Source organism: Muscardinus avellanarius, assembly GCF_963383645.1.
Source record: "Muscardinus avellanarius genome assembly, chromosome: 6".
NCBI classification, from domain to species: domain Eukaryota; kingdom Metazoa; phylum Chordata; class Mammalia; order Rodentia; family Gliridae; genus Muscardinus; species Muscardinus avellanarius.
Window position 1 is genome coordinate 119,686,888 of NC_137791.1, and position 1,081,163 is coordinate 120,768,050.

The following is a 1,081,163-nucleotide window of genomic DNA, read 5'->3' on the forward strand; positions in this document are numbered from 1 at the left end:
GCCGACAGTATGGCGCTGCTGCCGCGTCCTCGGGCGTGAGGCCGGTTATCTCCTCTGTGGCTCTGAGCTCTGTTCTCAGTTCGCTTTCTCTCTAGAGCCTGGTGATTTTTTTTGTTTCTCTTGTGATGGTGTTTTCTGGCTATGAAAGGCGCTGATTTTGTGGTAATGGAGATTGGTTGTTAGCGGGGCTCTTAAGCCCCTCTTTTCTCGGTCGCCATCTTCCCGGAAGTTCTCGCAATCTAGATTTAAAAGAGAAAGCTTTCTGATTCCTTGGCAGGATGGTTGTTGTGTTGAAATTCTCACTGACTCAGAGGCAATCCTCTGGGCACAGTGCTCCGAGGCCTCTGATGAAGACCTCAGGGGTCTTGGGGGAGCCGAGACTGGCCTTAGGCTAATGGACTAAAGTTTCCACCTGGCATTTACCCACCCTCAGCTCATTACCCCCACATGTAGAAATAGGATGGAAATAAAATTAAATGAAATAATGAGATTGTTGATAATTAAACTATGATAATACATGTATAAAAATCAACAAAGGGCTTGGCATATTGTGAACATCACATTTTTTAATTTTAATCCCTTCTTTTGGGGGAATAATTTCATTTTTTGTATGTGGTACTGGGGATGGAATCCAGGGACATTCTACCTCTGAGAGACACCCCCAGCCCTAATTTTTTTTATTCTTTATTTTTGAAACAGGGTCTCACTGAGTTGTGAAGGGCCTTACAAAGTAGCTGAGGCTGGCCGCAAACTGTGATCCTCCAGTCTCCACCTCCCCAGTGCTGGGATTACAAGCATGCGCCACCACGGCCAGCTGATAATTTTTATAAATTGAGCTAGAGGATGCAAAGCTATCAGACTGCAGGTGGGAGACTGCTGTGAATACGAAATGCATCTCTACATTGTCTCGTCTGTTCTCCTGAGGACTCAGGACACTGGTGCCTTTTGTTTCTGTGTAAGCTAGGTCTGCTTCACTTACAAGCGTCAGAAATGCAACGCATGCCAACTTCAGCAAAAAGGGGGTTCTAATGGTTCCCATAACTGGAAAACTCAAGATACTGTGTTCTAATAGCTCTAAAACTTCTAATGATTCCAACAAAAATCCCATACTGAGTCTCCCAGTACCAACTTGCGTTACAGTTCCACCCACAAGGCATGTATTATTGAGCCACGTGGGGAGAGGGTGAAAGACATCATTCTCCAAAGGAAGAGATTCGATCCACTCTGCTTTGTTCTACTTCTGTGTGTCTGATGGGTTGTTTTAGTCAGCTGTTTTGACCAAATACCTGACAAGCACAACTTAGAGAAAGATTTATTGGCTCATGGTTTTAGAGAATTCAAAGCTTCCAGTCCATGGTTGACTGGCACTAAGGCAGAAACTACTTGGCAGTAGGGCTTTAGGGTATAGCAGAGTAAAATATGTCTCACCTCATGGTAGCCAAGAAGGACAGAGAGAGGGAGGTACGGGTCTGAGACCGATACCACTGTGCCCAAGGTCATGCCTCCGATGACTCTCCTGCTCCAGCATGTCCTGCCTTTAAACCTGGCTGCATTGTGTAACACATGAGCTCCTCTGGAGGACATTCCATATCCAAACCAGAGCACAGGTGATTCCTGGCACTGCAAATCATTCTCCCCTACGTATGCAGTACTGAATATCACAGCAGATTGTGCACAGGCACATTAGTGTTCTGGGAGAAATTCACTCCTGAGCAGCTGCCTACGCACCACATGATCCTGCCCTCGGTTTCCACATCCATTCCCAGAGAAGCTCCAGCTTTGAGCACTCCAAAGAAAGCCAGCCCCATGCTGGGAAGGGCTGGTGTTTCTAATGAGAACCCATAACTGTGTCTGCTTACTAATCAGACATCACAATCATTTTCTTTCCATTTGTAGAGTTTGGGTTCCTTCAGCACCACACTTTGGTACATTGGAAGTGGTTTCATTGTGTAGAAGGAAAGGGAAGCAGGAAAGGTTTGTTTTTTCAAGCATTCCGTCTTCACAAGCAGTTCTTTGGTCACTTGGAACATTTTAATTGCTTCCTGTTCTGAGGCCTGAGTGGATGAATTTAACCATTGAGGTAGAAGCTGTAAATGCTAGCCAAATGGACAAGAAACCAAGACCTCCTTCTCCAAACAGCTGCCAGAAAATGTCCCAGCTGATGTTGACAGACATTATTGTCATCATCATTTAGTATTTGGAGACATTCCACACTTTGCAGCTTATTTATTTAATGTGTGTGTAGAGGACACTTAGTTTCTGATGTTTTTTGGTCTCTGTTTGTCTTTTCTAATAGGTGTTCATTTTGTTCAGGCACCCATGTCTTCTCTACAAAACTCAGAGAGTCACCAAGGAAAGTTCCCAATTAATATAATTTAACAAAAGCTATCTAATTCAACCACGGCCATCCTTGGGCACAATGAGATGCCCAAGGATGGCCATGCAGAGAAATTGTATTATCTAGGTCCTTGAGTCCCCTATGATTCTGCATCTCTCTGCATCTGTTTTTCAATCTCTGGACATCACATTCTTCTTCTACTGGGAGCCCGGTTTAATACAATGTCTTCTTACCCTGTAAGAAACTGGCCATGAGAAAGCCTATGTCCAATAAAGAATCCTTTTTTTCTTTACCCACTCCAGGTACCAGACCCCAGACTGCTGTTAACAATTGGATCCACCCACAAGTATCTGCCAGGAATGCCTTAGGCTGCAAATAATGAAAAATATGACAAAATGTTTCTGAAATGCTTGGGCATTTTTCACATGAAACTGAAAGTCCAGAGCCAGTAGGGGGGCCCCATTACACCAGCAGGGCACAGAGCTTCCCCATTTTTCCTTTCCATCGGCATCAGTGCATGGATTTCTGGCCTCATGCTGGTTACCTCATAGCTGCAGGTGGCTTTTAAACCTCCAGATGTGGTACCTCATTTCAGGCAGAATGAAGAAAGGAGAAGCAGCGGCATTCTATTTCCCAGACAGCTTCAATTTATGTCTCATAGCCAGAAATGTATCACAGGGCATCCCTCAGAAACACAGGAGTCTGGCAGAGTGCGTGCTCTCGGCTGAACATATTGCTCCTCTAACAAAATGGAATTCCCCTTACTAAGAAGGAACTGGGAGTTTTATTAGGTAGGCAGCCAGCAATATCTGCCACACTCATTCCGATATTTCTCTTTAGTATTTTAAAGAATTAAGGGAGTCCTCTCGTGGGGGATTTTATAATGAGAGCAAAAAAAAAAAAAAAAAAAAAAAACTGAGTTCAGGAGGATCAAGCTCATTCCATGAAATTAGCTGCTTCAAGTTATACAGGAACAAAGAGACTCTACACTATAGCCAATAACAACAAGCCTTGTGTATGTGTGATCTAGCGGGAGTGGTTATAATTATAGTGAGAGGCAGCTAAGGGAAGCTGCTGCCTGGGTCTTCCTCTTCCTTGCTATCCTGGTTCCGAGCCATTGAAGGGCTTTCTTTGGGTTTCACAACAATACACTACAGTTGTTTCCCTCCATCAGAGAGCTGGTGAACACATTGCACTATCTCTGCCCAGCACAGTCATCCATCCATCCATCCATCCATCCATCCATCCATCCATCTATATATCCACCCACCCACCCATCCACTTATTCTTTTAATCTAAGCTTTTTATTTTTTAATTTTTTAAATTTATTTTTATTGGTGCAATGTATTCATACATCATAATGGTATAAAGAAAATACTTTTGTAGACATACATGTACACATTGCCCAGTTAGCCCCTACCCGATCCCCACCTCGTTCCCTCCCCATCCCTCCTTCCCATGCTTGGCTTAGTGATTGACATCTAGTTTTATAGCAATTTATCCAATATTAACGATGATAATCTCACATAACAGTTTCATTTGTCTGATACCAAGCTTTTTAAATACTTCCTGAACTTTAGCTTTGCCAGTGCCAAGACTATGACAGAAGCTGTTGTAAATATTCCTTCAGCGCTGTTGTGGTTTGGGTTTGTAATATCCATCCAAAAAGTTCATGTGTTGAAAGTTCATGTCCCCAGTTCAGGGAAGTTCAGAGGTAGGACTTGCCGGAGAAGATGGGTCACTGGTGATGCAGTCTTGAGGACAGTATCTGTCCCTGGATTCCTTCCTTCACTCCGTCTGTGTCCAGCCACTGTGAGGTAAGAGAAGCTTTTGTCCACATGTCCTGCTGCTGTGAGTTTCTGCCTTAGAGCTGGCTGACCATGAACTGAACCTCTGAAACTGTGACCTACATAAACCTTTCCTCCTTAAGTTGCTCTTGTCAGGTATCTTAGTCACAGCGAGAAAAAGCTAACTAAAATAAATGGGCTCTCAAAACACTCTTTGTTTTGCTTTTTTCTCCATCAAGCCTAAATGGATACTTTATGCCTTTCTCTTCTGAGCAACTTCTGATTCTCACTGAAAGGTTCTGTTCTGACTATTGACAGAAATTGCAATGCTTTCAGATTAAGTATTGCTTGAAAAAATTTCTGTACAGAACTATCACTGACCTTCTCAGAGTTGGGGAGGTGCCCAGGGCAGCATAGTTCAGCAGTGACTCTCACCCCTCACTCAACTCGCACCACCAGACCCTGAGCATAGAGTTTGAGCCCATGGGAGCGGGTGGTGTTTCTGTTTTCACACAAGGAAAAAACAAGAAGAAAAATATTGGCATTTGTCTCTTAGCTTTGGCAAAGAAGTCTGAAATCTAATCTCAAAAAGTTCCAGTAGTGTGCTTATTTAAAAAAAAATAGAAGGAAGCTGGGCATAGTGGTACACACCTGTAATCCCAGTACTTGGGAGGCTGAGATAGGAGAATAGCATGTTTGTGGACAGCCTCAGCAACTTAGCAAGACCCTTGGCAACTTAGTGAAACCCTGTTTCAAAATCAAAAAATAAAATGAAACAGGGCTCAGGGCATAGCTCAGAGGTGGAATGCCTCTGGTTTCAATCTCTAGTACCAAATAAATAAATAAACAACAACAACAAACAGATTTTTAAAAAATATTTAAAAGAACTTCCATGGACACACCAGGGGACACAGAAAAGATTTTCCTAAAGGTGCTGAGGGATAGTTTAGAAATACATAGAGAACTGATGTCTTAGAGTGGACTCCTAGGATAAAATACTGAAGACCATGTGGCTTAAACAACAGATGTTGCTTTGTTCATTTCTTTGGGCTACAAGTCCAGGATCTAGACATCAGCATGGCCAGAGTTCCTGGCAAGGGTTTCCCTCCTGGCTTACAAACATTGCCTCTTCCCTGAGTCCTCATGGGGTGAAGAGAGAACTCTTCTTGTGCTTACCCCATCACGGGAGCCCACGTTCAAGCCCTCACCCCCACATTCCATCTTTGGGGGTTAGAGTTTCAATACATGAATTGAGAAGGGGGGAAAATCTTCAGCCCTAAATGCATGGCCAAGGGAGTATAAAAGTGGCTTCCTTAGAGGAAAAGGGCAGAGAAGACATGCTCTGTTCATTTATTGCTTTGCAACGTCTATCCTGAACTTAGTGGCTTTAACAATGACAACCACTTTATCATAACTGGTGATTCTGTGGGTTGGCTGAAGATTGGCTGGCAGTTCTAGCTTGGTTCCTTCTTATAGTTAAGACTGAATATCAAGGGCTCAGGTACCCAGAGGCCACATGGCCTCCCTCATGTGAGGACTTACTCCCAAGGCCTCTCCATGGAACCTCTGTTTACAGAACAGGAAACCAGACTTCTTCCAGGCTCTGGCCATCCTTGGTGCGTGGGCTCAGAAATCGAGAAACATCATTTTCTTCTAATTCTATTGTTCAAAGCAACCACAGGCCAAGGCCAAATTAGGAGCAAAGGAATGGATAAACATATGAGAGGAGTTTGTTTTGGGTTTTTTTTCTGTGGTGTTGGTGATTGAACCCAGGTGCATTCTACAGCTGAGTTACACTCTCAGCCCTATTTTTTATTTAGAAACAGGTTCTCGCTAAAATGCTGAGGCTGGCTTGATGCTTAGAATGTCACAAGGAAGAGAAAATAAAGCCCTGGACAGAATTGGCCTGTTCTGCAGCTTGATGTGTAGCCAGCACAAAGTCCCCAGAGCAGAGATGCTTAGGAGAGGGTTCTGGCTTGGGGGTCTGGGTTGTGAAATAGGGTTGTGTAAGACTTTGGAGCCAAGCTTAGAGCCAGAGAGGTTTTCAATAAAGCATTCATTTCCTCTCTGAAGTCCACATATGTTTTTAGCTTTTTCTCCTGGGGATGAAGATGGAGCCTACCCGAAGGCATTTGAAGTAAACAGAGAAATGGCCTTACTCTGCTCTGGCTAAGAAAGCCATCCTGACCACCTGTGGCAGTGCTTTCTTTAAACAAAATGTGTTGATTATTTTCAGCATAACTTAAGCCCTGGGAGACTAATGAGGTGTTAACAGTGTGTGTTAATTATGCGATTTTCCGTGCCTTCATTAAAGTTAAGATTCTCAATCCTATTTGCCACCTGAAGTCCCGGCGGAGCCACATCACTCTTGTAACCCTGGCATCTCCTAGTTTCCCGCAGTTTACACAATCACATCAACAGATTTTTTGCTTCCCCAGTGGAGAATCAGATGAGCGGGACTCAGACATTCAGGAGACCTTGAAGTCCTCCCGCCCGGCCCCTTGTCATTCTTTTCCATTCTCAAATCCCCATTATTAGTTGCTGGATAAAACAGTAAGTTCCCGGCATGGGAAGCTAGAGACATGAGCTCATTTTGGATCATTGAGAACTGACTGTCCTTCACCCCACAGAAAACTGCCAGGGAAGCTGAAACCCAGGAAGAAGGAAAAGCTCCCGTTGCTTTGCGCAAGCACTCTAATTAAGCAAGGAATTGTGTTGCAAGTGCACGACTCAGATTATTTTAAACTTTTGCAATACATGCTATACCTCCGTCCCGAGCGACAATGCCTTGCATCCAGAATAACCTTTCCTCAGGAAGCACAATCACCTCTCCCAGACTCATTTGAAGTAGCAATCAACACCCCTTTCATGACTGTCTGCATTGCGGATGTTCTGGGGAAGCTTTATTTGGCAGCAGTGGCATCGGGCGGGCCTTATTGCAGGTCCAGGAGGTAATGGAATTCAGAATTTCAGCCGGGGATGTCTTAATGGTGGCCTCATCAGGGTGTATGAAGTTGTAATGAAAATAGCAGGTGAATCTGACTGGCAAATAGCACATTATGAGTCTTCCTAGTAATTAGAGTTGTCTAAAAATGGAAGGGGCCATCACACAATATGGTGAGCTTCCCCATCGAAAAGCCAGGGAGGGCCATTGAAATAGGGGTTCCTAAGCCGGGCGTGATGGCGCACGCTTGTAATCCCAGCACTGGAGAGGCGGAGACTGGAGGATCACAGTTTGTGGACAGCCTCAGCTACTTAGTGAGGCCCTTAGCAACTCAGTGAGACCCTGTTTCAAAATAAAGAATAAAAATTTGGGCAGGGAGTGTAGCTCAGAGGTCAAATGCCTCTTGGTTCCATCCCCAGACCTGCAAAAAAAAAAAAAAAAAAAAAGAAATAGGGGTTCCTTGTCAGGTGGGTGTTTGACTCAATCTTTTGGGGACCCTCTTCCCCTGCCATATTGATCCTAAGATCATTCTAAGACCACACTGACCAGAAGTCTTGGCTTTGGCAATCTGCAAGGTAGGTGCCAATATGGAGTGTGTTAAAAGGTCAGCACCCCTGAGTTCAAATCCCTGCAGCGATGCTGGCCAGAGCTACACAACCATGAGCAGGACACTTCACCTCTCTGAACGCCCATAAGTGAGGATTAAAACACATTGCTTCTGGGGTGGTTGTAAGAGTTACAAACAATGCATTTTTGAGACCGAGGCAAGCACTCCATAAATCACAACTCTAGTGACCCTTCGGACTCTGATTTGCTTATGTTGTTATTCACTCTCCACTTTATGATAGAGTCTTGGTTTGTAAACCGGAGGAAATGGAGCCCTTGTAAGATACAGGGGCAGCGTGCTAGTGCTGCACCAGCAGAATCAAGCAAAGAGTCACCGGGTAGAGCCCTGCACCCTCCCAGGAAAGGCTGCTGCTATTGCTGTGTGCTGGCAATGGGCACATGACCTGGATTCTCTATAGCCTTGTCATAACAACCCTGACTCGAAGGTAGATCATGCCCATTTTACAGAGGCGAAATCGAGGCTCCAAGGGATTATTTGTTTAACCCGAGGACATATGATTATACCCTGGTTCTCCCTCACACACTCTGCCACATTTCCCAAGCATTTTGTGCCACTGTCCTCACACAGGAAAGAGCCAGTCCTGGGGCCCAGTTGCCCCTGGAAAGGAATTCCCACTCAGTGGAATGAGGGATGGAGGACCAAACGGCCTTAGTTTGTAGATTCTTAACCGTAATTTGCCATTAATCCATTCTTCGTCCATTTGCCTTGAGGGGATGTACATCTGTTGAGGCTTCATATCCCTTCTTTTTATTCTTTTTTCTTCTTTCTTTCTTTCTTTCTCTCATATCTCCCTTGTCTTCATAGTTCAAAATATTTAAATGCTGGGATTACAAGTATGCGCCACCATGCCTGGCTCAAAATTCACCATTTTGAACTGTACAATTCAGTGGCATTCAATATATTCACAATGTGGTTCAACTACCACCTCTCTTGTTTCAAAACTTTTCCATCACCCCAGAAGACAGACAGACAGACAGACAGACACACACACACACACACACACACACACACACACACACACACTACCTATTAAATAATGCTTTCTATTTCTCTTTCCTCCCTTTCCCAGTAACCATTAATCTGCTTTTGGTCCCAGTGAGTGTATCTCTTATGAATACGTCAGATGCAGGGAATTTTATAGCATGTGACCTTTTGGTCTGGCCTCTTTCACTTAGCATGTTGCTTCTGAAGTTCATCAAAGTTGTAGCACTCATCAACACTTCATTCTTTTTTATTAATAATGTTTAACTGGCATGTAGTAACTGCATATATTTATAGTCTACGTGTGACATTTCGGTGCACGCATACAAACGTATAATAATCAGATGAAGGTACCTGGCATATCTGTCACCTCACACACATGTCATTTCTTTGGTTGGGAGCATTCAAAATCCTCCCTATTAGCTATTTTGCAATATTCGGTTAATCGCTGTCAACTAAAGTTATTCCTCTGTGCTACAGAACATTAGAAGTTATTCCTCCTCTCCAACCGCACCCCTGTACCCCGTGCCATCCTCTCTCTCCCTCCCTGCCTCTCCCATACCCATCCCAGGTTCTAATGGCCACAATTCTTTTCTGTACTTCTTGGACATAAAATGTAACTTCTACATATAAGTGAGAACACGCACATTTGTCTCCTGTGCTTGGCTTATTTCACCTGACACTTAACTCTTTCATCCGGCTGAATAATATTCTATTACATGTACATACCACAATTTGTTCACTCGTTCATCTGTTGATGGACATTTAGGTTTCTTTCACCAGCCCACTCTTTGAACAATGCGTCTATAGACAGTTGTGCATATGTTTCTGTGTGGACATTTGCTTCTCTTTCTCTTGAGTGTACATCTATAGGTGGAGTTTCTATATCACATAATAATTATATCCTTAACATTTGAGGAATCCCAAATTGGGGGGGGGATGATTTGCTTTTGAAAGAGTTGTTTTATCTTTAACAGTATTGGGAATAGAAACCAGGGCCTCATAAGTACATACTAAGTAAACACTATACCAGTGAACTATATATCCCAGCCCCTAGAGGTATAAAATACATGCAGTTCCCCTATTTTTACATATCTGTTAGCATACTACATGTGTTGTACTGCACTTTATTTTATTTGCCTCACGATGGGCTTTAAAGGTCTTTTCAGTGGTGTGCTAGAAAATGTTTAACAACCAGCCCTCGTGGAGTGTGCAGTGCGGAGCGCCCTAATTCTGCATTTGCAGATTTCTATAGGGTCACTCCCACTGTGGCCAGTTTCAAGCTATGTGAACAAATGATGCTAACTGCAAAGTTAAGAAGAGATACTAAGCATCTGTCCTCATGAGCAGATCCAAGCTGACTCCAGTACATGGCGAGATCATTCCACAGCAGAGCAGGGAGAGCCGCCTCATTCATTTTTATGACTGCATAGCATGCCATTTTAGGTTGTACTATAATTCTTTAACTCATCCCTGATGACAGACACTTAGGTTGTTTCCGGTCTTGTACTTCTACAAACTAGGCTTTAATGGAAAACCTCATGTGCATGTCATTTTGCTCATGTGCAAATATAGCAGTAGACAAGGTTCCATGACTTCATAAGGACCGCCATGGGAAGAAATTCTTTAAAGGCAATTTATTATCTCCTTGGACCGATATGGCTGCCAGAGAAAATTCTGTGCTGAGCAATGATCTGTTTCTGCCCCAGTTTCCTTGTGAGTAAAATGGATGAGAATTAACTAGCCACTTGCCAGCATCAAAGAATTGTCCTAAAACTTTGCAATGGAATTGAAAAAGCTTTCTTCCTGAAGATGGAAATCTGTGTGAATATAAAGTCTCAGTTCACACAAGGTGACCTAAAGAGCATCCATACCATGTTGGTGAGAAAACGATTCATTCCAGAGATATAGGGGCCCTGCTCAAGAGTCTTATAATGGTGATTGTGGCAGCAGAGGGATCCAATGGGTTGACTAGAAAATAGGAGAAAGAGCTGTAGCCCTCTTCTCTTCCCTTTTCTCCCCCTCCTCCTCCTCCTCCTCCTCCTCCTCCTCCTCCTCCTCCTCCTCCTCCTCCTCCTTCTTCTTCTTCTTCTTCTTCTTCTTCTTCTTCTTCTTCTTTTTGGTGGTACTACGGATGGAATCCAGGGGCATTCTACTTCTGAGCTACATCCCAGCCCTTTTTTTTTTTTTTTTTTTTTTTTGCAGTACTGGAGGTGGAACTCAGGGGCATTCTACCTCCAAGCCAAACCCAGACCTATTTTGAAATAGGGTCTCATTGAGTTACAAAGGGACTCACTAAGTAACTGAGGCTGTCCACGAACCTGATCCTCCTGTCCCAGCCTTCCAAATGCTGGGATTACAAGCATGCGCCATCACGCCGGGCTCAGCCCTATTTTTTAATTTTTATTTTTACTTTAAAACAGGATCTCACTAAGTTGTGGAGGGTCTCACCAAGTAGCTGAGGCTGTCTGCAAACTGTGATCCTCCTGTCTCAGCTTCCCAAGTACTGGGATTACAAGACTGTGCCACAATGTCCTGCTTTTTAGCCTCATTCGGATGCAGATTGTTTGCACCAAGGAACCATAGGCAGTGCTTGTCCTTTACAATCATCTGAGAAGCTGTTAATATCTTAATGCCACAGCCCAGGTTCATCAAACAAGACTGTCTAGAAGTGGAGGCCCAGGCACCTGCATTTCTTAATGCACTCATGGTGATTCCACTCTTAAGGCTGAAAAGGGAATACAAGGAACGAATTAAATTGGAAATAGGGAAACACAGTTGTCCAGAGAAACAGAAGCAATGGGACGTGTGTATGCAAATAGAGATCTATTTGAAGTAACTGAGCCAGGTGTGGTGGCGCACACTTGTAATCCCAGCTTTTGGGAGGCTAAGACAGGAGGATCGTGGCTTGCAGACAGCCTCAGATATTAGTGAAGCTGTTTACAACTTAGACCCTGTTTCAAAATAAAAAATAACAAATACGTCTGGGGGTGTAGCTCGGAGTAGAATGCCCCTGGGTTCAATCCCCAGTACTGCAAAAAAATAAAAATAAACGGACTTAAAATTTACTTATTATACATATTTATTTTACTTATGACATTTAACATATTATATTTATTTATTATGCATTTGTCATTATAGATAGTATGTTCTTTATTATATATATTTTTGTTATACATATATAGTTTAAGAAATTGACCTCCACTACTTTGGAAGCTCACAAATCCAAAATCTGCAACATAGGGCTGCCAATGAGAACCAAGGCTGCTGGACTCTCACCCCGGAAAGCCAGTCTTTCTGTTCTCCTGGGACCTTCAAATGATTGAATGAGCCCACCTATCTCATGGGAGGCCACCTGCTCTACTCAAACCCACTGATTTAAATGCGCATCTCATTTCAAAATACTATCGTGTTTGAACACATAACTGGGCACCATGTTCCAGCAGAATGGACACATACAGTTAACTATCACAATCTAACAGTTGTTTGGGAATACTCGGGAACTAATTTTGGGGGAGTAAAGATGGGCATTCAGTAGTTATTGGAAGTGCCATTTCTCTTGTTTGGTTACAAATAGATTCTGAAATTTCTCTGTTGTTACCTCACAAGGAACCATTTACTTGTCATTTGTAAGCCCTATTCCCAGATCCCATAGATTTTATTAAAATTAAGGATTATGAGCAAATTCAGTGTTTTTTATTTCTATTACCTCTGAATAAGATGTTTTTATTAGAAGATTATCAACTTTCTGTGTCAGCAGCAGTGAGTATTGTCAGTTATGCAAGGAGATCCAGAACAGTGGGTAAGAGAAGGCTGGTTTGAAGTCACATGTGTGTTCCTTTAAGAAAATCTGATTCCTACATTCTCTTGAAAGAGCCCTGGTATCAAGACCCAGAACTCAAAAAGATTGGTGGTGAAAGTTTTATTGACCTCAATAGGAAGAAATCTGTGGTTTACTGGGAAAACCAAGTATAATCTAATTACCCTTCTCCCACTGTAAAAGAACTCCTTTAAAGTGACTTTCCATGTCACTAGCAATAGGATTTACTTGTTTCCACAAATGATTGGAAGTTTAGTTTAGAAGCCAGTTTTCCTAAGCAGCTAACCACCGTGTCCGCTGGATTTTCAGAGGTGTTTAATCTCAAGTAGCAGGTGAGGAATAGAAGGCCCTTTCAGCAGACACACTTGAATTCTTCAGCCTAAAAAAGAGATCCAGGCCACGAGGACCACACAGGATGCCTTGATTCTGATGTTTGATTCCCACGGCCCTTGGGTTCTGCCCAGAGCCACGTATAACCCACGGAAGCAGCTGAGTGGTAGAGCAGGGTTGCTCTGAGTCAGCAGGAAACTGAGTCAGCCTCATCGATTTGGAGTAGGAGGCTGTGGGTGGCATTTGTGGGCACCCTGAATGGGTGTTTGTGGTCATGGAAATAGTTTCATTTTGCCAGCTACGAATCAGCTCGCATTCATGAAAGCCCAGAAGCAGAAGAGCTAAAGTTAAAAATAAAGTCAACCTTTTATTTTTAGACAAGGCAAGATCACAGCCCTAAAATCAGGATTGGGGTGTATAGACTTGCCTCACTTAGAAGTCTCCAGGGGAAGGGGCCATGATGCACAGTCTCTCTTGTGTGTCATCTCTGCTCACGCAAGAGAGTGCGTGGGAAGAGCCGTCCAGAGAGGAGGTGGCTTTACCTGAAGATGTGTTAGCCTCCTTTGTGATTCCCAGCTTAAGCTCAGGGATCCCAGAACCTCGGCTTTCTTTCTAAAACTGGCCAGGATTAACTTGGGGGTGAGGACACCTGTGCTGTATTGTATGTAGTGTGGTCAAGAAGGACCAAAGAGAATCAGTACCCAGCTGTTCTGATTTTTAAAACATTGGAATATTTCTGTACTACTTGATCCATAGACATTGACCCAAGGTCTCTCTTTGCCTTCCCACTGCCAGCTAGTCATCCTTCTCTGGAACCTCACAAACATCTCCAGTATCCAGACACGACACAGTTAATTTCTGGCACAGTGGGAACATCCCGATTATTGAACTCACTCTCTTCTCTTCAATAAGCCCTTGTGTCAAACCCAGAATTCAGACAGATTGGTGGTAAGAGTTCTGTTGGATTAAATAGAAAGGAAACCATGGTTTTATGGGAAAATGATGGACAACCAATTACCCTTTTTCTCCTTTAGAAAGGGGCTTTGGGGACTTTCTGTGTCGCCAGCCGTAGGATTTACTTTCTTCCATAAATGATTAGAAGCTTCAGCACCAGGGCCAGTTACAACCTCTTGGATTAGTCCTTGATAATCCAGTAGTGGTTAAATAAAGTGACCATCCCCAATGAGTGTAAACACATATGTTCCATGTAAAAGTGTTGAGCTGGTCACCAGAGAAACTGTGTCCATAGCCCAGCCCACATAGTTAGCAGAAAATCCTCCCCCGCTTCCTCTAGTATTTCAGCTATTTCAGCCCTCTGGAGTTCAGACATAAACGCTGGGTGCTGCCATACAGTGCCTCTGCGATCCATGGTCTTCTTCTGGTGAATTCAGTGCCACTGTCAGTATGACCTCCAAAAAGAGAGTATTACCCTCCTCATGTCCACTCAATCTCAAGCATGGGCAGGCCCATCTACTTGCTTCCCACAGCGGATCAGGGATCAGTCTGTCACTTTTAATGAGATCTATCCTAGGCATGGGGAAAATGACAGGAAAATAATATACAGATATATTCTCATTTCTCTGATGGACCTTAATCTACCCTCTCACCCTTTACAGGTCAGTTCCCCAGACTTGCACCCTGCTGGCCATGTTTGAGCAAGTCTGAGCTTTCATCAGACTTGCCTCAGATGTCCCTAGTCTTACAATCTAAGACAAGCCAATACTGCCAAGCATCATGACAAAGAGGCACTTTTCTCAACAAGGTCCAGGGCCCAAGACTAAGTGCTTGGTTGAGGTGAAATAATATCAAACACAATCAGTCTTTCTTTCTTTCTTTCTTTCTTTCTTTCTTTCTTTCTTTCTTTCTTTCTTCCTTTCTTTCTTTCTTTATTTCCTTCTTCCTTTTTTAAATTGGTGCATTGTAATCATACATCTTGATGAAGTTCAGGGTGATAAAAGCATACACGCCCACAGAACCCATTAAACCCTCCCCTAGGTCCTGCCCTATTCCCTCCCCCACCCTCCTTCCCATGCTCAGCTCGGTGATTTGCTTTGATAAGTTTGTGTATGTACATCATGGCCATTGAGGTGCCTCCCTCTTCCCTCCTCCTATCTCACTCACTTAGGTCCCCTTCTTCACTCAACTAAGGTTTATCCTCTGTTGTCCAGAGTCCCTCCTATGTCCTGATTTCCCCCTAGCTTTCGCATATGAGGGAGAACATCTGACTTTTCACTTGTAGTGACTGACTAACTTCACTTAGCATAATATTCTCCAGTTCCATTCATTTCCCCCCAAGTGACATAATTTTGTTCTTCTTTGTGGCTTAGTAGAATTCCATTGTGTACATATCCCATAGTTTTGTCATCCTTTCTTCTGTTAACGGACATCTCTGCTGGTCTCCTATTTGGGCAATTGTCAATTGTGCAGCTATGAACATAGATATGCAGGCATTGCTCTGGTAGTTTGTTTTCCATTCTTTTGGATAGATACCCAGGATGAGTATAGCTAGGTCATATGGTAGGTTCATTCCCATCCTTCTGAGGATCCTCCACCCTGTTTTCCAAAGTGGTTGCACTAATTTGCAATTCCACCAACAGTGTATCACAGTTCCTACTTCATATTCTCAACAGCATTTATTGTTTGTGTTTTTAATAAGTGCCATTCTAATTGGTGTTAGGTAAAATCTCAGGGTAGTTTTGATTTGCATCTCTCTGATTTCTAATGACGTTGAACATTTGTTCATACATTTACTGGCCATTTGAATTTCTTTTTAGTTTACTTGCCCATTTTTTAATTGGGTAATTTTTTTGGCAGTGAGTTTCTTGAGTTTTCTATATATTCTAGATATTAGTCCTCTATTAGAGAAGAAGCTGGAAAAACTCTTCTATCATTATGTCAGCTCCCTCTGAGGTTCTTAATAGTTTCCTTTGCTTTACAGCAGCTTTTAAGGGTTAGAACTGTCTGCAAATGTGTTGGACCTGGAGCAACTGGTTACAAACTAGTTGATCCTCAGATCCTATCTACCATGATGGTGTTATATTATTTTCTCTATTTTATAGAAGAGGATTGAGACCCAGAAAGGTTTAGTAATTCGACCAAGCTCACACAGCCCATCAAGCTTCCAAGGTCTTGTATTTGAATGATCACACCACACAGGGCGTGGTGGCGCAGGCTTGTAATCCCCGCGCTTGGAAGGCAGAGACAGGAGGATCGCGCTGGTTTGGAGCCAGCCTTGCTGGTTTAAGAGACCCTGTTTCCACATTAAAAAGTAAAAAAAAAAAAAAAAAAAAATAGGTCTGGGAGTGTGGGCCATGGGCGTGTATCCCAGAGGTAGAAGGGCTTCCAGGAACCCCAGTACCACAAAAAAAAAAAAAAAAAAAGAATGATCACACCAAATCCCCAACTTTTAGCCACTGTGCAAAGCACTTTTCTCAGAGACTCTGGGAAGTTCTTGAGCTTCAATCATCAGCACATTGTAAAGGTGCAAGAGGTACATGGAGCTTAGGAATTGAGCACGAAGTTAAGATTGAAGAGCCTTGGTGGTTTGCACAAGAAACAAGCCAACAGCAAGAAGCCTGGAGGAGGACACATGAGCGCAGTGCTTTGGAAACTTCCCAGTTAACGCTTCCTTCATCTTCTGTGTAGTGGCTGCACAGGCAGCTCCAGCCACAGAACCGATGCTCTCGAGTGCTTCGGATGCCCTGCTCCCGGGGACATTCATATGCAGCTATCTAAGATCAACAAACACAGCTATGGTGACCATGAATAGCTCCATGTTTCCAAAGACCTTGATCTTCTACATTCTATTGTTTCTTTTCTGTTAGGCTTCTTTCACCAGTGATAAAGCTTCGTTTAGAATGAGTATCATTTTTCCCCGCTGATCTTTAACAGTCGGACTCATCGTTGCTGGGTCTTCCTGCCTTTCTTTTAAATCTAACTGTGGTACTCACTTTGGCTGCACATATCCTAACATCGGAACAATAGAGATTAGCGTGATCACTTTGCACAATGACTTCCAAATTCATATTAAGTATTCCCCTATTTTTTTTTTTTGCACTACTGGGGATGGAACCCAGGGGCACTCTACCTCTGAGCTTCACCTCAGCCCTATTTTTTATTCTTTATTTTGAAAACAGGTCTCACTGAGTAGCTGAGGCTATCTATGCATGGCGATCCTCCTGTCTCAGACTCCCAAATGCTGGGATTATAAGAGTGTGTCACCTAGCCAGCTAGTATTCCCTATTTTTATGTATATGATTTTTAAATTTTAACTTATTAAAAGTTTGCATCTAGCAGTCAGAAAAATAACTCAGTTTTCTAATTTACTTGCTAGAACCACAGAAATGCTCTTATACATTCTAGGCAATCCTTTGGCTCTCCACATAGGTGAGAAGCAGTCCTACAATTCCTTGAGGATGGGGACCATGTCTTAAGCATCTTTGTCTTTCCCTCATCTCCTAGTGCTTTGCCTGACTGGACACACAGGCATTCCCTAATCACCCACTTCAAGTCCATTCTATGGCAACCCTAATGTTTCCACTAATTCTGCTGTGCAGAGAAAATAAGAAACCAACCATTCTCATCCTAGAAACAGCTCTTGGTTCAATTAAGTTTCTTTCCATATTATTCTCATAGGGCAAAATTACAAATGTGTGCTTTTCCAATTTTTGTTCTTAGTACTGATGAAAGGCAATTTCATATGGGGGCACAAATTGGGTCTGCATACCATTAGTTATCAAATTCATAGGCTCGGAGGATTATGACGTGGACATCTTTGGGGGGAGGATGGTTCTGCTGATCAAAGGCAGGGAACACATTAAATGACATGAAACATCTTGTGCCAGAAAGTCAAGAAATGCACAGTAAATGATGTGGGCGCATCAATAGAACACCAGGAGCCAACTTGAAGGGCCTTGCATGAGTCTTCTCTGGCTGCCATAACAAATTACCACAGGCTGGGTGACTTAAACAACAGAAATTCATTTTGTCACAGCCGTGGAGGATGGAAGTCCAAGATCAAAGTGTCAGCAGGTTTCGTCACTCTTGGGCCTCCTCAGTTGCAGATGGCTGGCTTCTGTTTCAGCCTTGCCTGTGTGTGTGTGCAGAGAGAGAAAGACAGGTTTCTCTTCCTTTCTTTTTTTTTTTCTTCTTGGTATTGGGGACTGGGGGGATTGAACCCAAGGTCTACACTCCCAGCCCTTTTTATTTTGAAACAGGGCTTTGCTGAATTGCTGAGCTGGCCTTGAATCTATGATCCTCCTGTCTCAGTCTCCCAAATACTGGAATTGCAGACATGTATCACTATGCCCAGCTTGCTTGCTCTTTCTTTCTTTCTTTCTTTCTTTGTTTTGGTGGTACTGGGGTTCCTGGAAGCCCTTCTACCTCCGGGCTACACTCCCAGACCTATTTTATATTTTTGAAGCAGGGTCTCTTAAGCCAGCGCAGCTGGCTTTGAACCTGTGTGATCCTCCTATCTCCGCCTCCCAAGCGCGGGGATTACAAGTGTGCGCCACCACGCCCGGCTCTTTATTTTTATTTTTGGACAAAAATGGGATTTATTGGTGGGCATGACTGAGGAGGAGTAGCACAGTGGAAACTCTCATGAGTGCAGGGCCAGCCACTAGTTCAGCAGCCTGTGACTGGTGACGTATTTGATTCCACAGCCATCTGAAATGAGTGACTTCTCAGCAACCACATGTTCAAATTAATCCATGTTAAACTTTGTAAACCTCCTGCTTCTCTGAGATGCAGCTCTTCTGGGAGCCCTGGCGCTCAAAGTTGGCCCTGTGTGGGGCCTCAGTCATGTGTTCCTGGTTCTGCTGCTTGGTGCAGTTGGACCTGCTGACTACTTGGCCAATGTGTCACTGCAAAAGTGACCTCAGATAAGAACTGCTCTGTCGGGCCCTTTGGAAATCACAATGCTCAAATTTATCAGCAAAATAAAATAGTTGTTTTAAGCAATAGTTATAAGAATAGATTTTGTTTCCTGGAAATGAGGGGTTCCTATAATAAAACCCAAAACACATGGCATTGGCTTTGAGATTGGGCAGCAGGCAAGGGCCAAAAGGGCCTAAAGTTCTGAGAAGAAACTCAGTGAGGGCTTAAAAGTGAGTAAAGGAGATGTTGTAAGAAGCAGAAAGGATATCTTTGTTATGTAATGGTGGAAAGGTTAGTGAAACTACCACCTGTAGTCGAGCGTGGTGGCGCACACTTGTAATCCCCGCGCTTGGGAGGCTGAGAGAAGAAGGTCGAGGTTCGAAGACAGCCTGAGCTACTTAGTGAAGCCCTTTGTAACTCAGTGAGACCCTGTTTCAAAATAAAGAATAAAACATAGGGTTGGGTTGCTCAGAGGTAGAATGTCCCTGGGTTCCATCTCCAGTACCGCAAAAACAAACAAACAAACTAACTAACAAACACCAACAATAACAATAAAAACCACCACCCGTAGTTTTGTGGAAGGTAGAAAAGGTACCAAACTCTCTATGATCTAAGTAAGAAAATTTTCAAGTAGTGTTTAAGATGCCACTTGGATTCTTCTATAATAAATAGAGAGCAGCAAGATACAAGCAGATAAATGAAAACAACAACTATCCCGGTTTTTTTAAATTGAAATTGAGAAGAAATATGAATGGACTGAGAGGGCCATCAAAGGGGTCTTTAGTAAGAAAGAGCCTTGGGGAAAGATCCAATCCAGGATCCTTCAGGATAATGAAGCTAAAGGGTGAACATGAAATCAGAGGGGGGACTTAAACCATTTTTTTTTAAGATTTCAGAGGGATGTAAAGTGGTATCTCATAGATCACTGTCAGAGAGATAAAAAAGCATCTGTGGACATTAAGAAGATCCCACGATTGTGCTGGATAGACCATTCCTCTTAAATAATGGACCTTCTAGGCTTTGAAGGATATTGCCCCTCAAAGGCCTTAAAGAGAGGTGAAGATAGTGAAGGGTATGTCTCAAAGACCCTCTATGCTTTCTTGTCTAATGAAGGGAACTCTAGTTAAGATTCATAAAAAATGGACAAAGTTTTCAAGAGAAGTATATTACCAGAAGCAACTCCACTTTGAAAGCTCTGAGAGAAGCAGTGCAAAATGAGGAGGCGCCTTTGCATCCACAGCCTTCTCTGGGGAGGAAGCAGGACGCGAGAGAAACCAGCTGTGCGGTGGGTTATTGATTATGCAGACAGAAGGATAACTCCAAAAGGACAACTAGGAGCCCAGATGTGGGAGCAGGAAGCCATGGCCAATGATCCCTAAATAATAACACGGGGCCCTACTTGGGAACTAGTAACTTGTCCCTAGCTGGATTTCGAATCCTTGTGGTATATCAACTGTTCTGTGCCTCCCAGTCCTTCCTTCTTTGAGCAGGAGGGTCTGTTGGGGTTGCGCCCACCTTCAATCACTTTAGTCCTTGTATCTTTAGATACCTGAGCAGACTCTCATTCACAAGTGGCTCTGATGGAGAGGATGAGGTCCTTTGCCTATGAGAGGTGGTCTTACTAAGGGTGAAGGTGTTTTGCACAGGGGATGAAAACAAAGAAGGCTGTAGCAGCTTTTAAACAGGCCTTTCATTCCTTTGGCATCTTCCCATTAATGGATAGAGTCTGTCCTCCCTTTGAATTTTGGGCCGGCATTTGTAACCAGAAGAATGCAGCAGACGTGGCACTGTGTAGCTTTCAGGACCAGATCAGAAAAGGCTCTAAAACTTCCACCTGGTGCTCTTGGACCATCCGCCTGGGGAGAAACGGGGTAAGAAGTCTGATTGCCCTGTGACTGTGGCCCTGAGTACCAGTGCTCTCATCCACAGCCTCACTACGCCCCCAGCTGACCGCCACACCACCTCCTGTCACCTGAACAGTTCTTCTCGAATGGAAAGCCCAGCGATGCCACAGGAGAACTGCAGCCCCAGCCGAGAGCCGAATCCAATCCATGACAGACGCCAAATAAGGACTTGGAATCTTTTTGAGCTCCTGACCCATAAAACTGTAAGCAAAAGAAAATGGTGGCTTCAAGCTGCTATGTTTTAAGGTAATTTTGTTATGCACCAATAGTAATTGGAACATGTTGCTACATGATCCTCATAAATATTCTTTAAATTACTAGCGCCACTTTCTGAGGTTTTTGTTTTGTTGTTCTTCTTTTTCCCCATCGGAGGCAATAAAAACAATCACCTTCCTCATTTTCCTCCCTTTGGATTATTTCCCTTAGAATAAATTTCCAAAAGAAGAATAACCGAGTAAAAGAGCATGAACATTTTTATAACTTCTAATCCTCACTGCCAAATTACTTTCCTAAAAGATAGTACCAATTTGCCACCAGCAACTTATGGGGATAGCAGTTTTATTACAACGTCACCAGCGTGGGTATTATAATTCTAAACCATATTTAAAAGCATCACAAATTCAGAAGCTGTTCCTGTGTGTCTGTTGTAAAATTCTGTTTCCTCAGTCCTAGGAAGGAATCCATTCTAGTTGTAGCTAGAGCCCTCCAGCTCAGCCCTTTTTAAAAAAAAAAAAAAAAATCTGGTTACTGCTTTTCTTTTTTTAAATTTTTTCATTCTTTCTTTTGTTTTTCTTTCAACAAAATTCTTCTATTGTATTCCCCGGCTTGTTCTGGAAAGTTGGCCAAGGGGAACGTGAACAGCTTGGGCTATATTTAGTCTCGTGCATTGTTCCCATGTCTCCACAAAATAGCCCTGCACTATGCTGGCTTTGTGGTCTACCTCCAGCCTGCCAGGATACCAAGTTACCATTGATGGAGCGTTTACCATGAGTCATGCCTGGATTATTTCACTCCCTCTCTATACCACCTTGCAAGGGAGCTTTTATCCCCTATTTTCAGACAAGGGTAGAAAGCGTGAGACATTAAGGAACTTGCCACAGCCGTTACTTACTGTGTAAGTAACGGGGAGGAATCTTGGCTACTGATCTTCACTGCCTGGCCTGGATTACCAGCCCACTGGGGGTTCCCTTCTCACTCACCCAGACTTCCTGGGGAATCAAGAAGGTGGTGGGAAACTCCCATTGGCTCCCTCCAAATACTGCTTACATCTTCCAACACTGTCCCGACTCATATTTTTAAACCACCTCAAATTTAAAAGCCAATGACCAGGTTATGAACACCTTTCCATCTCCATATGACAATACCATTAAAATGTGTCTTGATGCCAGCGCGGTGGTGCATGCTTGTCATCCCAGCATCTGGGAGGCTTAGACAGGAGGATCGTGGTTTGCAGACAGCCTCAGCTACTTAGTGAGGCCCTTTGCAACTCAGTGAGACCGTTTCGAAATAAAGAATAAAAAAATCTGGGCGGGGGGTATGGCTCAGAGGTATAATGCCCCTCAGTTCCATCCCCAGTACTGAAAAAAAATAAAATAAAATGTCTTGGTGTCTATTTTGTTAGAAATTATTTGAAGAAAGTAAAAGTAAGCGTGCCTATATTCATATTTGAACATCTTTATGAAAAATGCATTCATCTCAGAAATTTTCATACTTCTTAAAAAGAGTATTTGAAATGATTCTACTTTTCTCTAGTTATTTATATTTCTTCTTCCTCAAGATCAGCTGTGATATGAAAAACTGAAGCCAAAAGAAGACTCCTCGGAAAGACCAGTGAGTGCGTTGTACACAGGACTTCGCTTCTCCAGAATGTGGACTCAGGAAAGCAGGGATGCTGCTTGTTCCCTGCTGAGTCTCCAGCACTCCAATGGCACCTGGCGCACAGTAGGCACTCATATTTGTGGAATGAATGACTACGCCACCTGGGCCCCTGCCAACAGTCCTCCAGCCTCTACAGCTATGATAATTTATCTTGCAACTTCAAGCTCAGCATCTGCCAGGGCACCAGTCCTAAGCCCCTGAGCACCTGGGAACTTGTCTGGGGAATGCAGAATCTCAGGCCTCATTCTAGATCCACTGAACCAGAAGCAGCATCTAACAAGATCCCCAAGTGATCTGTGCCCACGTGAAATTTTCCAAATAACAGCCAGGAAGGCCAGTCTTAAAGTGTGGTCCCTGGGCCACATCATCAGTATGACTTGGGAAGCTGTTATAACATCTGCTAAATCAGATATTTGGGGTTTGGGGTCCAGGAATGTGAATGGTGTTCTGATGCATGCTAACATTTGAAAGCTACTTTCCAGAATTCACCCTCACCAAATTTGCTCCTAACTTACTCAGATCTTAGCTCTTGGTTGTAGTGACTGGGCTATGTTCTTGTTTCTTATAACCAAACCTTTTCCTTTCTTTCTTCCTTTCTTTCTTCCTTCCTTTCTTTCTTTCTTTCTTTCTTTCTTTCTTTCTTCCTTCCTTCCTTCCTTCCTTCCTTTCTTTCTTTCTTTCTTTCTTTCTTTCTTTCTTTCTTTCTTTCTTTTTTGTGGTACTGGGGTTCCTGGAAACCCTTCTACCTCTGGGGCTACACTCCCAGACCTGTTTTATATTTTTATTTGGAAACAGGGTCTCAAGCCAGTAAGGCTGACTTCGAACCTGCGCGATCCTCCTGTCTCCGCCTGCCAAGCACGGGGATTACAAGTGTGCGCCACCAGGCCCGGCTCCAAACCTTTACTTGAACCTCCTCAATGATAGGGAATTCACTCCCTTCTAAAGTTTTATATTTCAAGTTTGGATAGTTCTGAAAATTCTTTCCTATTCTTTGTATTTAGTACAATATATTCCATTCCAGCCAATGAATAATCTCATTCTGCTTACCCAGTCAGTAAGGAGTTTAGAGGCAGAATTCTAAATATGGCTTTCATAACATATGAACAGGTCATACCAAAATTATCCAGGGCATGGGTACACTTATCCCTTGCACAAAAAATGCTCAACACCAGGGTTGGAGGAACCTGAAATCCAGCCTAGACTCTGCTTCCCAAGTCATTCACTCACAAGGCTACATTTGTCCAATAGAAAGCCTTTTATTAACTGACTTTAAGATATTGTGTGTGTGTGTGGGGGGTGTTTCACTGGGGATTGAACCTGGGGCATTTGACCTCTAAGCTACACCCTCAGCCCTATTTTCCTTTTATTTTGAAACAGTCTCACTTGGTTGATGAGAGTCTCACAACTTGCTGAGGCTGTCCTTGAGCCTGTGACCCTCCTGTCTCAGCCTCCCAAGTGCTGGGATGACAGGCATGCACCACCATCCCCGATGACCCTAAGAGATTGGACAAGCTAACCTCAGCCCTGCCTCTTGCCCTGCTGAATTGCAAACAATCATTTAAATAGCTAAGTACAACTTGATAGAGGCAGTACTCACTCTATCAAGGTAGAAGGCTGTGTCCTTCTACCTTGATTACGGCCAGTGAGTTATTCCTTCTTTGAACCGACCAACCATCACAGGGCTATCTGCTCTTCTTCTAACTCTTACTCTTTTCTCCAGGCTTGCTGATAGCTACTCAGTTGTCAGTTATTTGATCTCTTAACTAAGGTTTTATTAGCATATTTTCCATTTTTGAGAGCTCTTACACATAGTTGCACAAATTCTGTTAAGCCAGACATGTTGGTGTACGCCTGTAATCCCAGGACTTGGGACGTTGAGAGGAGGATCACAGGTTTGAGCCCAGTCTCAACAAGTTAGTGAGATCCTGTTTCTAAATAAAAAATAAAACAAGGCTGGGAGTCTAGCTCAGAGGTAGAATGCTCCTGGGTTCAATCTCCAGTACCAAAAAAACAGCAAATAAATAAACAAACGTCCTCTTAAATACCCATAAGCAAATGCTCAAATACACATAGAACTTTTATAAATAGGACGTGTAAAAGGATTTGATATTGATATTGTATTAATTTCAAAAATATACTGAGTTTGTTTGTTTGTTTGTGTTGATACTGGGGAGTGAGCCCAGATGCCTTCTACCTCCAAAATATATCTCTAGCCCCTTTTATTTGTTTATTTTGAAACAGATTCTCACTAAGTGGCTGAGGCTGACCTGGAATCTGTGATACTCCTGTCTTAATTTCCCAAGTACTGGGATTATAGCACCATCATGACCAGCAGGGTGAATTTAATTTTGTGTGTGTGTGTGTGGTACGGGGGTTCCTGGAAACTCTTCTACCTCCAGGCTACACTCCCAGACCTATTTTATACTTTTTTTTTTTAATTTGGAAACAGGGTCTCTTAAGCCAGAGCAGCAAGCTTCAAACCTGCGCGATCCTCCTGTCTCCGCCCCCCAAGTGCGGGGATTACAAGCGTGTGCCACCATGCCCGGCTGAATTTAATTTTTTAAATAATAAGTAAACAAATCCTTACAGATATATTCATGTGGTTCTTATAATCATCCCCTGCCTGTAACTTGTGCCAGCATTTATAAATTAAGTGCTTTGGTCTTCACAATTACACATTCCTTAACTGCTATTATAAAGTGAAAACCCATTTCCCAGTGACTATTTTAGGAAACTTACTTGGGTATTTCATGTAGACAGAAATGAAATAAAAAATGCACACACGTGTAGCCTCTGCCTGTCACTGGGAGCAAAAGGAACAAATTTTATTTTTCTCCACATGTCAGTCCTGCAGAATTTTGCAAATAACTTGATTACTCGATTGCATCTCGACTATTTTCACTCTGTTATTTTCCTCTCTGTAAGCTAGGTGTGCCTTTCATTGCCTATGGCATGGTGGTTTTAGTCAATTGGCCACTTTGTTCGCCTCTGAATGTGCTCTTGTTAGTCTATAGCATGAAAAATGTTCAATGCCTAAAGTGAAGGCGTAACTTTGAATGTTCCCAGAAGAATGAAACAGAAACCATCGTTGTCTTTCTGTTCAGATGTGCTTTGAATCAAAGGTTTATATGTTGGAAGTTTGGTCCACAATATGGCAATGATCAAAGGTAGTGGGACCTTTAAGAGAAATGACCTAGGATGAGGTCACTGGGGCCCTGCCTTCAGCAGGAGTAGGTAGTTCTTTGGGGACCCTTGAGCTAGCAGTCATGGAAGCAAGTTGTCATAAACAGAGAGCCTATTTCCCAGAGCAGTCTCTGGCTTCCCCTTTTGCCACATGAGCTCCTTCTCACACATGTTCTTGCCATGGTGATGCCATCTGCCATGAGGTCTTCACCACAGTTGAGCAGAAGCTGGTGCCATGACCTTGAAACTCTAGAACTGTGAGTAAAATATACCTCTTTTCCTTCTAAAGCATTCAGCCCCAGGTATTTCATCTCAGTATCAGAAAAATAAACTAATACATTGCATTCATTTAAGATAATATGCTTCTATTGATGCTACTTTGTTGCACAACTTGCTTACTTGCCTACATCAAACAAAATCCAAAAACTGTTGACATATACAATGTTGATACGGAATTTACCCAATCCTACTTTCACTGGTTATTCTTTTTTTTTTTTTTGGCAATACTGGGGATTGAACCCAAGGACATTCTCCCTCTGAGCTACACCTCAGCCCTAGTTATTATTCTTTATTTGAAACAGGGTCTCGCTAAGTTGCAGAGGACCTCACTAAGTAGCTGAGGCTGGCCATGAATCTGCAATCTTCCTGTCTCAGCCTCCCAAATACTGAGATCTGACTGGATCTTTTTACCATAGCCTTCTGGGGCTTTCCTCCTAATCTCCTGACCTTTGAGAAAAGACCACCAGCAGCCAAGTCTCGCCATTCTTGCATTCCTAGGCCCAGTCTCAGTCCTGTCCCACGAAAGCCCAGGGTAATCTTTGCAACTACTGCTGGCTGCCTATTTACCAACAGACTTGAAAACCTGATTTTAACAAGAGCAACACAAAAAGAAGTGCTATCTATGAGGAAATCTGGTGACAATGATTTGTTATTATTACTGCTATTCCCAGACCAGATGGTTCTCCAGATGAAATGGATAAAAATTGGATCCTCTTTGTGGCTGGTGACAGGTGCAGACTTGGCTCCTCCAGAGGGACTTCATCAGGCACACAGCACAGCGCCGGCACAGGGCCTTCCCACGGGCCTGTGTGTGTTGCAGCGATTCTGTAAACTATCAAGTGAATAATTGGCCTCTTATCTGGAGTCTTTAGAAGATTCCCTTCTGCACGTCCTTTGAAAAGATGCATCAACCAGGTTCTTTGTTTGCAAGCAACAGAAACAGGCTCTTGCTAACTTGAGGAGGAAAGGTGTTTATTAGATGGATATGGAGGTCCTTCCAGAATTGATGAAAGGCCAGGGAGCTGGGCTTTGTATGTAATGAGAACCAGAGAGCCCTAGAAATGTAGATAGTATGAAATAATTTAGAATCTTGTCAGGGTGCTAATAAACATGAATGAGGTACAGCCTTTTTATCTTCTGCTTTTGTTTTATTCCCATTGAGATTTAAGATTTGGAACAAAGGAGTTGATTCTCAGCTTTGTTTGAGGTGCACTTCCTGGCTAAAAAAGGTAATATCTCTGGTCAGCAATCCCAGCAAAGGAGTGAGCAATTGGGTGGAAATGACAAAATTACACTGAAGAGGTGGGACTTCCTGGAATGTAGAGAAAAGCACTCAGCCATTTTCCCCAAAAAACAACTATAAAACTGGGTAGGATTTTCAAAAACAATAACTTTGGGTCAATAAAAATTTACCCAAGCCATGCCAAAGAAATAAAGAAACTTTCCTCTGTGGACAAGGGGCTGAGGACACTGGGCATCTCTGATGTGTTAGCCTGGGGATGACCCCATCATTCTCTCATATCCATCAGTATGGTAGGTCTGCCAGGGTAGGAGGTGTTGTAAAAGGCAATGGCTTTTCTACTAGAGGAGACTAACTTGACTTGGAGTATAGCATGGAAGAAATCCCATGCCCCCAGACATCATGAGGAGTAGCAGATTCACAGCAACGATGGCATTACCAAACACATGGGGAAGACCAATGCTACAGTTGTCCTGAGGCTGTGATATTGTTTGGAATAAGCAATAGACCAGAAGCATGGACTGAAAGTTGGCAGGGAGCTCTGAGTAGCTAGACAGCCATAGTGTGTTTTGTTAAGTCTCAACAAATTCCTAGAAGTATGAAAGGCTGTGATGTGTTCAAGACTGAGCAAATCACTCAGAAGAGGGTGAAGAGGTCTCTAAGCTATCTCCATATCCTAGACTGAACGTATGCATGCAGAGAAGACACGAATGCTCAGTAGAAAGGAAGAACGGGCAGAATTGTAAACTACCTGTACTTTAATGTGTTTCCCCTTTCATATAGCGCTCTCTCTGCAAAGGTAGAAGACTTACTTGTTCAACATGTTCTAGCAGAACATCTGACCAATTAGTTAGCGATGCTAACTAAGGCTTAACAGTACGAAATAAAGTTTAGAAATAAAAACAAAAATGAAAAAGAAAACTCAGCAGAGAAATCAATAGCCATACACTGTAGTAAAGAGGTTCCAATGAGTGTGTCCAGACAAGTTGATATGAAACAAACAAATCCAGTATAACAAATCCCAGAGAGGGTATGAGAATCCCAGAGAAGTTTCTATGAGATATTGCCTTAGACATCTAGCTTTTAGTAAAAAGAAAATCACTAGATATCCAAAGAAACAGGAATAGGTTCAGGTAAATATAGTCAATAGAAATAGAAACTGTATCTGAGAGGTCTTCTAAGATGTTGAACTTAGCAGGAGAAAGTCAAAATATCTAGCAAAAATATGTTTAAAAACTAAAGGAAATTGTATTTTTAAAAATTAAGGGAAAGTATCATAACAGCAACACATCAAATAGAAAATATCAACACAGATGTAGAAATTTTATTTTAAAAAGAACCAGTGGAAAATATGGAGTTGCAAGTGAGTGAAATGGAAACTTTATCAGAGGGGCACAACATCAGATCTGAGATAACATAATAAACAATCAGTGAACTTAAACTAGCCAGGTGGGGTGTGCATGCCTATAATCTACCCGTACTTTGGACTTGGAGACAGGAAGATCTCAAGTCAAAGCCAGCCTCAGCAATTTAGTGAGGTCCTCAGCAACTGAGTGAGATCTTATTTCAAAATAAGAAAGAAGGCTGGAGGTGTACCTCAGAGGTAGAATGCTCCTGGGTTCAATCCTTAGTACCACAAAATAAAAGTAAAGAAATTAATTTAAAAAAAACTATCCAATCTGAAGAACAGATGGGAGAAATGAAGAAAATTGAACACAGCCTCAAAGAATTGTAGAACTCCACTGAACCTGCCAACACATCTGTAATGAGAATTTGGGAAGTATAGAAGAGAGAGAAAGAACATAAAAGTATTTGAAGAAATAGTTGCCAAAAAAAATCCAAACATAGTGAGAAAAAGAAATTTATTATTTAAGAAGCTCTGTGAGCTTTAAGTAGTACAAGTCCAAACAGATCTCCACCTAAACATATAATGTACAAAATTTTAAAAGCTAAAGAGAAGCTTGAAAGCAGCAAAAGGAAAATGACTCATAATGTACACAGAGCCAACAATACAATCAACAGCTGACTCACTATCAAAAACAATGGAGACCAGAAGGCACTGGGAGGGCATATTGAAGGTGCTGCAGGGAAAATATCCAATCACAAAGAAGTAAACTCTATATTATTAGTAGAAAGAACAATGAAAATTTCACAAATAATTGGAAATTGAAATCCACTTCAAAATAACCAGCAAGTCAAAGAAAAAATGAAAAAACAGCTGAAAAATTATTTTACATGAATAAAAATGAGAACACAACACACCAAAAATTTATGGAGTACAAGCAAAAAAAAAAAAGAGCACTAACAGAAAGATTTATGGTTTAAAATGCTTGTATTTAAAAATAAGAAAGATCCCAAATCAGTAACTTCTGCTTCCATCTTAAGAAACTAGAAAAAAGAACAAATTAAACTCAAAGCTAGCAAAGAATAAGGAAAATAATCATGAAAAATGATGAAATAGAAAAATAATTAATACTGAAAAAATCAATGAAACTAGAAACTAAAAATTGAGTCTTTGGAAAATAATCAACAAAATTGGCAAATCATTAGACCAATCAAGAAAAAAGATGACACAGATGGTAACAATCAGGACTAAAAGAGGGTATGTCACTACATATCCATTAGAATTAAAAGAATTACAATGTCATTACAATAAATTAATTTAAATAAAATACACTAATTCCTAGAAGGGTGCAAATTATCCAGAAAGTGTGTGTGTGTGTGTGTGTGTGTGTGTGTGTGTGTGTATCTATAACAAACAAAACATTAATTAAATAGTAATTTAAAATGTTTTCATGGAGAAAATGTCAGAATCGTATGGTCTCACTAATAGTTAATTTTGTCAAATACTTAAATAATAAATGATGTAAACACTTCAGAACCCTCGTAGAAATATCAAGAGTCAAAAAACTTTCCAAATAATTCCATGACACTAGTATTATCCAGATGCCAAAATCAGACAAATATATCACAAAAAAATAAAAACCAAAGACTAATAATTTCATGACATTATTCATGAAATATTAGCAAAATGAACCCAGGAACATATAAAAAGAATTATACACCACAACCAAATGGTATTCATTTCAGTATTGCAAGATTGGTTTAATATCTGGACATTAATTAATGTGATATAACATGTTAACAAAATAAAGGACAAAAGCCACATTATTATCTCAATAAATACAGAAAAAGCATTTAACAACACTCAATACCCTTTCAAATAAAATATTTCCAACAAAGATTAGGAGGGAACTTCTTCAACCTGATAAAGGGCATCTATGGAAAAACTTACAGCTGACACAGTACTTAATGCTCCCCATCATGATCAAGAACAAAGCGAGAATGTCCCCTTTTCTACTTCCTATTGAATACTGTAGCTAGACAGTCTAGCTAGGGAAATAAGGCAAAATTTTACTTGAAGTCCCTCATATGGGAAGAAGATAAATGTTTTTGAGGATTAATAATATATGGAGAAAATCCTAAAGGATACATTCAATTTATTTTAAACTACTAGAATTAACATATTGTCAGGGCAAGCCCGACAGCGGCGGGGCTGGAAGAGATGATGAGTACTGACGGCCCCAACAACAGCACACGGAGCCAGGAGACATGTCAAGCAGGATCTCATTTATTTTTCTTTAGGCAACCCAAATTAAAGCAAAAAACGCAAGGGGGATTTCCAACAGGAAACTATTCTAACCTATCAAGCTAAAGGTCACTCTTACAGCCAATCATTATCCAATGCACGAGGGGTTTACGAGCACAGAAGCATTAGTTGAGCCAATAAGGCTCAACATTACCAAATTGAACTAGCGGGGACAAGGAGAGTAGTTATGCCCTCCGTATCCGCTCAGCGCTATTTGTTGCAGGTTCATTCATCGGAAGTTCCAGTGGTTGTGTAGACCCGCGCTCGCTACATGTAGCTCATTGATCGGAAGTTGTCAGGCAGTTATGCAGATGCCAAAGTGCTTGGCGCTACATGTCATCAGGCGATTGAGCAGACCCCAACAATATATGAGTACCTCTGGTCATAGGGCACAGAATCAGTATAAAAATCAATTGTATTTCTGCAAAGTAAAAACTAATAATCTACAAAATGAAGCAAAGAAAACAATTTTATTCACAATAGCATCAAAACAAATAAAGCACTTAGGAGTAAACTTACCAATAAAGTCCAAGACTTATACACTGAAAATTATAAAACATTGCTGAGAAAAATTAAGAAAGATGCTAGATAGCTCATGTTCATCGATTAGAAGACTTGATATTGTTAAGTCTAATTTCTCCATCTTAATTGATAGACTTAAAATAATCCCTATTAAAATCTCAGATTATCCCCTGGAAATTGACAAGATGATCCTAAAATGTATATGAATAGGCAAAGTTCCCAAAATTAGAGAAAATGATTCTGAAAAGACCGACGTGGGAGAAGTTTCACTTCAAATCTTACTAAGAGCTGTCTCTCTCTTTCCACTCTTCCTCAAATATTCCCTTGCTGTCTGTGACTTCTGAGTGGTTGTCACTGATGCCACCAATCTGAGCACCACCCCATAAAGCTTGCTGTGTGTCTCTGCCTCTCACACTCATCTCCTTTTCCTTGATTGGCCCCCAAATCCTTTTAAATTCCTATAGCATTACAACATGGATGAACCTTAAAAACATGACAAAAAGGAAAAGAAACCAGACACAGAAGACTACAAATGACATGATTCCATTTGTACATAATATTAGGAAAGGTTAATCTGTAGAGTTCTGAAAACAGATTAACATTTGCTCCAGGTTGGGTGCCTGAGCGAGGATTGACTTCAAATACACAGAAAAGATCTTTTAAGGTCAAGGACATCCTTAGTCATGGTGATGATTGCACAACTCTATAAATCTACTAAAAATCACTAGATTATACATTAAAATTTTACACAGGTGAAATTTGTGATTTGTAAATTATATCTGACTGAGTGATTTAAAAATTGCATTTGAGTGCTGATTCCAAAAGAAATAAGAATTAACGTTGGGTATCAAAACACAACCAATGCCCAAAACAACTGGTTCCTCAAACTGTCAGTGACTCCTGCTGTAATCACTGGGAGGTGAGAGTAGCCATGCATGACTATTGAAGCAGTGATGTGCCAATCATTTTTGTGGTTCATCAATGAAAGTTTCCATTTTCTGTGCTCTGGGCACCTGGTGTGATTGTACTTTCTAGACTCCCTGGTTGACAAAAACAACTAGTTCTAACCAATCAATTGAGACCAAAATGACTTGGGAAGGAGTTCCAGAGCATTCTCCTTTACTCTTATAGTGACTGGCAATGTTCCATGTGACTGAAACTCTGACAGCCCCCAACCAACCTGGAATGGACATGTAATGTAGATAAAAAAATAAATCTTTGCTGTGTTTTCCCTCTGAGGTGTGAAGGGTTGTTTGTCAGCACAGTCAAATTTAGCCTATCCTGACTGATAGAAGGCAGCCACATTAGAAGCCAGTATTTTTTTTATCCAAATCTAAGTGATATTGATTGCCACTAACAATTATAGCACCGTTTGTTAATCAACTACCAAGTGCCATTTGCTCTGCAAGGTACATGACTTATTCCAAGTTCTTAAAGCATCACTTCCAAGTAGAAATTACTTTTCTCATTTTACATGTGAGAAAACCAAGCCTCAGGAAGTTTCAGTGACCTGAACATAAGGGGATAGAAGCCTATTTGGTGCTAATATAAAACTCATTTGTTTAACATGTATTTGCTATTGCCTCTTGCTTGCTGATGTTCTATGTTGGGCACCAGGGCTATGCTGGTGACCAAGACAATCATAGTCCCTCCTCCTCCTCAGGGTTTAAATGCTGCTGAGGAATCCACTAATGCCTCAGCCTGACCCCTAGAGATTGACTCTGTTATTTGAGGATGGGGCTCTTAAAAGTGCTCAGCAATGTTCTTGAGCACCTAGGTGTGAATCACTGGTTAGGAGTCCAGCAGGCCAGGGCCTTTTAATGTACAGCCCTAATATCTCTCTCATCCCACAGCCTCTTGCTACTGTCCCAGCTGGGCCAGGGTTGGCTGAGCCCAAGCCACCAGGTCAGGTCACCAGGGTCCCTCCTTTTCTCTTATAAGACCTCACCAGAGTCATGTTTGTTCCCAGTATCTTCCCTTCTTTGTCTGGCAGGGCATCTGTGGTACAACAGAATGCTCGAGCTAATGATACTTTACTTGGAAATATCAGTGATTGTCTAATATTTCTAAGCTCTTAAATCCTCGTCTCTATCAAAGACATTCTTAAGAAAGCACACCATATGACGCAGACATTAATAGAGACCCGAATGGAATTCAAGGTGGGTTCTAAGAGTTGACTTTACCAGTGTGTCCTTATCAGGGCCAGAACCTGTCCCAGCTAATGAGCCCCATGGAATCTCTAAGTGTGCACAAATGGGGAAGTGCCAAAGCCAGATCTTGCCATCTAATATTTATACAAATAAATACATTCCCAAATTTGGAAATGTATTGATATCCAAGTTTTTCCACTGTATCGTTCCCACAACTCATCCTTAGCCTCTAACAGAGCCCAAAGGTGACCCTGCTCTCCAGCAAGTCCTTGGAGCTATAGACACATAATCTGTCTCTGAGATGTCGGCTGTGAACACCCATTATCACAGAAAGGAAAGAAGCCCACCTCCATGTTCTGGATGCTGGGAAGAATCAGAAGCACACAATCTATTTCCTTAAGAAGCTCACTCCCGACTTCTGGGAAGATGGCGACTGAGAAAAGCAGCGTTTACGAGCCCTGCTAAAACTTGATCTCTATTGCCACAATATCAGTGCTTTTCATAGCCAGAAAACACCATCAGCAGAGAAATAAGAAATGTAAACACAAGGGACAGAGAAAAAAAAAGACTAGAAAAACAACCAGAGACCAGAAATCAAGCCCACAATGCAGCAGCAGGGCTGCGCCAGTGCCATCTTCCCTCACAGCACCAGGTTCCAGAGAGGAAAGGTAAACAAGGAGCTGAGGTGAGCAGCTGCGGATCATTTGGCTGTAATTCAGCAGTTCTTTCAGTGCAAAGAACATCTAAAACTCCCAGTGGTCAAGCTCATCACACCTTCCAGGGACTCAGAACACAGCTCAAAACCAGAAAAGAAATACGCCAGCCTCACAGCCAAGGGCGTGGCAGCAGTGCCATATTGCCAGCAGCACCAGCCTCATGGCTGAGGGTGTGGCAGCGGCGCCATATTGCCAGCAGTGGAAGCAAGTTCACCGTGCCCTCAACAGCTCCTGATCAACACACACAATAACCATGAGTGAAATTGTGGCCCCTAAAGGAGAAATCCCTGTACTGCATGCCCAGGGACTTTGATAATCTCCCTGGGTCTGAGATTTTGCAGTCCAACCCAGTGAAGGAGTAGCGGTGGCAGAGATGCCACACCTTAGTCATTGCTCCCCCTGTGAAAACACCCATGGTCTCATGGAGCCTCGATTAACTCCCTGAGTCTGAGACTTTGCAATACAACCCAGTAAAGGAGTAGTGGCAGCTGAGATTACCACAGACTCGAGATACAGAGCACCCTAAGTGAAGTCGTAGTGATCCAGGGAAGGCACAAACTTCTGAAATCATGGGAAAGAGGAACAACAATAGAGCAATGAATGCCCACAACCCCATATTATCAGAACCTGATAACGCAGAAATTCAGAGATCTCCAGAAGATCAAATCAGGAATATAACTGTAGAAATAATACAGGACCTTTGAAAAGAATTTAGAGAGAGTCTAAAAGACATAAAGGATACAATCATTGAGGTAAAGGCCTCAATTCAAAGTAAAAACAATAAATTAGACCACATGGAGAATAGAATCTCGCTCCTAGAAGAGGATCACTCCAAAAATGAACGCATAATTTATAATTTAGAAAAAAATCAGACAGCAGTAATCTGACATTGTAGAAATACGGGCCCATTTTAAGAGAGCTAACCTAAGAATAATCGGAATAGAGGAGGGAAAAGAAGGTGAAACCAAAGGTATCAATAATATCTTCAAAGAAATAATAGCAGAAAAATTTCCAAACATAGAGCAAGAGATCGATACACAGGTCCAGGAAACTTATAGAATTCCCTTTAGACAGGATAAGAGAAAAGGTTCCCCACACCACATAATTGTCAAAATGACCAATGTGGAAGCCAAGCAAAGAATCTTAAAGGCAACAAAAACAAAAGGCCAAGTGACATTCAGATGCAAACCAATTAGAATCACTCCAGACTTTCCAAACCAAGTCATGAAAGCCAGAAGGGCTTGGAGTAACATATTCCAAACTCTGAAAGAAAACAACTTCCAGCCCAAAATCTCCTACCCAGCAAAACTATCTATCAAATTAGATGGGGAAATAAGAAGCTTCCATGACAAACAAAAACTGAAGGAATTTATGTCTTCAAAACCAGTGCTAGACAAAATACTCAAAGAGATTAACTACAAAGAAGAAATAGGTAATACACACCAGAACCAGAGAAACAAGATTTTCCATCCAGCAGATAACTACGCAAAGAAGAATATATTCATGTGTTTATTGGTTAAAATCTTTGGAGATTCATTATTTATTTTAGCCTTTTACCTATTCCTAAATTGCATTGTTTGCTTTTATTGTTGCTAATTTTTAGGATTTCTATTTGGAATATTAATATACCTTCAGATATAGCATTTGAAATATTTTACCCCATTATATCAGTAACTTTTAACTCTGTTTACATTGTATTTGGATGTACAATTTTTTTTATTTTTTAGGAAGTTTGTTTATTCTGTTCTTGCCTGCGCCTTTGAAATCATATCCAAGAAATCACTGCCAGTTTCAATGTTGTGAAGTGTTATGACCCAGGTTTTCTTCTAAAGTTTATAGTCTTAAGGTTTACATTTAGGTCTTTTATCTATTTTGAGTTAATATTTGTATATGGTGTTAGGTATGGGTCCAATTTTACTCTTTTTCATGTAATTATTATTTTTCAACAATATTTAGTGAAAAGATTATTATTTCCTTCACCAAATATTCTTGGAAAGTTTGTCAAAAATAATTTGAACATATATGGAAGAATTTATTTCTAGGCTTTTTATTTTATTCCACTGGTTTATATATCTGCCTTTATGGCAGTACTACACTGTTTCAATCATTGTAGCTCTATAAGGTTTGAAATCAGAAAATGTACATCTTCTAGCTTTGTTCTTTTTTGAGATTGTTTTGGGTGTTTAGAATTCATATTTCATGTTAGGACAGATTTTTTCTGAAAAAAAAATATATGCTAGTTTTACCTTAAAAAAACAAAAGAAAAAATATCCTCTGGTAAGAAAGAAAGCAAAAAGAAATACTGAAATGTTATCTCTAAGTGATCAAAAGTTTGATATCAGAAAATGAATCTGTTATGTGAGATTATCATTTTTAATTTTGGATAAATTGCTATAATATTAGATGTCAACCACTAAGCCAAGCATGAGAAGGAGGGATGGGGAGGGAATGGGGTGGGGATTGGGTAGGGGCTAACTGGGCGATGTGTGCATGTATGTCTACACAAGTTTTATCCCATTATGATGTATGAATACCAATAAATAATTTTAAAAAAGAAGCTCACTCCCTATTCCAGACCCCCAGACACCAGGCTATAACTAGCAACGCATCTCTCTCTGTACATAGAACTTCCTCAATGCAAGGCATTGGCTGATGACCCGACCTGGACTCCATCAATTCCCTCTCACAGCACTGTAATGAGATGTCTACAGTCATTCCCACATTACAGAGGAAGGAATGGAAGGTCAGAAACATTCCCCAACTTGTTCAAGTTAACACGAACTCACACTCATGAGAGTGGAATTCACACTTGGTTATGACACCAAGGTTTGTAGGCAGCAGGGGTGACACCTACTAGAGTTTGTGGATGGAGACCTGGATGTGGGTGGGGTCGAATATTAGAACAAAGATCTCTGGAAAGGAGAGTGGTTCTCAGAAGCTCACCTTGAGCCACAAATAGAATTGATGAATAGAATTGATTATCGGCTTTCTTTTCTTGCTCAGTGTGAGAGAGTGCAGGAGGGGGACAATGAATCTTCCGAGGTCACGCCACAAGTCACTCGCCAAGCCTGGCCTGTCACTCAAGTTCCAAATTCCCAGCTTACTGAGCACCGCGGTGGAAGCCACTGTGGTGGGTCTGTGTCAAAGTCAGTCTGAAATTAAATCCCTACCTTTGGGGCTTCCTGTCCTCCACCTCCCCGCTGTGTGTGTCCCCTGTCCCCTCCACAAACATCCTCCGATCGCCCCTCCTGCCAATCCATAACCTGTCCCAGGAAACACCAGGGTGGGGACATCAGATCAACCAGGAGGGACTCGGTCAACTTCTTTGCCTTCTGGCTGTTCTAAACAAACAAAGGGCAGAGCACAAGTTATTAGTAAATACCAAGGCTTAGTTTATTGTATAAAACTTCAATCCAACAAATAAATGAGCCATCAAGTTTGAATTTATGTAGCATTCAAAACACATTAAAGCCATTTGACCATGACAAAGGCCTTTCCTGCTTTGAATGATGAAGCCAGTGCTGCAAATACCCTTCGGATGAGACATTAAGCGCGGTCCTTGCAGTTTGTCTCTGGGGACTGTCAAGGTGGAAGGCAGAGAGGTTCGGGCACGCTTTCTGAAGAATTCTTTTGGGAAAATCCCATCCTGGCTAATATCTCCTTTCTCTAAATAAATAAATAAAATGGGATCTGTAAGCCTGTAACAGAACAGTTTCAGTCGCAAATCCAGGGGTCACAAAGCCGACCACCACAGCATCCTTAATTACCTTGAGGTAGCCCCGAAAGTCAACACATGCTCTCGCTACTGAAGGGTGACGGGCAGCTTCTTCTGGGGGGTTCTGGCTGCTTTTGTGGCCTGTCCCTGGGCACTTTCTCCATCTGCAAATGGGTTATAATAATACCTCAGAGGGGGTGGTGAGAAATGAAGGAGACAATACAGCAAAGAGCGTTCTACAAATGCTAAAGCCCTGCTCAGATTGAAGGTGGCATTATGAATAATGTGTTGGAGTAAGAGTTCACCCCCACCTTCTCACCCATTTTAGCTTTGCTTTCTTTTGCTACAGGCAGTGGAAAGTTTTTCCTTTCTTTTTGCCCCTCTGCTCTTACAAAGACCTCTGGGGGCCTGCAGCCCCTATTAATGACTTAGGCGGGGAGGGGGTGTCAGGATGTGACTTACTGAAGTCAAGAGCTCCATCCGGTCAAGGCCTGCGCCTCTGCATAAACAAGACACCACACCACCCAAATGAAGATCAAAGGCAACCTTAAAAGTATCCCTCCCCACAGTCTCAGTACTTGAGAGGCTGAGACAGGAGGATTGCAGTTTGGAGGTCAGCCTCAACAACTTAGTGAGACCCTCTGCAATGTAATGAAACCCTGTTTTGAAATAAAAAATAAAATAGGGCTGGGGTTATGGGGGTATAGCTCAGAGGTAGAATGTCTCCTGGGTTCAATTTTCAGGAGAGAGGGGGGGGGGAGGGAGAGGGAGGGGGAGAGGGAGAGGGAGAGGGAGAGGAGAGAAGAAGGAGGAGGAGGAGGAGGAGGAGGAGGAAGAAGAAGAAGAAGAAGAGGAGGAGGAGGAGGAGGAGGAGGAGGAGGAGGAGGAGGAAGGGGAAAAGGAAGGAAGGAAAAGAGTATCTCCTTTCCAAAACACTAATGTAAGCAGAAGTACATGAGTGAGTTCTGGGTGGAAGGGATTGGGAAGAAAATATTCATTCAACAAACAGTGCTTGGGTGCCCACCATGTTCCAGCACTGTGTTGGCTGCTGAGCTAACTCATGTGGGATGGAGATCAGAGCCTTGCAGGATCCACTGAGACGCAGGCTTGCTTTCCAGGGGAGTCAGACATAAATAGGCGTGCTCAGTAAGCACTCTGCTGAACACTGAGCCCAACCACCCCAACCACCTGTCCCTGGTGTAGTCCAGTTCCACTCCCTTTGTTTCAGAGCCTTTTGTGTTAGGACAGATTTGTGCGTCAAAGAGTATCTGGCCATTTTTGAGCACCTCTTTCCTCCACGTACAGGGCTCTGGGTCATTACCTCCTCAATTTCAGCCTGGCATGACTGATCTCAGTAGATTCAGCATAAGAACACCCCGTACAAATCCTCTACTCGAAGGAACACTGGGTGACCCAAGAGAGCTGAAAACAGCGGAGGGTTCAAGGAGGGCAAAGAAGACAAAGAGAGCAAACCTAGCCCTTGATCTCAGGATTCTGAACCTCGGTAGAAGAGCCGGAAATAGTTGCTAATATTTACTAAATGCTTGTTATGTGATACTCTTAATCACATTGAGTCATCAAGACAATCCTGAAAAGCAACGATTCACATTCTTGTTCTGTAACTCAGGAAAAAAAAGGCTCAGGGTGAATAGCTTTTCCAAGATTTTTATCCCATAAAGTCAGGATTCGAACTCGGATCCAGCTGACTTCAAGTCTGGACCCCGAACCGTGTACCCCGAACCGTGTGCTGGGCTGCCCTCAACTCAAGCTTTTACCTTGGATCCCTTGGCAAACAGATGTGTCCAAGAAGCATTTGAAAAAAGATGCTTCAATAGTTAGACTTCAAATGAGAGAGGAGTACCAAGCTTCTAGTACACTGTTTGGAACCTACTAAGTATTTGCTACAAATAGAATATTTGTGTCCCCACAGAATGCATATGTTCAAACATAATCCCCAATGTGATGCTTCTGTGAGGTGGTAGGGCCTGTAGGGGGTGATGAGGTTATGGGGCGGTTAGGCTAGGAGTGGAATTAGTGTCTTTCTAGAAGATTCTCTGGGGAGCTCCCTGGGCCCTCCCACCATGAGCACACAATGAGAAGACAGCCATCTATGAAACAGGAAGTGGACCCTTACCACACACAGTCTGCTGGGGCCTTGACCTTGGACTTCCCAGTCTCCAGAATTGTGAGAAATAAGTTTTGTTGCTTATAAGCCACCCGGTCTATGGTATTCTGTTATAGCAGCTCACAGAGACTAATACAGTGTTGACAAATGACAACTACTTCCCCTTCTATTACTATCATTCCATGGATGGGAGCTCAGAGAACAGAATCCAGCTCTGGCAGAGGGCACTGGGGAAGTCAGGAAAGGTCTCAGGTTTTACAGGAAAGATGGAACTAGGCAAGTCCCTAGGCTACCTATGGAAAATAAGGCAGACCTTTGAACTAAGCAATACGACTCCTGTATGTTTGCAATCCATCCATCCATCCATCCATCCAACCATCCATCCAACCATCCGTGCATGCAACAAAATCTTTCTAAGCACATCTCCTAGACCTGGCACTGAGTATAAGGTGATATACTGTCCCCATAAAGCTACAAGTGGGGAGGATGGAAAAAACTAAGGATGTGAATACACAAGTAACATCATCATGAATTGAAAAAAGCACCTGCGAACGTGATGAATAGGGTCCCATGCCAGAGAACAGTCAGGGCAGGAACCTACTTGAAAGAGAAGGCCAAGGAAGGCCTATGTAAAGAAGTAACATTAAAAACAGACTTGTAAGCCAGGTATGGTGGCGTCCGCTTATAATCCCAGTACTTGGGAGGCTGAGACAGGAAGATCACAGGTTCGTGTCCAGCCTCAGCTACGTAGTGACTTAGTGAGGCCCTCCAAGACTTAAAGAGACCCTGTTTCAGAATAAAGAATAAAAAACATGGCTGGGGTATATCTCAAAGGTAGTATACCCTTGGGTTCAATCTCCAATGCCACACACACACAAAAACAAAACAAAACAAAACAAACAAACAAACAAAAAACAGACTTGTAGATAAGAAGCTAGCCAAAGAAGGATGGGATTGGACAATGAAAAGAGACCTCCTCCTCTCAGGGCTCCCCAGTTTTCTCCTTCATGACAAATCTTGTGGACAGAACAGGTCCCCTCTGAGCCCTCAGCCAGAATTGGAGAGAAAGCTGGTGCCGGGCACTCCTTCTGTCATTGGTTCAGAGACAGGAGCCATCTTGTCCTAAAGATGGCTCCAGAGATGGAATAAAAATGAGGACACCCCAAGGGACAGATGAGCACTGTTCAAATTCTCCCCAAACTCCTCCTGAGATAGGTTGGATGAAGGGTTTGGGATTGAGTCTGGGGAACTGGTGGGAACCGGCTACTCAGTGACCTCTGGTCAGTCTATTTCCCAAAGCCCTAAAAAGAGCACTACTGCTATTTACATTTCCATGTAAATCAAGCTGACTTCAACCAGCAAGGCTGTGTAAACTTGTGTTTAATGTCAGGTTTATATTAATATTTGCATTAACAAGATTGATCGTTTACATAACAATGCATACGTAAAGTCTGGGCTAAGTTTGGGTTTACACACATTTGCATAATGTTTACAGATTGATTGATTGGACAGACTGTGCATAAATCCAAGTAAACTGCTGGTTGTTTGTTTATTTTTTCTATTGGGTCCTGGTAGCCTATATCTTAATAAATGGCTAAACCTAAGCTAAATCCTCTATTATAACCTTCACAGAAGATTTAATAGTTTTGAAAAGTAATTTTCCCTGAAAAAGAGTGAGATGCAATCATTGGGACTATTTTTTTTTTTCTTCTTAATCTTCAACACCGAGTGGTTAAAAAGGAGGACAAGCGCTTAAACTGTGCTCTCAGAGATAAAACCAGGCCGTAGGGGGGATTTGGAGTCAAGACTGCCACCGTAGCGGTTGTTGGAGTTTCTTAGAGAAATTCTGCTTTGGCAGGGACCTTGGCAGGCCCTCTCTGGTCCTCTGTCCCCGGAGGCAGAGAAGCCATGTGGAGACTGCCACTTCCTTCCTTTGACAACCTGAGCCCTTCCATCTGGCTGAAGAATGTTCTGGAACCTTGGCCACCAAGCCCAAGCTGGTGGAGGCTTGGAAAGGGGCTGGAGTAGGAGAGATTTCTGAAGAAAAAGATACAATGAGGAGAAAACTGAAAGTCAACCGATTTTCCAATATTTCGATTTATGTTTTGTGGACCTCCGAGGGTCTGGTGGCTCCTGGTTCATGGCACACAGTCCACGTGGATCCTGCAGGGCTCCGATCTCCATCCCACATCCCAATTCACCCCACCCCATGAAGGGGCTATATGAACAAACACTTTCCAGTCGGGAAGGGGCCAAGTTCGTTACTGGGCGCTCGCTTTAGCAAAGGGGTCAGCCATCTCATTGGCATTTGGCAGAGGCTCAAAGGCAAGCACAGGATGAGGAAATTTGAGAGTGGAATAAAGTCAAGAGCCCAGTTGTGCCCTGGTTGGAGGATGTTGGCGGGGGAGCAGGGGAGTTGTAGGTGGGCTACAGGTAATGGGTTAGATATGCATATTTAGCTTTCTCTAATTGTTCCTACATTGGAACTGGGGACAAAAATTATGGATATTCAGGGTTACTTGTTGTAAAAGTTGTTTAGCTTCTTGGATTGCCCTAGCAATAGTAGTCTAGCTCCCCTAAGTCCAACATATCCGACTAGATTCCTAGGTTGGCTACTATTAACCAGGGATTAATTTTTTTGGCCAGGTTGCTGTAGGTTGTGGGTCATGGTTCTATTGTTTTTATGATCCAATCATTGTCCACATGTATATTGTCTTAAGAAACAAGTGCTTTACAAAATATTCAGTGTTGTTCTCTCTCTCTCTCTCTCTCTCTCTCTCTATATATATATATATATATATATATATATATATATTTTTTTTTTTTTAACTTTTATATGTATTTTGGGGGGGTACTGGGAATAAAACACAGGGGCATTCTACCTCCGAGCTACACCTCCAACCCTACTTTTTATTCTTTATTTTAAAACAGGGTCTCACTGAGTTGCAAGGGACCTCACTAAGTAGCTGAGGCTGGCTGCGAACTGCGATCCTCCTGTCCCAGCCTCCCAAATGCTGAGATTACAAGCATGCACCACCATGCCTGGCTTTATATATTTTTTACATTTATTAAATAGTATTATAATAAAAATATCTTGGTGTTTCCAACTTTTTTTTCTTTTTCAATACTGTAAGTTAAGGCTGCATCTGGGCTGTTTTATATAAACAGTTCATTGCCCCTTATGGCCACCTGTGTCCATGGTGTGTTCTACCAGCATACACCTTCCACAGTTTACATCAAGTCTCCAGTTTCTACTACCACTAACAACACTTTGATCCTGATCCTCATGTTTGTTCAATTAAAAATTGTTTTTCAGAGCTCCTTGTTCATACACTAAGGATAGGAGAGCCCATTCGTAAGATATGTGCTCCTTAATTTCAGTAAGTCCTGCTGAATGGCTTTCAGAATGGATAACCATTCTGAAATGTTTATATTCTAGCAATGAAATGTTTATATTCTAGCAATAGTGCCTGAGAGTTCTCATTTTCCCCACATGCTTTCCAATGGTGAGTAGTATTGAGCTTTCTGTCTATAGAACATGGAATGGTGCATAGTACTGATTTTACGGATACTTTAATTTTTCTGTATTTATTACAAATTTATTTCCTCTTTTTTATTATGGTAAATGAGGCTGAGCATCTCACTACATACTTACTACATATTCCAGGTTTCTCTTCTGTGGACTGTCCATATCCTTTACTGGTTTCCATCTTTCTTTGTTGATTTACCGAAGTTTCTTATATATTCTAGGTGTTAATTCTTAATTAATTGATTTTGGAGGTTACAGATTTTTTTTTAAGTTGGTCTCCTTTCTTCCAATCTGATGAGGTTTGCTGAATAAAACTTCTGAATTTTAAAAGAGATAAATCCATCAATTCTTTATGTGTAGGAAGGCACTATTTTAGAAGTCCTTCCCCAGTGTTAAGAACATTAAAAAAAAAAAAAGGACTCCTCAACTTTATTAGAGGAGATTTTAATCCCTGAATGGGATTAACCTAGAATTTAGAGGGTCAGTGAACTTGGATTGAGGAAAAGTTACATTTTTATTCTCACTAACTCTAATAGATATTTAGTTATTTCTTTTGAATATGAATGTTGAAAACAAATCATGGTAGTACTGGCAGACTATTTGTCACCAAAATAAATTAAGTGTAGTTTCACCATATATTTAGAGTTATTGCAGATATTTTAAATTCTTGTTTGGGATCATCACTATTTTAAATTTGCTATAGTTATTAGACTTGTTGATAAATCTTACAAGTTAATGTTTTAATTAAAAAACACATGCTCCACTTTACAAAATTTCTCGATAATTAATTTATATAGTAACATTTCACTTTTTTTTTTTTTTTTGGTGGTACTGGGGTTCCTGGAAGCCCTTCTACCTCCGGGTTACACTCTCCCAGACCTATTTTATTTTTGGAAACAGGGTCTCTTAAGCCAGCGCGGCTGACTTTGAACCTGCGTGATCCTCCCATCTTCGCCTCCTAAGCGCAAGGATTACAAGCGTGCGCCACCACGCCCGGCTACATTTCACTTTTTACATTTTAATAACTTTATTCTAAGGAATACATAGGTATTATCAGATAATCAAAAATATTTATATTAAGAACACTCCTTTGTACTTGTGCCTTTCACACTTAGGTCTTAATTTGGTGTTCATCTTTGTGAATGATTTAAATCAGATCCCTACCTCACACCGTATGCCAACACCATGAGCAGAATAATCTTTCTCTTCTCCATTGGTTTTTGGTACCCATACATACCTAAGTCTTTCCTTGAGTTTATGTTTATTCTATCATCGTTGATCCAGACTATAATTCTACAATACATAGCCAGAGGGTGGAAGGAATAGAACTGATCACAGACATGAAACTTGCATTTTAAGTTATTTTTGTCTGTTTTATTATTATATGTTATTTTCCCTATATTTACTTTTTACATAAGGAATTCTAAAAAGATATTGCTAATTATCAATGAAACGTGCATAGTTTAAGACTGTTGAGTTTTTAACAAGAAGGCCTGAGCTCTCTTGCATTCCATACCAAGAATTGGCAAGCTTTTGTAAAGGCTAAGAAAGTCAATGTAGCATTTGCAAGCCTAAACCACTCAGTTCTGCCCTTGCGGCATGGAAACAGCCATAGACAATACAGAAGCTAATGAACACAACTGTGTTCCAATAAAACTTTATTTACAAAAACAGGCTGGCAGGATGTGGTCCGCAGGCCATGCATGCCAACTCTTCTGCTATACCACTTGGTGTCTCCTCTTGTACATGTAAGGTAGCAGTGGTCTTTATCAAGAAATTCATCAAAGAAATTATAATCTTTAATGAAAGCCCCAGATATGTGGAGCTAGATATTTTATTTGCCAGCCCAGTATTATGCAAAGTATATAATCTCATAGAAAATTATATGTAGAAGATAGTTAAAATGGCCAGTGGTAAAGAGATCATTAGGAAAATTATGGTAAATCCAAATAATTTAACACAATGTAGCCATTAAAAGTGTTTATTGAAGCCCAGCATGGTGCCACACACCTATAATCCCAGTACTTGGGAGACTGAGATAGCAGTATTGAAGGTTCCAGGCCAGCCTCAGCAGCTTAAAGAGACCCTATTTCAAAACAAAAATTTAAAAAATGGCTGGGGATGTAGCTTGGAAGTAGAGTGCTCCTGGGCTTAATCCCTAGTTAGGAGAAAGAAGAGGAGGAATTCTTGAAATCATTAACATGTGTACATGTTTATAATATAATGCTAACTCAAAAATGGGAATAAAATTAATACACATAATACATAAACTATGTCTTAAAATACACAGAGAAAATCCCAAGAGGAAAAAATGTTAATGACTGATCCGGGTACATGAATATATGTATGTTTTTGTTTTCTTCTGAAAACTTGTATTTTTTTTTTTTACAATTTCTACAGTGGAGCTGTATTAATTAATTTTAACTAAATTTCTTTTTTTAGAAAAAATTTTAAGAGATGGCATTTACAAAACATTTTGCATAAATTCCCTAACTACAATATCACTGAGCAGCTAGACAGTGGAAAGTTTTCTTTAGTAACTTCCCAGTCATTCAGAATATATCACAAGTCAAGCCAAAGCCATTTGTGACTTTAATCTTTGTGCTGAAAAAAGCAAGTGACTGACAATGAAAAATATTCCAGAAAATAATTTATTAACCTCAGGTACTCTTATCAAGGCCACACAAATTTCCCAGGGATTATCCCAGTTACTCTTCCCAGTAGCCCTCTAAAATCAGTGCTGCGGTCATCCTCACTGTCATCACCATCCCCATTTTAAAGATGAGAACATTGAGCCTTGTACCATTTAGTAACCTCACCTCCACTCCCCATATCCAATAAGAAACGGGAATCAGGTGCGAGTCCAAGGAGATGTGATGCCCAGCCAAGCACTGAAGAAACTGAACTCCTTCCTAGTACTGAAAAATAACTATTAGATGCTTGCTGTTCCCATTAGTTGAGGTGCTAGTTTCAAGTGGCTATTAATTATTCACTGAAGCAGTTCCCAGCAGGATCCCTATTAGTCAAGACTTGGTCTTGCTCTTTAGATCGTGATCTCTGGACGAGCGGCCGGCCGACCATTCTCTAGTTCAGACAAGAGCCCCTCTCGCTTCCTCTCAGCCCTGTTGTAATCATGATTCAGAATGACAGAGCTTGGATTTTCCTGCCATGCACTGCCGTGGTTGCAGTGTGAGGGCTTTGACCTTGGAGGGCTTCCTGGGGAAGGCACCTGCTGTCCTTAACTGCCACACACGCCCTCGCTTACACTCAAGCCATGCTGGTTTCTTTTCTGTTGCTACTATTTGTCTGGCATGTTCCCACCCGAGACATCCACGTTGGCTCTTCCTCGGCCTTTAAGAGTTGCCTTGGATCTTCCAATGGCTGACCTCTCCTGCTTTAGATCTCAGCTCTAACGTTGCAACCTCAGAGGGCTTCCATGTGTTAGACACTCATTTCTATTACCCACCAGCTCCAGCATGCACCCAATGAATTTTTTTTCTTCCATACTGCTTCACACTGTCTGTAGCCACAGCATTCATTTTTTACATGCTCGTGTTTATATCCCCCATTAGAATATCAGTTCTCCATGGACAGAAACCCTATTCGTGTTCATCTCTACAGCCTCTATACCTGGAATCTAGCAGGATGAAGGAACCCAGGCTCAGAAAAACTAGAACAATTTGTCCCAGTCACACGACTAAAATCTAGGGAGAGTGGAGTTTGGAACCCAGCTCTGTCTGCCTCTTGTTGTTGGAACTTCTTATTGGTGAGGGAGGGGTTCTCTCCTTAGTGCTTGGGGATGGCTGAACACAAGACCTCTGACCCTGGACAGATATCACAGTGGTGTGCTGGTCACCTGTACCCACAGCCAGAGGAGGAGCCACTGTTCCACATAGGTGAAAGAGGGTTGCACCCCAGAACAGTGAGCCACCAGAGCGGAGAGAGGCTAGCTTTGTGTCATCAAGAGGCTGAGATGCCCCTGGCTCCCGTGAGAGGGCATTGTTGGTTTCTTTAGATAACTCTGCAGGTCAGTAGAGAACTGAAGGTCCCACTGCGGGTCCAGCCAGAATTGTACCTGGCCTGTGTAACCAGAAGGGTTATTTGAGCTGGGTGCAGTGGTGGTACCTGCCTGTCATCCCAGTACTTAGGAGGCTGAGACAGGAGGATCACAGGCTGCAGGCCAGCCTCATCAACTTAATCAGACCCTCAGCAATTTAGTAAGACCTTGTTTCAAAATAAAAATGGCTGGGGATGTGGCTCATAGAAAGAATGTCCTTGGGAAAGAAAGAAAGAAAGAGAGAGAGAGAGAGAGAGAGAGAGAGAAGAAAGAAAGTTGTTTGATTGAAGGGGCTTTATCCATGTGAACAGGGTGGGAAGGAGATTTACAGTTTAGGCCATTTGAGGCCCTCCTGATTTCACCAGAAGTCATAGCAGGCCTCATGCCAGAGCCATATTAAAAACTGTTATAAGAAGCCAGGCGTGGTGGCGCATGCTTGTAATCCCCGTGCTTGGGAGGCTGAAACAGGAGGATCGCATAGGTTTGAAGCCAGCCTCAGCTACTTAGTGAGGCTCTCAGCTACTTAGTGAGACCCTGTTTCCAAATAAAATATAAAATAGGTCTGGGAGTATAGCCTGGAGGTAGAAAGCCCCTGGCTTTCACCCCCAATACCACAAAAAACAATAAGTAAAATAAAATATATATTATAAAAAACTGTTGTAAGTAGGGAATGAAACAAAAACAAAAACAAACAAGAGGCCTCCTAAGGGGAAGACCAGGTAGAAGTTGTCAGAGATTTAAGGCAGGCTGAGATTGAAGAGGGTACACCAGCGCCCCCTAAGGGAAGTGCCTGGTTCTTTCCAAAACGCTTGGCCATCTTCAGAAGGTTCTTTCTTATTCCAAGAGCACTGCAGAAATGGTAAGGCCATCCCTCCGGGAAGAACCTCAAGGGCAATATTTTAGGGCATTTGAGCTCAAGAGGATAATGAATGTTGGCAGACGGTGTCCTGGAGCCAGCTCAACACCTCCCCATAAGACCGCTGTGTTTTGCTAGTATGATTTTAAACGCCCATAAAAAGCAAGCCATATCGATGGAGAGAATATAATATCTTTCTGGAAGTGGGCCCTGTTTTGTGCAAAGTGGGCATGCACAACGTTCCAACCGGAGCCCAGTGACCCAGAGTCCTCTGGGCTGCAGCAGCCCTGAACATCAGCACCTCTGAGGAGCTTCTTACAAACAGTGGGGCTGGCATATCGGTCCTGTCACCCTTGCCTGCATTTCAGGTACTGGGTTGCATCAAATGTCAAATTATTTTCATACATATGGGGTGAAGAGCTGGTTGTAGTTTCTTTACCTTTCACATTGAGCGCCTGGATTGTCCTTGTCAGTGTATAATCTCCATTTCCAGGGGTCAAGTCCTTTCTGTCCTCATGCAGGAAAGAGGAAGTCAAAATTGGCAGTCTCTGTGTTGTTGGGAAGATGTGCAGCCTTTTCTACCTGCATCCCTTAGAGAGCTATCGCCCATATATCTTCCCCCACCTGATGGGTTTTTTTTAAAGATTTTTCTACACCGGTTTTATTTAAAACACAAATAAGTATTTCTCTTTCTATAGTAGCAAATGGTTCAAATAATGCTGAACATGAATCATTGACTAATACATGGGCTTTAAATATGAAACAAATTATTTTATACAAAAGGGACCTGGAATCTATAAGCTGATTTCAAAACTAAAATGAGTTTATAAAATCTGTGCTGAAACCAGAACATGCCACCCCTGCTTTGGAGAAGGGCTTTATCATACAACATTCAGTCAGCTGAAGATGGCTTGGTAGAAGTATGGCTATACACAAATTTCAAGTCATTTTTTGCTTGTGCAGAATCATCCAGATCTTCCCAAGACTGAATTAGTAGCCCTGTGTCTTTCCCTTCCCTTCCCTTCCCTTCCCTTCCCTTCCCTTCCCTTCCCTTCCCTTCCCTTCCCCTCCCCTCCCCTCCTCTCCTCTCCTCTCCTCTCCTCTCCTCTCCTCTCCTCTCCTCTCCTCTCCTCTCCTTTCTTCTTCTTCTTCTCCTTCTTCTTCTTCTTCTTCTTCTTCTTCTTCTTCTTCTTCTTCTTCTTCTTCCTCCTCCTCCTCCTCCTCCTCCTCTTCCTCCCCCTCCTCTTCTTCTTCTTCTTCTTCTTCTTCTTCTTCTTCTTCTTCTTCTTCTTCTTCTTCTTCTTCTTCTTCTTCTTCATTTCTCTTTCTCTCTCTCTCTCTCTCTCTCTCTCTCTCTCTCTCTCTCTCTCCAGTACTAGGGATGCAACCCAGGTGCATTCTACCTCCAGGCTACACCACTAGTCCTATATATTTTAGTCTTTTTTATTTTTGAAACAGGGTCTCACTGAGTTTCAAAGGGCCTTGCTAAGTAGCTGAGGCTGTCCTTGAACCATGATCCTCTGGTCTCCACCTCACACATGCTGGGATTACAAGCGTGAGCCACCACACTGGGCTTTGGCTCTCTTTCTTTTCCATATTCCCAAACAAGGTTACATGAAGTTCAACTCTTTTTTTTATTTATATATATTTTTTATTGGTGCACTGTATTCATACATCATAGTGGGATACAAACTTTTGTAGACATACATGCACACATCGCCCAGTCAGCCCCCACCCAATCCCCACCCCATTCTCTTCCCATCCCTCCCTCCCATGCTTGGCTTAGTGGTTGACATCTAGTATTATAGCAATTTATCCAAAATTAAAAATGATAATCTCACATAACAGTTTCATTTGTCTGATACCAAGCTTTTGATGACTTAAAGATAACATTTCAATATTTCTTTTTACTTTCTTTCTTACCAGAGAATATTTTTTCTATTTTTTTAGGTGAAACTATCATATATTTATATATTTATTTTTCAGAAAAAAACTCTATCCTAATATGGAATATGGACTCTAGATACCCAAAACGATCTTGAAAAAGAACAAAGCTAGCAGATATATATTTTCTGATTTCAAACCATATAAAGCTACAATAATTGAAACAGTGTAGTACTATTCTAAAGGCAGATATATAAACCATTGGAGTTAAATAAAAGCCTAGAGCTAAATTCTTCCCTATATTGTCAAGTTATTTTTGACAAGGTTTCCACGAACATTTGGTGGTGGAAATATTAATCTTTTAACTAAATATTGTTAAAAAATAATAATTACATGGAAAAGAATAAAATTGGACCCTTACCTAATCCCATATACAAATATTAACTCAAAATAGATAAAAGACCTAAATATAAATCTTAAGACTATAAACTTTTAGGAGAAAATCTGGGTCATAAAACCTCACAACACTGAAATTGGCAGTGATTTCTTGGATATGATTTCAATGGCACAGGCAACAGAAGAGTATACAAACTCCCTAAAAAATAAAAAAATATTGTATATCCAAAGACAATGTAAACAGAGTTAACAGTTACTAATAGAATGGGATAAAATATTTCCAAATGCTATATCTGAAGGTATATTAATATTCCAACTAGAAATCCTAAAAATTAACAACAATAAAGGCAAACAATACCATTTAGAGATAGGTAAAAGACTAACATAAATAATGAATCTCCGCCGATAACCAATCTTAGTTGACTGTTGGATGGAAACTCTTGTTTCTCTGGTTCTGGTGTGTGTTACCTATTTCCTCTTTGTAGTTAATCTCTTTGCGTATTTTCTCTAGTGCTGGTTTTGAAGACATAAATTCCTTCAGTTTCTGTTTGTCATGGAAGCTTCTTATTTCTCCATCTAATTTGATAGAAAGTTTTGCTGGGTAGGAAATTTTTGGCTGGAAGTTGTTTTCTTTCAGAGTTTGAAATATGTTACTCCAAGCCCTTCTGGCTCTCGTGACTTGGTTTTGGAAGTCTGGAGTGATTCTAATTGGTTTGACTCTGAATGTCACTTGGCCCTTTGTTTTCGTTGCCTTTAAGATTCTCTGCTTGGCTTCCACATTGGTCATTTTGACAATTATGTGGCGTGGGGATCCTCTTCTCCGATCCTGTCTAAAGGGAGTTCTATAAGTTTCCTGGACCTGTGTATCAACCTCTTGCTCTATGTTTGGAAAATTTTCTGCTATTACTTCCTTGAAGAGATGGTTGATCCCTTTGGTTTCACTTTCTTTTCCCTCCTCTATTCCAATTATTCTTAGGTTAGCTCTCTTAAAATGGGCCCATATTTCTTCAGTATCAGATTCTTGCTGTCGGATATTTTTTCCTAGATTAGAAACTATGCGTTCATTTTTGGAATGATCATCTTCTAAGAGCGAGATTCTGTTCTCCATGTGGTCTAATTGGTTGTTTGTGCTTTGAATTGAGGCCTTTACTTCATTAATTGCATCCTTTATCTCTTTTTGGCTCTCTCTGAGTTCTTTTCGAAGCACCTCTATTATTTCTACAGTTATTTTCCTGATTTGATCTTCTAGAAATCTCTGATTTTCTGTTTTATCGGGTTCTGATGTTGTGGGGTTGTGGGCATTCATTGCTCCAGTATTATTCCTCTTTCCCATGATTTTGGAAGTTTGTGCCTTCTCTGGGTTCTTCCCTTGGGTCACTATGACTTCACTTAAGGTGTTCTGGATCTCGAGTCAGTAGTATCTCAGACCCTACTACTTCTTTACTGGGTTGTATCACAGAGTCTCCGACTCAGAGAGTCGATAGAGGCTGCTTTAGACTATGGGGGGTGCCAGGTTGCACATTCTCCTATGGTGTTATATCTCTGCCACCGCCCCTCCCCCACTGGGTCAAGTCCCAGGGAGTACAGTACTGGGATTTCTCCTCTGTGGCTCGCAATTTGACTCACTGTTCTTGAGTACGCAGATGTAGCTGTACTGGACTCGGTGAATTCTCTGCTGCTGCCACCGGTGGCAATATGGTGCCACTGCCACGCCCTCGGCCGTGAGGCTGACGTATTTCTTCTTGGTTTTGATTTCCACTCTGAATCCCTGCGGCGTGTGCTGAGCTCAGCCACTGGGAGCTTTAGATTTTACCTGCGGCGAGAAATCCCGCCTGGCTGTTCCGCAGCGGCTCACCTCGGCTTGCTGTAGCCGTCTGGTGAATTTGCCGCTGCCGCCGGTAGTATGGCGCTGCTGCCGCGTCCTCGGGCGTGAGGCCGGTTATCTCCTCTGTGGCTCTGAGCTCTGTTCTCAGTCCGCTTTCTCTCTGGAGCCTGGTGATTTTTTTGTTTCTCTGGTGATGGTGTTTTCTGGCTATGAAAGGCGCTGATTTTGTGGTAATGGAGATTGGTTGTTAGCGGGGCTCTTAAGCCCCGCTTTTCTCAGTCGCCATCTTCCCGGAAGTGAAGTTCAATTCTTGATGAGCCGCTTACAACAGCAGTTCCTTAGGAGCCAACATGACAGGTGGTACAGTTTTCACTATGAGAAACACAACTAGCTACCTATGGCAAAGTATCAAAATAAACAAGTGCGTCTTGCTTGCACACATACAGCGCTGTACAGGACTGCAGCAGACTGCAGGCCCTCTTCACCTCGGCAAGCCCTTTCATTTGCATGGTCCCTCCCTCCCTCTTTCCTGGCTCCCTCCCCTCCCCCACCCAAGGGCTCATCCACACTCTCTCTTTGGGTCTCACCTCCTCAAAGAGACGATATATACTTTAAGCTGAACCCTGAGCTTCCTGCCGGTCATCCTCTTCACCGTGTGTATACCAGTGGCCTCCTCAGCCACTGCAATGGACCCCAATCAGACAACAGGGTTAAGCTATAGCACCAAATAGGAAAGTCATACCTGTTCATTTTGCTTCTTGGATTGTTCCTAGATTTTTTCCTCCCAATCCTGTCCACCTTATATCAGACTGCCACAATACCCCTTGGACTACAGTGGCAGCCTTGCAGCTGTGCCCCCTACACACACACTCTCACACACACACAGGCCTCCCCAGTCCCATCAGACAAAAGGCTCCATCCTTGCCTTGGGATGCTTAGGAAGCTTCCAAGAGCCCTCCCGCTCAGCTGAGTTTGGGAATACAGAATAGAGAGCAGATCATCAGCAACAGGGAATACCGGCATGGCAATATAAATCAGAAAAGCCAGGCACGATCGCGCAGGCCTGAGAATCCAGTACTTGGGAGGCTGAGACAGGAGGATCACAGGTTTGAGGCCAGTCTCAGTAATTTAGTTAGGCCCACAGCAACTTAGCAAGACTCTGCTTCAAAATAAAACGATAAGCCAGGTATAGTGGCACACGCTTGTAATGCCAGCATTCGGGAGGAAGAGACTGGAGGATCACGATTTTCCAACAGCCTCAGCTCCTTAGTGAGGCCCTTCGTGACTCAGTGAGACCCTGTTTCAAAAAGACTAATAATAGACTAAAAAGACTACAAAATAGGACTAGGGGTGTAGCTTGGAGGTACAATGACCCTGGGTTACATCCCCTGGAGTGAAAAAAAAAAAAGATAAAAGAAGGCTGGGGATGTAGTTTGGAGTAGAATGTTCCTGAGGTTCAATCCCCAGTACCAACATAAATAGATTAGATAGATAGATAGATAGATAGATGATAGATAGATAAAATAAAAGGAAAACTAGCCTTCATTAGAAGTTCCACTGGAATTGACTCTCTGGATACCATGAGCTTGCAGTGTGATTCTAATTTAGGCTGCTATCCTGGAGTTCCTTATCCTTAAGTTCTTGGTACTGAACACCGTCGTGCCCATGGTGAGTCCTGGGTAAGAAATGAAGAGAAATGTTTTAAGATAGTTAAAGCACAAATAAAAACTTTCAAGGTCATTTTTCATCAGCTGCTACCATTTTTATTTTTGCTTCATTTAGAGAAGGTATGATCCCAGTGTTGCCCTGGGCCAAGGCATTCATGTCATGAACATCGTAAACACTCTTTTGTTCCACCACTTATAACCTCCATCACAGCCCAGCGAACATTTTATGCAGAGGGATAGATGAAAATGGAGGCTTAGACACTGTGTCTCAGAAGGGGTCACAGGTGGCCAGAGGGGTCACAGGTGGTCAGAGACGGAGCTGGTTTCTCATAGAAGTTCCTAAATCCACAATATCAGCCTAAAAATAATTTCAAGTGTAGAGGGGTGTAAAGAACAGAGAAATAGATGAATACATCTATTTGTCCTAAGGTGTACAAACTTCAACCCTGTCTTTGCAGCCCCAAAGCAGCCAAAGCCAGTGTAGGACTGAATTGTCACAGCTGGCGCCCAATAAAACTTTATTTACAAAAACAAACAGTGGGCCAGATCAGTCCTTTGGCCAGTTGCCAGCTCCTGATAACTATCATCTCTAACATATCAAAACCTTCTCTAAAAAAATAAAAAATAAAAAGAAGAAAAAAAACCAGGGATATAGTATCTGTCTAAAAACCTTATCTAAAAAACAAAACAAAACATGAATATAGTATCTGCCTCTACAGCAAATGAAGAAATGTTATATGAACTTATTTGGAAAACTAGAATGAACTGAGTATTAGAGAAGTATACATAGTTAATTGTACTCATTTTGCTAGTCCCCCTTAACACATCACATTTATAAATACCCCAAATGCTAGGTACAGTGTATTCATAATTTCATTCAGTCCTCACAAAGATCTTACAAAACAAGAGAATGTTACTGGCTTACAGATAAGAAAGCTGAGGCTCGGAGGGGTCACAGGTGGTTAGAGGTGGAGCTGATTTCTCACAACAGTTCCTGAATCCACAACAGAGGCCTCAGAAAAGAAATGCAAGCATAAAGGAGTGTAAAGAACAGAAAAACAGATGTCTACGTGGCTGCAAGCAGCGGCACCCCCATTGTGTTTAGAAGGAGGGCACGACCAGTCACGTCTCTCCTGTCAGAAAATGGCCCCACGATGGCCATGGCGTAGGGGGCCGGGCTCTCTTCTCTGGAGGAGGAGAGGAGCTTTTCCTGTGCAGGTTTCCAGATTTACATCCTAAGCCAGGCAAGCTACCTGTGCCAGGCTCTGCCAGCATCCGAAGGCTGGCCTTCTCTGCAAAGGACTGTCTGAGTCACAAGGCAGCCTTCCAGAACTTTCTGAGCCTGCTCGAAGTCAGGCCTGCCTCAGCCCCACAGGGAGGCAGGAGCAGCCGGAGACACTTGAGCCCGAGTCCCCTGCCTCAAGGAGACCAGATTTAGCAATCTGTCACACGCAGCCCGCCTCATCGTGACACGGGGCTCCAAGAGGCAGGCTGCTTGAGCATGCAGAAAAAGCATCTGTCGCATCCACGTGCACAGAGATTAGAGAGGATGGGGAAGGATAATTATGGCGTTTGCGTTCCTATAAAGTGCATGTCAGGAGGAAAGGATTAAGCTAATTGAAGAAATCTCCAGGACTCGCCTGGAAGGTGGCTGCAGAGCGATTGCTTTATCTTGCATCTCACCTGCTCCGGAGCGGCTACGGGAGGCCTCCCCACACCTCCACGGCGTCCCCAGCAACTCTCTCCTCAGAAATAGTTTGAGTTGGCGTTAGCCATTCTGCAAAGGAGAGAGGCTTTGGCTAAAAATAAGAGCCTGGGAAGGAGACACCCAGCTTTTTTTTTTTTTAATTTCCAAAGCTTACCTCAGGTTTCCCAGAGAAAGATGGAAAGCTGATTTTCCTGAGGTTTCCCACCTTTGTGCATGGGTGACAGGTAAAATAGACAGCACCGATCGTGTGAGTACTACACTGAGACAGCCGCTGGCTGCTCCCCAACTCCACTATTTTTAATTTTTTTGTACTGGGGATTGAACCCAGAGGTGTTCTACCCTTTTGATTCTTTATCTTGAAACAGGGTCTTGCTAAGTTGCTGAGGCTGTACTCAAACGTGCGATCCTCCTGTCTCAGCCTTAGCTCCTGATCCCGAAGGCCGCAGTGCAGGCAAAGAGAAAGCACAGGCTTGGGGTCATCTATCATCACTCTCCACCTTGTGCCCCAAACATCTCCAAACCCAGAACTAACCCAAAGGGTTTTGTCTTCTGTCACACACACAAAAGGAGGGTTTTGAGTTTCTATGTGAACCTTGTGGCATAATATGAAAACCAAGTCAATAGTCAGAAAGGTTCTTTCATTCTCTTAGTTCAAGATATAATACTCTATCTTCCCAAATACTATTTGACCAATGGACTTTAGTCACCTCCCCAATAAGATGTCACATCTGAAAAATAGCTGCACTTTTTTTTTTTTTTTTTTTTTTTTGCCACCATGAGCTCTTACCCTGCTTGGATCGACAGCTAAATGCTGGAAATAGTCGTTTGAATCTGTCAGACCATAGACCTTGCAGCTGTTCACTGCCGCTTCCTGGCTTTCTGAGTTTGGGGATCAAATCGCTTTGATTTCCTCATGGGCACAACAGAAGAATGATGCTCACACCACACACGCAGGGGTGTGAGCTCCACACGAGATAGCTCAAAGGCAGCGCACGGCAAATAGCAGGCTCCCCAACACTGTTCACAGCATCATCATCTTTGTCACCCTCTACCAGAGAGGAAGATGGTACCCTATTAGTTAGGGTTCTCCAGAGAAACAAGACCAATACAGAAAGCAGAACGATATGTGCATCTATGCATTTATGAATGATGTAGATACACAGAGAGATTTATTTTAAGGAATTGGCTCACATGACTGTGGGGGCTGGCATGTTTAAAATATACAGGGCTGGCCAGCAGCCTGGAAATGCTGCCAGGAGCCGACGTTACTGTCTTAAGTCCACAGGCAGTTCGCAGGCAGAATTTCTTCATCTTTGGAACATCTCCTTCTCTTTTCCTAAAGCTTCCAACCGATTAAACAAGGCCCACCTGAGATTATGGAAGGTAATCTACCTTACTAAAGTCTGCTGATTCAAACAATAATAACATCTAATAAACACTTCCGTCACAATATTGAGACGGGTATTTGACCAAACAGGTAAGCCCCAACCATAGCCTCACCAAACTGATACATAAAATTAACCATCTCGGGCCTATTATATCTCTTTCTTAGGGAAAACCTGGCTGGTGCGGGACACTGGAAACTCAGACTCAAAGATAACAGGAATGAAGTCAAGTCAGGCAAGCCAACATGCACGCAAGGCTTGTAAGGGCTTGAGTTGAGGAAGGGAGACAGCTCCGTTTTATCGGTTCCTTGCAGAAGTGGGAATGCTACTTGGCTTTAGGTGTGCTGGATGCAAACATTTTGCCCTGTGCAAAAGATAAATTGCTGTAGCTGTTCAAAAGGACACATCTGACCTCAACAATGCAGAACTGACGCTGGTTGATGGTGGCACAAACCAGGCCTCCTGGGGGCACTGTCGGGCTATAAGCCAAGGCCTAGAAGAGCACTTGCCCTTCGTCCCTGTGGTGGTCCCCATCTCATGACAAGCAATGAGCACTAAAGTAATAGTAGACTAGCCATATCCTATTTAAAAATGGGCTGTGCGTAGCGGCACACTCCTGTAATCCCAGTACTTGGGAGGCTGAGATAAGGAGGATCACAGGTTCGCGGCCAGCCTCAGTGACTTAGGGAGGCCCTCTGCAACTTAGTAAAACCTTGTTTAAAAATAAAAATTAGCCGGGTGTGGTGGTGCATGCTTATAATCCCCACACTTGAAAGGCAGAAACAGGAGGATCATGCAGGTTAGAAGCCAGCCTCGCTGGCTTAAGAGACCCTGTTTCCAAATAAAAAGGTATAAAAATAGGTCTGGGAGTATAGCCCAGAGGTAGAAGGGTTTTCAGGAACCCCAGTACCACCACCACCACCACCACTAATAATAATAATAATAATAATAATAATAATAATAATAATAATAAATTTAATAAAAATTAAAATAGGGTTGAGGATGTAGCTCGGAGGTAGAATGCCCTTGAGTTCCATGCCTAGTGCCATTAATTAATCCATATGGAATAACAACACAGAAGGTACAGAAGCCAATCACCTGCTTAGTTCCTCAGAACCCACCAGAGCCACGAGGAAGGAAGACACCCTCATGTGATGGGAATGGTCCAGGATGGGAGCTGGCATCCCAGTTTCAGACCAGCTTGGTGTGTGGTGTGAGGTGTGTCTCAGAGAGTCTCTAAATTCCTCAGCTACAACTGGTAATAAACACATCTGCCCTGCTGATTGCACAGGGAAAATAAAATGCAAGAATCAAATGAAGCAGCTTTAGGGTTGGGCCTTGTAAGAAAACTTTCCCATGTCTTATTATAAGGCATTATCCTACAAGGCACATAGTCCTCTGGATGCATGGAGTCCCATTATTTGTACCAAAGCAAATAGAAGGCAATTCTGCTCTGCCATAAGTTTGACCTAACTCTAATATGTTAGCTAGCATAATCATTAATGTTTTCAATTAGAATTAATTTGCTTGCCTTCTTGGGATTTCGAATGGCTTTTTTTCGTTGTGAATTAAATGACCAAGTTGTCGGAACGCTAACCTTTTCTTTCCCTCTCTCAATAAATTTCCACATAGAAAGCATTTCTCTGCATTTGAGCAGGGCTCGAAGCGGCAGGTCCAGCAAATGTTTGTTGTGGGTAATTCATTCATTACAGAGATATTTATGGCTGGGTCCTATGCCGGGCCCTGGTTGAAGAGGATGGTGACTTTAATTACCAAACCTGGTCGTGAGAGAATGTGCTTGATATATGCCAGCTATTCATTATTTGTTGGTATGTAATTATGTGACCATTAAAAAAAAAGAAAGACAGAATTAATGCTTTGAAATAAAGATCAAGCTTAGTGGACATTGCTCCCAACCTCAGAGTCTTCTTTAAAGTTTCTACCCTGTGGCTCGGCCTCAGTTCAACATCCCGCCACAGCCAGGGCACGCACGGAGTGCCCAGAAGAGCAAGGAAATCATTCTTTGGAAAACTTCCCTATCAAAGGAAATTGTCTTGTGTTGTCTCTTAGAACACTTCACACTTCATTGGGAAGCTATAAAAACAATTACCAGGTCATTAGTAAAGGTTATTACTATTTTTTTAAGATCCAAAGCACCTCTCCCAGAACGACCTTAGTGAGGATTTCGGGGGCAAGCGGTTGCCGCGGTGGATGAGCGAGAGGCTCCGAGAACCCCGGGGACCCACAGCAGCTACTTGGGCCTCAGTTTCCTCAACACTTGAGGGAGTCAGGGGTCCCTGCTTATCTCAGTGAGCTGTTGAGAAGCTAAACACATAAAATGGCTTGGGAATAGTGAGCTTTGGAAGGTGGTCTGGCTTCTTTTCCCAGGCTCCAGGTTCCCTGAATTTGGTTGGAGATATGAGTGGATAAGGCAGGAAGGGGGGAAGTGGGTCCTGTGTCCATCGGGGCAGCTAAGTCACGCTGCAGTAACAACCAGAAGCCTCAGCAGCTGAGAAGAGAATTCATTTCCCACCTGCACCTGTGTCCAGGGTGGGGTGAGAGGTGGGCTCCACCCACCACAGCCACTCAGCAACCCAGGCTGGCAGGACTCCATCTCCAAGTGAGGAGGTGGAGGCCAAGGTCACAGGAAACAGACAGGAGGAACAATAAGCCAGCTCTTGATGTTTCTACATGGAAGCATGGTTACAAACCTCACACTTCACTGACCAAAGAGAGTCACATTGCCACGTGTGAGATGGACAGGGAGGGTGGGGATGTGTCCTCATGGGCCAGAGCTTAGAAACTAGGGCCCACACCAACGTCCCTATGTAATAAAATGTAGGTGGAAATCTAGCCAAAGTTTAGGCTTTGAATCTTGTCTCATCGATTCAAATTCTTTCCTTTCTCTTTTCTTTCTTTTCTTTTTTTGTTTTCTTTGGTTCTAGAGACTGAATCCAGAAACATTCTGCCTCCAACTTACACCCTCAACCCTTTTTATGTTTTGTTTTATTTATTTATTTATTTATTTATTTATTTATTTATTTATTTATTTATTTGGTACTGGGGTTCCTGAAAGCCCTCCTACCTCCGGGCTACACTCCCAGACCTATTTTATATTTTGAAACAGGGTCTCTTAAGCCAGTACGGCTGGCATTGAACCTGCGCCATCCTCCTGTCTCCGCCTCCCAAGGGCGGGGATTACAAGCGTGCGCCACTGCGCCCGGCTATGTTTTGTTTTAAAGCAGGGACTCACTAACTCGCTCGAATTATTTTCTTTAGCCGCCGGGGTTTTCTTTTATACATTTAACCCTGCACTTACTCAGTAACTTGGCTATGTACCTTCAATGTCCAAGGCACTGTTCGAGGCTCTGGGAACATGGTCTAGCTCCTGCCCGCATGCAGCAGAGAAGGAAGCAGACACCACACAGGTAGAATATGGACATTGTTGTTCCAAAGCCAAAGTGCCACGAAGGAAAATGAAACAAGGAAAGAGGCTGAATGCACTGAGCGACTTGAGATGCGTGCTTGTGATTGCTGTATGAGTTGGATGACATTCCCCCCAACTTTATTTTATGCCCCCCATCTTCTTGATACTTTCTGAAAGGAAATGTGACTGCTTCAAAATAATGACAGCAATAAGGACACATTTCCCCTGCATAAGAGCCAACACACTTCTCCCACCATCCACTCCTAACCCGGCCCTTCCTGGCAGCCTGGGCAAGGGGCCCTGGGCTCCTACTGCTGCTCCACGGGCCCCACAGGACGCAGAGCGTGGGTGAGGTTTGGGAATATGATGTAACTACTGGTAAGGCCTTGCCTCCCTGTGCTTCTGTATTGATCTGGAACATCCTAGACCCAGGTGTAGGTTAGGAGCCAAGGAAACTAGGATGGGGACAGATGCTCAGCCTTGAGGACAGGTGTTCTCCATGTCCCCTCTTCTCACTTAACCTTCTCCATGTCCTTGGGAGGCAGATAGATTTATCCCCAATTTGCAGATAAGAACACTGAAGCTCAGAGAATGGAGGTCTAGGCTGCAGGGCAATAAGGGCCGGGGCATCCCATGTTGTTCATTTGTTCATCTGGCTCACTCAGGGACTCTCTGGTCTGGTCCATGTTTGCTTGCTTGCTTGCTTGCTTGCTTGCTTTCTTTGCCTTAGGAGCATTTGTTAGCATCAACACTTCAGCCCTGCAGGTAGCTCAAAGTATCATTTATTATTATTTTCTGAAGTTATGTTTATTATGACTTGGCTCTTGATGTCTCCCAAAAGTGCATGTGTTGAAACAAAGCAGCAGCAAGGTTCAGAAGTGGGGCATGGCCAGAGGAGATGGATCACTGGGGATGTGGCCTTGGAGACTATGTCCATTCTCTCTCTCCCTCTCTCTCTCTCTCTCTCTCTCTCTCTCTCTCTCTCTCTCTCTCTCTTCCCCTGTTTCCCAACAGCCATGAGCTGAGTAGCTTTCTTCAACTGCACCCTGACACCATGAAATTTCTGCCTTGGAGCCAGCAACTATGGACTAACCTCTAAAACCATGAGCCAAAATAAACCTTTCTTCTTTTCAGTTGTTCTTGTCAGGTATATTGGTCACAACAATAAAAAGAAATGACTAACACAATATTATAAAAATATGCAAATGCATTATATACTATAAAGTCATTGATATTTAATAGGTCATATACATAGCACAACAGACTTATGGAGTTATTATAATTCCATTATTTTTTACCTTGGAAAAAGAGGCTCTGACAGATGATGTAAGACTTGAAAAGCTACACTTTCACCTACTATACCCATCATCTCCAGAACCCACACTTCCTTTCTAGTAAAACTGCAATTGCTATTATTTCTTTCCACCATACTGCCTCGGTAGACTCTCCACAAGACTGTATTCTGTCTCTTCTTTTTTTTTGTGTGTGTGGTACTGGGGTTCCTGGAAGCCCTTCTACCTCTGGGCTACACTCTGGGGATTGAACCTAGAAGCATTCTACCTCCCAGCTATACCCTAAGCCCTATTTTATTTTTATTTTGAAATAAGGTCTTGCTAGGTTGATGAGAGTCTCACTACCTGTTGAAGCTGTCTTCAAATCTGTGATCCCCAAGTCTCAGCCTCCCAAGTACTAGGATTACAAGCATGTGACACCACACTTTTCTGTCCTATCTTTGAGGATGTGATAGGAGGCATAAAAAGTTTCTCCCGGCTGGGCGTGGTGCACACAAGGCTGAGACCAGATGATCGTGGTTCGCGGACAGCCTCAGCTACTTAGTGAGGCCCTCCACAACTTAGTGAGACCCGGTTTCAAAATAAAGAATAAAAAATAGGTCAGGGGGTGTAGCTTGGAGATCAAATGCCCCCGGGTTCCATCCCTAGACCCACAAAGAAAAAACAAAGTTTCTCCCAAGAAAAATGCTCATAAAAGCAATAGTAGAAAAAAAGATTATATACAATAATATTTTTACATTAGAAATATTTTTATTTTGCACATGCTCAACTTTTTGTTAAGTCATGTTTCTTTTTTTAAATTTTTTATTGGTGCATTGTAGTCATACATCTTAATGGGATAAAAGACCTCTGAGAAAACATACATGTAACTATCACCCATTTAGCATTTACCCAATCCTTGTTTTTATTTGATGATGCAAAAATCAGGGGCTAGTTCGGGGTATGGGCGATGTCCAATAAAATAAGTCAGTCTTAAATATGCTCAAAAGTTATTCCAATTAAAAATAAAAGATGACAGTGTTTGCCTTGAAATAGAAGTTCAAACTATAGTGTTCATTTTGGCATGGTCCATATATGTCATATTTGATATCTAGTCAGCTTAGTTTTGTTTTGAGATATTAAGTGCTGACTCACAAACAATCAGCTCTCCTGAGGCTCTGAATCCCTTGAGAGAAGACTTGTGCCAAAGAGCACCGACCTTCTCCAGGTGGGGTTTGAGTCATGGTCCTGTCCTCCCTTGTTAAGTTGCATGACTGTGCGAGTAACAAAATATCTAACTGAATTGGTTTTAACCCTAAGAATTTTCTCCAGGTTATAAGTCTGAAGATAGAGTGCTCCCATGTTCATTTAGCAGCTCAGCAATGTGGACATTCGGGCTCAGCTCCTCTGCAATTTTCTTGACCTCTCCCCTCTGGTCACTGGGTGGCTCCAAGCAGCATATTCTTGTAGGATGTCAACAATCCCAGAGGGTTTTTGCCATTCAACAGAGATATTGCTTCAATTTTCTGTACTTCAAGTCCCAAATAAGCTAGGTCAGACTCGTGGAACAAGGATTTCCCCAAAATCTCTCCAACTTTCTATGGCTTCTTTTATTTGAAAGATGAAAGATCAATTGTAGAAGATGTTTCAACAAAAGGATTCTGGATTGGAACAAATACAAGCTTAAAGTTTAAATCTTTTCAAATCAAGCCTTTTCGTAAAAAATATCTGCACTGTCCTGTGTCCGGAGAAACACACATAACCTTGCCTCACAAGAAACACTGGGTCTTTTCAACTCAGGGAGTGCTTAAAGTTCAGAGATATAAATAGAAACAAAGGAAATATGTAAATTTTAACACATTTATTTGTTTTCATTGATATTTTCCCAATTAAGCTGGACCTTAGGTAAACAAAGGCAGGGAAGCCACTCAAGATGAGAGGGAGAGCTGGGCGTGGTGGCACACGCTTTTAATCCCAGCAATGGGGAGGCTGCGACTGGAGGATCGCATTTGCGGACAGCCTCAGCTACTTAGTGAGGCCCTCTGCAACTAAATGAGACACTATTTCAAAAAATAAAGAATACAGAATAGGGAAGGGGGTGTAGCTCAGAGGTTGAATGTCCCTGGGTTTCATCCCCACACCCACAAAATTAAAAAAAAAAAAGGGCGTGGTGTCCCTCGGAGGAAACAAGGTAGCCCCTAGAGTGTCTGTTCTTAACCACACGCCGTGACATTCTTTCCATCCTACTTTAGCTTGCTGTGAAACCACACATCGAAAATATTTCTTTTAATTTAAAAAGTGTGTAGTTTGCACAAAATCAAAATCTGAAATGAAGTATATACTTTTCCATCAGGAGATAATTCTTAAGACAACAAGTTAAGAAACCCCATCTGTGAACTATTCCCCTCTTTTCTTGGTGTGGCAGGAGAGTAAACAGGACATTTCCTGTGACCTCAGAGTCCTATCCCTAAGAACATCACAGTGCAGGAGGGGCAAAGAGAATGGGGTGCCACTGTCCGCAGCCCTCTGCTCCCCACTCGCGCAGGGGTAGGTGTATCAGGTTAGTGAGGACAGAGGGAGAGTCTCCTAGGAGGTCTCTGACAGGGAGGACCAATAGTCTCAGAGAGAGGCAGGCATGGGTTTGAATTCTGGCATCTCTACCTCTGGAACCTTTGCTAAATTGCTTCTTCTGGTTTTGTTTTTGGTGCTGCTGCTGGTGGTTGATTTTGGCTTTTTGGTACTGGGTATTGAACCAGGGGAATTCTAATGCTGAGCTACACCCTCAGCCCAATTTTTAATTTTATTTATTTTGAAACAAGGTCTCACTAATTAGCTGAGGTTCTTGCTAGGTTGTGAAGTCGGGCCTCAAGCTTGCTGTCCTTCAGTCGCAGCCTCCCACATAGTGTTATTCTATCACCTCCACTCTTTAAATTTCTTTTTCATTTTCATTTTTTAAATATTTTTATTGGTGCATTGTATTTATACATCATAATGGGGTAAAAAGAGTTGTGTAGACTTAAATGCACATATACAAGTATTAACTCAAAATAGATAAAAGACCTAAATATAAATCTTAAGACTATAAACTTTTAGAAGAAAATCTGGGTCATAAAACCTCACAACATTGAAATTGGCAGTGATTTCTTGGATATGATTTCTTTTTTTTTTTTTTTTTACTTTTAAAATTTTTATTTTTTTTAAATTTATTTTTATTGGTGCAATGTATTCATACATCATAGTGGTATAAAGAAAATACTTTTGTAGACATACATGCACATCTCGCCCAGTTAGCCCCTACCACGATCCCCACCCCATTCCCTCCCCATCCCTCCTTCCCGCGCTTGGCTTACTGGTTGACATCTAGTATTATAGCAATTTATACAGTATTAACATTGATAATCTCACATAACAGTTTCATTTGTCTGGTACCAAACTTTTGATGACTTAAAGATAACATTTCAATATTTCTTTTTGCTTTCTTTCTTACCAGAGAATATTTTTTTCTTTTTTTTTTTTTAGGTGAAACTATCATACATTTATTTATTTATTTTTCAGAAAAAATCTATCCTGATATGGAATATGGACTCTAGATACCCAAAACAGTCTCAAAGGAGAACAAAGCTAGAAGATGTATATTTTCTGATTTCAAACCATATAAAGCTACAATAATTGAAACAGTGTAGTACTGTTCTAAAGGCAGATATATAAACCATTGGAGCTAAATAAAAGCCTAGAGATAAATTCTTCCATACATTGTCAAGTTATTTTTGACAAGGTTTCCATGAACTTTTGGTGGAGGAAATACTAGTCTTTTAACTAAATATTGTTGAAAAATAATAATAAATGAAAAAGAATAAAATTGGACCCTTACCTAACACATATACAAATATTAACTCAAAATAGATAAAAGACCTAAATATAAATCTTAATACTATAAGCTTTTAGAAGAAAATCTGGGTCATAAAACCTTACAACATTGAAATTGGAAGTGATTTCTTGGATATGATTTCAATGGCACAGGCAACAAAAGAGTAAATAAACTCCCTAAAAAATAAAAAAATATTGTATATCCAAAGACAATGTAAACAGAGTTAAAAGTTACTGATCCTCTTCCAAGAGTTCCTCCTATGACCCATTTCTCCCTAACTCTCACATATTAGGGAAAGCATCTGATTTCTTATTTTTTGTGCCTGACTAATCTCACTTAGCATAATGTCCTCCAGTTCCATCCATTTCCCTGAAAATGATGTAATTGAGTTTTTTTTGATGGCTGAGTAAAATTCCATTGTTTACATATCCCACAGTTTTGTAATCCATTCATCTGTTGATGGACATCTTGGCTGGTTCCATAGTTTGGCTATGGTGAATTGTGCAGCTATGAACATAGATACACATGCATTAGTTTGGTAGTTTGGTTTCTTTTCTTTTGGGTAGATACCCAACAGTGGTATTGCTGGATCAAATGGAAGATTTGTTCCCATTCTTCTGAGGATTCTCCATATTGTTTTCCAAAGTGGTTGCACTAATTTGCAATCCCACCAACAATGTCTTAGAGTTCCCACTTCTCCACATCCTCGCCAGCATCTGTTGTTGTTTGTGTTTTGAATGATGGCCATTCTAGTTGGAGTTAGGTGAAATCTCAGGGTAGTTTTGATTTGCATCTCTCTGATTGCCAGTGATGTTGAGCATTTTTTCATGCATTTATTGGCCATTTGAATTTCTTCTTTTGTGAAGTGTCTATTTAGTTCATTTGCCCATTTTGTTATTGGATGCTTTGTTTTCTTAGTGTTGAGTTTCTTGAGTTCTCTGTATATTCTAGATATTAGTCCTCTATCAGTGGTGTAGGTGGCAAAAATCTTCTCCCATTCTGTTGGCTCTCGATTGAGGTTCTTGATAGTTTCCTTTGCTGAACAGAAGCTCTTCAGTTTCATGCAATCCCATGTATTGATTCTCCTTTTAATTTGTTGTGCCTTTGGGGTCTTGTTGAGGAAATGTTTGTCTGTGCCTATGTGTTGTAGTGTTGGACCTATGCCCTCTTCAAGGAGCTTCAAGGTCTCTGGTTTAATTTCCAAGTCTTTGATCCATCGTGAGTTGACTTTTGTACAGGGTGAAAAAGTGGGATTAACATCCAATTTTCTGCATATGGTTAACCAGTTTTGCCAACACCATTTGTTGAAGAGGCTATCTTTTTTCCAGTGTATGTTTTTGGCCCCTTTGTCAAAAATCAATTGGCTGAAAGTGTGTGGACTTGTTTCTGGGTCTTCTATTCTGCTCCATTGGTCTATATATCTGTTCTTTTGCCAGTACCATGCTGTTTTTATTACAATGGCTTTGTAGTATAGTTTAAAGTCAGGTATTGTGATTCCTCCTGCGTGGTTTTTGTTGCTGAGAACTACCTTGGCTATTCTGGGCTTTTTGTTATTCCAGATAAATTTAAGGACTGATTTTTCTATGTCTATGAGGAATGATCTTGGTAGTTTAATGGGCATTGCATTAAATCTGTAGATCACTTTTGGGAGGATGGCCATTTTAATGATATTAATTCTGCCAATCCATGAACATGGAAGGTCTTTCCATCTTCTAAGATCTTCTTCGATTTCTTTTTTCAGTGTTTTATAATTTTCTTTGTAGAGATCTTTTACTTCCTTGGTCAAGTTTATTCCTAGGTATTTTATTTTTTTGTGGGAGATCCTGAGTGGAAGTGTTTTCTGAATTTCTTTTTCAGTGGATTTATGGTTGGTGTACAGGAAAGCTTCTGATTTTTTAAGATTGATTTTGTATCCAGATACCTTGCTGAATTTGTTGATCAGTTCTATAAGCCTTTTGGTTGAGTTTGTTGGGTTTTCTAAATATAGTATCATGTCATCTGCAAATAGTGAAAGCTTAAGTTCTTCTTTTCCTATTTGTACTCCTTTGATTTCCTTTTCTTGCCTTATTGCTCTGGCTAGAGTCTCTAGTACTATATTGAAGAGAAGTGGTGATAGTGGACATCCTTGCCTCGTTCCAGTTTTTAGGGGAAATTCTTGAAGTTTTTCCCCATTTAATATGATGTTGGCAGTGGGCTTATTGTAGATTGCCTTAATAATATTGAGATATGTTCCTTCTATTCCAATTCTCTGCAGTGTTTTTATCATAAATGGATGTTGAATTTTATCAAATGCTTTTTCAGCATCTATTGAGATGATCATGTGGTTTTTGTCTTTGATTCTGTTTATATGATGAATTACATGGATTGTTTTTCGTATATTGAACCAGCCTTGCATCCCTGGGATGAACCCTACCTGGTCATGGTGAATGATTTTCTTGATGTGGTTTTGAATGCGTGTTGCTAGTATTTTGTTTAATAGTTTTGCATCCAAGTTCATCAGAGATATAGGCCTGTAGTTTTCCTTCCTTGAACTGTCTTTATTCGGTTTGGGTATTAGTGTGATGTTGGCTTCATAGAATGTATTTGGGAGAGTCCCGGTTTTTTCTATTTCCCGAAATAGTTTGAGTAGTATTGGGATTAGTTCTCCTATAAAGGTTTTATAGAATTCACTTGGGAAACCATCTGGTCCTGGGCTTTTCTTTGATGGTAAGCTCTTTATTGCTATTTCAATCTCTTTGATTGTTATTGGTTGGTTTAAGTGTTCTATATCTTCTTGACTCAGTTTAGGAAGGTTGTATTTATCTAGGAAGTTGTCGATTTCCTCCAGATTTTCCATTTTGTTGGAGTATAGTTTTTCAAAGTAGTTTCTGATAATCCTCTGGATTTCTACGCTGTCAGTAGTAATGTCTCCTTTTTCATCCCTTATCTTCATAATTTGGGTTGATTCTCTCTTTTTTTTAGTTAGGTTGGCTAGTGGTTTATCAATCTTGTTAATTTTTTCAAGAAACCAGCTTTTGGTTTTGTTGATTTTCTGTATTGTTTTTTTATTCTCTATTTCGTTAATTTCTGCTCTAATTTTAATAATTTCCCGTCTTCTGCTGGCTTTGGGGTTCAATTGTTCCTGCTTTTCAAGGGCTTTGAGGTGTGTCATAAGGCTATTTATTTGAAGATTTTCTGTTTTTCTTATGTGAGCACTCAGTGCTATAAATTTTCCTCTTAATACTGCCTTCAAAGTGTCCCAGAGGTTTTGATATGTTGTTTCTTTATTTTCATTTGTTTCTAGAAATTTCTTGATTTCACCTCTTACATCTTCTATGACCCATTCTTCATTCAGAAGTGTGGTGTTCATTCTCCACATGTTTATGTTGTTTCTCTGGGTCTTCTTATAGTTGATTTCTAGTTTCATTCCATTATGGTCTGAAATGACACAGGGAAGTATGTAACATTTTTTAAATTTGCTAGTGCTCATTTTGTGTCCCAGGATGTGATCTATTTTGGAGAAGGTTCCATGAGCAGCTGAGAAAAATGTAAACTCTGCTGTAGTTGGGTGAAATATTCTATATGTGTCCAAAAGGTCCATTTGGTTAATGGTGTTCTTTAGTTCTGAGACATCTTTACTGACCCTTTGTCTGGAAGATCGGTCTAGTATTGTGAGAGGTGTGTTGAAGTCTCCCAGTATTATTGTGTTGGGATTTATGTGTGGCTTCATGTCACAAAGAGTTTGATTTATGAAAGTAGCTGCCTCTATGTTTGGGGCATAGATGTTGATTATTGTTATTTCCTCTTGCTGGACTATTCCTTTTACCAGTAAAATGTGACCTTCTTTGTCTCTTCTAATAAGTTTGGGTTTGAAGTCTAACTTGTCTGATATCATAGTTGCTACTCCTGCTTGTCTTCGAGTACCATTAGCATGGATTACCTTGCTCCAGCCCTTTACCTTGAGTTTGTTCCTTTCTTTACTTGTGAGGTGTGTTTCTTGTAAGCAGCAGATGGATGGATTCTGGCTTTTAATCCATTTTGCCACTTTATGTCTTTTTATTGGGGAGTTGAGGCCGTTTACATTTAGTGTGATTATAGAGAGATAATTTTTAATTCCCAACATGTTAAGATCCTATTTCTGTTTGAGATACTGTTTATTCTTCTTTGCTTAGTTGTCTGCTGGATGGGAATTCTTGTTTCTTTGGTTCTGGCGTGAATTACCCATTTCCTCTTTGCAGTTAATCTCCTTGAGTATTTTCTCTAGCGCTGGTTTTGAAGACATAAATTCCTTCAGTTGCTGTTTGTCATGGAAGCTTCTTATTTCCCCATCTAATTTGATGGATAGTTTTGCTGGGTAGGAAATTTTTGGCTGGAAGTTGTTTTCTTTCAGAGTTTGGAATATGTTACTCCAAGCCCTTCTGGCTTTCATAACTTGGTTTGGGAAGTCTGGAGTGATTCTAATTGGTTTGCCTCTGTATGTCACATGGCCTTTTGTTTTTGTTGCCTTTAAGATTCTCTCCTTGGCTTCCACATTAGTCATTTTGACAATTATGTGGCGTGGGGATCCTCTTCTCTGATCCTGTCTAAAGGGAGTTCTATAAGTTTCCTGGACCTGTGTATCGACCTCTTGCTCTATGTTTGGAAAATTTTCTGCTATTACTTCCTTGAAGAGATTGTTGATCCCTTTGGTTTCACCTTCTTTTCCCTCCTCTATTCCAATTATTCTTAGGTTAGCTCTCTTGAAATGGGCCCATATTTCTTCAATGTCAGATTCCTGCTGTCGGGTTTTTTTTTCTAAATTAGAAACTATGCGTTCATTTTTAGAATGATCATCTTCAAGAAGCGAGATTCTATTCTCCATGTGGTCTAATCTGTTGTTTATACTTTGAATTGAGGCCTTTACTTCATTAATTGCATCCTTTATCTCTTTTTGACTCTCTCTAAATTCTTTTCGAAAGTCCTCTATTATTTCTAAAGTTATTTTCCTAATTTGATCTTCTAGAGATCTTTGGGTTTCTGTGTTATCAGATTCTGATGTTGTGGTGTTGTTGGCATCCACTGCTCCATTGTTATTTCTCTTTCCCATGATTTTGGAAGTTTGTGCCTTCTCTGGGTTCTTCCCTGAGTCACTACGAGTTCACTTAAGATGCTCTGGATCTCTAGTCTATGGTATCTCAGTCACCACTACTCCTTTACTGTGTTGTATCACAAAGTCTCAGACCCAGGGAGTCAATCAAGGCTGCTTAGACTGTGGGGGGTGCCAAGTTGGGCGTTCTCCAGTGGGGACTTGTGACTATGGTATGATATCTCTGCCACTGCCACTCCCCCACTGGGCTGCACTGCTAAAATCTCCGACCCAGGGAGACTATCTGCGCAAGTCCCTGGGAGTGCAGTACTGGGATTTCTCCCCTAGGGGGCGCAATTTGACTCACGGTTGTTGAGTGCGCTGATGGAGCTGTAGTGAACTCGGTGGATTCGCTGCTGCCGCCACTGGCAATATGGCACCACTGCCATGCCCTCGGCCGTGATGCGGCGTATTTCTTCTCTGGTTTTGAACTCTGCTCTGAGTCCTTGCCAGTTGTGCTGCGCCCAGCCCTTGGGAGCTTTAGATGTTCCCTGCACCAACAAAACTGCTGACTGCCGCTCAGCTGATCAGCACCTGCTCACCTCGGTTCGCTGTCCACCCCTCCTCTCAGGCGCCTGGTGGCTGGTTGAGTGGGTTGGTCTAGGGCCGTCCGGTGAACTCGCCGCTGCCGCCAGCAGTAAGACGCTGCTTCTGCATCCTAGGCCGCGAGGCCAGAGTACCTCCTCTCTGGATTTGAGCTCTGTTTTGAGTCTCCCTCCTCTCTGGAGCCTGGTGTTGCTAGGGGAGATGTAGGCCGCGCCGCTCCGGCCGCTCTGCGCCGCGGCTCTGGCTGCTCCGCACCACGGTTCTGGCCGCTCCGGCTGCTCCAGCCGCTCTGCACCGCGGCTCTGGCTGCTCTGCACCGTGGGTCTGGCCACTCCGGCCGCTCCGGCCGTTCCGCGACACGGCTCTGGCTGCTCCGGCTGTTCTGGCCGCTCCGCTCCGGCTGCTCTGGCCGCTCCGCTCAGCTGTTCTGGCCACTCTGCTCCGGCTGCTCCGGCCGCTCCACTCCGCGGCTCCGGCCACTCCGCGCCACCGCTCCAGCCAATCCGCGCTGCAGCTCTGACTGCTCCGGCTGTTCTGGCCGCTCCGCTCGGCTGTTCTGGCCGCTCTGCTCAGCTGCTCGGAACCGCGACTCCAGCTGCTCTGTACCGCGGGTCTGGCCACTCTGGCCGCTCCGGCTGTTCCGCGCTGCGGCTCTGGCTGCTCCGGCTGCTCAGGCCACTCTGCTCCGCGGCTCCCCCCAATCCGCGCTGCGGCTCTGGCCGCTCCGGCTGCTCCGGCCGCTCCGCGCCGCGCGGGCGCGGCACTTCGGGCTGGTTTTTTTCCGGTGTCTTGTTTTTCCAGCCCTTTTTCTCTGTCCCTTGTATTTACCGTTTTTATTTCTTTGCTGTGGTGTTTTCTGGCTCTGAAAGGCGCTGGTTTTGAGGTAGTAGAGTTGGATTGTTAGCGGGACTTGTAAGTGCCGCTTTCGGATATGATTTCAATAGGCAACAGAAGAGTATACAAACTTCCTAAAAAATAAAAAAAATATTGTATATCCAAAGACAATGTAAACAGAGTTAAAAGTTACTAATAGAATGGAATAAAATATTTCCAAATGCTATATCTGAAGGTATATTAATATTCCAACTAGAAATCCTAAAAATTAACAACAATAAAGGCAAACAATACCATTTAGAGATAGGTAAAAGACTAACATAAATAATGAATCTCCACAGATAACCAATCTTAATTGTCTGTTGGATGGAAACTCTTGTTTCTCTGGTTCTGGTGTGTGTTACCTATTTCTTCATTGTAGTTAATCTCTTTGAGTATTTTCTCTAGTGCTGGTTTTGAAGACATAAATTCCTTCAGTTTCTGTTTGTCATGGAAGCTTCTTATTTCTCCATCTAATTTGATAGAAAGTTTTGCTGGGTAGGAAATTTTTGGCTGGAAGTTGTTTTCTTTCAGAGTTTGGAATATGTTACTCCAAGCCTTTCTGGCTCTCATGACTTGGTTTGGGAAGTCTGGAGTGATTCTAATTGGTTTGCCTCTGAATGTCACTTGGCCCTTTGTTTTTGTTGCCTTTAAGATTCTCTGCTTGGCTTCCACATTGGTCATTTTGACAATTATGTGGCGTGGGGATCCTCTTCTCCAATCCTGTCTAAAGGGAGTTCTATAAGTTTCCTGGACCTGTGTATCAACCTCTTATCTATGTTTGGAAAATTTTCTGCTATTACTTCCTTGAAGAGATTGTTGATCCCTTTGGTTTCACTTTCTTTTCCCTCCTCTATTCCAATTATTCTTAGGTTAGCTCTCTTAAAATGGGCCCATATTTCTTCAATATCAGATTCCTGCTGTCGGATATTTTTTTCTAGATTAGAAACTATGCGTTCATTTTTGGAATGATCATCTTCTAAGAGCAAGAGTCTGTTCTCCATGTGGTCTAATTGGTTGTTTGTGCTTTGAATTGAGGCCTTTACTTCATTATTTGCATCCTTTATCTCTTTTTGGCTCTCTCTGAGTTCTTTTCGAAGCACCTCTATTATTTCTACAGTTATTTTCCTGACTTGATCTTCTAGAAATCTCTGATTTTCTGTTTTATCAGGTTCTGATGTTGTGGGGTTGTGGGCATTCATTGCTCCAGTATTATTCCTCTTTCCCATGATTTCGGAAGTTTGTGCCTTCTCTGGGTTCTTCCCTTGGGTCACTATGACTTCACTTAAGGTGTTCTGGATCTCGAGTCAGTAGTATCTCAGACCCCACTACTCCTTTACTGAGTTGTATCACAGAGTCTCCAACCCAGAGAGTCGATAGAGGCTGCTTTAGACTGTGGGGGGTGCCAGGTTGCACGTTCTCCTATGGTGTGATATCAGTGCCACCGCCCCTCCCCCACTGGGTCAAGTCCCAGGGAGTACAGTACTGGGATTTCTCCTCTGGGGCCCGCAATTTGACTCACTGTTCTTGAGTACGCAGATGTAGCTGTACTGGCCTTGGTGAATTCGCTGCTGCTGCCGTTGGTGGCAATATGATGCCGCTGCAATGCCCTCGGCCTTGAGGCTGGCATATTTCTTCTTGGTTTTGAGTTCCACTCTGAATCCCTGCAGCGTGTGCTGAGCTCAGCCACTGGGAGCTTTAGATGCTCCCTGCGCCGAGAAATCCTGCCTGGCTCTTCTACAACGGCTCACCTCGGCTTGCTGTAGCCGTCCGGTGAACTTGCCGCTGCCGACGGCAGTATGGCGCTGCTGCCGTGTCCTCGGGCATGAGGCCAGTGTATCTCCTCTGTGGCTCTGAACTCTGTTCTCAGTCTGCTCAGTGTTGAGTTTCTTGAGTCCTCTGTATATTCTAGATATTAGTCTTCTATCAGAGGGATAGGTGGCAAAAATATTTTCCCATTCTATTGGCTCTCGATTGAGGTTCTTGACAGTTTCCTTTGCTGAAAAGAAGCTCTTCAGTTTCATTCAATCCCATGTATTGATTCACCTTTTAATTTGTCGTGCCTTTGGGGTCTTGTTGAGAAAGTTTTTATCTGTGCTTATATGTTGCAGTGTTTGACCTATGATCTTTTAAAGGAGCTTCAACTTCAAGGAGCTTCAAGGAGCTTGGTCTAACTTCCAAGTCTTTGATCCATCTTGAATAGACTCTTGTGCAGGATGAGAAAGTGGGATTAATTTCCAATTTTCTGCATATGGTTAACCAGTTTTGCCAACACCATTTGTTGAAGAGGCTGTCTTTTTTCCAGTGTATGTGTTTGGCCCCATTGTAAAAAAATCAATTGGCTGAAAGTGTGTAGACTTGTTTCTGGGTCTTCTATTCTGCTCCATTGGTCTATGTATCTATTTTTGTGCCAGTACCATGATGTTTTTTATTACAATGGCTTTGTAGTATAGTTGAAAGTCAGTTATTGTGATTCCTCCTGCATGTTTTTTGTTGCTGAGAACTACTTTGGCTATTCTGGGCTTTTTTTTTTATTCCAGATAAATTTAAGGACTGATTTTTCTGTCTGTGAAGAATGATCTTGGTAGTTTAATGGGCATTGCATTGAATCTGTAGATCACTTTTGGAAGGATGGCCATTTTAATGATATTTATTCTGCCTATCCATGAACATGGAAGATCTTTCCATCTTCTAAGATCTTCTTCAATTTCTTTTTTCAATGTTTTATAATTTTCTTTGTAGAGATCTTTTGCCTCCTTGGTTAAGTTTATTCCTAAATATTTTATTTTTGTGTGTGAGATCCTGAGTGGAAGTGTTTTCTGAATTTCTTTTTCAGTGGATTTATGGTTGGTGTATGGGAAAGCTTCTGATTTTTTAAGATTGATTTTGTATCTAGACACTTTGATGAATTTGTTGATTAGTTCTATAAGCCTTTTGGTTGAGTTTGTTGGGTTTTCTAAATATAGTATCATATCATTTGCAAATAGTGAAAGTTTGAGTTCTTCTTTTCCTATTTGTACTCCTTTGATTTCCTTTTCTTGTCTTATTGCTCTTGCTAGAGTCTCAAGTACTATGTTGAAGAGAAGTGGTAATAATGGACATCCTTGTCTTGTTCCCATTTTTAGAGGGAATTCTTGAAATTTTTCACCATTTAATATGATGTTGGTAGTGGGCTTATTGTAGATTGCCTTTATGATGTTGAGATATGTTCCTTCTATTTTGATTCTCTGCAGTGCTTTTATCATAAATGGATGTTGGATTTTATCAAATGCTGTTTCAGCATCTATTGAAATGACCATGTGATTTTTGTCTTTGATTCTGTTTATATGATGAATTACATAGATTGATTTTTGTTGTTGAATCAGCCTTGCATCCCTGGGATGAACCCTACCTGGTCATGATGTATGATTTTCCTTATGTGTTTTTGAATGCGTGTTGCTAGGTTTTGTTAAGCAGTTTTGCATCCAAATTCATCAAAGCCGTGTAGTGCTCCTTCCTTGAACTGTCTTTGTTTAGTTTGGTATTAATTTGATGTTGGCTTCATATAATGTATTTGAGAGAGTTCTGTTTTTTTCCATTTCACAAAATAGATTGAGGAGTATTGGTATTAGCTCTTCTATAAAGGTTTTATAGAATTCACTTGAAAAGTCATCTGGTCCTGGGCTTTTCTTTGATGGTAGGCTCTTTATTGCTGCTTCAGTCTCTTTGATTGTTATTGGTTTGTTTAAGTGTTCAATATCTTCTTGACTCAGTTTAGGAAGGTTGTATTTATCTAGAAAGTTGTCAATTTCCTCCAGATTTTCCATTTTTTGGAGTATAGTTTTTCAAAGTAGTTTCTAATAATCCTCTGGATTTCTACACTGTCAGAAGTAATATCTCCTTTTTCATTCCTTATCTTCATAATTTGGGATGATTATCTCTGATTTTTAGTTAGGTTGGCTAGTGGTTTGTCTATCTTGCTCATTTTTCTGAGAAACCAGCTTTTGGTTTTGTTGATTTTCTGTATTTTTTATTTTATATATTGTTAATTTCTGCTCTGATTTTAATAATTTCCTGTCTTCTACTGGCTTTGGGGTTAGATTGTTCTTGTTTATCAAGGGCTTTGAGATGTGTCATTAGGTTAGTTATTTGATAATTTTTCTGTTTTTCTTATGTGAGCACTCAGTGCTATAAATTTTCCTCTCAAATACTGCCTTCAAAATGTCCCGGAGGTTTTGATATGTTGTATCTTTGTTTTCATTTGTTTCTAGAAATTTCTTGATTTCACCTCTTACATCTTCTATGACCCATTCTTCATTCAGAAGTGTGGTATTCAGCTTCCACATGATCATGTGGCTTCTTTGGGTCTTTTTTTTTTTTTTTTTTTTTGGTGGTACTGGGGTTCCTGGAAGCCCTCCTTCCTCCGGGCTACACTCCCAGACCTATTTTATATTTTTGAAACAGGGTCTCTTACGCCAGCATGGCTGGCTTCGAACCTGCGCGATCCTCCTGTCTCCGCCTCCCAAGCGCGGGGATTACAAGCGTGCGCCACCACGCCCGGCTTCTTTGGGTCTTTTAATAGTTGATTTCTCACTTCATTCCAGTATGGTCTGATAAGACACAGGGAAGTATGACACATTTTTTTAATTTGCTAGTGCTCACTTTGTAGCCTAGGATGTGATCAATTTTGGAGAAGATTCCATGAGCAGCTGAGAAAAATGTGTATTCCTCTGTAGTTGGGTGAAATATTCTATATGTGTCCAATAGGTCCATTTGATTAATGGTGTTCTCTAGTTCTGAGGCATCTTTACTGACCTTTTGTCTAGATGATCTGTCTAATGGTGTGAGAGAGGTGTTGAAGTCTCCCAGTATTATTGTATTGGGATTTATGTGTGGTTTAATGTCACAGAGAGTTTGTTTTATAAAAGTAGCTGCACCCATGTTTGGGGCATAAATGTTTATTATTATTTCCTCTTGTTGTATTGTTCCTTTTACCAGTAAGAAATGACCTTCTTTGTCTCTTCTAATAAGCTTGGGCTTGAAGTCTATCTTGTCTGATATCATAGTTGCTACTTCTGCTTGTTTTCAAGTTCCATTGGCATGGATTACGTTGCTCCAGCCCTTTACCTTCAGTTTGTTTCTATCTTGTAAGATGTGTTTCTTGCAAGCTGCAAATAGATGGGTTCTGTTTTTTAATCCATTTTGCCACTTTATGTCTTTTTATTGGGGAGTTGAGGCCATTTACATTCAGTGTGATTACTGAGAGATTATTTTTAATTCCTAACATGTTGAGGTTTTATTTCCGTTTGAAGTACTGTTTGTTCTTTTTTGCTTAGTTGTCTGCTGGATGGAAGTTCTTGTTTCTCTGGTTCTGGTGTGTATTACTTATTTCTTTTTTGTAGTTAATCTCTTTGAGTATTTTCTCTAGTGCTAGTTTTGAAGACATAAATTCCTTCAGCTTCTGTTTGTCATAGAAGCTTCTTATTTCCCCATCTAATTTGAAGGATAATTTTGCTGGGTAGGAAATTTTTGGCTGGAAGTTGTTTTCTTTCAGAGTTTGGAATGTGTTACTCCAGGCCCTTCTGGCTTTCATGATTTGGTTTGGGAAGTCTGGAGTGATTCTAACTGGTTTTCCTCTGAACGTCACTTGAGCTTTTATTTTTGTTGCCTTTAAAATTCTTTCTTTAGCTTCTACTTTGGTCAAAAGGGAGTTTATACGTTTCTTGGACATGTGTATCAACCTCTTGCTCTATTTTTGGAAAAATTTCCACTATTACTTCTTTGAAGAGATTGTTGATCCCTTTGTTTTCACCTTCTTTCCCCTCCTCTATGCCAATAATTCTTAGGTTAGCTCTCTTAAGATATGTCCATATTTCTTCAATGTCCAATTTCTGTTGACGAATTGTTTTTTCTATGTTATGAACTATGCGTTCATATTTGGAGTGATCATCTTCTAGGAGTGAGATTCTATTCTCCATGTGGTCTAATCAAATGTTTATAGTTTGAATTGATGCCTTTACTTCAATGATTGCATCCTTTATTTCTTCAGACTCTGTAAATTCTTTTCTAAAATCCTGAATTATTTCTACAGTTATATTACTGATTTGATCTTCTGGAAATCTCTGCATTTCTGTGTTATCAGGTGCTGTTATTGTGGGGTTGTGAGGGCTCATTGCTCTGTTGTTTTTCATCTTTCCCATTATTTCAGAAGTTTTTACCTGTTCCTTTTGGTAAATTTCTTTCAGTCTTTAAGTGTCAGCTGGTATAATCAAGGGCAAGTTGTGTTCAATGGTGAAGGTTGAGTAAGGAGGGATGAGAAGGAGTAAGTGACATAATAGGGTGCAGTCAGAAAGGGTCGAATAGTATGAGTATATGCGTTTTTCAAGGCAGTATATACTAGAGATTAGAGATATTACCAATTTAGTAGACTTCTAGTAGCCAATGTATAGTTTCTGGTATAGTGATATGAATTGGCTTCTATACAGAAGTAGGGAGCGATGAAAAGAAGAGGAAATAGGAAGGATAAAGAGGAGAGTGTAGATTTGTACAAGGGAAGAAACTTGGTAAAGGCTTTGGTATGGGGGTTAAAAAAAGAACAAAAACAAACAAAGCAAAACAAAAATCATAAAAACAAAACAAATCAATACAAAAAAACCCCACAAACCCCTTCCAAATAAAGAAAAAGCACAAAAGCAATAAGATACACACACACACACAAAAAAAAAAAAACCTAGCAATCCCAACAATAAATAGATGTGACTCTACAAATAAATTCAGCAGTCTCTTTCTGTGTAGATACCGATTGCTACGGGAACCTTTCCCTCTGTGAGTCTGGTTCTCAGAGTCTTCTCAGTCTATGCAGATGGTCGGTATCAATGGGGTTGGATTTAATATTGAGTGAAGGTCACCCTCCACACTTTCCACAGATTTGGACTCCAGGTCTTTCCCTGCCTCTGTTGACAGCGTATGCCTCTGAGACCGAATGCAATGTAGGGAGTCTCTGTTCTACACAGCTAGGACTGGGCTAGTCTGACTATTCCCTGCTCTCCACAATTGAGATGTTTGTGGGGTTCCCAGCAAACCTACTCATTGGGATTAGAGTTAAGCATAAAATTTCCCCCACACTTTCCACTGATCTGAGCCTGAGTCTGTCTAAGCTTCTGATATGATCAACAGCAGATCCCACTCCCACCTTCACTGGGTTCTTCTGCAGTTCACCACGACTTCACTTATTATGCTCTGGATTTCTGGGGTATGTGGCATCTCTGCCCCCACTGCTCCTTCCCTGAGTTGTATCTCAAAGTCTCAAACCCAGGGAGTTTGTCGCAGCAGCACCAGACTCTGAGGCCGCCAGGCTGAGGGCTTTCCTTCTGAGATCTGCAACTACTAGGGTGTAGTAATTCTGCCACCCCTACTTCTGCATTGTGTTGAATGGCTAGATCTCCGATCCAGAGAGTTTATCAACACTGGTTGAGTCCCTGAGGGTGCAATGCTGGGATTTCTCCTGTAGGGGCCGCAATTACACTTACGATTGAAGTGGCACTGGGGTGGAGCTTCCACTGGAGCTTTCCTGGGCATGGTGAACTCAATGCTGCTAATGGCAATATGGCATCTCTGCCATGCCCTCGGCCATGAGTCTGGCGTCTCTCCCCTCTGGATTGAGCTCCACTCTGAATTCCTGGAGACCGTGATGGGCTTGGCCACTGAAAATGGTGGCTCATCTTCACACTGAAAGGACTGCTGAATCACATCCAACTGGGCAGCAACTGGTCGCTTCAGCTCCTTCGCTTCTTGTTGGAGTTAGGTCTGTGAGGCAAGGTGAACTAAGCACGGCAGCCTCCATGGTGGCAGGCAGGTTTCTTTCCTGCTTCTCTGATTATTCTGGTATCCTTTTTTCTCCTGTCCCTTGTATTTATAGTTTTTATTTCTCTAATGATAGTATTTTCTGACCCTGTAAGGCGTTATTTTTACTGCTATGGAGATCAAGTGTCAGCTGTACTCCTAGAAGCTACTTTACTTGGTTGCCATCTTCCCTCCTCATTTAGTCTTTAAATTTCAACATCCTTACCCAGTCCAATGAGATAATCATTGCCTCCAGTGGGATTGAGCATTGTAAAACTTCCAGAACTGATTCTATTGTTTTTGTTTTGTTTTGTTTTGTTTTTGCAGTAATGGGGATGGAACCCAGGGGCATTCTACCTCTGAGCTACATCCCCAGCCCTATTTTTTAGTTTTGTTTTGAAACAGGGTCTCACTGAGTTGCAAAGGGCCTCACTAAGTAGCTCAGGCTGTCCACGAAGCACAAGCCTCCTGTCTCAGCCTCCCATATGCTGGGATTACAAGTGTGTGCCATCATGCCTGGCTTCTTCTTTCTATGCTTTTGACTAAGAGTGACCAAAGAACATCTTACTCTCCAGGAGTTACCAAGGAGCTATGACAGCAGCCTGGGCTCCTCCTAGGAAGGTGAGAGAGTGACAAAGCTGTTTCTGTAGTTCCACCCTCTGCACCACCTGCAGATATATTTCTCATCACTGTAAACACCAGGGACTGATCAGTAGAGCCCAGCCTGCCACCCTGAGTGTTCACCCCTCTAAGGAGGCAGGAGGGCAAGGGTGCCATGAAGGTTCACATTGGTAGATGATTTATGCCAACCTCCCAAACCTGCCCGGAGCTGTCCCACCACTCAGTGGTCCAGCATCAGTAGGATGGGGAGGAACATGGGAAGCACTTGTGGTTTCCTTACCTTGGTCACCATCAGGCTAGAGCAAGTAGCAATAGCCATGGGAAGTCCAAGCTCAGGACTGAAGGTCTCAACAAAGTCACTCAACCACTCACCTTCTCCTGCCCTTCTCGTTCACTTTATTTGCATGCATGGTTACTCATTATAATATCATTAGCATGCACAGAGAGGTACCATGACCAGGGACACCAGGAGGGGAGCTAGAACCATCCATTTTGAAGAGCAGCCAGTGTATGAGATGGGTCTTCAGGAATGTCCTCAGCTCACTTTGCTTTGGGGGTGGCCAGATTGTGAATTCACACCTTTTTTTCACTACATGCCTCATGTATCTTACTAACCAAACTTCCTCTTCTAGATGCACTTATTTAATATATTCATTTCCTCACTCATTAACACATGGCTCTTTTGTGTGTGGAAATGAGTGTATGTATGCACACCATATGATACATCCCAAACACCTTTCATACGCTTACTGTTTAGCCTAATGGATGTCTTTCCTCCTGGGCGACAGATGAAGTTCTTGACGACAAGCCACCAATCTGCTTATAAGGAAGAGTTCTGATAAACGTTTATCTCCATATAAAAGAATCCCAGTTCTGTGCTTTTTCATAGACCTCCCATCTCCCATTTCTTAGGGGGTAAAAGAAACAGATCATGTTCCTATGTTTCCAGAGCCCATGGAAGTCAACAGTCTCCAGAGCCTCTGTGAACTCCAAGGCAACCTTAGGTTTTCCAGGTCACCTACAGATTACTTGTTCTCTCATGCTCTTGGATCTACTGTCCCCAGTATAACTCGATCCCTTCTTCAGACTCCCCCCTGCAGCCAGTCATGTCAAAATTGACTAAAAAGTATGATCTGAAGGTACAATACAAACCCACAGCTCTTCTCCCACACCTCCTTCTGGGTCAACAGAACACCTTCCAGTGAGGTCTACTCTGCATGTCCCTATCTTATCCCTCTCCCACCTCCGCCCTGGGCCCTTATTTTATTTTATTTTTTAATTTTTTAAAAAAATTTTTATTGAACATAAATGGTATACATTTAAACTATAATTGATACCCTCTCCTCCCTCCCGCTCCTGTTTTCCCTTTCCCCCTCCCAGCAATAAAACAATGATTGTCCCGGGTAACCATGCCAATTCATAATTTTACATATATTCGGATGTGGACCCTCATTAATCAAGTTCAGCCTTCCTTCTCTCCTATCTTTCCATTCAAGCTTTGCTGGTATTTCCCCTCCATTATCTGGAGTACCACTGGTATCCTCTGGATTCCCTAGTTTGGGCATATTAGCGGAAACATATGTACCTTCTCCTTCTGTGCTTGGCTGATCTCACTTAACATAATGCTCTCCAGGACTTTCCATCATCTTGCAAAAGATATGATTTTGTTCTTCTTTATGGCTGAGTAGAATTCCATTGTGTGTATTTCCCAGAGTTTTGCAATCCATTCATCTGTTAATGGGGACCTGGATTGGTTCCATATTTTGGCTATTACAAATTGTGCTGCTATGAGCATAGGTATGCATATGTTGCTATAGTTCTCTATTTTCAACCCCTTTGGAAAAATACCCAGGAGTGGTAAAGCTGGATCGTATGGTGGACCTATTCCTAGCTTTCTTAGGAATCTCCACACAGATCTCCATAGTGGCTGAACTAGTTTGCACACCCACCAACAGTGTAAAAGAGTTCCTCTTTCCCCACATCCTCACCAACATTTGTTGTTATTTGATTTCTTTATGCTTGCCACTCTGACTGGGGTTAGATGGAATCTCAGTGTAGTTTTGATTTGCATCTCCCTGATGGCCAATGATGTAGAACATCTTTTCATGTATCTATTGACCCTTTGTATCTCTTCTTTTGTGAAGTGTCTATTTAGTTCATTTGCCCATTTCTTGATTGAGTTTTTTGCTTTGCTAGTGTAGAGTCTTTTGAGCTCTTTGTATATTCTGGATATTAGTCCCCTATCAGAGTGGTGGCTGGTAAAGATCTTTTCCCATTCTGTAGGCTTCCTCTTTAAGTTGTTGATGGTTTCCTTTGATGAGAAGAAACTTTTAAGTTTGATGTTATCCCACATGTTAATTCTTGCTTTAATTTCCTGAGCTTTGGAGGTTTTGTTGAGAAAGTTACTGCCTGTGCCAATATTTTGTAGTGTTGAACCTATGCTTTCCTCTACTAACTTCACAGTCTCATGTCTAATTTCTAAGTCTTTGATCCATCTTGAGTTGATTCCTGTGCATGGTGAGATATAGGGGTTTAGATTCATCTTTATACAAATGGATAGCCAGTTTTCCCAGCACCATTTGTTGAAAAGGCTGTCTTTGCTCCAGTGTATGAGTTTGGCCCCTTTGTCAAAGATTAATTGACTAAAGGTTTGTTTCTGTATCTTCTATTCAAATCCACTGGTCAGTATATCTGTTATTGTGCCAGTACCATGCTGTTTTTACTACTATTACTCTATAGTATAATTTAAAGTCTGGGATTGTGATGCCTCCTGCATGTTTCTTATTGCTGAGAATTGCTTTGGCTATTCTGGGTCTTTTCTTTCTCCATATAAAGTTCATGATTGATTTTTCTAGGTCTCTGAAGAATGTCGCTGGTTTTTTTTTTTTTTTTTTTTTTTTTTTTTTGGTGGTTCTGGGGTTCCTGGAAGCCCTTCTACCTCTGGGCTACACTCCCAGACCTATTTTATATTTTTGAAACAGGGTCTCTTACGCCAGCGCGGCTGGCTTCGAACCTGCGCGATCCTCCTGTCTCCGCCTCCCAAGCGCGGGGATTACAAGCATGCGCCACCACGCCCGGCGGTCGCTGGTATTTTAATGGGAATTTCATTGAATCTATAGATCAGTTTTGGTAGAATGGCCATTTTGATGATATTTATTCTGCCTATCCATGAGAACGGGAGATCTTTCCATCTTCCAAGGTCTTCTTCAATTTCTTTCTTTAATGTTTTATAGTTTTTGTTGTAGAGGTCTTTTACATCTTGGGTTAGGTTTATTCCTAGATATTTTATTGGTTTTGAGGTTATAGTGAATGGAATTGTTTTCTTTATTTCTTTCATTGTGGATTCGTTGTTGGCATAAAGAAAAGCCATTGATTTCTTTAGGTTGATTTTGTATCCTGCGACTTTGCTGAATTGTCAATCAGCTTCAGAAGTCTGTTGGTTGAGTTCTTTGGGTCTTCCAGATAAAGGATCATGTCATCTGCGAATAAGGGTAATTTTAATTCCTCTCTTCCTATGTGAATTCCTTTGATTTCCTTCTCTTGTCTTATTGCTGCAGCAAGAGTCTCAAGGACTATATTGAAAAGGAGTGGTGAGCTGGGCATGGTGGCACACGCTTGTAATCCCCGCACTTGGGAGGCAGAGACAGGAGGATTGCGCAGGTTTGAAGCCAGCTGTGCTGGCTTAAGAGACCCTGTTTCCAAAAATAAAAAATAGGTCTGGGAATGTAGCCCGGATATAGAAGGGCTTCCAGGAACCCCAGTACCACCAAAAAAAAAAAAAAAGAAAGAAAAAAAAGAAAAGAAAAGAAAAAAAGAAAAAAAGAAAAAAGAAAAGGAGTGGTGATAGTCGGCATCCTTGTCTTGTTCCTGACTTTAGAGGAAATTCTTGCAGTTTTTCCCCATTCAATATAATGTTGTCTTTGGGTTTACAGTATATTGTTTTAATGATGTTGAAGTATGTTCCTTCTATCCCAAATTTCTGCAGTGTTTTTAATATAAATGGGTGTTGGATTTTGTCAAATGCTTTTTCAGCATCTATTGCTATGATGATGTGGTTTTTGTTCTTGGTTTTATTTATGTGGTGGATAACATGTACTGATTTGCATATGTTGAACCAGATTTGTTTTTCTGGGATGAACCCAACTTGATAATGATGTATTATTCTCTTGATATAGTTTTGAATGCATATAGCTAGTATTTTGTTTAGAATTTTTGCATCTATGTTCATTAATGATATTGGTCTGTAATTTTCCTTTCTTGAAGTATCTTTATTTGGTTTGGGGATTAATGTGATACTGGCCTCATAGAAGGAATTTGGGAGAGTTCCATCTCTTTCAATTTCCCGGAACAAGTTATGAAGTATTGGTATTAGTTGTTCACTGAAGGTTTTGTAGAATTCAGCTGTAAACCCATCTGGGCCTGGGCTTTTCTTTGGTTGAAGAATTTTTATTGCTGTTTCTATTTCTTTGGTTGCTATTGGTTGGTTTAGGCTTCCTATATCCTCTTGGCTTAATGTAGGTAGGTTAACTGTGCTTAGAAATCTATCAATTTCTTCCATGTTTTCAAGTCTATTGGAGTATAAATTTTTAAAGTAGTTTCTGATAATCTTTTGAATTTCTTCACTATTTGTGGTGATATCTCCTTTTTCATTTCTAATTTTGATAATTTGAGTTGCTTCTCTTTTTCTTTTGGTTAGGATGGCCAGGGGTTTATCAGTTCTATTGATCTTCTCAAAGAACCAACTTTTTGTTTTATTGATTCTTTGAATTGTTTTTTATTCTCTATTTCATTTATTTCTGCTCTAATTTTAATAATTTCTTGCCTTCTGCTGGCTTTGGGAGTAGACTGTTGCAGACTTTCTAGGTCCTTGAGTTGTGTCATTAGGTTCTTTACTTGGTGGTTCTCTGTCCTTCTTATGTGGGCACTCAATGCAATAAACTTTCCTCTTAATACTGCCTTCATAGTGTCCCATAGATTTTGGTAGGTTGTGTCTCTGTTTTCATTTGTTTCCATAAATTTTTTTATTTCTTCCCTAATTTATGCTCTTACCCATTCATCATTCAATAGTGTATCATTCAATCTCCATGTATTTGAATAATTTCTTTTGAGTTTCCTGTTGTTGATTTCTACTTTTATTCCATTATGGTCTGAAAAGATGCAAGGAATTATATTACATCTTTTGAATTTGCTGGCACTTTCTTTGTGTCCCAGTATGTGGTCTATTTTGGAGAAGGTTCCATGAGCTGCTGAGAAAAATGTGTATTCTGTAACTCCTGGCTGAAATATTCTATAAATGTCTATTAGGTCCATTTGGTTTGTGGTTTTATTTAGTTCTAAAGAGTCTTTACTCATCTTTTGCCTTGAAGATCAATCCAGTGGTGTGAGAGGCATATTAAAGTCTCCCAAAATTATTGTATTTGGGTCTATTTGGGATCTGATGTCCAGAAGGGTTTGTTTTACAAATGTGGTTGCACCCATGTTTGGGGCATAAATATTTACTATCATTATATCTTCTTGGTGTATTGTTCCTTTTAGTAAAAGGAGGTGCCCTGATTTGTCTATTCTGATGTGTTTTAGTTTAAAGTCTGTTTTGTTGGATATCAGGGTTGCTACCCCTGCTCTTTTTTGGTCTCCAGTAGCATGATATATCTTTTTCCATCCTTTCACTTTCAGCCTGTGAATGTCTTTGGCTGTAAGGTGAGTTTCTTGCAGACAACATATCTTTGGATTATGTTTCTTGATCCACATTGCCAGTCTATGTCTTTTGATTGTTAAGTCCTTTGACATTAAGAGATATTATTGAAATATGATTTTTGTTTTCTGCCATTTTATGTTCTGTCTACTATTGGATGGATTGGTCTTTCTTCTTTACTTAAATGGCCCACTTATTGATTTCCTCTCTTATCTGTTTCTGGAGTCTGCTTCTTTTTTCTTCTTTATGGTTTATTTCTTTAAGAATTTTCTAATGTAGGCTTTGAACTCATGAATTTTTAAAGATTCTGTTTATCCTGAAACCCTTTTTTTCCCCTGATGATTTTGAATATTGTTTTGCTGGATAAATAAGCTTTGGTTGGAAGTTATTTTCTTCCAGGGTCTGAATCACGTCATACCAGTCTCTCCTAGCATTCATGACCTGGGTCGTATAGTCTGGGGTGATTCCTATTGTTTTGCCTCTATATGTCACCCATCCTTTTGTTCTCACTGCTTTTAAGATTCCTTCCTTGGCCTCTATGTTGGTCATTTTGGTTATTATGTGGCATGGCATGGTCCTTCTTTGGTCCTGTCTCAATGGAGTTCTGTATGCCTCCTGGACATGAAGATCCAAGTCTCTTTCCATGTTTGGAAAATTCTCTGAGATTATTTCTTTGAAGAGATTACAGATGTCCTTGGTCTGTACCTCTATCCCTTCTTCAGTGCCTATTATCTGTAAGTTAGGGTGCTTCATATTATCCCATATTTGCTGGATGTTTAGGTTTTGTTGCTGTAAAGATTTCTGTATATCGCTGACCGTGTTTTCGGTTTTGGATGTACTGTCTTCTAACAGTGATATTCTGTTTTCCATTTCATCTAATCTTCCAGAATTTCTTTATATTGCTGTCTTCATTTCACTTATTGACTCTTTCATTTCATTCCAGACCTCTTTCTGATTCGTTCTTAGTGTTTCTATCTCATCTTTCATCTCCGCTAGACTTGTTTTAAATTCTTTCATCATATTGTAGATCAAGATCTGGAACTCCCCTTCTTGCATTTCTTGAAGGTCAGTATTCGTGACTTCTGTCGTTTCTCCACTATTCCTGGTTCTCATATTTTCACCATTCTCAGGCCTGTTCTTCTGTTGTCTTCCCATTGACGTGGTATGGACTGGGTGATGGTGGAGTAGCTGGCAGCCCAATCAGAAGCTCTGATGGGCTGGTAGTTCTTCCATATCTGGTTCTCCAGAGGCTGTAGGTCTGACGCAGAGGTGATTCCTGGGTCTCGGTGATTCCTGGATCTCCGAAGGAGCTTTTGGATATTGTTGTCACGTTGGTGTAAGTTAGGTCCTGGGGCTATGGTTTGGGCTGGAGCTCTGCTGGTGCTGGGCAGGGGCTGTGCTGAAGCCTGGTGCTACAGCCTCTGAGAAGCTGCTGGCTGGTGCTGGGCCCTGGCTGGGCTGGGGCTGGGCTTGGGCTGGGCTGGGGCTGGAGATGGTAGAAGCCCAGGGGGCTCTTGAAGGTGCGGAGCCCGAGCCTCGGGGCCCTGGGGCGGCTACTGGCGGCTGTGGGTCCAGCGCAGAGGTGACTCCTGGGTCTCGGTGCTTCCTGGGTTTCCGAAGGAGCTTCTGGATTTTGTTGCCACATTGGTGTAAGTCAGGTCCCGGGGCTATGGTTTGGCCTGGAGCTCCGCTGGTGCTGGGTGGGGGTTGTGCTAGAGCCTGGTGCTGCAGCCTCTGAGAAGCTGCTGGGTGGTGCTGGGCCCTGGCTGGGCTGGAGCTGGGCTTGGGATGGCCTGGGGCCAGAGATGGTGGCAGCCCAGGGGTCTCTGGAAGGAGTGTAGCCTGAGTCTCAAGGGCCCCAGGGCGGCTTACCAGCGGCTGTAGGTCCGGCGCAGAGGTGACTCCTCGGTCTTGGTGCTTCCTGGGTCTCCGAACAAGCTTTTGGATTTTGTTGCCACGTTGGTGTAAGTCAGGTCCCGGGGCTACAGTTTGGGCTGGTAGTCCGCGCAGCGGCAGCCTGCCAGTGGCCCAGCTATGGCTGCAGCTGATCCGAAACGCGAGGTTTCCCCCGCAGGTCAAGGTTCCTGTTTTTCTTTCAGCGAGGTTCCTGGGTCAGTTTTGGTTTCTGAGCTATATTTATTTTGTTGGTTGAGACACTGCTTTCTCGTTAGTTGAACTTTATTTATTTCAACTACTGAGAAGTGCTGTGTCCCTCAGTCGCCATTTTGAATACCCTCCTGGGCCTTTATTTTAGAGATCTGGGTACTTTATGGGTAGGACAGAGCTGAGGAATAAAAGTTGGAAACTGAATTAAAAAATACAGAGGTTTATTTCTCAAAGAGCATAAAGTAAAAAAGTATAAAAGTGATGAGAGAAGACCTAGAAATGCTTCACTTTTCACTGTGAACAAAAGTTGGAAGTTGAATTAGAAAATACAGAGGGTTTTTCCTCTCAAAGAGCATAAAGTAAAAAAGTATAAAAGTGATGAGAAAGAGAAAACCTAGAAATGCCTTTTTGGGTTGAGTGTTAGGGGAAATGTATCTTAAGATGTAGTAGTTACTGTTCAGCAAATATTTATGTAGCTCCTTTTATGTCTCAGGTACCCTGAGGGCTTAAAAAATATTTACTCCTTTAACTCTCATCACCTTGCCATGAAGTAGGTACTATTGGCATGCTTGTTTTATGGAGAAAAGAACTAAAGTTCAGAGAGGCTAGGTAATTTGCCCAAGACTCCACAGCTTGTAAGTGACACAGTCAAACCCAAATTCAGGCTGCCTGGCCCAGAGACCCTACTATTACTCTCTCCCTGTTCTCCTTCCATGGGGTTTATGAATTTTTTCCTCTTAAGATATTCCAGAAACTCAAGCTAACGATGGGATGAGCCATCAGTTTTGGCCACTGAGCTGCATTTACTTTGTCAATAACGGAGACTTGAGACCCAAGACGGTGGCACCCCAGAATGTCCTCGGCTTTCAAGAGTGTACCTGAATTGATAGGCCTGCTGAAGATGGAGTGTCCCTCTTACAGAGGGAAAAATAACAGAACTTTCTGGCCTCTGCCTCCTCATCTACTTCCTCTCTTCCCTCATCTCCTTACAATTTCCTCTAAGACTGCCTTGGAAACTCCAAATCCTCCTCTCTTTATTTTACAGCTTTTAGTGATCTTCTCTCAAACCTCATGCCCAGTCCTATCCTTGAGTCCAGACAGATTTCACAAATATTACAGAATTTTCCTTTACACCATTTTCAACATAAATTGATTTCCTCTTGTTCCTACATTTTCAGAGAAGCTAGATCAGAACTCAGTTTCCCTAGAATGTTGTCCACAGGGTACTGACAGACAAAGAGTGCTCTCCCAGAATCATAAAGCAGCAGCACTCAGAGTCACCTTTAAGATTGCCATGGAAAAAATACTGTTGCCTGTAGCATACCTGGCTTTTCTATATCATCTAGTTCCCTGAGGTCCACTCACTTGATAAGCGGGATCTAGATGTTGGTGCTCCCCAGATAGAATTGTTTAATGCTGAATCTCTGAAAAGCCATGGCAGAGATATTTTTCAAAAATCTGGCCACTCTGATATCAACAATGACTTGGGCCCAGTGGAGAATGTTACTTCTTATTGCCAAATTGCAAAGATGCCTCTCTTGAGTTTCCAAAAATACCTCCTCTCAGAAGAGTTCTTTGCCTCAAAGAAGAAGGGCGACGGGTCGCAACAGCCACCGAGTACACGGCAGCAGGCATTAGTCACGCAGGGGAAAAGTTGCAGATAAATTTTGAGAGCCACTGCAAACAGGGAACCATATGGTGTCCAGGGGCATTTTTGTTTTAGCAGATATATCTTGGGATCTTTGAAGGAATGGTTGCACTGCCAACTCGTCAATTAATCAACCCTCCCAAGGTCGCCAGGGACGAAGTGGATTGAGCTCAGGCAACAGGGGCCTGGAGGAACCAGCTTTAATTAAAGGATTTGTGCAGTAATGGAATCCTCAAATCCTTTGAGCAATGTTGCATGAACTGGGCCTTTCAATCCCTGTGTGCATTTTCCATGGCTGCAAAAAAGCGACAAATATCCTGACCAAGCACTTGGAGGGAGGATGTTGTTGTTAACCCATTTAGAAACCCCACTGAAGGACACACCATTGGGAAACCGGCCCAAGCAAATAAAAGAAAACTGCATTCTGCAGCATTCTGCATTCTTCAAGTTCTTGTCATAAAGTCCTGATATGGTCCTTACTTTTTAAGGAAGAATTGTTTAGTGGGACCTTAAGTGTTTTGACACTATATGCACTTCAAATACTCACCAACTATCTTCCTTTGGCTTGTTACTCATGGTTTGGATGAGATCGTTGATATCTGAGAGTCAATAGTCTTACAGTTCATGAGACTCCAAAATTTGGAGTCCGCTGGCAGGATTCTGTTCTTAGATGTTTTTTCACATGCAAAATATCCTTGTAGGACATCTATCGACTTCTGAAACGGCCAATTACCCACTTTGGATGAGGCATGCACTCTTTGGGCTGACTCTGCACACAGCCTCACCTGGCTGATGCTTGACAGCATTTCTGAGTTTGTGGCTTTAATGAGATATTCCTCGGAGGCCACACTTACCTCATTTCTGTCATTTGGCACATATAAAACACACTCTCTCTCTTACACACACACACACACACACACACACACACACACACACACACACACCTTTCTCATACTCTCATGTTGTCTCAAAGTATAGACTAAAGCATGAGCTGGGAGAAACACCAATCCCTGGCCACTTGCAGGAACCCTTCCTTCCTGCTGATTGCTACACATCATGAAGTCCCATCACCAGAAAGCTCGACCCTTCTACAATATTACTTTGCCCTCCAACTCTTTCCAAACAACTGATTTAACTTCCAGGTATCAACTTTTCATCAGGAGCTGTGATAAGGTCATCTTGTATGTTTTGAGAAACTGATTTCAAATTCAAATGTATTATTCAAAGTTTCTTATCAAAGCAACCTGCAGATTAGGTTATCATTGAAGCTCAGACCTGAGACGACGGCCTGCTTTCTCAATAATCAGATATGTACAGAACACGTGTCTTAACTCAGGGTACTATCACAAAATACCATCCATTTAAGGTTGAAACAACACATTATTCTTTTTCATGGTTCTTGAGTCCAGACCCAGGAAACCAGCATGGTCAGTTTCTGGCGAGGGCTCACTTCTTGTCTTTGAGAAGGCCATCTTCTCTCTATGTCTCTACATGGAGAAAAAGGCAAGAACTTGCAGGTGTTTTTCCTTATAGAGACACTAATCATGTTGTATCAGGACTTCATTCTTATGACTTCCTTCTTGTTTCAATTTTCTATAATGATATTATATGACTTATATTCTTTCTCTTTGTATATCTCTTACAGCCTTTTGCTTTGTGGTTACAAAGGGGCATATACATAAGATATAATAGTTTATTTTAAGCTGATAACTATTTTTACCAAATTTCAAAAAATCTATGTTTTAACTTCTTTTTTCTCTCTCCTCCCCCTTTTGTGTTATTGACATCAAAATTTACATTTCTTATATTATATATAAATACATAATGTAACATCTATATTAATAAGCTATTGTAGCTAGTTTTTTAATACTTTGTCCTTAACTTTTATACTAGAAACATAAATGCTTTGTGTACAACCATAATAATATTATATTCTGTATATTTTGTACAACCATAATAATATTATACAATAATATATTAGATTTGATTATATTTACAGATGCTTTTTCAGCATCTATTGAAATGATCATGTGATTTTTGTCTTTGGTTCTGTTTATATGATAAATTACATGGATTGATTTTTGTATGTTGAACCAGCCTTGCATCCCTGGGATGAACCCTACCTGGCCATGGTGTATGATTTTGTTTATGTGGTTTTGAATGGTGTTGCTAGCATTTTGTTTAGTATTTTTGCATCCAAGTTCATCAAAGATATAGGCCTGTAGTTTTCCTTCCTTGAACTGTCTTTATTCGGTTTTGGTGTTAGTGTGATGCTGGCTTCATAGAATGTATTTGGGAGAGTCCCTTTATTTTTTATTTCATGAAATAGTTTGAGGAGTATTGGGGTTAGCTCTTCCATAAAGGTGTGATAGAATTCACTTGGAAAGCCATCTGGTTCTGGGCTTTTCTTTGATGGTAAGCTTTTTATTACTGTTTCAATGTCTTTGATTGCTATTGGTTGGTTTAAATTTTCTATATCTTCTTGACTCAGTTTAGGAAGGTTGTATTTATCTAGAAAGTTGTCAATTTCCTCCAGATTTTCCATTTTGCTGTAGTATAGATTTTCAAAGTAGTTTCTGATAATCCTCTGGATTTCTATACTGTCAGTAGTAATGTCTCATTTTTCATCTCTTATCTTTGTAATTTGGGTTGATTCTCTCTCTTTTTTTTTAGTTAAGTTGGCTAGTGGTTTATCTATCTTGTTAATTTTTTTTTTTTTGAGAAACCAGCTTTTGGTTTTGTTGATTTTCTGTATTGTTTTTTAATTCTCTATTTCATTAATTTCTGCTCTAATTTTAATAATTTCCTGTCTTCTACTGGCCTTGGGGTTAGATTGATTTTGTTTTTCAAGGGCTTTGAAGTGTGTCATTAGGTTGCTTATTTGATGATTTTCTGTTTTTCTTATGTGAACACTCAGTGCTATAAATTTTTCTCTTAATACTGCCTTCAAAGTGTCCCTGAGGTTTTCATATGTTGTATCTTTGTTTTCATTTGTTTCTAGAAATTTCTTGATTTCACCTCTTACATCTTCTATGACCCATTCTTCATTCAGAAGTGTGGCATCCAGCCTCCACATGTTCATGTGGCTTCTTTGGGTCTTTTTATAGTTGATTTCTCACTTCATTCCAGTATGGTCTGATAAGACACAGGGAAATATGACACATTTTTTGTATTTGCTAGTGCTATAAATTTTCCTCTTAATACTGCCTTCAAAATGTCCCAGATGTTTTGATATGTTATATCTAGTGCAACCACTTTAGAAAACAGTGTGAATGATCCTCAGAAGAATGTGAATGAACTTACCATATGATCTAGAAGGACCACTTCTGGGCCTCTACTGAAAAGAATGGAAACCATACTACCAAACTAATACATGCATATCTATGTTTATAGATGCACAATTCACAATTTCCAAACTATGGAACCATCAACAGATGGTTCAAGATGTCCATCAACAGATAAATGGATTACAAAACTGTGGGATATGTACACAATGGAATTTTACTCAGCCATAAAGAAAAACACAATTATGTAATTTACAGGGAAATGGATAGAACTGGGCAACATTATGCTAAGTGAGATTAGTCAGTCACAAAAAATAAGAAATTGGATGTTCTCCCTAATATGCGAAAGCTAGTGATAAAATGGATCATAGAAGGAACTCTAGATGAAGAAGGAGATTCTATAAATGAGCAAATAAGGCAATCTAACTGAAGGAATGGGAGAGAGGAAGAGGGAAATTCTGTAATGTACATGATGTATATTTAAAAATATATAAAAGTCAATTACTTAGCTAAACATGAGAAGAAGGGAGGAGGAGAGAATGAGGAGAAAATTGGATAAAGGCTAATTGGGTGATGTGTGCAGGTATGCCTTCACCATCTTGTACCCCACCAAGATGTATTGCAATGCACCAATAAAAAAAATTTTTTTAAAAGAATGCATAGAACTCTTAAATGCACATGCACAAAACAATAAAAATGCAAGATATGTGATACTGATATGTTACTAGTTGAACTGAAAAAAGAAATAAACCCATAATTATAATTGGAGATTTCTACTACATCTCTCTCAGCAATCAATAGAAATGGGACAAAATCAGCAAGTTTCTAGAAGAACTCAATAACACCACCCAACCACAGAATATAATTGATATTTATAAAACATTTTACCCCTAAACAGCAGAAAATACATTATGTTCAAGTACTCATGGAACATATTCCATTAAAAACAAGTAAACAAAATGCAAAAGTTAAAAGAATCAAAAGAATACTGCATATGTTGTTCATTAACCACAATTAAGTCAAACTAGAAATCAGTAACAGAAAAATAAAAAGGAAATCTCAAAATTGTGGTGTATGAGGTTGTGAAGGTGGTGTAACAAAGTACTACAGACTGGTGGCTTAAATGAATGATGTACTGAAACAGGACCAAGATTGGCTCCTCCAATACCAGCGGCATCTGGTGATGTTGGGGACATGAGGTGCTGTGGCCTCTCCTTCCTCTCCCCACTAAGCCTGCTGCTGACAATGAGAAAGCTCCCCCCAAAAGGAGCTCCTGCCAACTGCACTGGTGACCAGGGCTGCAGAACAACCTGCTGATGACCCGCAGCCATGAACCTCCTGCTGTCGTCAAATGATCCTCCTCCAGGATTCAAAACATCAGTGCCTCTCCTCCACCTCCATCATTTTAAATTGGCCACCTAAGGAGTGCATTGTGCCGGCTGTTGTTCTGAAGTGGGTAGGCGATGCTCAGAGCTGAGTGCTCTCCATGACTCCTGGCTGCCCCAACAAATGTTAGGATCAAATTTTCATCCCCTGGATGGGAATTGCTGTCAACTCCTGACCTGAGGGATGCAGCCAGAACTGACAGAATACTTATATGAAGGGATACAGAAAAAAAAAGAAAAAAAAAAAATATATATATATATATATATATATATATATATATATATATATATATATCGCAGTGCAGAAATCCCTGCAGATGAGCAAGAAGCCACGCAGGTGATAGGGAAGCCCTACAGACCTGGGAGGAATCACAGACCGACAGTGCTGTTCTGAGAAACAAGGCTGGCTGTGCAGTGATAAGCTGGTACCCAGAGAGCTGGGAGAACACCACACGCATGCATGCACACCTGCCAGTCCTGCAGCCTGGAGAATGCCTGCCTGGAGAATGTGCTGCGCCTCTCACATCACAAGGGGAAATGCTTCTGGGTAGATCTTCCATTCATAGAGCTTTTCTCTTTTTCAAAGTTTGTGTGTGCTTGTATGTATGTGTCTGGGGGTATGTTAGTTACTGGGGATTAAACTTAGGGGCATTGTGCCTCTGAAATACACATTGAACCCCATTTTATTTATTTACTTTTTGAAACAGGGTCTTGCTCAGTCATGCATGCTGGCCGTCGATCTGCGATCTTCCTGTCTTGGCCTCCCAAGCACTGAGGTTACAGGTGTGCATCACCACACCCAGATTCTAAGTGACAGGCTGGCTCCATAGTTTGGCTATTATGAATTGTGCTGCTATAATAATGTATGTGTCAGCCAGGCGTGGTGGCACACTCTTGTACTAGTACTTGGGAGGCTGAGACAGGAGGATATGGGTTTGTAACCAGCCCCAGCTACTTAGGGAGACCTTCTGCAACTAAGTGAGACCCTGTTTCAATATTAAAAAAAAAATAAGTTGGGTGTGGTGGTGCAAACTATTAATTCCAGTACTTGGGAGGCTGAGACAGGAGGATCCGGGTTCACAGCCAGCCTCAGCTACTTAGTGAGGCTCCCACTAAGAGCTCAGCAACTTAGTGAGATCCTGTTTCCAAATAAAGTATAAAATAGGTCTGGGAATGTACCCTGGAGGTAGAAAGTCCCTGAGTTCCATCCCCAGTATCACACACACAAAAAAAAAACTTATAAAAAAATGTATGTCTATATCCCTACAATATTCTGATTTCCTTGGGAAGATCCTCAATGGTGGTCCGGCTGGGTCATACGATGGTTCCATACCCAGTATTTTGAGGAACCTCCTCAGTGGCTATACTAATTTGCAATCCCGCCAATAGTGTATAAGAGTTCCTATTTCCTCACATCCTCATTAGCATTTATTATTGTTTGTATTCTTGATAACTATCATTCTAACTGGAGCTGGATGGAATCTTAAGGCCATTTTGATTTGCATTACCCTATTTGCTAATGATATTGAATTTTTAAATATATGTATTGCTATTTGTATTTCTTTTTTTTTAAGTTGGTGATACTGGGGTTCCTGAAAGCCCTTCTACTTCCGGGCTACACTCCCAGACCTATTTTTATATTTTTATTTGGAAACAGGGTCTCTTAAACCAGCGAGGCTGGCTTCGAACCAGCGCGATCCTCCTGTCTCCGCCTCCCAAGCGCGGGGATTACAAGCGTGCACCACCACGCCCAGCTGTATTTCTTCTTTAAAGAACTGTTTACTCAGATCCATTCCCCATTTTTTGATTGGGATTTTTTTAGTGTTAACTTTTTTATATTAGCACAATTCACAATAGCCAAACTATGGAACTAGTCTAGGTATTCATCAACAGATGAATGGATTAAGACACTATGATTTATACAAATAATGGAAGTTTCCCCAACTGTAAAGAAGAACAAGATTATGTCATTTGCAGGAGAATGGATGGAACTAAAGAACATTATGCTAAGTGAGATTAGCCAGTCCCAGGGAATGAAGAGCCGAATGTTTGCACTCATATGTGGAAGCCAGAGAAACACTGGGAAACAACACAGACTTCAGATAAGTAAACGGGAGAGACTAGATGAATACTGGAAGGAGATTAGGGGAGGAGAGTGGGAAGTGAAAGGGGAGAGTTGATAAAGGAAACAATGCAAATAATCCCATGTACATATAGGAAGCTATCAATGCCATTTGTAATATTATGTTTGGGGATGGGGGAAGGGACCCAGAGGCAAACGCCATCAAGTATGTGTGCATCTGTGTTTCCATCACCAGGAACTCATTATGATGTGTGATCACAATGCATCAATAAAAGAGAGAGAGAAGAAAGGAAGGAAGGAAGGAAGGAAGGAAGGAAGGAAGAAAGAAAGGGAGAAAGAAAGAAAGAAAGAAAGAAAGAAAGAGAGAAAGAAAGAAAGAAAGAAAGAAAGAGAGAAAGAGAGAAAGAGAGAAAGGGAGAAAGAAAGAAAGAAAGAAAGAGAGAGAAAGGAAGGGAGAAAGGGAGAAAGAAAGAAAGAGAGAGAGAAAGAAGAAAGAAAGAAAGAAAGAAAGAAAGAAAGAAAGAGAGAAAGAAAGAAAGAAAGAAAGAAAGGGAGAAAGAAAGAGAGAGAAAGGAAGGGAGAAAGGGGGAAAGAAAGAAAGGAAGGAAGGAAAAAAGAAAGGAAGGAAGAAAGAAAGGGAGAAAGAAAGAAAGGGAGAAAGAAAGAAAGAAAGAAAGGAAGAAAGGAAGGGAGAAAAAGGAAGGAAGGAAGAAAGAAAGGGAGAAAGAAAGAAAGAAAGAAAGGGAGAAAGAAAGAAAAGAAAAGAAAGGAAGGAAGGAAGGAGAAAGGAAGAGAGAAAGGAAGGAAGAAAGGGGGAAAGAAAAGAAAGAAGGAAGAAAGAAAGAAAGAAAGAAAGTGAAGGAAAGGGAGAAAGAGAAGGAAAGGGAGAAAGAGAAGGAAAGGAAGAAAAAAGGAAGGAAGGGAGAAAGAAAGAAAGGAAGGAAGGAAGAGAGAAAGAAAGAAAGAGAGAAAGAAAGAAAGGGAAAAAGAAAGAAAGAAAGAGGGAAAGAAAGAAAGAAAGAGAGGGATAAAGAAAGGGAGAGAGAAAGAAAGAAAGAAAGAAAGAAAGAAAGAAAGAAAGAAAGAAAGAAAAGAAAGGAAGGAGAAAGGAAGAGAGAAAGAAAGGAAGGAAGGAAGAAAGGGAGAAAGAAAGAAAGAAAGAAAGAGAGAAAGGAAGGAAAGAAGGAAGGAGAAAGGAAGAGAGAAAGAAAGAAAGAAAGAAAGAAAGAAAGAAAGAAAGTAGATAGATATTTAACAGTCTGTTATAATTAAGGACACAGCATTAAGTACATGGCTTATGCAGGTCTAGAACTCAAATTTCTTAATTCCTAATTCAGTGCCCATTCTGCCAAATTCATGTTTGGAATTAGATGGAAGTTTGGATAATAATGATGCTGATTGGACTTCCGGGAAGATGGCGACCGAGAAAAGCGGGGCTTAAGAGCCCCACTAACAACCAATCTCCATTACCACAAAATCAGCGCCTTTCATAGCCAGAAAACACCATCACCAGTGAAACAAAAAATCACCAGGCTCCAGAGAGAAAGCAGACTGAGAACAGAGCCACAGAGGAGATAACCGGCCTCACGTCCGAGGACGCGGCAGACGCGGCAGCAGCGCCATACTGCCGGCGGCACTGGCGAATTCACAGGACGGCTACAGCAAGCTGAGGTGAGCCACTGTGGAACAGCCAGGCAGGATTTCTCCGCGCAGAGAGCATCTAAAGCTCCCAGTGGCCGAGCTCAGCACACGCTGCAGGGATTCAGAGTGGAAATCAAAATCAAGAAGAAAAACACCAGCCCCACAGCCGAGGGCGTAGCAGCGGCGCCATATTGCCACCGGCAGCAGCAGCACCAAATTCAGCGAGGCCAGTACAGCTACATCTGCGTACTCAAGAACAGTGAGTCAAATTGCGGGCCACAGAGGAGAAATCCCAGTACTGTACTCCCTGGGACTTGACCCAGTGGGGGAGGGGCGGTGGCAGAGATATCACACCATAGGAGAACATGCAACCTGGCACCCCCCACAGTCTAAAGCAGCCTCTATCGACTCTCTGGGTCGGAGACTCTGTGATAAAACCCAGTAAAGGAGTAGTGGGGTCTGAGATACTACTGACTCGAGATCCAGAACACCTTAAGTGAAGTCATAGTGACCCAAGGGAAGAATCCAGAGAAGGCACAAACTTCCGAAATCATGGGAAAGAGGAATAATACTGGAGCAATAAATGCCCACAACCCCACAACATCAGAACCCGATAAAACTGAAAATCAGAGATTTCTAGAAGATCAAATCAGGAAAATAACTGTAGAAATAATAGAGGTGCTTCGAAAAAAACTCAGAGAGAGCCAAAAAGAGATAAAGGATGCAATTAATGAAGTAAAGGCCTCAATTCAAAACACAAACAACCGATTAGAACACATGGAGAACAGAATCTCACTCTTAGAAGATGATCATTCCAAAAATGAACGCATAGTTTCTAATCTAGAAAAAAATATCCGACAGCAGGAATCTGATACTGAAGAAATATGGGCACATTTTAAGAGAGCTAACCTAAGAATAATTGGAATAGAGGACGGAAAAGAAAGTGAAACCAAAGGGATCAACAATCTCTTCAAGGAAGGAATAGCAGAAAATTTTCCAGACATAGAGCAAGAGGTCGATACACAGGTCCAGGAAACTTATAGAACTCCCTTTAGACAGGATCGGAGAAGAGGATCCCCACGCCACATAATTGTCAAAATGACCAATGTGGAAGCCAAGCAGAGAATCTTAAAGGCAACAAAAGCAAAGGGCCAAGTGTCATTCAGAGGCAAACCAATTAGAATCACTCCAGACTTCCCAAACCAAGTCATGAGAGCCAGAAGGGCTTGGACTAACATATTCCAAACTCTGAAAGAAAACAACTTCCAGCCAAAAATTTCCTACCCAGCAAAACTTTCTATCAAATTAGATGGAGAAATAAGAAGCTTCCATGACAAACAGAAACTGAAGGAATTTATGTCTTCAAAACCAGCACTAGAGAAAATACGCAAAGAGATTAACTACAAAGAGGAAATAGGTAACACACTCCAGAACTAGAGAAACAAGATTTTCCATCCAACAGACAACTAAGATTGGTTATCTGTGGAGATTCATTATTTATGTTAGTCTTTTACCTATCTCTAAAGGGTATTGTTTGCCTTTATTGTTGTTAATTTTTAGGATTTCTAGTTGGAATATTAATATATCTTCAGACATAGCATTTGGAAATATTTTATCCCATTCTATTAGTAACTATTAACTCTGTTTACATTGTCTTTGGATATACAATATTTTTTTTATTTTTTAGGGAGTTTGTATACTCCTCTGTTGCCTGTGCCACTGAAATCATAACCAAGAAATCACTGCCAATTTCAATGTTGTGAGGTTTAATGACCCAGATTTTCTCCTAAAAGTTTATAGTCTTAAGATTTATATTTAGGTCTATTATCTATTTTGAGTTAATATTTGTATATGGGATTAGGTAAGGGTCCAATTTTATTCTTTTCCATGTAATTATTATTTTTTTAACAATATTTAGTTAAAAGATTAATATTTCCACCACCAAATGTTCGTGGAAACCTTGTCAAAAATAACTTGACAATATAGGGAAGAATTTAGCTCTAGGCTTTTATTTAACTCCAATGGTTTATATATTTGCCTTTAGAATAGTACTACACTGTTTCAATTATTGTAGCTTTATATGGTTTGAAATCAGAAAATATATATCTTCTAGCTTTGTTCTTTTTCAAGATCGTTTTGGGTACCTAGAGTCCATATTCCATATTAGGATAGATTTTTTTCTGAAAAATAAATATATGAATATATGATAGTTTCACCTAAAAAATAGAAAAAAAAATTCTCTGGTAAGAAAGAAAGCAAAAAGAAATATTGAAATGTTATCTTTAAGTCATCAAAAGCTTGGTATCAGACAAATGAAACTGTTATGTGAGATTATCATTTTTAATTTTAGATAAATTGCCATAATACTAGATGTCAACTACTAAGCCAAGCATGGGAGGGAGGGATAGGGAGAGAATGGGGTGGGGATTGGGTGGGGGCTGACTGGGAAAAGTGTGCATGTATGTCTACAAAAGTATGTATCCTACTATGATGTATGAATACAGTGCACCAATAAAAAAAATAAATAAATAAAAGAAAAAAAAAGAATGATGCTGATTGTAATAGTAGTGATGACTGACATTTATTGAAAATTTACCATGTGACAAATGCTGCCATTTGGTACTCCAGTATACATTCTTCAACATTTCATAGGTTAAGATAATAAAGCCTAGAGAAATTATGTGAATTGTCTAAAGTCACGCAGCTAGCAAGAGGCAGGACCGAGACTTGAGTCAGGTTAGACCCAAGAGCCAAACCTCGTAACCCTTATACATGAGCTCTTGCCAAGTACTTAACACTAAAGATATAAGTGATGTCATTTATGTATTTTTGAATTTATTCATTTCCTGATTCTAAAAGTAATTTGGTTATGTGGTTTAGAAACTAAAGTATGTTTATGCAGTGGGCTCTTCCAGCAAAATTTGGAATATTGCTGGGCATGGTGGCACACGCTTGTAATCCCAGGATTGGGGGGCCTGAGACAGTAGGATCGAGGTTTTCAAACAGCCTCAGCTACTTATGCCCTTTGCAACTCAGTGAGACCCTGTTTCAAAATAAAGAATAAAAATTAAGGCTGGAGGTATACCTCAGAGGTAGAACACCCCTGGGTTCCATCCTCAGTACCAAAAAAATATTTTTGGAATATTATATAATAAAGAAAGGTGTGCCCAATACACATTTACATATAAAACAGGAACAGAATTATATATAGACTACAACTCTGTAAAACAAGCACACAATAAAAAACTATGAAGAAACATGCCAAGATAATATCAGTTGTGTGAGAGTGTGAGATTATGTAACATTGTGTTTTATTTTTAAACGTTCTCTATTTCAAAATTTCCTGGGACTTTTGGGGGAAAAAAATTAAAGAAATGTGAAAAGCTCGCCCAAAATATTGCTTGGCTTATTGCTTTGAATCTTTGGCATTTCGGGAAGCACAGAGGAAAAAACAATTTTCTCAAAGGCAAAGAATGTGGGGCCAGCTCATATTTTTTCATTTTGTTGGAGCAAAACTTCATGGAATGTGTCTCGATTATACTAATAAAAGCTTGTCTTTATTGCCTCTTCCCTACACAAGGAGGAAGAGAGAGGGGAAGGAAGCAAAGGAGGAAGAAAGGAAGGAAAGAAGGAAGGAGGGAGGGAGGCAGGGAAAGGTGAATTTGTTGTTGGCAGACCATTACATTTCATTGCTCTGTTTGAGAACTACTTAACAAGTCCACAAACACCAATCTTGCTGGGTAATTAAAACAGTGTAAATGTCACTCTTCCAACCTCTGACATTTGGTTTGGATTCTGACAGAGTGGATGAATTAGAGAGAAGGAATCTCCCTGTTGCGAGCACGTGTGTTAATGACCCCAGCATACGGCTTTAATATCTCTCTGGATATGTGGAAGGACCTGCACTGCCAGGCAGGTATACACTGCCTGACAGGCAGCGTCTCTTCCTCTTCCGTCACTGCTGTGTGTGCTGTGTGCTCTAGACAGGCATCTTCCACGAGGACGCAGGTCCTGTCCTGTATCTTAGGAACACGATATCACATGCCCTAAGAAGGTCAACCACATATGAATATTTTCTGACCACATACTTTGCACCTGGCCCTATGCTTCATGCTTACCAGACACTGGCTCATTTAGTAGGAAGCACTGTAGCCGTGGTGGCTCACACCTGTAATCCCAGTACTTGGGAGGCTGAGACAGGAAAACTGCAGGTGTGTAGCCAGCCTCAGCAACGTAGTGAGGCCCTCTACAGCTTAGGAAGACCCTGTTTCAAAATAAAAAATAAAAATAGAGCTGGGAGTGTAGCTCAGAGGTAGGATGGCCCTGGGTTCAATCTCTAGTACCACCAAAAATTAAAAAATAATATTTAAGAAGCAGTATTAGCAGTGATAAGAGCATGAAGCCAGTCAGCCTTCATTTCGAGTCCCCAGTTACTAGCCCCATGACCTCTGACAGATTTCCCAAACTTTCTGTTCTTTAGGTCTAACCTCAGTATCATGAGCAAACCGTGGTACCTGGCTTCTCGAGGTCATTACAAACCTGAATGAGTAGGTAGAAGCAATGACAGGCACTCAGTAAACTTCAGCCCAATTGACACCTGCACGCCCCTGATCCTGTTCATTCACACACGAATGCTCACCTCATCACCACTGTCCATTCCTCCACTGATTGATTCCCATGTCCATTCTTACAATTCCACCCCTTTCTGCCCCGACATCTCTCTTAGACTCCTCTGTTTTAATAGATGCTCCCTTCTAATTGGCCACATCAGAGTTCAAGGTATGATCCTTGAGGGCCCCTCTGCCCTTCTCCAAATCCGATCAGCGAACATCTGGCTGGGCTCCATTGGGAGAAGCAGCTCACAGTGGCCCCTGGGGCAGGGCCTGCTTCTAACACATCGGGCGAGGGGCGAACTTCTCATCTGCTATAATAACAGAGCCCACACCAGAGGGCTATTTTGAGGACAAATTTACATGATCCCTATCGCACGCTTCAAACGACACCGCTTAGGCCGCGTGAGGTATTATTACTGGGTTTTTGTCACTGACCCTGTGCCAGTCCCGGCCACCGTCCTTTCTCACTGAACTCAGGCTATAGTCTCTCGATCAGCCTCCCGGCTTCAGGCTCCCCCTTTCGGTCCCTTCACCACACAGTAGCCACGGGGATTTTAAGATATCAATAAAATTCTCTCTCACTCCACGGCCAAGAATCTTTCAATGGCTTCGCATTATACTTGGAGGAAATTCTAAACCCTTGGCCCTGTATCCGTAGACTGTTACCCTCTCCTCACTCCCTCTAGGAGCACCAGTTAATTTGCGGTTCTTTGAATGAGCCAGAGCTTCAGGACCTTTGCATCTGCTGTTACTGCATCCCCAGAGTGCTCATCCGCCTCCTTTTCATATCCTCAGGGGTCTATAACACTAACAAGCTCTCAGGGTTTAAGAGTCGTCTGTCCCTCCATGCTCCCCAGTCACACTGTCCTACTTGTAGTTATTTGTAGCCATGTATGACAGGATCTTGTTTTTTGTTTGTTAGGTTTTTGTTTGTTTTTGTTCACTAGCCTATCTTTTGTCTGCCAGACTGTCGTATAGCTTGTCCCAGTTATATGGATGGCATAACAATTTCTCCCAAATCTTATGGCATAAAATGACCATTCATTGTGCTTGCAGATTTCATAGGTAAGGAATTGAGATGGGGCACGGCAGAGATGACTTATCTCTCAGTCCTTTGCCAGAAGATTGAAGGCTGGGGACTGGGAGCACTGCGGCTCTTGGAGCATCCCTCTCTGTTGACACGTGCTCTCCCCGGCAGAGTGACTACAGAAGAGGGGATTTCTTATACACAAAAGCCTTAAGCTACACAGGATCAGCTCCACCATGATCACAGGCCTGTCCAATTCAGGGATGGGAGCACACACCTCAGCTCTTCATCGAGGGCACCAGGATCACACTGTAGGGAGGGTGTCTAGATGTGAAATACTGACAAGTTTGTCTTTGAAGACAGTTGCCAGCGAGCTCCGAGCTCCATGACACCAGTGACATCCCTTGTTGACACTTCCCACAGCTCCAGGGCATTGTCTGGCCCACAGTAGGTGTTCAATAAACATGTCTTAACTCAAGGAATGAGATGCCTTAAGCCATAAATATATCATCCTCATTTGCAGATGAAAAACAAATTGAGGCTCAGCAATTAGCCTGGGTAGAAACCCAGGTCTTTCTAACTCCAACACCTGTCTCCTAAATTGTATACGCCATCTCCCATGTTGAACACTGAATAAGCAGAGAAAAGAAAGAAGGACTAAATTACTCTATTTCCTCCCTTCGTGGTGATTATGATTTGGGTTTGAAATAGCCCTTCAAATGCTCATGTGTGGAAAGCATGGAATGCAGGAAGGTTCAGAGAGGGGGCACGCTGAAGGAAATGGATCACTGGGGAACCAGGTGTGTCCCTAGGCCCCTCCTCTTGCTCTTTCTGCTTTTGGCTGCCATGATGAAGAGTGGCTCCCTCCACCCCGCAATGTGCCCTGCACCCACAGTGTCTGCCTTGGAGCCAGCTGACCATGAACTGAACCTCTAACACTATGAGCCAAATAAACCTTCCTCCTCTAAGTTGTGCTTATCAGATATTTGGGCCAGATAACAAAAAAGCTAACTAAAACAGTGGCCTCATGCTAATATTACCGAAAAACCTTCAGATTTTATCAAGTCTTCTAATTGCCTTCCCTGACTTATCCTTTCCAAACTTTTTTTTAGTACTGATTCTTTTTTATAGTATATTTTTATTTTAATGGACTCATAATCATGGGACATATTTTGTGGGGTGTGATGTGACATTTCAACACATGGATACAATGTGTGATGATCAGATCAGGGTATTTAGCATCATCACCTCGGACACCCACCACTGAGTCTCATCACTGATGAGTACCAAGCATCCTTTTCCACCTAGTCTCATAATATTTTGTAGTAGGATATGTAAAATGACTGCTTCTGTGTGAAAATCCCTGGGAAGGGCTAACCCACATGCTCAGTGTCCTCTAGTCAAGGACTGTCTATTAGCCTTCCCAACTAAAAGCACCAGAAAGCTTCTGAACTTGACACTTTCCAAAGCTGGACCTTTCTGTAGGCCGGTTTTTGGTCTTGATCCATGATGGGGCAGGCAGCCTGGTTGTGGTTCAGAAATAGTGCCAACTATGAATGACCTGTTCTACCTCCAGCTCCTGCAACTTGGCCCAGAGGCTATGCTCCCAAGTGTGCACAGAGGTGTAGCCTTGGTCTTGACCTCCAATCCAAGTGTTAGAGTAACACCAAGAATGACAAATCTTGGCACGTTGATTACAGGGTGGGTCAGTATGAGGCAGGGAGGTGACCCAAGGGGAAAGGATTCTTCCTAAAATACCCCTTGCATTTTTCTGGAAAGTATCTTCACTAATGTTACTTCATTAAGGAAAGTAACCCCATAGCATACTTCACCCATTCCAGCAAGCTTTAACTAGATTATTATTTCCAGTGTGGTGCCTTGATTCTATTTTCTGTATTAAGCTCCAATTTATCATGTAAGTGAAGAGAGACCCATTTCAAATGGGTCTTGTTTAAACTAGGAGGTTTGCAGCTATAGATAACGGAAAGCTCACTGCAGTTTGACTAAGCCTTAAGAAAACAGCAGCTCCTATTGGAGAAAGGTTCAAAATAAGATAATCTAATGGCTTAAAGGTGCCACCCAGGATCCAGGTTACTACTCATTGCCAAAAAAAATAATAATAAAGGGGGAGAAAGTTCTGGTACATGCAGTGACTTTTGCTGAGTAAAACAGCTGTCCACAGATAGTTCATACCATCTGATTCCATCTGTACAAATCTATGGTTTGGATCAGGCTCGTGTGTTAATGGCTTAGTCCCCAGTACAGCAATGTTCAGGGTATGACTCTTGAGAGGTGGTTGGATCATGAGGATTCTGACCTCATCAGTTTATTAACACATTGATGAGTTAATAATCAGATGGCATCACTGAGAGGTGGCAGAATCGTTAGAGGGTGGAGCCTCATTGGAGGAAGGTGACTGGGATCATTCCCTTGAAGAACGTATCTCGTCCTGGTCCCTATTCTTCCTTATTTTCTTTCTTCTTTTTCTTCTTTCTTTCTTTCTTTCTTTCTTCTTCTTCTTCTTCTTCTTCTTCTTCTTCTTCTTCTTCTTCTTCTTCTTCTTCTTCTTCTCTCTCTCTCTCTCTCTCTCTCTCTCTCTCTCTCTCTCCTCCTTTATTTTTCCTTGAGAATTGGGACAAAAAAGCTAACACAACAGAATTCTAAAACTGACGAGATTAGTATATAGTGAAAGAACTTAATTATTGTCTGGGGCAAGGGGTGGTGAGGAATTAAGTGCAAAGGGGGCACAAAGGAAGTTTCTGCAGTGTTGGGAATTTTCTATGCATTTTGACAGGAATATGTGTCGCTCTGGGAGATGTGTGAATCAACCCCATAGGATGGTACATTGAAGATGTATGTGTTTCACTTACATAAATTTATCTGATAAAGAAAAATATAAATCAATACTGAGCACTAGTCAATGATGTACATGCTGAATGTTCATGAATAACATACTGATGTCTACAACTCACTTTGAAATATATTAAGAAATAAAATGAATTGAGATTCCAGTACTTAGGAGGCTTAGACAGAAGGATATAGGTTCGAGGCCAGCCTCAACAACTTTGTGAGACCCTCAGTAACTTGGGGAGACCTTTTCAATATTCAAAAAGAGGGCTGGGGGGGGTTAACTCTGAGGTAAAAATGTTCCTGGTTTCAATTTCCCAGTACCGAGAAAGGAAAAAAAAGATGGATTGAAAGAAATCTGATGTGTGATAAAGCAAATAGGACAGAATGTTCACCATTGAGGGATTAAGGTATTATATAAGCATTCACAGTGCAATCCTTTCACATTTTCTAAATGTTTGGAAATTTCCACAACAACAAAAACAAAAAAAAGGGAGCAAAACCTAATGGAAATGATAGAGGAACCCGCTTTGGGGTTGAAATGACGTAAGGAAAATATTCACTTTGGGCTGCTTGGGGACAGAATTATCTCCACATACTAAATTCCTTCATCTTCTTAAGAACAAATTGGAGAGTTACAGATGTCACCAATTAGTTTTTTTAATAAGAGAATTTAAAAATGTGAGGTGCCTCTGAGCTCCCAGGTACATCCCTGTGGTAGAGGTAAATTCCCAATTTAGGCTAATTAAGCCAAGGAGAAGAGACCGCTTTACCAACTCTTTGAACCTTCCCGCAACCCTTTGACTAGCAAGACTGTGTTAATGAATGCCCGGGAGCCTGCCCCTTCCCGAGGCCAACACCTTCTTAGGTCTGTATTTTTTTTTCCCAGTGAGATCCCTTCCTCCTCAGCTTTCTGCCTCTGGAAAGGGGCTGTGCATGTGTGCATGCGCACGCACGCGTGCACACACACCTCATATTTAAGAGAGTCAAGGAGACTGAAGCATCTAGTGAGTTGAGAGGAGATGAACCAGAAGTATATGAATTAAATTTCCCCTCAAGTCCCATAGAAATCCAATAAATAAATTAAGTTCATGTGGATTTAAAAATTAAAGGCCGAGAAGGCTCGAGGCAAAGTGCATTTGACATCTGAGGTAAGAGAAACCTGAGCAGAGGCACGTAGCAAGATGTGTGCTTACCTGGTGTAATGGGCCCCTGGCCGCCGTCTCAGCCGGACTCTGTTTACGGAGCATAATGGCTTTGGGGGGAAATTCATTAAGACTCTCAGGCACAGGTGTGAGCTGAGTGCCATCATTTAGAGGACCATGTCAGTGGGTTTCCTGGGAGGGCTGTGATGAGCACAGTCCTTGGTTCCTTCAAGTTTCTCTCGCCATTTGGAAAGATCTGCAAGCTCCAAAGCTCATCTGTGAAAGGCTTCGCTCGCCCCTGGTGGGGAGCTGCGAGAAGCTAAAAGACTTTACCTCGTGCCGACCTGGTCATTTCTACTCTTAGGAATTTAGCCTTAGCAAGAAATTTTGAGATGCAGCCAAAGCTGTGTATACAAGGATATTCATCGCAGTGTTGTTTTAGACAGCAAAAACTTTAAAGCAATCTTATCTCCAATAGTAGGGGACTGCGTAAGTGATAGTTTCAGAGGTTGTTTAGCACAGCAGTTAAGACAAAGATGTGAGTTGAAGGCCTGGCTTAGCCACTGGCAGTTTCCTTCATACCTCACTGAAGCTCCGTGCTCCGTTTCTTGACCCAGGTAGGGATGGTAACATTTCCTCAGAGCTGCACTAGAAAGACAAAACAAGAAATCAGGAGTGAAACTTTTATGTGGTGTGGACTACACTGTCCGTGATGAACTGCTGCTAACACAATTACGCTTACATATCACACACACACGATTAGGTCACAATTACAAAACACATTGTTTAAAGAAATTTAATGGCATAGAAAAATATTCATGATGTCTTATTAAGTAAAATAAATTGAATGCAAAACTGAACACCAATTATAACTCAATTTTATTAAAACATATTATGTAGATGGAAGAAAACAGACTGGAAGAAATTTTATCAAAACGTTAATAATGATTATTGTGCCTGACAGGGAAAATATGAATGATTTCAATTCTGTTCTTTATGTGTTCCTCTGTTTTCAAAATAATCAACATAGATTGTGTATTCCTTTGTAGGCATTCCTTTTAAGTAACATTTGTTATTTAAAGGAGATGTATATAAAAAAAGAGCAAAAAGAAATCCATTATTTTGCCACTAGAAAAACTCTGCTAGAATCTAAAAAATAAAAAGTAACATATAAACCTGCCTATAAAAATCACAGAGATAAAAATTAATAGTGGAAATTTCCATCGGTTTACATCCCAGTCCATATCCTCAAAGAAAAGCACAGTGAATAGTCTCCTTCAAGGTAGGGGAAAATTCCTTATGCCATTACCTACCAGTGTAAACAGCCTCATCTCATTCTTTTAATTTTTATCAAGTTTTGTTTTCATCGGATCCTAGAAAGATGAAGGGTTTAAAGTCCATTAGCCATCACCCCAACCCATACCACCAACCCCTCCGCTTCCTTCCTCTCTGAAAAGCCATAGTCAGCACCTGGGCAAAGCTTCTTCAATCCCTCCCCTGCGTGTACTTACATAACATCCCTTTCTGTGTAAACGGAATCACCACGCTGTATACATAAGTTGACTCACAGCACACCTTCCTATCAAATGGATATTTCATCGCCTCCTGTTTAGTGTTGATCCTCCAAGTGGCTATTTAGCCTTGCTTCCACTTCGTTTATTATTTTATAACCAGAATGAAATAGTAATTATTTTTTTTTAGTTTCCTCTTCCCTAACTCTAAAAAAATATAAATACAACTTTTAAATGAAATGTTAGATGCTAAGAAACTAAAGCTCACATGGGTCATGAGAGGCTACCAGTTCTACCTCCGTCTCCCTGAAGCTTCCGTCCCCTCCACACCTTTGTTATCTCACCTCCACGGGGCCCCATCTCAGCTCCCACTGGTCTGGCCAGGAGGTGGCCATCCCAGCTCATCACTGCGGACCAGGAAGAAAAAAAGAGTCAGAAAAAGACCCTTATCTGATGTTATACCTTCATGATACAGAAGTTCGTACCTTGGCCAGGGTGCTTCTGGAACAATCCCTGAACTAACACAGAAATGGATGCTTGAAGGAGGGCTGCCATAACACAAAACTAAGAGCTGAGTGGCATGGGCACAGTCGCCTGTCCGCCTGTTCAGCCACTGCAGGGGCTTTGTCACTGTTAATATCTCCAGCCTCTGGGCTCAGTGTCTTTGCTGCCTGCTACCCAGGTGATCAGCAGGAATAGACAAGGGGCAGCCACCATGCCTGGCTCACTATCAACATTTTGGGCCAGATAATACTTGTTTGGGGGCATGTCCTGTGTGTATTGCAGCATGTTCAGCAACATTTCAACCTTTACTTACTATATGCCAGTTGGCTAGGAGCATCTCTACCTCAGTTATGACAATCTATAGACATTTCCATCAGATGGCCTGGAAGGGGCGAAATTGCCCTCAATGGAAAACCACTGGCTTCAGGTTTGAACCAACTCCTGACTCATAAGTTTGTTTGGCAATTTCATCCCCTCAAAATCATAGTGGGCTTCTGATCAACCTGCTTCTGGTTGGTTCCATGAGCATTAACCATGACTGAGTTCTTTCCTAAACAAAAATATTCATATCTGATCTATCTCTATCTCTGCTTCTTGTTTTGCTACTACACAGCACAGTCTTCATCTCTACAGTATCTAAAATCATTCTGCTGCCCCTTTGTGACCTTTGGAGTACAAGGGGTATGGTGGAAATTGTGGTGCCTTGCTTTACTTTGGGAGGCAGCCAGGAAAGGCTTCAGGGTGCCCGAAGAAGGAGTATTATGACTGTTGATTCGAACGAGGCCCACCTTCCTTGTTGTAACCCTAAGGACACGTTTTGATCACAAGTCCAGCTGTGTTACAATCAAAATAACAAAATCAAACACACCTAGAAGGTCGCATCAGGACCAAAGAGGTGACCCAAACACCCTGAATCATCTTGTCACTATCAGGCTGAAGTCACTGTCCTATATCTCTTCCTACCCACCCCTCATGAAGATCCCCTACAAAAAAAGTAGCCATGAACCCCAAAAAGGTTTCTCATTCTGGAGACACACATTCTTCATTGAATGTGCATTTCTTGCTTTTCTAAATAAACCTATCAGTAGCTCTATCCTTTGTCTTGGAAGTTCTTTTCCAATCTATATGTCTATGCCACAACAGAGATACAAGGGTATAAAGGTTATTTGGTGATTAGAAAGACAGGGTGCAATAGAGATCCCTCAACCCTAACCTAGACCACATTTCCTAGCTTCCCTTGCAGCTTGGTGTGGCTGTGAACTAACCTCTGACCTCACCACTGCCTGGCGCAGACCATGAAAACCTCCAACCAACCCTTTTCCCCAACACTATCACCACTGGGCTGAGGCAGAGAAGCATGGGGACTTGGAAGCCCAGTGTTGATGAGGACAGAGCCACAATATGGAGGGAACCTGGGCCCCTGCTCTGCTGCCTGGTGCAGAGCTGCCTGCTGATTAGAAACAACTTTTGAGGGCTTCACCTGAGCAAAACATGAACTCCTCTTGTGTTAATCACTGATAGTTAAGGCTCATTTGTTACAATGGCCCCCATCACCTTAGCTAAGACACCAACAGAAGGGACTCTAGCCCAGCTCACTGAATCCTCACCTCTTTCAGGTAGGACAGTATTTCCAGCCTACTCTGAAGGCAAATCAAGTGATTTCCACAATGTTCCTTCATGTTATACCTGAACAAGGGCCTGATCCAGGAGGTCAGTTCTGCTTGGGCAGAGGGGGTTGGTCTGAGATATAGAGGGACCTTTGGGAAGGGACTAGAAATCTTCTTCCCATGAGGATGCCCCAGAGGATCTGGGGAGTGAGGCTGAATCATTGAGCTCTCTGGCCTACTCCTCCAGGACCCCCCAAATGAGATGCATCCTGGGCTAACCTCAGACCTGAGCCAAGCACAGCCCCACTAATTCCAGATTGAAAGTCATGCTTGATCCTGACCCTGGTGGGGGAAAGAGAAGAAGCGGGTAAGGTTAGCCCAGTGAGGATGATGTCATTTTCCAGAGTGCCAGAGCTTGGTCAGAGAAGAATCTCTTTATGTCAATGCAGATTCTCTGTTCTACAGAATATCCTATCTAACTGGGTATGGTGGTACCTGCCTGTAATCCCAAGTACTTGGAATATGCAGACAGGAGAATCAATTTCATAGCCAGCCTCAGCTACTTAGTGAGGCCCTCCACAACTAGTGAGACCCTGTTTCAAAATAAAGAATTAAAAATAAGGCTGGGACTATAGCTTGGATTTAGAATGTTCTGGGATTCAATCCCCAGTACAAAAAATATATATATTCTATCTGGAATAAACCTTAGAAAGCACCCCAGACACAAAGTCTAATCCAACCCTGGCTATGAGAGTCTTTGGCTATAAGATACCACCAGGCTCCATGAGAAGTCTGAAGGAAGGAAGGAGCCCTAACTCAAATGCTGTGCATCTTGGGAAAATCTTTATTGGCAAAGTTACTCTGTGTCTTATTTTCATTGTGTTCTCTCTGAGCACAGAGAGGACATCCTGACCATCTCTGTATATTCTAGGGACTGGTTACCTGCCTTGTATACAGCTGTTCTCCATTCACTCATTGAGTTGAATCTAATTATCCTAAACATCATCAGGAGAAGAAAGATTTGGGAGGATGGGTGCTCTCCAGAAAGCAAATTTCTTATTCTGCTATGACAAGAATGTGATTTTTACATATAGTAGTACATATCCTCCTTTTTAAAAAAAAAATATGCTTCTCCATTCTTACTCTTTTCTTCTCTTAGTATTGCCAGGGTTTAGATTTTGAGGACCTGCATTCTGCTCTTATTACTCTAAACTGCACAGATACAGCCCCTGATGTGTTGCCAGATCCACAGGCTAATTTTGTGAACAAATTTTATAAACTGTAAAGCCCTGAATAGAAAGCCTCACTCCTCTCCTGCTTCTACTCTCTCTTCTTAATGTTAACTGGACCTTATTTTGTGACAAACCCCATACTTGGCATCTTCCTCCATCTTCCCACTTAACTTCATAAAGATCCTGTTATCTCAGTTTGACACATGAAGAGACTCTGGCGCAGCCAGGCTCGGGGACTAGCCAAGAACACAGAGCTGGGAAGTGGCAAAGCTAGGGAGCAAACCAAAGTCCACTGGATGCCAGAGCACCTCTCCTGCCTTCTCCTCCTCCCTGCTTCCTTCTTTCCCCTTTTCCCCCCCTCCTCCTCTCTAATACTGCCAAGGGAATAGGGGAGAGACAGTGCTCTTTCTGGCAGCCACGTGTTCTGCCCTCCTTCCTTGACTTGCTCAGGTCCAGGGGTTCCTGCACCTCGAGGGGAGGCAGACCCACTTCCTGCCCCAGGGTGGATGTGTCAGGTGTGTCTCTAAGTCAACCAGAGTGACTGTACTCCTTTGTGATTGTCTTAGACGTGGGCATGCCATTTATGTCTAGTGGGACATTAGAGAAGTCTTTTGGGGGGTTATTGAAATGTTTTCTCATTCTGTAAAAGGTGCTCATCATTGAAGCATCGCCGTACACAGATTCGAGGATGGGAACTGTGGCAGCCATTATTATAACGAGGAGCATTGGCCTGATACACAGCCACAAAATGGAAGAGAAATGGGCCCTTGGATGACGTTGATCTACTGACTTAACTATCCATACCACTGCTAGAATAACTCTGGACTTTGCACAGTATTAGCTAATATATCTCTTTATTACTAAATGGGCTTGAGTTACTCACAGCAAAAGTTTGGCTCACAAACACTCTCCCTCCTTCAATCCTTGTTTCCCAAAGGTAGAAAACTGCTGGTCAAGCAACCCAGTGGCATGAGTTTGGCTCTCTTGCACTGTTGGAGTTGTTCTAGAAATGGCAGAGGGGAAAGTAAGGGGCCACCGTGTGAGGCCTAAGTATAAATGCCCCTGTAGGATTAACACACAGCGAAGCCCACTGTGGGCTCACAGGACAGAGGAGACCAGTCATCTCTTCCATCCGCTCAGGGTAGTTTTAGAGGAAACCATGGTCAGGGGCACATCTAGACAGAGGCCAGTAAATCGCCATCCAGGGCCTGCTGCAGGCCTCTGTTTAACAACAGGGCAGGAATGGGCCCCCTCGCCTGCCTGCCGGAGAAGAACCAAGACCCCTGAGTGTTGGTGGTGCTAGAAGGGACCGAAGACACATCCAAGTTCACTCCCTGTTGACAGAGAAGGACTTGAGGCTCGGAGTGTGGGGAGGGGGGCAATGTAGTCAGTTCTGGCTAGAGAAGGCGCCACATCCCCCAGGAATCGGAACACTACTCACACCTGCTGCCTTCAGTTAAATTACCTGGTCTCAGATTGCTAAGTATTTCCCACTTTGTCCCTAAACGTGTGTAAAAAAAACCTTCTTTATTTGGATATAGTTGAGATTGAAAAGCAGAAAACTGAGGCAGGCGTGAGGAAGGAGGTGTGGGTGTGCGTGTGCTTGTACATGTGTATAAACGTGTGTGTGTATATACATGTGTGTGCATGAGTATATTGTGTGCACATATGTGTCCACACGTATGTGTACAAAGACAAGGAAACATGAGCAATGGAGAGAGCCGCCACCAATGGAGAGAGCCGCCGCCGCCGACTCTCCTCCCAGGCTACTGTCACTGGGCTCACTGGTCACACCAGCTGCACTTCTCAGAGCTCTTCCCTTTTCGGCCTGCCACCGACAAATTGCCTTGATTTGCAAAACAGACAACTCTGCAATTGCCTGAGTACATTTAATCTTTTCAAATTAAGCCAACTTCACATTCGGCATAGCATATGGAATTCTTCAGGGTGTTTATAAACACAGTTACACTTAAGCCCTCGTCCACTCTGCTGAAACTGTACCAGAAATAGTACAGGAAGCCAAAACCGTACCCAATAAAGAGACAATTCAGCACCAGGCCCGCTCTTTTCCGAGGTGGAACCAGCTGCTGACATTGTCTGCTGCAGAGGCTACACCGTAGAGGCCCAGGGGCTGAAGTTGGCACAGATGTGTTGTTTGGGGCTTGCTTTGTGTTTCTTAAAAAAAAAAAAAGTTGTGCCAGCATTTAAGACTTGATTTATTTCACAAAAAAAAACCAGACTTCCTGCATCTTTTACAAAAAGCTGTAAACCTGGCCACAGGGATTGCTCCTTCTGGGTATCTCCCTCTGCCAAGGGGCCCCCTTTGCTATTTGCAATTTCCCCGACTCCCTGGTGCCTTACAACACCTGTCTGCATGGTTCCTCAACACTCTCTGGACCCCTGGAGGCATTGGGGTTGCTTTCCTCTTCTCATCAAGACCTCATCTTATGCAGGAAGAACCTACATCTCAGTGTCCAAATCTGACTTGCCCAAAGTCACATAACTGCACACGATGGAACCCACATTTAATTCAGGAGACAGGGGAGTGGCTGGGCAGATGCGGGGCTCAGCTGGCTACAAGAGGTGAAAGCACGAGGCTGACCCCCACCCAGAAGTTTCTGGCTATTCCAGAGAGGGCTTTGGGCTTAGTTCTCAAGACACGGGACTGGGTGTTGGGAGAACTGGAAGTTGGGAGAAGGGGAAGCAAGACAGTTTCACCTGTTTGGAGAGCTGCAGAACCACAGGAGCCTTGAGGATTAGAAGGGAAGGGCCGTTTGATCCTTGGCCTTGGGCTCATTGCTCACATTCATTCATTCATTCATTTGTACATCAAATTTTTATTATGTTGTCTCTCCACAACTACTGTAGGCTCTTATTAAATCTTCTGATTTGTCAGGTATCTTCAGTCCAGCCCAGCAGAGGAAAACAGACATATATGCACCTGAATCTCAGCCCCTTTGCCCTTCTGTCTCCTCTATCAGATCTGTAGGCAAAGGACAGTATGGCACAGTGGTTAAGTCCACAGGCTGACATGCAGGTGTGGATTCAAATGCTGTTCCTGGCCCTTCTGAGCTTGGGGGAAATGCTCCCACACATTCATTGATGCCTACCTACCTCAGAGAGTTCTCCCGAGGAAATATTTAAAAAGCTCTTGAATGAGCACTCAATGCATGGTGGTTCTTCTAGACTGTTTTCCTTCCCTCTTCCACTCTTCAGTTTTCTTTTCTTTTTTCTCCTTTCACTTCTCTCTCCCTCCCCTCTCCTTCTGTTCCTCCATTTTTCCTCTTCCTCTCTTCTCCTCCTACATCTCTTCCTCCTCCACTTATCTTCTCTCCTCTCCTCCTACCTTCCTGACATTGTTTTAAACTTTGAGATTTACAAACATTTTCTGGCCTCACAAGTAATTCCTGGGGGTAATGGGCAGGACTTGGAATGGAAAGTGCCAGCATTTATTAAAATAAGCCCACGCGGCCTCAGTGCTCACGAGTAGTACATTGTTTGCACTACTTCTTTGAAGGACAGAAAATTACTGAGGAATAAATCCTTAATTACTGGGTCTCATTTGCATGGAGAATCTTGGTTGATGGTCCTGCTCTGGGCTTCTCTCACACACAAATTCTTCTGGGCCTTCAGCATTCCAGATTCAAAGGAAAAAACAACAGACCGAGAGCTAGAAAATCTCAGATCTTTAATCCCAGGACAGACGCTTGTTCCCTGGTTGGCCACGAGCAAATTACCTCCCCTCCTCGCTTCCCCACCAGCAATGCAGAAATCAATTATTTCCTTGCCTCACTCGAGGGCTGAGAGACTTAATTAAGCTTTTGGAAGATGGTTGTTAGTTAACCTAATTCTCTCTGTAAACTAACAATCCTTTGCTTTCCTAATCACATCTCTTAAACTTTTCATAAATTAGTCCCCTTTTTCCTGAAGTCAGGATGTGCAATGACTCTTCTTTTTTATGATTTACTTCTATAAGTGTTCTTTCAATGTTACTAGTATCACTTTCCCATAAATAGACACAAGATGAAAAGATTTTAATGAAGAAAGATGATCTCCAGATGACCCAGACTACAGGAATGCTAAAAAGGCACCTTCCTTCTGCAGAGGCAAGGGTTTAACCTTGACTCTGAAGGTGGAGTATGACCCTGGCACCTGGTCATGATGGTAGCTTTCAGGAGAATTGCAGGTTCTGTTTTAATTTTCTCGTTCTGCAGGGCATAGCCCTAGGATGGTTAGAAACCTGGTTCCACCACCTTCTAGCCATGAAACCTTGAACATTTAGCCTTGATATCTCTCCGTCTTTGAAATGGTGATAACCATCTCCCTCCCAAGCTGTCATAAGATGAAGCCAAATGAGTTTTCACATCACATGCAAGAAAGTGTATACATCTGTCTAATTTCTACAACTAGATTATAATAAACCCCTTGAGAGCAGGGTCACACTGAGTATATCCAGCCTTTCTCAACAGGGGTTCCACAAAGAATTGAACTCCATGAAAAACTATGTAAGTGACTTTATTAGCTTTCTATTGCTGTGACAAAATGCCTGAGAAAATCAACTTAAAAGGAGGAAAGGTTTATTTTGGATCATGGCTTTGGAGGTTTCAGTCCATGGTCAGCTGGCTCCATTGCTTTGGGCCTGTAGCAAGGCAGACCATCATGCCAAGGGCCTCATATTAGAGCAAAGTTGCTACCTCATGGCAGCCAGGATACAGAGAGAGAAGAGGAAGCAGCCAGAACCATGGGGTTTGAAAATGGTGGAATCATGTATGAAGTCCCAACAAAACCTCCAAAGGCCTGCCTCCAATGACCCAACTTCCTTTAACTGGGCTCCACCTCCTGAGGTTTCCACCATTTAAATCGCACCATTGGCTGAGGAGCACACCTTCAACACATGAGCTTTGCAGGGATATTAAGATCCATTCCGTAATAATCACTCCTTTCTCGATTCTCCCACAAATCGTGTACAACAACTACCATTATAAATGAAAAAAGAAGATAACTCATTACTTGCAATGAATTCCATAGACCACTAAGCTTTTATTCTTTTCTATAATCTGGTTAAGAAGCCCTGGTAAGATAACACTGATCACTATAAAAGATAAACTGCAAATTTTCACTGGCTTAATATAATAGAAATATATGTCTAAGATACTTAAATGTTCCAAATTGAAAGGAATGATAACTTCAAGCTCCCAAGGTCTCCATGGCCATTGGCCTGGTGGAGAAAGACCTGGGAGGAGAGAGGTTTTGTGTTCATGTTCTATTAGTTAGAAGTCATGCACAGGGAAGCTGGGAAATGTAGTCCATCTGTGGGACCAGGGAAAAGAAGGAAAAGGCTAGCAGGTACCTGGCACACATAAATATTATCCCCTTGGTAGTCAGGCTATTATGTGGTATTCTACTGGAGTAGTGATGGTATTTGATTAATGTTTATTATATGTATGAATAAGTGAGCGAGTCAATCAATCAATTCTCATACTCTTTTTCTGTGTATCCTTAAATCTTTCTGTTATAGTTTGGATTTAAAATGTCCACTGGAAGCCAGGTGTGGTGGTGCACACTTGTAATCCCAGTATTTGGGAGGCTGAGACAGGAGGATCCAGGTTTGTGGCCAGCCTCAGCTACTTAGTGAGGTTCTTTAAAACTCAGTGAGACCCTGTTTCAAAATAAAGAATAAAAAAATAGGGCTGGGGGTGTAGCTCGGAGGTAGAATGCCCTTGGGTTCCATCTCCAGTACCAAAAAATAATAATAATAAATGTCCCCTGGACCTCACTCTCTGGAGGCAGCCATGCTCAGAGGTGAGAGGAGAGGTGAGTCCCCAGGTAGTGTGTGTGTGTGTGTGTGTGTGTGTGTGTGTGTGTGTGTCCCAGTTGCATCCAGCTGCACCATCTGGCTCTTGATCCCCTCTCTCTATTTACTCTTCATCTGCTCCTACCATCCTACCCTAAAGACCTATCACCCAGGATCCTGCAGGACAGATGGCATAAAATGTAATATATATGTTTATAGATAATATACATACAAATGTATATGTTTATAGATAATATACATACAAATGTATATGTATATAGATAATATACATACATATGTATATGTATATAGAGAATATATATAGAGAGAGAGACAGAGACACAGAGAGAGACTGAAATATCCAAATTTATAAGCAACTAAATCTTCCTGTGTGTGTGTGTGTGTGTGTGTGTGTGTGTGTGTGTGTGTGTGTCAGGTGCTTTGGATTCTAGTGGTGGGAATGCTGACTGAAATGCTTTCCTCCAGGCAGCTGCCACTGATATGCAAAAGCCTGGATATGTTGCTCTCAAGAATTAAACTGAATGTTTAAAAGGAGTACCTGGAGCCAGGCGTGGTGGCGCATGCTTGTAATCCCTGCACTTGAGAAGCTGAGACAGAAGGATCGTGGTTCAAGGACAGCCTCAGTTACTTAGTGAGGCCCTTTGCAACTCAGTGACACCCTCTTTCAAAGAAAAGAATAAAAAATCAGGCTGGAGGTGTAACTCAGAGGTAGAATTACCCTGGGTTCCATCCTCAGTACCACACATATACACACAAAGGGAGTGCTCTGCCTCAACTTCCAGAGCCTATTCGGTTTTACTTATTTGTTTTTTATGTTTGTTTTTAGTGTAGGGATCAAAACCAGGGCCTCTGTATGCCGGCCAAGTGCTCTACCACTGAACTATATCCCTACCCCTTCCAGAGCCTTTGAGTCTCAGGCTCTGATCCCTTACCAGCTGAGGGACCTGAATTCAGGTACTTTTTATCTATCATTATATATAGACATTGCACATTTCTTTGTCTATAAGTGAAACAATGGTTTGAGGTCCATCTCATGGTTTTGGAGATGACCACAGAATTTAATATCAATTAGACTATTTTTAGAAGTGCCACACAAAATAGATGCTACTGATATTAATCTTTGCTACAATATTAACTGGAAATACTCATGGTGTTTCTCCTCAATGGGCATCTGTACCATAAGAGAAAACTCTGAACAAATTTCTAGTTGTGCAGCAGCAGATACTTCCTTGCTAAGCCCTACTTTCTGCTCCATGTCCCTGTGTCCTAGTAATTGCATGCCAATAATTTCCATAGGTGCCATCTCAGAGGAACCAGAGAAGATAGTGTTACTTGAATCTGCAGTGATGGCAGTTTCCAGAAGAGGGAATGCGAACATGAGCTGCTTCTGTCAATGAAATTCAAACCAATTCAGAGACAGGGAAGGTGTGGTGAGTCTCTGGCAACACAAGTGAACATAGATTTATCCATCAGGATTATTTCCTCCCAAAGTAAGGATGATGAGGAGTAGAGGGAAGTGAAATTAGAAAAGAAGTGATTCAAGGCCTTGAGACTCTTCCACGAGGCAAGAGAAAAATACTTTTATCATTTGCCTGAAATCTAGGTGAATTCTACACTCAGCTATTTGCCCTCGACAGATCAAAAGTTTGAAGGGCAACCTGTATCACCAAAGAACTCTGAGTTCTTATGAGAGGAAGTGATGTGCTGCTCTGGGAAAGACACCAGTGACAGAGTCAAGTAGAGCCGGGTTCAGAGGTTTGCTCAACACTTATTTCTAGCATGTCTTTAAGAAAACTTGAGCATTTGAGGACATGATAATTCCTATGCCAAAGGTTTGCTGTAAATAGATACAATTATATCGCTGTTAGCTTTCCTAGCACATCTTAGGCATTTATTAAGTATAGGTTATTATTATTAAAACAAGACCAAAGCATCCATCTCCTGTAATGATGTGTAATAATGCCATGAGTCCTCATTTCTGAACAACAAGGAAAGTTTGCAAAGCTCAGATAGAAACAATCGGATCAACCTGTTCATGGCTTTTCTAAACACCTGGTCCTATGCCATCAAAGTCACCAAAAAGAACACTAAGAGCCAGGTGTGATTTGCACATCTGTAATCCCAATATTGGGAGGCTGAGACAGGAAAATGGCAGACTTGAGTCCAGTTTCAGCAATTTAGCAAGACCTTGTTTTTAAAAAAAACAAACAAACAAGTAAAAAGGGGTTGGAGATGTAGCTTAGAGATGAATGCCCTTGGGTTCAATACCCACTACCATACACATACACAAAAAAACACATTAAGAACCTGCTGTCTTGGTCCATTTTCTGCTGCTATACCAGAATACCAAAGACTAGGTATTTATAAACAATAGAAGTTTGTTTGGCTCATGGTCTGAAGGCTGTGAAGTCCAAGAGCAGGGCACTGGGGTCTGGTGAGGTCCTTCTTGATGCTTCTTAACATGGCGAAGGGCAGATGAGGGCAGGAGAGACAGAAAGCAGAAACAGGGCTAAATTCATCCTTCTATCAGGAGCCCAGTCCACATCGGAGGCATTCAAGCCACTAGCATTGACTCAGTGCCCTGGGTTCTCACAAGGCTGACTCCTGTTCTTTAAGGTCGTGGTTTACACGCTGCCTTCTGTTTACCAGGGGAGGTTCTGTCTTGACCATCCTATCCACCTTAAAGGCTCCTGGTAACCTCATTACTGGCTGTGTTTGCATAGTTGGCTTTGGTCTGTCTTGGCGACCAAACCATAAGCTTAGAGAGGGCAGATAGCTCTCTGTCTTGTTGCTAGTGGTTGTGCTGTGTCACCTTCCCAAATGTGATGTGTTGGATAAAATGGCTGTCGGGAGGAGGATAGGGAAGAAAGCGGGGCTGTGGAATAATTAGAAAACATTTGAATACTGACAACCCTTGAGTTCCATGGAGAGAGCTGCGTCCTGAAATGCAGAGGCCCCTGGGACAGGCAGCAGTTGACTAAAATGTGTTCTGGCATGCAAAGGACTCCTAGGAGATGCCGGCACAGGAAAGAGCTTCGGAGAAGAGGGGCTGGGGAACGAGCACAGGGAGGCAGCTCATCCAGCTGCCACCCGGGAAGGCGGGTACAGGTGTGCCCTGTACTGAGGGCTGGAGAGACACCCTCCCCAGACCCACCTGCCCGCGCACAAGCCGACTTGCATGCACGCCATCACAGTGCTCTCAGAGGCTGTGGGGTAACGGAGGACATACCGCTCAAGACCAGACATGAATGTCAACATAAACAAGCTCTACTCTGCCCTGGTGTGTGGGCTTTAACCCTTCCTAACACCCAAAGGGCAGATGGAAAGGCTAGAGTAACATGATGTAAACTGAGGAGATTCTAGCTATGATGTGAACAAGTAAACAGGCAGGAGAAGCCATCAAAAGCCTTTCTCTCTCAAGAAGAGACAGCAAAGCTCCATTCCTTATTTGCTAGACCTCCTCCCCTCTCTTAATATCTCCTCCTTTTTTCTCTTCCCCTCTCTTCCTTTCTCTTCTCTTCCCTTCTTCTCTCTCCCCCTTCCTCTTCCTTCTCACTTTTTCTCTCCCTGTGTCTTTCTCCTCTCTTTCTTCCTCCCTTCGTTTATTTCTCCTCCTCCTCCTCCTCGTTCTCCTCCTCGTCCTGGTCCTCCTCGTCCTCCTCCTTGTCCTCCTTGTCCTCCTTGTCCTCCTCCTCCTCCTCCTCCTCCTCCTCCTCCTCCTCCTCCTCCTCCTCCTCCTTCTTCTTCTTCTTCTTCTTCTTCCTTCTCTCTCTCTCTCTCTCTCTCTCTCCCTCTCTCTCTCTCCCCCCCTCTCTCCCCCTATCCCCCTCTTCTCTTCCTCCTTCCTCTTTCTCTCTGTCTCTCAACAGGATCAGTGAGGGAGGCATAGGCTTCAGAATAGACAGGGATCAAAGAAAGAAGACACCTGGAATATAAAGCACCTAGTGTGTACAAGGCACTGTACCCAGAACGCCTACATATATTATTTCATTTAACTGCTCCAAAAAAGCCACACGCAGTCCTTAACCTCTCCACCGTAAGCTAAATGTGAGATCCAGCAGTAAACCTACTTAAAATCACACATCTGTCAGACTCCAGAACCCATACTATTTAATTATATTGAATTTTATTCAAACAAAGAAATATTTTTTAAAAAGTATATGACATGTTCTTTCACCATTAATATCATTTTCTATGGAAATAATTCAAGATGGATGCAAAGATGCAACAGAAAAGCTGAGTTACAGCACTGATTTTGATGAAAACAAAACTTAACTGTCTGATAGTAAGAACTGGTCAAAATATTATGGCATATGCGTGCAGTGGCTTACCTCATAGACATTAAAAATGATATTGTGATTATTTATCTATTGCCATGGAAACATGATAATTTCTTATTGAAAAAGGTAAAAACAGAATTCAAACAATATGTATAACCCCATATTAACAAATAAATACAAAGGCACACATGTGCATATAAAAATACACAAAGACAATCCAAGTACTTGGGAGGCTGAGACAGAAGGACTGCAGGTTCAAGGCCAGTCTCAACAACTTAGTGACGTCCTCAGCAACTTAGTGAGACCCTCTTTTAAACCATATATATACATCTATGCCGGGTGTAAAGGCCGTTTGCAATTTAGTGAGATATATATATATGGACTTGGGAGATAACCCAGAGTTAGAACACCCCTGGGTTCAATCCCCAGTATCCCACACACAGACAAACAAAATTCGTAGGGATGTAAAAATGTAATTTTATCTTTGAATGGTAGGTAATTTTTATCTTCCTTTGCTTCTTTATATTTTCAAGTATTTTGCTTCAGTAAGCCTGCATCACTTGAGAACATGTTTGCTTTCTTTTTTTTTTTTTCTGAGTCACTTTTAGAATGATTAGAAAGCTTCTTTATATAAAACATTTTACTTGAGGGCCCCGAATTTGGAAACATCTCTATTCTTTTTTAGCCACTACTGAAAGGAGAAATAAAAATCCTAGCCAAAGACTCACACTTCACCGGTATCATCTCTTTTTACAATCACATTGTCAGTCATGGACTAAAATGTAAGTGCCTAAAACAGAAAACACGTCCTTTCCCCCCTCATCCCAACACGGTGCTCAATGAATAGTCACAGTTGTTCCTTTTTTCTTGGTACCCTTTTGGAATTTCTTTTTCTTTTTTCTCTCTCATTTTATATCTATTCCTTTTTGCCATATTAAATTCTAGTTTATGAAAATCTGAAGGATTTAGACAAGACTGAAACTTGCTCTATTTTTTTAAATCAAATTAGAATTTGTTGAGTGAAGTGTTGCGTAGGCAAAATGAGATGGGAGGGTGAATTCACCCTACTGTGGGGAATCCTTCTGAACTCCACACAGTCTTCTGTGCCCAGTTGATTAATGGGCTGATTACAAATGATTATAATTCATTGAGTTGATTTGGAGGAATTTCTTCCTGGCAGCACTCTGTTTTCTGTTAGTGTTACATGTCAGTATTGAAAGAAACACATCTTTTCCTTATAAATAGCATGGATATTCACTCATTTTAAACTTGCTCAATAATTGGAGTGGGATATATATATAATAATTGGAGTGGAATTGAAACCAGGGATATTTACCTCTGAGCCTATTTTATTTCTTAATTTTGGAACAGGGTCTCACTAAGTTGCAGAGGGCCTCTCTAGTTGATGAGGCTGACCTCGAATCTATGATCCTACCGCCTCAGCCTCCCAAGTACTGGGATTACAGGCGTGTGCCACCACACTCACCTTATTTTATACTCTTACTTCTAAATTTTAGATTTTACTATGTTTTAAAGCATAGTGTACCTCTCATTAAGATAAAAATATGCTTTAAAACCCAAAAGTTTTTCTTTCACTAAAAAATAAATATAAAGCTGTAAGTAGGAATGTAGCTCGGTGACAGCGTGTTGGCCTGTTGTGTGCGAGGTCCTAAGTTCCATCCCCAGTGCTGCTATAAAGGAGTGTGTGTGTGTGTGTGTGTGTGTGTGTGTGTGTGTGTGTGTGTGTGTGTGAAACGGACTGTAGCATTAGTAATGTCCGTGCAACTCACCCCTCCCGTGACAGAAGGGGAGGATTTCTGTTTTCACACAGTACTACTAGAGCCACGGCCTCGGGGCCGGGGCTTCTGTCTCATCAGCTTCTAGTGCCCGGATGCTGTCAGACTTTTAATAATACAGCCTCAGAGGCTTCATGGTAAGTTGGTACATAAATGCCAATTTGATAAGTGTTGGTGATTTTCCAGTTTTGCAATGGGTTTTGGGCTTTGGTGAGTTTTGTTTTCTTTTCTTTCCCCAAAAGCAAACTCTGTAATAGTTTTTGATAATACACCTAGTGAGTAATTTTTCCCCTAGGCTAAATAAAATATGTGCATAATAAAGGTGAGAATTTACATACAAGTATGTATGTGGCTTGTGAAACAGTCCCCCCCCCACCATACTGTCCAATAAAGCAAGCAGTGGCGTGCACGGCTATTTGGAGGAGACCGGGATCTCTTAGGGAGGTATGGCCCTGAACTTACATGGTTACTTAACTTAAATGATATTTAAAGCTAGGTATGGTGTCTCAGGCTTGTAATCCCAGTACTTGGGCAGCTGAGACAGAAAAATGGCAGGCTCATGGCCAGCCTCAGCTACTTAGTGTGGCCCTCTGCGACTTAGTGAGATCTTGTTTCAATAAAAAATAAAAAAATAGGGCTGGGGGTATAGCTCAGGAGTAGAATGTCCCTGGATTCAATACCCAGTACTTAAAAAAAAAAATTTGAAACCCAGTCCCTCAGTCACTAAGGGGCATTTCAAGGGCTCTGTCACCACATACAGCTAGGGGTCAATATATATATATAATATATATTTTATATATATTTTAGCCATATATATATATATATATATATATATATAAATATTTTTTATGCGGATCTGGGGGTGGAACTCAGGGGCATTCAATCTCCGAGCTACACCCCCTGCCCTATTTTGTATTCTTTATTTTGAAACCGGGTCTCACTGAATTGCAGAGGGCCTCACTAGGTAGCCAGGGCTGTCCCCAAACCCCGATCCTCCAGTCTCAGCCTCCCGAATGCTGGGATTGCAAGTGTGTGGCACCTCGCCCGGCTAGTGGTCACTATATTGGACAGTGTGGATGGAGGAACATTTTCATTGTTGCAGGGCTTTTATTGGTGGGGAGGGGGGTTGCTGGGGCTGGAACCCAGGGCCTCACACACTCTATCACTGAACTACACCTCCATCCCTCAGTACAGAAATTTTTTATTGGACAGCACCGCTCTAGAGTCTAATAGTGGACAAAAACTACAAAATTATTAGTAAACCTTCACAGTATATAGTTTTAAGTTTGGGCTGCAAATATCTTATACTTTACACAATAGCTATAGTGAAGAAAATATGGTATAGCTGGAAGAACACAATATACTCTGGGCACCTTCTATTATGTTATGATTGTGGAATAAATAGGCCACCCCAGAACTGGGCACCTTTGTCGTGCGCAGTGACGACTCTTACACGATCTTCCTCAAGCAGTTTTATTACCCCAGGTTCTTGTACAGTTCCCGTTCCTCTTTAATGCTCTCTCAACGCCCTCTCAGGTAAAAACAACATCAGTCTTCTATCCTCTCCCTCATCACTCCACCAACCCTCCTTCTGGCACTCTATGTCTCTGCTGCAGCACACACCGGTCACAATGGTGGCTTTGTGAACATGTCCGTCCCAGCTCGGTGCCCAGAGCAGTCCGCCAAGGAACCGCTCTTCCTGCCCACCAACCCTCTTAGCTCCTTCTCCTTTCTCCCGCTAGGGCATGCGCGCTTTTTAACCTTCTCCTGGGCGGGCAGGTGGTAGCACGAGGCGTTGCGTCACTAATTATCCGTAAGGCGCCTGATAGGGCTCACTGCGCAGGCTCAGGGCACCGCCAGCCTCGTGAGCCTCGTGACTTGGCTGCAAGCCCAGGCGCCATCTTGAGTCCACGCTGGCAACAAGCCTGGGTGCCACCTCGGTCCTGCCGAGTGGGCCCCAACATATCTCCCTTTTTGTTTTATTAAAATAAGGCTCGGGATCGTGCCTGTCTTAGGTTGCCGACCCTCAAGGACCATTCTTACCCGTCATTGGGAGAACAATAGCATGATTGTTTCCCTGTCTTAGGTTGAAAGGTCCCGGGGACGATCTTACCCGTCACTGACTACCGATCCAGCATACTGAGCCATACATGGGGAGATAAGCCAGCTTCAAGGGCTGCCATAGCTTGCACCAATATGCGCTGTTGTTGCAGTGTGCGTTGTCGAGTTCGCCTGATATATCCAACCATGAAACATCATGCTACCACCAGCAAGAATGCCCAGAACGCCATGCCACCCCAGTCTTTTAAAAAACCCAATGTTCCGTGTATTAAGTCCATTCATTGTTGTACTGCGGCGACTTCCACGCGGGTAGAATTAATTGCAGCGATGGATGCTCATAGCTCAATCATGGTGTGTTCAAATTCACGGCTCCAAGTTCCTAGAAGCGTCTTGCTTAATTGACGAAACAAATTGCCTGCATGGGAGAAATTCTGATACTGCACATACGTTATACATATAGTCCAGATAATTGAGCTTGCTGAGCCATGCCAGCAGCCACATGTGAGGATAGAGCATTTATAGTGGTTGCAATAACTGCCACGGCCACAGAGGCCACAATTACAGCAATAAGAGCAGAAATTCCAAAGTCTCCAAGGGTGCATAGAAGCATAGCAGAAAGTCAGAAAACAGGTATCAATAAAACAACCTAAACTATCATTAACCAAGGTAAAGGAAGAGGGAAAGTAGAAATAATTCCCCAAAGATCTTAAAGAAAACAACTCATCTCTACAGTACCAAGCAGCAGTTTACAACTCTTACGTTAGGAACTAATCTTCTGACCTATCCTTTACACATTAGGCGCCTTTTCCAACTAACCTCAGGTGTCTTCCATCTATGGTGGCGGATTAGGAGAGGGAGTCGAATCAGGACCAGCCCGATTCTCTAACTTGCTTACACTAAAAAATATCCTCCTTAATGGAGCCCCCTTTGATCGGGGAAAATACAGCGCTGTCCCTCGCTTTTCCGCGAGCCTCGCTTATCCGCGAGCCTTATTTACTAAATATCCTCCTTAATGGAGCCCCCTTTGATCGGGGAAAATACAGCGCTGTCCCTCGCTTTTCCGCGAGCCTCGCTTATCCGCGAGCCTTATTTACTAAATATCCTCCTTAATGGAGCCCCCTTTGATCGGGGAAAATACAGCGCTGTCCCTCGCTTTTCCGCGAGCCTCGCTTATCCGCGAGCCTTATTTACTAAATATCCTCCTTAATGGAGCCCCCTTTGATCGGGGAAAATATCCTCCTTAATGGAGCCCCCTTTGATCGGGGAAAACACTAAAAAATATCCTCCTTAATGGAGCCTCCTCCTCCCTTTTTGGAGTCAAAGGAGTACTTACCAGCCGGCTGCCCGGGACTGCCGAGGTTCTGATCAAAGCGAAGTTCCCCGTACGGGCCACCATTTGTCGTGCGCAGTGACGACTCTTACACGATCTTCCTCAAGCAGTTTTATTACCCCAGGTTCTTGTACAGTTCCCGTTCCTCTTTAATGCTCTCTCAACGCCCTCTCAGGTAAAAACAACATCAGTCTTCTATCCTCTCCCTCATCACTCCACCAACCCTCCTTCTGGCACTCTATGTCTCTGCTGCAGCACACACCGGTCACAATGGTGGCTTTGTGAACATGTCCGTCCCAGCTCGGTGCCCAGAGCAGTCCGCCAAGGAACCGCTCTTCCTGCCCACCAACCCTCTTAGCTCCTTCTCCTTTCTCCCGCTAGGGCATGCGCGCTTTTTAACCTTCTCCTGGGCGGGCAGGTGGTAGCACGAGGCGTTGCGTCACTAATTATCCGTAAGGCGCCTGATAGGGCTCACTGCGCAGGCTCAGGGCACCGCCAGCCTCGTGAGCCTCGTGACTTGGCTGCAAGCCCAGGCGCCATCTTGAGTCCACGCTGGCAACAAGCCTGGGTGCCACCTCGGTCCTGCCGAGTGGGCCCCAACACACCTTAAAGTAACAATAATAATTTCATCATCTCCCCTGGATCTGGGGCCTGAACTGAGTGGGACATTCCCTTTCAAGGGCCTTAGCGTAGTTGCTGGTGGTGGCTGGGGCTCTGGAGTTTGCACAAAGCCTTCCCTACTTCAGTATCTGGTGGCTGAAATGCATCGGCTGGGACCCCAGCTGAGCCTTGTCGTGGAAGAAGCAGCGACACTTTTCACGGCCTGGCCAGGAAGTCACACACATTGTCACAGGCCCGGCCTCTGTAGTTCAAGGAACAGGTGCACAGGTATCTGCTGTCCACTGGGGAGGGCCTGGGCTTGCACACCACCTGCTGTCCCAAGCTGTCAGGGACATCTTCCCTCCTGGTCACAGGCCCTGATGGCAGGTGGAGCCCTCGCTAGGGATTGGTCTCATTAAAGATAACTTGAATAAGCATTCATTTTTCCAGCTAGAGTAGGAGTCTAAATTTTTATCATACCATGGTTCCCTTTGGCAATATGGTAAAATCTACAGATTCCTCAAAGTACCATTTTCTTTTTCTTTTCTTTTTTTTTTTTTTTTTTTTTTTGGTGGTGGTACTGAGGGTAGAACCCAGGGACTTTCTACCTCCAGGCTATACTCCCAGACCTATTTTATATTTTATTTGGAAACAGGGTCTCACTAAGTTGCTGAGAGCCTCACTAAGTAGCTGAGGCCGGCTTCGAACCTGTGCGATCCTCCTGTCTCAGCCTCCCAAGCGCTGGGATTACAAACGTGCGCCACCACACCCAGCTCAAAATATCATTTCCAAATGCAAACAATAAAAATGTAGGATTACAGAGGAAAACAGATGTATAGAAACAGTGTTCAAACCTTTAAGTTATAATTTAGTAATGTCTAGCAAGCTCTAGGAGGAGGTCTTATGAACACTATAATTTCAAAGTTGTAATGAGCAAAAATTGTATTTAGAGGTATCAATTGGAACAACTGTGATGCCAAAGGATTTGAGATTTCAAGTGAGGACAAATTTGCAAAAAGTGCTAACGCTCTCATGGTCATCCTAAAAGGAAAAATTAGTCTCAGTCAAAGGCAAGGGGAAATAAAGATGTGATCTATTCTCATTTGGGTCTGAAGATCCCTGCGTGTCCCTGCTCTGAGCCCAGACACCAGGCCCAATCCCTTCTGGGGGGCTTCAGGGAACTAATTAACTACATCACTCCTCTGTGCCCAAATTCTAAGCCAAATGAGAAAGCTGTAAATGAGAAGACAGATAGCAAAACATCTGCTTTGTTGCAATTAAACTCTGGGTTGGAGGATGTGGCTCAGCTGTGGCTTCCTGCTTCTCCCTGCCTTTGCCACCCCTCGCCCACCTCACTCCGAAGCTGGAGTCTCTGGTGCAGAAAGACTTCTCCAGGCCTGCTGACCTGCGTTGGTCCAGGCAAAGATAGTGGGTGGAGAAGGAGGCAGAGAGAGTAGTGCGCATGCGTGCACACACACACATACACACGCACACACATGCACGCACATTTACCTTAAGTATTCTCGATGGTTTCATTCCTAACGATCTAGAAATGTAGGCTCACAGCTCTAATCCACTGTTATGGTTAGATATAGAGTATCCCCTGAAGAGCTCAGTATTAATGTTCAAAGTTTACATTTAAGTCATGAGGGTTGTAATCTCATCAATAGATAAATCCCTTGTGATGGACTTACTAGGTGGTGACCTAGGTGGGTGGGGTGTGGCTGGAGCAGGTGGGTCCCTGAGAGTGTGGTGGTAGGGACACTGCTTCTGTGCTTGAATCCCCTCGCTTACTCTCTTGTTTCCAGCCTTTGTGCTCTCATTCTCTCCACTTCTGGCCACCATGCCCTGAGCTCTGTAGACCCAGCCCACCATGGACCGAACCCTGACCTTCCCCAACACTGTGAGCAAATAAGTCTCCCTTCCTTTAAGTTGTATAGTCAGTCATTTTAGATTACAGCAGTGAGAATGTTGACCAAGATGCCCACCAGCCAGGTCACTCTCTGTACCTCCCAGAGGCAGAGAAAGGAGTGTGGAAGTGGCCAGAATACTTAAGAAAAACTCCCAGTGGAATCTGAGGGCTGGAGAAATCCTCACCCTCCATCACCCACACTTTAAACTGCCTTACCCAAGCATAAATAGTAATTACTTCTAATTATTATAAGAAGGGGAGGATCAAGAGGGCTTCCTACTTTATGACATAAACTATATTAAATATTTTTGTGTGGTACTGGGGGTGGAACCCAGAGGCTTTCTACCTCTGGGGTATACTCCCAGGCCTATTTTATATTTTATTTGGAAACAGGGTCTCACTAAATTGCTGAGAGCCTCACTCAGTAGCTGAGGCTGGCTTCGAACCTGTGTGATCTTCCTGTCTCAGCCTCCCAAGCACGAGGATTACAAGCGTGCACCACCATGCCCGGCAATACTTTTGTTTTTTGTGGAAATGGGGATGGAACCCAGGGGCTTTCTACCTCCAGGCTACACCCCAGAACTATTTTATATTTTATTTGGAAACAGGGTCTCACTAAGTTGCTGAGAGCCTCACTTAGTAGCTGAGGCTGGCTTCGAACTTGCGTGCTCCTCCTGTCTTAGCCTCCCAAATACTGGGGTTACAAGTGTGTTCCACCACACCTGGCTTTTTATTTTATTTTATTTCAGTATTTTTTGCAGTACTAGAGATAGAACCCAGGGGCATTATACCTTTGACCTACACCCCAACCCTATTTTTTTTAGTCTTTTTATTTTCGAAACAAGGTCTCACTGAGTTGCGAAGGGCCTTGCTAAGTAGCTGAGGCTGTCTGCGAACCAGGATCCTCCCATCTCAGCTTCCAGAGTACTGGGATTACAAGTGTGGGCCACCATGCCCTAAAACTTTAACCTACAATCTCATTTAATCTTCAAAATAACTCTCTATTCTGGGAGGCTGAGCCATGTGAAATTGGTGCCATCTTCAGCCATTTTGACTTGTAAAAAATTATAATTTGGGGCCCCGCCAATGGCTCTCCCCACTTTTTAGGTGAGGTCACTGCAATTTATAACAAGTAAGCAGCTTACCAAGGATCAGAGAGCCAGTAAGTGATGCACCTGAAACTCTAACTCGAGCCTGGCTCCTTAGCCTGTGGTGGGAATTGCCACAGTCAGATGAGAGTGCAGAGACACACCTGGAAAGTCACCTGCGGGGGTTCCGGGCTCATTTTGCAGCACAGAAAACCTTCTCTCCTCCAGGCCTGTTCAAGGATTAAGAATAAAATAGATACATAGCTGGGCATGGTGGCACATGCTTGTAATCCCAATACTTGGGAGGCTGAGACAGGAGTATTGCCTAAGTTTGAAGCCAGCCTCAGCTACTTAGAGAGCCTCTCAGTAACTTAGTGAGACCCTCCCTGTTTCTAAATAAAATATAAAATAGAGCTGAGAGTGTAACCTGGAGATAGAAAGCCACTGGGTTCCATCCCCAGTACCCCCCACACACAAAAAAAGAATAAAAAGATACATAAACTACAGGCTCTGCCTTCAGTGCTGGCTTGCATGTAGTAGATAGTGCTCAATAAATGTGTTTGGGGCCGGTTACCACCCAGCCTTGTCTCCTCCCTCACAACGCACCCAGGCCAGCCTACCACCTTGTGACGTCCAACCCTCCGCTGTTGACTCAGCTCCGTTGCGCACATTCCCAGAGCTGGCCTGCTTCTTGGCTAAGCACCTGATTAAGGGCTGAAACTGATGACTTAGCCTACTTCCCAAAAGCGATGAATCTCTAGCACTCAGAATTAAGTCGGCTTACAATGGAAATCAGGGCCAGAGTGGAATCAGCCTTGGGCCAATTTAGAGCAATGTTAGAGATTAAGAGGCAGGGCAATTTGGGATTCCTTTTTGCATCCTTTCTGAACAAATACATCCTGGGTTCTTATCTCCATCACAAATTGCTCCTGGGAACTAGGCCTTCCATCGGGTGCACTGTGACCCATGGTGGGAGGTCTGGCCGTGAGACCTGGCCCAGGCAGGCAGGCGGTATTTGCAGCATGTCAACTCTTTGCCCCAGTCCTAGTCTGGCAGTTCTGCCTCCAGAGCGCCTTCCACCTTCAGAGTGTGCCCACAGCTATTGGTTCTGCCATGGCCCAAGTTCAGAGAGCAATAACCTCTTCTCTAGATTACTGATCTGTTATAAAAAAAAAAAATCCACATATCAGTGCCAATCACTAAGCCAAACCTGAGAAGGAGGGAGGGGAAGGTGGAGGGAATGGGGTGGGAATTGGGTAAGGACTAACTGGGTAATGTGTGCATGTATGTCTCTACCATCTTGTATGCCATTAAGACGTATGACTACAGTGCACCAATAAAAAACTAAAAAAAAAACTAAAAATCCAATCATATCATTACACATCCAGCTGCACACACTGGATTTCCTTTCCTCTTCGAATAAGTCATTCTCAAAGAAAGCATCCAGGCACACTGCTCATTGGCCTGGAATGTTCTCCCTGTCTCTACGCATCTCAGCCCTTGTTCCCTCTGAGACTTGCCCCAGTCCTTGGTGGGCTCGTGTCCACCACACCCTTTCGCCAGCCTCACACTTTTGGGATCTCTCATGTCTGCCTGTCCCACTAGATGTGAGTTTCAGTAAGCACTTATTGAATGAATACATAAATACCTGAACAAATAACAATGAAATTTAAAGTTCCATGCTTCAGAGGACTGAAAGGTCTTTAAAATGGGTAGCCAACTATGGGCGTAAGAAAATTTCGCTTTTGCTCAGAAGATAAACATACAGACCCCAGGTTTGAATGACATATATACATCTGGGCAGATCCAAGCCCCCGCGCAAGCCTCAGCATCCAAGGCCACAGCTTCCCAAAAGCTTAGTTATATACGCCAGGGGCTATATAAATTAGGATTCACTCTTCATTGTATAGTTTTAATCCTATTCAACAATACCAGGCCCGGGGCCCATCAAAAATGCCAGAGGACTTCATGATTTGCCTTTGTTATTCATCTTAATCATGCTGCCTGAATGATCCGTGGATAGCTTTTGCAAGGACGGTTTTGCTGAGACAATGTCATTGCTGTCGTCTCCTCAAGGGTGGAGACCAGGTGTCTTAATATGTTTTGTATCGCTATATCAAAATTACAGAGGAAGAGTAACTTCTGCAGTGAAGAGGTTTACTTTGTTCTTGAGAACTGGTGGCCAGAGGGTCCAAAGAGCATGGGGCCTCGTGCTAATGAGGGCCCCTGGCCACATCACATGTGATGTAGCAGCAGAGAGGGAACCGGCTGTGTGTGCAAAGAGGCCAAGGCTTTCTAACAACTCATTCTGGAGAGCATCTATCCACTCAGGAGGGTGGAGCCCATCACCTCATCACCTTCCCTGAGGCCCTGCTTCTTGAAGGTCGCACTGATTTTTTTTTTTAAGACTTCTACACGGGTTCAGAGCTTCTTGCATGTGAGTTATTGGAGAAAAAACTATACCCAAACCACAGCAACAGGGTCGCCTGTAAACCTCACAGAGATCAGCACTGTCTACCCAGAGGACACCAGCGGAGGGGACAGTCATGCTGGCTCCCAAGAGTCTGAATGTTGGGAATTTTTTTTCGGTCAGTTCACCAAGAATTATGATTGAAAAGCATTTATGTCTTTAAAGATAGCAGAGGTGCATTTGAGGCCCTTTTTAACATATAACCGAATCTAGGGCATAAAGTTGCATTACGTAGAAATTCACATGACTAGTTCTTACAAGGAATGCCCTCAAGAGCCTCTAGTTTTGCTGACATGAAAATGGAGACTTCCAAGGTGAAGACATTCTGTCTAAGACCCCAGAGTCATGCTGCTTGTCACACCTGTTACCCTCGACATCACAGAATGAGAGAGACAATGTCAGGGAAACCAAGTCCCAAACCACCAATTGGCCAGCATGTATGTATTCATACTCTGCCTTGTTCCTTGAAGCTTAGAAGAACCTACAGTAAACATACAAATTAAAACAGGAAGACATAAAGAAATGCTAGAACCTAAGAATTAGAGAAACTGCACATTAGAATGGGATGTTGAGCTAGACGTGGTGGCGCACGCTTGTAATCCCCGCGCTTGGGAGGCTGAGACAGGAGGATCGCACTGGTTCGAAGCCAGCCTCAGCTACTTAGTGAGGCTCTCAGTAACTTAGTGAGACCCTGTTTCCAAATAAAATATAAAATAGGTTTGGGAGTGCAGCCCGGAGGTAGAAAGCCCCTGGGTTCTACCCCCAGTACCACCCAAAAAAAGAATGGGATGTTGAGTCCCAAAGCCCCATGCACTATGAGATACAGGCTGCAGACTTAGCCCCTTTGCATTTCCCAGTGCCCTAAACAAAAAGGACAGCAACAGGTGGTATTCAACACAGTGCCCTGGGCTATACCTTCTACCTGAGCACCTTAGGGACAGTCCTTACTTAAGAACACATCTCTTGCCTAGGAAATTTGAGAAATTTCAGATGCTATTGAGACACATAGAAAAGGGTTTCCTTTAATCTTGGGTGACAACCTGGTGTGTCGCTTGCAGAGCTTTCCCCAGGCTCTGAATGTGTGCATCCATTCGGCAGACATTCACAGAGGCTCTCTATGTGCCAGGCACTGACCTGCTATGGTGGACACTGGGCCGTGCTGCTCAAGAGGCCTGAAAAGCTTGAAGGACTCTCCTTCCACTGCTGATGGTGCTGTGGCATCTGTGCCTCCAGGTTCAGCCTGGGGTTGGAGCCACCAGGGCAGCAGAGAGCTGCCTCACTTGATATGACTCACATCTAAATGGCCAGTGTAGGGTTATCCACACTCAGACTCTCAGCTGAGCTTGGGACAGTTCCAAAAGGACAGCCTACCTTCTTAACACACCACAGAGTTTGTTGGGTCCCTGGAGACTGCACCACAGCTCTGTTTGCCCTCTACCCACTCCTGTTTCCCTCTCTTTCTTTCTATGGGCAGGGAAACCAAGAGCCCTTTCTAATAACCCCAGGTACACTGTCTGTCTCAGAGCAAACTTAGAAGAAAGAGAGAAGTTCCACCTGGTTAGGGGCTGCATCCTGCTGCCTCTTCAGAAAGTCACGGCAGAGGAAAGGGAGGAAGAATGCTCCCCAACCACCAGTGTTTGGGAGCCTGAGTGGTCCAGCTGACCTGGCCCTCCACCTCTTTCTCCCCATTTTCCCCTTGCCAAGAATTCAGAAATTGCTTCCTCTCTTCTCTCTCATTATCAAAAACTGATCTTGGGCTATTTTCTTATGTTTAAAATGAGGGAGACGAATAGCTTGTAAGCTCTATAATTATGATCCTTTGAACATTTAAAAACATAGTTGTTGTATTCTTTTAAATTTCAATCTACATATTTCAGAGAGCTCCGATTTGCGCCAACACATACTCAAGGCTAACACAATATACTATTTGCCTTTTCAATACTTTATATTTTAGTCCATACATTTACATCACCATCATTGAAGAACACTCAATGAGCGTCCGCCAGATGCATCATACAGCACTTGAAAAATCTGCAGTTGCTGAGATGTTGACATGTTTAAATTTGGCTCATATTACATGAAGCCAACGTGTGTGCATCACTTAGATTAGGAATTACATTCATGCTACATGGCTGCTATTTCTTCTCTCTCTTCTTTTCTTTCAATCTGCCAGATGGTGTGAATGGAATGACTATAGAAGGCAGAAATCCTGGGTTTCTGCAGATGAGCATCTCAGTCAAGTGAAGACGTTTGCCTCTGTCACTGGTACTCGCAGTGCTGTGACATGTCATCAGCCCCTAGCCAGCCAGGCTGCTCAGGGATGAGGGAGAATCCAGCAACATCATTTATTGTTTGTTTGTTTGTGTGTATATGGTACTGGGGACTGAACTCCAGGGGTGTCCTACCTCTGAGCTATACTCCCTAGCCCTATTTTATTTTTTATTCTGAAATAGAGTCTCACTAAGTTTCTGAGATCTTCCCTAAGTTGCTGAGGCTGGCCTTGACCCTGCAATCCTCCTGTCTCAGCATCCCCAGTACTGGGATTATAGGCATATACCACCATTTCTGGCTCCAGCAACATTTTTTTAAGACTACCCTAAGAATTTCTGGAACAAAACTTTGTTTTCTCAAAACTTTGTTTTCTTTAAATCTTAGAAATATATGTTTCATCTTTATTTTGGGATACAGTAAAATATAATTTTGATTAGAGCTCTAACTTGAAGAGTTAGACCATGGTGGACAGCCTGTGTGTGTGTGTGTGTGTGTGTGTGTGTGTGTGTGTGTGTGTTACTAGGGATGGAACCCAGGGCATTCAACTTCTGAGCTACATCCCCAGCTCTATTTTATCTCTCTTTTTTTTTTTTAGTTTGAAACAAGGTCTCACTAAGTTTCAAAGAGCCTCCCAAAGTTGCTAAGACTGGCCAGGAGCCTGTGATCCTCCTGTTTCAGTATCCCAAGTACTGGGATTCCAAGTGTGCACCACCATGCCCGGCTAGGCAGCCCAATTTTACTAGACATTCTGTTCGTTAATGTATTTCATCCTTACAATATTGTCTTCATTTCATAAGAGGAAACTGAAGCACCAAGAGGAAGAGTAAGTTGCCCTAAAGAGAGAGAGAGACAGAGAGACAGAGGATTTTAACCTGGGCGGTTTGGGTTATAGAGACCATGCTTTGAAAGGCTTCCTTCTATGGGTGTGTACTCCGTTAACACTTTTGTCACTCTGTCCCTGTTACAAAGCAGGAATAAGAACATCATCTTGAGCTGGGCGTGGTGGCACATGTTTGTAATCCAAGTACCTGGGAGGCTGAGACGGGAGGATTGCAGATTTGTGACCAGCTGAGGCCCTCTGCAACTTAGTGAGACCCTGTTTAAAAATAAAAAACAATAAAGCCGGGTGTGGTGGCGCACGCTTGTAATCCCTGAGCTTGGGAGGCTGAGACAGGAGGATTGCGCAGGTTCGAAGCCAGCCTCAGCTGGCTTAAGAGACCCTTTATCTAAATAAAATATAAAATAGGTCTGGGAGTGTGGCCCAGAGGTAGAAGGACCCTGGGTTCCATCCCCAGTGCCATCAAAATAAATAAATTAATAATAAAAATTGGGATGGGGTGTAACTCAAAGGTAGAATGCTCTTGGGTTCCAGTACTACATAAAAAAAATCATCTTGAACACCATAGTGCGGTGAGATGCTAAGAGGATGTGAGGAGAGCAGCTGTCTCTCTGCCAGGCACACACTACATACTTAGGATATATCAACTTACAAGGGACTCGCCCAGGAGAGATGTATACATCCCCTCAGTATACATCACCGTTGAATTGATTGGGGCAAGTCACCTTTGAGGAGTTCCCAAGGGTGGTCCTCGTCACACTTAACCAACAGGGAGTCTGACTGCCTGCATGAGCACAGGACTTTGCGTGTGTGTGTGTGTGTGTGTGTGTGTGTGTGTGTGTGTGTGTGTGTGAGAGAGAGAGAGAGAGAGTGAGAGAGAGAGAGAGAGAGAGAGAGCGAGGGTGAGAGCGAGAGCGAGAGCGAGAGAGAGAGAGAGAGAGAGAGAGAGAGAGAGAGAGAGAGAGGACTGAGACCTTCAAGCATACCTGGTGCCTCCGTTTGTAGTAAGTCACCATGGTGCCCAACCCGGGAATCCCTCCCTCACATCCACCCACAAGGTATGGAAAAGCGAGTACACTGAGAGGAGGCCCAGGCAGAGACCAGGGCGGCAAAAACATTTGTCTTCACTTTTCAAGATCAAATTCTTACTTATATTTTGCTGGCATATAATATATAAAAAGATATAGGTTTTATGGAGAATAATTAGGCAATGCCAGTCAACACTTCAAAAGCGTACATACACCTCAAGACTCAGAAATTCCATTAAGAGAAACGAGTAACTTCAGCAACGTTGATAAGCACAGAAGGTAGAAAACGTTCTACATGGATATTCATATATCTATATAATGAAATACAATGCTGAAAATAAAAGAATGAGATAACTATATAGTGGGAAGAAGAAAACTGCCAAAATACATAATTAAGTAAAAGAACAAGATGTAGACCATTATAACCCATGTGAAATACGTATATGCAAATTTACGTACATATATGGGTGTGTGTATACACACATTTGTATATGCATCCTTATGCATGTTTGGATAGGCAGACAGCTACACATAGGCAGCTATAAATAGATAGGCATATGATATTTGTATCTAAGTTTTGATTCTTCTAGGCTCATTATCTGGCTTCCCAAAGTGGGCGATACCGCCCCCCAGGGGCTGCTGGAACAAAATATAGATACAGAAAAGAATGTAAATTTGTCACTGTTTTTCTATTTATTCTCTTACAGAAGGTAATTTCCAGGGGGTACTGAATAATTTTTTTTCCTGAAATGAGGGCAGTAAGCCAAATAGGTCTGGGAATCTGTGCTGCAGATCCACATTCTGAGTGAGAAAAGGAGAGAAATGTGCGCTGTTGGTGTGTGACCCCAGGGAACTCCAACAGGAGAGTGAAGTAAGACAAGGGAGGAGCAGGGGTGAATGGAGGGGCATTTCCCACTGCAGAGTTACCACTGAGCGCAGGCCTGCTGCGGAGACTGTGTGCAACTCTCCTTGGAGCTATTGCATCCTAAAGGTCAGGAAATGGGCCTGTTTTTCTACCAACTTTCCATCCGTCTTTAGTTGTGAGCATTAATTCTCAGGCAATGTCAGCATACTGAAAATGCTCCCAGAACCAGGACACAAGCTCCTAGGAAGGGAGACCCAGGTCTTCACAGACAGCAGCCCTTGGTGTACTGACATGAGTGGAGATGCCGCCCGGCAGGGCACTGACAGGATCTACTCATGTATGCAGAGGATGTCTGCAAGGAGATGTGCAAGGAACTGGTATGGAGGGTAGGGAAGAGAATGGAAACTCAAAGATTGAAGAAGATGGGCATCTCCACTCGGAATGTTCTTGTTTTTTTGGAATTCTGGGATGTCAGCCTATCACCCTTCTCCAAATAAACAAAACAATACATAAACGTTAAATGGAGCCTGTGGAGCTGTGTGCCTCTAGAGCGCTTGTGCACCACCGACATTCAGGTTAGATAATTCCGCCTTGTGCACTGTAGCATGTGTAGAAGCACCCCTGGTCTCTAGACACTAAATGCCAGGAGCAAGCCCTCCCCAAGTTGTAAGCTTCAAAAGTGTCTCCAGACTTGGCTATATTCCCCCTCCCTGTTGGGAATCTCCACTCCAGGGGATTTGGTGAGGTTGGAATAGATCTTTCTAATGAACTGCACCACAGAAGTGTCTAAAGCAACACGTCTGCAACTCTGCACAAAGCTCATGTAATGAGGATAGCAGGGCTCCATGTCCACCCATAGACGGAGTGGAGGGACCCACTCATGGTTCTCTTCCCTGCCCTTCCCTGTGGTCTCTCCCTGTACACACACTGCCGTCACCTCCCACACATATATACCAAAGGAACACCTAGGGCACTGGGGTCAGGAGGTCTTGCTGACATAGATACCATGTACTTCTAGAAGCTGTCAGTCTATCCACTCAAACTATAAGAGAGAGAGACAGAGACAGAGAGAGAGACAGAAGAGCTTTATTTAGGGTCTTAGGGATTGCAACTCAAGAGACACAGGTTCAAATATCTCTTGGTCACTGTTCCCCTGAAGAGAGCAAAGGCCTTTCAGGGCTACTGAAGGCTCAGAAGGAACATTCTACATGACACATAGACAGTGAAGAAAATAACGCACAAACAGAATGGAAATGCTCATTAAAACAAGACGCCAAAGACCTCTTGGCATGTGTCTTGAAGCTTTGGGCACAGAGTAACCTCCAGTACTTCCAGATGTTCCGGACGCCTGTGGTCTGTCTGTCCAACAATGGAGGTGTGCAACTTCATACTCCAGGCAGCAGCTGGAATCATGCCTAAGTCCTTCTCCTCTGCTGGCCTCCTGACTCCACTTTGAAAAGCCTTCCAATATTTTTCATCACAATTTTCCTTTTATTTGCACAGAGTTGTGGTGTATGGTATGAGGCCAAAGCCAGCAGTTCCCTATACCTTAGACACAGTGAATCAAATATGGCCCTGGCCTGCAGTGGCTTGCGGCCTTGGGGAGAATCCCCGTGGAAAAGGTAAGGCATCACAGCTAAGGGAGAGGCAGGCACTAAAGAGCTGGGCGCCCCGCCTTGACTTCTCTTCCCTCTGATAGCTTCCATGCCATTTCTCAGTCTCTGAAATGATTCCTTCATTTTATGTGCTTGATTGTATTAGAAGTGGGCCCAGTGAAAATGGCAATGATTTCAGCCCTGTTCTCATAGTCAAAACAGTGTCAAAAACAGATTACAGCTGGGCCTGGTGGTGTGCACTGTAATCTCAGTACTTGGGAAACTGAGACAGAAGGATCGCAGATTCAAGGCCAGACTCAGCAACTTAGCAACTCCCTTCACAACTTAATGAGGCTCTGTTTCAAAATAAAAAATAAATTTGCCGGGCGTGGTGGTGCAAGCTTGTAATCCCCGCGCTTGGGAGGCGGAGACAGGAGAATCGTGCAGGTTCAAAGCCAGCCGCGCTGGCATAAGAGAACCTGTTTCAAAAATATAAAATAGGTCTGGGAGTGTAGCCCGGAGGAAGAAGGGCTTTCAGGAACCCCGGTACCACCAAAACAAAATAAAAAATAAATTTGGACTGATGTACCAAAACATAATAATAAAATAAGGATTGGCATGGTTGAAGATTGAATGACTAGATGAATAGACATTCCAGGATATTGACGAAGGAAAAGAGAAAACACAGATGATGATAAGGCAGGGGGCAGGGGGGTTGGGACAAGGCCTAGAAGACACCAGGCATGGCTTCTACTGCTTAGAATTAGGATATGATGAAAGCTTTTCCCCCCAAATAAGCTGGGATCCCTTCCGACTTCTCCACCCGATTTCCCATCTGCCCCTACTGCAGACCAGGGCCACATTTGCTCCGGCTGTGTCCAAGGTCTGACACTGCCAGGCAGTAGGAGCTGCCAGTTGCCTCCGGAAGCTGCAGCTGGAGCAGTTTTCAGGGTGTGACCTCATGAGAGGCTGATGGTATCTCTGAAATGAACTGACTTTAGATGGCTTCCGATGGCTTCGCGCCCTGCTTCCTAGGTCCTTGCATCATTTGCCATTTTTGCAAACAGGCAGTGGGTGACAAGAAGCCTTTGTTCCATCACAGCAAAAGCTAGCTTTCCCTGAGACTGTGCAGAATAGCTGCAATTGTTTGGATTTCCGTTGAGCAATCCTGTCCCTCCCACTGTGGGCTAAGCACGCGCATTTCCCTGCTACAGAGCTGCTGGGCTGGGCTCCATCGCTTCAGTTGGCCAATGGAATCCTAGCAGACACCATACAACCAGGGACGTCGAATGCACTAGCTCAGTGGCTTGGTCCTTACACACTGATGCTACCCCAAGGGAAATGCATACCCTGCAAGGCCTCTGCCATTCCAGAATGAACACACATTGAATCAGCTTGAACCTGACTCCCAGCCCAGGTCCTATCCCACAGGACCCACAGCTTGAAGCAGAGTGATCCAACTGAGCCCAGCTTAGATCACTCACTCCACAGTCAATGTACAGACCCCTAAACTTGTTGGCTGTGGCCGCTACATTTTATTAATAATTTGTTGAGTAGCAGTATGTGGCAACAGAGAATGGACTTGGTAGTTCTCAGAAAAGCCCGCTCCACACTCAGGCAATGGGATTTGGTAATGGCTATTTCCCTACTAACTCCATGGCTTTGAGCCTCAATTTCCGCATCTATAAAATAGTAGTAATGCTAACATTAGTAACATTAGTAACATTACTCAGGGCACTGTTGTAAGGATTGAGATAATCTATATAAAGTGCTAACAGCATCTAAGAGGCAACTTTCTACAAATCAGAGGTCACAAATTTGAGTCATATCTAGATAATATGCAATTATCTTGATTGAAGTCAATTCTCCACTAGACTTATCTATATATTTTTTAAGTTAGAAAATATGGTGGACCAATGTAAAGCAGAAAACCTGACCCCAGGTGTTCAAACAAATACAGAGGTCACCTTTCACTTGAGGCCAAAGGTGCAGGGGTGAGGAGTCCAGGGACGAGGCTCCTCTGATGTTGCTCCTGTTGCTACTTGCATGTGGTGTGTGGTCCCAAGAGCTCAAGATGGAGGCTGCACATCCAGCTCTGGCATCTGTGCTTCGGGCAAGAGAAGAAGGTGAGGATGGTAAAGGGATTAAAAACACAAATCCCCTCTGAGCAAGACTTTGCCCTTGTATATGGGAGAGGAAGACACACAGGAAATCCTCACCCGGGACTGTGGCTGCTTCTTCAAGGTCAGAGTGAGCTATAGTGACCACCTCTTGCTGCAAATTGGGCTGAGAAATTTCCTTCTTGCCTCTAGAGCTAAGGAACCAAGGAAATGGAAAGGCATTGACTAACTCAAGCTAGAGCACCTCGGCTTCCACACGTTAGGCTGCTCAGTTGCTCACCCTTCATTTCTAGTCCCCATCTGTGTTTGTATCTGTGTCCTCTGCCTTGTCTGGTACCTCTTTTTATTTGTATTTATTTAATTAAGTATTATTATTTGCGGTACTAGGGTTGGAACCCAGGGGCATTCTACCTCCAAGCTATACTCCCAGCCCTATTTTCTATTCTTTATTTTGAAACGGGGTCTCACTGAGTTGCAGAGGTCCTCACTAAGCAACTGTGGCTGTCCATGAACCGCGATCTTCCTGCCTCAACCTCCTGAATGCTGAGATTACAAGCATGAGCCACCACGCCTGGCTATTAATTAATTAATTAATTAGCTCTATTGGGGATTGAACCCAGGGACACCGAGCTACACCCCTAGCCCTATTTTTTACTCTTTATTTTGAAACAAGGTTTCACTAAGTTGCAGAGGGTCTCACTAAGTAGCTGAGGCTGGCTTCCAACCTGTGATCCTCCTGTCTCAGCCTCCCAAGTACTGGGATTACAAGCATGTGCCACCACGCCCAGCTTCCTGTTTTTATTCTCAGCTGAACTGGACACAGCTATGGACTATGCTCTGGAGTTTGCCCCTTGCAGTGGATGTCTTCCCAGATCACTTGGCAACTGAACCTCCAAGACCCAACACCCCCAAGAAATTTGCCCCATTTATTGTCTCTAGTTTCTGACCCTACCTAGGGCAGGGGCAATTTACAGTATGCTGAAAGAAGCAATGGGAAAGTTTGGGCCACCTCTTAAAAGTAACCAGGACCACACGAGCTGTCTTCACGATGTGGACTTAACAAAAACTAAGAAAATATCCTTTCCCCTCTATTCCATTTGTCCTGTTTTTCTTTTTGATGGACATGAATAGTTTCAGACCATTTTTCAAGGCAGGCTTTTGAAGTTCTAGAAGATGACCTCTATTTACTGCAATAAAATTAGTGACTTATAGGAAGTCAGAATTCTACAATTCCCCGAACGCCCCTTTTATCCTTAACCACTATGTCAACACAACACCCAGCATCCAGGATGGTTCAAAGGTCTGAATCGTGGAGTAAAATAAATCATTTTTAAAATCCCAATAGTAATGTATGGTGTGAGCCTTCTTAGCTTGAATTGGGTAAGAAGGAGGAGGGCAGATGCAGCCAACCCTGGCTCTCCCAAATTGCTCCAGTTGACATGGGCCAGAAGAGATTGGATATTTAATGTCAGTGATACCGTGGGAGCGGGGAAAATTCCAAGTGCCACCAGAAAATAAGAAGGTAAAATGTAGGTCCCATAAGTGCTAGCTAGCCATTTTACCATTTTATTTTCCACTAGCCTTCTTCCTTTTCTCTCTCTCTCTCTCTCTCTCTCTCTGTCTGTCTTTCTTTCTCTTCCCTTTTTTTGGTACTGGGGATTGAACCTAGACTCATTTTATCTCCAAACTATGCCCCCTAGTCCTTTTTATTTTGAAACAGGGTCTCACTAAGTTGCTTAGGGTTTTGCTAAACTGCTGAGGCTAGCCTTGAACCTGCAGTCATCCTGGCTCTGCCTTTTAAGTACTGAGATTATACTCTTCCCCCACTCTCCTTTCCTTTACATTAGTCTACTTTGGAGTCTACTGTTAAGGCCTAGCAGGTCTTTCACATAAAACCTTCATTGAGGTCCAGCCTAGACATTCAAATGTATGCAGGATTTTCTCCCAAACTTGCTTATTCAAACACACTTGATGTTGCACTGTAATGTTCAGAGCTAAATCTCTGGAATGGGCAGACCTGTGCACAGTTTTCCCCCTTTGAGTAAAATTTCACATGCAGGAGGCTCAGGAATCTTGAAGAGAAAAAAATCTGTCCACCAGATAGTGAAGTGAGCTTGAGGGCCTGGCTGCTGAGTTCTACCAGCTCACTGCACTTTTACAAATTTCTTTATTTCTTTCTTCATTTTAATTGTTTTTGCAGTACTGGGGGTGGAACGCAGGGGCATTCTACTATGAGCTATACTCCCAATCCTATTTTTTTATTCTTTATTTTGAAACAGGGTCTCACTGAGTTGCAAAGGGCCTCACTAAGTAGCTGAGGCTGGCCGCGAACCCCGATCCAAAAGCTCCCAAATGCTGGGATCATAAGTGTGCACCACCATGCCTGGCACTCACAAATTTATTTTTAGTTCCTACTGCATTCAGGCACAGTGCTAGGTGCTGGGCATACAATGACCCATGAAATAGGCCCCTACCCTCAAGAGAACATCGCCTAAAAGAGATGACAAATCCCAAAATAAATTATTTGCCCTCTAGAAGAGCTCTAAGTCCCCTAAGACCATACTTTCTTGAATTCATGCACAGATCTCTTGGAGTCCTGGTAAACAACAACAAAACAACCATGTCAACTTGAAGTCAGTGGGCGTGGGAGAGCTCTGAGATTACACATGTCTAACAAGCTCCCAGGTGATGTCATTCTGCCATACCTTGAGTACCGTGGTCCTAGGGTTGAGTGAAAATTAGGAAGAGGAAGCCTAGAAGGGTGCTGAGCAAGCACAGCCCTAGGAAGCGATTAGAGGCTGCTCCTCCAAGCCACAGAAGCAGCGGCTTTACCTCGGGCTCGGTAGTTTAAGACAATCCTTTTCTAGGCTTTACCCAGGACGTCAAGGCCACTTGTCACTGTGTTGACCCAAACCAAGAAAGTGTTTTGCAGTGGTGGACTGCTGTGGCCATTTCAGTAGGTAAGCGTTTGGGAGGGATGCAGCACGCCATTGCTGTAGCCTGGGCGCAGGGCAGTCAGTGCACCCCTGATCCTCTCAGGACAGCCCCAGGGCTGCCAGCTCTGTGCTCTGATTCTTTTCTCCCACCTCCTCCCCTCCTGACCTTAAAGCTTACGGTACTGGTCAGAATTCTTAATGTACTCCACACACAGTAGGTGCTTGATTAATGCTTTAATACTCTTGATCAGAAAACATAGACGTTTAATGCTTTTTGCTTCTCAAAGCCTGATGCCAGATTCTAGTGGCAATCCTGTACTTCTGAAAATCCTATCTCCTTCTGTGTGTGTGTGTGTGTGTGTGTGTGTGTGTGTGTGTGTGTGCGTGCGTGTTGCTGAAGACTGAACTCAGGGCTCTCACATGCCAAGCACATGCTCTACCATTGGACTACATCCCCAGCCAATTTAGAACTTTATTCAATTTTGCTCTTCTGAATTTCTATTTAGAAAACTTCCTTTTATCTCCCTCTCTTTTATTTATTTATTTATTTATTTATGCATTTATTTATGCATTTACTTATTTATTTTATTTTTGCCATACTGGAAATTGAAGTCCTAACATTCTACCTCCGAGCTATACCCTCAGCCCCTTTTTTATTATTTATTTTGAAACAGGATCTCACTAAGTTGCAGAGGGTCTCACTAAGTAGCTGAGACGGGCTATGAACCTGTGATCCTCCTGTGTCAGCCTCCCAAGTACACAAGCATGCAGCACCATGCACAGCTCTATTTTTTTTTTTTAAGTACTGGGGATTTAACTCAGAGCTCTATCACTGAGGCATCTCCAATCCTCCTTTTACTTCCTTATGAAGGATCATGCTGGAGACCCACTATGCAGAAAACTTTTGGGAGGTCAGTGAGTTCCCAGTTCCTGAGGCTCCAAATATGTATTTATATGTGAGCTATCTCCTGCCCTAGCTAATGCTGCATAACAAATAAGGCCTCAGACGTAATATATTTATTGCACATGCATCTGGTGGTTGGCTTGAAGGCTCTGTATCGGGGTCATTTGGTTGTCAGAAGATCTGGAGTGGCCCTGGCTGGGTGACTGCAGATGGCTAGGCTTTCTTCTATTGAGAGCTTTTATTCCAACATGCTGTAGATTGAACCCAGGGGTGTTCTATCTCTGAGCTACCTGGCAATAGTGGAGGGGTGAGACTACAAGAGAGATACAGGAATGCCTCTTTCAAAACCTTTGCTTGCATTATATCTACTCAAATCTCATTTGTCAAAGAAAATTCCATGGTGGGGCCAAAATAGGAGTGGGGGAGCACCGCAAGCTTACACTGTGAAGTCTCTGCATTCAGGGAGGAGAGAAAACATGGCATCTTCCATGCAATCCATCTACTGTGGCTTTTACATGCAACAGAAGAACTTCACGCTCATGGTTACGCTGATCCAAGCAACATCTTTGCATCCAGCAAACATCTCCCCTTCTCTGCTCCCAGAAAGACAGAACAGCTGCAGAAAGTCAAGGGAAAACAAAGGCATCTGAGAGGAAGAGAGCAACAGAGTATTTACTGACAATGCTCTATTCAGAAACCACATTTAATTCAAACTCAAAAGGATGCATTCACAATCTGCCCAGCTTTCAGATGCCTGCCCTTAAGTGGTGGCTCAGCAGCAGGAGAAATATTACGCTTTCTGCCTCTTGGAAAAGCAAGGGCCGGAGCTTGCAAGGTAAACAAAGGGTAATGAGACAGCAAATGGCAGAGTGACCAATTGTTGAGAGGTGTCTAGCTGGATGCCATGGGGACATGGTTTCATTCTAATCTCATTTAACATCTTCATTAATGATCTGGAAGAGGGCGTAAACAGCACATTAATTATAATCACAAGTGATGCTAAATTGGGATTTGTTCCTTGTACCAAAGAAAGGGACTCTGAGGGGACCGGGCTGGAGATGGAGCCAGTTGGAAAAGAGCAACACAGCACCTAAAACCCCACAGCTTGCAGCAGAGAGGCGCCAGGCATTAGGAAGGCTTCAGTTTGAAAGGCAGCCTGAAATGGCATTCTGGAACAAGCTGGGGGCTTACAAGTAACCAAGAGGAGGGGAAGAGTTTATCTCAAGAAGATGGCAGCAAGAAATTAGAGAGAAGCAGGAGGGAGAAGCAAAACGATGGCCTTTAACCAGGAAGTGGGGAGCAGGGGATGGCTGGTAACTTGTCCTTCATACCCTCCTTCTCCCACCAGGATGGAAACTCATGAGGGCAGAATCGGTGTGGATCTGTGTTCTGTCAAGTTGCCAGCCTCCTGGAATTAGGCCCCACCTGTGGAAGCACCTTAACAGATATTTGTTAAGTGAATTCCTGAGTGACTAGATGAGAAATAGAGCTTCTAAAGGAGTGAGCGAAAGAAGCTTTCTCTCCAAAAAGTACACACCAGTGTGAAGATGGATTAAAACAAACCAAAGAAACTAAACAAAAACTGAGGGTAGTGAGGAAACAGGTAAAAACAGTAATGGTTTGAGATGTCAATGTGAGTTCTTGTTCTTAGCTAGTTTAGAAAAAAACAAAGCCAGAACTATACTGCTGCAAGCTTAAGCAAATTTTATTATTACAAATGTAGAAAGAAGGAGCAGAATAATAAAGCACTGCATCAGAGGGATGCAGTGGGGTGCCTTGAAAATAAGACAATAAAGTTTCTAAACATAGAACAGTTTTTATAAGAATTCATTGTCTCCCATCCAGCTTAACCAAGTCTTTCTATCTGCCCCTGATCTGATGCAGGTGTGGGCCCGCCCATTATCTATGGTGCAAGTGGAACAAAAACCAACGAAGCTCTCCAGAGAGTGGGAACCCCAATGGGTTTCAGGGTGCAGGCAGTAGCAAGTAGTAATTGCACTCACAGGTACCTGGCACTCTTCTGAATGCTTTGCACACATCCCTCCCCTTAATCATGACAATAAAATTAGAGGTTGGTTCTATGTTGCTCCTAGGTTTTTTGTTTGTTGTTGTTTGTTTGTGGTAGTGTGAGGGGGGGGACCCAGGGGCATTCTACCTCTGAGCTATACCCCCAGCCCTTTTATAATTATTTATTTTGAAACAAGATCTTACTATGTTGCAGAGGGCCTCACTAAGTAGCTGAGGCTATCCTCCAACCTTCAATCCTCCAGTCTCATCCTCCCAAGAACTGGAATTACAAGTATGTACCACCATGCCCGGCTTGCTCCAGTTTTAAATAGAAGATATACAGATTAAGTAAAGGTTTTCAGATTCCCACAATGACACTGGTAGATCGCATTTGCACATTCCGAGGTTTTTGAGGTTTTTGTTTTGTTCTGTTTACTACTATCTTATTCTGGCTGATACACTGGTTAAGGGAAAGGGTGGAGGTTGAGAGAAAGAGAGAACAAAAAAAGAAAAGTAAACAAACAGTCAAAACAACCAGTCGCTCCTCCCAGCCTGCCCTGCAATGAGCCCTGCCCCAGCAGAGCCAGCCAACTCCACCCAGCCCTTCCCCAGCCTGTAGCTAACGTAAACCATCTGTTGTCATCTTTTTTTCTTATTCCTTCACTTCTCACCCTTCTTTTATGCAAGTAAAAATATGAAGTGTATGTTTTACACGTGTTCTTCATTATTTTCTGTATATTCTCTATACAAATGACTGCGGATGGTTGTCATTTTAGCAAAAGCCAAAGACAGTACATATGTATTGTACTTTAGAGGTGATTGAAGGGACTTCGGTCATTTTTACAGGAGTTATTATTTGTTTCTCCAACACTCTGACTTTAGAACACGACCCCCTTGTCCTGTCCTCCTACTATGAATCTGCTCTAATGTTACTTAGCATTTTTGCTCATGGTACTAATTTTAAAGTTATTGTTTTGTCTGGTGGTTATTATGTGAATTCCTAAAGGTCATGCATTGTTACTTCTGTAATCACCAGAGCGTATGTAGGCAGCATGGGCCTAGGTGAGAAAGACTGAAAATAAAGCAAAGATAAGCTGTGGTTGGAGAGAAATTTCTAGAAGCATCAAGAAACTTGGTTCAATCTTTATGGGTACCCAAAGGTGTTCTGGCTCCTGGAATTTGTCCTCTGATTCTGTAACTTTCTTCCCAAACTCCCCCTTCCTTTTTTTTTTTTTTTTTTTTTTTTTTTGCCTGTTCAAATAGAGTTTCTGTCTCTCACAATAAAACAACTCATTAATAATGCAATGACCTTAGGGTCTGTCCAATTTTAAACAATCTAGGCTTTGATGTGGGGACTCTAATACTAATACTGATGGAGGTCAATACAGAAGTGTTTCAGGGAGATAATGGGAGGCTATTGTTCCAGATGATTCTGTGCTCTTCTAGAGATAGTAAGAACTGACCACCTCCAAATTTATTGCCAAAATAGTGACTATATGCCATCCAACTAGAGAGGAAGTCTTAAGGCTGATTTAAGAGAGTATGCAAGCTGCTCTCCACAAATCAAGATGGCAACAGAAAGGCATCTTCCAAAGTGTGGTCCAGTTAGAATAGAATGATCATGCAAAGTTATCCTCCACTTTGGAGAATGAACAAGGATGCCTTCAGCAATTATTCACGGACAATGGACATAAAGTAGGAATATGTCCATAAATGGACATATTCACCCTGCATGGAGGCCACCTGGACAGAGGAGGTTCTCTAGCCCTATGGATTTGGAAAATCTGTAGATTCAACTTCCCTTGTTGAGGGGCACACAGCCATTCTGTTAAACACTCTAAGTCTTATAGTAAAGAAACCCACTAAATGTCACCTAAGTCATTGTTTCCCCTGCTGATTCAATCATAAAATCTTTACTTTCAAATAATATTTACTCCCATCCAGGAGACTCAGTGTTCCAGAGAACAGACTTTCTAAAATGTTGACTTTAAGTATGTCTTATTCAGATAGAGGGTAACTTGTGCTATGTGCCTGGATGACCTGTGTTTGGAAGGCTCCAAAACAAAAATATCTTCCTACAACACTTCCTTTTGACTACAAGTTCAGTTATTGTTTCTTCCTTTAAGGACATTGTAAAGGATATGCAGTTATAATGGGGTTAGGCATTATTTATCTGGAAGGAATAACTCATTAGCTAGATAAACATTAGTGATAATTAGTTTATCTAAATAGCCACTTACCACCCATTGATTCTGAGTGGAGACCAGGTCCCCCAGGAATTGTCATCATAGGAGGAGTGGGATAAAAAGGTCTGGAGGGTGGGATGCTGGCCTGGCCTGTGATGCTCCAACCTTTATCCCACGAGGAACCACTTGTCTTCACTTGCTCCCTCATATCCCTAATTAAATATTTACATATTTACATAGATTAGCATACACATTTACATCATATATATGTATATGACCTCATCACCCAAGAAATCGCAAACTTAATGGTAAGTAGCATTTGTAACATTACTGTCTTCTGTGCTCTGGAGGCTTTATCCTCCTCGTTCTGAGAATGCTCCCTCTCAATGCCAACCATGATCCTCTGAAACCCCACCTTTTTGTTCATAGTGATTGGTGTTAAGAGTGGATCCCCGACCAGACTGGGCCATCACAGAACTTCCCTGGGATTTCTGACATGTGGATGAGTGTGGACAAGTCTTGGTCCTCACTGGACTACCGAGGCTATTGCATGTGGCCTGGGAGCTGCCAGCGGCTGCATGTCCAGCCATATGGGGGGAACAGATTGCTTTGGTTTGAATGTGTCCCTCAGAGTTTATGTATTGGAACTTTATCCCCAACATGGTGGGATTAGGAGGTGGAATCTATAAGTAGTAATTAGGTCTTGAGGGCTTTGCCCTCGTGACTGGATTTTTGCCATTATTGCTTGAGTGTGTTTCTTATGAAAGGATGCATTCAGCCCGCTTTGCTTTCTCTCTCATCCTTCTGCCAAGGAATTATGAGCCAAGAAGGCCCTTTCCAGATATGGTCCTTCAATATTGGACTTTCTAGCCTTCAGAATCATGTTACACTAAAAATTAGCCAGACTGTAGTTTTCTGTCACAGCAGCACAAAATGAACTAAGGCACTGGTGTGAGGCCGGGGCTTGTCAGCTATGATTGACATTGCAGGTGGGATCACTGTTTGGGGAGGCTTCTCTGTGCAGTGTGGAATATTTATCAGTATCCTTGGACTCTGTGCAGTAGATGCCAGTAGCATCTTCCCCCTCTAGTCCTAATAACACACACACAAAAATGTATCTAGTAATCACCAATTTCCAGGTAAACTCTCTTTCCTGGGTGAAAACCACTAGTCTAGAGCATGAACCTGACTCCTGGAAAAGAGCACAGGTGAGAAACAGGAGAGAGTGTCCCGGTGACATTTCAGCCCTGGCTGCAGCTGTCCCTGGGGCTCAGTACACTTCAGTTCTTCCTGTGGATTGATTTCATGAGCCAATTAACTCCTTTTTTTTTTTTAATCTCCCTAAGCTGGCTCAAGCTGAATTTCTCTAGTTGCACACAAGAGTACTCTGTTAATCTATAACTTCCATTAGGATTTTTTAATGCACTGAAAATAGCTCAGTTCCTTTCTCTCCTCCTCCTATCCACCCCCCTCACCAGCTCCATGGCTACCTTCATAGACCCCGTGAGTCAGTCTGCTGCCTCTGGACGAGACTGAAGAGTGTGTGGCACAAATGAGGACCAGGTGGTAAAAATGAGCCCTACACATTGTCTGACGTGCCCACCAACCCCACTTCCGCTGATGCGATGGACAGACAGCAGCAGAAGTGGGTTTTGAGGCCTGTATGGGGTGATGAGCAAAAAGAAAAGCATGTTTTGCTTTAGTGGTGATAACTGGTGAAGCAGAATAGAGAAAGTCAATGACCCCAAGTCAGAAGCCTTTTCTTGGGTATATATAAAATATGTATTTTTTTTTTTTTGGTGGTACTAGGGATGGAACCCTTCTATCTCCAGGCTACACTCCCAGACCTATTTTTATATTTTTTATTTGGAACCAGGGTCTCTTAAGCCAGCAAGGCTGGCTTCGAACCTGCGGAATCCTCCTATCTCCACCTCCCAAGCTCGGGGATTACAAGTGTGCGCCACCACGCCTGGCAAATATGTATATTTTATATGTTGTGATTTTACCCCCAGAGGAAAACCTAGATTTTATTTAATATATGTGAATATATGGATTATATATTTACACATATGCATATATGTTAAATGATCCATATATCCACATATCATATGATCCACATGCTCATATATATTATATGATATACCCATATAGATTACATATGATATATATGATTACATAAAATACTTATATATTACATAAAATATGGATATGACATAGATATCCACATATAATATAAAATCTATATGTCTACACATATTATATGATCCATATATATGTATTATATGACCAACATATATATATATATGTATATATATGGGATTCCTTAGACATCAAAGCCCATGGCCACACCTGCTGGATCTGAGGAGAGCTGTTACCTCAGAGCTACACCAACATTGCCCTCTTTGCCACCAGGCCCTGGGGCTCTTCAATACCATCCCCACACCTGCCTCAGGATTGAGGCTAGTGACCCCTGCACCCTGCACCCCACACACATACAACACTCAGACCAACACAAGGCAGCCTTCCCAGGCCCAGTGTCACCTCTGCTTTGGAGTCTGGAGCTGAGCGCTTGGAACAGGACACTTGGGTCGGATGCACTGGACATGGTGAGATTGTTAAAATACTGGATTACTTCTACACCTGCGGGCAGAGGCCTTCCTGAGCCCACTGGGTATATTGTCCTTCTAGCTCTTCCCTTGCAACCCCTGGAAGGCTGGATACCCTAAGAACTAACTGGTTAATGTGCTATACAGGAAGTCCCCAAATCCTATTTCCAAGAAAACCTACTTTTCTTGCTGGTACCTTATCAGCAAAAACCTGGAAAGTATTTTGAATATCACACCTGAAAGTGTAGGCAGAGTTCTAGAAAAGGAAGCAGGAGGGTAGTTACGATGGCACTTCTCTCATAATACTGCTTTGCAATCGTCCTGCTTCTACCTCCCGCCATTTGTTTTTTATGAATGTGTTTATTCAGAAAGCACTGTGGACTTGCCCTTGGTAATGAAGTAGCCTTGGCTCCTGATGAAGGTGCTCACAGTCCAACAAACGAGAGAAGACATATGTGCTCCATGCTACAGGTGATGGAGAATGTGCTCCAGCACGGAGGCTGGGACTCAGCTCGTGGATACTGTCATTTCCTTCGAAGGTCAGTCTGTATTTCTACAGATCTCCAAGGACTTAGGTCAGCAATGTGCATCCAGGTTGTTTTTTTGGTCATTCATGATGGCACATGAGGTCAAACCCAATAGTTGGAATGTGGCTTGCTTCCCATCATAAGGAAGGACACCCATCACCCTATCACATTCAGGCTTTGCTGTCTTCCACCAAGCCACCGAAGCCACATGTCTACTACAGGATGGATGCTAGCAAATGCTGCTAAATTTAGAGCATAGTGGAGGCTCCATGGCTATTTATTTGCATTGCTTTTATTCTTCCTAATTTACGCAAAACAAAGAGGCTCCAACATCCTTCCTTAGCCCAATGTATGCTCAGGTCAAAGAGAAACAAACCAACTATTTTAAAACTACTGCTCTTGAGAAGGCAAAGAAGAAGGCTGTGGATAATGGTGAGCAAAGTTCACACTGACCAAAATAGAAGGAGACCCAAAAATGACCCCTTCCATAAATACCCTCTCTCATCTTCACGAATCTATTTCCTTCCACAGTACAGCCCCAGCCCTCTGCCATTCTGTGCCCCATTAAAGCAGGATCTTAGGCTCATTCCACAGCCAACTATTAGCTGATAAGGCTTAACAACTCCCAGTAGGTATTTGCATTTTAATAGAGAATTATTGAAGACCAAAAAGCTTTCAGGATCCACAAGAACAAAGCAGAGAATTGGAGGCTGTGAGGGGATATTTGGGGGAGCAAAAAATTGTTCAGGTTATTCTCAGGTTTGCCATGTTTATTTTATGTCCTCTACAGAGGCTGCCAATTGTCTGAATTCTCTTCTGGCATTCTCCCCGCTGACCCTCACTCCTGTCCCATTTGTGGCAAGAGGCATCCTTGGCTTCTGTGCTTTAGATGCCAGTGGCATCTTGGAACTTGCTTATGAGCTTTCTGAGGGATAGAACTGCCTTTTATTTAGAATAGATTCTGACAGGCCATTCAGTCCATGGACAACTAGCCCTGTGGTTGGAGTCAGTAAAAGGAGGGGTGTGTCATTTGACTTGAGACAATATCATGAGGAAAGGGTGGTTAAGCTGGGCTTAGTCAGCTAAAATGGAGAAGAGAAGATGACCAAAAAAAGAAAAGAATGGAGAATGTGCTGGTAGACTGTTGTTTTATATGCAAGATCGGCCCATAGGAAGCTTGTGGCATAAGAAGGGCCTGCGTGCTTTTAGAACAGGGATGTTTAATGTTTAGTTTTAAGTTTAGGTGTGTGCTGAGCTCAAAGCAACACAATTCTATGTCTTGGCTGTGGTTTATCTGTCATAGGTTCATATGATAGAGGCTTGGTCCCCAGTGTGGTGATATGAAAGAAGGTGTGGGACTTTTAAGAAGTGATGTCTAGTGGAAGGTGATGAGGTCATTACAGATACTGCTATTGGAAAAAACCAATGTGGTTCTCTTGGAACTGGCACCTTCCTGCTCTTTGGCTTTTTGTCTCACTATATGTCTCTTTCTCCTACCATAATTATGTCCACCATTTTGTGACTCAGCCAAGGGGCCTTCACCAAAGACCAGATCTATGAGGCTCCGATCATGGAATTTCAGCCTCCAAATTATAAGCTAAATAAGTCTTTTTTTTCTTTTTAAAGTACTATCTTTGGGTATTTTGTTATAGTAACAGAAAACAGACTGATATACCTGCTTGTGCCCTCAAAGTTTCAGTAATTAAAAATGTCTTCCAAAGGCCAGGCATGGTAGCCCACACTTATAATCCCAGCATTTGGGAGGCAGAGACTGGAGGATCGTGGTTCACAGACAGCCTCAGCTACTTAGTGAGGCCCTTTGCCACTCGGTGAGATTCTGTTTCAAACAATAAAAAGACTAAAATATAGGTCTGAGGTGTAGCTCCAAGGTACAGTGACCCTGGGTTCATCCCTAGTACCACAAAAAAAAGTCAAATCTTCCTGTTCTAAGATCAATATCTGCACTGAGCAAATCCTATATGTTAACATTTAAGATTATTGTTGCCAAGGCTGTGAAATGCTTAAACCCTGTAACCTAACCATTCTATTTCTAGGAACTTATCTTAACATAAATATTATTAAATTAATGTAAAACATTATTACCTAAATTTAGTATATACCTGTGGTCATAGTTTAGATCTAGAATGTTTCCCAAAAGTCTCATGTCCCCCCAAAGCATGGTCCCCAGTGCAGCAAAGCCCAGAGATGGAGCTGCTAGGTAATGGTTGAATTATGAAGATACTGACCTCATCACTGGATAAATCTATTTGATGAATTAATTCATTGAAAGCCAAATAAATTATTGGAAGGTGGGAATTAGTTGGAAGAAGTAGGTCACTGGGGTATGACCTGAAAGAGTTTTTCTTCTGTGTAATCTCTCTTCTGTGTAATCTCTCTCTCTCTCTCTCTCTCTCTCTATCTCTATCTCTATCTCTATCTCTATCTCTCCCCTCACTCTCTCCTTTTCCTAGCTGCCATGGAGCTGAGCAGCTCCTTTCCTCTGCAATACCCTTCCACCATGGTGATCTGCCCTACTTCAAGGCAAGAGCAATGGAGTTGCTTGACCATGGGTTGATATCTCTAAAACTACGAGGCAAAATAAATGTTTCTGTCTCTTAAGTTGTCCTTGTCAGGTACTTTGGTCAGAGCAACACAGGCTGACTAATACATGTGTGCAAAGTAAATTTGGAAACAATGTCCCAAAATAGCCAAAACATCCTCTACCAGGAACACTTCTCCAGTCTCCTTCTCTCTGTCAATATCATATCCATCTTTCAAGGTGTCTTAGTTTGATTCCTACCAAAGCAAACCATGAGACAAGAGCTTGAGTATAAGTGGCTTAATTGAAAGAGGAAGACAGTAAGGTGTAATGTTAATGAGCAGGTTACTACAGAGAGTAACCTGGGAACTAGTCTTTATGGGGATCGATCTCCTAAGGAGCTTCGTAGAATGTTCCACCATGGGCCAGGAAGGTGGGGCACCCACCACACGTACAGCACCCTAGTTGAGGGTTGTCAATGGGGGCATTGAGTCTGTGACTCATAGGTTGCTCTGCAAGGAGGTTAGAAAAGCTGCATGGCACTGGAGAATACCTCAAGCAGAGGAGCAGAGTCCTCCTTTGAGGTGAGAAGCTGTTAGCACTCGGGAATTATCTACTATAGCTAAGGATGAACTCAGGTGGTGTTGTACCATGTGGGGCATCTACTGAAGCGCCTTAGTTCAAATTCATCTCCATTCCAAAATGTTGGAAGTGTGTGTGTGTGTGTGTGTGTGTGTGTGTGTGTGTATTACTAAGAATTGAACCCAGGTTACACCTCTAGCCCTACCCCAGGTTACACCTTTACCCCTACATTTTTTTTTTGAAACAACGTCTCATGAAGTTGCTGAGACTGGCCTCAAACCAGTAATGCTCCTGTCTCAGTCTCCCAAGTACTGGGATTGCAGGTGTGTGCCATCATGCCCGGCTACAAGTCTTTTATACCTTTGTAAATCTCCTCCTTTGCTAATAACTCCATAGCCCTTCTGTCTGTATTGCCATTACTTTCTGTGTGAGCATGGGTATATCTTTATACCTGTTTCCTCATCTGTAAAATAGGGATAAGACTAGACCCCACGGTAAATCTCAAAAATGGCTACAATTCTTTGTCCTTCTGGTACTCACCATGCCCTTTACCATATGGTTTTGCCACTCCTCTCATCAGGGAGCACATCTATTTCCCTATCCCCTGAAGCTGGGTTACTCTTGTAAATTTGCTTTGGCCACATGCAAATGCAGCAGAAATGACAGTGTGCCATTTTCTAGTCCTGGTCCTTAGAGGTTTGTGTACTCCCACACAATCCCTGGAATCCTCCCTCCTGGGAGAATGAGCAGGAGCTAACCTGCTGGAAGAGACACCCTGTAAAAACAGAGGCAAATTGTTTCCTCGGAGACCTTCCTAGAGCAGCCAGCCCCCGGGCGCCCAGATGCACGAGAGCCCAGCTGAGGCATCCCAGCCAACAGGCAGCTGCTGTGAAAGCAGACGCTCCCAGCCAATGCATAGACTCTCAAGCAAAAATGAATGTTGTTGTATGCCACCGAGGTTTTATGGTTGTTACCCAGCATTACGATGATAATAGATAACTGATACAGCACCGATTTCACTGAGGATTTAAAAAGCATATAAACATGTGCAGCATTTGGCACGGTGCCAGGACCATGATCCATTTCCCTTAAATGTTAGTTCTTATTGTTAGAATCGTTATCGCACTATCAGAGTGTGCCATGTGTTCTGATTATTTATCGCTGTGTCAGTCGCTCCTACTAAACTTAGGGCTCTTGGATGCTAGCAAACCAGGTCCACTTCATTCTGGATGACATATATCCCTGCATTCAGCATCCCATCATTCAGCTGGGAGAATGACATGTACATAAAATTTGTAGTGGGGACTGGAGATCATGAACGTCCCAAAGCACTCAACCCTGAGCTAGCACAGAGAAGACGCCCAATAATGATGAAACGGAAACTAAAAACCAAGCATCCTCACATCAGGGAATTTGTATGGAAGGTAAGATTGATAAGAACCGGTCCGGCTTTCACCTCCACCACACGGAAACCTGGTCCAGGCGATGGTGGGCTTCTTTGGAGGTTTTTATAGACATAGCTGCAGCTCCTACTTTCAGGACTCTCTCCCTCCAGAGACCAACCATCACATGATGAAAAAACTAATTAGAGCAAGCATGGTGCCCAGAATAAGCAGCCTATTAAGGAAATTTGAATCAAGTGGATGGGAAAGGACATCTATTGTAAATCTATCCTTAACAAGTATTTATTTTCATTTCCCCCCCAACTTTCCTAGGGGAGTTTATTGTTTGAGAGAAAGCACGGTAAAAATCAGAATATCTTTACAATATACCTCCTAGTCCCCATAGAGTCCCTCTCTAGGGCCAGCGGGCTGCATGGAGCCAGCTCCCGGCAAAACCTCTGCAGCACCTGCTGAGCCTGGGCGGCAAGGTTAACAGAGACCCGGACAAATTCATCTTCATTTCACATCTTCGACAGCCTCTCAGCTTAGGTCGAGTCCAAGGCAAACCAAGTGATTTTATTAGAGGCAGAAAGAAGTGGCAGAGAACATACAAACCAACTTGGATTTCATCCCAACTCCACCACCACTAGCTGGGGGACCTTGACCTAGTTACTTAATTTCTCTGAGTCTCAATTCCCTCATCCATAAAATAGGTATAATAAGAAGCCACCTCGTAAGTCCAGTATCCAGCTAAAGAGATGCCAAAAGTCTGGCTCATAATGGCCAGAATGTTGGGGCAGGATGGCCTAGTGGTGGCGAAATTGGGCTTCCAAGCCAGATGGTCCATGTTTATATTCTAGCTTTGCTACTTGTTAACTGTTCTTAACCTCTCTGTGCCTCTGATTCTGTAAAATCTGTAAAGTGGAGAAAATTATCACTGGCTGTGAGGCTGTCGTGAGGATTAAATGAGTTGGCATCTGTAAAGTCCTCCTAACAGGGTCTGGTATACGGCGAGCATTCCATAAGTGTTAGCTATGATTGTTGCTCAAATAGAATTATTAATAGAAATCTCTGATGACCAGAGACCTCCTAATCATCTCACTTTAGTCCAGATATCAGCTGCAATACATCAGCTCTCACACGCAAATGGCACGAGTAGATTTAAGCAAATCATAACTCAGTGAGTCACGATTCCAGTTTATAAGCAGAGAAGCACAATTCAATTTTATAGGCAGCTGGGCTGCTAATTAAGAAGAAGCCCTTAATTACAGCACCTGACACAGAAGCTGGTCTCGTGCTTGCTTGCCTTATTTTCCCTCCCCCTCCCCCCAGTCTACCACACATCTACTTCTCTGCCTATTATTTGTTCCCTGTCTTCATAGAGGGGATACCAGTTGTCCAGAGACCTAAAAAAAAAAAAAAAAAAATCCAGCTGCTCCTTGGCTCTGGAAGTCACTCATCACACATTTTACACAGGAAAAGCAGAACTCAAGGCCCCGGGGTAGTGACTTCTGAAGATAACAAGGGAGTGGGGGAAGTAAAGAAGATGGCCCATAGAAGTTATTCAAGGGACATGAAAACATTTGTTTACATAAAAATCTGTGTGCCATTTGTTTTTGTAGTGAGGATGGAACCCAGGGGCAGTCTACCTCTGAGCTATATCTCCCTCCCTATTTTTCCTTTTGAAACAAGGTCTCACTAAATCGCAGAGGGCATCACTAAGTAGCTGAGGCTGGCCGTGAGCCTTTGGTCCTCCAATCTCAGACTCCCGAATGCTGAGATTACAAGCGTGAGCCACCATGCCTGGCTCAGTGCAAACATCTTAGTGTATGGTTATACAGATCTAGATGGCCTGGGTCAATCATCCCACATGGTCTCTTATGGCAATGGAGAGATGTAATAATAAACATGAGATAGATGAATCTGTGCTGGTATATCATGCTGTGCTGTTTTACAGTTAACTTTTTCTTTTATAAGTAGAAGAAACACAATCTAAAAAAACAATAAAAGGTATAGTAAATGTATAACCCAGTAACACAGTTGTCCAATGTTATTATCAAATATTATCTACTATACACAATTATATATGGTATACTTTCATTTTTCTGGCAGTGCAATAGGTCTGTCTGCGCTGGAATTACCACAAACACATGCATGGCGAGTCACACTATGACTCTAGGATGAGTCGGATGTCTTTATGTGATAGAAATTTTTCAGCTCTTTTATAATCTTATGAGACTACCATCATATACACAGCCCGTTGTTATCTGAAATGCCATTATGCGGTACATGATTATGTTAATAATATAAGCACAATATGGATGTGTCTCTAATGCATTAGCCAAGTAAAAGAAGCCAGATCAAAAGGCTACATATTGCATGATTCTCATTCCTGGAAATGGCAGCAATCTAGGGATAGGAAATAGGTCAGCAGTTGCCATGGCCTGAGTTTGGGGCAAGGGGTCAGCTACACTGGGCCCTAAGGAATCTAGAGGAAGGAATGGAAATAAATGTCCTGAACCTTGTTTGTGGTGGTGGTTATATAGCACATGTGTTTGTCAAAATTCCTAGAGCTATGATAGGTAAATTTTACTATAGGTAAATAGGTAAATTTTACTGCATGTAAATTATACCTTAGTAAATCTAACTTGAAAATGGGATTATCTGGCCTGGCATGGTGGCACACGCTTGCAATCCCAGTACCTGAGAGGATGAGACAGGAGGATTAAGGGTTTGAGGCCAGCCTCAGCTACTTAGTGAGGCCCTTGCAACTTAGTGAGACCTTGTTTCAAAATAAAGAATAAAAAAATAGCTCAGAGGTGTGTAACTCAGAGGTAGAATGCCCCTGGGTTCAATCCCCAGTGCCAGGGGGGAAAAAAAGAAAAGAAAGAGAAAAGGAAAGAAGAGAAGAAAAGAAAAAAAGGAAAAGAAAGTGGAATGCTGCAAAAGAACTTTGCAGCTGCATAAAAAACATGATCATGGCACTTCCAAAAGTCAAGCAAATAACCTCTAATTTTTTTTACATTATGCACTGTACTTTTACATTATACATTTCTTGAGGTCCTTGTTAACGATTAAAATATGCATTTTTAAAGCAGGGGAAATTTATCTCATCAAATATAATGATGAGATAAGAAAATATTTCCTTTTCCAGGCAAATTCAGCTTTACAGGCAGAATCAGATATGAATTCCATTTAGCAAAACATGTTAACAGCCCTGTTCTATATCAGACGATGCCTAGGATGAGATGTAGCGTGTCCAACTCTGAAGAAGAGAGTATATGGGCTGTAGACATGACTTGCCCAGCCTATTCATAAGTGACCTCAATGCACAATGACCTCAGCACTAGAAAAGCTGGCCCTAAGAAAGGAAGGTAAAATTGAATAGCCATAAACGCCAGGTGGGTACTCCCAGAAGAATAGCTTTGTCCAAGTGAAAGAGGCCAAAATGGATAACAATCCGAGAATTCACATTTGGAATTCTTCCAGAATTCTTAGGGCACAGCATTGCAGAAAGAGACCTGGTTTTCACATTTTATTACAGATATATATGAATGCGGACTGGTTGTAGGAAGCTCCCCTACAACTATTGAAACCATTTCTCTAACTTAAAACATTCTTTGCTGATGAATCATTAGTACCAGCTTTTCAAAGAACGACATCTCCCAAATGTGTCTGTGGACTAGGGAGTAACTCGGGCTGGGTGCAGGCAGAGGAGGATACAAATGGTACCAGATGCGAGCCAACGCGGATGGAGTATTCACTGCGTGTAGACGCGTGACCTCATCTCATCCTTCCACAAGCTACAGGGAAGATGTTGTTATCACCACTTGACAGACAGGAGATGAAGGCTCAGCGAGGTGACACCACTTGCTCTAAACCATTTTTACATTTCCAAATGCAAATGTTCTGTGATTCCATGGTAAGTGGAAACGGTGATTTATGAATCAAATTTAGACAGAGGTTTTTGGAGTCAAGAGGAAAGAAAAATATAATCATAAACAGGTGGGTAGTGGTGTGCTGATAAGTGTTTAAAAACCAGTTCTGGGACAAGGGGCTGGTTTCTACCCTCAATAAATACTTCTGCCGTGACCAAGTTCAAGCTATTCCCCTAAGGCCAACCAGCTTGCAAGATCCTGCCAATTTAACAATTCAGAGTGTTTCTGGGAAGGAAATTTTTGGTGAAAAATATCAGTTTAGAGAAAGTGTAAGAGAACCCGGAGTGAACAGCGTGGTAACAGGAAGAGGAATGAGGACTGAAGGATGTGGGGAAATAAAAGAGAAGACAGAATTCAGGGAACAGGTTTGTGACCTGCCATGCAAGATGGAGGCCCCACTGGAAATAAAGCAGCCAAAGCAACCCCAAGTCACCCTTGGTGCCCCATAGTCCCCCAGCATCGAAGGCTGGGGTCTACCACTGAGCAAAGGAATGTCAAGGAATTTTCAGCCTTCTTTAAAAGCAGCCAGGAGAGCAAAAGTGGGAAAAATCCAAGGAGAAACCGAGTTTATAAGGGGAGGCACTGCATGCCCATCAAGCCCAAGGGGAAGTGAGATTACAAATAGAAGATTGAAAAATAAGGTCAGGTCAGAAACAAAGTGACAGGAGGGACTGTTGGCAGCAGACATTTGGAGGGGAGGTGTGTGACACTGTCCTTTGAAGAAGCTCAAATGGCCACACACTTGCTTCTTATCAGAAACATAAGAGGAACTCCAGGTCAGGGCTTAGAGGAATGACCTAGAGAAGAGAAAAGAGACTGAGTCACTGAGAAGAGGAAGCAGTGATTTATGGTAATCACATTGTCAAACTTGCTCTATGTCCAAGCATTAGGAAGCAAGTGTTCTACCACTGATAAGCATCCCAAGCTTAATTTTTTTTAATAATATTGCCAAGTTGCCCTTCCAAATGGTTTATCTTTTTGTTTGCCTTCCACCAACAGTTTTGGGAACATCTATTTTCCCTCTCCATGGCCAAAGTTATATGTTATTAATTTTTTTAATACAAATGTAGCAGGCTTGGTGGCATACACCTGTTATCCTAGTACTTGGGAGATTGAGACTGGAGGATCGCAGGTGCAAGGCCAGGTTGGCAACTTAGCCACGCTTAGCAATTGAGTGAGACCCTGTTTCAGAATAAAAAGGGCTGGGGATATGGATCCGAGGTAGTATGCCCCTGGGTTCAATTTCCAGTACCAAAAAAGAAAAAGAAGTACCATCTAATAGGTAATTTCACTCTTTTATTTGGATATTCTTACTATCTTCTCATAGGCTCATTAGCCACTAGCTGTTCTCTTTAAAATTTGTGTTCATATCCTCTGCTATCTCGCCTTTGGGTCTTTACCATGTGAATTGTTAGGAATTAAACTCTTTATATTTATATATTAAAGAGATCAGTCTAGCAAGGTGTGATGGTACACACTTGTAATCCCAGTACTTGGGAGGCTGAAACTGGAGGATCCCAGGACAGTCTCTGAAACTTAGACCTTCAGCAACTTGTAAGACGCTGTTTCAAAATAAAAAATAAAAAGGGTTAGAGGTGTAGCTTGGAGGTAGAATGTCCCTGGGTTCAATTCTCAGAAAATATACATATATATATACATATATATTTACACACATATATATTTTAGATTAGGCCTTTGTGTATCCTTTACTGTAAACATTTTCCATTTGTTCCTTTATCTTTAGATTTTGTCTGTAGAGGGCTATTAGTTGGTTTGGGTGGGTGAAATTTTTTCTGCATAAAATTTCATTTTTAAAAAATGTTTCAATAATTATCCTTATTACTAGTGATTTCTCAATTTCATGCTGTATTTAATATGATATTTACCATTCAAACTTAAGAAAAGATCCATGTTTTCTTCTAGGGTGGTTGCTGTTATTATGGCATTTCTTTGAGAATTTGAGCCATTGAATTTTCTTTGGTTGAAAGAAGTGATGTAAAGATTCAAGTGACCTTTGTCAAATGCCTTTCCATTTGTCATGGTATACTTTATTGATGAGATATAAAAAAGTGTGAAAAAGTCATCCTTTCAACAGTATTTAAGAGGCCAACTTTATCCTAAAATAACACTCATATATACTTCAATCTATTTTTTAATTTACCATTCTGCCTATTTAATGGAGTTTTTTTCTGTCTCCGTACCAATCCTCAGAATGTTAACTACTATAAAGTAATGAGAAATTTAAATATTTGATATAAGTATTTCCCCTCATCATCCTTTTTTACCCACATATTTTAAATGGTTCTTCTTCCATGCTTATTTTTCCAAATGAACTCCAGAATAATTTCATTAAGTTTTTAAAAAATTACATTCTGATTGGCATTACCTTGATTTTATGAATTAATTTCAGAAGAGATCTTATTTTTCAATATATTCTTAATAATAGTCATATATTCTCCATTCCTAGAAAAAAGTACATGTCTATCAGTGCAGTAAAGTCTCCTTGAACAAAATAATATTGCATGATGCAGCATATCTTTTACGTAGAGGTTGAGGAGGGAAATCTTTTCTATAATTCTATAATTATAATTTACCTTTGTTTAACACTAATCCCTTTTAGGAGAAATTCTGAAGCCCCTATAGCATGTACTAGGCACCATGTTACACAACAAAGAAAGAACAAAGCAAATAGATGGTCCTTTTTATGCCACTATCTTAGCAGATGGTTACTTTATCTAACTCTAGATATAATGGCAATCATCAAGAATACAAGAAATAACAAATGATGGTGAGGAAAGAGGAACACTGTCGGTAGGATTACAAATTAGTCCACTGCTATAAAGATGAGTGTGGGGATTCCTCAAAAGACTTGGAATAGAACCTCCATACGACACAACTACTCCACCCTTGGGGATCTTCCCAAAGGGTGAAAGTCAGAATATTATAGTGATATACGCATATTCATGTTTATAGAAACACAACTCACAACAGCCACACTATGGAATCAGCTTAGATGTCTGTCAACAGATAAATGGATACAAAACTATGGTATATACACACAACGGAATTTTACTCTCCATAAACAAGAAAATTACATCATTTGAAGGATAATGGATGGAACTAGTGAATACTATGCTAATAATAGTAGTCAGTCCCAGAAAGTGAAGGGCTTATATTTGGAAGCTACAGAGAAATTGGGAAACAAAATGAACTTCAGATATATAAGAGGAGATACTAGAATATTGGTAGGGGATTTGGGAAGGGGAGTGGGGAGGTGAAAGGGGAGGTTTGATGAAGAAAACAGTTCAAATAATCTTCTGTTCATATATGAAGTTATCAAAACTAATTTTAATATTATGTATGGGGAATGGCAGGGAGCAGGGTAGGACCCAAAGGAAAATACACAAAAGTACTGTGTGCATGTATGTTTCTATTACACTGAACCTCATTATGATGTGTGATTATAATGTGCCAAATAAAAACAAAAAATGTTAGAAAAGTGAGTGCTGGCAAATAACACTATTATCTGTTCATATATCTACTGGAATCTTTATGTTCCTTAAATAGACTATTTTAATTAAAATTGGCTTATCTTTTTATTATAAGATTATTCATTAAATAAGAAACTTTTCATATATGTAAGTGAATTCTTTAGATATGTATATATGTATGCATGTATGTGTGAATTTTTACTGTTAACTTTGGTGCAAATACTTTCTCAGCTAGCCTTATTAATTTCCATGGTACAAAAGTTCAAGATTTTTACAGTTAAATCTGGCACTTCCTGTTTAATTTCTCCTATTGTTGCAATATTTCAAAAGCTCCCATCTCTACAAAGATCTAGTAAATGGGGTCCCATTTTGGCTACCACATTTCAACAGTCACATGGAATTTCTGAATAGTGTCCAAAAATTATGAGAAATGAAATGAGGTTTCCATCTTTCACAAGTAAAAATTAAAATAGAACAAATCAAAGAGAGAAGTTGCATATTGTCGCTAATAATACAGAGGATAATGAGCAACAATTTTCCATGTCCACTAATTTTGATTAAGAGAAATGTATTCACAGCAAAGTAAAAAATAAAAAAGTTTTAGATTAACACAAGGAAGAACTTGATACTATCATGGTGCTAGATCAGTGGAATAAACTTCAAAATAAATTGAAGAGATGAAGGTCTTCAGGTCCAATACGTCTTCCCAAGAAAGCAGAAATCCTTCTTTGTGATTTATACCAGTGGTTTATGAACTGGAGTTCTTATTGGAAGAACCTTGCAGGTGGTAAAGAACTTGAGTCTACTAACTAAACATAAAGAGCTGGAAAAACTGGCCTATCTTGTCTTCTGTTGACAGGGGAGGTGCTGACTCAACTGATATCTCTAGATCTCTCTTCAGTATCCAGTGAAAGTAGTAGTCAAAGTGCAAGTCACTTTCTTCAAAATGCTATTTGTGGTCATGGCTGCATGGTTTTATGGTCTGTATTATTAGTTCATTAGGAGTTTTTTCAGCTGCATGAGATTTTCAATGAGTTCCCTGAGCGTGGGTGGATCTCTTTGATTTTAAGATTGAGCCGACTTAGTAGGAAGGAAATGTAGTGTTGGGCATTGGAATCTCATTTTTATTATCTAGCATTTATGCAGTTCATTTCCTCTCTGAATTGAAAACACACTTCATAATATCTTGGTTAATGTGGGCAATAGTACACTTGAAGGGCTGGAGCTGTGGATTTTAGAGGAAGACTAGTGGCCAAGCCGAGCTTCACAAGACCATCTGGTATTGGTGGGGTCACTAAGACCCAAAGTCCAAAATCTTAAACTCATCACATTCACTCAGCTTGGAAGAGACCAACTCACACTAAGAGATTTGCCATTTTCTGAGGTCGAGGTTGGATGGTGATGGGTGAGCGAGACACATATATGCATCCTCACTGCCAATGCCTATGAAATCACCAAAGAATTACTTATAAAAAGAATACATCCATAACACTATAGGGAAAACAACAGAAAGCTCCATCACTGAGCCAGAAATGTGAAATTATTACTAAGAGAAAGAAAGCAGCCGGATCATATTTAAGAGGAAAGAATTACAGCTTAAAATATGTAGGAGCAGGATCGCAGTTCATGGCCAGGCTCAGCAACTTCATAAGGCCCTCTGCAACTGAGTGAGACCCCATTTTAAAATAAAATAAAATAGGAGCCAGACATGGTGACCCACGCTTGTAAGTAATCCCAGCATTTGGGAGGCTGAGACAGAAGGAGAGTGGTTTGAGGACAGCCTCAGCTACTTAGGCCTTTTGCAACTCAGTGAGACCCTGTTTCAAAATAAAGAATAAAAAATAGGGCTGGGGGTGTAACTAGGAGGTAGAGTGCCCCCGGGTTCCCCAGTGCTGCAAAAAATAAATAAATAAATAATAAACAAACAAACAAACAAATAAATAAATAAGGCTGGGGGTGTAGCTCACAGACATAATGCCCTGGGGTCAATCCCCAGTGCCAAACCAAACCAAACCAAACCAAAAACACATTGGAGGACTGGTTTTTCTCAGAAAGAACACATGATATTAATTCATTTTTTGATTCACCAATACCTGTTAAGCATCTTGTACATCCCAGGCACTGTTCTGGGGCTCTGGGTCACATCAGAAAAACGAAGCAAGAGTCTTGCCTCTTGGGGCTTCTATTCTAGTGAGACAAGGCAGACAATAAAAGATAAATTGAACAAATAGGTATGTGAGTATGTCAGAAGAGGATGAGTGCTAAGGAAATTGAATACACCGACCAGGGAAAGGGGGATTTGCCATGTCAGGGTAAGAGGGTAGAGACTGAATAGGTAATAAGGATAGATTTGTGAGAAGAAAGTTAAACACAGCAGTTTAACTTCTTCACCCTTCGGGGTGGGGAGGGTGAGCAAAGCAAAAGGGACTGTGATTGTGATGGCAGCAGGGTGGGAAAGAGTGCCCTGGCATGCTGGAGGGACCTCAGGGGGCCAGAATGGCCATGGCCAGTGGGTTCTGAAGAGAGTGGAAGGGGATGAGGTCAAAAGGTCACAGGGAGTCAGATTAGTAGAGCCTTATAGGGGCTTGGGGCTCACTCTAAATAAAATAGGGCAGTGACAGTGGGGCAGAGGAAGAGAGAAATGCAGATTTTGAGTATAGGAGTGATCTTAGCTCATATACATGTAATATGGGGCTGGACTCTGGGTGCCTTTCGGGGACTGACTACAGGAAGAGTGAGAATAGACAAATAGACCCAGAGAAAGAAGCAATCGGGGTGAGAGGGGATGGTGACTCTGAGCAAGACAGACCAGGGCAAGTGAAGAAAGTGGCCAAAGCTGAGTGAGTGAGTGAGTGAGTGAGTGAGTGAGTGAGTGAGTGTGTGTGTGTGTGTGTGTGTGTGTGTGTGTGTTGCTGGGGATTGAATCTCGGGGTAATCTACCTCCAAGTTACACCCTCAAATATTTTTTTCTTCTTCTTGTGGGTCTGGGGATGGAACTCAGAGGCATTTGACCTCTGAGTTATACCCCCTGCCCAATTTTTTATTCTTTATTTTGAAACAGGGTCTCACTGAGTTGAAGAGGGCCTCACTAAGTAGCTGAGGCCATCCACGAACCGCAATCCTCAGGTCTCAGCCTCCCAAATGCTGGGATTACAAGCGTGCGCCACCACGCCTGGCTTCTATTTTTTAATCTTTATTTTGAAACAGGCTCTCACTGAGTTGCAAAGGACCTCACTCAGTAGCTGAAGCTGTCCTCGAACCACAATCCTTCTGTCTCAGACTCCCAAATACCGAGGTTACAAGCATGCACCACCACACCTCGGCCTTCAGTTCTTTTTATTTCTTGTTTTTGAAACAGGGTCTCACTATGTTGCTGAGGCTGGCTTTAAACCTGCAATCCTCTTCCCTCTCAAGTACCAGGATTATAGGCATGTGCCACTATACCCAGATATTCTAGATATTTTTTGAAAAAAGAAGGAACAGAATTTCTTGATGCTTTGGGTGGAGGATGTGAGAGAAGTTAGGACCAACTGGCTGGATAGGGCTTCCCTTACCTGAGACTAAGCCTACAGGTCCCTAATGAGCTTCCCCCCAAGGTCATCTAAGCTTTGGTGGGATTAAGGAAAGTGATCAAAAGTTCCAGTCGGGATGATATTGAGTTTGTAATGTCAAATATGGCATTCAAGTGGAGATGTCAATAGGTAAGTGTCCAGGGTCTACTGCTTGAGAAGGGAAGTCTGACCTAGAGAGCTCTATTTAGGAATTGTTGGGATATGTATCCTGTTTAAAGTCATGAGACTTGATAAAATAACCATATGGGAGAGTATAGATAAGGAAGGAAAAAAATGACATTAATTGATGCAAGTAGAAAAAACAGATGTCTTCCACAAAAGATGTGATTTACTTCAAACACTCATTCCTGATTTAAAAACAACCAAATTTTTAGCAGACTAGAAAGACACAAAAAAAATTGTGCATGAAGTCTTAGGTGAAAGACTCTATATATAATTTTTCCTTTTTTTCCTTCAAATTACAAAGCAATTCAGAGTCATTGAACAAATAAAACAGTACAATGATTTATAAAGAAAGAGTTCATCATCATTTCGTCCCCACCTAAGTCCCCTCTGAGGCAACAAATATTAACAGCCTGGCGATCCCTCGGCATCGTTTCTGTGGCTCATTCAGTATTACAAGCCATTTTTGCAGGCCACAGATGTAGAGGTTAAAAATCATACCATACATGGTACCAAGATCGTAATCATCCGGTTAAAGGCTATGTGGATTTTTTATTTTAATGGATGCTGCTGATTATTTTTTCTCAAAAGGCAATAACAATTCACAATTTCACAGGCAATGCATGAGATTGCAATAGATAATATCATTCTAATTTTTGCCAGGCTGATGAGTATAGAGTAATGTATCGTTATTTCAATTTACAATCACCTGGATACTGGTAATGTTTAATATGTTTATTCATCATTTGGACTTGCTATTCAGTGAATAACCTGTTTATACTTTTGCCCCTTTAAAAATTGGAATGTTTTATCTTTTGTTTATCAATTTGTAAAAATTTGCTACATGTAGGAAATATTTGCCCTTTCTGTGTTATCAGCATTGCACTTGTTTTTCCAAATGCATTTTTTGACTTGACTTTAGTATCTTCTGTCATTTAAATGTTTTAAATTATTATATAATCAAATATGTCTATCTTTCATACTTCCTGAGTTTCTGGTTCTAGTTTAAAAGATGGTCGCAATCTCCTAGATATACAAAACGTTTTTCGAAGACACTGTTTACAGTTTTTAATCCATTTGAAATTTATTTTTGGATTTGTTGTGAGATTGAGATGCAAGCTCATTTTGTTCTAGATGAATAGCTGGTTATACCAGCACTATTTATTAAATAAACCATTCTTTCCCATGGAATTGAAATACTACCTTTGTCACATATTAAATTATGATATATACTGAGGTCTATTTTTGGATTTACTCTCTGTTCCGCTGGTTTGTCTCCTCTTATGCCAATACTATGGTGATTGTATTACAGTGATTTTTATTACAGTGGCTTTCACTTGAAGGCAAATCTCTCATTATTTATCTTCTACATACTCTTTTCTGCTATTCAAGCATTTATATTTCCGTGTGTATTTTTAAATAATTTTATGTGACTTTCACCCATCAGAAAGAGAGCTATTGAAATAATAAATAGAATTTGGCTCTATTTATTTATTTATTTAGTGGAATCATTTTTAGTCTGTATAAAAAAAACTTCTGTAGTTACTTCTTTTTTAAAAATACTAGTTTTCACATCTTAAAAATTAGCAATTTCTTGGTATTATGGCTACAAACTGCATTTGGTGGTGATTGGTGTTAACATCTACTTTAATCCATAGACTCCCCTTCTGTAAATTTGTGGTTGTAGGCTTGTAATCCCAGTTCTTGGGAAGCTGAGACAGGAAGATCACAGGTTTGAGACAAGCCTCAGAAACTTTGTGAGACCTTGTTTCAAAATAAAAATTAAAATTGAATTAGGAGTGTAACTCAGACATAGAATGCCTCTGAATATTTAATCCCCAGTACTACACACACACACACATAGATGCTATTTGCCCAATATTTCCCTAGCCTGAATTTTGATGATTGTACCTCAGTGGTGTCATTTAATGTACTCCTCTACCCTCTGGAGTTCCCATATATTGGTGGTGGTTTGATCTACAAGTTTAATTGAAGTCTGCCTCAATTTTCTGGTAAATATTCATCACAGAGAGTGACACAGAAGGTCTGATTGTCTAACAGTATTGCTTCACACTCCTCTGCCAGTTGATTAGTTAGGACTTGCATGGTGGTGATATTTTGATTCCATGAAGTTTCTTCTACAAAGGTACAATGTCTCCCTCAATGACCTCATACCTGGAAGTGTAGTAACTGGAAAGGATTGATTTCAGATGGGCCAGATTCTTAAGAGTCCTCTAAAGTGACCTCTATGCTTTGCTTTGTTGTTTCTTTATGAACTACTAAGTATAAACATATTGGATATGTTGTCAATTATTATACTTTTTATTTTTATGTTTCAGCCACCTGTGGGGATGTATTAGATCTATCTATCTGTCTATCTTCTATCTATCTTAATGTGTTAGTGAGAATTGAACCCAGGTACATTCTACCTCTGAGTTACAACCCCATTCATTATTTTTGGAAAGAGGGTACCCCAAAATTACCCTCTTTCAAAAGGTTGCTGCCCTCAACCTTCAATCCTCTTATCTTAGCCTTTCAAGCGCTGGGATTACTGGTATGCACCGCCACTCCTGGTTCTTACATTGACTCTTGAGTCCATTGGACACACTTGGGAGTCTTTGAGGATAAAGTAGAAAAAAAGAAGCTCAGAGGCTTAGGACAGGCATATTTCCTGTTCTAACCTCTGAAGGCTACAATACATAGGGTCCTGCTATCTCATGAGGGAAATGGTATTTGGGATCACTTCTGAGCACTCAGTGCTATTGGCTCCGTCATTGCAGCTGAGATTTTTCAGTGAGCAGAGTAGGAAATGGTGTTTGTTTAAAGATCACATATATTATGAGCTTATACTAATAGTTCCCATTCAACTACAGGATTTTTACTTAACTCACTGATCTCCTTTCTCCATACTTGAAAATTGCAGTCATGTCATTAGCAATACCAACAGAATTTCTCAATTACTTTAGGCCACTCTGTATACACTACTGTCTCCAAATAATGGTCTTCATGCTACCTCTAATACATGAGACTTGTGCGAGTGGCTTAAGATAATTTTGTAGATCTTTCTGCCTATAGGACATGAACTATGGGGATAGACTATCAGATTACTGAGCTTTCAAGTCACTTTAAATAGGTTCACTCTATGTGGCTATGCCACCAAACTAATTCCAGTTGGGATCTTTTTTTTTTAACTTTCCATTTTTAGGAGTTAATTTTTTTAAGTTAAGTTTGTCATATAATTATGTTCTCTACATATGTATATATGCATATATGTGTGCATATATATATATATATATATACACATACAATATATGGTTTCAAAGTAAAATATGTAAGCAATGTATATTCAGAAAAGCCCAGCTTCTGCCTCTGCTATGAGTCATACAGGAAGATTTTAAAAACTGCTTCTAGGGACTGAGTATATAGCTCAGTAGTAGAGCACTTGCCTAGCATATGAGAAGCCCTGGACAATAAGCAACAAGAAAAAAAACTGGTTTTATAGTTAATTAGCTTTCTATCTTCAAACACAAGTTGAGGCAGACTTATACATAATGTGTTTACATACCAAGTATATGTAGAGTTATCTCCTTTTTCTTCCTTTCCTCCTTCCTTCCTTCCTTCCTCCCCCTCCCCTTTTTTTTTTTTTTTTTTTTTCCTTCCAGTACTGGGGATGGAACCTAGGGGCATTGCACCTCCGAGCTATAACCTAGCTCTATTTTTTTTAGTCTTTTCTTTTTTTTTTTTTTTTTTTTTTTTTTTTTTTTTTTGAAGCAGGGTCTCACTGAGTTGCAAATGGCTTCGCTAGTAGCTGAGGCTGTCCGCGAACCAGGATCCTCCAGCTTCTGCCTCTTGAATGCTGGAATTACAAGTGTGCGCCACCACACCTGGTTCCCTTTTTTTAAACTATGTGTCAGAAAACTGTATCCTCCTCTCTCTACCATGTTTAATCCAGAGATCACTCCATGTCTTGTCATTATCTTCTGAAGTCTAATGTTTTCATCCAGTAGAGTTCCCACCCAGGTGGCTTACCACCAGCCTTGAACTGGGCCCCTGTCCTCAGGTGGGTCTTTAAGCACAAACCGACTGTGTGGCGCCTCCCTCCTTCCAGTCTGTCCACAGCATCCACAAGGTGAGAAGTTTTATTTTTCAACATTAACTGCTCCCATTCAAGAACAAGTATATGAAAATAAAAGGATATCAGTCAGGTATTTTTTCTTTTTGGTAGGTGCTGGAGATTGAACACAGGGATATTCTACCTCCAAGCTACAGCCTCAGGTCTTCTAATTTTGTTTATCTCTCCTGCTTTTTAATTTTTTTCCTTTTTAAAACAGGGTCTTGCGCCGGGCGTGGTGGCGCACGCCTGTAATCCCTGCACTTGGGAGGTGGAGACAGGAGGATCGCGCAGGTTCGAAGCCAGCGGCCGGGGTGGCTTAGGAGACCCTGTTTCCAAATAAAAATATGAAATAGGTCTGGGAGTGTAGCCCGGAAGTAGAAGGGCTTCCAGGAACCCCAGTACCACCAAAAAAAAATAAAAAAGGGTCTTGCTAAGTTACTGAGGGTCTTGCTAAGTTGCTTGAGGCCAGCCTCAAGCCTGTGATCCTTTTCTCTCAACCTCCCAAAGTCATAACTTGGATTAGTATATCATGTAATTCAAGCCAAATACAAATCCTAAGAGATTTTTAAGGAAATTTAGTAGGATATTTGGATAATTTATATGAAAGAGAAATTCACTCAAACGGCCATGAACTCTTTAAAATAATAAATGAGGGACGACTTTTCCCTCTCAACTATTTGAGCATGCCTCATGAGTCTATATTATGGATTTACTTTACTAACTACAAGTCTCTTGCTCTTGGCCAAGATAAAGCAATAGAGCCCAGATTTATCTTCCTCCCTAAACAAATATAGTACTAGACATAACAAATAAAATAATAGTTTTCAGGCATTGGACAACAGGCAGCATAGAAATGGAAAACAAATGGGGTGAATGCTAACATTGCCATGGCTTACTTCCAGGAGAGAATTTCTCAGCTGCAGGCAAGAAGGGAACCCACACACACAGCATGTCTTTGACTTGCGGACACAGAGTACAGAGACTAGCAGAGCCAATGGAATTGGGTGGGGGGCAGAGCCAGAGAGTAAAGAGCCTCACAGAGAGGGCTCTCAGGATACAGAGGGCTCCTCTTGAGTATTTAGCTCAGTACCAGTCAGGACACATGTGCTTAGTCAGCTCAGGCTGCTGTAACAAAAATACTATAGACTGCCTGGCTTAAACAACAAGCACTTCTCACCGTTCTGGAGGCTCAAGTCTGACATCTGGGCATCTACAGGGTCAGTATCTTGGTGAGGGCTCTCTTCCCTGTTATCTCATCACATGTGTCCTTATCATTTGAGCAACACACACACACACACACACACACACACACACACACACACACCTTATATGCATCTGCTTTTTATTTATCCCATCATGACCCTCATGACCTAATCTAATCCTAATCACCTCCTGAAGACCATACCTCTATCATCACATTGAGAGTTAGAGTTTAACCTATGAATCAGGGGGCAAGGGCTGGGGGATGGGGGAGACACAAACATCAGTCCAAACAATGGATCAGGCAGAACAATCCCCAGAACTAGCTCGAGGCTGAAGGCTGTTCTTAAGTCAACTAACAAATCATAAAGGCAAACTTTGAAAGAATCAAATTCATCCCAAATAACTATGTTCAAGAACAACAACAACAAAACAAAAAACATTTAAAAGAATAAAAAGTAGCCAGTATTGAACAAGATAAAATTCAAAGTAGTTGGCATCTGGTAAAAGTTAACAGGCATAAAAATGATGCCTGAAAGATGACAGAATAGGTGTTTTCTACTATCTTCTTCACACAGAAGCATTAATTTGACAAGTGCCCACAGATAAGAGTGCCTGTATGGGAAGCTGGGAGTCTAGTGGAGAAGTTTCAGCACCTACTTGGAGAAAAAATTGAAATAGTTATATTGAAAAAAAAAGAAGAATTTTATTTTCCTTGTATCATCCTTCCCCCACAGCAGCATGGCTTAGTGCCAAGAGAAACCCCTTTAGTATGCAAAGTTTTAACAGAAGAAGTGAACGCGTACTGTGTGGATTTCTTAGCAGAAACCCTTTATGTCAGGCAGAGTTGGACGTTGTGGTCAAAGTGTTAAAAAACTGTCCACCAAGAATACTATAACCAGAAAAGCTATCCTTCAAAAGTGAATAGATAAGACAAATAAAAGTAGACAGTTCCTCACAACTGTAGCCTATCCTACAAGGAATGCTAAAGGCAGTCCTTCATGTTGAGATGAAAGGATAAAAACTAGTAACATGAAAGCATGTGAAAAGGTGAAACTCCCTGGTTAGAGTACATAGTCAAATTAGAATATTCTAGTACTACAATGGTGACATGTAAATCACTCATAACTCCAGAATAGAGGTTAAAAGTCAAAAGTATTATAAAAAAAAACTATAGTGATAATAGCTTCCTAATGGGTAAACAATATTTTAAAAAGTAAATTGATGCCAGGCGTGGTGGCGTACGCTTGTAATCCTCGCGCTTGGGAGGTGGAGATAGGAGGATTGCACAGGTTCGAAGTCAGCCTTGCTGGCTTAAGAGATCCTCTTTCCAAATAAAATATAAAATAGGTCTGGGAATATAGCCCAGAGATAGAAGGGTTTCCAGGAACCCCAGTACCTGACTTGTACTTAACACTCATTAATGTTAGGAAAAAAGTGTGTGTGTGTGTGTGTGTGTGTGTGTGTGTGTGTGTGTGTGTAGTTTGTAAAAATTTTTAATGACTTGTCTAATTTCCTTTTTAATTTTTGGTACTGGAGATTGAATTCAGGGTCATTCTATTAAGCTATACCTCTCTCGCTCTTTTTGTTTTTATTTTGAAACAGGGTCTTGATTGGCCTGAAACCTGTAATCCTTCTGTTTCTGTTTCACTTTTTAAGTTATATTACTATAGGCGTTTGGCTGTATTACAGATGTTCACTACTGCCCCCAGCATGGTTTTTGTTTTAGATATTTTTCACCTTTATGTGAATCCTTCTTAGCTTGTGATATTTGAAGGATGTAATATTTTTCTATGCTTTGTTTAGAATTGGTGAGTTGAATGGTGTTGTCAGCTGGCTGGGATGAGAATTGGTTAGCTTGTGGTTACTCTTTTCTGCCTGCTTGTCCCCTTTGCAAAAATACTTGATACTAGCCAGGTGTAGTGGCGTGCACTTGTTATCCCCATGCTTGGGAGGCAGAGACAGGAGGATTGTGTGGGTTCGAAGTCAGACTTGCTGGCTTAAGGGACCCTGTTTCAAAAAAAAAAAGTATAAAAAATGATGTCTAGGAGTGTAGCCTGGAGGTAGAGGGGTTTCCAGGAACCCCAGTACCACCAAAAAGAAAAAAAGTAAATTGGACCTGTAACTTGGCTATTGTGATTGTACTGTTATAAACATGGGTATGCATGTATCACTAGAGTATGCTGACTTTTGTTGATTTGCATAAATACCGAGAAATAGTATAGTTGGATTATATGGTGGTTCCACTCCCGGTCTTTTGAGAAAACTCCATGCAGATTTCCATAGTGGTTGTACTAATTTACAACTCTACCAACAGTTGAATAAGTGTTCCTTCTGCCCCACATCCTTGCCAGCATTTATTATTTTTTATATTCTTGATGATTGCCTTTCTAAATGAAGTGGGGTAAAATGTCAGTTTAGTTTTGGTTTGCATTTCCCTGATTGCTAAAGGGATTGAATATTTTTTCATGTATTTAATGGTTATTTGTATTCTTTTTTTAAATAAATGTCTGTTTAGTTAATTTGCCCATTTATTGATTGAGTTATGTGGGAGGTTGGGTTGATTTTAGTTCTTTTTATATCCAGGATACTAATCCTCTGTGGGAAGAGTAGCTGGCAAAATTTTTCTCCTACTCAATAGGTTCTCTCTTCATGTTCTTGTTTCCTTTGCTGCACAGAAGCTTTTAAATATGATGCCTTTTCTCCCTTCTTTCCTTCTTCCTTCTTTCCTTCCTTCCTTTACTCTCTCTCCTCTCTCCTCTCTCCTCTCTCCTCACTCCTCTTTTTCTCTCCTCTCTCCTCTCTCCTCTCTCCTCTCCCTCTCCCTCTCCCTCTCCCTCTCCCTCTCCCTCTCCCTCTCCCTCCCCCTCTCCCTCTCTCTCTCTCTCTCTCTCTCTCTCTCTCTCTCTCTCTCTCTCTCCTCTCTCTCTCTCTCTCTCTCTCTCTCTCCTTTTGTGTGTGTTGGGTTTTGATCACAGGTTTTGAGTTTTATGCATCCTATTGAAGGAGTCATTACCTGTACCTGTAACTATATGTTGGAGTATTGACTCTATGTTTTCTTCTAGCAGTTGCAAATTTTCTGGCCTAACTTCTAGGCAGTTCTTTCAACCACTTTGAGTTGAGAGAAAAGGATCTAGTTTCATTCTTCTACACATGGATACTCAGTTGTCTCTGTATCATTGTTTTATAAGGTTGTCTATTCTCCAATCTATGTTTTGATTACCTTTGTCAAGGATCAGATAGCTATGTGGGTTTGTCTCTGTTTTCTATTCTATTGCATTGGTCCATGTGTCTGTTTTTATGCTAACATCATGCTGTTTTTGTTAGTATAACTCTGTAGTATAACTTAAAATGGGATATCTGTCATGCCTCCAGCATTGCTGGATATCCTCGTTCCTGATTTTGGAGGAAATATTTTCAGTTTCATACTTTAAGTATGATTTTGGATGTGAGTTTGCTATGTATAGCCATTATGATGTTGAGGTAAATTCCTCTGTCCTTAATTTCTTCAGTGTTTTTTTAAATCATTAATGGGTGCTGAACTTTGTTGAAAACTTTGTCTGTGTCTATTGAGATAATTATGTAATTTTTGTCCTCAATTCAATTCATGTGATGAATTTCATTTATTAATTTACATATATTGAGGAATCCTTGCATCTCTAGAATAAAACCCACTTGATCAGCATGTAAATTTTAATTTGTTGTTGAGTATGATTTACTAATATCTTACTGAGAATTTTTACATCTATGTTCATGAGAGATAGTGGTCTGTAGTTTTCTCTCCTTGATGTGTCCTTACCTGGTTTAAGTATCTGGTGATACTGGCTTCATGGTATGAGTTTGGACTTACTCACTTTCTATTCTATGGAATAATTTGAGGAGCACTGTCATTAACCTTTCTTTTAAAGTCTCATAAAACTCAGCTAAGAATTCATCTAGTCCTGGAATTCTCTTTGTTGGAAGTTATTTTTTAATTACTGATTCAATCTCATTGTTTATCATTGTTCTGTTTAGGTTTTCTATGTTCTCTTGTTTGAATTTTCCTAGGACATTATGTGTCTAAAAATTTAAAAATTTCTTCTCGACTTTCCAATGTACTGTAATATAAATTTTCAAAATAGTTCATAATGATCCTCTAGATTTCAGAGATGTCTGTGGTAATATATCCTTCATTTCTAATTTTATTAAGTTGCATCTTTTCTCTTTGCTTCCACTAGTTTGGCTAAGAATTGATCAATTTTATTTATTTTTGAGAGAACCAACTCTATGTTACGTTGATATTTTGAATTGCCATTTAATTATTCTCTATTTCACTAATTTGTACTCTGATCTTTTATGTAATTAGGTACAGTGACATTTTGGACATATATAGTTATTATCATAATGTTTTCTTGTTGGATTTTCCCCTTTACCATGATGAACTGAATTCTTTGTCTCTTCTGATTAATTTGGGCTTGAAGTTGGCTTTGTCAGATATAAGAATAGTTCCTCCTTCTTGCCTCTAGATTGCATTTGCCTAGAATATAATTTTCTATCCTTTCACTTTTAGCCTGTAGATGAATTTGCCTGAAGGGTACCTCTCTTGCAGGTAACATATAGTTGGCTCTTGACTTAATCCCATCTGCCAGTCTTTTGCTTTTAATTGGATAGTTCAAAACATTTACCTACAGCATAATTATAAAAAGTGTTTATTTCCTACCTTTTTAATTCATTTCTGTTGCTTAATTTGCTCCTAATTCTTATTTACTTCTCTTTTCACCAAATTTATCTCTTCTGTTTTTAAAATCTTCTGTGTATAGAGTTTAAGTGTCTTCTACACTGTTCTCTTTCTAGTCATAAATTCTTTTTGTTTATGCTTATTTAAGATTTTTAGTTCTTCTTCTACTCTGAAGGATAGGTTTTCTGGATGTAGAAATCTTGGTTGGCGGTTCTTTTTTGGTTTGCATTTTAGGGGAGAGGGTATTGGTACTTGGTATTATACCCAGAGGCATTTTCTGTCTGAGCTACACCCTCAGCCCTATTTTATTTTTATTTTGAAACAGAGTCTTGCTAGGTTGATGAGAGTCTCACTACTTGCTGAGGTTTTCCTCAAACCTACAATCCTCTTGCCTCAGCCTCTCAAATACTGAGATTACAGGCATGTACTATCACATCTGGCAACAGTTATTTTCTTTAAAATGTTTCTTTAAAACACTTTGTTTCATGCCTTCCTGAATTTTAGGGTTTCTGTTGAGAAATCAGATGTTATTTTGATTGGTCTACCTGGAAGTGTGATCTGATGTTTTTGAATAGAGGCTTTTAAGTTTTTATCATTTTCTGTATATTTAGTATCTTAATTATAATGTGTCACAGAAAAGATCTTTTTGATCTTGCCTAATTGAGGTTCCCAATGCCTCTTGTTATCTAGATAGATGTACTAGAGGATTCAAATTCCTAAACTATTCTTATTTAGTTTCTTCTTTGGAATATGAGCTTCCCTAAGAATTCTTCCTTAGAGTTTGCATTTTGCAACTGTGTGTGTGTGTGTGTGTGTGTGTGTGTGTGTGTGTGTGCGCGCGCGTGTGTGTGTGTGTTATGGGGATTGAACCCAGGAGCATTCTACCACTGGGCTGTGCCCTCAGACTAATTTTTTTTCCAATTTTGAAACAGGGGTCTCACTAAGTTGCAGAGGGCCTCACTAAATTGCTGAGGCTGGCTGTGAACCTGTGATCCTCCTGTCTCAGCCTCCCAAGTACTAGGATTATAAGCATGTGCTACCATACCCAACATTTGGCAGCTTTTAAAGCTATAATCCACTCTTGTTATTCTAGATCTATGTTAGTGTTTATATGTTGGGAGAAAAACTGTTTTTCAATCTTATAATTAAATCTTAGTCCCTTAATGGGCCTATGTCACAAGTGTTTGTCAGCTTAAAAAAAAATAACTTCCTGAAGTGAAACAATATTAGAGGAAGGTGGTATAGCAGCAATCCACTTTTTCAAGGTAGGATAAGGCTCTGATAAAGTCTTCTCAGGAAAGTAGGCCCTTCAGTATGAAGAGTGTGTGGAGCATATTCCATAAGATTATTCTTCTCTTGTCTCTGCCAGAGACATCATGGCATCTTTCTTAGCTTTTTGATGTGAAAACTTGTTGGGTTCCCTGGAGGAAAGCCCATGAAAGTGTGGCGTCTACCTTAAAATTAAAGCACCCAGTATTTCTCACTATGTAGTCTATACTCAGTGCCTAGCAATTTGACAAAATGACCCTTTTTATTTATTCATTCATTTATTTATTCATTTATTTTGGTGTGGTGCTGGAGGTAGAACCTAGGGACTTTTCGACTTTTCTACCTCTGGGCTATACTCTCAGACCTATTTTATATTTTATTTGGAAACAGGGTCTTGCAATCCTCCTGTCTCAGCCTCCCAAGCGCTGGGATTACAAGCATGCACCACCACGCCCAGCTTAAAATGACCCCTTTTAAATATTCCTATTATGCATACTTGTTACGGGATTTCAGAATCCTTTCTCCTGGAGTCATGGCCTCTCCCTCTATCAATTCCAGGCTCCAAAACTAGTTCAAGTCCAGCAACTAGGCAAGTGATCATGACTTTTTATCTGGGCAACTGCCCAAATCTTGATATCTATCCTTTGTTTATTTTTTGTTGTTTAGACTGAGGACTTCCTCTGATGCTTGCACATCTATTTTGTCCTATACGGTTTGTACTAGTTACCATCTCCCTAACCTTTGTAGGTCGAATCCCTTTAACTACCACTTTATAGCATCCACCTGGCTTCTGGGGTTTAAGCGTCACCGTGTTACAAGATCCTGTCAGTCTTAACTGCTGTTCATGAGCCTACTTCTGAAATCACAACTTCTACCTTAAGCCCTGGATTACAAGGAAAGCTACAACTAAATTTCTGGGTAATGTTGATGCCTCTGCCATTAGATAATTCCTTGTTGATCTATTAAGTGAAGTATCATTTGAACTTTTCTACGATATATATTCATCTATTGGGTTTGGGGGCTTTATTTAAGCATTTTCACTCTAGCTTGCTCCCTTTTTGAGATGTTTTATTTCTTCTTACACTGTCACCATAGCAGTTCTGGTATCTGTACTTAACTTGGAACACTGTGGGTTACTGATTTTCTGTGTCTAGATGACATCATAAGTATGTTAACACCATCATCTGAGATTCTTGCATAGGTGTTAAATCATGTATCCTGGAAAAGTACTCCCAAATTAATAAACTCTCCATTAACTAACATTATATTCCATTTTTTGCCCCATCCATAAACCTGCAGAATTCAGTTCCATCCATATTCTTCTTGCTCCCATTGGTACATCCTGGCTAGGTCCTACAGATTCTTTGAGGTAGAGTTACATTTTAATATTATCAATCCATGCTGGGCATGGTGGCGCATGATTGTAATACCTGCATTTGGGAGGCTGAGACAGGAGGAGTGCAGTTTGCAGACAGCCTCAGTTACTTAGTGAGGTCTTTTGCAACTCAGTGAGACCCTGTTTCAAGTTAAAGAATAAAAAAGAGGGTTAGGGTGTAGCTCGAAGGTAGAAAGCCTTGGGTTCCATCACCGGTGCCACAAAATAAATAAATAAATAAATAAATAAATAAAATTATTAGTCCTGTGATGCCCATGGAATATCATATATAATATTTTTTATGGTACTGGGGTTCCTGGAAACCCTTCTATTTCCGGGCTACTCCCAGACACCTATTTTTATATTTTTATTTGGAAACAGGCTCTCTTAAGCCAGCGAGGCTGGCTTCGAGCCTGCTGGATCCTCCTGTCTCCGCCTCCCAAGCATGTGCCACCACGCCTGGCTATATATAGTGATTTGACCTTAATTGTTCCTAGCTGCCAGAAGGGGGAGAAAAATGTACTCTGGAATTAATTGGTGGTAAAAGTTATTAGGCAAAGAGGAGACCTTTACAGCATCTTGCAAAGAAGGAGGACTAGCTTTTAACAGTAGGAACGAAGGCATTTTAGAATACTAAACAGACTGAGAGTAATCTAGACATTCAGGAATTTTTAGGTATATCAACTCCAAAGTCTCCCACCTCACCTGCCAGAGTTCCCATTCTTTCCCCACCAAAGCACTAACCTTGATCTATTGTTACCAAGATAGCCAATGTGAGCTAAAAAGTAAGTGGTCTAACTTAACAGTTTTAATTTATGTGAGTTCTCTGTAAGCCAATTTTAATAGAATTTTTAAGAGACTTATCATGTAGATACAACATATAACATATAAAAGGTAAAACAAAACATGCATGCAGAAAGATCATATGCTTTTCATGAGTTGTTATTAGCTCAATTAGGTTTTATTTTTTATTTTTATTTTTATTTTTATTTTTTGGTGGTACTGGGGATGAAACCCTTCTCCAGGCTACACTCGCAGACCTATTTTATATTTTTATTTGGAAACAGAGGCTGGCTTCGAACCTGTGTGATCCTCCTGTCTCAGCTTCCCAAGCGCGGGGATTACAAGCTTGCACCACCACGCCCGGCTCAATTAGGTTTTAAAAGTACAGAAGAAACCTGACAGAAAGAGTAGAGTGGCCTTGGGAGCCTCCTGCCAAAGTTGGGAATTAAGGAATCCTTGGGAATCCTTGGGAATTCTAGGAGAGGGATATTACCTTGCTTGAATTAAATTCTGCCCAATGGTATCTGTAGGACTAATTTTCAGGTCATTTCTCTCTTGATTTCAAAGAATACTGGGTACAGGCAGTATTACTAACAAAATCTTTTTTCTTTTCATACATTTGTAGCCAAAGGTTGCTTAGTTTTGGAAAATGCAATCCAATGGACTGCATGTAGAGATAAAATTATCATTTTCTACTGCTTTCAGAATTTAGATAAAGCTGGTCAAAAGTATTTGTCATGCATGCTGCAGCTAGATCCACATCTCAGACCAAACTAGATCAAACCAGAATTTCTGGAAGTCAAATATCAGTGTCCCTTAAACCAGAATCAGGACAAAAGAGTCAAAAGAGAACTTCTGTGGCCAGGTGCACAGTCCTAGCAACTCAGGAGGCTGAGGAAGGAGGACTGCAAAAGGACAGCCTGTACAGGTTAGCAAGACCTTATCTCAAAATAAAAAACAAAAAGGACCAGTGATATAGCTCAGTGATAGGAACGTCCTTGGGTTTCGATCCCCCGTACCAAAAGGAAACAAACTTCTGTAAGCAGAGATTCCCTAATCTTTACCTCAACTGGGACCAGCACAACATGGGCAAACCAGAATTTACTTGTGGAAGTCAAATATTGGGCATCCCAGACATAGTACCCTTGCAATGAAGGACAAAGTAAAGGGAAGGAGAAATAGTATCTGGTCACTTGTACCAAAGTTACTCACCAGAGGAGATGAATTCCAGAACCCAGAAATGATTTCTCTATTGCAAATGTGAAGTTATGCATCAAAGCCAGGTGGTTCCAACATGGGGAAAGTCCCAGGGATGGTCCCTGGAACAAGTAGCCCAGGCAGCTGCTTGGACTTGTCCATGGGCTTTTGATACCAGCAAGGGGCCAACAGACCATGGCAAGATGTCTGTCTGGACTTGCCTGCTGGCTTGTTCAGTAAATCATTTCTGAAACAGGCCCATTTTGCTCACTGTACAGTACAGCAGCAACTGAAATAACTGAAATAATTTTGTACAGTGCAATTTTGCAAAGGAGACTTTACTCAAAAGCAGCCATGTGTGAGGTAATGGGTGACCCAGGACTTGAATCGGGTTTCCTAATATTAGATTTTGGAGATATTTATAAAAAAAAAAAAAAAGGAAGCCAGGTAATATAAGGCACGGAGAAAGGCAACTGAGAGTGATCAGTGGTCTGTGCGTGTGTGATTAATCGTTATGGCTTTTCATGGGACACATGTTCAGAAAATGGCGGCATTGGCATGGTCTAAGAGTGGTGCTCTTGCCACCTTGGTGTCGAAAAGGTCACTCGCTGGGACCTGCTCAGCCCACCCCCCCCAAAAAAAAAAGTTAGTAGTTTCAATAGAAGCAGCCATCAAGTTCCTGAAAAGGAACCTGGGCAACTGTTATCATTATAACCCAAATGTCAGAGGTGTTATATACAGCAAAGCTAATGGAAGACTAATAACATATGACTCGCCTGCATGACCTCCTAAATTAGTGAATTTTAAAGTCAAATGAAAGTAACTAAAAGCAAGTGAAGCTAGAGGGTTTATTCAGGTTCTCTCTCAGTTTTAATTTCACACTAAGTGGAGTATATAGTTTTCTTTGGACATTCCTACTTGGCCTTCTACTACTATTTATTTAAGTTCTGGGACTGGTCCTCTGCCTTTCCAATAAAGAAGAGAACTCCTATTACACAGAAGGACCTCTGGTTTTCATACTTAGCTCTGAATTGCAGATTAGGCACTCTCAACCTTTTCCTCTCTTTCTCTCTCTCCAAAAATTTGATACTTTGCAACAGCATCAAACTCCAGTGTTGGATTTGGAATCCCCCTCCCCTACCTCAACCTCCTGTGTTAGGTAGCTAGGGTTGAAGGTGGAGCACAGCTGGGGGAGACAGGTCACTGGGGGTGTGGCCTTGAGAACCCTGTCTGTCCCTGGGTTTCCTGGGTGCTTCCTGTTGCTTGCTCTTTTGCCCACGAGTGGAACACTTTCCTCCACTCTGCTCTGCTAGTATTGATGTTTCTGCCTTGGAGTCAGCTGGCTATGGACAGAGCCTCTGAAACCATAAACCTAAATAGACCTTTCGTCTTCTGGGTTGTTCTTGTCAGGTATTTTGGTTACGATAAAAGACCTAATACAAGATTACTTATAGTTACTGTTTTCCTTGTCCTTATGTACAACCACATGTACTTCCTTGCATGTAGTTTCTTGTACAATGCATGTTCTTTCTCCTTATACTATGTGCTCTTTCCAGTACACTAGAGACAAAAGTTTTAATAGTTTCCTTGCTTCCTGTGGTAGCTTTGTGCTATCTGACACTACTGATTCATTGCTGGCCTAAAACAGGTGAACAACTCCAAATTCAATCATAATATCTGCTTTCTTGGCCCATTCTTGGTTTCAAATCTTTTAGGTCAGGTTCCATGGAAAGTAGACTTAGTCAAAGATGAGTGTTTAGAACATTTACTAAAGAGTACATGTAGAATCAATATCAGTGCAAAGGGAAGAAAATAGGATCAGACAGGGAAAAGTGGGTGCTGTTGCATAATAGTTTGGCCTTCATAACTGTTTCATGGAGGTAAGTTCTAATTCTTGGAATTCCCAAGTGAGAGTAATACCTTTGTATTGAAGATGGTCCCTTGGACCCCATTTAAATGGTTCAGAGCCAGGCACGGTGGCACACTCTTGTAATCCCTGTACTTGGGAAGCTGAGACAAGAGGATCATAGGTTTGAAGCCAGCCTCAGCAACTTAGTGAGACTCTGTTTCCAAATAAAAAATAAAGTAAGTCTGGGGGTATAGCCCAGAGGTAGAAGGCCCCTGAGTTCTTTCCTCAGCATCACAATAAATAAATAAATGGTTCAGGACAGGGATGGGAGGCTAGTCATGCCAGAAAGACCAACCTTGTGATTAAAGGGTTAGAGTTTTACACTAAATATCAGCCCAACCTCTTGAGATAAGGGGACTGAAAATTGAATTTAACTTTGGGGCAGTATCATTCACTCATTTAACTTGTAATGCAACTCTGAAATTCCAGACACTGAGACTCACTGGAGTGTCTTAGTTTTTGAGATCATTTATAAGCTGGAGAGTCATATGTCCTAACTCCATAAAGAAAGGGCACAGAGACTTTGATTTATATCCTTATAATAAAGCCATAATAATAATTTTAGTGTTTTATGGGTTCTTCAAGTTATTGTAGCAAATTACCAAATATGATGGGAATTGTAGGAAATTCTGAATTTTTAACCAGTTGTATAGAAGTGCAGCTGGCCTGGGGAGCCCTTGATTGGTGGATGATATCTGGGGTAAGGGTATCTGCAGTCTTGCTGGATACTCTTTCTTTGACTTATGGGGTTTGAAGTAACTCTGCGTGGTTAGAGGCCAAAGTGTACTGTGATCCACAGATGCCATTATAATAAGTCAGCTTTTCCCCCAGGGAGTTTGGATGCTCTAAAGTTCATGGCTATCCTGAGTTTGGGAGCAGGGCCAAGACTTCATACCTCTACACTATATCCTGACTGTTTCTGAAGAGAGCTGACAGTTGAGGGCCATCTGTGGGAAGCACTCCTAGCAGCTGAAGGATGTCTTATTCTGGAAGTGGGATTTGGGTGGCAAGTCATAGCACCCACTCCAATTTGTAACTATTTCTATCTCTTAAACAGAAGAGAGGAGAGGGTGATTAAAAATACTCCTGAAAACGACTCCAAATTTGTAAGCCTTTTGTAGCTAAAGATAATTCAAAGAGGGAGATTGGTGGGCTGATCCTGGCAAATCCTCATGAGTGATCATATTGTTTTCCCACTTAAATCTGTTTGCCATCTTCTATTTTTTCGGGGAAGGATCAAGTCTTACATCTCAGTAGGACTCCTCAGGCTCTGCACAACGTGGCCTGTTTTCAAACCTGGAGACTCACGTCTTCCTCATCTCACTGTGCCCATTTTGTTCTGTGGATTGCACATGACTTTTTAATGATCTCAGTACCTTTTCTGGAAGTGCTTTTCTTCCTCTTTGCCTGGCCAATTTCTATTTCTTTCTTAGGTCTTTGTCTAAATGTGTCTTTTCTCCTTCTCTCATCTTCAGTCTTGTTGTATGCTCTAGGCACTCCTCTCCCTGGTAGATGGCATTTTTAGCTCTCACCATAGCTTTACCAATAAAGAGTTTAGCTATTTAATGCCTGTCTCTCTCCCTCCAACAAGTTTCAGGAAGACAGGAGTTGTGGTCATATTGTTTTATCTTCTTTTCCTAGGACTTAACTCAGTGCTTGTTGTTAGGGTTTAAAAATATTTGTCAAATATATAAAGAAAGAAAGAAATTAAAGAACGAGTAAAGTGATCCAGTGTAGTGAGTGGTAAATAGCGTGACTCTAGAATCAGGCTGGATTCAAATATGCCAACTGTGGCTTATCCATGGAAAGACTTGCCCAAATTCTCTATTACGACAATGTAGAAACTCGTCAGTTTGTACTGAAGTTCAGACTGGAAGAATTCCTCCTCATCAACCACGCCCTAGGAGAACGGTGTGGAATGAGAGTATCTGCTTAGCAGCAGCAGTTAAGCATAGCATTTAAGTGTGCATACTGTCTGGGCTGAATCCTAGAACTATCTTCTTGGCCATAAAACTTAGCCTCTGTGTGTACTGGTTTTCTCATCTGTAAACAAGTCTAACTTTTAGCACCTAACTATAAATATGCAAGAAAGAATGTCTGGTTCATTAGGAGATAACTCTGGCCTGAGGTCTGGTGGTTAGGATCATGAGAGATTTCTTCCAGGCGACTAAGTCCATTCCATCGACCAAGTAATAGATTAGAGGGTTGTCTAGTAGACAGAGTCAGAGTAAAGAAAATAGAATATTCTCTAGAAATTTTTCAGCTAACTGTTGGTGTGAAAAGGGACTCTACTCTAGGGACAATTATAACTAAAAATCTAGGCTGGATCATTTTGACCTAGAATTCTGCCCTTCCTCCCAGAAGGTATGAACATCCTGGAAGATTCTGGATTTTGTTCCCTTTATTCTGGATTCTAGAAATGCCACTGTCCTTTGGTAAATATGGCCTTTTCTTCAGTCATTCAGGTTACAATACAGTTGATTGGGTTAGTTTTCTTTCAATGTAGCTTCAGTCCAAGGAAAACATCTTACCATCTTGATTTCAATTCTTCCTGAACCAAGTCTCCTTTGCATACTTATGGGATGCTGATTCTCTTAGATTGAGGCTTTTTTGCAGGTAGAGTTTTTAACTTATATTCTTGAGTGGTTCTTCATATTTTGAGAGCACTTTATAGTAACCCTCAAGCTGGGAACATGAGTCTGGAACTGGAATAGTTGGAGGAAAATCTAGATTTTGATTCTGTCTTTGACATTAACTGGCTGTGTGAACATGGGCATGACCAAGAGGACCAGGTTCCTTATTTGTAAAAATAATAAGCAGAAAAGAGAAAATAAACTGGGAACTCTTTTCCAGGTTTACAATTTAGTGATTATACATCATGATCTCTGATACAAGCCAGTATATTGTTAATGTACATTTAAAGTGGAAAATTATTTATTTTATGAGCTGTATGTATATTTTAAAAAGGGAAATTCACTTCTCATTGTGCTGACTTTGGGATGTGGATTTGTGAAAATCTGAGGGTTTTCTTTATCGTTGTAACATTTGGGTTGTATTTAATTTTACTGCAGTTCTGAGAATTCTCAGAACTAAAGTTTGCTCTTCAGAGTAGCAGCCAAACATCCACTGCATGAAAGGCAAGTTGTGGACTAGGGATGTAGTTCAGTGGCACAGTGCCTGCTCAGCATGCACAAGGCTCTAGGTTGGATCCCCACCACTTCAAAAAATAACAATTAAAGACAGATAGATTGTCCTTTTTGGGTTGATCTATAGATCTTTTACTCAGGCTTTTCATTCCCTTTTTTTTTTTTTTTTTTTTTTTTGCGGGTCTGGGGATGGAACCCAGGGGCATTCGACCTCCGAGCTACACTCCTGCCCTATTTTTTTAATTCATTTTGAAACATGGTCTTACGAAGTTGCGGACGGCCTCACTAAGTAGCTGAGGCTGCCAGCGAACCGCGATCCTCCGGTCTCAGCCTCCCGAATGCTGGGATTACAAGCGTGCACCATCATGTACGGCTTATTATGCATTTCTTGTGGAAAGGAAAACTATTGAGCAAGCAGATAGTTTCTAGGAGGAGATATTCATCAGTCATAAGGGTCGTCTTGTGCCATCAATTCACTATTTCTTTAGGTGAAGCCCTATGGCTGAGCTATTTCTTTTTCTCTGTCTCTTTGTTTTTCCTTTGTGGTACTGTGATTTGAACCCAGGGGAGCTCCACTTCTGGCCTATCCCTCCCCCCAGTCCCATTTTATTTTTACTTTGAAAACAGTGTCTTGCTAAGTTTCTACGCGAATCTGCGTGCGACTCTCCTGTCTCAGCCTCCTAAATAAATACTGTGATTACAGGTGTGGGCCCAGCATGGCTGTATGATTTCTTGATCTAACTTAGCCTTAGCGGTCACTCCTATAAAGTACTTTAGAGGGCTACTCTTAAGACTAAAAATACAGGCGTATGTGATAGCGCACAGACACATCGAAAAAATAAAGATAACTATGGCCTTTCTTGCCAATTTTCTGTACCGTGTCCACTAAAAACATCTACAGCTTAAGGAACAGTTTGTCCGTGCTGGGTTAAAAAAAAAAAGTGCAAATTGGATCATGACAAGTCTTAACAGTCTCTCACCTCCGTTTTCTCACTGCATTTGGGTGCCTGGTGCATTAATGCAAGTTCTAGGACTGGAGTTACTAAATAGTTGTTTCAATACTGACTCTCTTATTTACTTAGTTTATATATATATATATCGATCTTCTTCGGTTTCTCAACCTTTCTGGGTCTCAAAGACTTCTCTAAAGCCAGGGTAACACGCACTGACAGGGTTTCCCAACTAGAAACATACTTTATCAGTTTCCCCAGTCAGAGGGGCAGGGCGAGGCTAAAATGAAGCCTGGCCGCTTTAAGGCGCTTCCCGAACCCAGCAGCGGCTCCGACTGGCTCCAAGCTCCCGAACGAGGGAGGAGGTGGGCGGGGCAAAGAGGGGCCGGACCAATCCGGCGTCGGGCGGCACCTCAGTTCCCGCCTCCGGACGGCGCGCGCGCGCACGACGCAGGCACGTACAGCACGCACGCTGCGGAAGCGCGCGCGCAGGCCCAGCCCTCGTCGCCGCCGCCATTTTAGCTCCTGGTTCCGGCCGCACGGTGTGGGCTGTTGTGGCGGGAGGGGTGGGGGTCCCCGAGAGTTCAGTGGCTGCCCTCGATTGTGCCGACACAGCCGCCGGCTTCTCTCTTTTCCCGTCCTTTTCGCCGCCCGCTCGAAGACTGCGAGGATGTCCAAGCGGCACCGGCTGGACCTGGGGGAGGATTACCCCTCCGGCAAGAAGCGTGCGGGGACCGATGGGTAAGCCAGGCCGGGCGCGAGGCGGCGGCTCGGGCTTTGTTGGGTGCGGGCGGGATCGGAGCGGGCCCGAGGCCCCGGGCCTTTGTCTCCCGGCCCCGGGGAGGCCTGGCGCCCGCTCGCGCCGGCAAGGGCGCGGGCATGTGGCGAGGCCGCGGTGCGCGGGCGGCGCGGCCTGTGGAGGCCTGGAGGGCGCCGCCTCGCCGGCCGGGCCGGGGCCGCACCGGGGCCGCAGCGGGGAGAGGCGCGGGCCTCGGGGAGAGGCTCCCGGGCGGGGGCCTCGGGCTCGGGGGAGGGCGGATGGCCACTGGGGCGCGGGGTACGCGAGGCGGCGGCGCGGGCGGGAGGCGAGCGGCCGGAGTGCGGGGCCCGGGGAAGGGGCGCTCAAGGCCGCGGGAGGATGCGGAGCGTGGGGTCTACCTGATGGCGGCGCGGCCCGTGCCGTGGGCGGCGGAGTTTGGGGTTTGGCGGGAGAGCGTGCGTGCCTCGGTCCATTCAAACACTTCAAAGTCGGTCGGAGGCAAACTTCCGCTCGCCGCCGCCGCCTCCCGCCATCTCCTTTATTTCCCGCTTTGGTTGTAACTGGGTTACCGAGCATCCTCGGGGTAGGAGTCGGGAAGACCTACTCCCCCTCCCGCCCCAAGTTATTTTCTGTCGTTTTCTCTCCTCCCCCCGACAAGTAGCTTTTGAAAGACGGAGATCACTTCTTAGAAAGTGGTTTTAAATATTGATGGCAAACTGCCGCTCATGTGGAGGTTGAGAAATACACAGATCCATGGTGTTTTCAGATTCCTTTTTTCATGAACTTTCCTTAAAGCTAGAGACGAATTTAACAAGTAATTCTACCAATCATTTCTTGTGCGGTGTATGTTTTCACCCCCTGAAGTACAGATCTCGTTTTGAATAATTAAGGCAAAAAGAAAAAAAATAGGCCCACAAAAGTCAGAATACCCAAATACTTGTAAGATTTCATTACTTTATTGTGTGCTTGTGACCCAGAATCAATGTCATCTATATAGCTTTTGTTCACCTAAAGTTTTCTTTTGGGACTGATTTTAGGTCCTCTGTTTAGTATCAGTATGGAGTATAAACCAAGATAGGATGTACTTTTTCATGCCTTGTATGCGTTGGATTTTGAAAGCAGATTTGTCACATTTTAATTTTGTAAGTTTATTAAGATCTTACGTTAGACACTGTAATATAGCATCATCACAAGACAGACTCTTAGGCTGCCCTCCAAAACTAAACCCAAAAATGTTAGCGTATTTGAGTTCTCTGTCACAGATCCTTAGAGCTGGAAATAACTTTCAAGAGTATAATCAGCTCTACTCACGATGAGAATTAAGGTGGCTTGTGCAAGTTTACACAGTTTATAATAGAATCTTGAACCCTGCTCTTTGAAATTTCACTCCTTGGCACAACCTGATAAAGAGTTATTATAGCCCATTTTAATGACATTTACAATAGGTTGGTAACATAGGGAACGCTTGGTTCCTGATTCCTGTGAAGCAAAAAGAAATTTGGCTGAGATGCAACTGATGTTTCTCTTAAGAGGTCAGATTAGCTCAAAGTATTCTAAAATAGAAATAATTCACGCCTTGGTATATGTATACCATTTAAAATGTTTTCCTTGGATTAGTGGTCCCAAGATACCTACCTGCAGTTTTTCTCTTGCAAAACAGATACCCTTGGTAAAAATCAACTGGGTCTGTGAAGGTAGTTTCATGATTTCCTTGGTTATTACTTGATACTTGCCTTTAAGTAAAGGAGAGTTCATTTGTGAAATACTGCTCAAGTTCTGGAGGTAGTTTTATACTAATTTTCCTGTCCTTTCAGTGCTATGTCTCAGGACTGTGTTTTTTGTTGTTGTTGTTATTGTTTTGTTTTTAAGCAGTAACCTCACAATTTTTGTTAGTGCTTAAGGCTCCTCCCCCACCTGATAATTTTAAGTAATTTGTTTTCTGTTGAGATCTATTCGTTTGGTTTGTTTTTAGCTAAGTATTTGTATTGATAACATAGGCAACTCAGTTTTTGAACTCAGCTGTCAGAATGTCTCATTTCTCATATACTAAGAAGGGATAGTAGATCAGTGGGAGTTTTCACCCAGATTCATGCTCCAAAGCTGTCTAAGGGTTTATTTGTTTTAGTTTAGGAGTTAGATGGAGAAGTTACAGGTCTATTACATACTGCCTCCTTAATTTTTCCATAAATGCACAAAATCTTCAATAAAAGTTAAACAAAAAGACAACTTACAGTGAAATACGGAAAAACCTTTGGAGATAGGGACATTTTTCTTTCTCATGATGAAGGGACTTTATTTCATTCTGATGTTGATTTTTTTTTTAACATTACTTCCTGACAAAGTTTTTTTGTTTGTTTGTTTGTTTGTTTGTTTTCCCAGTACTGGGAATTGAGCCCAGGGGCATTCTACTTCTGAGCTACACTGTACCCAGTCCTTTTTTTTTTTTTTTTTTTAATTGAAACAGGGTCTCACTATAAGTTACCGAAGGTCTCATTGAGTAGCTGAGGCTGGCTGTTTTACCTGTCATCCTACTATCTCAACCTCCCAAGTAATCCCAACTGGGATTACAAGCATGTGTCACCATGCCTGACTTCTGATTTTTATTATTTATTTATTTATTTATTTATTTTTGGTGGTACTGGGGGTGGAACTCAGAGGCGTTCTACCTTTGGGCTATACTCCCAGACCAATTTTTTAATATTTTATTTGGAAGCAGGGTCTCACTAAGTTGCTGAGAGCCTCACTAAGTAGCTGAGGCTGGCTTTGAACCTGTGCCATCTTCCAGTCTCAACCTCCCAAGCGGCGGGGATTACAAGCGTACACCCGGCCTTTACTGTTTATTTTAAAAAGTACATTAATACTTGTAGAATACATACTGTGTACCCCATATTATAGATGCTTTATATGTATAAGCACATTTTGACTGCAATCCTATATGGTTAGTGAGGTTAAGTAACTTGCTGTAGTAGAACACAGAAATACCCATACAAAAAAGTATAAAGAAAAGGGAATGAATTCCCCGAAATCTTCCTACCCAACTTTGAAGAACATTTTGTGATAACAATTTTTACCATCTCTGAGTTCTCCTGCACAAATGAAAGCTATAGTGCTCCTATCAGTTGCATCATGTGTATTGGTAGTTTCCACTCAAATGTCATTAACAATGTTGTCTTTTTGTTGGCTGCATAGTACTCTAGTTGTAAAGATGTGTCATAACTGATACCTTGTTTATTGGTGTTGGGGGAGTTTCCCAGTTGTCATTATTTTATAGATGAAAACTATGATGAACATTCTACATATAATTGCCTACTTAATTGCTTAGAAGTTCTGGAAGTAAGATTGCTAGAAAAAAAGGGGTGTGACTTAGTGCAACTTAAAGCACTCTTTTTCTTTTTCTTTTTTTTTTTTTTTTTTTTTTTTTGGCTGCTCTGGGGATGGAACTCAGGGCATTCGACCTCTGAGCTACACCCCCTGCCCTATTTTCTATTCTTTATTTTGAAACCCAGTCTCACTGAGTTGCAAAGGGCCTCACTAAGTAGCTGAGGCTGGCCGAGATCCTCCAGTCTCAGCCTCCCACGCCCAGCTTTTAAAGCACTCTTTTGATGGATTTTTTTGGGGGGGGGATTTATATCTCAATCATTACAGAAAAAACTCTTATTATACACGTACCTGTTTAAAAAAGAAACCTTGAGCCCAGCATGGTGGCGCACGCTTGTAATCCCTGTGCTTGGGAGGCGGAGACAGGAGGATTGCGCAGGTTCGAAGCCAGCTGTGCTGGCTTAAGAGACCCTGTTTCCAAATAAAAAGGTATATAAAGTAGGTCTGGGAGTGTAGCCTGGAGGTAGAAGGGCTTCCAGGAACCCCAGTACCACCAAAAAAAAAGGGGGGGGGGAGAAAGAAACCTTGAATGTGTGTAACTCTGTGCATAGGAAGCAGAGGGTTTGAGGCTCCACGTAACAGACCTTTCCTCTTCCCTTGAAAATAGTTTAAACCATAGACAACATTTCTAGGTGATTAACTGAGTTTTCTACATCTTCCCTGATGCTTTCTTATTTCAGTCTAAGATACTATTTTATTAGTTTCCATTTTTCAGATTAGTAAATCAGGCTTTAATCTCTTGCGTGTGATTAATGCAACTTGTGATCTCCATCCCCCATTTCCTTTTACACTACATTCATGTCAATTTCATGGTCAGTAGCTAACTAATCTCTCTCTCTTTGTGGACATGTGCTGTTCTGGGGATTGAACCCAGGGACATTCTACTTCCAAGTTACACCCCAAACAAAATTCTGCTAGATGAAACTCTCACTTCTTGCTGAGGCTGTCCTTGACCCTGTAATGCTCCATTCTCAACCTCCTAAATGTTGGGCTTACAGGCTTGCCCCACCACACATGGCTAGCAGCCAATCTTTGTGTCTGCAGAATGTTTTCTTTGCTTCCTGTGCTGTAGGTTGTCTGTCTTTCTTTCTTTCTTTCTTTCTTTCTTTCTTTCTTTCTTTCTTTCTTTTTTATTTTTTGGTAATAAGTTTGTGGATGAAGAAAAAATTTCCTAAAAAACAATGTTAGTGTGGGTTTTATTTTACAGAGCAAAGCAGTATGGCAGTATGTTATACATATTTATCATTCCCTCCCCCAAATTTTATACTTCTTGAAAGGTTAGGACTTTAGTGCCTGGTACTATGTTGAAAGTACAATAGTTCATTAAACCCCCCCCCCCATGCCACCCCTATGGTATGAGTACTAGAAACGTGAATCCTTTTTATTTAGACCGGATTTTTTTTTTTAATAGTTTCTCTCTAGCTTTGTGTACCATTTTCTTTAGGATGTTTAGTCTTTGAACCATTTGTGATCACAGTGCTTCTTACCCTGCTGGTCATATTTCTATGTACCTTGTTATAAACTATTCTCCATTCACATTTTGGGCAATATAATTGCTTATTTAATGAATAAGCACCTGAGACCAGGCAGAAAGAGAAGCCAAAAAAAGTAGATAGGGTTTTTTGTTATTTTTTGCGGGTCTGGAGATGGAACCCAGTGTCACTCGACCCCAAGCTACATTCCTGCCCTATTTCTTATTTTGAAACCGGGTCTGAGTTGCAGAGGGCCTCACTAAGTAGTTGAGGCTGTCCGCGAACCGCGATCCTCCAGTCTCAGCCTCCAGAATGCTGGGATTACAGGTGTGTGCTATCACACCCGGGTAAGTAGATAGTTAATAGCTCAGGACTCTCAGAATTTTGAGTTGTGAGACTGTTTTATGTTTTTAAGTTATTTGTTGGCTTTTCTTTTATTTCTTTTGGCTTGGGGTGAGAGGCTTCTTTAATTTTAGTTTATATGCCCTGTAATTCTGTAGTAGGTTAACATTGGGATGAAAGGAGGGGAAGTCACATGCACAAAGTAAGATTTTTCTCCCCTTTAAGTAACTTTGTATGAAATAGAATTGCATACTTTAAGTACAGGATCAGGTGTAATTGGTCAGGTGTAATTTCTGTGATTGAACCATTCTAACTCAGTGCTAACTCTATCTTAGCTGTTGTTTGCCAAGGGGAGTTACTGTTGCCTAGTTGATAAACTCCTTTAAGGAGAATGAATGCTCTTTCCTCCTCTGCTACTGATACTTTGGGCACAGGAAATTTGTGCTTTTTTCATGGAGCAGTGACACATTTAGGAGCTAATGTCATAACTCCCAGTTGGCTCATTATTTTAAATCCGAGTCCCAATACTTTGTGGCAGGTTTTTTTTTTTTGTTTGTTTGTTTTGTTTTGCGCTTTAGGAGTTGGTCTGATGGAAAGCAGAACAGTAGAATGAATGAACATAGATCTTTTTTTTTTTTTTGGCTACCACCAGGCCCTCAGAGGCCAACTTCAGATTTAGCCCTTAGTGATACTACTTGTCAGGTTTCCTAGTATAGATTTAAAATTAGCACTGTATAAGGACTGTCTCTTGTAACTAGAAGTAGATGTAAGTTAATTACATAAACTGGCCTAAGTTTAAGTGCCTAACTGCATAATTTTAACACTTTTCAAGAATTAGTGAAAGTTTTCTCCCTTTTTTTTTTTTTTTTTTGAGGCTATGTTAGGGGCATTCACATTTTTTTGTTTTGTTTTTTGTTTCTAGAGGAGAGCCTGGGAGGGGCATTCTGCCTCAGAGCAACATCTCCAGGCTTTAACTTTTTATTTTGAAACAGGCTTAGTTGCGGAGTCTGTCCTTTAACCTGCTAGCGCCGCCCCCCCCCCCTCAGCCTCTCAAGTATGGGGATTACAGGAAATGCCAGCCACACTTGGGTAAAGCTTATTTTTTAATTTGGCTAAATTCAATTTTATGATTCATCAAGCTACATGGGCTTACAGTGTACTTCCAGTCTTGGTATTGCTTTTAGGCTAAATGCAAGAATAGACAGTGAAAATAGGAATAAAAGTGTTGTTTTTAGTTTGAAGGTTTTTTTTTACAAAGCAATACATGCTTACTGAACAAAATTGAGAGCATTGGAAATTATGAAGACAAACTTACCCACAATCATTTAATTCATATTTGTATTTGCAATGCTGTAACCTTTTTTTTTTTTTCATTTGGCATTACAAGTGCAGCTTGAAGGCGAATCTGGGAAAGATTATGATACAGTCTCGTTTTGCCTAATTTGGCTTTTTCCCTCTCCATCCTCACTCAGTCTTGACTTCTACAGAAAAAATAGGAAGGGATTTTACTGGAGGCTTGATTCTTTATTTCTTTTTCTTCTTTTGTGGCGCTGGGGATTGAGCTCTGGGTCATTTACCACTGAGCTACATTCCCAGTCCTTTCTGTTTTGTGGGGTGGGGGCAGGTTCTGGCTAAGATGCTGAGGCTGGCTTTGAACCTGTGATCCTCATGTCTCAGTCTCTCAAATCCTGGGATTACAGGTGTGTGCTAGTATGCTCAGTGAGACTCAGTTCTTAATGTTACTTCACCTTATGTTAAAGTTTGGAAAGAGAATTTGAGGCCCCATTCAGGAAGAGAAAGATGTTTATAAGCATGGGGATCCTCGGTGATTGTTTCTCATAATTATGTAATCCATTGAGGTTTATATTTTTCGTTCAGTTAGTGGGCATTTATGCTCTTGTGACTGTAGTACTGCCATGAACATTTTGTATAAAAACCAGACTCTAAATTTAAAATTATTTTTATTTCTAGGAAAGAACGAGATCGTGACCGCGATCGTGAAGATCGGTCTAAAGATCGAGACCGGGAACGTGATAGAGGAGATAGAGAGCGGGAGAGAGAGAAGGAAAAAGAGAAGGAATTGAGAGCTTCGACTAATGCTATGCTCATCAGTGCTGGATTACCACCTTTAAAAGCTTCCCATTCAGCTCACTCAACCCACTCGGCTCATTCAGCACATTCGACACATTCTGCTCATTCAACACACACCGGACATGCAGGGCACACATCACTTCCACAGTGCATTAACCCATTCACCAATTTACCCCATACACCTCGATACTATGATATTTTAAAGAAAAGGCTTCAGCTCCCTGTTTGGGAGTACAAGGATAGGTTTACAGATATTCTGGTTAGACATCAGTCATTTGTACTGGTTGGTGAGACCGGATCTGGTAAAACAACACAGGTAAGTTATTGTATAGCATAGTACTTACTTTACTAATTTTTATCCTTACCAGTGTTGCTTATTTGATCCTGGAGGTCATTCCCATTTTGTGTCTGCCTTTCAGAAAATCTTGGGTGACTAGCAACTTTGATGTTTAACATACTTTTAGTGACTGGGAATCGTATAGGGCGTACGTATATGCATAGAGTAAGTAAGAGAGTGGTAATGCTATCTTTTCCAGGTTTATTGCCTTAAATATGGTGGTGATCTCTGGAGCAGTACTGATTAGGAGACACCGTTTCTTTTCCATTGTTTGGGTAGAGGATTCTAAACTATTGGAGTGGTTTTTGATTTTTATGATTATTTGCTCTTTTATATTAATGTTTGAAGTTAATTTTTAAATTATACCTATTGTAATATTTAATTTTAGTTATTTGACTATAATAGTTGTTGACCTTTTTAACAGTGCTGAAAGGCATATTGTGAAGTCTTCACCCATGACTTCCACCTTTCTAGTCTCCTTCATGTACACAGAGCTAAACACTGTTACTGTTTATCATTAGTGAGACATCTAGAATATTTTTCAAATATAGATGAGCCATTATTTAGAAGGCTTCTATAGACAGACATCCTGATTGTTTCTAGTGGTTTTTCTTGGGCAAGTATATTTGTGGAAGTAGAAATAGTTGCATCAGGATATCATTTGTAGTTATAGTCAAATAACCTTTCCTTTCCCATAGATAGCAAGCCTGTCAAGTTACCCTTTCATAGCACGTGTGGCAAACATACAGATTGCACTACTGAACTGGAATTAAAAAGTATTGGTAGATGAAAAATGATATTTGTTAAAAAATAAATAAATAGGGTGGCGCATAGCTTGGAGGTAGAATGCCCTTGGGTTCCATCCCCAGTACCACAAAAAAAGGCCTGTCTTAAAATGTAGAGATAATTATCTTAAGTTGCCAACTGGTTTAGTTTCCATATTAATATACTATGATACATATTTATAACTGAGTATACTGCATATATAATTTTCCCTTTAGTGTTATATGTGTAATTTGAGTATTTCATGGGTACAGTTTGAAAGCAACTAAATAGGAAGTTTTTAATTACAAATTGAGCTTTAATACTATTTTTCTTTTTAAGGGAGAGGAAATAGTGTTAATGTTAGGAATAGAAACTGGGATTTTTTTAACTTTATAAACTTTAAAAGTATGTAAAATGATGTAACTTGAAGTTCCAAGTTTTCACTTCTGCGGATTTTACAACGAAATTGGCCCTAGCACATTAAAAGTTGTATATAATAATTTAGAGCTTGTCGTGCTAGTTGATATTATATAATCAATAACATAAGCCATATTTATTATATGTTAGATATTATATTTAGATTTTTATAGGTGTTCTCCGGTTGGGATAAGGGGCAAATGGGTTGATGTCACAGTATTTTAAGTATATCAAATATTTTGCCAATTTGTAGAGTATCAACATCTCCCAATAACTAACTAGGCACTATGCACCTTATATATGTTAGCTTAAATTTTTATATAATCCTGCTGAGAAGGTAATTTCACTTTACAGATGAGCAAGGTGAAGCTTAGATTTATGAGAAAGCTTGGGTTTACTGGGTTGTCCTGGGTTGCCTAGTTTCTGAAGGCGGATGGCTTAGTGTTCAAAACTTTGTCCCTTTGCCTCTAACCAGAGTTTATTTTGTGGTCTGGTGTGGTCAGCCTTATGTCAGAGAAATGTTTATTAGCAATATGTGTATTAAATCTGATTTACTCAATACAAGAAACATGATTATTTGGATTGCCTTTGACTCTCAGACAATACTTGAGATACATGAATACTTATGATTGCAGAGAATTGGGGATTTGAGGGGAAATTAAACAGTTTAAAAGGCGAATTTTGCTGGGCATTGTGGCGCAAGCTTGTTATTCCAGCGCTTGGGAGGCTGAGACAAGAGGATTGCACAGGTTCGAAGCCAGTCTCGGCTACTTAGTGAGGCTTTCAGCAACTTAGCAGGACCCTGTTTCCAAATAAAGTGTAAAATAGGTCTGGGAGTATAGCGCGGAGGTAGAAAAGTCTCTGGGTTCCATCCCCAGTACCACACAAAATAAAAGGTGAATTTCATGTAAATGCTTGTTGGTATACTGTTAAACTTTGACTCAAACCATTGATAGTGGTCAGCCATTTTTTGGTTATCTCTGTTTCTTTCACAAAATGAAATCATCCAAATAAAATCCAAGTAATGACTTTAACTTAGATCCACAGTAAGATATGGTACATTGTACTTGATGTACACATATTCTACACATGTAAGAGAAACCAAAGCTAGTTCAGCCCAAGGGGAGACAGGAGCAAGGGCACAAGGTTAGTGAAGGGAGAGCGCTGCCTACTAGGTCTGGAGTGCCTAGTGTGTGTGAAGGGTGGGTGGTAGGCAGGTGAGCTTGGAGGTGGGTGTCAGTGAGACTTAATATGTCTTGCTTTAGCTAGGGAAACCATCAGAGGTTTTTGATCAAAGAGCAACAGGGATTGTTACAAAAGTATTAGTCTAGTGAGGCTACTATAGGCCATGTAGGAAGTTGTAACAAAAGTTTGATTTGTATAAAGGATAGTGAGAATGATGGATGGATTAGAGCCAGGATCTTAACTGTCACTGAGTAGAGGACTTGAGAAGAATTTAAAGTACTTGAAGGAAGGTGAGAAGTGGTTTCGCTTTGAACTTACTTAATCTGCGATACCAACAAAATACTCATTCTTCAATGACAGCTAGTCCGGGGATGGAAGGTAGTTAGATTGATACTGTTCTATTGCAGGCACTATCAGAAATTCAGAGAATACAGAAAGCCACTCAGTGAAGTATGAAAAAGGAAGGCCAGAGGGTGAAGATCAGTTTTTAGGAGGATGGCCTAAATTGGAAGGGGGGAAAACTGACAGGAAGGAATAGACTCACTGATGCCTGGATTGAACCAACTGGTAGCCTACATATTTTCAAGACCTGCTTCCCTTCCTAATCTTATTTCTTTAGAAATATCAATAGATGTATTAACTTAGTAGTTCTAGGAACCCTTGGAAGTTCTGAAACCTTTTCAAGAATCTAAGAATTTCTTCATTTACTTCAAACAAAAGACTGCAATATATTAGTTGTAGAAACAGAATTTAGCTGTCTTCCGTTAGGCCAGACATTAGGTTCACAAAATATAAAACAATGTTATTAGCTAATTTTTTTTAAAGTATAGTTGTTTTTTTTTTTAGTAGAAAATGTATGTTAACATCAAACAGGTTTTTAAACTGGGTATGGTGAGATTACACCTGTAATAGCAGTACTTGGGAGGCTGAGACAAGGAGGATCACAAGTTTGAGGACAGCCTCAGCAAATAGTGAGACTCTCATCAACCTAGAGAGACCCTGTTTCAAAAAATAGGCATAAAATAGGGCCGGGGATGTAGCTTGAAGGTAGAGTTCCCCAAGATTACTTGTTTGACATTTTTGATTGTTTTAAGAGTATAAAGAAGTCCTAAAAATTTGAGACCTCTAAATTAACCAAAATTTTAAAAACGAGACTTAAGTTTTCCATTTCACTGGGGTGAATTTAAAAAAAATTAATATTCTTGCCTTAATCTTCTGAATTAATTTTAGGTATCTTTAATCTACTACTTAATGAGTTATATGTTTTGTTTTTGGAGAAGATTGCTGTAATGAGCATAAATATATACAGTCTTAAGAGAAAAATACATAATCATGTGTCTGTTGATTTGCAGAACCAGGAAGACACTTAGTTTAGTTTAGTATTTTTATTCATTTAAAACCCCATAAAGGTATGTATTATTATGTTCTCAGATTAATAGCATAATCATCTCCCCTTTCAGATATATGTAACTGACAACAGTTTCCCCAAATTGCAGAAGTAACCAAACTAAAATGCAGTAGCAGGGTAACCAGTATTCTTCATCAGGTGTTACTGTGCAGGCACTCCCACCCCGTGTTTTCCTATAACATTAGAGTCTGATGGGCTTTTGGGAACTTTGATGGAGACAAATCATGTCCTTGTAGCAGTTGGTTCCTGTTTAATGCAGTGGTCTCTACATTTTCTCTCATAGTTCTTTTCCAGTTAAGTGACTGGGAGAAAAACCATAAAATGAGAGAATCTATTAGTGTCTGGATAATGGAAGAAGGGAGAATTGTATTGTCAGCGTGACAACCAGCTTGAGTTTGAGATTTTCTTTTCTCCTTTCCCCTTGACTGCTCTTGAGTGGAGTGCTGCTGCTCTAGGTCATACTGAGTTTAAGACTAGCAATTACTAAAATTAGCTTTTAAGATAGCACCTAAGGGGTGCCTTTGTGCATACCAGTCCCGTGAGAAAGATAGAAGTGCCAGAGTTCGGTGCTAGTGCCTCGCTTCTTACAGACCATTGCTGAATTGAACTATGAGAGTATGATTTCTGCTTTTACCTGCATTTTTAACTCACTATTTAAGAGTTTCAAAGCTACACTTAGAATATTTTTGGAAACTTTACACTTGTTATAAAATCAGATAATGCTTTAACTTGGTTTTATCCCCCATTGGGTAGAGAAGTAGTTAATCATGGGGCAGCTGATACTGGTGAGTAAACTGAGCAAAGTCCTTGTGGACCTGGCCCGCTCCGGAGTATAATTATGTCATAGCGGTATTATACACGACCCCTTCATGACTTAAAGAGCTCATGTTATTATAAGTTGAGTCATAAATAATTCTCTTTGTCATTTTCCTAATTGAATTTTGTTTTAAATTATTGGAATAAGTAGTGCTTTTTGTTAAATACAGTTGATACGCAGGCAGAGCAGAATTAATTTAAATGAAATTATTTGATAGATTCCGCAGTGGTGTGTGGAGTACATGCGATCACTACCAGGACCCAAGAGAGGAGTTGCCTGTACCCAACCCAGGAGAGTGGCTGCAATGAGTGTGGCTCAGAGAGTTGCTGATGAAATGGATGTGATGTTGGGCCAGGAAGTTGGTTATTCCATTCGATTTGAAGACTGCAGTAGTGCAAAAACCATTCTAAAGTAAGTACTGTATCTTTAAAAATGAATGCTTTTTCTGATTGTGTTTTTTCTGCAATCTATTAAGGAACTTTGCTAGTGGAGGCTCAAGATACATTAATTTGGAATAGAATAGTCCAAAACAGGCCTCCTGACTTGACACATGATTTTTTTTTTAGTATGACTTCTTTTTCATGGGATAACAGCTGTTTAGTAGAAATTGTAGTAAGATGTGTGATTTTAGTGGGCATTCTTTGAGGTTTTACTTTAGAGAGGATGACATAGGATGGAATATAATTTATTTAGGGGCAAGGGGACTTAACACTAATATGTTTTTACAGCTATTACTATGCATATATAATAAGCTAAAAGGAGGGATCTTTTGTTTTTTATTGGTACTGTGTATTGAAACCAGGGGCACTCTACCTCTAAACTGTACCCCAGCCCTTTTTTACATTTATTCATTCATTCATTTGGTGTTTCAAGGGGTTGAACCCAGAGGCATTCTGCCTTTGAGCTATATCCCAGTCCTTTTTTATTTTTGATTTTAGAGTCTCGCTAGGTTATTGAGAGTCTCACAAAGTTGCTGAGGCTGATGTTGAACATGAGATCCTGTTTGAGCCTTCCAAGTACTGTGATTATAGGGTTGTGCCACCATGCCTGGCTTATTTTTTGTTTTGAAACAGGTCTCATTAGGTTGCTGAGACCCTGCTACTATGCTGAGATTGTCCTTGAACCTGTGAACCCTATCTCAGCCTTTCAGATATTGGGATTACACGCATGCCCTACCATGTGCAGTTTCTGGTTTCTTTTTAAGTGCTGTCATACACGTGTCCATGTTAGCTTTTTCCTTAACTTTTTTTTTTTTTTTTTTTTGCAGTACTGGGGTGGAACCCAGGGGCATTCTACCTCTGAGCTACACCCCCAGCCCTATTTTGTTATTATTCTTTATTTTGAAACAGTGTCTCACTGAGTTACTAAGGGCCTCACTTAGTAGTAGCTGAGGTTGTCCACAAATTGCCATTCTCCCGTCTCAGCTTCCTAAATGGTGGGATTATAAGCGTGCACCACTGCGCCTGGCCTTTCTTTTTAAGTTGCCTAATTTTAGGAAGTGATTCTGGAGATTGAACCTAAGGGCTTTATACCTTTCAGCTTCAACCCAGCCCATTTATTTTGAACAGTCTCACTAAGTTGCTGAGACTGTCTTAGATCCACAATCTTCCTGTCTTAGCTTCTCAAGTACTGGGAATACAGATGTGCAGCATTGTGCCTGGCTGGTATTTAAGTCGTGCCGTGGTACATGATAGAATCCTAGCTGCTCTGGAGGCTAAAGCAAGAGGATCACAAGTTCCAGGCCAGCTTGGGCAACATTGCCATACTTTTGTCTCATAATTTTAAAAAGGCTGATGATGTAGTTCATTATTGGTAAGAGTGCTTACCTGTTATCTGTGGGGTCCTGGGTTGATTTCCCAGTACCACCACCAAATATTTGTCATGATGTAATTTCCTGAGGTTTTTTAGACTATTGAACACAATGTTATATTGGCAAGGAAGTGTCTGCTGGTAAGTATATTTGCATATTTATTTATTAGCAACTGAACTTGAAGATACTTAAGTCAGCTTATCTTTATGACTTTATGAGGTCTATTTATATATATATAAAACCATAGCTCATCTTTATATTTCTTTAAAATGCAGATAATGTCAAAGACTTGAAAATAAAGGGTAGATTTTACACATTTATTAGAATATGTGACATTGTAGATTCAATTTTTCCTGATTATAATTAGCAAAAGAGAAAATTAAGTTGTGATAAAGCTACACCACTACTGGTGTTCTTTGTGTGTATGTAGTAGGAAGTAGAGGAAGACTGGCCTTTGAGATGTGTGCATGTGAAAGATTTGGGTTCGATTAATAGGAGTGAAAAGTAAATAGATTTGATAGATCAAAGTAAAAATATTTTGGCATATTTTCTTATGGTGCAATTCCTAGAGGTTATAATCTAAATAGTCTTGCTATGTTGCTGTCAGTCTTGGTATTTTCCTGTCTAGTTTCCCAAGAGCTGGGATTACGAGTGTATGCCACCACATCTGGCTAGTAAATACTTTTTCCGGACAGGTTATCAATATAATTGATATTCCCTCTAGAATCTGCTAAAGAGCTAGTGTTCTTTTTAGGTGATATTAGTAAAAGCATTTATTTTTAACTAAGTTATCTTAAAAGGAAATTTAAAAATTTCAAGTGCAATTCCCATTTAATAGGAAGAGGGCTAGTGACAGTTTTTAACTGATAGGAATGCTTTATTGAGCATGGTGTGTTATGATTTCCTAGGTATATTTTGTATACTCACATAATGAGAATCAAAAATAGCTAAAGCTGCTGTGCATGATGATGCATACCTTAGGTCTCAGTACGTGGGAGGCTGAGATGGGAGGGCCGCAAGTTCAAGACCAGTCTCAGCAACTTAGCAAGACCATCAGCAACCTGGTTCTAAAAAAAAAAAAAAAAAATACAAAGGCCTAGGGGTGTAAATCAATCAGAGACAGAATGTCTCTGGGTTCAGTTTTCATCACCACATACTCATGGAAATAGCTAAAGTGTTGCAGTGCACCTTGGCTATCTATAATCTCAGTACTTGGGAGGCTGAGACAGGAGGATCACAAGTTTGAGGCCAGTCTCAGCAACTAGTGAGACTTTGTTTCAAAATAAAAAATAAGATAGGTCTAGGGCTGTAGCTCAGATATATAATGTCCCTAGGTTAATTTCCACCACCCCTCAAGCCTCAAGAAATTGCTAATGCTTTAACTTACTGAAGATCAGTTATATAATTAATTGTGTAGGAAGAGTGCATAAATCATACAACTGTTAGCCAAGTTCATCTATAGGAAAAAATGCTTGTGTACCTATTGTATAGAATGTAGTAAAGAGGAATAACTTCTTAAGCTTTGGCTTAAAAGACTCTTTAGTTACAGTTTGAGAATACTGTTGCTTATTTAGTATATTTTAAACTGAGTCAGTGCACACTGTTACTGGAATGTTGATGCTAACTAGCTACTCAGTCTCGGGACAAGTTACTTAAATAGTCTTTATTTTTGCTATTTGCTTGTCCCCACATATTTTTTTTCCTGAAACATTCTTTTTACAACTTATTTTCCTATTGCTGTCAAACAGGTAGCTAAAAAAGAACAACCATTGGGATATGATGTTGAATATTTTTGATTAGTCAGTAAATCTTTGGAGTTGTTAATTTGTAGTTAACTGGAGTCTTATTTTTAAGTGTGGTTTTTTAATTTATTCCAAAGTTATTTGGATATTTTGATGTTGAAGGAATATTTTCACAAAATGCACATTTAGTTTGAGTATTTTATTTGTTGGGCAGTGCTAGGTATAGTAATAAATAAGTGGTTCTGGTCCCCATGAAGCAATAAAAACATAGAAAATTTTAAATTGAGATTAGGAGTCTGAAACAGATTATTGGGGTATATATGAAAGAATAATTTGATGATTCAGATCAGTTATGGAAGAGTTATATTGGAATTTCACTCAGGGCCAGTGTTGAAGGTAATCCCCAGAACAAGGATTTTGGGATAGTTGGTGAGCGTTGTTAGGCAGGCAGAACATCAGGGTTTTTCAGCCTTTATTTTCCTGAAGGGAAAAAAAAGACAACTTTCTACTTGAGAATGTTCTGTAGTCTGTATATTCTTTTAAGTGTCTCATATTTGTATGAGTCAGCATTTTCGTGCCAGATCAATTTTAAGATGTAAAAGAACTAGTTTATGTACCTGAGTATAAATGATCAAAGTGGCCATCAATCTCCATCTCTTGTCAGAGTGAGATTACTTTTTAATTTGAGAAAATTAAAGGTGCAGTAGGGTCCTATATTTGTAACTACATTGTAGAATTCGAATCTTTAACATTTGTAACAGGGATAAATTATTCATGGAAAGCCATTTTTCTCTTTGTTAAAACTTGTTTTGGTGAAGGCAGGCTACAGTGAGTGTACATGATTGGTCTTTTGTTTCTAATTCACTTTGTGGGATCAGATTTATTTCACTTTTGGACTCTTACCAGGCCACAGACCCAATTTGTATAATGTTTATTAAACAAAAAATGTAGCTAATAGAGTATATGTTTGTTTGTTTTGCAAGACTATACCTTCCTGAGAAATTAATCTGGTATATAGTTAGAGAGTACCTGCAAGAAAACCAGGTAAAGGCTGGGCATGGTGGTGCATGCTTGTAATCCCAGCATTCGGGAGGCTGAGACAGGAGGATCTGGGTTCACGGCCATCCTCAGCTACTTAGTGTGAGGCCCTTTGCAACTCAGTGAGACCCTGTTTCAAAATAAAGACTAAAAAATAGGGCTGGGGGTGTGGGGCTCGACGGTAGAATGCCCTGTGTTCTATCACCCAGTAAGGCAGTATGGAACCCAGTAAAGGTAAAGACAAGAGGACATAGTTGAAATTTATAATTGAATGGCAGGGAGAAATGAGTCTTGATTTCAGTGATAAACTGCCCCTTATAATACAGGAGGGAGGTAAGTTTTGAACAAACCAGCCAAAGAAATTTAATCTCAAGAAGGTAAAGAATATAGGTAAGAAGATAAAATAGAATCCAAAAGTACTCAGTAAATACAAGCCTAACAAATTCTGCTACAGTAAGGAGATCAGTGATACAGAAGCTTAAAGGTTGACGCTGCAAGGATTATTAGGCATTGCCATAGCAGACTCTTTGGTGACCCTGGAAACAACAGACTGAAGCAGTAATTGCATAAAGACTACGTAGAAATTTGAGAGTGGAAACCTGACAAGGCACCCTCACATTTAAGAGATGAGAACTAAAACACAGTGGATTCCAGATGTCAGCTAGGAAACCTGAGTTACTTCCTAGCTTTGCCACCTAGTAGTGTAATCTTGGCTATCTTAATTAACCTCCACGTGCCTTACTGCTTTTTTGGAAGAGGGAGTTGGCAATAATTACCTTAGGGTTGTTCTGAAATACATATGTTGATTTATGTGCAAATCTTAAAGTAATTCCTGACACGCAGATTAAGCAGCAGCATTTCAGTCAGCAGAACTGACTCTTGTTGGTGCTGTTAGTGGTGGTAGATTTCCACCTTGAGAAATTACTGGATTTTATTAACCAGCTAATCCAACTAGAAAAGGGCTTATAAAAGCAATTTAATAAGTTCCCTTTAACACAATAATTGAATTGCAGTTGAGGAGGGTTAACTTGAATTAAACCTTGACATTATTTGTCACTGTGGAATGAATAAATCCAAATACTTTTAGGGCTGGAGATAAGTGAAAACAGGTGTGGTATACTTTAAAGACCAATTATAAACTAATTTATTGAACATCTGTTACGTGTACACTGTTCTGATCTGAGGGTAGTACTTAAGCTAGACAATTTATTTTTACTCTGGACTTTTAGAAAGAGATGTCCAGTATAATTTAGCTTGTTGCTATTATAAAACTATGTTTGGGTATTTGTTCTTAAGCATTTCAGCTAATCTGTGCATACTACAAATGAGGTTCAGTGTTTTCCTTTTTGCCTAGTTAGTCCTTTTAGAACATTAAAACTATAGATTCCAAGGTATTAAAAATACTGCAGTGACCATTTACACACACTACTGATTGTAACAAATATCAGTCTATACATAGTGTTACTGAGTGTTGGGGATTCACATTTCTACAGTATAGCATTGTTGCTATAAATATATCAGATTGAACTTGAGCCTGTACACATAATCAATAAAGGGGATGTTACATGTAGTGTTGAAATGCTGGACTAGTAGTTACTAGTATGAACTAGTAGTTACTGTAGTGTCCTATATGTTGAACACGGAAAGCTGTGATATAAATTGTTTTAAGTCATTAACATGAAACATACTTGTTCTTCCATAGAAATAAAATATCATTTAACAATTTGAGTTAATTTACCATGCCATATTGAGGGACCTATTCATAAAGCTATGAATACAGACATAGACATTAATTTTTGTTGTTGGGTTTTTTTTTTTGTTTTTTTTTTTGTTTGTTTTTTTTTTTTTTTTTGCATGTCTTGGGGATGGAACCCAGGGGCATTTGACCTCTGCGCTATGCCCCCTGTCCTATTTTTTATTCTTTATTTAGAAACAGGGTCTCACTAAGTTGCAGAGGGTTTCACTAAGTAACTGTTTTCATAAATTGCTCACGAGGATCAGGTTTATTTAAAGTTGTCTTTATATAACATTATATACATCCCAGTAAGCGTGTAATTCTTACAGGTTGAGGTAAAAATAAAGTGGACTTAGTTTCCTGTTAAAATCATTTTGAAATCAAATTCATCCTATCCTAAGTTGAGGCTTGTTAGTGCCAGAGTTCTGGATTCTGATACCGTTTCTGGTAAGTAAGATCTGTTTTAGTTTTGCCAGTCTTCTGTGCCTTACAGTCACAAAGTCAGAAAGTATTCTTTAGCTAAAGGCTTAAAAAGGGGTGGGGTGATAAGGGGTAAGGAAAACAAGTGACTAGCTGCAATTGGCCTTACATAACTGGGTTTTGTATCTATGGATTTAGCCAGTTACAGATTGAAAATATTAGAGAAAATATTTAGCATCTCGACTGAACATGCACATATTTTTCGATTCATTCCTTAAACAATGTAGCATAATTATATAACTTGCATTTAGGTATCAGTTATAAGTAATGTAAATGTCATTTTAAATTATACAGAAAGATTCATGTAATAGGCTATTTTACTTAAGAGACTTGTGCAAAGGCAGAATTTGTATGGGGGTGGTGGAACCTGGGTACTGAGGGATGATCACTTCTTTTGAATATAGTGTGTTTCAGAGGTGTTGATCCATTAGAATACTAGAGAAATTATACATAAACTTGTTTGTGTAGGGATGCTATTGTAGGCAAGCTTTTCCCACAATAGAAGCATTTATATTCAAGTTGATTAGTTTGTAATGTTTGGCCAACATCATTTTGTAAGTATCTTTTTTGGTTTTTGGTTTTGTTTTTTTTTGGGGGGGGGATTGAACCCAGGGACATTCTACTTCCCAGGTATATCTCCAGCTCTGTTATTTTATTTTGGAATAGAGTATCACTAAATTATCTCACACTTGAACTCAAACCTATATTTCTTTTTGTCTTAGCTTCCCAGTACTGGGATTATAGGTGTTTGCTAGCATACCTGGCTTAAAATGGAATTTTAGTTCTTAATGTGGAATCTAAACTTTTTCTCTATTCAAAATAATTGTTTTCAGAATTCTAGAATTTCAGATCCCTTCTAATCTCAAATTGCTTTGCATATTTGATGTATTTTTGGTGTATGGCTTTTTTCCCCACGTTTTTATAAAGCATACAACTTTGGGGACTATTTACAAGTTCTCTTTTCTATACTTGTAGGTTATTATTTCATGTCAAATGTAATTCCTTGACTTGGTGGAAACAGAAATGTACATATATTACTATCATTTTCTTCTCTTCTTCACTCCCGAGTTCCACTCCAGGCGACCTTCCTTTTATTTTAAACAAGGTCTTCATAGGTTGCTGAAAGTCTTGGTAAATTGCTGAGGCTGGCTCTGAACCAGAGATCCTCCTGTCTCAAACTTTCAAGTACTGGGACTTGAGCACTGTGTTACTACATCTAGCTTATAGTATGTTTTATAGGGGGAAAATTTATCCCAAGGAGTTGAGGTTAACAGGGTTGTCGGGCAGTCTTTTTTACTGCATACTTTCCAAGTGCCAGGCAGTTAGAGTACAAAGTGTTTTTAATGCATGGTTTTGTTTAAACATTTTCATGCTGTTATTTAAGTTTTACCAATGGAACATTAGCAAATTCGAACTATTTAAGGATTCGACATTAATAGGAAAACACTTAGCCAGGTTTGTCTTGAAAGGTCCTGTGCCCATGATCACTTCATTGGTTTCTCCTTCATACTCATATTTCATAGCTGTGTAAATTTCTGTATTTGCTAAGGTTTTCCTAGGACACAAGGAGAGTGTAACTCTAAATAGTGGCAGGCATTTGTAATACATAACCATGGAAGCATATTTCAAGAATTTCTTTGGATGATATGCAGTCAAGTTTTAGGTTCTTTGGATACAGTTGTGATTTATTTGCATATTTGCTTATGACAGAATAAAGCCTATATTTAGGCAAACAGATAAACAATGGTAATAGCACAAACTAAGATTTTCTGGACACATTTTTCTACTGTAGCATAAGATTTTCCCTTACCTTTTACCTTGGAAGTTCTAAAACAATATTACATTGTAGTCAAGTTTATTTGACTAATCCAATCTATTGATGGATACTCAGATTTGGAGTTTTTGTTATTAGAAACAGTCCCATGGCTCTTAGAACCATGTTTGCACATTTTTTCACACATTTACATATGTGAAGTGAATCCTCTCAAAATGAAATTGGTTGAGTCTAAGAGTGTGCTTGAATTTTATCAGCTTTTGCCAGATTGCCCTCCATGAAGATTTTATCTCTTCCCACCAATAAAGAATGAGTAGAGGAATGTCTGTTTCCTTGCCTTTGCTGACATGGCATTGTAAAACTTTAATCTTTGTCAATCTTGTGAGTGAAAGTGGAGTCTCCTTATGGTTTAAATTTGCATTTCTTTTGTATGAAATTGAGCATCTTTATGAGAAAGCATTAGCTATTTGTATATCTTTTTAAAATCAGACTGGCTATTCTCGTCTGTTCAGGAGGATTCCTACCTGGTTGACAGCAATTTATAAGGTGGCTATTTTTAAATGCATCTCAGTTTCAGAGAAATTTGACAAAGTGTGCAGTATTACACAGTTGATGAAATTTTGTACCTTTTTATAATCCTTTGCTCATCTTTCTAGGCTGGTTGGCCTGTTTCCTACTGACCTATAGGCACTTTTAACAAAACCAGCACTTTGGATATAAAGTTGGAATTTTTGGCTAGGTTGTCATTTATTTCTTGGTTTGAAGATATTCTGGGTAATGAAGAGAACTGCATTTTGATGCAGTTTTGAATTAATTTTTAAAAATGATGTCCAAGTTTTGTATCATATCCTGCCCGCAGTGGTTATTCCATATATTCTGTCGTGTTCTTATATTAAGCACCTTTGCTCAGCTTGGATATTTGGGGGACAGGGATGAGATTCATAAAATTAAAAGAGGATTCAGTGAACCTCTCTCAACATTTCCTTTGCTCCCTTTGCTGACTTGTACTTAACACTCATTAATGTTAGGAAAAAGTGTGTGTGTGTGTAGTTTGTAAAAACTTTTAATTTCCTTTTTTTTTTTTTGGTACTAGAGATTGAATTCAGGGTCATTCTATTAAGCTATACCTCTGTCTCTTTGTTTTTATTTTGAAACAGGGTCTTGATTGGCCTGAAACCTGTAATCCTCCTGTTTCTGTTTCACTTTTTAAGTTATATTACTATAGGCGTTTGGCTGTATTACAGATGTTCACCACTGCCCCCAGCATGGTTTTTGTTTTAGATATTTTTCACCTTTATGTGAATCCTCCTTAGCTTGTGATATTTGAAGGATGTAATATTTTTCTATGCTTTGTTTAGAATTGGTGAGTTGAATGGTATTGTCAGCTGGCTGGGATGAGAATTAGTTAGCTTGTGGTTACTCTTTTCTGCCTACTTGTCCCCTTTGCAAAAGTACTTGATACTAGGCAAGTGTGGTGGCACACGCTTGTTATCCCCACGCTTGGGAGGCAGAGACAGGAGGATCGTGCAGGTTCGAAGTCAGCCTTGCTGTCTTCCAAATAAAAGTATAAAAAATGATGTCTGGGAGTGTAGCCTGGAGGTAGAGGGGTTTCCAGGAACCCCAGTACCACCCCCCCCCCAAAAAAAAATGCTTGATAGTACTTAGTGCCTTGGGTTTTGTTTATTTTATTATTAAAGTTATGGTTAGAAATCTGAATTATTTCTGACTTCTCTCCAAGGATGCTATTGCTACATTAGACACCTACTTTCCTTAATCTGACTCTTGCTTACCTTGTTTTAATTAGATTAGCTCTTCCTAAACTTAAGACTTGTTAGAGCACAGAGTGGTACATAACCTTCAAACTTTGTGATTAAGGACATTGGGAGAAAAGCCCAAGTTTTGAATTTCAAATTAGTTCTCTGGGTGATAATGACTTAAGTGACTAGGTCACCTAGTAAAATATAGTTTGATTATCCTGTGCCATTATTGTTTACTAATCTATTCTTAAAACTTAAAGACTATGACTTGCCTTTTAGCCTGGATAAGTATTTCATTACTAGTTAAAAAGTTCATGTAGGTAAATTGAAAGGACTATGTTTTTTAGGAACACCAATACCTTGTTCTGCTTTTCTCGTGTTCTGTGTTCCTTCCTCCCTCCCTCTGCTTTTCTTTTGCAACAGGTTTCATAAATTGAGCAGTATAGAAATCATCAGGCCCTCCCCCTTTTTTTTTCATGTTTCAGTGGTTTAAAGTTAATGGGAATTTATGATCTCATAGTTCTAGTGACCAGAGGTTCAAAATCGGTGTATTGTCGGTGTTGGTTCCTTCTGAAGGTTCTGGAGAAAGATCCTTTCATGATTATCCTAGCGTCTGGTGGTGGTGTCCTTTTTATTCCTTGGCCAGCCTGTAATTATGACTTCAGTCTCAGCCTCCATCTTTCATGGCTTCTTTGTGTCTCAGATTCCCCTTTGTTTTCATGAGGAAAACTTTTGTTGGATTTAGGGAGCAACACAGATGCAGGATGTTCCTCAACTGAAGTTAAAGGACATCTGCAACAGTCTTGTTTTTTAATAAGATCATGTTCATGGGCACTGGAGATTAGGACCTGGGACGCATCTTCCACTACCTTTTTGTTCCTATATATGACATACAATTTATTCATTTTTCTGACTCCTTGAAGGAGAGTATACTAGTTTGGGAGGGACCCAAGATTAGAAATCAGTACAGTGTATTATCAAGTTTTAGCTGTTTAATGGGTTTTAAGACTGGAAAAGTTAACTGTTACTATTCAAGTGTTTTCACTGGAGAAGAAACACATTTGACTATAGTAAGAGGCCTAAGTTTTAAACTGTTGTTTTTTAAAAACTCTTGTATAGGCAGCAAACTTCACGTATTAAATGATAATGCCGAGATGTCTTCCTGTAGCATCTCATAGTTTAGATTACTGGTGGTGATCAAATTAATGTTGAGGAAGCATTAAGAGTTGTCTCTGGAATCTGAAAAACGGGCTTGAAGAGCCAGGCATGGTGGCACATGTTTGTAATCCCAGCATTTGGGAGCCTGAGACAGGAGGATAGGTTTGTATACAGCCTCAGCTACTTAGGTCCTTTGCAACTCAGCTGAGACTCTGTTTCAAAATAAAGAAGAAAAAGTAGGGCTGAGGGTGTTGCTCAGAGGTAGAATGCACCTGGGTTCCATCCCCAGTACTGCCGGAGGTGGGAGGTCGGGGGAGAAAACGGGGCTTGAGTTCAGTGACCATTTTACTCATTTCACTTAGTACATATAATAAATAAATTGGGATATATGTTACAATTGTAATTGGTGGCAGTTCAGTGGTTGCCATTGCCTATGAATGCTTGAATATGATCTGAACTCTACATATTGTCATGACAATTCAAATTAGCAGTGAGGATTGTTGGGACTACATATTGTTTGTTCATTAAAATGCCTTCGAAATACTATGCTAGGATTTCTTGTTGAAATGAAGTTATTGCGCATTTAGGAAGGTTGAGAGAAGAGTAGTAAGCTATAAATTTAATAATGTTGAAAGTGTAACTGATCCACTTTTTCTGTCCTGCAAAACCAAAATGAGTTCTGTTGAAGCTAAGAAAGTTGCCCACAAGTAGATTTATATTTTGTTACCGAGATAATATGCAAGAGGATTGCCTATCATGTCAGTAATACATCTGAAGACAGATACTGGTAAATTTCCTCAAATAGATTAAAAAAATTCCAATGCATCTAGAGGGCTATATTTATTGCCACTGATTCATGCACTGCTGGACTGTCCTTAAGGCATTGAGTCATCCTTTAATTGGTAATGTTTTTCTTTCGTGGTCTTACGTAAAATAATGTTGCAGGTGATGCAGTTGTTGATTTTTTTTTAAATAACACCAAAGTAGAAGAAACATAAATGGCAACAAAATGGATTTGTTTGCGTAAAGTTTTATTAAAATTTAGAATTGAGTTTAGGTGAAAGAGATTCACTTCTCTTGTGCACTGTCAATTTGCTCAAATCATTGCTCCAACAGATGGCATTAGCTAAAAATATCAAGTTGGTTCATGAACGATTAGGTTAGACTAATCATGAAAAGAGCCAAAAATGAAGTCATAAAAGTGGTTTCAGATTTTTTTATACTGCTTTCAAATTTGTAAATTAAAATCACAGGCTATTATTTACTGAATGAACTGTGACTTTGACATTTAAAAGCGTACTGTGTTTTCTTCTGGTGCCAAACTAAAGATAGTTTTGTATTACTGGCAGCAGTAGCCAGAGTAGAATGGACCAGAGATGACTGACCCATACATTGTTCTACAAACCACCCCTGATCTTCATGGTTTCTCTACTGTGATGGCTAGATGCCATGTTAACTTCATTTTCTTGAGCCATTTCTAACCTTGTTTTTCTTTATTAGAGTTCATTGCTCATTTTGATGTTATTTGCTCTTTATTTTTTAATTAGTATTTCCATAGTGCTGATGTTTCTGCTGATCAGTCCCAGAGCCTTTATAACTGAATTCTTCTATGCTACTGTAGAGCCTTTTCATTGTTTAAAGTTGGGGGACAAAATAAACACATGGTCTGTCTGCCCTTTGAACCAAGAGCCTATTAGATTACTAAGTTAAAAACTAAGACTGCTCTATTTTAAAATGTACATTGAGATATGGTACTGTTTCAGTGTTGTCATGTCACAGAGCAACTGAAAATAGTTCATTGGTTTCAGTTTGCAGGTTGACTATTAGTATGCTCAAAAATTTCTTTAAAGAAATTTGTTTACTTAAGTATTGAAATTGGCTTTGGCCTTTGATCATTATATTCCATAATCAGAAGTGTATCTTATTTAGTATATACTCTTAAGAAATTTATTGAAGCTTAATTTTATAGTTGATTATGAAACATTTATTTTGGGAAAAAGTTTTAATTCTGTTTAATGTCTTTATAGGTATATGACTGATGGGATGTTACTTCGTGAAGCTATGAATGATCCCCTCCTAGAACGTTACGGTGTGATCATTCTTGATGAGGCTCATGAAAGAACACTAGCTACCGATATTCTCATGGGTGTTCTGAAGGAAGTTGTAAGGCAGAGATCAGATTTAAAGGTAAGGTAATTTTCTTTACCCATTTAGTTCATTGTGTGTGCTTGCATAAAAGTGGGGGATATTTGCTGGTGACGTCTCAGCTATTTAAAAAATAACCAGTATAAGAAGCATCCAAGTACCAATGCTGTGTTTTATCTACTTTGCAATGCTTTGTAGCAATACATTTTTTACTATATTTCTCCTCTTTCTTTGTAATGTATTCTTACCACCCAACTCTTTTGTAGTGTTTAAGAGCATCTTTATTTTTGTGATTATGCTTCTTATCCTACTCTTCATTCAGTATAGAGACCACCTTTATTTAAGGATCAAATCTTTGTCCTTCAGATCAGTGTCCTTGTTCCAGCACAAACACACCCAGGACAGTTGGCTCCTAAAATACTCTCGCTTTCTATCTTGATGTTTTCTACTTTTCTGTATCACTTGCACTATTGATAACCTGTCAAGAGTTTAGGTAGAAACTTTACTTCAAGTAGGAATTAAGCCAGGCATTGTGGTGCATGCCTGTAATCTCAGAACTTGGGAGGCTGAGACAGGATCCCAGGTTCTAGGCCAGTCTCAGTAACTTAGACCTCATGTGAGTCCCTGTTTCAAAAAAAAAAAAAAAAAGGTATAGGGGATTAGCTCAGAGGTAAAATCTCCTTAAATTCAATCCCTGATACCAAAAAATGAGAAGTAGAAATTAATAACTCTAGGAAAAGTCTTATAAAGGAATCGAATCCTAGTAAATTTTAGTGGTTCATATAATACATGGGGGGCGGCTACACAATGATGTGGCCCTGTAGTTGACCAACCTTTTTGCTTTAACTTTGTACAATACCAGTGAAGATCCTTGCTTATTTTAGGAACTTATAAAACAGGTTGTACTCATTAAAAATGATTTGGAAGAAGGAAGAAAATTTACCTCTGGTACAGTGTAATTAATTATACATTTCCTTTTTCTTATCTGGAAAGTTGTTTTAATATCTTTTCACATAGGTAATCTTAAAAACTTTGGTTTGGTGTTGGTTCATGAAGATGGATTTAATTGTTTATTGCTTGGATATTTTTAAGTAATTTTGAATGTAAATTAACTTTGACCTCAGCCTTTGCTTGCATTTTAATAAGTTTGTTTAGATTTTTATAGGGTTTGTTATAGCTATGTGTATAGAACAGTAAATAAGTAAGAACCCATAAAGACAACCTGAATAATTTGCTGTTTTCTTTCAGGTCATAGTTATGAGTGCTACTCTAGATGCAGGAAAATTCCAGATATACTTTGATAATTGTCCTTTATTAACTATTCCTGGCCGTACACATCCTGTTGAGATCTTTTATACTCCAGAACCAGAGAGAGATTATCTGGAAGCAGCAATTCGAACAGTGATCCAGATACATATGTGTGAAGAGGAGGAGGGAGATCTTCTACTCTTCTTAACTGGTCAAGAGGTATAGCCATTATTTGCCTCATGGTTTAACCTTTGTTGTATTTCTAATATATAGCAACTTTTAAAACTCAACAACTTGGCATATATATGAAGGTATTTTTCAACCTGATGTAGCATATAAAGTATGTAGTAAGTCTTTTATCTACATACTCTTAAAAATACCTTTTTAAACCCACTCGTGCTTATGTTTAGTTAATTATTCTAAAATCATTAAGTGCTTTTAGTATTTCAAGATTTAGTTTTAGTATCTTCACTTTGGAGAGGCTCACGCTGTAAGTGGTATTTAACTGATACATAATTTTCCATCACAGCTGCTTTGAAATCAGGCAGTTCTCATCAGTTATTTAGCTTGTGAGTGAATTTGAGTGCCCATCGATAATCGGCACACTGGGATTTTGTTTTGTCTTTATTTGCACACTGAAGATTGAAATATGTTTTTGTTAGAATTTATCCTTGTTTTTAGCTGGATATGGTAGCACATGCCTGTAATCCCAGTCCTTAGGAGGCTGAGACAGAATTGCAGGCTGGAGGCCCGCCTCAACATTTTAGCAAGACCCTGTTTCAAAATAAAAAGGGCTGGAGGTGTATTTCAGAGGTAGAACCCCCTGGGTTCAATTCCTAGTGTGTACACCAAAAGGGGCGAGGGAACCTACCTCATTTTTAAGTTTAAATCATGGGTGTAGTATTTTGTGTTTTTCCAGTTAAGGTGTCTCTAAATATTTTGTGAAATTCTCCAGTGTGGCTAGATAAGTTGAGGATAAACTATTTGGATAAAACAGTTTTAGAGAATGTTTTATGCTGAAGGGTTTCTTAAAGCTTTTCTTTTGTTGTATTGGGCTTTGTGAATTTTCTAGAATATGCTCCTGAAGCTAATATACATGCAAATTACTTAGAAAACATGCAGATTCTGATTGAGTGAATCATTATAATCTACTTTTCTAAAAAGCATCCTGATAGTCCCTTCTTCTCTCCAGGTTGAGTGGTAGGGTTCTAGACCAGTGTAGTCCAGTAGAGTTTTTTGTAATGCTGGAAACATTCTGGTTTGTTTTCTTAACTATAGTAGCCATTAAGAAATGGGGTTTCTGGAGCTGGGCATGGTGGCTTGTAATCCCAGCATTTGGGAGGCTGAGACAGGAGGATCACAGTTTCACGGCCAGCCTCAACTACTCAGGATTGTTGTAACTCAGCGAGACTCTGTTTCAAAATCAATTAAAAAATTAGGGGTGGGGTGTAGCTCAGAGGTAGAGTGCTCCTTAGTTCCATTCCCAGTACCACAAAAAAATAGGGAAAAAAGTAATGGGGGTTTGAGCATTGAAAGGTGACAAGTGGAGGAGGGATTGATTTTTGAATTTTATAGAATACTAATTTAGGTTTAAATAACTGCATTGCTGACCCACCTCCCATTTTTGTGTTTGCATGGCCACCAATTAATAATTATTTTAACATTTTTAAATGGTGGTCTGTGGACAGAAGAATATGTAACTGAGATGGTATGTGAATGCAGGCAGAGCTTAACATGTTTGGGGACATTAGGGAGTAAACGCTTCGTCTCCTGTTCTGGAACTTTTTTTTTTTTTTATCAGGATTGGTGGATTGCCTGCTTGAGAGAGGAATTCTTTCAGACAAAGCAACTTCTTGTCTCTATTCTAAACTTGCTGACATACATGAAATTTGGGGATGAAATACAGGAATTGAGGGAAGAGAGTTCTTTAAAACAAAGCAAGTTCTTGTCTGTTTTAAACTTGCTGAGATACATAAAATTTAGAGATGAAATATAGGAATCTGCATCTTCAGATTATCACTTAGCTTGAGGATTGTCACTCCTTCCTAGAAGTATTTTAGCCTTTGATACATTGATGGCACCCTAAAAATATTGAGGGAAATTTGTTCTAGTCTGTCATGTAACTAAAGGTCTTCCGTGGACTGCCTCGCTGCACTGGAATGTAAACTTTTGTGTTCACATTCAACAAGGATGTTTATAATACTTTAGCACATGCCATTGAAGTTGAAAGCTGTAATTGTTAAATAAGTTTTGTCCTTGGTTTTCTTCTAGATTGTCCTTATGATTTGTAATTTGTTTCCTTTTAGCCATGGTTTTCTTTGTGTAGTGCAGGGTTTGTGTTTTGGGATGCCTTGTGTATCCTAGAGCATTTGTCATCCCTAGCCTCTACCCATCAGATTCAGTAGTACTTCCTTGGTTGTGAAAACCAAAGACATCTTCAGACATTGCCTAATGTCCTGTGGGGGTGGGAAGTGCAAAGTCATTCTCTGTGGAGAATTTAACTTGCTTTTTCAGAAATAAAGTGTGTTAGGAATTCAGTTTTCCAAACAGCCTCTTTTGGTACTGGTCATCCTTTTTTAGGTGTTTTGAATGGAAAGTTTCCGTATACTTTGTAAGGAAGAGTACCAAATTCTTTTTGATGGCATAACATTTATGCCATTTCACATTATCAACGTTATTGAGGTGTTTTGTCCTCTTGTGCCCATTCTCTATATTTTCTCATGTCTACAGAGTGCAAGTATTTTTTTCCTGAACTTATTAAAATAGTCATAATGTTCAGATAACCAAGCATATACATATTCTATTGGAAGTATCAGTTGGCCTCATATTGGCGACCTGAAAGGTTTTTCTCCGCGTCAACTTGGTGCAGTTTGTATACTGACAGTCCTAAGTTATATAGGTGCAAAAGAAGGAAATGTGATCTCATGAAACTTGAAAGTTTACTTTTAAGACATTATTATTTTGACCACTTAAGCAATAGCGTTTCTGTTGTCATCTGAGTTTAATTGTGAGGGAAGAAGTCCAGTTTAAGTTGGTGAAATATTTGAATTCTAGAAGGGCACTACACTATTTTATAAAGCCTTGGACCTAGAGCCGGGTGTGGTGGTGCATGCTTGTAATACCAGCATTTGAGAGGCTGAGACAGGAGGATTCCACTTTGAAAATAGCCTCAGCTACTACTTAGTGAAGCCCTTTGCAACTCATTGAGACTCAATTAAAAATAGGGCTGGTGGGTGTAGCTCAGAGGTAGAATGCCCCTGGGTTCCATCCCAGTACCACAAAAAAACAAAACTGGACTTACCATTAAAATTATGTTGCCAAGTAGAGATGCTTAGGGAAGCTACACTGCTGAATTAGGTAAGAGAATCATAATTGAAATGCCAGTTGTTTATTATAAGTGATTTTTCATTTAGTAAGCAACACATTCTTTTTTCTTTAATCTTGCTTAGTAAAATTCTTTGTCAACATGCATTAAGTTAGTTCATAGGTAAAGTCCAAATTAATTTACTTACATCTGTTGGTGCTTTTGGAAATGAAAGTCTTTCCTCAAACCAGAAACTCCTGAACTTGTCTTAATGAAATTTTCTGTCTTAATTCTCACTGTTGCATTCATCACTAATGACTGAGTAAATGACTGCTGATTGGAAAGAACCTTCCATTTATTTCTGTGTTTATGTTCTGATGAATGTAGATGGGTTTTGTGGCATTCTGAACAGAGAAGATTGACACCAGAAGTTACTGAAACTCAAAAGGAAAATTTTGAAACCATTTAGAATCTTGTTTATATAAAAACATAAGTGATAAGCACTTTTTTTCTTTGTAGTTTAGAGGATGTGTTTATATAACTCTTATCCTCATCAACTTTGTTTTAACCCATACATGCTTAACATTGAGAAGTCTAGTCCCATAGAAAGTTGGAATTATCATCTTAAGTAACTGCAATCTTAAAACAAATGTATGATTTGGGAATGTGTTTTTTAGTATATGAAATCTGGAACTTAGGTGCCTTTGACCACTTATTTTCCATTTTGTATTTGGTAAATTTATCAAATTATAGATAAATATTGGAAACCTGGTTTTGTATTTACATTCAAATTTTTAATCTTAATTTTGTAGAGATCTTAATTTTGTACTTGCATGCCAGCAGGGGGCATTCTCATCTAGAGCTTTTGAAAGCAACTTTTTTAAAAAAAAAAGTACTCCTTTTCTTTGTTAGTGTTTTTTTTATTATTATTTTGATAAATAGCATTTGTTTTCGATTTCTTTTGGAGCCTTGAGATTAAAAGGAAACAGTCCACACCAAATTTTGATAGGGATTTTCTAGTGGCAGTTTTTGAGTCAAATAATAGTTTTCTTAAGTAACAATAAGATTATGTTTAAAAGATTTTTTTTATTGTACCCACGAACTTTGTCTTCAACACAGAAAGCTGTACTTTTAGAATCATTTTAATGAAAATAGCTTTAGCTTAATATAAAATCAATTTACCTCAAAAACCCCCCCCCTTTGATTGGGACATTCAGAGGTATTTGTCCATTGTCCACTCTCCCCTCTGTTTTTAAATCCCATTGCTACCCCCATAGCTGCCATTCTTTTCTCCCTCTCAAAATTTTATGTTTCTTTAAAATTTTGATTTGAATGAAAACATTGCAGTAGTTTTCTGTGCTAGGGGAAATTTTGATGCTACTCTCTAGACATTTGGGTTAGCCTAGTTCTTAAATATCTATGTTGATATTGTAAAGGTGTTTGTTCTCATTAGGCACAATGAAGCAAATCTTCCATATAATTGCATTAGTGATACGTGACATTAAAGCCTAATTGGCTTATTTAAAATATCTAGCACATCAATTCCTGTTAGATTGTGAAAATTGAAAAGGTCATGAGTGTAGTTAAATATTCCTGGGTGAGAAATTTCAATTTTAGTACAATTTGTTGAGAATTAATTAGGAAATCTGACTCTTCAAGAAAATGGGTGTGGAATGCAAATAAGTTAGTTACATAGTCAGTTGAATACAGAAATTAGTTTTTAGGTGACTTTGGAAACCCCATTGAAATTTGCTAAATTGCTTTTGGTTACTAAATTGAAAAGAGGGTATTGATATTGCATACAGAAAATAATGCATAGAGGTGGAATTATGAAAACTCAGTTCTTAAAATGTTACAGTATTTTTTGTTTTTAGGCTCAAAACTTTTCTTTTGTAGGAAATTGATGAAGCCTGTAAAAGAATAAAGCGTGAGGTTGATGACTTGGGTCCTGAAGTTGGCGACATTAAGATCATTCCGTTGTACTCAACACTTCCACCCCAGCAGCAGCAACGCATTTTTGAACCTCCACCTCCAAAAAAACAGAATGGAGCAATTGGAAGAAAGGTAACATTAGAAATGTTTTATTTATTTGTGTTAATTCATTTATTTATCTAGTGGTAATAGGAATTGAACCAGGAGTGTTCTGACTCCCCCAACCCTTTATAACATTTAATATTAAAAGACTTGTGAGATAACCAAAATATGATTGGTTATAAATTAGTTTTGGGCAGTTGTGATTTGAATTGTATACAACAAAATAAGCTGCCTTAGATAAGTAGATTTTATAGAAGTGTAATGGCAGGGGCTTCTGCTTACTTTTGACCTAGGAGATGAAAGTACACAGCTTTCTTCCACATATGCCATTTCTCCTTGCAAATGGAAGATGGATTAGGGTGGAAGAGAAGGGGAAGGTTGCCAGCTGCCTGAGCACTTTCTAGGGTTTGTTAAAATCTTTTGTGCCTTTTACATTGCTTTCTGGACTTTTGGGAGCAAGACTTGATATTTTGAGTGATATCTTTAGTGTACAATTTTATTTTTTTATTTTTATTCTTTTTTTTTTGTGGGTCTGGGGGTGGAACCTCTGAGCTGGGCATTCAACCTCTGAGCTACCCCCCCACACACACACACACACTTTCTGCCCTATTTTTTTATTCTTTATTTTGAAGCAGGGTCTCACTAGTTGTAGAGGGCTTTACTAAGTAGCTGAGGCTGTCTGTGAATCGCTATCCTACCGTCTCAGCCTCCAGAATGCTGGGATTACAAGTGTGCCCCACCACGCCCAGCTCTTTAGTGTACAATTTTGAAGTTGATATATTGGCTGGAAAGAACTTGATGCCTAGGAACCTAGTTACTTTAATATAATGCATTGATGGAGGTTAAATACACACACATATATGCTATTTACTAAGCATTTCTATAGGACAGAGGAATTAATACATCCTCCATGTAGTAATTTCTTTTGAAATTATGTGCACATTTTTCATCTACATTTGTTTTTATTTTAAAAATGTGTTCGGTTTTCATTGTATGAAGTTGGGGTACAGAAAAATTTGCCACTTTTGTCCATTGTTTCATATTGAGCTGCTTTGACATGGATGGTTCCACACATTAACATTTTATGAGAGCTGTTGATTATTGGTACATTGAAAATTAATGTTCAGTTTGGTACCAGTTCAATATGGTACATTTTTTAGCCTCTAAAATTTAACTTATGGACTAGGTTTAAGTAATTTGTTTGGTGGTTTAGTTGATTGGTTGGTTTTTGTTTGTTTTTGCTTCTTTTACTTGGGTTGTAAATCTCAAGGATGGTGAAATTTTTTTCTTACGGAAAAGATTTGGTCAGCAGTGGCTGAGTGCTCAATTTGCGAGTCCATCTTAGGCTTTTAGCTCTAAGCCAAGGGCCACAGTGACACTTCCCCATCCATTGGTGGTGCTTCGTTGAGCAAATCTGAGAATTCTTGCTTACGAGTTTGAGAGGAGGAATGTTATCACCTTCCTGAGTGGTTTCAGGCAGAGTACGGGAGGATTTTTGCTGTTAGTACATCTTTCTCATAATGGGGAGAAACATACTCAGGACTAGCATGTGTAAGCACAAATTAAAGATTTTTGTACAGGGCTTGCTCATAGAAGAGGATCTCAACATCATGTCATGTGTTTTCTTTGTCGGCCAGGATGGCTGCCGGAATGAAAAGGACCATATCAGCTGATACACTGGGCTAGGTTGAATGTGCTTTGTCCAAGCACTGGGTAGCACGCCCAGTGGCTGGCGGGCCTATTTAGAGGTCCCCGGTAAAGAGGACTGGGGACCCTGGGGCCATAGAGAGAAGGGGTGAGAATATAGCACACATAGGTTATTTGGGGGAAAGTGAGTGGGTCCTGGAGAACACACATACAAAGTGCCATTTGACTGCTGGTTTTTTTTTTTTTCCTTTGTTTAAAGGCTACAGATTTTATAATATTCTTACATTTACATTTAGAATGTAAAAGGCAAAGGGCTAAGGCTCGATTCTGCTCGATTACTGGGCCAGTTACTAGAATGAAACTTTCCTGAATATTAGAAAATAATTATGAATATCATCACTAAATCTGATATTCATAATTGTTTTAAAATTACAAAGGAACATTTAGAGATATACTCTGCTTTCTTTAGTTTTGTTTGTATAAAACAACTTGACATCAAGTGTGGTTACCCCAGTACTTGGGAGGCTGAGGTAGGAGGGTTGCACAGGTTTGAAGCCAGCCTCAACTACTTAGGGTCTCAGCAACTTAGTGAGACCCTGTATCCAAATAAAATAGAAAATAGGTCTGGGAGTGTAGCCTGAAGGTAGAAAGCCCCTGGGTTCCATTCCCAGCACCACAAAAAAACAAACAACCCCCCCCCCATAAATTTGCTAAATTATTTTTTTCTAATACAAGGATAATAGCATAGAACTGCTATATAAATGTAAAGTATGGGCTACGTTAAACGTTAAAATTGATAAATGTTTGGCTACTTGATAAGTAGCATCTGTTTTATAAGTAGTTTATTGTTTTACTTTTATGTAGACTTCCAACATAGTACTATTTGTATGGTATTTCAAGTTTTAAACAGTGCAGTACATTATTTATATGAGGATGTTTTTTACCTGCTTTGATACTTTTTTAAGTGTATTCAGGTATTTGGTCTAGCATAAACTACAGTGGGGTTACAGTGACATTCAAGTTTATTCCTTGGTAAATTGTTTCTCCTTGGCCTCTTAACTAAGACTTAAAATTTTTTTTATAGATTTGATGTTACTAACTAAAATCCAAGAGTTATTCTTTGATTTAAAATACTTAATTTTCATTAATTTTGTCTGTGCAGATAGCTGGTTTTTCTGTAGCTTTCTTATACCTTACTAATTAATATGGCTCGAAATGTAGATTGCTCGGGGAAATGGCCCTTGCACAGATGGTTCTATAGTTTTAAAGAGAGACTTAATGATCCATAATTTGAAGATTAGTGTACAAGCAAATAAATTAATTTCTTTAAATTAGAGAAACCCACAGAGTTCTCTAGGGAATAAAAATCCAGACTAGTTTAATCTATAAATGCATTACTGTGTCCAAACAATATTCAAGTAGGATAACGCAAGTGTTCAGTAACCTGTGGTCTAAAAATAGAAAATTCCAGAGATAAATAATTCATACATTTTTAGTTGTGTCCCTTTCTGAGTAGCCTAGTGAATGAATCTTCTATCCACTGTGCTATTTATATGGAACTCATCCATTAACTACTTATTATCTGATTGACTGCCACAGTAATTTCAGTACCTGTGTTCAGGTAACTCAAAGTGCAACAGTAATGATGCTGGCAGTTTTTGTAAGAATTGCTCTTAAATTCATAAATTTTATTGTGAATAGGTATGTACGGAGGTAGCATATATATGAAGACTTGGAGCAAGACATTTCTGAACCAATTGTTTTATTTCATATAGCCCTTTTGTCAGCTAGTCTGGTATGTAAAGGATTGTACAAGGAAATTGAATTTGAGGAATATTAACTATTACCCACTTCGTTTTGATTTTTACCTCTGCCACCTACCACTAAATGCATTGTTTCACTACCAAAAATCTGGCTTTCTAAAATATTAGACTCAGATTATACTTGGTTCTTGTTAACCTTATATGCCTTTTTAAAAATTAAATTGTGTATTGTCTAAATGTCCCTAAGAAGCCGAGCGTGGTGGCGCACGCTTGTAATCCCTGCGCTTGGGAGGCTGAGACACGAGGATCGCACGGGTTTGAAGCCAGCCTCAGCTACTTAGTGAGGCTCTCAGCAACTTAGTGAGACCCTGTTTGCAAATAAAATATAAAATAGGTCTGGGAGTATAGCCCAGAGGTAGAAAAGCCCCTGGGTTCCACCCCTAGTACTATCTAAATAAATAAATAACATAAATAAATGTCCCTAAGAGCCAGAATATCCAAGAGCCGGGCATGGTGGCACATGCTTGAAATTTCAGTACTTGGGAGGCTGAAATGGGAGGATTGTAGGTATGAGGCACAGGTGCAGCAAGTAGTGAGACTCATCAACCTAGCAAGATACTGTTTCAATATTTAAAAACTACATATAGGGCTGAGATACAGCTTGGAGGTAGAATGGCCCTAGGTTCAATTCCCAGTCTCAAAAAAAAAAAAATGTTCCTAAGCATGTGTTTCAGGAACACTGACCTATATGATCTCTTATTTCTTGCTATTTGCTTGTTACTTCTATTAGCTGATGAAATAAGAGTTTTTTTTGGATTTGACATAATGCCTCAGGGCTTGTTAATGTCAAGGTTTTCCTGCATGTGTTTTGAGATATCTCCAACTAAGGTGTAAAAAACTTACTATTAAGTAAAATACTAACGACATTAAAATTTATAAATTTTAAACTTTTATTTACAAAATAAAAAATTTTAAATAAAGGAATGGATGGGAATATTAGCCTTTTTAAAATATATGTTCATTGGCAGTCCTACGCACATGCCCTTAGCTGAGATGACCTCTCTATGGCTAGTGCTTTTCTTCTCTGTGAATAGATACCACCTTACCTTCAAGTACTATCCTAAGTGTCATTTTCTCAGTAACGCCTTCCTGGTCTTCATTGTGGAAAGAAATCCTTTTAAAATCTCATAGCAAATCTTTGGTATCATTTATACTTTATACCCATGTTTAATCTTCCCTTACAGACTGGAAAAACTATAAGAGCAGACTATCTGATTCATTTAAGTGTCAGCTGCTTACATACTTGTTTGTATTGTTTAAACTTTATTCATTGTTAATAAAAACTATGTTTCCTAACCATTGCTTTTTATGCAGTAACATGGTACATGCCATTGTTTTGAGAGTGCACACTTTTGAAAGACACATGCACATTTGATTCTGATGATGGATTCTAAATTGAGGTTTTCCCCCAATGTACCATTTAAGTTCATGAGGTCTTGGAGTTCTTGTGCTATAAATATGAAGTTGTCCTTTATAAATGTTGCCTGAAAAAATATTCTCTAAATTGTGCTTGTTTTGTTTTGCTTTATCAATGTTATCTTTTGATGCTATGCTTTAATCAAAATGTAATGTACTTGAATGATATGAAACAGTGGCCTTCTTGAAAATGGAATTTCTGTTGTGAGCCAAATTGAACTTCAAGTTTTAATTTGTCTTTTAAAGCATAAGTAATTTTTGTTTATTTACTGGTTCAGACAGTGGTACTTAATGTCAGTGACAGTGAAAGTAGTGGCTAATTTCAAATAGCATGTTAATTTTACTTAATGAGTAATATAAATGTATATGTGGCTAATCTCAAATAGTATGCTAATTTTACTTAATGTGTAACTTAATGTGTATGCTATCTTTTAACAGGTGGTTGTGTCAACTAACATTGCAGAGACCTCTTTGACCATAGATGGTGTGGTGTTTGTGATTGATCCTGGATTTGCAAAACAAAAGGTACCTAGTTGAGTGCATAAGTTGGATGTTAAAAAGTAGTGTGAACTGGGCATGGTAGTGCACACTTGTAATTCTAGTACTTAGGAGGCTGAAACAGGAGGATCACATGTTTGAAGCCTACTTTGTTGACTTAGAGGCCCTGTTTCCAAAGAGGAAATAAAATCAGGCTGGGGGGCATAACTTGAAGATAGATTGCCTATGGATTCATTCCACAGTACCACAGAAATAAGTAAATAAAAAATAAGTAGTATAAGCCTGCCATTTTTTAATGCTCATTCATCTGGTGGCTAACATTTCTTAAGATTATTTTTCTATCTTCATTTGTGTCATTTTCAGATTTCTGCCATATGAGACTCTCAGAAATTAAATGATTAATGATTAGTTCTAGGCTTTTCTCTCTTAGGATTGCTTAGGTGTCAGTTTCAGTGTCTTGCTGGTGATGGGTATTTTGTCTTCCATGCTCACTTAAGAATGGTGGTAGTAAGAAAAGTACAGGACCATAATCCTTGCCGATCAGTCACTCACCAGCATTAGTTTCTACTGTATACTGGGCAAACTATTTGAATGATACTAGTTTAAAAGTGATAAGCATTAAACATTTTATCCAAATGAAAAGATACTGTGTATCTTAGCTAAATTAAAAAGATAATGTGTATTATTGAGGAACAGAGAGAGAGAGAGAGAGAGAGAGAGAGAGATTGATTGATTGATTGATTGATTGATTGAGATTGAACCCAAACACAGTCTACTGAACACTAGACCCTTTTTTTGTTTTGAAATAGTCTGGCTGAGTTGCTTAGATTCTCATAGTTACTGAGACTGGTTTGGAATCTAATCCTCCTGTCTCAGCTTCCCAAGTACTGGGTTTACAGGTGTGTGCCATTGCACTTCACTAAAACTGTTTTAGGATAGACTTAACATTTGGGTGTAGAGCTTGTAGGTTTCTTTTAGGAAAAGTCCTTCACTATTTGGCATGGTAGAAAGAAGTTAAGTAAAGGAAGAATAAAAATTATATAAGCCATCTGTGCATTATTTACAAGTCTCTTCCGATTAGCTGAGTCTTTTCAAATAATGGAGTCAGAATGCCTGAAAAGAATGTTGGGCCCAGAGAATAACTGATAATTCTGTGGTAGCTTGTTTATGGTGGTCATAACACTACTTGGGGGTTTTGGGGGTTTTTTTTTGCTTTCATATTAACTGTGTACATGAGGTGTTTCTATCAGACTCATTTTTGTGTTTAGCTGAGGAAAGAATCTTTTTATTTCCATTCTGATAGGTATATAATCCTCGAATCAGAGTTGAATCTCTTTTAGTGACAGCTATTAGTAAAGCTTCAGCTCAACAAAGGGCTGGTCGAGCTGGAAGAACCAGACCTGGGAAATGCTTCAGACTTTACACAGAGAAAGCTTATAAAACAGAAATGCAGGTAAGGAGTATTGCTGTTTTCTCCCTGTTTGGAAGATTAAATCGAATGTGTTACCAGAAAATTACATTGTTCACTGTAGGGCCATAAGCTCCTTAGTTTTGCCCTTAGTGAGATTTGTGGTGTAATCTACCAAAGAAGTTTTTTTTTTTTTTTTTTTTTCTTTTTTCAGTTTTGAGGTTAAACTCTAGGAATATTGTAAAGACAGTTCAAATAAAAGTGCCTGATTTTCTCTACTCTCAATCACAAGAATTTTTCTCCTTTGAGACCGTGGTATACAAGTGATGCCAAAGCAAACAGATGAGGAGGCGGGGGGGGGGCACATGTACAGATTCCCTTCTTCTAGGGAGGGTGAAGGGATATTCAAAGTAACCAATACAATTTTTTGTTTTGTTTTGTTTTGTTGCTAGGATAACACCTATCCTGAGATTTTGCGTTCTAATTTAGGATCAGTTGTGTTACAGTTGAAGAAACTTGGTATTGATGATTTGGTTCATTTTGATTTTATGGATCCACCAGGTATGATTTCTCAAAGTACATTTTAGCAATTCTTTTAACCAAACTTATTTTTTAGCATCCTAGTCACTATATGCATTAAACCTTTTTCTTCCAGTATGCTTCAAGATGAGTTGTAGCATTTGAACTAAAAAGGGATAACAATTACACGAGCAAATCCCCACCCCCAATTCTTCAGATGCTATTCTGGGACTTTAGGTTAATTGAATTATCGTCTTGGCATGAAAATGTGAGAATTGCATTTCCCAATTTTTCTTATGGGAAAGTAGTTTGATAAACACATTGGATTAACGTTTACTTAGTATATTTAAGATAAAGACAGTTTTAACTGTAGGAAAATTTTGTAATTTTGTGTGGTTCATTTTTACTGTATCTGTGTAATTAAGTTTGATGAGTTAAGTTTTAAGTTAAGCCTACTATAAAAAGTGAGATTGTTTATAATGGTTTGGGTTTGCGCTTTGTCACATTTTTGCTTCCTTTAAGGCACTTGTCTAAAATACTGCCTTTTTCTCCCTTAGCTCCTGAAACTCTGATGAGAGCTCTAGAACTTTTGAATTATCTGGCTGCTTTAAATGATGATGGTGATCTGACTGAATTGGGATCCATGATGGCAGAGTTTCCTCTAGATCCACAGCTCGCTAAAATGGTTATTGCAAGTTGTGACTACAACTGTTCTAATGAGGTCCTATCTATTACTGCTATGTTGTCAGGTAATAGAGGGAACGGAACTAAAGAAAGCCCAGCTCTTCAGAGTTTGGGTGGACTTCACTTTTGTTTGTGTTTTTTAATACTTAGTATGATAGTGGATATTATAGATGGTTTTAAGGAACTCATTTTGTTTCCTAAATACCTTGTAAATAACTTCATAATGACATAGTCCTTATAAAACTGAAATAAGTTTTGTGCACAAAAAATAGTAAAACATTGGCTCTCTTGAGTGCAAGTAAAAATTGCAGAAAGAATAAGTTTGAATGCAATTGTAACTGAATTCTTTGGTAGGTCCATTAGTGCTATTTTTGAAGTTATTCTTGAAAGTACAGGAAGAACTTTGTTCTAGCACATGGCACTATTTAGTGAGCCTATGATACATTTAAACTGAGCCTTTCCTACATGTATAAATATAATCCACTGACAAGTCAAACCAATATGAATTTCAATTTAGTATTAGACGAGGTAATGTGTAGTTTTAGGCTTAAAGTCTAAACTGATAATGAATATTCTTTTGCAATGGCAGAAAAAGTTGGTAAAAGAAATAGAGACAAACTTGCTAAATTTTGAAAATTGAAACATTAAGCTGAGGAAATAGTGTTTTTTTAATTAGCAAAACTTAACTACAAACAAATAGTAACTTAGAAATTAGATTCTTCAAAAAATGAAATATTGTTAATGATGATTCTTTTGGCTAAAAGCAGAAGATATGTTCTGAGAATCAAAATATTCTGTTACTAGTTTCAGTATTGGAGAGAACTGACTTCTAATTACAGAGTGGTATATTGGTCTTGATTACTTAATGCCACAAATAACCCAAATCTATGAAATTTTAAAACAAATTGAAAGTTTCTAAGTATAAAATTATGGCTTAGTTTAGATATGTTGTATATTCTACTGGTGTGAAATTTTTATTTAAGAACTAGCTAAAATGTTTTCTTGCAGAGTTATGACTGATCAGACTCAGAGCAGATGGGCAGGGCAGTATTGAATCATTTTAATGAAATTGTAGTTCATTTGCGGAGGTGGTGGTAGGTTGTTGTCTGCCTTTCTTACAGATTTTGTAAGATTTTCACAGTGGTATTTCTCCCGCAATTTTAGTTTTTAGAGGAAGCATGGGACACGAATTAACATGTTATACAGACATACTATATAATAGCGTTGAGTTTAGAATATTAGTCCTTTAAAGCTAGTCAGTGTGATGAGGTTATCATCTTGCAGTTACATCTTAATCTTATTTATAATAGGAATTAAGTAAATATAGAATTTTAGAGTTGGTAGTCTTTGGAATAGCAAGAGAATAAGCATTTATGTTCAGCAGTTTGAAACAGGCCATTTGTGGGGAAAATGTTAAAATAAGGGAGCAAGGAAGAAATCATGGTACAAAAACAGCTTGCTGAGCCTATAACGCTTTGTTTGCCACTTAGGTTTTTTCTGGAAGTTTTGAGGTGCGTTATCAGAGGCCTTAGGGACATGACTTACTCATTCCCACTTAACTTTGGTGGCTAGTTATTAACATTCACAGCTGTGAGAAGTTCTGTACTTTTATGAATTACCTTGCTTCAGTTACATTAAGCAAGACTTTAATATTTACTGTGATCGTGTTCGTTGTCTTTATTTGGCTGCTTTGGCATCTCTCTAAAAGGGGAACTGTATGGGAAAGTAATTTGATACTGTATTTGATCTCGTTGTCAATTATTCCCATTATCATCTTAACTGAACTGATAACTTATGATTTTTTAATTGATAAAGTTTTAAGCCCTTTTAAAATGTGTCGACAAAGTCCCAAGCTTGTTAAGTATTTATTTTATACTGCATTTTATGACTATGGAATTGCTAAAGTGAAATAAGGAAAGTTGTGTTTCAAAAAATGTAGTGCACAATTTGTAATAACTTACAAGTTTTATGTGAATTAATATTGAGGCTCTAAACCAATAATGTGGTTACATAATTTGATGACCCTTGAAATAATGACTGTTTCAGACTCATTGTCAACTTTTTAAATACTGGGTTTTGCTTTTTATTGAGGTTTTGATTCAAATAAGATTATTATTTTTTAACTTGGGGCTTTAATTACTTTTTATTATAATGCTGGAGCACTAGTCTGAATAGCCCAGCCTTTTTGAATTTTCTTAATACTAGGGCGGTTTAACCTTCCACCACTACTGCTATCATCAAACCCAAGATTTCTGGATATTTTTTATGTTTACATATGCTTCTGCTCACCAGTGCTAATAGTGATACCTGCCAGTTGGTAATAGCCAGAGAATTAGGGAGCAAATTTTGATAGAAATGTGGCAGTAGACTAGTTGCAAAGTTGCTTTAGTTCTGCAGTGGGCAAGTGTAGTTTCCTAATTCTCATGGGCATTCAGGGATTGAATGGATGGCCTTTTGAAAAATTATAATTAACAAGGAGGCTATTGGCACCATCATTCTGGTTATCGGTAGAGCTATCAGCACTGGTTTTTGGAATAAGTTGAGCTTTCTAGTATCTTGATGGCCTTCAGAATAGCTGTTTTGATGCCTACTTTTAGACCTAGTTACAATAATCAGGTACTCTGTAGCTTTGCAACCCTCTTGTCTTACAGATGTGGGTAGGTGTTGATGTACCCAGTCCAGGTAGTGCAGTCAAGATGCAGTTGGAGGCCATCCTGCCCTGCCCTATGCTCTGTGAACTGACCTAGCTAGGCCTTGTTCCTCTGTCTGTGAATGCGTGACTCATCGATATGGGCGTTTGTGTTGGGCCCATACCAACCTTGTTTAGTCCCACAGTGTTTTGTTCGCCCCACGGAGGCCAAGAAAGCCGCAGATGAGGCCAAGATGAGATTTGCCCACATAGATGGAGATCATCTGACGCTGCTGAACGTCTACCATGCTTTTAAACAAAGTAAGTAAGAGTTGGGGTGAGGCACTCACGGCACGAAAGGTGTTTCTTCATCTCACTCCTGTAGAAGAGCGCCTGACTAGCATTTAAAATAGAATTTGCAATTTTTTTTTCAGTTTTACAAATGAGGGAAAGCACTGACTATAAAGAAAACTCTGAAAAAATACATGATGATTAAAAACGAAAGACATGTATAAGTTTATTACTGCAATACAAAAGATGATATACTTCCTTTTCTCATATTTTTGTATACTTTATTCTTTTTTGGCGGTTTATATTTATAGTCATTACTCTTTAACATTTCTTCTAATACAAAGCATTTTACCTTAAAATAAAACTAACAAAATAGAGAAATGAGCAACAAATTTGGATGAGAGTTCTTAGTCAGGCTTGGCAGTGGTCTGTAAACATGAAGGGGAAAGTTGCTGCTGCTAACCCACAAGCTGCGTTATTATTGAAAGAGGTACCATTTTCTCACTTCATACAAAATTGTTAAAGGTTAAAGAAAAAATATTCCTAACCTTTGTGGGAATGAGTTTAGTGGAACAGTCACAGACAGGAGGTTAGAATATAGATAAGTCATTATGAAAAGTAGATTTTATGTTTGCTTAAAAGGTCATATCCTTTAACCCAGAAATAATCTAGGAAATTATCTTTATGTATTCTTTGAGCACAAATATAATTAAAGATTTTTATTTCAGAATTTAGTTTTGAAACAGGGTCTCACTAGTTGCTAGAACTAGCCTCAAGCCTGCGATACTCCTGTCTAAGCCTCCCACGTGCCTGGGGTTACAAGTGTGCACCACCATGTCCTGCTTGTTGTTGGGGCTTTGAATTGTTTTATCAGAAGATTTAGTGCTGTCAGAAGTTCTTGCCACTTAATTTAAATGAGGAAACAGTTACAGTGATCAAATTATTGTTAGTATGTTTTATTGAAACATTTACCAAAATTAAGAGAAAAACTTACATGAGGAACAAAATACAGAAATCAATTCATCGAAGAGATAAAAAGGTTTGATTTCTAAGAAATGCTTTCGTCTTCCTAGGGCCAGGGAGATGAAAAGCCCTTGGTTGGATTCTAGGCCTTTTTCTGTATGGCAGAACTCTTCCTCTTGGTCAGAGGTGGACTATTTGGTCGTTAATCACTGTTACTCCTTTAGACAAAGAGTTTTTTAAATTACCAGTCTTTTCCAGTTCATTGTGTATTATTTGAATGCTTCATTACCATTTATTAAACTTGAAATATTTTCTTTTAATTATTAAGCCAAGTGAAACATTAAGTGTAAATGAAATGTAGGTATGTTTCAGACACTGGTCAAAGTGTTCTTTATAAGAGAAGATGATGGTGTTAATTACATGGTTAAGCTAAAACATCAAGTTGATAAAATAGCATCTTAATACACATAAATAACACTTAAAACAATTAAAGTTCAGTTATTTGTGAAACCTTTGATATAGGTGTTGGGAAGAGTTTGATTTTAAAAATTATATAAATGGTTTGGCTTTCAGTTTGAAGAATAGTTTATGGTGATAGTTAGGCATGGATAGACTGTTTTTGTGGGTCTGGGGATGAAACACAGGGGCATTTGACCTCCAAGCCACACCCCTGCCCTATTTTTTATTCTTTTTTTATTTTTGAAACAGGGTCTCACTAAGTTGCAGAGGGCCTCACTAAGTAGCTGAGGCTGTCCACGAACTGCGATACCTCTCACCCCCCTGAATGCTGGGATTACAAGTGTGCGCCACCACGCCCGGCTGGATAGACTTATTTTAATAAAATGTTATTCCAGTTTATTTGAGTTATTTCTTATTTAGAAATACAGTAGATCAGCTATTTAGCAAGGCCCTTTGCAACTCATTGAGCCCCTGTTTCAAAAAAAAAAAATAGGGCTGGGGTGTAGCTTGGAAGTAGAGTGCCCCTGGGTTCCATCCCCAGTACTGCAAAAATTTGAATAAATAAATTAAATAAATAATTAAATACAGTAGAACCGTTGGATACTAGTTTTATCTTGTCTAATGTAATTACCACTTTATTTTTAGTGTTTGTATATTTTAAATTATTTTTAATTCTAGATGTGTTAGTTACTGGACATTTCAATTCATTTTCATATTTTTAATTCAAAGATGCATTTCCTACCCCCACTCACACTTATTTCTGAAATGACCATGCCATTTTTAATGTGTAAGAGTTTATCTGTTAGTTTATAAAACTATTAAGACAAAGTTGTATAATTGGTAGAATCCTAGAACCTAGGAGAAAAAAATATGCTATAAATAAATGTTTATATTATAGTAACTGGAGAAAGATCAACATGGTTCCAATTTTTGTCCTCCCCCCTTCCATTTTAATCATCACTTTTATTTAGCATAACAATATATGAAGTATAAAGATACAATTTCCATAATGACTGTCTTTGGGACATTAAGATATCAGTTTAAAGAGTTTTTTTTTTTTTAACGATACTTAGGTGAATTCTTTCTTTAGGTGAGAAAAACTGGGTTAGTTGGAAACTTATCAAGGATTTATTGATAGAGATATCGGTCAGTAGTACATGTAATAAAATTTTTGAAGTGCATAGACATAGGCCTTTTTTATTAAGCACGAGTGGAAGTTCCCATATCTTTGTAAACGTTTATCACTTCTATTTCAAACTTTGCGTGTAAATTGGTTTAATCATGTTAAGCACATTATAATCAAACTTTTTAAGCTCTTTAGGTTTAAGTCCTCTTCAGCTTAGGCATGGTCATTTGAAAGTTTGTTTTTAAACCTTTTTTTTTTTTTTTAACAATGGGAGTAGCTGAACTACATACCCAGTCCTTTTTTTTTTTTTTTTTTTAATTTCAAATTAGTATCTCCCTAAGTTACTTAGACTGACTTTCAACTTGATATCCTGCCCCAGCCAAGCGGCTGTGTTTTTTTTTTATAATTTTTATGTTGTATTAGTTTATCGTAATCTAAGGGTTTTTTTTTTAATGAGCAAGGTGTGACATTATACTTAATTTCCCTGACCAACCTTTACCTTAAAACCACCCACTAGGTACCACCAGGTGGCTATTAATAGTAAATAGCTTAATTTGCTAAGAAGACTTGATTCAGAAGAATCATTTTTGTTATCCAATAGTAAAACCTTAGTGCTATTTCTCTAATTTTGAACCATAGTAGATATTTTTCTAAAAGTTGGTAACATTGTAGTTCATTAAAGAAAAAGATGTGGTAAATCTCCTTTCTGGATTATTTAGCTTTACTCTTTATAACAAATTTTCCTTTTTAATTAGAAAATATTCCTTTTGTGGATGATTCCTGTTCTCCCTTTTTTCCTACCCCCAACTTTTTTTTTAGATCATGAGTCGGTTCAGTGGTGTTACGACAACTTCATTAACTACCGGTCCCTGATGTCTGCAGACAATGTACGCCAGCAGCTATCACGAATTATGGACAGATTTAATTTGCCTCGTCGAAGTACTGACTTTACAAGCAGGGACTATTATATTAATATAAGAAAAGCTTTGGTTACTGGGTATTTTATGCAGGTATGTAGATAATTCAAGAATGTGATTGTTTACATGGAATTATTTGATTTCTGTTTAAAGTCCTTTGAATTCACTTAAAAGAGTGAGTTTAAGAATGTCTATAAAACTGGCTTTAAATGTTGTTACATCTAGCTTTGATGAATGAATTAATATACTCAAGAATTTTATGTCCAATGCCTTAAATATCAAAGTTACCAGCCCAATTAGCTGACAGCTTTAGAATCACATTTTTGTTACACCAAATGGATAACTTTTGGTCAGTCTTAGGTAAATGTGACGTTCAACCCTTCATATTTTGATAAATGTACTAAGGAAACCAGAATCTTGATCTTAATTGAAAGTATATTGTCAAAACAGAGTTCAAGCAGTTTTCTGGTTGGATCCAGATCTGTAGTTCGTTTTCCTCCCCCATAACCCTTTAGTACTTAGTATCAAATCCTCCAGGAACATTTTACCTCTGAAATATGCCTCTGGCCCTATTTTATTTTTTTGCTTTGAAACACAGGGTGTTGCTCAGGGACTGTTATCAGATTTGTGGTCCTCCTGTTTCACCCTCAAAAGTACTAGGACTTGAGGGATGTGCCATCATTTCTGGCCACGTTTATCTAGGAACTAAGAATACCCAGGTTTTAAGTAGTTAAACAACTAGATTATACTTACAGTCATCGGCCACTTTGTAGACCCTTGAGTATTTCAAAAACCAAAAAATTTCTTTTGAGATAAGCAGTAAATATAAAAAATTATTTAAGGTTTCATTTAGCTTAAAACATGTTATATTGGAGACCCTCCCAATTGGGGAAAAAGAAAAGGTCAGGTAAATATTGCAAGCAGTTATTTTAAGAGATATAAAGGATTTATATTTTAAAAACTGAAAATCCAGTAATGAAATTGAACACGGTCCATTACTTCAGTTAGGAATGATTTTTAATTGTTTCCTCTATCTTGTTTATTCCCTTTTTTCTGTCTTTGTGGCTTTTAAGCAAAATGTGGCCAACCTTAAGTTCAGGTGTATGAAGTAGACAAAACATGAATCTACACATACTGAGTTCTAGAGTCAAAGCAGATCCGTCAGGTGTGTGTGTCTATTTGAATCAGAGTAAGAATATTGTGGCATAAAATATTTTGCTTATTAGTGTTAGTTGAATAATAGTCATGCGTGAAATTTTTCCAGAATCTTGTTTGTATTCTTTATCTGCTCAATAGTAGTATACATTAGCTTATTGTGACAGTTTCTTAAATATCCAAAAAGTTATCATCTTAACTTGAATCCATCTTCTACTATTCATGTACATTCTTTATTCAGAGTTCTAGATTTGAAAGGACAGAATGTCTTTTCATTCCGTGTTTTTTAATTAAGTATTTAGTTCACTGTAACCAGTCAAGTCCATTCATGCTTCTCATTGTCCTTTGTTAGATACCCTTTGCTCTCCTTTTTGTTCTTTTTAGTTTTTACCTTTGACCTGAGATTAATTGTTCATCCACTCCATAGTTGGCACTCAGACCTTAAGAGTCTAGCTCTAGTTTTAAGACAGGAGTGGCCAAATAGTAAATATGAGGATCTGTGGATCCTGTCAGTCACGCAACTCTGCCTGCCCTGCAGCTGCCATAGACAAGTGGGCAGGCATATGATCCATTAGAACGCTGACATTTACATTTCATGTATTTTCATTCTTCTGGATGTGAGGGTTCTTCACCACCATCCTTTTTATAGTCATTAAATATATTGAAATACTCTGGGCTCAGAGCCTTACAGATACAGGCTATAATTTGAATTTGATTTACCAACTGCAGTTTGCTGGTTTCAGCTTTTATCAGGTATAAAAATCCTGATAAACAGAAATACCCATAGAATAAAAAGCAAAACATGAGGTCTACATTCTATTGATGGTATAGGTAGCATTATGCTCCTTTTCTTTTTTTCACTAGAATATCAGAAACCTTGTATTAATTTATTGGGCTTTTGTTTCAGGTGGCACATTTAGAACGAACAGGGCATTACTTAACTGTGAAAGATAACCAGGTGGTTCAGTTGCACCCCTCCACTGTTCTTGACCATAAGCCCGAATGGGTGCTTTATAATGAGTTTGTTCTAACAACAAAGAATTATATCCGGACATGTACAGATATCAAGCCAGAATGGTAAGCACACTTTTTGTTTTAATAGTTTTTGTTAGAATTTTGGTCAGAGTAAAATTTGTTTCTATTGCAGGAGTCATGGCCTTCTCGTTGCTTTTTTTTTTTCCATCACAATTAACTTTATTAATATGGTGATGCTTAAGGAAGCATAAATTACTATTTTATATATTTATGTTTAACAGCCTTACTCTATAACTTAACATCAGAAGTGTCAAGAATCTTGAGACTGATTTAGTTTAGATGGTGTCTATTCAATATTTTGTGGCTTTTTTATACAGATATGTGACGTTTACCAATTAAATTTTATAGAACTTCACCATATTATCTTAAATCTTTGTTGAGAAAAAATTGTAAATCTGAACTTATAGAGAATTTGTTCATGTATTATTTGGGTCATAGAGTTACATATGTAGTTACTAAAATTTTGTAGAGGAGAAGATGCAGTCATTTGAATACCTAAATGTTTTCCTACCAAGAATCTACATTATTATTATAATCTTAGAGAAGCAGGTCAAAGCAGCATGCTAGAGTGAAAAAAAGTTACCTTATGTGTTACTAGCTTCATGTAAATATGAGAAAGGATTTTTAAAAGAATATATCCTGAAGTTCTTCTTAAGTTTATGATAAATTCAACAAAATTTCTATTTCATTAGACTAACACATTCCTATAGTAATAAAGACTCAGCATTTGTATTTTTATTATTTTGTAAAGACTCAGCATTTCTTTTTTATTATTGGATTGGATTTGTAGATTTGCCTTTTGTTCACCTATATTAATGATTAATGCCTGCATAGCTTGATTTTACTGCTTTAGCTCAATGTTAATTTGGTAATTTTTCCCCTCTTCTGGACAGGTTGGTGAAAATTGCCCCTCAATATTATGACATGAGCAATTTCCCACAGTGTGAAGCAAAGAGACAGTTGGACCGCATTATTGCCAAACTTCAATCCAAGGAATATTCACAGTACTGAATGCAATGCTTAGAACTGAAGTTATTCAGAGGACAGCTTTAAAAGATGAATGAACTCAAAAGTTCAAGTTGTGCTCTTCACGTTGGTTCAATAATGGCCTTTATTTGAAAGCTTTTTAATTTTTCTTTACAGTAAATATTCCATTCTGATTTCATAAATTAAACATTTATGCCTCCTTTTTGTGTTGACACTGTAGCTCATACTGGAAGTCGATCAATGTTTTGCAGTTTATTGAAAGTAGTTCTATATATAACAATGTTATAAGCATTTCTTTAGAAATGGTTGAAAATGCTTCTAAAATGTGATTATCGACCATGGTATGCATGATCGTTGTAATTGTTGACATTCCTTTTAGAAGTTGTGAAATGTTACAACTTGTGCTTATGTAGACACAATCTTCTGTCTCAGTACAGAGGCACTGACTTCAATAAAGTCTATTTATACTAATTTTGGTCAAAGCCCTTTGGTATCTTTATTCTAGTCTCTTTAGGTATAGCTGCTTCTCTTCTCAAGTGTGAGGCTTTTCCTTTTTTGTTAAAATTATACTGCTACTACATACTTAGTGTCCACAAGGAGTACTTTCTTAAAGTAGTCAGTACAGCAGTATTTTTAAGAGCACCATGTAGTACTCTGTTAGGTTAATCATTATGCAATCTTATGGGATAAAGTGTGTGTAATATCTTTTGAAATTGGATCCCAATAGACAGTAATGAAAGGATAGCTTTCTCCTTGTCTTTTTTAAAGTTTATAAGACTGATAATTTATTATCTTGTTACCACATTGTCAAATCTGTTTATTATACTGAGATATAAACATTTAAGTACTCTAGCCTCTCAAATATGTTTATTTGTATTAGATAGGAGGGGTGATATTGTATTGTATATATTAATCAATTTTACTAAATTCTCAGTGTTGGGAGTTTTATGCAATATACAGAATAATTTGTACAGTGTTAAAATTAGAATTTGACCTTCCATTTCCTATAACAGGCAGTACACAAATTAAAAACCCTTTTGGAATCAAAAGTAGAATGTTTGTGGCCCATCAGATTTTTGTAATAAATTGGTTGTTTTCACTTGAAGGCTAAATACTGTACTCATTAATGTCTGGACTCCCCCTTCTTCTCTTTTTTCTAAGTGTTAAGAGAAAATAATGTAGGTAGGTAGGTATGTGTTGAGACTTAAATGTACTTGGAAATATTCTTTGAATATGTGACATAGGAAATTAACTCAGGCTATTAAGTATACTTTTTAGTGTGGGTAGCTTTTGTTACTAAATGATGCTTACTGCCTTTTAACCACTAATGTAGGTGCCTAATTTTTCCATGGAATAATTTGCTATAGGATAATAGCAAATTATTTAAATATTGGTGCAAGTTTCCAGGAATTATGAGTGATGTTGCCATTTTGTAAGTGATGAAACCTGCATTAGGAATGGTCACATGAATCAGTAGAGCGAACTGGACTTTATTCCCATCAGAGTGTCCATCCCACTGGACTGATCATGTCTACCCAAACCTGGGAGTTTCTTAAATATTGGCAAAGGGTATGTATGACTTTTAAAACTTGTGATCTCCACTCCTTTTATCTCATAGATTTGTCAACTGAACACCAGGCTTGTTTGAATTTTGTTCATCTAGGGCTATGACTATCATTCTCTTTATGGTATCGAACAAGATAATTAAATTTGAAAATTACCTCCAACACCAGTATTTGGAAGTTCTTTTTGAAGATTCTGAAGCTGTCTCCTTTCTTAGCTCTCTAACAGTAGATAGACATTCTTTCTGTGTGTGTGGTGGGGGAGGCGTACTGGGGATTGAACCCTGGGGCTTTGTACCTCAGAGCTATACCCCCAGCTCTTTTTTTAGTCTTTATTTTGAAGTAGATCTCACTAAATAGCTGAGGCTAGCTGTGATCCTATACTCCTCCTGTCTCTGCCTCCCAAGTACTGGGGTTCCAAGTGTGCATCCTCATGCTCAGCACAGTCCTTCCTTTCTTTCATATGCCAGCAGTGTTCTACCACTGCGATACAGCCCCAGGTGAGCTGCCTCTTGTGAATATCTTGTAAGGAAAGATCATTGGCAAGTAGAACCTACTCCTACAAATGTTGAGGAAATTAAGGGTTAGGAGAAATGAAACAAAATAAATCATGCTTTAAAATGTGCCTCTTTAGCCAGAATGATCTCAAAATTGCAAATATAACCTCAACTTTTTAATAGCATTTTGCTCAGTCCTAGAATTTTAGGTTTATGTAGTACCTAGAAATGCTTAATGACATCCTTTTTATTTGCTGAAGTCCTTCAGGAACCAGTTTATTACCTCTGAAGGCTGCTTAACAGCCTGCCAGAAATGCTAAACCAAAAATCTTTTGTAATGATTTGAATCTGTTTTTTTCTAGAGAATAGTTAAGAGTATTTGGAGTTAATGGCTTCCCATACTCTTATTTTGTCCTAAATAACCTGTTTTCTTTCTCCCACCTTCTTTTTCTAATGGTTTCTAGATAATCCTGAACATTGCTAGTTCACCTCTGCCAGGTGATCTCTGGATTGCAGTCAGTGCTGGTCTCAGCCAATAGAGTGCAATTGAACTTGTGTTCCCCAGAGGATCTGGCCTGCCATCACTTCGATTAATGCAACTTAAGATCACATTAACCTTTCCAACACCAACAGCACACTTTTGGCTCATATTAATCTTACTTTAGATTAAAGGTGCCTAATAGTTACATGAGAGTTATTATTTTGTGGCTCAGGGTTGAGAAAATACCTTCACAGACCTTGAGCAATACTGATCTTGACCACTTCCACATGTTTGAATGTATCCATAACTCATTAGCAAAAAATTAAAGATGAGATAAGACTATCGAAAATATAAGTGTTTAATGGACCCAGAACTATTCTAATAAGAAACCTGTAAGCCGGGCGTGGTGGCGCACGCTTGTAATCCCCGCGCTTGGGAGGCAGAGACACGCAGGTTTGAAGCCAGCCGCGCACGCTGGCTTAGGCGACCCTGTTTCCAAATAAAAATGTAAAAATAGGTCTGGGAGTGTAGCCCGGAGGTAGAAGGGCTTCCAGGAACCCCAGTACCACCAAAAAGAAAAAGAAAAGAAAAACCTGTACATTTTCAAATAAAATTGTCACCAATTTAAATTTAAAAATAAAACTTGGCAGGTCTGGTAGATACTTGGATAAATGTCAATTTGTATCCTGCAGTTTCTATAATGGAAGATGGGGATTCTGTTTTTGAAGGCATAATTTTTAGCTGTCCCTGAGAAAACTCATGCTCTATTACTGTATGAATAAGATGTCTCATAAGTAACCATTGCACAAATGGTCAAGTAGTTCATCTTGCCATCAACAAAGGCAAACATACTTATTGAGAACTAATTTTAGTAACTTAATTGTTGGCATAACTGGCTAGGTTTTCATGAAAAAAACTTATATTTTTATTATTATGAGATCTCTAACTTGTAATAATTGCTCATTTCTAGGACATTTGTACTCAATCTAATAAACATTTCTTGTTAGGCACCTCTGTCATTAGGTATGTTGCTAAGATGAGCTCAAATCTGGGATTTCAAATTTCTTATATTTTAAAAAATTTCCTTAGGAATGTTGTTTATTTCTTAAAAGTTGCCATGTATAGATTCTTCACATGTAATTAAAAGACTAGTAAATAGAAACAAAATCAGTAAAGATGGAAAACTTTATCTTTTTTTTTTAAATTGGGGATTGAATTTAGGGGTGTTATATCTCTACATCTAAGCTATACTCCCAGCCCTTTTTATTTTATTTTGAAGCAAGGTCTTAAGTTGCTGAGGCTGTCCTCAAACCTGCAATCCTCCTGTCTCACTCAGCCTCTCAAATACTGGGATTGCAGGCATGTGCCACTGAACCCTTGATAATTTTTAAAAAGTATTTCTTCTGAGGCAGTTTTATTTGCTAGTGGTATTCCTTTGTAAAATTTATAGTTTAATTAGTGGTGCTGACCATTTTTCATTTTATTAAGCACCAGCTCTGAAAGGCTGCCTATAAAGATAGGGACTGTATCAAAATATGGTCTAGTTCAGTTTAAACACTGCATACAAAAAAACTAATACAATGCAAGATGTGAAAGATAGAGCTATCAAAAGTCAGGAAAAAAAGATGGATCAAGATAAAAGGTTTGAAAATGGACATCCTTGCAGCTGCCCAGGAAAGTGATGTCGAGTAAGTAGCTGCCAAGTAAATTAAATGGCCAAGTGTTAGCCATTGGAAGTAGAGGGGGGAGGTTCAGGTCTGATCAGGGCTCTGATGCTAGCTCTTTGTTGCCCTGTCTGCCTGGTGGTATTTCAAGCAAAGACAGAGCCCCAAATTTATATATAAGATCTCCCTACCAGGAACTTAGGCCTTTTCAAAGCTGGAGTCTGACTTTTATTATTTCTGGGCTTAGCAATGCACTACATTTTATGGAGAAGATAGTATTGGGGTTGGACCTTAAGCAATGCTTAGGATTTTAATAGGCTCTAAGGGTTTCTTAGGTAATTAACCGCATTTCTAGCCAAGAGTTGGGGCAGAGATGATTTTCTAAATTCTGCTTCTGCTTTATTGAGGTATAATTCACATGTTGTAAGCTATACCTTTTTAGACATAGGCTCTGTAAAGCTTGACCATTATACAGTGTATGATTACAGTCAATAGGTAACATTTTTATCACCCAGAAAATCCCCGCATCCCTTTGTGATTAATAACCTCCCCACTCTTAACACCTTGGCCACTGAGCTTGCTATTCTTTCACCTTTTCCCTTTCCAAAAGGTCATAAGTGGAATCGTTTGTGGGATGTATTTTCTCTCACTTGTTTGATTTGACAACGCTTTTAAATCTCATTTTGCATGTATCAGTACCTTTTAAATTTTTTTCTGACTAGTAGTCCATTATGTATCCTGTTTATGCATTTACAGTTTTTAGAGGTAGGCTATTTCTAGCTTTTGGCAGTTTTTGAATCTATTTGCATATAAGTCTTTAGGTAGACATAGGGTTTTATTCTTGGGTAAATAAATGAGTCAGGTTTGCTGGATGATTGTGATTAGCACATGTTTACCTTTATGAAAACTGCCAAGCACTTTTCCAAAATGCTGAACAATTCTCCTTTTCCACCAACAAGGTGTTATAAAGGTTTGGGTTGCTCCATACCCCTGCCAACATTTCATAATTATTTTTATGTCAAGTTGTTGTTTCCGTAGGCATGTAGCTATGTGCCACATTATGGCTCCTGCTTGCATTTTCTAATTTCTGATCAGGAAGTGATGTGGAGTGTGTTTTCATGTGTCTGCCATTCAGACCACTTAGGTTGTCGTGTTTTGACCTTTTAATAATTAGTTTCTTATCGTTGAGTTGAAGACTTTGTATTTTGGGTCCAGGTCCTTTACAAATGTTTTGCAAATGATTTTCCAGGCTGTTGCCTTGTCTTTTTCCCAGGAGTATCTGGAAGAACAGAACTTTTAGATATTGATGAAGTCTAACTTATGTTTGAGGGTTGTTTTCCTAGATGGTTTGAGCTTTTTGTGTCAGGGCCACTTTGGGCCTTGTGTAAAGGCAGCAGGGGGCCAGCTAGACTGCATGCAGCATGATCTGCATCCTTCAAAGAACAAGGACAGATGCAGCTGTGACTTTAGGTTGGTGTTGAGTTATGGAGGACCTTAAAGTTTACGGTTAAGACTGGGTCCAGGTTTGATATTGAGGATGAGCTGCAGGAGGAGAAGACACTGAAGCCACTTAGGGGGAAAAATATATTAAAACAACTGGGGTGGTGAGATTGAACCAAAACAAGAGTTAAGTGTGAGAGGATAAGAGAAAATAGCATAAAGCAAAAGGTATTGTCGAAGACGGCTGGTTTAAAATGCGTATTAATGCACGTTGGGAGGGGGTTGGTCCTTATTGCTGCCTAGAGAGCCTTTTATGAGGGAAGTGGAAGAGATGAGACAGGAAGTAAAGCAAGTGCAGTTTCATGCTGCAGAGAGGCACTGAGTGGGTAAGCGCTGTGGATCCAGAGCCAGTGGGTGTTGCAGTTTGGACTTAAGCCAGCCAGTCCAGTAGGTTCTAGGTAAAGGCTACCGACAGGATGGCCAGAAGAGCCCAGATGTACACCATCCGTGTGTGCTAAGTGACCTGCATGGGATACTTCAAATGAAACAGCCAGCATTTTAAAATGGTGAGAAATCACATCAGGTTTCCAGAATCTGAACGCTTGAGGCCCAGGGAATGTTCCTTGTCACAGCGATCTCTTGCATTGGCTGGGGCTGCTGAAAGCTGGCACGTATCTTCAGCTTACCTGTACCTGTGCATGTCCTCATCCTACGTGGCCCATTGGTGGTGTTGAAAGGGGTGGAAATAGAGAAAGCTTACAGAAGCTGCTGTATACCAAGATCTGCATGGTTAGGATAGAGACCAAGAAGAGGAGGACGTTAAATGGAGGGCCAGCTTGACGTGTTTGTAGGCAGAATTTACACAGATGTCTTCGGATACCTGCGTTTGAGATCACACTTCAGATGAGGTGGAGTTCAAGCCCACAACGCTTGCCTTGGAAGTGAGAAAATGTTCTTAAACCAAGGTGAGGGAGGGAGGTACTAGGAAAGACAGGGTACTGGGTTTCTGGGCCCCCCCCCCATACTGGGGATTGAACCCAGGGGTCTTATACCTCTGAGCTACACTCTCATCCTCTGTGTGTTAGCCTTGAACCTGTGATACTCCTGTCTCAACCTACCAAATACTGGGATTGCAGGCATGTAGTTTAGTGCCTTAGGGGGCCTCAATTCAAGTGAGCTCATTTATGCTGGGAGGGATGGATCTGTAATCTGTGTAAAGTGGATCCAGTTTAGGCTTGAGGTAGGTAATATTGACACTTAGTGGTTTGATTGGTAATAAGAGTATTTCAGGTGTGTCTAGTGGGTTTACTGACTTATTTCTTAGGCAGGGGTCTGTAGCTTAGAAACAAAACAGAAGGGGAGGTCATCAGCTTAATTATGGCAGCAGGCACATGACAAAGACCTTGCCATTGAAAAGAATTACTAAAAGGCTGAGACAGGAGGACCGCAGGTGTGCAGCCAGCCTCAGCTACTTAGTGAGGCCCTTTGCAACTTAAGTGAGACCCTGTTTCAAAATGAAGAATAAAAAAATAGGGCTGGGGGTGTACCTCGGAGGTAGAATGTTCCCAGGTTCAATCCCTAGTCCTGCCAAAAAGAAAAATAAAGCAATCTTTTTCATTCATACTTAGAGCTTGATGCTTTCAGTTTGGTAAATTTGCATGACACCTGATCTCCATCAGCTTATTTGGAACCTGTGGGTTTTCCTGTGCATTCTAAGCATTGGGGAACATGGCACACCCATTAGTGTATTATTTTCTTAGCTGAGAGGCACCACCTTTCAGCTGTTTGTGTAAAAGCTTGTTGAGTAATTTGAAAAAAAAAAAAAAAACTGCCTTAACCAAATCCAAGGAAGGATCAGTGAAATGAAGCATTACTATCAAGGAATGACTTAGAACCATTAGTGAATAGAAGTTTGATGATTACAGAGATGTGTGTTTTGTTTTAGATTCTATAAAGAACTGTAATCACTAAGACAAAACTAGGACTTTTTTTTGGTACTAGGGTAGGGATTGAACCCAGATGTGTTCAGCCTCTGACTACACACCCAGCCCTTTTTGTTTGTTTTTGAAACACAATCTCGTGCTATGTTTCTGCATCTCAAATACTAGAATTACAGGAGTGAGGCATGGTGGAACACACTTATGTAATCCCAGTGTTTGGGAGGCTGAGACAGGAGGATCACAGGTATGAAGCCAGCCTCAGCAACTCAGGCTTGCATCAACTTAGCGAGACCTTGTTTCCAGATAAAGAATAAAATAGAGCTGGGGCTGTTGCTCAGAGGTAAGAGGTAGAATACCTTTGGGTTTAATCCCCAGCACCACAGAAACATAAGGATTATAGGCATTTCAGCTTTGACACTTAATGATTGGTGCCTTAACAAAGAACCTAGTGTTAAATACATGGAGACAAGTCACCATGTGAATTGTTTTTTTTTTTTTCTTCCTTCCTTTGTGAATTCTTTACAAAACATCTTTCTTAACTTCAGATATGATTCTTAAGTAATGATATCTGAATTTCACCTCCAATTTGTGAGTGGAGTGTCTATAATAACTTTAGTGTATTTTTAATAAACCACCTCATGTCTACATAGTGCAAAAACATACGGAAGGTTATTTTGTAAAATGTTTTTAAATTCTTAAAACTATATTTGGCCCTTTTTTTTAACTTCCTGAGGTTAATTAAAAGAATGCTACTTTTTATTACTTGAAATAGTTTATACATTTCATTTTCTTCACCTTAAATTTAGGAAGGGCTGGACTTAGTGACTTCAAAGGAATTTTCTAAACTCTGAATCTGTACTTTGCCTTTCTAGAGAGAATTTGATATATTAATGAAATAGGAGTTCCTACCAAAAGTGCTGAGTGCCTTAGGGTGTCTCCTGAAAGTGATGCCCAACTGCAGAGGGGTCTGCTCATGTCCATTTTGGTAAACGTTAATGTGAGGTAAGGAAAAGTCTCAGGTTCAGACCTCCCCGTTTTTGTTTTTTATACATAGAGAAATCTAAGACTAGGTATATTGGTATAGGGAACAAGTTACAAGTAGCTCTTGGACAAATTACAGTTAGACTTTAACCAAGAAACAGTGCTGAAAGCAAAAGAGAAAATGAGCATGGAGGAGGAAAAGAGGCACCATTGTGATTAGAGGAACCTCGTGGGTAGCCAGCATAGATCTCCTCATTTCGGAAGAACGGAGGCCTGAGTCCCTTGGCCGCAGACCAGCAGCACTGGCTTCCTCACTCTTGGGCTTAGTGCTCCTCACTCAACTCCTCGAGGCTGCTTTCCCTGAACTGGGTGCCGGGGAGCGTGGCTGTACACAGCCTGGCTGCAGGCCTTCATTATCTGCCCAGTTCCAAGATGGTGCTGCCCGGCATCCCAAGTTTAGAAGGTACCCATGTCCTGCAGCCGGCACCATGTGGACAAGGTGGGTGTGGTGTTTTTTCATTCTGTCTTCATGTTCACAGGAAAGTGGGCATGAGGGGATTTTCCTAAGCCCTTGGTCTTCCTCTGCAAGGGTCCCAGGAGGATGTCTGTCTGCTTGTTTGATTGGTGGTTTGTTTCCTTATGGTACAAGTTCAAGGTAATGTGGCTAGTCTGGAGGGAACATAATCCAAAGGTAACTTGCTCATTTTTGTTGACTGGAAATATTTCAAAGTGAGCCACACATTCTGTTTACCCTAAACTGCTTCTCCCAGTGACTTGGAGTCAGCATTGTGATCGATTTGTCTTTTCCATCTCTCTGCTTGGAGTCTATTCAAGTATTCAGGACTATTTTCCTCTGCTAGGCTATGAATTCCTTAAGGACTAACACCAGGCCCGGTATGCAGTAACTTTTCAGCAAGTCTTTCTTAAAATATAACTGCGCTCTGTGTGTGTGTGTGTGTGTGTGTGTGTGTGTGTGTGTGTGTGTGTGTACTGGGGATTGAACCCAGAAGTGTTTGACCTCTGAGCTACACTTCCAGCCCTATTTTATTTTTTATTTTGAGTCAGGGTCTCACTAATTACTGAGGGCCTTGCTAAGATCCTGAGGTTTTCCTGGAATCTGCAGCCCTGTCCCAGCCTTTCAGGTACTGGGATCACCAGTGTGTGCTACTGCACCCAGCTCTGTTTACTTTTTATAGTGCTGGTCCCTTCTCAATGAGAGTGATAAAAGTTACCTTTGTGAACCTCCTGTGCTCTTCTCCCCATTTTATTTTTTCATCCACCAGACTAGAAACTAGATTGTCTCCAGTAGGTAGCAAGGAATAAGAAAGATAAGAAAAGTATATGATATAACAAACATGAACCTTTTTTTTAAATTTGAGGCATGAGGTTTGAACCCAGGGGCATTCTACCTTTGAGCTGTCCCGGTCCTAGTTGTTGTTGTTATTGTTATTATTATTATTTATTTTGAAACAAGATCTCACTAAGTTGTGAAGAGCCTCACTAAGTAACTGAGGCTAGCAGTGAACCTGTGATCCTGTCTCAACCTCCCAAGTACCAGGATTATAAGCATGCGTCACCACACCCAGCTAGAGCATGAACTTTTTAAACAGACTGATCCCTGTTTTAAATCCTAGCTCTTCCTCATCCAGCAGTGAATCATGGATTACTGACTTACCCAAGCTGCCTCCCCATTGAATTGATTGCAATAGTTGCCTAAGTGATTTGGTTCAGTTCACTAGTGAGAACATGTGGGCAACACCTGGCCGACTCGTTGCCCATAATGATGGCTTTTCTTCTGCTACTATAGGTAGGATTAAATAGGTGGCTCTTTGGGCTCACATAAAGCTTATTATTTATGTGGACTTTGAAAACATTTATTGTAACTTTCCAGAGGTCACAGTAATCTCCAGCTCTTAGGATTCTTCATTAAAATCATCTGGAAAGAGGTCCCATGTGTAAATGTCTGTATTGCTGTGGTTGTAGCCAGAGGGTTTAACATGAATGCTTCCCTTTCTAAATATACACCAGGTAATCATTGAAGGGACATGTCCGGAAAGGATGGATTAGATATATTGAAAGGAATCGAGTTTTTATGGCTGACCCACATTTTATTTATGAGTTCTGAGTGTAGTATCTGTCACTGTTCATAGATACTGTAATCTGCTGAAATCAGTGTCTGACTGCAAATAAATGACCAAAGTGCTTGTCTGCAAGGGAAACTCGGGACACCATGTACTTCCTTAGGATTCAGTCTTAAGTTTCCAGGGAATGGCCATATTTGTTCTGACATTCCGTTTTCATCTCCTTAGGGGGCTTTGGCACAGGAGCATGTGCTGAGGCTCACAGAAGATTCCAAATTCTGGCATGCAGTTATTCTACTGTGGTCTTTTCTATTATTCCAGTTCCATGAAGAAAGAAATAATATTAAAATGGTGTAAATAAGATAATTAGGTTTCACATACTTCCTGTTAAGAAGTAACACTAAACTGATAGCTTTTAGATAGGATGGATCTAGGGAGTTGTTTTTGTTTTAATCATCATTATTGTGAAAAGTAGTATGGTTTTTCCAAGGTTTTGTATAGTCTAATTACTTTTGGTTTAATTATTTTGGTATTGGAGATTAAACCCAGGGGCAGCTATCTCCAGGCTACACCTCTGGCCCTATTTTATTTATTTTGAAATAAGGGTTCACTAAAGTGCTGAGACGGGCTTTGAACCTGCAATCCTCTCGCCTTAACCTCCCGAGTGCTGGGATTACAGGCATGTACAACTACACCCAACTTGTCAATGACTAAATGGTATCAGTCTTATTTTTATATTATTGAATTATATTTGAATAATAAAAAAGACTAGTCATAATCGAAAAGTTTTCCATAATCATTTAGGTTTTCTATAGAATCTCTAGATGTATTAGATTTGTTTTAGCAGTTATTTAAATTTTGCTCTTAAACCAGGTGTGGGTCGCATGCCTGTTATCCCAGTACTTGGTAGCTGAGACAGGAGAATGGAAGGTTTGAGACCAGCTGCAGCAATTTAGTGAGACTCATAGCAACCTAGTGAGACCCTATTTCAAAAGGCAAGTAAGCTGGGCATGGTAGCTCACACTTGTAATCTCAGCATTTGGGAGGCTGAGACAGGAGGATCACAGGTCGAGGACAGCCTCAGCTACTACTTAGGCCCTTTGCAACTTAGACCCTGTTTCAAAATAAAGAATAAAGAATAAAAAATAGGGCTGGGGATGTAGCTCAGTGGTAAAATGCCCCTGGGTTCAATCCATGGTACGCACACACAAAAGTAGAGTTTGGGTCTTTATTAGAAAATAGAGAATAGGAGCAGTGGCTGAGTGGTGGGCATCACTGTCCCTGCCCACTCTTATTTCTGGGTTGATCTAGTTTCTGAGTATAACATTGCAACGCTGATTCTTCACTGTTGACATGCTAAAGCGTTTGCGATAAGCCCTTAGAATTGAGGAAATCCCGAGCCTGGTCCTGGGGGCTCAGTGGAATATGGTGACAGGCTATGAAATAGTGTTGTCATAACTTATCAGGGCCAGTAAATAGGGTGGCTGCCTTCCGACACCATTTTGAGTGAAGGCAGTTTAATTGCATTGCTACTGTTTAGATAAGCATTCGGAAGCCACAGTCAAATGTGTGAATGCTGTGCTTACAGTATTTCCATTCCATAAGATTTGATTTCTTAAGTGATTTTAAGTTCCACTTTACACCAAAAGTTATTTGGGAAATATTCCTCACTGCATATATACATGGAGAAATTAAGCCTACCATTGTGTATAGTTCTGGTAATTATAAAATATTAAAAGCTTGCAAACACTTCATTGACAGTTGTTGACATATCCCTCCCCATGTCTTGTTAAGCAGTTAAACTGTTCGTTTTAGGGACTCGTAGTTTTCTGTCCATGTTATTTCAACCTGAAGAAGACTTCCCCCGTTGAATAAAGACGCTGGTTTCTGAGCATATCATGATCATGCTTCCGGCCTCATTGCTTCTTGTGGTATAAACGCTCAAACCACTAAGCATTTACCAGGATGCTCAGAGAGGAGGGTTGCAGCCATTTGAGCTAATTTTTGCATGCTTTGTCAATTCAGATTTTCTACTAGGTTGAAAATCCACTTTGGTTTGCAGTGGTGATGGGTTTTATCCTCTGATGAGTCAACCTTTTCTGGTTGTTGAAAGAGAAGAGTTTTAACCTTTGCCATCATGTAGCACTTTAAAATTCAAAACAAGGATAGGACTGTCTGGCTCTTAAAATGATACTGTATGTTTTGTTTTTGTGGAATGGGAGGGCCAAATGGGTAGTTAGTTTCTCTTGCAATTGGAATAACTGTCATAAAATCAGAGGTAAGTGCTGGAAGGGACCTCAAGAATGATTGATTTCAAACTCTCATTTTCAAAGAAAACCAAGGCCCAGATATAACCAAGCACAAGGTCATTTGGTTTGTTTTTGTCAAATCATTCCGAGTGAGAACTTTTCCTCCTTATGCGGTATAGTCCGTGTGTGTGTGTATGTGTGTGTGTGTGTGTGTGTGCGCACGCGCGCGCGCGTTTTTAAATAATCCCTCTTGATTTTCTCTTTTTCACAAATTAAACTCTTTTTGAGCCATGCCAGTGGCATTAAGATAATGGGGATATAAAACTTAATGGTAGTTACAAAGAACATCTTTTTCTCATTATTTTAATGATTTGACTATGGATGGCATTTTAAACCTTTGCTAATTTCAGACTTTTTTTTCCCTAATCATTTGATTAGTCTCTGATAAGGTCCTAGTTCTTTACAACTAAATATAAAGTTTGTTTTTCATTAAATCTGCACATAATGCATAACCATATCTTGATTTTCTTAAAGGAAATTTTATTAAGCTCTGGGAGGAAATCTCATTTCCAGTTTTGCATTACACCTGCATTTTTTTTTCAACACTTAGCGTTATGTACCAGGTACTATGCTGAGCATTAACATGGCCCGTCAGCTCTCTCCAATAGCACACTAAGGCACATGCGTTGTGAACTTCTATTACCTGCCCAAGGTCTAGACTAAGAAATGGATTACAAATTTTGGTAGCAGTGAGGGGTGGGAAAACTTAATCTCTGCAGCATGTTCTTTTCCTTAGTTTACCCTCCCTTCCAGCCAGTGCCAAGATGAACTTCAGTGTCTTACCCTCTGCCCCTTGGGCCCTGCTCGTTGAAAGCCCAGGCTTTATGTAAAACTCTCAGTTTTACTCCACTTCTACCCTTTCCTCCTGTCCCTGTTCGCCTAAGTATACCTGGTTGCTTCATCCATACTTTCTGAATTTTCAATCCCTTCCTCCCAGCCCTAGCCTGAGAAGCAGTGCTAGGCATTTAAAAAGGTGTTTCAGCCAGGCATGGCGGCGCGCGCTTGTAATCCCTGTGCTTGGGAGGCTGAGACAGGAGGATCATGCAGGTTCAAAGCCAGCCTCAGCTACTTAGTGAGGCTCTCAGCAACTTGGTGAGACCCTGTTTCCAAATAAAATATAAAATAAGTCTGGGAGTATAGCCTGGAGGTAGAAAGCCTCTGGGTTCCACCCCCAGTACCACTAAAATAAATAAAATATAAAATAGGTCTGGGGGTATAGCCCGGAGGTAGAAAGCCTCTAGGTACCACCCCCAGTACCACCAAAATAAATAAATAAATACATAAATAAAATAGGTCTGGGAGTATAGCCCAGAGGTAGAAAGCCTCTAGGCTCTACCCCCAGTACCACCAGAATAAATAAGTTTCTATGTATTCATTTCCTTCTGTACACCTCATGTTTTGTTGCAAAGGAGCTTTCAGGTTGTCTTTGGGATTGGTGGATATAGAAGTTGACCACTCTTAATCTTTAAATCAAGAAAAAGTATTGAGGTCATACCACTGTGGTAACGATTTATTTGTACAGATGTAGAAAAGATATTTATTGATGTATCCAGTTGAGTGAACGTTTTAGTAAGCTTTCCCTGACATATTGACATACTTGGGCCAGCTGATTTTATGTCCTTTAGCAAATCTCACTTGAGTTCTGCTGGCATAATTAAGTGGGATTGATAAACCTCTATTTATTTACCTTTCCCTGTTGCCTGACACCCAGTGGTCAGGCTTTGAAACCAGAACACTCCTATGGCGGTTTACTAAGAGGAGTGAATACAATTTTTTAGCCTCTTGCTTCACACATTTATCTCCATGGCTAAAGAAGGAGCTGATCCACCAAGCCAGGGCCAGCAGGGGAAACCACATGGTTCCTGAGCTGCTTTTCGGCTGCTCTTCACAGGGGACTTGCCTTAAAGACAGGGAGACTGAGCCGCTTGCCGACTGCCAAGACCTCGTCCATTTCCTCACCTTCTGGAGAAGGATGAAGTGTCATCTTATTGATCATCAGCGGTCAGACTGAAGCCAGTCCTAAGGCGGAAGTCAGTAGCCCACGCTCCAGCTCCCTCAGGAGGTGTTAGAGACGCATGCTGGACTAGCCAGAGGAAAATCAGGAAATCAAGGCCACGTTTTCCTCTTCCATTGAAAGATCACAATTTTTTTGAGCTGAGAAACAATAGAGTTGGTCTTCATTCAGATGCTGTGTACAAAAAAAAAGGTTTGTGATAAACAAGAATTCTAGTTGAAAAACGCACAGGCCGAGAGGCAGGCAAGTGTGGCGGTGCCCGACCGTGGAGAAAACCCTATTGCGTGCGTGCTGGAGGCACTTGGACGTGGAAGTGGGTAGAGTTGTAAAAACTGTTTATAGTGGGTTTTCTCTGTTTTGTTGGTGTTTGCTGACACCTTATAATTGAATTATCACATTTAATGAATTAATTGCCGTCTTGGTGCTGTGAGGATTAAGTTGGGTAATCATTGAGACAGAGGCTCTGTAAACTGTGGTATGAGCTCTGTGGTAGACGTTGATGCTGTTACTCTGTTATTTCTGGCTTGGGCATTATGATGGGTTTGCATGTTGCCCATCAAATTTGGCATGGCCAGAAGGCAAGTGTAGGTCCACAGGGCTGAGAAGTGACACAGCTCTCGTCTGGGTGGAAGCCGTGGAAGCACAGTCACTGCGGTTCACCGAGCTCTGTCTGCCGTGGCCCTGTTCCAGAGCAAGATGCCACAGAGCAAAGCTACCAGCTGATTCAAGAGGAAGATAAGCAAATCAACCTAGGGCTGCGTTCAGTGGCACACACCTGTAATCTCTGCTATACAGGAGGTTGAAGCTGGAGGATTGCAAGTTGGAGTTGAAGCTTTAGCAGCCTCAACCCCATCTCAATAAATAAGGGCTGGGGATATAGCTCAATGGTAGAGCACCCCTGTGCTCAGTCCCTCATGCCCCTCAACACACACACACACACACACACACACACACGCGCGCGCGCGCGCACACACACACACGTGCGCGCATCAACCTAGGTTGTAGAACTTGGGAGATGTCATTACTATTTAACTTAGCCCATCCTGACTGATGGAGAACATATACTAGCCTTACAAAGTATTGCGTGATTCTGTTCATAGTCAGCAAGGCTTTTATGGTTAAGATACAGCTGTGAACTTCATATAAATCTCCCTAACTCTTAACAAAAGATAGTGCCAAGATATCTCAAGGGTATGTTTGAGTGGAGTACATTTCCACTGACCTAACCTGAGTAGTAGTAGTGGAAGGTAGAGGTTTGATATTTCGTGAAGCCCTGTCCTCGGTCCTGGTGCTATGTGAGACCTATCTGCAAAGGTAAGATTGTCCCTTCCTAAAGCCAACCTTGGAAAGAATTCTGGGTATGATTCCTATCACGACATAGAAAGGCCGAGTGATAGTAAATGTCGCAGGTCACGTGGCTAGCTAAGAAGCATATGATGACTTTGGAGGCCGCTAAGTGCCATAAATTGCTACTTTAATATATTAGGCTAGTTTCTGCTTAAACCTAGAAATTTGATAGAAGTACCTACTTGCTGAAGTTTAAGGGTTAATTACTCTTATTTTGGATTGGAAGTAGAATATGCAAGTTTGACCTTTCTCTGTTACAGTCTGACCTTTCTCAATGACAATGACCTTGCAATGTGACCTCAGGCTAGAGCCTTACTGGCCCTGGGCTGGTCCTAAGCAATTTAGATAATACTCGGGTCATGCGAGAGTGTTGGCTGGACTCTTTTACCAGAACTCTTTGTTTTATTACTTGATTTATTTTTTTGATTTACATTATTTTGTCTTCTCTCAGAAGAAGCCCTCAGCAACCTAAAATAATGTGAGTTATCAGGATGTTACACCTTTCAAATTCAGATTTTTTAAAAAATTGCAAAGCCAAATGTACTCATTAGCATTTACTACAAGTTAATATAAATTGTGAGAGCAAGCAACATTTAATTGCTTAAGAATATCATTTAGCACACATTATGAATCTATCTTCATTTATTATATAGCTGTATTAATTCACCTTTACACATTTCTGTACATAGACATGGAGTGAGAGATCAGCAGTTTGCTAGTGTTTGGGGGCTCCCTTTTAGGGCTGTGAGAAGGCCTGATTATACTAATTTTGGCATTTCCCAGTTGTGCAACCTGGGGATAATTAACCTTTCATAATTTCAATATTATCATCTGTAAGCTATGCCTATAATCCCAATGCTTGGGAGGCTAAGATAGGAGGATCCCAGGCTCAAGACCAGCCTCAGCAACCTAGTGAGACCCTGTTTCTAAAACAAACAAACAAACAAACAAAAAACATTTAAAAAGGCCAGAGGTGCAGCTCAGAGATAAAACCCCTCTGTGCTGAGTCTCTACTGCCCCGCAACACACACGCAATTATCATCTGTAGAATGACGCTACGTGGTGCCTATAAAGTAGGAGGTGGTGCAATAGAATTATGTCTCTGAAATGGTGAGCTTATGCCTGGGCGCACCGGGCACCCAAGTGAGTGTTGTACTGAAACTGCGGACCTCCTCATCCCCCTACATGAGATGTGATGAGGAAACTTTCCCAAAGCCTGCCCCAGCCACCGACCAGTGCAGAGTGGTCAGAAGCGGCACCTTAGATGTGCCCCTGGCAAGGGTGGGTCCTGTGGTATCTAGTTGAGGGGGGAATGTGTATAAAATTCAAGTAGAATGAAATACTCAGGAGGATACATATGGGCAAGAGCAAGAAAATTCACACAGAACACACAACGCTTAGCACCCTCATGGAGGCCCATCCTGTCTCCCTCCGCTCGCCCTCCTGTGGCTGCTCTCGGTTTGCCCGCTTGCTCCACTTACAGAAGCTCTGGTTTGCAGTTTCCCTTCTCTTTGCCTTCTTCTGGTTACTTCCTTACCATTAGCTTCTCCATGGAGAGTGGGAAAGGAAAATAAGGGTAAGACATAGAGTATGTTAGGAATCGGGGGAGAACTCACTGGCTTAGGGGGGACACAGCTTTGCTATGCCATATTTTTTTTATTTTTGTTTGATTGTTTGTTTTTAGTACTGGGGACGGAACCCAGGGGTATTCTACCTCCAAGCAACACCCTTAGCTCTATTTTTTTGTTTTTAGTCTTTTTAATTTTGAAACAGGGTCTCACTGAGTTGCAAAGGGCCTCGCTAAGTAGCTGAGGCTGTCCACGAACCACGATCCTCTGCTCTCAGCCTCCCGAATGCTGGGATTACAAGCGTGCACCACCACGCCCCACAATCGAAGTTTTGCAGTTGTGAAAACTGACCATCAAACAGAAAAAGTAACTTCCCAGGGACTTAGCCTACATTCTCTTCTTTTTTTTTTAAACCTCAGTTTTAGAGGGTTTAGTTAATCAAACATACCCTTTAATAAATGACACATTATCATCATTTATTCAAATAAAGTTCCTCTGACAATACATAAATGAGTGGGCATGGCAGTGTTCCAATAAAGCCTTGTTTTCAGAAACAGGCTCAGGGCAGATTTGACCTGAGAGCCATAGTTTGCTGCTCTCATTACCATTCTATGTTTTGTGTGAATTTTCTTGTTTGTATGGGTCCTTCCAAGTGAACATTTCATTTTGTGGAGCTATATTTGAGTTTATATTTTACGTATCTTTTTCCCCTCTTCAACTGGATACCATAAGATCCATTCTGCCCACAGGGAACGCGTCGCCTCTGACCACTCCACACATTGGCAAGTACACCTCACCTCCACCGCCCACCCTTCCCATGGTGGACACACAGGTTGTCTCCAGCTCCCCCTGCCATACATGAAGATGCAGTGGACACATTCTTACACATTTTCTGTGTCTTCTGCCAGATCACAGAGTGGGCTTATTCCCACACATGGGTCTTCCAATGGCCTCCCAGTGCTCACACACCACCGACCACCTACATTGCTGCCAGCAATTGGTATTAGTTTGTGTTCTCACTTCCATCGAGTTAATATCTAGTTCTAATTTCTTTTTTTTTTTAACTACTAACACATTAGAACATGTTTTTATTTGCATATAGGTCTTAAGTTTTCTTAAGTTTTTTCAGCCAGGTTCCTTCCCTTAAGCCTCAGATGGTCTTTCCCAAGACTTCAGCTTTTTGTTTTTCTGCCATACTGGGGATAGAACCCAGGGGCATTCTACCTCTGAGCTATCCCCCCACTCACACACATATCTCTATTTTCTATTCGTTATTTTGAAAGCATCTCACTGAGTTGGAAAGGGCCTCACTAAGTAGTAGCAGAGGCTATCCTCGAACCGTGATCCCCCTGTCTCAGCCTCCCAAATGCTGGGATTACAAGCTGCGCCACCACGCCTGGCTGACTTCAGATTTTTTAATGGGGTTTTCAAACATGGACAGAAAGATAGTTACTGCCTAGTGAACTCCCGTAGACCTGCCCCTCTGCCTTAACAGCATTTTACCAGACTTACTACGGCTCTTCTTAGACTTGTTTAGTTTCACAGGAAAGTTTTAACACCGATCCCAGACCACATGCCAGCTTACTCATAAATCAGGTTGCAATTCTGCCTGATCGGGACATTTTAAAATATATGTATGCCATTATCTCCGCCATCACGGTTGACACCTCTCCCTTGAGATCCGTGTACACGCAAACACCTCATGGTGCCGCCAAGCTCCTTCTGCTCATGTCTGGATTCTAGTCTGTGGGCCCCTCTGTGGCCTTTCTGCCCGTGGACTCCGGCTGGGCTCAGGCTGCCTTGCTCTCACTCTGGTTATCAATTATCAGCCTTCCCAGCGCTCTGCCCTGCAGGTACCCACCCAGTCCAGTCAGGCACGAAGACCGAGGCGTGCTAGACACTGGTGTGAGAGGCTGATTAGAGCCCCCCGCCCCCAGTTGCCCACATCCTAATCCTCGGACCTTTGAATATACTATCCTCTATCCCCAAAGGGACTGTGCAGATGTGACTAAATTAAGGATATATTTTTTTTTCCTGTGGTAGTGGGGATGGAACCCAGGGACATTCTACCTCTGAGCGACACCCCCAGACCTATTTTATTTTATTATTTCTTCTTTTTTTTGGTACTGGAGTTCCTTGGAAGCCCTTCTACCTCCGGGCTACACTCCCAGACCTATTTTATATTTTATTTGGAAACAGGGTCTCACTAAGTTGCTGAGAGCCTCACTAAGTAGCTGAGGCTGGCTTCGAACCTGCGCGATTCTCCTGTCTCAGCCTCCCAAGTGCGGGGATTACAAGCGTGTGCCACCACGCCCGGCTATTATTTATTCTTGAAACAGGGTCTCACTGCGTTGCAGAGGGCCTCGCTAAATAGCTGAGGCTGGCCACAAACCGCGATCCTCCTGTCTCAGCCTCCCACATACTGGGATTACAAGCGTGCGCCACCACGCCAGGCTTAAATTAAGGATCTCTTAATGATAAATCATCCTGGAATACTCAGGGGGCCCAATGGAATGGAAAGGGGCCTTAAGAGGGAGCAGGAGGGCTCCAGAGAACGAATAAGATGACAGAAACAGAAGGGGGAGGTGCGTGAGGGAGGGGCCACAAACGGAGGAATGCAGGTGGCTTGGAGGCTGGAAAGGGCTAGAACCCAGGTTCTCCCTTAGAGCTTCAGAAGGAACACAGATCTACTGACATCTTGGTTTTAGCAGACAGAGCCCATTCTGGCCCTCTGACTTCCAGAACTGAATGGTAATACATTTGTATTTTCAGCCCAGGAAGCATGTGGTCATTTGTCCAGCGTTTGTTACAGATAGGAAGTTCATGCAACCTATATTGCATGCTCTGTGCAAAAGCTGTACACGGCAGCGGCAATCCTCTGCTCCTGGTCCTCAAACACTCTTCCCCGGAAGCCCTCAAGTGCTTCAGAATGATCTGTTTCAAATAAAGCATCGCTCATCGCGGAAGTCCCCCCACCCTGCTTTATTTCTCTTCCTGGCACTGATAAACCTATTATTGTATAATAACATTATTGTATAGCACAAGTGTATATTTTTGTTTACATATAAGAGCAGGCAGGGGTTTGGTTTTTCTAATTTTTTCCTGGCATAAAAAGGGCTGCATTAAAAAATTGCAAAGGAAGGAAGGATGTTGCTGGAGGTAAGAATCCTCTGACCTCGGGGCTTCCCAAGTGGCACGCCCACGTCACGTCACCTGCATTCTCGGCGTGGTGGCTTCGGCAGTTCTTCCTCGAATCTTTCAATAGAACAAGGACACTGCTTAATCACAGAATGCTTCAAGCACACTGCAGGCTGCCAACAAGAAATCAGCATTCATTCCACCCTGCAAATGAGAAAAACAAGAGTGCCTGGGCCGAGGCCAACAGCTTTTTAAAACCATAATTGTAGGGATTTGAGCCATTCTGCTGGGCCAAGGGCAAAGGTGAACCCATGTCTCTGAGCAAATGGCTCACCTGGCTTCGCAGGAGGAGCAGAGTCACCGAGGGCACAGGCGGTGAAGATGAATCCCAGCTTACCACCTGAGGTCAGCACAGCCTCCAGGGAGATGATCTGGATTCGCTTCCTTCCTGCCTTTGCAGTGTGACTGTAGAAACCTTCCCCGGGCTCTAGGTTTAAAAATATAGCACCCTAGCGGGACATGGTAGCACATACTTGTAATCCCAGTACTTGGGAGACTGAGACAGAAGGATCACAGGTTTGCAGCCAGCCTCAGCTACTTAGTGAGGCCTTCTGGAACTCAGTGAGACCCTGTTTCAAAGTAAAGAATAAAAAACAGGACTGGGGTGTAGCTTGGAGGTAGAATGCCCCTGGGTTCCATCCTGAGTACTGCAAAAGAAAGAAAGAAAGAAAGAAAGAAAGAAAGAAAGAAAGAAAGAAAGAAAGAAAGAAAGAAAGAAAGAAAGGAAGGAAGAAGAAAAGAAAGAAGAAAGAAAGATGAAAGAAAGAAAAGAAAGAAGAAAGAAAGAAAGAAAGAAAGAAAGAAAGAAAGAAAGAAAATATAGCACCCTGCTCCTGAATTTCTCCTCTTCCATTTCTCTGTCTGGCCCACATTCCCCAAGCTTTAGCCGGATACATGACAGTCTCCCCAAATGGAAAACCACTTGGGAACAGAGAAATCCTGGCTCTCTTGGCTGAGTGCAAAGGCTGCCCAGCACTGAGGATAGAGGAGGAGCCCGTGGGCCTGGCATTTAGCCGGCTGCCTGAGGCTTTTCCCGGTCCCCAGGGAAGGCCTGGAGAGCCACTGGCCCAGAAGCAGGCTTGCGGGGACAGAAGCCTGTGGATAACCCCTCGACTTCCCCAACCGAGCCCCACAGTGTCCCCCAGCAGGCTGGCGCTGCTGAGCTGGTTGCTTCCTTTTGCTTCCCTGTCCACACTTCCCTACCACTGTTTCCAGGGCTCATCTCAAATCAGTACTTGCATGAGTCTGCGTCCAGGGGACACTAAAGCTGGAAATCGAGACGGCTTCTCCTTAAGCAACGAGTTCACGCCATGGAGTCTACCCACACTGTTTCTCAGCACCTGTTACCCAGTTCCTTTCTTCCTGCTAAGCCGCACTCCTCTTTCAGCCGCTCCTTCTAGGCCTCACCCTCCCAGACTGCTCCAGTCCACAGGTGCCTGGGCCCTCTGCCCCTTCCGGGCAAGCCTTTTGTGTTTGGTAGCTATGTGCTGCGTTTGGGGCAATTTCAGTAATATCCAACTTGTGGAGCCAGGGTGGCGGGGTGGGCATTTCACTCTCCATGAGACCATAAATTCATCCAAGGGGTCTTGGCTTTTCCTGGGATTTAAATTAGCAAAACCCACAAAACCAACACTCATGAAGTCTTCGCAAAGTGCTGTGCTCATTCCTGGCTTTGTCCTTTGCACGCACTGTTTTCTCTGCTTGGTCTGTGCTCTAGGAAACCTTCGTGCCAGTCACCACGCCTGCTCCTTGAGCACGGGGGAGAGATGCTCTCCCTGCTTCCCTGCTCCCCACCCCTTCCGTGCAGTGCAAAATGGCTCTTCTGTGGTTCCACTCCACTCCACTCGGTAGACAGCTCTGGTGGAACTCCTGACGCATCAGGAATTGATAGGCTCTGGGTGAGTGGGGGCCATGTGTTTTCCCATGACTTCTCATTTTTAGTACTGGAGGTTGAACCCGGAGGCATTGTACCTACGAGGGACACTCCCATCCCTATTTATTTTATTTTTACTTTGAAGCAGGATCTCACTAAGTTGCTAAGTCGCTGAGGCTGACCTCGAACCTGCAATCCTCCTGAGCCTCCCAAGTACTGGGATTACAGATGTGGGCACCACCACATTTGACCCAAACTTTTTTTTATAGTGATGCACACACAATCAGAATACATTTCTCACAGCGGCTGATCGTACACACCCATGCAGCAGCTATTCTAGAAAACAGAAAGCAACGTTTCAAGGAACACTGAATTCCCTCGCTCACTTTGTGCGGTGCGCTCATTATTTCTACGCTCTTTATCTGAAAACGCTGGGTCTGGCTCATTTACAGCTTATCCCACAGCGATGATGGCTGGATGGGTGCTGATGGGCGGTGGTCATCTTACTGTCTAGCCCTCGGATGGCCTTTTGTCCTTCATCCCTGGGCCTCCTGAAAGTTTTTCATACTTTCAAGAGTATACTATAGATGAACAAATAAGGTGACCTAACTGAGGGGATGGAGGGGGGAAGAGGGAAATTCTCTAATGTTCATGACGTTCATGACAAACATATCAAAGTCAGTCACTAAGCCAAACATGAGAAGGAGGGAGGGGGAGGGGATGGGGTGAGGACTGGGGAAGGGCTAATTGAGTGATGTGTGCATGTGTGTCTCCGCCATCTTCTACTCCATTAAGAGGTATGACTACATACAATGCACCAATAACAAATTTTTAAAAAGAGTAAACAACCCCAAGTTGAGCCAGGTGTGGTGGCTCATGCTTGTAATCCCTGCATTCAGCAGGCTGAGACCGGAGGATCATGGTTCACAGACAGCCTCAGCTTTGTAGCAAGGCCTTTTCCAACTCACTGAGACCCTGTTTCAAAAATAAAAAGACTAAAAAATAGGGCTGGGGGTGTAGCTCGGAGGTACAATGCCCCTGGGTTCCATCCCCAGAAAAAAAAAAAAGTTGACTCCAAACCTCTTATATGTATTGCACAGTAGAAAGATGACTTCTGGGTCCTTGTGCACAATTTCCTTAGAGCGCTCAAGTACCACGCTGGCCCTGCCCTACAAGAGCGCCATGTCTTATAGGACCTGTGAGCTTCCCCACAGCTCCCTGGGGCCTTTGTCTCTGCAGTTGTTGCTAGGCTGTCTTCCCCAGACAGTAATTACATTGCTTGGTGTGATTCCCACAGTGGTTCATTTCATGTGTGAGTTTGGCTAGACCACAACATGTGCCTGGGTACGTAGTGAAACATTGTTCTAAATGTTTTCTGTAGAGGAATATCTTAGATGAGTTTTAACATTTCCTTCAGTGGACTGGGTGAAGCAGATTACTCTCCAAATGGTGGGATGGGCCTTATCCAATCAGGTGAAGGCCTTAAGAGGAAAAGACTGATCTTCAAGGAAAAAGAGAATTCTGCCAGCAGACCATATCTGGACTGGAACTGAAAATTCTCCCTGGGTGTCTGGTCTTTTGGTCTACCCTGCAGATTTTGGATTCCAGCCTCCACAATTAGGTGAGTTAGTTGATTCTTGGGTAAGTCTCTCTTTTAGCCAGGCGTGGCAGCACATGTTTGTAATCCCAGCATTTGGGAGGCTGAGACAGGAGCATCATTGTTCGCAGACAGCCTCAGTTACTTAGCGACGCCCTCCACAACTCAGTGAGATCCTGTTTCAAAATAAAGAATAAAAAAAATAGGGCTGGGGGTGTAGCTCAGAGGTTGAATGCCCCTGGGTTCCATCCCCAGACCCACAAAAAAATTAAATTAAATTTAAAAAAAAGTATCTTTCTCAAAATGGCTTTAGATGGGGCTTCTCTAGTTGACTGAGAAAAATTCTATAGCCCCAGGAATCACCACCAGAGAGGGATAGGAGATGTTTGTGTCCAACTCCGCACAGTACAGGAATCCCTTCTGGAGCATTCGTCTTGGTTGGCCTTCTAAATGGTGCACAGTAGAAGTAGACTTCCACTCATAAGCCGAGGAGAGTTTCTTAAGTGCGTGCAGGGAGCTTGTGGACTCCTTGATGGTGCTGGAGAAGAGTGCTGAAAGCTCAGGAAGTACACTTGAGAACTTAGGTCTGGTCCAAGGAGAAAACTGCCAACGATATTGCCACAGAGCAGCAAGTTTGCTTCTCTCTCTGGAATTTGGTTTCACCAGAGATGCTCCCATCACCAGCATCAACGCAAACTCTGTGCCAGAAAGTCAGCTTTATGTCTGACCACCTTTAAACACCATCATTCTTAGCCAAACAGAGTCTATGCTACTCTCTTCTGAATCAAAATAGGTGAATGCCCTGATTGGTAGATCCTTATCATATGCCCAAATCCTAGCTGCAAGAGAGGCTGGAAAAGCAAGTTTTCAGGCTTCTGGGTTGGGGAGAAGAGTCACATAGTGGAGCAGTTGTGATCCTTTGAGTAGGAAGCATTCACCAGGGGCTGAGCCTTTAGGAAGCACCACAGATGTTCATGGTGCACTCACAAGATTTGCCTCTCACGATGATCACCTCTGCTTGAATTGCTGCAGGGCACGGGGCTGCTTTCTTTGAGGGACAATCTGGTTTAATCATAATCCATCAAGAACTGTTTCTGCTGATCTAGAATCTGGGTCCTTCTGAATTTCAAACTGCACAGGAAATAGGCTTAGTGCAGCATTGTGGCCCCTGTATTGGAGTTGTGCAAGTCGGGGTTCAAGTCCTAGCTGCATCTCCTAGAAGCCACAGGATTTGGGGGCACTCTCCGTGCCTCAGTTTGGTCTTGTCATCTGTAACATGGGGATGATAGTACAGGTAAATGTGGGGTGAACACTGAAGGAGGTGTTCTTAGAGAACCGTGAGATCTTTAGCAGAGTACTGGGCACGCTAATAGTAGCTGTCATCCTGGGAGGAGACTCCCATGACAGCCACTAACAAGCCACCATGCTCACTGCCATCATGCTCTGATGGTCCTCTCATCTGTCTATTCACATGTGAGTCCATTCATCTATCCACCCACTCATCTGTCCATTTACCCATTCACAGCTCATCTATCCATTAACCCACTTATCCACCTATCTATCCATCTACAACTATCCACCCATCTATCCATCCATCCGTCCATCCATCCATTTACCCACCCACCCATTCATTCGTTCGTTTCCCCACTCATCTCTCCATCTATCCATCTACGCACCCATCTACCCACCCATCCATGTCACCAGCCTGACTTGCCATTCTGCCCCAAGCCCTGCTCCAAGGCTCTTGGTATACCAGAGAAGCTTACAGACTGAAGAGGCAAACAGGGAAAAGCCATCAGCATGCAAACTGTTAAGTAAAAGCAGAGAGAAGCACAAGCAAGCCCGTGAGGAGGGGATCCAGGATAGACCGTGTTTCTCACACACCTAGGTGGCGCCTGATAAATATTAATCATTTGTTGATTAATTTGGCTCTCTTTGCTCCCCAGGAAAGGCATCTGCTCTCGTGAGGCAATGAGAGCATGTGGGTAAATGTGCTCTGTAAACCCGAAAGCCCGAGCAAGGGTAGGAAGTGCGCCCGCGGCAGCCGGCCAGGTGGGGCACCTGAAGACATGCTCGGCGCGCAGTAGGTGCTACGCCCACGAGCGCTGTCAGTGCAGACAAATGTCTAGGGCCCAGCCGGCGTGCTAGCCATGTTCATTTAAGACGGAAAAGATCTTAACATGGTGAAAACATGTTCTCTCTTTTCTATGTAGTTCCAGAGCACTGATATAAGTGAACCCAGGGGATGGGATGCTTCCATGAAAACTTACAAACGTCTGGCTTGTGTTTTGTGCCACAATCTGCGGGGCATCCACTTGCACCTACACAAAGTCAAGTCCACTCTACTTTCCTACCACTTATTTTGTAGATTTTTTTTTTTTTTTCCTAAAGAGTTTTCTGGTCACCAAAGATATGGGAAACAGAAAAAAACAGGTGTCACCTGTATGGCTTTGAGTGTGTTTCTTAATTTGTCTAGGTTCTGCATCTTAATTTCCACATTTGCACAATTAAGGACAATTGAAGCTGGGTGTGGTGGCACATGCCTGTAATCCCAGCACTTGGGAGGCTGAGATGGGAAGATCGTAGGTTCATGGCCAGCCTCGGCAACACAGAGAGATTGTCAGAAACTTAGAAGGACTCTGTTAAAAAAAAAAAAAAGGCTGGGGGCTCAGAGATAGAATGCCCCTAAGTTAAGTCCCTAGTACCACACACATACAGACCACACACATACAGAAAGAAAGTACCACACACAGAAAGGAAGAAAGAAAAAAAGAAAGAAAGAAATGAAAGGAAGGAAGGAAGGAAGGGAGGAAGGAAGGAAGGAAGGAAGGAAAGAAGGAAGGAAGAAGACTGAGAATATTATAGGTGATAACATCTACAAACCACCTACTGTTGCCTGACACATAGTAGGTAGCAGCTCAATAAAATCATGTCCCGGTTATCTGTTGCTGTTTTACAAAGGACCTCACATTTAGTGGCTTAAAACAACCCTTTTCTTATATTTCATGAATGTAGGGTCCGGTTCTCACGGGGGCAGGTGGCTTAGTGCCCAGTGGCTGCAACAGCTCACCTGTGCTCTCAGACCCACGTCCAAGACAGCTCACTGACACAGCCGGCAGGAGGGTGCTGGCTGTGCTGGAGGCAGCTGCAGCTCCCTGTGGTCTCAACCCAGGGCCACCTGGTCTTCCTCACTGGTGTGGCTGGACCCAAGAACCTGTGGCAGGGGCTGTGATGCTTCTTATGATCTAGCCTTGAAGATCCCCAAGCAGGGCTTCTCTTGTGTTTTTCTCTGGCCATAAGGGCCCACTCGGATTCAAGGCCTGGAACCGGGAGAGACTTGCGGCCATGTCTGTCTTGCCAGGAGCTGCAGGGTGTGTTCCTTTTCCTTCCATGCCATCCGGAGGCAGGAGGCCAGCATAAGCGCCGGCTCCTAGGCTGACAGAGGGTCCGCTCAAGGGCAGCCCTCCAGCTGCCCCAGGTGTGGAACAGCAACTGGCCCCTCAACTTGTCTCTGCTGATCTCTCGCTGACTTGGAGGACGCAGCCTTGGAAGGCAGCTCTGGGTCTGCGCCTCTCTCTGTAGACCACACTTTCCAAGCCATTCAGTGAAGTCACAGCAAAGCTGTGTTTGATGGTGTGTGTGTGTGTGTGTGTGTGTGTGTGTGTGTGTGTGTACAGCAATTTCACAAGTAAACTCACATTTCACACTAAGATCCAGCTCAGAGCACAGTTTTAACATCAAGAACTCATAAAAATGCCAATTGTGTGCCCCAAAGTAAGACTAGGCTTGGTGGCCACGAGAGCTGGTCTTCTGGGTTCCTCTTGGGAGTCATCCTCGAGGCTGAAATGGTTCCCCATCTCCTCAGCACTCTAGATTCTTTATGGTTTGGGTTCTGGTTTCATTTCATGACTCAGTACTTTGGGTGCCTCTTCCTCTGTCCTTGAGGTTTCTATAGTATGTAAAGTCCCATTTCTTTACTTTCAGTGTGTTCATTATTTTCCAAAACCAGGTGCTTCTTTTTTCTTTTTTTCTTTTGGTACTGGGGATTGAACCCAGAGGCACTCTACCTCTGAGCTATACCCCATAAAAATTTTATTTTTTATGTTTTAAAACAGGGTCTTGCCAAGTTGCTGAGGCTGGCTTTGAACTTATGATCCTCCCTTTTCAACTTCTCAAATACTAGGATTAAAGTCGTGCACCACCAACATAAAAACCAGTCTTTTTTTCTTTCTCTCTCTCTTTCCCTCTCTCTTTCTTTCCCTCTTTCTCTCTTCTTTCTTTCTTTCTTTCTTTCTTTCTTTCTTTCTTTCTTTCATGTGGTACTAGGGATGGAACCCAGGGACATTCTACCTCTGAGCTACACCCCCAGTCCTATTCTCTATTCTTTATTTTGAAACAGGGTCTCACTGAGTTGCAGAGGGCCTCACTAAGTAGCCGAGGCTGGCCGCGGACCTAGATCCTCCTGTCCAAGCCTCCCAAGTACTGGGATTACAGCGTGCACTACCACACCCAAATTCAAAACCAGTGTTTCTTAAGGCGAACCTTAATGGATTTTGTGTGTCCACGACTTCCAGTATGTTAAGAAGGGCAGGGAAACGCTGGCTGCTTAAACATCAAGCCAACAGGTTTCCTTCCTGAGGATTTTCTTGGAACCTCAAACAAACCATCGTGTACCTCGTATTTCAGAGCGAATCGCAGATGCCACATCTTACAGACTCATATAACACCCGACCCTTTTTAGGGAGTATGTACCGGGATATATATTCTGTGGACACATGGAAAAAAAGTCAGGCCTCCATCTGTAGTTTTTTTTTTTTTTTTTTTTTTTTTTTTTTTTTTTTAGGGAAGATTCACGTAACCCCCGCTGGGCCAGCGTCTCCTTTTCTGGTGTCTGCACACCTTCCCTTATTACCCGCACACACGGGTGAGAGCGGCCCTTCCCTGGACACCATCCAGTGGAGCCAGGGAAGCGCCCTTCTCCACTGTAGTTTCTCCTCTTAGCTCTGGGATTCTGGGAAACTAACGAATCCCTTCGCGCCTTGGGTTTGTTAGGTCTAACCTGGAGAGAATGCGACCCCTGAGCTGGGACACTGGAAGGATTCTGCAAACGGGTCCGGAGCATGCTGGGTACCTGTTGGCTTTCCCTGCCCTGCTCTGGGCCTGATCCACCGCCGGGAGCAGCAAGTGAACGCATTCGCCCCCTAGTGGGCACTTCTGCCTCTGCCACCTGAGCAGACATCTTAAGAGACACTGGAGGGCTTGCAGTGTCCCAGCTGGCTTGTTATGAAGCCGGCTAGGTAATTCATCTTAGAATAAAAAGGCAAGTTACATCAGTGGAGGTGAGAGCTCTAAAAGCAGCGATTGTGGCTTTCCTTCCCATTTTACGGATGCTGGTCTTGGGGTCACATCGAAGTGACAGGCTGGTACTGGAATTGATGAAAGACCATCTGCGCCCACCGGAATGCTGGGGTGAGCACCTAGGAACAAGATGTTATTGTCTCCGTATGGGTTGGTTCCTAATTTTGAGGGGACAGGAGAGGTGCGAATCGCCTCATTTTGTCTGTGGCACAAGGGCATCACTAACACCTACACGCCTTGCCTATAGAAAGCGATTGGCAATAACAAACATGTCGCCTCTTGAGAGCTTGCTCGGCTGGGTGCTGGTCCAAGCACTCTACACAGTTAGTCCTCTCGCCAAGGCTGGGGAGATGGCACAAAGGATTCTCACTTGTTACAGGAGAAACCGAAATACAGATCATTTGAGTAACTTGCCTAAGGTCACACAGCTAATGTGGACTAAAAGCAGCGTTTAAACCTATACAGTCTCACCGGCGGTGGTGGCGCATGCTTGTAATCCCCACGCTTGGGAGGCAGAGACAGGAGGATCGCTAGCCTCGCTGGCTTAAGAGACCCCGTTTCCAAAATAAAATTTAAAAAGTATAAAAATAGGTCTGGGAGTGTAGCCCGGAGGTAGAAGGGTTTCCAGGAACCCCAGTACCACCACACACACACACACACACACACACACACACACACACACACACACACACAAATAATAATACAATAAAAGAAATAAACAAATATATATATATATATATATATATATATATATATATATATATATACCTATGCAGTCTGATTTCACACTCATGTGCTTAACCAGGACACCTACCTACCTACCTACCCCTCTCTCTAAAAACCAACCTGCTGACCACTTGGATCAACCAACGAGTATTTCTGACATCCCCGCCTTGTACCCACTTATGTGCCAGCGCTGCATAGGATACAAAAGATTCATGAGACTATTTGGTATCTATGATTGCTCCAAAATTGGTTTTGACTTCTTAATAAAGGGTAAAATCCCCGAGGAAATACTGAATGATGAAATTTAAAAGAGCGAGTTTTTCAAAGTAGGAAGAAACTGGTTAATGGCCGGCTGAAGGGCAAACATGTTTAAAAAAAGAACCAACCCAGGGAAAAATCAACACTGTATTAGTGACACATATGATTTGTATGCCTGAGAGCAGGAAGATGTAAAGGGGGAGAGAGACGTCTCCCTGAGTAAATGAAGCATGGAAGTTCATTAGGGCCATAAAAAAGTGTTAAAAGAGGAAACCCTGCCTTCTGAGCATCCAGGGACTGCAATAGAAACTATGGCAGGTAGGTGCAAATTGGAAACTGGAGATGCAAAGGCGCGGTCAGAGGAATACATTTACAAAAATATCAGATAAATAATAAATTATTAAATATGTTAAAAGCTAAAAGGATCTTTATGTCTGCAAGGCTCTTAAATTCAAGGAAAAAAAATAAAAAAGCTGGGCTGGTCTGGTCTGGGAGAGAGAAGGGAGGGGAATGGAGCCCATCTGGCTGGATTTGTTCTCCTTGGAAGACGCAGGAAAACACCCACGTGGGCTTTCACAGGACATCATTAGGCCTGGGGCAGGTTTGAGGCCCATGAGGAAGTAAAGGGAGAAGCTAAAAAACCAGGACATTTGAGACACAGGGAGGTCTCTGTCCTCATTCTGTGCCCTGGGGACTGAGGCCTGGTGGGAGGTCCCACTGCCCAGGATGGACAGCCCGGCCCGCGAAGGCCCTCTAGTGTGGCTGCACAGGTGCAGGGCCAAAGTGAAGCTCGGCGGGCACAGAAGGTGGGCGGAGGGTGTAGATGGTTATGATTAGTCCTTGAGGCCATCAGCTTTCTGTCACTATAACAAAACACCTGACATAATCAGCTTATAAAGAGGAAAGGTTTATTTTGTCTCCCAGTTTCAGACCTTCCAGTCTATGACCAGTCTATGATCGCTTTGGGCCTGTGGCGGCACGTCATGGTGGGAGTGTGTGACAGAGAAGAACTGCTCGCCTCCTGGCCCTTGCCTTAGTCAGCTTTTCGTCTCGGTGACCAAAATGCCTGATGAGAGCAGCTTCAAGAAGGAAGGGCTTACCTTGCTCACAGTTTTAGAAGTTTCAGTCTGAGGCTGGCTGGCTCAGTTGCTGTGGGCTGAGGGTGGAGGAAAGTTGCTCAGCTCATGGTGGCTGCCAGGAGGAAGACAAACCCTTCCAGGGCAGTGATTTACTTCCTCCAGCTAGGTCCTACCTCCCAGTAGTCCATCCAGCTAATCCATTGAATGAATTAATCAGCTGATGAGTTTAGAGTCCTCCTGATTCAAACATTGCCTAAAAGCCCACCTCTGACCCTTCCTACATTGGATACCATGATTTCAACACATGAGTTTTAGAAGACATTTCAGAACCAAAAAATAACAGCCGTGGAGTAAAAGAAGCAGACCAGGTTCCACAGTCCTTGCCCCCAATGACCTAAAGACCTCCCATCGAGCGCCACCTCTTAAAGGTTCCATCACTTCCCCAGAGTGGCAAGCTGGTGACCAAGTCTGGGACTGAGCCTTTAACACTTAGGACTTTGGGGGACACTTAAGGTCTGTCTTTGTCAACATTTTCACTGCTGTATCCCAGTAAAGCTGACCACACAACTTAGAGGAAGAGAGATTTATTTGCCCACAGTGTTTTGTAGATTCAGGGCTCAGTCCACGTGAGGCCAGTGTCTTTGGATCTCAGGGCCTGGTGGAGGAAAATAGAGAGAGGAAGAGCAAATGGGCTCTGCTTCTCACACCATGGAGGCCAGGAGCAAGAAAGAGCAGCAAGGAGAGAAGGAAGCATATATCATCTCCAAGGCTGCACCGCTGGGGATCCACCTTCAGCCATACCCTACCAGCCTAGGCCACCTCCCAGATAAATCCATTACAATGCTTTATCCATGCTGAGATTACAACCAACCCTGGCTTCCAGCATTGCTACCTTCTTTGAAACCATTACAAGATCTAAACCATGGTGCTCCCAAAGCTGTGGTGACTTCCTGCCACTTCTCCCCCGTGGGCCATGGGCTGTTGCCACCACAGACTAGAAGAAAAGACCCTGTGGCCAGCAGAACAGCTAGTTGAGAATGAAGACAAGATTCAGGGCCAGTCTCTGCTTGACCTCTGAACTAGCTGGGTGACCCTGGACAAGAACATATAAAACAAGAATGATCCTAAAAGAGCTTCACTGAATTCTACAGATACTTCTGCCCTGGAGCCTCAGCCAAGCCCAAGCCAGTCCTTCCCTCCTAGAGGTTGATGTGTGGTCATGGAGACAACCTCCTGGTCCTTTCCACTACGTATCTGCTGTGCTATCTGCTGGGCATTTTCCCTAAGTCCTTCAGTGACATGAGTTTATTTCATCGTAACCATCATCCTATGATTTAGCTATCACTATATTTCTCATTTTATAGGCCAGGAAACTGAAGTGAGCAGAGTTTAAATAACTTGCCTGAAGTCACTTAGCTGAGAAAAAAGGAGGGTTGTTTTGTGTCCACATACCTGATGTCTGGGCCTAAGCTCTTAACCCCGATTTTAGACATGGATCCAGGGATTGCTTAGACATCTATGCCATTGTAACTGCCACAGATGGGATGAAGAAGAATGCGGGGCTTGGTGACTGGTCATATGGGCCTTTCACTGAGGAGGCGACACAAACAGATGCAGAGGAGGTCAGAGTTAACCAGGAAAAACTGGGGGGAGACTGTTGACTGCTGCAGATGGCCACTGTGGGGTCTGAATGTGTGACCGGGACAATAGACCAGGGCAGAGCTGGCTGCATACCTGGCTGCGTATCCCTGGCCAAGCCCTAGAGCCTCTCAGAACAACATTTTTCCTCGTGTGTTCATGGGGGGAACAGGAGGTGAGTGGGATGGATATCTGTGCTTATCCAGTGTCCAGCTCATGGTCTGAGTCATGGTTAATATTACTTATTGCTATAAGCAAGAAAGATTCTTCTCCTAAGGCACCTACCTCAACAATGGCACCAGCTGAGACACAAGAAAGGCCAAAGGTGGTCATGGGGAAGTACTAGTTCCTTCCCTTTATTAGAATAAACATATTAAATGAGAAACAGAAGGATTTTCCAAGCTGCCCCCATGGAGAAATGTAGCAAACAGTGTGCAAAGTGGTCTCTAGGTCTTCACCATGATATGATGAGAACGCCTGGCAGGGTCACAAGTGTGTGTCCTTTGTGTGGTCTCAGGAATCCCTTTATCCCACTACTGATTAATGCTGATGACTTAATACCCCAGGTTTGAGCCTGCAGAAGTTAGGCCAGTAAAACACAGGTATTAGCCAGTTGTCCGTTACTATAATGAAATTCCTGAGGCTGGGAACTTCATAGAGAAATGAGGTTTAGATAGCCCACAGTTCAGGAGGTTCTGGGGCATGGCACTGGCTTATACTCTGCTCTGATGAGGGCCTCAGCCTCATGGAGGTGGCAGTGAGGGATCACGGGGTGAGACTAGGAGGCCAGGGTGATTCGGGGATCACACGGTCATCCTTGTATCTGGTGAGAATTGCACCAATCCCTTCTGAGGGCAGCACCCCCAGAGATCTCATCACTATTCTCTAGGCTCCGCCTCTTAAAGGTCCCACTGCCTCCCACACGTTTACACTGAGGACCCAACTTCCAACACATGAACATTTGGGGCCACACTCACGCTATATCCGATCACAGCACACATGTCGATGGCAGCAAGCCGGCATGAAGCCTTATGTGGTTATTCCATTCCAGGCTCATAGAAGCCCTGCTGAGAGGTGCCATCACAGGCCATTTTACAGGCCAGAGGACTAAGACACTGTTGAAGGCCACCGGAGAACAGAGCCAGGATCCCCCTTCCCTGGATCCTGGCCCTGCTCATTCTATCATTCTCTCTCCTCTCCCTGAGAATTTTTTTTTAAGGTAAAAGATACTTCTGATCACCATTCCCCAGAGTTACCATTAAGCTTTTGTTTTACGTTGAGAGATTTAAATCAATCTGACTCTAGATTACTGTATAATTACCTCCTTCTTGTCACTCGCCCATCACTTTCAACTTCCCTCCTCGGTCTTCCTAAATTATCACTGCCACTCACGCACCTCACGGCACACGGGGGAATCGTTTCTCCAGCGCGCATCAGTGTCTCAAATCAACTTGTCCATGGATTTGCTTACTTATTTTATTGTGCATCTCAACCCACTGGACAGCGAGTTCCACGCCAGTAAGAATTGTATTGATCTTCTGTTCTCCACTGAGGCCGGCAAATGTCCTGCGGGTAGTAGGTGCTCAATGTCTCTTTCTGTGAGAGAGCGTCATTGTTGGGTGCAGAGAGCTGAGGGGTTTGCAGGCAGGTCCTGGTCGTTCCACTTACCCTTCACCAGTTCACGAAGCATCCAAGCCTCTCTTTACTCATCTGTTAAGTGGAGGGAACAGTAGACAACAAATATTATAAGACCACCAAAAATGTGCAAAAATAGGGAATGGCATAGACAAATAAACATGATGTCGTAACTGGTGAAAAGCAGGCTATCAGCAGCATACCAGGGTGGACCCGTGAAGGACTCAGAACACGGAGATTAAAAGCAGGGGCTGTTGGGCGTTGTGGTGCATGCCTGTGATTCTAGTACTTGGGGGGCTGAAATAGGAGGATCGAAGGTTCAAGGCCAGCCTCAGCAATTTAGTGAGACTCAAAGCAACCTAGTGAGATCCTGTTTCAAATTAAAAAATAAAAAAGCTAGAGGTTTAGCTCAGAGGGAGAATGCCCCTGGATTTAATCCCTAGTATCAAAACCAAAGAGACCCCCCCCCCAAAAAAAACAACAACAAAGCAAGGGCTGTGCTTCTAGCCCACCTGGCTTCCAATCTGAACCCCCGAAGCCCTACTTTCTGGTCCTCAATCTACTTTTTTCTTTTTTTCAGTACTGGGGATGGAACCCAGGGGCATTCTACCTTTGAGCTACACCCTCATCCCAATTTTTTAGTTTTTATTTTGAAACAGGTTCTCACTGGGTTGAAAAGGGCTCACTAAATAACAGGCTGGCCATGAATTGTGATCCTCCTGTCTCAGCCTCTCAAATGCTAGGATTATAAGGGTGCGCCACCACACCCGGCTTTCAATCTCCTTGTTTTTAAAATGAGAACACATGTATCAAAGTGCAGTGAATATTAATGAGTTAATGGGATAAAAGAGTGTTGACTCATTTTAATAAAATAATAATAAAGACTACCTGTTATTGTTGTAGTTATTACTGTTGTTCCTCTTGTAACTGTGACATATTCAGCGAAAAGAAAAATTATAAAATGGCATGTACACTATAATTCTATTATTGAGGTGTATGTATATATGACTAGAAAGTGTATAGATCAAAGTGGCAGGGATGTCGGGCATGGTGGTGCACACCTGTAACCCCAGAATTTGGGAGACTGAGACAGGAGGATCACAGGTTTCAGGCCAGCCTTGGCAACTTAGTAAGGCCCTTTGTAACTGAGTGAGACCCTGTTTCAAAATATAAAGAATAAAAAAATAGGGCTGGGGGTATAGATCGGAGGTAGAATGCCCCAGGATTCCATCCCCAGTACCAAAAAAAAAAAAAGTGGCAGTAATGCTTTTTCTTATTTTATTTTATTATTTGTAGTACTAGGGATTGAATTTAGGAGCATTCTACCTCTGAGCTACACCCCTAGTCCTATTTTTTAATTTTTTTAAAAAATTTTGAAACAGGGTCTCACTAAGTTGCAGAGGACCTTGCTAAGATGCCAAGGCTGGCTTGGAACCTGTGATCCTCCTGTCTCAGCTGCTCAAATACTGGGATTACAGGCATGCACCACCATGCCTGGCCCTTCTCTCCATCTTTATCTGCCTTCCCATCTTCCTTTCTTTCTTCAAACATACCTTAATTTGTATGATGAGAAAATGAAACCAAACAAGGTATGAATATTATTAATAACAAAATAACAAAATGGGCGAGGCACACTTCCCAGGGAGAGGGGGAGAGGCTCAGAAAAGCAGAATCATTGCTCACCAAAAGCTTTTCTGACAAGCCAGAAGTTAACGCCGAGCCCCTCACGTGCGTCACCCAATTTAATCCTCGCAGCTGACTTGCACGACAGGTACTATCATTGTCACTGCACAGATAAGGAATCCAGACCCGGGGAGTCCAGTAGTTGACCGGAGCATGCCCAGCTCCGAGGAGGCAATTCCCAGCCTGGTCTGCTTGACTCAGAGCCAGAGTCTAGTCTTCTCATTCAAACCATGGATCTGGTGCAGCAGCAGCAGCAGCAGCAGCAGCAGCAGCAGCAGCAGCAGCAGCAGCAGCAGCAGCAGCACCCAGAGTTTGCTAGAAAATACAGCATCTCAGGCCCCAGCACAGCACCACCAAGTCAGCATCTGCCTGTGGGAAGATGCCCCGGTATCATGTCTGCTCAGTGGAGCTTGAGAAGGCCTGGTCTGAACCACGCAGGTTTTCCCCATCATATCCAAACTGGTTGTCAGCATTCCTGCATCTTCCTTCTCTAGCTGCCCCTGATGCCATCCCGCCAGGTCTTCCCTATAGATCAGCAGAGGGAGGAGGCAGAAGTGTCCAAATCCCTCTCGTCAGTAACCACGCTGCAGCTCTGAGACAAAGGTTTGAAGAAAAAAGATGTCTGAATGCACAGACCTGACACAGGGATTATCTATGGAGTGTCTATATACACATTATCCCTTTCCAAACAGTAGACTGTAAATAGGATATTTTTGCTATTTAGGGAAAATTAAATACGGCAGGATTCCTAACCAGAGGCCTCTGGACTCTGCTCAGATGCGGTTCAGGGTGCCCTGATTTAAGGGTCTGGCGACAGAACAGCAGGGTAAATTCTCCAGGCCGGGGTGTTTATATATGGTGATGGAATGCAAACAGGTGTTGTTCAGCCCAAAAGCAGAAGCAGAGAAAACTTTGTATACAAAAAAACTGGAACTTAGCATTTAGCAGAAGTTTTCTGCATTTCTGGTTATATTCTTTGCCACTAAGGCTGTTGGTGATAAAGCATTCACAGCTGTACCAGGTAAGAAGTGGAATAACATGGTTGTTGTATGGGTGCGTGTACACACACACACACACACGCTTCTGAAGGTATATATATATAAGAAACAAAGACGGCCAAATGTGGTCATTTGGCATTTATTTCTTCCTGGGTAAAAGAAGCCTTGTAATGAATCTCTCTCCTGTATCTGCGCATACATGGGCTAGACAACCAGGTAAGGTCAGGCCACCAGGCCTGAGTACTCGCTTTTGCCGGTGTCTTATGAAATACCAGGGCTCTCTCTCTAGTGTTGGAGCCACGGCAGAGAACTAGAAAGATAAATGATTTAATTCGGCCTGTCAGATTCTGTTTGTTTGAAGCAAGGACTCATGAGAAGCAAAGCACATTAATTGAGGTCTCAAGGTGGTGGTAGAACACATTTTCTTTATTGCTGTTCTCTGTGTCGGGGGATTGCTTTCTCCTTCTTCTTCTTTTAAAGTTTACTCAGTCTTTTGCAGTCAACTTTTATTGAACGGGTTCTGAGTTAGGTGTGGAAAACCACGGTGGGTAAGACTGGCTCGTCCAAGGTGGCATAAACAGCAAGAAGAGAGACCTGAGTGAGGGGTTTCCTCTGGGGCTGTTACACGGGGCTGCTTCCCCCCAGAAGTGATATCTAAGCTAGATTTTGAGAGGTGTGTTCCAGGCAGGAAGGGCAGGAACAGTGTTCCAGGTGGAGGGAACAGCAGAAGCAAAGTCAGGTCTGTGTGGAAGAGCCTGGCATCTCTGAACATTTCAGTATGCCGGCTGTACTGTAGCCAGGTATGGGTAGGGAGACCGGAAAGAAGGGGCAGACAAGAAAGTTCCTGGAGGTGATACTGGAGAGGTCTGCAGTAGGAATTGATCCTGAGGGGTCCTTTAGCTCCTTAGAAGGCTCAGGGAATTCTGGGAAGCCGTGTCAGATCTGAGGTGGAGGAAGGCAGCTCCACTGTAAGGACTGGGCAGGACTCATGTTAAGGACTTGGGTTTTGCCAGGTGTGGTAGCACACACTTCTAATCCCAGCATCTGGGAGGCTGAGACAGGAGGATCGCAGTTTGAGGACAGCCTCAGCTACTTTGTGTGGCCCTTTCAACTCAGTGTGACCCTGTTTCAAAATAAATAATAAAAACTAGGGGTGGGATGTAGCTCAGAGGTAGAATGTCCCTGGGTTCCATCACCAGTATTGCAAAATAAATAAATAAATAGATAAACAAATAAATAAATAAATAAGCACTTGGGTTTTAGTGGAAGCTCCTGAAGAGAAGCCATGCTTAGATTTATGCTTTGAAAAGATCATTCTATTTGCAGGAGGAAGAATGGATGGCAGAGAGAAGGATGGATGCAGAATTCTAGACCTATTAGGAGTTTACGGTATTGTGGCAAAAGAGGAAGGTGCCCTGGTCCAGTGACTGATGGAGAGAGGCGGAGTACTTAAACTCTTGGGTGTAGACGTCGAAGGGCAGAGAGGCGTCAACACTGCTCCAACAACGTGGTGCAGGCATCCTCCTGACTGTCCGCCCACTGTTCATCACAGTTGCCATCATCCCTCTTCAGAGGTCCCCCTGGACTCTCAGGTATGGTCCAGGTGTGGCTTCTGTGATGTCTTACCCCTGGCATCTAGACCCTCTTCATTTTCAGCAAATGTCAGAGTTAAGTCCGATCACCAGTGAGACAGACGATTGGATCTTCAGTCCAGTCTTCAGCCTTTTTCTTCTTTCCACTGAGCTCCTGAAATCTGCTCTATGAGAGATATTACAAATTAATTCATTCAGTACCCATTCCAACACTCTCCTAATTAATCCTTTGGTGCTCAGAGGCCAGAAAGCTAAAAATTACGTTTCCTAGATTCCTTTGCAGGTAAGAAGATCCTGTGAACATGGGGTCTCCAAGCAAATCTACCTTCTCCAGAATTATAAGCAGAAGTAAGCAACATATCCCGGCTGCTAAGTTCAGGGAGATGGAAGGTTCTGGCAGCCGAGGTGGCAAAGCTACTTTTTTTTAGGGGCAGAGGATGGCAGAATTCCTGGTATCAGACAGCTTTATTTTCTGGCAGTTTTGTTTTGTGTTTGTAGCATCCAAAGCCCAATTCTCTGGCCCTTCCGGGATTTATATGACTATCTAAGACTTTCTGCCTAAAATATCTGAAGTGAATTCTGTTGCCTGCAAATGAGAACCTGCAATATACAACAATTCATTTATTATTGCACATTTTTTTTGTTTCTACACTTACTGATACTTTTCTCAGAACAGAGGATGAGCTCCTTAGAGTCAGAAAAGAGCCATATGTTCTCTGTAATGTCAACCACACTGCTGAGCACATAGTAGGTGGACAACTGCTAGTTTTTCCTGCTTGATATCCAGTTATGTTTCTTTTAGAAATACATTAACATATCCTATGCCATTTCCCCTCTGGGGACCCACATCCACTCCAGTCTCAGTTTATTTGCGTTGGTGTGTTGACCCTGCTTCTAGAGCCAGACATGAGCATGTGGCTCAAGTCTGGCCAATCACAGCACTGTATCTCTGGCTTCTGTCATTAGGGTAAACATGGGCAAACCACCCAACCAGAGCCAATGAATTAAAATCTTGGGAAATTTGCCTGGACTGGAGGGAGGGAGGGGAAAGACAAAGAGGAGAAGAAGAAGGAGAAGGAGGAGGAGGAGAAAAGGAGGAGGGAGAAGGAGGAGGAGGAGGAGAAGAAGAAGAGGAGGAGGAGGAGGAGGAGGAGAAAGAGGAAGAGGAGGAGGAGGAGGAGAAGAAGAAGAAGAAGAAGAAGAAGAAGAGGAAGAGGAGGAGGAGGAGGAGGAGGAGGAGGAAGAACAGGAAAAGACAGAGGAAGAGGAAGAGGAAAGAAGAAATCATCGTCGAAGAAGAAGTCATCATCTACTCTTTTTAGACGACTACCAATATAAAGGAAGAGGCGAGCCAGGCATCACTGCTGGATATTCCACGGGAATGAGAATGAGGTCAACCAAAGGCAAGTAAAGCCAAGATACTGTTTGACACGGTTGGGACCAACATTGTCAGAAAATAGTCACACTCTTGGACTCTTCAGTTAAGTGAGCCAATAAAGCTTCTTTTTCTTTAGCCAATAGTGTTAGATTTTTGTCCCTTGCAACCAAGAGTCCTGACTAATACTGGAGTTGTCCATATATATCTCCTGACCGTCTCATCTCCAAAAAGGGCAAGAGTTGAGCTCTTAGTTCCTTATTTATTTATTTTTTAATTGGAGCATTGTAGCCATACATCTTAATGGGGTACAAAATGGTAGAGGCATCCATGCACACATCACTTATTTAGTCCTTCCCCAATTCCCACCCCATTCCCTCCTCCTCCCTCCTTCTCATGTTTGTCTTAGTGATTGACTTTGGTATGTTTGTGAATGTACATAATTCCCTACTTAAAAAACAAAACACTGCTAAATATGGTCTAGCACACTTATAATCCCAGTACTTGGGAGGCTGAGACAGGAGGATCGAGGTTTGCGGACAGCCTCAGCTAGTTAGTGAGGCCCTCTGCAACTTAGTGAGACCCGGTTTCAAAATAAAGAATAAAATATAGGGCTGTGCTGGGGGTGTAGCTCAGAGATAGAATGACCCTGAGCTTAATCCCCAGTACTGCACACACACACACACACACACACACACACACACACACACACACACTGTACTACCTCCATTCTAGCCTTTCTTCAAGGGATCAAGACATACCCACAGTTTAAAAAAATACACACACACACACACACACACACACACACACACACACTGGGGATTGAACCCAGGGGACATTCTATCTCCAAGCTACACTCCTATATCTATTTTTTTTAATTTTTTATTTTGAAACAAGGATCTCACTAAATAGTTGAGGCTGTCTGTGAACCTGAAATCCTCCTGTCTCAGCCTCCCAAGTACTGTGATTACAAGAGTGCGCTACCACACCTGGTATAGCCATAGTTTTAATGATTTGATGGGACAAACAATTGCAATAAAACTGAGATGCTCCCTGATTTGTCATCCTCTTGAACCAATTGGTAACTTCTAGAAGCCAAGAGGCTGCAAGTAGGGGCCAGGCCATGAGTGCGTGATGTGGTTCTGAGCTCTGCCTTGCTGTAGATGGTAATTGCCACCTTAGACCATGGCGGTTCAGAAGCCCTGGGTCCTAGCAAGTATGAAAGTGAGATATTACTCCATATTCATTAGATATGTGATCTTGGCTAAATTGCTTGATTTCTATGAATCAGGTTTAAACTGGCTTATAATGAAAGAGACATGTATTGGCATATGTACCTGGAAAGTCCAGGGTGTCTAGCTTCAGGTTGGGCTGGATCTAGCTGTTCTTAAGCCATGATAGACATCTATGATGCTTCCTCTCAGGCTTTTCCCTCTGGACTGGCTTCATTCTCAATAACTGGGTTCATTCTCAGGGGAGTAACCTGGCTTGGAAGAGTTCCAGGTTCGGATTCTCGTGGTTTTGCTCTCTGGGCAGAAGAAGCACACCACTTGCTCTCCCCAAGGCACCACTGAAAACCGGAGGCAGAGGTATCAGGTCAGCTTGGGTCCTTAGCACATCGCTGGAGCCAGGGGTTAGGTCAGATCCTGGAGGCAGGCGAGGGGATGTTTCTCAGAGAAAGAGCAGGGGCCTCTTCCCAGAAGAGGAAACTACTGCTAGCTCAGTAAACATAGCAGACGCCACTCCCCGCTTTTCCTCTGTGTTCTCCTGGGAAACTGGAAAGGCAATAGTTTCCACTTCATCGGGTTTGTGTAAAATTAAATGAGTTAATGCTTGGGTCCAGATGCTGCCCCGGCCCTACCCGCATCCCCACAGCACTTACTGCTTCCATGGACGTGGCCCCGGAGTCCAGCATTGGCAGCTGCATCCCTTGCCTGAGGACTTTATCTGGCTGCCTGCCATTCCCCGTTTGGCTCATGCTGACCACAGGACCAACGCCGCAGCCCCGCCCCTCCCTAGGGTGCCTCCAGGTGAGCATCCTATCTCTCCTCCCAGAGGCTCCAAGCAGGGCTCCATGGTCCATGCCCACAGCTTCTTTCTCTCTTTCTTTCTCCTTTTCTCTTTCTTTCTTTCTTTCTTTCTTTCTTTCTTTCTTTCTTTCTTTCTTTCTTTCTTTGTTTCTGTACTATGGGTGGAACCCAGGGGCTTTCTACCTCCAGGCTATACTCTCAGACCTATTTTATATTTTATTTGGAAAAAGGGTCTCACTAAGTTACTGAGAGCCTCACTAAGTAGCTGAGGCTGGCTTTGAACCTGTGCAATCCTCCTGTCTCAGCCTCCTAAGCGCGAGGATTCCAAGCATGCACCACCATGCCCGGCTACACAGCTGCATTCTTTACAGGCCTCTTCCCTTCTTTTTCTCACCTCTACTTCTCTCCCTGTGTTTCCTAGAATCGCTTCCCACATGAACACATGCACCGAAGTCGCCATCTCAGGGAAGGCCACAGTAAGAAAGACTTTTATGTGCAGAACATCATGCTTGGCACATGATACTAGTCTGTTCTCCATTGCGAAAAGCACAATAGCACGGATTGGGGAAGTTTGGCTGACAAATGGTTTATTTGGGCTCTTGGATCTGGAGGTCCAAGGGCAGAGGTAGGGGCACTTGGGGATGACCTTCTTGCTGGCAGGGTCCTGAGTCTGTGCAAGAGACAGGAAGTGTGTGTGTGTGTGTGCATGCTCACACGTGTGCCTGTGTATGTGTTTCTTCTGGTCTCTCTCCCTCTTCTTAAAAAGCCTCCAGTATTGATGGCGACTGCGCCTAACACTTATCACTTACCAAAGCTCCACCTCCACGCAGTCACCACCCTCTGAATGCATCATGGTGATTCAACCTCAACTCTGACATGAGACACAGTCTGGATTCAATTTCTACTACTTTATAGTTGGATGTCCTGGCAGGCTTCATAGCATCTCTGAACTATCTGAACTATAGCACCCATTATAAGCATTCAGTAAATGTTTGTGATTATAATTATCATAGCTATTTTGAGGACTCTTCCTCCTCCTCCCCTCCTCCTCCTCCTCCTCTTCCTCCTCCTCCTCTTCCTCCTCCTCCTCTTCCTCCTCCTCCTCCTCCTCCTCCTCTTCTTCCTCCTCCTCCTTCATATTGGACATTGACCCCAGGGTATTCTACCTCTGAGCTACACCCCCAGCCCTTTGTATTTTTCTTTTTTCCCAGCCCTTTTTATTTTTTATTTTTGAGACAGAATCTGACTAAGCTGCTGAAGGTCTCACTAAGTTGCCGAGGCAGGTCTGGGACTTGAAATCCTCCTGTCTTGGCCTCCCTGGTCCTGGGATTGCAGGTGTGCAGCCCCACCCGCGCCTGGATCTGCCTCGTTTCCTCCTGCAGCAGCTGGGGTGCCCTTCTTCCTGTTCTCGTTTATCTGCCCTTTTCACAGGATGTCTTCTTTGCTCACCCAACTCCTCTGCCCACTAGACTTTTCCAAGTCTCGCTACTTCTTAATTTTAATCTTTCCCCAGGGTAATTATAATGTTGATGAGAGGTGCAAACATTTAAACCATTACAAACAAAAATTGGCAGCTAAAAAACAAACAGATAGACCAGATGACATTTGTCAAGATTATAAACTTCTTGAAGGCAGGACTAATATTGGTTTTCACTTTGCCTGGAGTTCACACATGCATTTGTATTTTAGAGCGTTTTTAAAAATAAGATAAATTAGCAGACTTTATTTTAATAAAGAAAGGAGACTGAATGAAATCCACTTCCTCTGTACATTACATCTGCTTCCCATCTGCAGTTTTAGCCCAAGCCATCATTTTTTATCCACATCTACAAGAATTTGGCCTCTTGCATCTGCAGAGTGGAGCATCCAGTCACTAAACGACACCCTAGTGGTTCTAGAGCGCTAATGCACCTCATTTATAAACAAGGAAACCACCCCGGCATCATCTGGACTATTAACCAATTTCCAATATGAGATTAATGCAAAACTTATTTCTTGGGGGGAAAGTGTTTATGAATAAAGATGGATTGCTCACGAATGGGACCAGGGCAATTCAACAAGTCACGCACAGCCAGCATGGCAAATCATCACATGGCGATCCGACACAGGGATGCAAGAGAGAAGAAAGTTTGGTTTGTCTTGGGAGAAGCAACCACAGAGGATCTGAAAATCAGAAGCCTTCTGTTTTGGGTTTGCATCTTCAGAGTTCTGCCTACTGCACAGCGAGGAACTGGCAAGGTGGCTGGAGTGATCTTTTCTCAATGAGCCTGCGGCTCCCTCTGCCTCCCCAGGGGCCCCGCTCCATCTGTTCCTGCCCCAGTGGGGGTAGAGGGGAGGATGGCTTGTTTTTATGTTGCTGGGAACTAGCAAACAAACCTCCATGTTACCGTGCTACTGCCAGGCGAGTAGACCTACTGAGGAAGGCAGAATTCTTTGGGGGTGGCAGAGCTGCCTTGGGAGAGGGGCGAGCAGGGCAGGAGGGTTGTTTTTTATTTTATCAGACACCTACTCCCTGTCTAAAAGAGAAATAGCTGGACATGTGACGGGAGCCAAATGTTTATGGCCAGAGGCCAGACTTCCTTTATACAAATGTTCCCCTGTGTGTGTGGTGGGCAGGTTCTTGTCTCTTCCTCACCATCTCTCTGAAATCTCTGCAGGGCCTGGGCCCATTCAGTGGATCCACACACCCATTTTCCCATGTATCTGTCAGTGGGAAAGACTAACTTTCAAGGGGACAGAGAACTCTCTAGAACCAGAAGTGTTTGCTTCAAGACCCAACTCAGCCTTCTACTAGCTGTAGGTAGAAGGGTATTGGGGTTTTTTCCGTAAGTCTCAACTTCTTCATTTATTAAACAAAAATGATAATAGCTGCCTACCAGGGCCCAGGACAACTGCACATTTGTCATCCATTTGAGCCAAGGAAAGGGGCAGAACCATTGGTCCACTTGTGGATGTGCAGAACAGTCATATAAAAGCAGTGCAGAGATGGGCTTCCTTAGGTGTGGGTGGGAGAGGTAGGTGGGAGCCACACGATGGGAATTCAGTCCTTGTCCCTTCGTAGCTGGGTGACCTGGGGCAGGTTATGTAGCATGTTTGAACCTAGTTGCACATCTGCAGAATGGGTTTACATAGTCCTAAGTCTTCCAGGATTTTCATGATAAATACATCTATTCATTCAACAAGTTGGAGAGGAGATAAAAGACACAAAAGCAACTTGGGTTGGCCCGGAAGGAGGACCTGGGCTGAAATCAGAGACGAAATGAGACTCACTACACGAATAGAAAATTCACTCGGGCTCATACATAGATAAAAAGCACTTTACAAACTGTGAATGTCTATAGTGTTAGATAGGTCATTTAGAGAACATTAGTCCGGAATCCTAAGAAAATTAGGCATTAGGCCTAATTTTATATTATCTCATTCCTTTACTTTTTTTTTTTTTTTTGGTACTGGGATTAAACCCAGGGACATTCTACCCCCAAGCTACACCTTCAGACCTATTTTATTTTATTTTTTTACTTTGGAACAAGTTTCAATAACTTGGTGAAGGTCTCTCTATGATGCTGAGAGTGACTTCAGACCTGTAATCCTCCTGTCTCAGCCTCCCAAGTGCTGGGATTGCAGTCACCACCACACCAGGCCACATTTAATGCCCACAGGGATGGAACTGCAGGAGGTTTAAATAGAAGCAATATAAAAAAATATTTCCCTGCTTTCTCGTAGCCAGGAGACATAAGAAACAATAGGAGGAACAATGGAGGAGAAGACCCTCCATTCCAGACTGGTAGGATCAGCACTAATTTTGATAACTGGATGGAATTTCTGTGGGTCTAATGCTTTTCTAAAAACTATTGTAGTTTTGAGGCCACATCAGTCAGCATTATTTGGGCCTGAAGTTAGTGCAATAAATTTCATCTTTCAATGTTCTCTTCAACTACATCTTTTTTTTTTTTTTAGAAAAAAATTCTTCCCCTCCTTAGCCAAATCTATAGGTGCTAGTACAGCTAGGGACCACTGATTTGAAACATCATTCTTCGCTGGATCTGGAAAACAGGATGGTGGCCTATTCCCGCCCCCCCCACCCCCCAAAAAAGTCATTTGACATATCACTGAAAAATAAGTCAGTCTCCAAAAAAGAAAAAAAAAAAAAAGATATTTAGCCAGAAACCTAATCTGTTTCCCCGAGAAACTCGGAGATTCAGGAGCCCTTCTGTTTGTGAGGGAAAAAGAAGTCGTGTGTCTGGATGGAACCTTTCTTCCTGCTTTATTTCCCTTCTGAAACCAGGAGCCGGTGTTGGTGACATCACTAGGTTGCTGTGGAAATGTTTATTTCACAGAGGATTTCTACCTCAAGTGGGGAATTTACAAGAGGAAGTGTGAACTCTTGGAAAAACAAAATTGGTTTGGGTAAAAATGGGCAGCATTTGAAAGAAAGATTCAGAAAGAAAACAATATATAAACTGCCTATAAGAGATTGCTTCAAGTTTTCCTGCGAGGATTCAAGTGCCTGGAAGAGCATCTTATACAGATACCCCAGGTTTTATTTGAATTTTACTTTCTAAAAATATCTATATAAGGAGTCAGGAGAAGCAAGTAAAGAATTTTTTGCACACACACACACACACACACACACACACACACACACGACTTACTGTTCAGCTAGTCAATTATTAAGACTGAGAGATGGGTTTGGTCCTGAAATACCTCGGGGTGGGGAGGAAATTATATCTATTTTCATTTTATAATATATAATAGAGTTGAGAGAACAGCTCTCTTTAAAGAACTGTGATTCGAGGGGCCCGAGTTTTAGTACAAAAGCTACAAAATCCTTTTTGGTTTTAAACTGTTAAATCAACAGAACGCCAAACTTGAGCCTTTCTTCCTGCTGGGGCAGTATTGTCCCCTAAATGCACTCTCCAGCCCTCTCAGCCTCGCCTAGTTGGATGTAGCATTGACTTAGCCTAACTACAGCAGCCGGCGAAGGGAAGTGGGTTTGCATTTGGGATGCGAGGTGGCGGCCACGGGTCTGTGTGTGTCTGCGTGTGCGCGCGCCGGGGATTAGGGACACCGAGAAAGAAAGAAAACCGAGACCTAGCGACTGCGAAAATAATTTCCCCCTGGCTGGAAGAAGGGTCCCTGCACGGGAAAAGCAATTTTAGGAATTAAAATGAAAAAGCCTTCAGACAGGGTGCGAGGAAGGCTTGCCAAGAGGTGCCAGGCGCAGCGGGGGCCTGTCGTGTCTCCCGGGGTATCCTCCTGTCCCCTTCCGGCGCTAGGGGCTGCCCGCCGCCCGCCCACCTCCCACTTGCCCGAGGCCGCAGCGGCGCCCCCTGCCGTCCCCGGGCGCGCACGGCCGGGCGGGGCTGGAGAGCGGACCCCGCTGGCCGCGGGGGCTGCAAAGGTCTGGCGGCGCGGGCTGATTTAGTGGCCGGGGCTGTAGTACAGGCTGTCCCCGGCAGCCGGCGGAGTCAGGGAGCCCACGTGACGGCCCCGGCTCTCCGGTGAGCTCCCCAAACAGACGCACACCCAGGCACACGCGCGCGCGCGCGCGGACACACACACACACGCACACACACACGCGCACACACGCACCCCCGCGCGCACACGCCGCCCGCTCTCTGCCTCTGCGCCTTCCATCCCCGCTCGCTCATCCTCTCGCCCTCTCGCTTCCCCTGCGGTCTCTCGCTCTGCGCGCACACACCACACACGCACACGCACACACGCGCGCACACACGCAGCCGGCACAGGCGGCGGCGGCGGCGGCGGCTGCCCAAGTCAGGACGAACCTCTCTAGGTACCGGCTGGAGAAGGCGGCGGCGGCGGCGGCGGCGGCGGCAGCCCGAGCATCCCTCCTCGCCCGCCCGGAGAGGGAGCACCGCCGAGAGTTTCCGTTCCCTTGGCCATTCCCTTCCCCCTCCCGGTCTTTATTTGCGAGATAATTTCTTCTCGGCTTATTGGTTTAATTTGATTTTGAACATTTTTGGTTGCTTTCGTGTGTGTGTGTGTGTGTGCTTTTTTTTTTTCTTTCTTCGTTTTATTTGCATCCAGAGCATGGCGGGCTGTGGGCTGTCGGAAGACACCTTCTTCTCTTCCTTCTTTTACAACTACGGCTCCTCCTGGGAAACCCCTTCCAACCAGGTAAGGGGTGGCTCGGTGCCGGGCGGCGTCGCGCCCCGCGCCCCCAGCCGCTCGCTCACTTGGCGCTCGGCGGGGAGGCAGAGGCTCGGGAGGGGGTGGGGAGGACGGGGGGCCAAGTGGGTCGCACTGTCTGGGTCAGCGCCAACCGGCGGGAGGAGGTGCCCCTTCCCCCAGCGCTGCATCTCCAGTCTCCAGGGTCTGTCGCCCCCCCCCCCTTGTGCCCATTCGGCCATCGGCACCTCCCCCCACCTCCCAGCCCAGCGGGAACCCAGAAAGAGGCAGGAGCTGGCGCGTTACCCCAAACAACTCTAGGCAGAACCAGGGAACTCGAGCGCAACCTTCCCCAAGTCGCCGCGGGCGCCGCGCCCCTGTGCGCCCGGCCCGCCCGCCCTCCAGTTGCGCCGAGGGGCTGCGGAGCCGCGAGCCCCCCGCGACTGCTGCCGCCCCCCCACTCCCCCCGGGCCACAAGCCACCTCTTTCCCTAAAATGGCTGCAATCTCAAGTAGAGGCGTCCCCTGACCCGCGGAGGTGGGGGGGCCGAGTGCGGGCTCCACTCCTCCTGACCCCGCGCCTCCCCCGGGCATGCACAAGCACCCACAAACACACACACACACACACACTCACACACACACTTAACTTTGATGACTGTGCAATGCAGTCCAGCTGCATCGTGCCCTAGACGCTCCCCGCCGTCGGCCTGTAGGTGTGCGTGTCGGTGTGACTTGGTGGGGGGGGGCTGGGGGGGTAGGTACGGGGGGGTGGTGGCTGGAAGGAGCTGGATGTTGGCGGGCCGCGGGGAACCTGGAGAGACCGGCATGTGCTCAGGGTCTAGGGGGTGAAAAAGCTATTCTGGGAGCCAGACCGAGAATTAGAGGAAAAATGCCTTTTAATTAAATAACTGTTGTAGTCTGCTGCCCCCACCGCTTGTTTGGGGAAAGTCTACAGGCATCTGTCATCTCCAAACTACACGGGGAAGTGGAGCCAGGGTCGAGGGAGGGGAGGAGGAGTGTGTGTGTGTGTGTGTGTGTGTGTGTGTGTGTGTGTGTGCGCGCGCGCGCGTGTCCAGGCGGGGGAAAGTTGGGGCCAGAGGCCAGGTGCAGGAAGCAGTGCTGGAAGGCGGCGGCGGCGGCAGCAACTCGGTGGGCCGCCCGGGCGCCGGGGACCCGCCGCCCCACGGAGCGCGCGCCGCCGGGGTGGGGAGCGGAGGCGGCGAGCTCTGCCCGGCTCGGCTGGGCCTCGGCCGCCCTCCCCGGAGCCCGCCCGCCCGCCCGCCGGCCGCGGCCGCTCTGGATCTCGGGGCCGCCCGCCCGCTCGCCGGCGCTGGCGCGCTCCCTCCCGGGCCCAGGGCGCAGCGCGCTCTGGCGAGCTCGCGGCGGAAAAAAATTAAAAAATTAAAAAAACAAGAAGCCGAAGCCCCGAAGCCAAACAACCAAAAAATGTGTTCCGCCACCCCCGCATCACCCCAAGTTTCCAAGAAACAAATCGCCAACTAGTAGTCGCCGGGAGACCTCGCCTCTCCGGCGTGGGCTCTCCAGAAAGCGCCGTGGCCACCGACGGAATAAAACATCAGGGCTGCCGGGGAGCCGTGCAGAGGCTCCCGCCGCCGCCGCTGCAGCCGCGGGAGGCGGCGCGGGCTCCGGCCAGACCGCCGGGCGTGGGGGCGTCTGCGCCGCCCCCGGAGTCACGCCGGCCGACCGCGGGCGCACAGCCCGGCATGGGGGCCCGGGGGGCGGGAGGACGGCCCAGGCCGGGGAGGGGGTCCGCGGTGCGGCGGCCGGGAGCGGGACCCCGCTGCGAGTGGAAACTTGCAGGAGCTGCCGAGGGGGTCGGGCCGGCGCTATAGTTGGGGACCCCGGAGAGGCACCAATAGGGCCGAGGGCGCCCTGGCTACCCACGGCCGGCGCCGAGGGCTGTCTCCGGGCTACCCCGCCTCGCCTGGCGGGTCCCGGGTGGGGGCTCTCCACGCCTTCCCGCGCCCGCTCGGGTTCGCGGGGAGCAAACGACCCCTCGGGCTTGGCAGCTCAGGCTCTCCAGGAGCGGGCGTCCGCGCGCCTGTGTGTGTGTGTGTGTGTGTGTGTGTGTGTGTGTGTGTGTGTGTGTGATTGTGTGCGCATGAGTCAGAAACCACCGCCAGCTCGCCTTTGAGGACCGAGGCAGCCCGAAAGGCTGGAACCACACGCCGGGCTCTGGGCACCGGCCTCGCTGGCGTGCGGGATTCCTCGGCGGCGCCGCGCCCCCCACCCGGTGGTCAGACGCGTTAGGATAAGTTTCCAGGCGCGTGCCTCCGACCTGCACCTCCCGGCCGGCGGGGAAACGCCGCCACTTTGTGTTCCCCGGAGGGAAGAGAGAGGGTGTCTCTGTGAAGGAGGCACGCAGCCATTCCTCTTTACGGCGATAGGAGGGTTCGCAGCGTGTTTAATGAGATAGGAAAGAAGTCTTTAAGAGGGAAGGGCCGCGGCCCGATTTCTCAAGACTGGCAATCGCGTGCAAACTCCTAGGAAACCAGAGGAGGTGGGCGAGAGGGAGGGGTGTGGGGCAGGTTTGGAGTAAAGACAGGGCCAATTTTTTGGGGGGGGGCATTGTCAAAAGAGGGAAACTGTTTCTTTGGGTAAAGTTAGTTTAACTTGATATGGAAAAGCACTTCCCCAAAAGGCAACCTTCTTCTTCTAGAAGGGGAGACTCATGTAGCTAAGAAAATCGAAGGAATTTCTGATAAAGCAGCTGGCGCTGCTCTATGGAGGATGATTAGCTCGCAGGCTGGTGGTTTTGGGTAGCATGCTACTCTCAGTGCAGTGGAATTGTAGGGTGGGGAAAGGGAAATGATTTGAAGTATTGATTTCTTCTTCCAGTGGTGCAACATGAACTTTAAGGTAAAGCACAGAAACAAATGGGAGATGTACATCATTAGAGGAAGGTGCCGTCAAATGCTACCAAAGCTTTGATAGTAAATGCAACCCCGCGTGGGTGCCTCTCACCAGGTTTCCTGGTTTTCGCAGCACACAGCATCACCATTTTCTGGGATGGAGACTGCACAGGCTGTGTGCGAGGGCCTTGCCGATCCTCCGTTTGCATTTTCAGCCTTGGAGAAGGCGCAAAGGACTTAGAAAACTGCTCCTAACAGTTCCTAGGCAGAAAGAGGATAAAACAAAGGCAATAGTTTAAATCTCATCTCGGACTCCGGCAGAGCTGTTATGGGGAGGCCTGAGCCAAATTTGCAAGAGTGAGACTTGTTCTTGTTCATGATTTTTTTTTTTTTTTTACCTGAATTGCTGCCAGAAGGCTCACAAATCCTCCATTCCCTAAAAATAGCAGTGTTCTTCAAATATAATTTGTTTATTCTACCCAATTAAAAATAAAATCCTCTTCCTAGTGTTATAAAGTGCTTATGAAGGTAAGGGTTGACCGTACTAAAAAAAAAAAAAAATCAAGCTTTTTACTTCTAGATCAATATGATGTGCTCTCAACATCTAATATCATGTAAAAGGAGCCTTTTTACAACATCAATAGCAGGCAGGCCTGCCTCCCTAAGAAGCCCTTTTCCTGGAACCACAAGGCATTTTGATTACTTTCATTTTCACAAGAAACATGATTATGACACCTCTCCTTATAAACAAGCAGGTGAAAAAAAAATCACGATGATGGATGCTTTTGTTATATGGACCTAGAAATCTGCAAACAACCGGGCCGGGGTATTTGTTTATCACTAAAACATGCAAACAAAAACAAACAACCCAGGCACACGAATCTTTGTTGATTGGAAGGTTTTTAGTGATTCTGTGACATTTTATTATTAAACCTGGGGAGGGGAGTTTGGAGAGAGCCCAATGTGTATTACAGCCAAAACTACATCTGTTACCACTTAAAAACTGAGAAATTCCATCCTATATCTGAGCAGACCATGTTGCGGATATTTTGCGCCCACTTGTCAATGTGCAAAACATCCCATCGCAAGTGTATGCCTGCGAATGGGGTGGGGGGAGCATCTGCTTAGGTGGAAGTTATTTCTTCAATTAGAATGAAACCCCCAATTAAAGTGTGTATGCGAAATGTCTCTGACTTGGCTCAGTGCAGCCGACAGCAGCCCATTTTTTAATTTACAGTTTCACACCTAGGGATGGCAGTAGTGCAAGGTTCTCAAATCGAGCTTCCTCTTTTTATGTTGTGCTTTTCAACCTGGGATTCTCCCCGGTGGTGGTTCAAGCATTCTGCCCGCACCGTGGGGCCGACGGTGGCGTGGTCATTACTGCCTGCATTTTGGACTCAGGTCACCCTATTAGTTGTTACTCTGTAAGCCCAATTTAAAGCAAGCCAGGCCTGTATGATGCAGAATCAATCAATTGAAAGTGAAAAATGGGGCCAATTAGCTGACTGCCTGGGTGTTCAGGAGGCCAGACATCTGACTCTACCCATCTGATCAGCCAGCTCTTGGGTTCCCAGGGAGCTTACCCCGAGATTGTGGGAAAACACGTGACCACCAGACTTGATGACACTTTTGAACTTTTCTTTCTCTACCCTCCGCCCTCACCACTCCATCCCATTTTGCAGACTTGAAATAGAATATGGCATCCTTGTAAGAAAGAGCATGCAGTGTGTAGGTTCTCAGAGTAGGCAGTGCCTGTTTTGAATTCAGCTCTGGACTTTTGTTAGCCGGGACCTGTAATTATTTGCACTCTGTCTTTTCAAGCAGGGTAGAAGTTTCAATGCAGCGTCGTTGATGGAGCGGGGTAAGTTATTGAAAGCTTGTCCTGACTACTTAACATTTATTTTATTTTTTTGGCTCGGTTCTATCTCTGTGAAAATGGAGAGCAAGAGCAGAAAGCAGCCCACGAGGAACCCTGCTTTTCCGACCAGCCCAATTACCAGAAGGAATTCTACATTTTTCTTTCTTTCTGGATATTTAATAATTCTTTTTATTTTTATGGCACCAGGGGTGGAACCCAGGGGAATTTTGCCTTCGAGGTACACCCTCAGCCCTATTTTTTATTCTTTATTTTGAAACAGGGTCTCACTGAGTTGCAAAGGCCCTCACTAAGTAGCTAGAATGTCTGCCAACCATGATCATCCTGTCTCAGCCTTCCGAATGCTGGGATTACAGTGTACGCCACCATCCCTGGCTTTAAAGTTGCAGCACTGAAGCTGGGCCTGTGGCACAGGCTTATAATCCCCGCGTTTGGGAGGCAGAGACAGGAGGATCGCACAGGTTCGAAGCCAGCCTCAGCTACTTAGTGAGGCTCTCAGCAACTTAGTGAGACCCTGTTTCCAAATAAAGTATAAAATAGGTCTGGGAGTATAGCCCAGAGGTAGAAGAGCCTCTGGGTTCCACTCCCAGTAACACACACACACACACACACACACACACACACACACACACAGTTGTAGCAGTATTTGGATTCACGGAGATGAGCCAAGACTTTAGAGTGTCTTCCATTTACAAAGTTGTTAGAAAGCCAGTATCTCAAAGTTAAAAAATAAAGACTGGAATTCTATACATTTTTAAACATCTCGCTTTCCTGAAGATGTAGGTATGAGCCTCAAAATAGTATGTATGTATATATGTACATTTTATTTATTTATTTATTTATTTATTTATTTATTTATTTATTTATTTATTTATTTTTGTCCTTGGAATTGAACCCAGGGCCTCAATTCTCTTCTACTCTTACCACTAAGCTACCCCTCCAGTCTGCAAACTAATTTTTTTCTGTGGTACTAGGGACAGAACCAAGAGGCATTCTACCTTTGAGCCATACCCTCCCCGCCAGCCCTATTTTTTTTTCTTTATTTTGAAACAGGATCTCACTAAGTAGCTGAGGCTGTCTGTGAACCATGATCCTCCTGTCTCAGCTTCCCAAATTCTGGGATTATAAGCGTGCACCACCACACCTCACTGCAAAATAGTTTTTAAGTACATTTCTATATATTTACCCTACATACAAGTTTTAGAAATCTACCTGTAAATTTAGCTCACATAACCCATTTTTTAAAAAAGTTTTCTCCTGGGTAGATAGAAAAGCGAAAGAGACTTGTAATGACTTGGGTTTGATGTAGGCTAGCTTCCTGAAGGCATTGACTTGAACATACTCTTGACTTTTCATAAATTTCGACAACCCTAAGACTTGGGAACCAAAGAGTTTTAATAGTACCACCACTTAGTAATGTTGTTCCGTTACATGTACATGACTCATTTAATTTCCATAACAACATAGAAGGTAGGTCCTTTTGCTACGATTCCGATTTTATGGGTAAGGTCTCAGTGCTACTTGTGGGAAAGCTGGGGTGTCCACCAGGCAGCCTGTTACCAGCTTGCTCTTCATCTTCCTCTCCACTCTCTTTCACAGCATAAAGACATCGTGTGGTCACATGTACATTTCTAGCATGTAGGTGATAATGTCATTGACCAGCCAGCCTCATGATACAGTAGACATCTCCTTTGTTCAAGTCCATCCAGTTTTCTTCTTGTTGTCTAGCCAGACAGAATTCTCTTTGGTGAATGAAGTGAAGTCATCTCTTTTGGTGGAATCAACCATAACTACCTGATGCTTATTTTCCTCCTTTTTGGTAATAGACTAGATGTTTACTATTTTTTCCCCCCATTCCAATGGTTGGTCCAGCTGGAGAGAATGTCAAGGGCTTCAGATTGCCACCTCCCAATGTTGAATTACTGTGAGTTAGTGGGGATTTGAGCTTGCATAATGTCCAAGTGCACATGCGTGTCAGCAAAATAACACTGTACAGAAAAAATATAATTTTAAAATAAATCAATATTTTTATAAAAATTATTCAGGTGCATCAAAAGCCTGTCATAGACATACATGCACGTCTATTTTGGGCATGCATGTATTTTCATTTCACAAACTAACCGTTATCATTTTGGGTTTGCATTATACAGAGAGGATTACGTTTGAGATTGAGTCCAAAATGTACCTTTTTTCTCAGGGCCATGTTATAACAGGTGTCTTCTGTACCAAATCATGCACCTAACATTTATGTCCATCATGAACTAATGCCCTTGAGTGGTTTAGCCCTTATATTGTCATCTTCCACAATATAGTTGTGGGAAGGGGAGGAAAAACATTAAATGTCAGTAGCTCCAGCAAGACAGGCTTCGCGAAGAGGGCAGAGTTTCAGGCTGGCTTCACGTTCCCGAGGCCCTGGCGGAAATGTAAAAGTGCAGGGTTTGCATTGGAATGAGAATGCGGTCACCTCCCCTTTGTAGCCATCATCAAGGAAGCAGAACTTCCTTCCAGAGAAACCATAGGAAATCAATGATCACACTTTGCCAGCGAAGAGGTAAATGTGTACGGCGGATGGCATTAAATAAAAGGGCAGCAGAAAAGTGATTTACTCTGGGAGGCAGTGTGACTTTTTGGTCCCTTCAAAGAATTCACATTTTTGCTCTCACAATTGTATTTTAATATTTCTTTTCATTTGGATGATGCATTAAAAACAAAAAAGAAACGAAAGGAGAAAAATGCCATAAGGCGATGCGACAGTCTTTTCACTTGGAGATCTTTAGGCACTCTATGACTGGGCTTCGGTGTATTTATTTAGTCTTTTCGCGGGAGCAGAGGGGGATCTCAGAGCTGGGGAAGGCTCCCTTTACCTGAATAGGCTGTAGAGGGATCTTAAGTACAGGGGAAGTCTGTGTGGGGCTGGGCGGGGGTGGGGAGGAAGGTGGCTGATGTAAAGAGAAACATAGATGTGGAAACTTCACGAAATGTGAAAACGCAGGTTTGTCGTCTAACGCGCTTCTCCTCTGTAGAACGCACCTCCGGGGACTTTGTGCGCACATCTTCCTGTATATTTGAAATAGAGGACCGCAGGCCATAGCTAAGGGCAAAGGGACCCTGGCTGGCTTTTCTGGAAAAAGAGGAGACATCCAGGTGATCTCTGGGCAGAGTGAGGATTAGAAAGTATTGCTGGTTGTGTAACAAAATGAGCCAAAAAAAAAAAAAAAAAAAAGCAAAGGAAAAGGGAGAAAAGTCTAACCAGCAACCCCAGCCACATTTTCACATTTTACTCCAATTTATTATTTCCAGTAGCAGTTTAGTCCCTAATGTTAACAATGAGTGATTATGATTCTGTAGTTTCGTTTACAGCATAAATTAGCATTTTGTTTTCTGGTACAGCTCTTGAATGAGGAATTATAATGTATAATTTGCTGAAAATAGATGTTATCATCTCTTAGGATGAGAACAACCACATAAACTTGAACAAATGATAAAAATGGAATCAATTACATTTCAAATGGAAGTAGTTTACAAACCTCCAACTACAAAGTGGCGGTGGTAGCTGGTTATTGTAACAAATAATTGGTTTTTTTTAAACAACATTTATTGAATTCCATTGACAATTTGGTAATTGTTTGCAGTTGGCTGTAGCCCTCCCTCTTCCAAAAGGAAATGTGGCACGGAATGACTGGATCTGAGGAGCTGCAGTGTGTCTCATTATTTCGTTTTGCATCCAGAAGTATGCTTATTTGCGTAGGTAACGCTGTCTGAGTACTAGCAAAATATCCAGTGGTGCCAGGCGTGGTGGTTCATGCTTGTGGTCCCCGCGCTTGGGAGGCTGAGACAGGAGGATCGCACGGGTTCGAAGGCAGCTTCAGTACTTAGTGAGGCTCTCAGCAACTTAGTGAGACCCTGTTTCCAAATAAAATACAAAATAGGTCTGGGAGTATAGCCCGGAGGTAGAAAGTCCCTGGGTTTCACCCCTAGTACCACCCCCCAAAATATATATATATATCCAGTGATGTCACCAAGCTGAGGTAACATGAGTAGCCCAGGGGAGGGATAACTTTTTCAAGGATGTCTCTGAGAGGTAAATCACACTTTGGCTTCAGCAGGAAGTGGCTTCTCTGGCTCACTCCCGTCGCTCTCCTCACGACGACCTGTGTCATTCTTTTATTTACTTATTTACTTATTTTTATTTATGTGTCAGTTTTGCCCGTGCTGCCCAGGAAGCTCCTCTGGGGACACAGCCATGCCACTGAACCCTCCTTGGGTCCAGCCCAAAGTAGATGCAACCCGAGCACGGGACGCCTGCCGGGGTTTCGAGAAAAACAACTTTCACGCCATTCCTTGTGCCTCTTTATTTATTGTCATTTGTTTCCTCTCTTGGGATGAGGAGGGCGAGTCTGCAATGTCATATTTGAAAATGGGAATTTGACTTGGAGAATAAATGTATCCTGTTTCTATTTAAGCGTCTCCGGGGAAAGAACATGATTGGGTTACCACGGGCTCACTAAACCTCTTAATTTTTAAACTGAAAAAATTATGAAGTATATACTTAAGTTAATAAATCCAGAAAGGGTAAAGGAGGAGAAGTGGGAATCTGAGGGGCTTATTTTTTCTTTTTCTTTTTTTTTTTTTGTAATGGCTACATGCTGAGCGGATCACTCATTTTTGATTATTTCTAAAAGATTAATCTATTTCTTTAAAGTTAATATGCAAAGAAATATGTTCAACATCACTTTATTTTTAGACCCCACGATTTAGTCTGAAACAAATCAGTGGTGCATTATAAACACACAAGAATGTATCTAATGATGGGAGTCAGGCTGAACAGATGCTAAAAAAGATGCTTCGTGTGAAGTCGAGGAGCTGCAGGAGGGGATGGAAAAAAAAATCTCTGGAAGTTGGAGGGCTTGTGAGGTGAACATTGGGGAACTTTTCACCCACAAATGTGTTCAGTGCAAGTCAGGGCAGGAGGGGCTTGGTTCGCTCCTGTAGGAAGGTAGGAATGAGACCTTCCGTCCCTACAAGGAGTGGAGAGGGTAGAGGAGACTTTGGACCTAGAAGCCAATACAGCAATAGAAGACCTCCAGCTAATACAGGTCTGAGCCAATGTTAGGTCCCAGTCATTAGTCCGTACTCCAGTCTTCTGGAGTACTCACTAGCAGTGCGCCTGGTACAGAGCCGATTCTCAGGAAATTCTGTTGAGTCAATCACAATGAAGTGCATTTTTTGAACACCTACTATTCCATTCCAGAAACTTCTACACGGACCAACTCAACAAAATAACCGGATGGGGTAGATGTTATTAGTATTACATACTATAAATGAGGGAGCTGAGGCACAGAGAGGTGAAGTGATTTAACCAGGATCACACAGCAAGGATGAGGTGGAGCCAGGCTTTATATCGAGTGTGTCTGGCTGCCAGGCCCAAGTTTTAACCATCATTCGAGGCTGCCTTCAGATGGGTGAGTTGATGGGTGACTGGATGGAGGGCATCAAAGAGGAACACAACATCTGCCTTCAGGGTTGGTGGTTGCAAGGGGAGCCTCACCTTGGTACAGAGAAAGAAGAAAGTGGCCGGCGCTCACGGGAAGGAGAGCTGTGGCCACTGGAGAGAGGTCACTTTGGGCTGGGCAATGGCAGAAGGATTTTGGAAGGCAGTAGGATTTGTTCTGGTCTTTGACAAACAGGATCTGGGTGGGTGGGAATGGGGTGAGAGGGGACATTCTCAGGCAGTAGGAAGGAGTGGGAGGAGGTTATCATGGAGGGATTGTCAAGAATTGTTTTGTTTGTTTTGGCCCATTTTTTTTTATTTAATAAGGTTTATCAAGTACCTGAAATCTGCTTGTCCCTGCCCACAAAGAACTACAATTTGGTAGAACAGGTACACAGAGAGACAGACAGACAGACAGACAGACAGACACACACACACACACACACACACACACACACACACACACACAGTGTGTATATAAGAGATAGATAAGCAGATAAAGATATGTATTATATATAATATATAGGTATATATGTATCATATATATCTACTCATATATACTATACACATATTATCTGTCATTTATCCATCCATCCATCCATCCCCTGTCTATTGTCTAACACCTTCCTATTGCCCACCATCAATGTACCAATCGTCTACCTACCTACTTCCTGCCTATCATGTAGCTAGCTATCTTTTTCTCTTTTAAATTGTGGGAAGTACCAAGAAGGAAAAAGGAAAAGAAAATGTGCACAGAGAGAAGAAGGATCATAGTTTTGGCTTTAGGAATGGACCAGTAGGCGAACCTCCAGGTCTCCTTTGATGTTACTGTTTCGCCCACGGCAGCCCTTCCCGACCTTACTTAGCTACAAAGGGCAGGAGCTGGGAGACCTGGAATCCTGCGAGTCCGGGCTGGAGACTGGAGGTTCTTTTCCATCCTGTCGTCCTGTCGTCCTGTCACAAGCAAGCAAGAAAGCTTTCAAACTTGGCTGAAAGGGAAGATCTTTTGCATCATTGAAATCCACTCCGCTGACAATGTCAAAAGGACAGTTTAATTAGTAAATCAAACGTAAAGTTTTATTCTGGATTCTATTGCGCTTCCATAGATGACTAAACTTCGGGATTACAATTAGTCACCCAGGCTGGAAAATGAAATAGCATCAGAAGCTGGGGACACACTCTGCGGCCCAAGCAGCAGCGCTAATGAAATCCTTGACGGCTTCCTCTGCACGATGTCAAGCTAAAAGGGTTACAGAGCTTTGATGAAAAGAGCTGAAAATCCTACAAATGGGAGCGGAATCATCTTTACAATGTTTGTCAAAGGCTTGTTATTTTCAGAAGTAGGACTCCGTTGCTAATTGATTTTTTTGACCCTGATGGTAACAATTGCATTAGAAATAATTTTTAAATCGTTCCTCCTAATTAAACGGGTCCTAAAGAACAAGTCGCCAAGAAACAATAGGTGGATTCACTGTTTACATGTATTACAATAAATGCTAGCTTATTTTTTCAAAAACTCTGGCCACATTTCTTCTTCTTCTTTTTTATTGTACTGGTTTAGTCAAGGATGACGATGGTTTGGGGAGTGTTTGTAAACTGTAAACTGCTCTCTTAGCCATATAATTTTGGTAGGAGGGGAGTTGGGCCTGCTGAAAAGACAGACCGCTGGCGCTGAATACGAATCCAGGGAAAAGTAGTGCTAAATTAATATGCTCGCTTAGGCAGTTGTGTTAAAATGCGTACTATAGTGATACCAAACATTTGTGTTGTGGGATCTCATCCCAGGAATAATGTGCAAATCTGTATTAAATCTCAGCTTTCTCTGTGGATAATTCCGTCAAGCGACCTCTGTGAGCATCGAGAAGCTTTCACTGAGGTCATTTCAGGCAAATGGCTCTTCCCCAAGCACCACCTAGTTGTTTAAATAAAGTAATTAGAAAATGTACTAGAATACAAGTCCTTGAAGATACCTCAATATCCCTCTTCCAGAAAATTTTGGGAAAATGTATCATATCAGAGCAAATATAGTTCTTAAAAATGCTTCATAAATGTTAAGCACTGCTTGTTATTAGTTCTTTTATGCTTATTATATTTAGAATGAATAGCTGCAGGTTTTCCCCTTAATTGATTATAATCCCTTAAGTTTTTCTTTTGTGTGTGTATTTCTCATACCTCCTACAACATTAAATACAGTGCAGGGCACTAAGTAGTTGCTAACTAAAATTCTTATTCATCATTTGACTAGAGAAATAATCTTTAATTCATTCTAGGATTTAAAGGCATCAGTTCCTAATAGCCACATAATTATGAACTACAAAGGACTAGAATTTAGAGTGCCAGAAATAATCTTTGAAGCACATCCCCTGAAGGACATTTGCTAAAAAATAATGGTGTTTTACTTTTGAAAGTAGGATGAATATCTCTTTTGTCCTTCATTGATTTTACTGTTTAATTTGAAAAGTAGATTTAAACTTAGTTTTTTAAGGCAATTTTTTAAAAACCATATATGAGAAACTGACAAAAACATATTCTTGTTTTTTTCTTATGTGATATGTTTTTGTGGTATTTTCTTTGAAAAGTTTAGAAAAAAGAAGAAAATCAAAACCATATGTTTCTGGGCTTGGTGGGTCATGCCTGTAATCCTAGCACTTGGGAGACTGAGACAGGAGGATTGCAGGTTTGCAGACAGTCTCAGCAAGTAGTGAGACTCTCATCAACCTAGTGAGACTTTGTTAAAAAAAAAAAAAAAAGAATCTGGGCATGGTGGCACACGCTTGTAATCCCCGCACTTGGGAGGCAGAGACAGGAGGATTGTGCAGGTTCGAAGCCAGCCTTGCTGGCTTAAGAGACCCTGTTCCAAATAAAATTATAAAAATAGGTCTGGGAGTGTAGCCAGAAGGTAGAAGGGTTTCCAGGAACCACAGTACCACCAAAAAAAAAAAAAAAAAAAAAAAAATTACTAGGGCTATAGCTTGTAGGTAGAATGACCCTGGGTTCAATCCCCTCCAAAAGTAATTCAAATACTTAAAGATAATTACAAAAAATATTTTGACGTGTATTTTTTAATCCTTTTTCTAGGCCTGTGTACTTCATTTCTAAGTTAGCATCACATGTAAATATTTTTGTGATCTGATTTCAGCCTTTTTATGATTCAATATTTCATATCCCTCTATGTCATTTTTAATGGTTCTATAGTATCTCATTGTATAGTTATAGGACTGTTTATTTAATTGTCCTCTAATATTAGGTATTTATGATACCAGCAATTATTACTAAACTTGGTACATATATATGATTATTTCCTTAGAATAATACACCAGTGGTCTTACTGGTTTAAAGGCTATACAAAAAAGTTATAATTTTTTATTTTTGAGACAGTGTCTCACGATGCTGACTAGGTTGGCCTGGACCTCACGCCCTCCTGCTTCAGCCTCCTGGGCAGCTGGAATTGCAGGTCTGCACCACCATGCCTGGCTTAAAGAACATAGACATTTAAGACTTTTGTGTTCATTGCCTGCTACTTGTTAGGGTACCAAATGGTGGCTATTGTGAAATTAATTCTCCTATCACAAAATGTTCTCTGTCCATTTGAAAACTCAAAAATAACCCTTTGTAATTACCATTATCACCCATGCTTAGAACAATAAGGACCTTCCTTCATTTAGGGTTTGCAGATTGTTTCGGCTGCTGGAACAAATCAGGAGTCACACGAGCCAAGAAAAGAGTTTATATCAAGAGTTATGTTAACTCTGGTTATCAGCCGGGAGTTTTTTTTTTTTTTCTTCTTCTTTTTTTCCTCTCCTCCCAGAACAGAGTATCTCTCGGCAAATACCTACTGGCTTATGTTCTGCTGAGATCTACAGAGAAAAATCTTTCTTGTTCTATCCACTGAACCATTTACACTTCAAAACAAGAAATAAGCCTGGACTCGAAATAGTATCTCTTGTCACTCCTGAGATAATTCCAAGGGAAGAGGAATGTTGAGGATATACTAGTGCATCTTTACTGTTGTTCTGGTTGGGGACAGACATGACAAAACTTAGAGATAGTGGTGCAAATCAAATGCTTTTTTTCCTGTCTCTTTTGTATGATTCTGGAAATCAAACCCAGGGCCTGATGCATACTAGCAAGTGGCCCACCACTGAGCAAAGCCCCCCACTCCCAATAAAACCCTCAAGATAAACATGCTTATGTTCCACAGGGACTGTCTCTCTGGATTTTGTCTGGCTTGTGCCTCTTCCTTTTCTTTGGAAGTCTTCACAACTTTTTTTTTCTTTTCTTTTTTTTCTTTTTGGTGGTACTAGGGTTCCTGGAAACCCTTCTACCTCCTGGCTACACTCCTAGACTTGTTTTTATAATTTTATTTGGAAACAGGGTTTCTTAAGCCAGTGAGGCTGGCTTCAAAACTGCGTGATCCTTCTGTCTCCGCCTCCCAAGCACGGGGATTACAAGCGTGCGCCACCACGTCCGGTATCTTCACAACTTTTTAATAATGTTGTCTGTCTGGGCGTGGTGGCGCACGCTTGTAATCCCAGAATTTGGGAGGTTGAGACGGGAGGATTGCAGTTTGTGGACAGCCTCAGCTACTTAGTGAGGCCCTTTGCAACTCAGTGAGACCCTGTTTCAAAGTAAAGAATAAAAAACAGGGCAGGGGGTGTAGCTCAGAGGTGAATGTCCCTGGGGTCCATCCCCAGTACTACAAAAGAAAAAAAATGCAGTTGGAACCCATATTCACTATAAATAAGCTCCCTCTCCCCAAATCTTGTCTTTTTTACAATCTGATTTTTTTCCTGAGAAAGTGAGTGGGTGACTCAGACACAGTGGTGCACACCTGGAAGTCCACTACTTGGGTGGTTGAGATGGGAGGATCACAGTTTCAAGACTATCTTCAGTAACTTAGTGAGACCCTCAACAACTTAGAAAGACTCTGTTTCAACATAAAAAAAAATAAAATAGGGTTGGGGGTATGGCTTGGAAATAAAATGCCCCTGGAGTCAATCTGTAGTAACACACACACACACACACACACACACACACACACACACACAGACACACACACATGCAAATTAAAAAATCAAAAGGAGAGTGCATGGGAGGAGGGTAATGGCTGTCCATTTGTCCATACCCTTTAGGCCCAGAGAAGATGTAGATACTGTTTCTTCTAGAGCATTACTTCCCTATCTGTTCACAAAATCCCAGCCTTGGGTTGGCCAGTCCAACACACTGCCTTGTCTGCTTCTCCATGCAAGCCATTGTTTGCTGCTGGAAAGAGCCAGTCATGCCAAAGAATGCCACTGTCATTTTATTATACTCAAAGTCAGTGCCACTCAGCAAGTCTTCTATGGGATACCAAGTCACATCACTAACCATATACGTACCTCCAGCACCATCCATTGTCCTCAACTCTCCTGCCAAGCACTGGGTCCCTTCCCAGGTAAGGATTCATGGTTGCACAATGTGAATTCCCTTGGCCTTGTATCTGAAAAATCTGTTTTCCTGCTCCCAGGTTTCCTTCCACTTGTGGTGTGAAAATCATCCCTTCCCATCTTCTCCTGGACTTTGACCCATCAGTTACAGCTTCACAACTCAATAGTTAAGAATGAATATACCCAACTCTCCTACATTGAAGGGGCCTGCTGGGAGCTTTCACTCCCCTTTAGGGGTTGTTGGTCTCTTGTTGCATGGCACAAAAGGCCCAGGCAATGTTGACTACTGGGCATCTGAATGGCATGAATCTGTATACCTGAGGTTGGTTGCTCTCAGTAGCTCACAGATTCCTGGAGCAAAGAGACAGATATGTTCAAGGTGGGGTACTCTATGAGTGCAGGGCTCAGCAAAAGAATTGTCTATATACACTGTTTCCAAGTTCTCCCCTCCCATTTCCCTTTTAAATGACCTTTACCAAAGGGTCAGCCTTCAATACTTAGTGGAAACTTTGCTTGCAATGATTTTATAATTCCCAAATGTTAGGACTCTTGTAACCCCATTTTTAAAGATACCCATCTATGACTTTGGCTCTGTCGAGTCATTCTTTTTACTTCTGAGATAATGCTCCTGTCTTTTATCTTGTCTCTTCCACTCCCTAATTGACTTTCTTGCTTGGCCTGATCTTAAATACCGATGTTCCTGGAGTTCCATACTGGATCTTTTCTGCTTTCACTCCATCCTGCTCTTCTGTAGCAATCTACCCATGCATGGAAATCAGTCACATAGCTGTCTCTCTTAGATCTGTGTTCCCAGACAAGACCTCTCTCCTGAGCTTCAGAACTATTTAACCAACAGCCCCAAAGAATTTCCAACACCATATGTCAAAGGCAGAATTTCTCATCCAGATTGCTTTACTCTTGAATTCCTTATCTGGGCAGAAGGCAAGAGTGCTCATCCTACACACCAGTTTACTTTTGCAGTATGCTAACCCGCCAAAAAAAATCAATGGCCTAACCCAGCAACCATGTATAAGTGCACCATCGCATAGGCCGAGGCTGTGGGCTGGGTTCAGCCGGACGGTCCTTCTGCAGGACACAGGAGGCTCACTGGCATCTGCGTCAGGGTCAGCTGGTTGTTGATGGCTCACATCTCTGGCAGATGGTTGGCTACTGGCTGGGCAACTGGACCTAACTGAGCCATGGGCTAAGTTCCCATCACTCAGCAGGTGAGCCCAGACTCATTGTTCTGAGAAGACTAGACACAACCAAAACCCACTCAGTCATTTTAAGAACATTTATTGCAGTCGTGACCAAGATAGGTTTTTTATTCATTAACACTCCACACAAACTTCATACAATTTATGAAATTTTAGAGCAGAGAGAAAAAGGAAGAGGGATTCAGACAGTCTGGAAGGCAGGTTGAGCGGTCCATTGACCATACAGTTCCGTGGGCTGTGTCAGTGTCTCAGGACCAGGGCAGATGTGAGTCCAGTTGGAGTCTTCTGGTGTACACAATCAGAACTGAAGGTGGGAATTTCCCAGCAGCTACCAGTGGCAAATGCTTCCAGTGGAGCCAGCGTTAACCTCATTATCTGCAGGCTCTGGTCTTAAGTGCCCATAGTTACAGCCTTCAGGTTGCTAGGGGCTCACGATGGTTGTCAGGGTGTATCATGGTTACTGCTGGGTGGCTGCAATTCTCCTGCACTTTGCCTATTATGCCCAGGTGTTGTACCCGAGCCAGGTATCTCTGTGGTGCCTGTGACACCCTAGGTGTGTTGTGTTACCCGTGTAGACGGCTAGAGTTACACTTGTAGTTTGCACATTGTGCTGGAGTGCGGTGAGCCACACCCAGCTGGGCTTAGGGAGAAGCTTCCAGGTCTCCTGAGGACTATCCTGGAACTCAGAATGCATTACTTCAGTCTCATTCTATTGGTCAGAGCACATCCCAGGGCTGGCTCATTTTCAGGAAGCAGAGAATACTCTACCTCTCTGTGGGTCTTTAAGGCCACAGTATAATGGTATGCATGTGTGTATGTGGCTACTTTTTATAAGTTATTACACCTGTGATCCAAGTCACCTTTCCTTCTCTTCCCACTTTCAGACAGTCATCAAGTCGCGCTGATGATGCCTTTACGATAACTCATTTGATCCCAACTCTAGCCACCGGTCTACACCATCTTCAAGCTTAAACCCTGTATGAGTTTGTTGTGGCTGCTGTAACAAAGCACCACAGACCTGGTGTCCCGAACAACAGAAATATATTTTAAGACAGTGTTGGAGGCTTCACAAGCGGGAGGTGAGAGGTTCAGGCATCAGCAGGGTTCACTCCTTCTCAATAAGGGAAGGCTCTGTCCTATGTCTCTCTCCTTCACTTTTCTCCTCCTGGCATCTCCATGGTGTCTTCTTTCTCTTTGTTCAATTTCCTTTTCTTATAAGGACACCAGTCACATTGGATTAGGGCACCCTTCGATGGCTTCATTCTAACGCAGTCACCTCAGTAAAGATCATCTTTGAGTACAATCACATTCAGAGGTACTGGGGTTACGCTTGCAGATGAGTTTTTCCGAGGGGACCCAGTTGAGCCGTAACAATCTTCCTCTATCTCATATCCTCTTCCTCATTATAACATGGTTCTGTTACAGCGTTAAGATTGACTGTTAATGTTGAGGAACCTTATATATGAAGATATATTATATATTGAGTCATATTATATGTTTGCCCTGCTCTTTATGTCTCTCTGTTGTGTGTGTGTGTGTGTGTGTGTGTGTGTGTGTGTGTGTGTGTGTGTTGCTGGAAATTGAACTCAGGGGCATTCTACCTCCAAGCTATGCCCCACCCTTTTTATTTGTTGTTTTGAAAGAGGGCCTCCCTAGGTTGCTCAAAGTCTCACTAGCTGCTGAGGCCATTCTCAGACCTGCACAACTCCTGTCTCAACCTCTTTTTATGTCTCTTATTAGACTGCAAGCTCAAGGAAGGCAGAATAGTTATTTGCCCATGTGTCTTCTGCACAGGGAGGACTAGGTCCGTGGAACACAGTGGCCGACTCGAATGAACTATGAAAACGTATGGCTAATGAAAAAGAAGGGGAATGAGCAACCCGGAGGCGACGGCCCTCCAGACACAGTGCTCGCATGAGGGGAGGGGCGAGCGCGGGGTCCAGTGCCTTTGCACTGAAGTGAGATGGGTCTAGCCTTCTAGCCTTCACTCAGTCATGTTCTAATGAGGACAGAGGCGGGAAGGTTGGAGGTCTGGGACTTCCTAGACACACTGGTGCAATTTGAACGTGTTTTGCTGACTGAAGAAACTGAGTCCACCTTGCAAATGACAATGATATTAGACTTTTCTGAAACAGTCTGTATTTGTGAGGGCTCTCCAGAGAAACAACCAAGAGGTGTGTGTGTGTGTGTGTGTGTGTGTGTGTGTGTGTGTTGTATATATGTTTATCCATCTATCTAGAGAGATTTGTTTTAATGGATTGACTTCATGCCATGTAGAGACCAACTAAGTTCCAAATCTGCAGGGTAGGCTGGCAGGCTGGAGACTCAGGGAAGAACTACAGTCAAGGTACAATTATTTGGCTAGACAAATTGTATCTTGTTCAGAGGGATCAGCTTTAGTTCTAGTCAGACCTTCAACTGATTGGATGAGGCTCACCCATGTCAGAGATAGTAATCTACTAAGGTCCATCAATTTAAATGTTAACCATCCCAAAAAACACCATCATAGAAACACTCAGAATAATGTTTGATCAAGTATCTGGGCATCATGGCCCAGACAAGTTGACACATAAAGTTAACCATGACAGTCCCGTCCTGCTGGTTCCATGAGTCACTTTCTGGTATGAAATGGAATGACTGTAATGGAGGCAGAGAAATTAGACTGAAATAAATCAGCCGCTGTTACATGAATGTTTGTAGAAGAGACCATCATTGAAAGGGCCATTAGGGTATTGCCTGATGTAAATGTCAGCCAGAATTTTGACAAGATATTCAGTGGTCTAAAAAGGAATAATCATAGGACTCTAGGTGGCTGGAACAGAGGATATGACAAGCCCTGAGTGCTTAAGAAAACTTTACTATCCCTATTTTAGGGTCAATTCAATTTTAGTCAATAAGACAACACAGATATAGATACAGTATTCATTTTAAAGCAAACCTGAAATCAAAGCTTATGTTGTGCGCTGGGGAAAGCATATTACAGATTAAACAAAACAATGAAAATCAAAGAATTATTTCATTAGGAACCCAAGCTGAAGTGCTGATTATCTCAGCTCAGCTCTCTTCCCTTACTATTATTCTTAGATCTAGTTGTGATTCTCATCAAATTCCCTGTAGTTTCTCATCTTTGAATGGACTCAGAAGAGTTCTGAAAAGAAATAATTGTTTTCATAGACAGCTTTTGGTTTCTGAGAAAGTCTTTGGTAACAGAGGAGGCAGCTGTGGGTGGTCACTGAGGGACAGTGAGACCCAGGGAGCTATGTTTCCATGGGGCTTTGGAAACACTTAGGACGGCAAAAACTCTTAGGTGGGAATTTGGAATAAGAGCTTTTCTTTCCTCCAAATGATCAGATAATCAGATGATGAAATACTGTCTCTCATTAAATGCAATGTTTATATAATCAAGAGGAGAAAGCAGCATTACTTATAGTGATAAATTCAACAAGGTGGTTAGTGGCACTGCCGTCATTTTTACTAGCGAGTACAATCCAGGTTTCAGATTCCTTCTCTTTGACCAAGAAGAATCTTGGAGTATTCATATCTTCTTAGGCAGCTTCGTAGAAGAATTCTACATTGCTTTAAAGTTTCGACTTCTCTAAATTGAAATCCATCTACAAAGAAGTCCTAGAAGGAAACCCTAAGGTCAAAAATATAGTGTGAGGATGAAGGTCTCACTGAGCACGTTATTAATCCCCGGTGTTCACACCTGTGAAATGGACCTACTCTCTGAGGTCATTTTAAGAGCTGAATGAGAAAATACACATGAAAGCATAGGGCCGTGCTTAGGAGGTGGGCACCAGGGAAGAGATCATGATGATGTTAGTATAAAAGGAGAGACAAGGCTCAGCTGTGGCATATGTGAATGATGCTAACCAGGTTTACAGGAGACCACTTTTTGGGAAGCGGTAATCTGGTCCAGTCATTTCTCCATCCCCTTCTGGATTTACTTCCACAGACCATGTTGATGGGAAGGTAAGCTTTAATTAAAATTCTTTGAAGAATACTGACATTTATGCCTTTGTTTGGAAGCCTATGTCCTCATACACACCCACTCGGGGTCATTTCTAGAAGGTCTGTTGTTTGATTTAGATTTTAATATTATTTTCCCCAATTTTTGCACACAAAATGGGAAAAAACTGCCCATTTATTTGCAGAGAATGAAAACATATAATACCAAAGAAAATTAGAAGGTAAAACTCTAGAATAACGTGATTCTTTAGAAAATACAATCCAATTATAGCAGACAGGTAATATCCCGTTCTTTTTTGGTTGACCTGTAATAAATGCAGATTGCTTAGGTATTTAATATAGAATGGTATTTCTAAGCCAAATGGTGGCTATTATTTCCATTATCAGTGGAAAAAGTAGTATTAAGGTAGAAATTAGTGCTTTGGGCTTAGAAATGGGGAGAAAATTCTTACGCGCCAAAGGATGAGAGAATTGGTAACTTTTTAAAGCTCAAGTTGGAAGATGCGTCTAACCTGTGTCTATTAGATACTGACCGAGAACTGGACTGGTGACAGAAGGAATAAAAAATGACCCTGGGCCAGGAGCAGTGGCCCCCATCAGCAATCCCAGTACTTAGGAGGCTGAGACAAACAGAACCGCAGGTTCCAGGCCAGCCTCTGCAACTTAGCAAAACTTTCAAATCAAGACCAAAAAAAAAAAAAGGTTGATGTGGTTTGTAGGTAGAATGCCTGCCCAGAGACTTTTAAACAGAGGAAAGACATGGCCTCGTTTGGGTTATTCAAAGACCATGCTAGCTGCTCTTAAGAGGATGGGGAGACTGTGAATGAGGATGGATGGGGCCCTTGTATAGTGCAGACAAGGAGTGGTGGGACTAAAGATGGACAGTCATTAGCCTGAATCTGGAAGAGTCCAGGCTGCTGCCCCTGTTTCCCAGCATTGTAGGACCTCAGTGTGCTTTATTTTTATTTTAATTTTTTTAAATTTTTTGGTGGTACTGGGGTTCCTGGAAGCCCTTCTATCTCCGGGCTACACTCCCAGACCTATTTTTACATTTTTATTTGGAAACAGGGTCTCCTAAGCCAGCGCGCGCGGCTAGCTTCGAACCTGCGCGATCCTCCTGTCTCTGCCTCCCAAGCGCGGGGATTACAAGCGTGCGCCACCACGCCCGGCTCTCAGTGTGCTTTAAAAGAGCAAATGATAGACTTGAAAGTTGGCCCCTCAGACACTAAACACAGACAAGCCCTTCTGCCAGGGGTGCTCCTGGACATGTTCGTTCATGCAGTTAGATTATTGTAAAGTGCTGAGCAGTGATGCATCCAGTTATTTAGGAAAATGGCTCTTGGTTGGGGAAAGGAGAGAAGACAATGGAGGTGGTCAAGGCAAAGAAGAGTGTCCACTGATCTTTGTTAGGAGGGAATGATTGCCATGGATAGGTTCTGTGTACTCTGAGAAGCCCTCTGTTTTTTTTTTTTGTTGTTGTTTGTTTTTTAGAAATGAACGTTTTAAACATTTAAACAAGCAGACTGCCATTCTGTTGGAGCAGAACACTTGCTCAGTTTGAAGGGCATGGTGAGGAAGTCTCTAGAAGATTCTAGTCATCATCTGCATTGTCTTATGGGAAAGGATGTCTTCTGGGGCTGTTCTGGGCCAATGGGCCAATGAATCATAAATGGGGCAGGAGTTGGCTGGGTGTGCATGTGGGAGAGGACCAGGGACACGAAGGAGCCAGGGATGTGGTCTATCTTCTTTGTTTTGTTCAAGCTCTTTGGTATGCATTGAAGAAAAAACACTCAATAAACAGCCACCCATGCACAAAGGGCTCGGGTGAGCAGCGGATGCACGGTGAGGGTTCAGGCACATCATGGGACACAAGGAAGCGAATGAGGTGGGACCAGTTTGTGCGGTTGGGCTGAAGGATGCCCACTCTTCTCATCTGAGGATCCAGTTCTACGCTGACTTACCTGGCTTCAGATTCAGCCCCCATGGATGCTGGTCCTGGTTCCATATCACCTCTGGGTCCTTTTCTTTATCTCATCTACTGGGTGTGAGAGGGTTAGATCTTTACCTAGTATCATTCTATTTTGTGATATTAAAAGTGTCTTTGTGGCAGGTGTGGTGGTACACACTTGTAATCCCAGTGTTTGAGAGGTTGAGATAGAAGGATTACAGGTTTGCGGCCAGCCTCAGCTAGTTAGTGAGGCTCTCGCAACTTAGTGAGATCCTATTTCAAAATAAAAAATAAAAAATAGAGTTGAGAGTGTAGCTTGAAGCTAGAATGCCCCTGGCTTCAATCCCTAGTTCCCCCTTCCAAAACATGTCTTTGTTTCTTTGTTTTTCTTGAAGGAGTTAAAATATATCTAGCTTCTATACTCAGTAGCAACAACCCACCAACCAAATATACCAATTAAAAATGGGCTGAAGTCTTGAATAGACATTTTCTTTAAGAAGACACATGAGTTAAGCCAGTGTGGTGGTGCGTGCCTATAATTCCTGTACTTGGGAGGCTGAGAAAGGAGGATTGTACGTTCAAGGACAACCTCAGCAACATAGACTTACAGCAACCTAGTGAGCTCTGCGAACAAAAATTAAAAGGATCCAGGAGTGATGCTTGGGAGTAGAATGCCCCTGGGTTTAACTTCAGTATACCCCTCGACAAAGACACACAAATGGCCAATGGGTATGGAAAGATGCTCAAAGTCAGTAATCATTAGGGATATGCAATCAAAACACAATGAGACCAATAAAAGCATACACACACACACACACACACACACACACACACACACACACACACTGAGACCTGGGTGCTGTAATGTAATCCCAGTACTTGGGAGGCTGAGACAGAGTAAAAGCCAGACTCAGCAATTACCAAGACCTCATTTCAAAAATATAAAATAAAAGCCACGTGGTGACGCATGCCTGTAATCCCAGTACTTGGGAGGCAGGGACAGGAGGATGGTAAGTTTGAGGCCAGCCCTAAGCAATATAAAGAAACTCTTTCAAAATTAAAAATAAAAAGGGCTGGGGGTGTGATTCAGAGGTAGAATACCCCTGGGTTCAATCCCCAGTACCACAAAGCAAAGCAAAGCAAAGCAAAAACCCCCAAACAATGAGCTATCCCCTCAGATCCATTAGGATAGCTATAAAAAGAAAAAAAAAAGAGATAGACCAAAACAACAACAACAAAAGACAACATCTGCTGTTGAGGACGTGGAGGAGGTCACCTGTCCCTTGTCCTGGCTTTGGTGTGTCAGGTTCCAGAAGCGCATCTGGGGCGTTGGAGCGTGTGTTCAGGAGGACGTGCCTCACCCGCTCAGCACCTCAGAGATATTGAATGGATAGCTTTTAACCAGCCATGTTCTCTCGGTTGTCACAACACATTTGGCAAAAGTGGGCAAGCCTCTCCTGCCCAAGAAACCCGGAAAGAGGTAACTGTCATCCTCATGTGGCTGATCCTTTTCTGGGTCCTGAAAGGGCCCTCCTTGGATTTGAACACTTCAGAGGAACTATAGATGTACTCTTGACTTGACCTCTAAAATGCCTGAAATTCAAAGCTGAACAAATACCAACACATTGTTTTAAGAGATGTGGACGAATTGAATCCTCAGCACGCAACATCGGTATTATTTTATAATAATAAACTCTGCTGCTGGAATTCTGAACAGGGCCTAAGTAAAGCAGACAAGTCTAGCACTGACACTGTTCGTGTCATCAGAATAGACAAGAAGGAATTGTCAAGGTATTGATTTTGTCTCTACATAGCCTTACCGACACGTGATTTAGGAAAGGTTTAAATGAAAGACCAGGCAGAGAAAGGGGATTAGAGCAGTCTTCAATATAGAAAGGCCATCCGTCTTGAGATCTTATTTAATGTCCACACCTGTGAATGCCACTGGCCACAGACCCTCTGGTGCTGGGTGATGGTGGCAATTGTTTTAGCATAGGTAGGCCTCCTCTTTTGGTTTCTGAAGATTCTGGGATGGAATGTCTTTTTGTTTCTGAAGATTCTGGGATGGAATGTCAGCCGAGGGGTCACACGGTTGATGTGAAGGTGTTTAAGTAGCTACCTTCTTTTTCCTTATAAGTTGATATAGACTGAGTTTCTCACTAAATACTCACCCAGGCCATTTTCCCAGAAGTATGGCTTCACAAGGTTAGGTTAAAGTTGGTCTTCTCTGGGAGGCCAACTGACTTTCTAGTTTACATCTCTTTCCTTCCTTCCTTCCTTCCTTCCTTCCTTCCTTCCTTCCTTTCTTTCATTCTTTCTTTTTCTATCTATCTTTCTTGTACTGCAGCTGGAACCCAGTGACTTTATCCAAGCTATGCCTCCAGCCTTATTTTTTTATTTTATTTTTTATTTTGAAGCAGGGTGTCACTAAGTTGCACAGGGCCTTACAAGTTGCTGAGACTGGCTGAGAATCTGTGATCCTCTTGTCTCAGCTTCTCGGTACTGGATTACAAGTGTGCACCATCATCCCTGACTGCATCTATTTCCTTCCCTTCGTGTCCATACAGTTAGCAATTGATTATGAACACCTTTGTCTTCATTCTTTTTCTATTGTAATAACACAATGTTATAGATGGGATAAGTAATAGGGAACAGAGGATTGTTTTGGTTCACAGATCGGGTCCAAAGTCTAGAGGCCACGTCTGGTGGAGGGATTCTTGCTGAATCTGAGGAGGGTAGAGCAAAGTGAGAGGAGAAACAGCGGGAGATCCAGACAGAGCAACTTGCTTTTCAGCAGGTCCACTCTGGAGATAACTCATTAATTCATGAATCCATGACACCACTAATCCCAGGAGTGGACCCATCCAATTACGAGGGCAAAGCCCTAATCACCTCTTAAAGATCCTCCTCCTCCTCCTCCTCCTCCTCCTCCTCCTCCTCCTCCTCCTCCTCCTCCTCCTTCTCCTTCTTCTTCTTCTTCTTCTCCTCCTTCCCCTTCCCCTTCCCCCTCCCCCTCCCCCTCCCCCTCCCCCTTCCTCCTCCCCTTCCTCCTCCTCTTCTTCCTCTTCTTCTTCTTCTTCTTCTTCTTCTTCTTCTTCTTCTTCTTCTTCTTCTTCTTCTTCTTCTGGTGGCACTGGGGATGGAACCCTTCTCGGGCTCACTCTCAGACCTGTTTTATACTTTTTATTTGGAAACAGGGTTTCTTAAGCTAGCGAGGTTGGCTTCAAACCTGCGCGATCCTCCTGTCTCCACCTCCCAAGCGCGGGGATTGCAAGCGTGCGCCCCCACGCCCGGCTAAAGATCCCACCTCTTAATATCTCACCATGAAACAGAATTTCAACCTGAGCTTTTGAGGGTTCAAGCCATATTCAGAACATAGCCACCTTGCTCTGCTCTGGTTTGTTCTATGTGTTTCGTCTCGGGACAGAACAGTAGGCTCCTTGAGTAGAACCAACTGTCTTTGCTATAATAGTTCACACTGTCATTGCTTTTGCTTGGACAAGTGCAGTAGACTCTTCATTGAACCACCTAAAAACCAAGGCTTGAAAACACAAGCCTGGCTGTGGTAATCCTTTGTTAAAAACCCTTCAGCGGGTCCCCTCGCCTTCTGTGTAATTTCAGAGACTCAGCACAGCACTCAGTGAGCGTGTCGGTGCTACCTGTACTTCCTAGTCTCACCTCCCTACCTTGGCACTTTCTTGTCCTTAGTTTTAGGCCACCGGGAGCTGTGTCTTGTGTGACAGCAACTCTGGTTTTGCTACTCCTTGACTCTCACGGGCCCCAGATCTTCTCCATTCTTGGGCTTCTGTGCTTTTCATCACAGTACAAAAAAAGCAATACACATATATTGAACTAAAGTAGGGATATTAAAAACAAAGGAAGAGAGGTAAAGAATGTGTGTAATAATGAACATTATTTGCCCCTACCAGACAAATATATAATTTGTGCAGGTTAAAAAAGCATATTAATAACTTCATAAGGCTAACCAATTTAGGACTCAATTAGAAATGTGATCCCAGGAACTACATACAAATTATTATAATTATGGTGACAGGAAATGGCGCTCCTAGGAAATGGTAGGAGGCAGAAATTTAAAAGGGGAATATATTATTTAAAAGCCAGGCAGCTTGTCTTTGCGGCCCTAAGAGTTGAATTGGGAAAATTAAAGATCTGAGATCATAAAACTACCAGCAGAATGAAGTACTAAGCTAATCCACTCAGCAGAAAGCCGTTCACCACCATAATTGGAAATACAGGCTTGTGGTTACTTAATAGAAGTGAACATTTAATCATGTCAGGGCCACCGTGTACCATAGATTTAACATACCATCTCTAACATATTTTGCAACTTGGACAATTAATTCCACACCTGTACTGTCCTGTATCCAGCTTTATAAAACATGTCCTCCCCATAAAAATAAATGTATGTGGCAAATAGCCCTCTCTCCTGTTTGCCAAAAAACAGATTATTATCAAGAAGGCCGAATTATCACCTGCTGTCAACAAATGGATTACCCGAGTTAAGGTCATTATTGTTGCTGTCATTATCTTAGATATTAAAGCCGTTATGTATGAACATGGGGACGAGATGGATGATCTTGAATCCATCTGGGGCTTCTATTAGACCTTTTTGAACTTCATTTTGCATGCTTGTAAGATTATGAATTAAAACTACCCATGCAGCCCCACTTTTTTTCTTTTAAAGAAACTGCCTCTTTAAATGAAGGTTTTTTTTTTTTTTCTTCTTCCTGTTAAAGGCTTTAGATTAACTCAGCATCCCATGAATGCTTTCATGTTGTCATCGACTGACATTTTTCTTTCTGGATTTTTAGAAATATAACGCAAGATAAAAATACACTTGGAGGTGAAACAGCAAGAGGTAGAGATAACAAGAATATTTATTTAGTTTACTCCTCTGCTTTTTTTCCTTATTATTTATGGCATTTGTGTTTCTACTCTTTTTTAAACTCTGACGTCTGTTTCCATTAACTCTGATTTCCATGTTTCTATTTTATTTAATTAAACTTTTTGAAGAATTTTTTTCCACTCCATTTATGTGACTGAGGAGGAAATGAATATAAACATCTTTGCATAGCTGATATGTTGAAAAATGCATGACCACTTAAATGTCACAACTCGGCGAAGCATTTCTTTTTCATTCTAGTGCTACTGCGTTTTAAGGATGAGATGCTCCTCGCATTTGTTGCTTTGCCTAAATCAGGTAGCGGCATTTTCCTGGGCTGAGAACTGCTTCTACCAAGAGCATGTTGTTGGGATCCCAGAGTTTCCCCCCTCCTCTCTGTCTCTTCTGCTTCTTTCTTCTTTCCTCCCCACCTCCTTCCTTTTTTGCCTTCTTTCTTGTTTTCTCCTTTTCTCTCTTCCCCCACTTCCTTCCTGTTTCCTTTTTCCTTTTCTTCTGCACATACTCAAGGATGACAGATGTGAGGCCAACCTTGGGCTGAGAATTCAGGGTGCACTTTGGGAGCTGTGGTCCTTCCTCCCCTTCCCTGCCTCCTGGGCCCATTATTGAGTGAGGCTCCCCATTCTGCCAGTCCAGTGAGCCTCAGGAATTAATTTCATCCTGGGTGGCACCTCTCTTCTGCCTCTGGCCCTGCCTGGCCTGATCATTTATTTGCTCTTCAGTAGTCGCACTGCAGTGGCTTAGACTCGGAGAATGAGGTAAGGTCTGATTCAGATGTCCTACCAGCAGGATCCCACAGGCAGAAAGGGGCAGGAGAATACTAATCTGAAACGGAAATAAAAGGACACAGAAACAATTAGGTTATTGCAAGACAAAATAAATCAAAGCTGGAAGAAGAGTGTAAAGGTATGGGAAGTGGGTCAGGAAACTTCTGTCTCCTAAGTACCTGCTCTGGGTGGCATTCTCCCATGAATACAGGAGCTGGGCAGGATGGTATTCTGGCTGGGGTGACTGGAGAATTGCAGGTCCTTGTCACAGTCTCCCACATTCCATGGGGTCTTTCTTCAAATGGTGACTGTTTCTTAAGGAACACAAGTTTTTATGCTATCTCAAACCTTAGCTTAATATTGTGTGCGATTGCTTGGGAATATGGAGAGCCCATGAGCTGGAACATCTATTTTTCTTCGAAGGTCCCTCTCCCCTAACAAAGGGAGAGAGGTCGAAGGCAGCCATTTCTCAGTTAGGCTGCACCAAGGGTGAGCTTGAACTTTTCAGTGGAGGCAGGCATTCCAGGTTGTTTGTTAGTTTTTTTTTTTTTTTTTTTTTTTTTTTTTTGTGTGTGTGTGTGTGTGTGTGTGTGTGTGTGTGAAATCTTCTGATTTTTAAACACTAGCAACCAAAAAAAAAAAAAAGAACCTAAAAAATGAACACTATCAAATAAATACATCAAGGGGGATGAATGTGCTTGGGACTGGTGTTTATGACTTCGCTTGTTACCTGCTATATCCACTCTTCTCCATGAGCGAGGATCTCACTCGGTGGCCTGGCCCCTCAAGATTAGGATTGCTATTCCCTTTTATAAGAGTATAAGAGTTAAGGAAGAAACTAATGAAGAGCTTGGAAGAAAACTTGAAGCCAACAAATGTTGGCAGAACACCTACTGTGTGCCAGATATCAGGTTGTTCTTACAGGAAGATGTAGGAGGGCTCTGGCCATGCAGGTACTTCTGGTCTACCTCAGAGTGCTAGAGGGATGTCTTGAAAGATCACTACTGGCCATACTGTGATAAGAGTTCAGAACAACAACGCAGAGCCTCTCAGGGTTCACTGTGGAGTGAATGGCACAGATCATCCTGTCACAGGAACTCAGAGGGAGAAGGGAGATCTCTCTTTGGGTTTGGGAGGACAAGAGACCTGAACAGGAATCAAAGTATTAGGAATAATCTTCAAAACAGGTTGGAGAAGAGCTGGGTGTGGTGGGCACATGGTTGCATTCCCAGTTCTTTGGAGGCTAAGACAGGAGAATATCAGGTTTGCGGCCAGCCTCAGCAACCTAGTGAGACCCTCGGCATTTTAGTGAGATCCTGTTTCAAAATAAAAAGTAAAATCAGGCTGGGAGTGTAACTTGGAGGTAGAATACTCTTGGGTTTGATTCCCAGTACCACACACACACACACACACACACACCAAACAAACAGTGCATTTTGGATAGGGAGGAGAGAGATTCAGAGCAGGAGGCTGAGGTAGCTTCATTTTTGGAAGAATTCCTTCTGGAGAGAAAGTCTCCTTCTTAGAGATAAGGGAATTGGCCCCGTGGGTTGAATCACTTGCCCATGAATGCACAGTAAATTCATGGCAAATCCAGGCCAAGAAGCCCAAGGCTGTTTGTGTGTAGCCACCCACTGGTCGTTTTATTTGGATTTATTTTGAGTCTTTGATGTACAGAGATCGGAATGTTTACAAAGTCTGCATAGAGCCACCGCAGAGTTCTCATGCCTGCTGGTTAGAAGCTGTTAAGGCTGGCTTGCAATTTCCCCCATTTCTCTGGAAATATTTTTTCATGTGGTAGCAGTTGTCAGTAGTACCCAGATGGTGGCCATGCAGTCCTTAGGTATGAGAGCCAGTCCAGTTGCAGTTGAACATTATAGACACTGGGGACTGCTGAAATGACTTTTAGCCTTGAACCTGGAAGAAGATAATGGAGAAATAATATAGTGAAGACCGAGAAGGGGAGAGAACACACAGATGACTTCTCACGGACTCCTAAGGAGGCCTATTCTCTCCATAGAGCACTGATTTCCAGACTTGATCTTATTAACTGCAAAGCTCTGTGCACTTAGTTGAACTTCTCACTCAAAACTCCTAAGTTTAAAACAGATGAAAATGGTTCTCCCACCTCCTCTCACCTAAGCCTTCCCTTAGGGTGCTGTGTTTATCCCTAGGGCTTAGAAATTCAATACTGCACCAGTTCTTCTCGCAAGGAATAAGAAGGACGGAGGAGAATCCTCCTCAAATTTCTTTTTGGTTTGTGTATGTGTTTTAATGTGCATAATATATTAGTTTAGTAGAAGGAATTTGTAATTAAGTCACATTATAAATTATATTGCAATAAATTATAAACTAAAAAGCACATTTTGGGGGTATGTACTCAAGTTTAATTTTACTAATGAGGTACAGGGTCAAAAATGTTTGGAGACCACAATACTAGACTCTGAATACCTTTTGTATTCAAAATCCTTTCCACTGAAGGACCAGGATTCCACCATGATAGAAATGAGAAGACCAGCTTTCCCAAGAAGAGAGTTTAACTGCTCACAGGGACTCTGTAATTTGTCATTTATGGCAGGTTTTGAGGACATAAACATTGCAGTGGTATTTTTGAGAGGGAATGTTTATCATTATAACTCCAAACACACATCATGAACAGAAACAATAATTTCATTAGTAGCCGAAAATTGTAATAATGCTGTTGAATATAAATTTCACTGCTATGGTAATTCTAAAACACAAGGATGATGAATAAAAAATTGCAGCTGTATTATTGGGAATAAACTTTATTGCTATGAGTAAGACACGAATGGGAGGATTGATGGAGACTAAAATCTGGGGCGACTGTTTTCAGTCCATGGGGTGGGGGTTATCAGTAGGAATGGATGCTTTTCTTTAATACCGTACCCTCACCTCAGGTGGAAAATCCCTCCTCTGGAGAGAATGGGATAAGACTTCCTTCATGTCAATCTTAGATTCCACATCTCTTTCTTACTCAGACTTTCATGATCTCAGCCACTGCAACCTGTTGCATAAGCCCAAACCCAAGGACTTCTTTTCCCCTGTTCTTTCACATCTAACCTATCACCAAGGGCCACCATCACTTCTCCTTCTGGATTGTGTCTTGAGCCAGTCGAGTCCTTCTTCAGCTCCTCTGCCATCCCCTGGGCCAGTCCTGGACTACACCGATGGGCTCTGCCCTCTGTCTGTACACTCTCGTTCAACCGGATCATCCACAGAGTGAACACTGCCATTGCAGTATGGCCAGGGGGCCACCCATCTGCAGCTAAACCCCTACTGGTTTTCCTTTTCTTGTAGAATTAAATCCACACGCACTAGTGTAGTCTTCAGAGCTCTAGGGGTTCCCTAGCTGCATCTCATGTGTCACTATGTCCAGCTTCTCATGTCTCCCTTCTAATTCTGACTCTAGCCCATGTCAGCACAAGGACACTCAGTTTCCCTAAGCTTTTGGCTGGCTCATGTCCATGCCTCAGGGTTTCAGCTGTCTGTCCCTTCCTTGAAGAAGTCCTTCCTGAACACCCCAGCTAAAGTAGCCATTGGGGGCGTTTCCACTGCTGTCCAACTCTGCTTTAGAGCAGAGGCCTCCAAACCTGCAGGGAGCAGTTGTTCATCTTCTTTTCCTTCATACACTTCATTCCAGGCCCACATCACCATGCGGGAATAAACAAAAGATGTCTTTAAAGAACAGGGGAACGTGTGACTTGCAGGTTTGTCGTTTCACATCTGATGAGGAAGACAGACGCCATCATCTTCTGGCAAACAGTATCCATGTGTTCACGATGCCCTGCTGAGTTCTTCACAAAGCAGGCCAGACAGATGTTCCTCGCCTGCCGTGGGCCTGTGCCCTGGGGTGTCCAAGAGACGTCAACTCGTCTGCCACCTCGCTCACCTGTGAGACCTGCGCGGCTCAGAGCAGGGCCGTGCTCAGCCACGCTGGAGCCTGAGGCAGTGGAAAAATCAGTGCGATCCATCCCGTCTTTACTAAACACTTAGACATTTTACTCATCATCAATTTTTTTTTACCCATAGACATTTTATTATTTCATCTACAGCCATGAGAATATACGCATTCCGGTTGAACTCCCTCCCAAGTTTCTTTTATGCAGTCTTCTCACTGGGAAGGAGGGGAGCAGGGAAAATCTGCCTGACTCCACGTGTACAGCGCATGCTCACTGCGGTCACGTGTACAGCGCATGCTCACTGCGGTGCTTAAACAGGGCACACTGACCGCTCAGGTCTGCAGGGTGACCGCCATTTCATGCCACGTGTCAGCCGAGCCGCAGAAAAACACCTTATGCCTAGGACCACCCGATTCACAGACTTGTCTAGTCTGTAGAAGAGCTTTAAATCCCCCAGTGGTGTTTGTGACAGTTTTTAACTCTATAATGATGATGATTGTTCTAGCACAGTCCGGCCCTTTGTGCTCCTTGAAGCACTTCCCTGGATTAGAACCCCTATCTTTCTCCTCCTTGTGGTGTGATCTTCGGCAAACTGCCTAATATTTTGGTGCGTCAGTTTCCTCATTTATAATATGGATATAACAACAGTGTCTTAGAGACTTGACTATTTTTTTTTTTTTTTTTTTTTGGTGGTACTGGGGTTCCTGGAAATCCTTCTACCTCTGGGCTACACTCCCAGACCTATTTTTATATTTTTATTTAGAAACAGGGTCTCTTAAGCTAGCGCGGCTGGCTTCCAACCTGCGCAATCCTCCTGTCTCCGCCTCCCAAGCGCGGGGATTACAAGCGTGCGCCACCACGCCCGGCACAGACTTGACTATTTGATATGTTATTACATTGTAAGAAGTGTTTGAAACTGGTTGTGGTGGTGCAGAACTATAATCCCAGTACTTGGGAGGCTGAGACAGGAGGATTGCAGGTTCGAGACCAGCCTGAACGACTCAGTGAGATCTTGTTTCAAAGCAAAAACAATTAAAAAAGGGCTGGAGTGTGCTCCAAGTAGAATGCCCCTGGGTTCAATCCCTAGTACCAAGAAAAAAAAAACAACCCCAAAAAGTGTTTGAAACAATATTTAGTAAGTGCTTCTTATTTTTTTTTTTTACTAAGAGAAAATATTTGTTATAATATGTGTTTATTTTGGCTGGGATTGTAGCTCAGTGGTAGAGTGTGTGCTTAGCAAGCAAATGTGAGGCCCTGAGTTCAATCCCCAGTACTGAAAAGGAGGGAAAGAAGGAAGGAAGGAGGGAGGGAGGGAAGAAAGGAAGGAAGGAAGAAAGGGAGAAAGGGAGAAAATTCTGTCTGTTGATACCTCTGGCTCAGCTACACTTCTTCCTGGTCAACCAAATCCTACAGCAAGACCCTTGATGGCTCCCACAGCTAGAGCTGGAGCTGAGTTCCGTTCATCTGAGTCTAGTGTGGCAGTCGGAGCGTAGTGGTTGCTCACTGAGCCAACGAGTAGTGAGAAGCATGTGACATTATTTGTTTTGTAACCAAATACGACTGTTTTTTCCTATCTACAAAAGTGCGTACATTTCACACTCCAAATATCCACATAAAAAATCTGACTCCGTCAAAATGAGGTTGAACATGAAACCTCCTAGGAAGGATTTTCCCTGGCATCTAGAACATTATTCATCTGAACGATGCCTTTACATATGCAAAAAGGAATCTGTAAGTACAAAGTCTATATCACATAATAGTTCAAGATCATGAGCTTCGGAATTGAATACGAGGCAGTCAGGAATCTAGGCTCCGCGCTTTCGGAGGCACGGCCTTGGGAAAGTCAGTTTCTTGTGACTCAATATCTGGTTTGGTACACATAGGTGCTTGCCTTCCCATCATGGCGCCTCCTTTGAGGCCACCATGTCCCAGCACTAGCCTCTGTCCTCCTTTCGCCACCTGTCATTTGGCTCCACCCTGTTGGTCTCTGCACCCAAGCATCTCCGGCCCTTGCACTCGCTCTTCCCTCTCATGCAGAAAGCTCTTCCAGTACACAAGGCTGGCTTGTTCTCTTTCACTTAAGTCAGAGCTCTCTGGATGGTCACTGCCTTCTCATCGTCAATTTTTGGTGTCAATTTTTAAACAGCTCGTTAATATATTGCTTATGAAGATTTTGGTGCCCACGTAAGTTTTGCATCCAAGGCAAGTGCCTGGCCTGCTTCACTCTGGCCTGGAAGATTATATTGTTAAGGAATATGTAAAGGAACATGTAAGGATAATATCAGGAACCAGAGGCCTTATTTTGGCTGAGTTGACTAGAATTATCTGAGTAAAATTGGCTATGGTGAGTATCGAGTTGGATGGTTACAGTCTAGTTGCCTGCTTTGCTAAATGGAGAACGGTACACAGGGGCTAGCAATCTTCACAGGGTTCTTTTTTTCAGTATACTTTTATTGATGCATCATAATTTCAAATCATAATATAAGTCATATTGAGTGACATAGGAGCCTACAACACTTGGTGGGCTTTCCTTTGGCTCCCTCCCCAGCCCCCTTCTCCATACAGGGCACTGAGATCGACTCTGGTCTCCTTACATATGTCCATAGAGCCGATGGTAGTGATTCCTTCATTGATCCTCACTCTTCCTCTTTCCCTAGATCACCTCCCTGGCTCCACTGACGTTTCTCCTTCATTATTTGGAGTCCCTCTGGTATCCCAATTGCTCCCTAGATTCTGCATAGTAGAGAAAATATATGAGCCACAGGGTTCTTTTTTAATAGGCTGGTATGGATGGAGACACGGGAAGCAGCAAGGCTGTAATAACATGGTGGGGAGACCAGGGCATGGGTGTCTTGTGGCTGTGAGTTCAAATCTTGCTTTCACAGGCTGATTTGCTTCATGGTTCGAGTCAAGTGATTTATCTTCCTTGAGCGTCAACATCTTTGTTAGTAAAATAGAGATTTAAGAAATCCCCATCTTGGCTGGGCTGTGGTGGTTATTAAGTGAGCTGACTGGCTTGACACCTGTCTACACAGTGCCCATAATGTGCAGGCAGTGTGCGCGGCTCCGGAATCCAGAGGTGAGGAAATGGCAGGCAGGTAGCGTCTCCCAGCTCTCAGAGTTTGCAGGCCACAGGGAGAGGTGGACCTTCATCTGGGTCACATGCTCTAACTGGCCAGGGGAGATCTCCTCGAGGGAGCTGTGATCTAGGTATATGATCTGAATAGAAATCCAGTTCACTGGGCACAGGAGGGATTCCAAGCAGGGGGAACAGCTGGGCAAAGCCCAGTGGAGGGAAGGGCATGGTCTGCTCATAGAAACGAGAAATGCTGCCGGGTGTGGTGGCGCACGCTTGTAATCCCCACGCTTGGGAGACGGAGACAGGAGGATCATGTAGGTTTGAAGCCAGCTGCGCTGGTTTAAGAGACCCTGTTTCCAAATTAAAAAATATTAAAAAAAAAGGTGTCTGGGAGTGTAGCCCGGAAGTAGAAGGGTTTCCAGGAACCCCAGGACCACAAAAATAAAATAAAATAAAATAAAATAAAATAAAATAAAATAAAATGAGAAACGCCAGAGTGGTTGAATGCAGGACACTATGTTGTCACCTTACCATTGTCTGCCTTTCTTCTGGGCTTTGGGTGATACAGGGAGGATGAATTCTAGAAGCTTCTCTGGCTGACTAATGCCACCTTTGGGAAGAAGAGTCCTGCCTTCAAAGGCAGGAACTGAGTTCTGGATGGGAGGCTGTATGTGTACAGAATGTTCCAGAAGGGGACAGGTGCAACCCAATGGAGTGAAGGAAGAGGGGAAGAAAGAGTTAAGCCCGTTAGAGCCAACCTTACAACGGACAGTGAATAAACAAGAAGGGACGTTTCTGTGTCACCTGCCATAGTTCTTGGGAAATAAAAGTTATTTTTCCAGAAATAACTTAAGTATTCAGCAAGAAAAGGTCTCGAGCTATGGAGCGCCAGGGCCGAAAAAAAAAAAAAAATCCCCGGCGAGCTAACATTTCTGAACAAAATGTCCAGACCGCTCTCGGTGACAGCACCCACTCTCCCCATGAGGTAGTCAAGTCTGGGAGAATCTTAAAGGATACAGCCATGAACGTGTTTCTGCGGCTTTCCTCAGCCAGGTGTGACCTCCAAGAGCATTGTCAGCATCCAGGCCCGCCACCCTGAAACCCTGTGCAGTGACTGTCACCCAAGCCCCGTTGTGGCAGCTGGAAACTCTCACTGAACTCACAGAATCCACAACAGGCTCTTCGTGGCCTTCTGCATTTCATCTAGTGACCGAGAGAGGAGCAAGCCTGTATTCCATTACTGAGCTCTCTGGGGAACCCAGATATGGCTGTGATACCCAGGATGTGCTGTGCTCCTGGGCTGGTGGTGAGAGGCTCCACCAGGCTGAAAGCCAAGACTCCACCCAGATCCCATGATGCCAGCTTAGCCATGGACAACCTGCTTTTCCCAAGGGGACTTGTCATAGCCAAACCGCCAGAAATCCCGTGTGCAAGGTGGTGAGTTATAGCAGAGTCCCCCTACCCTTCTTTTTTTTATATATCTCTGATTAATTCCAGTGCTTTCTTCCCAGTTTGAGTAGAGGGGGAAGTTGGAGTGGTGGCTAACTTAGAAGTTAGTCTATAAGGGAGCAGAGGGACCAGGTGTGGTTTCTGGGCACCTCAGAGGTTGCAAGATGTTTTGACAGTAGTGGTAAGAGCAGCAATCAATAGGCTGTCCTTCTTGTTGAGGGCCTTCTGTGGGTAGGAAAGGGCAGCCACTCATGGCAGAGGCCGGCAAGATTGGCACCATCCCTCTGGCAGATGGAAGAGATAGTTTCCTCAGTGGAAACAGGCTATCCAGGGAGCAGAAGGCATACTCAGGAAGGGTCAAGGAGCTAGAGTTCATTTGAAAAGTGAGGGGAAGCCGGGCGTGGTGGCACACACTTGTAATCCCAATACTTGGAAGGCTGAGACAGGAGGATCGCAGTTCACGGACAGCCTCAGCTACTTAGTGAGGCCCTTTGCAACTCAGTGAAACCCTGTTTCAAAATAAAGAATTAAAAAAAAATAGGGCTGGGATGTAGCTCGGAGGTAGAACACCCCTTGGGCTCAATCCTCAGTACCAAAAAAAAAAAAAAAAAAAGCTGGTGGTGGTGGTGCATGCTTATAATCCTAGTACTTAGAAGGCTGAGATAGACCGGGCGTGGTGACGCACGCTTGTAATCCCTGTGCTTGGGAGGCGGAGACAGGAGGATTGCACAGGTTTGAAGCCAGCCATGCTGGCTTAGGAGACCCTGTTTCCAAATAAAAAAGAAGCATAAAATAGGTCTGTGAGTGTAGCCCAGAGGTAGAAGGGCTTCCAGGAACCCCAGTACCACCAACACCAAAAAAAAAAAAAAAAAAAAAAAAAAAAAAAAAAAAAAAAGAAGGCTGAGCTAGGAGGAGTGCAGGTTTGGTTTGGGGCTAGCCTCAGATTCTTAGTGAGGCCCTCTGTAACTTAGTGAGACTCTGTTTCAAAATAAAGAATAAAAAATAGGACTGGGGATGTAACTTGGAGGTAGAATGCTCCTAGGTTCAATCCCTGGTGCTACACACACACACACACACACACACACACACACAAATAAAAAGTGAGGGGAAGCCAGGCGTGGCAGTCCATTTTTATAATACCAGTACTAGGGAGGCTGAGACAGGAGAATCGAAGGTTTGAAGTTAGTCTCAACTTCTTGGTGAGGCCTTCTGCAACTTAGTGAGACCCTGTTTCAAAAAATAAAGAATAAAAAATAGGGTGGGGCTGGGCGTGGTGGCGCACACTTGTAATCCCCGTGCTTGGGAGGCAGAGACAGGAGGATCGTGCAGGTTCGAAGCCAGCCACGCTAGCTTAAGAGACCCTGTTTCCAAATATAAAAAAAAGTATAAAATAGGTCTGGGAGTGTAGCCCGGAGGTAGAAGGGCTTCCAGGAACCCCAGTACCACCAAAAAAAAAAAAAAAGGATGGGGGGGTAGGTCAGAGGTAGAAAGCCCCTGGGTTCAATCCCCACTTCTACACCCCCCCAAAAAAAAAAGCTGAAAAGAAGCCAGGCATGTGGGTGGCCCATGCTTATAATCCTAGTACCTGGAAGGCTGAAACAGAGAAGAATTAGAGATTTGAGACCAGCTTGGGAAATTAGTGAGGTCCTCAGCAACTTAGAAAGACCCTCTTTCAAATTAAGAAAAAAAATAGGGCTGAGGTGTAACTCAGCAGTAGAATGCCCCTGGGTTCAAGTCCCAGTATGTGTAATATATTTATGAGGAGAGGGGCTGGGCTCTAGCTCAGTGGCAGAGCACTCACCCAGCATCCTCTGGGCTCCAGTTCCATCCTCAGCATTGTGTGGGAAGGAGAGGGGAAGGAGAGGGGCTAGAAGTACCCTGGACACTGGCAGAGGAGAGGCAGAACCTGCCCCATAGATATAAAAAAGCGGCCATTCCTTATCATCCCAGGTTACCTGTCGTCTGGAATCTGTGAGCCAACAAGAAGAGGAAAGTTATAATGTAAAAGCCAGTCACATAATCCTTTAACGAAGCTTCTCATTCATAAACTTAAAGCCTAGAGAAAGGAGTGTTTGAAAAGGGAGGGCTTAACTATCCCTTCTATAGATAATGGCAATCAGCATTGGTTAGAAGAGATGTTTTTTTTTTTTTCTAGTTTATGAAACTCGTAGGCCAAACTAAAACCCGGTGACCTATTTCATGAAGTAAACTGCCGAGGAGCTGGCAGTCACCCTCCAGAGACTCGCTTGTCCCCCCAGAGCAAAGTAAGATAATATTTATTCATGGTATTAAAAAATTTAAATGAAGTCTTCCAGGAGCAGCCTCCTGAGAAAGAAATAAAAATGTACAGGGACACTGGTTAGAAATGTTGCTATAGATTAAGACTATGGAGGCAATTAATATTGAGAAAAAGTCAATCTAGCAAGGTAAGAAACTGAAATATTTATACAAAAAGTTAAAAAAATCCCATTAGTTATTACCCAGGTGGACATATCTCCATGTAATTATGGAGTCCACCAACAAAAGCAAATTTTCCTCTCCCTGGCTCCATCTCCAAGGTATTACAGTTGGCAGAAGTTCCTTTCATGGGGAAGTAATTTAAATAGATACAGAATGAGTTTAGGGTACCTGTATGTTTTTCTTATTTCATAGGTCAAAAATGTGACTCCTGCGGGCTGGGCGGGGGGACAAGGAAGACAGATGGAAAGAGGGAGACTGCCAGGTCTCCCTCCGAGGAGCCCCTACTGACCCTCCTAGATGCCCAGTATCTCCTTGAGAAACTGCATCAGGAAGGGTGTTGGAGGGTGCTTGATCAGGGTCATTGCAAAGACGCATTTAGATATAAGCAAAAGGCATATAAATAAACTATCCTATGTGTACCCCATCATAAGCCGGTGAGATAAAATGAGATATACATACATATGTATGTGTGTACGTGTGTGGTGCTGGGGATGGAGACCAGCCAGGGTTCTATGACAGAGCTACACACTCAGGCCTAGAACAACATTCCCGTCCACAGCTGTAGGTGGAGGATTGATGTTACACTCAGGATCGCACAGGCCCCACCTGGTAGGCTAAGACTAGTTTGTTCTTCTTGGCAGAGAAGAAAGGTGGGCTCTGTCCCCGGGCAGATCTCATTGGACCATGATCTGGAGGCCAGGTGTGTTCAATTCCTTTTTCCTCTGATCCTGTTCTGGGGCTGTTTCCCTCACGACAGGGAGATCTAAAACTAGGGAGATCTAAAACAGTGTTGACCACAAGAAGTTATGGTTTCCAGGTTGGACAAGGCTTTTGGTACTTCCTGAAATTATGGCAACCCATCTAGAGTCGGCTTCCCTCATCCCACACAGATTGCACAGAGGGTCTTGCCTTGTCTTTCATAGAGAAATGTTAGAGCCGAGCTGCTGAGGATCGTCGCATTTTCTCTGTGTATATCTAAGTGTTTGATTAGTAGCAAGCATACCCTCCCCTCTCCTTTTCTGTGAAAAAGATGATTAATCTCAACCCTTTGCCTGTACACTACACTCCCCACCCCTCTCACCTTTTGACTCCCTACGCCCTGGCTTTCCTTCCTCTAACTTCAGCTTCTTTCTGGCTTGTTTGTCTAAATCTTTCCACGATCTCTTTCCCCAAATTCAAACTTTTCTTGAAATCATCTTCCATTCCCTTGAACCAATAACCTCCTCCCCACTTTCTCTGAAGCCGTAACAAGTTAGCTTTTATCCCCACATGCTATTGAAATGGCTCTGGCTACGGTCACTACCGACCTAATTTTCAAATCTAATGGCCTATTTTTAGACTTCTTTCTTGATTCTTTAAAAGGAATCACCTGGGTTGACAGTGCCTATGTTGTGAAGTCCTTTCCTGCCTTGGCTTGATTTCACTTTTTTAATCATTCACTTAATAAATATTATTAACCCTACTGTGTGCAGAGGGCCTTATTTGAGGTTCTGGAGAAGCAGCAGTATAACTTATTATAGTGAAAGAAGCAGGCGCCAAATCCTTACGGGAATGCCTATTAAGTATCATGCTGGATAATGGCGAGGCCAAGGAACGCCTTCCATCCCCGTCATCACTCTCTTCCAATGCCTTTGCCAGTCTCGTGGGTTCTTTTTCCTGGCTCTTCAAGGTGTTGGTGGTTCCCAGGGGCAGTCTGTCTTCTTTACTTTTTCTACGTGACCCTCTACATGGCTTTAATAACTAGATCTCTGCTGATTTTAGCACTTACATTTCCATCTCAGATATATCTTCTGACGTTTGGATTCTTTTACCCATTATACCAGACATTCCAGATGGGTTTCTTATAGCTACCTCGCATTTACCCAGTCCCGGCTCACTACCCTCCATCACCCACACCTGCTTTAACTCCTGTGTTCTCTACTGTGGTTAGTGTTGAAATAATCTTACTAGTCCTTTGAGCTAGAAATAGTTCCTCAGCCCTGCTCTAATAAGTTGCCAAGGATAGTTAATTCTGTCTTAAAGGCTCGGGAATGTGCAAGTATCACTATGAATCTTACTATGATGTATAATTACAACCCACCAATCAAAATTTAATTTAGAAAAGGCCCTGGAAATTTGCCCTCCTTTTTAGCTTAGGTTCTGCCCCTCAGTGTGGACTCATGTCATGATATGTCTGTAATCCTGCCTTCTAGCCCGCTTCCTTGACTCCAGGGCTCCCCACCCCACATCCCTTCTCACCCTGCTGCCAGAAGGATCACCCTAAACAGCCCTGTTTTTGTCAGTTCTCAGGTTTAAAAAACTCCCTTGACTCCCTGTGGCCCGTAGCAAGGTTTGAAGACTTACAGGATACACCTGAGCTGGGCTTGTGAGACCACTTTAGGGGCTTTATAGGAAGGAGAAGATGTCTGGGCGAGTTTCACATAGGAAGAGTAAGTTGTTTTGGTACTCCCCCGCCCCCATTATAAATATGTGTGTGGAAGGCACAAGCTTGTGGTTTAGAGTCCACATCTTCCCTGGTCACTATCAGGAAAGTTTTAAAAAGTGCTGGCTTGTAGGAGGTCATCTGAAATCCTTTGTTTGGCGCATACGGCCCTTCTTAGTCCTGCCGCGTCCTCCGAGATAGGTTCCTGCACTGAAAGACATCACAAGAAAGCTCTTCTTGAGTCAGGTGGAGGTAAGTCCTCACTGTCCCCGAGCAAGCCTGGCTATTCTACTACCCGGTGTGTGTGTGTGTGTGTGTGTGTGTGTGTGTGTGTGTGTGTGTGTGTGTGTTACTGGAGTTCTAACCCGGAGTTGTTCTACCTCTGACCAACTCTCCCAGTCACAAAAGAAAACCAGCAGCAGCCGGGTGTGGAGATACATGCTTGTAATCCAGTACTAGGGAGGTTGAGACAGGAGGGTTACAGGTTCAAGAACAGCCTCAGCACTTTGATGGAGGCCATTAGCAAACTAGCAAAACCCTGTGGGTGTTTTCACACTTTGTTTTTAAACCGGTTGAAAAAATACTTGCTGTAAGGATTCCATTTCACCTATTTTCTATGAAGCGCTCAATTTTCTCTGCTGTCCCCCTACTGCTTTGCCAAAAATAACCAGTGAGCTGCTTTGGAGCCTGGGAAGTCTTGATAAAGCAGTGTAAGTCATTTCTCAAGCTTGGATTGAATCTTCTAGGAGGCTTTTGACCAAGCATGGATCCCAGACTGTGGAGTTTCTTCCACCTTGGCCAAAACCCTGTTTTCAAAGGTCATTTCAATTTAAAAATAAAAATTGTTCAGCAGAAAGGTCACAAAAAAGAAAATATATACTTTTTTTGTACATTTGAAAATTATTTTTAATTATTATTAAATACAAATTTAATAATATTTATGTGTAGAGTAATAATATTTATGTGTAATATTTAATAATTATGTGTAGAGCCCAGTAGCCTCCTCAACAGGAAATTATCCTTATTGATGGGGTACCTTGTGATATTTTGATACATGTATACATGGTATAATGTTCAGATCAGTGTAAGTCTACCTACCTCCTCAATCTATACCTTCTTTTGGGGGAAACCATTCAAAATTCTTTCTTTTCCTTCTTTGAAACATCCAGTGTGTTATTATCTGTAGTTACATTGCTGTGCTAGGGTTAGGGTTAGGGGTTAGGAGTTAGGGGTTAGGGGTTAGGGTTAGTATACCAGATCTTCTGTCCCCCATCTAACTTTAACTTCCTGCCTGTGGACCAGGCTCTCTCCATCTCTGCCTGTCCCCTTCCTTCCCCAGCCTCTGGCAACCACCACTCTACCTTCAACTTCTATGAGATCAACTTGAAAAAAATTCTTTTTTTTTTTTTTTTGTGGTACTGGGGTTCCTGGAAGCCCTCCTACTTCCAGGCTACACTTCCAGTACCTATTTTACTTTATATTTTTTTATTTGGAAACAGGGTCTCTTAAGCCGGAGTGGCTGGCTTCGAACCTGCGCGAACCTCCTGTCTCCGCCTCCCAAGCGCGGGGATTACAAGCATGCGCCACCACACCGGGAAATTCTTTTTTTAATGTACAAAATCGCTCAGTTTACAAGGAGGTAGGAAAAATGTACAAATGGATTTGTGATGAGGACATTAGAGAAAACTGTGAAAAGATGAACCTGGTCCTTCCCTCGGAGCAGCGCATTCTCAGCTCCCTTACCTGGCTTCCTTCCTAACAGGCGCCTTGCTGTGTTGACCTGTAAAATGGGAGTATTCATAGATCAGTTCATAGAGGAGAAGAATATATTAGTTAAGCTCCTGGCCGCCTTCCTGACAGCAGAAGCTCGAAAGACCAAAATGTTGTCTTCCAGTCTGTGTTATACAAACGTTTCCTGCCTACAGGAGCCTGCCCTCTGTGTATGTTTTCCATTACCTCCATCTGCGTATTTATCTTCTCAGTATAGCACGATTACCCTAAGGTACATATTTTTTAGATCATTATAAGATTCCTGGTGTGATAACACTGGGGAGGGAAAATCCATGCAAGCAAGTCAGACTTGGAACAGTTTGAGCATTTACAGCAAGATTGTATCGCTTATTTCTAAACGACACATCTGCACTGCATGCTAGACCATACTTAAGCCATAATGCATGGTTTTAAGGTCACTGCCGGTTATTATCTGACGGGTAATGACCACAAAACTATACATTATTGCTATTAGAAGCCATTTTGGTACTATTTTCAGTTTCCCTTCTTATCGAGTAGTGGCTGACCGCCCCCCCCCCCCGAGTTTTGTATGGTTGGATTACAGAAACTGAAATCCTCATCGCTTGCCTGGGTTTTTTTTGTTTCGGGGAGAAGTTGGTACATAGCTGCTGTTTTTGTCTGAATGCTGTCAAGGAGATTGAAGTTTATTTGAAATGTTCCTTTTATTTTTAAATGGCACTTGGGACTTTGCATCCTGAGAAGCCATATTTTTCTTTCCTTTTAAATTAGGGACTAAGGTTGGAAGGAGGAGTCAGGTTTGTTTGTTTGTTTTCTTACCTTTCCCAAATAATTAGTTTTGAGGTCTCAAGGAAATCACAATGTCAATATTATATATTCTGGAATTATAAAACGTCCTTTTGGGGGACTTTGTGCCTCTCCAAGGAGAAATAAGAATGGGGTCCAAAGATAACCAATTGCAAGCATTTCCTCTCAAATGAAATTATAAATCGTATTTCAGATTGATTGCTTTAGTTATCGTACTGAGAAAAAATAGTGCTGGAGTATGAATTAGTAAGATCTTTATTTTTCAAATGAATAAGCATTCCTTTCTGAAATATTTACCATTATATGAAATGCCACAGAGCCTTTTTGGGGGGAGATAAAGCTTACTATTTTATTGATAGCTTCAGTCAACTTCCATTTGGAGGGGGGGGAGTCAAATAATTATTCAGAAAGTAATATGAGAGGAAAAAAATCAGGAATGGGGCATCATGACAATTTGATCCAAGATGTGAATTCTCTCCATGAAAGTTCACGAATGATATGAATGATTTTATGCAGCTTAGCAGTTGGATCTAAAGGTCTTAATAATGGAACCTGATTTTGACAGCTCTTACTGTTGGACAGCAGGCCTCATTATATTTGCCATGTTGATTTATTATTTTTAACTTTTACATATGTATGCATGCTATGTAGCGATTTCTCGTGTATCTTTTCCCCCCATCACTCTGTGGACTTATGAAGGATCATATTAACATTTTTAATGGGAGATTTTTATGTAGGAATAAGAAACAACTCACATTAATTATTATACTTGTCTAAAGTAGAGAAGAATCTCCACCATAGATCTTTGTCTGTTTATGTAACTGTCTAATGGTGAATAAATTATATCCTAGTTGCTGCAGTAAATTAAAAAATAATAATAATCCAAGCTAGAGAAGGGGTTTTATAAATCTTTGGTTCTACAGAAATATATTAGGAAATATATTTGAGCTTCCCCAAGACTCTGTTATTATGTCACACACAAACCTTTGCTACTGTGTGTCTTTGTGGCCCAGTTATTGAGATAATAATTGTGTTCTGTGAGGTCTTAGGGTATTCTGTTATTTATTACCATAGTTTTTTCTTCCTTAAAAGAAATCAGATGGGTGAGGAGTTGTGCTACATCTGATCCTTTGCAAACTGAGAGGCATGGAGTACTTATATGATGACAGAATGATCTTTTATACTCTTAAATACGTAACCCCAAGAAGGCTTAAATCAATGTGTTAATTGGTGAGTGATACTGTAATTATATGCATAATCAGGGAAATTTTGAATCTAGATTATTTACTTGCTCTCAGGAAATTAATCTGCAGAGGTCATATATTAGATTGCTTGTTTATTAAGTGGAACCCCTGTAGTTACAAAGTGCCCACTGGCTCTGCTCCCCATGAGGCATCCTTCTAGATGTTCCCAGCAGGTGTCAACGGTACGAAGCCTCGAGTGCTTATTGATCCAGATTCAAACAGTTCATTAATCTAAGCACACATTATATAGATTTTTCAATGTAATTTTGAAAGGGTTGAAAAACTATATTGAATGATGAGAGATGATACTCAAATTATACTTTTTATAGCACCTCTCCCTTGGGACTGTGGCATTCTAACTGGGATAGATACTGGGAAACACAGTATGTAGTTCCCTCTATTTTCCCATTACTAGAAGGTTATTGAAAACATTTGCCCAGTATTGCTCTACCAGAGTATTTATTTTTCCCATTCTTGTTTGCAATAATTGAACAGCACGCACACGTGCACACACAGACACACAGACACAGACACAGACACACACACACAGACACACACATACACATAGACACAGACACACACAAACACACACACACACACACACACACACACACACACACACTTAGTTATAGACATGTAAGGCCTAGAAAGAAAATTACATAGGAGGCAAAGCATTTTTAGGATGTTTTAATATTTATTATAAATACAGTAAAAGTTTCTCTTACATTTTTCATTTTTCTCAAGACCTTTAGCTTTATACATGTAGCAGAGAGTTTGAAATAAGGCATTATTATGTCCTTAAACCAACCAAATGAGACTCTAAGTTTTGTAAAAGGTGCTAGAAAGATACATTGTACGTATCTCAGTCTGCCATGATGGCTGCCATCTTGGTCATCTCTGGCTGAGCCATGGTAACGCTCCAACAAGTCAGGCTGACTTGTAGCAGAGTGGGGGAGGTTTTTTTTTTTTGTTGTTGTTGGTCTCGTTTTGTTTTTTACTTTTTTTGTGTGTGTTGCATGTGCTATGAGTTTTTTCACTTTGGAATAATGCCTTTACAGCTTCTGAACTGAGGCTAGAATCTTAGTCATACAAATGTGCAAATGACTGCTACTGGCTTGTTTTCTAAGAGAAAAAAAAAAAAAACCAGCAGCAGTAAGAATATAATAATTTGACAGAGAGAAAAAAAACACATAAAAACGGAAAGACTGGGGGTCATTGTGATTCTGCCAACCCCCAGCGTGGTTCACTGTATATCTTGTCTTGACAGTCATAACTTGTCAACAAAGCTGGATTGCAAACAGAATGTTTCCTTGATTAGTGAGAAATATTTACTTAGTTTTGTGTTATTCTTCTAGTTTGAGCGAATCATGTGGTCATATTTTTCTCAGATCTCATTTGGAACAACTTTGGGAGTTTTATCCTTCTTTTAGTAGAGACATAAGTCTGAAGAGACTGAGACATCTGGCAGCCCTACCATGGTCCTGTCGTGTGCTCAGCAGCAGATAGCACAGAGCTGACACGGGCCTGGGTTTAGAGGCCACCGGGTTACTGGTTTGTCACCACATCCATGATTCCGTCAAGGTGGTGAGTCGGCGGAGTTCTGAGAGCATCCAGTTTCTCCAGACCTCTGGCAGGAGTGGCAATGAGGGGTGAGAAGGTTTATTAATAAGGTGACACTGAGCTGGAAGTGAAATACATACACCCAAGGTCTGGGAAAATTCCTAGAACTGTTCAATATCTGTAACAGCATAAGTAGCAGCTATATTTTAATTTAATTTTAAACCTAAGTTGTCTATACCTTCTCATCTTAGTGAATTGGCTTGAGAGGCTAAAAAGTTGCTGAGCTGTGGAGCAGAACGCTAGCATACTGGGTAACATGTTCTTCTGTGGAGTAGATCACCTCTATTGGGGTGCAATTATGCTTACTTGGGCATCTGCGACTGATTAAAGCTTTATTTCTGGAGCTGATCCATTGTTTCAGAAGCAGTTTGTGCATAATTATGGAACTTACAGTGTTACCTATTTATGCTAACTTTTAATATATTCTATACTGAAACTGTTAACTTTGGGGGTTATTAAAAGCAATTTTCCTTAGATGGCCATGGTTCTCTATGAGAATAGACCCCCTGCCAGTTTTAAGGGGAGCATAATAAAAGGCATGTGGGTGCCTTTCATTTACCATTGTGTAGCTGGAGGTGTAGGTGGGTCTGAGTTAATAAGGGAAGGCTTACTAGAAGCAGATTTCATTCTGACTCTTAAAGCATGAGAATGAAAGATGGAAATCTTACAAAGATCCAGGGATGGGAAAGAGGTTAATAAAAAAGAATCTGAAATGGAAATGGAGGACCCTCTCAGCTTCAGACTTTAATGTATTACAAAGGGGTTCTTTTTTTGGTCTTTTTTGGAACCGGGGATCGAACCCAGAGCGCCACACCTGAAAAGCAGGCGCTTTGGCACTGAACAACATCCCGGCCCCTTTAATATATTATATATCTATTTCCGACCCTAAACATCTCCATCATGGCTCCTTTCAAAGTTCTATCTTATACTTGACTATCTTGGATGAGTGATGTTTTCCACCAAAGGTCAGTAAACTTTTCCTTTTCGTCCTTTCTTTCTCCTTTTTATTTCTTTATTTTGTAAAAGACCAGTCAATATCTTGGCCCTTGTGAGGCATATGGTCTCTGTTGAAACTATTCAACTCTGCTGTTGTATGAACACAGCAATTAACAGTACATAAAAGAGGGATTGTGTGGCTGTGACCCAATAAAACTTTATTTGCAACAACAGGCAATGAGCCTGATTTGAACTGTGGGCTAGAGTTTGCTGACTTATTCTTCAGGTCATTGCTTCCTGAACTTTCTTTTGGTACTGCTACTAGGATATTGCTTAATCTAAATAGTAGCTGCATTTTTGTTTCTATTTTTCAACTTAAATTTCTTTTTTTTTTTTTTAAAGAAACTCTGTATCACTGCCATGGAAAAGCAGAACTGTGTGTGTGTGTGTGTGTGTGTGTGTGTGTGTGTGTGTATGGGCATTCTACCTCTGAGGTATATCCTAGACTCTTTTTTTGAAACAGGGTCTTATTTATTTTGTTTGTTTATTGAAACAGAGTCTTGCTACGTTGCTGAGGATTTCACTAAATTGCCTAGGCAAGCCTTGAACTCGTGATCCACCTTGAACCTTTCATCCATCTGTCTCAGCCTCCCAAGTACTGAGATTCTAGGTGTATGTCACCACACCCAATTGTATTAAGTGTTATTAACTAGAAATCATTACAAATTAAATACAATAAAGACAAAATAGCACAGCACATACTGTTAATTGTGTGCACGCTGTGTTTTGAGAATCATTATCTAAAGCTATTGTCAGTCACAAGATGGCTTGAAATTCATCACTTCAGACTTAACACAGTTTCCTTGAATGTCTTAACTGAATGTAGACATCCTCATGGCGGCAGAGGCTGAGGAAGAGCTGGGGCAGGGCCTGCTGCATTGGTGATAACCCATGAGGGCTCCTGAGTTAGGTTGTTGAATCAAATACGGAACATCCATCAACCATCAACCTTAAATTCTGGAAAACGATAAATTATTTTTTAGTATAAAATATGTCTCATGCACTATTTGGGACATATTTCTGCTTCAAAGCATTATCAAACCAGGTACGGTGGCGCACACTTGTAATCCCAGCATTTGGGAGGCTGAGACAGGAGGATCAATTTGTGGACAGCCTCTGCTACTTAGTGAGGCTCTTTGCAACTTAGAGAGACCCTATTTCAAAATAAAGAATAAAAAATAGGGTTGGGGGTGTTGCTTGGAGATAGAATGCCAATGGGTTCCATCCCCAGTACTGCAAAAAAAAAAAAAAAAATCAAAACTCAAATTTAGTTGGGCGTGGTGGCGCACGCTTGTAATACCAGTGCTTGGGAGGCTGAGACAGGAGGATCGCACAGGTTTGAAGCCAGCCTCAGCTACTTAGTGAGGCTCCCAGCAACTTGGTGAGACCCTGTTTCCAAATAAAATATAAAATAGGTCTGGGAGTGTAGGGCAGAGGTAGAAAGCCCCTGGGTTCCACCCCCAGTACCACAAAAAACCCCTTTCTTTTCTTTTCTTTTCTTTCTTTCTTTCTTTCTTTCTTTCTTTCTTTCTTTCTGCCTGCTAATGCTGGTGCTATGGTTTAAATGCGTATGTTGCCTACTTCCAAAAGTTACATGTTGAAATCTAAATTCTCAAGTCTAGTAGTATGAAGAGGTGATGCCTCTAGGAGCTAATTCAGCCCACATAAACAGGATCGGTGCCCTTGCAAAAGAGGCTTGAAGGGGCTAGCCTGTTCTTCCCATCATGCGAGGACCCTGCCAGCAGGTGCCAGCTATGAACCAGAGCAGGCCCTCACCCAGACACCAAGTCTCCAGCAGCTTGATCCTTGACTTGTCAGACTCGAGGGTTGTCAGAAATTCTGGTTGCTCAGAAGTTCCTGGGTCTAAAGTATTTTGCTACAGCTGCCTGAATGGACTAAGACATCTGGCAAGCCTTCCCTGGTCCAACAGCAAGGGGTCATTTTGAGGACGCGCCAAGTGGTGATGATGGGGTTGGTGAATGTAGACAGTGTGAGTGTGGACGTGTCTACTTGGCCTACTTAAAATTGAGTCCAGGCGGGTCTCAGCGGGGAACACTGAGGAAACTGGCCTGATCAACAGGGATGGGTCAGAAATTAAGGCAGATTCGCGTGACTCGGAATCCCAGCCAGAATTTTGTGCATGATCAGTTTCTGCACCAGAAAACCACTAGAGGATTATAAAGAAGGGCCTGTGGCAGGGCAGAAAGTGATCTTTCAAAGAACCTCTGCGTTAGCCTATTTATGTAGTAGCTACATCATGCCTTCAATGCTCCGGAAAAAATAATCAAAGGAGAATTTAGAACCGTTCTCGGATTGTCAGTTTTTCATCTAAAAATGTTAATGTACATTAAACTTTTAATTAAAAAAAGCATATCCCATCCCAAACTATTTTTAATACAGAATATTCAGCGGCAGCGCACGCATTCTGTTCTGAGCTCCATCAGGCTATTAACGGGAATAATTTGGGTTTAAAAAATGAACTGAATTAGGTTGTGTACCCTCAGGTTAAGTCCCAAACAAATCACATTATTTAAACTGCCATCTCTACGAGGCGCGTACATGGTTCTGGTTGTTCTGTGCAGGATGGAGTTGCCACTCAGTCAAGAATATCTGATGGCATCACAAATGTCAGCCACCGACAGGGACACTTACAGGATGGAGAACAGGAATCGCATTACAGACCTTCAGAGCCTATTTTTCATCTTCCTTTTTGAGAGGAAATAATTTTATTTATATGATCGCAGGCCTGGAAAAGCTGAGAGGGCACAAGGGTGTCTGGATTTAGACTAAATATTTGCGCACATTTCTGAGTTTGTGTGAGGATGCATTTGGACATGAAAACCTAAAGTTGGCAGGGATTTTTCTCTCCTCTTTTGTCTCTTCTGGGTGATTTGGCTGTGATTATAATCAGGAAATCGCTCGAATGCGATAGAACCCTGATGATTCCTAATTCTGGCTGTCATGTGCAACAGCCACTTCTGTTCCTCTCTGGAAGGAACTGAAGAGACGGGACAGAAGTTGCTTTACCAGCCGGGTGAGGAGGAGCGCACGCCTAGCTCACCTGGCCGCTAGGTGGCACTGCAGCCGCAAGGACGCGTGGTCCCAGATGCACAGTTCGGCTGTGGCATTAAGGAGGTGCTCCAGGGCTGACGCTGGGAGAGGGCTGTGATGCTGGCTTCTCTGGCTCCTGCGGCACACGTTGTGTAGCTAGGATGCCGTGGGCAGGGAAGAGGATTATTGGGTTAGGCCCGTGTCCGTGTTGTAAGACATTCGTGCGCACTAGCACACGTTGAAGATTTGCTAGGCCTGGTGTGCTTGGGGTGTGGGAAGCGAACGGCAAGGTAACACGTCCTTGGTTTCTGAGCAGGATGGTCGGCTCCAGCAGAGCAGCAGATGATTTCCTGACCCGTAACCTTTTTCTTTGCTGTTTATGTTCTGGAAATGTTCTCTTAGAGACCACCCATTTCTAGAAGATGTCCTGGCATCTCACTGTATGCCAGCTTCCGCTTCTAGTTGTCCTGGCTCCCTCCTTTGTACTTGGGATTAAACCCAGTGTTGTTCTTCATCTGGGCTACACCCCCAGCCTCTTTATTTTTTTTTATGTTTAAACAGAATCCTGCTAAGTTGCTGAGGCTGGCCACAAACCTGGGACCCTCCTGTCAAGACTCCCAAATACTGAGATTACAGGCATGTGTCACCATGGCCAGCTTGTTTTTTCTCTCTCTTTTTTTTTGCAGGTCTGGGGATGGAACCCAGAGGCATTTAACCTCTGAGCTACACTCCCTGGCCAATTTTTTATTCTTTATTTTGAAACAGGGTCTCACTGAGTTGCAGAGGGCCTCACTGAGTAGCTGAGGCTGTCCACGAACCGCGATCCTCTGGTCTCAGCCTCCCAAATGCTGGGATTACAAGCGTGTGCCACCACATCTGGCTTCTTTTCTCTTTTCTCTGCTTTTAATCACAGAGAAAACACATTTATTGTCTGAAGAATGTTTTTGGTTTTCCTTTTCAAACAGAAGCCTTGATATCCCATGATTGCCTCTAAGAAAAAATCTAGAAAAAGAGTCAAAGAATGAAAGCTGGAGAATAGCAATTCAAGTTGTTCTCAAAATACAGGAATTTCAGCAGGGAGTAGGCAAAGATATCTCCTAATTAGTGAAAGGTGGTATATTGAGTGAAATTGAAGTGTGCCTGGTTAAAATAAAAGTTACTTTTAAAATGTTTTGAATTAGCCAGGCGTGGTGGCGCACGCTTGTAATCCCAGCATTCGGGAGGCTTAGACCTGAGGATTGCGGTTTGTGGACAGCCTCAGCTACTTAGTGAGGCTCTCTGCAACTCAGTGAGACCCGGTTTCAAAAAATAAAGAATAAAAAATAGGGCAGGGGGTATAGCTCGGAGGTTGAATGCCCCTGGGTTCCATCCCCAGACCCCCCCCCCCCCACACACACACACAGAAAAAAATGTTTTGAATTAAAATCTGCTTACAGTACTGGTAAATAAACTAGTGAACCATGGGGTTTTTAATGGAACTGGCAATGGCTATATTTGTGGAGGTCCTACTATGTGTTGGGCACTTCTGTATAATCATTTCACTTTTAGCTTGGGGCTATGGGATGAGTACTTTCAACCCATTTGGCATATAAAGACATCATGGTCTTGATAGGTTGGAACCTGGCTTGGGTTCTGACATCTCAGAAAGCTCTGGTTAGAACTAGTCGGTTAGGTTCTGACAGTTAGGTCTCGGTGCTTAGGAAATGACTTGATGAGGGAACAGAAAGCAACATCAGTGACACTGCTTCTAGCTGCACCTCCAGGAATAACATTGTGCCTGGCTGGCTCACAGTGTGGCTTCAGCGGGCAATAGCTAAATTAAGACATGAGTATCAGAGGGGCGAAGTGCTCTGTGGTATTTAATTAGAGAGCTAGTTATCACTGGATGTACAGAATGTATCTCTCTACAGTTTAGAAAGACTTGAAATTTATTTATTTATTTATTTATTTATTTATTTATTTATTTATTTATTTATTGGTACTGGAGATTGAACCCAGGGGTATTCTGCCTCTGAGCTACACCCTCAGTCCTATTATGATTTTATTTTTTTGTGGGTCTGGGGATGGAACTCAGGGGCATTCGACCTCCGATCTATACTCCTGGCTCTATTTTGTATACTTTATTTTGAAACAGGGTCTCACTAAGTTGTGGAGGGCCTCACTATGTAGCTGAGGCTGTCTGCAAACTGTAATCCTCCGGCCTCAGCCTCCCGAATGCTGGGGTTACAAGTGTGCACCACCATGCCTGGCTGTCAGCACTATTTTTTATTTTTGAAACAGGGTCTCACTAAATTGCAGAGGGCCTCACTAAGTAGCCGAGGCTGACCATCAACCTGTGACCCTCCTGTCTCAGCCTCCTGAGTACTGGGATTATAAGGATGCACTACCACACTGGCCAAACTTAATTTTATTTCATTCAGTCCAACCTAAGACCCTAGCTTCCCTGGGTTGAGGACTATCATTGAATTTTACAAGAGGAAGCTGGGGCACTGGAGTTAAGGCTTCCTGAAGCCATGTTGCTTGAGTCTGAGTTTTTTGGCTCTAGACTGAAGGGTCTTTAAGGGGGCCACGTTCCCTGCATGCCAACTTTCTATTTTATAAGTTAAAATGATGAATAATGAATTATATTTTTATTCCTTAGGTACAGATGTTAAACATTCATCCCAAAACACCTGCTCAAATTAGAGAAGGTAGTAGAAGGGACATCCAGAAATCCAGACACCCATTTCACTTAAAATATGTTTTTTATATACTTTTATTAATGCATTTTATTCCTACATCATAATATAAATAATGTTAATAAAATGTTTTTGAAGTTTTACATTATAATGAATGTTCTAGAACACTTAGAAGACACAGATAAGCAAAGTGAAAAGTAAAAATCACTCGTTATTTCCTTTTAGAGTTAGAGATAAACATTTATATAATATGTTGGTTTTTTTTCCTATGCATGTAGGTGTTTTAAAGAAGATCATGTTTATCTGGGCATGGTGGCATAAGTTTGTAATCCCAGTACTTGGGAAGCTGAGAGAGGAGGATGGCAGGTTTTCAGCCAGCCTCAGCTACTTAGTGAGGCCTTTCACAACTTAGTGAGACCCTGTTTCAGAAAAAGAATAAAAAGTAGGGATGGGGGATGTAGCTTGGGGGTAGAATGCCTCTTGGTTCCATCCCTGGTACCGCAAAAAAAAAAAAAAAAAAGAAAAAGAAAAAGAAAAAAAGATCCCGCTTTATAATTTGCTTTTGGTGCTTAATATATCAGGCACATCTTTATGTGTCGATAAGTCATTTCTACGTCATAACTTTTAATGGTTGCAAAGTGATCTGTGAGATGAACATATCATAATTTATTGAACCAATCTCTTATTGTGAGCCATTTGGGTTGTTTCCAAGATTTTACTATAGTAAAGCAATATTACAATGAACATCCTTGAATAAGGCTCTTTGTATCGTTAAGCATGACCCGTGGGTTTATAGATGAATTTATATTGTAGACCTGGGGAGGGTATGGGATTCACCTGAGGGGCAGAGCTCAGACCAGACTTCAGGCCCCTGAGTCACCGAGCAGCTGGAGAGGCTCAGTCACAACCGTCGAGGCCACAGAGCCCACGTGTGGCTGCGGCCCTTCGTCTGGAATTCCGTGGAAAGGAAGGAATTCCTGACCAGTGCAAAGCATCATCAGCACAGAGCTATGCTACCCCCGAGAAGAAGAATAAAATCTGCCAAGCTCAGAACTGGCAGATTTTATTGGGGATTTTATTGCTTTAACACTAAGTCCCCCCTTTTTTTTATCTAGAAAAACATTGTATTTCCTCAGTTTCCCTCCTGATTCTCTTGATCTTCCACTGTCTTCCTTCTTCCTTCCCTCTACTTCCTAATCTACTTCATCCCTTACTTCCCCCACTGATCATTTGTCATTATTACTTGAGTTTCTACCTTCAAATCTCTTTTCTTGTTGCCCTTTCTGTTTTCATGGTTTCTAGATTCCTGACTCCCTAATCTGAAATTTCAGCTCTGAGGTCTCTTTCACAGGCCACTTCTGTACTTCTTAGGGACTGTTAGACGCTTGCATTCCTGAAACCCAGACTCCTCCTCCTCCTCTTCCTCCTCCTCCTTTTTCTCCTCTTCTTTCTCCTCCTCTTCCTCCTCCATTTTCTCCTCCTCTTCCTCCTCCCCCTTCTTCTTCCCCTCCTCTTCCTCCTCTTCTTATACTGGGGTTTGAACCCAGGAGCATTCTGCCTTCAAACTCTACCTTCAGGTCCTTTTTATTTCTTTTGTTTTTGAAACAAAACAAAAGGTTTTGTTTCAAAAACAAATGGTCTCACTAGGTTGCTGAGAGTCTTATTACATTGCTGAGGTTGTCCTTGAACCTGTGATCCTTCAGTCTCAGCCTCCCAAGTACTGAGATTCCAGGTGTGCACCCCACGCCCAGCATCTGGAGCCCAGACCTCTACTTAAACGCCCTCCTGGCCTCGGGGAAGTCTTGAGTCCCGGATCATTCCCTGGCCTTCTTCTGCGCCCCACCTCCTGCCGAGTCCATGGCGCTCAGCCCTTCTCTCCTCTTGCCACCACCTCTTCCCTAGTTCCAGTGCTCATGGCCTCTCTCCTGAGGGACTGCAGTGGCCTCTCATTTGGTCCGGCCGCCTCTCTCATCTTGCACATGCTTGGCACATTCCCCCTCTGAGGTCGCTGCTCTGACCCACACTGTCTACTGATAGTCCAAAGCCATTAGCCTGCCCTTCAAGATGTTGGAATCTGACCTGAAGTCACCTTCGCAGCCTCACCCACTCTCCTCCTCTTGTGTGGACATCACGCTGCAACTGAACGGGACTCCTCCATACTCCCTCGCACCCCTCGCCTGGTCCTCTGAGCCTTGACCAGGCCATTCTGTGGGCCTGAGGCGTCTGTCGTCTGCCTTTAGGATCTTATGACATGGATGCCACGTCGTCATGAAAGCTTCCCTGGTCCCTCAGGCTGGAGGTGCCCCTGTCCTCCTTGGGCTGGTTGCGCCCCTTTGCTTGCAGTCAGTCTACGTTCGCACACCCCCCCGGCAGGTGTGTTACCCCATCTCAGACTTGCGTCGCCCTGCGGACAGGATGGCGCATCTTATCACGAGCCTTCAGTCTCACATCACTGTCCCTTGACACAGTGTGACCCAGGTGCCAGGTTCTCTAAAACAATTGGTTGAGGAAAAATAAACTAATTTGGGATTTAAGAAGTTTTCCATGAGTCTATCAGAAATGCAACCTCACTGTAAAGTAGAATTTAAGAGCTTACGGCTCTTAAAGCCACACGGGCTCTGGAAGCGTTCGTAAGAGCTGCTACTTATCAGACCCTCTTCTTGCTGGGTGTTCTGGCAGCACAAATGAATGGAATTTAAAAATAGCTGCTCAGAAGGTCAGCGGAGTTGGCTAGGAAGTTCTACTTTTGTAAGTGGGAACCCTTTTCTCTGTCCTTAAAATATACTCTGCCCTATCCCTTCCAGCAGAAAGGTCACAGGACTGGATCAAAACATTTGGCCTCTGCTGCTTATAAGCGGTATATCCCGGGCAACTTTCGTCAACATGCAACACAGCGATGTCTGCTGTGCTGTGTTACTTCAGCATTACATTGGGCTGTTGCTAACAGGCATTTAATGGGGTGGCTTGAAAATAAAAAAAAGGGTTTATTTTTCTTTCTTGTAAGAAAAATCTAGATATAACTCAGAATTCCAAAGCAATTCATGACCCCAGCTCTTACTGTCTTGTGTTGCAAGCTTTCATAGTCAAGGCAGCCTCACAGACCAGGATGATTACTTGGGATCCAGCCATCATATCAGCATTCCTAGTAAGAAGAACGAACCCAAGGCTACCACCTCCTTTTTGAGTGATCTGTCTTTTAATGGATTAAAACAGTTTTTCCGGAAGTTCTATCCAACAGCTTTGGTTTAGAGCCGGTGCAGTGCCTAGCCCCAGTGGCTTATTTGAGATGCTGGGGCTAGGCACTGTACCCATATTTGGGCCTCATGCAAAGGAGTTAAATCAGAATTTCTATGGCCAGCCTCAAGATTCAATATTAGTAGAAACCTCAGTGATTCTGTTGCATAGTAGAGATTGAGGATTACTGATCTAGGGTGACCCTAAAATGGATAATCCAAACGAGAATCCTTGAGAATAAAAGGGGACACAGGGCATAAAGTAGCTGAACCCAGAGGGATAGTGACTCTAATTATAGCTCATCCTGTACCCTTCTCTATAGGGTGGAAAGACACATAGGTTTCTATGGCTACTTCTCTGGAAAAAGAAAAAAAAAAGATTGACTAGATATTCAATTTTCCCTTCTGTTCCTGCTCAGGCTTTGGGGCAAGGTTAAATGAGATAAATGTATACAAAACCACTTTGTGAGATGCAAATGCTTTAAAATGTGTTTATAAATATCTTCATAATTTACTATAAATAAGCACACATGATGGCTTAGAAGGAAGGAACCCAGTTTGGATTCACTTAGCTAAGGTTGATTAACTAAGTTTCTTTAGGTCATTTCCTTCCTTCCTTCCTTCCTTCCTTCCTTCCTTCCTTCCTTCCTCCCTTCCTCCCTTCCTCCCTCCTTCCTTTTCTTCCTTCCTTCTGGATTGAACCCAGAGATATTGAAGCTCCAAGCTACACCCCCAGCCCTTTTTATTTTGAAACCGGGTCTTGCTAAGTTGTTGAGGGTCTCACTAAGTTGCTGAGGCTGGCCTCAAACCTGTGATCCTCCTGTCTCAGCCTCTCCAGTACTGGGATCGCAGGTGTGCACCACCACGACTGGCTCAGTTGTGCTTGCTGGGAGACAGTGCCTCATGGTGGTTTCCTAGTGTGAATTTGGAGGCCAGTAGCCATGGGGTTGAATCCTAGTTTTGCTTTCGCTAATCTCCTCATTTGGCTTTTCTTAATCTTTCCAAAGTCTCAAGAACATTACTTGGCTCAAGAGATTATTGCAGGGATTAAAGAAATTAACACGTGGAAAAGATTTAATCTAGGCATATATTAAGCATTCAATAATTATCTGTACATTATTATTAATAAAATCACTTCCGTGTGTGTGTGTGTGTGTGTGTGTGTGTGTGTGTGTGTGTGTGTGTGTGTGATAGTGGAGAGAGTGAACAAAGATGTATCTTTTCTGCCTTTCAAGAGTCTAGCCCTTGTCAGAGGTCTTCTCCTCGGGTGACCTTGGGCTGGGTCCTTTCTCCTCTCCCTGGCTGGTAGGACAGTGGAGGAAAGAAGGAGGTACAGATTCCAGTCCTCCATTCCCCAGACTCCTTGTCCTGACTGACCCCTAACAAGGATGAAGGTTGAGACACCAGTGGGGATCCCAGGCAGCTCAAGAAGCTAATAGCCAGAATTAAATGAATTATTTCTGAGACTTGATCCACACTCGGGGAGATTTGTGCATTTGAAGTCACCTTTGCCTGTGGCGGTTTCGTCTGGGTACTTCTTCCTTCTGGCCACGCGTTGGTGGTGTAATCTCTCTTTCCACCCATTCAGTTGCTAACTTGTAAACTTCCCTCCCTGGGGCTGGCTCCTCTAATCTAGCCTGCTCTGGGGTTTGCTGGAGTCTTGTCTTCCTTTATTCATTCTGCATTACTTTTATCTCCTTACCTTTCCTCCTGCGGAGTGTAAACAAACCTTACAGCCAAAAATCGGAGCCAGGCGGGATGCTGCTTAACTCCTTGCAGGGGGAAACACAGTCTAAATCTTAGAGACAGTGCATTTACGGTTGGCAGAGCCAAAATCTGAAGCTTTCTGCTTGTAGCATCGCTGCCCTTGTGACGCTGAGGCTAGTATATCTGGGAAGAGGAAGAGAGACCATTCTGTGGGGAGAGAAGCCCCATGAGGGGCATGTTCCCATGAAACATATTTTCAGTTTGTTGTTAAAAACATCACTATCGGGCCCCCATGACTCTCTTCATAGAGATGGTACTTCTAGATAGGGCTGATTCTTGTGTTCAGGGGTCAGCAACCTCTTTCTGTAAAGAGTCCAGGTGGTAAGTATTTAAGGCTGAACTGTTTCTCTGGCAACTGCTCAGCCCAGTGGCTTTATGTAAAAGTAGCCAAAGACACTGGGCAAACAATGGGTGCAGCCGTGTTACCAATAAAACTTTATTTATACACACTGACATTTTAATCCTATGTCTTTTTTTTTTTTGCCAGTATAACTTTAGTTGTAGAATCAAAATGTGAATACCTGTGTTTTTCGCAGGCCATCCAATTTATTCTCCAGTTGATTATTTAAAAACAAATTATTGGTTCATTGTAGTCATACATCTTAATGGTCTACAAGATGGTAGAGGCTTACGTACACACATGACTCATTTAGCTTCTTCCTGTTGATTATTTTTTCAACCATTAAAAACTGTGAAAACCATTCAGCACTCCTAGGTTGTAGAACGGATGAGTGGGGTTTGGTTTTTGACTGTAGTCTGCTGACCCTTGGAAGGAAAGGAACAAAACCATTGTCGCTGGGAGGCCATGGCGCTAGTTGCTTGTCGTTTATAGGCTACACTCAGTTTACTCATTTTAAAAATTAACAGGGCATGGTGGTCCACACTCATAATCCCAGCATTTGGGAGGCTAAGACAGGAGGATCGCAGTTCGTGGACAGCCTTAGCTACTTAGAGATGCCCTTTGCAACTCAGTGAGACCCTGTTATTTATTTATTTATTTATTTATTTATTAATTTATTATTTATTTATTATTTATTTATTTATTTTTGGTGGTACTGGGGTTCCTGGAAGCCCTTCTACCTCCAGGCTACACTCCCAGACCTATTTTATATTTGGAAACAGGGTCTCTTAAGTCAGTGAGGCTGGCTCTGAACCAGCGCGATCCTCTGTCTCTGCCTCCCAAGTGCGGGGATTATAAGCGTGCCCCACCACGGCAAGCAGACCCTGTTTTATTTATTTTTTATTTTATTTTATTTTTTTGTGGTACTGGGGGTGGAACGCAGAGGCTTTCTACCTCCAGGCTATACTCCCAGACCTATTTTATATTTTATTTGGAAACAGGGTCTCACTAAGTTGCTGAGAGCCTCACTAAGTAGCTGAGGCTGGCTTCGAACCCGTGCGATCCTCCTGTCTCAGCCTCCCAAGCGCAGGGATTACAAGCGTGTGCCACTACACCCAGCGACCCTGTTTTAAAGAATAAAAAATAGGGCTGGGGGTGTAGCTTAGAGGTAGAATGCCTGTGGGTTCCATCCTCAGTACTGAAAAACAAAAGAAAGAAAGAAAGAAAGAAAGAGAAAAAGAAAGGAAGAAAGAAAGAAAGGAAGGAAGGAAGGAATAAAGGAAGGAAGGAAGGAATAAAGGAAGGAAGGAAGGAAAGAAAAATCAGGTTAGGCCCATGTGGTGGTGCACTGTCATTCTGTAATTCCAGTATTTGGAAGGCAGAGACAGGAGAATTGCAGGTTCAAGGACAGCCTCAGAAACGTAGCAAGATCCCTCAGCAACTTAATGAGAACTTGTTTCAAATTAAAAACCAAAAGGCTAGGGTATAGCTCAGAGGTAGAATGCCCCTGGGTTCCATCCTCAGTACCAAGAAGCAACATAACAGAAACAAAACCACACAACACAACAGGTTAAATGACAATAGGACAGGGATGTAGGACAAATGTCATCCTTTTCTGGAAGGAATGCAGGAAGGTCCGGCCACTTTGAAAGAGTCTGACAGTTTCTACATACACTCTACATATACCCCGACCGTACAACCATGCTTCTTGATAGTTACCCCCCAAAAGCTGAAGACTTGTATCCAGACAAAATCCTGCCTGTTGGATGTCATAACAGTTTTATCCATAATTGTCCTAAACTTGGAGGCAACCAAGATGTGCTTCAGTATATGAATTGAGAAACTAACCATGAGGCAGCCTGGCAATGGCATATTATTCAGTGCTAAAAAGAACTGAGCTATTAAACCAGAAAAAAACACAGGAAACTTAAATGCCTATTACCAAGAAAAAGAAGGCCAAATGCCATGGGATTCCAACCATCCGGCCTCCTGGGAAAGACAAGACCATGAGGACAGTAAAGGATCAGTGGTCATCAGAGCCCGGAAGGGAAGAGGAGGGATGACTAGGTGGAGCACGGAGGATTTCTTTCTTTTTTTTTTTTTTTGGTGGTACTGGGGTTCCTGGAAGCCCTTCTACCTCTGGGCTACACTCCCAGACCTATTTTTATATTTTTATTTAGAAACAGGGTCTCCTAAGCCAGCGCGCGCGGCTGGCTTCGAACCTGCGCGATCCAACACGGAGGATTTCTACAGCAGAAAAGTTGTCCTGTTTGCTACGACAATGGTGGTTTTTGGGTGTCTTTTTACATTTGTCAAAACCCACAAAATGTACAGCAGCAAGAGTGAACCCTCATGCAGAGCAGGACTTTGGGGAACCATGATGCATTAATCTAGGCTCACTGATTGTGATGAATGTACCTCTGTGATGTGGCTGAGGTCCCGGGCGAGGATATGCACCTGTCAGGGCGGAGGGCATCTGGGAAATCTCTGTACCATCTGCACAATTTTTCTGTGACTCTAAAACATCTCTTAAAAATATAACCTATGAAAAATATAATAAGGTCGGTGGTACTTGCTCAATTTAAGTCACAGTGTCCAGCGAGTTGGATGAGTTAGATGTAGAACTCTGAGTAAACAGGAAGTTGCTGGCAAATGTTAGGTCCTCAGGACAGTGAACCTCTTTTCTTTTGCCTGGGGTGTTGCAAGGAACAAGAGTCTGAACAAAAATCTCTTGAATGAAACATTTCTAGCCAGGCGTGGTGGCGCACGCTTGTAATCCCTGCATTTGGGAGCCTGAGACAGGAGGATCTGGGTTCACAGACAGCCTCAGTGAGGCGCTTTGCAATTCAGTGAGACCCAGTTTCAAAATAAAGAATAAAAAATTAGGGCAGGGGGTGTAGCTTGGAGGTAGAATGCCCCTGGGTTCTATTCCATCCCCAGTACTGCAAACAAACAAACAAACAAACACCCCAGAAACAACACATCTGGGTATCAAGGTACACATTAATGTTTTAATGTTTCTGAGATGTCATTACGAACAACCCCCACCAAATGCAAAAACCTCACTGAACGTGTTTGAACCATTATTTCCAAAACATGCACACAACTTCAGACATCACCAGTGACTATACTGCCATTAAGGTTGGGTGGTGCTGGGCATGGTGGTGCACACCTATAATCCCAATATTTGGGAGAAAGAGACAGGAGGGTCACAGGTTTGAGACCAGACTTAGCGACTTAGCAAGGCTCTTATCTTAGTGAGACCCTGTTTCAAAAATAAAGTAAAACAAAACAGGTCTGGGGGTGGGGTGGATGTAGCTCAGAGAAGTTCCTGGATCCGACCCCCACAACCCCCCCCCCCACAGTAAGGTGGCACTGGAACTGGGGCAATCTGGGAAATGCTAGCCTAGGGCATTTCAACTCATGTCATAAAAAAGATGTTCACACTTAAAACCTCTCTTCATGGAGAAGGCAAGGACGAGTCTCATTCTGACATTCGTTCTGTCGCCATTTAAGGTTACCTAACGTATTGCCATACTACTTTAATAGAAAATTATAACGTTGGCAAATGCATGGAGTGAGACTGAGTTATTAGATTGTTTTCTTAAATGCATGGATTTAAACTGGTTTGTTAAATTAGAATATTTCTTAATTTCCCCCCATTTTTTCAATAATAACAGATCATTGAAATGGAAAATCCAGTGAACAGAAGAGTCTGTTTCAGTTACAGATGATTTGGTTGTTTTTTTTTTCCTTTCTCCAAATTCACTACAGAAAGAGATGTACATAGAATTATAGTTCTTGATATAGAAACACACGTATTAGTGGATTAATTTAATTTATTAGTGAAGTTAATGACTTGCTAACCTCTTTGATGTTGTTTGTGAGAATAATCAATTCTTGTAAAGTAGACTCGTTTCTGGGCTTTTCACACTGCAGGCTCCTGTGTGGACTTGCCCAGAGTAAGAAGCGGCTTGGTTGGCCTCTCACTTGGGGCACACCTTCCTTTCTAGTCCAAACTGCATCTCTCTCTGGATGCTTTCTTGTGAAACCTCATCTTTGATCCCCAGTGTGATGAGCAGGTACCAACCCCCTCAAGATGCTCCCAATGCCAAAATGAACTGTACAGCCAGGTGTGGTAGCGCATGCTTGTGATCCCAGCATTTGGGAGGCTGACACAGGAGGATCGCGGTTCATGGACAGCCTCAGCTACTTAGTGAGGCTCTTTGCAACTTAGTGAGACCCTGTTTCAAATTAAAAAATGAAAAATAGGGCCGGGTTGTAGCTCAGAGGTAGAATGTCCCTGGGTTCCATCCCTGGTACCACACACACACACACACACACACACACACACACACACGGTACACATCCCACATGGTGATGTTTTAATCAGCCATCCCAAAGTCATCTTCCCAAGTATAGCAGAATCTGTGTGGTTCCTGAACATGACATGCTTGTTAGAACAGAAATTTAACGTTATTGACACTGGTAGGCAGATGATCTCTAGTGATATAGTATTGGCAGGGCCTCAAGAGCGAAATATTTCTTTTCTCATGACAACTTGCAGCAGTTACGTCTATATTTCTATGGCATTTTTTTTTAGTATACCCTCTCCCTTTAACTCTTTAAGTATTGGACAACGTCATCAGGGATAAAAAAGTTCTTTTCAGGTGCAGCGGGGAAGCCCAGAGACATTGAGAAATATGTCTAAGGACTCCCAGCCAGAAGGAGGCAGAGCTGGAGCTGGGATCTGAATTTCACTCTGGCTCCAGGTACTTTTACTTCTACGCTGAGTCCGCTCAGAGGAGGACATCTTGGCATGGGCAGGCACTCATGAATGTATCAATACTGCACATTTAAATGGTTGCCTACCAGCTGGAATCACCTAAAAGGAACCACTATTCTGTTCCCAGTAAACTTCAAACCTTATCTTGCTAACTTCATAACTCTTACAAAAACCTTCCCATTAGAAAACATTACAAATATATAGGGAGGAGCCTAACTATTCCACATGATCCGGTTTCCTGCGTTGACCAATTAGCAACACATGGCCAGGCTTGTTTGAACTTTTAAATGGACACATTTGAAAATCCCAGATGTTTCTTCTGTAGATATTTCAGAATGCATCTTTCTGAGATCAAGTTATCTGGGGATGCTTTGCTGTATCACAAAGCACCGCCAAACCCAGTGGCCTAAAACAATGGTTTATTGGTATCCCTCATGGTTCTGTGGGCTGACTGTCCTCAGCTGGGCAGAGTTCACCTGGTGTCTCTAATGTGATTATAATCAGCTCTCAGACAGGGCTGAGGATGCCAGTAGGCTGGGTCTCCAGGGGGCTCACTTATATAACGTGCTCAGCTGGAGACGCTGGTGGGGCTGTCATCTCTGGGCCTACAGATGGGCTTCCTGTGTGCACAGGCTTCACCTAGCATGGCTGCTGGGCTCCAGGAGAGACCGTCCCCAGAGCAAGGGTCTTGAGACACTTGCACAGGATCTGACAGGCTCCAGTGATCTAGTCTTGGGGGCTACAGATCCCCATTTCCAGTCACATTCCATTGGGGAATTGAATCATAAAGACAGTCCCAAGTTCCACGGAGGGGAGATTAGACTCTTGACACTCTCTCAATGAGAACAGCAGCTAAAAAGATGAGGCGAATTGGCACACGCATGTAATCCCAGCATTTGGGAGGCTGAGGCAGAAGGATTGAGATTCCTTAATATTACAAATATCCAGTTAGAATTCAAATTGCACCTATTTGAACTGTGGGTATTTTACAGTTTTTTTCCCCCTAAAGTAGAATCGAAGTCAGAGCTACACATTGCATTTGGTAGATAAGACTTTAAAAAAAATATTTTTGCAGTACTGGGGATTGAATACAGGGTCATTCTACCTCTGAGCTATACCCCCAGCCCTAGTTATTCTTTATTTTGAAACAGAGTCTCACTAAGTTGCGGAGGGCCTCACAAGTTGCTGAGGCTGGTGGTGAACCAGTGATCTTCCTGTCTCAGCCTCCCAAGTTCTTGGATTGCAAGTGTGCACCACCATGCCCGGCTACAACTTTTATTTATCTTCTAGGATAATCCCATTTTTTGTTTGACTCTCTTCATTGGGAGAACAGAGTAGTTTGCCCTGTTGAGTTTCAGTCTGAATTTTGCTGCTTGCACCTTCAATGTGCCTCTCTGTCCCTTTCCTTACACTCCTGTAAACTGTCAGATGCCAAAGTTTGATCAAGTCCAGGCCCAAGATTCTGGTGGAAATGCTCCGTGGGTGGTGCTGTGTATTTCTTATTGCATCACACCGGGAGGCACAAAATCAGTTTTCTCTCTCTTTGAGTGATGCTAAATTGACTCGTAGGTCCAAGTGTTGAAACCAGAGCCTCTCACTCCAATGGATCCTCTTGAAGAGAGGCTTTGAAATGGCTGCCTCCCATTTTGCAGGCTCAGGAGAGGAGTTCAGGATGGGCCTGTGTGTAGCGATCTATACCTGCATTTATTCTGTGGGATATGCCAGGCAGTCCTTCAGATACTTTATGTGTATTAATTGATTTCTTTTGTATTAACAACCAACAAAAGAGGTATTTTGATGATCCCCATTTCACAGAGGGGGAGACCGAGGGCTAGATCCCCTGTGGCTCATATTTAGGCCATGGATGCCTTCTGTTTCCTTCTGATGTTCAAGAGGGGTTAACTCTCATCTTCAGGTTCTAAGAGAAAACGTGGGTCTAGGTCCATGGGAAAAAGAACAGTGAGGTCAATGGGTGGGTGAAAGACGAATCCCCACCTTCACTTGGCTTCTTCTGAGACTCTAGTGCCACCAGACTGGACCAAGGTGGGTCCAGAGGCGGGAGATGAATTCTGTCCTGGCCTCCGCTTCGAATGCCTCCCCTTCCTTTGCATCCTGCCCTGTGTCCCGGGTCAGCAGGGTGTGGCCTGGGCTTGCACACAGGATGCAGAGATGAACCCCTATTTTCCATCATTGCTTACTTGTTTTACCCAGACACTGGGCGCTTGCAGGAGGCTCAGAAATGACAATTTTATTTTAAAGAAAATATTTGCAAATGCAATTTGCAGTTTATACATGAAGAGTAATGAGCAAAATGGATGCAGCTGTCTCTTAATGAACCCTGCAGCGCCACCCTGCTCTGCTTTCCTACCCGAGTGAGAACAGAGGCAGCTTTTGTGTCTTTCCCGAGGACGCTGGAGCCCTCTGGAGCTTCAAAGGGAGAGTGGAATGGGGCCAAAACATAAGCCCAGGCTGCGTGTTGCCTGGTATGGCGGAATAGACAGAGAAGGCTCCAGAGGACAGAACCCAGGAAGAGCACAGAGAAATGGTTCCCACCTGTAGCCAGGTGTAGTGGTCCATGCCTGTAATCCCAGTACTTGTGAAGCTGAGACAGGAAGATCACAGGTTCGAGGCCAGCCTCAGCAACCTAACAAGGCCCTCAATAACTTAGCAATACTCTGTTTCAAAAAAAAAAAAAAAAAAAAAAAAGGCTGGGTGTGGTGGTGCACACTTGTAATCTCAGCATTCAGGAGGTGGAGACCGGAGGATCATGGTTCAAAGACAGCCTCAGCTGCTTAGTGAGGCCCTTTGCAACTCAGTGAGATTCTGTTTAAAAAAAGAAGACTAAAAAATAGGACTGACGGTGTAGCTCAGAGGTAGAATGCCCCTGGGTTCCATCCCTAGTACTGCAAAACAAACAAACAAACAAACAAACAAACAAATAAAAAGTAGCTCAGAGGTAGCATTCCTCTGGGTTCAATCCCCAGTACCAAAAAAAGAAAGCAGTGGTTTCTGCCAGAGAGTGCGCAGCAGGGACCATGGTGCTGTATGGTAGCAGGGACAATTTCCTTTCTCCAGGGAAAAGTTTTGAGGGGCGTAGCATCCTCTCCCGCATTTCTGTAGAGCACTGTAGAGCCCTCTTGGTGCTGCGTCTGGTCTCAGCGCAGTCTCTGAGGGAGTCCTGCTCTGTTGGCCTCACGCGGATGCTCTCTGCCTTCTCATGCACTGCTGGAGCCTGGCACAGACAGCTCTTTCCTCTGCAGAAGGCAGTTTGGAAACCCTGATCTTCCCTATGCATGTGTGTGTGTGTGTGTGTGTGTGTGTGTGCGTGTGCGCGCACGCGCATGTGTGTGTGTGCATGTCCACCCAGCTCTGTGGGTCGTCTCTACGATCATGGCCTTTGCATATTGATAGCACCCATTTCTTAACAGTGCTTGAAAGGGGGAGATGTCTAGTTCCAATTTAGACGATGCAATTTCTTGGCATTCTTAGCATTAGCTTATAGTTACTTGAAAGGATAGTGAGTGCTTGAAACCAGGGTCAGTCCAAACCCATATACACAAGGAAAGACCAGGGCTTGAGTGCACACACACCACAGTTTGACTTCGATAGCCATTTCAGCAAGAAGACAAGGATGGGCTCACCACTCAGAGAGAGAGAGAGAGAGAGAGAGAGAGAGAGAGAGAGAGAGAGAGAGAGAGAAAGAAAGAAGGCAGAGACTTGGGGGAAACAGGGGCACAGATTCCCAGGGCCATCCGATCCGTGGTCCAATGAAGTGGATGGGATTCACTTGGGAGTAGGAAACGGCTTCGGTCACTGGTAGTCTAACTTCTTTTAGTGGGACAGTGGCTTTGATGGGCATGTGGATCCTTCAAGCTAATTTGAATATATTAGCCACTCAGCAGAGGGTATTCTTACTGACTAAGCCATCGCGTCACCAAGAATGTGATGACATTTTATGTGCAGAACAGTGGTAGCTGGCCCTCCTCCTCCTCCTCTCCTCCTCCTCCTCCTCTTCCTCCTCCTCTTCCTCCTCCTCTTCCTCCTCCTCTTCCTCCTCTTTTTCTTCCTCCTCTTCCTCCTCCTCCTCTTCCTCTCCCTCCTTTTCTTCCTCCTCTTCCTCCTCTTCCTCCTCCTCCTTCTCTTCTTTTCTGGAGATTGAAGCCAGGAGCATTTTATTTAAAAGCTATACCCCTAGTCCTTTTTTATTTTAATTTTTATTTTGAAATGCTCACCAAGTCGTGGAGGGCCTCACCAAGTTGCTGAGGCTGGCTTTGAACCTGTGATCCTCCTTTCTCAGCCTCCCAAGTACTGGGATTCAGATGTGTACTACTATGTCCAGCTTGCTTACCTTTCTGTAGCATGTGGCTTCCCAGGGACAAAGCCCTCGTGTGTCATTTCCTTCCTGTTGTCTTGTGACTTAAAGGGTCAAACTTCCTATTCTTTATCAAAAGAAAGGAAGGGAAAGAGGTGAACAGATGAAGAGAGGAAGGAAGAAAGGAAAGAAGGAAGACTAAGAGTGGGTTTGGGAGAGAAAATATATGTAAGCTGTATAATATTCCACCACTGGGCATCTTATTGGAGTTGGCTTGAATGGAGTATTAACAAATGTTTTTTTCCTTCTAATATCATCCTACCTAAGTTAAGGGGACTGGCCACCCTGGGAGGTTGGAGGCTGTGGTTGGTTGTGTCTTCACCTTGGAGAGCAGTACCACCTGTGGGTGAGGCCCATCCCTCACCATGATGTAATGGGAGTTTCTACCTCATACTTCTATGTCACTCAAAGGAGTGGAGCATCATGGGAGGCAGGCTAGATTGATGTCCTCTCCAAGAATAGCACTGATTATAGAACAGATTTTCCCATATACAGAGCCATTTTTAATTCACTGCCTACCACAGCTGCCAGCCTGCAGAGATAATTCCTTCTAGCAGAATAGCTTTAGATTATTATAGGGAAATCAAATTTGCATAAAAGCCCTCTCTCTTCTCTCTTCCTCTCTCTCTTTCCTTCACTCTCTCCATTTTTCAGTTACTAAACAGACACTGCCAATTACTTTTGTTGAAAGAACTTTTTTGGAGAGAGGAGAAACACATTGTCTTTTGGAAAAATAAAAAAATGTGCCAGGTGAACCCTTTCTGTATAACTAAGAGGGAATTGGAGGGCTCGCTGTTTGTGGGATCCTTCCAATTTAACGCGTGCTTTACTGCTTCCAAAGTGCTTTTTAGTTCAATCTCCTCTTTATTTTATATTTTCCTATTTTGATTGTGCACAAGCCCCGAGGACATAATGAAAAGATGAACGACCCTTGGGCAGGATAGGGAGAGAAGCACACCGAGTGCCGTGTAGCACTCAGCAGCACCAGGAGCGAGGCCGCCATCCTCCTATGTGCGTGCTTGTATCACTTTTAACCTCACTGTGGTGTATAATTATAATGCACCAATAGAAGTAAATAATATGTGAATGTTTTGCTTTTGTAAAGCTTATTTTTATTTATTTATTTATTTATTTATTTTTGATGGTACTGGGGTTCCTGGAAGCCCTTCCACCTCCGGGCTACACTCCCAGACCTATTTTTTATATTTTTGAAACAGGGTCTCCTAAGCCAGCGCGGCTGTCCTCGAACCTGCGGGATCCTCCTGTCTCCGCCTCCCAAGCGCAGGGATTACAAGCGTGCGCCACCACGCCTGGCAGTAAAGCTTATTTTATTAGAGTTATGCAAGAATCGCGTGAGATGAATACAGTGGGCCTCACTGGGCCCATTTTGCAGATGAGCATGCTGGAGCCCAGGAAAGTCTCAGGGACTTTTGGGAATCCTGCAGAACAGATGGCTGAAGGATTGGGAGCTGGAACCTTGGTCTTCAGAGCTTGGTTTGGGCGTGTGCGGGAGATACATGCTGGCTTTCAGGAGGGAATGATCATGGGTTGGCCGAACCTTCTATTTTAAAAACCAGAAGGTTTTACTTTCTCAATCCTCCCCCCGCCAAAAAAAAGAAAGACTTCTGGCTGCTTTTGAAAAATATAAAATATGGCGGCACCGAGCCTGCACTCTACCAGGTGAGGCTGAGTGGCACCTGGCTGCCACTCCTGCATCGTGTCCCATGGGTCACTCACCTACATTCCCAGCTTTGGCCTCAGAGGTGTTGGGTTTCCCCCATTTGCTGAAGCTGGAAGAAGGAAGGGGTGTCAGTGCTCTGCACCTGGAGCAACGTTCTTGCACAGTTTAAAAAGTAATCTTAGTTTTTCCGTGCCTCGATTAATCAGCTTTAAAAAAAAAGTTGGCAGGACCGTTCCCTGTGGATTCCCAATCCTGGAGACTCAGGGGTTGGAGACTCACTACAGATTTTTCCTTTATGACTGTAGGCTGATATTCTACTTGTGCTTTTGAAAAATCTTTCAGGGCTGTTATTTTATTTAATTGCTTTCTGTTTTGTGATCTGTTTGAAGCCACCTTTGGGGGGATGAAGAGGGAAAAGGTGGACGTCTTTCTAGTCCTTGCTTTTTGTGCTTGGGCCTGGATTTCTTGATTTTGTGGACAGATTTCTAGGCTGTGTCTACGTTCTTTTGACTAGGGAAATGAGGCTAGGGCTATTATAAGAAATAAATAGAGAGATGAGCCTGGTGTTAAAAGCTCCTTAGATGCAAGGTGTTGCTAAGTTCTAATTTGCTGTGCAAGCTTAATTAAATCACTTGATTTAACCATGGAAGTTGCAGGTTAGATGGATCACCCAGGATTCTAAAAACAAAACAAAACAAGCCGAAGGGGCCCTCTGGGTGGGTCCTTACACGGAGTTCATTTTGCCCTGAGCCCCACATTTGTGATACTTCTTCCTTGTGGTATGAGGTCACTTGCATGCAGTTGGAGTGGGCTTGACAATGTGTTGAGGCCCCGCACTGAGCAGAATGTTGTTCCCGTGTCCCTTGCGTATCCTCGCAAACCTGCAGTTCTACATCCGGGGATTCTCTTCTCCATCCGCCTCCTGAACACGGTAGGATTTGATTTCAAAGCTAGGTACAGCCTTCTCGTCCCCAACACTCCTATTTATTCTCAGTGCTTAAAATTCCACTTAAGTTGTGCCGTTTTGGTTTTAGTCTCTGACTTTGTGTTTAAAAAAATATCACAGTTGCCAACCTTTCCAAGTACAGAGTTTGCAAAACACATTCATATACCTTCTCTCTTTCCATCTTCACAGTAGCCCGTTAAGGCAGGAGAGTGGTGTTTTCTTTTAGGAAAAAGAAATACAGAGGGAAGCGTATGATCCAAGCGCTTAGGATGCTGGGTAGAATCCCAGATATACCACTCATTAACAGTGTGACCTTCAAGTTCAGAGGGGTTGGCCCTCTCTGAACTTAATTTCTTTCCTTATATGCAGTGGATTCAAATTTTGCTTTACGGGTTGATTGTAGGATTTGGATGGATATTTTATTTGCTCATTCATTCATTCTAGGAATATGTATTCAGTTCCCACTGAAAGCCAGGCACTGTCTTAGGCTTTGGGGATGCTCTTGCTAAGTTGCAGAGGGTTTCACTAAATAGCCTCCCAAATACTGGAATTACAAGTGTGCACCACCACACCCAGCTCCTTATGGGGTTTATAATCTAGTAACAGGCATGGTGTTGAACACATAATAGTTTCTCAAAAATCTTTGTTTGCTGTGACTGGAAGGCACAAAGTCTCACAGGGAATGTAGCACAGAGTGAGAGGAGTGCTCAGGGTCTGAAGTCTCTTTCCCTCAAGTTTTTGGCTGGTAGGTTTTGTCTTCTGGTCCTCTGAAGAAAAGGAGCTCACTGTTCATGTAAATTGAGCCATTTTTCAGTTATCATCTCTGGTGCGTACATTTGGGGACAAATTTGTTAGATGGATTACGACCCAGTTCTGGGCTGAGTCCGAGATCTGCAGTTAATTGTGTGTCAGGATGCTTACCTGACCTCCCTCATGATCAGTTCCTTCCTCCGCAGAGGGCAAAGAAACAGCCCCAGCCTTGTCAGTCTATTAGGGGAACAGATTCAGAAGCTCCGGGCACATAGTAATGTGCCTGCTAGTTTGTTTGGGGAGGGGTTGCTGTGGGTGGGGTTCTCCAACAGCATGCATACAGGTTGAGAAGAAGCCCTCATCCTTCTCAGTACTGGCTGGCCTCTTAGGTGTCTGGGAAGATAGAACTCTGAGGCAGTTACTGGGTCCCAGAGCCTTGCGGAGGGTTTTTCTCTACCTCTCAGCCATTAGTCCACACTCTGCAACTGAAGCCCTGGATCCAGGCAGGACCCATATGGAGTTGACCAAGCCAGGGGTTTAACATTTCCTTGGTTCTTCCTGAGAGAGAGAGAGAGAGAGAGAGAGAGAGAGAGAGAGAGAGAGAGAGAGGGAGGGAGGAGGAGGAGGAGGAGGAGGAGGAGGAGGAAGAGGAGGAGAAGGAGAAGGAGAAGAGAGAGAGAGAGAAAGGAGAGAGAGAGAAAGGAGAGAGAGAGAGAGAGAGAGAGAGAGAGAGAGAGAGAGAGAGAGAGAGAGAGAGAGAGAGAGGAGAGAGAGTCCTGGCCATGGCTAGGGCAGGAAAGGAAACTTGAGTGTGAGGACAGGCGTTGGGCCCTGTGTGGAGGTCCTGTGTGTCAATCTCTTTCTTATGTTAAGTGTCTGAAACCAGATTATTGGATGGCAGCCCAAGCTCTGCCTCTAACAGCTGAGTAATTTAGCTTCTGCATATTGCAGTATCTTCATCTGAAAAGTGGGATAATAATAGCTAAGGCTTCTCTACTCACTATATTCCAAGGCCCTTCACACCTATCAACCCTTCTACTCTACATCATTCCTGAACTAGCTACTATGGTTACACCCACTAGTAGATTAGGAGACTGAGAGAATTAAATAGCTTTGCTCAAGGTAAATGGAGATTCAGGCCAGGAAGACGGATTCTACGAATTTAATGCTCTTCACGGCTCTACTATTTTCCTTTATTGATAGGGTAGGATGGAAAGAATCTACTTTAAGCCAGGCATCACGGTGGCACATGCTTGTAATCTCAGTACTTGGGAAGCTGAGACAGTAAGATCACAGGTTAAAAGCCAGCCTTGGCGATGTAGCAAGGCTCTCAGAAACCTAGAGAGACCTTGTTTCCAAATAAAGAAATAAAAAAATCAGGCTGGGGGTATAGTTTGGCGGTAGAATGCCTCTAGGTTCAATCCCCAGCGCCAAGAAAGAAAAGAATCTATTTCAGAGGGGTTTTTGTTTTGTGTGAGTATTGAATGAGATAAGTAGGAAAATTGAGTACCAAGCTTGGATCATAGTATATACTCAATAAACACTAACCTTGGCTCTGAGCATCTTTCTGCAACTTTGTTAAGCAAGTACTCTACCACTGAGCCTTGTCCACAGCCCTTCTTTCTGCAACTTTGAACACTAGGTGTGGGGTACCCTTCCAAGACCCCAGGATTATGGGTGCACAAGTCCATGTTGACCTCATCTGGAAGTTTGAGGCCTAAGTGTCATGAGTTGCATCATAATAATACTGTGATTCTCTTGTGGTAATACATTTTCTGTGAATATGAAGTATTTATTGGTGTCTACTTATTTTTGATACGCTGTTAGATACTCCAGACATAGATAAGCATCCCTAGATCTAGCCTTTCTGGAGTCTGAAGTCCAATGCAAGGAAGGCTCTATTTGCTCTGCACTGACTTTTGTTTTCAGTCACTAGGTGCTCCACCGTATATTTTTCATGGATGCTTTAAAAATCCATTACCACCTTCATCATCATCATCATCATCACCATCATCGTCATCATCATCAACATTCTCCCCAGCATCCTCAAAAGTTCTTACTATGTGCTCAGTGCCATGTACTTTACCTGATCCATCTCATTTAATTCCCACATTTGAACATAAAATGAAGGATCCAGTAAATTAGACACTTACAGATTAAGGTAAATGTTGTATAAATAGCATTACAGGCAATAGTTACAGCAGAAGGAAATGGAAAGTCTATCTCAGCTCATTAAATATTTAAGAATTACTCAGAGAATATGAATATTATATACATATATAATTTTTTTCCTTTAGTACTGAGGTTTGAACCCAGATCCAGTTTCTTTTTTGATTTTGAAACAGGATTTTGCTAAGTTGCTGAGGGCCTCATGAAAGTTGCTGAGGCTGGCTTTGAACCTGCAATCCCACTGTCTCAGCCTCCTAAGTACTAGGATTATAGGCAGGTACCGCCATACCTGGCTTGTACTCCATAGATTATTTGAAGGAATTCTGATGTGGATATGTATATAAAGACTTAGAATATTAGAATATGATGAATATGAAAATATTGGCTGGACTCTGCTGGTTCCCTGCTACAGTTGGGCTCTTGAAAGCCTCTCCTTGTGTTGGAGGTGTGGCCCCAGCCCATGGTGCTGTTGGGGGTGATAGAATCTCTTGGAGGTGGGGCCTACTGGAAGGGAGTTAGGTCACTGAGGGCGTGGCTTTGAAGGGGATCTTGGGCCCTCTTTTTTTCCCCTCTGTTTCCTGGATGCTATGAGGTGGGCAGCTTCTTCTGCCACGTCCTTCTTCCATGATGTGCTGCCTCTCCACAGACTCCTACACAGTGGAGCCAACCAACCATAGACTAAGTCCTCCAAAACAGTGAGCCAAAATAAACTTTTCGCCTTTCTAAGAAAGTTCAGTATTTCAGGCGTTTGTTATAGTCACAGAAATCTGACTAACACATCCCAATTTTGTAGTTTAGCCTCCTGTCCCTCATAATCCAGAATTACAAACACAGGAAGAGTTTAGTTGTCATGTAATGAAATCAAGGGAAACAACAAGTAGAAGAATAAGACCCTCAAATACTTCATATGTTTGAGTCATAATGGCACAGAAAAAAAGATACAGAAAGTGAGACAAGTAGGTTTAAAGTGTTCAGTGAAATCAGAGAACCAAAAAACAAGAGCAAAGAAATAGACTAATATCAAATAATCTATGCATCAAAAAGTCTATTAGAAAGAACTAGGAAGATTTGGGAAAAGATTCTATGGGACATCCAGAAATAAAAATAGCATCATCGAAAAGAAAAGTAAACTATGTTCTTTGTAAGAAATTTGAAAAGAATCATGGATTCTCCAAATTAGCCATTATTCTATCAATCAGAGGTAAGCAATGGCAATATTTTCATATAATTCATTCAACTTTCTTTAATGCATTTTACAGGCTAGAATATTCCACACAAATTTAACTTTGTATGCTATCATATTTCTATGCAATAAGCATTTTCCCCTCATGTGCTATAAAATATATATGGAAATAGGTAGAGAATAAAGAAACACCGTAAGTGCATGTCCTTATAAAGTTGGATTTATTTATTTATTTGCTGTTATAAACAATACAAGTGCAAGGAACACTTGACAGAAGCAGCCAGGTCTTCTTAAGTCACACTGTCACTTTCTCCAAATCCCACGGATTTAAATGAGCCATAAGTCTCAAGTTAAGCACAGCAAGGGATTTCATGAGGGTGTGAACACCAGGAGGCATGGTTCGGGAGAAACCCAGCTGCCACACGTTTTGGATATCCTTTTCAAAATACAGAATAGTAGTAGATTACATGTTGTTTTGCGTCTTGCTCTTTGTAGTCAGATATTTTTTTGCCATACATTCGATATTAGGCCATTCATTATCTGGAGTGAGGTTTGGTCGTAAATAAGATAGCAACCTACTGTGTTTTAAACCAAGTAAAAGCTTGTTTTCTGAATCTTTTTATTTCATTGCTCTACCATGTGTGGTTTCCATTTTCAAACTAAGATGGTGGATGGGAATCTGCAGTTATAGGACAACCAGAAGAAAAGGAGAAAGAGAAGGAGGAAAGTGTATCTCTCTTTAAGGGTACTCTCTGGAATTTGCATCCATCTATCATCCTTCCTTGGCATTGCTTAGGATGGAGCATATTTACAAGGGTCATGGCTAAGTACGGGGAGATTAGGAAATATAGTCTTTATTATAATTGGCCATGTATTAGCTTAAAAACACCAGGGCTTTTCTTTTTAAAAACGAATAAGAGAATGGGCATCAGAGAACCACAGTGCATTTTAAAATTCCTTCATATATTGTATATACGAGTCCAAACACAAAAGTTATGATGTATCCTGCCACATCATTTTCAGAATGATTATAGCAACTAAAGTGTGCTCTGTTGCTTCGTGTGTGTCACCCTCATCAGTTCTGGGTATAATGGATTTTATACTATTGTCAGTTAAATTACATCATGATTTAATTTACTCTTTTTTGATTACTCATGTGGATTGACATTTTCTTCTCTTATTTCTTAGCCATTCGTATTTTATCTTTTGGGAACTTTTTGCTCACGTCCCATGTCTGCAGAGTAATTTGGTTTTCTCTACTTAACTGTTTGCTAATAACTTTGTAATAAAGTTATTGACCCTTTGTCATGTTGATTTTAAAGCATAAATAATGTTTTGGAGCATCTTGGGATAAAGAACATCTGTGAGCTCCGTTTTGTGACTGGTACGGAGAGAACTTTCTTCATCACATCATACAGGAACCAGGAGTTTTACAAGTTCTGTGTTTGATTTATAGACTTTTTCTGTAGCACTTAAATTGCAGAAATTAGAAGATCTTTCTTTGAGGAAATCAGAAAGCCCAGAAAGGGCCAGAAGAAGGGGAGCCAAGATAGAGAAAGTTGTAAGGGCGCCACCTGACCACTGGGGGCGCTCTAAAGACAGCCATCTTGGCATGTTTCCAGTGGATAGCACTTGAGCACTTCCTAGACTCTGTCTCATTTAATGTTCAGGACAGGCAGTCCACCCACAAGAAGAATTCTGTCAGCACTTTTGCACTAGACTATGAAGGTCACGAGTCAACAACACTTAAAGACTTTCTCGTAGAGATTATTAGATCAAACCATTTCCTAACACAGGGAAAGCAACTAGCCCAACAACCCCTCCGCCTTGCCAACCCTGGGAGCAGGGCTAGTGCTACACCTGCAAGTCCCTGGATTAGGCTAGCACATCCTCCCAGGCCCGACAGAGCCTTCTAAATCCGTCTGGCACCTGCCCAGCTCACCTCTCTCAGAAACCCACTCATCTCCAGAACACCAGGAAGAGGTGAGGGGGAGACTGAGGACTGATGAGAAGTGAGTTACAACCAAGAAGAAAGGGCATAAAAGAAGAAGAGGAAAATGGAGCCACTTCCTCGCCCTCCTGCACACCACATCTATGAGGTAGAAGCATAGGGTGGGTAGAACAGGTACCACAATTGGAGCTGGGTCTGGGCTTCCTTCCCAGCCCTGTTATTTACAAAGATATGCTTTTGTGTAAGTCCCAGAATGATCTCTTGGAATCTTGGTTTCTTCCACCATGGTGAAACCGTAATGCCCATCTTATTTCACTCCCAGGTGTGGAATGAGGCGTGGATTGTGTTGCAGCTTGAAAGCCCCTGGTAAAACTACTCACACCAAAAAGAGATGTCAGATGTTACACAGGCTAGATCATCTCACATTTTCTCTTCAGGTTGATTCAGACTTAACAGTGTAGAGTGCAGGAGGAGTCTTGGAAGAGAAAATCACAAAGAGTTTGAATCTAAGGTCACACATGGATCAACCCAAATGCATGGAACCCAACTCCATTTCTGACTGACCAGTCCGCTGTTCTATCCTGTTAAGTGCGCAGCAAAAAAGACAAGACTAGTGTGCACTGTGGTTCTTTAAGTCTAATAGAAAAAAGAGGATGAATACTTTTACTATGTTACCACTGATGATATGAACTGCAAATAATAATTAACTTCTATTAAAAACCACTCGTTAAGCCAGGCGTGGTGGCTCAAGCTTGTAATCCCAGCATTTGGGAAGCTGAGACCGGAGGATCGCGGTTTGCGGGCAGCCTCAGCTACTTAGTCAGGCCCTCTGCAACTCAGACCTGGTTTCAAAATAAAGAATAAAAAATAGGGCAGGGGGTATAGCTCGGAGGTCGAATGCCCCTGGGTTCTACCCCCAGACCCGCAAAACAACCAAAAAATCAAAAATCAAAAAAACACTCGTGTCAATTCTGGGCAGAAAAGTACACAGAATCCTTAAGTTTTCCACGAGGGGTGTGTGTGTTTAAAGATCAAAAGACACAGAATGTTTGGCTCATAAACTTGCTGAAGTTTTGAGAGTTCATCCTCCCTAAGGTGCTACATTTAAAGTGGAGGAGGTAGGACTTGAAGCCAGGTCTTTCTGGTCCACTCTGGATCACTGTTCCGTACTGTCTCAAAAGAATGGCAATTTATTGCTCTAGTTCCGCCAAGCAGAACATCGTACCACATATGCTTTTTCATTGTTTTCTGAAAACCAATTAACTTCCGAGCTCTATGTTATTTTCTTTTAAGCAATAGTGATTAATAATGTGTCTTATTGATTTCAAGACAAGCATTTTCCCCCATATTTTAATGCCTCTGAGACTGGATGCTTCTTACAAGTAATGGAGTATCATCTAATTGGCAGCATTTTTCTTTCTTAGTGGCGTGTAAAATAATGGTGCATCTCACAATTGATAGCATCTTAGATGTGATGAAATGCAGGGATGATGACTTGGTTCATGGAAAGGAGAGAGCAGCATGAGGAAGTGTGGAAATAACCAGAGTGCACCGGGGTGGGGTACCACCAGTGGGCTAGCTTCCTAGTTAAGACTCTTGGCTTCTCTCAAATGGGATATTAGCTCATGTTTTCATCTCTTCTCTGTCCATTTATCTGCTGTGCCATAACCAGAGTTTTCTGTTAAAAGAACGACAGGATATACCTGTCATAATTTCCCAGCACCTCCTGCCAAGGACACACACACGTTGGCATGAACTTCTGGGTCCTCACAAGTCCTAGGTCTGTGTTTCACCTACAGTCCCCTTCCAGCTTTCTCTCAACAAGCACACGCTTCATAGGGAGTTGGGTCAGAGCATGGAAGCATGAGTCAACATGACTGCAGATGGACGCCAATGTGTGTCCTTTAACCCGAGGGACCACCTGAGACGCCCGTGCTGTTCAGAATTCCCTCTTGAGAGGACTTCCAGGAGGATGCTTAAGTTTTGATGCTGGGAAGACTTTACCATTTTGTCAGTCTCCTTTACCTTCATAATAGAGAAAGGCTGGCCACAGACAGCAGAATTTAGTAGGCATTTCATTGTTTTTGTTTTATTTTTAATTGTTTAGAGTTGTGCTTGGGACCAAAGACACTGGGACTCCATTTATAACATTGACACAGAACTGACTTAAAAATAATTTATTTGAACAAAGTTGGAACCAATTAAAAGTAATAGGAAGCAGACAGTAGTACAGATGCCGCGTGGATATGGCAGGGGCTGTGGATGTTGAACTCACAAGACAGAAGCAGGGGCAGCAATGATCCATTCCAGAAACTTGTATTTCTCCATGTGCTTGCTTAGATATCCTCCCACCCCTCCCTGGGGCACTGGGGATTGAACCCAGGGGCATTCTACCAGCCCCTTTTTAGTTTATTGCTATTTTTTTAAAGTTTGAAACAGGGTCTCTCTAAGTTGCTGAGACTAGCCTCAAACCCACAATCCTCCTGTCTCAGCCTCCCAAGTACTGGGATTACAGGGGTGGGCCACCAGGTCTTGGCTTCTTGTTGTTCTTAATCCCTCTTCTATAAAATGAAATATATATACATATATATATATATATGAAATATATATACATATATATTTATATGTATATATGTATATATATGAAATATATATATACATATATATTTATATATGAATATATATATATAAATCTATATAATGAAATATAATCTCTCTTCTATATAATGAAAATCCTGTACTTTTTTCTCCATGATCCTTCTACTCAGAATTAATACAGCACACTCCCATGACATTGCATAACATTTGATTCAGTACTTCCATCGTCCTAATTTTATTTATTGATATTCACATGCTCTTCTCTTTTGAGATTGGCGGCCTTCCACAAGCAAGGAACCACTTCTCAAAATGCGCCCGTATGGCTTCCTCGATGCCTCCTCATACGTAGCTTTAAGAAAGAATGAATGGATGGAGTTAAAATTCATTTTAGCAATTGTTTTATGCAGTCTCCCTTCCTCCTGCAGATGCCTAGTCTGGATTTAGACAGCTCATTTGCTTGGCTTATATTTAAGCTTCATCGTAAGTAGTGGTTACAAAGGCATTTGTAGAACCTGCATTGTTCCTCAGCATAAATATTTTGCAAGGAAGGTCATAGAATCACTTAAAACCATTCAAGAGCGAGTGAACCCTAGGGTGAGGCTAAAGAAAGGCCAGGAGGAGATATGCTTGTGTGTGCACATGCGTGTGCCTGCGTGCTGATGAGCAATAATCCATTGGGCTTAGAGTTGTACCTCTAAGGTTGATTTTGTTCCTCATCCGAAGCCCAAAAGACAAAATTCAGTGACCAAAGATAATGGTAATCTAAGCAGAAAGAAAGAGAGATAAATAAAATACTTGCAGTTTTTATACTTGAGCAGTCCTGTTATCCTTTTCAGAGTTTTAGATAAGGAGCTTTGCTCAGCCTGTACAAGCCAAGGCAATGGGGGAAGTGCGCGGAATTACAAAGATAGATGCCGTTTCTGGAAAGAAGTCTGATTCTGCTACCCATGTTGTCTTCTGGAAAGAGAAAGCAGAGAACTCTGGAACCAGTACGCCATCTATTCCATCTGATTAATGGTGTTTAAGCAGCTCCTAATAAAGCCCCCTGTTTACTCATCTTATCTCTGCAGAGGAGGACTGATGTTAGAGTCCACGAGAGAAAGGGAAGTGATAAAAACAGGAGGCAGCTTTATGGGAGCACACCTTTTATCTTCTTATGAGACTTTCAAAGCATCTCTGGCTGCTTTCTATCAAAAGTAGCTCTGCTCAGTTCATTATATATATTTATATACGTGTGTGTGTGTGTGCGCGCGTGTGTGTGTGTATCTGAGCATACACGTGTGTGTGCTTGTACTGAGGATTAAACCTAGGGGCATTCTACCTCTGAGCCACACCTCAAGCCCTATTCTATTTTTTTTATTTTGAAACAGTCTCACTACATCGCTGAGGATCTTGGTAAGGTGCTGAAGCAGGCCTCAAACTGTAATCCTCTTGTCTGGGCCTCCCAAGTACTGGGATTTAGGCATGGACCATCACACCCAGCACATAGTTTCTCTCCCTTTTCCTTCTTTCCTTCCTTCTTTCCTTCCTTCTTTCCTTCCTCCCCTTCCCTTCCCTCTCCTCCGCTCTCCTCCCCTCCTCTCCCCTTCCCTTCCTTTTCCTTCCCTCCTCCTCCTTCTTCTTCTCCTTTACCTTCTCCTTTTTCTTCTTCTCCTCCTCTTCTCCTTTCCCCTTCCTTCCTTCCTTCCTTCCTTCCTTCCTTCCTTCCTTCCTTCCTTCCTCCCTCCCTCCCTCCCTCCCTCTCTCCCTTCCCTTCCCTTCCCTCCTTCTCCTTCTTCTTCTCCTTCACCTTCTACTTTTTCTTCTTCTCCTCCTTCTCTTCTCCTTTCCCCTTCCTTCCTTCCTCCCTCCCTCCCTTCCCTTCCCTCCTTCTCCTTCTTCTTCTCCTTCACCTTCTTCTTCTTCTCCTTCACCTTCTACTTTTTCTTCTCCTCCCCTCCCTCCCTCCCTCCCTCCCTCCCTCCCTCCCTTCCTTCCTTCCTTTTTGCAGTACCTGGGATTGTACCTCCAAGCCACATCCCCGGCCCTACTTTTTTAGCCTTTTTATTATTGAAACAGGGTCTCAATGAGTTGCGAAGGACCTTGCAAAGTAGCTGAGGCTGTCCATGAACCGCAATCCTTCGGTATCAGCTTCCCAAATGCCGGGATGACGAGCGTGCGCCATCACACCTGGCTTAGTTTATTCTGAAAGATACTGAGAGGGGTTGGGGGGAGTAGGGCAAGTGGCATGAGGCCTCTCACTTAGCCATCTGGATTTTCTGTTCTCCTTTTAGGATTCAACTGCTCTGAGGGGCCATCGACATGATAGTTTAATTGTACTCCAAGGAACGCACTAGTACCATCAAGACTGACATTTGATGGTCCATAGAGTGAGGATCTTTTTTCTTTTTCTTTTTCTTTTTTTTACATCTTCATCTGGTTGTCAGTCATTTTAGAGAGAGTGTTGAGTATTAATGATTGATGGTAACTGGACACATCTAACTGTCCTTCCTGCGTTGTCTTTCTCCCTTGGGTTTCAATTGGCAGATCCAGGGAAGAAGATGCTAAGATGCTATCAGGTTTTTCTAGGGTCTCCATAGTGCTCTGACAAACTGAATTGGAATAATAATTAATTTAATCAATTTTACATTAAAAGTGAATTTCTGCTTGTATCTTCCGTATTCTTTGTCGGGGCACAACCCCGTGGTCGACTGATCTTTAAAAGACTATCCAGTGAATCAGTTTCAGAGTTCATTGAAAGTAATTTGCTATTCACATGTTAAATATATGGGACAGTTGGTCTTGCTACAGCAATACAATTATTCTAGAAAAGAATTTTCAATGATGAAAATGAAAAAAATGAAAATAGTCATAATTTACTGCTCCGGAGTGCCGGGCAGCTGTTTTCTGCCTCGATCTGTATTCTAATAAGTCTTTTAAATGAAGAGATTTATGAGATTATTTTAATTTTGATGTCTTTTTAATGTTTCATGCATTTTAAATACAACCTTTTAATAGTTTTTGAGATTGAAGAATTTAATTTTGTTTTATACTGCAGAAATAAATGTATTCTCAGGAGACCACACCATTATTGTAGTTCTTTCTTTCTTTTTTAAAAAATCAGCATATTCACGACATGCAGCTCAATTGCCAACTAGAACCCATAAAGTTCGATTTCTAGCAAAGCCTTTTTTAGATGGGGAGCCAGCAAATTAGGAGAAAGAATACATTGCTGCTTTACAACATAACTGGTACTAAGTAGAACTTTTGTGGGCTTAGATAGAAACTTATCCCAGCCAAGAAAAGATGTCTTGAAGATGACTCAGCTTTATTATGGTCAGAGGTGTTTCGGGCATTGACTATACTGATCATGCAGTACACAGGGCTTCTGACAGAGATGTGGCCAAGTCAAGCTCAAATTTTGGAGAGACATCTATTGTGTGTATAAAACTACAAACTGGTTTCAAAATACATCATGATGGACGATATTCGACTGGAAACATCTACTAGAAAAGTTATAACTGTCTGGTACAGTAAGATTTTTAAAGAGCTTCATAATAATATTTTATTCTTACTTTTACATTCAAGGCAGGCAAACCCTAAAGCTAAGGAAGGCTTTGATAGCCCCCAAATTTCAAGCACTCAAAACAGGCCCTAGTAAAATGCAAACACGAGGACTACCCTTAACTAAAGCTTTGCCCTGAGATTTTCAGGCACAATTAACTACATGCCTGAGTTTCCTTAGACAACTTTGCATGTGCTAATTGGAGTTATCAGTTAGGTCATGAAATTTAGGTTTCTTATCATGTTAGAGAGGTTGGCTTTACAGAAATTCTTAAATTGACTTACTTACTTACTTTTTTTTTTAGTGCTGGGAATTAAACTTGAGGCCTGGCACATGCTAAACTCATGCGTTTCTGCTGAGCTATATCCCTAGCCCTTTACTTTTTTTTTTTTTTTTAAGGTAGAAAGACAAAAATCTAAAGCCTACCAAAAATACTGTTTCAAACACTATCTAGTGCTTTGGAAAATGCTCCTGAAACAAAAACCAGATAAGACAACACAGCTTATACAGTGTCCCGTGATGAAAGGGAGCACTCATTGTTAACAACACTACCAAAATTGTTATGAGAAAAACTACAAGAAGAGAAATACCAATTCGTGTTGGGGCATGTAAGTGAGTTTAAGTACGCACGTTCCTGTCACACATATGCAAACCATCAATATTAGGGGTGTTTATTTAGGGTTATGGAGTTTAGAGTGGTTCTTTTACTTCCTGTTTCAAATTTCCCATGACAAAAATGTTTTTATGTAACACCAAGGCCTGATAATAAATAGTTCTTTAGAGCAATGCTTAAAAGGGGCCAGAATTAATGACAGAAAATGCGAAAAGTCGCCGGGCGTGGTGGCGCACGCTTGTAATCCCCGCGCTTGGGAGGCAGAGACAGGATTGCGCAGGTTCGAAGCCAGCAGCGCTGGCTTAAGAGACCCTGTTTCCAAATAAAAAAGTATAAAATAGGTCTGGGAGTGTAACCCTAAGGTAGAAGGGCTTCCAGGAACCCCAGAACCACCAAAAAAAAAAAAAAAAGTGTGAAAAGTCCTACCTTTTTGTTGTAAGCATGGTATTTTCAAATAATGATCTTTTAATTTGTATTTGAGGGGGAAAGACATGATAACTTCCTGTCTCAGGGCTCTGATTTCCTTTTGCAGCTGGAAACACAGACTTCTCTGAGATTAATCTTATTTCACAAACTCTTAGGTTGTGGCTGTGAGAATACAGTTTTCCTAGTGTTGCTTTTTGAAAGTCTCTCTTTTATTTTCTCTGAAAAAAAAGTTACTTACTGTTCTTGCCCTGATTAATAATTCTTCCAGTTTTACTATACCATTAAAAACCCCAAGCTCACCGAAACCACTTTGTCAGTAACAGAAAAGCTCGTCAGCTCCCAACTGGCCTTTATTCCATGGGTGATACTGTGAGGGTTGAAACTGTTCTACGTTTTCCCCTCATTTGTAGCCTTAGAACAAAACCTCCCTCACCTGGTAATGAACACCTCTGTTTGTGGCAAGCGTGTCAGTCGACTTGCTCTCTTGGGCCTCAGTTTCTACAGCTACCTAATGGGTCCAAGGCCTGTTTTACAGAGCGGTAGTGAAATCACAAGAGTTAATTCATGTAAGTGATGGTATGTCTGCGAAAGGTATAATGATGGTTACCATGATGCTTACTTATGCTAGCATTATTAGTAGTAATAAAGGAGGCTCCCTCAAGGCCAGAGTTCTGATGCTTTCATGATCCCTGTGGCATCTAATAATAATAACAGCTAACATTATCTGTGTGCTTATTATGTTCTAGACATATCTCTCAGTGCTCTGCATACATTAATCTTACTTAATATTTACAAGACCTCATGAGATGGATACTATCATCCCCATTTTGCAAATGAGGGCCGGTGAAGCACAGAGTGTTTCTGTAGCTCATGGAGGGTCTCCGAGCAAATAATGTTGGAGCTCAGATTTGAACTCCACTGATTCTACAGCCCCTGTTCTAATTATTACAGGCCTTTGAAATAGTGAGCAAAATAACTGTTAGATGAGGCATGATGAGAGGTGGTAAGAAGCTCAATTCTTATGGAAATGCTGGGAAACAGTCTTGGTTAGTTAAAACCCCTCAAAATTGAAGCGAGGCCTGTTAGCAAAAGATTGATCAGACTCTACCTTAAGGTTCTTATTTGTGCATCGTTAACATTTTACTGAAGCCGGGTGTGGTGGTGCGTGCTTATAATCCCAGCATTTGGGAGGCTGAGATAGGAGGATCGCAGTTTGAGGCCCTTAGTGAGGCCCTTTGCGACTCAGTGAGACAGTGTTTCAAAATAAAGAAGAGAAAATAGGGCCGCAGGTGTGGCTTGGAGGTAGAATGCCCCTGGGTTACACCCCCAGTACTGCAAAAAAAATTTTCCTGAAAATATTTTTATAAATAAAGTCCATTGTCAGTAGCATTTAGCTAAAGATGCAGAGGAAGTTGGTAATTTAACACTTCACTAAGAGTTTATGCAGGAATTGTCTGCCATCATTATTTCTTTGTTTTCAAGAAAAACGTGTGAAAAAGAATTAAAAAACATATTGACAGACACCGACTATGGATGAAAAGGTGCCCGTCAGTGTCATTTAAATGAGTCATGCTTGCAAATGCATAACTCCAGCTAACCTTGTATCAGTTCTAAACAGGGCTTCAGAGAGTCCACAGATGAGTCACAGTCTACAAATAGTCTACAAACATGTTTAGAGAGATTTTTTAGGATTCTTTTTTCTTATTTAAAACTATTTCCTTGCCATTGATTTTGGTCTTCAGTTACTTCCCCCACCGCCCCCAAATTTCCTTTTTTTCTTTCTCCCTTCCTTTTAAGTTCTGTACATCTTTATAAGAACGTCAAAGAATAATTTGCAAAAAGAAACAAGAATTCTTATTCCTAACAATATAGCTTTTTTATAAAAAAATTTGAGCTTGCACATTATATTATCTTTAAGAAATTTTTGATTTGTATACATACTTTATAGTTATGTGTTTGCAGTCAAAGTAAGGGAAAAAAACTTTATTCAGATTTTTTATGTATGTAATGACTGTGTATTATTTCGTTAAGCTGATGTCCATAATTTATATAGTTTTCTTCCATTGCTGATTTTTTATGTTGTTTTCAAGTTTTTGTTCTTTTAGATATTTCCTAGTGAACATATTTATGCAGATAGCATTTTTTCCTATTATAATGATAAATTCTCAGATTAGAAAAAAGTTGTTGGGTTACAAGTCATAAATCTTCTTATGGATCTATACGCCTATACTGAAATTGATATTTCTAGGTGAATTGAAAAAATGATAGAAACTTTGACCTCACTGTGGGTGGAAGTTCCTAACATCAAATTAAATACCTCGATAAGAACCAAAACAGAAATGAGGGTTCTTAAATTTCTGTCCAAACTTCTTTGACGAATTTAGAGACACAAATGGATTTTTATCTAATCAACCTTAAGTGTACTTCACATTGAGTTATTCATTTAATTTAATCTTCACTACTTTGTAGACAACATAGGCAAAATGAATCTAATCCTGATTCAAATTATTTATAGTTATCAATTATGTTCTTTACATTAGCCACCTCTGTCAATGCCCTGGATAACATAAAAACTTAAGGCGAGCAGGGCATGGTGGTGCACACTTGTAATTCCAGGAGGGATTGTTGTCATTTGGGAGGCTGAAACAGGAGGATCGCGGTTCACAGACAGTCTCAGGTACTTAGTGAGGTCCTTTGCAACTCACTGAGACCCTATTTCAAAAAAAAGAATAAAAAATAAAAAAATAGGGCTGAGAGTGTAGCTCAGAGGTAGAATGCCCCTGGGTTCCATCCCCAGTACTGAAAAAAAAAAATTAAGGTAAGACTTTTAAAAAGGTGAGACTTTTGATCTCAGAATATTTTTATACCAATAAAAACTTGGTGGAAGCTGGGCGTGGTGGTGCATGCTTGTAATCCCAGCATTTGGGAGGCTGAGATGGGAGGATCGTAGTTCTAGTACAGCCTCAGCTACTACTTAATGAGGCCCTTTACAACTCAGTGAGACCCTGTTTCAAAAATAAAGAATAAAAAATTAGGGCTGAGGGTGTTGCTTAGAGGTAGGATGCCCCTGGGTTCCACCCCCAGTACTGCAAAAAACAAACAAACAAACAAACAAACAAACAAACAAACCCAACAACTTGGTGGATGTGAATTTAATCTAGACAATGCTGACATTTTGTGTGCAAACATTGGGCATATATTGCTGTATCTTTGCTTTGTGGCTGTATGACTGTGTTTCCATTAGGTAAGAAATGCCTTATATGAGGCCAGTCATTCTCATGGTCCTGTGTCCACTTCTAATAGTGCTTCTTTCTCAGTTCACTGGTTTGTAGGAGATGTTACATTCCCACTCTCCTTGCATCTGGATCAGCTTCCCATTAACCTCTATTTAAGCAGTTATCCACATCGCCCCCTTGACCTCACTCCAGTCATGGTCAAGGAGGGTTTTACTATGGAACCTAAGTGATGCATTTGGGCCTCATCTTACTTGACCTCTAGCATTTCACAGTTTGGGTCACTCCCTGACTCCTCTGCCTCTTGGTTTCCACGGCCTCACTTCTTGGCACATTCCACCTTGATGGTGTCTGCTGGCTCTCGGTCTCTGTAGCATTCCAAGTGTTGCTGTGTCTCAGATTTCTGGATCCCACCTGTTGCCCAGTCTTCTACTGTGATTCCTTTTCCTTCCTTCCTTCATTTTTTCCTTCCTTCCTTTTTCCTTCCTTCCTTCCTTCCTTCCTTTTTCCTTCCTTCCTTCCTTCTTCCCTTTCTCCTTTCCTCTTCCTCCTCTGTCATTGTCGTCGTCGTCTTCTTCTCCTTCTCCTCCTCCTCCTCCTCCTCCTCCTCCTCCTCCTCCTCCTCCTCCTCCTCCTCCTCCTCCTCCTCCTCCTTCTTCTTCTTCTTCTTCTTCTTCTTCTTCTTCTTCTTCTTCTTCTCCCCCCTTCTCTCAGGCACACAGCTCTGTCTGTGTTCTCAAGTCTGTTTCTCTACCCTTTGAGTCCAGGCAGCTTAGTTTTTATTTTTAGCTGGATATCCAGACTCACTTTTAATTCCACATTCTGCAAGTCAGAGTCCCTGGCTCTTTGACAGACCATTTTGTTTAGGTTATGGTACCATTGTCCACTCAGGTACCCAATCTAGAAAACCAGGGTTTACCTTAGAAATATTTTCTTATTTATCCGTGACTAGTTGGCCACTAAGGCATGTCTAGTCTGTTTCTTAACTCACCCTGGAACTCCTCTCCTTTCTGTTTCCTTTGTGGCTGCCTGGGGTAAACCTGTGTGAATCATCTGACTTGCACCTCTGACTCTGGGCTTGCTTTTCTCCAATTCTCTGCTTGCACCAGGCAGAGTGAGCTGAATCTCTCACCTAATTCCACCACATTCTTGATCTAACCTCTCTCCATGCCTGTCTTCTCAGTGCGTTTTCTGAATTGCCTGGAAAGGATGATGTTGGACCCTCCCACAGTGGTCAGGGTCTTCCACGATCCATCACCGTCTGCTAAGATTCCGGGCCATGCTCTTTGCTCTGATGATGCTCTTGGTTCTTCTTGTGTCTCCTGCCTCTGAGCCTTTGCAAATTATTTTCTCTGTTGGAACTGCTCTCTCTGTAGTGATGTAGTGATGTAGTGATGTGATGTAGTGATATAGTGATGTGATGTAGTGATGTGGTGATGTGGTGATGTAGTGATGTAGTGATGTAGTGATGAAGTGACCTGATTACCTTCCAAGACCCAGTTCATGGTTCTTTTCCTTTTTCTCTGAGCTTCTACCTGAGTTACTCCCAGGTACTCTGAGCTACTTACTTCCAAAGAGATTCTCACAATGACTTTTTCTAATTCTCTGGGAGAATATGAGTTCTTGAGGACAAGGGTTATGATTGTGTTTTCCTTTAAATAGCATTTATGTCCCATGATTTTATTTTTTTAATAATGATGTCCCATGATTTTTAGAAAAGAAATACGTATTTTATTATGAAATATGTATGTATATATGGATGTGTGCATGCATGTATTTTTGTGGTACTGGAGACTGAACCCAGGGGATGTTTATTTCTGAGTTATACCCTCAGCCTACTTTTTAATTTTTTGTTTTGAAACAGAGTCTTGCTATGTTGATAAGCACCTCATTACTTGCCGAGGCTGTTTCTGAACCAGTGACCCTCCTGTCTCAGCCTCCCAAGGACTGAGATTACAGGTGTGTGTCACCCCTCCTAGCTGTATTATGAAGAATTTAAATAATAAAGTCTAAAGAAGGAAGTAAAATCCCACCACTCATATGTAATTCATCCAGTTTTTCTACATAAATTCTTCTTTTACTAAATTGGCATCACGGGGCATAGAAAATCTTGTGATTTTTTTTTCAGTACTAGGGATGTAACCCAGGGTTATTCTACCTCTGAGCTACACCCTCAGCCCTATTTTTATTCTCTATTATTATTATTATTATTATTATTATTATTATTATTAGTGGTACTGAGGGTGGAACCCAGAGACTTTCTACCTCCAGGCTATACTACCAGACCTATTTTATACTTTATTTGGAAACAGGTTCTCACTAAGTTGCTGAGGCTGGTTTCAAACCTGTGCCATCCTCCTGTTTCAGCCTCCCAAGCGCTAGGATTATAAGCATGTGCCACCAAGCCCGGCTTATTCTTTATTTTGAAACAGGTTCTCACTGAGTTGCAAAGGACCTCACTAAGTAGCCGCTGAGGCTGTCCTTGAACCACAATCCTCCTGTCTCAATCTTCCAAATGCTGGGATTACAAGTATGCACCACCATGCCCGGCTGTGATCTTTTTAAAAAACTAGTATGTTTTGAAAAATTTTTGGCATAAATTTTCTTCAAAATTATAATTTTAATGTCTGTATTATATCTGATAATATTACATTATACAGATATACCATGATTTATTTAACAATTTCTCACCAATGCAAGTTTAATTTTTCAATTTTAATATGATGAAACTTCATTGAACAACATTTTTGTTGATATTTAACAGATTTCTTTTTGGTGGTACTGGGGTTCCTGGAAACCCTTCTAACACCGAGCTACACTCCCAGACCCATTTTTTTTTAAAATACTTTTTACTTGAAAACAGGGTCTCTTAAGCCAGTGAGGCTGGCTTCGAACATGCACGATCCTCCTGTCTCCATCTCCCAAGCGCGGGAATTACAAGTGTGGACCACCATGCCTGGCTGATATTTAACAGATTTTATAAAATAGAAGGAGAGTGCAAAGATTTCTCATAATAGCCAGCTTTCGTGGAACATACTTGTAATCCTAGCATTTGGGAGGCTGAGACAAGAGGATGGCGGTTCGTGACATCCTCAGCTACTTAGTGAGGCCCTTTGCAACTCAGTGAGACCCTGTTTCAAAATAAAGAGTAAAACATAGGGGTAGAGGTATAGCTTGGAGGTACAATGCCCCTGGGTTCCATTCCCAGTACCACACACACAAAAAAAAGATTTCTCATAATAAAAGTCCAATTTCTTCAAACTTTACAAATTCAGTCAAAGGGAGATTTTTATGAAAAGTAATAACTGCCTGAAATATTAAAATCTCTATTAACTCTTTGGTTTTTTTTCAGTGTTGATAATTAAACCTGTTTAAAAAGCATAACCTTTGCTGTAGATTAAACATATAGAGTGTGCGAGAGGGAGTGTTGCTAAGAGAACCTCAGCTTTTCCATTTTCTGATTTTGCAGTAATACAGTTTTTTATATAACTAGTTCATATTTGTGAAGTGCTTTGAAGATGAAAGCTATTATGTAAAAGCAAAATCACTTCGTAAAAATGTTACTTATAAAATACAAAAATCCATAGACAGACTCTAAGATTTTCAAAGTAACATCAACTCTTTCATGTAATCATTTATAACCACCATCTTTAGACTACTAATCCAGGATTCATTTATAGATTATTCTAGGAGTATTTTAGCATTATGCATTACAGTGAAATTGTTTTCACAGTAGAAGAAAGTGGTTAGGAATGATGTTATTCTTTTTAACCACAGTTATTGGAGTTGTAGCACAATTTATAAATAGGTAAGGATAAATAAAAATTGGCCATAAATGGACACGCATCTTTTATTTTCTGCCATCCAATGTTAAAACCATACAGAATGGAATTTTTGCAGAGAGAAAAATTTTATCATGTGCTTTTTAGGTTTTAATGTTGCAGCAATTGTAAATTACAGATCATCTTTCTTTCTTTTTAGTTTTCTGCCATATTGGGGATGGAACCTCGGGGTGCTCTACCACTGAGCTTTATCCCTATCCTTGTTAAATTTTTCTTTTGAGACATGGTCTTGCTAAGTTGTCCGGTTGGCCTCCAACTTGTGGTACTTCTGCTCAGCCTCCTGAGTCCTGAGGATTACAGCCGTATGCTGCCAACCCTGGCTAAAATCATCTCATTTCTGAAGCACATTTTTTATTTTTTTTGTTGTTTTGATACTGGGGATTGAACTCAGGCAGTTCTATTCCTGAGCTATATATCCTGGCCCTTTTTTATTTTGATTATTTATATCATTATTTATATCCTTAAGGTTCTGAGGGTCTAAGATGATGAGACTGGCTTTGAACCTGTGATCCTTCTGGCTCAGCCTCTCAGGTACTAGGATTACAGGTGTGTGCCACCATGTCTGGTTTCTGTAGTACAACTAAAGAAAGTAGGAAAGTATCAAACCTGGCATGATAGCTAAAGTGTTCAATAAGGATTCTCTCCTTGTGCAGCTGAGGATAAAGTCCCAACTAGATAACATGTCACTCCCAAACTAAAGGTGTGCCATGTTCATATCTGTCACTTTTATTTACACAATGATTTTCATTTTAAAATACTGCCTTTAAAGTTTCTCTGCATGCCCCCAGGTCTTTTGTACACATTACTAACATGAGACATTACTGCTACTTATTTTCACACTCATCATGCAGACATTTCCTAACTGGCCAACTCCAAGTGCCACCAAACCACCCTGCGGTACATGCCTCATCTGGACATAACTGAAAGTCGGCTTTAGTGAATTAAAAACAGGGACTAGAAGTGCAGCCATGCAAAGAACCAAAAAATCAGACTGAACTTTTGGTACAGCTGGCGTATCATAGTGGAGACTTTTGCTTTGCATTTATGATTCTCTGCTGGGGCTGATGGATATGTATTCAGTATGACTTCCACCTTGGAAAAAAATTAAGATATTCTCTAATCCTTGTTTACTTATTCTTATAGTCTCCTTCATTCCTGGGCTCCTCTTTCCTGTCACCTAGACCTGCATCTTTTCCCCCCTGCCCCAAACTGGGCCTGGTTGACTTCTAGCCGTGTTTAATCGCAGGCGCACATGAAGTTTGACAAAATTAATGTTGTTCTAGAAATCGTTCTCCTTTTTTTCTGGCTTATGACCTTTTTGTGCACTTGAAATTGCATTTAATATTTCATCACTACAGGTCTTTTCATTTAATTTCCTGAATTTTTTTTCACTTGGAAAAAAAATCTACAAATTTGGTTTTTCGGTACAGAATTATGGAGTCTAATAATTCTCCAGTCTGTGACAGTGCAGTAACTGGTATCCTCCAGCCTTTTTATTGCATACAATTTTATTGCTGAAAGGTTAGGCTATTTGACCATTTTATTTTAGACTTATCCATCAAACATTGCCTACAGAGAATTAAAATCATGCACAATTTTTAAAAATTGTAACCAACATTTCATTATTTCTTTGGAAGGAGAATCCTTCAACTCACCACAAGAAAAACTCTCAACCTGGAAGTGTAACACAGAACAGATGGGTTCATGACCATGGAAACGTGAGGTGGTAGCACAGGTATTTGTAGTACTTCCTGAAGCTGGCCACACGGCAGTGCAGGTCATGAATAAATATTTTCCTAGTAATATTCCCCTTTTAGTCACCCATAAATATTGCTAGATCATTGACCTTTAGTCGATGGTGAATTCTTTCTTCCTGACATGACAAAGAACAGATCGGTTTGCTGGTTAGACAAGGACCTTTGCAATCTGTTTTATTTTCCAAATGACTGCAATATTATCAAAAGATATGAAAATGATAGGAATTTCATAAAACCTGTAACTTTTCTGGTGACTGGGAAATGGAAGGGTGTTTTGTACAGTTGGGTACCTTTTTGGATGGCTTGAAAATTGACCTATCTGTGGAGCCAATCGGGTATGTCCCTAAGGTGACAGGCTTTCATGGAGATATGGCTGCTTCTGCAACCCCTCCTCTTCACCCCCTGCAGGGCTGGCATGCCAAAGTGCCATTTGCTCAGAAGGACACGCAGTAAGCATCTGATTGCTGTTGGAGTTAACTGATGCACTGGCAGGGCTCTTGCCTAGCCTGTGGTGGGAAGTTTATATGCTTATGAATGCTAAATGCAGGAACAGGCATGCGCCCCCTAACAAGGCCTCGACCAGTGATGGGCTGCATATACAACAGCGGTCACAGGAGAGTCTACTGTCCGGTGAGTCCTCCGCCTTCTTTGTTTGTGTGGGTACCTCTACGATGCTTGCATCGTGTTAAAAGTCGCCTAAAGATGGGCAGGTCTCAGAACGCATCGGTCATTAAGTGACTCAGGACTCTGTGTACCACACTCACAATGTTCCTTAATGAGGTTGATGATAACACTTTATAACGGTAGTTGCCCGAAGGAATTTAATGTGTGTAGGCTGTTTGGTATTAGTTAATGTGGAACTGGAAAGCCCTTAAAGGAAGCTTTTTAAAGAGGAAGAAGAGCTCTATGTGCACTGTTCGTTCTGGTGTAACGTCTCCCATGTCTTACAGCACCTCAAGTGATTTCTCTAGTGCTACTCACAATCTCTCTAGTCTCCGTGTGCATCGGCAAGCCTCTGCTGGCTTGTCTCCCCTTTCCCCTCTCCCCTCTCCCCTCTCTCCCCTTCCCTCTCTTCTCTCCCTTCTTCCCTCTTCCCTCTTCTCTCTCCCCTCTCCTCTCTCCCCTTTTCCTTCTCCCCTCTCAACTTTATCCTCTCCCCTCTCCCCTTCCCCCTCTCCTCTCTCCCCTTGCCCTCTGTCTGTCTAAGACCATGACAAGTCCTGCCCTTTCTTCTGCCTGGGATGCCCCTGGCTCACTCTTTGGCCTCTTCCTTCCATCCTTTTGTTTCAACTTCAATATCTCTCTGCAGAGAGAGCTCCCCTGCCAACTTCAAGTATGCCCTATTTTTCTCTACCACCTTTTTAATTTTCTTAGTAGCTTCAGTCTGTTTTTAATGATTTTATTTAATTACCTTCCTACCCCCAAAAGGTAAGCTTTATTGTCTGCCTTGCCATTCGTCACACCCCCAGCTCTTAGCGTGTTACGGGGCATATAGTAGGTGCTTAATAATAAATATTTATTGAATGAATTAATCACTGAGACACAAAATGGCACATTTAAGTATAATTCTTGCTTCAGCTGCTTGATGTGGCATTCCCTTTTTTAGCTGTCTTTTTTTGGTCTATCCCTTGTTCAACTGCTGAAGATGCCGACTGATTTTGATAAAATTTGGTACACCACGCAGCGTAAGTCCCATCTTGAATTGGATTTATAACTCAGTCTGTCATCTTGAATCCAAATGGTGGCAGATAAAACTTGACAAATGGGACTTTGAGCAGATTTCAGTACAGTTTGGTACATGGATCGATGTACCATTTAATTGAAATGTGGGGAGTCTAAATTTCACGAACCTTAACCCTAACCCGAACCCACCCCAACCTGATCTTCCTTTTTTAATGATACCATTTTCTTCGAAACCTAACATTTGGGGCTAGATTAAAAGTGTCTTGGGAGGTGAAAATCAACAAGGAGTTTCAATGGTGGGTATTTAGCTATTTTCTCGAAAAGTCCTCACATCCCTCAACCTGACACGGCTGATGATTGATACAAGACTTCTGGCAGCCAGGCCTCCTGGAAAAGTCTCTAAGGATAGAGTGACAGGGTGGGATTGTTCTCTAACTTTCCCTGAGTGTCTAAAGCAGCAGGCCATAGGTAGATACAGATAGATACAAAATATCATTGGCCATGGTGGTACATGCCTGTAATCCCAGTACTGGGAAGGTTGAGACAGAAGGATTGCAGGTTCGAGTATAGCCTCAGCAAGTAGCAAGACTCCTAGCAACATAGCAAGACCCTACTTCAAAATAAAAATAAAAAAGATCTGGGTGTGTGGCTCAGAGGTAGATTTCTCCTGTATTTCAATCCCTGGTAACACACACACACACACACACACACACACATACACACACACACACACAATCAACTTTGGGTCAGTGGAATAGAGACTTTCCTACATGGAACAGCTGTCTCTCCCAGGGGCGTTAAATATCATATTTTGCCACAGGGGGCATTTTGAACATCGTGGGGAGATTTTAACTTGGATATCTGGGATGGCTAGAAATCCACAGAATCCTATTTGAGGTTTCAGAGCTTTTTTTTGGTGTGTGTGCTGCTGGGGGTGGAACCCAGGGGCTTTTCTACCTCCGGGCTATACTCCCAGGCTTATTTTATATTTTATTTGGAAACAGGGTCTCACTAAGTTGCTGAGAGCCTCACTAAGTAGCTGAGGCTGGCTTCGAACCTGCACGATCCTCTGTCTTGGCCTCCCAACCTCAGGGATTAAAGCGTGTGCCACCACGCCCAGCAGAGGTTTCAGAGATTTTTAGATTGGGAAAAATACTGACGAATGATGTTTTTAGCAATGTAGGTGCCTCCTGGGTTTGTTTTGATTTCTGTGTTCTGTGCTCAAAGCTAGGTTCCTTTGCCAGCGCGTTTGCATGGGCATTCCTTCCTGATTTATTTCTGCTTGCTATCACAGCTATTCCCGGCAACTTCCAAAACCCTGGAAAAGCCAGTGTCAACACTGTAAACAACAAAAAAGGGGAAAATTTAGACTGCAGATTATTTTTCTGTTTGTAATGGCAAATTCTGATCCTACTCCCTTAAAAAAATAAGGTCTCATTAATGAGGAACCCACTGAGTTTCATTTGATCTATTCCTAAAACAGACCTCTCTCTTTCAAAATCTTAGTCCCTGTGCCTTCCTTCTCCTCACCCCCAACCAGGTGCCTATTTCATCCCCGGCACTCTCCTCTCACTTATAAACATGCACCACATGCTACATTTCTTCCTTTCAATTTCCTTCTGAGAAAAAAAAAAAGACATTTTCACTTATTATACATTTGCAGTCTGCGGAAATGTGTGTGCAGGAGACTAGAAATGACCCCCAGATTCAGTCCTTGGCAATAAACCCTATTCTCGTGGTGTTGGTACGTTCCTTTTTTCTCTGCCTGTACATGCATTGCCGGGACAGAGCTAACTTGCAGCGGTGATCCTACCACCTCGTCAGTGCTGAACATTTCCCTGGCTGTTTATTCTCAGTGGTCTGAGAAACTCATCCGATGGCCCTGCCAAAGATTAAAAGGGCACACATTTTTTATTTTGCCTGACTTTTTCTTCCTCCATCTGTGCGGACACCTCTCTGCCCTGGTATCAGCAGACCCGGCTGTCTCCTCATTAGCTCCTTTGACCATGTGTGCCTCTTTCCCCAGCTCTTTTGGCTACAGGGGTCCAGGACTGGCCTACTTATCTCATGGCCTGCAGTTCTGTGAGTTCGCACTCGTAGCTTCCTCCTTTCCAGGGTGCAGATCCGGATCGCATTTCTGCCTCTCTGCAGCTGATGGGATGAAGGACGCTGCTGCTCCTGGTAGGGATGCCGAGCTTTGAAGCTCTAAGTGTCTCTCAGGCTGGTATTGATTTGCTCAGTCAAAAATTGGGAATTCTAGAAAAATCCAGCCTGGCTTTCCTCCAGCTCTTTTCTCTGTGCTCACAGGACCTCCTGCCACCACCAAGTTGCAGGAAGGGACTGGTAACGGATGTGTGCTCAGAACTTGTACTTTGCAAATATTCACTCCTGTAATGACCCATAAAATAGGTATTGTCCTCCCCATTTTAGAGCAGAGAAAGCAGAAGCTTAGGGAGATCACTGAGTCCCCCAAATGAGGATTCAAAACCAGGTTTGTGCAGTTCCAAAGCCCATGTTTTACCAAGTCACAAATATCTTCTTGGTAGAAAAATAATCATCTTTTTAATGTTGGCAATTCTCTGAGTAAGACTGAAAACTGCAATTGTGATGAAGGTAAAGGTATTTGCTGATAAAGGCTACTGAGACAAGCAGAAACCAGAAAAGGTCACCAGCCTCCTAATTAGGATTAGGAACTCCAAGATACTAGAGTCAGACGGGACCCAGAGATCACCTCGTTCAGCAGTCCCCAAGCCTGCTGCATAGCACAACCACCACGTGCAGATGCCTGGCACGCCAACCCATTCAACAACTCTAGGTGTGGCCACTTTCCTAAATCTCATCAGATGGTTCTAGCATGGAATCAGCTTTGAGAACCAACCACTAGATTAGGCTCACCTCTTCATTTGGTGTTTAAGTAGACTCAAATACCGAACAGGTCACAAAGTTGGTTAGGAATAGGAAAAGACTTGGGAGTTGATTGCAGCCGAGTCATTAGTTTAGCTGAATGAGCTTGGAACTCTCCACTAAAACTTGATCAAATCAGAAGTGCACATGCTCATTCCAAACTCTGCAGAGAGGGAGAGAGGGAGAAGGAGAGGGGGAGAGAGAGAGCGAGACAGACAGACAGACAGACATAGAGAGAAACATGTTTCATAAGCATCACCAGGAGTTTCAGGAGAGGTGCAGCCTTCCATCCATGTCTGCATATTCCATGGACCACACAGGCTCCCATCTTCACGCCTGATCCATGGGCACCCACCACCCCCACCACCTCCTTTTCCCTGTTGACTTTTGCCTTTCTTTTTCCATAGATACTGTGTCACTTCTCCTTTGGAGAAGGCAGCGTTGGGGGTTGGAGATAGCCCAAGAAAAGGGTACTTACCGCCATTCAGCAGGAAGTGTATCAGGGACAGAAATGTGTGGAAGGTTTGGAGATAGGATGGAATTGTTTCTGATAGATTAAAGAGGGCCTGCATATTTCACTTGTACTATTACAATTTGTGTAACAGAAACGAGAAAAGCCAAGGGGAGGGTGATGGGAGAGAATGAGGCGGGGGCCTGGGCTCTTATTCCTGCTCTCTGGCTCCCCTGTCCGGTGGGCCAAAGCACCTGCTTCCCCTTTGTGGCTGATCCTGAACCAGGATGAGAGCCAATCTAGAGAAATCAGATGAATTCTCCTGGGTTGAGCTGAGAATCAAGTTGATATGATTTAATGATCTTGTTACTGAGGAACAGGATTCAACTTAATAATATGACCATCTTAATAACAAGCCTTCTCATCTACTGTCTTTTTGTGGTCATATCTGTGTAAGACTATATATAGTCCCATCCATATATCTACACACATAAATGTGTATATTTTGTTCTACCTATAAGCCACATTATTATTTACTATCAAGGCCAAACCTTATGAAAGTACCAAATCTGATCTAAAACAAACAAACACCCACTAGTGGTTTTATATGGTTTAATGTAACTTTATTTTACCTTTTTCTGTGGTACTAGGGATGGAACCCAAGGGGTATTCTACCTCCATGCTATGCCTGCATTTTATTCTTTTATTTTAAAACAGGGCCTCACTAAGTTGCTGAGGCTGGCCACGAACCTGCAATCCTCCTGTCTCAGCCTCCCAATTACATGTGTAATGATTACATGTGTGCATCACTATACCTGGCTTTTTTATTTCACTTTTTTTCTACCCCCATAAGTTTATTTATAAAAGAAACTTCATGTTATTTAAAGCGAAAAATCAGTGTCATCTGCTGTAAATAGAAGGCAGCCAAATAAAGTTCAAAGAACACCAGCAACTTGACATATGTTGTTGCCTGCCAAAGGCTCTGAGCCTGAAACCTGTTTCGTTAAAAAGGAGTATGAAGTCCTGGAAGGTGATAGGGTGAGAAAGGCTGGTTATCACCCAGCCAAGACTTTTTCTCTGTTGGAATCCTGGAGATTGGAAACAAGACTTGAAAAGAGATAGCACATCACTGGGCGCTGCTGGGACCTCGGAGCACCGTCCACCCCTTCTGCCGGTGCCCGTCTCTCACCTGGGCCACTGCGACTGTGACTCGCTGGGTCCTGCTCCCTCGGCAGGACGGTGGCCACGGAAGTCTTGGCTGCCCTTTCTTCACTGTGGTGGAGTCAAATGTGTTGATGGGACAGTTGTGCCTTGTTGAATAATTATGCAACGGCGAAGATGCCAGGATTCGTCTTGCCGCATTTATAGCCACAGCTTCGCAGGGTGTTAAAAAGCACGGCACGTTCCCAGCCATTATGCTTTTCAAAACTGAATGAGTCTGGTGTTTTAGATCTATTTCTCTGTGTGACCCCCAGTGCGCCTGCTATCTTCTTGGAGATCTAATTTTCTTGTGTAGGAATTGGGGATCTTCCTGCTTTCTTTATCTGGCTTGTAGGATTCTGAGGACCAAGGACATAGTGATTGGTAAGTGCATTTGGGATGTAAAGTATTGCTGTCATTCTAATTCAGATGTATTTACCTGCAAGTCTCATGGCGCTGTGAAATCTAGAAAGTATAGAAAGTCCTTCCTTTTCCTTCTAATCAGGGAAAACAAACTGTTGGAGGGAAAATGTTCCCTACCCCCGATTGAGCGGCCAGGCTCAGAGTCTGAACATGAGGAGAGGAACTGTTAGATTTTAGTCATTTTTAAAAATAACTTTGGTTTTTATCTGTATAGAGAGTGATGTACCCATGCAATTAAAACACTGGTCAAACGGAAATAAGCCGAAAGCAGGGAGTCGTGATGATCTGTGTTCCCACCTTGTCTTCCGGTCCTTTTCCTCCAGTAATGGGGACGTCTGAGTACCACACATCTTTAAGTTCTGTGGTTTTGGGCAGAGATGATGGGTGTGCCCAGGCTTCCATCCTCTCCTGCAGAGGGGTCAGAGCCAGCTGGGTGGGGGCTGGGGTTTGAAGAGATGGCAGAGCGAGGCCCAGGAATGCCCCAGGCGTCTCCATCCCATTGTCTGGAAGGTCTGCACATATATTTTCAAAGAAGAGAAGAAAATGTCTGGGAAGAAATGGGGTCAATGGGCCACAAGGAAGTTGGATCTCCTGCCCATCCCCCATTTCTTATGTGTCATCTGGTGGGCATTACTTGGGTTTGATTTTTTGTTCCAGGAAGATTCGTTTGTGAGTGTTAGGTTTCAACTACCACCCGCCTGCACAGTGCTTGAGAAATTAATTAAGATATCAATCAGTTTATTGCACAGCCAATCGGGAATAGAACACTTAAAGGTCCTTTTCATATTTTGTATGCTGTAAATTATAGGGTACAAAGGTATAGGAGAGTATATTGATATTTCAAAAGCAGTTTTTCAGGAGATCTGCCTTAAGCATCACAAAGTTACATATTGAAGAGAAACTTCAAAATTCAATTCCATTATTGTAGGGATCCTGGTTATTCAGCTTCAGATAAAAAATAGAAAACTATAAGTGATAGTGATATCAGAGAATGGGGGAGAGAAGGTTGTTTTTATTGCTGCTAGGGGTTGAACACAAGAGCATTCTACCTCCAAATTATACCCCCAATCCCTGCAGTTGAAGAGGGTCTTGCTAAGTTGCTGAGGCTGCCTTAAACCTGTGATCCTCCGGTCTCAGCCTCCCGTGTACTGGGATTGTAGGAGTGCACCTCCGTGCCTGGTTGAAGGAAGTTTTTTTTTTTTTTCTTTCCTTTTTTTAAGTTCTAAATTTGCATGCAAGTTACCATGACTACAAAATATCTTTATCACTTATTGAAAGTATCTGTTAACCTTCTGTGGCGTCCCATCCACAGTGATATTCCAGGATTGCTATACTAAGAATGTACAGTTTTCCAAAATTGCCCCTTTAACAGATTGCAGAGTGTGAGTTGGAGAAGTCCAGCGACGATGCGAATGCAGCTGAGGACGCATTCTTTCTCTGGCTCCTTTCCAGGTCACATTTGACCCAGCTGGTTCGGATCTCTCATGTCTCACATCTCAACATAGAGCAAAGCCTTTAGGTTTCTGTGACTTGCAAGCAAATGAGAAACATCTCAGTCATCTTGGCGAGTGATAGGGAGGTATTTTTAGAAAATCTTATATAATTTTGGTGTCTTTTGCTTTTCTTCTTCTCCGTGTGGAAACCTAGGTGAGTGTGTAGACGTGTGGTACTTTGAGAACTGAAGATATCTCTGTCCCTTGGATAAATCTTGTATGTCCTGGCCGCACTCCGGGAGGGACTGGCGTATGATTGCGGTGATTGTCCCTGTTCATTGGAGTGTTTTACAATTTCTGGTAATGCCGGTTTGTTCCGAAGCACCACCTAGCTCTTCAAGCACAAAAGGAGCCTGAAAGTAGCTAGATTTGCTTTTTATGTTTTTCTCCTGGAACAAAGAAACAACAATAATACCTTCATTAAGGCGGCATAGATATTAATACCTGCCTGCTCACTAAAAATGTTTAGAGAAATTAACTTCTCTTCCTAAGCAGGTAGGAAAGGAAAATATCGCTGTAGGTGTTTTAAGACCTCCCCGACGTCTCTCCATCGTTCCTTCTAAATTACTTATTGTTATTTTCCTTCTCATGACTTGTTCTTGTCTTTCAAAACTGAAGCTCCTGGAGCTGTTTGCCGGTGGAGCTGGCTTAGCTGACCAGATTCCTGACATATCAGAGCCCATTGCTAAGCTCATTTGATCTGGAATTTCCTAGTGTGTGACTCCTTTATACATAAGCTGTTAGGTAAGTGCCTTTTAAGTCACGAGGAGCATTGAGAATCAGACATTTTCTGTGTTTGCTCTCTCAATCCTGGTTCTAAATGAAAAGATTTGATTCTCACGACTAGCTTGGCCCAGTGAGGGCTGTTTGTGTACATTTCTTAGGTGTTCAGAACGCAAGGTGATCCCCTGTGTGACTTTCCTGAGGCCTCCCCACAACTTCTTCCTCCTCTGGTGCCCACGTTTCTTTATACAGTAGTCCTTTGTAACCCTGGGTCTCTTAATAGTGATAACCAACCATTAACCCCAATGCTTCCCTCGGCAGCAATTGCTTTTCGAAAGAACTAAAGCCATATCTGAACAATTTTAGCCATTATGACCTGTTCTGAACCTGCATACCAGAAGAGAGCAGGCATTGGGAAACCGAGTCCTGCCAATTCTCCATAAGCACGCACGTAAAGCAACGATGCATCAGTCACTCATCTCTCCCCTCCAAAAATGTTCCCAGATGGAATCCCAGCACAGGCGTCATCTCACAAGCACCGTCGGGGCGGAAGGTACCACAAAAGGGTGGGAAATACTTCTTCTTCTTTTTTTTTTTTAATTTCAGAGAACAAAAGAAGGCCTATGGCTGGCTGGGATTGGTGGACTTGTTCTGTGAGTGACATCTAAGAAGGGCCAGTCCATGTTGGGATTTTCTGGCTCTTAACTTGTTACAATGAGGGTTTTGGCAAAAATAGCCTAAGTATTTAAATACTGAGGTGGGCAAAGTAGACAACCTTGAACTAGGTGCTGCTTGGGTAGGCACTGATTTTCGAACTTCCAAACACTTGATGCTACTAGTTTAATTGATGTGGGTTTAGTACTACCAAATTCTCCTGAAATAGGACAAAAATATTTGCTGTTGGTTGTGGTTTAGAAAGGCTGAAAATGGACAATAAAAGAAGTGACACAAATAAATTTATTTTCTTAGCTAGCCGTCGAGTCAAATATTATAGAAGAGAACAGTCCCCAAACCCATCCTTGCTGGAATAGAAAGGCTTCAGGTAAATAGCAGCTCTCACATAAATTGTACAGAGTCAATAAAAATTGACCTAATCATTTCAATAAACATGACATGATTTCTCATTAAAGATTTAAGAAGCAGTGCTACCTAAATGATAACTCTCTTCAATGAATGAAACTTAATAAAGTATGTGCAAAGAATATTCTGGCGGGCTCTCAGAGGAAATGCTGGCATTTTGGGTTAAATGCCAAGGAATCATGTTTTTGACTTAATGTTGTGATGGCGTGAATTTCAGCTCTTGGCTAGGAGATTTGTAACAGATGAGTCTTTCAGACTGGTTCAAGCTTAGTGGTTTCCATCAGCAGGTCAGAGAGGAAGGAAAGTTTAGGTCTTTTCTCTGCTTCAGCCCCTCTCCCTCCTGTCGTGCGCAGTGACGACTCTTACACGATCTTCCTCAAGCAGTTTTATTACCCCAGGTTCTTGTACAGTTACCATTCCTCTTTAATGCTCTCTCAACGCCCTCTCAGGTAAAAACAACATCAGTCTTCTATCCTCTCCCTCATCACTCCACCAACCCTCTTCCGTGGCACTCTACGTCTCTGCTGCAGCACACACCGGTCACAGTGGTGGCTTTGTGAACATGTCCGTCCCAGCTCGGAGCCCAGAGCAGTCCGCCAAGAAACTGCTCTTCCTGTCCACCAACCCTCTTAGCTCCCTCTCCTTCCTTAGCTCTCGCCCGCTAGGGCATGCGCGCTTTTTAACCTTCTCCTGGGCGGGCAGGTGGTAGCATGAGGCGCTGCGTCACTAATTATCCGTAAGGCGCCTGATAGGGCTCACTGCGCAGGCTCAGGGCACCGCCAGCCTCGTGAGCCTCGTGACTTGGCTGCAAGCCCAGGCGCCATCTTGAGTCCACGCTGGCAACAAGCCTGGGTGCCACCTCGGTCCTGCCGAGTGGGCCCCAACACCCTCCCAAGATGATAATGAGGGGAGAAGCAACTGGAAAAGTATAGCATACCAAGTGATCTGGCTGTTCTAAAATTTTCATTGTATATTCTCTAATTTTGAACCTGTCAAGTATTATCTGTCAATCATCTGCATATAGCTCTTTAAGATTACAGAGTCGTGAATGTGCATAGGAGATTGACTAAATCCTGTAATTAGCAACAAAATGTATAAGAAAAAAGTTGAAGCATACATTAAAAAAAAAAACAAAACTCTATTACTAATACAGACCTCGATGTTTACTTAGGAAAAAATAGGAAAGATGTGATTGGGGAAGAAGGGATTTTAGAGAATGCAATACCACTTGAATCTATCTGATGTACATTTAATAATATAACGATGATGCCACTGTACTTGTGATGTTGAGGAACAGGGGGATTATTAGATTTGAGAAAGGAAGCTGAAATCATTGCAAAGAGTTACTTTGGGGAATATACAAGATACAGAAAATAAAATAAGCACAGGGGGACGACTGGCTTCTCTAGATTGTTGGGTGGATTTAATTAATTGCTAATATAACAGAGAGCCACAAATGACTCAGTCCCAACCATTGTTCCAGTTTTGAAAATCTCCTCTTAAGGAAAATGGCACAGGAGAAAATGTCACTGGGCAGGGAATCAGTTGATTGTTTTTATATCTACAAAATATTGAGAGATCTTGCGAAGATGTTTTTAAACAATTTGGAAGTCTATTTTTTTATTTTGGTGGGAGCCTTTATTATTGTCCTTAAAAGCTCTATTGGAACCTGAAATAAATCAATTATCTTTTCAGTTTTTCAGTGCCATCTTTGTACTAGTTTCTTATGAAATCAGTGCAGTATAGAGGAAACAGTCAGGGTTTTGGACTCTAAACAGGTCTGGTTCGAATCCTTGATATGGTACCCCAAGTAAGTCACAATACTTCTCTGGGCCTTCTTCGTCTTTATCCATACATATATGGTAAAGGTTAGTAATAATTAATTAATATGCTATTTACTGAGTACTGATAATCTACCAATCACTGTGTGTAGTGCTTTGTATATAATCTTATGATGAAACTAATTGTCACTAGCACTTACTGAGAACTTGTTATTGGATATTGTGCTAATCAGTTCATATACAATATCTAATTGAACACTTACTACAACTCTATAGTACATACATGTATACATACTAATATATAGACTAATATTCATAGATATAGATTCATATATAACTATATAAATGACCAGTTATATAACAGAAATGGAATAATTTGCTCTCAGGAAAGATTAGATTTCTCATTAGAGGTAAGTTTAAAATTTTTAGTCTCCTTGTGGTTCTTGTACTAGGGATGGAACCCTAGGAATTCTAGCTCCTACCTACATTCCCAGTGTTATTTTATTTTGAGAGAAGGTCTCCTTAATTTGCTGATGGTGGCTTTGAATCTGTGATCCTCCTAACTCAGCCTCTCAAGTACTGAAATTTCAGGCCCATTTTTAAAAATTATTAATCTTAGAAAGAAGAAAATGCTCAACTATTTCTTACCTAAGCAACTAGAGAAAAAGACAAGGAAGCAGGATGTCTCGAGAGGAGAGGAAGTGCCCAAGAGCTTCTCATCCTGGTGATCTGGAGGATGGTCTCTTAGGTCAACCTCCAGGAAGCAGCATGACAGGAATCCCTGTTTTTTTCTGGCTACACTCCCAGCCCTATTTTTCATTCTTTATTTTGAAACAGGGTCTCACTATGTTGTGGAGGGCCTCACTAAGTAGCTGAGGCTGGCCACAAACCTGTGATCCTCCTATCTCAGCCTCCCAAGTACTGGGATTACAAGTTTGCGCCCCCACGCCTGGCTGGAATCCCTGGTTTAGCACTTGCAGCTGTAAACATATTGCTGTCTGGACTTCACTTCTGCTATCTGGATGCCACGCCTGCGATCTTGACATCACTTCCGCTAAGTGCTGTGCCATTGGAAATGTCTTGCCAAACCTACATTTGCCACATATTAATACGTAGAGAAAAGGGATGATGTAGTTGCCCACAGTAAATACCTGTATGTAATTCAAATATCTTTATGATAATTAAGCCTCCGGCTCCTTAACGCTTAGCACTGAATTTTCCTCTAACTAGCCTGCTCCCCTTTCTGGCCCTGTAAATTGGGAACACTGGGCCATTCACTATCGATGTCTGCAAGCCATTTGATTTTGCACTGGTGGTGGCTGTTAAAAAGGGTGGACTTATTCGGGAGCTCTTGGGCATCTGAAGCTAATCTCATAAGGAAATCTTCAGCCAAGTCAGGTTTTAATCGCTGTTAGTCATCCTACTGATTACATAAGGAGCACTGTAGGAGCATTTCAAATGCCATCAGCTCTTGGCAGCAGAATGACAATGAGGGTGAAGTATTAGAAACTAGGTACTTATAACGACAGACATGGAGAGGAAGCCTCTAACTCTGCTCCCGAATATGCCTCTACATTAATTCTGCTCCTTTATAAGAGAACTCACTGGAAGAAAAGCATAATTTGAATTAATTATTTGCACATATGGTGTGTTCCTGATGTCAGCTAATGCTACATTAAGGACAGACATGCTGGGCACCCATTAAATAATCAAGTAAATATTTGTATTGTTTATGATAAACTGATTCCTTCTGTGGGTCTTTTCTGTGCCTTTGTAAACATTCCGTTAGGAGGCAGATTTTGTTTGTCGGGGCTTCGTATCAGGCTTAAATCTGACAAAGAGTGCTGTTTAAATTCCAAATCCGACAAAGAAACCTCACACCCACTGTGTTTTTTGGAGCTAAGTGAATATTTAGCAACACTTTAATATAATAGCCGGATCATTATGGCATATTACCGAACTGAATGCTATGTTAATAACATTAATCACATGCACTCATTCTCGTCCTAGCCTGAATATTATAAGTATTTCTATATGATTTCCACTATAATTCAATAGTAATTAGCGAAACAATCACTTCAAGCTGGCACCAAATGTTTGTATTGAACCAACATGAGTGTTGGGTCTCAACATAGAAGTGAGTCCAGCCTTTGAGTAAAAGATCTGGGCGCAGGTGAGGCGGCCTCATTTCTCCATTGTAACTGGAATGTATGCCAGGTTTAGAAGTACCCTGAAGACCCAATCATGGCTGGCTTTTCACACTGTTTACTGAAGGTCACACCACCAGAGGGAAATATTGAAAGGAACAATCTCTGGAGGCATTTTTCTGGAACAAATCCAAAATTTGGGGAAAGCTTGCTACAAGTCTGAGAAGGAATGATCTCACATAGAGGTGGCCTTAGGATCTGTATTCGGAGTCGTCTGCATAGAAATTCCCAATGATAAGGAGGGCCTGTTACAATGGGGTCTTGCTAATGATTCTTTTTCAAGGAGCTTCAGGAAATCTCAAGGTTTGCCGCGTGGTGCATGCGAGGGGCTTCAGCATGTGCTTGGATACCTCTTCCACCTCAGGAAAGGAAGGTTATCATGTGCTCGATGATTCTACTTTATTCAAGAGTGGAAGTGGGTGCTGGTGCTTAGCTGGGGTTTTTGGGAAGTGAGAACAAGCCATGCCCTACTCTGTCAGCTGCGGAGACCAGTGGAGAGGGAGGAATAGACTTTCCCGCAGCCTCTAAACATTTTTTGGAAAGGTGGAGGCCAGGATCTTGTCGATTTGCTGCAGGTGGGGAGGAGGGCCAGTGCGCGCTACCATCTACTTGGTGGCTTGGAGCTGGCTGCTCTCAGCTGTGAAATTCAGCTTGTGGAGGAAAAAAATATCTAACCAGTTGATTTTCCCTTGTGCCTTACTTAAAACAAAACTCTCAAGTGTATTTATTTCTTCTCTAACCCTAAAGACAGATCTCTGCTCTCTTAATAAAGGAATCTATTCATCCATCCATCCATCCAGTCACTTGTTCCTATTGTTCACTTTCTGGTTCTCAGGAATTAGGTTCCATGCAGGAAGGGACACAGGAACCTGGAATATGTGTTTGAAGGCACAAAATCATAGGGTGAAAAGGAAACTGGTAACAGGCAGTACTGGAAGTGGGTGAGGCTCTAAAGGCAGACACTACAAGGGGATCCATGACAGGGTCTTCAGAGTAGGATGCCAACAATAAGAATGTGAAGAACTTTCTAGATCAGTTGCATTACTGAGCGAATATGTTTTCTATGGGGCTTGCTTTGTAAGAGTCACTTCAGTCTCTGCTTCTATAGTCACATGGCTTCTTCCTCTGACTCCAAAGTTTCTTCTTATAAGGATTAGGGCCCATTACAGTCTAGTGTGAATTCATCTTAATTTGATTACATCTGCAAGAACCCTCTTTCTGAATAAGGTCATATGCATAAGCAGTGGGGTTTAGGAGTTGATGTATCTTTCTTTGTGTGTGTGGGTCCCAATTCAACTCACCAAACTGGGAATCAACTATGTGATCTTAGGTTAGGTTTAAAAGGCCACTCAATAGCCAAGGAGAGATGGTGTATGGGCATTGAACTTAGTGTGGAGCATAGGGCCAGGAAGGGGCTAGAGCTGCCACAGTGGGGGCATCCCTGGACAAATGGCAGCTCAAATCAGGACCAGGTAAGGTCTCAGGAGTGTGTGTGTATGTGTCAAAGAGGAGTGTTTAAAGGGCTGAGCCTGGAAAACTCCACTGTTCCAGGGGTTAGGAGAAGGAGAAGGGAAGACAGGGATAGGGGTAAGTAGATTTTGTACATCTTTTTTCTTATTATGCTCTGAGCTCCTGGAGAGCAGCAGCCACTGTTCTTTGCCCAGCACCTAGAACAATGCAGAAATAAAGAGGTTCCTCATAAACGTTTGCTAAGTAAACGTGCAGAAACATTTCTCAGCTTTTAAGACAAAACCTACAGAAATGAGTACTGGCCTGCCTGTGCCATCCACTGTGTTTGTGACCACTCTGGCCGTGCCATGCGCTTTGTCCAGTATGGAAGGGGCATACTTTGTGTGAAATGGGCATGGAGGATGAAGAGAGCATCGCTTCTTTACTGAGTTTCTCTAGGTGACCCAGCTGCTGAACAGGCCAGGCATCCCCATGCACCTCACCTAGGGGAGCTCATCTTCACATTATGCTACAGGACTTGGGCTTGGAAAAATAGGTAACAGGGCACAGATCATAGGGTAAAGGCTTTGGAAAGGAAGGTACTGCTGGAGAAAGAGACCATGTGAGAAGGGCAAGTGATAAGACTAGTTTTATACTCTAGAATGCAAAACTAAGAAGCAACAAGCTCCTTAGCATTTAAGTATAGAGTAAGACTTTGGGTCAATGTCGTGTGTCATGGTGAATGGAGATACCAGTAAGTACTGTTTAAGAGCATGGACTAGAGCCAAAGTGCCTGGACTTGAGGCCGGCCTCTGTTATATGCTGTGTGCCTGAGAAAATTACCCAGCCCTCCATAGTCTCAGTTATCACATCTATAAATAGGGAAAATGACAGTACCTCATCCACCTCATTTAATCACTAAAACGGTTCTTTTTAGTGATTAAATAAGTCAGTATTGACAGATCTTGAAACAGTACCTGGCACACATAAGCATGCTTTGTTACACAGGAAAGGCTTGGATCTGGGTTTCTATTCTGACCCTGCCTCATATTAACTACACGGCCTTGAGCAGAGATTAGCCTCCATTTCCTCACCTATAAAATGGAGGTAATAACACCTGGTTGAAAGTCTTGTGAGGATCAGTGAGATAATATGGATGACATTCCTGGAATGTCACCTAATACATTGTGGGCATTCATAAATGTTAGCTCTCCACTAACAAGTCTGTCTTGGAAGGACTCAACCATTCTAAGAGGTAGGCATGGTACAGGCATGCCTGTCTCATGGAGGATGAATGTTAGGCATAATTGCCATTTGTCAGGGATTTAGGGGATGAAATACTTGCATTAGAAGATTATCAGAGTTAATAACTTTTATGGCCCTCAACCCAGACTGTTTTAGTTATGGGAGCTGCTAAAAGCAAAACGGGCAGAAATAAATTTATCAAAAAATATGGTAAAATAGAATTCTACTTGTTGCTTGAATGCATTGATTAAATATTATGACAGATAAAGAATAGTGAATTCTGGATAAGGATACCAGGCAGCCCAGAATAAAAAGAGACAGTATAACTTAGGGGGCAAGAATATGGCCTTTGGCATCAGCCAGCCTGGGCTTGGGTCCAGCTGTGCCATTTGCTGGTCATCTGACTCAGGCATGTACGTTGGCGAGCCTCCCCTAGAATCGGATGCTGATCCTCAGACTTGGGTTGAAGTTATTTGTTTGGTACAAGTTTATTTGGATGCTCCCAGGGGAGCATCGTGGAGGAGAGAGCAGGGAAGACAGCATCAGGTATGTTAACAAGCAGGTTGCTGCAGTGGGCACCTAGAGCCCAGTCCTCTGGGACCTATGTTAGCATGACACTGTGTCAGCAGTGGTGACCTGTCCCAATATCTCCCATTCAAGGGTAGAGGAAGCTTCAGTATCAGTCACCAACTCCCATTTGTCATTACCCAAGTACCCATTACATAGGACTCGAGTGTCCTTGTGGCCAGAACAAGTCCTCAGGAAGAGGGTTCTGGCTTGAGGGAGGAAGCCAAGTGTGCTGACCTGTGAGTACAGGGGGCAGTGAACAAGTGCCACAATATCTACTAGGACAAGTCATTTGACCTCCTCTAAGTCTCAGTTACCTCCCCTACTGTTCCAGTCAGCATTTCACAGCTATAATGTAAAGATGTGACCATGTAACTTAGAGGAAGGAAGATTTATTAGCTTACAGCATTTTTTTTTTTTTATATATATTGGAATCCAGACCATGTGAGGCCGGGGAATGTGGATCTCAGGCGTGGTGGTAGCAGGAGGTGGAGAAAGGAAGAGCACTGGGCTGTGCTCTTCACATCATGGAGGCCAGAAGCAAGCGAGAGAGTGAGGGGAGACGAACCATATATAATTCCTACACCCCAGGGAGCCACCTTTCCCAGTCATCCAGATAAACCCATTACAATGGATTTTTCCACTGCTGGGATTACAACACTTATGACGCAATCACATCAACTCCGAACACCAATTCATTAGCTCTTCAAGGTGCTATTGTAGCTATAACATCTGAAAATGGGAATATAATAACAGTAGCATACGTCTTCTAGTTCTTTTGGGGGATTAGAGGAGATCATGAAGACATAATGTCAGCCCTACTGCCTGGTCCATGGGAATCCAGTCAGGACGGGTATTATTGCGTTGGAAGAGAACAGTGTGAACGAGGAGACTGCACCTTCCAAAGAGCAGTGTCCGTAGACACTGCTCAGGAAATAAATTACTAGAGAGAGTTTGTGTCCTTTTAATTTGCTTGGAGAAGTGCCCATAATAGACTCTTATACCCTTGGTCACTTAAAAGAATTATGTGTGACCGACACATTGAAGACATTTATCCACTCGGACAGAAAGTTCATCTTGGGTACAGAGCCTGTAATTTACTTACAGGTGTATATAGTGGGATAACTCAGGTTAATGTCCGTGAACAGAGACCAACAATTAGCAAGTTAATTAGGGTGCTGATTTTAGTAGCAAAGGATAATCATTTATTAGCTTAGGTCAGACCCTGGGCCTTCTCAAGAAGTGACTTTTTATGAAAATATTGACTGAATGGGAATCCCTGTACCTTCCCTCGAAGAACTCACACACACTTTGGAAACATGATCTCTTACAGTGACCGTGCTGAGGGCCACAGTGAGGCAGAAGGCTTGGCAACAGCCAGCCTGTTTAAGGTGATGGCCAAAGTGTTCATAGAATCCCAACATGATATGAATATGGGTCCTTATTCACATGTCGTTCCACTGTTTTGTGACTAGTGTGTACTCTTTTTCAGCCAAATCTCAGAAAAATTAACATTATCATTTCAACTGGGCATTTGTTGAAAAACAAAACCAAACATGAACGATACCATCATACTTGGCACTAAAAAGCCTGAGGAAATGGTTAACATTCCCTTTGTTTCTTGTTCTTTATGGTGACGGCCATCGACCCACACCTGGGGTTCTCTACAAGGGGCTGGAGCTTATTAATCCACTTTAGAGAAGGGGAGAGGGCAAGGAGTGAAGAGGCAGCTTGCAGTGGCAGAAGATGCAAGCTCCAGGGGATCAGGAAAAAGGCACAGAGTTTACTGTGCCTGTTTTGAATTCTCTCTTTAGCCTTCCTTGCCTTTTTTTTTTTTTCTGGTAACGTTTAGCAAGGCTGGAAAGTTGGTTAGCATGTCCCTTAACTTATAAGGAAGACACTTGGCCATGCCTCATCAGCTAGAGAAAGAATGATGGACAAGGCTTTTAAAATTGGTTTGGCTCCTGCTTCCCACTCCATCAGTCATGAATTGTAAGAATGAGTTGTTTCTGTTTGTAGAATAGGAGCAGAGATGGGGTCATGACAAACGTTGCTTTGGGAAGACATGTTAGCTTTCTGAAGAAAGTTTGTCTTGGGCTCTGGAAATATCCCCTGGATTTTGTCAGTTAGAGCCAGATTAGCTGCACATACTACCCATCTTGGTTTAAACTGAGTTTGCAAAAAAAAAATTGCTTAATATTAAAAGTCTAAGTGAAGAACAAATGGACGGTTTTAAATCATATGTGACATATTGTTTTTTCTTAATATTGTGTTGGTAAATTTAATTTTAGGTAATAAAAGAAGGCTAAATGGTGAAACTATCCTTAAAATCACTTTTCATGGTTCCAGTCCAAGCATTCTAAGTGTAAATTGGTGAACTTTAATGAATTACTACTCCTTAAAAAATGTACTCTCAGTGAGGGTAGGGGGCACAGGTAGAAGTATAATGCCTTATCCCTTTACCAGGTTTATATCCTGATCCCAGAGACTATCAGTGTTCCTGTACATGCCTGAGAGACTTTGCAAATATGACTAAGGTCTAGAGATGGGAGATTATCTTAAATTATCTGGTTAGGCCTAGTGGAATTACCCAAGTCCTTAAAATCAGAGAATATTTCCTGGCGATAATGAGAGAAAGCTGGGAGCCTGAGAAGGATTCAATGCTACTATGCACAAGAAGCTGGATTCTGTCAACACTGAGAGAAAAAACTATCCCTCCCTAGAGCTCCAGAAAGAAATGTGGCCCTGCAGAGGCTGACGTTTTGATCTGCATATGAAGAGATGCTTGTCAGTCTTCTGACCTATGGAACTGAAAGATGATATAGTCCTGTTAGTTGAAGCCACAAAGTTTGTGGTCATTTGTTATAGCAGCATTGGCCAACCCATACATTGTTGTTGTTGTATTTTTAAGACCTAGAGTTTTCCTCAAGATAGAATGGCTTCTGAATGTGGTGTGTGTACCTTGCAGTCAGGAAGGCTGCTGCATTATTTCCTTGCAAAATGCAAAGCTCTGTCTCTGGTGTGTAGCCAAGATTTCCTACCTGTGGTCCCAGGTGGCTAGAAGGTCAGGAGATGTGGGTGATGGAGAAACAAGTGGGCCCTGTGTTCCTGACCCTGGCTTGGGTATTTATAGCTTTCTCCACCCTTACAACAATCTATGAGGCTGGTATGGGATCTTACACATGGGGCACTGATTCTTAGGACTTAAATGACTCTCCAGAGCTTATGGAAGTGGCAAGTGACACTGATGCCCTGAACCTCCAGAGTTCTTTGTCATGTGCTTGACTCTTGCTTTTTTTTTTTTTTTTCAGCAAGCCATAAGAGCTGGGACATCAGTGTAGTGGGCAACTACAAGTCAAGAAAATAGCATCACCTATTTTCCAGTCTCTCCTTTCTGTATTTTTATCCACTAGAAACTGTAGAAGGGCTTGGGTGTACCTGGGGAGATAGTGCTTGCCTAGTATGCATGAGGTCCTGGGTTTGATCCCCAGCAATGCTGACCACATACACATACACAAAACAACAAAAACAGACAGACAGACAGACAGACAGACAGCCAGCCAGCCAGCCAGCCAGCCAGCCAGCCAGCCACATAAGCAACTGATGAAGATGGAGGCCACTGTGCATGCTTTTCCCCTAAAGTCCCCAGTGGGAGGGTGGGACCCAGACAAAGTGGCTCGGCTCTATCTCCACGTCCATCCCCTCCTGTGCTTGGCTTTCCTGATTACGAATCAGTGATGTTCTGTGGCTTGTGGAATAAGCACTAGTTTGTTAGTAAAGAAATCAGGTTGGTATTTAGGTGACAGATTTTTTTAAAAAAAGATTAATTATTTTAAAGGGTCACTGGAACTAGCTTTGCAGATCTCACTGAATTAAGCCAGATTTGGGTTTGGTTGCTGCCCATTGGATTAGATGTGTGCAACATGCTCCTGAAATCTCAGGGCCCTCTGCCAGCTATTTACTACTCCTACATGTCACCTATGTCACCCAGAGGGAATGTGGGCTACCAGCTAATGAACCCCAGTGTCGGGGGAGATGAGGGTGCCTTTGGATTCTGCTGGAGTACTGGTAGAAACCTGCTGGTTTGATTTGCTAGGCAACTTTAAAGCACAGACTCCCCAGAGAATTCCCTGTTTCTGAGGAGCACCTAGTTTAGAGGCAGAGGGATGGCTGATTAGAAAGATGGGCAGGTTATGGTAAACAAATCATCTTGTGCTCTGGTGGGGAGGAAACTTAGAGGTGTCCCGGTTTGGGAGCAGGAGGGTGGGTGGCTGTTGCTAGCCTATGTTAGCGTATGGGTTGTTTTGGGAGGATGCCCAAAGCAGCCTCAGCATCTTGTGCAGCTTAGAACCCAGTCCTTAAGTGTCCAGGTTTTGATGGCTGGACCTCAGTGTGTTATTTAAAAGCCCCGTGGGTATGGAGACCCCATCCCTGAGATGGAGGGTGAGCTGGATATCCTCTGGGCACTGCACCTACAGAATGTTGAATATTAACTAGCTCATTAGTTCTGACAGATTCCCCTCCCTGGAACTGGACCAGGCTTCTAGAACCTTCTGCTCGAGTTCTACACACTGAAGTTGGCCTGAGTCTAGCTTCCCTCTTACCCAGCTTCTGACTGCCTCCCACAGCCTGGCAACCCTTGTGTGGTTAACATCTTGAAGGCTTCATTCAGGAATCAGAGCGGCAGAGCAGACTCACAGTCAATCCTGTAGAGCCGCCCTTGCCTTAATAACCCTCAGGATTTTTTAAGGTTTCTGAAATTTAGATTAAAGGGAAAAAGAGATTAGGAAACAATTTAAAATTTCTGAGCCAAGAAGTGATATTTTGAAGACAGTTTCTTTGAGGATTTTGCTGTGACTCTAGAACCCAAGGAACATTGTACTTAGCTCTGTATCCTTTCACAGAAACTTCCACACAGGATAGGATTAAAATTCTTACAGAAAAATAAATAAATTAAAAAACCCAAAAAAGCAAAACCTCTTCTTTGTTGGCTACAGGAAGCCATCTCTTAGAAGACAAAACAAAATCAAAACCAAATAACCTGTGATTTTTAGATTAGAATACAGTGTCCGAATACACACTATGCTCCAAATAAGGATGCCAGACATTTTCTGCATCATGAAATCTTTAATTTTTCTTCCAAGTTCAATCCTGAAAATAATTTAAATATTGGATTTTTTTTTAGATCCATGTTTATTTTTTGGGGCAAATGGAATCTTTTGTGTTATAACTTTCTTTTTTGTGGTACTGGGGATTAAACCAATGTTGGGCCTTCTATTTCTGATATACACTCCCAACCCTTTTAATTTTTTGTTTTGAAACAGGATCTTGCTAGGTGGTTGAGAGTCTCACTTCTTTGATGAGGCTGTCCTCAAACTTGTGATCCTTCTTTCTCAGCATTCCAAGTACTGCAGTTACAGGCATGTGCCACCATGCCTGGCATAACTTTTTTTTTTAAATAAGTGCCCCAATTTAAGCAGAACATCTGTTTTAAATACTGTCTTCAAAATATCACTTCTTGGCTCAGAAATTTTGAATTGTTTCCTAATCTCTTTTTCCCTTTAATTTAAATTTCAGAGCCTGACTTCCCAGGTCTGTCAGCATCTAACTCTCTCTGGCATTTTCTTTTTCTAAAGGTGCTTTTATTGTCCTTTCTCAGTGTTCTACTTGTAATGAACGAGAGGCTCTGTTATTGTTAGTAATAAAGACCCTGGCTTGAGAGTCCCTGTCTATTAGCTGTGCAACTTTGACAGTTGTATGCTTAGTTGGTTTTGGTTTTTCAACCTATAAGATGGGATAGTAATATGACCTATGTTCTAGAGCTGAGTATGAGGAAAGTGTGTACTTTTTGAAATGATTTCTGGTACACAGGAAATGTCCAATAGTTGTGAGTGATGATAACATTCCTTCGTGAAGAAATGTCTTTTTTACTTCACTTCTTTATATCCTGGGTGAATATATCCTTGCATCAGGCTTAACTTGAAACTAACATACCATTTGTAATATTTTTCAGATGCTCTTTGAATTAGAATGCCTGACCACAGGCCAGTGTTGCTGGTTCAGAATGTACCAACTAGAGAATTTTACTGAAAGTAGCGCACATACCAATCTTTACCCTCAGTGTTAATAATTTTCATGTGCATACAAGGTATTATCTTTGATCAAGAAAGTCAAACATACTTTAGGTTAAGATCACTTTATTAGTCTGTTTCTGATGCTATAACAAAATACCAGAGACTGTGTAATTTATAAACAATAGAAATGTATCTTTCCCAGTTTGGGAGGCTGGGAAATCTAGATCAAGGTGCCAGCAGGTTCGGTGGCTGGGAGGCTGCTCCGAGCTTCAGGCTGATGCCCCGTTATTACAGGCTCTGGCAGGGCTGGATGCCGCCATTCATCCGCACTGGGTGGGAAGAATGAAAGTGCAGGAGGAATTCACCGCTTTGAGCCCTTTTATGAAGTACTGATCTCACCCATAAATGCAGACCACTCCTGGCCCAGTCATCTCATAGAAACCCCCACTTTTAATACCATTGCATTGAGGATCAAGTTCCAGCACGGATTCTGGAGGGACAACAGTATTTAAACCAGAACAATCACTTTTCCTGAATTTCTCGCTTTGTCATTGATAGGAACTTAGGAGGCGTGGACGTGGGGCAGATAGTTCATCGATGAACGTGGGCTTGAGCCGAATCAGGAAACTGTGGAATCAAGAGCGGTTTAGTGGTGGTTTTGCTATTTTGAAACTTTCTATTCTTGTTCCCTGGTCCCCTCCCTCCAAATAAATCTCATAAGCCAAATGACCTTCACAGCTTAGTCTGCAGCTCATTGAAAATGTTAGAAAATGATGATTCCCCAACGCATCAGATTTCTAGTCTTCAGTGGGGTTTTTTTTTTAATTGCCAATATAAAGGAAAGGGTTTTCTTGTAAGAAAACAATAAGGAAAGGGTTTTCTTGTAGGAAAACATGGCAGAGATCTACCATAAAATTCTCTTTAGGAAGTCAGCTGCCCTACCTACCCCATAAGTTAGCAAGGCAAGGTAATCGGCCAGATGTCCAGGATGAAGCCCGAAGAGGTCAAGGGCTCAAGATTATACACATTGAAACTTTTCAGCTCTTCTAAAACTTAATTTAGTTAAAAAGTTTTGTTTTTAATTTCAGTTTTACTCACTTTCTCTAATGAATAATCTCTTTGATTTTACCAGATCCTTGGGAAGGAAATACATTTCACAAGACAAATTTCAGTCTCAGTCATATAATATAGGAATAATTTTCATATGTGTCATGTGGTAGCCATCATTTAGAATTCTCACTGCAAGATAAGTGAATAGGGGTTCTTATTTTTATATTTTGCTTGAGAGAGGTGGGAGAGCATAATAGATAAACTGTAGTCTAGGGATAAAAGATTTGGTAAATGTCAGCAACATAATCATGGGTAAGTCCTCGACCACTGTAAGCCTCACATCTTTCATTTGTAATTAGAGACAATTTTTTTTTTAGAATTTTTAATTTTTTTGTGGTACTGGCAATGGAACTCGGGGGCATTCTACCTCTGAGCTACACCCCTCAGCCCTATTTTTTATTCTTTATTTTGAAACGGTCCCACTGAGTTGCAAAGGGCCTCACTAAGTATTAGCTGAGGCTGTGAACCTCAATCCTACTGTCTCAGCCTCCCAAATGCTGGATTACAAGCATACATCACCACGCCTGGCCTAGGATTTTTAATTTTTTAAATTTGGTTTTATTTGTGCATTGTAATCATACATCATGATCAAGGTCCTGGTGATAGAGGCATAGGTACACACAGCACTCGGTAAGCTCTTCCTCAGTTCCCACCCCACTCCCTCTCCCTCCCCACCACTCAGTGCAGGACACTGTGACTGGCACTGATAAATTTGTATATGTACATAGAGACGAAATTTTGATAAAAATTACACATACACACACACACACACACACTTTCATTAACTCACACCTGCGTCTATATTTGCTTTTGCAGAGGTTTTTATTTTCAAATGTAAATGAACCAGTGTGTGGAAAGTGCTTAGGACACTGCCTGGCACACCAAAGGCACAATCAATGGAAGGATGGTCGGTCAACACTCATTTCGTGCATTTTTATTCTATGCACATAAAAGACACAGGGGCCACCAAGATGGATAGGAAATGGCTTTCCAGTAAAACTACAAGGAGTGGGAAGTCTGTGAGTTTCAGCAATGGAAGGAGAAGTGAGTCGGGTGTGGGTTTGTTGGGTGCTATGGTGAGATGATGGAGAGGTCTTCCAAAGGCTTGGTAAGGCTCCGGCACTGGCTCCTGCCTGCTCCAGCTGCCCTGTCCCCGGCCTCTCCTCTCCTGGCTCACTCGACTCCGGCAGCACTTGCCGCATCCACTCCCCGGACAGGCATTCGCAGGTGTTCAGTGGTCCCCTTCCGCAAGTGAGACACTGCGGATGGGGTGTGGTGAAGAGGAGGGCCTGGCGTTCTTGGGACCCTCTGTCTGCCAGCACCTCAAACATGTCCTTCTCCTTCCCATTGCAAGACGTCTGATCTGGTGTCACCTTTGTTTCAAACATATTTTTTGATGCTTTTTATTTTACATTAACTTCAATTTATCCTTCAGATCTTAAGTTTCCTGCTTCACAGAAGCCTGGTTGACCCTAGAGCCCAAATCCACGCTAAATTAAATTCCTCCATTGTCTTCTCAAAGGGTCTTTAATTTTGTTTCAAAACATTTTTTATCTCTACCACCATTTGTGTACTACCACATCCATTAGACTGCAAGCTGCATGACGTCACAGAGTGTTTATTTTATTGTCTGAACCACCATATCTAGGACTTAACTGGCTCCCAATAGAATCTTTAAAAAAAAAAAAGATTTTTTTTTTTTTTTTTGGTGGTACTAGGGGTGGAACTCAGGGGCTTTCTGCCTCTGGGATAATATTCCCAGACCTATTTTTTTTTTATATTTTATTTGGAAACAAGGTCTCAATAAGTTGCTGAAAGCTTCACTAAGTATCTGAGGCTGGCTTCGAACCTGTGCGATCCTCCTGTCTCAGCCTCCCAAGCAGTGGGATTACAAGCATGCACCACCACACTCGGCTAAAAAAAAGATTTTATATACATATACACTTAGATACACACATGCACACACACACACATTGATTTAATAAAAGAATTGACTTAGCATTAAAATTATTTTTATTTTTCAAGTACTGAAGAAAAATTTGTGCATATTTTAGCTGCAATAGTACATTTAGATGGGTAGGTTTATTTTTGCTTTGCTGGCTCTAGCTGATTATATATATGTGTGTGTGTGTGTGTGTGTGTGTGTGTGTGTGTATGTGTGTGTGTGTGTGTGTGTGTGTGTGTATTTAATTTTTTAATTGCCAAAGTATGATCCCAGAGAGGTATTCTTTATCTATGGAAAGCTTTTGAATAGTCTTCCTTTTTTCCTACAGGAATAGCTTTTAGGGTAATTTTTTTCCTCTCTTAGGATTCAGGCATGTTCTTTAATCTTCATAATAGTTCAGGTTACTCAGAATGAAAGTTGTTGGGTGTTGCAGGGGCTTAATGTTCAGTAGGAAAATTAAATCTGCTCCCTTGATTGCTCGTGCCACTGGTGGAGGCCGCATCTCTGAAGATCTCGTTTAGAAGTAAATGAAGAAATAAGTGGACTGCACCCTAAACACACGATCCCATGTGTTTGCCTGTAGGGTGGCCATTGGGTTAAGCATGTACAGTTAATAACAGACTGAGCCTGGATCAAACAAAATCCTCTTCTTTTGGCTAAGTTGACTGAGCCAGCCCACTGCAGTTCCATCTTTTGGGAAAGTGTTCATTTCAAGTTTCAGCACTACTAAGGAAAAAAAAAAAAACCTGCCATCATGGCAAATGATAGTGTTGGATGTGGACGGAAACCCCATAAAATTGTATGGGTGATATTAATTTAGTCACCTACGGCTTAATAGTCATTTTATGGATATTAAAAAAAAGTTTTGTAGCCATAATGTTTTATCTATCTTTATGGTCTCTTATGCTGTGTTTAATCAGTGTAATTATGGGAGGAGATAATTAAATATAGTACTATACAGTTCTTAAGATTTTTAATGCTGTTATTACTGACTTAACCACAAAAAGGATATATAAGATCTACGCTGTTGCAAATCTTAAAGAGAAATATTCAGTTGGAATTTTTAGTAAGCAGTTTAAGTGATAGAGAAGAATGAATACCTTCTTTTTTTTAAAGCCAGTTTATGTCATTTATTATATTTTTACTTACAAATAGGAAGGACAATCAGGAGGAGATGAATATCATTTGTAAGCCAAGTGATATCTATTTATAGTTCAAAATAGTTACATTAGAAATAGTTTAGTGCCCCCAGAGGCTATTCATGACTACAATTTACAGCTGAGATTAAACATACAATATATTTTATTGTATATGTATGCTCAGTGCACATTAGCTTTATTATTTTTATCCTAGGCATAAATAAAAGCAATTCTATTTTAAAAAACTGAACGAGGGATTGCCAAGGACTTGGTGTGTTCTGAGCTGTATTGCTTTAGGAAAGGTACCACTAAGCTTCCATTGGCTACTAGGAAAGTACACTGTTTCCACCCAGCCAAACAAACTAAAGGGTGCTCAGGTCTGTGAGCTCCCTGGTGAAGCAGGTGTTTAAGGAGGCTCAGAAAGTAGTAGGACTTATATTAGAGAAAGAAGAGTAGAGGGTGTGCCTGGTGGGGGGGGGCTGTGTGAGCAAGACCTTGAAATCTCTGGGAAAAAGGTGACAGACTTCTGACTCATCCCCTTTGCCCAGGGCAGGTAGACTTAGTACTGGGAAATAAGGCAGGAGATGAAAAAATAAAACCAGGCCATAATGTGGAAGGCTGAAAACATCGTGCAAAAAGTACTGCACTGAATACAGTGGAATAGTATTCAGTCTTAAAAAGCAGTGAAATTCTGATCCATGCACAACGTGATGAACCTGGAAGGCAGTATGCCAAGTGAAATAAGCCAGACCCCAAGGGGCAATTACTGCACCATCCAAAAACAAAAAATAAAGAGAAAAAAAAGGAAGTAGAAAGTGGGGGGGGGGGCTGGGCAAGGGAGGACAGAATAGGAGTTTTTAAAATTTATCTTTTATTGGTGCAATGTAGCTTTATATCTCAGCGAAACCCTGTGACGGGCCCCGCCCATCAGCCAGTAAGTCCGAGAGCTAAGATGGCGCTGAGCGGAAATCTTCCTCAGAGCACTTAGGTGGTAAACAGCTTTCAGGAAGTGACGACAAGAGCATGAGATACACGGGAACACCGCATGCCATAGGGCAACAGCCAATGGACTGGCTGTTGCCATGAGTTGTGCACGTGAACAGTCTGCTGATTGGCTGTTGGGCTCTATATAAGGGGAAGATTTCTGGGGGGAAGAAGAGAGAAGAGAAGATTTACGGGAAGAAGATTTGCGGGAACTGTACAAGAACCTGGGGTAATAAAACTGCTTGAGGAAGATCGTGTAAGAGTCGTCACTGCGCGCGACAAAACCCACCTTGATGTGCTCAGTGCTCGGGATGCCTCTCCTCCTGTTTCCCTCCTGGGAGTTAATTTTCAATGGGTACAGGGTAGCGATGGTGACTGCACAGCAAACATGAATGGATGGAGTCGATGCCACTGAATTGCACACTTAGAAATGGTTAAACGGATCGATTTTATTTTATGTATATTATTTATTTATTTATTTATTTATTTATTTATTTATTTATTTTTACGGCATTAGGGATGGAACCCAGGGGCATTCTACCTCCGAGCTACAACCCTAGCCCTATTTTTTTAATTCTCTTATTTTGAAACAGGGTCTCACTGAGTTGCCAAGGGACTCACTAAGTAGCTGAGGGCGTCTGCGAACCGTGATCCTCCTGTCTCAGCCTCCCAAATGCTGGGATTACAAGCCTGCGCCACCACGCCCCGCTTCTTTTATGTATAATTTAACAAGTAGGAAGTTTTTTTTTAAAGTACTAGATGGACTGAATTTTGCAAACAACGTAGAGGCATTGCAGGTTCTTGTGGGAGGGAGGATGAGACCCAAGCAGGAGTGTTTGGAAGAAAGCCCTCCTCGGTTTCTCTGGATTTGTGCTGCAGGAGGCAAGTCCCGTTAGAGATCTCTTTGTATTTGCCACGTAGGAGGATGATTCTTCAGTCCCTGTAATTGTGTGATGAACTTACCAGTGTTGACAGGTGGAAGTTTCTAGTGGGGCTACTTGGGACTGGAATTGAGGCAGTGAGACTTGACACCAAGGTTGGTATCCTCCGTTTGAAAGACTTCTTGGCAGTGTCAAAGAGATTTTGATTTGTTTATGAGCTTCTAGGAAACCTGAGTTGGATGGAGCACCAAGGCCTAATGTTGAAAGTTATCGGCCTGGAATTAATGAAAGATGTGGGAACAGATCCTTAGGTTTTAGAGTAGTTCTCTGCACGGAATTGATGTTGTGTTCTTTTTTTCATTCTCCAGCAGATATATTCTCATTGTGTGCTCCAAGGAAATGATTAAAAAACATCATTAAAATACTTCTTTCCCTTTCTTCTTTGCCGGAAGAGACCACAAGTGTCTGTGTTTTCAATTTGAACCAAACCTTCGCTTTTGTATTCTAATAGCAACTCTAAATGCTTTCCGTGTGGTTCACTGGCTCGCAGGATTTTAGAGCAGAGGAATCACAAGCGGGTCCACAAATCATCATTTCTGATCTTTTTGCTTTGGAGACAAAGTGGAGGCCCAGAGAGTCATCACGGACCCCTTTTACAATTCCATCAATTTTTCTAGCAATGAAAACAAATCGCAAGGCCAGACAAGGTGAAGAGCTGGGTGCATGGAGCCCAAGAAAAAAGGGGCTTCCCACTAGCTGATTAGAGGAACAGATGGAAGCCACCCTGGCAGGACCAGGGAGGGAGCAGGTCTGAGAGGGAGGTGGCGCTCTGGACCTACTAGTCGCAGCCAAGTCTGTGGAGAGCTTTGTTTGGGCTGATGGAGGCGATGGGGTGGCTCTTGGGTGAGTTGGATGTGAAGCTTTGAATTTAGACCTGGCCATGTGGCGTGACCCTGTAATAACTGTGTGGTTTTTAGACCAGTTCTCTCCTCCTCTAAACCCCAATTCTCTCATTTGTGAAAGAATAACTGAGTTGTTCTGAGAACAAATGAGACCACCCTTGTGGTCACAGAGCAAGTGGCCTAATCACGTCCTGGGGGATGTCCAGGTCCCCACCCCATGGCCACCGGGAGGTTGTTCTGACTCCCCTGCCCTGTAGCTGCCTTTAAGGAGCCCATGGAACATTGCAGGCCTACCTCTGTGGAGCTCTTCCTCCTGGCAGTACATCTGTCTGGTATTCACATGTCTGTCTACTCTACAGTGACATTGCTCTTTAAGCTAGGGCTGTGTTTCTGCTCAGCTTTATAACAGCCCCCAACAACAGGCTTAGAAAATAACTGTTTAGAAGCCAGGCATGGTGGCACATGCTTGTAATCCCAGCATTTGGGAGGCTGAGACAGGAGGATTGTGGTTTTCTTATAAAATCTATAAAAAGGATTCTTTGCTTGATAAAGGAGAGAGATAGAGATAGAGATAGAGAGAACAAATATTTTGGAATGCAATTTAACAATAGGAAGAAACTTAAAAATCTTTATAAGCTTTGGGCTGACAATTTTACTTTTGGAATTATTTTCTAAATAAATTCTTGAAAATTTCAGAAAGAATTTCTTGCACAAAGTCAGATTTCATGGTAGTGTCATGTAATACAAAAAAAAAAAAAAAAAAGGAAAAAATGCACCTATCTCCCCAAAGGCGTATGAATCAGTCAGCCATTTTGGTATTTTTACACATTAGAATAAGATGCAGCTATTAAAATTAATGTTGGTGAAAACTGTAATAAAAGAGAACAATGGTTAGCCAGGTGTGGTGGTGAACACTTGTAATCCCAGCACTTGGGAGGCTGAGGCAGGGGGATCATGGCTCGAGGCCAGCCTCAGCTATTTAGTGAGGCCCTTTGCAATCAGTGAGACTCTGTTTCAAAATAAAGAATAAAACGTAGGGCTGGGTGTGTAGCCTGGAGATAGAATGTCCCTGGGTTCCATTTCTAGTACCACACAAAAAAAGGAAAATGCATGTATTTATGTAAAATTAATGATATATGTGGATTAGTGACATTTATTAAAATATAGGAGTAAACCACTAACACATTTAGTAGTGATTCCTTACTGCATTAAAAATAGGTGAATGCTTTATTTCTTTATTTTTCTGTATTGTTAATAAATATGTATTGCCTTTATAATAAGAAGGAATCCTGAATTAGAAAGAAGATACCTTCCTGAATCCATTTGCAATTAGATACAGATGCCCACTGAGCACCATTTTTGGAAGGAGCTACTCCAGCTCTGGTGGACCTCCCCTTCCGGTCTCTCCCCAAGGCCCAAGACGCTGGGGGGTCAAAGGATGGGAGACAGGACGCTCTTGCCAATGGGGGGAGATACATAATCTTTCTGATGTGTCCAGTGGAACCAGACACAAGGAGAAGGTGCTGGAGGAAAGAGGAAGAGGAAAAAGTCCTTGAAGGAGAGACTGATAAACAAATGGGGAGGAAGGATGTGAAAACAAGATTTAGGGGGAAAGATTCACAGAGGCACAAGACAGGAAAAATGGGAAGAAAAGAAGAGAAAAATGCTGTGTTTTGAGGGGAATGTAAAGAAAACCCCCAGAGAGACCTCTTTGTTAATCTAGGCCTCTGTTGAATTCTGAGTAGTAAATCAAGAGGTGCTTTGCTTTTATTTATTTTACTTAGCAGTGGTGGTAGAAAGCAGTAAATAAATGGGTGTATGCACCTGACTTCTGTCTCTGGGAAGCACTGACCAGTTCTTCTTCCCAAGCACCTCCGTCACCTGGAGCAGCTGGTTGGCACCCCTGGGATGGACTGCGTGTGACTGTTGTCTACACACACATTTTGTTTTCCTAAACAGAGGATCCTCTCCAATCTACCCTCGTGAGCGATGGCTTTTTCCTACGGTGAACTGATCCATAAGATGGAAACACCTTGCTAGCATTTGTCACTGGCTGGCATTTGCAAAGACTTGTGACGTCAAGTTTCTTGCATAGATATATGCAAGGAACCAGAGAGAGAAGACAGAAAGAAAAGAAGAAAAGGATCAAGGGAGAAAAGCAGCTCATCGTAGGGGAAAACTTCCAAGGAAGCTATGTACATATGCAAAAGTATCAACACCAATTTCAACTTTATGTATGGTGAAGGGGAGTGGATTCGTGGGCAAGCTCACCAAGTGCTGTGTGCATGTATGCCCCTAGCATGCCAAATTTCATTATGTTGTATGATTACAGTGCACCAGTAAAAGTATATAATATATTAATATATGTTCATAGATATGCATATACTTTTACTGGTGATATATATGTATGTATATATATATATATATATATATATATATATATATATACATACATGTGTGTGTGTGTGTGTGTGTGTGTGTGTGTGTGTATTGCTTTCGGCATCCAGCACTTCTGGGCTGGCATCCTATCCCCATCCTCTCTCAAGTACCTGGTAAACATCAATTAACTTCCATGAATCTGTCTCCTCATCTGTAAATGAGTATCACATGCCCAATTCAAGACTAAATGATGAACACCCATTATGTACGAGGTGGTCATTCCTGTGAATTCCTCTTCTATTTATTGTCTGCCTATCACATGCCAAGGATGCTAAGTGACTTCCAGCACCCCTCTCTAGTAATTTAGATAGACAACTCCCGTTATTTCCTCCGAATGCAATAAAGTTGTTTTGAGTATATCCTGATAAGTAATTGCTTCCCTTAATGATACTCTAGTGGAATACAATATGGAAACCTCTGAAGGTTTCTATTCTTGAAACTAATTTTTAAGTACAAGTGCTTACAATTAGTTCTGCCTTGGTGTGATTTGTAGCATACCAAAAAGCCCTGGGTTTCTATATATAGAAATCAAAATACTTGGCAACCTCTGAAAGCCGAATCAGAAAACCTTACATGAAAGGAGAATACTCTTACATTATTTTCCAACACAACTATGTGTCGCATCGTAAGGACTGTCGTCTCTCCAGTGAGGAGTGCCTCCAAAGGAAAACATCCAATCTGTTAATAACTACCCCCCTCATATCCTCCTTCCCAGATAAAGCCCAGAAGGGAATTTCTTGGAAAAGGAAACTCAAAAATTAAAACATGAAGCCAACCCTCCCAGAAAACTATGGATGGTGGATAGTGACCAAATAAAGAAAATGACCAAAACCTGAGCCCATGCTAAGTGAGCTTCCTGGAATTCTCCCTTGACAAGAAAGTCAATGTCGCCAGCATGTGGGCCCCTCCAGCACACCGAATCCTGCGATAGAGGAGCTTTCAGTGGCTGCATCTGCTTTGACCATGCTAAACACTTAGACAATGTGTGTTTTCAATCTCACAATATCTCTGCGAGTAGTTTTTCTTTAGATGAAAAAGAAATGGGCCACAGAGAGGTCCATTAATTTTCTGAAGGTTACACTGGTGTGGTTAATCAGCAAGCTGGAATTAAAACCAGGCTTATTCTTTAGGCTCAGTTTCCTCATCTATTAATGGGTATGGTGATACTTACCTCACAGGGTTGTTGGGGAGAACCAAAGGACTTAGTATAGGAGAAAATGAGGTGCTTAGCTTTTCAGGTTTGTACATTTTGAAATCAACATCACCCAGACACTTGTTAGAAACACAGAACAAAGTGCCTATACCCAGACCTCCTGAATCAGGAACTCTGGGTGTGAGTTGCAACAAGCTATGTTTCAGAAGCCCTGCAGGGACTGTGAGGTCCTTTAGCATGAGACCACTGGGCCGCTTTCTTTTTTTTAATATCAAATTATTTTTTATTTTTTAATTTATTTTTAATTGGTGCATTGTAGTCATATATCAGTCACACTGGAGTACAAGACTTGAGAGGATATACAAGCACACATCATCCAATTAGCCCTCCTCCAGCCCCATCCCATTCCCTCCCCCTCCCTCCATCCCATGCTTGTTTGGTGATTAACTTTGACACATTTGTTTATGTACCTCCTGTGTTTTAAAGAGGCTCCATCCTCCCCTATTCCATACCCTCTGATTGGTCACCTTAGTTGCTTCACTATAGGGCCCTTTCTATAGCTCGACCACTTCCTGTTGCCCCTTTTCCTCCTAGTTATTGCTGATTAGGGGAAGCATCTGATTTTTATTTTCTGCGATATTTCTCTGTGCATGCCGCGTTGAAAATACCGATCCCACTCTTGACGGCCCCAGTAGTGGCCTGGCTACCCGGTGGACTGATCCAGACCTTGCTGGCTCAAGCAGTGGCCTTGCCTCATGGGAGGCCCCGATTCTGGTCTTGTTGGCTCCGACACCAGCCTAACCCCTCAGCTGACTCCGATCCTGGCCTCAGAGGCCCCAGTAGCGGCCTTCCTCATGGCAGGCTCCGATGCTAGCCGATGGCCCCGGCACCGAGGGCCGCTTTCTTTTGCACTGACTCTCTCCTGGTGGCTCTTTTGAAGGCTCAGAGGCCCTTGGCTCTATAGTGTGACTCCTAGGTTGGATGTGGAACGTTTGATTTTTATTTTGCTCTTTCTAACTTACTCTCTGTCTCAGGGAGGATCGAGAAGATGTATAGCACAGGATCCTTCCCTACAAAACAGGGAAGATAGAATAAGAATATTGCTAAAGAATTATGAAATGATTAGGAATATTTTTTTTGCAGATTGAACATTTAGAACAAACATGGAATGTGTTGGACATGTCTGAAGTGGAGAGGATCAAAGACTATCACTAACCCTTATTCCTAGCACACCTTTAGTTCTGCAAGGAATTTACCCACCTGTTATTTCTCATGCACTATAGGTATTTTAGGGAAAATCTTCACTGTATTAATGAGAAAACTGAGGCTTAGTCACTTTCTGAGATATGCTCTTCAGAAAATTAATTAATGTTAACAGAATATCAGCATGTGACCATTTCTCTCTGGGCTTCGCTGTGTTTGGGGGAGCATAGATATTCATGTAGATTTTAATTTTGCCTTGGACCAATTAGTTGTAAGATTTATAACTTTTTAGCTTCCATCTTTTGGTAAATTTCACATACACAAAATAAGTGATGTGCTCTGGTTTCTTGTACATCTTGACATCATAAGTGACAAGTCAGAAGACACAAGGCAAAGATGTTTCACTCATTCAACAAATGTTTATTGAGGGTTTACTCTGCTCCACACACTAGAGTGAATCTTTGTGCTCACAGTAGTGAGGAAAATTGGCCTCCATTGGGTTTAATCTTCTCCTTTTATCCCCTCGAACTACGTGGCCTTTATTAATTCTGTTAACTCAGCTCTATCTCCCTCTCTTCTTGGGTGCATCCCAGAAGCTTCTCTTAGGACCAGCTTTAAGGCCACTGATATCCATAAAAATAGTCATTGGTGGTTTAGACAATGATCCAACACAGAGGCTACTTCCCAACATTAAGAACTAGTAAATAAACAGAGTTTGTCTTGGTCATATGTAGGTGCTTTTACATGAGAAATAGAAATAGAAGGTTTTGTATTATCTTAAAGATGCAAATGACATGGTAGGAGACAATGCTATTATGCACATTAGAAAGCCTGTTCTGTGGCAGATGTTCTATGGAGTGAAGATTCAATAAATGGATATTCATCTATTTAAACGATATTTATAGAGAAGCTGCTGTGGGCCAGAAACTGTTCTTGGGACCAGGACTAGAGCACTGAGAGACATGAGCATGTTCTTTGTCCTCCTGGAACTTCTTTTTTGGCTAAGGAAATTGACCAGAAAATAGATAACTAGATTTAAGTAGACACTAACGATGTAATATAAGGAGATGGTGAATGGCTGTCTAGGGGTGGGGATTGGTGGCTCCTTTAGATGGAGTCATTAAGAGGAGGCTTCCTGGAGGAGGAAAGCTATGAGTTCAGATCAGAGTGCTGCAAAGAAGAGGCTCAGGATAAGAGACAGCATTTCAAGAAGGAAATTGCAAATGTAGAGGCTCTGAGAAGAGAAAGAGCTTGGCGAGTGTGGCTGGAGAATGTATTCATTGATTGCACGGCACCAGGCTGGGCAGTGTTGGCGATGGGCAAAGTTTTCTTGGAAGGTCATAGTTGGAAAAAAAAATGGCCCCTACCTTTGAAAAGATGATATACAGACATGAAATAATATCAAGAATAATACTGCAACAAATAATGGTGAAGCCATACACCTATCTTTAAATGTACAAAGAAATTTTAAGGAGAGGGACAACAGTGGAGGAGTCCAGAAGGGACTCCTGATAGAGGTGGGGGTTAGGTAAATGGGCAGAAGAAAGAAGGGGTGCTTTTGAGCAATAGAAATTAAACTGATAAGAACAGGTACTAGAAGGTGCAACAGCAAGAGAGATACTACGAGGCCAAGAGGAAAAGGTGGCTGCCGAGGTGGCCTGGAACCTTGGAAGATGAGTGGTGAGGTTCTGAAGCCAGGCTGCTTGTGTGGTGCTCAGACTTGCACGTTTCAGCTCCTCATTTGTAAAGATCATGATGGTGCCTATGCATTTTGGTTACCTAGGGCTGCTTAACAATCCTCCCCATAATTTTGTGCATCAATTTACTGGGAGCACAAATTTAAAGCATCAACTTGCTGGGAGCCACTGAGTGATCTGGCAAGGGAATCTTTTTGTAGCTGGGCTGGAGTCAACTGAAGTCTTGACTAGGATGGGTGAGCACGATGAAATGTTTGGTGCCTGGACTGGGATGCTGGGAGATGGACAGCCTTTCCTGGGCCCTCTCTGTGTGACTAGCTTGGGTTTCTTGTGTGCACTGTAGTCTCAAACAGACTTCTTACCTGACTTACTTCTTACTCTCACCTGGCTTCTTCCAGGTGAGAGTTCCCACACAGAGAATGGAAAGTGGCTTAACATCATTTTCTGTTTACAGTCACATGGCAGCTCAGATTCAAGGTGAGAGGACACAGGCCCCACTTCTCAATGGGGGGAAATTTAAAGTATCATGCACTTGTAGCCATCTTTAGTCCACGACACTATTTTGTGGATTGTGGTGAGCATTGAAAAGGCTGGTAGACAACACTTATCAATGAACATAGAACAAGGTACAGATGCAGTGATGTTGATGATGATGATGAAGAAGAGGAAGAGAAGGAGGGAGAATGAAGGGTCTGAAGATTTAACAGGATAGGACAACTCTGATGGCATGGTGGCATCTTATGAAAGTCTTGGAATGATTGGAGAGGAAAGAAGAAGGTGAAGAGAAATTTTACTCTCTAATTCATGTACACTTGAAGAATTTTCTGTATTGGGTTTGCTTTGTTAGGTTCTCTCACAGGTAGCCAATATCTCTTGCACACCTATTCATTTATTCCTGCATTTGAGCTATGAAGCACTCAGACCTCGTACCAGGTAGTAGGTCTTTGAGACCAACAGATCTTATCAGTAGGGGAGCAAACTTTTAAGCCAGTGGTTGCCAAGAAGTAGAACTATTTGTGGTTGTGCTAAGACTGTGATGAATGAATAAGCCGCCCCAGGAGATCATAATGGGGACCTAGACTAGTCTCTTCAGGTTATGTTCATCCTGGAAGAAGGATAAGGAGGAGATGCTGGGTCAAGAGGAGAGAGGACCTCAGGAGGAGGGCCCTACACAGGCAAAGGCTGGTGGTGGCGAGGAGTTCAGGAAGCCAGAAAACCGAGAGGCGGCGATCATGAGGAAGAGTGCAGCTTTGTGGGGGCCAGATACAGGAGCTGAAGAGTCAGGTAGGACCCCATCACCTCGAAAGCTCGTTCAGGATTGCAGATTTTATCCTAAGGGTAATGGGTTCATGGGAATGGTGGTATTTGAAGAGTTCCTAAAATTGCTAAGTCTTTTTGCCTGAAGGGGAAGAAGAAGAAGAAGAAGAAGAAGAAGAAAAAAAGTGCTTAAAGAGATGGGAGATGGTGTTGAGGGATGAACTTAGCTGGTTTCACTTGAACAAATAAATCACCAGTTGCCATTTATCCCCAATCAGCAATAATCCCGGCATTCTCACCTAGGGTCAGCCTGGACAAAAGCAGCCCACTCTGCTCCTTTCCACATTTGTCAGCCTGTAATAGCATCCTTATCTCAGGAAATCTCTAGATTTCTCCCCAGCATAAACTGTTTGCTGGGCAGCCGGGGGTCAGCTGTGCCTGCTAAGCTCTCAGACTGACCCAGGTGCCCTGTTTGAACTGCAGAGGGTTCTGCAGAATTGAAGCAGCCGGGTCGAGGCAGTGGGGTTTACTGATCCAGGGTTAGGTCTGGCACTGTAATTCCTCAGCACCGGTGCAAAGCACCTGCACTCACCATTCATGAGCTGAATGGCCAGGAATTGGGTCGTGTAAAGCCAGTTCCAATCATGGAAGAGAGTGATTTCTTATAGATTAAGGGTAGTGTGGGAAGAACTCCTCAAGCTACAAAGAAAAAAAAAAAACAACTAAATGCACATGATAGTCAGTCTTTTTGTGTGTGGCAACACTGAAACAAAAATAGCCTCTCTTGGGAAGGGAGGTGATTTTAGTAGATAAACTCCTTTAACTACCTGCTGGCTAAGCGGTCTGTGCATTAAATCCTTTACATATTTCAAAGGAGCAGTTTGGGCTAAAAAGTCACTCTTACCCAAAGGGGTTAAAACTGTGGACCCTGTTTCTGAGCCTCTTTTCTTTTGTTAATGGGAACTGACATTCCCTACAATCAAATGGGACTGAGCCTAATCATATTCTCCATGACAGAAGAAATTAAGGTCTGTGGTAGAAGACATTATAATCCTGACAGAATTTCCATGCTCTCCAAAAATCCAAATTACTCTGTTTACTGAAATCACATGTTGGCGGATCTTTGTCTTAATGCTCTGATTTGGGGGCCTGCTAATTTCCATCTTGTGGGGAGGGGGCCCTTCAGTGTTATCAGTGCTGTCCCACCATTTATCTCCGATGTGCTGGAGCAGATAAGTGGTTCCCTCCCACAACCCTTTGACTGGAAAATCTCCCCCATGCTGGATGACTTCAGGGTTTGGACAGGGCAAAGGCAGCCCTGAGAACTGACTCATTTTGTTTGTCTCTAAGGCCCAGCATGATGTCTTCCTTCCCAAATGATCTGTTTGGGATCTAGCAGCAGCAGAGATGCCCAGAACTGATACAGCAGAGTACCTGAGGGTCCAACTCCATGCAACCCAAAAAACAAAACAAAAACACCAAAAAACAAGACAAAACAAAATAGAACACCTCACATTTATTAAAATCATAGACAGTAACATCATCTATGCTGCTCTTTTGCTTACACTCATAGGAAAGGTAGACATTGCAGTTACATCTTTTGGTCACACAGGATCAGGATCGTACCCAGTGCATTGTGCAACATTTACAACTGGAGCTTGATCAAGAGGATGCTACAGCCAATCAGGACGGATGCCTGTGTAAACAGCTGGAGTCCCAGTGGCCAGTGGTGGGCTGGCATATGCTTAACAGTGGACTCTCCAAAAAGCCCATAAAGCCTCGAGTTACAGTCCATGCTGATGGCTGATGTCTGTGCTCTGAATACTACCACCAATGCCAGTTTCAAGCCACCAATGTGATATCATTTGGCTGGCAAAATTCCTGCAAATTTAACAATCAGCTCTCCCAAAGCCAATGTAAGCTGGGTTCAACACATTCCTGTCAATAACAAGTAGGTATTGGCTTGATACCACCCTTGCACACACGTGTGCATACACATACACAAATGCATGTGCATCCAAGACATGCTTTTCTTTCTCCCAAAATGTGAACTTATAGATGACCCGTGGGAACAGGCCAGTGGGGACTAGTGTCTGAAGTGTGGCCGGATGGGCCATCAGGGTTGTTGGAGGGGAAAGCCAGAGTCTGATTATTTTTTTTGCTTCCCCATTTTAACTATAAGCTTCATTTTCAAAATGCATTTCTCACCAAATGCTTCTTTTATTTTGTTTGTTTTCTTTTTTTAAAAATACATTTAAACCAAGGGGGGTTGGTGGTGGAAATAATTTTGTACCCTGGCCACCAGTGAAGCCAGCTTGAAAGTCACCAATTTAAAAAAAAATTTTTCAGGTTTGGTATGTGGGCAAAATAAATGGAGGCTATAATCAGGAAATTCTGCTAAGAGCAAATGGCTTTGAGCTGATTTTAACTCGGCGGGTAAGGAACGAATTCTCCAGCACTGTTGTTGGAATAATTCCTGGCAAGGCTTCTTGGGGGCAGCTATGGTCTAAAAATGGTTGATGCTTCTATTAGGTCAGCATTCTCCATTAATCCGTGATCTATTTTGGAAGAAAAAAACAATTCCGTGCAACCCGTGAGATTTTTGATTTGAGCACCTTGGTCAGAGGCCCATTATTTCTCTTTTCGGGACAAGTCCAGAGTTGCTCCTTGCAAGTGAAGTCCTTACAAAGAATTCTAATAGGCATCCTGCTGGGTTGTTGTCTGTTCTTAAGTCTCTTTTCATTTGAATTGGAAAGAAATAGCAGTGAGTGGAAATTCTGGGCTCTCTGGAAGTGGCCTTTGCAGAGCTAAACAATACAACCTAACGTCCATCATCACATATTAGGCCTAAATCATTGCAGTCAACTTGCTTGTAGCAGATCCACGGTGATTTTCACATTTTACAGCCTCTGGCAAATATTGCCCTGTCCAGACATAGACATCTCTATTGGTCCCTCTCTGGGCTCTGGAGAAGCGATTACGTCAGGGCACTGCTGTGAAGAAATTAGTCAGAGAAATCCTTGTATCATCCTTTTTGCTTTGATTTCTTTAAATATCAAAATTAGTTTCTGATTCCCACTTGGGGAAAAAAAATAATACAGTAGCTCCTAGTGGAAAACCTGTCTTCAGTTATATTTAGCAGGGAAATGAGTCAAACTATTGAGAGACTGCCAGCTCCATCATTATAGGATTATGCATATTAATGGGACACAAGTTCGCAGGCCTTTGGGTTAGATAGTTGCGTCACACACATTTTATTTTTCCAGACATCCCGAGGCCTGGAAAGTGCCTGCTTTTTAAAAGCCAGGTGTTGGGTGACCTCTGTTTCTTTTTGCTTCATTTTAATCACTTGATCCTTCTTACACGGTATCGTTGAGGATGAGGGAATCGACACCGGCACATTTAATTCGAAGGGCACCTCTATTTTGGAAGCTTTACATGATGACTTAGCAGAGAAATGAATTTCCTCTCCTTAGGAGCTTGCCTAGATAACTCAGGCTTGCACAGAGAAGAGTCAGGCCCTATATTTTGGAACTCTTCCTTAAAACAGCTGGGATTAGGGAAGAGAAAATGGGAGCCCGCCTAGCTTGGGGGTAAGGATGGAGACTGAGGAATAATTTGATTACTTCAGAGGTCTCCTGAGGTGGCTTTCTGGGAGTCATTTTCTGGATTTTCACCTTGTTTGCACAAGTTCACCTTTTGGCAAAATAACGAATGGGCATCTAGTAGTTTATTGCTTATCTTACTATAGTTGTCTGTGCATATCATCTTGCCTCAAATTTGCAAATCTGAAGGGTTCATCCATGACAGTATGAGAAGTGTTCTTATGTAAAGCTTTGGCACACTTTCTCAGGAGCTTTACTAAGCTTTATACAAGAGAGACACCTGTTTACTGGCTGGGGCATCAAACTCATCTCTCTGTTTTTATATTTACGTTATTTTTGTTTTTAAAGGTCATCTGTTACCTAGTAAAAATACTTTTAAGTTCCCAACACTTACATACGTTTGAGAGATGTCAAAAAGAGTGAAATCCTCTTTAGTATGCCTTTGAATGAAGCCTTCTTGGCACACTGTTCAGTGATAGTCATTCCAGTTGTCTTTATTTTAAATGCATTGCTTTATTGAGAGAAAAGAGGGAGTAAGAAAAGAGGCATATATATATATATAATCTTTTTTTGTGGGTCTAGGGATGGAATCTAGGGGCATATGACCTCTAAGCTACACCCCCTGCCCTATTTTTTATTCTTTATTTTGAAACTGGATCTCACTGAGTTGCAGAAGGCCTCACTAAGTAGCTGAGGCTGTCCACGACCTGTGATCCTCTGGTCTCGGCCTCCCGAATGCTGGGATTACAAGCGTGCACCACCACGCTGGGCTTATTTCTAAGGGTGTTTATTTACCTTTGACCTGGCCCAGTAAATGTAAATCTGGTAGACTAGAGTCTATGAGACATATAACAAATGGTGTGGTATTTATTTTCTGTAAAGAAACCATATTGCTTATTCTAGAATAAAAAAGAGAAATGTTTCTTTATTTTTTACTTCTTTTGGTATGAAACTGAAGATGAATGATAATTTTAGAAAACATTTCTTAGCCAGGCATGGTCGTGCATTCTTGTAATCCCAGCATTTGGGAGGCTGAGACAGGAGGATTGTGGTTCACTGATGGCCTCAGCTACTTAGTGAGGCCCTTTGCAACTCAGTGAGACCCTGTTTCTAAATAAAGAATAAAAAACAGGACTGGGGGTGTAGCTTGGAGATAAAATACCCCTGGCTTCATCCCTAGTATAACACACACACACAAAAAGAAAACATTTTTTGAACCTCCAGGAAAAATATAAGACCCAGGAAGGTTTTAAGAGTGTCATGGTAGCAGTTCACATAAAGTAAAGATTTCCTAAGGAAATCTCATATTTAGAAATGTAAGTTTATACAATAAATGAAAAGAAATCCTCTTTAGTATGCCTGTAAATGAAGCCTTCTCTCTGGCATACTGTTCAGTGATAGTTATTCCAGTTGCCTTTTGTTAGTGCTTTCTGGAGGCAATGTCTTACATAATGGGAGGCACACTTACTGTGACCAGTAAGTAAAACTCTTGGAGAACAATTGTCTTTCTTTGTGATGACCCAGCTTTTTGTGCAACAAACATTAAGAAGGTATATAAAAAAAGAGAAATACCATGAACTCAGAGACATCCCTGTGGATAGAAACAGGTGCTTTAGAGAAAAGCAGCATATCCTTCTTATAGGGCATTCAACTCATTCTGCAAAAATGTAATGGGAGAAAAAAATTTCTCCTGGACCCCAAATGTCCACCTTGAGTTATGAGTATCAATAACATTAGCCATAACTGCAGAAAGAAACATTCCTTATATGAACATATAATTCTATTAAAAAATAAAGCTCACTAAGCTACTTGGCGAAAATAGTACCTACAGCGGTGAATCCCAAAAGCTAATTGTGCTATGGTAAAAGCACTTCTTCAACCATTTCTTTATTTTTTTTCCCTCTCTTTAATTTCATGGAGTGTTTCCTTGGTCTTGCCCTATGGCCCAAGGTAACCAAGAATATCTACCTGGCATAGTCACAAGCTCTCATTCATTAATTACTTTATTCATTTACTTTTTAACTGCTTTTAAACACTTCTCTCTTTTCACAATGAAGTATTCTCATCTTAAGAAAAATGAGGTTCTTCTCAAATGAATGAGTTTATTTCTGATTTCTTCTCTTTCCTTTTCTGCTTTCAATTAATTTGTTTTTTAATCTGGAAGTTCTGCCTGCTCTCCCCATCCACAGGAATAGTATTAATCCTTGAAGGAGATGTGCAGATCTTATTTCGTCTGCTTGTCTGGAAGTTTTTTAGACTTTACTGGCAGGTCATTAATTTGGCATGGCCAGGCATACTTCGATATGTCTTTTGTGCTTGTATAGGTCCACCAATCAGCTTGTAGGCTCTTAGGGGCAGGTTTTCGGGATCCCCAAATAATACCTCCTTGGCTTCATCAGGACTTACACAGACTATTCTGACAAAATCAAGAGACAAAGATAGGACAGAGGAGGGACGACTTAGGCCATAGCCTAATAATACTTTTCCACGCTTTAAAACCCGCTGCATATGGGTTACTGGTACTTTTGATGATGGCAGATAAAGGACAGGCATTCTCACAAACCTGTCTACTGGGATGCTCAGAGCTTTCAAGGGAGAAGTCACTGCTTGTTCTGAACCAATCCAGACACACAATAACCAGTGGGTAAAAATGTTTACTTCATCTTTCTTGATGCTCCTGGAGATAATAGATTCTCAATTTCCTTAGCTCTTTTTAGTCCTTTTATTTCTGCCTTAACTACAAGTCAAGGAGTTTTAACCCTTTTCAGAGGTGATCTGAGAGACCTTAGATCATCTAAGCCCATCATCTCCCTGCGTGTCACTGATAGGGGAAGCTTGAGTGTAAGTTTATCATTTCACAGATAGGGAAGCTGAGGCATGGAGGGGGTAAGAAGTCCAGGCCGGGCTGGGCTCCATCCATGACCCCTCCCAGCTCAATGCTTTCTATGTTCTGCCACGTGGTCTCTTGCCATTAGCTACTTGCATTTTTCTATTTACTGTACTTCATTTGACAAATCATTAAAAATAGATAGCACAACACTGGCCTCAGGACTAATGTTTGAGCAGCCCCATTATTTTTAGCTTCCTATGTGGAGAACTGGCTATTTATTCCTGCACTTCGGTTCCTCTCGGTTAAGAAGGCTTTAATCACGACAGAACTTCACCTTTTACCCCATAGTTACCGGCTGGCCTGCCTGGCTTTAATAGTCTCCTATGAGAGACCTTCTCAACAGCCTTTAGAAAGTCTAAATAAATTATGCCCGCAGATTCCTTTTTATCTGCTGTTTTTAGCACACAATTTTCCCAAACAAAAAACCAGGCCAGAGTGCACGTTTGTCTTGGTAGGTGCTTTGAAATGTTTTTTTTTTGTGTGTGGAATTTCTTCTTTTCTTATGCTTGGGTCAAGATGGATGTTTGGTTAGAACTGGGGCTGGGGAGGGTGGCAGCAGCTCTGAAATGAACAGATCCAGCCATACAACGGGTTTCTTGGTTTCCAAGATGCCAGGTGGCTGTCTCATTGCACAGACGTTAGGCTCGGCCCTTTCTGTGTTCGTTGTCGTCTAGCTCCAGTCCTCCTGATGCTGGTTCCTCAAAGTCACCTTGCTGGACTTCCATCCTTTTATCCCTTTCCCTCCCTCCGCCCTCAAAGCAAGTGGGATCTCTCCTTCCTTGGGGCTTCTTGGTCCCCTTTAGAAAACCTTGCCACAGAGCTATGGAACTTTTGATGCTCTTTTACTTACCTGTAGGTTTTGCCAGATTCGTCAGCCCTTTGGCCCCTCCTACTAGTGGCTGTACCATGACTGGCATACAGTGAGCACTCAGTCAATGGGAACCCACTCAGTGAATGGCTTCCATGGCTCCAGTGCCTAGCAGAGGCCCGAGATACAGCAAGAACTCAATGTTTGTTAATTAGTGTATGAATGAGTGTTGTAGTCCACTTTCTGTTGCTGAAAAAAAAAAAAACACCTGAGATCCAAAGCTTATAAGAAGGCAAGATTCATTTTGGTTCATGGTTTCAGATCATAGTATCATAGTAAGTTGGCTCTGTTGCTTTGGGCCTGCAGAGAGAGGTATGTCATGGCAGAAGTACATGGAGAAGGAAAAAATAGAGAGAGAGAGAGAGAGAGAGAGAGAGAGAGAGAGAGAGAGAAAGAGAGAAAGAGAGAGAGAGGGGAAGGAGCTGGTGAACCAATATCTCTTCTAATGGCACATCTCCAATGGGCCAACTTTCTTCCACTATATCCATCACTCCCCTAGTAATGCCATCAGCTGGGGAACAAGCCTTCAATACGTGAAGACCCAACCCATAACAATGAGCAAATGAATGAGTATCCATGGTGAAGGGCAGTGTGCTTCTCACCACCTGAGAGACCAACAGGAAAACGTATCCCAACTTTTGTATTCTGCAAGGATTGAACCCAGGGCCTTGTATACACTAGGCGAATGCTCTACCACTCAGCTACACCTCCAAGCCCAATTCAAACTTTTTAAGCCTCATCTTTCTCATCTGTATATGGGAATATTATTACTTAGGATGAATCTAAGGATTAAGGCATATAATTCTTCAAGTAATTCTTATGGATGGTATTTTAATTTTTGGTTGATGTTATTTTGAGTCTTATTCCTGAATCAAAATGAGAAAACTTTCTTCTCCCCCACTTAGACACAAAGCAGAAATGAACATGGAATGTGGGTTCTGCTAAAGGGTTGTAGAAATGGTGGGGACATCCATAGCTATAACTGCACTAATTTAGGCCAAATTAGACATGGTGGTTTCAGGAATGTCCTACATTCTTATATGGCTATTAAAAATTAATTGCCAGTTTCATAGTTTTTTTTTTTAATGTGTCAAGCAAGTTACACATGCAATCTCATTTACCCTTCAAAAGAAGTCTTTAGCTGGGTGCAGTGGTACACACCGGTAAAACCAGAACTTGGGAGGCTGAGATGGGAGGATTGTAGATTCTCAGTCAGCCTCAGCAACTTAATAAGGACTCTGCAATTTAGAGAGATCCTGTTTCAAAATAAAGCATAAAATAGGACTGGGGGTGTATCTCAGAGGCAGAATCCCCTTGGGCTCAATCCCTAGTTTCACCAAAAAAAAAAAAATAAAGTAGGAAAGACAATCTTTAAAAGCTGGCATTATTATTTCCATCTTACAGATGGTGAAGAGGAAGTTCACAGGAAGTGGCAGAATCAAGTGTGGAGTTAGCATCTTGCCATTGCTCTTATGGGACCGTATAACCAGCTTCAATTTGAAAGTTGCTATTACCAAAACTCATGAGGAGAGTTTTAGAAAAAGTATTCTTCTATTAGTGTTTGAGGAAAAGCTCACTTGCAAATAAAGCCTCTTGGCGGCACAATCATGCCTCTTCACTTTTGCTTCACAAAGGTGAGAGGCTGCAGATTATTGAGGGACACCCGATTAAGTAAGCATGAAAAGTTAAACCTTCGGTCTCTGTGCTAACTAAAGTCAGAAGGTCTGGTTTGGAGTCTCCACGTAGACTGTGTGGTGACTCAGCGCTGCTGGGATGCCGTCGGTCGTTAGGCCCATGTATCTATCTCTCCTGGCACTGCTGTCTCTGTTCATCTAAGATAGAAGCCTCGGTGGCAGACACATTGGTCTTGACAAATGCAGCGTCTCTTTGGCTGGCCCCTTGCATCAGGAGAAGTCGTGATCGTCCAGCTAGACCAAGACAGATGAGAACATTAATGATCCTGAAAATCATTCTCGAATCTGGGAGAAGGGACAAATTGAGCGGAACCCTGAGCCCATGAAGGTCAGAATAAAGAGCAAGGGGTCTAGAAGCCGCACTCCGGGCTCAGTCTACGTGGGCATTTGGGTGCATGGTGACCTGGGGTTCTTGGTGCAGGTTAGAGTTCTCAGACAGTCATTGTCCTTGATGAAGAGCAGGTCTATACTTGAATTCTGAGATCATTCCATTCTGTATAGTTTGGTCTGATCTAAAGAAGAATTTTCTAATTATTGACATTTGGGGCCAGGTAATTCCTTTCTGTGGGAGGTGTCCTGGCAGAACTGGCAATACCACAAGAGCTGTCAATTACTCTTTATGTATTTCTAGAGAGTAGAAACCAGATAACTCTAGAGACTGAAGACATCTGTCTAATTTGGCAGAAGAGACTTCTTCTGCCACTACTCTGGATTTTTGAGGCAAATCTCTAGTTTGGGTTAATAATATCAGTTTGTTAAACTTTGTGTCCAGATGATGAATAGTACACATTTTCTTTTGCAAATTAAAAACAAATAATAAAATATAATAAATAAAAATAAAATACAATAAATATAATAGAAAATAAAATATAAAATAAAATAAACTTCTAGTGCCACACAGAATAATTGTTTACCTTTTGCCATTTTACCTCAATATGTTTTTAAATATATAAAATAGATTGCCTTAGTCCATTTGTGTTGCTGTAACGAAATACCTCAAACTAGGTAATTTGGAAAAAATATAAATATATTTCTTATGGCTCTGGAGGTTAGGAAGTCCAAGATGGAGGCACCAGAAAATTTGGTCTCTGATAAGGACCTGTTTCTTATGGATGCCCTCACTTTGAAGAAGAGACAGAAGGGCCTAAAGGGCCTGAGCTACCTTATTCCAGCCTCTGAATAAGGCCCCATTCATGAGCACAGAGCCCACGTGACTTCATCACTTACTGTGAGGCCCCACCTCTTAATATCACCCCAGTGGGGATTTCAACATGACTTTTGTAGGGACACAAACATTGAGACTGTAGCATAGAGCTTTACAGATAACCTAAAATACTCAATTCATCCTTAGTCTCACACCTCTATCTTTCCCAAGACATCCCATAATATGAATCTGTTATGTATCTTACTGGTACATTTTTACTCTTTTTTTTTTTTTTTGACATACTGGGGATGGAACCCAGAGGTGTTCTACCTCCAAGCGACAATCCCAGCCTTTTTTTTGTTTTTTTTTTTAAATTTTTTTCATTCTTTGTTTTGAAACCGGGTCTCACTTAGTTGCAAAGAGCCTCACAAAGTAGCTGAGTCTGGCCACAAACCCTGATCCTCAGGTCTCAGCCTCCCAAATGCTGGGATTACAAGCGTGTGCCACCATGCCCGGCTACATTTCTACTCTTATTAAATACATATGAATCTGTGAAAAATGTGTTGGTGTAAAAGCTCTTTTAAAAAGTTAATGTACAATTTGTTAAGCTGTTTTCTCTCAAATGTATTTTCTTCAAAATATTTATAATTCTGAAGCTTATCTACATTGATATGTATATCTAGTTAATATATAAATATGTGTATATATCTAGCTAATCAGAAGTTCCAAACCTTTTGCTTTGCATGGTATGAATTATTTTATTATACATTACCATATTTATGTCATTATCTGTTTTTTACCTCCACAAACAATCTTTCAATGAATAACCTTGTCATGTCTTCTGGCGTTTCTTTAGTGCATGCACTAGCAGTGGAATCGATGGTTCACTGGCATACACATTTCAAACTGTACCAGGTAACGTAAACATTCTCAGAAGCTGGTGGTTCCAGTTTACACTCCCACTAGCAACGTGCTAGAGTTTCCATTTCTGTATGTCCTTGGAGGGTTGGATTAAAGCTCCCGTCTCTTGCTTGACTTCCAATCACCTAGTCAGCTGGGTCATAATATACTGTCTGGAGGTTTTGCAGTGTGAAGACCGTTCTGCCATAGAAATCGAGCAAACTTCCCAACCATGGTGGCAGGTTACTTGCCTCCAGTTCACCACAGTATGAAGCCTTTGAAAAGGCAATTGCCAGGCTCTACGGAATCTGAGCTTACCGGCTCTCTGTGTGCTGGAGTCTCTGGTGACCGCTTCCTGCTTGGGCTGGAACATGGGAAATACCTTCTTTCACTGTTTCATTGACTCTTGGTTTCCTTTGATGTCTCTATTTGAGCTGGGCCTCTCTTTCCCATAATAAGGGTTTTCTTCCCTTTCCTCTATTGCTTTATTCTCCAGTGTGAAAACTGATGCAAATACATTACTTAGTTTTCCTGCAATCTCCTTATCCCTTTGAATATCTCCTTTGTGCACGGCTTGTCTAGCTGATTCACGGATCCCTTTGCAGCAGTCTTATTTCTGATGTACTTAAAGAATTTAATATTATTTGTTGTGTTATCATTGGCTGTTTGTTTTCAAACACCATTTTTAATCCCTTCTAATCTATACTTTACATCTCACCTGCTAAAGTTTATTCTTCTGTAAGCCTCACACTGGAATGGATTTCAGTTTTTTTGAAAGATTCTTTTTCTTTCGTCTCAGTAAGCTTCTGAATCTTTCTGCTTTTTTTGGCCACTGCTTTAAATTTTTGTTCTGATTATGGATTTAAAATTTAAAATCTCTCTTTTTTTCAGGGGATTTTTTTTTTTTTGGTGAGAGAATTACAGGAAGAATATCATACATGGTGTAATTGTGGGATGAGGCAGTTAAACAAATGAAAAAAGCCCCTAGGAAAGTAGATTTCCTTATGTTTAAACAAACTATTGCTCTTTGTGCTTCTGGGTAGATTCTAGTGACAGAGGAGAAAGAACTATTTTGATCAGGGGTCAATAAGTTGCATTCTTTTTGTTTGGTTAGTTTATGAAACTCTTTCCCCTTTCTTTGGGAAATGACTGGAGCCATAGATTTAAGCACAGGGGAAAACAAAAATGAAAGCTGATTTTTCTGATAAATAAGAAAATCAAGAGTTTCTTCTCCATTCTTTTTGTTGATTCTTCTACAGAATCCCCTGACTATTTCAGTGGTCTCCTCCTCTTTTTGGTCCTGCCAGATAATCTCATTTAACATTTCTAACTATATATATAGGTTAGACCTTTTGATACTGTCTTACATGGCTGTGTGGCTGCTGCCGATTTTTCCAGTCTTCATTTTTTGTTTTTAGATAGTCTAATATTTATTGATCTATATACTAAAGCTGATTGAATCATTCTGTTAATTCACCTGTTAATCCCATTTAGTGACTTTAAAAAAAGAATTGTATATGTGTATGTATATACGTATATAATTTCCAGAAATTTGATATGGTACTTTTGAATGGTTTTTTATACTGTAGGATATACTTTGTAGTCGTTCATTACAAACATGTTTTCTTTTACCTCATTGAGCAGAAGATCTAACAGTTGCTCTAAAATAAAAGTGTTATTTTCAACATCTGGGTCATCTTGTCTCCCAGACATTGTGAATTTTATGTTGTGGAGATTCTGAATTTTTTATACTCTTCAAAGAGTATGGACATTTTTTTTTTTTTTTTACTTAGTAGGCAATTAACTTTGTTGAACTAAGACAGAAAACTAGTTCCTAGCAACAGCTGAAATCTCGGTTCACTTACTGAATCCTTAGTTGATCTGCTCAAAATTGGCCCCAGATAGTTATGGTTCAGGGTCACTGGGGATCTATTGTCTTTGCATTCTTCAGTCCCAAAAATCAGTTTTTCCCTCTTAAATCAGCTAAAACCCACAAATATGGGAAGCACCTGTGGCAATATTATGTTCCCAGTATTGATTTCTCTTCAGAATCTTTCCTTCCTAGAGCCTTCATGGAGTTGTTTCTATTATTTTGTCCAGGGTTTATGGTTATTTTCTGCAGGATGCTCAATCCGCTAGGAGTATGCTCAACTACACTGGAAGGTGCTCTTCTCAGCTCCATGCCAGTGCACACCACATTTTCAACTCCAGTCCTAAACACTCTCTTGAGTTTCAGGTGGAGCTAGCCAATGGGCTGCTCACCTCCAGCTGGAGATGTACTAGACACCTCTAACATCATACGCTCATGTATTTCAGTTTGTCTTCGCCAAACATCCTCACCCACCCTTTTTCTCAATGAAAGAAAGGCCATCCTCCTTGACAGTCATCTAGGAGTACCTCTTGAGACACTTCTCTTCACTAACCCTTAATCCATTAGCAAATCTTACCGGCTTTATGTGCAACATCTCTTTGAATTTATCCACTCTCTCCAATGCCCACACTACCACCCTTACCACCATTATCTTTCTCCATGACAAATACTTGAGCAGCATCTCAGTATGGTCTTCCTTGCATCTGTCCCCTTCAAACTGCTCATCATAAAGGAGACATGCGTTTTTTAAATAGAAATCAGGTTAAATGCTGCTCTGGGTGGAAACCTTTGAGTGATTTAGACTCTTTGCTCATAGACTAAAGACCATTTTTTAATTAAAAAATTTTATTGGTGCATTGTAGTCATATGTCATAATGTGATAAAAAACTTATGTAGAAATACATGCATGCATCTTCCAGTTAGCCCCTCCCCAATCCCCACGCCATTCCCTCCCCATCCCTCCTTCCTACGCTTGGCCTAGTGGTTTTATGATGCTCCACATGGCCACGTGTGATCTGGTTGCCATCTGCCTCTCCAACATCGTTTTGGCAATCCTCTCAATCAGGCCTTGCCACACTGACCCCTTGGCTGTGTCTGGAACAAGTCTCCATCTTCCTCATTTCCACATTTTCTTTATTTGGCTTTCTTTTTATCCGGATCATTCTCTTTACTTCTTTTGCATGACTAGTTCCTTCTTTTCCTCCTGCTTAAATTCAGGTATCACCTTCTTAAAGTGACCTTTTCTAATCAATCTATGGGTTATTTTCTATCTCATTACCTTGTTTATTTCATTCATGCTGTGTGTAATATTTGCAATTATTTTGCTTATTTATTAGTTTGTCATTTCCCTCCACACTGGAGCGTGAGCTCCATGAGTGCAGAATCCTTTTCTGTTTTTGTTGTTCTTACTCAGTGCCAGCATTGCATCTGGCATAGAGAAGGTTCTCAGCAATACTTGTTGAGTGAATGAACAAACGAAGTCAGGAGTACCGAGCTGTTTCTTTAATATATTAATCCCTTAACTCATCTAAACTTTCTCTCTTTTCTAACACCTTATGCTCAAAGGTTAACAGAATCACGCTGGGACTGTGATTTCCCCCCTACCCCCATATTTGTATCAATCCCCTTTGAGGTTTTGCCTTCGTCCCATGACTAATTAACCAGATGAAACGGAAGTAAGTCTCCCATCTTCTGGGGGCCGCAATTTTTTATCATGTGGGATGTGATGGAGCACAGTGAAAGTCAGCAGTTTACAATTTTTCAAGCAGCAGGAAACCTTCCTCTCTTTTATTGCAAATAAAGTCTTCGGCTGAACTTCAAATAGCTCCATTCACAGCCAGGTGGGAGGGCCCTTGCCCTTTTCCTCACACCCAGCCTGACCCGGAGACTCCTCTGTGGAGCCCAGCATCTCCCGAGTGCAGCCGGGGAGCTGTGGTCCTCTCAGCCCAAGCAGCCTCTGAGTCTGTGACGTGATCAATTTTCATGAGATGAACTCTAGGCAAATAAAACCCATACTTCCCACTGTGGTAAAAAGCAGAATTAATCCCTCTGTACTATATACATCAAAACAATATTTGCTCGTTAAAAAAATCAAAGTAAGAAAATATGACCCTTGAACTGCAAAGTAAATAAAAGTTAACCTGATTTAAAGGTGCCTCAGAGAAGAGAGGCTCTCCAGACAAGTTTTTTAGAAGTCTCCCGAGGATGGAGTTGTACTGCCTGGTAGTTTCGGCATCACAGCTCTGGAGCAGGGGTCTGTGTTTCTTCCCAGTCTCCAAAGGACAGGCAATGAATAGGTGCTGGGGGACCCTCTTGGGTATTCATTAAAAAACGAGGGCAGGTTAGCGGGAAGAGCCAGGACTAGACAGGAGGGGCTCAGAGTCAGCTGCAACAGGGTCACTGTTAATTAATGGCTCCAACACACCTCATCCTTGGAACCAGTTCATCTCTGCCGCTAAGTCAAGACTTTCTTTTCTTCTTACTACCCGTCCCCTGGAGAACTTGCCTTTCCAGGTGCACACTAGCTTGTTAGGCTTTTAAGTTCTCAAGGACTCTCAGCCTCCTGGTTCTCTTGAGCCATGCCCAGGAGTAAAATCAGAAGGTATTCAGCTTTTTCCTGTTTCCCCTTATTGTAGGGAGAGCTAGGCTCCTTGAGGCCAAGAAAGGGTATTAGAATTGCTTCAAATTTGCAAGAGTACCAGGCCTATGCCATGTACGTTTGACAGTGTGAGGTTCAAACAAATGTTTAGAAAAAGTGTGGTTTAGACAGGTAGGCGGAGACAGGAGGATTGTGGTTTGTGGACAGCCTCAGCTACTTAGTGAGGCCCTTTGCAACTCAGTAAGACCCTGTTTCAAAATAAAGAATTAAAAAAAATTAGGCTGGAGTGTAGCTCGGAAGTAGAATGCCCCTGGGTATTACTAGCCCCAGTACCACCAAACAAACAAACAAACAAACAAACAAACAAAACACACACACACAAAAAAAGAAAAGAAAAGAAAAAGTGTGGTTTTATCTGGGTGTGGTGGCATATACCTGTAATCCCAGTACTTGGGGGCTGAGACAAGAGGATCATAGGTTCAAGGCCAGCCTCATCAATTTAACAAGACCCTCAGCGACTTAGTGAGACTGTTTTAAAATAAACAATAAAATAGGAATGCAGGTCTAGCTCAGAGGTAGAATGCCCCTGGGTTCAATGATGTACTTAAAAAAACATATTAAAGTCAATCACTAAGCCAAGCATAAGAGGGAGGGAGGGAATAGGGCGGGAATAGGGTAAGGGCTAACTGGATGATGTGTACATGTATGTCTCTACCATCTTGTATCCCATTAAGATGTATGACTACAATACACCCATAAAATTTTTTTAAAAAGAGACAAAAAGTATAGTTTTCTTTTTGCAGAAGTTATATATATTGAAGAAAATTTAATATTTAAAAGTAGATTCCTAGCATCAGCTGGGGGAGCTGCCTCAAATGTTTGGGTAGCATGGTGAAATTGCATTATGGAATCTGTGGGAATGATGTTTTTTTTCGTGATGCCACAGTAGAGACAATTATATATCTCAGGACCCCTGTTGGTGACCACAGGGGTATCTCACCGAAAGAGAGCCAGGCCAGAGGATGGAAATTTACAGAAGACTCACATTTTCTAAGAAGAGAAATTAAGTGGATTTTGGAAATCCTACAAACCAACGAGCATTTTATCAGAAAAATCTAGCAAAACCCTGGAGAAGTCAGTAGCTAAGGCATTAAGCGTAGAGAACAAAGACAGAGCTTGGAAGTCAACAAAATGAAATCCTAGCTAGCTTCCCTTCTGCTCTAGTGGACTTTTCTCATGGACCGGCATGTGAGAACATGCTATCATTAGTGTGAATGTTGATTCCATCAGCGTGCTTGAACAAGACTACTGAGGTTATTACTATTCTTGGTTGGGGATGATGGTATTGGAGAACTGGAGAGAGACACTTCAAAGACTACACCTGTTGATATAACAATTATGTACCAAACTCTGATATGTCAAACGACATAGATACCAGGCTGTCAGCCCCCAATCCGTAGGCCTCCTCTATATAACACTTGTTGTCATTCAGGAAGCTAATGCTTAAAATCACAGGCAGAGTTTCAGCCTAAACTTCCTTCTTATTTTCTACACAAAATACTGTCAACTCTAATTCTGAAATGTTTGACTCTCTTTTTTTTTGCGGTACCGGGGCTGGAACCCAGGGGCATTCCACCTCTGAGCTACACTCTGAGCCCTATTTTTATTCTTTATTTTGAAACAGGGTCTCACTGAGTTGCAAAGGACCTCACTAAGTAGCTGAGGCTGTCTGTGAACCATGATTCTCCTGTCTCAGGCTCCCGAATGCTGTTATTACAAGCATGAACCACCATGCCCGGCATGTTTTGATTATCCATACTCTTCACTAGTGCTGCTATTCCTTCCTGTTTAGGTTACTTATTTCCTTGTAGTTCGGCTTATTCCCTTCATATGTTATACCTAAGAGTATCCTTTCTTTAATACTAAACCCATTATGTTGTCTCCTTCCTCGAAAGATTTGCTAGCTCCCCACTTTCTATAGCTTGACTCGTTTTTACTTTTGAAAATGCTTTTATAAGTGGAGTGTAATTATATTTAATAACGAGGTTCCAAGGGACACAAACATTCATGCACACAACACTTGGAATATTTTCCTCTGCACCCTACCCCACCTCCTTCTCTTCCCTTCCTGTACATGGTATTGAGATTGGTAGTGAAGCCTTTATATAGAGACTTAGCATTATTAGAGCTGTTTTCTTCCTCAGTCTTCTCTTTTCCCCTTTTAATCTTCTTTCCCCAGTCTCCTTTGACTATTCTACTGATCTCTCTTAATTCATCTGAAATCCTTTATGTTTCCTATTTTCTCTTTACCTTCCACATATGAGAGAAAACATATGACCCTTTGCTTTCTGAGGTTGGCTGATCTCACTAAGCATAATATTTTCTAGTTCTATCCATTTGCCTGAAAAGGGCATAATTTGTTCTGCTTTATGGTTGAATAAAACTCCATTGTGTAGATATACCACATTTTCTTTATTGATTCATGTATTGATGGACACCTAGGTCCTTCACCTTTTTATTGTTAGTACTAGGTCTTGCTGACTCTTTTCTCCTTCTACCAAACATTAGAGCAGTACTATAGATAGCTACACTCCTTCCCATCCATTCATCCATCCATCCATCCATCCATCCACTCATTCAATGAATTTATTAAACACTTGGATGGGATATAGGAGGCAATGATAATAAGACAAAATTAATAGTTTTTGGAAAGCCTACAGCCAGATCTTTTATATTTTTACTTTTGCTAAGTTGATGAGGTTGGCCTTGAACCTGTAATTCCCCTCTTTCAACCTCCCAAGTACTAGAATTGTAGGCATGTGGCCACCATGCTCAACTCTAGATCTTAAATTCTGTTGCCTTCTTCTAATTCTCTCTTTTTTTGGGGGGGGGGATTGAAACCAGGAACATTCTACTTCTGAGGTACACCCCCAGCCTTATTTTTTATTCTTTGTTTTGAAACAGGGTTTCACTAAGTTGCAGAGGGCCTCACTAAGCAGCTGAGGCTGGCCTCGAACCTACGACCCTTCTGTCCCAGATTCCCAAGTACTGGGATTACAAGCATGTACCACCACACTCAACTTCTCTTTCTTTTCTTTTCTTTTCTTCTTCTTCTTTTTTTTTTTTTTTGGTGGTACTGGGGTTCCTGGAAGCCCTTCTACCTCCGGGCTACACTACACTCCCAGACCTATTTTTACATTTTTATTTGGAAACAGGGTCTCCTAAGCCAGCGCACACGGCTGGCTTCGAACCTGCGCGATCCTCCTGTCTCTGCCTCCCAAGCGTGGGGATTACAAGCGTGAGCCACCACGTCCGGCTTCTTTCTTTTCTTATTGACAGTCTTTCCACAATGATTTTCATGACCCTTGGGGAGAGAATATTTATATATCTTTCTTCTCAAAAGATTCTATCCTTTTTTTTGTAACATAGCACTTTCTTATCTTACTTAACGGGTCTCTGATAGGCAAATCTTGAAGAGATATACTTTGAATTGCAACTTTTGTTAATCAGCTTCATGTTACTGTGACAAAACAACCTGAGATAATAAACTTAAAAAGAAGAAAGGTTTGTTTTGATAGTTTGAGAGATTTCCCTCTGTGTTTGATTTGTCTTGGTGCTTTTGAGACTATGGCCAGGCAGCATCTCATGGTGGGTAACCTGTGGTAGAGTAGAGCTGCTCACCCCGTGGTAGGCAAGTGAAAAAAGAGGAAGAGAAGACTTCAGAGTCCCACAGTCCTCTTCTAGGGTGAACCTCCAATGACCTAAAACCTACCCTCAGTTTCTACTTTCCATCACTTCTCGGTAATGCCAAACTGGGATCAAGCCTTTAGCACATGGGCCTCGGGAGATAGTTCAGATATAAACTATAGCAGAACCGGAGCCTAGAAACTCTCTCCTAGCTTTGAATTTTATAGTAATGTTTGTGTTGGTGAATACCTTCAGAGGGGGAACATGGCCTAGAATCAAAGCTGGAGTGAACCTCATACTCAGACTTCATTGGAAAGCTGATTAATTTTTTCCTATGTGGCTAAATTTAAGAGGCTTTCTTCTAAGGCTGGCATAGGTTCACATTTCTTAGCTGAATGAAGGTGACACTAATATTTATGAAAGTGATTTCTATTCCCTGGATCCCATAAATGTATGTTTAGTGACAGTGATGATATAATATTTGAAATGTAGAAAAGGAGCACACTTTTTAAAAAGACCTTTTTGGCTTCTACATGTTTTGTGTCCAATATTTATCTGTTCGATCTGGCTCCTTCATATCATTACTTTGTAAATGAAGTCTAGACAAAGAGTTGGCAAATTATGACCTGCATGCCACATCTGGCCCACCACCTGTTTTTATAAATAAAGTTTTATTGCCACCCTGCTGTGTCCCTGTGTTTATTGTATCTGACTGTCTCTACTTTTGCACTACAATGACTAATTTGATTAGTTGTAAGCAGTTTGGCCTGAGAAATCTAAAATGTTTTCAGTTCAGTCCTTTGTCATCAAGTTTACCATCCCCTGGCCTAGTCTGTCACTCAGAACTCGCAGATAAGGAAACTAGTACGCTGGGTGTTCATGATGTTGCCCACACTCTTGAGTTAATCTGTGACCCTGTCAATAACTCATCGGGCATACTGACTCTGACCTCTTCTTAGCCATCTGCTTCTATCGATTATGTTCTCTTAACTTATGGGCACTGGCTGTCTCCTTACAGCCTCTGTCTCTGGGGCCATTCACATTTCTTTCATAAAGTGAGGGTATTTCACTGCATTTACTATGTTTGTCTCCTTCACGGCATTCTCAGCTTTTATACAAATTCAGCAAAATAGCCTTTAAATTCCACACACTTGTTGAACTGTGGATCTTCCTAGGATATGAGGACACAGAAGTCCAAGTTTTAGTAATCACCACACCATCTTTTATGCAGTAGCAGACATCAAGCTAGGCATTTAGCATATTTTTCTACACTCCTCACTCCCACATAGCAAGGAAGGCATTCTTACTCACTTTAGGATGGAGCATTTCGACCTAACAGATTATAAGATTATACTGTCTTTATAAGATTATAATATCATTCACACAGATAGTGAATGATAAAGGTCAAAATAGGAATCCAAGTCTGTTTTAATCCCAAAGTCATGTGCTTTCCATTATAACATCTTGCTTCTCATTAATTCAGAATATCTATCAATTGCCTATCACTTATCTTATATCTGATATGTATGTTGTACTTTAGTGTGCCATCAAAAAACTGTTTTTGTTTATATTACTTCCTTTAACTGAGTTTGATCCTCACGACAAATTATTAGAATATAAGATTCAAGAGGGCAGAGACTTTTGACTTGATCTGAGGACCTGGAATGGTGGTTGACAATAGAGAAGCGCTTCATGCTATTTTCTTGAGTGAGTGGGTCAACTTTCCAGCCCTTTCTACCCCTTATTAAAACCAGTAACACTTGACTTTGTCTTAGACCTTCCTTAGTCACTTCAACTCTTTTCGTTGAACTTTCTTTATCTGTATACCTTCCACATCGTTATGGAAGTATGTTTCCCCATTTGCAAAGAACAGTTCTCGCTTGTTTTTAGTGTTTGGGTACAATTTAGTGTTTTGATAAGACCCTTAGCTTCTCTCAATAGAGTCCTAATTTGATCATATGGTCACCTACATGTAACACCGAAAACACTGCTGAGGACAGAAGAGTTGAATTTTGAGGGCTGGTGGAAAGATGGTTATAAGTGCAGATTCAGAAGCCAGACCACCTGGGTTTGAATCCTACTTCCACCATATATATATATATAATATACTCTGTAATTTGGGAGTGTAACTTAACCTCTCTGGGCTTCCATCTTCTCGTGTGTATGTGTGTATGTGTGTGTGTGTGTGTGTGTGTGTGTGTGTGTGTGTGTGTATGTGTGTGCACACGCGCACATGTTTTACCAGAGATTGAACTCAGGGACATTGTACCTCAAAGTTACACCCCTAGCCTTTTTTATTTTTTATTTTTTTATTTTTATTTTTTGTGGTACTTAGGGTGGTACCCAGGGTCTTTCTACCTCCGGGCTATCCTCCCAAAGACCTATTTTATACTTTATTTGGAAACAGGGTCTCACAAAGTTGCTGAGAACCTCACTCAGTAGCTGAAGCTGGCTTCGAACCTGAGCGATCCTCCTGTCTCCACTTCCCAAGCACGGGGATTACAAGCGTGCACCACCACGCCTGGCATCCTTTTTTATTTTTATTTATTTATTTTCAAAACAGTCTCTTTAGGTTGCCGAGAATCTCACTAAATTGCCGAGACTGTCCTTGAACCTGTGATTGATCCTCTTGTATCAGCCTCCCAAGTACCGGGATTATAGGCATGCACTACCATGCCTGGTTCCTCTATCTCCTCTTGGAATCAAGATGACTATCTACCTCAAGGCATTACTGGTGAGGATTAAATGAAATCCTCAAAATTGTGCAAAGTGCTTGTAGGAATTCTTGGGTCACTGTAAGGACTCTAAAAGTTAATGATTAGGAGTATTCCATCCTAACAGATTATAACGTCTTTTAACAAGCTATAAAATTGGGACCCTCTTATCAAAAATATCTATTCTTTAGCACTCATAAAAAGTTAAACCAAGCTAGGCGTGGTGGCACATGCTTGTAATCCCAATACTTGAAAAGCTGAGACAGGAGGATTGCGGGTTTTTGGACAGCTTCAGCTACTTAGTGAGACCCTCTGCAACTTAGTGAGACATTGCTTCAAAATAAAGAATAAAAAATAGGGCTGGGGATATAACTTGGAGCAGAATCCCCCTGGGTTCCATCCCTAGTACAGAAAAACAAACAAACAAACAAACAAACAAACTCAGTAATAGGCTCCTATCAAAGGGCTACACCACAACAACATTAGCATGCAATCAGTAAGGAGTTATGAGGTCAAAATTCTCTAAGTAAGTGTATGACTTCTTCTAAGCTCCCCAGTAGTCCTCTGACACCTGTCCTCTCTGTTTGACAGTATCAAGTGGAAACTTGTCTTTTTTGAGTTCCATTACATTTCTGGGCAGTGGGGTGGGGCTTGCCACCGAAGGTCTGTCTCTAATGGAGATGCACATTTTCTACATACATTTCTTATTGGGACTAACCCACAGCAGAAAGAATTTCTTTTGCACATTTTCCTCCTTTTTCTGGCATTTGTTTTTAAATTGAGCAATACAGAACTCAGTTAAGCTGGACATGAAGAGTCTCTGGCTTAAAAGGCACCAGAAAAGAAAAACAACCAATTTCAGCTTTTTTCTGCCCTCGACTTCTGTACAACACTGTTTATTAGACTGGCTGATGTACTCGACTCCAAAACATTCAAATGGAAAAAAATTGAAGAATTGTGATTAAAATTGATTTTTTCCCTTTGGGAAGTTGGAATCAAAAATGGTTACCTGCTCATTTATGAAACAGATTTATTCTGTTGACATGGAGGCTTGTTTGAAATGTAATTGAATTTCTGTTACCTAATGGAAAGTGACAGTTAACAGTATTTATTTTCCATTTGTGTCTCAGCAGATAACATAACACAATTTTGATTTGTAGTTAGCTTCGGAATCTGAGATTGTTCTATCTCTGTAATTGAAAAGATGAGAGTGTGATGGCCCCAGTACAATCCTTTTTTTGTTTTTATACAACCAGTAAAGGTAGCTTTAATCCAGTAAGCAGCCTCTCTCCCATGCTGCTAATGGCTCTATTCAGATCTACTGCCTGCATCCGGTCTTTCTCATTAGGCTCTGACACATCTTTCTGTGTTGATAATCTCTCCATTTAGACGCACATGTTTTTTCCTCTGCAACTAATTTCTGTAAATAACCTCATCTCTGTTTTCAGCCCCTCCCTTTTGTTAAAAAATAACTTCTATCTTGGAAATAAAGTGAATATTCTTTATAGGATTTAAGCTGTTCCTATCTAGCTATTTCTAAATGCTCCGAGTATAGGAGGTGGAGTTGTGGGCAGGGTGACTTTGGAAGTTCCGTGCAACTGGGGTTTTCATGTCAGGGGAATGGAGGTTCCCTTGCCTCTGTTATTATCCTCTTTCTTTATCTGAGTCTTGACCAAGAAGTCTCTTGCTTCCCTGGACAAGAATATAATGACTTCTAAAGTAGACTGACATTAGGAAAGAAGGTTCGTTAAGATGTTTTTTCTCTTTCATTTAGAGAAGCTGAAATCAGATCGTGAGCCCATCTCTCCTGGCAGTAATTCATTTGTCATTCCTTAACTTTATTGCTTGGACCCTTTGCTTTCCCAGAAACCCCTTTGGATGGGTAATTCCTGACTACCACTTGCACGCATGCGCACGTGTGTGTGTGTGTGTGTGTGTGTGTGTGCGTGTGAGAGAGAGAGAGAGAGAGAGAGAGAGAGAGAGAGAGAGAGAGAGAGAGAGAGAGAAAGAGAAATGGTAGGAATGGAGGTTTCATGGCCACTGGACTTGATTATGGAGCACTCTGCCTGGCCTTCACCTTGCTAAGCGACCGTGGGAGGTTGGCTTCATCCACCTGCTGTAAATGAGGCCTGGGAAGGCCTTCAGCAGCGGTTGGATAAAAGGTCTTCCGCAGAGCTACAGCATTTTGATTCAATCAAACCAGCCCTCTGCCTCAGGGCCACCTCCATCAAACACCCTGTCAAGACACCCTGGTTTAAGACAGGTAGCCACAGTGGCCTGGAGGGCAGGGGCAGAGAGGGGACTGCCAGATGCTGTCCATTCATAACCACAGCACATGAGGGAACAGCAGGTATTTCTGTGCCTACTAATTTTCAAGTTACCCATCAGTCTCTGAGGCCAGTGCAAATCTCTTCTAAAAATATGGTATTCCAGCAAGGACATTGACTTAGGACATTTCAACATTTTTTTTGGTAGGTGGTATTTTGTAAATTCCTTTGCAGCCATGAAAGCAAACCTTTTATACAACATCAGATATCATAACCATCAATTATTGTTCTATGAATCCATTTTTTTGCTCCGGGTAAAAAATGGATAAAGAAGGAAGGTAGAGTTTTGAAGGTGGCTTGAATTCTGAGTGGCCAGGGGCTTTTGAGAAGGTGGTGTTGTTTCATGAGGAGAAATGGAAGGGAAATACAGAGATTGAGAACTAACACACCATTTCTCTCTCTCTCTCTCTCTCTCTCTCTCTCTCTCTCTCTCTCTCTCTCTCCCTCTCTCTCCCTCTCTCTCCCTCTCTCATACTACTTATTGAACCCAGGGGGACATTCTACCTCTGAGTTATGCCCCCAGCCCTATTTTATTTTTTTATTTTGAAATAGAGTCTCTCTAGGTTACCATGTGCTGGATTTGGACCTGCAGTCCTCCTGTCTTAGTCTCCCAAGCACTGGCATTATAGGCATGCACCACCACACCAGGCTAGAAAGTGGCTTTGCTTAACTCAGGAATAGCATTGCTTCCCATAAAACGTTTGGTTTCAGGAGAAGCATCCTGCACCAGGCGAGTCTAGACAGTAGCTCCTCTTTTGATAAACATTTATGGGGCTCCTACCATGTTCTAGTTTTGTGTTAGGTAAAGGGGGTAAATGATAAAATAGCCACAGAAGAAGTCACTGGTTCTAAGAACCAATAAACCTAGGGCTCCTTGCTTCAAAACTCATGTACACACACATTTTCTTTTAAATTGCAGTAGGGGTAGGGGTGTGTTTTAAATGCTGACTCTTAAATAATCCCTTTTGGTGGCCTTCACAGATGACTATAATATCTTGTAAACTGTCTTTTTATTCACAAACAGACCCCCAGCTATTTAATGATTTGATGACTCAGTTTCTCTGTCAAAATTATGTCAGTAATTTTACCTACCCCATAGGGATAGTTGCAATTTGCTACAAATTTTAGGGAAGAAAGGCTCTGGATCTCTATTGGTGTTATTATTTACTGAACAGCGAGTGTTCAGTTCTCATCAACATGAACCTCATTAACCCTGGACTTGGATAGTTTTGTCAGGTAAAATCCTTCCAAGTCATGGGGTCTGAATGATCCTGTGTTTCCTTTTTAAGATGAAGATTAAAAAAACCAAAAAAAAATCCTACTTGTATAAAAGTCAAATCTGATCTGTATTCAATTATTCACTGGTAATGGGCTCTTACATGATTATTTTGACTTTTAATATGGTATCCTTTGTGTATACTGAATTAGATAGCAAATCCATTTTGGCATAAACAAATTTGGGATTTTTTGTTTTTGTTTTTAAGAATGAAGAACAGGTTTAGACTCTGTACTGGTAGCACTGGTAAAATTTGGTAGCTCCAAAAATTTTTTAGGGACCCTGGTCTTTTCTGTTTTTCTTTTCTACCATTTGTAGTATATAAGCTTTCATTTTCAAGAAATGACAGTTACATAACTTCAAGTCATTATTTTTATGTTTCAACAAAAAGAGGAAGGGTAAGGGGCAAAGAAGGGGTGACCTCTAGTTGCCTGTCAACCTTTATGTATTTCCTTGGCCATCCCAGGTAGGGACCTCTGCTTGCTTGCTTGTTTCATTGGGCAGACAGTACTTCTCTGCATCTAGCTGAAAAGGAAGCTGTGAAATGTACAGTCAACTGGGTGCATCCATGTTCCAAATGAAATTGGGGCTTATAAGGAAAGGAGGGTCAGCTTACCTAACAGATATTAGGTAGATATTCTTTGTTGTGGCTAAGCTGCTGGGTCCACTTAATGACAAGCTTTATTTCAGATGTCGGCTTTCTGCCAGACACCAAAGGTAAATAAGTTTATCTCACTGGAGATTGATATATTCCATTTATAGTTATGTATGTGGGTGTCTATACATACTTATTTTTATAAAGCCATGTATTTTGATATATGCTTATGCAATGCTTCATCACACAGACTCATAATATGCCAATATGCCTACATCATGTAAGTTTTTAACTTATGCAAAAAAAAAAATGGTCTACTTTGGAAAAATCCCATTGCTTAAAAGAAGAAAAAGGAACACAGATGCAGCTATAAGGTGGTTTGGTCTTATTTCTAGATTAAAATGTGGAAAATCGAACAGTGGTAGAAAAATATGAGAAAGACACAGATAAAGAATGCAAACTGTTTCTCTAGAGGAAGCTGAGAGTCGACAGAGAAGGCAGGAGTGCCAGGTTCTTGTGTTTTTTCATGTCATTCCTATCTAATCAAGCCTGACCTTTAGAAGGCGCTGATGTGGGGGGCCAGATTGGAAATGAGGAATCCGATTGGAAATGATAAATTAAGTAAAAGCTGAAATTGCAAATATAGAAATGTTTAATTTGTACTCACAAACAAAAATCAGCATGACTTTTTGGCATAAAATATATACATATATATTATATGCATATATTATATATAATTATATATAAATTATATGTATAAGATATACATATAATTTTGACACATGATTCTTACAGATACGGTTGACTAACATACAATTAAAATAAAAGACTTTATATTTCTGAAAGTGGTCCGCTCTAGTCTAAATATTGACTTTAGTGACACTGTTTCTATGTTAGCTGAGATGGGCCTTTCCTGAAGGATGCAAACAGTCTAGCTGTTTCTCTTGTGATAGTCTCCAACACCAGAGCAATTTGTTTTTTAGGGCTGTGATCAATCAGTTTTTCACCTGTCATGTTGTATGCCATTGAGACTTGATAGGACAGCAATGCATGTCCATATAATCTTTGAATGGTTGCATTTTGACTTGTTTAGAGAAGGAGGACTAAATTATAGCTTATACAGTAAACCTACTCTTTAGCCTCAGCATGGCTGAGGCAGGTGGTTAACCATTTAAACCTTCTGAAGATGCTTTGTTCAGAAAATTGCTATTCCAGGTCATTCTGCACCCTTAAAAAGCCCACCTCCTTAATGCTGTGTGTCTGTGTTAGCATTGCTTAGGCACTAATGTTCAGGCACAAGACTTACACTTTTAATATTGTGATGTCAATGTATTTTATATTGCACTGGAAAATAAGACTTTAGAGAATAATTTTATTAGCAAAAGTTCCATTCGTCAACGAGGGTCTGTGGTCATCTGTAGTGATCTGTGCCAGCAAATGAGGAAATCAGTGACTGAATTTCAAATTGAGTCCGTAGAGAAGTTGTGTAATAAAGAGCATAGAATTTTCACTGCAGCTGTTCTTTGTGTTCAATCTGGATATTTGGCTGTGACTTTTGGCAGTGTTTGTGCATTGGTTTTGGTATAGAATATTTTATCCCCTTCTTGGTAATGAGACCTATGGATTTAGTCGACTCAATTCTGTACTTCTTTTTACTGCTCAGTCCACGAGTGGCCTATTAGCAGTTATATTACTGTAGCAAGAGGAGTTGTTTAGGTTCTTATCATTAAACATTTAGTATGCACATTTATTAAACACATATGTGGGATAAATGCTATTTCACAGAAGGGAGGAATAGGTGCTTCTAGATGTTTGCATTCTGAGGAGGAAATTTGTACAACAGATACCAGTAAAACCCGAGAACTTTATAGGAACTATGTCTCTTGGACATCTGTTTCTAGATTTTATTTATTTTTTTGCTGTCAAATTAAACATATTAAAAGACATGTTTTGTGGAACACTATACATTTTCTACTACATTTTAAGCTTGGATGAGGCATTTTTTTTTTAATGGAAACTAGGTAACCTTAATCAAGATACAAAAATGCATTTCATCTTAATGCTGTGTAGGAAGTATAAAAAACACACAACTGGAATTCTGCTACCAACATTATCGACAAATTAAAAACATTATCACCCACAAATCAAAATCTATTACATCGCCTTGAACAATGAAAGAGGCCTTTTTATATGACTCTTCAATGCTTTTCTAAGAACCTATAGGGGCTTAGGATGTATTGGTTAAAATAAACTAGAGTGGCTGGGCGTGGTGGCACACGCTTGTAATCCCCGCTCTTGGGAGGCTGAGACAGGAGGCTCACACAGGTTCGAAGCCAGCCTCAGCTGGCTTAAGAGACCCTGTTACTATAAAATAGGTCTGGGAGTGTAGCCCAGAGGTAGAAGGCCCCTGGCTTACATCCCCAGTACCACTAAATAAATAAATAAATAAATAAATAAATAAATAAATAAAATAAACTAGAGTATTATTGAGGCAAAACACCATAGTCAGGATAAGGTAATAGCTCCAAAATCATGGTGGTCAATGGTGGTCACATATATCAGCAATAAAAATGATGTTCAACATGGAGTCATGACACATTAGTAACACTTCTAAATAGTTTATGTGGATTAAAAATTTTAATCCTCACAAACAAATGAAATTTACACTGTTATCATTTTCATTTAATAGACAAGGAAATTGAGGAAGAGTGGTTCAATAAGACCCAAAGTCACATAGTTAATAAGACACAGAGCTGCAATTAGAAGTCTAGAATTCTGGTTTCAGAATTCAAGACTAAGCACTACATAATATTTTTGTAATTATTGTTTTTGTCTGCCTAAGAATCTATTTTTTTTTATCTCTTTTTCTTTCTTTCGGTAAGAGCACCTGATTCTGCTTTTTCTCCAACCAACTATGTATTTAAGACCAGACCAATCCAAGTTTCTTTCCTAGGAACTATCCTAGGAAATGATTGTGACTATCATTAGAGCTGAAGTGTGCTTCTGTGGAGATGGGTGGTTACAAGGTCTTTTGATTCCTGTTATCTGGGTTTCCTGAACTGCACTTTGCTGCTGTTATCTCAGAGACTGACTTTTCCATTTTTGCTTTTGTCCTCTAGATTTTTGCATCTGAAAGATTATTTGGACATACATCATTCAAAGGTGCTTCTGTAGTTTGCAACCAAAGAATTGTGACTGACCCAGAAGCTAGCTGGGGGCAGCAGTTGTGTCTGAGTAACTATTTTTATTTCCATTTTTCTAGGTATTGAGAAGTAGAGGGTTTGGATACAAGAAAATTAGGCTTTTGTGCTACTTTTTTCCAGTGTACAAATGGGATTCTGATTAAGTAGCTGAATCAAAATAGAGGGATCTCACTTTTTCTTGTCTCAAAGCTCCTATGAGCTCAAGGTGTTAGTTATTTTCTGATCCCTGGGATAGAAGCAAACACTTGAGGTTGACTTTTCTTGACCTTATGGTAATGGTTTTGTTTTCATTGACCTTCCTTCTTTTCTAGATAGATATAGAGAGTATGCGTGAATGAATGTACTCTGTTGGTCTTCATGGAGTGTTCTACATTTCTACTATGGCAAATGAAAGTAAATTGTGTTTGTTTTGAGATAAACTAATGGATGTGAGAAACTCATGGGTATAAATGAATTCTTTTTCAAGTACATTTCTGGAAAGGACATGCATCAAAAAATTGCCACCTAGCTGCTGAGAGTATGGGCTTTGTGGGAGAGGGATGGTGGGATGTAGTTTCAGTTCTTTTAGTACTACTATTCGCATCACCAGGAAAGCTCATTCATCTCCACTCACTTCCTCATTTGTACTGCCATGGGTGTACTGCCCACTTTATGCCTAGTGTATAGTGAGGTTTATTAAATGATATTCATAGCCAGGCATGGTGGCGTATACTTCAGTCCCAGCACTTGAGAGGCTGAGACAGGAGGATCACAGGTTTTTGGACAGCCTCAGCTACTTAGTGAGGCCCTCTGCAACTTAGTGAGACACTGTTTCAAAATAAAGAATAAGAAATAGGGCAGGGGGTGTAGCTTGGAGGTAGAATTCCCCTGGGTTCAATCCCCAGTACTGCAAAAAATGATATTTGTTATTCCTAATAATGATTTGATGCTCAAATCTTCTAATGTACTTGCTCTACTTGAGAGTCACTTTGATATTTCTTCATCATCTTTTCTTTGTTGTGCTTAAATGTGCTTGTCTTTTTTTCTTAACAATACTCAAATCCTTGGTGCTGTGTCTTATTCTTACACCTTTATCTAATCAATTTCCAGTATCTAACACAGTCCTCTACATATGATATATTTGTAATTGCAAAATAAAACAAGAAACAGAGTAAGAAAGAAGAAATACCCTTGGTCATAAGGAAGGCTTTCTTAAGCATCCTGGTACCTCTTCTTACCAGTTGTGTGACATCAGCAGCTTTCTGCAGATCGTCAACTAATAAATAGCACTTTTTTTTTAACAGAGGTGGGAGGATTAAATGAGTTCTAGTTATGAAGGCACAGCAAAAAAGAGTAGGCGCAAAAGAGTTGGGGTACAAATATCATATCTAGGCATCAGATCTTTGGGTGACTGTCATTTTCTATTTGGAATTGTGGGAGGGTTGCCACTTTAATGGATGCATCTCAGGTACACAGAGCTTAGAAATGCTTAAGTGGTAAAATTCACAAGAGTGTTGAATGCCAACCATGATGGAATGAAGGGTCTGCCCTGAACCTCTGAGTAAGTCAAGCAAATCTTCTGCTAACTTAAGTGATATGGGTTGAGTTTGCCAAGAGGAATTAACATCTTGTCTCTTCAGGATTAACCTAAATTCCTCAGGGATAAAATATATAATATTTGTTATAAATTTGTCCCACGTAATATTTGAAACATGTATATAAAATTGAATTTATTTGGCATTCAAATTCAACTGGATTTCCTCGTGTGTGTGTGTGTGTGTGTGTGTGTGTGTGTGTGTGTGTGTGTGTTTTTCCCTGTACCTGGCAATCTTATTTGGGGTGCTTATAGCAACTACCCATTTAGTCTTGCTGCTGAAGTCAAGAACAGGTCTTTTAGGATAAAGTTGGGTTTTCCTTCCTGGTATCCAGTGCCCAGGGTTTTAGTCCAAAGTTCCCTCTGATGCTTTTCCCACAAATGTCAATAGCATCCTGTTTTACCTTAACTTTGTGTTCATCTATTTTAATCCCTTTCATCATATGAGCAGCATTAACTCATCCTATTTATGTCTAATCTATTTATAAGTACTGCGAAAGAGAGGGTATGTTTGGCAGGAGAAGTGACTCCTATTTAGCAACTGGCAAACATCAAGAGAAAATTTGGCTTCAATAAACATCTTTTAAAGTTGTGATGGAGCGAAGGAGATTATTACCATCCTCTTCCATTTGAGGTAAACTAAAAAAAAAAAAAGAAACAAATGAAAACAAACATGCAAAAACATCTTGTGACAGGGACTGGAAAGATTTTGTTCTTATATTCTTTGAGGCTGCCTCTCGGCCCCAATTCTCAGGGCAATAACTATACAGCTTTGTATTAATTGTAGAGGCAGCTGGGGTGGGTTGAGGCAGCAGCTGATGTGTGCTACCGATTGACCCCCTAGGATCAGTCACCCATGAAACTGCCTCCTCAGAAGCCTTCCCACAGGTCTGTAGGAGTCAGGAAGGCTGGGGAGGAAATGGAGAGGGCTCGGCTGTGCCCTGCCCTTGTGCTGGATCCATGGCTAGAGCTACCACCCTCAAAAGCCGGAGGGCCATCACTGCAGGGTCACAGATAGGACTCCTCTGAAAGAACTGGCTTTGTCATTGCTTTTTTTTGTAGTATATGTGTGCACTGGCAGAATAAAAAATTCCTATTCCTGCTTGCATGCATGCTTGCCTTTCTTTCTTTCTTTCTTTCTTTCTTTCTTTCTTTCTTTCTTTCTTTCTTTCTTTCTTTCCTTTCTTCCTCCTCCTCCTCCTCCTCCTCCTCCTCCTCCTCCGCCTCCTCCTCCTCCTCTTCTTCTTCTTCTTCTCCTCCTCCTCCTCCTCCTCCTCCTCCTCCTCCTCCTCCTCCTCCTCCTCCTCCTCTTCTTCTTCTTCTTCTTCTTCTTCTTCTTCTTCTTCTTCTTCTTCTTCTCTCTCTCTCTCTCTCTCTCTCTCTCTCTCAACTTTCTTGTACATACTGGCGATTGAACCCAGGGCATTCTATCTATCTCTGAGACACATTCCATCCATTATTATTACTGTTTTGTTTTGAAACAGGGTTTTGCTAAATTTATGAGGGTCTGTTAAGTTGCTGAGGTTGTACTTGAATCTGCGATCCTCCTATCTCACTCTCAGACTCCCAGGTACTGGAATTACAAGAGTGTGCCACTGCATCTAGCTTGGTTTCTTATCTTTCAAAGGAAGAGATGAAGATTTCACCGCACATATTTGATGTCTGTGGTACCTGTGCAAATGCTGACTACCGTTAGGAATCTCCAAAGGCCGATGATTCTTAACTCATGAAAAACGTCTCTTAGGAGTGGGATTTTGGGGAGACTGCGCAATCCTCACTAGGCTCTCTTGGTAATGAGCAGGCCTGTGTTCATTCTCACTGACTTCTTAAACTGTAACCTAACCCTGCTTTTGAGTCTTTTCTTACTTATTTTAGAAAAGAGAGGATTTGTAGCAATATATATGCAATATTTATTCTGAGAGAGACACTTTAAAAATGAAAGCTCATAAAAATTAAGCCTTCCATGGAGGAGGTATGGTACATTTTTGGGACATTGTCTATATATTAATGGGCATGAAACATCAATCATGTTTTCTGAGCATCAACTATATACAGGGAAGGTTCTGTAGCTATTAAAATAATAATAGTAATTGTTGCAACAACTAGGGCTTCTGTAGGTTTTCCACCTGCCAAATTCGATTCCAAGAAGTTTTATGTTAATTAACCCATGGCACTTACATATTTATCCATCTTTTTATCCATACCATAAAAATAGATTCAGCTTTGGCCTAGGTTTAAGAAAATGCAGTAGGAAAGAGAGCAAGAAGATGCAGTAGGAAAGAGAGCAAGAAGATACAATTTCTATATTCATAGTCCTTGATTTAAGTTCAAATCAGAAGGCATTTGTGTCTAGTCATCACAAGGTGATTTAGGGTGACTTGCAATACCAGAATTCAGAGCTAGAGGAAGGTTCTTGGGAAACGACCACCTAGAAAGCTCTAAGAAAAGCTTTAATGCCCAAGTCAGGCTTGAAAAACAGGCTGGGTTTGGAAGTGATACTGACAACAGAGGAGCCCAGGGAACCCTGGGAGGTGAAGTAAGGGCAGCCACCCTGGGGTGACATTCCTGAAACGTCTCTGGTAAGTGCATATCTAGAGGATGGAACCTTAGAGACTGGCTACCTGCTCACGTACATCTGAAAATTTCCATAGAGCAGTGGAAAACAGTCCTGACCTCTTACCTCTTTGTGGCCCCTCTTTTCCAAAAAGTGATCAGGATGGGCATAATCAATTCATTCAAAGAAGCCCAGATAAGTTCTCTTTCTCTATGCAAGAAGTATTGCTTGAGTGGTATTTGGCACCTGGGGGTGTGTATGTATTTTCCCGGGGTTTGCTTGTACACAGAGATGAGAATAGGGACCATGCTTCATGACAGCACCCAGTTGGGAGCTGAGTCCTGATGAAGCCTGGGTGTGGAGTCTTTCCTCATCCTTCCAGTGATGAATCCTCCTAGTGCTGAGTCCTCCTAGTACTGAGTCTTCCTTTTGGTCTGGAGGATCCTGCCTTTTTTTTTCCTGTCTCTGAGGAAGCACAGCCCTTCTCACGGGCTTCCTCGCTCACTGCTGCCCAGTGTCCAACATGGCAGTGTCCTCTGTACTTGCAGGAGCCTACTTATTTTCTTCCAACTGCCCTAGCTATTTTCTTCTCAAATTTACTTATGTCTTCATTTCTCATGTTCTCCAAAGGATTCTCTTCCTAACTCTTCTACTCTCTAATGGTGCTGTACCAGATGTTTCTTTCTGAAGGACTGGTTTCTTCTTGTTCCTTTTCTCTTCTAATTAATTTACTTGTTCTTCATCTGCAGGTCTCCATCCCAGGTATCCCAACCCCCAAGTTTAGCTTCAGTGTTTAGGCTGCTCAAGATCATGGGATTTGGGATCAGCTAAACTTGAGACAAAGTCAGTTCTACTGCTTCTGTAGCTATGCATTTGGGGTCAAGTTATTGAGCTCTCCGGGCCTCAAAGTTCTCATACTCAGGGACCAAACTTTCAGGATAGTGTGGTACTCGGCACATTGCCTGGCAGAGAGCAGGAGGCCAGTGTGTGGTGGTCATGAGCTATTATCCATCATTCAGTGCCATCCTGCCTCAAGTTCAAGTTCAAGAGGTATCCTGCCTCAAGTTCAAGTTCAAGAGGTACTTTGTAACACTGACATCTTATAAACATTCATATAGAATGGCTGCACATGACCTCATGTCCACTGTGAACCCAAGATGGGCCAGATGGTAGAAAAAGTTCTTTTAGTATGTCATTAAGAGACATTGAGAACAAGAGAGAGTTTTAAATAGGCAGTTTCATTAGGCCCAGGGGTTTGGATTGATATTAAAAAGCAACAAAGACTGGCTTCTTCAACAAAAGGGTAACACTGGACATCGATTTTAGGGGTTCATTTGGTAATTAGATGAAATAGATGTGGGAGATTAGAGATAAGAAAACCACACAGGGGCCACAGTGATAATTTGAGAGGGAGGAAGTGGGATAAAGATCCAGGTGAAAGGGACAGTGGTGCTAAGAAGAGAAGAGGGACAGATTGGGGGGGACAAGAGACAGCAGGGGGTCAATGGAGAGGAGAATGGAAGGTGAACCCAGACTTTGTAGCATATCAAGGAGATGTTTCAAATTAGTAGCAATGGGGACTTCACAAAAAGGAACCAGTAGGAATAGAGACATTGAATTAAATTATAGGCAGATTCTAATGTTGCATCAAATGGATTTCAAAATTAGCGCCTGATAGAATTAGCAATCAGGGACTGTATTTGGGAACCCCTGACATTGAGTCATTTATTGAGAATGAGTTTTCATTTCATTGGTTCAACACATAGCTATTAAGTGCCTACTGTGTGCTAGATGTGATTCTGTGAGCTGGAGGCATAGGAAGGAGTAAAGCAAATGTTCTCCAGGAATTGACAGTTGAGTGAGAGGTTGAGTGGGCACTCAAGGAAATCCTGACCATGAGTAGAAATGCTCTGGGATGGCACCATGCTCAGCACATCACTTGGATTATGTTATTTACTCCTTATGAAAACTCAGGGATATGGAAGTTATTATCTCTTTCTTGTAGAGGAGAACATGGAGGCTTAGGGGAGATACTGCAGGAGGGAAAACAGAAGGCTTAAGACTGAGTTTCATAGGAGCAAAGAAGCTGGAAGGGCGAGATGGGGAGTGGGAAGTAGGAATGGGGAGTAAGAAGAGGCCCGAAGCTGGGCATGGTGGTGCGCCCTTGTAGTCCCAGTTTTTGGGAGGCTGAGACAGGAGGATTGCGGGTTCACAGCCAGCCTCAGTTACTCAGCAGTTAACATATGACCACATGGAGTTCTTTTTAATTATCTCATTAGCACATTGCAATTATACATTATAGTGAAGTTCAATATATTTAGAAGATGCATGCACGCAGCTCTTTACATACTTCTCTACCCATCCCACCATGCTTAGGAAACAACTTCTAAGTGGAGAAACTTCCTGTGAGGCCAAGCACAGAGGGGAGAAGGGGACTGTAGCAGAGTGAAGAGGGGGACGTGGCCTCGATGGCTGGGGGCCACGGGAGGGAGGACCACGGGCAGGAGGAGCCAGGCTTCTGAGTGCAGGTAGAAGGGTGTGAGGGAGGTGGCAGAAGGGCAGGGTTTGTTGAAATGGAGCATTGCAATGCAGACTCTTGCTTCAGACATCTAACTTTTTCACTGAGCAGCCCAATTTTATGTTATCAGATGCAAGCCTTGGTCAGCAGAATGGATTGCCGGCTTGAGGGAATACTCTCTCTGGCAAAATCCATCCAATGAGACTTAACTATTCACCTGGTTATATTGTTCATGTCTATGGCTGTTTATTTTTTTTTTTTTTGGAAAAATTTTTTAAAAATAGCCATTTATCTTATCCTGTTGGTGCATGTCTTGTTCTTATAGAAAAACGCTGGTGATAGTAAAAGGAAATTTGTATTTGCACTTTTGTTAGTCGCTCACATCCTCTTCCTGTCAACTTTATGAGTGTGAAATGCTATTAATCATTTTGGTGTCATAAAACACATTTCACAATGATGTTACTCCCCCCCCCCCTTTCAAGGTTTATTTCTACCATTCTAAGAGATATTTGCATTGGAAATAGCTTTCATTTTGAGCCTTTCATCTTGAATGCCATAGTTATTCCTGGGACTACTGTCCCTTAGTTGATAATTGGTTTCAGATGCCTCTTACAGGCTTGTAATCTCCCAAGGGAGCTCTCTAAAGGGATGGGTTAGGCCACTAAAAAGACCCTTCATTTCTGAACAAAAATCAACATATGGCCTTTTGTAGAACCATGTGTCCAAAGTTTGGTCTGTTCAGAAACCTAGCTAGGGTTATAATAAGGTAGAAAGCAGCTCTTTGCCCCTGGGAGACTGTCAGAAGCAGTCAGATGCTGCAGGATCTTCAGAATGGAGCCCACGGTTGTTGGAAAATCCAGAAGGCTCCTATAGTTCCTATGAGGGGTATAAAGATGAGGCTAGCCAGAGAGCTGGGATGGGTTGAAGCTTGAGGAATGAATGTAAACCTCAAAGAAGAATTTAAGAGTTATTGGGTCCCTAAAGAGTTTTTGGCTCAGAAGTACCCAGAAAAGGTGGGGCGAGGTGTGTGATCAGGAAGGCATACAAGAATCAGCACTGCAGCTTCAGCTGACCATGTTTCTCCTTTTGCACACAGTCAGAATCTAAGTCTTCTGAAGGGTACATTGCTCTTTTTCATTTAAACTCTATACGCAGGCAGATCAGGAACAGTCATTTTCAGAACGCGCGACCTTTACTAAAAGCATAAAGAATTTCAACTTGTGTAGTATAGCCATTCCTTTTGCTTTTGAAGTGGAAGTATTGTTTTTTATGTTTTTAAATTGCTGTCCTTTTTATTTTGACTTTTGTGTCCATCCAGTGAACATGCATAAGATGGAGGCAATGGTCTTTCCTTTAGAAATGTGGTGTGTGTGTGTGTGTGTGTGTGTGTGTGTGTGTGTGCACGCGTGCACATATGTGTGTCCATAGGAGTGAAGTGTTGGTTCTGCACCAGGGTACTAGTGCTGGGTGAGTTACTCACTGTAAAGCATGGCGCTTCACTTGATTTATTTTTTTAAATACTCTTGAAAGATGGGAAAGTAACAGCTTTATTAATAGAAAAACAAGTAACTGGTCACTTTCACTTAGGGGGCTCTTGGCTACAGATAACCGGAGGGCCAATATGATATGGCTTAAACATTAAAGGAGCTGGTTATCTCAGAGCAGGATGACAGAGGCAGCCTGTAAGATGGCACCCAGTGACCCTTGCTTCTTGGTATTCATGCCTTTAAGGATGGGCGGGATTTTGTGACTCTTATAAACCAGTGGTTCTTGCCTAGGGACATTTGAGAATGTCTGGGGCATTTTTGAGGAAGGTCGCAACTGGCAGTGGTGGGAATAACAGTTGCGTTTGATGGGCGGAGTCCAGGGAATGGGGCTAAATATTCTCTTCAGTGCACAGGATGCTCTTGCCAAGCTGAAGTAGCAACAGTACCAAGACGGAGAATCCCTGTGGTAACGGAAGAGAATACAGCAGGAGATAATCAGATGTCCCTTCTGAGATTAAGTCAGAGAGACTGTGTCTTCCATCTCGATATTCCTCCCACCCTCCACGGTTTGCTGACTCTGGGGAAAGCCAGCTGCCATGATGGAATGCAGTCTGTGGAGTGGTAGAGTGGTGTGAGCAGAAGCGGATCTTCTGTCCTGTTGACCACGGGTGAGCCTAGAGAGGGCTGTAGCCCTCGCTGCATCTTGACTGTAGCCATGATGGAGAGCCTGAAACAGATTCCCTCACTTGTGTGAATCCCTCAGATTCCCAATTCACCAAAGCTCTGAAGGGATGTGTTGGGGTTGACATGTTTGCGGCAGTAGGTAACTAGCTCACGAGGAGTCCGGAGGCCAGGTAGTTCCCGCAGTGGATCAGAAATTCATTGATGTCACCCAGGCCCAGGTTCTCTCTGGGCCTTCAATCCACCATCTTCTTATGGTCCTTCAGCGTGCCTCTTGTGGTCATAAGATGGCTGTGTGTAGGCATCAGGTACTGAGGGCCACAGGCAGGAAAGCACATTTCTTCCCTTTGGGCGTTTCTTTTTATTAAGGATGGAAGCTTTTCTCAGGAGCCACCTATGGGACTTCACTTCAGATCCTTTGGGTCATGATTAAGATGTATACAGATGTCTTAGTTGTAAGACAGGCTGGGAACGTAAGAATTAGGCACTTTCAATCTCTATCATGAGAAGTCTTTATTAGTAGGAAAGAAGAGTGAGGCTAATGAAGGGAGCATTCCATCCTTTCCCCTCTGTGAATAGAAGCTGATGTGGCACTGGACATCTTTCCCTGGGTGGCAATAGCCGTATCTTGAATCTAAGACTCTATTAGGTCTCTGGGCTCTTACTGCTTTGGGCGATTGTATGTATCATTCAGCACTTGTTTTCTAAAGCAGATATTTTCCCACTGAGACATTTGTGCATGCAGGGGATTGGGAAAAGAGGGGAAGAAAGCCCGGATGGGCTCAGGTATGTGACTCCTGGCTGCTGGTTGCATCTCTGGGGAGTTTTTCTGTAATCCAGAGCTTGGCTCTTTCTGAAAGTTTGAGCAATATGGCTGAAAAGGAATGACCTGTTGTTTAATAGTTTTGCCTTTTTCTTAAGATTTGGGAAAACTCCCGCTGCTTCTGACTACGAACATGGCCTCCTAGGGAGAAATTATGGAGAAAAACAAAATCATGCATTTTATCCTCCTGGCTGCATTGAGAGTGGTAGGAAGGCAAAGAATATACAAGAGGGAGAAAAGCTTGTGAATGCCAGGACCTGCAAAGTCAAAGTTGAGCACTAACCCAGGCTTACGAATACCCAGGGAGGTACCTGAGTTGCTGCGGTAGGTTGTTTCATGGAGAGAAGCAGAGCGCGGGAGAGTGAGGTCATGGGATTAGGCGATGAAGGTGTTCAACCCTCAGCTCTGCCCTTCATGAGCTGTGTGGTCTTGGGGAGGTCATTTAACTTCCCCCAGGCTCAATTTTATAATCTATAGTACATGAGAACACCTGGCAGAGTAAGTAGACAAAAGTGATTTGATTTTTTTCATGGGAGAGAGAATTTTCAAGTCCGGCTCTTGTCCCCCTTCCTCTAGCCACTTTTCTAGAACTCTCTACCATCCTCTCATTCTTCATTCTTCCCTGAGGATGTTCATTTACTCGGGTGTCTCACCATGTGGAAAGGACTCCTAGGAATATGGGGCGCAACTAGAAGCAAGCACTTAATTTCTTTGTTGTCTCAGGCATATTTGCATTTTGAAAGGGGAGAAATAGATGGAGAGAGGTAAAATGTAAAGCCATAAATCATGACTAGAAAATCCACGAGTGAAGAAATTTTGGGGAAAATACCGTGTCCTTTTCTGGCATCTGAAACCATCCAGTTTTAGGCAACAGGCCCTTACCTTTCTACCCAACACTGATTTTTACAAATGCAAAATCCCTGTTAGAAGGAAAGGGCTGTGTACAGCACCGGCTCTCCTTGCCTCATTGAGTGAGTTGTTAGTTTTCCTCTTTTCTTTCTAAGGGATGGAAATATTCTGTCACATCTCATATCTTCCTTTAGGGCAGGAATAGATCAGGAGGGAGTGTTCCTTCTTTGCACAAGGGTCAGCAAAGAGAGACCAGCGTTGCCCCTACGTGTATAGCATTTTTGGAAACCCCTTCCCCACTTGCATTCTGCAGACCCTGGGACACAGGGTTCCCGATATTCCCATCGTTGCTTTGAGCTGTACTTGTGTCGTGCATTTTCCTCTTCAAAATGTCTATTTTAAATGGATTTTGAAGGCTGGCTAAGGGTCCCAAGAAGAAATGGATGGGGTGACTAAGGACTTGGGCCCTGGAGTCCACTGTGTCCTTCAGTGCCCCGTGCTTCCCATCCATAGTCACCACCTTCAGCATTCACTTTACCTCCCAAAGCCTTGGGTTCCTCACCTGTTGAACTAACTCCATGATGGCAGTTATCGGCAGAGCTTATCTGAGCACCTGCAGCATGCTGAGTCCTGTTCTCACGCCTCATAGGCATGGGCTCATCTTCTGCTTAGACCATCTTAAGAGCTGAGGGTCATTCTCCCCTCCTCTGTGTTCTGAGGCAGGGAAGGTGGAGTGACTTGTCCAAGGTCACAAGGTAGACAGTGGATGGAGCAGGATTTCAGCCCAGTAGGATGGCTCCAGCCCTTGCTCCCCCTGCCCCTGGCCTTCATTTCATAGGATTCTTTGAAGACTCATTGAGGTGACACAGGAAAAATGATACAGTGGCCACTTGGAAGTTATCTTTGTTGTTATTATTTTCTACTAATTGAGCTACTTTCTGAAGAAAATCCAATATTTGTTCTTTCTCTTTTTTTTTCTTTTTTTCTTTTCTTTATATTTTTTTCTGTAGTACTGGGAATGGAACCCAAGGCCCCTCTACCACTGAGCTTTACCCCTCAACCTTATTTTTTTTTTATTATTTTGAGATAGAGTCTTGCTTAGATTCCAAGGCTGGCCTCAAACTTGTGATCCTCTTGCGCTGGCCTCCTGAGTACTGGGATTATAGGTGTGCACCATTACACCTGACTTGTGTCCTTAAGCGTTGATCAGGTTAAGGGATCATGTTTTCTTAACCCTTAGAAGTTTCTAGAAAAAAGACATTTAATTGCAGCCCTTTTATTCTTTTGCTCCCTCTTTTTGGGGGGAAGGGGTGGTACTGGGGTTCCTGGAAGCCCTTCGACCTCCAGGCTACACTCCCAGACCTATTTACCTATTTTTACATTTTTATTCAGAAACAGGGTCTCCTAAGCCAGCGCGCGCATGGCTGGCTTCGAACCTGCATGATCCTCCTGTCTCTGCCTCCCAAGCGCGGGGATTACAAGCGTGCGCCACCACGCCTGGCCTTTTGCTCCCTCTTTGAAGTTCAAATGCTACTAGTGAAAAGGAGAACCCTAATGTGTTAAATGACCAGGGGCAGGTTGTTTGACCCTCTTTGAAGCAGAAGAAAAGGGAAGCCCATGGCTAGAGGTACAGCAAGGACCGCCACCCAGGTAATGCCTGCTAGGCCCCAGTGTGAGGCCAACATGGACTTGGTAGAAAAGTAACTCACTAACAGTGAACCTCCTTGTTTGCAAATAACCAGGTCTGATGTTAGACGCTAATCTTTTTGGATTGCCTACCATCACCACGTCTTTGTCACCATATAACAAGCATTGCAAGACGGTGGCTTGTGGTCAGCCATATGTCTTTGCCTAAAAACTGTTGCAAAGGAGAAGTGAAGGCCAGCGCCTGAGCTGGTTTGTAAGGACCAGAGGATGTAACAGCTGTATTATTGAAGTTGACCTTCTGCTTAAACCTGGAGCCATTTCATCAATCACCTACGTTGGGTCTCCTGAAGGTCAGTCAAATGATTCCGTTAATCGCCCGCTCATTCTCCGGCTCTCGCTTCAGGAGTAATAAATTTTTAAAACTTTTTAAAAAATGAAAAGTTGGGTGACAGGTGTGTATGGAAGAAAAATAATCAGATGAAAGAACAGTCATTTAGGAGTGAGCAGCCGGAGCTAGTCGTGGGGAAGGAAGAAGTTTCTGGTGGCCGAGGAAGACCTCGCAGAACTGGGCCCGGGTGGGGAGGAGGAGGACGTCCTGACATAGCCTGGGGGTATCACTGGCATCACTTCATGCTAGATCACCGGGCGCAGAGTAGTTCTGATACTGAGTACCAATGTGCAGAGGTGCACATTACAGCATTAGCCACATGGCAAGGCCCTCATCAGGGATGGACTCTGGTGGACAGGCTCCTGTGAAATCACAGGAGTGCCTGGTCCATTCTCACTGGCATCTAAAGCATCAGCTTCTCTTTAGTTGGGGAAACATAACCAAAGAATGCTGGACCCATAAAGACCTATTTCTGCCAGCCATAAAGACTATTTCTGCCAGGTGTGGTGGTGCACACCTGTAATCCCAGTACTTGAGAGGCTGAGACAGGAAGATGACAGGTTTAAGGACAGCCTCAGCAAGTAGTGAGACTCCCAACAACCAAGTGAGACCCTGTTTCAAAATTAGAATAGGGCTGAGGGTATAATTTGGAGGTAGAATGCCCCTGGGTTCAATCCCCAGTACCACAGCTTCTCCCCCCCCCCCCGCCCCCAACTATTTCTGCATTACTCTAAACACATGTCTTTGTTTGCAGAAATAGAGATACTGTTGTTGACTGAAAGCACAGGGTGGGAGATGGCTTGATCATATGGGTCTTTTAGGATCATCGGCCTGCATCTCAGAATGACCTGAGTCCAGGACCCACTTAGCTGTGTGACTTTGGGCATTATGTTCCTTTCTTTTCTTTTCTTTTCTTTTCTTTTCTTTTCTTTTCTTTTCTTTTCTTTTCTTTTCTTTTCTTTTCTCTTCTTTTCTCTTCTCTTCTTTTCTCTTTTTTCTTTCTTTCTTTCTTCTCTCTCTCTCTCTCTGTGTGTGTCTGTCTTTCTTTCTTTCTTTCTTTCTTTCTTTCTTTCTTTCTTTCTTTCTTTCTTTCTTTCTTTCTTTTTTTTACAGTACTGGGTATAGAACCCAGGGACATTCTACCTCTGAGCTACACCTTCAGCCCTGTTTTTATTCTTTATTTTGAAACAGGGTCTCACTAAGTTTCAAAGGGCCTCACTAAGTAGTAGCTGAGGCTGTCCTTGAGCTGTGATCCTCCTGTCTCAGCCTCCTAAATGCTGAGATTACAAGCATGTGCCACCATACCGGGCTGAGTCTCAGTTTCTTAACTCGTAGATAAGAATAGTCACATTTGTTCCGTTGGATTTATTCTGACATAGGATCTTTCATCCATTTAAAAAGGTATTTATTGAGGCAATAAACATCTTAAAATAGCATTCAGATCAAAAGCATAGATTCTGGGACCAAAATACCCGTGTGTGAATTCTGCTTTCACCACTTACTTGGCTGGGCAGGCCACAGAAGCCTTCTGAGCATCACTTTTTGCATCTACAAAAATCCAAGGATAATAAGAACATCTACTTTATAGGATTATTGTAAGGATTTAATGACTGTCTATCTGTAAAGCCCCAGGAACCATGCCTGGCACCTAGTTAGCACTCTGTGTTACCCACCATGTGAGAATAACACAAGGACAGACCAAAGGGAGACAAAAGAACATAAACAGCACAGTTCCAGATTGCTGCCTTCCCTGGGACTCCCGGCTTGCCTGGGGCAGACCGTGCACACACAGTGCCACTGCACGGGCCCGGGGTAGAGCGAGTGTTAAATAAATGGAAGCTGTAAGTGTTGTTGTTGTGACTGGATTTACGAGGCTTGAGTCAGTGGAAGCCTGAATCTGAAAAGCAGAGGTGAGCTGTACATCATGAGCAGTCCTCACGTCCTGCCTGGACCGCCTTCACATTCCTCATCTTGCATACGGGATGGATGTGTCCGTTGAGGTAGGCAGAGAAACGCAGGTGGCTGTTTGACAGCTCACTCATAAAGTGTGTTTTTACTCACAGTGAGAAATGTCGGGCTCCCCAGCTTGGGTCGGTTGATTCAGTTGCACGTTACCTGTACCCCAGAGGACGTGGACTGCAACATGCCAGAGTGTCTGGAGTGATGGGCTCCATAAGTCTCTCTAAGAAGTCTGTTGGGAAACACATTCCAGAGGGCCAGAAGGCCAGGCGCAACAAAAGACCCACCCAGTGATTCCTTCACCCTGGACACATACCTGCAAGGCTGAGGTCAATTGAAATGGAATAAGCCTTCTCTTTATGTTTCATTATTCTATTTGAGATTACGTGCATTGAAAAGATTGGTTCCAAAATTTCTAATTTTTTTTTTTTTTTGTGTGTGTGATACTGAGGATGGAGCCCAGGGGCATTCTACCTTCAAGCTACATGCCCAGCCCTATATTTTTTTAAAAAAAATTTAAAATTCTTTATTTTGAAACAAGGTCTCACTAAGTTGCAGAGGGCCTCACTAAGTAGCTGAGGCTATCTGCAAACCCGTGATTCTCCCATCTTAGCCTCCCAAGTACTGGGATTACAAGCATATGCCACCATGACCGGCTTCAAAATCTAATTTTGATTAAAATGTGCATTATAGACATAATATGGCTGCAGAAGGCTTTTTCTTCCCTTTCCGTTTCCTTCTCTTCCTCCTCCTCCCTCCCACCCCCTCTCTCCCTGGCAAAAGAGCATCCAGACCCAAGTCACAGGTGAAAGAACAGAGACACGCGGAGGAGCTGGGATGCGCCTCTGAAGCAGGTCATGGCATATTTCTGAGAACAAAAGCTGTGGTCCCCTGCCCCTCTCGCTTCCTGGGAAGTTGGATTCTTTATTTGGCATTTGCTTAGCATTTATTTACAAAGTTTAGGCAGCAGCTGCGACGTCAGCAGGTACACAGACAGGAGAGCTAGCAGGCTGCCAGATTCCGCGCGTACAAATCAAACGCAGCGCCACGTTTTGTGAGTCCTCGGCATTATGTGAAATTAAACTTTGGACCTTCGAGTTGCTCTGTGAGAGGAGATGTGTCCACTGATCTCTGCAAGCCAGTGGTCAGCATTAAAGATGAGATGCGTGTCTGGCTGGGAGGCCTCCGGGTAGACCTATTTGAAAAGGGGCGGGATATGTGGGGCATCTTCGAGGGAAGAGCGGATGGCTAGATATTGGCTTTCTGGTTGAGTTGGGCTGGGCCTCTCTAATAATAGCTCTCAGAGGGAAAGGCCAATTTGCTCTCCTGCTGTTTTTGAGAATGCTTAAATTCCTTTTTCTCAGTGGCCCAGTTATGTACCTTAAGCATATGGGAACTCCAGCAAGTATCTGCCCCAAATCGTACATCCCGAGCACGTTTCTAACAATGTGCCCTTTTGATGGGGGTAGTGAGAAGGAGAAGGGGGGTAGCAGAGATGCCCAGCCAGGCCACTCCCCGCTGCAGGGTCTGCGGGGAGCTGCATGCCAGAGGGTGCGTGCGTGTCACTGGGACTCTGTCACCATCTGTGGTCGGGCTGGGGAGCAAAGAGACCATGTGTGAATCGACGCAGGAGAGTCTGCCTGGTTCTTACGGGTGAATTCTTTGTTTGATTTTATTTTTTTCCTTTTGGTTTAGAGAGCTAGACACAATGATAACAAATGTTTGGCCTAACCTTGCAGGATTTAGAATGGAAAGTTTATTTTTTTCTCTCTCTCCCTATTACTTCTTTCTTGATCATCTTGAACACGCCCATGCTCTTTTCTCCAGCTCCAGACTTCCCTCCCTGTGATCCAAGAATGGAGTCGTTATGACCACTCAAGATTCACGTTCTTAGTCAGGCGTGGTGGCAGCACATGCCTATAATCCCAGCACTTGGGAGGCTGAAAGAGGAGGATCACAGATTCAAGGCCAGCCTCAGCAACCTAGTGAGGCCCTTAGGAATTTTGTGAGATCCTAAAAAGAAAAAAAAATGGGCTGGGGCTATAGCTTAGAGGTAAAATGCTCCTGAATTCAATCCCCAGTACAAAATGTATAAATAAATACAAAGGTAAAAATATTTCTTCCTTCCTTCTCTCCTCCCTTCTTAGAAGAAAATTAAAATTTGCTTAGTTTTTTTTTGTCCATAATTTAGTCATTAATATGCACCATATGTTTGGGGAAAAATCCAGACCCAACCCAACCAGACCAGACCAGACCAAACAAAATCAAACCAAATCAGAGCAGACCAAGAGACTGTTGGCTGGCATAGACAAAGACCATTTAATTGTTAAGCAAGCCCAGTGGAAAAGCATTGGAGTGTGCGTTTTGCCACTTGGGCAGGTCACAGAAGTGTGGAATTGGAAGGCTGAAAAGGTTAGATGGGACCACAGGTGGCAAATTTTGCTGGCTGGTGGGAACCAGAATGCCATCGCCAACATTTCACCAGCCTCGAGAACTTTTCTTCTTGTTCTCGAAACAGTTTTCATTTGTCTTTTTTTTTTTTTTTTTTTTTTCTGGGGAGAGATGTATTTGGGATTCACCTGCTTGGGCTCCTCCGCAGCTAACTTTCTGACGATGTGGAGGGTTTTAGGGAAGAAGGTGATGTGGTGTCTTTCTGCTGTGGAAGCTGAGGTGCGGAGGCATGGTTTGACCATAATGTGTGAGCGTTCTCCTAACAGAGGGTAGTAAAATCATGAGTGAGGCTTTGTCCCTTCTCTTACAAATCCTATAGTGTAGGAATTTATTAGTTTGTTGAGTCAAGGTAGAAATTCAGAGAATGACCCTGTTTAGGAGCTATGAGTACAAAGAAGAGCTAGGTAGAAGATTCCAAAGAATACAGCATACACACCTTTTCATGTGTCATGAGCTCTGAGCTGGTGCACAGTATTTGAATTTTGGCCAAAAAATTGTTATTTGCCCGCCCATCATTTTCTTGTTTTTGTGTGAAGCCTTAAGGGTGGAAACCATAATCTTTTGTGATGAGAAATCAGACCTAGACAAATTTCCAGTGCCCTAGATGAAACCTGGCCCGTAACTGGTGCTCGATAAACATTAGTCAATGAATGAATGCATCTTATTGGCAGTCACTTGGACTTGTGGAATGTATAGGATTTTTTCCTTTGTGATTGCTAGTAATTTTCCCTTTTTTATTAAAAAGAATTTTAAAGGCAGAGATATGCTACTTAATAGCTTTCATCCTGAGCTTCAAATATGTACTTGGTGTACTATGGTCTATCTGACTTACTATCGCAGTATCTTGCAAGGGAGTTGATTATCACGCTTTTTAAGATTATAGAACTGGCCGGGCGTGGTGACTCACATTTGTAATTCCAGCACTTGGGAGGCTGAGACAGGAGGATCACACAGGTTCAAAGCCAGCCTTAGCTACTTAGTGAGGCTCTCAGCAACTTAGTGAGACCCTGTTTCCAAATAAAATAGAAAATAGGTCTGGGAGTGTACCCTGAAGGTAGAAAGCCTCTGGGTTCCATCCCCAGCACCACAAAACAAACAAACAAAAAACAAACAAACAAACAAAAGATTACAGAACTGAAGCTCAAAGAGAATGCGCTACTTTCTGTTGACATGTGGCCAGCGGGTGGCAAGGGTTGTGTTTTTGCTCCTGTCTATCTGACCCTCAAGCTGATACGTTGTCCCATCTACGTGCAATGTCACATTAATGTTCAAAGTTGATTGGAAAGTCAGTCGTTTAAACAAGGGAATAAACGAAATGAGAGAATTTTATTTCCCATCAGATTTCATCTCCCTTAGAGAGATTTATGTGACTGGATTGTATCTCATGGAACCTTTTTATGAGTTACTAGATTTATAGGTAATAATCAATATAGAGCACAGAGCTGGGTTTCTATTGCACATGCGTACCTTTCACAAAGGGCAGGTAAAATGGTTCAGGGAAGACACAGTCTTCATCATTCCCAAGCATCCTAACTGAGTGATGCTGTTGGAAGGGTCAGAGGAGAGACAGAATATGTGCCCTAGGAAGATGTGGGGGATACAGTAGAGGTTCAGCTCTCTATTTGCAAAAGTCAACCATCAGAGGAGGCCCATCTGTCAGAAGAGAGCACAACTCCCTCACCAAAGTCTTCATATACGTATTTTTAAAAATAGATACCTTTGCAGGAACTTTTGTTTCAGCTGAGACCTCCTAGACCTTAGGGAACTGAGTGGGGTTTCCTTTAGCGATCAGACTGTACGCAGCGATGTTTGTGGATGATGTGGAGATGCCTGGTACAGATCACACATGCATTTTGCTCAGAGGTCACATGTGACTGGTCATGTGTGTTTGCAGGTGCAGGACAGAGTCCACTCCCGTGTCTTTGGTACCTTTCTTTATGAGTTTTTTTCTTGCTTTTTCCATACCTCTTGGAGTTGCCCTACTTAATTTCTGCAGGGCTTCAGTATCAACTGCTAAGAGGACTTAAGCTATTTCTTCTCCCGGGTATATTTGAGTTTAATTTCAGTACCCGTGGAGACCAGAAAACCTTTAACAGGCAAAAAAATGAATTGCTAATTACGAGATTCCAGACTTTTGAGAGAGTAGTGTTATAATAATTTCAGGGGCAAAGGGCTCTTCCCAGATGCCTTTCAAATATGATCACAGAGGCCACCGGTTCCTAAACCTGGAAGTGCATCAGAATAACCTGGGGAGCTTTTTAAAAACACAAGAGGTAGCTGGGATAAAGGCACATGTCTGTAATTCCTGACACTTGGGAGGCTGAGGCAGGAGAATTGCACATTTGAGGATAATCTCAAACTTGGCAATTTAGTAAGACCCCCCTTTTTGGGGGGTACTGGGGATGGAACCCAGGGGCATTCTACCTTTGAGCTATACCCCCAGCCCTATTTTTTATTCTTTATTTTGAAACAGGGTCTTACTGAGTTGCAAAGGGCCTCACTAAGTAGCTGAGGCTGGCTGCTAACCATGATCCTCCTATCTCAGCCTCCCAAATGCTGGAATTACAAGCATGTGCCACCACGCCTGACAGCAAGACCCTTTCTAAAAATAAAACAATTAAAAAAGTTCTGGGGATGTAGTTCAGTGGTAGAGTACCCCTGAGTCCAATCCCTAATACTTGGGGAAGGGGAGAGAGAGCAAGAGAGAGCGAGAGAGAGAGCGAGAGAGAGAGAGAGCGAACGAGAGAGAGAGCGAACGAGAGAGAGAGGGTTCAAAATCAGACATGTAGGTTTGGAACAGAACTCAAGGACTTGAAGGTCTGAGACCTCATGATGCAGGCAGCTGCTTCTTCAGCCTGTTTGTGAGGAATGGAAGTCAAGTGTAAATGCGGCCATGTGTACATTTGTGCGAATGTGTGTTCCTAGGTTGTCCCCGGAGCTCAGAATCCCTCTTTTGGCAAAGCGACTTGGGACTGATTTTTAAGCAGCAACATGGCTTCTCTGTCAAGAGGAAGTGAGCAGTAGACACCTCCCTTATTTGTGAAGTGCTGGCATGCCTGCCCTTTCCTAGTCTTGGGAATGCTGATCCAAAGGAACTGCTGAGTCACTAAACTCCTGTCGGATCACCCCACTCCCTCCTGGATGGCTAAGCAGGGCCAGTGATAGGGCATCTGTATCCTACCCCAGTCTTCTTATCTTTATACTTTCTGTAGCTTTGCTTCCTCCAGTTCTTCCTTCCTTTGACTCTACCCTTCCTCCCTTCCCTCCTTTTATCTTAAGGGAAAGAAATGAGCATCCCACTCAGTATTCCGAGAAGCTGCGCCGTGGTTCCTCCCATTAGCCTATGTGTATTATATATATGCACATCACTGGTGCATTTGGATTGGCAGTGCACGTGTATAAATGCTGCCATAAAGCTCAGCCCCTCATCCGGGATGGGGACGGAGTTGTCAGAGACAGCTGATGAGGTGGCATCTGTTGGCCAACAGCTTTATGCTGCAGTAGCTCTAAGCAGATAACATTAACAGGAATCATATTTTAAAGTTGTAAATTTGATGTAAAATACTAAATTTGACAATAATTGCGTTATAGAGCAAAAATTCTGTTTATTAAAAGGGCTCCCGCCTCTTCTTCGTGCGAGGGGCTCTGAAATGCTTGCTCATACCTGCCCCTAGCAATTATCGTGCCTTCTCTAAAATTCTGTTTTATTTTTCCATTTTCATAACAACTACATTATGATGTGACATATTTTTTCCAGATATTTTGCTTGAATAAATAAATAGGATATTAAATTCAACTGGGGTATTAGATTATAAATTAGTTCTGTAATAGGCGTCATAATGTTATTTAGATTTTCAGTTTACACAGACCTTGTAGCAACTCCCCAGAGCTATGCTACAGAATTAGAAGTAGATAGAAGTTGATGTAAGAAAATTGGTTTTTGTAATATGCTGATGCCAATAGTGTTGTGCTGTATATAAAGGTATTTAAATAGAACGTTCCTACTTATTTCATTGTACAGACAAAAGATTGATAATGATCCTGAATGATTGATTTGTTGGTGCTGATACTGGCCATATGTGTAGCTAAAAGATTTCTTTCCAAAATTAAAACAGTACTTACACAGGAAGGCTAAAAATCCAGGACATAGAAAGCCCATCAGCTGTCATATAGATGGAGCTCTCTCTTGTCTGATTAGTGTAACGGGGACATAATCTCACAACTGCTTTTGGTGAACAAGTTAGTCCCTTAAGTCACATTTCCTGTGGAAGAAACATTTCACCCAGGGACACTGCCTGTGGTTGAAGTGATTAGCAAAAAGGACATCAACTTATGGAACCATTACACCAATGGAAAACATGCATATTTAATAAAAAATGTAGATTTGCTAGATGCATGCTAAAGGCCACTTTCAGTGAGAACAACGGAGTAGCAAATGGAACTCTGCTGTATTGCAGATCCTTCTCTCGCTGTACTCTAAGGGTCTGCAAACCAGAGTAGATGGGGCCGATCAGCCTGCCACTTATTTTCGCAGTTCTTATCAGCTAAGGATGGCTTTTGCATTTTTAATTATTGGATAAAAATTAAGCAAAGAATAATGTACCAGGACACATGAACCAGATAGAGAATTCAATGTCACTGTAGATAAATAAAATTTTATTGGAACACAGCTATATTCATTTTCTTACCTGTCATCTTAGGGCTTACAACCTAACAGGGAGAGTTGAATAGTTATAAGAGTGACCAAGAGGCCTTAAAAGTATAAAACAGTCGCTCTCTGGCCCTTTATAGGAACTGTTGGCTTGCCTCTGCTTTAAAGAACAGCGAGGGCGGATTGTGGTGCGAGGCCGCCGTGAGAGGTCTCAGGCTAGGACTGGGTTGGAGTGTGCACCTCTTGGGACTTCGGACTAGTGAGCAAAATGAATTACCAAACGAAAAGAATTGTTCCTAAGGGTTTGGTTAAAAAGTACGCCAAATGGGAAATCAATCCAACTAATTCCTGTAGCATGACCCCAAACATACTACCGGGAAAAACTGCTTCCATATTTTATGGAACTTTTATCTGAATGCTAGAATGTTGATGCCTGGTGGGACTTAAGTAAAATGTCCCAACAGAACCAACTGTATTTTAGAGCCTCGTCAATGAGGTAGCACTGACGGAAGGCAGCCTTGGGCGGCACAGGGGAGCCTGGGCCTGCTTGACTTTGCCTCTAACCACCCTGACATTTTGGAAGAATCTTCTTTCTCGGGTTGTGGTCCCTTCCCCTGGGAATTAAAGTGGCTGGTCTCTGTGACCTTAGAGACCACACAGGATCTCTGGGTATAGGACCTATCTCTAGCATAAGAGGGTCCCAGTCTCAGAAGAGAGAGCTCTTTCTTTCTGGCATCTTTGTGGCTTCCTCTTGCCTCTACAGTGCTGCATTTCATTAAGGGTTCACAAGTCTTGACATGTTTGTAAAGAAAGACACGGTGGGAATTCATATGCCTCTCTTTATAACAAACATGTTGTGAATAACCTATATTTGGAATACAGTTTGTCATAGGAATGCGGGCAGAGTTTTAAATTCGAGCAGCTTCTGAAGTGTGCGTTATTCTCCACCAGCAGCTCCCAGGGCTCTTCCACGTTGCACTTTGAAGGGAGTCTTTATTGGAGAAGCCGCTCCGCTCTCCATTTCTGAAGAATGGGAACATTTGCATTAAACGACGCATGAGATGCCATTGTAATTTCATGAGAATTACCCTTTCCAATGAATGTTAGATTAAGAACCAAGTAAAATCCCTTGAAAGTGCCTGGAAGATAAATCAGAACTGAGCTGCAGTTAGGTAGAGCTAAATTTTATCCCTTCCCCTTCAAATGGTTTTTAATTGATTTGGCATACTTTTTAAGTTAATAATGAATCCTCTACCTGGGTCTGCATGATCACTCCTGTGAATTAGATCTATTGCGCTTGAAACAGCTTTCCCTTATGGAGGACAGTGATTTTAATGAAGAGTCTTTGCTTATTGCTTCGATGGAAATGTGGTTCATGGTGGTTCCAGACAGCTCTCTAATTAGCAGTCCAGTCTGTTCCCCTGAATATTTTACCTGCAACAGTATGGAAATGGAGAAAGGAAAGGTGCTTTATCATGATGTTCAGAGCCCTATTCTACTTTGCATGGAAATCTTGGAGCTGGGAGAGTCATACAAAGATGTTGCAAGGCCCAGATATCTTTAAAAAGGATGGAAGTAGGCAATTCTGAATAAAGAAATGGTCCTTATATGAGAATGATGAATTTCACAAAGGTGTGTGTGTGTGTGTGTGTGTGTGTGTGTATACATGTTTGTGTATATGTGTGTGTATAAGGGCATTAAATTCCCAAGTCAGAGCCTGCAGATCAGGTATGTCAAGGTATGATGTGGGTGGATACTGGATCCTTCTGGCTCTTGTGCTCACCCGCTAGGGGTGGCATCTCCTCAGTGCTTCTCCAGTGTTTTCTATGGGGCACATAGCACAGTGTGTCTTGGAGACACACTTAAAGGCAAGGTTTGGGCAAATACAGCCGCATCAAGAGAAGATGAGCCAAAGCCAGGCATTCCCATGAGCTGAAAATATAGGACAGAGCATAGTGTCTTCCTATGGCTCACAATTGAGTGAGAGAGAAGAAATGGAGACAATTTAGGAGAAGAGAAGGAAGGAGAAAGATTAAATTTTGAACAACACAGTGACCTGAGAGATAAAAAGTAATATTCAGCAGGTGTGTATGTTAAGTAGAACATTAGGTCACGATTATTGAGATCAGGATCTTGAAAGTTTAGGAAAAGGATGTGAATATTAATGTAAACTAATAGTAACCACCAGTACATATGGAAGGCTTACTATGTTTCTGGTATTAGAATTAGCATCACACACAGAAAACTCTACCTGAATTCTTATTATAGCCCTCTGAGGTAGGTGTTACTATATTTTTTGTTATAAAGAACAGAAAACGGAGGCATTGAAATATGATATCTAGCCAAGTTTTATGGCTAGGAATTGACAGAACGAGGATTTAAATTCTGGAAGAATGACTTCAAATCTCATTCTATATTGATTCTGCAGAAAGAACTGGGTTCACTATTTAAAGGTGGAGAAAAGGCAGGTGTGGTGGCACATGCTTGTAATTCCAGTACTGGGAGACAGAGATGGGAGGATCATGGGTTCAAGGCTAGCCTGGACAATTTAGTGAGGCTTTCAGCAACTAAATGAAACTCTGTTTCAAAATAAAAAATAGAATAAAATAGCTCAGAGGTAGAGTTCCCTGCATTCAGTCTCTAGGACAAAACAAAACAAAACAAAACAAAAAACAGACATGGAGAAAGAGCTGCCCATTTTCCTTTCTTCCTTTCTTCACTAGAGACTGAACCCAGGGGAACAGTACCACTAAGGTATATATTCAGCCCTTTTACTTTATTATTTTTTTAAGATTTGAAACAGGGTCTTTCTAGGTTGCTAAGGCTGGCCTTGAACATGCAATCCTCCTGTCTCAGCTCCAAATACTGCGATTGCAGGTATGTGCCACCATGCCAGGCAGTTTTGCCCATTTCTTGAACTCAAATGACGGCAGTCAGACCTGGGTGGATTGAAGAGCTGCCAGTTCCCATCATGCACTTGGAGCAGTAGACTGCTGCATGCTCTCCTGCTACCAAATTGTAATTAAAATTATCATACAGTATAATGATTTCTAATACATTTCAGAACAAATCACCATCTTATATCTGACATGTTGTTAATGTTTACTACCATAATTACCAATTTGAAATATAAGGCAGCAATTTTTATTAGTGTTTGGTTATGTATAATTATGTCAAATATGAGATTGCAATTTAGATTGAACTGTATTAGCAGTGATCATGCAAAATGATTATACTGTATATTTGACACCCTGGATATTTTATGTATCTATAGATTTTTCCCCTCCAAATCATAAAGAATTACTTAAAGCCTATCCAAAGGTTATTTATAATGCTTTGCAGTTTAGGAATTTTAGAGTTCTAGTTCCATTCTACAAATAGAGTATACTGAATGATGGTTTAACTGAAAGGGATGGAAGCTAGACCCTTTCCTGGGCACTATGCACATCAATTTTCTAGTCCTCATCTTGAGTGTACTCTTCTTCATTTTCTTGACAAGATAACTGAGGCCTGTATTATCTAAAATAATTATATATCTAGTGCACCGTGGAGCTAAAATTCAAGTTCATGATCTTTCTTGCAGTTTTTATCCTGGGTGGTTTAAATAAAAATTTATTTATAGTTGCCTACTGCTAGAGTGTGTATTTCTATTTTGTTACCCAGATTTCCATTACTGTAACAAAATACTTGAGGTAATCTACTTAAAATAAGAAAGGGTAATTTTGGCTCACAGTTCTATAGATTTCAGCCAAAGTTGGTTTGCCTATTGCTTCTGGGTCTAAAAAGAGACAGCATATCTCGCTAGTAATGATGGTCGGTGTAGCTGCTCACCTTGTGGAAACTGGAAGCAAGAAGAGAGAAAGATGAGGATATGGAGTTCTGATGTCCCCTTAATTTCCTAATTTCCTTCTACTAGGCTTCAGCTCTTAAAGGCTCCACCCACTTCCAATAGCACCAATGTTCAATAGGTTGGGGGCCATGCATTTAATACATGGGCCTTTGGAAGATACCTGTCCAAACCATAAAACCTACAATATTAGTAGTGTCTTATATTCAATGAGATAATGTGTTAAAATTGGTAATGGCTTAAATTCAATAAGATAATATATATCCTGGTCCTTTCTTACATATATTGAGTTAAGGTTCTCCAAAGAAAGAGAAAGAGAAGAGAAGGAGAGGGAGAGGGGAGAGAGAAAGGAGAGAGAGAGAGAGAGAGAGAGAGAGAGAGAGAGAGAAACTGGTGTATGTGGTTTATATAATTATGAAGTCTGAGAAGTTCCCTCAAATCTGTCGTCTGAAGGCCTGAGGTCCATGTGAGACCCTATTTCCAAATAAAATATAAAATATAAAATAATATAAAATAGGTCTGGGAGTATAGCTCAGAGGTAGAAAGCCTCTGGGTTCCACCCCCAGTACTACCAAAAGAAAAAAAAGCAGGGGAACCAAGATGATGGTGTAAGTTCCAGTCTGAATTTGAGGGTAGGAGACTGAGGTCCCAGCTTAAAGACCATCAGGCATTCTCTCAGCCTCTTTTAGGCATTCTCTCAGACTCTTGTTCTATTCAGGCTTCCAGTGAACTGGATGAGACTTTCTACACTGGGAAAGACAACCTGCTTCACTCAGTGTGCAGATCCAAACACGAACCTCATCCAGAAACACTCTCACAGGTGCACCCAGAATACTCTTTAACCATATACCTGGGCACCCTGTGGCCCATTCAAGCCAACACATAAAATTAACCATCACATATGTTGTTTTGTAAATCAGTTTCATTAGGTCCATTTTAGAGCTGGGAAAGTGCACACTCAGGAGCTTGAGAGTTCTATTTAAGTTTGCACAAGTTAAGGGGAGAGCTTACACTTGAATGGAAGAATTTTGAATTAAATTCTAATGTTTTCTTAGAACTGATTGTTATCAACTTCCCTTGTGGTTACCACCAGGAGCCTCTAGAGCTGCCCTTTATTATAACAAGGCTTCAGTTCTTTTAAGACATTTACATTTATTATACTCATATATTCTTTGTGATATGCCCCTTTAATGCATAAAGACACAAAGTGTAGAAAGAATTTCACTCAGCAGTGGGAGAGCTAGGACTTGGAAACAGGACTTGTCTGATTCCAGAGTTCATTCTCTTACTTATTCAGTTTCCCCTGGGGTAATAACTGATTACTTCTTCAGATAAATGACACTCATTCCTTATCTTTCCCTATTCTCTATCTATATATGTTTATATATATAATGTTTATTACATTTCCCTGGGTACTTTCTCTTTTATTAATATGTTTCACATGCCTGGCTATCAACATTTATCCAGATGATAACATGTCAGTGACAAAAACCCAAACATATTAACAAACAAACAAATATAATAGTCAAAATTCAGAAAGATGATTTTTTGGTCCTAGTGAATAATAAAATTATTTAAAAATATATACATATACATACATATGTATATGTATATATGTACATATGACACTGAAGATTGAACCCAGAGGGATTCTACCTCTGAGCTATACCTTAGCCCTATTTTATTTCTATTTTGAAACAGGGTCTCACTAGGTTAATGAGAGTCCCACTATTTGCTGAGGCTGTCCTTGAACCTAAAATTCTGTCTTAACCTCCCAAGTACTGGGATTATAAGCAACAAAACTGTATTAGAAGCCAGGCGTAGTGCCTCATGCTTGTAATCCTAGCATTCGGGAGGCTGATACCACAGGATCGCAGTTCATGGACAGCCTCAGCTACTTAGTGAGCCCCTGTTTCAAAATAAAGAATACAAAATAGGGCAGAGGGTGTAGCTTGGAGGTCAAATGCCCCTGGATTCCACCCCTAGAGCCCCCTACACACACACACACACACACACACACACACACACACACACACACACACCTGTATTCGAAAGAGAAGCAACCAGACTACTTATACATCTTAGTTCAATCACTGATATAACTGGTGAATTTATATTCATTGGTCCATCCATATATTCTTCTGTAGGAAAATGGTAAGTTCCAGGAGGCAGGGACTTTGCTTTGCTCAGGGCTACACCTACTGCTTACTATGGTGCTGGCTCCATAGCAGGGACTCCCTGAATATGGGTGAGTAAAAGAATTGATCAGTGAGGAATACAAATTAATTTCTGTTTTGCTTTTTATTTTCTCAGTTTGTCACATGCATTTCTCAAAATCACAATCCTTTTAAATACTGCTTAAAACAAAATTTACAAAGCAATTGATTGTTAGGGGAGGCAATGCATCCCAACAAAGTCTGAGCTTTTTTTTTTTTTTTTTTTTGGTCTTTGATATTTTCAAACTGTATCTCAGTTTTTTTGGGGACTGACTCACAGCTGAAGTAATGTACCTTTGTATAACAGGAGCCTTGTCTCTGAGGTCCTATTTGGTAGTCATGGAAACAATTGCAAGAAATTCCTTCCTGCACTCACCTGGCGTCACCTCTGAAGTCGGTGCCCAACACAAGGCCATCTATGTACTATGAGTTTTTGCTGTCTTTGGTGCAGGGGTCTTCTTTACTTGGTCAGCCATGATTGGACCAGTAACTTGGATTTGCAAGACCAGCATCAGGCACTAGACGAGACAGCTTTGACCATGTGTTGTAACTGAGTTGTTTTTGGTCAATGCTGAGGAAATTCATAGCAGTTAATTTTGGGTTCTATAGTCTGAGCCATTGGGTGCCAAACCAGATCACATTGTCAAAAACCCTGCCCTTTTAGCTAAAATGCATAGGAGAAAACATTTTGCTTATGATTGTCTTGCTGGACTTTATAGAAGACACTCATCATGCTCGATTTAAAAATGTACTGTAAATATGCAATAGGTACACATGAATGAACACGTTAAGGTTTACATTTTAATAAATTAAAATTATATATGTGTATATTTGGTTTGTTTCAAGTGCTCCCAACATCCCAGAGATGTATGAATAAGTCCTTTGAAGGTTCATCATGAAAAAGAGACTTACAAATCCTTTAACCTAATTCTACAATTGATCCCCTAAGAAAAGCTAAATATCACCGTTGTTTGTAGATTGCTAGATCACCGCAAAGATAATTCTTTTATAAATACAGATGGTGCCCTTATGGAAATTACATGACAGCAAGTAGATGCCAATAGGAAAAGAACGACATGCTGATTAGCTAATAACATGGTGTTCAGTAGAATTATTCTTCTTCGTCTAATTTATGGCTTATTTGAAACACACGATGCTTTGCTTTCATTTTGGTTTTTAAGAAGTGTTCCTTTTAAAACATAATAAATATAAAATAATATGAATTTGATTGTCTTGAGCATAAAATGCTCATCATTGATTAGCCATGAGTCATGCCTATAAAGCTTCAACATCCTCACCCTTCACAGCCCGAGCCCTCCTTCCTGGTGTGAATTGATGAAGCCGGAAAAACAGCACTAGACCAACAGCAATGGACTCACCAAAATGGAAGCCAAAGAATATGTATTGACAAATCATTGATGTAAAAATTAACCCTCTGGGTTTTGACATTCAAAAAAAAGGAAAATTGAAAAATACTTGGATTTATCTATGTCAGTTTATAGACGCTATCTCTGCTTTGGCTCCCTGGTGGGGCTTTTTATTTTTTCTGTGGGCTTCATTGTACCAAAATCACCATCCCTCTTCCTTTTTTAAACATCAGTTGAAAAAATAAAAAATAAGTGGAAAGGAATATCACGGTATCAGAATATGGCGGCCGTTTGCATATGGCATCGCATCCTCTGCTTTCACTACTCTGTTTGTTGGTGGGAGGCATGTTGAGCAATGTTGCCCAACCTCTTAGAAATAGCACGTGAATAATCCCGTAATCAGTGTAATGTATTCTGTTATGGGAGTAATCAAGTCATTCAGCTTTGAAGTAAGTTCCAATTTTTAGAAAGTGGCTAATGAATGTAGTTGCAGAGATTCAGAGGAGGCTGATGTACCTGGACTATTTGAGTCTTCTGGTGGAACATGGGAGGGGCACTTGAGGAAACTGAAGTGGACCATTCTAAAAATATCTAAGTTTCAGGATATATTTTCCTAGCGGCATAGTGTGCAATTTGAGATTTTAAAATTAAACATGTCTGTGTGCTCTTGAATTTCATATTGCCGCGAGCCTCGTTGGTTGGAAGCAAGCATGGGGAGGCGGTAGCCTAGGCTGGGTCTGAGGATGGGGCCTCCCTTCTCCTAGGCTGTTCACCTATATCTTTGCAGGGTGGGGTCCTGCTTGTTAGTCAAATCTCAACTTAAAATTTTCTGCTTCAGAAATTCCTTTCTGGAGCACATTTTCCCTTCCCCTGACTCCTCCCCTTCTCCCTCACCACACCCCTTTCTTTTATTATTATTTTAAATTATTGTTTTCTTCCAAGCCCCTTATCACCCATAGATGTTGCTATTTTTACTTGCTTCCTTTTTTCTGGGATATCATAAGTGCCTGGCAAGCAGAGACTTCTAGTTGTGTATCCACAAGCCCCCTCCCCACAGTTTCAGACACCTTGCAGGCACCAGAGAAGAATGTGCATGAAGGAATGTTTGATCCTAAACCCAGAGCCCAGAGGGGTACCCTCCACCCGTCATCAGGTGCACTGTAAAGCACTTCTACAGAGAGAGCAGGGCCATTCTTCCTACCACAATGGTGCAAACCAAGTCCCCAATGGTGCACCCGAGGGGCGAGGCACACCCGGTCCAGCTGGTCCCAGGTGGGTGGCAACTGATTGGTCAGCTCCTGTTCCCAGCTGGGCTGCAGCAGCTGGCAGTCAGTCATGCAAAATGCTGCAGAGTGTCCCTGCTAGTTAAGCCCTGTGTTACTTAAGACATCTATTTCAAAAATAACTTCGGCATCTATGGGTATGTTCTGTACTCGATTCACAGGGCTTTAGCAGCCCAAATCCTATTAATACCAGAGCCCTTGCACAAAGCCTTTGTATTGACTTGGGTCAACTTAATCTGTGAGCTCATGGTCTCCCTCCCCCACTTTAGACTCCCCTTAGCTCTCCTGCTTACCCCCTCATCCATTCTCTCTCTCTTTTTTGTTTATTCCTTCTTTCTTTCATTTCACACTCTTATCATTCCTTTCCTCTCCCACTCTTACTCTCTCACTTTCTTTCTCTTCCTGCTGCTCTTCTGTCCTCTTGTCTTGTCTTCTCTCTCTCTTCTTCCCCCTCTTTCTTTCTCTCTCTCCTCTTGTCTCTGAAAATGTGGACGAGCCATGGATTCTCTTTTCCTGCTGTTGGACTATAAGCATGACTGGCCCTAGTTTTTTCCTTTAGCCTCAGATTTATCTAGTATACTAAGTCAGGGCTTCATGAAAAGTCCATATATACAAATCTTCATGTACAAACTGGTAATTTTTGGACCAATCATTGACATATTGTAGAATTTCTTTTCTTTTTTCCTTTCTATCATTGATTTTCTGTTTATGAAAGTAATGCATGCTCACTGTGAAGCGTTCGGATAATAAAGAAAGCATAGGGTGACTTGAAGCAGAAGGTTTCTCAGCATACCCAGAAGAGGATTTGGCTTTCAAGAGAGTAATTAACGAAACTCGTTTTAAGAGCCTGTTTATTGCAGAAAAGAGGGGAATTACCTGTCCGGGGGAATGAGAAGTGTTTAGACATTGCCGACATTTCCTTCGAATGCACTATGGTCCCAGAATAATGACTTCTTTTATAGGAAAAGGAGGAGATGCTGCTGTGGTTCAGTGGGTAGGAAACACAGTGACTAGACTTTCTTGGTTTGCAGAAAATATGCCCACGTCTGCCTTTTCAAAGAAAGCCAACAGAGCACATCAGAACCAAATAGGTACATATTCCTTATTTTTTGATTCTTTTTTTTTTTTTTAAGCAAACCCACATTTCTCAAAGTCTAGTCCACAGAATAGCTGTCACATGTGATTTTTCCATGCCAAAGAGTTCCATGCTCAAATAAGTTGGGAAAATGTTTGTACTACGGTTGACATTTCTTAGAGGTACATGATACACAAAAAGAGCTATGGTGCCTCATGCCATTGTTGTTTCTAAAACTTATTTGATTATGGAGTTTTATTTAACACACACACACACACACACACACACACACACACACACACACACACCTTCCTTCCTAATATTTTCAACATCTACTTGGCTATAAAACCAAGGAAAACAAGCCAAAGCACTTCTTGGATCCCTGGTCGGGGTGCATAGTCTGCTCTGTCTGGGGCTTTTGTATTTCTGTTGTTATTTCCCTCCTGGATGAGGGAGCCCTGAATCCATCAACCCTTTGGTACCAGGCACTGAGCTGCTCCTCCTCTTGTATGACTATGTTTGAACCATGGCAACCCGTGGCCCTCACTTTACAGATGAGAATTCTAAATCTTAAAGAGGCTCCGTGTGTGACTGGCCCTTGGGGTGGTAGGTGGCAGAGTTGAGTGTGGGACAATGGTTTTAAGATGCCCTGTGGATATTTCAATCCATGGATGCTCATGACCTTGATATAACATGGTCTAGTGCTTGTATTGAACCCAGACACATCTTCCAGTATATCTCAAGTCATCTCTAGATTATTTATAATACCTAATACAATATAAATTTTATGAAAATAGTTGTACTGTACGACTTAGGGAATAATGGCAAGAATATATAAAAGTCTATGCATGTTTATTCCAAAGCATTATTTATTTCTTTATTTTAGATTTGTAAGTGATTGAATATGTGGATTTATAGGTGTGTGTGTGTGTGTGTGTGTGTGTGTGTGTGTATCTGTCAATGGCAATTTCTCCAGAATTTATTCCAGAACATGAAACACAGTAGATGTTGGTGACAACTGCTTATTGCTGTAACTGGGAAATAAACCATATATGAAGTGTGCAAATGTCCCCGCGCTCCATCACCTTCTCATCTTTGACATCTTGGACATGAAGTTACTTGTTTATTTGCTTATAGGTGTCTCCCCACATCTGGATGTGAGATCCTTGTGGGGAAAGGTATTTAGGCCAGTTTTTTCACTTCTGTGAACAGATGTTCAGTAAATATTTAGTGAAAGAATAAGTGGTCCAATACAATTTTTTAACTATCCATTCTTTTTTTTTTTTAAAAAAAAAAAAGCCTCAAATTGCTTTCTTTATTCCTCTACTTCCCTCTCTGGAGTAGTTAAAAATCTACTTCTAGCTATAAAGAAAGGAAGTCTACATTCTGAGCTACTCCATTGTAGCAAGTACTAAAGGGCTCTGGGTTACTGCGCCTGGCACTGTCTGCATGGCAGATTTAGCCTTGAAGCCTCATGTGTGGTCAGGATTACAGCCGCCCGCGGGAATCCTGTGTAAAGTCACCTCTGTGCTGTCTCTCTCAGCTCATCATTTGCACAGCACAACTCTCCTCTGCAGAAATCCAAAGTTGTTTTTTTTTTTTAAATACAGATAGCAGCTACCCTTCCCATCCACTAAAACCTCACCATGCCGTGCTTCTTAGTCTGAAACGAAAAAGTATTTCAATCTAATTAATCTCCTTGGCACTCTTTTGTAGACCATTGTAGGAAAGGGTGCCATGCATTTTATCAGCTAGCCAAAGGGGCTAGAAAAGGTTATGGACCCCTGAAAAAGCCCCAGTAGAAAATTACCTAGGTGGGGTATTTTGGTTGGTGCCAAGGTAAAAGGGCGAAGAGTTGAAAAATGGATTTTCTTTCATCTTTGAGGTTAAAAAAAAATCTATGTGGTTGTTCAATATTTTCTCCTGCCATCCACACTTTCCAGTGTTTGTTTGCCTCTGTCTGTCTGTCTGTCTGTCTGTCTGTCTGTCACACACACACACACACACACACACACACACACACACAAGTGTTCATGCTACATACATGAACACGCACATGCACACACACACCACCCCTCACATGTCACTCCTCAAGGCAGAAGGGCATCCCCTCTCCTGCAGTTCAGGAAAACAGGCCCACCTTCACTGTGCAAAGCCATCAGAAATGAGCCCCAACCCCTTCCCTTCCTGGAATACAGAGTGGAGTTGGAAGGCATTCTGCCAAAATGTTTTCCAACTGGCTGGTAGAAAAGCCCGCCCATTCCTGATTGGATTAGCACAGCCCAGGAGCACTTTAATCTCAGCTGCAGCTCTGTGGAGAGAGAGAGCCCTGGGCGGGGTGGCCAGGAGGTGGAGTGTGTGTGTGTGTGTGTGTGTGTGTGTGTGTGTGTGTGTGTGGTGGAGATTCTTGGAGGACCAGCCCTCCCCTCCGCCCCACTCCCCAGCTTCTTGTCTTGCTGGGAATACCAAACTGTTTGCCCTGGAGAGAAAGTAAGGGATCCTTAGGAATAAGTATTGATAACGTCCCTTTAATTTGGGTCCTGTGGTATAAAATATTTTTCAAAACAGGCTTTCAGCGCACAGCAGCTTGTTGGTGGCAGGTTGCATATCGGGAGCTGATTATATTCAGAGGATAGATAGAAGCTTTGAAAAGGGATGCACTTTCAGTTATGGGTGTGTGTGGAGGGTGGGGTGGAGGGAGAACCATGTAAAAGCTGGATCATAAAGAAAGAAGGGATTCTTCAGCAGCAGGAAAATGGAAGGGGAGAGGCACAGGAGAAAGAGGGAGTGAAAGAGAATAACCAGAAACACGTTCTAATCAAAACAAGTGGCCTTTTTCCAATTACCTCTGTGTCTCTAGATTTAAAATAGTTGAAAGACTTAAAAGTCCTTTCTTGGGACACATTTAATATTTGGGACTTCACAGAATAAAACAAATCCTAATAGTTTTCGATTAAATACAACCAAAGTAAAATAGGGAAATAGACCAGGTTCTCTGCTCACTTGAGACTGAGAATCCATACAGCAAGGGAAGGTGACCCATACGTGGGGGTGAAGGATACTAGCCCCCCAGGAGAAGGGCTAGAGGGGGCCCAGGAGTCAGAGGTGTGTGTGGCCAGGAGAGGTCGGAGGCTCTGAAGGTGAAGCCGTTCGCGCTTTAGGCAGAAAGAAAGAGAAACCAGGGCCAGGATTCAAAGCTGTGGTCCAGGGGGAGGTAAAGATAGATTGCCTGGCGTTGGTACTTTTGATAGATGGGAGTGATGAGGGATGAAGGCTAGAAAATGGAAGGTAAGAAGAACAACAATGAAAACATTCTCTGTTACCCGGAGACTCTCCCAGTAGGGTGAGACGGGGTGGGGGAGTGGCGTGCTGATTTCTGGAGTGATTTTTTTGTAAAAACAGGTCAGGGAAGCTAACAAGGAGGCCGGCACAGAGCTGGCTGGGACAGGAATGCCCCCGTCTCTCTCTGTTCCAGAGATGTACGAACCCACATACAGACAAGAAAGTGGCAAAAGTTACGGGGGAGTGTCAGGTGGAAATTCATAGCTATTATTTTTGTGGCCTCTAGCTACAAAAGCTAACAGGTGAAGATAGTCTAGAGTCCCAAAGTGGGAAAAAATGACATTTTAACATTTTTGTCAGGTAGGCAATTTAAAAATAAACTTGAATTCAATACATACCATTAATGCTAGCGGTTGTGTCATAACGATGTGAAAAATGCCTTCTTTTAGATTGCAGTTTAGAAAAAAAAATGTATGTTGTAGGGGGACGAGGAACCATATATAGAAGAGGCATATGTGATTGTGACAGCAGCCTTACAAAGCCCTCAAAACAGACCACGACTCTGCCCTGCAGAATTAACACCGTAACCTGTGTCAGGGACTCACTATTATCGTAATATCTGCTTTTGGATTCTGTCCAGTCCCATTAGCGATTCCCATGTTGATTGCTCTGTTACTCGTGAATGTTAATTGCTTCTAAATCTCTTTGGATGTTCAGATGCTCAGGGGAAAAAAATTCTGACTGGCAAAGGTGTGAGTTTTATTAATGTGCAAGTAAACAAGAAACCTGTTTAGAGACCCACACGGAGTATTGGTGGCTTGAGATGCCGCACGCAGCCGATGTGGCATCTTTGTGTGTCTGTCGTGCGGTGGTGGGCTGAGGCTGAGGGCAGGGCAGCCCTGTGGTGTGGTCCAAAGCCGGCGTGCTTGTGTATGGGTTCAGATATCCAAGTCCTTCTCTCTGGGATCCCCACTTTGTTTGGTATGAAATGATGATGTCGCTACCTGGGAGATAAATTTGTGCCGAGCATGTGCTATTAAGTCAGAAGATGTAAAAATGTGGATATAAATTGGCCACTTCTTCATTGATCTTTATGGTTTCTGAACTGTGAGGAACCTTGGAATTAAGCATTTTTAAGCTGCATTAGTTTGCTTTTGAGAAAGAGAGAGAGAGAGAGAGAGAGAGAGAGAGAGAGAGAGAGAGAGAGAGAGAAATGCAAAAAGTATGCATTATAGAAAAGTTCACAGTAGAGTTGGCCAGGCTATAAGGTCACCAGACAAACTCTTGCTCCAGCAATGAAAAACAACAACCCCCCCCCCCCGCAAAGAGTTTATTAGTACATGTTTTAGAACCATTCCACTGAGTTCTGGAGAGCCTTTGCTTCTTCCTTTGGGTGGAAACATTTATTACTACCAAGTATTGGAACTTGTTTGCTAGTAATTATTAAAGTATTCACATTAGAGTTAATATAAGCACACCAGGAAGACAGAGACCCCAGCTATGTGCTGTGATTCACTGCCTCCATCAACATTGATGTTACACCTTGATTCTAGAATTTACCAGTGAATAAAAAGGTCCTTGCTTGATGGAGCTTCTATTCTAGGTGTGCATGACCCTAAAATCATGGGTGTTGGGACAACTCTGCAGAGACAGACCTATTCAGTAGTATTTCTATCACTTCACATAGTATGGCTCATAAACAGAACCCAAACCCATCTGTTTTGAGACTATTCCTGGAAAGTGTCATCTTTCGGGAATAGGTGCCTTTGACTTATCAGGAAGGTCCTGGAGCCAGAAGATCTTTCTGGAGGGGTTTTGATCAGAGTGGTTGTCACATTACTAAAATCCGACTGTAGGCTTATAAGTTTCTTGACGGTGAGACCTGTGTCATACAAATTTTGGTGTCTTCCAAGACACACATGTATAAGTGATACACTTATACATAGTAAGAACCCAGTAAATATTGGTTATTTTTTAATGCATGAATATATGGCCCCAGAGTGGTAGAAAGGATGGGATGTCCTAGAAAGGACTGTTAAAAATATACCCTTCTAAAAATGTTGCTAGTGAGATGACTTCTGAAGCATTCTACTTCCCTTGGAATATTTTTTAAAGACAAGTCCATATGCTGAAATGTGAACATAAGCATATAACAAACTGAACAGTAGTAACATTGTTTTCAGGCCAGATTTTAGTTGGACGGTTGCATTTGTCAATCTAATTTTTCTTCCATGTTTTAAAGTGAATGTGGGATGTGTTTCTAACCCCTCATTTGGTTTTAAAGAAATATTGGTGTCTGGGCTCATAAGAACATGGAGTTATGTTCATCACTGTTGATCTGGGTAAAATGCATCTAATAAGTTAAGATTGTGCTAAAAAAAAAAAAAACCCAAACCATGGGAAGTAGCAGCCCCCAAGGGAAAGCTGGGTGCTCAGGATGCGCTGTGATGGGGATGACCAACCTTGTAATTGTTATCCTCCCATTACTGAATTCTCACGATAAAAATCAACAATGTATCCCCCTGTTGTACTTTCATATCCCCATCTGCTAAGTGGGGGTAACACAAACCTACCCTCTGCCTTTCAGGTGTTTTGCGAAAATCAGTGAACTAATATTGGTAAAATTGGAGCCCCATGGATGAAGGGTACTTTGTAAGTATAACACGTTATTATCATGTTATTTTCTATTACTCCAAAGTGCAAAATACCAGATTGTCTTCTCTTGCCATATCAGGATTTCAGTAACACCAAGTTTCACACCCAGATATTGATAAAATGACTACCTTTGAGGAATTTAGTATTTCTGAAATCTCTAATGTTTTGTCACTAAGTTGGATATAAAAAGCCATCTTTACCTGCAAATAATTCATGCCATGTTTACTAGATAATTTGGAAGAACATATGTCTGCATATTTTGTGAAAATGTTGCTATGAACCCTAGATGTAAATGCAAGGTGTTTTTCTCTCCCCCGCCCTCTTTCTAATTTTGAACTGAATTTAACCTGTGTTTTGAGCAGTCAATTTGTGTTGTGGAGAAAGTGCTGGTTTCAGAGAGAAACTGAATGTTTCAATGAGGGTGAGCAATGTCTCGTTAATGGTGAATGCCAATTACACAGTTTGCTAAGTACCGTGTTTCCATACACTGGGAGAGGAGAGGAGGCCACCCAGGGTGGTGATCTCAGGGTGGGTCACCCCTCTGCAGCCAGGTTTCTGTCCAGGTGATTTGGGACTTTCCCCCTGTCCATAGAATAATCAAGGCTGCAAACCACACAGCCAAAGAGCCGGCAGAGATGGTATAATCCCAAAGTGACCGTTGCACTTGATTTTTGCCATTGAGTGGTACATTCTTTATTTTGCTAGGTCAGCCAATGTCCGAGAACTGCATGCACAACATAGACATGTTGGCTATGTGCCCAGTGCTTATGCCATGGTGGTTTTCTTTCTTTTCTTTTTTAAGGTAGGATGACACTCTTTAAAAACTCCTAGAGAAGTTAAAATAAAAACTTACTGAAGTGCATTTTAGTGAGTCACCCTGAAACTCATGGGGTGAAGGATCTATGTCTTTTGGCCAGTTATCAGTGCTCCATCTACCTGGTGTCTGAGAATCTTTGGAGGCAGAAAATCTATCAGTTATAGCATGGCTCCCTGTATGTATCTATACCTAAAATGAACGGGTCATCCTCTTGCAAAGGGACACCCTTTCAAATATTAGGTGGTGATCATAGGGGTCCCCTTATAGTGGTTTCTTTGTTGGTATGGGTCCCATCCAAAAGGAGAGCCCACCACCATGATTCCCAAAGCCTTTACCTTGTGGGAAAGGTTCTCATATGTCTATATCTTTCTTAACAAGCAGCACTGAGCATCTGCCTTCTCCAGGCCAAGAGATCTAATGCCAGGTACTGAAGAGAATGATCTCAGAAGAAGTCGCCGGGAGCTGCGGGCACCCACGGATTGGTTTGAGTAACGAGGCAGCAAAGCCCACAGCCCTCTGTGAGCTGAGGATGATTGACAGGGGGAAAGTTGTTTTGGTTGATAATACAATCTGCTTGCCTCCTGTAGACACAGCAGTAGCCTACTAATTCGTTAGAAGTGAATTAAGGTTGTTTACCGATGTTTTAAAGTAACTGTCAGGGTGGAAAAAAAAAGTTCATACTAAATGAGACCACTCACCTACTTCGGAGTTGCTGTTTATTTTAAGCAGAGTGCATAAATAATATATTGAGATATGAAGGGTGATTTCAAGCATTAGAACACGAAGCCTCCTGTTTACCAACTGTCATTGGGCTGAAGAGAATTTAAACAGCTCTGAACCTTTTTGTCTGTGGATGCAAGGCATGAAATTAACTTTCATTTCATAGTTAGCAGAAATCATGATTATGGCAGTCTTGTTGTCGTGTCTCCTGCCGATCTGAGTCTTTTTTGCTATGCAAGACAAGCTTTGGCAGCAGAGAGATTTCCATGTCTCCTTCAAAACAAGACCTCTTTCCTTCCCCATGAAAATAGGCAGGGACCTGCCTGGATCACCGAGTCCACTTGTGCTGGATAGAAAAAAAAAATGCTGGGAGTAAACTTACTAATCTAGGTTGGGGTTCAATTTCTGATTGATGGAAACCCTATTGGAATCTCATTTTCTTCATCTATAGAAGGAGAATCATAGCATCCTGGTGAGACATCCCCATGAGGTAACGGTTGTCCAATGACTTTAAAGGGTATCAGGTGTCATGGCCGAGCAGGACGAGGTGATAATGATATTAAGACTATATTCTAACTAATTTACCTGTATTCACTTATGTCATCTCAGTGATGGGACGTGGGATAAGACCTATCATGATCCTAATTTTACCACATCTAAAATGGAGGCACAGGATAGCTAATGCCTTGCTTCATCACCTCATAGCTAAAAGGTTGTAAAGTTAAGATTCAAGCACTAGGCGATGGGGGTGCAGGTTGGTGTTCTCTACTGTTACGTATTGGGAGGAGGGCCCAAGCAAATGAAACATCATTTCTAAAAACCTGGACCAAATTCAGGTTTCAAGTGTGGCTTCCCTCTCAGCAAGGGGGATTCCCACTGCGGAGGGGTGTAACGGGCCGTATGGGTTAACGATGCTTTATGTGTAGAGTCTGGTGACTCGTAGATGAAGAGGCCTAAGTGAAAAGACCTATTACTCGTGGTGCTTTCAGAAACAAGAAATTTTATTCACTTTTTTGTTCCCTTAAAATCGAGAGTGTGATAGCCTATTTCGGAGTATAGGGAGAGTGTTAGAGGATGAATAGAAAATGTATGGGATGTTTAATTTTGCATGATTACCTCTCCTATTTGCCAAAGTAACTGAGGCAAATAGAAACGCATAAAAGTACCACAGAATACCTATTTTAGATGTTTTGATGGAATAGTTCGGGTTTTACAGTCTGATACACGAGCCCTTTGGGATAAATCCTTATTAAGCAAATGAACAAGAATGTATTTGTGTTCACATCATTGGAAATATGTAATTTGTACAACTGCTTTTTAAATTTATGTTTACACTATATTTATTTGGATTTCAAAAGAGAAAAGAGCCTAATGTGATTAACAGAAAGTGGAAAAAACATGTGAATTTGCAGACATCTTCCCCTGAAATAGCTCAGTTTGTACTGAGGTCAAACCTAAAATTCGGAGTAGCAAGAATGAGGGGGGTCTGGTTTGCTTTGAATTTCAGAAGGAAGCAGTTAAAAAAATATAGGATCACTTTTAGAATCCCAGAGAAATGGATGGGCTCCTGCGAAGTAATCGGCCGGGGTAAGGAATAAATCCTGCGCTTCCAAATTGCAAAAATCTCAGCAATTGCTGCCGCGCTCTCTCACTTGTTAATACAATAAGATAATTGCATAATTAAATACACTACGGAATTTCAATAATTGGAAACTTTGTTTTCTCATCACAATATGCAACTTGCTGAGGCTGAAAAGCATCTTCAGTATGTTCAGAGGCCGGGATCGTTCTTTCCCATCATGTCCTCTGCGGCACTCTGCAGCTCCTCTTGCGGTTCTGAGACACATCCTTTTCGGGTTATTTTTAGTTGGTTGTATTTAGACAAGGTGAAATTAAGCAGGAAGTCCCTAAACCCTGACTTGGCTGCCCAGGTTGTGAGAGCTGAGGCTTATTATGCTGAAAGTATTTCTGGTGCTATCCATTTTTTAAATTTTGTTTTGTTTTTATATAGTGATGGTTAAAAAGCAAGCTGAGGGTGGGTGCTGTGTCGACCTGGGGAGTGTCACTGGATAATAAAAGTCATGAAATAGCGTAGTACAGTCTCATTGGATTCAAATCTGGTGGCCTTTCTTCTCGACAGTGGAAAAGGTCCTCAATCTCTCCTCTTTGCTCATCTGTAAAAGAAGAATCGTAGTTTGCATCTTAGTGTAGATGCAAAGTTTGAGTTGATATATAGCGAGAGGTTAGAACATATCAGGCAGATTTTGAAAGCGTCTAGCAGATGTCGGCTGCTATTATCAAGCCGTCCAGGGAGAAGTTTCATATTCGTCTGAACTGTGGCAAATCTTTAAATTTTTTTTAATTGATTTTTTTGGTACTGGATATTGAACCCAAGGGCAGTCTATCTCTGAGCTCTTTTTATTTTATTTTGAAACAGGGTCTCACCAAGTTTCTGAGGCTGTTCCTGATCCTGCAATCCTACAGTCTCAATTTCCCAAATACTGGGGTATAGGCACACACCACCGCGCCCAGCTGGACTGTGGCAAATCATTGCATAAGAACAAATCAGTAAATTTATAGTTTTACCCATATAAGAAATATCTATTGAATACTTTACATACCACCATCTTGGATGTCAAAGAAAGAAAGAAAATTAATAATATAAATCCCCAGACCTGGAACAGTTCAACTGAATTGGGAAACAGGCATGGAAATAGATGCTGATGTCACTGGTGATGAGACTGGTGACTAAAATAATATATTAAAATAGTATGTGGCAGATAGTAAACTATTTCTCCAGGAGCTAGCCTGTCATCAGTGTGTCTTGGGCATAACTCCTACAGAATTTGGCTTAAGATGACTTGAAAGTCAAAAGTGCGTGGAGTGGTTTCCTTGCACCAGATAATCACTGGGCCTGTGATAGACTTAGAAGATGCATGGAGAAGAAAGGAGTAAATGAATGCATGAATAAAAGCGGCTTTAGGCTGCTTCTCTTTAGGAGTCACAAGCATGTGCCACAGCCCATTTGAGAACGTAGATGCAGTTGCTGTTGTTGGACAAAGGCACTAGCAAGTGCGGTGCAACAGGTGCCCAATTCGAAGAGGCTGACACTCTCGGGGTGTTGCAAGTACTTTCTGAAATTCTGTGTCTCCCATGTCTCACTTTCCCCACAATGGTCCATTTCTTGTTGAGCACACTAGTCTTACGTGTGTACAGGTATGACTGTGCTTTGTTTGTATATGTGTTGAAATTTTGCTCTCAAATTTTATTTTGCAGCATCTGTCAGGTTTACCGCACCTCTCTCTGTATACAGGACTGTGGACCTGGTGCTGATTACCTGTCAACATCATACTGCACCTTCTATACCACAGTTCCACTGACCAGACATGATGTTAAGTTTCCTTCTTAAATTCTGAGTCTCAGACATTTTGGAAAAAAAGCCAAAAAGAGCATTAGAATAACTTTGCTTACATTTTTTCAAGGTTAAAAACTGATGCTTGAACTTTATTTTTAGACTCTAACATAGTAACATATTTAGAATGTGGCCAGTATAGGATGCCTACAATTTTAAAGGTTAAAAAGTTTTTCTGGATGTTCTGACATTTTCTTCCATGGAAGAGAGACTTTTTCAAAGGCAAATTCCTTTGACCATTATTTTTCTTTCTTTCTTTCTTTTTTTTTTTTTGTGGTACTGGGGTTCCTGGAAGCCCTTCTACCTCCGGGTCACACTCCCAGACCTATTTTTTATTTCTGGAAACAGGGTCTCTTAAGCCAGTGTGGCTGGCTTCAAACCTGCGCGATCCTCCTGTCTCCGCCTCCCAAGCGCGGGGATTACAAGCGTGCGCCACCACGCCTGGCTGACCATTATTTTTCTGAGATCCTTTCAAAAGTGAATGGTAGTCCAATAACTCATATAATGAGATTATCACATTTTATGTTGAGAAGATTCACTGTAAGGAGGGATTTTTTACAAATATAACATAGGAACTATATTATAAATTTGATGATATGTTCTCAGATAGGAAGGACGACAGGCCTGGCAAGGTGGCACACACTTGTAATCCAGGTACTTGAAAGGCTGAGACAGGAAGATCTCATGTTTGCAGCCAGCCTCAGCTACTTAGTGAGGCCCTTCGTAATTTAGTGAGACCCTGTTTCAAAATAAAGAATTAAATAGGGCTAGGGATGTGGCTCAGAGGTAGAATGTCTCTGGATTCTGCCCAGTACATTCTCTCTTGTCCCGTCCCTAAGGCTCCGACCTGCAGAGCCCCAGGAAAGAAGACACAAACGCCGAGTCTGTTGATGATGCTTCCTCTTTAATGCTTCCTCTTCAATGCGCACAGCAGGCAAATATATATCAGTCTCATAACCCCTCCCTCATCACTCCACCAACCCCAAGCTTCCCACAGCTAGGGCATGCACATTTCTAACCCTCTCATAGGTGGGCTGGTGGTAGCATGAGGCGCTGCGTCACTGATCATCCGTAGGGCGCCTGATAGGGCTCACTGCGCAGGCTCAGGGCACTGCCAGCTTCGTGAGCCTCGTGACTTGGCAACATGCCTAAGGTGCCATCCTGAGCCACTGCCCACATCCCGGTCTAGCCGAGTGGGCCCCGACACACACACACACACACACACACACACACACACACACACACACAGGATTACAGGCTTGATTTTGGGCCACATCGACAAACTTACATAAAAAAATTCATCTTTCTTTTTCTGATAATCTTGACTCTTAAAACTAAGGTATCTGCCAAAATAAAAATATGAAGGGACTTGACAGCCATGCTCTCCAATGTTTTGGAACGCTCTCTGTGGACACATAGAATATGAGGAAAGGTCTCTGGGCCACCATAGGTGGTGGTGGGGGTCAAGGGGAGGGAAGAAGACTAACATTGAAAATCTAGGCCACTCTGATCTTAGGTGGTTTATATTGGGCATCTGCCTAAGAATTAGTTTGCAAGAAAATGTTCTAAAGCTAAAGAGAAATATTCTGAAAGTCTTAGCACTAGTGGGTAGAAGAAGAAATAGGAGAAACTCACCCAGGAATGTCAGTTGGCAGTGAGAAGCAAGAGCTGTCAAGTTGAAGGGTGGGAGAGGTCAGAAAACCCATGAAAAGCCGACACGAGAACTAAAACCTGGCTGTACCTGGTAGTGTTAAGTGGGGTCAAATGCTCATACATCCCCTAAGGTAGTGATTCTTAAACTTGAGTCATTCCTGGTCTTTAACCCAGAGATTCTGATTCAGCAGGTCAGGGGAAGGACTTGGGAGTCTGATTTTTTTTTTTTTTTTTTTTTTTTTTTACCCTGTGCTACTCAGAGCAAAATTGCCCTCGGTTCTGTTTACATAAAAGAACATTGCAGAATTTGCTGTTGACTGGAGATGACTGGAGTTGTAAAGAAAATATTTAGTTCAGAATACTGTAGCCCTTTTTCAAATTCAGAGTTTATTTATTTATTTATTTTTTTTAGAATGGCCTGCCTGCCTGTCTGTCTCTATCCCTCCCTTACTTCCTTTTTTTGTGGTACTGGGTATTGAACCCAGGGACATTCTACCTGTGAGCTACCCCTGCACAGACCTTTTTATTTTTTGTTTTTGCAACAAGATCTTCTTTGGTTATCTCGCCGTGTTGCTGAGGCTGTCCTTAAAACTATGACTCTCTTGTCCCAGCCTCCAAAACACTCCCAAGAATTACAGGCCTGCTCCACCATGCCCAGCTTAGATTTGTTTCCAAAGGCTTACAATAGAGTTATCCTGAATAATGGGGAAGATCAGCAACTAAATAATCGTATTACAGGGTGGAATTTATTGAGTCTAGTAGGAGAGGTCCTCCCAATGGGAAATAAAATTAAAGTAAAAAAAAAAAAAACAACAACTCACGTGCAGCTGTATCCTGTGATGAGCTCTGGGCAGGACAGTTTCATGGAGAAGATTCATGGGCTCTGGGGTCAGGTAGGCCTAGGTTCGAATCCTGACTCTCTTAGTCACAAATGGAAGTTTGGGAAAGTTACCTAATCTCTTTAAGCCTGGTCTTCCTCAAAGGCTAAGAATGAAGGTTAAACTAGATGATGCCGGGGGAGTAGTGAGTGCAGGGCCTGCAGACCACAAGATGCTGCACACGTGGCTGAACTTACTATCATCTTGAACACAGACCTTGACATGAGTAGGTATTTAAGGGGGCAGGAATAAGTGTGCTGTTGGAAGTTTTTGTTTGGGCAGGAAAAGGAGGCCGACGCACACCCCCAAGAGTAACAGCAACAGCAAACCCTGAAGTAAGGGATGGCGGATGCTTCTGGGCCTAGCTCAGTGTTTCCAAAGGTGTTGTCCATATAGAAGGTTCTGGATAGGACAAAAGTTTTACAAATATCAATTAATTTAATCCTCATGACAACTCTATGAAGTAGGCATTATTTATTTAATAGACCATGAAACAGAAAAAATTATGCTGCCTAAGATCACACCACAGGTACTGGCAGAATAAGGACTTGAATACATTTAGTATCTTTGCTCCAAATCTCTAAGCTATGTTCCTTTATTTTATTTTTTGGTACTGGGAATTGAGTCCAGGAGCATTTTATTTACAAGCCACACCCTCATCCCCTCATTCTTTAAATATTTTGCTTTGAAAGAGGGCCTTGCTAGGTTGTAGAGAGTCTCTCTACTTTATTGAGGTTGTCCTTGAACCTGTGATCCTCCTGTCTCAGCCTCCCAAGTACTGGCATTACAGGCACGTACCATGCTATTTTAGTAATGGCAATTTGTGTTTATGTGTATTAGGAAAAGATAACTAGCACAGGAAAAGCATGGTGTTATAGATATTGGTGCCTAGGGCAATAGTAGAATTTTACAATGTAACTTCATTTAAAGAAATTGTTTAAGATGAGGGCTAGTAGGGGCAGCATCAGATGTAATGAAAATCCTGCGGGTGGTCCCCAGATGGCTTTGGAAAATTCTGGGATGGAAATAGAGAGGGGTAAGAATAAACTGGAAGTTCAGGGGAGACTATTATCTACAAATCATTGTTATGTAAAACAAAAATAACAAAGCCTTTAAGATATGAGGAAGAAGCAAGTAGGTTCTCCTACCAGGGGAGAGGAGGGAAGGGAAGGTCATGTAGCCTGCAGGCTCCCCCCCATTTCCTCCATTCAGTGGGGGAGGGGCAAAATCCCTCTTTGGTCTGTTGAATGCGCAGACTGAGACATGAGCTCATGTGAGATTTTTTAATCTCACAATTATTCATGGGAGAGTGTTAGTTTCTCCTTCTTTTCCCCCAATCCCAACTCCTTCTACTTCTCTCTTTTACCTTGTCCTCTTCCCCTCTCCCTCTTTTAATTTTGCAGGAGGACAGAATTCAAAGAGGAGGCATCCCAAGTATGCAAATGCCTAGTGCAATTCAGTAGGAAAAAAAAGAGTTTAATGCTCTCGGTTGCATTTTAATTTACCTCCAACTTCTTTGGATGCCACCTGGGTCTGCCCTGTATCTCTCCTTTGGATGTGGTCAGAAAAATCTAAAAGCCCAGATAATCCTAAACCAATCCATGCTTAGGCTTTTATATTTGCAGCAGATTTACCTTCCTAACAACCTGATCAGGACTAATATTGAAATGGGTTTGCATTCCCTGAGCAAATGAGCACAGGTGTTAGCTCAGACATTGCAGGAAAGCAGCGTGTAAGGAGCCTTTCCTGGACAAAGAGTTGTGGGATAATTGCATGGTTCCCCAAACTTGGGTGTGGGATGCCGCCCCTAGGGCTCTGGATCTGCAGTGCCCGACTCTTATGTGGCTGGGTTCTCGAACTGACACGGGAGCGGTCTCCATATATAGTGTTGCTCATTTCCTTTGTCTTATTCCAAGACAGGACGTCATGATCTCTCACCTCCTTATTCCGAGTGCTGAGTGGCATATGGCATGCATTCAATACATGAACTACTGCCCACTGGCTCATGATCAATAGCAACAATTCAGTATTTCTGAATTCACATTACATTTCAACACACAGTTATTCAGCACTTACTATAGACATATAGGGGTTTCACACTAGTGGAATCCTACAACAGACCCCTTTACTGTTGGCCATGGGAAATCCAGGCTCAGTGAGGTATCATGATCTGCCTTAGTCACATGCCCTTGTCTGCATGGTCTAAGTTTAGATATTCTGATGTCCAGCCTCTTCTCTCTCTCTCTCTCCCTCTCTCCTTCTCTCTCTCTCTCTCTCTTCCTTTCTCCCTCTCTCTCTCTCCCTCTCTCCCTTTCTCTCCCTCTCTCCCTCTCTCTCCCTCTCCCTCTCCCTCTCTCTCTCTCTCTCCCTCTCTCTCTCTCTCTCTCTCTCTCTCTCTCTCTCTCTCTCTCTCTCTCCTGTTCTCTGCTTTCCAAATACTAGTGGGTTTCACCTCCTACTATTAAACTGGGGTTTCATTACAGTTGATTCCCCAGGATTCCACTCATTAATCTGCAAGTAGAAGGAATGTTCATCCCTCTCTGAGTATAGAGACTTCCAACCTTGTGGCAGGAGACCCTGAGTGTCATCTAATGCCAGTGTCCCCAGTGAGCCCAGGAACAAGAGCTGGTCTTGGAGTTCTTGGAGGGATTGCTGGGGCCAGAGCCAGGGAGGAGGCCTGTGGACGTGCCCCCAGACACCCCTCACAGATTAGAATAGTCACAGTGACTAGAAAATTGGATCGGCTAAGCCTTCTGGTTTTAGGTTGTTTTTGGAGAGTGATTAACTATGATTTTAACTTGTCACAGGCAAAAGAAAAAAAAAAAAAACAGCAAGAGTGAAACTTCCTAGCTATTTTTCTTCCCGGTATGCTCATAGTAGTTATTTATATCTGGGAAGTTTCCATTGGGAATTAGTTCAGGATGTAGACATGGTAGGATGGCTTCTGCACTCCGTGGTGACATTTGACAGACTGCAGGCAAAGTGAGAGAGATCTCTAATATCTAGATGGATGGGTTTGGGGACCCGAGTGTGGGGATTGGACTGTATTCTGAAATGGATTTATTGATCTGAATCTAAAAGCAGCCCGATGGTTGTCAATGTGAGATCTGTATCAATAACATTTGATAAATTAGGGCTCCCAAACCTTCGCTTCCTTTGCTTCACCGACTCCACTTGGCAATAACAATAAAAGAGTCCAGGTGGTGTATTGTGAATGGCTTATTGCGCTCCTCACATGCGTGACTGACCTTAGGGCTCAGCTCTGCGATCCTGTGCGTGTTCTTGCCACCAGAAGTACACCGCTGTGCCTGACTTCCTCCCCGGAATGAGACATTCCCCCGCTAAGTTGCATTTCAATATCCGCCTCGTGCATTAACCTTGAAACGCTGTGCCTATGATGCAGGCAGCATCTTCATCTCCCTGCAAAAGTAAATTAAGACACCGTGAGGTCAAATGAGCTGCCCAAGGCCACACGGTAAATCTCTAATGCAGCTGGGTTCCGGACAGAGATGTCATGGTTCCTGGGTGAGGATATGGCACTTTCCTTCTCACTGGTTACAGAGTCAAAAGCAGCTGAACTTGCAAAAAGCATTGCTGACAATATACTTTCTCCCTTGTCTGCTGAGACTGCCATCTTACCTCTGAGTCTCCTGAGGAGGAAGCCTATGGCCTCTTGTAGGAATTAGAGGGTTCCCTTGGGCTCTGGTAGAGGATTTGGTCTTGGTAGCGACAGAGCCAGGTTGAGGACTCTCTCAGTCCCATTTCCTGGCAGCCTTCACAGGATGGTTTTTATCACACCCCTGCATCTTGTAGGGGGCAGCTGTGTGCCCAGAGAGATTTGGATGTTAGATCATTTGGGGGGAGAAAGTCCGAGATAGAAAACATGGATTTACCCCTCAAGAGCTTACATTTTAATTGATGGGAATGGTTGAGTGTCAGTCATTTACTTCCACATCCTTCATTGGGAGCTGTGGAATCCATGGAAGAAGAATCAGGACCTGTGACTCCATCTGCAGGAGTACAGCCCCACACACAGCCATGCTGCACTCTTGCAGTGTGCTAACTCAGACGACCCTGCCAGCTACCTGAAACAAGGTTAATGGGGGTCTCTGGGCTGGTGGGCCACGTGGGGTTTAGGCATAATTCTGAGTAGAGAGCTGAACTCTTTGGAGTAAGTTAGGGTACTGTTTTGCTTTTAAGCATCTCCTGAAATTCTGTTCAAATTGAAAACTGAAAGGATTATTATCTGGTGACGTATAGCATAGCCTTCTCTTTAAAAAAAAAAAAAAAACTAGAATGCTTGAGAAGTAAATGAAGTTTTATCAGATTATCTTTGGATTTTTTTTTACAGTTTTGGTAAAAAATTCTAATGTATTTTTATACCCATACCTCTGTCTTTCTGTGTGTGTGTGTGTGTGTGTGTGTGTGTGTGTGTGTGTGTGTGAATGACGTGATGATTCTAACTTAATTTTTTTGTAGAGACTGAGGGAATTATTCTGAACAGTAGGATTTGTGCATGGGTGGGGGTTTGAGAGGATATAGGCATTAGCCAACTGATTATCATTAACTAGGATTGTGTTTTGGGGGGTGATAGTAATGAGGATTAGATCCAGAGGCAGTCTACATTTGCATTACATCCCCCAATCCCTTTTTTAATTGTTTAATTTAAAACAGGGTCTTGCTAAGTTGCCGAAGCTGGCCTCAAACCTACCATCTGCCTGTCTCAGCCTTACAATTACTGAGATTACAGGTGCATGCCACCACACCCAAGTTAGAAATTTCTGGTGATTTTTTTAATACAGTAATTCTGAAAGGGCAGTCTCCATAATCCTACTTGTATTCCTCACCCCAAAAATGTTGTCTTACTTTTATTCCTGAATGTGCCCTCAAAATTTCATGTGTTGGAATCCTATCCCCAGACTGCTATGCTAATAGTGTTAAAAAGGGAGAACTTTCCAGAGGTGACTGGGTCCTGAGGCCTCTGCCCTGATGAATACATGAATCTACTCACAGATAGTGGTTTCGTGGGTTGTAGAGGGTTTGTCTCTGTTAGAATAGCAAGCTGTCTCTGGTGTGCTTGCTCTGTTTTACTGTGTGTGGGCCTGTGCCACCCTGGTATTCTATAGAGAGTCCTTATTAGTGAGAAGTTTATCTCTGAATGCAGCTCCTTAGACTTGGACATCCTAGCCTCTAGAACTGTAAGAAACATATTTCTTTTCTTTATAAACTTCCCAGTTGCTGATATTCATTTATAGCAACAGAAAACAAACTAAGGCAACCTCCAATTCATGTTCTCCAAGATTCTAAGAAGAGAGCCAATGTCACCTGAAAATATGGTCAAAAGGACAGACTCCTCTAGAGATTCAGCTCTAATCAGCTTGCCGTGGTGACTAGGAGTCTTCATTTCTAGTAAGTATCCTGCACTTTTCTACAAAGTGCCCTAGCAAGTGTATTAAGTTCTTTGTTTCTAGCTAAATACCTGTACTTTCTAACAGTACCCTAGAAAGTATTAAGAATTTGTTTATAATACATGCGTGTTCTGTGGCCCACCCTTTGAGAAACAATTGTAGAGGCAGAAGAATTAGCTCCCGTGCAGTTTCCCAACGAAGCAGGAGAACAGGTATTTAGAAGAAACTATCCCCCCCAGGAGACAACTGAAGAGGTAGCTTCAGGGTGGATTTCAGTCAATGACCAACTAGTCCTACAATCTCCTAGGAAACACAGACCGTATGTCTTATCTCAAATTCAAGTTTATAAACATTCATTAAAGAATTTCCCTTTAAATCACAAGTTCTAACTGAGAGATAGTATAATATAGATCTCAGAGAAATATATTTAGTATGGCTGTCCTTTTATAACAAGAAGAACTTATTTCAAGTAAAGAATATATTATTTGATGGAGATCACATTTGTGAGAAAAACTAATAATACCAGCAAATTATCACACTGAAGTTATTCACCCAGCCATTTGGGTACCATACGAACAAAGCGCTCTTTGAAATCCTTAGTTGTTTGGTCAAATGGAGAAATTATTCATAGAGAGCATTTTCATTACTTTGAGAACAGTAACACTACTGTGAGCATGTGTGTGCGTGCACACATGGCTTGTGGGTGCATATCAGCAAACAAGCCACAAACTAATAATAAAACAACAAATTAGCAACAATTTAATTAAGCCCGATTTATGTCAAAGTGTCTGAACAGGATTACGGGTAACTCATTATATGTAAAAATTTGGGGTGGAGAGAGCCTCTGCTTTCTTTGGGTTCAGTGCCACATTACGCCAGTGTCGGGCAGCTGTTTTTCGAACTGCCAAGCTGGGTCACGACTTGGGCCAATTTTTTTTTCTGAGGGAATGGCCTATGCAGGTTGGCAGGCTGTCAAGCTGTGTGTGGTCCTCGTACCAGCAAATGAGTAAATCAGAGTTATAAGTTGCAAATATGCCTCAAATTAACTTCTGCGTAGTAGAGAATGAGCTTGGCGCAAAGTCCAGCTTGGTGACAGCCTTCTTTTGTGGCGCCGAATCAGGGGGCTGATGGCATATTAAGGCAGGGTGGGTGCAGAGCTTCCACGGGATATAAACTCCAAGTACTGCACTTGAAATGTCACATTCCAAGAGCTCCTGGAATTACCAGGCTCAGTGTCATATCACGCTGTGGGCTCTGTTCACATGATGCAAGCCCTTGCTTATCTGGCCAGGCCTAAAATAAGACACTCCGATGCTTTATTTATGAGCTCCGGGCCACCCAGGCCCATGATGTAAGTAACCTTGGGGTACACAGCATCTGATCACTTCCATTCCCATTAACTACCTGTTTCTAAATGGGGGAAAGCATTTACCCAGCACATTGCGTTATTCATGAAGACACAAAGCTGGCTGTGTGCTGTCGCTGGGCGGATTTCCATGTAATGTGATCCAGCTGTCGAAGCCTGTGGATGTTCGGCTTCTAATGCTAGTTTTTTCCTTCTATTTACTTTTTCTTTTCGCTCTCTTTTTCTTCCTCCTTTCCATTCTCCCTCCCGCCTCATGCTTAAAAAGAGCCTTGGTCAATTGCAGACACTGTTCAGCATGTAAGTATATCTCAAGAAGTTGTGAACTGTCGTTCACCTTTTTTCAACATGGAAAATCCCACGTTGGTGGCAGGGGACCCATTTTATATAATGATGAAAACTTTTCAAAGTTTTTCACTTTGGCACTGGTAATACTGGTAATACGAGGATGGAACAGTCCTTGGTTGTGCTGGCTCTCCTGTGAACTCTAGGGCATTTGGGGCATTCGTGGCCTCTGTTCACTAGAAGCTGGTAGCCCTGACCCATTTGTGACAGCTCAAAATACCTGGCTGATTTGGTGTGACAGCTTGGTGGGTCTTTGTTAATGAGAAATTTTACCAGTTCTCATGGAGATGGCGTAGATGTGTCATCTGATCTGGGTTTGGAGGCAGAAATTCTAGATCTGAATCTTGACTCGGGTGCTTCTTGGCTGTGAGACTTCAGGCAAGCTACTTAGCTTATATGCACCTTCATTTCTCAACCAATTAAATAGGGATACTAGCTAAGTGAGATTAGTCAGTTATAAAAAATAAGAAATCAGATGCTTTCCCTAATATGTGAGAGTTAGGGAGAAATGGGTCATAGGAGGAACTCTAGATGAAAAAGGAAATTCTATAGAGGAGCAAACAAGACAACCTAAAGGAGGAGAAAGGAGGGGGGAAGAGGAAAATCTCTAAAACACACAATGTACTTAAACATATCTAAGTCAACCACTAAGTCAAGCAAGGGAAGGAGGGATGGGGAGGGAATGGGGTGGAAATTGGGTAGGGGTTAAATCAGTGATGTGTACATGTATGTCCACACAAGATTTTTACTCCAATATGATGTATGAATATAATGCACCAATAAAAAAAATAAGTAGGGATACTAGTATACAACTTATACAGTAATTGAAAACCAGTGAACTATTATGTGTAAAATAAAATGGCACACAATACTCGCCAATGGATCATCTGATTATGTGACCTGATGTAGGTAATATGATTGTCAACTTAGACATGCAGGGAAATAAAAGGCATTTCTCTGGGATCCTCTGGTCAGGGGCTGCTTAGTTAGCTTTCCTCCTTCTTCGTCCATCTACTTCCACCCCCTAGTCATTATTACCTTCCAGAGATAGATTGGTGATGGCCACAGACTGATGATGGCCACAGACATCACACTATCTGGGAAAACAGAAAAATATGAGGAGAAGTGTGAGGAAGGAAGAGTTTCCTGGTGGGACCCTATGATCAGACAGGTCCATGAAGAGGCCTGGGCAGTTAGTTTCATTTCTTAAATGCAAAAATATGCAAAATTGTAAAAACAAAGCCACCACAGCACACCAGCCTGAACCCCATCCTTCACTCAACATACCAGCCTGAACCCCATCCTTCACTCAACAAGTGCCAAATCTACCTTGTAGCTTTTGCATCGGGAGAAAGTGAAATCGCTTTCCTTATTCAGCAACGAGGGTGACAAATGTTAAATCTGTTTTCTTAGGAAACAGCTGAGAAAACAGTCAAAATGATTCCATGTGACTAGCACAATTTTCTGCCTGGCTCTTCAAAGTCTGAGTCCCTTTTGAGCTGTATCTGAATCTAAAAATAAGGGCCGGGCTCAGGAAAAAGGAGTAGACATCAGACAGCTGGTTGCGACTATCATCTCTGACATCTCTCTTGGTCGTTGTACCTACATCTTACAGAGCCTCGCACGCCTGCTACCTGCCAGCAATTAAGAAAGCCTTGGCAGAACCCCCAGTCTTCTCATTTGTCCTCAACCTCTGCTTTCTGAGGGTGTTGAATTTTCACTCATTTCTGCAGCTTGCTCTGCTTTTTTGCCTACCCCTTTTCTAGCCTTTTCTAGAGGCATCATAGACTAGGAGGGCAGGATGAAATAGGAGAGACCATCAAGCTTTTTGGTTGACTTGCTTCCAGACTCTACCTGACATGTCTCATCTGCCCTCTCCTTGCATGACTGTAGAGACGGGGAACTCACTATTCATACACCATTGCTGAACCATGGCCTCCTGTTAATAGAGCACGGAGATCCAGTCCTAATCGCTGTCTTTATACCCGATAGTCCTTCAACAAGTGCATGCTGCTGAACCACTACATACCAGGATACAAGAAGGAATAAATTATGGCTTCTTCCTCAAAAACAAAGTCTTGGCCATGTATTGAATAAATGTAAATCATTTAGCCATTCACCAAACATTTGCTAGCCATTTTAGAGACACAGTAGAAGAAAACTCTATCTCTGTTTTCATGAAGGTTGAGTCTAATGAAAGAGAAAGACAATCAGTAGTTCACTTGGGTGAATACATAATAAGACTGTAATGAGGAAAAGGCATATAGTTCTGAATGTGTGTAACCATGGAATCTGACTCAAATTGAGTAGGAGGCTGGGACTGGGGAAGGTGTCTACACCAGACAGTTTTCAGAGCTATGAAGGACAAGTGGGCATGAATGAGGTTCTGAGGTCGGAGGGGGAGAGGATAGAATTCTGGGGGGGGGGGCAGTGCTGCAGGAGGAGCAAGCCTGGGGACAGAGAGTGGCGGAGACCAGCTGAACTGGGGTCCAAGAGAGTAGAGGGGAGTGAGTCCCTCAGGACACTGGGGCCTGTATGTTCGAGTCTCTGTGGTAGCATTAAGGCAGCTGAAGGGATTTTTAAAGAGCTGTTTATGGGGTGAAATGGGCAGAAATGAACAAGAACTGATCATTTGAGAGAGAGAGAAAACGCACTGAGACAAATGCCACCCGAGAGAGTGGAGCGATAGAACCTGGTGGTGAGGTCAGATGGGGACACTGGAACCTGCAGAAAGTAAAAGTGACCATCCTCCCAGCCGGTGAGGGAGGAAAGCTAGGAAAACTGCAATGGCAGCAATAGGCAGGTCTGGAGATGCGCAGGAATATTCTAGAACACCTGCAGTTAACTTCATAGGCTGCAACATGGGGCCGGGGTGAGCACCTGGAGCCTGCCAGTTGGGCGTGGCAAGGTGGTGATACCCAGCAGACTATGCCGGGTATCGGGCTGCTTCTGGAAGATGAGGCTTTGCAAGAGTTCTGAGAGCAAGGGTCACAGCTGGCGTTGTAGGATGTCCACCACTGATCCCAGAGTTCAATGGGGCTGCTCCCTTGCACTGGGAGGCACCAAATTTCTCTCTCACCTCACCTTCCCGTGTCCTTCCCGAGGACCCAGCTATACCGAAAAAGGCCCCCTTGCCTCTCCCAGACAGAGAAAGCTGCCCTCGGGCCACACGTGTGTTTCTCTTGCCCGACATTTTACAAGGTGGCTGTACCTTTTCTAAAGTTTATATATAATTCCTAGATTTATTATTGTTTTTTATTTTTTAAATTTTTTATTGGTACACTGTAGTCATACATCTTAATGGAGAACAAGATGGTAGAGGCACACATGCACACAGCGCCCAATTAGCCCTTCCCCAATTCCCACCCCATTCCCTCCACCTCCCTCCTTCTCATGTTTGGCTTAGTGATTGACTTTGTTATGTTTGTTAATATACATCATGAACATTAGAGAATTCCCCTCTTTCCCCCTCTCATCCCCTCAGGTCACCTTATTTGCTCATCTATAGTGTCCCCTTCTTTGTCTAGAGTTCCTTCAATTCCTACATTTAGATGATTACTTAAACCCCTTGTGAATCATTCTTTCATGAAATATGATAATGAGTTAATAAAAATGCCCAGAATATACTTCTATAGCAAGCAAGCAAGCAAGCAAACAAACAAACAAACAAATAAACACAGAAAAGCTATTTAGCAAAAAAAAATGAGGCTTCGAGGTCTTTGATGCTTTGCCTGCCGTCTACGTTAAAGGATGAACTTTAATTCAGTTGGAGTTCCCCTCTGCAAACTTGCCTGACCCCTCACTTCCCATCTGAGACTTTATCCCTTAAAAGCTCAAGTATGCTATTTTATCATCCTTTGGGTCAATTGAAAAAATTCTCCATCTCTTTGGACCCATAATTATTTTGGTTATTTTATGGCACCTTTGGGAAGGGGTTTTCATTCTCACATGTCTCTGAATGAATGCGTCTGAAGCTCAAGCCTTACTGAACACCTAGTTTTATAAAATGGTAGTTCAATGGGATACCAAACAGCTGGGAGAAGAAGCAAAAGTTCAGGCCTAAATCTGTGCACCCCCAAACATCCCAATCTGTGGAGGAGGGGGATTTTATAAATGACCCTCCACTTTTGATAAAGGAAATGAACAGGTGCATGAATGATTCTTTCAAGAGCTGGTAAAGTGTGGGAGGGGGGAACTTGTGACTGCTTCTGTTGGGTGGTTGAACACTGTCACATGTTGTATCACCGTGAAGTTTATTCCTGCGTCACATTTTGTTCAGGGGACAGTTAACGGGAGCCGGCATTTTCCCATCTGTTAGGGAGAGATGGTCAGCATGTTCATGGCATGTGAGAGCCATGACCCTCACTTCTGATGACTCCTTCTCCTTGGTAACCACAGCCTACAACTGTGTTGATAAAGTAACTGAGCTACCCTGGCCACCCTTGGAACCCGGCAGAGGTTAGCTCCCGTCTGCATTTCCCGTCACTCCTCAGCAGCATAGAAAATATCTTGTGTCCTTGATCATTTTTCTCTTTAGATGGATGCAAGGGTGAAATGACCATTGCGGGTCTTGCTACCACTGGTCCCAGAGTTCAGTGGGATGCTCCCTTGATGTGGGAGGCACCGGCTTTCTCTCTCACCATCGCCCAGTGTCCCTCCCAAGGACCCAGCTATACTGAAAAAACAAAACCCAAACCCTTGTCCCTTCAAGACAGAGGACAGCTAGCTTCGAGCCACACGTGTATCTCCTCAGCTACATCCTTCTGCCAGAATTGCCTCCGTTCGAATGACTGTCAAGGCAAAATTGCTTTATTTCCTAATTCTGATGATATTAGCAAATACATGTAAAGGGAAATAAAATTAATCAGTTTGTGCTGGTAAAATTGCCTCCTGTTTACCTCAGCCTTGTAGCAATTTTTCCCCCTCCTACAGGGGTTATTTTAATTAACAGCGTGAATTTTTGGTAGTTTAATTTATTTTATGATTGTGTAAAAATACTCCTTTGTAAGGGTTTATATATAACTAGCCAGCTAATTAGCAGTAATATTTTAACAACAGCTGTACAGGCAGGAAGTCCTGTGAAACATGGCTTCTCCCTTCAGACCGCCGAGATATTTATTAGTGCCTTTTCTTCTCGGCTCTGGCTGAAGGCATCGGAGAGGGCAGTGTGCGCATCAGATAATTAAAAGAGAAGAGAACATTGGCGTCCTCCCCTCACCGGATACTTGCAACCTCCTCAGGACTTCTGGGTCCACGCCTCTGATTTAGGAATCCAGACCCTTGGCCTCTCTACTTCTTTCAGAGTCAATTATGCATTCCTTGTAGACCCCCATGTATAAGATGCACCTTTCTGGAAAATGATAGGTAGTCTTTTAAGGACATTAACTCGAAATAAACACAGTCACTGACATGAGTGCTGCTTTCTGTTTATGCAAAAGCGTTATAACTTACCGTGAGGTCCCCCTCTTTTTCATTTAAATGCATTTGAATTTGTCTATAAAAACTGGGGCCAAGAATTGGAGAGCCGGGGGAGGAAAGAGTACGAGAGATGCGGAGAAACAGGACTGTGGAAAGCCAGAGGAAGAAAGAGAGAAAGGAAGACAGAGAGAAGCCGTGACTCCAGAGTTAACACAACCTGCTTCCCTCCCAGTACCCCCTCTCCTCTTCTGATCCCTCATGTCCATTTAGCCACTTTGGGTTTGGGATGGAGAGGGAGTGCCCTCCTGGGCCACCTTCAGCGAGGCTTTAGAGTTCAAAGGAAAGTGGTTTTTTTTTTTTCATGTCTCATTTTCACCCCAAGTGGCAGCGGACTGCTTACTCTGGGGCTCAGCAGGGCATCTGCCAACCCTCAATCTTCTCTTACCCTGTGGCGTTTAGGTTCTAACTGCCATGTAAGTTTTTGATTCTTGGAATCCTGTGAGAATGAGCATCTTTAGATCTGTTTTTTATTTTTATTTTTATACTTAACCTTATCTTACAGATCAGGACACTCAGGGCTATAATACTGCAAGGACTTGAGCAGGACCACGTGGAAAGGTGGTGGTGACAAGTGGCTGGGACCGTGCCATCCTGGTTTCTTCCTCAGAGCCTGTATCCAAAGCCCTCCTGTTCTTCAGGAGAGAGCAGCCCACCCTGTTTCTGCTTGTCCTGGCTTCGGCTTTGCTGTGCCAGAATCTCAGTTTTTTTGCTGTGTTTCCTTTGCATATGTGTTTTCCTCATTGTAGGGACTGTCTCCAAGACAGTCAGATTCCTGCCTTATCTCCGAACCCACTGCGTGGCCCATAGTAGATACTCCATAAGGAATGACTGGGTGGGAAAAAAATTATAGGAGCTGAACCCAATTTTCTCATGTAAATTTCTTTATAATAAGGAAGCTAAATTTCTGATTAGTTACTTGAGTTTTAACTTATTATGCTAATGGTTCTGTCTAAAAATACTATATAAACTGTAGTGCCTGAAACAGTAATGGCTCAGATGTTAACTATCGTTATTCCCCCAATTTTAGACAAGTATAGAAAATGCAATGTAAAGATTTCCACAAAGTGTCTAAATCAAAACAGTACGGGGAATCAGCGTGCATACTGCCTTGTGTACAATTGCACATTCACTGCCTTGGTTTGATAGGGATCCCTTGACAGAGCTTCTACAGAGGTAAAATGCCCAGTGGAGGTGTGGGGGCAGGTAAAATGTCCCCAAGAAGTGGAAGCCTCCTGGTGGATTTGATCACTCCTGTGCTCAGTACGATAGCTTAGTTTTGCAAAGCATTTTCCACATTCCTGAGCACTGGAGTGCAGGTGTGGCTGGGGTTTTTCTCTGCTTCATGCTGTATACCCCAAACTCTAAAACACAGTGGGTCAGTGCCTGACACTGAGTAGGTGCCCACAGTATACCCAAGGAATGGCTGAATGATCCTATTTGGCTTTAACCATGGCCTGTGAATGGGTGCCAATATTATCTCTATTTGGCAAATGAGGAACTTTCATAGTGGTTATTGACCCTAGGGAAAGTTCCCTGACTAATCAGTGGCAGAGCCAGGAGTCCAGCCCACCAGAGCCTATGCTCTATTCATTGCAAAATGGATCTCTAACAGTGTCCTTATATATCAATAGGTAATAACCAAGTATAAAAGCAGCTCGTGATTATATTGAGGGAATAGGTCTTTGTTTCGTGCTAAGTGGTGAGACTCTTTAATTAGGCCAATGGGCTCTGCCACTTATGAGCTCTGTGACTTTGGATGGGTTACTTAGCATCTCTGTGCATCATTCACATGGGAACAGGATCAGCACCTACCTCATGATGTTATCTTGAGGATTATGGGAAATGACACCATTGAATGAGAGCTGGGCACACTCTCAGGCCCCATGATGGTTCAAAAAAAGTGGGGTCCTGACTTCTGACTCTAACAGCAGTGTGGTCTTCCCAGGTCACACTAGCCTCACTTGGGAAATGACAGGCTGCTGACATGATCTAAAGGTCCTTTAATTATCCTGCCAGGCATGGTTATGCATGCCTGTTATCCCGGTACTTGGGAGACGGGGATAGGAAGGTTGCAGAAACTTAGCAAGGTTCCTCAGCAACTCAGCGAGACCCTGAAACAAAAAATAAAATAGGGCTGGTGGTATAGCTCAGAGGTAAAATGACTCTGGATTCCATCCCCAGTTTCCCCAGCACCCCCCATCCCACCAAATTGGTAGTCGTAGCATAGTTTTGTGATACTTTACATTTTGTGTGACTCTCCTCAGTATTTCTAAAATGTTTTAATTCTCGGACGATCTCTTCATTTTCTCTCTGAAAATAATAATGTGAAGTGGAAAGAGAGAGGAGAGGAGAGGAATTTTAAGAGCATCAGTTAAGGGTGGGTACAGGAGTGAGTATCCTATGACAAGCAGCTAAATTGACCATTATGGGTATCGAACTCCATTTGGTATGTAATAGTAGGTGAGTGCTTGGCCATATGAAACTCATATCTATATATCAGCTTTCCCCAAACACCGTCTCAATTAATGGGCCCTGAAGGAGGGATGAGATTTGGCTGGGCAAAAAAGTAGAGTGGAAAATGTGAGAAATATGAGCGTAATACTATAATTAAAGGAAAACTGATGTAACTTACAGTCTTCATCTCAATTCTTTTTTACTTTTTTTCCCCCCATTAAGCAACATAAAGCAAGAACTATCATGGAAAGTAGGCAGGGATGACATTTCTTTAAAGATCTAAAAAATAAAAAATAAAGTCTAAAGTTGGGATTTCTTTTGATGGGGAAACAATGAAACGTTAGATAATTCTCAGTTTCTTACTGCAAGGAAACAATAATTATATTTCGTATTTTATTATAATAATAGGTTCCCAGCTAAATGCACAAATCTAATAAAACCATAATACCAAGCTACAATGGGCTTTATGAATTGTAAATGGAGTGAATTTAAATGTTTTTGGCATCTGCTACCCATTTCCCCAATAATAAGATCTATAATTTCCTGATAAGCGTGCATACAAGTCTTGCGATTTTAGCTCTCTAGAAGGCCAAGGACTATTTTCAGTGTTCCTGTGAATTTCTTATTGGCTTTGCCAGGCCTACTCCTTCATGTCTAACCCTTTTGCCATTTAAAAGCATTGAAAGTATTGAGGGAGATTTTTGTGACTTTTAAAGGGATTTTGAACATATAATTAGCTGTACGGGACCAGAAAATGGTGATTCATCTCGGGTTTATTTAAGAAGTCTCTGAAGCACTGGGTGTCACTTGTACACATTTAAAGAACACTGTGTGTTTGCAAATGGAGCAGGAAAAGTGAGTATGTGTTTGTCAGGCTTAGGGCACAGCGGGGAAAAGCTGCTGCTTTGATGCCAACGTCTGCTATAAAAGTCTAGTGCCGTTCTCTGTAGCACGGGGGCCAGCTTTAACTAGTGGTCGATGTTGGCGCTGCCAGTGGGGTAGGGAAGATGTGGTTTTATTTTCCTGCTCAGGACCTTAGCACTTGAAAAGGCCTCTGGGCTCAGAGAAGAGCTCTCACTTAGACTCATGCACAGCATTTCATGGACAACTTGGGGTACTGCGCTCATTTCTTGGAAATGTCCTATCTTCCCAAAGCAAAGCAAAGCAAAACAAGACAAAAAACCCCCCAAATCTAACAAAATAGGATGTACCATCACTTGGTGATTAGACTTTAGCTCGGACCCCCCATTTATTATTATTATTATTTTTTGCAGTACTGGGGATGGAACCCACGGGCATTCTACCATTCTACCTCCGAGCTATACCCCCAGCCCTATTTTTTATTCTTTTTTTTTTTTTTTTTTTTTTGCAGTACTTGGAATGGAACCCAAGGGCATTTTTCCTTTGAGCTACATCCCCAGCCCTATTTTTTAGTCTTTTTTAAATTTTTGAAACAGGATCTCACTGAGTTGCAAAGGCCCTCACTAAGTAGCTGAGGATATCTGCAAGCCGTGATCCTTCGTTCTCAGCCTCCTGAATGCTGGGATTACAGGCATGCGCCACCACACCTGGCTTATTCTTTATTTTGAAACAGGGTCTCTTGAAGGTGCGGAGGGCCTCATTAAGTAGCTGAGGCTGTCTGCGAACCTGGATCCTCCTGTCTCAGCCTCCCAAATGCTACGATTACAAGCATGGGCCACCACTCTTGCCCCTGGGTTCTATCCCCAGGCCCTCCAACCCCCCCAAAAAAAGATCCCTTCCCATTTTATGACTAGCCTAGTGCAAAGTCCCAAAGGGAGACATAATAAGCCACCAGGAGTGCCTCTGGTCTTTAAGTAGATCTCGTTCATCAGCCCATCTAAAGAGTCTCATGGCACTGATGGTTGGCAGCGCATGGCAAGACCCAAGAGTCTGGGACTCTAGTTCTAAAGCTTTTAGGTCCAGGGCAGAAGTTTTAAAGCTGCTGCCCCACTTCTATAGACCCATATCAGGTGCAAGCTACCAGTTCCCTCTCCCTCCTGCACTTAGCTGATACCCCACCCCACAGCCAGGACTTTTCTCTTTAGTCTCATGCAGAAGCTATGGCTATTTAGGGTGACTTCATTGGTAGTGGTAGGAATTTGAGATATTTCGTAGGGCAGTCACAGGATGAGGGAAACCACACACCTGGAGAACTTGCAGTATCCCCATGCGCCACACCACCTTCTGCTCTCTTCCTGGGCTTAGAAAAGGCAGTTCAATTGATCTGTGTCACCTGTTCCGATGGCTTCCTTATCAGCCGCAGATGAGTCTACCTTGCCTTCGCCCCCAGTCTCATTTAATTAGATATAAGCTTACCTCAAAGTCAATTCATTCTGTTTCTTAACATTGACCGCAGTTTCTCTTTTGGCTAACCCCTCGCCTTTCCCCGTGATTGAAGCAGTGGAGGTTGATAATTCCTTTTGTTCCGCCATTATTGATTTGGTGGCTCTGATCCAAAATTTGAAAATTTCACTCCAGGTTGTTCTTGCCCTTGGTTTTATCTTTCCTTTTTTTTTTTTTTATAAAGACATTGCATAAAATGAAGGGTATAGGTCAGAAATAGAAACATCTGTGCTACTTTAGGGTATGAGGGTCCACTTTCAATTGTGAGAGTGACTTATTGTTAATTACAGAGATTTCCAAGGGTGCCACACACTTCTCTGGCGGTGGCTGGGAAACATCCTCCTTACAAACGCTTTCTAAACTGAGAATGGATTTGAAAGACCATTGTCTGCCTGGGCTCAGAAATTATTCCCTCATAAAGGACCTGTGTAAAGGTTTTCGAGATACCTTTATGTGAAAGATAAACTATATTAAGGGCCCAAGAGCTTCTGCTCACCACATTTTAACACAGGGTTTCCTTTCTTGATTCTTGTAAATGTCAGTTCTTTAAAATCACTGCCTCTCTTGGATTAGGGATTGTGAACCCCAAAGTGGATGTTTCTCCCAAGTCTTTGCTTTATATCCTGGGTAGCTTGGTGGGTGTTAAGTGGCCAGCAGAGTATTTTTCTTGATAGATCATTACTAAAATGAGATTCTTGGTGGACTCTTATCTTGCCATTAAAAAAAGCCTTCCTAAAATGAATGTTTCAGAAAGCCCAGGGATCAAGAATTTGTGTTATGAGGTTCTTGTAGAGACTAATATTTCTCTATTAATTCTCTAGAATATGCTGCTTTATTTTTATGTTAGAAGTAGTTGAAATACAGGACTACCCTTTTAAAAAAGAAAAGAAAATTTATATTTTTGGGGGGTTTAATTTTTTTTCCCTCCATTGATATGGCTGGCCAAGCCAGTGGCCATTAACTAGGGTCTTTTAATGGATTTTATATAAAAGAAAAGTGGATATGAAGAGAATGTATCTTCTTTTCTCCGGTTCCTTTACTTCTATTTGAAGGTGGATCCTTGGAGTTAACACATAGCCATGGTGGTGCATACGTTTCTTACTTTTTCTCCTCCGATTTTTAAAAAGACAAAGATAGAAGCTGTGACATTGTCGTATATTTTTAGAAAGCTGGTAGTAGATGCCTTCCAGAGACACTTATTCTAAATGAAGCTGAATTCTCTCTCCCTTCCCATCGAGCTTGATATCATTGGTCTCTATAAATAAAACCAGCCTGTGATGCCAGGCTATCATTGGCTTAGACATAAACTCACACATGATCTTGTGCCTGCAATGAACTTGATTTCCTCTGATCCCAAAGTAAACACATAACCAAAAAAACAAAACAAAACAAAACAAAAAGCATCTGAAGTGAAGAAAAAAACCTAAAGACACAGCTACCACCTGAAGGACTTCGAAAAAGATTGCCTTCTCTCATCACGAGGGCTATAAACAGGTCGTGCAAAGGTGTTTATAAGCCTCACTGGCCATCAGCTACTAGAGTATCCAGCCAAAGAGAAGCCTCTTACTGTGTTAAGCATTCTGGCTTCATGCAGCAAAATCCAAATCTATCCATTGTGCTTTCATTTCAATAGACCCTCTAGATTCTTAATTACCACACGGGCTAATTATGCAGTCAAAGTTCTAAACCGCAGTGGGTTCGCACAGCACGCCTCCCTTCCTCGCTGGCATGCCTGTATTGGTTTTCTCCGACCCTGTCAGGCTGAGATTTAAATCCTAAACCTGACATTCATTGTGTTCTGTGTATCAGCTTTCCCTGCCTTTTTGAATTACGTGCCCAATAAAGTTCTCATTTCTGTCATAGGTCAGGACTTGGTCTTTTATAAATTCCTAGGCTGGGGCCATTTAAATTCTGTTTTTGATTTTATCCTGCCTCTTCAAATTATTTGCCTTGTAATCGCTTTAACTTTTTGGCCTTTAGCCCTAGCTTCTTAGACTATTAATATATATATATATATATATATATATATATATATATATATATATATATATATTAACCTATGCAGCCGTTGAAGCAAATTTATAGAAAGGCTCACCGACAATGAGGTAGCACCATTCTGGAGAAAGAAGAGAAATGTTTGGAAGGGCTTCAAGCCGGAGCATTTGCCAAACCTTGTGTGCGTGCATGCGTGTGTGCGTGCATGCGTGTGTGCGCATGTGTCCTCAGTGTGGATCAGCAAGGGAATCTCCAGTTCTCAGAGCTGCATGTGGAGTATGTTCTTTACCTTACATTTCCTTTTTTAAAATAAATTTTTATTGGTGCATTTTAGTCATACATTTCAATGGGATTAAAAAACTTGTGGAGATATACACGCACACATCACCCAATCAGCACCTACCCAGTCTCTAACCCCTTCCCTTCCGCTCCCTCCTACCCACGCTTGGCTTCCTGATTGACTTTGATATGTTTAAGTACACTGTGTGCTTTAAAGAGTTTCCCTTATCCTCCCTCTTATCCCCTCAGATATGTCACCTTCATTGCTCCTCTATCGGGTCCCTTCTTCATCTAGAGTTCCTCCTGTTTCCTATTTCTCCTTAATATTTTGCCCATTAAGAAAAGCATCTGATTTACCTTACATTTCTTCCAGCCACTTCTTTAGTGTTTGATTGCCATGTCAGTGGGGCAACGTTTTAATTTTTTCCAAAGCCAGTTGAGAAAAAGGAGATGGGCTGGGCATGGTGGCACACACTTGTAATCTCAGTATTAGGAGGGGTAGGACAGGAGGATCGCTGATTGGAGGCCAGCCTCAGTAACTTACAATACCAAAATAAAAAACAAAGAGGGCTGGAGCTGACGGTGGTGGCAAATCCTTGTAAACTCAGTACTTGGGGGATTGAGACAGGAGGATCTCATAGGTTCAAAGCCAGCCTCCACAGTTTAGCAAGGGCCTCCTGCAACAATTTAGTGAGACCCTGTTTCCAAATAAGCAATAAAATTGGGCTGGGGGTATAACTTAGAAGTAGAATTCCCCTTCCCCTGGGTTTAATCCCCAATACAAAAAAAAAAAAAAGTAAAGTTAAATGAGACTGATGGGGTAAGGAGGGGCAAGAGCTCATTAGTGTAATGTATATTTTGAAAGGCTTATGATACATGAGCAGGCCAACATATCACATCCTATTCACTTGATTATTGGATAATTTATAAAAAATATTTTTGTTTTGCATTTTAAGTTGGAGAGAAAATCCCCCAAATCTTGTTATTTTTGTATGTCTCAGAGCGAGGTATTTTGAGTTGATTTCTACAAAGACGTATGGGAAACACATTGTTTCTGGCCTTTCCTTAAAAAAAAAGAGGTCCCAAGACAATATGCAAAAGCAAGTGGTGCTGGGTCTCTGTGGTCCAGGGCCCTGAGGAGGACTGGGACACCTTTCCTGGGCACTGCAGCGGATGCTGGTCATCTGTGACCATCTTTGGCCTGCCCTGGACTCCCCTTCTGCATCTCCTCATTTTCTGTGTGGTCTTTGACCCCTTGCACTGAAGGTTCACTTTCTGATGGATAAATCAATAAACATACCCATGAAAATATATGAGAAACTAACTAGCTAATATGCTACTCCTTATAGATAAAATAGTTGGATATTTTTTGGGGGAATTTGAGGTTAGACCTAGGGACATTCTACATCTGAGAAATGTCCTCAGCTTTACTTATTTATTTATTTATTTATTTATTTATTTATTTATTTATATATTTATGTTTGTGGTACTGGGGATTGAACCCAAGGGCATTCTATTTATGAACTATACCCCAGCCCTATTTTTTATTCTTTTGATTTTGAAAAAGGGTCTCACAAAGTTGCAGAGAGCCTCACTAAGTAGCTGAGACTGGCCACAAACCTGGATCCTCCTGTCTCAGCCTCTCAAATACTGGGATGACAAGCATGTGCCACCATGCCTGGCTTATTTTATTTTTTGAAACAGGGTTTCACTAGGTTACTGAGAGTCTCATTACTTGCTAAGGCTGTCCTCAAACGTGCAGTCCTCCCACCTCAGCCTCAAAAGCACTGGGATTATAGGTGTTGCCACCGCATCTGGCTAATATTTGAATTTTAACAGAATCCTTTTAGAGACAACGCACTAAGTCAAAGAATGATGCTCATGGTAAGAATTTTATATGATTCTCGAAATATCCCCTAATCAGACCAGACCGAGAGTGGGCTTCTCAACAACAGCATGAGAACTAAAGCAATTCAACTGATCTCCAGGAGCAGCATGTCTTTGTGATTTAAAACAAAACAAAAAACCCACAGATTTCTGTTTTATGTATACATATTTTTCTGGGTGGGTAGCTTATTGATCCCAGCAGCTGTTGAATTTTTATATGCCATTTATGACTGTTCCCATGATGTAGTAAAATATTCAAGGCAAATTTGATCAGTGTTCCTTAAAAAGGTCAAGTGTTTCTGTATAGCGTTAGTCTGAAGACATTCCAAGATGTCTGTTGCCAGTCCAAAGGGAGCTAGGTGGATGTAGGTGACTAAAAGAGCCAAGATTGGAGGCCAGGGATGGTGATGTTAGAAGACTTTAAGCAAACAGGATTCTGCATCACTGGTTAAAGTGATCGGAGATCTCTTGGAGTAAAAACAATGTAATTCCATGGGGTCACTTCGCTTCTACAAAGAATGAGGTGTGATCTGTTGTGAGGATTTTTCCAGGCGTCCCCCCCAGGAAGTAGAGAAGAGAGTATGATAATGACAGTACTTGGTCAGCGGCGGTCTAATTCAGTCCTGCGGCATGCTGAACTGCCTGGTAATTTCATTGTCATGCTGAAAGACAGATTGAGACATATTTCAAAAAAGTGTTTCATGGTGACCTGAAAGGTTATGTATTTGAAGATGGCCGCTGAAAAGTAGACAGTGTATACCATTTTGTGTGAATTTGAAAAGTTTTTCTCTTAAATTGAAGTAGAAAACAGGAAAAAAAAAAAGACCAAATTCAGGGCTATTTTCTTTGCTAGAATAGTTGTTACTTTTTTTCTCCCCTAGAAAAATAAATAGGTTACTATCTAGGTCTTTGTGTTTCTCTTCCTCAATTTTATCGTATGTCTTGTCAGTTTCACTCTGGAAATATTATACTGGACAAGAAAAGGACTGGATTTTGAGTTGGAAAAAACTGGAGGGAAAAGCATATGTTCCAAATGCCCAAATAAAGTTGAGGGGCATCCTTAGTCTTGTTGTTCCTTTATGAAGCTATACTTTCTTTCTGAGTGGATGTTTCTGATTGTACTTGACTTCCTCTATAAACCGTAGCTGGAGAGCCAATTTGGAGAGAATTGCACTCCCCCAACCCCAGGAAGGGTGTAGCCCCAGTAAATTCTGAAGATATAAACTGCATCTCCCAAGATTCCCCGGATTGAGCCCTTAGGCTGGGCCAGTCTTGGTCTGGTCTCCTCTACCAATGCTCAGGACAGAGGATCTGCCATGAGGCCAAGGCTGGCCCATCCCAAGGGCTCAATCCAAGGCAAGTTCTGAATATCTGAGGGCTCTGAAATGTTTTGGGGTTCATCAGTGGGATTTATAGGTCAAGACTCCTAGAGGTATGATGTACCACGAGATAAAATAGCTATCCTGGTATCACAAAAGGAGTGACTGAGCCCAGAGCTGGATTTTAACCCCAGAGACTCTGGCTTGCTCCACCCCACAGTTCTGCTCATGTTATAATGAGTCCACAGTTGCATAAAGGGTATTCGTTCATTGTGCAATGTCAGAACATGAGACAAGGGGACAGGTGGGGACAGAGTCATACAGGAATTTGTATTTAAGCCTGGAACTTGGCATTTTCTCTTGGAAGCACGACAGGGCCCTTTTTCCTAGCATTTGGTTAGAATCATTCACTGTTTCTCCTTCTTCTTCTTCCACCCCTACTTAGAGTTTTTAGATCATAAAATTATAGTGACATCATTTCTTGTTAAACAAGAAAACCTTTTTTTAAAAAGTAATTTACCATCTCTCTGGCATTCTACCCCACTGAAGAGAGATATAGGCCATTGATCAACAACCCCTCCCCATTTTATATCATAATTTGAAATCAACACTGAGCCAGCCTGTGTGCAGTTGGACATGTATAGTTGGTATTTATTGTTGTTGAGCCTAACAGTATTTGTATCAAAATAATGAAATGCAAGTTGCTCTGTTTACTTCCTTCCACTTTAAGGCCTTTTCTGGTTTGGGTTCCCTTTCTCTATTCACAGAGACATTTCACTTTTTGTTTCCAGACTTTCTCCCTGCCCCTTTTTTGAGGGGGATCTGGGAATTGAACCCAGAGGCATCCTACCTCCGAGCTACACCCCCAGCCCGATTTTTTATTCTTTATTCTGAAACAGGGTTTCACTAAGTTGCAGAGGGCCTCACTAAGTAGCCGAGATTGGCTGTGAACCCGCGTTCCTCTTGTCTCAGCCTCCCAAGTACGGGCATTACAAGTGTGCACCACCATGCCAGGCTTCCTTACTTCTTTTGTTGTATTCATGGTTCAAGTTAAGCGACCAAATCCTGGGACAAAGGAAGGCACAGAATGGACTGGTTTCTAGTTTCTTGATACGGATTAAGGACAAGTATACTCTGTTTACTGCTCTACCAGCCAATAGCTGATACCTTAGGTAAATTAATGCATCTCCTGTCCTTAATCTGATCATCTTTAAAATGAAACAGTCCATCGAAAACGACAATACTAGAGACTAGGGGCATCCAGTGAACAGAAGGCTTTCCCTGCCATCAACAACTGATACTTTAAGAAATGATTTATTTGGGCTGGGTGTGGTGGTATACGATTGTAATTCCAGTACTTGGGAGACTGAGACAGGAGGATCACGGTTCACATTCAGGAATTGAATGAGGTCCTCTGCAACTTAGTGAGACCTTGTTTCAAAATAAAGAATATAAAATAGGGTTGGGGGTGTAGCTCAAAGGTAGAATGCCCCTGGGTTCCAACCCCAGTACAGCAGTAAATAAATAAATAAATAAATAAATAATTTGGAGGGATGTATTAGTAAGTCTCATTTAAACCAAATAGTAGAATTATCTGGAGAAGTTTAAAAAGTCCAAGTACCAAAAGAGTCACCCATAAACAGTTACTTACGAATTTCTGGGAGAGGGGCCCAGACCTCAGCAAAGCTCTTCAGGTTTGCCCAATGTATGACCTAGTTGGAGTACCACTAGTAATAAATCTATGCCTCCCAAATTGTGGTAATCACCTGGGGTGTTGTAAAAGAGACAGTTACTGCCTCTGAATCTAATCCCAGGGTTGGCAGCATGGATATCTGGATTTTGAGCAAATTCCTCAGGAAATCAGAACAACTGAAGGAAAAAATATATTACCAGCAAACAAAAACATAAACATTGACTGATAAATATATCCATATTTTGATAATATAAATAATTTACAGTCTTAATCAATTTGTGATGATTCTTGTAAATCATAATGAGCACAGCAGGACACCATTAGGTCAAAGATCAGGGCTGATCCTTATTGTTGGGGGCTTCTGAGGGACCTTTATTCCTTACCTGGATTGTGAACAAATTGAGAAATTAATGTTCCAGCCCCTGCTTCAAATCAGTACACACACACACACACACACAAAGTTAAAATGAAGACTGAATGTCAATTTCATTTCCACTGAAGCTGATACTAGGTTTAGCCATGAGAAGCAAATGACCCGTTATCAGAATCTAGGATTAGATAGAGCTACTCTTCTTCCCATGGCAAGGTGCTCCCCCTCCCATGGGAGCTTCTGGAATAATCAGGAATACTGGCTTCCTGAGGGTGGCTTGTGCCCAAGGTGAGAAGGATGGAGCTGAGCTACACAGTTCTTCCTGAATTCAGGCAGGCTCCTCATTTCATTCCCCCACTGTGAAGGGGAAAGGCAGCAGGTTTCCAGGGAAATCTTTTCTTCATGGAAATCAGGAGTACGAAAAAGATGTTTTCTAGTCACTAGGTGTCTTGGTCTATTTTCTGTTGCTATAACTGAATACCAAAGGCAGGGTAATTTATAAAGCACAGAGGTTTATCTGACTTGTGGTTCTGGAGGTTGGGAATTCTAAGAGCCTGGCCTGACATCCCCTCCATGCTTGATGAGGGCCTTCTTGCTGCAGCAGAACATAGCTAAAGGCCTTGGATGGTGACATGGAGCAAGTGCACTAGCTCAGGCCTCGCTCCTTCTTAAAGAGCTACTAATGCCCTTGTGGGGCCTCAGCCTCATGACCTCATGCGATCCTAAGTACCTCTCAAAGGCCCTTCCCCCATATACCAATGCAGAAATTTAGGGTTTAAAATTCTAACCCAAGAACTTTTGGGGAACACATGCAAATCGTAGGCAACCTTATCACATTTTGAACCCCTATAGGGAGTGCCTAGTGCCTAGTGCCCTCCTTTCTGGAATCTACCTCAGGGTTTTCATTGATGCCCAATTTTTTAATCCCAGAAAAGGTTGACCCTATAGTCCTAAGCACAGTCTGGGGCTGGGGGGATTTGGAAGACAGGGATCTGAGCTGAGGTTGGGGATACAGAGATGCTGGAGGCTCTTTTACCACCTGAAAAGCCTCTCAGTATTAAATAACCCCTGCTTAAAATGTCTACCCTGGTTTCTGTTTCGATGACCTAGCCATGACTGATAGGGTTGGCCTCTTACATTTATCATGTTATTTGAGGTTCCCAGGCACGTGGATTTCTTTATGTTATTCCATATCCATTTTACAAATGAGTCCACAGAGACACAGACAAGATAGATTATTTGCTCAAGGTTATATTTTGAGGAGAGCTGGAACCAAGGATTGAAACCCATTTTTGGCTGAAAGCCGAGTACATGGCCCCTTCTAGTATTTTATGTTTCCCTACACTGCGCAGAATAAAACTCAAGATAGGAGTTTTCCCTTTGTGCTAAAGATTTCTAAAGAAGTTCCATTTGTTCGTGAGGGAGGGTGGCTGAGATGGGCGCACCTTTCAATGCCTGTCCTTCTGTGTTTTATCATCTCTAAACATCACAGAGCTTAGGCTGGAAGGCACTGAGCTGGACCACTGGGAGGGGCACTCTGCTTTCTGGAAGGCAGCTGCTAATTATCTTAAGTTTTTGGAGTGAGATGGTTGAACCTTGTAAGGTTGTGTAACTGGCTCCAAATAACAGTGAATTAGTGGTAGCGCAGCCACCAGGGCTTTTGGAGAACTTCAGCTCCTCTACCTTGTCATGGAAACACAGGGCCAAAGCAAACACCCCAGAGAAAGGTTCTGAGAGAGGTGCCCCATGAATATTCCAGAGAGGCTCAATCTTTGCCTCAAATCAGCCTTCCCATATGAGTGCTGATGAGAGCCGGAAGCTGCTAGTTGGGGACCCCCCTGCATTTCCTTCCCTATTCTTGTCACCCCAATCCTCTATTAACGGTGCACAGCCATTCCTAATTATGTCTAAGTCAGGAGCACAGAGGAAAGACCTCAGAGCTCTTCTTACTCCACAGCAACAGCTACTGAAGAGGTGGGTCAGTGTGTGTGGTATGCAGGGCTGAGCTTGTCCTGCCACCAAATCCTGATTTCATGGGACAAACATGTAGACACAGCATGGCTCTGGCATTCACAGTGTCAGATGGCACAGTCAGACGCATGCTCTCCATTTTGTAGGAATGGCAAAAGAAGGAACAGGAGAAGGTGAGCCCAGGCCCTTGAAAACCTCTGTTGGCCGCTTCCTTCTCTTCGCCTTCCTCTTTTATGTTTATTATTTCATCTTCCTGACTCTTCCTTTTTTTTTTTTTTTTTGGTCCATTCTCAATTTTTGTTTTCCCTGTTTGATCATTTTTTCAAAGGTTCATTCATCACAAGTTCCTGCCTCCTGGACAACTCGGAGTGTCTGATAATTTCACACTGACCATGTCCTTAGAGAAGTCCTCCCATCCACCTGGACTCCTGCATTTCCTCTACCTCACACCTCGAGCACACGTTTGTTTATTGTGATTAGCCACCCTCCTTGCCCCTCTGGCTCATCCCACCCTGCCCTGGAATGTCAGCTCTGAGGGCATGCATCCTGCCTGCTTCCTTCAGTGCTTTTCCTTTAGCCTCTTCCTGCCTAGTCAATTGCCTCTCACATAAAAAGTGCTCAGCAAATATTTGTCAAATGAATGAATGAATGAAAAATAAGTGATTGGATGAATTATTGAGGTATGGGCAGGCAAGGTGTTAGCATTTGGGCATTATCATGCCTTCCCCTATTTACTCCTTTAACGAATACCTTTTCAGGTCCTAGGTGATGTATCCTTGGAATGTTCCAGCCCATCCTTCCCACCTTTTCTTATGACCTTATTTCTCCTTTCAGGGCTCTCTTTGTTCTCATATCCACACCAGCCTACTGAGTTCTTCCTCATTTTCAAATATCTCACGCATTCCTACCATCTTATTTTCCTTTTCCTTTTCTTTCTATGAACTCCATTTCTCTTTGCTTGGAGGTGGCCATAGATGTGTGGTCCAAAGAGGTCCCATAATCTCCCTTAGGGATTTGCTTTGATTTAGGTTCCTTCCCCATGCACTGGACACTTCAGCATGTGAAGATGGGGCTAGACGTTCTCAGAAACCACATGGCCATGCTCCTCCTTATTTGAGCACCTGCAACCCCTCCTGGGATGCTAGGAGGTACAAAAGACTGAGCCCCTTTGAAGTTTCTGGCTCTGCAATGAGCAGAAATCTTAATTGGCTTTTTACTCCCATCCTATTCATGACATTTCTGCTCATGATTTCATGAGAGTTGACCCTCAGAGAAGACAGATTTGTTCCTTTAAATAAAGACTTATTAATGTGACCATAATATCATAGTAACATTAATGCAGCACTAAGTAAAGATAGAAAATATTACTTGTCAAAATCCACATTTGTATTTCCTTTCTATTCTAACTATACAAAATTTGATATATTTTCATGTTCTCATTTATTTTTTATTTTTTATTTTTATGTGGATCATATTTTTTAAAGTTGTAAAGATTTTTTTTATTTTTATTTATTTTTCTTCTTTTAAAATTTTTATTGGTGCATTATATTCATACATCATATTGGGGAAAAAAACTTGTGTGTACAGACATGCGCACATCACTGATTTAACCCCTACCCAATTCCTACCCCATTCCCTCCCCTTCCCTCCTTTCCTGGCTCGGCTTAGTGGTTGACTTAGATATGTTTAAGTACATTGTGTGTTTTAGAGATTTTCCTCTTCCCCCCTCCTTTCTCCTCCTTTAGGTTGTCTTGTTTGCTCCTCCATAGGATTTTCTTTTTCATCTAGAGTTCCTCCTATGACCCATTTCTCCCTAACTCTCACATATTAGGGAAAGCATCTGATTTCTTATTTTTTGTGACTGACTAATCTTACTTAGCATAATGTCCTCCAGTTCCATCCTTTTCCCTATTTTTATGTTCTCATTTAATCTCCACAATTACTTTTTGTTTTTAAATTTGGAAACAGGGGCTTACTAAATTGCTGAGGCTGGATTCGAACCTGCGATCTTCCTGCCTCAGCCTCCCAAGTATTGGGATTACAGGTGTGCACCACCATGCCAGGCTCACAGTTACTATTTTTTTTTTTTTTTTTGTGTGTGTGTGTGCAGTGGTACTGGGGTTTCTGGAAGTCCTTCTACTTCCAGGCTACACTCCCAGACCTATTTTATACTTTTTTTATTTTTGGAAACAGGGTCTCTTGAGCCAGTGCGCCTGGCTTTGAACCTGCGTGATCCTCCTGTCTCCTCCGCCTCCCAAGCGCAGGGATTACAAACGTGCGCCACCACGCCCAGCCACAGTTACTATTTTTAAGGTGAAGTGCTACTACATTTTCTTTATCACGATTTGTTACTCTTTCTGTGTGGTGGTACTGGGGATGGAATCCAGGGGCTTTCTACCTCCCTGCTACATTCCCAGACCTTTTTTTTTTTTTTTAACTTTTTGCTTGAAAACAAGGTCTCACTAAGTTGCTGAGAGCCTAAGTAGCTGAGATTTGAATCTGTGCAGTCCTCCTGTCTCAGCCTCTCAAATCCTGGGATTACAAGCATGCGCCACCACACCTGGCTGCTACTGATTTAAGCATTATTGCTTTTATAACTAAGCATTCCAAAGAAGAAAAGAAATATCACTTCATTAAATGTATACATTGAATGCACAATGTAGTCTAATTTCTGTGAGGTTGGAAATGTACCCTAAAAATGGTATCTTCAAATTGAGGAAATAAAGTACTTCATAGTACTTACATTTCATAAGAACTTTTACTACAAAAAAAAAAAAATACCTGCTGTGGAAGAAGTCTTTGTGCCTATAGCTTTTATCTTTTGAATGATTTTCTTGGTACAAATTCACAGAGGTATGAACAGTGTTAGGATTTTTTCGAATCATATTGTGATGGTGTTTTTTAAAAAGATAAAAACATTTTACATTACTACTCAAAATATGTGCTTAAGTAGTTATGCTTAATTGCAACCCTGCCAGCCTTCTGTATTACATTTTGTGTTTAGTTTTTTTTTTTTGCTGAGTTTTATGTATATATAGGTGGTTTATATTTGCATTATTTTGACTATTTGAGAAGTGGTGTAAGATACATTAGTAGAAAATTTAGTAATGTGTCTAAACTGCTAGTAAAAGATGTTATTGACAGGGTGACAGAAGATGATTTTATTTAGGTGACAAAGACTGGAATTTGTTCTTTAAAGTTTTGGCCTTTGGCTGAGGTGGAGGAGGAGATTAAATTAAATTAATAGAATTATTGAAAGAGAAAATCAATTTTTGTTTGTGAGAACAAATCTAATTAGATTTTTGCCACTTCCCAAGGACCTTTAAAAGAAGATACTATCATCTAACCTTGGAATTTTCAAGAATTTCGGTTAGGAACTTTGATGCTGCCTGTTTCTGGCTCGGAGTATGTGAGGGAGGGGTTCAGTGTCATCCCTTTGAATACCTAATAATGATAGCCACATTCTCACAATACATTTTTTTTTACTCATATGGGATGTAGTTATATCACTTTGTATACATTTTGTAAGCATTAGCTCATAGGATTATGGCAGCTCCATAGACTAGATGTTATTATTTTTAGTCTCATTGATGGATGAAGAAATTGAGACCCAGAGAAGTTGATGTATCTCCTAAGTTCACAAGAGGGGATACTGAAAGTTGCAGTCTGGCTTTAAGCCCGTTCTTCACCACCTTCTGCTAGGATAACGCACTGCAGTGTGGACAGGCGGGTGATGCGGAGTCCTGGAGGACTTCCTCCTCTATGCTAATGAGCTTCACTTTCCACCTTCAGAATGGGAGGATGAGATTTATTCTCTTGACAACCGAAAGCACAATCTCCAGCCTCCCCTGCCTTTTGACTCAAGTCCAGAGCTAAACCACCCTGATTCTATCCTTTGCCCTTGGAGATGGCCCCTGAATTATGCCCTTCTCTTGTACCCTTTACCTTCCCTCTGTGTTATCAATGGGCATCTCAGGGAGGCAGATGTTTGGAACACTGGGACTTGCTAAAATTAACACAAACATTCAAAATGCTGCAGTATCTGGGGTGTTTCTAGAACATTTTTTTTTATATCCCTACTGGAAAGAACAGTGAACTGAGTGAAGTAAGGTCTTATTGTTGGAATAAACCAAATCATTTCAACTAGATAATGTAATTACAATTATTTCTTTGCTCTTCAAAAACATTATTTTATGCTATTATATCCCATGCAAATGTCTCCTTTGTGTTAGATAGTGAAGAATTAGTAACATGTTTTATTTATAGGAAATTTTATTCTTGTTTGGAAGTCAATTTAGCCCAGTGATTAAGAGTACAGGTTTTAGAGTCAGAAAGTCCTGGATAAAAACCAAATTCTACTATCTCTCATTCTGTGACCTTGGATAAGTTATCTCATTTCTTTGGGTATGAAATAAAGACAATACCATTGTATTTCATAGGCTTTCTGTAAAGAGTAAATAAAATTAATGAGCTAATGCTTATAAAACACACAGATGATATGTGACACATAGTAAGTATTTAATAAACTAGCTAATAATAATATACATCTAATAAAATGCAATAAAACGAAGGTAAGGTCCAAACTCAGAACTCTTCTCGGAGATAAGAGAGATGACAGTTAAGGGCATAATGGAGACAACTCATCGATTGATTGATGGTTAACTTCCCAGGATCTATCTTGATGGTGGCTCTCTGTGGGGTGGGCACGGTGATGCAGGTGGTGACAGAAGACTGACCTGAGAGTTCAGGAGAAGCATGAGCCCTGTGCGATGGAGCAGATAACCTGGTTGCTGTTGTCTGTGAGCTCCCACCTGGGAATGCAGCAAGCCCAGCCTGCATGCATCGATCTGACAGCTGCTCCTGGCCTTGGAGAGACTCAGGGTCAGTCGCTGCCAGATAACAAAAGTTCAGAGCGAGCTGTTGGCCCGGGTGTGACTGCCCCAGTGGTGTACCGGCACTTGCAGCAAGGCGTAGCTGTCTCCTTGTCTCCACATCTAAGGGTCACAGGGCCATGAAATCTCTCCAAGAGGTTTGGCCTGGTCCCAGTAAAGTGCTCACCTTTCTGCCTTAACTACTGCAGAATTGGCTCAAAGTTGGGATTCTGGGGTGAATGGAAGAAACCCCTCTCACATCATCCCAATAACATGACAGTTATTTTAATCGGAAGAGGGTTGTGTGGTCCCGATCTTGGTCTTGGCGATTGCACTGGAAGGGGACTGACCTCAGGCACCACAGGTAAAGTGGAGTCAAGGCCACTAGGACATACATCTCAAAGGAACATTAAAACAGCGCATGGGGTGAAAAAGAGCAATGCCAATCTCCTCCAATCAGAGAAGAGGTGAGATTGGAGAGAATTCTAATTGTTCTTTGGGCTGGGGGACTGATTGTCTCCAGGACCATATTGAAGAGCAGAAATGTTTCCTAAACCAAGGAGGATGGGTGATGTTAGCTGGTTTGCTGCCTAGACGACGTGAACGTCTGGGTCAGAGTCGATTGCTGGGGATAATACAGAAAAGATGGAGAACGGACACCTCCTTCGTTCTTTCTGTCTGAAGCTCTCAGCTTTTCTTAGTAAATATTGATCTAGTGTATGAATGCCTTGTTGAAAAGGTGACTAACTGTCAGTCGGCTTGGGGTATCCACATGACTTGGCCCAGTCCTGTGTGCCTGGCAGCACTAGATGACAGGAAACACCTTTTGCCCTGGTTATCTTAATGACCTGCCAGTTTTTCTTTACCCTCTAAGGGGTGAAGAAACTTGTGTACACAATTTTGTTCAAGGTTCGCTAAACTTATCCTGTAATCTCCTTGTCTTTTGATAATTATGACCATTTTGTCTTTTGTTTACAGGGTTGGTAAGAATCAAGTCTGCTTGTAACTGGTGCTTTCTTAGTTTACAGAGAATATAATGCATACCACTATTTAGTCTTTTAATAAGTGTGTATCTGTGTGTGTGTGTGTGTGTGTGTGTGAGAGAGAGAGAGAGAGAGAGGGGGAGACAGACAGACAGACAGATTAGGGATTGAAACCAAGGCATTCTACTGCTGAGATACCCAGCCTTATTTTATTTTTTTACTTTGAAACAGGATCTCCCTAGTTTTCTGAGAGTATTGCTAAGTTGCTGAGGCTGGTCTTGAACCTCCTGTCTCTACCTCCCAAGCACTGAGATTACAGATGTGCACCCCCACTCCTGGCTTCTTTTGACAAGCATTTATTGAACAATTGTTATATAATAGTTGCTACTGTGTGACCTACCAATATTTTAGGTTCAGCAGGCCGCTGGGCAAACTTATCACCATTGTCTAATACATGCTCTGGAATACTTGTTTATCTCAACTTTCTCAGTCTGGTTGAATGGCATCGAGATTAATGCGTTCTCTTCCAGGCACTTAAGATTAATGCCTCTCTTTTTTTGCATATGCCATTTATTTTGACAATTTTTTACACTGTTGTTGTTTTTGTGCGCAGGTTAGACATTTACTGTCGACACATTAGAAGAAAGCCCATTAGCTCAACATGGGGAAAAACTCACTTTCTGCTTTAAATGAGTTGGCACACATAACATTTCTACCTCTCCATGTTCAAGTGTATCAGGTTTCTTCTCTTACATCCTTAGTCCACCATCCAGTCCCCTCTGTTCTTGTTTGTGCACATGAACAAAGACAGTAGCCTCTGAGTAGACACTCTACTCTCCACATCCTAGTGCCCCCTGGGATCCACTTTTGTGCAACAGTCAGTAAAGACCATACACTCAAGAATAAAAGTTGAGACAGGTGCTCTCAGGCTTGTGGCTAGGCTCAACTATTTAGTGAGACCCTCTGTAATTTAGTGAGACCCTGTTTCAAAATAAAGAATAAGAAATAGGGCTGGGGGTATAACTTGGAGGTAGAATGCCCCTGGGTTCAATCCTTAGTTCTGCAAAAAAAAAAAAAAAAAAAAAAAAAAAAAAAAAAAAAAAAAAGAATAAAAGTCACCTTCCTACATTTTCTAAACCAACTGCGAATTCTGCCTTTGCATCTCTGGTAGTTAAAGCAAGGCTACAGTTTTTCAGTTGCCTTTATGATCTGTTGTTATGAACATGAATGTGGGACAGACCAATTGAAGTTATGCGTGAGATATTTGGGAGAAAATATCCTAAGGGCCAATAAACTTCCTTTCCTTTGGTCTTTAATCAGTGCCTCTCTCTGCTTCTGCACGTAATGTCTACATGTTCACATGCTGAGCTCTACTCAGGGTCTACTGAAGTTAATATCAGAGCCCGTTGTGAGAGGGAAACTTCTCAGGCTGAGGACCTACAATGTGTCAGGTGCTTTGAATATCTCTCATGAGGCCTTCACAACAATGGTAGGTAGACTGTTAAGTTCATTTTTTACATGAAGAATTGGCACAAAGAGTTTTCATAGTGTTCCCAGAGAAGCCAGGTCTAGGTGCTTCTTAAATATTCCTTTTTCTAGGGAGAATCTTGAACAATTAGAAAACTCAAGAGGTGCTTCCAAACATAATCCTTTCTTGTGTAAGGTTTTTTTTTTTTTTTTTTTGCTTTACCTTTTTTTCTAGTTATAAGATTTGTTTATAGGTTGTCAGGAACTTTCCTTTAAAATCCACTACAAATATTTAAATAGAGAAGAGACCGAGACACCTGAGTTCTTGTTTTCTAAGTTCTGTTTCATGGAAGAAATAGTTTGGGCCAGGAGAAAGCCCCCGAGAAGCAAGAATATCTTTTCCACCATGATAATCCTAATTATTGCCTTTGGAAGATGAGTTTTAATTAATCAAGTCCACGAGGCACCATCTTTTATTTATTTATTTATTTATTTTGGTGGTACTGGGGTTCCTGGAAACCCTTCTATCTCTGAGCTTCACTCCCAGACCTATTTTTTAAAAAAATATTTTTATTTGGAAACAAGGTCTCTTAAGCCAGCGAGGCTGGCTTTGAACCTGCGCAGTCCTCCTGTCTCCATGAGGCACCATCTTGCAGGAAGTTAGATGCAAAACAGGAGAGCTTGTGGTGTGAGGTGGGTCCATGTGGTAGGGAGCTCTGGTGAGGTTGGATGAGTAACACCTGTACCAGCTGTACCTCCAAGGTTTACACATAGATTTCAACAGGAGATGGGGAAAGGGGGGTTGAACCTCACTAGACACAGTACCAGTGCCATGCCTGGGGGACTCATTTATCAGTCTTTTGAAGTATGGAGTGAACAAAAGTACAAATAAGTCAGAGGTTTGCCCTCTGCATTTGCGAACACATTTTTCATAGATGTGTCCCAGTGTATAACCAATCCCATCTGTTCAGTTCAGTAAATACTCAATAAATGTTTTTTTGCCATGAACTCAGTGTAGCTATTTCCCCACTGTGGGTTTCTTGGTCATTCTTTCTGGATCTAATAAAGGTAGGAGAACCATGGGCTTCCCATGATGTATTTCATTTTGTCTTCCAGGCTCTCTCTGTCCAACCTCTGCAAATTTGCTTTAAAACTTCATTTATCTCTTCCTTTTCTTCTGTGAGAAGTACAGTATTGCATGTGAGCCCTTTAAAAGCATATCAAAACTATTTAGGGAAAAGAGAAAACTCCAGTTCAACATTGAGCAACTAGTCATTAGCTAGGACAGAACTGTCCAATTTCAGATATGGTTTCTTTTGTTTTCTTTCTCATGGAGGATCTTTAGAAAATTCTCCTAAAAAACACTGAAGCAATAAGCCTTCACTTCAAGCAGTGAAATCCCTAAGCTGGTTCTATCCAGGTGCAGTTCATGTCCTGTGCGGATGTGCACACCCTCTTCCTCCATGTGTGGCTCTCCTTTTGCTGTGTGAAACACGAGTTGACAAGATGCTGAGGGAGTCACAGAGGACCACTTGTTTGTTTGTAGGTCAAGCATATCTTGGGGGGACTAGGCCCCCTCTCTTCCAGATGGGAATCAGGCTGGAGACAGAACCTCCAGGGAGAAGGGCAGGCGTGGGCTTTCCTTCCCCTCAGCTTGATTGGTATTTCTTTCTTTCTTTTTTTTTTTTTCCTGCCGTACCTCTGGGTTGAAGGCACAGCCTCAAAGAACCATGACTGAAAGCCATTTTGTTGCTTACAGCGAACAAGGGCCAGCGCGCTTGGTGGTTCTAGAAATCCCGATACCCTGACTCTTCAGTGTCATTTCTGTCATTTAGATAGTTTGCTTTTTTGCCTTTGTGGGGAAGGGACTGCTTGCTTTGCTTCTTTCAGACTTGTATCTTCTTCAGAGGGAGCATGGCTGGATGTCAGGAGAGCTAGAGGTCAGTTCTAGTGCTCATCGCCCCCTCCCTCCCCGCAACATGCCTGCTTCTTGCACTTTGGCAGATAGACATGGCCTCCGTGGCTGGGGCCATCCCCACAGGACCAACCGCATGGCAGATTTGGCGGGCGCCTGAAGGTGGGCAAGACAGCAGTTGCAGGGGACTCTGGGAATCAGTCTCTACCATGGTGGATATATCAGGTGCACCACCATCTGCCTCTCGGCTCTCACATGATAATATTGCCCATCTATTTGATTTTTATATTCTCTTTCTGCTTTAGCTGCCTTTCTGTCACAATGACCAAAATACCTTACAAGAACAACTTAAAAGAGGGAAGTTTTATACTTACGGTTCAGAGGTTTGGTCCATGGCTGGTGGGCTCCAAGGCAGAAACATCAAGGAGGCCGGGTGTGGGAGAGGGGGAGGGGGAGGGAAGCTGCTCCCCTCAGGGCAGCAACTGATGGGTGGGGGAAGGGACCAGAGAGAGATGTAGCAGCCAAGGCCATGCCCCCGTAAACCACCTGCTCTAGCCACACACGACCTCTCTATGGCTACCACCCAGTAAATCCATCTAAGTTACTCTTCCATAGATTGACTAACTCAGGGATGAGGTTGGCAGACTCATAATTCAATTATTTTATCTCTGAACATTGCCGCATTGCCTAAGAAATGAGGTTTAGGGGGACATTTCAGATCCATACTGTACCATCTCCTCTCTCTTGATCCCCAAATTCCTCTCAAGACCTTTCTAGAAACCCCCAACACTATCATTCTTTCTGTGAAACCTTTGCACACAAGGCGTGGTTTTCAAAGCATGTGCAAAGCCCCTTCTCTTTCAGATTTCCTGAGTCCTTAGGAAGAGAGTGTGAAATGATGCTGGTGTTCTCGGGGAGGCATGTCATTTGTTTTACAGGTCTGTAGTTGATTAATTTGCAAATGATATTCCCAATAAAGTGCTTAGAAGTAGATAATTACGACTCTATTAACAGTCGCTGGCAAAGCAGATGGTATTCCGAGGATCTGCCATGTAGCATTAGCGCTGACGTTCCACTGTGATGTGCCATCTACCCCAGAAAACCACCAACAACAGGCGCAAATCCTGCTGATATTCCAGACTGGGAGGAAATTGTGCTTTTGCCTCACATTTCGGTCATAGTGGAATTTTTATGTGTGTTCTCTCCAGCGCTACGATGCTCGGCGAACTGGTACGTTTTATGTCGAGTCCCATAACTCTCCAACTCTGTAATTCTGAATTAGCCCCATATGAAGCCTGCGTGGAGCCAGTTTTTAAACTGTTCATCAGTGTTCCTCCTACCATGCCAGATATTTTTAAGCATAGATTATCTCTGTACAAACATATAATTTCAATTTCCTAAATTACCTGAGCCAACATGCCATGCTGGATAATTAATGAAGAATTGTTGAAGGCAGAAAAATTTCTTATCTCCCTTTGCTTGTATTATGCAAGGCCAGTGAACATGTATAGACACAGATAGGTGAAAGCACGCATGCACATGTGCAGATATGAAGTACATATATGTGCATGTACACATACATTTGTCTAGTTAGCATCTGTGTTTTATTAAATCCAATCACTGTTGGTCTGAAGAGCTGACGCACAGGCTGTTGCAGTATACCTGAAGGCAACCTCCTTCTTGCCCACATCTCTAGTCATTTCTGTTAGGAAAGTAAAAAGATGGTGATCACTGTTCCCTCACTTTTCTTGGATAAGAAGGAGTGCGGAGAATGTGTGTGGATCACAGCCTGCAGGTGCGTATGTAATGTGATCTCGGCGCACAGGCCAGCCTGGCTTTTCTAGGAGCAGGTCTTGTAGTCCTTCCTGGAGCCTTATTCGTGAGGGGCTTAGTTTGATGTGCAACTTGGCTCTGGAATTTCCAGAAGTGCCCCAGTTATCACCATCAACCTTTTTCCTGTTGATGTTTACTAGGTACTTTTAGTTTTAGCTGCCATTTTTTTGTGAGTATACCAGGCATTGGGCATTGTGAGAAATACTTTGAATACATCACTCCATTTAATTATCACAACATCCTATAAAGTAGACAACATCTGCCTTTTGTAAGTGAAGATACAGAGACCCAAAGGGGTTAAGTAACTTGTTCATGGTTACACAACTAATACATGTCAAAGTTGAGATTGAAACTTGTATCTGCCTGTCACCAAAGACCAGGCTCTTAAGTGTGACATTATGAAATAATCAGTCATGTGATGAAGTGAACTCAGTGAACATTTGTTTTTGAGCACCTGGTATGTTTTCAGGGCTATGTAGGTGCCATGAGAATATACTAGGTGAACAGTGCACGCCATTGATTTGGTGTAGGCTGGGAAAGGCCTGGAAGCCTCAGCCTGAATGGGAAGCTAGAGCTGGTCTGGAAAGGTGTCAATAATCCTGTGTCACAGCTTGTACAGCATCCTACAGGGCTTGCAGAAGCCATGAGTGTTCAGGCCAGTGAGTTGCACGATCTGATGAGAGTTTTAGGAAAGACATAGAAAGAGGATGTTTCAGGGAAAGGCAAGCCAGTAGACAGGCGGTCTTGTTAGGAACGGCCTGGAACAATCCAGATGAGTGACATTAAGATGCTGGCCAGGAGAGGTCATGCAAAAATGGGAAATAAAATTGTAGAAGTAGAGTGTCCCCGTGTGCAGAAAATGGCAGCTCGTATTTATTAGGAAACTCTGACCAGGCACCTGTCGTTTTAAGCAGTTTAAAAATGCATGAACTCATTTGATCCTTATAGTACCCTAGGAGGTAAGCTGTGTTCTTTCCCCAATTTTACAGACGAGGAGATGGTGAGACAAAGAGGCTAGCACCTCGCCCCAGGTGACATGATGGGTGACAGGCAGAACCTGGACCCAGTCCCAGCCTGCTTCATTCTGCCTGGTGTCAGGCTCTAGGTCGAGGCAGACTGTCAGGCTCCAGATTATCTTCTCCTGATGGGGAGCCCTGTGCATGTGCATGGGGGCATCTACACCCGCTACCAAGGTCGAAATGCACTTGGGGGCTTGGGAAGGGAACCGGCATTATTACTCTGATGGTCTTGTCCATGCCTCTTTTGAATCCTGTATTCAGGGGAAATGACATTCAGCTTGTTTTTTATTGACTTACCTTAAGTAAAAATTAGATTCTCTATTGAAGTCTCTGCTGAACTTGAGATCAGAAGATTCAAGTTGAGGACTGTCTCTACCTCTGAGCTACACCTTCAGCTCTATTCTATTTTTATTTTGAAACAGAGTCTTACTAGGCTGATGACAGTCTCATTATTTGCTGAGGCTATCCTCAAACCCGTGAACCTCCTGTTTCAGCCTTACACTACTTCTGAAAGCAGGCTTTGCACTCATGGCTCAAGATCCCTGAGTTTAGGCTTCTCATCACTTGGGACTACTTATTCCTCTAGTCATGAGTTCAAGGAATGAGTGTCGAGCACCTATTGTGGTTTATGCACATGCCAGAGAGGCAGGCACCAGGGATACCCAGATAAGAACATGTCCCTGAAAATGCCCTGAAGCTGATGAGCATATTGTGCTGATACCAGTAAGTAACTAAGTGATTGCAATTCCAAGCATCAGGGAGATAGTATTCATTATCGCTTTTAAAAACCTGAAGTGCTTTAAAATGGGGAGCTATTATTGTTATTAACTCGATTAGGGAGAGTGGGGGGAGAAAGTCAGAAAATGCCCGAGAAATCTAGGTTGGGGCTTGAGCTTTCTGCCTCTCCCAGGCTCCCACTGGGCGAGGTTCCAAGAGTGCAGGCCCCTCTGAGGAGGGCGCCGCGGTTCTCGCTTGCTTTTGACCTTTCGGGAGAGTGCTTGCATGAACACACTTATTTTCAAAAGTTTAAAAATACGCACTCGGAATTGTAGATGATCAAGCACAAATCCCAGGCTGTGAGTGGGTGGGAGGATTGTGCTGATCTGGGAGTGTACGAGGACCATGTGCCCTGCAATTTGACGTCAGACCCGCCCAGGAGTGTGCGGTGTCTGTCTGTGCACCTTTGCGGAGTCAGCCTGTGAGGTAATGTGTTCTCATAGCCCGAGGATCAATTCCCTCCAGGAAAAACCTCCACACGCACCATGCTGATTCACTGGATACACCACTGTTGAAATGCCTGATTTTGCAATATTTAAGCACTTTCTCAGCTGAGAAGGTAAAATGGGGTAAGCAGAAAATAAAAAGCCACATGCATTTATTTGAATCAAACCCTTTCCTTTTTTAATGTTGACCTTTGAGTTTCCAAATTGGGCAAAGGGGTAATTATGAGGAAAACCTTGATAAAAGGTTGTGAGATCACAATTTGGGAAACAACTTCATATTTATAAAGCCTTTGTATTTTTGGTAGCACTTTAAGATCCATCTTGAATTTACTCTTTCATGCCAATGCTGTAAAGTAGGTGGGATATTTATAATAGGTTGTAGATGATGACACTTAGAACAGAATTTTTGACTCAACCAAGGCCCTTAAACTTAGGACAAGGGACAGAGAGAAGACGCTAAGGGAAATGATTATTTATTCAGCAATTACTATGTTCTTGACATTTAATACACAATGCAATGTAATTTGGTACTCAATCCTGTGGAGATCAGTGTCCATCTTCCCATTTTATAGATGATTCAACTAAGGTCATAGAGTTAATTAGGACTGAAGGTGGAGATGGGAGCCTAAATGTCCTTGATCCCAAATCTGTATTCAACATTCAAGTGGGTTATAATGCTAAGTCAATGAACACTTGTTTTCAGCATCTGGAATATTTTTATAGGACTATGAGGGTATAGAAGGTGCAAGATAGATAAAAAATGTACATCCTTGATTTTACATGAATTATGCTCAAGGGTCAAAGAAGTGAAGTCTGGAAAAGATACAGAAGGTGGAGAAAGTTGGAGTTAGATCAAGAAAGGTCCCACTGGGCCTGTGCAGGAGTCTTGACAGCATCTTAGAGGCAGTGAGGAAGCCATGTACATTGAGGAAGTGGGTCACATGGTCAGAGGAAAGTTTTAGAAAGCATTAACACAGAGGATGCTTTCTCTCCATTCAGGTGACTCCTCTGGTTATATACTCCTATACCTTCAAACAATGGGCATTTGCTTACGTGCAGATCACATATGTGCACCATTACCCTGCTACTCCATCAGCATTTTTAAACATACACAGTAAAATACCAAAGAGATGCATGATATTAGTAGAAGACACCCTGATCCTTTCTGCACCCCATCTTGAAGACTACATGCTAGGCTACACTCCTTTCTCAGCACATTAGGGGCATAAAGTTTATGCTCATGCCTCGGTGTCTTGGAAAGATCCACTAGACAGCACAGGCATACGTTGCTGCATGGTTTGTTAGCTGTTGTACAGTTGGCATTTTGTATGCATCATTCTTTGTTGTGAGGGGCTGTGCTGTGCTTTTTGGCATCTCTAGTGGCATTCCTGTCCTCTATCCTTGGATGACAGTGATGCTCCCTCCACAATTGTAACAACTAAAAATGTCTTTAGACACTGCCGAACATCTTCTAGGGAGGGATGGAGAGAAAAAAATTGTCCCCATCTTGAAACCACCACTTTTGGGTCATCAGTAAGAATGTTCTCCTCTGTGCTTATGTCTTAAGAAGAAGATAGCTCAAAGCACATGTTTGGAAGAGGCTTTATCTGATACATTTTAGATCCCTCCAGAGGACCCCTGGGCTCCATTTCAATCTGTATCTGTCAGTTCTTGAGGTTGTCCAGCCAGAACAGAGGTCCAGCTGTTCAGGGATGATATCAGACGAAGGATGCTTCTTTTTCCATACACATCACATCTAATTTTAGCTTGTGTTTTGTTGTGCTGATGGACTTCAGCAAGGCTTGGTACAGAAGACCACACTGGTCCAATGCAAGGTATCCTAAGCACAGTGGCTCAGAGCTCCGGCTCTAGGATTAGGTAGACCTGTGTTCAAATCTGTATTCTGCCATTATGCTCTGTGACTTTGAACAATTTCCTCACTCTCTCTAAGCCACTCTTGGTGTCTAGATGCAATGAAACACATATTTACAGAGGGCTGTGGTATTTAGCACCATGGCTGTTCCTAGCTCTTATTAAATAGTAGTAGCTCTTAGTTTGATTATGTCAATGATTATAGAAGGCAGACTCCTGCCTGGTACATAGTAAGCACACAATGAATCACACATAATTATCATGTAATGTAAATTATATGTATCTGAGTTTGGTGAGTCTGATTATGGATTCCATGAAGTGAGTCCCAGACCTGTATTATTTGTTGCTGGATCCGATCCCATTCTCTAGTTCACCTTGGTATATGATACACTGCTGTGTTTTGGGTGTTAAGTCTCGTCGATGGTTCATGTGTTGGAGGTTTGGTCCTCCAGATGTTGGTACTGAGAGGCAGTAAAGCCTTTGAGAGGTAGGGCCCACGAGAGGCCCTTAGATCATTGGGGCATTGCCCTAAAGAAGGTCGTGGGACCCTGACCTGTCCTCTCCCTTTTCTTTAGCTTTCTGGATCAGGGTGTTAGTAGTTTGCTCTGCTATGATCTCCCACCCTGGTGCACCGTCTTTGCCAGAAGCTCAAAGCAATGTGCCACCTGGTCTTGGACTAGAGCTATAAGCCAAAATAAGCCTTTTTCTTTCATAGGTTGATTGCTTGGGTACTTTGTTATAGTGACAGCAAGTTGACTAATACATAGGTGGGCAATAATTATTTGTGGTGAGCCCATGAAAAGGAACTTCACCTTTACCATGGAGGAAGGGAATATGGAAGCTCAGACTCCTCTCCTTATGACTTGAAGCCCGAGGAGAAGGAATTCTTCATATTTTTATCTAGTCTAAGAAAATTCAGATACTTAAATCAACGGGACTGTCCAATTCCTTCCTCAGATTTGACCGTGATGTTTACTGCCATGGTATTTTCCTGAATTTCATTTCATAATGCAACTTTGCTTATCTGGTTTCAGGTTTTTGATGGATTCTTTTTGCCCTCTGGCTAGTTTTAGAGAAATTAGAACTCTTTTGTGGCTTTACAGAAAGAAAGAAATAAAAAAAATCTTAGAAGGTTGAGGAAGAAATTTTTTTTAATTGGGAACATAAGAAATCATCTACAAATCAGACATAACAACACTTGATAAATTCAGAAGAAAATAGATTGCAGCAGCAGTGGCTGATTTAAACTAATGCCCGGCTGTGTCATTGCTCAAACACAGGAGCAACATCCATTTTAATTTCTGTCTTGTTTAAAAATGAGCAAGTTTCTTTTCAGCAAATGACTGTTGATATTTGCATCTTTTCATTAAAAAGGGAGGGGAAATTTTCCACCATTTTCTGACTCAATGATTATGTGTATTCTTAAAATTTTCAGTGCCTCGAACCCATTTTCAGAATATATTTTATAAAAGTGGAAGTTGCGTCTGGGTTTATTTTGGTGTTGGTACTGGTGCTGGGAGTATATTGAAGAGTTGTGTATATAAGTGCGTGTGTGGTTTTGTCGTTTAATCTAAATGAGATATGCAATTGGAATGTTCCTTTTGTTTGGAAAACATGTATTCAAAAACATATTACCTCTCAACTTCATTGAATAACCTCTCCTTAGGTATTAATGGAATGAGTGAATAGGAGCTACATTTTGCCTTGTCTGGTATCACTCAGACTGATTTTATGTTAAATTATATGTAATTGCCTCTCCACATCAAAATATTAAAAAAAAGTGAGAGTAAGACAAGTCCCATTATTCCCACTGTGTCTAGGAAAGGATGTTGTGACTCAAAGGAAGTAAATAACCAAGAGACTGAGAGTTTCAAGTTTCTTTTTACCCTAATTATAAACATATACTATCCCTCCAAAAGAAGCAGAAAAAGACAAAAGGAAATAAAATTAAAAGTTAAATAAAATTCTACCTCATTGCAACCATGGCTAGCAGTTTTAGCAGAGTCTTGGTCTTTGTCTATAGGTGGGTTGAAAGAAAGGAGTTGAAATAATACTGCACATACATTTCTGTATCCAGAGTATTCTTTTATGTATCCTATAATCATGATTCTGTGTAATTGCAGATTTGCAGCAGTTTCATATCTGCATCGATGAGTCAACCATAATTGACTAAACTATTTTTTTTCTGCACTGGGATGGAACCCAGGGGCATCCTACCTCTAAGTTATACCCCCAGCCCTATTTTTTTATTCTTTGTTTTAAAACAGGGTCTCACTGAATAGCAAAGGGCCTTCCTAAGTAGCTGACGTTGTCCATGAACTGTGATCCTCTTGTCGCAGCCTCTCAAATGCTGGAATTGCAAGCATGTGCCACCACGCCTGGCCTATTTTTTAATATTTTGAAACAGGGTCTCACTAAGTTGCAGTGGGCCTCACTAAACTGAGGCTATCTGCGAAACTTTGATCCTCCTGTCTCAGCCTCCCAAGTACTGGTATTAAAACCATGTACAACTATGCCCAACTTGACTATTTCTTCTTTACCAAAAATCTAGGTTGTTTCCATTTTATTTTTGTTACACAAAACTGCAGACTTTAGACGTAATTGCCCTGGCCCAAGACCTTTTTTTCTAGGTTTTAAAGTTTTGTGGTTTGCCTATACTCACTCCTTGTGGTATTATCTTATTTATTAAACAAAATAGCCTAGACTATTTGGCCTCATATTATTATTAAAATGTTCACATCTTTGTTGGGCCTGGTGCTCACACCTATATTCCCAGTCCAGGAGGATCACAGGTTCAAGGAGAGCTTCAACAACTTTGTGAGATTCTTAGCAACCTAACAAAATCTTGTTAAAAAAAATAAAAACAAAACCCAACCATTCCTAGTACAAAAAAGAAAAAGAAAAAACCCCTCATCTTTAGCAAGGACTGGTTTCAAGTAAAAAGAGGACCTGGGTGATTTACTGCAACTCAACTTCAACTCTTGACCCTGGCATGAAGACATTATTACCCTTGGTTTAAAGAATGGAGATGGCCTTCAGCCAGGAGAGGAATCCTGGCCTTTCCCTTAAGAGTTTAGTTTAAATAATTCCAGATTTGTTTTTCCTTTGCAAACCTACTTTTAATCTTGAGTTATCAGAAGTTTGTTATGTTTGGGCATATATTGCTGTTATTGAGTATGGGTCATTCTTTTATGCAGAAAACATATGGTTTGCCAACTGCAGCCATGAGCTTTCCAATGCAAACCTGTAACAAAATTATTCCAAATACCTGTCTCTAATCTCAGGTTTTGCACATGATCATTATGTTCAGAGTGACACTGTACCTCTTAGTGATCGCATTTTGTGAAGAAAAGCCAGGATTGCTCTCATCCATGTTGTAAGAATAGAATCAGGAAGCAGGCATGTGGAGAAAGGTACAGGGTGCATATCTTGCATATCTGCTTCTTTGAGTTGCATCTTCTCCCATCTACATTGTTATTTTTATGAGAGATGTCATCTTCTAAATGTACTATGTTGTGCTAAACATGACTCTGTATATCTAAAGTCTCTTCTTTTGAATGAGCACTCTGGGTTTCCAGCCAGTGGTCTTATTGGTTATGTCTATTTTCTTCTCTTGACTCGTTATCAGACTTAATTTATCAAAAAATGTGAGAAAAGTAGGGTATCTATCACATGGATTTTTACCTTGTAATACTCAGTTCCAGATGTGTTCAGCTCCTATGTATGTGTCTGTCAGTTCCCATGTCTTTATGGAGGGGCCAAGTAAAAGAACCCCTAAATAGTAGCCGGGCATAGTGGCGCACACTTGTAATCCCAGCATTTGGGAGGGTGAGACAGTAGCCTCAGCTACTCAGTGAGGCCCTTTGAAACTCAGTGAGACCCTGTTTCAAAATAAGGAATAAAAAATAGGGCCGGGGTATAGCTCAGAGGTAGAATGCCCCTGGGTTCCATCCCCAGTACTGCAAAAAAAAAAAAAAAAAAAAAAAACGCCTAAATAAGTAATACAGTCAAGAGCCGTCGAAAAGCTGTGGACAAAACACTGTTGATCCCAGAGAAAGGACACCACAGTTGGCACTCCTCTGATACCCACAGGTCCCTGTCACTCCTAACTGTTTCCATCGTCCAAGATGCTCAGGGATATGTGCATTTGGGCAAGAATTGCTTCCTAGAAAATCATTCTGGGAGGTCCTTCCTACTTCCCCTGGTTACACTGATTACCTAGTTTATCCACTTAGTAAGGCTCTAGATACCATGAGGACAAATACAGAGCCGGTCTATGCCCTCAACGAGCATCTATTCCAGTGGACCAGTTGATTGGCACTGATAAAGGATGGAATTACAAAGTTCCATATACAAATGTTTCAGCTGTGATCTAAGACTTTCTGTCTTCGCAGAAAGTCCCTTTTGGCTCCTTGTAAGTTCTTTAACTCTTTGCTGGCCCAGTGTGAGTTTTATTAACATCCTGCTGAGTTCATAGTAGGCCCTCATTAAGTATTTGTTGATTAGTTGGCTGATTCTGCAAGTTTCCTAAGAGACATTTGAGGTTGCTTTTAAAATTTAGTTTTCTACATCTTTGACTTTTATCTCATTTTCAAGCCGGAGCTCCACAGGAGTAGACTCGATGGTGGTTTCAGTTCTGTATCTGTAATAAGCAAATCCCCTGAACGTTTATTCCTACAGGTTATGCACTATTCCGGCAACTTAATTTCATAGTAACAACGGGTTCATTTTCAAATGAACACTTCAAAGCACCCATAGGCGTAGAGTTGAGCCCGCTGCCTTCAAGTCATCCAGAATCTTAACCACTCGGAGTGAGTCCTTCAGCACATCCCTTTGCTTTCAAAGTGCTCAGAGCAACTTGTGTGTTTTATCTCTGTGATGCTCTGGCTGCCCATCAGACGCTCATGCTGGGATTTCATCTTGGCCTCTCCCCCTCCACATCTGCAGGTGGAAGAATGGATTTTATATTCAGTGATGTTTAAAGACAAGCTCATAAATAGTTTTTTATTCTTTGGCCATTTTCTCCCCGCCCATCTGCCCTTCTCTCTAGTTTTTACTTCCTTCACCTTTGGGGATAGTTCTTTATTTCTGTTATTGAAAGAACAGCTCTCTGGACTGCCCATTTGCAGAAAAGATGCCCAGGTTTCTGTGTTCTTACTCGTGGGTGATCCAGGACCATCCATCAGGGAGTTTTCCTGCCTCCAGCATCCCTTCCCTTCCCATTGGAGGACCACAGGTTGAATTCTAAAAGCCTCACCCTGTTCAGCAGATAATGGCTCATTTTTTTTCAGCCATTTTCCCTCTGGTTATACATTTCTAGTGGCCCCTGGAAGTTTCTTCTGAGGCCACAAGCTTTTCTAGAGAAAGAGTGTCTTGACTGCTAGTCAGCAGCCTCCTGGACCTCTTTTCTGCTGATTAGAGGAATGGCTCTCTTCAAAGGTCCTATGTACTATGGACTCTTTAAAGCCTGTTTAGCCAGGCGTCGTGGCGCACTCTTGTAATCCCCGTACTTGGGAGGCGGAGACAGGAGGATTGCACAGGTTCGAAGCCAGCTGTGCTGGCTTAAGAGACCCTGTTTCCAAATAAAAATATAAAGTAGGTCTGGTAGTGTAGCCCAGAGGTAAAAGGGCTTCCAGGAACTCCAGTACCACCAAAAATAAAATGAAATAAAATATAAAGCCTGTTTATCCAAGAAAGAATTTTAGAAGGAAGATTGGATCCTGGCTCTCAATGAGTATTTTCTAAACAAGGGGCAGACAGATAAGAAGAGTTCATGTTGCTGGGTAATGACCTCTCTTGGACCCACTATTGGGAGGCAGTGGCAAGAAGAGTCTGGCAGGTGTCTTGTTTGAGGGGCCTGGTGGGGTTATGAAGGGGTTGACTCTTTGCCCCAGAGAGATGGGCAGTGCCCTGTCTGTCCCCACAGGGCCAGTAAAATGGGAGTTGACTCACATGGGCAGATTTTTATTTTTTTGGCACAATTCTTAGATCTATTTAAGCTGTTGGGATTAATTAATATTTATTAGTGTGTCAACTGTGTAGGTAAAGCCACATGTCAGCTTTCACGCCAGTACCCTCCACTCATCAGAGGATTAGAGATGATGGGAATATCAGGGTCACAAAGGTGCCTGGCTCATGATCATCTCCTGAACTCGTCGTTGCATGTGTTAGGTTTAGTGGTACCACCACCGCCACAACAACAGATATATGTCTTGGTCACTCCCTTCTAAGTGGTGTTGGAACCATGTAGGAACCCAAAGCAGAGATATAGGATGCAGCTAGAAAAGAGTGCTTGGCTGTGTAGAACTGAGCTTCACTTGGAAATGAATTCGCAACATTACTTAAAGTTGCAATGAAATTAGGAACACTCTTGATGTCCACTAGAATGGGGGTGGTTACAAATGGTGACATAACCAAATGATGAGGTATTTTGCCCCTGTTAAAAAAGAATGCTAGAATGCTATAAATAGGCGGTGACATTGAAAGACCCCCAAGACTCTGCTAAGTGGAAACAAAAGAATCTTAATTATACTGCGAACCCTCTATCCGAAGAATAATTAGATTTGTTCATGGAGGTAGAGAAGGGCATGGAAGAGTGATGCCCATCACTTTTGCACATGTGCTTTTGTTCATCTGTTTGCATTCACCTATTCCCTACATAATCCCAAAAAAGAATACGAAAGTCCGTGTCTGGTTTGCATGGGATCAGAAGAGAGAAGCAACAGAGCTGAGGGGTAGAGTGAGGATTCTCGTTCTCCCCTTCTCTAAAGTGAGCTGCTGCATTTGATGGAAACACCAGGGCTTTGGCTGGAGGTGATTCTCCTGAGCCCAGCCTGGAGAGTAGTCGCAATAATCAATAGGACTTTAAAAATGGCTGACTCTGCTTCTGATCGACACCCAGATGGAGGGACCTGCCATTTGTCTTCATTTTCTCCTTCTATATAAAGCATTTGTGTTAATGGGGGTGAAGACTAGCGAGGTACCTTTTGGCTCCTTGTCCTCAGGACAGTCATAACATGACTGTTTAAGGTCCTTTTCTGTCATTACTTTTTTAGACCTTGACAACTGCTGCTGAGATATGAACGAGCTAATATTGTATTTATGGCTCCAATTTCATTTTACACTGATGCCAGTCATATACTAATAAAAATAAGGTACATTATGGTGATGTAGGTTTAGGGCATATAATGTCTATATACTTAACTGCTAAGGAGCTATTTGAATGTATATGTTCTTTTTTTTCATTCAAGTCAAGGATCCTTCTAGCTTGTAAGTTTTCCCTATAGTTATGTAGATTGGGACCTTGTTACATATTATACACTTAATAAGTGCTTTTTGATTGCATAAATGGTTGAACTAATGAATTCAATAGTTTCTGACTTTCTTTACTAGTGAACATATAAAAAACAGAGTCCACTCAATATAAATGAGGTCCTAGATTGAGAGCCACATAAAACACATGGCTTTTCAGTGAAATTTCTTTTTGAAATATGAAATTTCTCTGAACAGTAAAAAAACAGAGAGAATAATATAATGAATACAAATGTCTAAGAAGCACCTATGTGTTCCATATCCAGTTTTAACAAATCCTAACAGTCTATCATGTTTGCATAAGATTTGTCTTTTTTTTTTTTTGCTTAAGAAATAAAGCATTTCAGTTATGTTAATGCCTGTTTTTTTTTCTTTCCAGTTCCATTTCCCTCTCTCGCCGCTCAGAGGTAGCCACTCCTCTATAGGAAACCATCCATGTTTTTTATACTTTCACTTTTCATTCAAGAATCTACCTTATTATGCCACCTAGGGTCCTGAGTTTGAAAGCTTACATAATGGCATGGTGCATAGACCCCTTCTGCGACTTTCTTTCTTCGCAGTATTAGAAGAGAGATTTTACCACATTCATAATGGAGATTTGGTTCATTCATTTTAATGGCTCAGTGTGACTCCTGGATTTATTTATTGGTTGTTGATACATACCTCTTCCCCTATTGATGGATATACAGATTTCCCTCCTAGTTTTTTATAGTTGCTAACAGTGCTATCAATATCCTGTTGGAGCTCTCCTTTGCTCGTGAGCACATTCCCCTTAGGCATGCACTTGGAGGTGAAATGGCTCAAGTGTGGGGGAATTATATTTTCAACTTTATTAGAGATTAGTAAAATATTCTCCCAAAAGACGTGCCTTCTGATGTTCCCCAGCAGCAGTATAGAAAAGTGCCTGCCTCCGTGTCCTCTCGCTGACGCGTGGTGTCATCAGACTCTTTCTCTTTTGACTTTCCTAATGAAAGTTTATTTCTGGCTGGTCATGGCTGTGTTACAAAGTTCACCTCTGCCAGGGTGCTTTATGATCCAGATTTGGTAATATTGCATGGCCAGCACACCATTGCTAAAGCCATACCCTTTGCCAGGAATGCATTTCTTGCCTTTGAATGGCAAACTACTCATTTTTCAGGTCTCATTTAAAATGTCTTCTGTGTGACTCCTTTGGATTTCCCAACACATCCTGTGCTCCTGCCTCTTGCTCTCATAGATTGCCGGACAGATCTCATTTGTTGTACCTAATGACGTTGAGTTGAATGCATGTTACTTTCTATGGCTGCCTCCATCACTGGGCTGAGATGATTTGGGGCAGCGACCCTATGCACCATATTCATCTGACACTCTTTTACTCCCTTAGGGCATCTCGGTGAATGTCTCATAAATACATGAACAAATAAATCCATCAACCCAAATCTGCCATGTGCTTTTCTGGGTGTTGGGGTGTCGCAGAGAACCAACCTGTACACTCTTGTGTTCTCATGGACCTTGCGCTCATGTGTTTGTTGGGGTTGGAGTCAGGGAGGGAAGAGGGACAGGTGCTACATCATCAACAAACCAATGTATATTATAGCAGGGAATGAAAGCAACAGGGACAGACACCAGAGTAGCATGGAGAGGGCTGGGGATGCTGCTGCTCTCTGGCATCCCTTCCCTCCTACCACCACTGACTTTGGCTGCAGCTGAGGAAGAGGAGATTGCCTGTGACAGTTTCTCACCTCTGGTACTTTCTGCCTCACAGCTTTCTCCAAAGCTGCAGACTGCTCATCCCTGGAGCAGCAGCCTGTAGGTGTTCTGCAGACAGTATGTTGGCTCTTCCCTTTGGTAGGTTGAGTTCTAACAGACCACAGTGATTGCCAGCTCAATCTCTTACCCTTTCTTTGCTTCTTCTCCTCTCATTTTTACTTCCAGACTCTCTCCTCCCATCTTTCCAATAAGCATTCTGCTTCCTTGTTCTCACCTTATGACTGAGGAACTCTAACAGAACGCTGGAGGGGCTGTATATTGATAAAGAGATGGTTAGGAAAAGATCTTTTAATGGGGGACCTGAATAGAAAGAGAATGAGCTTGTCGACACCAGGAAGAAAGGTGTCTTGGATGGAAGGAAGTGTGCTGGAGGGCCAGTTAAGAGAAATACCTGGAGTAGAGGTGGCCAAGGCAGAGAACTGAGAATAAGATTGGAGTAGGAGCTGAGGACCCTGTAAGTCAAGGTAGAGAGTGTGCAACTCATCCTGAAAGAATGAATTGGATGGATCCCAACAGAGGAGAGGCAGGGCGTAGCTGAGTTTCAAAATGAATGAGTGTATGCAGGCATACTTCTGATTGATACAGACCTAACCAAATAATTTGATGATTTAGAGGTTTCAAGTCATGCAGATCTGAAGGGCAATTGTATTTCATGAGACAGTGTTGAGTCATAACCAACTATTCTGATCAGGACTGATTTGATTCCACACTTAGATAACCTCAAAGTTAGCTGTCCTCAAAAGTTGCTTTGGTAAGCCTGTGAGAGAGGGAGGAGTGAGGTGGGGGAGGTGGGCTGTAAGGATTTGATTTGAGGCCAGTTGGAATTTCACCAGATTCTTAGGATTTTGAAAATCATATGTGAGGAAGCAAAGAGGTTACAGATGACTTCTTGCTTTGGGATGGGTAGATTTAAGTCAGCGTGTTCACTGCTTAGCAATGTTTTTGAGCAGGTGGACTGTGAATAAAGGTAAGCCTCCTTCACAAAAACCAAGCCCCACAGCTAAAGGGGATGTGAGCTAACTCATCAGGTTTGCGAGTGAGACACTACTAACTGGCAGCTCAATTACTTTTGTGTTCCCTGTGGCGAAGCGGCACAGGATCATTGGGTTCTGTACCGCTTTCTCCTTTGCAAGGTGCTACCTTCTTCCTTTATTGCTGGCATTTTTAAAAGAGGCATTTATAGTATTTATTTACTGCTTTGTTGGAAAATGAATGCCTTGATCTGTTCACAGGATAGGATGACGCAGAAAAATGGTGTCTCTTCCTCTTTAAGTTGTAGGAGCAAAGGGGCCTCGTGATATAAAAATACAGAGAGTCTGTGTATGAGTACCAGGTTGGGTGGCCAAGGTGTGAGCACAAGGTGGGGCCCAGAGGAGAGGAAATGCTAAAAGCTCAAAGGACAGAAATGCCCCTTTTCTTTTTGGAAAATGGGGAATGAATAATCTAGTGCTGATCTGACTTTCTCTGCACCTCCTGTTCATTTGCTCTGTGTACATTAAATTTTTCATCGCTAGCGTAGCTGGAAAAGAGAGGTCAAATTTCATTTTGGCCTGCAACGTGATAAAAATGACCTGTAAAAGGTAGATGACAGGTTGTTATTTTATGCCCTGGAAAATAGCAAAGATCAGATGGATCCTCCACCGTGTCCTCTTCCTTTCTTCTCCAACCCCCTTCCTTCTTGGATGGCTGATACTAACTTTCCTTAGTAATGCATCATAAATGCACATCCTGATTTGTTAGAAGGGTGGTCAAGGTTTAAAACAAGAACGATCTATTTCTAACAGGCAATTCCCATCAGTCCAGGTTGACTAGGCACCTCTCGCTATGTGAGTTCTTTATGGAACCACTGACAAGTCATAAAAATATCCAGTGCACAAGCGTGACATTCAGACACTGCCTCTTCTGCTTATAGTTCATTGACTCCCAGAAGTCATCTATTTATAGCAATTAATGATTTCTAAGCAATTAGATCCCCCTGTTCCAACAACTATCATGTTGTAGGAGAAAGCCTTCCCCACAGAAATGCGTGTGGCAGGCATTTTCAGATATAGGACCAGCGGCCAAAGTTGCTTTGCAAAGCAAGGGAAGAAATCGTTTCCTCTAGCATGTGAGAGGGGCTAGGGTTCACGGCAAATAAGGACCATCAGAAATTGTTTCTGTGCCAAGAATTGTTGATCTTGGGAAGTGCTTCACCTCCATGCATGTAGGAGAAGTTTGGAGGCTCCGCATGTCTCTTGGCCTTCCCCGGGGACACCTGGATACTGCACTGCAGTCTTCTCCGCTGGAGGTCCTTCCTGAGTCGGGACAAGCCTCTGCTCTGCTCTGCTTTGTAAAGATCATTGCAAGGGCTTATCTCGGGTAATTGTTATTACTACCATCTGCATTACGGTATAATTACCTTTCCAAAACGCTAGATCTCTTTAGCTGATGTTTAAAGATAAGTAATAGTCAAATAATTGCAAAGTTTGGGATACAGAGCAGGCGTACTACCGTAAAAGGTGGGCTGTGTGGAGAACGGGCCTTTCCTCCCCTTGTTTTTACATTTTCTTTCCTCTCTGGGGAGACTGATCTTCCTAGCTCCCCCTTTTCTTTTTACACAGATTGATGACTAAGTTAACATTGTGGAATTTATCCTTATCCCAATCTGTTCTCCATCCTACAGAACCATCAGGATGGGGGTGGCGGCATTCACCAAAGCTGACTTGTGCTAACCAGAAGTCTTGGCTGGTAAATTTTTTCCTCTGTTTCTTGGGACCCAAAGTGAGAAAACAGAAGAGATGGATCAGACAGAATCCCACCACCTCATCCAGAGATGGACAGATTTAGAGTGGTCTCTTCCTTCCTGACTTCTCAACTTTTAAATAGGCTGCTGATTGAAATGTTATTTTTGGTGGTGCTTATACTCTGAGGTTTGATCAACAGTTTGATGATTAATGCTTGAGTGTCTTCCTTCCTTCCTTCCTTCCTTCCTTCCTTCCTTCCTTCCTTCCTTCCTTCCTTCCTTTTTCTTTCCCTCTCTTCTTTCTACCCTCTTCTCTTTCTCTCTCTCTCTCTCTCTCCCTTCCCCTCTCTGTTGCACTGGTATTGAAACCAGGGGCATTCTACCTCTGAGCTATACTTCTTAATTTTAAAAAAATCTTTTTGAAACAGAGTCTCACTAGATGTCTGAGAGTCTCACTAAACTTCTGAGGCTGGTCTTGAACTTGTGATCTTGCTGTCTCAGCTTCCCAGGGACTGGATTACAGGTATGCATCGCCATGCTCAGTTGAGTGTGTGTCATTATCAGAACCTTACCTACATGTGAATCTGAAGCTTTTGCTATAAATTCTAGAGTATGGACAACTTGTATGATGAGGCATAAAAATGAAGAAAATGGGATCACAGAGAAAATAGGAAGAAATATATGGATTCATTGATAATGCAGAGAAAAATAAGCATTCCAATATCATGGTTGTCTGCATAAAATGTGTTAAATTTATGGTTTTAAAAGTGCTATTTAAATTCCTGTTTGCTGTTCAATGTCCTAATTTTTCTGGAAATTCACTTGTCTAAGCAATTCTGGCCCAGGTATTTACCTTCTCAAATTTTTAAACGAGTAAGGCAGATGAATTACTCTGAGTCATGTGAACTACAGGAGTAATTATAGTAAGCCTATGAAACACCAAGGTAAGTACTACCTTATAAAATACCACTGGTCCCCATACTCTGCACTACAATGAAACTATTGGCAGGCATAATAGTATAATAGAGATACTTAAAAATTACAACCATTCCAAGGTTTTATGCCACCAACCATACTATGCTTTTTATTATATTATCTTATTTAATCCTCATAAGAGCCCCATGGGTAAGATTGTAATCATTCTTATTTTACAAATAAGGAAACCAAACCTTAGAGAATTTAAATAAGTTATCCATAATCATTAGTCATAGATCCAGGCTTAGGTAATGCAGATCTGAGACTGTTTAATAAACTATTAAAATATAACATATGTATTATATTCATCCAGCAGAGTAGATGAGACATCCATCTATCATCTATCTATCTATCTTCTATTGATCTACTTTCATATACATACAAACACAGACATGCAACTTATATGTGTGTGGACGTGCGTGTGCATATGTTTATTTGTGATTGTATGTCATGATCACTGAATACTGAATTAGTTAGCTTTTCATCGCTGTGGCTAAAATACCTGACATGGACAATTTAAAGGAGAAAATATTTATTTTCGTTCCTGAATTCAGAAGTTTCTGTCTATGGTTGGCTGTCTTCAAGCCACAGACATCCTAGTGGAAGCGTGTGGCAGAGAAAAGCTACGCAGCTCATGACCGCCAAGAAGCAGCAGTAGAGAGAGGGAAAGAGGCACATCCTAGTGACTAACATCCTCCAACCATGCTCCACCTGCCTACGGTTTCCATATCTTCCCAGTAGTCTATTCAGATCACGAATCCAACAAATGGATTAATCTACTGATGAGGTTAGAGCTCTCATATTCTAATCATTCCCCCAAAGCCCCACCTCTGGACACTGCTGCATCAGGGACCAGGCCTCCAACACATGAGCACTGGGAGGACATTGCAGATCCAAGCCACAACCGATACCTTAGCTGTTAGTCTCTAATATGCTAGAAGTTACAGTGAACAGAATAGGAAGGATACTACTTTTTAAAATGTCAATAATCATTTTTGTACTTCAGGAGAGAAAGTATGCTGGAAAGGATAATGGTTGGTTAATATTTATTTTCAAGGCTGCGTCTTAGCCTCTTCCCAGCTGAAAGCATCCCGTCTTTCTGCATTCCCACCATGAATGAAACAATGGGGTTAAAAACATTTCATACAGCCTCATTTTAAGAAATGTCTGTGCCCATCTGAGCCAAATTTCAAAGAGGCAAAATGAGTAGCTCTGTGTGTGTGTGTGTGTGTGTGTGTGTGTGTGTGTGTGTGTGTTGTGTTTGCAGAGGGAGAAGAATTATGTCTCGCTGCCTAGGATACATTCCTGGGCCACTGATTTCTCAATTCTTCTCTTAGATCTTCGTTCTTTGGGCATATCATTTTATTTCATGTTCAATGCCTAACATCTTGCAAGGTGTGTGATGGGTAAGTCTGGGTACCTGTTATAAACAATTTTGTATCATGCTTTCTGGAGACATGGGCTCTGATGACAGTAGTTAGACCATGAGGAGAAGTCAAGACTCATGGGAATCAAAGAGGACAGTGAGGTTGAAAAATAGGAAGGCATTGCCAAGGAGTCAGGGAGGTGAACACTCTCTTCCCTTTCTGTCATTAAACCAGCTCTCACTCTGATTGCTTTCACAGAAGTCCCCCCACTCAGCACTAGAAAATAGGTTCTTCCTGGTAGAGAGTTGCTTATTTACACTAGCTGCTTCTTCTTCCTTCCTTTTTACTTTTTGGTGGATTCTTGATGGAATCTCTGCTTTGTGGGAGGCACTGTATTGAACCCCAGAACATCAACAGTGAAAAGGCTCAGTGCCTTCTCTCCCGGTGCAACCACACTGGGGGAGTCACTGGCATAGGTATTATTAAAGGTGATTGTAAATACTCTTGGTCCTGAAAGATGAATGGCATTCCCAGTGTGTGGAAATGGGACAAAAACAGAAAACTTCTCAGAAAAAGTATCTTTCTAGAGCCAGAATGTTCAGGTTCTGATGGAGACTCACACAGCTTGCAATGAAGGTACACTAGGTCAGCCTCCTGCTGCTCTCACCGTGAGATGCTCTTTGCCATGATGTGCTCCTGAAAGGCTGGGGAGATGTGAGGTGTTGCTTGCTGATCCCCGGTCTCTCCCTTGCATTCTTATGGCATCTCTAGAATGGATGCAAACTGAATTTCAAAGCAAAGATGGCGAGGATCTGAGTCATTGAGAACTGGAATCACCTTATGCATTCCTTGCCTTGACTCCTGTTATTTGCTCTGGGAGTCACAGCCAGGAAACAGCCTAGGTATAAGCAAATACATCCCAAACAGGTAGATTAATACATTTTAAACAAAGAAGACCAGAAGTCCACTCAAAAATTGAAACACCAAGTAGTGTGGTATTTGTGAGAAAAGTTACTAAACATCTTTGAATTTGCATTACAACTTAAATCCGCTAGAGCGTTTGCATTTATAGACTCAGTCATTGATCTAGACCTCTTTTCTTATTCCTCTTTTTTAATGTTCCGGTGCTGAGAAAAAAAAAAAAAAGCATTTCTCATTTACATGGCCAAATTGGTTTCAACTTACTTATATTGAATGATAATAGATTTATTTTTCTTATAATTAATGTTGTCTGAAAACATAATACAGATCTAACTTATCATTGTAAAGATCTTAAGATTTTAATATTTTGCAGAGGCATAAATACAGTGTAGCTATAATTATTTCATTATGTATGTATAAAAATAGGATACAGCAAAAAGTACATGCTTTCCCTCACTGATTACTCTTAATGTCTCCCAAATTTCCTGATTTACAGTATTCTCTAAGGATGTAGATTTTTTCTAATTGAAGTACAGTAATTTGCATATTTTTAGACCTTGTTGACACAGTTAATTGATATGTCATTACTTATATCATGCTGAATATAATTTGAGTTCTTTATTCATGGCAGGCTCACAATGCTGCCCTTTTGGGGGAGAATTCACACAGCAGTGTTCTTTGTCTTGTTTTTCCTTCCTGCTTAGCCAGCCTTTGCCCAGAGAAGACCAAAAAGGGGTAAAGGTCCATTGGCAGGATTTCCTGTTAGATAAATATTAACCATTAACATCATAATTGGAGAACTCTTAGCACTGGCAGTAAATACATATTTTTTTCCCTAGCCACTTCTTATTTTTAAAGCACTTTCACATGTTAACATCTTCATGTATCCCTATGTAGCCCTAGAGACAGGGATCCTTATACTTTTACCCATGACTCCTGGGAGGCTCAAGGGACTACAAACTGGCCTGAGACCACAGGGCTGGAGATTTGTAGAGCTGAGCTGAGACACAATTTTTTTCATCTTTAGGATAATGGTTCTCTCACTCATAATCCAGCAGAGAGGTAAGGATATAGGACTAGAGGCATGTATAAAAAAAGATCAAAGAAATAAGAACAAACACCAGCGAAGCCAGAAATCAAGCACGTGAAGGTAGAGACAGGGATGAAGGTTCTTGCCTGGGGTGTCCATCTAGGTGTGTTTGAATAATACCATGGTCGAGGATAAGCCTGTGGCCTTCCTTCAGGGCTGTGAATGGGAAACTGTGTGCTCCCTAAGGGTGAGGCCTAAGTGTTTGACCACTCCCACAGTGCTCTTCCGTGTTCAAATAGGTACTCCACAGTAATTGTCCGGTGAGGAAATGAGTGGCATTCTGCAGACCTTGCAGTCCTGGCCTTACAGCTCTCAGGATGGGTTGTGATTACATCCTTGCCAGCTGTGGCTACCCACACGTCCTCATCCCACGGGTCTCCCCTGCCAGGGAAGATGACGTTTTTTGGCTTTCTCCTTTTCTTCTTCTTCTTTTTTTAAGCCCCATTACTCAGGCTAGAAACTTCTCTCGTTAAAAAAGATGGCTGGAATTTGGCCTAGCATTTCCGTGGTTTGCTAAAAGACGTAGGATCTGCTTTTGGTGGATTTCCAAGCATGCAATCCATCCAAGCAGCTGAAAATCACAACACACGGAGTCCAGAAAGCGTGCAAAGGCGAGACATTATCGTATAATGGAAAAAGCATTGGCCTGTGAGGGAGCCAGATCCGGGCCTGGCTCCAAACTCTGCTGTTTGCTAGCCATGTAACACCTTACAAATCACCCCTTTGGGCCTCAGTTTACCTTTTCTGCACAACAGGGCTCTAGTTAATGCATCCCTCTAAAAGCAGTTCAGAGATAAGGTGCATCAGATGCCCAGCCTGGCACCGGCACCTACTAGATGTTGTTTCTCCTTCCTCCTTCACGTCCAAGCGGACACTCAGTCCATTGAGATGCGTTGTATTGCTGGCTTGGAGAACACACACAGCTCACTTCTTCACTGTTGGTGAGGGACTGTATACCATTCTTCCATGACATTGGAGGTGTGAACACAGGTGAAGGGGGCTGCTGTCTTTACCTAGCACCTGAGACCTGGGGAACTTTGGGCCTTCCTGGATTCATAGAAGGGGGAAATGTTTGGGGAAGTCTCCTTCCACTTTCTTCTTTGAGCCCTTTTTCTTTTATTTTCTTTTTTTTGCAGTACTGGGAATTGAACCCAGGGGCATTCTACCTCTGATCAATACTCCCAGCCCTATTTTTTGTTCTTTCTTTCTTTCTTTTATTTTATTTTATTTTTGGTGCTACTGGGATTCCTGGAAACCCTTTCTCCAGGCTATACTCCCAGACCTATTATTTTTATCTTTTTTATTTGGAAACAGGGTCTCTTTAAACCAGCAAGGCTGACTTCGAACCTGTGCGATCCTCCTGTCTCCACCTCCCAAGTGCGGGGATTACAAGCATGCGCCACCACGCCTGACTTATTCTTTATTTTTTGAAGCAGAGTCTCACTAAGTTGTGGAGGGTCTCATTACATAGCTGAGGCTGGCTGCGAACCTGTAATCCTCCTGTCTCAGCCTCCCAAATGCTGGAATTACAAGCATGTGCCACCACACCGGCTTCTTTTTGTGATGAGGACAGACTGTACTTCCTCTGGAGGAGGGTGGGCTGTTGATCACTCACCACCAGCATGGGAAATATCATGAGTTTGAGTGCAGGTTGAACACTGGTGGGAGTTTGCCTTTGACAGACCCAGGCTATGGAGACCGGTGGCTGTATCTGCCTGTGGCACTAAGCGTATGCCTGGGGAAGAAGGTCACGTAATCTCTTTGAAACCAAGTTTATCTCTTCATAAAATGGAGCTTATGGGCTCTTGACAGGATTAGAACCTGGAAGTTTTTGGAGGTTCAGGAATAATAGAGATAATTATTTTCTTTAGATGACTTATTGACCTATTATGATGCAAATTCAAGTATGTTTAGTAACTTTTCTCACAGATACCAAATTATTTGGTGTTTGAACATTTTTAGTGACCTACTGGTCATAATCACCTGTGCTAAGAATGAAGCAAGATGAATATAATGCACCAATAAAAAATGAAAAAAGAAAAAAAAAGAATAACATAGAGCATTCAGAATTCTGGAGTTGGTCCGACAAAATAAAACCAGAGCCTGAAACATTGGTCCATGCACACTGTGAAGACATGGTATGACATATTGCCTAATAAACTGAGTATGATTAAAAAAAAAAGAATGAAGCAAGAGTGGTAGATGACCAAAGGAGGTTTTGTCACCTCTAAGGCATGTCAGGAGGACTTCCTACCAGAAGTGATGTTGGAAAGAGCCCTGCTCACTGGACTCTGGCTACATTGCTTTTGTTCAGCTCCTGCAAGACACTGTGGGCTTTTCCATCTAAGACTCTTGCGTGTTCCCTTCCCTCAATCTACAGTACCTTTCCTGCACACTTTAGCCAGCTTCTACTCATGCTGCAGGTGTTATTTTAAACATGCCATTCTCAAAAGATCCCCCAACCTAAGTTAGGTCCTTCATGTTACTTAGGATATTTACCAGAAGTCTAAGAATGTATATTTACAGGTATGCTTACTTAACATCATTTTCTCTGCTAGGCTATGAGCTCTGTGAAGGCAATTTTTAAAAATGTTTTTGCTTTACTTGGACATGGTGGCACACACTTGTAATCCCAGTACTTGGGAGGCTGACACAGGAGGATCAAAGGTTTGATATCAGCCTCAGCAACTTAATGAGGCTTTCAGTAAATTAGTGAGACACTATTTCCAAATAACTAATAAAAATAAACCTGGGGGTGTAGCCTGGATGTAGAAGGCCTCTGGGTTTCATCCCCAGTACCACACAAAACATGTTTTTGCTTTTGCTGCATAAGGGCTGATACAGTGCCTATACTATAACGGCTGCTAAGTCTTCAATTATTATTTGCTAGGTGAATGAGTGAATGAAAAAAATACATTCTATAATTATTGATCTGAATGGGACCTTAACAGAAATCTAACATAAAAGTTCTTTCATTGCTGAGCATGGTGGTGCACGGTTGTAATCCTAGCATGTGAGAAGCTGAGATGAGAGGATTGGGGTTCGCAGACAGTCTCAGCTACTTAGGCCCTCTGCAACTTAGTGAGACCCTGTTTCAAAATAAAATATATATATATATATATATATATATATATATATATATATATATATATATATATGAGGGCTGGGACTATAGCTTGGAGGTAGAATGTCCCTGGGTTTCATTCCCATCGGCTAAAATTAAACGTTCTTTTGTGGAGGAAGACACTGAAATCAAAGATGTACAGTGTTTTAAGTCAGGTTAGATTAAACAGAACCTAGGTTTCCTGAACTCTATCTAGTGATTCTACTTTTAGATAATTTTAGAGACAGACTAATGTGATGGTTGGGGGTGAAGAGGCTGGAGTCAGCATTTACTTGCTGAATGACTATGGGCCAAGAACCCAACCCTTCAGGAACTTGATCTTTCTCAACCTTATAATGGGCATAAAAAGACTATCCACCTCATCAGGTTGCCATGAGAAAAAATGAGGTATCCTGTATAAAAGACTTCCAGAGGTGTGATCCCTGGAGAGTGCTCTAGAAATGTTAGGCATCTTCATTACCAGCATTACCAGCACCACCTCCATCATTATCTTTGGTCAATGGGGGCGTTTGCAGATGTCAGGCAATTCCATCTTGAGGTACATTTGTCTAAATGGGATTTGCTCATGGCATCTTATTTCCTTAAAAGCCAGAAGTCTCCAGAAAGGCAACAGGAGTTGTAGGTATTCGTTTAACTCTATAGGAAGTGAAATGTTTAGCAATTTAAAACAAAGCATGGTTAAACTGGACATGGTGATACAAGCCTGTAATCCTAGGTTTTGGGACAGTGGGATAGGAGAATCAATCTCTCTCTCTCTCTCTCTCTCTCTCTCTCTCTCTGGATTGAAACTAGAGGCATTCTACCTCTGAGCTTTACCACCAGTTCTTTTTATTCTGTTTTATAACATTTCTGAAAAAGGGTCTCACTAAATTCCTGAGGTCTTTGTTAAGTTGCTGAGGTTTCCCTCAAACCTGCAGTCCTCTTGTTTAAGCCTCCAAAGTACTGGAATCACAGGCATGCACTACTACATTGTGTGAGTCCATGTTCTTGATTACATCATGATTCTGAGCCATGGGAGAGATGGCTGTAGTAGGTGATAGACACAGTTATTTGAAGTTAGCCTGAAATGTCTATTGGGTTGCTTGAGTCTAGCTTAACGGATTCACAGAAGCATCCTCTTTGTATCAAAGATATCCAGCACTACGCCTCTGTCTGTTCTTCTGTCTCTGTTGGTGTATCTTTTGTCTCTCTCTTGCTGTTCTTTGATCTTCCTCTTTCCACACTCTTTTCCCTACCGTCTGCCTCACAGGAGGCTTTAAAGTCTCCAACCTGCACACAGTCTGTACATCTGATAATTGACACGGATAGTAGAGATATCAACAAGCCACAAATTCAAGAGCATCCAAATTAACTTGCTGCACATGAAAAACCAAAGATCGGTATAAGATTTCCCCCACCTCATATCTGTGAGTAGAATCTGACATAGGGATGATTTTTCATACATTTAAAGCTTTTGGTGCTTTAAAGGAGAGGAAAAAGGTAAAAATTTTGAAGCCCTGAGAGAAAGCAATGTTCTCAACTAAAATAAAAAAATCCATTCTCTCCAGCTATAAACATGCAATAAATCACCCATACAAAGAGTCTAATCTTTAAACTGAAAGTTGGCAACTGCTCTACTTTGCTTTTTGGATTGGCAAGGGGACAAATAAAAGTGCTAACGTCTCTCCCCTTGAGAGGGAGCTGGGGCTCCTTGCCGATTATGTGCACTTGGAGGACTGCAGATTCAGAGATGAAAATTTCTGGGGTATTCAATGTGTGCTCATTTCAATGCTTCTGGAAAATTCCAAGACTCTCTTTGTAATCAGGAGCCTGATTTAGTCTTCAGTTTTTAAGATGAGAGAACCACGTACCTCTCTGTTTCTCTGCTATATGACTTTAGAAATTTAGCCGGGCGTGGTGGCGCACGCTTGTAATCCCCACACTTGGGAGGCGGAAACAGGAGGATCACGCAGTTTCGAAGCCAGCCATGCTGGCTTAAGAGACCCTGTTTCCGATTATAAATATAAAAATGGGTCTGGGAGTGTAGCCCGGAGGTAGAAGGGTTTCCATGAACCCCAGTACCACCAAAAAAAAAAAAAAAAAAAAAAAAAAAGATTTTTAATGATTTTTGGAATTGCATTGTGACAGGTTGAGTTTTTTTGTAGAGGGTGGTGAAGGACATAATTACCCAAGTTTCAGGAAATATCTAGTATTTCATGAGGGAAAATGTCAACATTTGGTACATCTGATGATTTCATTTTATATGTGTGAAAACAGAGGCAAATGTCTGTATTTGAAGAGAGTAATTGTATAGTTCAGTGTCTGCACTTTTCTTGAACACACTGTTAAAATCATAATTAAGTCTCTACACCTGTTAGACAGTGAATACAATCCTCTTCTCTGAGCTCAGTGCCTTTTAAGAATCTTGAAGCATTACTAACAGGAGCATGGGTGTGGTATGTTGCTCTCTCTTCCCAGTTCTGTTCTTCCATCCCTGCCTCTTCCCCTCATTTTCTCCCTTCTTTCTTTGACTCCTCCTTCTTCCTCATATCTCTTCTGGGAAAAGCTTTTTCTTGACCCTACAAGATGATTCGAGTTGCTATCTCTTGGAGTCCAATGGGAGACTTAGTACCTTAGTCTATGTTTCTTGAGTGTGAAATTTCAAGTTGGCTCTGAAGTACCAAAATGTTGCAAATGGGAAGAGGAAACAGTCACCAGCATCAACAATAGCATACCATGTTCATGGATCTTAGGCTGAAGCAGGCACAGAGGATAGACATCAAGTTACTCAGCTGGTATTTATTGAGTACCTATTGTGTGCAAGGCACTCAGCTGGGGAGACACCATTTCCCCTTGGGGACCTGATAGTCTTTTTGTTGAAATACTAAGACACCTCTTACAACCATAGGTATGGAATGAATACCTGCTAAGAACTGTTTGATTAATTTCTTAATACCTCTTTAGTACTCATTTCAGAAGCCTTAAAAGATACATCTGAGAGATAAAGGAGAAAAATTGAGTTTAGTGCTCATCACTGGATGTTCTGCCTCACCCCAAAATAGAGCATATCCTTTTTATCCCTTAGTATATTTACATATTATTAAGAAATCAGTTTCCTAATTGTTATGGTTAGAAATAGATTGTCCCTTCAGGTATTAATATTCAGAGTTGATGTAATTAAGCCATGAGGGTTTTAATCTCATCAGTAGATAAATCCATTGTAATCGATTTACTGGGTGGTAACCTAGGTCAGTGCAGTGTGGCTGAGAAGGTGGGCTCCTGGGGGTGTGGTCTTATGGGTTTTGCTTATGTCTTTAATTTTTCTTGAATATTTTCTCTCTTGCTCCTGGCTTCCATGATGTGAGGGCAGAGCCTCACTTTCTACCTCTGTTTCCTGACATCATGCCCTGAGCTCTGCTGACCTCGGCCTCACATGGCCTGAACCTGAAATTTAAAAAAAATAGATAAAAGCAATTGTGAGCAAACAAATCTTTGTTTCTCTGTGTGGGATGGTCAGCTGTTTTTGATTACATCAGTGAGAGTGTTGACTGAGACACTAATTATCAAATTAGTGTACCAAACTCTGGGTGACATACTTACAACAGTGCCAAGCATGTTGTTGTACTCAAGATCTGTTGGCTACTGTGATCATTGGTGTTTTTATTGGCTCCACGTCCACTGGCTTTCTAGAATTTTCATCACAAATTCCAGGTAGTTTAGTAATACTTTTACAGTACTTTTTCACACTTCACATACTGGTACCAGAGGATATAACTGCAACTAAAAAAGGAATGTAGGAATGTAGCAAAGCAAGATTTGGCAGGTTTTTATTTTGTTGTTTGTTTTTGTAAGAAAGTATTTTTCATATCAGGCCTAAGTACATGAAGTTTTGTATCTGTTTTCCAACTTGACAACTGATTATTTCCAGAGTCAGGGCTCCCAGAATGTTTCATTAAGAAAACATTTCCATGAGTCCAGGCACTAAGTTGAATCTTACATTTTTTCTTTTTATCACAAACAGATTTTTTTCAAGATCAGATGTCCCTGATATAGGTAATAAGGTCACTGAAGGGAGAATTAAAGAGAGGAGTGAGGAAGGAAAACCAGCACACACGATAAGATTATTTTGTATCACAGAAATGGGCCCCACTTCAAGTCTGTTCTGAACATAAACATGGTTTTTACCCCAATCTAGCACCTCCCAGGTACTAGGAAGACACCAGGTGATGACCACCACCACGTTTTTCTCAAGACCTTAAAAGACATTTCCTAACTTTGATTCTGTTTCTGCCTCTGGTCTCCCACAGAACATAGAGACACTCTGTAGATGAGATAAACCTTCAGTAGTTGGAAGGAGTAGTGGTCAAGGACTTGGCCTTTGGAGCCAGACTATGTGCTCCAGAGCCTAGTTTGTAACCACTGTGATCATAGTCAACTTTCAAAGCACCCTGGACCTCAGTGTCTTCATCTGTGAAATGGGAACAAAAAGTGTTCCTACCCGACAGGGATGACTTCGTATATGAGGAGTGGTGACCGAATGTGTGCCACTTAGTAACTTCCGGAGAAGCATTTGCCTGTGTGATCGTTGTTCCTACCAGCAGCTTTTGAATCTTTTACTACGTGCCAGGACTTTGATAAATGCTTTGCATCCAGCCCGTGATTTCATCCTTATTCCCTCTGGTCCTCTTTCTATGGTGTTTACTTAGAGTCATCTCTTTAGCAAGGTATTGCATAAGTGTGTTATCTTCCTCATAGCATTCCTCAAAGCCTGGGGTAATTTATGTGATTCTTTTGATTGGTTGTTTATTGCGTTGCTTCCACCCTGTAATGTCCCCTTAGTGCGGGCAGGTGCTGGTGTCTTGTGTGAACACGTCATGCTAATCATAGTGCCTGGGAAAGCCAGGCATGTCGAGGTGCTCATAAGAAATTGACTGTCTTGATTCTCTTGTTCACCAGGATTATATCCAAGAGCTCAAACTACTCAGATGACTTGGTTTTAGTGCTTTTATTTTTTTTTCATTTTTTCTCCAGCCTTTCTTTCTTTCTTTCTTTCTTTCTTTCTTTCTTTCTTTCTTTCTTTCTTTCTCTCTCTCTCTCTCTCTCTCTCTCTCTCTCTCTCTCTCTCTCTCTCTTTCTTTCTTTCTTTCTTTCTTTCTTTCTTTCTTTCTTTCTTTCTTTCGTACTGATAATTGAACCCAGAGGCATTCTACCTCTGAGGTACATTCCCAGCCCTTTGTATCTTTAAATTTAGAAACAGGCTTTCATTAGGCTTATGAGAGTCTCATACTGCTGAGGCTAATCTTGAACCTGCAATCCTCCTGTCTCAGTCTTACAGGTACTGGGATTACAAGTGTGTGCCTCTACTCCAGACTCCTCAGCCTGCTACTGATCTTATTCCTTTTCAAATGTGAAACTAAGAACCATACACCAAGCATGATCTAGTCAACTCAGGGGGCTTTGTAGAAGTTTCTTCACAGGACAACAGACCTCCGTATTGTTTTCTCAGGGTGAGGTTTTAGTGGCTTTTTTTTTTCTTTTTAAACTGCTGTTTCAGCCAGGTAACTCACACATCAGCTACTGGTCAAATAGACTTTATGAAGCAAGATTTTCCTCACACAATTGTAGTTGACCATGCAGGACTTTACTTTTGTCCTTGCTAAATTAAGTTTTCTTGGCTTTGTTCCCAAGTTTCTGTTTGTCAAGGTTTCTTAGAACTTTCATTGTGACATCTATTGTATGAACTCTCTCTTATCTTTATTTTACTTCTACCTGGTTAAACTACAGGATTTATACACCTTCCTTGCAAGGAACTGGCAAATCTATAGAGGCAGATTGAGGCTGTGGCACCTGATATAGACCTCCTATACTGACATTTCTTAAAAATCTGACCGCAAGTACCTACAATACTAACAGCCAATGTTTCTTAATAGATCTCTCTGCTCTAAGAGCCTTGGATAAATTAGCTCATTTAATCCTCACAAGAAGTCTTCAAGGTAGTGGCCATTCCTCAAAAATGTATATAACTAAATAATAAGTATATATAATTATTATATATAATAATAACAATTATTATGTAACTAAATAATAAGAGAGAAACGAAATGGTTTATCCAAAAAAGTTAGGCAGAGATGGGATCCGAACGTGAGGGGATTTGAATCAGTGTTTTTAATTCTAACTCAGCTATTTTATAATCTCTGTGGTAGGTGCTGATACGTTGGTATTTCCTGGTTATAATACTTTCTAGTTACAGTGATTTCTAACCATCAGTAATGCACCTGAGCATACCATCTTATCCTCAAAGAAATCAAAACCTTTTTATCCCATGTTTTGACTAAGATTTACTTTGTTCATGAAATTTTTTTGATATTTTTTATGGGCAATAATTAAAGATAAAAAAATATGTTCCCTAAGGTGGAAACTGGTTTACTGTGGACTTGCATCTACCTACTTGAAGGAAACACAGGTACGTTTCTTTGTCCCGGGGCATTGAGGGAGCCATGTTTTAAGTTTTGATTTTGTCAATGATGCAGGGACAGTGGCTTTAAATGCTCATTTTTAAAAAGCTAATGTTGAGGATTAAAATTATTCACAAAATGCTGTGAGGCATTGAGAATAGTCTGTCCTGTTTTGCATAGGGATCTTCTAGTCCACGTGAAAGAGAATTACCTCTTTCACAGCCTTCGAGCCTTCGGAGGGCCTGGTGATATTTCCCATGCCAACTTCAAGTTGCTTGCTTAGATCATGAGTGCTGAAAAGAGTAAAAAAATCTCAGTTGGGACCAATGAAAAATGCATATGCTTATTGAGTCAGGAGTCAGAAGAGTTTAACAGGATTCTTTAAATGGCAGGATATTGCTAAAATAAGTGACCAATGGATTGTCTTCTTTATTAGAGTTTTTTTTTTTGGCTGATAAAAGCCTTGTAAGTTGCCCTTCCTATATAGTTGATATTCAGAGATAGATGTGTAGTTAATCAAATATGAGTAAAACAGTATTTCTCAGTGTATAATAAGCAGGATGATTTTAAATGGCACACAGATGAATATATACATTTTAAGTAATGTGTAAAAAATATAACTAGTTTATAAAAATGGTCTCATGATTATTATCACTTAGGATTAGGCAATTTAAAAATAGAAGTCAACTTTAATTTCACATCAAAGGAAATAGTAAATAACAATATAGGTATTTTACAGATTAGGGAAGATTGTGAAAGTGATAAGTAAATGAATAAGGTTTGGGGAATATTGGGCTAATGCAACGTTAATTAAAAATGTAATGTTATGTATGTAAATGGCAGTAAAAGATTTTCCTGCTCATTATATTTTCAAAGCTCAAATTGGGCATGTAGTCAAAGTGGATGCAGTTGTTCATAACAGGGAGTAAGGTTGATTAATAGAAAGAAATAGGCAATAATGATGGTAAATCCCAGAGAGACATCATTCCTTGGTAGAATGATGGGTAGAATCTGGCTAGTAAAATGCACACACCCAGAGGAATAATTAATCTCTGCTGATTATTTCAATTGGATAATTCCACACTTTATCTTTTTGTTTTATTTTATTCCTCCACCACTACTCTTTCCCCGCCCCATACTTGGGATTGAATCCAAACATTTTTTTTTTTTATGCCAGGCAAGTGATCTACTACTGAGACACCCAGACTCAACTTTTATTTTTTAATTGCACAATAATTTATTTTTTTTTGTTTTGTTTGTTTTTTTTTTTTTTTTTTTTTTTTGGTGGTACTGGGGTTCCTGAAGCCCTTCTACCTCCAGGTTATACTCTGAGACCTAAGTTTTATATTTTTATTTGGAAACAGGGTCTCCTAAGCCAGCGTGGCTGGCTTCCAACCTGCATGATACTTCTGTCTTGGCCTCCCAAGCATGGGGATTACAAGCATGTACCACCACGCCGGGCTTAATTTTAATTTTTCTGTAACAAATAAAAATACACCAGTTGAGATAACCTTGTCTACACCCAGACTCTCTGTGTACAGTGGCACATAGTGGCTAGCTCTTGATTGGTAGATAACTATCTACCTCAAGCTATAGCCATGAAAATAACAGCCCGTTAGTTATTTTCTATGCTTTTGTGTTTCTGCAACTGGACCTTGTCTCAGCTGGGCCTGTGCATGCATTGACAGTGAGCTAAAGGTTAGCTGGGCAGTTTTGCATGTGGGGCATGGTGGGCGGTCACCTGGGGTGATGGAGGTGACTGGGCCACATATCTCATTATTATCCAGAAAGCTAGTGTGGGCTTGTTCACATGGCAGAAATAGGATCCTAAGAGAGAGGGCATAGAAAAGTTCAAGACCTCTTGAGCCTCAGAACAGGCCCGGTACGCCTTTGTACACATGGATTGGTCTAAGCAAGCCCCAAGGTGAGCCCAGACACAAGGGGAAATCAATGTCCAGATGAGAGCAGCTGCCAGGGGCAGGGAAGTGTGATGGCATTTTCCCGAGTTTTTTATAACCACTTGACAAATATGTCACCTTGGGCAAGTCACTTCATTTCTGTGGGCCGTAGTGTCCTTGGCTGTAACAAGGAGATAATATGCAAGCCCCTCAGCCATCTTGGTTGCAACACAAATAATGCCAATCATTGACGCCGCCATTCTGGGGGCAAACTGGTACAAAGGAAGATCCCATAAACGGCAGTGGCTCTTTTATTGATATAAAAAAAAGAAAAGATAAGTATAGGTAGAGAATACTGAGTAGGTTCTAATTAAAAAGAAAGAGAAAACAGGAGACAAGGCAAACCCATTGTAGTAAAATAAGGGCTTACCCCAAGATCTACAACTATTTTGCTTTAAAATGTATTTGTTTGTCGCCGGCTGATGGCTTTTGAAATCATTTATTTTTATTGTCTAACAAAGGGCACTTTGTTGAGTGCTTCATTATCCGTAGAGATGCTTTAGCATTTGCACCGAAACTGTGCTCAAATGCTGGCACCAGCAGTACCTCTTAGTGATAATTTTCAAGTTAAGTATTATGCATCAGGTAAATGATTGTGCATATAAATGGTCATTTTGCATTGTGCATTAGCAGGTAGAAATGGACAGTCTTTTCTAAGAAATATTCAAGTTTTCTTCCCCTACAGTTAACTGCTTCAAGTAAGATTGTAGAGCATGCTGTGTTGTTGTACAAAGTCAGATTAAAAAGAATAATAATAATAATGCTCTTGAAACTGTTAGGTCTTCCAAGAAAGGACTCGGTACATTTGCTGTTTCCTTTCTTCCTACTCTATAGCTTCACATATTTTCACAGTGTTATTTGAGTGATGCTGATTAAAAAAAAATAAACCCACTAACATCCATGTGCCAGTTAGATCTTGTGACTTTTACTCAATACAACCATTGTTTTAAAGTACCAGATATCATAATACTGGGAATCCTTTAGCAAAAACACCCCTTTACTTCCTGCTTCCCACACTAGAGTCTGGGAGGCATGGATTGGATGTTCATTTAACTCTCAGTGAGTTGCAAAAAGTAAGCATTTAATAATTGCATATTAAAATGAAAAATGAATGACTGGATAATGGCTTATGGAGGACAGTGTGTCTTGTTTATATTAAAATTTCCAAGACCATCCTTTAGCCCAAGGTCTCCGACCAAGAATGTTTTCAGTTATGCTGTTTGCTTTCTGGGACAATGATCCAGGCTGTTTGCAGGAGTATAGTACTGTAAGATAACTGAGCTATAATATACAGAGAAACCAGTTTCCTTCAAGGCACCTTTCACAGTTGAAGATGACTTCCTGCCTCATCCACATGATGATATCTGCTCATTCCGTATTTCTATCCGAAGACATCCCAGATAGAGTGACAACGATCACTTTCCATGTTGGTCTCCTCCTGTGGAAGATAAGCTCCTTGAACACACAGCAGCTGTGTTTTGACGCTTGTGTGTCTACCACATCTCAGGATGCCCGGCATCTACTGGGCACTAATCTATCCAAGAAATCTGGGTCGGACTAAAAACACTGCCTAAGCCTTTCCCACAAGGAGTTTACCTCTTGGTGCTGAGGCAGCCCAGCATCCTAAAAGTTGAGTTTTAAGAGGCATTTTTTTAAAAATCCTGGGAACATTAAACTGACTTGCATGCAGAGTGTATAAAATAGGGCAAATAGGCGTCATTCTGGTGGTGGGAGGCATGTTGCTTCACTCCCTACCTGTGGGCCTTTCTCTCTGGGCTCTGCCTCCTGTTTCCTGTTCTGTCCTTTCCATCTGGGTCTGAGTTGACATTGCTGTTAGGATTGTTGTTCTTTACCTGCGGTTATGCTGCTCCGAGGACGCTGGCAGTCAGGAGTGCTGAGGGAGTGTGGCTTAGAAGTAGCTCTTCCCCACCTGTCTCAGGGTGTGTCCAGCTTTTGCATACTCCTGGTATCCAGGAAATGCATTTTTAATGGAATACATCACATACTCTGTTTTTGTAACTTTTCTAATATCTGACTAACCTTCCCTATTATAATTTTAATGACCCACCTTTGCCTTTGAACAACACCACCTGGCCCTCCTCCACCCTCCTCTACCGTCCAGGATGACTTCTGTGTTCTGCCCTCATTCTCTCCTTCCATTACACATTTATTTATTTTTATTTTATTTTCACAATGATGGGGACTGAAGTCAGGGCTTGTGCATGCTACACAAGCCCTTGCCCACTGAGCTGTACCCCCAGCCTCTATTATACTTTTTTTTTGTTGTTGTGTAGAAGGACCAAGGGTGTTGGGAGTTGATAGTGACTCAAGAAGCAAAGGCCCTGCAATAAATCAGCACCCTACAAAATTGTAAAAACTAGTCAGGTGTGGTGGTACACACCTGTAATCTCAGCCCTTGGGATGCTGAGACAGGAGGATCACAGGTTTGAGGCTAGCCTCAGCTACTTAGTGAGGCCCTCTGCAACTTACTGAGACCCTGTTTCAAAATAAAAAATACAAAATAGAGCAAGGTGTAGCACAGAGATAGAATGGAACTGGGTTTAATCCCCAGTTCCATAAAGAAAGGGAAAAATAAAATCACTAGGTAAAAAGGGAGTTACATGTCAGTGCTGTTGTAGACGGCAGACGCAAGGCAGAATATGATCGTGTCTGAGTTATAGGGTACTAGAGTTGAACGAGGAGACCTGCTAGATGCAGCCCACACTTATTGTAAATCCCTAGAATTCCAGGAACTACAGTAGGTCTTGTGGACATAGCCTTACCTTGCAGCCACATTACAGTCTTAAGGTTCCAAGAAGTGGCTTTAAGGGTGAGAGCCAAGGTCCCACTCAGGGATCCTCATGACTTGAGACAACTAGTGTGAAGGCTCAGTCCTCACTATTCACTGAGTTTCTAGTTGGAATCCCCAGATGCCTGCACTGGAAGATGGCTCCATTGACGGTCCTCATGAGTTCCAAGCCTCCAGAGTCCCAGTTGGATGAGAGGATGCTGCATACTGGTGCCTGTGTAGTGGTCATTATGGGAGTTCCCAAATAAAATACTCTGGAGGATTTTGGCCTCTCTTCTGAGAAATAGAACTATGAATAGGACTCAAATAAATTTTCAAAGTGTTCTATTATTTATGTTTAGCTTGGAGCCATTTGCTATATATAAAATAGGAAAAACACAACAAAATGATAAAATAATCACTAGAATCAGACTAAGCTCAATAGTTGTTATCACAAAATGGGATCATCTTTTTATCACAAAGAACAGGGAAGGACCTTGGTGCCTCACAGGGAGGCATTCCATTTTCTCCAGTAAATAATACAGGGTTTTCCCCATAATTACCTGATAGACTGGAATAGCTCCTTGGGACCCATTTGAGTCTATTGAGTAAATGATATGTTTTCTAATGGCATTTTTACTCAACAGTGTAGCTGGTGAACTAATGATATATATAGTGAGGCCACCGTAGGAAACTGTGTGGAGGACATCGTTACTTTGATAAAGTTATATGCTAGGCCCCGAGCTACAAGGTTCCAGCAAGACAACATTTGTGTTTAGTATTTCCGGAGAAAATAAACACTTTGCAGGAACATTTGCAGGGCATCGTCACAGGATGTCTAAAGAGGCCACTTGTTGGGCAGAGCGCCATATCCAGCCAGAGACAACCCGTTCAAGTGCAGCTGCTCTTCGCTGCTATTAAAGACATGTCTGAATTAGCCTGGAAAAATCGCGTGACTAGTCCCATATGGCGACCTGGATCATCAGCCTGGGAGCTGTGGAGAGAGGAGTGACTTGGATTACACAGGCGACAGTGAGGTCATGGAAAAAGGCCCTGAGTGGCAGTCATGAGACGTGGCTTGGAATCCCAGTTCTGATTCTCAGGAGCATCCCTTACCTCCCTGAGCCTCACTGTCTCTCTTCACATGGGTTTAACCACCACCATGTCAAACAGAGGATGGAAGGATTGTGCTGATGCCTGATGGGTGTTACTGCAGGAGGCGCCGGACGTACATGAGGCCTTCTACAACTACTTTCTAAGAAATCAAACTGACAATAAATGGTTTGGTCACTACCACAAGCACTATCCGATTTTTTTATGCACTTGTGAATCACCTGCGAAGCCCGTTAAAATATATAGTTCCTGGTCTCCTAACTTTCCTATTAACAGAGGACTTCAGAAGGGAGGCCTGAGGACCTTCCTTAAATCTCTGGGTACTTAATAATTGTGGTGGTACCCATCCAGGTGATGCTTATGTTCAGACCAGTTTAGAAAATAATAATAGTGAAAGATCCACTTTATTTTCTTTCAAAGTCTTAGGGATGACATCACGGTTGATTGTGTTATACGCCCCATTCCTGTGGCCCTTGATATCCACAGTTAGAGATCTAGCTGGGCCGTGATGGGCAGGGATGTGTTGATTCAGGTGTGTGGTGCAGATGTGCCTGTGACTCTGTCATGGCATGGCCCTCTCAGGGTGGCTTGGCTGCATTTCTCTGACAGATTGAATTTTGTTGTTGTTGTTGGTGTAACTCCAAATTACAAGGCACTCAGATGTATTTTAAGCTTAAAATGAATATTGGTCCAAGAATCACGGTTCTCAAAGAGCTAGAAATCGATGTGACAAGTCTGCACAGCTCTCTCAGCACTAGGCTAGCCTGCTCCATGGAGTATCAATGCCTCATGGTAGATGGTACGGAGCTGTCATTAAAATGCATTTCCTGGGTCTGTTCAGCCAAGTATCCATAAGATGCCCAAGAGATGCTCCAAAGTTAGCTCTGTGGTCCATCTAGCCTAGTATTCTTCCCAGAGTTGCATCTCTTTAGTATATAATAGGGAGCATTTGATAGCTTCTTTCCATGTCAGTCAACTTGTTGGTCATGTTGGTCATGACTAGACATGTCAATGATCAAGAACTAATAAGCCAGGTGTGGTGGTGCACACTCGTAATCGCAGCATTTGGGAGGCTGAGACTGGAGGATCGTGGTTTGCGGCCAGCCTCAGCTACTTAGTGAAGCCCTTTGCAACTCAGTGAGACCCTGTTTCAAAAGAAAGAATAAAAAATAGGGCCTGGGGTGTAGCACGGAGGTAGAATGCCCCTGGGTTCCATCCCCAGTATCGCAAAAAAAAAAAAGAACTAATAATATTGAGCCATAATATACTGAATGCTGCATACATACTGGAGACTGCCCATCTTTTCAAAGGTTATCCCACTGAATCTTTGTAACAACTCTTTGAGTGATGATTTTTTCCATTTTATAGATGATGTACAGAAACTGCTGTAGTGAAGGGCAGAAATGTCCCTGGAACCTCAAACGTCTAACCTTTGTGCTGTGATGTCTGCTCACAGTGCATCTGATGTTTCATATTTTTGTGTTGCTGGTTCCAGCTGTAGTCCCATTGAGATAAGTCTAAGGCTCCATCTCCTTCACTCCAGTTTGTGTGATTCTTGACAAACCTGCCTTCTCCAAATGTTTCTGAAAATTTCTGTAAGGGGGGGCTCATTTGTCTAGTCCAGTACTGGCCATCACTACTGGTTTTTTTTTTTTTTTTTACAAGAGCTTATAGATCTATCATTCTGATAACAAAATCTCAGAATTAGAAGGGGCTTTGGTGGTCATTTAGAACATTCCTCAAACAATATCATCTTAACTGCACTAGAATGCTTCATCAACCTCCTGTCTGAATGTCTCCAGGGAAAGAGAACTGGCCCCCAGTCTAGGTTGTCTGAGATAGCCATGGAAGGCATTGTCACCTGTTCATGCTTGTTTCCACATACAATCTTTCACTTCTCTCATGGGGGAACTCAAGAGCACTAAAATACGATGCCCCAAAGATGATGGTCGGTTGAATCCTGGACACAGGGTCTCTTCGCTTTGGAAAAATTGTCTTCCTTGGGTAAACTCCAAAGCAACCTCACATTAAAGCCTAAGAGGGCACGAAGCACAACCTAAATGTACACCATTTTCAGTATGTTCCACTTATAAAAAATAAAAATAAATAAAAAATAAATGAAAAATTGCTCAGTCAAAAAAAAGTTACCCCCCCAAAAAAAATAAAATAAAATTTAAAAAAAGCCTAAGAGAGTGGTAAGATGGCAAAAATGGAAGAGGCTTTGAAGTCACGAGCACATCCCAGGGCTTTAATCCTTCTCTTGGAATCCTAGAGGGAGATTGATTTGTGGTTTTGCCTGAGTGTTTGCCATTCTGTTCCCAAGAAATCTGGGCTGTAGGGAAAGAAGAGAGGGGTGTTCAATTCCATCTTGGGTGGTTATGCCAGAAAGAACTCTTCTGAGTTTTGCTGTGTCTTTTACATCTGCATCCCCACCCCCTAACAAGTGGTTGTTCTCAATGAATGTTTTTGGACAGGAATAAATTTTCTCTTTCTTTGGGCAGCTTAGCTATTAAAGCACTATTGAATTGGGAATTTATCTAAACATCTCCATCCTTTCCAGCTAGGAAATAGAGGGGCTGGGATTGTTCTTAAACTCCTCTTTCTGTGCCCTGCTCTGTTATGGTTCTATATCTTGAGAGGCCTCGGGGTTGAGTATCAGCCTTTCTCCTGTTTGGTAATATAGGAGGGGAGTTTTGCTTTAGTATCAGGTGTTGTTGGAGGCTGTTCTCCTGACCTCCCGTCTTCTCTGAACACAATGGTATGATACCGCCTCATTCCTGAACATGTCCTATATGTAGAGTGTGGGCTATGTTTGGTGTAAACGTGAAGAAAGAGATGAACAAGAAAGAAATGTCACACGTCTTTGTTCTTTGTGAGTTCTCCACAAAGTAAGAAACTAGAGAAACCTGGGGCACTGTTATCCCTTTCAATATACAAGGTGATTGTATTTTCTATAATGGAAGTCAGTCTTTAAAATGTATGTTGAGGCTGGGTGTGGTGATGCATGCTTGTAATCCCGGCATTTGGGAGGCTGAGACCAGAGGCTCATGGCTCGTGGACAGCCTCAGCTACTTAGCAAGACCCTTCACAATCAGTGAGGCCCTGTTCCAAAAAATAAAAAGGCTAAAAAAATAGGGCTGAGGGTGTAACTTGGAGGTAGAATGCCCCTGGGTTCCATCCCTAGGACCATGCATGAAAAAATATGTTGATAAACAATTTCATAATACCATAAAAGTGGACTGCCATAAAGTATTTTTATACACCCTGAATGAATGTTTTTATGAGGGAAGCATGTATGGTTTCTGTAAAAATGATTTGTTCACCAAATAGAAAGTGTGCTTAAGTGATTAAGAACTGATTCACTCATGAATGGATATTTAGCGGCATGTATACGATCGGCCACAGACCCGGGTGCCAGCAGTCAACACTTGCGCTGACCTCCTGGAGCCTATTCCCTAAAGAGGAAACTTAACATGTAAAAAGCCAATCAGTAAACATATGTAGAAAGTTAAAAAGTGATACATGGAGTAGGGAGAAATTAAATGTTTAAGGTGGACACAGTGACGGGAAGGGAGGCGGGAATAAAAGAATTTTAAATGAGGTAGTCATAGATAGCTTTGCTGAGAAAGGTAACATTTGGGACAGAAAATGAAGAAGGTGAAAGAAAGAAAGATATTATGCGAGTAGAAGAGGGAAGAGCATTCAAAGCAGAAGAAAAGTGCAAAGGCCCTGTGACAGGAGGGTACGTGGTATAGTTAGGCAACACTGAGGTTAGATGGCTGGAGGAGAAGGGAAGAGTAAGAGATGATGCCAGAGGAATGGGCCTGAGCAGAGGCCATCACACCCTTGGAATGGTAGCAAGGTTGGTGTCCCAGGGAGATACTGAGGGAGCCCTTTGCAGGGACCTCATGCTGATGGGTCACTGGATGTAATAGCTTTATAGGTCCCCTGAAAAATTAACACCATGATTCTCTGAGCTAGTGTTTCAGTCAGCATCCTCATGGCTGTGACCTAAAATACCTGACCACTACAACTCAGAGGGAGTAAGATATATTTGCTCACAGTTCTGGAGATTTCAGTGGGTTCAATCCATGTGAAGTCAAATGAAGTCTGCAGAGCTCAAGTCCTGGTGGTGGGAGGCAGAGAGAGCTTGAGCAGAAGGACTCTGCTTTCACAGCATGGAGGCCAAAAGCTGAGGGAGAGAGAGTGAGAGAGGGTTTCACTGATATATATATATATATTCTCTCTCTCTGTATATATATATTTCTCAATGCCACACTTCCAGTGACCCACCTCCTTCAATCACATACTACCTGCCTATCTTACCACTTGGTAAATCCATTTGCCGATTAAAACACTAATGAGATTAAACCCTTCATAATCAATCATTTCACCTCTGAGCATTTTTGCATGAATATACGAGCTCTTCCTGGGGACATTTTATATCCAAACCATAAGAGCTAGAAAGTGGCTGCTGTGTACTAAATGGATGGGATGTGTGCAGGAATGAGAGTCCAGCCAGGAAGCCTCTGCTCTTTCCACAGGCTGATGGGATGTCACCCCGGCTTTGACTGCAGGGGGCTTGTGAACTGAGCAGGCCCAGAGGAGCTCAGCGCAACACCCCTCCTCACCCACGGGAGTCTTACGTGGCCCCCCTCCCTGCCATGGCATTGCCATTTAGCTCAATTTAAAAATCAAGAATTCTTTTTTTTTCCCCCCTCAGTAGATTATACCCTCTTGGAGTATAGGTAGGAGGGAAAATAATTTAGTTTGTGCAGCTCCAACAGGTACTTTACAGTACATTAATGTCCACTTAGCTGCCACATGGGTTGCTCTGTCAATACCCAAGGCATTTAAAGTTGCAATTTTAGGATCTCTTTCACGCTGGGTGCAGACACACTCAGCCTGAAGTTGTTGCCTCTCCTGCCCCCAGCTGTGAAGGGACTAACTGATTTTCTACCTTTCACCACCACTCGGTGGAGGACTGTTGGGGCTAGAATCAGATGGCCCAGGGAGAACCAGCTGCCACACTGTTTTTATTTTTTTTAAGCTTTCTTCTTATCTTTAGTAGCTGTTGCATCTGGCCTTTTACCAGCCTGTCAACGGTGAGGAAGGATGGCCCAGGTGATAAATGGCTTTATGTTTCTTTTAATACTCATTGTAAAACATTTAGGTGACCAAGTATGAGGGTGTTGTGATGACCAATGTAGAGAAATAATAGTTAAGTTTCCATAATTACCCCAGAATAAGACTCAGTTTTTAATCACATAAGATAGTTTATGGGTCATGTGTAGGGCTTTGGTAGGGAGAGGCTCTCTTTTTTAAGATCAAATTTTAATTTTAGGGTAATTTTAGATTTACAGAGAAATTGCAAGAACAATGCTTGGCTCTTGGTTTCCCTCTTAATATTTTATATAGGTATGGTACATTTGTCATCCCAGTGAACTAATACTGGTTCTTTAATATTAACTAAAGTCCATACTTTATTCAGATTTCCTTATTCTACTTTTTACTTGATGTCCTTTCTCTATATCAGATTCCAAACGCCATGACATATTTAGTTCTCACATCTCTTTAGTCTCCTCTCGGCTGTGACAATTTATTAGAGTTTCCTTTTTATGGATGCCCCTGACAGTTTTGAGGAAAACTGGTCAGGGGGTTTGTAGAAAGTCCCTCAAGTGAGATTTCTCTGGTGTTGTTCTCATAATGAGATTTGGTTTGTGGGCTTTGGGGAGGATGCGCACTGAGGTGCCATTTTTATTCCATCCTATCAGGAGTACACATATACTATTATTTATTTATTTATTTATTTATTTATTTATTTATTTATTTATTTATTTATTTATGGTGGTACTGGGGTTCCTGGAAGCCCTTCTATCTCCGGGCTACAATCCCAGATCTATTTTATACTTTTTATTTGGGAAACAGGGTCTCTTAAGCCAGCGCGGCTGGCTTCGAACCTGCGCGCTCCTCCTGTCTCTGCATCCCAAGCGCGGGGATTACAAGCGTGCGCCACCATGCTTGGCGACACCTATACTATTTACGTGACTCATCACCGTTCATGCTGATCCCGATCACCTGGCTGAAGCAGTCTCATTGAGTTTTTCCACTGTGAAGTTATGCTCTTATTTTGCTTTCTGAGCACACTATACTCTTTGGAAGGAAGTCATTTTGCACAGCCCCCACATAAAAAGTTATATTCTCCACCCCCCCGGAAGGCCACATATATACAGAAATTGTTTGGAATTTTGCTGCATAGGTGAATTGGCTCCTCTCCTTCATTTTATCATTTTATTCAGTCATGTGCTTGTATCAGCATGGACTCATGGCTATTATTTTATACTTTGAGTTATAATCCAGTACTGTTTTAGTTGTTCTTGTTCTAGGTTTGGCCATTGGGAAAGCTCTCTTAATGGCTTTTGAGTTCCCTGACAAGCTCCTAGTGTGTGTGTGTGTGTGTGTGTGTGTGTGTGTGTGTGTGTGAGAGAGAGAGAGAGAGAGAGAGAGAGAGAGAGAGAGAGAAAGAAAGAAAGAAAGAAAGAAAGAAAAAGAAAAAGAGAATGCCATTTCTGCAGGAATCCCTGGTTCCTATTTACTAGAGAACGGTATTAGAAATCAATTACTGGTCTTGGTGTACTCATCATTATGGAGCCTGCCTTTAGGCCCAGTGGAGTCGTCTTCATCTTTAACACTTTCGTTTATTGAGAGACAGATTTGTGATATGGTAGAACTCGAAGCCTATACATGGGGTCCCAGACTACACTCGTCCCTGGATGTATGTTTGAGTGTGGATAAGTTACTCCACCTGTCCTCAGTTTCCCCTGTAATATATACAACAAGGATATTGGTATTTTGCTCCCCTCTTTATTGGGGTTGCAACAAAGAACTAGAGAGGTCATACCTACCCTTGACAAAATTTTGCAAATTGAACGTTTCTATATAAAAAGTTGCTGTATTTTCATCATCCTTATACTTTTGCGTACATGACGTCTTGTCACCCCGATAATTTACTTTGATCAAATTTCATGCACATTCAAGCATAGGATCCTACATACCAGGATTTGGCTATTTTATTTATTTATTTTTGGAAATGAGGATTGAACCCAGAGCACCACACCTGCAAAGCAGGTGCTTGGCCACTGAGCTACATCCCAGCCCCTGATTTAGCTATTTTAAAAATAAAAATATAATTTTGTAAGTTTGGAATTCATTTGTTAATATGACCCTTAGAAATTTCTATTATGAAAAAAGTGTCCAAAAATTTTACTATTATGTCATGTTCTATAATACTTTCATGTTTTAAAAAGTTTAAAAATTGTAGTTGCTATTAGTAATTTTTTTTTGGGGGGGTGGTACTGGGAATGAAACCCTTCTACCTCCAGGCTACATTCCCAGACCTATTTTTTATATTTTATTTGGAAAGAGGGTCTCTTAAGCCAGCAAGGCTGGCTTCCAACCTGCGCGGTCCTCCTGTCTCCGCCTCCCAAGTGCGGGGATTACAAGCGTGCGCCACCACTCCCGGCCTATTAGTAGTTTTAACTGAGGAGCTGGGGAAGACTTTGAACCTTCCCCTTCAATAGACTCCCCTTCCACTCCAAATAAATGCCCTAAGTCAAAACAACATGCTCCTATGCAAAATGTCACATTGAGACAGTCCCTGAATTTCCCATTCCAAACTACTTACATATTCTCTTCCTCCACTACTGAAATTTGAGGTGCCAATGTGAACATTCAGAAGGCTTAGTGCCCCTCCCATCTTTGCACTAGGAACAAAAGCAGAGACCAAAATAAGACTCTCCCCAAGTGCTGCAAGCTTTGGGAGACTCTCCCCAAGCGCTGCAAGCTTTTTCCAACGCCATACGTTGTGTGTAACGTGGCAGTACTCTCTGCAATTGTAAAATGGATTCTCCAAGGCCACTATTTTGAAAGGGTGAAAAAAAGATCAGCCCCTTTCCATTTGATGCCCCTCGTGTATACCAAGTAGATGGTGCATGTGCACATGCTTTATATCTATATCTATATTTCTATATATATATATCTCACCATGGAGATACCATCATAGGTGGAGGATGGGAGGCTCACCTGAGTTGTCCTTCTCTGGGTACTGCTGCTTTGCCTGTGTGACCCTGCAGAATCACCTCTAGCTGGGGGCTATAAATGATGTAGGAGAGGTGGTGAACCATCTCAGCATGGAGACACATTTTGCCAGTGCTACTGGGTTTGGGCTGCGTATTGGAATTTTAAAACACGGTCTCATCCTGGAAAAGGACCTTCTGCTCTCTGTTGTTGTGACTGATGATACCAAGGTTTTGCCCCTGCATCGTTCCAGATCTCCTCCGCTATGGTCTCACTCAGCCTGGCTTACTTGGCTTACTTCTGCTTGGAGTTCAGCTCGCTCAGGACACCTGTGTAAATTGGTTTATTTGTCTTTCCTTTTCATTAAGAGCTAATGTCAGAGAGAGAGAGAGAGAGAGAGAGAGAGAGAGAGAGAGAGAGAGAGAAAAGAAGAGGAGGAGAAGGAAGGGGAGGAAGAAGAGGAAAGATGCAATGAAGATAGTTTTCTATTTTATTATGGGTCACAATATTCTGAATATGAGAATTACTCAACCCCAACAGGCTTTTCATTTTGCTGGAAATAAACCCATCTAAGGTGAAATGACCAAGGGAAGAGATAGTAGAGCTGTGCAGGTCCAGGCTGCTTTAAGATGTGCAAATTATTGAAATGAACAGTCATGGTATTTCAAGTTCGATGTGGGAAGGAGGCCTTCTCATTGGTTTGGAAAAAGCTCCCCATGGACTGTTTCGTCTTAAACACAGCCTAATAGAGTGGTGCTTAATGAAAACAGTGCGGAGCTCAAATTCAATTTTGTTTCTAACTGGCTAAAGCACGTATTTAACTTTGATCTGTAAGTAGGAATCAGGAGCATGATTGGCCAATGTTTGACTTCCAGTTGGCCTAATGAGATTTTATGAATATCAATATTGCTACAGCATCATAATGTATTTGTGGCAGTGGAAAAATAGTGCTGTCCATTAGTCAAGTCACATCGTTTCTGAAGGCCACAGTAATTATTCCCATTTCTCTTTAGTGAATGTGGGGTGAATGCTTCTTAATTTTGGGAGAGGTCAGCATATTTTTTTTAATTGATGCTTAGTTTGACTACATCTAATGTCAGTCAACTGTTGTTAATAGACTCTATTATGACACAAAAGTGCTGATGTTAAATGGAGTTGGTCAAGTCCAGCCGGGCTGAGTATTTGGAAGTGCTCTGTGAGGTTACATTAAAGATTCACCAGCAGAACTGCATTTATGTGGTTAAATTCATTTCAGCCATTGAAACTTGACAACTAATTTTGGATAAGAATGATTGGAATTGATAAACTCTCTTATTTTGGGAAGTGGCTGTTTTTCAAAACAAATCTTTTATCTAGCATGGCACATAATTTAGTGGAAACACACAGAAATGGGCATTGTTGTTGATCATGGGGGCTGGGAAGCATGACAATCATTACATTTTTTATTTTTCAGCAAGAAATAAAGAATATTGAATGAGGTTCAGGACACACACCCAGAATAAGACACCTATAGCCATAGTTTGCAGAATATTATTTCTTAGAAAGGGAGAGGGAAAAATGCACTAAGCATCTGTTTCCCACACATATTATTAGTGTTAGAAGAAAATGTGACAAAACACTTGGACATTTCTGGCATGGCAGAAAATGCAAAGAAAAAGAAAGCACGGGACATCTATTTCAAAGGTACCTTTGCCTACAGGAAAGGCTCTTTACATATATATTTTACTTAATCTTTACAAGAACTCTGTGAACCTGCTAATATAAATCCCACTTTATGGCTTTGGTGAGGTTACATCACTTGCCCAAGGTCCATTGTTAGAATATGGCTGAGCTGGAATTCGTGCTCAGAGGACCTGGCTACAAAGTCTGTTTCCTTTTCTATCAATGGCAGTTCCATGAGCTTACGAATCCTACCTATCACTGCTGTCCACCTAGGTGTACTACAATGTGTGATGTGCTACCAGGACTCAGTGTAACCATAACGCTCTGCCAATCCCTTCCCTGACCTTCTCTGAAGTTGCCATCTGGACCTCTGCAAACTGCCTCTGACCTTAGCCACCCCCCCCCACACCCCGCTTCCATAGTTTATCTCCAGTGAAATAAAAACCCTTCTGGAGTGTTCATTTATTAATTACTGAATTCATTCCCTTTCTAAAATCCTCTCATCATCTCTTACGATAACCTCGAGGAAGGGGGGGATCCTGTTGGTCCCATTTTCCAGGTGAGAAAATAGGTTCAGGGATGCTGAGGGGCTCCCCCAGGCACACATCTCATGAGGAACAGTCCTGATAGCAGAATCCAAATCTCCCCTACCTTGAATCATGGGCTCCTTTTGCACAGAATCCCAGCTGGGTCTTGAAGGCAGACACAGAGCAGTGGTGAATTGGACCTTCAAGATATGCAAGAATGGATAAGGATGCTCTGCTGTGGCAGAAGGACCTTTGAATAAAGTCATGGGGATGCAGGCATTATAGATTTGTTTGCTAAGGGAGACCTGGGTCATTTAAAGATGCTCTACTCTTCCAGATTTGGGGCCAGTCAGCAGTACCTTACAGCCACTTAGTTGGAGGGGGCTCTGGTCCTATGACAAACTACTTTACCGGCAGCTCCTCCTCCAGTGGAGAGCTCTACACCCACACCTCTGTTGTTGCTGCCTTCCTCTGGGCAGGGAGGACAGTTTTCCCTTTGTGGAGTGCTCCCTCGAAAGACACAGCAAGGGGCACTGGGTAAAATATCTTCACCCAGCGTGTTTTCTGGAGTTTCTCCTTCCTAGGATCAGCTGGTTTGGGGGTTGAGAAGGGCAAACATTTTCTAGACCCAGGGAATCTCCTCCTGCTCCCTTTTCTTCTCTTGGGCTGTTGTTTAAGTTTCAGGCTTCTGCCTAGGGAGCCTCTTGCTGTTAAGAAATAAGACCTCAGCATCTGCACTGTGCTCCAGTGACAACTGAGAGCTATAAAGTGAATGGCTGAGATATACAGCTTGTCATGTGTTTATTTTTGATCAGGCAACCCAGGGAAACGCTTAGCTGCTCAGGTCTTACATTGCTAGGCCAAAGGAGATGAGAATCTTAATTTTAACAACTGGTCCCATTCGATGAAGGTTTTTCTGGCAGCTCTTTGATCTGTGCTGAAATTTACCCACCTCCTTCTCTCTGTCCCTCTTCCTCCCCATTGTCTTGAGAATCAGTGGTGTTGACTGCTGTTCTTGGCAGACAGTCCACTATCTGCTCAGATCTCAGGAGCGAAGAAGCTTGTCCACAAACTGGGTTTCAGCTCTTCTTCTCTTACTCAATGCATCTAACCTGCTAGTGTCTTGGCAACATAATGCCAGGCACATCTGAGCTGCCCGGGTCCTTCCCCCTCAAAATCCCCAAATCTGCACCTGTGTGTGGTGGGCTGTGGTCCAGACCTAGGGGTTCTGTGGTAAACAGAATAGATTTGGTCCCCGCTGTCCTCAACCTTTCCCTTTGCTCTCCCCGGGGGCCTCGTGCCAGATCAATGGCAGCTTCCCACACTCACAAAGCGTCTCCTCTGCTGCTTTGCTGAGCTTCAGGTAGTGTCATGAACTCTCTCTGCCCTTTTATTCAATCAGCTCAGCATTTTGTGAAACTGAGGAGTTTGTTTTGCTCAGCAGAGCTTGGGAATTTGGTGCCTACATCTATCTAGATCATTTATAAAAATATAAAAGAAGGCCAAGATCGGCATTGCCTCTGGGGCTCTCCCTTTGCACTTTGTCTTATCTTTAAGCCGAGGTACCTGACACAGGTTAGGTATATAGTAAGTGTTCAATAAATATCTTGTTGATTCATCGATCTCCTTTCTTTGTCAGGCTGATTCCCACACCCCCAGGATGACTCAGTGTTTTAGTGGTCCTGGCTCTAAAATATTGTCAGGACTCTTTTTGAAGCTAAATAAATGGTATGAATTCATTTCTGCTCCTTCCCACGCCTGCCCTCTCAGAGGAGTTACATGATCAAGCAGACCTGAATTCACTGGCTCCTACCTCCATCCCACTCCTAATCTCCTGCTGGTTTTGTTACCTTCAGAGTTCAGCGACCTGAAAGCGTTGATTCCCAGTGTTTGCAGGTCTCAGGATGAAACAGAGAGAGTGGTCCTCTCAGCGTCTGGAAGCCTATATCAGAAGCCCTCTGCCGACCCTACGCCACACTGACTACTAGTAGCCACCATCTGACTATTTTGTTCTGGTAGCCTCCAGGTTTGTCTTTGAGCTCAAAGCATATTTATAAATTGCAGCTTGCTTTCTAGCAGTGGAAGATATACCTTTCATACCAATAGTAAGTGTTAGAGATGGAACAGCAAATCACCAAACACATTCCAACATGAGAATTTCAGATTGTAGTCAGGGCCATGATATAAGCAACCGAGCTAAGGGCAGGAGGAAGAGGTATCTTCACCTAGAGGAGATGGCATCTGACTGAATATGGCTTGACTAGGAGCCCCCTCTGAGGCCATCTTGGTGAAGAACATTTCTAAGAGAGGAGATGCAGGGACACTGCTTGGTCCTGTATCCAGAATCCCTGGGTGACTTTTGACCAGTCGCCAATTCCAGTTTTGATATCTCATGTGACTTCCTCTACTTGATAATTTTTACAAAAATCACAAAATAACATGGCAGCAGTTACTAAGCTGTAAGTCCAGTGAAGGCAAGGCCTACTTTGGTTTTCCTCAATGATATATCCTACATGCACATAAAAAGGACTCAGTGAATCTTAGTCAAATAACAGTTCTTTACTGTAACCCAGAAGGAGAAGCAGTACTTTTCCTTGTTTATAGATTAGAAGACTAAGATCCAGACAGGTTAGGTGCTCAGGGTGATTCACAAGGAGATCTAGGATCTGAGCTTAAGCCGGAGACTACCAGTCTGGAAAGCCAGGGATTTCCCACCGTGCCACACCTCCCTTGATTGGTCTGGTATTATTGAGCCACTAGTTTCCAGTCTAATCTTGTTAGCGTTGGTCAATTGAGGAATGAGGCAGGGAATTAATTTGGCTGTTTGGTTCTCTCTTGTTCATCTGGGAGTGGTTGGTCCTTCAGCAGTGTGATGGTTGGATGGTCCCACTGACTCCCCAGAGCACTTGCTGCCTTTGATATGGGCTCAGATCTTTTCAAAAGGCAGAAATCGCGGAATCAGAGCACAGTGCATGCTCTTCTATTCAGGTGAATACAAAGGAGCAGAGAAGAAAAACTGACTTGAATTGCATACCTACTATGTGAGGTTTTTGTGGTGGGCACTTTGTATTTTATGTACAGAATCTAATTTTATTTAACAATAATTATTATAGGAAATGTGATGAGAACTGGTTTGAGGGGCCAGGTAGATAGATCTGAATAAAATTGTGGACTTTAGCATCTATAAATTATATCAATTTAAAAAACATAACCTCCCTGATCCTTAGTTTTTTATTGTAAGAAAGCTCTAACATGACTTATGCCAGAGGCAGATGGTGAGGATTGACAAAATAAGACAACATTTGTAAATGCTTGCCCGGGCACAGCATTCAATGAATGGAACAGCATAAATTATTATACTTTATTGAGTCTGAGATGCACTATATTAAGTACCATTATTTTATATATCACAAAGAAAATATGCTACCAATTGAATTATCATGCACTATCAAGTGTAAGATACATTCTGATACCAGAAATGGGAAATGTGCATTTTAGAATGATTGAAACCTTTTGTATATTACATATTATGTAACCCATTAATGATGACAATCAGTTACTGAAGCATCTAAATCAAATAATTGGCTGGTGGTTGTCAAGTACTTTAGGCATGAGGACTGGCATCTTTCTTTATGGCCTCTCTCAATTATTCATGACCTTCAAAATCAGAAAGATTTTCTTCCATCAAGTCAAGCTGTCCCACAACAATTTAAGGCAGTTTCTGCTTATTTATTCCACTCTGGAGATAACGAGCAAGTGGTCAATGTTCTCAGAACAGTCATCCATCTGCTTGTTAACTTATAACTTAAATGCCTTTCTTTCAGACTAATTACTGTATAATTATCTTGGCCTGCAAAACATCTCACCAGTGTAATGTGGATGAATTCAGGGAATTAAGAGATTCTAAAAGCTGGCCATTCATTCATTCATTCATTCAACAGATATTAATTGTGCCTGGTCCTTTTATAATTTTGGGATCCAGACAGTGAACTAGACAAGTTCCCTGCTGTCATGGAATTTAGGGAGACAGATAATAAATGAGTGGCAAATAAATAGTATTCTGAATGGTCATAAGGCCTAAGACAAAAATAAAACAAGATAATGAGGTGGAAAGTGACCGCTGCTGGGGCTGTTGTGGTATCACAGGAAAAACATTGCTCTGGAAATGGGGACTGTTGGACAGATACCTTGAAGATAAGAGAGAATCTGAATGTTCTGGTTAGGGGGGGAACTATTGCAAAGGCCTCTCATGTGCCGTTTAAAAAAATCCAAAAGAAACAGAGAGTACAGTAAATGTAGGGGAGAGAAGGGAAAGGAGGTAGGCAGGGCTGGATCATGGTGAGCACTGATAAGGTGAGGATCGCAAAAGTTTATTTTATACAAAAAGATAGAAAAGGATCCCAGCATGGGTGAGAAGAAATGGGGCGCTAACCCAAGAAGTGTTAAGATCTATTTTGCTTTTTTGATTTTTCTGGCTGCAGAGTCAAGGCAGAAAGTTGTGGGATGGGGGCTAAGGGGTTACAATCAAAGCAGAAAGAAGAGCTAGAGTAATACCATAGCCATCCAGACCAAATCCAAAATGGTGAGGAGAGAAACAGACAAATGTGGTCAGATTAGGGAAGTTTGTGGGTGGTTTTCTTGGGCTATGGACTTGGGAGGATGAAAGACATAGAAACATCAAAACTAGTTCTTAGGGGTTGAACATGAGCCATGGAAAGGATAGTCATGCCATTTATCAAGGATAGGAGAGGCATCTGTGGTTTGGTGACCATCAAGATGTGCTTTAGTCGCCCCCATAGAGGTAGTGGAGGTCAGACATTGAGTCAGGAGTTCAGAAGAAAAGACATAAATAAAGATATACACTTGGGATATTACTTAGTGCCCATGTGAGATTTTCTAAGGAGAGAATCAAAATGGAGCTGAGAAGATGTTTAGAGGAAGAGAAAGAGCCCACGAAGGACACTTAGAAAAAGTCCCAGCCGAGGCAAACACTAGAAGAGGAAGAATTTTGCAGAACAATTAGGAGGAGATAAAGAAGCAAAGGGTTAAAGATGCTGCACACTGGATCCTAATTGCAGAGTGTTTGAACTTTTATGGCTGAGCATGCAGAGCAGGGAGGATGTTCTGGGAATAATACTGACGATGATGATAACAGGAAGATCTAGCTTTCATTCCACAGAAACCAACACTAACACGTTGAAAGCTTAGGTGGCTTGACCTGGGGTTGCGGAGCTAAGAAGCGAGAGTTGAGATTTGTACCTGAGATCTTTGCTCTAGCATGTGGGGTTTTAATGACTACTTTATACTGATTTTAGGTGAGATCCTTGAGAAGAGAGGGAGGAGAGGAGAGAGTGTGTTATATCAAAGGGGGAAAGAGCTTGGAAACCGGATTGGCTTGGTGGAAGGTGTTTTGGTCAGCTCTACCACTGGGTAACAGCACCATTTTGAAAGAGGCCAGAAATAGTCTTAATGAAATCAAATATATATATTTTTTTTAATGGAAGAGAGCAGGCAAAGTTCATTTTCTCTCTCCCTTCCAGGTAGCCGTGAACAATAAAAGCCACCAACCACTATTCATATCTGATTAAACAAAAGTTAAAAAAAATAGAGAAAAGACCGCCAAGAGCTAAGTGGCAAGCTTAATCTTTGGTATTTAGAATGATGAAGAGAAGCAATATGTGAAATCCACTTAAAATATGATTTCATGTTCTAATATACATTTTGAATTTATGGAGAACTGACTTCTGCCATTTATTCAGGGAGCAAAAAAAAAAAATGCATATGCTATGCGGCTGAACTTATCATACCATAATGGGACACCTAGCATTTTTCACGAGTGATTGATCTTCTCCACCCCTTAACAGTCCTATCCTAACTGTTACAAAAAAAAAAAATGGAATACATTTCAAGCTTCTCTTGAGTTGAATTGAGCAGAAACCAAGAAAAGCACTAATGCTTGCCAGCTTTAGTGAGGGGGAAAAATAAGTGGAAGGTGGGGGAGTGTTTTCTTCACTTGACGAAAAAGGAAGAAAATTTCAACTGGGAGAGACACCCCAGGGGTGGATATGTTAATTGGAATATTTCCCACTAAGGTTAAATAGAACTTAAACACTGTTTGAAGCCTATGCTACATATCCCAAAATACATACTGAACCAGGAGGAAAAGAAACTGGGTTTTATTTCCAGCTGTGTCGTTGATTTGAACAAGTTGTTTAACCTATCTGTGGAGCTCAGTTTATCCATCTTCAAAATGAGAAAAATAGCATTCACTTATATACCCAACAGAAAGCCAAGCTTCATATACAAAACTGAGAGTCCTAGTTCAATTTGAGTTTTAAGTGAGTGGATCCTCATTGAAAAATGTCTTCAGAGTCCTGAGACTGGGAAGAAAGAGAACAGCTGAGTATAGGAGTCTAAAAGTCCTTGTGTATAGATCCTTCCCCAATTATACAGAGAATCATGCTAGTTACTGTTGGAGCTCTTGCACAACTTGTAATTTGCACCTTCCCAGTTATGTCCAACTCACTGTGGTTTCCCCATGACTCCCCTGATTTTAGGATAGAAAACCCCACATTCTGGAAATGTGTGTAGTCTCCATCAAACCCAGAATTGGTTACTTGATTTTCCATTGAGTCTGAGATCAGCCTTGCCTTGGTGTTTCTATGTGTTTGCTACTAAACTTCAAGCTTCATGTGGACACAGGAAGGTAAATAAACCGACTATTCCCCTTGTGTTTAATCTCAATCTCTCTCTCTCTCTCTCTCTCTCTCTCTCTCTCTCTCTCACACACACACACACACACACACACACACACGCGCGCACACACACACACACACACGCACACACACGTTGTGGTGCTGAGAATCAAACCAAGGGCCTTTGGCATGCTATACAAGTGCTCTGTTGCTGAATTTCCCCCTTTCTTTTATATTTTTGACAGTAAGTGTTGGATCTGTTATACAACCCTCTTAAAAATACTTTGATTTTTTTCTCAAAATAACTCCAAAATCTTAAGTTCCTTTTATAAGATATTTTATTAGGCTATTTAAAATACATGATTATAGACTATGTGTATGCATGTGAATACAGAATACATACCATTGCCAATCTGGGTACTCTGTATTGGGAAAGGTGGAAATGGAAAGGGGGCACCAAGGGCATGTGCATGTATGTCATTGTCAACTGTCAACATGGTTTATATTATGATATGTGACTATAATGCATCACTAAAATCACAAAAAATTAAAAAAATTAAAAAAATTAATAAAATACATGATCATATTAAGTCCTATAATTTGACTGTTGAAGTAAGAAGTGATCTGTCTGCATGTCCGTAAAGAAACTGAAGTACAAAGAAGAGAGGGATGCTCACAGGACTACCCATCTTCTCAGTGAATGGCTGACCTGAGACTAGAACACAGTTCTTCACAGAGCAAAGCCAGAATCTTCATTGCTCGGTCTGGCTCGTATTTTATGGGCTTGGAACACTCTTGCCCTTTCTTGACCAGGGTGTACCCGTATGTTTCTCCAGGTCTAACTCAACTATATTGTATGGCGCTTTTCCATTTGCTCTTACCAGTCCAGTCTCTCTTAATTGACTCCATATCATTCTTTTTTTCTTTGGAATTTAAATTTCTCTGCCTCTTATAGTATTGATTTTTCACATCTGTGTCTTGCTTTATGCTTCTTGGGTGATTTGCATACTTTGCAGACAGGGATAAGAGTGTCACTCATCTTTGAATTCTCAGGTCGTACATGTTCATTCACTCATTCCTTCCTTCCTCCCTTCATTCATTCAAGGCTCGATAGATGGACTTAGAAAGGTCTAGACTGCAAAGGGAAAGAGCTACATACTTCACCTAGCTTTAAGTCAGTGGCAAAATATAATACTAGAAAGCAGAGAGGGTCCTTAGTTGAGTGGACGGGCCATATATATTTTATTTAAGTGCCAGCCCACCAATGCTGGCAAGGACTCTTCTATAGCATTTGACCTATGGTTTTTTTCAATATTTTAAAAACTCTACCAAACAATAAGAATGTTACAATCCTCAGACTCTTTAGAAGAAGCCCATTGGATGAATACGTTTCTGTAGCAGGCATTTTTTTTTTAGCATTGGCTGTGTGTAGCACGTCACATTCAGGTCCAGTGGGGAGCTGAAAGAACAGTAAAGCTCAGCTCCTGCCCACTCTAGGCTCACCTTCTGGCTGGAGAACCAAGACAGGCACATCTGTCACTGTGACTGAATGTGATTTATGAGTTCTGCAGGTGTGTTAGGTTACAGGACGAGGGCCACGGCATTCAGTGGATCCTGGACAATGTCTTGGAGGGGATGGGATTCAAACTGGGCTTTAATGTTGGAAGAAAATGAAAAGGAACAGCACTTGTCAATTTTCAAGTGTCTACATGGAAAAGCGATAACTGAGTTTTGGGTTGTGGATTCTTTTTTTTGCCCTCTTCTCTGCCCCCATCTTTCTTTGTGAGAAATCATGCTTTTTGACACAATTTGTCGTATACTCTCTTTTCTCTTCCCACCATATCTTGTCATTCAGAGGAATCTGTTTTGATTTGGCAAGTCCAGTATTCCTCTGGTTAGTTTCCTTTTGGTCTTATTTCCAGACTTGTAATGGTGGAAACGCTCTGTATAAATCAGATCACACTAGTTCCATTCATCAACACAGTCCCTATCAACTGCCATTAATATGGCTCTGCAAATAATATCAGATTTTCATGTGAATGAATAGCATGGGGAAATGTTTATGGCATTTTATGAATTTTTTATAGACTACAGAGTGATTGACATGTTAATAAACAGCAGAAAAAAATTTGGTTTGCTTTCTAGTTATCCTTGTATTTCCTATTGGAAACCTGTTGTCAACAGGCATATGTCTTCCATGCCCAGTGTACACACGTCTGCTGATAACTGCTATTTATACTTCATTTATAAAGAAATCCTGGAGGAACATTAGAACACCAATCTGTACCATCTAGCTTCATTTTTATTCTGATCATATCTTCCTGTTGGTGAAAAGAAGGGAGGTGCTAATGCTTGATTTTTTTTTTCCCAAAGCATTCCATTTCTTTGAGATGCTTTTAAAATTATTTTATTTCTGAGTGCTGGGAGCCTGGAAAAAATAATTGAATTGTCAGTGTTTGGTGCAAATTCACATATCCACTAGTAAGTTATTTTGGGTTTGCCAGTATTCCTGGTCCTTTTTCATATGACTTATAAACAAAGCAATCATAGAATTGGTATTTTCAGCAAATACTCTATGCTTCTCCACAGTTACCTTTTCTTGTATCCGGAGTGGCTCTTCGAAATCAGATCAGTGCTATTATTACTGTTGCTAACAATAGCTCCTGTCCACAGCAGGGAAGAACAATTAACAAATTCATCAATTGTGTTTGTTTAGATGTCTGAGCTCAAGGCTAATTATTTAATTAATGTCTTCTGTCTTAAACAGAAGTGTTAGCACATGGAAGTGTTGCTGAGTGGCAAACAAGGTGAGATTTGAGAAATTCCAACTTATTTGTGATATGTAAATAGACATTTCTTCATTTAAGACCCAGAATTAGGGTAGAAATATTTTCATCTCTCCAGTTAGCTGTAGGAATGCTATATAGAGAGTTAATTAGTTGAATTAGCTAATGTCCTTTACAGTCATTGGAAGATATTTTACAGCTAAGGCTGATAAAAATTAATAATAAATGGCAAACTATTTAAATATTTCACAATAGCACTGTCACATTTCATGTTGTAGAAATAAACAAATGTAGCAACTGACTGTGTTCAACCTCTAAGGTCCAACTTGATTTCTGTTTCTTCTGTGTTTCCTCATAACTCTTTTTTTTTTGGTGGTACTGGGGATGGAACCCAGGGGACTTCTACCTCCGGGCTATACTCTCAGACCTATTTTATATTTTTTATTTGGAAATAGGGTCTCTTAAGCCAGCTGAAGCTGGCTTCGAACCTGCGCGATCCACGTGTCTCTGCCTCCTTACAAGTGTGCACCACTACGCCCGGCCATAACTCCTTTTTAAATTTTTCAGTACAGGGGATTGAATCCAGGGGCATTCTACCTCACAACTATACCCACAGTCTTATTTTATTTTTTACTTTGAAAAAGGGTCTTTCCAAGTTGCCGAAGGTCTTATCAACTTGTTGCAGCTTTGAACCTGCAATCCTCCTGTCTCAGCCTCCCAGGTACTGGGATTACAGTTTATGAGCCACCAGGCCCAGCTCCTTATAAGTCCATGTCTATTTTTATATGGTGGTCTATTTTGCATTATGTAAAAAACTACTTCCTTTTTCCATGGGTGTTGACTTATGTCTCGGTGTCCCATGATCAATCACAGTGTTTAACACATTTCAAATGTTCCATAAGTGTTTGCATGAATGAAAGGTTGATTTTTAGAGTATTATTGATTTTAATACCAACCAAGGAAATTGTTGGCTTTTAAAGCTGCTTCTTTTTAAGTGCGTAAGTACAGATAGAAAAGTGAGACAGTTACCAGACCTTTGTGGTTATTAAAAAGCTGCTTCCTTTAGCTACCTTCATGCTTTGTATGGAGGTGGCTTAAAAAGAAGAAAGAATAACTTGAAGTACGAAGCAATTCTCTCAGCTGGGGAGTAACACTGTTGGCCTTTGGTTTGTTCAGTGAGAGACTGCTCTACATCAGGCAGTGCTTGTCCTTGGCCCATGTATTATTGTTTAAACAAATGGACTAGTGCTTCTTAAGACCACCAACTCTGCCTCTTGTTGAGTTTGATTATTTCAACCATGCTGCATGACTCGTGTTCATTCTGTCTGACTCTGAGGCGCTTTGCTTGGTGCTGTTTTAGAAGCCTAGGCTTCTATGAAGATGGCACCATGACAAAGTTTAGACTATGACCTCTAGAATCTGAAGGTATGTGTTCATTTATTAGCTCCATGATGGATGGGCTGTATTACTAGGCTCTCTGCACCTCCGTGTCCCCGTCTGTAGGATAGGGATAATGTTATCATTTAATTATAGGATGTCTCCTGCAAGAACTTATGTATTGACAATGCAAAACGTTCAGAGGTGAAATGATTGTATCATGAGGGGTCTAATCTCAGCAGTGGATAAATCCATTGATAAGGTTAATGGATTTGTTGGGTGGTAAGGTAGACATGTGGGGTGTGGATAGAGGAGGTAAATTACTGGGTAAACTGGTAAATCACATATGTCCTTGGCTTTCTCCTCTATCTCTCTTCTCCTCTCCTCTTCTCTCCTCCCCTCCCTTCCCCTCCCCTCCCCTCCCCTCTCCTCTCCTCTCCTCTCCTCTCCTCTCCTCTCCTCTCCTCTCCTCCCTCTTCCCTCTCCTCCCCTCCCCTCTTCTCTCTTTCCTTCCTGCTGTCATGTCCTGAGTTCCACAGCGCGGTATAGTTTACATGCACTGAAAACTCCAGAAGTTTGAGCAAATAAATACATCTTCCTTTGTCTGAGTTGTGGTCATCAGGTATTTTGATTAACAGCAGTGAGAATGTTGATTGAAATAGATAGTACCTACTTGTTCTGAATAGGTGGTTGCTTACAGTCAGTGTGGTAGATAAATGAATTAACATATCTAATCCATAGAAAAATCTTGGTTCTTGGCATGAAAATGTGTTCACTTGATAAATGTTAGTAGGTGCAATGAATTAACCCAGTGGTCTTTGGAGGTGGAACTTTTAGGAGATGACTAGATTAAATGAGGTAATAAAGGTAGGGTCCCCAGATAAAACTAGTACTTAGTGGGAGATGGAAAGAGTTCAGAGCCCTGTTTTTCTCCACAATGGACATGGACAGAAGACAGCCAGAAAGGGAGCCATCCCCAGGAACCAAATATGCTGGGCTGGATCTTGGACTTCTAGACTCTAGAAGTTTGAGAAACTAATGTCTGTTGTTTAAGACACCCAGTATATGGTGCTCTGTTATAACAGCCCAAACTAAGACTCCAGGCACACAGATTTTGCCCTCAGGAAACGTGTAGTTTTCAGAAGGAGGCAATGTAGAGAAATGCAAAGGGTGACTGATTTGGGGTAGCATTAGACGTGCCTTGTTGACAGCAGCAAGAGGCAATGGGAACTTAGAGGATGTAACACTTTTCTAGCAGGTGGGATCAGGGCCCAAATACAGTAAGGGAAGACTTCAAAGATGAGGAGGAATCTCAGACTGGGAAGCTCATATGGAAAACCCTGCACATGGCAAAGCACAAAGGCATGCTTGGAACATGAAGGAAATGTGTGAGAACACAAAGGAGAGGATGTAAGAAGGCAGTGGAAATTTAAGATGGACAAATCATGGAGGGGCTGATAGCCAGGCACACAGAGAATGGGCTTTGCAATCAGACCGAACTAGACATGATTCTGGCCTTGCTTCTTTTAGTTGTATGATCTGGGATACATTCATGTATCTTTCTGGGTCAGAGTCCCTACCTGTAAAATGGGAATAATTTGCCTGCGTGATAATGCTCCAGTAGTGAACAGGCAGCTGCCCTTATCGGGTACTCTTGAGTGGAGTACAGAGATTTGGGAATCCAGGAGTTACATTCCAGCAACAATTTTTGAGAGTTAACTGGTACAGGAAAAGAAAAGGCCTGTTGGTTGTGAAATTTCAAAGGAATTGGGCTAATTGGGGTGGGTCAAGCCCTCTAGTTTTAGTGTGAAGGGTTTAGTCTATGTTGATAGGTTTTTATTCTCAACATCATTTAATCAAGCGCTAAAGCAAGAGATCTCATTTTTTTTTTGTTCCCACGAGAAGCACAGAGGCTTCAAAGCCACCAGAACACTTGCTGAAGGAAGTTTGGAGAAGAATAATACATTAATTGACATTTGTGTGGAGTGCCTTTTATGTTCCACCCACTCGGCCTTTCTGCATTGCAAATCCTGCAGCCAGCAAGTTGGGTCTCTGCTGACCTTCTTACATGGTGGTTTGCAAGTCCCCCATCCTGGGAGCAATTTTTAACCACAAAACGCAGCCTGGTCTGGCTTTTCAGTTCATGACTGAGGATGAAATAAGATTCTCTCATCTTGTTTGTGCTGCTGATTTGCTTGCTTTTGATCGATTAAAGATCTTGATGCGAAATTTATTTTTCATCTTAGGTAAGGATATTCTGTGCCTGTCCTCCTGTCTATGAGTTATTGATTCACCATGATCCATAAAAACTCTTTTGTCCCAAAAGTCGGGGGGGGGGCATTCTGCCTTCCTGAAGGGTTTTGGAAAGATAGCCATTCATCCTATTTCAAATTGATGCATTTGGGTTTCTCCCAGGAGTAATGCTGCAAGTAAAGAAAAATTAGATTTAGACTTAGATGAAAACAGGTAAGGCTAAGAAAGCCCCTCTTAATTTCTGTTATTTTGTAACTGGTTTATTACAGGAGGATCTATGTCTATACATGACCACTGAACAAAGCTTCCACACTGCATGGTATTTTTCCCTACGTATTTAGAATGTCAGGCATGGTGGCGTTTCCATTCTATTTGCAAGCACAGTTTAAGAACATGTGCATTTATTGGACCATTAGTGGGGAGCTTGGCTGGGCTCTTACAAACTGCACAGCTCATTCACATCAGGAAATGTGTGTAAATCAAAATATATGAAACCCAAGCCTTTAATGGCACCAAATTGATTCCCTAAATGAACAAGGTAAATTAGTAATAAAAACAGCAGCCCAAAAGGCCTTTCTGCCTTAACCTCAGCCTAATTCTGTGGAGGCAGGTCCTGTCTTTTTGCTGCCAACTTGTTGTTTTTATTAGAAGACCGTCATAAGAGATGCTAGATATTAAAATCTTTTTAAAACCGCGAAATCCAACAACTCATTAATACTGCTTACCTCGGTTTTATCTTTTAGAAATATTGGCTTTAGGAGCAAATAATGAATTATGGAAATGCATACAGGTGGCATATCTTCATTATTCTTGATTTACCATGCAAGATAGATAGCGCTAATAATAACTGTGCTCATATAGAAAACTCTCCATCAGAACCATTTTATGCTTTCTTCCCAGGCAGTGGTGAGCATTCTCTTTGTAATTTGCCAATTTTATTTTTGTCATTCATTTAAGCATGTTTTTCTCCTCATTTAAGGATAAGTGCAGTAATAATTTTAATGGGCATGTGAAAGGGAAGGCCACCCAGAGATTAATATTTAGACACAGCACGATTTGAATGCAGCCTCGGATGCTAGTGAGCATGTTAGAGTTTTGACAGATAAATCAAGCACATGTGTTTACATTGCATTTAATCGGGCATTTAGCCTTATGTCAGTAATGGGTTGTCACAGCTCGTGTTTGCGAATGTCCTTACTTATGAAGAGGAGGTATTTTTCATCTGCCTTGCCAAATACATATCACATCCATGTCTACATGATAGAAGCTTTCTAAGTACGTTTTTTTCTGTGTTGTACAGATACCTAGAGCTTTGATCTACATGGTGAGTCAATGAGCCACTCATCTGACTTAGCCTGCTTGAACTTAGTACTATTACAAACCCAAAGGCACCAGCTCTCATCCTGAACCTACCCAGGAGATCTCAGGGCTCCCAGTCCCTGGGGCATGTTAACACTTGGTGATGCCAGGCATACTGATGTGTTAGTTTTTTTCCATCTTGCTTAGAGCTTCTCAAGGTTGGAGACTATACCTCTTTTGTTATTTTATAGTCCAAACCTAGCAGAGCACATGCAGATGTCTAATAAATAGGGAAAGGAGAGAAGGAGTTTCAGTAGGTGCCACGTGATTAAGAGATCATGACTGAGTCTATGTGGGGGAGCAATCATCCTCCTGAGGCCCCAAGCAGACCTTAAAGACTGGGCCCAAATAGAGCTTGGCCAGGATGGAAGGGGAAAAGGCAGAATTCATGTGAGTCTATCTATCTTAGAACACAGACAGAGTTAGGCATGAAAGAGGAGTGGAAAGCACCTCTTGCTGTCTCTTAGAGAATGGAGCCTGGCTTTTCAAGTTTTTCCAGTTGCGAAAGCCACAGCGTGCCTGTAATTCTAGTTACCTGGGGATTGAGACAGGAGGTTTGTGAGTTAGAGGCCAGCCTCAGCAATTAAATGAAATTCTGTTTCAAAATTAAAAAAAAAAAAAATGAAAGGAGCTTGGGGTTTTGCTCAGAACTAAAATGCCTCTGGATTCTATCCCCAGTTCCAAAGGGGGAGGGGCGGGGAGGAAAGAGAAAAAAATGCCACAAGGTATTTCATTTCTGCATTCTCTGGTTTGAGTCCAGGTCCTTCTATATTTTGATCCCTTCTCTGGCCTTCATAGACCAGTATGGCTGCATGTTCTGAACTGGTCAGACCTCGTAATTTTATTGCCCATGGCCAAAATAATGATCTCTGGGGCTTTTAGATTTTTTTCTCAGGAGACTTTGAGGTACTGACCGTCAATCAGTTAGTGGGTTGATGACTGTGATTTGAAGCCATTTCCAGTCCAATTGGCCAATATTAGGGAAGGAGGCAGGCAGTGAGACCTGTTAACATGGCTAGTGGTTCAAATTCTTTAAAATCAGCTGTTGGAAGGACAGATGGTAACATATGCCCAGTGCAGGTGTGTAGGTGGGCAAGAAAAGACATAGGAAGGGATGCTATACAGGTCTTAGCAGCTTTTGGGCATGCCTTCTGGCCAGAAGGCTGATTTAGACAGCTGGCATGGCCAAACTTTTGATGCAGGAACCTGAGAAACAGCCCCTCTCTCACCGCACATGTTACCACTGAGCCCTTCTCAAAAAGCCTGACCTGGTTCTATCTAGTACGTGCTTGGGACTTATGTGATGATCTGGTTCCTCCCCAGAGCTCTGCCCTGTAACCCTGGTGCTCCTCAGGTCTTTACTTCTCTAGAGCACAACATCCCTTGGTACTCAGTGGGTGTATATTGGTTGGCTGCTCTACTCCAGGTATGGAGGCTATGGTGATGAGAGCAATATATGCATTTCTGACCTCATGGAATTCATGTTCTGGAGAGGGGAGATGGGTAATGAAAAATAGTATGATAAGAGTAGATCATGAGTTATATAGAAAACAAGAGGGGCATGGGCTGGGGAGCGGCTGGGCTGCTTCAGCAGATCAGGCCATCAGGGGAGATGTCTCTGATGAGGGCCTGCTGTCAGAGGCTGAAGTCCATTGCAGGAGAACATCCCTAGTGCCTCACTCCTACTAGCTCCCCTCTGAGCTGCTGTTAAGGTCCAGCATTGTGTTGATTTTGTCTTTCAGGCCTCATTTAGGCTGCATGTAGCTCGTCCGTCAATAATGTTTCATCTCTGGGAGAATGCAAAGCAGATCAGGATCTTTACTGTGTACCTCCTAGGAGGACATGGTTCCTCCTTAGTAAATGGACAAAGGCACCTGAATCCCAACCATATTCGAGGTCACAAGAATCTTCCAGATCCCAACAGCAGAGGGGAGACCCCTCCTAGAGTTTTGAGGTTCTTTGCCAAACTTTGTTGTTGAGTTAATTGCACCCCTTTTAGTTGGAATTTTCCATCGACAGAATTCTTCATTCCAGCATTCTCCTAGACCCAGGCATACACATGGCTGATCATAAGTAATGAACCAATGCATGCTCTTTTATGCTTTGATCTTGCATTAAATACTAATTTTTGTTTGCTGTAGTTATTTTACTTGACATCCATCAAACTGTGTTTTCATGCACTAATAAGCAGAGAGGTAATTCTTAGTCACCTCTTGAAAAGTTTTTTGCCTCAGTACTTTCAGAAAATTTGACCTAGTGTGTCCCATCTTGGAGATACAAAAGATATATTAGCATCTTGGGCCTTGTTAAAGATTTTGGGATAAAAGAGAAGCTCTAAGGAATAAGTCCCAAACTTGACTGGCCACTGGGCCACTTTCTAGGGCTACTCTAGAAGCTGTATGAAAATGCTTCCCAGCCCTGCATCCCCAACATGGAAATATAAGATTCTGAGGAAGCTGCACGTACTCGTGGAAGTTTCAAGCACATTATCACTTACAGGCACTAATGACTCCGATAATGTAGTGAAGTTTAGCATAAATAGGCTCATCATTAAAGTTGATGGCAGAAGTATAAACAAGGCCCACACTATTAAATTTGCTATTTGTTCGTTATGCATCTGGAGTTACCCTGCTGTCTCTAGCTGCCTCATACTGGGTGTTCATAAACCTATGTACAATGTGGGAATATTTTGTGTTTCTATCTAACCTAAAAGAGATGTAATTTTTTAAAAAAACATATTCTCTCCTAAAGATGGGATTATCAAAGCTGGGAATGAGAGTTCCTGGAGTTTCTAAAGTCGTATCTGCCATTCTGGTCACAAGGCCTATCAGAACACCAGGGTTTCACGGGGGTGGGGGGGGACCTCACAGTAGATTCAGAAAAGCAGGTTCAGGATCTGATAAATGGACCCTGGTGAGACACTTAGACTTGTTGAATTACTGCGTGGTTATCTGTTGGCAGAGATGATAAAATGACGTCTAGCACAGAGAGTGGTGGGAGGTACCTGGTTGAGAGAGTTACAAGTGTGGTGAGTTTGAAGCCACATTGACTGGCATTAGCTGAGTGACTTTGGACAAGGTATTTCATCTCTTTGTTTCTCCGTAAAGCAAAGCTGATAATAGGGGGATTGTGGGGATTTAAATGTATAAATTCATATGAAGTGCTCAGGCATGTACTTAGTAGCATAGTAGCAGGTGTGTGTGTGTGTGTGTGTGTGTGTGTGTGTGTGTTGCATACACAGAGTTAGCACACCTAGCTTTTGCATAAAAATGAATATATTTGAGACTGTGGAAAACTACAAAGAGTAATGTAAGATAGTAATTATTCCTGGCTCCTAAGAACTAAATTAAAAATAAAAAGAATCCCCCCACTCAAATATCTATTGCTGGCATACCTTGCAAGGGAAAACACGTATGTCCCCGGGTAAGATACAAAATGCCACCTCTGTGATTTTGTCCAATGTCAGCACCAGTGGAGGCTAACATTCATTTGGAGAAAGCATTTATTCCATGTGAGATGCTCATTCTGATCTAATGTCTGGATGAGGTGACCCTGACGGTCAAGGGCAACAGTGCAGGGATAGGGGACAATATGGTGGGTGGGAAGGAGAAAACTTCTGGGTGTGGTGGCATACATTTGTAGTCCCAGTACTAGAGAGGCCGAAACATGAATAGCACAGGTTTAAGGCTAGCCTTAGCAAATTTGGAAGGCCCCTAGCAACTTAATGAGACCCTGTTTCAAAATTTCAAAAAAAGGATTGGGGGTATAGCTCAGAGTTAGAATACCATTGGGTTTCAATCCCCAGTACCTTGTTAAAAAGAAGTGGGGAAACAATGGGCTCTTTTCAGTATTTATCATTCTCCAATCGTCTCCCCAGGAGACCTAAGCCAGATCTCTCCTCCACACATCTCCCTACAGCAAGAAGTAGTTGTCATTCATTTGCTGGGGCTGCCAGTAAGGCCAGGCATAGTATGGAGAAGGGCCCTGGCTGCACCTTTCTATGTATGAGAGGTAATGGCAAATAGTATGTGGCTACTCTGAGCCCCTACCTACCTGACTCCCACACTTCCATTGTCTTAAGAAAAGTCCAGCAGTATACCTTTGGGCAATTGTCTTCAAGCTATTAAATAGCCGCCTCCTCCTCCTCTTCTTCCTTCTCCCTTTCCTCCTCCTCTCCTCCTCCTCCTCCTCCTCCTCCTCCGCCTCCTCCTCCTCCTTCTTCTCCTTCTTGTTCTTGTTCTTTTTCTTTTTCATCTTTGCTTTATAATTTTAAATCAACATTGGGGGCATAGAGTGTCAGAAAATACATGCATATAATTTATTCACATGCCTATGTATATCTCCATCAGCGTGTTCCTCAGGTTACCAGTGTCCTCATAATAATAACACCTCTCTAAAGTTAACATCATAAATCTCACACATGGGTACTGGGATGGGTGGGGGGGGGGCTTTGGAACATTGGAGACTTTAAGATAATTCAAACAGTTAACATCTGTCAAGTTTATTTGCTAAAATCCATGTGAATCATCCCAGGCTTAAATGTACGGACGCTGTCTTGGGACACTTTGCGTATTGTAATTATTTACTTTCAGATCTTATCAAATAGACTGTGGGCTCCTGCATGGGAGGCTTTCTCCCGTCTCTGGCCCTTTCTCTCCTGTCTCTGGGGCAGCGCAGCACATGTGGTCAACCAGGCCTGGTTGGATGAAAGGGCGTATAAGTGAAAAGCACATACACTCACGCCTCAGCCGAAAGCGTGCTAAAGAAAACCAGTTGAGCTATTTTTGCTTCAAGCTTGCAGCGAACTTGGAATAAGACTTCAGGTTCCTATTCGTTACTGGCTCTTTCCCAACATGCTATGATGCCGAGTGGCAGTTCTGAGAATCGGGTTTTGCCTTTGCTTTGACTTAAGCCTTCCTGAGAACAGGAGCCATGGCTGTGTTATTTATAACCCTTTTCCTAGCACAGTTGCCTGTGTGTGATATATGTCCGATAAATGCTTATTGATGAACAAGTTGTCCAAATACTTGGCACAATTATATAACCAAGGCTGAGCTCTGTCCCTACCTATCTCTCTCTCTATCATACATCTATCTCTATCATCTATCTTCCTGCCTCGGTAAGATTATTTATTTATTTATTTATTGTGGTACTGGATTATTGAACCCAGGGACAGTCTAACTCTGAGCTACACTCTCAGCCCTATTTTTTTTATTTCTATTCTTTATTCTGAAACAGGGTCTTAAGTTGAGGAGGACCTCACCAAGTAGCTGAGGCTGGCCTTGAACTTGTGATCTTCTTGTCTCATCCTCTCAAATACTGAAATCACAAGTGTATGCCGCCTCACTGGGCTTGGATGATGACGATGATGATTACAAACGCGACTCTTGTTCATCTTATCTCACGCTGTTCCAGCGTAGAAGCTCTTCTCACTCCTCCTGCCTGGCCGGCTCTGTTCTTTGTGGCCTTGGAGGGTTGTTTCAATTCACTTCCTCACAGAGACCTTTTTTGTCCACCTTTTCCCAAGCCCCAGTCGCGACCTCAGCTCTTGTCTGACTCTTCCCAGCACGTGTCGGGCTCACAGTCGCGCTGGCCTGTTCCTGCTGTCGTACAGCCCCTCCCCTGTCAGAGTGCTTGTCTAGGAGGCCAGGGCCTGCGACTCCCTGACACCATTACGTGTCCAATGCCTGGCACGTAGCAGACTCTTCGTAAATATTTACTGGACGAATAACTGAAAAAGTGAAAATTCAGGGAATAGAAAACTATTTCTAATCCTTATCAATCTTCTCCCCCAAATAAACAGTTAATATTTTTTGGTGTATAGTCTTCAAAATTTGGGGGGGATACTGGAGATTGAATCCAGGGACATTCTACTTCTGAATATACCCCCAATCCTTTTTTATTTTTATTTCTTGATACTTAGGATTCAATCCAGGGGCAATCTACCTCTAAGCTATACTCCCAGCCACTTTTCATTTTTCATTTTGAAACAAGGTCTCCCTAAGTTGCTGAGACTGGGCTCAAACCTGAGATCCTCCTGCCTTGGCCTCCCAACTACCAGGATTACAGCTATGCGCCATCACACCCAGCTCTTCTATTTATTTTTTAATTTTTTTTTAGCCATACTGGGGATGGAACCCAGGGGCATTCTACCTTTGAGCTACACCTTCTGCCCTATTTTTTAATTCTTTATTTTGAAACAGGGTCTCACTGAGTTGCAAAGGGACTCACTAAGTAGCTGAGGCTGTCCTTAAACCCGAATCCTCCTGTCTCAGCCTCCCAAATGCTGGGATTACAAGCGTGCGCCACCATGCCTGGCTCAGCTTTTCTATTTTTGAAAGAATACGTATGCATACTTTAAGATAAATGTATTTTGTCCCACATTGCACAGCTTTTTACTCATCTTCCCCCCCCCTACATGATAATCGTAAATGCTGCTTCTCTCCAAGCACTATTTCTAAGAACATTAATCACCATTTCAATGGCTCCTTACTGTTCCTGGACATGAATATTTGTTCCAGCCTCAGGGCCTTTGCACATCCGATTCCGCCTTTTTGGAATCTGTTTTTTTTTTTCTTTTTTGCCTAGCTACACAATCAATTTCCTCATGCCCTTTAGGTCTTGTTCAATATCACCTTCTTGGCAGAATCTTCTTTGATCATCCCCTCCCCAATTTTACGTGACAACCCCAGCCCTCGTCTTTCTCTTTGCCCTGCTCTGTGTCTCTGTAGCACCTCCTGATGTAAAAGATCCTTTACTCATTTGTTAGAGCTTCATTTCCACCTGCCATAAAATTCAAGTGGCATGAAAACAGGGCATCCCCAGTGCCTAGAACTGGACCTGGGACACTTTATGGAGGTTGGTCTCCATTCATGTTCATGGAATTAATTATTCCTCAACTCTCTCATGTCAAACGCTCGAACTGTGTGGGTCTCAAGGATTTAATTGACCAAGGGCATGTATTAGTGTGTGTGCTGATTCTCTAATAACAGAATAATATTATGGAAGCTAGACGGTTCTTTGAGTGCCTCAGGAAAGGTTCAGAAATTAGCTTGAGGGGTGATCACTTTTAGCTTGATGTCTTGGTTTTGAGCCACTATTTGGTGCCAATGTTGCTGCCTGATTAGAAGCCTGCTTCCTTTTCCTGGTAGTTGTTCTAAGACCATAAACCTGACCTGCAGTGGTTTTTCTTCTCTCTGAAAGAAACTGAATGTTTTCTGTCTTTGCTTTGGATGGTCACAGCTTCACATCCCGAAGAAAAAGAGAGAAGCAGCCTGTTCATTCTCTCAGGAGTCAAAACGCAGCAACAGATTTTGCCTTTAAGCAATTAAGCTATGCCATGAAAGCAAACAACTTTCCTTCACTAGCCCACCGCCTGCTTGAATTTTCAATGCCTCCATGGTCATTTCGAGATGGAGCTGGTACTGAGATGGCTCCGGCAAGGGGAGAAAGGGGGGAAACGCCTCCCATTTCCCCAGGGCCTGCTGCTTTCGCTTGATACAGTGACTCCTGGAATTGCATGTTCCTCACCCCTCCTTTGCTTGTTCTCTCTCATTTTTTGGCGTACCTGGTTAGTAAATGCCAGATCTGGAGTTAAACCAGATCAGCCCAGGATTCTTGAGTATCGGGCCAACGCCAACGGTGGTGACCAGGCTTCGCAGGCTCCCCTGTGTTCTGCCAGCTGTACAGAGGTTTTCTGCAGTGACCTCCCTGAGGGGCAGGCAAACTCCAGATAGACCGGGGACTGACCATTCAGACTCTGCGGCTCGCTCTCTGTGCCTCACACTGCTGGCACTCTGTTAGCTTTCTGAAGATGTTCCTCTGCAGCTGGGGTCACGCCTGCTCCCAGTTTTCCTGATCTTCCTAACTCACTGCTCTAAGGATCCTGGCTCAGCATCTTCTCTGGCCTATGTTTGGTAATTAACTCTCCCTAGAGTTCTCCTAGCTCCTAGTCATCCTTTTGCTATCTGGAGAATTATTCAGTATGGTTCAGAGGAGAAAAAAAAAAAACAGATTAAGGCCGGGTCGCCACGAGCACCCTCTTCATCACTGTTGAATGGGGAACTGTTTCTATCTTTGTTTTCTTTGGGGTAAGAACCCGATGAGGTGGAGGAAATATTTCCTACTAATCTGAAAAACAGTCTGAGTCTTTCGATAGATTCTGAGGAACTGGGGTTTTGAAAGAAACCTCCCAAGTCACTCTTTTCTCGGGTAGCTGAGCACAAAGAAATTCACCTTTCTTTGTCCCCCTTTTCATCAGCAGAATCCTATTTTTAGGTCACTGGCATATAATTCAGCATCTCTTACAACCGGGTCCTGGCATTCCTTTTAGGAATTTCTAGGGCTGTGAATGGTATCTGACTAAGCCGGGGACATGTATTATCATAGCCCCCTTCTGGCGTTACATACATCTGAGGAGAGTGCTATTTTCAGAAAGTCTTCAATGTAGCACTGTCCAATGATTGGCCATGAAACCACAGATCCCTGGCATTGTCATGAACAAAAGAAATTTCCTTGTTCTTGTCTCAAAGCCGTGTGGTTACAGTGCCTGTAATCAGATAGGTGACCCAAGACAGGTGCCTCCCCGAGTATCACTCAAGTTTATCTATACCTGTCCCTACTTTTATCTCTGCCTGTGTTCTTTGCATTTGAAGATGGATTTATCTCCAGCCCGGGCTCCGCCACACCTTGTGTTTTATGTTTACCCTTGGTTCCAGTGCCGAGGGTGAACGTACTCTCTCACCCGCACCCTTGTGGTCTAGTGTCTCACACAGCCAGATGGCAAGCAGACACCGAGGGCATTTTTTGGCTCCTGACCCAGCCACACTCTCTATGTGACAGGGCAGAAGACAGGCCTGCTTCTGCTAGGTCCTTGAGTACTCTGGCATTTTTCAGGAAAGTGACCAGCCATCTTGGGCATCCAGTTAGGATTTCAGATGAACTTCTTCCAGTGATGCTGCCTCTTAGATCTAGGCCTGTGGATAATTGAGTGGTCATGGACCAGATTTTTCCAGACCTATCTTTTTGGTGCACTCAGTTCTAACATCTAGGCTCACAAATGAGCTCTTCCCTTGTGCATGATGAAGTGTGTTGGTCCTGAAGCTTGTGCTTGGAGTTTTATTAAAATGTGCATAGAAAGTAAGTGGGATGAGCTGGGCGTAGTGGCACATGCTTGTAATCCCAGCATTTGGGAGGCTGAGACAGGAGGATTTAACAGACAGCCTCAGCAACTTAGGAGACCCTGCTTCAAAATAAAGAATAAAAAATTAGGGTTAGGGGTGTAGCTCAGAAGTAGAATGCCCCTAGGTTCCCCATCTCCAGGACCGCAACAAAAAGAAAGTAAGTGGGGTGAGTGTGGACCCCAAAAGGGACATATACATGTTGCTAGCCTGCACTGTCAAGATCCTTAGAGCTTGAGAACATGAAAGAAGTCTGGTGACAAGCCAGGCATGGTGGCTCATGCTTGCAAGCCCAGCATTTGGGAGGCCGAAACAGGAGGACTGCAATGTGGGGACAGCCTCAGCTACTTACGATACCCTTTGCAACTCAGTGAGACCCTGTTTCACAAAAATAAAGAATAAAATAAATATAAAACAAAAATAAAGAATAAATAAACAATAAATAAACAAAACAATAAATAAACAAAAAATAAAACAAAAATAAAGAATAGCTTGGAGGTAGAATGCCCCTGGGTTCCATCCTTAATACTGAAAAAAAAAGGGTCTGGTGACAATGACCATCTCGGAATAGTGGATTTGTCACTAAAAGGCGTTGTTTGGATGCTGTTATACCAATTAATAGTCAAAGTCTGTTTTTCTCTCTACTTAGACTTTGTAAACATACATAAGCATTGTTTGCTCAAAAAATTGTGTATTTCACACACAGTCATTAATGTCAGTTGATTTAAAAAAATCATATGAGAAAAATTTACTAGCAAATGTGTCAGAAGTTTCTGAGAGTGGGGAAAAAAGCAACTGATAACTTGCTTCCATAGAGATGGTTTAAGATACTTTGCATCTAGCATCGATTCAAAGGAAGAAAAAATGGCAGCAGAGAACACCACGGAGTTTACAAGGAGACGCTGCTAATGGAAACAAGGCTCCCTCAGTAGATTACAACATATGGCCCCAAACACAAGAAGTTAAAAGAGGTGCTGGATTGAGGCCACAGAGCGTCTCGTAGGCCAAAGGAGCAAGTCTCAAAATCAATACTCTTGCTTAATAGACAGTCCCTTGCTGTGTTTTCAGACAGGGGGAAATGTATTCAGATGCACACACTAGGATCTTTGCATTCATGTGGATTTCTCCTGATGTTTCCAGATGAATTGAGTGTGCAGGCCAGAGGGAGAGCTGGTCATTTTAATGGTCAAAGACCTTGGCTAATGTGAATCATGTGCAGAGAGAGAGAGAGAGAATATTCATTTTTTCACTTCTTAACAGGAATGAGCAGGAACTGAATCCTGTTAGGCCTGGTAAGATTTCAGTGATTTGCAAAAGGGAATGCTTTTCATGTGACCAGGCTGGTTGTTCCCAGGCACATACTCTGGGAAAAATCCAGGAACAACCACAGGCCCCAAAACAAACAGCCCTAAAGGATTTGCGACCAGGAAGTGTACCTTCTCTTGTTGACCTTAACTTATATGTAGAGTAAACAAGCGCCTGTTCAGTATACCCGGCCGTGTCTGAGGCGGCTTCTCATGTCTCTGCCCTTGGACTGTGTCCAAATGACCCTTTGGTTCTGGTTCTAAAAACTGCCAAGAATTGGAGAGAGACCTGACTTAACCAGAGCAGCTCAACTGAAATGGGCTGTGGGTGGATCTGCCTGTTTTCCAGGTGGTGGGTGAATTACCCAACCTTTAGGGGTATGAAGAAGAAGGGTACCTGTGCCACGGTGGCCCTGTCTGATTGCCGTTTAACTGTAGACCTGGCAGTGTGTTTGTTGTTCTAACTTTTAGATGGCTTGTATCTGGTTTAATCTGGTAAGCACACACACCGGGGGCATGGGCAGGTATACACTGGGGATCTTGGGTTCCATAGTGACCCTGGCCTTCTGGTGCCCTGGTTTTCCCTTGGACAATGAGCACTTCAGATGCTTGCATGGCAGTTTATAAATATAATTGAGAAAAGGTCATGTAAGACAGCCTTTGGGGGGTGCTAATTAGTAACTGGGATCGTTTTTATTATTTTTTATGGTACTGGGGATGGAATCCAGGGGATTTCTACCTCTGGGCTATACTCTCAGATCTATTTTTGTACTTTATTTGGAAACCAAGTCTCACTAAGTTGCTGAGAGCTTCACTAAATAACTGAGGCTGGCTTTGAACCTGTGCGATCCTCCTGTCTCAGCCTCCCAAGTACTGGGATTACAAGCATGTTCCACCCACCATAACCAGCTAACTGGGATCATTATTATCATAGATATACCAAGTCCTTTTTTTGCCTGCAGATGGCTAAAACAATGGGTTAGACATTGCCTGGGTGTGTGGACATCACTTTAGGGAAAGGATTTGGAAAACGCTGTTTGCTTGTATGCAGTGATCTCCCGCTGACCCCTTGTTTAAGGGTTAGAAACACTGAAGTGATGCTGAGATACGAATCTGTTCATGGCCAGATGCCAGGAATGTCATCTAGGCCTCTGATGTGATTTCTTGCAGGAGGCAGCATGGGTCAGTAGATTGGAAATGGGTCTCTGAATTTTAGAAGGTGACTTCCTCCTTCCTCACATATTATATCACCTTTGGGTAACTCATCTCCAAGGATCTGCTTCTCTTGGTGCATCTGCAAAATGGAGCTGGGGAAAGTTGAATGGGTGCTGATATTCCTCGAAGGCCTCTGCTATGCTAAGTAGCTATTTTATCTGATTGCATGGAGGATCTCTATACCTAAGTTCACTTGTGCTGCTATAACAAAATACTACAGGCCAGATAGAGTAGCAGATATTAATTTTCTCACAGTCTTGGAGGCTAAAGTTCAATATCCAGGGGTTGGCACGGTTGATTTCACTCTGAGACCTTCTCCTTGGCTTGTAGATGTCTGTGTCCTAATCACATCTTTGAGTCATATTAGAGTTAGGCCCATCCAGTTGTCCTTGTTTTACTTTAATTACTTTTTCAAGGGCTTTGTCTCCAAATACCCAGATATGGCCAGATTCTGAGGCACTGGGGGTTAGGACTTCAACGTAAGTATTTTAAAGGCTTGCAATTCAGCCTGTAAGAAGGCCCTTCAGGGGTAAGGTTCATACTATAATTTCTAGGTAGGAAAAGAGGCTGGGAAAGGCTGTTTAGTGCTAACAGAGAGGTAGGGCCTCGACATAAGTTTCTGACTCTGCATTCTGCACTTTGCTTGGTTGCTGGGGATATTTGGTCTAATGAGTTCCCCAGTGCAGGGTTTCCGTAGCCCTCCTCCTGTGGCTATGCACCACTGATTCATATTACACATGTTTGCATGTTTAGTAGCGCACTGATAATGAACTCATAGTCTCCCTGTGCTCCATGAGAAATCTAACTATGGGAACATGGCTTCTAGAGGTAAAAAGCTCATTCTTTGTGGAAATGGCAAATGGGCTCGTTGTTACCTTTGAGTGACCTCTTGGTAGTCCAAGTTCAAGAATACATGCTCATTGACCCAGCTGACTATACCCTTTATAATCTCCAAACAGTTCAATTAAGTGCCTGTACAGCATCTCCATATGTTGGCTGGATGCAAGGTGCCAATATTTCGACGCTGCTTTCTCATTAAAATGATCAGGGCATGAGCCTGGAAGATTCCAGTGTGTGTCTCACCTGGGACCTCCCCAAGGGAAACAGGCTTGCCAAGTAAACCAGAAATAGTGTCAGGGAGGAAGCGCACCCCTCTGCTGGCTCCCCTCCTGGATCACGTCATTAATGAGTACTTTTTACCCTTGGCAGGGCCAGGTAAGTTTGAGAAGTGTACCTCCCGTGGCGTTTAAACACATTCCAGTTACTCCCATGATAGCAATGCATGAAGAATCAACATATTGACCCCCCCAGAGTATATATTAAATTCTGAAGGATTAATCAAAACTGCACCATGTTGTGTGCAATTAAACCCTTGAAAGGCAAAATAAATTTGCTGGAGCAGTAGCAGCTCTCGTACCACTTCTAGCCGGAATGAGGCATTTTTCAGTTCTATTACTAACAGATGAGTTTTTTCTCAGGAGCGTTTTTCAGGAGGTGGTACGGGCTAGAAGGAGCCATCTGCAGAACTCGTTCATGGATGGGAGGGGAACGGGGAATCCAACTCTCTTCCAAGGCTACCCTTTGGAGCTGGAGAACTGTCAAGCAAAGTCCTTCCATCAGAAGGAATGATAAGTGGTGTCATTTTCTTATTAAAGTATAAATGTTGAGGTGTGTACACTACAGGAAGCACAGAGAGGGATCTCAGCTGTCCTCTGGGCCGTCCAAGGTGAGAACATGCTGGGAAAGGAGAACCTTGTCCACCTGGCCATGTGCCCGCTTGATGACGCTTTGGTGTCTACTACCGAACCTGGAGAACATTCTTTTCTCTTCCATACAACTGCATCCAAAGCCACTCAAGATGACAACCCATGGAGATGCCTCTATTCTCCATTGAAATGTTTGCATGGTGCCAACTTGCCCATTGTGTTGCCATTGTGGTTTATTGTGTTTTAAAAAAGACAATTAGAATCTGCTGCAAACAAACAAACTGGGAAGCTGTCTGTTTAGTTGAGCAAGTATCTGATAGAAGAAAGGTTGACATTGGATTGATTTGCAAAGACACATAGCAGCCACCAGGCCACCACAACTGTACTTCTGAACTGGCCCTGGGTGTAAGAGGAGAATCCTAACAATCTAAAGTCTGCAGGAAAGAAGCTAAGAAGTTAAAAAAAAAAAAGTCTTAACGAAGGCGTAGAGGAGGCCACAATTACATTTTTCTCTGTCCACTTTGGGCAATAAATTTTCTGTGCTAGCCAGCGTGCAAAGGCTCAAGAGAGATTCATAAGGATGGAGAGTGTAGTGTGCTGCTAATAGCACAAATCCATCTCCATGTCTGTCTCCTGTTCCAATGGAAAAAATAATATTAGTGAATCAACATGCACAAGTCATTCCTATAAATAATCGGAAATTGTATTCATCACAAGAGAAAATATTATGTAGAATAATAGAAAATCCTTGAATTAATAACTTCAGAAGCTCGTGGTGTGTATAGTGTTGCAATTAGAAAAAATAAGGATAATAGGCTTAATTTATACAAAGTACATTTGTCTTTTTTCCCTCAAAGTTCAGAAATAAATTTTATTGGGAGATGCATTGAAAACTCTCACGACATCTGGAATATGGAGATGTAATTGCTGATTCAATGGCATTGCCAACACGCAAACATATTTCCTTGGTGAAATGTCAAAAAGGCAGCAATCAAAATGAAGCGTTTAAGCATTAAAATAAAGAAATGATGACTGGGTTGATTTGTAAACATTTATCTCCAAGCTTACTTTATGAAAAAGAAGGAATAAGTTTAAGAACATGATGGCAAAATTGTACTTTCTAAGTCTTGGTGACAGGAGGTCATGGGTGTCTCAAGATGTTTGGTGGATTCAATCAAGACTTATATTTTCCTAAATTTTGATAACCCCACTTGGCTTTTTGTATGGGGGCTATTGCACTTTAATGAACAGTTAGAAGTTGCCAGGGGACTGGGGAGAATCGGCTTAAGAAGGAACATTTCTCTGTCCTCAAAATGATCACTTTAAATGTGTTTGGGAGCTAGGTGTGGTACACACACCTGTAATCTCAGTACTTGCTAGGCTGAGACAGGAGGATTGCAAATTCAAGGCCATCCTCAGCAACTTCATGAGGACCTCAGCAATTTGGCAAGATCCTTTTTCAAAATAAAATAATAAACTAGGACTGATGATATATCTCAGAGGTAGAATGTCCTTGGGTTCAATTCCCAGTACCACAAAAAAAGTTTTTAAAAGGTTTGTGAGTCCTTTCCTTATCCCTCTGATATTGGTGAGTGACAATATCTACTTTTGCTTTGTGTTATTGAATAAGTGACTAGATGAGAAGCCTTTGGTCTGGTCATCCTTGGACTCTGGCCTGACTGTGCAGCAGGTGTTATTTAGAGCTAACTGTCCTGAGGACTCATGTTTGTGCACTTTGATTGGATTCTGAAGAGGCAGATTATGACTTGAGGGTACATTTTAATGTTCTCTTCCTTCTAGTAAAAGGAGTCCCAAGCAACTCTTAACTGGGACTTTAACCATAAAACAGAAACATGTAAGCCACATGCCCCAGAAGGTGGATAAACCTGTTGTTAAAATAATGTTTCCTTGGGCTTCTTTGTATAAATCTCTACCTTCTAGAAAAATAGTCCAGAGATGATTTTCCAAAGAAAGGAGGAAAATTGTCAAATCAACAGAAATGCTCATCCAGGGAGGTATGGGCTATTATCTTGGACACCAAATAAGTAATCTGCTCAAATGAATATATTTATATGACCAAAATTATGCCAATCACCTACCACGAAACCCCTCTCAAATGAAGACCCGATAAAGAAGTAAAATCTGCCCGAGGAGCGTGGTTCCTTTTCCCGAGGCAGTGTATTTGTAAGGTCCCCACTGTATTGTGCTTGCAAATAACATTTATTTCTGTAGTGTAAATATGCAAGAGTTCATTTTAATAAAAAGTAAGTCCTAAAATAAGATAAAACCCATGACTAGACTTGCATTTGAAGATTTAGAGTGTATTCATCTGCTGGTTTTCGGTATAAATATTCATTGGTTTTGCGCTCTCAGGTGTTGGAACTTTTAATCTGCATTCAGATGGAGGTACTTTAATCAGACAGTTCATAAAAGTCTGCAACTTTCCCCCCACCAAGAACACACACACACACACACACACACACACACACACACACACACACACACACCAGAGTAGCAGAGAGAATAGAGGGTACTAGAGCTTTCCAATAACCCACCAAGCTAGGAAAATCAACACCAAATGCCATTTTGTACTATAATATCAATATTCTATTAAAAATAAATCTCTTGCTGTTAGACCGAAAAGTCTCAAAAACCTGTCACTTGACTGCAGTCTTCAGAGATGACTGATAATGGGTAAAAAATCCCATAGCATCTGTTTACCATGTACTCACACAAACTGTTAGGAATGTTTTTAAATGTCACCAGTAATGTATGCGTGTGTATTAGCGATCACAGAGCCACGTCGCCACTGAGATGGCACTAGGGACTGCTGCAAATTAGGTGGGTCAAGTAGAAAAGGTACCAGAGGAACCCTTAGAAAGGATGTTGTTTTGTCTGGGAAGAAAATATCTGAACTGCAAATGTGAATACATGAATACTTGGAAAACCCTTATGCCAATGGTGAATCTAGCTTTAAATCACTTGAAGGTCTGTTCTCGTGACCCCAATGCGAAGGTCAATTTTGGGTGAGCATCGGGTAAAGGACAAACATTTTGCATGAGATGTGTTTTGCATTAGCAGGTTCTCGGGTTTCTCTTGGTAACCTAAGCACATATCAAGAGAAGAGAGTCATTGAGGTGCAATCGCTGACTAAATGGTGTGATGGTGACAGTGTTGTTAGCAATCGCCGGACTGGAAAACTGGGTACTGTTTACTGACTGGAGAGAAGGCACCGCTCATTGTCCCAGCACAGTTGCTGGGACTCCAGTTGGTAGTCGAGCCAAACAGCAGTGGTTGTCTTGTTCATAAAATAGAAAGAGGTTTGATAAGCAGCTTGGATATTGGAGTTTTTTTCCTGATATGTAAGATTTTTTCCTGATATGTAATATTGATGAATGGAGGATGTTGATGAAAAAGAACTGAGATGGATTTGGCCCTACGACTTGCAAGAGCTTAACATCAGGCACCTTGTTTATTGTTTTTCTACCTCCATTTCCCAGAATTGGGGACAGTGCTAGCCCCAACTTCATGGGATTGTTGAAAGATGATCCATGCAAGAAATTTTCTCCGGCCCTCAGTCAATGTTGAAGACAAATTCAGAGGAAAGTCAGTATGAATTAGGGAGGGGCTTGCATTGAATCACATTTTAACATAAATGCAGGTTTGCTACTTTTGAGAGTGGATCAGATTCTCTCGATGGGTCTAGAGAGCCCGGTCATGATGGCCCAGTGGGATGACTTGTGATTCACATAGCGGAGCTGCTGGACTCTGCTGCTACTCGAGAGGCGTGTTTGGGTGCAAAATGGCGCCCTCTAAAGCGCTTAGAAGAAATGGCTTCTTTTTTGATCTTATCTTCACTGTTAACTGGTTTGTTAGGTTCCTTGAAAAAATAGAGAGCCCAAAGTCACCTCCAGAATCTCTTGCATTCTGGATTTTATTTTCTATTGTGGTAATTGAACCAAATATGGTTTTATTTTTGTTTGACTAGTTATGTTTTTTCTTTCTTTTATTTTTTGCAGAAGGGAAAAAATAAAGAATCAAAGTAAGTGGTTTTCTCCCATGGTCAAATCTAATCAGTTGGAGACATATTCAGAAAGACGCTTAACCTTTCCTTATTTGAAGTACAGTGTAACATTTTTCTCTTTCAGCACCTGGCATATTGCAGTGTAGCTGCTGATGTACAGTACATACCTGTCTTTTGGCCAGTCCATTTATTCTGAAAGGAGCAGGTCTTACTTATTGGCACAATATATAATCTCAGAACAACACCTGGCACTTCCTAGATTTTCTTTTACCTTCTGTTGACTGGATGTAGTTGTAATGATAGGGAGAAGATGGAATTAGTGAAGCCAGATTCTAAGCCTTTAGATCAACCAACAGATTATGGTTTAGGTGCTAGATACAACCTTGGCACTCATATTAAAACTATGTTAAACACTCCTTTAGATTATATATATATATATATATATATATATATATATATATATATATTTTCCTCATTCAAGAAACATTTATCCAAAAGTGCTGTGTGTGGCAATGTGTCAAGGTACTGAAGACAGACCTGGCCCCTGGAGCCAGGCTAAACATTTAGTAGAAGGAGGTGAACATTTCACTAAAAAAACCACAAAACAACCATGAAGCCAGGCGTGTTGGTGCACACTTGTAATCCCAGCATTAGGGAGGCTAAGACTGGAGGATCGGAGTTCACAGACAGCCTCAGCTATTCAGCGAGGCCCTTCACAACTCAGTGAGACCCTGTTATAAAAATTTTAAAAACTAAAAAAAAAGTAGGGCTGGTGGTATAGCTTGGAGGTACAATGCCCCTGGGTTCCATCCCTAGTACTGCAAACAAAAAACAAAACAAAAAACAAAGCAAAAAGCCCCATGAATTAGGATAGGGGACAGTGACCACACAGTGGGTTATGTCTATCTAGAAGAGATAGGACATTTCCTTTAGAAAATGGGTGGTAAATCTCAGCAGGTTTTGCTGGGTTTAGGATGGTATTGGGGAGAGAGTTTCAGACAGAAGGGACAGACAGAATGAAGACCCCATAGCTGAGCATGTAGCAGCTGGACATGGGGAAAGGTGGGTGCTTCAGGGAAGAGTCTGGGGCAGATGGCTGGCTGGACCAGCACCTGGTACTGAGGAGGTTGGACTGTATCTTGTGGATGGTGAATGGTTGCTGAGGGGTCTGGAGTAGCTTATGGCATGGGTTGGTTTTCATTTATAGGGGCATCCAATGTGAGAGCTGGAGGTAGAGATAGATTAAACCCTCTTCCTTTACAGATGAGGAAATTTAGGCCTGGAGTAGTCAGCGATTTGGAGGTGATGCGCCGTAATTAGAAGCTTGGCAGAATGACTTCTGGGAAGACAGTTTGTGGTCGAAATGGAGTCTGGCTATCTTATTAATTGCATTTTATCAAACAAGTCCCTGATTTACTCCTAACCTCAGTTTCTTCATCTTCGAGATGAAGTTGGCCATACAGGGTGGGTAGGGAGGCAGATTGAGACCATGTCCAAAGACATTGGACAGGTGTTGTGCTGGAGAAATGTATAGTTATTTATTAAAACCTGCTCTTTGGTCTCAGGTTGCCTAGCTATGAATTTAGGCTCCTCTACTTTCTAACTGGACAATGCTGGGTTAGTGGTTCAACCTCTCAGCCCTTCAGTTTTCTCAGAGTAAGTGGGAGTAAAAATAGTATTTTTCTTATTGGTTGTAGTGAGCATTAACGACAGTGCAGGCAAATCATAATCCTCTGGGCATTGTGAGTTCTTAACACATGCTGTCCATTACTCATTTACCATTCTTATGATTACTCATCTAATATTTTTCTAATATACAATCCTGATTTTTTGTCTAACTTTCACCAATACAGCTCCAAAGCCACAGAGGTCCTGTAATTAACCATATGCATGTTCTAAATGTTACCATGATGAACCATTTGGTAGGTTTGGCATGTAAATTTTGACTCTTCAGGCTTAAACCTATGGAATTTGCAAATCATCTTAGATGTCAACCAAGCAATTCCTGGAGGCTTTGGGCTGTAATCTAGAATTACCTGGAGTTGCCCTCATAACTGAGGTGCTCCTTGGTCTCCATGGTCATATGAAGAATTGAAATCTGAAAGTTTAATTCTTCTACCTGCTCCCCTTTCCCCACATTACTATAACGATTAACTAGATAGAGTCCTGTCATTTATGTGTATGCTTCAGATGGCATCATCCAAAAGGTTCATTTTAACCTCAGCACAATATGATGTCCTGAAAATATGGAGTCGCCTTTAAAATTGTTGCTCAGCTTACATGGTACATTTCTGTTCCATGATGTGCCGCGGCTCCTTATTAAAGCGTTTCTATAGGTGGCCCACCCACTTGGAGGGCGAAGGTTGTTTTGTTGCTTCCTGTGGTTATTCTCAGGATGTGATAGAACTTGGTGATTCTCGTTAGTTGTTAAAGAGGGCCCTGCTTTATTTTGCCACAGGCTTCAGATCTTTTCTTAAATGATGGGTTGGGGGAGTAGAGATTCATTTGGGGCACAGGGAAATCAGCATGGTTCTCACTTCACCAGACGGAAGCTGTTTTGAGATAGGGTAGGGAATTGTTTTTATCTAATTACTATAAACATGACCTTAGTAATATGAAGGGAAGATTTGAAAATAAAGTTAGATGCTACCTACAACTTCATACTTGTCATATGGTGATTTTGGTTTAATTTCTGCCTTCTTATCATTGTACACACACACACACACACACACACACACACACACATACATACACGCAGTATGAGAATCTCAAATGTTGTTTCTGACTGTGGGTGCTGAGATTAACTTTAACTCTTTCTTTTTACCTACATAAAACTTTTCAAGGTTGAATCCATGATTTGCTCTTCCAACTGACTAATAATAATAAAGGTGATGTCAATTAATACCTAGTATTTATGAGGCACTGTTTTGAGTACTGTATAGACATATAGCAATTTATTTGATTTTTACAACACCCCCTATGAGATATATCCCAGTATCATTGCCCCATTATTAAGAAGTAAAGTCTGAGTCAAAGTGAAGAAAAGTAATTGGCCAGAGCTGGTGAGTGGTGGGCAGGATCCAGACTACACTCTTCAGCACAAACTGTAGCTGGTGTTGATCAGAGCGTGCATTTCAGGAGCAGGGCCTGCTTGGAACCACAGCCCTGGACTGTCAACCACATGCCCCTTCCTTCTGTAGATGTGCGTGGAAGATGCCAAGGTGAGAGGAAAGAGTTCCATATAACGTGTGGGGACAAAATTGATGAGAGGAAGTTCAATGGAAATATTTGTAATTTGAATTTGCTATAAACACTAGTTATGGAGCTATGAAAAACATGGGGGAAATTTGAAAACTAGTCTTTGTCTGATTCTGTTCTCTGAGACAGATCAGGCTTTGAGGTTCTTATTTGTCCTTTATGGCTGGATTTTAATGCATTTCCCTTGTTGTTACTGCCTTCTTTTATGAATTATGGCACCATTGCCAATATTCTAATAAATTAGTCACATTTATGTATCTCAGGTACACACAACCAGTGAGCTCCTCTTTTCTGATGCTTATGGAACACTATACGGTGTGGAAGGAAGAAATCCTGCTCCAGGCTCAATTTAGTATCTAGATTATGAGAATTTTTTTTTTTCCTGGATGAAATAGAAAGTTGTGATAGAGCTTAGCATGTTAAGTTTTTATGAAGTTAAGTCTTTCCATGTTATAAATATAAATATATATCCACATAAATACATGCATGCATACATATATATGTGTCTATGTACATATATACATATATATGTGTTTAAATATATATATATATATATGTAATAAACAAGCATATAATTCAATCATATAATTATTGAGAATTGTCCTGGAATTTGGATGACCAAAGTATGATCTACTCCCATCCCTATTCTCTCCCCAACCATATTATAATGTTTCTAAAAAATATTTTAATGTTTTCCCTAAATCTTTGGATTTTAAAGTAAACTTTGAAACTTCCATATTTTTGTTTTATGATTCAAAAACACTACTGATTCCTAGGCCCCCCCCCCTTGGCATTTATTAGCTGGATTTTCTAAGTGCAGGGCAATTCAGAACTTCTCAAATACTCTGTCCTTGATGGCTAATGGTGGATGATGCCATGGTTAGAAAGTTTCTCAAGGCTAATCATTTTTCAAAGGGAGAAAAATAAAAACAAAAACCAAGCAGATTGAAAAAAAAAGGGCACGGTGTTCTTGATGAGGCTGACAAAATCTCAAGGCATGGCTCACCCTCTCTTTTAATTATCCAGTTCATTTAGTCAGCTGTGGTCCAAGACTTCAGGAGGTCACTTTCAGTGCAAGAGGAAGGCAGGACTGCTACTGACCCATGCTTGGTTCCGGAATGGGAAATGGCCACCCAGGCTGACTCGTCTTTTAACAAATAGAAACTGGGAGAAGGGTTGTGAGTGTAATGTGTGGATCTGAGAAGTCATCCTTGACCCTCATCAAAAAAATGAAATCGTGTCCGAGAAACTGGCCGGTCAACCAGCTATTTATTTATTTATTTATTTATTTTTGATGGTTCATTCACTGAAGCACATAGACCGGACACTCCAGATTGAAAGTCATAGGTTCTGGCTGCTGGGGCAGCCATGGGCAGGCCATTGCTAACATCAGCGATATTGTCAGACCCCTGGCACACTCCACCTTTTACCACTTTTGCTGACCTTTTGATGTGTACTGAGAAACCCTGCAGAGCTTCCCACTGTCCTTAGTGCGGGAGACATCATCTTTTGTCACGAGAGAAAGGCCAGGAAAACTCACCTTATTCCTGCCTTGCTGTCTCTGAGACTCACTGTCTCTAAGGTAGCTCAGGAAAGTGCTCACTTCATCTCGCCACAAGGCTTCCACTTGGTCCTCGTGAGATCACAGGTCCCAAGCAACCTGCTTACTGCCATGTAGGAACTAAAGAACTGATTTTTATCCCATAGGCATCTAACTTCAGAGTAGGCATTGTTGGTAACGTAGAAGAGATTTGAATCATTTTACCCATGTAAAAATGGAGTGTGAGTGTGTGTGTGTGTGTGTGTGTGTGTGTGTGTGTGTGTGTAAGTGTGTGTATTGAGAGTCTAGGACCTGCCAATAACTTAAATGACTACTTAATACCGACCAATGAGGGAGAAGTTAGTGGCTGTCAGATGCTGCACTGCCAGCACCTACATTGCGTTGTAGAGCCAAGGAGACATGGATTTGAATCTGCTTGTACCACTGGGCAGTCACTATCCCAGGCAAGTTGCTGAACTCTGATCCTCAAAATTCCCCAGTTATCAGTAAAGTGTGGATAAGTGTGACTCCCTGTCTAGGTCATTGTGAAGATTAAAGATCAACCTTCATTTCAAATCCAGCCAGAGGTCTTTAAAAAATTATACTGTTAAGTTCTCCTCTCTTTTGATTTGCTTCCAGTATCACAGGGAAAGTGTTCACTGATTTATTCAAGGAATCCTGTAAAGCCTCTGTATGGAGAGGTAGGTAGACCAGATAGATGCAATTCCTTGCAGTCTCATCTCTAAGAATGAAGGTGCTAGTTGCCCTACTGTAGAAATAAGTCACATTTAGGCTTTTCTTTACGCCAACAATGAATCCACAATGAAAGAAACAAAGAAAACAATTCCATTCACTATAACCTCAAAACCAATAAAATACCTAGGAATAAACCTAACCCAAGATGTAAAAGACCTCTACAACAAAACTATAAAACATTAAAGAAAAAAAATTGAAGACCTTGGAAGATGGAAAGATCTCCCGTGTTCATGGATAGGCAGAATAAATATCATCAAAATGGCCATTCTGTCAAAAGTGATCTATAGATTCAATGCAATTCCCATTAAAATACCAGCGACATTCTTCACAGACCTAGAATAATCAATCATGAACTTCATATGGAGAAAGAAAAGACCCAGAATAGCCAAAGCAATTCTCAGCAATAAGAAACATGGAGGAGGCATCACAATCCCAGACTTCAAATTATACTATAGAGCAATAGTAGTAAAAACAGCATGGTACTGGCATAATAACAGATATACTGACCAGTGGATTAGAATAGAAGATACAGAAACAAACCCACACATCTTTAGTCAATTAATCTTTGACAAAGGGGCCAAGCTCATACACTGGAGCAAAGACAGCCTTTTCAACAAATGGTGCTGGGAGAACTGGCTATCCATTTGTAGAAAGATGGATCTAAAACCCTATATCTCACCATGCACAGGAATCAACTCAAGATGGATCAAAGACTTAGAAATTAGACCTGAGACTGTGAAGTTAGTAGAGGAGAGCATAGGTTCAACACTACAACATATTGGCACAGGCAGTAACTTTCTCAACAAAACCTCCAAAGCTCAGGAAATCAAAGCAAGAATTAACAAGTGGGATAGCATCAAACTAAAAAGTTTCTTCTCATCAAAGGAAACCATCAATAGCCTAAAGAGGAAGCCTACAGAATGGGAAAAGATCTTTACCTGCCACCACTCTGATAGGGGGCTAATATCCAGAGCTCAAAAGACTCCACACTAGCAAAACAAACAACCCAATCAAGAAATGGGCAAATGAACTAAATAGACACTTCACAAAAGAAGAGATACAAAGGGCCAATAGATACATGAAAAGATGTTCTACATCATTGGCCATCAGGGAGATGCAAATCAAAACTACACTGAGATTCCATCTAACTCCAGTCAGAGTGGCAAGCATAAATAAATCAAATAACAACAAATGCTGGTGAGGATGTGGGGAAAGAGGAACTCTTTTACACTGTTGGTTGGAGTGCAAACTAGTTCAGCCACTATGGAGATCTGTGTGGAAATTCCTAAGAAAGCTGGGAATAGATCCACCATATGATCCAGCTCTACCACTCCTGGGTATTTTTCCAAAAGGGTTGAATTCAGAGAACTACAGCAACATATGCATACCTATGTTCATAGCAGCACAATTCGTAATAGCCAAAATATGGAACCAACCCAGGTCTCCATCAAGAGATGAATGAATTGCAAACTCTGGGAAATTCACTCAATGGAATTCTATTCAGCCATAAAGAAGAACAAAATCATATCATTTGCAAGAAGATGGAAAGTCCTGGAGAGCATTATGTTAAGTGAGATCAGCCAAGCACAGAAGGAGAAGGTACATATGTTTCCTCTAATATGCCCAAACTAGGGAACGTAGAGGATACCAGTGGTACTCCAGATAATGGAGGGGAAATACCAGCAAAGCTTGAATGGAAAGATAGGAGAGGAGGAAGGCTGAACTTGATTAATGAGGGTATACATTCTAATATGTATATAATTATGAATATGGTATGGTTACCCTGGACAATCATTGGTGGGAGGGGGGAAGGGAAAATGGGGGCGGGGGGAGAGGACACCAAGGATAGTTTAAATGTGTACCATTTATGTTCAATAAAAATTAAAAAATAATAAAAATATAAACCTTTAAAATTTGTGAAATAAACAAAACTTTTCTTCAAAAAAAAAAAAAGAAAGAAGTCACATTTAGTAAGTTTGGGGTATGAGGTCTCTGTCTCCTCAGGTCTTCTTATATAAGCCCCTAATAGTCTATAAACCTTTTCAGCAATATTGCAGAGATTTGATGCTATTGTTTGTAAACCATGGGTCTTTCCTGTACAGATAACTATGGATATATAGGGTGGCATGTAGTCAAGGGGGAGGGCAGGAGTAGAATTTTCCACTGAAGCCCAGTAGCATCACAAAACTAGGTGGGTTGATTGACTTGCAGAACTGCTTCCGTCGAAGGAGAGGGTCCCTGGCTAGATATATTCAGCATGAATGAAAGATACTGTGGGGCATGGGGGCTCCTCCAGAAGACTCAGAGGAGAGGGCTTCACGGCTCCAGATTACATAATCAAGAAGGTGGCAAGTATTTGCTTAGAGACCACACCAGAGATGCAAGAGAGAGGAGGAAGCCTCTCTGTGTGCTCACTGTCTGTGACAAAAATGAATTTATAGGCATTTTGCTGGAGCTCTTGTGAGGGAGGGCCTGGCAAGCTTCTCGAGAGCCCAGAAGGATAATGATAAGTGGGAGTTAATTATGTGATCCCCATCATTATTAATTTAAGATGTGTAAAATGCCATTGTTGGACACTATATAACAAAGAACCATTATTCTGCATTCAGTTTGTGCTGGTCATAAAACATATTTGGAGACATTTCCACGGTCTTATTCTCAGCCTTCAGCTCTCTATCCCAGTCTTTCTGTGATGCCTTGAGTTCCTAACTCTGATTTTAGGAGTTTTCTGCACTAATTCTCTTCCCATGTATCCTTTGCTGCAAGAAAAGAGTATGAAGTATTTACTCTAAGAAATTGCAAGACCCAGGGAGGTTTTCTGGAATTCTTGTGCTCTCTTGTGTTTACCATAAATCTGAGACAGTGATATGATCAGCAAGCTTATTTATGTCTGAATACAAAACACGAATAAAATTTAAACAGAGCAGTCTCCCTTCTCAGCTTCTCCCGTCACAGACTGAATATGACTCTGACAGCCACGGTGGACATTCTGTCCCACAATCAGATATTGATTAGTAATTTGGTTTGCAGTAAAGTGTTCTCTGCGCTAACATTTGCATCTCCTTCTTTAAAAATGTGTGTCTCCCTCCAGTTCCCTCTGCAATGTCACTGGAAGACTGGCCAGTCACCACGGGCTCCCTCTCCCTCCTCTGCTGGCTAGGGAAGAAGTCGCTTCCGGTGCAGACATGAGGCTCAGGGGTTCTGTGCTGCTCCAAAATGACACCCAGATTGCAGGTCATGGCATAGGCTGTCAACATAAAGTGCTTGTTGGCATCAATAGGTTGACTCTTCAGGAAGTGATAACTTTAAAAATGTATGATGAGTAGCACCGAATTAAGACAGATGGGCTGATTTGTGTTATTCCTAAAATAACTGCCAAGTACGTGTTTATCTCATTCTGCAACGGGACAAAATTGCTCTTGGAGTGATTCATTTGTGATCCCAGCTAAGCTGCACTATTAATTTACTTTACCTCTGACTGGTGTGTTTGCCTCGGTATTTATTGTGTTTCCCATCAGTATTGTCAAACTGTGGTGCTGCTGTGACACTTCGACATTTGCATTTAGATTATGGGGTTATGGGTTAGCGTTGTGAGATAGTGTTTGCAGCTATGGTTTGGTTTTTGAAGGTGGCATTCATGGCCATTTCTGACATCTTTTCTTACGTTCTGCATGTAGAATTTTGATGGTTATTATGACTCTCTAACAGGCTCTCTTGCCTCTAATCTCTCCCCATCCTATCACCCAGTCTCAACACGGTTGCTCCAGTGAACTTTTTAACATGCAAATTCGATTCTGTAGCAGCTTTTCCTTTTTTAAAAGCAAACTTAGATTTCTACAGGGATCAGGCTTAACAAAGGCACAAAGCCGCTAGGTGCAGTGGTGCCTATGGGGACCAGGCGACAGACACTCCCTGCCAACAAGGCAAAGCTGTCCTGGCTAATGGGAAAGTCAGGCCAGTTTCTCAAGGGAAGTCAGAGATCCAGGTTTAAGCCTAACAACGTGAAAGTCTTTGACAGGCCAAACAAATTACATCTGTGCCCAGCCTCGACTTTGATCCACTGACTTAAAATCGCTCACTGGCTCTGCATTGGACCCCCAAGGTAAGTGTCCAAACACTTTAGCTTGAAATATGCAACTCCCAATAATTGTGACTTTGTTACTGTGGATATCTTTTACTTCATTCCATCTGTACCACTCCCGGTGCTATTCACACTGAATCAGCTAGTGTATAATCCTTACATAATGCTAGGAATGGCTTCCAGAATATCAACGGGGGAAAACAAGGCACATGGGAGAACTTGCTAGGAAGTGCATGAAATGACTGGGGAGACCCTCTGTGAGTTTGCTCCGGAGCAAAGGCCAGCCCAGCCCCATCTGTAGTTTGGTACCACCTGGTGGCAGAGGTCTGCTCTGGCTCACTTGTGGAGAGGAACCATTCTGATTGGTTGGGACTTGCAGGCTGCCGGCTGTGATTCTAGGACTCTGGCTGTCATCTGTTTCACTAGTCCATTATGGAGCAAATAGGTTGGGAGAATATTTGGTGTAAGGGGAACCACTGCCATCCTCTTTCTCGTGTGCATCAACATCATATCCACGTGTATGCACATGCACGCACGCATGCGCGCGCACACACACACACACACACACACTACGCCAATGATCTTTAGCTCTCCTTATTTATTTATTTATTTATTTACTTATTTATTGGTGGCACTTGGGTTCCTGGAAACCCTTCTACCTCCCAGACATATTTTATATTTTTATTTGGAAACAGGGTCTCTTAAGCCAGCGAGGCTGGCTTCGAACCTGCGAGATCCTCCTGTCTCTGCCTCCCAAGCACGGGGATTACAGGCATGCACCACCACGCCCAGCTAGCTCTCCTTATTTGAGAACTGGGACTGGACAGAGGGCAAGAGCCCATCTTTCATTATACCCATATATGTATTTTTTATTTTGCTGTACTGGGGATTGAACTCCGGGCTTTGTACATGCTAGCCAAGTGCTCTACCATATTATGCTAAAGTTTTCTTGTCTTCGTAGTTCCCGGATGCCAGCTGAGTTATGTTTGACCTCTAGGCCTTTTAAGGATTATTCTGTCTGGTGGCCTCGCTCTGGCTAACTCCTCTTAATCTTTTAGGATTCGGCTCCTATTTAACCACCTCCTCAAAGGCCTCTCCAACCCCCTAATAGGAATCAGACACTTCCTCTTCAGAATTCTTGGTATAGCTGAACAATTTAGCACATCTCTGAAATTGGTTCATTCCACTTGTATACCCTTTTTATGGTTCTGAATTTCTTAGTGATGAAATCCATATTCTCAATACCCCTTTCTTTTCCCAGTAGTTTGTAGTACCTAGCAGTTAGTACAAATTTGTTGAGTAATTGGAAGAATTAAAACTATATTGATACATGCAAATACATGTTTATACCAGCACAATTTATAATTGTCAAACTATGAAAATAACCTAGGTGTCCACCAACAGACGAATGGATTAAGAAAGTGTGGTATATAAACACAATGGAATTTTACTCAGACATAAAGAACACAAATCTCACTGGGACTTTTAAGGGCTGTTCTCTTTGGCAACCTAAGGAAAATGGAGGAAACTAGAGAATAGGCAAAGTGGGATTTAGCCAATCTCAGAAAGTCAACAGTCATATGTTTTCTCTCTTATATAGAAATTAGAAAAATAGGTAGCAAAAGGGACTTTAGATAAATGAGGAGAGAGACTAACAGAATAGTAGAAGGGAGAAGCCGGGCGTGGTGGCGCACGCTTGTAATCCCAGCATTTGGGAGACTGAGAACGGAGGATCGCGGTTCGCAGACAGCCTCAGCTACTTAGGCCCTTTGCAACTCAGTGAGACCTTGTTTCAAAATAAAGAATAAGAATAGGGCTGGGGTGTAGCCCACAGTTAGAATGTCCCTGGGTTCCATCCCCAGGACCTCAAAAAAAAAAAAAAAAAAGAATAACAGAAGGGAATGGTGGGGGAAAGGAAAACCAATGAATAAAATAGTTTAAGTAATTGTACATCTATAGATGACGATACGGCTACCGATCTCATTAGTATGTAGAAGGAAGAAGGGAGGGAGATGGGATCTGAAGGGAAACACACCAAGGATCGTGTGCAAATATGTGTGTATCACTTTGAACATCACTATGATATGTAATTACAATGTGCCAATAAAAACATTGGAAAAGTTAAAAGTTCTATCAGAAAAAAAATACAGCATAAGCCAAATAGCTGCAGAAAGGTATTACAATCAAGAGTGGAGGAAAAGCCACTTAGAGCGAGAGATTTATAAAATTTAGGTATCTATTTCTGTTTCTGTCTCTGTCTCTCTCTCCCCGACCTCCACACGCAGGGGTGAAGGGGTTAAGAAGCTAGAGTACCTTCGAGTACCTTTCTCTCTACCCCATCCACCAGCGACATTCTTCTACATTTTAGCTGTTCCCTAGACTTCCTGGCCCAGAACAGAGTGCTCCACGAGGGAGGCCTTTCTTGTTGTTTCCTGGCTTGGCCTGAAGTCAGATGCAGCAGAAAGGAACCTCAAAAACAGGTCTGCTCTCACCACATCGCCGGCCAAATGGTGAGGACTCTCTCTCTGCTTGGGGAGTGCTTAGCACCTGCCACGAGGAGCCCGGGCCATTCGCAGTCCCCCTTGTCCTGCCTGCCCCAGTCAGCCATCTCAACCAGGAGCACTCATGTTCCTTCTGCTAGCTCCTTTCTTTCTCCCTTGACTCTTCCACCCCACTTGAGTCAGCACCGGTGACGTGTTCTTCCCAGGCACTTCGATTCTTGCTAAAACGAGGTTCTCAGGAACAAAGAGAACTCGAGTTCAGGGTTAAGATGCTAAAATCAGATTGTTCTCCGCTGGCAGTAAATTGGTATGCTACTCTTACCACTGCCGCAGATAAAATTAACCATGCGTTGAAATCATTGCAATAGGCAGTGTCATCAAAGCCTATTTGTAATGAAAATATGATGTTTCAAACCTAAACTCAGGAGTATAATGGATGGAGGACCATATGTTCCCCTCCCACGTAAGGCTGCAGAGAGGAGATGCTATTTAAAATATATAACCATGGATGGAGTTTGTGGTTGTTTCTGTAGCCCTCTCCCTTGTCACCATGGGCCATTAAAAAAGAGAGCAGGGCAGGGCAGAAGGGACCCGGCCTGGTAGGGATGGCTGCTGGGGCCGAGAGAGGGCCAGTGTGGTCTCTGGCTTGATCACTTCTTGCATTCAGTGGTACTTACCTGCCCTTGGTGATCTTCCTGCTGTTTTCCTTCTCTGCCCCTACAAGTTGTGCCTAAGACACTCCTGAGACTAACAATGCTACCCAGAGGCCCCTGGGAGTGGGGCTGTTTGGGCTTCTAATTTGTTGCTGATGCAGGCATGGAAAAAAGGCTTCACTGCAGTTGCTGGAAGCCCTTGTTCCTCTGAACAGCATCGTTCTGTCTGAAGCTGATCTGAACAGGCTGACTTCTGTCCCTGGGAGCCTCGGTGCCCCAGATGCTGGGGCTTCAGCTCCTGCCACCCCAGAGTTTCCAGAGTGTGATACTGAACCTAATGGTCACCTTGCCAGGCAGTTATTAATACCCCTGCTCTTCAGGGGAGGAGATAGGTTAAGAAGTGTGTTGGACCGGCGACCAGCTGGCTGAACTCTTTCCTGCCCATCCCTGCTGGAAAGAGTAGAGCAGAAAAGACTAATTACTGGTTTGAATCCTGGGTGTGACCTTATCTTAGTCCATTCAGGCACTTTAACAAAATCCTGAAGTGTGGGTGGTTTATAAACAGCAGAACTTTATTGTTTACACTTTTGGAGCCTGGGAAGTCCAAGATGAAGGTAGACTCAGTGTCTGGTGAGGGTTTCTTTCTAGTCTACAGAGGGGGCTTCTTACTCTGTTTTCACAGAGATGATGGTGTCTCTCTGAGGCCTCTTGATTAGGGTTCTAACTCCACTCCCTAGGCCTCTGCTCCCACGAACGCATCAACTCCCACGGACCCTACCTCCAAGTACCATCACCTTGGGAGTTAAGATTTCAATACATGAATTTTTGGGAGACACAAACATAGCAACCATTTAACAGCTGTTTCAAGTTACTCATTCTTTCTGACTCTTGATTTTCTCATCTGTAAAATGGGGCAATGCTTATGTCCCAAGTCTTTAGAGGATTACATGAGATACTGCATGCAAAGGAAGAAGGTCAGTATTTACTGAATGCTCCCCAAATTTTGGTTATAAACACAGTGTGGGGGCCTCTTCCAGGACCCGTGGAGTTTCTGTCTCCCTATCATCTCTGAGCTGTTCCTACTGCATCCCTGCCTGTCAACCTGGATGGGAGGAAGGAGCTGGAGCAGTCAGGGTCCGTTCCTTCGGTCCTGCCTGATATCTCTGGGATGTGAGATATGGGAATCAAACTGAGGTTCGTATCCCACTTACCAACCGGCCGAACCCTGGAGCCAGTTCTACAGCATAAATTGGAAACAATAATTTATACAAGTTTTTGCAAAGATCACATGTGAGGGTCTTGGTACTTTGCAGGCGTTTAATGTCTGTGAGGTATTTGGTTTCTTCCTCTACCCTTAGCTGCCGCACTGTGGTTCTTGTATTGTTTCTGGGTCTGTTAGAGTGTCATCTGTCCCAGGGATATTTGGAACCAAAGAAAGGTAACTTGTGAGTACTAAAAAAAGGATTTGAGATTCAAGGAATATGTTTCCGAGGAGGAATGCCAGGCACCTTGTATAAGCATAAGATGATTTTGGATGGGTCTAAGAATATGCAAATAGGAGGTGGGTTTTGGAGGGGTCTGGAGAGAAGAGGGTGACTCAGTCACTCACATCTCAATCCCCCCCAGACAAATACTATACTCTATACGACTATACTCTTCTTTTCTTCCACTCTGTATTAAAGTCTGCACTATATCATCCAATTTTAAATCCTCCAACCAGTTGCTATATATACATATGTCTATATACCTATATATGTGTGTGTATATATATATATATATATATATATATATATATATATATTTTTTTTTTTTTTGCCAAGGGTGTATACTAAATTATTGTAAAGTTGGGCTGGCCTTCAGCTTTTCATTAGTCTTGTTAAAATAAAGAGTTGCAAATGAGGAAGTGACCACCTCAGTCCCTTCCTCGGTGCTGGAAGTCCCGACAGTTCCAGGCTGAATTGTCCCAGAGGTGCCCCCTCATCTCCTCCCCCTTCAGATTTTATAGCTGAGACACTGGAAGGGCAGGCCCTGCCTTTTGCGACCAGCGCTTTCGGGTCCACGGAAACAGTTAATATTTGAGAAACACTCTGAGTGTGCTTGGGTGAAATGGGGCAACCGGAGGGGAAGGGGTTGCTCCTTTGCGCTCAGCTCTTGGCTTCTGTATTGAGAGGTATCCAGAGGTGGGGGTTATGTTTGGGGGGGAGAGGGAGAGGACGTGGCCTTGTCTCATCTTCTTCGTTTTGATCAAACGTATTTTAGAAAGGTTTGCTGACAGAAAAGCCTCCCTTGGTGCGTCAGGGAAAGGAGGCTTGGCATTCCGTTTCATGTTGAGACAATACAAAACAAAACCCCTCTCCAGTGACTGGCTGATAAAGGAATAAATTGACTGTACAAGGTGATGCGTTTGATAGGTCATTCTTGCCGACGGACTAGAAACACCTTCTATTAACAAAACGAGGACAAATTTGTTATGCACCTTTTGTTATTTTTAGATTGCATTGACATTTTTTTTTCCAGGTTAGAGCCTATTATTCGGATCTTCCTAATAAACAGCAGTGACTTAGAAAATGCTTCATTGTGGTGACCTCTACTTAATTTTCTATGCAAGTGGAAAAAACTATTACGGAGGACCAATCAACACTTTAAATATCCCATGTGTGTATGTTATGCTTATAAATAGATGTGGATACAGCTTTTGAGCATATTTTTATCAGCCTGTGTAAGGGTAAAGGGCTTATTAAATATATATAAATACATTTATATATGTGTATATATATATATGTCTCTATATTTATCTGCTTCTGAGAATGGGGGAAAATGGTTCATTTAAGGACCATTGTGGTTGTACAGATCACATGGCTGCTAAAATGTTAAAACCGGGTAGTGTTCTAAAAATAATAATATTCCACTGTGGCTTGCCTTTCGTGAGAGCTCTGCTTAGGGCAATTAGACAAAAACTGATATTCTACAGCCATCTTCCTCTTTAGCAGAGGGCAGTGGTCAAGAGCCGAGCTAAAGGTGTTCATGGGGCCAGGAATCACCACAAGAAGACCCACGTGCAGGAAAGCCTTACCTTTCAACGCTGGGGGATTTTTCTTTTCATTTTCTTCAAACACTCAAACTGTAGGAGGGTGGGTAACGCAGCTGTGCTTTGTAGCTTCTCTCTGGCAGGCCGACAAGAAAATCACAGAGCTGCTGGAGTCCCTGACTTGGCCCATAAATAGCGGCAAAGTGCTCGGTTTTGAAATGCCCGTGTGTAGCTCACGGACCGCACGTGACGGCCGGGATGCTAATGGTTTATGTGGCCCGCAGGTGACAGGAAGATTTCTGCAGGCCGGGCTTTGTTGTAAATTCAGTCTGCCACTGCCTCCTGCAGATCAGAGGTGGTTTCCAAGTGATCACGGGCTTTCTGAGTTACGGCAAGGAGAGCACAGCTGTTCCTCCCGGCACGGAATTCCAGAGGCTGCATCCAACTAGAGATTGCGCTGTGGCCATCCGGGAATTAGAAATGAGGCCCAACTTGTGCGATGAAGTGAGAACTCGCACAAGGATGCTGTAAGAAATGCTAAGGACTTTCAGGTGCCTCTTCCAGAACTGTGGTGGAGATGAAGATGTCACCCAGCACATATCCATCTCCCTTATGATTACTGCTTATTAGTAATAGCTGTTAGTTTTGTTCCTGCAGAGGACTTTGTCATGGTGTCCTTATATCTCTCATCTGGTCATAGTCTTATACCAAGGTCAGATATTGATGGAAGAGAAAGTGATCTTTTTGGAGGAGCCACTGAGCTTCTTTTGTAAGAGCTGTGGCACACGCCAGTTGCTCTCGAAAGCTAATAAGAAAGAAACATTCACTGCCCATTAGGTGCATGGGCAAGCGAGATAGGAAACTACATATGCCGAACCTGTTCCATCAAAGAAACCTCCCACCCTCATCAAAGGGCCCTTTAACAATAAGAGAAATAGGACAGAAGGGTTTTTGTCTGTGGCTCTTCTTGCTTCTGGAGACAGTGTCCAGGGACCATAGCATATACTTAGCCCCATCTTGGCTGGTACCGTGAATGATTTTTCCTCAGCTAATAGTCACCCCAGCTGCACTACATTGGTGCTATTATTAGCTACCAAGGAGGAAACTGAGGCACGAAACAAGCTCAAAGCCATGCAGCTAATAAAGGCACTGGCAGGACTTGAATGTAGGTCATTTGATCTTCTTGGTAAAGTGTAAAGTTCTCCAGTTATGGGGATATTATTACTTTAGCATCCTTAAAGGCCTTCTGGGATAAATCTTGCTCAGTACAAATATAATCCTTCCAGAGGAATCTAAAGCTTCTTTTCCCCCCAATGATTATTTACCAGCTTCACCGTGTAGGCTTAGAGACATTGATTTTCTTTCTTTTTTTTTTAATATAACTTTATGAAAGCCAGAAGAGAACTCAGTTGGGGAGCACAGTGTAGTTCTGAGGGTGGACACCTCCCAGTGGGCATCCCTCTAGGGAGGACACAACAGAATCTTTTAACAGATATGGTGGGGGAGAAAGATGATTTGGAGTCTGCATGTGTGCATTTGAGTCTCTGATGAAGTTTTGCAGAATCCGGTCTGAGATTTAATTTCGATCCTTGTGATGTCAGGGACATGATACTTGTCTTGGGTGTTGCTTAGTGCTTCTTGACTCATCTCCCCTCCCAGCCTTTGCATTTGCTGTTTCTTCTGCTGGATGCCCTAACCAGTTCTTTGCATTGGCTGGTGGTTTCTCATGCTCACAAGTAGCTTCTTCCTTGACCATGTTACTTGTGAGTATTGCATTATTTTCTTTCATATTCTTTGTAAAAAAATGTAAAATAATAAATTCTAGCATTTATTTTTTCAGAATTTATCTTTTTGATTTATTTGCTTACTTGATTATTTGCAATCCCAAATGTACAGAATGTCAGCTCCTGAGAGTGGAACTATGACTATCTCACTAATAACAGAATCTGAATGATTAGAGCCCTGTCTGCACATACATTCAGTAAGTATTTGTTGAAACAATGAATGAGAAATTGAATAAGTGAGTTATCTAGTTAAAGGGCTATCCAGGATCAAGTAAACAAGGAGTCATCTCTGCAAATTTTTATAAATATGATACATGAAAACAAAGGGGCAGATTTGCTTAGGAAATTTAGAAGTGCCAATGTGCTCTCTCAAAAACTTGCTTAGGTGTCTGCACGAGGTCTTTTCTCTCATCTGCTTGTGTCAGTTCCAATAACTGGGATGCAAGATAATAGCTAACTCAGAATTAAAAAGCCTCTTCCCCCATTATCCTCACTATAATGCTGGAATTGAGTAAGTAAATTTCTTGCATGTTCTTGATTGGAATTGAATAAAAATCAATGTCTGGTGAAGCCCAAAGCTACCTTTAGATCTTCCCAAGTCTCATGTCTCTGATCTTATCAGGGAGGACAATCAAAGGGAGATGTGCCAGGTCAGTCTTTGGATAAGAGAGAACCGAAGGAGAGCCATTAATGGTTTTCTAGTACGTTGTCAGCATTAAAGCACTACGTCATTAGTATATGAGGACGATTGCATTTCTGGCAGCCTTGGAGAGCTCTTATTTTACTGGAGCTGGTTAGAGAGCTTCTTAGGTACACTGCCATTCTGGGTTCGATTTTAACTGGAATAGAAATGAGAATGTGGGTTGATAATGCTCAGAATCAGAAAGTCCTCCAAGTACGGGATGAACTTTCAAGATGAGATGGAAATGGAGATATTTGTTTTCACGTAGTATCACGTGGGCAGAATGACAAACGCCTCCATGATCAGTGTTTGCAAGTTCTAGGATCTTCCCAAGCATGTACAATTGTCTCCGCTACCTACCCTTTACCAGAAAAATGTTTATTTAAATATTGTACCATCCCCACAAGCACTATTATTATTTACCGATTTAAAAAAAATGACATCATTACTTTTCTTCTGAATTTTTTAAAGCAACAATCGCGCAATTAAATTACTGAATTCATTTATATTTAATTGTGCTTTTCGTTTTAATGTGCTATTGGACGACATTTCTTTCTGAGGCTGTTAGTTTTCCACGCAACACAGAGAATCTAAGGCTATATCAAGGAAATATATTACACGGGCAAGACAAAGCCTCATTAGTGTTATTTATAGCATGCTGAAACCTCATTAGGGGAAGGTATGCTGGATTCAAAAATGCATTACCGGGAACGCTTTATTTTTTTGTACTGGAGAAATTGCTTTTATTGTGTTTCTTTGTCACAAGCATAGTGGCTACTGGACATTTTGGTTTCTTAGAGTATGAAATAAATTAAGTTAGAAGGAAAAGAGTAATTAATCCACTAGCAAGTAGAGCCTCCCCAGATTAGCAGAGTGTCCTGCACCTGGTTCTACAGGATTTCCATTTACCCATGTACCTTACTCTCGACCAACCATTAATTTATAACTTGTTTCACCTCAGGTAAAAAGCAATATTTTTCAGGGTAGTAGTTTGCATCTTAAAGAGTAATAATATGCTTTTAGTGCATTTCAAGCCAGGGATGAGCAAAGTCACACAAAAAAATGGAGGCACAAAGTCATAAATTGCCCAATTTAGAAAGTTTTGTTGGTTCTAATGTGAGCCATCTATTCAGCCTTGCGTAAATATTGTCCAGAAGGCGTGATGGAGGGTTGTGATTAAGGGGAAATGGGAACCACAGAATGAAACCCCGTGTTGCTAACCTCAGGAGGAGCACAGTTCTGGAGAGTGTGGCTGTCACGACCGTCTCCATCTGCATAGAGATGGAACAAGGAGATTTTGGGCTATTTGAGTTAAAACTCTGCCTGTTCTGGGTCTCTGCTTTGCTGCGGGGGGAGAGGGGCAGTGGAAGTAATTCAGACCCAGTCCCTGGTTTCTCTGCTCCATTACCATCTGGTCTGTGGTTGTTCATTATCATCTGTCTTTGGGTGAAAGTCTGTATCACTTAGGAATCATTTCTGCTGTGAGAGTCAGAAAGCCCAACTCATGGTTGTTTATTACATGAGGATATTTATTATTTACTTAACAGGAAACGGGGGTCCCAGGGTTTGTTCATTAGCTCAGCAATGCCATGAAGAGTACACATTCTTTCCATTTCTCTTCTGTTGTTCTTAGTTATTTCTCCTTATGCTTTTTTTTTTTTGCCACATGGTCCCAAGACATCTGCCACAGCTCCAAGTCATAGCCTGATACCTTCAGTGTTGCAAGTAGAAAAGGAAGGGCGGGGCAAAAAGCTGTAATCAGTATCTCTCAATCTTTCTCACAATCTCCTCTCCCGTTCCCTTCTTTTCTTTCTTGTTCTTCTTCTCCTTCTTCTCTTCCTCATCCTCCTCCTCCTCCTCCTCTTCCTCCTCCTCCTCCTCCTCCTCCCTCCTCCTCCTCCTCCTCCTCCTCCTCCTCCTCCTCCTCCTTCTTCTTCTTCTTCTTCTTCTTCTTCTTCTTCTTTCCCTCTCTCTCTCTCTCTCTCTCTCTCTCTCTCTCTCTCTCTCTTTCTCTCTCATTGAGAGGAAACTTCTTCCTCAAACTCTACAGGATTCTCCTCAAGTTTAATTGGCCAGAACTGGGTCATTGGACTCCATGCTCCCCAAATTATATTAACAAAGAGCAACCAAATTACCAGGATTAGATTACAATCCTAGAAAATTACAATCCTAAGAAAATTACAATCCTGGAAAATCAGGAATGGAGAAGGATCCCTGATTACTAACATCCAGGGTAAAATAGGATATGACCATTGAGTAATGAGAATACACAATATTTATAGTCTGCCTTATTGGCCATGAAGCAACTTAGAAGATAGTTTTTCCACAGTAAATGGTTTTACCAGTCCTACTTGGGATCATGCTCTCTGGGACAAAATAGGGAAGCGGTTTCACATCTACCCTTTATTTCTCCTTAGATCCATCTATCTGTCCATCCATCCATGGAACGATCCAACACCCACCTACCTACCAAACCGCTCGAGGAGTAGCTCCTCCAACTTGCTTAGGTGCATATCATTGATTTGAGGCTAGAGACAGAAATGAGAACTAGCTTGTGCTACAAAGGACCATGATCTATCTTGAGAAATATATAAATATTACATGTATACTCAAGTCTTTATGATTCAGACAAAAGTATGTCTTGACGAGTTAGGAGTTCCGAGGTGAAAGAATCAGAGAAGCTTTCTAGAGTAAGATGGCATGGTAGCCCTTTCTTCAGCTTTTTCATTGGGAAACATTTCCATGGTTCTCTAGAGAGTTCCTTCTGATAGCTTCCTGGGCCCAGGCTTCCTGGGGCTGCCAGGGACACATCTGGAGGTGGAATGATTTTGGGTTGAGAGAGGAGTGGTGACAGGGGCTGAGACGGGCTTGACATCCTCTTGCCTTACTTGATAATGAGTGCATTTGAATCCGGGGATGAATTGGGTGGCTGGTTTTGATGAGATTGCTATTGGAATTATGTCACCAGTGACTCCAAGTGATGCATCCAGGGCAAGATCACTACAGCAAAAACCGGGAGAAGAAATAGAAGTCATTGGCAGCATTAACGGTGATGAATGATCATGACATTGATGTTGTCTTGGTTTTTTCCCCTCTTGGAGGCCGACAGCTCTGTACCTGGCTACATTTCTAAGATACACCGACACAAAGAGCTCCTAGGTGTATATCTATAAATGGCCTACCTTCCAACTTAGACTTCATATCAGAAACCATTTAGGGAAGAGGGGCTAGTGAGACTTGTGAGTCAAATCCAGCCTAGGGTCATATTTTGCTCAATTTACATGATGTTTTAAAAATCACAGAATTTCAAAAAAATATATTTCTAGTTCTTCTTCTTCTTTTTTTTTTTTTTTTTACTAAATAGAGAGATGTAGAAATTCTGTGTCCACATTTTCACAATGGTTGCCTGGAATGGAGAAGTCCTGGCCTCTTTGCACAGGGCTTGCCCTGCTCAGTTGTTGCAATCCCTGCCACTCCCTATCGTCTAACACTGGCTCTGTCTGACTCCTTCATTTCCTTGACTGACAATTTCATTTTTCCAATTGGAAACTTTCCAATTTGGTTTCCCTGATAGAGAGATTTTGGTTGAGGCTGAGGCAAAGCAGAACAGATAAACCACTTACTCATTTAGAAACTATCCTACTTTTCTTACTTTTTAAAGTTCTCAGAACAGGGCTCCCCACTGCCTTCTAAAGGTTTTATTGTTTGTTTATTTTGTCTAAAATTAAGCATAACTTTACCTTTGAATTGCTACTATGTATATGTGTTGACATTTCAGTTTGTTTTAAGTAGCATAAAACTATTTGGGTATAGTTAATCTAGCATCTAGCTAAGGGTAACATGTCTCTCCAGATTATGTATATATGTACACACATATATGTATGCGCACATATATGTGTGAGTTCTCTCTACTAAAAGGTATTTTGGAAAGCAATTAACTCTTTACAGAACTCTCATTAAATAATTCCAAGTGATTTGAAAGAGTTAACTCACCTCTCAAGAATGCAATTAACTTCTTTGGGGCGCTGCAAATTACAATCCTGGAAAATTTGGTTGAGTTATTGCGGTTGTTACTATTGCTGTTAAATAGTAGTAATAATGGATTTATGTAGTACCTTGACACCACAGAGCTAAAAACAATTACATTTAAATATCAATTCAATTTAATGTGAAACCATGTTTTGTCTAATCATTGTAGCTAATTGCCATCTTTTAGAAGCAGTTCTCACAACATTTTTATTAACAGTCTGGTAGCAAGTTAGCTATTTGGGAATTTTTTTTTTTTTTTTGCAGAAAGTATCCTGTGATGTGAAATTAGGTGTGCCAAAATATCTTTTCAAATGTATTTACTGTATGACTTAAATGTATTTACTGTATTTACTGTATGTCATACATATATAATGTATGACCCACTGAAGACTAAAATCATCAGTATATAAGTTCATCAGGTTAAGATGAGGGTTTCAAATAATGAAGTCAATATATGCAATGGTAAAAGAAATTGGCCTCCTTGTCCCCTAGGAATCCCTATTAACAATCAATAGGTGTTCAGTAGGTTCCCAGAGATCAAACAGTATTATGTTTTTATTGGCGCACTATAGTCTCACATCATAATGTGGATCAAGTTGACAATGGCATGTATTCACACAGTACTTGGTGCCCTTCCTCATTCTCCTTTTCCCTCCTTCCCAATACTGAGTGTCCACGTTAACTATGTTATATTCACATGTATACACACATTCAAATGTAGCTTTTCCATTAATAACCTCAGCCTTCTTCTTCCTCTGCCTCTCCTTTCTGGCTTTGCTGAGGTTTTCCCTCCATTGTCTGGAGTCCCTCTGTTATCCCTAATACTCCCCAGCTTGAGCATATTAGAGAAAACATATGTCCCTTCTCTTCCTGTGCTTGGCTGATCTCACTTAACATAATATTCTCCAGGTCTTCCCATCTTCTTGAAAATGACATGATTTTGTTCTTCTTTATTGCTGAGTGGAATTCCATTGTGTGCAATGTTTCCAATAATCTCCCTAGGGCGACGCGATGTAATGTGTGTGATCAGAGTCACAATGGAGGACTCATAAGGCAGAGGTGGTGTCTCCTGCTAGGAGGCAGTTGCTGGAGCCTCCCTTCCCTCCTGCCTCACCTCCTCTCTAGGCTCCCGGTGCTTCTTCCTCCTCCTCTGCAATGATGCTGAACTCATCTGCAGCAGCTGGAAGGGACGATCTTTGGCTCTGTGCCACCGCATCCGAGGAGACAAAAGTAGACCAGAAAATGTACTTTCAACAACCAGGGCACTCTGTGTCTCATTCAGGCCCCTCTCCTCCTCTCTCATATTTTTGAACTTATTCTTCTCCCCAGACTTGCTCACATCTGTGTAGAGGCCTAGAGAGGGAAAGAGGTGTGGGCTGTGCCACCGCTCAGCATTTATCTCCAAGGTCGATGGTAGGGATCAATAGTTGAACGGTGAGTTTTAAACATGAAGTGTCATATAAATGCTAAATAGACTTGTAATTGATGGGGCTCTAATGTCTCACATGCCATAAGGTGGGAAGGGAGGGAATAGATATGAAGGCTTATTCCATAAATATCATGACAAAGTAACATATTTGTTTGTTCCACAAATATTTATTCAGTGCCTCCTAGGAGCCAGACATTACGGAAGGTGCTAGAGATACAGAGTGAACAAGGATGCATCCGCTCTCCAGCCTTGACAAAGGCACTTACGTTTTGATGGAGAGACAGAAAATAGGTGACGGGATAAGTAAAATACATTGTCTAAGTGTTATGGAGAAAAATAAAGCAGAAAGTGGGAAGAAGAGTTGGGGCAAGGTGAAACCTGAAAGGGAGTGGAACAGACATGACCTTCTTTGGACCATATTTTAATAATTAGTTCTTACCAAGAAGTGTGTGTGTGTGTGTGTGTGTGTGTGAGAGAGAGAGAGAGAGAGAGAGAGAGAGAGAGATTTCTATAGCTCCATATTTAGGATTTCTTTTCTGACCAATATTTTGTTAAATCCACTAATTCTTTTTCAAATTCCTTCTAGTTTTTCAGCTTTCTTCCTTCCATATCTTCCTCTGAACATATCCCTTCTGGTCCCTAGGTTTAGTAGTATATTCTGACAAAAGTTACCCCTGCACAAAATGCAGTTACCCTTTAGACATTCAAATTTAGAGAAGTTTGGGAACTCGAGTATGAACCCCAGGCTCCAGTGTCCAGTGGGTGGGGGTGAAATGTGCACAGCTGTGACATGATGGTCAAGAGTCCAGGCTCTCAGGTGGGTTATTTGATCTTTCCACCTTGATTTTCTCACCTGCAGAATGGGGAGGGCGACGCCTCCTTCTGAGGGTACTTGTATGAATTCACTCAGCACTTTGCTGACCCATAACGTGCTTAGGACTTGTTAGCCGCTCACTTCTTGATCATTTTCCTCATTCTAAGTTTTTAAAAATAATTAGTATAGTATTGTTTTATTTGTGGTACTGGGGATTGAACACAGAGGAATTCTGCCTCCAAGTCATACCCCCAAGCCTGATTTTATTTTTTACTTGTAAACAGGATCTTGCTAAGTTGTTGAGGCTGGCTTTGAACCAGTGATCTTCCTGTCTCAGCAAGCCACACACTGTAGTATTGTTTTCTTATAAGTAGGAAGTATCATAAAAATTATCTAAAAGCTTTAAACTTATTATTAGCTTGGTCAGTAGGAGAAAGCCTACTTTTTTCTAAGTGAATCTGGCATGGATTCCTACAGGAAGTCTATGGAATGAACTGATGGCAGGTAGGTGGGATTGTTTATTGTGATGGGGCAGGGAGTCTGGCTCCTGACCCCATGGAATGCCTCGTTAGAGCTCCACCTTTCTTCTCACCCCAGGTCAACCTCTCAGGCCCTCTGGGAGACTTTAGAGCTTCCTGGGACTTTTAGAGCAATCAAAGCCACTTATGAGTCTGGGGGGGGGGCTGACTGTCATTGCCCCCTCCAATGCTGTGCACCCTTAACTTTCCTGTGTAGACAACCAATCATAGTTTGCCTCCTTCCTAGTAAAACTTGGAGCAAAGAACTGTCTCACCCTACCTGTTCTATTCAATTTGCCTCTTGTGTTTGACTGAGCTTTTCCTTTCCAAGGTCCTGATGTCTGTCAGGCAAGCCCAAAGGGTTTTCATCATCCTCTTCAATCTCTATGCAGCATCTGCAATTTAATTTTTTTTTTTTTTTGGTGGTGGTACTAGGGTTCCTGGAAACCCTTCTACCTCCAGGCTACACTCCCAGACCTACTTTTTATATTTTTAAATTTGGAAACAGGGTCTCCTAAGCCAGCAAGGCTGGCTTCGAACCTGCGCGATCCTCCTGTCTCTGCCTCCCAAGCGCGGGTATTACAAGCGTGCGCCACCACGCCCAGCTGCAATTGACATTTTTATCCTTTCTGATACTCTGTCACCCTGGGCTTCCATGGTTTTATAGTAAGGAATATAGCTTGAAGGTAGAATGGCCTTTCAGTTTGTTCCCTAGTACCCTCCAAAGGAACGTTTGAGTATGTAACTTTGTCAACTCTACCAGATGGAAGTTATTGGAGACCAGAGACCCATGTGTCATTAATCTTCAGAAGCCTCCAAAACACTCAATTCTGTTGATCGTAAGCCTCAACAAATAAATACACAAACGAAAAAATGACCAACTGAATTTGAAGTCTAGTGAAGTTGAAAAATATACAAAAGCTACTGTAGTCTACTAATTAATAGATTACACCCTTTGAAAAATAAAAACTAACCTAGAGATGAGATTTTATTGCCCAATTCCCCAATGTGGACTTTTTTGTTTTTATAAATGATGCAGTTATGCTATTTCAGTGTGCTTGTATTCATTAATAATTTTGCCAGAGGAAAGCCACCATCCTGTTGGAATTATTTGTAACTTGGTCTTTTTATTGTGACTTTTTAAAAGAAAGCCATGTCAGTTATTTTTGGCCAAATCAAGCTACATCACAAAGCACTCCAAAAGTTAGTGGCTTGAAGCAGCCACTGTTTATTATTTCCTTTGGAGTCTAAGAGTCTTCTGTGCGATTCTGCCAGGCTAAGCCAGGTTCAGAATATCGCTGCTGGACTCACTTTTGCATTTGGGGGCTGGCAGGTGGGGGATGACCTTGGTTGTAGTCTAAGCAGTCTCAGGCTACCCCAAACTTATTCTCTTGGTGAAGGGAGAGAAAAAAGAAAGAGTACTGTGTTGTGCAAGGCCACTAGGTTCACAGATCACACCCTGTCACCGCTACTGAATTCTCTTGGCTACGTTAAGCAGCAGGGCAGCAGAGATCAGGGTGGGCATGGGAGTGGGAGACAGACTCAGCCATCCTATTTCATGGGAAAAGTTGCTGAGTCCCATAGCCAAGGGCATGGATACAGGGAGGGACAGAGTACTTGGGACATCTTTGCAAACAATGGGCCACAGATCTATATGCCTTGTCGATTTTCCTGAGATTAAGAAGGAGACCAGAGAAGGGCTTCTTTTGTCCTCCTTGACACAAACTGCTAGTTGAAGGTGCCAGAGTCTTCCCCTTCAACCTGTCCCTGAAACCGAGTCAGTCCTTTAAAGCTAATTCTATATTCTGTCCTTTTTCATGCCCTCCTAGTTTCTTATCTTCCAACATAGGAAACAATAGATCAGTTGATTTGTTGCCTTTGTATTTAATGAATAGAAAAAAGACACTAGAAATTTATAGGAAGCAGATCTGTGGAGATCTGTGGAGAAATTTTAGGGTTGACTCTTTGTTTTTTTTTTTTGGGGGGGGGTACTTGGGTATAGAACCCAGGGTCATTCTACCTCTAAGCTACACCCCGAGCCCTATTTTTCAATTCTTTATTTCGAAACAAGATCTCACTAAGTTGCTGAGAGCTTCACTAAGTGTCTGAGGCTCTCTGTGAACCTGCGATCTTTCTGTCTCAGCTTCCCAAGTACTGAGATTACAAGTGTGCACCACACCACATCTGGCTAGGGTTGGCTCTTTCTTGATGTATATTTTATTTTATTTTATACTGCGGATGGAATCCAGGGGCATTGTACCTCCGAGCTACACCCCCAGCCCAATTTTCTTAGTGTTTTTATTTTTGAAACAGGGTATCACTGAGTTGTGAAGGGCCTCGCTAAGTAGCTGAGGCTGTCTATGAACTGCGATCCTCTGCTCTCCACCTCCCAAATGTGGGGATTACAAGTGTGCGCCACCATGCCTGGCCTCTTGATGTATTTTATTTATTTATTTATTTATTTATTTATTTATTTATTTATTTTTTGTGGGTCTGGGGTTGGAACCCAGGAGCATTCGACCTCAGAGCTATGCCTCCTGCTCTATTTTTTATTCTTTATTATGAAACAGTGTCTCACTGAGTTGTGAAGGACCTCACTAAGTAGCTGAGGCTCTCCGCGAACCGTGATCCTCCAGTTTCAGCCTCCTGAATGCTGGGATTACAAGCGTGAGCCATCACACCTGGCCTCTTGATGTATTTTTTAAAACATGCTTTTATTGGTGCACTGTAAGTATACGTCATCATGAGATATAGGGCGATAGGAACATAGACGCACACAACACTTGGTATATTCCCTCCTGATCCCACCACTCCCTCTCCTCCCTGCACCTGTCACTGAGGTTGGTATTGATAATTTCATCCGTGCACATGACCTCATTTGAACCATTGTCTTTATTATTACATCATCACGACTCCTTCCACTCTTCCCTCCCCTGGACCCCTCCTCTTCTCCGTTGGAGTCTCTATTTCATCTGAGCTCCCTTTCGTAACTCAATTTCTCTGTAGCTTCTTGACATTTTTTTATTTTTTATTTTTTAATTTTTTATTATTATTATTTTTTTGGGGGGGGGGTACTGGGGTTCCTGGAAGCCCTTCTACCTCTGGGCTACACTCCCAGACCTATTTTATATTTTTATTTGGAAACAGAGTCTCTTAAGCCAGCGAGGCTGGCTTAGAACCAGCGTGATCCTCCTGTCTCTGCCTCCCAAGCGTGGGGATTACAAGCGTGCGCCACCACGCCCAGCTTGACATTTTTTTAAAGGCAAAATGTAGGTAAAATAGAGGAGTAAGTCTGGGGCTTTTTTGATTATTATTTGGGAAAGACCTAGGTGTGCAGGGCCTCTGGGGAGGAAGGAGCAAAGGAAAGCGCTGATCTGGGACACTGGAAGGCACGAGAGGGAGGGACTGATCAGTAGGTGTTTCTCAAGTGTGGAGCAGGTCAGTTGAAATGACAGTGCTTCCTGGTTCGTGGCTGTGAGCATGCGCCTTTGTTGCAGCACTCTCCAACACATTCACCATCAACCAATCTAAAAGCAGCCAATGTGAGCACTGCATTGAACTTCGTGAGCTGGGACATTTCTCCCCAAATCTTCCCCCGGGGATGTCGTCATGTCTCTGTACTGACATCCTCAGCTCGCTGGCCCCACACATCATCCAGCATGCTCACCGTCTTCTCTGATCACCATTCTTCTTCACGTTTTCCTGCTTTCATTTGAGGGCTTTCCTGTTTTCCTTATTTGGCCTTTGTTTATAGGCCCTAAGAAAATACCATTTCCGGGCTATTTAGTTTTGTCCCTGGGCCCAATATCATAGGCGTCACCTGGGAGCTTGGGAGAATGCAGAGTTTCAGGCCGCATTCCAAACTTGCTGAATCAGAGCCTGTACTTTAGGGGGCTGAGACGATTCACAGGCACTGAGGTTTGAGAAACAGTGCACTATTTTATTCACATTGATTTTTTGCACTGCTATTTCTTTTTAACCTCTCTAGGCCTTTTATTTATTTTTTTCTTTCTTTCCCTTGCCCTAGGTTAGAAAAGACTTCCCAACTTTTCAACAACCTCTACACGGGTGATTCCAAAGTAGGATGAGTGACATAGCTGTGCATCGAAATAAAGTCCCATTAAAAGATAATTATTTCTTTAGGGTCGCATATTTGCTTTGGTAATTGGAAGCTGATGGTGGCTGTGGGGCATTCTTACTTTGCAAAGTGATATGAACCACAAAGAAGTCTGAAAATTAGACAGTTCTATAAGCAAAGTCCATGTTCTCTCGCCCTCTCTATCCCCTAATTTGAATCAAATACTTGTGCCAGGAGAGTGAGGACCCCATGTGATTCAAGGCATATTAGAAATGTCATCGTGTCAACCATTCTCACTTGAGTCGTTTTTGTCCATTCGAGGACAGCCTAGCATGAGCTGCACGCCATATGTGAGTCCTATAGATCCATAAGATTTCACAGCACAGCAGCCCAATAAAGCATCACCCCAGTATTACAGATTAAGAAACTGAGGCTCAGGGAAGAGTCGTGAATCACTCAAAGTCACGCAGCTGGTACACTGCATCATTTGAAAGAGGCTACAGTGTTAAGTATCACGGGATTCTGGTAATTCCTCTTTATCTCTAAAAGGCTCTTTCCTCTGGGGTTACTAGGCATATATTTTTAGGGGAGAGATATCACACTTGGCTACTTCCTGACCTTCTTCCGCACCTGGGCTCAAGTGTTTGGAGTTCCACATCCCCATCCTTGCCTTCCTCCTCTGTTTCAAATGCCACCCTTTGCTTCCCATCTATTCTCATCCCTCTCCACAGAGCATTGCCTCTCTTTTCTTTGAACTGTTTCTGGCAGTCTTCAGAGCTTTGCTTACTTGTAGAATTACCTGGCACCCGCTCCAACAAGGTCAGTGCATCCTTTGCTCTCCTCTGCCCCCTTTACCCTGCCTGGCACCGTGCCTAGCCCATCACAGATAACACATATTTGCTCAGCGAATTGAATCTGAGCTGATTTCCCTCTTGACAGGGACCTTGGGAGCGTCAGCACCCGTGTGGGAGGAAGGTTGTTGATAGAGGAGAATTTGTCCACCATAGACTAGTTCACACTTTCAATCAAGAACCAACCCAGGTTTCTCTTGAAATGCAGTCCCCAGGGAACCAGAGCTGAGAGAGTGAGGAGGGGGAGACAGACTCTGTTCTAAAAGTCTGGGGCCACTGTGGCCTGGCCTCTGACCAAGGAGTCTACTCAACTTTTAAGAAGCTTTTTCTACTTAAGAATCTCACTCGTAAAAGTCAACAAGCAAGGAGGCAGAAAACATTTAAAACTTCCTCTTGGAAAGCTATTCTGTCTTTGATTTTTCAGAATGTCTTCAAGTGATTTGGGTCTATTTTTAATACCCGTGAGACATGCTGTTGTAAGGAGAGCTAAATATAGGGGCCACATCCCCCTTTCTTTTATTCATTGGCCTTAATCTTCACAGGAGGAAGAGAAAATGCACACGACGTCTCACCGCGGAGTGGTGACGTTTGCCCCGATGGGCCCCGCTTGAAAGGAAATTCATAAATACAGTGTTGAAAATAAAGATAATGAATGGATTCTTTTTGGAGAAAAATGTGAAGTGGGAGTTTATTTATGTTAAACTTTCCCTGTCTGCTGAAGATGGCGAGATAGTCCCTCTTGTTTTGCTCAGGGTCCTTTGGGGACAGCAGTCAGGCTGTGTTACTGGAGTAAGCTCCAGCATTCTACCAATGGAATCCAGAAGAGCAAGACTCCCAGCCAAAAATAACTCACGGCATCAAAGCCGCAGCTATAATTCTGGTTCGTTTTATACTGACAAGGCTTTTTCTTTCTTTTTTCCTTTTTTTTAAAAAAAGAAGGCATTAAGCACATTTTAAAAGCAAATAACTTTGTGAGTACCCACTGGACCAGAAGGAGACTGGAGGGCTTGTCGCCATAGCTGTCGGCCCCGGGGCTCCCAGTCAGAGGGCTCTGTGCTCTGTCCCGTAAGTTCTTTGGTGCCTTTGTGTATCCCACACACTTTCAGGCTCCATCTCTTTCATTTGTTTAGGGTGGACTTTTGGATTATCAGAATCTGGGATGTGGCTCGCGAAAGTCTCCGGGGTGGGTGAGCCTTAACCTGGCACCTAGTGCCATCATAGCCTTCAGTGTATGACGGGGACAGTTTCCAGGAGTGTCGCACTTGGCCAAGGCTCCACCCCTGTAAGGCCAGGGGGACTTGGCAGTCTTATTCTACCTCTCTCAGCTTGTCTGTAGATGGGGCTAATGATAATATGTTGTGTTGTCTCAGGAACTGAAGTACATTTAGGGTATTGTAGCGAGCATCCCACCTGCTCTGGGCAAAGCCTGCCATTGCAATAGTGAAGCTAGAGAAAGTTCTGGACCAGGGACATGAGCTCAAGGCCTGACTCACTATAAAACTGGCTCTCTGTACCCATGGGTTTCCATATTCAGGGCTTCGACCAATCAGAGATAATTTTTTTTAAAAAAATTGTGTCTATTTTGAACACAGACAAACTTTTCTCTGTAATTATTTCCTAAACAATATAGATTTACACAGCACTTATGTTGTATTAGGTATTATAAGTAATCTAAAAATGATTTAAAGTATGCAGGGGGATGTGCATAGGTTACATGCAAATACGACATCATTTTATATGAGACATGAGCAGCTGCAGATTTTGTATGGGGAGGGGGGGACCAGTCCCTTAAGGATACCTAGGGACGGCTGTATTTACTATGCTTTAACAACCATCTGGGGGACAGTCTTGACTTAATTTGGTTTCTAAATGTGTTCACAGTCCTGATTCCTGGTGTTGTTTTGAGTAGGGTGACAGCCTAGGCATTAGATGGGAAGCTGCATCTAGCAGTGTTGTGTCTACACTCCAGGAGGGCTGCCTCTTGGAGAACAGAAATCCTACTCTCCGCCTCTCACTCTTAGCCTCCCTTGCTGCTCCTTAATCAGCATGAGCAGCCCACATCCCCTGCTGGAGAGACAGAACCACAGCTGGAAAGAGTAACAGATTTCTTCCTCTGAGTTGGAAAGCTAAAAGTCCCAGATAGTACCACTTCTGCCCAAGGCCAGAAAAGCACAGTACCACCCACCCCCTAAAGTTCCCTAAAGAAATAGCACATTTCAGTCTCTTTGTTGTTATGTGCCATTTTGGAAAACTGCTACCATGTGCTGATCCCGGATTGCCCTGCTTCTGAAGGGAAGCTGTGGGGCAGGGTCTCAAGGTGTTCTTCTTTAAAGATACTGTGCAATAGGAGAGGTGACTCTTAGACAGGGGGCTGGATCTCTGGATGGGTGTATTTTCTTCTTTGTAGTTCAGATATTACCTGCAGCTCCATTGGGACGATGAGTTGGCTATCTCATAGGATGGTGGAAGTATGGATGTGGGGTTTTTCCCATCTCAGTCATTTGTTTATAGCATAGAACATAGCACATAGTAGGTGTTTAATTTGTGCTTTTTGAACCCATGCATATATATATATATATATATATATATATATATATATATACTTTTTTCTGGGGCAATACAAAAATGTAAAAACATGACTTTGCGTCTGTTTACTCATGAAGAAAGACATTTATCTTGATTTCTGTTAGAGGATAGACTATATCTATAGTGTCAGCAGCTTAGGCTTCAGAAAAATATTTAAATTTGAATTCTGAGTTCCAGTTCAGTCTGTTTGTAAATTTATAGCTTGTTTGATAGCTCCGATAGGCACATTTTAAATCAAAATTAAAGTGGATTAGATAAATCATAGAATTGTCTCCCTATTCTTGCCACCTGCTCCCTAAAAGTGTTAAACAAATGTATGCTCAATTTCATGGATGCTAGGTTAATACATGGCCTGCACCTGTAAATTGTAGTTTATTTGTTGTAGAACCTTTAAAAATTATGGCTGCTCAGACAGAAGTTAGAAAGTATGAATCCAGCTCTTATTTTGAGGCTTTTGTCATAATGCTATCCTTGAAAGAAAAATTAACAGCTATGTTTATAGCAAGTGGCCTAAACTCTAAATTATATTGGTTTTTTGTGTGGTTTTAAGCCAGACCCTTGGTGTTACTTTAACTTGATTTTCATGGTTTAATTTATTTTGGTTGGCAAAGATTATTCATCATTCATTTAATTCCACGGTTATCTATTGATTCTTTTTTTCCTCATTTGGTATTTTCTGACATTTTGTGGCACTTGATATTGATTTATACAAAATCAGTCACCTGAATGTCCAGGGGAGGGGTCCTTCACTTGCCATCAGCTGTTTTTTTCTGGATCAGTAAGTGGAAGCCCAACGTATGTTGAGGGTGATTAAGAGGCTGATGTTCGTCATCCCTTCACACATGTTTATAAAAATCCGTGCAGTATCTTCAAAATGAGATCACTGAGGAGCCTTCTACAGAGGCTAAACTGCCCCATAATGTGTGCCACTTATTCTCTTCCTGAGCTGCTCCAAACACACCTCCAGATTTACAGATAAACAAATAAATAAAGCTTACTGTGTAGAAAGAGCATTAAGGTAACTCTCTCTAGCTCATTGCTTTTTAGACTTAAAGAATCAACCTTGTTAAAATGCAAATAAAATTCTATAGTTCTGGAAAGAGGCCCGAGTTTCTGCATTTTTAACTAGCTTCTCTGGGACACTGGTCCATATATGTTGAGCCACGAGGCCTTTGTCCATCTTCCAACCAATTTGGCATCTTATTTCCCTCCTCTTTTGAAGTTTTAGAACTGGATCTGAGGTTCCTTTCTAATTAGAATGTTGTTAGTATTAGAAGTGAATGGAGAGGTAGAAACTACTCCTCTCTCCCTACCCCTCTCTCTACCCCAACATGCATTGTATGTGTATGTATGTATGTATTTAGATACTAGTTCAACTTAGAAGCATTCTGCCTCCAAGCTCCACTACCAGCCCTATTTATTACTTTTCATTTTGAAATAAAATCTCACTAAGTTGCTGAGGGACCTCATCAAATTGCTGAGGTTGGCCTTGACCCTACAATCCTCCTGTGTCAGCCGCACAAGTACTGAGATAATGGGCATACGACACCATGTTCAGCTCTATCATGCATTTTATAATAACCACGAGAACCTTCTTATGGTTTACAAGTTCTAATAATATGCAATTAAAAGAATTTACTATGTTACAAAGTCAATTTCCATGAGTCTTTGGATTCATGTTTTTTATACTAATTTGGGCGCTTTGACCATTCTTTTACCTCCTCACATGCACTCTCTTCTGAGGTTCTCCTAGTCCCATCCTTGTTCCTTAACTGATTGCAAGCCATCTTACTCTACAAGCTAAACTGGAAAATAAGTTGTCATTCGCGTTAGGCAATAAAACTTTGGACGACGTTTCTAGGTTCCTCGGCTCCTTGGAGTACTTACAGTTTCACAGAGAATGGCAGCACTATTATAAAAAACAAAACATATGACTAGTAAAATTTCTAGATTGCTGGAGGACTTTCTGGAGTGGCAAATGAAATTTCTAGCTTGCTTCACATACATTATATAGTACATTTCTTAATTTAGCTTCTGTGTAAGATCTGCCTTCCCACTCTATTCAAAAGTCTATTGGTTGTTATTTTTGGGAGCTTATGATTGGAGATGGTCTTTAAAGGATGCTCTTTGAAGAAAGTTTTCTGTGATTCATCTCTTCTGGGCTTAATATTTGCCAGGACTCTGCTCTGTTGTCTCTGGGCTCTCTTGATGTCCAGAACATCACGAAGTCAGGAAGAGGATATAAACATACGAGAACTGCAAATGTTATTTTTATACTGAATTGGGAAGGATGATGTATGGAATGTCTTCACCTAGTTGGACTTAGATTTGATTCTTCTCAAATCAGAGACAGATTCATATGTAGAGAAAAATTGTGGTTCTCATCTATACGTTGTTTTTTATTACATTATTTTGCTTCAGCTTCAAGCATATCAAGGTAACCCAGACACTTTGGACGAAATCATCTGATTTCCATCAATAAAAGTCTACTAAATCCTTCTGATTATAGGCAGTTGGTATTACTACACAGTTATAGAAAGACTCAGTACTGCCACGCAATAATTAATTGGAGTCAACAGGGCTCAGATTTCTACCAAGTGTAATGTTTATAGTTACAGTCAGATTGTTTCTTAAGTAACACAAGTACGCTTAGGTATTGAAATAGATTCTTTTCCTTGCTTTGAATATTTGAGTCTATTGCTTTCTGTCTATGTTTATTATGTGTAGGTTCAGAAAAAATCCTTCCTGGTTTACCATTTTGTTTTGAATAAAAGAAACCTTATTCATACAATTGGAAATGGTGGTTGACTGGTTAATCACATAAGTTGATTAACTAGGAGATTCACAGATCATACACATGCACAAATCACTTAAATTTGGCTTAAAATACATAAATGCACATTTATTTGGCATTATTTTGCTGTTGAGACAAGGGTCTTTTTTTCTGTAAGAATGAACTCACAGTGGAATTCTAAAGTTTGTTTTCTGCACTGGCCACATTTTGAAAGGAACCTCTACAAATTTCATTTTCCCTTACTTAAAAGTAAATTAGGAATTTAAAGATGGGAACCAGAAACTTAAGTGTAACATCTCATGTTTCTATGATCCTGGCTTCCCCAAAGCAAAATTTTTAAAAACAACTATTCTTTATGAGTTCTTCCCAAAGCTTTTGACTTGATTTATAAACATGACAAGTCTCTTTCTATGCAAACTCATATTTTATAGATATAATTAATTAAATGCTGTAATTCCATTAGGAACACAATTGGCATAAACAGAATTGGGAGAAAATACAAATGTGTCTTGTCTTGGTGAGCACACAGCTCAGTGACATGGGGGACAAGACATGATGCTACTAGAAAGTATTTATCCCAAGCCAGGCGTGGTGGCGCATGCTTGTAATCCCAGCATTCGGGAGGCTGAGGCAGGAGGTTTGCGGAGAGCCTCAGATACTACTTAGTGAGGCCCTTTGCAATTCAGTGAGACCATGTTCCCAAATAAAGAATAAAAGATAGGACTGGGGGTGTCACTTGGAGGTAGGATGATTCTGAGTTCCATCCCCCAGGACTGCAAAGAAAGAAAGAAAGAAAGAAAGAAAGAAAGAAAGAAAGAAAGAAAGAAAGAAAGAAAGAAAGAGGAAGGAAGGAAGGAAGGAAGGAAGGAAGGAAGGAAGGAAGGAAGGAAGTATTCATCCCACCAGCCACTGGTCATCCATTGGCTCCCATGTCGGGGGTCACTGCTATTTAGGGCAGATATCATACAGAGAGAATGGTAAGCAGAATTATTCTAGCAAAACAGTGAACTGGAAACCAGCACTGTATGTTTTCCCTCTCTGAAATAGGATGACTACAGAGCCAGGTTCTATGTTTCAGATTTATCACTCTTAATGACAGAGCTGGTTTTCATATTTGTTTTTGTTTGCCTTGGAGTTAAGATACAGATACTCTGGTGGTAGGGATGTGATACATCATTAGAATGTGTTTGTGAAGTGTAATTCTGAAGATCCTAGACACTTAACTATTAGTGTCTCATAAGACAGAAACAAAATCAGAAATGAAGTCAAAGTTTGTGGGGGAAAATGTGCTATGCATGTTTTCATATCTTGGAAAACTTCACTGAAATGGATTTAAAGTCGGAATATATAATAAAATGGGCAGCAAGGGCTCATAAAGATTCTAGCATGATGTTAAGTGCTGGTGTATTACAAAATCCTATGCGTTGGTGAAAGACCACCACATTTCTTCCACACCTGTGGGCTCCATGGCTCTGTGCTCATTTTTCTTCATGTCCTCTTGCGCCCTCCATCCCAGACTTCTCTTCATTCCTCTTCTTTAGAATGAATATCTGCATCGAATAGAGCAAAGTGCCATTTTCTACCAGCATTTAGCACTATGGAATAAATGGTTTAATTCAATTACAAAACTCTTTATTTTTCTAGTCCTTTAATTCATTAAATTAAGTATTAACCCAAGTTAAAGGAATCTCTCATAGAATCAAGGGAAGATGAACTGATGCATTTTGTATAGATTTTTTCTTTATATTTTTATAGATAACTTTTCCATGAGGAAAGTGTTACCGATTCCAAACACTTCTGTTTCTTATTAGTCAGCATATTCTTAATATGCCGCTTATCTTGAGGGAAAAACAGTGAGAGTTTTCTATTACTTCTTGGCATCAATTTGATATTAATTTCCACCTGGAACCCGTAGCCTAATCACCTCACCACAGTCTATTCTCCTGGTGCAGTGAGCATGTTTGTTTATTTTGAGGCAAGGAAAAGTATTTTTAAGGTACTTGGTTTTCTCCATCTAAAGATTACATACTACCTTACATTTTATTTTTAAATTTATTTTTAATTTATGGTGCACTGTTTTGCTAAGGGTGCTATAACAAAGTACTGCAAATGAGATGCTTAAATAACAGAAATGTATTTTCCCACAGTCTTGGAGTCTGGAAGTCCAAGACCAGGCCATCTTGTCATCAGGTTGGCTCCTTCTCTTGGCTGGGAGGAGAATCTGTTCAGGTTTCTCCCTCAGCCTCAGGTGGCTGCTGGCCATCTTGGAGTTCTTGGTTTGTAGACACATCACCCTGATCTCTGTCTTCACCTTTTCATGGCATTCTCATGCACCTATCTCTGTGTCCCAAATTTCCCCCTTGTGTAAGAACACCAGTCACAGCACATTAAAGCCCTTCCTGGTGTTCTCATTTTTATTTGATTACTTTTATAAGGACCCTATTTCCAAATAAGGTCACCCTTTGAGGTCCTGGGAGTTAGAACTCCCACTTTTATTCTTAGGAGATACAATTACACCTATAGGACCGGGCATGGTTATTTGTGCTTGCATATGGAAGTATTAAAACCAAAATCCTGGAGCCTGCAGCAGGTTCCAGTATGTGTGGTGTTAGAGACCCATGAGCATCACATGAAAGACTTCAAATTCCTGAACTGGAATCTGGCCAGGATTTTTATTTGTGATTTTCTTACACATCTTTTTCATAGGTGACCCTTCATTTAATGGAAGCAGTTAACAAAGAAGAAAACAAAATGGATTCTTTTTTGATTTCTGAATTCAAGAAGACTGAATGAAAGCTGTGCTATCTACTAAACCCCTGCATTCCCCTATTTTCCCATTATGTTTACACTTGGGACCATGTACTTATTTTATCAGCAGTGAATTCATACTGAGCTACATTTATTATTTGATGCTTCATTTTGCTTTAATTTCCTTGCTAAGTGATAAGTGGCATTAGAATCATGCCATTCTGAGTTTTCATCCTGAGAGGGAAGGACACTACATTATTGAACAGTTACTCTTTTTTATTTTTTAAAATCATGTTTCTGAATCATTGATAGAAATTACCACACTTAATACTACTATTTTATGAGCAGGATAAACTAAGGCTGTAAAAGTAGGAGAAAAGAGTAGTAGAGAAAGGGAATGAAGAGAACAGACTGGGCTTATAATAGAATCTGTTTCAGATAATACTATAGGTCCATCATTGTATTATATTTAATTGTGTTCATACAACAACTCTGTATGTTAAGGGCAGTATATTGGTCAGGATGGGCTGGGTTATGCTGTGGTAACAAAGAGTCCTGAATGTTTATTTCTTTTTGGCCCGATGCCTGTTGTTGGTCCCAGTGACTCTCAAAGCAACTGTTCTGCTTGAGTTGGCTCAGTATCCTGCTCTGCTCTGATGTGACGGCACATCTTGCCAACACTCACTTCTGCCATCATAGCAGTAGGGGAGAAAAGACAAGTGCTGATGATTAAGGCTTACCTCCGGGAGATAATGCCCATTATTTCTTTCACATCTCCTTGGCTGAAACAAGTCATGTGGTTACACTGGATTTTAAGGGGGCCAGGGAAATGCAATCTTTCTGTGCCTAATAGTAGAGGGGAACCAGGTCTTAGTGAATGATAATATTCCTGAGATGATAATGCTTCTGCTTATGGGTGTGGAATCCAGTGTTCAGAGAAGCTAAGGAGCATGCGCAGGGACACAGAGAATAGAACAGAGCCTGCCGGTCCAGCTTAGGTCTTTTTGGTCACAAAAGCTATGCTCTCAACCACTTTGTGTACTGCCTTCCACAAGAACAGACTCAACTACATTGCAGCTGGGGTGATTCAGATGGAAAAAGTAATTGCTTCCCATTTTCCTTATGGGGTGCTGTTGAGGGGATTTAAAGGAGACAGGTAAGACCAGACAATTGGCGAGGCTTCCGCTGAGTCTAGTCTCTGGAGTAATTTTCTGGACCACTGCTCCTCTAGGCTTTCTCTTTCACATCTCTTCAGAACCTCCAAGAAGCATCTGTACATTTCCAACTTAAGAGAGGAAAAGAGCAGGGTTTCGTCTGTGTGTTTTGCCAGAAGTGTGGTGGTAGCTATAGCCTCGTGATTATTAAAAAATAAGAATGGTGAGTTTGCTCTGTGTGGAAATTCACATCCCAGGAAACATGTTCCCGTATCATCTGAAGGTAGGAGCAGGCCTATGTGTAGTAAATGTGACTTTAGATCAGTGAGTTTTAATTGTTGACAGAGCCACTGGGATCTGAGACGGTCTCAACAAAAGGGCCTCATGATGAACGTGAGATGAGCCTTGGAGTCAGAGCAGGGCTAATTCCTGGCCTCATCACTTAGACCAATATCTTCATTTCTCTTGGATTCTTCATGTGTAAACCAGGAGCACAGTTGTGACTTCATATTCTATTTGTAAAAATTAAGTCAAATAAGGTTAACAAAGTAATTAACACAGTGCTGGGCTCCTATGTCCATGTTCCATAAATACTGGGTGCTTTTTTACTGTGTTCATGGCTCATAATGTGATTTTTCAAACAAGGCATGTGATTATTTGGCTCTATTTGCGATGGTAGATCATGGCAGGAATATTAAGGTCACTACTGGGAGCATTGGGAAGAGTGGAATATATTTTGAGGCTGGCAACCAGGATGGAGAAATGTCCTGAAACCATATTGCATAGTTTGCTGATGGAACTAACCACACTGAACCTGAGAAACAGTCACTTCAGTAGAAGTTTGAGGGAATCGGCCATTACTGTGGTTGAATCTCTGAATGATTGTCCTGTAGAATAGGATTCAGTCTTATTCCTTAGGGGACTAAGAAGCAATTAATAAGCACGGAGAGAAGTTTCAGGGAGAGGGGGCATCATTTCACTCTGGATGAGGTAGCCACCTATGGAATAGGACTGTCTGGGTGATTTTACTGTCATGCATGGAATAAGCTTTGTTTGGATGAATACTGGCAGGGTTATAGGGATTCAAGCACCAGATGAATGATTAAACTAGAGAAACCTTAAATACTCAATCAACACTGAGTCTTGTGATTGTAATCCTGGGTGCTCAATGGAACCACCCAGATGGCTTTAGAGAATACCAAATACTATTTTAGATCAATTAAATTCTAATCCCTGGGGGTGAGGCCCGCCTGATTCTTCATTAACAGAAGATAGTATCATTCTGTGTGAGGAGCTTCATGAAGCAGTACAGTGACCTTGGTCGAGTCCCAGATTTATGGGAGCCGATTGAAACTGAAGCCTGTAATCTCTATAGATTCTGGCTTGGGAAGGGGTTGGGGCTCATGGTCAGGATGAAATGCCTGTTTGTAGAATGTCTTACATGGGGGAAGACAGAGAGTGAAGATACCAAGGTTTCACTGTACTCTAGGCATGAATCTGTTTTCATTTGAAGTGGCTTGCTGTCTGTCATGTTTAATGGCAGCTGAGTGATTCATATGGTGTTTTTGGAGGAAAAGATGAGGTATGTTTGCTGCTATGTGACGTGGATTATTTCTTTTAGGATATACCACCCACTGGTGTAACTCTGCAGTACAATGTAAATTCCGCCGTGTGTATGTGTATGTGTGGTTGCGCATGTGTACGTGTGTGTGTTGGGGCAAGGAGATGCGAGTGACATAGCAATGCACATTGTGGAGCATAGAGCAGCTCTGTACACTTCGCTCCTCTGACCTTTACACCAGAAGCATAAGAATGACCCCTTGTCCACTGGCCTTGAAGCTTGGTTGTTCCTAATCTGGATGCTCTATGTCCGAGCTGTCCTTCAGTCCGGACAGTTGGCAGCTGTCTGGGTAGCCCCACATATGCTAACTGTGTTCCCAAGTGGCTTCCTCCTGCGGATCCCTCATCCTCTGGCATGGCATTTTCTCCATGACAGTCTGCCCCCGAACTGCCCTCGCTGCTGCTTTGGTAAAGGCTTGCAAGGAAAGAGAGTAACGGCCACTGGTGAATCCAGTCTGTGCAGGCAGCGCCAGCGATGGATGAGACCTTCCCCAGGCTGGAAGAAGACTGGGGCAAAGGACTTCAGCGAGAAGCTGGCTGGCAGGTAAGTGATGTCCTCAGCTCTAGACATGACCCAGATCGCTCTCAATTCTTTCAGCTTCAAGTCTTGAGAATACACATAAGTCTATTTGCAGAACTGTGTTATCTGCAGGCACCTCCATTCAGGACGAGTCATCATTAGTTTTTGTATCTTTGAAAACTGAGCAAATAAGACTCCGAATGAATTTATTCTGAATTCTCAAGCAAGCTAATAGGCTTTTACAAATCTATAGATGTTGCTAAATTTATACTTTCTTAATAAAGTCCCTTGAATTAGCGAGTTGCAGGTGTATATCAAAGGAAACATGCAGATTTGGTTTGCATGAGTACGAGTTCATTGCAGTATAAAAATTTAATACAACACCTGTCATCAGACTTACTTTACGGTGTTAGAGGAGCCTGGAATAAGGGGCTTGGCTTTAACCTATTTTAATGAGGTGACCATTCTTTTAATGCAGTCTATGTTCCTCCTTATTTATGCTGAACTCATAATAGGTAGAAACTCCATGGTATGCAGAGAGTTCAAGCTAAAGGATTCATTTTGGTGTAGAGGCAGTTTTCATTAAAATATGCAAAGTAGTAATGTTTATACGTTACAATACCTATTTCAAATTAGCAAAATTATATGCTCCTGTCTCGTAAGCTGCCAACTGAAATCCCTTCCTAAATCCTGTTGAATGGCTTTGATTACTCTTCTCCACATTACACATTACACACCTCTAATGCATATTTTTACGCATCCACTCCATTGCCATTTAATTAGACAACAATATTGAAGAGCGATGCCAGAGCTTTCTATTTTTATTTTTTAACACTGCTGCCTTATGGAAAAGGAACACTTCCTTGTATAAAGCCTTTCTTATGGGTGGCATTGGCCAAAGTGAAACTGTGATTTCCCATTGCTTCAAACATGAAGTTTCATGTAAAGATGATGACTTACAATGAGTTGCTTTTCATCTTCAATTAAAAACAGTAACCGTCCCTTTTGATAAAGTACTAAATTTCATGTTCTTCCTGAAATAGAAATTTTAGGGAAATGTACTTCTGGTATTGACAGGTATCAATGAGAGGGTTCATTCTCTGTAAAACTATGTTAAAAGCCTCTATTAAAAAAAACCCTCCTCCAGCCTTTGACAAAATTGGAGTCCTTCTGCTTTGAGTAGGGACATTATTTAGAAGGCAGGAAGGGGACACAATAAATCTCTACATGGCACTTGGAGGATGACATGTGGGGAGTCTCTAGGGGCCCGAACAAATATTCAGATATTTTGTGGTATGCTAATGTGACTTTTTAATTTTTTTGTCTTTGTTTATGTTTTTCTTTCAAAAGTTGGCATCTAATATATAGTCTGTATTTTATTGGAGAGTGAAGAGAGGAAGGATACGAGGAGATGACTCAGACATCTCTGTGGATAAAATATTTAAACTAGAAACAAAGTCCAAATGTTTATGTAAAAAAGCACGTCTCCTATCACTGTTAGCAACCCATGAACCTTAGCTTATTAATCTCCCAGAAGGCACATAATGGAATGTTCTTTGTGCTATTGTCCTCTACAGATGTGGTCCTTTAGAGCTGGTTGACGCTTATCATTTCCATCATGATAACCCGAACTTCCCATCATAGCTAGAGGAGGTTATGGTTAGAAACAGATCTCTGGGAGCTGGGCATGGCGGAGCATGCTTGTAATCCCAGCATTCAGGAGGCTGAGACAGGAGTATCGAGGTTCATAGACAGCCTCAACTATTTAGTGAGGCCTTAGTGAGACTCTGCATCAAAAATAAAGAATAAAAAATATGGCTGGGGTGCAGCATGGAGGTAGAAAGCCCCTGGGTTCTATCCCCAGTACTGCAAAAAACAACAAAAAAGAAGCAGGTGTCTGAGTCTCTACTACCCTGGTCTCCTTGACTCTTGGAACTTCTTCCTGGCACTGCATGGCAAAGATGTCACAAGGTGTCAGCTACAGTTTCTTCAGCTCCTGCCTGTGCCCTATGAATTATGCCTGTTCTCCCCACTCTCCAGTCACCTGTATTGCTCTGCTGAGTCTCCACATTCACAGAGAACCCCTTGCCCCTTGAGTCCACACTCCAGCTGTCCTGAGCTCAGGGAGGCCTTTGTAGTGAGAGTGACTCTGTTCCTCCACAGTAGTTATGGAGATAAGGGCGGTGGAAGGCATTTGAAACTAGATCGTGATGGATGCTAAACTTTAGCTAAATGCTAACATTTCTTACTGGAACTGATCCAATACTTTCCTACCTACCTAGTATTTACCAGTCATAGCACAGTGGGTTTTGTGTCCATGTGTATGCGAACAAACCCTCTGATCCCCATAAAATGCCTGGAAAGCAGATAGGATTGCCCACATTTTACAGATGAGAAAATTAAGGCTCACGAAGGCTCCACACCCCACCCAAGGCCACCCAGGGTTCTAATTCCACCCAACTCCACTCTAGTCCTTGTTCCTGTGCCATCTGAATAGAATTTCATCTCATTTTTTATCTTCTGGAGTAATAGCTTGCAAGCAGCTGTGACGTGGGCAGGCAGGAAGCAACAGGGAGATACGGAAAAAGCATGATGATCTCCTAATGGAATAATCAATCTCTGAATCATTAAGACTTTAATAAAATGTTTTTAGTAGTTTACTTTTTAACCCTTGCTTTATACAAGGCTCTAAACTCATAATTCTTACCAGCACTCTGACATGTATCATCTGTTCTTGCTGTCAGGTGGGGAAACTGAGGTCCAGTGGTGTCAAGAAACATGCTCATGGTCACATAGCTACTAAGATGATAAGAAAGGAAGTGGGCCCATTCAGCCTGACCTTGAAGCCTGTACACTTTATATTTCTTGCAGGGTGTATTTTCCTATTATATTTTGATTATAGGTATTTTAATAGGTATTTTAACTCTGTCTTCTCACAGATGTGATGTGATGTGATGGGTGATGGGCCTTGAGAAGTCTCTGTGGTTGTATTTTTTTTATTTTGGTAAAGTAAATTAAGAGTTGGGCAAAATGCCTTGCTCACTTACTTCTTCAGAACGTATTTTAATTGGATGCCATTTGCCTGAAGTGAACTGGCTTACCCATGGAGTTGGAAATGAACTAGATGTAATTTCTAGAAACAACTGTAAATCTGAAAATCCATTTAGGCATATAACCCACACTGCTAAACCAAGCACAGCTGTGTCAAAGTCACTGATCCTTGTCTCCGGCACCCTCTCAGCTCTGGGAGAAGTTGGAGAACATAGAGGATATTGGCTTATGCCTTCAGGTAACCGTGTGACCAGTACTTTACCTGGTGTTCCACTCTTCACCTGCACACTGAGGTGGTAATGTGTGGGTGAGGGCTTGATCACACATCCTGATGGTTGTTAGTTGGAAATCCTGAAAGGGCTAAGAACTCATTTCTAGATAATATTTTACTTGATGTGGTCCCCTTTGTATTTTATTATTTCATTTTATTAAGATAGGGTCTCACTAAGTTGCCCATGCTGGCCTCCACCTCTGGGATGCAAGCAATTATGCCAACTCAGCCTCCCAAGTACCCAGAACTATAGGTGCACACCAAAGCCACAGGCTGGGTGGTTCCCTTTAAAGTAATCCATGTAACGGCTGTATGGCCACTTTGAATTCATCTATCAATATTTTCTATCTGTGCTTGTCTCCCCACAAGAAGATGAATTCCTCAAGGGCAGAGGTGCCTCACGGAGCTTGGCACACAATCAACTGGGATGAATGTTTGCTGAACAGAATGGAATTGCATATTTGATCTGTAAGGATGTGGAGTCAAGATCTGGCCCCGAGGCCTTGATTTTCCACTCGAGGAGGTAGGATACGTGGCTGCTCCTGGTTCCAGGGCTCCAGGGCCAGCAGCAGGGATTGCGTCTCCCAGTGGAACAGCCTTCTCTTCCCTGTTCTGCTTACATAGAAACTCCTCCTTGCGCCTCCACTTTCTCATCTGTGAAATTGAAAATAGAGTGCATTTTTCTGTTTGTTTAGATATTTTTCTTTGCTATGATTTGCTCTCTGGACATCTGTGGTGGCACAACAGTCAAGAACAGGGAATCAAGAACCAGGCTTGTGGGTTCTAGCCTTGGCATCCCTCATCACCAACTGTGTAATTCTGTGCTTCAATTTTCTTACCATAAGTTGGGCCTATTGCAGCTACTTAGTTTAAGGTTGTCATGAGGATTAAAGGGATTATTTTGTGGAAAGCATTTTAAGGAACTCCAGTGTGTTCTCTTTGGTGACCTTTGCTCTACACAGTGTGTATCAGTTATGATCTACCTTTATTATCTTTTTAGTGAGATCAGTCATCCAATGTGCTTTGAATGCCTACTATGTGCAAAACACATCTATACTTCAGTGGATGAGAAAGTGAGGGGAGACACTGCCCTAGAACTCGGGGTCATGTGGGGAAAGCACAGCAGGTCAGTGGAAGGAATGAAAGGACAAGCCTGTATCATGGGACTACTGAGGACTGTCCTCTAATTGCAGCTCGGGGAATGCATGGAGGAGGTCATGCCAACTCTCAAAGAAACCAGAGGAGTTAAGCCACACAAAGAACTGGTGTGGCTCTTTAAGGCCATTGGGGAGAACATGTCAGGGGCAGGAGGCAGAGGGATGCTCAAGTGTTTGTTGAGGAAGCATCTGAGCGCTCTGTGGTAGTGGCCATTAAGAGCGAGGCAGGCATGGTGGAACAGAAGTTCAAAGGGACAGGCAGGAAAAGTCCCACACAGGCCAAACAGCTTCACCTGCCAGAGGAGAGCCATAGATGGGTTTTAACCAGAGACAGAACCCAAGAATTAAAGTTTTCTTTTATTTCTTCTTCTCTCTCTCTCTCTCTCTCTCTCTCTCTCTCTCTCTCTCTCTCTTTCTTTTTTTCTTTCTTTCCTTTAGAAAGCTTAAGTGTGTGCCAGGTGGCATTTGCTGGAAATCCCACTGTTTTGGAGTCTGAGACAGAAGGATCTCAGGTTCACAGTCAGCCTCAGCAACTTAGCGAGGCCCTCTAAAACTTAATGAGACCCTGTTTCAAAATAAAATAATGAAATTGGACTGGGGGTGTAGCTCAGAGTTAAAATACCTCTGGGTTTCAATCCCAGTAAAACACACACACACACACACACACACACACACACACACACACACACAGCATAAAGTGTGGAGGAAAAATTAGGATGTGATAAGACTGGAGGCCTGATGGCCAGTTAAGCTGCTTTGTGACTTAGAGTGAGGGCTGGACCATAAAAACAAGATGGAGATAAGATATTTCTTGAATGTTCCAGTCTCCGGATTTGCCAATTGATTCACACAAGATTTGAAGGTGTGGGAGGAGTGAAGGGAGCCCTAGGTTTCTCTTCACGGTGGCCAGGTAAAGAAGGTGCCACCATTTAAATAGAGATTACCAGAGGAGAAGATGGACCTCTGAGATCATGATGGGGTTAAATAATAACTAAGAAAACAGTAAAGAAGAGTTGTGATAAATAAAAGTAATAGATAGCATTTATATCCGGAGCATAAATGAAGCCCAGTGAAGACTTAGAGACGGTTCTAATATCACATATTGTTAACCTTGTCCAAGAGCTCAGCCTGTGCTAAGAGCACTTTTGAGAACTTTCCTTATATTGACTCATCGAATCTTCCCCATCTGTGAATTAAAGAAATATTGGTTGTTTCCCCATTTAGTAAAAGAGGCAGTTTCAGCTGGCCGTGGTGGCGCACGCTTGTAATCCCACGCTTGGGAGGCAGAGACAGGAGGATCCCGCTGGTTTCAAGCCAGCCGTGCTGGCTTAAGAGACACTGTTTCCAAATAAAAAAATATAAAATAGGTCTGGGAGTGTAGCCCGGAGGTAGAAGGGCTTCCAGGAATCCCAGTACCACCACCACCACCAAAAAACAAACAAACAAACAAAAAAAAAACAAACAAACAAAAAAAAAAACCAAAGAAGAGGCAGTTGGCAGTTTCAGAGACAGTAAGGTCACTTTTGGTCTGAGACCAAAGCAGCCTGTACCCAGAGCGTGTAACTGTGCTAGGATTACTGAGCTAGGGGGACAGGGGTGACTTCATGGAGTAGATGTGAGTCAGAATATGGGCTTCTGCTGATGGTCCATATTCCCAAGTGCTGATAGAATAGTCTATTTTATGCCAGATATCCCAAGACTATTGGACCATGTGAATTTTTCAAGGTGTTGCAGTCTAGCTCCATAGCTCCCCAAAGAGGCTGTACATGGTAAGGGGGCCCTTGCCAAGATTTGCCTAGGGTCCAGCAGGCCTGTGCCAAGCACACGTTTGCCAGAAATGATCAACTTGGAAACTAGACGCCCTAGCCTGGAGATCTGCCGGTCCTTGGGCAAACCCCTCACCTCTCTGAGCTATTTTCTCCTCTGTAAGGTGAAAATCAAAATAATCATCGGCCATATGGAAATTTGGTTAGTAGTAATATATACTTGAAAAAACCTTGCCCACTGTAAAATATTCTGCAAGTGTAAGGTGTTAGTTTTATTAACCAACAATGAAGCAGAATCATAATTTTAAAATAATATCAAATACAAAACTAGTGTTCTATATTTTCTACATTGCCTTCCAATTCCATTCCTAGCTTGCATTTTAGTTTTCATATAGGAAGGAAAATAAGTAGATCTGATGTTGCTTTCTACTCTTAGGAGAGGATTTTTTCTTCATATTTGAAGTGCTTCAAATTGGGCATTGATAGTTGTTCCTATTTTGAGTTTACTTCATGTTTAGAGAAATCTGCTTTAAGATACTGTTATCCAGTTTTTAATCAGCGTTCTCACTGCCATGTCCCCCCAAGTACCTGATGACCACAACTTAGAGAAAGAAAAATTTACTTGCATGTATTTGAAGGTTTCAGTCCATGTTAGGCTGGGAAACATCTGTAGAGCTCAGGGTATTGTGGTAGGAGCCAGGGAGACCAGGGGATCAGAACACATATAATCAATCATAAAGGCTATCTCCCCAGTGCCTTGCCTTCTCCAATCACAACATATATGCCTATATTACTACCCAAATAAACTCATCAATGGATTTATCCTTAGCTGATAAAACTAGAACCCCCAAGATTCAATTATTTCACCTCTGAATATTTTTTTTACCAATGCATGAACTCTTCTAGGGAACATTATATGTTCACACCATAACATCCATCAAGAGAGTAAATAGGGATGACGTACCAAACCAGCACATGAGGATATGAGCTAGCCTGTCCTGACTTCTGTTGAGTGTATCGTAGACCTAGCAAGAGGTGGCTTGAATGTAGCAGCAATGGGAGCTTAGGTTCATCAAGAAACACATTCTGTATGTCACCTGTTGTTGCAATTCTGGCCCAGTGGTATATTCTGAGAAGATTCTCTTTCTTATTGCTGGTTGTCATTTTCTGTTGTTGCCTCTAAGTATGGGACAGAATCCTTCAGTTATTCATTCATGGGATAAGGGAGGGTGAACTGTTTGATGTATTTCTAAGATTCAAATATTACAGATTCATAAAGCGAGGAGAGACCTTGGGATTGTATGTTTTCGTCCTACACGTTCCTCACTCTGAGCAGAAGCAAGTCCAAAAAAGCTGAAGATGGATAACTGAACATAGCCTTTCTCCATAACTCACTTCGGGGTCTAACAAATGACACATGGGTTACAGAAATTCTTCCCTGTGGTGGGTTAATGCCGAGCCCATTCCTGCAGAGGCCCAGTTCAGCTCCTTCATCCTCCGCGGAGGTGGAGAAAAACAGCTCAGTCACTGTCCTCAGGAATCAGCCTTCCTGGCCTTAAAGATCATTATGAAACCAGCCTTCAGCTTTTGCTTCTCAAGGCTGAGCAACCTAAGTCCTTAGGTGTAATCCTTCATTTCCATCTTCTTGGGTTTCTCTGAACCTTTTCCAAACCCACTCGTTCCCTTTCCCTTCTGTAAACTAGAACTCGTCAGGAGGATGATGTGATCTACCTGGTGCTGACCAGTCCTGATGATCTGCTTGTTATTCTACTCAGCTCATGTACATTTACTGAATTCCACATTGCAAATGCTAGAGCTCTGAGTCCAGCCATGAGGGCCCACTGATAGGTAAAGGACAGCACAACACAGCCACCAGAGACAGGTTAAGATCAGGAACCGTCCTTATCAGCCGGGAAGCTGTGAGCATGCTACATAACCCTGCATGTCTCAGTTCTCGATGGCCACAGCAGGATAGTGACAGTACCCATCTCTGAGTTGTGAGGAACAAAGAAATAGATGAGCATAATCCACTTGGAAGAGTGGTTGGCACTTGCCATGCAATTGTGTGATAAATAGAATAAAAATATAATGAGATTCAGGCTCTGCACTTCAGTCGTACCCATTCCACTTGGAAGGATAAACTAATAAGTGACTGACAGACAACTCATTATAATTCAACACGGTAAGGGCTTTAGCAGGGGTAGAATCTTGTGGGATAGAATCCCAGAGACACACAGGAAAGTATACCTTGGGGCATCAGGGATGGCTGCATGGGTCGGGAAAATGAGAAGTTTGATGTATTTCTTAGATTCAGGGATCGCTGGCTGAGAAGGCTGGGGAAAGTATGGGGTAGCGTCTCAGTGCATTTTCTCCTTGAGAGAAACAGGTTAGCCCTTTGTGGAAAGAGTTAGGGCTTTCTACGTTGGTGAGGATGGTGGAAAGCATTCTAGGCAGAGGGGGCCTGGCGAACAAAGACCTAGAGGAGTAAGGGTGTGGCACATGTTTGCAGAACTGACGCTTGACAAGTTGTGTTGTGGAATGAGATGGGCACTGGTAACAGATTATGAAGAGACCTGGAAATCTCACAGAGCTGTGGGCTAATCCATGCTCATGGGGTTGCATAGCTATTTCATAAAGCTATAGATCAGCGAGGAAGGTACCAAAACAGATGATTTATCTATGCTACAGGTTGAGCACCCCTAACCTGAAAATTTGCAATCTGAACTGCTCCAGAATCCAAATATTTTAAGCATCAACATGAAACCACCAGTAGAAAAGTCTATGTGAAACTGTATTTCATCTAAAAAATTATTAAAAAGATTACATAGAATTACTTTCAGCCTGTGTGTCAGGTATATAAAAAATAAAGGAATTTCATGTCTAGACATGGGTCTGATTTCCAACATCTCATCATGTAGATGAAAATATTCTAAAATAAAAAAAATTCCAGAATCCAGAACATTTCTTCTTTCAAGAATTTTTGATAAACACGTAGCCTAAATCAGGCATGGTGCATGCCTGTAATTATAGTACTCTGGAGGCTGAAATAGGAGGATTGCAGGTATGAGACCAGCCTCAGCAAATTAATGAGACCTTGTGTGAAAGTAAAAAATAAAAAAAAAAATGGGCTATAAGTGTAGCTCTGAGGCAAAATGCCTCTGGATTCACTCCCCAGTTTAAAAAAACAAAAAATAAAAAACAAAAAACAAAAAACAAAAAACAAAGAAGACGAAATTCAGCTCTAGTCCCTGGTAGTTGTCTTGCTTTGTGTGGGGTCAGGACTGTGTGTTGATTCTGGAGGCCAGAACCTGAATCCCACTTATTTGCCTGTTTCTCTGGGGACCTTGCAATGTACCAGGCTCAAAACTGGCTTTCGTCGCCATGTGTATTGACATCAACTTTGCCATGGTAGCCTGTACCCTCACCTGCCTAGAAAGACCAGTTGTGCTCATGCATGAATAAGCACATGCAAATTAATGATCCAGGGAGTTTACAGGTATCTGTAATTGGTCTCTATTTCAGTTAAGTCTCAGGATGGGAACTGTTTTGCATAAAACCCAAGCATCCCATTTAGAAACTTGTTCTCCCTGTGGCTTCAGCCTCTCATAGTCCTGTGCGTCACCATCATGGCCATTGGCTCTAATGGGGGCCCAGCAAGCCCTGCATGGGTGTGAGGCTCACACTCTTCCCTTCCCCAGCTCTTGCTTGAGCATTGACTCGCATAGACTACAACCCGTGGCTCAGGGCCATCCAAGATGTGGAGGGCAGATTTTAAAAGAAGGTTGAGGAGAAAAGGCAGTTGTTGAGTACCTAAGGAGACAAATATGTTTTACATCGGATTCCCCTGTTGGAAAAAAAAAAATGTCAAAAGAAGTGAGAAATACTCAAGTTGTAGCAGCTGCTTGAATGTGGCGATTCTCTCACTTAGAACACAAGAGCTGCAGTTTTCTATCTAATTCACTACTCAATCATTCCATGGCCCCTGTCTCAAGCTCAATTTAAGTTCAGTCCCCAGTACACAGAGCCACTATCCAGTGTATAAAGAAATGACTGGCCAAAGGGACCAAGGGGAAGCAGGAGCCACGTGGTGACCCAGAGCGGGAGTTATCTAGTAATCTGGGGACCATGTGGTCTCACTCTTTAAGGCACTCATAAAGACCATGTAAAATAGGTCATTTCTCTGTTAGCCTTAAGTGTTGATTATCGCTGCCTGATAGGAGCATATGATCTCTTTAAATGCTCACCGGATATATTGGGGAAACAGACAAATGTGCTGGCAATCGGGGGCAGGGCCTGGATTGAAAGTCCGCTGCCTCCAGGGCTTTGAATTGAAATGGAAACGGGCTTGCTCTCTGCAGAACTCCATTACTGTTGATGACTGTTTGTCTTTTTCAGAGGAGTTCGGCTGAGCAATAAATATGACTGCTCTTTGGGGAGAGTGTGCTGAAAACTGTTGGATCTCTCCTTACACATGTCAAGTGTATTTCAGTTTTCAAAAGCACTTTTCCATTTATAATCCTTTCCCCAATGCAAGGGAGGCCTGCGAAGGAAATGGTAGCAATGTTATTAGTACCAGTCATCTAGTGACTAGACAGAGGGGTGACAGGTGAAGAGCCTTCCCCAGCAGGGCCGGGATTAGAACCTGGGTCAGACACACTACGCTCTGTTCCTTTGCCCAGTTCTAGCTGCCTCTCTGTTCACTGGTCAAGGGTAAGTTTTCCTAAAATTTGTACAAAAAGGTGTTTTTATATGAATACCTAATTAGCGCCAATCAACCGTCCCCCTCCTAAAGGAGTATGCTATTTAAAGCCAAAAAAATACATTTAATGTAATCGTTTCTAAGGAAGACCTTCTCCTACCAACTCCAACAATGACATTGTTGGTGGAGAAGCAAGATGTGCATGCTTCCCGAGCTGATCATAATGCTCGGGGCATGGGCTTCTTGCAGTGGTGGGAGTCCAGCAGGGCTATTACACAGTCAGTAATCTGGGCATACGCTGCAGAAATACATAATTTTGTGTAACACTCTAAAATACTTTATTTTTAGCATTGCTGGATTCCTGTTTTTCATGCTGGAAAAGGAGGCACACCATCTCTCTCAACTCAGCTTCTTGCCAAGATGTGATTTAGACAGCATAAATCACATAACCCCACCTTTTGTGTAATTCAGTGAACCAAAGATCTGTACTAATGAGACCCAAATGCTTTCTTGGGAAAATTTGGAAAACAAAATGGTCAAGTGGTTCTATGATAAAGCGTTATACTACTAAAATTCTTAGATGCCTTTGTTGGTTTTTGAGATATATATTCTTCTCTTTTGTAACTGATCTTCAACTATGGGCTAGCATCTTATGTTGTACTTTTCTTATATCATTAATATATGTTTCATGTCTATGTTGTGTCTGCTTAGAATCAACCTGCTCTTCTCTCCCTCATCTCCTTCCTAATCTAAACAGTCAAACAAACAAAGGACCAAAAGTAACAAAAAACACATACACATAAATTCTCAGTCACCCTTTAAACTCCAATCACCAACTCATAGGACTTATTTGAAATACTAAAATATATTATCTACAAGTATGAGTTCTGAAGTCAAACCAGTGTGGCCTTCAATCTTGCTTTGTCTTTGATTGCCTGGGTCACCATATGTATACCTCCACTTTAAAGCTTCAGTCTCATATCTTTAAAATGGGATTGTAATAGTAACATCTTCCCAAAATAATTTTGAGAATTAAAGAAAATAATTGACCCAAATCCCTTGGCAAAATGCTGAACATACAGCAAGCACTCAGTAAAGTTAGCGATTATTATTCTCATTGCCACAAAAAATTGATATCTTTAACAAATGGAGAGTTCCTACAAATAAACAATCTAAGAAAATAAAATGGTTCAAGAGCAACTAATAGGAGATATATGTTAGTAACAAATACATGAAAAAGTGTAGCCACATTTATCAGTAGAGAAATGCAAATTAATAAGACACAAATGGTAAAGATTTTGAGAAGCAAAAATGTTGGAGATGAAACCGGGTGTGGTGGCGCGCGCTCGTAATCCCCACGCTTGGGAGGCTGAGACAGGAGGATCGCACAGGTTAGAAGCCAGCCTCAGCTATTTAGTGAGGCTCTCAGCAACTTAGTGAGACCCTGTTTCTAAATAAAGTATAAAATAGGTCTGGGAGTATAGCCCGGAGGTAGAAAGCCTCTGGATTCCACCTCCAGTACCACCACACATACACAAAAAAATGTTGGAGATGATATTGGTGAAGATGGGATAAATCTTTCATCTGGAGGAAGAGGGCTGATTTAACATCATTCTTCTGAAAAGAAATCAGATAATATATGTTAATAACTTTTACTATTATATAAGAAATAGATCTGAAGAAAATTATCAGAGGCAGAGACAAAACTTCATGTGAAAGTATGTTTATTTTTGTTTATGATAATAATGTTGATTCTATATTTGCAGTCACAGGTTAATAGTTAGATGCACTATGAGACAGATAGCTTTTCAAAATGATATTTTTAATACTTAGCTTTAGATATAAAATTAAGTGAAAAGAGCAGAGATGATACCTTGGGTTAAATATGGCATCTTAAACCCCATGAAAAGACAGCAAAGACATAAAAAGGTTTAAACCTCAAAGGACAAAAAAAATGAAAGAGGAGATGACATTGGTGAAAAAAAATGTCAACTGCATTTTGAAAGCTCAAAAGAGAATAAACAAATGGTAACTGACTTGGCACGGCATTAAACTAATAGTGAAATTTAAGATTGCAGGGGGAGGAATCCACAAAAAAGCAAAGAAAACAGGCTGTTTTGTACTGCCAGATTCTGGAAGTGCTAAAAAATTGGAGGGATGAGTTACCTTAGAAGGTGAGGGTATATATAGTAGAAAAGAGGTGACCAGGTTTACAAAAAGAGCAAATTGGCAAGACCACTTTCCCCACTGGACTAAGGCATACAAGTTCATATTTTAATGCATCTGAGTTGGAGATCTGGACTGGGGATACTCAGGCACAGTGGAAGGACAGGTGATATACAATACTGAGAAAAATTCTAGTAAAAGTCTGTGTACTGAACATTGAGGCCCCAGTTTTTCTCGTCTCTTCCAAAGTGCTGGCAGCTGGCCTTCAGCTTGCCAGAGTGGTTGGGATGGGAGGTGGAGGAGGAGATGTCTTTCCGGAGAATCTGACCCATCTAAAAAGTGACTTTGACTTTGATGAGAAGGTCACTTTTGCACCCGATCACATTTTAGGGAAGCCTCCACTGCCTACCCTGGAACTTCTAGTCATCCTTGGATGTTTAAGCAGAGTAGATGATGAGATACTTCTAGGAGATGATGAGATACTTCTAGAAGATGATGAGATACTTCTAGAAGGTTTCTGTTATTAAAGGGAGATTGAAATAGAAACAAATAAGTGGGTAAAACTCTAAGATAGTGCAGGACAGTTGAATATATAAAAAATCTCTAGTTTATCTTGAGAAATAAGAAGTATATTGCAAGTCCATGCAAATCCAGAATAAGATTCTAGCTCTTGGGTTCTGGGAGCTTGGTACTGAGCCATGGCAGAGAGGTCTATTAAAATTTATCCTCTAAAGCCAGGCATTTGGGAGGCTGAGACAGGAGAATCATGGTTCACGGACAGCCTCAGCTACTTAGTGAGGCCCTCCACAACTTAGTGAGACCCTGTTTCAAAATAAAGAATAAAAAAATAGGGCAGGGGGTATAGCTCGAAGGTAGAATGCCCCTTGGTTCTACCCCCAGTACTGCAAAATATATATATATATATATATATATATATATATATATATATATATATATATATATATATCCTCTGATTTCCTCCAGCTCTTCTTCCAGGCAGTTGACCCAGTAGAAGCTCCCTTCTCAATAAACCAGTATTTGAATTAAAATAAGTAACCAGTGATTTTCATTGTGTTCCATGTGGGTTTCACTCTAAGAGACAGAGGATGTGTTGTTAAGGAGACTGTTTTGTAAAATAAGCAGAATGTGTGTGTGGATTGTCTATCTGGTGGGCTGCCTTTGTTCTCACCCTGGGTTTGGATTTTGAGGGCTGATTCTTCACTGCCTGATCTTTGGACACTTCATCTCTCTTTAGCTTTGGTTTCCTCATCTTTAAACCGGGAATAAGCATTGGGCGTGGTGGTCCTTTGCTGTAATCTAAGTACTTGGGAGGCTGAAGTAAGAGAATCACAGATTTTTGAGGACAGCCTCGGCAGCATAGGAAGACTCTCAGCAACCTAGGGAGACTCGGTTTCAAAGCAAACAAACACAAGGGGCTGGGGTATAGCTTGAAGGTAGAACACCCCTGGGCTCAGTTCCCAGGACCAGAGATAGATAGATAAATAAATAAATAAATATTTTAAAATGGGAATAAAAATAGTAGGCATCTTGCTGGAGTAGAGAACATAATGAATGTAAAGCATTGAATGCTGCCTGGATCATAGAGGAGCTGGACTTAATGACTATGTAGCAATAGAAGAAGGGTCAGGAGGTAGGGAGCAGGAATACTTGTTGGTCCCATAATTCCACTACAAATACTGGGCTTTTGGTCATATTTATGTTAAAATTATATTACCCGAAAGTTGGAAGCTATGATGTAAAAATATGAGAGGAACAAAGAGACACAGAGAAACTCATCCAGGTGGATGGAATGGTGCCCAGACCGCACGTCCTCACACAGTACCATCAGGATGGGTCAGAACCTCTTAGTTTATGCACCTCCTGCATTTTAAAGAGGCTCCATCCTCCCATATTCCATACTCTCTGATTGGTCACCTTAGTTGCTTCACTATAGGGCCCTTTCTATAGCTCGACCTCTTCCTGTTGCCCCTTCCTCCTAGTTTTTGCTGATTAGGGGAAGCATCTAATTTTTATTTTCTGCTATATTTCTCTGTGCATGCCGTGTTGCAAATACCGATCCTACTCTTGATGGCCCCAGTAGTGGCCTGGCTACCCGGTGAACTGATCCAGACCTCGCTGGCTCAAGCAGCGGCCTTGCCTCATGGGAGGCCCCAATTCTGGTCTCGCTGGCCCCGACACCAGCCTAACCCCTCAGCTGGCTCCGATCCAGGCCTCTGAGGCCCCAGTAGCGGCCTTGCCTCATGGCAGGCTCTGATGCTGGCCATTGGCCCCGGCACCAGCCTAACCCCTCAGCAGGCTCAAATTTAATCATCAAACAAGCATGGGATCGAGGGAAGGGGAGGGAATGGGATGGGGGCTGAATGAGGGCTAATTGGATGATGTGTGCTTGTATATCCTCTCAAGTCTTGTATTCCAATGTGATATATGATTACAATGCACCAATAAAAATAATAAAAAATTAATAAAAGGCAAAACAATATATATATATATATTTCAATAAAAATTGTCTTATATGTTACTTACCATAGTGATTAAAGTTGTTAACCTACATTATGTTATTATTTAATAATGTAGCATATTAATCTTATTGAAATATTTTCTTTGTCTTATATATCATGGTAGTTATTTCTTAAACTCAGTTTTTTAAAGAAATTAAATGTTTACTGTGGCTCAATATTATCCCATTGTGTGTATAGGCCACATTTTTGTTATCCATTATAGTGATGTTTATTTAATATCTTTGTAACTGTGAGCAATATTTCAATAAATGTGAGTGTGCAGATATTTCTTAAACAAACAAACAAAGAGAAAAAGAACCTCTTAGCTTATCGACAGCTGAGGCTGAACTAGCCTGGGCAGTATTACAAGGCTTGCTGTTTCACCTATTTATCCACAGAATGCTTCTCCATAGGACATCTCTGAATATGAGGGTGGGTTCAAGAATTACTTGAAAATTTCATGGTGTGGTTCTGAGAGGTTCCTAAGAGGAAATGGGGTGTTTGGTCTTGATCTCTTGCCTTTACTGGGTTGACCCTGGAGGAGACCACCGCCAGCCACACCATTTTCACAAAGATGGACCACTGCGTTGCTTGGCTTATCACATGAAGCCCATGTGGCCATTTCCTTGTTTTTAAAAAGTGTACCTCTTAAGACATGGAGAATTTTCAGAACTTGATGTATTATTCGATGACAAGCCAGGAGTCTGCTGAATGAAGTAGAGATGGTTCTTGGAAACGTGAAGGTTTTTGCAGAGAGCAGAGAATTTGTCTGCCTCTCTAGAGAAGAGGCAGACAAATGAGCACCACTATTTGTCATATGAGACTTGAAGGAAAGGGGAGAGATGCTGTAGCAATGAGCTAGAATCTTTGAGGGCGACAGGGAGAGCGCCCTTTTTTCTGCTTTGAGTGAAAACCCTCTGCCACTTAGGGAAGATGGAAGATTCCCATTCATTATAAAGATAAGAAGACTATGGAGATACATAGAGAAACTAGTTAACATGGACAGAACTACACCCTGGCTTCAAAGGCTATCATTTTCTTTTCTTCATGTGAAAAAAAAGTTAACTTTTAAGTGGGTGGGGTGGCACATGCTTGTAATCCCAGTACTTGGGAGGCTGAGACAGGAGGATCATGGTTTGTGGACAGGCTTAGATACTTAGTAATGCCCTTTGCAACTCAGTGAGACCTTGTTTCAAAATAAAATATAAAATATAGAGCTGGGGGTGTAGCTTGAAAGTATATACCTCTGGGTTCCATCCCCAGTATAGCAAAAAAAAAAAAAAAAAAAGTTAATCCCCCCACCACCATGGCTGTAAATCCTGTTTACTTGTGATTAAAAAATCCCAAACATCTCTCCGTGCAGAGTTAGGGATATAAGATATTAGGAGATGCTTAAGGACCAAAGCAGGCAATTATTAGCATATTCCACTGCACAGGGCAAATAATTTCTATCAGTAAGACTTACACAGGGTAAACACTTCAGAGATATCTATGAAAGGAGGAAGGGCCATCTGTAGACAGGTTAGGGGAGGGGATGGAAGGAAAAGAATCATGTAAAAGAAATAACTTCCATGGAGAAAACTGATATCAATAAGGAAATTAAATGCTTTGTTAATCAAATAGTGATGTCAATGAAATTTACACCGTTTTTCATAACTGAATTTTACACAATTTTATTTGCTAACAATGTATCTCAGTAAAGTGGTTGGAAAACAGTTAAAGTTTTTAATAAAGTCCTGAATCAGGGAATCAAGGCTACCATTTAGGTAAAGAAGTGCTAATTGTGTGTGTGTGTGTGTGTGTGTGTGTGTGTGTGTGTGTGAGTGTGAGTGTGCGCGCGCGATTGTCTATATTTTGTTCCCATGGAAACCTGTAAATATAATTAGAGTTATTTCCATTCACTGATGAGGAAATGGAGAAGTGGGTTCTTTGTAGGGTGTTTAGGCTCCTAGGAGTAAAAGAAGGTAACACTGTATCCATCTTTATGGTCTCAAAAGCTATCATTTTCTTTCCATCATGAAGCAAGAAAGGTAATTCCTTTCTTTTCCAGTGGCTGAAGATCTTTTTTTCTGGGTCTGTGCCTTTCTAGTATTTTCTGGGCCAACCCACTTTTCCTAGTAGTGATGGCTTGCTTTAACTAAGTTAACAGCATCCTCTGCTCAGGTGAAGAGGGCAATTGGTACCCAGACCAAGTCCAGCTTCCACATCTGTCTTTGTCCCATGCGTTGTGATACTGGACATCCACCAGGAGCCATCAGAGGTCCAAAGACATCGCAACTGTCTCCCCACCCTCTTTCCTTCCCCTCCATATACATTTATTCTATACATCTAGAGCCACAGTCGGTTAAAAGTTCCTCCTGAGTGTCTGGAAAGAAAAGAGGCCTGGTTTAGCCCTAGTCAGTAGTATAAGCTGGTCCAAATCCTAGTTCTACCACTTAGTACCTATGAGATAATTTTAATTTACTTATCCTCCATTATGACAACTTCTGTGTTTCCCAATTTGAAAAAATGATGATAATAATAGTAGATGCCTTTTTAAAGGGCTACAGAATAAGTAATAAAATCACACCATCATCCTCATCACCACCACCACCACCATCATCATCACCATCATCACCATTTCATCACTGTCACCTGCAAAGAGTATGTACCTGGCAGGTGCTCAGGGTGTTGTCGCTTTTCACTTACAATTGGCTTTAGCTATTGGAGTTTGGATCTACAAGAATAGGGGCTATTTAAGGGGTCCAAGGGCAAAAGTGGGGGCTCAGAACCAAGAGCAGTGCTTGTGAACATGAGGTTGTCTGCAGGAGTCTTTATGTGTTTTTCAAGAAGGCTATTTTATAAATCTTTGCAAAAAGGGTATTGGAGAGAGTAGTAGAGAAAGTGGATAAGCCATCAAGAATCAAGTTTCTCTTTGTGTGTGTATGTGTTCAAATTTTTACGTTGCAGATTTATAAGAGCAAGTAATTATATCACCAATTAAATGAGTGAAAAAAACTATAAAACTAAAGAAGTGCTATTCTCGTGGAATAATATATGTACATAAAATTAGAGCAATTCATAAATGCAAAATTCTAATGTTCTAGGAGATGGTTGCAACTGCAAAACCCGCGCTCAGATTTCCATTACAGCTCTGTTTTCCTTCAGCTCCAGGAAATGTTTCCCTTAACGAAAATCTCTAATGCTTTATTTTAGCCTGAAGGGATAAATCTCATGCAAGATCTGTTTTAAATGATTTTTTGAGGTTTTAAAGAAATAAAATATTTTTACTTTAATCTCATTAATTTTTCTTTTTGTTGTTCTGGGAGGACATAAACATAAATGAACTTTAAAAGTTGAAACTTTCCACCTGCCTGGTTCCTAGTGAGGAGAAATTGCTCATGAGCTGAGAATAGTTTAAAAAGAAAATGAAAGAATTGAGAGAAGAGGCACAGTGTCTGGTGTGGAGAGGGACAGTAGGGTCACGTAGACACACGTTTACCCCAGTGTGATGCTGAGAAATCTGTGTAAAATCAATATGTATGTCTAAAATTTAACAGTACAGTTAGCTTCACCCATCAGGATGAGTTGGGAGAAATCTAAAGTCTCTTCCAGTTTCAGTTTAAGCATTTTAAAATTAAAATAATGTGTATTTAATATTTTTTTAAAAAGTTAAATGGCTCTAAAATACTTCTTAAAAAGAGTAATGGTTTGCTAGCCCATTTCTCCCCACTTTAAGCTCTGTTCCTTAAAAACAAATAGCAATTCCCCTTTTTGCTTTTCAGGATAGAACAAAACACAACCTTAAATCTGATCTAAACTTCCACTTAACATTTAAAATTCTTATATGCTGCTAAATAACTAATTGGAATTGATGAGTGAGTTACTGTGCTAGCATTAGGAAACATAAGAATGGAAAATTCCTCATGAGCCAAACAAATGAACTTTCTGTCATAAATGAAGAAACCAGTGTTCAGAGAGGTTCTTGGCCATGTCCAAGTCAGTTAGGTGAGCCTATGGTGTAAAACGAGGCTGCGATGATTTTTCCTTTCTACCATCCTACCTCCTGGGATTTGTTCTGACAAAACTCAGACATGCGCTGACTTGTGCTTTGATAAGCTAGGTCTATTCTTTAGAACATCAGATGATGATGATGATGATGATGATGATGATGATGATGATGATGATGATGATTGGTGGTACTGGGGTTCCTGGAAGTCCTTCTACCTCTGGGCTACACGCTCAGACCTATTTTATATTTTTATTTGGAAACAGGGTCTCTTAAGCCAGCAAGACCGGCTTCAAACCTGCGCGATCCTCCTGTCTCTGCCTCCCAAGCGTGGGGATTACAAACATGCGCCACCACGCCTGGCTAGAATGTCAGATTACTTTAAAATTCCAGATAACATGAATGCAACAGGAGCAAAGTCTTTGTTATTTAGAGGCCAGTGCAAAATATACTGTACCTATACAAATTAGAATCTACCACATAACTGACCAAACTTGGCAGAAAAAAAATGCAATTTGGAACAGGAAAAATTAAGTATTATTGGCAAAGTGAATCATGTAACGTTATGACTTAGAATTGCAGGAGCTTTACAGTATTACTATTAAGCTCCAGCACTTGCCATAGTTGATAGTTCTTTCAGTTGGCCATTCAATGAGAAATAGAGTATTAATTGCTGATTTGGAAGTTATGAAAGATCAGATCATAACGCGATAGAAGAAATCTAAGAGTATAAAGACTGGAGAAATAGAAACCAGAATTCAAGGTGTGTGTGTGTGTGTGTGTGTGTGTGTGTGTGTGTAATAGAGGCAGTGATAACCAATTAAAGGCAACAATGAAAAATCTCCTGGCATTCTTACAACCATCTTTAACACAGGCTGACATATTTGAAGTCTAGTCTTAAGGTCAGAAAGAGTTTGATCAGGTAGTAGCTAAGCCATGTTAGGTCAGTTTCACAAATAGAAAGAAAACATAATTGGCCTAGACAAGGAGTTGGCAAAATTGTTCTATAAAGGGCCAGCTTGTAAATATTTTGGCCTTTGCCAGCCATAAGGTCCCTGTCGCAATTACTCAGCTCTGTTGCTCCAGCAAGAGCAGCTAAGAACAGCGTGGGGACCAGTTAGCGTGGCTGTGGTTGGACAGAACTTCATTTATGGCCACAGACAACTGAGTTTCATAGAATTTTGGTGTGTCACAAAATGATCTCCTTGTTTTACTTCTGCTTCCAACCATTTAGAAAACATTCTTATGAACATTCTTAGTTCATGGGCCATTCAGAAACAGGTGGTGTGCTGGATTTGACCCACAGGTCATAGGTTGCTGACCACTGGCCTGAGAGTGGGTTAGGCCCTATCTTTGAAGAAATAGTCCTTCTGTCCCAGATAAAGAGCAGAGATGAGCTTTCACTTTTCTTTCTCCCTAATTTCATAGTTTTAGGGATCCCAGTAGTTTGTTTTTGCTTTGTTTTGTGTAGACCAGCAATCTTGACAGAAGACAGAGGTCTTGTGTAATCATTTCACTCTAATACCCCATTTCCTGATTGACAAAGCACTCCAATAAATAAAGAGGATTGCTGTATTGCCAGACAAGTGGCTGAATAAGTTTGCCACCATTATCAACAATTTTGTTGCTCTGAAGTATATCTGCAACCTGGTCAGTTCTTTGTAGATTGTATACCACTGGGAAAACCTTTCCACATGTCTTTTGGGTTCTCCTTCCTCCCATAAGTCATGGGGCTCAGCTCTTTCTAATCCACCTTAGATGTGCATCTTGCAAAGGTTGCCAAGCTACAACCCTCGCTGGTCACTGACGCCCCCTATCTATGTGCAGTATAATTCATATTTCTAATCTATACAATTTTGATTGGCTCCTGGCCATCATTATGACAGTAATATCACATACTAGTGGCATGTTTCCAAGATGGAGCATGTCTTCTTCCATAAATGAAAAATCACTGACCGATGGCCAAGTGACACTTGGGGCGAGTCTCAAAGGTAGAAGAAAGTGGTGGAACTATAGCTTAAATCCAAATGGACTCCAGCTACATTGCTCTTTCTGCTCTGGCACACAACCTGCTTCTAGTCCAGCGTTCATATGGCTTGGGATCCAAAGCCACTTGTAAAGTTTGATGTGATGAGGTCAATTATTCTCAAAATTTATCATCAGTAGAGAGTTTTTATGCATTTTATTAATGTGTTTGCTTCCTCCTAAGCTAGAGTCATTGGCTTGCACGTAGGAGGGTATTTCATGCCTTAGAGAGTGAATAATGAATACCCACGTTCAAATTTTGTTGAGCAATTAGCTCCTCTTTCCCTAGGTTGATGATGGGGATTTTTGACTTTGGATATTAAAATAAAATAGGTACTTAAGGAAATGAACTTTCATTGAAAGAACTTAACTTGAAAGTTAAGTTCCTTAGGATTGACTGAATAGATGGAGCTGTATATAAATCATTCTTATCTCAATTAATTTATGAATTACTTTATTTTTCCCACTATATTTATTCCACCTGTGGATACCTGTAATACTCACTTATTCTTAATTCTGCTGAACTATTTGGAAAACCCATTCTCTTAGCAATGGCTCCTAGGGAAGACATGCAGGGAAGATAAGACTTGATTATGGCTCAAGGAACACACAATGTTCTTAGAAAAACCAAGAGAGATTGAGATAATTTGAGAAAAATGAAAAATGGTAGACCAGAGCTACCATTTTTGCTATGCTAAGCTGGAAGAGACTTCAAAGAAGAAACATGTCAAAGTAGATTTAATGTCTTGAAAACTTTTTGTGAAGAATCACAGATTTGACTCAGGCTCTGGAAATGAACAGGCCTGGGAGGGACAGAGGAACTCAGTATGTTTTGAGTGTGAGCTGTGCTGGTATCGATTTTACTCACTGAATCCCTTGGATTTGAGGGAAACAGGGTACCAAGGAGGGTCCTATGCTTAGTGGTTAGAAGCATACCACCTTAAGCTAAGTTTTCTGGAGTTGGTTCTGTGCACTACCATTTTACCAGCCTTCTGATTATATATATAATATATATATATATATATATAATATATATATATATATAATATATATATATATATTATATATATATATAATATATATATGACATCCTGAACTTTTGTCTTGTTTTCCTGCTTTATGGAATAGAGAACATAACAGAAATAAATCTGACTCATGTTCTTTACTGTGAAGTTTGCATTATTTCTGCATTAAAGTACCTGCTACATACCTAGTGCTTAGTAAGTGCCCTGGATGATTTTTGCAGTCATTACCTAGCACCTTGCCCAGGAGCAGAGCTGAGGTTGGAAGGCAGGTCTGACCCTGCCTCTTGCCCCATTTGCTATTGGTCAGTTGTGAAGGTGGTACTGGGGGAGCCAGCATCTCACTCCCTTCCTATGATCTCATTAAACAGAATAAATTTGTAATTCTCCGAAGTCCCTTGGGATGTCACCCTGTGAGGGCAGGGCCCATGTCACTCAGCCCCCACTGCATCCCTACCACCTGTCGTAATGCCTAGCACATAGTAGGTGGTCAGCGAATGATCAGCTACTATCATTCAAGCTAATAGATGAGTAAATGAGGGCAAGCTAATAGATGAGTAAATGAGGCTCTTTCACTTCTCCGGGCCTTAGCAGCTACTGTTTCCTCAGACCACAACAGTGTCCCCACCTTCTGTTTAACTTGGTTCTTGATCTTTTCTTCCTGCAAAGGCCTGGTTGATTATTCCCTCCCCCTTTCTTAAACTCTGAGTTCTGTGGACACAAACGTAGAACCCCAGCTACACCTTCCTTGGCCTTGATCGGCCAGCGTCTGGCTGGATGAGGGTGAGGCAGAGGAGTTCAGCAGCCATGCCCTGTCCCTCGCAGGCTAACCAGCCACCAGGGAGGACGCAGGATGCGTCTGGGAAGACCAGTGACTCGCGCCCCCCAACGTGTATCCTTTCAGGAGCTGTTTTGTCCTGGCCCGTCTGGGGGAGTGAGTCACCAAGCTAAGTAACAGGTGACTCAGGATGGTGGCAGATGTCTCTCTCCTCCTTTCCTGGCAGCCAGGGAAGCGGCTCGGCCTCCTAGGTTACTCTGGCAGTTGGTGTTCAGAGAAACCGAGCAGCTGACGGCAGAAGTGAAGAGCCCCAGCCCACAAAGCCCATAATCAGCCTCCGGACTTTAAATGAGTGTTCTCCAGAGCAGGGCCGCTACCAAACCATCCCGGACTCCCTCGATCAGTTTAATTGGAGGACAGACGGTCTTAAACATTTAAAAAAGCTGGCAGAAGGATCCAATTCCCCAGGCCTTCCCTTTAGCTAAACCTGTGCCTCCGAAGCGCGCTCTCTTGGCCGAGTGCAAGGTTTGCGTTTTGACCTTTAGCAGATTCCAGAGCGCGCTGTTCCTGCCCTGTTTCTAAGCCTGATCTTAATTTTGTCCTTTGGAGCACATTCAGAAAGATACTAAACTCTCCATTAATTCCAACGGCTTGCTACTAGAAATATATTTAAGAGAGGCATCCCTTTGGGGGCATTTTGATGCCTGTATACCACCGATTCTCTCTGTTTTTATAATGCATATTTAAAGCTAACTCTGTTTACTCCTTGCCTATTTAGGAACCACTATAGAATTTTCTACTAATTGAGAGGTTTCTTTGCATTAAATGTGTTTCATTTTCTTAGCAAATTAAAACACTTGGAACACTGAATTTCTGTATTAATAATATGTATCGGAGAAACTGATAAATGGGAGATTAATGGCCAAAAAGAGACATTTCAGATGGATAATTTAGATTTTTATCATTTATTAATCATAGAGAGTAAACCTGCTGGATAAGTAATTTTAGTTTTATCAAGAAGATAAATTGTTCTGGCTAATGAATGTATAGATATTCTATGCCAAAGGCATTTGGAGTAATCTGTTAATCATTTAACTGTGTCAGGGCATATGCTATGTCTTCATAAAGCAATTAAAACACATAACTTTCTCCACTGAAATGTGTGTTGGCCTTCACCGCCTAGAGCAAATTAAAATGGCATTTGTCTTAGACTAGGACTCGGTGGCACAATATCTAAAGGCAAAAAGCTTGGAAGGCTATAGATGTCGTGGCAAAGAAAGACGGGTTCAATCTCTCATAGTTTGGGCGAGGTGGCAAATTACTCCCCGAGCAGAGCGTGCTAATACAGAAGGGCTCTCCGGCTCCCAAGTACCTATCAAAGTGGATGGGCTCTTGGCGGAAAATCCCAGGGGACCTTTTCCCCTACCAGTGCCTGGGGATTTGCATCTGTAGCTCCCATTAGCACTAATGGGTGCTCCCCAAATGCAAACTGTCCACTCGCCGACGGAGGAGCAGACCCCTCACTAACATTCTTGCTCCATTTATCTGGCGCTCGCAGACGGACAGAGGGCTGCATTAACGGGGCCTTGATAGCCTAATGGCGCCATTATGCTAAGAGATTTGTGTCAGCTCTTTTATAGAGGGTCATAATTCTACTTTTAAAACTCTCTTTCGGGGGAACACATTTTAAAATATTAATATTACTTTGCTTGTTGTTTTCCCAAACACCACCAACTGCTGCTGCAAAAGCATAAAGGACGGTTTTCCTCACCTGGTGGGACTTTGTGGAAGGCCATTTTCATTCTTGTTTCTCAGACACTCTCTGCCTGTTCTGCCCTCAGCGCGGGGCTCAGCTTCCACTGTGCTGGCCTGTGGGGTTCTGTCAGAGAGAAGTTCTCCAGGCCCCTGTGAAAAAGGTGTTCTGCGAAACGCACCTGAGGAGGCCGGAGGCAGGAGAGGCGAAGCAGGGGCTTGAGGTTTTGTGGAAAATAGAATCCTGGGGTTGGTGGGAACCGAGTGGCCACAGAAATTTCCCTCCACCCTGTGTTTCTAAAAGAAAAGGCTAGGCAGGGCCTGGACCTCTTTCTCAGTGAGTATCATCTTTTTCCTTCAGAGTTTCGAGCACGTTCTGGTTCTTGGTAAGTATGTGACCAATAGATGTGTGAATGGGCTGGTAGGACGGACTTTGGCTTCTGTCAGTTCTTCCTCCTGCCTTCATAACAGGCTCAAACCTGTTTCCTCCTGGTAACCTGGGGAAAGCAGTATGCTGTAACATCATGGAGCCTGCAGGGGGCGTCCAGGAGCTCACAAAGAGTGAACACAGTGGTGCCCTTTTCCTGAGGACCACACCCCCCTCCTATCGCCACCGAACCATCTTCCCCATCCCTGTTTCTTTATTGGGTGCTCCTTCTAAGTTTTTTCTTCCTCTTTTTGTCTTTTGGGAGTACTAGGAACCCAGGGGGCATTCTGCAGCCTTATTTTTATTTTTATTTTTTTGCAGCTCTGGTAATGGAACACAGGGGTATTCGACCTCCGAGCTACAGCCCCTGCCCTATTTTTTATTCTTTATTTTAAAACAGGGTCTCACTAAGTTGCAGAGGGCCTCACTAAATAACTGAAACTGTCTGCGAACTGCAATCCTTTGGTCTCAACCTCCCAAATGCTGGGATTACAAGCGTGCGCCACCACGCCCGGCTGGCAGCCCTATTTTTTTATTCTTTATTTGGAAACAAGGTCTCACTGAGTTACAAAGGGCCTCAGTAAGTAGCCGAGGCTGTCCCCGAACCTCGATCCTCCTGTCTCAACCTTCTAAATACTGAGATGACAAGCGTGGGCTGCCTCACCCGGCTTTTTGTAAGTTTTTAAGCCCCCAAATAAAGCCAGCTTCTTTTCTGCTCACAGAGGCCTCTGCTGAGCAGCCTGTCCTCCTTTTCAGAGCCTGGGGGCCTGGAGAGCCTCTTCAGGAAGGGAGAGGAGGGAGGGGAAGGTGCTGCTTGGACAGTTTGGATGCGGGCGCCTGGCCAGCTCCGGAAGGCTGGCCCACTCCGGAGTCTCGAACACAGATTCCCTGCTGAGCAGCGTGTAGATGCCAGCCGACTGCCAGGCGGGCCCCCTGATGTTTGTAATACACGGATCCATATTGGCGTTATGAAGTTCCATATTAATATGATGCTAAATAGGGATTCCGACTCTTGAAAGAGGAGGGGGGGGGGCATTGAACGAGGTCACCAGTAAAAATGAAAACCCCAGGACGGAAAAGCGGCAGGCTTGCAGGTGACTGTGGAGACGCTTTAGCCGTGGGGGAAGCTCCAAGAGCAGCTGCCTGGATCGTTCTTGGTTCCACCCCAGCGCCCCCTCTCTCCTCTTTCTCATTGAATTCAATGCTTTATGGAAGCTGCAACGTCATAAAAATAACACTTGGCTGCATCCTTCACCCCGGGATCTCAAAGCCCTCTACAGACATTAATATTTATCGCTAGGAACCTGGGATGTCGGTTCAGAAATATTATCCCAATTTTACAGATGAGGAGCTTGAGATTGGACGCTTAAGTGACTTGGCAGAAGTTGCTCTCTACCTACTGACTGGTGGGGCCATGCCCTGGGACAGATTCCAGAAGAGTATGCAGAGCCCTTGGAGGAATGGGAGAATGCCCTTTGTTTAAATGGGAGAAAATCGAGTGTGCTCCCAAGGAGCTTGAGGGAGGCAGAACTGGCTTCTCAGATCCTTTCTCTGACTTTGAGTCCCCTCTGGTCAGGAGTTGATTCTCATGGCCTGTTCAGTTTTTCACTCCTCCACCAACCTCGCCAATTAAATCTGCAAGCTCAGAATCCATGGACCATGTCTCTTCGAGAACTTTCAGGAAGCATCAAAGGGCCTGATCTGGAGAAGGACATCCACACTGGTCAAGAAGAAGGGGCATCTATCCCAGAGAGACCAAAAATAAATAAATAAATAAATAAATAAATAAATAAATAAATAAGCAAGGAGGCTGAGATGAGAAGGTCCTTCAAATCGAAGGAGTCTTGAGGAATTTGGAGAGAATGAACTGTTTGCCAAATGTGGAGAAATTTTAGATCTACCCACTTATTTTTATTTTTAACTTGAAATTATTGAGGAAAAGTAAAGGAATGTTTTCCAGTTTTCTGTCTAAACCTGAGAACCTTGCAAAAAGACTTTAAAGACATTTGTAGATGAAGGTTTCATTTTGAAGAAATCTGACCATTTGGCTTGGTAACAAAAGTTGATGCTGCGATGTGAATTTCCAGCTTTTGATATTCTGACTAAGGATGAAATGTGCAATAGATGTAGGACAGTGCTTTACCCACCTCATGCTCATTTGTAGGTCCCTGACATGGATAATAGACCCTGTGGCCCCAGGGATACGGAGCCATGAAAACTGAGATTCTACTCTGCTAGCGGGGGGGCCCTCAGAAGGGAGATATACAAATGGATAATTATGGAGTTGTAAGATGAACCACCCTAGAGGTGGGTATTCTGTGAAGAGTGGAAGAAGTGATTCGTGTTAGGCAAATTCTCCTCGCAGATTATATTCTTCCCAAACCGGCCTTGATGAGATTGGCACATTTTACCTATTAAGAATTGGATGGTGACCACCTGGTTCATTTTATGAGTAAACAAAAGCTGTTCAGAAACACTTGACCTAGTTGAATGTGGTCAGAGCCTATGGAATTTCAGGAAACAGCAAGCATCAAGAATCTCATGTCCAATCCCGCAGTTATTACAATCGTGTCATTGTCACCTGTAAGACACTGAATATCATTAGAGAAAGACATGGAAGTTTACTCACGTAACCAAATCATGCCCTTTTCGTATTTCCCAGGTGTTTATTGGTACAATCAGAATAATGTTCTGGGATGGAGTTTGCACAGGGCTTTGTTTATTGCTGAGAGTATAAGTAGATAGAAGTATGTGGCTAGGGTCCCTCTGGTGTGCCAAGGCTTTGACCAGGCCTGCTGTACCCAGCCCTACTTCTTTCTATGATGAAGAGGATGATTGTATAGAAGAAGGTTGTATAGATGCCAAGGTGAAATAAACCACATTAAATTAATAATTGAAACTCTGGTCTTCCCAAATACTGTGACATCCGAGCTCTGATCAGCTGGTTGGATGAAGAGAGGATGGTTGAATACTCCTTTGCCCACAATGGATGGAATCAAATGGTCTCCTTTCTCCCCATTTCCTTTGGATCTCTAGACTTATCCTAGGGCACCCAGCATAGGAATTAAGTGGTTAAAAACAACGGTCCAAAGAGAGAGACCAGAAAAGCCAAGACCCCAAGAGCCGGCATTCCGAGGGACCCCAGGAAGTGACCTGGCAGCTTGAGTTTCTTCTTTTATCATACCAGAAGCACCCCTTTCTCTAGTACTGTGGCTGTGTATAATCCTTATCCTTTTCCTGACTCTTCTTTGAAGGAAAAGTGAGTGAGTCTGTCTACAAATATTTGTTGTGTTGATAATAGTTCTTGGCGCTTGGAGGGATCAAAGGATCTGTATCTTTCTCTGGTGGTTGATGTGAGTCCCAAGGAAGTAGAAACAGGATGGTTGCTGCAACACATTTTAAGTGGTTTCTAAGATACTTGCCTGGCATCCTTTTGGCCAGACTTGCCTGGTTCAGTGGGTGCAGTGAAACCTCTGCCCAGTTGCCTGAATGAATGGAACCAGATCATCGGGCCAAGTCCACTCCCAGCCAAGGAGCCTGTTCCTCAGCACCGTGAGTCCAACCCACATCCACCCATTTAAGGCTGCAACAGTGAAAACTGGGTCAGTCTGCAGAGAAAGTTTCTCAGCACGACCTTCCCGTGTGGTTGAGAGTATGGATTCTAGGAGGTGGTTCTAGGATGAGTCCCTGCGGAAGGTTTTGACATAGCTTGTAACTTTTTGGTGGTTTTTTTTTTTGCATTTTTAAAAACAAATTTAGATTTATGCCATGAGAATAATAAGTATTGCAAGGAATAAGTAATAATGCACATATTAAGAATGGTGCTTGGTATATGGTAATACAGTCATATTCTTATATGTAAAATGGGGTTAAATATCATGTAGCTATCACAGGGTTAGGGTTCATGTATATAAATATATACATATATAATGTACATATACTAGTATATATTAGTACTGAAGATTGAACCCAGGGGCATTCTACCTCTGAGCTACATCCCCCCTTTGCCCTTTTTATTTTTTTTATTTTGAAACAGGATCTCGCTAAATTGTTGAGGCTGTCCTCGAACTTTCCATCCTCCTGTCTTATCCTCCTGAGTTCTAGGATTACAGACATGTAATCACCCCTGGCTTTATGTTTGTATTAAATGGGTTAGCATGCGTAATGTACCGTCATATACTGGCTTGTATAAAGTGAACACTTATTAAATGTTATTTTCACTAGTACATGCACATCACTAATATTTTTGTAAATTAACATAAGAATTCCCAAGGCAGACATCATGAAGCACTTTCTTCTCTCTTTTACCTAGTAAAAAGAACGGTTTTCTTTGGAAAGTCCAAGTGTCCAGGACACCGTGGTTACTGACCACCCAAGTGTGTGTAAAAACACCTTTGAAACTTCATCCTCCCTCCTTTATTCAAGTTCTCTCTTTCCACAACCATAGAAAGGCTAAATATTAAAATGCAATGCTTACATGCTTTTGTGTTTTACAGTGATTGTTGTTGCTCTTATTCCACAAAAGTACTTTTAAAAATAGTACAACCCAGTATTAGACAAATGTTTATCTGATTTTATAAGCACAGTAACCAAGAGAACATAATAAGGTGGGGTTACTAGAAATTCTAAATGTGAGAAACAAGCATATTAAATGAATGAAAAATTATAGGTATTCCTGCGGTAAGCTGCTTGTAATATTCTTTAACGGCGTATATTTCCTGAAATCGTGCTCCGCAGTGGCATGCTTATAAAGTGAAAGAAAGCCAGTTTCCAAGTTGTGTGGCAGTTTATGAAAGCGGCAGATACTTTCACCTGATGTGTTTGTTGATTGCGTCTTTTGGATTGGGTTTCTTTGGGTGTTTTAACTTTCTGGGTTTAAGTCAGATGAAGTTTTCTGAAAGATTCAAATCTTTCAGAGCTTAAAGGTACGTGCTGCAGGTAAACTGAAGAGTCTTGGGAGAAGACTTTGTGTTGAGCCTTCTGGAAAGGCAGGTTCTGAGTGCTTTCTGGGGGCTGGTGACGGCTTGGGGGTCCTGACGCATGCTTGTACACAGGCTGCAGGGGAGGCAGAGATGCGGTTCCCAGAGCCCCATTCTTTCTAGCGCAGGGATGTGGAAGACAGAGACCCGGAGGCTCTAGATTACTGCAGTTTTGAAGGGTGCAATAATTTTAGGCCACATTGCCCTAGATTTCTCTGGCTGTGGGAATAACATGGAGAAAAGGATTTTGTTATAAAGGATGAAAAACAAAAACAAAAAACTGGAGTTCCCATAGAAGAGGAGGAAGATGGGCAGGAATTCTCCTTTTGGGTACCAGATCCAGAACTGTAGCACACTACAATGTAAAGCTGATGGCATCGGGCTGTTCTTCAGCACCAGGTCTTGTCTTGAGGATGTTGTGACACTTTATAGAGAAATAACCTTTGACAAGAGTGTGTAACGGCCACAGCTGTGCCCAGATGTGGGACTGAGGAGCTGAGGGCAGGGATACAGAATCAGTGCGGCTGACAATGGCAGTCCTTCCTCCTTTACTCTCTCCCACACCAAAGACGGCCTCATGAGAGACTCCGTGCACTTGTCAGGAAGATGAATAGCAAAGTATGAAGTTTGAAAACCGCTCGCTTATTCAGAGTGATGCTGGCAAACAGCTCGCTCGGCCATTCGGTGGGGACAACGCCTTCCGCAGTACACTCGGGGTGACTGTAATCCATGCTGCTGCAATTCCCGCCCAAGTAAATGATGCTTTGGGTGGATTTGCATCAATATGTTGGATAGATTCTGAGAAAAGTCCGGTAATCCAGGAGTCTGGCCAGCCAGCTGCTGCTCCCCTTGCAAAGGTCAGCTCAGTATTGCATTAAGAAGCACATTCGGAAGTTTTGCTCCTGGTAAGTTGTTATGCAGTGCACTCAGATGTTTCTTCCCTTGGATAGCTGCAGTACTGACATGCTCTCCTGGGTTAAAGTGGCAGAGCTCAATTGAAATGAACATAGAAATAGACTTCAGAGATCCTTTGATGGGTTTTATTGGTAAAACACAATAAAAAACCCAAACCATCCCCAGTACCACCTTCATCTCTACCCCACGGACACACAGTCATTTTCTCCTCTTTCCTCTGGTCAACTGTAGCCTGAAATCCATCGTTCTCAGCACAAACTCGAATCCTTCCTTTTGTCTTTGTTTCTCAGCTACACTTCCCACTCGTTGACCTGACCTCTTCCTTTGGTTTCCTTTTCTAAATTTACTGTTTATCTCATAAACAAGAGGAGGGGGCTGCAAATCGATGGCTGCCTGGGTGTGTGGAGGGCCGAGGGGACCCTCACGTGGGCTTGTTTGTGAGAGTCTAGGCAGCAGAAGTAAATTAGCTTGCAGATTTCAGAAGAGACTGTTATCAGCGTCCTCTGCCAGGGATCATGCAGAGTGCCAAATTACAATTGATTTCTCAATAAAATTGAGTTCAACCTTCCCCAACATAATCCGAGACAGAAATGACAGAGAACTGTCTCACTTTAAAAATTTTATTCTTTTCAGTCAATTTTGTTCTTGGAGGTTTATGATTGTTATTAGCCTTGGACCATGAGATATTCACTTCACCTGCCTTCCAGACTTCCCAAAGCTGCAGGAGGAGCCAACCTCTGGCCACCCCTCTGGGGCGGGGCTCCACACCTGGGTGCTGCTTAAAGATGCCACTGGTTTTCAGACCCCAAAGTGTAAGAGTTTGCTCTCTGTGTCTGGAATGAATTAGAGAATAATGGGCTGTTTACAGCAGTCTGCTTCCTTTCTCTCTAGTGTATCATGGTCTTCTCCTTCTCCGCTCCCTCATGCATGTATATGCTCAAACCCATAGATGTACAGCCCCTCCTTTCTCTCATTTCCCATGGCTTTGGGAACCACCAACCAGCCAATCAAAGCTCGTTTTTCCAATTGCTAGAGCAATTTTCCGAATGCTATGACCAGCCACCACCATGCGGGGCCTGTTCTATTGTTTAGCTGTGTTCGGTTCCTCTTTGCCTTGGCTGCAAAGAGCTCATTTACTCTTGCTCTGCATTATGAACTGGAAAGCAAGAGTCTCTCTCTCTCTCTCTCTCTCTCTGGAAGCCAACCTGTTCTGAGGACCTGTGTGTATGCCTTGCATCCAGGTAAAGATCACAGTCCTACCTCCTCCACCACCACCGTTTCCACCATCTTTACCAAACAGCTGAACACTCTTTCACCAGGGACAAAGGACCATCGCTGTGCTAAATGCTCCTTAAAACCATCTCAGGGATTTGATGTGTATCATGGCTTCTTCTTCTTCTCCCAATGCTGTTTCTGCGATGCTTTCCTGAATCCGATTGTTAAGTGTACCACTCGATGACTTTAAGGTTATTCCTAGTGTTGTGCAGCCATCACCACCGCCCATGTCCATAGCTCTTTTCTTCATGCAAAACGGAAACTCTGCAACCATTGAACATTTCCTCCGTGTCCCCCATCTGGCACCTGGTAACCACTACTCTACTTTCTATCTCTGAAGTTGACTCTTCTGAGTAAGTGATATAGTGGAATCCAGTAGTATTTGTCTCTTTCGAACTGGCTTGTTTTACTTAGTACAATGTCTGTAAGTTCCATTCATGCATGTAGCAGGATCTCCTTTATTTTTTAAGGCTGAATAATATTCTACTCTCTGGCTATATCACATTTTGCTTACTAGTTTCTCTGCTAGTGGACACTTGAGTTGCTCTCTTTTTTGGACTCTTGTGAATAGTGCTACTATAAAAATATCTCTTTTAGGTCCCACTGTCAATTATGTTGGAAATATGTTCGGCAGTGAAATTGCTATATAAGATGGTAATTCTATTTTTAATATTTTTAAACAGTACATTTTTCCATAATGCCTATAGCATTTCACATTTCCATAAACATCTTCACCAGCATTAGTTATTTTCTTTCTTTCTTTTTATGTGGTTAGAACCCAGGAACATTCTATCTCTGAGCTATACATAGCCCAGTCCTATTTTATTTTTTATTTTTGAAGCAGGGTCTCACTAATTTGCTGAGTCTGCCTTTGAACCCACAATACTCCTGTCTCAGCCTCCCCAGTACTGGAATTATAGGCATGAGCCACTGTGCTTGGCTTTTTTTTTTCTTTTTCTTTTCTTTTTTGATAGTAGCTATCCTAATGGTGTGTAGTATTTTGCTTCCTAACAATTCTATGCAGTAGGTAGTATGGGAAATCAAATACAAATTAGGAAATTGAGGAACTAGATGTCAAGTGAATTGTTCAAGGACACATAGCCAGTTTCATCCCAGTGGATCTGGTCTCAAAGCCTTCTAGGAAAAATAAAGTGCCTATTTTTTGTACTGGCCACATCTACAATATTTCTTTTAATGGCTAAGTTACCACTTGCCTTCTCAGGGAAACAGAGCTCTGCTCCTTGTATATGAAAACAAAAGAGGCATTCTTCCTTTATTATTCTAAGCAAACAAAAGAAAAAATAAGCTAGCCAACAATGGAATAATTTGTTCTCCATGCCATAATAAATTTCCTAATTGGCCAGATAAGACCTGACCCAGTGACTCCTCTTAGGGTTAGAAGGAAAATGGCTATTTTTTGTCTGCCTAAGCAGAACATGCCTTTAAAAAGAAGAATTGGTAGCCCCGAGGACTTTATCTTAGATCCAAGGTCAAAGACATAGGCATAAAAATGTATATATTTCACTGCTACCATGAACCTTTTGTTTGGCAGTCCTTTATCTGAGCTTAAATCTGTCACTTCCTAGTTTAGTAACCGTAGGAAAATTTATTCACCTCTCTGAACCTCAGTTTTCTATTCTATAAAATGGAAATGGAAATATCTAGCTCACATCTATGTTATAACATCTGTCATTTTCCCCCCAAAGAGCAAAAATAGCCAAAAAAATAAACCCCCCAAACAATCCCCTTATGCATGTTAGAAGTCAAGTTCAGTGTCCACCTCCACCGCTGCTGTCTTTGAATCAACTGGACAAAGGGTTTCCCTGATTCAGACTGACTTCATCACTAGCTAACCCTGGGGCGTAGGGTGTTCTGGCTGTGGCATGAGCTGGTCAGGTTATCGTGGGCAAGCAGGAAGGCAAGGTAGAGATGTCCTCTCTGGAGTAGGATATAAACATGGAGATGGGAGCACAGGGAGATCCAGAGGATGGTCAATCTTGGACTTAACCAATCTGATGTGTGACTGAGGAAAGGCATCTAAGCTCCTCCAGCTGAAGTTCCTGATCATTTTTGCAAAATGAGAGGGTTTCTAACACCAATAAGTCAGTCCAGTTTCTCAATCTTTCTGTAAAGTGAATATAATATTGTCTTTTGACTGCTTTCATGCTTTCCCCCCCTAATCTCTGCTCCTATGAAATGGGTTCTTTTATATATACTGTTGACACTTTCCTTGGCACTTACAGACTTATAATTCAGTAAAATTTTTCTCTTCCCCTTTCCTTGTTCCATCTTCCATCCCTCCCTCTTATACTCTGGTAATGAGCTAGGTTCTCAACTAAGGCACAGAGACCATTTCCTGCTGCATGCTCATTTATTTTCCATCACTATCCTGACCTAATTCATCGCTACTTCTTGAGTGAAGATGGCTGGTTTTATGCTCTGAATTGATGAGCTAGGTCCCCCAAGCCAAAGCTTCCCAAAGGACACAGGAGCCTTTGAAATAGAACTGTGGGCTCATATCAGAGCGTGCATCCTGGTATCACACAGATGTGGGCTGGGATCCACACTCTCCCACCCCGTAGTTTGCAAGTGGGGCACACGCTAGAAAAATGTTAAAAACTCAGGTTCTCAAGCCTTTTTCATTTATATTCCAGCTCTGCTACTTACAGCTGCAAGATTGGGAGCCAGAATCAACTCCTTGCTGTACCTCAAATTTTTTATCTGTAAAAAAAAAAGACTGGTGATACAATTTAATTCGTAGGCTTGCAAGGATTAAATGCGATGACGCATATAAAGCATTTAGAACAATGACTGGTATAATTTAGTAATATTACAATTGTTACTGCTGCTACCACAATTAGTATTATTACTTCCATAGTCACTACTGCTGCTATGATAGAATTGTCCGCCTGCTCAAAAGCATTACTCATTTTATGACGATTTCTTTGATTCACATAATATTCCGAAAAATATTCCTTAAAGCACAATTGCTAGGTGTTATATAACAGTTTCCAGTTCTAAAGTGATGCCATTTCCTTATTTAAATAGGATTTCCCATATTATTAATAAAGTATGTTAATAGTAATTCATTTGTCAGTTAAGTGAGATTCTGTTTTACCAGAATAGTTAAATATGTATGTAAATTATGTGAAATTTTTTCCCCAGTGGAACTGATGTCTTTAAACACCTACCACTGTAGAGTATAACTTATCCCAGAGTACAAATAAGATTAGTGACAGGGAGAAGGGAGAATTAGTATTTTAAAGCCCTGGATAGAGATGTATAAGTATAAAGTTGAACAATTCAATTGGAATAAATGTCTTCAGTAATCTCTTCCTTTTTTAGCAAAATATCAGTAATAGGCTGTTATCTCAGATGGGTTAATTCTAACAAACACAAGTAAGTATCCATATAGGGTTCTTTCTTTGTCTTTTTACTTTTTTTAAAAAAAGGAGAATATTAAGAGGGAACATATTTCATCTTCTTTGGACATCATCTTTCCTCAGCAGCAAATGATAATGTCCATAAAAAAAAAAGCATTTCTTTTCCCCTTAGGATATCTGTTCTTAAAATCACATTCAGATTTTTATAATTCCAATGCCACAGCAAACAGCCGGTTCTGACCTCTAATCCCTTTTCCATTAGAGATTTCAACACTACTTTCAGCAAGTTAGCTGATGACCCAAATCTCCTTAATCCTGAGCAACCATAGTACTAGGTTGGTAACTAGTATATATTTTTCTAATTTATTCCACATTTTTCTTCTTCCTTCTGTATCTACCTGGTGCTCCAGTGCCTACAGTCGTGTTGTCTAGGTTGGTAACTAGTGTCTACCTCACTCAGCTCCTAGCACACTAGGATACTTTTAAAGGAACAGCTGCATTTCACTGAGTCATTAGCTGTTCTCCAGTCAGATACTAAGGGTTGAAGAACATTTTCTCATTTCATCTTTCCAACTCTCCTGATGCTTTGTCTTCTTACAAATGAGAAAACTGAGACATAGGGGAATGGTGCGTCTTGTATCCTGTCCCTCCTGAGTGGCAATCACAAGTCAAGTTCCATCCCAGATCTAACTTTGAAGCCTTTGTTCTTATTTACTATAAATTTAGGGTTTAGCTAGACATGGGGTAGCATACCTGTAATCCTAGCACTTGGGAGGCTGAGACAGGAGGATAGCAGGTTTGAGGCCAGCTGCCCCAATTTAGCGAGAATCACAGCAACTCAGATCCTGTTTTAAAATAATAAATTGGTGGTGATTCATGCTTGTAATTTCAGCATTTGGGAGGCTGAGACAGGAGGATTGCGGTTTGCGGACAGCCTCAGCTACTTAGTGAGGCCCTTTGCAACTCAGTGAGACCCGGTTTCAAATAAAAGAATGAAAAACAAATAGGGCTGGGGGTATAGCTCAGAGGTAGAATGCCCAAGTTGCATCTCTGGTACCACACACACACACACACACACACACACACACACACACAAATAAAATAAAATAAAAACCAGAAAGGGTCTTGAGGTGTGGCTCAGAGGTAGAACACCACACCCCACGTTTCAATCCCAAGTGCCACACACACCACACACACACACACACACACACACACACACACACCATTTAGTGTATGTATGGATGAAGGGATCCATCTACAGTTTTATTTGTAATGGTCACAAGGACTTAGGATGGATGGGCACTGTCTTTTATTCTTTACTTGTTGCTACTCATCGTTTTTCTTTAGATCTAAAAACAAAGCTGTTGGTCATAAGATCTGCTGCCTAACATTTCACGTGTATAACCTGGTACCCACATTATGCCATCTTCTCTTCTACTTTGCTCTTTTGACATGGCTTGTGTTCATTTCATTAACTTAAGCCTAATTAATTCTTTCAGTTATGCGAATGAACCTCTGCATCCTCTATTTGATTTATATTTGGTGTGAGAGTTTAAAAACCTTAAGTTAACTGGATAGAGGTATTAGTTGGGCCTCAAATTTGTCTGGACTTAAAGAAGAAACTGGCTCTGCAAGAGTTTCTTTGGAGTTACATCTAGAAATCAGAATGTTTATTTACACATCTAAAATGATAAGAGGACGAGTTTTCAAGAAGATGTGGAAGGAAGGAGGTACACTCAGTAAGCTTGGGTATACAGGGCAAACTGAAATTGCAATTGAAGAGTGTAGGAGCTAGGCGTGGTGGCACAAGCTTGTAATCTCAGTACTTGGGAGGCTGAGGCAGGAGGATCGGGAGTTCACGGCCAACCTCAGCTACTTAGCGAGGCCCCCTGCAACTTAATGAGACTCTGTTTCAAAATAAAGAATAAAAAAATTGGGCTTGGGGTATAGCTTGGAGGTAGAATGCCTCTGGGTTCAATCTTCGGGACCTCCCCACACACACAAGAGCCCAGGAAATGTGGACTGCTTCCAAGGACAGTTTGGTGGGGCCTGATTTTGAGATGTTCTAGCTGCCTTAAACTTAGCTTTTCTGAAACATCATTCATTCATTCACTCATTCATTCACTCATTTATGCACTTAACTCATTTGTCTTCATCATAATTGCAAGAATCTCCCAATGCCTAACTTAATACCTGCCATTTAGTAAAGCTCAAACTATACCTTTTCCCATTTTCTATGATTTGCAGTAATAGTTACCAGCTTCAGAACTTTAGAATCATTGTTTATAACAACAACGTCTAATCTTCAAACCTTTCCCATTGTTTTCTTGTGATGTCTCGGTCCCTTTTCTCTTCATCCCCTCTTATTCCATTCCTACAGTAGAGCTACATTATTTTAACTGATCATTAGGCTTCTCTTTTCCAGGTTATTTTTTTTCCAGATGTCATTCTTTAGAAAAACATCCACCAGATTTTTGTCCCTGCTCACAAACTTTTCATCCCAGATGCATTCCCTAGGGCTCTGAGCACCAGCTCCATAACAGGCCTCCCGGCAGTGACTTTCCCGTGTGTCCATTCTTAGGTTCCATTGCTCCTTGACTCACACTTATGGAAGCCACCTTACTACATCTGAGCCCCTCTTTCTATCAGTAGTTTACCAGGCACTGGGCGTGTTGTCTCCTACATGCAGATCTTCTCCTGGCCATCCTTTAATTTTAGTGAAGAACTGAAGGGTGCTGGTGACGGGGTATGAACCCCAGCTCTGCCACTCTGAGCCCAGTGATTTGGGGCTAGTGCTTCTACTTCACGAAGCTTCCATTCCCTCACCTGTCAAATGGGAAGCTGGCCCTTAACTTAGAGCTGCTGTATTAAGAGCAAGAACAAACACGGAGCCCTATACGAACATAGAGCAAATCCATATATGGTAAGTATACAAGTAGCTCTCATTATTCTTGATATCACTGTTAGTAGAATTTAACTCTTTAACAAAAATATTCAGTTTCCTTTACATACAAAGATATTTTTTAGATCCTCCCCTTTTTTTCCCAGAGGGCAGGAGCCATATCTTTTATTATGGTTCCTTCTTAGTATGGTACCTGCCATTCGATAAAATATTTGAATGAATGGACAGAGTTCTAGGGAAACACTAGGTTCCAAATAAAATGCTAATTGAATTTGGTCGTGAGGCTGATAACATTACTTTCGAAATAAGCTAGTTGTCAATGAGTATTTAAGGATCAGACTTGCCTTTGATAAACTGATTTTGTAGAAGTGGATTCCACGATGCCAAAGAACAACCATAACCCAAATATTTATTTGAAGCAATAGAATTTGAAAGTGAAGGAGAGCAAGGGGCCAGACAAGCCACTTTATGTGAAGAGGGAAGCCAGACTACTAGAGAACTCTGATGTGAGGAAATTAATTAGCAATTTTGGCCCACTCCTTGCACTAAATTACAGAGAGAAGAAGCTTATAGGAGCCAAAGTCAAGGAGGTTTTTGGTAGCACAGTTAGAAAGCTACATAAGAGGCTAAACAAAAGCATACTCTTAGCCACTAAACTATTCTATATGAATCAGTATCAACTGGATATTTATTCTGAGGGTTTTTAAAGAACTAACAAGGGAAATAAATTATGAAAAAACATATCCTTAAAAAATCACAGAATGAACATTAGAAACCATGGAAATGTATAATATTTTTTAAGTCACCCTTTGATTAAGCACAGTAATAGCAAAGAATACAGCTAAGTCAAATTGAGAATAATCCTCAAACTGTGGCTTTGTTTTTGAAGTGTTTCTTTGCTTGTCTCATTCAGAGCAAGAGAATGAGCCTTATTGTATTTGCTAAGGTCTTGCTGGAATTCCAGGGTGGCCTCCATTAGGATTGGAAGGGAATGTCTAAAGGGCATGTGGAGGTGGAGGTGGGCTGTTCTGGGTTTGGGTTGGTGGAGCCCAGCATCACTTCAGACAATGCAAAAGTGAATAATACATAAATTACTTCTGCAAAACCAACACTTCTCATGAAACATCCTTTTTGGGGGTCAAAGAAAAAAGAAACAACGACATTAATTTGCTTTCACTGTTTTTCTTCAACACCTACAGTTTCTTTTCTTCTTCCCATCTTTTTTTTTTTTTTTACACAAGAGACACATCCTCAAAAACTCACTTTCTTCTCACTGTCCCTCTGAGTTTCCCCCCAATCCACCTCAGATGTCTATTGACATTTCCCTCAATCTCAAGCCTATACTTTTTCACCTTTTCAGGAGATATTCTCTGTCTTTGAGTCTTCTCAGGTTTTCCTTTTCCCCTGATTATCCTAAAACATCATGATGACTCAAGAATGTACAGGAAGAAAACACACCAAGACCAGCATTTTTCTCCAGGGTGGGGATTTAAGGGAAAAGACTGTGAAAATTAATCATCCTGGTAATATAAGAATAATTGAGAGTTCCCTACATAAAGATACATGTAAAACAGAATGTCATCTCCACTTTACCGAGAAAGACATTGAGGCCCAGAGATTTTTTTATGTTGCGTAATGCTAAGAAGATTTTTTTCTTAATTTCCATTAGTTGTAATTAGTGGGTCCAACTACTTGACTGACTGGAAGAAATCAGTGTTTAAACTTGGAGTGTGGGAACTGGAGGGGTGGGGAAAAATAAAGCCTGTGGCTAGCTTGAGGCAGGTAGAAATTATTATAAAAAGACCTGAGAAGCTGAGCATGGTGGCTCATGCCTGTAATCTCAGTACTTGGAAGGCTGAAAAGGAGGACCACAGGTTTGAGGCCAGCCTCACTTAGAGAGAGCCTCAGTAACTTAGTGAGACTCTGTTTCAAAATTTAAAAAAAATGGAGATGGGGATATAGCTCAGAAGTAGAATGTCCCAGGGTTCAATCGGCAGTGCCCCTCCCCCACACAAAGTCACAAGAATGGCAATGTAGAATTTTTCTCCTTCATAAATCCCACAGGTTCGGGTTAGACAGGGGCAATATTTCACAGACCCCACTTGGGATAAAATATGTTCCATGGACATTGGAAAAGCTGGCTTGAATCATATCCAAGGTATAATTTTGCAGGGCACTGCAAGGGCCCATTGTTGGTTACCTACATCCAGCCATCTTTGGAATCCTTGAGTTTTAAGAAATTGGCCTCTACCCTGTGTTCACTTATGAGAGGCCCTTATGTGAATCATAGCAAATCAAAGAACTAGTTGTGACCATTGAAGATAACTGATTTTAAAAGATCAGAAAGATAAATAAAGTGCTGTTTAAAGAGTGGAGGCAAGGAAGAGAGAGACCTAAGTTGACATCTCCTATTAGGGGGAGAGGATGCTCACAGAGAGAGTGGTCCTGGGATGACCAGGCCCACGGAATGTGTGTCTCTGTATATGTGTGTGTGTTTCATAGAACACCATCTTGCTTTTAAAAAGAGATGAAAAGGAAAGAACTCAAACCAGGGTGGTGAGAATGATAAATGGATTAGAGGGCATGACTTACTGTACAAAGAGAGAGTGAAGTAATATTGCATAGATAGCCTAGAGAAAAAAATAGCGAAGGAAAAGGGAAATTGCTAATACTTCTAAGCACCTGAGAGGTTGTAACATGAGTCACATTCATTTTGGGACTTGAGCACATCAAAAGATGTGCTTATTATGGTCTAAAGATATATATTTGCCCGTTTACCTACTTAGTTCCGTGGTGCTGAACCCAGAGAGGCAGGTAGTGGAGTGTGAAGTCTGAAGAGTCGGAAAGAGAACATTTTAGATGTTTATGTTACCTTCAAGGAATGGTATTATTAACTGGCTGCTCGGTAAGATTAAGAGTGACATTAAGCATAGATGGTTGTGAGCCTTCTCTGTGTATGATCATTGATGGAATTTCTGGATGGTGTCTCAGCCTTCAAAGGATCCTGAGACAGGCCTGGGTCACTTGCTTGGTATTTGCTAGACCCTGAGTACTTTTTTCCATTAGCTGAGAAATATTCATTACAAAACAGTTATTGATTAGTGAGTGAGTGGTTAAATGCAAGGTTAAATGCAAATATATCTATCTGCCTGGGTTCAGATCTTTACCTCATCTTATATGAGCTATACAACCTGGCTTAAAACTTAATCTCAATAAGCCTTAGTTTCTTTATGTGTAAAATGGGGATAAATATTAGTGCTATCTGTCTCACTCAGCATAATCACTGATGTGTATAGTAAATGACTGACCATGCAACTTGAAAGAAGAAAGATTTATTTTCTCACTGTTTCTTTGGGAATTTGGGGTTCAGTCTATATGAGGCCAGGGACAGCAGATCTAAGGGCATTGTGGTAGGAAGCAGAGAAAGGGAGAGTGCAAGGCTTTGCTTTCTCATTGTGGAGGCCAGAAGGAAGTGAGAGCAGGGGGAGGAAGAACCAATAGCACCCAATCCTCTCTTCCAACATTGCTCCCTTGTTGAGGGTAGAGGGACATTCCAATCCAAACCATTACGTTATTTTATGGTGTTCTTGAGGACGATGAGAGAGAACACATGTGAAACACTTAGCACAGTGCTGAACACATCGTACTTAAAATTATTAGATTTTATTTATCCAAGTCACATTCAAGGATCTTTTTAGACCAGGCTAATCAAGGTCCTAGGGATACAATTGTGAAGTGGTTGAAGGTCCTATTCAAGGGGCTTAATTTCCAGTGGGAGTGAGAAAATAAACAAATTAATATGTAATATGTCAAGTAGTGATAAGTATGATAAAGAAAAATAAATCAGGCCAAGAGGTAGAGGCAGAGAGTGGAGTGAGCATCGCTGTAATCGAAGCAAATCCAAGAGGGAGATAATGAGTGTGGGAAACCATTGGTTTGCTAAGGCAAAAAGGTGACATGGGATGGAGAGAGGGAATGAGTGAATGGTGGAATGGGAGAAATAGGCAGGGGCTAGAAGATTGAGAACCTCAAATGGCAAATCAATAAGGGTAGTTTTGTTGCTGTGATAAATACCTGTCATAACTCAGTTGTTGAATACAATGAAATTAATTCCTTACTCGTAGCAGGTAGCCTTCAGTATTGATCCAGGAGTCCAGGCACCTTCTCCAGAGCCTTATCATGGCTCTTCCGCACCTAGTGGCAGAGTAGGAGAAAGACACAGCATGGGAAATGGCATGGGAGGTGGTTTTGAACCAGGCTGGATGTAGCACATGTTATTTACACTTACATTTCACTGAGCAGAAATTCACTGACATGATACTTAATGGTGATAAAGGTTGGGTCCTGAACCCCAGCTGTGTGCCCAGGGGACCCAGAAAAGGTTTGAATGAACACACAGCCAGCATTATCTGCCACATGGGACATGCTATATATCTTGGATTTAATCCTCGATACAAAGGACAGCCACCGACATAATTTAAGGTAGTGAATGATTGAATTTGCATTTTACAAAAGTCAGTCTGGTAAAAGAATTGAAGGCTCCCCCAATCCAAGTTAATAAAGTGAATAATTTATGGTACAAAGAGCACCTCAAATAAAAAAACTTGGTGGTGTGGATAGGGCAGAGAATAATGGTTTGAAAGAGGTAGAAGAGTTTGGACAGTGCTGAAAGTCAATGAAGGGAGAGTAAAGGAGAACAGGATTGATGGAAAGGAATCAAGAACTCCTAACTTTCATTTACTGAGAGAAGAGACCTAGAAGAACAAGTTGGTGAGAGAAAATGATGAGATTGAGGAAAAAAAAATAAAATCAATCTGTTGCCTTTTTTGAGCCCTATGTTTTAGGAGTCTACTTTTCAGATGAGCAGGGGGACATGTGTCTTAACATGCACAAGAGAAGTGGTGGGGCTGGTGTATTTATAATCAGGACTATCTTGGAACATGCAAGATGTGCTATCTGTACTGTTCTCCATCATTCATGATCATTCACTCATCATATTTATTTATTTGACCTTTACTGAGGTTTTAAGGGTGTGCCAGGAATTGTGCTTTGCTGCTGCAGCTAAGTCATGACTCCTATTACCAGAAACAAATAGTTATCATTTCTTGGTGAGTGATGCTAAAGAATGGATATGATTGTACTATGTGATGTAGCTCATCATTAGCAACTGTAATTGATTTTAGATTATGAGGTCAGGGAATGCCCAATGTATTTTTTTGTAGGTTGGATCATGCCCTCTCAAAAAATAGGATGAAATCTTAACCTCTGGAACCTAGGAGTCCACCTTAATTTGGAAATAGGGTCTTTGAATAGGTGATCAAATTAAAGTAGGGTCAAATTAAATTAGTGTGGATCCTAAAACAGTTACTGGTGTCTTTATAAGAAGAGGGACATTTGAGCACAGACCCATAGGAGTGAAGACAGAGGCATAAATTAGAGTGACACACCTATAAACCAAATAACACTAAGAAACACTGACAATCACAAGAAGCTATGAGAGACATGAAATGTTTTTTCTTGGAGTTTTAAGAGCACATATTCCAACTGACCCTTTACTTTGGACTTCTAGCTCTGTAACTCTAAGAGCATAAATGCCTGCTTATTTAAGTCACTCAGTTTGTGTGATCTTTTGTTACCGCAGCCCTAGGAAACTGTTACAGTGTTGTGTCTAACATTACCAAACCCAGGCATTGTCTATCTTCACTTAGCATCAGAAGTCATCATTAATTTAAAATATTTTTGTAGTACAAAATTATCAGACTGTCTCCTTACCTATACTCATCCTCATATTACACTATTTCTACTGTAGAGAAGAAGAAACAAAAGCTGAGTGAGTTAAAGAACTTGCCCCAGTTCACATAGCCAGTGAGTGGGACTTCTGAAGTCCTCTGGCTCTAATACACATTCTTGGAACTAGGGTGATTCTTTCTGTGCAAGAATTAGGATGTAGACTCTTGCGGAGTCATCAAATAGTACCCAGGGAAATTAGGAAGCAGTGACCCTGCAGGCTCTGGGTAGTTCCTCCGAGAACTTCTCTGCTCAGTAGGGCTTAAAATACTTGCCTGCCTGGAAAGGTTTGCTCCTTTCCCTCTCTGAGCATTGCCTGGACATGCAAGAGACAAGTGCAAATAAGGAGCTGTCCTTGGATGTCGTGTGCTGTGTGCATGGAGGTTTAAGGACTCTCGTCCAGTTAAAATGTTTCTTTGGGTGTTGCACAAGTGGCCTTCAAGCTGCCGGAGAGCGGAGTGTGCTTTCCAGTGACCAGCCACGCCAATTAACTGGGCGCCCTGTGCTCCTGTGGAACTCTGTGTCACCACATGTCACTCTGAGATGCACCCAGTGCTCTCATGGCTCAGAGATTCCACAAGCCAAATGCATACAATGCCTAAAATATCTCAGAGCAGTTAATATGCCTGAGCTCAGATTTTTCATGCCGAGCTCCGAGTTAAGCACGCCATCTTTTGAAAGGACAGGGACCTGTTAATGCTTTGTGGGAAGGCAGGAGGCAATATTCTTTCCTGAAACAAATCCAACATGGATGCTCTGATTCCATGTGAGGCTTCTGGGAGGCCACCGTGATTTTGACTAATGATGTTTTATTTCCTAATACTTTCTGCTGTGCTTGCGGGCATCAAAATAGTTCTTTTAAGAGACTCATCATGGTGCAACTCAGATTAGAATGTGGCCCTCCAGGTCTTTTAAAAGAGGAAGGCATCGTGAGGAACCTGGGCAGAGATGACAAAGTGGCATCTCATTTGCCTTCTATGTAAGTGAGTGCTCAGGAAGGCTGAGCAGGAGGAGCCTGGTGACTCGGAGACAGACTGTTCCTTCGGTAAAGATGGGAGGGTCCTCATTACACTTAACTGCCATCTTACTCCAGAGAGCTTCGTCCAGGCACCACTGTTGACATCTCTTGGAATGCAATTAGTGACAGTGTAGTGGCCTAATTTAACACTGTTAAGTGAAAGGCCACACACACATTTTTTGGCCAAATTGATCTAATAAATGATATGCTCAGAATCTGAAGCTCTTGGCTTTTTCTTTGCCCCTAAATTGAGGAAATGTGGTTTCTTTCATAGATCTGTTCTCTTTCCTTTCCTCCATGATGGATGGGGCAATGGAAGACACACACACAAAAATAAATAAAATCCCATTCCCTTTTCACCTTCCTTGCTACAGATTAATTGGTTTAAGTCAACAACTGAAACAATCACCACAAATGTCATAACTGTACTTTAAGCATTTTATAATATTTAATCTTTATAGTTACTATTATGAACCTCATTTCAATTTATCTATTATTTTATTGTGATACTAGAGACTGAACCCAGGGGCGTTCTATCTCTGAGCTACACCCCCAGCCCTATTTTATTGTTTATTTTGAAATAGGTTCTCGCTAAGTGGTGGAGAGCCTCACTAAGTATCTGAGGCTGGCCATGGACTTGCGATCCTCCTGTCTCAACCTCTCAAGTACTGGAATTTCAAGCATGTGCCACTGTACTTGGCTTAAGTCTCATTTTATAAATAGATAAACTGCTAATCGTTTTTAACTATGAGGACTACTGCCAGGTACAGCACTGGGGTTGGGCTAGAAACAAGTGTATAGGAAAGTGTGTGAAAGGTGTTGTAGCACATCATAGATGATGTAGTATTCACAATATCTTAAGAAAGGCATTCTATATTGATAGAGGGAAAAGGTGAGCAGAGACCTGTTTATGAAGTGCATGGCACCTCCAGGGAGGGGTGTTGTAATTTTTCTGGATCCCTCAGTAACAAAGAACAATAAAGTAAAAGTTAGAAGAAAGTTGGCTTTTCAAGCCTTAGAATCCCAGGATATAGAGTCTCAATAGTTTCCTCTTAGTTGGGCATGGTGAGCCCTTGAAGGCTTTGCCTAAGATGGGCTGGGGGGACAGAGGCGGGAATGCCAGAGCTATGCTTTTAGGAAGATTAATTTGGCAGCAACCTGTTAGAAGGCTTCAGAGGTGGGGCACGTAAGTGAGCCAGAGAGACTTCTCCTTTGGGTTTCTGAATTCATTTACTCTTTTAAGATTAAAAAAAAATGTCATCTCCCTATTCAATAGGAGAGGATCAAAGTGGGGAAAGGCTGAAGGAAAGATATTGCCATTTGCTGACCCCAGCTAGCTGCCTGCAAGACTGATAGCTTCATGGCAGATTAGAAAATCATGAAGGACAAAACCACAACTTTTGGGCAGATCCCTTTCTTAGTACCGTTGATGACTGAGGTTAATGACAGCCATCAAAACTATCAAGGAGATCTCCATTAGCAAAGTCATGCACAATAACAAAGCAAGGGGCTCCACTCCTAAAAATACCATGGGAACAAGGGCATTTATAATAACTATGCATTCTTTAGAATTAAGACATTTATGGTATCTTAATTTTTGGCCTAAAATAAAAAGGTTAATTTATATGACCACAGGGCACAGAGAAGTACATATACGCTATATCATGATATTTAAACAAGTTTATTTCTTTAGAACAGATGACTTTTAAATACAGGATCATTAAGATGACTGACATTAGAAAGAAGACATCAACCCAGCTTTTCTTTTGCATGGTTTTCAGTTGACATTTATGTGGGCCAGTGTCTTCTGCATGTGTTCTTTTGTTCCCTCCTGAACCACATAGAATAGCATAAGCTGCCAGTAGCTTAAGGAATATAAGTTGCATGTGTTTTCTGAAGTCAAGGATTATGCAGTGCACTTTAAATTTTAATAGCCACTGGTAGAGACCTCAAGAGATTCAAGCACACTGGAGTGTTGGACTTCAGCTTTCTTTCTTTCTTTCTTTTTTTTTTTTTTTCTATAGAAATATTTCAATGCTGGACCACGGGGGAAGGCATATAGGCAGAATGGGTGACTGTTTGAAGTAGAATTTATTTTCCATCCTAATCCATGCATATTTTCTATTGGAGTAACTTGGCATATACATTTTTAATATTATGAATCCACCCGTGTTAATAAAAAACATGTCAGCCTGTTTGGAGAATAGGCTTCTGAATGCTGAGTGGGTCTGGAAGATGGTGAATAAAACTTTAAGAAATCTCTGTCAGAGATTTTTTTTAAAGACATTTACTTATCAGTAGTCCAGATGGCACTTGAGATGATGAATAATAAACTTTACAAGTAGGTAAAACCATGGCTAGGCAGGGGGGAGGAATTCCGAGGGCGTGTGTGATAAAATGCTTACATGGTATGAAGAACAAGGGAAGAAGTAAAATTGAAGATAAAATTGTGCAGTAATATCTTTTACACTGATCATTTGGAGATCTTTGTTGGGGTGGGTGCTTTCTTATACCTTCACATACTATAATCCAATATTCTAGAGTAGGACTCTTTAAAGCCTGACATGGTACCCGTATAATTCACTTCTGAAAGTAAACACCATTTTCTTAAAAAATCACCTTGCCATGAGAGGGTATCATACTTTGGCATCTGTGTTTTTGTTTTAAGGTGTCTGTTGACTTCTTGAAATTATATTGGAAAATTCACATAGAGGTGACTATGTGCCTTTGTACGGAGAGAGGTCTCTGTGATTGTATTTTTTATTTGGGTTCTCAGAGAGGTTTGTAACCCTTAACAGGCAGAGAACCACTGGGTTAATGGAAGGTGGACACATCAGTTAGGATTTTGGCAGGTAACAGATGGCACACTCAAATGGGGTTAGAGTTTAATGAAGAGACTATTTTCAAGGGTGTGGGAAGGGTTAAAAGAAATCAACAAGTGATTGATCCCCTGGGGTTAGGGGAAAAAGTGGTAGGAGGCCAGAAACTTCCTAGATCTGAAGAGGGCAGGGAGGGAGCTGGCTCTGAAACCCACAGAGCTAGAGCTCTAGCTGTTGGAGAGGGTGGATTTCAGAAGTGTGGGCTTCGGCAGCTTAGGAATGCTCTCCCTTCTGGCCTGTGTTTGGCAGAGAGGGAGTTGGGGGGAACTTTCCACCTCATTTTCTTCTTGGCCTTGGAACTATTGTTAGTGCCTTTCAATATCTCAACCTCATCAGAAGTGGGAGGCAAGAAAGTCCATAGACACAATCTTTAAAGGTCAGTCTCCGGGGGCGTAGGCAGTAGAGAAGGGTGAGGTGTAGATCAGGAAGAACAAATAGAGAGAGCCTGGCACGGGGACACTTAGCAAGCGTGTTTTATTATAATCCCAGTGTCTATTCGCTGACTGCCAATGTGAATCATAGCCAAGTTCTGCTATAGTAACTTGCTCAGTTTAGAAATATTCACAACCTAGACCAATGCAGCTTTAATTTATGCGTTTTTTTTTTTTTTTTTAGTCTTTGGCTTATGTAAAGATGGGTTCTAATTGAACTACACGAACATTTAAGTGTTAGCAGTTTAAAATTAATTTCATATTAAGATAATTATTATAGATGTTGGGAAAACTTTTAAGGTAGTAGATGCCACATGAGCCTGTTCTGCCAGAATACTAGGGAAATAAAGCAGAAAAATAATAAGTTAATCTCTCCCAGAGAAACAAAAGTGTGGTTGGGCTATATTTGATAGAACTTGTACTTTGTTTTTATTTCAGTGAGAGACTCACATCTCTAAGCTCCGGTATTGCATTAACTCATTGTATGGAGTTCATTATTGTAATTAGACTACTTTTTAAGTTTATTAGCGGACTCACTAATGTACTCTTAAAAAGCTTTATTTGGAAGGCAGTCAATATCCTAAGCCAATAGAACCAAAGAGCTTGCCACACGCTCTCTTGCTGAAAATCATGTTATCAATTTTCATGTGACTGTTAATCAATTAGAGTGACAGAGAGATGATTTGAAGTCAATTTTCTGTTTATTGCCAAATTAGCATTTGATCACATGTGCTTATTTTGGGTTTTAAAGAGGCTCTGGATTCTTTTGTCGGGAGACAGAATGGAGGTCAATGATGGGAATAATCATTTATGGTGTTTTAAAATTATTTGCAGAGTAAGATACAAAGTCTACCACCGCTAGGGAGCTAAGGTAGGTGGCATATCTTTGTATGTGGTTGGGTTGAGACAGCTAGCATAGGAAAACTGGTCTTCCACATTGCTGTATCTAATGCAAACACACCTGGCTAATATATAGCCCAGGAAATCAATCAAGTATTGGATATATTATGGTTAGATAGCATACCATCATCAGAATGGGCAGGAATCCAGTTATTGAAACTGAAGAAGTGGATTGTGAAATGTACTGTCATCAGGATTGGATGTTTAGCCATTGTGGAACCATAATCATGCTATCTTACATCCAAATTGTTGGTTAGACATTGCTAATTTAAATAGAAACTATGAAATAAGCAATGGGAAAACATGGGGTATGTTGATGATGGTGGCGGGGTGATGATAGTGGTGGTAGTAGTGATAGTTGATGATGATAGTGGTGATAATGATGCTTGTGGAGATGGTGATGAGAGCAGTGGTGGTAGTGATAACTGATGGGGTGATGCTGGTGGTGGTGGTGGTGGTAGTAATAGTGGTGGTGATGGTGGTAGTGATAGTGGTAGTAATAATAGTGGTGGTGGTGATGGTGGTGGTACTGATGTTGGTGAGATGTTGTCAACAACTCATTGCTCCTCATTCATTGACTGTTTTAGAAGATATTATCTTATATTTAACAAAGGAAGAAATAAAGGCAATTCTATTTGACTAGATAACTAATAAAAAAACGAGTCTCTAGTTGTGTTAGGAGTTACTATCTCTCTTCAATTCAGGAAGAAATAGAAGTACATAAAGATTAAGTGGCCTGTGCATCACTGAAGTTAAGGTGTGTGTGTTTGTGTGTGTCTGGTGTGTGTGTGTGTGTGTGTGTGTGTGTGTGTGTGTGTGTGTGTGTGTGTTTACTGTGGATGGAATCCAGGGGCTTTCTACCTCTGGCTACACTCCCAGACCTATGTTTTATTTGGAAACAGTGTCTCACTAAGTTGCTGAGGGCCTCACTAAATAGCTGAGGCTGGCTAGAACCTGTGTGATTCTCTTTTCTCAGCCTCCCAAATACTGGGATTACAAGTACGCCACCACGCCCGGCTATTGAAGTTAAGTTTTGTCCAGTTTCGGAGATTATGAATGTGACCATGATCTGATTATTTTTAATTTGAGATGAGAGGCCTCTTTCTGTGACCTCCCTTTTTGTTTTGTAAGCTGACTGATCTTCAGACTCCTTCTCCTCAGATACATAACAAGGGATTAAGCACGATGACCTCTAAGGGTTTTGTATCTTTACATATTAAGATTTTAGAACTATCCAGAAGGGAACAATTTCTCTGAAAGGTAGAATATTATGCCAATACTCAATTTATAAATCAAATACTAGGGAATCTGGAATGCAGACATAATATTTCTCATAAGGACCTCAACTCCTTGTAATTGCGTATTTTCAATTACTCAGTGGTGTAATTGAATCACTAAAGTATGGCTCCTTAATTTATGTTGGCTAGCAGGTGGACAAGTTTACTATCAGAAGTGTTGCACATTCTGACTTTTCTCCCTTTAAGATATGCTTCCAATTGGAAAGCAGAATAAATTACTATGGATTTGTCGATGATTCACAGTTATGGAGGGAGCATTATGGCTCTTGGATGACAGAATGTATTTTGTCCATATATTTGGACAAGTGATGTTGAGTTTAAATTACTTATGATAATGTTTAATAGTGGGCCAGTAAATGCACTGTTGTCTGTTTCGTGAGTGTAATTAAATTGTGTAAGACAAGACCTCACTGTGGCTCTTAGCTATTAAATCTCTGTGGCGACATGAGGTTAGGCTGCCAGTGTTCTGTGGGGAAAGACTGAGACGGAAGAGTGAAGAGGGAGTATCGGCTAGCTTCTGCCGTATATTGCCCACTCTGTTTGGATTCTCAATGTCTGTCTCAGTGTAGTGTAGGGGTGGGGGTACACTTGCAAGATTTAAATAGGAATTAAAGTGAAGCTGGGTCCATTGATGGATCTAGCCATTTACTTTCACCAACACAATTGGAGGGGACAGGAGAAAAAAAAATTGAAAAGAAAAAGGAAAATCGAAGCTAGCATCTCATATAAACTTTTCCTCTAGCTTGAAGATCTTAGAGGGGATGTTGACCTAGGGGTGAGTATTAGGAATGGTGTCATGGCATGCAAGTAGGATGTTCTTTCTTTAAACTCAGCTAGGGAGACACAATCAGAATTGAGAGGTGGATCCAAATAACCCTGGAGGGTCAGAGTCAGGAGAGGCAATTACTTTGCACCTGGCCTCTGAATTGTAAATGTCACTTATAGACTTTGGGTCCAATTTTGAGTAAATTGCATTGGCTCAGGGGAAACCCAGATTATGCAGGATGGGTACTACAGATTCTTTCTGTTAAAGGAAGGTTTAGGCAACCTCTACCACGGCCAGGTTAGCCTCCCTATTAGTTGGGTACCCTCTGAGTTCCAGCAGTCTCCTCTGGAGAGGACAAAGGCATCCAGATTCAATTTTACAGAGGGGGTATTCAGGTAATCCCAAATCAAAGGGCTGTGCACAGTGAAGCTATAGGCATTTTATGTTATTTTGCTCTGCAAGGTCATAACATTCTCTTGGTCATCTGCTCATGCTTGGGCAGGCTGTTAACTGCACAAAAGGTACTCTATATGAGAAGGAAAGTAGGGGACCAAAATCCAGTCCATTCCCAGCTTATGCCACTGTGTGCCCTGGCGTGGGACACTTGTGCTGCAAGAAAGGGGCATCTTTGTTGAGTTTTTAATGGCTATCATGTAAGCCAGCAGTAGCCTGGATCTTTCTAGACATTCAGGTCAGCTCAGAATTGTTGACTATTTACTTTGTACTGGGCACCATACTAAGTTCTGGCAGACATGGAATGAAGAAGCCATGGCTTCTGTTTTTTAGTGTTTAGGGTCTTGGGGAGTTGACAGCCAGGTAAATGGATAAAGAAGCTATGGTGCAATGTATGCAGTGACAAAAAGAACATATATACCGCATGTCATGGGTACAAAGAGCAAGTGATTAAAGGTTGGGCAAGGTCACTCAGATACATACATACGTGTGGGTGTAATGCATATACATGTGGAGACAATTTTTCTTTTATGTTATTGAAAAATCTTTCAGTTATCAAGATATAAATGTGACTATACAGTTAGGGATGCCTTGCTTTCTCTGCTGGTAATCGAGATAGTACTTAGGAATAAAATAATAATTGACTTTTATATTGACAGGTTTTCAGAAGCATGGCTGTAAATAAATTGGAACTGATATTTCTATGCAATGTGGGAAGATCACATAGCCATGCTTAGGTGATATCTACATAAACATTCTAAAATAAGTCAAATGAAGGTGATCTCAGAAAGGTGGCCAAATCATTCTAATTAATGACTGTAAAATTTCTAGCATTAGTCCTGATCATTTTTCTCTGAAAGTTAAAGATTAAATCAATCTAATAATGGTATTAGCTAACTTTTTTAGAAGTCTCTTGAAATGACCTTATAAAGCAGTTTCTATTATCAGCTATATATTAAGGAGAAAGAAACTGAGAATCTGGTTGCTATTAGGTAACATGGCCCAGGCCAGAAAATAGCAGAACCAAGAACTCAAGACAGGTTTTCCTGACTTCAGAGCCTGTTTAGTTGCTATGCCATGATGATTCCAGAGTAATTAGTAGACCTGGTTAGCAGGTCGCCTCAAATAACCTGTCTACTGTTTAGGGAGAGACTAAATTTGAAAGCGTTTGTATTATCAAAATATGTTTAGTCTTCTCAAGAAATATTTATAGATTCTGTGTGTGTGTGTGTGTGTGTGTATGTGTGTGTGTGTGTGTGTGTGTGTGTGTGTGTGTGTGTGTGGTACTGGAGATAAAACCCAGGGACATTCTGCCTCCAAGCTATACTCCCAGCCCTGCCATTTTTTACTTTTAACACAGGTTCTCACTGATTTGCAAAGGACCTCACTAAGTAGCTGAGGATGTACATGAACCACAATCCTTCTGTCTCCACCTCCCAAATGCTGGGATTACAAGCATGTGCCACCATGCCTGGCATTTATAGATTCTTCAGAATATATAGATCACTAGCAGACAGGGGTAAATAACCATAGCAAATACTTTTGTAGTGCGTATGATGTTGTTCTAAGCATTTTACATTACAATTTACATTTCGCTCACTTATAAAATATAGTAAAGCATATGAAGTGCATTAATCTTAAATTATAGCTCAATGGGTGTGTGTGCGTGTGCGCATGTGTGCACATAAGCTATTTTCCACATTCCAGAGGGTTCCCTGTGCCTTTCTTTAATTTGTCCCCTGTATTACCTCTGCCCTTATAGATTAGTTTTGTCTGTTCTTGGGCTTCATATAAATGGAATCATGTAGTGTTTTACTTTTTGTGTCTTTTTCTTTTGTTCAACCAAATAACTGTTAGATGTTTCCATGTTCTTACATGTACTAGTGATTTTTTCTGCTCTGTAGTGTTTCAGTGTCTTAATTAAACATATCTATTTAGTCCTTTGGCAGAGGCACACTTTGAATTGTTTCTAGTTTGGGACTACTATAACTAAAGTATAAGAAATATTATTGTGCGTGAATTTTGATGAATATATGCTATCGATTTTCACAGATATAAATACAGAAGTGAAATTTCAGAAGCAGAGGGTAAGCTTAGCTTTAGTAGACACCTACATGTAGTTTTATACAATGGTTGAAGCAACTTACACTATTGCCAGTCAAAGAGATGGGAGTTCTAGTTGCTCCACCTTCATGCTAACACTTGGTTTTGTCAATCTGTTTAATGTTGGTCACTCTTGTGGATATATAGCAATATCTTTTGTATATCTCTTCATCTAAATACCCTACATTTAATTCCCAAAAGAGTTCCATGTCACTGTTATTGTCTCCTGTTATTATTCACAAATGGGGAAACTGAGGCACCCGTTTTAAATAATTTGCCCAAGGATAAACAGCTAGTCAGTAGGAAAGGACTTGAGCCAGGTAGTCAGGTCTTAGAGTTCACATTCTAAAAGATTTTGCTATATAATGGGAGCATTTATGAACAGTAAACACGCAGCCGTCCATTGAGATAACATTATGTAAACACAATTCTTAAAGCCTCTGACTATTAGCTTCTAGCATTTTTGCTGTAGTTCTTCACCAGCAATACAAATATTTACCTAATAATTTAAAATGCAAATTATCGTAGCCATTTATTAAACTATTGCATCTATGTAAACGCTGGTTGTTTTTGTTTTAATACACATTAAAAATAAATATATAATTCCCAAAGAAACGTTGCTCATGAACTACTCAGAATCACCATGGGTACCATTGCAGATTCATAATCTGGGAAACACTGATTCAAAATACATATAGATCTGCCTGCAGAACTTGCCCATATTGCCAAATTAAAAAAAAAAATTGCAAAGTTCACATTAAATTCAATTCATTGGTCATAGAGATACATCTACCTCATTAGTTTCAACGAGCCCCTCTCACATGTTACTCTGCTGGATCTTATTCAGGGCTCTCCAGAAGCAGAGTGGCGAGCAAGACCCAGTCTTGATGGTGCTCTATCTTATGAGAATGCAATCTGGTGATGGAGGAGGAATAATTATATATGGAGGCAAGTTTCTGCATGGGACATATGCTGTATCCCAGTGCTTCTCAGAGGACTTATGCCATTGTCCTTAAGGAAGCTCTGTCATATTTTCAGTGGCTTCCTCACAGAGCGTGGAAGACTGAATGGGCCAGTGTTTGGTCAGAGGGAGAAAAAAGACATTCTATGTCTGTTCTTAATAAATACATAAATACTTTCATCTGGCTTCTTTAAAAATTAATCAATTTATTCTACATCCATCATCAAGGAAAAATAGTATACTAGTATAATGAACCACCAGGTACCTGTTATCCTGCTTTGACAATTAACAATTCATAGCCAATTTTGTTTCTTAATACCACAATCCACTTCCCCTTCTCATACTTATTTGAAGCAAATCCAAGATATTATTTCTCCTATAAATATTTTGTAGTATATGTTTAATTAATAACAATTGCAATAATATTATTATAATAAAAATCAAATAATTATTCTTTTTGTGTGTATATGGTACTGATGATTGAATCTAAGGACATTCTACCTCCGAGTTACATTCCCATCACCCTTTATTTTTTATTTTGAAACAGGTTTTGCTAGGTTACCAATAGTCTCACTGCATTGCTGAGGCTGTCCTTAAACCTGCAATCCTCCTTTCTCAACCTACCAAGTACTGGGATTACAGGCATGTACTTGGCTTGAATTAATAATTCTTATTATCATCAAATATGCAATGTAAACACTTCTGATTTTTATAAATGTCATGTTTTAACTGTGTTTAATATCCATCCATCTAAGGCCCACGTGTTGCTAATAGTTAATATGTTTCTTATGATTCATTTAACCTCTAGATTTCCCGACTCTTCTGCTTTATTTTGTGATTTATTTATCGAAGCCCAATCCCTTCCAATTTCAAAGTTTAGAGTGGTAAGGTGCAATATGGACATTGGAGAATTTTTTTTTCTCCTTCTTATGACTCTTGAAAGAAAAAGACCTAGCACTGTCTTCTGAGCTACTTTCTTTTTTTTTTTTTAAAAAAAAAAAGAAAGGCTCAATCGAGTAACTTTTATTTATACAATCATTAAAAAAAAATGAGCAAAACTTCCAGCAATTCCCAACTACTGCCTTTTCTTCCTAGACTGGTTTACTTGAATCATTCCTATTAATTCTTTGGTTGACTCTAAGAATGAGGCTGTCGAGGATCTTGACCACAGATTTCAGGCAGGGCCCTGAGCTACTTTCTGGGAGAAATAACGAGCCATTTTTGTTGGGAAGTATATTCTGCATGTCTGGCAAATATCTACATAATTATTTATTGATGGCTGCTACAGCGTCACCGACTTACCAGGACTCTGTTCACCACGTGAGAAGGATGATGAAGGCAAGAGTCACCCCGGGCATCCTGAGGCTTCAGAGCCAGAGCCTTGCCATTTGGATATGAATGGTATTTTTGAGGGAAAACTGGTTTGAAAGCAGCTTAAATGTAGCAGTAAATGAATATGAGTCGGAGTTATGCATCCCATCACCCGGCTCCACGCGGCCCCCATCTCTTCCAGCTATTTGGAGCCATTTCTGCAGAACTCCGCCTAGTCAGTTTCCCACAGGGTAGCAGCATGAGGCAGGAATAACGGCCTTTGTATGCCTGCACGTGTGCCCGCTCCCTCTATCAGCCACTCGAAGGCATTTTGGAATTGTATGCTTTCTTTTTTTTTTAAGCAGCATATAAAGCTAAATTGAATTCAATGCTAGTAAAAAGGGTGGCTTATGTCAGAGACAAGGATGTGTTCTTTCAACTCTAAATGGAATAGCAAGAACCTGAATGTAAGGTGTTATTTCCTGTAGGGCACGGGAAGATTATTTTCTTCCTTGACACCTCTTCTCTGTTTTACTCTTGGTTCTCCCTTGTACTGCTTACTGTTGTTTAATTAGTGTGTGTGTGTGTGTGTGTGTGTGTGTGTGTGTGTGTGTGTGTGTCTAATCCTTTTGTCTCCTTTATTATGAAAATAGAAAGTGCCAAATAAGTACTGGTTATTCTATAACAGACAAGGCTTATAGCACTCTGGGTATATTGACTCATTTAGTTGGAACTCTTTACCACTTAATCTGTGTGACCTTGGGAAAGTTTATTAACATCTCTGTTTCTAAATTTCCTCATCTGTTAAGTGGATATAATAATTTAACATAACAATAAGTCTTTGAGATAAGTATCCTAACAACTCCATTCTTTGGAAAAAGAAGCTGAGCCACAGGGCAATGACCAGCCTTAGACCATGCAGACAAGAAGTGGTGGGTAAGGGATGCAAACCCAGAGGTCTAGCTCCTGAGCCTGGGCTCCTAAGTACTACTTTTTTTTCAGTTTCTTTCTTCTTTGAATTATGTGTACACTTTGGAGCATGAATACACCCCTTTTTCATTTTATTTTACTTATCATCTTTACATTTTACACATTAATGGAATGTCTATGCTCCCAAATAGAACTATTGAACCACTTGGGGGCAATTCTACATCCTAGTTACATGACTTTGAACAAATTCCTTAACAATCTCAGCTCCTAGGTTTTTAGGATTAACATGACAATGTACTTCACATGAAGTTTTTGTGAGAGCAAATAAGATTATTTAAATATCTAAGCATGCATCATCAAGAGCAGAAGTTCCCACCTGTTCAGCGTGATTTTCCAAGCTTTCCTGGAGCATGTGCTCTCTGCGAGCCGCCGAGGATCTGGAAATGACCTGAGTAGACATACCCATGCCCTCTAGGAGCTTCCTGTCTCCTGGGAAGGTGGGCCAAATGAACAATGATAACTCTTGACAAGTGCTGAAAGAGAAACTGACTACTCTTAGCTTTCCTGGACAGGCCCAGCACATAGCTCGACCCCACAGAGGAAACTTAACAAATGCCTGTTGGATTAGATGGACAGCATCGGCTGCTAAAGAATATGACCAGTGTGGCTTAAAAATGCAAATGTCAGATGAATGTGGATCTGAAAGGGCAGGAGGCAGGGAGGGCCTACCCAGAGGAACCACAGTCAACACCAGGCAGGCAGGAGGGGCTGGAGGACAGTGGTCGGCTGGGAGCAGCTCCCCCTGTGGACACCATGGCAGAGGGAAGATAGGCGGGATCTCAAGCCTGGACCCTGCGTGAGTTTCTGTTGTTGGCCTTCTCTGAGATCGTGGACAAGAATTCTCGTAGCCCTGTGAGCTCTGGTCCCTCATTTTTACAAATAGATATGGTAATATATACCTAGCAGAATTTGGTTATTTTTATGTCAAAAGGTTGTGAGGAAATGCAAAGAGATTTGTAAAGACATGCCTGTGGGATCGTGACCTAATTTGGGGTTGGTTTTTTATTATTATTATTGTTAATCATCATCATTATTATAACATCATTAGTATTATAAGGAAGTGTCTATGTTGCTGCTAAATCAGTTAGTTTTCTTTCTCTTTCAAAGCCTCAAACAATGGATGTCATATAGGATTGTGGTGTGGTGGAATGCTTCTGGTTTGAGTGTCAAGAAGTTGGAGGCTTATTCTGCCATCCATAGCAGGGTGGTCTTAGAAAAGCCACTTCCCCTCCTTGGGCTTCTGATTTTTCACAGGCAAACTCTGGGTTGGGTAATTTCTAATATGGAATTCTATGTAGTCTTTTGAGATTTCATCTCTGGCCATCGGGGACTTCATTGAGGTAGGACGGCCAAGGGACTCATCATCTACCACTAATTATAGTTAATGCATTGGCTCTCAATTGGGGGTGATTTTGACTGCTCCTCAACCCAGGACGTTTGGTAATATATGGACACATTTTTTTTTTTTTAAACTGGAGGCAGAAACAAAAGATGTTGCCAAGCATTTAACAACACACAGGACGGACCTCTCCAACAAAGAATGCTCTGGGCTCCAGTGTCAACCGTGCAGAGTTGAGCAATCCTTGCTTGAGGCTCACCTGATGTTTTCAGGGCAACGGGCACTGAGCCACCATTGTGCTTGCACTGAGACCTGTGTCTAGTTATTTTTCTAGCTGTCTTGGTCATTTGAAGGGACCACATGGGGAGGGACTGTGCGATTTAGGAGGCTTTGCTTCCTCTTCTTTGTCTTTTGGGGACAGGGAGTTGAGAACAAAGGTGAGGTATCATGTGACAGGAGAAATGGGATCAGGGACACCTGGCAGAAAGAAGCATCTTTTGCATAAAGGGGCCGGAATGGGAGTGGAAATGGGTCACTGTCTACTTTGCTAAGGGACTGACAGGCAGTGAGTGATGAGGTTGCATGGGAGTCGAGGTGTGCCGTCAATTTGCTGTGTGTGGAGTCCCAGCTGTGACACAGACTGTGGTTTTTGAGGGCATAGAGCACAGGGCGCCAAGAAACAAGGGGCTCCTGTCTCCTGCAGGGTTTCCTGGACATAACACCCTTTCCATCTCCCAGGCATGTTCTGCTGCTGCCTCCAGACAGCTCAGAGAGGTTTCCTTTCCCTCTTCCTTTCTCTGGTGCCATGTTTATCTGTCTGCTAAGACGAGTCTCGTGGCTTCCTGTATCCCAAGCATCTTGTCTGGTGTCTGGCCCTGGGCAGGCAATCCAAAAATTTTGGTTGGAAGAGCGAGTGGGCAGATGAATAAATGTGCACAAGAGACATGGTTTCAAAGGCCAGTCTTCATGCATTTGTTAAGCCTTCTTCTGTCTCACTGTAACCCCAGCCTCTGTGTATTTTAGACTAGAAAGAGCCAGGAGATGAGGATGGCAGTTATCTGACTGAGCACTCATCAGGGTGCCTGGAGGTGACCCTCATTCAGAGAAAAGGAGGCTAGTGGGATCTGAGGGTGCTTTAACACAAGCGAGAATTGTGGATGAGCTGGTGGTGTGGGCCAGCAGTGTGAAGGCGAGCGAGGGAAATAATGGGGCTGGTAACTGTTCTATTATGGGGCGATATTAATGATCTCCATAAAGATGGTATATGGCTCCAAAGGTATTATTTTAGTAGGTGTCTTTGAGTTGTGTGAATTAATAAGGAGCAGCTTGGGTAGAACTCATTAACTTCTCCAATCTAACTTATTTACACCAAATGTAAACCTTTCTGAGATGGGACGTATTAGCCATTATAAATGATGCTCCAGATGAGAAATCGTATTTTCCTTTTTCCTTCTCCTTTTCCTTCTCCTCCTTCTTCATTTTTGTTTTGGAGATTGAACCTCTACCTCTGAGATACACCCCCAGCCCTTTTTATTTTTTATTTTGAAACAGGATCTTTCTAAGTTGCCGAGGGTCTCACTAAGTTACTGAGGCTGCCTCTGAACTGCAAACCTCCTGGCTCAGACTCCAAAGCATTGGGATTATACGAATGTATCATCACACCCAGCTGAGAACTGCATTTTTTTTGGTAGTGACCTTGTTTTTGTCTCCAGTTCTGGGGGAGAGGAGAAGGAGATACACTTTAGATACCTTTTGATAAGTGACTTTATCTTCTGTTACCTGAAACCCTTATTGAAACCAACATCTGACCCACTGCAGAGGTATTCACAGCCCATCGCTTCCTGACTGTGTTTGTTAAACACTGTTGTTTACTAGTTAATTCAGTTTAGAATCACTCAAGCTGGTTGAAGGTCTGTAGCCCTTGTCAATAGGTTCTTATTGTTGACTTTCAGTGTAGTCTCTGGCACCTCAGCAGTGAGTCTGCTCTGCTACGGGCTGAGGGTTGAGTGGGGAACCACTTTCAAGTTCCCATTTTCTCTTGTAAACCCCTTGACAAGCCAACGTACCTCCTTTGTAAAGGGGCCTTGGGCACATTTATAATCCCCAGCGACTGCTCCATGTAAGACATTTCTTTCACATCCTCGGTGGAATGGTCTTGTCCATTGAGATATTGTCTCTAAGAGCATGATTACTCATATTAATATTTTTTCCCATGTGGTCCAATAGACATTTTTGAGTCTTAGCATTCAATAAACAGCAAGAACAAGGGAACTGTGTTCTTAGGTTTGTCATTTGCCTCTCCCCACCCACCTCTGCGGTTAGCCACTTGCTCTGCAGGGTGGGATGGAGGAACGGGCTGAGCCTGCTGCCATTTCTTTGTAGGATGCCTCCTGACTCTTCCTCTCGGGAAGATGTTACCTTCGCACCTGTTCACATGGAAAACCAATGCCCCGAGATGCTGCAAAACATAGGGCAGCAGGTAAGTGGAGAAATAGGATTTTCAACACAGATTTGGCTTAGTTTGAGCCTCTGGGAGATCCCATCAATACCATCTGTAAGAAGAAGGGAAAAGCCAGGGAAAGAGCAAGGTGAGGCAGGGGGAGATTTATAACTGGGAAAATAGGAGGCAAGAGAGCAGAGAAGAGAGGGAAAGAGTGGAGGGATTTAGTTATTTCTGCCCTGTCTGGGCTCTTGGGCAGTGCACATAAAAGGTCCAGAAAAACCTTCAGAAATTTCTCATCATTTCTCCCGATATAGGTCATAAAGCCCAGGCTGGGGGCAGCTGCGCTCCGGTCAGTAAAGTTAATGCATCTACCGTCTCTGAATTCATCAGCATCTTGATGCTACTTTGATTGTTGGCTCCTTTTGTAACACGAGGAGGAATAGCATAGCAAACACTTATATTAGTAGCTAGCATTTACTTAGTACTTCCTGTATAGCAGGTAAGCATCCAGTGCTTACTTATGAGCAGAGACCCCATTTCTTAGTTCTTTAACATAGCTAATCTGTCATGGACTGTTGCTCCATTAAAATATTAATAGAAAAATTAAATTATAAGTGGCACAAAATACAAGCCCCCTGTTTTTATTATTGTTATATAGTCAGTGGACATATAAATGACCCCTCCAAGGTCAGCTTCAGGACAGGCAACACCAACTGTACTTTGGTTTTTTTCTTCTGAGAACAATTTTTACATTAGTATAAAATTTATACTAATATAACTTTCCATATACCTGTTATAAAGACAGTATAGAAGTTATACCAGGTATACTGAAAGTACTAAGTAAATGTTAGCTACTAATATAATAAGCAATGCTTTTGGGGAGGCCTATTTGGCCATGTTGAAGGAGTGGAGACAAAGGCACCAGAAGTAATTTTCGGCAGCCGCAGAACGAGTGAGATGAGGAGGGGCCAGCGCTGACAGGCAGACCGCGGTCCTAAAACCTTCCCGGCTAACAGCTCCAAGTTCTGCCTTGCCCCCCAAGGCACCGAGCTTGAGTGTGGAGTGGGGCGGACGGGGAGCAAGGCCTGGCGTGGTCGTCCGGCACTTGTGTGACAGTAGGATTAAGCGGCGTCTCAAAGGCTCGTGGATGGCCCCTGGCACGGCGTAGGTGCTCAACAGATAGAAGCCATTCATTTTGACGTGGGCAAAATTCCAAGTGGCACTTTGATCGTGATTTAGGTGGATTATTTGATGTGACGCGGTTCATATTCCACATGCCAGGATGTCTCGACCGTCGTGTGGGCCAGAAAGCAGTTTGTCAGTTTTTTTTTTTTTATTCTCAGAAAGAAATTAAGTTGTATTTATCATTTCAAATCTCTACCCATTTATTTCTAAACCCTGTGGCAGAAATAACCAGCAATAAAACTTATTAGGAGAATAGATTTTGTTTCCTTGGGGAGCCAGTAAAATAACAGATTCTATTTCTTTGGGGAGTCTCAAGTGTAAGGCCTGGTTATCAATTTTAGCTTTTGCTATTATTGGCTGTGCAGCCTCTACAGATATTTTATTTTTCCAAGCCTCAGTCTTCTCATCTATAAAATAGGGATGATTATGCGTTGACCAATTTCAGAGACTGCTGGGAGGATCTAATCAATCACTTGAACAATGTCCATCGGATAATAAGCCCTCAACAAATATGAGTTCTTATTAGTACTGTCTCGAGCAATGGAAAAGGGCTGGGACTCCAAGACAGCAACCAGTCACTCTATGAACACCAATGGCCTTCACCAAATATGACTTGTGGACATTAATGATAATTTTATGGTTAACAATTATGACTTTTTAATAAACTAGTACATTTTAGACACTGTGCTGGTCATTTACACACATACTGTTTCTTATATTCTCTCAGTACTAGACTCAGTAGTGTGTATCTGTGGTCACAGTACCTGGGAGGCTGAGGTAGGAGGATCACAGGTTTGAGGCCAGTGTGTGGTAACTTAGCTAGAGCCTGTTAAAAAAAATATATCTTTTTTGATATATATAAAAAAAGAATGTGGCACAGCTTAGAGGTAGAATACCCCTGTGCCACCCCCACCACACACAATTTCTCAGCTTTTTTTCCGACCAGCCATTAAATCCCAGGGTGGTTCAGTGACTTGCTCGGTGTCTCATAGTGAGTACACAGAGGCCTTGTAAGTAAGCTGATACCAGGATAAACCTGGCTGACTCCTACACTGTTGTTCAGTTCATTCTAATCAGAAACAAAACTGAATGTAAATAATGAGTTGATATTTACTCAGTTCTCACTGTGTGTTGGGCTTTGTTCCAAGCACTTTACATGAATAATCTTATTTTATCCTTACACAGTCCTATGACATAAATACTACCATGATTTTCTTACAAGTGGAGAAAAAGAGTCAAGGGCAACATGGAAGCATAAACAGTAGGAATGCAGCCAAGTTTCCTTCACCTGCAGATGACCTGCGCGCGCACACACACACACACACACACACACACACACACACAACAGCCTGGGGCAGGTGTGCATCACTCCATCTCTCCCCTGGGCCAAATGCTTCCCCGGCTCTGGCTCTTGGTGTTCTTCTCTGTAACATACGGGGATATTCGGGCCTCTCAAAAGTCCTTTCTGCCACTAAACGCCACTAGCTCTGCACGTAGGAGGACTAACTACAGTTTTTTTCTTCCGTGTCTCCATCACATTACTGACCCTTTAGAAAATAGCCATCATATGAATGGCTTAATTCACACTTAGGTCCTATTTATAAGATTTGGGGGAAAGAAAGCTGGATGGGAGCCCAACAGAGCCATTGAAGGTGCACCATCAGCTTCTCACTCGGGGTTAGTCCTGGCGCTGGTTCTCTTCCTAAACACATGCGACGGCACCATGGATGGAGAGGTTTCCTGGCTGTGTTTCTTATCCCACAGCTCTCCTGTACGCCCTGCTCCTTAGACAAACTGCGGATGATTGCCCGTTTTGCAAAGTGGACACTCCATGGCTCAGAGCGCCGGATGGACGATTGTTTGGCGGAAGCGTGTGTCTAAAGACCTGCCAATTTTCCCCATGGAGACTTTGAGCGCCTGTGCTGTGGGTAGTGGCTCATTTGTTGGTTTTCAGGATTAAAAGAAAAACTGTTTTGAAATGCTGAGGTTTCTATTATCTTCAGTATTCATTTGAAAAGGGCCTTTGTTTCCTCACTTAAGTACCACAGGATCTAAAATATGATCATACACTCTTTATTCTATAGACAGGGAATTGAAGGTCAGAGAGGTGACTTGGCCAAGTCCAAGAAACCCTAAATAATGGATCATCTATTAAGAGTTCCATCCTTCTCTGAGCTTTTGTTTAGGTTTTGACATAGAATGTCACCTGAATAGCTCATATATTAACTTTCAGAGGTGAAAGGGTTGAATTGTGAGGGTTCTAGACTCATGGCTGACTCCATCATAATGGATTTAATGGGTGTATGCTTCAGGAGGAGGTGGGTCACTGGGGTGTGGCTTGGGAACCATACTCATGTCCATGGACTCCTTCTCTAGCGTTCTCTGCTCCTGGCCTCCATGACGTGAGAGAGCAGAGGCCCTCTACTCGTGATCCCTTTCTCCTTCTCACTTCATGCCCTCAGCTCCATAGACATGGCCTAACATGGACAGAAACCTCTGAAATTTCCAGAACTATAAGCAAACATATTTTTCCTCCATGTCGTGGTTGTTTTGGGTCATAGGAGTGAGAATGCCGACTGAAACAGCCTTTACTTAGAATTTTGTGCACACAATCCTCTGGAGAGAGGTTCTGTGGCAGGAGTCAGAAAATCATGGACCCAGAGATCATGGAGTTGAGTGACACTGTCAAAAGAAGAGCAATTAGGACTGGTGGGGAGTATTACCAGCTGCCTTCTATGTATCTCCATTGTAGGAGGTTCCTGCAGAACATCAGCCAATCACCACTACAGACTAGTGCTTGAGTGAGAAACTTTAGACATCTGAACCTTCAAGAGAAGCAAGTTCCATGGATTTTGTGTAAAATATTTTAATTGTTAGCATCTCATAGTAAGATTTTGAAGGTATAATTCAGGTCAGACGCAGGATAACTTTGAATTGGGTATAAATCATGGACCACACATTTGCACATTCAAATCTATAACTCTCATAGTATTCTAGGAAATGACCTTCACTTAGAAAATACAGAAAAACCCCAGCTCAAGATACACGTTTTACCTTCTTTTCTCGTTTTATTAGCATATGATTAAAAAAGTCACCTAAATCTGGAGTTATATTTAGGGCAGTTGAGAGCGACTCCTCCTTCGCAGGACATCACATATATTTATAACACCGTCTTTCTGTTGTATGTGGGCCTGGCTGGCTTCTGTACCACCTGCATTCCTTTCCATACCTTCTTCCCTGGTGACAATGTTTAACAGCCAATACCCATCCATCAGGGGGTGAGGCATTGGGCAGAGGAGACAGCCAGCTCTATATAAGTATTAGAGACATGTCAAACCCAGTTAAATAAGAGACATGAGCAGGGGGTGGGGCTAGGAGTGGGGACAGATCCCTGACTCCTGAGAAGGGAGGAGAGAGTACGCCTTTAAGAAAGATGGCAGAAATGAACATGAATTGAGAGGAACCGGAGATTTTTATCCCTGCAGATAAATCTGCACTGTACTCTCCAAATCCAGGGCCTTAGCTCTGACATAAAGATGATGGTGTGTAGTCAAGTGTACTGAGACTCCCACGGATGTTTATTTGAAGTTCTTTGTTCATAAAACACGGAGATGCATCTCTGTCTTTCTTTCCTCCTGCTTCTGCTCTCTCTTTGTTAATTTGTCTCATTTAGCACCTGAAGATTTCTCCATTTCAGAGAAAGCATTGCATACCACTTTGCTCCACATGGACCGTATTTATAGAAACTCTAGGGCTATCAGCTTTAAAGGACCAGGAATCATTTTCACCTTTCAGAAAGGAAATGCTGAGCTTAGGAGCAGGGATATTTTATTGCAAGTTTGTGAGGTAGCATATTTTGGGCTCACTTGTCAGAAGGACTTTATTTATCAGTATTAAAAGTACTAAGTAAAATGTCATTCCTTCTAGAGCAGTGGGAGATAATTAAATCCTACATGCTTTAAGGAATCAAGCCAGGGTCAGAGTTGTTTTGCATACAGCATGCACAGATTAGGTGAAGGTAGTCTGTTTTGACTGTCACTTGGTATAATCTTAGCTATTAGATAAGTGTTACAGGACCACGGAGCATGGTAGCTATTCGGCAGTGCTTGTCCACCCTGGAATCATGTGGGGAGCAATGCAGTACTCCCAGATATGGAGAGAACTGTATAAACTCAGGGGGACAGCGTGACCACAGGCTGCCCAGTTACATGTCCATTACACACCATCAAACTTGGTGCCTTTAATTTCTGGAGAACTTTTGAAGTCTGTCTCTGACAAAAGTCTAGACAAGATGAGTATTTCTGTATTGGAGCCTCTCAAAATCGAGGTGGTCATCCCACTGGGTGCGGGCTGCAAAGTGCCACAGCTATTGAAAAAAGCAGAAATGAAGACAAGTGGGTATGCACCAGTGGACAGCGCTGCTGGAACTTGGGATGCTTAGTGTGATCTGAGCCAGGGAAGAGTGAGGGAACCTCTGGGCCTCAGTCTCCTCGTCAACAACATGAGCTTGTGGGGGAGGATTGGGAAGAAGCTGCCAACGTGTCTGGGTTGGGGCTAGGTGCACAGAGCATGCTTTGAACACAGTCCTGGTAGGATAAGGAGCCTGGCCCTAGACTTTGGAAGATCTCCTTTAGTGAATTGAGCTTGAATTCTGATCCAGACAGAAGCCGTTTGCTAGGTATGAGTTGCCCAGTTATTGACTACACTCAGAGAAAAGGCAGAAACAAGAGACTTATGTTCCAGTTTGCAGTGTAGACTTCCCAGGAAGACTTGCCAGCTTCAAGCTGCCACTAAAGTCAGCTACCCAATGGAACACACTTCTCAGGGAAGCTGAGATTTCTTCTGCATTGACTGTTTGTAACAAAACAATCTCAGTCATTAGGGTTGCCTGATGTCAGGGGTGCCACCTGCCCTGGTCACCCTCACACTTTAATTTTTATTTTTCTCATTTCACTTAGTATTTCTTCCTTGTGCTTAAAGGCTTTTAATGTCCTCAATTGACCTTTCTCTGTTCATTTCTAAACCTGTCCAGCCTGTATTAGCTCAGGCTTCAACTTCCACATATATGAAATGTTAACCTCTCTCATAACTTAAGCCACTTTGAGTTGAGCTTTTCATGGAATGTGTTGCCTAAAGAATGTAAAAGAATCAGAATTAATCCTAGCTGGCTTATCCATTATACCGATGATGATTAGTGCAAACTGAAGAAAAGTCTTTGGTCAAAAATCTTAAATAAGTAAACAGAATCCTTCAAAGTATATCTGATATAATAACTATATAAATCAAAAATATATACATATATCTTAAAATAAAATTAGTTGAAAATAGTGAAACCCGTGTTGAGAAAATTAAGAATAAATCATAAAATATTTTAAAGATTTTAATTAGTCTTTTAAGTGTTGCCTTCTACATTTTCTTCCTCTTCTTTCTCAAAATAATGAGCTCTGAAGAAGTTAAGGTTCACATCATATTAATCCCAAATTCAAATATAATTGCTGGAATATTTTTCATTTTATATGTCAGGATGGATTAGGTTCTGTAGCAATAACAAACAACCCTGAAATCTTAATGCCATAAGCAACAAAGGCTTATTTATTGCATAGGCCTTGCATCCATATAAGGCTGAAAGAGACATGGTACCTGACTCATAGCAGAATGGATCGGTCAAGCAGGCTGGAACCCTTCCCCTACCCCAACACCCAGGGGCTCTAGCTAATTTTGAATCCGAGAACCCTGATTGCCCCAGCTTCATATAAGATGTCTTGATTCCTCCTGAGAGAGCCTTCTGGTGCTCCTGCCTCATGCTCCCCTCCCTGCTCAGATGCTCACCTTCACCACCATCCCAACAAACGATGGATAGACTAGGGGATACTTCCGATGTATCAAACACTTTTTTTGGGTGCTGGGAATCTATGAGTGAGCAGAGGAGGAGGAAATCTCAGCCCTGGGGCTTAACATCAAAAGGGGCCAGGAGGGTCCTCAAGAATCGATAGAGACAATCAGAGAACAGTGAAACTGGTGGGAGACCCTAAGAACTTAAGCACTCCAGAGGGAAAGGAGGGTGGGGCAACGGGGAGGTGCCACAGGCTGGAAAGGCAGAGGTGGGGATGGAGGGAGATGAGGGAGACTCAGGTTCAGGATGAGATAGACAGCCAGGCAAGGAGAAGAGGCACACTTCAAAGGTCTGCTGGGAAATGGGTGGAAAAAGTAAGAGCCATGGAGGGCCAGGCAGGAGGAGCGTGAGCAGCTACCTGGCTGTGATGCAGAGCAGCCATTCCACTTGCCTCTGAGCCCTCCACCTCTCCCGTGACCTCCTACCTACTCAGCTTGGTCCTCCTCTATGGCCAGTCACAGGTGGCCAGAGGCAGTCGCACAGTACCGCTGACTGCAGGCCGGGCTCGGTACTGAGCACTTCTCGTGCATTACCTGGAGTTAGTCAGACAACACTTGACTATAGATAACTCTATCGTCTTTCTTTTAGAGGAAATAGAGCTGCGGCACAGAGAGGTTTTGAAAATTGCCCAAGATAACCCAGGTAGTAAGTCGCAGAATAGTCTACTCTTCTAAACAAATCAGCGCGGGCTGTGCTCATTCCTAACACTAAATTTGTCACAGATTTTGTGATATTTCCACATCTCTCCTTCTCTCCCCCCACCCTCTCCACTCTCCGCTCCAGATAACACATCCTGTGAGCTATTTGAGGACTGGACAAACAACTTTGATGCATAGCTTAGCGCCTGGCAGGGAGCCGGCTCCAGTGCATCACGGAGGGAGGAAGGCAGGTGTCCTGTCAGGAAGTCCTTCAGTGACAGGGCCGGCCACCGACCTGCATGATTCTTACCTGCGGCTTTGGAAGACCTGAGAGGCTTTGGTCTAATATGAGCCTCCGTCAGGTGGCACAGAATACAGGAGGAGAGTGCTAGGTGAGGATGCTCCTGGCAATGGACACCTGTCCCCGCTGGAGGCAGCTGCCCGGCCAGTAGAATCTCTGCACTTCTAAGAAGGGACAGGGATGGATGAGGGTGTCCTGCTTCCTCCCCGGGGTTAGGTGCTCTGCCTCCAGGCCAACACCTTCAGGTGGCATTTCTAAGATTACCAGGTGCCCTAGTGCCCCGAGGACCAGACAGATCTTTGTCACAAAAGCCTACGGAGTTGGCTAGAACCGCTCAGAGCCATGCAGGCGGCTGCTAGAGGTAGACACATTGATGCAGGCTGTGAAGCCCAAACGCTCCTCAGCCTCTTCTGTGGTGTTTCTCAGGAATTTCTAGCCCCACTGGGAGAGGGGACTTACAGAATAAAGCCGCATCCCAAGTATTGATGCCCACTGGGGAGCCAAGAGCATGTCAGATGTCCATGTGCTCCCTGGGCATTTCTCTTTGGAGAGCCAAGGGTGTTAAATCTTGTGGTCTGGATGTAGAGGAGGAAGATATACCTCCCTTCTCCTCTTTTTCCTCTCCCACCTTCAGCCTGGATATCTGTTGCCACCCCCCTAAAGGGCTGGGACTGCGACATCACTGTGGTGACAAGAAACTATTCTATACATATTTTCCAGTTCCTCTGGATAGCTCAGTAAGCTTCCAAGTGACTTTCTCAAGTAGCCGATTGCCTTAAACTTGTGAAGTATATTGTCTTGTGGGGTTAGTGAACATCGAACGCAAAAGGAAAACATAAAATAAATAAAAGCTCTTAAGACAGTTCGTATTGATATTATACTTATAAAACCTAAAAGCCCCTGCTGACTGTAGAAAATTAATGATAGGCACAGTCAATATTAATTGTCCCTCCAAAAAGGCAGGGGGAAAAAACCCTCCAAAATGAGGATCAATATAATCCCCCTGCCAGTACCATATTGAGCCTCCCTTCCAAAAATAAATATGTTTTTTAGAGCATTGACAGAATTATTTAGGAAAGCGTTTACTTAGTTCTGCTAATGGAAAACCATGATAATGATCTTTGAACAATAGGTTTTAGAAGCATCAGCTCTCAGGTGTAGACTAGCTTCCCAGTCAATACTGCAGTGTTGTCTTTGAATTGGGAGCAGCCAAGAGAAGGGATGGAAGGGGTTTGGATACCCGATCTCCACTGTAAAGGATTTTTTTCCATCTCCCATGAATTATTAAATACAAATCTAGCCAGGCACCGGAGGAAAAGCTTATGATTTCCCTGTGAGTGTGCTGATTAGCCAATTGCTCAGTTCAGGGAGAACTCAACGTGTTTCTCGTTTCTATATCTGTTCATAGAAATGGAGCATGATTCTTACTGCATCACAAGTGAATGATTTTTCAATTAGCCTGTAGTTCCTTTGCGGTATTCCCTTTGCAGTCCTCTGTGGGTGATGGAGAGCAAAGGTTTAAGAGGTTTTGGACAATTTATGTGGTTTGGAGAGGCTGTTTGTCAAGAAACAATATCTGCAACAACTTTTATGTTCAATTTGAGTCCCAGGTCTTTTGCTTATTTTTATAGCCCCGTTTTCTGAGGTGTTAAAGCCGACCGAAAGGCGATGTTTAAGTGGTGTTGGTAAGATGTTTCTGGAGGGGGCTGGAAGAGCCAAGAAAACCTAACTCTTGAATACACAGATTAGGAACCGACATCGATATCGCCATAGGGCCATTTGGTGAGTTTCATCAAAATACTTTGGAACATAAATGTAGTTTGCACTGAAACCTTCACCTCTGGGATGGTTAAAAGAATGATTTTTGGATTCAGTTAGATGGGAGAGATCTGTAAATACTATTTCCAAAGACAAATTATTTATCCCCATCATATCTGGGATTTCTAACTTCTACTGAGATTGGTACAAAGATTAAATGAGGGAGTGTGGAGGAAGTGCTGAGTCAGAGCCAGACACAAGGGACATCTTCAATAAACATTTCTATTGCTACTGCTGTTGCTGATGTTAGGAATCCAGCCTTAGACAAAACAGAGGGACATTACAAAGATGTAGTTGGAAAAGTGTCTCTCGTGGCATTGTTTATAACAGTGAAAAGTCGGATTCACAGAATATACGATGGTACTTATAGACAATGGCTACTGTATTATTTCGAGATGAAAACCACCTTGTTGGCATTTATTAACAAAACAGTATTCATGATAGTTTAAATAAAATATTAGATTGCAAAATAATGTCACCCCATCATTTGTTCAAATAGTACAAGCATAAATATCTACTCACATATGCAACAAACAAATATACCTGGGCATATTCTTGGGTAAAAAAACTGCAATTCTGTTTTTTGCTTTTCTTTTCTTTTATTATTTTTTGGTACTTAATGGGAATATTGAATTTGAATCTAGATGCATTCTGCCTCTGAGCTATACCCCCAGACTTTTAAAGTTTTGTTTTATTTTGAAACAGGATCTCATTAGGTTGCTGAGAGGCTCACTATTTTGCTGAGACTGGCCTCAAACCTGCGATCCTCTCGTCTCAGTCTTCCAAGTACTGGATTACAGGCATCTACCGCCAAGCCCAGCTGCAACTACAGTTCTTAATGTATGCATTTTTTTTATTTTTACAATAGCCACATACCTTTCTTGATTTAAATAAGCTTTGAATTGGAAGAAAGCAAACCTTAAAATAAGGAGAGTCTCCTAGTTGGGAGAGAGCTTCTCTAATGGTTAAAAAAAAGAAAGAGAAAAGTCAAGGTGTCAGTGGGATTTTTATCAGAGATTTTGAGTTGTGAACATGAATGCTTGGGAGGTTGAGTCACTCTATCAGAAAATGTAAGCAAGGGATGAAAGATCAGGAACATTTGAAAATGAGATCATGAGGAATGAGAACTATACAGTCGCTTGGCCTCATACATTTTTTTTTATTAGACGACTTACTGACATTTGAAAAATGTAGACCTGTGCCACAGACCGGAGGTTGATTGGCATTTATGGGAAGCATGAGGCATTATTTGTACCCCCCGTTCCTACCCTCGCCCCACATCCAAACCCTCACCCATCCACCTTAAGAATTAAATCCTATATGCCATAAAACTTTCTAAAAAGACTATGTGCAAAAAGACTAGTTGTCGTTTTCAAAATATGACTTATCTGGATAGAAATTTTAAAAAAGGATCTTGTGACATTTTAAACACTTTCACTGAGTCTTGTTAAAAAAGAAAAAATAAAGGAAAGAAGAAAAGGAGAAAATTGTACCTGTTCCGAAGAGAAAAAAACAAGAAGAACTGAGAATAGTTTCATATCAAGTCTTTATTGAAATAGTTGGGTCTAAATCCCAATGGATTTTGTAAAAATTGAAAGAATGTTTGGAAGGAGCACATGATTGCTATAAATATCTATTTATATTCATACCTTAGGAGTGGGCCAGGTCCCTTAATTTTCTTCATAAATGGAAAATTATTTTCACTAACAGAGATTCATCATTTTTATGATGCTACAACTTGACCCTTAGAGTTCTGGAATTTTGAGGGATTCCAGCTGCATATATATTTTTGGAACAATGATGCAGACGTGTTCATGTGTAAGAACATACCTGCATGCTTCCAAAGGGCTCATTCTCCTCCAAAGGGTTAATGCATGTTAATGAATATTTTATCCTTTTATACTTCATTCTTTTGTAGGGAAAAATTATATTTCTCCCCAAACCATAATACTCGAAAAAAATATGCATATATTCTTCTGCCTTTAAGCATGCAGATCCATTTCATTTGTTTGTTTGTTTGTTTGTTTATTTGCAGAGCTGGAGGTTGAACCCAGGGGCATTCTATCTCCGAGCCACACCCCCAGCCCTATTTTTTATTTTTAATTCCTTATTTAGAAACAGGGTTTTCCTAAGTTGCAGAGGGCCTCACTAAGTAGCTGAGGCTGGCCGAGAACCTATGATCCTCCTGTCTCAGCCTCCCAGATACTGGGATTACAAGTGTTTTTAACATCTCCAAAGTTAATCACATGCTTTGTGATTATTATATTATTTATTTATAAATAGGGACACCATCACTGTTGTCACCAAAAAATATCTAAAAAAACCTTTGCTGGGAAGACTGATCTAAGTGCAAACTTAGATGAATTACATTTACTTCCCTGCCTCCGTTTCTCTTTTCTCATGCCTGGGTGTACTCTCTCCCATACTCTTTATGGTTGCTGTTTCTCTTTCTGTTTCTCTCTCAAATTCCTTTGGCTTTCCTGTGTTTACTATTTTTATGTATAACCCCTTCCCTCCTTTTTTTTGTAGTACTGGGGATTGAACCCAGAAGCATTGCACCTCTGAGCTACATCCACAGCCCTTTTTATTTTTATTTTAGTTGGAAGTCTCCATAAAAGAGATCCGCTAAAGCTGTTCTCGAACCTGCGACCTTCCTGTCTCAACCTCCTAAGTACTGGGATTATAAGCATGCACTACCATAACTGACTTTATTTTTGTTTTGCAGCAGGGTCTTGCTAGGTTAATGAGTCTCACTAATTGCTGAGGCTGTCCTTGAACCTGCAGTCTTCCTGTCTCATTCTTTTAAGACTGGAATTATAGGTATGTGCTACCACATCAGGCTTCCCTTCTTTTCTTAAACCCCCTCCCACCTGTGGAGAGCTTAGTTTCCTAAGAAGACTTCCCCTCAATATTCATTTCTTCAGAGCCTCTTTTCATAGTCAAGACTTGTTTTTTGAGGGGGCTAATTTCATGCATAGTATTAGGAGATGGAAATGTTTTAATGGTGTATCTTTTACTATAGCTGTTACAACTGGCTTCCTGGTGGTTTTGATCCAGATGATGTTTAAATTTTTAAAAATTGATTACCGAAGTTTTAAATCATTACATGGAAATTGGAATTTAAAAAAAAATCAGAGCCATGGGTGGTGTCAGACACCTGTAATCCCTGCAATTGGGAGGCTGAGACGGGAATCACATTTTGAGACCAGCCTCAGCAACTTAGCAAAACCCTGTTTCAACATAAATACAAAGGGCTGGGGGTGTAGCCTGGAGCTGGAGGTAGAAATCCCCTGGGTTCACTTCTCAGTATAAAAAAAAGTCAGAAGATGTAACCACCCTGGGTACTTTACCCATGCAGTACTTAGCTGAAGTGGAGGGATGGCTGTTGATATTCTTCAGTAATTCCCAGCCCTTTCTTTACCCCTGGGTTCTTCTTCAACTATTACTGTTTTATCTCCATGGGCATTTCACCTTACTGTACTGTCCTCCTACTTTCTTCTATATTTCTGCTTCTGGGAACCCCACTTTACTTCTACCCCAAACAGTAAGAACAATGGGAATTCTAGTTACTACTACTGGACCCCAAACAGAGGATGTTGAAACCAATTTGCCATTAACACCATCATTCAAGGTGGTTGCTATCTGAATCAGTCATTTAGATTAATTGATATATGTCAACTGGATGTGTAATTGTGTGTGTGTGTGTGTGTGTGTGTGTGTGTGTGTGTGTGTGTTACTGAGGATGGAACCCAGAGGCATTCTACTTGTGAGCTACATCTCCAGCTCCCTTTTTATTGCTTCTTTATTTTGAAACAGAGTCTCACTGAACTGCAAAGGGCCTCACTAAGTTGCCGAGGATGTCATTGAACTGAGATCCTCCCGTCTCCGCCTCCCAAATGCTGGGATTACAAGTATGCACCATCACGCCTGGCTCATAATTTGTGTTTTTAAGCATGGAAATCATAAAGTTAGGCTTAAGTGTACTTTATCACAATTTGAACAGAAACAAAAGTAGACATTATAAGAATGTCTAAAACTTATTTTTGGGAATGTCTAAGGCTTAAACTTTCTACGGGAACATGTCTAGCTTGCAGTGGCACAGGTATGTCCATCTTCTTCTGAGATTTGGAGAGTGTCTTTTCTGGGATCCTACCTGAGTTCTCCTTTTTTTTTTATCATAAATGCATGATTTATTTCCCCTGGTGTTGCCCCTTTGCCTGTGGAGAGTTTTTGGAATATGTAGGAGTTGTACCAGTGCCCAGTCTATGCTTGGCATTGAATGAATGCTTACTAAATGAATGAAAATTTTATTTGTGTGCTTTTTATATATGTTTATGAGGCAGAGTTGGAAAAAAAAGCCCTGCCTTTGATCCTGCCTGAAGTCAATGACAGGGTAGATTAGGTAGGGCTAACATTTATTTGAATTTTGTTTACAGGAAAGAAGTACTGCCTCTTCTCCTTTCTGCCCAAACCCACACACCACCCACCTGGACCCACCTTCCCAGTAAATGTTCAGCTTTCAGGTACTGAGAGCCCTTGACATGGCCATTCATATGGTGATCCTGAATCTACCTTGAGCTTCCAATGGAATTTCACTAATACTAGGGTTTCCAGTTTTCAACCTTTAGAAACTGTTTTCTTGTGGAAATGATTGGTGGAATTATGACCTTTGGGGATCATAATTTCCTATTCATATTGCAAATACTATAACTAATGGCACCCGCTCTTAGCAGCGAACACACAGTAACATACTACACATGTCTTAGCAGTCACCAAAGGACTCATGCTGTTGTGCTCTTGGGATACCCAGGGGAAGACCTCTTTCAGAACTTGTGACAATGGTATGCTTCTTCCGAATTCATATAGGGTGCCTTCTCGGAGTTTGTCAGTCTTACAGAATGAACATCAGTGTAGCTTACTTTGATTTTGTTTTTCTGCTTAGGATAAGCCTTTCTCCATGTGGCTTTATACCAGTCATATGTATTGTCTGTTAGACACAACTCATTTGTCAGAATCAAGTACTGCAGAGATGTTTTCTTCCAGAGCCTCCCTAATGGTCTGTACACCTAAGCACATCACACACGCACATGCACGCACACACACATACACACACGCCACTGAACAGCAAGGTGCTGAAGAGTGGAGAGGTTAGCCTGATGTAGAGTCCACACTTAGAATGAGCTCTTCCTCCTGTTTTCCTTGCCTGGGACTTCACTGTTGCTGAAAGCAACAACAAAATGTGAAGATGAAAAAGAGAACCCATTGTAATCGAAAGTTAATAACTCTTTTACCCATAAGATCACTAAAATATTAAATTAAATACAAATAAATGTACGAAGCTGAGGAGAGTACTTATGAGCCTTCCAATGACAGAGTGGCTTAGAAGGGCTTAAAGAAGAGATCTCACTTGAGGAGAGGAGACTGGTTTTCTATCTGTTCCCATCTCTGCCTTTGTATCATTAATACTCATATCAAATTTATATTTATCTGAATGTGTGTTTATATATTTGTATATACACATACTTATATAAAATACATCCTGCTTTTGTACTATCAATTTCTGTTGGTGAAAAAATAAAAAAAATATGAAATATTGGCCATTTTACATGGTTTAACCCAGTAACTCTGACTACAGGATGGATTCCCATCTCCCTTCTCTTTTTTTATTTCTTTTTGCACTAGAGGAGTGACTGGAAACTGAGAAGGCTTACTGAAAGTTCAACACTGCAGTAGGCAGAATTTTACCATGTCACTAATACCCTTCCCCCAGGTTATGGGCCCTTAATAATCCTCTCCCATTAAGTGTGGTCAGATTGCCACTTCTGTGATTAGGTTATACCATAAGGCAAAGGTGAAGGCCTTTGGCATATGTAATCAAATTCAAAATCAAATATCAAATCAAATCCCAAATCAGTTAATTTTTTATTTTATTGTGGTACTGGAGATTGAACCCAGAGACATTCTATTCTGAGCTACAACCCTACCCCTGTTTTATTTTTTATATTTGAAACAAGATCTTACTGAGTTGCTGACGGCCTGCTCTGCTAAGTTGCTGAGGTTGGGCTTGAACCTACAATCTTCCTGCTTCAGCTTCCCAAGTACTTTGATTATAAGTATATACCATCATACCCAACTGATTTCAATTTAATAACTAAATGGAATGTGATCTCATCTCTGGTCGGTCTTATTTAATCAGATAAAAGCCTTTTAAAGAAGGACTAGAGCAAGACTTGGTGGTACACACTTGCAATCCTAGTACTTGGTAGAATGAGATCGGAGAATCGCAGATTTGTGGCCAGCCTCAGCAACTTGTGAGGCCCTCTCTGAAACTTAGAGAGACCCTGTTACAAAATAAAGAATAAAATATAGGGCTGGAAGTGTAGCTTGGATGTAGAATACTCCTAGGTTTGATCTCCAGTTATGCATAAACAAACAAATGAACAAATATAAATAAATAAATAAATAAATAAATAAATAAATGAAAGGCCAGGTCTCTCCTGAGGGGACAGTCTTTCTCTTCAGTTCTGAACTGCCTGTGGCCACAAGTGGCCTTGAGGAACATCCTGCAACGATAAGTGCTGAACATTGCTAATATCTGGTGGAGTTGGGGAGTTGGGGAGAGAACCCTGAGTTCTGGAGGAGGTCACTGTTTGGCCGAGCTTGGATCGCAGCCTCCTAAACTCAGCTCGGTTGCCGCAATCCTCTGACCCGCAGCAACTGCAAAATAGTAAATGTGTGCTGCTTTAAGCCACTTAGATTTTTAGCAGCGTAACCACAGAATATGAGTGTTAGCATCAAAAGGTCTGTCTGTTCCCGCAGCAGGTTTGCTGGTGCCGTTGCCTGCTCCTCTGCATCCAGAAAGATCCAGCGCCCGGCGGAGGAGCAGTGCATCGTGTTCGTTCTGCCTCCTGCTGGTGCCTGCGCTCCTGCCCTATATTCACATGTGCTTTATTCTCTTGCTACCACAGGGAGAAGTCCTCTTTTCCGGACTAAAAGTATTTAGCTTGCTGTCGGTTTTGAAATAGCGGACGGTGATGCTAGGGACGGGGGCTTGGCACTGACAGAGGAGGTTCCCTGCAGACCTGGCGTGCGTGGTGTCTGGATGAGGAGGAAGGCAAGACGTGGGGCGGCCACAGTATACTTCTTTTGTGTCCCCACTCTCTTTTCTAATGTTCTTTCCTGTTCAGGCTTCGGGGCTTTTCCTTCCCCTTTCTCTTTGTGTGGTGGTATTTGCCTTGCATGTTGATGAGGAAAACTTGGTCCCTCCCCAAGAGCTGGCTTGGGGGTAATTAATTCTTGGCATCGCCGTGGTGCTCCACAACTGTGACTTCCTTCGGTATGAATTGATTGACTAAAATGTCCAGGCATGGGAGACATGCAATTATTGCCTTTCCTTTTGCCAAAAATTTAATCATTTGTTGAGCTTGGCTTGGTGGGAAGGGATGGTGATCACGTGGGTAGGAGAAGAAGGATGGAGCTCATGGGAGGGTGGTGCTGGAATTGTTGAGGACATGGGCTTCAGTTTGTCAGGGTCCCTCTTAAGTTATCCTCATGAGCTCTGGAGGAAGAAGGTTCTAGCAAGCTGAGCTGTGCCTTAGGAGGTGACAGATTGCCAGGGGAGTAGGTGCAAAAAGGACCATTAATACACTTTTTAATAGACTGTTGCCTATGAGTAAAAAAAAAAATGTGCAAGATAAGAGGACCAGGATACAAGACTATGTCCAGGACACTAGGAAAGGCATCTGAGAACTGGCATTTGGGCTACAGTGGGAAAAATAAGACTTAGCCAGAAATAGGAGCGTCTGTGGTGGTGACAAGCCCATTCCTTTATTTTCCAGCATATGTTGAACTCAAACTTGAAACTGGATATAATTTCAGCAATGATTTTTTTTTTGCTGCCCAGTGCATGTAAAAATCAGAAATTAATGAATTAATGCTCAGCTGCTTTAGGATGTGTGACAGGTAAATGCTGCCAGGGCAGGAGACACCTATGTCTTGTTCCTTGCTTGGTCCATAGGTCTAGCCAAGATGTTTGGCCATAGAGAATGCTAAACACCATGGGGAGCCAGGTGAATGAGTGTCAGTCACTACTGAGCAAGCTGGTGCGTGGGTTTTCTAATAGGATTCATTGTGTGATTGTATGTGTAAAAATTAAAAAGTGGGAGTGAGATTCTCAACAACTTAGAGAAACCTTGTTTTAAAATAAAAAGGGCAGGGGTATAGCTTGGAAGTAGTATGCCCCTGGGTTCAATACACAGTTTAAAAGAAAGAAAGGATAATTGAAAGAATGAACAAGACAAAAAATAAAGAAAGGGAAAGAAGGAAAGAAAGTAAACAGAAATGATTGAGCAGTCAGAAAGTACTATTTCCCATTCACTAATAAATCCATGGACAGCCCATTTGGATTTAATGTATTCTGAATGTACTTTTTTAAAAATGATATCTCTTTTTTTGGTCATTACTCTTCTTTCCCATCTGGCTTTCTGAATGAACAAAAGATTTCATGAAGCCTGGGAGGCTCCCCTCTGATGTTTTACCAGGCACAGGGATGATGAAGGGCCTTGGATCCAAGTAGAGGTAAGGCACGGGGTCTAGACTACGAGAGTCCCACAGAGCAGAGCAGAAGAGCAGAAGAGCCCACCATGACTGGTAGACCATCAAAGACTCAGGCAGAGAAGAGTCCACTCCAGATGGTCTGCCTGTGGTCCTACAGAATGCCGAAGGCAGGAGTGCGGGCTAGATGCTGTCCATGGAGGGGAGGCTAAGAGAAGACAGTAGAAATCATATGCCCAATCCAGTCCTGGTGGTGCAGGCCTGTGATTCCAGTGACTCAGGAGGATGAGGCAGGAGGATTGCAGGTTCAAGGCCAATCTGAGCAACTTAGTAAAACCTAGTCTCAAAAAAAAAAAAACAAAAAACCACACACACACAAGGGCTAGGGATAGAGCTCAGTGGTCATACAAAAATGCTTACCTTGTATGATTAAGGTCCTGGGTTTAATCCCCAGGGTCATACAAACTAAGAAAGAAATCGTATGTCCAGTCTGACCAATGAATTAGCAGCCTACTAAGCACAGGTCAACCACTGAAAGAGGACTTAACGCTTATTGGCAGCACCTTCCTAATACCACCACCTCACCTAGAAATGACCACCTCTGTGGCCCAAGAAAATTTGGTGCTCCACAGCATATTTTTTCCCCAAATACTCATCTTTTTGTATGTAGGCAATTTTAGCTTTAACTAATCTGGGTAATAATCATGAAAAAATAAATACTATTTAGTTTCTAAGACTCATAAGGCACAGGGCAGCAGCTCCGTTTTGTGAAGCTCCTCTGTCACTCATTTCTAAGTGAATATTTTAAGTGCTTCTATGAGTATAAAAGGTATAATATAAAATCAGATTTCTATTTTTGCTAGCAATAGGTTAAGTGCACAAAAGGCCTTTAGCTAGGTTGCACGTCAGATACATCATTAACTTAAAAACAGAATTCAAATGTAAATTATAACCCTTATTATTACTTATAACTGCAGTTCAGATAAGCTGGCAGTCTTCCCATACCTTTATAAACCAGTAACCTCCAGAAGAAATTACATACTGCACCTAATACCTAATTGTCCTTTAAAAGGTAACACTGTTCAAAGAAGGTATCGGGTGGCCACAGATTTCACCTGGAGCTGCTGCCACCCGCTCATGGTGAAGAAGTCTAGTAGTTTCTATGCTGGCTGAATTCTGGTTTTGAGAGTTAAATAGCTGGCGATCTTGTATCTGGTTGTGGGGACTACTGGCCAGAAAAGGCTTATGGGAAGGGACATATAGGTCATTGGAAACATGAGAACAATCTTTCAATATCCCGCAGATAGTCTCAGGTGATTCTCTGCAGTGTCCATGATCCATGGATTGGAAGGCAAGCAGCTTTAGCACACATCCTCTTGGGCTCAAAACAGCTTGTTTACTCTCCAGCCATAGGAATGGAATGCTCGATAAACTTCTTGGGTGAGTCCCCAGTATGCATTTGCAGGTAAAAGAGTGAGTATGTTTATGTGAGTGAGTGTGATCATGTGAGTCCAGCAATGTGTAATCAGTGCTGTTTTATTTCCTTCAGACCCTTAAAATGATCTGAAAGATTGATGGTTAAGTCATGGTTACCCATAGGCTCCAGAGGGATAGGGAGTTCTGACCTCCCTTGGAAGACCACCTTACTTTAACGTGATATTTTGCAGGTGACTTATTTTGCACTTACCATGAGGAAGAAAGGAAGGGAGCTGGTGTTTCCCAGGCAGCCTACAGCTTGTTGGTGGTCACCGTTTGTTCTTGAGATGCCACAGGTCCTGCCTTAGCTACTCGCTCTTCATCCATCCAGGAACAGTCCCCAGAGCAATCCACTACCATTACTGTATTTGAACAGATGCTTGTGAGAATGTCTCTAGATTTCTATATGGTACCATGAGAAAATGAATACTCATGGGGACTTTGTTATTTTAAAATCATATCTCAGGGTTGGTGTTTGAAGACCCTGACCCAACTTGGGATGTGTCCGTAGTCATACATTTCTATGCTATGGGATGCAGTCTGTCCGGAAGAGGCTAGGTGCATGGTTCTAATTTCTTATTTTTCTCCATTTTTTGATACGTTAGGTACATATGTTTTAAGAGTTGCTACCCTAGTATCAGAAAAACATGTTATCTAAGCTCAGTACTTTGGAGAAAGTGGTTATAAATATACATTAAATGAGTATATAAATTAAATATGAATATACATATATATAAATATACATATATAAATATACATGTATATAAGTATAAATATAAATATACATTAAATGAGTATATAAATTAAATTAAATATAAATAATTGAGTTAATAATGTCTTAATATTATTAACTTTTTTTTTTTGTGGTACTGGGGTTCCTGGAAGCCCTTCTACCTCCGGGCTACACTCCCAGACCTATTTTTACATTTTTATTTGGAAACAGGGTCTCCTAAGCCAGTGCGCGCGGCTGGCTTCAAACCTGTGCGATCCTCCTGTCTCTGCCTCCCAAGCGCGGGGATTACAAGCGTGCGCCACCATGCCTGGCTTAGTATTATTAACTTTCTGACGTGTTACAAATGACTTGTTATCTTTGTCTTCTCCACCAGAAAATAAGTTCTGTGAGGGCAGGGACTTTTTGATTCATTGCTATTTTCGCAGCATAGGGCTGAGTATCTGTTGAGTGAGTGAATCACTAAGGAGGATCCAGTGAGCCAACAAATGCGGCCAATAATGGTCAATGGCACCTTCCTGGGTGTTTCTCAATCACTCCTTTCTTTTGCTGTTCTGAGCCACACAAAGCCACTGTAAAAAATGGACATTGGCCAGGCATGGTGGCACACGCTGTAATCCCTGTGCTTGGGAGGCGGAGACAGGAGGATCAGGCAGGTTCAAAGCTAGCCGTGATGGCTTAAGAGACCCTGTTTCTAAATAAAAAATATATATGTATATAAATAGGTCTGGAAGTGTAGCCTAGAGGTAAAAGGGTTTCCAGAAACCCCAGTACCACCAAAAAAAAAAAGGACATAGACTCATAATCTGCTGTGTTCCAGATAATAGGATGGTTTGCTGAACATATGAACAAGTTATTTCATTTACATTAAACGTTATATATTATGATTATACCCATTCTGTGAATGAGGAAAATAAAGGCCAGAGAAGTTAAAGCTGTGATGGAGAACACAGTGTTAACAATCAGAGTGGCCAGGATTTGATCTCAGGTCTGGCTAACTCCAGATGTACTCCTCTAAACACTACCATACTGCATTGTGTTTCAACATCTTCTTAGATTCGTTTATTCAGCTAACCGGTCTCCTAACCTGCTCTTACTGGTGACTTTTTATGTGCAAGGCAACATGTTGGGTACGACATGGCCCATGCCTTTGCTAAGGTGTGCATGTATGTGTATGGGAAGGGGTGTTCAGGGCAGGGGTTAGGAGATGAGGTGATGGTGAATCTCTGTTCATCAGCAGGTCCAATTGACAAATTTCCGCTATTTTACTGAATGTATATTTCCAGTAGAGGGGGCCATGAATAGTAAAATACCCTTTAGATGGTTTGTAGGAGGTTGACACTGCTTCCAAAACAGACTTCAGTGTCAGGTTCTGAAACTGAGATCTGGTTGGTTTCCAGCCATTCAAAACCTGAAACTATCCCTTACAATCTTGACTTAGCCTGTGTTTTACCCACTACAGTTTTCAAAGTGGACACTTAAGGAGCACTGTTGGTAGTCCTAAGAAGGAGAAGAAAGCCTGCAATACACTGTCAGCCCTTCAATGTCCACTATCTCTCTGCTTGTCATCTGAAAGGGCTGATTGACTCTTCAGAACTGCTTATTAGTTTTCATTTGGGGCTGTGCCATTTTAATGTCACTTACATGGCTTCAGAACCCTCGTCACTAGAAGACATCTCTAGCAAGAGTGAAACATCAGACCCTGTTCTCCAAATGCAGCCTGTGGAAGACGAAGACACTTGAACATCTCCCTTTCTTGCTGATGCAACATCAAAATATTTGTGTTGGCTTATTAATACAAGGTTGTATGGAAGAGTATCTGTGCTTTATAGTCAAACTCTCAATTAGTTATATAAAATTCTCATAAAATAGGGAATCATCATCAGGAGTATTTTGCCCTCACTTCCTTTTCCCTTCACTATTTTTTTAAATAGGCTGCAGGACACTTCACAGCAAACATTCCACATGGGAGTTTGTGGCACCATCATAATTGATGCCAGAAAGTTATGTGAAGGTCTTTCTGTATTAAGTAAACTAGCCCAGCTTAGAATCGAAAGATAAATGGTGAGAGAGTTAAAAAGAAAGCTCCTGTAAAAATGACCCAAGATTTAAGATATATCAACTGGAGGGGGGAAACCCACATATTTTTATCTTTGCCGAGAAAGGTTACTATTTTTCTAAGACAGTAACAGAATAATAACATCCTCTGTTAGCAAATAATTGCACAACTGTGTGATCAGATGCCTATAGATGTTGCAGGAAAGGAAAAAAATGATCAGGGAACCATGCCTTGCTCAGCGTTTGTTTGCTGCCCTTCTAGTGATTAGATTCTGTCAGTCAAAGCCTGTTTTTATATAAAAAGCCATTAGGAGTTAGATCTTTGGTACTTCTGAAGGACAACCGAACTTCAGTGCAGCTAGAGATAGCGGTGACTCCATGGCTAAGGCTATCGTGGGGCTGAATTATAGATATTGGCATTTAGCTTTGTAAACCGTGCTTACCTAGGGATTTTAATAAACCATGGATTGAAGTTTTATGTTTTCCCTTCCTAAGAACATATAGCATTTTTATACCAGGACTTTATTAGTTGTTTGTATGGCTTCATCAAATTGTACTTCATAGGGTTGATGTACAAGGACTGGAAGTAGATATATTCCAACCAGCAGAATAAGATCAGTTTGTAAGTCAATATCTGCCAAGGGGGGTTGGGGAAAGCTCCTAAGGATCTTTTGTGTTCCCTTTAAATAAAGAGCTCTTTTTCTCCAGGCTTCAAATAAACTTTTTATCTTCCCCAAGTTGGTTGTGCGGTCTTCAGTGCATCTAATGAGGACCAGACCAGAGGTACAATAGGTTGGCGGAGCACTGGAGAGTTCAGAGGAGAGAGTCCAGCTCCGCACATCACTTCCCAGCTGGCAGACTGTGTGGGCTGGGCTTCCTGACTCTCCTTGTGCATTCCCAAGCCCCTCTCTGTCGTGCTTTGTTCACGGTTCTGTCCCATCTGTAGCAGGAACCTTTGTTGAATATTCTGACCTCATTCTCTGGGTACCGCTCCCAGGATGTCGCTGCTGGTCTGTGCAGAGAGTAGGAGATGACAGGAAGGAATTGCACTGCAGAGTTGAGGTCTGCATGGCTGAGCTCTTGCAGAGAGCAGCCTGAGCCTGGACCACTGCAGCAGACTCCGAGCATCTTAGCTCTCTCACCCCTCCTTCTGAGTTTTATCTCTTCAATGCTACCAACTAGTACCTAAGATAATGATAGGGCTGCCCTAGTCAGACACTCCACATCTGTGCTTTCTTGTTCTCTGGGTTTTGGCAATGTGGCCTTCTCAAAGCTTTATTTCCATCCACTAAAGGACCTTTGCATGTGACATTCCCTCTGCACAAAATGCACTCCTGTCGGCCTTTGCTGTCACTTCTCCTGAGTGTGACCTCTCAGTTTATTTTTCACTTCCTCAGGGATGTCTTCTGGACTCCTCATTACCCTGCTCTGTGCTCCCCTCTCCTTGAAGTACTCTACTGTGCTTGTAGTTTGTTTCTGTGCTGTGTCATCAATGACTGTCTCTCCCTCATAGATGATAAATACACTTCATGAGGGCAGAGGACACTTCTGTTTCAGTTCATCATGTCATTTCCAGCACTTAGCATAGTGCCTGTTACAGAGGAGTTATTTGATAAACCTTAGTTAAATTAAGGAGAGGCTGAGAGAATTGGAGAGTCATCAGGACAAAGCATGTGTATATGAGAGAGGAAGAGAGGGAGTGGGAGGAGGAGAAGGAGAAGGAGAGAAGAGAGAGAGGAAAGGAGAGGTGAGGAGAGGGAGAGGGAGAGAGAGAAAAGAGGAGAGGAGAGAAAGAGAGAAGAGAAGAGGTGAGAAGGGAGGAGAGGAGGGAAAGCAGAGAGAGAAGAGAGGAGAGGAGAGAGGAGATGAGAGGAGAGGAGAGAAGAGGAAAAAGAGAGAGGAGAGGAGAGAAGAGGAAAGAGAGAGAGGAGAGGAAAGAGAGGAGAGGAGAGAGAGGAGAGGAGAGGAGGAGAGAGGAGGAGAGGAGAGAGAGAGGGAGAGAGAAAGGGAGAGAGGGAGGGAGAGAGAGAGAAGAGAGAGAGGGAGAGAGAAAGGAAAGGGAGAGAGGGAGGGAGAGAGAGAGAGAGAGAGAGAGAGAGAGAGAGAGAGAGAGAGAGAGAGAGAGAGAGAGAGAGAGAGAGAGAGAGAGAGATGGGAAGAGGAGAGATGAATGAATCAGTTCTCTCTCTCCAGTAGCCTACGGGAAGCAGTGATGGTAGTGATGGGAAGGCTATTTCTGCTTTAATCAGTCTATTTTGTTGAGAGTATAACCCCATAGTTGGATGACATATGATTGCTTTATATGTCGCCGAGAAATAAAAACACTGGCAATTAAACTAGGACATATTATAGATTGTGAGAATCATTCCAGTTTTAGACATCAAAATATCAGATAACAGAATGTGAAAATAGGTGCATCTTAGATTGATGCCCATTAGAATTAAACTACTTTAAATTCAGAAAAAAATTAACTTAATTGACAGTGAATGTACATAGAGTGGGGCAAAGAATGCAGGATGTGAATTGGTTCTATTGCATATTAAGTTTTGAATTTGGATCTTCAAAGTTGTACCCCCATCCTCGATTATATGACATGAATTGGGACACGTCTTGCCACACAAGAGTGCCCTGGTCATCCAAGAAGAAGTAATACTAAAGGTTCAGGTGATAGGTATTTTCAAGTGCAGTGTACAAAATGGCAAGAAGACACCATGACGCTCAAAGGTTCACACTAATAAATGCACTAGAGGTTGCAAACATTACAGCCCAAAAATCAGATCAAAGATGTGCTTGGCAATCTTTTGCCTTACTCTTTGGACCTCTCTGAGATCGGTTCTGCAGCATGTTATTCTGAAGGAGAATGGATTAGAAATGGTTTGAGCCAATGTTTAGGGGGTCATAAATTGTGAATTCAGAAATATTGCCCTGCAGAAGCAACATTCCACAGCTCTAAACCACTCAGCTAGAGAGCCTTTTTTCTACATTCTAGTTTGACAGAACTTCTGGTGGAAACCCTGGTCAGAAATCAACGGTCTTAGTTCTAGTCTCGGGTATTAGCTAAGTTCTGACTACATCCCCTTATGAGTTTCAGTGAGTTTACATTTCTCCCAGGATCTTCCAGTCACCATCCTTGATCTGAGACCCCAACCCATGTGATAATGGATCATAAGATTTCTGGGTTTAGGGCAGGTATGCTCTTTCTTTCCTGTATTCATCCTCATTCTTTTTTTTTTTAAACTAATCAACTAATTTTATAGCCAGTCACTGTGTCAAAGCCACTTGGTCTTCATTCTTTCCACAGGCCTAAGCCTCTGTCCTCTTCATCTCAGGTGTGGTGTAGCACTTCAGATCTAGAAAGCTCGAGTTGTGTCTGGGAGAGAACATTTGAGTATCATGGCATTAATACTGTGTGGTCTGTTCTTGTGATGTTGGGGCCATAGAAGTATAAAAAATCTGGATCTGACATGATCTGGAGGGATTGCTTCAGCTAATTAGCTCATTTAACAGATGAGAAGACTCAAGGGGACAGAGTGGGGATGAGTTAGCAGAGGTGACTTAGCTGGTGGTAGTGCACTAGGAGTTGGTTCTGGTCACCATCTCTAGCTCTCCTCCAATAAACCAAACTGACTTCCTTCTTAACAATGCCCAGGACAATAGACTCCTGTGCCCTATTTTAAGTTTCTATTTACTCTGCCTTCTGAGTTTTCAAAACCCATTTTGAAAATGACATATCTCTTTGTCCAAAGCTCTTTTTTATTTCACATTAAAATATGAATATGAATTCCCTTATGAGTTTAGTGCTTATAATTTTCTTTAAGCCACACGCTTCAAGATTCTTTCTTGCTGACTTTAAAATTTAAATCCTCTTTCTTAGAAATAGTGCCGGGACCCAGGGCATTTCTTCAGGTCCCATCTGAAGGATGCTCATTCTTTGAAGACATCATTTCTGCTTGTAAGCAGGTGGATTTTCTTAGTAAGTTTCCAGTGATGTGGAAAAGAGAAAAAATGTAGGGCAAACTATATGGAATGGAATTTTCGTGGGTCCCTAAAATGAGCCTTGCAAACATGATCTTATTTTAAACCTCCCTATAATCTACCTTGCTTTGCCAAAATGACTTTATTTTTTAATTTTTTACTGGTGCATTGTAGTCATACATCTTAATGGAGTACAAGATGGTAGAGGCATACAAGGACATCATTCATTTAGCCCTAATTTTACAAAGAACAATCCACAAGTCACTCAAGTAGCAAGGGTGTGGTCAAGATTCAAATACCAATTGATTTCTTATTCTTTTGTTGGTGAATTGTAATTATACATCTTAGTGGTGCTCAAAGTAATGAAAACATGTATGTACACATCTCTTGGAGTCTTTCCTTCTGTCTCCTATCCCACTCCTTCTCTCCTTCTTTCGTATGCATGCTAGTGAGATTGGTAGTGATCCTTTCATTTTATGGACATAGCGTTATTTGAACTGTTTTCTTCCTCAATTCTCTTTTTCCCTCCCCCAAACCCTTTGCATTATTCTACTGGTCTCTCTTCTCATTGATCTCAAGCCCATTGTGCTTTTTGTTTTTTCTTTAGCTTCTACATATGAAAGAATACCATGTAAGCCTGGACTTTCTGAAAAGACTGGGATAATCTCACTTAGCATAATGTTCTCAAGTACCACCAGTTTTTTTTTTGTTTGTTTGTTTTTTGTTTTTTGTTTTTCCCAGCTGAGGAAGATGCTTTAATTGAATGACACAATAGTGGAAAATGTATTTGTTGAAGTGACAGTTCACATCATGCCTACTGTGTTGGGAAAATTGTTGATAACCTCCTTTTTTCTCTTCTCATCTTCCTCCTTTTTCCTTTTATTGTCCATGCAAAGTACCACCAGTTTTACACAAACGACATAATTTTGTTCTTTATGGCTGAGTAGAATTTCATTGTGTAAATACACTACATTTTCTTTGTAAGTTAATGTGTTGATGTGCTCCTAGGTTGGTTTAATAATTTTAAAATTGTAAATTATGCCCTATAAGCATGTATATTTAATATAGTGCTTGAAATTCTAGCTAAAGCAATAAGGCAAGAGAAGAAAATTACAGGGATACAAGTAGGAAAAGAAGAAGTAAAATGATCTGTGTTTGCAGAAGACAAGATCCTATACTTAGAAGACTCACCAAACCAAACCAGAATATTTCTAGAACTGAAAAACAAATTCAGCAAAGTAACAAGATACAAAATCAACTTAAAAACATCAATAGCTCTTCTGTACACCAACCACTAATTCATTGAAAGAAATAGAAAACAATTATATTTACAATAGCCTTAACATGAACAAACAAAAAAACTTAGAATAAATCTAATTAAAGAGATAAAAGACCTCTACAATGAAAATTATAGAATAAGTGATATGGAAAGATCTCCTATGTTCTTGGATAAGCAGAATAGTGTCAGAATGGCCATACTACCAAAAGTGATCTACAGATACATACAATCCCTACCAGGATACAAATGTCATTCTTCACAGGTCTAGAAAAGAAAAATCCTAAAAGTCATATGGAAGAACTAAATTCCCAGAATATACAGTTAAAGAAATTCTGAACAATAAGAATCATGCTAGAGGCATCACAATATCTAATTTCAAATTATGCTACAGATCTATAGTAACAAAAATAGCATGAGATTGGCACAAAGACAGACACATTGAGCAATAAACTAGAATAGAAGGTAGAGGGGCAAATCCTTATACTTTATAGCCAGTTGATAAAAGCCAAAAATATATGCTTTAGAAAAGACAGCTTTTTCAACAAATAGTGCTGGAAAAACTGGATGTCCATAGGTAGAAGAATGAAATTTGACCCTTATCTCTCACCCTATACAAACGTCAACTCAAAATGGAGAAAATCAATTTTTTTTTTTGTGGTACTGGGGTTCCTGGATGCCCTTCTACCTCCGGGCTACACTCCCAGACCTATTTTTACATTTTTATTTGGAAACAGGGTCTCTTAAGCCAGCGCGTGCAGCTGGCTTCGAACCTGCGCGATCCTCCTGTTTCAGCCTCCCAAGCGCAGGGATTACAAGCGTGCGCCATCACGCCCGGCAGAAAATCAATTTCTTTATGAAGCTTGGTGTTCTAGCAGTTTGCCTATTCAAATCCAAGGTCTTCAGTTTTTCATGTGTGGCTAGTGATGTTTGGGGACTGTTGAATTATTTATCTTTTACTGGTTTGCAGTGACCAGTGATTTCCTTAAAGGGATTTACAGACTATCTCCTTCATGTTCTGTCTTATCTGAATATCTTTGGGGAATTTATCATCCATAAGCAGCTACCTTAGAGGTAAAATCTGCCTCTGGTTAATAGTGCCGTCACTAGTGAATGGAGATTAATAGAATGAAATTCACCAGTTTTAATTCATCTCTCATGCAGGACCTTACTTGACCTTCATTGTAGAAAGTTGCTAGTTGTGCTTCCACCATCTGGGCTTTCCTGGAATTGGAACTCTAAAGTCATGGGATGGTGCCTTTCTCAATTCAGGGGCCTCTCTGTTTCTCAGGTCACTAATGTTTCTTCTTCCTTTAGAAATCAGAACCTCTCTGGGCTTTGTAAAGGCATTGTTTCTTCTCTATTCATCTTGGAAAGCTTAGGTGGCAGAATTCTGAAATGGTCACAGTTGGAGCACCAGCGCTTTGCCTGTATGAGAGCTTGCGCTTTCTTAATCTTCCCTAGCAAGTCAGATGGCTTGAATCCCAATGATGACTCAAGCCCATGATGTCCAACATTAGTTTCATTGTGCCCCTGTTTCAAAGATCTATCACTAGTGTTTCAGAACGTGGACAAACTATATGCCTCTGGCTGGTGCCAGAGTTCAAGACATTCTTTGAGAAACATCTCTGCATTATTATTTTTGGAGATTTGGTTGCTATTTATATAGTGACAGCCAAACTTCCATTTAGATTTTGCCTTAACGTAGTTTTTTCAAAAGGACTTTCATGTGTGTTATCTCAATCCTTCAATCCATTCTTCACACTGCGGTTAAAGTGATTTAAAAAAATCAATCTGATCCTATCATATTCCTACTTAAAAACCTGAATTTACTTCCTGTTGCCATTAAAACAAATTTTAAACTTCTTTCCGTGGTTTAAAGGTACCTAAAGTAGCTGGCTCCTGCCCACCTCTCTATTCTATCCCTCTCTTACTCCATGTAGCCACCCTGGTCATTTTATTTCTGGAGTTCCTTTATGATTTAGGGTCTTTGCACTTGCTATTCCAGGTACCTAGAATGCTTTCTGTGAAAACATTTGCTTGTCTGGCTCCATGACACCTATGGCAGGCATCTGCTGTATGGATCCTATAATATAGTCTGGGTGATCACTGGGATGTAATTACTAATTTAAGAACCCAGCCTCTAACCCCTTCCTCAAGCAAATCTTCCAGTGAACACTCTCCCATTCTATTCTGTCCTTTTATTTACTCTACATCTGTTTAAGCCTTATACACTGTTAATAATAGGTACAGCTAAGTCCCCAGAGGTTGTTGGAGCATCACTATGATTTCCTTCGAATATTCTCAGTGCTGTTCACCGGGAGGGTGAGGAATCATGGCCTTTGATGGCACATGAGAAAGGACATTGGACTCTGAGTTAGAGGGTCTGTACTCTAGATGGGTTGGTCTTCTTGCTATGCAACTGCGCGTGTAGACAACACACCCACCTCTCAGGGGCTTACGGAGTCCTCTTCTGGACAGTAAGAAGCTTTGAACTTCATTTCAATCATTTTGTTCAGATTTTTCAAATATGACTTTGAGGTATGATGATCCCCAAAGTAGATTATTTTGTGTGGTGATTCAGAGAGGAATCAGACTCAATAAACCTAACGGACATTGAAATGAACACAGCTCTCCACTTCCAATGTGTGCTCTGTGCTGTGGGAAAGCCTCAGGATTCTGTGAGGGGGACCCAGTCACACTGAATGGGAGTGCATTCCTCCCCCTCCATTGCCTTTAGCATGTGGGACCGGAAGAAAATGCAGGAAAGCAAAGTGCGACATGTGTGGCATTCTGAGCAGCTGAATCCAAACCGTAAGGCGGTGACACGCAATGAAAGCCACTCTGAGGTGCGTTTTCTGGTCCTTTATCCTGAGATTACTGCAGAAAACTTGCCAATTTAATATTGTGTCTCCAGTCCCTTTTGTTTTTGTTTTTGTGAAAACAAAGCTAGAAAAATATTGTCATGACTGTTTTTTTTCCATTTTTATGCAGCATGCACTTTTGAAAACCATAATTAACACTGGGATTTTGCCAGGAATTCTTATGTGATTTTTTTTTAAACTTTCCCCCGAACCACTGTCTGAATAGAAAATTGCAGAGAGATCAGTGATTTCTGTTCTCTAGAAATGATGAATCAGGTCAAACTGATTTCGTTAAAAAGCAGAGGTGTGTTCCAGATTTCCGGGCTCTCCTGGAGATGTTTGTTTTCAAGTTTTTCTGTTTTCTTTCCATCCTCTAATTTAAGTGAAACAGAACAAGTGAAAAACAGGCCGAGCTGAATGACTCTGATGGTCCTGGCATGGAATTGACTGACTCTTTGCTTCATTTCTTGGTCTGTTTTGTGTTCAATATATGATTTGAGGGATTATCTCCTTTTCTTCGTGGGTTAATAGATTCATTAAGTCTCTCTGGATAATTGAAGAGCATCCCTTTCAGTTCTGCAGTCTAATTAAAGGCCAGCGTCCAACTGTACGAGTTTGCAGTTCTTTAACAGCTTTTCCTGTGTTGTCACATGGAGTTAGCTTTCTCAGAAGACAGGCGGTGTTGGTGGCAGTTAAGGGTCCAGAAGGAGATTACCGTAATTACCAGCCATCAGCATTTGATGCCTCTCCAGCAAAGCCCACCTTCGCCCCATTATAAAACAAGATGTTACCAGGGGTGGGATAAGTGACAGCAACTTTATCATGAGCTGGATTTTATTTACAAGATAACTAAGTCTAGTCTGTCTTCGGAGATACACCTAGGCTTAAAAACATAACATTTTAGTCTCCTCTGGGACATTTGCTGGATGGTTACTATGCTTTTGCACATTGGATCGGGCTTCTTTCCAAGATGTACAGTACCATGTTCTCACTTAAAAATAAATTTTACCAGGAGGATTAAAAGAAAAAAAAAAAAAAAACATTTGCTTCTCCCTTTCCGTCCCTTACCAGGGTGATCTATATTGTTCAGCACGAGAGCTTGTGACTGGAGCAAGGTTTAGCAAAGCACCCAGGTGCTGTAAAGACTCAGCAGGAAAGAGAAAGGCGCATCCTGGAGAGATGAATCATTTGCCCCTGCTCCCACTAATTAATAGCATATTATAACAAAGGAAATCATTAAAATGCGAAGGTATGTTTTCACGAGTCGCATTCATCACACGCGGTAAAGCAGTCCTGAGCTCTATTAGTTACTGTGTATTTTAAACATGATATATGGATTTTCTTTTTCTATTGTTCAAATGTGAAAATGTTGTAAAAAGGAAAACATGCTTTTATTGCCATTTTTAAAAAGTATTGAAGGGGATAAAAAGGAAAGTGTAATAAGAGCCGTATATTTTCATGTCAAAAGTAACCTTTCCATGGTACTCTTTAGATAAAACTGAATATTGAGAAAGAAAGGGACAGATAAATAGTTTTCTTACTTATCATAGTCCAAAATCTATTTTATTCACTGCTGGTTGTTGGCATTGCGTGATGATATGGCATAGAACCTAGAGATCAGATTACCCGGAAATAAAAAAGGAGAATCCCAATTTAATAGTTACTCATCCCAAATTTCCCCTTATCTCTATATCACAGAAAAATAAGTAGTTGTTAAAATTTTAAACCCTGCCATCTTTCTGATTTATCATCAAATCGTGGATGCACTTAGCTGCCTAGTGATGGGGAATCCAGTACGTCCTGTCACATATGGAAAAAAGAAAAAAACTCTATTGGATAATGGGTTACATTCTCCCCCATGGAGATGTATTTCTGTCACAAGACTTAATTTTATCATGAGGCAGATGCTCTGTCTGTATCGGTGCATTCATTTCTGGATTTATCTGCTTCATTAAAAGAAAAAGCACCTGCTGCATGGGGAGGGGGTGTTTGGTTCCTTTATTATATGCCCCGATTACCTGATTATGTGCTATTTAAGCATATCTTTAATTTCTACCCTTTTATGAGCTGCAAATTCCTTGGCTGCTTGATACAGTGAGTCTGAGGTGAGTAAGATCCCCAGGAAAATGTCCTGACCCCCAGTGACCAGGACACTGACAGAAGGGGTTAACACCCAGCTCTCTGGTGCCTCGTCTCCGCGATTCCTGTCAGAGGGAATGAGCAGGGCTTAGCGGGGTTATCAGGGGATACCGAGGATGAAACGGCGACAGCCCATGTTATGAATTAATTTTGTTGGCCTGCATGTGGCAGACACCGTTGCTTTTCACAAAATCTGCAAGTAGACTAGAAAGATATAGGAAAGGAAAGGGGGGGAAAAAAAAAACAAAAGAGGAACGAGAAAGGAAGGAAGGAAGAAGAGGAGGGCCAAAAGGAGGAAGGAAGGAAGTTACAAAACTCCAATCATTTTTATGGGGTCTGACTTACCACCCCTCACCACAGCACATTTAATGGCATGCTTGCGACTCATCAACTCGGCCCTCCCTCCAATCTGCCACTTAATATAAATTCTGCTCCTCTGAATAATCACCCTTGTTCTTGGGGCAGCTGAGGTCCACAGGTTGGGATCTTCCGCCAACTGTCATCATTCCAGAGGAGCAGCTACATCTGCTGTCCACCCTGCCCCTCACCACTGTCTTTCTATTGCAGACTGTCTTTCTCTCCCACTGCAGGGAGCTCCCAGCGAGATTGTCAGATTGTTCAATACGCATAGCAGTTCTGCAGTTCCCCTTACGTAGTTCGCCCAAGGGCTGTCCTCCTGTAGCCTGCCCAAGATGGATGACATAACAAAGTAGTATTTCTAGGAAGTTTCTACTATCTTTTTCTCACCTCACTTTGCTGTCTCCAATTTTCCATACGGTGGTTTCCTCATCTAGTCTCCCTTAGGAGGGGAAACACACCAGCTCCTACCCTTCACATCTTGTTTGCATCCATGGGGGCACAGAGGTTAAGGTAGATTCTAATGTTGAGTTTCTCAGATTTGCATTTTAGTGGGATCGCTGCAAGAAAGCTAATAGACAGAAAAGGAGACCAAGTTAATGACAATTCTCTAAACAGCTGTTGTATGATTCAGCTCCACTACTTCAGTTAATTAATCAGCACCTTGCTGGCAACTCTAGGGGAGAGACTCGTTAGGTACTGGTAGCAAACAGACAATGCTTTCATATCAAATATGTTCAACAACATCTAATACAGTGCTAGCTAGCTTCCACCGAGGAGGGCAGGGAATACCCGGGCTTACAAAGGCACTCGGGAAGAGGCCCTCAGTATTCTTGTAGATATACAGTTGCTAGAAGTGCTGCATATGCTGTTTTCTTTCTTGTCTGTTACCAACCCGAAGAAAACATGAGCAAAAGACTCTCTTGGGTTTGCTGTTATCATAGGCACCTCTTTTGGTTGTAACAAATAAATATGTATTCGTGGGTTGATCGCGTCGCATGTGATACATAATAAATCAAGCATCTTCGTTTCTGATTTCAGTCACAGTATCTCATTTGGAATTTTAACCATGGAAACAGTCCTCAAAGTTGACAACAACTAAGGGAGGTCAAAACATTCAAATATGGGCCAGGCATCTAGGTATGGCAGCGTTTAGGATGAGTGTTATTGACTCTTCAACTTTCCCCTGACTCCTTATATTCTAAAGGGAAGCAACCTCTTGTTCTCTCAAGGAAGTCAATAAAGTTATACATATTTTATGAATGATAATGCACAGAAATCTTAAACAGACAAAATTGTATCTATATCTCACCAGGGTACTCTGCATTTTCTTAATGCTCCCAAAATTATTGTCAGTAAAATCGGTACCGAGTTTGGTGGTAAAATTTTGTTATTCTAAGTTTTCTGTTATCACATGACCTTCATTGATTGATTAAGAAGATGCCATTTGTCTAACTCTCACTCCACTCTCTGTTGCTTTGTCTCTACTGCCATTACACAGAGAGGAATTTGGGGAAATGTGACTGGCTAAAAAAGAGATTGCTATATGGGCCATCAAATAACTAAATTTTCAGTTAAATTTAAATTTACCACTAGTGATATAATGAGAAAGAGAATATTGATTATCGTAAACAATATACACCCTGTTATGTGTGTCCTAAGAATACACAGGTTTTGTTTGTGTGTGTCTGATCTTATCTGTTTTTTATCATGGTCTCTTTTTCGGGGATAAACTAGAAAAGTACAAATTGTCATATGTGTGTTTCAATGACCTCTCTTGGGAAATTCCCTTCAAATTCTTTTCTCTGCTATTCTTATAACTAAAATTCAGCCTTGCTGCTCCTGTCCACCTGTCAGTGGGTCAGGAGGACGACTTCATACCAACAACTTGAAGTTGTATTAACCAGTTCACTAGAATGAATTATCCAGTGGACCCCTATGCATTAATGTAGACAATGAGGGTTTCGTTTATGCCAGAAGAAGAGTCTATAATACCCCAGGGAACTATAAAGAGAAATGTCCCTTTTAAATTAGCTTAATAGCACTGAAGCTTTATGTATTCACTTGTAAATTCAACACTAACTCAAAGTACACACCTCAAACCATCTCTATTGTTGACTATGACACTGCTTATAGAAAGGGCTTTCTTGGCAGTTATTAATGGTAAGTCTGTTTCAAAAAGGAAAACAATTCCCACCTGCTATGGTTGCTTTTACTACAGAGAGAGCAGGATGCTTTCCTAATCCTGGGTAATCTGTCGTACAAACCTTAGATAACAAAAAGACTTTTGCCTAATCCAGTGACTCAAAGTGTGATTTACTTTTAGATTTTTGTCTTGAGATAAACTTTTTGACTTTCTTCTTCTTTCAAATCATGGATTCCTGATGTGTGACCCATTTTTAAAAGAAGAGATAAAATGAACTAGAGAAAGAGACAGTGGTAGAGTGGGGGCTTGGTGATGTTCAGCTTTGGTGGGTCTCAGGTGACTTGAAAATTCTAGGTTGTTTCATGGTCTCTTTCTTTAGAAATGCATTGGTGCACTCAAAACTTAACCAGAGATGTCCAATATGACACATGTACCACTCTGATCCTTCTGATACCTATAGCCGATATCACCTGTTGGACATAGCGTCTTTCCTACTGAGCTCACAGACAGCCTTAGAATCTTTCTGAACACCAAGCTTCACAAAGCTAACTACTCAATAATCAAAGACACAAAAGGTTATGCCCCAGCTCTTTCATTTATTCATTTATGTATTTAATTTTGAAACAGACTCACTAAGTTTCTGAGGGTCTTCCTAAGTTGCTGAGGCTTGCCTTGAACCCTCAATCTTCATCTCAGCCTCCTAAGTTCTGAGATTCCAGGCACACACCACCACCATGCCAGGCTTAAATAAAATTTATTTAATGTTTTTGGCCTAGACCAAAGGTTGGAAAACTATAACTGGTGGCCAAATCTGGCTATACAACTGTTTATGTAAATAAAGTTTTATTGGAATACAGCCATGATCATTTGTCTGGGTGTTGAAGGCTGACTTCATGCTCCAATGTCAGAGTTGAGAATCTCTGACAGTCTGACTAAAGGCACTTATTATTTGGCCTTACATGGAAAAGTTTTGCTGACTCTTCTCCGGGATCTGTTTTCTATATAGGTGCTTCTCCTTCTCCTTCTCCTTCTCCTTCTCCTTCTCCTTCTCCTTCTCCTTCTCCTTCTCCTTCTCCTTCTCCTTCTCCTTCTCCTTCTCCTTCTCCTTCTTCTTCTTCTTCTTCTTCTTCTTCTTCTTCTTCTTCTTCTTCTTTTCTTCTTCTTTTTCTTCTTCTTCTTCTCTTTTTTCTTCTTCTTCTTCTCTTTTTGCAGAAAAGGTAGGAAGCATTTTCAGTAGAGTTGGGAGGGGAAAGCCTGCTGCCTAGTCAAGCCCTGTGAGCTCACCTTAGAAGCCTCAGTCAGCTCAGCATGTTGGAGGGGAGAGAAGCACTGGGCTTGCTTCATATGGGACCTTACTCTGCAGTAGGGTCAGGACAGTGGCTAGGGAACTCCTCTCATCTGCGGAAGCTGCTTTGTAGTAGAAAGCTTAGGTTTGGCCATCATCAGGCTGAGCTGGGGGGGCATGAGCACTACCCATCTCTGTGTGGACTTGGGCTTCGGGTTATAAATAGGGCTGAAGCCAGAAGTGGTGGTGTGCACCCATAATTCTAATACATGGGAGGCTGAGAGAGGAGGATTGCAGCCAGCCTCAGCAACTTAGCAAGGCCCTCAGAAACTTAGTGGGTCCGTAACTTTAAATAATAAAAAAAGAGCTTGGTATGTAGGTCAGAATGGGTATGGGTGTGTAGAATGACCCTGGGCTCAATCCCCAGTACCACAAAAAGAGGCAGTGGGATACACTGATCTGACAGCATCCAGGCCCTGGGAATTGTCCTTGTGTCCGCTGAAGATGGGGAGGATGCACTTTCTCCATAGCTTCTCTAAGGGCTGCTGCACCTGGAGTCTTTCTTGCCTTTGTGATCCATCTGGGATTGGCTCACTGTCAGGTGTCCTGTGGAAGGCTGCTTAGCATTCCTTTCCCCTTCTAAAGGGGTAAAAGGGATTCTTCATGGTTTTACTTGGCTAATTAAGAAGCATATAAAACCAAACAGGACTCATTCCCTCCCCAGCGTCTACCAGGGGAAGAGGTAAGTAGCAAGCAGGACAAGGGAGGAGGAGGTGGGCCCGTGGGGAGCCTCATGGAAGTCTAGCCGCCTCCCCAGTGGTCATGGCAGACTCCGGCTGGATCTTGAGAGATGTGAAAAATTTTGCATAATGAAGGAGGGGTGAGGTGAGGGCTCAGGCCTGTGAATAGTACGGAGCTAATAAGGGTAAGAAAAGAAGAGTGGTGTGCAGGATAGTGAAGAGAATCATAGACATCCTTCTGTGCAGACCCAAGGGAGCTAGGGTTCTAGTTGCCGTCCAGCTGCGGGACAGGGAGCAGGAGAGCAACATGGTCAAATGGTGAACAAGTCTTTAAAAGAGGAGAAGATTTTGGAGGCCAGAGAGGAACTATAAACCAAAAGAGGACACTTGCAAGAATAGGCTGAGGACAAGATGGAAAAGTCCAAGCAAGGGATTCCCTGTGTGAGATGTGTGTGTGTGTGTGTGTGTGTGTGTGTGTGTGTGTGTGTGTGTATGTGTGTACAAGTGTGTGTGTATGAGTGTGTATATGAGTGTGTGTATATGTGTGTATATGTGTGTGTACAAGTGTGTGTGTGCATGTGTGTATGTGTGTACAAGTGTGTGTACGAGTGTGTACAACTGTGTGTGTGCATGTGTGTGTGTGTGTGTGTGTGTGCGTGTGCGTGCGCGTGTGCATGCTTCTCTTTCCCAGGGACTCACTCCACATGGCTCTCATGCTTCATTTTTACCTGGCAGCCCAGGACATGCACAGGAGCAACCAGAACCTGCTCACCTTTGTTTGGGTGCTCTGCGCAAGCTGAAGGCTTGGTGCAGACCTGAGAGTTGATATGATCCCTATTTTATTTTTATTGGTTCTATGACAGTGACTTTGATCCACACTAAGTTATATGAAACTGCTAACTTGGGGAGCACTGTCAATTTCAAGGCAACTCTTACCTCTGTGTTCCTTTTTGGCCAGAAGCCCTTCCTCATGGACCAAGTTGGTCAACACTCCAAGTCTTCGCTAGTCTCGTTTCTATTCCATTTCTTTGCACTCCATTCTTGTTTGCTTCTATTGGCGTGTTCCATGTACATTTCAAGACCAAATTCCACTTTTGGTAATATTTGGTCGCTGTCATTTCTGACAGGACTCCGGGGCACTTCTTACAAACTTAGCTAACTTTCTCTCTTGCCTCATAGGCTTCTATCTTTCTCATGATATTTTCTGCTTTCTTCCCCCCACCCTCCTTGGGCTCCTGTCTCTCCTCTCCTTCCTTTTGGATGATTGCTGCATCTTTGGTACTGAGACAATGGGGCATATTGCAAAAAATAAAAAATGAGGACTTTAAAACCTAAGAGACATGAGGTGGTTATTATTATCTTCACAACTCTGAAAAAAACCCAGTTTTCTTCTCCATTTTTCTTTTCTTTCATCTGTAAAAAAAATTACTGGAACCTACTTACACATCGTGGTTAGCTATAACTTAGACTTGTGTGATGTGCCTGGCCCCTGTGTCTGCTGCAGTTTACATAGCTAAAAAATGATGGTTGTCTGGGATGCATTATTAGTAGTAATGTTTCTCTTTCTTCCCTACTCTGCCTAATATCCCTAGATGTTTATTTCCACTGGAAAACTATTTTATTAATGGGAAAACCAACTTCCCCATGGACCACTTTTCCCCTCAAGCCCCTGGAAGACTTTCACCCCAGGAAACAAAGCAGCCCCTTTCTATAGTTCTTTCTGACTAGTGTACTTTAAAGTCCCTCTGCTGAATCTTCCAGGTAGGATCAAAAGAACTCTGGGCTCCTGGAGCTTCAGACCATTTTAAAGCTGCTCAGCAGCCTTTAACTGGTTACTGCCTACAACACAGGGATTACAGAGACCGGGCAGGATGGGCTTGTTGAGCCAAGACAGAGGGAAAATGGCCAGAACGTTAGTACAAAGAGCATTCACCTGGAAACGAGGTGCCCGATATTCTAATCCTCAGCTTAGTAGTAGCTCATGGTCTGAACATCTGACCAGCCTGGGACATTTTATCTCCAATTCACATTTTCTGGAAACTTGTGCCCTTTCCTTTTTTAGTCTCAGGAAAAATCGTCAAACACAAATGACAACCTTTTTAATCGTGAAGTCCCTTTAGGAAGGAAAAAGGGTCAGATGAGTTGTTTTCAACCCTTTGGATACCACTGAGAAAATCATTCTTAACGGCACCGAATGGCATTCTAGTCACTCCAGACCCTCAGATACTTTTGCTGAGCTGTTAAGCAAAATAAAAGACATAAGGAATTGCTTTCTTCCTCCTGTCCCCTAGATAATTTCTGACTTTTCCATACTCCCGTGTCCACCTAGCTAGGTGAAGCATAATCCTGAGAGCATTTAAACTTAGCGGTCACCTTGGGCTGCCTTCAAATCCTGTCTCTGGGCCCAGTGAGTTGTGTGCCCTTGGGCAAGTAACTGGCCTTCCCAAGCCTCACTTTCTGCACCTGTAAAACAGAGCTGATAATGATGGTCTCTGCCTGATGTGATTAAACCATGAACGGGAGAGAATGAATCGCTAAAACACGCAGAAAGCAGCTGCTTTTAAATATATTACTGTAAATGTAAATTGATTTTTGACTATGGAATCTGTTTTACATAGGAGCTTGGTAAACATTTCCCCACTGAAGATTATTAATGACAGGGATTTATTCCTACTACGTCGATCCAGTGAACTTTGTTTTTCTTCTGTCATTTTCTCTATATTCAGTAGGTGTTGCATTTATTCCATCTGCAGTGAATTGGTGTCTGACACCATGACTGAAGGAAGAAATAATTTGTGTCAAGCACACAGTGTGCATTCAGTGGATATTATGTGCGTTTTGTGGGACATAGTATATTTTTCATAATTATTAAATGCCATCATTATTCTTAGTTTCTATAATGGGGTAACATTATAGCTATACCTACATTTTATGGTACTGGGGAGTGAACTCAGGGACATTCAACCTTCAAACTACACTCTCATCCCTTTTTATTTTTTTAAGTTTTTGTTTTGAAACAGGAGCATACAGGGTCTCTGAGAATCCCGCTAAGTTACGGAGCCTGGTCTCAAACCTGTAATTCTCCTGTCTCAACCTCTGAAGTCCTGGGATTATAGGTAGAGCCCATCATGTCCAGTTTTTCTATCTTTTTAAAAATTACTACGTATGCAGAATTTTCCCTTTCGTTTTGTCTTGCTTTGTTGTTTTAGTGGCCTTTGCGTTTTCAAGGAGGACTGAGCAGGGTCAATTTCCTTGATGTTCTAGATTTAGGGGATGAACCTAACTTTTCATCTAAAAAAGGATCACAATTAAACATAAGCCATCATTTAGTTACTAAAAGCATCTGATTAAAAGTACCTAAGGCTTTTTGAGTTTTTTTTTAAAGTGCTGTGCAAATTAAATATTATTTAATTGAAAGTCGAATGTATGTTCTCATTGGCTCTTCAGATGCTGAAATGTTTGTCTGGAAGGAGCCTGTAGACTTCATATTTGTGGCTCATAGAGGGCAGGGGCAGTAGAGGGGAGAGGAGTTTAAAATGAAAGCAGGAAAGCTGCAAAGGGAATTGAAGAGATTTTGATACAAGTGGGTATAAAATTAATGGGCTATATCGAGCCTTTCAATCACGCTTTTAAAATGGGAACATGCCTCTTGTCAAAAGGTACGATTAGCACTCACCAAACCAGGCATCCTCCATTTAGCTGTGGCTAAAAAAAATGGGCCTCGGTGTCAAACCCACTTGGATTCAAATCCCAGCCCTGCGGTTGTCTGGAGGGGAACTTAGTATATGAGTCATGTAACTGCTTAGACATTTCGTTTTCTGCTATTTTGTAACCTGGAAAAATGTAATACCCATTTTATAGAGTTTTTACAGAGCCTGAAGTGCAGTGATACATAGATGCTAAAAGGATGCCCGGCACACAGTAAGAACAGAAGAGAATAGTGAGAATGGTATCACTTGATGGCAATCAAATATTAGTTGCAACACAGTGAGTCCCTGCTTTCTGCTATAGTCCTGGGGCCTAAATAGAGTGATAGAGTCCTACATGCAACAGAGAGGGAGGAATATGATTGAAGCTTTCTTAAGGATGGATCCTGTGAAGAAGCTGAGCTACTGCTGAAAGCAAGCTACCGTAAGAGTTATTTGTTGTATTGTTCAATGCATGTTACAGAAAGAATCCGGAGGTCAATTTCTTCCCAAATGCAGGGCCTGGAAAAGGTTTTCATTTTGTTGAATTGCGCTCTTGCCTAGAATAAAATAGTGGGAACTTGGTAGATGCCAGGGAACTCATTGCTAACTATTTTGTGCTTAGATGGAGCGTTTGTAAATGCTAAAACTTTTGCTATCTAGACAGATAGCAAATATTCCTCCTTTTTCAGGTCCTGACATCTGGCCTGGGTTGCATGCTAATTTTTCTGTCTCTTTTCTGAAACGCCCAGGGTGCAGAGGAGAGAATGTGGCGATGGCTTTCAGAAGCCTGGGCTCAGGTTTCCACTATGCCCTTGGTTGGTATAAAGTTTCAGACAACTGGTTCACAGCTGTTCAGCTCTGATTTTTGCATCGGTCAAAGAGGTTCTTAAAAACTGCTTTGCAAGCCGGGCGTGGTGGCGCATGCTTGTAATCCCAGCATTTGGGAGGCTGAGGCAGGAGGATCGTGGTTCGCTACTTAGTGAGGCCCTCCGACACTTAGTTAATCCCTGTTTTAAAAAGAATAAAAAATAAAATGGGGGTGTAGCTTGGAGGTAAAATGCCCCTGGGTTACATCCACAGTACCACACACGAAAAAATCCTTTACAGCTGGGTGGTACAGATCTGTAATCCCAGCTATTAGGGAGGCTGGGGGCAGGAGGATTGCAAATCGGAGGCCAGACTGGGCAACTTGGGACAAAGGAACAGGTGTGTAGCTCAGTGGTAAGGCACTTGGTTCCCTTGTGTAAGACCCTGGGTTTGATCTCCAGTACTGAAAGCAACAACAACAATAGCAAAAAATGACTCTGCAGGCTTATTGGAGGAATAAGCTGAGATGATGGAGGTAGATGATGGAGCTTTTCCTCTTCATAGGCTCTTGTATGTCACTGCCTCCCCCACCTCGCTTTTCCCTCTAGGGTCTCTTTGAAGCTCTTACAGAAAGGAAAGGCATGCTCCTTAGATGGGACCAGAACCCCAAGGAGAAGGCAGCAGAGACTGTGAATGACTGAGCAGTTCTCTCAGTCAGGTACTTCTCTCAACTGCTCACCTGATTGATTTTTGTTGATTCTAGATTAATCGATGTATTTGTTGAACAAATATTTATTGAGCAGTCTTGTGTTTAGCACTGTGAGTCCAAGAGTGAAGAAACATCGCTCTTAACTTTATAGCAATATGGTCTTATGGACCTGGTCCTCAAAACCGCAAAGTCATCTCTGTCCCTCTCTCTTACCTGGCCTCATCGATGGAGAAGTGGCCATCACTTCTGGGAAGAGGAGTGGCTCTGTCTTTTGTGACCAGAAGGATGGTCTTGAGAAGGGTAGTTTTTGCTGGTGAATACTATGATATGCACAGCTCTGACTTTTGCCTTTTAAGTGGACCTTTTAAAACTAGAGGTAGAGCCAGGTTTGGTCATACACGCTCGTAATCCCAGTACTTGGGAGGCTGAGACAGGAGGATCACAGGTTTGTGACCAGCCTTAGCTACTTAGTGAGGCTATCTACAACTTAGTGAGACCCTGTTTCAAAATAAAGAATAAGGGTGTAGATATAATGCCCCTGGGTTCAATTCCCAGTATAGAAAACAATGACAAAATAAAACAACAACAACAAAAGCTAAAGGTAAGCAGGTCTACACAGAAGGATGGTGTGGGGGCAGCTGTCAAGTGTTATAGAGAGAAATGCTCAGACACTTATTTTTGCATTTGGGAAAGCAGTTTTAGCAACAGATGCTACTGTGTTTCTCAGAGGGACATGGTTCATTCCCTCTCCTCCTAGTCTCTGTTTTTGCTTGGCAAGGGTCATACTTTATTCTCCCCATTAAGGGGAATTTTAAGATGTGTACATGGGGCTCGGGGGCTCTTTCTGCTTTTTGCTTCTGGGTTCAACCTGCCTCCAGAAATCCTGCATGTTGGCGCAGCTGACTCCATCAATGCATGGTGAGCAGGACCTGAGCGCAGAAGCCACTTCTCCAGTGATGCAAAGACTCGTGTCTCTCGGCTGGGGCTCCCCTTCAGAGAGGCCGCCGCCTTCCTATGGCATTAAAATGGAGGATGGGTTCTGCCCCATGAGTCTTGAAAGCATGTGGCAATTCTTTTATGGATACTATAGTGTTCTAGTATTTACTGTAGGAAAACATCTATCCTAATGTGTATTTGTTCAGCTTACTGCAGTCTAGGGGGCACTACTGGTGTGCTGGAGGGAGGCCATGCAACTGCTGCGCTAGCATGTATGTAGCAAGTAGCATTAAACAGGGAATACAATGTATACAGGACTTAATTTGCTATTGCTCATTGCCTTGGGATTACCTGGTGAATTATCCCAAAGACCCATTTCTTGTGTGTGTGTGTGTGTGTGTGTGTGTGTGTGTGTGTAGTGCTGATGAATGAATCTAGGGTAGTTTTACCACTGAGCTATGCCCCAGCACTTTTTTTTGAATTTTTAAACATGGTCTCACTAAATTACCGCATGTTGTCCTCAAATCTGGGATTCTTCCATTTCAGCTTCCCAAGTATTGAGATTATATGTATGCATCAGTCCGGCAAAAGACCCAATTCTTTATTATTGTTCATTGAATAGATATTGTGTGTCTGTGTGTGTGTGTATGTACACATATATATGTATGTACACATATATAGATACACACACACATATATATATACACACGTATGTTTGTTTATATACACACACAATTGCATATAACAGACATGCATGTATATATGTGTAATGTGTATATTTATATGTGTGTAATGTGTGTATATATATATATATATATGTATATGTATATGTATATAAGCACCCACACTTAAGTAAATGAAATAATATACTATGATATATATTTAAAGTAATGTATTACTAATAGTATATTATATATTTATATGCTGTTTATTTATAATAGTGTGTTATTGTTATAACACAAAATGTCCCTTTAAAAAGCTCATGTATTGGCAAAGTTAAAATGTTCAGAGGTGCAGTAATTAAATCATGAGAGTTCTAATCTCATTAGTGGGTAAATTCATTGGTGGATTAATAATTTGAGTAGATTCGTTGGATGGTAACTAGGCAGGTGGGAGTATAGCTGGAAGAGGGAGGTCACTGGAGGTGTGTCTTGGGGACTATACATAAATAAATCCCTTGCCCCCTCCCCTAACTCTCTCTGCTCCCTGCAATCATACCCTGAGGACCCATAGCCCCAGCTTCTGCTTGGCAGCCATCATAAATGGATTAAATATATGGACTGGAGTCTCTAGACCCATAAGCAAATAAGACTTCTCTCCTCTAGGTTGTGGTCATCAGGTCACAGTGGTGAAAATATAGACTGCAACAGTATAATATAGATATTAATTTAAATAAAAGTATACTTATAAAAGCATAAATATTATGTTTATGTATAGTCGTATACCACTTCTATGATCATATATATTATATATAAATGAAGTGAGCACTAATTGTGTGGATAAATTATTTAAAGAAGTTAATTAAAAAACACTGCTACAAATTTTTGCCTATTGGGTTGGAGAAAATTATTGGTTGTCTACTTTGCATATATAATATGTAATTAGTTTTGCATTTATATAATTTCTTTTAGCCAGTTTTACTCTTGTCAAGGAGTAGACTAAGAACAAATATTTCATATATTAGTAAGTTTAGTAGTCAGAAAACCAGAGATGAGGTCTACTTCCTATAGAAATTATTAATATTAATTTACTCATATATTTATTCACTGCCATCATTTAACCACTAAAATACTTATTGAGCAACTGCCATGCTAGGAGGTAAGTAATGAAAGAGTCAAAGATGCCAATGTCCTTCTCATGAAGTTTCTTAGGTAAATATGTAACTTTTATATACTTTAAATTCTCCAATTCTATAAACCATATAGTGTCTTCTATTTTCCTGCCTGTCCCCCTTTTTCTCACCCCAGTTTCCTTGCAGGATTGCTGCGTGTGTCAAAGGGAATGACGTGTAAAAGCAGGTTAGCACACAAGTTAAAAGCACGGTGCCTGTGCATCACGCTGTACTTCCCCAGGGCCTTACCCACGTGCACCTGGTTATGAAGATCAAGCGCACATTTAAAAAATCCTGTCAAGAAAGTGATGCAGTGTTCAGCTGCTACAGAAACCATTAATTATTGACATGACCTCTTGTTAACGGAGGATTGAGATGTGCATTATTAAAGAAAAACTCCACCCCAAATTTTATAGCTATTAATCTGGAAGTTTAGAAGGTATTAGATCTTGTAATGATAGGGACATTAGAAACACTTTGATAAATATATGCCCACTGACAACCCTCTAACCTTGCTTTTTCTACATAACCATTTATGTACCAGGAAATGTTCAAATGCAAAACTTGTTCCTTGGATGTCATGGAAGAAATCCAAGTCACCATTATATATACTTCATGAAAGTAGTGTACTTTATTACTATATAGATACTTTTATATTATACTAGCTTGCTATATGCCTATCATGTAAAATATATAATGTCCTATTAGTAACAAACTATTTCAAATGTATATATATATAGTAACATACCTTGACCTCTTAAGAGTGCATATCTGTATTTGTATATAGTATATAATATATAAAAAGAATATTATATAAATATATATATATAATATTCTTTTATTCTCTCTCTATATATATTCACATTTATATACTCCACATAATTTTCTCTATATAAAGCAGGGAACCTAAATACACTATTGGGGTGTTTTCTACTATTACAAAACACATTTATGTTCTACATATAAAAGAGAACAAATTATTCACCGAAGTTCACTAAATTTCTCACAAAAGTTTTTCAAAGGTTTGTCTGTTTTTGCATCTGGATTGCTTGTCTTTATAACCTACTGTGTGCGAAGAGCGAGCTGGGAGCTATGGCTACCTTAGTGAGACAACTGAAGCCCCACTCTCATGGTGTTACCACTGGGTAGAGGAATGAGACAAGTATCAGGTGGTTATAGTTTAGAAGTGTATGTGCTGGAATCTAGAGATGATGAGATCAATACTCTGGGAGTGTACAGGACAGGCGCTGCTCATGGACACGGCTGGGTGGGCATCTAAAGCAGGTGTTTAGGGGAGTTAGGCGGCACTGGGAGGGGAACATAGCTCTGCCTGGGCTGAATAAAGAGCATCCTTTGGGACACAGAGGCAAGATGGAATCATGGGCTGGGGAAACCACAACTAGTTCTCAAAGGCTGGAATGTATTTAGGAGGCCACCGTGGTGAGGAATGAGAGTAGGTAAGAGTGTCAGTAACAAGGTAAAGGTTAGCATCTCTAGTCAAAGAAATTCTACTACATTAAGATCATTTTCTGAAATTCTTTAGATTTGCAGGGCATCATGTGTTTTGCCTGTGGTTGAGCGTTAAATACAGCTGCAAGGGAAAGAGGTAGATAAATTCATAAATTCAATAACCTTAGTATTGTTTTCTTTTCTTTTCCTTTTGTTTTTTGCAGAACTGGGCATTGAACCCAGGGGCATTATACCTTTGAGCTACACCCCCAGCCCTATTTTTTTTTTTTTTGGTGGTACTGGGGTTCCTGGAAACACTTCTACCTTGGGGCTATACTTCCAGACCTGTTTTTTATATTTTCATTTGGAAACAGGGTCTCTTAAGCCAGCGCTGCTATCTCCGCCTCCCAAGCGCGGGGATTACAAGCGTGTGCCACCACGCCCAGCCAGCCCTATCTTTTTTTATTCTTTATTTTGAAACAGGGACTCACTAAGCAGCTGAGGCTGGCTGCAAACCTGCAATCCTCCTGTCTCAGCCTCCAAAGTACTGGGATTGCAAGCACGCACCAATACGCCTGGCTCTTAGCATTGTTTTTGTCTAGTGATTTTGTAAGTTTGTGCCTTTGGTTGAATATTTCTGCCACATGCACCACTATAAGGAATCTTATGCATATATCAAGTAAGTATAACATATCCTAAGAAGTATTCTGGGACTTTGTAGCTGAAAGTAAGTCTAGATGCCTTGGGATTTACTTTTACAAGCTCTATGTTCATTTTCTTGGCAGTAGAGGGAAAAATGAAATACTATTTTACCACCTGTTATTTCTAAGTTATATTGGAGACCTTAAAAAACAAATCAAAATAATATTTTTGATCATGGGTGCTATGCATTTTGCTGGTTTCTCAGTGATTGGTTCCTTTTATATGTGACTTATTTAACAGGGCTCTTCAATGGTGCCTCCATGTTGAATGACCTACCGTACAGGGACGAGACAGCACAACAGAGAGAACCCACAGGCCTTAGTTTGAACTTTGTTTTTGCTGGATATTGGACCATGTGACCAAGGGTGAATTTGAGTTTTTGTTTCCAGCCTCAGTTCCATCACCTGTAAAGTGTCGATGCTACTACCAACTGCGATAGTAGTTGAATCGAAAGAATACATGACATCATGTACATAAAATGCATAATATAGTTTTTAATTTTCTGTAGGCATTTTTTTTTTTTTTGTACGGCGGGGGAGGCTATACCTGCTGTGAGGGAAATTCAGCTGTTCTGGATTTTGTAGAAGTCCACAGTGTCAACTGTGTTCAATGGGTAGATATTATGCTGCTACCCTTGCGGGTAGAGCCTTATTAACTCTTGCTGTTAACTGAATACTACCTAGGGTCATGTACAAGTCACTTTCATTTGCAAAGTTGAGTCACAAAGTCATTACATTTAAGTTTAATTGATGAAGAGTGCCATGAACTAAAGTATGGTAAAATCTTTTTTTCTAAGCTAATCTCTATTAAGTGTATGTAAATATTTTAGAGACTTTAAAAATCTGCCTTAAGGCATTTCAATTAATACTGAGATGCATCCCAGTGAACCTTTACTTTCCAAATGGTTACTAGAAATTCTCTAATTTTTCCATTGACACTAAGGAGGCCTTCAATATATAGCTTACCTTTAATAACATTTTAAAAATTGAACATCAGAGAGGCAGGCTGTTTTAGAACTGGAAACGGCCTCGGGGTATACCAAATCAAGTCTTCTCCAAGTACAGATAAGGAAACTGGGGTGTAGAGAGATAAAGGATATAGTTCATGTGACTTGAAACAGATTTACCTGGAGTTAAGTCTAAAATGGGACTCGTGAGGGAGGTTTTCTGATTTCTTGGCTGGGGCCTTTCAAGTTAGTTTACATTTTGTGCATAAATTGATATTGGTGTGACATATCATATATAATATATCTTTGGTATGATTCATCCTTTTGTAAAATATCCCTAAGAAGAGTGTATGTATATATAATATACATTTGTACTTATATATTATATAAAGTGTTCATTTATACACACACACAAACATATTGTGAACCTTATTAACTATTAGTATGTGTGTAAATGAACACTTTATATTTAGTCAGCTTTCTATGACTGGCATGATAACTGAGATAATCAACATATAATGAAGAAATGTTTACTTTGGCTAACCATTTAGAAGGCATCAGTCCATGGTCTGTTGGCTGCAATGCTTTGGGGCTTGTGGAGAGGCAATCCATTATGGTGATTGCTCATGGTGAATGGGATTACTCATCTCATGGTGTCCAGGAATAAAAGAAAGAAGCAGAGGTCCCACTGATCCATCCAAGCATACCCTCTCTCACGGATATAACTTCCTCCCACCAGGCTCCATCTTTTAAAGGGCCCACCACCTCACAATAGTGCCACAAAGCCTTTAACACATGGGCCTTTGGGGGTCATTTAACACACACACACACACACACACACACACACACACACACACACACTGCCACTCTCTTACTTGAAGATAAAATGTGAGATATTTAAATGTCCTCTGGATTTTCTATAATCCCTTAAGAATTGTAATTTGTGTGTAATTTGATAGGTTTTATTTCCTCCTGTTCTCAAATTCGAAAACACCTCTCACTTAGGCATAATTGGTGAAAATATACTGCTTATCAGATATACATTTATTTCTTAACCAAAATATTTATCCTTAAAAAAAAACCCAAGAATCAATGTCTGCACTTCAAGGTGGATGGCAATAAAAAAAATTACAAGATGTGTCTAATATTTTTGGCTTTTTCTGCCTTATTCATACAAGCCACCTCCAAACTTTAGAGAGTGCTTATCAGCAAGAACCAACGAATCTAGTCTCTTCCGATGAGGTGACTTTCTGCCAAAGGTTCCTATTGGGGGACCTCTTCTCGTTCTTCAGTAGCAAAGACTGAGACTTGGGAAGTGAATTCTGTCATCCAACAACCCAATATCATGTCCTGAATGAAGTGAGTGTCCTTGTATAATTTATAACTATTTCCTATTTGCGTGTCTGTCTTTGGAACTGAAGAACATCTGGCTCCCACCCGCCATGTAATAAACCCTGATGGACTTGAAGGCTGTTAGTACCTCATATCTCAGCTTCTGTCCTCCAGACTTTCACCACAGCCCTGTAATCTTTTTCAGTTTTAATTCCCAGGGCTTTAATTATTTCCATTTCTGTCTTCCGGCCACTCTGAAATGTTTGTCAGTGTGATATGGCATTGTATCTACTGGGTTCTCCTGACATCTCTAATTCATGTCTTCCCGAAGGTACCAAGAATCCCCCAGTTTCTGAGTTTGCTGACGGTGGCCACTGTGGGCTGGGAGTTGGGAGGCTGAGGGTTTAATTCTTGTTCTTTTCCCAACTAACTGTATGGCTTTAGGAAGATAAGTGAGCCTCAGTTCCCTCATCTGTAAAATGGGAACAAAATTCCTGATCTCTTCAGCTTGAAAGAATCTGATACAGTGACAGAAAAAAACTTTTGTTGAAAAATGAAGATGGCTGTGGGTAGTGAGGTGTGATTAATCATCTGGCTTTATCTTATCAGCTACCTTTTTCACAAAACATTTGGTGCCATTTCTTTGTTAAGTCATTAAGGCTATTTTCTGAAGAGTCCTTTTATAGAATAGTTTATGTATCTGTTTAATTAATCAACATTTAGTATGATCTATGATGTGCCAAATCACAAATGATGAGATACCTTAACTTAAAAGTAAAAACAGACACAATACTTACCTTCCCTAGAAGTTAAAATAAAAATATTAATGGGTATTAAAATTGGTTATGGGATGGGTTTGCTGGAGAGGAAAAAAAAACATTAACTGAGTAAGTGAACATTTAAACTCTGATAACTATCAGGGAGGAGAATTGAAAAGAACAGCTCTTTAAACAGCAGGGCCTTCGTAGTGTAGGAAAGGTCTCCGAAAGAAATGACCTTGAGAAAAGACATATGGAAATAAGGGAAGATGGAGGCTGGGGAGGGACATGTCTCACCACCAGGAGGGAAGAAAATATTAAAAATGCCCTTATAATAACTTCTTGTTCAGCTTTTAGAGTTGTGTTTTGAAGTTTTTAGAGACAAACACGGTACATACATAATTTGTATATATATAGGTATAGATACATATGCTAGACTGAGTGCTAGAACAGTTTTTACTAAAGAAAATATAGAGTTAAGAAAAAGGTAAGATGATGCCATTTTAGCCAGGTAGGAGAGGAAGTAGAAAAGATGATAAAGGAAGGAGAGATATCGGCAGTCTTGAATGACAAGGGGAACGGTGGAGTTGTAGTGGGAGAGAAGAAACGAAAGACACACAAGGGTGTGTGAGTCACAGAGACAGGCACAGGCCAACAGGGGCTTCCTTCTTTATAGTAAAATGCCTGGAAATTCACTGCAGGGTCTAAATCTCCCTCTTTGCCTTACTTTCTACTCTTCCTTCCTTCTTTTCTTGCCTTCATTTAATAAATATTCCATTTGATGTATCAGGCAGTGGCGTGTGTGTGTGTGTGTGTGTGTGTGTGTGTGGTGTGAGATAGACAGACAGACAGACACTGGGGATTGAACATAGGGGCATTCTTCCTCTATGTTACATGCTCTGTCTTTTTTATTATTTTATTTTTGAAACAGGACCTCATTAGGTTGCTGAGAGTCTCACTACATTTCTGAGGCTGTCCTAGAACCTGTGATCCTCCTGTTTTGACCTTCCAAGTAGTGGGATTTACAGACTTGCATCATTGTGTGGGCTCATTGTTCCATCTTTTTCTATTTCCTGCATTTCTTGGAATTCTTGGCTTAGATGTTGTATCTTCCCATTCCAAACCTCATTTATGTAAAGAATATCTCCCTTATGTGTAGTTGGGTCCTGTTTTTCCTACTTGCACAAAGCAACTTTTGGCATGACTGGCATGACTGGCATGAGATGCTGTTGCCTCGGTGGCTGTGCAATGGTTTGCAGACAGTGCATCTGAGCTTAAAATGTGTGTACATCAAGAAGAGGGAAGTGAATTTCATCTCGTGATGTCTTGCATGCATTTAGCACTGTTCTAGTAGAAGCAATGGTGGCCATCAATCAAGGGCAATAAAACAGAATTAACAGTTGCCGTGTTTTCTGTGTGCTCGGCACCATGCTAGCTACTTTACTTAATTCCTCTCTTTTATTTTTTGCAATAATACCGTGAAGTAGATCTAATGACTGTATTTTGCAATCAAGGAAGTAGAACATATGTGACCGAGGGAAATAAGGATTTGTTCAGTTTTATAGACCAAGGGTCAACAACACATTTTTTTTTCTGCAAACAGCCAGATAGAAAGTAGTTTTGTTCTTTTAGGCCATACATTTAATTTCTGTTGCAAATACCCAACTCTGCCACTGTAGTACAAAAACAGCCATGGATAAGGAATAAATAAGTGGGCATGGCTGTGTTCCAATAAAGCTTTATTTACAAAGACAAGTGGTGGGCTGGATTTGGCCTATCACTTGCAGTGTTTAACCCCTGTTAAAGGTAATAATAATAACATAATACTGATTACTGTCATTTATCAGCGGCCATATTATGGGACAAATGCTTCTGCACATTTTCCTTTGACTCTTCTTCCCAGGACTTCTCTCATATAGTAAGTGATTTTAATCCTTGGTTTATAGGCAAGAAAACTGACTTCACAGTGAGAGCCACCATTTTGTTTCTGGCCATTTCTACTTGTAGGCTTTTGGGAAGCACTGGTTCTTGTCTCTCGATCTCCACCATTTGGCCTTTCCTTTAGTAGAGCATCGCAGTGTAAGATGAACTCCTTACTGAACAATTATAGAAGACATTTTCTTGCCTTTCTAGCAGTGGGTGGTGGCTTTGTAGCAGTTTTGGACAATGGGACAGGAGTATGCATGATGCTTTCAATTTCCCGGCACAGCCCGTGATGGACAGTGCATGGCCATCTCATTCTCTTATTCTTCTTCCTCCTGGAATAACCATCTTGATGGCAGGTGTTAGAGCAGCTTTCTAGATAAAAAGTTGAAAGCAGTATATTGAAGATAACAGAGTATCTAGCATCTTTCTGGATGAGTATCTGGAATGGACCTAGCATTCAGTCCAAGACTGTGTATTATTAAAATAGCCAGGAGAAACAAACTTTTCTCAAGGTGAAGACACTGTGAACTTGAGTTTCTTTGTTATAGCATCTAAACCTGTCTTCTTACAAATAGAAAATTCCCTTTCCTGGAGAGAGGTATATATTTTAAGTAGATTCTAGAAATATATTTTATGTGTAGAAAGAAGTGAATATACTTTCAGTGAGGAGAAATGAAATGAAAAGACTTATTATCCTGATGTGTCTGAGTTAAAACATCTTGTTTATTTTTTCTGGATAATTCTGGCCCTTTCTCTTGACTTTACATTTTTCTTTCTTGCCCCTTCTACTTTCCATTATTTTGGAATATCTCTTCTGTCCTTTTCTTTAGGTCAGTACTGTCAGCAATCCCCGAGCATAGAGCTTTCTTTTTCTGCTAAGCCCAGCATCTTCTCAGCTTCTTATTACTAACCTAAAAAAAAAAAAAAAAAGAACATTCTACTGCTGCTCATTTTGTTATCAAGCAAACAAAACAAAGCAAAATCAACCAAACTGAAAATAAATGGGGGATAATAATCATTATTTAAAAAGTAACATGTGTAAAGAAATGGTGTTTTCATGAGCTTATAGTGTTTCTGCATGCAGGGAGTCCTGAGTCCTTACGTGTGTTGGCTCCCTTGAAGGGTTTGGGCCTGTATACTCTGTGTACTCTGACTTCTTGACCCCTTTGTTTGGCAGATGAACAGATGATGCTAATTCTTGTTTTTCAGGCATGCTACTCTTTCAGACCACACCTAATTTCCCTTAATCTGTCCCATCTACTAATTAGTGCCTAGAAAAAGAGACTTAGGGAAGGAGTTCTAAAGCAGAGGTTTCTTTGGAATATTTTCTTTTTGATTCCTTGGAAAAATCAATGTCCCCTGGTTGGCTCCACTGTTTAATGTTGCTCTATAAGTTGAAAAAGGAAAAAAAAAAACATGAATGCAAAGTTGTTTATGTTCTTCTAAATAGGAAGCCAGCAATTTGAGAAAATGCACACTTAAGAAATGCAGCTTCCTGACTCCTGTACTTGTGATATGTTTACAGAGATGTGTATAGGCTCATTTAGGAAGGATGCTGGGTTAGTTATTCATCTTCACCAAAGTGTCTCTGGTCTATTGAAGGGACCACTCAGGATACCCACCTGGTAGGGTGTTGGGCAGGTCCAATGAGATAGATATGAAAATGCTACACGATATGTGTTAAATGTGTTTGATTAAGTTAAACACTGAAATTATAAATAATAAGCTTAAAGGAATTCAGAGACGAGGCATAATAATGTATATGAGAAAGCTCAGAGAAGGTGCTGAGCGATGATACAGTGGACATTGGTCAAGTTCATCATTGCTTCCTGCCTCCCTGAAAGCAGATGACAGAAACTGATTTCTCAGTCTCCTCTGACTGTAGGGTGTAATCATGAAGTCTACATTCGACCTCCACGTGAAACTTCAGCTTGGAAACACATTTCCCAAAGATGTAGGTTTCCCTCCGCACCTGCTATTGAGGGAAGACGACATCTAGAAGTACATCCCGTGCCCAGACTGGGTGCTGTGTGGGAGGCAGTCTGGGGCTGTCTTAGCTGTCCTGGTTCCCTTCTGAGCTTCTCTGGACTGGTAGGCGGGTGTTCCTCTTATTTATTTAGCCTCCAGCTTGATGCATTATTTTTTCTGATGTTCCTGCAAAGTACTTTATAAAGCTCCAATTGTTTTTATGTTTTTTTTCTGTTTAAACCAGCAAAAAATGGATCCTATTGTTTCCAACCAAGAATCATAGCTGATATAGATTGGGAAATTTGTTGAGTAGAGTGACCAAGAGAACAAGTATATTCTCAGAACACAGTGTTGAGCAAGGAAGATGATTTCATGCCAATACTGGGTTTCTTGTAGTGAGAGGCAGAAGTTAAGTTTAGCTAGAGAGGGTGGACACAAATGGCAAGAGCCTTGAATGCCTCGCAGAAGAGCAATGTGAAAGGGAACTTCTGAAGATATCTGAGCACATAAAGGGCATCCCTGATTTTGAGTTTGGGGCTAAATAAAGACTAAGCCACTGATCTCCCACTTACTGCTGGCTAATGGTCTGAATTCAAGCTACAAGAACTGATGCTGGCTAAACTAATCAAAACCAACAGGCTGGGGAAGCTATTAAATCAAAGGAAAACCAGAAGAACCAGGAACCGGCAAAGGAGACCCAGAGCCTTCCCAAGCATTGAGGCATTAGGCGATATAAAGCAGTATCTTTAGTTGGCTGACTCCTGAACTTAATCAATGGCTGGGACAGAGAAAGTATCTTAATGAACACCCCCCCCCCAAGGTCACCACAGAGAAAGAGCTGGTTCTCCAGAGGAGCGGGTGGTAGAGGAGATGTTCCTTACTCCCTGCCCTGCCAGGCAGCCATGGAGACATTGTACACTGGGCACACAGAGGTACAAAGGCGCATGTTGAGACCATCTGAATGGAGGTGAAATGCAACCATCCCAGTGGTGCTTTTTCCCTCCCTGTATAGCAAAGACCCATGGCAACATCCCTCAATAGGTTTACAGCAGCTTCTCGTCCCCCCTGCAGGGCTGTGAATTGGGATCATTAAGTTTTAAGTTGTTCTGCTGTCTTGGTGTAAGTGATCGTGTAAATATCAGGATGCTGGATGGGGGAAGCAAGTAATGGCATGACTCTCAAGATCCTGGATTATTGCTTATTAACTGACATACAGAGAAGCCCCAAGAATAGCACCCTCCCCTCCCCCCCCCCAGATCGTAAGCCGAGCCCACTTTATGAGCACCGCGTTAGAAAGGCAAAGCTAATAATTGGAACCATGAAGATGCAGAAACCATTAATGTTTCTCATGCCCTGTGGTAGGAAGAAATATATTAAAAATTGATTTTTGGTTTCTGCCTTTGTCTGTGTAACATTTATAATAAAGGATACAGGAGAAAGTATCCTTTAAAATTGGTATTTCAAAGCATTTTGGGCTTGTTGGTGTTAAAATAAATTTTTATTAATGGCTTCATAGCGCATGGCCAAAAGGTCAATATCTGAATATGATCTTCTTTAAGAAAACGAGGGATGGTTCTAGCATTTTTCAATACTTACTTACAAGCCAGAATTTTTTTTCTACATTACTGGTCAAAACCATTCTTAGATGGGAAATTATTCTTGGAATGTAATGCGAGCTAACTGAAGCAAAATGTGTAGCTTCTGTTTTCTTTTCTCCGTTTTCTCTCTTTTGTGTCTCTCTCCTCTCATCTCTTTCTACATGCAGTAGGGTGTAACTTGTTTCCCTGGTACATACACAGTAAGTGGTGAGCCATGTGTTTGTATTACTTCTTTGTCTCTGGGATTCTATTATCAGTTTCCTCTTTTATAATTGGAGGCACTTTGTCATTTGCAAAGAACACATTTCATTTTCTTTTGTTCCTGCTGTAGCTTCCAGGACATGATGCAATGAACATACACTCCTGCGGTGTTTTTGCCCCAATCCCCAGTCACTTTAAATAAAATATACTGCTAAGAAGCCTGCCTCATTTGTTCTGAATGTTTCAGAATGTATCTCAGCTGTAATTCCCCCAGAAATGAAATGGCATGTTGCACGTTCTGATGGGTTTTCATTAATCTGGTATAGTTTTGCTGCTGATTTGAGTTTATCAAATAGGGTTATAACCTGATAGAAATAACACTGTCAAATGCTGGGATTTATCATATGTTTTGTAATTCCATAGAGGACATGGGCAAGATGGATCCGTATCAGAAAATAGCCTTTGATTCAGAGGAGCGGCAGAGGCTCAAGGTGTTAATTGCCAAACCTCCTGAAATGGATAAAGAATGACATTCTATGTTACCTCGTTCATCATGGTTTCAGAAAGACTAGGTGATGGATTAATAAAACATAGCAAATCTTCTATGCAAACCAAATGTTTATAACAAATGGGGCATAATCTAACTGTTCTGCTATAAAATGAATTTAAGTAGTCTCCAGCCAGGAAGCTCAAACAGAATTGAGAAGGATGGTTAGGTGACCTCAACAGGCAGGAATTTGACCATCGAATGCATTATTTTCTTTCAAATGGCCCTCCCCTGTCATGTTGGAGTGGGTTCAATGCAATGCCAGAGTCTTTTCTTTTAACTACCAAGTAAGCGATGCTGGATGCAAATTGGATGCTTACGGGCTGGGGGTGGGGTGCTAATGTGGCCGCTGATATCTGAATGGAGTTCTTCTATAAATGCCAACTGTAACTGCTGTCATTTTGATGCAATTGCACTGTTACATCATGAACCAGCCATTTTCAAATACTGGCAGGGCACCCACAGTATGGGAAAACGGAGAGAATTAATGTATTTCATGACGCAAAGATATCAGTTGACCCCTACTACAGAAATATCTCAAAGTTCATTTACTTTTTACCCCAAGGTGACTGAGAAACAGGTACCATTAGCCTGCAAAATAGGGAGCTTAGAGATGACGATCACTGAAAATTAGTGAAAGTGAAAAGATGCGTTGTTTTTGGATTTATACTTATTTCTAAAGCTATGCATTTCTCAGACAATTTAATTTTCCAATGTAGCCATATTTAAGGTGAACAGCTTCTTTGAGATCTTGCTTAGTATTTTTTGTGCTTGTTTCTTACAATGAGAAATTCCACAGACAGCTGAACTTCCATTCCAATCTTCTCCTCTTCACAGAAGATGTGATTTTATTTTAAATACATTTTTGCCTTGGACTCAGTTTCAGTGAATGCAATGGCCAGAGAGGTCATTGAATGGCAAATACTCATGGTTCCAGTGCTTGGTCAAGGAAGGTGGACTCTATGTGGTGCTGATCCAGGAGCTGAGCATCCTTGAGAGACAAACTGTGCATCCTCAGGGGAAGGCCATGGAAAGATTCTTTGGCCATGATGATTACTGACAATATTATGGTCCAGAGTCGATACTGAAAAGCACTGTTGTCTTCTCTGCTCACTCTCCCCTCTCCTTTCCTTCTTCTCTACCCCTAACTCTTTTTTTAACAAAGAGACACTGCAAGTTGTTATAGTAATTGTATAGTTTGTGAGGGCTGCCAGAATAAAACTCCACAGACCTAGTCACTTATACAGTAGATACTTTTTACAGTTCTAGAGGCTAGAAGTCTAAAATCAAGGCACGCCTCAGGGTAGGTTTCTTCTGCAGCCTCTCCTTCACAGGCTGCTACCTTCTGGGATGTCCTTGCATGGCCTTTTCCTTTTATGTGCGCACATTTCTGATTTCTCTCTTCTTATAAGGATATCAACCCTATTGTATTAGGACCTAGTCTTATGATCTCATTTATGTACCCTTAATTACTTCTTTAAAGGCTCTCTCCCATTGCAATCACATGTATTAGATAAGGCTTAAACACACATATGGTGTGGTGGTAGGGGCATGATTTGGTCTAAAGCAGCTGCTGTAAAGGGTGTCTGGATAAATGGCCATTTTGGGGGAGTGTAAATTTGACATCCTACATCCAAAAGAGATCTCTTTCTGCAGGTGTTCACACTCCCAGTCCCATGCCCATTCTTCCATTAAAATCCTACTTCTCTTTACTGGGAAATCTTTCATCTCAGAGATCAACTGTCCTCTTCTTTGGAGTTCCAAGCCTCAAGATCTACTGGAATAATTTTGGTGTATCAATTAATTTGGGAAACCTTCTTTGTTTAATTACTAAATGAAAGTTTCATGGTTCTTTTCCCTGTCCCACCTCAAGTTGTCCCACTCTTGTTCACTCATTGGACATTCTGCCCTTCATTTTTCTGATGTCTCATATTTGCTAAGCCAAACCTAACTCATCTGCAGTGAGAAAATTTCAGCATCCACCAACTGGCTGATAAAGGGCTGTCATCATCGCGGCTATCTTCAACAGCATTGCTAATATTTACTAGGCAACCGCTGTTTTAAGGCTATGAACTTATTTGCTCTCCACAGTTGTTTTCAGTATGACCATATTACTATCATAGTTCATGTATTACAGATGTGGGAACTGAGACCAGTAGGTTATTTGCATATAAGAAATAAGAAATGAATGTCTTTAAGAGGTTAGTTAATTTGCTCAGGATTACAGAGTTTGTAACAAGCTGAATAAGAATTTGAATCCAGGAAGCCTGTTTTTAGCACTTGTGCTATTATTATACTCTTAAAAGTGCAGAATCTAACTTAAATCAGACAGAAGCCTAGAAACCTCCATAGTTCATTTTCCTCTTTAAACTAATAAAGAAACCACGGTCCAGTGTGGTTCTTATTTCCATGTGGTCATAAAATGAAATGCCACTCAACATACTTTAGGCAACTGGTGTTATGATTATTGTTATTATAGAAAACAAATATTTCTTAGTTATAAGCACGCAAATACCACTTTGTCTGCAGAGTCACTTTTTTTTTTTTGCAGTGGAGTAAGATAGATTTCAGGGCCCCATTTAACAGATAAAGAAACTGAGGTCAGCAGAGTTGAAAACATTCACACAGTTAGTTAATAATGGGCTCAGTGCTCGAATGAGGTGGCACTTTGTATTCTAACTCTGTTATTTCTTCTCTTCTGACTTCCCACTGTGTCCACAGCCCAGGCTTCCAACCCCAGCCCCCACACTTCTGTCTAACCTGAGGTTGTACTGCCTAAACAAAATATAAACACAGGCTTAGGTGTAAGCCATCTTCTTTTGCTACTAACTTTGTGGTTTCCTAATCTCTTCAAATCTTTCTGAGACTCAATTTTCTTCTATATAAAAGAGAGAAAATAATGGTAACCACGTCAAGGCAGTGTTTCATTAATTCAATACACTTGAGATTTAACTTAAATAATACATGCAAAGGATTCACAGTTTCTTGGTATTACAAGCACTCAGCCATTGCTATGGGAGGGTATGTTTTTGTTATTTTCTTTTTTTGTCTGCGGTGTTGGAAATTGAGCCTAAGGATGTTCTATCTCTGAACTACAGTTCCCAGACCTATTTTTTTGTTGTTGTTTATTTTTAAACACGGTCTCACTGAGTTGCTGACGGCCTTAAGTTGCTGAGGATGGCCTCTTACCTCTGGTTCCCCTGTCTCAGTCTCCTAAGTACTGGGATTACAGGTATGTATCACTATACCCACTTAAAGTATCCTTATTATTGTTATTATAATTAGTATTATTTTGGATCCATGAAGACATCTATTTTGCTCATCTATAGCACTGTCTCAGAAGCTTTGTGCAAAAGAAACACTTTCTAGGCAGAGAACAGTGCTTGTCATATTTTCACTATTAGATCTTTAATAAATATTGCACATGATGTAATTAATCCTTCACTTTCTATCCACTTGGTACGTGGTCCTGCTCTCTATGACTTCATGGTTATTCTTTACCCTCTCATCCTGCTTGGCCATTACAAGTCTCTTTCCTGATCTCCCAGCAGCTGGGAATGTCTCCTTTGCTCCATGAACCAGTCTTCTCTCTTTGCCTTTCTACCATCCCCTGGCCCTTCCTGCAACTTAGTGGTGCTGCCCCTGAAAGGTTACCAACCCGTCCATGCTCCAAAAAATTGTTTTGTTTTATGGATGTTCGTGTCCTCTACCAATGATGTTCTGTGGTTTTTCCTGAGCTTTTGATTTTATTTCAGAAGTAGAGGCCATATATTCAATTAGGAACACTTAAAAACTTCTTTATACTGGTTTATAGTCCCATCTGGAGGAAGGGAGTTACTCTGCAGAATAAATTGAGTGTGAAATTTGGCTGTGCAATAAGAATTCACTTCCGTTAAGGCGAAGAGAAGAGATGCATAAAATTTAAATCATGCATAGAATAAATGCTTTATCTTTAAGAAACATATAAATAGACATCAAACACTATAGAAACATAGAGGGCTTCCTCTCTCTCTCTCTCTCTCTTTTTAAGAAACAAATTTGCGTGCAATTTTGGAGCAAAACCTTTGCGAGGAAAGATTATGCATGTCCAATGCTGATAAGACTGCCCAAATATAAATTTTATGATGCATTTCCTTTAGAATTTCATCTTTCTACCAGCACAATCAAAGAAAGAAAAATAAAGTTTGAAAGCCTTTGGAGAGCCAAGTGCAGGCACCTGAGGAAATCAGGAAAGAATTGAGAAGCTGATATTGTAGCTAATTTGTGACATTTTTGCTAAGGCTGCGCTCCTCAAAAGAAGGCACTTGCTGTAGATTTCCTTCTTCAGCCACAGGATTGCCCTTCCTGCCCACACCTGCCAGTGATAAAGATTCAGGGTAAGAAGTAGGACTGCAAAGAAAGAGGGAAGTTTGGAAGCCCCATCCTGAGCCCAAGAAGACCACAGTGGAAGGAAATCTCCTGTGGATTGACTAATAATAATCTAATCTTTGCTTAGCTAGCAGCTGAGGGATGCTCACACTGCCATCTTTGGCTCAGACAGGAAGTCACAGGTCAAAGTCCGGGAAGGTCCTTAGGAGACTCCTCAGAGAGAAGGATGGCATCGAAAATATATCTTTAAAAAATCTTCCAGTAGAGTAATGATAATCCCTTACATTGTTTTCATGGAACATTGACCGAATTGGGATATAGCAAGACAGTTTCCATGCTCAGATAAATTTGGGGAATATTGATTAAAGACATTTAAAAAAGTGAATTTTATTTCAGGACTTCTGAGCACCTTTAAAATATTCATCGGTGTTGTTAATATTTAAGAAAGAGACATGGTATGAAATAGTAGTTTGATTTTGCCATAAATATCTCATAGGGTTTTTTTTATTATTTCGGACAAATTTGAAGATATACCAGTACAGTGCTTCACGAGATACTTTCATACAGATTATATTTGAAAAGTGAGCAGGTGTGTATTTCATCAAGGATGTGTTAAACTGCGACCTGTCAGTTTAATAAAATGTCAGTTACCTGAGGGGTTGCGTTCTCTTATCTGTAATCCAAACAAGTAACAAGTCATGTTCTGGCCACCTCAACCTCCAGTCCTCTGAAAAGTTCTGCCTTACCCATCGGTGTTGTCTATTTTTAGAAGCTGCTGTTTATTTGCAGGAGATATTGAATTTGTCTTCCTAGCCTAGGTTTATTCTACTGGCAAGAGATTTCAGATTTTCATTTTTATCATTATCTCTTTAAACCTGATTGTGTTTAACTTCTTACAGTTTCATTATTCCTAAGCACCGCCTCTGACGTTTTACATTTCAAATTTCACTCTATTTCTTTAAATGTCTGCACCTTCATCCTGAGACGTTCAGGGGTGTGTAGGCGGTTGTTGGGGGTTGTTGGGGAAGAGAGTAAGTGTCCTCTTTCTAATCTGCTTAACCCATATCATTGGAAATAAGCAACTTGGCAGCCATAGTATGCTGTTTAGAAGTAGGGTCTGTGGTCCAGATGACAGATTTTGTCTTTGTACTTGGTTAGAAATCTAGTGCTGTTTTCTGATAAAAATTTGGATGAGAAAAATCTCAACGAATGAAGTTAGATAGCTGAAAAACAGGTCCAAAGTGCCATCTGTAGCTTTGGGGAGAACGGCTTTTCTTTGGGCCATTTCCCTGTGGAAGTGGATTAACCTTCAGTGAGTGGCAAATGAGGTCATTCTAAATGAACTGTACTCCAAACTATACATTACTCAGTCATTCCTGTATTTCACCCATATATGCAACTTCATTTCTAAGCATCGCTAAGTATTTTTGCATTTAGCATCTTATATACCTAGAGATGATGTTCAGAATATCTGTATCTATGTAACCACAACTGTAGCCATTCAGGCAATGAGTACTGGGAATAGACCTGGCTTCAGTCAAGGAGTTGGAGCTTGATGCCCTTTGAAGTGCTGTACTAGGTCTTCTTTTAGATTTTGGGCTTTAGAAAGATCTGGCACTGGAGCATCCAAGTAGCCAGCATCGTTGTGTTCTAATATTTTAATAACTGATGCAGCTGTGCTGTGTATCATTAGAAGGATACTAGTTAATAGGCAGAAATGGGTACTGTTTTTCTCATTTCATAAAAATCACATTGGGAGACAAAAATCTAGAGCATGAAGACCTTTTGGTCTTTAATAAAAATCATTGTCACAGACACTATGCAGAAAAGAACCAATCCAATAATATTTCCCTGTGAGGTAGTGGACTGGTGTCCCTTAGCTGCAGGTAACATGTTTCTTAAGGGTTGCCAAACGCTCACAAGAATAAAATAATCAAGGCAAAGAAATAGCACACGACTCCATAAATTGGATACATCATTTTTCGAGAGTCAAATGCTAGCTCTTTGTGTGTGTGCTTAGAGTTCAGGTAGTGCTTTCCTGGGTTAACTTCCCCCTCTGCAACATACATTGCAGTGCCTATATTAGACATAAGCAGTCAAGCATATAAATCATGATGTGAAAAATTGGAGGGGCTAGACTGGGACATGTGGCTAACAGCTTGTTTTCTGCTACGTTGCAAAATATCAGGGCTGTGCTTGGAGTTGCAAGGTTCACCTGACTTCAGAGCATACCATTAACTCATTCAGTCTTGGCTCCAGCCTTCTGCAGTAGGAAGAGCATCTTGGTGTAATTCGGTTTTCTACCTTAGCAAAGGGTGTCTACTGTGGTGAGCTGGAATTTGTTGTGTTGAAATGTTTTCTCTAGTCTTCTACAGATTGACAGAGGAATCCTTAGACCTAGAGGGAAAGGACAGCTAGTGAGAAAGGCGATCTGTCTAAATCTTAGTAAGTCCACAGTATTTTTAATCAACGAGGCATGAGTTAGTCATATTCTAAACCATCCCACAGGAGGCTCTTGGTAATTAGTACACATCTATATCGTATATGTCACCGTCTTGCTGTTTTATGTTTGCTTTTGGAATATCAAGAATTGTTCTCTCGTCTCTGTGTGAAAAGAGGAAAAGGAAAGTCCTCATTTACACCAGGAGAAAAGATTAAGGGACCTAATGGGACATTTTGTACAGGTAATATTAAAATTGCCTCTTGCAAAGAGTATGTCATTTATGTTCAGGGCTGCCTTTGGGACAGGTGTACTTCTATGAGTCACTTAGTGGATAGGATCAATGGCCACCTAGTGGAAGGAAAAAGTGAACTATCCAAATGTTCAGAGGCCTAGGGCTCGAACTGAACCTAAAGATATTAGGGAAAGCTAACTCCTGGATAGCCAAGATCATCATGGGAACTTTGGAAGAAAAATCAATAACCAAAGCTTTCCAACTTTCCAAAATACAAAATCCTTCCTAGGAAAAACTGTGATATATACTAATGAGTAAAAAATCATGGAACACTTCTGTATTCATGCTATTCTTCCTGGCAAGGTAAGCGTCCCAGAAATCATAAAGGAAATCCCACCGACAAGATAGGCCGTAGCATAGTGGTTACAGATATATGCTATAGGGTGGACCTAGTGTAGGTATTAGCTGCATCACTTACAAAGGTCATAGCTCTGAGAGAATTTAGGTGTAGTGGTACACATCTATGAGCCCACTACTTGAGAGGAGGATTGAAAGTTTGAAGCAAGCCTCAGCTACTTAGCAAGACCATGTTTTGAAATAAAAACTAAAAGGAGCTGGGGATGTACTCAAAGGTAGAATACACCTGGGCTCCACTTCCAGTACTTTAAATAAATAACTCCAGGAAAGCCATTTAATATCTCGGTGACTGAGTTTTCTTTGTTCATCATGAAGCACAAGATGGTAGACCCTGCCTAATGAGATTCTCTTGAGGCAAACACACTTCACAAATCTAACAGTTTTAGAAAAGCACACACACACAGCAAGCACTCAGTAAGTGCTAGCCATTTTATCGAGATTCTCAGCAGACTTTGATCAGGTCTCTATCCTTGGCACTGTGGCTCTAAGACTCAAGTTCCAGCCTCCCCTCAACATTCATGTAGCTTCAGACAAGTCACTCAGCTTCAGTGCTTCTCTGAAATAGAGAGTTCTCACCAGTAAAATTAGAACCTTCAGATTTGTTCAATTGACCGAGGGTTACTCTGCAGAGCTCTTTAACAGTCCCCCTGGTGAGAGCTCTTTGTAAGCTTAAAGTTCGGGATAAGTGCAATGGCTCAGTGGGTCTCATTTTAATAAGGCACTTATTAGTAAGAATACGCTACTATCCTCCAGTTACAGATATAAGGTATTTGGAAGAAAAAAAAAATGGCTGTTGTCATAAAATAGTGAGTAGAGAATGGATGGGAAGGAAAAAAGAATGCCAAAGACACATTAGATGGGAGGGACTCCAGAGCAATCTTAGAGGGCTTGCTGGGTCCAGTGGGGTCAGCTCTGGGATATGAAGAAATCATAGAAGATGAGAAGCTAGAGGCAAATGTCCTGAGGTTGAAGGCAATGGTGAAGATAACAACAACGCCTCAGCTCCTTTGTATCTATGACCCTAAGTCCTGTGATAGAGATATTCCTCAGTGTTCTCTCTAATTCTCAAACATATTTAGTTATAATCCCCACTTTCCAGAGGTGAAGACAGAGGTTTAGGAAGGTTAAATTACTAGCTTGAGTATACATGGCTAAGTAGTGCTGTTGGTAGGATTGGGGTGCTGTTCTAACTGACATCAGGGTCCAGGCTCTCCATCGACTGTGTCACAAGAACAAAGATAGCACAAAACAATCTCCCAAAAGCTGTCCTTCTCCCATATGACTCTCTCCTGCTCCTTATTTGATTTGCTTTCTCAAGGAAGCCTCCTTTGATCTTCTTGCCTTGCTCTGGGCTGTGTGTCCTTCTGTGTTTTCTCCAATGCAGTCCCTGCCACAATACCGTGTCGTGTACTACTTCCATAAGAGCGGAGCAAGGACTGCACTATTGATTATAGTATAGAAAAAGAAAGAAGGAAGAGAAGAAAGAAGGAAGGAAGGGCAAGAAAAAGGAAGGGCTTCATTAAAGATAAATCTGGTAATAATAACTTTGGAAGTTCAGATTGTGAAAAAAAGTTTAGAAGCCTCTTTGAAGAATTCTCATTTCTTTTCCCCCACCCGTACACTTGTGTGAGAAGTATATTATGCTCTCCTCTGAACCTGGGCCCTCAAGAGCAAAGAGGAGCCCACTCTTGGGCAGGCATCCTTGTCCTCTCAGCACACGCACTGCTGTTGTCTGTCTGCATCCTGTTTGCTACCTGCTCGGCTGACATGTGGGCTTCGTTGCTCAGAGCCTTTGCAGCCAATTTGGTCGATAATCTGCAAATTAAAAATTCAATAAGTAGTTCCCAGAATCATTTTCAAAAGCTGGGATATAGAAATTAACATGTTAATAATCGGTGCACGGTGGGGTGGGTTTTCTGCTGCGGATTGTCATTGCTTTAATTTGGTATTACAAAAAGGCCACAGGACGCATTCCTTTAATTTTGCCGCACAGAGTGTAGGCTTTTTAGGGGTGTTCTGTAAGTATTGATGTGGGTAATGGCATTGCACATGGATTTTGTGGCAAGTTAAGAAGGAAATAAACAGGGTGCGGTAGGATCATCAGAATTTCCTTTATTAACAAGGCCTTACATCTGCACAGCACTTTGGTCTTTGGCACATCCTCTGATGACTCTCACATTCCCCCTCCACAAGCCTGAGAGGTCAACAAGAGCAGACATCTCTTCCTGTGCTCACACATGAAGAAGCATGTTGAGAAATCCGTGGCCTCACACCAAGAGCTCCTGCATAATAAGTTGTGATGAAAAGCTGGTTTTCTCTATTCCTAGATGGATACTCTTTCCTCTGACTATCGAACTTCCATGTGAACAAATTCATATACAGATTGCTCCAATGACTCAGGTATAATAATCTCAACACAAAATGTCTGGCCTAAAAAACTACTTTGGGAACAGCAAGGCTTTCACAGACAGACCTAGGTTTGAATTGCTATTCTATAGCAGATTAATTTCAGAGACTCCAAACTTATTACTTAAAACATCGGAGCTTAAACTATCCCACTTAACTGATGGGGATAATGTGAACTACCCCAATGGATCATCATTAAGACAAAAGCAGAGAGGATGGGCCAGGAAGTACGTGTTGAATATTTATTGTGATTTCTGACAATTCATGGTATTTGCTATGGAATCTGAATAGGACAAGGCTTTTGGAATTAAAGTTATCTTAAACAATCTTTACTATGATGTCTACATGGCAACCACTAATCCCATGTGGCTTCTTTCATTTAAATTTATTCAACTTACAATGAAATAAAGAATTGAGGTCGTCTGTCTCACCATCCATGTGTCAAGTATTGTAAAGGTACATGGGCCTAGTGGCCACCATATTGGTTAGCACGCACAGAAAACACTCCCATCATTATAGAAAGTTTTCTTACACATCACTACCTTACAAGAGATGAACTCTCCAAGGTAACAGGCAGGAGAGATGTCACATGAAGTCTTGACTCGGTGTTACCACAAGAGGAAGCCACCAGGAAGACGTGGATTGGTGTGTGCCCACTCTTGTTTGTTTAACAATATTGTTTACATTGGGCTATGCAAATTACATGTGAGGAATCCCGTACAGCGCGTTTAATAGGCCCACTCCAAAACATCCTGCTGATAATTGTGCAGCACTCTGTAAATGGTGGGTAATTTCCTCTCAGGTGCCTGTTCTACACGCTTGTTTGGCATGCTTTATTGTCGGGTGGATTTACACTCTGCATTCGCCATAAAAACTGTTTCCAAAAGAAACAAGAAGCGTGGCGAGATAAAAAGCGATATAAAAAGGATATTTTGTCATTTATTTATGTCAAATTTATGGAAGATGACAGGAGGCATTACAGTTCTAAAATTAGTTGTCACAGTCAGGCTGTAAATCCTGCAGGACAGAAGTTGCAGGAATGGGTTGGGGACCAGGACCCTTGGGTCCCTAGTAGACCCATGGAAAGCCAGAGAAAACCAGGGATTCCTCAAAGTCCCCATAGAGGGCTTGGCCATCCGTCAAACTGAGGAGTTAGCACTTAACACTTAATAAAGATTCTTGCCGTCTTTGGAGCACTTTCTATGTATAATCTCATTTAATTCCCATTGGCTTTTGTCACTTTCTTTGACAGATGTGGAAACTCTGTATTATCTGTCCCAAGAGATATAATTAATAAGGGGTGAAGCTAAAGTAGTGGTGGTGGCGGGCTTGAACATACTTGTGATACTCTAACTAAAAACTTTATTCATGGCTCACAATGTTTATTCAGTACGCACTGTGGGCTAGGCTTAGTGTCATATATTTGGGGTATAGACATGATAAGGTACGGCCCTTCCCATCAAGGAAGTAATGATCTTGCAAGTGATTGATACACAGACAACTGTGGTATGACTCAGGCTAAAAATAAGTGAGGTGGCAGACGTATGTGTGGAGTTCTTTAAAACCTCAGGAAGCTCCTTTGGAGTGTAGGCAAGAGCCTCGAGGAGCAGATTGTCTTTGAGACAGCCTCAAGAGTTCTTAATGGTCAGAGATGGGAGTAGATGATTGAACTGGCTTTCCCTCAACTCATGGTGTGAACTCTGGTTTTCCTAGGCAACGAGCCGGGATGGTACCAGTCCATCCGCACTATTTTTCAGATTTCCTTGCATTTGGTTGGTAGGTGATATCCTATAGAGGTAAGTAGGGAACGATGAAATATCTCCCTCAAAGAATAAAATGCCAAGGTTCCCCCCCCCCATTTTATTTTAAATTGCTATATTGTAATTGTGCATAGTTGTGGGATATAGTGTGACATTGTGATACATGTGTACAATGTGTAATGATCAAACTGGGGTAATTAGCATGCCTATCACCTAAAATGCTTATCTTTTTTAGTGAGAACATTCAAAATCTTCTCTTCTACCCACTTTGAAGTATATAAAGAATTATTATTAACTATAGGCAGTTGCTCTACTGTGCTGTAGGATACCTGAACTTATCTTCATATCTAACTGTAATTTTTTTTTTGGTGGTACTGGGGTTCCTGGAAACCCTTCTACCTCCGGGTTACACTCCCAGACCTATTTTTTATATATATTTTTTGTTTGGAAACAGGGTCTCTTACGCCAGCGAGGCTGGCTTCAAACCTGTGCGATCCTCCTGTCTCTGCCTCCCAAGCGTGGGGATTACAAGCGTGCGCCACCACGCCCAGCTCTAACTTTAATTTAATACCCCTTAACCAACCTCTCTCCATCTCCTCCTCTCCTCTATCTTCTCCAGCCTCTAATAACCACTGTTTTACTCACTACCTATATAAGCTCAACTTTAGAGACAGATTTTTGAGTCTCCTTTCTCCTGGTGTCTACTGAGCACTCATTTCTCTAGCTACTCCCATTTGTTCTCTTTGAAGAATTCTTCTTTACTTAACCCTTAACTACCAATGCCCTCTCCCTTCCCTGCTCCCAGAAAGCCTCTTCCGCCTTCATCCTGCCTATTCACACTCCTGTATCGTCTCTTTCATCCCCCTAACTCAGATTCCATGTATTTTCCAATAACCTATAACATCATGCTCACCTTCCCATTTGAGTTGCAGATCCATATATCCCCCTGCCCTCTAGTCATTCCTGATACACTTGCTCAACAGGCCCCATGCTTGTTTCTCTGTTTCCCAGTATAGTGAGAGATCCTTGTACCAAGGAAACCTCAGGACCCAGTCTGAATCATCACTTGTCTGTTCATCCAAACGTCCCACCAGTCCTTAGTATGTCTGAAATTTGTCTCCATTTCTAATCCGCAGTTCCTGGTACTAAAGGAACCGTAATGAACATAGATCCTGGAGATAGTATGGGTGTGAACCCTAGCTCTGAAAGTTAAGGCGCTGATCCTGTCTCTATCTCAGTTTCCTCACTTATAAAACAGAGGCGACATATAATGCCTACCTCTTCGTATTGTTTCGAGGATTGAGTGACTAATCAAATGGTTCTGAGCTAGGTGGGCACCACGTAAATGTTTGCAGTCGTGCCTGAATATTCACGTGCAGAATGCTGTGCTGAGTCTTTCAACTTTAACTCAAAGAATCTCTATGCCACTATGGGAATTTTTGTTAGTCCCATTTTAAGATGAGAAATCGGATCCTTCAAGGAGGGAAAAACAGTTACCCACATATGTAGAAAGTAACAAAGCTGGGATTCTAACTCTAACAAACTAAGACCAAAACCCATGCCTTCACTCACACTGCTCTGTTTTTTCTTTCCCATAAAACCCTTGAAGCTGGCCTCCTGGACTCCAGTTTTTTCTTTCTATCCTATCTGCTCTGAAGAGGTGACTTGATTAGAACAATTAAGACACCAGGAACGTCAGTGTTCCCTCTCTTGATGGTCCTTCTTCATTCTTCACTTTGCCACCCTATCTTTAGTTTCTATCTCATCCTCCAATTTTCCAAGAGCACCCAGGAGTGAGAACGGGGCTGCCAGGAAAGGGGTTCAGAAATGCAATTATGTGGATAGCAGGAACCAAGTACCATGGCCATTCATTTATACAGAGTTAAGCTGCCCAGAGGGAGCTGGGAAATGTATTGACTTCCCTCTAGGGTTCCAGTTAAGACTGCCTCCAAGGAGACCCACAATCCTTCCAGGGTTTCTCCACCTCTACAAACGGAAGATACTTCTTGTTTCAAATGGACTGTGAGTCTTAGCTACTGATCACAAAGGGCATCCAGGTGCTGGAAGACAAAGCCATGGCTTCAGTGCCCAGGTAATATAAATCATATGTGAATAAAAAGAGACAAGTAAATTAGATCAATCAAAGGTCACTCATTTTCCCCAGCTGGGTACACTGAAAGTTCATCCAACTTTGTTTCTTGCCAGGAGTGGATGGATTGGAAAGTAAAGATTTTCAATGGTATTTTGCTCACAAAAGTTTCCTGCAGTGGGTAAAGAATGATATTGCTCATGGTAATAGCAATGAGAGAGGTGAAGGAGGGAGAATAATTTGAAACGTGAATGCCCCTTGCTATTTTCCTTTAATGAAAAAAAAACCATAAAAGATCTTCTAGGTTTAACGTGAGGTACTTGTATCTTGAACCTACGTTTTAGAAAGTGATTGACTGTGGTTTTTCATGGGGTCTCCACCACATCCAGATCACAAAATGTCACTTTGCAGTTAGAGGGGCCCCCATTTGAAAGGCAGTGAGAGATGCCAGTTGCAATTCCCAAATCTCAATTTTCAAATATACCTTGCAGCTTATTCCTGGTGAGAAACACTTTCCCCCCCTCATGGGCATGCTAAGTGTTGTGCTGAGAAAAAAGGTGGAGAGTGTTCTTTTGAATGAAGGGAAATTTGCAGCTAGGAGCTCAAGTCCCTGGAGCTTACGGGGCCTCCCCCTTTTTTAGTGTTGCTTGCTGTGCAGTTTTCCTGTGGGCTCTGGTAAGAGTAGGAGGCATTTGAAATGCACGAGGTAAAAAGCACAGACGGACGGCAGTTGCGTTTATTACCTCTTCCACCTGGGGCTCAGTCAAGGTTACACTCTATACACACAGGCTCCCAGTGGACCGAGTTCATACAGTAAGTCCTTGGCAAACAGGAATCTCGTATTGACTTTTGGGATTGCTCAGACCCAGACAAATATCTTCCTGGTGAGGAAGAGTCAGCTCCAAGTTCCAATTCTCAGTTTGGATTGGGGAATGAGGAGGCATTGACCGCATCTGACTGTCACATTGTCCTGGGCAGCCTTGGACGTAAGCGGCAATTGACTCCAGAGATGTTGTCTTCATGTAGCAGGAGGAAAGACAGCATGGCGAGGTGGAGAATTTTGCATCCTGGTGTTCTTACTAGAGAACCATTTGACCTTGAGCAAGCCAGCCTTCTTCTCTAATGGGGATGTTTGGCGAAATTGACCTTGTTGTCTTTCATCAAAGGAAACTGCTAGACTTAGGTCAACAACCTAGGTGTGATCCCTTTACTTTCCCTACCATATATAACCGGATCCAGCAATTACTGTTGAGTGGATTTCAGAATTTTCTATCCCGCTATACTTCATCTAGAGGGAAGTATGCTCCTTGCCGGATCTGCTTTCATTTCGGTGTTACTATGTAAAATGAGAGGAGGGATTGCGGGAGATGGGTCCATTTGGCCTACTCAGCAGATATGTTATTTGAGTGTTCTTCCCCGAATCCTTTTCCTACTGGCCAGAAGGGTTTGATTTAGTTGGAATTGGCACCTAACAGTGCAAATGCTCATTATCTTTATTGGTCGTGAGTCACAGACCCATTTCTTTGTCCTAAGCCTTCAAAACAGCTTATTAGTTAAAGTATGCACTTCGACACCTTGAGGGCTGGTGTCGCTGTGTGGGTTGCTGTCACCCGATGGGGAGAGAACTATTTCAGAAGAGTTCACTGTGACGAACATCTCATCAGTGCCCAACCTGCACAGGGAGCTGTGATGGGCAGAGAATGTGGTCATTTCACACCTATCCCAATTGCCACAGTGAAAAATGTCAATTATTGTGCCACGTGGTTATAATGCAATCACAGGTTATAGGAGAAGATGGAACAGAAAGTGTTGCTGTTGAGTCTGATCATTATACATTGCTCTGTGTAACAGATTTATGCAGAAATCACCCACCTGTGCCTTACCTACCTAGAAGGGTAAGGCTTGGGGTCAGGAGGGGAGATGTTCAGTCTCCCCAGTAGGTTCTGAGGACACATTTGAGCATGCTGAGAACTCCCCAGTGTCCTGTGGCTTCTATGGAATTGTAAGGATAAATCATGTCTTAGCCTTTGGCAGAATCCCTGGCGCCCCAACAGGTGGGACGGCCATGCTCTAGTCTAGACATGGGAGGTTCTGATGTTCTTCTTTCAAGTTTGATGAAATTTTGATCAGAGGGAAATCGAATCTAAATCACTACTCTGTCATCAGAACTTCTACAGTGGCAGGTGTTCTTTTGTAGAGTTACAGTATTGTTATGAAAAATAAAATAGCAAAAAAATGGTGGAATTGCCCTACCTTGGCATTATTATTGGCTATCTAGGTAAGTGACTCTAAGAGCACTACCTAGAAAAATCACACACACACATATCATTTTAGCAATCTTTTTGTTTTTCTTCCCCACAACGTTTAGCTAAATTAAAATATAGAAACATAATTAGTGAACTCTTCACAGATTATTTCCTTGATAAGTCTAGCTGAGAGCACTTACTGATCAGAGGGCTTAATCTACCTGCCATTGTTTTGCCGAGTACTTGTAAGCCCAACTGGTCCCTCGGGTTCCCAGAGGAATTGGAATGACTTACTTTAGTGATGCTTAATTTTGTTATGAATTTGGGCAGATTAAGGGGAGCGGAGGCCTCAGGCGCTGTACCAATGTGATGACTCTCACTGTAGGTAGAGGAAATAGAGCTAATTGAGCATGCTCATTAAATCTCACCCATCTGTAGGACACACCGTGCAATTCAAGAAGACAGGGCTCTCTGCCAGAAATAATGATAATTTCACTTCTTTTTCCTTTAAGTCATTCTCCACAGGATAATGGTGTTATTCTCAATAGGATTTCACAAAATGATCTACTTAACCAAAGTGTGCCCAGTGAAACTCAAGTAGACTTGTGGGTTTGTCCCATTCCTACTTCTCAAATTAGGGACTAAAGTTTGCCAGCTTTTATTTATTTATTTATTTATTTATTTATCTATTTATTTATTTACTGGGAATTGAACCCAGGGACATTCTACCTCCGAGCTAAATTCCAGCCCTTTTTATCTATTTTGTTTTTAAACTTGAAACAAGGTCTTGATAAATTGCTGGGGCTGGCCATGAACCAATCTCAGCCTCCCAAGTTCTTATACGACCGGTGTGCACCACTGGGGCAAGCTTGCCAGCTCATTTTTCTTAGACAAATTAGTTGTGATTTACCTACTTTTGTATGCCCTAGAGAAAAGTTCCTTCATAATACCTCGGTACTGTTGATATTTTAGGCCAGCCACATAGCTCTTTGGTGTGGGAGGGGCTCTTCTGTGTAATGCACAATATTTAGCACCATTCTTGGCCTAAACCTACCAGATACTAGTAATATTCTCTAACCCTTGTTTTTACTGTTTCATTTGTCACAACAAAAAGTGTCCCCCAACATCACTAACTGTCCTCTGAGGGACAAAATTTCTACTTCTTAGAGATAATTTAGATCTGAAAGAATGAGAATTTAGGTCTCCATATCTAAAATAGAGGCTGAATCTTTCTGGCCACCTTATCAGGAGATTTCAAATCAGTTTTAAAGGTTAGCCTGGATTAGTACCTGATTCAGCTCAGCAGGAACAAGCATATCATGTTGCGTGTGAAGTGACTGCAATTTATTAGCTCATTAGTCTGGCCTCAAAGCTGCCATTTTGTGCGCTTGTCCGGGCTGACCAAGTTTATGGGCTGAGTTGCCGATTTGCAGGCTCAGAGTTTCCCCGTTGCATTTGGGCTCTCACTGCAAGAGCTTCCTGAGCCTGCTGTGGCCTGGTGCACTTATGGGTGAGCCACCTTTACTAATCTACCCACTATGTAAGGTCTGCTGCTGCCACCGCCTTCTCCGCTGACCCCCAAGTTCTGCTCCATCGGCAGAAGGACAAAGAAGGGCTGATGGGACAGCTAAGAAGGAGGAAGATTAATCTGTTATGCATAGCTTCCTCCTTGCACCTTCTTGGGAGTCTAACCCACAGTTTCTTGAAGAGTCGAAGGGTAGCAGGAATCATGATCCAGGGGGAAGGTAGGGTGAGCCATCTCCCCCAAATTCACGCTGTGCTGGTATGGCCCACTAAAGAAGCAGAGGATCCTCAACATCTGATCTCTTTTGCTCTGTTCACCAACTCATATTATTATCTTCTGCGGAGTAAAAATAAAATCATACTGGCCGATAGAGGAGGTTTTGCCATTCAGGAGTATGTCATACACATCCTAACGCCATAATAATTACTGAAAGATGCAAGAGGGGCACATTTCATTTTGGACGGGATGCCTACAAATAATTTGGAGCCTGGGCAGCCAATTCATATATCCTGATGGGTTTTTATCTGACCAGGTGTTCACTTTGTTCCCCGCTTAGTTCTCTGTCAGCAAAGAGCTGCTTCTCATGTGGACTCCATTGAGGAGGACCATATGGTGGGCAGCGCCTCCCCTTCAATCAGTGCCGTCCCATTTGCATTCATCCTCCGAGGAGCTGGCAGAGGGGAGACTCCTCTCCTACCCGGGGAGCGGGTCCGTGCTTAGAGCAGAAGCAAACATAGCATTCACTTTTTTCTGTGATGGGGGCTTTGTTTTATTTTATTTTGGGGAAAGAAATCAAATGACACTAGCTAAATTCATTTACTTGTGCACTGTAGTTCTAGGATAAGTTCCAAATTCCACTCCTTCTGTCAATACGAATAAGCCTTTTGGGGATAAATGACACTAATAAACATAGTCCTTAAAGAATTAAGATGACTGTGATTCTATTTGGGGAATCACCACTAACATTTTGTAGCACAGGTAAGTTGGGAGGGCATACCTATTATTCTATGTTAGTATATTATTCTATGTTAGTATCTAGGTTAAAGACAATTTTGTTTCATAAATAATTTTAAATATTTTCTAGAAGTGATTTTACTATAAACGTTACCAGCATAAATATTTATTTTCCATTAGATTTTTAAGCACAATGAATTATGTTCACAAACATAGGTATGTATTTATATCCACACAAGACCATTTATTTGAAAACTGCCTTGTACTTGAGAAAATTACCGTTAAAGTTAAATGCATTGTTACAGTTTATTATAGTTAATACAGATACATTCACTTACAGTAAAGGAGAGTTTTAAATAATGTAGATTCTGAATAATAAACTTGGAAACTGTTTAGGCCCCTGGGCTCAAATCTATTTTTTGCTATGAATTTGTGGTAGGTCTGAAGTTAAGTTATAAGCCATTTGTAATCTCAATATGCCAATTTCTGGAGTGTCTTTCTGAGATTTTCTAAGCATTTTATAAGGATTTTAGATTTTTCCTCCTGTAGGTTTGCCTGTATTTAGTGCAAGTTTAATTATATCTATAGGAAAACTGATAAGTATGAAAAATGAAAAGGCAGTAAAATAATGATTATTATTAAAATAATCCAGTTCTTGGAATGTAAATCAAATGTGAATCAGAGGAGTTAATTTTTGTGCCTTTTTCATGCACTTGAACAAATATAACCTTTCATTTCCCCAAAGATGTTTTTTAAACTATGGAAAGTTTTTGCTTCATCTCTCTCTCCTTTTCTTATTCGAAATACTTTATCTAAATGGATACCCAGGAATGGACTGCTAGCAACTAATTATGTCAGTTGTGAAACTAGTACAGTCTTTGGGTCCCTTATTGAAATCAGCCTGAACTCGGAGATTCTTGTCTCCTTTGGCTGGCACTCTAGGTTCTCATCATATTGGTAATTCATGTTCTTTAAAATCCAGAGGGAGCTGTTTCTGAATTACACACATATGGCTTGGCCAATAAAATTATAAATATCACCTATAAATAGCTATAGATTTGATATGTGTATGGCTATATAAAAGAGTACTCCTTTAGGTGGCTTTCCTCCCCCTTCTATGGCGTTGATGACTAATATACATTCTCCTCTCTCCTCTCCTCTCTTCTGTCTTCTTCTTTCTCTTTTTCTTCTTCTTCTTCTTCCCCTCCTCCTCCTCCTCCTCCTTCTTCTTCTTCTCCTCCTCTCTCTTCTTTCTCTCTTCTTTCTCTCTCTCTCTCTCTCTCTCTCTCTCTCTCTCTCTCTCTCTCTCTCTTTCCTTTCTCTCTAGAAGACCATAATTAGTACAAAAGTAGGATCTCTGTTTTCTTGGCTCCTGTATGCTCAGAACCTAAGGAAGTTCCTGGCGTGCTGTAGACACTCAGTAGATATTTCAGTGAATAGATGAGTGAGTGATAGATCTTCATAATAACAATTTAGAGTTTATCGGTTTCAATGCCTTCATTATACAGATGTGGAAATTAGGCTAAGGATAGCTTTCTAAATTGATTGACTAGTTATTCACTCATCACAGTAACAATTTAGAATTTATGAGTTTCAATTCCTTCATTATACAGATATATAAATTAGGCTACGGATAGTTTTCTAAGTTGATTGACTAGTTAGTCACTAACCACTCGTTCTTCTTTTTAATTCATCACATACATATTGAATACCCATTACACACCTAGCAGAGTGTTAACTGAGGTTGGTACCAAAAAAATTAATAAAACTGAGACCCACTTTTAGGGAGGTCAATGCTCATAGATGAAACAGGCAAAGCTACAACCATGGCCCTGGGTATTTTTATACCGTAGAGAAAGAGAAAGACAAGAGAAGCTTTCAGAGGTGGTGACACACGTTGACAGTAAGAATGAGAAAAGGGTCAACAGGTGGCAAGCAGAACACGAAACTAGAAACTTGGGGATAAAAAGGACACAGCCAATCTTGTAAGCAATCCAGTGTGACAAGCATCTGAAATAACCTGAAAAGGAAGGCCATCCTTAAGGCTTAGGATGTTGTCTTTGGATGCAGACTGCCTGAGATCAAATCCTTCTTTTGTCATTTATGTGCACTATAACTTTGGGCACCTTAAGTTCTTTTTGTCACAGTATCACTATCTATCAAATGATAATAATGATACCTACTTCATACAGTAGTTTCAAGAGAAGATTAAATGAAATAAAGTTGTGCCTTTTACCTTAGTAGGTATACAATCTATTTCTTCAGAAATCTGCCAAAACAAAAAATAAAATAATTTAAATAATTGATTTAATATTTTCTTTAATGAGTTTATTATTTAAGTAATTTTATTATTTAATTTAATTATTTAATTTAATTTTACTCTTATTTAAATAATAAAATAGTGACTCTTGTGTTTATTGTTATAATTAGAAAATGGCTTGAGATGAATTTGGTAGTGCTGGTGAGGTGAGATGATAAAGACCTTACATTTGTGTGTATTGAACTGCTGCTGAAATGGGTGTGTGTCAGAGAGGGAAATATTTGCATTTTAATTTAGAGAGAAAGAACCCTTGCATTGCTAGGTAGAGGAAAGTCTTCAAAGAGGAGAGACTGCAGAAAGAGTAGGACTAGGGTGGGTAGGAACTTGTTGGAGAATTTGGTTGGGGATGAGGGAGAAGAATCTGTGAGAGATATTTCAGAGGTAGGATGACAAAGATTAGGATGGGGGTTTCTAAGGGTCCCAGCTGAGACACCTGTGTGGTTAAGAGAGCAAATAAGGTGACCCAACTGAGGGGAATGGGAGGGGGAAAGAGAAGTTCCCTACTGTGCATGATGTCCATTCGCAAACTTATCAAAGTCAATCACTAAGCCAAACATGACAAAGAGAGAGGGGGAGGGAATGGGGTGGGAACTGGGGAAAGGCTAAATGAGTGATATGTTGTGTACATGTATGCCTCTTCCAGCTTGTGCCTACCTGATCTTGAAGGCTGATTCAGGGTACTCTGCAGCATTCAACGTTGTTAAATTATCATAGTCTGAGGTTAGGTGTGTTACATGAATTTTTGGCTGACAATAGTTTCAACTTGTAATGGGTTCATCAGGACATAACATCTCTTGTAAGTTAAGGAGCATCTGTATGGTACACAACTTTTCTACTCAGAGCATGGTCCATGGACCAGCAGCAACATCACCTGGAAGCTTGCTGGAATTCAGAATTTTCAAATACAACCCCACCTTCCATGTTACCGACGGGCTCAGTCCTGTGGGGGCAAGTCCACTCGCAACCGGGAGCCTCAGAAAGATGGGGCAAAAGGCAGGTGGAGTTCTGCAGAAACTTATCTGCAGCAATTCTTTCCCCTCTATGAATTCCCTAAGTTTTTTAGGTACGACGCTTGGGAAAGAATCTGAGGTGGACAAAGGCTTCTTGAGCCAATGACACTTTATTACAAAAACTCCAAGAAATTTATACCTTTTACCAGTAAAGTTAATAGTAAGAGGAGAGGGAGGTGGGTGTAATCATTGTGAAGTAATAATGAATGACATGTAAACAAAGGTAATAAAACTAGTCCTTCAGCTGGCTGTTGATCTTCGAGAGATTGACTCCTGACTCCTGATTCTTTTCCAAGGTCTTTGCAGATAAGCAGTCCCAGGGGGCCACTTCCCAAAATAAACAAGCATGGCCAAGGCTTGGGGGTTTCTCGGGGAATCTTCTTTGGCTTTCTTGGAACTTTCCATCTTTTGGGCTCAGTTCATATAGCAAGTGTGGGGAGACGTGGTGATTCAGGTGGATGTGATAAAGTTTCTCCAGGTGTTGGCATTTTACCTTCTGAATCTGAAAGCTTAAGCAAACTCACAACACAGTTTTGCAGACAAAATACCACAAACAACACCACAAAGTTCTTGGTTTTAATTGTCAGATGTATTTCCTTAACTGCTGAACACTCTTCTTTAGACAATAAGCCTATTAAAAATCTAATCATCTTTAATAATCCATTTCTCTGTCACAAACCCTCTGCAACCTGCTTCTAACTTTCTAATTCCTTTCTCTCCCAGTTGGGACTTTCTTATGATAAGCTCTTCTTCATGCAGAAATGCTTTTCTTACTCTTACATGGTATTTCCTTTCCTTCATACATATATATTTAGAACGTCTGTCCTTTATTTTGTCATATTCATTAACCATGCGGTCAGCCTCTCTGTCTTCAGGAATATTTACACTGGGCGTAAAAGTCACCAATCTTTTTCCTTGAGTCTATTGTATTTGGGCAACTAAGTTGTTTATCAACTAAATTGCTTTAAGGTCACACACAAGGTTTTTATCTTCTCTGTCTCTAGGCAGGATCTCAAGGGTAAACAAAGTTTCCTTAAACTGAACTACCTTACCGGAGTTAATAGCTTAACCTAAGTTAGTGATAGTGAGGGTCAGAGACCCTTTGTAATTGCTGCAGCTGGAATGCTTATCACAGCATCTGAATTCTGGCCAGTTTTTATTGTTATTGAGCAGAGCCAAGGACGTTTAGGCAAATTATTAGAGAGTTTATTTCCACGGACTCAGTTTCTATTTGTAGTCCTAATTTCACATCACTGGAGCAATTCGTGTAGAAAGTTAAAGGAATCATTAATAGTCATGAAGGGTAAAAGTGGGGGATATTTTGGCCAGAGACGATACCTCCTTCTCGGGGTGTTTTTGCCGATTTTAACTATGTGGAGTGGGGGTTCTCAACACATAGATGCCGAGGCAGCAGGATGTCTTGGCACTTCCAAATCAATGTCTGCATTTTAACAAGATCTACGGGTCATGGGCGTGCATTTACAATTAGAAAAGTATGGGTCTGTCGGACTTCCGGGAAGATGGCGACTGAGAAAAGCGGGGCTTAAGAGCCTCTCTAACAACCAATCTCCATTACCACAAAATCAGCGCCTTTCATAGCCAGAAAACACCATCACCAGAGAAACAAAAAAATCACCAGGCTCCAGAGAGAAAGCGAACTGAGAACAGAGCTCAGAGCCACAGAGGAGATACACACGCGGCAGCAGCGCCATACTGCCGGCGGCAGCGGCGACTTCACCTGACGGCTACAGCAAGCCGAGGTGAGTCACTGCGGAACAGCCAGGCGGGATTACTCGCCGCAGGTAAAATCTAAAGCTCCCAGTGGCTGAGCTCAGCACACACTGCAGGGATTCAGAGTGGAAATCAAAACCAAGAAGAAATACGCCAGCCTCACGGCCGAGGGCATAGCAGCGGCGCCATATTGCCACCGGCGGCAGCAGCACCGAATTCACCGAATCCAGTACAGCTACATCTGCGTACTCAAGAACAGTGAGTCAAATTGCGGGCCACAGAGGAGAAATCCCAGTACTGTACTCCCTGGGACTCGACCCAGTGGGGGAGGGGCGGTGGCAGAGATATCACACCATAGGAGAACGTGCAACCTGGCACCCCCCTCAGTCTAAAGCAGCCTCTATCGACTCTCTGGGTCGGAGACTCTGTGATACAACCCAGTAAAGGAGTAGTGGGGTCTGAGATACTACTGAATCGAGATCCAGGACACCTTAAGTGAAGTCATAGTGACCCAAGGGAAGAACCCAGAGAAGGCACAAACTTCCGAAATCATGGGAAAGAGGAATAATACTGGAGCAATGAATGCCCACAACCCCACAACATCAGAACCCGATAAAACAGAAATTCAGAGATTTCTAGAAGATCAAATCAGAAATAATAGAGGTGTAGAAATAATAGAGGTGCTTCGAAAAGAACTCAGAGAGAGCCAAAAAGAGATAAAGGATGCAATTAATGAAGTAAAGGCCTCAATTCAAAGCACAAACAACCGATTAGACCACATGGAGAACAGAATCTCGCTCTTAGAAGATGATCATTCCAAAAATGAACGCATAGTTTCAAATCTAGGAAAAAATATCCGACAGCAGGAATCTGATATTGAAGAAATATGGGCCCATTTTAAGAGAGCTAACCTAAGAATAATTGGAATAGAGGAGGGAAAAGAAAGTGAAACTAAAGGGATCAACAATCTCTTCAAAGAAGTAATAGCAGAAAAGTTTCCAGACATAGAGCAAGAGGTTGATACACAGGTCCAGGAAACTTATAGAACTCCCTTTAGACAGGATCAGAGAAAAGGATCTCCACACCACATAATTGTCAAAATGACCAATGTGGAAGCCAAGCAGAGAATCTTAAAGGCAACAAAAACAAAGGGCCAAGTGACATTCAGAGGCAAACCAATTAGAATCACTCCAGACTTCCCAAACCAAGTCATGAGAGCCAGAAGGGCTTGGAGTAACATATTCCAAACTCTGAAAGAAAACAACTTCCAGCCAAAAATTTCCTACCCAGCAAAACTTTCTATCAAATTAGATGGAGAAATAAGAAGCTTCCATGACAAACAGAAACTGAAGGAATTTATGTCTTCAAAACCAGCACTAGAGAAAATACTCAAAGAGATTAACTACAAAGAAGAAATAGATAACACACACCAGAACCAGAGAAACAAGAGTTTCCATCCAACAGTCAACTAAGATTGGTTATCTACGGAGTTTCATTACTTATGTTCGTCTTTTACCTATCTCTAAATGGTATTGTTTGCCTTTATTGTTGTTAATTTTTAGGATTTCTAGTTGGAATATTAATATACCTTCAGATATAGCATTTGGAAATATTTTATCCCATTCTATTAGTAACTATTAACTCTGTTTACATTGTCTTTGGATATACAATATTTTTTTTATTTTTTAGGGAGTTTGTATACTCTTCTGTTGCCTGTGCCATTGAAATCATATCCAAGAAATCACTGCCAATTTCAATGTTGTGAGGTTTTATGACCCAGATTTTCTCCTAAAAGTTTATAGTCTTAAGATTTATATTTAGGTCTTTTATCTATTTTGAGTTAATATTTGTATATGGGATTAGGTAAGGGTCCAATTTTATTCTTTTCCATGTAATTATTATGTTTCAACAATATTTAGTTAAAAGATTATTATTTCCACCACCAAATGTTCATGGAAACTTGTCAAAAATAACTTGACAATATAGGGAAGAGTTTAGCTCTAGGCTTTTATTTAACTCCAATGGTTTATATATCTGCCTTTAGAATAGTACTACACTGTTTCAATTATTGTAGCTTTATATGGTTTGAAATCAGAAAATATATATCTTCTAGCTTTGTTCTTTTTCAAGATCATTTTGGGTATCTAGAGTCCATATTCCATATTAGGATAGATTTTTTTTTCTGAAAAATAAATATATAAATATATGATAGTTTCACCTAGAAAAAATAGAAAAAAAATATTCTCTGGTAAGAAAGAAAGTAAAAAGAAATATTGAAATGTTATCTTTAAGTCATCAAAAGCTTGGTATCAGACAAATGAAACTGTTATGTGAGATTATCATTTTTAATTTTGGATAAATTGCTAAAATACTAGATGTCAACCACTAAGCCAAGCATGGGAGGGAGGGATGGGGAGAGAATGGGGTGGGGATCGGGTGGGGGCTGACTGGACGATGTGTGCATGCATGTCTACAAAAGTATGTATCCCACTATGATGTATGAATACAGTACACCAATAAATAAATAAATAAATAAAAAATTAAAAAAAAAAGAAAAAGAAAAGTATGGGTCTAGGGTAGGTCTTGGCCGACTATCACCTTGGACCAAATCTAACCCACTGGCTGTTTTTGTATAGCCTATGAGGTAAGAATGGTTTTTACATTTTTAAAAGGTTGAGAAAATTAGAAAAAGAAAAAATATTTTATGATACATAAACATTTATGAAATTCAAATTTCAATGTTTATAAATAAAGTTTGATTGAAACAACCAATGCATCCTTTGTCAACATACTGCCTATGACTGCTTGTATCTGACAGTAGCAGAGCAGATGTGAGAGGGTGCAACTCACCGAGCTAAAAGTACTTGCTACTTGGCTCTTTACAGAAACTTTTCTGATTTCTGCTCTAGAGAAAGGATATGAGAATTAGGAAGACCTCAGTCCTAGCAGTGCTCTTTCTCGACATACACTTTACTCTCTGCAATGTAACTATTGACTCGAATTCTCTATGCCTTAATTCTTCCTACTTGAAAAATGCAGATATAATTTTAATCTCATAGTGGCATATGGGTAAATACGAATGACATCTTCTGTATTTATCCCAAAGCCTAGCACACTATAAATGTTCAATACACATCAACTGTCCTTTGTACTATCTGCAAGGCTCTCACATTTATTCTTTGCTTTTAACTGATGCAGATTTCTTCTGATACATATCCAGTAATGTTCCTTCCTGAACATCCATGCTAAGTTACCTTCCTTCTTGCTCCTGTCCAACTAACCAATTTTAGAGAAATGCATAGTAATAAAGAAAATTGTCCTTTTACATCAGTAGTTAGGTCTGTCGTGAATAATGATATTAATAACTAATAACATGCAATGTGGTGTAGATATGAGGACGTAATTTATTTTGATATTTTATACCATCATAGTGAATTTGTTTGTTATTCATTGTAACTCTACTTTCGAGGCATAAATCAATGCTGTTTTATATTCCGGGTTGATGCTGTGTGGATTTCCAGAGGTTTTCTAAGGTAAAGAATTAACATTTATTAATAGTAACAAAAGCACTGGGTGTTTTGAATGCATTTTCAATTCAGCACTAAAGAAATCACTGCTATGGATGTTTTTCCATTTTGAGAGAGTGTTGCATATAACCATGCTGGTATTTAATACCTGGGACCCTGATTTAAACTTAAATTGAATGTAGATAAACATTTTGGTTATCTCCTCAATTGAAGCATAACTTTTCCTCAAAAGAAAGATACTGTTTCAAGAAAAATTGAATGTTACAGCCTTTTTACCTCTACCTTTTCTTATTAGCTACACTCTGATATCTCTACTAGCAAATACTGATAGCCAGGGATGCTTACTGAAAAGAGCAAGACAACAGTAAAACGGGATTTATATGCTGCTATTTCCTGGTTGAAAATATGATATTTGGGCCGTATTGTTAAGTATCAGGTAATTTCCTTAGATCTTCAATTATTGTAAATATTTTGGTACGGTTTTTAAGATCTAGGAAATAGAGAAACTGACTCAGATTTCTTGTAGGTTATGGTAACTAAAAATAATAAAATATTATCCCTTAATATCAAGCATTCTGTTTCTTCAAAACTCTGCATAGACAAATATGTATAATTTTGTCTACTTACACTTCATTTTGATTTGCCTTTTAAATAAAATATAAATCAAACATTTATATTCCAGAGAGCCATCTACTACAATTATTCTAAAGTTATGTTGTATAATTACTGGGAATATTTCAAACTTTCACTGAAACTTCTTTAAATTAAACTTTTAAATATGAGCTCTTTCTAAAAGACCTTAAGTTGTAACACAGCATGAAAGAAGTCTTTTGGGTTTTTTGAATATAAAAGACTACATATTATATTATAAATAGTATAGAATTTTCCAAAGAGCTTTTAAAATTACTACTGCATAAGACAAATAGCTATTTGGTTATTAACATATGCCATGGACCAGCCTAAGAGTACATGTAAGATATATGAAAAGTATATAACTATAGTTAGAACCATTAAACTGCTGAAGTGGAAAAACTAAGCAAGCATGCTTCCTATCTGTACTACATTTAGTTTGTTGAATCAGCTAAGAAGCTTTTATATTTTTGTACTTTTCCTCATAGTCCCAGAAATACTAACATTTTACATTTTGAGAACATAAATTTCAACTCAATCAAGAAAGGTATCCAGCCTCCTAAACAACATGAACTTTCAGTTGTGACATTGCTATGCATGGTAAAAATAAAATTACTGACTGTAAGGGACTAGATGAGTACATGATAATATAGAGAAGAGTCATTTTCAAGAGAAAATAAACTGAACATTTTTTATTGGACATTGTAGTCTTGTGAAAGGTCTTAGTGACAGCAAATATGCTATTCTAATTTGGAGCACTTTTATCATATGAGACACCTGAAATAGTGTATATTTGCAAATGTGGTAACATAGCCTTGCATTTTCATGGAACGTATCTTTTGGAGTTTCTAATTTTGGAAGGAGAATTTGTCAGATGTCAGAATCAATTTTAAAATGGACACCATTCCTTTTATTGCCATGTCCTCCACCATTGAGTATGACATCATTCTGAAGATTGAAAAGAACCAACAGGACATGGAATATGCTATTCCAGGCTTAAGTGAGTTTTGAATGCACAGGGCAATGAGTCCCTGACCACTTCGCTGGATATATTATTCCAGGATCTAATGATTTCCTAATTCTATTGTGCATCCAGGATACCACAGTAAAAGCAAGGGGCTGATCATTCAAATATCTGCATCAAATATTCACAGACTGTGTATTTTGGATAGTTAAAGCCAAACCAACATCACCCATAATATAGTTCTCTCTGTTTCTGTAACATAATAGTACCATGTACGAGGTGGCAGAAGGAAGTGATTTAGAAATGCTAGATAGCTGCACTCCATATGTAGCCGACCCAACATGTTTTTGAAAAGCATCATCATATTTTTTTTACACAATTAACAAGTATATACCCAACATGCTTAACTCGTGACCTGTTTAGAAAAGTTCATAACACAATACAACATTTCCTTCTAGTTCTGCCTAGTTTTAGTTATTTTCACTTGCTGTCTTAGAAAAGAAAGCTAAGATTAGAATGTTAGATCTAAGCCCAGCATGGTGGTGCACATGTATAATCCTAGTAGTTGGGAGGTTGAGACAAAAGGATCATAGATTCGAGGCCAGCCTCAGAAACTTAGCAAGACCCTGTTTCAAAATAAAATAAAAATAATTTTAAGAAAAAACTGGGAGTGTAGCTCAGAGGCAGAATGCCCCTGGGTTACATTTTCAGTACTACACACACACACACACACACACACACACACACACACACACTACAATGTTAGATCTAAGTAAGCTCTAGCAAACTTCAGTGTTTTCTCAATTGGTAGACAATAGGGAAAGAAAGGGAAAATGTCAGTTACATCTTTACGTAATTATAATAGACTTCTGAACAGAATTTCTGCAGGATGAAAATTCTATGGAGATTGTTCAATAAAGGCTCTAACGAAGGTACTACTTATAAAGGTGTTTTTACATAAAATTCATAAACAAGTATATTAGGGCACTGAGGGAGTAACAAAAACTGGAAGTCTTTAGCAGGGTTGATAGTTAAGATAAAGGAAATAAAATTTAAGCTTCAGCATTTCTTCCATTTACCAGATCCCTTCTAAGTACCTAGGAGGTACAAAAAATATGTTCCCCTGTTTATATACTTCATATACAATTGGGAAATTTAATTAAAATAATTTCAGGACCAAAGAACAAGAAAAGGACTTAGATTTAGCTGAGCCCATGAGAACTGGGGTTACCCTAGATGAGCCTTCAAGGAAGAGGTGACGTTGCAGAACGACACAGATATTATCCTGGAATCTGAAGGAAGTTGGAAGGATAGTCCTCAGCCCTCTTTCACCCGACTTTTCTGGTTTCCTGAAGATGTTTTTTTTTTGTTGTTGTTGATTGAGCCCAACAGGAAGCCAGCAGGCTAAGGAGCTTGGGTGAGGCTGTATATGGACGTCCCAAGGTACAGGGGAGAGCAAAGAAGGATGGAGACGTGTAGAGGAAAGAAAGAGGAAAAGATGACAAGGAAAATAGTGAATAAAACATCAACTGGTGATCTTACTTATTCGGAGGTTTTGAGATGTTTGTTTTGTGCTTTGAATTTTCTTTTAGAGATGGCTATGAGCCTATGCACCAGGGAGGTTCTTCTAAAGGAAGATTGCATAAAGAATGAAATACAATATGGTGTTTAAAATTGTATGTACTCTAGGCCTGGGTTTGTACAGCAGTTTTGACCTCAACAAGTGACAGAAGCCATGGGGCAGGGTGGCTCCACGCAGTGAATCTTGATGGGGAACTGGAAGGAAATGGTCATGGGTTCTAAACAGAAATATTTCATCTACAGACACTTCCCAGGTGAACAACTTTCTTTCTACCTGAGCTTTCCTTAATAACTGTTCAAATATTTACCCACCACTTATGAATGTTTATGAACATTAAACTCCTGCGAGGTTATCTTAAAGATGGAGCCCATGACTTTTTAGTAGGCCAGAAGGGAGAGAACTCACTTTTCATGAATGAGTTCTAGACTGAGAGATGACAAATTACTGAAGTCAATAAATGAAAGAGGTTAAGCAAGGATTTGTTAAACTATAGGCTTTTCTTTTATACTATCTAGTAAGCTTTCTCTGCATTTCACTCAATGGAGTCTATTCTTCAGGTTCCCTGAGACTACTGTGGCCATCATTTTATGAATCTCTTTGTTTCTGACTTGGGCAATAAGTGTTTTCCTTGAAATCTGTATTAAGTCTGGGTTTTGCACACTGTAATGCATCTTGCTTCTCTAGTTCCATCTTTATTTTAAGAAATACTGTGCGATATATGGATGGCAAAGGATCCCTTGAGCATGTGTGGCATCATGTCTCCTATTCATTGTTGACTTCCTTCTCGTAGTCTTTGGTCTCATGTCCAGAAATTTCTCTATCTACCATCTAGTGAAAACAACCAGCATGTAAAACCCTGTAAATAGGCATGAGATTCTGTTTATGTTGTTCTTTCCCTCTGTCTGGCATACCATTCTTCCTTCTACTCACTTACCGAATTCTTGCTCATCTTGACTTGGTCCTGGCATCCCCTCATTCTCTAACTGCCTCTGTCATTATTTCTAAATCATATATTACAACAATATCTGTATGCTTGAGTCTTCCTACTGAACTAGAGGACATTTCAGGTCAGGGTAAGAGTCTAAGTCTTTAAAGCACCCATTTTATGCAGGCTCTGACATGTAGCAGGTCATCAATAAGTATTTGTTGAACTGAACAATCATATAATTGCAAAAATTTTCATTTTCCCCAAAGCAGAAAGCACTGTGTAATCCTCAAGGTAGCCCTAGTGTCCTAGTTAAAACTTAGTCCAATGTGTAAAATTTAATTATCTTTCTCTGATTAATTGGCTCCTGAGATGACTTTTGGATTTTCCCTATGCTTAGGGTAAAATTAGACCAGTAAGTGTCTGCTTCATCACACTAACTACCTGAAAGAGTGAGCTGTACTTTTTGTTAAGACTTAAAGGGCATATTAGGTAATATCTTTTATATGAAGTAGCAGGTAAGAGAATTGACCATGATTATCACAGTGATGCTAAGTCTATAGCAAAGAGTATCAAGTGTAAAATTCACATCTACTCTTGATGTGCACTGAATGGGGATTTTAATTGTCAACTTTTGGCTAGGAGACACGAAATAATTTTTCCCAAGGTCACCATTCTGGAAGAAGTAGAATTCGAACCCTGGTCTCTGTTTTAAGATCCAATGCTTTCTATCCATTACTTCAAGATGCCTTTTAGCCCCAAGAGAAGGCTCCATCGTGACCAGGTATTACTTTTACTTTCATGAACCGATGCTTGCTACCTTAGGTACGTTTGATAAACTTTTGATTTTTCTTTAAAGGCTATCTTGTGCACTGGGCAAATGATGTATATTTCCATCAATTTACTGAGAGTTGACTTTGGAAATAGTGCTGGAGAGGAAGGGAGTTGATAGAAGAGGTGAGTGAAGAAATGCTAGAGATTGATGAGATAGTGAAAATATAATTTTTCTTAGGGCAAGAAAACAGACTCTGTTGAAGACAAGTTTCTCAGAGAAGATTTATATTAGCATTCTTGAAGATGTATGGAATATATACCTTTCTAGGAAGTGGATTGGAAATCTACTTTGGGGCTATACCTATGATGAGTCAATTTGCCAATGAAGGGTCTGGGGATTGGACTATTTCCCATCTGCCTTTCTAAGTACCCAAGTGCTTTATACCTTGCCAGAGATCATCCATTTCAGAGGAGAGCATTTTTAAAATGGGTTTCCATCTCAACTCAGCCACATTTTTAGTGCACTGGGAAATTCATTTGAATAATAGGCCTTATTTTCTATGTGCTTTCAGCAGAATTGAGAGCAAGAAAAGAAAACAAGGCAGATTTGTAGGGTCGCTGCAAAGTGGAAATTATGCATTTGAGTGAGTGATGGCATGTGGTTGTTGTAAGTCCCTACCTCTTGTGGATACTTCTCCAGAGTCTCATGGATAGGGGAGGGGAGGTGGCTTGTGCCCTTGAGTTTGCATCTGGCTATGTTATTGAGCCTTCTGATATGATACTTTGCAATATAGATTTTAGGTGGAGAAAACATCTTGAGATTTGCAAAGTCTAAAGAGGTTCTGCAAAATGGAATCCATTTGCTTAAAATGGTAGGGAGTTTATTTACTGGATTAAGTGTGAAGTATGTTGATAACAGATGGAACGAGTGATCACATGACATATTTAAATAGTCTAAGGATAACCTCGATGTCCTGGTCAATGTTCCTTCTCTCAATTAATGCCAGTGCTAATTAACTGGCACAAGTGTTCCTAGCCATATGGGGGCTGTTGCTGAAAGCCGGCTGGCAGCCTATATCCAGGCTCTACCTGTACGTAATTTAGTGTTTTGCCTGGTGCTTTTGGACTTCTATAATGGAACAGCCCAGCACAGAGAGCACCGATGGTTGTATGCATCATGAAGCTTTCTCTGTTTCTTTTGTGCACATTATTCCAAATGAGGTTGAAAAATGAGAAATTATATTCACTTTTGCAGGGAAGTGATGCTGTGCTTGGTCTATGTATGTACGTGGGCTCCTTGACTTTCTGAGTGGTCTGTAAGTTGACCTTTAGTCTCATTTTCTAACAATGGACTGCTAACTCATAAATGATGTTCATTGAACCAGTGCCATTCCACTGAGCTATCTGTTTGCCTTACTACTTATAAGTGAAGGGAAAAACTAGTTGAGGTTAATAGAGAGTAACAGAGTTGAGGGGTTAGTCTAAGTCTATGTCCAATTATGATTTTTTTAGGCAGCAGGTATGGTAGGGGAAAAAAATTGGATTTGGAGTCAGATAATTTGAAGGAAAAATCTCACTAATGTTGATTACCAGCCTTTTGGCCCTGGCTCTTCCCGAGGACTGGTTTGGGAACCATATTTTAGCTTCAACAGTATCTACCAGTGTTCTCCAAGCTATCTCAAATAAGGGAAAATTGAAATTTAAACAGGGTGACCATTTAATTTAAAAAATTTAATGGGACACTTGAGAGTGAAAAGATTAATTCATAATAATTATTCATGGACCACAGGAATTTAGCTGGACTACACTGGGCACACTGGGATGCATGGTGACCACAGATGAGAAAATGTGTCTGCAAATACAACTTCAAGACAGCAGCCTCCTATTCTCTCTTCCAACTAGACTTCAATCCCCAAGGGCCTGTTAGAGAGAAACTTTGAAGCCTTCATTGCCTTTGGAAAATGTGTTGCTGAACCACTTGGTACCTGTGTGAGCCATAAAATGGGGGGTTATAGTACTTGCCTTCTCTATCTACAGAAGCACAAATGTGTGTAATGCATCTATAATAGGGAGTGTCTGTCACATGGCAATTGTTCCTTAGTTATTCTTGTCCTCTTGTCTTTCTCTTTTCCCTCATCCTCGCTCATGCAGATAATAATATCATATATAAGAACATTAATGCATATTTTTAAGGGAAGGGATAATATTTCTGTATTCTTTACTACTACCAAGTCCTCAGAGGATTAGCTCCTTATTAATCATTTACCCTCCACCCCTGTGCCTGGGACAGGACACCTACTCAGTACTACTATTTGTTGAATAGATGAATGAATTGAAGAATAAAAGAACACTCATGCTTTAGTAGAGGTTTCCAGACAAAGGAGCGTGTAGCTGCATTCTTGGCGGGTAACCATCCAGGAAGCAAGAGGCACATAGCAGTCTTTCCCAAGTGGAGACTTAAGCTGGGTGGTAAAACAAGAAGGCTTTTCAAGAGAGGCCGTCTTAACCCAGGGAGAACTGGGCCCTCCTCTCCCCTCCTGGCTTCCTAGTGCTGCCAACTTTCCGAGATGAACCAGAAGCATACATGGAGCCCAGCACAGCAGGGAGGGAACAACACATGTGATTTCCCTTGTGTCCACGCTCTGCCTCCCACACTGGCAATTACATTGCTGCATTCTTTGAGGCTGCTCTAACAGGCCCCCACACGCCCGGGCGCCATGGACAGATCAGGAACCTAAGTCAGCCAGCTCTTGTGCTGGACCTGGGAGGAGTGTGGCTCTCCCTGGGATGACTGTGAAGTCTGAGGGCCATGTTTAGTGGTTGCTGGTTCCCTGTCCCCACTAAGGTATTGTAAGCAAGCTCTGGGTAGTGGATCATGAACAGGTGATCTTGAGGAGGATGCAGGCTTCAAGGTTAGACTGCCCAGGAGCAAATCCTAGCCCTGCTCCTTACCAGCAGCATCACCGTGGGCAGATGGATCAAATGCTTCCAATTTCCATTCCCCACCCTCAGGAGAAGTGATAATAATTATATCTCCCTGACAGGATGGTATTGAAGGTAAAATGAGGTTATCTATGTCAAGCACTTAGTACAGTGCTTGGCACATTATAGGCACATGATATCTATGAGCTGTTATTCTTCATATCAGTACTAACTAGTAGGATCATCAACGTCATCTTTATTATCATTGGGTCCTGGGCCTGATCTTTCATTATTCCACATTCTCTCAGTGAGGTGATGGCTCCCAGTTAGCTGGCATTAGGAAATCTCCAGGGAGGGGTTGGATATTATAAGACAGGGAATTGTCACATCAAATATATTACATGTTTCAATAGCCAGGGGCTGATTAGTACAAATTGAGTTTTGTACTGACTTGCCAGAGGCAGAGAGTGCACAATTGGGCTCTATGGGTTCAGTTTGATTTTTGTTAAGGAGGTATTTACACTGTAGGTGCCAGGAGAATATTCAAAAAACCATTTTTGTACCAGTTAATAAAGGCAACTTTATATACACACATATACATATGTATTTGCATGTAAGTGATATGCCTCATAAAAATGTCTTGGTCAATGACTGACAGTATAGACAATTGTGGTCCCATGATATTATACTGGAAGTGGGAATTGCCATCACCTAGTGACAATGTCACTGTCCGATCATCAGAGTGTGATGCGTAACTCACGTGTTTGTGTGGATGCTGCTGTGAACGTGCTCACTGTGCTCCCTGTTGCTGGCTGTTTAGAAGTGTGGTGCCGGCAATTATGTACAGTACACAATACTAAATAATGATGACAAGCAACTATGCTAGTGGTTCATGTGTTTACTACACCATACTTTTAATCATTCCTTTAGCCTACACTACTTACAAAAAAAGAGTAGTTTACCGTAAAACAGTGTGCAGTGTTATGCCAGCAGCAGCCTCGTCTGGCCTGTGTTTACTGCATCTCTTGATGGCATCATTTTCTCTTGTGCTTGATTTAATCTCGTGGTTTTGTTCATCATGGCTGCAGGAGCAATAGGCTACACCGTGTGTGTGTGTGTGTGTGTGTGTGTGTGTGTGTGTGTGTGTATAAACATAGATCACACAGCTTAACTGTATACTAAGCAATATTATCTAGTTTTCGCACAATGATAAAATTGTCTATCGAGGCATTTCCCAGAATCCCACCTCCCTTTTTTGTGGCACAGGGGATTGAATTCAGGGGCATTCTGAGTTTAATTCTGAGCTGCAACCCTAGCTTTATTTGATTTTTATTATAATACAGAATCTTACTAAATTGCCGAGGGCCTCTCTAAGTTGCTGAGGTTGGCCTTGAACCTGTGATCCTCCTGTCTTAGCCTCCCAAAACCTGAGATTATAGGTGTGTGCCACTATGCTGAATTGTGTGTGTGTGTGCGTGTGTGTGTGTGTGTGTGTGTGTGAGAGAGAGAGAGAGAGAGAGAGAGAGAGAGAGAGAGAGAGAGAGTGAGAGAGATACATATGTATTTTTTAATCCACTGGAAAAGAAATGAATATACCTGAAAACTACTCTCTAATTTAAAGTGTAAAGACAAGATTTCTCCCTGGAGTAGGGGTGCGGGAAAAGCCAGTGAAGATAAAACCCAAACCAAACCCATCTCCTATATACTTCAGAGCAGGATTTATTTATGTCCTCTTCGTTCTTGTGGGTCTAGGTTGCACTCTGCCTTTGCTGTTCTTCCTACTAATATTATTCTACTGTCAAGTTCCTGGCACCTCAGAGTAGGAAAGAATTTTCCTCCCCTTTGAGCTTGAGCTGGGCACTGGGAAATCCTCCTGTCCTGGATCTGTAGTGGTGGTTGAGGCCATTCTTCATGCTGACGCCACTCTGTATTTTGGCCGTTGTTAAATCCAGCCCAGCCTTGGCTCGTGAGGGGCTCTGCGAGATGTGGACAAAAAGGGAATTTCTCCTTTGTGCCTCCATCCCAGGCTATCTCTCTCTCTCTCTCCATGAAAATAGAAACTTCTTTCATCTTGCTGGGCCTAAGGAAGAGATCTCTCGCAGACCGCTGGTCAGCATTTGTCGGCATGATTGTTGGGCAAAATCTATTTTTAAAAGTCCATAAATTCTACCGGGAGACAAGATGGGTGCTCTTCTGGGAGCAGGGGAAGGATTTTTACCCCGTGATGTGATGCACATCCAGGGGCCGGAGCAGGATTCGCTTGCTGTGTTCTGCCCATTCTCTCCAGAAGCGAGGCACCCTGAAGATACCGGTGCAAAGTGGTGATGTGGGGGAAGTTGGTTGTGCCAGAGGAGGCGGGAGGGTCGGACCTGTCGATCTGTGCCTGCCTCCAGCTGTTCTGGGTTGTGCCAGTCCTGAATCGCCGTCCGCCCGTGACTCACATCTGCAGGTCACGTGGAGCTGGCCAGCAGGACACATGCGTCACCGCACTGGAAATACAAACTCAGAAGTCAGGCCGGGCTTCCTTCAGTCTTTTGTTCCTCTTTCTTTGCAATGGGAGAAGATTAGGAAGGTTTGACGAGGGGTTTATGATTGTTTAATCAGGAGTTCTTTTACAAAAACAAATATGAGAACTTGGGGATAATGGAAAGACCCAGGTTGATGAGAAGACGTGAAAGTCAGGCTCTGACCTGTCACACTCGTGTGCCCCGGGCTTCCTCAAGTGTGCAACTACCTCACCCTGTCCCTCTTGCTGGGATCACCCTCTCTGCACATTCTCCTCCTTCTCTGGGTCCAGCGGTCATGTCACCTCATTTTTTTTTTCTCTCTGCAATTCTGTCCTCGGGGTTGCTTCTCCTGCTCACTGTCCCGCTCATCAGAGACATTTGGAAAGCCTCACTCATGTTGCCTCACGAAGCTGCTTCTTCACCTTTTCATTGTTTTGACCCTTGTCTCTTCAGCTGGATTGTAAATTCTTTGGTGATCAGAAGAATATCCCGGGAACCTTGGTTATATACTATTGGCATGCGTGTATTCATTATTAATATATAATATAAGTGTAATATATTATTAATATATAATATTAATATAATATAATATAATATATAATATATATATTATTAATATATAATATAAGTGTAATATATTATCAGTACTTAAAATTGTGAATAGAGATATGCAAAATTGATTTAAAACAGGTGAAAAGACAAGTCTTAAAAATGGTGAACTTTGGTCCTGTTTGAAACATTGATCCAATATAGATTTTTCTAAATCACTTTAAAGGGAATAAAGAGACAGAGACAGACCCACAGACAGTGTGGTGCTGCCTGTTAACCCCTGTGTGATATGTGCAGCGATCATTCCTATTTTCAAGATGAGAAAAGCAAGACACAGAGCTGTGAACTGACTTGCCCAAGGTCCTGTATACAACAGGCCATGGAATGCACAGTGTCTTGTAATGTTTTTCTTTCACTTGATAATGCATTCATTTATTAAGTAGGTATTTATTAGGTAGCTGGTCTAGGTCATGAATTATGTTAGGAGATTTTGCAGAGCATAGTGTGAGCCTCTGCTAAAACTATGAAGAAATGCTCTGCTCATACCTTATGGAGTAGGAGGCAGAAAATTTGTAAGCACACAAGGTGTGCTGCTGTTCTGTGGTAGAAGTTGAGGGTGCTGCTGGGCAGAGAGCAGCATCTGACCTAATCTGAAAGTAGTCCACGTTTTATTTATCATCCTTTTTCATGAATGCATGCTTCACAATTATTTTAGATTTATGAAAAAGTTGTTAAGGAAGCACAGGGAATTCCCATGTAGCATGTACCATTTAATTTATTATCTTACTTTACTATCTTAATTTACTATCTTACATTACCGTGGCACATTTATTACAACTAATGAACCTATATTGAAGCAATAACTATTAGCTAAACTCCATACCTTTAATCAGATTTCTTTAGTTTTTCTCTAATGCCTTTTTTTCTCTTTCAAACTCCTATCCAAGACATCACACTCTATTGGGCTGTTATACTTCTCTGGACTGTGAGAGGCTCTCAGACTTTTCTTGCTTTTGAGGCTAGTTTTGAGGAGGCTAGTCATGTGTTCTGTAGAATGCTTCTTCATTAGAATTTGTCTGATGTTTAACTCATAGTTAAATGGCAGTCATAGATTTGGGGAAGGAGACTACAGAGGTGAAGTGTGTTCTCAATCATTTGTATGATGTATAAGTTATTAACATGATTTGCCATGTTAACCTTGGTCCTGTGACTAACTAAGATCATACATGTCCAATTTAGCCACTGTAAAGTTACTCTCTACTGTCTTCTGATATACCCTTTATTTATTTATTTTTTGGTACTAGGGCTGGAACCCAGGGATATTCAACCTCTGAGCTACACTCTCAGCCCTACTTTTTATTTTGAAACAGGGTATCACTAGGTTGATTAGAGCCTCCCTACTCGCTGAGGCTGTCCTCGAACCTGTCATCCTCCTGTCTCTGCCTCCCAAGTATGGGATCACAGGCATGCATCGCCATGTCTGGCTAATATACTCTGTAGATAAGGTATATCTAAAGACTAGCCCACAGTGAAAGGGTGGGAAGTAACATCCTACATCCTTGAGAGAGGGACATAACTGCATTTTTACAACACATGGATGTCTCACAACTGAGTTAACAAATCCCCTATGAATAGGCACTGAGGCTTCCCCATTTTATAAACTATGATAAGAAATGACACATGGACATTCTTTATGAATACCTTTAAATCCTTCAAACGTTTTCTTTAAAAAAAGTTTTTTTATTGGTGCATTAAATTATATGTAATGTGAGATTCATTGTTAAATAATTGTACCTGCACATATAATAATTTGGTCAATTTTCATGCTCACATGTTATCTCTAGGATATATTCCACCATATAAATTTGGGTTAAAGAGTAAGCATTTTTTTACCTAAATATCTGTAAATTAATTTTGATAAATGACTTTCTAGAAAAAGTAATACTTATTCACATTCATGAGTATCAGATTCATTAAATCATAGCAATATTGTATGTTATTCTTAATCACTGATGATTTGATAGGCAGACAATTTAGGCTTATAGAAGGTATGCAGTGAAAAGAAAACAGGGTTAAAGTTCTTTTTTGATTTTGACTGAGAAATCAAAATTGTATTTTCTTATTTTACAACAGAACAAGCTAAATTTACTAAAAAGTTAACTCAGGAGGTATTTGCTGCACCATGTGCTAGGTAGGCAAATAGTTCTTACAAATATATTTCAGACTGGGAACGAAGGCAATAAAAAAAAAATCAACAACAACTCCTGCAACTCAAGGAACACCTGCATTTCAAATAGTACTTACATTTATTCCATTAAAATTTCACAAAGCACCACCCTAGACTCGGTCTACATGACTTTTCATGCTGAAAAATGGGGAAGATTGCTTAAAGTATTTTTGTAGTGCTAAAATTTATTTAACATGAAATTTAGAGACCTACATAGATGGAGAGGTTATTGGTGCATGAAGAAAACTACACTCCAAACAGAAATTGTTTATGTAAATATTGGGCTCTGAACAGATCCTCACTCAGGAAACCTGCCTTTGTGAGTTTACAGATGCCAAATGGGAGGTGATTATGAAAGAATTATGAATTCCAAGATGTAGTTTTACGTGCGCCTGAGTTTAGATTCCCAAAGGGACCAATTTACTAATACTAAGTGTGTGAGTGTTAAGTGGGATATGGCAAAAACAGAGCTTCACAGATTCAATGAATGTAGAAATGGGTTTTAAATAAATAACAGGAATATGGATGTTTCAAAGATTAGGCTTTATCCTAAACCCCTTACCTACTGGGATGATCTTAATGGACTACATCTATATAGGTTAAAACAGAGCACAACAGAAAAAATAATTCTGAGAATATTGATGACAACGTTCACATGTTCTGTTAAATGTGATCATGCAAGGTGGGCATGGTAGCGCAAGCTTGTAATCCCAGTACCTGGGAGGCTGAGACAGGAGGAACGTGTAGGTTCAAAGCCAGCCTCAGCTACTTAGTGAGGCTCTTATAAGCTTAGTGAGGCCCTGTTTCCAAAATATAAAATAGGTCTGGGAGTGTAGTCCAGAGGCAGAAAGCCCCTGGGTTCCATCCCCAGTATCACACACACACACACACACACACACACACACACACACACACATGTGACCATGCAGAATTGATAGGAAATTGGAAATCATTTAGGTATGATTGAAATTTAAACGTCGATACTAAGTCCTTTCCCAGAAGAAGCTGTTCTTCAGGTATTTCAATGACTAATTTATCTTCCATCCCATTGGTTTCTTGTACATCTCTCAAATGAAGGACTGAGCTGATAATGGTACTATTTAAGAACATGATTGGGTCCAGATGGCAAACAAGGAAATTAGAAATTATTCCATTTAGGTAAAAATCCCCTAAGATAGTGGTTCTTCTTCATTGTTTGACCATTGGAAATGCACTGTCTTTGGCAGCAGAATGACTCTCTGCTTATATTACTTGGTGTTCTTGGGTTGTTGAGTTTAAGAGCTAAACACTGCCCAGCTGAAAATAGGGAGAACAAAGAGCTCTGGCCAATCTCTGAAACACTGGTAGTTTTTTCAGTCTCCAAATCCAATTAAAATCTTTCTTAGTAGTACAGGTAAGCAGAAACAGGAAAGATATTATAGTCATTCTTTATAATGTAATTGTAGTGGTGGCCATTGCTGTGGCTTGGGTTCATGTGGTGAGTTTTTTTAAGTGACAATGCCCGACACGTATCGAGGGAAATAACACCTAAAAGGATCGATGGGTATGAAGCCCACTTAGTGGTGACACTGTGCCCTGGGACTGTGCATGGCCTCATAAAGCTAGAATGGTCTTACATCAGAATCCCTGCTCCGAAAAGAAACACTGGGCGCCCTCTGACATGGAGATCTGTCACCAGAGCCGTTCTCCTTCCTAATCTGAGTAAATGTGAAACAGAATATATATTCTATCTGTGGAGTTTATAAGTCTCTTCAGGGACAAGGTTAAAGGTGGGTCGTGATTTCCATTTTGTAAGGTGATCCCAAAATTCTTCGTTTATATCAGCAGCCTCTCTGGTATAGCCTGATGACATTTTGCTGTAATCTATATGTTGAATTTTTATTTTCCTTCTTACACAGCAGTGTAGACTGATTAATCCATTTTAGGTATAAGACATTAAAAATCTTTTTTCATGATTCACGGGTCCATTTTTAACTATGTCTCTGTTTTATAAACGTTAAAGCTGGACATGATGGCACACACCTGTAATCCTAGTCCTTGGGAGGCTGAGACAGGAAGATGACAGGTTTGAGGACAGCCTCAGCAAGTAGTGAACTCTCAACAACCTAGCAAGACCCTGTTCCAAAACAAAAAAGAAAAATGAGTTTAGTTCAGAGGTAGAATGCCTCTGGATTCACTCCCCAGTACCAAAAACAAACAAGCTAAACATTAATATTAATATTTTATTGATGTTTTAAGCAAAACATTCATATTATGAGATATTCTAGTGAGCTACATTTGTGTTTTACGGACACTTCTTTGCAGGAAACACAGAGAACAAGACAGTTCCCTGAACTAGCTACACATATCTTGTGGATTTATTGAATTTTTACTTCTTTGTTGGTGTCATCCAGTTTCATGATACTGTGATTATTGATTGGGCAGTTACCATTCATTCAACATGACCGTGAGCATGCAGACTCGGAGGCTCAGTGTTGAGGCGATTTTATTTGCTTATCTATTTTTAACATGATTGCTGCAACTATAGCATATTCTCAAATGGAAACCTAGAATGTGCTTTAATATTAAATAAAGTATCACCTTCCTTTTGGAGTTTTCCAGAAGTTGATGGTAGAATTGCGACATCATTTTGCATGCTTCAGTGGTAGCATCCATAGTTCTCTGCTTTACAATGCGCACTTTATATTGCTGCAGATAGTTTGTACATATATCTTGAGTCCCCCAAGAGAGAGATGGTATTTTTTCACCTGTGTAGATAAATACATGAGTGCACAGCATAAAACATCATTTATTATGTGTTTTTAATAAATAAATTATTGAGGGAAGAGTCATTCATTACGTATATGATATGTGTTTCTTTTGTAGTATTTCTTTGGAATGAAGAAAGACTTTTTTATAGGTTCCAGTAAACCATTGGTTACATTTTAGAAATTTATATGAATACTAGGAGACTTGAGAGGTCAGAGTTTTAGGAGATAGTCTAGGGAAGTAAATGCACATGGAATACAGTTTCAAATCCACATAGTCTTTACATGTAGGTTCTGAACTTTTCTAAGTGAGGGAAGATGAGAGGAGGTGGCTTAAAATAATGAGTGACACTGCCTTTGTTAGCTTATCAAGAGGTTATTGGTTATTAATGTGGTGGAGAGGGATCTTTCAACCACTTACTGAGGTATAATTGAAACACAAAAATGCAGAGGTCTAATGTGTATGGGTTTTTATCATATGTGAATACCCAGAATTCCATTGACATCAAGATAATAAGCATATTCCCATCACTTCAAAAGTTTTCTTGGGTCCTTTTGTGTTTTTGCATGGTGTGTAGTTTTTGTTTTGCGTGTGTGTGTGTGTGTGTGTGTGTGTGTGTGTGTGTGTGTGTGAAGAACACAAAACAGGAGATATACCCTTTGGAAAAAAAATTTTGGTACTGGGGATGGAATCCAGAGGCATCCTATCTCCAAGCTACACCCCCAGCCCTATTCTTTTATTCTTTATTTTATAACAGGGTGTCCCTGAGTTGTAAAAGGCCTCACTAAGTAGCTGAGGCTGTCTGCAAACCATTATTCTCCTGTCTCAGCCTTTCAGATGCTGGGATTACAAGTGTGTGCCACCACACCTGGCTCCTTTGAACAAATTTTAAGTAAGTGAACTCTCCCATGTTTTTAACAGTAGGCATTATGTTGTCCAGCATTTATCCAGGACTTACTCATCTTGCTAGATGCATACTTTGAATACTTCCTCAAACTTTTCTATACATTTCTCAAAACCAAAAAAAGGCTACCATTGGATATTTAAGACTTGAGATCAAGACCTAGAAAGTGTATCTCCACCCCCACTCTCATAATAGCAGTATCACAATAGCCAACATATAGAAACAACTCAAATGTAACAGAAATGTAGTATCATTTACAAAAACAATGGAATATTTTTTGCTTCTTATATGTGTTTCTGTGTGTATAGTACTGGGTATTGAATGCAGGGGCATTCTACCTCTGAACTTCATACACCTTGAGTCCTATTTTATTTTTTATTTTGAAACAGGGTCTCTGTAAGCTGTAGCGGGCCTAAGTGGCTGAGGCTGGCCACACACTCAAGGATCCACCTGTCTCACCCTCCAAAGTATTGGCATTACAAGTGTGTGCCACCACACCTGTTTTGTTCACTTATAAAAAGAAGGAAATCCTATCATTTGACACAACATGGAGTACATGCTAAGTAAAAAATAAAAATAAATTAAAAAATAAATCAGTCCCGGAAAGACAAATACTGTGTGATTCCACTTATGAGAGTAATTTAAACTAGTCAAACTCATGGAAGCAGATAATTAAATAATGGTTGCCAGGGGCTGGAGAGAGAGGAATGTGGGCAATGGCTTGTAAATGGCTATCAGGCTGTTTTTTGGAGGGAGAAACAGCCTTTCAATGTTTGTATTCTGTCCTCTTGTTAGTTGTATGGCCTTAAGTATCAGTGCTCTCTTGGGTAAAATCAGAGTAATACTCTTCTTCTACAATTTCCTTAAGAGTTTTGATATAATATATAAACTTTCCAGCATATAGTTGGTTAAATGGTAGCTTTTGGAAGTGTTGAATTGGGAATCTTTCTCATTCTTAGGTTTGTGTCACTTATTAGTGACCTACCCCTAACCCTTTCCCTATGTCAAATTTTCAAATGAGATAGAAATTCATTTCTCAGAGATTGTCAAGACATAGGGCAAAGACAGCGGAACCTCGGATATCCCCTGACACCATAGAATCCTGTGATCATGATCATCTTTGGAATGTGTTTTAGATTCTTTAGGAGGAGTGTGTATAGAAATAAAATATACAGTCAGGTGTGGCGGTGCACGCTAATAATCCCAGTGCTTGGGAGGCGGAGACAGGAGGATCCCAGGTTCAAAGCCAACCTCAGCTACTGAGTGAGGTTCTCAGCAATTTAGTGAGACTCTGTTTCCAAATAATATATAAAATAGGTCTGGAGGTGTATCATGGAGGTAGAAGACCCATGGGTTCCATCCCCAGTACCACACACACACACAAAAGAAATAACATACAGTTGTAATTTTCTAAATATCCTTTGATCTAGAGGGCAGTAAGGTGAGAGTCACATTTCTGAGAGCATTCGCTGTCTTTATGTGTGAGTTTTGCCCATCTGTCAATGAATTAGTCTTTAATTTGGGCTGAGCCATTTTGGTATTTCAAAACAAACAAACATATTTTGAAACAGCACAGAAAAATGTCATTATGGATTTTAATATGTTTACTATGCTTTATTTTGGAAGATTTTGATATGCAAAGTTCCTATTGAAATGCAGAGGAGGTTGCTACCATTGATTTGAGTACTAAAAATAAGATGTAGTCATGTTCTTCTTCCCCACTTTTTTTTTCTTATTTGAGTAATTGTACGGTAGAGAGCTAAATGACAAGGAAAACAGAATGCTAAAAAGCAACACTGGGTAAGCTGCCCAGGCCGGGCAGTCATCAGCATGGACCCCATCCAGCCCAAAATAGCCTCACTGAGCATCTGAGCAAGCGCAGCTGTGCAGGCTTCTCCCTGACACCAAGGGGGCACCCGACGGGCAGCCACAGGATGCCTTATGGCCACCAAAGGCCAGCATTTGCTGGGCAGCAGACACACTGTCTCCTGGCAGCTCTTTCTTTCCCATTATGAAATCAACATCCTACAGAGATGGAAGGAAGGGTTCTCTATGCCTCTGACCTTTTTTCTAACCTTCTAGTTCAAACCTTCATCCTTTCTCAATGTGACCCCTTCGTCATAGATAGGGTCATGGTACTGCCACTTCCTGAAGCATCTTTTCCTTACTACCTCAGGCCTCCCACACCCTCACTCCTGATACCTTGTGCTTTGCCCATACCATCTTCTAGGAGACCTCCTCTCCACTTCCTTAGCGTTGCAGACTCTTTTAGAGTCTGTTTTTCTGTGTTTACTGCAAGGTCTTTGAAAGGCATATCTTATTTGTTCCTAAAGCCTCCAGTAACCACCTACCATAACATATGACATACACTAAGGGTTCGATAATTTAATGAAGGGATGAATCAATGAATGACCTAGAGAGTTGCTGGACCAGGAAAAGAGATGCATTTTTTTTCTTTTGAAATAAAGAAGTGTACCTTGGTACCTTCACTTTTCAGGAGGGATTTGTCATGATTCCTCAGTCTGTCTCTGTAACAATTCTTACTCAGGGATGCTGAGATGAAATCCAAAGTAAGAAGCTACACTGAGCAGAAACCTATTTTGTTTGTTTTGTTTTTGTTTTGTTTTGTTCTGTTTTTGCTGGTTTTCCTGTCTCTGTGCACTTCTTTCACTTCTCCTAGTGCACTTATTTTTTTAGTGTCTCTGGGGCCTTGACTCTGGGTCTCATAGGACCCATTTTGGCCATTCTGACCATGTGAGTTAGCAACACTAGATAGTTTCTTTTGGACCTACCACCAAGCCCAATTGTGCTTATGCATACTCTTCTGCCTGCAAAGTCCTATTGAGATGAACTGGATGCTTTTCAAGGCGCCTCCCTTTGGGACATAGTGAAAAGGGACCAATCCTAAATAATGAGAAGTTGTATAGTTGAATAGACTGTGATGATGAGGCAGAAAATATTACCATACAACAGCTCTGCTCTTCTTCCAGGGGATGGGAAGGCAGAGAGATTGTTTCTGTTCCCGGTAGAGAGCTAGTAACCTTTTCAGATTTTCTGAGTGCAGATTGGGAGAACAATAGTCCAGCCAGTGAGTTTTGTGTTCAATGATCGACACGTCAACTGTACCTTCTAGCTTTCTGAAAGAAGTAGATCTGTTAAAGATAGGCAGAAATTTCACTTGTTTTAATGGGGAAAAAAATGTCGAAGGGAATCAATAAAGTTTATATCCTGAGATCACTTTTCTTCCCCAGGGAAAAAGGAAAGTGAATTTGTGGGCTGGGAATAGGGACTCTTGGGTATGATCCACGGTTCTACCTCTGGCTTAGTGCCGAGTTTTACTTTGGGCAGAAGTGGCAGAACTTTCTGCCCCAATTTCCTGCTACAGAAGGGGACCCGCGGCCCTTTTGAATGCATCTTTGCACACCGCATGAGGTTATTTTAAAGACAATTCAGCTCCTCAGGTTGATGAGAGAGAGACAAAATAAGTAAAAAATAAATTTTATTTGTAAAACTACTATAGAGATAGCAAAGATAAGATAAATCAAAGCTACATAAGGACCTTGAGAATATTCTACTCTTATAGGATCTCCCATCCCTAGTACCTATCTGTGCTACAGAAGTGTAGCTGGGAAGGACCCTGATTTTTCATGGTAAAAACGACCCTTCATTGACCTCTCTTAGTGCTTGGTCTTTTCAGTGACATTGTTACAAGTTTCCCCTAATTTAGCTTATCACCTAGCAGTCCATTCCTTGTGATATCCAACACACCACTGGAAGGACTGGTGCTTTGCCCCTTTCTTGGGAGCTTTTTTTCTTGCTTATTTTTGTGCATTTAGACTTGTTATGGTTTGGGTCTGAAATGTCACCCAAAAGTTCATGTGTTGAAAACACATCTGAAATGCAGGGAGGTTCCAGCATGGGCATGGGTGGAGGAAGTGTCCCAGTAGGACCTGGCCTCGGGGATTTCATAGTTCCCTCATCTCTTCCTCCTGCTCTCTCTGCTTCTAACCACCATGAGTGTGAGCATATTTTCCCACCATGTACCCTGGCACTGTGGTTTCTGCCTGGGAGTCAGTGACCATGGACTGAACCTTTGTAACACTGAGTCTGAATTAATCTTCCCTACTCAAAGTTCTGCTTGTTAGTTATTTTGGTCACAGCAACACAAAAGCTGACTAAAATAGCCTTCTTCCCTCCTCCTGCTGCTTCCTACATCTGACTGATTGTTGTACTCCAGATCTTTACAGCAGTGGAGTAGAACCCAGAGCCAGACTCTCTGGCTCATTTTCTAGATCTGTCATTTAGTATGACTATAAAGTAGGGCTATTAAACATTTCTACCTTACAGTAGTTCCTCTTTATCTAAGTTTCCCTTTCTACAGTTTTACTTATATTACCAGTCAACCACTGTTTGAAACTTTCAAGGGAAAATTCTATAAATAAACAATTTATCAGTTTAAAATATGATGCCATCCTGAGTAGCAGGATGAAATTACATGCAGTACCATTCTGTCCCACCAGGGGGTGAGTTATCCCCTTGTTCAGTGTATCCATGCTGTATGCACTATCTGCCCAGGAGTCAACCATGTCAGTTATCAGATTATCAGTATCATAGCACTTGTGCATGAAGTTTGCAATGTTTATACTGTCTTTGGTTTCAGGAATCCACTGAGGATCTTGTGACATATTCCTTGATAAAAAAGGGACCAGTGTATATGGGTGATTGAAATTAGACATGCTAATATATGAAAATGATGTAGAGTAGCATCTCATACATAGTAGATAATGGATACACATTAGCGATTAATATTACTTCTTGGAATAATTTTGGTGGATCCATTATATTGAAAGGCTTTGTGATAATGTTGACTAATTTAAAATTAAAGCCAATTAAACTTTTTTATGGATATGAGCATTAATTAGTGGGCAATAATGTCAATATTTAATATTAACTAAGTTTAAAAGATGTATTGAATGGTAATACATGTTAAAAGAGAAGAATGTGTTAGTCATTTCTTTATTAACTTTGCAAAAGTAAAGTTAAAGGAATACTTAAAAATGTGAAAATTTTAGATACTAACCCATTTTTCAATTCCTTTTCTGAAGGTTTAGGTCTAACTGTTACACTAGGGCATCCGTCAAGATGTGAAATAGTTATGAACGCAAGCTTGGGACTCAGATAACCGAGTTTGAATCCTGATTTTGCCATTTACTGGTTGTGTGGCCATAGGCAAATCATTGAAACTCTCAATTTCCATTGGCTTTCTCCTCCTGAAAACAGAGATGTCAATGGCTACCCCATACTTTGCCATTATGGTAAATTGAGATGCTGCATGGAAATCATTTTGATACATGGAGTAAGGAAAATATTCCATAGAAAAAGCAATATTGTACCCTTCTGGGGGGCACTATTCACATTGTATTTTATATAAATAACATCCTTGAATTTTTGCAATAGGTTGATCTGATCCAGAAGTTGCTGTCTGCTAATGTTGTCATTATGAAAATACAGATAGGTAAAGTACCTGTGAGTCAGTAAAACACAGCAATTTGCTCTTTCTCTTCTAAATATATTAGCAGATACAAAATGTCCCAAATTGATAGATCCTATACTACTATAGGTGGTTTCCCTTTATTTCACCAATTAATGTCTGAGAGATCTTGCGGGGTATGTGTCATACCTATCAATGGTCAAGCCTATGGCTCTTATGAAATTTAATAGGGGAAAGAGCAGACGCAATCTTCTCTTGCTGGATAGCCAGGTTGCCAGGGCTGGATCCGGCTGGCCCCACCTCCCAGGCACGCGGATATTGTAAGCCACTCTCTCAGGAGGTGGCACCAGGACACCACTAGTATTTTGCAAGAAGGCTCCTTGGCTCTGCCTGTGGAGCAGAGAATGTGATCCCCAGCTGGGAGCCAAACCACAAGCATGTGAGCAGAGCCTCGAGCTTGGTTTCCGCCCAAGTACATGTAGGGGAGTGGAACAGACAGGGAACCTTTGTAAAGTGATGCGGTTCACATGCAGGAAGAATTCCGCCAGGTCGGGTGAGAAGCTCTGCCTAGGTCCAAAGGAGCACATGCAGCGGCACTAGTTTCCTGTTGACCTAGAATCATCTTCATTGGGAAGGGATCTGTTCACCCACTTACTACATCCGGATTCTTAGGTTGCCCATTTAATCTGGATGTATCTCAGTTTCTCTGTATGTAAATTGAAGTGAATGATAACGGCTCTGCCGGTATCAGTGCCTGGCCCATAGTTGTTGCCTAATCAATGTTGTAAGTGTAACCTGTATGATCGACTTTGCCAGTGAGGGCTGTGTGTGCATCGAATCACGTCCCTTATTATGATTAGTCAACCGAACCCCAGGTGCCATTGTTAGCAGGAATTTGGAATCCCCTTACTACAGTTTCTGTACTATACAGCACAATCCTAGTTATCTTATATGACTAAGGAGTGGATTTGGGAGTGAATTTTGACCAGAAGTTTCAGCTTCCTCTCCTCTCCTCTCCTCTCCTCTCCTCTCCTCTCCTCTCCTCTCCTCTCCTCTCCCCTTTTCTCCTCTCCTTTCCTCTCTTCTCCTCCTCTTTTTTTCTTTCTTTCCTTTCCCTATTCTTCTTTTCTTTTCTTTAATTTTTTCCAAACACTGAACCAAGGGAAAGAACGGAATCCTACATTACCAACTATGACGGCTGTGATAATCACTACCACACAGTGTCCCCATTGAATGGTGATCCTGCATAGCACAGTGGAGGCCAGTCCATTGTATGCAGGGATCTTTGTGACTGCAGATCTCTGCACTTAAATTAAGTGACGTCCCCTTAATTTAAGTCCCGATAACATTTTCTTTGCTAACCCTCACATGCTAAGTCAGTGATTCCCACAGCATTATCCCAAGGTAAGGTGGCAAGTTTTGGATCTCCAATCTTAGCCAATCCATCCTTCTCCATGTTGCCCACTGAGAATATCCCTCTTGTGGGGCCTCCTTTGGGACATTCGTAGTGAAGACTGCACTATTCTAACAGAGGGATCACGATATTGTTGGGCATCAAATAGGACCTTTCAACTTTTCTTTCCAAGAGTCATGATTTTTGGCCCTTATGCCAGTCTGTTTACCTCTCTTCTGTGGACACTTTTGCATAGCAAAGGATATTCAAGAGACATTGTCTTTTTAAAGCCACATGGGACACATTACATTGTTTCCTGAAGGAACTGGTGTCTGTAGGATCAGAGTTATGTAACTAAAGATAGACTCTCCTTACCTGCCCCTGGCAGATGAGTGGTTGGCAGTGGTGATACCCAGGGCACATGAGTATTAAGTCATGTATGTGAAATGCCTTTTAAACTAAAGAACTCTCCAGGAAGCAAGGATTGTCATTGAATGAGCAGGGATGATTTATACTCACAGCACAGGCAAGGCCAGCTCTCAACTTCAGTTGATAGCTGGGAAACGGTCTGAAAGAAAACGCTTCCTAGAATTACTGAGGATGCTGGGCCAGTGAGCTATTTTCCTTAATTTGAAATCACATTTCCTTTTGTTCTTGTGTTGTTTTTTCATCCCCACCCATGTTCACATTAGCTTCTCTTGTTTTGGTTTCTTAAGCTTTGAACCAGCAGGCAACAAGCAGGTGATGGGCCAATAGACCAGGCATCTGTGTGGTCAGGAGGAGAATACTGCAAGCATGAACTCCCGAGAACAGAGTGAAGACAATACTGTTGATAACTTACAGTAGACGAGACACACCTCTCATCTACACCTTAAAACAGAGGGCTTTTCTTTACATATCATCAAAAGAATATGAAAGTACAGAGTTTTAAGGAAAAGCCCAAGTCCATACAGCTCTTGACTAGCAGAGAAAGCAGTGGTCCCCATCATTTGTGATTGTTTTCTCTTCTAGCACTCTGCCTGGCTTTTGGAAAGAGAACAGCCCCCACTTAAAAAAAAAAAAAAAAAAAACACAACTAAAACTTGCACAGTGCTTCCAGACATTTTGGCACCAGAATAATTGGGAAGAATTTCTTCCTGCTGAGCTTTACTTTCTCTTTAGAGTTTTCTTATTTTTATCCCAGTAGAGTCACTACTTGTGGAGAAGAGTCAGCCCACCTGACCAATACAAGTGTTCTTTATTTTCCTTGACACATCTGTCTAATGCCAGTAGACTGAGATCAGCAAGACCCCAGTTCCTAGAATCCACATGCTGGTGAATTTTGCTTCTTCAGAACAAATTTCTGTGGACTTTTTCTTAGACCATGCAGTGCCTCTGATTGTTAGACTTCAGGACTTTAGCAAGGAAAGTGCTAGTATTACGCTTGCTGCTGGAATTCTTCCCTCTTAGGTCCTCCTTGGAAGTCTATCTTCCTTGAAATATCTCCAGTAAGATGTTTTTCTACTGAACTTAATTGTTATGTTTCACCTTTAAAATATTTGCATTTTGTCAAAATACTATTTTTATTTTAAAAGAAAACCATTTTTTCCCATGTCCTCAACAGTGAACAGCAAACATTTCTGTCATCTGCCATTTGTTGTTTTCTGTTTAGTTGCTAATGTCTCCCTACTTATCTATAATTTTTATTATGCTTATTCTTATTCATTTGTCTTTCTTATATATCATATTAGGAGCACAAGCCCCAAGTGTAGTCCCCCTTCTGCTATTCATTAGCTGTGTGGTTCTTGAAAAGTTACTTCCTGTCTCTGAGCTTCAATTCTTCGAATGCTGACAGTGATACAACCTCCCCCAGGGAGGAGTAGGATAATCTAGTTAATTTGTCTTGGTTGAAATTCTCATTGCTGTAATCAAAAAAGACTAACCACACATCTGAGAAGAAGAAAGATTTATTTGCTTACAGTTTTCTTGGAGATTTTGGATTCAGTCCATGTGAGGCCGGGTCTCCAGAGCTCAGGGCATGACAGACCTCTGGAGAACCAGAACTCTCTGGAGAGAGGGAGAGAACAGGCTCTGTTCTCACAAGAAAGTGAGAACGGGGGGGGGGGGACCATATAGTCCCCAAGGTTGTACCCTCAGGAGCCTCTCCCTAGCAACCAAGCTTCTCTTCCAACATGGCTACCTTGTTTCTGTGTGGGCTGGGGGAACCTTATAAACCTAAGCCATTGCAGAATTCCCAGCCAAAGGTGTGGTAAATATGAAATCTGAATGTCCCACTTAGAGCATCCTCTGTTGATCTGTGCTTTCTCCTGTCCTTAGGTCCTTCCAGAAATCTTATAGTATCGATTGATCAGTACCTTTACTTTTTCTCAATTCCCTAGAACTTTATAAAAATGATTTCTTTTACTTGTATGGCTTCCTATTTCTGTTTGCTGAATAAATGAATGGATTTGCCTTCTTTCTACCTTTGAACCTGCCATTACTACCAACAGTATTATCACTCCAGTTACTGTTTGCTGGATACATACCATGTGCCTCACTTTGGGCTGAGTGTAAACTATTATCTCAGTAATCCCATTTAACAACTCTGGCGACTATTTATTACTTTCTCCATTTGTGCATAGACAGTGAGGCTCAGCAAGGTGAAGTGGACTGCCTGAGGTCACAGGCTAATAAATGGTAGAGCCTGAGTACCGCTGACTACCATGATCAACTTCTTTGGCTTTCCAGTAGCTACTGTTTATTGAGTACCTACCACGAGTCAGCCATTTAGCATACATCACCTCTTCTTATCCTCACAGCAGTCTTGTAAATGAGGTATTATTTTTCCATTTTACTGCCGAGGATAATAAAGCTTAGGGAGAGAGACGTTTGGTAACTACAACAGAGGCACAGGGCCAATGAATGTTCTCAAATCCAATGTCAGATGACCTCCCTTCTCGCTTCCTTTCTGTTCTCTGCTTTGTGAATGAATCAGTGAGTGAATGGGTCACCTTCCTTTCTTCCTCTTGTCCACTGTCCTTTGTTTCTTTTCTTTTTCTTCTTCTACTTAAACACAATATGTGAATTTACTTTTCATATTAAAAATTTAAAACATGTTGGAGGCTAAACAACAAAAAAAAGTAGGTGATACAAAAAAGCAAAAATGAAACAGAGCCAGTCAGTGTGGAATAACCTTCCACCCAGGAGTGGTCACTTCCCTCTATTTTTTTTCTCCCTCCTTTTCTGCCCTTACTTTTGCCTCCTCTTAGCCAAGAGTCACATTCCTTCTCTCCTTCTTCCAGCACAAACTCCCTTTGGGGGTCCAAGTTTCCCTGCTGCGGCACTTGGCATAACGTGCGACACACACATTTGCAAAACTAATCAGCCGTAGAAGGGACAGGGAGTCCCAGGACAAGCTCAGAAAGGCAGTGGTGCCCACAGCAGCAAATTCCCTTCCCCTGGCCCAGAGGTGGGGGTGAGCCGGCGACTCCCTGCCCCTGAGGCCCAGCTGCCCCTCTCTGGGACTGTGGAGCAACAGAGGCCCTAGCAACGGAAAATGCCACCGGACACTCCAGCCAGTGGCATGTGCCGGCCGCCTCTGGGAGCCTTTCGTTCTAAGCCAAAGTTCAGCTGAAGGGCAGCAGTCAAGCCAGAAAGTCATGCGACTCTCATGTTGGTTAGTATGTCACTTTGAACAGCTCTTATCTGATATTATTATGACTAACTCAGTGCTGACAGCATGGGACAGATTATAGGGGCCATGTGACGATTATTTAAGGCATCGCCAAGTGCATGGTGTGGCTTTTATTAACCCACTCTTTCCAGGATCACTTTACGGCACAAGTAAGTTCAGCCCCTTGAGAATCTAGGTGAGAAATAAAACACACACACACACACACACACACACACACACACACACACACACACAAATCCACTGACTCTTAAAGAGTCCTACCAGTTCCCATTTGGATGGCCTTTGAGCCACAATTTGTTGTTGACCCCATAGTTTGTGTGGTTTTTGCTGTTTGGTCTTAGGGGGGAAAAAATCAATGGTGAAGGTTGTTTATATTTCAAAACCTCTCTTTTCTTACACCTTGTACTGATAAAATTCGGTGCCTTTGTCGTCGTTGTTGTTAAAGTTGATCTTTAAGATATTAGAGGACTGTGTCGAAGGCAGAGCTGAAGAAATAGTCCTTCAGCGCCGAACAGAAATGTCAGCTGTGAGAGGGGGTTATTCCCCTGCATGTGATTGGCGCCTTGGATGGCACAAAGCAAACATAAGAAATGCTGCTATTTATTATTTATATGCTGCCACAAGTGCACATAGAATGGCACAAAGCCAGGCAGCTGTATAAAGGCTCTGATACCCAAAACCAAATTCAGAGTCACTTACAGGGGGGGAGAAGGACTTTGTCCTGTTTGAAGACGGTGTGGTGATGTAAAGGGTCTTTATGTCTGGGTGAAAAGAAATTTCAAACCCAATCTGGAGACATGAAAGCAAATAAAGCAGAGTGTCTGGATGAAAATTCAGATGTTATCATTGAAAGATGTCCAAGTGCTAAAATACAAGTATGTTCCCCGGAACAACAAACCATGCAGTCAGCAGACCTATAGGAGATGTTGGACAACAGCCATGCTTGGAGGATTTCTTTGATGAGTATAGGTCCTCTTAGCACTCTGCTATAAAACGGAACAATAATAATACCTTTCTCACAGGATTGTTAAAAAAGATTTAATGGGAAGAGCCTATAAAGACTAAGCCTCTGGCAAAAGAGTGCTTAAAAAAGGTGGCAGGTATTATCCCAATTATTATTCCTGTGATTATCAGTAGGCAAATGCTCGATAGCAGAAGGCAGCAAAATTTGAATACAGGCTAAAGAGGATGGCATTTCCAAGATGATTCGGCTTTGGTGCCACTTCAACCTTCTCCAGTTAAGGCGGAAGCCATTCCTAACCTTTCCCACACTCAACTCCCGCAATGGATGCCATGCTTCTTCCTCTCAGCAAAACGCCTGCTATTGCACGTGTCACCGGCATTCAGGGACAGTCACACATGGGCATTCACTGCACGGAGATCTGAGCCACTTCCAGCAAGGGGCTGAATGGGAAGAACCTGAGAGGCATAACCTCAGCAATTCAGCGCTGACCCCAAACTTGCATGTGCCCCTCAACTGCACATAGACCTGTGGTTAATTCAGCCTACATCCTTAGTCATTGGTTTAAAGAACATCTCCTTTGATGTGAGCACAACTTTAGGGGCCTCATCTTTTTTATCTTCAACAACTTGTTCAGGTTCTTTCTTACTACATACAATAAACTGTCTCTTATCTGCAACAATGCTTGAAGGTCTTATATACATCAGTGCTCTGTATACTTCCCTGCTCAACCCGGAAGTTAATCCAGATTGGGTAAACTCCTTATTTATTTATTTAACAATAATTACTGAGTGCCTATTTTGTGCCAGATATTCTTCCAGGATCTGTGGATATAGTAAAAAAAAAAAATACTGGAAGCTTAGGAGAGTCTTGCTACCTCCTTCCTTCCACCAGAAATTGCAGGTTTTTAACAAAGTCCCTAAGACATATTCTGATTGATTGGTGTCCATTCCCATGCCGATTACTATACTTCTGAATGGCTTTGAGTCACAATACAATTTTGTTCCGTAATGTAGAAGTCAGTCTTTGTAAGCTGAATTCTAACTGAAGATACTGAAATACAGTTGAAGAGTCTACACCAGATCAGGACTCTGTCCCTTCTAGACTGTATGACCCTGGATGTGTTAGTCTCATCCCAGAATACCAGGTTTTCATAGAAGGTTAAATTAATTTAGACAGGTAATGTTCTGACAATAGTGTTTCAACATTATAGGTGCTCAGAAAGGATTATTTATTATTACATCATTAAAAAGTTTAGTTGAGATTTAGAAAATTAGATTGGTTTCCAGAAAAGGTGAAACCAACCCAATTACTCCCTTCCCAACTAAATAACAGAAAAAAAAAAGAAAGGAACCATGAGCCTTTTCCTGGTGAATGCCTAATATATGATTTTACTGGCACAATGACATAGATCTTCAAAATATCCCTGTGTAAGATATATGTGTTCTTGTGCGAGAAATTGCACATTGACTGATTATTCATTGTTATGCATTCGAAGGGTGGAGGGATGAATAAGAGAGAGAGTGTGCTGTCAGTGAGTCTTCTGTCACCGAGGAAGCAGGTGGGTAAACTGATGCCTGTGCTGAGCTGAGAACAGGGGAAGAGGAGAATATCAGGCTGTGGACGACGCTGAGAAGAAAGACCTAACGGGCTTCAGGGATCAGCCAGACTCCCTGGAAGAACCACCAGAGCTGATTCATCAAGAAAGAAGAGTGCTAGAGAAGGAAAGGTAGCCACAGGAGGGCTTTCAGGCAGAGCTGAGCAAAAGCTGGGCAGAGGGAGCCAGCTGCAGGGACTCTTGGACTTGGGACGCAGCAGTGACAAGGGGTCGGGCTGAGGCATGGCCTGACCCAACTCAGAGGAGGCTTCTTTGCTGTGCATACAAGAGTCTTTCTGCATCGACATGCAGCCACAGAAAGGGCATATGCTTAAGAGATCACTGGGTGAGTTGACAAGGGCCTAGACTAGGGTATCCATAATTGAATGAACAGGAACAAACAGACTGGTGAATGGTGAGGGGCTCAAGGTAAGGACTAACCCTGTGGTTTCAGCGGGGGGCATTCTCACTTTCCAACTTGACAGAGAGCACAGGCAGAGGTGTTGAAGCTGGGGAGGATGCTTGGGGTCCATTAACATATACCATGTGTTTTCCCTGCTCTGCCGGCCCTGGTAGTCAGCAGCCAGGTAGCTCCAAGGCTGCACCAGGAGGTCTGGGGCTGAGACATAGATGTGGGAACCATCTTTTATGGTGATGGTTGTTCCAATCTGGACTGGAAATGGGATTTACCAAGATAAGCAAGGGAAACAGGCAGTATGGGCTGTGTGGGGAATTACAGGGATCACCTACATGGAATGGGCAGGGTACTGCCAAACTGTATTTAGAAAGGCTAGGAAACCATAAAAGTACAGCAGGATAAAACCCAAATTTGGGAGGGTCAGGTAGAAATATAACCAGGCTCTTTTCACATTTCTTTGGTAACTTTATAGATTGGATTCTTTTCTGGGAACTGCCTTGACTGAAGATTTCTTTCTTTTAGGGCATTTTTTTCTTCCTTCCTTTTTAAAGAATGTTAGGTTTCACTGCAGGAAGCTATCTAGCATTAAACTGATTCCCCCCTTTTCTGCCTGTAGACTAAACCCAAAATATAAAGTGGGACATGAAAAATGGTCCTGGTGTCTCTCCTCACAGCTCACCTCTTCCAATGAAAACCAGACACATCAAACCTTTTGCTCAAGTCCTGGGACTGGGTTTAGGTCAGTTCTTTTTTACAGAATGCATTTCATGTTCCCTCATCATCCTCCAAATATGTTCTTTTCACATCCTTTTATGAAATGTTTGCCCTAAATCTCTCTTATTTTGAGTCGCACTTGTAAACTCGAGTCTAGCACAGAGCAGATGTATTCATTTAATAGTTTGCTTTGATAGCTCCTTTAAGAGGCTTTATAATCTTTATATTTTACCATTGGGTTTGGGATTTTACGCTCCTTTAACAGGTGTATTACCTTCATCAGATGTTTTCATTTTAAGCTGTTGACTTATAAACATATGGCCTGCAGGGATTGGCGTGCAATTTATTCACTTACAGATTTTATTCTCCTGTTCAGTTTTGTATTTAGTGTGGGGAACCCTAGATTGATTGGTAATGAAAGCTCATTGGTAAAAATGGCTCTTTCAATGACCAAAATAATTGTTTCCTCCAGTTGACAAAGGGTCGGCGAGAGATCACTCATATTGAGAGGATGTTTAGAAAAGTTAATTAAAAACAGAATGCTTTCAGGCCCCCATTTAGTTCTCCAGGTCTGCATTTCAGGAGAAAATTGTGCATACACGTTTCTTCTGCAGACACTTGAAGGTTTGTCTTTTAAACTCTTTCATTGTTCCAGTTGTTCCAGCTTTTTAAAGATAACCAGTTTTACTTGAAATTGACATGCTCTGATCGTACGCACTAGGAACACATCACGCTGCTATAAAAGACAGGGAAGAGGGAAAGGCTACTCTCCTTCTGTTTGGGGTATAGAGGGACCAAGCAGGAGAGTCAAATGAAAACTGCCTGTAACTGGTGAACCGGGATGGGCAGCGCCATCCTTTACACAGTTGGATGATGTGTGTGAGTTCAGTAAGCAGCTATGTCAACGGGTTGGTCCTGCCTGGGCTTGGTACTGTGTGTGTGTGTGTGTGTGTGTGTGTGTGTGTGTGTGTGTGTGTGCAAAAGGGACAGTGGTCCAGAGCTTTCTGATTTGGAGTTCTTGCTAAGAAAAGATAAAAAAAGATGGGAAAGATTCTTCCTTTTCTTTTTGCCTTTAATATCTATTGTGGACTTTAACCAAGCAACCCTTCATCCAAATAGAGCTGAGGGTCTTTGACAATGCCTTAGGGTATCTCCTAAGATGTCAACATAGGGAGGCAATGCAAGAAGTTTAAGACTGCCTCACATGGGGTCCAACCTGCTTTGTAGTATTGTACAAAAAATAAGACTGTTCAGTCAATCTCTGTGATGGATCATCTTCCCCATAAAAGCACCGTGCATGATCCGGCATGCTTTGGTATCATTTCTACCTGTGCCCAGGAGAGGCCAGGACTGAGCCAGCATAGCGATGGAATTGCCCTTGCTTCCTGGACTCAGAGAGGGCATTGCCTCTTAGTAAAGAATGGGAGTGTGGCCAGCTCTGGTGAGAAAGTTTGTGATTTCTTTTTACGCTTTGCATTCGATCCTTTCACAGCAAGCAAAGTCTCTTCAACAAGAGCAAAAAGAATGAGAATATAAAGAAAGTATTGAAGGTAGTGGTAAATGAAAGGAGGTTGGCAAATTATTCTAAAAATGAGCTTTTGCAAAATATTTATCTCAGGGAAAAGAATGTAATGGTGCTTTTCCTTTGCTCTCTCAGAGGGTCAAATTACAATTTTACTTCAATGCAATTGGAACATTTGGGGGATCTATTTCTAAATATATGCAGATCAGGATATATGTATTTACTTCCTTTTCATTCTTTTATTCCCTCTTATTTGAACAGCTCTCTGATGATACTGCTTTCTTTAGCAATCTTTCCATTCTTTTTTTTTTTTCATGGATATATTGATTGACCAAGTATTTCCTCCCAAAATCATGAATTGATCCTCGAGAGGCACACCCAAATTTATTCTTTTTTTTTTTTCTTTTACCACTGGCTTCCAGTCCTGACACAGCAATACTTTTTTGTGTTAGTCCCTCATTTGTTGAATGCTTGGATACATGAATAAATGATTGATTGAGCAGGAGAAGAAGTTATAGAGGGAATAAAATTATTTTCAAGTGAGCAAGTCAAGCATATAACCATGTCTCTCAGCTGCTTCTGCTGATCTGTATAAACCACAAAGGTTCTTGACTTGTGTTTAAGAAGCCCATGCCTCAGTCTATCTACCTTTCCAGAGTCTCCGCTGATAGATCTCTAACACTGGAAGCCAAGGTAGGACTCTGTCGTTAGAGGTTAGGAGCCCTGATGTTTTTTTTTTGCCAAACCAAGCAAGCAAGCAAGCAAACAAACAAAACAGAAAACCAAACCAAAACAAAACAAAAACACCCCTCAGTTTACTGGAGTTCTATTATTTTTAGAAAAAATAACCTGGGCTTGAGCAGTGCCAGAGGAGTTAAAGGCAGCCAAGGAAATGAAAAACAAAAGCTCCTGGGAAAAGTCAAGAACTAGAAAACGCAATAGTTAGCTGATAAAATGTCTGCTTCAGTTTCAGCCAACTTGCTTGAACCTTGCCCCATTGCCGTGGCCCCCAGTTGAAGTGGCAAAGAGGCGTCAGTGATAAATCACCCTGCCATGAAATGGCACAAACTTGAGTAAATTGCATGTGGAAGCCAGAATGGCTACAATAATGTACAGCACAGGCTGGCCATGGGCCCCAGTGGGTCAGAATATTTGTCCCTCCTTAGTCACGGTGGGACGCCTTCTGCTCATTCATAGATGGAAAATGAGTGGGGCACTTTTTCACTGGAATGCTCCATTGTAGCTGTCAGGGGGACACCAACAAATACCCAGAAAGCGAAAATGCTGGGAGAAATCCTCAAAACAAGCCCAGAAAGCTAGAGACTTACTGTAGATCACCAAAGTCAGCTCCTATTTTTAATGTGATAAAGATTAAAGGACCATGACTCTTATTCTAACACTTGGGGGGTCTGAGACAGGAGGGTCATGGGTTCAAAGCTAGCCTCAGGAACTTAGTGAGACACAAATAAAAAGAAAATAGGGTTGGGGGTTTAGATTAGAGATAGAATGCCACTGGGTTCAATCCCTAGCATCACCACACACACACAAAAAAAAAAAAAAAAAAGAAAAGAAAAAATAAAAGAAAAGTAAACTAACAGAATTAATAAAACTAATCCTCTTAAAACATAAGAGGTGATTTTTTTTTAAAGAGGACTAGCTATTGTGGGAACACATCTACTCCACTGCTATTATTGGTGGAGAGAAAGTAGGAAAAAGCCCTTCACGGTTATAGAAATTCAGACCACACATGGATGTGTACCTGCATATTTTGGCAAGAAAGCAAAGTTTTCTAAGAGATGTTCCCTTCTTGATATGAGGGGATGTTGAGGGCTCCCTGTCTTCCAGTAGCTACCGAAGGTAAGCAATATGCTTTCCTCCAGCTGGAATCAATTCTGTTCTAGTGCCAAGCACCCGTTACGGGCCTGATTCTAACCTGCCTAACATTTCTACCTTGTGCAGAGGGAACTTTGCTGTTTGAATATCATTTCCCCTATCAGACTGCAAATTCCATAAGGTCAAAATCCATCTCTGATTATCCGGGTATCTTTCCCTGCTCTGCCCACCTGCTGGCCTGGGAAGAACATCATGAACTTAGAGCATATTTAATAAATATTTGTGGGTTGGATGAGCAATATTATTCCCTGTCACCATGTCCCCTAACATTTCCAGCCCTACACTTTAATTCAGGGACAAGCAGAAACATCCTACTTAGGTGAATAGCTTATTCTCCCTTTCAACCACAGAATTATTATGATTTCTCCTTTCAGGATTGCATTTCCTTTTGCAAGCTGGGTCTAAACATCTCCCCCTCCCCCACCAACTAAATCAGGAAATATGCAGCCGTAAAACCACACTGGCTTTCAGTAGGCTACTTGTGCCTTTTCCAATAAATTCCAGAAGAGCCCCACACAGGGCATGCTTATCTGGTTAACCCTTCTCCTCCCACCTGCCTGGGCTGGACAGGATCTGAGTATTTCCAGACTGTCCCCTTGTGGTTGTGGTGAAATGTCACACAAGATGGTTTTCTCTCCACCTGGGGCTTCCCATGCCCAGCTGCCTTACACCTTGGTGTCTAAAGTATAGGGCTTTTTTTTTTTTTTTTTTTTTTTGTCACCTAAGAGCAGTCAAATGGAATCCCATGCCTGGCTCAGGCTGAGAACTGGAGAGGCTGCTGGAAGAAGCAGTTTTAGATTACACTAGGAGGTGTTTTGCCTGCCCACCTGCCTTTCTCTTCCTGGAGACTCTCTGGAGAGCTGCAGAATTTCTCTTCATTCAATCCAGTTCCCTCCACTGCCCCTCCCCTTCCCCCCTGGCCACACACACTTGGTTATCTGAGGACAAGAGTTGGGTTGTTTACTATTTTCCCAGGGTACAAAGTCTTGAAGAGTTTAATTGTGGATGTAATCTGAAGAATCAAAGTCAGCCTCATTCCTCAGAAGAATGGGGCGAGTGTGGGAGAAAGGAATGGGTTGGTTTGCGGGTACTCTCAGTGGCATGGCCCACTCCTTTCCCTTTGAGAAAGGTGGTGGGAGGGGGAGAGGGACGCTCCATTGTCCTTTTCACAGAAGGACTCCTGATCCTCTGGGTCCCCCCTCCTGGTTTCTTGCTGTTGGCTGATGGGCCAGCCCAGGCTGGGTCCTGTGACTGGTGTGTCAGCAGAGCTGGAGTTGTGGCTGGGACAGGTTCCTGGTGGCTGGAACTGGTTTGAAGGATGGGAGGAACCTCTGCTTCTTCCAGATAGGAGCCTGAATCATTTCAATGACAAGAGCAGCTAGAAGGAGGGCTCTGGATGCTGGGTGATAACACTGCAGCAGATGAGAGACCACAGAAGAGAATTTCAACAAAGCTTTTTCTTTTTCTGAGGTTGAGGAAGGGTTGGAAGTAGGGAGGTGGAGGAAATTGGGGGTGGGCAAAGGAAAAGATAAGATGAGTAATTTCAGTGTTCTTTTGAGATCAGTTTAGGGTCTTGGGAAAAATCAAGCTTTGGTTGTTTGTCCAAGGATTACGCCTCGATCAAATCACAGAGAGGCAGGGATATTGCTGGCTTATCCTGGGTTCCATTTTCTTCTCCGTATTTCCAAGGTAGTCATGCAGATATACTGCCACCTAGTAGTTTAGTAGTAATGACTGGCACATTGAAATCTTGACCACAGCATTAACAATCCACCATCCTGAGAGTATTAATATAGACATTAACCGTGGTTCCATTTCTGTCCTTTTAAAAGGACGTAGATCAAGTCACAGTAGTGAGAGGCTGCTCTCCAGGAAAAGGCCTGCCAGGGCGCTGGGTTGGTGTATCACGTGCCTGGGCAGAATACAGTCCCACTGGTAGAAGCTCCTCTGCACTTGATCTTAGCCCATACCATTATATTTATGATGCTCCTTTGAACATTTTATGTTTTATCTTTTCAAATCAATAGATAGTTTTTGACAGATTGTGATGGGATTTCTTTATGCATACCACTCTCCTTGCTGAGTTAAAAATTGCAGCCTCTAAAGTGATTTCATTTACATTTGATCCTATGTGGACCTCAAGGGTCAAACAGAGCACATCAGACTTTTAGAATCTTTGCTCTTTTTCTTAGCCTCTCAGTCACCACTGGCGAGGCTGGCTTCCATGTTCTTCTTGAATGTGCTGACTTCTGTTGTACTCTCTTAACAGTATCTTTTATTAACAAGAACTTTATAGTGCTGGCTTGATTCTTCCAATCTGATCCAAGTTTCAGGTACTTTCTCTTTGTCCTCCATTTGCTCTCTATGTTCTCTGCTAAGCTCCTTTACCAGCACATGAAAAAGGGAGAACATTCTGTCAATAACAATATTTTATCTAGGGCTCCTGACCAATTAGTATAAGGGCCATCACTCAAATCCTATTTTCTATTAGTAAGAAGGTGGACTTTTTAAGGGCTGAAGCAAGAGGGGAGAATCACCATTCACTTATTGGGAACTTAGAATAGAGGGTGAGTAAAAGCTGAGCTGCCTCTCAAGGGGATTTACAATTACTCTTTTTTTAAAGGAAAAAAAATAACACCTTTTTATTAGGTGAAAAAAAGATATTGCAAACGGCAAGAATCCTCCGTGAAGCATAATGCTCTGGAAGATGTGGAGAGTCATTGAATGGTAGTTTGATTGTTTGGGACCTTAGAGATTTTCTATTGCCACTGCTTTTTTTAGAGATGGGGAAACCGAGGCATGCTATACTTGCATGATTTTATCCACTGTAGTGCATCCAGTAAACAGACAACTAGTATGTAAAGACAGGTTTTTAGCACCCTGAGTCTGATCTTGTTCCCCATGCAAACATACAAAATGTATTGGCTGAGTACGTTTGATGTTGTCAGCAGTAAGCCTGGTACTATACAGATCAGAAAAAAAAAAATGAGGATATAAACATGCTGCCCTCTAGGAACTTTGGGGCTTTCTTCTTTTGAAAAATAAGAAATATTCAAATGAAGAAATTAAAGAAAGGTGAGGGTTGATATATAATCAAGTGCTAGATGGTATAGTTTGGCTAGGAGCAGAACTCAATATTTACTATTCATGGTTAATATTAATCAATCATGGTTTATAGAAGAGATGAATTCTAAAATAGGTCACAAAGAGCCAACAAAATAGAGTTATGTAGCATGATTAGAAGAGGACAGAGAAGAAGGGTCAACATAAAATATGTGGAGTAGGAATGGCGAATACTTGTGTGTTAGACGGCTTTTCATCATTGTGACTCACAAACTTGAGAAGAACAACTTAGAGACTCCTGGGTTCAGAGGTTTCAGTCCTTGGTCGGGTAGCATCAGTGAAGAGCATGGTAGAGGAAAGCTGCTCAGCTCCTGGCAGCCAGGTAGGAGGGTAGGAGGGTAGGAGGGAAGGAGGGAGAAAAGGAGGGAAGGAGGAAAGAAGGAAGAGAGAGAGAGGGAGAGAGTGAAGGAGAAAGAAAGAGAGAGAACAGAGAAGATAACCTCTTCTAGGTCACACTCTCAGTGATTTCCTTCCTACCTTCTTTTATGAAATTGATATCAGAAAGGTCCTCCATTTCCTGCCATATAACATTAATGGAGAAAATTTATTTAAAAAAATGGGTAGTAATTCTAATTTACTTATTTTCATGCATTTGGATATTCTATCCTATTCTGTCCTGTCACATACAATAGGGCCCATTTTCTACGTATCACCTCCCAATAGTCCATTCAGCCACCAGTGGGTTAGTCCACTGTGATGTCAGATCCCTCTCTATCCAATCATTTCCTGAAAGTCCACCTCTGAGTACAGGATACTTTGGCCAACATTCCAGATGCAAACTGTGACAACTTGATACACAAGTTAACTTGTCCCACTCCTGTTTCATAGCAGATATAACTCACTGATTGCAGTACTCTTCCTAGAATTTAGACATGGTTGAGTCTCTCTTAACAATTGCTGGTAGCCTGTATAAAACAAAACTTGCAAAAGATAATGAAGCATACTTGCTAACCTCTATGTTGGGATAAAAACACCTTTCTGGCTGATAGATTCCTATTTTAACAATAGGAGATAAAAATAATTAGCCGTACTTTTAGTAGTCATAAGTAATATTGGTGATGATGATCCATCATTAAGAGGTCTGAAATATTTATGTACAATCTGTTTTGAATTTAAATTATCTTTTGTGCTGTTGGACCTCCCAAATCTAGCATTTCCTGCAGTGCCAAGTACATGTTGGGCTTGCAGTAAATATTTGTTCAATGAATGAAACTCATGGAGGAATTAATTGTAGCCCTGAAGAGGTGAAAGGCCAGAGTTTCATAAGCTGAATCCATCCACTTCATGCTGGGACCTGAGCCAAGGAAGTAGTACATCTGCAGTATATCTCAATGTATAAACTACCTTCTTTTATAAAATTAGTATCAGCAGGGCCCTCCATTTCCTGCCATGCACATTTACTTTAAGTCACAGCATTAATTAATAGAGAAAATTTATTGTTAAGAGAAGAATAGCAATTCAAATTTACTCGTTTTCATGCATTTGGATATCATACCCAACTCTGTCCTACCCCAAGTAATAGGGCATGTTTTCTTTTCAGAGACTCTGTGGACACTTTCATTTTAATTTCAGTTATGAATTAATAAGATTGTAAGCTACATAATATCTCTATTTCAACTGCTTACCTATGAAAGAACAACATTTCTTAAGTATCTGCTCTAAGATAGCATTCGATAAGACCAAGTTAAGAAGGCAGACAAGGAATATTGTTCGTAATCTCAAGGAGCTCAGAAAATAGGAAGGACAGTGGTATGAATCAATGTAGCTGCAAAACCAAAAAATGTGTTCAGATATGTTTGTATTACTTGAAATCTCATTATAACATACACCACATATGTGTAAAATATACATGTTATAAATACATACAGGTGCAAATCTTCTACTTTCTTTCTTTTTTTTTTTTTTTGGTGGTACTGGGGTTCCTGGAAGCCCTTCTACCTCTGAGCTACACTCCCAGACCTATTTTTACATTTTTATTTGGAAACAGGGTCTCCTAAGCCAGCGTGTGTGCCTGGCTTCGAACCTGCGCAATCTTCCTGTCTCTGCCTCCCAAGTGTGGGGATGACAAGCGTGCGCCACCACACCCGGCAAATCTTCCACTTTCAACTCATGTCCCTTCCACCGGAGGTACTGTATCCTCAACTTGGGGTTAGAAAATACATTTTACTTCTCCTGCCTGTTCCAATTGCTTCCTAATAGCTACTTGGAGTTTATGGTAAAAAAATGTCTGAGCTCACACATAGATTCTGGGGAAAAGGGCAGCCATCAGTGAGTGATGTCAGTTTGTGAGCAAAGGATAGAGAAGTGCCTGTGCCAGGGAAACCTAAGCAGTCTCTCTTTCTCTTTGTACTGAGAAGTAGGCTCTGGTGAACATTCCTCCACACCTTCCCCTAGTTCTGACTCAGCGGTTCATATGATTTTGGCTTCAGATGTGGAACCCCTAAATGTCATGCTTTGTAAACAATGGTGTGAATATGACTAGATCAAAACATCACATCTAGGAGGTTAAGAGGTAGTGGAAGAAGACCTCACAAGGCCTGAATAATAATGTTTAGATGGTTATTTTAAAAATGATGGCGATGATAACTAACATTTGTAGTGTACGTAGCACTTTCACAAATTGGAAATAACCCAGCTATGTGAGTGGAGTATAGGCTAAATAAATCAAGGTACTTTTCTACAATGGGATACTAGGCAGCTGTTACATGGAATAATATACATCTTTGTTTGTTGATATAATGCCTGTTATGATCATATTAAAAAGCAAGTTGCAGAGGAGTATGTCATTTATGTCCAACTCTGTTTGAGAGATTGCATTTTCATAAGCATACAGTCACATATATGTGGTTAGGGTATAGAAAGAAATCTGAAAATGTATTCAAGAAAATTCTAATGCTAGTTCTCATTGTTGATATAGAGGGGGGATTACTTCTCTTTTCTATATTTCTGCATTTTTAAAACATTGATGAGCAAATTCTACTCACATAAAAATAATTTTTAAAACTCATTCATTTAAAAATTAAAGCATAACTGGACGTGGTGGCACACACTTGTTATCCCAGTACTTGGGAACCCGAGACAGAAGGATCACAGGTTTGTGGCCAGCCTCAGCTACTTAGTAAGGTCCTCCACAATTTAGTGAGACCCTGTTTCAAAATAAAGAATAAAAAATAGATTGGGGAGGGTAGTTTGGAGGTGGAATGCCCCTGGGTTCAATCCGCAATACTGCAAAACAAGAAAAAGAAACTGCTGCACATTATCATGTACTATGGTCATTCAATCCTTATAATTACCCCAATGAGTAGTTACTATTCATGTTTTACAAATGAAGGACAGGAACTCAAATTAACTGCTAATGCTTAGTTTTCCAATGTGCCAGGCAATGTTACAAATGAATTTAAAATTAAAAAATTAATTTGTTCTGGCATAAATATATATGCGTATATAATTTTTACATTTAATATATCATAACATATGTAATTTAATTTTTTACAGCAATCCTTTGAGGTCAGTACTATCATTATCCACAGAAGCTTAGGTAGACGGAGGAAGAGTAAATTGTCAGAGTTCACACATCACATAAGCTAATGAGCGGCAGAGCTACTCAACGCCAGGTCACCTGACAGCAGAGGGTCCATGCTTCCGTGTGTCCTGTTTCCAGACAGAAGACACATGGGAGAGCTAGTGGCCTTGGTAGCTCAAGTTAGCTCTTCTGGCTCCAAATTTTGTTCCTTTGTAACTGCCTATTTCCATATCTCTTTTTTTTCTGATGTTGATCATAATTTGTCGGTCCACTCTCTCTACCCAACATAGCTTCATAGAAAAGTGTAATCTAGTTATGAGACCTCATGATAAGTTTCTCCCAGGAATCAGATTTGGATATAAAATCAATCTCTCTCTCTCTCTCTCTCTCTCTCTCTCTCTTTCATCTACTATGTATGTGCCAGGTACTAATCTAAGAACTTGAAAGAAAATAGAGAACAAAAAATAAGACTCCCATCCTTGTGAACTTTACATTCCAGTGGAATGAAGAGAAAATAAGCAAAAAATGAAATTAACTATTGATAAGTGTTGTGGAGACAAATACAGAAGAAATAACACAGATACACAGGCACCAGGAGTGGGGATAGTTTGTAACTGAACTAAGGAAAAGTGGGAAGTCTTTCTTCCTTTTGTTGAGTAGTGAATATTTATTTAACCCAACACATTTTAACTTTTTGTTCAAACTGCCAGGAACATCAGAGCTAGATGTAGAACTTCGTTATAAGAAGTGTAGCACATCCCAGGTAGAAGCCAGCATTTATTTTCTTGCTTTCTTTTAAGCTGGTTTGATCTAGCTTTCACTTTTTATTGTCTTATTTTCTGTGTCTAACTTTGTACATAATTCCAAATCCTATTAGTGAAGATAGATAGAGTATACATTTTAAATCTTTTAAAAAAAGGAATGGACTCAGTGCAAACTATAAAAAAGAGATAACCCATTTCCCTCTAGCTGAAGGAGTCTCTTTCCCTTTTAACCCATATTGGCTGTTGAATCATCATCTCTGACTTGACTAGGGATGCCTCCTTTTCCGGTACTATTTTCTTTTCAACATGAATGGTGTGTGCATGTACATGCATGCTCATTCCTAATTTTTACTTCCAAGAAGGTTTAGAGTTTGTGTGTTGAATAGAGATGGTCCTCTTCCTTTAATATATAAAAGTATTTACTCTTTAGTTGCCATAAACTCTTTGAGCAACTGTGGAACTCTCTAGGACCACCATAATACTTCACGGGAGTCATGAATGTTGATAGATGTTGTAGTTTTCCAGGGTAATTAAAACTACAGTTATTTATAAAGCTTCATTTAGAAACTGCTGCAATATATAGTTGCTGTTAATTGATGACAAATACATGCTATTTATTAATAATGCAGGATATTTATACCCACGTCTTTTCTTGCTATGTTCATACTTTTTGGCATTAAGATCTTGAGAGTCGGTCTTTTATCCTACTCTTGGTGGCTGGAAGGTAATTTAAAGGCATGATGTAGACTGATGTCACAGGTAGCTGTGCTTGGAAAAACTGACCTGCAGTTAACATGGTTAGTCACAAAAACTGAGTCTTGATTTTAAATGCAATCTTAAAGCTATCTGTCACACATGTTAATATTCCTCTTGGTTATTTTCCTTAATAAGGATGGGCCAAAATACTCTCAACTCATTCCAGTTGGCTTGTTCAAAATTACATTCTTCATTTTGTGGGAAGTTTTGGAGGTAGGGTATTTAGGCAGAAGACAAGGTCTTGGCAGGGCTGTGGGAATCAGAAGTTTGGAATTGTATGTGTTTATGGATCTGACTGTCTCTTCCTCTAGATTTAAGGACAAATATTATGCATTCCTTAAATTGGTACCTAGCAGTGTACCTTTTGGATTGTAGGTGATCAGTAAGTGTTTGAAGAGCAAACATAGGAAGTTATGCCTATATGATTGTATTATAGAAAAGGATATAAAATATACACACCAGATTCTCCAGAGAATGAAGAGAACCAGCAAATATATGTAAACAGGTTAAACTGATACCTGAAACATCAATGAAATCAAGCAAGCTTACTTTATTTTAATGTCATATATTTTCTGAGTATTGTCAGGGTATCACAGAGTAATTGACAAAAGGTTGACCTTAATAAATATTGACTGAGAAAATGAACGTGTAAACGAGTTGCTAAATCTCTTCTAAAGGGTTAGGCGTGCATTCTCTGGACTCTCCCAACAACCTTTTGTGTGGCTCTTCTCCAGTCTGCCCCAATAACTAGTGCTGATTTAATTACCCTTGCTTATTCATCTGCTTACATTCCAGCCTGTGAGTCATCCAGGGGCAAGGACTTTTGCTCCCAGAAGTCGTGAGGCCAGTGTCACCTGGGAGGGTGATAGCCCGGCCCTGTGCACGTTAGGAGAATGGATGGTTGTGAAAATGGGTGGATGAATACATAACTCCTTCACAGTGCTCTGTTATTAGCTCCGAACTAAGATAATTTGGGTTGATACTAAGTAGGAAAAAGACTTTCTATTTGCCTCCAAATGGATGTGGAACTCTACCATTCAAGCATTCACTCCACGCATACTCACTGAGATGCTTAATGTTGTTTTGTGACCTGAAAATATTGCTGCAAGCAATGCAATACAATGGGGCTGATGTTCCAAGCATCTTTAAGTCTCATGTATTCACATTTCCTTTCCTTAGAACTCTGGATAAGACCTATGCACTTAGAAGTTCTTATATTTTTAAGGGAATTTATTTACTGAAATATTTATGTATACAAATTTTGATAAGTAAGATAAATTGTAATTCTGAGCTCTTAGGTATTTCCCTAGCTAATCTTCTACAGACAAAGGACCTCCATTCTATTCCATTTTATAGGATCATTTATTATACTGGATGTGGGTGGAGAGAGAAGGGGAGGGAGGGAGGGAGGGAGGGAGAGAGAGAGAGAGAGAGAGAGAGAGAGAGAGAGAGAGGGAGAGAGAGAGAGAGATTGAGATTGAAGGAATTGCTCATCTGATTGGATTGTTGGGGCAGGTAAGGCTGCAATCTTCAGGTTAGATCATCAGTCTGGAAATTCAGTTAAAAAGTTGATTTTGCAGCCTTGAGTTCAAAATTCACTGGGCAGGCCAGCAGGCCAGAAACTCAGATAGAGCTTCCTTCTCAAAGTGACTTCCTTCTTATGGAAACGTCAGTGTTTACTCTTAAGGCCTTCAACTGATTGAATGAAGCTCACCCATGACTGGTTATAAGTATTAAGTACCTCTACAAAATATCCTGACAGCAATATCTAAAGCTAGTGTTTGACCAAATAATTGGCAGTCTTAGCCTAGCCAAATTGACACCTAAAATTAACTCTCAGAGGTATTATCTCTTATACTTCTTAGGAAACTAAGATGGAGAGCCTGATTCCCTTCCTCAGGCTGCTTAGCGAAGAGATAAGGTCAACGTCAAAAGTTGGGGTGTGTGGCTTCTTCCTGCCACACTGTCTCTCAGCTTGGCAAAGCCCACTGAGAACCTGTTTTTGACAACATAGTCGCCTAGCCTGAATTATCTTCTGTTTTTTCTCTTACTTTTTCCTAATATATTTTCTGATTAAAAAATTTAGCTTCTTACATTGGGTATCTTCTCAAATCAATTATAAGAACCCCTTTGATTCAGCCTTACTCAGTTTGTAATTGGTTATGTTTGGGGACTCGTGGTTACCAGCTACCAGAATCACATCACACTCCTTTTAAAAATAAGTCCTTTTGTATTTTGTCCTTCAAGATAACTCCTAGACTTTGCTGTGTGACAGTGTGCATGTAGTTAACAATTCCATATTGCACACACAAAAATTTAAGAAGGTAGGTCTCATGTTAATGGGTGTCACCACAATAATAAAAAGGTGCTTTTCTTTCTTTCTTTTCTTTTCTTTTTTTTTTTTTTTTTTTTTTTTTTTTTATACTGGGAATGGAACCCAGGGGCATTCTACCTCCGAACTATACCTCCAGCCATATTTTTTTTATTCTTTGTTTTGAAACAAGGTCTCACTAAGTTGCAAAGGGCCTCACTAAGTAGTAGCTGAGACTGTCCTTGAATCACAATCCTCCTGTTTCAGCCTCCCAAATGCTGGGATTACAAGCAAGCTCCACCATGCCCGGCTGAAAAAGGTGCTTTGCTAAAGCTACTTATATGCTGTTCAGTGTGTATTTCTTGGTGAAATTTATATTCACATGTCATGTTTCTCTGGTTCTTGTTGGATTGGAGGATCATCGGGTGACTATTAGAAGCTGGCAATATGATTATGTCAGGATTGTAACTGCAGTGGAATTATTTGTGTCCACATCTCTGACCCTATAATAGGATCATGCATGTCTTATGGGAAAATATCATATTTTGTTTATATTTGTAAATAAGATCTGAGGAATATATTATCTTGATAATCCATAGATGACAAAGGCAGTTATTCTTAATGAGTTATTTTACTGCTCAATGCATAGAAGGGTTTCAGAGTGCGGACAGGGAGCAGCTTGATTCTGATAATGGTGGCTTCTCCTTCCTCACTGTATTCCAGGCAGCCAGGTTTCTCTGCATTTGTGTTTCACACACTAGGTCCTATATATTCCCCTGCTGCTCCAGACTGAAAGATTTCATTCTCCATGTTCGACTGTGGGGCTGAGACTGGGATATAGTTCATATTCAAATTTGAGTGTTTCCCATAATTTTAAGCAGTAAAGGTTTAAAACTTTAGCATTTGGTAGGAGATAGTTTGGTGGTTGGAGGGTAGATACATATTAGGGGCATGAACTCCTGAACCAGGCTTCCCAGGGTCAAGTCCCCACCTTTTCACTGACTAGATGGATAACCTTGAGCAAGTTGCTTAACTCTCTGCTTCTTAGTTTCTCCACCTGAAAAAAAGAGGGATAATAATAATTCTTGTTTCATAACATGAAAGCTGTGAAACATGTGCAATTGTGGTGGGTATGTGATGGACATCCTAAGTAAAATGTTTTTTAAAAAGCACCTATTTCCATTTTAAACTACACTTTGTTTTATTTCTCTAGCATTTTGTGGGTTAAAGACCAGCTTCCGTGGTATCATCAGGTGAGCACCTACAGCAGCACCTCCTACCTGAGGAGAGCCAAATCCCAACTCTCACACCATTCACACTTTGCTGCATTCCCCTCAGCAGCTAGCACTGGGCCTTGTATGGTTCATCATTTGTCACCAGGAAATTTTATTTTCTAGCCCTCTTGACATTGAGGGGAACTATCATCTACCAAATGTTTAGCAGGTGACAACTTGGTCTTTGATCCTTAGCCAATCCTCAAGACAGTAGTGTCATCTCTACTGTATAGAATTCCAAGGGTATTAAATATCATGAACCATTCAAAGGTTAGAAAGTGTCGCATCCTAGCTTGCTCGCGTCAAAGGAAAAGCTGTATCTCCCTACTTATCTCCCAAAAGTCCCAGCAGTCCTTACCTTCAGTGATCCATCAATTGTCAGAAGAATCTACATGCTATTTTTTAGCCCAGTATAGCTCTTGCAACCCCTTGTTCTGAATCTCAGAACTTGTATTAGAAGATTCATGAATGAATGGGAAAGGTACTGACAAAGCACATGTTTTCCTTTATTTACATGTTGGCGTTCACACAGGATTACCCAATACTACACTAAACTAGTGAACAGTGCCCCCAGCAATGCCAAACATCAATGTACAACAATAAAATATTTTCTTTGAAACACTATTACATGTGATTTGCTTTTATTTATTTATTTTTTGGTGCTGGGTGTTAAACCCAGGAGCATTCTACTTCTACGTTACATCCCCCAGTCCAATTTTATATCTTATTTGGAAACAGGGTCTCACTAGGTTACTGAGAGCCTTGCTAAGTTGCCAAGTCTGGCTTTGAACCTGTAATCCTCCTGTCTCAGCCTCCCAAGTATTGGGAGTTCAAGTGTGTACCACCATACTAGGCATGTGATTTGTTTTTTAACTGGGATTGAAACCAGGAAAAATCTACTTCTGAGATACATCCTCAGCCCTATTATTATTATTATTATTATTATTATTATTATTATTATTATTTTTGTGGTACTGGGGTTCCTGGAAACCCTTCTACTTCTGGGCCACACTCCCAGACCTACTTTTTGTATGTTTTATTTGGAAACAGGGTCTCCTAAGCCAGCATGGCTGGCTTTGAACCTACGCGATCCTCCTGTCTCCACCTCCCAAGCACAGGGATTACAAGCGTGCGTCACCACGCCCGGCATCAGCCCTATTTTTTTTTTAACAGGATCTGAATTTTTGAGACTGTCTTGGAACATGTGATCCTCCTATCTCAGCCTTTCAAGTACTAGAATTACAGATGTTTACCACCACACCTGCCATATATGTGAGCAATCATTGAACAACTATTATAACCAGGAGTAGAACTTCACTAGGCATCACTATATAGTCATCACATTATTGAGTGATGAGTCCAGTTTTTATTTTAAATTCCATATGGGGCAAGGGTTCTATAAAAGTCTTTGTAAGGCTTGGCTATTTTTATAAGAACAATTAGATCTATTTTCAAGCCCTTGCCTAATCTTCACCCTTTCTCCCTCAACACACTCGCTATTGTTGTATTCACATGTGGATGTTTTGATTGATTGTGTGTCTGACTCTAAGACTGTAAGTGCCTTTAGGGAAGATAGTTATAAAATCTTACACAAGTTAAGCACCTGGCATGTTGCTATACCATTTTTTGAGCATAGAAAATACTTTTCTTGTGTTCTACAGATTTGCAAATATATAGAGCCTCCCACATGGGCTGTATGAAAGTGGTCTATATTGTGTGTTTATCCTGGCATCCCAAAGATAAGAAAATTATATGATCTCATAAAAATTCTTCTAGCAAGAATTTTTAGTTTAATTTTAAATTTTGGGGTTCAACTTTATGTATCTGTATAAGACAAGAGAACTGTGCAGTTAGTATTCACAGTTTGAGCATTCTTCCTAATCTAAAGATCTGCAATCCAAATTTTCGAGTGTTAACATGACACCATCAGTGGAAAATTCCACACCTGACCTAGTAATAAGTTGCAGTCATAGCACAGGTGCACTGAAAGGATTTTATAAATTTCCCTTTAGGTTATATGAGGCATATATCAAGCATAAATAAATTTGGTGCTTAGACTTGGGTTCCATCACTAATATATCTCATTATACAGATAAAAGTTTTTCAAAATCCAAAAAAATATTTCTTGAGTTCTGAAACACTTCTGGTCCTAAGAACTTCTAAGAAGAGCTACTCAACCCGAGCTAGGAGTGTTCATGTCATGTGGAAGGAAGTCCATTCTGTACCCTTTCCCGTGTCTGCATGTCTAGAGTTACTGTCTGAGACTATAAATACCAACTGTAGACATGAATTGAAGAGACAGATTCCTTGGGGTTCACTTTCCAAGCAGGGTGGTATTTTCTTTCCTGTTCCCAACTCCCCTTTTCAAGTGGGGGTGGTTATTGATAATCATTGGAAAATAATATATGGATGTCATGAATCCATTTATCCTCTGCTAGTCACCAATTTATTTTATTTATGTCTAACTCTATGGCATTGATAGAGGAGTTGTATGATGAAGGCATTAAAGAAGTTTCAGTGCATATAAACAATCTAACTTTTAGGTTTTTTTATGCTAAGTGAGAAATTCATCTACTTTTGAAATTGTCAAGATTTTGATTTTTATGTTAAGATTTGATGATGTTTTTATTATAAATATAGAGATATTTGATATTGAAAAACATAGACATTGACACTAATTGTCTTTATCTTCCTTTTTCACATACTTTTATTGATAAATTGTAATTATACATTATACCAAAGTAGAGAGGGACAGGAATATACACACACACAACACTTACTGCATTTGATGGCAGTTTGCACCATATCTTTCCCCAGACATTTGTCCAAACTTGCAATGATTAAGCATTGGTCATGAATTCAAATCTAATTTTTCCTCCCATTTCAAAGAGTTCACGGTATTTGTTTTGTTTTTCATCCATATCTTTAGTTTTGAAAAGGGACTCCCTTATACATCCATTGTACAACAGGCTTACTTTACATCCCAGGCAGTTTTACTTTCTTCTCTCTTGGGTGCACAAGGCACCTGCATACAGGGACATGGCAACCATTTTACAGGTGTGTGTTTCTTCATAAATCCCCATCCCACCCCTTTGGATTAAAAATATAGAAATCTTACTGCGTGCATTTTGTTTTAAAATTCCCCGAGTAAGTGGAGAGAGAAAGGGCTGAGAGAATAGACAATGAGTTGGAGCTGAAAAAAGTAAAGAAGGAAATGGTCATTTGCATAGCGCCTGCTACATACCAGACAACTAGAAACCCCGCTGTCTACATCCCTTTAGTTCATTCCTGTTGAAGTCCTATGATAATACATATTATTCCTATTTTCTACATGGAAAAATTAAGACCCTGAGAATCTGATTAGCTCAACCTGTGGTGTGGAGGCAGCATGGACTCCTGTGCTCCTGTGCGAGTCTCTGTGACTCCTCGCCAAGCGCACGGCCAGCTTGGTGGTGTGTTCTAGGGCTACCTGAGCTCTCTTTCTGTGAAAACTTGTGAAAACTTGGCTTACTCCTCTTATAGAAAGTCAGTTCCCTTTTTTCTTACATCATTACCTTTGCCTCAAACCTTGAAATAGTCACAGAACCCAAAGCATACAGCTTTCATTCTTACTAAGTTATATTAAGCAGTGTGCTTTGCATTTGGATTTTAGGGATGGTTGTAGATATTTCAGCATGAATATTCACCTGCCAATTTCCCCAAATGTACATAGGCTATCCCTGACTGCTTGTGTTCTTCTAAGCTCCAGCAGGTGTCCAGGTATCAGAGGAGGCAGTGTCTTCTGACCTTGTGTTCCAGGCCATTTACTTTGAACACTGCCCTACAATAGCCTAGCAGTGTACCAAATGACCTAGGCACTTTGGAAAAATTACTGCAAAACCAGGACCAAAAATTCCCAAAGACTAGGTTTTCTTGAAATATACTCAGTGGCATTTTATATGCCCCAAATTAAAGATTAGAGTACCATATATCTTAACCCTTCTCTTTAAAGACTGAAACCACAAGGAATTTTAAATATCCCTAAACCATGTAAATGTTTCCTATTTGACTCCCCTTTTTCTTTTCCAAATGTTGCAATATATCTAATAGAACTTGATCCCCTTGGTGATGCGGAGAGGCAAAGTTCCAGGCTCTTTGTGGAGATGCATTCTGGATTAGATCAACATATTAAATGTACTTCATGGTATCCATTTGCATGGGGGCATATTCGTAGCATGGAAAACATCTTTGTAGTATGGTTTTCCATGTGGTTTAATTATGTGTATTGTGTGTTTTACTCCAGCCCTGATTTAGAATTGCCCCTGTCAAAAGAAGTCTTTACTTTTTAAGAAAAAAGGGTAGAATTATATTAAGTGCTCTTTCTTTTTTGGGGGTGCTCTTCAGAGACCTGAATAAAGGTATCCCACATTCACTTTAGATGTTAACCTGCAAAGAAAGGTGCATTCTCCTAAGTGATATGTCAGATCAAATTTGTGGAGACTTGTAGTAGGACTTCTTTGATCAGAGCAGGTGCCCTGCGTAGACTATATTCTAGTTTAAGTCCTTCCTTTTTCTAATTTTCCTGATGTTTTATATTTTTCTTCTGATCATGAAGCTGTTATTCCTTTCTGATTTGAGGGTAAATCCGTAGATATTTAAAGCTGTTGAGCGCAAACAAAAAATTGTTATTTTTCTGTATCACCTGATTATCAATAGCAAAAGGTTTGGCATTAAAAACTTTGACTTCACATCCTTGGCCTCCCAAATACAAGTTTTCTATCTTTAGAAAAATTGCCTAACCCCTTTAAACTTCAGTGAGCTCATCCCTAGAGTCAGAAGAATAATAATACTTGCTCCCCTTGCTGTGGAGGGATTCAATGAAATAATCCACATAACTGTTCAACACAGTACTTGACACACTAAGTATTCATCAAAAGTTGGGCATCATTTCCTTATTACTATTACTTTTACTCCAGCCCCCAAATCTATGGACTGTCTAGCTCAGAAGACCTGGTTCTTTGAACACTGAAAGTTAGAGGGAAGCAGGAGGATCTGGCATGGTTTCCCATTCTTTAGACATGTTTATTACATCGTCAGTTGCCATGGAAACTTTCAGGATTAAGGTGGCATTATTGAGTTAAGCATTCAATGGACACCTCAGGAAAGAAAAGCCGTAACATGCACGCATGCCACAAGTAGTTTTCAAATGCAAGGGTGAGCTGGGGAAAAGAGCGTGTGGCAGTTTCTGACTTCCTTCTCTCAGAGAGTTTTCTGAATTCACAGAGAATTACGATCAGGAGCCGAAACTGGGATCATCTCCCAGTGTTTGCCTCTCAGTGGACCATTCCATAAAGTTGTCAAGTAGTTATGGCCCGAAGCTCGAAATGGGAAGCCACTCTACATACCAGAAAGCACGGCTTTCTGAAATCGAGTCTGAAGTCGAAAAGAACTCTGAGTGTTTTCTGAGAAGGGTTGACCTCCTTTCATTTCACTTACTGTGAATTAAAGCTGTGAGGGGGAACTAGTTTGGGCTTGTGGTACAGCACTTAGCGCTGCTGCTGCCAGGGAACAAGATTTGTGTTTCTAAGGCAATACAACAAAAAAAGGAGAATGCTTTAAGAGCCAGCGGCTGTCAGAGTGTAAAAGTATCTATGTTCGGAAAGGGAAATAGAAGCCGAATTAAGTAATTTTATACACACGTTACAGGGTGCCCTTCTGCTAGTAATTCTTAAATTCAAAAGCAAATAGTTGTGACCACAAAGGGCTTAGTACGTCTCAGCTGATTTTAGCTCGCAGACTCAAACTGGCTGCGATTGGTATTCACCTGCTCTTTGCATGTGATTTTAAGATGGTCTGACTCTTGTCTGTCATTCTGTTGGGTTGTATTAATAACAGGAGGCAAAGGTGACAGAGTCCAGCAGAGGTTTGGGCAGCCACTTGACAACATATTCCGAATAAATGAGAGAAGGAAATCCCCAGTTCTACCAAGCAGGGCAGCAAAACGGAGACTCTTTAATGCCAGGATCAACCTGTTTGCAAATGTTTAGCCAGTTACTGGCACAGAATTATGTCCTGAGCAGGCTCGCTGGATAAAATACCATCCCAGGATAGAAATCACAGGGAGAGTGCACCAAGGAAAAATTACAGTACTGCTATATTTACTTAGTGCCTCTGCACCAGGGTTTTATTTTCCACAGTTGGAAAGGGAACCACCTGTCTCAACTGCTGATGTCAGAGAGCTCCCTCGAGACTCGGGCTGTTGGAAAGCACATGATACTGTACATATTTGCTCTTACGTCCATATCTGGCTAAGATCAGGTTTCAGATTTGTGCCCTATTGTGGAGTTCATTGAGCAGTGACTCTGAGGTGCCCTCCCACGTCACCATGGCCTCGTGAATTAAAAAGTAGCATATGTAAGACCCCGTCTCTAGCACTCCCTCAACTTGTCACACAAGTATTTACACTGCAGTAAAATGAATGAGTCGCGACCTGGGGTTATCATCTATGGATTCCATTTTGGAAGTAAGTATCAGGAGGCATAAGCTTTGTGCCAAGGATCTGTTATACTGTTGGTATTTGGGGCTTTGCTTTATTTCTAATGATGCGGGATTACTTAATATTTATCATATTTGGAGGTTTTATGTGTCTATTACTGCAGAGGCAATAAAGATGCATTAGTATGTAGTAGGATTTTGTTTGTTAGGCTGGTAGTATATTGGTGAGAAGAAATTGTTGTAGTGAATGAAATGCCTAATTGGGAAAGACTTAATATCATGCCTATCAGGGCAATCTATTATGACTAGTTGTGTTTGTTTGTTTGTTTGCTTAAGAGTTTTTTGGAGTGGTGTAACTCACTGCTTCAGTTCTTTATGCCTGAGAGAGAATTAGACCGTTTAAATGTAGCTCCTTAAGGCAGTGTGAGGGCTACTAGCTTTCACAACCCCAGGGGGTGTATTTTATGTCACAGTCATGGACTCACGCTTAAACTATCCCACTGTTCTATGCACAATTGCAGGAAATATGCCATCAATATTTCTCAAACATTACATAAAAATAGAATCCTAATCCACGATTGCAGAAGGCTTGCTATTAGTGAGGTTGTTCATTATTTTAATAGAGCCATGCATCTGAATTTGAATTATCTTTACCAACTTGCAAATTATATGGTTATTACACAAAATAGGTGGAAATCAGAGTCTGAGGGTACAAATTACATTCTTGGGCCACATCAAATCAATGTCTTATTAGGGATCAGTACCAGGGTTCTCAATTCCCAGATCTCCTATGATGCACTCTTCCAATTAAATTTATATCTGAAATGATGCTTCGTATCTTTTTTCTCAAAATCTAAAAATAGCGTAAATAGAATGGGCTAAGACCCCTCGGTTCATCTAATCTTTCCTCTAGTGTAGGATTTTCCTCTGAACCATTAAAAGTGTTATAATATATGATTGATATTAATTAGTTTTCTGTAAAGTACCGCACTCCTTAACATGAACTGAACTAGAAATAAATATATTACCATGAATTAAGATTTTATTAGTTGAGAAGAAGAATATGATGAAGGCACCTATGTGAAATCCTAAGTACAGGCGTCAAATTGAATTAATGCCAGCACTGCCTTGAGATTAATTTGAGTACTGAATAAGAAATAGTATACCATAACATAACTGTGTTTACTGAATCATTTTTGGCATAAAAAACTAAGGCTACATTATAGATGCAACAACATCTTTTCTCCCTTGGAAGCAAGAGGCGGGTGCATTTTGTAATTAACGAGAATGCTACCCTCTGAAAAATACCTCCAGTTTCCAGGATGAAAACTAGTCTTCTTGGGAACATTGCATCCCCCTATGTATTCCAGACTTTACCTTGTAGGTGATGCTTCTTCGGCCATCTTCTGCATCCTATTAGAATTTTTATAGTATGATCAGGTCTATTTTCCACCCTCCCAATTCTGGAATACTGGGTAAAGCTCACTTTATACATTTGCATCTCATTATTATGTATATGTTTTGAAAAGGTGCAGAAGGTGCTGAAAAGATTTATGGGATTGCCCCAGGGATATTCCAAAAGGGATTCCTAATGATTTTGTAGGAGAATGGATAACACAGCATTTAATGTAGGACCATGTGAGCTGAGCACTGCTAAGCTCTGAGGGTCATTCCACAGACTGGAAAGTGAGTGACGCCCCCTACAGTTGTACACTGTCCTGGGCCTGCTCTACTATTCCTTTCTAATTCTGAAATTCCCTGATCCCACAGTTCATTAGTTTGATTTGCATCGATGATAGCGCTTAAAGACTAAATGCAAAACTAAAGGTTTGGCATTATCGAATAGGAATGTTTGTGCACATCACACATGTAGTTTTAAATTTTCTAGTAACCACATTTTAAGATAAATTTAATTTTAGTAAGATCTTTTATTTAACACAATATGTCTGAAATATTATATCGCCATGTGATTAGTAAATTATTAATGAGATATTTTGCATTCTATTTTTATACTCAAGACTTTGAATTTACAAGCATATTTTCATTTAGAGAACATTTCTATTTGACTTGATATATTTTGAGTGCTCAGTAGTTCCCCATGGCTAGTGGCTACCATATTGGCCAGCACGGTTTTCAATTTGTATACTGACTTGTCAGCATTCCATTACACACAGAAATTACTTTTTTTTTTTAAAAAAAAGGCTACTTAAATATGGAAGACAAAATATAATATTCTTTATGCCATTTTATCAATTTAAAAAGTGATTACTTAGGTTGTCTTATTTGCTGCTCTATAGGATTTCCTTTTTCTTTTTAATTTTGTATTGGTGCACTATATTCATACATCATATTGGGGTAAAAAATTTGTGTGTACATATATGTACACATCACCGATTTAACCCCTACCCAGTTCCCACCCCATTCCCTCCCCATCCCTCCTTCCCTTGCTTGGCTTAGTGGTTGACTTCGATATGTTTAAGTACATTGTGTGTTTTAGAGATTTTCCTCTCCCCCCCTCCTTTCTCCTCCTTTAGGTTGTCTTGTTTGCTCCTCTATAGGATTTCCTTTTTCATCTAGAGTTCCTCCTATGACCCATTTCTCCTTAGCTTTCACATATTAGGAAAAGCATCTGATTTCTTATTTTTTGTGACTGACTAAATGAGGGGATGAGAGAGGGGGGAAGGAAATTCTCTAAAACACACAATGTATTTAAACATATCAAAGTCAACCACTAAGCCAAACAAGGAAAAAAGGGATGGGGAGGGAATGGGGTGGGAATTGGGTAGGGGTTAAATTGGTGATGTGTACATGTCTGTATACACACATTTTTTACCCCAATATGATGTATAAATATAATGCACCAATACAAAATTTAAAAAATTAAAAATTAAATTAAATGAAAAGTGATCACATATTTTCAAAAAGTGTGAATGCTAAGACAAGTTAGTGGCAAGCCACTGGGCAGGGGGGTTGACTTTTTATGGAGTTGTCTTGCTCCTCTGGTTTTGTTTTCCATTCTTCCATCTGTGTGTATTTCAGATATCATCATTTAACAAGATCTGATACTCAGTGCTTCCTCCCACATTTGCAAACTCATGGTATTTCGTCAGCTTTCATGCACCATATGGATGTCTTGTTTCTTAACAGAGAAATTCTCGAAAGACTTTTGGCTCCAATAAGTCTGGGGCCCGCGGGCCTACTGGAAGCAAAACTCACTTCTGTACTTGCTGCTTCTGGCCCTTTTAGAAGTGGAGTCAGGTCAGGACTGGTATGAGGCTGCTCTTTTCTTTTCTTCATGTAATCAGAGAAACCAACTGGCACTTGGCATTTCTACCACTCATGATGATTCTGTCACCCATAGAAAGTCGGCTTAATAGAGGACTTGAAGAGAAAGTCTGTTGTGTTTGGCTTCTGGATTTTTTTTTTTTAATATGAGGAAACCAGGCAAAGAGTAAACTCATGTACTTTCACAAATATTGCTTGATTTTCAATTGAGTATTAAGTACTAATACAAGAATAACAATTATTATTATTGTACTATTACTGAGTACTTACTCTCTGCCGAGCACTGGGCGCACACACAACCCATTTAACCCTAACACCAACCACATAAAATAGGTATTTATATTGCCATTATGAGGGACAAGGTATTCTGGATAACTTGCTTGAGACATCACAGGTCATAGTGGCAGTCTATATTGTCTGACTCCAAGACCCATGTTCTCAGGAAGGGAACCACATTGTCAAACCAAGGCGATGGCACACTTCAGCTATAAACTTTGAATCTAAGATAAAAATGCTAACATTTTTTAATTGGAAGATTCCTTCATTTGACTTATTCAAGAAATACACACAGACAACACCTAATCCTATCCCAGCTTTTGAGAGAAAAGAGATCTAGGAAGTGAAGCAGCTTTATCCAAGGTCAAACAAACAAACCTAGTCACTGAGTTCCTTGATTTCTGACCCATTGAAGTTTGTCTGAGTGGCTTAATGGCTTCCTGAAGAAGATAAGTTGAACATTAGGATATTTTTATGAAGAGCAAGGAAGCAGATTTTAAATTTGTGTGGTATGGAAGCATTCCATTTTCTTCTGTGTGTATTTTAAACACTGTGTTGAACCATAACACGGATATTACAAAGTGCATGTCTCATAAGTGTTTAGATCAATGGACTTCTCTAACTGATCATACCCGCATAACCAGCACTAACAACAAGAAAGGGGCCATGACTAGATCCCCCAGATTGTGTGCCTGGTCTCCCCAACGGCCACCTGACTTCCAGCCACGCATATTAGACTTGACTATTTCAGCATCCCGTAGAAGTAGAACCAGAAGGCATGAATTTTGCATGTGTGCCTCTGTGTGTGTGTGTGTGTGTGTGTGTGTGTGTGTGTGAGAGAGAGACAGAGAGAGAGAGAGAGAGAGAGAGAGAGAGAGAGAGAGAGAGAGCGCGCATGTGTGAGTCTGGCTCTGTTTCCATCATTTTATATGTACAGGATTTATCCCTATTTTGGTATGAAGTAGAATTTATTTATTCTCGTACTTTTGCTAATGTACAGCTTCAACAATCGTAACATTGAAAGTGAAATACCAGGTTTATTTGGCATTAACTATTGAGATTTTTTTAAAGCGAGGAAGAACTAGTCACCATGTTTTTGTTTGATTCAGTCTAATATCAAATAACAAAGCTGAAATATGAGACCTCCTATGTGTCAGGGCATGGCACATCCCAGCAGACCCCTCTTGTCTTGTGCTTTTATGTAACATGTGACATCGGGTAACGTGATAGAGAACACAAAGAGCACACATGCTGAAAATACCGGCAGGAGAGTGCCGGCTTGGAGTCCACTCAGTGGCTTTGAATGGCTGTGCAAAAGGTTAGATGGGACCTATTTTTAGGTGCCCGGTGTGGAAATGAATCTACTAAGATGGATGGTACAAAGTTCTATCTCAGGAGTTGTTAGAGGTTTTTGTTTTGAAGGGAGGTAGGAGAAGAATCCATTCTGATCCTCTGCTTGGGAAAAGAGAAACCTGGGTCCTTTACAAAGAAGAGTTTAGGACTTGTTTATGAAGGAAACTCTGGTCAGCTTCCTTCTGCAGATTGTTTCTCAGGCCCCAAATCAAGCTTTCTTGGGGTTAGTTTTCTTACTGTTTGTTTTCTCTAGTTGCAGGAAAATATGAAATTAAATATGTCATGCTAGTGGATAAATACTGCTGGTGAGGACCCAACATTGTATGACAGTAGCTGGTGGTTTTTCAAGGCATTTTTTTCCACTAAGGTTTTTCCTTTATTTGATCTCACTCTGCTTGTTCCTATGTCTTAATTACACACTCTCCAAATTTTCTTGCAGGGAATGTAGGTGTCTGCTTCTGTTCATTCAGCTTTGGAGTAAAACCCCCAAGCTTGGTGGTATTGGAAGCTACCAAAGCACAAATCTTCTCCCTCTTGCTAAGCATGGTTGTACATAAAAAAAAGCCATAGAATAGGAAAGCTCTGACACCTAAGGGTACATAAATTATGCATCCTATGCCATGGCTCTGGTTTAATACATTTGCTAATAATGCCCTGATAAAATGGTTTGGGCATTTGGCTTTCTTTTTTTTAATCATGCCCTATGGTAATATCTTAGGCAATCAAACCCCAAATTAAAAAAAAAAAGTCAGATCTTCTCTTCGCATGTGTTTGAGTGTATGTGTATGTGTGTGGTACTGGGGATTGAATCCAGAAGCATTCTGCCTTCAAGCCACATCTCCAGTCCTTTTTATTAAAAACAAATATTTTGTTCTGTAACAGGGTCCTGCTAGGTTGCTGACAACTAGCCTGTGAGCCTCCTGTTTCAGCCTCCCAAGTACTGGGATTACAGGTGTGCACTACCACACCTGGCTAAGATCTTTTCATTTAAAGGCAATGCTCTAATATTGGAGGTAAAAGAATGACTCAAAACCCTTGTCTCTCTAGAAGTGAAAAAACTTACTCGTTTTAATAGAATCCTAAGTGTGTGATCCACCTCATTTTCTAAATTTCTTGTACCACTATTTCTTATCTGTTTCAAAACCAAAACACATGCTGGTCTGTCCTGTTGAATATATATGCAGGTGTGAGTAAATACCACATTATTTGTGTATTTTCACACATCCTGTGCAAACAGAGGCTTGGTCTTAGGTATGACTTGTTCCACTTGACGAAATCAATGATAAACAAGACAAGAGCTGTTTTTCCCTGGAAAACTAAAAGGGTCTTATAAGAAATACAAGGCTCTAGAAACCAGTCTCCTTCCAGCCAATACATTTGGCCTAAAGTATTACATTCATAAGATCTCTTCTGTTCTTTTCTAGGATGGTTAGTGCTTAAATACCTAGAGTGCAAGAAAAGTAATGAAGGTCTGCTCTTTCAGCAACGTTGAGCACCGGTTACCTCTCTTGCATGTCGCCGCTGATTCACAGCACCTCTGCACTGAGACATTTGGAGCGTCCCTGCGCAGAGACATTTTTCTGAGTTGACTGTGTTTCTGTCACACCCCAGCTAGCAAGGAGTTTAGATGACAGATAAGGAAACTGAGGCTCCAAACCACCTAGAAAACTGCCTGCAGTCAGATTGCTTACTAGGGGCATGGCTGAGCAAGGATCCATATCCTTCCTGCTCATCTTTCCTCCCACTTTGGCTGAATCAAGATCCACAAAATCAGTGTCCACACCAGATAGACAGGAGCCTCCTGTAATACCCTTAAAGCTCATGGCTTTAGTGTCAGCCTCATTATTCCCCTTCTTACGGAAATTCTTTGTGGTCATAATGATGATCATTCAAGAGTAGAAAAGAGACAGGCAGAAAAAGGCCAGGAAAATTCGAGCAGACTGACTTGAGTTGGCTAGTAGTAAGGCCCTAGTGAGCCTGTGGCTGTTCTGAGCCTTCTAGGGGAAAGGATGTGGGTGGGTCCCTCACAGGATCTTTGGTGGTCCTAAGATGAGTTTTCTGCACAGGAGCAGGGCTGCAACATGACAGCTTTCAAACAGGAACTTTCCCACTTGGGGACAGGTGTGCTCTGCAAGTTTACTTGTAAGTTGCTGGTTTGAAACTTGGGTTGACTTTTCCTCTAGTCAATTATAAGTGTCTCCAGTGGAAACCATCTCTCTATCAGCTCTTCCCCTCAAGTCTTCTCTGAATACCCTTTGCCTGAGAATACCTGGGGTAGTCTCTGAATACCCCAGCCTGTAGACTCTGTTCCTGTGAAAGTTTCTTAGAATGTCATCATATGATTTTAAGACACTATTCTTTATTTTGATATATAATTTTGAACTCTATGATAGAAGAGAAGAAAAATATGGCTAATAAATATAGGTTTTTATCCAAAGGGCTGAAGATTTTTAACCTACCAGGGATAATTATTTGTTTGTTTATTTATTTATTTATTTATTTATTTATTTATTTATTTATTGGTGGTACTGGGGTTCCTGGAACCCTTCTACCACTGGGCTACACTACCAGATCTATTTTTATATTTTTTATTTGGAAACAGGGTCTCTTAAGCTAGCGCGGCTGGCTTCGAACCTGCGCAATCCTCCTGTCTCCGCCTCCCAAGCAAGGGGATTACAAGCGTGCGCCACCACGACTGGCAATCATTAATTTTGAAAGAGGAAGTTTAACATCATGATGATGATGATGATGATGATGATGATGATGATGATGATAATGTGTGTGTGTGGGGGGGGTACTGGGAATTGAACCTGGAGGATTTTTACCTCTGAGCTACATACCTTACCCTTTTAATATTTTACTTTTGAAACAGAGTCTTGTTAAATTCCCATGCTGTGATTTAAAACCTGGACTCAGCTTCCCTATGTACTGAGAGTACAGGTGTACACCACCATGCCCGGCTGATAAAATTTTAAGTTGAGAAATAAAGTGAAGATTGTATTGCCACTGGGAGTCAGTTGGTGGGTTCATTTGTTTCTGAGGCAAGCTAATGGTGGTTGAGTTGGTAGCTTCTCTCTCTCTCTCTCTCTCTCTCTCTCTCTCTCTCTCTCTCTCTCTCTTTCTCTCAAGAAGAAAGCTAAGGATGGTATTTTATTTTGTTATTTTTGTTATTTTTTTAATATGATTCAGGCCTCAGAGGGTTTCCAAGAGCACCAGGTAGTGGCTTCTCTCAGCTGCTCTTGAGCCTTGCAGCTGAAGTAGAGGTGGTAGACTTGGTATGACAGGCAAAAATAAGTCCATTTTACATAGATGATGAGAGTTTGAGATAGATGTGGAATGTCAGGGCTTGCTTCTGTTTGTTCCAATCCCTTTATTGCAAGAAGATATAGCCCTAGTTCTCAATCTAGTTATCTTAATAATGTATATTCTTCTAAATATACAAGCTACACACATATGTCATAGAAAATTTGAAAATTATAGAAACACACACACACACACACACACACACACACACAGACACACACACAGAAAATTACAAAGGCTTAGAATGTCATCAGGCTCCTATATCAGGTTCTTCTTTCTTCCTGAGTACATATATTTAGAGATAAACTTTTTATGTCTATACGTATTTCAAGCTTAGTATGAAACCTTAATATATTTTGAACACTTTCCCATTATAGTACTAAATGTATTTTATAACAGTTTCTAATGATAACATTGAATACATATGTCTATATACTGCCTTATAATTTTTTTCAGCTAGGTCTATTAGTTTTGGACATCTACATTGCATTCATGTTTTTAACAGTGTAAATGATGCAGCATTGACTATTTTTCTTCAAAATTCTTTGTACATATACCCCTGTTCTTTCCTTCAGATGAATTTCTAGAAGTAAAATTTCTGGGTCTATGTGGGGCTGCCCACTTTTTAACATTTTTGATATGTATTGCTGGTTTGCCCTCTGGAAATTATACCTATAATCCTGCCAGTAGTATTTGACGTCTAATTTTTATTAAGCTGTTAAAAGTAAAGATCAATCTTAAAAGTTATCTTCTTTATTAAAGATCTTTCTTTGAAAAGCTTGGATGTAAATGAACTAGCAAATATTAAGATTTTACCTATTACCACAAAATTTAGCTTAGATCTTAAAGCTAAATTCTTCTTAGGATAAGAATTTGTTTTCTTTCTACTTCTCCCAGATTTGAAGGACATATATATATATATTTTAGCTCTCTGGAATTAAATACGAATATTAAAGTACTAAAATTCTACAACAGAAACAAAAGCAAAATACCCAAAATTTCTTCTAATACTCTATCTAGTGATTTAAAACAAAAGGAAAGAAGAAAACTCATTTATTTTTCCTTTTTGAAACTATTTTCAAAATACAGTTTTCTTTTCTAAGTATCAGGAAAATTTAAACTGCTTAGGACCAAGCTTCACAAAAAAGTACCAGAGGAAGAGTTTGACTGCTATTTTAATTTTAATTTAAGAATTTGTATACCTTAGTTTTCTCTAGCTTTTTACTAATTGCAGCTAGTGAGATAAAATGTCTCACTAAGAGAAATATTATGTTCTGGAAGTATAGTATCACCTTAAAATTTAAACAATGCCAAATTAAACACAATGTGATATGTCTTATTTTCTGTGCTAGCACAAAAGTAAAATAATCCTTTTATATAACTCTTGCTAAATAATCAGTAACTCTGTACATTATAGATGTATTAACTTGAAGCAATTAAGGTAAATGGTAAATAAGAAGTAGATTCACAAATATGGCCAAGTCGTATCTCAAAATCATATTTAAACATACTTTTGTCTTTTATTCATGTTGTTCAAAAGTTTATTTCTTGCTTTCACATTACATTTTGTTGTAATACATAAAAATGCTAGAAGTACATTCTGAGGTCTACATTAAGATAGAGGCTGGCTCAGTTCCTTAGGACTATCTGCAGGAGGGTTTGGTGGAAAAACGAACTATGTGGCTGAGATTGTCTGTGGAAAGGAGAGCTATGTAGCTGAGATTGTCTATCATCTATTGTTTATTAAAAAAAAAAAGCTGGGCTTGGTGGCGCACACTTGTAATCCCAGCATTCAGGAGATGGAGACCTGAGGATGGTGATTCGAGGACAGCTTCAGCTACTTAGTGAGCCCATTGCTACTGAGCAGTGAGACCCTATTTCAAAAAATAAAGAAAAGACTAAAAAGCAGGGCTGGGGGAGTAGCTCAGAGGCACAATGCTCCTGGGTTCTATCCCCTGTTCCACACACAAAAAAAATAATAAAGGAAAAACAAATGCTAGGAGGCATTCAAGTTGTTCACTTTCTCCAACTTGTTTCCCCAAAGGTTCTCTGTTCACATTGACGTTGTGGATGGTATAATATAAAATTTAACTGAAGAGTTTTCTAGAATAAAAATCTTTGATATAACCTACTCTGCTTCTAACTTTTATGCCCTATACCATCTCTGCTGTAAACCAGAGACCCAAAGCAAGCATGTTTTCAGAGACTGATACGGGAGAGATATCAGGATCAGTGGGTCTCTCTAGGAATTAAAAGCAAGCAGTGGAAGGTTTGTTATCAATGATCAACTTTCAAAATGTTAACAATTATCTGAGTGTGGTGGCGCATGCTTGTAATCCCAGCACTCAGGAGGCTGAGACTGAAGAATTGCGGTTCACGGACAGCCTCAGCTATTCAGTGAGGCCCTCCACAACTTAATGAGACCCCGTTTCAAATTAAAGAATAAAAAATAGGGTGGGGGTGTAGCTCAGTGGTCAAATGCCCCTGGGTTCCATCCTCAGACCCCCAATCTATCTATCTATCTATCTATCTATCTATCTATCTATCTATCTATCATCGTCAATTGTGGGCAGTCTTCTTGCCTTTCTGGAAGAATGCTCCAGGCAGGCAGAATTCCCAGGGACACTTGTTTACAGTTATATTGACCCTTTCTGAAATATCAAGTTCCTTTTAGGGTCTTTGATGAGCCTTTGATTTGAGGATGAATATTATGAATGAAACTTTACTTCTACTAGAAAGGCTTTCAGGGATAGGCTTGCTCTTTTTAGTTGCAGTTTAAACCCTTACCTGCCATATTTTTCTCAGTTGCGAAATGGATACACAGATTATGTACACTGGGGAGTTTTGAGGACTACTTTGACAGAGATCTGGTATATGAAGTACTGATCTTAATGTCTCGCCCAGGCAAGCTTAACTATGTATGTTTTACTCTCTACTTTTGTTTTCCTTGAAAAGTTTAGCCTTGAGTTTGTTCCTGTGTAGTTTATGGTAAGCCTCTGATAAGTGGACAGAGATATTTATTTTCGGGGTCTTTACTTTAGTGCAGCCTTCTATGCTCACTTGTATATAATATTGACACCAAAACCAATTGTTTTTGCTTTTGCCTATGGGATTTGAATTTGAGTGTTTGAGTTTTATTTTACTTATTTCTTTTAACAAATAGAGAGTTGCCTGAAATATAGAATGTGGGATCAGCATGTAATTTAGGGCAGAAATGGGAAAGGAAACCCAAAAGTTAAATACTTTGCTATATAATTATGCTTTTTTTGTGTGTGGTACTGGGGATGGAACCCAGGGGCATTTTACCTCTGAGCTACAATCCTAGCCCTATTTTTTAGTTGTTTTTATTTTTGAAACAGGGTCTTACTGAGTTGTGAAGGGATTTGCTAAGTAGCTGAGGCTGTCTGTAAACCATGATCCTCTGGTCTCCACCTTCTGAATTCTGGGATTACAAGCGTGTGGCACCACATCTGGCTATAATTATTCTTATGCTTTTTTTGTATTAGGGATTGAACCAAAGGACATTCTACCTATGGGCTACACCCAGCCCTCCTTTTATTTTTTATTTTGAGGCACTGCATAAGCTGCTGAAGTTGGCCTTGAACCTGCTTTCTGTCTCAGTCTTCCAAGTACTGGGATTATAGGTATACACTACTGCTCCCTGCTCTCTTGAATTATTGAATCAAATTAGTCTATCTCTCTCTCTGTCTTTGTCTCTGTCTCTTTCTCTCTCTTTCTCTCCATCTCTCCCTTTCAAACTCAAGTGATAGGTTATCTTGCCTCCACTAATGTAAGGACCTTGGAAAATGTTAACAGACCTACTGAAGGGAGAGAGATTCCATGAAGGTGGAATGCAGGCTTTGTGTAGATATACAACATTATAGGCACCTGCCGTATGTTAATAAATACCTCTTCCTATTGTTGAGACAAATAGTGTTGATTTGGGTGTGTTTGTGATCAGTGAAAGGACCTTGTACCTAAACAGAGTGTGTTTTAAAGTGTAGAAGAGAAATTTGGGTATTGAGCAAAATAATATTGCTTTTTTTGTTGCCAATTCTCTTCCATTTTTAAGGGCTGTCATCCCCCTAAAATTGCCAGCTCCCTTGTGTCCTTGTCACATGCCTTCTTGGCAGTCCTTGCGATGCATTGCTGTGCACACAGTAAGGTTTCGATAGATCCCTGTTGACTGAAATCAAACATTTGGAAATCTTGGAGTCAGAGTGGTGGAAGGAGTGAAAGGAAGGGTGAGGGCAGAAAGGAAGAGAAACAGTCAAGGCAGAAGGGGAATTAAGTATAGGAACCACCTGGGGACCCAGAAGAAATCAAGGTTGGTGAACAACTAACAGTTTAAGTTCTCCTGAGAAAGGAAAAAAAGAGAGTGGACAGAAGAGAAATTTTAATATCAAGAGTTAATTAACCAAGCTATAAGACCTTTAAAATATCCCTTTCCTTAGATTTATAATTTTGAGTCTTAAAATCTTATCAGGTACTTAATTTGTCCCAACAATCTGTTTAAATTTTGATTTGTATAGTCATGCAGATTTAAGGGGAGAGGATATAATACACTTTAGATCATAAGTCCTTTTAAATGTTTGTTTCCCCTCTAAACAAACTATGGTGGTGAGGGAAATCATAGTATATAAGAAACCACCTCTGGCTTAAGTGGATATGCTGATATAATTTTTTAAAAAGTAAAATTAGATGGCAAAAAAGGAGCAGGAAAAACCCAAGAACACAATGTGAGAAGGTTGAAATATAAAAAAATAATAATGCAGCATGGACTAGTGTAAAGCATGTCTTTGAAAGGTATGAATAGAATACTTTCTTTACAAGGTGTGATGGATGCCTTAGCACTGGATGAAGACAAACAAAAGTATCAGTGACTGTCACGATGCAGGACCACTTGATAATAATTAATAAACGTTGACTCCTCTTAGCCAAATGACCAATATTATTTCACAGTTGACTGTGTTGAGGGTAGAGCCAATGACCTTTGTCCTGATTTTTAATAATTTACTGAAGTTTTACATTGTTAAAATATAATTGGAAAGAAAATTAGTGTGTCTTTGTGGGGAGTACAGAGTAATGCCACTAATTACATGTATGGAAGCTTTCTCGATGTTGTATTTTCCTGTTCTTTTTTGATTTAGAAAATTAAAACTACAGTAATTTTCTGCTCTCGGTGAGAGGGAAAATGTTCCAGTGAAATGTATTCAGCTAACTTAAAATGTCAAAGCTGTTGGCCATCTTTTTATGCCCAGTAATGACAAACTGTCAATTTCATCACATTATTCAGAAATTTACTAGCAACTTGTTGCAGATATCAGAGTAGACAAATCTCTTCTAATATATGTGGTCTGAAAGAAGAATGAATCTGGAGATTTTATTTGGTTTGTTTTGTATTTCTTTCTTTTACTTTATTGCTGGAGCACATTAATATTTCAGATGTGAGTTGGGGAAAAAGTCACTCCTTTTTTTCCTTTATAAGGAGATGGACAAGAAAACATTAAATTAACTTCAGTAGAATAGGAGTTTAAGTTAATAATGCTCCATAAATTATTTTTGGATACCTCGGGATTTTTTTTTTTTCGGACAAACTATTGTCAAGTAGACAAATTGAACTAACTTGGAGATTCTGTTGGGTTTGAAGTTTTTTGAAACAGCTCTATGTATAAGGATTATATGCATGTGTGCATCTCCCTGGAACTTGGAAGGGTTAAGCCCAACCCCTGTAATGTTATGGGAAGTGTTCTTCTGCTGTATCTAGTGCCTTGAGTTTGTTATGTATTAAATATATAGTGTCATCATAACACAGTTGCACCTGCATGGGCCCTCGTTGTCTCAAGGTTTGAGCTGGAAAATAATAAAAAGCAAAGCTCAAGAAATGAATATTTCTGCTAATAGTGTGTCAGTATTTCCCCTTCACTCCATGGACATTCTTGATATCAAGCACAAACTGCACAACCCATGCCACTAGTGTTGGAATCCAGTGTTTATTCAAAAAGGTACCCTAAGGCAGTTAAGGGGAAACGCTCCATGTATAAAAGGAGCCACTAGAGATCTGAACTGTTCTGGGCACAGCAGCCGAGACTGTATTTACTAACATTTGCTTTCTGGGAGCCTATGAGAGAAATGGAAATAATTAGAAGGAACCTGAAAGGATGGGGTTTTGTGGCTGGTTCTCCTTATATGGAGCAAAGGAAACTGCAGTAACAGTTCGGGAGCTGGCGTTTCCTATGGACACAGGGACAGCCGATTTCTGGGTGGAGGAGTTTGTTTATACCTTAACAAATACAGGCTGTTTTGTTGATTAAACAGGAAAAAAATGCCTCATTTGCTGCTTTCCAGCACTCCCCCAATTAAAAACTGTCTCATTAAAATGCATCATGTGATGAGGTTTTTGCATTAGTCCCAAACTGAGCTTAGGTCCAGCCACTCGGAGATCTCAGAGTCCATAGAGAATACACATTTTAGCTGAGAGTCTGGTTACTCCGTCATGAAACAGGGAGCTTTGCCACTTGCTTGTTTTGGAAGAAAAATAAATTAAAAAAAGATTGCAGGGGATTTGGTTATTATATGACCAGGGCTCCGTTTAGAGTCTGTGGCATTCAAAGCTGGCTTTAATCACAGCATGATGCTGAAAGCCTCCAAAAGTCCAAGTGTTTCCTTTCTTTCTTCTTTTCTTTTCTTTTTTTTTTTTTTAAGCGTTACTTCACTGAGGCAGAGGGCTGCCTTTGAGTGACGTCACGAGTTTGAGCAGCAAGCTGCACAGGAGAAGGGAGGCTGGGTGAGTGACAGCCCAGCCTACTTTTTAATAGCTTTGTCATGTGACTGGGGACTGTAGTAAGACAGGTGCCTTCAGTTCACGCTCAGTAAGGGGCTGCTTGCCTGCATGAGTGTGTGCTCTGTGTCACTGTGGATTGGAGTTGAAAAGGCTTGACTGGCGTCATTCAGGAGCTGGATGGCGTGGGACATGTGCAGCCAGGACTCTGTATGGAGTGACATCGAGGTGAGCTGGGGCTGGGCTCGGCACTGCAGCCAGGACCGGAGCTTCCCTCAAATGCAATTATTCCTGTAAGGGGGGATGGGCTTGGGCGAGCAGAAGAGGCAGAAAAGTAGCCTGGGCTGGCGGGAGGGAGCTTTTGGATGGAATCTCAATCTTATCTTAACTCCAATAAGTTTGCTATTTTAAGGAGGCTCCGAGATGCCTTTAGCAAATCAAAGCTCAGCTGCTGTCATCAGTAGCTGTTGCAGTTCGAAACTCTTTCCATGAGCCTTTGGCTCTGTTTCTACTCATATGCAATATTTATGCTCTACGATATTGATATGAATCAGAAGCTGAAGTCTTTCCATTGGCGTTTAGTGGCCTCCTTGGCAAAAAGCCATTTCTATTTATAAGAAAATGAAGACAAAAATATTAAAATGGATGTGTTCAAATATAGTTCGTTTTGACTCTAGTCTGGATTTTTTTTTTTTTTTAACCCCCTCTCTCTCTGTTCATCAGACAGAGAACTTGCAAAATCCTAAATAATCCTGCTGGGCTATTTTAAATTGCTTTTCCCATGGAACACGATGTGGCAGTGCTGCTTCCTTTAAAACTCCTGTGTGTGTGTGTGTGTGTGTGTGTGTGTGTGTGTGTGTGTGTGTGTTTGAAAGATTTGGTCAGCAAATTACGAAAGAAAAAAGTCTTCTAGTACAAGGTTTTCTGTTTGCGTTGGTGGCAAGGGGAGCCAATGGTTAATTTTCCCTGTACCTCGGAGAGCTGCCTGAAGCCGGAGAGAGAATAGAGTTTATGCAGGACTGTGTGTGGAGCTGCTTGCTGCTTGGGTAAAAATAGACGGCAATACATCAATTCCACAGTCTGTGTTGGCTACAATTCATACGAGGGGCAGGGAGGGGGGACACAAGCAGTTTCCTCGTAATCTCTGGAGTCTAGTTGGGGGACAGAGAACCTCCGCGGGCGTGTTTGCATTCAGCACAATGGAATGTTCTCGGGAAGTTTGGGCAACTTGGGAAAGGAGCGAAACTTTCTGTGGACTCTGCTGAGATGGACCCGAATTGAATTGCATGAAGGATCGGAGCTGCTGACAATGAGCCTGGCAGAGGCCTGGGAGTGCTTCCTCTGGGTAGTTGGGGGCATGTAGGGTAAGGGGGAGGATCGAGTGGCACACGTGATTTGATTAAATAATATGTTCATGTGGTGTGGCGATACACATCTAAAGTGAAAATAATTTGGCCGAGGCCGTCCGCGAACGCATTTTTCCTCTCTAGTGAGCAAGGCATGCCCTAGCTTCTTAACTCTTTGCTGGGTTTGGGAGCGTTGGCTCTGGTTGCCCTCTCTTGCTTTGGCAGACTGTATCTGTGGGTTGTAATTGTTCTTATCTTGTTGTGATTTCTGGGGAAGGCAGGATAGATATGAATGAGGCATATGTCCTGCGGCTATTAAGAGTCAGGGTTCTGAGTGGCTTCAAAGTCCTAATTGTTGGGGTAGCTGGAGTGTCCTGTGGGCGGTTGTCTGGCTGCTACCGTGGGTCTCTGCTGCTGTAGTTTCATTTTCCCGTCATGTATAATTCCTGATGCTGCTACTTGATTGAGGAACTAGCTCTCATTGGAAATCGAGAAGGTTTACTTTAACTGTCTGCATTCTTGCAAGTCATTTTCAAATAGTCATCCAAGCCATTCAGAACAGTGGCCTTTTGTCTTTTTTTTTCTTTTTTTCTTTTATTCTTAAGGAGGAGAGGTCTTGGGCTAACTGTCGGGCAGTGGATTGAGACGTAGGTTGGCTGTGACTGGCCGGTGTTTGCTGCTCTGTAGGCAGCCAGCTGCTACGAGCCCTGCCTTCGTGGCAGCCACTCTGGGAATCACCTCCGCCAGTCTAAAATATTAGAGCAGCAGGTAGCGTGGGCAGCTTTCATTTTTTGAATCATTAATGTTTGCTGTCATCCTAAAATGTATTATGCCCTTTTACACATAATGACAGAACAGCACGTTGGTTAATAAAGGCCCACATCACTGGAGGTACTCAGAGTCCCCGGTGCTTCACAGTTTAATGAAGGTGATGTACAATAAGGTTACTGAGATGGATAGAGGCAAGTCACGTGACACACTCCTCTAAGACTGTCATTCTTTGCAGCCCCTCCCCACCTCCTTCCCCCTGTCTTGACTACTTTTTTTAAGAAGTTCAGATTCTTTTTTCATTAATATAATTAATGTGGCCGACTCCACTTTTTCCTTTCTCTCTCTTCCTTTAAAATTTACCATCGATGGCACCAAAACCTCCAAAAGGTTAATGGAGAATTATACTTAATTATAATGATTCATTATCATCAGTGCAGTTAAGCTAATTTATTGTCTGCTCCTTAACTAAAAGAAAAGTCTGTTGAGGTGAAATAACGTACAATAATTAGCCTTTTGTGTTTAGTGACTGCTTTATCCTCTTAAATCTTATTATAAAATTAAGGCTACAGTTGTGAAATTGCTGTCATAGTTGCACAGAGGCAGTAGGATGTGTCTGTGTAATTGCAATAAAGCACACCTGTTACAGATGTATAGGGATATCATAAATATCGGTATCAGATGAGGACAGTTACAGGGCTCACGCTGTTAGGTCTGGCATCGTCCAAAGGCCAAATATAAATTAATAACAGGAGCACTTGCTACTACTAATGTGGTTTAGATTAGCAGAATAACGTGACATCCAAAAACACTAATTTTATTAGCATGTCAACACTGGCAAAGGGATAGGTGTTATTTAAACCATAAGAAAAAAAGCAGAGAGAGAAAAAGAGGGAGGGAGAGAGAGAGAGAGGAGAGAGAGAGAGAAGGAAAGAAAGTGAAAGACAGAAGTGAGTATATATATAATATATATATGATAGAGATATATGTCATATGTATTATAGTAAAATGCAACAACTGAACTGGTCTATTGAATATTTTTCAAAAGGCACTTAAGAATCCACAGTTCTGGAAAGCGAATGGGTTTTGAAGAAGTCATGCCTGGAGAAGGCCTTAGAAGTTGTCTACTAGTCAGTCAGGGCGATGCTTCAGTACTCCAAAACATGATTCCTGCACTCCATGACAGGAACTTAAGGCAGGGTGAAACAGCCTAGATTTTCTAGCTTATTTTAAATTTTGATACTATTTTTGTTGTTTATGCTGAGAAAATTTTATTGTTGTTTTGTTTTAGTGGACTATCCTCCAAGAAAATCCTAGTGTGTTTTGCACAGTTGACAAAGTTCTCCCTTTGTCTATGAATTGAAAGTGTTGAGGAAGAATTAATAACTGTGTGTTTGTGCTTTGAGCATAAGCCCTGTGGGCAAGAATGAAGCCTGGGTGGTGCTACACCCATAACAAAACTCGAACATTATACAGGGAATAGATCTGCTCTTCAGCCCAGTCTCCACTTCCTGATAAACCTAGTCAGGTAGAGTGATCTGTAACTTTGAGATAAATCAGATAATAATAATAATAAGAAAAAGTCCAATAAAGTGATGAGGAAAAAGTTTCCATAAAGAGAATAGCCCTTTCTGTCTCTGCCCACTGTTGAGGCTCTGGCCAGAGCCTGGTGGTCTAAGAAATAACTGCAGTGACCTGAAGGCTCCTCTCAACCTGCTTTTACCAACTGCTGACTCCATTACCCAGTACTGACTTCTCAGCGTGTGGCTTATGATCACACTGCTGCATATGACCCGTGCAATGCAGCTGCCAGGGATGATAGGGGTGCTCGAGAAAAGAAAAATCGATCTGCATAAAGCTTATTTTATTTAAAGTCTGAATGCCAAGGGAGACCTGCAGCTTCATGCTCAACTGCTGCATGGGCCCGAGTGGACAGCATCTTCCCTGACCTTGGAACGTAGAGGCATGAGGGCCTGTTTCTGAGTGTGAGACCCTGATTCAACCAGCTTGACTTTCAGGTAGATTACGGTCTTCATGGTTCTGACATCCCCAGGGCCTTGCAGAAGTTTTTTAGGGTTCTTTGTAGCATGTGTATTAGAATCAGTGGTTAGATGGCCTGCATAAGTTTAGGAGACCACCTCATTGAGAAGGGGGTCCACTTTCCTTGGACAGCAACAGAGTGGGGCCTTTGAAAGGGTATCTACCCCAGGCAAGGAGGTGAAAGGAGATAGCAGTCCAAACTGGCTTTGGGGATGGTGGCCTAGATACAGTAGAGGATATATTAAATCTCTCTATATATTGAAACCATGTTATAACTCTAAACCAAAACAGTTATTTTGAATTCACTTGGAGCATAATTTTGACATATCTAAAGAATGAACAAAATATAATTGTTGTGGACTATTGTGGTTTTTCTTCTCTGGGTATTAGGTGATCCCAAACACACACACACACACACACACACACACACACACACACACACACATGCACACACACACACAGAGTTTGGATGTTATTCATACTCAAGTTATATAATGACCAACATACGATTTTATTTCTTTATCTCAAGAAACTTGCTTTTGACCTACTAAGGATGAAGTCCAGAAACTCATAAAAAGTCAAGTGAGAGTAAATGATTTAAGTAACAATTCCAGAGAACCGTAGATGAGTCAAAGGACTTGCATCATTAGTTGCTAAATGAATTTTATGTATTAAATGTATAAAAGGCATATAAATTGAGAAAGTTTTTCTAGTAGAATTCTTGTGTTCTATTTTCCACTTTGCAATCGTATCTTCAGTGTCTATTAATGTGTGATGCTAATCCCAAGGTAAAAACAAGCTTGTTTTCGTCTCTCAAAAGAATTATAGTTCAAGGATAGAGAAAAATTCTGCAGATAGTTTGCCATAAGACAGTTTGAAAATTGGTAAGTGCTAACCCTTTAAGCAGTAAAAACAAGTCTTGCTGATTTCTGACTAGAATCATTAGAGAAAACTTCCTGGAGTGAGGGTTTAGAGGTTTAATTTTGGATGGAATAAATCAGGCAACGTATCTTCTTGAAGGCAAGTGAAAAAGAATTTAGGGTGTTTTCCTTGGTGATTAAAGTTCCAGTGGCCAGCTTTGGTAGTGTCGTTGAATTAACCAGGCTTAATTCCTATCACATGCTATTGCAGTTTAATAAATTCCTAGAGCTAATGCGAGCTTTTTTTATTTTCTCTTTTCTTTCTGCCTCTTGCAGTGTGCTGCTCTGGTTGGTGAAGACCAGCCTCTTTGCCCAGATCTTCCTGAACTCGATCTTTCTGAACTCGATGTGAATGACTTAGACACAGACAGCTTTCTGGGTGGACTCAAGTGGTGCAGCGACCAATCAGAAATCATATCCAACCAGTACAACAATGAGCCTGCAAACATATTTGAGGTAAGGACCTCCTTTGGAGAAGCTCGCTTCGTTTTGACCTTGGCTTGGGCCAGTCTCACACAGTAACGGGCCTGGAAGCATAATGAAGTCCTCTCTTGCTCTCATTCAAAGAATTTTCATCACAGTTAGACACTTTCTATTTTATGAAAAAAAGATCAGTATTTGGAAAACAAGTGAACTTTTTTTTTTTTTTTTAGAATTAAGGGGCTGAGAACTGACAACAGAGTGCATTAAACTGTGTTGAAATACAAGGGGTTGTGAAAGAATTAGGGACAAAGAAGAACAAAAGTCTAAACCTGTTTATTCCTATTTCCCACAGAGACAGATTGAGTGTAAATGGTGCCTGGTATAAATTAATATTGGAAAAAGTCATTTCTTTTAAACCAAGGAATTAGTAGCCTATCTTTATTTTTTTTACCAAGTACATGAGTAGTGTTGATTATTGCTGTTATTTTTTTTTTGGTTCATACCCCTAATTTTATTGAATAATGGAAACTTCTAAATTCAACAAATCTCATATATACTTATTACTTTATCAAAATTAATTTACCCTTCAGTAGTGAGAATTACCTCCCAGACTCTAGATGCTTAATATAAGTCTACCCTATAATAATGTTAACCTACTACTATTAAAGTGTTACTTAGAGAAAAAAAGTAATTTTTTTCTCACAAGATCAGCATTAATTCATTTGAAAATAAATCATTGATTAAAGGGACAAACAGTGATGTGTATGCGGACAAATGAATAAAATTTGCCAGATTAACTAGTTTTAATATTAAAACTGGCCATGTAGGACCATTATCATCGCCTAACATTTTCGGAGCACCTGCTCTGTCCCAGACCCCACACAAAGCTTCTGTTACCCACCAGTGAAAACATTTATTGGTTGTCTTCAGTGTTATTTGGCTAAAATCCCAAGTCTTTAAGAAAGTCAATTTTACAATAATAATTGAGTTTTTCTGCACAGCACATAGAAGGTGGTAGAAAATGTTTGTTGAATAATGGGGATGTGATGATTATGGTCATGTTGATAGCTATAATAGAGAGAGCAGCGACCAACACGTTGGAACATTCCTACTTTCCACGTATTATCTTTCACATTCCTGGAAAGAACCTATTGTCTAGGTAGTATTATTATCATTCTTTCTTGACATATGCAGAAACTGAGTCACAGAGAAGTATAGCAATTTTCTTCAAGTCACACAGTTGACAAATTTAAAGAGTCAGCATTTGAATTCTAAATTTATCTGAGTTCAAAATCTATATCATTGATAAAAATAGGGAAACAGTAAATTTGGGTGATAGCCATCCTTTAAAAAGGCAACTAAAGCTGCTTCTTTGCTCACTATATTTAAAAATAGAACCGAATAATTTCTGTCGACCTGGGTTGACTTTGGAGGCACTCATGGCCTGGACCCTGAAGGTGTTGTAGGTTCTGCTCATGGCTGAGATTTTGTAATAAATTGGGAGCATTAAATAGGTCTTAAAAGAATGTTGAAGATGAAGAAGTAGGGCTATGGAGCTAGCACCAGGTGGAGGAAGCCCTGAAGGATTGTGGTTAGATATACTTTCCCAGGCTTCTCAGCCGGGTCTTAGAAAGTTCATGTGAGGACTTGGCCGGTTAGAACTAGTAAATTGAACATTCCTCGTTCAGTACACTTGTCAGGTTACAGGCCCATTCTAAGTCATGCAGCATTAAATAAACAGTACTTTTAAAAATGTCCATCTCTATAGACTTCTTATCTAAGAATCAATCGGCTGTTCCATGTTGAGCAAATGCCATGCATTTTGCAGATGATGGTTTCGGAATAAGCAGAAGGCGGGGGATGGTGGCACGGTAGTCAGTGCCCCCCTGATGGAGGGCTTCTAAAAGGACAACTTTCTCCACGACCTCATGTCCCCGTACTTCGTGCGATGGGATCTGCGGGAGGTACTTCCAATTTATATCTTCAGGAAACTTGGCTCAGCTAGTCGGGTGTCTATATATAGATGCTTAATCTATGCAGTGAAACTCCTTTTGTTTCCCCATATAACTTTCTACGGCTGATAGAATTGTTTTCAATGTTCCAAAACACAAGGTTCGTTTCATTTAATCTCACGTTCCGTCATCTTAAGCCAGTGGTTCTCAACCAGAGGCCCCGGGGAACATGTGGCAGTGTCTAGAACCATGTTTGACTTTTAAGGGGCAAGGTGGCCCTAGTGGCATTTACTGGGTAGAGACTCAGATTGGCACACGGTACCTAGCAATGCAGCTCGCCACAACAAAGGACTGTCTCCTCTCAAATGACAGTGGTGCTGAGGTTGAGGAGCTCTGTTTGTTTAAGTCCCTGAAATCCCCCTTTATGAAGAGCAAAAGATGAATTGGTCAGATGGCTGAGATAAAACAGAGTGAGATACTGGATATAAAGAATGAGAAGCCACATAAAATTACTGAGATGCCCGAGGCCTCCAGACTAATATGTCAGGTATGCTCTTAGTGACAGAGAGGAAGAGTGAGTGTTTAGCTGAGTCCCCATTACGGGTTCTCTGATGTCACAGGACCATCCTTCTCTGTCTAGGCAAAGGGTAAGGTCCTATGTGGCAATACTGTTACAAAGAGCAGCAGCGTCAGGAGCATTTGCATAGCGTGATGACACGCTACCCTTTGCCCTCTAGTGTTGAGCTCAGATATTTCTTCAAGAATGGGAAAAGAAAGTGTGCTCTGAGCTGAAGTGAAATTCTAAAAGTGAGTCTTTCCCTGCAAAGAAAGCTCATGCGCAACAAAACAGTCTCTGGATGACCACAGCTTTGTGTCGCCTCTACCACAGCAGCATCTCAGGGAAGTCCTTTCCCGGGGCCACATGCTCCTGTGGCCTTCTCACCTGTACTGCCCCCAGGCCCTGCCTCATCAATTTTGAGAAGGCTTTGTCCTTGAATGAGCTAAACTGCCCTGCCTTTGCTGACCTGCCAGTCGTAAGCACTAACTACCTCTGGTTCCCAGCACAAAATAAGGCAGTGAACAGGTAAACACTTTCCCCTGACTCCAGTAGTGCACTGATGATGCCCCTGGACACGGGCCATGGGCTTTCTGAACTCTAATCAAGGCAGGGAGTGAGGTGAGGGGTAGGGCAACGGGATGGTAGAGCGGCGTATGTTACAGCTTTGGGGGTTCCTTGAGATCTTTTCTATTTTTGCTTTTTCTGCCCATTTGTATCTAAGTTTAAATTTTATGGGACTTCCCAAGCAGAAAATAAATGACAGCAATAAAAAGAATGAAGTTGCATATCATAACTCGGGAAAGTGACTTCTGTGTGGGGACAGGGCTGTGCCAATGTGCATTTGTACATGTTGGTTGAGCAACCAGATCCATGAACACCACTGCCTGTCCCCTTGCACAACCTGTGTTTGGATGCGTAAATTCAAGTGACCAGGTAGAATTCAGAAGCCACTTTGAAAAACAGGGCACGAGGCCTATAGGTGCAGCCTCCAGAGACTCTGATCCATGTGTAAGGAAAACAGGATGCTGTCCCTAGACGACTGGTAGAAAGATTTATGTTTCGGAATATTGCAACATAACTTCCTTCCCTTTTGCCTTTGTGCATTGTTTGAAGAAGCAGAATAAAGGACTGCTTTTATAGCAGACCGGTGTGCAAAGATGGGTGGCTTGAGGTTCATTTAAATAGATCCTGGGCCTTTCTGGGTCACTGTGGGCCACGTCGTCACCTGTTCATTTTAATACATGCTTTATGCCTCCATGAGACAACCGAACGGGCATCTTGCATTGACTCATCTGCTACTTCTGAACGCAGCTCTTTGGGGTTCCTTAGAAGAGAGGCAGGAGGGAATGCAGTGGTCCTCGGGCCTTTATTCATAAGTGCCCAGAGGCCTGCCTGTCCAATGGGGAGAGAACTCACAGCTGGAAGCAGTGTTTATGTTTAGTAATTATGAGAACTCTCAAAGGTCTAAAGCCAAATTTTGTGGGAGAAGAGTGTGTAGTAGTTTTATGACGTCTGTGTATAAGGTTTCCTGCCACATACCCCTGAGGGAATCGGTGGTGAAGCATCCACAGATAGTTTATCCTTTATCCTTCTGGTGCAAATATAGAGGACATTATAGTTTTTTTCTTTTGGTTTTCAGTTATAATCTAAATTTTTAAAGAATGAGCATATGTTATATATCTACCAAAAAAAGTGAAAACAACAAATCTTGGCAATTCAATAGACCCTGAGAATTTTGAGAGCAGGGATTCTGCCAGCCTTGTTTGCTGCCATTTTTCTAGATGTTTGCTTAGGAAACAGCAGAAAGTAAGTGCCTACAAAGCATAAAAGAAGGTGTGCATTCTAAAGAAATTTAAGTCTAGTTTGGAAAGCAAAAGGAAGAAATGTAAAACAATTAGCAAACAATTCAAAACTATGTATGTCTATGCAAGTATATTTATGTTTTTACATATTAGCAATTGCAAAACAATGTGGGACTGTATGTTTGTGTATACATATGTGAATTTGTATACATGCAGGAAAAATATATATATATACATATATACATAAAACATTGCAAAACTGCATGTGTGCGTGCATGCGTGTGTGTGTGTGTGTGTGTGTGTGTGTGTGTGTTTCTTGCTAAGGAGGGAAACAGCGAGAATAAATCCAAGTTTGATAAGAGAATGAATAATGTGTTTCCATAGAGGAGTTTGGTTAACCCAAAGTGAAATATCTACTTAGGAAAGCACAGGAGTTGGGAAAGTGAGTTTGGAAGTAGGTAGGTACAAAATTATGAGGGGGCATAAGAGGCCAGTTGGAAGTGTTTAGTTTCCATGGTAGACATTAGTTTATTGCTGAAGACTTTTAACAATATAATGGTGGTGGTATTGACAGCTGGAAGAGGAATAAGCAAACAGGAAGTAGGGGGAGCCAGATAGCAGGTCCTGCTGTGTTCCAAAGCAGGCCTGATGCAGGGCAGGGAGGGACACGCTGATAGCAGAGAGGATGGCATCCAGGGAACAGTCTCCAAGCACTTTGAAGGAAAATTCCATCAGCCCTGATAAATATGAGTTAGTATAGAGGGAGGTGGCCAGGAATGCTAACTCAAACATATTCCAGAGCGAATCAGAACTCGGTGGATGCCTTTCCTGGGGACACGCTTGCTCACTCTCAGGAGTTGCAAGACTTGGGAGTCATTTTCCAAGGGGCCTGCTGCCTCAGGGACAGAACATATCTAACCCAATCCACAAATTTATGTGGTGCCTGCCTGCCTTTTCTCACTTGTCTCCTTGGAGGAAATTTTGCAGCCTTCCATGGTAATGAATTCCTGCTTCTGACTGTGCCTGTGGTCAGGCAGACTTTTCTATGAATGGCAAACCTCCTGGAATTTTAACAAAACAAACAGACAAAAAAAAAAAAGTGCGCAGAAAAACAGCCTCACCTTAGAGCAATCATTGGGAGAAGAAATTCTCCTTTGTTAATATGGAGAGACTGAATTAATTCACAATAATCACTTTTTAAAGATTTCTGGAATTTCCAATTTGCCATCAATAAATGTTTGTCATTTAAATAAAATTTATGGCTCACCACCAGATTTTTTGCCACACTTGGTAATGACACTTATGGAGAACATAGACTTCAAGTAAGAAAATAATAGCCATTTAAGTGGGGAGATAATTGGCTGTAACATAAGAACACTGAAGAATGTTAAGACTCACGGAGACGTATGGAGTATTTAAAAAATTTATGTTGTACTTATCTTTGCATTTGTAGTCTTCCACGAAATTCCAAATTCTGCGTATAAATCAGTTAGATGTTCATCTTGGAGACTCACAAATCAGGAAGCAACAATCTAACTCAGTCTGTGTGCTGTTTTATTTTCAGCCTCTGCTGTCAGCTTTTCTGCCATGTTGTGTGTGTGTGTGTGTGTGTGTGTGTGTGTGTGTGTGTTCACCTATACACCAGTTAAACATTGTCTTATACCTCTTGGCTTGATAACATCTGGCTTATCTTGGGAACATCTGGTTTATCACCCTATTTCTTCCCTACCACTCTGCTGACCACTGGAAAAATATGTCCCAGGAGCTCTGACCCACGGGGCTATGTCTACTGGCATGAATCCTTAATGATGAGTAGCGAGTCATGGATTGCAGCTCACATGGCCATGATTTCCCCAGCCCTGACTTTCCTGGTGGTGGCTTTTGGTCATGAAAGTTGTGGCTACCAGACATGAGCTGGGCTGCTGTTGATGACGGGAGCTGATCCAGTTGCCAGCCTTTTATTCTGCAAAGTGAAACTCTCTAGGTTCAATCTACAGTGATTATTAGAAAGTCTCATTTTACATTTCTGGGGAGAGAGACCAGGGATTTTCTGTCAAATAGGCTGGGTACTCCAAGAAATAGGCAAGTCATTTTGGGGGGGTTTGTCTTACACTTTTCGAACCACTTAGACTCTCAAGTGGGTCGTTGAAATAAAAATTCCTCTGCTTGGCTATCTTTGGGGCCAAAAAAGTAGAGACTCAAATTCACAAGAAGGCAATCTTGGAATGGGATCAGGAAAAAAAATGGCTCATTGCCTTTTAGGTTTCCTTCAAAGATAATAGTCTAGGGTAAAGTAATCAAAGCTCATACAGGATGCTGCACTGGACAAACGATGTGTTTGTACAGCAGCTGTGTGTGCTGGGTAGTAACCTTCTACATATGCCATATTTATTGACCATGTGCCCTATCTATACCCAATGTCATGAGAGCACAGCCAGCAGACAGCTCACCTCTGAATGAGATGAAGACACAGGCAGATAAAAAGAGGAGCAGTGAAGACCCGCGCTGCTTCCCCGAGAGCCAAGTTCTTTCTCCTCCCTTCTATATCTCAGACTTTTTTTTATCAAGGTTAATTTGCCCCAATAATTGCATACCTAAAAGCAGTGAAAACTTTTACTGAGGGCTTTGTAAAATGGCATGCTCATGATGTGCAACAATTTTGTAGGACCTCTTTTTAAAATTTTCTTCCTCAACCTCTCAGGTTACTTTTAAGACTGTGAGCTCTGCAGTACAGCTTGAAAGCAAAGCAGGATTCTGTGTTTTCCTGTAGCGTGCAAAGATGCTGACATATAGGTAGACAGGATGAGAGTGATGGCAAAGCTGAGAGAGAGAGAGAGAGAGAGAGAGAGAGAGAGAGAGAGAGAGAGAGAGAGAGAGAGAGAGAGGCTATAGTGAAATAACAACATACTTACTCTTTGGGGAAATCTTTTTTTTTTTAAATAAGTGGCTTCTTATCCATTAAGATGTTTGTCTCAAAACAATGATGGGAAATATTTTTATGCCTTTTGTCAGAATGATGGAGGAATTTGCCCAGTTTCATACTCTAAGCACCAATATTTTGAAGACCTGCCCATCTCCATTACTACTGCAAGTTACTCATTCAGGGTTTGCAGCCAGGTGGATTAATGAATGACCAGATCTTGGGGAAAATGACTTGGCCTGAATTTTATCCAACTCCCTTTTCTCCACCCTCCTTCCTCTCACAAGTCTCGTGACTGGTGGTAATTAGTGCTAGAAACGGAGTCCCCTGGACAATTTTCCCTCCAGAAGCAGAGGCTTCTTTAAGCATTTCTTCCACTTTCTTGTTCTCTCCCAAACTTCCACTCAGAGGCGGTCATTTATGGGGGCAGCGTCAGGCTGGCAGGGCAGAGAGGAGGGAGGCGGCTCTGATGCCAAGTCCTCAGTGGCCGATGCCCTTCCTCCTGCCAAATCAGCACTATTCACCCGAGGAGCCCCTCTTCAGCGCAGCAGAGTTGGGAGCGAGTTCCAAAGTGTTTTCCCCGCAATATTCAGGGCTGGAGCTCTGAACTTTGAAGGAAAGCCTCAGAGCTATTTGCAAAGTGCTAGTGCTTAGTGAATACTAAATTACATTTAGGAAATAGTCTAAAGCTACCAGTTATACTTCATTTTTATTCTTGACACAGACACCTAAATCAGAGAACAGTAACATTTCAGAGATTATGGAAGCAGTTTGGGTATGTTCCAACACCATAATAGGATCAGAATTTTAAGGCCTTTTGTATTAGTACCAATAGTCACTTAGTTTCTACTGCAGTGTACTTTGTAGGGAATTACAGCTTTTACTAAAAAGATTAAAATGCTATTATGCAAATGATTGCAGTATGTTATTATGTTTACAAATTAACATCCATGGCTCAACACACAAATTAACTAACTATTCTATCTGTGTTATTAAGGATTTAATAAAGTAACTGTTAATAAAAATGGGTAGCTTGGAACACTTAATAGGAAACAATTGTGATTTAACACACAGAACTTGAGCACTGTGTTTAATGTTCTAGGTGATCTAGTGGTAAAATAAAGTAGAGCAAAACCCATACACGAACCAGAACTGTGTGAACGATGGAGCTGCTCGCCTGAGATGCTGATGCACAAAACAGCCCCGGGCTACGGTGTACAGTGGGCAGCATATCAATAAATCTGAGCAAAGCACACACAACATCTTCTATTAATAAATAGTTCATTGAAATGATAATTGCCCTCCATTACGTGTTTGATATGTTCTGTTCTCGCAGGGAAGACTTACATTATTCTAAAATGGAGCTCAGAGGAAATTTTGCTGTGGTGAACAGGATTTAGCCGCAGAATATCACTGTGTGATAGAAGAGGACAAGACTAGCTTCAGACTAAGATGGCTTTACAAACAGGCTGCAAATTGCTATTCCTGGCTGTTCATAAGAGATCATAAAAGCAAGAAGATAAGAGCTGCCGAGGTCCCTGAGAAATGAATGTGTGTGATTATGTTATCTTGTGGTTTGGATTTACTAGACAGACCAACAACACCTTCACTGTAGCCCAACAGGAAAAGTAGAAAGAGATGCAGATTTTGGATAATCAACTTTGTTGTAATGGGGGAAATTTCTAAGCCAGTATAAAGTTGTTCAAGAGAGATCCAGTACCCACTGAATCCTCTGCTAGGTCTCTAAACAAGAGCCAGGGGTACTGTCTAGTATTAAGCAAACTAAGACAGCAAGAAATAAAAAGAATTACTAGAAAAATCTGGAGCAAACTTATTTCATACTTCATATATTTTGAATTTTCATATATTTTGTTGTTTTTTATCCATCAAACAAAGATGTTGAAGACTTCTAAGTCTATAAAGAGTTGCCTGTTTAGGTCCATCTCGAGAGAGGAGGCCTAACCTCAGCGTCTGAAGCAGGAATATCTGAGTGTACATAGGAAACATAGAGAGGAAGGGATCACCAAGCCTGGTCAAGGTTTATGCCCTTGCATACAATACAAGCAATTTATTTTGTTCCAAATAGCACCTCTGTTGTTGGGAAACTACTTATGCAAATTTTTGATATCTAGCTTTAGCAAGGTGCCTGGTTCCTTCATTTCCTTCCACATTTGGATAAATTGTGTTGTTCTTCACTATTCCAAATTTGTCCTTGTAGAAGCAAACACTTGCAAATTGGTTGAAACTTGCTAAGAGAAAGGAAGGGAGGGGAGGAGAGAAAAAAAAGAAGGAGAAAAAAAAAAACTGACCAGAAACAGTTGCTACGACCATTTATGATGTGATGGTGGCTTGTGGCCTTGTCTGGTTCCCAGGCACCTGATCGAGAAAGTAGTACAATCCTGTTATGCAGGCATTCCGGAAATCTTGCCAACATTCACCTGACATGACCAAGGCTTAAATTCCTTGTTAAAACTTTATGAAGCAAAGGAACAAGGTGTGTGTGTGTGTGTGTGTGTGTGTGTGTGTGTGTGTACACTCACACTCACATTCTTTCCTTTATTTTTTTAAGAAAAAAAAAACAAATGGGGATCCTTGCCATCAAAGAGTGGTAAAATAATTAGTCCAGTAGACAAATGTCTTGGCCCATGTTTAAACAGAGCTTTAAGGACACACTGTTCCCAACGCGCACATATCTAAATACAAACCAGTGTCAGCTGCCATGCAGACCAAAATGTAATAGCCTGCTTTCACACAGGTCATCGTCAATCCATTTTGGTCACAGTCACACTGCACATCTGTTTCTGTGAGCTGCAGCTTCTTAAGGTGGCATTTGGACTTCCTAAGAACACAAACAACCGAGCTATAAATTGCCACTGCTGGAGTTATTTTGAATAAGTGTATACTGTTTCATATTTATAATGGTGAGGCTTCATAATATTCACAGTGAATATATAACACCGATCAGTTCAACAAGCATGAAATTGTATGTTGTCAACTTGTCACATAAATAGAGTCATATTCTGGCTGGCGATAATGTTGAACTAATGCTTTTTCCCCCCAGAATTGTTGAGAGGGTCACTGAGAAGTGGGGTGGTAGCACTTGCGTTGGGTAGATAACTGGCCAGGGCTATTGTAAAGTTGATATTCCTCTTGATGGACTGCCTTTTCCCCCCTCCCTTCTAAGCACAAGCTTTCCCTGGGTGAATGCTAATTGGTTATTCTGGTGTATTTCTTCTGTCCCCTGATGTTATTATTTTTATCCAGTGCTTGGTGATTTTTTTGTTGGTTGTATATGTGTGAATGGTTTTTCCGTCCTCTCCTTTAAAATAAGTTTTCTCTATCTCTGCCATGCAAATCAGTGGTAATGGTCATGAATTTCTTTAACTCTACTCTAGCAAGCTTTCTTCTTCTTGCCTTTGCATCCCAGTTAACTCTTAATTCATGACTAGAGCATTAGAAAATAGCGACAGCCAGATACTTTGCTCAAACTTTCCCGAGATGGAATATTTAGAGGGAGGCAGAAAAGAAATGACAGAACCAGATTTGCAACTTACTGAAATGAGCAAAGGCGAATGAAATGTATTTGCCAGGAGCTAGGGAGCAACTCAGAGATCAGTTTCCACAGTGGCTGATATTTCTGCACCAGAGGCATGAGAAGAAACTGATGCAAGTGTATATTTTTTTCGCTTTAGAGAAATTCTTAGATGTGTTCAACTCTCCCCATCTTTCTTCAAATGGCCTGGAGACAGGAAAGAGTTGTGGCCTGTGTCTGCAATCATTTTGACTTACCTGGTTATGTTGCTAACTTCAAAACCTCAGGAGACTGCTTTGGAGCTTCTAAAGTGCTATGCAGATATTACCAAGGATTATTACTAATCCTGTCCTTTTCATCCCATATCACTTGGGGGGACGGGTGTTCACATTTTCTCATAAGAGGAACGGTTCACTGGCCAAAGTTCTTAGTTTCCATCTTTTGCACTGTTCTTTTCACATTTCTTTATGTTTGTGGATTTTTCCAATTCATCTAGTCTCCTACTGTATTATTTACCCACTCATCAAAAACTAATTATCATACGCCATTCACATGCTTAACTACTTGATGATTTCTGGGCACATAGTGTTTAAGAGTAAGCACAATTGCTGGCTCCACAAAGCTCATGGTTAGTGATGAAGACAGGCCTTTAAAATCGAGTGAGATAAGCTCTCTGATAAAGGTAGCAAAGCAGGGACTTTCTCCACCTGTCTTTTATCCTGGTCATCACTAACAGATAAATTCTGTCCTTCTTGTATTTATTATCTTCAAAAATGCCTTTACTTCGAAGTGGAATCTTACTGGAGAACATTTTTTTTTTCCCTAGCTAGAAGGACCTTCTACTGCCAGCTAAGACCAGATGTAGAGTCCAACTAAGGCAAGACAATGGCACAGAATATTTGAAATTGGGAGACCTGGAATTTATGCTTTCCTACACAGAGTATGTAAAAATAAGAGTTTGCTCATTTTAAATACTGAGGGGAAACAAGAGGAAGACGGATGTTAGCATTTAGATTTGGAATGCTCCTCAGAAAAGCTCGTGTATTAGCAATGTAGAAAGTTGAAATAATTGGGACAATGAGGGTTCTAACCTTATCAGTGGATAAATCTATTGATGAATTAATAACTTTTTTTGGTGCTGGGAATTGAACCACACGGCTTTTCATCTTAAAGCTATGCCCTCAGCCTTGGCTTGTTTTGTTTAGAAACTGGATCTCACTAGGTCATTAAGAATCTTGATAAATTACCGAGGCTGGTCTTGAACTTGCTATCCTCCTTTCTCAAGCTCCCAAATACTAGGATTACAGGCATGTGCCACCACTGCACCTTGTACTGATAACTTGAATGAACTTATGTGGTGGTAGCAATAGGCAGGTAGGGTGTTACTGGAGGAGGCCTCTCACTGGGGCATTGCCCGGGGGACTATATCCTTATCTGTTTCTTGTCTCTTCCTCTCCCTTTCTCTGCTATTTTTCTTCTACTGCTCTGAGTGGCTTTCTTCTGCCAAGCCCAGGCACCATTCTTTTTTTGACTTGGAGCCAGCCAATCATGGACTAAACATCTTAAACCTTGATCCAAATAAACTTTTCTTCCTTTAAGGCATTCTTGTCAGGTATCTTGGTCACAGTGACAAGAACACTAACTAAAATACCAACCTAAGAGGAGAAGGCCTCCCTGTCAGCAGTGAGCAAGTCTGACATGACCAGCTTGCTGGGCCCCTGGCAACATGTGTGGGGCTTCCATGGATGAGGACCATTTTGTACCATTTTAGTCCTGTTGACCTTTCTAAAGATATGTCAGTCCAGCTGGAAGGGTTGATGTGCTGTTGGCCTATAAGAGACACCCTGCTTATGTGGCTTTTCTCTCCCTTGGAGCCTTAATCCCTGATGGAGATCTCATCACCTTCTAGGGTAGAGCTATCCAGGGCTGTACTGCCCTTTCAGAAGAGGCACGGGCAGGAAGGGTGCTGCTGACTCCTTCCCTCCTCTCTCAGGCCGCCGAAGTTAGCTACCTCTTATATTTCCATAATATTCTAGCTTCAGTCTCATCTCCCTAGGCCTTTCTGAGAAGTATATTTTTATATTTGAATGACCCTTGGTGAGGGGAAAAGTGCCCCTGCTGCAGGAATGCCCTCGGTTTTTCCATGGGCTCTTAGCCTAAGGATATTGGCTTCCCTGGGTGTCATCTCATCTGCTCAGATGTGCAGTTGGAGCCTCTGTGTTCCAGACATAGTTCTCCTGGGTGTCCAAGGGACTGCGCCAACTTAGAATCTGTCCAGAAATGTCCTCATGTCAGGATCCTCTTGTGTCTTGCCAGCCCATGCTTAGCAGGGACACCCTGCTCTTTTCTAAGCTACATATCATGCTGAATTTTTCCTTTAAGATAGTGCTGCCTGAGGGTCAGGTTTAACTCCCGTTCCCAAAGGAGAAGAACCTTGCACAAGCCTGGGAATTGGAATGCAGCAATACTGCATAAGACGAGTGGCTTCTTTCCCTCGCTGCTCCCCAATGGCAGGGCTCTGCGTGCATCACATTTGAGAGTTACATGAGGTCACCATGCCACCGTCTAGTTCCTTTAATCCTATCACCTGCAATCCCAGCCATGGAGCTGAGGTGGCTGCGCCTGTCCTAAAGGAATGTGTGTCAGTATTTTCTGCCACAAATCTAGTCTGGTCTATTTTGCAATATTTGTTGAAGGTGGAAATTTTGACAAAGACCTTCTGTCCCCACGGAGCTAAAAGACTTTTTGGTGAAAAAAAAAACTTTTTTTTGGGTGTTTAGATGCATTTGGAGGTAACTAAATGTTGCTTGCTCTTGGCAGATAACTGAGCCTGTGAATCCACCCAGTGCATGCCCTGCCTGTTTAGTTTGTCTTTGAATGGCAAATGTGTTTCTCTTCTGAGTCAGCAGAAGAGAAGACACCCTCTAACAGGACCGTGTGACCTCCCTGCAGCATTTGTGGCTCAGGAAAACAAAACACGGATCCCTCTTTTTTGTCTTTAGTTACCGGTTCGTTTTTATTTCCAGCTAGGTGTCCTACAGCTGAAGAAGATGTATGCTTTGTAGACAGGATGCATGTCTTACTTAATCATAGAAACTATTTTTATAATTCACACTAGAAGACCTCATTTCTCTGTCCATTATTAACTTAGTACTATTAATTGTCTGAAACAGAGCTGAGAAACACACCGTTTTCGTAAACGATGTCTTTGAGAAGCCAAACTAGATTCAGAAAAATTCCCTCACATTTAACACATTTTGCTCCCAGATAAGCTTCTCCAGCCCTCCTTTAACACTTGCTTTCTTTTGTTTAACTTGCAATTTAAGTGAATCCGGTTTGCCAATTTTCTGGGCATGTAGGACACAGAAATAAATTATTTAGAAAGTTAGCAAGATAGTAGAGAAAAGTAGATCATAGATGTGAGAGCTGACCAAAAGATGACACTAAATTCTACAAAAAATCACTAGACACTCAAAATATCATAATATGGGCCACCTACTTTGGACAGATAAATCTATATTTCTCAGTAACTCCATATAGTCATTTTGTCATATTGTACAACCCTACAAAAACCAATTCCCATAAATTTCACTGTGGGGGATATATGTAAATGACTGGAAAGCTTTCTTTGAAAATACTGTAATAAGCTGGGCTTGGTGACACGTGCCTTCACTCCTAGTACTTGGGAGGCTGAGACTGGATGATCGCAGGTTTGATGCCAGTCTCAGCAATGCAGAGAGACACTTTATCACAAAAAAAATAAAATAAAGGGACTGGTGGTGGTGGATGGTTTAGCTAAGAGGTAGAATAACCCTGAGTTCAACCCCCAATACCACAAAAAACATAAAATGAAATAAAATACTTTAATAATAAGTTTGATGCTAAGCAAGTCAACTTCTAACTTCTTTGATTCAGCTGCACAAATGCCATCTGATGTGAGATAAAACTGAGGCAAATATATCAATGCACACAGGTGGTTTTAAATACTATATATATATTTATATATATTTATATGATATATATATATATATATATATATATATATATATATATTTGGTACTGGGGTTCCTGGAAGCCTTTCTCCTTCCGGGCTACACTCCCAGAGACTATATATATATATATATATATATATATATATATATATTTTTTTTTTTTTTTTTTTTTTTTTTTTTAAATTTGGAGACAGAGTCTCTTAACCCAGCAAGAGCAGCTAGCTTCGAACCTGCACGATCCTCCTGTCTCTGCCTCCCAAGCGCGGGGATTACAAGCGTGTGCCACCACGCCCGGCTCAAAATATTTTTATAGACTCTTGGTACCATCCTTCAAGGGTTGTCCATGCAGCAGTATGTGGTAAATAAGAGTGCTCCGTGAGATACTGACATTCTTTCTATCATCTATTAAAATACTTCCTTACAAACACGACTGTTTAAGTTTTCTCCAATAAAGAGACCACTAGTTCTTTATCTTGTCCGTCATAAAGCTCTTTAGCTGCAGGAACATTGGTGAAGATGATTATAGCTCAACAAAGGTTTCTTAAATAAGGGATTTGCCACAATATTTTAGAATGAAATCATCTACACGTCCTCCTTTGTGGATTTCCATCTTGACCCCATTGGGCCCCCAAATAAACCGACACCCAACAATGTAGGATTCATTGATACAAACCCATCTGGGGCACATTAAAATATCAATAACAAGAGCAATCCCTCCCTTTTCCTTTCCCATTTTGCACAAAGACTCTTATAAATAACACACCAACCTTAGGGCTTGCAAAACAGTCATTAAAATGCGTTACTTGATTTTAGATGAAAGATTTCAGTTAGTGTACCAGTCTGAGTTTGCTAAATCTAAGTTTTGTCTGGAAATCAGCGAATCCTCTGGCTGTATCTCCCTCACCCAAGCTCTCCTGGCCCTCTCTGTCACCTTGCACCTGCACATGAACAGCTCCAGTCTCTCCGTGTGGACCCTGAGCCACGGTTAGGCCATGACCCCTCATTAGTATTCAAACTTTGGCAATTTCAAAGTGTGCTGTCCTCCTCGAGCACTGTAAGCTGTCCAGCTCCCCTGGCACTTTCTCATGCTTATTCTTTGGACGAAGACATTTGTGTCTGTCTTCATGTCCCTTTTAGGAGTAATTCTTCCCCTTGTTCAATTTTTCCCCTTTCTCTTTATGGCTGTCATAATAGCCCCTGATGCTATAGGCAGCCGTGACCCTGTCTATCACTCACCTGCAAGCTATTCTTGAATCAGTAGATGGTCCCTGAGTGACCAGATTAATTGTGCCAGTGGTGTGCCTTTCCATCCGACCTTTTGTCCAGTGGCATAAAAGCTGATTCCAGGCTGCATGCAAGGCAGGCCATCTCTGTACCTCCATGGAGCCAAGCAGCAGAAAGGAGAGTATTTATGCAAATTAAGTGCAGAGGCAAGAACACAAGGTGTGCAGCCGGGGTTATCGGAAATTAAATCAGTCCTCCTGTGAGTGCCATTGGAAGGAAGTCTTAAGGAGGGAGAATCCAAAGGGAATTTTCCATAGACACCATTTCCATAAACGGCATTGTAACAATGTGCTATTTTAAAGACTGCTTGTTTGGGTCTCTGTTTATTGGAGCCTTTACCAGGCACGGGATAAACTATTAAGTCCTTAAATTTAGGAAAGTGTTTGTATCCCTCTTTGGCATCTAGTGTGTTCTTGTCGCATGTGCAAATGAGCATTTTTTTTTCATTAAGGTCTTTGAATTGTGGCACAACTGTCTAGATGGTAGCTCCTTGACTATATCCCTCAAGCCATATTACAAACCACTTGAGGAAGAGCTGGTGTCTCCTCACCTTCTGAATGCCTATCTTAATGTCATACACATTAGAACCCTCTCCCATGCTCATTAGCGGATGGACCTTCAGTGGTTCTGCTGAAATCAGAGAGAGAGAGAGAAGAGAGAGAGAATAAAATGACCTTCCCAGCTATTCTGACCAATCAGGCTAAAAATAAGACATGTCAAAGATCTGAGAACATGTTCTCCAAGAGATGGTTTATAAACAGAGCCAACAGTGACAGCAGTGTGCTGTGTGCCTGCCAGAGTGGCTGTGAACTTCCCTCCTAGCTTGCTGAACAGACTTGTGATTCAGATGAAGATATATAGGTGGTTTCAACTGCAGTTGGGGGACACGTCGTTGTGTCAAGCCAATGTGTGTACATAAAGGCGTGGCTAAAAAGTAGAGCATCTCTCCTCTCCCCTACAAAAGGAGGACAAATCTTGCACTAAGTGACAAGCTGAAGAATGGGTACTTTTCCAGGCTTACAGAGCATCCAAGTAACTTTGCCTCTGTATAAGGAACCAGTGGTTACCTGGAAGCTCAGGAAAATGCAGGGCCACAGATTTTCAACATACAATTTCATCCCCATTTTTCCTGGTGTGTTTTGATTTTCTCAATGAATTTAAATTTAATTTTTTTGTAAATACTTTTTTATCATTGTTATCATTGTAGTTTTCTTGTTAACTATTGGCAATGGGAAGTTGCTTCTTGTGGGCAAGAAATTCCATGACTGTACAAGTTGATGGTGCCATAACTTTATGGCAGTCATCTTATTTCTTAGGAGAATTAAGAACAGTGGCTAGTATGAAAGATTCTTAAAGTACCTGGGCTTTCTGGATGTTGTGAATGTTTTGGTCTTCATTTTCTTTTATAGACCATTATCATAGAGACTGGGTAGCAAAAATAGCAAAAAAAAGAATCCCCTTCCTGGCTTTTCTTCTTTTCTCTCGTGCAAATGAATTTGTTTTCATCTTTGCCAGATGAGCTAGGGCTTTGTTGAGCTTGTTTAGAAGGGATAGTCTATCGAAGTTAGCTTTGCTGGCTTAAGAGACCCTGTTTCCAAATAAAAATATAAAATAGGTCTGGGAGTATAGCCTGGAGGTAGAAGGGTTTCCAGGAACCCCAGTACCACCAAAAAAAAAAAAAAAAAAAAGAAAAGAAAAAAAAAAGAAGGGATAGTCTACCTAGTTAGGACTTTAGGATGACTTGAACGCTCAGTATGTTTTTACACAGAGTACTTTAGCACAGAAACTGATCTCACTATTTCGAATGGGACCATTTATCAACTATTTAAAGAGTAGCAACTACATGCCAGGCACTAATGTAGGTCCTCATAATACAAGATGTATTATGTATATAATACTTAAGACACAGGGTTTCCCCTCAGGAGTTCTTTGTGAAGATGACAGACCTAAACAATGCATTATAAAGAGATGGATTCTGTAGCAAAGGTAGAAATTAAGTGCCATGAAGATGCCGTGGAGGAGTAAAATTGTCTACTAAGAAAGGAAGGAAAGAGAAAAATTGATCATAGTTGTTAATTATTTACTTATAAGACTTAAATAAATTTGAGGTTAAACATACTCATATTATTTATAAACTTTGGTAAATTGCACTTCCTGCCTCTTAGAAGAAAGATTTTATAAAAAGGTTACATATAGAAGGTTCGTACTCACTTGTTTTTACGAATTTGCCTCCTAGCAAGCCCCTCCTCTGCTGTCTTTGGCCTTCTAAGAGCTTATTAGTTCTTAACAAAAGCCGCACAGCTAAATGAGAAGGGTTCCTAAGACAAACACCCCCGGGCAATATCTTTGAGAATGGAATGTGACAAATAAAATCATAAATGAATTAAAGAGTCAGCTACGGCAAGCCCCCCACCCCAAAAGAAAAAAACCTGATATGACCAAAAATGGAAACGTATTACAGTTATCTACATTCACAGTACAGAGCAAGTTTGGTTGTATTTAAGATAATTCTCTAGTGCCTGCTATTTTTAGCCCAGGGGTAAGCTCCTCTAAGAGTCTTCCAGTATTGCATCCCTTTAACCTGGCCTAACAAACTAAGCCAATAAGCTGTCTGATTTCCTCCGTCCGTCAGGGAGGAAGAGAGATAGCTAAAACAAACCATTTGCAGGGAAAATGTTCAGCCTATCTTGTATTAAGAGCTTTTTTCATATAGATTTTTAAAACATCCCAATATTAAGTGTTGCCTGTCAGAGACCAAAATGTCAAGCTTTGCTGTTTTGAAATTGTAGGCTCATGGTTATAAAAAGAGGATTTTATAGGCCTAGTCTAATGGAAATAAACATTACTCCATTACCTTCAGTAAAACCAAGCCTTTACAGCTCAAGCTATCATTATTAATGTCTATGAGAAGAAAGAAACGTTTCTAGGGGTTTATTTATTTTTTTTAGGCAAAGAAAGACCGGCAAGCTATACCATAGCAAATGAAAGTTTTCTTAAAGCTTTCTCCTCAGTGACTTTGCAGTGTGTAATTTAAAAGTAGAAAGCAAAGAAAATGCAGTTTTAAAACACCAGGCTGGCTATTCCTGGTATCTTTCTTTCTTACATATTAACAAGTCTTTGTGAAGACTATTACTCTGTCAATTCTTGTCTGTCTGCCTCTATAAAGTGTATACAAACAACTTGATCAGTTCTACAGCGTTTAACACCTTTGTGTGTGTGTGTGTGTGTGTGTGTGTGTGTGTGTGTGTGTGTGTATTTGTGTAGGTTTACATGTAGGCTGTGTCAGTATACATTGTGTAACCACGTGTGAATCACAGAACTTCAAGATGTTTTAGCTTCTACTTGATTCATCAGAAACCACACTTGATGATCAACAAAGTTTAAGATGATTTCCAGGATGGCCAGTCTACCCAAATTCCTAAGACCAAAATTGCCAGTTTAGTGTTGAGAAGATTTCGGTCCTAGATTCTACCTGTGAGACAACCAATATTTCTTGAGCTCCTTTTATTTGCAAGTGTTAGGCCAGGCATGGTGGGAGGTAGCAACGTATGTGTAGCGCCGGGCCTCAAGCACACACTCGTGTGGCCTGGCAGTCAAGGAAGTTTAGGATGTGTGCAGAGATCTTACACATCCCTGACACCATGCCTTGGTCTTTTCTCTTCTACCTGAATCACCAGAGGCTTCATAAAACATTTTACTAGAGCTCTACAAAATGCCAGTCCCTGCTCTTGGCTATGCATGATTTCTGTCTTCCCCCAGATTTAGGAATTTCAAAGTTAGTAATTAAACCAGAACTCAAATTTCCTGGTTCCCACTACTTCTCCTCAGTTTCAATAAGATGAAATTAACATTTCCAACCAGGAAGCCCAAGAAACGCTGGCCAGCCACATCGCCATTTCCAGAGATCTATTTGCTTGGTGGAGATGTTCTACTGAATGCTACATGATCAAGTGGTACCCACTTCTTCGGAGAACTGGAGGGGTCTGGGCACTTGTAATCCTGCAGTTACAGTCTCCTACCAGTGAGATGTGCTTGTGCCTGATCTTTAGTCCTCGTTAAGTCTGGCTGTTAATCTTTAGCACAGGGCTGACGCTGCAACACAGGGCACACCAGGTTGCCTAACTTCTTGTTTGTGTGTTCACAGAGAGCAGAAGCCAGTTTGCTTTTTTTTTTTTACCCCAAACCCCAAGCCTTGGGTCACTGTCTCGGTCTCTCTGTCCTTCGCTTTCTGTGTACAAGCTATTGCTGAAGCCCTCCTTCTTGTTTCTGGATGAATGGGCTCAGTCTTTCTCTACCATCTCTTTTGGACTCTTCATTAACCTGTACTTTGGAGATCCCGGCAGCCCCCTCTCTCCTCTGACAGTGTTGATCCCCATGGCTCCTGAAGCAATCATATCTCACACATGCCACACTTAATTAACAAATTAACAATCCAAACATCATATTTTTATGCTTTTTCTGTGTGCCTAAAATTTTTTTCAGTGTGCCTTTTTCTGTGTGCCTAAATTTTTTTTCCAGAAACTATAATATATACAAAAGAAGCATATGGAATCTTCCTGGAAGGATAAACAACTTCTTGGGGGAAATAAGACTTACTCAAATGGCCCAGTCAGATAATGGATGAAATGTGTATAGTCATTCAAATAGACCTTTTCACAGGCAACATATAAGAAGAATCAATGAAGCAGGGCGTGATGGTGCACACCAGTCATTCCAGCCCTTGGAAAGGCTGAGGCAGGATCAAAAATTTGAGGCCAGCCTTAGCAACTAGTGAAACTTTCAGCAACCTAGCAACTCCCTTTTTAAAAACAATAACGACAACAACAACAAAAAAAAGACTGGGGCTCTACCTTGGAAGTAGAATACCCCTGGAACCAGTACCAAAAAAAGAAAGAAAGAAAGAAAGAAAGAAAGAAAGAAAGAAAGAAAGAAAAGAAAAGAAAAATCAATAAACTGGCTTCTGCCACCATGTCCATTAGAAACTAATTTTTGCATAAGGAAACCTGTGGCCACTGGTGAGATATTAGCAAACTAGTCAGAGTTTTAGAGATAGGAAGAGACCCATAAGATCCATGGGTACAAAGGAAGCAAACCAGCCTGGTAAAAGTTGCCTCAGAATAGATACTCTAGAGAGAGGGAGACTCCCATTAGCAGAGACAAAAAGTGGGATCTCTGTTGGCTTTTATTTTATTATTATTTTAATGCACACTCCTCACCCTCTGTTATGCGTTAGAAGAAGAAAACATGGCAATGATGTGAAGAAGCCACTGAGGTGAGGCAAGTTCAAGAGATGATTGGGAAATAGCACTGACATTTTGGAAAGAAGAGAAAGTAGTTCCAAGTAAATAGAATCATAGAATTGTGCAAAATTAATGTGCGAAGCATATGGGATTTAGGGCTCATCTTCCTTGAAGGATAAATAATTTCTTGGGGGATATAAGACCTCACTCAAATGACCCAGTCGTACTTAGTTCAGCATGCTCACTGTACAAGAGGGAAACTGAGACTCAGGCATATTAAGTGACCTGCATAAAGAATATCAGTGATAAGTCTGGACAAGCAGAGAGAAGACATGACTTGGTTTGTTAAGAGACCAGAAACTTATCTAAAGGCAGCATGGAAGATGGGTTATCTTTGGAAGAGATGGCAAGCAGAGGTTTGGTGAGGAAGCCATTGTAGTTTCACGCTTGAGGTAACTGGGCTTGAATTAGGGATGGATGTGGGAGACTTTGTAAAGAAATAATTGATAAAGATCTTTATCATAGGAAGTGATAGGTCCGGTGCTGTGTTAAAAGAAGGGTCTAAATGGCTGTGGTCTCAGGCTTGAGTGATTTGGAGGGCTAGGGATCAATTAAAGAAAATAAAAGAATCAGGGAAGGCTATGGGTGGTTTAGGAGAGAAGCCAAAAAGGATCCAGAGGTAGCATTGTGGATTGGCAGCCCTGTGTGCTGGCTGCCACTGGACCAAGGTATCCTGCTAACTGAGCTCTGGAGTGGTTCTGAAGACTGTATGAGGAGGGCTGTCTTAATGGAAATATTCATTTTTAGATACACTGGAGGAGAGACACAGGGCTCCCCTTTGTCCCACATATTAAAGATGATTCGCTCTTGCTCTGAGGTCAATAATTTACCCAGTATTTTCTTGCCAATGGTAATAGTAGCTTTGGAGGGGGGCATTTGAGTGTGCCAGGCAATGAGGCTAAACAAAATGTGATAGTGTAAAAGAAAAGGTTATTTTTATTAAATTTAATTTGGTAAATTAAACCCTAATCTCAGCTACTTCTCCTAATCGCCATAATGGGTTGGAGGTGTTACCTCAATTTACAGTCTGAAAGGAAGGCTGAGATGGGTCAAGTCACAGAACCAGAACAGGCAAGACTGCTTAAGTCCAAAACTTCAGTTCGTATCCCTGACCTCACCTGCTTTTTAATTAATACCTCTATTGCCAGGCACTAGGTTCCTCATCCCCTCCTACTCCCAGCCTTTTGCAAATTTTCCAAATGCCTAGAATTATTTCTGTCTTCTTGTTTTCAACCCTCCTGAATTTTAAAATCACAGGAACCTCTCAAAGTCAGGAAATGTTCCCTGATTAATTCCACCTCTCTCCAAACAGCTGGACGAGTTGCCTGATCTTGTCCAGATATATTTGGTGTCATTTAGTGGAGAGATCAGCATGAATCCATCCTGCCACAGCCTGGTCAGCAGAGGCGAGTTTGTGCCCTCCTGGTCATGGGGCTGTAGACATTTTCATCTGTAGAGGAATGCACTTAAAAGCGTATATTGAAATGGAGATGCTGGGAACAGTTAGCTCTTCACCCCTAGTGTGGATGCTATTGATGACTTGCTGACTGATTGACTCAGATTTTTCTTAGCATTGGGTTGAGAAGAAAGAAAATGCAAAGCATTAATGATGTAGTCTAAACTCGCCTTCAAAGTCCTCTATTGCACTACCAGGCATGCCTTTTCTGTAAACTAGATTCAGTAGAATATGCTTGTGAGAAAGTCTCATGAAAGATAAGTTTAATGGGGAATGTAACTCTGTTAAGATGCAACTGAAAATATGCACAACCTCCCAAATAAACCATTTCTTACAAATTGCTCTTAGCTCTGATCATTCTCCTTCCCTAAGTGGGCATGAGATCATTTTGCATTAGTGAATATTCATTTTTTCTTAATATTTTAGCTCCCTTTGCTTTGGATTAAGGAGTAAAATTGTGCCAGATTCATATTTTTCTCATATGTAATGTCTGTGCATAAGAGGAGTCCAATTAATATATGTCAGAATACTGTGTTATTCCTCAACCAAATTATAGGTGGGAATGATGAGTTTTATTTCTTCTGATTTCTGTTCTAGCAGTTTCTTAGTTTCTAATTCAAAATTATGTAAACAAAAGGTACTCAGGAGTTGGTTAATGAATGTATAAATGGTATTAAATATGTGATTTTCTAAACTCTCCTGGAAATATTTTGAGAGGACTGGGAAAATTATCTGGGTAACAAGATCTATTGAATAGCTGTTGGGCTGGGACTGTTAGCTGTATCAAAATCTTTAAATTTCAGCTTGTTCATATTTTGTTTCAAATGACACAGGTTTTTAGACATGAATGTTTAAGATAAATTGGTGCCCACTTTGAATTTCTGGCTATGTTTATACAACAATGCTTTATTGCTGTCTAAACATGAGAGCTCTCAGCCACACCTTCAGCACCCCAGTGAAACAGGCCTGTTCTGTGTCTTTGCCCCATAGTTTGAAATATGTTGTACTTAGAGGTCATAGTGTTCTGGTTTGGGCAGCAAACTATTGATCAGGGTATTATGGTAACAGCTGTACTGCTGATTGAATGAAGATAAATATCTAAGGATGCAACTGGTATTACCTGGCGTTGTTTTTCCTGGGAACCTGGCCATCGCTGGGGCGGGTGAGGAGGGCTCTGTAGGAACGGCCACTGGGAGAATGTTATTGACACTCTTACTAGGCAGAGTGCAAGCCCATGGTTCCTAAATCCTTATTAACCGTCATTTGGATTCTGGCTCTTATCTCTTTCTGCATCAATCTTTTACTCTTTCTTTATATTTCTTTGACTCTTTAGGTTTTGTTTTTTTCTGTTGATCTTAGTTTTTTTTTATTTTTTATTTTTTGCAGGTCTGGGGATAGAACCCAGAGGCATTTGACCTCTGAGGCACACCCCCTTCCCTATTCTTTCTCTTTCTTTATTTCCCTTTCTTTCTTTCTTTCTTTCTTTCTTTCTTTCTTTCTTTCTTTCTTTCTTTCTTTCTTTCTTTCTTTCTTTCTTTCTTTCTTTCTTTCTTTCTTTCCCTCTTTTGGTGGTACTGGGGTTCCTGGAAGCCCTTCTACCTCCGGGCTACACTCCCTGTTTATTTGGAAACAGGGTCTGTTAAGCCAGCACGGCTGGCTCTGAACCAGCGCGATCCTCCTGTCTCTGCCTCCCAAGCACGGGGTTTACAAGCATGCACCACCACGCTTGGCACTTTTATTCTTTATTTTGAAACAGGGTCTCACTAAGTTGCCGAGGGCCTCACTAAGTACCTGAGGCTGTCTGCGAACCGCGATCCTCCGGTTTCTGCCTCCCAAATGCTGGGATTACAAGCGTGTGCCACCACGCCCGGCTTAGTTTTATTTTTATTCTTGCTGAAATACTCATATTTTCATGAGAATTAGAAGAAAACAATATCATTGCTTATAATCCCCTTGCCTTTGAGTTTAATGATCCTTCCTCTGATATCATTAGAAGCTTCTCCTTTTTGAAGTTATTGTGTGTAGTCAAGGTGTGCTATGGGTATTTTGAGATTATATATATATACACATATATATATATGTATATATGTATATATATTATATATGCATATATATTATATTTATATATAAATAAAAGTATAAATATAAATATATATAGTGAAATAACCACAAACATATCTATCACCTCACATGGTTACTTCTTTGGTGATAAGAGCAAACAAAATATACTCAGCAAAAAGATCCAGTGTGTAATATAATGTTATTAGCTATAGTCCTCATCAGGGACATTAGGTCTAGATTTGTTCATCCTACCCAACTGCAAGTTGGAACCCTTTTTTCTACCTCCCCCCATTTTTTTGACTCCACTGTCCCCACCCTCTGTATCTACCATTCTACTAAGAGACTTTGTATGTGTCTGGTGCTGGAATTGAAGCCAGAGGCATGCTATCTCTGAGCTATGCCCCCAGCCCTATTTTATGTTTTATTTTGGAACAGGGGCTCACTAAGTTGCAGAGGGCTTTACTAAGTTGCAGAGACTGGCTGTAAACCTGCAGTCCTCCTACAGAGACTTCTTTTTTTATATGTTTTGTTTTATTGGTGTACTGTAATTATATATCATAGTGAGATTCATTGTATTGTATCTATATGAATACAACATCATTTTTAATACAAAATATCTTTTCAGATCACCATTCTCCTTGAATTTTCTATAATATTTGAATATTTCACAATGACTAAGCTATAGTGAAACTCTCTCTTCCTTGGTGTTTTATTTTAAATATTTTTGCTTTGTGGAAATTTCCTCTTTACAGTCTCCTTCTTTTCTTCCCTCTTCTTTGAACATACCTTTTCTCTTTTTTTTTCTAGAAGATCCTATCTCTCTCTTATACTTAGGCATTTAGATAGAGCAGAGTTACTTGAACAGGCCAAAAGATGTTGCGTGAAGTGGCTCCCTAGGGCCTCTGTGCCTGTTCTTGTTGGCTTCATCCCTGAGCTAAGAGCCTTGTCTCGCCTGACTTTGGAACTGGCATTTTAAGCAGTACCTACCTTTCCTATATCACATAAGCAAGCGAAGGAGAAATGGTTTATGGAAGGATGCTTGAGTGTTCTCCTATTATCATTTCACTCTCTGTGAGGTCTGCAGAGTGGTCGCTCATTTGAACAGTATATTGTAATGGGCTGATAATAAAAGTCATTATAATAATGTATAATTTATGTTTATAAGCATAATTTATACTCATATATCACCTTAATTTTTCTTAATTTATCTTAAAAATACAAATTATATATTTTTATATTTATGTTAAAATTTGAACCCACAGAGCCAGTCTATACAAACTTCACCTATTCTGTCTTCCTAAAGGGGCTAAAAGGCAACTGTTTTACAGTGTGGAAATAAGTGTCAGCATTAAGAGCCTGACCTGTCTACAAACTAGCAATGGCACAGACAGGATTTAATTTCCAACCTGCTTTACTGGTCACTAAACAGAATCCCAATTTTATGATGTTATCTCTATGTGACATTTTCCATACCTTCAAAAGACCACTTTTAGCCTTCAAAAACCAAGTAAGAGCCCTGCCTTCACTTTACAATGAGTTCAGCGAGGGTTGGCCAAGCTCCCTGAGGTCAGCAACCCTTTCTTCCTTCTTCATATCCTAAGGAAGCAGAGACAGTTTAGCAAGATGGTTAAGAGATTTGGCTCTGGAGTCAGACAGGCTGCATTTCAAATCCTAGATCTAATACTTGTACTGGGATCATGGAACCATTTCTTCTTTCATAGGATTGAGCCTGCCCCATTAGGGTTATTTATTCATTCATCAAACATTACTGATTCCCACTCCAGTGTAAAAGTCTTCTATGGACATGGTAGTGAAAAGAAAGTACAAAATCCTAGTCACATGGAGCTTGTGTTCTAAGTCGTTCTATTGTTATTAGTGACAGTATTATTAGTTTTTAGTTGTTATTAGTTATTAGTTGTTATTAGTTATTAGTTGTTATTAGTGACAGGGTATGGAAAGTACAATGAGTGTATAATTCAAAGTCTGCAAATACCTGGAGGTGATAGCATTTCACCCACAGATGCAGCCATAAGAGAGGCAATGAAACACAACTTTGCTTTTCCAAGAGCTATTGCTGCCTGCCATGGAAAACTGTTCAGAATTCAGTTGTAGACTTTTGGATTTTAAGTTAGAGTTCTTTGGTTTCAAACAACAGGAAAACAATAAAAAAAATTCAACACTAATGTCCTCAAGCAGAGGGAAGGAGAATATCTGTAGTGGTGGAATAGGGGGAAAGGTATTGTATTAAATGTGGCAACTGAAAAATCTGGAAGATGTTTCTAACTACAAAATGATTCTAATCTGGATTCAAATTCTACTAAGTTTCCCTGGGGTTTGTGGCATCACTTGAAGGCGAGGAGGAAGGAGGCTTTTTGCCACTGACTTGCAACATGCATCCAGGGGAGAAGGGAGATTCTATAAAATTAAGTTGTGGTGCTGTTATGAACATATTAAGCATGCAAGAAATAAGCTTCCATAGCTCTGGATGGGAGATCTTATAAGCAAAAAATGCTCGACAAGGAAAGGAGTGGGGGTTCTTTTTCCCAACTAAACAGTGGGAATTCTACCACCCAGTGGCTGTCCTCTGAAATTCCATGAATTGAAATTAGTGCATCTGTGTTGTTTTTTTTTTTTCCCTTTTAAAACGTAACTATATAAGTATGTATTTATTTGTACATATGTGTGTACGTATGCAGGGAGGCAACACGTTTATTCTATGAAACTTGATCCCTGACACCATGTGTCTCGGTAGGTACTCCTTCCCTCCTCGTGACCTCCGCATCTCCTTGGCATTTGTCACTGTGCACTCGTTGCCTTGTATTTTGTTACCACAGGTCTAGAAGCATTCTTCTGAATAGGGATTTGGTGATGAGCATCCTTTATCAGTCCAGTAAGCTTTGGGAATTTGGAGGGATGTTTTATATTATATTCTGTAATGGCATGTATTTGCTGTCCCTGAGAAATCATTTATGTGTATCTGCCAAGAAACATTAGCCTTTTCATTTTTAAGTTTTCAAATAATATATGTAGGAAGAATATAAGGAGAGTGCATAGTTCAATGCTTATACTTAATTGGCAGTCAATATAAGGCAATTTGCAGGAACATCTAATACCTTGCACTTTCTGGAGAGCACTAAAAAACCAAAAGTGTCCTTGGGAACAAAACTGCAGGTGATTTCTGGTCCGGATTAAAATCTAGGTAGAGGGTACCCAATAGCCTGTCCCTGGGCTCCGTGACAGCCTAGGGGAGAGAGAGGCTCTTCTGTTTCCTGGCTCCACAGGATGGATCCAGTGGTTACATTCATCAAGGATAAATCCCCTGTGTGAGGTCTGTTTTGGATGCTCTTGAACCCCGCCCCAACCTAGCATAGTTCCAAGCTCATGGTATGTACCTAGGAAATAGTGGTTGGAGAAATGAGTCTTTTGAGAAGCTCCAGACAGAGGCCACAGGGAAAGAACTAGGCTCCTTGCTTGAGTGGCTATCATTAGTGCATAATTTCCACAAGCAATCCTAGAAGGGGCAAGATGTTTAATCTCTGTCATGCAGTGTAACCTCTGGAGGGAAGACAAGCAGCCACAGTGTGACTGCTCCAGGGGCCTGCAGCTCTGAGCAGCCTGGGCCTCTCTCTGACAAGGCTGATGCATGCCAACAAGCAGAGACATCTCCTTACATCCAAGTGAACCATATTTCGGCAACGATGTTTGCAGTGACTAATGAATCCCGGGAAGCAGGAAATGTGGCCCACAAAACAGAAAATATCAACTTAGACTATCCCTGCTTAGAGCACTGGCTGCAAAAGTTTAGCATTTGGCACTCTCAGCAGCTGTTGTTTGATTTTCTCTGTACTTGTGGTGGCACATTCTGGAAAGAGAGTAAGCTCCAAAGTAGCATGAGTTTTATGGCACGAAGGTAGGGAATATAAATGTTCTCTTTTTCATTATAACGGAGGTAACAAATATCCAAATGCCATACCTTCTGTAGATTCAGGGTTGGAAAACCTGGTGGTAGTAAATATCATATGGTTCTTAGAGTGTAAGACTTGCGTGATTATCCATTTATCTGATGACTAATTAATACACTAAGTGAGCTCTGATGGCACTGGCTTCTGGGTGCAAGTTGCATCGTTTTGTTTCATTGGGATATAGTACAATCTTTCATCCCTTTTCATATCTCTTTGCATGACCTATTTCTTTTTAACAGCCAGACTTCCCTTCATTTGTCATTTCTCCCAAACCACTAACCCTCAGCACCCTACGACAGCTTAGAAGTCTCTACTGCAAGCCCTATAGCAGTTGTACTTTTCCCCATAATATCTTAATCTGCGCGTTCATCTCTTCGCCCATTTAATGGGGAAGTATGAGAGGGTCTAGCCTGTGATGCTCACTGTTTCCATTACTTACCTCAGTGTCTGGAACCTAGTGCATGCTTATCAGGTAGGTGTTGAATGAATGCAGAATAGAGATTTAAAAAAAATAAATACAGAACAAGAAATTGGATAATTCTGGAATTGTTTCTGGAGTACATGATGTGAAGCACAACACTCTCTCTCTTAAGAAGCACCAGCACAGTAGATAGTTGGTTGTCCTAAAGGTGGTTCTAATGGACTCAGCTTTTCTCAAATATGTAAAGGTGATTTTTACAAGTTAAGAATGTTCCAGGTTACCAACAATTTGAAAGTAAATATGAGTAGTTTAAATAAATTACTCATAAAATTTGGTCCTCTTGAGTGCTAAAAGGTAAGTTCATAAGACGATGGTAGGTGAGAGGTAGCTGGGTCAGAACATAAAGATGCTGGTAAAATATTTCAACCTATTTTACACTGGAAAGTAAAAGCCCTTCCTTTTCCTTTTTTTCCCTTCATATCCGCTCATTCATCCATCTTAGCATTATCTGATGTCTACTTATTCCAACCAGTATATTAGATACTTGGGTTATAAGAATAAATGTCACACCCTCCCCAGGAAACGTGCATTGCTAAACAATTTTTAGAGGTGAACTCTGCCTTTGAGCCAAACATTTTAGTACAGTCCTTATCTTCAGTGTAAAGCTCATCTTAGTGGGGTAAGAATATCTTTGTTTATAGAGGTTTTAATTCTTCTCCCGAGCTACATTTCTTTGCTAAGCCTGTGGAGTTGGTGGACTGCAGGGATTCTCTGCCAGGCAAGACACAGCTGGGGGGGGGGGCATCGGAAACTTGTAAGGATTTCTGGTAATCTGATAGGCTCATGTAGAGTTTTATGGGAAGTCCAGAAGAGCTCATGATGTGCCTTCATTCCGCAGGTCGGAGGGAATGAAGCCTTACTTCATTCCGAGTGTGAGGAGAGTTCTTTTTTTGAAATGGTTGCTGAAGGGATTTCAATGACCAAAATAACATAACGATGCTAAAAATCCTGTGACTCGATAAGAAATCCATTGCCTGGATTCTTGGCAATGTGATTTAAAACTCAACATGATTCTCTCTTCTTAGAACTAACACTCGGTATCTGAATGACTTGTCTGACACTTGTCATATACACATGGCCTTGTGGAGTTGGTTATATTTTCACTGTTCCTGTCTCACTTCCTTGAATAGATTATAAACTCTTGGAGGATAATAAAACTGACATTGATGATAGTTAAAATTTATTGAAGCCCTCTATGTGAACACCAGGCAGTATTCTAAGCACTTTGCATCTTTTAATTCATTTACTCTTTACAACAACCTATGAGTCAGATATTTCATTTTGCTCTTCACTGTGGATGAGAGGTGAGAGCCAGAGAAGTGTAGTGGATTCTCTAAGACTCCATTCTCAGTTAGCAGAGCAAAGACTCCTGGCCAAGCAGTCGGATTCCAGTCCCTATACTTTTAACTATTCATCTTGTAGATAGATATCTCATGCTCTAGCAAATGGTGACATCAACATGGAAGATGCTTCAAGCATGCATATGTTCATATGGGTCATGTATATTTGCAATTCTAGCTCACTGTATACATTATAGGCTATAAAAGTATGCTTATAGAGTTTGGGGTCATACCTCAGGGGTATAATATGTGCTTAGTATGCACAAGGCCCTGGGTTCAATCTCTAGCACTAAAAAAAGAGTGTGCTTACAAAAAGATAAAAAAATAGACTTTATACAATAAGTTTTAAACATGGCATGACGTGCTAAAACACTTTAAAAGAGTTAGGATGGTGTGTTTCACTAATATTTCATGGGAGGAAAGAACCAAGCAGGATCTTAAGTCTTAGCATTTCTATGATTAAAAAAAAGGAAAAGAATATTTTATATCAGAGATGACAAAATGAGGATGTAAGAAAATGGGAAAAGGATATAAAAAGAGAAATCAGAGGAGAGAATGATTTTAATGCTAGGAAGGTAGGCAGCTTACCAAATGAGCGATGTGGCTGGGAGGGGAGACCAGGACATACACACGGCCACAGAAAGTTAATGTTGGAGCCCTGATGGTAGAGAGGCAGTGTGGTCCTAGAGAAGGCATACCCTGTGCAAAGAGTTCACTGTTCCTCAGATCCATCTGTCCAGATCCTAGGCTCTATGTTTAAAATGCAAAATAATGCAGATGAAAAGCTCAGTTAGGCCAATATTACTAAGTAATCAAATGACATTTAAAAATCTTTTGTAGGTAAAAGCCAGCTACCCCAATACAGCTAATGGTGGGGCTAGTTTTGGCTAATGACCTTCCATTTGCAGCCTGAGTCAGAATGAATGGGATGGGTACAGACATTGAGGTCTTAGTTCAAAATGCGGTGGCCTGCCTTTCTGGTGAGAATGGATTTAACCAAGGAGAATTTGTTTGCTTGGCATCATGGGGTAGATAGGAGAGAAAATACGCTTATCTGATGAAGGAAACTGAAAGCTCCCTCTTGCCCTGGCCTTGTGATCCAGCCACTCAAGCATCACCTGGGAGGGGCTTAGATTCTGAACCTCAGCCTGCGCTCCAGACTTCCTGAATCAGAACCTGCATTCGAGCACCTTCAGGTGTTTTGTGTGCACCAGATTTAGTTTACTTAAGCTTCCTATTTTTAAATAGCCCCCATAAGACAAAACACACAGCACACATTTGAGCAGAGAGCAAAATTTTAGAGAACCTTCTGTGTTACTAGTGGAATATGGGCCAAGAAAAAAAAAAAAGATTCATTCTTGTGGAAGCTTGAATGGAGGAGTTCACATGGTAGTGTTGACATATTTAGCAATGCAGTTACAGTGTTAAGTTTTTTACAAGAACTTGGCGAGCCAAATACAAGGCTTAACACAGATAATGCTTTTCCTTGGTAATCAGTAAATTACCTTATATAGTCAGTAAATTGTTCAATCCTAGACAACTGATAAGATCATTTGCTTTCACGTGTTTTTTTCAATATTGTGCTCAGCCTCAAGTATAAATTGAATAGAGTGACCTTTTAGTACTCTTTGAAATTGACTGCATTTCCTAAGATTCTGCGGTTTCAATTACCATACGTTTTTGATATTGGGTCCACAGCCATTACATTGGCCCCAGCATAACAATATCTTATCATTGGTTCTGATAATGTAGTCTGCAGACTGTGATGTATTGTTACCTAGTGTGTGTAAGCCTGTGTGTGTGTGTGTGTGTGTGTGTGTATGTGTGTGTGTGTGTGTGTGTGTGTGTGTGTGTGTGTGCTCAATCAGAACTGCATGTCAAGTACAAGAACAATATGCAATTTGCTCAAATCAGATCTAATCACTAAGTGTGTTGCAAAATGTGAATGATTTTGGCTGCAATGATGGAAGTCCTGTTCTAGGTTGGTAGCTGGGCCTTGAGTTTTTGAGATAGATAAGTCAATTAGTGGTTCCCCAGTTTATTAGCAACTTAATTGTCAGATTGTAATGAAACTTCTGAGCTGCAACAACTCATTAGAAGCAATGAAACATGTGACTTTTTTTTTCCCTGAAAGAATATTCAATGAGCTGTGTTTTCCCCCAAAGAGATCCTGAAAATAAAATTAGCAATAAGCTTAAATATCCATATGTGGAAGTATAAAGATTTTTAAAAATTCTGACACTAGAAAAATGCTTGGGAAAATCTAGGGTCATTGAGATGAGAGGAACCTGGGTTCAAGTTCCCGCTCTACTCTGTTTGTTACATAATCTTTGAGTTTTTCAATTTCTTTCAGGCCTTAGTCTCCTAATCTGTAAAATGGTGTTTTAATAGTTTTTTTTTTTTTTTCCCCTCAAGGGACTGTTAGGCAGATAAGAGGAAATAGACTAGGCAAATTGCTTAGCAATATCCCTAGGGCATAGTAAGAGTTTAGTCAACGACTTCCTGTCACTCTTTTTTTGTAAATCTAGATTACCTCCCCTCCTTGCTCTGTCTTTTTTTTTTTTTAATAAATTTGATTTTATTTTTTTAAGATTAAAGGTTAATAAGTATTAGCCCATTGTATTGTCTACTAGTGAGAAAAACGTATTTTGCTCCTTTTGTGTGTGGTGCCAGGGATTGAACCCAGGAGCACAGACAGTCCTCCGAGCTGCACTCCAGCCTGACTTTTTATACTTTATTTTGAAACAGGGGCTCACTAAGATGCGGGAGGGCCTCACTAAGTAGCTTAGGCTGGTCACAAACACGGATACTCTTGGCTCAGCCTCCCAAATACTGGGATTACAAGCATGCACCACCACGACTGGCTTATGTGTTGCTCTGATGCCTGTGCTTCGTAGAAATGGATGGCTTCTACCAGATCAGGAGTTTACTTTTGAGTTCCCTGGTAAATGCCGGTTGTTTCTATTTGGCCTTCATGGCAATATAGCTCCAATGACTGCCACAGGAACTCAAAGAAAAATCTTGCTTGTCTGCTAATGTTTTATGATAGTTATAGCTCCCAAAGAAAATGTTGGCAATGTTGAAGAATAAAGAGTGCTGAAGAGTTGTGAGTGGTGATTAAAACCTGAATTCACATTTCAAAGACAGTAGTTATTTTCTGAAGTCATCAGTCCAAAAGAACTGAATAATATGAAAAGAGTATGCAAGAGAAAGTGAGTATAAGATGATGGATTCTTCCTTTCTTCTTCTAATTTTCTTTTCTGATTTTTATTTCCATATTTTCCGTTTTTCGTTAGATCTCGCCTTTAACGCGCATGGAAACAATTATATTATTTTGCAGATCAGTGACTGCTGGCTAGCTGGGTGCTGCAAATAGCATGAAGACAGGCCTAGTGTCAACCAGGTTGCCTTGTGTCTACATGCCACCATTCAAAGCGTATTTTCTAAATCTACAAATGAATAAAAAGAGGAAGGATTGAACAGAGTCAAGTAAAATATGGTCATTGCCTACAAGCAACTTAAATATGCATTTTGGCCTCTTTTTTGAGGAATAGAGTAGGATAATTCAGCAAATATATATATATATATACTTTAGTATTCCCCCTCATCTTATTTTTAAATAAGATATATTATGTTCTTTCTTCCTCTTAACATCTTCAAACACAATACATTTTATTATATATGTATATCCTGTTTATATTTTCAATGACTCATATATCTGTATTTATCTGTGTATCTTTATATATATGGATATACATACCTATATTCATATATATATATATATATATATATATATATATATATATATATCCATCCACCCACTGGCTGGTTGTTTGTAAAAATGACGCTTTGTACTAGTTCAGCTATTCCAAACTTAAGGCAATATCTCCGAGCCTTTTGCCAGCTATTCTAAACTCAGTAAATAAGAGTGTGATATGGTTCATCTTAGGTAATAGATTAAGTTTTTATGTCATGGAGTTTCCTGAGGTTCTTTTTAAGTGTTTTCACTTTTTCACTTATGGACAATGTAACATTTTGCAATTGATTTTAAATAAGGAACATCATTAAAGAAATAATAAGAAATACCATATATTATTACATGATGTTTCATTTTTAATATCTGATCCTTAGCATAGTGTCATGAAACTGCTGTTTCTTTTTTATGGTGATAGTACTGAGATCACTGAGCCCAGATGCTTTCTCAAAAGACTCTAAGACCCATAGGTGATAAAATTAGAACTTGGATTCTATTCTCCTAGGAAAAAATCCCATAAGATTTTGACTCTACTACTTTGGAATTATTCACAATGGACATACTATTGATAGGAATTGCAGCAAAATGAGAGGGCCTGGGTTAATGTTCCAGGAATATTGACCGCTCTTGCTCTTTCGGGGACAAATTGGGCAGCAATTGATGCTTAATGGCATCAAACTATTTTGCTATCAATTGGTCAGCCTGATGGTGAGGGGAACCGCTCCCAGGGCCACCCCAAGCAGGTAGCAGCCCACCTTTCAGTTCTGAACCGATTACAGCTGGGTGACACAATTCTAGCAAACAGTCGGGACGATGAGGATTCTGGGAGCAGGTTGGCACAACATCATCATAAATTCTCTTTTGCTTCCATGGCTTTTCTGTAGAAGCTTGGACAAATTCAAATTTGGTTACTGTTTTAATACAGGCGTGTTGTAGTTTACTTGCTATTGTGACATGTGATGGGGAAGAAGTAAATTTAAGTTAAATATAAGCTATATAAGTATATTGCTTGAGAGACTCAGTCAATTTTTTTTCATTATTTCTTAATTTCTCTGGGGAGGGTTCTGGGGATTGAACCCAGTGAGCTATACCCCCAGCCTTTTAATTCTGAAAAGCGGCTGTGCTAAGTTGCTGACGAGCTCACTAGATTGCTGAGGCTGGCTTTGAACCTGCAATCTTTCTGTCTCAGCCTCCCAAGGACTGGGATTCCAGGTGTGTGCCACAATATCCAGCTCAGTAAATGTTTTAAATAATTTTATCTAAAACACACGAATCGTCAGTACTACATCTTTATATGATTCTTAGCTCTTCCTCAAAGTACATACTTATTGTGATTTTTTTTCTCAACAGCCTGGTTAAGATAGCGATGGCAAATTTTATTGCAGCCTTTTTATAGATGAGAAAATTAAGGGCCAAGGAAGATAAATTTGAAAGGGAGCATAAAGTTGAGTAGACCTAAACTGACCTCGATTAATTATTTAATCACCCTTAAGCTTTTTTTCTGACCCCTCTTCTCCCATACTTCAAACACAAGCATACTCCTGGGAATTTTTAAATATATTTTTAATTTATGAGTATAAACATACTCATTACACAAAGATTTTAAAGTCATCTGAAGTCTCGCCTCCTGTAACATTTGGTGTTTATTCTTTCTGATATTCTTTCCTTTCTTCTCTTCCTTTCTCTCTCTCTCTTCTTTCTTTCTCTCTCTCTTCTTTCTTTCTCTCTCTCTTCTTTTTTACATGTGTGAGTCTATGTGTTGGGGGACACTAGGAATTGACCCCAAGGCATTCTAACTCTGAGCTATACCCCAGGCCATTTATTTATTTATTTACTTATTTATTAAATCTTGAAATCAAGTCTCACTAGGTTGTGGAGGGCCTCGCTAGATTGCTGAGGCTGGCTTCAATTCTTCAATCCTCCTGTCTCAACCTCCCAAGTTCTGAGTTTATAGCATGCCTGGCTCTTTTGGGTATTTCTTGAAATAAATGCCTAAATAATGGGCTGGGCAAGAGTCATTTCCTCACTTTATTAAATTAATAACATTTAGTGGGTATGCTTCATGGTAGTAAATACTAAGCTACTCATCATTTTCTTGGATGTAAAGCATTTCATTCTGTGGATTCCCCTGGATGTATTTATTTTTATCATTACACCAAATAGTCCCGTAGCCTATCCAACCTCTGGCTGGAGGCAGCCAGCACTAATATAGTCTGTAATGACTTTTTAAAAAGGAGATCCAGGTTTTGATATCTGTAATCATTGTAATGGGGCTGTTGGCTGGCGGGTGTGTTCATCATCAACCAAAATGATCAATTTAGTGGACTCATAAATACTCAGTAAGGTCTGGGTAGGTAGTTGAGCAGAGGGGCCGGGCTTGGTATACACTAGATCAAGCTAGATCAAAATGAGGGATCTGTGGATCTCAAAGTGGGTCATCTGGTCCTTACTGGTGAACTATCCTTCTCTGTATCAGCCTGTAAAGTAGATTAGAGTAAATATTTTCTAGTTTCCTCAAAGGATCTACCATTCAACCTTCTTTCCTTCCTTCCTTTTCTCTTCTTTTCTTTTCTTTTCTTTTCTTTTCTTTTCTTTTTTCTTTTCTTTTCTTTTCCTTTCTTTTCTTTTCTTTTCTTTTCTTTTCTTTTCTTTTCTTTTCTTTTCTTTTCTTTTCTTTTTGCAGTACTGGGGATTGGACCCAGGGGCATGTTACCTCTGAGCTACACCCCCAGCCCTATTTCTTATATTTTATTTTGAAACAGGGTCTTATTAAGTTGAAGAGGCTCTCACTAAGTAGCTGAGGCTGGTTGTGAATCTGAGATCCTCCTTTATCAGCCTCCCAAGTACTGGGATTACAAGCATGTGCCACCACGCCTAGCTCATTCAATATTTTATATGAGTGACTCTCAGTGCTGGCTGTCAGTGAGATCCAGACTGGAACGTTTTTACAAATACTAATTCCTACCTGCAAAGTCTCTGATTTCATTTTTCTAAACTAAAGGCTAAACATCAATATATTTCTAAATACCTATAGTTCCATTATATAGCCAAATTTGAGAGTTACTGCTTCACAGGCTTCTCTTATTTTATATAAAAGAGATAGTCAATTGGAAACTATCCTCCGAGTCAAGGTTTATATTGTGAGTTGTATTTTCAGCAGTTTTATAGATTTAAGTGTTTCAAAGTTATCCCAGTATGAAATCCTTTCTTAAAAAAAATACTCAAATGAGTGATGTGTGAATGTATTCCTCTACCATCTTGTACTTCATTAAGATGTATGACTCAATTCACCAATAATTTTTTTAAAATTTACATATTTTCAGCAAGAATACTATAGAAGTATGGCTTAAACATATTACACCAAGAGGTACATGGCATCTATATGGCTTTACTATGGTAATGTTTACTTTGATCACTTAAAGTTTATCTAGGGGTTTCTCGATTATTAAAGCCTATTTCCTTTTGTAATTATAAGTGATTTAAAGTAATATTTATTTTAAACCTGTTCTTACACATATATCAGATTTTTAAATTTGTTGGGCTTTTCATAACAAGTAGATTTCTTCTTGGTTTTACCATCCACATATTCCTCACAGTTTTGTGTTTTGCGTTTGCAGCGATTCACATTGTCAGTCATCTTTCTTCTCCTGCTAGCATAAACTCAAGGATATTTAATTATTTTTATTTATTGCTATATGCCTGGTGTCAAGAATGCCTGGTACATAGTAAGTATTAAATAAATATATGTTAACATTTTTGATACCCATTTTGATGCATGAATCATGATTCCTAATCCCAAGGAATTCATGATGTACTGGAAAACATGGACATGGAAATTAATAATTTACAGCCTCCTATTTCTTTAGAAATCAATATATTGAAATTTTTCATTTCCAGTATTTTAAGAAGTACTAAGGCTTAAAGAAGAAAATTGGCAACTCTAAGAAAAGATGACTTCACTATTTTTTTATTTTTTTCTCTTTGGAAACACTGTGGTATACTAGTAAGACTAAACAGCCCATTGGCCAAAGACAAACACATGTTTGCTGGGTTACTAGTGGGCCTTAAGATGGTCTGTTCCACCCTTAGGTGTCTGTCTTTTCTTCTCTACCATCATCCCATTGGATGGGTTGGCTCTTTGCAGCTCTCATAATTGGTGTTTCTATGTTACTACATCCTGCCATTATGGAAACCACTAAATAAGTCTCTTTTTATTGTTATATAAGATTTTTTATTGGTGAAGTAGGAATATAAATAATAAAGGAATATATATATATATATATATATATATATATATATATATATATATATATTACATGTGCCTAATATAATTTCATTCCACAGTTCTTCCCCTTTCTTTTCCCTCCTTCCTTTGCCTGGTCCCCTTCCTTTAATGTCCAGAGTCTCATGTTTTATCTTCTCTATAGAAGCTAGAGAGAAAAAATGTCAGAGATGGGATAGATAATATGAAAATAGAAAGAATAGCTGTAAATAAGTCTTAAGTCTTCTAATTTGTCATCTGTTACTCCTAAATTTTTACCCAGATTGCTTAACCCCTCTCTTGTTATTTCCCAGACTGATACAGGGGCGGGCCCTTTTAATCCTGTTATCAAACTCACTTTTTTTTTTTTTTAAGTGCTCCCTTTGGTGCTATCAGCTCCTCAGAAGTCACATGTTACTTTACTGTGCCCGTTACCCACATGTGCATACAAATCACCGATCCTGAAGGAGTCGGCATTTATAACTGATTCAGTGGAAAGTATTTAAAGATTCTTCACGAAGGGTGCAGTCGGTCTGGCATTAAAAGCAGCTCAGTCTGTAAATCCTAGGAGATTGCAAACTTAGATGCTTTGGAAACCTAAAGCCATGTAGAATTCTTACATGCAACGTCACTGAAATAAATAAGCTCTCATACTGCATTTGTTCGTCAAGTATTTATTGACAACCCACTACTCTGGGCAGAACACTTGTGTGGAATATGAAAGTTGTTCAAGGAGTCTAAGATTCAATCTCAGGCTCCAAATGGCTCCTGCTCTCCTGGGGAAGGGCCAGGGGAAGCACAGAGGATTACCAGGAAGCACACTTTGATTTCCTTTACCCGAGGTGGCCCCACAGAGAGGGCAGCCTTGCCTCTGAATTCCTTCCAGCTTGAGATAGTTTTCTCTCATTCTAATGCTATTGCCAGGATGTTGCAGGAATCAGAGCATTTGACATCGCCTGTATCTCAGTGCACCCAACCTGAAATCCCACACAGATCCAGGTGTCAGGGACCTGCAGCTGCAGTTTTACACATACCTCGTGGTGCTAAGATGTTAGCAGCCAGAAGTAGTGACCTTTATGACAATGCCTTCCAAACACTTCCTTTGGGCAGAAAATGTATTTATTTATCAATGGTAATAGGGGATTATTGTAAACATTGCTTACCTAGTCAGTATAAAAAATATTGCTTATGCTCATGGTTAGTGGAGTCGGCTAATTTGCAACAATACAGCCTTATGAGTTATTTACAGTAGGCCTCCTTCCTAAAGTCTTGGTGCCGATGGCCTGATTTGTTCGTGCTCTTGTGTAATATTATTAAATATTTTTTACTACATTCCCCTTTCCACTTATAACTAAAGGTAAACTATGAAAACTTAATTTCTTTTTTCATTGGAAGTTCCCATCTTAGGGCTTTTACACTTTCACATTTTTCTTATCTTAGAATATTTCTTCTTCAACTATTATAGCTTGTTTCTGCAAATGCCAACTCTGCATATACAGTGTGTGTGTGTGTGTGTGTGTGTGTGTGTGTTTGTGTGTGTGTGCATTTAGAATTACTAATTGACATTGAGTATATTTTCTATTCTCTGTGTGAATATATATTACATATAAGTATTATAAGTACATATATCCTATTCTACATACAATCTATCTAAATTTGGAAGGGACTGATTGGCCTAGTACCTGCAAATGTCCCTGTGCCTTACTAAAATTTAAATTCCTAGAAAACAAATTATAACATATATTAGGCACACAAACATATATATATATATATATATATATATATATATATATATGCAATAATGTGTATATGTGTGTTTGTAAATATATGTATGAATGATAAATTGGTATATTTACACTAAAATGTAAATATTATACCACTATAGGTATCATGTCTTATGTACTGACTACTTCATGCACTTAATCACATCTAACCATGCTTGTTAATTCCACTATATAAGACTTGACCAGTAAATGGTAGGCAATCATTTTCATACAAACTGTAGGGATTTCTGAGCATTTATATAGTTAATAATTTTGATATCCCACCTGTTGCTTCTATATTGGGTAGTTCTATTGTATGAAGTTTTATTCCCTTGTCCTTTCATGTCTTCAAATTTTATCTCTGACCAATTTTCGTGTGTATGTGTGTGTGCGTGTGTGCGTGTGTGTGTGTGTGTGTGTGTGTGTGTGTGTGTGTGTTACTAGGGATTGAATCCAAGTGCAATCTACCTCTGAGCTAAAACCCTAGACCCTGTTTAATTTTGTTTTCAAACAGCATCTAGCTACATAGCTGAGAGTTTCACTGTATTGCCGGGGTTGTACTTGAACTTATTGACAACCCACTACTCTGGGCAGAACACTTGAGAGGAATATGAAAGTTGCTCAAGGAATGTAAGATCTACCTGTCTCAACCTCCCAGGTTCTGACTGGGATTACAGGAATGCACAGCCACGCCCCGGCTCCTCAAATCTCCTTTTGATTTAGTGGTCCATAATGAGGTCTAGAAATCTGTATTTCTAACCAGGGACCCAGGTTGTTCTGATAAATGACTTAGGTTATTGAAGATGTCAGTATGATGTAGATTTGTTGAAATACATCTTATAGAAGAGAGAATGCTTAAAGTAAGCTTTGAGGGAGGGATATTTTATAAAAAAAAAAAAAACAACTGAAGGTGAAATGGAACATTCTAATAGTAGGGTCAGCCTTACCCAGTAGGACCAATAATGGGCTATGAAGTAAGAGATGCCAGTAAGAACTAGGAGAAAGCAATTTGGAAGTAACACCATCTTTCTCCATGGAGATCAACCCTGCTTCTTGGGATATAACTGCATCTGTCACCTTAGTTTCTATCTGGTGATGAATAACTAATGTGCCTTTCTGACTCCTTTTGCATCCATTAATTTGAAGATAGATTGGAACAGTCCATGTTCTCTCCAATTTAATTCTAATAATCTCTTCCATAAAATTTTAATATGTAAAGAAAGGGAGGGAGAGCAATATTTTTAGCAGATATATCTGGTTTGATATCCAACTCTGCCTCTCATTAGCCACATGATTTGGGGACTAATAATAGTGAAATTGATTATTTAGATGAAATTATGCATCTATAGAAATTAGCTCAGGATCAGACACATAAAAAGCATTCAGTAAAGATCGACTGCTATTAGCTATTTTTCAATTAAAATAACATATATCTAAAGGAATTATGACATATTTAAATGAACAGAAAAAAGTGAAGTTGGTATCTCATAATGGTCAGTATCTCATAATTGATCTTATCCGCTGATTGGTTCGGACTTTCATTTTGTCAAAGAGGATTAATAAAATCCTGTCTCATAAAAAAGCATTTGTAATTGTTCCAAGTTTTAAATTACTTACCCTAATTTTTTAAGATTATTTTTTATCTTGAGACCAATATATAACGATTCAGTTTTTTTCCTTTCCTCTGTGCTCACAATAAGATAACTAATACATTTGAGTGTGCATGATACTTTTCTGAACAATGTTATACTGGTATTTAAATACAGTTATGTAAAGACACAAAATATATCATGTAGCATGGCATTTCTAACCAGTGTTTACAGTAATGTATTAATATGTAGGGTCCATAGAACACAGTTTAGGAACACATGACTACGATTAATACATGTTCCCTGCTTGCAGAAGTGTTATGTGGTGAAGAAACCCACTCTGGCAGTGATAGATTACATCAATTTTTCCTCTTGATTAGTGAGCTGAGACTCCGGCACAGGCACATAGTACGTTAATCTGGTATTATTTTCACTTCACAAAACCATCTTGGCTTTTCTAAGATGTTTGCAACTTGACTGCCTGATTATGTCTTTCAGTATCTTCCCAAACAATCGAGCTGGATTAATTGCTGCATTTACAAAATCTGCCTCATCCTTTACAAAAGATAGAAGTCACACCCACAGATTCAAGCTTAGGGCAACTTCAGAATTTGCCCCTCTGCCTCTCTGTAGGTGTAGCTATTTTTATTTACTTATTTTCTGCTAAGAATATATTGGCTGGCTTTGCGTGATGATGCATGACTGTTCCCAGCATTGGAATGCTGAGATAGGAGGATCACAGGTTCAAGATTAGCCTCAACAATGTGTGAGACTCTCAACTTAGTGAGACTCTATTTCAAAAGAAGAAATAAAAAAGGACTAAGGGTGTACCTCAGAGGCAGAGTGCCCCTGGTTCAATCTCCAGGACCACACACAAAATTTTTATGTATATACATATATATAATGTATGTGTGTATATATATATATATATATACACACACACATATACACATATATGTGTGTATATACACACTATATATATACACATATGGATATATAAATACATATGTAAATGAATATACATATGTACATACATATATATATATATATATATATATATATATACATACATATACATATATATAAACCTGGCCTATCGGCTAGTATATGTGAAATTAGTACAAGCTAATTTTCAATAATAAACTAAAATAGATGTTATTGAGGAGATAAATATGGGGGTGGAAGGTAGAAGTTAGAAGAATAAAAATTACATTATATTATTCTAACTTTTAAATCATTCTTATCCATTTTAATTAAGCATTTACTACTTTACTATGTGCAAAGTTTTTTTCCCCAGTGTTGAGGACCAAACCCAGAGTCACATATAGGCTAGGCAAGCACTCTACCACTGAGCTATACCCACAGGCCTCTATGTCAAGTATCTTCACAGTAATCAAATAGGCCTTACAGAGCTTCTATTTTAGATAGTGCTTGAACCACAGAAATTATTAAGATATATATTGAACTATAGAAATGAACACCAAAAATAAAAATAAACTAAGGAAAGTGTCTAGGGTGTTCAGAGTAGTTGGGAAGATCTCACTGCAAAGGTAATATTTGAGTAAAAGTAAAAACAGAGGGACAACCATGTAGCTATCTGGTAAAAAGACCCTTCTAGGCAGAGGAAATGGCAAGATTAGGGGACCTGGGGTGGGAGCGTGTATGGGTTTCTATGGGTTGGTGAGGAGTCGGGAATGGTGGAGAGGATTCAGGCAGGTAAATGGGGAAATTACAGGGTCTATGATGTTAATCTAGTGTAGGCAACAGTAAAATCTAGTGAGTCTGTGCAGCCTGCATATAGTTAAATCCTGAGTGTAGTTGATTTCACTCTCAAAAGTGTCCTGGTTTGGATGGTAAAGTATTTGGTGGTTGTAGGCTGATAGGTCCCTCAGGATTTGTGCTTTTATTCTTAAAGACATGGGAAGCAAGACTGGAATGCCCAGCTGGCTCTCCTCGGGATTATTCAGCCTCCAATTCAGTGGTGCAACCCAGTTCCTTCCTCTTCCCATTGTGAGATATAGACATATAAAATATATCTTTTATCTCCCCTTTCTCTCTTTCTCTCTCCCCCCTCTCTGTTTTATACCAGAAACAGCTCTTTTGCATACACTAACCATGATTCTTTAGGCCTTTCTATTGAACATTGTATTTACACTTTTGTAAATTTTGGCTCATGTCACTTTTCCAGAATAATGAACTTCACATGCTCAGTACATGCTTATTAACTCATGAATGTGCGATATGAGCTAATGCATTAGAATGGAGTCTGAGTATGGACGTGAATATAAATTTTATGTCTGCTTAAATAGGAACATGTGTATTCATGGGAATTAAATGAATTCCCACAGATCTAAATATACCCGTGGAGAAAATTCTTTAGTTTTGCTTCTATTTTGTTTCTACTTGGTTTTTATTTTATCCTTGCAGGAATTACTCTCAGCTCTTGATCGCTGATTTCCTTAGTTAGAGTGGATAACTGCGAGGAAGAATCTATGTGCTGATCACATACTTTTATGCAGTCAACTTAATTTACTATGTGAGAAGAGACTCCAGAGGTTGAAATGTACACATCTATATTCTGTTTAAAATACATATACTTGGTATATAAACTTGTGGATGCTGGGGTTATGTATAGGCATGTATACATATATATTTCAAGTTGTCTCTATGCCAACAGTGAAATTATATGGCGAAGAGTAAAATTAATTTTTTTCGCCTAAACACTAAATTCCAGCAAAATTAGCATTCAACAAAGATTGTTTACCCTGGGAAAAAATACCAATAAGCAAACTCTCAGGACATTTTTAAGAAATTAGTAGATCCAAAAGTATTTTGTAACATGTAATACATAAGGTAAGGTGATCTTTTTTGCCTCGATTACTTTCTATTATACACATACTCGAACTTCCTTATGATTCTTTTGCAACTTTCAAGTGGCCCTCTCTTATTCAAGGCCCTGATAATTCCATAGATTAAACCAAAAGTTAATGGGCTGTTTTAGGGCCTCTTATTGAATGGGGTGGAAGCTAGAAATCTTCAAATAGTGCCACATGGGGATTGCACCTCATCTTTGTTGGGGGAATGAGAAGGGAGGCAGACAGTGGTGTCCTGGCCCACACTCAAATGAAAGAGAAGCAAGGAAAAGCATTGTAGATTGTACAGAGTATAAGGAGAGAAAGAAAAGAGAGCTGTTTAGGGGTTTGTATTCGAAATATCTAACAGCCTCTTCTACAAAAGTTCAGACGCTCATAGCAGATATGTGCAATAAAAAATTAGTCAAGTGACCTTTGGCCTGATAGTAATGGTTTAAAGAAAAAAGGCTAATGACCTCAGAGTCTACTTAGGTGAGTTATTCTGGACTATTTTAATTTATTTAAAAAATTTTATTGGTGTTTTCTAATCATACATCTTAATGGGATAAAAGATGGTGGAGACATACACGAACACATCACCCAATTAGCCCTTACCCAGTTCCCACCCCATTCCCTCCACCTCCCTTTTTCCTCATGCTTGGCTTAATGCTTGACTTTGACATGTTTGTTAAAGTATATCATGTACATGAGAGAGTGTCCCCCTTCCCTCCTCCTATCCCCTCAGTTGGGTCACCTTATTTGCTTGTCTATAGAATCTCCTTCTTTATCTAGAGTTTCTCCTATTACCCATTTCCACCTAGCTTTTGCATATTAGAGAGAGCCTCTTCAACAAATGGTGTTGGCAAAGCTGGTTAACCATATTCAGAAAAATGGAAATAAATCCCACTTTCTCACCCTGCACAAGAGTCAATTCAAGATAGATCAAAGACTTGGAAATTAGACCAGAGATCTTAAGGTTTCTTGAAGAGGGCATAGGTCCAACACTGCAACACATAGGCACAGATAAAAGCTTTTTAACTTTATTTCAGAAAAATACTTATTTTCTCTTTATTTTGAATTAATCTCCTTGAAATCTTTCTTGTCAATTTAGACATAAAACATGGTAAAAACTTTATGAATTGAGATTCAGGAAAGTGACATCTATTATTAATTATATTTCCTAAATCGATCATAAAGTTTGCTTCCCTTTTTAGTTATTTGAACTCCTGGTGGGGCCTAGTGAAACAAATAATACAAAATAGTGGATAATCCAAAAATGTCATTTATATTTGGCTTTGGAATACACCACCAGATGTTACTCTAGCCGACTTCCCTTCCTAATTAGGCCTCAGTTAAAGTAGAAGTTAATTTTGTCTTCATTAGCTGTTGCCAAATCAGCAGGATGGGGCAAGGAGGAAGCCCAGGGCATGCTGGGTATTTGGGGGAAGCTGGCCCAGAGCTGAGAGTCAGCAGTAGATTGTGTTCAAGGAAAGAAATTTGAATGTGGATAATAAAGATGATGGGCAAGTCCACTGGAAATGTTTATGAACACCATCTTGAAGAATTCTTGGCTTTATCAACTCTCTTTTTTTATCTTATTAGTCATGAATGCAAAAAAATTTTCGTAATGGGGTCAAAAAATAACCTGAAATTTTGTAGAGCGAAATACAAAAAACAGATGCTCAGAGAAGTTAAATGACCTCTCACACAGATTGATCTCCGAGTAAACAGTACCTAAGAAACTGAACCTGATTAATGACTGATAAGAAGACCCCCCCCCCCGTTTCCTTCTTATTGATGATTTGAATAATGAGGAAGCAAGAATTTTCTTGGCCTAATTCACATTAAGAGAGCCAAGATAATGAAGCCGTGATTAAATGGCTATTAAACTATTTTTATCAAACAGAGATCAAGCGAGTGTGAGAATCTGGGGATGCACAGTGTAATTGCAATTCTACAAGATGCAAAAAAAATTACTATCATAAGCAGGGCATGGTCCTTCCATAATAGCTGCTTTTAAAGATCTTTGGGATGCCACATGCTGTTTTTACTCTCTGCTTGCCCCCTCAGGTATAGGTTAGCATCCCAGAGTCCCTCAGATCCTCTTGGATCTAATGAATTTCTTCTTTTTCTAGGGTGTGCAGTTGGGTGAGTTGCCCCAATGCATAAAACCAACTGGAAGATCATTTTGCCAATTGCCCACAAAGGAAGAAAGCTCAGATATTATATACTGGATCCAAAATTTCAATCTGGAGATGACCCTGGGCAGTCAAAGGGGCACAATCTACTTCCTTTTACTTGTGCCTTTTGAATTCTGTCAGACTTAGTACAGGTCATATAGGGACTCAGCAGCCCACAAGAGCAGAGAGGAGCCTGTGAATTCGGTTGACTGTTCTAAGCTATCATTTATTAATGACACGGCATCACTGAGGAATCATTGTTGATTCTAAGTTTTGGGTGGTTAGTATAAATGCTCGTGTCTTATCTGTCACTGGAAATTCTTTACATCTGGATTCAGGTGTTTGTTGACATGCCTTCTTTCTTCCTGGAGAGCCCTTGGAGAGTGGAGTTTTACAGGCACACAGACCTTTATTTAGGTCAGAGACTAGCAGCAGAATCGCATTGTGTAAGGAGAACCCAAGGTTGAAACCCCCCATAGGACATACTGCTCGATAGCTCAGAAGCTCAACTGTGGAAATGTCTTTTGGCCTCTTTTCTTTGGCCTTCTTCCTCTGCTGCCAGATCCAAGGTGGAGCTTTGTTTACATAGCTTTTCTCTTTTTTTTTTGTTTCTAACTCAGGTGGACAAAAGAAGTATGTTTTTATAAAATAATAATTTTACACAATTAGAGTGTGCTATCAAAGCTAAGCCTCCAAAGGTTATCTTGCAACGTCATTTTGCTGACTAATGTGTTTCCGTCCCCTGTCACTTGTGAACAGACATGTGTTCATAGGCCAGTGTGCTTCATCTGTGGCGACTTTGATTTATTTGCTCTGTAAATTGGGACCAGAGCAATAATGGAAAGTGACATTAATTGTTTAACAGAGTCCTCTTTGTCACATCCATTGCCTTCTTGGAGACATGTGATTGTTGAATCTTATACAAAACTAATTGAAATTGCCACATTGAGGGGCACTGGCCACTCAGCTTCACATGTAGAAATATTTGTTGAGCTTTGACAGATCCAGTTTTCTTCCCAGAATCCCATGATTCAAACACATAGAGAATTTGAAATCATAACCTGTACTTTCTTTCATAATTCAAAAAGAACTAAGATGAATGATGTTAGAGCATCTCTGTGAGCCACATCCCACATATGGGGATGACAATAAAAATACTTAATAATTATTTTGAATGAACATGACTCTCTCAGTTCCCAGTGACATAGTGAAGATAGCCTTACTGATTACATGCTAGCCCTCTCTGCTTACATATCCCCAAACACACATGAATTTGCACACACATGAACACACACACACACACACACACGCGCGCGCGCACGCACGCATCATGCCCATCTCTCAAGCCACAAACCCTCCTTTCCCATTGTGGTTCCAATAGAGAGGAAAATTAAAGTAGTTGGTGGTTTAATCAGATCTTGTAAATTAATTATGACATTATCAAGCTCCAGTATTTCTGCCATTGTATTTCGTATACATTCACTCAGGCTTATTAAAGAAATTGGAGAAAACCAGTTAATTTAAGTGTTCTTTGTCATTTTGACTTGATTGGAATTATCGTAGTTTGTTTACACATGGGATAGAGCTAAGGCGCTATTGTATTATGTGATTGAAAGCAAATAGCAGCTTATAGTATGGTTGGAAAGCAAAACATGAAATTTAAATCAGGGTAAACAAAATTACTCATTTATTGGTAAACATTCTTAACTATTTTTTCTTGAGCTCTCGTTTGAACTTCAGCGAAAGAAGCCTTTTTGAAAAAATTCAAAAACCTGGAAAAATGTTCAGTTTACTGAAAGCAGGCATGTGTCTGTGTATGCATACATATTTGAGATATTTTCAAAGATTATCTTATCAGATAATATGGAGCAAATCTCAAGAGTTTGAGATGATTTAAAATGATATATTTCATTTAAATGCTATTTTGTTTAGAAGACTTTAATAATCTGAATTTGGTTTTTGAAGTGTGGGGGAAGCTGACAAGGGGGTTGACTAAATTTCATGAATACTGGATTAGGGGGTTGACTAAAATTCTTGCATACTGGATAATGATCCCAGGCAGAAAATAAGGGGCAAATATTTTCATTATCCTTATTATTAGGACTATGTGGACAAGGTCCAGAGGAATTGAGGCTAGGAGTGTTCAATAAACTTTTGGTTTTGAGTTATACAGTTTGGATATTAATGAATGAATTCAGTTTGTGGTAGAAAGTGTGTCATTTCAAAGTGACTGGTTCCCCACTTCTGGTTTGTAAGTCCTTCTTCAGAGAAGTCTGAAACTTCATCCAATTGTCACAGCATGATGTTCCCAGACTTCTTGACTAAAATCCACAAGAAGAAGAGAGATGCAATGTGCAAATGGGAAACGGTGCCCATTATAAGTCACCATGAACACAAATGGCCCTTCTTGGCCTCTTGAATTCAGAAGAAAAAGAAGCGCATAATTTTACTGCTGCATAAAGACTGATCAGTAATAAGAGAAAACAATTTTTTATGTGAAAATAGAATGTATACGTGATAAAGCCCTGCCTAATTTCTCTAGTAATACAATTTGATTTTCTGATTAGCTGTCTTATTCTGTGATTCTTGTAATTTTGTCAGGTCAATTAACTGGAATTCAGTACTAGAGAGGAAGGAAGTGTGGGCACTGCTGGCTTCATTAGATGTCAGCAGCTTAGGTGCATTTTTTAATAGAATCTGTGTGGGATAATTTAGCCCATATTGTTAATGTCATAGCGTACAAAACTTAAAAAAAAAAGGCTTTGCAAGCAGGTCAAATTAGACAAACGTTGTGAGGTGCTAAAAGAAAGAAAAGAATGTGATTTATGCAGACTATATTGTTGGCAATAAATGCAGATCAATGAATTATTCAGCAAGCAATCATTGACTATCTGCACTATACTGTGTGCCCAGCACTAGGAGTGACTGTTGAGGTGCAGAGAATATAACACATTGTCCTGTGAACATGGTACATAATCTGCAGTTGGGGAGTCCTTGAATGTTTTTGAACAGAGTACTAAAATTAATATGATCTCATCTATAATAATTTGTGTATAGGTTTTTTTTCTCTCTACTGGAGCATTCTTGGAGGGATAGAGTTTTGTCTGATACATACATACATACATACATACACACATACATATATATCTCCAACCCCTAGCATGGCCTTGGCACACAGCAAAGTGTTTATGGAATGAATGAAGATGATCTTTTCATGTTTGTTTTCCAAGGTGGAGAAAACTAGTTGGGTTTTATATGCAGATGCTTCCAGTAGAAGTAGTGTGATGTATGCATGTATACCTCTACCATCTTCTACTCCATGAAGATGTATGACTACAGTGCACCAATAAAAAATTCAAATAAAGAAATAGTGTTACACAAAGGAAAAAAAAAGCCTTTGAGAGACATTACAAAGTGATGACTGGCCAGAAACAGAGGAGTCAAGATAGACCCACAATTGAAGTCTGAAGAGTTTTTATCCAAGCTAAAGAAGCGAAGAGGCAGAGCAGCATTGTTGTGAAAGTTATGGAGTTTGGATTTTGAAGATGAGAAAGCCATTATAAAGTACACATGTCCAGTAGACAGAGATTTATGACTAAAGTTGGGAGAGATGTCAGGGAGAAAAAGAAATGATTTTGGAGTGTACAGTGATGAGATTATAATTGAAATCATGAAAGTGTATAGATACTTTTGGTATCATTTAAGTTTCTGGGGGTGTTCAAATGGAAGGTCATCCAAACATTTTGGGGACACTGTATCTAAGCACTCTATGCAGGGATTGAATAGATGGAGGTTAGGATTCTTGGCAGCCCTGAGGTTTCCTAAATCTTATCTTTCAGTTACAGGGAGAAGACACGGGCAGAGGGGTAGCACTACGACAGAAGCTACCAGCAATGTTCAGCAATATGTAGCAGGGTTGCTGCATTGCACAGCCCAGCAGTGAGGGACTGGTACAGTAGAGATTAACAGTGTGGTACAGACCAAAAACTAGTCAGGAGCTCAGGAAGATACAGTCACTGTGTTGTGGCATGGGTATTCATTCAGGATTTCGCCTACACTTCACTCATTCGGTTAAACATGTTTAACCAGTGCTGATTAATAGTGTCGCCTACCTCCCAATGTCAGCTCACTCGTGTCCTCTTCTGACTTCTCTTTTTGTTGGTTTGTTTGTTTTGTTTTTGTGCAGAAGATAGATGAAGAGAATGAGGCAAACTTGCTAGCGGTCCTCACCGAGACACTGGACAGCCTCCCAGTAGATGAAGACGGATTGCCTTCGTTTGATGCACTGACAGATGGAGACGTGACCACTGACAACGAGGCCAGTCCTTCCTCCATGCCTGACGGCACCCCTCCACCTCAGGAGGCAGAAGAGCCGTCTCTAGTAAGAGCCCTTCCTACCGGCTAGCAGGTGTCGGAGTGGCCTCTGGCTCCCAGCGGCAGGGGTGTGATTAGTAACAGTGAGGATTAAATAGACTGATGCCAGAACATCCCAGTGGATGCACACCCAGAGATGCAGCATGTTCAGGGATGCTCTGTCTAAAAGTGTTGATAATTTACTTCTTCTGTAATATTCTGAAAGTTTCTTTTTTAGTACCTTTGGGGTCAGGGATATAGTTCAGTGGTAGAACATTTGCCAAGATTGCATGAGGCTTGGGGTTCCTCAGCACTGCAAGAAAAGAAGCCAACAAAATAAAAAAAAATGTTGTTGATTAAGGTGTGTATTTTTATTTATTTTTTTTTTACTCGTCAGGAGTATTGGCTTGTGCCTATAATCCCAGTACTTGGAAGGCTGAGAAAAGGAGATGGTGGGTTCCAGGTTAGCCTCAGTAACTTAGCAAAATGCTCAGCAACTTAGCAAAACCCTGTTCCCAAATAAAATATAAAAAAGCACTGGAAGGTGCAGTTTAGAAGTAGAATGCTGCTGAATCCAACTCCTAGTTCAAAAAAAATGAAAAAACTAAAAATTTATTTGTTATTTCATAAATACCTTTCTAATATAAATCATGATTGAAGAAGTCTCCTTTTGATTTGTTATATCATGAGCATGTTGGTGAAGATTTAAGTATATGCATATTTTTTAGTGGCTGCATGGCATTTTATTGCATGAAAATGGAATTTAGTAAGCCACTGTATATAGTTGGATTTCAGCCTCTTTCTTATTCTTTCTATTATTAGTTTTATAATACTTTACATACTTATGTTTTAATTCTTATGAATACAATTCTAGAAATAAAATTGGTAGATCTAAAGTTGTGTGGTATTTGAAGGCTCTGAGTTCATATTTCTTATGAAGATTGGAAAATAATAGCACATTTACAAACCCAAGTTACTTAAATTTATGGCAGGCCATGAAGAGTGAATTTTCTTATTAGTGCAGTGCTTGGCCAGAATTTTATTAGTTTTAAGACACAGTTTACCTTCTTGGCTGTGGTAATCATTTGTAATTTATCATAAATCTGATGTAAGAGTGTCCTGTGTAAATTATGGGATACCCTCATGGAGACTGATAATGTGCTCCGGCAAGCTTTTGGGCAGTTGCTTTTCTCATATCTCTAAGTTTTTAAATGTTAAAAGAATACCACAGACCCATATGAAGACTTTCCTTGTGTCTCCTGTGTATTTTGAGACTGCTGGTCTTGAGAATATCTCATATGTAATTATTTCTTATTTGCTCTCCAGTTTCTTCATTGTCAATGTCATTCCCTTTACTGTCTAGTATCCTGATTGCTTTACACTGATACTGGATGATTTTCATCAGAAAAGTTTATTCATTTGGGAAGGGTCATTGGTTCAAAGACATCCTGCATGTCAGGGCAGGGAGATCCTTGAGAGGCCTCCAGGCAAATGAAGAGACGCAGGTCCAGAACAGCCAATGCTGGACTTGAAGCAAAACCCAAGTTTCCTAAGCTACAGATTCTTCTTCAAGCCCTTTTCTCCCTTTCAAAAATCAGGGTAGTAACTATATTTTATCACAAACATTTTTTGAATCAGTAAATTTGTATAGTTGGCTGTGAAACATTGTAGTGATTTGGAAATTATTTCAGAAAGGATTGCTTTTTTTATCTAAAAAATAATTAAAAAGAACTCAGGTTGATGAATGCCAAGTCTCAAGTGGAGAAAGAGAAAATACTTTCAAGGTTGGTAGTGCAATGCTAAACATTTCCTGAATTAAAAAAAAAATATGTATCCATTGGCACTATTGTGCTAAGGTGTGAGACAATCACTTCTGGTAATTCTAATTAATTTAAAGTTAAAAATCTCACTTGCTCTCATGCATAAGAGACTCATAATTCTGCTTGCTCTTCCCTTTTCTGCATTTCTAGCTAAAGAAGCTCTTGCTGGCGCCAGCCAACACTCAGCTGAGCTATAATGAATGCAGTGGTCTCAGTACCCAGAACCATGCAAACCCTAACCACAGGATCAGAACAAACCCTGCAGTTGTTAAGGTACAAGCGCCAATGTCTTTGTACATTGGGGGAAAGTAACACAATAGCTTGTGGTGGTGGTAAAAACAGGCAATAGGTTTGTACGAATTCAATCAACTGAGCCTGCAGGTGCCTCCAGTTGTGAAACCAATCGTGCAATGCGTTTCCACAAGCAGCATCTGAGCGACTTGAATCTAGAGTTTCTCTACACTTTGTCTTTGGAGAATGGAATGGAAATGCCACTGGGTGTGGACCCCTGAGGATTATGTTACTCCATGCAGCAATTCAGCAGCATGGTTATGATAACACGTGCACATAGGCTGCTATTATCTGTGAGTCACTTTGAGATGCACCGTGGCTGTCTTACCAGCTGTCTAACCTGAGCAGCATTTCTTTGGAATCAGGGCAAAAAATCTATTTCTGCCATTAATCGGATGGAATGCTGGCAAAGATATAATTCGGTTAGCGGGCTGTATTAAACAATGTTTGTCTTGCCATTCACTGTGAGCGAAAACGGAGCGTTAAGGGGTACTTAAGAGAGTTGCGAACACTGGGCTTCGGCAATCAGTGGTAAATTAAGGTTTAAACCAGCTTATTTTTTTTTTTATTCACAGTAAAGGCGCTGTAGGGTCTTGTTAGTTACATGTTGCTGAGTAGGAACATTGAAATGTAGGAGAAATGAAATAAAAAGCTGCATAAATGTCATTTAGGAATTTTAAATGTAATTTTCTTTCCTTGTTCTGTGAACAATTATTCACAGCTCATAGATCCAGTACACTTAGACTGAGCACTTCACTGGAAATCTCATCTCTTCAGAAAACCTATATCCATGCCGATAAGGTTCAGCTCACTAATTTTAACTTTCTTTACGCCTTGTTTTGAAGACCGAGAATTCATGGAGCAATAAAGCGAAGAGCATTTGTCAACAGCAAAAGCCACAGAGACGTCCCTGCTCAGAGCTTCTCAAGTATCTGACCACAAGCGATGACCCTCCTCACACCAAACCCACGGAGAACAGGAGCAGCATCAGAGACAAATGCACCTCCAAAAAGAAGTCTCACACGCAGTCACAACATGTACAAGGTAGGCGGGGGGCCAGTAACTGTCGGGCGGTGCTGCAGGGGAGCATACAGACTCCGCACTCCTTGCCATCGGTGTCTCTGTGGAAATAGAATACAGCGATTTAATAGAGAGAAAAACCAAAAATAAAAATAAAAAAAAACAATAACAACAACAACAACCACCAAAAAGCCTTTGCCTGGACACAGGTGGATATATCCTATTCAGCTGATAAGCAGTCTAAGTTGCAACCATGGAAAGACACCTGAGATGTTAGTCAGGGGAGGGTGACCTGGGGCAGGAAACCATTGCCGCTTCCTTGAAGTCTGTGTGAATCTCTGAGTCTCTAGATGATTGAAGGTATGTGCAAGCTGGGCTAGCCAATTCATTAAAGAGCTTATATGTATTTTTTCTCTTTCAGCGATGGAAAAAATGAGACGCTATAGATTTACACTCTATTCCTTAATAAGTAGTAAACGATATTTATGTGGCTTCTCCTGATGATTAAGTACATCTCTTTAAATTTCTTTAGACCACATGCTATGCTCACAAATTTTAGTAGGTATAAAAGGATATGAAAATCCTTGAATTTTTTTTCTTCTTCCTATTAAGAACTTGCCTAGATTAAGTGAAACATCTGGGTCAATTTTTATTATTCCCGCACATTGCTAGAAGGCTGATGATTCTGAGGCAAATTGGGGTGCTTTGGGGAAAATCTCTCTTGGCAAAGACATAATTTTCTATTTGGGCTTTTCCTCTTCAAAATGTCATAGTCTAGGAGGCCCAAAGAAAGTTTGTTGAAAGTAACTGATGTTTAAAAATAAACCAGCTTCTCTCCTTGCCCCCTAACATGGTGGTAGAAGGAGGCATATTCTAAACCAGCAATTATAAACATCCATCTGTGTTTTGTTTTCCCTTTGTTTCTCCAACTTCTCCTTCTAGCTGCAGAGTGATAGCCCCTGATCCCTGTTTTGAACCATGATTATTTCATACAGGTATGCTGTTGCTGCTGATATTCCTAAGTATTTTTCCCCCAGTGTTATGAATCCCCCTCCCTCATCTCGACCTCACCATCAGCACAGGAGATTTAGGGACTTCCCTTGAATGTTTTCAATTGGCTCTCAATTAGTTTATCCCTGATGGATACATCAGGTTCGCTGTCCATCTCCTCTGTCAGTCTGGGGAGATATATATAGCAAAATGGGCCAAATTCCCTTATGGCTCTCTTTTCTCAGGTTAGCTGCTGATCACAAACTCTGTTATAGTCTTCCTTCCTTCCTTTTCCTTTCTTTTTCTTTTATTTCTTTGAGCATAGCCTTCTGCCAAGAGGCCCATGGAGTTGAAGGCCTGCAATGAAGGGGGCCGTGGTTGCTGCAGAATGGACTGCGCCTCCCCGCGCCTTGCTCTGTCACACGTTTGTTTGCTTTCTGGAGCTGAATTTAAAGTCCTGATCTTAGTGAAACCCTGGGATCAGTAAACCCAGCCCAGCAGCACATGGCTTAAAGAGCTTTTGTATTTTTAATATGTTAGTTATTTTGGATTTTAAGGTTTTTGTTGGTTCACCTACCACTATATAGTACTATAATCTACAAATTGTTAAAGAAATAAACTTTTAGTTATTTAAGGCCTAAAAGACATAAAACATGACTGGCTTCTAATAACCAATAAATGCTCAGCTTTGGAGATTAAGCAATTCAGAATCAAGAAGCATAAGTCCGTGCACAATTAGGAACAAAGAGTAAGAGTCTGTGCTGAGGTTGCCTTTCTTAATCTGCTTTATTATTATTTTTTCTCACCGTACTTCACACGCATTCTCTATAGTATTGTGGGATCATGTATTTTTGGTTCCTTAGAATAATCATCTAGTCTTTGGTGTGTATTGATGTACCATTTATCCATTCATTTGCTAATGTGCGTATCCTAAAATAACATGACCAATGCGAAAAATAAATACCACGGCCAGCAAGCATTCTAGCAGTCTCTGTCTCTCTACTCTGGAAACTGTCCACCAAACTCCCAGTAAACCAAACCAGTAGTCCTCTAGTGGGACCACTTATGAGTTTGGGTTTATTCAGGGATGAGGTTCTGGATGTGGTTTGGGGACTGTACCCTCCCCATCGCCCTCTCATTTCCTGTTCATCTTTGCTCTTATTAAATGTGGTGGCTTCCAATTCATCTTTTACTGACCTTAGCCTTCCCTGTGCCCAACAATAAAAAAATGTAGGTATCTTTCTTTGGACATTGCAGATAGCCTGCCCAGTATCTTGAAATTAGAATTCCATTCTCTGATTTTCACTGTGCATTTACTGTGTGATAGATTATATAGTTTCATACCTGATTATATTTTCTATCGAAACTGTATGAATTATCCTAATTTAGTTGAACACCATAAGAGTGGGTAAAGTTCCTCCATAAATGTGTTCTTTTTTGAAGGGCTCATTAAATTAGACACACTCCGAAATTAATGTAAAATCAGCTCATTTATCTGTATATATGTAAAATCCAATTAATCGATGTACCTAATTTGTAGAAGACAGCATGAGCTTCATATTTCTGGATGCACATTGGATAGATGACATACCATTCAATTGTTTAAAAACAAAATCTAAATCTACAAATTGAATATGTAAATACAATTTATCCAAGGAGAGTACCTAATTTCAGGCTAATTTGGACATAAATAATATTTTCACATTTCAAAGGACTTTAATTACTGGGGTAGATTAATTTACTTGAGAGTTTGTTGAATACAATTCCTTTTGATAACAGGATAAAGAAAACATCTTGGCCAAGTCTGCCAGTAGGCAGTTTGATGGCCCTGTTAATATCACTTAGCATCTTTGGGTCTCAGTTTCTTTATCCATGAAATGAGAAAGTTTATTCCCAAGACACTTTTGGTTTTAGCTCTATGATTTTCATTGTATAAATGACTAACTCTTGACCTTCTGAAAGTAGTTATTTGTTGAGAAACAAATTGACATGAACCTACACCTATATAAGTGTGTCTCCATCAATAAGCATAAATATAAATAAGATGTGGATGTCTATCTCAGGTACGTTTTATTCAAAGTACAAGACTGACATAGAGAAGCAATTGTGTATTGCTTATTTCCCCTCCTTCTTCAGTATTGGGATATTTTTCCTGCAGTAAATAAAATTTTGGAAAACCTAAAGGAAGTAGTGAGCTTTCTTTGAAAGTCTATAGATCTCTCAACGGATAAACAAAGTATCCCACTTCAGTTGTCTATGAGATTTGAAAATTCAAACTTCATTTAAGCCATCTGGGTCAACGCCCACAATTTGTCATAATTGGTCAATTAATTTTCAGTGAATGGAATGGTTATTGCTTGAGCTTTGGCCTCATAGAAATAACCTATTCTCAGGGCTAGACATAAAATTATACATTTTAGAAGTAAAATTAGCTGAATATTCATAACGTTCTGTCACCTTGTAGCTATTCTGCTGTTTTCTTGTCTAAACAAACCATGTACTGTATTCCAAATTAAAACAGAAAACATTATTTCTCTCTGATGGTATGATGCAAATTTTGTATCCTTAACAGGATGGCGCATTTCGGGGAAAATTCTGCTTTTGTATGTGTTTTTGAATGATAGTTTACGGATGCAAATGTTGTTTGGAATTTGTTTTAGCATAATGGACTGTTCTCTGATTTTGATCCAGTATTCAGGGATTTCCTTAGTTCAGTCTTTCAATTTCCTGGTCATGTTTCCAATCGACTATAGTAGGAAAAAAAAATCTAGGAAACACTCAATATTTCATAATTAGTTCTTTCTTTTTCCTTTAGCCAAACCAACAACTTTATCTCTTCCTCTGACCCCAGAGTCACCAAAGTAAGTATTAAGAAATGTAATCATTTTCAGAAGGGGAAGGGGGTTCTAATACATTTGGCTACAGCAACTCCATTTCAGTTTGTTTTTATAAATGTGCCATATCTTCCAGTGACCCCAAGGGTTCCCCATTTGAGAACAAGACTATTGAACGAACCTTAAGTGTGGAACTCTCTGGAACTGCAGGTAAGCCTTACATTTCCTTTAGGACTTTTGTGTGTATGTGGAACAAATATAATAGAGTCTATTTTTAATGAAATAAACAATTATTACAAACAAAATTGGGTGGGAAGTTATCTGGAAATATCTTCATTTGGTTCTGTTAAAAATTAAATTAAAAGCCAGGTGTGGTGGTGCATGCTTGTAATCCCAGCATTTGGGAGGCAGAGACAGGAGGATCACAGTTCAAGATAGCCTCAGCTACTTAGTGAGGCCCTTTCCAACTCAGTGAGACCCTGTTTCAAAATAAAGAATAGGAGCTGGGTGTGGTGGTGCACGCTTGTAATCCCAGCATTCTGGAGGCTAAGACCAGAGGATCATGGTTCAAGGAAAGCCTCAGCTATTTAGTGAGGTCCTCCATAACTTAGTGAGACACTGTTCAAAAGAAATAATTAAAAAAAAAAATAGGGCTTGGGATGTAGCTCGGAAGTAGAATCCCTCTAGGCTTCATCCCTAGCATTGCAAAAAAAAAAAAAATTAAATTAAAAATATTTTAAAGAGAGCCGGGAGTGGTGGCACACACTTGTAATCCCAGCATCTGGGAGGCCGAGACCAGAGGATCGTGGTTCACGGACAGCCTCAGCTACTTAGTGAGGCCCTGTTTCAAAATAAAGAATAAAAAAATAGGACAGAGGGTGTAGCTCAGAGGTCAAATCCCCCTGGGTTCCATCCCCAGACCTGCCAAAAAAAAAAAAAAAAAGAGAAAGAGAAAGAGAAAGAGAAACATTTATTGTGTGAGAGAACCGGGGCCAGACCTTCTGATGTATTTATTTCCCCTGGATCCTTAAAGAATCCTAAGATTAAGACATTAAAATCTAAGTAGAAGGAAAAATGAACATTTCTGATCTCTGATCCATGAATATGACAGTGATATAAGTGGTTTCTGTTAATTTCATGAAGATAGTGGTAGTTTTCTCATTTTTAAGATTAGGAAATAAAGTTATATATATTAAGTTGCCCAAGACCATCAAGCTGGAAAGCAAAGGGCAAACACTCGATCTCAGGTTTACTGCTTCTCAATGCTTCACTCAGAATAGTCTCTCCCTCTCTGTCATACTTCACAGCATAATAGTACCCTATATATGTTATTATTTTTCTATCTTTCCAGCAAAAAAAGAATACTGAAAATGTGTCCCTTCATCAGAACAAAATATCCTTATGTTTTTCAACATGAGTTATTTCCTTCAGCATTTGGGACTTTGCACTCTTTTAGCCAGTCTTTGTTTGACATGAAGAGGACAGAGCTCTAAAGAGTTGGACTAAAAAAAAAAAAAAAAGAGTTGGACTAAGTGAAGAGTCCCTAGGCCATCTTCTGAGCGGTTGTAACTGGTGCTTCTACCCAAAGTGCGATAGGGTCACTGTACTTGAGGTTCCTGTAGGGTTACCGTACTCGAGCTCCACCAGAAAGTAAATCTTAAGATGTCTCAACAAGAAATGTCTTGGCTCTGGCTATTGCTGATAAGGATAAAGGAACAGTAAGTTAAACAAGATGCTTTCAACCAGAACCGCGGTGCCTACACGCATCACAGTTATTGTCACTAAGTTTAATTTCACACTTTGAGTTTGCTAAATTACCTCCTTATGAAAGGTCTACTGCATGAGTGCATGATTGGGTCAAGCAGTAGAGTAGCTAATTTCATGGTGTATAAATAGTGTGTGTGGTGCTGACTCACACATACATACGTGTATATACAAATATGCCTTTATATGCATGCATACACTTTTAAGCATATAATAGCATGATTTCCAAAATAAATTATAAATTACATGTACGATCAGGAATAGTTTTTATGTGTACATACTACATCTATTAGAGGCCTTCTTATCTGGCCAAAGGGGACCGGTAATTGGCAGGTTTATTTAAATGTTGATACAAACATAGACAAATTGTCATTTTATTTGTGCTTGAAACATATACATTTACATTCTAGTATCACATTTTTGGTAGGAGATAGAGACCTTTAACTTGAGCTTGCACGTGCTAACTGGTGATCTCTTCATCTTTCTTGCACAAATCATGATGTAGCGTAAATGATATTATCTTTCTGTGTTTTACTCTGCAGTGAAATAATTAAAACATATTTGTGTGGTAGTCTGAGTGCCCAATCTTTCTAGATTTCATTTTCCCTAATGTTTTACGCTACCACCTACCACAATTAATTTGACACCCTTCATTTGGCAATATACCTTTAATGTGTACTTTTATAGAAACACCTTTCACACTCATATTTTATTCATTTGCATAATGTTTTACCATCTTACACAGTATACATCATTGGTGTAATAAGCATTAATTGGTTTAGTAAAATATACTATAGGAGCCAGGCGTGGTGGTGCAGGCTTGTAATCCCCGCACTTGGGAGGCAGAGACAGGAGGATCATGGAAGTTCGAAGCCAGACATGCTGGCTTAAAAGACCCTGTTTCCAAATAAAAGAGTATAAGAAATAGGTCTGGGAGAGTAGCCCTGAAGTAGAAGGGTTTCCAGGAACCCCAGTACCACTATATGTATATAGTATATATATATATATATATATATATATATATATATATATATATATATATATATATACACTATGGGGACTCTTGGTGTGATTCAGATGAAAGGAATATATTAACCAGGAGGGTTTGTAATGTGAGCATTAAGCAGTAGGTGTTTCAGAGGGTGAGAGAGCTTTCAATGTATGTTCCAATCAAAGAGATATTTTTAAAATCATTTTCTGATTATAAATAATGTAATGACAAAAAGCCAAAAATATCAAATACTTGAGGCATGGTTCTAAGGCACAGAGACAGCAATAGCATCACTTCCTATGAATATTTTCATACATTTGTGGTCATTTTATGTATATGTGAGTGGGAGTATATAAAATTTTGCTTCCTGATTTTTCATTTGGCATTTAATATGTAGTGTGTGTGTGTGTGTGTGTGTGTGTGTGTGTGTGTGTGTTGCTGTGTGTGTGTGTGTGTGTGTGTGTTGCTGGGGATCAAACCCAGGGCCATTCTCTCTCTAAGCTATGCCCCCAGCCCTATTTTATTCTTTATTTTGAAACAGGGTCTCACTCTGTGGTGGAGGGCCTCACCAAGTAGCTGGGGCTGGCCACGAACACTGATCCTCCTGTCTCAGCCTCCCAAGTTCTGGGGTAACAAGCGTGTGCCACCACATCTGGCTCTAATAAGAAGTTTTTGAATAATCCCAATCTTCAGGCTTTTATAGTAGTGGATAATATTGAGTAGGCATATCAAATTTTATTCAATTATATTTCTATTGTTATATGTTTAGTTGTTTTATAATTACTATTTGAAAATAGTACTGCAGTGGAAATACATTTTTATTTAATTTTCTCAAAGTACATTTCTAACACTTGTTAAGGCCAAACATAAGGATATAAATATCTTAGGAGTGTCATATATTTTTCCAAATGGGTATTTTTATTTATATTCCATTAGCACTGAATGAATATAGTTGCTTTGTTACAACTCTGCTAATATTGTGTATTTTTATTTTTAAAGTATTTTTTCTTTTTTTTTGTGGTACTGGGATGGAACCCAGGGGCTTTCTACCTCCAGGCTATTTTCATAGACCTATTTTTTATATTTAATTTGTAAACAGAGTTTCACTAAGTTGCCAAGAGCCTCACTAAGTAGCTGAGGCTGGTTTCGATCCATGTGATCCTCCAGTCTCAGCCTCCCAAGTACTGGGAATACAAGCGTGTGCCACCATGCCCGACTATTAAAGTATTTTTTCTAATTTATAATCATTAGTATATAATTCAATTGCAGTTATTATTGTACTTTTAAAAAGCACTTACTTTTACTTTCTTCTCTGAAAAAGTCTGTACATTTCTTTTTATTGGTACTTAATTTTATTTATTTATTTGTTTATATATGTATCTATTCATTTACTTAAATTATTTTCTAGTTTTGCGGTGCTCAGGGTCAAGTCCAAGACCTCACATGTGCTAAACAAGTGCTGTACCACTCAGCCACCTCTCAAGCCCATATTCTTAATTTTTAAAATGTATTTATAATTTTAAAACAATTTATAAAGAAATATTTTGTTAATACTAGTAAACATTAAAATATTAGATAGTGGATTTATTTGTGTTGCAAGTCATTCTCATTGAGTTTAAATTTTTACTTTTGGTAGTGTTGAAAGGTTATTAGGTATAATGGAAATCATTTGACCAGCATATTTACTAATGCCTGCTCTAGGCTGCCTATATGTCAGATCATTGTGGGTGTGAGCAAGTGTGAAAGAGAGAGAGAGACTAACCATCCAGAGAGTGCTTTGGCAGTGATGGGCATTACATAGATGCCCTCATATTTAAGACATAAGATTCTAGTCTGTTAGAAAAATAACACTTACTGATAAATAACATAAAAGAATAGAACTATTTATTGCTGATAATGCTTTCCCACCTTCTAAGAAAGACGGGTGCACTGGGTAGCTTTTAATTTGTTGAGCGTGATGGCAATAACTGAAAATGTGTGTTGGGAACGCTAAGGGAGCACCACATTGTATTACATAAGAAGGAATTTCGATCTATGAGAAACAAGGAGATGAGAAGGAACTCAGAGGATGCTGAAGGGTCTAGATGGTAAAGTTTAGAACCTGCCTGGAGGGAAGTACAAGGAGGAGACAGAGGTTGAAGGTAGAATTAGTTTTTTTTTTTAAATAGAGATAGTCTGGGTATGAAATACTATGCAGTGTAGGATATCTGTGGTCTCTGTCTCCTCTAAAGACCTTCTGTGAAAGGCATTGTTTAATAGTGTTTAGAAGATGGGACAAACATTGATCATACCTCAAGACAAGCACAAAGGGGGGGAAGGAGTTATTGAAGGGACACTGTCACCTGGCTTCAGAGTCAAAGGCAATAATGGTGCAAAGATTTTAGAGAGCGATAAAGACAGTTCAAGGACTGAAACAAGGTAAGGCCATACCATTATGCTAGCGAGTGACACAGGTCATCCATAGAAAGGAGGTTGGAGGGCATTGGGCTCTCAGTCGGCTACACTGACTTGGGAAATTGAAAGGGAGAAAAAATTTTGCATCCGATTTTGAGCATGGAGGGAGAAAGAAGAGATGATATTGATGCGAGGAGAAAAGCAATAAGGCAGGAAATCAGAGATGCTCGGATGACATGAGTTCCGCGTGGGTGATGAAATCAGTAAAGGACCGAGAGGTGGAGCGTACCTTTCTTCCCTCCTTAATCATTTGATTGCTGAGACTCTTGTCCATATCCTTGATCTTTTCTTAGCCTTACTTTCCTCAAATTCGAAGTCACGTTTCTATCTATCAAATGGAATTACCGCCTGATTTAAAGGAATCAAATATAGATTGAAATATAATATCGCCAGTATTCAATCACTTTTTACATAAGAAATGGCAAATGCGTGTGATTCAACCCAAATTAAAACACTTCATAAACAGCAGTGCTCTAAATAAAAGTAGGCTGTTGGGATTTTATTTAAAGCAGACAGTATACCTTAGTGAAGTTGTGTAAAACTTAGCTTTAAAGTGACAAACTCAAGTTTGCTACGAGGAGGAACCCTGACCTAGCTTATGGACTTAATCAATTAATCAACTTCTCTAAGACTGAGGGTCATTATGTGTCAGATAAAGATAATAACAGCATTTGCATCTTTCTTGGTCACTGTGAGGATTAGAGATAAAACATGAGTGCCAACATGCTGTGTAAGTATTCGATAAATATTAACTATTTAAATACTACTTCTGTTAACTTTATCTAAGAAGGCCTTTGTAACTTGTCCCCCACTTTTTTAAGCTTTTGGCTGTCTTCACCACTTCTCTAGAGTCCTTGATCTTTTTGCTGTATCCTCTTGGGCACTCTTATATATGAAGTTAGTTATTCTGTTTAGTGGCAGTCTCCCTACCCCATACCTACTTCTACACAATTGAACAAATCCTGGTTTTGGTGTGGATGTAGGATTTAACAAATCACAACAGCTCTTTCATATTCTCTCAACACCAAGTACTTCTACTGCAGAGTCTGATGATTAATCGCTCCATAATTGGCATTTCACATATATTATCTTTTTGATGCTCTGCTCACTTCATTACTGAGAAGACACAAGCTTCATATTGGACTTTGAGTTCGTAGTCGATCTGACTAGAGCGTATGCCTATTTCCTGAAGCCTGAATTTTAAAGATAGTAGTTGACATCTGTTATGTTAAATAGGTTTCATTTCACTTGCCAAGTGCCATTGATTGGTATTGGCTGCCAGAAGCATTGTGTTGAGAAAGATGCTAAGGCCAAGTCTGTGCTCAGTGGGAATGTCATGATCAATTAGTGATGTCTGCCATAGGTGCAGCAGGGGGTGGATAGGGTGGAAACAGCCCTCATACCCTTGACTTGTTGGTCCTTGGTTTGTTAACCTGGTTGAGGCAATGGAAGTGGATCAAGCTGCAGCCTAGAACTTTCAGTATCTTCTTTTTCTTTATTCTCACAAATTTTAGTGAAATTTTCCAAACATTTAAGTAGAAATGTAGAGTCAACACAATTCTAAGACCTCTAGAATAATGTCTTTGCCCCATCTGCAGTGTCTTTGGGAGACAGGAGGGAAGAGATGGGAAGTTTGCTTTATTAGGTATTGCCAGCTGGTCTGACTTCTTTGTGATTGTCCTAAACTAGCTCATTTTGGCTGATAAAAAAAATTCTTCTCTTTTACAGGTGTAAAAACTAATTTGATTTCAAAATAGCTGTTAGTAAAGCAAGATGAGAGGAAAGAGAATGCTCTTTTGGCAGAAGGCATTTAAATCTATTGCATATGGAGGTTTTCAGAGCGCTACTGGGTTTTTGTTTCCGAAATGGAAATGACAAAGCAAAGTGATGGTTTTCACCATAAGACATGAAGGAATTTGGTTAGAAATCAAAGTGATTGTCCCTATAATTATATGTATATCTATATATGCATTGTTTTTATTACTCCTGTTAACACAGTAAAGGCAAGGCATCTACTTTATAACTGATTGAGAAAATATGAAGAGCAAAATAATCAAAGCATGAATCATCCTAACACAATTAGGCTTTAGCAGTATTTTCCTCCACTGGTATGTTTTCCTATATGGCTTTAATAATAGTAATATGTGATTTTTTGTGATTTATTTTTTAGTTAATGTCTTCCCTTGATTTCTATCAGTATATTTTAGTGGACTCGTGGTTTAAAAAACCACGGATTAACCAGTTAGTATCTAACTTCATTTGTGTAGGATTTTGCCACTTTTACTTCTCATTTAAGTGTTCACTTTTCTTAAATAACATAAGTTTTTTTTTATTGGTGCATTGTAGTCAAACATCTTAATGGTGTACAAGATGGTAGAGGCATACATGCACACATCATTCATTTAGCTCTTCCCCATTTTATACCTCATTCCCTTCCCCTCCTCCTCCTCATGATTGGCTTAGTGATTGACTTTAATATGTTTGTGGATTTGATGTACCTTTTTTTGCCATGTTTCTTCTACCTGTGGCATTCTCCTGAGTAAAATAGATCCAAACAGAATATGAGGAGTAGTTGGTAGTTTTAAAAAGAAAACTGCAGCATCTGAGAATTGACAGCTCATATAATCCATTTTTGTGCAGGAAAAAAATCCAAAAAAGGGACACCCAACACATTTTCTTTACACCCCATTCCAACAGTTGGCAACTTTCACTGTCACGGATTTCTTCCATATTTCAACCACATCCTTCATTTTCTATTTTCAACCTCATTCTTCGGGACTCAACATCTAGAACAATTACTTCTTTCTCCCTCAGTTTTCTTTTTCTGGAATTTCTTTTCTGGAGACCAAAGTGACTAGTCCTGAAAATTCACATGTATGAATATATAAGTTGTCTTCATTGCTATTACTATAAACATTGTGGAAGCAACACAGCTATTAATAACTAATCAGCACCTCATCACCTTAGCACAGCTAGGCTATAGCAACTTTTATTCTATCCCATTTCCTTTAAGCCCAGTATAACAGAACAATTTCTACTCCCAGATCAGCTGTGGGCTTTGGTGGCAGATGTGTACACTCCCAGACCTATTTTATATTTTATTTGGAAACAGGGTCTCATTAAGTTGCTGAGAGCCTCACTATGTAGCTCAGGCTGGCTTTGAACCTGTGCAATCCTTCTGTCTCAGCCTCCCAAGTGCTGGGATTACAAGTGTACACCAACACGTCCAGCTAATGCTGGGTACTCTACCTCAGCCCTGGCGGAGAGCACATGAGATCCCCTTAATATCTTCATCTTCATGAGCAAGACAAGGGCATTAGGAATGTCACAGGAATGTCCTGAAGCTTACCTATAAGGCCAGTTTGTTTTGCATAGTTGGAGGTGATAGAAGAAATACATAAACAGCAAAAGCAGGGCATTCCCAGACAGAGTGGACTGCTGTCAGCCAGAGTAGTATGTGCGAGGCATCTCCATGCCACTTATTCACACTTTAGTAGCTAGATCTTCTTGGCACATCCGTGATTCCTAAAAAAGTGGGGGTGGAGGGCAAGTAGGAGCCTGTACCAATTAAATACTTTAACAGGTAACCACTGAGGATCAACCTTCCTTCTGCTCTCTTGACCTGCCCTCCAAACTCTCAGAGTCTAACCCTCTCTTTGCCCCATCTTTAAATGGTGAGCTTTTAAGCAAATAAAAACCTTTAATTTTTTCTCTTTAAATATCATAATTGGCATGCACCATAAACAGAATCCCACATATAAATAAACTCAAAGCCGAGCAGCAGTATTAGCAGTAGACACTGTAGGATGTTATAAGACTATGACACAAAAAGGGGAAAAAAAAAAGATAAAAAGTCCCAGCAAGTCGTCAACATGCATCAGAGTCATTCAATTAAACAAACAAACCCCAAAGAGAAGTCCTCCAAGAAAATTGTTGTATAGCATATAATGAAAAACCAAACAAAACAAAACTTGCCCCTGACTTTTTTTTGTTAAATCAAAGAGTTGCTTAAAAGATGAGTACAGAGTGTATGTGCCCCTTCTCCCAGATTTTCTGTGCAGAAGTGCATAAGTGTGAGTGATGTAGAGGTACTTGGTTATTATAGAGCACATTTCAATGCAGTAATCATAAATATTGCTAAGGTTGTGCTCTGTTGAAATATGACCTACATACTCTTGATTGTTTGTGTTACGTGATTTGTCTGACACCCATTACATTCTGGGTAATAGCAGCCATTTGTTGCTCTGCACAGCAGGCTCTTTTGACAAAAGAAAATAGGCAGCAATAAAAAAGCTATAGTCTGAATTACATTCTGCACAGAGCTGCAGTGCTCAGAGTTTGTGCAAGTGTGTTAACAATGCTCTGAACTGCCTCTTGTCAGCCTTCAGCCTGTAATGGCCATCTGTCCTCACATAAATCTGTCAAAACCTGCTAAGTTCAAGACAGAGCATGGAATATACCTTGTACTGTCAACACCAAAATGTACACATTCCCCAGAAAATCAACACACAGGAAATAATCCGGAGGTTATGGGAGGCATTAGCACTGTTGATTCAGGCTTGTGGCATGAAATTGTGAGTCCAGCGATTAGTGGGAAGATGAGCAAAGGTAGCATCATGAAGGAATTGAGTACTGACCTCCCTTCTACCACAGGAGAAGGAGCTATAAAGAAGAGACGAGGTTAGACAAATGCAGCTAATTTGGGGGTGGGGATGTATTGCTGGTTTTATCTGCAGCTCTCTAAAGTTTCACACTCTATTAAAAAAATGCTCCTTCTGCGTTTGTGTTTTCTTGAGTCTCAACTACATCTCAAGATATTAAGCACTTGGTCTTGTCATCTATGATATTTTTCACTCTTGCACTGAGATTGTCTTCATTCTTTTATTAAGGCTATATCTGTAAGAGCAAAAAAAAAATAAGGGAAGTATCTAAATACTTTTTCCTACCTAACTTCACACTAGTTATAGTCTCCTATAAGAAAGTTTTATTCACTGGTTTGACATGTGATACTAACAGAAAATCCATAGCCCTGGGATTTTCGCTTGTAGGACATAGTTGGTTGTCATTGAATGTTTTCATAATTTTTAAGCATACATATCTGCAAAAACATATACATATTTCAAATTTAGAAAATGAACCATTAAGTTCTTGGGGGCTGAGATCCTGAAATACCGGCATCTGATGTATCATCCAGCACGTGGCAGATGTTCAGTGAACATCTGCTCAGTGGCCAGAGGCCATCTACTCTATGAAGGAGGCATAAAGCTTTGTTTTCAACTCAAGGAAAGTACAATCGACGTGTTGCCACTCCCAGGAGCAACTTGAGAACCAGTTATTTAAGCGATAATGAGCTTAGGTACTGGGACAAGGGTTTCAAATTTTCAAGACTAAAAAGAATTTCTATATTTAAAATCCCTAGATAGCTGAGCTATTCTTAGAACTCGTCTCTCTTTAATAGTGGCCTAATTTGGCGTTTCTAAAGTTTAGGGTTTCTTTTTATAAATCTAGAATGTCAGTCAAAACACATCTATTTGGGAGCACAAGGCAATGTGCTATACTTGACGGCCATGGTTCTCCATATGGGGTCTGGGACCATCTCATTTAAAAGTGTTTAGCCAGCTTCCTACATGAATCTTAGGTCACTGAAACGTGAGATCTAATATGAAAGGAGAAGCTAGAAAAATAAAACTGAGAATGAGCAAAAGCGTGTGTTGGCAAATATGTCTAAAAGACACCCCACCAAGAGTTGAAGATCGATTGGGAGAGACAGGATAGAAGTCACATTCAAAAAGAGATAAACAAGAAGACATAGCAAAATGTGATCTGTATAATCTTGACAGTAAATTAGTGGAGAAGTAAAATTACCTCAACCTGGAGGGATGATGCAAAGATTTACAGAGTTGTGTTTTAGAACACTGAATGGAGTGTGCACAAATTCCAGGACTCCACTGCTTGGTGTATTTGCCTGGCATTTATTCAGCAAAGAGAGCTTACCCACCATCATTTCTCTGGGCATCTTAGGCTCCCATGAGGAGTATTTGAGAACTGCCATTTCCTCATGGGAATTAGTATCTTTAAAATCCTTGTGGTGGTGATGGAAGAGAGCACATGATTGGAATGTGGCCATGGGAAAAATAAACCAAACAAGAAAAAGAGCTAGAAGAGAAAACTGACCAGATAGGAACTACTTAGACTGCATAGCAGACGCACTCACCTACAGAAGAGGAAACCCCAGTGGTACAGGTGTTATTCAATAAAATGTCACCCTTTTTCAGCTGCAGCAAAGGGTGGGTTGGGCATGCAAGGGCAGCTGCTAAGTACAGTAAGCCCTTTGAGACCCAGGTGTGCTAGAGAGCTGTCTCTCCCTCTCTCAGAATTTGTATTTCTCTGTCTTTCTGAACTTTTCTGGGTTGAGATTTCAGAGTCAAACCCCTATACATTTCTCCCCTCAATTAGAGGAAATTAGCTATAAATACAAAAAAAAAAAACCCGTGAAATATTGGTGTAAAATATTTCAAGTTTGGGAAAACACTAACTCTCCCCACTTTTTTATTGTTAAGTGGTCCTGTAAGGCAGCACCTTCCTATTCAAATCAAAATTGCATGTGGCTTTCGGTGACCTACTTGCTCCTTCATTGATAATTTTTTCCCCCAGCAAGGTAGGATGTTTTTTTTCCTAGAAACGTGCAGTTGCCTTAAGTCTAACCCCAGGCTTGTTAGCAGATTTGAAGCTCTTTTTTTTTTTTTTTTCTGAATAGCGTTTGCCCATCCTCCCAAATAGAATGTGTATTGTAAACTAAAATGTTCCTTGTAAGCACAATGTCATTTGAACTCAAGCCTGCCCTTCTTCAAAGTCCTGTGGACTTTGGAGCCATTTCAAAATGATGCTTTCTCGGTGTGAGGGGATAACTGGAATCTACACAGAAATGAAACCTAGAAACATCTACTGTTTTTTGCAGAATCTTCTGCCAGGGCTTCTGTTGGAATTTTCTACCCTTCTATGGCAAAGTAGGAAAGGCAACAATTGATGGATGTTCCTTTTTCTTCTTTTATTACTTTCTTATTTAATTAGTCAGTTGCCAGAGCTTCAACGCATTTCGATCCTTCCGTCTATTCCCTCACACTGATGTGTTCTAAATAAAATGGTCTGCTGGCATGGAGATATTTACTGTTACTGTTCACTTAGGTTTCTGTTGCAGAACCATATTTTAGACAGAATGTATTAGTTATGCTTACAAGAACGTATTATACCTACATTAGCCATGGTTTACTAAGTTAATGAACTGTGAAGACAAAGACTCATCGCCCTCAAGTCCCGAAGTGACTCTTTCCCAGCATTGCTTGGTTTGTCGTATTTTACAGAACTTCCTTCTAAGTCGTCTATGTCATTCCAACCGAAACCAACATTTGCTGTCATTTCATCATTTATTTTTATTATTGTTTAATTCTTTAGTTCCAAGGGTAGATTTTCTTGATTGGACAACAGGCTCTGAGCTGCTTATACAATGTCTATGACATTCTTTGCAGACAAATGCTATTGAGGCTATTCTAGGATTTGAGAGTGTCCCGCTGCTTTAATTTTCCATAAAGTAGCCTCTTCAATACCCTTGAAAACTCGAGCGATAGGAACTCCTGGTACCACGGAGGCTGGGGTGTCATGCTGGTGTTTTCTGGGAAGCAGAACCTGTTTGCATTGGTGTTTGAAATATAAAACATCACGGTTCCCGCTAGTGCCTGTTTTTGCTAACTCATCTTTCCTTGGTGACAGAGGCTCAGGAGAAGAGTTGGTTTTTCAAGTTTTATCCTGAATTCTGCTTCCTCCTTCTCCAGGTTTTAACCCTTGTCTGAAAACTTGCAAGAGTTAGAAAATGTGTCTTGTTATTTAAGAAACTTCTCTCTGTCTCTCTTCTCTCTTTATCTCGCTCTTTCTTTTTGTGTCATAGGCCTCACTCCACCCACGACTCCTCCTCATAAAGCCAACCAAGATAACCCTTTTAGGGCTTCTCCAAAGCTGAAGTCCTCTTGCAAGACTGTGGTGCCACCGCCATTGAAGAAGCCCCGATACAGCGAATCTTCTGCTACCCAAGGCAATAACTCCACCAAGAAAGGGCCTGAGCAATCTGAGTTGTATGCACAACTCAGCAAGTCCTCAGCGCTCAGCAGTGGACACGAGGAAAGGAAGACCAAGAGGCCCAGCCTACGGCTGTTTGGTGACCATGATTATTGTCAGTCGATTAATTCCAAAACAGAAATACTTCTTACTATATCACAAGAGCTCCCAGACTCTAGACAACTAGACTACAAAGATGCCTCCTCTGCCTGGCAGGGGCAGATCTCTTCTTCCACAGACTCAGACCAGCTCTGCCTGAGAGAGACTCTGGAGGCCAGCAAGCAGGTCTCTCCTTGCAGCACTCGAAAACAGCTCCAAGACCAGGAAATCCGAGCTGAGCTGAACAAGCACTTCGGTCATCCCAGTCGAGCTGTTTTTGAGGACGAAGCAGACAAGACCGGTGAACTGAGGGACAGCGATTTCAGTAACGAACAGTTCTCCAAACTACCTATGTTTATAAATTCAGGACTAGCCATGGACGGCCTGTTCGATGACAGCGAGGATGAAAGTGAGAAACTGAGCGACCCTTGGGATGGCACGCCATCCTACTCATTGTTCGATGTGTCGCCTTCCTGTTCTTCTTTTAACTCTCCATGTAGAGATTCCGTGTCACCGCCCAAATCCTTATTTTCTCAAAGACCCCAAAGGATGCGCTCACGGTCAAGGTCCTTTTCTCGACACAGGTCGTGTTCCCGATCGCCATATTTCAGGTCGAGATCCAGGTCTCCAGGCAGTAGATCTTCCTCAAGGTAAACCTTGTCCAAATCTACCTGATGCTTAAGGTGTTTTTCCAGGGAGCCAAAGAATGTATTCAAATCTCCCAAGTCCCCAGCCCCTCACCAGTGTAATCTCATTACCCCTGGAACTAACAATTTCCTTATACATTCCTTTTTGCCCCTGTATTCTCTTAAATCTCTCTGCCATGAGCGTGGTGCTTTGAGCCAGTCAAATCATAGGGAACAACTTGTAAGAAACTCATTTATCTAATTATTTCCATTACCCTGAGAGCTGTCCTGTGCCAGGATAGTTGAGATCCATGTGAGATAAAACTGACAGTGTACTAGACCGGGTGTTTAGTGTTAACATCAATAAGGGATGCAGGGAGAAGATCACTCCCAGACCCCTGAGCTGATTGGCCAATCACAAATTATCACCAAAAACCTCACCAGTAGCCAGGAAGGAAGAATCAGTAGAAGCAGTTTATACAGCACCCCGTTCTGTAGTGCCCGCGAATTGGGGCTACGTGGTGGCTGCCAAAGTCCTTTTTGTTTGTTTGTTTGTTGTTTTTCCTTTCTCCCAGGCCCTGCTACTACTACGAGTCAAGCCATTACAGACACCGCACGCACAGAAATTCTCCCTTGTATGTGAGATCACGTTCACGATCGCCCTACAGCCGTAGGCCCAGGTAACAAGGCGTGGCCTTTCCCTTTGACTCCTTTGGTCTCCTCCTAGAGAGGACCATGTATTGTCTAATATCTTCCTCCCCTCCCCCAATTATGATTCATTGAGCTTATGCAAATGGAGACGGTAACTTAATGATGAAGTTGTGTTTCCCAGGTATGACAGCTACGAGGCATATCAGCATGAGAGGCTGAAGAGGGACGAATACCGCAAAGAGTATGAGAAACGGGAATCCGAAAGGGCCAAACAGAGGGAGAGGCAGAGACAGAAGGCAATTGTAAGCAGCTTGCAGCTCACTTTCTTTGTAAAGGAGGGTTGCTTTTTTGTATTGTTCTCTGTGCTTCTTTTTTTTTAATCTTTTTAGTTCATTAAAAAAAAAAAAAACTAATGCTAAGGCTATGTTGAAACAGGTAGTGTTCAGCCTTTTGGCTTTAAAATAGCAATGAGATTTCAGTCCTTGTTAACACAACTTATTAGAAAAAATGCTAACTCAGTTTATTTCTGATCGTGGTTGCTTTGTTGAAGTTCATGATGGTTTTTAAGTTTTAGTTTAAGAAATGGAGGGAGATTCCCTTGGCTGAAGGCCAGTATCATCTGGCCAGAGGGTGAGTTTTTCTCACTCTTTCTGTTTGTTTTTTTTCTCTGAGTGGATGATGAGGAAGTATTGTTTCTGCTTCATCTTTTGGAGGGAAATACGGGTTGCATTGTTCATGAAGAGACTGGTTTTCGTTAGATTTAAAGGAGGCCGTAGGAGATTTTCTGAGAAAGTCATTATGTCTTATTTATGTTGGGTCAACACCTACCTGGGTGGTTGACAGGGCCACCTTTATTATGGGTTTCTTACTACTAGTGTTATACTCTTATGACATGGAGATAGTGCTGATCCTTCTGTTAAAGATCCAGGTTAGCCGGGCGTGGTGGCGCACGCTTGTAATCCCCGCGCTTGGGAGGCTGAGACAGGAGGATCGCACAGGTTCGAAGCCAGCCTCAGCTACTTAGTGAGGCTCTCAGCAACTTAGTGAGACCCTGTTTCCAAAAAAATATTAAATGGGTCTGGGAGTATAGCCTGGAAGTAGAAAACCTCTGGGTTCCACCCCCAGTACCACCAAAAAAAAAAAAAAAGAAAGATCCAGGTTATAAGAAACTTGTTTGTTCTCTGAAAATGATTATGCTTTCAGCATCTACTAATAAGTAGACTTAACCCAGCTCCCTACCTCTACTTATCAGCACAGACCTTGGAAGGCAAAAAATAAAGTCCTGCGATGGCCAACACCCACTACATGCCCATGACAGACACTCTTAATCGATCACAGAACTCTGTCTCACTCAGCCCCCAGAGGTCCCGAAAGTCTTTCCCAACGTGGTGCTCAGGTATCCTTGGCTAATCAGTCAGATATGCCTCTGCTTTGGTTCATTGCACCTGTTGCCTGTCTGTGCTGGCTGCCAAGGGTTGATGTGGTAAGGCCAGCATTTGACAATTCATGAATGCAAGCAAACCAAGGCTTAGGGAAATTATTTCTAAGCATAAAGGTTGAATTTATATGGTATCTTTAAGAAAACCCACAGCATCAACAAAATTTTGAAATATCTACATGAAAGAGCTGACTCATCGAGTTAAAATCAAGCACGAGGCAACAGTTACCATCCTGAGGAGGTTATACCAGAGGTTTATTAAGCACAGGCACTCAGGAGACAGAAGGGAAGAATGATTGAAAGGTTAAACTGAAGTTCTGGGGTGCTTGTAGTCATTTGACTTTGAATTCACTTAAGGCAGAATCAAAGACATTGTGCAAATTGTGACAACTTTTTTCTCATTTTTTTCAGCTTTCATAATGAGCTGTGATAGAAAGACTTGCCAGAGTGTTATTAGTTAACACTTACAGAGACTAATGAAAACTAAAAGTGTAATTTTTCTAGTATTGCTAAATTTAATTAATGGCTTATTCAATAATTATAATAACTCACATTTATATGTTGCCATATAGTTTACAAAGCCTTTTAATATGACATATTATAGTTCATCATTACAAAAGGGAATCATGTTATGCAAGCATATAAGAAAAAATTTCATGATTACCAATTTATAAAATCCTTTGCTTTTTTCCAAAATAGGACAATAAACAGAAAGATTAATAGTTTGCATATTATATATGCTCACTTATGTAAAATGCAACACAGCTATAACCAAAGTCAAATTAATATTTTAATAAAAATATGTAAATGATGATATGTGTTTATTTTGTGCTTTACAAAGATAATTTAGCCCAAGATAAATTAACTAGTGTAAAGGTATGGAGCTATCTTTCTTTTTGCTAATTTTTCTTTTTTTTTTCTTCTTTTTTTTATTGAGGTACTGGGGATTGAACCCAGGGGCATTCTACCTCCAAGCTACATCCTCAGCTTTATATTTTATTTTGAAACATGGTCTCACTAAACTGCAAAGGGCCTCACTAAGTAGCTGAAACTGGCCATAAACTTGCGATCCTCCAATCTTAGCCTACCAAATACTCTGATTACAAATGTGGGCCACCACGCTGGGCTGTCTCTTTTCCTTTCTTTTCTTTTCTTTTTCTTTTCCTTTTTACTCTTTTTTTTTTTTTTTTTTTTTTGGTGGTACTAGGGATGGAACCCTTCTACCTCTGGGCTACACTCCCAGGCTGCTTATTTTATATTTTATTTGGAAACAGGATCTCTTAAGCCAGTGAGGCCGGCTTCAAAGGTGTGCAATCTTCCTGTCTCTGCCTCCCAAGTGCGGGAATTACAAGTGTGTGCCACCATGCCTGGCAGGCTGCCTCTTTTCGAAAAGACAAAATTGTGTAATTTATTGTGGCTGACATAAAAGCTTTCTTGAGATCACCAGCCTCAGTTTGCAAGCAGATGCTCCCTTGCCTTTCCTTTGTGTCTCAAGTATTGACTAGTTCCTCAGTTAATTCTAAGATAATCTTTATCAGTTCCCTTCAAAAGAGGTCATAGAGTAGCACAAATATCAACTTGACATATATTAAATCATTATATGTTAACAAGATATTGGTGAGAATTATGACTTTCATATTTGTTTTATTTTTTGGTTTTAGAAAACTGATTAATAACAAAAAATAAAATTAAAAAAAAAACTAGGACACAGTAAATACTTACTAACATATTAGGTAGCAAGTGCTTAAAAAGTGGGACTTTCTGTAGAGCCAATTTCCCCTAGGATAATTATATGCCATTTCTGTTTAACACAAAAACTCATGACTCTTTCTTTGACAAATATTTGTCAGGTGCAGTGTAGGACACAAAATTAGATAAGACCTGATCTTGATATCCAGAAAGCTTCAAGTCTCCTGGCAGATAAAGATGCACAAACAGGCCATACAGTGTGATTAGTGTTAGGATAGAGGGAACATCTAAGTATAATGGTACATGAGTGGGTACCCTAGGATCCAAAATGGTAGCCATTAGCCATATGATTGATTTAGATAGGCAGGATTAAGGTAGATTGTGGGATTGGAATTTGAAGACTTTAGTACAAAAATATTGAATAATATGTAATATTTTCTATCAATCACAAGTTGGTAGGATATCTTACATATATTCAGCTTGATAAAATATATTATTTACATTGAATTTTCAGCTTCCTTTTACTTTTTTGAGTGTGACTCTTTTTTATTTTTTTGGTGGTACTGGGGTTCCTGGAAGCCCTTCTACCTCCGGGATACACTTCCAGGGGCTACACTCCCAGACCTATTTTTTAACTTTTTTATTTGGAAACAGGGTCTCTTAAGCCAGCGCGATCCTCCTGTCCCCGCCTCCCAAGTGCGGGGATTGCAAGCGTGTGCCACCACGCCCGGCATGACTCTTAAAATGTTTTAAAATTACATGCCCCACATTATGTTTTTATTGACCATTGATGTTCAAGGCAGAGGTTACAGCTCGTATAAATTCTCAGGAAAATAGTGAAGTTAAATTGAGAAACTGCTGGTCAGTGGAGTAGAATGCTAGAACACAAGAATTTCAAGAAATGAGTTGAGAGGGATCGGCGGAAGGCAGATTTTGAAGCGTCTTCTAACTCGTGCTAAAGATTTTGAAACCTGTCTTGAAGTCATAATGGAACTCTTTAATGAATTTACCCACTAGAAGATTTTTCTGATTAATTTCCTTTTTCCAAATGATCTATTTGGTATCATAATGCATTTACAAATTATATTTTATGGACTTGAGCACAGGGATACCTGCAATAAATTGAGCCATTTGACTAAATTAGCTTTAGAATTCATTTATAAAGTGGCTAATGTAGCTAAGACAGCCACCTAAGTTGTCAGGCAGATGAGTCCTATTACATTTTTGAGACATTGTTACAGTAATGAACAAGTGGCAAATTACATTTGAAATATTTTGGATGCAATGCTAGATTAACCATTAATCAGAAAAATCATATATATAGGGGATCAGAAAAACAGGCTCCAAAAAATTAAAAATCATTAAATATAATAATTTATATTTTGTAAAATTAGTGTTTTCTCTCCTCATAAGACTATGTTGCATTTACTTTGAGTTTTATGGGATGAAGTTGGGTTGGGATGGCAGTAAACTTTTCATTGTTTGTAGCTCTGAAAGTCTAAACATCCAAACTTGATTGTACCAAATCAGAAATACAAGACAAGAAAATATTAATAGTAATTACTAATACAGAATTATAGATTATGGTTTAATTTCACCATTATTTTCATGGCTACTTTCAAAGGATTCTTACCTAAATACATTTTCAAAAACCAAATCATTCTTTGCCTTTCTCTGTCTCCTAAACTTGAAATAATTTAAATGATGCTGGATCTCTGCAAGCCGGAATTTAGTACTTACTGTCTAAACTGCCACTGCTTTAATTTCTTGATGAATTTTAAGTCCAGCTCCATTTGCAATCTGTACAGTTGCCTGCCAGAAAACATGATAATGGGATGTTAATTTAAAGGACAAATCTAGACATTGTGATATGGCTCAGTGCTTAAAATCAAATCCAGATGTGCTCGGGCAATGACTAGGCTGTGTCATTGTTCTTCCTTGGTCAGGAAGCCCAGGAGCCAAGAACAGTATATCATCACTAAATGATTATAAACTTTGTCCAAATGAAAAAATGTCACCCATTGCATCCTTTATTTAAACCATTTCTAATTCTTTTTTTTAATTTTTTTTATTTTTTTATTTTTTTTTATTTTTTTCATATTTATTTTTAATTGGTGCACTGTATTCATACATCATAGTGGGATACATACTTTTGTAGACATACATGCACATATTGCCCAGTCAGCCCCCACCCAATCCCCACCCCGTTCTCTCCCTATCCCCCCCTCCTATGCTTGGCTTAGTAGTTGACTTCTAGTATTAAAGCAATTTATCCAAAATTAAAAATGATAATCTCACATAACAGTTTCATTTGTCTGATACCAAGCTTTTGATGACTTAAAGATAACATTTCAATATTTCTTTTTACTTTCTTTCTTACCAGAGAATCTATTTTTTTCTATTTTTTAGGTGAAACTATCATATATTTATATATTTATTTTTCAGAAAAAAAATCTATCCTAATATGGAATATGGACTCTAGGTACCCACATCGATCTTGAAAAAGAACAAAGCTAGAAGATATATATTTTCTGATTTCAAACCATATAAAGCTACAATAATTGAAACAGTGTAGTACTATTCTAAAGGCAGATATATAAACCATTGGAGTTAAATAAAAGTCTAGACCTAAATTCTTCCCTATATTGTCGTTATTTTTGACAAGGTTTCCACGAACATTTGGTGGTAGAAATAATAATCTTTTAACTAAATATTGTTGAAAAATAATAATTACATGGGAAAGAATAAAATTGGACCATTACCTAATCCCATATACAAATATTAACTCAAAATAGATAAAAGACCTAAATATAAATCTTAAGACTATAAACATTTAGGAGAAAATCTGGGTCATAAAACCTCACAATTTGAACTTGGCAGTGATTTCTTGGTTATGATTTCAATGGCACAGGCAACAGAAGAGTATACAAACTCCCTAAAAAATAAAAAACATATTGTATATCCAAAGACAATGTAAACAGAGTTAACAGTTACTAATAGGATGGGATAAAATATTTCCAAATGCTATATCTGAAGGTATATTAATATTCCAACTAGAAATCCTAAAAATTAACAACAATAAAGGCAAACAATACCCTTTAGAGATAGGTAACAGACTAACATAAATAATGAATCTCCACAGATAACCAATCTTAGTTGTCTGTTGGATGGAAAATCTTGTTTCTCTAGTTCTGATGTGTGTTACCTATTTCTTCTTTGTAGTTAATCTCTTTGAGTATTTTCTCTAGTGCTGGTTTTGAAGACATAAATTCCTTCAGTTTCTGTTTGTCATGGAAGCTTCTTATTTCTCCATCTAATTTGATAGAAAGTTTTGCTGGGTAGGAAATTTTTGGCTGGAAGTTGTTTTCTTTCAAAATTGGGAATATGTTACTCTAAGCCCTTCTGGCTCTCATAACTTGGTTTGGGAAGTCTGGAGTGATTCTAATTGGTTTGCCTCTGAATGTCACTTGGCCCTTTGCTTTTGTTGCCTTTAAGATTCTCTGCTTGGCTTCCACATTGGTCATTTTGACAATGATGTGGCGTGGGGATCCTCTTCTCCGATCCTGTCTAAAGGGAGTTCTATAAGTTTCCTGGACCTGCGTATCGACCTCTTGCTCTATGTCTGGAAAATTTTCTGCTATTACTTCCTTGAAGAGATTGTTGATCCCTTTGGTTTCACTTTCTTTTCTCTCCTCTATTCCAATTATTCTTAGGTTAGCTCTCTTAAAATGGGCCCATATTTCTTCAATATCAGATTCCTGCTGTCGGATATTTTTTCCTAGATTAGAAACTATGCATTCATTTTTGGAATGATCATCTTCTAAGAGCAAGATTCTGTTCTCCATGTGTTCTAATCGGTTGTTTGTGCTTTGAATTGAGGCCTTTACTTCATTAATTGCATCCTTTATCTCTTTTTGGCTCTCTCTGAGTTCTTTTCGAAGTACCTCTATTATTTCTACAGTTATTTTCCTGATTTGATCTTCTAGAAATCTCTGATTTTCTGTTTTATCGGGTTCTGATGTTGTGGGGTTGTGAGCATTCATTGCTCTAGTATTATTCCTCTTTCCCATGATTTCGGAAGTTTGTGCCTTCTCTGGGTTCTTCCCTTGGGTCACTATGACTTCACTTAAGGTGCTCTGGATCTCGAGTCAGTAGTATCTCAGACCCCACTACTCCTTTACTGGGTTGTATCACAGAGTCTCCGACCCAGAGAGTCGATAGAGGCTGCTTTAGACCGTGGGGGGTGCCAGGTTGCACGTTCTCCTATGGTGTGATATCACTGCCACCGCCCCTCTCCCACTGGGTCAAGTCCTAGTGAGTACAGTACTGGGATTTCTCTGCTGTGGCCCTCAATTTGACTCACTGTTCTTGGGTACGCAGATGTAGCTGTAGTGAATTCGTTGCTGCTGCCGCCAGTGGCAATATGGCGCCGCTGCTACGCCCTCGGCTGTTGGGCTGGCGTTTTTTTTTTTTCTTGGTTTTGATTTCCACTCTGAATCCCTGCAGCGTGTGCTGAGCTCAGCCACTGGGAGCTTTAGATGTCCTCTGCGCCGAGAAATCCCGCCTGGCTGTTCCGCAGCGGCTCCCCTCGGCTTGCTGTGGCCGTCCCGTGAATTCGCCAGCAGTATGGCGCTGCTGCCGCGTCAGCCGCGTCCTCGGACGTGAGGATCTCCTCTGTGGCTCTGTTCTCAGTCTGCTTTCTCTCTGGAGCCTGGTGATTTTTTTTTGTTTCTCTGGTGATATTGTTTTCTGGCTTTGAAAGGCGCTGATTTTGTGGTAATGGATATTTGTTGTTAGCGGGGCTCTTAAGCCCCACTTTTCTCGGTCGCCATCTTCCCGGAAGTCTCTCTCTTTTTTTTTTAGTAGTATTGGGGTGTTTAAACCTCTTTATGGAACAATTTCATGTGTGTGAATATATGTTAGATCATGACTTTTAGTTCAGTACTTAGAAATTTTCAGTTTCATGATAAAATGAATGAGTTATTGAGATAGGCTATATAGGACAGTCTAAAACTAACAATATGGTAGTATATACCTTGAATTATGCCAAAAGGATAGGTCTCATGTTAACTATTTTTGAATATAGATAGATAAATAGAGATATATAGATGATAGATATAGATAGATGATAGAGATAGATAGATAGATAGGGAAAGACAGAGAGAGAGATCCAAAAGTAGATACATTTTTGGATATTTTTGTAGGTGATAGGTTTAGTTCCTTCATTATAGTGATGCATATGTCCAAATTCATCTACATATATACATTAAATATGTGAAAATTTTGGTATATAAATTGTACTTCAATAAAACTTTCCTTAGAAGTAGTTATTTAGCCTGACGTAGTAGTGCATGCCTGTAATCCCAGGACCTTTGAGGCAGAGACAGGAGGATCTCAGGTTTAAGATCAGCCTCAGAAACTTAGCAAGGCCCTCAGAAACTTAGTGAAATTCCTTTTCAAAATAAAAAGTAAATTGGGGCTTGGAGTCTTGCCCAGAGGTAGAATATTTCTGGATTCAATCTCCAGCATTACATATGCACAAAAAAGTTAGTTACCCACATTTCCAGTCTATCGTTTTCAAATTTTTGATTTATCAGTGTTTTTATTTGCATCTCAGCATTTAATTGGATATTGGGTCCTAAGTAGACTAGCCTGGATTTATTGATATTAACCTTAAATGCTGAGCATAAAGAGTCCTGGCTAGGACGTAGGAAGACTTTGGGAAACTGAATGCTACTGCTTTGTTCCTTCCCTAATTAAAACTCTTACTAGAACACACTTACTGAATACCTTCTGAAATAGATGAGTGCAATCGATATTACAAAAAAGGAGGGGAAAAGACTTTTAAAACATTGTTCTGAATTGTTATTTTGTTTTCTTTCCTTCCATATTTCCCTATGGCCATTCATGCCCCTTTTTTCACTTAGTCGATAGTGTACCTAGATACAGCAGTTGCTTGTCTATGCTATTCATGATATCTTCAGACTTTTGTTTATGTGTGTTTTGCGGAGAATCAAACCCAGGGCATTGAGCACGTCAAGCACAAGCTCCAACCCCAGTCTACACTTCCGGTTTTATCTTGGGAATTTTTAGAAAGCCACATTGTGATTCATCTTGAAGTCAAATATTTCATTGCTAAAGATGTTATGTGGTTTCTTCAGCATAGGAGGAAGAATTTCTTCATTATTCTGACTTGGAAATGTAGAGTAAAAATTCTGGGAAGCAATATCTAAATTATATAAGAATCGTTCTTGTTGGTACTCAGCACTCTAGGACATTTTAGTGACATAATCAGAAAAAAGAAGCATTAAACACAGAACTTGGCCTACATAGAATCCAATAAATGTTAATTTCCCTACTGCCTTCTGTCTTTTCTTAGTCAAGTCCTTTTGCCAAATGTAGCTTATTATTTGGTGAAGAAAAAAAAAGACTATTGTTTACATACGCGGTTGACCCAGAGGTTCTATACTCTTTTTGATAGAGATTTTGGTAATGCAAAGTGAGTTCATTCAGTATTTTTTAATTTATTTATCTTCTGTGTTTTGGTAAAATGAGGATTTACTGTAGCTGTTAATGCAATGGTAAATATTCAATTTTATTATCCACCCTATCGGCAAACTAGCTTTTGCGAAAATTGAAGTTAAAAGTTATTTGATGAATGTTCCATCCTCCTCAATAGTGAAAACTGGCCTGAAAATCATTTTTCAAGGAGCTTTTTCCAAAGGTTTCGAGTTCCTTCAAGCCTTTAAGAAGTTGGAAATGTTATTAAGCATTTTGATTTCTTTTCCTTTCATCTCCTGTTTAGAAATTAATGTCTTGAAAAATTGGCTGCAAATGTTAAGGTTTTTTTTTAAAGATACGAAATCTATTTATCTGTCTAATACAACTGCAACATGTTAAAAAGAATCGGTTCTTTGCTGGACATCTTGGACAATCTTGGAAAGATGTTTGTCTTTGCTTTCTTGACTTTCAGATGCCTTCTATTTTTCATTTTTAGCATGTGGAAAGCAAAGCACTTCAATAATTTTTTCAAATGAGAACTTCAGCATGTATTCAGTCTCTTCTCTTTGTAAGACGTGGTCCTGTTTCTGTGTTTCATAATAAGAGATGGTAAACAAAACAGTAATTTAAGCCATTGTGGAACAGCCCTTTGATTTCCTGGTGCTCCCCTCTAGGGTATATCTTCTTCTATCTGCTGAATGTATCACTAACCGTAATAAAAGGTCCTCTTTTTTGTGGGATTGTTGTTGCATACAGCTTTGTATAAAGCTGCAGTTCAGAAACTGTCCCGATATGTCTGCATATGGGTGTACATATGGTCGATTTTAGCTTTAACTTCAAATTTCCTTGGCTGCATAGGCTGTGTGTATTCCCATTATGGTAGCTGAGCAATTTCTTTGCTATGGCTCAATTTCTCTCTCTCTCTTCTGCATTTCCTTCTCCTTTCTCTTTATATAGTAGTAACTTTCCTAAAAGGCTCATTAAAAAAAAAAATCCATAACACCCATGCAGGCAGGCGCCAGGAAGTTTAAGTTTAGATAACAGTCCCATCACATTTGGCTGTTTGGCTAAAGCTGGATGTGTAAATAGAATGGAATGTGATGTTATGATTCCCTTGCTACTGTGTGCCGTGCGGCTCAGGCATGAGCCTCACCATCCATTTTTATTTATTGACTGCCAGGATGTGCTGGGTATTCTGGACTGGTACAATTACAACCTTCATTTGAGACATACAATCTACATGGAAGTGAATCAGGCAGCCTGGGCTGTGTGCTGTACTTTATCTAATCAGTTATATAGGCTCAATAGCTATTGTCAGAGAAATTGTGTTTTACCAGCTATGTCTGTAGAGTTCTAGCTTCGATTTCTAGTGGTGACTTTTTTATGAGTAAGAGCCTGCAAATATGTAGCTATTCTATGCTTCTTATACTTAAACCTTTACAATTACTGTTAATTCATTTTGATGAACTAACTGGCCAGTTTTTTTCCTATGAGGAAGTATCAAACGGAGCACTTATTCTTCTTTGTACTGGAGCATCTCAGAAGGTATGGGTCGCTCTTAGGCATCTTTGATGTAATAAAGGGGCCAGGGTAGTGTTAAAATAATTAATTAATTGGGTCCCTTTGTCAACTATTCATTGAGATTGTTATGTTTCAGCTATCTTAAAATAGAGTAATGAAGGGAAAAGAAATGGTCTCTATTTTCATAAAGCTATTATTGTACTAGGGAGACAGGCATTACACATCATTTATTTAATAACAATTATTATGACTTTTTTGGATATTATGACAATTATTATGACAATTATTATGACTTTATTATTTGGCTGAGAACAACAGAGAAACAGAATTTTCCATAAGAGTACTTCATAAGAAGTCTGACTTCTTAAGTCTCAGAAAGGAAGTGCTCAGTAAGTTTAATGCAATTCTGGACAGCGTTGTGAGAGGTTCGGGAGAACAGTGTGAGGAGGATATTTCAGGTATAGAGGATGGCTCATGCAAAGAAAGGAAAGGAAAGAACATAGTACATACAGGAGACCTACAGAAGCTCAGTGCAGCTAGAAACTAGACTGGAGAAAAGAAAGGGGTGTGGGAGACAAAGTCCAGGATGGAGACAGGTCCAGATCATGCAAGGCATGCCTGGTCAGTCTTGTTAATGATTTGTCTATTTTGTTGAAAGTTCTCAGAAGCCATTGTGATGTTTTAGATGGCAATTTACATGACTGGGTTCCAGTTTCCTTAGCAAAGACTGTTCTCACTGCAGTGATAGAACAGATTGGAAGAAGGAAAACATGGACACAGGGATCCAAGTTAAAAGGTTGTTATACTAGTCCAGAAAGAGAATCTGGCAGCTTGGCTTAGGGGAGAGGGAATAAAGGAAACCCACTGGAGAGAGATTTGGGAAGTAAATTCAACAGGTCTTGGTGATTATGTATGCATACAGTACAGGAAGAAGCTGTGAAGGAGGCCCTTGGGTCTTTGTCATGAATAGCTGGCTAGATGGCATTGGCTTCACTGATAGGAGAGCATGGGAAAGAGGGGGCAGCTGTAGAGTCTGGTTTGGATAAATTTCTCAGTTTGAGATGCTTAGAGGATGGTCAGCCTGAAATGCCAAGTAGATAGTTGGTTATTTAAGTCTGAAACTCAGAGGACTTTACTTCTCTGACCACAGTAGAAACAGAATGTTACCTGTGGTAAAATACAACCAGGCATAGATAACCAGATCATCCAGGAAAAAAGCTACAGTCTGTGAATTTTCAGTTCCATCTCACAAGTGTTATTGACAACATGCTCCTTGCCAGATTATTTGTTAAGTACCTGGCACTTGAAAAGGAAAGACATTCAATCAATACTGTAGGACATCTCTTTGCTTCAAGCCTAAATTACCTTTTATACTATCCAAGAGTAGGGACTCTCAGTACATCCAGAAACTCTCTTGGATAAGTGAAATCTGTACCTTGGTTCTGAGTTTCCCAATCTTTGCTTCAATCTGACTCACATCTCAAGTTCATTATGTTTTTACCTGTCTTAGGTAGGCACTTAAACTAGTTGATAAACAGAATCTTTATATAAACAAAATCTTTATATTAACAGAATCTTTATATTATGTTCTTAAAAACCATTTACTCGGTCTTCTTAGAACAAGAGATACAGGATTGCTTTTTACACTAAGGAGACATCCCTGTCTTTTTAAAAGGATTATGTCTTTAGGATGCAATTTATTCTTCCCATATATAGGCTCTAAGTTGCTGATGACTTTTAGATTATGATGATACGTTAGAAAAGAAATGTGTACAATGTTCTCTTTTTTGATCCAATAAACAGCTTACCAATTCCTAGGGAATGTTTGGATACTGGTGGTGATTAATTTTAAAAACTGGTACTATACAGACCTGGCTTGCAACACTCTTTAGCTTTCCATCAACTCAGAATTCTAATAAGAGTTTTAAAATGCGAGCTAATGTATAAAAATTAGTTTGGGCCCTTGTTTAGAATACAAATTTCTGGGCTTTATCCCAGCTGGATAATAAAAAAAAAATAAGAAAGTGAGGTTCAGTAGTCTTGAGGGAGAACAGAATGGGGCAGGCACAGAGAAGAATGCGTAGATGGGAGTGAAGAGATTAATACCAAATACATTGAAAGTTAAGCTTGGTTCTAGTGTAGTCTTTCCTTGGGTATATATAGTTCATTCCCATTGCATGCTCTGTGAATTTCCCAATGCATTATTGTACATTTCTGGATGGTTCTAGAGGTGCATCTTCTTTCCTATCTCAAGAGCTAGCAAAAGTTTCTGCTTCCTTTCACCCCATAGGAAGAACGCCGTGTGATTTATGTTGGTAAAATCAGACCTGACACCACACGGACAGAACTGAGGGACCGCTTTGAAGTTTTCGGTGAAATTGAGGAGTGCACAGTAAATCTGCGAGATGATGGGTGAGAATCTTCAAGATTATTTCTTGTTTAGAAGCTGACGTATGTAAAAAATTATGGCCCTAAGATTACTGGGATGGGAGTTGCCAATGTAAGTGCTTTGACAGATGACATGTTGAGTTCAGAACCTTATTTATTTTCTTTCCTCCCTATTTATTAATCTTTCTAGTTGAGATTTCCTGTCCCAGAAATAAGTATTTAGCTGCTTGACAGGACAATCACACTGATAAATGGATGTGGTAGCTCAGACATTGGCACCAGTGACGTCTTCCAAAGTAGAGAGGGTCACAATCCAATATGCTAATGCTTTTTTAACTAGCTGTGGATTTCTCTTCTTTGTCCACTCCAGAGACAGCTATGGTTTTATTACCTACCGTTACACCTGTGATGCTTTTGCTGCTCTTGAAAATGGATATACTTTGCGCAGGTCGAACGAAACGGACTTCGAGCTATACTTTTGTGGACGCAAGCAATTTTTCAAGTCTAACTATGCAGACCTTGGTATGGATTTTGTTGTATGTAGAATGAGGAATCTATAATATAGAGAACAAAATGGGGCAAATATACTCTCTAAGCACCTTGAGTTAAGCCATCATTTTATTTTACTGTGGGGGATATTTGAATACAATTGTTTTTTAATGTATAAAACAGTTTCAGAAGCCAGGGCCTTAGATTTTGGCAAGAAAAAGAAAAACATAAATTCTTGTACTGTTTGCATAGGTGCTGAAACTGCACCACTGGGGTGTGTGTGTGTGTGTGTGTGTGTGTGTGTGTGTGTGTGTTATTGTGTTCTGTGTGTGTTATATGTATGTTTGTGGCATATTATTATGTGTATCCATGTGTGTTTATGGTGTGTGTGTGTGTGTGTGTGTGTGTGTGTGTGTTTGTTTTGTGTGGATAGGTTTTCAACCGTCTTTTGCTTTCCACACACACCTTGGACTTTAATATAAACCATAGTATTGCCCCCATTACTTTATAGAAAAGAATATAAAAAGGTCTTACTGTTTTCATTTTTCACAAACTCTTAGAATTCTTACTATTTTCTATGAATTGCAACCTGAGAAGAAACAGTAAAATTTTATATGCTAAATCACCCCATTATTTCTTTCTTTAGAATAAAAGAAGTCTATTATTTATTGAATGCTTCCATATGCTAGACCAGGTGATTTGAAGGACTTTCTCATTTTATTATCAAAACTATCCTAGGAGATGTGTCTTACTATTGTCATCTCCACTTCACAGATAATGAAAGTAAAACACACACAAGTATTTGGTTGTCTTGTGAAAATACTGGCTTAGACTCAAGGAGGTAAAATTTGAAAATATTAGACAATATTAAGAACAAAAGAAAAATAACCTATTAGCTCATCTCCCAGAGATAACCACTATTGCCAACTGTATAAAGTAACAACTATAACTTTTCAGTGTTTTATCTTGAATTGGCTACTTACTTATATTTGAGGCTACGTGTGTGTGTATGTATGAAAAATTATATGATTTAGTATTTATATTAATTACTATTATATTTATGGTATATATGTATATGTATATATACCATTGAAATTCTATTCTCAATATATAAAATCACTTTCTAATATGATTCATGGCATTAATAATTTAGTGACATATTTTTAATCATTTCACAGTATTTTTGGAGGATATTATCATTATATTTAATTCCATTATAACTACACATTTACTTAATTTTTAATTTTTTAACATCATAAATAATGCTATAATGGACATCTCAGTTTCCTTTCCAATTTTAATTTTCTTCCTTTGCATGGCATTCCCTAGCCAATGTGCAGATTATAAATAAGCCTTTTAATTATTTGAGGAAGGAACAAAAGAAGGAACGTGGTGTATGTCCTGTGTATATGATATAATTCTTTTAAATTTATATGGACAATCAAAGAATTAGCATATCCATGCATTCCTCAGCATCGTTAGACATCTATTTGCAATTGCTCTGGCATGGTGTAAAGAAAGAAATGAATACCAAATACAGGGATTTCTTTTTTCCCTGATGTCTTCCTGGAGTAATTGATATTGGTGGTGTGCGTTGTTCAAAGGGAATATGCTATAATTCACTTCACCAGCTAAACAGATAGTGTGAAGCTGGGGAGAGGCAGCTGACTGTTGGAGAGATAGAGGCCTGGGGATGAAAATATAAAATGTGGCAAGTCATTTGTTCCAATGTTGGCTGATAAAAACAGTCAAGACAGATTGAAGCCTTGAGTTGATTTGACTTATTTTCTTCAGTGATGAAGGCCAGGGTGTTTCTGGTCTCTCAAAACATCTAGAGTTTAAAATAAGCTACCTAGAGGGGCCTTCGGATCTCGATTCATCATGGTAGAGGGAGGATTGGATGGTATTTCCAAATTGAACTGGCGCCTCCCTGAAATATTTCTTAGAAGAATGTTTCCCCTCGCCTTATCTCCCAGCCTCTCCAGCAGCAATAGAAACTTTGCCTGTGCTATGCTCACTCTGTGTTTTCTGAAAAGTACGTTTGATGTGTGTTGTAGTAGCCTGGGGATTTCCAATTCCCTCAAGCTCTCTAGTGGCACGAAAGGTAGTTTTTCTTAGTAGAGGCATGAGGTAGTCAGAAGGGCCCTGGCATTTGGAATCCTGCCGGCCTGGGTTTGAAACTTGGCTTACCACTGCTCTTGGACAAACAATTTGACTCCATTTGCTTCTGGTTCTTCCTTTGTAAAACAGCTCATAATGTGGTTGTGAAGATATATTAAAGAAATGTTTGTGGAGGTGTTATCAATGTCTGCCAGAACTAAGGGGCTCAATAAATAGTATCTGTGATTAAATTTAAAATGATAGCAGAGAGAGGTTAGACATGGAGAGTAGTTCTAAAATGCAAGAGCTTTGGAACACAGAGACATTCTCAAGTGTCCTGTCTTTGTTCCCTAAAAGGTTCAAGTGAAATGCTTCAGAGTGTGCAGGGCTCTTACTATGGTGAACAAAAGAGTATACTGGTCTCTTAAAAGGACTGGGAACTTATATGTATGTCAAGAAAAAAGATGTTATGGTGAAAGATGAATGTTACCCTTTGTGGGTGAGCATTACCGTTTAGGGGAACAGTCCCTGGAGACTTTTGTTAGACCCCTGGATAAAATTACCCTCAAACACAGAAACCGCAGGTTCTTGTCTGAGCTAAGGATAAATATGCAATGGCCTGGACTCTTGCTGAAGATTTAAAGGAGTTTCTTAAGAAGATAGAAATACAGAAGACAGTCACAGCCCCATGCCATTCAGGAGTGGCATGGGGGTGGTTTGAATGAATTCGCAGAAATACAAAACACGGAACAGACTTTTTATACACATGACATCCTCCATCTTGTTCCACATAACTCTGACATAGTAAAAGTGCCTATAAAGTCCCTCCCCTCTCTTTCCTGCCCAACTCCTGGTCTATGCCCAGATTTCTCCTTTCATGAAGGTAGATCCCCTCCTCCCATCCTAACAAAATTATTATTATGTAAACCTGTCTTTAGAATGAGAAAGTCCTAGTTCCCCTCTCCTATCACTTGCTAATTACTTTAAGCTAGTTTAATTTGTTTCAATGGCTGCTTGCTTCCCGGATGGAACCAAGTCCTTCCCCAGGTCTGACCTTTTTACACAATGATTTTTGAAATATATTTATTAATAATCAGAGCTTTCTCAAATCTTCCTAGGCTATTCCCAATACTGGTACAAAGATCAAAGAAAAAAATGATGTGATACAGATGAATTTTACAAGACAGTAAAATGATTTGTCATTTTAGACAGACTCAATTTTTTGTTTTTATTTACTCCTCCAAGTAAGATTACTTTATTCATCCTAGCTTTCTATTACTGAAGCTAGTTAATGGCTACTACGACATTGCTAGATAGAGCAAAACATGACTCTAGGTACTATTTTATAAATAAGACTGAAAGTTTAATGTGATTCGATCAAGGCTACTATGATGAATTCAGGATGTGAGACCTGGTTTAAATAAACCTTTATTTAGCTTGTTTATCTTTCTACTTATAGTCTCATAAGCAAATGGATTTTTTTAAAGAAGACCCTAACCAAAAAAAAAAATTTAAAGAGGAAATACAGAGAAATTATACTAAGACTGTAGGATCAGAGTAAAGAGATAAATCAGTATTATAAATAAAAGAGTTTTGACAGGAACTAGTTAGGTATAGTACTTATATTTAAAGCATATAAGAAAATAAAATAACATATCCATTGCAAATTCTTTATTAACTGAAGCATATATAACATCATCAGCATCTTGTGTATATATATATATATATATATATATATATATATATATTATAATTTTATACACACCCTTGCCATTTATTGGTAAATCACTCCTAGATCCTAACACAAATATTATGAGCCATAGTTTTAATAATATGTGAGTGCTTGAGATTAATATATTCATTCAACAAACATTAATTTGAGTGCCTATCTTGTGCCAACTGTTTTTTAGCTGCTAGGAATACAAATGTGATGTGGTGATTTGTTAATGTTACTATAGTATAATTATCACAATTTCTTTTTTTTGCAGTACTGGAGATGGAACTCAGGGGCATTCTACCTCTTAACTATACCCCCAACCATATTTTTTATTCTTTATTTTGAAATAAGGCCTCACTGAGTTGCAAAGTGCCTTACTAAGTATTAGCTGAGGCTAAACTGTGATCTTCCTATCTCAGTCTCTCAAATGCTGGAATTACAAGCATGTGCCACCACACCCTGCTCCACATTTTTTTGTTGTTGTTGTTGGTACTGGGGGTGGTTATTCTACCTCTAGGCTATATTCTCAAACCTCTTTTATACTTTTGTGTGTGTGTGTGTGTGTGTGTGTGTGTGTGTGTGTGTGTGTGGTTCTGGGGATGAAACCCAGGGACATTTGACCTCCGAGATACACTCCCTGCCCTATTTTTTTTTAATTCTTTATTTTGAAACTGGGTCTCACTGAGTTGCAGAGGGCCTCACTAAGTAGCTGAGGCTGTCCATGAACTGCGATCCTCCAGTCTCAGCCTCTCACATGCTGGAATTACAAGCGTGCACCACCATACCCGGCTTCTTTTATACTTTATTTTAAAACAGGGTCTCAGACCCTGTTTCTTTTATACCTTATTTGGAAACAGGGTCTCACTAAGTTGCTGAGAACCTCACTAAGTAGTTGAGGCTGGCTTTGAACCTGTGTGATCCTCCTGTCTCAGCCTCCCAAGTGCGGCTACAAGTATGCGCCACCACGCCCGACCACAATTTCTTTTGAAAAAAAATATTTGAGTGGCTTTTAGGTAATTCCCATAAAAATTTTATTAGATCTTACTGTGTTTCAACATCTTTCCATATGTGGTAGAGTAGTTGTTTTTTCCTCAGAAATGGAATACAACCACTTTCTACTTCATGCAGAAAAAAAGTTCTTAGAGCACCTCTTGGGTGATATAGTATGTCTATGGAAGTGAGTTTTTCTTTCCCCAGTAAGAAACTCTTGAGAACTTCTGTATCACATTAAAAAAGAAACAAAAAACATTTGCCAATGAAAACAGAAACACTGAGATTGTGGGATTCACTTAGAATAATCCAAAGTTAGAAAATTTAGTTATTTTCAAGATTTCCTCCAAGGAAAGGCATGTGTTCTTGATGGTTCTCTGTTGCCTCTTATTATACAGACCCACTGTCACTGGGAGAATTTTCTATCCTGATCTACAGTGCAAATGGAATTCTGATTTTAAACTATTTTCTTGGAGTGAGCTAGATTTTATTTATTTATTTTTCTTCCTACAAAAAAGATTTTGCTTTCAACAACGGCTGTTCAGGAAGCCTTAGTAATACAAGTACACCATTCAGTAGGCCACAAAGAGAAAGGTCGAAGTCAGTGTCATTTAAGGATTGACTATTTAAGATGTTATTGGAGAAAGATTGGAAATTTTTGCCCTCGCTTGTATATCTGAGGAAGACTGTAACCATTGTTGTTCTTACCCAGAAGAAAACTTCCTGGAAAAAAAAGTAGACGGAGGATGGCAAGAATGAATGAAAGAAAAATGAAGGAATTTCCTTGTCTTTAAATATAAGATAATCAAATTGGGTTGATGTTTAGTATGTGGGGTAGGGTGAGGTGCCAAATATCAGACTCAGGCTAGTGATATGGAGCTTGGAGCATTGCAGTTTTTTTCAGCAAAACAATTAATTGTGTCCATAACTGGAATTCCATCTATCTACTATTATCCTCTTCTTACTTTGAGGATTTCTACTATATCTTATCCTAGAATAAGACATGGAAATACTTATATTTTAGTATACCTGTTTCATGTGTTCCACAGACATTTTGTTTTCCCTTTAAATAAATGTCTTCCAGAGAATGAATGCATTTGTAAGAGACTTTTTATTGTAGTTCCAAGCCAATCTTTCTCACTTGCAAAAGACCAGCAAGAAATACATGACTTTTTTGTAAATGTCAATGAAGAAGAATCAGAAATATTTTTTAAAAATTGCCTTTTCATTCAACATTGCTAAAGTACTTCCACTTTGTTAAGCATTATTTGAAGTAGTCTTTGGAATTTTGTACAAATCCTGACTTGGACTCATTTAAGTTTCTAAGAAACACTGTGGTTTTATTTATAGTTACTTATTTATTCTATTCTATTAAGGAGTAAAGTGTCTGAATATACCCTTTCAAGACATGAAGCGTTTCTCTAGACCTATTTTAGGGAGTGTTTGCACCTCTGCTTCTAGGGTCCCTGGAAGTATTGAGGTTGATGAGAGATGAACTGAATGTCCCTCCTGCCTCCAAGGAGAGCAGCGTATTGGTTGCCAGGGGATTCTGATGCTTTTCTTCCTCGCATTAGCCATCTTGTGTATTTACTGAAATTAACCAACCCCATCAAATAGGAAATTAGTGTCTGTTTCTACTGGTACTTCTGCATCTAAGTGATTGAAGAGGCTTAGCCAACTCCCGTATGCCAGGTACAACTATCAAACAGAGGTATTCAATTCTGCTCTTTCTACCCCTCAGGAATGTTTCAATGAGTCAATAGTTGTGTGTTTTTGAAAGATTGCCACTCTCTGCCAATCTACACATATATGTTCAATGAAATTTGGGCAGTAGATGAAGTATGCTGATTGGATAAATGCAATTGGGTCTAGGATCTTGAATTGGAATGATCACATCAGTGACCATCAACAAAGGGTACACTAACCTGGCATGGCTTTCTTTCAGATTCAAACTCAGATGACTTTGACCCTGCTTCCACCAAGAGCAAGTATGACTCTCTGGATTTTGATAGTTTACTGAAAGAAGCTCAGAGAAGCTTGCGTAGGTAACGTGTTCCCTGGCCGAGGATGACGGAGAGATGGTGAATACCTCAAGGGACAGCGCGTCCTCCCTAACAGACTACTCAAGTCATACATAGGAATTTCTCCTACCTTACGCTCTCTGTACAAAAACAAAATGAAATAACAACAATACAACATGAACAACAACAACAACAACAACAAACAACAATGGTTTACATGAATACAGCTGCTGAAGAGGCAAGAAACAGAATGATATCCAGTAAGCACATGTTTATTCATGGGTGTCAGCTTCGCTTTCCCTGGAGTCTTGGTGACTCTGTGTATGTGTGTGTGTGTGTGTGTGTGTGTGTGTGTGTGTGTGTGTGTGTATACGCACGTGTGCACATGTTTGGTTTTGGGGAAGGACGTGTGTGTATGTGTGAGGACTGGGGGCACCTGACCACAGCGTGCCAGGGCAAACCACTTCAAATGGCAGCAGTTCAACGAAGACACACTTAAAACCTAGAACTTCAAAATGTCCATATTCTATTCAAAAGGAAAAAAATATCTATCTATGTATAAATTAAAAGGAAAGAAAACTAACAAACCAACCACAAAATCACCCTAAAATGACAGCTGCTGATGTCGGGCCAGCAGCCTCCGTCTGTACTCTGTTTTTTAAGAAAGTACGAAATCAACTGGAAGCAAGCTATCTCTCCTAATGTAGTGATTATGTGACAATCCCGAAGAAACCACAGGTTCCATAGAACTAATTTCCTCTCTCTCTCTTTCCCTCCCTCATTCGTCTTTCTCTCTTTCCCTTCTTTCTTTCCTCCCCATCTTTTTTTTTCTCTATCTCCCTCTCTTTTTTCTTTTTCCTTTTGCCATGGAATCTGGGTGGGAGAGGATTCTGCGGGCACCAGAATGCTAAACTTTCCTAACATTTTGAAGTTTCTGTAGTTTGTCCTTTGTCCTGACACCCATGTCAATGTCCAAAACATTGATCTTCCACTGCAGAGTTTCAAAGCCTTGTCAACGGCCAAGCGTGCAGGTGGTCCAGCAGTTCTTTCTGAGACACGGACACGGTGTTACATTACAAGCGAGAGTTGCCTAGAACTCTCCGGATGCGTTCAGATAGTGTAATTGCTACATTCTCTGATGTAGTTAAGTATTTACAGATGTTAAATGGAGTATTTTTATTTTATGTACATACTATACAATGATGTTCTTTTTTGTTACAGCTATGCACTGTAAATGCAGCCTTCTTTTCAAAACTGCTAAATTTTTCTTAATCAAGAATATTCAAATGTAATTATGAGGTGAAACAATTATTGTACACTAACATATTTAGAAGCTGAACTTACTGCTTATATATATTTGATTGTAAAAACAAAAAAACAAAAAACAAAAGACAGTGTGTGTGTCCGTTGAGTGCAACTACCACAAAGTGATGCTTTGCGCACATCCATCCCTTCTTAGGTGAGCTTCGATCTAAGCATCTTGTCAAAAGAAATATCCCAGTCCCCTAAAGGTATTAACCACTTCTGCGATATTTTTCCACATTTTCTTGTTGCTTGTTTTTCTTTGAAGTTTTATACACTGGATTTGTTAGGGGAATGAAATTTTCTCATCTAAAATTTTTCTAGAAGATATCATGATTTTATGTAAAGTCTCTCAATGGGTAACCATTAAGAAATGTTTTTATTTTCTCTATCAACAGTAGTTTTGAAACTAGAGGTCAGAAAATCTTTTTAAAATGCTGTTCTGTTTTAATTTTTGTGATTTTAATTTGATACAAAATGCTGAGGTAATAATTACAGTATGATTTTTACAATAATCAATGTGTGTCTGAAGACTATCCTTGAAGCCAGTATCTCTTTCCCTTGGCAGAGTATGATGATGGTATTTATCTGTATTTTTTACAGTTATGCATCCTGTATAAATACTGATATTTCATTCCTTTGTTTACTAAAGAGACATATTTATCAGTTGCAGATAGCCTATTTATTATAAATTATGAGATGATGAAAATAATTAAGCCAGTGGAAATTTTCTACCTAGGATGCATGGCAGTTGTCAGGTTGGAGTGTAAGTTTTTCATTTGGGAAACTCAGCTTTTGCAGAAGCAGTGTTCCTACTTGCACTAGCATGGCCTCGACATGACCATGATGTTGTTCTTGATGACATTGCTTCTGCTAAACTCAATAAAAACCTTCCGAAAAACCTCCATTTTGAGCATCAGGATTTCATCTGAGTGCAGAGTCCCTGGAATGGAATTCACTAAAGTTTGGAGTGTGTATTCAAGTGGCTAAATTGAGATTCGATTACCGTTTGGCTGACATATGACTTTTCTGGAAGACATGAAATACCTACTCCTCAATCGTTCTTTTCCTTTCTCTCACCCAACACGATCTTATACGATGGGTCTCACCCCCAGGCCAATGCAGCTCATTTTGATAGCTGCGTTCATTAATCACCAGCATATTGTGTTCTGAGTGAATCCACTGTCTGTCCTGTCTGGATGCTTGCTTGAGTTTTTGGCTTCTTATTTCTAAGTAGATAGAAAGCAATAAAAATACTATGAAATAAAAGAACTTGTTCACAGGTTCTTCGTTACAACGGTAACACATCCTTAATCCGCCTAATCCTTGTCGTTCTATAGGTTAAATGCAGGTATTTTAACTCTTTGTGAACGCCAAACTAAAGTTTACAGTCTTTCTTTTGGAATTTTGAGTATCTTCTGTTGTAGAATAATAAGAAACAGAGACTATTAAGAGCAATAAATTATTTTTAAGAAATCGATATTTAGTAAATCCTATTATGTGTTAAAGGACCAGATGTGTTCTCTATTTTGCCTTTAAATTTTTGTGATCCAATTTTAAATACATTCTCCTTTTTGCCCTGGATTGTTGACATGAGTGAAAAACTTTGTTTCTTTTCATACTTATCAAAAGACAACACTGCGGATTTCACGTTGAGGATTAATTTCTCCCCCTTCCCTGGCCTGACAAATATTGTTACCATGAAGATAGTTTTCCTCCATGGATGTCAAATTGCATCTAAAATTAGTAGAGCTTTTGTATCTTATGCAGACACCGTGGGTATACCATCAAAATGTTAGCTGTATTCCTTTTGTTTTTAATGTTTTTGGGAGAGAATATTTCCAGTGAACATGTGGGCCCCATCATCATGGGGGCAACTTTCAGCATAGATATGTAGGGTTTTTAGATGACCCCTGGGCCATTGCCTTCATGCTGTGGTAAGTACCACATCTACAATTCTGGTAACCGAACTGGTGCTTTAGAAATGTGGGTTTTTTTCTTTTTATTTTTTTAAGAGATGTAGCAGAATAATTCTTCCAGCGCAACAAGATCAATTTTTGCTAAATGACTCCGAGAACAACGGTTGGGCTGTCAACATTGAAAGCAGCAGAGAGGGAACTTTGCACTATTGGGGTATGATGTTTGGGTCAGTTGAAAAAAGGAAACCTTTTCATGCCTTTAGATGTGAGCTTACAGTAGGTAATGATTATGTGCCCTTTTTTGATGGCTGTAACGAGAACTTCAATCACTGTAGTCTAAGACCTGATCTATAGATGACCTAGAATAGCCATGTAATATAATGTGATGATTCTAAATTTGTACCTATGTGACAGACATTTTCAATAATGTGAACTGCTGATTTGATGGAGCTACTTTAAGATGTGTAGGTGAAAGTGTAATACTGTTGGTTGAACTATGCTGAAGAGGGAAAGTGAGCGATTAGTTGAGCCCTCGCTGGGCTGTTTTTTTCCACCTGCCAATTCTACATGTATTGTTGTGGTTTTATTCATTGTATGAAAATTCCTGTGATTTTTTTTTAAATGTGCAGTACACATCAGCCTCACTGAGCTAATAAAGGGAAACGAATGTTTCAAATTTACTTCTGCTTTTCTTATTTATCGTAACCAAACTGCTGGCATGTTTCTCAGATCAGCACACATTACCCGCTGATTATTATTCTATTTCCTCTCTGGCTCTCTCTCCTTCTCTCCTGCTTTTTCATATTCATGGGTGCATTTCAGCTCTCAGGAAATATGTACCTCCTGTATTTTACCTTGTCTCCTTGCAAACCGTAAAGGCAGACATGGTGATTTCTATAATGGACATTTGGGGATACAAAGTGACACAGGGCTTCATCAAACAGATTAGCTCTATTTTTGTACTCAGTCCTGAAAAATGTATGTTTTTAAGTATAAGCTCTTGCCTCTGAGGAGAGACCTGTTAAACATGTCGCATAGGAAGCCATTGTACTCTAAAGGGACTGGATATTTTTCAAAGACTGGTAACATAAGATGTAGTCCCTCATCAGGTTCCATGTGGGGTAAGTTGATAGCTGCTGCTGAGTCTTCTTGTCAGGATGTTCCCGTGCCTGGGAGAAGATGATGGTCCTAAGGACAGAGAATGTGTTATTAGTATTTTGCCTTCCTCTGATTTTAGATCGCCATTTCCACTCTCAACCAATTGCATCACAAGACCCAGAATTAATATAGCATTGGGGAAAGGTGGTTAAATATATCCTAAGTCTTTCCACAAAATCACCTGGGAAGAAAAAAATTGTAAATACTCAAAATGTGATAGCACTATCAGTAGCGCATTAAAAATCTGCTAAATCACATAATAAGCATTTCCCATGGTTACATTTTATGCTGGTAATAAAACTGGTCAATTATTTTGTCAACATAAATAAAATTATAACTTAGTATTATCCCATGAAAATATTTAGTCCATCTACAACAGTGGATACCCGGCTCAGCAGATATGCCAGACTCTGACTTGCCTTCCCATTTTTGCTTAAACCGTGCAGGACATTTTTCATCTTCTAGAGGCAGCAGAGATATTAGAATGATGCAAGTCTTACTTAAAGGGTTAACTTTGTATTATAATAAGCCCTTTGAGAGCAGAGAGAAAATAAGGAATTTTGGGAAGCAGAAGTAGCGTAGTTTGGTCCTAGAGCATCCTGATTATAGATAAAGGATTCATTTCATGTTGTCCTCCAAGTGGTATATTACTTCCATCCTTGATGATACTGATGGCAAATATAATTATTGAAACCAAAAATAAGTGAACACTTGATATGAATAATTTATTTAAAAGAAGCTTGTCTCATTTAAAAAAGTCCTCCAAACAAAATCTTTCTAAACTATGTACAGTGTGATATGGGGTTGAATTTTTTTTTTAAATTAGGCATTGCTAGTTTTCTTTGTAAGATTATTTAGCTAGTTGTTGGATATAATTTACCACCATAATAGCATTATTATGCTCATTTGACAGTAGTGTTATTAGCTACACAGTTTTAACTCAGTATTAATTATAGAATATTTTAATCCAAAGTGCACTTTTTGCAGTATTTACTTTATATCAACCTCATATTTTTGTGATTCTTGTATTCTCTGTTTTCAAACATACTACACACGACTATAAATTAATCTTCGTAGTTTATCAAACAACAGAGAGTAATAAAGAAGGTCACAACTCATAGAGAAGCTCCTTGGAGGTTTGGAACATCACGATTTAAATCTCAGAAAGATTTAATCAAAAGCTGAATTAATCCCTGGGGGAAAAGATGCTGTATAGATTCCACGGATGGGCACAAAGCAGCCTATTTCTTTTCATGGGTCTCTGTTAACAAGTTGGGGAGAGAGAGCATAGATTTTTGTGAAGAGGGAAATATGATTTCCTCAGTGAGGGAAGGGTAACATGCAAAAACCTCTGTGTCACACTTCATCTCTTCCATGGCTGGTATTTGACTTAACCATCGCATTATCTGTTCTTCTAGTGCATGATTAAGTTAAATGTCCTTCTTGTTCCCTGTCGATATGTCCCATGTGATTCCAGGAACTGTGGCATTCCCAAAGCCACGCTCCAGTCAGGCATGTGGCATGTGTGGGTCACAGGGGCCCATTTCCAGGTCTCTCCTGTGATCAGGTGACTCCCTCCGGACAAATTCTCAGCATTCAAGGACACTGAGAACTTGTAGGAAGCAAACACAAAATTCAGGTATTTCCAGGACCAGGTTCTACTGACAAGCCTCTCATTGTTCCATGGCTCGGATGCCAGCTGAGGGCAAAAGGCCACTAGTTCCCAGATGCTACCTTTCTGCCCATAATTCCATAGGAATGCAATTTTATTCCTTTGAGCCCAACACTCATTGCTTACCCATCGGCGGACTTATAGATGGAGCAGAGTGGAATTAATTAGTTGGAAAAAAGTGAGAGAACTTTTAGAGGAGAAAATCAAACGATCCTCTAATATTTTCATGATTAAATTAAATGAACCTAATTATACATGCACATATGCACACCACAGCATTATTATAATCAAGAACCTTAAAATATTATATTGTCTCAAATTTATGCATATAGCACTTACTGAAGGCAAGTAGCTAGTGTGATATTTGAATTTGCATATTGACCATTTTCATATATTTTCATATATTAATTTCTAGTAGGAAGGAGCTGAATTATTAGGAAAAATCCTGGGGCGATTTAGAAAAAATATTGTGCTTCCGCTGGTTTTTGAACATCAGGGGCACTCAGCAACATTATCTTTTTTTTTTTTCCACGTGGTTTTCTGTGATGGATTTTCAACAAGATGACATCCAAGTGAAAGCTGAAATTAAATGGGAAGGAAAGAATGTTAAGTGGTAAAATCCTAAATAGCTTATTAGACCACTTAATTGGAAAGAATTTATTTTTGCTGCTGTTAGGAAGTCTATAGTCAAGCCTCTCTTTAACAATACTAATTGATGAAAAAAAGGAGCTATAGTAATATAGTTACTGCACAATACCCTCCAGCAAGTCATTTAAGGAAATTCACAGGTACTTTCCTTTGATTGACTTTGGTGGTATTGACAATCTGGGCCTCTCTTCATGGGTATCATTGCTTTCTCAGTTCATTTCCAACCAGGTTCCTTGTTTATGTCTATCATAGCTTCATGGTGCCCTTAAAAGATTTTTCATTCTTACAAGAAGATTGAGCGGTACTTGTTCTTAGCTTAACCACTTAGCAGGCTTTTTTGCCCTGATCTACGTACCCTTTAATTAAATGTATGAGTACTGTTTTATAGTGCTTAGAGGTATTACTTTCTGTGAGCTCTTTCCCGTGTGTTGGCAGGAGTATATGTACATTAAAGTAGAATGATGATTCATTACTTTGCGTGCTCGAGAAAAAAGGATAAGTTAGTAAACTGGACACAGCATGCGATGTGATGCGGCCATTTCCTTTCCTGTCAGGAAACTATGATCAGTTTTGATGCAGGGCCTGACTGTTTTCACTTACCTGGGCACATGAGGAAAGCTCATTGGTACCCATTCAATGATCTTCCTTCCTCAGGGCCAACAATCTGAATAGCTGTGTAAAGTATCCAACGCAGAAACAATTGTAGGAATAGCAAAACTCGGAGTCCACTACCCATGGTTTGGCCCCAGCATCTAGAAGGTGGGGAATACCTGTGTGTTGGGCTGACATTTTTCCATTTCCATTGGCAGGTGTGATATCATCGAAGGGGAGTGTGCAGGTTCATACCCAGTGAATGCAATAATTCACAGGCATCCCTAAGAGCTCCCTTGTCACAGGGTGTCGGGGTCTCCTGGAGCCACTGCCTGCCATAAGCAAGGGCTAAGAGCACAAAGGTCAACTGAAGGAAAGAGAAGGAACAAATAGAAAGTTAATCAAACACTCTTGAACTTCAGGTACAAAGAGAGGTTTGGGCAAAGATTTCCCATGGATCCTTATTTGCCTTCTCTGCTGACACATTCCATGGGATTAGATAAACAAAAGAAGCCATTGTAGAGGTGGGGCAGTGGAGCTTTGAAAAAGAGAGTGAGCCTCATAAGGCCTGTTCCATGTGAGAGGGTGGTTCTGTTTCAGCTAGACTTCAACTGGCCTTTACCTGCCTGGTGTGTGTTCAGAGGGGATGATGAAAATCCCGCCCACTGCCTTGCTGCAAGATTGACAGGAGACCCTTGGTGATTTCCATAGCTGGGAGTCTGGGAGAACATTTAGGCTTAATTTGTGGAATGGTTAAAGATGACCCTACATGGTTACAATAAAGTAGGTTCTTCATGTTTCAGTAATGCTTCGAGGAAGCCCATGGCCCATCCTTTTTTTTTTTTTTTCCTAATTGATTCAGTATTTATTTATTTTTATTTTTGGGTGGTACTGGGGTTCCTGGAAGCCTTTCTATGTCCAGGCTACACTCCCAGACCTATTTTTATATTTTTATTTGGAAACAGGGTTTCTTAAGCCAGAGAGGCTGGCTCCGAACCAGCGCGATTCTCCTGTCTCCGCCTCCCAAGTGCTGGGATTACAAGCTTGCACCACCACGCCCGGCTTGATTCAGTTTTAAAATCTCAAGGTAGCCACTTGCAGTAAGGGACCTTCATGGATTTTCAGGAATTTGAAGGTTAAAGTTAAACCGCCTTACAACTCATATCTGCTGGACACCAGGGATATTCAGCATTGGGAAGATTTAAAGGTGGTATTTGCTTTCTTTGCTTTCTTACAAACATAGATTTATCAACTTCATTTAGAAACTTGATCAACTTAGAGTCTTCTTTTCTTAGAATTGTCTCTTGGACACACCTGGTCATACTATTTCTCAGAAATTTGACCTCAGGTAATGATATTGCTTAACCTGACTCTTTTCCTCTAACATCCTTATTTCAAAATAAAATTAATCTTTCTGTTGCAGAAAAAAAAAGGCATCATGAAAAGCTCCCCTCCAGCTGAAAGTCCAGTGGATCCAGAGTGTTATGAAAAAAGGAAGACAATGATAATTATAATAATGGCATCAGCCTACCTGTACTGTCAATTTACTCTCTCTCAGTCACTTTGCTGCTTAACTGTTTATGTTCACTTTATAATTAGTCCTCCTAGCCAAAAGATACATAGAAATACAACTCTCCCCATTTTATAAATGAGGAAACGGAAGTTCAGGGAAGTTACTGTACAGATTTGGGCAAAGTCCAGTTGACCTGAAAACTTATTTTCTGAACTATTGTGCTCTGCATAATGACCACAGAAATAAATTATGTGTGGGGACAACAGAACTGGAATTGAACCCAGGGACATTCTATTTTTGAGCTACACACCTAGCCTTATTTTACTGTTTTCACTTGAAAACAATAGGCTCTCACTAGATTGCTGAGGACCCTACTATATAGCTGAGGTTGTCCTCAAACCTGTGATCCTTCTATCTCAGCCTCCAAAGTATTGGGATTATAGGAATATGCCACCATCCCCAGACAAGAATAAACTCTTGATGTTTAAAAGGATACATTTTTATTTCTTTTGGAAGTAATTGTCTACTGAAAAGTTTCTGTAGTTGTGTTGTCCTCCTCTGGTTGAAACCAAATGTGTCATATATTGTACTCTTTCATTCTATATTTGTTGAACTTCTCTCATGTTCCTGGAGGGAAGTTACCATAGGTACCAGGAGCAGCAGGGAAATAGCCATGATTACTACTCTACATCTAGTTGGCAGTATAAGAGAAAATAAAAATGTGAATATCCCAATAGTGGAAATAAGACACTTTCTATGACTTTTAATGTAGGTCTGTCTGTTTCTCATCAACATATACTGTGTTTTCTGAAACGCACAGTAACAGTGAATAGACTATGTCCTGATAAACCCATCATAAGTTGAAAATATTGTGAGTCGAAAATGCTCTTTATCTAGCCAGTGAGCATCACAGCTTAGCGACACACCATGGTAGAGTGTCAGTTGTTTCCCCCAGTGATTCCCTGACTGACTGGGAGGTGGATCTCTTTGCCACTGTCCAATATCTGGAGAGAAGATTCCACTACTTATTTCAGGCCCAAAAGAAGATGCAAGTTCAAAGTTCAAAGTAAAATTTTTACTGAACCGGTATTGCTTTCATGCTGTCTTAAAGTAGAACAATAATAAGTCAAAGGATCTTAAGTCAGGGGACACCCTGTGTAACCAGTGTTCATAAAACCTAAAGCCAGACACCCTCCTACTTTGTAAGTAAGAATGGCAAAGTACACTTAAAAGAACCAATAATCAGCTTAAAATAAAAAGAGACCTCTTCTCTAGATTAAAATGAATTGGAGGGCTAAGATGGTATATCCTTACTTCCGAGGAACTAAATAATAACAAAAATCAATATTTAATAGCTCTTTATGACTTTGCAAGCAGTTTTAAAGGCTTCTGGCCTAGGGCTGAGATATGCGACAAGCAGGGGACCCACCTTTTGATCAAACGCTTCCTCATTCCTGTGGTTAGAGTCATTGTGGTTTAGACACAGTGGTAGGTTGAGTACTGGCTGATCATGAGAGAACCTTCTTTTTTTAATTTAATTTTTTAATTGGTGCATTATATTTAAACATCATAATGGGGTAAAAAAAACTTGTGTTGGCATAAATGCACACAGCAGCCAGCCAGCCCCAACCCAGTCCCTACCTCACTGTAGCTCCAGTGGCACAATCGGTTAGTGTGTGGTATTTATAGGACAGTGCAGGGGGAGCAATGACAGAACCTTCTTAAGATTTCTCAGCTATAAGTATCTTGCTATCTCTCTGCCATGCTGACTTCTCTACAGTGAAGTCTCAGGCCTGCTATTGACACTGATCACTAGACACCCATCATCCCCTATTTATGGATGGGTTTTGGGAGTTGTGTCCTCATTGTACCTGGCACCAGTGGGAGGGAGTAGAGGCTCAGTTTCCAACATTGGAGTAGGCGGGCCCCAATCCAGTAGAGATGTCAGTTGGAATTAAGAAGTGGAAAGGAGGAGACATTGGTCATGGACTTTCATCTTTGAAATTCTATGAAGTTTCTTTGAAATTCTATGAAGTTTAATAAAAATAATCTAGGGCTTGTGCCATTCAGAGGGGAGGGAGAATTTTAAAAGAAATGACTGGTGTAACAATGGCTGCAAATATGGACATTATCACAGTCTCTCTTTTTTAACTTTTTTTGGTGCCTTGTAATTATACATCATAATGGGTTTCAAAGTGAGGCAAACATACATGCGCACCAAATAATAGGTTTTTTTTTTTTCGCATCCCACGCTGATCCTCCCTCCTTCCTTCCTGTACATGTTGGTGAATCATTTATATATGATCATAACATTATTTGAACTGTTTCCTTTCTCATGCCTCCTTTTCACCCTTCCATTATTGTCACAGAATCTTAAAAATGCTTGTCAGAGTTTTAATTAGAAAGCTTTTCAAGTAAACATGTAACTGGGTAAAGTCATAGAACTGAGCCCCATGTACTTACTACCCTGATTCATGTGATAAAAATGTCTTACCCAACATCCTGAAGATCACTCTCAAAGCACATACCCATTCCCTTTTTCTCCTTTACACCTAAGTAGCAGTCTTTCACCAATGGTTAGTATGCATTATTTCCATTGACTTTAACAACATTTCCAAATATCCAAAAAGATGCGGAATCATTTTCTGTCTTGAAAATTCACATGTTTTTCTACTCCATGTTTTTTGTTCTTTGTAATTTGCCAGTTGTGGCTTTTAATGCAAATACAATTAGAACAATTGAGCCTGGGTGGAAGCCAGAAGGAACTCCTTCTTTCAGGTGTCTGGAGTTGCCCTAGCAGCTGCTCCAACTGTCCCAGCTAATTATTCTTCACAGCGCTCTGCGCCTGATATTCATCTTGGCTTTCTATTTATCATTTTGGCTCATGGTTAAGCACACTTATGTGATAGCTTTAAAAGTCTTCAACCCTTGATCCACACCTTCATTTCACTTATTGAGTGGTTATAAAGTTGTTCCAAGGAAACAGCCAGTCATAAAATCATAGCAGAAGATAGGATCTAATACCTAGGTAGTAATTTCTTTTTATTAGAGAATGAGCACTTCAGTTCTTTTTTGTCAAGTCAGAGGGATCTCCCAGACCCCTCACCTTCCTGTTTCTGAGTATAGCCTTGGTCTCTCCAAAGAGGACATTGGAAGGCCCCAAAATTGAAAAAAAAAACCCATGACTTCCTGTAATAGTAACCAATTAAACTAGTTACCAGCTAGAACACATGTTTCTGCAGTAAAGTTAATTGAACTGTTGCAAACTAAATATGATTCTAAATTGTTTCAGTATTCCAAAGCAGTTCATGCGTGCAGATAAAAATGAAAAAAAAATCAGTTTGGAATGTGCAAATCAGGCATAGAGAGATGACATTTAGATCTATGACCTGATAACTCTGCAGTAGGTACCTTGAAAAAGTCTGCAGGAGATTTCCTCCCTCCCTCTTTTGCAGAACTCTCCTTTGAAACCCCTGAACCACTTCTTGATTTGATATTCAGTAAGTGGAAGTCAGACTGCAATCAGAAGGGGAACTATCAGCATCAGGGTTTTGCTTCCAATTTGCCCAGAAAATAATATCTTCATGATTCATTTCATGGATCAAGTAAGGAGGGAATTGTTGGAAGGAGGTTGAGCTTAATGGAAGTGCAATATTTTGTTTGGGGAAAATCTGGCTAAAACTTGGTTTATGAGTCTGTTTGTGGTGTGTAGTTCTCCTTGGGCGGTGGATCTTCTGTATCTAGGGCCATTGTATATAATCAATAGCTGTTTAAACTTGAGAATGGGATAGCCCTGAGGAAAATCTGTAGAGCAAGGGAAGCTACTTCCCAGCTCCTTCCTCTGGATATTCATAGCCCTGTTTCACAACTCATGTGCAGACCACTCACTGTGCCAGCTAGCATTCTCACCGCTGTGATCAAAATCTCTGACACCCAAAGCCAATTTACTCAGGGTTTCAGAGGTTGCAGTCCATAGAGCAGGCTCTGAAATATAAATGGTGTCCGTGGCAGTAGCAGAGTACACACACAACAGGACAGTGCTCCCACATCATGGAGTCTAGAAACAGAAAGAGGAGTGGCCCTCTGGACATACATAGTCCCCAAGACCACACCATAGATGGAGTTATGTCCATTGATGAGATTAGAATCCCACGATTCAGTTATTTCATCGCCACATTTTGGCATAGCCAATACCTGACATTTTTCAGGGGACATCCTATATCTAAATCACAGCAGTATTCCACTTCCATAGTTTTCTCTTGCTGTGAATTTTTTAAACTTCTACCTGGATCAAGTCAAGGGCAGGAATTGAAGAAGTTGTTTGAGCGTCTTGTGTTGGGGGTGGGGGTGGCTCTGGGCTTCTTGAGAGCTTAATGAATCACCTTGAGTAGCAAGTCACACAAGTTCCATAGTAATTGTCGCTTCTCTCCAAGGTCTTCATCTGCCCCCTCAAGGAGAACGAAGAAGATGAAATGAAATACTTTATCAGTTGATCTCATAGATTCTATTTGAAAAGATAAAGGAACTCAAGGAATTAGAATTAACCTTAGTGTGTGGGTCTAATAAAACACAAAGCAGATGCTCAGGGTGACCGATGGTGAGATCCTGGTTTTGGGTCCCACAGTAGTGGAGCCCGAGTTGGGAATATAGGCTGCCATTATTGTTTCTGTTTCACCATAGGGTGCCTGACATCACACAATATTGCAACAGGAACCATCTTCACATTACCAAGAACAAACTATGCAGAAGAAAAATAAAAACAAGGACAGTAAGGGATAGTGACTGACCAGTCAGATGTGACCAAAGGGGAAAGTAGAATCAATTTTATTATACTTTGGTCAACAGAATGAGTTGAAAAGTTCAGGGCAGATAATTTTATCCAAATATCTCTTTTGTGGCTTATAGATAACACTGGAAATTCAACATCCAATGATGTATGTGTTTTTAAATTGATCTGGAAAAGATAAATTATAGCTACTAACAGTTCTAGCATAACATTGGTAAGTTAATTTCAAGAAGAGAGGTAGTTGCATTAGGACAAAAGCATGAGAAATCTGGACAGCCAAGTCTTCCCTGCCTGGAAGAAGGCAGAAAGGATAGTGACTGTGAGTGTTCAGGGCAAGGACACATAGAGCACCTGTCAGCAAATTCACCACCCAGCTTAAGTTTGCATGATTTCTTGCTCATCAAGCATCCGTTGAGCATTGTCTTTGAGAACTCTGTCAAGAAAAGTCATGTAGTCCCTAGCTCCAAGAAACTCCTCGTCAAGTATAAGGACATATGTAACATCCAACCAAGAGAAAAGCATGCCCACTATATTCCAGATACTATTTTAATTTCCAAAATGGAGAAAATGAATTGATGACCACCCTACTCAGGGGCTGCCCTCTCCTCAAGCAATCTCAAGTCCTGTGGATGCACACAATTTAGTGAATGTAACACTGTAGAATTCCCAAGCTCTATGGATGTAAATTCTCTACTTGGAAGGACAGTGAAGGTTCCATGTGATCTGTGCTGCCCGGGCTGCCACTGGGAATGTAGACCTGAGCAATGGGACCAGCAGAAGTAGTAACTCTTTTCCCAGACCTCATTTGGAGCTGAGGCCATCCAAAATTTCTCTATCTGCTATGAGAACTTACCACTGTTCAGTAACTTAGTCTAAGTGATGCTTACCCTATAAGAAATCTCCTGACTCATCTCTCCACTCTCTGCCCCCAGAGTTGTACAATTCACCCTTCTTTTCTGTGTCTTCTGCACATAAATTTCTTACAGCACATGTCATATCATATTCTCAGTGACTAGTTTAGTTTTATTTATCCTCATTGAGTTTGTAAAGATGTTAGCTAACTGAATGGAAGGGTGAATAAAAATGGACAGAATTTTCATGTTTAACCAAACTAATCCCCCAAATCCTTGGCTTTGAATCCTGTCTGGAATATCTTTCTTCTCAAGCTGTCATACACATGGCAATTTAGGATACTTGTTATGGTAAAATGATCCCTGGAGTCTTCTCTGCATAATTGAGTAGAAGTAAAACTCATGGCTTACACACAGAACAACCCAGATCCCAAGAGTTTTACTCGACCAGGATGGTGCTTTCTTCATTTGGGGATAGAACAACAGTGAACTTGCTCTATCTAGTCTGTGCACAACAGACAGGCTGTCTTTCCTCTGAGCTTTCTGACTTCTCCTGGCCAAGTCCACTCTGGGAAAATTGTCTGCTACTTAGCTTCAGCATATCTCTTGCCTTTCTTCCTTAGCCACAGGGTTCCAATCTGAACTGCCTGGATTAAGCATCACCCAGGCCTAGCTTCTGGATTCTTTACCCCACTACATACCGGAGTCAGGCCAGCAAAGGTGCAGAGGGATCAGGGTGCACCACCATCTTTTCCGGATTTGACCAGAATTTTAATAACTCTGGTCATTGTTTTAGTGCCACTTCCTTGAAGGCCTAGAGATTTCTGCTGATCCTAGAAACCTAGAGAAACCTGAAACTTAGTGCCAAAGACTCACCTGAGCTCAAATGGATGTCTCGTTTCTGCTATTTCTATGGCCAAATGAATTGTCACATCTGTGTGTATTCCTTACCCAGCAATCTGTTTATCAAGAAAGAGAAGCCTGTTGTCTCCCAATTTCTGCTTTCCAGGTGAATGATATTAATTAGTTTGCAGCAGGCATGGTTTATCTCTGGCTGAAACCAAAGCAGATGAAAATGCTGCCGTGCAGTGAGATTTTTTTTTTTCCTCTCAAAACTATGAATGGGATGAAGATAGTTATCTGGAAGAACAGGTTTCAGGTGGAGCTTCCATCCGCAGTATTTTGAAATGCATTGTTAGACTATGGCTGATTGGGGTAAGGAATGAAAATAGCATGTCATATTGTGACTACATTAACTCATTTCCAAAGCAAGAGCCTGAAGCCCGGGCACCATGATATTCAACTCTCTCCAAAAGAATAGAGTATGGACACTGTTAATAACTGTGAAGCTAGTTCTCAATTTCTAGCATTTCTTACAAGATATTGCTAATTTCCCAGAAGTTATGGCTCCTCATTGCAATTCATCACAGTCCCCTTAAATATAGAAACTTTTAAATCAACCAACTCCTTCCTAAGCATTATTGAGACTGACCCCATAAAAAAATCCTTTCTGTGTAAGATGCGTGTGAGGTCAGCACTCAATACCCAGAAGTTGAAAAACAAAATTATTAGGACAACTGATGATGGAATAACTACTTACCCCAGTTATGGGGTACTATTGCACTTACTTCTGTTTATCTCTTAGCCACAGTTTTTTCTCAATAGATAAATGGAAGCCTAAAACTGATTTGATGGGGTTCATAATACATTTCCTGGGCTAATCCATCCAGAAAAAAACCTGGCAAGTAATGCACAAATCCTCATTTATACATGGCTCAAATGGGTAATGCCCTTAAGATGGTCCAAAGTACGCATGTTTTACATTAAGTTTGCTTTAGTTTCCATACACTCTTCTCGACAATAGGGCTTCGGGAAACAAAAAATAAAAACATATCTACTTTGATACCAGCAGCTGGGTTCCCGGTTTTGTTAATTATCCTTCTCACCTTTGTGCACATTCTCCTTGAGATACATCATTGACTGAAATAACGCTGACTTCCCTGAGACCATGAAAGATGACTTCTAAATATATTTGCACAACCAAAATCACTTTCCACAGCTTTGGACTCATAATTACTGAACTAATAAATATCTCCTTTTATTGTCCACCAAAAGTTTAAATGTAACATATCCCAAATTGAGCACATCATCTTACTCCCTAAAAATCTACTTACATTCCTATATTCAGAGATTGTCATCCACTCAAACTGCTCTGATCCAAAACTTGGAAGTTGCCATCTGGTCTCTCTGCTTTTCTTGGCCATATCTAGTTGATCACTAAATGGTTAAGAAAATCTCTATGAATGAATGAGTGAGTGGAGGAGTAATCAATGAATGGATTCTCTCTTTCACCTGTATTCCTTTGTCTTCCATTTCCTCTTACCAAGCTGTATTTGTGTTGTGGCTAAGAATCAGGCAGAGAATGTAGAAGCCAATAAATTTTAAGCAGGTGAGACCACTCCTTCACCAAAAGTAGACATCAGAGTCAGGACCCTGGTACTCTGATAAAATTAGAGTATCAATAGGGGCACCCAGGGTAGAGGGGGTTCTTCCATTAAAGAAGCTTTAGAAAAACTTTTCTATGAGCAAGAGCATGATAGCAGCACAAACAGGCTGCTGGGAGCTTTTAAGACCTTCCTGAATGTATTCTGCAGAGCGGATAGGTAAGTGTCTGCCCTGGAACTTTGTCCACGGAGGTATAAATAAGACCTTGGGGGTATTGTTGTTTCCAAATGTCCAGGTGAGTGTGGCTGAGAGATGATCAGAAAAGAAAGAGAATGACTTCTTTATTCCCTGGGCCATGGCCTCCAAACCACCTTGTAGGCAAGGCAAAAAGCCGAGCTGACCCTGATATGCATCGAAATGAAAGGGTTTGTGTGCAAATCAGGGAAAAATCCTTTCAGCACCTATAGGACCGGTGCCAGGGAGTTAACATTTGGAAACCTCAGCTCAGTGCCAGGCTGTTGTTTGAAAAGGAGCAGATCTTGGAGCAAATGCCAGCGAAGTGCAGTGGGGAAGATGTGAGGACAAGGACTCCAGGAATTAGCTATTCAAGAACATTCCAGACACCTGATAGCTCTTTTCCTTGTCAAAAGGAAAAAGGGAAAGAGGAGGGGGAGGGAAGGAAGGACATTCAAAGGATCATTCATCGAAGCAGGCTGTTCAGGGTTTTCAAGGGAATTGGGAGGGCAGATGCTACAAGGTTATTGGAGTCAGTGTCAACTGTGAGAACAAAGTGTCGGTGACATAAGCTAAGAAATGACTAAGCATTCGAGCCCTGGAGTAGCTAATAGACGGATGTAAATGCCAAGTGAAGCAGTTGTCTCGACTCATTTGAATATTTCTGAAGAGGTGATGAAAAATAGCAGGAGGGATGGAACATCTTCTATCCTAGAATATCCCAAGATTATAAAATAATGTGTTCCCTGTCTCTGTTACCCTGGGATTGTGGTTATTAACCCTCCCTGTTAGCTACTTTCTCTGGAGCTTTAGAATGGATTAGGACCAGTGCACACCAGGTTTCCATTTGACCTGATATCTTACTTCTTAAATGATGACTGCTATTTGCAATCTTCCTCCCACCCCATAAGTGTGTTCCCTTATAAGACTTTTAAGGTTGAGACTTTGTTGTGGTCCTCTAGCAGGTAAGCTTTGGGTTTATGTAGAACTTTCTCGTTCTTCTTGCCTTTTCTATTTCTTCTTTTATCATCAGTGTTTTTATATGTTGAGTTTCCTAAACGATTGGGTCCTAGGAACATGGTGAATTGAGGGGAGAAAAGCTAGAGAAGGTGAAATCACCTGTATGAATCTTGTTCTCTCTCAAGGACTATCCACATGAAAAATATTTTAGTAAAGATTTCCCATATACTAAATGATTAATAAATAAATCTATCCTTGCTTCTCCTTCTCCTTTATTAGTTTCCTCTTTCCCTGCCCTTTCTTCCTTTCTACTTTATTAAAAAGATAAAATATGGGCATGGTGATTCACTCCTCTAATCCCAGTAATTGGGAGGCTGAGACAAAAAAAAAAAGATCGTAGGCTTGAGGTCAGCCTCACCATTTAGTAAGGCCCTCAGCAAATTAGCTAGACCCAGTTTCCAAAAAAAAAAAAAAAAAAAAAAAAGAAGTATGGCTCAGAAGTAGATCACCCTGGGTTCAGTCCCCACTACCACAAAAAAAAAAAAAAAAAAAAACACGAGTCAGCTTTGCATTGCTGTGATCAAAACCCCTGACAAGAACAACCTAGAGGAGAAAGGTATATTGTGATTCATGGTTTTAGAGATTTTGTCCATAGTCTTCTGGCTCTAAGGTAGAGAAATCATGGTGCAGAAAAGGTGTTCAGTTCTTGGTAGCCCAGAAGAGAGAAAGAAAAGAAAACAGACAGACATATTTCCCAAAGACTGTCATAAAAATAATTATTAAATGATAACATCCACCATATACTCAAGACCTCCTTTGCACCTGGTTTAGCATTGAGAATTTTTATGATCTTGGATATGCTTATTGCAACCTAGAATAAGAGAGGTAAACCTATTTACTCTACAGATGAGAAAATTAGGCTAGCACAAGGTAAGTCATCTGATCAGGGAGCTGAAAAATGATGGAGTCCCAACCCATGATTTTTTTTTAATAAAACAACTTTTTTTTCTCTCATGCTCCATACAAATGTGGCTTCTTAGAGCAAATGCATATCATTCATTTGGCACTTAGAGCAAATGCATATCATTCATTTGGCACTAGGCCAGGACCAGTTCTGTTTGTTGGTGAGTTAGGAGAATGCCTTCCCTTTCATATTCTCTTTTCTACTCCCTCTGTTCAAACAGCAACCAATCATGCTTCCCTTTGGTCAAGCACCCCTCGATCAGCCCCTGCACCTGGAGCTCACCACTCATATCTCTATCCTTTGGGGTTCAAGGTCTCAATTAGCTAATTGGGTAAACTTACCTTGGGTAAGGGCTCTTACTTTTGAAGTTGACATCCTTGCATAAATGCTAAATGCAGAGTCAAAGATGGGAAATTTAGTTGGAAAAAAAGTTTCTGGGAGAAATGTTTAAAGTAGATAAAACTTCCTGCCTCTTAAATCTTGCTGAGTAGCAACCACCCTATCTTCATGCAGGCAGCTCCTTGTCACGAAAGCCTCATCGGAGAGTCAAGAGTTGACATCCAAACCTCTCATGTTCTCAATAATAACTTCCAGTTAAGGTCTATTACATATTTTTTTTTAGCACCTACTCTATGCTAAGCTTAATTTTCAGTAGGAGATCCAGTGGGGAACAACTCAAGTCCCTAGAAGGCCTGAATCACAGGAAAGTTTCCTTCTATGTTCCTCTCTCATCAGACAATTTCCTAGTTTATTGATCACTTAGGAAGATACCTCTAAAAACACCAAACATGTAGCTACGGAGCAAAAGAGATTAAGGTGGAAAAAAGAAGCATATGAGTTTTAAACTGCTTATTTAGAATGACTAGTTTCAATCAATGACAATTTTAAGATATTAAATGCATTCTGGAGTAACCTGTCACAAAAAAAGAAAAGGTACCATTACTGGTATTCTCTCAGGTTTTTCTAATAAGATCAGGGTCAGTGATAGAAAATAAGCCAAAAGATGAATAGGATGTCAGAATGCAATTGAGTTCCAAGGAGCTGCCAAAAGTTTCTCAGCAAACTCAGCTTGAACAAGTGATTTCCAAGATGATGGTTAGGGGATGCCTTTGTTCCATCGGGCCCAGAGAACAGTCGCTTCTTCACCACTGGGAATAGTGTTGGTCCATCGGTGAAAGGCCTCTCTTGGCATTTTCCTTTGGGTTAAAATAGTGAAGGAGGTGGCCATGCAAACCCTCTACTTCTCTGATTCTATAGTCATTTCTGTTTCAACAAGAGGTCCCAATAGATTCCCTCCACAACCCAACTGGAACCAAGTCTAGCTTCGTAGATTATTAGTAGTATTACTGCCGGCAAGAATGTGACTCCTAAAAGCCTCAGTTTCCTCATCTGGAAAATGGGAATAATAGTACTAGGACTAATAATAACAGCCAATATTGATAAAGTAATTGTTTCCTTCTGAGGCACTGCTGCATTAAAGAGTCCTCACCTCCCTGAAGGCTCAGAGTCTTAATGAGCTCTGCCAAAATCGCCCATAGCTTATTATCAAGAACAGAACTGGGTAAAGAGCATGGGACATATACACATGGTGGAATTTAACTCAGTCTTAAAGAAAAAAAATTACGTAAGTTGCAGGAAATGGAAGGAACCAGAAAATATTATGCTAAATGAGATCAGTCTGTCACAGAAAGTCAAGGGCTCTATGTTTTTCCCCGTACATGGTAGCTGGAGAGAAAATAGGAAACAAAAGAAGGGGTTTCAGATAAATCAATAGAGAGATCAGTAGAATAGCTGAAGGAAATTAGGTGAAGAAGGAAGGTGAGGACTGGAAAAGGGAGAACTGATGAAAAAATAGGTCAAATAATGTTGTGTCTATATTGGACAGTATTGCTATCAATCTCGCTAACATGCACAGGGAGTGGAGGAGTGGGGTGGGATGAGAAAGGAAATACACCAAGTGCTGTGTGCATGTATGTTTGAATCTCACTGTGATATTTAGTTGTAATGTATCAATTAAAGGATATGAAAAAAGGATCATAGCTGCAGTTCAAAAATCATTAGAGGTGACTCTTTAAAAAGAACAGTTATCTTTAGCCCGGTGTGGTGGCATACACTTGTAATCCCCGCGCTTGGGAAGTGGAGACCGGAGGATCGTGCAGGTTCGAAGCCAGCCGCGCTGGCTTAAGAGACCCTGTTTCCAAATAAAAATATATAAAAAAATAGGTGTCTTGGAGTGTAGCCTGGAGGTAGAAGGGTTTCCAGGAACCCCAGTACCACAAAAAAAAGTTATAATATGATGTATGAATACAATGCACCAATAAAAAAAATAAAAATTGCTGTTGAATTTCTGCAATGTCATCACATCCATGGGAAGGGACCAGCATTTAACCAGAGACATACTTTGAAAATACTTCTGCACTTGACAGGCAGAAGAACCCCCTCCAATGTCCACTGAGTCCTCTGGACCGTAGGATAATAAGATGGATTAGTCATCTTCCTATTACTATAATGATATAACCGTGGTAATTAATGTATAAGGAGAAAAGGTTTATTTTGGCTTGCAGTTCTTGAGGTTCCAGTTCAAGAGTGCATGGTGCCAACATTCTGAGCCTCTGGAAGGGTAGCACATCATGGCAGAAGCATAGGACAGCAAACTGCTCACCTCACAATCCAGGAAACAGAAAGGAAGAGGTGAAGAGACCAGGATGACATAATTTCTTCTGAGGGCATTTTACCAGAACACTTGGCCCTGAATCCTCAAATTTTCACCACTTTCCAACTGTGCCATCCTGGGAACCACATCTTTAACAGATGGATCTTTGGGAGACGTTTCGAATGCATACTATAGCATCAGTCAATTTAATTGGTTGAAAATATATACTACCATTTTAGTTGATTTTGTGTTACTATAGCAAAATGTCTGAGGTTGACACTTTGTTAAGAAAAGGAGTTTAGCTCAGACTTCTGGAGCCCCAAGAGCATTGCACCTGATCTTCTTATGAGGGGTCAGTCAGGCTCACTCTGACTATAACCCGCTTTTGAGGGAACCTGTACTACCTTGAGAGACCAGCACTAATCTCTGCACAAGGGTGGTGTTCTCTGGTCTAATCATCACTTTTATGTTCCTCCATTTCAAAACCATTGCTTTTGGGGCAAAGCTTTCAGCACATAAGCCTTTGGACAAATCATGCCCAAACCATAATGCGTGGCTACTAAATAACTAATAGCAAGTAGCTACTGCTGATGTAAGTAGAATACTTAACATACAACAGCTATTCCATATTGAATGAGATACACAGGAGAGAGAGAGAGAGAGAGAGAGAGAGAGAGAGAGAGAGTATATTTCTATATGTCTCATTTAATACCCCTGAAAATGAAGGTGAACCACAGTATCCCATGGTATCCCCACCTGTGACTAGTCATGTGACCTGTTCTCTTATTTTGTCCGGAAATCTCCAACTTAGAAGAAGGCAGAGATCCAAGTGTTTCATTTTCAGGGGGTACCTTGCTTCAGCATCTTCCTTTTTTGCTACTGAGGATTGAATCCAGGGGCATTCTACCTCTGAGCTATACCCCCAGGCCTATTTTACTTTTTGTAATGAAACAGTCTTGTTTGGTTGATGAGAGTCTTCCTAAGTTGCTAAGGTTCAAGACCAGTCTTAGCTGGTGATCCTCATGTCTTCTTAAAGAAGCTTTGAAGGAAATAATCTTTTCTACATGGTCCCACTACAGTTGCTGCCTCCTCTCTCTCTTCCCACTGACCTCCTGTCTTTTCTTTATTCATCTCTTGTCACAGGATCCATAAGAAAGGAAAAGTCAATTCTCCAGTTAAGATCATCCAATAAAATTTGCTCATAGGTCCCCTAGACACAGCCTGATGACTGCAGCCATTTTTCTCTTGGGTTATAATTCAGTTGAGACTCCTGATGGATTCACCCTGCCCTCCCACAACAGAGCCCTCAGAGAGGCTTTTGTGGTTGCTTATAAACTTCTTTGTAGGAAGAAAATTGTCTTAGTTTTTGCTGAATCATTTGATGGGTGAATTAGGCTAAGAGAGTGAGTGGAAGGTCTGAGAAAACAGAACCCTGGGCATTTAACCACATCTAGTTAGTCCATTTAATGGTTAAACAAATTCTTATAGCAAGAAAGTTGGCTTCCCCTTTGGCTAACTGGAAAAGGCTAGAGAGAAATTTCTTCTGGGCTTCACCTGGTGCCTAAATTCCCGCAAAACACCTACAAATTATTCTCTTATTTGTGGTGGGCCATGAATGAGAAGCATCTCATGAGCACCTACTGTGTGCTAGATGGTATGGCTGCTGAAAAGAAAGAGGCTCGGTTTATGCCTCACAGTCTAAGTGGAAGATATTAAGAGCAATGACTCATAGAGTTATTAATTGCTTTTCAATTTGTGAAAGAAACACCTGTTTCCCTCCACAAGGACAATGGGCACCAGAGGAAGCCTTTCTGGGCACAGTTTTGCAAAGTATCGAATCTGAGAATCCAGGATGAGCCCGTTAGAGAAATATGGAGAAGCAGTAGAATGGTTGGACATCAAACAGGAATATGCCTAAATGCCTTTTCTACCATATTTGAACTGTGCTACCTTAGACAGATTATTGATCTACTCCAAATACAAGTTCCCAAGCTCAAAAATATCCTTCTTTGGAGGAATCATGTGAAAATGAGCAAACTATTCATAAAGTTCCAGTCTTAGGTTCAACATCGAGCAGATACATACAGAGTCTATTGCTGTTATGATTATACATGCTGATTATTACATATTATGAATTGATTAAGGATCAAATCAGTTATAATTCAAATGAGTAGCATCTATTGAAAATATTAAATATTTTTAGTTTCATGTTTGCAGTGATTATGAGTAGTAGTAAACCAAAGAAAGAACACCCATGGATGGGTAGGTAAGAACCTGTTCATTAAGTGCCTCCTGACCTGAATTTAAGAGACAACAGGGTTGTTGTTGTTTTTTTAAGAGTAAAAGACATTGAAGGTTGACCACTTTTAGAAAAGATTGTGTAGAAGCAACTAGACTTCCAATTATGATGTGCCTCTCTATTTTCAGCTGTGAGATCTGTTGGCTAAACCTTGGTTCAATAACCACCTGGATACAGAAAAGAAAAATCTAGGCACCACTTTGCTGCTTAAGAATTCTCAGCAATTTTTCAGAAAGTAAAACATTCCCTATGAAATTCTTGAAGATTTCTCCCCCTCATTCTGAAATGCCCTGAATTTCAAGCAGCACTAATGTTGCTGACTCATTTCTAGTTTCATAAGGATCTGAGTTGTCTTGTCAAATATTATAAATCTCTAGTTTACGGAATCTTTCCTATGGTGGTAACCTAGACCTGCAAGTGTGTCAGAGGGATTTAAGGTGGTTTAAGCAGAAGATGAGCTTAAAAACTATCCCAGAATTTTGTTCACTTTTCCCTTTTTCTTTAGTGAAATGGGACCCTTAATATTTTTACAGAGGGACATTATTTAATTTTTGTCTTGAGGAAATTCCAAGGAGTGGGCTTCAAACACCTATGTCTATGGATGATATTTAACATTAATTTCTCAGGGCTTCCTTTAAAGCTTGATGGAATCTCTCTACACCATTTATGGTAAAACATGTCAAAACTCTGACAGGAATCAGATTTTCTCTTTTTAGAGTTTTGGTGTGACTTTTTCTATAGTAAACAGGGACCAACAGCCACTTTAGAAAACTGGATACCTATGCATATGTGTTTATCAGGAAATGCCAAGGTATAGCAGTGTGCAGGAAGAGGTTGGGCTGAAGACAAATACGGCTTATGTCACTGTTTTGTTTTGTTTTCTCAGGAATCAACTATATTGACAAAGCCTAACGGAGTAAACACCATAAGACTTCACTATGAGTTTGCAAGCCAGATTCTATCAGGGTAACTCTTTCCTATTGGGAATAAACTTGCCTGTGCCTTTAACAACTTGCTTTATCCCCCTAGAATACACAGATGGATGGGCTAATGGATGGACAGATGGATGGATGGATGGACTATATAGAACATTGCTCTGCCAGAAATTATAACTGTTTCACTCATTGATGTATATCTCCTTTCCAGAAATTTGATTATTGTTGTTGTTTTGCTTTCTCTTTTTTCTGCTATACCTTGCTGTATTCCCTGTCTTTTAATTTAACCTTTCTTGGTGAAAGCCAAAATCAGAGAAAGTGATATGCAGTAGCCTTCCTAATAAAGCATGTATCCCTTGATTAGGAAATTGAGCTTCTACTGTTTACCAACCCATATTTTCTTATAGGAAGAGAGGCTGACTCATAGAACAGGCAAGGCAGTTTGTATATGCAGATATGTAGTTTATCTCATAAAACAGCTAAGTGGTATCTGAGAAGCTATCAAGTACTCAGGCTTCATTTTACATAAATATGCAGTTTAAAATGTTAACATCTCTGTTTCCTTATTGTCCTATCCCGTCTTTTACTCACTGAAAATGTAAGCGCCATGAGGGAAAGGGTTTTGAGGGTTTTGTTAATGGAGATACCCTAGCACCTAGAATCATTCCTAACACTAATAGAAAATCACAAAATATTTGCAAAAGGACTAATATAAAGTCAGTATACCTTCCTTTTTTGTCTTTTTCCTTGATTTTCTACAGGTTTCTGGTGACTCCCTGGGGAGGGCTTACAGTCTGGCCTATGACAAAAGACCTCAGAGTTATTCTTCATGATCAAGCCATGATCGTGATCAGCCATGATGGTGGAGGTCGGTAATCCCAGTTATTTGGGAGGCTAAGATGGAAGGATCACAGGTCTGAGGCCAGTTGCAGTAATTAATGAGACTCTCAGCAACTTAGTAAGACCCTGATGCAAATTTTAAAAAAAGGAGTCTGGGGGTATAGCTCATAGCTAGAACACTCGTGGGTTAAATTCTCAATATTGAAAAATAAAAGTGTGTTATTGTAACACAAGGAACAAGGATCTGGGATGCTCAGGCTCATTTGTTCTCAGTTGACACTAGCTCAATTTAAATCAGCCTTTATGTTGTGTTATTTACCCTCCTTCTACTTCTGGATTTGCTCATTGTAGGAACCTGTTTTTAAGGTTATTTTTATGTATGTACACTTATTTATAAAATGTCATTAAACCTAATTTTATGGTTTATTCTGTTTCCCCACAAACTATGTTTTATTTTTATACTTTCTAATTTTCCCTTTTCATAATGAATTCTTTCCTTTTAAGTCATCTACTGGAAATTTACCCAAATTTCCTGATAGCATTCTTCTGAAGTTCGGTATCTTCTAGTACTTTCTCAGTGTAGCCTAGATCCAACAAGTACCTTTCATGTACTTCGAAGGAAAACATTGTGTATTAACTCCTAATAGTCTACACATTTTTATCCATCCCTTATGTTAAGTTGATGGATAGATTTGAAGTGAGAAATAGAAGGTCACTCAAGATATGATACGTTTTCCTGGAGAATGTAGGCAAAGCCATCTGAAAGTTGTATCTAGAAGCAAATTCTTTCCAGGGGAAGCTATTGTTCCTCCAAACAGGTAAATAATCTTTTGTAAAAGAAATTGTGAAGGCATCTTTTTATATATGTCAGAAAGGATAATTTTGATCAAGTTTCAGATATAAAGACAAAGAGGCAGGATACAAGAAATCAATGAACAATAGGAAGGAGATGAGCTGTTTTCTAGTAATGGTGATGAAAACAAGTAGCATAATGTGAGCTTTGAATAAATCCAATGAGATTTTGAGTGTCTTGTTGAGCAGTCTTAAGGATGACAAAGTCGATTAGGACTTAAGGGCAATAAGAGGGCATAAGACAGGGTTGAAACATTTGTATTCCTCTCTACACCAAAAAAGATATAATCATTACCTATTGAGTAAGGATTTGTGTCTGGGTCATGAACCACATATCTATGTAATTCATGTGTGCAATTGTTAAGAAATACAGTAGGGTTTTACATCATGGGCCGGTTGACTGGTAATGGCTGCCTAGAAAGACCCTCAGTATCAAGTGGTATGTATGAGAATATGTGCTATAATCACCAGCAAAGTTTATCAGGGGTATAATACTCAATAGTTATAGCATGAGGCATATGAATTTTTTTCATGTCAATTCATATCCAATTACTACTGCATAGTTTGTTTCATTTCCCCCTATAATTTCTACTTTGGTTTCTAAATTCAATACTATAAAATCTGTTTCTGGAAAGATTGATGTAGCATCATAGCCATCCGGCCCTTGTATTGTTTGCCTAGTTGGGGCTATTACAAAATTGTACCTTGTTACCTTTGACAGATTTCATAGCAAAGGGCAAATATCCCACATGGACTGCGAGAAAACAGAGATTCTGACCTAAGAAAGCAGAGAATTATGCTCAAAATTCACTATTGTTTTCATTATGTCAATGGTATTAGCAACTCCAACTACATCATAAAGAGCTCTTTGTTTAGATGTTTTCAACCACAAACAGCAGCAAATCCATTAATATAAATAACTGTTCACAAGAATCAGGAAGCTGACTGTTGATGACGTTTACTTGGTTGCATAATAGATTCAGGGTTTGCACCTCTTTAACTCTCTTGGAATTTTTCTCATGGTTATCAGATAGAGGATACATCATCACAACTCATGTGTGCTTTTATCTAAGGAAAAATGGATCAGGGTGACGCATTGGCGACATCTGCTTTTATCAGTAAAGATAAAACTTTAACACATAACCTGTGACCTTTGTATTTTATTTTTATTTGGAATTGGTATTGGAGTGGGTCATGAGGCTCATCCTGGTTGCAGGATAAGCTGAGAAAGCATGCATTTAGCTTTTATGGCCTCTTTGAGTGAGACAAGAAAAAAGGATATTGGGATTAAGTACTTGCTAACTAATCAATAGTTTTGGTCATAATCTGCCCCTTAGACTAATGACAATCACATACAGCTTTACTTCTGTGTATATATTTTAACAAAGTCTACTTCCACAGAAAGTAACTCCACATATCATTTATTTTAATATCTATCTTAAAATGTGCCATTTTCAAGTGATATATATCCAGTCTGGATGTAGACTTTCTGGTTTAGTGATAAGTAGCAGTGAAGACCAGTTACTTGTTCTTTTTATCCAGCATACAATGGTGGTGAAGGGACAGAATAACTACAATGACATAGTATCTTGGTGAGAGGAAGAATAGAAATTACACACAATTATTTGTCTATAACATATAAAACAGCAATGACTTAGCCCTGGCAGTGGAGTAAACTTTTGATTAGACCATCTGCCCATTTCTTTTTTTTTTTTTTTTTTTCTGGGAGGATCACTAGTATCTGAAGGGACTTAAGAGATCATTGTGCTGATTGTACTTACTGTCCCATCTGATTTAGGTCTTGGAGAAGATGTTCTTCTAAGGAATGTACAACTTTCCTAGTTCATTTCTTACTCATGTAGGTTCAAGGGCTTATAGTGTTAACAGCCACAGTGATTTTGCCAGTAACTTTATATGGGGCGGCTAAAAGTCAACCTATGTGTATACAGAGTCTTTTTTCTTTTGAGGGTCTGGGGATAGAACCCAGAGGCACTTGACCTCTGAGTTACAACCCCTGCCCAATTTTTTTATTCTTTATTTTTTGTAACAGGGTCTCACTGAGTTGCAGAGGGCTTCACTAAGTAGCTGAGGCTGTCCATGAACCACAATCCTCTGGTCTCAGCCTCCTGAATGCTGGGATTACAAGCGTGCACCACCACACCCGCTGGACAGAGTCTTTTTAAAATATACTTTTATTGTTGCATTGTAATCTCACATCATAATGAGGTACAGAATCATGGGATATTAGATCTACGCAGTACTTGGTGAGCTTCTTTAACGGTAAGAAATCTTGCCTCTTAATACCTACATTTAGGGATCAATTCCTAAAAGACAATGCCTTCTAAAGATATGAATAAAAGTTAGGCTTGTACTGAAAGACACCACAGTGGACACAATTTATGCTACAATACAGCTGCAGTAGTTGTTAAATATTGGAATTCTTTAATACTGCTTGGTATATAGCTACATATCCATGTATACAGTCTGTACTCTGAGATTCCATTACTGTGGGATTAAACCCATTTTATAAGAAGGTAATAAAGGTAAAGAGAAGATAAAAATAGGTTGGTTAGTACAGGGGCCTTCAAGGATCCTTCTCATAACCTGTTACTAGTATGGCTTATTCAGAGAATGGGACTAGTAGAGATTCTTAGGTTGTTAGAGCATGCCCTCAGAAGGAATTATGGGACTTCAGTTTCTCTCTCTCTCTCTCTCTCTCTCTCTCTCTCTCTCTCTCTCTCTCTCTCTCTCTCTCTCTGACTTCCTATTTGCTGATTTAAGCTCTTCCATATACTTTTATCTACCATGGTGTGGCACAGACAACAGAACTGAGCCAATGCCAATACCATGTATTGAACCTCCCAAACTGGAAGTAAATAATCCTGTCCTTCCTAAGAAGACTGTGTAAGCCTTCCTTATAGTCATAAAAAGCTAACTTATATACTAGATATTAAATATATTTTTGGTGGTACTAGAGTTCCTGGAAACCCTTCTACTTCGGGGATATATTCCCAGACACCTATTATTTATATTTTTGTTTGGAAACAGGGTCTCTCAAGCCAGCGAGGCTGTCTTCGAACCTGTGTGATCCTCCTGTCTCCACCTTCCAAGAGCTGGGATTACAAGTGTGTGCCACCACACCCAGCTAGATATTAAATATTTTATACAGCACCTCTGACTTCTACCTAATTAGGGAAACACAGAAGCATGTTCCTTGGAAGAAGGGATCCCGAGACTAAGCAAAATGATTTCCAAGGAAACATCATATTAGGAGAATGGTTATAAAGCCTTATAAAAGGATATCATGTTGTAAAAGAATCTCCTAAGAAAATAATAAAAATAAAAAGGTCAAAAATAGGTTGGTTAGAAACAAAGTATGAATTGGTTGAAAGTAGATTTAGGAGGTAATTATGCTAATGTAGACCAACTGCTGTGGCATTCCCCTCCTGTGTGTCTTGGCACACTGTACTGCCTGGGGGCATGTCCTTAAAGCCATTGACCCATCCTGGATTCAAGCCAAACAAGGAAGGGTCACCAGCAGAAGCCCAATTAATCAGGTACCACTAGTGTGGGTGGGCAGGGGACCAAACACCGGAAGGTCAGCTATGACGGGGGAGCAGGAAAGTAGAATAGATCTCAGAATGCAGGCAGGGTCCAGAGTCTAAGAGGTTAGGAATTTGGCAAAAATATCTCTAGTAATAAGCATTGAACTTGGACCCTGGGGCAGAAAGTACTCCATTGTATTCCACTCCTACCTGCTGAATGTGGGTGAGTGCCTGGGCATTGTGAGAAAGTCCTGAAGCTTTTTAATGATGAAGTTCAGGAACAAGATGCCACAGAGATCGTATCTAGATTTTACTGCAGAATTCTCCTTTTTATTTTTAATTTTTATACATTGACTTTTTGTATTCTTTTAAAATATATACACCATTATGACTATTAATAACACCTGGCATTTAGGGAGGGAATGTTTACGACATGCTGGCACAGTTTGAAATGTTTCATATAAGCGGTATATGAGCAGCATATTTACTACTTCCCAATATGACTCTTATTTAACCTTTACATGAGCTTTTTTTTTAAAATCATTCTCACTTTATAGAGAGAATACAAATCTGGCTTCACTTTTTCCACATTTTCTCCATAGGCCTTCTACCTGAACCATTCTTTCTCTTCTGTCTACTCATCCATTCACCCACCTACCCACCTACCCATCCTCTCATTCAAATAAATATAACAAATTCAACAAATACAATTTTTTGGTTTGTTTTGTTTTGGTAAGCTATTATTCACAATAGTGAACAAGGTTGAAAAATTCTCTTCTATAGAAGTTTTATAGTCCCGTGGCAGAATCAGAGAGTGAAATCATCACTTGTGATAAAGTGTGGCAGGTACCACAAGAAGATGCAAGATACCATGTGAACTTATAGAAGGGGCACTTCATGTGGTTTATCAAGAGGCAGCCCAGATTTTAAGAAGATATCTAAAGTGAAAAACAAATAGTCCCTATGTATTTGGTGAGTAGGAAGAAAGTGATGTTAATGATGTACATATTTCCTAATGGTAACATAATGTGGGAAGGAAAAGAGGATTAGAGATTAGAAAACAAAGGAAGGCAGGAAGCCAGGCTACCAAGGACTTTAGGAATACCTTGGGTTTTATCTTGATGGCACTGGGAAGGCTTTGATGAGTGTTAAGTAGAGAAGAGACATGATGCATTTGTCTTGCATTCTAGATGTGTTACTCTGGCTGTAGTGTGGAGGATGAATTGAATTTGGAAAGACTGCAGGTAGACGATATGGGAGGCTCTCAGTTAACGGGAGAGAGATGACAGTGGACTGACCAATGGTCGTGGCCACTGGGACAGAGAGAAGTAGAGAAGATGGTGACATAACATAGAAGTCAAGTTGTGCAGAATTTGCTATTGGCCTTTCTTATGAAATATGCAATATCACACATATATTATTTAGACTACTCTACAGTAGATATCACTGAGTTAAGATCTCATGACATGTTTATGCCATCTAGTTGAATGCCTGGGTAATTATGGCAAATCTGTGCCTCCCAAATGTGTATTTTCATACATGCTAATATACAACAAGAGAATTCCTCATTTTCATAAAATAGGGCCAGATACTTCTGGCAAATGATGAGTTGTGTCAGAGCATTAGGAGGCTTGTTTGACACTTGAATTTTCTCTGTAGTTATGAACCCAAGAGGGAGCTATACTGTGAGGCATTGAAATACAGCCCTGGGATGGGGGGGATTCTGAGGAACTCTTCCTAATAGGAGCTATTTGGAAAGAAGAGTATAATGATAGAAAATATTCTGTGCTGTCAAGTTGAAATTCTACCTTCTCTTTCAAGTGACTTTCCCTTTAAGGAAATAAGTACTTGGAGCCAGATTCAGAGAAAGCAAAATAAGCATAGCTATTTGGAAGAATCTAGACTCAACCTGGATGCCCATGCTAGGCTATGACGTAAAATCAGAGAAGCCTCATTTTTCATCCATTTCATAACAAGGAAGTACATGAATAGAGACTCCTTTTTGGAATTATATTGCCTCCCTATTGAATTTAACTTTTGTCCAATTGAAAAGACTCATATTTTACTGCCAGTCATTTCAGCGGCAATTCAGCAAACCATTGAGAGCACCTTTTTCTTGTCTAGGGAACATATTTTTGTTGTTGCTGTCTCACGCTGTATTCTGTAACCTACTCTTCTTTTATCTGTAGTGTAGCAAGTACAGGCCTAATTATCAATCTGTCATCACCACTGAGTTTAAGCTTCTCATGCCTTATCTTGTAAGGAATAGGATCGTATATTTAAATTGGCATTCAGATGAAGCCAGATCCAGGGGCTCCTTCTTGCCAGTATGTTATGGCTTATTCCATTGCCATCTTGTCTTTGCCAAGGATCTTTGGAGCACAGCAATTTTCTCTGAAGCTATAGTCACAGAGCAAAGTCTTCAAGACGGTGGAGCAGATGGAGTTCTGTGATACCCTCATCAGCTCTTGTCTGAATGATTGGAATAACCTGTTTTTAATCTCTCCACCTTTACTTCTGCCATTCTCCAATACATTCTCCAACCTTATCTTTCTGTCTCTTTCTGTAATCCCAGAGAACTATTAGAGCCTTTTACAACCTTACCTCCTATTAACTCTTCCTATATTACTTTCCAGACTGCTCTTTAAGTCCCTTGGATGGGCTACACCTTCTCCCACACCCAAGACTTTCACTGGAAATTCTCACTGGCTAAAATAAATAGTCATCCTGTACTCCTATTTATTCTTCAGGCCTCAGCTTAATACCAATTTGCTCTGGAAGCCCTCTTTACTTACTCAGAAACTCACAATTCTTTTTATTTTCTTTAGCAAATCACTTAACATTTTTTAATAGTTGCCTGTTGGCATGTCTGTCTTCGCTTTTCAGCTGTAAGCCACATGACAACAGGAACTATATATTTTTCCTTCAAGTTATCAGCACCTAGCACAATGACTATTACATAGGAGAATCTTGGAAATTCTTTTTGACTTTCTAGAGTTGTAAGCAGGAAATGTACTTGGCTTCACAACAGAAATCTCTCTCAATCAAGGGAAGTATCTAATATTAATTAATTCATTCATGCTTACTTAATAAATATTTAGAGTTTCGATGAATATGCGAGGGAATGTTTTGATCACTGAGGATATGGAGATGATTGTGACACTTTTCTTTCCTCAGATACTTCAAGTTTGTGTGGGTAAATAGAAAAGTAAACTGTTATGGTATGATATATGCTATAATAAATGAATGTCCAAGTTGCTACACAATGTAGAAAAAGTGGTATTTAAGTTGGCCATCTAAAGAGATTACATATAAATGGAGTCTCAGTGAACTTGCAAGAACTGAACAAGAGGAAAGAAGCAATTCCTAGGAAGAGGCAACACATGCAAAGGATAAAAAGTTGACAAGAACATCGGCACATCCAGGAAACTGCATGGTCAATGGAACATCTGGTGACAGTGGCTCATTGAACCTGTCAGGCCGGTGAGGAGATAAATCATCATGTCTTTTGATGCAAGTAAAAATTCGGGGGATACTGACTAAGTTTAGGTAGAAGAGAGATAGGCTCAGAGTAGAGCTTTACGAAGGTCTCTCCATTTTTACTGGTATTGGGGAGAAATAGAATAAGCTTGCAGTATATAAGCTTCTGGCGTATATCCAGAGAGGAAGTGATAGGATTTTGAGTGAATGAGGAGGTAGAACTGTATTGCCAAGGTTTCAAATGTTCTGTTATTTTTTACATTATTGTCCTCTCCTTTCTTTAGCTAATTACCATTTGTCCTTTATCTTTCCATTTAAAGATTGCCTATGGCAAGTTTTCTCTGACTCTTCACCTTAGTCTGATTAGGATATTCCTTTGTTTTAAGTTCTAATTGAATATAGTGTGTAGCCTTCACAACATTAAATTACAAGCAATTTGAGAGCAGAGATAGCATCTGATTCAACCAAAGCAAAATGTTAACAGAGTGACTGGTACCAGGTACACACTTGGTAAGTATTTCTCATCTGGATGAAAAAAATGAATGACTGGATGATGGCCTAGACAGGAGAATTTTAGGAAAAAGAATGGTTTAGTAAGATTTTCCAACTTCTGCTTGGATAATAAAAAAAAATGTTAGGGATAGTCAAGGATAGGATTAAGAGGGGAAAAAAGTGTGAAGAAGAGCCTGAGGAAAGTGATGATAAGGACATTTATTGGGACAGATTGGATTTGAGTGACTTACTCTCTAGATATATGGTCATAAAACATGTAATGCAGTTTCATCACCTAGGAACATTATATATATTGAGAATAAAAAAAAGTTTAACAGAACATCACCAAAATATGGTCTTGGATAGAGAAGTCTTGACCATCCTCTTTGGTCAAGAAGACTTAAAATAAATTGGTAGACACTAACAAAACAGTTTAGAGAGAGTTTGCTATACAAGACCAAAGAAGAATAAACTTCAGAAAATTATCAGCAATATCAAATATTGCTAAGAGGGCTGATATAAAAGAGTTTAAAATAATCAATACAAATATATTTCTGGCTATGTATCATCTATCTATCAATCTATCATCTAATTTGTGCTGAAATTATTTATTGCCTATGAAGATCCACTTAGTGGAGTATGGGGGAGTCCAGCGAATTGGTGGTGGTTTGATAAATGAAATTATTACAACTAGTGAATGTAACATCTTTTCCTAAAAAGTTGGTAAGAACAGAAATAGAGTCGGGTGTGGTGGCGCATGCTTGTAATCCCAGCATTTGGGAGGCTGATTGCAGTTTGTGGACAGCCTCAGCTACTTAGTGAGGTTAAAAACAAAAATAAACAACAACAACAAAAAAAAAAACAGAGAAACAGATGATATAGAAAATGGGATATGTACACAATGGAATTTTACTCAGGCATAAAAAAATACAATTGCGGTATTTTCAGGGAAATGGATGGATCTTGAGGACATTATGCTAAGCGAGATTAGTCAGTTGAAAAAAGTAAGGAATCGGATACTTTCCCTAATATGTGAAAGCTAGGGTGAATGAGGAACTCCAGGTGAAAAAGGAAATCCTATAGAGGAGCAAATAATGCAACCTAACTGTGGGGATGGGAGGGGAGGAGAGGGAAACTCATTAAAGTGCATGATGTACTTCTTCATATCGAAGTCAACCACTAAACCAAGCATGGAAGGGAGGGATGGGGAGGGAGTGAGGTGGGGAATGGGTAGGGGCTGGCTGGGTGATGTGTGCATTTATGTCTACACAAGTTTTTTACCCCATTATGATGTATAAATACAATACAATAATAAAAAAAATCTTAAAAAAAAAGAAAATGGGAAAAGGTAAGAAATCAGTTACAGAATTAAGGAGCCTTCTTCAAGTGAAAAAATATAAGCATGCTTACATTTTGCAAAGAACCTTAGTAAGTAGCTGAGGCTGTTTGTGAATGCTGGGATTACAAGCGTGTGCTACCATGCCTGACACAATTTTTTTTTTTATTAGTACATTGTAGTCACACATCATTATGGGTACAAGATGGTAGAGTTACACATGCACACATCACTCATTTAGCCCTTGACCAACTCCCATCCCATTCCTTCCCCTTCCCTCTTTTTCATGGTTGCCCTAGTGATTGACTTTGATGTGCTTTTGAATGTGCATCCTGTACATTAATAGTGCATGTAGATATTTCCTAGAACAATACTTAGAGTGAGATGGGATAAGGAATCCATGAGGATTGATCACCATTGTCTAAAAACGTCACTTCTCTGATATTAAAGAGAAGGATGAGGACATGCATCAATTGTAGTTAAATGAGGAATTTATTCATACCTGAGTTATATTCCTTTAGGAAGTAGATTCCAAGATCATCTGCAGGGAGTGAAAGGGTTGGAAGTGATAAAGAGAATATAGTGACTGTTGACTGGCTTTTGTGGTACTTAAATATGGCAGTAGAAGGCTGGGCATGGCGGCACACTCTTGTAATCCCCAGGCTTGGGAGGTGAAGACAGGAGGATCGCGCAGGTTCAAAGCCAGCTGCGCTGGCTTAAGAGACCCTGTTTCCACTTAAAAAAGTATAAAAATAGGTACTGGGAGTGTAGCCTGGAGGTAGAAGGGTTCCCAGGAACCCCAGTACCACCAAACAAGAAAAAAATATATATATATATGTAAAAGAAAAAAATATATATGTATACGTATATGTAAAAGAAAAAACATATATATATATATATATATATATATATATATATATATATATATATGTAAAGGAAAAAGTGGCAATACCAAATATCAGAGATAATGTGTACAGACTGGAACTCTAACATATGGATGTTACCTACTCCTCTGTATTACCAAAGATAAATAAAGATACATGTTCAAATAAAAATCTATATGTGAATATTTATAGTGGCTTCATCCACAGTTGACAAAAACATGAATCATCTCAAATAATTGCCTACTGGTGAATGATTAAGCAAATTGTGGCATATTATACAGTAAAACGCTATTCAGCAATTAACAAAAAGAATGTAGTTTTGAGATATGCAACAGAATGTGTAACCCTAAAAAAGAATTATGATGAGTGAAAGAATTCACACTCAAAAACTACAATAGGTTATGATTCTTCTCATATAACATCCTAAAGAAGGTAAATGGCATTGGATCACAAATTGCCAGGGGCTGGGATTCAAAAAATGGGATTACCTATAAAGGAACAGGAAGGAAACTCTGGGAATGGTAGAAATATCTTACATCTTGGTTTTTGGGTGGCTACAAGAGTATTAGAAGTTTTTCAAAATGCATAAAACTATGTGCCTAAAAGATTAAATTTTATTGAATAGAAATTGCATATCTCAAAAAATGTCGGAAAAAAAGAGAGCACACAACTTTGCAAAATAGTGCTCTGTACAGAGAGACAGGACAGTTGTACAAATTATTTTGGACTATTTTCTCCTTAGTGTCACCTTTCACACTGAGTCTATTTTCTTTGATGCAACCACTTTCCCAATTTCAAATGCAAAGCACAGAAACCTCTAAAGTTTGCATGGAGAAGAGCTCTGGAAGGAGAATCTCCATGTGGTAACAGTGGGAGAAAGAACCCTACTGGCAAGATGAAAATCCGTGGAAATCATCTAGGCCCTCCCAACATAGAGTTTTTTTTTTTTTTCCCTCAACTTATGTTTTAGTAAAACTTTGATTTTTATTAGTAATGTACTCCATTGCTTTATGGCATTAAACCCAAATACAAACTTGTGCCCCTGGGAAAGGCAATCAAGTTAGTTCTTACCATTTCTATTCCATCTGAGAGAACAATAGTGAAGATGAGTTTATTAGATCTTTGTACATTGATTAACGCAAGCCTTGCTAGGAATACATACAGAGTCGGGGTGTTTTCTTAAAGAATGCTTGAAAAGCTTCTGCTTCCTGAGCTTAGAAGCATAGATAGGGCATAGATCTAGCAAGTTTGGCCCAGTCACTGCACAATATGAACGGCCTACACACATGAAGGAGGGGAAAACCTGGGTGACAAGCAAAAGTGAAATTGAGGATGGGAGAGTGCCAAGGATAAAATGATAGCAACTTTGTCTCCCGTTGGATCTCTCACAATACCAAGCACAGGTAGTACTCCATATTAACCTGGCATGATGGTGCATGCCTGCAATCACTGTACTTGGAAAGCTGAGGGTGGAATTAAAATGAATTGAATTGAATTTAGTTGGGTTGAATGGCTTCAACTCAAGAGCAAAGAGAAGGAAAGATCGGAGACACGGTCTCTTGAAAGAGTAGGTTTCATTTAGCATAAAAACTCAAGGATAGGCTCAAAAATTGTCTCTATCACCAAGACACAATTCAAAGCTTGTCTCCCTGAAATGCGTTATCTTGAAAATGTTGTTGATGATTGTAATGATGGGGTGCCTCATGGACTACAGTGTTTCCTCTTATCCTCAAATATCTGCTATTATTCCAAAATGCTTCAAGGAAAATATCTTGTCAATAGCTAGTGTACTCTGAAGAATTCCTACATACAATTAGTAGCAAGAAATTTATAGTTAACTTACCTGAACTTACACATGTTATAGTTAATGATAAGATGCCCCGGAAGCTACTATCACTATTAAATAACACATGACTCCTTTGAGCCTTTTGCAAAAGAAGAACTAAACATCCCCCCATCACATATCTGTGCACTTATAGAGTACTGAGTAGAAAAGAGAGGATGGAGCAGGAAAAGGATAATTTAGTGAGAGAGATGGGGATAAAGCCATTGGAAAGGTAAAGGTAATAAATACCTGGTCAGAATTCTTCCAAATACTTGGAAGTGAGAGCAAATTTTACAAATGCCATAGATAAAACAGATATTCCAGAAAAAACCTTTACTGCTATAACTTTAAATTATGGGAGATTGAGAAAAATTGATTTGTATATGAAAATGGTCTGTGTATCAGAATGGGACAACCCACTGAAGACTTCTGGAACAAAAGCAGCCCAGTTCTCCCCAGGGTAGATCACCCTAACATAGCCACTGACAACAGAGCAAAAGCCAATAGGGGGTTGGAAATGAAGGTTTTCATGGATTTCTTAGAAAGATAAAAATTGGAAATTGCAAGAAAAATTTTATTTATATATAATTTGACTTTACCAAATATAATTTTGTTTACATAATATATTTGGTTTAACAAGTCAGAGTTTCTGGGGTTTTTTTTTTTCAGGGTTCTGGTAAATAATTGATTACATACTTCAATTGAGTAATTTGATAAAAGTTCAATAGAGAAAATAATTTCAATGATATAAGAAATAAACAAGAAATAGAGAAAAGTGATACATAAAGCAGTGGCATGTGTTATTCATTGCCATTTCTAGGCAAAAAGGCCCCAGAAAGAGCAGTTACTGGAACCAAAGTAGAGAAATATACATTCATTACAGAATATTTGGCAGACCATCTCATCTTCTAATGTGACACAGTCATTGAAGCACCATCCTTTAACAGGGGGAGTAAGGAAAATAGCATGGCTCCTCTCTCTTCTCTCTCCTTGGTTCTTGCCAGTGCTCCAGAGCTCCTCACTGGCTAACTCCAACAGGAAACCAGAGAGTCCAGGAGTCTACAGATGCAATATCTATGGGCTATACTCTCATGCACATATCAGAACGAAGAAGCAAACTGAGCAGATCTAGAGATATACAGAGATGACTCGAAGCACAGCTGTCCCTGGCCTCTCAGCAAGACTCTGTCTTTCGTCCATGAAAAACGTATGATGCAAGGTTGCTATGGTATTATTGTGGGGGTGACATCAATTTACTCATTCTTTTCCAAGAAAGTAAAAACATTAAACAACAATCATGATACAAATGAAAGAAAAAAGCCATAAATAACCATAACATATAGCTTTCTCAGTCTTAGCTTAAGAGCTGGTCACGATGCCCAATTTGTCAATCATAATGATCACCTTCTGCAATTTATTGCAGGTTCCTCAATCCTCTTCCAGGACCTTCTTGGCTAGATGGCAGTACCCTGCACCCTCACTTCCATACATCTGAGTCCTTGAGTGATCGTGTCTTTGGAATGTTAAGTAGCTTCAATATTCCATTCATTAGCATTATTAGGCAAAAGGGTACTAAGAGGTGTCCCTGGGCACATAATATGTTTCAAACATAGTCCTCCTTGGGCTCATTGATGGCAGCAATCTAATGGCTCAGGATCAGTCATGAAATGGCTGAAGAGGAATATTCTGCTTCTCTTTCAGAGGAGTCAGGGTTTATACCCTATAGCAAGTGTTTCTCCATTGGCATTTGGATCTCCGAATTTATTGATATTTTTAGTCACACTAGTGAATGTCATGGGCATTATTTGCCCATTTTTGCATTGACTTTGCCTTAAAATGTTGCACCTGGCTAAAGTCCATGTTCCAGTAGAGACTGTTCTTATTTTTCATATATATGTAAAAAAGTACCTCAAAATTAAAGGCTTAGAAAGCAGGAATTCTTCTTGTCATACATTTGTGAGTTCAAAACCCAAGTTTAGGACATCAGCTGGGCCATGCTTCCTGTGAAGACAGAGGAAAGAATTTTCTCCAGACCTCTCTTTTAGCTTATGGAACTTTATGGCTTGTTTTTATAAACTTTCAACTTCCACACCTCATTCTTCCCATGTGTGTGTCTTCTTCTGTGTTGTAAGTAACCCCTTTTATCCCTTTTTATAAAGACACTGGTTATATTGCATAAAAAGTGAGCATACACCAGTGTGACCTCATCTTACTAAACTATTGTATTTGCTATGTTCCTATTTCCATATAAGGCCATATTCTTAGACATGGGTGTGGGTAAAAACTTCAAAATATAAATTTTGAGTGATACAATTCAACCTATAATGGTTGCCATGATAATAAGCCTACCTATTTTTTCTTCCACAAATAGTGTTTAACAGAGTTTATCATCTAAATTCCTTGGAAAAACTACTCTTTTGTAAAAAAAAAAAAATGGACAGTCTCCATCATGTTCCTACACCATGAGATCAGGGCATTTTATTCTATTTTATTTTGTCATTTTTCCTTTTTATTTATTTTTATTGGTGCATTGTACTCATACATTTTAATGAAGTACAAGATGGTAGAGGCGTATATGCACACATCACCCAACTATCCCTTCCCCAGTTCCCACCCCATCCCTTCCCCCTTTATCCTCCTCATGTTTGGCTTGGTGATTGATTTTGACATCTTTGTGAATCTACATCATGTACATTAGGAAATTTTCCTCTTCCTCCCTCCCATTCCCCTCATTTAGATTGCCTTGTTTGCTCAACTATAGTTTCTCTTCCTTGTCTAGATTTCCTCCTATGACCCATTATTTACTTTTTGTGAGTGAATAATCTCGCTCAAGGCATTTTAAATGACTACTTCTGTTACCTTTATGAGATCTTGAATTAGAGGATCCTGCAAGGCACTCATTCTATATAAACACCTAGGTTAAGGGCCGCCAGGCCAGGTAAGTAACTCCCTCCCTATTGAATATTGATTTAAGGAGTATTCTTTCTGCCTGTGTGTGCTCTCAAATACATGCTTTTGTGATGAAAGTTGAAAATCTTGTTGCAGCAATTTCTGCACAGATGAAGATAGCAAATAAAAGGAAAACGTTGCTTTTGATTAGATTTAGTCTGTCTGAACAAGCAGTGGTATATAAATATTTTTCTCATTGGGGACAATTCTAGGAATAGCTCCCCAAAGACTTCATTTTGTATTATTGACTGTGTAATCATGTTTGGCTTTCATTAGGTTTTTCTAATACCAGCATATAGCAATGTGTACACACACACCCATGCACACATGCTCACATAGGATATGAACAGTGATTTGTGTGATATATGACTCAAGCAACAGTAAAAGAATCTTGCCTTGGAGTCAATTTCCCTTTAGCCAACTCTGAATTCCAGAATTGTTACTATGAGCCAGGCAAAAAATAATCCTTCCTAGTATAGTATTGTATGCAGAAATCCTTTGTTCTAATAATTTTTCCCTTGATAGAAGTATCTAATGTAGCAAAAGGATGACAGGCTTGGGGATAAATATCTATAATATATATATATATATATATATATATATATATATATGCATTATTGCATTATTTCAGGTCCTGCTCCTAATTTTCCATGTAGATGACAAACTATATCTGTTTGGCCCTTTCTTACCTCATTTGAAATATAAAGAGATTGGATAAAAATCAAGATTTCTATTATTTGACTGATCCCATGAAGTACTTATTAAATGACCATTTTCCAGATTCCATTTCAGACTAATCACATCAAAATTTCTGGAGTAGGAGCCAGCAGGATTTCTTAAAATTCATATTATATTCGGGCTTTTATGACCTCATGTCTGGGGAAATGCTGTATCAGGTTACTTCTGAAGCCCACACTAAACAAAGGCCAATGTGCCAATTAACCCAGTGGATCACTTCCTTCCTTCCAGCTTTTCAGTTCTCATCAAGTAGAAGAACATCCTGAGGAATCGGGCCCAGGATGGGTAACTGCTGACGAGCAGACAGTTTGGTGCAGTAGGATGCCCAGATGTCAGGTGCAACAGAGCAGCAGCAGAGGAAGCTTAGATAACTTGAGGACAGACTGAGGACCTCATGAAAAGATCGAGGACGAGAAGAAAAAGTGAGTGTGTATGTTATCTGAGAGAGAGAGAGAGAGAGAGAGAGAGAGAGAGAGAGAGAGAGAGAGAGAGAGAGGGAGAATGGAATAGTCAGTGTCCAAATTACAGAGACATTTATAGAGTTTGCTAAAAATGATCATGCAGATCTCTATTTATTGAGATGGAAAGATGCACATGATGATTTTCTAAGTGAAAATTAGTTATGACTCTTAGGTTTCACTTTGGGAAACTAAATATTCTTTTTGGATTTAATGTCTATGCATTGGAAATATGGGTGAGTTTCTGAAGTGAGGAGAGACAGTTAATTTTTATGACCTCTTGCTTCTCTTTTTATGTAGACTATTTTTTTTTACAATGAGGACTCACTAGTTTACAATTATGAATAACGATAAAGCTATTTGCATTCTGACAGTAAAAGAGAGTACAGGATGCCCGGGGGAGGTAAGGGCGATGGCTGTTGCTGGACCTATGCATGGACCACATCCAGCAGGTATGAGAAGTATCTGGAAAGAAAACAACAAAGCGGCCCAGGCTGTGGAAGAAAGGGGGAGGGAAGAGGAGAGGGGAGAACAGAGAGTCAGGCAAAGGCCCAATTCTTCTAGGTTCTTATCACCCCCACACTGTCTCTGGGCTTGTAGTTCTGCACTTTGTGCTTTCTTAGGGCCGTGGAGGAATGCATGGGTCACTAGAGTTGGGAAAATTACCGTGTGCACACCATATTGGCTTGGTTAAGATTTAACTCCTTTGATTCCAATAGCCAGTCCACAGGTTTGCCTGAAGCTACCTGCTCTACAGAGCCATGTGTTTCTTTCTGATGTGCAGTCCAGGATTACAGGGTTGACTAGCAGCTTGGAGAGAAGGCAAGAGAGTTGAAGCTATTTATAGCAGACAGCAACAAAGGTTTCCTTTCTTTCCTTTACCACGAGTTGTATTTCTCTGAAACCCTGCCCATGTTGTGCAGAAATCAAAAGGGTAGAGGAACAAGTTCTTCTGAGCTGCTTGCAAAGTTCCAGGGCTCTGTTTTTAGAGCAAATCTGCCAGCTTCAGAGGAGGTTGCAACCACCCTCGGATTCTAAATCAGCTTGATGGCAGTGCAAATAGATGCAAATGAGGGTCAAATCAATTTTCATAATGAACAGCACAAGCAAAGCGGACTCCTCTCCACCTGATTCAGAATTACTAGAAAATCCAATGAAGGGGAAAAAAGAAACAAAGAAATGAAGGGAATGCTAACATCTTAGAGACTAGAAAACTGTCATTCTTTAGATCTTGAAAATGGAAGGAAGCTATGAGGTCCAAGAAGGATTATGGACTTTACTCTGGAAGCTTACACAGAAATTGCTAATTCCTCTATAGCTATTCTGAAGATTTTGGTTGTGGACAAGCCTTATGCTTTCTTTGTCCTGGTTTATCCTTCTTGTTCCTAAGTTCTACTCAATACCACATCCTGGTTGGCCTTTCTCCCACTTCTATAGCAGCTTGGTTGAGAAGTAATTCATTCATCATAAAATTCACCATACTAAAATGTACAATTCAGTTTTGTTTAGTATATTACATAGTTATACAACTGTTATTACTGTTTAATTTCGAGAAGTTTCATCACTCCTAAAATGAAATCCACACCCATTAGCTGTCACCTCCCATTCCTCCTTCCTCTAGGTTCTCGCAACCCCTAATCTACTTTCTGTTTCTGTGGATTTGCCTGATTTAGAAGTTTCATCTGAATGGAATTGTATACTCTGTACACTTTTCTTTTTCTTTTTTTTCTTTTTTTGGTGGTACTGGGGTTCCTGGAAGCCCTTCTATCTCCGGGCTACACTCCCAGATCTATTTTTATATTTTTATTTGGAAACAGGGTCTCCTAAGCCAGTGCGCGGGGCTGGCTTCGAACCTGTGTGATCCTCCTGTCTCCGCCTCCCAAGCACGGGGATTACAAGCGTGCACCACCACTCCCGGCTCTCTCTATATTTTTTGCAGCACTGGGGATTAAACTCAGGGTCATTCTACCTCTGAGCTATACCCCAGCCCTATTTTTTATTTTAAAACAGGGTCTCACTAAGTTGGAGAGGGCCTCACTAAGTAGCTGAAGTTGGCTGAGAACCTGCAATTCTCCTGTCTCAGCCTCCCAAGTACTGGGATTGCAAGCATGCGCCACTATGCCTGGCTCAGTTTGGAGCCTTTTGCATCTGGTGCTTTCACTGTTCTGAGTGTTTTCAAGATTTGTTTATGTTGTTGCATGTAGAAATATTTCATTTCTTCTTGTGGTGGCTTGGCATTCTTAAGCAGAATCAACATTAGAGACATAAATCTCTGTGTCTCAGTGCGCTGCAGTGAACTTTTCTTTTTTTTGCTGAAAATTGTGAGAGTTTGGAGAGATGAGAGTACTTGTATATTCAGTCTTTGCTCATTGTGGACTTCCCTGCATTTCAAAAATTAGCTTCATGTCATTCAAGTCACTGAGCTAAGTTAGGCTTAAATTTATAATTAACAGGTGTTTTTATGAGCCACAATGCAGAGACATTCATTTCCAAAATGCATTTTGGTAGTTCTGGCACAGCCTATATTATTGCATATGGTTGACTTACATCTTGCAAGAGATGAGAGTTGCTGGAGCTATAATACATATGGGCCATTGACTGAACCATCTGAGGGATTTTTAATCGGTATGAATATGGAATGTAATAATTTATATGAATCCATTACTTTTAAATGCTTAAGTAGGTGAAGAGAACTAATTGAATGAGCTTTATTTTTGGAAGGTTCTCAATGCATTTTGATTTCTGCATTTTCATTTTTTCATATGAAATTATATTTCCATAAATCTCATTATCTTTAAGATAGTTTATCAAATGCTTTCCTTGTGCATGCCCATTTGAAGAAATGTGGCTTCCATAAGTAATTATACACAACTGACCTTCTCTCAACCATACAACCAGTAGAACATCAATACTGAACAGGCAAATACATGGGTAGAATACAAATTGAGGATCTTAATGATGCCTTCCAGGTAGTGCTTAACATCTGTTGGAGGTCAGAGGAATCAAGTTTGACCTTAAGCTATTTTCATTGCTGGGATTCACCATCACAAAGCATGTTTCACACATGGGTTTCCACCAACTGCTAACAAAGGAGGAATCTCCTGGCACAGAACTCATTTATTCTGCGGCTAATCTGGGGTCTCAACATGAAGAAATGAGTTTTATGTAATATTTCAGAGAGTTACCAAAACTCTGAAGTAGACTCAAAGGTCTGAATAAAAAATGCTATGATTCATGTCCATATGATAATATAGAAAGGATGCCAAATTTCTATGATTTTTTTTCTAACATAAAAAATGAAATATGGAAGAGGGCTTGCTCTTATGTTAGGCCATCTGGGTTTTGTACCGGAAACACAAGGGTTCATGTTCACTCTGCATGGACCATGGGTAGGAAAGTCTGAGGAACACAAATGAGAGTGAATAATAGTGATGTAACAGAGAAGAGCTTTCAGTCATTCAGAGTATACTCCAGCTACAGCCTTAATCTCCACTTTCTTCATGCTAAAATTTAAAATACTGGGCCACAACATAAAGCCGTATTTGTGCCCATGTTCCACAACAGATGTCAGCAAAGATTCTTTTCACTTAAGCACAGAACTCATTGCAACATCAGGCATTAAAAGACACATAGATCAAGGGCAGGAATTTCTGGAGTAGCAGTAGCCAGACAGGCTGTGTGAGGGTGGTAGGGAGTTGAGAGGGTGGGGCAACTACATTGCTGGGATCTGTAAAATTAGTAAAGAAGAATCACACAGCTCCCTGAGTAGAATGGTTGTGGTCATGCCCTTTCTATGCCAAGAGTCACTGTATCCCTTCCTTCCTTCCTTCCTTCCTTCCTTCCTTCCTTCCTTCCTTCCTTCTTTCTTTCTTTCTTTCTTTCTTCTTTCTCTCTCTCCCTCTCTCACCCTCCTCTTTCTTTCTTCTTTCTTTCTCTCTCTCTTTCTTTCTTTCTTTCTTTCTTTCTTTCTTTCTTTCTTTCTTTCTTTCTTTCGCAGTACCAGTACCGGGGATGGAACCCAGTGTCATTGTACCTCCAAGCTACATCCCCAGCCCTATTTTTTAGTCTTCTTTATTTTTGAAACAGAGTCTAACTGAATTATGAAGGGCCTCACTAAGTAGCTGAGGTTGTCTACGAACCACAATCCTCCAGTCTCAGCCTCTTGGATGCTGGGATTACAACCACGCACCACACCCTGCCACTGTTCCCTTTTCTATGCTTCTTAACTGGTGAAAGTTGAGATGTTGTGTTTGCTGACATGTGGGGGAATATTCAGAATAGGTGAATGAGATTATCAGAGGCCTGGAATTCTGAAATAGCAAATGTGAGTGAAAGCCAAATATACAATAATTAATAATAATAATAATAATAATAATAATAATAGCTATCCAGTGTACCATGTGCTAGACTCTGTGCCAAGTACTTGCATTCAGTATCTCTTTGAGTTTTCACAATAATTATTTGAATTAAATAAATTTATTATATTCATGATAAAGTTCAGGAAGCAGAAGCATCATATATTAGTCTATCTTGGAAATAACATTGTCAGAATTTAAAATCTCAGTTTGTCTGTTTTTTACTCCTTTTCCAACCTTTAACTTTTACAGCATTGTATCATCCAGGTTATTACTATAATGACCTAATTTTTAGCTCTTCAGGCATTGAGTCTCTGTGGGTATTTTATTCATCAATAGTAGTATATTTCTTGGAGATGTTATATAAATGAAGGTTTATATATGTAAAGATAGCTATTCAAGGAGTATGTTCACCAAAGTATATAACATAAAAAGTAAATGTGTAAGCTTAATAATAAATTTAAGTATAAGTAAAAGCTAGTATTGTGGGAGAAGCCCTTCTATTATCATTCAGAGTGTCTTCAGTGAGGATAATTAGAAGAAAAAAGTGTTTCCTGAACATTCTTGTTTGTGGTACATCTTGGGCTCACTCTGCTCCACAGATATCAACCTTGAAAAATTGATGTCATATTATTTTATGATGCCAAGGACTGACCCAGTGGCATTCTATCTCTGAGTTATACCTCTAGTCCTTTTTATTTTGAAACAAAGTCTTACTAAGCTGCCAACGGTCTTGTTAAGTTGCTAAGGTTGGCCTTGAACCTGTGATCCTCTTGTCTTAGCCTCCCAAATACTGAGAGTTTAGGCATATGCCACCACTCCTGGCATTATATTAATTTTATAGGTGAGAGAAAGGAGGAATCAAGTAACCCACCTGCAATCTAAGTCAGGAAAGAGATTCTAAATTATTTCAGCCCACTTGCACCCCTGAGGTCAACTTCTAGTAGGATGTTAGAGGTGGAAGCAATCATCGTTTTCTCAGTATTTAAACATGAATAAACATGGAGGATATACTTACTTAATTAAGCCAGTAAACACTTGCTGACTGTCTACAGTAGATGTTGGGTATAATCATGCTAGATGTTGGGTATAATCATGGAGATAGGCCTCCTATTGTTTATATAAATTATTTATATAAATATATAAGTAATTAAGATGAGAGGAGTACAGGATTGTGTGGAGGCAAAGATACACATGCTAGGTAGATGTGGGAAAATTGGTAAGAGAAGGTGACATTTTACCAGGATCTTGTGTAAGAATTTTCCAGGCAGAGAACAAGAGAAAGAGAACCTAAAAAACTCTCCTGAATGTGTAGAAGGGGAAGGTTATATATTTATTTCACTTGAAGGTCTAGTTTTGAGGTAGCATGAGAAAATTCGGAGAGAGAGAGAGAGAGAGAGAGAGAGAGAGAGAGAGAGAGAGAGAGAGAGAGAGAGATGACATTCTTGAGGCCTGTTCTTGAAGGATTTTGTCTGCCAAAGAGATGAATCTGAATTTTCTCCTATGCCTGATAAGAAACCATAAAGCTTTCACAAAAATTGTGATTAAATTTTTGTGTTAAGAAGATAATTATGTAAGATTTGAAATGACAGGTTGAAGTAATGAGGAGGGACATTAAGGAGAATTTTTAAAAGACTAACCATCTTGAAGATATCCCTGACTTCTTTTCCTGTAACACTTCACATAAATGGTCACTGACTTCTAAGACATTTATTTTAAATTAGGTGCCCTCCCTCTGTCCCACTGCCATTTTCATGATAGGTAATCCTTATCTGGGCTGTTACCCTACTCCTTCTAAATTCTTGGTTTACTACAGCTATCAGGAGTCACTACACACCCCAGGTCTTGAGAATCTGGAGGATACAAGAAATCTCAATTTGTGGGCAACGCTATACTTTGGTACCTTTGCTCAGGCAAAGGGAGGCTGCTCTTTGCACTAAGCTGAACTTTATAGGAAACAAAATGCTTCCTCATTGATTTTCCCCATTGGGATGGCAGTTGATGAAGCTTCTGATCCCTTTAGCCGTCAGTACACCCTGGAAGGACCTTGGATATCTGGGGCCCAAAGCTGGTCAGTTGGACAACAGACATAATCAACAGTTTATCCTCATGATTCACGTAAGTAGCATCATTTTCTGTGCAGGGCATGATGTAAAAACCTAACTGAGAAGAATCCAAAAAACAAAATTGTTCTTGGGGGATGAGACTAAAAAGGAAGAGTTAGAAAAAGAAATTTACCTTCCTATTTCCCACACTAGACTGGAAACATTTCCAGAGATTTCAATTCCATTCTTGACTTCTTTCGTAGCTTGTTTCATGACATTGGCCAAGTCAATTAACCTTTCCATTCCTCAGATTGACCTCAGTAAACTTAGAATAATATATTCCTGCCTGCCTGGCTTCCAAGCATGTGAGGTTGAAAGAGTTAACAGGAGAAAGTTTAGAAAGTATCCAAGGCACTGTTTATCAGAAAGTCTACAGTCTGTTGTGATAGGCAATCTATGCGTGAGTGTGCTAGATAGCATGGAGCTATGAAACCTCACAAGAAAGATGATTGGGCACAGCTATCTCTTTCCTTGAAAGCCCTCAACTTACAGGTCAATGAGCACCTCTGTCCTGAGTGATAGTCAAGGTTAGAGGAAACACATGCCTTACTACTGTATTGGAGCAAATCAGTTAATTACAGGGCAACCTGTACTTAACAGCCCCTGAAGGGACTGCATGACCTTGGACCAGGGCTGTGAAAAGACATTTTCCTGACAAGGAAATAACTGGACTTGCAAGTGCTCTCCCTGTGTTCAGGTATTTACAAGGGGAGCTAAGTCGAGCAGTTACAATTTCCTTTGAAAGTCACACCCCCATTCTCTCTGATTTCTTAACTCTGTCCAGATAGGACAGTAGCAAGTAAAAGTTTGCCTGAGCATTGCAACTAGTAGGCAAAGGAGGCTGGTGATATAGCAAAGGCCATTTTATCACTGTTAAACAGGTGATGTTAGGCCCCAGCATAACTTACAAACTGGGAGACCTTATTTCCAATGTCACATTGAAATAACATTGGCAGGACTAGAAAGTATAAAGTAATATCAATGGAAACAGTCTGAGTGACCCACTCTGTTTGGGGACTTATTAGGCTGTATCTATTAAGATTAAACTTTCATGTCCTCTATGACCCAGGTATTTCATTTTATGACTCTATAGAACTAACCGCTTGTGCATAAAGAACCATTACTATGGGCTGGCATTTTAGCCCACTTTGTAATTTTTAGGATAACAGGAGGGAGGCATGCCGTAAATAGAGAGAATGACTATATAAGCAATGGAGTGTTCATACTGTGGAATGTAACTGGGTGACTTCAAAGAATGTGGGAGAAATGTCTGATCATGAGCATATTTTGCTATTTTTTCTTTAAAATATACCGGGTGGGGGAATGGGTGGTCTGGTCTGCTCCCTGGAAGGCCCAGGGCAGGGCGGGTGGCGGGTGGCCCAGCCCACTCACCAGAAGGCCTGGTACCTGATGCGGGGTGAGTGGCCTGGCCTGTGCCCCCGAAGGCCTGGAGCCAGGTGGGGGGCAGGAGGCCCGGCCCACTCCCCAGAAGGCCCAGAACCAAGAGGAGGTCAAGCCATGCATACTGAGGAACTTAGCGCTGCTGTGCTGCACCAGGCCATGGTGTGCTTAGAACAGCAGACCCTGCTCTGTGTGGTGAGGCTATGGGACTGCGCTCTTGGAAGGGAGAAAAAATTCAGTGCCTGATCCACAACCTCTTCACACCACACATACTGTCTTCTCTTATTCAAAAAAGAAAGAAAGAAAGAAAGAAAGAAAGAAAGAAAGAAAGAGAAAGAGAAAAAAAGAAAGAAAGAGAAAAAGAAAAAAAGAAAAGAAAAATATTTGAGAGAGGTCAAGATGGCCACAGCGGCAGCCAGGATTCTGGAGATGCAGACAAAACATATCCTACTGACCTGGAACTTTTGGAAAATTCCCCGCGAAGGGGGACTGCCTCTTCCTTACATGCATATGAATCCGGGACATCATCTTTAAGGAGGGAGCTCAGCGGAGACCTAGGAGGAAGGTGGTATTGGCAGCGGCGGCTGTGGTGGTGGTGGATGCTTGTATTTGGGAGAGGAAGAGACATGATCCAACCCACCCTGATCTTTTGAAGAAATTGACCCAAAGGTGGAATGCTACCATTGTGAATGTTCAGGAATACTGGACAACATGCAGTGTGGGAAAAGAGTTTGAGAAAGAATTGAGATGGTGGAGGCAACAGCAATGGCAGCATCCAGAACGTAGGAGAGGCAGAGATCTCATGCAACACACCTGGATCTTTTGAAGAAATAACCCCAGAGGCAGAATGCTACCACTGCACATGCTCAGGGACTTGGGACAACATACTGTGTGAAGAGGGTGCTCAGATCGGAGCCTGCCATGAGGCAAAGCCGGTGCTGGGGCCTCTGAGGCTTGGATCAGAGCCTGCCGAGGGGTGAGGCCGGTGCCGGGGCCAGCAAGGCTGGGATTGGGTCCTGCCATGAGGCAAGGCTGGTGCTGGATCCAGTGAGGCCAGGATCAGAATCTGCCAGGTGGCCTGGCCAGCTGGGGCTGTCAAGGGTGGGGTCGGAACTTGAGTGCAGCATACATAGAGAAATAACACAGAAAAAAAAAAACAGATGCTTTCCCTAATATGCAAAAACTAGGAAGAAATGGGTAATGGGAGGAGATCTAGTTGAAGAATGGATCCTATAGAGGAGCAATTAAGGTGATCAATCATAGGAGATGGGATGGGGGAGGATGGAATCTCTTTAAAACTCATGATGTATGTAAACAAATGTATCAAAGTTAATCACCAATCAAGCATGGGATCCAAGGAAGGGGAGGGAATGGGATGGGGATTGGATAAGGGCTAATTGGATGATGTGTGGGTGTATATCCTCACAAGTCTTGTATTCCATTGTGATGTATGACTACAATACACCAATAAAAAATATATTTAATAAAAAAATAAAATAAAATATACCTTGAATCTGACCAGTTCTTACCATTTACACCATAGACAATACCCATCATTCCCTCCATCCATCATTGTTCCTGTGGACAAGGACTAGGCAGTAGGAATCCTTACCTCCCCAATTCCTCTATTGCCTCCTACAGTTTGTTTTCAACTCAGCAGCCAATGTTTCACATAAGATATAAATGTGCTCATATCACTCTCATGATTTCTCACCTAAGAACTCTAACACTAAACATTCTGTGTTAAACAGCTTTTCATCACTAGGATCAAAAAACCTCATGCAAACAGCTTAAAGGAGGCTTTAGTTTGGTTCAAGGTTTCAGAGGTTTAGTCTGTGATATTCTGGCTCCATTGCTTTGAGCCTCAGTTGAGGCAGATCATTATGGAAGGGCATTGGGAAGAAAAAACTGCTCAGATAATGGCAGCAGGAAACAGAGAGATAGAGATAGAGATAGAGATAGAGATAGAGATAGAGATAGAGATAGAGAGAGAGAGAGAGAGTTGCCAGATATAAGATTTATGCTTCCAAGGCACGCCTAGTGACCCACTCTTTCCAAACTTGCCCACTACTTACAGCTTTCACCACCTTCCAGTAATCCTTTGGATTAATCCAAAGAAGAAGTAAGGACCATGTAATCCAATCCAGTCACCTCCCCCAAAGCTCCACTTCTGCACATTGCTGTACTGGGAACCACATCTTCAACAACATGAGCCTTTGGGGGACACTTCATAGTCAAACCATGAGGTTGTTACCAGTGCCCGCAGAGCCATAGTCAATTTGAGCCCCAACTACCTCTCCAAATTAATTTCTAACCATTACCATGCCACAGATTGGGAGTTTAAAAAAATATTGCTGAATCCTTGGAGTGAGTTTTTAGTGCACTTCAGTAGAAAGATCAGTATAACACAGAGACTATCTGAATAAACCCATAAATGATCAATTTGGATCATGGTCAGTGGATTATCAAATATCTGAGTTCAGACCTTAGCTTCCTCAGTTTCCAGCTGCATGGACCTGCAATGATTTGTAAAATCTAAATATCTTAGCTTTTTATCTAAAAAATAAGATTACTAATGTTGTCTATATCAGAGAAAAGTTTTGAGAATAAAATGAACAATCACATAAAGCAGTGAAGCCACATCTTACTCATAATAAGTCTCGATTAGCATTCTAATATTTCCTCACAACTATTTGGAGCTCCTATGACTTTTCAGTCTTGCCTCATGTTTTTACCAAAACACATTTTATGGGTGTTATTTATCTATAGTGTGATCAGAGAGGGACTTATTAATAAAATGATTTTAGGGGAGACATGGAGTCAGTGAAGTTGCAGACTACATAGATTTTCAGGCAAGAATATTTAGGCAGAGGGAATAATTCAAGAAACTTCCTTGAGTTCAGGCACTCCTGAATGCTCTCTATAAAGGAGTGTCATAGCATATGATGTGGGGAACATAGAAAGAGGGAAAAAAGACAAAACAAAAAAAGACACCTCCAAGTCATAGTGATACCATACTAAAATTTACTGTTGACTAGAATGTAGGTCTAAGTTCCTCATATGTATTAACCATGCAATCCCACTATGAGATGGAAACATTTCTGATTCTTCCAGAGATAGAGAGCCAGACAACCAGAGATGAGAGAATAAGAAGGAAAGACGTAGAAGGAGAATTAGAAATGTGAGGTGGCGGGATGAGAGGTTGGAGCACGCACACCCTTGGTGGGCCCAGTCAAAGGACCTGAGCAGCATTACTGAGTCAGGTCACTGTTAGGGGGGATACCTGAGAAGGCTCAGACTAAAATGATCTTTGAGTAAAATCAGGGATCTATTTCCTAGGAGAATAGAGTCATAATCTGGTGGCTCACAGAGTATTTTAGAACATTTTAATGATAGACTGGCAGGCTTTACTGTAGAAGTGGAAGTGGTACCTGAGAAAAAGAGTGAAGTTCAAAGTGAGCTCAAAGCTTCTGGTTGAGCAATGATAACACAGTTTCCTCCTCCCTCCCTTCCTTCCTTCCTTCCTTCCTTCCTTCCTTCCTTCCTTCCTTCCTTCCTTCCTTCCTTCCTTCTTTCTACCTTTCTTTCCTTTCTTTCCTTTTTCATTTTTTGAAGTACTAGGGATGGAACTCAAGGGAATTGTCCTCCGAGCTACACCCCTAGCCCGATTTTTTTGAAACAGGGTCTTAGTTCCAGAGGGCCTCACTAAGTGGCTGAGGCTATCTATGAACCACGATCCTCCTGTCTCAGCCTGCCAAATGCTGGGACTACAAGTGTGTGCCACCAATGCCTGGTGAGAGTTTCTGTCTATTACATTTGTTAAGTGATTTGGGTGAGAGAATTTGGTAGCTAAGGTGAAACAGGAGGTTTGGTCAAGAATTTGGCTTTGACTTACAATTAGAAATGTCAAATAAAGAGGCATGTTTGAGTTTCCAATTCGAGGGAGAATGCTGGAGATATTGAAAGATAAACATTAAATTTTTAGAACTTAACCTCCTGTAAGAACCATAAAGGCCTTGGTGTTCTTGGGATCTGTGTGTTGGTAAGGGTGGGGCCTTTCCATTTTATTCTTCTTAGTTGCACATTCAAGATTGTTTTTAATTTGTTTATTCTGATTTTTCCTAGTTGTTGAGAATCAGAAAGGAAAAAAAACCTCAAGAAATTGTGTTTTTGTTATATTTTTTATTTTTCCAATTCAAAATGGTGCTGCTTTTGAGAAAAAAAATAGGATAGCAGTTGTGTGACCACAGGGAAAAAATATGAATCAAAATTTGACTGTGATCAGAATTATCTGATCTGAAAAGGGAACAAAAAATGGTAACAGGTTTTATGAGTTGTTTATACTGTGAAACTTCAGAAAGAAGTACTTGAAGACAAACATTCTAGAAGAGAGGACACAGATGCAAAAATATATGTTAAATAACCCAGGGTATTTGCTCTAATATTTCAAAGATACACTAGTTACCATAGCGATATTGTTTTTCTTGACTTCCCTTACTCTAAATAGCTCCTCTGTTAACTGCTATTGTTTCTCAAGACCAGAGAACATCAGAGGTCCTCTTGTTGCTGTTCACTGTATGCCACTTTATTTGAGGCTTGCACTTTGCCATGGTGTTAATGGTTCCTCTGTTTTTTAATTCAGAAAACTAAGAATCAAAAGCAGGCCATTACTGTGATATGGGCAGTCCTGGAACCGAATTTCCCAAAGTTATTTCACAGAATGTTAAATGCTATGTGAAGAAAATGGTGACCCTAGAAGATTGGGAAATGTTACATTGAACAAAATAAGCATGCTTCTTAAACGAACTTCTCAGGTCATTAAAATGCTAATATAATAGAACTCTAAAAGGGCTTTGATGCCTGGCATTTCTCAGTTACTTGGGCACAGAAACAATTTCTTTCCTATAGCTTCTCACTACTATAATAATATAGAGAGCACATTTGGGGACATGCCTCTTTAGGTCAACTTAATCCTGAAGAATGATATATATCCATAGCTTTGTTTTTTTTTTTTTTTTTAATTGGAGTTTCTCTCAAAATATTCTTTCTGCTGTGTCATTCTGCTACTGTCATTTGATTCTATCACATACTTCCAATATCTCACTATATCCTGGGCTTGGATATATATTTTGATTGATGAACTGTTGTTGGTCATGCAAACATGAGTTCACCTTGAACATGATTTCCATTTGATGGATGCCTAGAGTGTTTGTCCTGTGAGTAAGGCCTGGCCACACAAGATTTTTCTTTGAAAAAATTTAGTTCCAAGCCATCAGCCCAATGGCAGGGTTCTTCCTAAAGCATGGGATGCTTTGTGTAACCCTGGTCTCTGTTGGCCTGTTCAATTACTAGCTTATCCTATTCTGGTCCAGTACTCTAAGTACTTTATATGTCAAAGGAGTTTTAGTATAAACACATTGCCTTGGAAATGAGGGTTTTCTGCCTCTTTCTGACACTGAGGCCTTTCTATAGGGCATGAGTCACTGCTCTTTTTCCCTATCAGGCTGAGTGTTTTTGTAGCAGATGGCACTTTTGTTCTGGTCCCATTGCTCAGTTTCCATATTGCTGTCTGTTCAAAATCTTCAGATCTGCAGAAGATACCCCATTTGGTTCTTTTCAGTATTTCTAGAGACCAGATATTTCATTGTAAATTGTGTGTGAGGGGGTACTAGGGTTTGAACTTAGGGGCATTCTACCTCCAAGCTACACTCACAGCCCTTTTTTGTTTGTTTGTTTGTTTTAAAACAGGATCTCATTAGGTTGCTGAAAGTATCACTAAGTTGTTGAGGTTGGTCCTGAACCTGGAATTTTCCTGTCTCTGCCTCCCAAATACTGGGATTACAGATGTGTGCCACCACACCAGGCTTAATTGCAGACTTTAATTCATAGGCTCAGATACCTATAGAGGGATGGCCCAGAGAAGTGGCTCAGACTAGCTGTGTTTCAGCTGTGTCTTGCCTGTGGTTATTATAATGATACATTGATGATGACAGCGGAAACTTGCATTTTATCCATGCTGACTGTAACAGGCTTGTGCTGAAGTCTTTATAAACGTTATTTTATCAACAGCCTTTTTAGATAAATGTAATTATCCTCATTTTTCAGACAAGGAAATTGTACCAAGTTAATAACTTGCCAAAGTTCATGGCCTTACTTACTGACTTAGTGGCAGGGACAAGATCCAAACCCATGTTGTCCTTCTAAAGTCAGTGCCCCTAAGACATTCCCATAAACCTTCCCATAAACATTAGAAAACTCAATCACTCTATGCTTTATTTGAATTTGCTTATATTCTTCTTACTCAACATTTAAATAGTATTTTCCACAAAGAGCAAGGTTACTCTGTGTCAGACTTTGTCCATCTGTTCACTTGCTAATCAATCAATCAAACATTTACTGAGGACTACTAAGTGTCGGACTATACATAGTGGGGGAGACTGGAAAAACTATAAAATGCAGAATTTCTGACAACTCCCAGTTTTTAAGGAGATGGAAACATAAACAAGTATGTAGAGAATATAATAGATGCTATTACAGGAGTCATATGTTTAACACATATAGTCCTAACTCGTTGGAATGATCAGTAAGACATTGCAAGTATTATTGCTTTAGTATGTCCAAATGCAGTACATCTTAAAAAGGTAGCACTTATACTTACTGCGTGCATGTTTTAGTAACCTTACGGTTATGCATTTAAGTGAAACATCACTTCTCTTCACATCTAGGTGATGGTTTGCCTTTCAGTGAATTATTTAGAAGTCTTCAGACATGAAAGAACTGATTTTAATCCAGAGTGGATGAGTCAGATTACTCACAGAGATCTCCTTTGCAAATTATTTATGCACCAGGTTAAAACTTTCCACCAGGAAACAGAAGCTGAGTGGGAAGGCCCTAGGTATCTGCAAGTTTTGAACCAGCAAATGTTGTCATTAGATGGTTTGGCACTTATCCTTGGAAGGGCTATAATAAATAAGTAGTTCTACATGTGGGTGCTGGAGAGGCAAGATGGTATCCTCAGGCAAAATGGCGGACCGCCAGACAGAGAGGGAAGAACCGTAGTGACAGCTGAGCCAGACACTTTTGAGAATGTAATTGTGTTAGAAACAGGGAATTTGGAGTGAAAAGTCTCTTCATTAAATTTCCAAGGAAGTATAAAATAAAATAATACCCTTGATAAAATAAATTCTGTAGCCTTCATTTAATCTGGTTATTTTTCCACAAATTTAAGAACCTGTTCAAAATGCTAGCTACTTTCAGTTATTCTATGAATAAATTAAAAGAGGGATCTGTGTCGGTATTTGAATCAGGAAGAGAAGCACTCTTCTGCTGGGATAGAGTGGAAATGGATGAGTATGGGAAAATCTAAAGGTAGAGATACAAATCAGTGGTGTAACAGGAGATCCAGAATAGTGTAATCTCCAATGGTGTAATAGCAGATCAATAGGGAAGGAGGAAATACCATCATAATTCCAGAACATTCCTCTACTCAAAATGAAGTATTTTAGTAAGGGATATTAGATTTCGAGAATTATTCTGTAGACATCAGAAAAACAAACCCTGTTTTGATTTGTCAATTTTACTTGTAAGTCTGAGATACAAATATTCCAGGAAGAAGAGACATTTTTAGCCATGAACAACAATTAAGGGTGATAATTTGTTTGCTATTTGGTTTGTCAAGCAAACAAGAGTATATTGGTCTTTCAGAAACTTAGAATTTTCAAGCCTGGTGTGGTGGCACACACTTGAAATCCCAGGACTTGGGAGGCTGGGATAGGAGAATCAAGATTCACAGCCAGCCTCACCCACTTAGTGAGGCCCTTTACAACTTAATGAGACTCTGTTTCAAAATAAAGAATTAAAAAATCAGGCTGGGGGTGTAGCTCCAAGGTAGAATGTCCCTGAGTTTAATCTCCAGTACCTCAAAAAAAAAAAAGAAACTTAAAATTTTTTACCATTTATCCACTGTACCATATTCTGAGAGCTCATACTGATATTTTAAGAAAATATGTTTAGCTTTCTAAATTCTCATGAGGTAGGATTGCTGAAATTTAGTGGGGGGGATAACTAAATTTTAGATATAAGATAAAATGATAGTCATACCCCTTATCAAGGATGCTTATATCATCTATTTTGCTAAAAGGTAAATGTGTTTGATTAGTTCTTCATCCAAATTCTTTATCAGGAATAAGCAATAGACTAGGTATGTTGCTGGGGTCTAAAAATAGAGTTATAACTATGCAATCATTAACCTCCATGAATGGTATTGGCATAAAGGATAATAATTTGATACGTGAGTTCTATGTTTTGATAAATTCAGAAGGGTCTAGAATATCAGAGTACAGACAGCCTACCACGCTGATAGTCAATGGTTGCTTCTTAGAAAAGGTAACACTAAAATTAAGATCTAAAAATAAATTTTATACATGTATTAGACCCCATCTGCTAGCACTGAACTAACAAGGCTTAAAGGAAAGGAAGATAGACCCTTGCTTTAAAGCATCTTATCGCTCTTTAAAGATATAAGCAATTCTAGAAATTAGCATAACCATGAGGCTGTAAATGATTATTAGCTGTGATGTGTGGTAGAGATAAGTTTATAGCAGGTCAGAGGAGGGGAAAAATCTCTGTGGTTATCAGTATGGCCAATTTATAAATGACTTAATTTGGACACCCACTCTGATACTTTGCCATCTGCTTTAAAGGAATTTTTTTTCATTATGTAAAACACCTGATCATGGGGTGGCGCCTATTTTAATAGATGCTTTCCCTTTTAGGGAAACCTCATGTGTTCCATCTGAGTTGGGCCTCAAAGTCAGATTATATTACACGTTCATGCTGCTTGCCACTGGGTGATTCTAATCTATCAACAGATGTCTGGGTAGAGCACTTTTGTGCATAGAGCTCTTGGAAGAAGTCAGAGCTAAGGAAACTTACCAGCTCCTTTAGAGACAAAAACTTTCAAGGCACAAACCCTTAAAGTCCAATCTTTATAGCTGAATGGGAGACCCACAGTGTAATTTCAGACTTTTTCTTGGCATGTGGAATCTGTTACTCCTGAAACTTCAAAATGTATGTATTTCCCCCAAATGAGATGTAAGTCTGTTGAGTTAATTATCATACAATTATAGCAATGGAAAAGAAAACCCTAATCAAACGTGAACAGCTTGTCTAACTATTAACCAGGCCATGGTGAACCATTACTTAGCTCTGACTGCATGATCCATCATAGACTTTTGGCCTTCTGTGAGCAAAGGCTTAAATGAGTCCACAGTCATTTAAAACCAAGAGGCCTGGCTGCCTGGGATCTTGTGATTGTCTGTAAATTGTTTAGTCATTACATTTTACTGGCATGAAGCTATGGCAACCATCCTCTTTCCTCTCACCTTCTCATGTGACTGGGAAGAGGAGGCAGGACATGACACAGCAGAAAGTTTCCCAGGACTCTGACCCACTAATGGGATTTGTTTTATGACATTTCTGCTCATATATTTCTATAAGCTACTAAAAACATCAGAAGACAAAAGCCTTGGGACAAATTTCCTTTCTGGGAGGATCCAGAGTCCAAGCATCACATTCAGGGTATATTTTAATGTTGGTCCCATGTGAGCTATCTTCAGGCTAATTCCAGCTATTGTCAAGGGAACGGCAGCCAAAAAGAAAAATAAATCCTTAGGTGTGGCATAATAAACTGAAATATAAAAGGTCATTTCATACCAAGCCAGGGTATGAAAGTAGGGTTTGCTATGGTTGAGTAGGGCTAGGGTGTTAACCAGGTTGAGTTTCCAGAGTAGGAAGGAAAAGCTAAAAGGACAAAGCCAATCAACCAGGCCAGGGGGCACACTCCTGTAATCTCAATACTTCGGAGGTGAGGCAGGAAGATCCCAGGCTCAAGGATAGCCTCAGCAGTGTCGTGAGACTCTCAGCAACCTAGCAAGACCCTGTTTAAAAAAAAAAAAAAAGGTCTGAGATGTAGTTCAAAGGTAGTATGCCCTGGGTTCAATTCAGAATACAAAAAAGAAAAACAACCTCGGATGATGTTCTAACACTCCTTTTGAAATCAGGGAGTCAGATTATGAGCATATCTTACTCCCAGGAACTACAGAAGGTGGCACACTACCCTGGACAAGCCTTACCCCCACCCCCACACCCCGTCAGTCACTCCAGGGTATTGGCCATGAAGGTCTCCAAACCACCAACTGCTCAGGACAGGCAGGAGCTGGCATTTCCTACGAGCTAGGCACACAGGCTACATAATGGCTGATGGAACTCAGCAGATTCTTCTGTCTTGGGCTTTGACTGGGTGGGATGTTTAGATACGCAGGTGAGTGGAGTCGCTGATTTAATTCTTCAAACACAGGCTTAACTACTGCAAGTGAACTTTTCTACTGACAAAGAAGTCTCATAACATTTTGGTTTTCTGCTGTTTCCTGGTAACTAGAGTCTGGGCAAAACAGGGAGGTGTGAGGAAGGGGTGGAGGTGAATCCCTCCTGTCGGTGGTGCTGAGCTGCCACAGCAACCACCAGTGGTAACCACCCTAGGGCCCTATCTGTATCTGTAAACAAACAGGCTGTTCCCATGAAAATACCAGTCTCCTAAGACCAATATCAGCAGGCAGATTGTGTCCTTCTTCTATCCACTCCAGCCTTCTGCTACAAGAAGAGAAAGGCAAACATCTTTTGGGAATAAGGACCCAGTTGGGATGAATATTCCAGGATGCTTTGAATGTCAAGATTTGCTTTCCAAGCTTACCTTGCTTCCTGTAAGAGTTTTGCAAAAGCTGAAAATGAGCTTTGGGAGAAATCCCAAGCAGATGATTGCATGGAGGAGAAAAAAATACCAGTGTTAGGAAGCTTATGAAAAATTGCCCAGGCCAAGGCTGGGAGAAAGACAAGCTGAGACAGAATAGAAAGCATATCAACAATCCACGGAGACCGGGGATGCCTGCAGCAACAAAGAGAGAGGTGGAAGGAAAGGCAAGAGAAGAAAATCAGTGAACCCAGAAAAGAGTGACAAAGTCCTAATAGGCAGCCAGATAGAAATGTTCAGATGAGCAAGACTCATGCTGGATCTGGGGGACTTAATGCACCTGAAGAGGCGAACTAGGAAACCCTTATAAATGGAAATACAGGACTCCCCACTTAGCTGAAGTTAGAGAACCCTAGCTAAAAAATTGCATGTATAACACCAGGCAGGGCTTTACTAATGCACCAGCAGAAGACTCTCTAACATTGTCAAGGCAGTAAGAGCAGTGCATACTCACCAAGCTATGGTGGGAAGAGAAATAATGGCCTCCCCATATGCATACACAGTAGGGAGAAAGGTCTCCAGATGAGTGAAGGTGTCTAGGTGAAGAGTTCCAGGCCATTTTCCACTTCTGGAAATGTTCTAGACTCTTTCTCTGGAACAAATCCCATTTGTCACTTCCTTGTCTTAAATTATACCCCACATTTCCCTAGATAAACCAAACTCTAATGTTTTAGAAACTCTAATTTTCTCTTTCTGTTTGAAATCTTTCTCTTAGAAAGCAAGAACCAAGGAAGAAATATCACATTCTTATATCTAGGAAGGGGTTACTGCCTGGTCATACTAACTATGGGAAAAGGTCTCAGGTTGTGGAGAAAGGTTAGGAGTAGTCAAGGCTCCCAGGGATGTGTCAAGGGTATCTCTGGAGATGCTCCCTGGCATCAGCACACAGGCTGATCTCTGTCATCTTTGTCTCACATGAAGTCTGTCTGAGGTGATGGAGCCTTTCCTGCATGTGCCCTGGAAAGCATTTCCCTAAGGAAGATGATGAAAAGACTCCTTAGAAAAATGGGCTGGGTTGGCAGAGGTCCACAGGCCTACCTTTGCTTAGGGAAGAGAATGATAGGACCTCATAGGGACTTAATAGCCAAAAACTTCATGCATCTCACCTGCATGGGGTAAAATTGTCAGGGGTGAGTTCTCAGTGTTCTGGGAGTTTAGAGTTGAATGACATTTACCACTGTGACCCCGAGTTTTCTTGTCACTGAAGAAAAATAGGGCAATGTTCAACTCATCTGAATTATAGACCTAAAAGATGTGAGTCAGCGGGCATTACAAGAGCGTTGGGTGATTTCCTTGCAATTATGTGTCTATTATTGGAAAGGGTTTTCCCTGACAAGTTTATTGGTTAATCGAAGAAACTATCTTCCATGAATTGATTTTTAACAACAGATGCAGAGCTGGGTGTGGTGGCTCATGCTTCTAACCCCAGTACTTAGGAGGCTGAGACAGTAGAATCACAAGACCTTGTTTATTATTATTTTTTTTTATTTTTTTTGGTGGTACTGAGGGTGGAACCCAGAGGCTTTCTACCTCCAGGCTATACTCCCAGACCTTTTTTATATTTTATTTGGAAACAGGGTCTCACTAAGTTCCTGAAAGCCTCACTAAGTAGCTGAGGCTGGCTTCTAACCCATGCGATCCTCCTGTCTCAGCCCCCCAAGCGCGGGGATTACAAGCTTGCACCACCACTCCCGGCCACAGGAACTTGTTTCTAAATAAAGAATAAAAAGTAGAGCCAGGCGTGGTGGCAAACGCTTGTAATCCCAGCATTCCGGAGGCTAAGACCTGGAGGATCGCGGTCCGCGGACAGCTTCAGCTACTTAGTGAGGCCCTCTACAACTCAGTGAGACCCGGTTTCAAAATAAAGAATAAGAAATTGGGCAGGGGGTGTAGCTCAGAGGTCAAATGTCCCTGGGTTCCATCCCCAGACCTGCAAAAAAAAAAAAAAAAAAAAAAAAGTAGGAGTGAGGGTGTAGCTTGGACATTGAACATCCCTGGGTTCCACCCCCAGTACCAGAAAACAAAAACAAACAAATAATAACAACAAAAAACCCAGATGCATTTTCTCTAGATGAGCAACTGAAAAGAAGTTTTGAAAAACAGGAGAATCAGATGAGGATGAGGATGATAAAATCTGTGAGAGAGCAACCAGGAATAATGGTAAACTCCTATAATAATCTCAGTACTTGGAAGGTTGATACAGGAGGATCACAGGTTTAAAGCCAGCCTCAGCAATGTAGTGAGACCATTGGCAACTTAATGAGACCCTGTTTAAAAATAAAAAGGGTTTGGAATGGAGCTCAGAATTAGAACACCCTCGGTTCAATTCTCAGTAGCAAAGAAAATTTAACGAATACTTGCAGAGAAGTTTTGATTGCCTACTGCCCATTATTTTTTTTTCCAGAAAATGTTGTCACCAAATTTAACAAATCTTTTGCTTTCTGATATGTTCAATAAAGAATAACTTAAAAATGTTTAACATAAGCCAGCTAGAACCTTGCTTCTCACCATCTGTTTGCTGTACAGGTCTTAGCAATACTATAGGGATGACCTACTTAATATTCCTATTTTCTGGAATATTCCCAGAACTCTGCAACTTTTACCTGTCCTAGAGAATTAGTGTTTTCTCTGCTCTTACTCCGTTCTCCTCTAATGCGTAATACTTCCACTAAATAATTCAACTATTGAGATTCTGTTAACTTATAAGATAGCAATATAAAAGATATGATAAAAGAGTAATAGAAATACCTACCTTGAGTACATATTGCGCCCAGCAAGGCACTTCGTTTTATATGTCATCTTGCTTTATCTTCATATGAAACTATGCAAGAGGAACAAACCTGGGCTCACAGGAGTTGCATACACTTTCCAAAGTTTACACAGGTAGGAGGTGAAAGAGCAGAAATGTGAATTCAGAGAGAACCTGAGGATATTCCGCAGGCATAACCATTAAGGCATGTAGCCCCCATGGGTTACTGTCAGGAGTCTGTGATAGAAGTTATAAATACATATTTATGGAATTGCATTGAATTCAAAATTGAATTGAAAACCATTATGTCTAGAACTGTCCTCAGGATAATATGCTTCTGACACTTTATGAATTTACCTTTTAGTTCAGTATCCAGCCTAAGCTGTTGATTCTACACCTGGACAAATATGTGGTCCTCTCATAATCCCTCCGCATCTAGCTGTGGCCTCTCGGTTGGGTTATTTAACTTTTCTGCATCTCAGTCTGTTTATTCTTAAAATTGAGATAATACTTTATAAAGTTGTATAAAAGATAGCAGGACATAAAAGATGCAAGCTCAAGCCAGGCCTGGTGGCTCACACCTGCAAACAGTTCTTGGGAGGCTGAGATAGGAGGATCACAGGTTCAAGGACAGCCTCAAAACATAGAGAGGCTCTCAGCATTCTAGCCAGACCCCCCTGTTTCAAAACGAAATATGAAAAGGGCTGAGGTTATAGCAAAGAGGCAGAACATTCGTGGGTTCAATTCCCAGTAATACACACACTCTGACATACATAACACACACACACACACACACACACACACACACACACACAAACACACTGGATTGGAAAAAGTAGATATGAACACCTCTAGGTTCAATTCCCAGTAATACACAAAAACATACACAAGCTCGTTGCATAGGAATAAAGAAAATGTATGAAATATTTTTTCTTCTCTGACACCCTCATTGCGCTATCCAATTATTTAGCCAATAGTCTGAAAGATCTCCAGGAGCACTTTTTTACTGGATAAATATGTTAAATGCTTCACTCTTTGGTCCTTAAATTCAATGATATCTTTTTAAGAACATGGGATTTCATTATGCATGTAAAACATGTCTACCATCTCACAGGGTACCTCCTAAATGGTGACTCATTCCTCTCATTCTCTCCTTTTTGTAACTGGATTTGTAAATGGGTTTTGTCAACATCTCAATAAGTAGCCACTTCCATCTGCAAGTGACAAGAGCCTTTCTGGAAGCCGACACCATCTATTGATCTCTGATGCTTCCTCTCTATCAATAGACTTTCTTGGTAGTGATCAAGGGCAGTGCTGCCAATTGTGGGGCCATTACAGATGAGTTTGGATTTCATTGAAATCTGTAGAGCAAGGGGTAATGGGAAATATTGTCATCCTGCAGATAGTGCAGGGGCTGCTGTGATTTCCTTAATTTGAAGGGACATTTCATAATTCTGGCTAAATTAGAATCACAAGTCAGATGAAATCTAGGAGCAATTTATAGTGATCTGGCCCTCTAGAGGCTTTGAAAGAATTAAGTCTTGCCACAGTTGGTAATGGCTATTGATGAAGGTTTTTTTAGCTCAAGAAGGAAAGCTCCTATTTCAGGAGTTGAGAGTTCTGAGGTTCAATGACAGAAATGATCAATTCTTCACAAACTAAAAGGGCTCATGATTAAGAAGGGTGAAAAATATTAGTGTTCAATGAAGCAGTGTGAAATTAAAGTACTTTTAGAATTATTTTAGGAAGGCATAATTGTTATGCAGGAAAATAGCTGCGTCCAACAAGAGTGTTCTAATATCAAGTCTGAGAAGGGAAAATATTGAAATGATTGGGTAATTATTCTGTGTCAGAAACTGTGTTAAATACCTCAAATATTGTGTCTTATAATTCTTACAACCATGTAGATCATATCTACATTTTTAACCTGTGGCTCATAAAGTTTAAGAAATTTACTCTAAGGCACTTGGCTAATATATTTCATAACTTGAACTCAAAAATTTTCAGAAAAGTATGTCTTCTTTCTACCATGTAAATCTTTTTTTATGCTTTATGGATTTTACCACCACTGTGTCTTCCTACTCCCCACTAGTCCCACTCTGGTGGGACTGAACTGCCTGTTCATATGTCTAGAATATAAAATATGCAACCTTTAATATAATACCAGGGATCAGTATTAACTAAGATATGCTAAGATCACAAGAGAAGATCAGTTGAGTGTAAATGGGAGAGGAATTTGAAGAGTGTATATAAATAGGAGACATCCCATAGACCCGCTTGTGATACACATGGGAATTGTACTCTGCTCTCTGTTCTGCCCAGGGAGCCTCATCTACAGAAGAGTAAGATGCTGAGCATGAGCTGAGTTCCTCCTTCAGAGCAGCCACTCTTTGTCAAGCATTATACTAGCTATTTCACCTACAATCCATTTAATCTTTTTAAAATTTTATTGGCGCATTGTAATCATACATCTTAATGGAGTACAAGATGGTAAAGGCATACATGCACACATCACTTATTTAGCCTTTCCCTAGTCCCTCCCTCATCCCTTCCTCTCCCTCCTTCTCACTTTTGGCTTACTGGTTGCTCCACTGATTCTTTATAGGTTTTATTTTTAGAATATGACAAAAGTTTTGAAATCTAACACTTAGATCAAGTTGTACAAAATCACATACTTAGGAAAAGACAAAGCTGAGTCCTGAGTTTGTCCAACTCCATGGGTTTAGCTAGTTCTGCTTTAATCTACTTATCAGTGGTTAATTATCAACACTTACTTACTATAGGAGGCATAGGGCACCACAGACAAATAAACAGCAAGTCTTACCCTCAAGATTTTATACCTTTTATGTTTAGCTAATTTTCTCCTAATAGAAAGTAAGCTTGATAGCTTATTAAATAGGACTGAGTCTTTCTGCTTTCTCCTCCATTTTGTTCTACAACTCAAGATAAGCAGTGGGAATTCTGCCATGCGGCATAATCATCTCACCCATCTCAGGACCTGGTCCTCCTAACGTCATATCAGGACCTGCTCCTCCTATCATCTCCCACTTACAGGGGTGAATCAGAACCATTCTACTTTGAATCATGACCCCCCATTGCTTTGGGTCAATTTTATCCTCATAATTCCTTTACACTTTTATTAGGGAAAATGGAAATCAGAGTGGTTAAGGGTATAAGGTCTACTGGATGTGAAGAAAAGCTGGAAAGAATGGCAGAAAACACAGTGTCAGAAGCCCATTGGTCATTTCCCTCTTGGATTTCAGGTTCTTTCTCCTACTGCCAGTTTCCTCCATGCCATTGTCTGGATCAACAGAGAAAGACAAAAACTAACCCAAACCCCTACAAATAGACCTTTTCAGTAATGCCATCCCATTCATCTTCTCTATAACCCTGGCTAGAGGATGGAGTGGGAATCCATGGGTTACCAGCTTCCTAGCACAGGCATCTGGAGTGCTCACCTACACTTTGGGTCCTTTCAAGAACATTTTGAGTTCTTTAGAGAAGTCACATGCCTAGAATGATGCGTTCCCTAGAGAAAAGTGATCTATTTCCAACTCTAATTTTTTTTTCAGGGTTTTGTAAAGCACATGGTGAGTATTCGATAAATACAGATTGTATAGTTACCAAAATGACTTTAGAAGTTGATTAAAGTTGTGGGGAGAGCTTGGTTCACTTCACGGACAGCAAACAGTCCACGAGACCAGAGTTTCTGCTAAACTAAAAAATTACTCTGGCACATATATACAAATAAACTAGTAATGCTGGACCATTCATTTATTTATCCATTCAGTAAGTAGACATTTGAATGACTTCTATGTAAAAGATAAGGCTTCAGGCCAAGAAAACACAATGGTGGATTAATAGACACAACCTCAGCCCCTAAGAGTGTATAGTTTAGTGAGAGAAATAGTCGAACATAAGAGAAAAATATGTATATTATAATATTTTGTATTAAATTACAGAGGGAAATGACTGAAGTTCAGATCACAATATAAAAATGATTCTGTCTTAATGAAGTCTTCAAATTTCTTCTCTCTTTTTTCTCCTTATTTACTTAAATATTATTCATTGTTTTGTTTTCCCCCAAACTCCTGTCACATCCTCTTTAGTAGGAATAATAAAGTCATACTACCACAAACAGAAAATATTTTTTTAGCTCTTTATGTGTCAGTCATTTTAAAGTTGCTTCATCTATATCTCAATTAGACTAAGCCCTTCTTATTCTATTAAGAATCCAAGAACATTTAATAGATACATTTTATGCCAGTGATTTTCATGTAATATTCATTTAATCTTCAGGAAATTTCTATGAGATATTACTATTGTCATAGGTAAAGTACTTAACCAAGTTCACACAACTGGTAATTATCTTTATCAGAGAGGATCCCAGCTACTTTTGTTTTGTGGTAATCACTCAGAATTGTTGAGTTTGAGGATTCATACCAAAACAGTTTGAATATACAGTAGAATATATCAGAATTCAGTGCACATACAGAATAAACTATTGTTCTGTTACAAATTTATATTTTGAGATGTAGAATAGGTATGCATATATAGAATCACAATGTAAAATTTATTTCCTATTTGCATCATGATCCAAAAAGCTTCAAAAGCACTCCTACTAAGCCATAGAAAGCTCTATCAAATGAAGGTATAAAATTCCACTCTGTACCCTAGAGCTGTTTGCTGCTTAAAATGCACTTTGGGGGGAAAGGCAATACAATGCCAAAAGTGTATATATTTTCTATAGTTCATGAGCTTTTGAAATCAAAGAAAACTGAGTTCAACTCCCAACTTCATATCCAAGGATACTGGAGATTATTGTCAAATCTCATGTTACTTCAGCAAAAAATCAGAATACTCAGGGTTTCTTTGCTGTGAAGAGATATTAGATTCAAATTCTTTGAAATACCACTTATTCTTAACAAATATTGTCCTGAGTGACTTCTGTTTTTCACAATCCGTACCCTATAGACCTTAAACCCTGTTCAAAGAAACCCCTAAAGATTCTACAGTCTGTTCCAAACTGTTTGGAAGACTAATTACTTCATATAATTTGCTTAGGCTATGATGACTTAGAGGGAGGTCTTCTGTTCCTCTAGGAAACAAGTAATAAGCCAACCCCTCCAAGTATCCTAGGAGCCAAGATCTGCCAGTATACCTTCCCAGGTATGCTGGGTATTCTTTATCAAAGAATTAGGCAATTAATAGAACATGTCTTGGTGAGGAGTGTGACTCTGCTGCTCTAGGTATCCATGACCCTGATGTTTTGGAAGGTGAACCTGCTATGGAAAATCACATGTTGGTAGGATTCATTGAATTTAGGGCATATTCAAGATTGGAAGGCTATAGAAACCCTCTCCTAGGCTGCAATCCCCTGAGAACTCTGGAACTCATGTTTTTGTTTTTTTTTTTTTTTTTTCAGTTCTGCAAGGACTCTTGCTCTAAAATGGAAAAGCAGATGTTCCTTGCAGCTGGTTTCACCTATTAGTTCTTTAATCTATCCTTGAAGAGAGCTTTGCTTCGTAATAGCAATGTGCTCAATCTCGGTGGATGTGCAGGATGCTGTCCTGACAGTATTAAATTGCAGATGAAATATCAGATACCAATCCCCTTTCTTTACTTCAATGGATCTTCTCTCTTCCTATTCCTGCTCCAAGACACTTGCCCTCGCCCCCACCCCATACCACCTTTGTAGTTGAAGGTGTGGATGCAGATGTATTTTCAAGTACTTAGCTTCAATCAATCCTCATCCTTCTTTAGATATTGAAAGACTCTTTTCATGTTGTTTTCTTTAGCAACATTTGCTTTTATTTGACTCACTGCTCCAATAATTGGGAAATGGACCCTTCTCTGAGGAGGTGTAAGTGAGAAGGTGTAAGTAAATAGGACCTAATAGTTTCAATTCGGCTGCAGCTACCAGAAATGCATGAGGGTTGCAGCCCTTGTCAGAGTGAACCATTCTCTTTTATGAAGAGCATGTATTTGAACAAATGCAAATAAACACAGTCATCCTAACCCCTGCACCCACAAACACTGATTGTAAATAGTGACCTTTAAAAGAGAAACAAAACTTGAAAGATTCTAAGATGTAGAATTGACTAGGTTGGGATTCTATTTATGCCCCAGTTTTTCAGAATAGATGTCCCTGTGTATGTATTTACTTTTATTTCTAATTTACTTCTAAAATTTGCCATTATTAACCTTCAGTCTGACTCATTTGTCTGATTCCACCTCTGTTTCCTAATGCCCAGGTTAAGAAAACAAACATTCGCCTTCAACCATAGGCATCTACAGAAGCAAATACCAACTAAAATATAACCAAAAGTCAACTGAAGGAGAAACAGAACAGATTGGAATTCCTCATAGCTCCCCTCCTGGTTTCTTTCAGGGCCTCAGGCAAGTGAGCATGTGCTAATTTGCATGGTTGACTAAATGGCATGCTTAGACCCCAAATTTGCATCTCTGCTTGGGTTAAAAAGTGGGTCCCTGAGCCAGTTTCCCTTTGTTTCTGTTATTTCCCACTCAGAACTTAAACCCCTTTGGGAGTGCTGCTCACCAGGGTACAGCTAAGTGCAGACAAGCAGTAATTGTCTGGGCTCATCTTCCTTCAATCTGTGGTATAGGCAGTGGGATGGATGTGATGGGATAAGGTACAAGAGAGGCAGGGGTAGGGAAGAGGAGGAGATCATGTCCAGTGCAACCATCAGAGGCTTTAAGTGACCTGTCTCACTTTTTTCTTTCCAAGTAAAGAAACTCACTAAACTTATGGGTTGCCACAGTTTTCTACTCTTCTGTCTCCTTCCTAGACCTAAATGGGAAAGAGGGAGAAGAGCCCAAAGCAAGTTCAGCAGGTTTATGGAAACCACCCATTTCTTTGTGCCTCAATTTCCTTTCCCGTGAAATAATGGTCAGAAACGTGCCTGATCTAGTTCACTGGCTTGTTAGGAAGGTTATCATTGTAGTCTGAGATCCTTTAAGGTCCAGGATTAAAAAGCCAAAATTAACTTTATATTATTCTATGTAATTGTTTTATGTCATGGTATATTGTTGTGCTGAGAAGGCTTTTGAAGCACAACTGATGGCCCTAGAGAAAGAATGCTGGGATCGGAGCACAGGGCCACGGGGCAAGGTGATGCTCATGTTCTCCTAAGTCTCTGATCTAGTTCACAATGATCATTTCATTGATGAAGAAATTAACATCACCTGAAGTACTGAAGTCCATAGTTAAGTTAGACTCTCAGTGTGAAGTATTTTATAAAGGTAAAATCATTTGACATTTATACCAGTAGTAAGGACTTTATCAGCTTACTGTATCCATCTTTCAGAAAAAATTGATCTCAGTAGATAATACCTTTGCAATTGTATTGGTTGCAAGTTTCAAAAAATGAACCCTAGCAAGCTATTGGTTAGAGGGGTCATTTGCCAATATACACAAGTAGAATAGCCAAGAAGGGCAGGAGGAGATATCCAGCTGAGTCTCTGAAGCAACTAGGATTAGGGATTTGGATTCTTTAGAAATGCTCTCCAAGTTGCACACCTGTATCTGTCTACATCTTAATTTATTATCCTCCCCCTCCCGTGCTGAATGTTCTATTTCTGAGGAGGCAAAGGGAAACAAGATTCACACTTTTTGGCTTTGGCCACAAGAGGGAGACTGTATCACCCTCTCTGTTCTTTGAAATGTAAAGTATCCCAGGAAAACGCAGGGATTGGTCCAGAATGGGGGTGGGTAGGGAAGTGAGGCTGTATAAAAACACTGGCTCCAGTCATGGCACATGGGTGGGATGGGGAAGGAGCTGGTCTCAGTAAGACTTTCCCTGACAGAAAACTTAAACAACGGAGTCACTTTGAAGGAGATTTAATCACGCACATACAACTGCAGGCTCACTTGGTGCCAGAGTTCCTTTGTATCATGAGTTAAAAGAGGTGCATTTGATGTTGCTAACATCAATCTCAGCTTCCACACTGGGGTGAGATATATTTTCTTCATGCAATACATATTTTTTCTCAGTCTAAGCAAACTATTTCCTCTGGTAGAAGATACTAGAACAAACAAAACAAAACAAAACAAAACAAAAAACATTAAAAAGAAGAGAAAATAATGGAGCAATAGGGACCTGCAATAGTGAAGAGACTATGTGGGTCTTGCACGTGGGTCCCTCTTAATTTTTTCAATAGTTGTTTGACTTGGCATGAACATCATTCAGCTCTCAGACTTGAACCCCGGAATACGATGGGACTCTTTGGACCATGTGAGACTTCACAAAGCTGGGCTCGAGTCCTGGGGCGGCACCTTCATCTTCTCTTTATCCCTGGGGTGTCACAGACAGCATTGTAGTTTCTTTTGGGCCTGACAAGCTAATAAGTCACTCGTAACCTTCAGTACCCCTTGTAATTAAACAAACCTACTAACCACATGCTAAATGAAAAGATTAAAACTCATTCAAGGCCCCTGCGTGGCTCCAAGGGCAATTGAGGTGACACAAACAAAAAATGCCCTGAGCTTTTCTGAAGGCTTTTTTATGTTCTAGCTAGGTATTACTGAGATTAGAAATACAAGTATCATAATTGTAAGAAAAGTATTTTGACTGCCTCTAAAGTATAGCACTTTATAAATCAGTAAGTCATTGTTATGTTCCTGGAGGAAGGAGGCTTTCTAAATAAAATAAAACATCTCAGAAATTAATTGTATTTTTCTTCTAGTAAATAACCTCTTTTGCCTACAGATATGGCTGGATGCAAATGAAGGTGGTATTTTCCTATTCATAATGGATTTTACGTTGTACCATAACCTAGATTTAACTAGGCCAAGGACTATAGAAGGGGGATAATACTTATTATATATTTGTGCCAGAGATCTTATGGAGCAATGTGCCCATAACATTGAAAGAAAGCAAAACATTGGCATTTTAGAAAATTCAGTGCTCTTTTATAAAAGGAGATAACCCCTCCCCCCACACCAATGCTTCGTACAAATATTGCTTATCAAGTAATGAATGCTTTGGTGGCCACTTACATGTACAAAAAATATATTTACAGGGTCTTGTTGAATTTTCATGGCAACCCTGCATGGTATATCGTCTCTACATCCCAGAGCCATAAAACCTGAGGTTCTACAACATTTCTTACATGTTCAAGGTCACACAGACAGAAGTCAGAACAGCTCAGTGTACCACCCTGCCTCTGCTCCACTTTGGCTATATGGATACAGGAGAGAATGAAACATATCCATTCCTCCTGGCTGCTACAGGCCATTCATATCATGCCTTCAAGCTTCCAAGAGAGATTATTATGGTGGGGATTTTAAAAAATTCCCTTTCAACCTCACATATTTATGAATGTGCCAATGAACACTTTAAGAATGTATCTATCAATATCAAATGTGGTTTTTAGTAGAAACTTTGAAAAAAACTGCAGAATTATCCTTTGAAATATTGCTGCTATTATTTTTTAAAATTGCAAGAAAATGTTCTGCCATTTCAGACCATTTATCTCTGTTAACAAGACACTTTTTTAGTTGGATAGATAATATACACCCATCTGGTGTGCAGTTTCTTCATTTACTCTGATAATAATAACTAAAGGCATTTCTCCATTGCTTTGGCATTGTCCAGGCCAATCTTTTGCCTTTTCTGCTGTTGATGTGGGATGCAAAATGCGAGAAGAAATTGGACTTGCTTATAATACACAGACATGCCATTTAGAATGTCATTTGAGTGTTGAGGAAAGGAATCGTGCTTGAGTGTTAATGAAAATAGAAGCTTATTTAAAACATCCCTGGACCATTCAGACAAATATAGGAAAATTCCACAAAGCATTTTTGTATGACCTGCTTGCAATGGTGTGGAAATGGTTTGCGTGTCTCCCAAGGGTTCATATACTGGAAGCTTGGCCCTCAGTGTAGTGGTGTTGGGAAATGGTATGGAATTTTAAAAGGAAGGGTCTAGTATAAAGGGATTGTCATCAGGGCATTTATTTCAGAAAGGATTAAGTAGTTCTTGTGAGACTCCAGTTAGTTTTATGAAAGTGAGTCTTTACAAAGAGTAAGACCTGCCCCTCACCTCTTTCTGGCATCTTGTGTTACCACATAATCTTTCTATTTTATGTCTATTCCTGCCACTGTGGCACCATGTTATCCTTATCAGAGCCAAAACAATTCCTCTGAATCTCCAGAACTGTGAGCTAGCTAAACCTCTTCTCTTTAAAGAGTACCAAGCCTCAGGTATTTCATTATGGCAACACAAGACTGACTACCACATTGCTTTTTTTTTTGTATCATTTCCCCCACTTTCTTCTCTTCCATTTCATGAAGTTTTTTCATGTGTGGCTTAAACATTTGAAAATATGTGGATGATTCTGGATTATTTTGCCTGAGTTATACAGACAAAATAATTATAAAAATAAAATAATTTTTTATTTGGCTTAAACTTTGTTTTCAATACAGTGTGAAATGAAGTATGGAGACAATTTTATCAATCGTTATAGATAAAATAAAAAGTTTCTCTTTATCTCCATAGTGTTCAATAAAGACTAGTCCTCATTAATCGTACAGTTGCTTCCTTTCTCCATTTCTTTCTTGTGTTCACATAGTTGGGATTTTGGCATAGACTTTGCTTTGGGAACTCTAGAAGGGACTATTTTTTGGTCCCGAAACTGCTAACTACAATTCCCCCCCTTTCTTTTTGCTTCAGTTACTTCTCCTTGTGTTCTTTCTCCACCCCAGGTTTTCCTTTTCTCCTCATTACTCCTAAATCTGTCTGACACTCTGTTAATTGGTATTTACTAAATATCATCTATTAAGAAGCAAATTCAGAGATATTTACTTTGTTTTGGTTTTGCTAAAATCTTTTTCTTCTATCATGCTTTGTTTTGACTTTTCAGCAAAATAACTTAGTACCATGCCTCTTCTTTATCTTTTTTTGGCAGGTGGATGGGCCTGACTTCTTCCAATTACTTGTTAGTAGCAGCATATCTGTGCTCCGCCTCCTACTCTTGTTGGGGCACAGAGGGAGGTGGAGATAAAAACAACTGGTTAATTTGAAAATGATGAATAACCATGTATCAGTGAATTCAAGAGATTTTTAAGGAATAATAACATAGTTAAATAAAATTCACCCAGCAGGTGCTTTGTTCAAAGCCATTTCTTTGTGTAGACAAGGCTATTTAGTGCTATATACTAGAAGACTCATGCTTTTTTCACTTGTCCAAGGATGTGTTTAGAAAATATTCCTTTGAAAATATGTCATTTTTATCCTCCTCTCTAAAGTGTTGCTGATTTAATTTAATTCTTCTTAGATTATAACCTAAAATAAATGTAATTTTTCCTTCTTTCTATATCAAAGGTTTTGAAAAGTATAGTTTTTTTTTTTTTTTTTTGGGTGGTATTGGGGTTCCTGGCAACCCTTCTACCTCCGGGCTACATTCCCAGACCTATTTTTTATACTTCTTTTATGTGGAAACAGGGTCTCTTAAGCCAGCAAGGCTGGCTTCAACCTGTGCGATCCTCCTGTCTCTGCCTTCCAAGCGTGGGGATTGCAAGTGTGCGCCACCACACCCAGCGAAAAGTATAGTTTTAAAGACATATAATAAATGGGACACATTAAAACTGTGTAACTTGATATGTTTTGACATAGGTGCACAGCTTCAATCCTGAAACTCTGAGAAGAAATAATAATTCTGGTTTATTCTTGGATCTATTGTTTAAGATTGACTATGTTTATTATAATAAAAGTGTTTATCATATCCATGTTTATTTTTTGTACTCAGACAGTTTTAAAAATGTAGTTAATTAAATTAATTTAATTTAGAACCCTCAATGGTATAAACAGAGTAGAGATGATGTAATAAGATGCCTTCATTTCACAAATGAGGACGAGGGTCAAGGTCATTTACTCAAGGTCAAAGTGTGTTAGGTCTCATGATTTTCATTTCCATGGCAGTTATATACATTCATCTGTCACTTTCAGTCTTGATGAAAGGGGGGAAAAAGAAAAAAATCAGCATTATATATTAAGACCTGATTTAAATGCAAATTTTTAAACTAAAATTTTTAGGAAGTAAATAAGGGAAGGCTTTCGAATCTGCTTTAGTTTGTGAGTGTGTACACATGTGTGTTTAGAAGGATGCATTCTGAGAAACAAGGTCATGGAATGCTCACACAGGTATTGGTAGGAACATAAAAAGAGATGTGTCATGTAGGGCAAATTGTTTTCTCTTTAGTAAACTTGTGCTGATCAAGTTAGAAGTATAAATTTTGCTATGAAGAAAACCAACACATGAACCTTAGTGTGCAGACCCAGAGTACCTACTTTTTTTTTTCTTTTTCATTCTAGTTTGGAAGTGTTGCTTTCTCTTTGCCATGTTTTGCCATTGGGATAGAAGCCCTTGGGTTTAGATCACTGGGAGGTTTTTATTTATTTATTTATTTATTTTTAATTTATTTTTATTGGTGCATTGTAATCATATGTCACATTGGAATACAAGACTTGAGAGGATATACACGCACACATCATCCAATTTGCCCTCATCCAGTCTCCATCCCATTCCCTCCCCCTCCCTCGATCCCGTGCTTGTTTGGTGATTAACTTTGATACCTTTGTTTATGTACCTCCTGCATTTTAAAGAGGCTCCATCCTCCCCTATTCCATACCCTCTGATTGGTCACCTTAATTGCTTCACTATAGGGCCCTTTCTATAGCTCAACCTTTTCCTGTTGCCCCTTTCCTCCTAGTTTTTGCTGACTAGGGAAAGCATCTGGTTTTTATTTTCTGCGATATTTCTCTGTGAATGCTGCGTTGAAAATACCGATCCCACTCTTGATGGCCCCAGTAGTGGCCTGGCTACCTGATGGACTGATCCAGACCTCGCTGGCTCAAGCAGTGGCCTTGCCTCATGAGAGGCCCCGATTCTGGCCTTGCTGGCTCCAACAATGGCCTAACCCTTTGACAGACTCCTCTCCTGGCCTCGGAGGCCCTAGCACCAGCCTTGACTCACAGCAGGCTCTGATCCTGGCCTCGCTGGCCTCAGCACCGGCCTAACCCCTCGGCAGGCTCCGACACTGGGAGGTTTTTAAATAAAATATGGGGCCAGGGAATGTTGAAATTACAAAGTAAGTGCTTAAACAGGAACATGAGAGAAGAAGGTAAAGGTAGGTGTGTTAATATCCTCACCCTTGTTAGAAATAAAAACCCTGTAATATCTGTACACCAGAAATCTGAACAACTGATAAGGCATTATGTGCATCTTTAGACATTTTCTTCCTCAGATACAAACCAGTAGGCATGAAGTCAGAGAACCTACATTTTAAATGTCACAAACCATCTCCTCTTTATATAGTGTTATTTATTATAAAAATAACACTTCCTGCTTTGTCTTTAATTTTTAGCCTGAATCTTTATAATTCCTTGTAATTAATATCAATATATTATCAAAGTCCTACGAATTCAAGATAAGGCATATAAATGCTAAGCTATGCAAAAGACAGAAAACATTGACTAAATATATTTTTGTTTTTTGCAGCACTGGGGATGGAACCCGGTTGGGATTCTACCTCCAAGCTACACCCCAGATTTATTTTTTATCTTTTATTTTGAAACGGGATCTCCCTGAGTTGCAAAGGGTCTCACTAAGTAACTGAGGCTGGCCATGAACCACGATCCTCTTGTCTCATCTTCCCTAATGCTGGGATTACAAGGAAGCAAAACCACACCTGGCTATTGACTTAATATTTTGGAAAAAAGTATTTATGGTGAGAAAAAATGTAATCAATAATATATGTATAACTTAGTTTACAATACCACTGGGATAAGTCTTTCCACCTAAACTTCTGTGTTCCTGTCGTGTTGACTCCTGAGATTGCTGAGTGCAGGTGTACCCTCTCTTATTTGTTGTATTCTCAGTTTCTAAAACTTTGCCAGAGACATAGTTGGGTGATCAGGATAGTTTAGTTAAATGAATGGTCAGATTAAATACTTCCCATGCCACTTCTATACCAATGGTGACTTAACTGGAAGAATAATTACTAGGAAGAATTATATCTTGACACACTCTGGCGGGTCTTTCTCTGCTCACTCGTTAACTCAAAAGGATTGGTTGATCGAGTGTTCTTTATGGACCGTGGGATACACTAGGTATTGGGGTATAAGCCAATGAGCAAGGGAGACAAGACCCCTGCCCTCTTGAGCAGGCTTTCTGATGGGAAAAGACAAAACAATCTCTAGAAATCTTTACAAATAGAACTTTATTGAAATGAAAACACATTAGTGAGATGGGGAGGGGAATGTGGAGGGAGATAAGGAATGTCTGGGTCACATGTGGAAGGACATCTGCATGAAGAGACAAGATCAGCTCCGGGAAGCTCCGTGAGGACTGAGCTCCACGTGAAGGGAACAGCAAGGACAAATGTTGGAAGAGAACAAGATGGCAGGAACAAAATAAGGTCACAGGAACTGTAGCAGAACGCAGGAAAGGGGACAGTCATGGGGGTGGAACTGGAGAGGAGAGTGAGGGTCAGAGCATGGTGGGCTTGGAAGTCTGCTGTCTGATTGACTTATTAGCTTTAAATAAATGTTCTTTCATTAAATACCAGAGCTCCTGATACATTTTAAGTCTACTTTAAAAAGATAAGATTTTTGGTTTAAAAAAAAACTTACTTTTAATGCTTCTTAAAGAATTATGATATTAAGAAAAGAATTAGGAATTTGTTAAAGAAAGTTTTATATAGCTAAATGAGGAATTCCCTTGGGGATAATCATTGGTTTATAACAAGGATTGATAAACTTTTTTTATAAGGGATCAGGTAGGAAATGATTTAGTGGTTGACTAAGGACATCTTATAAGTATTTACATAACTTTTGTGCACATTGTAATTACTCATAAATGAAATTTTTCATTTTAACCATTTTTGAGTATCTAACTCTCTATGTATCTATTTGTAATATTAGCCTTTAAAATGTAAAAAATAGTATTAACTCATGAGCTAGGTAATATAGAAATATCAGAAATATCCATTTTTAACAGAATATTTGACATCAACACTAGAAAGCATGGTATGTTCGAAGTACAAATACCTTTTAGTGTAAGACGTAATAGCAAAAAAAGAAAGACTAAAAAACTAAATGAACCCTGTGTTTTCATCACAATCCTCTTGGCTCTGTGTCTGTCAATTTAAGAAATAACATTTGATGGAGTTCATAGTGGAAACAGTGACAGTTAGAGATGATGCCTGTGGTGGTTAAATTTTATGTGTCAACTTGGCCGGGTTATGGTGCCCAGCTGTTTGGTCAGTCGCCTAGCTATCGCTGTACAGGTTTTTGTGCAGATATGATTAACATCAGATGTTGACTTTAGGAGGGAACAGAGTGATGTTAGAGGCTATCGTCTAATCAGTCAAAGGCTGCAAGAGTAAAAAGCGTCTCAGAGGCAGAGAATTCTGCTTAAGGATCCAGTCTGCCCTACAGATTTCAGACCTGCCAGCCCCAATAATTGCATAAAGCCAATTTTTAAAGATAAGTCACATATATTTATATACATAGCACATAGAGTCATCTCTTTGTCTCCAAGGGGGCTCAATTCTAGTACCTCATCACTACCAAAATCTGCTGGTACCCCAGCCCATGATCTAAAGTAGCATGCCATTTGCATCTAACCTATGCACATCCTCCTATATGTTTTAATTAATTTCTAAACTATTTGTAATACCTAATACAATCAATACCTGCCACAGGAAGTCTTATAATGCTGGATTGTTTAAGAAATACCAACCAAAAGAAAAAAAATTTTTCAAAATATTTTTTGACCTTTCGTTGGTTGAATGCAAATATGAGATTCATGGATCTGTAGGGCCAACTCATGTGTGTGTGTGTGTGTATGCACACACACACACACACACACACACACATATTATTTCTGTTTTCTGGAGAAAACTGAATGAAATAAAGTTCTTATATTTCTTCAAGTTGGGGAAGAGGAAAAGTTGGTCTAACTTTTTGGAACAAGACCTTGTTTGTTGCTGAGTTTTTAGTTTCCAAACATTAAGCTTCTTCATCAAAGATAACCTGTGGTTGGTGTATACATTTCAATGGTCTCTGGTATGGAAGTTAGATAGCAGCCAGAAATTTGGAGAATTACAGTCCTAAACCTTTTTTTTTTAATCTTACATATCACCTGCCTTCTAAAAAACCCTCTAGTCCATAAAGAGAATTTACAATTGCTGAAGAATTGGATTCATTCTCTATGCAAGCCCTTCTATTTGCATGCTTTCTCCCTTGGCCTTGTAAATAATCCAAATAAATCCTCCATGTATAGTTTATGGGAGTACCTCCTCTCAATTAGGAATAGAATGCCATAAAGTGGCTGTATTGGTTACAGAAAGAACTCTTCTCTCCTCATTAACTCATCGCTTCAGAGAGCTCAGTGCCTAGGGGAACCCTCGTCTTGTACCAGAGTTTCAGGCACTGTGATATTTTTTCCCCAAGAATTGAATGATTGTGCTATGGGGGGAACAGCATCACCTGTGACAGATAACTTCTTTATTGGGGAAGATGAGTAACAGTGACTGCGGCACTGATATCATACTTAAAAACCTAAAGGGGAAGAAAGGTGATAGCGAGTATCACCCAACACCTGTCCATAAAGCTCATGATTCATCACACCCATAGAATTCTGCAGGCATAATACATTCATTGTGTCGGGGCTACAGGATCTTCCCAGGTTTAATAGCTGCTGTGGACCCATGGCACAGGAGCCTCTGAATTAAGATGATTCAGGAGGTTCCAATTCATCCTAAATAAGTGGCTGTCTAGATAAATGGAGTTCATCAAATGGCAATGAATACCATATAACAACTTTTCTGGGATTGCACGCCCCTGGGATATGGACCATGTCTTTCCCTGCACTAAGAAGCAGCTCCTGTGTGCAGCACTTTGCAGTCCATGTTAAATAATAATGATATGACAATGTGCTTGCCCTAGGTCATTTTTGTTTTTATCAGCCAAGTTAATGCTTTAACTACATCAATTAAATCGCTTAAATTCAACCAGATCGTGAAACACTTGTATGGAATGCACGCCTTGGAAATATTTTTTTTCTTAAAGTAGCAATAAAAGGACACAAAACAAAAAATATAATATTAATTACATTTCCTTCAAGGTACTGAAAAGAAAACTCTGGTTCAGGTTTTCTGTTAATTAATGATCTGTATTGATGGCGATATCCTCAGCTTTGCTGAGTTCTCTTTACCTAGTTATTTTGTTCCTTTGCCATGAGAGAAACACTTGGCCAGTGGCATGCTATGACTAAGGAGCCAGATCCATGGAAAATGACCCTGGGCTTACTAGAGTGCTTAAACAAAGAGGTAGAGGGATTCTCACTCTTCTCCAAAACATGCTGCAATGGGAGGGACAGTGCCTAAGTCTGACTGTCTATGGACCAGGGCCCCCGGATCTCAGGTAGAGGAGCTACAAGTTCTTGTAGCTTTGGGGACTCCAGAGCAGACCAAACCTATAAACAGTTGGCACACACCTCTGGGGATAGCAGCGTGTGTGTTCTGCAGACAGGACTGCTTTCTCAAGCTCTTCTTAAGAATTGGAAGAAAGGAATGCAGCCTGGTCTTGTCTCTGGATTATGGCCTCCCATTGTCTGTAAGCCACAGCCAGGTCCTAACTCTCTGTGGGATATTCAGAGGATCAGTAGACCCTTGTCTTCCCTCTTTCCCTGCCCTGTGTCTGATAGAAAACTTTGCCATCCTCCAAGAATGCCTCACTCCCACTTCCTAACCTATATTGTATGCCACTGTGAAACTCACTATCGACTTCATTTGCAAGATGAAGCTGATTCAGAAGGACACATTCGGGAGGCTGAGACGGGAGGATCTGGGTTCACAGCCATCCTCAGCTACTTACTGAGGCCCTTTGCAACTCAGGGAGATCCTGTTTCCAAATAAAGAATAAAAAATAGGGCTGGGGGTGTAGCTCAAAGGTAGAATGGCCCTGGATTCCATCCCCAGTACCCCCCCCACACACACACACACAAAAAAAAATAGTTTAACAAAAAACAACAAACAAACAAATAAACAAAAAAGACTCCCCTTTCAGGACACACAGCTTAAGTTAACCCCTGAAACCCTCATTTCTAGGAATTGTAGCAATTTCTTTTTTTCAAGAAGGATGCCCTTAATGTTGCCTGGGGCCATCTCTTCTGTCTGATGGCTCTACCTAGCCTACGGTGGCTCCTTTGCTGGGCAGGGCACAAGGTTGACACAGCCACTTGAAGTCCCTTCTAAAATGCCCTTTACTGCCTTCTCCACCTCTTTGGTGGCCCTTCTGAGCTGGGCTGTACAGCCTCCTTTTATTTTGCTACTGTGGGGTTATTCATGGGCTCATAACCAAGGCTATATTTTCTGACTTGACATAGCCAATAAAAAAAAATGGAGTTTGGGATAATTACCTCTACTAATGTATCCCTTCCAGAGGCCAGATCGCAGTGTTAACATATATTTACATTTTACAAATGCTTTTGTGGTATAATGAAGGGGAAAAAAGGAATTTGGCTTTTGAATGCAAAACGTGAATCTCATTTTACTACCCTTCATCTCTCTGCCTCTCCGTTTTCAGATCCATATGGTATGGAGTGGGAAGTTGGGAGCTGGGGGTGGGAGGGCTGACTGTAAGCCAATTTCTAGAGGGTTCCTATAAAGAACCATAAGTTGCTAGGCTGAGAGTACCCTGGAAAATTAACGAGGGCAACAGAAGTATCAGTTAGTGGATGGTCTTTGGGTTGAAGAGAGACTGGATAGCAGTCTCATTAAAGATAAGAGTAACAGGGCCCGGCATGGTGGTGCACCCTTGTAATCTCAGCATTCGAGAGGCTGAGACCAGAGGATCACAGTTCACAGACAGTCTCAGCTACTTAGTGAGGCCCTCTGCAACTTAGTGAGACCCTGATTCAAAAATAAGGAATAAAAAATAGGGCAGGGGATGTAGCTCAGAGGTCAAATGCGCCGGGTTTTATCCCCAAGCCCCCCCCCCCCCCCACACACACACAAAAGTAACAGGAATAGGAAATGAGAAGCCACCTCAGTTTCATGGCTGGTAATGGATAGCCGGGACTAGCAACCAAGATCTCATTCTTCTGCCTGGTTCCAATTATTTTCTCAAGAAGACTGAAGATGTGGTAAGACTCTGATTAGAGGAGGAAACAAAGCAGGGCATGGTGATGCACACATGTAGTCACGGTACTTGGGAGGCTGAAACAGGAGGATCGCAGGCTCGAAGCCAGCCTAAGCAACTTAGTGAGATCCGGTTTCCAAATAAAATATAAAATAAGTCTGGATGTGTAGCTCTGAGCTAGAGGGCTACTGGGTTCCATTCCTAGTATCACAAAAAATAAAAATAAAAAATAAAATAGGGCCGGGCGTGGTATTGCACGCTTGTAATTCCCTCTCTTGGGAGGCTGAGGCAAGAGGATCGCACAGGTTCAAAACCAGCCTCAACTACTTGGTGAGACCCTGTTTCCACATGAAATATAAAATGGGTCTGGGAGTATAGCCTGGAGATGGAAAGCCCTTCGTTCCATCACCAGTACCCCACACACAAAAAATAGAGCTAGGGTATAGCTCGTAGGTAGAATGTCCCAGGTCCCAGTATATAAACAAACAAACACAAATAAATAAAATAAAATCTAAAATTTCTGAGTTTTTGAGTTGGGAGAATCACTTACTGACTCCAATCACTTTTCACACTGCAGGCAACAGTGAGGTGAGTTCAGGTGTGTTCCTTGAATCATTTGTGTTTAAAGTTACATGAGGTTAATAGAATTTTATAGATGACATCCCTAAGCGTTTGTGGGCAGAAAGAGTAAGGAGTTATGTTGTTATAGCACACTTTTCTGCAGAAGGAGGAAAATGGTTTTTATAAACATTTTATTTATCTCTGAGTCTTTGATTATTTTCAAATTAACACCATCTAAATGAGGTATGGTGGAGTAGGCCTGCAGTCTGAGTACTTGGGAAGTTAAGAGAGGATTTCAAATTCGAGGTCAGTCTCAGCAATTTAGTGAAGCCCTCAGCAACTTAAGGACTCTGTTTAAAAAAAATAAAATAGGGAGTGTATCTCAGAGGCATTATGCTACTGGAGTCAGTCTAGAGTACACAAAAAAACAAGAACAAAAATAACAACAAAACAAATTAACGCCATCTGGGAAAGTCACCTCTTTCCTTTACTATGTGTTTTCAGAGTTCCTGCCTAGTCTTAAAAATTAGTCTCAGTAGAACATGAAACATAAAACTTTATGTATGATTTTGTAAAGATATTTGCTTATACAAATTGCTTTATGAAAGAAATTTACCCATACCAGGAGATGGAAGTCCTTCCTCTGAGAAGTCTTAATCTCCATTTCAGGTGTCCAAGGTGTCCCTCTTCTGTTTTCGTACATGCCCACTTAGATCAGGACTTTGTTGGCCAATTTTCTCTCTTGCCTGGGACCAGCCTGAGCTCAGTGTTGCTGAAGTGCATGGCTAGTTCTCTCCAGTTTGCTTTGCTCTGCCAAGTACTTAGCATCTCAGTGTAAAGTCATGCTGTCCAGACACAGGGCAGGAAGCTCTCTGAGCAAGGACTTTCTGTGAGTGGCAAGAACAGGAAAGACAGAGCTGACTTGTTCCTCTCTAGTGGAAGAAGCAGGATCAGAGTGTGCCTCCTCTCTCAGCATGCTAATTCCTTATGGGGGAAAAATCATGTGCATTCCTGAAAGGGAGAGCATGAAGGATCCAGTTCTTTTCACATCCAACTGTAACTTTCTGCAAAGCAAAACCCCTTTCTTCCTTGAGAATGACTCATATCATGTTTCTAATCTCCTTACACAAGACAAATGAGTTACAGATGTTTTACTTTCTTCTCCTAAGACTGTATGGGAGACAGGAAATTAAATGGATGTTGGTTATCTTCCCTGATGCTCAGACACCATCGACTCCGTCTTGCTTCCCTACTGCAGGTAATAATCAGACAAGGTCAGCTGCCTTCACCTAATCATCTGGTCCTTGGTTACACAAAGTCAATAGAATGTGAGGAGACAGATGAGTGTTCTGGTATAATCTTTGAGCAGTAGTTGAGTGGACACGACAAAGTTATATACAAGACTACATAGGAGAAGGCAACATTTTGTCTATGCAGTAACCTCTAAAGAACAGAAAAGAAACAGTCATGATGGAAAATGTGCTTGGGAAAATATTTTTCAGGGGATATTTGGCACAGATGCACTTGCTAAACCAAAGAACAAAAGTCTCAGTAACAGGAAGGGCCAGCAGGTGTCCAATATATTTAGGAACTACCATAAGTCATTTAGGAGATAAACTCACCTCATGGACTTCTTGTTTTACCAGGCTATGGGAATTTAGAAATGAAAAACATAAAACTCAGGGAGGCAAATTAACATTTTTCAGCTGATCTCCATCCACTAAGAATAGAAGTTTTAGCTACTGCTGTCTGAGAGGTTGAGAATCTCTGTACTGTGTAAATTAGTACTGATGCCATGTGACATTGGCTTTTGGAGACCAGCATAAGACAATGAACATGGAGACAAATTGGATTGTATAAAGCTAATGGGCTAAAATAAATTTCTGGTCAGAAAATAGCAGATATGCCATCATGGACATTTCAGGCTAAAAGGTCTTTCCATGGAGGTGTCAGAGACTGAGGTATCCTAATAGATTGTATTAACTCAGCGTACATTTCTAGGTCTATCAAGAAAGGTGGTATAGTGAATACTTAGAAGAGGTAGTTCTGAAGAGTCAAATTGACTGGACCTGCATCCTAGTTGCATAGCTTCCTTATGTACTGGTCAGCTAGTGCCACATAATGCTGAGCAACCAATCACTCCAAAACTCAGAAGCATACAATAACTAGAATATTTTTTTGGAGGGTGGTACTTGGGTTCCTGGAAACCCTTCTACCTCCGGGCTACACTCCCAGACCTATTTTATATTTTTATTTGGAAACAGGGTCACTTAAACCAATGAGGCTGGCTTTGAACCAGCGCGATCCTCCTGTCTCCGCCTCCTAAGTGCAGGGATTACAAGCGTGCACCACCATGCCCGGCAGTAACTAGAATCTTTTACTCCCTTATGTCTCTGTGAGAAGCTAGAGTTTGCCTTATCTAAACTGAGCTTGTCCATTGTGGCATCAAGCCATGGACTCTCCATTTGACTTTAATTTTTTTGGAGACTGGTAGACTACTTGCGCCATGTTCTGTGCTACTGAAATAGAAATGCTGGAATGAAAGGGAAGTACAATCAGTCTTCTATTAAGCCAAACCAAGAATCACAGCCAGGTTCAGTATCAGTGGGGCAGAGTAGTACACCCCTCAATGGGAAGGTGAGCAGGGGAAAGGAGGGTAAATGTTTGAAGAACAATAACTTAATCTAACACACTAGCTCTGTGACCTTGAGCCTTGTGCTTAATCTCTTTTAGCCTCATTGAATTTACCAGAAAAAGAGAAATAAAGGTAAAATGTGAAGATTAAATTTAATCTATTTGAAGTGTTCACCAAAGTCCCGGGTCCGTAGTAATTAGTCAATAAATGTTAACTCTTGGTCTATCTATCCTATCTATCATCTATCTACTTATTGAAACTATCATTTTTTCATATATTCTACTGGTCTCCCCTTGCTGGGCCTACACATGGTTATTAATTTCTAAAAGTTGTAGTACTCGGGCTTTTCTCTTTTTTTGTTGATATAAGCAATAGGAATTATACTGTTGGATTGAAACATAAAAATAATATTAAAAAATATATATATATTTTTTGTGGTACTGGGGTTCCTGGAAGCCCTTCTACCTTTGGGATATACTCCCACGGGCTACACTCCCAGACCTATTTTTATATTTTTTATTTGGAAACAGGGTCTCTTAAGCCAGCGCGGCTGGCTCCGAACCAGCGCGATCCTCCTGTCTCCGCCTCCCAAGTGCGGGGAGGCACTTAAAAATCAGAATCAAGCTCAGACCTCAGTCAGCAGCAGAGAACTTCAGTATGAGACCATCCATCACAAGGACGTTGCTGTCGCTGACCTTCCTCCTGAACATGAGCATCATGTTCTGCCATTGGCCATGGGTGCCTGGGGGTTGCCAGGGGCCCCTGGGGGCTGAGGAAAGCTTCCACCCTACAGGTCTTACTTTAATAAACTCTCTAGTGTTCCAGATTTTTATATTGATTACTTTCTGGCAAAAGTCTTTAAAAGAAGCATTCTGTTGGATGGATTTAGTTCACATGTACATAAAAAGGATTTGCGAAAGTGATTTTTAATGTTTTTTAAAAATATTTTTAGTGCAGTTAAGTTGTATCCCTTCAAGACCTGTATTATAGGGGATCCTTCAAATGTTGGAAAGAGTTTCAGATGTGAGGCCAACCCAAACTGTAAAAGGCCGGTGCAACTGTGATACCTAGTTCCTAATTTCAGTCTCTGCCTTTGGATTATGGCCCTGGAAAGTTAACAGAGCGTTATCAAGATTTCCTTGTGAGTCATGGTCTCAGAGTGATTATTTTGTTTTTTTCTTTAGTAATCATGCTAATTGTGGATGCTTTTAATTTGTTTCCACTTTTTAAAAATTATGTGGTCTATTTTACTTGGTTAAAATAACTAATTTTATATCAGACCTCCGACTTTTAATTTTGAGCTTTTAACTTTTCTTAGTGTGTGTCTAAGGGCTTAGTAACAACATATTTCTACCTTTAGGAAACTATCAGGCAAGGGAATTCACTACACTGATAACTACCTAGATAAAATGGTAAATACTATCCATAACTATGCAAAAATTACTTTATGAGTCTGGTTCACTGATAGCAGCTATAGGTCATTTTAAATTAACTAGAGAAGTAGCCCTTTCTGGGATGGTAAAAAATATATAACCTCCAAATGAGTCTTGGTTTTTCAATTCACTAGCTGTGTGTCCATGAGAAGGATAACTAACTTGTTTGTGCTTCAGTTTTTAATATTTTTTCCCAGGACTGTCCCAATTCTTGCTTTGGAAGGTCCTTGCAAGCCTAAATAAAGTGTATATTACATTGGGCCATTTGTTTTTTTATTTAATCTGCTGCAGCCAGGTATTTATTTATGTATGCATTTATTTATATATTTATTTATTTATTTATTTATTTATTTTTGTCAGATTCTTCCTGGTCCCAAGGTTGTTTTCCTGTTCTATACCATTCATGTTACTACCTTTTATGACTAATAACATTTATTCACGTATGTAACAAATGCTTATTGAATGCCTTCTCTAGTCAAGATTTGCATCGAAGGACAAAATAAACAAGGGTGCGTTCTTTCTTACATTTTACATTCTGTGCAGGAGATGGTCTCCTATTTGCTCACTGGATCGTAATAAAGCCAGGGATGGTGATAGAAAGGGTCTGGGTGGGGGCTATAATTTCAGGGGTCTCCTACAACCCAGTGCTCCGTGGTCCTTGGTGTCTGAGGTCAGTTTTCAGCCACTTTTCATTAAAATGAAGCCACATCACTCATTTTGGTCAATGAGTTTGTAAAGGTATCAATCTCTTTGTAAAAGTATCATAAAAACAAATACTATTGGGTGAGGGTCTCTCTTCCCTGGTCCTTGAGGTTTACTTGAGGAGATGGAGGTACAGTTTACGAGACGGCTGTGATAAAAGGGTACATGACAGAAAAAGAGTCTGGAAAGGCCCATTTCCCAAAGTGGAAAATAGCATGGGAATCTTTATTCAGTCTGAAAAATCTTTGTCCCCTTTCGCACATGCATCTGAGGAAGTCACTATCTTTTTTCCTGCTCTAGCTTAGCGCATCTCTGCTGTTTTTGCCATATTTGAAACTTTCATCCAGGTGCCTAAACGAAGCCTCGAGTGTGAGGGGCAGTGTCTAAAATGGCAATTGCAGGTGGGCAGGGAATCTTTCCTCTCTTCTCAGGAGATTGCCTAGACCCCCCATCCCATTCTTACCCTGCCCCGCTCATCTCCAATCTAACTCTCTAGTAGGTTAGTGGTGAGAGCAATGTGGTCATTTCCATTAATGCATTTAGAACTGGCTCTATGGTCCTCCCTGGCCCTTCCTCCGCTGCCCTGGAAGCTGACGAACAGGCTGCATGCTAACCTTTAGGGCTTATTATAGACACAGAGCCTCCCCCAACCTGGATCCCTCATGGCTGTGTGGCAAGCAGCACACCTGACCAGCCCACTTTAGACACATAATGTGAACAAGAACTATATATTGCTGTGTGAATCCAGTAACCGGGTGTTAATTTGTTACCGCCCTATCACTAGCTTATCCTGACTAGTGTAGTGGGTTAGACAGGAACTCACTAAATAGAACACAGAATTACTCAATGCGGGAAGGGACTAAGCAGGTGCCCTGACTTTGGACGTCAGCTTGAATCTTACCCTACCTCCCTATTCTTTCAGTACCACAAGTACAAAGGCTGAATTTTCTTTATTTTGCATACTGGATTAAATTTCTTCATAGTAGGAATTATATATATTTTTGTAAAATGAACACATGGATAAACCAATATATAAATGAATGAATGAATTGCATAGAAAATTGCTGGGGCAAGAAGGTAACCATTATTATTGTATTTAAGACTTAATCTTCTTTTTGGGGTCTCTGTTTCTTTATCTTGTTTTTCAAACAAAAAATGATAATACAGACTTATTTAATTAGACTCTTTTGATTAACAGCCATGTTAATTATATGATACATTTGAACCTCAGGGAAGCAGGAGTTGTTCTGGAGCTGAGGGGCTGCTGTATATATTCAGCTTTAAGGCTACAGATGCACAATGAGTGACAGCTAATGATGGTTAATATTTATGTACTGAGAAATTACTATGCTCTGGTAAGACATTAAACCTTTCCCATGTATTAACTTATTTAATTCTCATTATGTCTCTATGATTAGATTCCACTATCTCTCCCATTATGTGGAAATACAATATGGAGGAACTTTCCCCAGTTTCCACAGATAGTAAGTGACAGAGCTGGACACTGAGCCTTGACACCACATTCATATTTCTACCCTACAGCCTCCCCTGGACCATCTTGCCTTCAGTGGATCAACTGGGAGTTGCAGAGTCCTTGACAGACAGTCTGTGGCCTCAGCTATGTGCTTTGCCATTCATGTATCCAGTCCCTCTTGATATCTGCTTTTCTCTGGGTCTCTCTGCTTCTCTCACCATAAATTTATCTTGCTCATCCTCTCCTTTCCCCTAACTACAATGATGCTTCATTCCTTGGCTCTACATGACAGCTTCTCTTTAAAATAAATCCTCAGTTTCAGTCATTCCTCCTCCTCCTCCTCCTCCTCCTCCTCCTCCTCCTCCTCCTCCTCCTCCTTCTCCTTCTTGTGGTAATGGGGGTGGAACCCAGGGGCATTCTACCTCTCAGCTACACCCCAATCTTATTTTTATGCTCTATTTTGAAACAGGGTCTCACTGAGTTGCAAAGAGCCTAAGTAGCTGAGGCTGTCTGAGAACTGTGATCCTCCTGTCTCAGTCTCCCAAATGCTGAGATTACAGGTGTGGGCCACCACTCTGGCTCTTTGCTATTTTTTGATTTTGTCAGGACCTAAACAAAATTCTCTCAAACTCTAAGACTCCGTTTAAATTTTGAGATCAGGGCAGGTTATAATGACCACATCATAGGTCATGTGTTAAGACTATCAGTGTTCCAGTTATCTCAGCTTTGTGGGAGAAACAATAGTGCTTCAAGATTCTCAGTGTCAAGTGCTAGGTTGAACCTCTTTGCTTTGAAAAGTTTCCAGGCATGGAGAGAATCACAAATAATGAATATGCCATTACTGAACGTCTATGGTGAGCCAGGGATCCTACAAGAGGGTTTTATACACTTTGGATAATAGGGCCCTTTCAGGTCAGTATTGTCATTATGTCTAGTTTACAGATGGAGATACTGAGTCTTTTAATCTTGTCCAATACTCCATGGCAAAAAAAAAAAAAATAGCAGAACAGGTCTTCAGGTGGACTCAACATTTTTTTCTACTCTAAACCCAAAGTTTACTTTACACATATTTATTTTATTTAAAAATCTCTTCTCCCTTTCTACCTGACATAAATAGAACACTTGAAAGTCACCACTACTATCAATATTAGAGATGTGTCAAATGCTGTCACTTAGCCAGAAAGCTGCTCTGGAGTAACTGTGTAGTATTATACAACACGACAAGCTCTCATCCACACTGGCAACATTAAAGCCAGGGACATGTGGCTTGTGCAAAACCCCAAAGCCATTAGCTGAATCCCAGGACCAGAAGGCTGAAGAATTACCCACCCAACCCAATATGGTCTCGGCCCTGGGTAGCAGAGGCCCACTCTGCGCTGGTAGGTTATTTTCACTCGAGGCAAAATGTGTACTGACATTCAGCTTTCTGTTCTGGAGCTCACTGGGCACATTATCTTCTCAGTGTGGATTGGATGAGGGAGGTGAGAAGCAAACAGGAAAGTCTTGGCAGCCAAAGGCAGGCAGGCAACAGAGGGAGGGAGGCGGCTGTCAGAGGACTGAGGAACAGTCAGTCGGCTTTGGGAATGTCCCTGCCACTGCTCTGTGATCGTAAGCCTGCTGTCTGGCTTGCTACGTGAAGGCCGAGAGGAAATCATAAGAAAGAAGAGATCAGAAGAGGTCACCTACTTACTTCTCCATCTCTATCCTGAGCATCACTGCATCAGCCAGGATTTTAGCAGTTAAGGTACTTCCAGGAATAGGAATATGTAAATTACAGAAAAAAAATTCAATGGCGCAATGATGAAAAATACTGACAATTATACACGATTCTCAGGTCCCAGATTATGGTGGGCTTAAAGGAAAGTTTGCTACATTTTTTTTTTTCTTTAGTGTTGACTGATTTTCCTTCTTTTCACAATATGGCAGCCAACCGCATGCAGTCTACATGTTGTTTCCTGGTTCAGGAAGAGAGCATAGCCCTCTAAGTAATTCTTCAAGGAAGGCAGGAGATTTCCTTCCATGAGCCCAGCCCTATCACCTCTAACCTCATTTGTTCCACTTGAATGACTTGTCCATTCTCAGCCCCGAGCACTACTCTGAGATATGCTAATTAACTTGAACAAATTAAAAACACCTTTGGAGCAAAGGATGAAACCATCTCAAGTTGTAGACTAAAGATGGGTGAAAGGGAAGTTGTCCACAAAACCTACTGACTACTAGGGAGAGAGGTATATTGGGGGACAGTAACAGATCACATGAGATCCAAACCCCTTTCTGTGTTGGAGTGTCCCACATCTCCTAAGCCCTTCTTGTAATCTTATCCCTTTGCCTGAGAACGTTGACACTGTCCCAGATAACAGCAAAATGAAATTGAAGTATCTAGCATGGCATATAAAGTTCACTATGAACTGCTTTATATCTCCTACCTTTTACTTTTCCTTTCTGCTCCATTTTGACAGAGAACTTTGTGGGCCTTAGAAACCCTCCCAAACCTCTCCACCTGGCTAACCTAGATTACAGGTGTGCACCACCACACACATTTTGAAGACATGTTCGCTGAGGAATTTCATTTGCCAGTAAGCTCTGTTCTATTGTGTGGGCACAGTGTGCACAGAAAAAAAGGCAAACCAGGTTTATACCGTCGTGGAAGCTGTTCATTAAAAGAAGAAATATGAAATTGTCAATACCAATCTCAATATGATGTATGGGGAAGAGAAGAGAGGAGCCGGAATCCAGGGGAAATACACCAAGTGTTCTGTGTGTGTGTTTCTACTACCTTGAACCTCATTGGGATGTGTTATTATAATGTGCCTAAAAAGGTATATAAAAAGCTGGGCGCGGTGGTGCACGCTTGTAATCCCCACACTTGGGAGGCAGAAACAGGAGGATCATGCAGGTTCGAAGCCAGCCGTGCTGGCTTAAGAGACCCTGTTTCCCAATAAAATTATATAAAAAAATAGGTCTGGGAGTGTAGCCCGGAGGTAGAAGTGTTTCCAGGAACCCGAGTACCACCAAAAAAAAAGTATATAAAAAAAATAAAGAAAGAAATGGAAGAAAGAATGAAAAGCCTCTTCTGGCATCCAAGGAGGTACTTTTTATTAACCCAATTTATTCCTGACATTACTTACTTTTCATGCTCTCCTTAGACGTGGAGTTGGTGGTACAATGCGAAACAGATAACAGCTTTACAACTTGAGTGACTTGAACTTACCAGCTAAATTGGCGTCTTACATTTTACCTTTTTATTTTGAAAATTAAAATACTGCAGGAAGCTGAAAAAAATGTTATAGATGCTATATATTCTTTCCCTAAATTTGCCCATATTTAACATCTTGTTAAATTTGCTTCCTTCTCTGCTACATGTGTTGCTTATGTTTGTACTAGTTTTGTGTGTGTTTTTGTTGTACCACTTAAAAATGCACTTTTGTTGTTAAACCATGTGAAAGCAATTTATATACATCATGGCATTGCATCCATGAATTTCCATTATACTTGAGAAAATTAACTTTAATTCATTAGTATCATTAAACATGTATATTGAAGAGAGCATTTATTGTTCATTTCTCTCTATCAGCTGCATTTCCATCAACTACAAAATAAGGAGATTTCCAGCATTTTCCACTTAAAGAATAGGATTATATTTTTGCTACAGTCCATCAAGTCTTTCTTCCTTTGCCAGATTAATAAATAGGAGGCCGGGGTGGGGAACTAGATCTTCGCTAGACATTTCTGAGGGAATTCCTGCATATCTTGGGGACAGTGACACTGGTGCCCTCTGTACACACCAATTGCAATTCCATTAAGCAGGTTGAGTGTTCAACAGTGGGTAACTCCTCCCTAGAATACCAGCTGGTTTTCCTGGATGAGAAATGAGAAACATATTTATCCAAACTACCAATTCAAGGATAAAAGGAAACAGAAAAGGACATTATATTAAGGAGAAATTTAGTAAATTTTGTGCCAATCTAAATCTTTTTTTTTTTTTAATGGAACTGGGGTTCCTGGAAGCCCTTGTACTTCTGGGCTACACTCCCAGACCTATTTTTACATTTTTATTTGGAAACAGGGTCTCCTAAGCCAGCACGCAGCTGGCTTCAAACCTGTGCGATCCTCCTGTCTCTGCCTCCCAAGCGCGGGGATTACAAGCGTGCGCCACCACGCCCGGCCAACCAATCTAAATCTTGCCATGCTATTGTGGCTATGTTTTATTTAATCTCAGTGCCAAATAATCTTGAGCCTCATTTTTAACTCCTATTTAAGGTTGCAAAGCTCTAGGTACATAATTTCTAATATTAATTACACATTAACCTAATTAATTAAAACTGCTTATAATCAAGAAAACGAGTAAACAAAGGATACTTTTGTTATGCAGTGGCCTCAGTTTATTGTCTTTTTTTTTTGGCCATTTTTGCTCGCTTGCTAATTCTCAGAATTCAATAATCTACACTGGGTTTCCTAGTCATTAGTATGAATTAACAACACTCCACTGTAATTCGCTGTAATTCGCCAGAGATGAAGTTTTGATAAATGGAGAAAGAATCTTAACAAAAATAACTGTGGTGAAGCCAAACAATAGGGAAGGCTAGATCCATCTGGTAAGGAGGTTTCCCTTGGCTTTCTCCATCCTGCGCTTCTTATCATTTTATGAGAAAAAAGGTAAAAGAAATAAAAATCCTTCTAAAAATCCAAATATGAACCTAGATTTTAATAAATGTATCATTAGTAGTTTACATGATTAAAGGAAGGGCTTCTAATCAATCCAGACAGATAAGATCCCAGTCATAATTGCATTGGCTGTTATTATTTCCTTTTCATTTACTTGCACCAAATGGAAAATAAAGTCTTGAGATGTCTACAAGTGGAAATGAAAATAATGGTTTTCAGTGATAATTTGATAGGAAGTAATTGGCCACCTGAAGAGAAAAACCCTCATCGTGGAAATAATTATAAATAATTGGTTACTACAAGATTGGGCTATATTTGATACACTTGGTACAATAAATATTCTTAACTAAAGATGCTAACAGAAAACTGAGAATTTTTGCAACCATGCTAATCAGAGACAAAACACATTATAGACAGGTCAGCCATGGTTTAATTTTGTCCCATGGTTATCATTTATTTGATGGACCAAATTGTTTTGAATTACATTTTAGTTACCTATGACTACTTTTAAAATGAATATTTTGCATAAACATCAGAATTCACATTTTTTCTCTTGAAAAAAGTGGAAATATTACATAGCATTTGGCCTTTTTGCCATACTGACAATAACCCTGTATAACTGAGACAAATTTTAGAGTTACCCATAGCCTCGTTGATCTATTTTACACATTTAGAATCCAGCCTTGTAGATGTCTGAGTTTGTGCCTCCATCTCTGAGCTATCTCTTGTTTTCATATAAAATGTTGTAGTTGATATAGGAAGTTCACATTTCTTATCTTGCTTGATCCTCAAAACAATTTTAGAGAAAAAATAACTTATAGGAAAATAACCATGGCTGTTTTTAAGTGACTCACCCAAGTCAGTAGGTGAACAGGGATCCAAGCCTTTTAACACTTAACCCTGGAACCTTTCCACTGAGTTCTGTTAATGAGTCTGAAAACAATTGGGTAACTCCTCATTGCAGTTAATGTATGTACTCAGGTAAAGTAAACATCTCTTATGGAGAAATTAAGTGCCAGCATATAGCATCTTAAATGAAATAATTTGTTTTATGTGAGAAATAATACACAGCCAAAAATCAAGACGTGGTTCAAGATTCTGGCCCATAAGGAAGCTTCTAGAAAGTTTCTTAGGGCTATAGGGTAAGTTGGAAAAACAAGAGCTACATGAGTGATGAATGCAAGTACGCCTCTACCATCCTGTACTCTAAGATGTATAACTGCAATGCACCAATAAAAATTTTAAAAAGAAAAAGAAGCTATTTTGAATTCCTACCTTCAAACACAGGAGGCTTTTTACCTGGTAAGACATATGTATGTCCTCTCTCTCACCTGGTACTTTACTTTCAGAGAGAGAGAGAGAGAGAGAGAGAGAGAGAGAGAGAGAGAAAGAGAGAACTCTGTTTATATACTTGTGTGTGTACATGTGTGTGTGCGTGTGTGTTCCTGGGTGTTCAATTAACCTCAATTCTCTGAGCTATATCCCCAGCCCTATTTTATCATTTATTTTGAAGCAGGGTGTCACTGAGTTGCATAGGTTCTCAGTAAGTTGCTGAGGCTGGCTGTGAACCTGCAATACTCATGTCTGAGCCTCTCACGTACTGGGATTACAGGTAGTAACCGCCATGCCTGGATCACTTAATATTTAATATATATTTTGATCTGTTTCAAGGAAGACCAGAACACAGAACAACTTGCCTGGAATGCTCTTTATTTTCTCTCTCTAATCCTGGCTCTTTGAGGGAGTGGACCTTTCTCCTCTTCTGTTTCTCAGCTAAACTGTCACTCCCAGAGTAAGGAGAAGCCTTCTCCTGACAAAACCCTTTGTGATATCAAATTGTTCATTGCCTTCAGAGATCTTCCCCCACAACCTCAATTTTTCAAGCTTATTGTTTAATAGTAATTAAATGTCAATTATTATCATGTTTGTTTACCCCCAAGTACAAGTTGCATGAAGGCAAAGACCTGCCTTGTGAGTTTACATCTTCATCCCTAGCAAGAGAAAGACATCTTATATGTTGAAAGCGCTTAATAAAGAAAAGTTTGCCCCTGGAGCAGGAGGTTTTTGGTAAACTCACACAGGCATAACTTGAGGAAGAACAGGCAGCCAGGAATGGGGACCATCCAGATCCAGGGCGAGGGCATCAGGTGTAGAGCAGGGGACCTCTGCCCTTGGGTCAGAGGTCAGTGCTGTCAGACGCTGTCCTCTATCAGCGTGTCCCTTCTTTCATCTCTTCCTCATGCAGTTTGGGTTCCTGACCCTCTACTTATCCTATACATTTCCTCCCATAGGCTGACACATTCTTATCTTCTTGACCCGAATACAAAATATCACAATTCCAGGTTGCTTTAAAGCAAAATGACCATACAGATATTTTGGCATTTAATTCATTTACCTTCAAACTGTCTAGATTAACCTCTAGTATTTTAATAAAAAGTAAAATATAATGACTATTAACTTTTACATCAGTGCTGCCCAACATAAATATAAAGTAACACACACACACACACACATACACACACACACTCACACTCACACACATGCACACTCACTTGTGATTGTGGTGGTACTAGAGATGGAACCCTAGGCATTCTACCTCTAAACTACACCCCCAGCCCTATTTTTTTTTTTTGAAAGAGAGTCAAAAATTGGCCATTTAGAAAGAGTCAAGAAAGTGATTTGAGGAAATGTAATGAGTCGGCTTCTCTTGAGAAAACACTCCGCGGCATCAAGAGACCTGACTGCCATCAGAGATTTTCCCACAACCTCAGTTTTCCTACCTAAATTGCAAAAGGCCTTGCTAAGTTGCTAAGGCTGGCCTCAAACCTGAGATCCTCCTGTCTCAGCCGCCCAAAAACTGGGATTGTTGGTGGAGACTATCATGCACAGCACATATATAAATTTTAATTACTAAAATTAAAAAATACTAAAATTATAATAATGCTACAAATTTACAATTATAGTAATTCATAATTACTAGTGTGGTTCCGTTAAAAAGTGAAATGATTCTCCATTTTGCATCCAGAGCCTCTGACAATTAGGAAATAGGTCTGTTCTCATGAAGACAAAGGAACAAAGAAAAAAAGAAAATCCATCCCTGGAGAGCTGGGAGAGGTTTTGACTTAGGAAAAGCATTAAATATGGAGGCTGGAATGGCCTCCCATTTTTTTCTCTTTTCCTTCAAACCTCTCATCCTACTTGCTTAGTATTTTTTTCAAAATATCTGCTATTATTCTAAGCTAACCCCATCAAGGCCTTCGGAAGTAACTAAGAACTCAAATTGGTCTTAGCTTCTATGTAGATAATCAACAAAGAAATGCATCTTTGAAAGAAGAATTGAAAACATCAACTAAATACCTGGGAAGAATTTTAAACAAGGGAAGATATTAGGAACACTTTCAGAGTGCACTTTTTTTTAAAATTAATCTTTCTGTGTACTTGTAAAACATTAAATGATTCTACTTTCAGAATTTGTATGTGTGTGCAAAATAATGATACCAGAAAAAAAAAAAGACCAATGCTTTGGTCTTTAAAAGTAAAATGGTACATTCAATGTAATTATGATAAATATTATATTGCTAATCTGAGCCACCTAGGCCCTTTTCTTATTTCAAATTTATTCTCATCGCTTCAGAACAAATTCTTGTGACATTTCTTTATTCAAATTTTCCCTAGGGAGAAAATCTTATTGCTCCGTTTTTGCATTTGGTCCAATCATCATTTCCTGGCCTCTTTCAGTATGGATAATTCTTGAGTCAGGTTATCCAAGTAGTTCAACCACCTGTGGCAAGAGAGGTATTGTAGCCGGGCGGGGTGGCGCACGCTTGTAATCCTCGTGCTTGGGAGGCAGAGACAGGAGGATCATGCAGGTTCGAAGCCAGCCGTGCTGGCTTAAGAGACCCAGTTTCCAAATAAAAACATATAAAATAGGTCTGGGAGTGTAGCCTGTGGGAGTGTAGCCCAGAGGTAGAAGGGCTTCAAGGAACCCAGTACCACCAAAAAATGAGGGAGAGAGAGAGGGGTGGGGGGATGGTGATCCTCATTGAGCTATGGATGGGTAGGCAAAGTAAATGACATCTGGGCATGGTGAGTGGCTATCTGGTGCTGTTTGGGTTTCTTTAAAGCAATAGAGTAGTAGATGAGGGAGCATTTTCTGGGTTCAAATCCCAGTTCCACCAAGAACCAGCAGAATGTATCCAGGCAACTTACCCTCTTTGGAAATCTTTTATCTATATAATGGAAATACTCATTCATTCAAAAGATGCTAATAATAATTTCATTATTATTAGCATCTTTTGTTTGTTTTTGAGGCTTATTTGAAGTAATATATTAAGGTCTTTGAATGGAGCCTGGTATATTGATAATGCCATATGCAGAGCGAACCATATGCTTTCTGCACAGTGCCACGTCTTGTTAATATTTCCAACAACAATGAACAGTGGGTACTGTAATTACCAAAGCACCCATCTGACAACCAGGATTGTCAAGAGTTAAGCTACTCTATCCTAACCATAAAGCTAGTAAGTGGCAGACTTAGGACTTGAAATGAAAGCCAACTGATTTCAAAGCACAGTTCTCCTCTTGTACCAGAATTATTTCTGTCCTAAGAGACCACACAGAGTGTGGAAGGTGAGTGTTGCAAGCCGGCATCCTCTGGAAACTTTTATTTCAATGGCATGTGGTAGATGATCCTAGAACACATCCTCAGATCTTACTTGGTTTCCATGAAGCCTCATCTCTAGACCTGTGTCCTATTCATTTTTATGCTTTCCACTGCTCAGATGCAAAGCCTGCCGCTGAGTGTGGGCGCTCTGTACAGTTGGGTCTCACAGCCATCAAGTCATCACTGATGTGCTGAAAAGGTTTGTTCTGGTTTGCTTTGCAGAGAATAAACCGATGCCTCTTTGGGTCAAGAGCAGGCACACTGTTTGAATAACAGGGTTGAAGAAACCAATCAAAAGACCTCAGGCCTTTGCTTCAGGAACAACAGTGATGAAACAGACAGCAGCCTTCCAGCCACTCTGGGGGCATGGTGGCCTTAGAATGGTTTGCATGGCTGTGCAGCTTGACCAGAATCATCTTACATTTGCAAAACACCCTTTTTTTTTAATCATGCTCAGGCTTTTGAAAAAGATGCCCAAGCTTTGAACTGTTCCCTCAAAGATACACTTTGCCTTTGGAGCTCTGGGGGGGAAGCAAAACAGACACCTGTGTAGAAAAGCAGGAATGTATGGCATTTAAGGGTAGAGCCATTATAAACGTTGGTGCTGTTAAATTCCGAAAATCAGCGCTTGGAAGGGAATGCCTTCTCTGCTGATTACAGTGTAACTGGTGCAGCTAAATAGGCTCCAGACACTACTAGAATAGCAGATCTCCACGTGTGACTACAGAGGAATATATAAGAAAGAAAAAGACAGATGGTGTACTTAGGTGCACTTAAGTCTGATTGCATGAGTTGATAATGAATGTTTAAATATGGCACTCCCATAAAATCAGATACCTGTAGACAATACTGGAATAACTGCAGACTTGCTAGGGGGAAAATGAAGTTGTGGATTCTAATTTTTGTGTTTGTCATTATTATGATTGTCTATTTACTTGTATGAGAATTTTCATAACTTTCTCAGAGCCTAATCATAAAACATAAAACACAATCAGTAGAAGAGAAAATAGGTTCCTAGAAATGAAAGGAGACTTAAGGATTATTTCAGAGCTGAGGAAGCCCCTGGCTATAGATAGGTGAGATGAAAAAGGTCAGGTACTTCCTGGTGACAGATGGAAGATTAAAAGCCATATCACACATCTCCTTGCCCGGACATTGTTCTACCACAAAGCACCATCCTTCTTTCTTTCCAAGACAATTTCATTGAAATGAATAAGGTAAGCAGCATAACCAAAACAACCATCATTGTTTAAAGGGGAAAACTATTTTACCTCTCCACTGAGAATTGTGTATGTGTGTGTGTGATACTGGGTATCAAACCCAGGGCTTTGAGCATGTCAAGCAAGTGCGCTATCACTGAGCAACAACCCACAAAGTCCTTTGGTTTTTCATTTTACTGCTTCCAAAAAAAACTATCTAGGGATTATACCAACTTTAATAAAAGTTGGGTTTCCCAGTGATAAATGTGCCCTCATGTTCTCCTGAGGGGCTCTAGTTTTAACATCTTTTCTGTAGACTGTCCAATCATATCCCCAGTTAGACTATTATAATTCCACAAGTAAAAAAGCCAAAACACCTTGGTGAGATCAGGTACCCAGGGGTGAGCATGGCCCCGGGTCGTTCTGGGGAAGGGAGGCCCACTTCCCTTCTGTGAGAGATGGTGAGGACACTGGAGAGAGGTGATCCCGATCTCAAGTGAATTGCACCAAGCAAAGAGTCGGCATCGATCAGACACTGTAAATAAATTGGACCTGGCACCTTAAGTGCCTTAAATGGTGGAAGTTAAACCTTAAATCGCATCCTTATTCTTCAAGGAAGTGGGTGAGCCTCCCATCAAAGAGACTGGTGGCATAATCAAGATGAGTAATGCTGCTGAATTCTGAAAGGACTTCACAATCTGACTAGGAAAGACAGTCCCTGGTGCAGGGAGCACTAAAAGTCCACATGTCACTTACCATCTGGGTGGTGAAAGATGCACATACTTTAAAATCAGAGAGTGCTGACATATATTGGGAACTCTGAACGGCCGCCATGGAAACGCCTTCCAATTACCATCTCTGAACAAGGACCACAGCAGGCTCCCAAAATGGCAGCTCTTGCTGAAAAGGAGATTTTGAAAAGGACTTGACAAAGCCCAAAGAGGACAACTTCATAGATAACCCCAAATGTCTTTATAATTATTAATTTGGATATTAGGTGTAAATTACATGGATTTATGAATATGACAAAAATGATATATTTCCCACATGAATGCATACATTTAGAAAAGAAAACATGATATAATTAGTGACTCTTCTGTTTCCAAAGAATTTCTTTGTCTCAGCCCATCAAAGAGCAAAACAACCATTACTAGTCATTGCCAAGGGTGATATAAATTGTAAAACTTTATTATAATTTGTAAATTGTTTATATAAATTGTAAAAATTTATTATAAACCTAGCACAGAAGAAAGGATGCCATCACAGAGCAGAAATTCTGAAAAGTTCTGGAAGCCTAGAAAATATCTGAAATCAGATCAATATAAAAATTATAACAGAAGCTAGGCGTGGTGGCACATGCTTGTAATCCCCACTCTTGGGAGGCTGAGACAGGAGGATCGCACAGGTTCGAAGACAGCCTCAACTGGCTTAAAAGATCCTGTTTGCAAATAAAATATTAAATAACTCTGGGAGTGTAGCCCAGAGGTAGAAGGCCCCTGGGTTCCATCCCTAGTACCACCAAAAAAAAAAAAAAAAAATTACAACAGAGACAATCATGGCTGCAGACCAAAGAGCAGTTTCAGCCAATGCAGACCAGGAGAAAGCTTAGCTCAGAATGACAGACAGTGCAGGGAGAGTGTGACCAGTCAGTGGGTGTATATGGGGGAAGTCCTAGGGCTTGCCATGGCAGATGGGTCCAGGTATGATCCTCCAACAGTGGAATGGGAGCCTCTTGCAGCACAAGTATCTGAGCTAACACTAAAAAGCATTGCTGGTGAGAGCTCCTAGCTATGTGCTAGGCAGGGGTGGTTAACCCGGTACTTTAGGATTTCACACCATCCTCATGCATCATCTGGGCTGAAAGTAATCCTAGTCATAGTGAAAGAAAAAGAAACAGCAATGCCACCTAATATTGATGTGTTCCATCCAGAGGAAAGTCAGAAGACCTTTGCCTGGCAATTGTGAAAGAGGGGCCAATTTTCACACCACTGACTCTCAGGGAAGTCCCTGTCCATAAGCCAATGCCTTCAAATACAGCACTGAACCAGCTCCCTCTTTCAGGGGAGAAGCTTGAGGTCACAGCAGTCCATCCAAGACAGGAAAGGAGGGATATTACACACTCCCTGAGGTGAGAAAGTAAACTTAAACTACACAGAAAAAAAAGTTTAAAAACAGAATTTGAAAATGGATGCATTTTATAAAAAACAAAAATGATCAAAATTGACTTCAGAAGAAAAGAAATAATCTAAACAGACTGGAAATAATAGAAAACAGTGAAGTCATCATCCCACCATCTTATCCTTCCCCTCCCTACCAAAGGAAATAAGCCAAAATAGTTTCATTAGAGAGAGACAGAAGTATAATACAAACAAGCCTTAATTTTTGTCAAAGCTGTCACAGATTTTAGGATAGAATTCAGAGTTTTTCAAACCAGTCTATATATCCTTATGCCACCATCAGAAAAAGGATAGATTAAAAAATTAACATCTCAAATTATTATTCAGTCAAATTATAAATATGTAGACAAAATATTACATTAAAATTTAGTCTTGTAAGCAGTGACACAGGCTTGCAATCTAATACTCAGGCTAAGAGAGAAGGATCACAAATTCAAGGTCAGCCCCAGCAACTTGGCAAAACCTTCAGCAACTTAGTGAGATGGTGTTTCAAAATAAAATAGGGCTGGAGATATAGCTTAGAGGTAGAACACCCTTGAATTCAATTCTCAGTATCACAAACAATTAGTAATCTAGATCTACTAACCTATTAAAAGAAAATTACATGAGTTGATAATATATTAATGGAGAATTATTTTTAAAAAGAAAACGTCCATTATATTTTAAGTCATAACCAGTCTCTTCTTGTGAGTTTTATAATATTATTTTCTGTGTTTGCCATTGCATAATGAAGTTTGAGACACCCTAGTTTACCCAGTATGCATACTACAAAATCACATGTAACAACCGATTTCGTTCATGTTAACGAACGTACAATTGCGGGATCATATGGTGGATCTATTCTCAGTTTTCTAAGGAATCTCCATACTGATCTCCATAGTGGCTGAACTAGCTTGTACTCCCACCAACAGTGTAAAGAGTTCCTATTTCCCCAATCCTCGCCAGCATTTGTTGTTGTTTGATTTCTTTATGCTTGCCACTCTGATTGGGATTAGATGGAATCTCATTGTAGTTTTTATTTGCATCTCCCTGATGGTTAGTGATGGTGAACATCTTTTCATGTATCTATTGGGCATTTGTGTCTCTTCTTTTGTGAAGTGTCTATTCAGTTCAGTTGCCCATTTCTTGATTGGGTTATTTGTTTTGCTAGAATAGAGTCTTTTGAGCTCTTTGTATATTTTAGTTATTAGCCCTCTATCAGAGTGGTGGCTGGTAAAGATTTTCTCTCATTCTGTAGTTTTTCTCATGTGTATATGTGTATGTGTGTTTGAAAATAGACAAGGAAATAGATAAATACTAGTATAATGACAGTTGTTATTCTGATGAAGATAAGTTATTGCTAACCATTTTATCTTTTGCATGAGCCATGATCAGTCATGTAAATGAGTCATTATTTGTTTAATAAATCAACCAAATAAACTGAGGTGGGGATAAACATAATTTTCAAATTTTCTATAGTAATCTATATTATTTAGATATTTTTAAGCTGAGCACAGGGACACAAGCCTGTAATTTCAGTGCTTGGAGAATCAAAGATTCAGGCCACCCTCAGTAACTCAGAGAGATCTGTTTTCAAAATAAATACTAAAGAAGGGCTGAGGGTATAGTTTGGAAGTGGAATGTCCCTGAGTTCAATACTGATTGCCACTCACATACAGAAAAAACTAAATATTTTAAATGAGCATATACTTAATTTATTACAATAATATAAATTAAATTTCTGTATATGCATGCATATATACATACATTTGTAAACATATAAACACTATTTTTAGTGATCATTTATTTAACAAATATTTGTTGGAAAAGTATAATGTTCTAGCCACTACTCTTCATGCTTAATATTGATCAGTAAACAATATCAACAAATAACTTTTAAATTCAATGATTTATTATGATTACTTAATCATTTTAGTCTACAAAACCAATATCAATCTAGTTTGGATGATCTATTAAAAGAAATACACTAAATTTTATTAAAAATGTTTCCTTAATCATAGTTTCCCATTGAGTGTGATGGCAATTGACAGATATCAGCTAAGAAAAGAGTTCTTGTACTCACTGTTCTTTCTTCATTTTTGGGAAAAATTCACCAGCACTTTCACTAAGACCTTGTGTTAAAACACAACATTAATCAATTCCTAGAAAAAGCGATGTTAAATTTTATTTTTTATTTTTATGAATTAGAAAAATATATCAGGGCTAAACTGAATAACCCTTAGAAGCTTGGAAAAAGTTGTGATTCACATGAAATGAAGTAGAAATATTATAATTCTCATGGTAGAGTATAAATGGAGAATTCAGCAGCTCCAAGAAGTGAGTATGTTAGAATAGATATGCTATGTAAGTTCCAAAATTTCACAGGTAGCCAAGCATGGTGGTGCATACTTGTAATCCCTGCACTTGGGAGGCTGAGACAGGAGAATCACATGGTTTCGAAGCCAGCCTCAGCTACTTAGTGAGGCTCTCAGCAACTTAGTGAGACCTTGTTTCCAAATAAAAATATAAAATGGGTCTGGGAGTATAGCCTGGAGGTAGAAAAGCTCCTGGGTTCCATCTCCAGTACCACCAAAAAAAAAAAAAAAAAAATTCCAGGTAAATATGCTTTATGAGAAAATCCAAACAAAATTTTGTTAATCAAATCAGCAAGGATGTCACTGATGAGAAGTGTATAGACATCACAGAGTAACTGAGTGATGGTTTCCTGCTGAGGGCTAGACTTAAAGTTGAGAGATATTACAAATTGGGCTTTGAATAGCCTTAGAAATGATAGGATTTAAAAAAAATCAGGAGCTTGGCTTAAGTCTCAGGAGCCAAGTGGAGATAATTATTACAATGAGAAATGCGGTTGGAGTGTCAGCCAGGATGACTTGATCTACAAAGAGCTATGAATATTATAAGTAATAAAATAACCAGGCATATCTCACAATCTATACTAATAAAAAATAAAAAATTGATGATTAGAAGACCGAGGGTAGCCACCCAATAAAAGGCATATTCTTTTACTTCACTTTTGGATTGGAGCCAGTTTTCACATCTGGAATCCATTGACTAAAGAAGAGGCTAGAACTTTAGGAGAAAGCATTCTAGAACTATCACACGTATATAGGGTTTCTCAAGGGACCCTTGGCCATTTACAGTAGGGAAGAGGACTATAGAAGCATTGCAAGAAGAGAGAATCACAGGTAACATGGAAATGTGTGGGTCCACAGCCTTGTAATGGCTTTCAAGGTGAAAACAATATATGTGGCAGCCAAGTAGTAAATGGTGTTATGACCTGGGTCTAGTTCACAATGTGTCTGATGCTCTCAAGGACTCTCCTGCCGGTCATTTCCTGTCCCATAAGTATATAAATCGAATTGACCTTCTTAGTAGTTACACCCTCATATTAGATCCTTCATTTGTGGACTAAGAGCTATTGCAGTGCGGAAGGCTTTCTTACCACGATAGCCACAAAAGTAAAATAGCATCAAAATGGCAGAAGTCAGGACCTACTAGGATCTAAAGACTATAAGGATAATAGTTTCTATCACATCTCCAAGTTAGTCAACAGTCTTTACCTCATAACAGTCAGTTGAATTCTGAAAGATAATAATGGGCTACTCTCACCTCAATTGAGTAGTATCCCGACTGAAGGTATAGTATGCGGTATGTGGCGCTATGATTGGGGTGTAATGACTCCCAATGGCCATACATTAAAATATTGGTCACCATTGTGATGCTATTGGGAGGTGGTGGAAACCCTAAGAGGTGGGTCCTGATGGGTGGTCTTAGGTCACTGAGATGTGCATTGAAGGAGACTGGGGTACGCCCACCTCACTTCATCATTACTTTTTTTCTTTTTTGTGTTCTGACCATAAAATGAGCAGACTATACCACTATGTACTCACTCCCCACTATTGCCAGTCTATACACCCACCAGAGACCGAAAGCAATAGGTCCAGTCGACCATGGACTAGAGTCTCTAAAACTTTGAGATCAGATAAATCTTTTCTCTTATCTCAGGTATTTTGTTATGGCGATAAAAAAGCTGACTAACCTATGCGGTGTATTTGCTATAGCAGATAAAAGCAGCCTCCAGTACATCGTATTCAGGCATTAATCTTGTGAATATTTTTAAAATTTTTTATCTTTATTTAAAAAGATTGTTCAAAACCTGTTTGCATTCATTCACTTAAAAGAATTGGTTTGCAGTCTTTCCTAGAACCACATGAAAGCTCTCTTCGGTTCTGTCAAAATATAGACACAAGAATGCTTGGTTATCAGCCATATTTCTGAACTCACACTTGTCTATTATATAAAGATATCATGCTAACTGATATAAATGAGAAAAATTAGCAAATGTATTAAAAGCCTTAGTAAGATATAAGTGCTCAATAGAAGAAGAGATAAAGATGATGATTAAGGAGACCAATATATCAGGGAAATTTTGGAAATCTCAGAGGCCTGAGACATGCTGCAAAATGTCTTCCAAAATAAAGGGCAAGTTCTAGCATCTTGTTCTTCACACAGTGACAGAAAAGAAAAATACCTCACAGGTGTCTTCACGTTCAAATGATGCTTAATTCCACATGTCCTGTAAATTAGACATACATAAGTGAAACTCAGAGCAGAAAAGGATTCAGCAACAGGTCTGACTCCATATAGATGGCCCTGCTGTTAAGCTCATGGACAATAATTATATTAACAGTACTAATTAAAAGACAATGTCTTAGGACTTCTGGGAAGATGGCGACCGAGAAAAGCGGGGCTTAAGAGCCCCGCTAACAACAAATTTCCATTACCACAAAATCAGCGCCTTTCATAGCCAGAAAACACCATCACCAGTGAAACAAAAAATCACCAGGCTCCAGAGAGAAAGCGGACTGAGAACAGAGCCACAGAGGAGATAACCGGCCTCGCGCCCGAGGACGCGGCAGACGCGGCAGCAGTGCCATCCTGCCGGAGGCACCTGCGAATTCACGGGATGGCTACAGCAAGCCGAGGTGAGCCACTGCGGAACAGCCAGGAGGGATTTCTCCGCGCAGAGAGCATCTAAAGCTCCCAGTGGCCGAGCTCAGCACACGCTGCAGGGATTCAGAGTAGAAATCAAAATCAAGAAGAAAAACGCCAGCCCCATAGCCGAGGGCGTAGCAGCGGCGCCATATTACCACCGGCGGCAGCAGCAGTGAATTCAGCGAGGCCAGTACAGCCACATCTGCGTACTCAAGAACAGTGAGTCAAATTGCGGGCCACAGAGGAGAAATCCCAGTACTGTACTCCCTGGGACTTGACCCAGTGGGGGAGGGGTGGTGGCAGAGATATCACACCATAGGAGAACGTGCAACCTGGCAACCCCCACAGTCTAAAGCAGCCTCTATCGACTCTCTGGGTCAGAGACTCTGTGATACAACCCAGTAAAGGAGTAGTGGGGTCTGAGATACTACTGACTCGAGATCCAGAACACCTTAAGGGAAGTCATAGTGACCCAAGGGAAGAACCCAGAGAAGGCACAAACTTCCGAAATCATGGGAAAGAGGAATAATACTGGAGCAATTAATGCCCACAACCCCACAACATCAGAACCCGATAAAACAGAAAATCAGAGATTTCTAGAAGATCAAATCAGGAAAATAACTGTAAAAATAATAGAGGTGCTTCGAAAAGAACTCAGAGAGAGCCAAAAAGAGATAAAGGAAGCAATTAATGAAGTAAAAGCCTCAATTCAAAGCACAAACAACCGATTAGAACACATGGAGAACAGAATCTCGCTCTTAGAAGATGAGCAATCCAAAAATGAACTCATAGTTTCTAATCTAGAAAAAAATAACCGACAGCAGGAATCTGATATTGAAGAAATATTGGCCCATTTCAAGAGAGCTAACCTAAAAATAATTGGAATAGAGGAGGGAAAAGAAGGTGAAACCAAAGGGATCAACAATCTCTTCAAGGAAGTAATAGCAGAAAATTTTCCAGACATAGAGCAAGAGGTTGATACACAGGTCCAGGAAACTTATAGAACTCCCTTTAGACAGGATCGGAGAAGAGGATCCCCACGCCACATAATTGTCAAAATGACCAATGTGGAAGCCAAGCAGAGAATCTTAAAGGCAACAAAAGCAAAGGGCCAAGTGACATTCAGAGGCAAACCAATTAGAATCACTCCAGACTTCCCAAACCAAGTTATGAGAGCCAGAAGGGCTTGGAGTAACATATTCCAAACTCTGAAAGAAAACAACTTCCAGCCAAAAATTTCCTACCCAGCAAAACTTTCTATCAAATTAGATGGAGAAATAAGAAGCTTCCATGACAAACAGAAACTGAAGGAATTTATGTCTTCAAAACCAGCGCTAGAGAAAATACTCAAAGAGATTAACTACAAAGAAGAAATAGGTAACACACACCAGAACCAGAGAAACAAGAGTTTCCATCCAACAGACAATTAAGATTGGTTATCTGTGGAGATTCATTATTTATGTTAGTCTTTTACTTATCTCTAAATGGTATTGTTTGCCTTTATTGTTGTTAATTTTTAGGATTTCTAGTTGGAATATTAATATACCTTCAGATATAGCAATTGGAAATATTTTATCCCATTCTATTAGTAACTGTTAACTCTGTTTACATTGTCTTTGGATATACAATTTTTTTTTATTTTTTAGGGAGTCTGTATACTCCTCTGTTGCCTGTGTCATTGAAATCATAACCAAGAAATCACTGCCAATTTCAATGTTGTGAGGTTTTATGACCCAGATTTTCTCCTAAAAGTTTATAGTCTTAAGATTTGTATTTAGGTCTATTATCTATTTTGAGTTAATATTTGTATATGGGATTAGGTAAGGGTCCAATTTTATTCTTTTCCATGTAATTATTATTTTTTAACAATATTTAGTTAAAAGATTATCATTTCCACTACCAAATGTTCATGGAAACCTTGTCAAAAATAACTTGACAATATAGGGAAGAATTTAGCTCTAGGCTTTTAACTCCAATGGTTTATATATCTGCCTTTAGAATAGTACTACACTGTTTCAATTATTGTAGCTTTATATGGTTTGAAATCAGAAAATATATATCTTCTAGCTTTGTTCTTTTTCAAGATCGTTTTGGGTACCTAGACTCCATATTCCATATTAGGATAGATTTTTTTCTGAAAAATAAATATATAAATATATGATAGTTTCACCTAAAAAATAGAAAAAAATATTCTCTGGTAAGAAAGAAAGTAAAAAGAAATATTGAAATGTTATCTTTAAGTCATCAAAAGCTTGGTATCAGACAAATGAAACTGTTATGTGAGATTATCATTTTTAATTTTAGATAAACTGCCATAATACTAGATGTCAACTACTAAGCCAAGCATGGGAGGGAGGGATAGGGAGAGAATGGGGTGGGGATTGGGTGGGGGCTGACTGGGAAAAGTGTGCATGTATGTCTACAAAAGTATGTATCCTACTATGATGTATGAATACAGTGCACCAATAAAAAAAAAAGAAAAAAAAAAGACAATGTCTTTATTCATTCAGGTTGTTGTAGCAAGAATATAATAAACTGGGAGGCTTATAAACAACAACAAAAAATATTTCTCACAGTTCCGGAGCCTGGAAAAATCCTAAATCATGGTTGAATAGATCTTATGTCTAGCAGGGGCCCACTTTCTGGTTCATTAATGGCCCTCTTCTTGCCCTCACCTGGCAGAAAGGGCAAGGATTATCTTTGGAACTTCTCCAATGAGGGCACTAATGCTAATTCCTTTTATGAGACTCTGCTCTCAGAGCCTAATAACCCCTCAAATGTTGCCCCTCTAAATACCATTTTATTGAGAATTAGAATATAACATATGAATTTTAGAGGGCACAAAAATATTCAGTAGATAGAAAATACTGTGTGGGGTTCATGATAAGGTTAAGAAAAGAGGATTGGGCTCATTCTACCTTGGATTGAATCAGAAGGCCCCTGGGTTTCATTCCCAGTAAACCCCCAACACACATTTATTATGAATAAGTTCGAAGCTCTCTGAGTTTTATAGGAAAGTAAATTTCCTATAAAATGGAATTTTTAAAAACACTCAGATCAGCCAAATGTGATATCAAAAATAAAAATTTAGTGAGTTGAAAATTATGTAATGAACTTCTTAGTTAATACTTTTTAAATTTTTTATTTTGAGCTGGATATGGTGGCACATATACTTATAATCCTAGTATTTGGGAGGTTGAGACAGAATGAATCTTAGCAAACTACAAAAAGCCTGTTTCAAAAACTAAAAAGGGATTAGAGTAGAAGGCCCCTGGGTTCAATTCCCAGTATCTTCCAATGCACATTTATTATAAGTATAATTAGAAGCTCTTTGAGTTTTACTTTACTTTCTTATAAAATGGAATTTAAAAAAAAACACTGCTAAGAAAATTTTGTATTGGAAAAGTCAGGCAGAATCCTGAATTCAAGAGGACTGAGTTAACTACTAAGTCATGTTGTATACTACCATATATCATAAACATCACCTTGCTTCATGTCAGTCTCAAATAACTAGGCACAACTATGTTGATTTCAAACGAACTGTAAAGCTTAAAGATGACAGAAGTTAAGGAACCAGACTCAGTCACACAGTTGGTGATTGAAGGGTTTCTTCTTTTGTTCATATAGTTATTCAGCTTCTTTCCTTGCTGAGATCCCATTCCTGATGAATGGGGAATAACTTACAATTATGTGCAAATTTGAAAAATATCTCCAATGAATGCTTTTAAAATCACATAAAAATAATTACTTTAGGATTCAAAATGGTGACTGCGGGACACAGCACTTCTCAGTAGCTGAAATAAAGTTCAACTACCTAGAAGGCAGCATCTTAACCAACAAAATAAATATATCTCAGGAACTAAAACAGATCCATGAACCTCGGCGGAATGGAATCCAGAAACCCTGAACTATGAGATCCATGCAAAAAAAAAAAAAAAAAAAAAAAAAGTTCGGGCATCGGACCTGCTGCAGACACAACCGGGCCGTCCACCAGCACCAGCATGGGTTGCGGGCCCAAACTGCAATTCCTGGAACAGACTGACAGCACCATGGTAAAATAATTCAAGAGTTTGAAAATGGACATTGAGCTCCAACATCTTAAGCAGCAAGCAGTTCCTGAGCCAGAGGCCTGTGTGATCACCAAAGAAGATACCACAGTGGCACAGAAAATCCTCCACACACCGGGATCAAGGAAGCCAGGTATCTGAGGCATCCAGAGAAGCTGCGGGTCTTATTCCCGAGCTCTGACACTAGCCCTGGGTGCCTATCCCCCACCCCAGGACCCACCACTATCCTCCTGCTCCCTGCCCATGCACCAGGACCCCCGCTAGTTTTCTGTGCCACCTGCACCATTAGACTCACCACTCACCTTGTGTGCCTAGCCCGAAAACCCTGACTGAGCCTGGGTGCTAACCTCTTAAGCCCAGCCCACTCCCCAGGACAGCAATACCTGTGTGCATCCCACTTGCATCCCGAGACCAGGAGCTATCCTTGGGGCCCCAGCCCGCGCACTGGGTCCAGCACGAGCCATGTATGCCTCCCCCCACTCTGGGACCTAGAGCTACCCTCGCGGCCCTGCCTGAGCCAGAGACCACTGGTAGACCCTGTGCTTCGCCCGCACTGCCAGACCTGTCTGTGCCTGCCCCACACCCCCGACCCACCATTGGCTGTCTGTGCCTGCCCCAAAGCCTGAGACTTGGCAGTAGCCTAGAGTGCTCAGCCCATGCCCTGGGTCTGGCTCAAGTTCTCTGCACACTGCTCGAGCCCTGGACCAGGTGCTAGGTATCTGCGCCCACCCACGCCCGGGTCCAGTGATAGCTGTGCACCCAGCCCACGCCCTGGGACCTGCCAGCACTCTGGCGGTAATTGTGTGTGTCCCGAGACCCTACAGCAACCTTTTGATCCAACAGCAACCCTTTGCCCAGGGTTCATCTTGGGACCGCATAGGCTATCCCAGTTAGAATTTCCAGAGACACAGGAAAAGTCATCAAGACATGATACCTACACAGGACCTCAGGGAGAGGTTCCAAGACTACTTTGGACATCCTCCACCCCTGTGGTAGGGAAGTACAGGACTGAGTCTAGGGTGGAGAGTGCAGAGGCACTGACTACAGGCTGGAAATACACAGCACCCGGGACTTGTACAGAATTTATTAACAGTGACACCAGACACCCTGAAACCTAAACCTAAAGCTGTCAGAGGAAAGAAAGGTGTCCAAACACCCAGAGAATGGCTTAAGAAGCTGACAATAGAGTATAGAGCAAATTAAGTGCATTGGATTATACTCTGAAAGCTACCACAATAATCAGATATTCAAATATATAGACTCAACCCCATATTTGTAAATTAGTAGTACTTTTTTTTATAGTACTAGTTGTTGTTTTGTTCTTTTTTTCCCTTCTTTTTTTTTTACTTTTATTTGGATTTTTAAAATATATTGGATAGTTTGCTTTGTTTTCTGGTCTCACAGAGTCGCTAGTTCTTTTTATTTTTTTTTCTTGTCCTTTTTTTCCTCTTTCTGTTGTTTTCTTAAACTTTTCTTTCTTTAATTATATACTAGCTAGCTTTTGTATCTTGTGTTGATACTTTATTTGTGTTTGTTTGCTCCTCTCCCACCCCCCTTACAAGCTTCCCCACTCTAACCTATTTACTCTCTTCTCTCAAATTTTTTTCTCATACTATATCTCCTTGTTTAATATTCAAAGTATTTCATATTTCCATACTTAAATACTCTACTACGAGTTCTACTATTTAACTCTCTCTCATTCTCAACAAGATATTACCTTATCATACTTTAATTCTTACTCAACCTAGACATATCCTCTACCTAACCTGACTCCTGTACCCATCACACAGGCTCCTCCCCCATCACCCAACCCTCAACATTGGAAAAAGGACTGCTGACCTGTTGATACCTCTAAATTCCAAATACTAAGATTGGATTAGACCTAATACTCACAAACGATGGTTAGACATCAGAAAAACAGGACTGAGAACATTGAAAATACTAGAACCAGGAAGAATGAAGAGATAAGAGAAATCGCGAATACTGACCTACAAGAAATGCAAGAAGGGGAGTTCAGAATCTTTATCTACAATATGATAAAAGGCTTTAAAACAAGTCTACAAGAAATGAAAGAGGAAATAGAAACATTAAGAAAGAATCAGAAAGAGGTCTGGAATGAAATGAAAGAGTCAATAAATGGCTGGGCATGGTGGCATACACTTGTAATCACTACACTTGGGAGGTGGAGACAGGAGGATTGTGCAGGTTCTAAGCCAGCTGCACTGGCTTAAGAGACCCTGTTCCCAAATAAAAATATAAAAATAGGTCTGGGAGTGTAGCCCGGAAGTAGAAGGGTTTCCAGGAACCCCAGTACCATAAAAAAAAAAAAAGAAAAGAAAAAGAAAGTCAATAAATGAAGACAGCAATAGAAAGAAATTCTGGAAGATTAGATGAAATGTAATGTAGAATATCAGTGTTAGAAGACAGTTCATTCAAAACTGAAATAACAATCAACAGCATACAGTATACAGTATTCAATACAGCAACAAAACCTAAACATCAGCAACTATGGGACAATATGAAGCATCCTAACTTACAGATAAAAGGTATTGAAGAAGGGCTAAAAGTACAGACCAAGGGCATCTGTAATCTCTTCAAAGAAATAATTTCAGAGAATTTTCCAAACATGGAAAGAGACTTGGATCTTCACCTTCAGGGGACATACAGAACACACTAAGACAAGATCAAAGAAGAACGTCCCCACGCCATATAAGAATCAAAATGACCAACATAGATGTCAAGGAAAGAAACTTAAAAGCAGTGAGAACAAAAGGATGGGTGACATATAGAGGCAAAACAATAAGAATCACTCCAGACTATACATCCCATGTCATAAATTTCAGGAGAGACTGGTATGATGTGATCCAGACCCTGGAAGCAAAAAACTTCCAAACAAAACTGCTATATCCAGCAAAACTATTATTCAAATTTGATGGAGAAACAAGAGTCTTTCAAGATAAGCAGAACTTCAAAAAATTCATGAATTCAAAGCCAACACAAGAGAAAATACTTAAAGAAATAAACCATAAAGAAGAAAAAAGAAGCAGACTCCAGAACCAAAAATCAGTTATGAACTTTGTATGGAGAAAGAAAGAACCATAATAGCTAAAGCAATTCTCAGCAAAAAGAACCAGACAGGAGGCATCCCAATTCTGGACTTCAAATTATACTATAGAGCAATAGTAATAAAAACAGCATGGTATTGGCACAATAGGCAGAATGACCACTGGAACAGAATAGAAGATACAGAAACAAACCCACACATCTATAGTCAGTTGATCTTTGACAAAGGGGCCAAACTCATATGCTGGAGAAAAGACAGCCTTTTCAACAAATGGTGCTGGGAGAACTGGCTATCCATTTGTAGAAAGTTGGATCTGAATCCTTACTTCTCACCATGCACAGGAATGAACTCGAGATGGATCAAAGACTTAGAAATTAGACCAGAGACTGTGAAGTTATTAAAGAAAGGCATAGGATCAATACTCCAACATAAAGACACAGGCAGTATCTTTCTCAGTAAGACTTCCAAAGTGGAGGGAATTAAAGCAAGAATTAATAATTGGGAAATCATCAAACTAAAAAGTTTCTTAACATCAAAGGAAAACATCAATAACCTAAAGAGGAAGCCTATGGAATGGGAGAAGATCTTTACCAGCCACCACTCTGATAGGGGGCTAATATCCAAAATATACAAAGAGCTCAAAAGACTCTACACTAGCAAAACAAACAACCCAATCAAGAAATGGGCAACTGAAATGAATAGATACTTCACAAAAGAAGAGATATAAATGGCCAATAGATACATGAAAAGATGGTCAACATCACTAGCCATCAGGGAGGTGCAAATCAAAACTACGCTGAGATTCCATCTAACCCCAATCAGAGTGTCAAGCATGAAGAAAT

General features: G+C 41.0%; 2 protein-coding genes across 6 annotated transcripts; both read left to right on the forward strand.

The window, feature by feature from the left end:
* Window positions 1-191,460: 191,460 nt before the first annotated feature.
* On the forward strand, window positions 191,461-241,568 carry DHX15 (DEAH-box helicase 15; the record flags this gene model as incomplete). The annotated part of the gene is made up of 14 exons (XM_080697015.1): window positions 191,461-191,531; window positions 198,714-199,149; window positions 203,980-204,173; window positions 217,284-217,443; window positions 218,650-218,868; window positions 223,850-224,017; window positions 229,312-229,398; window positions 230,675-230,824; window positions 231,232-231,340; window positions 231,856-232,047; window positions 234,810-234,932; window positions 238,270-238,460; window positions 240,430-240,599; window positions 241,451-241,568. The coding sequence occupies 14 exons, from the start codon at window positions 191,461-191,463 to the stop codon at window positions 241,566-241,568; spliced, it is 2,388 nt and encodes a 795-aa protein (XP_080553141.1).
* Window positions 241,569-290,519: 48,951 nt separating this feature from the next.
* On the forward strand, window positions 290,520-965,799 carry PPARGC1A (PPARG coactivator 1 alpha; the record flags this gene model as incomplete). Of its 5 annotated transcripts, none has more annotated exons than XM_080697397.1 (13): window positions 290,520-290,606; window positions 871,729-871,908; window positions 923,102-923,296; window positions 925,239-925,361; window positions 926,225-926,423; window positions 930,205-930,250; window positions 930,360-930,433; window positions 943,375-944,290; window positions 944,842-944,946; window positions 945,099-945,219; window positions 958,357-958,478; window positions 958,825-958,976; window positions 965,696-965,799. In XM_080697397.1, the coding sequence occupies 13 exons, from the start codon at window positions 290,520-290,522 to the stop codon at window positions 965,797-965,799; spliced, it is 2,424 nt and encodes an 807-aa protein (XP_080553523.1). The 5 variants fall into 5 exon arrangements, with proteins under 5 accessions (XP_080553523.1, XP_080553524.1, XP_080553525.1 ...); XM_080697398.1 differs by lacking the exon at window positions 290,520-290,606 and adding an exon at window positions 653,102-653,170; XM_080697399.1 differs by lacking the exon at window positions 290,520-290,606 and adding an exon at window positions 653,102-653,170 and having other exon boundaries at window positions 958,831-958,976.
* Between the last annotated feature and the right edge of the window lie 115,364 nt (window positions 965,800-1,081,163).